Consider the following 1,153,433-nt stretch of genomic DNA (forward strand, 5'->3'; position numbering starts at 1 on the left):
CTCGAACTTTGAAGAATTCAAAACAAGGAAGCCCACTTCGAAGGTCAGCTCCCAGGAGACACTCCCCCAGGCACCCAATAGCCAATTCCACGTAGAGTCCCAAGCACCAACTGCAACACTTTAAGCAGGTGCTGGGTTCCTTGTCCAAAGAAAACTGCAGCCTCCTGCCATCTGCATGAGACAGTATGTCAATCCCTGGGCTAAGTGCATGCACACTGGATACATGCTCAGTCTATAACTAAAGAGAATCACTGATCACCACTAATAAAATAAGTCAGTAGTTTCCATGTCATAGGTGACTCAGCCAAGGCTCAGTTCAGAGGGGCCCATCAGCAGCTTTGCAATGAGAATGACATGTCGGAGAGGCCTTTGGAACAAAAGAGCAGCTGGGAAGAGGTCCCATCAAACTTGGGCTATGCCAGAAATCCTCGCACAGGGGAGGGGGGTTCAAAGATAATCTAAAAATGATTATTTGCATTTGCTGGAAGTGATGGTTTTACAAAAATACTCAGTGTGAAATCAGTATGAAAGTTTTCTACTCTCGATCTCCCACCAGCTGGAAGAACTTCAAGGCCTCACAGCAGAACAAGACAATGAGGGGAAAGCAGCCCAATCTCTGAATTCAGGCGCAAAAGATGGCCCCCACCAGAAGCACCCAAAAAGACTTTCATATTATAAAAATTAGCATGACTAACCATAACTACTGGGCTTCCCAGTGGAGCTAGTGGTAAAGAACCCACCTGCCAATGCATGAGACATAAGACATGTGGGTTCGATTCCTAGATCGGGAGGATCCCCTGGAGGAGGGCATGGCAACACACTCTAGTATTCTTGCCTGGAGAATCCCCATGGACAGAGGAGCCTAGTAGGCTACAGTCCACGGGGTGGCAAAGAGTTGACACGACTAAAGGACTTAGCATGCACACACGCACAGCCTAACTACTAAGTCACGGATTTCACATGGAGAAATTCCCTTCCCTTAATTCTTGTCCAAAGGTACCTTTCTGAAAGTCACAAAAAGGACAGAAAAGAAACAGCAGGGCAGGTCTAGAAGCCTCCTTCTCGAGGTTCCCCTGGGTGAGCTTGCTGGACCGTAAATGGTGACCCTCAGCCTGGCAAAGGAAGACACAAGCGCTTTGGAATGAGAGAGAGCTGGACACTTTCAATTAAATAGCTGGCCACTCTGAAAGCATGCCAAGCAGTAACATGCCTCGCTTGACCTGTCAGTCACTCCCTTTTATTAATAATAGAGTGTTCATGCTTTGACTGCTGTCCTGAGAATCAGATGCAACGCTGACATGATTTGGTAGCATTTCAAGGTCAGCGATGTCTCAACAGCAGGTGATGAGCATTAAAATTTAAAAAAAAAAAAGAATATTCCAGTTGACTGGCAGCGAGATTCTCAGAACAAGAAAGGAAATATTGCTCACATGACATTTTATCTGTCCACCCAAGCACTGCAAGAATATTTCTCAACTCACTTATCAGCAGTGGCACCCAAGATAGAAGTGGATATAAAAGTGATTTTCTTTTCTTTAATAAGTATTGATTTTTGTAGCTACCTTACTGTAAGCCTACTACACTGGTGATGCTAGCTGCTGTAACAAATGAGCTTGAAGCTGCCAGTAGCCTGAATACAACTGAAGTTCACAGCTGGCTTGGGTAACAGCATGTGGAGGAAGCTCCTGTCAGGGACCTGCTTTCATATATATAGGACAGCCTACTTCTGTCTGTGGCCTCGCCATCCCCTAAGTTTTGGGGGTTTCTTCAAGCCCATCTAGAAAAGGAGTAAGAATGTATATAATATACACATAGTCCTTATAATTCTGAGGGCTCAGAAGTGACACCTCACTTCCACTCACACATTGTTGGTGAGATCTAATCACTGGGCCACATCTGGAAAGAAAGGAGGCTGGGATATATGGTTCCTGCTTGAGGAATTCCCTCAAAACAATTCTACGCCATGGAAAAACAGACCTAAACATCAGGAGACAGCTAGCTATCTCCAGGACAAACAGTGGGCCTGGATTTCCTCTTCTGTAACTGTAAAATAAATTTACTTTTAGGCAAAATATAAATTGCTAATCAGTGTGAAGGAAAAGGTTATATAAATAACAGTACAGATGGGATGTGACTGACCACAATTTTGAGTGAAAGAAATTCAGAAAACAATGTGCAAAATTATTACAAACATGAACCAAACCACCTCCTTGTGTTCGCGGCGTATTTTGCCTTCAAGGCTTCTACCATTTTTATAACAACTCTTTTTTAATGAGAACAGCATTTCAGTAAGTTAATGCATGAGCAATCAGCACTAGTCCCTCATAAAACAGATAGAGGTAACACTCCCTCCCAAGCACAGTATTTCCTTGGCTATTCAGGCTGGACAATGGCACAGATAACCTTACAATATGCCAAGCCCAGACCCAGGGACACACATTTAAAAAGTCTCACATAGCTTTCTGCCCGTGGACAGCACCGAGAAAGCATCGTTGAAGACTTCCCCGCCTCCACTGCCGTCATGTCTAGATCAGAGTCTCCCAAAGAGCCCGAACAGCTGCAGAAGCTCTTCATCGGAGGATTGAGCTTTGAAACAACTGATGAGAGCCTGAGCAGCCATTTTGAGCAATGGGGAACGCTCACAGACTGTGTGGTAATGAGGGATCCAAACACCAAGCGCTCCAGAGGCTTCGGGTTTGTCACATACGCCATGGTGGAGGCGGTGGATGCAGCCATGAATACAAGGCCACACAAGGTGGACCGAAGAGTTGTGGAACCAAAGAGGGCCGTGTCAAGAGAAGATTCTCAAAGACCTGGTGCCCACTTAACTGTGAAAAAGATTTTTGTTGGTGGCATTAAAGAAGACACTGAAGAATATCACCTGAGAGATTATTTGGAACAGTATGGGAAAATTGAAGTAACTGAAATCATGACTGACCGAGGCAGTGGCAAAAAGAGAGGCTTTGCTTCTGTAGCCTTTGATGACCATGACTCTGTAGGCAAGACTGCCATTCAGAAATGCCACACTGTGAATGGCCACAACTGTGAAGTGAGAAAAGCCCTGTCTGAGCAAGAGATGGCTAGTGCTTCATCCAGCCAGAGAGGTCGAAGTGGTTCTGGAAACTTTGGTGGCGGATATGGTGGCAGTGGGGATGGATATAATGGATTTGGTAATGACGGAAGCAATTTTGGAGGTGGCGGAAGCTACAATGATTTTGGCAGTTACATCAATCAATCTTCAAATTTTGGACCCATGAAAGGAGGAAACTTCGGAGGCAGAAGTTCTGGCCCCTATGGTGGTGGAGGCCAATACTTTGCCAAACCACGAAACCAAGGTGGCTGTGGTGGTTCCAGCAGCAGTAGTAGCTATGGCAGTGGCAGAAGGTTTTAATTACTGCCAGGAAACAAAGCTTAGCAGGAGAGGAGAGCCAGAGAACTGACAGGGAAGCTACAGGTTACAAGAGATGTGTGAACTCAGCCAAGCACAGTGGTGGCAGGGCCTAGCTGCTACAAAGAAGACATGTTTTAGACAATACTCATGTGTATGGGCAAAAAACTCGAGGACTGTACTTGTGACTAATTGTGTAACAGGTTATTTTAGTTTCTGTTCTGTGGAAAGTGTAAAGCATCCCAACAAAGGGTTTTAATGTAGATTTTTTTTTTTTTTGCACCCATGCTGTTGATTGCTAAATGTAATAGTCTGATCATGATGCTGAATAAATGTCTTTTTTTTTTTTTTTTTAATGTGCTGTGTAAAGTTAGTCTACTCTGAAGCCATTTTGGTAAACTACCCCAACAGTGTGAAGTTAGAATTCCTTCAGGGTGATGCCAGGTTCCATTTGAAATTTATTTACAACCTGCTTGGTGGAGAAGCTGTTGTCTTCAGAACCTTGGTGTAGTTGAACTGACAGTTACTGTGTTGTGACCTGGAGTTCACCATTAAAACGGTCACCCATGCAAAGTCATGGAGGTTTTTTTTTTTTTTTTGGTTATTAATGATTGTTGGCACATCCTATGCAATATATCTAAATTGAATTATGGTACCAGATAAAAGTTATAGATGGGAATGAAGCTTGTGTATCATCCATTATCATGTGTAATCAATAAAAGATTTAATACCCTCTTGAAAAAAATAAAAAATAAAAAAATAAAAAGTCTCACATAAGAGTTCCAATTTTTTAACAAATGCTCGTTTATCCAGTAAGAAATTATTATTGGTTTCCTCTTTATCAAGTACATTCTCTATTATTTTTGTTCACATGCTTCAGTTCTTACTTTCTTCCTTTTTATTCCTGTGAAAATTGGCAGTTTCTTTCAGGGTTCTTTCTTTTACTTCTACTCACAATATCTTGCAGAGAAACTGACTTTTCCAGACAACTGTATGTACTGAGTGTATTTGTCAGGTTTGTTGCAATGTAGCTGGGTAATAAAAAGACCTTAAATGCACCGGCTCTCAAAAATAAGCATTTATTTCTCACTCATGGGTCTGCAGGCAGGCTGTGACTCAGTTGAGCTAGCCTGGGCTTGGCTCCAGGCTGCAGAATGCATTCTAATCAGTTCCACATGTCCCTTTATTCTCCTTGAGCCAGCTCCCTGGAACATGTTTGTCTAATGCAAGACGTCAAACTAAACCACACAAGCACCTGTAACACTCTACTTACGTCACATTCTGTTGACTAAACCAAGTCATATGGCCAAACTCAACAGGGAAGTATTTTTCGCTCTCTAAGGAAGCACCAAAGTAAAATGGCAATGTAGAAAGAGCTCTCATTCTCTTATTGGAAGCCAGTAAAAAGATGGGGAAAAAAATAACCCCATCTATCTCTCAGATAAACTTGTATTATCTAAGCGCCCTGAGAAAACCCTCCATCTGGGCAGCCATCTTAACCCTGGGTGCAATGGAGTGAGAAGAAACAAAGATCTTTAAGAATTTGCTATAAAGCCAACCTGTGACCTCACCTGGAGACAGCCCAGATATGTTTAACGTTTCATCAAATATCTCCATCTGTATTTCATAAAGCTCTTAATATCAGATCTTTAAACTAAAGATGACAGAAATGTTCATTTATCCACATTCACTCACATTTTATTGATGAGATCTAGTCACTTGGCTGTGTTGAGAAGGGAGCTTGGAAAGAGGGGTCCCTGAGGCACTGTAATAAAGAGGATCCTGACATTACATCTGGGTCCATCATTTGAGCTTCCACAATGAATAAATACCTGAGGTTATGAGGAGCAATAGCACCACATGTATGTGTTACTCAATTTAAAAAAAATATCATTATGTAAGTCATAGTATAGGTTGTTCATGACTGTAGTTAAAATCTAAAGGATAACTAAAATTTAGAAAACTCTAAAGCAGAACGCTTCAAATATTGGACCCAATCCTTCCGTTAAAGCATGAGATTTTGTATACATGAAAATATTTAGGGCTTTCCTTGTGGTCCAGTGGTGAAGAGTCTGCCTGCCAGAGCATAGGACACAGATTCAATCCCTGGCCCGGGAAGGTTCAGAATGCCACGGAGCAGTTAGGCCCGTGCACCACGACTGCTGAGCCAGCAGTCCAGAGCCCACAAGCCACAGCTGAGCCTGAGCACTGCACTGAAGTCTGCGCGCCTGGAGCCCGTGCTCTGCGATAAGAGAAGCCACGGCAATGAGAAGCCTGTGCACTGCAGTTAGAGAAAGTCCACAGGCACCAACGAAGACCCAGAAAAGCCGAAAATAAATAAAGAAGTCTTATAAAAGAAAAACAAGACAGAAAGATGCTTAGACCCCAAGCCTAGTTGCTAAATATCAGGAAATTAACCCAACGATAACAACCCCAAGGAGATGCTTTATAGTAAAGATACAAAGTACAGCTAAGGAAGGAGTCCAAAATTCACACTGTATCCGTAGAACTTTAGACTTGAGGTTATCATAGGCAAGTGTTTCACTAATGAGGACATATCTGGAAAATTAAGTCTAACTGGAATGCAACATTTTAAAAGTACACAAGTGATATTGTAAGTACAGAGATATAAACACTAAGAATTCTACTACTCTAATCAATAACCTCTTTTAATTCTAGTTTTTATAATCCTTATCTAGGTTTATATTTAGGGGACATAAGAGATTCAGGCTCGATCCCTGGGTCAGGAAGATCTCCTGGAGGGCATGGCAACCCACTCCAGTATTCTTGCCTGAGAATCCCATGGACAGAGGAGCCTGGTGGGCTATAGTCCATAGGGTCACTAAGAGTCGGACACGACTGAAGTGACTTAGCAGTAGGTTTATATTTAACAGTTACATCAACAGAATCAATCTAATTTTATCTTCGGCTTATTCATTTGGTAAGACTTTCACATATTTTCCCCATGTTGTTACATTTTTCCCACATTATAAATTTTTGCACTTGCTTAATAACCAATCAAGGTATGCTTTGATATGCCATAATAGCACTTCTATGTGTTAAATATTTAAATCAGTCCCATTTCTTGATATTTAAAAATGGTTCAATTCATTGATTAAATTTTTGTTACAAATTAAATTAAGATCTAGGTTTTTTTCCAATCAACCAATCTAATAAAATTATCCAAAATGCAGACTTCCATGCCTAAGATGTGCTATTAATATCTGCCCTTTCCTTAGAGTCCTGATTCACAAAAGATAAACTTTTAGGTTGGAGTGCTTTGGGCACTTGATTTTATCAATGTGGTCAAAGCATTCCTCTTTAGAGAAATAAAAATCAATTGTGAAATGGAATTGACTCTGATATCATATATACACTTGAACCTGTGACACCATCTGGCTTTCCTGGTGGCTCAGTGGTAAAGAAGCCACCTGCCAATGCGGGAGACACGGGTTTGATCCCTGGGATGGGAAGATCCCCTAGAGGAGGACATGGTGACCCGATTCTAGTATTCTTGCCTGGGAAATCCCATGGAGAGAGGAGCCTGGCGGGCTACAGTCCATGGGTCACAAGGAGCAGGACATGACTTCACGACTAAACAACAACATGACGTTATCTTCCACCAGAAAATTAAGGCTGGCTGGTGACCGGAGTAGGATGGCTTGAGTGTCCTGATGACATGGCAGTGAGCTTCCCTTAGAGGGAGTCATCCAACAGAGAACAGGGACATCACACTACCTTTTATGACCTAAACTCCCATGCTGACCTCTCTCCTTGTCCTTCCTTTTCTCTATTCACCAGAAGCACATCACTAAGCCCAACCCACTCTTCCAGCATCCGTATCACCTCAGGGAACATTCTAATTAACCCTTCTTCATCACTGCCATATTCAAAACTTTCCATAACTTCCCTTCACAGTGCCAATCAATGTCTTCTCCATAGACGATCAAGTGAAAGTGAAAGTCACTCAGTCACGTCCGACTCTTTGCGACCCCATGGACTATGTCCATGGAATTCTCCAGGCCAGAATACTGGAGTGGGTAGCCTTTCCCTTTCTCCAGGGGATCTTCCCAACCCAGGGATCAAACCCACATCTCCTGCATTGCAGGTGGATTCTTAACCATTGAGCCACCTGGGAAGCCATTACCTGAAATCATTACCTAAAACCATTACCTGACATTTAATTATATCTCTGTTTATAGGTTTGTTGGATGTCTTCTTTAACTAGAATGTAAATTCTCTAAGCTCAGAGTCCCTATTTTGCTTCCTGTTGTATCCACAACAAAACCCAGCACTTGACACAGAGTATGTGGTCAGTCGATACTATTGCATGAATGAATGAAAATGCTAATCCACAAACCAAATCACTATGACTGGAGAAGGGGGTATTCTGATGAAAAAGAATGACATGTCCTTCCCAGGGGGATCAAGGCTGAGACTACAAGCATGACAGTTGGCAGTGGTTTTCCAAAAGAAAAGCAGGGTACAATTTACCAGAAGCAACCAGAAGGAATGCAGGGCAGGCAGAAACCCTAGCTATCACCAGATTAGATTTATCCCAATCCCACATGAAACCCTGCAAATCAATGTGAAAGGAGAGGTCACAGAAAGATAGAGTAGATGTTAAAGCTCTTACATATATACTGTCCAAGGCACACTGCCAAAAGCCACTGTGAAGTTCATGCCAATTTCATAGACACACACACATAACCCAGAAAAAACCAAGTACAAAATTTATCACAATACCTGATAAAAACTCCAAGAAGCCCAAGCACTCTGAATTAATGATTATCAATGAGGGACCCCGCATTAGAAAAGTGAAAGGCATTTTGTGCAAAAGCAGGCAATGAGAAAGAGGCATTAAATCAAACTGCAGTACCATGAAAAGGCAAAGTCTAGGTGGAAAGGATCATTTCTCATAAAGTAACTTTCTGACTCTGAGAATGGATTGATAGTACTATCCGTTCTTTATAGGAAAGTTCCCAACAATGAATTTCCTTGTCATCATGATCTAATATTGGTTACCAGCTATTACTCTCATTCATCATGTTCTACATCCGCGCCGTAGTATAAACAATATCAGGGATTTCTTCCCTCGTATTTCACAGCATCTCTTGGAAGAAAGGGGGTGGATTTTGTATTCAAGTGCAAACCAAAGTGTTCCAAATCTATCTAGGCTCATAAAAACTATAAATGACTTGGTTTGTGGCACACAGATGCCCAGCGGAACTGTAAAATGTAAGGCTGGTTTGCTCTAAGCCTCCCTTGCTTTTGAAAATTTACTTCTCCTTACAATCAGATTTAAATTAGGCTGCTCCACATAAAATCAGATTGCTTCTACTCGCAGACTAGGCTGTTCATTCATGCTCCAAGACAACTTGGCTCTCATTTCTCTCCGTCTTTGATTTCTATAAATTGTAGCTACCTTTTATGGAGGGCCTGATATTTCCTACGAATCTTCACACAATGTCTCAAACCATCAGGACAACCCCTCCAGACAGACAATATCATCTCCATTTGAGAGACAAATCATGGTTCACTGCTGCTGAGTTGCAGCCAGATATACTACAAATAGTATGTGGCAGAATCAATCTTTCAATGATGATCTGATTCAAAAGCCCACACTCTCAATTTTATCACGTGCCGTCCACTGCCACACAATTCTGCTATTACTTCCTCAAACCATTTCTTGGATGGACTGTTCCAACTGCCCTATTCTAATTCCAACTTTCTTCATTGCTTTATGCTTATGCTGCGCTTAGTCGCTCAGATGTGTTCAACTCTGTTACCCCATGGGCTGTGGCCCACCAGGCTCCATGGGATTCTCCAGGCAAGAATACTGGATGGGCTGCCATGCCCTCCTCCAGGGGATCTTCCCAACCCAGGGATTGGAGCCAAGTCTCCCACAATGCAGGCAGATTCTTTACCTTAATCTGAGGCACCAGGGGAGCCTAAGAATACTGGAGTGAGTAGCCTATCCCTTCTCCAGGAGAACTTCCCAATCCAGGAATCGAACCAGAGTCTCCTGCATTGCATGCATATTCTTTACCAGCTGAGCTACCAGGGAAACCCCACCTTATGTTTAGATCACTATAGTCACATCCTGATTCACCCCCATAATCCCAATTTCTTCCAACTCAAAAACCTCCTGAAATAGTATTAGCCTCCTATCAGGAAACTTGTTACGCCCCCAGTGCGGTCAGATGGAGCGTAGACATTTCTGCTGCAGTCTGCTATTTGAGACTCTGTCCCTCTTCCACTGCTATGCAGGCCAAGGTCTCTGTGACCTGCCTCGGTTCACTCCAAGCCGTCTCTACCACATTGGAGTCCTGTCCCACATCCTCAGAGCCAGAGAAATAGACGTAGTGAGGGAGAGAGAAACGGACACAAAGAGGCAGAGGAACACGGAGATATAAACAGACAAAGAGGGACTTTGAGGCAAAGAGACATGGATGCAAAGAGAGACAGAAAGACTGGACTTGAAGCAAGATGGATTCCAGAATCTGGGCGCTTTCTAAGTAGAACCCCCTTATCCATAGGGAATATGTCCTAAGACCCTCAGTGGATGCCTAGAACCACAGGGAGTACTGAACCTTCTTTCAGTTCAGTCACTCAGTCATTTCTGACTCTTTGAGACCCCAAGAACCGCAGCATGCCAGGCCTCCCTGTCCATCACCAACTCCCGGAGTCCACCCAAACCCACGTCTATAGGGTAGGGTTTTTTCTTTACATACATACCTGTGATAAAGTTTACCTTATAAATTTGGGACAGTAAGAGATTAACAGCTATAATTAATAAAAGATACCATTTATTGACAATATACTATAATAAAAGTTCTGCAAATGTGGTCTCTCTAAAAAAAAAAAAAGACAGATTTTGCAATAACATAAAAACAGATGTGGACAGAGAGATACACAGAGAAACAATGAGATAGATGAGGAGGATAGAGACAGAGAAACATATAGAAACAAAGAGGACACATACAGACTCAGAGAGAAAGAGAGAGAGCTTTAGATCAAGACCCATTCACTCTTCACCCGCCTGCTGTGGATTACTGAGCTCTCACTAATTTCAGAAGTCTTACATGTTCTCAGTGTAACCTTCTCCATCATCTTAAGAGACATGTATTACTATTTTCCCCATCTTATAAACGGGACAGGGGCTTCACTGGGTTAGGAATCCCCACTTCCACCACAGGGGTCAGGGGTTCAATCCCTGGTCAAGGAACTAAGATCCCTCATGCTGCCCAGCAGCACAACAACTAAAATAAAATAAAACACATTTTTTAAAAATGGAACACTAAGGCTTTTACAGGTTGACTTGCCTCACACATGACAGAAAAATACTTTCACCCAGGTGTGCACAACTCTCAAGGACAAGGTGGCGGACATCAGTTCTCAACTGGTGATGATTTTTCTACCCCAGAAACACATGGCAATGTTTGGAGATGTTTTTGATTATCACACGAGGAGGGAAGGATGCTATAGGAAACCAGTGAGTAGAGACCAAGGATGCTGCTAAACATTCTGCAATGCACAGGCCAGGCCCCACATCAAAGACATGGTGGGACCAAAATATTCAAAGTGCAGAAGTTGAGAAACCTCAGTATAAACACATAGCCTGATTCTAATGCTCAATTTCCCCTCATCTAACCTGTACCAGTCCCTCTCCCCTAGACATCTAAATCACCTAATGTGTTTATTCATTAACCCAGCAAACAATGCTGAGAGCCTAATTAATAGGCACTGAGAGGGAAAAAATGATGAGGACTTCATTGCTTAATCTTTCACAAAAAGAGACAAGCAGTATGTGAGCAAAGAGACCCAAGTCAGTGGGTCAAGGGCCACGATAAAAATGTGTGTGAAAGACCATGGGAACACAAACAGGAGGCATTTAACTCAAGAAACATGGGGTCAAAATTCTTAATTCTCAATCCTGAAAACTGAAACGTTTTCTGCCTAGCAGAGCAAACAACCAACAAAATGCAATGACAGTGTATGAAATGGAAGAGAATATTTGCAAACTATAAATCTGATAAGAGTAATACTCAAATAGACAAAGAACTCATAGAGAACCCAATAGCAAACAATAACCTGGGTTTCTAAATGGGCCAAGAACCTGAATAGACATTAAAAAAAAAAAAATATATATATATATATATATACACACACAAATATCCAGCAGATATTTGAAAACATACTCAATGTCAGGATCACAGAGATGCAAACTGAAGCCACAATGAGGTATCACCTCACATGTGCTCAAATGGCTATTATCCAAAAGACAAGAGACAAACAGTGGTGAGGGTATTAAGGGAATCCTTTGTGCACTGTTGATGGGAATATAAATTGGTGCAGCCACTATGAAAAACAGTATGCAGTTTCCTCCAAAAATTTAAAATAGAACTACCATATGATCCAGCAATTCCACCTCTCTGCATTTATCCAACGGAAATGAAGTCAATATCTCAAAGAGACATGTATACTCCCGTGTTCACTGCACTATGAATAACCAAGACATGGAAATAGCCGAAGTGTTAACACAAATTTTTAAACTGTGATGTGATATATAGAAGTCTTTTATTGTATGATATGTGTGATATATATGATAGAATATTATTCAGCCATAAAAAGGAGTTCCTGCCAATTATTATAACATAGATAAATCTGGTGGATGTTATGCTAAGTAAAATAAGCCAGACAGAAAAACCAATACGACATGATGATTTCATATGCGGGATCTAAAAAAGCTGAACTCACTGAACCAGGAAGTAGCAACACTTGCCAAGTGCTGGGGGTTGAGGAAAATGGGGAGATGTTGGTCAAAGGGCACAAACTTTCAGTTATGAGTGAGTTTTGGGGCTCTAACGTACAGTGTGGTAACTAGTTAATAATACCATCTGGTATGCTTAACACCTACTCTTAGCATTTCAAGTGCTCTCATCACAGACATGCACAAAATCAGTAGCTGTGTGAGGTAAAGGATGTGTTGATTTAACTTGATTCTGGTAATTGCACAGTGTGCACTTCATGGTAATACATAATATATATCAAATTGTTACATTGTATACCTCAGTTCAGTTCCGTTCAGTTCAGTCCTCAGTCGTGTCTGACTCTTTGCAACCCCATGAATCGCAGCACATCAGGCCTCCCTGTCCATCACAAACTCCCAGAGTTTACTCAAACTCATGCCCATTGAGCCAGTGATGCCATCCAGCCATCTCATCCTCTGTCGTCCCCTTCTCCTCCCACCTTCAATCTTTCCCAGCATCAGGGTCTTTTCCAATGAGCCAACTCTTCGCATGAGGTGGCCAAAGTATTGGAGTTTCAGCTTCAGCATCAGTCCTTCTGATGAATATTCAGGGTTGATTTCCTTTAGGATGAACTGGTTGGATCTCCTTGCAGTCCAAGGGACTCTCAAGAGTCTGCTCTAACACCATAGTTCAAAAGCATCAATTTTTCAGCACTCAGCTTTCCTCACAGTCCAACTCTCACATCCATACATGATCACTGGAAAAACCACAGCCTTGACTAGATGGACCTTTGCTGGCAAAGTAATGTCTCTGCTTTTACACTTGATCTTAGCCAAAAGGCTGAGAAGCGATGTGTCTCTGCTTTTTAATATGCTATCTAGGTTGGTCATAACTTTCCTTCCAAGGAGTAAGCGTCTTTTAATTTCATGGCTGCAGTCACCATCTACAGTGATTTTGGATCCCAAAAAAATAAAGTCTGACACTGTTTCCACTGTCTCCCCATCTATTTCCCATGAGGTAATAGGACCAAATGCCATGATCTTAGTTTTCTGAATATTAAGCTTTAAGCCAACTTTTTCACTCTCCTCTTTCCCTTTCATCAAGAGGCTTTTTAGTTCTTCTTCACTTTCTTCCATAAGGGTAGTGTCATTGACAAATAAACGTTATATTATACTTGTATACCTCAATATAATTTTTATTTGTCAATTATACCTCAGTGAAGCTAGGTGGTAGTTTCATCGCTAAGTCATGTCTGACTCTTTGCAACCCCATGGGCATAGCCCACACCAGGCTCCTCTGTCCATGGGTTTCTCCAGGCAAGAATACTGGAGTGGGTTGCCATTTCCTTCTCCAGGGGATCTTCCCAACCTAGGAATTGAACCTGGGTCTCCTGCACTACAGATGGATTCTTTACCAATTGACTTATGAGGGAAATACCAGTAAAGCTAGAGAAAGCTAAAATTAAAATCTTTCAAGGCTCAAAGATTTTTTTGACCTTAAGTTTAGCAGCAAAATCATCCATGGCAAAACCTACCTCCACCTAAATTTCAGTTCTGTACCAGGGACCCTGCCAGTCCTAAACACCTTTGCTGTCTGTGCTATTTTGTAACTTTGGGTTTAGCTACATCTTGAAATTCTCAAAAAGAACTAAATATATGCCAGCGAAGGGCAATGGCAAGAACAGGAAATACCATAACCAACACCACACAAAGTAGAGTCATTGCGAAAGTGTGGACCTAGAGATTACCAAACTAAGTGAAGTAAATCAAAGACAGGTATCATCTGTTATCCCTTATGTGTGGAATCTGAAAACTGATACAAATGAACTTATTTACAAGGCTCACAGACATAGTAAAGAAACTTATGACTCTGTGGGAAAGTGCACCCTTCCATACTTCAGTTGGTAGAGAGGAGGACTTAAACATGTGATTACCAAAGGGCAACAGGGGTGAGGAGGGATCAATCAGGAATTTGGAATTAGTAGATACACACTAATATATCTATGTAATTGATAAATGACAAGAACCTACTATATAGCACAAGGAGCCATATTCAACAACTTATCATAACTATAATGGAAAAGAATCTGAAAAAGAATATATATAACTGAATCACTTTTTGTACACTTGAAACTAGCACAACGCTGTGAATCAACTATATCTCAATAAACAAAAGGAAAGAGAGGGAAAAAAGGTTTAATTAAGGTCTATCTGTAACACGTCTACTGAAAATGTGGTGAAGAATCTATATGACTAAAAGAAAAAAAGACTATTTATGTGAATTTAGCAGTGATAATGACAATTAAGCACTAATGACAACTGGGAAAGCATTACAAACCTGAAAAAAAATGAAGATCTGGACAATGTGTTGAATGGCACTTTGTTTATCAAAGAATGGGTTATATGCCATTAACTACTCATTTGGTTTTGCAGCATGCTAGGATATACTGTGAAGAACTGAACACCAACAGTAAGTGTGAATATTCTAAGTTTCAGCTGCAGAAAAATGACATGTGCCATAGCATAAAAGATAGTAATCAGAGGGATACATGTTCTGCTGATGGTGAGAGTTACACTGACAAATTTGCAAAGATGATATCTGATGAAAACCTTAGCCCTGAACAAATTTACAAAACTAGTAGATCAGCTCTGAACCAGCACTGCTTTCTCAGAAAAACATTAACAATGGAGAGCATGAAGAGGTCTTAAGAATGTCAACAAACACCCTGACTTTCCTTACACATGCCAATGCTTCAGACAGCTGTAAGGGGAAAAAATGGCAATAAATGAAAAAAAGTCACCAATCATGACACTATGGCCTGCATATCATCTGAAAACGTTTTGCTAAGTTAAGATTGTTTTATAGTCACTATGTCATGCCCGACTCTTTTGAGACCCATGCACTGAAGCCCACCAGGCTCCTCTGTGGGATTTTCCAGGCAAGACGAGAATTCTGCCACTGAACCACCCAAGGAGCAGGAAGCCATTTCCTCCTCCAGCCAAGTAAAGAAGCCAGTCAGAAAATGACACATATCACATGATGGCATTTATATAACATATCCAGAGTAGGCCAGTCTAGAAAGACAGGAAGCAGAGTTGTGGTTTCCAGGGACTAGAGGAGATGGAATCAGGAGTGACTCCTATTGGGTATATGGTTTCATTCTGGGATAATGAAAATGTTCTGAAATTAAATACCACTAATGGTTACATGACTCCATTAATACACTAAAAACCACTGAACAATTTCAATTAGTTTTGTACGGTATACGGATTATCTCCCATTAAAGTTGTTAAGAGACAAAAACATAGAGTAATCATAAATTCTTTTTCTGACAGATTACATAGTTGTACACCAAAGGCATAAGGTAGACTGGAAAAAAATTTTTGTTTGCAGGTCTCTGTCCCAAACTTCCTGTGAAAAATAAAGTCACTGGTGCTTACTTTCCCACATTGTGACATCTATAATAAATTCCATGACCAAGGAATCTTATGGTTGTTAAAGAATCAGGTACAAATACTCTTTTAAAAGTTCTATGCTTGCTATACTAAACAAGGAATTAAGGAATTCAAGATTTCCTTGAATAGTTCAGTCTTGAAAATACAATTTACATGGTTGTTAATGTCAGGAAAATGTTGATCAAAGCATTATAAATGCTTGACACGGATTTTGAAAATGAGCTTGCATATGAAGATTTGAAGAAGGACTCAATGCACCTAATGAAAACGATAAACAACATTGCTTACCCAAAAAATGAAAACAGAAAAGAGCTTGTCAACTAAGAAATGTTGAGCTTTAACCATAACACACCAGATATACTTTTCTTCGGTGACAGGGAAATGGTGGTGTTAAATATAAGTAACTATAAGAACACAAGAAATGATGAGGATGCTATTGTGAATCTAGGTGAAAAAATCCAAAGAGGTGAATATGATGAACAAGTATCATGATATAATAGTTGGCCTTGAACAATGTGTATTTGTCAGTAAACAAGAGATATAGGCACTTCACTTAATTAACAAGCTGCCTTCTGGACAAAAACTGCTAATGAAACTGATGATCCTGGGAATCAGTATTATAATTGATGCAGGGGAAAATGACTATTTTAAGGCCATCAATTACAGCCACAATTTATCACATAAGAGTCCAGTTTGTGTTATCAGAGGTCCAACCAAGGCAAAATGTATCTCCCTCAAAGGAGTAGATTTAAGAACATTTACTTAACATAGAGGGTTTCCCAGGTGGCTCAGTGGGTAAAGAAATCTACCTGCAATGCAGAAGATATAAGAGACAGGGGTTTGATCCCTGGATCAGGAAGATTCTCTGGAGCAGGGCATGACAATCCACTTCAGTATGCTTTCCTGGAGAATCCCATGGACAGAGAAGCCTGGCGGGCTATAGCCCATAGGGCCGCAAAGAGATGGACACGACTGTAGTGACTTAGCATGCATGCACTCAACATATAAATATGGATAATTTTTTGCTTAGTTTGAACCCATACACATTTGAAGTTTAACTGAAAGGTTCTCTTTAAAACATGGTCCGTATTTATCAAAGTTCTAATTTTTTTCCATTTTTTTACCCCTTTCTAATTGGCAAGCTGTACTGTTTATTTCCATCCCATTAATAGTTTCCTTCCTGAAGGGGAGGGATAGAGATTTAGGTGTAGAGAAGGGACTTGTGGACATGGGGGGAAAAGGAGAGGGTGGGATGAATTGGGAGGTTAGCACTGACATATATACACTACTGTGTGTAGTGTAAAATAGATAGCTAACAGGAAGCTGCTGCATGGCACAGGGAGCTCATCTCGGTGGTCTGTGATGCCCTCGAGGGGTGAGATGGACAGGGGGCAGGGAGGCTAGAGACGGAGGGGATGTATGTATACACATAGCTGATTGACTTAGTTGTACTGCAGAAGCCAACACAACACTGAAAAGCAATTATACTCCAACTAAAAACAGAACAACACACACACAAAATTGTTCCCTTCCCTTCTCTAGCATGAATACATTTCAAAAGCATGGCAGAATTCTAGGAAGAGGAAATATTTAATGTGTTTTCAAGTTAATTTTTAAGTTAGTAAAGGTTGATTATTCCTATAAAAATACAATTCACCTCCACCGTATCCTGAAAACCAGTAGTAAAAATGGTGACAATTCATTTTATATACTCTTGATCTCTCTCAACTGGCTATATTCCAACCTCCAATGTTCCATGATTTAGTGGGAAACTTGAGAAAGTTACTTGAATTGGACGTATCTAAATTTCCCCCAATGTAATGGTTCTGTTAATACCTAATGTACCTTGTGCCAAGGTTATGAGAATTAAATGACACAGTGGCTATAAAAACTTGTTAATAAAGATAAAGCTCTACATATAATGACACCAAAGTTCTACTGAACCCAAGACACATTCCTCAGAACAGTAGTCTCACAAGATAACTTGACGGGAAAAAAATGGTTTCTGAAGATCTGCTTGGAAAATCGTGTCTAAGATACCTTTCCTTTAGAGATTCCAACTCGAATGTGTGGAGTGAGTGTGTGTGTGTGTGTGTGTTAGTTGCTCAGTTATGTCTGACTCTTTGTGACCCCATGAACTGTAGCCCACCAGGCTCCTCTGTCCATGGGATGCTCCATGCAAGAATACCGGAGAAGGTAGCCATTCCCTTCTCCAGGGGATCTTTCCAATCCAGGGATTGAACCCAGGTCTCCTGCATTGAAGGCAGACTCTTTACCATCTGAGCTATCAGGGAAGCCCTTCCAATTATACATAAAAGTATAAAAATCTTGGGGGTTCGAAGGTATAAGAGTCTTGTGATCAGAGTTTGGTACTGGGCTCAAACACATCAGTGCAATTCTGAGCTCTCCCATTTACTGACTGAATTTTGAGAAGGTTATTTAACCTCTCTGAGCCTCAATTTTCACACCTACAAAAGTGGATACATGTATAAGCAAGGCTTAGTCCTTCGATGTGCACCTAAAACTAACACAGGAGATAGTTAATTGGCTATACACTCCAATACAAAATCAAAAGGTTTTAAAAATGGAAATGAAATTCCTCCCTTATAAAATTGTGGAGAAAATTCAAAGAAGTGATATATATGAAGCCCTTAACAGATTGCCTAGCACCTGGCATTGGCTATCTGACTGATGGCAGCCATAATTCACTTTACCTTATTCTTACAAAATTTTGCCTAACAGCTTTTTCCATAGGTTATGGCCACAGACTTTTGTTTTTTCTTGTTCTATAGGAATGTAGATACTTTGGCGCATCTTTGGGAAGGCCGAGTCATAGGAAACTAAGATAACACATTCTCCATTTTTCCTTTCTTCACTTTGTAATTTTTTTTAATTGGAAGATAATTGCTTTACCAGCTTATGTTGGTTTTTGTCATACAACAGTATGAATCAACCATAATTATACGTATATATCCCCTTTATAAATTTTTCCCATCATTGATCATAAGCCAACTGTGAAACCTCTCAGAGATTGCTCCTTTGTCTCAGAGAATGAGAGGGTTCTTCCTGGAATAAACATTTCCTACACCCAAGGCAGTATGTGATTAAGTGCAGACAAGTGTTATTCTCGTAACAGCACTACAAGAGTTTAGAGGTGGGAATGATGCCAGGAAGATAAACATCCCAGGTGTCCTGGGGCATGGGAGACTTGGGAGAGTCTTGAGGTGGAGTAGGGCTTGAGAATTTGAGAAAGATGTGTGGCTAAGACTAGGAAATTAAATTTTAGGACTGTATGTAAGGTGTTTCAATACATATATTTTGCCTCATAACACTAGAAAACTTAAAGTTTAAAATGTTTTCCATATGTAAGTTATTTGACTTGGTTGACTGTCCATAATATTTGTTTCCCTTCCCTTAAATCAGCAGGAGTGAGTTCCCTTGTCATCTCTGTGTGGGTTCCCCTCCCCAGAAAAGCACTGGGAACACCCACCCAATGGACCTATTCCTGCAATAGGCTTCTCTCCTAAGCCCATCTGCTTTGCCATCTTCAGCAACTGGGGAGGGGGAGGAAGGAGGTGGAAGTCTCATAATTTAGAATCCCATGAGTACACAGTCCATGTTCTATTTTTTTTTTTTCCTTTTCCAGAATTGTAGGATAAGAAAGTAAAAAATCATTTCCAGGCAAACGCCAATTCATGATCGATTTTTAGTAGCTACTCAAAGCTTTGTGTTGAGAAGGACACCAAGGCTGCACCTGAGCCCACAGGAAGAATTCTGTTGTCAATTCAGGGCTGAGAATACAGGAGTCGTGATGGTCAAGAATGCCACAAGGCTGTCACTCACACAGGAACAAGCAAGCCCCCATTTTCCTTCCCTCTGAGCAGTACCGTGGATGCCCAGAATCAAGGACCTAGATAGCCTGAGATTCCTCCTGAGCTTAACCTTGAGTCTGGCACAAGATCCAGCTCAATATATGCATATAAATGGATTGAGTGAAACCAACAAAAAGTCAACTCATGATAGTCAAGAGCAGGAACAGAAAACTCCTCCTAGTGGAAAAGTTTTCTGTACTTGATTTTTAAGTAGAGGAATCTTTAGGTTCTCGAATTTATGAGAATCTACCATTTTATTCTTGTTGAGAGATGGAAAGGGGGATGAAAGGTATGTGGGAAAATAAGAAGGTACCCAGAAAAGGGATACAGAACTAAAGAAAAGAAGCATGGTAATTCTTTCCTGCGTCACACTGCCAAGGCATGATGTAGTTCTCATGATGCTGAGAAATATAAAAGATCAAATAACAAAGGCCTAGACTAAAAAGTGGTGTGCATATCTAGAAATGCATGTTATGGCTTAGGAATTGTTAATTTAACCCATAAACCTGCTGTTGTTTTAATCTAAAATCATAAATCCTTAGAGATGTTTTGGCATTGCCATTTGTTTTAAAATTTAGAAGACACAAAGGCTTTTATAAAAATGATATATGCCAATTGTAAAAGACCATGCAGATGGCTTAGGATGGGGTAGTGGAACAACCAAATGGAACAGCAACTTATTTGAAATGGAAATTCACTTACCGGATATTGTCTCTAGTATAAGAAACATCCATGTCTTCCAAAGTTATGAATATTTGGACATCCTATAAACATCCATCTCATGCTTATTGTTTTCAGATTTCTGTGAAATCTGTTTTTGAGAAGTTAGTTTTCTTCCTAGTATAGTTATGACATAACAATCAATTCAATAACATAGCACTGAATTTTAAAATAAAGTTAATGTGTTTGGATATTCAAAGCATCAACCTGATTCTTTTTCTTATCCTGAACACTCGCCTTTCAGATGAGATTTATTCTTCCAGTGCCAAGTATGGATTTTAAAATCAAAGTAATTGAAGCCATTCCATGAAGAAAAATACTTCAGGGACCCTTATAACATTTTTGTAAATGCATTCTGAAATATGAAGCCCAAGCTCGGTATAATCTTGAATGTGAATGCCTCCAATGAACTTGCACGGATTTCTGCAGGATTAGAATGGCCATTGGCCAGTCTCCTTTCACAGAGGGAGTAGTTCAAGAAAAAATGGCTCAAGGAAGTTAAGAAATAGTCAAGTTAAGAAATAGTCAAGAAATAATCAGAGCCAAACTTCCCTCGTAGTCCAGACCTTTGACTCTACAGTGTACTGGTAATAATTTACCAACAAGGAATCCTCTCAATATTTCTAGCCAACTATTAAAAGGAGGTTTATATGAGCTGTTACTAATTGTTTTTGCTAATGATAACCAACTGCAACATAATATAAACTCTATGACAGCAAAAACATGTATCTGCTTGCTCACTGGTATCTCCAGCCACAAAATAGTGCCTGGCATATAGCAGGTACTCAGTAAACTGAGGATGTTTTAGTACTAAGCACTTGCTATGTGTTAGACACTTCACATGTATTTCCTCCTACATTTAATCCTGAAAAAACATTTATGGGCTCAACTGTGCCCTCAAAATTCATATGTTAATATTCTAACCTCAAGCATTACTCTGTGTGGAGATGGGGCCTTTCAGGAGATAATTGTGGTTAAATGAAATTATACGGGTGGGGCCCTAATCTAACAGGACTGGTATCCTTCCAGGGAGACGAGAGGCAATATGGAGGCACACACAGGAAAACGTCATCAGCAAGAAGGAAGTCTACAACCCAAGGAAACAGGTCTCAGGAAAAATAAGTCCTGCCAGTACCTTGATCTTGGATTTCTAGCCTCTAGAATCACTAGAAAATAAATTATTTTGTTTAAACCACCCAGTCTGCCATATTCACTTATGGTGGCCCTGATACATACTCCCTCAGATCAATAAGAGTCATGCCACTTTTTAGATATAAGGAATCTGAGAGATTAAGTAGTTTCACAAATATTATCCTTGTTGGTCTCAGGTTTTCTAGAATGTTGGTAGTTAAGACAATGGGTGTCAAAAGCAAAGAAAGGTAGATAGATTTGTCAATAGATTGCAATGTACAGTAAACTCTTGTAAGTCTTACTGAATAAGTACAAAAAAAGGGGGAAGACTGTTTCTGTTAAGAATAAAATAGTTGTTCTAACATATGATCCAGCAATCCACCCCTGGGCACAAATCCAGAGAAAAACATGTCTCAAAAGGAAACAGCCACCCCATGTTCACTGCAGCACCGTTTACAATAGCAAAGATATGGAAGCAAAGTAAATGTCCATCGACAGATGAATGGATAAAAAGATGTGGTATATCTATACAGTGGAATATTACTCAGCCATTAAGAAGAATGAAATAATATCTTTTGCAGCAACATAAATGGACCTAGAAATTATCATAATAAAGGAAATAAGTCAGACAAAGAAAAATATATGATATCCCTTATATGCAGAATCTAAAAAAAATACAACATGAACTAATTTACAAAACAGAAACAGATTCACTGACTTACAGAATATACTTATGGTTACCGGGGGGAGGGATAGATCGGACATTTGGGATTGACACGTACATAGTGCTGTATTTAAAATAGATAACCAACAAGGACATATTGTATAGCACAGGGAAATCTGGTAGATACTCTGAAATAACCTAAATGGGGGAAAAAATTGGAAAACAAAAAGAAACATGTATGTGTGTGTGTGTGTACATGTATATATATGTATATATACATGCAGTTGCTCAGTCATGTCTGACTCTTTGCAACCCCATGGTCTATATAGCCCACCAGGCTCCTCTGTCCATGGGGATTCTCCAGGCAATAATACAGAAGTGAGTTACCATCCCCTCCTCCAGGGGATTTTCCCAACTCAGGGATCAAACCCAGGTTATTACAGGCAGATTCTTTACTATCTGAGCCACCAGAGAAATCCATACACACACACACACACACACACACACACACACAGATGTGTATATATATGCCTATATATGAATCACTTAGCTGTACACCTGAAATTAATGTTGTTAATCAACTATACTCCAATATAAAATTTTTTAAAGAAGGCAATTTTAAAAAAAGAATAAAGTAGCTCTTGGTTTCCCAATTTTACTATTGTTGCCAAATTTTAGGTTCAACATTACCATGACTTCTTTTCCAAAACGGCAATGCTCGGTTTGGGAATAGCACTCTCTGCGTGGCCTCTGACTGGTGACAAGATTAACTTGGACAACCCAGAAGGGTCCTACATAATCAGCACCACTCAGAGAACAGCAGACTGTTTTCTGGGTCTCCCCTTTGGATCAGCAATCATGAAAGAACACTATTCTCCACCTGAATCTACCAAAACTAAAGCAAACTACTTCAGGTGAAGTAAGGTACTTTGCTCCTTGAAGTTCCCTAGTACAAAACATTGGAAATTCTTTTATACCCTGAAAATTCTTATTTACCCTGAAAAACCTTACATATTCATGTAAGTCAAGTTAACTGGAAACAAAGCATCCATTGCAAGATTTCTGAATAATGGCTTACTAAAAAAAAAAAAAAAAAAAAAAACACTCTAGTTTTAGGCACTGAACAAAACGAAAACTCTTCCACCTTCATTCATTCAGATGAATCAGCATATTCAGAGGAATCTCCCATGTTCGGGAGGGAGATGTACAACGTGGACAAACCCAGAAATAAACCCAGAGGCAAACAACAGCCATGTTACCCGAGCACAATTCACTTCAGTCAACAAACTGATGCTTCCTATTAGTGATGGTCCAGGAAACAAACAAAAATGTAGGCTACAAAGTGACTGTAATCTTTCTTGGAAAAAGAGAAAGGTGATTTCTCAGGAAGTATTTTTGAAGCTCCCCAAGGCTAGGAAGCCAGCATACTGCACCCACAAATTGGCTCCATTGTAACTCTGCTATAAGGCAACACCAAAACCATCATACACCCCAACTGAACAGTCTGAGCAGCTTGGGAATGGGGAAAGCTGAAGGAGGAACCAAAGATTAGAGAAACCAGTCCTGCACTCTCCATGTTCCTCAGGTCCAATATTCTGCACAATAACCGTGTGGTATTTAGGAGAAAGCAGACCTCTCACATTACTATAGGCTTAAGATTTTTACACATGCAAAGCAGAGGGCACAGCTTAATACCACCTTGCAGAACAACTCACAAACAGCCTTTTCAATGGCGCTCCCAGCCTCTCTCTTCAAGAAAAAGCTTCTGTCTCCCCAAGACCTAATATTATGAGTCAATAATACATTTTGGCTAACTACCTGTTTATGGAAATGCAAGAACACTATCCTCATAGCCGAAGAATTATACACCAACTCCCTCTAATAGCAGTGCGATTCTTTATTTTCATCTGAAATCAGGAAATAAATATCTTTCCAGTTTAACATTATCCCAGATCCTGTATCACAAAGCAATGTAATTGGCATTCTGGCTTCAGCAATATAGTACTCAGGGAAAGAAGACATCCATCTTTTCAGTGTACTTTTGTAGCCCATTTGAAAGTGGAGAACTGAGCTGAAGAGGCACTTAAGGAGAAATCTGAGAAGGAATGGAACTTATTGCCATGATTATGCTGTCTTTCCAAGCTGCAGACTTGCCAAATGGAATCTTCAAAGGAGAAGTGAGGCCCCCAACGGACACACACATTGTAATCTATATCTCTCAGGATACTAAGGCATATTGGTACCGTGTAGAGGTATATAGTCCTGAATTCATACTGGCTTATTTTCCCTGATAAAATTTAAGCTAACCTAACAAAGAACTTAAAATATTAGGCTTGTATTAAATTTCATTAACAAATGTATTTTTTAAAAAGAAACCACCAAAATGTTACAGGAGTCCTGTCCATCCCTCCCCTCTTTAAGCTAGCTATTCCGCTAGAAACCATAGCAATTTTTTGTTAATGGTGGGTGGTAGAGTGGATGGCTTAAGAACATGGGCTCTGGGACTTCCCTGGTGGTCCAGTGGTTAAGACTTTGTCTTCTAGTGCAAGGGGTATGGGTTCGATCCCTGGTCAAGGAGTCAAGATCCCACTTGCCTCATGCCAAAAAACCAAAACATGAACAACAGAAGCAATATTGTAACAAATTCAATAAAGACTTTAAACCACTTTAAACTTTGAATTCAAAAATGTTTTAAATAATAAATAAAACAAAGACCATGAGCTCAGGAGTTATAATGTGTAGGTTCAAATCTGCCCAATAAAACTTTATGGAATAACAGAAGTGTACTATATCTGTGTTATCAAAGATGGTGGCCACCAGCCCCATGTTGGTATCAGGCATCTGAAATGTGGTGCAGGCATCTGAAAAGCTGATTTTTAAATATTTAATTCTAACTAAATTAATACAGGTTCAGGTGTCTAGTGGCTACTATACTGAACAGCATTATCCTATACCCTTTACTCACTGGTTTCTGGTTGTGCAACTTTTATGTCTGTTAGTTTCCTCACCCTTAAAAATGATACCTCACAGAACTGTTAAGGGGATAGAACAAGTTAAACCAAGAAAAGGTCTTGGTTCAGTACCAGAGACTTGGGATATTCTACTGCAGTATCTTTTCACTTCTCCATCTCCTATGTTCACACAACTGTCACCTTTGTCAGACTCTTATTGTGATCACAGTTTAAAAAACAAAAAAAACCTCTTAACATCTTACTCCTCCTAGTGAGCTAAATCCCCAAAACTCCCAAGAAAATAAATCAATCTGTCTAAAATACAACTCTTTGCAGATTATTCTTCTGTTATCAAAATTTCATATAGATTCCTATGACCTTCAACAGAATATACAACCTGGCTTTTAAGGATCTTTATGATCTGACCCCAAACTGAGGTTTCACACCGCCTGCCACTGCTCCTTAGACACAACCTACAGAGTTGATCAGATGTCCCGTCTCAGACTGAAACTGAGCAAGATGTTATGGTCCTTCCCTCCCTTCTCCAACCATGTCCTCCACCTGCCTTTTGTCTGTAGACAAACTTTACTTGAAGAATAAATTTTCTCAGAGATGTGAGAAAACACCAAAGCAAAGGAAGACGGTCAAACAGGACAAAACAGTAACACTTTAGCCATCACGCAAACCAAGGACCTTTAGTTCCTCATCCAGGGGCACAGGTAATATCCTGAGCCATATCCTTTAAGCTGTCTTATAATTTCTGAAGCCCCCACCAGGTAGAGAAGTTAACTACATGATAAGCAGACTGTAGCCATGACACAAACTGCCACAACTCCAAGAACTGGCCTCAAAGAAACAGGAACAAACTGACCCCAGAACTGAAGGTTAACTGTACTTCAAATAATCAAGATGACTGATCAGACCACCGATGACCAATGTTAAGATGACTGTCAGAGCTGGCTGTGCTTTTTCTACATATAGCCCCCGTCCTCCACCTATGATAGCTCTTGCTCATTCATTATCAGTTGGGGGAGTTAACCCTGGACAGGAGTCCACCCTCCCTGTCCCCACCCCCTCAAACCCCCACTCCCAGTTGCCAGTCACAGAAATAAAACAAACTTTCCTTTCCATCAACCTTGCCTCTTTATTGGCTTTAGAGCAGAAAACAGCTTAATTGCAGTTTCTAAACACAATCATGGACCTTTTTACCCAACACCCTGTTGACAATATGCCCATATAAAACACTGGTTTTCTTCTCCATTATTTCGTCATAGTCATCCTTTGAGCTCTAGCCCAAAACATATCATTCAAGAAGCCAAAACCTGTGAGTTCCTTATGAGAAAAATGAGACATGAAACTACCACGTGTACTTTATCAGTACTTCATTTCTCATGTTTACTTTTCTCTGTTTTGGTCTCTCCATTTTTCTTAATACTGAACAGTATTCTTTATCAAGTTGTAACACGATTTCAAGAACAGAAGTAAAAAACATTATTGATAAACTTCAGGGTGTGAAAATATCACTTTTAAGGATGGCTAGTGAGGCTGTTTTAAACACAAGTATTTTTTTAAAGCTTAAGCTTCTAGTGTCATCAATTTTGTTTCATGTCAGAATTACACTCAAGGCCATGAAGCTTTTTTATTTTGCAGGGGTGGTTTACTGTAGCCTGAATTCCACCATCCAGGTGCCATGCTTCTTGAACTTGAGTGGGCTTCAGAACCCCCTGGAGAGCAAGTTACACAGCCCACTGGCCCCAACCCAGCCTGTGAGCCAGGGGTCTGGGGTAGGGCCTGGTGTCTGTACCTTTCTTGATAGCTCTCCAATAACACAAGCCCTGCAAAGATAAGGAGTTATGCCTCTGTGTCCCCCTAACAGTGCCAACCATAGTATGTGTATCAGTTATGAGGCTCATCACATACACGATCAAGAAATACGGTTAAGCATAAACACAGATGCTATTCAACTAGAAATCACTGTCATTTAAATCACTAAAGGTATTTGAAATGCCTGCCTCAAAATAACTTCCCATTTTGAACAAACAACTGCAGAAAGAAAATTGGGACAATATTTATCCATGATTAAACCAATGTATGAGGCTTCCCAAGTGGCACAGTGGTGAAGAATCTGCCTGCCAATTCAGGAGACACAAGAGACGCAGGTTCAATCCCTGGGTCAGGAAGATCCCCTGGAGTAGGAAATGGTAATCCACTCTAGTATTCTTGCCTGGAAAATATCAAGGACAGAAAAACCTTGCAGGCTTACAGTTCATGGGGTGCCAAAGTGTCAGACATGACTGAGCACACACACATAAACCAATATATGCTTTTTTTTTTTTTTGTAGGTACAATGATAGGTGTTTATTGTAATTAGCATCATCCCAATGGTACAAACTTTTTTTTTTTTTTTTGGTGTTTTCTTTTTTTTTTTTTTTATTAGTTGGAGGCTAATTACTTTACATCAAGTCCTTGGTAATTCCCTGCTGTCCTTCTGAATCCTCCTAGAGAAACATCCAAAGGATGATTTCAACTTGTCCTTCTGTTGCTTTCAGCATTTTTTTTTTTTTTTTTTTTTTTTTTTTACAGACTAACCTGCCTTTTCATCTGTCCCTGAACTATACCTTCCCTTCCGCTCCTGACTTTCCTAAGCCTAACTTCCCTACCCTGGACTCCCCCACTATCCTCATAGTCATCCCCACCACTAGAGAACTTTCTCAAACTTTTTGAGTCATCTCATGAAGATCCATCTTCAAAGCCTCTGTAAAACCCCATCCCTGTCTATTTTCTCCCTGTTCCATGAGCAAACCCTGTCACACTTCCCTTAGGTAACATATAGTTGAAAAAAGGCACACATGAACATAATCAGAGAGAAAATGTCTTGAAAGCTCTCTAGAGTTAGAGCTTTACTCTTGTTTTCTGGCACAGAAGAAAGATCTTTGATCTCCAGGAAAGTGCTCTACAAAATAACACTCCAGAAAGCTTTCTGCAATTTGTCTTCTCTTTACAGTCAATCCTAAAAGAAATCAACCCTGAATATTCACTGGAAGGACTGATTCTGAAGCTGAAGCACCAGTACTTTGGCCACCTGATACAAAGAGCTGACTCACTGGAAAAGACTCTGATGCTGGGAAAGATTGAAGGCAGAAGGAGAAGCGGGTGACATAGGATGAGATGGTTAGATAGCATCACTGACTCAATGGACAAGAATCTGAGAAAACTCCTAGAGACAGTGAAGAACAGGGAAGCCTGGCGTGCGGCATTTCATGGCATTGTAAAGAGTTGGACACGACTTAGCAACTGAACAATAACACCGCTCTTTTAATGCTCCAGTGTTGTGGTTCTCAAACTCTGGTGTGCATTAGAACCATCAGGAGTACTTGGTGAAAGGCTGATTCCTGGGTTTGCTGCTAAGGGATCAAAGTCCATGTGTCTGAGGCTAACCCAGGAACCTGCATTTTAATAAATACCCAATTCCTTCTCTTACAAGGTCAAGATCACACCGACCCACACTGCAGATGCCTCCACTTTCCTCTATGTCAGTCTTCTGTCCCCTCCCTGTATACCAAGAGAACCAGAAAAACTCGCCACAAAAAAAGATTTATATATCCTGGAAAAAACAAACTCTTCCCAATGAGGGTAATTTGATGGACAATTTGGGGCAGAACAAGATCATCAGGCAAAAAGGATAAAGATTAAAAGGCTTTCAGTAACCAGAGGTCAAACAGCAAATCACAAGTCCCAAGAAATGACCTGGGCAATTCAGTGCAGGCAGAAGGGCAAACATTTTTTAACTGCTGTTACAAAATCTTAGCACATGTAGGGGGCATCCCAGGTGGCTCAGTAATAAAGAAACCACCTGCCAACATGGGTTCGATCCCTGCATCAGAAGATCCCCTGGAGGAGGAAACGGCAACCCACTCCAGTATTCTTGCCTGGGAAATCCCATGGAGACAGGAGCCTGGAGGTCTACAGTCCATGGGGGTTGCAAAGAGTCAGACATGACTGAGCAACTAAACAATGGGGGTATATCAAAGGGGCATAGAAATCAACTGCAAGAGCTTCCAATGGTCAAAGCCCTAACAATCTGAGTAACAAAATAAATACTGGATTATAACCCCAAGTATAAAATAAATACCTAGGAGTCCATAGTGATATCAATGTTTGATTGATTGATTGAATAAATAAATAGGGGAGAAGAGAATACTCATGTGCAGAAGAAGTTCAAATGATTTGTGGAAATATTCCAACCTAAAGGAAGAAGAGCCTAACTTCCCATTCCTTAAGTGCAGGCCACCGATGGAGACTTCCTCCCAAAGGAACTGGGCAAGAGGTGGGGGGATTAACTCGACAGTGAAATTACCTGACAAACACAACCTCAAGCAGGTAGATGTACACACCCTTGGTCTGGTGTGATGAGAACTGGACTTTACCTCTCTGCTATACCTTCCAAGACCCACAAGACCAGTCTAACCATAACAAAAATATCAGGCAAATCTCAGTTGTGGAGTGTCCTACAAAATTCCTGACCAGTACTTCCCAAAACATCGAAGAAAGTCCAGGAAACTGTCACAGCCAAGAGGAGCCTACAGAGATATGACAACTGAGTGTAGGTGGGATCCTGGGACAACAAAAAAACATTAGATGAAAACTGAGGAAATACAAACAAAAAAAAAGAATTTAGTTAAGTAATTTAAATTTAGTAATTTAATTTGCTTGATTGTGACACCATATTAATTTAAGAGGTTAAAACTTGTATGGGGTGGGGGTGGGGGGCTTCCCTGGTGGTCCAGTGGTTAAGACTTTGCCTTCCAATGCAGGGCTTGCAGATTTGATCCCCAGTTGGGGAGTTTTGATCCCAAACAACTCATAAGCAAAAAAATGAAATATAAAAGAGAAGCAATATTGTAACAATTCAATAAAGACTGTAAAAATGGTCCACATCCAAAAAAAAATATTAAAAAAAAAAACCAAAATCTGGTTTAGGGTATATGGGAAGTATTTCTACTTCCTGTATGGTTTATCTGTAAATCTAAAACTATGCTAAAATTAAGTTTATCTTAAAAAAATAATTAAGGACAAAAAGATAGCACCTACTTTTCCAAATTTAAACTCGCAGCAGGATCTAATTTGGGAGAGATTTCCTTTCCCTGCATGTTTTACACACTGCAATTCTGTCTGAAGAGTGCAAAAGACAGATTTTTAAATTAGCCTCACATAAATAATTCAGTTTGTGATTAGTGCCAAAATAGAATAGATTAAAGCTGGTGTAGATTACCAAGTTACTCTGAGAAAAATTCTGAATAAGAAAAACTGCACTTGGGATAAAGGAAACACTGCTTGATCAAATCCTAGAAGATGTAACTCAGGTATCAACACCATAACTGACCATGTTTACTTGGCTTGGCTTTTGTACAAACACAAATAGTGGTAGTACCACCCCTTGTTTGAAAACTGATCCTCCTGCTCAGAGAGGAAAATTCTGCAGGAAAGAAAACATCCAGCTTCAAACCTCCACAGCCTACTGTCTTCTTGGTGCTCACTTGTCTATAGATTTCTCACAGATCTCTGGCCAGGGGTGGATAACACTATACTAAGAAGATCTATGTTGTTGTTGTTTAGTTGCTAAGTCATGTCCAGCTCTTTTGCAACCCCATGGACTGTAGCCCACCAGGCTCCTTTGTCCATGGGATTTCCCAGGCAAGAATACTGGAGAGGGTTGCCATTCCCTCCTCCAGGGGATCTTCCCTACCCACGGATCAAACCTCCATTTCCTGCACTGCAGGTGAGATTTTTTACCACTGAGCCACCAGGAAATCTGTGACCCAGCCTGTCTCCTCCAACCACACTGAATTTCCCTCTGTTGCAGAATTAGGCTAAATTCTCATAACACACTCTTTTGATCTTTGCTATCACTTAATAAAATCATAACAAAATATTTGTGTACTTCCTCATTGAATGTTCACCTGCCATATTAAACTGAGAGCCTTGTGAAGACCACTTCTATTTTGTTCACTGCTATATGCCTAGGATTCTATGTATCCAAGTCCTGGTAAATAGTAAGAACTCAATAAATATTTGTGGAATGAACGAAGGGATGTATCAATCACAGTTTAACAAAGTTTAGCTCAAGTCTGCAGATGACCCCAAATAACTTCAAAGCCATGCACAGTTCATTTATAGATCTGCCTTGAGAAACATCACAATCTTGCCTTTGGCTCATTAGCTTTATTTGTGCTAAGTCAGTGTTATAGGCTCAAACAACTCAGTCACGGAAGATAGGAGTGATTAGCATTATGTTCATGTTCAAAGTGTCAGAGAAAAAATATGGAAAGCAGAAATCTGTCTATGAGCTTCCAACTGTATGATTGATTTCTGTTTAACAACTTTACTTGTTCAGAGGCTAATTTCTCCTGGGTCCAGGCTCACTTTTTTCAGACTATGTTGCTGTAAGTTTAAGCTAATTCACATAGCTGTTTAAACTAGGATTTTACATTTTAAATATCTACCCTCTCAAGTAACACTCCATCAAGACTAGAATATTTGGAATTTGTAGAAAACTTAGATTCAGCACGTTGTCATGGAAAGAGTACACAACCTTATCTCGAAAGGCCTTATTCTACTCTTGATTCATCCCCTAGCCATTCATCACCAAATGTTCACTGTATAACTTTTTTAAAGGAATATATTAATTTGGTTGCACCAGATCTTAGTTGCCAACAGGTGGGATCCAATTCCTTCACCAGGGATAAAATCTGGGCCCCGTGCATTGGGAGCACAGTCTTATCCACTGGACCAGCAGGGACATCCCCACTGAATACCTTTAAGAGACACAGTGCAGTTAGAGCCAAAATCACTGAAGCAATCTCAACCTCACCTCTAAATTTAGATGGAAAGATTAGATCAAGTGTAGAATGAAGACTTGCTTGGCGGTCCCATGGTTAAGGCTTAGTACTTCTATTGCAGGGAACTCAGGCTTGATCCACGGTCGGGGAACTAAGGTATCTCATGTATAGAAACACAGTCAAAAAAAAAAAAAAAATGTAGAGTAAGCTTATGCAACCACCATTCTGCCCACTGGAAATTCCATGAAATAGCCTAAAAGTTTCTAGAAAATGAAATAAACCTGCCTCATTGTTTGTTGTTTGGGTACTATTTGACAGATGAAAAATTCTGCATTTCAAGTGTTGGTGGGCCAGAAACACTAGGACTTCTTAAGTATAGAAAGCATATTGGAACAAATCTAAGGAGATACAAAGCCAGGGGTGGCCGGAGTGGAGAACAGACAACAACATGTTGTGAAGACAACTGACAAGGAAATATATGTGGTTCAGAAGTCTAAATCCAAAGGTAATTAATATACAGGACATGGGTGAGAAACAAATCAGAGGGGTAAACAGATACTGTCATATTTTACTCTGCATACTTAGATAGTTCTTAACTTGATTACACGGAGAATATATTTGAGTTATTTTTGCCTGTAAACAACACTGAAAGGAACATATTAATAGAATTGAAGGATGACTCATTCTCAACTCTTTCTTTTCTACTAAAGGTAGAGTCATGAGAAAAGCAGAAGTGAATTTCCCGGCACTCTTCAATTCATCACCTAGAAAAGAGGCAACAGATGCAGAGACAGGATGCAGGAAGGTTATACATTGCCACATTTTATAATCAGAATGAGAGACTCCATGTCTCAGATTCAACACATATCTCTGTTGTTGCTTCTTTACAGTGAAAGAGCCCCTCTATAATCTGGGAAGACTGTGCAGACTTGTCTCTCTTGTTCTGAGTTTAATTAAGGGAAGACTCTCGAGAGTCCCTTGGACAGCAAGGAGATCAAACTGGTCCATCCTAAAGGAAATCAACCCTGAATATTCATTGGAAGGACTGATGGTGAAGCTGAAGCTCCAACACTTTGGCCACCTGATGCAACAGAGCCAAATCACTGGAAAAGACCCTGATGCTGGGAAAGATTGAAGGCTTCAAGAGAAGGGGCAACAGAGGATGAGATGGTTGGATGGAATCATTGACTCAATGGACATGAGTCTGAGCAAACTCCAGGAGATAGTGAAGGACAGGGAAGCCTGGTGTGCTGCAGTCCCTAGGGTCACACAGAGTTAGACACAACTTAACAACTGAACTGCAACAACAGGGGTCATGGGACTTTTCCCTAGGAGAGAGCTGGTATGAGGCAAAGCAGCAAAACATTTCTTGTCTTCCTCCACTTGAGAACATGGCTTTCCAGAGGCTGGCTACTTGGGCAAGCCTCATTTCAATTAACCTCTCTGATTATAGATCATTCTACTCTGTGACTCCCACATAGCCTAACAGAGGCACACCAGAGCAAGAAAGCTCATATGCATAGGGTTAGAAATATGAAAACCACAGAGAGGTCAGGTGGCAGGGTAACGACCGCACAGTATGGATTTATTCACTGAATAACAAAAGGTCACTTTTCCTAATCGAAGTGCCCCAGAGCGTCCCATCCACTATTGAGCCGTTTCAAATTCATCCCCTGGAATAAACCAGAACAAGGCTGAATGTCAACTGCCACCTGAATGTCTTTAGTCTTTTGTTAAAGGGTAAGAAAATCAAGAGTTAAGGCTGGGGACATTGGAACCTTGTCCCTTTTACTGAATACCTTCCTCATCATGGCTGTGGCTGTATTTCAACAATGTGGTGAGTCTCCTGGGAAATCAAAAGTAAAATACAGGGTTTCAAATATAAAATATGTCTCCATGCTAGAGTGAGCGACCAGGGAGGCAGGCAGGAAATGATGTTGAGACATTTGTGTCTCAAAGGCAGGATGGTGAAAGCTGAAAATCAAGGAAGGTAAAGAAAAGGGCTGGAAAGGGGCAGAGAAAAAGGAGCTTATTGCAACTTCATCAGCTTGCTGTTGGGGAAGGGGAGATGCAAAGTCCCCCCAAAAAGGCCCTCTTTAATGACGTTGCACACTCAGAGCAGCAGAGGCAATTAACAAAAAGATGAGGTCTCTGACTTGTCCCTCCTAAGACAATCCTTTTACCAGTAAGACTTAGAATCTATTTTATCCTACATTAAATTGACCATATTAATGTGCTTCTCCATAGAAACATCTCCTCTGTGCTCACTTTCTCCAAATAAACCCATAATTCTAAGCCCAGGGATCCTGTTTGCCAAAAAGCAACTACCAAAGACCTTGGCTCACAATATGCATATGTATATTGCATACACATAGTTGCATATATATGTCTATACAACAAAATTATGATTATTGGTCCCCTGTTCTTTTCCTCTTAGTACACGCATCCTTCCTGGGCAAAAGTAAGGGGAAAGCACTACAGAGCAATCTTCTGAGATTGCCCTGAACCACACTAACCTCCCCAAAGCACCAGAAGAAACCTTTTCTCATTCTGCATTTCCTTAATAGCAATAACAGTCAATAAGTAGAAGAGGAAGAAACAGACAGTTTCACGACTTATTACCTATGCTGGCTCTAGTAGAGTCAGCAGGTCGAGGAAGAAATTAGTCGTATCAAGCTGTTTAAACACACAATGTTTTTGTTTATAACTCCAACGACTTTCTGCAAGAGGAATTCATGGTTTACATCATGAATGAGCAAGAGGAATTCATGGTTTACATCATGAATGAGCTTACGTCAGCCCTCCATAACAGCAAATGTGGAACCTGCAAATACTAAAAGCCAACCCAAAGATGCCATCGTATAAGGGACATGAGCATCCTCAGAATTTGGTACCCACTGGGGTCTTGGAACCAATTCCTTGTGGATACGAAGGGAAAACTGCACTTATTCCACCCCAGATGATTCCCACAAGGTGGAGGCAATTCAACCATGCTTAGCTCCTCCTGTCATTTTGATTTCTTCTATTGGTCATCATTTTTTTTAATAGAAGGATAATGACAATACTGTGTTGGTTTCTGCCACACATCAAAACATGGATCAGCCCTAGGTACACATGTGCCCCGTCCCTGCTGAGCCTCCCCGCCACCCACTCCACCGCTCTAGGTCATAGCTTTTCTTATTGTAACATCATCGTCATAAGCTGGGGTTCCTGCTTGACAGGGCAGCCAGCAGTGAAACACTGTCCCAGCGCACCCGCGACAAAAACCTCTGACTCTGCTTTGTCGCATTCTTGCTATGCCCTTGTCCCTCTCACACTCCACCCTTGTGGTTGGTTCTGTGGTTCCGAGTATGATCTGTCCTCGCCTCGTCCCCAGTTCTCTGCTCAGCGTGGCTGGTCCACACAGTGCCTCTTGAATTTACTAATTCATGTTCATTTTTATTTCTACCATGTCACTTTGATTCTTTCCCTGCCAGGCACACACAATTCCCTCTCTAAGCAACATTTTCCATTAAGTCATAATAATATGTATTAAAATTACTGTACCTTCAGAATAACTAAAGTTTATTAAGCACTTCCTTTGTGTCTGGTTCAATGCTAAATGGTTTATATTCCTTCCTGATGCTATTTAACCTTAATAGTCAAATAAGAAGAGCCTCATTATTGTCGCCATTTGACGCAAGAAAAAACTGAAGTTCAGAGCAATCAGTTTCCTGCCATTTGTCTGACTCCAAGAGCAGAAATATTAGCCAACACTGCACAGTCCGTAGCAACCATAGGCTGAGAATTTTGTTGTTTTTTTGTTTGTTTGTTTGTTTCAACAAAAGCATTTCATCACTGCATATTTGAGTTCCCCCCAAATTCTTATATTGAAACTCTAATCCTCAGTGACACTGTATTTAGAAATGGACCCTAGAAGGTAACTCAGTCATGAGGGTGGGGCTCTCATGATGGGATTAGTGCCCCTTTAAGAAGAGACCAGAGACTGAATCCTTCCTCTGTCTGCTCCTCCAGTGAAGGCACAGCTAAAGGTGGCCGTCTTCCAACTAGGAAGAAGGTTCTCACCAGGAATCTAATAATCAGCACCTTGACCTTCACGTTCTCAACCTCCAAAACTTGAAAATAAATGTCTGCTGGTTAAGCACCCAGTTTATGGTATTTTGTTAAAGTAGTAAGAACTAAGGCACTAGATGTAGAAGGTGATTAAACTTAAATGTCCTTCTTCATATAAACATACACAAACCTGAAAATAATTTTTAAAAAACGTATTCTGACTTAAAGTTCTAAAATTTTAGTCACCATAGATTAAGATGTGCAGAAAAATTGTGGTATATCGGAGAACCTCAAGAATTATTTATTCGTTTATGTATAACTTCAACCTGCAGTGGCTCATGTTCTATTTCTGAGATTCATACTATATTTTTTCTTACCAACAGGCTTTCTTTATTGGCACATACCACTTACTAGTAGGAGAAGGAAATGGCAACCCACTCCACCACTCTTGCCTGGAAAATTCCTTGGATAGAGGAGCCTGGCAGGCTACAGTCCATGGGGTCACACAGAGTCGGACACGACTGAAGCAACTTAGCACCCCTTACTAGTATTCAGAGAATGGGTACAGGAAGGCTTCCAACCTACAAACACCAAAATCCTCCCCATTTTAACACCTAAAATGTCACCACTGGCAGTTAATTCTTTGAGGCTAAGCTACATCCTTTTTCTAGATAGTCTTTTAAAATATAAATTTATTCACTGGGAAAAGTACCACTAAGACACTGACAGTTCACTGTGAGTAAATGTCCCAAATGCTTCCTGACAAAATGAACTGGAACAAAAGGAACCAGCACAGGTAATTCCTTGGGAGGAGAGCGAGTGCCCTGAAATGGAAGAGGTTTCCCAAGGAGGATGCCTGACCAGTCAAGACAAATTTTTCCCCAATATGCTGAGCTGGATCAGTCCTGCATTCCTGAATCAAAAAGCTCAGTCATGCTATGTAAAAAGAGTTTCATTTACTGAAAGGAAACTGGTCATAATCCTAGCCACTGGGAACTATTTGGCCACACTGCAATAAATCCAAAAACTAAGTTGAAAGATTGTATGGAAAAATGCTGTGTGAGATCACTTTCAGCTGGCCAAGTGAGGGCCACAACTCTAATAAACTCAGTTTAAAAGGAAGAAACATCCAAGTATCACTTGTGTTGAATCAAAGGGATGAGCTGCTTTTTTCTTAATTGAAATTATACATCCTTTTTCATTCATCAAACTTCAGTAATAATTTAAATTGCCCAAGTCTTAAATCATGAAATTATTTGCCTTTCAGAATGGACAAGTAGACAGTTCTATTTAAAATGCCACCTCTTTCAACCATCTGAGTTCTACTCATTTAACACAAATCTTCTACTGCCACATTTTACTAAATTACTTCTGACTGCAATGTTCAAAATATCAGATACCCAAAGGGCTCAATCAAATGTGTTCTTTCCTGTTCTAAAGCTAAAAATTCACCCACATCAATGGCAAATTCAGCTTCTGGAGAAGCCCACTCCCTGGTTCATAATACAGCCATCTTCTCACTGTGTCCTCTCGTGACTGAAGGGGCATGGGAGCCCTCTGGGGTCTTTTTATAAGGACATTAATCCCATTTGTGATGGCTCCGCCTTCATGACACAAAGACCTCCTAAAGGCCCACCTCCTAATACCTCCTAATCATATACTCAAGATAATGTTTGTAGAATCGAGTAGACTAGAAGTGGGATGCAATGCAGAACAAGGCATGGAAGTCATGGAGCAAAGAGGACTATAGTCCCAAAGATACTTCTTGTACCAATATTACTCCCCAGATCTGAATGGCTTTATCTATGAAGTCATACTTGGGCAAATAAGGAGTTGTACCAGAATCAGCAAACAAAAGTTAAGAAGTCTGACTGCATTAGACTTGGAGAAATGATGTGACCAACAATGCAATATGGAAAATAAACAACAACAACATTGCTCTTGCCAGAGATAGTAGGCTGTGGGCATGAGTATGATAGCAAGCAATACAGTAGTTCCTTTGCCTTACTCAAGTAATTAGGCATTTGATCCCTTCATGTTGAAAGCACTTCTCTGGAACTTCCCTGGCAGTTTAGCAGTTAAGACCCTGAGCTTCCAATGCAGGGAGCACGGGTTCAATCCCCAGTTGGGGAACTAAGATCCCACACGTTGCATGGCACAGACAAAAAAAAAAAAAAAAAAAAAACAGAAAGCAAGCATTTGTCATGGACCCTCTTACTGTCTACACACATTTTCCAAGTACACACCACATAGCCCCCTCACGCATTTACCACCTTCCCCAAAGTCTATCAGCCAGTCACACAACCTAGACAGAGAATCACTCATGCATTCTACAATTATTGAGTTTGTAGGATGTTAAAGGTCCCTTGCTATTGTGAGACAACACTACTTAGAACACAGACCTGAGTGACAGAGAAATGGATCTGAATTCTGGATCCAGCCCTAACTAGCTCAGTGTCCCTAATGCAATTTTGAATCTTTTTTTTATCTCAGTTTTCCCATCTATCAAGTGAGACTGAAAACCACCTACCTCACGGACAAGCCGCAGTATGTATTATTGGGCCTACTGCACAGCCGTCTTCATAGAGGGATAGGGAGAACACATGAAACATCAAGTACCTGACTCAAGGTTAGCTATCCCAACTGTTAAATGATGGTATCATTCCAGGTTGAGTCAGCTGTGGACCTGCCCTCCAGGAGCTTACAGTCAAGAATGGGAAATGGTACATCAGTAGACAGAAAGTAAAGCATGTATGACAATTGTCAGTGTAGCTAAGTGGTAACTGAACCTGGGAAGGGGGGAACTCTTCCAACTCAGAAGACCACGTTGCAACTTCTTATTTACCATTGAAACATTTCTGAGGCATGAGGGATTCAGAGTAGCTGCATACCAGTCTGGGGGCTGCCAAAATCCAAGGTGACAAATTTAAGAGGCTGAAATCAATCACTGTGAATCTCTACATTCCGCACAAAGTTCCTCACAATGCAGATGCATGAGCACTCGCCCATGTTCTGATGTCCATCACATGGGGACACATGCAGCAACCTGGTCTGAACACACTTTGGTTAAAACTTAATTTATTCCTAGAGACTCACAGACACAGAAAACAAATTTACGGTTACCAAAAAGGGAAGGGGGATTAGGAGAGGAGTAAAGTAGGAGGTTGGGATTAACATATACACATTACTATATGCAAAATAGACAACCAACAAGGACCTACTCTATGGCACAGAGAATGCTACTGATATTTTTTAATAACCTATAAGGGGAAAGAATCTGAAAAATAGATATAAATACATATGTAAACAAATTGCTGTGCTGTATATGTAAGACTAACATAATATTGTCAATCAACTGTTTCAAGTGAAGAAAGAAAGGTCTAAGGGAAAAAAAATTAAACAAAACTTACTTTATTCTTATTATTAAGGACCTATCACATGCCTGACTTTGTATGTAATACTCTCTGCCCATGAGAGGGACCAGATGAGTCAGGATGGTCAACTTAGAAACGTAGTTGCCTAATCCAGCTTCGGGATGACAATCTCAGCCCTCCTCGAAGAGGAAGGAAGAGTTCTGAGAGATGACAACAGGACACACGGCAAGCTCAGAGACGAAGCATGGTTTTAAACTCTAGGCCATGGAATTAGGCACCTTTGACTCTTAATAGACTGGCTTAAGATTTATTTCAGCTGAATATGGAAGGATATTGCTCTATTTTCATTCTCCTCAATATGGAACTTCTTATGCATTACTAAAATACAAGTAAGAAATCTAATTGCATGACAAAAATATTTCACACAGCAACTGCCCTTAATAATAGTATGCTTACGGTTAGCCATTTCATTACCTGATAATTACCAGACCATTAGAGCAAATAATATATCCTTGTGGGATAAACTTATGGCAATAATTTCACAGAAAACAATTGTAAAAGCTCCCTAAAAGTTACGGGTAGGCCGGGTGTAGAATTAGCTCTCAGAGGAAATGAATATAAATGTACTTTCAAAGAGTAAACATGAGTGCAATGACATGTATAACTAAATCTGGATCATGAGATCAGAAAGAAAATGGCTGGAAGGATCTGGTGCAACCTCCTTATTTTACAAGTAAGGACAATGAGACCCGGATAGTCGAGGGAGACCTACAGCTCAACAGAGAGAATTTAAGTAATGTCAGCACTGCAATGGATTTCTCATTCCTTATCACAAAGCTCTTCCTTTTTACTGTTGAATCTTAATGCAACATAAGAGTTGATTTTCAAAAATTTTATTAACTGAACTATTGAGGAAATGAAGAGAACTGGTTAATTAGATTCTTGAACTAAGCTGGATTTGGAACAAAAACTAATTTTTCTTTTTTTGGGCACACCACCCAGTACGTGGAACTTCTCCAACCAGGGATTGAACCCAAGCTCCCCCAGGGATTGAAGTGCAGAATCATAACCTCTGGACCCCCGGGAAAGTCTCTGAAACTAATGTTTCTGACTAACAATTTTATATCCTGTCTGGTCTCTGTTCACCTGATTTTAAGCCATGCATCAGCCTAGAACACACTGCCACCAGCTCCACGGGGCTCTCATCTTTCTGATGGCAATTTAAGCATCCCTTCCCATGGGACTTCCCTGGGGGTCCAGTGGCAAAGATTCCACACTCCCAATGCAGGTGGCCCAGGTTTGATCCCTGGTCAGGGAACTAGATCCCACATGCCACAGCTAACGATCTTGTAGGCTGCAATGAAGATCAAAGACCCAGTGCAGCCAAATAAACAAATTTTAAAAAATTTATAAACACCCCTTCCTCAAACAGGCCCTTCCTACACTCCAAGTCATGCAAGCTTCCCTAACTTCCTAGAGCTCTGACTCCCAGGTGAAATACCCTGTCTATAATTATTCATTCAGTATTTGTTTTTCCCCATTAGACACCGGTCCTCAAACTCAACCATCCATTAGGATACACTGGAGAGCTTGCTCAAATAACATTGCTGGACTCCACCTCCTCTAGGTTCTGAATCCAATATGGGCTGGGGCCTGAAAAACTGCCTTTCAAACAAGGTCTCACATGATGCTGATGGTCTGAAAACCCCTTTAAAAACCATGAAGCTATAATTCATTATCCCTTTCATGTTAAGCTTGTATACAGTGTTCGTTAGTATTAGCAGCTTTTTTTCAAAGTACTTGTTTTCATAGCTTTAGCCAACTACTTTGTCTCCCATTTTGTATAAAGCCTTTGCTATACATACAGACATACATACATACATACCATTAAGCTAGACTTTCAGACCCCCATGGAGGGGCCAGGGCTGTCTCATTCATTGTTCTATTCCTAGTGCCTGGCGCATAGCAGGTTCACATAAAAGAAGTGATAAGCAAACAATTTTCCTCTTTGGGGCAAAAATGTTATGACTCCGTAAGTCTAGAATATAGTATGAGCGGTAGCTTAGTTGGATCTACAGGAACTTTCATATCACTGCAATTTTTCTGTAAGCCCAAAATTATCCCAAAATAAAACATTATGTTTATACACACATTCACCAAGGATCAACAATGATTCTAGGGTGAATCAGGCAGGACATTAAGACATATGCTGGATATTTCCCTTTTCATTCAGTTTCTGATAGAAATTGATTAGAAACTGATGGCTTTTCCCGGGTTCTCTTCTTGCTGGAGAAAACAGGCTGCAGTCAAGTGCTGAATAATTAAACATTCAGGGTTGGCTGGCTTTGGGTAAATAGCTGTGTCATCCTTTACCTGTAAATGTGGCCAGCTCCTCTGATTTCAACTCCCCAGGACCAAATAAAGAATGAATATGCACTGAGATGAAGCTTTCTGTTCTTTAATGGAAGTATTCTAATCACCAGCAAATGACTTCCCCAGTGCCCTTTGAGAGCGTGCAGGGCCTGGCAAATGCAAAAGCTGAGACAGCAACCACCTGTTAGATGATGTATAGCAGCAGTGCCCAACATCTGGGATTTAATGGTTGATGATCTGAGGTGGAGCTGATGCAGTAATAATAAAAACAAAGTGCCCAATAAATGTAATGTGCTTGAATCATCCTGAAACCATCCCAGTCCATAGTAAAATTGTCTTCCGCAAAACCAGTCCCTGGTGCCAAAAAGTTGCAGACCACTGATTTAAAGGCTCTAGAAAGGCCCCTTGGCTTCCAAATACCCCAACCCTACCCTGCCACAAAGGTGGGATTTCCACCAGGAGAAAAAAGATCCTTGGCTTTTCAACCTTGCCTCTCCCCAAGACCTCTGGGGGAAAGCCATTGGTACAGCATTTCCAAACAAGATCCATCATTCTGGCCCCAGTTAGAATTTATCAGACTTCCTTCTAGTATGACAGCCAGCGTTAGGAGCCATGACAAAGCTGTGTTTGGAAATGGGGACTGCAACTGGCAGCCTCAGGGCAGGGGACACCTGTGGGAAGTGGGTTGCTGGGGAAGAGGCCTGTAGAAGGTCCTGGAAAGGACGAACCAGCTACATGATGCATATCTGATTCTCAGCCAGCCTGGGGACCCACCATGTACTTTCAGTGGGTCTCTTCCACAGAAAAGATAGGAGCCTTGCTCTCTTGGTCTTCGCTGGTAGCTCAGATGGTGAAGAATCTGCCTGCAATGCAGGAGACGCAGGTTCAATCACTGGGTCAGGAAGATCCCCTGGAGAAGGGAATGGCAACCCACTCCAGTATCCTTGCCTGGAGAATCCCATGGACAGAGGAGCCTGGTGGGCTACAGTCCATGGGGTTGCAAAGAGTTGGACATAACTGAGCAACAAACAACTTTTCTTTTCACTTGCTCTCTTAGTCCTTTTCAGACTACTTTAACAAAATACCAGAGATTGGGTCATTCATAAATAACAGAAACTAGTTTCTCACAGTTCTGGAGGTTTGAAGTCTGAGGTCAGGTTGCCAGCATGGTCAGGTTCTCTGTATTTTGAGGGTCTGCTTCCCCATTCACAAATAACCTCTGTGTCTTCCCCTGGAAGAAAATGCTCCCCCAGTTTTATATAAATGCACTAATCCCATTCATGAGGGTTCTACCTACCTGCATGATCTAATTGCCTCCCAAAGGCTCCATCTCCAAATAGTATCACCTTGAGGGTTGGGATTCAATATATGAATTGTGGGTAGACATAGACATTTAGACCATAGCATTAACCTTCAACTCAGACAGAGGCGAAGCACAGAAATATTCTTAATTAAGTCAGAGAGGGCCTGAGGCTGTGCTAGGCATAGTATCAACACATCCATGCCTCTACCACTGTGCACGTGGTCATGAAATCATCTTAACACCCTATGAGGCAGCTGTTAAAAGGGAGTCCAGAAACCAGGGCTTAACGAAGTGATTTGGTCAAGCTCCTCCACGGGGTAGGAAGGGGAACTGGAATCTAACCCTGGGGCAATCACCATGCACTGTGCTTTTTTCTTTGCTATTCTACCCCTGTTGCTGGGAGGGATTGGGGGCAGGAGGAGAAGGGGATGACAGAGGATGAGATGGCTGGATGGCATCACCGCCTCGATGGACATGAGTTTGAGTAAACTCTGGGAGTTGGTGATGGACAGGGAGCCTGGTGTGCTGCGATTCATGGGGTCGCAGAGTCAGACACGACTGAGCGACTGAACTGAACTGAAACTGAACTCTACCCCTAAGGAGGGGAAGCCAGCAAAGGATAATGAGGAGGAATGTCTCAAAACATGTGGCATAGCAGAGGCCGAGAAAAGAATGATTCCAGAGGGGAGATAAACAATGCAGAAAAGTCACCAAACAAGAGAAAAGGGCCACTAGACCTGGCCTGGTGGAGGTTGTTGAAGGCAAGTCCAGATTTATTGGCTGGATTAACACGGAAGCCCAGCTGAAGGTGTTAAAAGGGGGAGGTAAATCCAGTGTGTATGACTCTCAAAACGTTTGCAATCAAGTGAATAAGATGCATAAGGTGGTGGTTGGAGGAGGCCTTGGCATCAGAAGAAGGCTGTTTATTTTTAAAATGAGAGATAGCTAGATACAAGCCAGTAACAGAGGAAAACGATGCAGAAGAGAGAAGAGAGATGCAGGAGGAAATACCCCAACAGTGAAAGGGGCTGGACCCTAAAGCATTCAGGGAGAGGTCAGCCTTTAATAGAAGCAGAGACATTCCTTCCAGGGGAGCACAGTAAGACAAAGTGGGTGGGTAGGGATGCAGGTAGGTTTGAGGGATGAGTAATAAATGGAACCACCAAGCCTTTGATGGCTTTTTAAAAGTCATCTTTGTTCTGGTGTCCCGAGATGTGATGACTATATAAACAGTAGCACCACAAAACACAGAAAGGATTATTTTTCTATCTATGAAAGACATTAAATCTCCAATGGTCCAAAGAGCTCCTTTCACAGAAGAGGTCCAAAGGAGCTGATGTGTTCACAGCACAAAGATTCTTAGTAACAGTGATGACACTAGAAACCAGGGTATCAGGATATTAATCTTTTTGTAAAACAACAAGCTGTTCCACCCCCTGCCTTGGATTTTCATAGCTGAAAAGTTCTCTCAGTACATTTTAAACAGATAACATATCAACCTATAGTCCTCAATTCTTATCCCCACATTCCTGCTATAGATCAAGTCATGGGGAATTAACCTCTGTACCAAACTATGCAGCTGTAATGAGAGAAGGTGGAGACACAAAAGAAGACAACCTGCAGAAGATCTCAATAAATCTCCCAATAAAGGGTAACTAGGTGTTCGTGGAGCTGTCTGGATGAAAATATTACCAACAGGGATTTTTTCGGCACTCTCCCCACAGACTCCTTAATAATAACGATGCTGTGAATATTTGCCTTGAGAAACAATATGGGCTGGAATTACAAGCCAATATAAAAAGAGGCAAAATTGGCCACCAGAGAAATGATCCCTTGATTTTTCTGAAATCTGAAGCTATCTGCCCCCCAGTAACAAAGCCAGCCAGCAACTTCACTAGCTAAAGCTAAAGTGAGAGATTTGACCTATCCATACCCACTGCTTCTGGCAGGGCACCTGGCATATAGAAGTGCTCAGAAAGTATTTGCTATTGTGCTGAGTGAAAAAGAAAAGAAAAAACAGCTTCAAAAGGTTCTACACAGTATGGTTCCATTTATATAACATTCTCAAAATTGTAGAGATGGAGAAGAGATTAGTGGTATCCAGGGCTTAGGGATGGGGGTGGGATGTATTATGAAAGTGCAGCCTGAGGGAGTTACCATGTCAGGAAGGGAGAGCTCTGTACCTTGATTGTGGTGGCTACCCAAATCTCCACAGATGATAAAATTGCATATATAACAAAGCATGCACACCCACACACATCAGTTCAGCTCAGTCTCTCAGTCGTCTCCGACTCTTTGTGACCCCATGAATCGCAGCACACCAGGCTCCCTGTCCATCACAAACTCCCGGAGTTTACTCAAACTCATGTCCATCGAGTCGGTGATGCCATCCAGCCATCTCATCCTCTGTCATCCTCTTTTTCTCTTGCCCCCAATCCCTCCCAGCATCAGGGTCTTTTCCAATGAGTCAACTCTTCGCATGAGGTGGCCAAAGTATTGGAGTTTCAGTTTCAGCATCAGTCCTTCCAATGAACACCCAGGACTGATCTCCTTTAGGATGGACTGGTTGGATCTCCTTGCAGTCCAAGGGACTCTCAAGAGTCTTCTCCAACACCACAGTTCAACTTTCTTCACAGTCCAACTCTCACATCCATACATGACACACACACATAAAGGCATATAAAACCTGATGAAATGTGAATAAATCCTGTAGATTCTACCAATGTCACTTCCTTGGTTTTGATGTTATTTTACAGTTATGTAACATGTTATCATTGGAGTTGAAGGTACATGGGTCCTCACTGTACTATTTTTTTTTTCAATTCCTATTGATTTATAACTAGTGATGAAGAGTTTTAAAGAATAACTGATTTTCATTCTCTACATATGTTGCCTGAATTCTTTTAACTGGAATCCTCATAAAAATTCCTTGACAGGTATTTTAAGCCAGCTCACTCAACACTTAAAGAAACTGAGAAGTATTTCATAGTGGTTAATAGAAGAATCTCTGGAATCTAACGACCTGGACTCTATCTAGCGCCACAACCACTTGTTAGCTATTTAAGTCTGGGCAAGTGACTTACTCCTTCTGAGCCTTGGTCTCCTTGTCTAGAAAACAATGACATTACATATTCAGCTCAAGGTGCAAAGCCAAGGATGTGATAGTTCATCAACAACTGTTAGAGGCTATGATTCACTTTGCTGCACTGCAGAAACACAACATTGTAAATCAACTATACTCCAACAAATTTTTTTTAAAAGTCACCTGCATGGACATAGTAGAGCTGAAAATCAAATGCAGATCTGAATCCTAAGCCTGGATCTTAATCACCATACAATACTGCCTTCTGCTTAAATAGCAGGTGAAGAAATGAACAAATGTGGTGGTTATCCAGGGTTTCAAGCCCTCTTCCCCCACACGCGTGCATCTATTTGCCCTCTGTGAGTCACAAATACCTCTGTATTCATTTCCTAGGGTTGTCACAACAAAGTACGACAGACCTGGTGGCTTCAAACATAAGTTGATTCTCTCCCAACTCTGGAGGCTAGAAGTTTGAAATCAAGTGTTGGCAGGGTCATTCACCCTCCAAGACCCATGGGAGAATCCTTCCTTGACTGCTCTAGCTCTGGTGGTGGCCATCCATCATGGGGCCTCCTTAGCTGTTAGCTGCACCACTCCGGTCTCTGCCTCTCTCACCTTCCATGGCCATCTTCCCTCCATGCCTCTTCTACTTTTCTCAAAAGGACACCAGTCAGACTGGATTAAGGGCCCACCCAACTCCAATACGGCCTTCTCCTAAGCTACGTCTTAGTTACGTCGGTGAAGACCCTACTTCCAGGGACTTCCCTGGTGCTCCAGTGGCTAAGACTCTGCACTCCCAATCCAAGAGGCCCAGGCTTGATCCCTGGCCAGGAAACTAACACACATGTTGTTGCAACTAATAGTTTGCATGCCGCAACTTAAGATCTTATATGCTACAACAAAGATCAAAGATCCCACATGCTACAAGTAAGACCCAGTGCAGCATAATAAATAAATAATTTTTAAACGAGTCTATTCCCAAATAACATCACAGATACCAAGAGTTAGGACTTCGTCATATCTTTCAGGAGGGGAAACCATTCAATCCACAAAAGCCTCCAAGATGGTTTCAAAGCTATTTCAGATTCCATCTGCCCCCTTCTCCATCCAGCATTTGAAACTTCAACACCCCTACTCTGATCAAGACGAGCTTTCTGCAGTCCACTGTTTATTAAAACATGGAGAGTGTTCATGGAAGTTTTCAGCACAGATGGGCACTTCTCTTCACGAGCAGGTTCAGCTTTCTAGCACAAATCCCACAGGCACAGGGCGGGGAGGGAGGCTTGTGCCCCATCGTCATTTCAAACCACTTAAGTGATCATTTATGGCAGGACATAAAAATTATCACTGTTTTGAAACATTAAGCTGGTATTCCAGGTAATGATACCTCCAGGCTAACTCATTCTTTTTCAGGAGTTTTAATTATCAGGATGGGCACACCAGTGTTTATTCAATTCTCTGTATACTAGAGATGGTGTCTGGGAAAGATGAATGCCACCCCCTTTTCAGCCATGCTCAGCTGAATGGATTGTTCTCATTTTCCCTCTTCCCTCATCAGCTGATAAAATCAAAGGCAGGATCCAAAACAGTATGTACCCACACAGGACAATGTATCCTGGAGCCTGTGGGCAGGAACAGGGCCCCCAGTTACAGAACCCAGGTTCCAAGCCAGCCTCCATCCCATTCAGCACATTGCCCCACTACTTCTGGGATTCTGGTGTCCCCTAGAGGTGACAATAGTAACTATCTCCTTGGGGTTTGTCTGCAGGCGATGTAGCATAATGACTGATGTTAAGATCTCAAGTTCAAAGACATTTAAAGAGAAAAAGGAGATGTAGCCTCAGAGAGCTGATTCATTTCTCCCATCCAAGACTTGTAGACAAGCCATCCCCAGTCCACTTCTGTTTAGAAACAAAAGCAAACTCCTCACGTCAAGATGGCAGGATCACTGCTCTAGGGAGGAAAAAAAAATGGTATTTCTATAACCTACTTCAACTTAGCAAACCCTTTCATGTCTTTGGAGGGTCCCAACCACCTGGGAAGCAAGTATTACTGCTCCTCCCTCAGAGACTTAAGAGCTCAGGCTCACGCACACAGGAGGGAAGCAGGATGGTACATGTGTGAAAACCCAGACTCAGGCACTAGATTGTTGAGGTTTCAATCCCAGCCTCATTTCATGATTCTTTCACCTCCTGATGACTAGGCTTCCTCATCTCTAATATGGGAATAATATTAGTACCAACTCCATCTGATAAAATGCACATAACACCAACTCCATGGAGTTAACACCTGGACTAAATGAGTTTATATAGAGAGAGTGACTGGATCATTGCCTGGCTCACAGTAACCACCGTATACATTTATTAAATAAATACATGGTAAGCTCTCAATAAGTATTAGTTATTAGTGTCTGTATATTATTGGCTGTCTCAACGGTTAGCAAATAACCATCTCTAGCCCATAGAACAAGTCTGACCTTCTACATCTTTATAAAGTTTTGTTGGGGACTTCCCTGGTGATCCAGGGGCTAAGAATCCACCTGCCAACTCAGGGGACATGGGTTCAATTCCTGGTCAAGGAAGATTTCACATACCACCAAGCAACTAAGCCCACACACCCTAGAACCCATGCTTCGCAACAAGAAAAGCAATGCAAAGAGAAGCCCACACACCACAACTAGAGAGCAGCCTCCACTTGCCGCAACTAAAGAAAGCCCACACACAGCAATGAAGAGACAACACAAACAAAACTAAAATAAAAAATAAACACATTTCTTAAAAGCTTTATTGGAACATATCCCTTCCTTTTCTTATATCATCTGAGGCTACTTTCAGCTACAGTGGCATAGTTGGGTGGGTCCAACAAATACCCCCATGGCATGTGTGGCCTAAACAATTGACCATTTGGCCCTTTAAGAAAATGTTCACCAACCTCTGGTCTGCCTCCTTGGCCAGATTCTGCGCTCTTTCAAGACCAGGACTGAGCTTGCTTTCACTCATTCATTCTCAGTATCTAGCACCATGCCTAGCATCCAATAGATGCTTTACAAGTGGTAGTTCAGTTGGTAAAGAATGTGCCTGCAGTGGAGACCTGGGCTCAATCAGGAAGATACGCTGGAAGAGGAAATGGCAATCCACTCCAGCAATCTTGCCTGGAGAATCTTATGCACAGAGGAGCCTGACAGGTTACAGCCCATGGGGTTTCAAGAGTCAGACATAACTTGGTGACTAAACCACCACTACCCAAATAATTGTGCAAACAATACATGAAAACTGGAAGCAGGACATAAACTACAATGGCTATCATCTTAAGCACTTGCCACATGTCAGACACCACACCAAGTGCTTTCCTTGCGAAGTCATGTAATCCTCAAGTCGAATCTCAGATCCAGGCACTATTATCCTATTTTAGACAGGAGAAAACTGAAGTTGAAAAGCTAGAAAATTGCACCAAGGGACATAAGTGTTACATAATAAATTGCTCAAGTTCAATCCTAGGCTTGCTTACTCAAATCCTCTATGCATACTTACTCTCTACTCAGGAGTTTAACATTTTCAAAAAGACAGACGTTCCTATGCTTCCCTGTGGTTATGTGCTTCAGGGGGCTTCCCTGGTGGCCCAGATGATAAAAAAAAAAAACCTGCATTTTGCATTCCTTTTACTCTCATGTCCCCTGATAAAAGATCCTAGGCTCAACCATCGCATAAAAATCTGTTCAGTTTACCTTAAAGCTCCAGGCTTACCTGGATCCACACTCTGCCAAACTTGTAATTAGCAAAGTAAAACAAACAAAACAGTCTTGTCACCGTTTGTCTTTTCAAATGACAAGAGGCAAAGTGACAACTGTGTGGTTTGCCTTTTGCTGCAGTGAGTCAGGTGCCAGCAGCAGGACTGAGTAACTACCTGCACTAGTTGGCCTATTCTTGGATAGATTTTTTTATAATAGTTATTGATTTAGGGCAACCTAACAAAGTGGGTATCGGGCATTTTAGAAATCAAATTGGACATTTATTTTGATCATTAATATGCTGCTGCTGCTGCTAAGTTGCGTCAGTCATGTCCGACTCTGTGCGACCCCATAGATGGCAGCCCACCAGGCTCTTCCATCCCTGGGATTCTCCAGGCAAGAACACTGGAGTGGGTTGCCATTGCCTTCTCCAATGCATGGAAGTGAAAAGTAAATGTGAAGTCGCTCAGTCGTGTCCAACTCTTCTCGACCCCATGGACTGCAGCCTACCAGGCTCCTCCATCCATGGGATTTTCCAGGCAAGAGTACTAGAGTGGGTTGCCATTGCCTTCTCTGGTTCATTAACATGAGATCTCTTTTATTTTTTTGCACATAGATTTAATGCAAATCTTTCCTGTAGATAGATGGGTCTATTGTATGTTTCTTCTAGGATTTTCCCATCCCCACCTGTTCCTCCGACCTCAGCCCCTTGCTCAGTGGAACTCTGCCTGCTCCTACCTCCACCTCACTTTGTCCAGTGCCTCCTCTTTCAACATCCCTCAGCTGGAAAAAGGCCAAAGTCTTGAGTCACTCTTACAAGAATGTCACCAAGGAGAACCATGTACCTAGCATTAAACCATAATGCAGTTACCTTGTTTTTGCAGCATAACACACAGTCACTTAAGTCCACGATCACTTCACTTTCCTAAGAGTCAGAGAAAGGCAGTCACTATGATGTCTACTATCCCCTGAAATAAACTGGAATATGCTGTACCACGCTGAGTAATCATCTGAGGTAGCAAAGCCTCGCCCGCAAACAGTTGCACCATCTCCTGGGAATATTAACCTGTCCTGTTTATGGCGACATCACCCCTCAATTAGGCTGAGCTTCCCCAGAAGTCTTCCTTGGTGTCTCAGATGCTAAAGAATCTGCCTGCAACGCAGGAGACCCAGGTTCAATCCCTGGGTTGGAGAAGGGAATGGCAACCCACTCCAGTATTCTTGCCTGGGAAATCCCATGGACAGAGGAGCCTGGCAGGCTACAGTCCATGGGGTGGCAGAGTCAGACACAACTGAGCAACTAACAGAACACTTTCCCCCGAAGCAGGCCTAAGGCAAGGACTCAGTTGAATTCATTCACTTGGGAACCATTGGTGGTGGGAATATTAACGTGGTGGAGTAGAGAAGAGAAGCAGGAATGAGAAGGAAGAAGTCCAAGGTGCTCTTGGGAGCCAGTTACTGCTGTGGAGAGCTGTAACTCAAGTTCATGGACAGCTCTGGGAGTCAGGAAGGAACACGCCTCAGACTTTCCCAACCAACAAACAGGGCAGTGAGGCACATACGCACCTACTTGCAATCCTGCATTGAAGATGGCTTCCAGAATCACCCCTTCAGAACTCCTGGCTCGCCCCCTGCCTCACCACACATACTGACTAAGCAGACACTCTCAACAACATCCCCTCCAGGAAGAGTCATAGGTGTGCACAGGTGATCTGTATGTAGAAGTTGGCACCAAGAGTAAACGTGTGAAGCACATGTCAGTTCCATCCTCGACATGCAAATTATGTCACCGGCAAACACAAACCTAGGCTAACAAGCTAGGAAGGTTCTTTCCAACCAGTGTGGTTTTTTTCCCTCCAAATGGGACATGTTGCCTCCTACTATTTTAAATGACCTCAACAACTCAGATTCCATATCACAAAGACAAAATACTGTGGAAGGGTACCCAGCTCCCATCCCACAGGTATACATTCAGTTAGTAGTGTTCACCTCAGGTCTCAGCCTGTAGCGTTCTTGGTGGACAGGAACGTCCAGTCTCCTGGCTAGTCAAGAAACACTTTATAACGGAATTCTTTGAGAGCACATTTTCTGATATTATGTGGCCTTCAGCAGGGCAGCAGCACCCTGAGGAGAAGCTATTCCTCAGAAGCAGCATGTACATAATCAACAGCACTTCATTTTCTGTTTTGAGGGTTTCTCAACAAGTCTCCATTTCCGTAATGAACTGCCTGATCCCGACCATTTTCCCCACAGAGCAGTGATTAAGTCTGTCACCGTTATTATTGTAGGAGGGGTGTCTGGTTCCCATTAAAATGACCTCATCGCTGCTCCTCACAGACCACTGCAATTACGTGCTGAGTCTTTGTGAGTTGAAAAGCCAAGTGGAGATAACTTCACCTTTCTTTTCTACTTGTGAGTAAATGCAGAAGTTTCTGGCCAAGTTCAAGAGTCACTGGTCTCTCTGGAGGCCAGCACTGCCGTTGGTGAGGGAGGAGGTGAGGGTGTTTGGAATTATCAGCAGCAACTCTAGTTTTAATGAGAAAACTCTTTGCACACCTATAACTTCTCAAGCTCAGCCAACCAGCTACGGAGGGCACAGGAGGGTCATCATATTTTTCTAATGTGAGTATTCAAGGTGACACTGAGATGGCTTCCATAGTTCTAACTAGATATTTAAAACAAAAACATTGATTATTTTGCAAGTGTAGAGACATGCCTGACCAGTGACATCTCAGTAACACTGAGAAGTACCATCAATTCATGGCTGCTGGGCCATCCCATATTGGAGAGCCATATGGATGACATTACAAACACTAGCACTCATACACAGTTTAATTTTTTTATAAAAATTATCCTCTAAAAAAAATTGGGGAGGGGTGTTTCATGATCTTATTATCTGGAAATATGTCAGCTAACTTAACCCTGACATATACCGGATGGAGGGCTCAGAGGGGAAAAAGACCAACAGGAGGAGCACGCCCCTACCAGCCGGGAGAGGCAGCCAAGAACCCACGTCACGTGAGCTCTGCTTCCTTGGCAGCTTTGGATTATTAAGAAAACAATTGCCAAGACAGAAACTAGCAGGCCAGACAATGCGCTGTCTTTCCAATGGATGAGAGTGTCCCATGAAAAGACCTCTTGACAGAGCCACTCTTATCCAGTGCTGATTTACAGAGCACCATCCCCAGGGAAAAAAGCAGTTAAGTTTAATTTATAGTAACCGAGGGCTAACCAAGGAACAGGAGTCAGCAGCTAGCTGGCACCAGAGTGAAAGATGCGCTCAGCTATTCATGTAAATCTCTCTATTTTATTAACCACCAAACATCAAAGACAACCAGCTGCCCAGCCGATTATTACTACTTTGCCATTCTATCAAAATGACATAGACATCCAAATCCCCCCATGATCGAATGTCTCCTGTCCTTGCTGAAAGGGACTCAGAAGTCACCTAGCCCCTTCCTGTGGGTTCACACATAGGAAAAATGATGTTCCAAATGATCATGTCATTATCCAAGATCAACAGGCGAGTTTGCAGTGAAGTACTATTAGAATTTGGGGCCCTACCTTTAGCTTAGGTCTCTTTTCCACCACTTTCAAAGGCCAAGAACTCTGAATTTGGGGAGATTACTACTGACCGCACCAGCCAAAATTGATGCCTTCAAACTGTGGTGCTGGAGTAGACTCTTCAGAGTCCCTTGTACTGTAAGGAGATCAAACCAGTCAATCCTAAAGGAAATCAACCTGAATATTCATTAGAAGGACTGATCTGGAAGCTGAAACTCCAATACTTTGGCCACCTGATGCAAAGAACTGACTCCTTGGAAGAGGCCCTGATGCTGGGAAAGATTGAAGGCAGGAGGAGAAGGGGATGACAGAGGATGAGATGGTTGGATGGCATCACCAACTCGATGGACATGAGCTTGAGTGCACTTGGGGAAATGGTGAAGGACAGGGAAGCCTGGCATGCTGCAGTCCATGGGGTTGCAAAGAGTCGGGCAAGACTGAGCAACTGAACACCACCACCACCAGCCAGGGTCATCAGTAACATATAATGAGCCAGATCTCAAGCCACATCTTGTGGATAAATTAGGAACATCCCGAGGCTTCGTTAATAACACTCAGATCCCCAGGGTACTCCTGGGTACACTGAAGAAAATAACTTAATAAGCAAAGTCACTGTGAAATAAACATCCATTGATCTTTTTCTCATCATCGTGGTAATATACGAGGCTACTCAGGGAGACTCTGGCTGCCCTCCAGGAGAAAATAAGTCTTAGACTTTACCTGTTTGAGAACAAAGAAAGGACCCAAGTGATCTCCAGACATCTCTCCTGGTTCTAAGATTCTGTAAATTGAATTTATATATTTCAAGGCTGAATCAGAGTAGCATTCTTATAATATAACTTCATAAAAATTTTACCTTCTATCTCTTTAACTTTTCACTGGTTACAAAGTATGTTCACTTACATAAAGTCTTTACCTTCTAGTAACTCTTTGAGGGTACAAAAGCAGGAATAAAATATTTTGAACAACCCTAGGAGGGAGAAAAATATACAGGTGAAGAATGCCAACAAAGGTTTACTTTTCAAATGCAAACTAACCAGGTTAGAACCCATACCCCCAACCACCATGAGAACAAGTGGGACTCTCTCACTTCAGGACACTAGCCAACTTCTCTGATCACCCCAGGCTCAGGTACCAGGGGACAGAAGACAGTCCTCATGCCCCAGAGCCCCTGAAAATTCTTTAAATTGGCCACCTCTAAGCCTGCTTACCCTGCCTCACCTGTTCCTTCTCCCAGAAACCACAGTCAAAGTGTCAAAGTTTGCACAATCGTTCCTTCCTTTCCTTCTGCCCCGACTGACCCTGGTGCTTCCCCGTGTTCCCCCCACACACACCACGGCATGACAGGCCCCTCCTCTTAGGGGTAATATCAGTAATAAACTATTTTTCTAGTGGCAATCATCTCTTGGCTGGCTGGCTTCACTCTACCTCCAATTTTTCTATACCTGATTCATAATTTAGGGCACCTCCACCACCTTTTACCCACCCCAGCACCAGCAAAGGTGAGGTCACACGGCAGATGCTCAGCAAGCAGCTATCATAGTATAGACTATGTGTCAACCTGGTTAGACCACAGTGCCCAGATATTTGATCACGTGTTATTCCAGATGCTTCTGTAAAGGTTTTGATTGCTATTTAAAATCAACCAACTTGGAGTCAAAACAGATTTCTCTCCGTAATAGGGGTGGGCCTTGTCCAATCAGTTGAAAGCCTTAGGAAAATAAAGACTGATCTTTACAAAGGAAAAATAAACTCTACCATCAGACCATTTTTTGATTCAAACCCACAACTCTTCCCCTGGTCTCCAGCCTGCTGAACTCCCCTGCAGATTTTGGACTTGCCAGCCTCCACAAGCACAGAAGCCAATTCTTCAAAAGAAGTACACACATACCTTTTTTTTTTTCTTTTCAAATTTCAAGAGAAGCTAACTTTACTGATTATAAGCTTACAATTAGTAATATATAGAAGCACTTTGGGGCTTCCCCGGTGACTCAGATGGTAAAGAATCCACCTGCAATGCAGAGGACCGGGGTTCAATCCTTGGGTTAGGAAGATCCCCTGGATGAGAGCATGGCAACCCACTCCAGTATTCTTGCTTGCAGAATTACCATGGACAGAGGAGCTGGTGGGCTGCAGTCCCTGGGGTCACAAAGTATCAGACACAACTGAGCAACTAAGAACAACACAGCACAAAATTACTTTTATATTGGTATTTTTTTAACTTTTATTTTGTATTAGAGTATAGCCACTTAACAATGCTGTGACAGTTTCAGGTGGACAGCAAAGGGACTCAGCCATACCACACATATCCTTCTGATTCTCTGGACAACTCTGATTAATACAGTAATGCTGAGATTTAAAGTACAAAATGATGTCTGCTGTGAATAAGAGTGCTCGTAGCAGCACTTCTCATAATCAGTAAAGAAGACCCAAATGGTCATTCGTGGTGGTTTAGATAAATTAATACTGCTGCTCTCATCACATGAAACACCAGATAGTGAAGAAAATAAATGAGCCACAGTGACAATCAACATAAACACATCTTTTAAAAAAAAATGGACATCTTGGTACTCCGTGACAACCCAGTGGGGTGGGAGGTGGGAGGGAGGTTTAAGAGGGAGGGATCATATGTGTATCTATGGCAGATCCATGTTAATGTCTGGCAGAAACCAACACAATATTGTAAAAATTATCCTCCAATTAAAAATAATTTTTAAAAAATAAATCACAAGCAAAAAATAATGGGTATCTTGCAAGTACATTACTGACCAAGGCAATACCAATCTACAGTGCTAGAAGTCAGGACCTAATCACTCTAGGAGGCTGTCCAGGAAGAGTTGGGGACCCCTGGGTTCTTTTGGAGTGCTCCCTGCAATATCGTTTCTTGATCTGGGGGTCAGGGGTCAGGGACAATTGAGAACCAACCAGTGAAAAAAATTTTTGAACTGCGTATTGATGATGTGTGCCCTTTCCTGTATATATGTGACCTTCACACAAGGTTGCAAAGAAAGAATAATAAATTAAAATGATTTTTTAACATTATTCCCCTCTGCAATCGAGATCCAAGATATAGTAGGCATTTGTATATTACAAACTCAGCAATGTAGACCATAAATGTTAAGCATGAAAATAACCTTATATAACTGAATATGTTAGATGTTTTGTAAATCAAATTTTGGAAAACATGCTATAGCATCTATCTCATGTCTCTGGAAGTACTGAGAAAGCTCAGACTCTTGAGCCTCTAGAATCATCCCACCAGGTACATGAAGTGCTCTCCCCTCCCACCCACCCACAGGGCACAGAGTCCCACAGAGAACTGGCAGAATCATCCTCTTAGCATCTAGGTTTTCTCAGAAAATGGAATTCCCCACTGTAATTATCTCAAGAGTCTCTGGGTGAGCTGAATAAATTAGACATGCAATCTGTACCACACACTTCAAGAACTGTGAGTTATTCCACAAACTTAAAAAAAAAAATAATAATAATAATGCAAAGAAAAGAAAACTAGAAAATCACTGTGTTGCCCAGACAGTGCAGCAAACCTGCTTGGATTTGGGAATTGGGGGCAGGGTAAGTGCTTTGGGTGTTCTCTTTTTTAGCAGCTGCGTATTGAGAGTGGGTTCACTCAAGGGAGGTGGTGTTAGTGCTGAAGTCACTTAGTGATGTCTGACTCTCTGCAGCCCCATGAACTGCAGCACACCAGGCTTCCCTGTCCTTCACCATCTACCTGCGTTTGCTCAAACTTATGTCCACTGAGCCAGTGATGCTATCCAATCATCTCATCCTTTGTCACCCCTTTCTCCTCCTGGTGGTTGGGTTGAAAACACAGCCTTCAGTTATCCCGTGGGAAAAGGGAGCTGTGAGGCAGATGTGGAACAACAAACCAGTTCAAATAGGAAAAGGAGTACGTCAAGGCTGTATATTGTCACCCTGCTTATTTAACCTATATGCAGAGTACATCATGAGAAACGCTGGGCTGGAAGAAGCACAAGCTGGAAACAAGATTGCTGGGAGAAATATCAATAACCTCAGATATGCAGATGACACCACCCTCATGGGAACTGAAGAGCCTCTTGATGAAAGTGAAAGAGGAGAGTGAAAAAGTTGGCTTAAAGCTCAACATTCAGAAAACTAAGATCATGGCATCTGGTCCCATCATTTCATGGCAAATAGATGGGGAAACAGTGGCTGACTTTATTTTTCTGGGCTCCAAAATCACTGCAGATGGTGACTGCAGCCATGAAATTAAAAGACACTTACTCCTTAGAAGGAAAGTTATGACCAAACTAGACAGTATATTAAAAAACATAGACATTACTTTGCCAACAAAGGTCCATCTAGTCAAGGTTATGGTTTTTCCAGTGGTCATGTATGGATGTGAGAGTTGGACTATAAAGAAAGCTGAGCACAGAAGAACTGATGCTTTTGAACTGTGGTGTTGGAGAAGACTCTGGAGAGTCCCTTGGACTGCAAGGAGATCCAACCAGTCCATCCTAAAGGAGATCAGTCCTGGGTGTTCATTGGAAGGACTGGTGCTGAAGCTGAAACGCCAATATTTTGATGACCTCATGTGAAGAGCTGACTCATTTGAAAAGACCCTGATGCTGAGAAAGATTGAGGGCAGGTGGAGAAGGGGACAACAGAGGATGAGATGGTTGGATGGCATCACCAACTCAATGGACATGGGTTTGGGTATACTCCAGGAGTTGGTGATGGACAGGGAGGCCTGACACGCTGCAGCCCATGGGGTCGCAAAGAGTTGGACATGACTGAGCGACTGAACTGAAACTGAGCCAGATGTGTGAGGACCAGTAGCCCTTGCTTCAGACCCTGGGCTCTGCAGGGTGTGGGGGATGCCTAGCACCTAGACCCAGAAACACTAGCACTTGACTGGCCAAGTCTCAGGATCAAGTCTACCCAGCTTCAGCTGCCCCAACCCAGCCTGGTCCAGCGTCCCCTTCTCCTCCGGGACACATGGTGCGCACCTTGGGGAGCTATAGGGAGGCAATGGGAGTCCTGACCTTCCCACGTTGGGGCACCCTGTCTTCACCTGGAAGACTAGAACATGGCAAACTCCCGCTCAAGACTCAGTTCTCTCAGAGGTGTTTGCAACCCTCCCCCAGCCTCCACCCCCCCCCCCACCACCCCTGCTCTTAGCACCTGGAGGGCTGAGACTTCTGGTTCTGGATCCCCCCACCCCCTTTGTCTACCTCCCTCTCTGGGTGTGTGTCTGTGTGTGTGTGTGTGTGTCTGTATGTGTGTGGGGGGGTGGGTGTGTGTCTGTGCGTGCGTGTGTTTCTGTGCTCACACGCCCCCCCATCGGTGTGTGTCTCCTCCCCTTCCTGGCTCCCTCTCACTTTGCCTCCCCGTCCTCTCCCTCTGCCCTTCTCTCTCTCCCTTTCCCTCTTTCTGTCCCTGTGTCTCTCCCTCCCCCTCTTGCCCCGGCCCATTAGATTCTCTCTCTCCCATCTGTCCCTCTTTGTCTCCCCCTGTGTGTGTCTCCCTCCTGTGCCCCTCTCTCTGTCCCCTGACTCCCTGCCCCCATCCCTCCTCTGACCTCGGATGTGTCAGAGTCGTGGCTGCCCCCTCCTCAATTTCCACATTTATTCATTCTGTTCCCATAACACCCGCGAGCCACGGAATAATTTCCACCTAAGAATGATCTGTTAAGTACTATGAGCTCCTCGGCTGAAACACAATCACTCGAATCGCACCTCCCTCCCATACCTGCATCTCCACCTACTCCCTCCATCTGTCTGTCACCCCACATCTGTCTCCCCAGCCCCTCTCCCTCACCCCCTTCTGTTCTTCTCCCACACCTCCCCCCTCTTCTAGGCCCCTCTTTCCCTGCTCATGTCAACTCCCCCCAGGTGCCCCCACTCTGCACTGCCCCCTCCTTGGCTATGATCACCTCCTTCTGTCCTTCTCCATTTGAGAAGGATCTCTCAGAACTCACTCTTCCTATAGCAAGAAACATAGATCTGTAGTCAGTCTTATATCCTTTACCAGCAAGCAGAGAGTCTCCCTCTCTTGAATTCAGTAAGAAAAAAACCTAGGGGGAAATTAGGATTGCTTCAACCCAGACCAAAGTCCTTTCCTTTAGGCCAGTTATTGTGGCTGGAGCGGGGAGATCCTCCATACCCCCATTTAAATTCTAAAATGTGTTGAGATTAAATACAAATAATCTCAAGATGACTTGGCATTCTTATTAAATTTCAAAGCTACCCTATATAGAACAAGCTCCAGATGGAGTTTATTTACCCTTATCTGTGTGTCTTGCACAGACACGGTTCACAAGCCCATCAATCTATCGGACCGTAGAGCCCGTAAGACGGAGCTGTGCCTGTCGGCTTCTCTGCTGTGTCACCAGCACACAGCCCAGGGGTGCTTATTAGACATCTGAGCAAAGAAATAAACACATGACAAATGATGGGGTAGATAGATGATCAGCGATAATTTCTTAAGACAATTGAGAATGTCTCTTCACTAAAAACAGACTTCCTTCTCTCCTCACAGATACATCCCCATACTTCACCCAACCAAAGAGAATTGGAACGTAACACTTCTCCGTTTTTCTATCAACCACCACTCCCAGACACAGTGCATTCTGGGGACCTCCCATGGCATGCTAAGCCACAGGGAATCTTGCCCTCCCTCCCATACCTGCAGCCCCTTTCTTCTGATTCTTTTTAGGACCAGTTTCCACAAGAAATCCTAAGTGTCAGACCTAGTAAGTTCATGAATGAAGGAACCAACCCTGGTTTCCACCTGCCCACCCTGACCCAACTGAGGAAGGCTGAAGTTCACAACAAATGAAGCATCTCCCATCTGATTGCTTCCTAACTGCCTGTCTGACCCAGGCTCAGGAAGCAGATGAAAGTGAGGACAGGATCATTAGAAATCAAATCTGTACAAATGAGGTTGCTTACAGCAGATTAAAAAAAGCAACTCAGGGTCCTTTTTCTGGGTATTGCATCATTTCTCACAAGGCGCCTTTGCAAACAGCCCCTAATGATACAGCGGGCCCCAGAAGGACCACATGAAACCGAATAAAACATCAGTGCTGGGCCAACAAGGTTGATCATGCATTTTAAAAACCCCAGTGTGCAGAGAACAGAGAATTGGCTCCGATCAGCCAAACACATACAGCCTTTTTTTTTTTTTTAAGCTGGATGAGACCTTCATCTTTCAACTCACCTCGGGGCTTTTGTGTTTAAAAACCAGGCAGGAACACAACGAAAACACAATTTGTGCTCCAACATCAAATCTTTTCAATGCCCCAGCCAGTCCTGACCTTGGATGTCTCAGAGTCGTGACTACCCTTCCCTCAATTTCTACACTTATTCACTGGAACATTCTGTTCCCATAACACCCATGAGCCATGGAACAATTCCCACCTGAGAATGATCTGTTAAGTACTTTGAGCTCCTCGGTTAAAACACAATCACTCAAATCATGCTCTTGAACGAGCCATCAAACATGGCGAAGCCTCAGTCTTCCTGTCTATGAAATGGGAATAATACCTCCTACATCTCATGGTGGCTTGTTTTCATTAAATGAAAACAAATGGGCAAACCACCTCCCCCAGGGCAGTGCATCGTTTATGCCAAGTATTTCAATAATATCAGTTCCCTGTGCATCCTAATCAAAACAGAGAGAACCAGAACCTGCTATTTCATGATTGCCTTTCAACACAAATGCACACACTGCAAGCCCTAGGAGACAGCCCCCCAAGTTGGAGAGCTGGACCTTCAATACAGACCCTGTACGTGGGATTTCACTCTCCACACCAGCTGCATAGTGATTATAACCAGAACACACATGTACCAGGAACTCCATTATTCAAAGTCATGGGACAGATCGATAAGGGGGTCAAAGCAGAGCAAAGAAGTAACAAAAAATGGCAACCAAGACAATGGATGAAAGAGCCAGGTCAGTTTTTTATTAAAAAAAAAAAAAAAATCCAAACAGGCAAACAAAACAGGAGGAAGAAAAAAGACAGAGTACCAGGACATAAAATTCTCCCGATGCTAGTCGAGGTCCTCAGAAAGGCAGCACCAGGATGGGAATAAGCACCAAGATTTCTACTAGGGGACATGACTTGTGTGAGAAAACACGGAGGAGGCCTAGAGAAGATGGGGGAATCGTCAGACCGCATCACAGAGGAGAGAGGGAAGGAAGTTTGGTGTGCCGTGTCTTAGCCTCTCAGGCAGGATCAGGAAAGTCAGAGGTCACTCTACGAGAAGTGGGAGAAACATTCTCACTTCCATCAGTCAGCATTTTTGACCAATAATAGATAACAGCATCTCCCTCCCTTGCCCACCGGCCTATCTCTACAATGCAGGTCACACTCTGAACAAAAGGACAAGATATAGAAATATACCACAAAGGGACTTGGAAAGCTTGTAAGTCAGGTTAGAAACCCACGATGCTAGTTCCAAAAGGAATGGCAAGGGGAGGTTCAGGGATACTAGAGAGGCCTGGAGAAAGAGGCAAAGCGGCCAGGCTGTGCTCCTGTCTTGACCTGGGCCCCTCGGAGCCTGAGACAAGGATTGGTTGGTTGGCAGTTGATTTATTTGGAAGATGAACCAAGCAAGTTGGCAGGAAGGTGGGAGGGGGTGAAGCTAGGAAAACAGGAAAGGAGACACGAATGTACGGAAGGGTGCACTATGGAAGTTGCTAGAGGCAATGGAATCTCAACTCCCCCAGGATCTGGGTACCCCAAAAGTGTCCCCTAAAGAGCCAGAGTCTAAAGCATCTACCCATGGGCTCTCTTCTCACTGCTTGAGGGCTGTCTTGAAGAGTTACTCCTTCAGTCTTCCAGGCTGGGAAAAGCCTAGACAGAAAGCCAACTTTTTTTTTTTTTTTTTTAAGAAAGCCAACTCTTAAGCGAAGACAGTGCCAGGGATTTGCAAGCCTGAGCATGCCTGAGACCACACATGACAACTTCAGAGCAAACCAGAGATAGGCCCAGAGGTGAAACCCAAAGGCTACAGCTCCAAAGGCTGTCCCACCAGTGTCAATCCTACGATGTCACATTTAACCCTTTAGTTATCTGTGCCCTCCCACCCTGATACCCCAAAGCATTTCGACTCTGCCCGATTTCAGGGGCCCATTAACCCAAACCTCAGAGTAGGTTGAAGGAAGTAGAACAAAGCCAGGCCTTTCCATCTCCCAAATCCTCCCCCTCCCAGTAATGCCCTTCAGAGGCAAACTCACCCTGCTCCATGAAGGATGACTCTCAGAGACGTGGACCTTCAAGTGAGACAGGCTCACAAGTCCTGGCTGATACCACAGGGACCTCTCTGCTGCAGGTAGGGTCAGCTGTTGTCGCAACCCAGAAGCTCAGGTCGCTGGCCAAAAAACTGACACCCATCTTCCAGCTTCACGCCGTCTCACCGCCGCAACTCTCAAACTAGTAGAGTCTACCTTCACCTGATGCAAATATCTAGTAATTAAGCCAGCAGTCTTCAGCCCAAGGTGTGTATCAGAATCACCTGGTGGGCCCAGGAAGCATCCAGAAACCTCTGCTTGCTGAAATAGGAAAAAGAGGACCTGAGTCCTGATTGGTCCCCTCAGGAGATTCTGAGGCCCACTGAAGTGTAAGAACCATTGATTTCAGCCTTGACCACAAGATCTCAACAGTTTCTGTACATTTGACTCTCCTGGGGATCCCGTTCAACTGCTTCAGCAGCCTTGCTGTGGGGCCTGGGTCTATGGCTCTGATGGGTGTCCAGGTGAGACCAATACAACCAGTCCACGGGCCAGCTCTGAGGAGTCAGAGCTCCGATGCAGGACTTGCTGATCTCAAGATGGTTTCACAGAGGATCTGCAGGAGCAGCTCTCCTGGGTCCTGTTTTTCCCTGGCTTCATGGTTCTTACAGGAGCCAATCCATGCCAGCATCAGTGACTTTTCGGCTATGGGTGGAGGAAAGAAAAAACCTTGCTGTGCTGCTGCGTGTTTTGGAAATTGAATAAGCTGCAGTCTTTGAGCTAATATATCCCAAATATTATCGTTTTAGCAAGTAATCAATATAAAAACTATTAATGATACATTAAACTCCTTCTTGTTTGGTTTGCATATTCATGCTCAGTCGCTAAGTCATGTCTGACTCTTTGCCACCCTAGGAACCGTAGCCTGCCAGGCTCCTCTGTCCATGGAATTCTCCAGGCAAGAATACTGGAGTGGGTTGCTGTGCTCTCCTCCAGGGGATCTTCCCGACCCAGGGATCAAACCAGGGTCTCCTGCATTGGCAGGCGGATTCTTTACCACTGAGCCACATGGGAAGCCCTTTTTGGTATTGTTACTACATCTTTGAAATCCAGGGTACAGTTTGTAATTACAACCTGTCACATTCCAAGTAACAGCCACCTGTGACTGGTGGCCACAATATTGTATAAGGCAGTACCCTCTTACTCTCAGGCTTACATCACAATCAAGGAATTCTTTTTCTATCAACCTATGTGCTTCTTATCAAGCATCACACAGTCCTGGTCCTTAAGCCAAACCTCAGCTAAAGAGAGAACAAGAGCTCCAGATCTCTGAAGACATGTTCTTTTTTTTTGCATCTGGCTTTTCAGTGGCTTCCAGGAAAGTCCAGGATGATCAACCAGCCCAGTTTGCCTGGGACTGCCCTGATCTTCATGTCAAACAGCGAAATCCCAGAAATACCCTTAGTTCAGATAAACCAGGAGAACTGGTAATCCTTAAAGTCTGTTTCTGCACAGATCACCCTCTAACCTTAGAGGACTTTTTTGCATAGGTAGGATAACTGCCTGGTTCAGCTGTTAAGAGCTTAACATGAGCATATAAGATCTGCAGTCTCTGAGTCCCTGACAACTAGCAGTTTCTTTCCATCTCTCTGATTCTAATATTGACTCCGACCCTCGATGTATCTCACCAAGTTTCAGGGGTATTGTAAGAATGAGAAAGCACCTTGAAAACTGAGAAATTAAGTACATGTGTCTACTACAACGCTTTTTGAGCAAGTATTATATGCCAAGCCCTGAGCTAGAGCTTTACATTCATTACGGGCTTTACAACAACCCCATGGAGGCAGGCAGGTACCATTATTGTCTTCATCACACCTCTGAGCCAGCTAAAGCTCCAAGGGTCTAAGTAACTTGCCTACAGTCACACGGTTCATTAAATCTCAGAGGTGTGCCTTGAACCTAGGGCTCTGAGGCCAAAGTTCACTAAAATAGCAAAACAGAGGAGAAATAACTGAGAGAGGGGAGATCCCTACGTGGCAAGACTGATCTCCATGCTATATGAAAAATGCTCGAAACCATAGGACAAAAAACAGCAACAAAAATTTCCAGGGTTATTCTAGACAAGATCAGACGATATATCTTCAAACACATTTAAAGAAAGGATTTATGGAAACTTGTGAGTCCTAATCACCCCTCTTTGCCCAGCTCTTAGGAGGAGCACTTGCTATTCCCTTGACCTGGGACACCATGGCCCCTGATCTTCAGATGTATGAAACTCTCTGATCACCCAGGTCTCAGCAGCTTCCTTCACGAGAGCTCCACTTACTAACTTATCTAAATTTCCATCTGTCATCTCACTCACGTGTCACCCTAACCCATAACCCACTCACGTGTCACCCTAACCCATAACCCTGCTTTATTTAGATTGTAACATTCACCAGGGATCTGCCTTTAGCAGTACCTTATGTTTGTATGTTTCATCTTTGTGTGTTAATTTCTCCCTTCCCATATAAGCTCCATGGGCCAGGGACCTGATTAACCTTGTTTATCCCCAAGTCAGGGGGGCCTTGAGAGCAGAGTCCACTATATGGCAGGCCCTCAAACTTCTGTGACTGTTAAACAAACACAAGACCTGAAAAGTCATGGAATATATTGCCAATGGGGGAAAATAAACTACGTGATTGTTTTTTAAGCAGTCTGCAATCAACAAGGAAAACAAGACTTAGTCAAAGGACTTATCTTCTTAGGATTGATCCATCGCCATTGGCAAAGTGACCAAACCACAAAAGCTATATTGAAATCTTCGCTTGCTGCAATGAGTTCTCACTCTCTGCTTAAAGACTGGAATCTATTGATTACAATTACCCAAAGTGTCACCACAAGTGACACCCACTCAAATTCCCTGGCTCTGGCGAAGTCAAAACCCAAGTTGGCCAATCCAGAAACACCTTCACCAATCTGGTTGTGTTCTGAATCATTTCTGTAGAAACTGGACGAATTCCCAGCAGAGGGTTCCAAACTTCCAGCAATTATCCTAAGGTCTGATTAGCATTTTAAATGTCACCTGTATAAATTAAAACTGTTTACAGCTCACAATGTCATTATTTTGTGATTCACGATTTCGCCGCAGCTAGCCAAAGTGCACTTTTTTGAAAATCGCATCCTAAATGTTACCTGCTGGATTAGGCCTGGCAAAAAAAAAAAAATCTTTCTGTTGGTTCAAGTACCTAGCTTCTCTTTTTCTTCTTCACTTTGGTAATCTCAGCTTCCTTCCTTGGAACATTTCAAGGATTGAGAGTGTCAAATTTGGCAGAGAGACTATTTGAAAACAGTTCTTTTGGTGATGTAAGTTATTCAACACCACTGGCTGCTGACTTGAAGAATACAAATGAGGATTTCTGAATATATCCCACATCAATCAAGCATCATTCATCATCATCTATCTTCTTGGTGTTCACATTACTTTCCCAGAGATCAGAAGATGGGATAATGATGTCTGGAGGTCATCTCTACTCCTGGCAAATTTTTTTAAACCAAAAGCAATATTTTTTAAAATTCCCTTTTATATACACTTTCTCTATGCCACCAGCATTTCACTGCTTTACTGCATTTTGTTCCAGGATTATAGAGGACAGAGGCATTTTCTTTCCATGATCAAAGGCAGCTGGGCTATGAAGTCAGCTAGATGGGAATTCCAAGCTCCTCCTTCAAGCTTGGGTTCTGAAACAAGTTCCGCAGCCTCTGTTTGCCTGAGTTTTCTTCTGGCCCAGCCCTGCACAGGGAACAGAATAGAGTGCAGGTCTTCAGTCTAGCTGGACACTCGAACCAACACAGAGGACAGCTGGAGGGTCAGCCACAAATACTCCACCTGGGGCCATGGTGATCTTCCTAAGCTTCCACTCCCCTGCTTTCAAACTTCTAAGCAGAGGTCAGCAAACCTTTTCTGTAAAGGGCCATATAACAAATAATTTTGATTTGCCAGGCTATATTGGGTTGGCCAAAAAGTTCTTTGGGGTTTTCCTTGTTTTTTAACATGGAAAACCCAAATGAGCTTTTTGACCAACCCAATGCATTACTCAACGCAGCCCTAGTAGCATCCACGTAGCCATAGACAATATGAAAACACGTGGCCAGAGCTTCATTCTGGAATGATCGCTCACCTCTCCAGCCCCGTTGCTTACCAATATGCCCCTTCCCCATCACACTTCAGCCACACAGGCCCCTTTTTTCAGTTTCTGGAGCATTCCAAGATTATTTCCTTAGGGCCTTTCCACTAGCTATACTTTTTTAGGATCAGTTCTGCTCCTCTTATCAGCACATACCTGGTTACTCCCTGACATATGTCTGTCCACTTACTGTCATCAATTTGGAGAGCTTTCCAAGACCACCACCTCTTCTTATTAATATCTTCTGCTTGTGTTAGGTCCATACCATTTCTATCCTTTATTGTGCCCATCTTTGCATGAAATGTTCCCTTGGTATCTCTAATTTTCTTGAAGAGATCTCTAGTCTTTCCTATTTTATTGTTTTCATCTATTTCTTTGCATTGATCACTGAGGAAGGCTTTCTTATCTCTCCTTGCTATTCTTTAGAACTCTGCATTCAAATAGGTATATCTTTCCTTTTCTCCTTTAGCTTTCCCTTCTCTTCTTTTCTCAACAATTTGGAAGGGCTCCTCGGGCAATCGTTTTGCCTTTTTGCATTTCTTTTTCTTGGGAATGGTCTTGATCACTGCCTACTGTACAATGTCACAAACCTCCATCCATAGTTCTTTGGGCACTCTATCAGAGCTAATTATTAAGAACAGGTGGCGAGAATACACAGAACAACTATACAAAAAAGATCTTCATAACCCACATAACCATGATGGTGTGATTACTCACCTAGAGCCAGATATCCTGGAATGCAAAGTCAGGTGGACCTTAGAAAGCATCACTACTAACAAAGCTAGTGGAGGTGATGGAATTCCAATTGAGCTATTTCAAATCCTAAAAGATGATGCTGTGAAAGTGTCACACTCATATGCCAGCAAATTTGGAAAACTCAGCAGTGGCCACAGGACGGGAAAAGTCAGTTTTCATTCCAATCTCAAAGAAGGGCAATGCCAAAAAACGTTCAAACTACCACACAATTGCACTCATTTCACACGCTAGCAAAGTAATATTCAAAATCCTCCAAGTCAGGCTTCAACAGTACATGAACTGTGAACTTCCAGATGTTCAAGCTGGACTTAGAAAAGGCAGAGGAACCAGAGATCAAATTGCCAACATCCACTGGATCATTGAAAAAGCAAGAGAGTTCCAGAAAAACATCTACTTCTGCTTTATTGACTATGCCAAAGCCTTTCACTCTGTGGATCACAATAAACTGTGGAAAATTCTTCGAGAGATGGGAATACCATACCACCTGACCTGCCTCTTGAGAAATCTGTATGCAGGTCAGGAAGCAACAGTTAGAACTGGACATGGGACAACAGACTGGCTCCAAATAGGAAAAGGGGTACGTCAAGGCTGTATGTTGTCACCCTGCTTATTTAACTTATACGCAGAGTACATCATGAGAAATGCCAGGCTGGATGAAACACAAGCTGGAATCAAGATTGCCAGGAGAAATATCAATAACCTCAGATATGCAGATGACACCACCCTTATGGCAGAAAGCAAAGAACTAAAGAGCCTCTTGATGAAAGCCAAAGAGGGTGAAAAGTTGCCTTAAAACTCAACATTCAGAAAACTAAGGTAATGGCATCTGGTCCCATCATTTCATGGCAAATAGAAGGGGGAACAATGGAAACAGTAAAAGACTTTATATTCTTGGGCTCCAAAATCACTGCAGATGGTGACTGCAACCATGAAATTAAAAGACACTTGCTCCTTGGAAGAAAAGCTATGACCAACCTAGACAGCATATTAAAAAGGAGAGACATTCCTTTGCCAACAAAGGTCTGTCTAGTCAAAGCTATGGTTTTTCCAGTAGTTATGTATGGATGTGAGAGTTGAACTATAAAGACAGTTGAGCACTGAATAACTAATGCTTTTGAAGTGTGGTGTTGGAGAAAACTTTTGAGAGTCCCTTGGACAACAAAGAGATCCAAACAGTCAATCCTAAAGAAAATCAACCTTGAATATTCTTTGGAAGGACTGATGCTGAAGCTGAAACGCCAATACTTTGGCCTCTTGATGCAAAGAACTGACTCACTGGCAAAGAGCCTGATGCTGGGAAAGATTGAGGGCAGGAGGAGAAGGGGACGACAGAGGATGAGATGGTCGGATGGCATCACCAACTTGATGGACATGAGTTTGAATAAGTTCTGGGAGTTGGTGATGGACAGGGAAGACTGTTGTGCTGCAGTCCATGGGGTCACAAAGTATCTGACATGACTGAGCAACTGAAATGAACAAGGGCCACCAGTCAGTCCATCTGTTTTAAGCAGATGTCCTTGCTTTATTTTTGCAAGGCACACAGCACTGATGAGTGATACAAAGACGTCAGTTTCCCCAGCAATGGTTTTGGAAATAGACTACTGATATTTTCTCAGTCTTATATGGAATGTTTTGCAAACTTTTTCTCTTATCCATTTATTTGTTTTTTAAGTAATTATTTTTAACTGTGGTAAAATTCACATAAGGTTTACCATCTTAGCCACTTCTAAACTTTTTTAATTGCAGTATAGTTTACTTACAATGCTGTGTTAATTTCTGCCATACAGCAAAATGATTCAGACTTTATATATATTCAGACTTTATATTATACATATTCTTTCTCATATTCATTTCCATGATGGTTTATCACAGCATATTGAGTACAGTTCTCTGTGCTATACAGTTGTGTTGTTTATCCATGGCTTCTGATCTTAGCCGTTTCTAAGTATACACTTCAGTGGCAGGAAGTATATTTACATTGTCGTACAACCATCACCACCCTCCATCTCCACATTAATCTTGCAAAACTAATCCTCTGGACCCATGAAAAACTCCTGATTCCTCCCTCTCCCCAGGTCCTGGCAACATCTTATCATTTTTTAACATTAAACCTTACCAGGTAAAATCAAATTAAGGAAATGTCAATGCCTTATAAACAATTTTACCATCCAATTTCCACCACTGAGCCCTTAGATGTAGAGATTCTGGAACCATCTTTGAGATCTGATGTTTTCTAATCTACTTTTTGTTTGTTCTTCTCTCCCCTACTACAGTGTAAGTCCCATGAAAACAGGAACCTCATCCTTGTCCTCAGTGAATGGCAAACACCTAACACAGACAGGTGCTCGGCAAAGCTTAGTTAAATAAGGGACCAAAGATGTGAACAATTGCTTCCATGGTTGGGTTAAACCAGTGGTCCCCAACATTTTTGGCACCAGGGATTAGTTTTATGGAAGACAGTTCTTCCATGGACTAGGAGAGGGGGATGGTTTCAGGATGATTTAATCCCATTACATTTACTATGCACTTTATTTCTGTTATTATTACATCAGCACCACCTCAGAGCATCAGGCATTAGATCCTGAAGGCTGGACCTTGAGCTGGAGTCTCCAAAGTCTTTGGATATGTAAAGAAGAGAGGGGATGTCAGCTCAGGGTAACAGAGGAAAAGCTTAGCTCCTGGAGGCCTGGGTAGTATCTAAGTTGTATCACCAGGGCCAGGCAAAGGAGAGAGGACAGGAGGAGGGATGCAGATAGGTATGCAGTGAAAAGGGAGAATGAGAAAGCTCTAGATTTACTGCAGAGAGTATGCATTTAAGAGCCTTGCAAAAAGGAGGCTGAGGAATCAGAGAATTAGACCATTAGAGATCTAGGAAGTGTGGTCCTGTGAGCCTCTGGTCCTTGATCAGGAAATGTCATGATGCCAGCTGGTGTATAAGGAAAATGTCCCTTGCAGGCCAATGAATATCAAGGTGAGGGGTTGTGTCCAACTGTCATGTCCCAGGCAAGAACTTTATTTCCAAAACATCAGCAACATCTGGAGGCAAATGTTAACATTTCCAGGGCAGAAGCCTCACCAAAACTAATCTCAGAAAGGGGAGGGAGGCAAAGGGTAGACCTGTCAGAAATACAGTGACTGATCTTTCCTACTACCCAAGAAGAAGGGAAGGAGAGCTTGTCCATGGGGCCAGCATCTGCTCAATACCATTCTGACCTCTGTTCTGACCTCCAGGCACATGAGTCCTGTGACCCGTGGTCTTGATGAGGTAGTTGAGATGCTGATCAACAGTGCGTGGGCTGGGGGCTGTATTATTTCCCTGCCTGTGAGTGATCATTCACAAAGGATGTGATTCATCAAGCATCTCTGATCGTGATTTCGTGCATCAGCCCTCCGGGAACCCTGACTCATTCACGAGCCAGGAGGAGAGTGTTTCAAAGTGGTTGAAATCACACAACAAATTTATACAAACAGAAGTGGGCTGGGCGTGGGATGTACTGATATAAATTTGACTTACTCATGGATTCAGATAGTGTCTGTCATAATTGCCTCTACATGTAATATCTACCTGGAGGCACTGTTCCTGCTGGGGTTAATGATAAACCTTGGTGGAAAACTTACTATGTGCAGCTGATCCTACAAGGCAGCTGGGTTGGATGACTATAAATCTAAGCTGCAAGTTCTTGAGGAATTCACAAGGTCAGAGAGGAAATTTTAGCTCTATTCAGCTGGGATTTATCAGAATGGTATTGGCAAAGAATGTAGACTTGAATCCCATCTACTTATTTTTGCAAATGAGGAAACTGACTGGCTGAGATCAGTTAAAGGAAACTGGCACACAACTGGATTATCTGACTCATGGGACTGATGTCTTTGAACACTGGTTTTTACCGAACTGTATTCTAGAGAAGGAGGGGTTGGATGAAACAGAGGTCCTGGTCTTCACTGAGGTTAAAGAACTTTCAAAGAGGTTGGACAGACACACAAGATTGTTCCACAAGAAGTGAGTGATGTGGGTGATAAGTGGAGAGTATGGAGAACAGAGTACCAGGGGAGGGTAGGAATATTCAGGGAGGACTTCCTGGAGGAGGTGATGTTTGGTCTGGGTCTTGAAGGAAAGGCAGGATTTGAGAGAAAGGAGTGAAATATGACAGCAGAAAAATGGCAGAGAGCTGCACAGAAGAAGTCTGAAGCCAGAAGGGCAAGAGCTAAGAGCTAACCAAACATACCCACTTCAGAAGAGCATGATCCATTGAGACCACTAGCTTTGAGCAAACCTGGGCACCTTGCTGTGCTGATAAATGCTTAACAACCAGCTCTTGGTGACAGGAGCCCTAAACTGTAGCCTCTGCCAACTGTCATGGTATAAATACTCCCTCCACAGCGAATTTCAAAGATGGCTATGTTTAACAACAGGCTCATGAATTTTCTGAAAGTTTAACTCTCAGTTTCTGTGGGCAACTCCAGCACACCTCTGTTTGGGACTGTCTTTGTTTACAAGGATTCTTCTCTTCTAGTCATTTCACAATGGCTGCCCCCTTACTGAGCACTTACAGGTCAGGGTCTGTACTAACATACTAGCATGCATTATCACTTTAATTCCTTACAAGAATACTATGGGGTAATTTTTAACAATTAATATTGCCATTGCATCAGTGAGGGAAAATGATATTTAGGAATATTTAGTAAGCCTGTCAGTCTAAAACTTATACCTTTTCTTGCTGCACAGTGAGACATGCAAGATATTAGTTTCCTAACCAAGCATTGAACCTGCACCCCCAGCAGTAGAAATGGGAAGTCTTAACCACTGGACCTCCAGGGAAGTCTCTAAAACTTATACTCTTGACTTTTATACCATACTCTTTACCTTCCTCTGGCCACAACTAATATTAACATTCTCTTTATCATCACTCTTGGATTGTTCCTTTAATTCCTCTAATTCAGAATTCTTCTGAACCTATGCTAAGAAAACAAACCAGAAAAATGATTGGTCACTGGAACCATGGGCCACCTTCAGATACAAAAAACAGTGAGGGAAGTTGCCTAACTTTATGAGTACATTTTATTGCCTAGATTTTCAAACTCATATTTTAATAAAAAGGTTAATGAAGTAAAACCATTCCTCATCAAGAAAACATCAACATGTGACTAGATAAAATAGAAAAAAAAACTTTGAGTTTTCTTAAATTTTACATTTCATAAAGTTTTCAGTGAGAAGTTAGTTGACATACTTGACTGCTGAATTTTTTTTCCTCTCAACTCTCAAAGTTATTCTAAGACAGTGTCTTTGGCAAGGTTCCCTGGAAACAAGCCTAAAATGGGGATTCTTGCACAAATGATTTTTTTTTTTTTTTTTTACAGAAAAACCTGTAAGGAAGTGAGGGTGTGGGGAGACAGAGCAGAACAAAGTGGTTTCAGATGCAGTTCAACCCCAGCCTGATCCCACAGTGAGCTCTGGAGTGTGTAAGAGCATCATAGCCCTGTCTTCCCTTAAGGCAGAAACACCAAGCTTTATATCATATCATTGTCTGTGGGACAATAACCTCCCAAGGATTTCCCATTGAAGTGACTCTCATGGACCAAAGGAAATTCTTTAGAGCAATTTACAGCCAACATTCACAACAGGTAATTTTACTGTACCAGCCTGTAAATGGAAGCCAAGTAAGGCATTGATAGTGTCTATTTCATACAGGTAACCACACTACACTTCTTCATCAAAAGAACTTCATTTCTTAAGTCAGACAGAGGAAAGCAAATATCACTTATGATATCACTTATATGTGGAATCAAAGAAAAATGATACAAATGAACTTATTTACAAAACAGACACAGAGTTGCAGACAGAGAAAACAAATTTATGGTTACCAAAGGGGATAGGAGGAAGATAAATTAGGAGGTTGGGATTAACATATACATACTACATAGTGTGTATATTAACATATACACACTATATATATATATATATATATATATATATATATAAAATAGATAAACAACAAGGACATAATATATAGCACAGGGAACCATACTCAGCATCTTATAATAACCTATGAAAGTGAAAGTGTCTGTTGTTCAGTCATGTCCAACTCTTCTGACACTATGGACTGTAGCCCACCAGGCTCCTCTGTCCATGAAATTCTCCAGGCAAGTATACTGGAGTAGGTTGCCATTTCCTCCTCTAGGGGATCTTCCAGACCCAGGGATCAAACCCGCATCTCTCACATCTCCTGCATTGACTGTTTCTTCACCACTAGCACCAACTGGGAAGCGCTATAACTTATAGTGGAAAATAATTTTAAAAAGAATATATGTGTATAATTGAATCACTTTGCTATACACTGGAAACTAATACAACATTGTAAATTACACTTCAATTTTAAAAAATGAAAAAATACTCTAAAAAAAATAAGAACTTTATTTCTGCCTAATCAACCAATCACAGGAATTGTTCAGCATGGGAAACTAAATTGTTTTAGATGCATGGGAAACCTTACAACCCCATTTCCTGCTTCGAGATTTCACATCAGCCAAAACTCAAATGTTTTGAGTGAAACTACTATGAATGCTCATAGAGCCACATAAGTTCTTATGAGGGATTGAATTTCTCTTCATGACTCTACGATCTTCCTGGGAAAAGACTATGTCTTATTCATTTATGGATACTTAGTCTTGGAGTCTAAGACAATATTGGGCAAATAGTAGGTTTTTGATCAATGCATTGATATATTGGACACTTAATACCTCAAATAAGATGAACAATTCATCACAGTCTGCTTAGAACTGTCCAGTTGTATTGTTTGTTTGTTTAATTTTGGCTGAGCTGGGTCTTCATTGCATCACACGGGCTTCTCTAGTTTCAACACTTGGGCTTCGTTGCCCCAAGGCATGTGGGATCTTACTTCTCGGACCAGGGATTGAACTCACACACCCTGCGTTGCAGGGTAGATTTTTAACCACTGGACCACCTGTGAAGTCCCCCAGAACTGTCCAGTTTTAAAACTAAAAGCCACACATCCTGGGCACCTTCTCAGTGCCAGGCTAAATGGGACAACTGGTCACCCTATCCTTACATCTTTCTGCTTCTGCATCATGAGTACATTCAAGTCAATCCAATCTCTCCATTTTTCCTAAGTATCTCCTAAGAGAGAAACTTCTGAAATCCCATGGGTAATACATTCATAGAAGTTTCTTGGAAATATCTAATGTAAATGTTCCTGCTGCAATTTGCATCATTTTCACTTTTCTGGTCTCCAATAGAAACATCACCACAACTACCTACAGAACTTTAACATAGGAAATATTAGCTTACAGTCCTGCCATTCCACTTCCCACCTCAACCACTGGGGTAGCCAATATCCTCGTGTTGAACTCTGGGTACTGCACACTTGAAAAAGGCTGACTACACTTACAGCTCCTGAATCTTTTCTTCTACAACCTTTGTATCAAAACTTACCTGTCCTGTGTCATAGGGCCCTATTTAGACAGTAATGATTTGGTCCTCAAAATCACAAAATCATTATCTTAAGTATAACAGTAGAAGTGTAAGCAGTGAGGCAGCTTTTGTCCCCATCTGACCCTGAAACTATGCTCAACTCACGGGTATTCTTGGTGTGTATAACAATACTTTGTTGTTATTCAGTTGATAAATCATCTCTGACTCTTTGCAACCCCATGGACTGTAGCATACCAGGTCCCTCTGTCCTCTACTCTCTCCTGGAGTTTGCTCAAATTCACATCCATTGAGTCGGTAATTCTATCTAACCACCTCATCCTCTGCTGCCCCCTTCTCTTTTTGCCTTCAATCTTTCCCAGCACCAGGGTTTTTTCTAACGAGTTGACTTTTTGCATTGGGTGGCCAAAGTAACAATAGTAACTCAGTACAAGCAATGTTAAGGAAAAAATGAGTTGAGATGGTGATGAGGTGCGGATTATTGGTACAGATAACCCAAGAAATGGGGCTCTCCTCTGCTTTGCCATCTTTTAGTTCCAAATAAACATTCTTTTGGGAAGTGGGAATACAACACAGGTGGGTAATCATCATTGCTGCCCACAGGCACAAGAATAGAGATTCCTTCATTCCAGAATCCATACATGAAATGTCTCACAAGGACTTGGGGTATGCCCACTCGGTATGTGCTGCCCTGAACCAGTCATTCTGATTGAAGATAGCAAAATCCTCTAATAGGTTAAGTTGGGGGGTCACTTGCCCTCCCAGGTGTGAGAAAGAGAAAAGGAGAGAAAGAGGGAAGGATTGGGTGTGGCACTGATTAAGACTAAAGCTGTGAAAACCACAGCCATCCAATTCCACACTTTACCCACCAACAGGGCTTTGCCTTGTCACCATCCTTATTTCATCATAAAATACTCCAGGCTAAGGCACCGGAGCCCAATTTAGAATCCAATGGGGGATGGGATAAAATGTGCTATTAAAAATCATAGTAACTATCTGTGAAGAATTTTGAAAGTCAAATAAATACAACTGTTCAGGTAATATGCCCCAAACAGGGGCAACATTTAACTGAAAAGTGGGAGGTTTTGCTGAAGCAGCCCAGGGAAGTTTACAGGTGGTTTGGCAAAGCTTCCCCCTGGTTGATGCCAGAAAGACCTGCCTCCACCCAGCTGCGTTCCCCATTTATTCAGAGCCCTTTGTAGCAACTCACTCTCTAATTGCATGTAGTTAGTCATTACGTCTCAGCTGCAAGACTGGGGGATGCCAAGAAGCTAGCTCACCCAGAGGCCTTTTGTGTTTTTAATGTTTGGACCAAAAAAGAAATTTGCTAAGGAAAGTTACCACTTCGACTTATGCTGGCTAAGGGGGTCTGGTTGGAAACATTTCCGGGCAATCCAACTTTGAAATCCCTGAGGTTCAGAGAAGAAACTTAGAGTGGCAGTGTACTCAGAAATGAGAGGTAACAATTGTTTGCACTTATGCTTGTGCATGGCACAGACCACAGAGGAAGTTGTCCAATCAGTTAGGGGGATTCGATCCTATGAACGATAATTGAGCTCTGTTCCAGTTTTCTAACAGTTGAAAGAGCCAATTAAAATTGGCTTTAAATATTAGGAATTAATGACTTCACATAACAAGAAGTTTGAGAGATGCAGGTCCAGAAGTTGGTTAATACAGCAGTTAAACAATGCCAGAAATAAAGGGTTGGATATTTTGAGATTCCCATAGAAATATAGGCATGATTTCAAGATGGCTATCACAGCTTCAAATATAACTTCCTCATATAACAGCATCCAAAGGCAGGAAAGAAGGCGGGACTTCTTCAAGAGCATCTCTTCATCTCTTTCTAGAATAGGAAATGTTTTCCACAATTCCTCGCAACACTTTCTCTTACAAATCTTTGGGGAGAATTGGATGACATGACCATCCCTAATCCAGCAAGCCAGGAAAAGGAATATGATGGCCATTGATGCTTTAGATCAATCATGATTCGTTTCTTACTTTTGAGCCTTCCCTCCTAAACAAAATGAGGGATTTGTTGGTAAGGAAAAAAGGGTGAAACAATGGCTGTTAAGAAGGCAACAAACAGTGTTTGCACCCAAGTATCTACCTCTGGGGCTCTGCACTGCTTGTATAAAGATGAATAAATCTCAGTTCATCTTCTCAAGGAGCCCACAGATATATAAGAATCCATTCAACAAATTTTAGATCACCCTGCTTGATTCTAAAATGGATTTGCAGTGATAACTTGCCATATCAAATGTTTTCTCAAAATTTCCACAATATATCCCATCCCATATGCTTTTCTTACAGTGCAACTTTAACATTGCTCCTTCAAGAGCCGGGATCTATATTGTCTCCATTTGAATTGAGGTAAATTTGTGACTAGAGCCAAAGTGACAGCACTGGACTTCTATGGCTAAATCTTTACTCAATATTGGCGGGGGGGATTTTGCAGAAACTAACACCTGTGGCCACTGATTTTTATCTTGACTGACAAAAAATTAATTGTCATTTCACTAATACTCTGCTGCTTATTACATTCAGTAGTTATACCTGACACACCTCTAAAGTCTGCTAATTTTCATGAAATGTTGTCTTCAATCCACTCTCCTGTGGAAGCAAAGGAGCATTCTCCAGCACTGTGAGTTTCCTTTTTACTTTCCATTTCAGAATCAGTCACCAAGGTATTTTGTCTTTTTGTTGGTCTATTACTCACACTGTCTGAATCAGAACTACACTCTGAAGAACTATCATCTTCTGAGACACTAGTACGTATGTCACTTGGACAATCAGAGAAAGTATCTGCATAATATTCACTGAAAAACTCTTCTTCACTCAAACTATTGTGATGCATCAATTTTTTTAAAAATTAATGTTTATAATGTCCACAATGGAATAAAACCTAATGGAACAAAATGTGAATGATAGTGACAATCATAATTCATATGATGAATTGTTGATCAATTATAAACTCAACTCTGAATGGTGATGTTAATTGTAACAATTGTATTGATAACATCTCTAGTCAGTAACATTCGGGTAATAAAAGATCTATCAATAGGTCTGCAATCAATACTGAGTTAAAAGTCAACATGATTCTCTGGGTGCTCCCTTTTGTAACCCAGCTACTGTGCTGTGAAGAAGCCAAAACTGCCCTGAGGAGAAGCCCAGCTCCCACTTGCCACCAGGTGAGTGACCATTTAGATCCATCTGGACCCCACTGACCCCCTGTAGCTGATACCTCATGGAGGAGACACAGCCTGCCCCACTGACCCCTGGCCACATCACAAACATAGGGGTGTAGGGTAAATGATTACAAATATATATGTGAGTAATATAAATGACCATTGTTTTCATAGGTCACTGGGCTTGGGGGTTGGTTCATTGAGCACAACAGATAACTAGCGCTGCGCTAACTTCAGAACCAGAAATGTATTTTCAAGCTGCCATAAATCACCTGCTGTTGGAACACAGAGGAAGGAAAAATAAGTATTTGCTGGGAAGATGAGAAAGGGCAATTACAGAGGAATCAGATACAGAGGAAAGGTCTTCAGGGCAAGGTTTCAGAGGATGAGTAGATAACAGAAGATGAATGAATGGAGTGTAAGAAAAGTAAACAGATGATGTGATGTTGTAAAACATGGCGTATACGGTGGATGTCTGTTCGGTTTGACTCCTGGGGTAGACTGCACAGGTGCTCACTAGGATTTCTGGTTCTCTTCTCCCTCCAGACACACAAGTTCCTCAACGTAGGTGGGACCAGCTAGCATCATAGGCAGTATCATGGGTCTCTTTTGATGAAGCATTTAAGAGCCAGTACGGCATCCTCCATTCTCTTGACAATAACCAGCCCTGATGTATCACGTTGAAATGGTAGAGTTTCTGGCAGCCTCACTCTCTGACTATAATATCATTTGTTTGCTTGTATGCACGCTGCCTTGACGCAGGCCCTAGCGAAAAGCCAGTCAATTCCCTTCTGGAACAGCCTGTTAGGTCCACACCCCTAATGACCCCCCCTTATTGGGCCCTCACACTCCAAGCCCCCAAGGACCCACACTAATGCCTCTGGGGCCCAGTCCCAGACAGTGAAGGATAGCCCTGTGTTGCAGAACCCACTAACATTTATTCCAATTAGCCAGTCCTCGAACCCCGTGTGTGCCTCCTCCTGTCCTTCACACAGAAACCACAATGAGGGTGTTTGTCCCCTGTCCCTGCCCCTCTCTCTGCCCCAAGACCCACCCCGGTGCTTCTGGACTCTAGCCCTGCATGGAGCTGTGTTCTCCCTCAAGGAGCAGTGAGGATAACAAGACAGAGAAGTCTTTCCGGCTTCTCTCTCTGATCTGTGCCTGGCCTCCACATATCCAATGTCCAGGCAGTAAGGGTAACACACCAAATTGCCATCACAAGCACAGTGTCCCTGGGAACCTGCACTGGATGTGCAGCTGGTATAAAAGGTACAACTTTATGGCGTGAGACTTCTCGGGTTTTGAGGTTGTTTTTTACTATAACAGAATCCAGACTGTCCATCTTGACTGAGAAGTGCCCGATCACTATTCCCTTCCTCTTGGGGGAGTACCTCAAGTTTTCATTAGGAAAACATTTCTCTGAAATCCATGCTGCTGAGATGTGTTGACTCCACTTTCCTGGCTCCAGAAAAAAACACATCTCATAAAGAATTGATACATTTATAATATGTATGGCCTGGTAGCTCAGATGGTAAAGAATCTGCCTGCAATGCAGGAGACCTGGGTTTGATCCCTGGGTTGGGAAGATGCCCTGGAGAAGGGAATGGCAACCCACTCCAGTTTTCTTGCCTGGAAAACCCCATGGATAGAGGAGCCTGGTGGGCTACAGTCTGTGGGGTCACGAAGAGTCGGACACGACAGAGGGACTAACATTTCCACATGTACGGCCTACTCCCTTCGCTGTTCACCTTAAACTATCGCAACATTATTAATGAGCTATACCCAATACAAAATCAAAAATTTTTTTAATGTCTCTCAAGAGTGGTTAATTAGCATAATTCATTTTATCTTCAAGATACCTAAAATCTGGCCACTTCTCTTTCCACCTTCACCATCCTGATCTGCGTCTACATCATTTCATCACTGAGTGAATACGTTTGCCCTTCCTAGTCTCTTCTGTCATCTATTTTCAACAGAGTAATCAGAGGAATAACTTTGAAACTTAATTCACATCACGTCACTCCTTTGCTCAAAACCCTCCCAAAACTACCCATTTTATTGTGTAAAAGCCAAAGTCCTTCCCATGGCCAGTGAAGATCTAACTGACATGCCTTCTCCTAGGCCTTTGTCCTCTCCTCCTACTTCTTTCCCCCAAGCGCACTCTTCTTCAGTCATACTGGCCTCTTTGCTTTTCCACAAAAATGCCAGGGTTGCTCCTGCCTGGAAACTTTGTACTAGTCATTCCCTCTTTCTAGAGCACTTTTCCCCCGTATCTGCATGGCTCACTCCTTCATCTTCAAATCTTTGTTCAGATGTCAATTTCACAGCAAAGCCTTCTGTAATGTTCAATCAAAACTTTCAAGACTTCCCTGGCAGTCCAATGGTTAAGAATCTGCACTCTCACCACAGGGGGTTTGAGTTCAATCCCTGGTCAAGGAACTAAGATGCCCATGTGTCACATGGTATGGTTAAAAAAAAAACTGCAACTCCCCAGTATTCTCTACCCTCCTTCTTATTTTACTGTTTATTGTAGCACCATCTAAAATGTTTCAGGAGTTGGTGATGGACAGGAAAGCCTGGTGTGCTGCAGTCTATGGAGTTGCAAAGAGGCAGACATGACTGAGTGACTGAACTGATCTAAAATGTTCTATATTTAAATTGTTTATCTGGTATCACTATAAAATATATGGACTGTGCTCTGTTTTACCAGAGTTGAGAATCATGTTTGGCACATAATAGCTGTCATAAATATTTATTGAATGAAAGATAGAATGAATGAATGAATTTCATCTCCTAAGATATTGTTATTAATTCAAGAATAAGGATATGACCCAAACCCTTCTAAGACTTAACTTCAGAGAATTTGGAAGTTCCTGAAAAATTAAAAACAGAAGTGCCATATGATCCTGCCATTCCACCTCTGGGTATATATCCAAAGGAAATGAAATCAGAATCTGGAAAAGGTATCTATACTCCCATGTTCATTGCAGTGCTATTCACAACAGCCAAGATGTAAAAACAACCTAAACGTCTTCTGACAGAGGAATGGATAAAGAAAATGTGAGATATATATATGTTATATATATGAATATTATTCAGCCATTAAAAAAAGAAAATTCTGTTTGCAGATGAGTGAAACTGAATGACATCATGCTAAGCTAACTAACTCAGACACAGAAAGACAAGTACTGTATGGTCTGACTTATACGTGGAATCTAAGAAAGTTAAACTCACAGATGTAGAAAGTAGAATGGAATGTTGAGGATCTAATGTACAGTATGACAACTGTAGTTAGTAACACTGTATTTTTTATTTGAAAGTTGCTAAGAGTGGATCTTAAGTGTTCTCACCACAGGGAAAAGCAAAGTAACTGTGAGGTGATAGATACATTAGTTAAGTTCACAAGGTATACAAATGTTAAACCATGAAGTGGTACACTTTAAGAAATCACATTGTATAGCCAAAAAAATAATAATAATACCACCTTTCCATCATGCGGAATTGATGCTAGGAAGCAGTTAGGCAGTGACTACATTTTTCCTCTTTCTTTGTGTCCACAGTTAGTCATGGGTCCAGTTCTTGCTGCAAGGTGAGAAGATGCAGAGTAAACGTTCTTTGAGCATCGATGAGGTTTCTCCTCATTTTCTTTACCCTCTTGCTGACTAAATGAAGACAGCTGTGAGCCCCAGAGGATGGTGAAGAAACCCCTCACTCCATGGAGAAATGCCACTCACCCATTAGGAACACCAGCATCAGACTGTCACGTGAGAGAAAAATAAATTCTTACGTCAAGACAACTAATTGTCGGGGGCTGTTTGTTACAGCAGCTTACATGATGCTAGCTAACCCAAATGCAGCAGCTTTGACTGTGTTTGCTGAGAGGATGGGTTGCAGGCTGGAGGCAGTCGGGGCTACTGCATGGGAGAAGCCTGCCCGAACTAACTACTGATTGAGGAAACTAGATCTGGAGAAGTACTAGATTCACAGAGACATCACTGGAGCCCCTGGGTAAAGTCCATCCTCCCAGTGAACTTTTCCCACCATTGCCACCAACACATTCTCTTTTGTTCAAGCAGGTTTGACTTGGGTTTCCTGTTACTCAGAAAATTCCAGAGCCAGAACATCCTGAGTGATAACAGATGAGTGGAGGAATATGAGAAAGGAGGAATCAAAAGGAGTATGAGGGAGTTCCCTGGTGGTCCAGTGGTTAAGATTTCACCTTCCAATGCATGGGGTGTGTGTTTGATTCCTGGTAAGGGAGCTAAGATCCCACACGCCCCACAGCACCCCCCCCAAAAAAAGAAAGAAATGTAAAACGGAAACAATATTGCAACAAATTCAATGAAGACTTTAAAAATGGTCCACATCAAAAATACAAATCTTAAAAAAAAAAAAAAAAGGAGTTTGAGACAAGATGACAAGATGGTGGCAGCCTCCAGCACCCAGGGACTTTGGTACTTAGAACTACTCACGTTGGTCAAGAGGGCACCTGATAGGATCTGAGACTTTTCAACATTACATCACCAACCAATGTTCTCTTCCAACAGTGTAATCCACACCACAGTTCCCATTTCTTTCTCACCTACTAGAAAGAATGTTTTCTCTCCATGTTCCTTTCTGGACCTAACCTGCAATTCTATGGCAGTACACCTCTACAGATTTCCTCTGTGCCTGGAAATCTCTAAACTTTGAAGGATGAAGAGAATACTGAGGTCTCATTTTCTTCACACAGTAGGGATCCTGTGTATTTTTGACTCTGTCACTCAAGAGAACCTGCTCTCCCATCAGCCCCAAGTCAATTACCTTCCTGACATCTGTGAGTCACTATGGTCTATACCTGTAACTTATGTAATACTGTACATCAACTATACTTCCATTTAAAAAAAGGGGTGGAAAGTTTTTAGTGTTGTTTTTACTTTGACTCAAACATAACAATTAGAGTAGGGATAGGCATAATGTTTTTCAGAGCTTAAGAGCTTCAACAGTCTTAAAGACCCAACACAGCAGAGACAGGGAGAGAAACTACTTTTAGTAAGAGATAGTCCAAATTATTTCACTGTCATAAAAAAATTGTTTGAAAAAAAAAAGAAAAAGAATTGCTTGAAATAACTGGTTACCTAATGGATGTTTGGAAATCTTAGTAAACATGGATTTCTATTCTAGTGGTACATTCATCTGGAAGCTGCCTGCCTTCTTCAGCAGACAAGAAAAAAGCTAAGGGGCACTTCATAGGACCTGTTTGTGTCTTTAAGGCTCTGCATACACAAGAACGTCACTGCCTCAGTAGACATGAGTTTGAGCAAACTCCGGGAGATGGTAAAGGAGAGGGAAGCCTGCTGTGCTGCAGTCAACGGGGTCACAAAGAGTCAGACACAACTGAATGACTGAACAACAGCAACAACAAATACAGGAGTGAGTGTTTATCCTTTGGGAAATTTGATGCACATTACTTAACAGGAAAGATTCTGAAAGTAGGCTAGATGAGGGGACTAAGGAAAGACAAAAACATTGCCCCAAAAATTGCTTCACATTTTATATCATTAGACTGAAGGAAAGCAACACTAATTATATCTTCAGTTTCATAGGGGACAATCCAATTCATCTAATTATAATTAAGGTTTAACTGGAAATTCAATGCATTGTGCAAATGAGGTCCTTTACACACTATCGTATCAAGCAGGTACCAAAGTATAGCTGTTGTTATATGGAGTAGATGATATCCTGGTTCTCTTCCAGAGACACTTCAAAAGTGATACACAAAGCTCGCCAGTCTAAGCACAAGACAATTAATCTCACTATAGCTATCGTCTTGTTACCATGATGGCTTTCTCTTGGGGGTAAAGTGGTGCAGAAGAGGGAATCTCAGCCCTCCTCTATCTAAGAAAATTGAGCAATGAATTACTGGATGCTTCTGAAGAGTGACATGGGACTTCCCCGGTGGTCCACAGGATAAGACTCCATGCTCCCAATGCAGGGGGCCCAGGTTCAATCCCTGGTCAGGGCACTAGACCCCACATGCCACAATTAAGAGTTTGTATGCCAGAACTAAAGATACCACATGCTGCAACTAAGACCCAGTGCAGCCGCATACATAAATAAATAAATATTCTAAATAAAAAAAAAAAGAAGAAAGAGTACTTATACACAATGGAATATTACTAAGTCAGGGAAAAGAGTGACTTAGTAATTCTTTTTACTAAGGGGTGGGAGAGAGGTTTAAGAGGGATGGGATGTATGTATACTCATGGCTAATTCACATTGTTCTAAGGCAGAAACCAACACAACATTGTAAAGTAATTATACTTCTGCTGCTGTTTAGTCGCTGAGTCACGTCTGATTCTTTTGCAACCCCATGGCTGTAACCTGCCAGGCTCCTCTGTCCATGGGATTTCCCGGGCAAGAATATTGGAGTGGGTTGCCATTTCTTTCTCCAGGAGATCTTCCTGATCCAGGGATTGAACCCATGTCTCCTGCTTGGCAGGCAGATTCTTTACTGCTGAGCCACCTGGGAAACCAGTTAAATAAAACACAAAATACACAAACAGCAACATGACTTTTTCTGTCACTTGTCTGGAACAAGTATGTAAGGAGAGCACTTCCCACTCTCACTGCAGGATAAAGAAACAAGAACTTGCCAGAGAGAATTGAGGCCAGGGTACAGCGAAGGACTCTAGAAATGAGACGGACTTTAGAAACGGGCTGTAAAACGGATGATATCCATGTATCCACTCCCTTAACATCCCCCCTCCCTCCACAAACACACTCACACACATCCCAGACTGCAGTGGCTCTGCACACAACAGGCCAGGCTGTTCCCACCACTTGCAATGAGCTCCTGTTTTCTCTCCTTGCAAACTCCCAACTGCTAGGTGTGGGAACCTGGGCAAGTCATTTAGCCTCTAGTAAAAGTGGTATAAGCACTACTTGACTGGCTTAAATATTGTATTTATGTGTCTAGTACATCGGCTAGAGCACAACCATAAACAATAAATGTTTATATTAGTAACAGCAAAAATGATTAAAATTTAGAGAGCTTGGGTCTCCCAATGGCTCAGCAGGTAAAGAACCCGCCTGTGAGTGCAGGAGACACAAGAGATGTGGGTTTGAGCCCTGGGTTGGGAAGATCCCCTGGAGGAGGAAAGGGCAACACGCTCCAGTATTCTTGCCTGAACAATCCCATGGACAGAGGACCCTGGTAGGCTACAGTCCAAAGGGTTGCAAAGAGTCAGACCAAACAACTATGCAGAGAGCTTCCTATATGCCAGGCACTGTTCAAAAGGCTTTACATTACTAAATTAATCATCAGGGAAATATAAATCAAGACGACCTCACACCTGTTGGGATGTCTATTATCAATCAAAAAGAAATAGGGAAACTTTCTAAGCAGACAGAAGTCCTGTGCAAATGGCCTGTGGTAGGACAAGTCAGCTTGTATACAAAGAACTGAAAAGGACTGGCAGGGCTGGAATGCAGAGACAGGGAAGAGTTTGCAGAACATGGATCCTGGAAAGTAAAAGCAGGGACCACACATGTAGAGCTTTGCAAGCCATGCTGCAGTCTCCAGTGGCTGGTCATTTACACTTAGCCCATTCTATTTTTGTTAGAAAATTCTCCTTCACATTGGATTGGAATCACTTTTCCTTGAGCCTCCAGCTCTAGACTCCATTCCCTGGAGCCCTGCAGAGAAAACCTATTGCTTATTCTACTTTTGGTGCTCTATACCAAGGTCACGGCTGCAGAACGCCACACCAAGGTCACCTCCAGAACTGACTGAAGCCCAGAGCAACCATTACCATGAGCGCCCCTGATCTAAACCAACCAGCTCCCTGACTCCATATTAGGTAAAAATGCACACCCTAACCAGTTACCTAATGCTACCCTTCCAGCGGGAAATTTCTTTGCCTTGAGGCTATAAAAATCGGTTACTAACCCAGAAAAGGGCTCAGCTCTCCGTCGTCTGTCAGGAGGTTGGCCCGCTCTACCTTCAGAGCCCTCATTAGCTCTGCTCTTTGTTCCCAGTAAACTCACTCCTTTCTGAAATACTCTGTATTTGGAAATTCTTTTCAAACTCGCACTCAGGCCACAACTCTACTGTCTCTCCTGATCAGTAGTAAGAATCTTCTCTGGGACTTCCCTAGCAGTCCAGTGGTTAGGACTCCTCGCTGCCACTGCAGCGAGCGTCTGTTTGATCCCTTAGTTCTTGGTCTGAACTAAGATCCTGCATGCTGAGGACACACACACACACACACACAATTTCCATCACTGTTGCCTTCTTTGAGATACATATTACTTTGTCAGTCAGTCAGTTCAGTTGCTCAGTCATTAAAAAATGACTTTGCAACCACATGGACTGCAGCACGCTGAGCTTCCCTGTCCATCACCAACTCCCGGAGCTTGCTCAAACTCATGTCCATTGAGTCGGTGATGCCATCCAACCATCTCATCCTCTGTTGTCCCCTTCTCCTCCTGCCTTCAATCTTTCCCAGCATCAGGGTCTTTTCCAAGGACTCAGTTCTTCGCATCAGGTGGCCCAAGTATTGGCGTTTCAGCTTCAGCATCAGTCCTTCCAATGAATATTCAGGGTTGATTTCCTTTAGGATGGACTGGTTGGATCTCCTTGCAGTCCAAGGACTCTCAAGAGTCTTCTCCAACACCACAGTTCAAAAGCATCAATTCTTCAGCACTTAGCTTTCTTTATAGTCCAACTCTCACATCCATACATGACTACTGGAAAAACCATAGCTTTGACTAGATGGACCCTTGTTGGCAAAGTAGTGTCTCTGCTTTTTAATATTTTGTCAGTACCCTTCCTCAAATGCAATGCTCAGAACCAGACACTTGAGGATGGACCAAGTATGACTTTCACCTCCCTTGTTTAGGACCCATAGCTTCTACCAATGTGACTTTAAGATGAAGTCCTTTTTCAAAAGTCACCTCATACTGCTGATTCATAATAAGCTTGCAGTCAACTAAAACCTTTAAATCCATTTCTTATAAGCTGCTATTAAACCAGGTGTTTCTCATACAATATGTATGCAGGCATTTATTTTTAATTTATACCTTGTTTACTTCTAAAAATGACTCAGCCTAGAAACAGAACACAAGTATACATCTTCACAGTTAAAAGAAAGCTCTAAGGGAGAGCAGAAATGTTACATTTTTCACAGTAGCTTTTCTGAGTTTAAGTGCAGGTATCTATATACAGTTGGCCATCCTCACAGTCAAAAATCTGCATATAATCTATAGTCCCCTCTTATCTGAGGTTCAGCATCTGCAAATTCAATCAACCACAATTCTGATCATGTAGGATCAGAATATTTACTATTGAAAAAAAATCCATGGGTAAGTGTATCCAAGAAGTTCAAATTCATGTTGTGCAAGGACCCGATGTATACCCTTATTTAATTTTCTCCTCTTAATTGAGGATTTTGGGTGCTATTTTTTCAAATCTCGTTCTCTTCTAGGCAATGTAAGCCACTCTCAGCAACAGATAATTCACCCATTTGCTGTTGTTCTCCATTCCACTTGGTTCCCTCTTTCATCTCCATTCCATCACTTGCTAGCTGTGTGACCTTGACTTGTTCATTAACCTGTTATCCCACTTTCCTCATTTGCATAATTATGCCTCCTTCACTGAGGTGTGATGAGGATTAAAGAAAGAAACTGATGTGGTTTCTCCACACTTTCTCCACTTGCTGGCTACCTGACAAGCTCTCTGAGTCCCAAGGGTAGCAGGTGTTGAATCACTCTGTGGAGAAAAACCACTCTCCAATCAGAAATACCCACATCAGACTGCCATGTGAGACACAAAGATACTCTTATTACACCAAAACAATTAACTGTAGGTAGGGGTTGCTTCGTCCACTGTCTATTCTCCCCCAACCCTAAATGGCACTCCCTGCTTTCTGAATTCAGAAGAAGGCACCACTAGGGTCCATCCTGAATCTGTCTGCCCCCAGGTCTACCCCACCCCAGCCCTTGCTCTGTTCTACAACACAACAAATTCTACACAGTGGGGGCCACTTTGGCTTGGTTCTTGTGACTTCTCTGGCAAGAGACTGACAGGCAGGAAGAGATAGCAAGCAGCAGGGGTTTCTCCCAAGCATCTCTGGCAATGTATTCGAGCCTCACATTCACTCCAGACAAGCCCACCACGGACCCAGCTTCCTCAGGTGTCCACTCCCTGGGCTCCAGCTAAGCCACCTCCTCCCTTGGTCGCCTGAACCTCGGAGCGCTAGGGGCTTCCTAGACTCTAGTTTCTGGTGGCCTGACTGCCTCTACTTCACATGCTGCCACCACCTACGTATCTAGCTGCATCAATGAAAAACCTTCTGTATTAATTATTCAAGCAATTTCTGTTTCCTGGCTAAATGGATACCTAGGAAAAGGAATCATCACTCTTCACATCCCAATTAAGGAGACATTTGCTAGTAATGAGCTTGATAGCTTATGTTTCATCTCGGATTCAGTACTTGGAATATGTATCTCCAACAGCCAACACCCTAGGTTGCTATGACTTCCAGATGGAGTTGGGGGTGTGTTTTGGGCTTGAATTTAGGCAGACACCAAGAGACAACCTTTTACATATCCTTTGCCTCCCTTGATCCAAGTATTATTTTGTAATATTTATTTTTGTTGATTTATTTGGCTGTACGGTCTTAGTTGCGGCACATCAGATCTTTGTTTCAGTATGCAAATCTTTTAGCTGCAGCATGTGAGATCTAATTTCCTGACCAGGAATCGAACCCCAGCTCCCTGCTGGAGTCTTAACTGCTGGACCACCCGGGAAGTCCCCAAATGTAACTCTGAGCCACTTTTAAGAGCCTCATAACTCATCTCACAGCTCCTACTTTGGGCTCCCTAATGATTTGTTTTTGAAAAGCAGCCAAAATGGTGCCTTTAAAGATGGAAATTTGATCACCTCGCTCCCTTTTTAAGCCTGATAATGGCTGCCTGCTGTGCTCAGAATGAAATCCAAATATCTCAGGACAGACTACTTGGCCCTGTGTCATTTGCTGCTCACCTGTCTCTCCATCCAAACTTGCCACCTCCACCCCACCCTGACCCCTTCTGCTTTAATCACATTGCTTCTTCCTACTCATCACAGTCCCAGCTTCTTTGTGTTCATAGGTTCCTGCTGCTCCTGGGAATTTAGCCTGGCTCTCTCCTATTATTCAAATCCAATCTAAACTACATCCCTATCTGTTCAGTCATTTTCTGTGTTTTCAACTTGTTTTGGTTTTTTTCCCTGGTACGACTAGTTAACAAAAATTAGCTGGTTCATTCATTTGTTTGCTTAAATGAGCACATGACCACACTGTCTTATTCCCTTCAATAAGACATTTAGGCATATCTCAAGCATTTAGAAATTCAAGGCACAGAGACATTTGTTGAATAAATGACCAAATCATCATTTCTCAGATGAGGACTGAAGCCCATTAATGTTAAGTGACATGTGTACAAACGCTCAGTCCACGATCTGACGCCGTATCTTCTCGGCCCTCCTGCCATGCCGGCCCAAATACCCTCACCTTCTCTCCCAGACCTTCCACGTCTGTACGGCCAAGAATTTAGAGATTGGACGAGAGCTTGCCCCACCCTCAGATGCTCCTTGGGCACACTGGTTTAATAACACGACTGCCTCTTGGCGTTGTACAGCTCAGGGAGCTTTGGCCTTTGTGAAAACCAAGGAAACAACCACTACTGATTCCACATCAGTTTTCCTTATGAATATATTCATTGCTGAGATATGTTTTTTCCTGCTTTTAGATCCGCACATAAATGAATGTGTGTTTCTATCTATAAATGTTTAAATAATACCTCCTTCTCCTACTGTCTTCCACTTGTCCTTGGCAACTGGCTCTTGAACTTTTACCTGGCTAAAAGGTTCACCCAGTCCTCTACTCTGTTCAGAGATATTTCCCTAGAGGCTCTGTGGAGGTTCTTGTTATAATTTGACATTAAAAATAAATAGCAAAGCATCCCTCAGCCAGCCCCAGGATCCTACCCACCTCAGCTGGGCTCTAAGCTCACACCAAGAATCTAAAACGTCTGAAAGAGTTCTCAGCCTGTGTCTTCAGGGAGTGGGGGGAAAAACTAAAAGAAGTATATCCTACACATGCCGGCGGCCAGACTAACAGAGAGCAGGGCTGTCACATTTCATCTGCCAAAGGCGGAGAGAAAGACCTGAGCGTGGATTTCAAGATCAAGTGCGACTTGTGGGACTGAACTCTGAAGACATTCCTGGAGGCACCTATGGGGAAAATGTCTAAGGGAATCATACTTTTCCAGGTTGAAAATTAGGACACACAAGCATGTGACAGAATTTTTCTTTTTTCATTGTCACTGTTTTGCTTGTTTTGGTGAGTACATAGATATGTGTGTGTGTGTGTGTGTGTGTGTGTGTGTGTGTGTGTATTGATTCAGTATATATAAGGAAGTCAGTAAAATTTAGAATTAGCCTCCAAATATTGGATTTTCCAGGATCCTGAGATGAACTGGTTTCAGGATGATAACTAGCAAACAACATTTTACAGCAGGAGTATCTTTAAAAATGCTACATATACACTGTTATATCTACCTTGGTTCAGTCAGTTCCTAAAAGAGACAAATTTAAAAGTTCATGTTTCTTCTTACAAAAAATTAAAAAGCTCTCCATTGTTCACCTTGCCTACAAACTACACTGGAAAATCCTTAGGCCAAAACTCAGACTTCTCTTTTCTATATATCTAATTTTATCTCCTTTTATAAACTGTATAGTTTATATAGCCAAGCCAATGCTGAGGTAAGAAATAACCCCCAAATCACAGCTTCTTTACTTGGCAAAGGAATCCTTCTTGCTTAAGCTATATATCCTTCATGATCTCTAGGAGACTCTGCTCCACAAAGTGACTCAGGGTCTCAGGCCAACAAAGGCTCCATGATCTTACAAGAGTATATCTAGAACATAAATCTGACATCTATATCACCACTGAAATGAGGGAAGAGACTGGAGAATCAGAGATTTTCAATGTCTAAGTCTGAAAGTGACATGTGGCCCTTCTCACATTTCTTGGGCCTGGAATAGTTACGTGGCCTCACTTCACTGTACAAAGGGGAATATCCAGGGCAAATGCAGTGTTGGGTGAGCACTTCTGGCTCTGCCACCCAACTCCTCCAGCCCTCAAGAAAAACTGCTTACTTAAAGGCCACTTAGAGGGACTTCCCTGGTAGTCCAGTGGCTAAGAACCCACACTCCCAATGCAGGGGGCCCGGGTGTGATTCCTGATCAGAGAACTGAATAATGCATGTTCCAACTAAGATTCGGTGCAACCAAGTACATAAATAAATACAAAGTATACATAAAAAAAAAACCAGCCACTTAGAATCTCAGACAGAACTAGGTTCAAGTTCTTTGCTTGCATGACTTGTAGGAGATCTGTTTTACTTTTCTGGCTTAACTTTTTAAGCCACAGTTTCTTCTTGCATAAAATGGGAAGAAGAATATATATGTCATCAGGTTTTTGTTGGAATTAAGTGAACAGATTCACATCAACTACTCAGAACAGCGTCTAACACATAAGTTCTCAAACACATTAAGGTATTTATATTGAGGGTGAAGATGATTCTGCATTCTTCAACTGCCTTTAAGAATTCATTGCTCCAGGTCTTTCTCATCTCCATATCCCCAAGGCTAATATAGAATCTGACCTATGCTGGATGGGTCAGAAATTCTAAATAAATGTTGACTTAGGCAGCTGCCATCTCAAAAATTTTTTATTAGCTCTCTGCTGTCTCTTCAACCAGAATGCCCTGCTTACATCCATCTGCCTTTTCAGTACTGTTCATCCTCAGGTCCATCTTTGTCAGGTCCCTCTAGTCCTATATGAATCCATTTCTCTTTATCTCAAAATTTCTATTTTTCTTACTGTAAAAAAAAAATGGAAAACCACCACACTGATTATTTGGGTATTTCACATTTAACACCTTGATTTTCCAACAAGATGGTCCATCTCATGAGTAGGTACTGTGTATTTTGTATTCCCAGCAACACTTCATAGCAGTAGTTATAACAATAATTGTTATAACAATTCATAACAACAACATAACAAAAACAAAAGTGCTTTTATTTTGAGCATCAATAAGCTAATAATTGGCCTCCCTGGTGGCTCAGTGGTAAAGAATCCACCTGCCAATGCAGGAGACTTGGGTTCAACCCCTGGGTTGGGAAGATCTCCTGGAGAAGAAAAAGGTAAATCACTCTAGTATTCTTGCCTGGGAAATCCCATGGACAGAGGAACTTGATGGGCTACAGTCCATGGGGTCTCAAAGAGACGAACTTGACTTGGCAAATCAACAACAAAGCTAATTGTTATACCATAGTACTTCTCAAACTTCAGCATGCCTCAGGGCCGCCTGGTGGGTCTGTTAAAACACAGATCACTGGGTCCCACTCCCAGAGTCTCTGATTCAGTGTTTCTGGAATTGGACCTGAGAATTTGCATTTCTATCAGGTTATCAGGTGATGCAGATGTTGCTGACATAGGGCCCTCACTTTGACAGCTATTGTTACATAAGATGTTTTACATCTGTCCTTATACTCAGTCCTTATAACAACCCTTTAAGGTAGATATTTCTGCTTCATGTCTATATAAATATACCAATGACTCTGAGGCACACGGGGCTGAAATAACTTGCCCAAGTTTACCCTACTGGTAAGTAGCAGAGGCAAGAAAAGTGATTCAGCACCAGTAAACCTTTTCTCTCCACCACATGGATAACTGTGTCTATGGATTACATCCTGATAGACAACAATGCATTACTTATTGAAATAAAAGGCCCACTTTCCATTTCCATTCAACTTGGAATCACACTCTAAAACTCAGAGTACAGGCAAGTAGAGTATTTGTTGCTTAAGGAAGTTGGCTCCAGCTCAATACAAGGATGAGTCTTTGCTAGTAAGTGAAGCCCTAAACCAGAAGCATTACACTACAACAGCAAGGGATACGCAGCCACCACCCAGGGCAGCTGGCGCCACCACCCAGGGCAGCTGACATCAACCCTTCTCTTCTTTGAGGCACTGCTGGGCCTTTCTTCTGGGAGCTCCACCTTTCCTCAGGGCTTGCCTTTATGCTCCAGTTGACATTTTGACTATTTCCTAAGGCACTCAGTGAAGAAAATAAAAATAAACTAAAAGAGTACAGCACGTCCCCAGAGCAGCATCTGGGTAGGCTTCATGCCCAAGAAGTCTTGAGAAATCAGACTTCTCAAGTCTTTCCCTGTGACCACAGTGCCCTCTAGAGGCCACTGGATTCCAGGCAGAGGGACAGCACCATATTTTCCCTACCAGGATAAACACAGTTGAGGTCCAAACACCAGACCACCCCGAGGATCAAGGTGGGATTTTAAAAGATTTGTACCTTGAGGGACTTCCCTGGTGGTCCAGCGGTTAAGACTTCATCTTCCAGTGCAGGGGGTGAGGGTTTGATCCCTGGTCTGGGGGCTAAGATCACTCCTGTCTCTCAGCCAAAGAAATTTTTTAAATGTAAAAACAGAAGCAATATTATAACAAATTCAATAAAGACTTTTAAAATGGCCCACATCAGTAAAATATGTAAAAAAAAAATAAAATATTTGTACATTGAGAATGTGGAGAGACTGGTCATGACCTGTGTGACCCTCCCCACTTTCACACGCCTCCTCCACAAAAAACCTAGGGTCCCGGTGTGTCTATCCTAGCATAGTCTATCAGGCCACATGCAAAACTGTGTGCTCAGGTAAGGATGAGACAAAAGCAAATATAAATGCATGGGACATGTGAAAAAAAAAATGATCTTGATGGTATAAGAGACTCAAAACCATACAACATAGTTTAAGGAATGATATTTAGATGGAAAAAGACTCATGACACTGCAAAGCCTCTTCTCATATGTCAAAGGTTGGCAGAATTTCCAAAACAGTGCCCTGCAAGATGAAAAACGGTATTCCCTGGAACTTCCCTGGTGGTCTAGTGGCTGGGACTCCATGCTCTCACTGCCGAGGGCCTGAGTTCAATCCCTGGTCATGGAACTAAGATTCCACAACCTGCATGGCATGACCAAAAAAAAAAAAAAAAAAAAGGATATTCCCCAAAGAAGGTTCTGAGGGCAAATACACATGAGGAACTTGTAAAACAAAGTTCAACAGATTTCTTTAAGGCAGGACTTCTCAAAACCTTTAACATAGTGTAGGCCTTGTGAAGGGGCTTCCCAGGTGGCATTAGTGGTAAAGATCCCACCTCCCAATGCAGAAGTCATACAAGACATGGGTTCAGTCCCTGGGTCAGGAAGATCCCCTGGAGGAGGGCATGGCAACCCACTCCAGCAGTCTTGCCTGGATAATCCCAAGGACAGTGGAGCCTGGCAGGCTACAGTCCATAGAATCACACAGAGTCGGACAGGACTGAAGCAACTTAGCATGCATACATGCATCTTCCAAATAAGGAAACTGATGCTTAGAAAGGTTAAGTGACCCACCCTGGATCATACAGTAAGATTTGCTTGAATCCAGACCCATGTGTCTAAGCATGTGACCTGTTCAAGGAAGCTCTAAGTATTAAAAGGGGACTGGTGTCATACAATATGACATTGTCTGAGAATCTACAGGTTTTCCTTGCCTGGGCCCCTGACTATTCCCCTCCCTCCTTCTTTCCCCCTCCTCCAGTATTAAAAGCAGGCTCATTCGTTCCAGCAAAAGAACTTTCAGAAACAAGAAAGTCTCTATCTATCCCGAGATAGTTTGCAAAGAGTGTGGTCCCCTATCTAATCCCTCATGTTTGGTGTAAGTGATGGTAAGAAAGTTAAAGTCCCTTTGGGGGACTGAATATAGAATGAAGCACCTGCTTCTTCTAGGAACACGGTGACAGCACAAAAAAAATTTTTTTAACCCTTCCTAGTCACAGGGTTTTTTCAAAGAGACATTCTGTCAACTCCTTCTAATTATAATCTGAAGTGCTCATTAGTTTTATAGTTTTGTTGTTACCTGCACGTCTCTCTTGTTCATCTGCTTTGTAACGAGCCAGCAACCTCAACTTCGATCAGCAGTTCTGCTTTACCTGCCTCACAGATTGCACTTCTGGGTACATTTTCTGAGGTTTCTGCAACTAAAAAGCTGTGAAAACCAACTAATGACTCAAAGGCCGGTTCCACTGTTAATACCCCTGTTTGATGACTCTGTGGCCTGACACCAGGAGGCCCGGCAGGTGGTGTCATTCCCCACAGCCTCTCCAGGTTCAAGGTCAAAGATGGTGCTTCCCACTCGCTGGCTGCACTTTCTCAACGATGGTTGACCTGAGCGTATGTAGGAAGTAAGAAATCGTCACATGGCCCAGGGACTTGGGTGGGGAGGGAATGTCACATGCCTGTCTAAGAAAATGACATTCCATTTGTTCTCTTAGGCTTTTCAAGCAGCCCTAGAATCCCCTCCTCATTAAACCTTCTAAATTTATTTCTCTTCTTCACCATTCAGAGCTGCCTGACACTTGGCGCTGTCACAGCCTGTCTGAATTGAGGAATCCCACATTGCGCTGTATTTTTAGCCTCCCTTGCTTACGTTCTCATTTCAGACTCAGCTGGGAGTTTCTCTCCTTCACAGTCTTAAATTGGCAAGAAGATCTGGACCTTTGAGCATGAGGTTTTAAGCCTGACAGTCTCTCTGAGTGAGACTTCTGCAGGGGAGCATGATAACCCTGCCATGTAACTCAGGAAGCATGTGTTAGGCACCTACTATTTACTTTGTGCAAGTCCCTGTTCTGGAACTCTAGAGGTTTCAAGAACAAATCTGAGAGACTTCCCTGGTGGTCCAGTGGCTAAAAATCTGCTTTGCAGTGCAGGAGGCTCAGGTTTGAATCCCTGGTGGAGAAAACTAAGATCCCACGTGCCGCAGAACAACGAAGTCCGTGTGCCCCAACTACTGAAGCCTGCGCGCCAAAACTAGAGAGTCCAGGCACCTTAACGAAGGTCCCACATGATGCAACTAAGACCTGATGCAGACAAACAAATGATAAATCCATATTTTAAAAGAGTCTGATATGAATCTTAAGTCTTTTCTAAAAACCTAAGGGCAAAGATAGGGGTGGAAGGAGTGATGAGGGAACCCAAGGTCTTCACTACAGTGAAGCTGGAAATTTCCCCCTACAGCCAACAGGAATGTAGTTAGTGAGAGACAACCTTCCTAGAGGATCATCAGTGACATTAAACACAAAACCATGGCATATGGTTCTGACCCCACCCTGCCCAGGAGGCACAGCACAGAAATCATCTCCAGGCATTTTTTGCAGACACCTCACCTCTGCAAAACTCTCGCTCATGCTCAGGGGAGCAGGGAGGGCAGTGATTCCAGTTTCTGATAGAATTATGCCTTATGTCACTTTGCAGAAGACAGTTGAGCACAGTAGGCCAGGGACTGCTAACCTCAGAAAGACCTGCTGGCCAAGGTGGCCCTCAGCTAGCATCTGGGAACACGGATTTCATCCCTACCTGATGGGAGTGGCTCACTGCACCTCGAGAGTTTCTACAGACAATGTGATTTATGCCAAACACTTGCTTCCATTCTGGGAGCCTGGGATTTTGGCACGTTCAGGCCATACCACGTGACCAGCCCCAGTGAAAACCCTGGGCATCGAGTGTCTGAGCATCTCTGGTGGACAACATCCACACGTGGGTCGCAACTGTATGCTGGAGAAATTAAGCCTGTCCTGGGCGGCTTCACAAGGAGAGGACTCTGAGAAGCCTGCGTTTGGTTTCCTCCAGACTCTGTGCCTCGTGCTTTTCACTTTGGCGGATCTTTCTTTGTCTCCTTTCCCGGTACTAAATCTTACTTGTAAATATGACTTTACACTGAGTCCTCAGAAGTCTAAGAGTGAATCAGTGAAACCTGGGGACCCATAACAGTGACTCTATCTAGCATTCCAAAATTTACTGACTGCTCTGAATATCTGTCCTGAAATATTGCCTGGAAATGTACGCCACCCTCCATAACCCCACGCACACATGCACACATTCTCTTTGGTAGCAGACTCAGAACCTGTCTGTATCACACACTTTCCCATGACTGGGGCCTCTTGTCCATCACCAGAAGGCTCAGGCTGCTCCCAGATCTAAAACCCCTTCTCTCTCTGACCGGGGGAATTGTTAGGTCTCTGGTCCAACCAGTCACAAGATTCAGGCTTGAAGCTCTACTTGCCAATAGTCATACTCTGACTTTATATGCCAGTCTGCTCCAAAGACCAAAGCTCTACCCTGTCACTTTGACTTGTCACTGAAACCCTGCTTGATATAATAACATCCCCAGTCCATCTGGGACTCTGCTTTGATGATTCTACTGAACAGCACCATGTCACTCTAACTGTGCCTCTTACAACTCCACACTGTTTGAGCATTCCAACAGATTTGGAAGCCAAAAACCAGAAAAACAACCAAACAAATAGAAATACATGAAAACAAACCAAAGAGTCATGTCCACACTGGCCTTAAATTATTGATTTGCTTCAATTATTACTCATACATGTTAGCTTGATTGGTTGCAATGCTGTCACTGACTTCTATGGAACAGAAGCGCCCTATGGATTTAAAGCACTCTGCCCTGCAATACCACAGTTTCTAAAATGACTACTTAGAGGTTAGCATGCAATAACCTGATCACCTGGAATTATCAGGATGTGAGATGCAGAAAAAACATAGCCCTTAGTCTTCTGTACTTCCTTTATTCTGTATGATATCAGAATTGTTCATTATCCATGAACAAAAAAAAACACCCAGACTTAGCTAGGACCAAACCAAAAATTGCTAAAATTATATTTTCTTTATGCACTGTGATAGATGAGGTAGTGAATCAAGGGTGAAAGGAATGAGCAAAGATAGAAGAAAGGTATAGAAGTTGTGACATTGGCAAGATTGTGACCATCACTAAATACACATGTACTGAAAGATCTCAAGAATGACAATAATAGATTATAAATAGCAAGAGTACAGAGGTCATTTCCTTTGTGGATTATCCCTACCTGCATTTCTATATCCTTACTATGATTATTCAATCCCAGTAATTAAGTTAGATTTTTTTCTTCTAAGTAATCCTATATTTTAAATATTCTGCTAGGCGATCTATTAGAAACAGGCATTAATTCTCAATTCTTATTTAGGATATGGGATTACAGTGATGGTGCTTTGTTAAGTCCACCTATTTTGACAATGAAATTAAATATGTATATATGTATTCATATATATATACATATATTCCCTGATAACTTAGTTGGTAAAGAACCCGCCTTCAATGCAGGAGACCCCGGTTCATTTCCTAGGTCAGGAAGATCCCCTGGATTAAGGAATCTTACCCAGTATCTTACCCATTCCAGTATTCTGGCCTGGAGAATTCCATGGACTGTATAAACCAGGTCACAAAGAGTTGGACACAACTGAGCAACTTTCACTTAACTTCACATATATTATATAAATCAATGTATATTCAAATATATATCCAAAAAGTTTTTCACAAATCAAATCTTGATTAAGCACATATTAAATCACTATTTCAAAAGCAACTCTAAAGTTAGCAGACTCTAAAATAAAAATTAGTAACTTTCTTTCATGCATTTACTCTGACTAAAATATTTCTTTTTAACTTATTCTTATCCACAGCTCAGAGTCATAACTGCAGACCCTACACATCACTTAGGGATTAAAGGTAACTTAGTTTCAAGAACTCCAGAGTGTCTTCTCTTTGCTGTTGGCTAAGTCTCATTTACGGATGAACGCATTACCTTTCTAAACAGTCTGAGTTCATTAAAGGAGCATCCTTGCATTGTGGTTTCAGCACACATTCTATCAGCAGCCTTCAAGTTTTTCCCTTTCCCTCCAGCTCACTCCTAGAACCCGCTACCTAGTTTTTCCCTTTGGAGCAGAAAAATAAACAAAACCTCTCTCTCATTAGGTCCGGCCTTCTTTATCCATATCAGAAGGTGGTACTTCCCCTTCTTATCATTTGCTTAGGACCACACTCTAATTTCAATCCTAGCATCTTCCCCAACTCCTGTCTTTAAAAAATGATTAAATCTGAACATAACTCTGGAGTGCTACATTAGCTCATGACCTCGGGTCTTACTTAAAATCTGCTTCAAATATAAAATATTTCACTTAGGGATGAAGAATTCCTTTTATAAGAATTGGATATTTTTCATGAAAATACTTTTAATGAATCAAATTGTGGTTGAACTTGTGCTTCGGATTCTATAGCATTAGGCTGGACTGTAGATATTCCTCACTAGCTCTGGGACCTTAGCATTGAAATTAAACTCACCTCTCTTAGCTTTTGCCTCAATTATCTACAAAATAGGAAGGATAATATTGACCTTAAAGTGTTCTAAGAAGACATGAAACAAGTATTTCATGCATGACTGAGCACACAGTGAGCACAGAAAATCTGGTAGCTGCAAATAACATAGTTCTACACTGTCTAATGCATCTGAACTTTGGGTAAAAGGAAAAGGCTTTGTTTAAGAACGTTCAGGTTCCAATTTTGCCCCTATACCAAGCACCAAATAGAGGTCTTCAAGTAAAGCTAGGGTGATCATACATCTCCACTTGCTAGGGAGAGCCTGGCTGATACCTGTTGTCTGGGAGTAATTAATTTTTTAAAATATTTATTTATTTGGCTATGCTGGGTCTTAGTTGCTGTATGCAAGATCTTTAGTTGCAGAACATGAGATGTAGTTCCCTGACCGGGGTCGAACCGGGGATATTGGGAGTGCAGAGTCTTAGCCATTGGATCACCAGGGAAGTCCCCAGGAGCAATCATTAATAGTACCATCTTTCACTCTCAAAAGATCCAGTTTTGGAGAATAAACTATATAGGCATACTAGTTAAATACAGTTAAGTTGTTAATTGGGCAATTATTTGTGACTTTGCGCTTCAATTTTCTGTAAAACTGAGGAAATACTTGTCTAATACATCTCACTGATTTATGATCCTACAGATCTTAGAAATATTTTTATCATAAGAGCTACCAAGGAAAATTCATATTTTATGATAAAAAATGAGGATTTGCTCTGTCACATAAAAGGATATAAGATTCTTATTTTCCAATCACTTCTTATAAATTTCTCCTCCTCCTAGCCAGAGCCTTCACACATTTTATGATGAACACAAGTGAAAGCCAAAACCAGCAAAGTCCTCTGGTCCTTCTCTTGAAAACCAGCTATGACAGGTGACAGAATTTCACCTTCTCTTAGCTCATAGCACACTCACCAACACCTCCTGTCTGTGCTTAGGGCAGACATCGTTAATCAATCACAGAGTTTAGTGCACAGCCCAACGCTGAACACAGGCTGTGGGCAATTTAAGAAACTGCTATCAGAGAACTAGTGCTGGTACATAAAACCAATGTTCTCCCTCCTGTTTCACCTCAACACCTTAATTTTATGGTGAAGGACACTAAAACACTGAGAGTAATGACTCGGCTGGGGGTGAATCTAAGAGTTGTACCCAGGCTGGCCACTTGATGTGAAGAACTGACTCACTGGAGAAGACCCTGATGCTGGGAGAGATTGAAGGCGGGAGGAGAAGAGGACGACAAAGGATGAGATGGTTGGATGGCATCACCGACTTGACGGACATGAGTCTGAGTAAGCTCCAGGAGCTGGTGATGGACAGGGAATCCTGGCATGCTGCAGTCCATGGGGTCGCAAAGAGTCGGACACGACTGAGCAACAGAACTAACTGATGCTGACAGATGGCTGGCCTTAAGACAGAGGTTCTTACAGATGAAACTAAAGCAGACAAAAGTACATTTTGAGGCAAACAGCCTACTAAGAGTTTTGGTATCACCCCCAAAATATGCTCATAAAACAAATAAGAGTCTCCTTTTCATATTTATTACTCAATGTTAAAATTAAGGTATTAGAGGGAGGAGATACATGTCTACATATAGCTGATTCACCTTGTACAGGAGAAAGCAATATTCTAAGGCAATTATACTCAAATTAAAAAGTGCATTGGGCATGTTGGGAACATTTAGTGCTTTTATCATAATTATACAGAAATATCTGGGTATCCATTTTATATTTGGGCATATATTCTATTTATCTGCTTATTTTTTTCTCAAGAGAGAAACAGTGTTCAAAATTATTACTATAGCAATTATAAAAATTGTTAAGTTGGCAAAAAAAAAAAGTCAAACAAACAAAAAACTCACTAAGACATTTACAGAGACCTACAAGGCTCTACAGGATCTTCTATGACACGATCTCCTCCTGCCCCTCACTGCAGCCACACTGGCCTACTTAGGGTCTTCCTCACATGTGCCCAGCACACTCTCACCTCAGGGCCTTTGCACTAGCCGTTCCCTCCGTCCGGAACGTTCCTCCCCAGATATCCATGTCTGTGTCCCTGTGTGTGTTCTCTCACTATTACATTCTCAGCATCTAAGTGGTACCAGGCATACTGCTGGCTCTCAACACACACGGAATTTCATATTTACAAGATAAAAGAGGCACCCATAGAGATATGGAAGATACATATGTTTGTGATGGTTTAGTAACACAAACCACCAAACAACTGTCTAGTGTATCTGTCTGAGGAATGTCCAGAATTCTACAGCACTAGCTCTAAAGCAGGTCAGTACCGCATCAACAGAAAGGAAGTCTGAATGTCTTTGCCTAAGAAATGAAGCCTTTTCATGAAGTAATTAGGAATAAGTTGAAAGATACACACATGTCTTTGTGGTCTCACAAAGTCAAGGGTAAAGACTATCCAACCAGTAGAGGCTCTAAGTACCCTATAATCTGTGAATTTAAGACAGACAGAAAACTGACTGGTTGGTTGCTTTGAGAGAATTTATGTCAAGAATGCAGTTGTATCTACACTGGGTTTTCTTAAAGGTGATTATAGCCACTTCAGAAAATACATTGTCATCCTTAACTGTGTCCGATTCCTCCGAATGCCTGAAGAACTATCTTGCATGTATCCATACAACCTAGCACTTGAGTTTAATCTTGGTTTACAGACAGCAGCTTGGGGCTTCCCTTGTGGGTCAGCTGGTAAAAGAATCCACCCACAACGCGGGAGACCTGGGTTCAACCCCTGGGTTGGGAAGATCCCCAGGAGAAGGGAAAGGCTACCCACGCCAGTATTCTGGCCTGGAGAATTCCATGGATTGTGTAGTCCATGGTGTCACAAAGAGTCGCACACGACTGAGCAATTATAGTCACTTTAGAAAATACACTGTCATCCTTAACTGTCATCAATTCCTCTAAATGCCTGAAGAACTAGCTTTCATGTATCCACACAACTTAGCACTCGACTTTAATCTTGTTTTATAGGTAGCAACTCATTTTTATGCGTAGATCACCACTCTCTAACTAAATTCTAAGAAACTTAAGGGTTGGAACTGCATCTGTTCCTTGCTTTGTGTCCTCCTGGTTGGTCTCAGCCACACATTAGATGCCCCCAAATCTTTAACACTCCGTTTGTGGAAGGGCTGTTTCTTCCTTGACCCTGTACCTAAGAATGGCAAATATCTCTGAAGGACATTCTTTCTCAGCCAGCATGGATAAAGGAGTATGGTAAGGAAGCACAAAAGAAAAAGATAAGATCTATCCCAGAGAAGGTCAGGATGAAGCTGGAAAGATGGATGTGAGCAGCAGCATAAAAATATATTATATATATATATATATATATATATATATATTCCAGAGCACGACAGTAGAGAAATAATCTAGAGGAAACTAGACTGGCCTGGGAATTCAGGGAAGGTTTCCAGAAGTCAGAGGAGGAGGTGGTGGCTTACAGATGTTAAGACTAAACTGAGTAACATCCTTCTCTGAATTTTTTTTTTTTTTTTCATTTTTAAAAATTTTATATTTTGGCAAAATAGCACAGCTTCCAGAGTCTTAGTTCCCCGACCAGGGATCGAACCCTTGCCCCTGGCAGTGGAAGCATAGTGTCCTAACCACTGGACCACCAAGGAAGTCCCCAGATTATTTCTCAATTCTCACTTCTAATCCATCATGTGTGTTTAAGTATATAAATGTTAGTCCCTCAGTCATGTCCAACTCTTTGTGACCCATGGACTGTAGCCCACCAGGCTTCTCTGTCCATGGAATTCTACAGGCAGAAATACTGGAATGGGTTGCCATTTCCATCTACAGGGGATCTTCCTGACCCAGGGATCAAACCCAGGTCTCCTGCATTGCAGGCAGTTTCTGTACCATCTGAGCTACCAGGGAAGCACCCAGCATATGCTTGGTCATTTCCAACTGGATCATGGAGAAAATGAACAGATTGAATTTCACCACAATAGGAATCTTGCTGTACTGATTGACAACACCCCTCAGAAAAAATGAGAATTTTCTGGGCCACCAGAGCCTAGGAATTTCACCAGGAATTCTCAGCAATCATAACAGAGAGGAACTTACGGACCCAAATGAAAATAAGAAGACACCAAGTCCTCCTTTTTTCCTCTCCATGTATCATTCTCAGTCATTTACCCATTTATTAAGCTAACAAATAATGAAGCAGCTACTATGTGCCAACAGGAGAAGAGTGGTCCATAGACCAACAGGATCCATGAGTTCACAGAGCTTTCACAGAGCATTCACTCCTACAATGACCAGAAATTAGCCGAGAAATGGTCTTTACAGCCTGTAGAGAGACTTGTATTATTAAGAGATGGGAATAGTATTGCCTGGAAAATTCCATCCTGCTAAGTAGATGGATTTGAAGCTCACCACCCAACTCACCCAGGCCTTCAAATGTCGCAAATGGTAACAGAAAGTTCCATGTCCCCAGGACAGAGGATTTCCCACCTGGCACCTAGTACAAAGTCACCTTGGTAACATCAAAAATCAGCTTCTGTCTTCTCCTCTCAGTTTAAACATGTGTCAGATGCAATAGGCACTGTTTTAGATGACCACCAGACAGGGCACCTAACTATCCATGGCCCTAGAAAGAAACAGGCAGGAAGGAGTTCAGAAATTATCCAAACCATGCCTTCATTTCCCAGATGAGAGCTGACTTGAACGAAGAAACTGGGTAAGAAATAGCCTAGACTGAACCACAGGTCTCCCCACTCCATCCTCACTACCACTTTACCCTCCCTGGGGCTCCAATCCAACTTCAATCCTATTTTTATAGTTGTCTAACAACCTGGAGCTACATTTGATATTCCTACTGAAGTCCGAGACAGAATAATTATTTCTAGCTTTGGAGGATGGTTTGCCATCCTCTCTGCAGCAGAGGTAATTGCATTTTACCGGGCAAACCTTCTGCAGCAGCCCGCCAAAAGGCAAGGGTCAGCAACCTGCGGCCAGCCAGTGCCCACAACTAGTCCCCCTGGCAAAGCCTCAGATGCGCATCACGCCTTTGGAGAGCGCAGATTCAGAATTAAGGTGGCAAACCGAGCCTGCTACCGACATCGACTTAACATCCGCACACTTTATCACCTTGTAATTGCATCTCAGGTGGTTTTTCCTCAGCGCCGTTGGTTTCAAAATAAAATTTTAATTTCAAGGTAGCACTGTAATTTATCACGCCTGTTCCTTTTGTAGAGTAAAAAGCCGTGTAATCTCTCTTCAGGCAAACGAGCTCTTGTTGCTGTGATCAGCGGTGCCCTCCGTCATGGGGACATGCTCTACCTTAATCAGGTTATAATTAGAAGGTGAGGAGAATGGTGGTGTTTACAAATAGGATTTGAAATGAGGCAGCCACTGTGAGATCTGTCTGGAACTTGTAGCATCTGGCTTCATTCATCCTTCAGAAACAGAAAGGCACTATGTCATCCATGCCTGTGGCAGAGAATGAACCCTTCCCTTTAGATCATGACATGGGGAGGTTGGATGCTAGATGCTGCTAGGTGTGCAGTGTAAGGTGTGTAGGGATAATTAATCACAGAGGCTGAAGGAGGTGAAGAGTCCTGCTACTACTATCACCCTTTCAGGGAAGAAAGGTCCCAGAGAGGTAATTGATACAGGTGGGTTAGTTCCATGAATTTTAAAGCTTTGTTCCAGTCCTGCTCCCCATCAGGTGAACTCCTAGATAAGGCAGAAGTTCCTGCTGCACACAACACATGGAAGATTATTTGCTGGGGGACTTCCGTGGTGGCCCAGAGGCTAAGATTCTGAGCTCCCAATGCAGGAGGCCTGGATTCCACCCATGGTCAAGGAACTAGATCCCACACACTGCAACTAAAGATCCTACATGCCACAATGGAGATCAAAGATCCAGTGTGCCTCAACTAAGACCTGGAGCAGTCAAATACATATATATATATACTTTTTAAAAAGAGTATTTATTGGACATCTTCATACATTTGGAACTGTGCTAGGCAGTGTGATCTTATAAGCAAAGACAATGGACAAAACCCCTGCCCTCATTAAGTCAACATTCTGTGAGGCTTCATGAACAAGAAGGCAAGTCAATCAAATGAAAATTACAGCTTGTGGTTAGGGCTCCCTGGGAAAGGATGAAGATGATGCAATAGAGAATAACTGGGCAGGGAGTGAAGGGAAGCCATCCTCAGACACGGACGACTTCTTGGAGGAGATGACCTCTGAACTGAGACCTGAGTGGTGAGGTCAAGCCATGTGAGGAGAGCCACTAGCACCACTGTGTTAAAGCGGGGCACAGTGCTTACTAAGTGCCTAGGACCATGCCCAGCTTCAACTGCTCCACAGGCCACAAAAACTTTCCACCAGAGACTCTCTGATGTGTGTTTTCTTTCTTTTAATTCTGATAACTCCAAGAGGAAGGTGTAAGTCAGCACCCCCACTTTATAGAAGAATAACTGAGGCACCAAGAGTCTAACTGACTTTCCCGTAACCAAACATCTGGTAAATGGGGAAGCTGGGACTTCATGGTTCACTACTGAAATATGCATTCTTATCTGTTATGATGCTACCTCTCAGGGATGGATCTCAATACAATATAAAAGCCACAAGATTCAGAGTTAGACAGATACCTCTTAAAAGTTAGCAATGAAATCTTAGACATGTCAGCGCATCGCATACTTAGATTTCTCAACTGTGAAGTAACCATAGCAGAAAGCAGATCCAGGTGCCTCACGCAGTATCAGAGTATGCAAGCTCCTTGAGAGAAAGGAATTTCTTCAATTGTAAAGTGGTACCACTGTGAAGAGCCAGAGGTAGATAGCCATCCTCGAGAAGAGCCACCGCTTCATTCGCCATCACTACTGGTGGGCCACCGTCCATGGGGCTGCCAACAGTTGGACGTGACCGAGTGCGTGCACGTGCACACACAGACACAGAGTTAACATACTTATTTTGATGCCCGAGATGTATGTAGAAACAGATGGAATACCTTCTGCCTGGGTTTTCTCAATTGGCCTTTCAAAGTTTTGAAGAGAAGGAGACCTCAAAAATCTGCCCATCTTTAAGCTTTTTCCACCCTATGGAAAAGGAATCCCAGGAATCCCAGATTTGCTCACTTCTGACCCCACCCATGTCTTTATGTCCAGGTGGCTCCTTGCAAATTACTGAACTGTAGCCAATTATATGAAAAAATGTGAAAAGATGAGGGGTTTTGGTTTGTTGTTGTTTTTTTTAATCTTTCCATCCTCCTGTCAGTACCCATGTGTTTTCTCCTTTGCTTCCTGTCTGCTTCTGCGTCCTTAACTTCCTGTATACTGTCTGCCCCTGTAACAAAGATTCCATGCATTTGTCCCCTCTCCATCAAAACTCATTTTTGGGGACTTTCCTGGTGGTCCAGTGGCTAAGACTCTGTGTTGTCAATGTAGGGGGCCTGGGTCTGATCCCTGGTCAAGGAAGTAGATCCCACAGGTCACAACTAAGAGTTTGCATGATGCAAGACTGGATGCAGCCAAATAAATTAATTAATTTTAAAAAAAAACTCATTTTTCCTGTGTCCAGTGATTCAAGCAAGCTCTACCTAAGTCAGGGGTCATTAACCTCCAGGATCTAATGCCTGATGATCTGAGGTAGAACTGATGTAATAATAGAAATAAAGTACACAATAAAAGTAATGTGCTTAAATCATCCCAAAACCATCCCCCTCTCTTTGGTTAGTGGAAAGACTGTCTTCCATGAAACCAGTCCCTGGTGCCAAAAAGGTTGGGGGTTGTTGGCCTAAGTGACGGTCAGATTTCTCTAATGAGCAGATAACATCATCTTCCATCCATCCATACAACCCTTTAAAGTCTACACAGTTCTGTACACAAATGATCTAAGACAGCATGGCAGTCTTCTGTGTTAGGTAGTCATCCCATTGCACAGCTGCAGAAATCAAGGTTATATATTTGAAACCATTTGCTCAACATGACTCAGCTAGTTTGAGACAATCTTGAACTTGAACCAGATCTTGGGATTCCAAGAACAGAGTTATTTCCACTCTATTATACTGCCTACCAACCAAGTATCAATAAATGAACTTTCCCACACACAGGAATTTTCAAGATGGCATTCATGAATGTCTGAAATCATAGCAAAATGTTAAGTGTATTATTTTTAAACAGACTTTTGGGGAGAGAAAGTGTCCTTCACTTCAATATTCATCTGATTATGAAAGACATCAAGACTCAAAATTGTTAAAAAGTGCTGTGAATCTAAGTGATGAGGTTTTCGCTCCTATTTGTCCAGCCCAGGAAGGTAATGAGTCTTATTAACATTCCAGGGAGGTCGACTTCCTCTATTCATCCTTAGCTGGGCTCTGTTATACAACTGCATGCTTAGATTAAAATTGAAAGCTAGGAATAAAATTACTTCTACTCCTATTAAAAAAACTAATTTCCACTTTTTAATCATCACTCTTTAATGTACTTTAAGGCTAGGAGAGGGAAGGGGTCAGAGAGCACAGATCTAAGAGGGGTACTAGAGCCTCATATACAAGTCCAGTAAATTGTCCTTCCTTCCTTTCCCCAATGCTCTCTCAAGGACTTAATAGTTTTTAGAGTTAGCTCTAAGGAATATAAGGATGGTACCCACTGTTAGGGTATAGTGGGGTGGGCAGGGTGGGGAAGGAATAAAGGATGCATTAGTCTGGGTTCTCCCAGAGACAGAACCAATAGAACTGACACACAAATACATACACACATACCCCCACACACATATACATACATACACACATATATGGTATATGCACACACAATAGGATATATACATAGAGAGAAAATTTTAAGAAATTTGCTCACACAATAATTGTCAAGGCTGATAAGTCCAAACTCTGCAGGGTGGGCTAGCAGGCAGGAGACTCAGAAGAGCTGATGCTGCAGTTCATATATGAAGGCTATCTGCTACAGAATGCCTCCTTGCTTGAGGGAAGTCAGTCTTTTTGTTCCATTAGGGCCTTCAGCTGATCAGATGGAGCCCACCACATCATGGAGGGCAATCTACTTTACTCGAAGTCCACCTAATTAAAAGTCAATCCCTCCCAGAAATACCCAGAATAATGTCTGACTATCTGGGCACTCTAACTTAGCACATAAAATTAACCATCATAGTCAAATTTTGTCTACCATCTCCCCATCCCCACCTGAGCAAGGGCACCTCAATATTGTTTTCTTTTGAAGCTTAAGATTTTGTTTGAAAGTTGATTTTGCTACACAATAGTAAGAATAATCATTTTTAAAGGTTTGATCTAGTGTTTGAAAGGTTGTTGCTGAACCAAGAAAAGACACCGGGATTCTTGGCCTCCGGAGAAGAAGAATTCAATCCAGGGCCAGGGACGAGGCTTGATCACTCAGAGCTTTTGTGTAATAAAGTTTTATTAAAGTATAAAAGAGATAGAGAAAGCTTCTGACATAGACATCAGAAGGAGGATAGAGAGCGCCCCCCTTGCTAGTGTTAGCAATGGAGTTATATGCCTTTTAATTAGTTATTACAATGAATCAAAAGAATGTCTGGAGGTTGTAAAGATCTTACTAGACCCACTCCCATAATTTACATTCTAAAATAACAGGATTAATGCTGGAGAGGGTGTGGAGAAAAGGGAACCCTCTTACACTGTCGGTGGGAATGAAAACTAGTACAGCCACTATGGAGAACAGTGTGGAGATTCCTTTAAAAAGTGGAAATAGAACTGCCATATGACCCAGCAATCCCACTCCTGGGCATACACACTGAGGAAACCAGAATTGAAAGAGACACATGTACCCCAATGTTCATCACAGCACTGTTTACAATAGCCAGGACATGGAAGCAACCTAGATGCCCATCAGCAAATGAATGGATTACTCAGCCATTAAAAAGAATACATCTGAATCAGTTCTAATGAGACAGATAAAACTGGAGCCCATTATACAGAGTGAAGTAAGCCAGAAAGATAAACACCAATACAGTACACTAACGCATATATATGGAATTTAGAAGATTGTAATGATAACCCTATATGCAAGACAGAAAAAGAGACACAGATGTATAGAACAGACTTTTGCACTCTATGGGAGAAGGCAAGGGTGGGATGATCTGAGAGAACAGCATCGAAACATGAATATTATCAAGTGTGAAACAGATCGCCAGTCCAGGTTAGATGCATGAAGGAAGTGCTCGGGGCTGGTGCACTGGGATGACCCAGAGGGATGGGATGGGGAGGGAGGTGGGAGGGAGGATCAGGATGGGGAACACATGTAAATCCATGGCTGATTCATGTCAACGCACGGCAAAAACCACTACAATATTGTAAAGTAATTAGCCTCCAACTAATAAAAATAAATGAAAAAAAAAAAAAAAGAACTGTCCTATGACCCAGCAATCCCACCCCTGAGCAAGTATCTGAAGAAAAGCATAATTTGAAAAGATACACACACCCAACATTCACTGTAGCATTACTTACAATAGCCAAGACATGGAAACAGCCTAAATGTCCAATATGTATGTATAACGGAATATTAGTCATAAAAAAGAATGAAATAATGCCATTTACAGCAACAGTGATGGGCCTGGAGATTATTATATTAAGTAAGTCAGAGAAAGACAAATATGATATGGCTTATATGTGGAATCTAAAATAATAACGCCAATGAACTTGTTACAAAACAGAAATAGAATTCACAGATGTAGGAAACAAACTATGGTTCCCAACAGGGAAAAGAGGGGTGGGGTAAACTGGGAGGTGGGGATTTAAGAGTATTAACTATATATAAAATAGATAACTAATAAGACCCTACTGTTTAGCACAGGCGACTCTACTCAATACTCCATAATGATCTCTATGGGAAAAGAATCTTAAAGAAAAAAGTGGATGCATCTGTATGTATAACTGATTCACTTTGCTGTACACCCAAAATTCACACAACATTGTAAATCAACTATAGTCCAATAAAAAGTATTAAAAATCCTTAAAAAAAAATAAAATAACAGGATTAGCCAGAAGGTTTTCAGGAAGGAGAAACTGTCCTCAAGAAGGATACATTTTTGTTGTATGATCCTCAGTACAGAGTTTAAACTGAGTTGTGTAATTGACTAAGACTAAGAAATGTAGAGAAAAAAAGTTTGTCCTTTCCTCCTCCTTGAGAATTCCAGACCGTTCTCTCCTTGGGGACTTCCATGTTTTTCTCAGTCTTGCATGGTTTTCTCATTGATCTAAGGGTAGCATTTAAAAGTGTCTCATGTAACATGCCATTGTGAAAAATGCTCACAGCTTTTATGATTAGAGAATGAAGAATTTTAGATGTACACACTATGCTCTAGACTAACTTGCTAAAAGATTCCATTAATTTTTTCTAATTTGGGATTCTCCTAACAATACCCCAAAATAAAAAAAAAAAATAAAAAATAAATAAATAAATAAAAATCATGTCTCTCTCGAAAAAAGCATAAATGACTTCTACCTGTACCCAAAACCTCATATCATGCTTCCTGTCCTGCTACTGTTTTCATTCCAACTACATCGGGCTTCTCTCCGTACCTTGTTTGCCCCTAGCTCCCTGACACCACAGAGCCTTTGAACATGCTATTTCCTCTGCTGTGAGTATCTTTCCCTTCCCTTTGTCAAGTTCTTGACTCCTACTCAAATACCTTAAACACTAACTGCTCAGGAAAGCCCTTCTTGATCTCCCTGGCTAGATCAAATTCCCCTATTAGAAGCTTTTATAGTACCATGTATCTCTTATCTATAGTACTCAGAATACGAGCAAATCCACATTTGTTGCTGTAATACATTTACAATGTCAAACACACTCTGTACTCTATTCCCAGTGACTGCCATAGTATTTATATTCAGCAAATATTTGCTGGATAAATAAAGCCCACTGCTGCATGATCAATATAGTTGTGGGTAATTCTGAAGCACAATACTTCTAAAAAATTTCCCTTCCCAATTTGATCATTCTAAGTTCAAATTGTCTAAAAAGAAAGACCTTGTTAAGGAATTCCTCATCTATTTTTTTCTGCCACTTACAATGCAAGGCTTGGGAAGCAATGCCCCATTGCAAACCACCTTCGGATGCCATTCCTGACTTCCAGAGGCACTTTGCTCTACTAACACGTGGAGCAGATTCCACATTGTCACAGAAGCAAAATAAATCTTTTGTCCTCACTCTGGGAAATGATCTCATTAATGAAATCTGTAGCCCTGCATTATGCACAAGCAATTGATTTCAATGCATACAGTATACTGGCTCTCAGGTTTAAAACATCTCTACTTCAGTAGTAATGTTTTTTGCTCTTTCCAAAAGGGGAAAGCTTTGTCTCTAACACTGAGTCCAAGTACTGACTCAACTGAAGCCTTTCTTTGTGACAGTGCAAGTTATCTTAAAAAGATAACTTAGAGCACCCCCACCAGGCCCCATCTCCTTGTCAAACAAAAGCCAAACCACTGAGCTCAGAATTCAAGGGCCTAGGACTAGGCACCAACTTGCTTTGACATCCTCCCTTCCTTGGTGTTACCCTGCTGGCTCAAGTAGCAAAGAATCTACCTGCAATGTGGGAGATCCGGGTTCGATCCCTGGGTTGGGAAGAGCCCCTGGAGAGGGAAATGGCATAGACAGAGGAGCCTGGTGGGCTACAGTCCATAGGGTTGCAAAGAGTTGGACACAACTGAGCAAGGCAATGCCAAAGAATGCCCGAACTACCACACAATTGCACTCATCTCACACGCTAGTAAGGTAATGCTCAAAATTCTCCAAGCCAGGCTTCAGCAACATGTGAACCATGAACTTCCAGATGTTCAAGCTGGTTTTAGAAAAGGCAAAGGAACCAGTGATCAAATTGCCAACATCTGCTGGATCATAGAAAAAGCAAGAGAGTTCCAGAAAAAACATCTCTTTCTGCTTTATTGACTATGCCAAAGCCATTACTGTATGGATCGCAATAAACTCTGGAAAATTCTTAAAGAGAGGGAATACCAAACCATCTGACCTGTCTCTTGAGAAACCTGTATGCAGGTCAGGAAGCAACAGTTAGAACTGGACATGGAACAACAGACTGGTTCCAAATAGGAAAAGGAGTATGTCAAGGCTGTATATTATCACCCTGCTTATTTAACTTCTATGCAGAGTACATCATGAGAAACGCTGGGCTGGACGAAGCACAAGCTGGAATCAAAATTGCCGGGAGAAATACCAATAACCTCAGATACACAGATGACACCACCCTTAAGGCAGAAAGTGAAGAGGAGATAAAAAGTCTCGATGAAAGTGAAGGAGAGTGAAAAAGTTGGCTTACAGCTCAACATTCAGAAAACTAAGATCATGGCCTCTGGTCCCGTCACTTCATGAAAAATAGATGGGGACACAGTAGAAACAGTGTCATACTTTATTTGGGGGGGCTCCAAAATCACTGCAGATGGTGATTGTAGCCATGAAATTAAAAGACACTTACTCCTTGGAAGGAAAGTTATGACCAACCTGGATAGCATATTTAAAACCAGAGACATTACTTTGCCAACACAGGTCCATCTAGTGAAGGCTATGGTTTTTCCAGTAGTCATATATGGATGTGAGAGTTGGACGGTAAAGAAAGCTGAGCGCCAAAGAATTGATGCTTTTGAACTGTGGTGTTGGAGAAGACTCTTGAGAGTCCCTTGAACTGCAAGGAGATCCAACCAGTCCATCCCAAAGGAGATCAGTCCTGGGTGTTCATTGGAAGGACTGATGCTGAAGCTGAAACTCCAATACTTTGGCCACCTCATGCGAAGAGTTGACTTATTGGAAAAGACCCTGATACTGGGAGGGATTGGGGGCAGCAGGAGAAGGGGACGACAGAGGATGAGATGGCTGGATGGCATCACCGACTCGATGGGCATGGGTTTGGGTAGACTCTGGGAGTTGGTGATGGACAGGGAGGCCTGGCGTGCTGCACTTCATGGGGTTGCAAAGAGTCAGACATGACTGAGCAACTGAACTTGAACTTGAACTTGGACTTGAGGGTGGGGACTGGTTGCCAGGAGATCCAAACTGATGATTATTGCTCTTATGTAGTCACTCACTGTCCTACTCTTGCGACCCCGTGGACTGTATCCCACCAGGTTCCTCTGTCCATGGGATTCTCCAGGCAAGAACACTGGAGTGGACTGCCATTTCCCCCTCCAGGGATCAAATCCATATCTTCTGCATTGGCAGGCAGATTCTTTACCATCTGAGACACCGGGGAAGCCCCAACCAGGTGATGAGAGGACTGGAAATTTCCTTTCCATCCCCCTGACCTCAGAAGAGAAAAGAGAGCCTGGAGGTTGAATCAATCACCAATAGCCAATGGTATAATCAATCATGCCTATGTAATGAAGCCTCCATAAAAAAACAAAATTATGAGTTTTCCAGAGCTTCTGGGTTGCTGGTTGAATAAGTGGAGATTTGGGGAGAGGGCACACTTTGAGAGGACATGGAAGCTCTACATCCTTATTCCATACCTTGCCTTAGGAATCTCTTCCAACCGGCTGTTTATGAGTTACATATTCTTTTAAAATAAACCAATGTTCTAGTAAGTAAAATGTCTCCCTACATTTTGTGAGTGGTTCTAGCAAATGAATCGAGCTGAAGGAGGTTGTCATTGGAACCTCCAATCTATAGCCAGCAGGTCAGAAGCACAGATGACAACCTGGACTTGTGATTGGACTGAGTTAGGGGAGAGGGCCAGCCATGTAGAATTGAGCCCTTAACCTGTGGGATCCAAAGCTGTCTCCAGGTAGACAGTGTCAAATTGAATTGAATTGTAGGACATCCAGCTGATGTCAGAGAACTGCTTGGTGTTGTGGATAACTCCCACAATGTGTTTCTCATTTCAAAGTACTGCAATGATTTTCCAAGTTAACTATTATCTGGGTTTAGTGAGCTGGTTAACCTGTGCAGTCCCCCTGACTCAGCCCAAGCCTAAAAAGAAAATAGATAGTATAGAGTTTCAGGAAGTGAGGACATTATAGTATAGAGTTTCAGGAAGTGAGGACATTAGGACTGACTTTTGGGGTATGTCAACTCATTGGAGGGTTCACATCTTGTGAAAATCTCTCTCTAAATGAGACTCTCCTCACTTTGGCTGATGTCTAAGCTGTGTCCAAGGACTCCTTGAAATTGAGCAATCTTGTATATTCATTTATGTATCTCTCAAAATACCCAACACAAAGCTCTACACACTGCACATTCAATCAATGAGTGTGTATTGAGCAGATGATGCCCTCCATCGAAACTTCTTTTCCCCTCAGTCCATTCATCCAGTATTTCCCTGCTGAAAGCATACATCAAGTCACTGAGATGCCTAATCTTCCTTAAATTCTCAAGCCTCTGTTCAGATATTTGCCTGGGGTTCCTGTTAGCACCGCACGTCTGCTGTTGCTGGTCCCTTTTTCACAACTGAGAAAACCTGCGCTGGTTCTACCAAGTGGACGGGACTTACCTTTCCTGCATGATACCAGTTTAATCATAGCCGGGACCTCTAAGGAGACTGCATGTATGTAACCTCTGGTCAGTGGATAGTAGCTCTCTAAAAACCACAAGGATTCTGCAACTGGCTCAACAGGGAAAAGAGCTGTGATTGATTATTGATGTCTGCCATGGGACATGCAGGGACCACCCTGCATTTGCCACACTTAACCAGTAAAGCATGATTCATGCTGTGGCATGAGTTTCCCTCACAGTGCCCCACAATGTAAGCCTTAAAATAATTTCTATAAATATTCCTTTTGGTGTTTAAAAGTTGTTTTTCATTGTTGTCTTCACTGTTTGTACAAAAATGTGTGTGGTTGTATGTGTATGTGTTTGGCTTTGTTACATAATAAACTATGAATTTTTCTTTACTGTTTCTGACATATTTATTTTTATCATAAAAATTATCCTATTCCAGTATTACAGAAGCTTACATCCATCATTTTAAGTAGTATTTTTAAAGTTATTTTTATATTAAAATTGGAGATCTACCTGGGATTTATTTTGGTGTAAAAAGTGAAATAGGGAAACACTTTATTTTTTTTCCCATGTAAAAAATCATCTTTGCATAAATTATCAAATATTTTCCTCCATTAATTTAGGTGGCCTTTTGGAGCTAATACTGAATTCCATTACATCTCACTGTTTATCCTGCCTGTTTCTATGCTATTAGTATAATAGTTCAATTACTGTGGTTTTATAATATATTTTAATGACTCATAGAACATGTTTTCTCTGTATTTCTCTCATTTTCAGCAATTAAGGGTGATCTTACATGTTTATTCTTTCCAAGAGACTTTGGAACCATTTTTTAAAATTAGGGGGGGTGGGGGAAAGATTTCATGGGAATTTTAATGAATTTTGTCTTTATAGATTACATAAAGGATAATTTAGTTCTTTATAAAATCTTCCCACCCCCACCCAAATAATTATCCTTTAATATTCCAAGGTGTCCTATGTTATCACTCAGCAAAGTTTTATTCTTATTTTTATTAATACCAGAGTATTTCTTCTGAAGTTTATATCTAGATAACTTATGCTTTCAACATGACTGAGGAAAAATAACCTTTTATCCAATACCTTCTCTAGCTGATTTCTATTGATGTTTAAAAGAAAGTTATTTTTTGTACATTCTTTTGGTTATTGTACACATTGCTAAATTTACTGTGTCTGGAGTTATTAGTAGATTTTCATTGTTGTTGTTTTATATTAAAAGATCATATGATCATATAATTTCCCTTTTTATTTTCCAAAACCAATTCCTCTTACTTATTTCTCTTGTATAAACACATGGGCTATCACTGTCAGAAAAATGTTCAAAAGCAGGAGAAAGAGTGAACTTTCCCCTGGTCTCACTTCTGAGATAAAGGAAACTTTCTAGTGTTTAAAAGAAAAACCTAGACTCATTATCTGTTATCTACAAGAAATCTACTATATACATAAATATTTTTAAAGTTTAACAATAAAAGGATGGAGAAAGATATGCCATGCTAATGCTAATCAAAAAAAGCTCAAGTAACTATATTAACTTTAAGTAATGTAGACTTTAGACCAAGAAAAATGATACAGGATAAAAAACAGCATTATACATGATTTAAAAGGTCAATTTCCCAAAAAGACATAAAAACCCTCAATACACCTAACAACAGACCATTAAAATACATGAGAAAAAAGCTTTAGAACTGAAAGAAACAAATCTAATATTATACTTGAAGATTTCAACATCCTTCTTTCAGTAATTAACATATCTAGCAGGCAGTAAAGTCAGTAAAGATATAGTAACATCCAGTAAACACACACAAAAATAGACCACATTCTAGGCCATAATACACATCTTAACATATTTAAGAGAACAGAAATGATACAAAGCCTGTTCCCAGACCACGTGGAATTAAGCTAGAAATCAATAATACATAGCTGGAAAATCTCCAATTACTTGGAGATTAAACAAAATATCTCTCTCTTTCCTCTTCTTTTTTTTTTTTTTTTTGGACCACAAAACACTTATGAGTGACACATGGATCAAAGAATTCAAGAGAAATTAACAATTATTTGAGCTGAATGAAAATGAAACTGCAACTTATCAAAATCTGTGAGATGTAGTGAAAGCAGTACTTAGAAGAAAATTTATAGTATTAAAAGCATATATTACAAAAGAAGAAAACTCTAAAATCAATTATTTAAGCTTTTGCTGTAGGAAACTAGAGAAAATTTAAGCCTAAAGCAAGCAGAATAAACAGTAAAAATTAGAGCAGAAATCAGTGAATTTGAAAACAGAAATATAATAAGAAAATCAACAAAACCAGAAGTTAGTCTTTTTAAAGGATCAGTAACATTTATAAATCCCCAGCCAGGCTAAACAAGAAAAATGAGACAAAAAAATTTTATAAATATCAGAAAAAAAGAGGGGTTATCCTTAATGAGCTTATGGAAGTTTAAAGGGAAAAAAAGGAGTATTACAAAAATCCTATGCCCAAAAGTTGATAATTTAGATGAAATGGACAAATGCCTTGAAAGGCACATGTTACCAAATTTCACACAAAGCGAAATACATAATTGAAATAGGCCTACATCTACCAAAGCAATTGAATAATTAATAGCTTTCTAGAAAATGAAGTACCAGGCCCAGAACATATCACTGGTGAATTCTACCAAATATTTAAGGAAGCAAGAATACCAATTTTCTATAGTCACTTCCAAAAAAAAGAACACAAAATACTTCCAAACTAATTCTATGAGGCCAGCATTACCCTGATACTGAAACTGGATAAAAACATTTTAAGAAAGGAAAACCACAGGTCAATATCTCTCATGAACATAGACACAAAAATCCTCGAAAAAAATTTTTGCAAATTCAACCCAACAATGCATAAAAAAGATTATGTATGCAGGATGGTCCAATATTGGGGAAAAAATGTAAGTCACCTTATCAACAGGTAAAGAAAAAACTATTTGATTCTATCTATTGACATGCAAAAAAAAAAAAAAAAAAGAAAAAATCTAATACCCATTCATGTTTAAAAAAAATAAAATAGAAACTCTCAGTAAACTAGGAGTAAAGAGGAACTTCCCCAGCTTGATGATGAATATCTACAAAAAGCTATACCTAACAGTGTAAGGGGGGTTCCCAGGTGGTACTAGTGGTAAAGAATCCACCTGCCAATGCAGGAAACTCAGGTTTGATCCTGGTCAGGAAGATCCCCTAGAGGAGGGCATAGCAACCCACTATCTTGCCTGGAGAATCCCATGGACAGAGGAGTCTGGAGGGCTTACTGTCCATAGGGTCACAAAGAGTCAGACATGACTGAAGTGATTTCGCATGCATGCATGAATGTTGTAAAACTGGATGCTTCCCCCACCAAAATCAGGAGCAAAGCAAGGCTGTCCTCTTTCACAAATCCTATCAATTATCATACTGTAAGTTCTAGCTAATGTAATAAGACTAGAAAAAAATAAAATGTACACAAATTGAGAAAGAATAAACACTATGTTCATAGATGACATAATAATATATGTAGAAAATCTCAAGGAATCAATAAAATATTCTTGGAACTAATAAGCAAGTACAACAAAGTCACAGAATACAAGGTTAATACAGAAGTCAGTTGCTGTCCTATACATCAAGAATGAACAAGTAGAGTTCAAAAAAAGTGTTAAATATCACTCACAATGGCACTCCAAAAGATGAAATAGTTAGGTCTAAATCTAATTGAATATGTATGGGATCTATAAATTGAAAACTACAAAGTTCTGATGGAAGATGTCAAGAAAGATCTAAGGAAATAGAGAAATATTTGATGTTCCTAGAATGAAAGATTCAATACTGTTAAAATATCAGTTCTTCCCAGCTTGGCCTATATATACAGCACAACAAACTAATTCTAAAGTCATCAACAAACTGATTCTATAGTGTAAGAAAAGGAGAAACATCTAGAATAGCCAAGATAATACTGAACTAAAAGAACAAAATTGGAGGCCTGATACTATGTGATTTCAAGACTTGCTAACACAACTAAGGTAATCAAGACAGCATGTTATTGAGGAAAGAATAGACATACAAATCAGTGTAATAAAACTGAAAGCCCAGAAAACATGTGTAGTCAATTGATCTTTGATAAATGAGCAAATGGAAATAGAGAAAAAATAGCCTTTTCAACAAACAGTGCTGAAACAATTGGATATCCAGAAGCAAAAATGAATGAACCTACACATAGACCATATATCTTCAACAAAAATTAACTTCAAACAGATCATCTGAAACAAAACTATACAACTTCTAGAACATAGGAAACAATCTGGTTAACCACTGGTTTGGCAGTGAGTTTTTAGATAGAATGGACTTCCCTCGTGGCTCAGATGGTAAAGCTTCTGCCTACAATGTGGGAGACCTGGGTTCGTTCCCTGGGTCAGGAAGATCTACTGGAGAAGGAAATGGCAACTCACTCCAGTATTCTTGCCTGGAAAATCCCATGAACAGAGGCACCTGGTAGGCTACAGTCCATGGGGTCGCAGAGACAGACATGACTGAGCGTCTTCACTTCACTTCACTTTTAGATAGAATACAAAAGCATGATACACCAAAGCTTGATACAGCAAAGAAAAAATTGATAAATTGGACTTGATTAAAACTTTAAAACTTCTCTACAAAAGAAACTCTTGAGAGCACCGAAAGATAAGCAACAATCTAGGAAAGCATAATGGCAAAGCAAAAGCATGAAGGTATTGTATTCAAAATGTACAAAGCAATCTTACAACTCTACAGTAAGAAAACACACAACCCAATTAACAAATCACAAAAGATCTGAGCAATTTTCAAAAGAATATATGTGCTACTAACAAATAAGCATGTGAAGGATGTTCAATGTCATTTGTCATTAGCGAGTTGAAAATTAAAATAATCATATGCCACTGCAGGTCTCCCGTTGCTGTCATGTGTAACTCTTTAGTTATAGTTGCTTAGCAACAACTTTAGTTGCTAAGTCATGTATAACTCTTTGGGACCCCATGGACTGTAGCCCACCAGGCTCCTCTGTCCATGGGATTCTCCAGGCAAGGACACTGGGGTGGGTTGCCATTTCCTTCTCCAGGGGATCATCCCAACATAGGGATCGAACCCTTGTCTCCTGCATTGGAGGGTGGATTCTTTACAACTGAGACACCAGGGAAGTCCACATTTATGGCTAAAATCAAGAACACTGACAACACCAAATGCTGATGGGGATGCCAAGTCATAGGAGCTCTCCTTCATTGTTAGTGGAAAAGCAAAAATAGAATATCTATCTTGGAAGAAAATTTGGCAGGTTCTTAACAAAGCTAAACCTAGTCTAATTATACAACCTGAGAATTAACCCCTTAAGTGTTTACTCAACTGACTGAAAACATACATCCACACAAAAGCCTGGACATTAATGCCTAGAGCATCTTTAGTCATAACCACCCCAAACTGGAAGCAACCATCATGTCCTTCAACAGGTGAATGGGTTAACAAACTATGGTACATTCAACCAGTGGGATACTATTAATCTTCAAAAAGGAATGAGCTAACAAGTCAAAGAAAGATATGGACAAGTCTTAAATGCATACTGCTGAGTGAAGAAGTCAGTCTTAAAAGATCACACCTATGTGATTCCAATTATACAATATTATGGGAAAGACTACAGGGATGATAAGGAAAAAAATTAGTGGTAGCAGGGGCTCCAGGAAACTGTAGAAAGCAAAAAAAAAAAAAAAAAAACTGTATAGTGGGGGGATTTTTTTTAGGGTGGTGAAAGTATTCCCTGTGATATGGTAAAGGTGGACACATGATATTATGCATTTGTCAAAACCATGCATTTTGGGTTTTATAGCAAAAAGAGACTTATTGTATGAAAATTCTTTTAAAAAATAATTTAGGAAGTCAGGGGATCCCAGGATGGAATGCAGAATGTCACAAAAGAATCTAACCATATTGCAAATGTATGAAACAATTTCACAAAAGCATTGAGAAGGTAGGCGCTGACCTAAGTAATGTTGGAAAAAAACTTGTCTATAACACTAAAGGTGAAAAGAACTTTATAGAAACACTGTACTCAACTTTCTAATGGGGGTATGGGTTAATAATTCTGATACTGCTATATGCATATACTGGAGATGATCAGTTAAATAAATGAATGGCAAATGGTGAAAAACAAATTTTTCACTCTTAAGAGTAAGAGGTACAGGTAAGCAAGTAACAGAATTCATATTATCTTAAACAAAGAAAGCTTATTAGGATTATGTGCTAGTTTACAGAATCAAAAGAAAAATCTTAAAGGTTCAGAAACGTAGCAATAGGCAAACTATAGGGATCCAGGTAGCAGAAACTAGGGATTCTAGTTAACAGAAACTAGGGGTTAGTCTCTTTAGACCTTGGTCACCCAAACAAGAGAGCACTTTCATTTCTTCCTCTTATATCACTAAATCCTAAATTCAAATTCCCTGAAGAAAGATCACAACTCGTTTGGTTTAGGTCAATGTCTCCTCCAATGCTAGGGTCAGAGAAACAGAATATGGGGGAAAAAATGCATTTCTGGACTAAATTCTGTCTGATTATGGTATATTATTATCTTAATATCCTGCAGAACTCTATTATTAGCTATTATTTTATTTAGAACTGTTTACATACTTTAATATCCTGAGGAACTCTGTTAGCTTTTACTTTATTTGGAACTGTTTATACACACATATAGGGCTTTCCGGGCGGCTCTAGTGGTAAAGAATCCACCTGTCAATGCAGGAGGCAACAGAGATGCTGGTTGGATCCCTGGGTCAGGAAGACCTCCTGGAGAATGGAATGCAACCCACTCCAGTATTCTTGCCTGGAGAATTCCATGGACAGAGGAGCCTGGCAGGCTGCAGTCCTTGGGGTCGCCTACACTTTTCACTTTCAGTTAAATATAGTTCGGAGGCCAGAAGAGGGAGTTTTCATGCCCCATGTTAATAGCAGAGCCCAACAAGAAGAAAGATTCCTTTCCTGGCACGAACTCAGTTAATGAAACCATGTACCCAGTTTGCTGTCACCCTCCCAACTTCCTTTTCTTTGCTGTAAAAGTGTTCTTCCCTTGCCCTAGAAAACCCATACATGGCTCTCCATGATTGCAAACTCTGAATTCTGAATTCAGCAATTCCCTGATGATCCAGAATAAACCCACCTTCGCTGGAGAAATATGTGGCTGTCTGTTTATTTCAGGTCAACAGGAGTAAGAAGTTTCAGACTAGGACTGGGTGAAATGATATCTGGATCCAAACTCCCACTTCTACCACAAGCCAGCTGTCTGATCTTGAGGAAGCCTCTCACGCTAACTGAACTACAGCTTCTTCACCTCTCTTTAAAAAAGCAAGCCTCTTTAAAGCACTTGTCTTAAGTGATCGGACCTGGTGCACTGGGAAAACCCAGAGGGAACGGGTGGAGAAGGAGGTGGGAGGGGGGATTGGGATAGGGAATACAAGTATATCCATGGCTGATTCATGTCAATGTATGACAAGAACCACTACAATATTGTAAAGTAATTAGCCTCCAACTAATAAAAAATAAAAAATTTTTAAAAAAATAAAGCACTTGTCTTCAAAAATCTAGGTCTCTTAGCTAAACCTAGAGTTTTCAAAGGACTTCGGGAAGCAGAATGTCCAACCCTACTGTGCCAAATGACATGTTACAAGTACATGATTCATGGGGTCCTAACTAGCTGTAAAATTTCACAATTGGAACATGGTCCTTGCTTCTTAACTGCCTGAACAACTGAGCTAGATTAAAAGGAATTCACATAGTAGAAAATAGAGGAGGAAGAATTAGATTCAAGTTCTGGCACTATATTAACCAGCTCTATCACCATAGATACTTGTCTATTAAATGTTCAACTACTCTGACCCTCACTCACCTCATCTATAAAATAGTCATAACATCACAGAGCTCACCAAGCTTAGATAAGGTAATAAGTAAAAAGTGCTTTATAAACTGTGAAGTGCTATAAAGCATTAGTTCCTATTATTAAATACTCATGCAGCACTGATGCAGCCAATGTATTGTGTGCTTTATAAGGTGTTAAATTTAATGGAATTGTTAAACTTACTGCCTTTCATTAAATAGGCAGTTACAGGCAGGTCTAAATAGAGAAAGCAAGGGAATAGGTATTTTGCCTGAATTACCTAGGTAATTTCAGCTAAATGACTTCCGATGACTTAAGAAGAGTAAAAATTAAGAGTTTCTGAAGGCTGGGGAAGTACTTAATAACCTGACTACATCTCCTTCCAAACCATTATTTCATAAAATTGAGGCTGAAGGCTACATTACACTTCACACTGAAAAGGAAATAAAACCATGGATTGACACCTGACTAGCACATTAGCACGAGACAGTCATTCCTGATGACGAGTCTGTCCACTGAGTTTTCACATAAGGTGCTAATCATCCATTTTTTAAGGAAGACGGTAATAAAGAAACATTCTGCTGTTTTCTACCAATCCTAAAACTGTATGAGGAGCTATTATGTAATTCCCAGCCCGCTGACATTAGTGGATACAACTAGTCTATAATCCTATTTCCCCAGACGTAGGCTCAAGAAGATGGATCTGAAAGATTTCTTCCTCCAGCAAAGAATGGTCTACTGATTATCTGAGCAAGCCTGTGTGCTTCCTGTCCTCTTTACCTCCTGGGGAAAACATTCATGATCAACAGTGATAGCAGTTATAAACTGACTGTCCTACTGACAACTGAGACGTTCAGAGTCATGCTTCCTGGAGCCTGGCTCTCTAAACAAAATCCAACCAACTTTCCCAGCAAGGCCAACTGGACTGCCATTCAGTCACTCACATGCTAACCCAGGTGAATGGCTGTCATGGTATATTCCAAGGGGAAACTGAATGCCGTGCTTTTTTTTTTATAAACAGAAGTCTTCCTTATACAGTCCATTTTTTTTTTTTTTTTTTACATTTTCCACTAGCCACATTTTTTAAAAATTGGAGGATAAGTGTTTTATAATATTGTATGACTTTGTGCTGTACAAGCAATGTGAATCAGCTATAACTATATATATATGTTTATATATATATCCTCCCTCTTGAGCCTCCTTCCTACCCCCTCAATTCTGTGCCTCTAGGTCACCAGAGACCACCAAGCTGAGCTCCCTGTTTTATGCAGCAGCTTCCCACTAGCTATCTATTTCACACGTGGTAATGTATATATGTCAGTATTACTCTTAAACTGTCCCACATTCTTCTTCCTGTTCACTGCCCACAAGTCCATTCTCTACATCTTTGTCTCTATTCCTGCCCTGAAAATAGGTTCATCAGTCTCATTCTTCTAGATTTTATATACATGTTAATATACAATATTTGTTTTTCTCTGACTTACTTCACTCTGTATGCCAGCTGAAGTTTCATCCACATCACTACAAATGACCCAATTTCATTCTTTTTCGGGGCTGAATAATATTCCATTGTAAATATGTTCCACAACTTTATCCACACATCTGTTGGACATCTAGTTTGCTTCCATGAACTGGTTATTGTAAACAGGGCTGCAATGAACATTGGTGTCCTACAAAGAACCAAAGAGGATGCTAAAGAGCCAATATCATGATTCAATCTGTGTCCAGGCCATTTAGTTTTATCTTGGTCCAAAAGCATGATCTGTTTACCTGTGTACCTGTATCCTTGACTACAAGAACATGTATCTGTAAGATGGGGGTAGTATAATATACTGGCCACCTGCCTGTGGGTTGAATGGAGACATCCCCCCACCAAAGAAATGTCTACATCTTAACCCCTGGAACCTATGAATATGACTTTAATTGAGAATAAAGTCTTTGCAGATGTTATTAAATTAATGATCTCAAGATGAAGTCATCCTAGATTGGCTGAGGAAACCCTAAACCCAATAAAAATGTCCTTATATTAATCACAGTCAGAAGAAGAGAAGACAGACATAGGGAGGAGAAAGCCTTCTAAAGACAAAGCAGAGATTGTAGATACCCAGTGGCAAACCAAGAAAAGCCTAGCTCCTGCAGAAGCTAAAAAGAGGAGGGGTTTTCCCCTGGAAACCTCAGAGCGAGCCTGAGTCTGCCCACAGGATGAGTTTGGACTTCTGGCCTCCTGGACTGTAAGAAAATAAATGTTCTTTGTTTTAAACCACCAAGTTCATTTTGTTTTATTTTGATACTTGCTTTTTTAAAATTTTTTATTTTGTATTAGAGTGTAGCCAATTAACAACGTTCTGATATTTTAAAGTGAACAGCAAAGGGACTCAGCCATACAAACACGTATCCATTTTCCCCCAAACTCCCCTCCCAGCCAGGCTGCCACATAACATTGAGCAGTACCGTAGGTCCTTGTTGGTTGTCTGTTTTAAATACACCAGTGTGTGCATGTCCATCCCAAACTCCCTAACTAGCCCTTTCCCCATCCTTCCTCCTCCCCCAGCACCAGTAAGCGCTAAACTACCAAGCTTGTGGTCATTTGTTATGGTATCCACAGGGAACTAATACACTGCCTTAATAGGTTTGTTGCTAGCTGTGAATAAAGAGTTTGCATCAGTTCTGAACTGAGGTAAACTGCCTGGGGAAATCAATCCAAGTTTGAGTTCCTTGGAAACTATTTAGAGTTGAGATAAATGTGAAATAAATTTATATTGGGCTTCTTTGCTCTGAAAGCCTGGTCTGCAGAGCTGTGGGTTGGCAGGCAGACCACAGGCTTGTGTGGCTAGAAATGCATAAAAGGCTGATGGCAAACAGAGGCAGCAACTGCTCTTGGTCAATGACCCACACAAACAAGGTTCTTGTTGTGCATAAGTTTACACACCCTTGCAGGTGAGGGGCAAAAGATGCTGTGTTCTTGGGTAGTTGCTGGGCCTCCTGATGAGATAAAAATGTGGGGCCTCTACTTCCTAGTCTGTGTCTTTCTGTACAGTTGAATAAAACAGTATTTGATCGAGGTCTACTGCATTTTGTAAACATGACAGTGAATTCTGACCTGCACTCAGCACTGTACTATACTGCTAAAATTAAAAACTGCTTTATGTAAAATAAACAAGAACTGACTGCATAGCCCAGGAAACTACATGTAATATTTTCTAATAACATAGATGGGAAAAGAATCTCAAAAAGAATAAATATATATATTCAATTAATTGCTGTGAAATTGGAATGACTAGCCCTATTTTAGAGATGAAATTTAACACTTAAATAGCCATCCAGTAGTAATTACAAACTGGCTTTTTAATTATAAACCTTAAGCCATGCTTCTCCCTAATGACAAGGTTTAATAAGTTTAGGTTATCTTATTTTTTTTTTTAATCACAAACTGATATCTGTCAGTTTAATGTATGTTTCCCAGATCTGTTCTGTTTGTATTTATAAGCTGCATTAGCTGTCAATTGTCTAAAATTGGAGAATTCCACTTTAAAATCTGAATTTCTACCTGGTAGTGAATAATCACATCTTGTAACCCAGAGCTCACCATCTTAGAATGCGCTGGACCTGAGTAGTAATCATTCCTTTTACACAAAACCTTCAAATACACCACATCATTCTAAAGTATCAATTATCACCCATCATTTTATACCCAGCCCAAGTAAGACTCAGGTACCCATTTTATTTCTTCTTGGCCACTATAGACTATGAACTGATATGATAACCCTGAGATATTAGTTTTTGCATTTCTGCCATAACAGATTACTACAATTTCAGTGGCTTAAAACAATATCCATTAATTATCTCACAGTTAGAAATCTGGATACAGCATTGCTTATCCTGGTTCTCTGCTCCAGGTTTAACAAATACAAAATCAAGGTGTACCAGGTCTGCATGACTTTTGGGAAGCTCTGGAGATGGATCTGCATCTAGCTCATTCAAATTGTTGGCAGAATTTAGTTCCCTACTGGAGGAATCAACCTGCCTGACTTCAGTCTCTACTACAAAGCCACTGTCATCAAAACAGTATGGTACTGGCACAAAGACAGAAATATAGATCAGTGGAACAAAATAGAAAGCCCAGAGATAAATCCACGCACCTATGGACACTTTATCTTTGACAAAGGAGGCAAGAATATACAATAGAGAAAAGACAATCTCTTTAACAAGTGGTGCTGGGAAATCTGGTCAACCACTTGTAAAAGAATGAAACTAGAACACTTTCTAACAGCATACACAAAAATAAACTCAAAATGGATTAAAGATCTAAACATAAGACCAGAAACTATAAAACTCCTAGAGGACAACATTGACAAAACACTCTCTAACATAAATCACAGCAGGATCCTCTATGACCCACCCTCCCAGAATATTGGAAATAAAGCAAAAATAAACAAATGGGACCTAATTAAAAGTTTCTGCACAACAAAGGAAACTATAAGCAAGGTGAAAAGACAGCCCTCAGAATGGGAGAAAATAATAGCAAATGAAGCAACAGACAAAGAATTCATCTCAAAAATATACAAGCAACTTCTGCAGCTTAATTCCAGAAAAATAAATGAACCAATCAAAAAATGGGCCAAAGAACTAAACAGACATTTCTCCAAAGAAGACATACAGATGGCTAACAAACACATGAAAATATGTTCAACATCACTCATTATCATAGAAATGCAAATCAAAACCACAATGAGGTACCATTACACACCAGTCAGAATGGCTGCTATCCAAAAGTTCTACAAGCAATAAATGCTGGAGAGGGTGTGGAGAAAAGGGAACCCTCTTACACTGTTGGTGGGAGTGCAAACTAGTACAGCCACTATGGAGAACAGTGTGGAGATTCCTTTAAAAACTGGAAATAGAACTGCCACATGACCCAGCAATCCCACTCCTAGGCATACACACCAAGGAAACCAGAATTGAAAGAGACACATGTACCCCCAGTGTTCATCACAACACTGTTTATAATAGCCAGGACACGGAAGCAACCTAGATGTCCATCAGCAGACGAATGGATAAGAAAGCTGTGGTACATATACACAATGGAATATTACTCAGCCATTAAAAAGAATGCATTTGAATCAGTTCTAATGAGGTGGATGAAACTGGAGCCTATTATACAGAGTGAAGTAAGCCAGAAAGAAAAACACCAATACAGTATACTAACGCATATATATGGAATTTAGAAAGATGGTAACAATAACCCTGTATGCGAGATAGCAAAAGAGACACAAATGTATAGAACAGTCTTTTGGACTCTGTAGGAGAGGGCAAGGGTGGGATGATATGGGAGAATGGCATTGAAACATATAAATTATCATATGTGAAATGAATTGCCAGTCCAGGTTTGATGCATGATATAGGGTGCTCGGGGCTGGTGCACTGGGATGACCCAGAGGGATGGGATGGGGAGGGAGGTGGGAGGGGGATTCAGGATGGGGAACACATGTACACCCATGGCAGATTCATGTCAATGTATGGCAAAACCAATACAATATTGTAAAGTTAAAAAAATAAATAAATAAAAGTGGAAAAAAAAAAAGAATTCAGTTCCCTGTGGTTTTAGCACTGAGATCCTTATTTCCTTGCTAGCTGTCAGTTACAGGCATTTCTCAGCTTCTAGAGGTACTCACATGGCCTGACTCATGGCTCTCCGCCTGCACCTGCAAAACTAACAATGGCTGGTCTAGTTCTTCTCAAACCTCACATCTCTCTGACCTCCCTTTCTGCCTCATCTCTCTTCTGCCTTCCTCTTTTTATTTTAAGGGCCCCTGTAGAAGTGACTGAAGCGACCTAGCATGCACACATGACTACACTGGGTCCATAGATAATCCAAGAAAATATTTGCATTTTAAACTCAACTGATTAGTAACTTTGATCTACAAAGTCCATTCACAGCAGTATGTGGATTCATATTTGATTTAATAGCCAGGGGATAGGAATCTTGGGGAAATATCTTTAGAGTTCTGCCTACCATACCTGTTCTAGTCTAACTTTTTCATTTTAAATGAGAAACCTAAGACCCAGAGAGGTGAAGCCAGCTGATTCAAGGTTGCATGAGTGAGCACTGAAGAAACTCCAGGGCAGCTCCTGAATTTCTAATCTAGATATGTCATTCAGATAGCTTGCCAGAGTTTGTAAGCAACAACAACAACAAAAAAAAATCCAAACAAACCTCGATAATATTAGTCTACTTTACTTGTATAAATGAAAAATAAATTATGTAGTATTACCAAGTACCAGTACTCTGAGACCAGCTTTAATGAACAGAACAGCTTATACTGGTCCCAATAATTGCTTACATGCAGATAATTCTTAGTAAAACATCTTTAAGAAATCTTAGGCAAAGTTTTTAAATGTTTAAAAATGTGCCTATAATAGTAAAATGGAAATATTATACGCTTCATATGGATATTGGAAGGATTAAGTGAGATAATGCAAAAATTCTTAGCAAAACAACTAGATACTTGTTGTGTTTGCCTACCAAGAACATACTCCCCATTCTCAAGGTAACAGAGACCCTGTTGTACCCCACGAATCTTGTACCCTTCAGCCCCTTCTACACAGTCTTACAAAGACTGTCAGTCAAGATCCTTAGCCCATGGATGAAACTGGAGCCCATTATACAGAGCGAAGTAAGCCAGAAAGATAAAGACCATTACAGTATACTAACACATATATACGGAATTGAGAAAGATGGTAACGATAACCCTATATGCAAAACAGAAAAAGAGACTCAGATGTATAGAACAGACTTGTGGACTCTGGGAGAAGGCGAGGGTGGGATGTTTCAAGAGAACAGCATTGAAACATGTATATTATCTAGGTTGAAACAGATCACCAGCCCAGGTTGGGTGCATGAGACAAGTGCTTGGGCCTGGTGCACTGGGAAGACCCAGAGGGACCGGGTGGAGAGGGAGGTGGGAGGGGGGACCGGGATGGGGAATACATGTAAATCCATGGCTAATTCATTTCAATGTATGACAAAAACTACTGTAATGATGTAAAGTAATTAGCCTCCAACTAATAAAAATAAATGGAAAAAAAAAAAAAAAAAGATCCTTAGCCCATTTGTAAAGAATGAGTGGGCATATTACCAAACCCATGAATCAGAAATCCTCCAGGGAATCTGAATCATGAGTAGAGTAACCCAACGATTACACTGGAGACTAAACATATTGCCAAAACTGACACGTGCAGTAGGACACACATAAAATAAATTTAACAAAATATGTTCAAGACCTCTATAATGAAAATCACAAAAATCTACTGGGAGAAATTAAAGAAGACCCAAATTAATGGAGAAACATACCATACTCATGAATTGGAAAACTCAGTATTTATAGGATTCCGAATCTCTTCAAATCTACGGAAGACTCACTGACATCTTACAAAAATTCCAACAGCCTTTGTATAAATTTACAAGCCAAGTCTCAAACGGATATAAAAGGAACTAGAATATCCAAAGCAATCTTGAAAGAGTGTTGGAGGATCAATTTCAAGGAAAACTTTTGATCTACAAAATTATACTACACTTCAAGATAAATAAACGTATGGTGATGGATGGTCACTAGATTTGTGGTAATCACTCTGCAGTGCATACAGATGTTGAACCATAATGTTATATACCTGAAACTTACACAGTAATTTTAAAAATATAGAAATGGATTAATGGAACATAATGTAGAAGTCATAAATGGAGTTATAGTTAATCAATTGATTTTAGTAAGATTGAATCTTTGAAGTCAGAATAAATCAAGTATATTCTGCAGATGCCATTTATATAAAATTCAAGAACAGGAAAAACTAACCTCTGATGATAAAAATCAGCAGGTGGTTGCATCTGGGTAGGGAGATCCCTTGGAAGGAAGCAAGAGCCAATATTCTGCAGTGTTGAAAATATTTTCAATCTTGATTGGAGCCATGGTTACCTGAGCAAACTAATTTTCAAAATTCCTCAAATTGTATACTTAAGATCTGTACATTTTACTGTATGTAAATCAAGTTATGATAAATAATCATATATTTCTTTTTTAAAGGATGCAGAAGAAGAAACCAATGTCGTTTAAAAGTTATAATAATTTCTATCACAGTATTACTTTATAGCAAACATTTTTAAACTTAAGGCTTAATGACTGTTTTCTTAAACACCATTTTTAGCTTTACATTACTCCCACACTTCATTAATGCCAATTTGATTTTTTTCCTTTTCGTGCTAAACAACTCTCTAGCTCAGCATCGTCTTCTATGACATGCATTATTCAGGCACTGCACCAAATTAGAGAAAGTGGATATTCCTAAACCTGATTATGCGGTGTAAAAATAAAGGCCTTACTATTGACTCTGGGAACTATGTGAACAAATTAAACATGGATTAGTAGTGTAGGGGGAAATGGTAGCCACAGTTAGGGCTTAATAAAGTGATGCATGGAGTTCATTAGCATGGAATGGAATTTATCAGAAGAAGTTCTCAGAACATTATTAATTAAACCCTCATCATATAGATGCATTCGATTAATAGTATCCCATTCTGAGTTTAAACATCAACATTAATTAACCCCATAATTGATACATTTCCCAGCCATGTGAGAACATTAGTCACATTAATCAAAAAAGATCACAATATTAATGAAAATAAATTGAGTAGCAAATGGAAAAGAGACAATGTCATCCTTCAACCCATCTGATTTTAATTCATTTTTATAAATGGCATTGGGAAAAAATGCTGGGTATACTATATTACAGAGGAAATCTTTTTTGAATTGAGAAATACATGGGTTTTTTTTTTTTTCTGTTTTGCCACTAGTATAATGCATTTCAGCAAGGTACTATAGCTCTCTGTACCTGTTTCTACATCTCTAAAATAATCATACTTGAAAGATCATATCTAGTTTCTCTTACATCTCTGAATTATAATAAGCACTACCCAGCTCATGTTTCACTTATATATACATACCTATGCATATGTATTTTTGCATATGTATGCGATACTTTTGTAGATTTATACAGGAGTCAGCCCATTTTTCCTGTAAAGGACCAAATAGTAAATATCTGAGACTTTTTAGGTCATATAATCTCTGTTGCAACTATTCAACAGAGACACCGTAGCATGAAAGCAGCCAAAGATAACATGTAAATGAAGGAGCTTACCTATGTTCAAAGAAAACTTAATCTATGCACACAGAAATCTGAATTTTATATAACTTTCATGTGTTATAAAGTATTCTTTTGTTTTTCAACCATTTAAAAGTGTATATATGTTATATTAATGCATATATATATGGCATCTAGAAAGATGGTATAGATGATCTTATTTGCAAAACAAAAATAGAGAGACGTAGAGAACAAATATATGGACATCAATGGAGGAAAGGAGGGTGGGAGGAACTGGGGGATTTGGTTTGATGTATATATACTATTGATACTATGTGTAAAATAGATAACTAATGAGAAACTGCTGTTTACTGTCATAAAGGTTCACAAATCTAGCCTACCATGTGCGTTTGTAGAAATTGCAAACTAAGAGTGGTTTGTGCACTTTTATTTTTTAATGTTTAACTAAACATCTTCTATTGGCGTATAGTTGCTTTACAATGCTGTTAGTTTCCGCTTTGCAGCTAAGTGAATCAGCTAGACATACACATCTAGCCACTCTCCTAGTATTTCCTTCCCACTTAGGTCACTGCCGAGCAGTGAGCAGGCTCCCCTTCCCGCTGGCTCAGACAGTAAAGAATCTGCTGCCATGCAGGAGACCTGGGGTCGGCCCCTGGGTTGGAAAGTTCCCCTGGAGAAGGAAATGGCAATCCGCTCTGGTGTTCTTGCTTGGGAAATCCCGTGGATTGAGGAGCCTGGCAGGCTGCGGTTCATGGGATCACGAAGAGTCAAATACAGCTGAGCGATTAACACTTTCACTTCACTTTATGCCAATAGTATAAGCAGCACATACACATGAATACACCTATCTGTTCAAGTAGATAATTCTGTCTCAAATAATTCATGCAACCACAACAAGGTCCCTTGCAACGTGTAGATGAGACACAAGACCACTTCCGCAAAAATAATAACTCTCTTTGTGTTTTCACACTGTTGTGAATTGAATGACTGGATCCAATTCTTCACCCCCCACATAGACTCACACTGTGTGTTTCCATCCCTAAAGCTGGGGTGTATATTTTTTACGCTTGGACTTTGGGCTCAGCCTTGTGTCTTGCTTTAGGTGACAAGACATCCGTAAATGTGATGGAAATAGAGACTTGAAATGCACATGTGTAGTTCAGCTTGATCTCTTATGCCAGCACGTTCTCTTCCCATCAGTATGGGAAGAAAATTCCCCAGCTGGCCCAAACATTCCCCAAAGAGGATGACAGACAGGAAAAGATCAAATCCTGCAGCCTTCTATGTGAAGCAAAGCATCCAACACCACCCAACCACAGATCTGTGAAAACACATTACGGACTCTAAAAATGAGCTTCAGTAGAAGGAGGGAGGGAGGGGGAAATGACCAGTGTTACCTCTTTATTGGATAATCAGCATTCTCTCCTCAGGTAGTTAACTTCTGTACTAAGCTGATGAGGTCATCTGACTCTTCAATGTACCTCAAGGAGACAGAGCTCACACACTGTGGGGCCACGTCTCCTTCAACCTCAGGAGTGGAAACGAGGAGCTAGAAAATTGAAAGTGTGTGGAAAATAGGCCTGTGTGGAGGGAGCCGGAGAAGAGAACCCAGAACTCCCAGGTAAGTGACATCTTGTCCCAGAAAGATGTCTCAGCTGGCCTGGACCAGTAAACCCACCATAGTTTCCATCTCCATCAATGCCTGTCAACTCAAACCTCAGATATGCCCACAGTTTGACTTCAAAACCCTCAAAGCTGACATCTGCAGTACCCAACGTGGACAGGTCTTTAATAAATACACAATCTTACCTATGAATTTGCCTATGAATTTGGTCCTGGCTTTTAGACTTTTTAAGAAAGAGAGAAAGAGCAAGAGGAAGGAATGAAGGAGAGAGGGAGAGGGGTAAAAGAGACAGAGGAAGAAAAAGGAAGGGTGGGAGGGAGGGATAAGGAGAAGAATATTCAACAGATCAGATGTATGTTCTGCAAAGCCTGAAATACGTATGATCTGGTGCTTTACACAGTCTTCTGGCCACTGGCCTAGTCAATAAACCTCCCACACCCTTGTAGACCTAAATAATCCCTAGAGGATTTTCTAGACAATGTTTATGAAAGAAAGCCATCTTCCTTTTGGTGGATTTTCGAGTCTTGGATACTTTTCTTGACACTATCTTCCATTGTCCTACCAGAATAGCTGTGTGTCAGTTTAGCTAATAAAGTAGTTAGTAACCTCTAGAAGGCCATGCATGTATAAAGTGGTGTCGCGCCTTCAGTGAAAGGTTGATGGTTTTCAGAAGTAATCCTTCATGGTCTGACAAGGTTGCCCAAGGTTGACTCTCCAAAGATAACTAGAATTTGGAAGCAAGATGTGTTCACCTCCATGGGGAGTTTCAATCCCATTCTCATAAATGAGAAAAACTACACTTCCGTCCTTCAGGACTGGGCTCATAAATCATTAAGAATATTGGACCTTTGACTGAATTTTTACTTCTTTTTTTTAAACTACTCAACTGCTTTCAACACAACAGCAGTGTCCTGCCTCCCCCACAGCCCAATTACGTTGTATCATAACCACCCTGGTATATTAAACTTTTATTCATGTAGACCAAGACTTCCTGAAGCTATTAATATGTTTTCTAAAAAATGAGGGTGATTAATAAAATTAAGCAACTCTTTCTGGTTGCCCGCTCCAAAAGAAAACTCCTACTGATAATATATGAAAATCCATTCCAGCTTTCTGAAATACACCATTTATCTCCATTAGCTCATTTACTGGTATCCATTGACCTCCCACTGGGTATGAAACATCCTGCCACATATTTTCGCAGATGGAAAAGTAAGAAGATTTCATCCATGTCCCTGAGAAGATTAAAATCTATTTAGAGAAATGCAGAGCATATAGCCACAAGGGCAAACCCAAGAAATGCAAAATCCAAAGGCTGGTAGCATCCACGGCATGATGTCCTCTTGTTTCTTTTTTTTTTTTTTTTAATAACTATTTTATTGTACACAGACTATATTCAAACAAACTGCCCACTCAGAAAACAGCAGGTTCTGGCTTTTCCCAGAGCCCCCAGAAGAATATAGATTGGAGCCTCTGGGAGACAGTATCCTCTCCAAAGTGAAATGTGAGAGAGATTGTGTGTGTCTGTGTGTGTGTGTGTCTGTGTGTGTGTGTCTGTGTGCGCGTCTGTGTGCGCGCGCGAACACACACACGCATTGTAACCTTTTGATTCCATGGGGTTTGGCCGGCCTCGTGTGTAGATGCACACCCTCCTTGCTTCTCTGGTCCAGGAGGAAGCCTCATCCTGGGGCAGGCATAAACCAGTCTCTCAACCGCCATTTTATTCTTTTGCAAAGAATTAGTGAAGGCTTGCCACTCTGCTGGGTAAAAACGCTTGTACACGTTGATCTTATTCCGAATCTGTTTTGGGGTATCTTGATAGTAATTCTTCTCGTCCCGGGCCATAGCCTTATAGTTCTCCCCGTGGTTCTCCACCATGTAGCGAACATAGTCAATGAGATCTCGCGACAGTGTATTTCCTTTCTTTTCTGGAAGGCTGGCTTCTGCCTCCAGGTCATTAAGCACATGCGGCTTCCGCACAAGCTCCTTAGGCCTCTCCTCTACATCCACTTCCATGGCCTTAACCTTTCTCCTAAGAAGGGGCACTGCCCTGTTGGGGTCCATAGCCAAACCCATCTCGGCCAGGTTCTGCCGCACCGATCTGGTCTGGTCCCAGGCATGTCGGATGTGTGAGCATTCGATCCGCGGCGCTGCCTTCCGTCTAGCATTCCGGTTCAGACGCTTCCGGTTAACATTATAACCGAACTTCTGCCTCCGAGTTTTTCCCTTGGCTTTGGGCATTGCACTTACCACAGCACCGACTACTAGACTCTGCTTCTCACTCCAACTCCGTCCTCGTGTTTCGACTCAGAATAGTCTAAGTGTAAAATTCCAGGAAGTGGTCAAAGAGAGGTTGCCTGTTTTATAAGAATCTTCACAAACATTTGGTACTATGATGAAAAACCCAAGTATTTCACATAAAAGAGAGATGGCATGGGTTTTCTTGGAAAGGCCTGATGCACTGACAGACCTGGATCCTCATTGTCATGCGGCAACAATCAACGTGATAGCTTCTTCCTTCTCAGAGGGTGAATGAGAAGAACAGAAACATGGGGGCTTGTTAGAAACAGGAAATCTCAGCCCTCTCCCCCCATCCCAAAACTACAGCCCCACAGGCAAACCATACCCCCAAGCACAGGAAAGTGTTAAGAAACACTGAACTACAGCTGTGTTATTTACAACATTCAGGACAAGGAAGCAATGTAAACGCCCCTTAGCAGAGGAATGGATAAAGAAGATGTGGTACATATATACAATGGAATAAATAAATATATACTCAGCTATAAAAAAAAAAAGAACGAAATAAGGCCATCTGCAGCAAGATAGATAGACCTAGAGATTGTCATATTGAGCAAAGCAAGTCAGTAAGAGAAAGACAAATACCATATGATGTTGTTTATTTGTGGACTCAAAAAAAGAGGTTTAAACTTAGCTACAAAATAGAAGCAGAGTCACAAATGTAGAGAACAAGCTTATGGTTACCGGGGGAAAGAGTGGGAGGGATAAATTGGGATATCGGGATTAATATATATCCACTACTATGTATAAAGTAGACAACTAATGAGAACCTGCTGCATAGCACAGGGAACCCTACTCAATACTCTAATAACCTACGTGAGAAAAGAATCTAAAACACAGTGGGTATGTGAATACGTATAACTGACTCACTTTGCTATACAGTGGAAATTACATTGCAAATCAATTCTACTCCAACAATAATTAAAAAAAAAAAAAAAGAGGAAGCACTGAGCTAGACCTGGGCAAGGTCAGTAGATAGATGTGCGTTCTAGCTGCTCTAGTTCTCATCCCTCTATTTTCCCTCACATCTGGTCTTCACTTATTTATATTACCTGCCTAGCCCATATAAATATTCCAGTTTTCAGCCCTAATCCACACCCCCTTGGTCTATCAAGCAAAGTCTTCCAGAACTGCATTTCAAAACCTGCTCTCACTGCTCCCTGGCCCAATACTTTCTATTCCACTCTCACTCTCTAATACATCTGTCTTCCAGTCGCTTTGCCCATCATTTCCTTCACCTTAAACACCCTCCTCTGAGGGCACCAGGCCTGACACAGAGCAGGAATTTGGTAAGTGGTTGTTTTGTTCATCCATTTACTTATTCACATTTGAAGGCATGTTCATAGACACAGTTCTCATTCCTAATTAATGGGATTCTTCTAAGGTCAATTTTGCTCATATCTGTGGGCTTCCTGGTAGCTCAGATGGTAAAGAATCTGCCTGTCATGCAAGAGACTGGGGTTTGATCCTTGGGTTGGGAAGATCCCCTCGAGAAGGGAATGGCAACTCACTCTAGCATTTGTACCCCTAGCCCCCAGAACAGAGCCAGGCATATAGAAGGCATTCAGTGATGAAATTACAAATGTAGAAACAAATACACCAGTAAGTGAAGGAATGTCATATTAAAGCCAGAACTCCAGGCCACAAATATTTATTACCCATCAGGTACTGTGCTAGACCCTGAGGGTGTAAGGTAAATAAGATATTGTCCCTATTCTCGGTGAGTTCTCAGTACATCTGAAGAGCCTAACAAATAAGCCATAATCGCAACACAAGGAACTCTGAGCAATAAGAAAAGAGTAGCTATAATCTATTGCTTTAATAATGCTGCATAACAAACAACCACAAAACCTCAGTGGCACGTTACAATTATTACCTATTGTTCATGAATCCAGGGTGATCAGCTAGGCAGCTTTGTTATTCTTGGCTGGACTTAATTATAGACTGAGTTGACTGGAGGTCAGATGCTCTTGGCTAGAATGACTGGCTCATACAACCATTTTCCCAGGAAAAGAATCTAGTTTTGCACCAAAGAAGACACCTGTCTTGTCCCGTGACATTGTTTCACAATATATGAACTATCACCCCTGCCATGTATGTTCACCTGGCAACACTTCCAGGTGATGCCCTTGGCTTTGGACCCTAGAACAGGCTGCAGACATGGCATGAGATGGTTTGAAAGATGTGGTTCAGTGCTATGCTGGACTTCATGAGACTTGTGCCAACTGGAGCTGATCTTCAAAGGAATCCTAGTAGAAATGTGGCGAATACTTTTCATTTCATTGTGGAATGACTCAAAACCAACAGAAACACTCAATAGCTTTGTCAAGTCTTTCTTTATACCATGTCTGCTAACAGATCACTGGCCAAAGAAAGTCACATGATAAATCCAGAAGCAAAGGATAAGCAAATAGAACACCTTTGTGATGGGAGTGATAGGAGTAAAGTAGGATAATTAAATAGTTTAAAAATCCCACTAGGGGATTAAAGAGAGAAGGGGGATTTTTAAGGGAGTTCGAGAGACTGTTGTAAGCTAAAGATCACTCAAGGAAAGAATCCAGTAACCTAGCAATAACGTACACCAACTTGAAGGAAGACCAGGTTCATTCAAGTGCCAGGCACATTGAACCATAAGCCTTCATAGTTAAAACACAAGACAACAGATAAGAATCTTGTTACATGAGGTTAATGGTCCTTGAAGAGAACCAATTTTTTCATGTAGCCAAGACAGCGATATAGGTGAAAGGGGAAAGGAACTAGGTAAAATGGGACATTATACTGAAACCTGAGATGAATTACCATATTTCAGTGTATGTTACTATCATTTTGCTAATGTACATATGATTCAAATAGTGCCATGACAGTCCCAGTTAGACCATAGAGAGTTAAAGGAGGAACTAATGATGTAAACCTTGACATCTATCCAAACGTAAGGAAGAAGGTGGTTTACTCCCCTCCTCACTGTTTCTTGGATTATAAAAATGTAGCCCTCTTTGTTCTGTGGGCTGTGTTCCCTGGCCTGCCTGCTTGGGTCTCTCACAAGCCTCCTATGCTAACTCACTCTTGCTCTATCACTTTGTCTCACTCTGAGTTATTTCTGCATGAAGAAAAAAGAACCTGAGCGTCAGTAAGTCCCGAGGCCCAAGTGAGTGGGTTGGAGTCTCCTCTTAAGTCAGGGTTTGGGGATTCAAGTCCCTACACCACAGTGCCATCCAAGGAGGATGGTGACTTCAGGAGGAGCTTTGAAGTCACATGGCAAAGGCCGTGGATACCAAGGGGGGGAAGAATTGGTCCATTTTTGTTATTGACTACAGGGAGTGTGAAAAAGTGCTATAGGCAGGAGCTTAAAGTCTAAACACAGGAGAGTGATTTGGGAAGCTTTTCCATTCCACAATCCCAAGATCATTTTTTTTCTAAACACTGCATAACCCAGAAAGAACACTGCCATTCAAAGCCATAAAAAATAGTAAAATCACTGTACCTTTTCAGTGTCTCAGGTTCTGTGCTGGGCACTCCACATGCCCTCACTCAGCTCTCCTTCTAACCACTCTAATCCGAGTATGACTACTCCAGTTATAGAAGATTTCTAAGGGTCAGAGAAGTTTTATAACCTGCTCAACTTTGCACAGCCAAGACTCAAGCCAGGATTCCAGCACTCTAGAGTCTTTGCTCCCACTCAGCTACATCACAGAAGCGATTATGAAAAGAGACTGTGCCATGGTTTTCACCTATAGAACATTTCTGGCCAAACGTAGAGGGTCAAGAATTAAAATTTCAATGAAGGAACCACCAGGGGTAAATTATAGCACAGGCCAGTCATGAAATTGCAGTTGTATATTTCTAGCGCCCTTGTATACTAACAGACAAGGCCTATTGGTTTTCCTTTTCCTGCATTATTGAATTTTGAAATTGCTTCCTTGGTTCAAAAAGTTCTGATGCCTTTTGTGTCATGTCAGTCACAAAACAAATTCAAGTAATCCCGAAGATGCTAATAATCAAACATCAACCAAAGAAAAGGGCTGTGTGTTTTCATCCTGCAAGGAATGCATTTTTAATGAAACTGTTTCACGTCTCAAGTTTGAAATCTATAGCCTGAGTATTCCTTTCTATCACTTACCCTGTTCTGGGTGGTTCATTGCCAGCCTTTGCTCAAGATACAGAAAAGGAAGAAAGCAAGTACATCAACCAGAGCCTTTAGGGTCCCTTGATGCTTACTTGCCATCAGAGAAAACATTCTTCCCCTAAAAGACTGAATTCTCACATGGTACAACCCATTTACTCTCTCTCCTGAAATATGCAATTTTCCATCTGTTCCAGGAATTGGCACCCATCCATGTCTGGCATGGAGTAAAAAGCTCAAACCATCAAACAAAGACTTGCCTCAGCAATTCTTTCAAATTCTCCAGTGGAACTTCTAAAATGGCCCACTTTTCAAAGTGGCACAACAAGCAATGAGCCATTTAGTGATTCAGCTGGAAATACAAAGCCCAGGCTATTTATCCTCAAGAATTTCCAGAAGGTTAAAAACAAAAACAAACAAAAAAATTCCAGTAAGGAGGGAAAAAAAAGATAATTTTTTTCTTATGATCTGCCTCAAGGATGGCAAAAGGCTTCACCTCACGTGACAACTTCAGTCAAATAGGAGTTCTGCTTGAACTGCTGGATTGAGAGGAATGTTAAAATCAGACCTGGACATAATGGGCAATGTGCCATGATCAATTAGTAATGTTTGCACATATAATGATGAGTAGAAGCCTATATGACATCCTGCATTCCTTCTTCCAAAAATTAGAGTTGTTCAAAAGTTCATTCATCTGGAGTTATCTAGTATGTTTTATTGTATATGAACAATTGAAAAGTATCTTAATGCCCAGCATAACTGGGGCTCCTCTGGTGGCTCAGTGGTAAAGAGTTCGCCTACGATGCAGGAGACGTGGGTTTGATTCCTGGGTCAGGAAGATCCCCTGGAGAAGGAAATAGCAACCCACTCCAGTATTCTTGCCTGGGAAATCCCATGGAGAGAGGAGCCTGGTGGGCTACAGTCCACGAGAGTCAGACACGACTTAGAGACTACACCACCACCACAGCTGATGGCATTAAAGAAATTACAGTACGTATCAGCAGTTTTCCACAATGGGCCCTACTCAGAAAAGTGATTGAGGGTTTTCTCTAGACAACTATGTAAGAAACCTATAACATGCTCACATCCTTATTGCTCACATCCAAGCTCCATAAATTGGCCTCACCCAATTGGATTTCTCTTTAAAAATAAATAGCTCTTTCCTATTCTCACTCCACAGTTTGGAAATTGAGTGCCATAAAATGACTGTGTAGCCATGTCTTTCTGCAGCCCTAGAATCCAATCAGTGGCTTTTTGCTAGACACGGTCAGACAATACTGACAGCCTAGTTCAATAAAAACAATACAACACAGCTTATGTCTCTAAGGACAGCATCAGATCATTAGGTAGAAATTAACTGCATTTCTTGTCTGGTACCTCATTAAAGCTCAAAAATAGTAGTTGTTCTGACTAGTTAGCACTGTTGTACATCTTTGAGTATCACCTGGAGTGGCTTGGTAAGAGAAACAACCTTATTGATTGATACCAGCAGACCTGGGAACAAATGATGCTTTGTTCATTAAAGAAAGGTTGGAGTGCGTGGTGACACGCCTGCTGTCAGTGGAACCAGACAGTTCTTGCCTTAATCAACATCTAAGTAAGATATGCTGAGAAGCCTCCAATGTCTCTCTTCTCTCCTTTCTTCCTTTCTTGTGTTCTTTACTTTCCTTTTTACTTTCCTCAACTTTTTTTTCTTTCACCCTTCATCTTTTCCTTCCTTTTCAAAAAAAAAAAAAAAACTTCTTTGCTTTCTTTCCTTCCTCTCATCTTTCTACACCAATTAACCTCTGTCCAGCCACCGAAACCATGAGTTTTGAGTTCAACATGTATCAAGAGTGCCCCTCGGAACTTCCCTGATGATCCAAGGGTTAAAATTCTACACTTCCACTGAAGGGCATGTGGGTTTGATCACTGGTCAAGGAAGTAAGATCCTACGTGCCGCATGGCATGACCGAAAGATAAAAATGTGCTTTCTGACTCAGGGAACTCAAACCGGGACTCTGTAACAACCTGGAGAGGTGGAATGCGGAGGGAGATAGGAGGGAGATCAAGAGGGAGGGGACACACGTATACCTATGGCTGATTCATGTTGGCGTTTGGCAGAAACCAACACAATATAGTAAAGCAATTATCCTTCGATTAAAAATAAATACATTTAATTTAAAAATTTTTATAACAGTGAAGCTGATCAACAAGACAGCTCTCAGATCCTTTTCTGAGAAGTGCTTTGCTATTGGCTGGGGAGAGATACGGAGCAAAAGGAGGCAGAGTGGACCATCCAGGTTCCTGCTAGCTGGTGGTGCCTCCACTGCTGAAGCAGAGTATGAGAAAAGACTGGTTTCCACAGTCTTAAAGCTTCATCCCAAATTAGGTGATAAACTGTGGCTCAAGGAAGATTCAGAAGGAAAGTAACTTTCATCCACATTCTATTTCTTTTAAAAAAAAATTTTAATAGGATTTGGTGGAAATGTCATGCCATCCCTTGGTTGCACTAATGTCAGCTTCTTGCCAGCTTGCGGAGCACCATGCACTGCCCACTCAGTAAACAAACCCAAACAGAGAGGGCTAAGGGGTCTCCTTCAACCTGCAGTTTAGACCAGTGGTTGGGGACTACCCTAAGCGGTCTAGTGGTTAAGACTGTGCTTCCAGTGCAGAGGGTGTGTGTTCAATCCCTGGTCATGGAACTAGAATTTCACACAGCAAGTGGCATGGCCAAAATATTTTTTTAATTAAAATAAAAACACAATAAACCGGCGGTAGGTCATGGCTGAGTCTCACAGCAGAAGATTCACTGGAGTCCACAACGCACATCAGCCCCTCCGTCTGGCAGGGCCCCCATCTCCTTTTCTCCCTGGATTCTAGTCCCTGTAAGCCTTGTTGGGCTTCCCGGAGAAAAAGGCTGAGGCTTGAAACCCGGATCTGAGCTTAAGCTATTCTTAAAAGATCACCGTATCAAGGACTTAGACACACCAACATTATTGCAAAAATGAATCCCTTTTGATTTTTCACAGCAAACTTCTGAGGTGAGAACCCTTGCTGTTGCAATGTAACAGGTGTGGAAACTGTGGCCTCAATGTGTGTGTTTATCCGCCTGAGATCACACAAGCAGAAGTGAGGTCACACAACTTCAAGCAAAGCTTCGAGCTCCAAAGCCCGTGTTCTTGGTCCCTACACTTCACTGACTTCCTTAAAAAGCTTACAAAAGAGTCTGTACAAAGACTAACCGGTACCCATCCTCCCAGGCAAGCTCAAGCTTCCTTTCCTGTGATGTCTTTTCTATCGACCCACCTGCATGACGCCTCACAGTGTATGGATTAGCAGGGATTTCTATCTGTACTGAATTTTCACTTTCTAACCATCTTCTCTGTTTTCCAACTAAACCGTGAACTCCTTGAGGGTCAAAACACTTCCCTGCACTTCATGTATTTGTCCAAAAAGCATAGAGTTTCTCCAGCCTGGCATCTCAGAGTCACCCAGAGGGGCCTCGTCCAAATATAGACAGCTGACCCCTAACCCTGGACTACTGCAATATTCTCTCCAGGAAGGGTCCCGGCATCTTCGTAAGTTCTCCTGAGGCAGAGCCAGGCATGGACACCACTTAACTACGGTGTCTGAAACAGGTTTACAAATTACAGTCTTCTCAGGGTATATACCCAGTAGTGGGATGGCTGGGTCATAAGGTAGCTCTATTTTTCATTTTTTAAGGAATCTCCATATTGTCATACTGTTCTCCATAGTGGCTGTATCAATTTACTTTCTCAACAGAGTGTATGTGGAATGTTAAAAAAAAAAAAAGTACAGATGAACCTATTTGCAGGGCAGACATAGAGACTTGGACGTAAAGTACAGATGAACCTATTTGCAGGGCAGCAGACATAAAGACTTGGACGTAGAGAATGGACATGTGAACACAGGAGGGGAAGGAGAGGATGGGATGAACTGGGAGACCGGGATTGACATATATATACTGCCATATGTCAAACAGATAGCTACTGAGAGCATGTTGTACAGAACTTGGAGCTCAGCCTGATGCTCTGTGACGACCTGGAGGAGAGGGATGGGGGTGGGAGGGAGGTCCAGAAGGGAAGGGATATATGTGTACACATGGCTGATTCACCTCCTTGTATAGAAGAAACAAAAGAGACCCAGGACAGTACTAGCCCTTGAGTTAAGAGGCAGAGCCTGGCCCGATAGAAGGTCACACTCACACACACACATCCCAGGCAAAGCTAAACTGTGCTGAGTGCTGTCACAGAATTGTATGCACGATGGTCTCTAAAGAAGAGGAAATTGGGAAGGCTGCTCCAAGGAGGTTACCCTGGTGGAAGGATGAATACCTGTTATAAAGAGTGGGACTGGGGATGAGTTTGGGAACAGACCCAAGAATATGTATGAAAACAAAAAGAGGCAGTCAAAAATATCTGGGATTTTTAAAAAACCCAAGTAACCCTTAAATGCCATTCATAGGGAACTAGTTATAAACAATAAAATAAGCTACACAGTGGAATACTACACAGATGGAAAAAATGAACACAATAGAATTAGATATGCTAATCTAAGATAATCTCCAAGAAACAGTATTTTTTTTAAAAAAAGCAAAGTACAGAGCCCTGTGAATTGTATAATCCCATTAGTGCTGAAGAAAAAACTCGGGCATGGGAGGTGAGAAGACTGTGCATACACACACATTCACAAAAGCTTTGCCTAAGTAAGAATACTTCTGAAAATAAAAATGAAATACACTAGAAAGAGTGATTGAGGATAGGAGGCAAAAGAAAGAATGTCTTACAATGTGTTCTTTTCATACCGAGATGCTAATGTGTGTATATTAATTCTTTGTTTAAAAAATGGGTTAAGTATTTTTAATTAATTTTTATTGGAGTATAGTTGATTTACAATGTTGTGCTAGTTTCTGTTGTACAACAAAGTAAATCAGAGCTATACACATACACATGCCCACTCTTTTTAGATTCTTTTCCCATATAGCTCAGTACCGAGTAATTGAGTATAGAGTCCCCTGTGCTATACACTATGATCTTATTAATTATCTATTTTACATATAGCAGTGTGTATATATCAATCCCAAGCTCCCAATTTATCCCTCCTGCCTTCTTCCCTTTTGGTAAACATAAATTTGTTTTCTACATCTGTGACTTGATTTTGAAGTATTTTAAATGTATGCTGTTGGAGATCAAATAAAGGGAAAACAAACGCCATGTAACAAATTGTTCCTTCCTCTTAGAAAGTGTCCCATCACTAGCGGGCCCAAATAGAAACTTGTCAGCTGCCAGGCCAGAGGATGCAGGCAAGGGAATGAGATGGATTCAAGGATTGATGTTAGCTGGATGAGATGCCCTTCTGGGTACCAAAGCGCCCGGAGGCTGTCAGACTCCACATGTGAACATCTGCAGGCAGAGCTTGTATCACCGAATTCAATGAAAGGAGCCCATCATTTAGTACTCCATGAAGTCACTGAGTCCAAAACTTATTAAAACGTCTATATTCTGAAAGTCTGCAAATAAACAATGAAGCTGCACTTAACCAAGATTTAAATAAAGTTAAATTTGTGTCAGCAAACACACTATGGGTCGGAATCACTACTTTCAACACGGTCAGGCAGCATCTACTACAAATATTTTTTCTCGCATAGGCTACTCCTTGGTTCTGTTGAAAATGGTTTGCCCATTGCCCCTGACCATCTCCTTCCAGCCCAGGAAGCAGTCATCTTCTCCTTATACTCACCTCCAGGGCAGCACAGCCTTTGTGATATGATCATTTAGCTTTCTCAGGAAATTTCCTTCAAGCTCCTCATTATCGGAAAAGAAATTTTCTCCACTGCCTGCAACCCACTGGTGGGTGTAATTCAAGGCATTATGCCTCACCACCAGGAGGGTGAATGAGGCAGGAACGTTAATCAAATTTGGAAATGATAAAGAAACTGTGGGTTCCGAGTGAATCAGTATGTGATTAGCAGCCCACATGATCAGATTTAAAATATGAACACCAGAGGGCCCTGTGGCTAACCTGCAAGGTTAAAGAACCAATCCCAGCACCCCGTCCCCCGCCCTGGGCTGTGGCAGCAAATACTGTCTCCAGAGGCGTTATGTCAGTGTCATTAATTTACTGGTTGTATTTCCTGTCTATCATGAACTTTGGTTTTTCAGAAAACTATAAATTGATGAATGTGGGATCACTGACTCAATGGACATGAATTTGAGCAAACTCCAGGAGATTGTGAAGGACAGGGAAGCCTGGTGTGCTGCAGTTCATAGAGTCACAAAAAGTCAGACACAACTTAGCAGCTGAACAACAACAATGTGGAAAGTCCCCTAACATGGCACCAAGGGCTTGGGGGTTTCATGAGTACATTTCATGATCAATGAATGTTTCTTGAGCAACTACCATATACAACAGATATTCAGGGACACGTAGCTGACGTTTCATCAAAATAAGTCATTGTTCTATGTGATATTTCTCCAACTATGGGCTTCTCACTTTTTACCCTAGTGGAAATATTCTCCTATCTTTCAAGATTCTACTCCTCCTGCAGCTGAATCCTGCATCTTTCAACAGTATCCCTGATTCCCTGATATCTTTCTCCTTTGAGATCCCACAGTGCTTTGTATGCTCTTGAGAATATATTCCATGAATGTCATGATACAATAGTTCCCTGTATTTATTCCTTATTCTCCTTCCCAGAGGGGAGGATCCTGATTGCTTGATCAGGATCTCTGCCCATGCAGTGCCCAGCAAAGAGCCTTAGAAATAGCAAGCTCTCAAACTTTTTCAAGTAAAGAAGAGAAATTATCAGACTTCCTTGGTGGTCCAGTGGTTAAGGATCCATCCGTCAACATAGGGGACAAAGGTTCGATCCCTGGTCCAGGAAGATCCCACGTGCTGCGGGGCAACTAAGCCCATGTGTTGCAACTACTGAGCCTGCATTCTGGAGCCCGTGCTCTGCAAGAACAGATGCCACTCCTATGAGAAGCCCACACACACAGCAATGAGTAGCCCCCGCTCACTTCCCCACTAGACAAAGCCCTTCCACAGCAACAAAAATAAATAGATAAATTAAAAAAAAAAATTAACTGTCAGAAAACTAAAAAAAAAAGAAAGAAATTACCATGAGATTTTTGTAGAGAACTTAATAGTGGCCCCCAAAATATATGTCTGCCTAGAACCTGGGAACGTGCTTATTTGGGAGAAGGGTCTTTGAGATTAAGTGAAGGATCTCAAGGCAAAATCATCCTGGATTAACCACATGAGCCCTAATCCAATGACACAAATTCTTCTAACAGACAGAAATGAAGGCTGAGATGCAGAAAAGGAGGAGGCCCTGCGAAGGCCCAAGAGAACACACAGGCAGGAGCTGGAGTGATACTGAGACAAACCAAAGAATGCTTGGAATCACCAAAGCTGAATGAGGCCAAGAAGAATCCTTTCCAACAACTATTGGAGAGAACGTGACCCTGCCAACACCTTGATCTCTAACTTTTGTCTTTAAAAAACTGTGAGAGAATACATTTCTGTTGTTTTAAGACTCCAAGTTTCTGGTAATTTGCTACAATAGCAATAGGAAGTGAACACAGAATTTCTGGCTTTAAAGCAAATAGTTGGAGGAGAAACACTGGCAGATTTTGTAGAAGGATATCCAAACATAAAAAGACAACAGTAAAATCCGGGGTTACTAGTGCTATGTGAGTTGCACAGATTTCAGATACAGGTATTCATTCATTCTGTAAAAATCAGTTAATCGCCTCTTAGGCTCCAGGCTATGGGAACACAGTAGTGAACAAGGTGGAACTGCTCCCAGCCTCACAGAGACTGGGAAGAAACTTCAAAGCCCAACAGCCCCGCCAGGCCCAGGCGGGTGATAGAAAGCAATTCAGAGGATTCTGATAAAATGATAGCCAAAAACTCACTCAGTTTCCCACTTATGATAAAACAAGGAAACAGACAAATACTTCTTTACTTAAAAAAAAAAATAGCAGCACGACCATGATGATAAATTACAGCAACACTCAGGTTTCATTTGGTGACATAGTAGGAGGAAGTGGGGACTGCAGCAAACTAGAGGCATACCCCCGCTAAAGGACAACTTCCTCTCCAGTCCCAGCTACTGTCATATGGAAATGGCAGCACAGTGTTAGGCTTCCTATTTTTAAGAGAAATCAGAAATCTAGGTTTTTGACTGCCTTGTCCTTTGAATGAAGGCTCAAACATTTAAAAAATGACAAACTGGAAAATAAACTAGTGCACCAAATCAAGCCATTATGCCTCTATCACCTTTGGCTCAGATATTAAATGAGTTCAAAAGAAGACAAGCTCTCTCTGAATTGTACCGAAGAATGCACAGAACCTGGTAGACCTGACAAGTAGGAATGTTCTTGACAAAGAGAGGGAGAATATTCCAGTCTGGGGGAGTTTCTCATTGAATGTGAAGCTATAATCAAAGATCACCAAGGTATTTCCAACCCCCACCTGGGTCATAAAGATAGGAATGCATGGGAATGGTGCCAGATAAAGAAGACACAGATGTATAAAAGGTTTAAAATTTTTAAAAAGCTGGTAAAGAGAAATAAAGGCGCCTTCCTCTTTAAACTCTGTGCTTATGTAAATCAGGTGGAAGAGAAGAGGTTCCTGAATCTTTTCATGCTCACACATATTCAGAGGGGAAAAAAATTTCTGCTGATCTTTTTATGGGAATTCTAAAATTCAGAGACATCTTGGAGAGAGAAGGAAAAAGAGGAGAGTAGTTGACAAAGCTAAAGATCATGTGTACATTCGTTTATTTATAGTGTGGAGCATCCGCTAAGAGCCAGCAGTTATTTTAGGAGCTGAGGATGGAGCCCTGAATAAAGTAGGCAAACCCCCATCTTAAGGGAGACTCTGAGTCTCCCTTCCAGTGAAGGAAGACAGGTATCAAATAAGCATATAAATACATAATGTGTCAGTTGTGCCAGCCATGGGACTCTCTGGGGAAGAGTTTCAGACAGAGGGAACAGCAAGTACGAAGGTCCTGGGGTGAGACCTACAGCAGCATGTTTGAGGAATCATGTAGGAGGCAGAATTCTCCTCCCTCCCCCGATTACTCCCATGACTGTGCACTGGGTTGGCCAAAAAGTTCATTTGGGTTTTTCCATAACATCTTCCTAAAAAAGCCAAATTAAATTTATGGCCAGCCCAATATGTCGAAGTAATTCTGCCACTCACATTAAGATTACTAATCAAAAAAAATTACTAAACAAATTTGGCCTTCACTGAGGATTATCCAAGTGGACCTAACCTAGTCATACGAATATTCCAGAAGCAGAGAGTTTTCTCTGGCTGGATGCGGGAGGGGGAGTCAGAGAGATTCAAAGCATGACAAGGATCTAAGGCACCCTTGCTGGCTTGGAGATGGAGGAAAGCATGTGGCAAGGAATCTGGGTGGCCTACGGGAGCTAAGAGTGGCTCTCCCTTGACAGCCAGCAAGGAAGCTGGGACCTCAGTCCTCTAATCACAAGGAACTGAATTCTGCCAGTAAGTGGAATGAATTCTGATTCTGGAGTAAACTTTTCCCCAGAACCCCCAGACAGAAGTCCAGCACACAAGCTGATTTTAGCCTAAGCTGAAAATGTGGTTGAGCCCACCTGTAGTTCTGATCTATGAATATGTGAGCTAACAACACATGGCATGGGTGTTGGGGGTTTGAGGTGCTACCATTGTAATAACTGATGATACTTCAACAGAAATCCAACAGAAACAGCAAGGGCAGGAGTGGAGTTACCAAACAGGACTGTTGAGAAGATGAAGTCTGAGAGAGAGCTGGAGGCTAGAAAATCCAAAACTTTGTGGGCCTTGGTCAGTCCACTAAATTTCAGGCAAATAAGATGGGGCACAGCTTGGAGGGTTTAAGCAGAGGAAATATGAACTCAACTTGATCCTGAGAGTTCAGTACTGCTTGATGAACTGATGCCCAGAGAAAGAACTCGACTGATAGAGTTCCCGAGGAGCTCCAGAGGCACTGGTACATACTTGATTATAAAATATTCAGAAGAAGCTAGCAAAACAAATGGAGAACAGGCGGAGAGTTTGGGAGATGGAGCATATCAAAAACAGCATTTAAGATATGCCAGCAACTGAGAAGAATGAATCCATCAAGAGAGATTACATGAGGCAGCCTGAAATGCAGCCATGCTTCCCACTTTCCTCAGTTCCCACGTGCACTGGAGAAAATGCTTTTGGTCCACACATTTCTCTAACAGATATATCTGTGCTGTATAGATTCAGCCTCAGGAATATCTCAAGTTTGCCCCTATGCCACTCTGGTAAATGATTAATGTATGATTAAACCTGATGATTAGCCATGGCCAGGAATTGGATAGCTAATAGTCAGAGACTCGGGGGAGGGCACCTTTTATTAGCAGTCGAGTGCTTGACAGCAACTGCCTCCCAGAGGGAACTGGGGGATTGGAAAGATGACTAAGGAGCCCCATGGTGGGAAAAATTAAACCATAGACCCATGAGATAATAACAGCAATAGAGAAACAGGCAAAGCTTCCCACGCACACATACCAAGTCAGAAATACCTCAGGTATAATTAAACCCTTCTCCAGAATTTAGCACCTTTTTGTTAGAAGAATCTTTACTTGCAGTCCTCAGCATTCTGTTGCCTTGGCGGAAACCCTATCTCTTGACATTTGAGAGGTTTCTGTACCCTTTTTCAAATAACAGCACTGGCGAGCATGCTTTTGAAAATATGGTTCGTAGCCAGGGATGACTTTACCATTGAGTGTGTATACTCCCATCCCACCTGACCCCAGGCACAATCTGTTCATTCCCTCTGTCTGCCTTATCTATTTTCGCACCCCCATTTCACCGCAATCCTGGGACTGACCAGGTCTTCAGGACCTGATTGTACAGGGTGCTGTGAGATCTTCATGTCTCACGGAGCTGGGGGAGGATACCTTTGTGTGTCCACTGTCAGGACTGGCGACCTGTCCTCAACCCTGGCTCCTGGGAAGCGTGGTTTCCTAAAGCAGGCTGAGCTTCCTCAATTTGGGGATGGCGACTTATGCTGTCTTGACTCATGTCTGATCAGCTTTATCCCCACTGCCAATTTACCCTGCATTTCTATTCTTGCCTGTATTTGCTTTCTCCTGGCTACCTGCTCTCCCTGTTCAAGATCCACGTGTCAGCTACAAACTGGCCCTTGCCAAGAGCATTTGCCAGCAACTGAGCAACAAGGGCATTTGCCGTCTGCCTCTGAGGACACCGAACACTGCGCTGCTGCAGCTGCTGACCTTCAACACCCACCGAGGGGAATTCAGGGCAGAGAGTGAGGCAGTCTGCTCCAGGACACTGGTGGAGCAGGTGTATTTCCAGGAACTGATTTCATGATCCCAATCCTTGCACCTCTTCATAACTAGAAAAGCACTAAGCCCTTTTATGGTAACATCAGCTCCCCATGACTAGCAGAAAAACTTTTGTAAAGTAAACGCTTGATTGCGTTGAACTCCACCCTCATCAAATTCTTATTTCTTTTTTAATTGAAGGATAGTTGCTTTATAGTATCTTGTGGTTGTCTGTCATATATCAACAAGAATCAGCCATAGGCACACCCATGTCGCCTCCCTCTTGAACCTCCCTCCCATCTCCCTCCCCATCCCACCCCTCTGGATAGTCACAGAGCCCCTGTTTGAGTTCCCTGAGTCACACAGAAAATTCCCATATACTGACCTTTGCCACTGCCTCTTTGGAGCAGTTTATTGGAGCTATCTGAGGTGCTGTCTCCCGGGCTGTGGTGTCCATTTTGCCCTAAATAATACTGAACTCGCAACTCTCACATTATGCATCTTTTTAGTTGACAGACACTGGGTCAGAGCCTAATGCTATTGGAACCAACTATAACTGGGAATTCTCTAAATTACAAAAACTCAACATCCAATCACAAAGGGGGATGGTGATGATTTGGAAGATAACACCTATAAAGCATCGTGCAGGGAGTTGGCACATGATACTGGCTGAATGAACATGAGCTGTGTTTAGCAGGAAAGCTGGTAAAGAGGGGAAAAACATAAGGATGAAACTCAGAGACAGTGTTCCGGGAGGGCAGGAACCTTAGGCTGTGCAAATAGAATTTCAGAATCCTACTTACATGCATGGGGCTGTCCTGGTGGCTCCGTGGTAAAGAATCTGCCTGCAGTGCAGGAGATGCGGGTTCGATCCCTGGGTTAGGAAGATCCCCTGGAGGAGGACATGGCAACCCACTCCAGTATTCTTGCCTGGAAAATCCCACGGACAGAGGAGTCTGGTGGGCTATATCCATTGGGTCACTAAAGAGTCGGACAAGACTTAATGACAAAACAAGAACTGACATACAGAAGGCCATGTGTAGTAGACCCAGTTTCATGAGCATGGGTTCAGTCCTATAGCCACGGAAACAGAAACTGTGGCACTTGGGAGTTTACTGAAAGCTGTACGAGGGTGGACATTCTCTGTTTGAAAATTCTAGGGATGCAAAACTCACTTGAATCCTGTTTTAGCTTTCTGTGTCACAGTGATGACAGTTACAATGTCTTTATCCAATGGCTATATATTGAGTGTGCCCATGTGGTAGATGCAGAAGACAGTAGGGAAATAAACAGTTACTATGCACTCACCATAAAGAAGTCACTACAGCCAAAAGCGTGGTGTGAGTAACTGGAAGGTGTCTTTCAGATACAGTGATCCGAGAAGGTCTTCTTGAGAAGGCAGCTTGTGAATGGAGATTTGAGACAAATGAGAATTTATCAAGCAACAACAGGACTTCCCTGGTGGTCCAGTGGCTAAGACTCTGTGCTGCCAATGAAGGGGGTTCAGGTTTGATCCCTGGTCAGGAAACTAGACCTCATACGCCACAAGTAAAGGTCCCATATTCTGCCACAAAGACTGAAGGTCCCACATGCCACAATTAAGACCCAGTACAGTCAAATAAATGTTTGTTTAAAAAAAAAAAAAAACAATGGATGGGAGTAAGGGAGAAGGAGGATCTCAGATGGGAAAAATGGTAGTAATCTTTTACTGTGTTCTGAGCTACATGCCAGCCCCAGACACGTCACCACATGTGACCCTGAAACTCAGAGAGAAAGGCACATTTTTCTCCCTAGGAAATAACTGAGGCTCCAAGAGCTGCAGTCCATCACCCAAGGCAAGTGGCAGCACTGACTAATATTGCATCACATCAGCATCTAGCTCTGATGCACAGCCTGGTTTTGGAAACCCTGGTCCAGAGCAAGGCATGGACTAGACTAGTAAGGACAGAAAAGTGAGGCTTCTGGGCCAGGGGGAAGGCCAGAGTCCACCATGATTGATTTCAAATAATTTTCTTAGAGAGAAGTAATGATAGACATCATGTTCCAAGTGATGGTTTCATGCCAGATACCATGCTAAACCTTCCACAAGCACCATTCATGGTCTCCTCCCAACACCCCCTAAGAGGAAGCCTAAGAGGAAGCACTGTAATCCCTGCTATGTGGATGAAGGGAGGTGACACTCACCTCCCTAACTTCTCCCCTTCTTCCTCTGCACCATGTCCCACACAGACCCAAGCAGAAGCCAGGATTTCAACCTGGAAATAGGGACTGCAGAGGTGAGGGACATGGTGGAACTTTCAACCATGTCATATGAGAAACTGAATTAAAACTAGGTTAACATGGAGAAGAAGATGTTTTTCTGGAACTCTCTTGCTTTTTCAATGATCCAACAGATGTTGGCAATTTGATCTCTGGTTCTTCTACCTTTTTTAAATACAGCTTGAACATCTGGAAGTTCACGGTTCACGTATTGCTGAAGCCTGACTTGGAGAATTTTAAGCATTACTTTACTAGCGTGTGAGATGAGTGCAATTGTGTGGTAGTTTAAGCATTCTTTGGCACTACCTTTCTTTGACTTGGAATGAAAACTGACCTCCTCCAGTCCTGTGACCACTGATGAGTTTTCCAAATTTGCTGGCATATTGAGTGCAGCATTTTCACAGCATCATCTTTTAGGATCTGAAATAGCTCAACTGGAATTCCATCACCTCCACTAGCTTTGTTCATAGTGCTGCTTCCTAAGGCCCACTTGACTTCACATTCCAGGATGTCTGGCTCTAGGTGAGTGATCACACCATCATGGTTATCTGGGTCATGAAGATATTTTTTGTATAGTTCTGTGTATTCTTGTCACCTCTTCTTAATGTCTTCTGCCAAAGCCTTTGACTATGTGGACCACAAAAAACTGTGGAAAATTCTTAAAGAGATGGCAATACAGACCACCTGACCTGCCTCCTGAGAAATCTGTATGCCGGTCAAGAAGCAACAGTTAGAACTGGACAGGGAACAACAGACTGGTTCCAAATCGGGAAAGGGGTACGTCAAGGCTGCATAGTGTCACCCTGCTTATTTAACTTATATGCACAGTACATCATGAGAAATCCTGGGCTAGATGAAGCACAAGCTGGAATCAAGATTGCCAGGAGAAATATCAATAACCTCAGATATGCAGATGACACCACCCTTATGGCAGAAAGTGAAGAACTAAAGAGCCACTTGATGAAAGTGAAAGAGGAGAATGAAAAAGTTGGCTTAAAACTCAACATTCAGAAAACTAAGATCATGGCATCTGGTCCCATCACTTCATGGAAAATAGATGGGGAAACAATGGAAACAGTGACAGGCTTTATTTTGGGGTGCTCCAAAATCACTGCAGATGGTGACTGCAGTCATGAAATTAAAAGATGCCTGCTCCTTGGAAGAAAATTATGACCAACCTAGATAGCATTTTAAAAAGCAGAGACATTACTTTGCTGACAAAGGTCTGTCTAGTCAAAGCTATGGTCTTTCCAGTAGTCATGAATGGATGTGAGAGTTGGACTAGAAAGAAAGCTGAGTGCCAAAGAATTGATGCTTTTGAACTGTGGTGTTGGAGAAGACTCTTGAGAGTCCCTTGGACTGCAAGGAGATTCAAACAGTCCATCCTAAAGCAAACCAGTCCTGAATATCCACTGGAAGGACTGATGCTGAAGCTGAAACTCCAATACTTTGGCCACTTGATGCGAACAGCTGACTCATTTGAAAAAACCCTGATGCGGGAAAGACTGAGGGCAGGAGGAGAAGGGGACGACAGAGGGTGAGATGGTTGGATGGCATCACTGACTCAGTGGACATGAGTTTGAGTGAGCTCCAAGAGTTGGTGATGGACAGGGAAGCCTGGAGTGCTGCAGTCCATGGGGTCACAAAGAGTCGGACATGACTGAGTGACTGAACTGAATTGAGCCTGGAGAAAAGAAGAGTACAAGAGACACCCACATCGCATATACAAAAGTCTTTCTTTTATGGAAGCTGAACTATATTTGTTGACGCCAGAATGCAGAACTCAAGACATTGGGTGCACTGAAGCTTCCAGTACACCTTCCCACTGCCCTTACCAGACCCCTCATCTCACGCCCAGGTGGGTGGGACTATTGGCTGCCAGGTTCTCACGGTGGCACCTTTCTGGGGACAACACACACTGCTGATGGTCCCCAAAGCCACTGAGTATATGCTCTGTCCCAGTCACACTATTTGGACCCAGGGTTTTTTTAATTTTTCATTGGAGGATGATTGCTTTACAATTTTGTATTGGTTTCTGCCATACATCAACATCAATCAGCCACAGGTATACATATGTCCCCACCCTCTAGAAGCTCACTCCCACCTCCCACCCCATCTCACCCCTCTAGGTCATCACACAGCACCAGTTTGAGCTACCTGCCTCATTCAGCAAATTCCCACTGGCTGTTTAACATACTGTAGTGAGTATGTTTCCATGCTACTCTCTTCATTCATCCCAGCCTCTCCTCCCCCCACTGTGTCCACAGTGTGTTCTCTAGGTCTACAAATCTTTCTTGTCCAGCTGGACACCAGTTTTCACACACACAATGATCATCGAAAATCCAGCCCTCCCCCATCCCCCGTACAGCTCTAAATCAGAACTTAAAGTGTCAAAGACTGCAACTTAGAGATAAAACAAATGCCCTAATATACTGATTTTCTCCAGCAGATAGACACAAAAACCAGAAAAGGACATACCAAATATAACACCTGGGAAATAACGGATCTGGAGTTTCTCCCTGTTGGTAATTTTTACATCCCTGAGGCTTTCCTTCACTTGGATAATTTACAGGTCAATGGTTTCCTTTCTCTTCACACACCTCATGTTTGCCTCCTCACTTTAATCAGGGAAAGATGGAGGCAAAAGCAAAGATGTCTGAGCAAAAAGCAGTGGTGAAAAGCACTAGACCAAGATCAAATATTTATGCTGCGGCAAACTAGCTAACTGATTGTGATATCAAAGGATAATAAATCATTTTTAAAAAGGGAGAAAAAGCAATCAATGTGAACAGTATAATTTGCCTTTCATCAGGTGCTGATTTCTTTTTTCTGGTATTCATCTAACAATGATCGTTTCTGACTTTCGTCTCGTTTAAAAATACATTTCATGTCCCTCCCCCCAGGCAGTCAGATGTGCAGTGTTTTAAACAAGGTATTGTGAAGGAGACATCGAATTTCATATTTTGTACCCTGTGAAAAGGAACACATGTAGTTCTCTGTAGCCCCTGTCTCTTTTTCAGTGGTTCCTGCTGTTGTAACGTGATTGAGAAATTGATTGAACTTGGAGACCAGAGCACTTCAAAGAACAACCATGTTCAAATTACAGATTTCAGCAAATGAGACTCATGCAAAATTAACAGTAGTCAAATAGCCAGTATTTCTCATCTGTAGCTCCCCCAGCCCCTCTTCCAAGCCCAAGTGGGCAGCAAGTAATAAATGCAGGTAACAAAAGAAATGTAGAGAACAGGTAATGTAGATTACAAAAGAAAAATGATAATGATAATCTGACACCTCTGCCATTAATGTTTTCTAAAAATCTGCTCTTTCAGTATTTTAAACAGTACCACCCATCTCGTTGCATTTTTAAAAAATTTTATCACTTCAATTATTAATTCTTCAACAAGGTCATACTTAGAAAATAAATTGCCTGAAGGGCAATTTCCAGTGAAAATAACCTAACTCTTACAGAAAGCTTATTGCATGTGGAATTTGGTTTTTCTGATTTTTTTAATGTATTTATAAAAGCTATATCAAGATTTAATTCACATACCACACAATTCAGCCATTTTAAGTATATAATTCAATGGTTTTTACTATATTCAGAGTTGATTTTTTTTAATTTTTTTTTTTAGTAACCTGTCTTGAGTAATTCTATTGTTTTTAAATTGGTCTTTTTGGAGAGACTACCCTAAAGAATTTTTAACCTCATGAAATCTCAACTCAAAGAATCAAATACTGTTTTTCTCCTACCTTGTGGCTTCTTTGTAAATTTTTAGTATTACTTTCGGAAGAATTCATTCCACCAGCTGAAGCCCTCTATGCCTAATGTCAGTACAGAAGTAATTTAATTAGATTATGAAGAGAAGAGGACATCTTCACTCTGAAAAGCATAGTTGGACTTTGCTACCAGAAAATAAAATCTTTGTTTCTCTCAGCTTCCCTTACACACATTTCTGAGCTCAGCTCACTGCAGGCTGATCTTTGTGACTTCACATTTGCTCAAGGCAGGTGATTTACCAGCAGTAGCACCAACATAAATTAATAAAGGAAAAATCTGTATAAAATATCAGTGAACCAAGGTTCACTTTACACACTGTGCTATTATGTGTGTGTGTTTGTGTTTTGTATACACACATCACACACACATTCAGTCATTCAAAGCATGGCTCATAAGTCTGATTGTGTTATGGTTTCCTTTTATAAGAGAGAGAATTAAACTTGAACACTTACTGTTCATTCAATTCCTATACATCATTCCTTCTCACTCTAGGCTTCCTGCACCTCTTAGAGAGGTGGGACCCATGAACCTGTATTTTACACAAACTTTCCAGGTAACCTGATGGCCCAACATTGAGAAAGCGAGGCTCCTCTGCCACATGCTGAAGACAAGATATTCAAAGCAAGCAGTGAATGGCTTCATGGCTGATACTTAGGGAGACTGATGCACTGGAGTTGAATCCCAAACTGCTATTGTCTGAATGTTTGTTTCCTACCGAAACTCATATGTTGAAATCCTAACTCTGAAGGCAATGGCATTAGGAGCTGGGGTCTTTGTTGTCAGTTAGGACATGAGGGTGGGGCCCTCGTGAATGGGATTAGTACCCTTATAAGAGAACCCAGAGATGCCCCTCACTGCTTCCACCAAGTGAGAATGCAGTGAAAAGTCACCACCTATGGACCAGGAAAAAAACTCCCACTAGAACCCAACCACACTGGTACCTGATCTCAGATTTCCAGCTGCCAGACCTGTGAGAAATAAGTTTCTGTTGCTTATATGCCATCCAGCTGTGGTAATTTGTGATAGCAACCCCCAAAGACTAAGACACTAACACAACTTCAGGAAATTCAGAGCACCCGCAGGTAACAGGGACACCTGTCCATTTCATACACTGGAAGCTGTCACCCCTCCTTTAGGCTGGCCCTCTGCCACTGGACTTCTAAGAGAGATGAAGAAGTGCATTTGTCAAAGACGGCCTGTGACTCTCCAACCTGGAAACCAGGCAGGCTTGCATGTTCTTCAACCACAGAGCGGAGTTGATGCTGATGGCTTTGGAGGCTGGGTCATCACAGGTGAGGGAGCCTCTGCCCCAGGTCTAATGGCCCCGAGGCTCCAATGCTTTGAGGAAGCCACACCAGTCCCAGGCACCACACATGTGCAGGAATGAGCCTTCAGCAGAGTCCAGGCCCTGCATTTCCATCACCACCAACCTTTGATTCTTCCCAACTGAGATTCCAACATCCTGGAACGCCAATGTGCCACAGAAAGGAGACTACACCTTGTCTGCTTTCCTGACCCACAGAATTCAAGGGTATAAATCACTATGTGTAACAGCAATTTATCACACTTCAGAGGGCCCAGAGCAAGGGAATGGAATACCAAATGACCTACGAACATGATGAGAGCCAACAAATTCTATCAAAGCCTGGAGAAAAGGGTGTTGTCAGCCAGGCCAAGCACACTGTCCTAAAATCACCAGATTCAGGCTGCTTTCTTTCCTCTCTGGTCTAAACAGTACTTCAAGCCCATGGGATCACTCCCAGACAGAAACTGCAGGACAGAAAGAATCAGCAAGCAGCAATAACGGCTTTAATCCCTCGTGTTGGCTGCCAGAAGCCCTGTGAGGGTATATCTGGATATGCCCTGCTCCATGAGGAGAGTATGATTTCCTCAATGGTCTGAACATCAACAGAACCCAGGGCATGCTGAACCCACACAGCAAGGATTGGACAGGAATTCTTGCAGGCACAATTGGGCTCCAAGGAAAAGGGTAACCTGATGCCCTTTACTGTTTTCCCCTAAGAAGAAATTGTGAGGCTGTGGTGCTACCCAGTCATTGCTCTCTGGGGCCTTTTTTGGGGATATAAAACACAAGCTTCTTCCTAATATGTATAGCAACACACTACCAATAGTCCTACCAATGAATATTCAAGGTTGATTCCCTTTAGGATTGACTACCATCATTTAACCTCTGCCAGATGGACTGGGATAAACCATTCCTCCTTAACAGCTCCCAAAATAGCAAGACTGTTCCCCTCTTTCAAAGAAGTAAACAGCTCTGAACAATTTTCTACCACTGTTCTGAGAACTGAGTATTGATCTTCCTCCATCTCAGATAAAATACCTGTCCCTAATCTTCCGTGGTGGCTCAGTGCTGAAGAATCAGCCTGCCGATGCAGGAGACTCAAGTTTGATCCCTGGGTTGGGAAGATCTCCAGAAGGAAATGCAACCCACTCCAGTTATTCTTCCCAGGAAAACCCCATGGACATAGGAGCCTGGCGAGCTGTCGTCCATAGCATTGCAAAGGGGTCGGACACAATTTAGCGGCTAAACAGCAGCAACAATCTAAGGACAGCAACTACGTTTTCTGAGTTTCTGATCTATTCTCTCCCCTACTGGATCTGTTGGAATCATAGGGAAAGAATTCTGGGGTAGATTACTGATGTCTGAAAGGGATGGGGAACAAAAACATAGACCATAGATTTGCTGTCCTGTGTCTAAACTGAAATGAGATAGAAGGCACTATTTTAAAACAGGATTACTACAAAAATTGCTACAAAAGTCAGTCATAAATAAGAAGGGAAAATGTAAACAAATACTGGGGTTTTTAAAAAATATTGTTCTTTTTACATCACCAACACTCAAGGAAAGAAAAAAAATGTGCAAACTGAGCCCATTTTAGTACACTCCCAGATCCTGCTACTGATTCTAGTGGGATTAGAGTTAATAAACCTCTGAGATTGGAAGATTGAGTTGAAGTTGCTGGCAATCCCACTTCATTTCATTACAGATTAATATGTACTCACCAAAAGTAACTTTATTACTCTTCTGACATCTTTTATCTAATTCAGAAATGGGCAGTTCTAGCCATGAGACATGTATGCTGCATGCCAATATATTCTGAAGCTGGGCAACCGCCTCAGTGCTGGTTGTGCATGAAACAGGATCTGTGCTTGGCTCTGCTCTGTTTTAGGGCCACCTGCAGCTCAATAACAGCCTAGAGTTGCTGACCTCAGCCCCTGAGCACTCAAGTCTCCAGAATGAGCAACAAACTGGCCGTGCTTTAGGCAAGGAAGTTTAGGAGACCTGGATGTTGTGTATGCATGCTTCCTCACTCGTGAGTGTGTGCATGCTGTCGCCCAGTCGTGTCCAGCTCTTTGTGACCTATGGACTGTAGCCCACCAGGTTCTTCTGTCCATGGGATTCTCCAAACAAGAATACTGGAGTGGATTGCCATTTCCCTCTCCAAGAGATCCTCCTGACCCAGGGGCCGAACCTGGGTCTCTTGCACTGCAAGCAGATTCTTGATCACCTGAGCTACCAGGAAAGCTCTTGACCTGGATGTTAGATGAATTCTTTCCAGCAACATTTTCTGTGGCAATGATGTTCTATTATCTGCCTATCAAATAAGATACCCCATGTGCTTATGGAGCACTCACTGTGTGGCTAATGCCACTGAAAAATATTAATACATTAAAATTTTATTAATATAAATTTAAGTAGCCACAGGGTGAGTTTGGTCTAGTGACTTAATTTCTCCAGCCCTCAGTTTTACAGACCTCCCAAATCCATCCACTTCTCTTCGTCTCTCTGCCAGCCCTCTCCTCCTCTAATGCAAACTATTCTGGCTGTTCCTACCCAGGATAGACACCATGGCCTTGTTACTGAGTCCAAGCTCGCTCTGCTTGCTGCACAATAGGCCAGTGAATCCCAGAGACGAAGTGTTGAGGCAAGGAAAACGACAAACGACTGTATTCGGAAAGCAAGCTGACCAAGAAGATGGCAGGCTAGTGTCTGAAAATAATCATTGGGATCTGGATGCCAGATTCTTTTACAAATCAGAGATGGGGGAGGGATGGGGGAGTGGAGAGAAAGCAAAGTAAAAAGGCCATCAGTCTTGCAAACATCTCCTAGAATGGCAAGCCTCAGGCAGGAGATGTGTTAATTTCTTCCTTCCTGCCATCCACAGGTGGACAGGGTTCTGAACAAAGGCACTTTAGTTTAACAGTCAGGCAAAGGGGCAGGATTCTGTGAGGCAAACCATTCTGTATGATTATAACAACAAAAGCAATGAAAAGCAAGTCAAAGAAACTGCTCCCACATAAGAGTCAGAATTGGTTTCCTCCCTGCCACAACAGCCTCCTAATTAACCTCCTTGCTGAGTGCGGATCGTGAGCATTAATAAAAATAAAAATTGAACTAAAAAATATCTGTCAATGGCTTCTCAATGCTTTCCAAATGAAGCACAATCATCAAATTGGCCAGTTGATAAAGTCCTGTGTGGTTTTCTCTGTCCTACTTTCCCAGCCAAAATCTCATGTTGAGGCCCTTTTCATCTGGGTTTCAGCCAATCTGTCCTTGTCCCTTAAAACTCTATGCTCCTGCCTGCCCCAGAGCTTTTGTACATTCTTCCTTTCCCATTCCTTGCCCTCCCTCACCTTCCCCCTCGCTCTCTGCCATATTCACCCTTGCACATCCTTTAAAACTCAATTCAAGCAGTACTTCTCCAGGAAAGCCTCCAAGACTTTGGTTTCAGCCATGCCCAGACTTCTGGGATCTTAGTTCCTCTACGAGGGATCGAACCCAGGCTCTTGGCAGTGATGGCGCAGAGTCCTAACCACTAAACCACCATGGAGATCCCCAGGAAGGACTTTTTTAAACTTCTGGAAAGAACCCAAGCAACACATACTCAGCAAAGGTGATAGCAGGAGACACAGCTGCACCCGCCCAGCCCAGCTCTCCCCTCCCTGGGAGGGCCCCCCTTCCCTGCCGCCCTGCCCCTCCCCCCCACCTCACCCCTGAGAGTGTTGACTGCTAGAGGCTCACCGCTGCCCTTTTTCAGATAATTGCCCTCAGGTGGTAGGAATTAGCTAATAGAAGGAGGCCCTCAGAAAAGAGGCTGCTATCTACATAATAAGCTCTAGATATAATGAATACTTCATGGAAATAAAACCACCAACAGGGCAAAATAGTTCTTGGAGGCAAAAAAAAACAAACTTATTTTTATGCATAAAACACAACTATATCTACAATACATAAACAGGTATCTAGTCTATCTGTGGCATTAAAATTTCATTGTCGGGGTTTGGAGAGGATTAGGGGAAAATGTCTAAGAGGCACCTTGTGTGCATGTGGTGCTCAGTCCTGTCTTACTCATTGTGACCCTATGGACTGTAGCCAGGCCAGGCTTCTCTGTCCATGGGATTCTCCCTGGGGCTGGCGCGGGGGGGGGGGGGGGAGGGGAGGGAGGCGGGGGCAATAATGCAAAAAAAAAAAGTTGAAGAATGCTGCCCTTGATGGATGCTAACTACGGTGGTGATGATGTTTACTTGCTAATTCATGTCTGACTCTGCAACCCCATGGACTGCAGACCATCAGGCTCCTGTCCATGGGATTTCCCAGGCAAGAATACTGGAGTGGGTTGTCATTTCCTTCTCCAGGTGATCTTCCTGACCCAGGGATTGAACCTGCATCTTCTACATTGCATGTGGATTCTTTACAACTAAGCTACCTGGGAAGCCAACTATGGTACCTATGTGTTCCAAATGGCCTCTTCTGTGGCTCTGGCAGATTCCAGTCTAAGGACTGGTCAGTCCAGACTGCTCTTCCAACACCCCCACAGTGGAAGGCAATGCTTCCAGCCTCCTCTTGTTAGCAGCTCATTTACACTTGGACAAGCCTGGTGATTCTTCTCCCCCACCTCCCTCACCCATGCTTTGCATATTATTAAAATTAAATCATCTCAATGTCTGGACTGAGAAACTTTTACTTTTTTCCTCATTGAAATCTATTTTGAAACTGATGGATGTGTGAAGAACATATGCAATGTAGATCAGCCTCAGAATGACTGATTTTTCATAATTCTGAGAAAAAGAAATTATTGCCCTTAGAAGGTGTCATCTATCTGCATACAATTTGGGTTAGAAAGAAAACGTCCTTATCAGGACATTATTATATAGCTCTCAACCCAGCACCAGGAAACAGTGTAATTTGAGACAGACAATGAGTATCATCAATGCCATGAATTCCACGTAATTGTATTTCATTGAGAAAAAGAATGTGTCTCCTTGTGCGTCTTCGGGTGGGGGGAGGCAGGGAAGAGAAGGACTGCGCTGTACCATCTGGACTGTCAGAATAGAGATGAAAAATAACACAGCCGCTCACCCGGCCACTGGAAATGCAGTCACATGTTCAGAAATGCAAAATATGAACACAATTAAGCTAAGGTAAAAAGAAATCAGTCTGACAGCTAGTTTTTCTCTTCAATCCAGCCTGCCCGGATTGAGCTCCTACTATGGGCCAAGGGTTGTGGCAGCTGCCCGGCACATTCACTGCCCTCCTTGAATTCCTTCCTCCAGTCTTTGTAACAGAAGTCAAGAATCAACGAGCCTGCAAGTAAGTGACAGAGCCAGGATTTGAACCCTGTCTCCCAAGTTTGATAGTATGACTCAAGGGACTGGAAGAGGTTCTAGCTGAATTAGTAAAGAACTGGCTCATCGAGCTGAAAAGTCTAAGGGTAAATGCTTCGGGCATGGCGGGATCTAACGACAATGATCAGGCTCAAACGACGTGATCAGGATACTCACCGCCTCTCAGCTCCACTTCCTCTGTGTGGGCTTTTTTCCTCAGGATAGTGCATCCTGTGTGGCAGCCTCTGAAATTCCCAAGCCTAAAATCCTCACAGCTCAGTAACTTCAGCCATTATTAAAAGTGGTTTTTACATTTCTTTCTCTCTGTATTGCTGCTGCTAAGTCGCTTCAGTCGTGTCCGACTCTGTGCGACCCCATAGACGGCAGCCCACCAGGCTCCCCCATCCCTGGGATTCTTCAGGCAAGAACACATGAGTGGGTTGCCATTTCCTTCTCCAATGCATGAAAGTGAAAAGTGAAAGTGAAGTCGCTCAGTCGTGTCTGACTCTGTGCGACCCCACGGACTGCAGCCTACCAGGCTCCTCCGTCCATGGGATTTTCCAGGCAAGAGTATTGGAGTGGGTGCCATTGCCTTCTCCTCTCTCTGCACTAGTTTCTAGGAAAAGCCTCAAGACTCAGTCTCCTTAGCACAGCTTGGAACCCGTTGCTGAAGCGTAGGCCGTTGGGGGCCGGAGCAGGCAGATGAATGCTCTGATTGGCCAGACTTTGGTCATGTGCCCACCCAACCCCCAAACTGTGAGTGAAGAAAGTCGAATCTTTTAAAATGTGTAGCAATGAAGATCAAGGTGTCCTTCCCAGAACAAGCATTAAGAGGGCAGCAACGCACAGTCGTCACCTCCCACACCCAAAATTCTATCCTCTTACCCTACCCTTAAAGCTCCTACCATGCGCTAACACTATAGTGTAAATTGGCTTATTTCTGCAAAGGCACATTCTTATCAGCATATCCTGGGTACCCAGAGGAGCACCTGGTACATAGGAGCTGTGGAATATTGCTCAGTAAAAGAATGAATGAATCAGAAACACCAAACCTGCCTCTCAACTAAAAGGGTTTATGTGATGGGGCCTCTTCGAGGGGAGGCTAAATGATCAGGACACCCACTAAGTGCTTAACAAATGTTCAGCACCTGTGCATCCAGGCAAGCAGAGAACAAGCACCCACTCCCATGCCCCCAGCAGGCAGCAGATGGATAAGAACACCTGCCCCAGTGGATTGGGAGGAAGCCCCACTGGTCCCCCCAGGAAGGGGACCTGCCACTCACTACACAATCCCTGAGGCTTCATCATTGACCGGAGACATACTGTTACTTGGACCTTTTTGACTGATGTATCAATATGTTCTTAGAGAGTGATACAATTAAAAGCACTGTGCAAAGTTGTTAGAGCTTAAAACTGATCAAGCGTTCATTATATGAAACTTATGATTGTCATTATCATTCACATTTGCTGTTATGCTTTTGTTACAACCTTGTATATATTATACACATGTTTATTACTATAAAATTTTCAAAAATGACACATCACAAAATTTCTCATTTCTAAAGGAGTCCCTCCACCCCACATGAAGATCCACTTTATTGACTACCAGCTAAAATAAATGAAAATATTCTAGAGGAAATAATACCCATAGCACTTTAAAAAAAAGTGCTGCCTATAAGTGTAGCCTGCTCTTCCACAGACTGGAAAGCACAGTGAAACATGGTATATTTCTAATAGCCTGTTCTGCACACAGGTGCCTGCTATATAGCCTATCACCCTCTAACAAAACCCTGGATGCTTTAGGAAGACATACAATGTTCCAAATAAACGCATTAGGTGCAAAAAAGTTGTTGATATTTATTCAAATACATTGTTTCCATATTCACTGACATAACAAATCACCAGCCACAGGCATGGTAAAAGATAAGCCACAATTTTGGTAAAAAATCCCCTGGTCAGCAACTTGTAAAAGCACAGACTGCAGAACCCACTCCCAGGAGACCCTATTCCATAAATCCTTCGGGAGGCCCAAGAATTAGCACTTCGTGTAAGTTCCCAGGTATTGCTGCTTCTTCAGGAACCAGTTTGAGAACTGAGCTTTTCTGCAGCAAAATTTTAATACTAATATTAATAGTATTTCCAGTGTTTGGTCAGCAGCTACTGAGTGCCCCGGGGGTTCATGGGGCAGTACAGCAGGGAGTTGACTAGAGAAGACAAATTTGCTCATTTGAATCAGTCCCTAAAAGGAAGCCTAAGATGCAGGAGAAACTCCCCCACAGAGATACCCACCACCATCCCCCCAGCAGAGATGCCCACCTCCGCAGCAGACTTCTAGACTCATTCTCAAACTGTGGTCCTCTGACCACTGACCTCATAAACCCCCCTCCCCCGAGGTGACTGTCTCAAAGTAGCTTCTGAATCAGGAATATGTTTAGGAATCATACCAGGAGATACTTTTGAGGTGCACAGAAAGAGATTTACGGTGAGGGATTGTCCTCACCTGGTTATGGAAGCTGAGACATCACAGGACCTGTCGGCCACAAGACGGAGGTGTGGGAGGCCTGCGGGGTAGCTCCAGTCCGAGTTCTAAGGCCCGAGAACCAGGGCAGCCAGGGGTGTGCGTCCCTGAAGATGACTTATAAAACCCTAGAAACAGCAGCGCTTAGGTCCAAGGCAGAGGAAGATGGACGACTTTACCCTGCAGAGAGCAAATTTGCAGTCTCTCTGCCCTTTTATGCTAACCTGGCCCGCTGTGGAGTGGATGACGTCTGCGCATTTTGGTGAGGGTGACCTGGATGCCTCAGCCAGGAACCAGGGCTGCAGATGACAGGAGGACCCATGGTCCAGCCATGCCGTCCCAAGTGACATCCCCACAGCGGCCTGGCCCAGCATCTCCAAATTGAACAGGCTCTTATTTAAATAGGAGACCCACTGCGTCAAGGACTGCTGGGTGGTACTTGAATATAACTAGTCAGTAACAAGAATTTCCCCGAGCTCTCTTAGAATCAGGCCCTACAACCGTAGAAACAGCTGATACACGCAAGAGCGGAAGAAAGGAAAGGGTTTGTTAAGCAGAGGCATCCACAGCATGCCGGGCATGAATTGTGTGGCAACACACACAATTGCTTGACTCCCTGCCAGACCCTATGAGATGTGTATAATTAGCCCCCTTTTACGGATCTGAAGATGCTAAGATTCAGAGACGTTTATAGCTAGCCCAGCTAATAAGAAGCCGGAATCAAACCCACCGTATTGATTCCAAATACTGCCCTCTGTCTGCCATGTGGGATAATGGAAAGGCGGCAGGGCAGTAACAAGCAGGAGGCTCAAGGACTCAGAAGCTTCTAGCATCCAGAGCGAAGACTGTTGGGGAGAGACTGTGAAGAAGGACGGACCGAGGAAGTGGTGGTCTGGGAAACTCCCCGGACACTGAGAGATCCCCCTCCCAAGCTTTCCGCAGAATAACGTACCTGCCCAATTTCATATTAAGCTGAAAGCAACTTCACGAGATGAAAGTCAGACCACCCACCTGAACCCTGAGGAAGGCCTGGTGTGGAAGTTTCCACCGTTCAGCGGTTCTTACTTCCCCTTGCTCTAAAGTGTCATCCCCTGACTCTGACTCATGGTGTTTCCCCAGTTTCACTGCCTGGAAAACAGCAACCCTAAGACACATAGCCCTGTGAGTCTTAACTGAATGATATATATGAAAAAGCTTGATCCTGAGAGGAAGTCCTACAGAGATGCCCAGTGTCCTCATTGTCATTCATACGTCAATGAGCAGCGCATGCCAAGAATTTGATATAAGATTCCCAGGGACCATGAAATTACATTTTTGCACACTGTGTTTAAAACATGCCAAACACTTTCTTTTTTTTTTTTTTTTTTTCTGTACCACTGGTGGCTAAGACTGTATTTTTTTTTTTTAAAGACACCATAAGGAAAAGTGAAGCAAGAGTGGTCTCTTGTGGAAGTAAACAGTATGTACAACAATTTATAGAACATGAATCACACGGGGTAGTGTTTCAGAAGCACATTGGTGGGAAATGGCCAGTTTTCAGAGTGGGTGGTTTTTGAAGGGGCAGGCCTGAAATCTGAGGCTACTTGGGATTCTTTCCTTGGGGCCATGAAAATTTGGTTCCTCCTGTTGGCCGCCAGCCTTCCCCCCTCCGCACCCCTCCATCAGCCAGGTGAGTCTGAAGCAGGTGTTCCGGAGATATGCTCTGAGATTCAGCCTTCCAGTGAGTTTCACTGGCTTTGTGTGGGGCATACAACTGCATTTTCTTCAAACATCACTGTCAAAGTGGGGCCATGCTACTAAAGGCTTTCCTTCCTGGATACCCACTCAAAACCAGGCTGCACAACATGGATGGACCTAGAAATGGTCATACTGAGTGATGCAAGTCAGACAGAGGAAGTGAAATATTATATACCACTTGTATACACAATCTAAAAAAAAAAAAAATGATACAAATAAACTTACAAAACAGAGGCAGGCAGAGACTGAACCTATGGTTACTAGGGAGAAGGGTGGAGCCGGGAGAGAGAGTTTGGGATTGCCATGTACACTCACGTTTTTAACATGAACAGGAGCCTGCTGCACAGCAGAGGGAGCTCGGGTCCCTTTTCTGTGATGACCTGGATGTGTGGGATGCGGGCAGAGAGGGTCAAGAGCGGGGGGGATGTGGGTAAACTGAAAGCTGGTTCACTTCGTTGCACCACAGAAACACAACATTGTAAAGCAATGAGCTCCAATGAAATAAATAAACACATTACATACATACCTCGTATAGTTTTTCTTTAAATGATCATCAACAAGGACCTACTGTATAGCACAGGGAACTCTGTTCAATAGCATGTACAACCTAAATGGGAAAAGAATTTGAAAAACAGTGGTGACATGTATAACTGAATTATTTTGTTGTACACCTGAAATGGACACAACACTGTAAATCAGCTATATTCTAATATAAAATCAAAAGTTTAAAAAAAAAAAAAACAAAAAACCTGGGTTGCAAACCATTGACAGCCCCCTCGTCTTGGTTTGTATCAAGAAAAGACAAGGAAGGACTAAGGCTGGCCCAGGAGGAACAAAACTCAGAGGCTGGGAGGAGCCCCAAAATACTTGGGAGATGTCTCCACAAAGGATGCACGTTGTTTTATGTCCCCCTATTTTGATGAACATTTTGCCATTTTCTTAGGCTGTGCCAGAACTGGATGATGACTTCTGTTTCAAGATTTGGGAAGCCAATTTCACATACAATGAGTTTATCTATTATGAAATCCGACATAAACACTGAGATCATCTAAAATATGTCGACCATACAAAGAATAAAAGGTGGGCATTTGTGCAGCTAAGAACGAGCCCAAACTAAGAACGAACATTGCCAGGACCCCCATGTGCCTCTCCAAGCACACCCATTCCAGGGATGAACCCCAGGCTAACTTTTACGACAATCATCTTACTTTTCTTTGTAGCTCTCACATGTGTTTGTATTTCTAAGCATACATTTATCTTGAGTTGGTCTTGAACCGCATATAAATGGACCTATCGTGACTCGCTTCTCTGCTCTATAATATTCCATTGTACATGTTTCAAGAGAACAGCATCAAAACATGTATATTATCTAGGGTGAAACAGATCACCAGCCCAGGCTGGATGCATGAGACAAGTGCTTGGGCCTAGTGCACTGGGAAGACCCAGAGGAATCGGGTGGAGAGGGAGGTGGGAGAGGGGATCGGGATGGGGAATACATGTAAATCCATGGCTGATTCATATCAATGTATGACAAAAACCACTACAATATTGTAAAGTAATTAGCCTCCAACTAATAAAAATAAATGAAAAAAAATTCAAAAATAAAGAAAAAGAAAAAAAATATTCCATTGTACAAATCGACTCCTTTTGATGAACGTTTGGGTTATTTTCCATGTTAGCATACAAAACTGCTGAGAACAGTCTCACTGTTGTTTAGTCATCAAGTCTTATCTCTTTTGTGACCCCATGGACTATAGCCCACCAGGCTCCTCTGTCCATGGGGTTTCCCAGGAAAGATACTGGAGTGGGTTCCCATTTCTTTCTCTGGGGATCTTCCCGACCCAGGGATGGAACTCGCATCTCCTGTACTGGCAGGCAGGTTCTTCACCATTGAGCCAGCACGGAAGCCCAAGAGTGCCATACATCGCCTGATTCCCATAGGCAAGGGATCCTCCAGACTGGAAGTTGGACACACATTTTCTGTAAATGGGAAGATAGTAAATATTTGGAACTTTACAAGCCAGACAGTCCCTGTCTCTCCCAGCTGTCCAACTCTGCCATTGTATCATAAAAGTACCCATGGCCAGATGTCAACAAATAACATGACTGTGCTGCAAAACTTGAAACAACAGCAGATGGCAGGCTGGATTTGGGCTCTAGTCCCATAGTTTGCTGACTTCTGCTAAAGATGGCCTGCTGAGGAGTGGAAACGTTGGAGCCATCCCATCGCTCAGCTCCATGGCAACCAGAGTGCGCACTGCACATCCTGCTGCAGCCCAGGCTGCTGAGCCAAGGGCGTGGGCACCCACCCGACTCTGCCGCCTGAGGCCAACGCTTCTGCGAAGTGGTTTTGCAAGTCTGCATTCCCACCAGCGGAGAAAGATGCCCCCTTCCCTCACATTCCCACCATGGTTGGTATCAGTCATTTTTGGTGAACTTACAGGTAATACGGTAGTTCGGGTTTGCATTTCACTAGTGAGTGGCTGAGTCCTAATTTCACGCATCTCTGCCAGCCACCTCACTCCTCTGTAAACTGAAGACAAGCCCTTTCTCCTCGGGCACTTGAGTGACGAAGTCCTGTGCTGCTCCATCTCCCTCTCGTCCCTGTGCCCAAACCAGGCCTACACACTGCAGAGGCAACGATGTCCATAATCCAAATGCCATCTTAGAAGTCTGAAGCTTTCCTACCGAGGAGACACAGGTGACCAAGACTGGTGGTTGAGGAACTTCCCTGGTGGTTCAGTGGCTAAGACTCCCGGCTCCCAGTGCAGGGGGCTTGGGTTTGCTCTCTGGTCAGAGAACCAGATCCTGCATGCTGCAGCTAAAACCTGGCACAGCCAAATAAATTAATTTAGAAAAAAATACTGGTGGTTGAGACTGAGGCCATTTGGTGGGGGGAAGGGACCAAAACAGATCATATTAGAACCCTGAACCCTACTACTGAAGAAGGCAGCATAAGCAGCTGTCTAAGTGGTTTCCAGGGGGACCCTGGATCTTATAAAACTGGCCTGGCTGTGGGACGTGGAAAGTTAGGGTGTAGGATATATGTGCAAGTGGAGAGAGTCCCTATTACGACACCTCCTTCACCAGAGCTATGAGTTCTGGGTTGTTTGTCTGTATGTGGGTTCATCTGTTTATAAGTTCAATCACTATATCATATATTATTTTAAAAGAATTTATAAGCTCATGTAAAAGACTATAGACCATTATCCAATATTTGTCAACTTACAGAAAGCCAATCTGAGAAACATCCCCCCAGTGGATACACAGTCATCCCTTGGTATCTGCAGGAGATTGGTTATACAAAACCTGAGGATGCTCAAGTCCCTTCTATAACTATTCATAATGAAGTTGTCCCTCCATATCCCTGGATGCAGAACACCAACTGGTATGATATAGCTAGGGTTTAAGATCTGGGTGCTGAGACCACCCGCTGGCTGGGTGACCTTGGGCTGATGCTCCACCTCTCTGAAACTATTTTCTAATGTGGAAAATGGGAGCAATGACCAGCCTTCTCTCATTGGCTTAGTCTCAGTGTTAAATGAGACAATACATGGGAAAAGCCAGCTACGTTTCAGGGAAAAAGTAAAAGCAGTAAAGGAGGCTGGTGCTGTCTTAGTTTTTAAATGCAATCAGAAATATAGTGGAATATCCCTTAAATAAATCCATGTAAACTCTTCTGCCTCAGGACCACTTGTCTTCTATTGAAGTAGACTTGGCTTGGTTTGATAAGGAGAGGCCAAGAGCCCAGCGACTTGCCCTCTTTGCTCTGGCTGCCAGGAAGTTGAGACTCCGTAACCAGAGGGTAGAGGGGATGTGTTAGGGGATACTCACATGAATGTAAGCCACAAAATGTGGCACATTAAAGTGAAAGTGAAATTCAGTCATGTCCGACTCTTTGAGACCACATGGACTATATAGTCCATGGAATTCTCCAGGACAGGATCCTGGAGTGGGTAGCCATTCCCTTCTCTAGTGGATCTTCCCAACCCAGGAATCAAACTGGGGTCTTCTACATTGCAGGCGGATTCTTTAACAGCTGAGCCACCAAGGAAGCCCCATGCACATTATTAATGTAAGTGTAAATACCAACAGTAGTCAAAGAATATGTAACCAAAATATGTATGAATGAAAGAGATGAATCAGGTGACTTTAATTAAAACAATTTTATGGATTTTGTTATTTATTAGTTTTTAATAGTTGTGATTTGCTGTGATATCTTTTCTCATCCTAAATATATATTCACTTTTAGATTCACTTTTATAATTTTATGATCTTTTTCTTAAAGGGGTGCCTCTAGAACTTGGATCAACCCCTGCAAGACATGGAAAAGTTGACAGTGTCCTTCCTACTAGAAGATTCTCCAAGGGACACAGCTGCAGGGAAAGCTCTCAAGCTGTGGTCCCTACATTGGCAGCATCAGGCTTACCTGGAAACTTACCAGCAATGCAGATTCTCAGGTCCCACCCCAAGCCTACTGAAATCTACACTGAGGTGCAGCCCAGTGACATGTGTTTTCATAGACACTCCAGGTTAACTGGAGGCACTCTGAAGCCTGCAACCCATTCACTCCAAGGGAATCAATTTCCAGATCCTCAAGGTAAAAAAACACACTTGTACTTTTACCTAAAATGGATCAGCTTGAGACCTGACCTATCTACCATCTCTCAACACCCACAGTTCCGTCTTCTACCTTATCAGAGGGCAGGCTCTCACAAATCCAGAATCCACTTCTCTGGATGCACAGCCATGGTGTGTTTTTATTCTGAGGCACCAAAGGGTCCCTTTCTTGGGCTTCCCTGATAGCTCAGTTGGTAAAGAATCTGCCTGCAATGCAGGAGACCCTGGTTCGATTCCTAGGTCAGGAAGATCTGCTGGTGAAGGGATAGGCTACCCACTCCAGTATTCTTGGGCGTTCCTGGTGGCTCAGCTGGTAAAGAATCTCCCTGCCATGCAGGAGACCTGGGTTTGATCCCTGGGTTGGGAAGATCCCCTGGAGAAGGGAAAGGCTACCCAACCCACTCCAGTATTCTGGCCTAGAGAATTCCATAAACTGTATAGTCCATGGGGGTCACAAAGAGTCGGACATGACTGAGTGACTTTCACTTCAAAGGGCCCAGGTGAAATATTTTTCATGTAGCAACCTGCCTTTTCCCCTCCTCCTTGCTGGCAAACAATACCTTGCTCCAGTGATTGTCTCCATGCATTTCATTCCTGCAGCAAACTAGAGCACAATCTCCTGCCAGCATTTCTCCACCTTAGAACCCGGAGGGGAGATGACTATTACTGGACATGCATTACCACATCTATTAGGACTGAAAAATGAAGTCAGACTTTTCCGGTGAGCAAATAAGCCACAGTGCCAATTAGCTTGAAAACAAGGATCGACTTAGCCAATTAGATTAAATGATGCATATATTTTTCTAAATTGGATGTGTTAAGCCTGCAGCTTCAAGGTTCTGATGCAAACATATTTAAGGGAGGTCATAAGATAAAGGCACTTACTCTTAAAAATGTATTATCAGAGGTATGTTGCATTGAATATTATTTCTAAATTTCCCAGCACTCCTGAGTATTTCAGGTTATACTAAGTGCCTTTAAATTGAAAAATAACAGATACAAAGAATAATCATTTGATAAATCTTGGAAGACCTTTCTGAAATACATACCACAAAGTGCAAAAGTAAATGACTCTTAATAACTGAACAAAGCTTTTTGCAAGTCAGTGGTTTCCAATTCTCTGCTTACAACAAAACTGAAAGAGACCCCTATTAATTTGTCCACAATTGGATTCTTAAAGATAAGCCCTCATCATAAAGTAGTAATTTTTTGGCAATATTGCTAAGTTCAAATAATTAATATATCTATATCCACAGATATTTATATGTAATAGCTATAAAAATTCTTTGTATTCCTATCCACTTATTTCTGTGAAGGAGGTTACATCTATGAAAATAAGGAAAACGATGATAATTGATACTGAAATTCATCTCATTCTGTGGTGATGTTCCAGTGGTGTTCATCCAGATACATGCAATTCAACTAGAGAAGGAAAAAAAAAAAAATTGTTATGTAATCAAAAGAAATTTTTTCCACAAAATACTACCTTTTCAATTATCAAAATACATATTTATGCCATTCATATAGTAATTGTAATGTTAGCTCAATCCTGAAAAAAAATTTTTTTTAGTAGTTAAGAGATTTATGATCACAGAAGATGTGTTGAACCTTCTATTTAGCAAACTAGAATATATTTTGTGGCACACCTGTGTGCACAGCAAAACTTATAAAGGATTGAAATATGTTCAATCAGTATAAAATTTTGTGGTGGAAAAGGAATAAAGAAGAACATGTTTGAATGTACTTTTATTTATTTTCAAATATTTTGGCCACACAGCACAGCATGTGGGATCTTAGTTCCCTGACCAGGGATTGAACCAGCATCCCCTGCAGTAGAATGGTAGGTAACAAACTTCAATGGTTTTTAGATTTAAATAAATATATCTAAAAGAATAACTTTCAGTGTTGTTTTAAAACATCCCTAAAAAATCAGTTTACGGTGGCTCAGATAGGCTTTCCAAGGACAGAAGCCAGAGCTGGGCTTCCATCTGGTCTTTTCGCTAAGCAGGTGTCAAGCTTTGCAAACAAGCGGGAAGTTTCCTTCAAGAATTTGACCAGCCTGCCATGGAAGCTGCCCTTAGCCCTGCTCCACTCACAGTGGGGTTTCCTCAGTGTTTCCCGAGACGCAAGAAACCCGAGCCTTGGAAAGGTGGGTACTTGAGAAGACCAAGCTCTTCCAGGAGGGCATTTCTGTCATGTGGAGGCAGTACAGACCCCGAAGTGGCCACACCGCCTCCTCACACATCCTCTGCTCAGGCACAGAGGTTATTCTGAGCTGTGGGGAAAGACTCTCCAGAGGAAAATGAGGAAAACATACTCCTCCCTGGGATCCCTGTTTAAAGGCTGGAGGACTGATCCTTGGTACCAAGCCTGATTTGGTCACGATTATAATGAACATGCACACAGAGGCTGCCGCACCAGCTGGCTCACCTTGCACGTAATAACCCACTGAGTCCACCCTATGCACATGATTCTTCTTCTCATCCCGTGTCACAGATGGGAAAACTGAAACAAGATGGTATAACTTGCGTAACTTGGCACAAACCTCATCAGTGGTAGAGCTAGGACTTACCTCAAATGGTGTGGATCTGAGGTCCAAACCTCACCCTGATGCTCTGCAGGGCCATCCACACAGGATGCTCTAGTCCACTCGCCCCGCGGCGGGCCGAGGACTCGGGCTCCCGGGGCTCAGCCTCCTGGAGAGCGAAGGCGGGGCCGAGGCGGATCGGCTGTCCGCGGGTGTACAGGGCCGGCCTCGGCTTGTCAGGAAGACTAGCCCATGGGACTTCACAAACACCCACCCTGCCTTAAAGGGGCATGCGTTCTGGTACCAGCAGGCACTTCCCACCTGGAGACTACCCTTCACCCTGTAGCAATTCATGATTTTTATAAAGGCCCATCAATATTGCCAGGACACAGAACTGGCACGGCAGGACCTCACAGGGGCCAAATCAGCAGCCTCCTTCTAGACACGGTCATGACTCGGGCAGCAGTAGGCACAGTGGCCACCCCTCCGAAAGCTTCCTGGCTCGCACTGCCTCTGGACCGTGAATCCCATCTTAACCTGTAAGAAGCTGGGAGAAAGAAACTGCTCTGCTTAAGATAACAGAGAGAACTCTTCCAGGCCCTAGAGAGACTTGGATAAATGGCACCAAGAATTGCGAGTGAATCAGTGCCTGGGAGAAAGAGGCCAAGGTGAAGAGGGCAGGGACAGGACAAAGGTCATCAAAAGTGGCTCTGACCCATATGTGAAGGACGGTTAAATCACGGCGTGGCAGACAAACTGCAGTGGTATTACTCAGGGCTGAGCTGTAAAAAAACAACATAAAGTTTTTATTCATCCAGTTTTATGTTTCCCTTAAAGACTGTGCTCTATATAATGTGCATATGTGAGTACATAAAACAGAAACAAAATGACAACTCAAAAAAAAAAAAGAATTCTTTTAATAAAAATTACTCATAAAAATCCTAATAAATTTCCAAGAGCAAGATATTTCTTAGTACATTTATAAAAGAACATTTGGTCCTTTTACAAAAAGCTCCCTTTTAATTTAAATATGTTTCTTATTTACAGGTTACACATAAAATATCATCTATAGTTGCAAAGCATATTGCACATTACAGACAGAAGCATTTGTGTATTTCAATAGGTTTTCCCAGAGTTTCCAACTCTAGATTTTTTTCCTTTTGTAAAAAGAGATTTACCTTTCTTGGGCATAATAAATAAGAAATACAGCTTGTGTTTTGCTATTTAAAACTAAAAATACCTTTCAAAATATTATTTCTCTGCCTCTCAGAAAGAGGGAAGGGGGTAATGAATCGGGAAGGTCCACAGGTACTTGTCATTCTCGCCAGATTCACATGCAGATTCAAGTTGGGAACGCAACCCTGAGCCCTGTAAAACCCGGGGACACAGCCCAGAGACCCCCCTTCTCACTTTCACAGGCGCCCCTGCCCTGCAGGAACAGGCACTAGAGAAGGAGCTGGATGTCTGGGAATGCAAAAGGAGAGAAAGATCAAGACTTTTTTCCCCCTAAAGTTCCTGCTCAGCCACTGTGGGGCTAGGGCAATCATCCAGCCCGACCTGTTAACCAGCATTAAATTTGAAATCAGCAAAAGAGAAAGACCTCCGGGAAAAAGGAATGTCTGATACTGTGTCTGTGAAACCCAAAGCAAAGGATGACAGTTTGTATCACTCAATCAAGTGAGCTACGAAAATGGCTGAGGGGTGTTTTTCTTTGGTGGGGGACACAGCGTGGAGGTGAGAGAGGAATTCAGCTGAGACCCTCAGACTGCGCCACGGCACTTATCCAGCCAGGGAGTTAGAGACTAACTTCCATCTGCACAGACACCATCCTGGAGCATAAATACCTAGAAAATTACTGAAGTGTGTGCTCTTGCCCTATGACCCAGGACAGCCTCAGAACCTGGGGATGCAGAAGCTCTGAAGGACAGACTTGAACATAGAAGCTGATTTTCACCCAGGCCAGGACAATCAGAGAGCTAGCACACACTTCCTTCATCTCCTCCTCCTCCAGGAAACAGAATCCCTCAGTTACACCATCTCAACCCACGAAGCCTGCCCTGGAACGACTGAGAACTCTGTGGGGGTTGATTTCAACTAAACCCACAAAGGTAAGGTAGCTTCCCTCAGAGGTTTGGCAAAACCATTTTCATTGGGTCAGCTGAAGCGGAGTCTTCAGACACTACCTGCACATGGGAAAGCAAGGACGGTTCAGACTGCTCCACAGCACGGAATGCTTGGGATCAGGGTGTTCCCAGCGTAAGTCACAGAGCAAGGAAGCTCCCGACACTCCTGTCCTCAGCCCTCCCCTCCCTGATCTCTTCCAACACAGAACAGAAAGAACAGCAAAATCCCTACAGGATACATCACAGTTGTTGACATTCTGATCTTCAAAAAAAAAAGCAAGTTCTGAACGTGGCTCAGAGAACCTTCTCTTGTAATTAGCAAGAGATGGCATTCTGGCATCCAGTCACTGATGGCAATCTGAAAGCTTGGCAACCAGGGTGAGAATGAGCCCCTCACCCTCGGACTCACAACTGGTACAAGTCCAGGGCCTGGAAGCTGGGAGGGAACACGTCTCCCATCAATCTGTAGCCCTGAGGTGCTTCTGCAACACTCAGGCCCTGGCCCCTGGTCCAGAGTGGGAAGGGCGATGGGATGCCTGAGCCCACAGGAGGGGGTCTGGGGGTGTGATCACACAGCAGTGTGATTACGGAGGGCCCACTTTCTTCCCTGAGGTGCCCCATTCTCCCAAGAGGCTCACTGATAGTCCCACCTTGGTTTACCTGGAAAAAAGGTGCAGGGACACTTGTGTCTGTGTACGTATTTAAAATGGGATATTTTGGTTTCAATGAAGCAATGAAAACATTGAAAAAATACAGGATATCCTCAAAGAAAATTTCCTATTCAGTAGATGAGACAGTGTTGATAAATAGAATGCTTCTAAAATGAAGAAAAAATGTAAAATAAGAAGCATTTGATGTGTTTTTTCCTTTAAAACAATTTGCACAGTAAATGTTAAAAAGACAGGCATTTATTACTGTGACATTTATTACTGAAAATCCCTTTTCTAGAAATCTCAAAGAATTGAATTATATATCCATTTTAAAAAACAGTAACACAAGTTTTCAAGAAGAATAAAACTCCTCTCTCTTGATAGGAAATGCAATGGCTTATGCAGCACTCTCTTCTAGTTTAAAAAAAACTAAAATAAAATCATTTGAAGTGTGCCAGCAGTAATGGGGGCACCACACACGACCGGTGAAGTTGGAGGTTTTGAAGAGACTTCCTACCCTCTCTGCGGAGATTCATTTCAACCTCTGACGCTACAGGGAAGCCAAGCTCAGGGTTCAAGCCCACCTCTGCTTTCTCTGAGCACTGTGCACAAGTTCAAAGAGACACAGTCCATTCTCGCTAAGGAAATAATGACAACAAAGAAAAGAGGCGCTTTGGCAAGACTTCCTTCGTATATATGCTTGCTTAAAATAGCAGGCTGAAAGGCAAGGACGGGCCAAGAAGTTTTCCCAATCTACCCACCTGATACCCCATCCATCCCCCTTTCACTGTGGTCTCAGCATGGAGCAATGCAAAACCAGCCTGCTAAAACCAGAGCAGCAGCTGAGACACCCAGTGGCCCAAACAAAAACATAAGGCACTAATCGAAAGCCTGTATTACACACAGAAACGGCTCAAGGACGCAAGGAAGTCATCTGGTCATTTCTTTCTCCCGGACTTGGCTAATTGGCACTAGACACAGGAAATGAAAACAAAACAATCCCAACCCAAACACGGTCAGAACTGAGAATCCTTGGTGAGTAGATACAAGACTCAGATGATCACAGGTATTTTTCTCTCCCTAAAAGGCACCTGGTTCTGAAAGTGGGGGAGATCCTCAGGTAAGCTCATGAGAAACAGAGACCACCGCCTGGAAGACCTACCTGCTAAGCTCTTATCCGGTGATGTGAGAACCTAAGAGACTGCCTGTTAGAATCTGGCTCCCAGATGAGCAGATAATCTTGTCACTGTGGCAATCACACAGGGGGCACAGATGCATAACGGGATTTTTCCCCACATGACTGACAGTCACGGTGGAGACCTGGGAGGGAGCCCAGTGATCCAGAGAGAGGGTAACAAAATACAATAAACAAGGTGGTCAGGGGAGCCACAGGACCTGTTGCACAGAAATTCATTCACAATCCTCCGGTGGAGAGGTAGTCAGGCCGCCCTCACACGAGCGCAGGCAGAGGAGACTTAACTCAACAGACCCTGAAGTAGGAAGCTCTGAGGATCCAGCCAGACAGCCCGTCCATGGGGCACGTCGTAAGAGGCCAACTTCTACGTACCTTTCCACTTCAAAGTATATCCTTAAGACAAACGGGGGATTTTATTGAACAGAAGAGAAACACTAAAGTGTGCAAGGATCTACCAGATGTGCGCGGGGAGCTGGAAAGAAATTCCTACACCATCGTGGACGGCCAGACTTCCGTCCTCCTCCACTTTGGATCGGGTCTTGGCCTGGCCCGGGACTCAGCTGTTTGGGGTCCGGTTTCAGATGAGACCACACGGGGGAGGGCAGATCAGATCAAGCCAACCATCTGGTCAATCTGTCGCATGTAGATGCTCTTTAGGGGCAGGGCGTATCGCCTCTCATCAGGAACCCGATTGCACTGGAAAGAAAATCAATGAGGTGCCATTTGAATGAGTTAAAACCCTGCGTGCTAATCCCTCAGAAGGGGTGACCAGATGACCTCCCCTGGGGTTTCTCATCCTGGCACTGTGGAGTTTTTAGGCCTATCCTGGGCACCGCAGGATGGCTAACAGCATCCCTGGGCCTCTCCACCTACATGCCCCCCATCCCTAACCCCCAGCTGTGACAACCAAAGTCCCCCAAACACTGCCTGAAGTCCTTTGAGGAGCACAGGTACCTCCAGTTTAGGACCACTGATGTAATTTACAGATGAAGATGTAAAGACCCAGGGAAACTAAAGACATGCACCCAGGGACTTCCCTGGAGGTTAAGACTCCACGCTTCCACTGTAGGGGGCACAGGTCCGATCCCTGCTCGGGAAACTAAGATCCCACATGCCACAAGGTGTCGCCAAAAAAATAAAGACATACACGCAAGCAAGTACAGATGGTTTGGACTAAAAGCTGTATCCCTTGGGTGTTTAATTGACCCAGAATTGCAAAAAGGAAAAAAAACTGGCTATTCGAAAACTGTTGCTTTTCTGAATTTACATGCTTAAGAGTGCTAAGCTTTCTTCTCCTCTCTCTCAGAGGGACCTAAGTTTAAGAACCAAACGTGTTGTGTGGAAGCAGTTTCCACATACATTCATGCCCCTCCTCAGAGAAACACATTCCTGCTGCTCGTACTAGAACTTGCTTGCCCGGGGCCTCATCTCTGCAAGATCCAGACTGGCAGGTCCTTCAGGTGGTGCCCACCCTCCCTCCCAGCTCCTGCTTTTTGTAGGAGCTGTGCCTTCTGCCTGTCCCTCTGGAACCTCCCCATCATCATTCCAGCAGCGACTGAGACGCACGCTCCCGAGTGAAGCCCTCCTTGTCTTGCCAGCAGGCTAATTTCTCCGTCTTCCATGTCCCTACAGCGCTTCACATGGCCTCCTACTGACGAGCACTCAGGGGGAGCAGATCTCCGTCCACACTGGACCCTGAGCCCAAGCGGCACCAGGACCACAGGGACTGGCCCACATCCCCGGCACCTGGCACGATGGGATCTGGTCTGTGAGGTGAGCATCTCCTTCAGTCCAAGTCAGGGCTCCACCATGCCCTCCGCCGTGTGACCCGAACCTTTCAGCACCTCCCTGTTTCCATCTGTGAAACGGACACACCCACTAGCTACCCCTCCCAGGGCTGCTATGAGAATTTCACATACTTAATTTCAGCACTTAGGTTGGTGCTCAGCACATGTGAGCTCTGTAAGTGCTGACTCTGAGGGTTACTTTTCCTTCTGCCCTTCCCTTTCCTTCTCAGTTGTGTTTTATTCATTTAATCTACACTCCATGGCCTAATGGAAATTTCAAGGACTGTGCTCTGCTCTGGCCTGTCGATTTAGTTCAGAGACTGATGGTAAAGACTTTCAATGAGACACGAAAGGAAAAACTACAGTCTGAGATGAGAGGGCATGCCCTAACCCAGGTAGCCTGGGGGGAGGTGGCAGGACTCTTGGCAACTGAGGCTTTTCCTGAGGAGGGAGCTGGCATACAATGCAGTGTGAGATCATGAGGTTTGCTCTATCACAGGATGCAGCACCCACGTCCAGACCTTCCTGCTGGGCTCAAATCAACACAACTACCTTTGGCTGAAAGGAAGGACTCAAGGACTTGTTTCCAAACCCTCCCCACTGCTCCCGGGACAGTCCAGGCATGCCCAGTTGAGCCCCCCTTTAAGCGGGGCCAGATGCATCTCGCACTTTTAAAATTCTTTGGCTGCACCGTATGGCATGTGGGATCTTAGTTCCCTGACAGCTGATCAAGCATGCACCCCCTGCATTGGGAGAGCAGAGTCTTAACCACTGGACCTCCAGGGACGTCCTGCCCCGAGGGATGCTATGCACAGGCTCCCTGGCCCTCGGGCTCCTGGCAGGGCTGGCCCACGAGAAGCTCCAGCAGATCGGAAGCGCTGTGTTCACTTTGCCAGCCCCTCTCCCACACAGTCACAGAAGCCCACCCAGAGCAGCGGCTCCTGCCCAGGGGCCGCCCCCGGCACAGGCTTCTCTGCATCAGGGTTCCCATGACCACCCTGCCCGCTGGCCCCTCAGCCCGTAGCACTGACAGGCTGCTGGCCCCACGGTGTCCTTACACCCTGATGGCATCTATGAAACAGCCCCTTGCTGAAACTCTTCTCAAATCGTCCAAGCTGCGGGTGCCAGGAATATTCTGGCAGGACCCCCGGATGACAACGTGATGAGGAGTGTTTTCTCTACCTCCACAGACAAATCTCCCCCCGGAGACAGCAACTTACATTGGAGCTGGAGTTGATGACTTTCAGCTCCTGAGGTTTAGGCCTATGCCCAGGCTTTTCCACTTGGTCCGGCCCTCCCTCTTCAGAGAAGAACTCCTTCCAGGGTGACTCCCGGAGATGCTCGTCCACAGATATAATGTGTCCCTCCGTTGTAAACATGTACCTGGTTCCAGATTTGTGTACGGGGTTCTCCTCATCAAAGAGCTAGTGGGGGGAAAAAAACAGATACAATTGTAGCATGTTTGGAACTAATTCATAGGGGTGAGTCCAGACTACTTAGAGATAGGAATTTGCTAAGCTCTCAGACCAACCCAGGCTGTGAAGTGTGCATGCCAAGTGGCTTCAGCCAGTCTGACTCTTTGTGACCCTATGACTGGTAGCCTGCCCCGCTCCTCTGTCCGTGGAATTTTCCAGCCAAGAATACTGGGGTAGGTTGCCATGCCCTCCTCCAGGAGATCTTCTTGACTCAGCGATCAAACCCGCGTCTCTTATGTCTCCTGCACTGGCAGGCAGATTCTTTACCACTAGAAGCACCTGGGAAGCCCATGGGGCAGAATCACCAGTTATGTTTAAGTTCAGATGCCTGAACTTCCCTGACCCCACCTAGACCTAGAGGTCAGAAAGCTCAGGGCTAAGACCCCGATGACACTAGCCTGTATAGGCCCCAGATGGTGCTCCTCGCCCCGCTCCCCTGAGGGTTCAGGAACTGGCCCCCATCTCAGCCCTAAACTGTAAAAACTCCAGAGAGAAGGAGGTACATGGCTTATTCTTCACTGGACCCCCAGGGTCTGGCCCTGACACACATTCCTGCATGGGCTCTGTGGGAGCAGGGCACCCAAGGCAGTCCCTTCCTTCAGCAGTGGACATGGGGGTGAAGGCTGCAGCGAGGGCATCTAGAACGAAGACCTACCTAGCAGAGTAGGGACAGGTCAGAGTGGGAGAAGGCAGGTGTGCAAAAAATGACAAACAAGGCAAAATGTAGAAACAGATCTCTTCAAGATGGGAAAAATCCTTACAGGCATCTCAAGTATTTTACCAATGAGAAAAAAAACACTCAGCGGGGCTGGTCTGTGTTTACACAGCTCGAAGGAGAAGAACATGGCCAGTCCAGGTTCTCCCCCTCCCCCCCATGAGCGGATCGAGTTCTTTCCCTTCAAACACCCTGGGGGTCTCCTTCATTCACTCACTCCAGGATTTGCCCCGTGAACATCCCAGATGCCAAGGCTGCGGGACAGGATATCTGGAAGAACCACCTGAGCCACTTGGCAGAATGACAGACTCCTGTGCCTGCTTCTGCAGCTTCCAGCTCAACACGGTCTAATCTTAACAGGGTGACTCCAATCCAGCTGCCCCCGGGCTTGGAAACCACTGAACAGCGAACCTATCACCACTGATGGCTATCTCCGGATTTGGCCTAAACACCCTGCTGTTTCCCACCAGGAAGTCCCGACCTCTGGAGCCTTGAGAGAAGAAAAGCAGCTTCACGCCCTGGTGCCAATGCCTCACATGTCCATGGCTGAGCAGCCGAGTGGAAAGAGCACTGGACAAGGTATCGGGACCAGTGCTCACGCCTCGGCTCTGCCACGTCAACATCCCCGGAACCCAAGGCAAGTGCCCTGACCTCCCTCCAGAGATGGCAGATCCCAAGGGGAAGAATGAACACCGACCAGATGATCCCAAAGGTTTCTTCCAGATCCAAAAGTTCAGTTTCTACCCAAACCGGTGAGCATGTGTGTCTGGACAGGGAGCTGGCCAGGCTGTGGGTCTCACGAGAGCACACGTGTCAGGGAAAATGAGATCTGAGACCCTGCTCTTTTCCTCAGAGAAGCCTTCCGACCCCCAGGCTCGCAAGGGTCCCCTAGGAACTGCTGTCTGCACTCCACACACTGTGTGACGCTGGTCTCTGTATGTGTGTGTCCTCGGCGGTACTTCCTCCATGAGGCCAGGAACCACAGGGGCCACAGCAACGTGCTTTTGTTCTGACAGGGTGGCACCCCGGGCCAGCGAGATGCCCAGCACGGAGCAGTGCCTGCCCGTGTATGACAGATGGAAGCAAAAGGCACTCCTGCTTGCTGCTTAGCACAGGGCCATGATCTGCGATGACCTACAGGCGTGGGATGGGGGTAGGGAGGTGGGAGACTCCAGAGCGAGGGGACATGTGTATACTTACGGCTCATTCATGTTGTCACACAGCAGAAACCAACACAACATTGTAAAGCAATTATCCTCCCACTAAAAAAAAAAGGCACGCTTGCTTTCAGCAGAATGAAACGCTCTGGGTGAATCTCACAGCACACGTACCAGGTACAGGTATTTACAGGTCTCGCTGAGGAAGAAGCTCTCCATCCGGTCCTCCTTGGACTTGTCGATGACATGATGCAGCGTAGCGTAGCCGCACCTAGGAGACAATCGTCCGGTCAGCCCCGCAATGCTCCCTCCCACCTGCTCACTCATTTAAGAGGCAGAAGCAATCTATTAACAGAATAACCAAATGATCAAACACCGCAGGGAAAACAAAATAGGGTGAGTTTAAAGGCTACCTTTTTTTTTAGCCTCAACTGACTCTCTGCTAATTCATTAAAAAGTGGTCTGGCAGCCAAATCACCAGGTGAATGGTTGGGAAAGGGCTATGAGGGTGGTGGAGAATGTTTACCAAAAGCAAGACAAGACACCAAGAAAAATGTCTGGCAGCAAATTCTAAAGGACTGATTTACATCTCATGTCCCAATACTTGTAGACTGACTTCTCATTCAGATGGTCTAAAACAGTATTTTGTAAGAAAATATTTTTATTACTACTAGGTTAAGAAAAGCAGGTCACAAAATTTAGTTTTTATACATATATACACACATTACAGACATATATAAATGTATAAAAAAGAGTGTAAGACTCTACTTAAATGCTAATGGTAGTTATCTCTGCATACGGAGATCACAGTGATAAGATTCTACCTCTGTATTTTCTATACTCCCTAAACTTTTTAGTATATGTATTATTTGTATAACAGGGAATTAAGTTACTTAAAAAGAGCCCATAGAGTCTGCTGGAACTCTACAGGAACAAAGGTGAAAAAAATTTTAATTCACACTGTAATGGGCAGGTTCTACTACACAAAAAGCAAGGAATCTCTCTGCAAAATTAACACTGAGGGTCTGTTCTAAAACGTAAAACACAAAATAGAATATTATTACCCCAGAATGACTCAAAATAAAAGTGGTCAACAGGAAAAGGAAGGAACTTAGGAAACTAACTTGACTTTTGTGTACTTTTCCAGACTCTGCAGAATGTCCATTCCTACATGGAGGTAGAAGGGATTCTTGGTTGCCTAGAGAGAACATGAGAGAATGTGATCCAGCAGGGCCTGGGAGACAAGCCATCCATACACACTGCGCTGCCTGCAGGGCTTTCCCAAGGAGGCGCGCTCACTTTATCCTGCAGGATCTTGAACGTTAGAGGACTAAGGTGTGCTGTGAATTCTGGTCAAAGTGCACCTCCAACCTGCTTAACATGAATGTGGGGGTGGGGACGGCAAGAAGGCCTGCTTCCAGGGCAGATCAACTCCTGCCTTTAGCTCTCCTGATCCCCATCACGACAGGCCTGCATCTAAGGACAAATCCAGTTTCTGTATTGCCTCAGAACTCTTCAGAAACGTCAGCTGCGGGCACAGGGAAACAGGACTTTGCCTCCATTCCATGCACAGTGCTGGGAAGACTTGCCTGGGGACAAGATTTCTGAAGCATCTGCAGGGGCCTCCACACTCTGTTCTCTAATCGCCCTCAGAACGCAGACCTGGGGCTGCTTCCTCTTCTGTCACAGGCTCATACATGGTTTTGTGAGGGGAAGAAAAATTCTCTGGGAGGGCAAGACTTTCCTCCCAAAACTAGTCTAAAAGTTGGGGATCATCTACCATTCCCAGTGCCAACCCCGCAGCAGCAGCAGAAGCAAACAACCACAGAGTCACTGTCTCTGGATTAGAAGAGTGCAGGGAGTGGCTTCAGAGGGCAAGGTGGTAAAGCCGAAGATTTCTTTGGCTTCTAAGAAAATAGTCAATGTGAGGAAGAAGCTGCAGGAGGAAAGACGCAGTGACAGAAGCCAAGAGCCTAAACCCAAGGGCAACAGACCTCAGCTTAAGGGGAGGCCTCAGATGGTGCCCGCATGTACCCTCGGAGTGTGAGTGGCCTGACTCGGCCCTGAGTTCAGGGAGGCAGAATCACAGGTTACCTACAACTCACGAGGTCTCTCTACCTATGAGGTCAATTACCAGCTGCACAGGTTTTCTCCCTCTTTTAGAAGCAAATGGCAAGGATTTGGTGTTTTGTTTTGTTTTTTTAATTATTGAAAAAATCTAAACTACAACACTGGGAATTCTTCAGTGGTCCAGTGGTTAAGAATCTGCCTTTCAAAGCAGGGGACACGGGTCTGATCCTGGGTCAGGGAACTAGGATCCCACGTGCCATGGGGTAACTAAGTCCATGTGCCACAAGCACTGAGCCTACACACTCGAGAGTCCGTGCTCTGCAACGAGAGAAGCCCACGCGCCACAAGGAAGACCCAGTGCAGTCAAAATGAAAAAAATCAAAATAAACTACAGCACTAATCCTGCTAGCAGAGCTCGGAAGATCTCCGTGCAAGGGCCTGCCCACTGCACACGTCATTATACGGCTGCTGAACGCAGAGGGCCAGCTTCTCAGAAAGTGAGCAGCTCTGGTGCTGTATTTGCGAATGGCTGACAGCTCTCGGTGTGTATATATGCATGGCGTGCACAGAGGTATAAATATCTGCCTTAAACTGTGGGGGAAAAGATTCTTCACAGTTAAAGTGACATTTCCTCTGGCATTCAAGTAATTTCACAAAAGAGAAAGACTGTTCTTATTTTAAAGGATTAAACAAAAATAGGTATTCAGATGAACCCCAGGTGATTCCCTTTCCAGCTAAGAAAGAGACTTTGTTCATCTGAATAATTTACACAGCCCAGGGTTCCACAGTACATGAGGACAAAACTGCGTCCCCCCAGGAGAGTTTTTTGGTCCAATATATTTGGAAAACAGTGAGTGCCAAATCTGCCTCTTGACTGTTTTAAGGGTGGGAGAAACAAGTCCTGGAGTGAAGACATGAGCCAGCTGTGCAGAATGTGGGCCACACGTGTACGTGACCGCAGACGCCTCCCCTGTCCTGTGGAACCACAGCGGACGCTCCGTGCTCACCAGGCTCTGGGCTGGCGGTCACCCCAAGAGTCCCTGTGAAGTAACTGGTTCTCCAGCTGACAGCAGGCACTCCCTGGGAACCACCTGCTCCCGGTCCTCCCGGCATACCTGGTAGAGGAGGTACGTGGACTCCACCAGCTCGGGCCTCAGCGGGTAGAAGGGCACGTCGGGGGCCTGCAGCTGCCAGTTGTACCTCTCGGGGAGGGCCCCGTAGCGCTTCCAGATGGCGTAGTAGAAGGCATGCAGGCAGATGGCGTCTTCCACGTCCCCTATCAGAACCTGCGGGAAAAACGCGGGTCCCCAGGCTAGGACGGGGCTCTCACAGTGGCAGAACAGGACACACGGGCCCTGGGCTCCCCCTCCACCCACTGGCTATCTGATCCACAAACACAGCCGGACACAGACCCAACCCAAAAGCTGCCTGTGGGACAGACGCCACCCCCATCTGGCCACCAGCGCCATATCCCTGAGGACTGCAGAGGACAAGAGGCTAACTCCTCATGAGCAGAGCATCAACGGCTGAGAGGTGGACCAGAAATTTCACACCCTTTACTTTTCAGGCATGGCTTTGCGCTGATTCAGTGCGGAGTAATTTTCAAAGAGAATAATGGACACACACTGTGCCATGAACTGCCCAAATCTGAAGGAGCCAGAGAACGTTCTGGAACCATAAAAAGAAAAGAGGGGACGGAACCCTTTCCAATGACTTCTTCACTGAGCGAACAGAACTGTGAAATACCTGCAGTCCAGGGAAGAAGGCCTGCAGAGAGTCGATCCACGTGTTCATGAGCTGCCCGCTGAACATGTTCACGTTGACGTAGAGGGGCGGGTCCCCTTCCCCCTCGTTACAGGCTTCCCGGCTGAGGAGCCAAGCACAACGGTCAGAGAGAAGGGAGAGACACAGCTCTAGCCCTGCTCCTCCGTCAGCCCCCGCAGCTTCACTTCAGTGGAATCAACATCAACCTTTGCTCCCAACACATTCTTTAAACCTTTGGAGACAGACCGCCTCTCCCTGTCAATACAGTACTCTAGCATGTGATGACACCTACTGTAAGACAAAAGTTCTGAACCTGGCCATCGTAACACACTGACTTGTCACTGCACTTTGCAGAAAGCACTTTGACATGCAGGTTTGAGTAACATTTCCATGTAATTTGGTATATTTCCCAGCCAATGCAAAAGCATTTCCGTACAGGGCTTCCCTCATAGCTCAGTTGGTAAAGAATCTGCCTACAATGCAAGAGACCCCTATTCGATTCCTCGGGCGTGAAGATCCGTTGGAGAAGGGATCAGGCTGCCCACTCCAGTATTCTTGGGATTCCCTTACAGCTCAGCTCGTAAAGAATCCGCCTGCAATGCAGGAGACCTGGGTTCAATCCCTGGGTTGGGAAGATCCCCTGGAGTAGGGAAAGGCTACCCACTCCAATATTCTGGCCTGGAGAATTCCATGGATTGTATAGTCCATGGGGACGCAAAGTCGGACACAACTGAGCAACTTTCACTTTCACTTTGGTATAAAGAGTGAGTCAGTTTTGACCTGAGTGGGGAATCCTAGCTCTTTCTGCACAAGAGTCTCATCTCTAATAAAATCCTACACCATGGGGCCTGGGCCTGGAGGAGCACATCAAAGCAAGGAGCTCACGGATTACCACTCGATTTAGTAAATGTAGGGGCTTTAAAAAGCAAAAAGGACTGAACTCTGGCCAAACAGCCTATTACCTAAACACAGCACTCGCATGTTCGTACAACAGCTAGGGTGGAAATATGTCCAAGAAAATCCTACCAAGCAGGCAACGCAGTAGCTGTCACTTGCACTGTCCACTAACAGACGCCAAGTGCACAGGGGAAGAGCCAGGAAGAGAGGAGGCAGAGGGCAGAAGCTGCTGCAGCTTCAAATGGCACTTCTCTGCCATCCTGAATGCACAGCTGACAAGCAGCCAACAGCATTGTTTTTAACAAATACGGCATTTTGCTGTATAATAAAAACTAATGCAACACTGTAAACCAACTATACTCCAATAAAAATAAATTTTAAAAAATAAAATAAAGAATAATTACTAAGAAAACAAACACAGAGGGGAAAAAACTGTGGTAACTATCCTTCCTCTCATCAAGTATAACGACCGAACCTAACTTCTCTGGAATGTGAACCAGAACAACTGTGCTACAAGACAGCTCTGTGTACAATGAAAGCTGGAGAAACGCAGGGGCATGTCACTCCTTGTGGCAGCTGCCCCCGAGGAGCCCCCAGTGGCCGCTCTCGCACCTCTGTGCCGCCCCTCACACTGCAGCCGCCTTGGTGTGCGCGAACAAGAGGCCAGCAGGAGTGCCGGTTGTCACTCCCAGATTAGGGCGTGAAAGCACAAGGCGGTTTCTGGCGGTTCTGTCTCTCTCAGCTCTCTCATTCTGGGGCAGCCGGCTGCCATGAGCTGCCTGTGGAGAGGTCCATGTGGCAAGGAACTGAGGCCTCCGGCCACAGCAGGGAGCATCTGAAGCCTGGGAGGGAGCCCTCAGCCGGGCCCGAGCCATGACAGGGCTGCAGCCCCCACCAAGAGCTTGTGGGCGACCTCGTGAGACTCGGTCAGAGAACACTCGCTGCTTAAGCCACTCGGTTTCAGGGTAATTTGTTACACAGCCGTAAAGAGCCAACATACCTCTTCATCCCCAAAGGACCAGCAAACAACTAGGAGGCAGTAAAATGAGGACAGAGACCAGAGACCGTGAATTACGTGGAAAAGAAAATGAATACTTCATGATACATTCTACCTGCTCAATGAAACAAGAAATAGACGGTGAGAAGACATACCCTCTTCTTAAGTAGTTCTGAATACTCTGATATGCAGCATTAAACATTTCTAGGTCTTCTTTTTCTCCAAAGAGAATGTAAGATTTCAAGAGGTATTCATAGAAGGAGTCCAGTCCGGCACCCAAGCCACTCTGCTTGCCGACCCAGTGGCCCGTCTGAATGTTCACAACATTGCCTGTGAAAATATGTGGAGCTCGTCAGGACCCAGGCTGGGGGGAAAGGGGGCCTCCTACTTCGGCCCCGTGGCCCCTCAGTATCTTCATCCCGCACAGGAAAGAGGAGGCAAGGTGCAAGGCCTCTTGCGTGATTTGACAAATGTAAGCAAGACTGAAAATAGCTATATTAGAATTTAAAACTGCTGTATACAAAAGTTTCATGTGATAAGCTGCAAGGGCTTATGGAAAATTTTAAAGTTGACAGTTTGGGGTGACACTGGGTGACAAATGGGGCAATTATTTTATTTCTCCTGTTGTTAAATACAACAAATTTGTGAGAACCTAAGAAATAATCAAAAAACACTTTTAAATGTCAGTGCTTTTGCAATGACACTCTAGGCTCCAGAACCCCCAATCCAATTCCCTCCCAGTGGCAAGAAGAAAATATTTCTCAAAACAAGATAGTCACAAGAGGCAACAACCTATTTTAAGATAACATCTTGAGGTACCAAAATACTAAGAATTATTGAAGATAACTAATGAAGTACATAGGGGCTTATTACTCATGACCCTTTTTCCTACTTCAGTAGGAAATTGAATTTTTCAGTATGTTTGAAATAATTTCTTAATAACGTCTTGACCAAAATTCTGGAGGAAAAAAAGAAAAATCTAATACTGGTTTAATCTGGCTTTCAACCTACTATTACATGGCAAGATTTCTTTAAAGGAGAAAGTCACTCTACCAGTTAACTCTAAATTCCTATATTTGGAACCTCGTACTGAAGCAACATCATTTGCCTCCGGGGCAGCTCTTTTTATAGCATTCCCATTAACAATTATTTTCAAGCGGAATATGCCAAGGGATTCAAATCAGAAGGGAGCCCGCAGATAGGAGAAGCATGATTCCATGCCATCAAACCTTCCAGCCTCCCTCTAAGAGAAAAGTCACATGCAGGAACACTGAGGGCCCCCCTCTCTGAACTGTCAATTTTCAGGTTCCACGGCACAAGGAAAAAGGAGCGGCGAGGAGGGAGGGCCCCTATAGAGGTAAGGAAAGAGGGTGATGCTCTCGGCGCCAAGACCTGACAGGGTCCCGCACCTAACAACCCCGTGTCGCTGCTCCGCAAGCTCCAAAGGGCTTTCACGGCGCGCCTGGCCACCCACTCAAACGTGGAATCCCCCAGCAGCCGGCTGAGAATCCCAAATTCCACCAGGAGGGAACCCGCGCCGGCCGTGCACGTCTCATTATTGCTGTCTGGAGGAACGCCTGTCTTTAGATTCACCTGGGGAGAGGAAGAGACAAAGGATTTGCGGCAACAGTGAAGGAACTCGCATGGCCAGGAGGCCAAGTCGCAGCGACCACACTCCACGAGGGAACCAGGCTCACTGCAGGTGAGTCAGCCCCTGCCTCTCGCTCTACATCCGAGACAAACACGGGGACGAGTTTAAGACACACACACAAGATGATATGAACACCAAAGCCCTGTGTCATTCATAAGAGCCAGTTGTGGGGGAATCGCAGTAATGATATTCACTAATATGCCTCTTTTCAGCAGATTTCCAGATTCTCTTCATGGTTAGGCAGCTCCAGGCTTTGGTACGGGGACAAAGGCAAGCTGTAGAATCATGCAGAAATTTTAACTGAGCTGTTACGAAGCCAGTCCTGCTCAGCAAACATTAACAAATCTCAGGCTCGGAGAGAAAGGGCAACCAGTGAGAATGTGACAGCCTGTTCCATCATGGAGGCTCCTGAGGTCTGGCAGCTCTCCACTGGTTACCCAGAGGCTGACTCAATTCCCAGAGGAGTTCTGGGCTCAGCAAATCAGATGCCACAAAGATAGAATCTTCTTCCCGATCTTGCATTTAAATCAGCAGCTAACTTACTGGTCTATACAGGCTTTATTTGAAAGATCCACATGAAATGTTCAAAACAACATACACTGAACTCCTATGGTATACATGTGAAGGTGTCTGGGGAAATGGACCCAGGTCAGAAATGAAGACAAATTCCCCTCACTGTTTTGCTGTAGCACAGGATACAAACCCCCGCCCCGTAAAAGGGGTTAAGAAGACTGAGAGGAGAACGTTAACTCACTTAAGAGGAAGGATAAGTCAGATATGTCCTATGCCCAGCACACAATAGGTGTTCACTAAATGCTGAGTGAGTTAAAACCTATGTCTATCATATTTAGGGCTAAATTCTCTCAAGGACACGGATTTCCTCTCCCACATCAGCCCCACTCCTCCCCACAAATAAATTCATCAACAAAGAGTGTTCATTCAGGCAGGAAGTGAGTATGGAAACCGTCCACCTACCCGAGGGTAGGGGATCCCGGTCTTGGTGTTTTCAAAGGCAGGGAGGAGCCTTACGGCCAGGTCGTGAGCCAAGTGCAACAGCTCGTTGTCGTAATCCTTAATCGTCATGTCGCCAAAGGGCTGCTTGGAGTCGGTTATTATTCTGTGGGCAGAGAGAAGGCTCCCCAGGACCCTAAGGACAGGAAGAACAAAAGAATAATAAAAATCATGCTGGCTGTACAATCCGGTTCAGAATGACAGCAGCAAGCTCGAATCCTCTATGGACTTAGCACTGCCTGAATCAGAGGGGAATGCCCCTCTGACATTCCTTCTGGCCCCTGACAGGGAACAATCAATTGCTAGCTAAGCACACTATTCAAAGGGAGAAGGTGATCCATCCATCTGAGTCCACTAAGAATAATCCACTTCTAGTGATAACCGTGTTTGGTCATCGTCATCATCTCATCACAAGGGAGCGGCCTCATCATATCACTTTTTAGTACTAATAAACTACTCTTGGTTTCTCTCACTTGGGGGAGAAAACTTAGCCAAACAAGAAAAGAGAAAAGAGCAAGATAACAAATATCAAGTAACTTTTGTAGCTCTGGCTGCCAAACAACATGAAATTCTCCAACTTCTGGTGCAGAGGCAAGGAGGGGAAGAGGAAGAGAAGAGGAGAGAATGATCCACCGAGAGGCGTGGGCCATCAGCTTACATCCCCAGCCCTCAGGGGCCATGAGTTCACGTCCTCTCCAATGAGTTGAAGTGGACTGTGACATCTTTCAGAACGGTAAATAAATGCTACATCTGGAATGGTATGCAGTGATACAATTTTCAAAGTTTCAGTGGACTAGGAAAGCCGTCACACTCTACCAAACTGAAAAGGCGAGATATAAAGCATGAGCGAATACATTAGAGTGAGAGATGGAGGGAGTCAGGCGGGTAGAGAGGAAAGGAGGGGGAGAGAAGGATACACAGGGAGCAAAGTGACCCACAAGGTCGGCAGTGGTCTTCTGCAGGGGGTAGGTGAGATGAGAAAGTCCGATTTCTTCAGAAATACACAGGGGTTTTCCTGGGACACAGTGAAGGAAATGAGACCAGACCTAAAGTGAAATCATGAAAAACTCTTTTAAAGGAACACCTATCTAAAATCCACATTAAAGTGTCTTTCTATTTAGCCCCAAATGGAATTACCGTGAAATGGCAATTGTTTCCGTTTGATCCATCATCCAAAAGAGATGAAAAAGGGACAGTGAGCCCACGAGGTCTACATGGACTCCCTAGCTGGACCCCATGGCCTGTGAACCCTCAGACTGATATTCCCCTCACTCACACACACAAGAGCGGCTTTCAGTCTGTTTGACGACCCTTTTACCTTATTGTGGCCTCGAAGACTTGGACGGTAGAATCTCTGTCAAAGGAAACTGTGTTGATCACTAACTTGACTGCTTTCTGGAACTCAGATGAATTTCCCATTATCTTTAAAAAGAGGAAGACAAGCCATTATGATGGCATGAAATGACGCTGAGGTTACACGATCGCAGGAGCTGGGCCACATCATCTGAACATCTGCACGTGCTGTGGTTTTGCCACTCATGGGAGCAGAAACAGAAAAGCCCAGTTATCTCTTAGAACACATTCTGGGACAGGCGGCAAGCCCATTTCCACCAAACTCAAGAACCAGACGGCAAAACTTTGACAATAACTCCTCACAAAATCATTAGCAGCCCTCATCACCCCTTCCCATCCTCCCTCAGCTTCACTCTGATCTTATTTAGCAAGGCAGGCATTACAGTTCCTGAAGTTCCTGAAATGAGTAAAAACCAATCCCAAAATTAAAGAAACAAAAAACATGATATTCCCTCTGTTCCACAAATAATTCAACAGCTTGGGCGCTTGGCTCCCAGGAGACTAAAACATCTGGGAAATTGACTCCTTGCTTGTTACCCAGATGTCTGAACACGTTGAGAAATAGTGGTATTATCTTTGGGAGGACAGCAAAAGGCCAATGGCATTCAAAACCAACACAACACGCAAGTAACCAGACCTACGTCCTTTGTAAAAAATATTCTAGAATTATGATTCCTATTTTTGGGTGGGTGGATATGGTATCATTCCAAGCTTCTCTTATGTGAAGTGCAAATTGAGCATAAAATATGATAAATTAACCTGAACTGAAATGTTTTCATGTTGTTCACAATTTTATGACCATCCTGGGACTATAATGACAACATAGGGACACATCCAAAAGAAAAAGAAAGAAAAAACAAATGATGTCATTGAGACACTACTTTTTCAAGTGTGTCTTATCTCCTAGTATTTATTGATCGAGTGCATCTTTTTTCTCTTTCTCCCCCTCACTGTTATTTTGCTGTTCCATGCAGAAAAAGTACAGTTTCTTTTCTGGCTTTTAGTTTTGTTTTTCGTTTTTTAACAAGATTAGGCAATCCTGCTGCAAGTTGCATCAAGTAGTCAAGGGACTGCTATTGTCTGAGTGTTTCCCAAATACACCTGTTACAGTTTGTTTAAAATGTTAGCAAAAGGGAAACCTCAACAGAAGTAACATCTGAAAAAGAAGGCTGCAGCGTACATCAAAGACCGGATATTTCTACCTTGAAAACCACAGAAATGGGTCTGTTTCCCTACAGATGTTCACCAGCAGCCGAATCTGTTAGCAGCTGCAGATGCTGATATGAGCTCAGAGCACGAGCAAGACAGAGGAGGAAGGTTTCAGTGACATATTGTAATTTACCATTTTAGAAGCTACAGAACAGAGTAATGATGCTTTGAAATCGCTCACTTGGGCTTAAGAAAAGCTGGGTTGGACAGAAGCATTACACAGGCTAGACTGGAGAACCTCTCACAGCCTTGAATAGGCTGCTGTGCACTGTGGCTTTCCAAGAGTGGGCAGACTGGGAGGATTTCTCAAGTTCGTTTGGGAACAGAATTCTCCTTTGCGGGAGCACACCCTTGGAATCTGTGTTGGGAAATGTCAAGACTTGTCAAAATTCATTTTCTTAACACCTACTGGTACTTCCACCACGTATCGGACACCATGAGGCGTGGACAGAGCGCAGTGATGAACAGAGGCGAGGTCTCTGTACTTCACAAGCACAGCAGAGAGAGAAAAAGATACAATGGGACCAAAAGAAAGGGCTCAGGGAGAAAAGGTGGCCTTTCATAAGCTATATATATATGCATATGTCTTGGGATTTTTTTTTTTTTAAAGCAATACTTGTAGGCTGAGTCAGCCTCTGGTATCTTCAACGAGTTAAGTCTAATTAGGGTGAACATACTAGTCTGGGCGGCTTCCTGGGTGGGTTCAGCAGTAAAGAATCTGCTTGCCAATGCAGGAGATGCCAGGTTTGACCCCTGGTTTGGGAAGATCCCCTGAAGAAAGAAATGGCAACCCACTCCAGTATTCTTGCCTGGAGAACCCCAAGGACAGAGGAGCCTGGCGGGCTACAGTCCACGGGGTCGCAAAGAGCTGGACACGACAGTGACTAAACGACAACACTAGTCTGGGCCCATTTTGACGAGCGACGGTAGATACTGAGAGGCAGCAACCATCACTTGAGAAGGAGAAATTAAACTGAGAAGGGAAACTAAACTGCTGTGTAACTACAGCCTGGCAGCACGCAACCCTGGACTTCCTGCAGACCATGAGCCTAGAGGAACACACAAAGACCGCTCAAGCTCTCCCCAAGTTCTGGTAATTCTGCTGCTAGCCAAGACCTAGGACACCTGTAATGCAAACTTGGCTAGCGTTACCCAATTCTAACTCCTGACACTTTTAAACCCTTTTAAGGACAGTTAAAATGCAGGATTGGGAATTGGCTAGAGTAAAAATTTTCTAATGGTAAAAGTGTGCTGAAACAATGAAGAAGAGTCAAGAGGTAGTAAAATCAGGTGTATAAGGAAATTTTTTAACATTCTGCTGGAATACAGGCCCTCACCATGAAGCAGAGCGTATGCACAGGGCAGTCTGGTGATAAGAACCGTGCACGGGGCCTGCCTGTTCTCCATGTGCGAATGCGTGCAGAGGTCTCCAGCTGAGGGAAACCGATAAGGGCTCAGAAGAAGGTAAAGGCAGTCTCCAAGTTGGCAGCCCAAGTCTGGAGTTGGCAGTGTCCACACGCAACTCAGAAAGCAAAGAACACAAGAGTGTTCACACAGACAGTCTCCTGCAGAGGCTGGGACAGGGCTTGGACCTGCTCTCAGGGAGTCAGGAGCTGTGGGACCTTTCAGGGGATCTTATCCCCTGGAGATCTTGACTTTCACTTCAGAAATCTTAACTCCAGTAACTGTAAAGTGGTTCCTTTAAGGAATAAAATAGTGGGAAATTGGGACAAAAATAGGTTTCCCCAAAATAATCACACTGCCTTCTCCACATTTTTAGGGGGATCACATTTCCCCTCATTTTACCTTCAGTGTTTTTCTTGCTCTCCATGCTAAGTTCATTAAAATAAACAATGACTATGAATACATTCTGAGTATCACATTTCCTGCAATTCTCATCCCTGGGGGGAAGCAAAGGTATTAACTCCAAAATATCTTAATTAACTTCAAAAAAAAATAATAAGGCTGAACACTTACTGCAAGGGTATCCAACGCATCAACCAGAGTAAGGGAATAATTCCCTAGCACATCATTGATGTTCAAATTTGAACTGAAAAAGAAATGAAATGAAAATTACACAAAGGTACTTTAAAAGAGGGTGGAAAAAAACAATAAAACTAAATACTCATCAGAAACTAAAATTGCTGGAAGCTTTTATTTATTCAGGGACTACTGTGGATGCATCAGTTGGGCAATGGTCCTTCTGCCGCACAAGGGACAACCTCTACAGTGTCACAGGCGAGCAGAGATGCATGCATTTACACTATGGTATAAAGAAAGAGCATGAGACAGGAAGCAAGGAAATGCAAAACAAGTCATTGCTCTCTGTGAGATCCAGTTTTATCGCCACAGATGATCTCTCTGTCTAGCTTCAAAAAGCTCTGATTTTGAAATCGTTAGGAATGAAAAAGGAGAGGCCCTGTCACATGACCTGTAACTAAAACTTGAATCCAGAAATCAGACACTGCGGCAGATTACACACACAAAGCATCAAATAAATACCTCAACTATGGTCCCCATCTCACTCATCTGTCCTTTGGGTGGGGGAATAAATTAACTGCTTTCTACATTGTTTCACTAACATCTCACCCAAAGAATCCCACCCCTCCACCCCAGCTCCATCAATCTTGAGGAGGTCTAACAGGATGGAACTTTAACAGAAACAAAGGCAGGGATTCTCGTAACGAGAGCTGTGTTAATGCTTCTGCCACACACCTCCTGCCCCACAATCAACACCCATTCTGAAATCATCTTCAGATGCCAACTTCAGGACCACAGCGAGGTTAACTGACAAGTTCTTTGTAACACTAAAAAAGCCACCAAGACAACAATAATTTATCTGGGAAAGGTGGGGATGGAAAAAGAGTGAAAGTCATAAAGTCAGTTTGACAAATTCTAGGAAGACCCAGGAAGTACTAATAACTGCAGAAGCTTGAAAACATTTGGAACTGAGGAGAGAAATGAAAAAGATGTAAGTAAGGAGGGAAACAGGATGACTGTTTAAAGGTTATGAGTATGAAAGACCACAGTGAAAAAGCCATAGTTTTGTTTTCAGCAACTGATGCGCCGATATTATGACATCTTCCATCCAATCCCCAGACCACGTTACCTACTCCTTGGGTGTCTCTAAAGGGTCCTGTCCCACGCCCCTGGGGACAGCAAGCATCTCTGTGTTCCTGATGCTTGCTCTGCCTCTCAGAGGCCTCCTATGTGCCTTAGCTGGGGCGAAGCAGGCCCCATGTGGCGCAGGTGCAAACAGCTCCAACACTTCATATCTTCTCTTATCTGAACTTTAGTTTTATGTTGCTCATGCCACTCAGCCTAAGGCAAAGAACGTATAGCAAAACTTCACCTACATTTTGTGCAGCAGGCTATCTGGAAGGGGCTGTCTAGGAACCTGGGCAAACCCGTGTCTCACAGCCATGAAGCCAGCACACCGCACGGCTGAAAAACTGCACCTGCTGCTTCCAGCTGTTGATTCTTTCTAAACACACGTACACAATCGTAAAAGGTCCCCTCAAGACAAGAGCTGTGGGTTCAAATCTGCACTTCCAGGGCAGTGCCAGCCAGAAAGGGTATAGGAAGTATCAAAAGCTGGAGGAGAAGGACAAAGGAGACAGAGAGAGCCTCAATTCAGCCAACTCCAGATCATTCTCCTGGACTTAAATTTACCTCCCTTGCTTTGCTGTTCAGAAACAAAAAGCTGGCTCCAAACACCCATCTCAGCAGAAAATGGGGCCCCTCATCACTTAGCCTCCAGGCTAGATGCTGGGTGAACCGCGTGTGACCACCTTCCCAAGCAATACTCTCTTCTGTGGCATTTGTCGCCCTCCCCACTGGCCCCGGCCCCTGGAAGGAGTGACTGGTCTGGAGCCCTGAACTCCGTCCCATGTTTTACTGTGCTTTTGCTTTTAGGACATAGCTAAAAGGGACTCAGGTTTAAAATACTTCTCAACAGAACACCCTCGCAGTCACTGACAAAGAACCGGTACAAGAGCTGTCACAGGAAAAACTGTATTTGTGATAACTGGTACTTCCTTCTCTCCATTCAGTCAGACAAATCCACTCAAAAGATCTAAGGCGTTCATTAAAACACCTTTAAATTATTTTCTACCAGACCAGGGTTCGCTGGTGGCTCAGCTAGTAAAGAATTCGCCTGCAAAATGCAGAAGACCTAGGTTCGATCCCTGGGTTGGGAAGATCCCCTGAAGAAGGGAAAGGCTACCCACTCCAGTATTCTGGCCTGGAGAATCCCAAGGACTGCATAGTCCATGGGTTCACAAAAGAGTCGGACACGACTGAGCGACTTTCACTTTCTTTTCACCAGATCACTGATAGACACTCTTTTCAAATGTGCCAAGAGAGAAAAATAGAAAAATGGAGAGGGGAAGGAAAGAAAAAATAAACATCACAAAAGCCTCTGGGCCTAACAGCACCGAACTCTCATGATTCCATTCAGGCCAGCCCGCCGTGCAGTTACGACTGCGGACCTGTTCTATAGAGATCTTCTTGATCACCATCCAGCCTGGCCAGGAACTCAAACTTCTGGGACAGGAACGGGTATTCAAGAATCGGTAACAGGCTGGGCTCAAAAGTACTCGTCTTTCCACATAAGTGGCTGCCAAACCACCACGGCACCCCACTTAATTCATCACGTATGGCTACTCATGACCCTCATCCCACTCTGAATTTTTAAGGTTCTTCTCAACCCGTAACAGAGATGATGGAGAGAACGTTGGCCTTTCATAGAAAATTTCTGGTAATGCTCACACAGAGTGTTCAAAATTAAAGGTATGTGTTAAAAAAAAAAAAAAATTCCCACATATACTTAACCTGTTCAGAAAGCTACCTGGTGCTGAGTAGGCACAGAGGTAATAAAACAAACAGTCCCTGTGTTCCAAGGATTTGATATTCTGGGGAGACAAGACAAAGGAACAGGAAGGTGAACTCACAACAGTATTCAACTGTCGTGCGATATTAAAACGTGGAACAGCGGCTTCAAGGAGAGGACCTAAAAGGAGAACTGAGTAGATCAAGGACAGTCATCTTCAAATAGTTCAATGACGTCATGGAAAAAAAGACTTGCACCTGATTCTGAACAGGCCAGGGTTTCAGGAAGGAAGAACAATGTGGAGGAGCCATTCTAAACGAGAGGTGCCTAGGAACCAGTCCATGTGGGAACCAGTATGGGTTTGGTTTAATTTGCTTTCTTGTTTGAACTGCAATAGCGTTGGGCAGAAAGCAAAGAAGGGTCACATATCCGAGGTCTGAAATAACATTGCTGGTTCATGAGACTGCAAATATTTAATATCCAGATTGACTTGAAGGAACCTGAATTTGGATCCTCCAACCCAAACTGGGGATGTGAGAGGAACTGAGTTTGCATAGTGATCTGTAGCTGGACAGAACAGTTCCTATTTTTAAACAGTGTTCCGGTTTTATTTATTTCATGTCAATACTCCTCACCCTATCTCCAGTCAAACAAGACAGGCAAGTTAAGCCTTAAGTAAATGTGGCTACAAAGAAAAGACACATATGTTTAGCACTCGCATTTCATTTCTGTACTTTTTACATATTATTCAAATAGTTATTTTATTTTTAACATGAATCATGAGAATTCACTTGACAACAATTATAAGAATACATCTGCTTAAAATAAATATCTGGAATATATTTATTACTGGCCATTTATTTCAGAGGTATAAATGTGGTCTACTGTTTCCTCAAAGATACTAAAGTCTGAGAGTAGCTATGTTAAAGGAAAAGGAGGAAGAAAAATTAACTTTTCACTTCACAAGTGGCCAGGGTCTATTCAAGGCTGCCATAATCCCAGAGCTCTTTCATCTCCTCAAAGACATCAAGGCTGACTGAGCAAAAGGTTTATTATTAACCTATGGGCACAACTCTTCTCATACAGTATCCCTTCGATATTTCTAACTCCGTCTTTCCAACAGTAACATATCTATCTGTCTCAAAGCGACCTGACCCCAACTTATCCAGACTGTCACTGAACAGTCAAACCAAACCACTCATCAGCATATGTCATCAGGAAGCAAAGAAAGTCACTTAAGCAAAACAACTCAATTTCCCCCAATCTGGAAAAGCCCAGTAATATTTTTAAAATTTTTTAATTAAAAATTTTCTCAAAAAAAAAAAAAAATTGAGATAGAAAATACACTTCTGTGTATAAAGCCTGATACAGTGAAACATGAAAAAATAACTCATCAGTTTCCTACAATTTTAGAAAGGCCCAGTCCTTTTCAGTTAACCCGGGATGTGTCCATGGCTTCATGAAAAATCATTCTCTCCAAACGCAATTTAAGACAAGAGTTTGTAGATAATCAAACCATTTTTAAAACTCTTCAATCCCCTTTAGTGTATGGGGTCTTTTTTAGGACCTAAGGACTGAACTTGGCTGCTTCTCATCAGGTGAAGGAAATCACAAGCCTCCAATGTTCAAAGGGACCAGCAGCCCAACTCCTCCAGTCCCACCCGAGGGGAGCGAGCCACAGAAAGACAGTCACCTATCCAGTCTAACAGGGTTAGTGTCAAGGCACACTGGTTCCCTCCAACTAGGAGGTCCTCAGCTGGGAGCGCTGCCCTCTTGGACTCTGAAGTCAACAGCGGTGACCCTTGAGCTCAGCCTCTGCAAACACGGTTGACAGAAGGGGAGGGCTGGCAGAGCTTTCCTCACAACTCTGCCACCAGAGTGAGGGAGGTTACGGGACAGACCCTACGGGGCAAGGAAGGTTACTCCGAGTATCCGGACCCTAAATCTGGACCACTCAACCTCTCTCTCCCCCTTCCACCTAGCCATCCTCAGCCTAAGCAGCAGCCCCTGTAAATCAAGCACAAAGAGTGTAGCCCTGTTCCGCCTCAAACTCACTGCACGGCTTTAAAAGTCCCTTCTCAGGATCAACTCCTGAATTTTTATATTTTTATACAGTTAAGTTGAAGTTGGCTAGAAGCGGGGAGGTAAGAGCTGGTCTTGAAGCTGCGTTTCAGTTTCATTTGACGTTCACCTGGAGAAAGGGTTGGAGATGGATGTTCAAGCGCCCCCCTCCACCCCCGGCCCCCAGCCCAAGCCACTCCTCGGCAGTGCCACTGTCCCTTCAGCTCTCTGGGCCTCAGTTTCCCCATCTGTAAAAGGGCTCAGCTGTCCAGTAACTCAGAGATTCCAGGAGAATCAAGACAGAAGACAGCCACCGACCCATCCACGTACCCCCCTGGCCCAGGCAGACCTCAAAGCGGGTGAGCCGAGGCGCCGGGCGCTGCCCCCTGAACACTAAACACCCGGGCACCGCCGGGGGAACCCGGAGGACCTAAGGCTGCACCCGCCCGGAGGACGGAAGGAAGCGCGTGCGGCGCGCGGTCCGGGGCGTCGGGCCGGCGCGGGCTACTCACGGGTCCCCGCGGTCGGGTCCTCGGCCGCGGCAGTGGATGGGGTTGAGCTCGTCCTGAGGAAAGGCGTGCGCCATGTAGTTGTCGTAGCCGAACACGAACATGCCCCGCGCCAGGTCGCGCATCTGGGCGCGCAGCTGCGGTGGGAAGGCGCTGCTGTAGCGCTTCTCATACTCGTCCCGGCCGCGGCCCCGGCCGCCCAGCACGTAGCCCCAGTGGGCCGGACCGCACACGCCCTGCCCGGGCCGCCGCGGAGCCCGCCGCCGCCTCCCCTCCGCCGCCCCGGGGGCCGGCGGCTGCAGCCACGACGGCCCCGACAGCCCCCCGGGCCGGTCCGCGGGCCCCGAGGCGGGAGACGCGGGGCCGTCGGGACCCCTCAGGCGCTGGAAGCCGAAGCTGAGCGGGAAGCGCTGGTAGAAGCCCATGCTGGGCCCCAGCCCGAAGACGAGCCACAGCACTCCGTGGAGGCCAAGCCGAAGGAGTACCAGCCCCAGGACGAGCGCTCGCCATTGCATGGTCGCGAGGGCGCCGCGGGCATTATTTTGAAACGCGGGGGGCCTTCCCCGCCGACCACCGCACCCCACGTCCGCCCCGCAGCTCCGCTCACTTCCCCTTTAAGGAACTCCCTCGTGACGCACCAGGAACTGGCCCATTGTCCCCCCGCCCCTAGCACCTCGGGCTCGGCCGGCCAGTCCCCGCATTCGCCCGCCCAGTCGCCCGGATTGGCCCGGCCCCGCCCGGCCTCGCAGGGAGCGGCCCGGGACTCCCTACCGCGCCATAGGCCGCCCGGACGTCCTCAGAGCCGCGAGGCCCCGCCCCTCCCTTCCGCCCCGCCCCCGGGCCGGCGTCCGGCCCCGCCCCCTGGGCAGTCGGAGTCGGACCGGCTGGCGTGGCGAGTAGGGGCCGCTCCGGCTCGGGACAAGGCAACTTCCAGCCAATGGGAGCGCGGCACGGGAGCAGCCAGCTGCCGGACAAGGACGTGGCCACGGGCCCGCCCGGTTCCGTGTAGAGCCTGCTTCCCGCGGACCTGGGACGGAAGAAAACCACTCCAACTCTAGGTTAGGGATAGTGACAGATAAAAGACGTAAGGAACGAGGAGGAAAAGGGACATTTCTGTAGGGCAGGGTTTTTCATTTGTCTGTTAAGTGGTAGGAGTGATGATCCTACCGTTTAGCTAAAGACTGCACAAAACGGTGTCCTGATTTCTTTTTGTTAATACATCCTACTTTGCACCTTTAACACTTTATTAAAACACCCTAACTTGTCAGAATCTCTCACGGAGATTGTAAAACCCATATTCCCAGCTCCTGCCCACCGAGCTGCCAAGGAAGGTCCCGAGAACGTACGTGTAACAAGCGCTCTTGAGCAATTCTTAGCAGCTGGCAATCTCAGGAAATATTGAGGTAGGTTATATTGCCTTTGTCAAGTAAAGAATCTTTCTTAAAGGGATCAGGAGTTGGGGGGAGAAGTCAAGGCTGCTACTGCCAAGACCAAATTATTTTTACCGTATCTATTTGTGGCTCAGCTGGTAAAGAATCCGCCTGAAGTGCGGGAGACCTGGGTTCGATCCCGGGGTGGGGAGGATCCCCTGGAGAAGGGAAAGGCTACTCACTCCTGTATTCTGGCCTGGAGAATTCCATGGACTATACAGTCCATGGGGTCGCAAAGAGTCCGACACGACTGACCGACTTTCACTTTTCACTTTTTCATTTAACCATGTCACTTCTTGCCCCTCCCACTGCGACCATCTCTCCTGTACACTGTAATAGTGACCTAACCTTTGGGGTGTGGGAAAGATTCCAGGTCAAATCTTTACCCTTCTGAATCTGCTTCCCATGGGCTTCTGTGGTGGATCAGCGGTAAGAAGAAAAAAAAAAAAAGACTGCAATGCAGGAGATACAGGTTTGATCCCTGGGTGGGGAAGATACCCTGGAGAATGAAAGGCAACCCTCTGCAGTATTCTTGCATGGAGAATCCCATGGACAGAGAAGCCTGGCGGGCTACAGTCCATGAGATCACAGAGTCGGACATTACTGAGCAACTACACCACCACCCAGAGAAGGCAATGGCACCCCACTCCAGTACTCCTGCCTGGAAAATCCCATGGGTGGAGGAGCCTGATAGGCTGCAGTCCATGGGGTCTCGAAGAGTTGGACATGACTGAGTGACTTCACTTTCATTTTTCACTTTCATGCACTGGAGAAGGACATGGTAACCCACTCCAGTGTTCTTGCCTGGAGAATCCCAGGGATGGGGGAGCCTGGTGGGCTGCCATCTATGGGGTCGCACAGAGTCGGACATGACTGAAGCGACTTAGCAGCAGCAGCAGCGGCACACCACCACCACCAATCTTTCCATAATTAGTAAGGTAGCAAATGTCAGCTTCAAAGGACTGTTGCTTTCATGTGATGACAACAGTTTAAGGGTTTTTTTCTTTTGTTTCCTGCACTGGAAATGTCTGCTAAGTTTGGCCCTCCATAAGTTTAAACCGTGTGGCTATTGTACCGAGGTTGCTGAAAAGTTTGAGAAGCAAGGCCTGATGGTTAGCTCAAATCAGATTGGCCAAGGGACCAGGGGAGTGATTAAGAGGATGACAAAGCCATCACGTGGCATACTCATCACATTCTCAGGGTCAGGGGATTTTTAAGAACACAGAGGAGGTATGATGGGGACTAAGAAGGAACCCAAGAAACATCTGATTACAATACAAGGTAGCTGGCACATAGTAAGGCCTTTGTTGACTGAGTCTTATTCTTGTCCAAAATCCTGCCTTCCCAAGTGTTGAAAAGAATGTAAAAAGAATTGGATCCTGGATCTTTTGCCTATAGATTCTTCTCTGTGAAAGGCACCTAGGGACTCTGCTGAAAGTCCAACTTCAGGTCTTGATCCTCAACTTTCAGGTCTGCCTCCTCCAGAACTTGCAAAGTAAATAGGAATATTAAGGACCATGTCGTATGTTTCCTAACTTATTTTATTGCAAATTTGAACTCATCATGGTCAACTATAGACCACATTGGTAATAACTCCTATCTTCACATTAGATACAAGTTCTAACAAAGACCAGGACCCCCCTGGTGGCACAGACAGTAAAGAATCTGCCTGCAATGCAGGAGACTCGGGTTTGATCTCTGGGCCATTCGCTTCCCTGCAGAAGCAAATGGCTACCTACTCCAGTATTCTTGCCCAGAGAACTCCATTCTCGCCTGGAAATTTTGGATGGGTTCATGGGGTCGCAAAGAGTTGGGCACGACTGAGCAGCTAACAAAAACAAATCTTTTTTCATAACCAGAGAAAAACCATTTGAATTTTGAAAGATGCTTTTCATGGTCAAACTGACAACAGCTGCCAGTTGTATATGTTCAGCGAGTTTCAAAATAATTTCACGTGTTCTCATTTAATCTTTGCAGAAAACCTTGTAAGCTCTGTTCCCATAAGCCATAAAGGGAAGAAGTCAGGTTGAGGGGCGCTCAAGTTCTCCAAGCTAGTTGACTCCAGGCAGAAAGAATTATTGCCCTGGTTTCTTACACTTTAGTCCCAGAAAACTCACTGTAACTGGTTGGCCCTCAAAGAAAAAAAAAAAAAAAAAAAATTGGTCCTTCCCTACACTAGTGTCCTGCACAGCCTAAGATTTAGGAGTCAGACTCAAAAAGTGTTTCGTTCTCCAATTAAACTGAACAGTAACAACAAAAATCTTGTGCTAGCCTTTTAGACTAGACTCCCCTCAAGGTAAATGTAGCTAAGACTGGAACAACACCCAGATTTAACAAGAAAACCCAATCTTAAAAATCAACTCCTTAAGTAACTGTCTTGTGATAGCTTTTCCCATACATACATAATCTCACAAAAGCATCGGGGGACTGATTAAAGGGACACTGAAATGCACTATGGGAAAAATGGGTCACACCAGAGATAACAGCTAAGAACCCAGACTCAGAAGTCCAACTGCCAGGTCTTCAGATCTTAGCACTGCCCTCTGAGTAACTTTGGGAAGTTATTTTCCAGGACCTGTCCTCTCATCTGTAAAATGAGGGTGGTAAGACAGTATTTACCACATAGAGTTTTGAGAATTAGATTTATTGTATATAGTATACCCACAACAGTGTCACATATATGGTAAGCCCTATCATTGCTGTTGTTTAGTTGCCAAGTCATGTCAGAATCTTTCGTGACCCCACGGACTGTAGGCAGGCTCCTCTGTCCATGGAATTTCCCAGGCAAGAATACTGGAGTGGGTAACCATTTCCTTCTCCAGATCTTCCCAACCCAGGGATCAGACCTCTGTGTCCTGAGTGCAGGCGGATTCTTTACCAATGATCCACCTAGGCAGCTTGAGCTTTATTATTATGACACATGAATTCTGTGCTAAGACCTGCATCTAGAAGTACCTGGAACATAAACAGCTGAGGTCTGTTGGATGAATTATATAAATAAGCCCCTATTATCAAAGCATTATTTTAGGAGGAAAAAAATGTGTCTAAGGAAACTGAGTATAAAATAGGACAAGGGCTAAAACTCACCATAGTCTAAGAAACAGTTGAAAAAGCTTTGAATCAAGTCTAATTCCAGCTCTATTTAACTCAACCTGGTCCAGCTTCCACACATCAGGGTCCATTCAATCTCCATCTGACTTTGATAGTTGAAGATGACTGCTTACATCTATTCCAGTTCCTTCAAAGATATCCTCCACTGTAAACAGACGTTACAGTTTTGGGGATCAGTTTTATAAGGCTGCATGGGTGAATCAATGCACTAGCCTCCTAAAACTGCAATGCCAGAAAAAAAAACCTCTGGCCTTTTGATGACCCTAAAGAGTAGTCCCAGAACTTCCTATGTGAAATATCAGGACTAAAATAGTCTATTAAAAGGAAGGATTTTTCTACTCCAAGAAGTTATAAGTGATTACCCAAAACAATGTGAAAAAAAGAAGTGATGATGATGACTTTCAAAATTCTGACCACTGCTTCTTTCTGAAGCAATATATACTTGCTTTATAAAGGTGGGGGTAAGGGAGAATAAACAAACAATAAAGGGGGGGGGGGAATACCTGTAACCCCATGATTGATTTGGTAAAGATCCAACTCCATAATTCAGTAATACTATTTCCTTAGCTAGGTAAGAAAAGCTAAATTTCACATTTGTTTTAAAACTGGACAGTAGAGAACTAGTATTCGTACCTGTTTTAAGGGCATTAGTCCCAAAGTCTGTCAACACACTAGGTTGAAAAGACACAGGGGACAGAGACTAGTGGAAATAAAAACTAGTACATCCCCTGAGGGGGGCAAAGTGGCAACTGGCAGAGTATCTGTGAATTGCTGCACGTGGACATAATGATCCACTGGAGTAATGTTCATAAAAGCAAAAAGTTTATACTTGTTTTTTCAATACGAAAACACAATAAAAGATAAGAAATTTATATTAAGAGTGATGATAGTGGAAGAGTGGTAACTCAGCCATGGGTGAATAATGGAGCTTACATATGAAAAAATCAAATTATTGGGAAAATAAATGGAATTTAGAAAAAATGTGGTGAGCTTCCTTGCCCACATGTTCTAACTGCTAAATCAAACACAGCAAGTTTCCAACAAAAATAATTTTCATCACCACCACTCATGCCACATGCCCCAGCCCTTAAGTTATTGATGCATCCAGAAAAAGTAGGAATGATACAGATTTTTAACTCTTAAGGGTGAGGAGAACTAGCAATTTCATAAATTGGCTACTAGTAAGACAATTTCTTTTTTCTTAGGGGATTATACAAGTAGAAAAAGGAGTCATCTAATTCATGTACTGGGTAATAGTAGAAAAGATGGACTCACTTAAAACATAGAAACAAGATAGTGCATTATGTAATACAGACTGTACAAAACTGAAGGCTGTAGATTATGTAAGAGCTGGTTGGAGACATACTATAATTAGCAATCTGTTGATGTTCTACTCCCCCAGCTCAAAAGGGAGCAAAAGTTTTGTTGGGGGAGTTCCCCCTCCCTTACTATTTTAAAGGAAGTATTTTCTAACTGCCCCAGGTTTCTCCAAGCTCTAGATAAATTCCAGCAGAACCCTAGCAACACAGCAGTTATCAAATATTAAACATTCACTCTAAATGTGTGCCCCCAAATTGGTAGTATATATATATGGCTTACATTTTTCCACATTGTATACCAGAATATATTTTTTTGCAGTCTGGGAGAAATGCTTGAAAATTTTTAATGGCTTTCAAAGCCCATGTGGCTGCAGCATTTCCTTCAAAATATAAGTTATTATGTCATTCTGTAAAATGTCTGTGATCTCTAGCCCTTAACTACGTTAAAATTAAAGTTACGAAAGGTAAACATTTCTGTGGTTTTAGGATTATTTTAAGAGGAACACACAACACTAACATAATCACTGGACACTAGGATTTTCATCTCTTCCCTGCCTTCTGTCTCACCACCATCCAGATCTCTAGGCTGCTAGAACCAGAGCTTGTTAGTGGGAGAAATGATATTAGAAATCCTCTACTCTTCATAAGGAAAAACTGCAGAGCCAAAGGGGATTCAGCAACTCACCAGTCACACAATCATTAACAGCAAATCAAAGAATTCATTCTCTTAAACACCCATCCAGCACATGGAACCAAGCTAAGGAAGCATTTTAAGGTGACAATTTTTTCCCACCACAACCCTTTGATGAATACAAGACCTGCAAGTCCCAGTAAAATGAGGTTAAGGTATCCCCTCCTTCCCAACTCCTTCCAGGAAATCCACATTACCTAAATCACCGGCTACCTTGGGATTTTAAAATAAATTACCTTACAGAGAGAGCTTGTTAATGAAAGGGAATAATGAATGACTTTGGCTGTTGTTCAGATTAAGGAACTTCCCATTGAGTCTGTCTAGTACCTCAATGACTCGTTTTCCTAAGAACATTCAAGAGGCAGCCATTACAAAAGTAACCTAATCAGGACACGTGGGTTCGATCCCTGGTTCGATCCCTGGGTCAGGAAGATTCCGTGGAGGAGAGCATGGCAAACCACTCAAGTATCCTTACCTGGAGAATCCCATGGACAGAGGAGCCTGGCGGGCTACTGCTGATGGGGTTGCAAAGAGTCGGACACAAATGAAGCAACTTAGCACTCATTCTTCCAGGCCAGACGATTGCTGCCAGACAAATCATTCTTACCCCTTCATCTACGATTCAGTGATGCAGTATAAGTCCCCAACTTCTGGAATTTAAATTTCAGCCTAAATTTATTTAGCCCACACTGAGTTGATTGGGAAAACCCTGTGATGACTGAATTTACCTTCAATTAGCAAAATTAGGTTTCCCACAACTAGCAGAATGGGGCTCAAAATGCATGCTAAGATCAGTTATATAAAAACAGAGATTTCTCTACCAGCTGAGAAATATCCTGAAAATGTATACCCCCTTAAAAATCAATGTTATTTCTAAAGAAAAAAAAAAGTAACCTATTTTTATTAACAGCTGAATTTTAAACAGAAATTGTATGGAAGATATTTACTAATCAACAGGAAGCACCTGCCATGGGTTGCGTTATTTGTAGAACCGCAAACTGAAGGGAAATCAGGCAAGCCTAGTGTTTGCTTTAACTGTCTCCCTTTTCAAGTATCTTCACTGATGTACATGTTACTGAAGGTACAACCTTTAAAGTTTGGAACAAAATGAAAATATTTCACATACTGAACATAGTGGTTCCCCCAATGACACATTTCTAGAGAAAAGCATTCAGTCAGTTGGGCTTCCCAGGTGGTGCTGGTGGTAAAGAATCCACCTGCCAATGCAGGTAGACCTAATAGATGTGGGTTTGATCTCTGGATCCAGAAGATCCCCTGGAGGAGGGCAAGACAACCCACTGCAGTATTCTTGTGTGGAGAATCCCAGGGACAGAGGAGCCTGGTGGGCTACAGTCCATAGGATAGCACAGAGTCGGACACGACTGAGGTGACTTAGTACCCATGCACACACACTCAGCCAACTGGACGTTACAGATATGGTTCCAACTACAGTAAAATTAATGCTCCAGTTCTCAATCCTCCAGTCCCTGAAAAGGTTGAATGATTATACCAAAGCAACATTTCAGTGTAACTGGATCCTACAGGAAAAGAATGCACAAGGCAATTAGTTCCTTAGTCAAAAACAATAAACACAAAAGCAGACACAGTCCAATTCATCTAATTTACTTGACAGAATCAAAGGGACTAATTTTAGAAGTCTCAACTTTTGAAAGCAAATACAGACTTAGAACAGAGGGTAAAGTAGGCTAAATTTATATCCTCTCCCCACCCTGCTCCTAGAACCCTCCTCCTTCAAAATACCACTTTAGTAGGAAGCTGCTGAGGACCAGACTGATAGCTTGACTATGGCTCCACCAATTCAATTGAAAACTTAAAGCTGATACCCAGTTACTTCTATCCTAGAAACGTAAAAACACACACGTCACTGACCAACACTGTATGGTTGTACAGAGTGACAGTGTAGATATGGAAGAAAAGCCAAGTTGAACTTCTCTGAAAAAAATACATAAAATCATTTCCCCAATAGCTTTGATGGAATAAATGCTCACGTTCACAGTGTGAAAGATAACATACTAAACAAAACAGATCAAATGTTTTACTTTAGAAGTGTGCCTCTCTGCAAAAACCACCATGTTTGATACTTTAATTAAATCTTTTCATTCTGGAACTGAAGTCAGTAAGGAGACATGTCTTGTAATTTCAGTTTATTAATAGTTTTGTTACGATTTTAAAAACTGGATTACAAAATGTTTAACTAGCTCTTGCCACTTATTTTCAGAAAGTCCTAAATTTGGTGTATTATGACAGTTTACAAGATCTTCTCGACTTAGGAGTCAAACCTAAGTCTCTGCATTGGGAGTGGATTCTTTACCACTGAGCTACCAGGGAAGCCCAGTCCAAGTAATATCATTGCCTCCATCCCACCCCACAAATCGCAGCATCAGTCCTGTGAATACTCAAGTGCTTATTTCAATTTTAACTGGCCCACAGACCCACTTCTTTGAGAGCTGAGCTGATTTCCTTCTAGCACATGGTCTATAGACTGTGTTCATGGTACCTTTCCAACCCCTTTCCAATGTGTCAGCACCTTCCATCATGATGCATATTTTAAGTTCAAACTGTCAATACAACCCTCAAAATGCAAGTTTATTGAATAAAGCTGAGAAGAGCAGTAAACAGACAAAAAAATGCATCCACCTAAATTAAAAAAATTCATGTATTTACAAAGTTCGGTAACTGTTAGGTTTCACATGCAGAAGTTAATGCACAGGAAAATGTTGGTAGTAGTGTCTGGATGTCTTGAAATGCTGGAAGCAATGAAGAGACACACAAACACATTACGGTTCAGCTGTAGGTCAATTAAACGAACCTATGCGGTCCCTGCAAAGTTACACATTCGCGTTCTGGTTCCTCCTTTTAGGCACAAGCAAGTTGCCACATTCTTGGTAATGGTTCACAGTGACCATTAATGGTGTTGAGATACAGTAGCAAGTTTACATATCCCTTTGTTTACAGAACCATCCATCCCATCAGGGAAGTATGCAACATGCATCAAAGAGTAAGAACAGAATTTTAAAAGTTGAGGTTCTACTCATAAAAACGTGAGTGGAGGAAAGCAAGTAGTGTCTGTGCAACACGATGCAGTGTTTTGTACAGAATATTTTTAAGGCCATGGCAGTCTATAAATTAAAACTTGGTATCATTAAAAGAACTGACGCTGACTGCACTTTGAGTGCTCAACACGTTCGGAAATGCACTGTCTACATGAGTGCTGCTTAACAAAAGAAACAAAATCACACACAGTGTGAGGCAACACATAAGCAGGTGTACCACAGACTTTTAGCTACTACAGATGGCTATGTAAGTAACGATTCACAAGTGATCCAGTTTTCATATGTCCCTTTATGTGTATGGAGATCACTAAGCTACAAAACATGTTCACGGAAGTCTGCACACATCTCTGCAGCACAGAAGCAAACAACAGACAGCACTGGTTCCTCCGCTCTCTCTGTGATTATTCAACAACCTGCGGACTGGGCATGATTACATCAGAGAAAGCAGGCAGGTCTAGAGTTGTCACAACAGTCAGGATGTCCAACGGCACCGGAGAGAACAGTGCCAAAGCTTGTATCGGTAAGAGAGAAAAATAAGACTTTTTATTTATCTCTAAGTATCTATTGTGCTGAAAGTCAACTTTATGACTGAATATAAAAAGTCAAGAGTTAGAGTGTCATGCAGCAACACTGGTTTAATAACTGGACAGAGAAAGAACAAACAGGTGTGTGAACAGTCTGACATTCTTAACACGTTTTATTATATTGGCTGGAATGCTCTAAATTCATGAAAGCTTTTGAGAAAATCTTCAATTCCCAACCCCTTAAAAAAGTGTGTTGAACCAGGAGAAAATAAAGGAGAAAAAATACAGAAGTAATGATCTGGACAGATACAAAACAGCATGCCTCAGTTCCTCCCGTACCCCCAACTGCTTTCTGGAGATGAAGAACTCTCACAGAGCAGAATGTGTTTAAAATTCATTGCCTACGATCTTCCCAGTGTAAAGAACCAATAACAACATTGATCTGGTGCCTCTGCTCACTCTTTGCAGACCATTTTTAAAAATTCCTAAGGTGTAATTATATATTTCACATGCATTTGTGAGATATATAAACATTATGTTTCTATCCCACATGAGTCAAGCTAAAGGTTTGCTAAATACTGTGTGTGGCACTAGAAACGTCATGCTGTATCAAGTCAATATCAGTATTAAGCTACTGGACTCTATAATGAAATATCATAGATACACATTTACTGAAAACATATAGAAAAACCTGGCCCAGAAAGACCAGAACAGAAGTATGCAATTTTTCTCGATTTAGGATGGTCAAAAGTGTGTTTGTTTGTTTAAAAAAAAAAAAAAAAAAAAAAAGCTCTACACACTGTTAAAGACAAGTATGTATAGGAAGTCTTTTTGTGTGTGTTGACTTTATCATGACAACTCTAGCTGATTCTTTATGAAGGATCAGGGATATACATCTTCAGCAGTGCACATGAGAAATAAACTCTGAAAAAGGCAATTTCTTGGGTTTAGGAAGGACCGTATTCTGGGAAGTACTTCAGAGGAACGGACAATAATTCTAGGATTAGAGCCAGGAAGGACTGGAAGACTTCAGGAGATGCTTCAGCTTCTTCTAGATTTTGAATGTTGAATAAGCCACTGAAGTGTGATATCTAAAGATGGAGGGAAAAAAAGTGAAGATGTTAAGAGACCCAAGTGAAGAAACTAGGTATCAGAGATAACATTAAAATGCGCTACTTCGCAGCCTATGTCAGGCCCGCCCTCTTCTCTTCTGCCCCGCTGCTGCCACGATACAGAAGTGTCTGTGCCTGCGCTGCTGCTCTTCCTTACCTGACCTCTGAGAGGCTCGTCTGCAAACTCGAGGGACCGAACAGTCTCCAGTTTAAAAGTTAAACTGTGTACAGATCGGCCTGTGCCTTTCTTTATTCATTCAAAAGTTTACTGATTGCCTGTAAGATCAGGTATTGTATGTCAAGTACCAGAAATGCAAAGAGATGGGAGAACCCCTCTCTACTTTCAAAGGGCTTTAGCATATAATAGTTGGAAAATACGCAAATAGAATTTGGATTTGGAGGATGGCCCTCACAGAATTCCAGGCACAAGAAAGCGCAAAAGAATAAACAAAGGCAGGAAACTGTGTAGAGCTCTAGATGGATGACAAGTGGTAAGAGGTAGCTGAAGCGCAGGGATGGGGAAGGGATGCCGCTCACTGCTAAGGCTAGAGCAGGGGTTCTCAAGCTCACCCTGACATGGGGGGTTGGATATTCTTTGCTAGGAAGGTGGAGGGGACAGTCTTTCCTGTGTATAGTAGAATATTTTGCAACATCTATAACCCTGACTACAAGATGCCATTATCACCACCCCCCACCCTCAGCTGGGAAAACAAGTCATGTCTCCAGGGATCCCCAAACAGCCCCCGTGGAGCACAGCTGGCTTCAGTTGAGCACCACAGGCCTAGAGAGAGCCAGATACCCTTATGTGCCATTCTAAGAGGCTCAGAAGTTGGGCTTTTATTCTCAAGTCAGTAGGAAGTCATTGGAGAATTTTAAGCAGGGAAGCTATACTGTTTATTATAAACTGTAAGTTCACTGTAGCAAGTTCAACAATGGCAACGGAGGAGGGCGCCTGGGAGGGCTGCCGGTACAGAGACTGATCATTCACAACGGGAACAGGAAAGGGACGAAGGCCTGGAGCAAATCGGATGTTGTGAGTACAGAGGAATAAAATGGGAAGCATATTTAAAATATAGAACTAGCAGGACTGACCAAATGCAGTGGGTGAGAAAGAATCTTTTCACCTGAATAAGTATGTGTTTATCACGGAGCTGCTAACTAATCCAGTGGCTAAAGGAAGAACAGATTTGGAAAGAAACAGACTAAGAATTCGGCAGTGAGCACATCAGGTCAGAGGAACAGAAGGGTAACACGTGCAGACGTTCAGCAGGTCGTTTCCGCTGTACAGATCTGAGGAAGAAACGGAGACACCATCGTGGAGGCGGCAACTGAAGCTACAGCGCCTGAGAAGAGTCAGGAAAAGCACTTCTGACAGAAGGCAGCTAAATCAAAACACTGAATTACTATCCCTTGAGTTCTTTAATATGTGTTACCCACATAAAGGATACGTGAGCATCTACTAGAAGCAGAGCTCTCTTCTCCAATCTGGAGAATATTCAACCTCCCAATTTTCCAGCTAACATTCATTACAGAAACTGTAAGCCAAACACTGTATACAAAGAAGAGCCTAGAGCTGAGATCTGAACAGACACAACTTGTTCAGAGTTGGGGAAACGATGTTAAGCGGGTAATTTGCACTTTAAGAGGAGGACAGCAGTGTGTAATATGAGCAAAGCCGCAATCACTGCAATTGAAAGGGGGAAAAGGGAAATGTGAAAGTGAAATGACTAGGTTTAAATATTTAAGAAGCACACTGTAAAAACAAACAAACCTATGGACACTGGACTTACGTCACACCCTAAAGACAGATGAATCCTTAAGACCAGACTAAAAGGCAAAAACTAAGATATTCAGATGAAGGAGTAGTTACCTCTATATTAAAAAAAGGCCACAGGTATCAACCATCTTCAAAAAAGACCATCTTCCCTGAAATAATCTATGCTACTCGTAGTTTGAGGACATATTACTAATGAAACTAAGGGACCTCATGTTCCCCATTAGAAACCTGTGAGTATAACATACAACCCAACCCATGTGCAACGAATACTTTGGGGAGCAATTTAGAAAATTGGTAAATTCGGTACTAAAATATATTACAAAAGCTGAAATTAAGGAGAGTACTCTGAGATTTTTTACTCAAGAAGCTTGACTTGGCTGTTGCACTTCTCGCTCCAAATAAACAGGCCTTACAAGCTAATTTTGAATCTAGTTAACAGTGCAGGTCAGTTTCCTTAAGCTTGATAATAATATGAAATGAACTGTGAAGATTAGGCTTAAAGAGCATTAAGAAGGTCTCACCAGTTCTCCTGCATTTCCTTCATAAATGAGCAAAGTATCTGACTAGTTTGTCACAGCAGAAAATAAGGGTTTTTTCCTACCTTCCAACATTTTCCTCTCCCCCATGTCGGAAAACTCCACAGGAAATTTAAGGGAGTCATGAATTTACAGAATAGCACAATGAACTAAAAATCATGGTTAGTATAGAACAGGGTTTCTCAATCTTGCCACTACTGACATTTCAGGCTGAACAATTCTCAGCTCTGGAGGCGACAGAATGTTTAGGACCACCCTGGTCTCCACCAACCTGATGCCAGCATCATTCTCCTCACTAAGACAAGTGAGAGAGTCTCCAGGGGAAAAATGCCAAATGTCTCTGGGGGAAAAATAATACCTCCGTGAAAACCTCTGCTGTTTAAGTAAATGCTCTCGTGGGGGCACAACTTAAAACTTAACAAGAGTTCCCCTCAACATAGGAAAAACATTTTAAATAAACTTGAAGTAACCCTAAGTGCTGGAACAGTCTGTTCTCAAATGAGCTAGATGATCCCAAAATAACAAGTCACTTATTCTATCTAATTAACAGAGGAGAGTTTGTGTCCATCAGCAATGTACTGGGCTCAGACTGCTCTGGGTGGTCTTTAAAGGAAGCCCAGAACCAGTGAGAAAAACCATCAGTACTATAAGCTAATTAGAGCAGGTCTGAGGGGAAAAGGGCAAGAGCTGAGATACAGAATGGAAATGACTGGGGGAAAAAAGTTAAGTGTGGTGAGAAACAATACATATTGAATAAAGGCTAAAGAAAAAAGTGTCAAAAAACTTTTTAAACACACAGTTTTGGCACTACTGATTCATTACATTTTATTCTGATCTACTTTGTTAATTGGTGAAATGACTATGGAAGAATGGTGAGCAAGAGAGAATTTGAAGATGGGGAAGGAGCCATGAGCCAAGAGAACAGGCAGTCTCTAGAAGCGGAAAAGGACCAAGTAATGGATTCTGCCCTCTACAGTCTCCAGAAGGAGCTCGCCTGTCATTTCAGTCCTAGACTTTAGCTCAGTGAGGTCAGTGACAGGCTTCTGACTGACAGCAGCAAAACGAACAGACTCCTGTGATGTCCCCCACAAGTTAAACTCTGCAATTCATTTTTTTACTCACTCCTGTGAGAGAGTTTTGAAGTTGCTGCCACCATCCTCATGTTACAGATGAGTACAACGCAGAAATCAGGCAGCTTCAGTGCTCTGTCCAAGGCCAGTGAGAAAGTAACAGGACCAGGTGCTCCACGCTGAGGCTGCCTTACTCCAAAGCCCACGCTATTTCTAGCCACTACGCAGCCCTGATGGAGAGCCTCTTTTTCTACAATGACCCACTGAGAGAAACTTTTTCACCAGTAACCACCAACTGGGAGAAGTGAAGGAGCCATGAAAATCCCTTGGTTCCTACCCAGCTGCTTCAAGGCACACGTATCAAACTCTCCTTTCAGACTTCAGTGGAGTCTGTCATGCCAGACAAGACAGCTTGAGAAGCTTGTGTCACAAAGTTATCTTTTACTAGGGAGTATTTTTTATTGCACTGTTACTGGTCTTTTCACTTGAGCAGCTGTCTAACACTGAAAAGCCTTTCATCTTGTCAAACATTTCTCTTTCTTTTCTTTTTTTAACCTTCTGATCTCCATGCCAATACACTTTAATTAAACAATCCCTCACCAAATTAACAGACTGCAGTTGAGTCAGACATATTTATTCTTTACGGATACTGTACTGGATTGAATGGTGACCCCTAAAAATTCACATCCACCCAGAACCTCAGAATTTATTTGGAAATTGGGTCTTTGCAGACATAGGATGAGGTAATTCCGGGTTAGGGTTGGCCCTAATCCAGTAACATGTGCCCTTGGTAAGAAGAGAAAACAGACACTCAGACATACACACAGAGGAGAAAGCCACGTTGAAGCCAGAGGAAGAGGGTGGAGCTACCACCCAGGAAGGTCAAAGACTGCCGGCAGCCACACGCCAGGAAACGGCAGGGAAAGATCCCCCCCCAGAGCCATCAGAGAGAACACAGCCCTGCTGACACCGACACCAAACTTCTACCCTCCTAAACCTGAGAGAATAAATTTCTGCTGTTTCTAAGCCACCCCGTTTGTAGTACTTTGCAGTCCTAGGAAATTAATACAGAACATTAAGTAGGTAAAGGGTTATTTTTAGCTTATACTTGCGAGTGCTAACATACTGCAGTAATATACTGGTTTGATAAATGAAAAATCCTTACAGTGCCTGTAAACCAACCTCTGTTAAGTCTTATCTCAAGAACATCTAAAGCACAGTTAAGACACTAGCTCTGCAAAAATACAATAAGCTGATAGCACATAATTAACTTCATGTCTTTATTTCATTTACTTCTTTAAATAGCATAGAGCAGATTCAGGATACTGTATTTGTTGCTAAAAGGTATAGTGCCTACTCTTTTTCCTGAGGCAAAAGCAATTGTACTTTATAGGAGAAATCAAGTAAACAGAAATACAGGTAATAAACAGTAAAAAGAATGAGACATTCCTTCTATTGATATCAACTTCTCCACAAATATCAGTCATTTCTTACCTATATTATCCTTTTCTTTGCAAGAAATTGAATAGCAGCAAATTTCTCTATCCTGAATAGCAGACAGATTCCTGTAAGAAGCAGAATTAGGAAAGTTAAGTCTGGGCTTTTAAAACAATTGTCATCTTATCAATCTATGCTCAATTTTACCTGTTCTTTTAAATAATTTACTGAAGAAATATTATTACTAATAAAATTTTACGGGTTTACTTCTCTAGTATGTCAAGTTTACCTACCCCAAAATAGGGCTATGATCATTACTAAATAATGGAGCAAAGCTAAACAAAACAGTGGGCAAAACAGTGTATCTTATGGGCAAAATAGAACCAATTTTTTTTAAAAAACCCATCATTCATTCTTAAGACATACATTTTTTCAATTAGCTGTTTCTCATCCAAGGCATTAGGAAGATCTCTCTTGTTTCCAAGTACTAGCACCTTTAAAAAGAAAAGTCACTGAGTAAATTTTATGTAAGAAAACATCACAGACGCATATTCACATGTGTACACAGTAAAATCAGGTTACCTCATGCCATAATATTAAAAGCATATTTATATGACCAGTGGCCTATCTCATTTCACTTCATAATTCAAATAAGCATTTACTCTAACTTCTATTAATGCCATGCAGACGTCTAATTCAGTATGTGGCTACCAACTTCTGTTTAATGCAGAAGCGTGGCCAAGAGGAGCTACCCCTCGCCCAAGGTCAGGGGCGGCGACCAAGAGCACCAGGCTGCAACTGCGCAGGAGCATCCGAGAGGAGCTACCCCACGCCTGAGGTCGGGGCAGAGGCCGAGACAAGCTACCCCACGGCTGAGGTCAGGGGCAGAGGCCGAGACAAGCTACCCCACGCCCGAGGTCAGAGGCAGAGGCCGAGACAAGCTACCCCACACCCGAGGTCAGGGGCAGAGGCCGAGACAAGCTACCCCACGCCCGAGGTCAGGGGCAGAGGCCGAGACAAGCTACCCCACGCCCGAGGTCAGGGGCAGAGGCCGAGACAAGCTACCCCATGCTAGAGGTCAGGGGCAGAGGCCGAGACAAGCTACCCCACACCCGAGGTCAGGGGCAGAGGCCAAGACAAGCTACCCCACGCCCGAGGTCAGGGGCAGAGGCCGAGACAAGCTACCCCACGGCTGAGGTCAGGGGCAGAGGCCGAGACAAGCTACCCCACGCCCGAGGTCAGGGGCAGAGGCCGAGACAAGCTACCCCACGCCCGAGGTCGGGGGCAGAGGCCGAGACAAGCTACCCCACGCCTGAGGTCGGGGGCAGAGGCCGAGACAAGCTACCCCATGGCAGAGGTCAGGGGCAGCGGCCGAGAGAAGCAATCCCATGTCCAAGGAGCGGCGGCTGCGCGGGGGCCGAGAGGAGCTACTCCACATTCAAGGTCAGGACAAGCGGCTGTGAGAAGACACCCCTCATCCAAGGTAAGGAGCAGCGGCTGCGCTTTGCTGGAGCAGCAGTAAAGAGATACCCCACGTCCAAGGTAAGAGAAATCCAAGTGAAACCCAAGTAAGATGGTAGGTGTTGCAAGAGGGCATCAGAGAACAGACACATTGAAACCATAATCACAGAAAACTAGCCAATCTGATCACAGGACCACAGTCTTGTCTAACTCAATGAAACTAAGCCATGCCGTGTGGGGCCACCCAAGATGGACGGGTCGTGGTGGAGAGGTCTGACACAACATGGTCCACTGGAGAAGGGACTGGCAAACCACTTCAGCACTCCTGCCTTGAGAACCCCATAACAGTATAAAAAGGCAAAATGATAGGATACTGAAAGAGGAACTCCCTAGTTCGGTAGGTGCCCAATATGCTACTGGAGATCAGTGGAGAAATAACTCCAGAAAGAATGAAGGGATGGAGCCAAAGAAAAAACAATACCCAGCTGCGGATGGGACTGGTGATAGAAGCAAGGTCCGATGCTGTGAATAGCAATATTGCATAGGAACCTGGAATGTTAGGTCCATGAATCAAGGCAAATTGGAAGTGGTCAAACAGGAGATGGCAAGAGTGAACGTCAACATTCTAGGAGGAATCAGCAAACTAAAATGGACTGGAATGGGTGAATTTAATTCAGATGACCATTATATCTACTACTGTGGGCAGGAATCCCTTAGAAGAAATGGAGTAGCCATCATAGTCAACAAAAGAGTCCGAAATGCAGTACTTGGATGCAATCTCAGAAATGACAGAATGATCTCTATTTCCAAGGCAAACCATTCAATATTACGGTAATCCAAGCCTATGCCCCAACAAGTAACGCTGAAGAAGCTGAAGCTGAACGGTTCTATGAAGGCCTACAAGACCTTTTAGAACTAACATCCAATAAAGATGTCCTTTTCATTATAGGGGACTGGAATGCAAAAGTAGGAAGTCAAGAAACACCTGGAGTAACAGGCAAATTTGGCCTAAGAGTACGGAATGAAGCAGGGCAAAGGCTAATAGAGTTTTTCCAAGAGAACACACTAGTCATAGCAAACACCCTCTTCCAACAACACAGGAGAAGACTCTACACCTGGACATCACCAGATGGTCAACACCGAAATCAGATTGATTATATTCTTTGCAGCCAAAGATGGAGAAGCTCTATACAGTCAGCAAAAAACAAGACTGGGAGCTGACTATGGCTCAGATCATGAACTCCTTATTGCCAAATTCAGACTTAAATTGAAGAAAGTGGAGAAAACCACTAGACCATTCAGGTATGACCTAAATCAAATCCCTCATGACTACACAGTGGAAGTGAGAAATAGATTTAAGGGACTAGATCTGATAGAGTGCCTGATGAACCATGGACGGAGGTTCGTGACATTGTACAGGAGACAGGGATCAAGACCATCCCCATGGAAAAGAAATGCAAAAAGGCAAAATGGTTGTCTGAGGAGGGCTTACAAATAACTGTGAAAAGAAGAGCAGCAAAAAGCAAAGGAGAAAAGGAAAGATATTCCCATTTGAATGCTGAGTTCCAAAGAATAGCAAGGAGAGATTAGAAAGCCTTCCTCGGTGATCAATGCAAAGAAATAGAGGAAAACAACAGAATGGAAAAGACGAGAGATCTCTTCAAGAAAATTAGAGATATCAAAGGAACATTTCATTCAAAGATGGTTTCGATAAAGAACAGAAATGGTATGGACCTAACAGAAGCAGAAGATACCAAGAAGAGGTGGCAAGAATACATAGAACTATACAAAAAAGATCTTCACAACCCAGATAATCACGATGGTGTGATCACTCACCTAGAGCCAGACATCCTGGAATGTGAAGTCAAGTGGGCCTTACAAAGAATCACTACGAACAAAGCTAGTGGAGGTGATGGAATTCCAGTTGAGCTATTTCAAATTCTGAAGTGAAAGTGCTACACTCAATATGCCAGCAAATTTGGAAAACTCAGCAGTGGCCAAGGATTGGAAAAGGTCAGTTTTCATTCCAATCCCTAAGAAAGGCAATCCCAAAGAACGCTCAATCTACCGCACAAGTGCACTCATCTCACACGCTAGTAAGTAATGCTCAAAATTCTCCAAGCCAGGCTTCAGCAATACATGAACAGTGAACTTCCAGATGTTCAAGCTGGTTTTAGAAAAGGTAGAGGAACCAGAGATCAAATTGCCAATATCCGCTGGATCATTGAAAATCCAAGAGAGTTCCAGAAAAACATCTATTTCTGCTTTACTGACTATGCCAAAACCTTTGACTGTGTGGATTACAATAAACTGTGGAAGATTCTGAAAGAGATGGGAATATCAGACCACGTGACCTTCCTTTTGAGAAACCTACATGGCAGAGGTCGGCTCGCCTCTCCTCCAAGATGGCGAGCGGCGGCAGTGGGGGGGTTTCGGTGCCTGCGCTTTGGAGTGAAGTGAACCGTTATGGCCAGAAACGGTGACTTCACGCGCGCTCTCAAAACCGTCAACAAGATACTGCAGATCAACAAAGATGACGTTACTGCCCTGCACTGTAAAGTGGTTTGCCTTATCCAGAACGGAAGTTTCAAGGAAGCCTTGAATGTCATCAACACTCACACCAGAGTGTTTGCCAATAACACTCTTTCCTTTGAGAAGGCATACTGTGAGTACAGGCTGAACAGAATTGAGAATGCCTTGAAGACAATAGAAGGCGCCAACCAGCAGACAGACAAACTAAAGGAGCTTTATGGACAAGTGTTATACCGGTTAGAACGCTATGATGAATGCCTGGCTGTATATAGAGATCTTGTCCGAAACTCCCAAGATGATTATGATGAGGAGAGAAAAACAAATCTTTCAGCCGTTGTTGTAGCTCAAAGTAACTGGGAAAAAGTGGTTCCAGAGAACTTGGGTCTGCAAGAAGGCACGCACGAGCTGTGCTACAATACTGCGTGTGCTCTCATAGGACAAGGCCAGCTAAGCCAGGCAATGAGAATTCTGCAAAAAGCTGAAGATCTCTGCCGCCGTTCATTTTCAGAAGACTCTGATGGGATTGAAGAAGACCCCCAGGCAGAACTGGCCATCATTCATGGGCAGATGGCCTATATTCTGCAGCTTCAGGGTCGTACAGAGGAGGCTTTGCAAGTTTACAACCAGATAATAAAATTAAAACCAACAGATGTGGCATTGCTAGCCGTGATTGCAAATAACATCGTTACAATTAACAAGGACCAAAATGTCTTTGACTCCAAGAAGAAGGTGAAGTTAACCAATGCAGAAGGAGTGGAGTTTAAGCTTTCTAAGAAACAACTGCAAGCTATAGAATTTAACAAAGCTTTACTTGCTATGTACACAAATCAGGCAGAACAGTGTCGCAAAATATCTGCCAGCTTACAGTCACAGAGTCCTGAGCGTCTCCTTCCTGTGCTAATCCAAGCTGCCCAGCTCTGCCGTGAGAAGCAGCACACGAAAGCAACAGAGCTGCTGCAGGACTATTCAGATCAGCATCCAGAAAATGCTGCTGAAATTAAGCTGACGATGGCACAGCTGAAAATTTCCCAAGGTAATATTTCCAAAGCATGTTTGATATTGAGAAGCACAGAGGAATTAAAGCATAAACCAGGCATGGTGTCTGCATTAGTGACAATGTACAGCCATGAGGAGGATACTGACGGTGCCATCGAAGTCTTTACACAGGCCATCCAGTGGTATCAAAGCCATCAGCCCAAATCTACTGCTCATTTGTCCTCGATAAGGGGAAGCTGCAAACTTCAAACTCAAATATGGGCGGAAGAAGGAGGCAATTAGTGACCTAGAACAGCTATGGAAACAAAATCCCAAAGATATTCACACCCTGGCACAGCTTATTTCTGCTTACTCACTTGTAGATCCTGAGAAGGCAAAAGCTCTTAGTAAACACTTGCCCTCATCGGATAGTATGTCTCTAAAAGTAGATGTTGAGGCTCTTGAAAATTCTCCTGGTGCTACGTATGTTCGGAAGAAGGGTGGAAAAGTTGCTGGAGACAGTCAACCAAAGGAGCAAGGACAGGGAGATTTGAAAAAAAAAGAAGAAAAAAAAGAAGGGAAAACTGCCTAAGAATTATGACCCAAAAGTGACCCTAGATACAAAAAGATGGTTACCAATGCGTGAACGTTCCTACTACTGAGGAAGGAAGAAGGGTAAAAAGAAGGATCAGATTGGAAAGGGGACCCAGGGAGCAACTGCAGGAGGTTCCTCTGAACTGGATGCCAGTAAAACTGTGAGCAGCCCACCCACCTCGCCAAGACCTGGCAGTGGAGCCACAGCGTCCACATCTACAAGTAACATCATACCCCCACGACACCAGAAACCCGCTGGGGCTCCAGCAACAAAAAAGAAACAGCAACAGAAAAAGAACAAAGGTGGGAAAGGTGGCTGGTGATTAGAACATTCTTGTTGCAGGCCATTTTTAAACTAGCCTCAGTGACACAAGGAAAGTAAATAAAGGTAACACAGCAAGAAGCACAGAGCTGCTCCCTCTCCCACCCCTACATCTTCATGAAACTGTTTTGTTGTGCATCAAACAGAAAAGCATCTTCCTTCAAACTCTGCCTATTCAGACGGCCTACTAGTACCACCTTGCTTCGCACAGATGATGAGGATGCAGAACAGTTGGGCGTTTAACCCACCTTGATATCCATCGCATCCTTTCTCTTTGTGTGCTGATCTGGTATTGTTTTCAGTTTCAGAAGCAAGGCATGTTACCCAACGTTTCCTAGGATATAAACAGAAGCTACTACTGTTTCAACTAGAGTCCAAAGATACTTGTTCCTTCAAGTCCCATTTTATGTCTTAGGAAGCCTTAGGAGACTGAAAGTGGAGTCTTCTGAGCATTCCAAATATCTGCTTAGAGAGAGCATGTAATAAAAGGGACCTTATTAATACACTGGTGTTTTCACTTCGCTACATGAGTGGCCACAAAAAAACTAAATTAAATGTCTTGATTATTCTGACTGTAAATTCTCTGTCATGTGATATTGGAATATGGGCTACTAAATATATGTGGTAATGAAAAGTATGTGTATGTATATACATATATACACACACAGATATAAAGTAGGACTTCTTTATGCCCCCATGTAATTTTTAAATTATAAAATTATGCTAATTTAGCACTATCGAAGATATCAAGAGAAATACATCAATGTTGCAAGAAGTTGACACTTAAAGACGCAGTGTTCTGAGGTCAGATGGATTTGGACCCTCTTGGTCAGAAAGATTTAAATGGCCCCTATCGAGCATGAACATTGACTTCCAACAGAGAGGCAATCAATGCCAGAGTTGAGGAGTAGGCAGTATTAAAGCTTAAAAGAGCTGTTTGGCCCAATTAATAGATCTCAAATGACTCCTCTTTCTAGTTGCGGGGCATGACCATTCACACTCTTCTCAAAGTAATGAAAGTCAGTCCGTGATATCAGTGTCACTTTGTTCTTGCCTTGCTTACAGGTCACTTTCTTACTAAACAGGTGAGAGGCAGACACACCAGCATGCCTACCCAAGTTAGTGTTCATTTTATGCTGCCCAGGATAGCATTCAGTTTAGACTTGCGAGTATTTCCTGTGATCATAGCGCTCTGTCCTTGTTAATGAAGTGCTGCTGTGTTTAAACGTACCTGCTAAAACTTCACAGGGTTTTTGAAAGTTTTTCCTCCTTTTCCAGAGTAAGAAATGTGGTGCTGCCTTTCTGTTTAACATAATCTATCAAGAGACCCTCTTCTATGAATGATTTATTATGGCATTATACTTTCTGAGCTCTCAGAATAGTCTTTTGGTAAGAGTGACAGATATTTATTCCTTCTGAATATAGAGCCCACTACAATAATAATTGTTAGTAAGTTTATGATTTTAGGATTCTGTTAAATTTCTGTAGTGAAGGATAATCAATTCTTAGGTTACAGAATTTTGGTGAAATTTATTCATCAATGAAAATTTTGACCCAAGGCACAACAGAGAAATTTTCAGTTCTCTCTTTAGTCATTGTAATTGCTAGTTGTTGTTATCATCAATGAGTACTAAGCAACTTGAACCTCAGTTCAAATAAATTGTCATTGTCAAATGAAGTGTAAAAAAAAAAAAAGAGAGAGAGAAACCTATATGCAGGTCAGGAAGCAACAGTTAGAATTGGAGACGGAACAACAGACTGGTTCCAAATAGGAAAAGGAGTACGTCAAGGCTGTATATTGTCACCCTGCTTATTTAATCTCTATGCAGAGTACATCATGAAAAACGCTCGGCTGAAAGAAGCACAAGCTGGAATCAAGATTGTCGGGAGAAATATCAATAACCTCAGATATGCAGATGACACCACCCTTATGGCAGAAAGTGAAGAGGAACCAAAAGCCTCTTGATGAAAGTGAAAGAGGAGAGTGAAAAAGTTGGCTTAAAGCTCAACATTCAGAAAACTAAGATCATGGCTTCTGGTCCCATCACTTCATGGGAAATAGATGGGGAAACAGTGTCAGACTTTATTTTTGGGGGCTCCAAAATCACTGAAGATGGTGACTGCAGCCATGAAATTAAAAGACGCTTACTCCTTGGAAGGAAAGTTATGACCAACGTAGATAGCATATTAAAAAGCAGAGACATTACTTTGCCAACAAAGGTCCATCTAGTCAAGGCTATGGTTTTTCTAGTGGTCCTGTATGGATGTGAGAGTTGGACTATAAAGAAAGCTGAGCACGGAAAAATTGATGCTTTTGAACTGTGGGGTTGGAGAAGACTCTTGAGAGTCCCTTGGACAGCAAGGAGATCCAACCAGTCCATCCTAAAGGAGATCAGTCCTGGGTGTTCATTTGGAAGGACTGATACTGAAGCTGAAACACCAATACTTTGGCCACCTCATGTGAAGAGCTGACTCACTGGAAAAGAACCTGATGCTGGGAGGGATTGGGGGCAGGAGGAGAAGGGGACGACAAAGGATGAGATGGCTGGATGGCATCACCGACTCGATGGACATGCTGCTGCTGCTAAGTCACTTCAGTCGTGTCCGACTCTGTGCGACCCCATAGATGTCAGCCCACCAGGCTCCCCTGTTCCTGGGATTCTCCAAGCAAGAACACTGGAGTGGGTTGCCATTTCCTTCTCCAATGCATGAAAGTGAAACGTGAAAGTGAAGTCGCTCAGTTATGTCCGACTCTTAGCAACCCTATGGACTGCAGCCTACCAGGCTCCTCCATCCATGGGATTTTCCAGGCAAGACTACTGGAGTGGGCTGCCATGAGCTCGAGTAAACTCCGGGAGTTGGTGATGGACAGGGAAGCCTGGCGTGCTGAGATTCATGGGGTTGCAAAGAGTCGGACACGACTGAGTGACTGAACTGAACTGAACTGAACTGGAGTCTATGGTATGCATTCTGTTATTTCTTAACATATCTTTACCAAAATGTGAATATGATCTTAACTGCCGAGGGTGGAGGCATGATTTTCAACCATTGTTATCTGTTAGGCATTAACCTAACAGTAATTTTAATTACTTTAAAATTCTGCACCCATCCTATAAAATATCATGTATAAATATTAAGACAATGGGTAAGTTTGGGAATCAGGATAAACACAGTAGCCATCAACTCTGAGAACAAACGTGTCATGTGATTACTCAATGTGCTTTGAAAAAAGAGGAAAGTGGAGAGGGGCATCCCAAAACCATTCTGTCTTTCCCAGGTATCTTCTTTCTGCCTTACAAAAAGCAAATACTATGAGCACACATAATGTATTTGATAACATCCTTACTCTGAGTCAATGTTCTCCAAGAACTTGTATCTTTGACCAAGCCTAAGAAAGTGCACACCATGTCTACCTGGCCGGCTCGTCAAACACGTGTCAAACCTACGTCTTTCACTTAATACAAGTCCCACCCCCACCCTCAACTCCAGACACTGTGACTGATTCTACTCAGAGGCCCTAGACTCATTCTCAGAAAGAGGAAAGAGCCAAGAATAGACCCACAGAATGCAAGGAGCACCACGAGCTCTCCAAAGAATGCTAAAATCGTAGGAGTCAGAGAGTCAAAAGCCAAATCTGTAGCCTGTCTGCCGTTCTCCCATTCTTACCCCTCTCCAAACTCTGGTGGCTCAGAAGGTAAAGAATCCATCTGCAATGCAAGTACCAGGTTTTGATCCCTGTGTTGGGAAGATCTCCTGGAGAAGGGAATCGCAACCCACTCCAGTATTCTGGTCTGGAGAATCCTGTGGACAGAGGAGCCTCGCAGCTACAGTCCATGGGGTCACGAAGAGTCAGACACGACTGAGTGACTTACCCTTCCACCAGGTCTTACTAAGTAACCCCAGGTTCTCAACCTGGATCTATGTGAGTTTAAATAAAAAAAAACATATCCTGGTCATTTGTGATCAGTTCTCAGTTTTGGGATTGCCTGGCATCTTAGTCCTCTTCCTACTTTTAAGTAGTCTTTCAAAGAAAAAAACAAACAAAGAAATCTTCCACGTTATGACTCTGCCTCCCAATAAAGCTACTTGCTTCTGTAGATAATTTCTTTTCCAGCCTTCTTTTCTGCTAGAGAATGGACATACAATCTATGATCAACCAAAACTCTGAATGCAGAGCCAGTTTTACAAGAAAGCAGGAATACTGAACCCATTCTGCTATGGAAGGGGCATCAACTAAATGACCTTCCAACTGGAGCAATTGAGTCTGGTGTTCACAAACTGCATGGGGTCACCAGACTGACTGTATGATGTCAATCTGGATGTGATCCTGGCAGCTGCTAAGCTTTCCCTTGTTCCAGTGTGTTTTCTCAACACAGTTATGGGCAGCCTTCTCAAGACTCTGTAAACTACCCAATATTGTTTCAATGAATTCCTCTCTACTTAAACAGCTATCTATTGTTTGCTACTAAGAACTCTCATGGGGAACAAGATTTTTTTTTTTTTTTTACTTATGGTGTGCAATATTTTAGTCATCTGATGCGAACAGCTGACTCATTGGAAAAGTCCCTGATGCTGGGAAAGACTGAGGGCAGAAGGAAAAGAGGGTGTCAGAGGATGAGATGGCTGGATGGCATCACCAATGCAATGGATATGAATTTGGGCAAACTTCAGGAGATGGTGAGGGACAGAGAGGCCTGGCATGCTGTGGCCCATGGAGTCACAAAGAGTCAGACTTGACTCAGTGACTGAACAACAACACATGCAGAACTAGTTAACACAAAAGAAAGAGGACAGGCCTTAAAGTCAGAAATAAATAGATTCAAAACCTGGTTGTGCAATGCACTAGTCGCCATGTGATCCTGCGCAAATAACAACTGTCACCAGGAGGGATCACACCATCACCCTCAGTACACTGTGATGATTACCTAAGATAACATACTTCAGGGATCTGACACTCACGACCTTGTCATGAGGGTAAAGCCGGGGCCTTTTCCAGCATTCTTTCACTCAACAAATGGCACCATCTTCCATCTAACCATATTAGCCAGGAACTAGGAATTGTCCTGTTTATCTTCCTTTCTAAGTCTGGTGGACGGTCTTCCTAAATAGCCTCCACATCTATTTCCTTCTCACAACCTTGTCTATGACCCCCCAATCCATGGTACTCTATTTGCCAAGAAAAGTTCAAAACTGTCTTGAACTTGAAAACTGTTTCAACAGCTTCCTAAAACTGTTCTCCTTATGCTAAGCTGCTTCAGTCGTGTCTGACTCTTTCCCACTTCATGGACTGTAGCCTGCCAAGCTCCTCTGTCCGTGGGATTCTCCAGGCATGGAGTGGGTAGCCATGCCCTTCTCCAGGGAATCTTCTCAACCCAGGGATCGAACCCGCGTGTCTCCTATGTCTTCTGCACTGGCAGGTGGGTTCTTTACCACTAGCGCCACCTGGGAATAGTCCCCATGCAATCCATTTTTAAACTGAAATAATAATGATTTAGATAGTAAGTCTGAGCATTTAAAACACCCTGTCCCACCCAGCACAGCCTCCTGAAGTACCCCTGCTCACAAAGCTCTACCCGCCCACTCGGCTCAGCGCTCTAGAGACACCAGCCTCCTCCCAAACCCTACTTCCTCCTACCTAAGAGCCTCTGCCTGCAAGTCTCTTTCCCTCCAACTGTCACATCCCTCACAGGCCTACACATCCCTCGCATCTCAGCTCAAGTAGCACTTCTTGGGGAATCTTTCCTTCTTCCCTCAAACTATACCAAATCTGCCCTGTAACTTACAACTCCATAAGCCCCTTGTATCTCTCCTTCATAGCACTTATCAGAGCTGCATTGTTCAAGCGATTTTCATATCATCTACCTAGTTTCCTACTAAACCATAAGCTCCATGATGGCAGGAAGCATCTACTTCTATCCACTTCTCTTCACTACTATTTCCCCAGGACTAAGCACTGCTTCTACTACATACAGTTCACTAACCAGCTTGTTAAGAAATGACTAAATAGCACACTGCCCAGCATGTGATGGATACTCAGTAAATATAAACTGTCCAGACTTTAAAACAAATAAAGACACTCTACTGATTTCAAACATAATTAACAAAAATGCATAATTAAACTTTTAGTAATATAACTACAAATATTATAATCATATAATGTGAAATTAACCATACTTACTGGAATTCCTTGTAACTGCGGTTTATCTAGAAGATTATGTAGTTCATTTCGAGAGGCTTCTATCTTTTCACGATCTGCAGCATCTATCATGTAACTTAAAAAAAAAAAAAAGTGATCTAAAAATGCCTCCACCACATTCTTTGATGATCACAATGAACAAATTTTTAATTTTCTTAATTTACACTACTGAAACTGTTGATCAAAATTAAGTCCTAGATTTTAAAAGGCTGTCACCCCAAAATACTTTTTAATAGACTGTCCTACAAACTACTATATACAGAATTAGATAAGCTTCAAGGATATATAACACAGGAAATCATACCCATTATCTTTCAATAATCCATAATGGAGTATAACCTGCAAAAATACTGAATCTCTATGCAGCACACCTGAAACTCATACTGTTAATCAACTAAACCCCAATAAAATAAGCAGAGAAACAGACTGCTCTTTAGGGGGTAAAACATGTATATCCATTAGCTCTTAGCAACATACAGAAAAAAACAAAACTCCAATTTGATGATTAATTTTTTAAAGTCTGATGTTAATGGGAAATTATACTAAGAAAATACCTAAAAAAGATTTTACTGCCAGAAATAAAAATTAAGCCTTTAGAAGTATGGAAAATGACTTATTTCCTTGAAACCTAAACTGACTATAAGGGGGGTGAGGGCGGAAGGGAGGCAGCTTACACAATAGCGTTGACTCCTCTGCAGTACCGTTCCCACATGCTCCGGAAGCGGGGTTGTCCTCCTATGTCCCAAATCTTCAAACCAAGACAGACATATCTTAATATTTCAAATAACCAGTGAAGAAATAAGTGGCAGATGGAAGGGAAAACAAGCAGCAGATATGCTCAGCTCCACAATGTTAGAGCCAAACTGCTTTGGAAAAATCCGAGCTCAAACAAGCTCTTGTCCTGGAAGTTCTTGGGGCCATCTCTGAACTTGGAAGTTCATATTTAACACATTTACATTAGATCTAATAGGTGCTGCTTGAGCAACGATTTCATTTTGGGGCAATACTTTCTTTGCCTGTTAACCAATAGATTTCCAATATTGAAAACCTATTTTTAAAAAAATAGTAACTCTTAGAATCTGCATGATCACACATCATCCACCTTTGAAGTCCAAGAGAAAAAAAAAACTCTTCATTCAGAATCTATTAAAAGTTTAATTGTCTGATGGGGTATATATATTAGGATGTAACCATTTTAAATTATTCTGTATATAACATAGAAAATATTCCTACCTAGATGCTTTTCTTATATAAAGTTATTTTATCCATATGAAAGCCACCAACTACAGTTACTGCACTATTATGGCTATTCTGTAGGGCTATGTAAAGGTCTTAAGTCATGATGTTTATCTTCAAAAGGCTTCCAATTTAGCTACAGACACTGGACGCATGCATAATGACATACACGAGACATTAGAAGCTTCATTAGAAAAGCTACAGAAAGAATTTAGCAAACAGCTTCTGTGAGCCACAAGAACTGGGTAAAATGGCCATAAGGGTTCACGCTATAGAAGCAAAACTTCCCACATGAACAAAGGAGCTAAAAATAATAAAAATAAATTAAAAACCGGTCCAACAGTCCACAATGCAAACCTATCAAACTTATTCTAGAAACAAAATTATGTTAAACTAGTTAATTTTTACTGTTTTATAGTTTTAATTTTAGGGCTTAGTAGCAAAGAAAGGGAAAACTGGGTTACCGTATTTGCTACCATAAATACAATACTGAATTACCAATATTATAAACAGTTACTCTCTTTCAACATAAATTATTTATGAAATATTTGCAATATTACATTCCAAACACTCTGAAGATGGGATTTTTATTTCCCAGGAACATCTAAATCCCAAATATTACTTCTGTCAACCCATATGCAAAGTTTTTTATGGGACTTCACATTTCAACACTCAAACATTTTTATCTATTAGAGAAAGAAGGAAAAAAATTAATTTACACTCTTTTGGAACATGCCCAATTAAGAACTGCCAATACTCATGTAAAAACCAAAGAAACAAACAGAAAAATTCCTAATTTGTATGTGCTAACAATTTACATCAAGTATGGCAAGCAGCTGACGTACCTTTATTGTGACGTTACCTTTAGTTACTTTTCTCATGTTGAAGCCCACTGTGGGTATCATATCTTCACTGAACTGACCTGACTGAATGAAAGAAAACATTTGAAGTTACAATAATTATTACTTATTAAAACTGCAACACTGTATAACCTTTCACACCAACATTACTTCTGTACCCATATTAGAAAATAACTAATTTTTTAGTGATGGTAACCTTAAGAAAATACTGATAGCCATAGCTTCTGAAGAGACGCGTTTTTTTCATTCACAGACATTCTCCTTTTAAAGATATTTTTGAAACTAATGCAAATTTTATATATTTTTAAGTTTAAGAAAAATACTGCACAACTACTTAAGAAATATGTTATGTAAATTTCCTCCACCTATACATACATTTTTGTATACAGGGTAGAAGTAAATCAGAAGTAAATGGTTAAAGTTTCCTATTTGTAGCACTGAAATTATATTGACAATACTGTTAAAATTCACTGCTGCTCTTCTGAGTCAGCTTTTTAATAATGCTTATGTTTTTTTTTTTTTCCATAAAGATGATCCTCCTTTTATGTAGGATTCTATTCTATTCAATTCCATTCTCTTTTTGGTTTATAACCTTCCTGTCAGAGACCAAAATTAAGTATCTTCTAATACTATTTATATTTTTAAATGTTTATCCATCTGGAATTTGATTACACAGTGTAACAAAGGTCCATTTTACAAATGGATCTATAAATCCACACTTTCCTGACTAGATTGATGTGAAATGGCAAATTTCACATAGCGGCAGTTCTATATCTGAGTCCTCAATTCTTTTCCATTAGGCTGTTTTTTTCCAATTGGAAATAAATTAGGATTACACAAATCACTATAGCTTATCTATATATTATTCTAAATAGCAAATCAAGAATTTGGAATGTTTAGAAATGTGGTTGATCTCTCACACTTGAAATAAACTTTAGAAAGTAATTATTTCTGTCACAATACTAGCTGCCTTTTGTCAACTCTTGACACTGAACGAAGTCTCTCCACCCAAGCACGTATGTCTGTCCACTCAAACGTTCTTTATATCCTCCAGTGAAGTACACCTAATCAGTCACATTAATACTGATTTTATATATTATGTATTTTGCGAAATGTTTCTCAAATGATCTGACTTGGGAATATGAAATATATCAACACGGGGCTCATTAAACAAATGGGACTATTTTAAAGGCCCTAACATCGGCCCATTGTTAGCCACACATTCACTTCAAAATGTCTACAAGTACTGAGAACAATGAATTCCAATTTCACAAGCTAATTTCTTCTACATAACCCCCAAAATGTTCTACTTCTTTTTCTTTTCCCCTACTGATCAGTGGCGTTTGGGCTAATCTCAGAAAAAATGTTAACACAACCATAATCACTATTTACACCTGTCAAACAGTATAATTTTCAGAACTTTCATATATGTGATTTATATGTGAAGATTTAGTTGTGATATTAAAACTACATATATCAAAACTAGCCATGACAAAAGAACAAAAAATATAACCTGATTAAAACATGCACAGAGGTAACATCAAAGGCATGCTCTATAAAGGAAATAATAAGCTAACTTCATTAAACACTTCTGCTCTGCAAAAGACAATGTCAAGAGACTCAAAACAAGCCACAGAGTAGGCGGAAAATATTTGCAAAAGACATCTGATAAAAGACTATTATTGGAAATATACAATGAACTGTTAAAACTCAACAATATGAAAACAATCCAATTAAAATATGAGCCAAAGATCTTACCAAAGGAGATATACAGATGGCAAAGAAGCACACGAAAAGACGCACCACATCATACATCACCATGAAAATGCAATTCAGAACAATGAGATACCACTGCAATCCATTTAGAGTGGCCCAAATCTGGTATTTTTTGATAACACCAAACGCTGATGAAGATGTGGAGTAAGAGGAACTCTCAGTCACTGCTGATAGGTTTGTAGAAAGGTGCAGCCACTTTGGCAGACAGCTGACAGTATTTTACAAAACCAAACACACTCTTACCATACAACCCAGCAATCACACTCCTTGGTATTTACCAAAGGGCTTGAAAACTTAAGTCCACACAAAAATCCACACATTAAATGATTACTGCATCATTATTTATAATTGCTAAAACCTAAAACAACCAAGATGCCCTTCAGTAAGTGAACAGATAAGACCGGTACATCCAGACAATACAGTATTCTTCAGTACTAAAAAGAAAGGATGTATATTATCTAGGGTGAAACAGATCACCAGCCCAGGTTGGATGCATGAGACAATTGCTCGGGCCTGGTGCACTGGGAAGACCCAGAGGGATCGGGTGGAGAGGGAGGTGGGAGGGGGGACTGGGATGGGGAATACATGTAAATCCATGGCTAATTCATTTCAATGTATGACAAAAACCACTGCAATGTTGTAAAATAATTAGCCTCCAACTAATAAAAATAAATGGAAAAAAAAAAGAAATGAGCAACTAAGTCACAAAGGACATGGAGGAATCCTAAACGCGTATTTAATGAAAGACCCAATGTGGCAAGACTACATACTGCATGGTTCCAACAATATGATATTATGAAAAAAAGAAAACAGTAAATAAAAAGAGCAGTGGTTGTCAGGGGTGGGAGAATGAAAACAATATGGCAGTTCCTCAAAACTCTAAAAACAGAATTACCACATGATCCAGCAATTCCAGTTCTGAGTATATACCCAAAATAACTGGAAGTAGGAATTTGAGATATTTATACAACCATGTTCACAGCATTATTCACAACACCCAAAATGTGGAAGCTACCTAGCGTCCATCTGATGATGCACAGATAAACAAAGTGTGGTCTATCCCTACAATGTAATACTATTCAGCCTTAAAACCTTATTCACACTCCATCATGGAGGAACCGTGAGGACATTATGTTAAGTGAAACAAGCCAGGCACAAACAAAGATAAATACTTCATGATTCTATTTATATGAGAAACCTACAGTAGTTAAATTCATAAAGACAGAAAGTAGAATGGTAGTTGCCAAAGGCTAGAGCGGTGGAAACAGGGAGTTAATGCTTAGTGGGTATGGGATTTCAGGTTGGGTAGATAAAAGGTCCTATTGATGGAGAGTGGTGATGGCTACACAGAAATGTGAATGCACTTATTAGTACTGAATTATACACTTAACAGTTAAGAGGGTAAATTTTACATCTTGTGCATTTTACAATTATAGAAAATTGTGTGATGTAAATGAAGGCAATCATCATTATCATTTTATGGAACAGGAAATAAATTCCCAAGGTCACACTGCTCAACAGTGGTTATTTTTCTTAAAGTTCACCACTGTGAATTATAATAGGCTGTAATTAATTAGTATCTGAGGAGAGGTCTGAGATAATGCCTCATTTATTTGGTATCATTAGGAAAAGAAGCTATACATAATGAGGCAGGCAGAAATCGTAGATGAAGTTTTTAGGTACCAAAACTTCTAAAACAGCTTGTACACAAAGCTTTCTAAAGTGCAGTGCATACTTGTCTGACTTTTCACAATCCGTGGAATATGACTGAATATGTTCTTGGTGTTTCAGGGTCATTTTACAAATTGTAAAACAAGAAAACTAAACTCCATAATCCTCAAGGGCCCTTCTGGCAGTAAAATTTTATGATTATGATCATGATGTAGGGGCTGCAGTATACTCAGCTGACCCTGAACTGTCTAAGTTGTTCATCTCTTTCTTCACTGCTACTTCTCACTGCTGGCAGATGTTAACCATAGTTTTCCCTCATTCACCTGCCACTGATAACCTGCAAAGGCTGAAAATTAGGTAATCATATCTTTGGGTTTTTAATTCCAAATGTCCTGAGTACAGCACAATGTTCAAAAAACATTTGTTGGCTTTGATGAATGGATTTTGTGGAATAACAACTTTATAGAATTGGAAGCATTTTCTACTTCTTTCTTAGTGTCAAACCTTAATTGTCACTTTTCAAAGCTTGTGTTGAATGACTAAACCACTCAGTTGGCAATTGTGCTCTAAATAACAGAATTTATTTCTATGCTGTCAAAATGCCACTAAACTGAGACTAGCAATTTAGGAAACAAGTAGATGTTTGGAAAATACTACTTAATTGTGTATCATGCTCTTTCTTTTAACAAATACTTAAATAGCATGAAGCACTGTTCTAAATACTCAGTAAATATTAATCAATATTAACTTACTTAATCCTAATAACAACCCTATGAAGTATGTAGCAATATCATTTTTCAGATGAGAAAACCAAGGCAATGACAGGTTAAGCCATTTTTGCTCAAAGTCACATTATTTTTAAGATCTGTAAAGAGAAATAAAAATATGCTTTCATACCTGTCTTCCTAAATAGCATATCAAACATAAACTGACCTTCACTTAACACAAATTCAAGATCATGAGTGGCACTCACAGTGATTTTGTGACAATGGATGAAACTGCAGCTATTACGCACACCTAGAGTCACAAGGTTGTATCTCTGGAATTTGTTTGGTGGGACGAAATAACTTTGAAGCAAAATAAGACGGTAAAAAGAAAAATACCTTCAAGATCGAGGAATCTTATTACCAGTTATACACACAAGTCATCTTACCTTCAGGATTAAGCTATCTTACTAGAAGAAAAGGAAACTGGAAGACTATCTCCAAAGTCACTTACAGCTCTAGCATTTATGGTTTTATGTTTATTCATCAGTTCAATTCAGTTCAGTTGCTCGGTTTTATCCAACTCTTTGCGACCCCAAGGAATGCAGCACGCCAGACTGCCCTGACCATCACCAACTCCCACAGCTTGCTCAAACTCATGTCCATCAAGTCGGTGATGCCATCCAACCATCTGATCCTCTGTCGTCCCCTTCTTCTGCCTTCAATCTTTCCCAGCATCAGTCTTTTCCAATGAATCAGTTCTTTCCATCAGGTGGCCAAAGTACTGGAGCTTCAGCTTAAGCATCAGTCCCTCAAATGAATATTCAGGGTTGATAACCTTGAGGGTTAACTGGTTTGACCTCCTTGCAGTCCAAGGGACTCTCAAGAGTCTTCTCCAACACCACAGTTCTAAAGTATCAATTTTTTGGCACTCAGCCTTCTTTATAGTCCAACTCTCACATCCATACATGACTACTGGAAAAACCATAGCTTTGACTAGAAGGACCTCTGTCGGCAAAGTAATGTCTTTGCTTTCTATTTTATGCTTATTCACAGGCCTCTCATTTAAAATATACTGCTATATTTAAAGTGGACAGCCAACAAAGACCTATTGCATAGCACACAGCTCTCTCCTCAGTGTTATGTACCAGCCTGGATTGGAGGGGTTTTGAAGGAGAATGGATACATGTACATAGTCCCTTGGCTGTTCAACTGAAGCTACTACAACACTGTCAATCAGTTATAACCCAATACAAAATGTTCTGTGTTAAAAAAAAATTAAAATTGAATAAAATATAGTTAAGTGATGAATGCCATCAAGAGTAGGAAAAATGTGACTCCCCCCTGCCTCCGACAAAATCATTAGTATACCAAAGGCTAAAAGCAGACCTTGTCCCATAAAGTTCTAGTTATGTCAACTCCAGTACACAGAGCTTACCTAAATTTATTACTGCGGACCACAGGAGTAAGGGAAAATGAAAAAGGAAAGGAAAGAGAAGAACCAAGCTAACAGTCAACCCCAAGAAGGCAGAAAACATGAGGGAGAGGACCTGTACTAGTGAAAGGACACTCCACTGACCACACTCAGTAAGAATGGGGAAGATGTTCACTCTTTGTAACCAGATTATGGTAGAAATGCACCATGCAAGCAATGGCTGCTCATATACAATGGTATCTGACACGTGTGAGAACACAGTGAAATACCCATACATTTCAGTGCTTTAAAATAGAGATTCCAAATGCAACAGATTAGATTTTACAATTGCTCTCAAAAATGAACAAACGCAGAAATCAAGCTATGAACAACATGGGAGAAGTTTCTCTTTGCTTGATCTGTTTCACTTTAGTAGCAGGTCTGATCCAATTCAATAAACTTTAAACACAAGTGGAAAAATACCTGCTTTGACAAATCTCTCACAGGTTTTTCTCTAAGAATCTTTTTATTTTTTAAGGCTTTAGTTATCAAGATACTCTGTAGACAGAATGAAATAAGGAGCAAAAACAAAAGACTCAGACTGCCATTTCTCCTCTCAGCAAGAAGAAATGACTTTCCCATGCTAAGCAGAGCCGTCTTCTCTCTTTTTAAACAACATACACTATGACTCAAATCGCTTAAATTGCCAAAATTTACACATTTGACAAGTGAGAAGATAAAGCAAATAAATATACAAGTAATTCACTTTTCTTTCCAAGAACGTTTAATTCAATCAGAAAACTCTTATTACTAATACCCATTTTCCTAGTTTGTATCATTACTGTGGTTCTTATATTTCACTAATAAGTGAAATTACTGCTAATAATATTAATCTTACGTTTCAAATTACAATAGTTAAAAAAAAAGGATGGCAACCTACTTTTGCTGGAATTATTTAAAATGAAAGGTAGATCTAGGAGAAAATTTTGATGAGAATAAGGCCATTCCTTAAATGGTCTTAAAGTACACCTCACAAACCACTCATCAGCTGCAGAGGTAAAAACAAGTAATTATACAATGAAGAAATCAAGACAAAATCTTGACTTCATGTGGAATTCTCAAATGGACCTCATGTGCCCACAGAAGTAGTGCCATGAGAAGACGACCTCCCTCCGTGTATTTCAACTGAGACGGCATAAAATCACGAAGAAACATCAGACTGACCCAAAACAGAGGAACAGTCTATTAAGAGGCAGGTGGAGAGGAGGAGCTTCAAAGACACCAATGTCATCTGAGATCAAAACTCTAAAAGGTTTCAGACTGGACAGAAGATGCTGAAGAGACAAGACATCTAAATGCAGTACCTGACCCTAGACTGGATCCTCTACTGGGGAGCAAAAACCATCAGCATTATTGGACCAACTGACAAAACAGGAATAGACAACATCTATGAGATCAATTTTTTTTAAACATAATAAAGTTGGCAACTAAATTAGTCAGATAAGAGAATATTCCTAAACTCAGAAAACACAAATGTAAACATTTAGAAACAACGGGCATGGCACACAGATCTTACTCATATAGGGTGACATACACACTACACGAATGATACAGCAAATGAGGGAAAATGTCTGACCTCAACAAAGGGTATATAAATGTTTTTTGGAGGGCTTTCATTCCTGCAAATTTTCTGTAAATTTGAAATTGTTTTCAAAGTAAGATTTCTTAAACAAGATAATCAAATACCACCTTCTTGTGTATCATATCTAGGACACATCTAGAATTAAAAAAATAAATTTTCTACTATAGTATTAGTGAAACTCATGAAGAGATCTAATCTTAAGAAATTATGACAACCAGCTCAGCAACAAATCATTGCTAATCTAGTTCTGTCCTTCAATGTTCAAAAAGGATATTGACTTACAAATGTCTTCTAATAGAAAAATCCATATTTTATCATTTCTGTATAAAGGAAAAGACTCTAGGCTTTGAAATTGGCATTTTAAAATCTACTCTGATTTTCTATATTTTAATATTTATATATAAGCTGGGAAATGAATTAAACACAGTGTGCTCTCCCAAGGCTAAGTTCCTCTTAATCTGGGTGAAAACTATCCCACTTAATACATATTCTTCTTTCTTCTTTCTCAGCACTTCATAGAGTAGTTTCCACTGTGAACACATACATCACATCTGAGGCTCTCTTTTTTTAAAGGGCTAGAAAAGGTATAATCATTCACTACAGCAGTATTTCAGGGATCATATCATGTTCATTTTCTATTTTAGAAATCTTTGGACAATTTTCCTTAATTTCCAAAAAAAACTGTAGTTTGTTATCAGTTTTAAGTGCAAACCCAGAATTACTTCCAACTACAGACATAATTCCTCCCCACAGGACATCAGTTTAAAAGACATATTTAAGCTTCGTTTGACAGTTAAATCTTACTAACCAAAAAATAACATCTCTCAAAATCCCAGTGGGTTTCGACTTTAGTTTGTTTTAAGATGGAGGGATTCTCTTCAGTCCTTACCAAACAAAATTAAGTAGCACGCGAAATCTTCAAATTTCAGGCTTCTTAGAGGCATGGTCAATTAAGGCCTCTCATCTTCAAATGGCCCAAATTCTGAAAAAGAGCTATCACTCCAAATAAACTAAACTCCTAAGTTATTTTTCTGAAGCAAATCAAGTAATAAAAACCTTCAGCAAAATCATAAATTTATAAAATTATCCTTCAAAGAAGGACAAAATTTGCAACAATAGTCAAAAAAGCTTCTAACTGTTCAAAAACACTAGCCAAAAAGATAAACGCACCCTCAGGATCTGGCATGGACAGGCCCCCTGTATAGACTCTGCTCTAGATGTCAATATTTTCCATCTGCTCTGCCAACTCCACCTGACTGGCAGCGGCTTCCCCCTGGGCACAGCGGGCGCTGCGCTCTTCCTTCATCCGTCTCACCCACGCAGAGGAGGCAGGTATGAACTCTGGTCTGGATGTTCTGATGCAGGCAGGCCAGTTCTAAAACTCTGCTGCATAGATGAGCCCATCAGCAGCCGCAGACAGATAATGAATCTGGGTTGTACTGATGCACAAACACCTATGACTGTTCACTCCCTTCTTTATGGTCCAATGGGAGTTTCGTTGCTGTGCTTTAGTTTGCTCAGTCATGACCAATTCTTTGTGACCTTATGGACTGTAACCCACCAGGATTTTCTGTCCATGGGATTTCCCAGGCAAGAACACTGGAGTGGCTTGCCATGCCCTCCTGCAGGGGATCTTCCCAACTCCTGGATTAAACCCATCTCTCACGACTCCTGCGTCGGCAGGCGGGTCCTTTCCACCAGCACTGCTAATACCAAGACAGCACCTCTGCAGCAATCTCCTCTACAAAGACAACTCCTGAGGACTAAACGTCCTCAAACCCACAACTTCTATCAGGAGCCTGAAAACCTTCATTCCTGCAAACCTCTATTTCCGAAGAAAATTCACTTCAAAAAGTCTCTAATTACTGTTTCATATATCCATCATAATTTTCATCATAACTTGCCTTAACAGCACATTAGTAATGGTTTTACATATCTACTGGATTGGCCAAAAAGTTCGTTCAGGGTCTTGTCCAATCTTACGGAAAAAGTGAAAAGAACTTTTGTGCCAACACAGTATCTCCAAAGAACTGCTGAATAAATCTCAAATTGTTTGTAGAACAATTTGATAGGGAGCATCCTAGTCAACCACTGGGCAACCACATCACAGTGCAGCATTTTCACTCAGTCAGAAATTCTGATGATATAACAATGTGAAAGAAGGGCTCCCAAAGAAATCAGTGCTGGAGAGTTTTAGCACATACAGTATTTGCTAACTTGTCAAGTCATTAATGTCTGGATTTCCCATGAACACCAAGAGTTCACTATACATCTGTAAAATACACTTGTATCTTTACATTAAAAAAAGATTATCCTACATAATCTTCACATGTGGGATCAAGTAGATTCTAAAGTCAGAAGCGTGAGGGTAGGGGGGAATTAGCATCAGATCAGTTCACTTCAGTCGCATCCAACTCTTTGCGACCCCATGGACTGCACCACACAAAGGTTCCCTGTCCATCACCAATTCTGGAGCTTGCTCAAACTCATGTCCATCGAGTCAGTGATGCCGTCCACCCATCTCATCCTCTGTTGTCCCTTCTCCTCCCGCCTTCCATCCTCCCCAGGAGCAGGGTCTTTGACAACGAGTCAGCTCTGGGCACCAGGTGGCCAAAGGATTGGAGCTTCAGCTTCAGGATCAGTCCTTCCAATCAATATTCAGGACTGATTTCCTTTAGGATTGACTGGTTTGATCTCCTTGCAGTCCAAGGGACTCTCAAGCATCTTCTCCAACACCACAGCTCAAAAGCATCAGTTCTCTGGCGTTCAGCTTTCTTTATGGTCCAACTCTCACATCCATACATGACTACTGAAAAAACTATAGCTTTGACTAGATGAACTTTTGTCGGCAAAGTAATTTCTCTGTTTTTTAATATGCTGTCTAGGTTGGTCATAGCTTTTCTTTCAAGAAGCAAGTGTCTTTTAATTTCATGGCTGCAGCCACCATCTGAGGTGATTTTGGAACCCAAGAAACTAAAGTCTGTCACTTGTTTCCATTGTTTACCCATATCTTTGCCATGAAGTGATGGGACCAGACGCCATGATCTTCGTTTTTTTTGAAGCCAGCTTTTTCACTCTCCTGTTTCATTTTCAAGAGGCTCTTCAGTTCCTCTTTGCTTTCTGCCATAAGGGTGATGTCATCTGCACATCTGAGGTTATTGATATTTCTCCTGGCAATGTTGATTCCAGCCTGTGCTTCATCCAATCCAGCATTTCACATGATGTACTCTGCATATAAGTTACATAAGCAGAGTGACAATATACAGCCTTGATGTACTCCTTTCCCAATTTGGAAGCAGTCTGTTGTTCCATGTTCAGTTCTAACTGTTGCTTCTTGACCTGCATAAGGATTTCTCAGAGACAAGTAAGGTAGTCTGGTACTCCTATCTCTTGAAGAATTTTCCAGTTTGCTGTGATCCACATAGTCAAAGGCTTTGGCGTAGTCAGTGAAGCAGAAGTAGATGTTTTTTTTGGAACTCTCGTGTTTTTTTTATGATCCAACGGATGTTGGCAATTTGATCTCTAGTTCCTCTGCCTTTTCTAAATCCAGCTTGAACATTTGGAAGTTCTCAATTCACGTACTATTGAAACCTAGCTTGGAGAATTCTGAGCATTATTTTGCTAGCGTGTGAGAGGAGTGCAACCGTGCAGCAGTTTGAGCATTCTTTGGGATTGGAATGAAAACTGACCTTTTCCAATCCTGTGGCCACTGCTGAATTTTCCAAATTTGCTGGCATATTGAGTGCAGCAGTTTCACAGCATCATCTTTGAGGATTTGAAATAGCTCAACTGAAATTCCACATTTCAGGCCTTCATACTATCATACTGGTTAAGTCTCTAGACAATTCACCTACTTTTTTCATTTTTACCTTCCTTTTTAACAAATACCTTTTCATTAAGAAAGTGACAAGAAAAAAGAAATAGAAGGAATCCAAATTGGAAAGTAAAACTGTCATTGTTTCATATTAACATGATACTATATATAAAACAATCCTAGACACCACCAAAGAACTCATGAAGAATTCAGTAAAAGTGAAGGATACAAAGTTAATATACAGATATCTATTGTGTTTTTACACACTAACAATGAACTCTCAGAGAGAGAAAGCAAAAAAAAAAAAAAACAAACCCATTTACAACTGCATGAAAAAGAATAAAATATCTAGGAATAACTCTGCCTAAGGAGGTAAAAGACCTTTACTCAGAAAACTATTAGACACTGATTAAAGAAATGGAATATTTGCTGTCCACCTAAAACTATGACAACAGTGTTAACTGTCTACACCCCAATACAAAATAAACAGCTTAATTAAATAAAAAAATTGAAGATGACACAAGATGGAAGATGACACACCGTGGTCGTGGATTGGAAGAGTAAATGTTAGAGTAACTATACTACCCAAGATTATCTACATATTCAATGCAATCTCTATCAAAATACCAATGACATTTTTCACAGAATTAGAACAAGTAATTCTAAAATCTATATGAAAACACAAAAGACCCCAAGGAGCCAAAACAATATTGAAATGAAGAACAAAGCTCGAGATGTCACACTACCTGATTTCAAGCTACTCCACAAAGCTACAGTAACCAAAACACCATGGTGCTGGCACAAAAACAGGCACATATATCAATGGACAGAACAGAGAGCCCAGAAATGAAGCCACACTTGAAACTGAGTCTCCATAAAACCAAGTTCCCTTACCAAGTTTACAATTACTCTCTCTATCCAAAACCTTATTCCCTTTCATGTAACCTCTGACCTCAATCCTATGCTAACTGAACACTAATCAACCAGAGCTGGATGACTAAAACTGCTATTGTTGATAACATCATCAATGTCCTAAAACTACTACTACACATATCATCACTAACATATAAACTCAGGTTGTTCTCCAGGGCAAGATGAGCTAACAGGCCCCCAAGCCAGGGACCATTTAACCAAATAATCATAAACCAGACTCCCAAATCTACAATTAAGAAATGTCAAAGAAATGTCACATGACAATGATTAATCCCAGCCTCTCTGTTCTTCCTCCTTTAGAAATAAAAAAACAAAACCTAACTCAACACTGAGTGGAGTGGATCTGAGGCCTGCCTCCTACTCCCTTGCTTGGCATCCTGTAACACATCCTGACTGTGCTGCGAACTACCACTGTCAAGAGTCTGACTTTCTGCACCATGGGTACATGTGCCCTAAGCAAATAAGTAATCTCCTATATTTAAAAGTCTCTCTCCCTCTTTTGGTGAAGAACTGGGTATTTAGGCGACTAAAACGAGAGGCTTATTTTCCACTGTATGCCCCTCTCTGTGTGCACATAGAGCCTGTTTCAACAAAAGTATAAAAACAAAAATTTTTCCTTCCAATTCTGAAATAGACTTCCATGATTAAACTTAAAAGGAAGATTCCTAGAACCAACCAAAAGCTACAGAATCAATGAGTTAGGTATGTAACAAGAGTCCCTAGTCTTAAGCAAAACACTGGTGGAAATCACAACAAATATGTAATCCACAAATGGTAAAATGAATTTTGAACTCTTTAAAACAAAATAAGAAAGTCAAGTCTTTATTGATCTATTGAAGATCTATTACAGTAAGCCAGTATCAAAAGAATAAAACAAAAAAGAGTATTTTGAATGTAATTAAAGAGGCCCATCACAGAAAAGTAAAGCCAGTAACTGATTAATAATCATTTGAGAAGAGTTTAAATTACCCCAGTGGCTGTAGATTGACTATAATAAGTTTTGCTCGTTTTCTCAGGTAATGGATGTTCATGCTAGTATTCTGGCTATGCCTGTGACTCTGGAGAGAATCATACTGGGTTATTACCCTGGTCGTACCACTTGCCTAGCTGTAGATCCTTCTTGCATGTTCCTTACCTTTCCAATGTCCCTCTTTCTCCAAATGTAAAATGAAGATAACGAGTCTCTATCTCAAGTTAAATAAATTAAAATATATACACCATTTAGAACAATGCCCACTTCAGGCATTGGTTACAGGTACAGTGGAAGCACTGAATATTTGCTACCATCAACAAACATCACACAGGGTCCATGAAATGTGATGTCAGAAAGTAGTTCACAGTGTTCTGGTTAAGTTTAGGTAAACAGGCTCCACCCTGGCTCTTTGACTGAATGTAACTAAAAACCATGGCCTGAACACATGCAGCAGCTAACTGGGAACTCTGAAAGGAAGCGGAACAAATAGATCAGACAAGGAAATCAGAACTCAAAACACAAGCAATCTGACACTATTTCCTAGCTGCTTTTTCCCTCCCTCTCAATCTCCCAGAGCCTGGACCAAAGGCAGCCCAATTGCCAGAAAAGTGTACCAAGCATGAACAGAAAAAGCTCAAGGAGGAGGCTTCTGATTTTGGTATGAGGACCGTGTATGGGTGCTTGTGCGTGCGTCTGTGTGTTCCTGGGGGAGAGGGTGGATAACAGGACAGAGAAAGTGGAAACCCTCTGGGTTTTTTCCTTTCTTCTGCCATAGTCCCCAGACAAGTCAAGTCTGGAAGCCATGAGCACCTAAGAGCAGCTATGCCCAGGGCAAGTACCTTGAGAGAAGGGAATCTTCTCTAACCAAAGGAACTGTGGTCCAAATAGTACTTGGGAGTGGGATGGACAGCGGGGTGGTGGGAGAAATAGAAGGAGAAATCCCTGTTGTGGTTTTTGGGCAGAGTCTTCATTCTCTCTTCTACCACTTAGTCTTTGAGACAGATTCAGCTGAGGGAAGGGCATAACAAAGCAGGCAGACTGAACCCATCTATCCATCCATCCCCCTCCAACTTTCTGGCAGCAGGGGGTGGGGGGGTAGGGGGAAGGGGTTGGGGTGGAGATGAGGGTAGAGTCAGAGAGTATCAGAGATTCATAATGGAAAGGACTAGGTAAATGGACCCCATAAAGTTGTATACAAACTCCTGAGCTCATCTGCAAACTGTGATATGTGAATCTGACCCTGAACAACTTATCAAAGGTCTTGAGAGCTAAACTATGAGGTAAACCACTAGCCAGATTTCCAGCTAACCCCTCAGCAGTGTACAGGCAGGAATGATCCTAAAAGTGCTACTGCAAACTGCACTGACATGAGAACCAAAGCCCACAGAAGAAGGCAAATCGGAGCCTGTGGCCTGAATCTAACTGGGTCAACTGCCTGCTAAAACAAAACAATAAAAAACATTCTCCAAAGAATTTATTAAAAACCCAGAGTCTCATTTCTAAGTATTTAGAATAAGTAAATATGTGAAGAATTAAGAAAAATTTCAACAAGCAAGGGAAAAAGACAATGAACAGATACCAACATCAAGATGACCAACATATTGGAAATAACAATAGCTATCATAACCATACTCCAAGAAGGGAGAACCATACTCTTGAAATGAACTGAATAGAAAGTTTCAACAGGTAAACAAAAGCCATAAGATAGAACCAAATGGACATCTTAGAAATGAAAAATACAATAACCAAAATTTTAAAAAACTACCTCACTGGATGGGCTAATAGACAAATGGAGGTAAAAAGAGAAAAAACTCAAGGAAGCTGAAGATAGAACAAGAGAAATTAGCTGAACTAACAAAAGATTGGGGGAGGGGGGAGTCAACAGAGTCTCAAGGATCTTTAAAATAATATAAAAATCTCTAACACTCATGTCACTGAAATCCCAGGATAAGAGAAAAAGAATGGTACCACACAAGATTTCAAATAGCCAAAGTCATCCTGAGAAAAAAGAACAAAGCTAGAGGCATCATGCTTCCTGATTCCTAACTCTATTACAAACCTGCAGTAATCAAAACAGAATGGTATGCGCATAAAAAGCCACAAAGATCAATGGAACAGAAGAGAGAACTCAGAGATAAACCCATGCATGGTCAACACTAATTTACAACCAAGGAGCTAAGGATATACAATAAGAAAGACAGTCACTCCAATCAATGGCACTGGGAAAACTGGACAACCATAAAACCAGATAGTGGTCCAGTCTCACTGACCAAAGAATGAAAGTGGACCACCATCTTACACCATACTGAAAACATTAATTCAAAGTGGATTAAAGACTTTAATGTAAGACCTAAACCTGTAGCGCTCCTGGAAGACACAGTAAGCTCCCTGACAGGTCTTGCTGACATTTTTTTAAAATTTAACATGAAAAGCAACAAATGCAAAAATAAACAAGTATGAACTGTATCAAACTAAAAAGTTTTGCAAAGCAAAAGAAACCATCAACAAAATGAAAAAGCAATGTAGCAAACAGGAGAAAATATGTACATATCATGTAACTGGTAAGGGGTAATAGCCAAAATATAAGAACTCATACAACTCAACAGCTAGCAAAAAAGCAACTGGTTAAAAAACAGACAGAAAATCTAAAGACATTTTTCCAAAGACATACAGATAGCCAATAGGCAGATGAAGAAGTGTTCAGTATCATTAATCATCAAGGAAATGCAAATCAAAATTACAATAAAAAAATCACCTCACACTTGTTAGAATGGCTATTATCAAAAAGACAACAAATAACAAGTGTTGGCAAGGGTCTGGAGAAAAGGAACCTCTTGCTTTTGGTGGTAATGTAAATTGGCACTATTGGCTACTTTGAAAAATGATATGGAGGTCCCTCAAAAAATTAAAAACAGAACTACCATATGACCCATCAGTTCTACTTCTGGGTACTTACCTGAAGAAAATGAAGACTTTAACTCAAGAAGATACATGCATCCCCATGTTCAGTGCAGCATTATTTACAAAAGCCAAGATATGGAAACAACCTAAGTATCAGTGACAAATGAAAAGTCCTTTAAAATGTGATAGACAGTTACATACATGTGTGCTGCGCGCGCACGCGCGCACACACACACACACACACAAACAATGGAACATTATTCAGTCTTTGAAAGAGATCCTGCCATTTGGAACAACACAGGTGACCCTCAAGAGTAATGCTAAGTGAAAAAAGTCAGACACAAATACTAAATGATCTCACTTATATGTGGAATCTAAAAACAAAACAGCAAAAAATATAAGCTTATAGATACAGAAAACAGACAAGTGGTTGCCAGAAATGGGTGAAAGGGTCAAAAGTTACAACATTCCAATTACAAAATAAGTAAGTCATAGGGATATATTGTACAGCATGGTGACAAAAGTTAATAGTATTGTACTAAATATTTGAAAGTTGCCCAGAGTAAATCTTCAAAGTTATCATCACAAGAAAAAAAGTTTCTTGGCAACTATGAAAGGTGATAGAGGTTAACTACACTTATTGTGGTTATCATTTTGCAAGGCATATGAATATTTAATCATTTTGCTTCAGATCATACAACTAACCATTGTATGCCAACTACACAATAAAGAAAAAGAGAAGAATGGCTGAAAATGTTCAAAATCTGGTGAAAGACAAACTTAGAGATTCAAGAAGTGCAACCAACCCAAAACAGGGTAAGCTCGAAGAAATCCATACCCAGATACATCTTAAGTGAGCTGCTGAAATCAGACCAAAAAATCTTGAAAGTAGCCCCAAAGAGAAATGATGAAAATAGCAATTAGAACATTTATGAGTAACACTTTGAATGATTATGAATTTCTCATCACAAGTAATAAAAGTCTATTCAAAAGTGCTGTAGGAGGGGAGAGAACTGTCAACCTAGAACTCTATATTAAGTGAAAATGCCCTTCAGGAATGAAGATAATAACGACATTCTCAAAGGAAGGAAAACAAAAAGAATTTGCACCTGGCAGACATGCTCTAAAAGAAATACTGAAGGAAATTCTTCAGCAATAAAAGAAACTAACAGAGGAAACCTAGAGTTTAGTAATTAAAAGAAAGCAACAGAAATGGTAATATTTGGATAAATGTAATAAATTATTCACTTTCTCTTTACTATAAAATATTTGATAGCTGAAAGAAAAAATTGTAACATTGGTATGATTCTTAACGTATATAGATATGATATGACACGTATAAAGGGAAGAAGGTAAACACATCTATATGGTCGTTAAGTCTCTACTCTCCACATGAAATGATAATTTTAAGTAAATTAGGTAAAGCATATATATGTTAATCCCAAGGATAACCACTAAAGGGGCTATACAAAGATAACAGTCAAAATCTCAATAAATTAAAATTCTAAAAAAGTCCAAATGAACAGAAAACAGGGAAGAGGAAAAAGAATAAAAAACAGAGACAAATAAACAAACAAAATGGTAGAACTAAATTCAAGCATACCAATAATGACAGTAAAAGCAGTCTAAATACACCAACTAAACAACAGATTGTCAGAATATTTATTTTTCAACCATATGCTATCTTCAAGAAATCCACTTCAAATGACAGAGGAAGGTTAAAAGAAAAAGGACAGAAAGAGTATCACCATGCAACCATTAACCAGAAGAAAGCTGGAGTAAATATGTTAATATCAAACAAAATAGACTTCAGAGCAAGAAAAATTACCAAGGATAAAGAGGAACACTAAGTAATGATAAAAGAATCAACTCACCAAGAGCATATAACATCCCCCCATGTGTATGCACCTAACAAAGCTTCAAAATACATAAATTTAAAACCCTATATGCAAGACAGAAAAAGAGACACAGATGTACAGAACAGACTTTTGGACTCTATGGGAGAAAGCGAGGGTGAGCTGATCTGAGAGAACAGCATCAAAACATGTATATTATCAAGCGTGAAACAGATCGCCAGTCCAGGCTGGATGCATGAGACAAGTGCTCGGGGCTGGTGCACTGGGATGACCCAGAGGGATGAGATGGGGAGGGAGGTGGGAGAGGGGTTCAGGATGGGGAACACATGTAAATCCATGGCTGATTCATGTCAACGCACGGCAAAAATCACTACAATGTTGTAAAGTAATTAGCCTCCAACTAATAAAAATAAATGGAAAAAAAATAAACAAAACTAATGAAACTAATGGAGAAATAAACCCACAATCACAGTGACTTTGGAATTGCTCTCATGCTAACTGAGAGAACAGATAGCAAGAAAACCAGCAAGGACACAGTTCAATAACCGACAACAAACAAGGTATGACTGACATTTACAGAACACTCAAAAAGAGCAGAACACACATTCTTTTTAAGTAAACATAGAACATTCAAGATAAACCAAATACTAGCCATCAAATGACACTGGGGAAATGTTAAAAGGTTCAAGTCATAGAAGCTATGTTCTCTGACTACAGTAGAATTAAACTATCAGGAAATAACCAAATATAGACTATGGGGCAAGGAGGAAGTCTCAAGGAAAATTACAAAATATTTTAAACTAAATAAAAAACATATCCAAATTTGTAGGATGCAGCTAAAGCAATGCTTAGAAGGAAGACTCAAATGTTTATATACTTCTCTAATAAGAAGAGTCTCAAATTAGCAATGTGAGAAATTTAAAAAAAGAACAAATATGTACAACACGATGACTATAGTTAACACTGCTGTACGGTATATTTGAAAGCTGTTGAGAGAGTAAAAGCCTAAGAGTTAATCATCACAAGAAAAAAAAAAAATTTCCCTCTTTTTTTTGTATCTAACTGAGATGATGGGTATTAACTAAACTTGTGATAATCATTTCACAATATATGAAAGTTAAGCCATTATGCTGTATACCTGAAATATACCCAGTGCTTACGTCAATTATGTCTCAATAAAACTAGGAAGGCAGGGTGGGAGAGAAAAAAACACCCAAAACAAGGAGAAGGAAACAGTAAGAGCAATAGTTAATAACACTGATTGGAAAATCCTCTGATGTAAATGAAAGGAACCAAGGGCTGATTCTCTGAAAATAAATAAAACTGATGAACAACTGAGCAATGAAAAAAGAGGAGATAAAAATTACAAACATCAACGGAGATATTACTAAACTCAATAGACAGTAAAAGGATAATAAGGAAATACTATGAACTCTATGCACACAAATTCAACAACTCCAGTGAAATGGACCAATTCCTTAAAAGTCGCAAGCTACCAAAATGTACCCAGGAAGAAAAACTTTTTAACAGTCCTCCAGTTACTAAAGAGGGCTTCCCTGGTGGCTCAGTGGTAAAGAACTCGCCTGCAAATGCAGGAGACGCGGGATTCAATCTCTGGGTAGGGACGATCCCCTGGAGAAGGCAATGGCAACCCACGCCAGTATCCTTGCCTGGAGAATTCTGACAAAAGAGCCTGGCGGGCTACAGTCCACAGGGTCGCAAAACAGTCGGACACGACTTAGTGAGTAAACAACAGCAACAATTTATTAAAGAAATGGAATTATTAATTTTAAATCTTCTTAAAAAGAAATCTCTGGACCCAGACAGTTTCACTGGGGAGCCCTACCAAAACAATACCAACTCTACAAAATCTCTTCCCTAAAAATAAAAGAGGTAGGAATATTTTCCAGCTCATTTTATAAGTCCAGCATTACCATGATACCAAAAAAAAGTTTACAACATACACAAAGGTTGATACTCTGTCCAAAAATAAATATAAAATGTAAGACAGGAACAAGAAGGAAGAGGAATGGCTCACCAGGTATGATGCGCTCAATGGTCTGGACGTCAAAACTGTCAGTTCTCTCGAACCAAATGCTGGTGGAGGGGGGAGAGCGGGAGCATGCCAAGCCCCTTGGCTTCTGGTGGTAACCTCTCTGAAATTAATTCTGATTTTCAAAATACAGCAAATCACAGTTTCACATAGAGAGCTGCTTCTCTCAGAGTGTCTTTTCTACTCTGACTGTACCCATGCTTCAGTTTTAAGCAGTGTTAAAATCTGTTTCAACATTTACTACAGAGAGAATTAAAGACAAGATTAATCTGTGTTGGAAATTATCCATGAGGTTTAGTTCATGAGGCACCATGAGAGCATTATTTTTAAAACTGCCAAAAAAAATAAATAAATAAAACTGCCACACATGGTCCCCAAAGTGAAGAAAACAACTAATCACATCCTGTATAGGAAGATGATGCCATGACCACCGCCACCTCTGAAAGAACATGACTAGGAAGGCCACTGGGGGCCCCACGAGCTGTGTCGCAAACCGCCCTAATTTCTCTTAGACAAAACACCCATGAGAAATTGAACTGACTCATTCAGAACTCCCAGGTCCAATAATATCCATTAACTACTTTTGCTTCCTGTTCATCTCCATTTCTTTAAGGGAAGTTATATGGGTGTTGTTCTGGGCCATGTAACTGTTGACAAGATTTAACACAATTTTCTGAGTCTGCCTCATTCTATTTCCAGGGAAACAAATTTCACTGTTCACTGAAACTGTAATAACCATTAGTGGCTTTTTAGATCTGCAATTAAACAAATGCCAAATACTGAGAAAGTACCAAGAAACTGTCTCCTAGTTTAGAATTTAACCCATGACTCTTACTGCTACTTGGAACCCTTAAACGTTAGAATGAAAAATTCTCTAAATATAACCAAGGATTACAGCATATCATGCCAGATGACAGCACATGCATGACCTCTTATCAGTTTCCTTTTCCATCTGGAAGTATAAATGAAGCTACTGAAATCCTGCTCCACAGGTTTTTATTTCATAAAACAGGCAAGACTCCTTTATCTTTTATTCTTGACAGCAGTAGTGGAGGCAAGAAAATGTTTCTAAACACAATTGTGATGTCAGACTGAGAAAACAAACTGTGAGACCTATCCTTAGGATACATTAAAACATGGATTTAAATTTATTAGCCCTTTTTGCCTACTTATAAAATTTTCCAGCCTCGTGGATTTACAATCTTATCTCACCTACTAATAACATCATGTGGATTGCTTTGTCTTCCCCCACTGTACAATGTTTAGCAGCACTGTTTACCTTTTAAAAAATTAAAGTCAGTAATTCAGCCTCAATGTTTTAAACTAGAGTGTACCAATTCTTTTAGCTATCTGTTTATCTGCGTTATCAGTAGAGACATCTCTGATTCAACATTTATCAGTTTGGCAGTATAGTGGCATGGCTGCACAAAACGCCCTGGTCTGAATACACTCTCTCTCAATGGTTATTTTTCACCCTCTGGCTCTCTGGGTGTCCCTAAAGAAACATTACACACTGCGAAGTTATTCCATTAGCCTAGTCAGTATTATCAGGATTGCTTCATCCTGAAATGCAGCTCTTAAAGACGGCCAGGCATGAAACACTGAGTCACGGCACACTGCTCAGGCCCAACTGCAGCGCCTTCTGAGATGCTGACATCATGCTTCCCTCAGTAGCCGTCCACAACCCCGCTCACTACCATCCGGTGGGGAGTGTGGCAGGGAGCTGCAAGTGCAGAGAGGGACTGAAGTAACGAGAATATTCTCCAGTTATATGTGTTTAGCGCATCAAGAACATATTAGTTATTAGCTAGGATACATGCTGTTGGCTTACCCTATTAATAACAATACAAATAACAATAGTGGCACAACATCTTTCATTTTACAGAAAAGGAAACTGGAAGTCAAGTTCTCAAAATCACATACTCAGCTAAACAGGGGCAAAATTGGTATCTGAACCCAGACCTAAATTTCAAAGCCATAATGTCACTCTCTATCCCAATATAATACTTCGAGTGCCGCAACTACATGCCAGTCAGTAGAAAACAAAGTACTTCGCACATTTGAGCGTTATTTGATAGGCAAGGGTCATTATTTGTACAGAAGCTTGAAACCAATGTCAGGATGTTCAACAACAGCAATAACAAAATACACACTTAATGGTCAACTGAGAGGTTGTAAACATCAATAGATACTATGTTAGTAATCTACTAGCATGTGCAATAAAATAGCGACTTAGAGCAAATAGAAGCTCTTCCACCAAGACAAAATTAGTGACCACAAAGCTACAAACAGGAAGACAAACCAAACAGACTAGCAAATTTTTCAAAGGGTTACTCCAAACATCCTAGCACATCTATAGTGGATTATGGCAAAGGATAGTCTGTTATTTTAATTTCTCTCTCACAATAATGGAAAACTCACATCAACACTCAGAAACTGGTCCCCTGAGGCCACTACACCTCTAGTCTAAAGCTCAGGGGTCACTGAAACAGGATTCCTACTCAGGGCTCACGTAAGGAGTGAGGGGCTTCCATTTCATCTACCATTTAACCCCTGTCCGAATCCCCAAATGTCACATCAACCACAGTGGTAATTACCAACCATGGAGCACTCTATGCCAGGGACTGTGCTGATTATCTTACCTCATACCATGAGTGCACGGGATACCTAGGGTCACTCCCAAATTGCCAATGAGCAAACTGAAGCTTTGAGGGGGTCACAGAACTTGGGCAGATCAAGAATTCAAATTTAGGTAGGTCTGATCCAACATATTTAAACATGACCAAACACTGCTTCACTCTGTTAAATCAATAATTATGGAGTACCTACTGAGTCAGGCCCAGAGCTACACAGAGGGACCAAAATAATAAAATAAAGGAAGCTTACAGTCTGGAAGTGGGCACAGAGGAACAGATAACGGGCACAAAGACAGTTCTGAACAAAGTACTCTGAGAACAGAGGGAGAGACAATTACCTCCCCGGGAGAAGAGCTGGGGCAAGCACTCACAAACGTGGGCCCTAAGCAACACAAAAGACAGTCATCTAAGGGAAAGAAACGCTGGGAGATAAAAACTGTATTGTAGTCCAACAAAGAAAGGTGCACGCCAAAAAAGAAAGGGTGTCTCATTCTCCTTCATTACCAGAGTCTAACATGTACTCCAAAGGCCTGATGCCTCCATCCTTCCCCCATATCCACGTTGCTGATTTTCACTGGCAAATTTAAGACCCCCTCCAACACAACACTAAAATTTAGAAATGTTCTTAGGAACAATAAAATAGGGACTAGTAAAGCAGACTTAAAGCGTACAGCAACAAACAGCCAAAGAAAGCTAAAACTGCAAATGGACTACCACAAGATCCATGTAATTTCCAAACTAGGCTCAGCTGCAGGACTTGGAAGAGCAGTACTTATCAGGTGGCAAAGCAAGCCTAAAGGATTTGTCTGTAAACATGGATTCATCACAGCTCACCGTTTTTATGGAACAGAACATTCAACCTGAGAGTTGAATTCCAGCTCTATCTAAAACCTGTGTTATTACACCTTTCTTTACCCTATATAATTAATACTCACTCAACAAATGAGCCAATAAAAAAGTACAGCACCTTGTGTGTGAAAGCACTTCTTAAAGCTTCCTTAACTAAATAAATGAAAAGATTTTTATTGAATGCACTGTGTAATGGAGATAAAGGAAAAGGATGATAAAGACATAGTAGGATGTTTAGGAACATTCTTCATGTTAACTACCATTGAGAACAACATGGTGGTGTTGGCACAGCCATTTCCTGTCTTGTTTTATGGTAATGTCCACATGTTCCAAAATGAACTGGTGTCTGTGAACACTGCGAGCACCATAAATCCACGACAGACCACACCAAGTGAGTTTCTAAGTAGACATCAAACAGCCTGAGATATGAGGACTGAGGATTACATTCTGTCTTTGCAACTACACAGTAAAATAACAGAAAAAACAATATTCTGAGCCTAATATTATCCACAAGCTTACCTAACACCTAAAAAAAAATCCCAACTTAAATCACAAAAGATCAGATACCCTTTATATGTTTGTTGTTGTTGCTGAGTTGCTCGGTCATGTCCAACTCTTTGCAACCCCATGGACTGCAGCACACCAGGCTTCCCTCTCCTTCACCATCACCCAGAGCTTGCTCAAACTCATGTCCGTTGAATTAGAGATGCCATCGAACCATTGCATCCTCAGTCGTCTCCTTCTCTTTCTGCCTTCAACCTTTCCCAGCATCAGGGTCTTTTCCAATGAGTTGGCTTTTCACAGCAGGTGGCCAAAGTATTGGAGCTTCAGTTTCAGCATCAGTCCTTCTAATATATATTCGGGCTTCCCTGGTGGCTCAGAGGGTAAAGCATCTGCCCGCAATGCGGGAGACCTGGGGTCGATCCCTGGGTCAGGAAGATCCCCTGGAGAAGGACATGGCAACCCACTCCAGTATTCCTGCCTGGAGAATCCCATGGATGGAGGAGCCTGGTGGGTTATATAAACAGTCCACGGGGTCACAGAGAGTTGGATACGATATATTTAGAGTTGATCTCCTTTAGTATGGACTGGTTGGATCTCCTTGCAGTCCAAGGGACTCTCAAGAGTCTTCTCCAACACCACAGTTCAAAAGCACCAATTCTTCAACGTTCAGCCTTCTTTATGGTTCAACTCTCACATCCACTTCTCTGGTGGCTCAGACGGTAAAAGCATCTGCCTACAATGCGGGAGACTTGGGTTCAATCCCTGGGTTGGGAAGATCCCCTGACAAAGGAAAGGGCAACCCACTCCAATACTCTTGTCTGGAAAATTCCATGGATAGAGGAACCTGGTAGGCTACAGTCCATGGGGTCGCAAAGATTCGGACATGACTGAGAGACTTCACTTTCACTTCTCCCTTTCTCACATCCACACATGACTACTGGAAAAACCATAGCTTTGACTAGACAAAGCTTTGTCAGCAAAGTGATGTCTCTGCTTTTTAATATGCTTTTATTATGCTTTATTAATTATGCTTTTTAATATGCTTGGTCATAGCTTTTCTTCCAAGGAGCAAGCATCTTTTAATTTCATAGCTGCAGTCACCATCTGCAGTGATTTTGGAGCCCAAAAAATAAAGTCTGTCACTGTTTCCACTGTTTCCCCATCTATTTGCCATGAAGAGACGGGACCAGATGCCGTGATCTTAGTTTTTTGAATGTTGAGTTTTAAACCAGCTTCATCACTTTCCTCTTTCACCTTCAAGAGTCTCTTTAGTTCCTCTTCACTTTCTGCCATAAGGGTGGTGGTGTCCGCATATCTGAGGTTAGTGATACTTCTCCTGGCAATCTTGATTCCAGCTTGTGCTTCATTCAGCCCGGCATGTTGAAAGCACACAAATAACACATACCGACTTTTCTCTCCAGAACAAAGACACTAAACCAGATATGTTCCAGGGATAGAAATACCCCCTTCAAATTAAGCAGCAAAAGCTTCCAAGACTATAAAAGAGTCTGAGTCACTGAATTCAGCTGTCTAAAGGACCTGTTATGGACAGCCTGCATTCTGGGCACAGATTAACGTCCCTAAGCACCAAAAATAAGTCAAGACAGTCCAACTGCAATTCAAAGTGGAGATACCCTGCTTGGTCCTTGTGTACAAAACACTGACAAGACATGGAATGAAATTTCAATTTTCAGTTTTAGTTCCACTGTACTTAAACATGGCACTAATTCCCAAACTTCATTCCCTTTATATCATTAATTATATAATACATTTTATACTCCACACACCCCCTTCTCTTCACCATACCCTCTCTTCTCTACCCCATATGGGCTACTTGTTCATCACACAATCACATTTCCCACCATTCACTTAAATCCTTAAAAAGGTCTTTGACTACGAATTTCCCCTTGCTCAACCTATCTGATTCAACTGCTTAACTGTACTCACTCCACTGTCACAATAATGCTCACTACTTTCCCTGACTCCCCATCCCCATTTCATTATCTCTCATCTAGATCCTTGTAATAAGCTGATAACTTTTTGATGGTCTCTACAAGTTAATCCCTTGGAAACACAGTTCTTCATTCCCTTGAACAAAAATCGTCAATGCCTCCCCAAACCTACAGATTCAAATTTAGTCAAGGCTTTTTGTGAACTAGTTCAGCCTGTTTTTCCAGTCTTTGTTTCTTTCCTTCATGAAGGCAGACTACAGTCCTATGGGGTCGCAAAGAATCAAACACAACTGAGCATGCGCTCACACAGGTTACAATTAATCTGACAAAAGGTTTTGCCCTCAAATGTGTCTCTGCTTCTCCTCCTGTTCCTTCATGGCACTGGAAGCTCCAGAAGGGAAGCAAACGTGTCTGTTTTGTTCTTCATTATACACATGCTGCCTAGAACAATGCCTCAAATAACTACTGAATGAATGAAAACTACTCTAATCAAAGCTTAGCTTGACAGCCATTCTCAGCATGGTCCCACCAAAAGCCAGCAAACTGCCTTTCTAGAACTCCTCTGATGTCTTCCATGAGGGTAGGGAGATTTCCAGAGCATTATGAGAAAATTTTAAGACAGTCAATATTTCTAAACTATACAGGACTACTACGAGGCACATATTCTACTATAAATAACCCTGTCTGGTACATTTATAAATCATCTCCTACCACAATGCCTTGCACACAGTTTGAGTGTAACAGAACAGACACACTAGTTTACTGTTAAATTCATTCATTCACTCAACATTTAGAAAGCTTATTATGTGCCAGGCACTGTTCTTAGCATTGGGATGCAGCACTGAAAAAAGGAAAAAGCACCTATGGAACTTATATTCAGAAAACAGATGAAGACAAAAAGCAAGATAACTTCTGATGGTGGTATAAGTGTGGTGAAAATTATGATGGAGGTAATATGATCAATCCTGACTGGGGAAGATGTCCATCCTTGGATTGAGAGGGGAAGAGATCAAGAGTTCTGTCTTGAACTGACTGAACTTGAGTCACCTTTCACCATGACAGAAGGTAAATCAAATAGACTAAACTACACGAGACCACTCAGTCTGTATAGCATGATCCCATCACTGTTGTCAAGAAAGCATGTACTGGGCATTACGCTAAGTGAAATAAGTCACACAGAGGAAGACACAGATACGGCGTCTAAAACAAACAGCAAAACAAGCCAAACTTGTAGGTACAGAACAAGGGATTGGGAACAGACGAAAGGAGATCAAAAGATACAAACTTCCAATTACAAAATACACAGTAAGCCATGAGGTGCCATGTACAGAAATGTGACAATAGTTAAGAATACTGTACTGTATATTTGCAGTTGCTGAGAGTTAATCATCACAAGAAAAAAAACTGTAACAATGTAAGGCTAGTGATGTTAGTGGTGTGAACTGGATTTGCTGTGGTAATTATTCCACAATATGTACACAGAATCATTGTTATACACAGAAAATTCATGTTACATGTCAACTATGTCAATTTTTTAAAGCATATATTTGTACATACAAATATATATATATATACACATATATACATACAAAAATATATATATATATACAAATATATCCCCCCCCATTGATGTGGGAAATTGTGATGGATATCCAGCTTAATATTAACAGTAATTAAACCTTAATGGTATTATTATTATTATTTCCTATTTGTATCAGCACTATTTAAACAATATGAATTTGGGGTATTTTTTTAAAAACACATTCTAAGGTTTCTTGGTTTTTCAAATTTTTGATTGGAGATCAACTGTTTTACAATGTTGAATTGGTTTCTGTTGTGCAACAATGTGAATCAGCTGTAAGTACACATAAAGCCCCTCCTTCTGGAATCTCCCTCCCACCCCTCCCCATTGTTTTAAGGTTTTTAATTCAGCCATTGAATAAATAAACAAGATCAAAATAAGGAAACCAACAGCTAGTGGAGTGAAACAGGTAGATTTTGGAAGGGGCAAAAAAGTAAATTTCCTCCACTCAATTTCCTTCTATTCAGAAATGACCAAATCTACACATTTGCTAAACCATTCTCCAGACAAAATGACCTTTCAAGAAAAACATAAAGAAAAAGTAGGCCTAGCGATGAGTGTCTAAACCAGACCTTAAGGCACATTGAGAGAGGAAACTCTGCCAAAAGCCCTTTCTGGCCCAGTCTGCATGCAGTCTACACAGCCCACTTCTCATCTAGGGGAACAGGCCAACACAGATACAGAACTGTCTGTTGGGACTTGCAAATTTACAGCTGTCAATGGTGATTTAAACCCACCTGACCCTTAAATCCTGGCTTAAAAATTGAAACAAACACATGCAAGAAACAATACTATGGTCTTGTCCAAAATTAAAATAGTCTTCCGTGCATACACTTGTACAGGACACCTATATTCTAGAGGGCAGGTACAACTCAAAAGGGCCACTCTCTTCTTCCTATTAGGTTCAATCTACTTTTCTACCTTTTATATCTCAATTTTTCTTTTGGGAAGAGGCTGAGATCTTATAATTATCTTATATTGGAGCCTCATGCTTTCATTTTATTCTTGGGTTTCTGGGTAAAAGGTCCAATTTCAGATATAAGAAAACACCACTACACTCTCAAATAATAAGGTTCTCAGTGCTTATTCACTCTTTACAAGCATCAAAATTGAAGAAGAGAAGTTAAATGAGTTGGCCACAGTCCTGCTATTAGTCAGTGGTAGCACAAACAGAAGAACAACTCATATTTCCAATTTCCAGTTTAAACTGCTGTCACAACAAAAACTGCAATTACACACACACACACACACACACACACACACACACACACACAGAATTATACAAGTCGGTCCATCAAAAATTACTAGCCTATCCAGGAGGCTAAAACATTTTCCTACCAGCCCCCCTTCAGCTATCAAAAAAATTCAACATGATAAAATATAACATGTTCAAGATTTTTCAAACAATTAAACAAAACACAAGCTTACTTTCTAAACAAAAGCTACAGTTAAATATAATCAAGAGAAATCTAAACAGTAATTTAACATAAAGCTGATGATTACACCCAACATTACTCCCGACACACAGCAGTCCCCATCTTTTTTAGCTACATTTATTGAGCGCTCTCTATGCACAAGGCACAGCACTAAGCACAAGGTTAGTGCTTCACAAACACTCATTTAATTCTGAAAGCCACTCCAGGCGGCAGTTCTTTGACTATCTACTTTTTACAGAGGAGGAAAAAATAAAACACAGATGCTAACAAAAGTGATGTAGAGCTAAGTCAGTATTCAAATCCAAATCTGTCAAGACTCCAGAACTCTCATTCCTGACTATGCTACACTTCACACACTGAAATACGAATATGGGTTCATAAAGACATTTGTTCTTAATTTTGTATTTTAAATGCAATATTTGTCCACTGGTAAATACATCTGAGTACCTAGCATGTGCCGGGCACTGTTTAAGGCACTTTTATACTTGAGAGAACAAATAAAGAGAATTTCCAAGGGGATCACATTATATAAACAGTAACTAGCAGCTAAAACATGCCTTATTCTGATCACTGTTCAAAGTGTTTTACAAGTATTAACCCACAGTAACTCTAAGAAATAACTATTATTCCCATCTTACAAATAAAGAAGCAGATACTGAATGGTTGAATAACTTACCAAAAATAACACAAGAGTCAGAATGTGAACCTAGATTGTGTGGCTTTCAACTCCTAACCTCCCTGCCATTTTAACTCAAGTAGCCACTTAATTTAAACATCCTCTAAATAAACTCAACTATACCACATTCATATGCCAACAAATTTAGGCTCAAAATATATTCTTACGGTAATACTATTCTGGCAGATGCTTAACTAATTCCTATCAAGTAAATTGGTACAAAGGACATTTTTAGAATCAGTTTGCCAATCATCATTCAATTTTTCCTTTTTAACAACAATTACTTTTCTAACCCCAGTCTAGGAGAGAAGGCCTCAATTTTCAAGATAGGTATCACTACTTAGACACCTGAAGCCTAAAATTATTTTGCCAGTATTACAATTTTTTAAAATTATGGTGTTCGTGGAGATCATTTCTAAATGAACCCTAAAGCTTTATTACTATTTTAATTTTTTTTAAGTTCCTGGCAGGATATGAAATAAGAATGTTACTCTATTAGATAAAACTGGGCAAACTATGAAATCAGATCCAAAAAGCAGATCCAATGTCTAATTTAAGAAACAGTGTAACCTTAAAAAAAAAAATAGCACAATATATAAGACCTGTGGTTTTGATTTTGAAGAAAGAAATGAACTCAAATTACTCCATTACAGATTTCAATTTTGATTTGTCCCATCTCAGAAAAACTAAAATCCTTAAATTATCATTTGATTTTGACCTATTGAGCAAACAGGTTAATACTTTTTCCTTTGTTTTTTTCATACAAGAGCTCAAAAGACATGAACCAACTTTTACAAGTATAAATGATACTCAAGTTACAAGTTTAAAAATTTCATATACTATAGTTTCACAAAGTGATCTACCTAGCAAACTTGTTTAGACTCTGGTTTAGAAAAAAATATTTCTAACACCCCTCCCTTCCAAAAGCAGCATCCCACTATAACAGGTCAAGATTAGGTAAGGACTCCATGGAAATACATCATAATTCTGCAATACAAACTGCTATTGCAATCCACCAGTAAATTTAAAACTAAAGTGTGATAGCTAAAGGGGATTAGCTGTATTTTTATGGGTTGCCTAAAAGTTCAATTAAAAAAAGAAAATTGAAAAAGGAATTATGTTTTCTACAGCCTTAGCCTTAGCAGTTGCTGAAGCATAAATGGTACTTCTTAAAAAGTTAAAACAGAGCAATTATCTGATAGGATAGTTTAAAAATACTGCTGGTTAACTTTACAATAAAACTAAGTATGCCCTAAAAATACCATAGGACAGAGTGCTTAAATGAAGTCCAAGTTTACATAGTATATAAAATCTGTTCAGAAGACCTTCTAAGTAGGAGTGCATACTTTCTGGAAAACAATTTTGGCCATTTGACATGAAATATGTTCATGCCCTTGATTCAGTGATGCCAACTCTGGAACCCTTCCCAAGGAAATGCAGATCAAATTGATGTACAACAGTAAAATCTTGGAAACCACTCAAATGTCCAATAATGAGGAAATGATCAAACACATTATGGTATGTGCACAAGATATGCTGTAGCAGAACAAATTATAAAGGCATTAAAGATGGTTTTAGAACAGAAGAATGTGTACATGATAATTAAAACAAACCAGTATACAAACATTATAAATAGTATCTCAAAACTTAGAAAAAAAAAAGTGTTTGGATATATACTTTTTTTTAAAGATGATAAGTAAATACTTTGATATGCTGACAGTAGTTAACCGTAGATGGTGGGGATAACAAGTGGTTTCTATGTTATACTATTCTTTCCAAATTTCTACTAATGACTTCGCGATAGTTTGATAATTAGAAAAAAATCTTCTAAAAATAGTAAGCAGCTATTTTTTTATAGTACAATGAATTTTGTATCCATGTTCAGTGACATTCTTTATCTTAAAAGAAACTTAACATTTGAGAAACTTAGTAAGTGCTTTAAGTTGTGAAATATCCTCTAAGGTAGTAATTTTAAATGCCTTAATGCACTCTTAACAGCTTCTTAACAAGAACATTTTGCTCTGGGATTCTAAGCCTGTACTGGAAAAAATAATGAGTGAGAGGAAGAGGATAAACAAGTTTGAAGAAACGGTCCTTAGCAAGTTGCTTCCTGTTCAACAATTCCGAATCTCTATCTGAAGGCAACCCGGAAGGCCAGCTCCTATAGTCATGGTTCAAATTTGCTAAACTTTACAGGTGAATATAAAAACTATTTTTGGCATTTTTACCCCAGAGCAATTCAATAAGAAACACCCTGATCACAGAATTATTTCTCCTTTTCGAAGACATTAAACATAGGTCAGCTTCTCTGGTCGCTGAGTGGTAAAAAATCTGCTTGCGAATGTAGAAGATGCAGATTTGATTTCCGAGTCGGGAAGATCCTCTGGAGAAGGAAATGGCAAACCTCTCCAGCATTCTTGTCTGGAAAATCTCATGGACAGAGGAGCCTGGCAGGCTACAGTTCATGGAGCTGCAAAGGGTCTGACAGGACTTGGCAACTAAACATTAACAACAAACATAGTTCAATAACCCAACGACGCCTGTCTGCCAGTTATTTAAATGTCCAACATAATAATATTCCACTGTTCCTGTGTGCCTACTAGACCCTAATTCATGGGCAGATCTTCTTTCCCCTAATTCATGTCTTCAAATACACACACACACACACAGTCTATGTGTGTGTGCGTGCATGTGTAGTCCTCAGATGGTAGTCAATACGCTTAAGATGCTGGATTTAAAATGCTATTCATATTCATAAGCGGAGTATGCTTATATTCAGAACAGATATTTAAGGAACTAAGATCTCCCAATTCACAGCTCTATGATTCTAATCTCAGGTAGATCTACTGAGGGAGGTAAGGAGAAAATGCACTGGCCCTGGGTTCTAATTTTATCTCTGCTACTAATTAGCCTTAGGAATTTCACTTAACCTTTCTGGATTTCTTGGCTACATCTATAAAATGACGATAAAAGGAGACCACTTAATTTTTTTTAACAAACTTAAAAAAATTATTCTAGGTCCAAATTTCTACAATCTTTCCAAGTATCTCCTTTTCATAATTCTCAGGAGTAATAAACTTTTCCTTTGATTAACCTCTGAGCTATCAACACTTCACAAAAATGTAGAGAAATTTTTATAATACTACTACTTTCAAAACTACACAATGTCTATAAAACTTTTGGTAAATCCTATCAAACATTTCTTCGTAACTATCCTACAACCCATGTAAGAGTCTCAGTTAAGAGTAAAGGTTACTCAACATAAATTACGCATACAAGACACATGATTTATTATGCAATAACTGCCATAATACTTAGCAATGGGCAGTATTTCATTTTCTAGCATTAATCATAAAATTAAAGACTTGGAGGTGTTTTTTTAAAGGTTCAAAACAAAGAGAACACGGTATATATTAATCTCTACATAAAATCACATTACATGAAGTATCACTTGGGGTTTGAAACCATAAGAATATGAATTTGAGGACTAAGACTCTCTGTAAGCAAACTGCCTCATTTCAAAGTAGACCAAATCCTACATGTAAGTAATTCAGCTTCACAAACCTCTACAGTAAGTTAAATAACATCTCTCAGTTTTCTTAACTTTTAAGGCAGTAAATATAGCCACATTTTAATGTGATGTTCACAAAAAGTTGATTTTTACCTAAGAAAACCAGTTTCACCTGAAGCTTTTCATATCTGGAAAATTACTTTGAATTTGAGAAATAAATGGTCATCTTTCTAAAGTGACACATAGTGTTAAATACATCAGAATCTCTGAATCTATAAATCAAACATTTTATATAAAGAATAATGCAGTTGATTTTTTAAAAATAAAGCTAAATTTACTATTTTAGACATAGTGTTTCTATCTAAAACTCTGTAAATTCACTATAGATTACTAACTTTTTCCTAACCCTTGATATATAAGAACCACAGATTAGGTTAAAGCCCGTGGTTTATAAAAAAGGCATAAAATTTACTGAGGTCTCTTTTTTCCAGGCTTCCCTGGTGGCTCAGCAGTAAGGAATCCACTTGCAAACACAAGAGACGTGAGTTTAATCCCTGGGTCAGGAAGATCCCCTGGAGAAGGAGATGGCAATCCACTCCAGTATTCTTGCCTGGGAAACCCCATTGACAGAGGAGCCTGGTGGGCGTCCATGGGGTTTCAAAAAAGTCAGACAGGACTTAGTAACTGACAACTTTTTTCCAGCATCTTAAAGGCCACAGGCAATCACAGTCACGATTTTTTTCTTAAGAGAGTCTAGTCCTACATTATGGTCTCTCCTCAGATGGTAAAGAATCAGTCTGCAATGTGGAGACCAGGGCTCGGTCCCTGGGTTGGGAAGATCCCCTGGAGAAGGGAATGGCTACCACTCCAGTATTCTTGCCTGGAGAATTCCATGGAAAGAGGAACCTGGCAGGCTACAGCCCATGGGATCACAAAGAATCAGACACAACTGAGTGACTAACACTGCATCTGCAACCCACATTACATCATTCAGAAAGAAGAGTCTAGGTGATTCCCGGGCAGTCCAGTGGTTAGGATGCAGAGCTCTCACTGCCAAGGGTCAGGGTTCAATCCCTGGTCAGGGACCAAAGATCCTCCAAGCTGCACAGCTTGCCCAAAACGAAACAAAAATAAGAGTCTTAACCGTTAAAAAAATAGTTCACTTTGAGTTCAACAGCTTTCCAGATGTTAACAGATGGGGGGAGAGGGAGGACATGCTGCAATTACTTGTCATGATCTATGAATCCACTACAGCAGTCCACATTTGAATACCTACACAAATGCAAAGGAATGCCCCCGCTAATTCCCTTCTAAATATTTTTCAGAATACTGTTTCTGCATTAAATGACTGTACCCACTACAAATAATACAGCACTTACCATTTATCTAGCCCCTTCTATGGGCAGGCATGATGCTAATCACTTAACATCTGTCATTTCATGCACTCACAGCAACTCTGTAAGAAACCTATTATTAACTCCTCTTAATAGACAGGAAAGCAAGGACTGAAAGAGGATACAAGGCTGCTAAGTGGCAGAGCCAGATTGCAAATCCAGGGTTGTTTAGACTTCAAAGTTCATGCTTATTATGTCAAGCTAAACCGTCTACTAAAAACACAAGCATGAAAATCGAGTTTATGGTTTCAGAAGTTCCTCGAGATTTATTAAAATCTTTCTAGGTTTCCCAACCATAACTACTTCCTGTAACAAATACAAATACTACAAATTGATTGTAGTAATAAACCTACAAAACACTGTAATTAAGTCTTCTCAAAAAGAGAGGATTTAGGAAGAGACACCAATTCTTATCCCAAAACAGTATCAGAAAATTTACAGTTAAATGAGCTCAGCTTGTCTTTTCCACATCATATAAGACTTCAAATATGTGTATTTAGCCAAAGCCTGAAGTTTTTTCTTACTAATTTTAGTGGTATTAGATATCCATTCCACTCTTATAGTCCTGTTGAAAAGACGCAAGCCTCCGGCCCAATAACATTACAAGAGCCCAACAAGTAGGCAAGTTTTCCTTATGCTTATATGCAATATTCCTCAAAGGAAGTTTGATGTCTGCCCATCTCTACTTCTCCTTCCTGTTGCTCTATCACTGCAAGGACTAAGAGTCACAAGTTACACAAGTTGTGTTCTCCAACAAGACAGGCGTGCTTGAATCATTCCAGTAACCAAACCAGTCGGACAGCTGGTCGCCTATAAAATAAGGATTTCACCCATCATCTAAACGGTGGAGAAACTGCTGCCATCTCTCTTTGGAGTAGCTCAAAAGTTCATCCCTGACAAGCTCAAGTCCCTATCAGCTAAGACTGAGTCACAGCAACTCCTGGGCTCTAAATGAAGACTGACGAGAATCGTTCACTCTTATTCCTTCCCCTGCCAACCAAACGAGCAAAATTTAATTATCCTCCTTCCCTCAATCACCGATGAATAAACACCACATTGTATATAGGTTCCCAGGGCAATTTCTTTCCCTCCCAGATACTCATTCCCTGGGCGTGGAATGAGCTATGTTTCTACCCAGACGCTTCCTTTCTCTTTATGTTAAGAAAAACCATTACAGAAGACCAACACCTCTTTTCCAACTTTATGCTGACTGCAAATCTTATCCCCTAGACGACGACAATTAGCTCTAGAAATAGAGACCCCACCCACTCACCTTCTTCACTTAATAAAAGCTGTGCACTTGTAAGTCAACTATACTTCGAATAAACAAACTAATTAAAAAAATAAAAGTAATGCACTATTATGGGCTGGCTGGAAATGCCTGTCTTTAGCTTTACCGGCGAACGCAACACAATCCACTGGGGCCTTCGGGGGACGGACGGGCGAAAAAGCCAATTAACTGCCCCAAGACAAGCTGCCCCAAGAATTCAGGGATGAACCCACACTGGTCCCCTGCTTTCCTCACAATGGTGCTCTCCGTCCCGAGTGGCTAGTTGAGACAATCTCAATTATTTTAGGCTTTCTCATGGGACACACGAACTCGCCAAATCCCGCCCTTCGGGAAAGTGACAAGCTGGTTAACCCCTCCGCGGCCCGCAAAGATCAAACCCGAAGGAAATCCCAGTCCCCCCAAGGGCCTTAAAAATGTGACAAGTCCAATTACATCCCTTCCAAACCCCGGCCGCGACGAGGACACGGTGCTTGGAAGAAGACGACTAAATGGGAATAACTCTTCAACTGCAGACCTCACCGATACACTTGAGCCACCAACACGCGAGAAAGTCCAGGTCCTGACGCTCGGAGAGGCGACCAGCACAGCTGCCCCCCCGACACGCACACTCCCAAGAGCCCCGCCGCGCTGAGGGGACCTCCCCCACCACCACCGGCCCGGCCTTCGAGCAGACGCCGGGCCGGACTCGCGGGCTGCGGCGCCCAGGGAGGGCAAGCGGGAGGGCGCTCACCGCGATGACATTGACGAAGGTGGTCTTGCCCGAGTACTGCAGCCCCACGAGCGTCAGCTCCATCTCCTCCTTCCAGAAGAGAGAGCGGAACCAGTCCAGCAGGCGGGAGATGAGCGCCAGCATGATGGCGGCCGGGAAGGAGAACAGACGGACGGGCGAGCGGGCGGGCAGCGGCGGCGGCGGCGGCGGCGACCTCCACACGAGCGGGCCTCGGCCCGGACCCCCCCCAACGGCTCCTCGGGGCCCCGGCGCGACACAGGCGGACACTGGCGGGCGGCGGCGGCCGGAGCCAGGAAGCCGAGCGGGTCATATGACTCGCCCTACCCCCCACGCTCGTCCCCGCGCCGCCGCCGGCGCCCACGGCAAGAGCGGCAGGGCCCGTCGGGCCAGGCGCGCCCGCCGCCTGCAGCGCCACCTGGTGGAGCCTCTGCGCAGCACCGTGCACCAGCGTGCCGCCCTTGGGCTTCTTTCCTGCTCTGCTCCTTGGCTCATTCCTGTTGATTCATTCATCATTCATTTTCTCTACAATTGTTTACTGACTGTCGGCTCTGTGCAGAAAGACTTCAAAACTCTGGAGGTTTCATCATGAAAATCCCTGTCCTATGTAACAAAAGATGGAAGCCACACGTGTTTATCAGTAGGGAAGTGATTAAACTCTTATCACATTCCTAAAACCGAATACTGTTTTTTAAAAAATGAGAAAGTTTTCTGTAAACTGATATGGAATGATGTCTAGGAAGTATTTTCAAGGTAAATAAACCAATGCATAATTTATGCATTAAATTATGTTTTTGGTATAATATGGGAAAACAAGAATACATATGTACGTATATACAAACATATTATAGTTGCATAAAGAAATACTGGAAGACTAATAAAAACAGTTTTCTACTGAGGTGAGGTAAACTCGATGGTCAAAGGCAGAAATGGGGATGAGACTTCTCTGAATATCTTTTTATATCATTTTCACTTAAGCCATGTAAATAAGTTGCCTGTTCAAAAGTTTAATTGAATTAAAAGGTACATTAAAATGTCTGCAAGGTTTTCAGATTTTAGAAAACCCTCCCCCTGAGGAGCTTACCTTCCACGAAGGGAGAAACAGGGAGTGGCCCCTGTTCTAGTCAGACTACACCTCTCAGAGGAGGTGGCCCTGCATGTGAAGACCTGGAGGGCAGAGGAGAGCCAGGCACTCATCCAGAGGAAGCACATTCCAGACCGAAGGAACAGCAAAGAAGGGGAAAGGTGTTTGGAATGCTCTAGGAAGTGTCAGTATGGTCAGCTCAGATTAATAAAACAGGGAGTGGGAAGTGATATGGATGGAGGCAGAGGCTGGGATCAGAAGGAGGAAGGCATGGTGGCTCTAGTTCAATCTCAGTGTGATACGGAACGAGGAAGGTGAACCAATTTATATTTTTTAAAGTTTGCTCTGGCAGCTCCCTGCAACAATGATGGTAGGAAGGTGTTATGGATTGAATTGTGTCCCCGCAAAAGATATGTTGGAGTCCTGACCTTTCAGTACTTCAGAATGTGATCTTCTTTGCAAACAGGGACCAAAGCAGATATAATCAGTTAAGATGGTCTTAGCAGACTACACTAGGGCCTTAATCCAAAATGACTGGTGTCCTTATAAGAAGAGGAGAAGATACACGGGCATAGAAGGGTAGAAAACCACAGACAACAGAGGCCGAGACTGAAGTGTTGCAGCTGCGAGCCAGGGACCACGAAGAAATGGCCAACAAACCGCCACTTTTCCATTTAATAGAAGAGTCACTTCTTACTTCCTGATTCTAGTTTCACGTTAAAAGAAAAAAAAAACTTCATGTCGGGACTTCCCTGGTGGTCCCATGGTTAGGACTTGGCATTTCCACTGCTGCGACCCAGGTTCAGTCCCTGGTGGGGAACTGAGATCCCGCAAGCTGTGCAGTGGGAGCAAAAACAAAAGAAAACCAAAAAAAAAAAAAAAAACTAAAACTTTATAAATTATATTTTGTCATAAAAGCACAGTATGATGGTTGTACAACAGTGAACAAATACAGAGGTATAACAAGAAAAAGGTAATCTGTCTCTGGGCATCCTCACTTCCTCGTTTCTGATGTAACCCATTTGAAGAATTTACTTTTTCATTGATCAAATAAACATTTATGGGCTCCCTTGGTGGCTCAGGCAGTAAAGAATCCGCCTGCAATGCTGAAGACCCAGATTCGATCCCTGTGTTGGGAAGATCCCTTGGAGGAGGGCATGGCAACCCACTCCAGTAGTCTGGCCTGGAGGATCCCATGGACAGAGGAGACTGGCAGGCTGCAGTCCATGGGGTCGCAAAGAGTTGGACACGACTGAGTGACTAAGCACCCAGCACCAGCAAACATTTATACACATATATGGGGTAGAGAATTTTCTCTGAAGCACAAAAATGGGAACACAAAAATGTTGTAGGTATTATTCTGAGCTTCCTTTGTTCACCTACAGTTAAATACATTTCATGAAAAATAAAACCATAAATAGTCAAATATTCAAAACATCATTTCCTAATTATTTTAATGCAGTTTACTATTAGCTATAATTCTTGAAGCTATGTACATGTATCCACAGAATGGAAATACCATATAATGGAGAATATTTCTTTTCAAAACTCTGGGTTCATTGATGTCTCATTGGAGATTAACCACTGGGGATATTTGCACCACTGAAATTGGCAAACACTACAAATTAGTCTCCTCCCTCCCCCAGTGAGCCAGTTATTAGACATTTATTGGTATACCACTGATGTAAAAACATAATTTATAGCATTAAAATGAGAATGAAATAAAATAATTGCAGATTAGATTAAGTAAGGTAATGAAAGGCAAGATGATATACTTACCATATATAGCATTTATAGTATAGAAGGAACCTTGTGATACGACCTCATCCACCTATCAGCAGTGTGAACTGTGCAAGTTGCTTAACCTCTCTGTGCCTCTATTCACTGTAAAGTGAGATCATTGTTACCAGCCTCCAAGGGTTATGTGAGGAGCAAATGAATGAGTCCATATGAAGCTCTTAATATAGTGCCTGGCACAACATTCACATTCACTAAATGCTAGTTATTATTCCTGGGACATAGCGACTCTGGACATCTAGTTAACAATATAGGGACTCATTTTCTCATCTGAAAAATAAGGGGCAAAGATACCACCCTTATCTGATATTTTAACCAGTATCATGTACAAAGTCCAATGTGTGTACTCTTAGAATTAAGTTTTTAAAATGGGAATGCCAGATCATGTGCTCAGATACATTCCCAGGTCACATGTAAAGGTCAGGTATCCCAGTGTCCTGAGAATGTGGATGAAGAGAACTAGGCAAGTCAGAATGACCCATGCGCTTGCTATATGACTATTGTATAAGAAAACGAAAATTCTATGGCATCAGAGCTAGAGGCATCCTTGAAGACCACTCTAGTTTTAGCTATCAGAAAAAGAATTTGAAAAAGAAGATACATGTATATGTACAAGTAAATCACTTTGCTGTATCCCTGAAACTAACACAACATCATTAATCCACTCTACTCCGATATATAATAAAAAGTTAAAAATAAAAACAGAATGAATCGTTCTTGCCAGGTGGGTGAGAAATTGATTCTTTGGCCACTGAACAAAGCTTGCACTGTGTCAATCTCAAAAATAAATAACCAAGAAGAAAAGAAAAAGGCAAAAAAGAAAAGAAAAGAAAAATGAGACACAGAGGAGGAAATATCAGAGCTAGGGACATGATTTTAAGTTGCAATCGCCCTAAGAACAAGGAGCATTTTGATCTAAACCAATAAAGTCATTCTGAGAAAATGAGTGGTTAGTGTCTCATCTCTTAGCTGTTTTGTCAGCCTCACATTTGTCTAATAGGATAATGGTTTTGGACAAAGAAGAAGATGGGTGTGACACATTCCATATGTCCCCACTGGCCTGACTATCAGCCTCACAGCATCTTAAAATGACAACACCTGAGCCTTCTCCGCAGGACATGGCTGCATCTTGGCCCAGTCAGTCAAGGAGCCAGAATCTTTTCTTAGCCGTGGATGTCAGCCCAGGTTATGGAGAGAGTCCTTCGAAATTGACAAGGGGAAGAATGTCAGCTTTGTCTTTTAAAAGGAGGGTAGGCCTTAGGAACAGGAAGCAAGAACCAGTTAGGAGTTCTATTTATTTATTTTTATTTATTTGGCTGCATCAGGTCTTAGATGGATCACGCAGGATCTTTCATTGCAACATATGGACTCTCTAGTTGTGGCACATGGGCCAAGCAATTGTGGCCCAAGGGCTTAGTTGCTTCCTAGCATGTGGCATCTTAGTTCCCCCACTGGGGTCTGAATTGGCATGTCCTGCATTGGCAGGCAGATTCTTAACCACTGAACCACCAGGGAAGTCCCAGGGAGTTCTCTTTAGAAGGAACACTCTTCATTATTCTAAAACTGAGCTAGTCAACCCCACTGTAAGAAAAGTCAATCATTAGAGAATTTCCAGGTTACTCAACACAGCCTGGGTGATGAAAAGAGCATTCTGATGAGAGGAAAAAGCCTTAAATAAAATGTTCTTCTTCTGGCTAAAACTAAATGGTGACCTTGGGCAAGTCATGTCCCCTCTCTGGGCTTTAGTTTCCACTGTCTATGAAAGGTACAAAGCGAGGTAAGGAAATGAAATAAAATGCAACAAAGTAGGAAAAATAGAAAAATAAAAGAATATAGGTACAAGATAGAAGCATTCGGTTCAGTTCAGTTCAGTCACTCAGTCGTGTCCGACTCTTTGCGACCCCATGAATCGCAGCACGCCAGGCCTTCCTGTTTCAAATGGATCTCTCCTTCATCCAGGTCATCACTGCTTTTTGGTGGAGTTGATTACTGATCATTGTTATGGTTTCAGGGATAAAAGTCTAACCAGATAAGAAAGGGGAGGGATCCTGGAGAAAGAGAACCAGCAAGGCTTTCTTGATGTTCAGTTCAGTTCAGTCGCTCAGTCATGTCCGACACTTTCAACCCCATGGACTGCAGCATGCCAGGCTTCCCTGTCCATTACCAACTCCTGGTGCTTGCTCAAACTCATGTCCATCATGTCAGTGATGCCATCGCATCCTCTGTCATCCCCTTCTTCTCCTGCCTTCAATCTTTCCCAGCATCAGGGTCTTTGCCAATGAGTCAGTTCTTCGAATCAGGTGGCCAAAGTACTGATTCAGCTTCAGCATCAGTCCTTCCAATGAATATTCAGGACTGAATTCCTATAGGATTGACTGGTTTGATCTCCTTGCTGTCCATGGGACTCTCAAGAGTCTTCTCCAACACCACAGTTCAAAAGCATCAATTCTTCACCACTCAGCTTTCTTTATGGTCCAGCTCTCACATCCATACATGACTACTGGAAAAACCATAACTTTGACTAGACAGACTTTGTGAGCAAAGTAATGTCTCTGCTTTTTAATATGCTGTCTAGGTTGGTCATAACTTTTCTTCCAAGGAGCAAGTGTCTTTTAATTTTATGGCTGCAGTCACCATCTGCAGTGATTTTGCCGCCCCCCAAAATAAAGTCTTTGCAGTTTCCATTGTTTCCCCATCTATTTGTCATGAAGTGATGGGACCCTATACCATGATCTTCATTTTTGAATGCTGAGCTTTAAACTAGCTTTATCACTCTCCTCTTTCACTTTTGTCAAGAGGCTCTTTAGTTCCTCTTCACTTTCTGCCATAAGGGTGGTGTCATCTGCATATCTGAGGTTAGTGATATTTCTCCCGGCAATCTTGATTCAAACTTGTGCTTCATCCAGCCCGGCATTTCACATGATGTACACTTCCTGTAAGTTAAATAAGCAGGGTGGCAATACGCAGCCTTGATGTACTCCTTTCCCAATTTTGAACCAGTCTATTTTCTTTCTTGTGGCAAGAGAAGCCATTCTTTGGCCTAAGTCATTCTGTGATCTAAGCCTGGCCACAATGTTTGTTTCGGAGCAAGTCTCAGTAATTAATGATCTTAAGGAAACAAGGGAAGGCAGGAACAAGGGAAAAGCAGTCAAGAAACAATAGTTCAGGGACAAAACAGAGTCCAGTTCCTCTTCAAGAGCTATGCATGACAATCTGACACAAATCTCTGAGTTCTGCAGGAATTAATATCCCCACAAGCTGAGACCCTAGACTGGTGGGAACCTAAGGAATGATGATGTTGATCTTTTCTGACTCCTGAGAATTTAATCAACCGAAACGTGGACCCTGACAACCTTTGCCCCAATTCTAGGCGGAATTCTCTGCTCAAGCCCTTTAATGAATATGCACACCCTGTCCAAGCCCCTTCATGAATATGCATGTACTCAACTGAAGTTTTGCTGTTCCAGGAGGCACTGCTTTGGGAAAGATCCCGGTGTTCTAACTTGCTGCAAGTAATAAGACCTCTTTTCTCTGGCTCTTTGGCTTAGTTGTGTCTTTGGGCTCAACACTCACCAAGAGGCAAACCCAGTTGTAAGGTAAGAAAAGCACACATTCTGGAGTCAAGAGGAGTGGGTTTGCATCCCAGTTTTCTCCCTTCTGACTTTTGGCAAATTACTGCACCTCTCTGAGCCTAAATGGAAAGAATATCTACCTGTCAGTGTTGTTGGACTTCCTCGGTGGCTCAGCAGAAAAGAATCCTCTGCCAATGCAGGAGACAAAATTTCGATCCCTGGGTTGGGAAGATCCCTTGGAGGGGGAAATGGCAACCCACTCCAGCATACTTGCCTGGTGAATTCCACCGGCAGAGGAGCCCAGCAGGCTACAGTTCATGGGGTCGCAAAAGAGCTGGACACAGCTTAGAGACTAAACAACAACTGAGGGTTGTCACAAGAGTCAAATGAAATAATGCAACATTGCCTCTCAGCACAGAGCTCTGCGCACAGGTGCTCCTTAAATGCCACTCTTGATGCTTCTCACGTCTGAGATCCCAGTGCCTAACATGGAAGTTCCCTGTTGTGTGTTCCTGTGACAGGCATGCTACCCAGCAAGTGACCAACACAGTCCCCTCCTAAGGCTTCCCATTCTACAGTCACATGCCCTGGGGGCCCTGTTTGTCTGCAGGGGCATGTTGGAAGCACTTAGGATACATCCTGTGGTTTCAGTGTTGAAGCCAGAGCTTCTCAATCTCAGCACTATGGGCATCTGGGGGCCACAGAATTCCAGCTGTGGCCACCTGTTCTGTGTGCTATAGAATCTCTAAAAGTATCCCTGGCCTCCATCTCCTAGGCACTGGTAGCACAACTTTACCCCAGATAGGACAATCAGAAATAGCTCCAGACATTCCTTAGGGACAAGACTGCCCCCAGCTGAAAAACCGCTGGATTCAACGTTACTTTTTTGTGTTTGTTTTCTCCTAATTCCCACTGTCCTGCCTTTCAAATCCAACCAGGGGCAATGGTATATTGAGAGCCGCGAGCTGCAGAAGTGGCACCCAGGTAGGAGGACTATTTTATCACCAACCTCGCTCAATACTGCAGCACAGAAATACTAACTTGAAAACAGCTTAATTGCTGTTGGTTTGCTATTGGGTTTTTCTTCTCTCCAGACAACTAGCCCCCTTATGGTGACACCCCGCACCCCCTTGCTACTACGCCATTGCTCTCCGCAGTTAGGGTTAGGCTTCTCTCCCTACATCCATTATTTTTACACCATCAAAATAACCTGCACGCACTTCAGGTTCAGTAACGAATATATGGAGTTTTAAGAAAACTGAAAAAACAAATTATTTTAGGCAAAAATTCCCCTGCTGTCTAGTTTGAGCTGCAGATTGGACCTTTGGGAAGGGGACAGAGGATAAGATTGGCTGCTTCTGTTTCCTGACGTTTTCATCTCCCAAGGCTGCTGTAAAGGATAGCAGACTGGGAGTTTAGACAACAGAGATGCTTTGTTTTCCAGTCTGATGGGTAGAAGTCTCAGATCGAGCTGTCGTAGGATTGTTCCTCTGAGAGCTGTAAGGGAGCATGGTCCAGGCCTCTCCCTGCAGGAGAGGTAGATTGCTGGTAGATTCTGGTAGATTGCTGGCACCCCCTGGCGTCGCCTGGCTTGTACAGGCATCACCCCATCTCTGCCTTCATCCTCATATGGCATCTTCCCTGGGTGCATGCCTGACTCTATGTCCAAATTCCCTCCTTTTATAAGGAAACCAGTCACAGAGGGCCACCTTAATAACCTCACCTTAACTTGATTACCTCATTTCCAAATAAGGTTACAGTCTGAGGCATTGGAGGCTAGATCCGCCTAAGGGGCTACCTCCCATCAGCAGGATGAATAAGAAATCTTTCATCCAAATGGGACCTTTGTGAGAGTGAAAGGGGGTGCTGTTAATAATTATGCCAGAACTTCGAAAGTACATCAGAACCACCCTGGTCAACCTGGGGTCTAAGTCACCCTACCCATGAAGCGCAGACCCAGTGGAGGCAGGGAGCCAGGCGTGGGGCCAGAAAGTGCTGACTTGACTGACACGGCCACGGCGGATTCTGGCTTCTCCGGGCGTGGGGGTGCTTCAGGCTGGTGGTGTCCCTCGTGGTACGCTGGAAGTACCTATTTGCAGTTCACTAGATTCAGGCAAATGCACCTCTGTGTTAGTAGCTGCCTTAAGGATTCCGTCCTTTAGAATCAAAGCACTCAGGAGTCTTATCTTTTTTTGCTGAGATCTCCTCACTCCACCAGGAGGTCTCCATGCACAAGACCTAAGGCAGACCCAGCTCGGTCCTCTCCACTGGAGACCCCCATCCGCTCCCCTGGGAACACTCACTGTACTTTGCTTTCACAAACTTTGGGGGTAAGATCACCCCCAGCGTGGTAACATATTTTCCTCTTCAGTCAGAACAGCTAGCCAACCCAGGGACACCTGTTTTAGATTTCCCAGGTGGCCCCTCTAAATGGTTCCTTTAAAGCCCGTTTCCCTCAGTTTTAAGTTACGAGAACTAGCCTCACATGCCCCCTCCCTGGTTGGGAGGAGACTCAACTCATCAACAGCTCTCTCTGAATACTTTTTCCTTCAATTTCCCTCTCTGGGTCCCTTTCCTACCCTTAGAAGGGGTGAAGGGTTCAGCGCCTCCAAGCCATCCCTTTCTGCAGTCCTGCAGGGCGATCTCACACATATCTCATTGATAAGTGACATGAACTTTGTTTTTGGTGTTTCAGCCAAAAGCGGAACCAAACGGTTTCATCGAAACCATCTTTTACCATATTATCATTAGGACTGAGGCCCTCTGTCTGGGAAGGCGGGTTTGGCCTTACTTGGCATCCCCAGTCCCCGGCTTCAGGTCTGACACCTGATGGGTGGTTTAGCACCAAACTCGTGTCTGACTCTTTGTGACCCCATGGACTGTAGCCTGCCAGGCTCCTCTGTCCATGGGATTTTCCGGGCATGAATACTGGAGTGGTTTGCCATTTCCTTCTCCAGGGGATCTTCCCAACCCAGGGATGGAACCGGGGTCTCCGGCAGTGCAGGCAGATTCTCTGCCGATTGAGCTACCAGGCAAGATCCAAGCTTCCCTGAGACCTAGCAGGGGAAACTGTAAATGTTTACCAGTGAATGAAGTAATGGCCAGTTTCCAGTCCTCTCCACATTGGGGTCTCTCTCCTTGACAACGTTTCAGTTCGGTCGTGTTAAACCCCTAAAACAACCTGTGATAATGGAATAGACAGGCGTAGAAAAGGGAGATGTAAATGAACCTCCGCCCAGCTTTGGAAAGGATGCCCTTGGTGTGCGCGCTGGAAGCCGGGCGGCGGAGCGGAGGCGCCCCCACCGCGAGGCTCCCCGCGGTCTCCGAGCCGCGCCGCTGCCTTCGAGCTCCAGCTGGCGGCTGCCGGGCGCACTGCAGGGCTCCTTCTGGCAGCTAGAGACGAACACGGCTCCTAAGCGCCGCGGGATCGTCTGGGATGCTCCGGGAGGGTTTCATCGGCTGTCAAGCCAAGTTCAAAGGCGGCCTGGAAGCTTTCAGGATAGACGCGTTAGTCCAAAACACCCCCGGCGTTGACCAGACTCAGGCAGGTGGCCTGCCCTGCGGATGTACTGGGGGAAGACTGATTCTAGGCAGCCAAGGAAAACTTTGTTAATGACGTGGGGTTCCACATACTGCTCTGCGCCAAAAATATGCTGTGGAACAGAAATACTTGAATAGACCTTTCAGATTTTTTTTAAGAGTTCATTATTATTGTACTGGATGTTTGTGAGGGAAGATAAAAGCGCTTGGGGAAATAAATTTTGACATGAGCGGTACTTTTTATAAAATAATTTATATTATATATAATGTAAATTATATAGGACTTCCCTGGTAGCTCTGTTGATTAAAAAAAATCCGCCTGCAATGCAGGAGACCCCGGTTTCATTCCTGAGTCCGGAAGGTCCCCTGGAGAAGGAATAGGCTACCCACTCCAGTATTCTGGCCTGGAGAATTCCATGGACAGAGGAGCCAGACGGGCTGCAGTCCATGGGATCACAAAGAGTCGGACACAACTGAGCTACTAACACACACACACACACACACACACACACACACACAAGCATAAGTTAGAAGTGGCCTTTGATTGGTCTGTGAACCACCTTCGCCTCCTTGGACCCTCAGGTTCACGCCCTCTCAGCAGCGGTAATCGCTACTGGCAGTTCGGTGAGTTTCACCGACTCAATGGACATGAGTTTGAGTCAACTCCGGGAGCTGGCGATAGGCAGGGAGGCCAGGAGTGCTGCAGTCCATGGGGTCGGAAAGAGGCGGACACGACTGAGCGACTGAACTGAACTGAGTTCTCTTTAGTAATAGTAGTGATAGTAAAAATAATAATGGCAAAAACGGATCGAGGACTCACTTATGTGTCAGGCACTGTGTTAAATGCTTTATGTAGACTGCTTCATTAATCAGGATGACCTTTCTGTGTGACGGATAATGTTACTACACCTGCTTTACAGATGTGAAAACCAAGGCATAGGGAAGGTGGGTAATTTGCATTCAGTTTGGGCAACTTTCTACTGATTTTTCTCATGTGTTTATGAAGATATATAAGTGCATGTGTATGTGTTTATGTACAATTTCTGTTAATGAAATTAAGTATAATATGCTTTTGTGAAATCTGCCTTTTTTCACTAAACACATTAGAGGCACCTTTAAACCAGAAGTAGCCTTATAATTTGGCTACTTTCACAAAAGCAGATTATACTTAAAACCTATAAGTAACCTTGTAATTTGGCTTCATTTCACTGAACAAGATAATCTCTCTAAACCTCAGTTTCCATGGTTTCACCAACATGACTGTTCACTTATGGATGTGAAATACATGCCTGGTACATAGTAAGTACTCAAGAAATTACAACTGTTAATATCCTGATTAGCATTCCTAGTTAATGGTCAGGTGTACCACTATTAGAGAAGAGTGTGTGTGTGTGTGTTTCTTTGTTTTCATTTAATGCAATCATCCTAATGCGGCTAAAATCTAGTGAATTGAAAGGGTTTGCCAGTTCTCTCTGGGTATTTTGCTTTAAGGGCTTGATTTTGTGGGCTCAGTAAGAGGAGGGAATTAATAGATAGCTGCTAATTAATGTTTGAGCTACTTTCTAATGAGGCTTGGAAAAGCAAACAGAAAATGCAAAACAGGTGAAATGCAAAGAAGAAATCTGACAACAGGAGGTCGAGTCCAAAGCCTTTCACCTCAGGGACTTCCTTCGTGGTTCAGTGGCTAAGATTCCATGCTTACAATGCAGAGGGCCCAGGTTTGATCCCTGGTCAGGGAACTATATTCCACATGCCTTAACTAAAAGATCTCATGTGGTGAAACTCAGATCCAGAGAATCCAAGTAATAAAATTAATAAAGTTAAAGAAAAAAAAAAAAACTGTCACCTCATCCCCAAACAGAAACAGACCCATAGACATAGAAAACGAACATATGGTTACCAAAGAGGGAAGGGGAGAGGGATGAATTAGGAGGTTGGGATTCACACACACACAACTGTATATAAAATAGATAACCAACAAAGACCTGTTGTATAGCTTGGGGAACGATACTCAGTATTTTGTGATAAACTATAAGGGAAAAGAATCTGAAAAAGAATATGTGTGTGTGTGTGTGTGTGTGTGTGTGTTGTGTATAAAACTTTGCTGCATACCTGAAACTAACAACATTGTCAATCAACTATACTTTAGTTTAAAAAATAATTTATAATAAATAAAAACTTAAAAGTCTATAAACCTATAGCTGACTCATGTTGATGTTTGACAGAAAACAACGAATCCTGTAAAGCAATTATCCTTCAACTAAAAAATAAATTAATTAAAAAAATAGTCTTGTATCTCATCCATCAATCTCTCTGGACTCTGGAACTCGGTTCCTAAGTCTAGATCTGCCCAGAGCCTGTCACTGAGTGAGCCTTTACTGAGAGCCTCTCTCACAGAGCTGAAGCACAAATCTGGAATAATGAGGACATCCCTATTTTGTTTTTGTTTTTGTCAAGCCTTTAGGGTACCACAGGATTTCCCAGGTGGCCAGGTGGTAAAGACTCCACCTGCCAATGCAGGAGATGCAAGAGAAACGGGTTTGATCACTGTATTGGGAAGATCCCCTGGAGAAGGAAATGACAACCCACTCCAGTATTCTTGCCTGGGAAATCCCATGGACAGAGAAGCCTGGTGGGCTACAGTCCATGGGGTCACAAAGAGTCAGACACGCCTGAGCAGTTGAGCACGCATAGAGAGTGCTACTCTATATAGTAAATTGCAATTGGCCTCAAAAGCAGAGGTTGCAACTCGAAGCCATGGATGTTTAAGTTCTAATAGAGGATTCCACGGTTACAGTGATAGGGATTCTAAATTCTCATGTTTCCATGTAGAAAACAGATTTCTTATCTCCTGCTTATTTCTTCTTACCTTTGCTAAAACAAAACAACAAGCTGAGTATCCTTTGAAATTGTAGTGTCATTCAAAACACGTTTGATGGGCACCTATTATGTGCCAGGCACTGTCCTAGGCCGAGGCAATGGGATCTCAGTGAACAAAACAGAAAAAGGAAAACCCTCTTGGAATGTTTGCTCTGCTGGTCTGAACTTCCAATGCGCCATGAAAACCACAGGCCCTGGTGATCTGTTTTCAGTAACCTTTCTGTGACATACATGGTAATTTAATAAAAACAATAATTCCTTATGCTTATTTAACCTGTATGAATTGCTTCCTGACCCTGGGGTTTGCAGCGACTCTATGTCTTTATTTTTAAAATAGAATTAGGAGCTGTTCACAGTCCTATATATCAAGTTTAGAAGGGAGTCTGGTATCTGTCTGTTGGGGGTGCTCTCTTGGCCTTGGCATGCAAGATTCTAGAGGGGACGTTAGAATCCAAGAAGGGGGCCTGCTCAACTTCCAGCAGGAAACATCCTCACTCCAGAGTTGACCAGAGCTGCAAACGTTCCAAGCTATCACTTGATATCATTGTCAGAAATTAATCATCCACTACAGCTATGACCCAAAATAATGAACCATCTGGGTAACATGGCACCAACCCATCAGAAGACAAGCAAGCTGCAGTGCCAGGGCAGGTGCTGGGACCCCCATGAATTTAACCTTTGTTTGTTAGATCATCAATACTGGAGGTGAGGGGGTCAGCCAGGGCAGAGTTGTCAGGATCGAGAGGACACTGGAGGGGACAGGGGATTGAAGTGGTGACTACGGGAACCACCATTACAAAAGTATTTCAATATGTCAACCACCCATACAGTCACTGGGCCCACTGATGGCCTGTCTGTCAAGTGGGGCTGGTGACAGCGGGAGTGGATTTTTGCTTGCCCCACTTCATGCCCTAGACAGCACTTCCTTGAAGAAATGTAGATTATGTGTGTTCCTTTCCATGACCCAAGGAGCTGTTCACTGCACTCTACAATATTTGAACGCGGTTCTTACAGACATCCTCCCATGAGATCACCTTTCCTCAAAGGGGCTACCTCTGTGAGAGCTCTGCAATCTGGTGGAAATGATATCACTAGCTTCCTTCTTATTCCCGAAGGGAACTTCTCAGAGAGTCATTTGAACTTTTGGTCAACCCAATAAAATGCTAACTTCACTGTCTTTTCTAGGTAATGATATTGGTCTCACCTTTTCTAAGAATGACCACCACCAAACCCTTGACACACAGGTTGTGCATATATCCCCCCATACACACACACACACACACACACACACACACACCCTTGAAGAAAGCTACCTGTATTTTGTGCTCAGCATGTCTGACTCTTTGCAAATCCATGGACTATAACTCACCAGCCTCCTGTGTCCATGGAATTTTCAGGCAAGAATACTGGAGTGGTTGCCATTTCTTTCCCCAGAGGATCTTTCCAACACAGGGATTGAATCCATGTACAAGTTCTCAAACTTCAGTGGGCAGAAGGAATATCCCAGGAAGCTGAACCTGCAGATTTCCTGGGCTCCATCCTTCTCCTCACTCCTCCCAGAGTCGAGTTAATCAGGCATCCAGTGATACACAGATTTTTGTATTTCAAACACAATACTTCCCATAAAATAGCTCTGAGGCAGACAACCACGTGGAAACAAAACCCACTTTGGTCCTCACAAGGACTTCATCTCCACTTCGTGTTTTGCAAAGCAACATCAGGTGTGTTGCTCTCTCCCAAGCCCTAAGGCTCAACCTGGAAGTAAATGCTAAACTCTAACTTTGGTGGTCACACTCACCCTACTAGTCTACTTCCTGTAACTTGTCCACGGCAAACATGCCCAGAGATTCCTTTGGAGATTGGAGGGTTTGGAGGTTTTGTTTTTGTTTTTTGGCTGTGCATGTAGGGTCTTAGTTCCCTGACTAGAAATGGAATTCATGCCCTGCAAGGGGATGAAAGCACAGAGTCTTAAACACTGGACCACCAGGGAAGTCCCAACATGGGATGTTACTATTGAGCTAGCATGATCCCTTTCTCCAGCCAAGCAATCTATCTCCAATTGCTTCTTTGATCAATGAGGCACAGGAGACAGCCCAAGTCAAGTACCCATCTTTATGTTTGTTCATTTAGAATATATATTTCCCACAGAGATTGGACAGCTCTTCACCGTGCAGAGTGGAACGAAGAATTTCATGCCCCACACAGCCTTAGAGGGTGGAGTTTCTCATGTTCAGAGAGTTTGAGCGCCGTTTCTGATCCAATGAGACATGGCCTGAGATGTGAGTTCATTTTTCAGATTGTATGACAACTCTTGGAAGAAAGCCCCTCATAGGAATATTTTCCTCAGGGGCAAGCAGGTTCTTGAAGTTTTGTGGAAAACTCTTAACTTCTCCATGTGTTCTGGTCCTAGGGGTCTCCGTGGGTTCTGACTGGGGGCATGTGGTATATATACACAGTGGAATATTATTCAGCCTTTAAAAAGAAAAAAATTATGCTCTATGTGACAACACAGTGGGCCTGGAGGATATTATACCAAGTGAAAGAGCCAGTCACAGCAAGACAAGTATTGCATGATTCCACTTCTGTGAGGTTTCTAAAACAGTCAAATTCTTAAAATCCATGACTGAAACAGCAGTTACCAAGGGCCAGGAGGAGGGAGACATGGGGAGGCATAAAGTTTCATTTAGGAAAGAAGGATTAGTTAAGTAAGAAGAGATCTGTGCTACAACATTGTTCCAACAATCAACAACAATGTACTGCACACTTACAATTTGTTAAGAGGATAGATCATGTGCTAGCTATGTTCTTACCAAAATAAAGGAGGTTTTTCACACCATAACTTTGCTTTCCATCATGTTGAACATTCACTTCTCCAGAACTTAAAAATTCTGACTGACCAAAATTTTTTCTTTGTCATATTATTTCCACTCAGAATTTTTGTTCTGTTTTGAAAATGTGTTTGTGTGTGTGTGTGTGTGTGTGTGTGTGTGTGTGTGTGCATTACTTTTTCAAGGCTTCTGGTCAACTGAGGGCAGAATTTAGCCTCCCAAGGCCTGCTGAGAAGATAAAGGAGTTACTTTTTTATATGCTACTGAAACCGTAACTATGAGGAAAAACAAAGTAGAAGAACCAGAGCCAGAGCTAAAATTGGGGGAGGGAGGTATTCTAAAAGATAGAAGCAAAATGGAATTTGGTGAAGGGAGAAAATAGAAGAGAGAAAGCAGACAAATAAAGAGTAATCCTTCTCAAGGACAAGAGAAGCTTGAAGGTGGGAATCCATAGGGTAGAACAGCTGGGAGGCCATCATGGGCTGAAGAGCAGTGTTGAGGTCATCTATCGTTGGGCTGCAAATGGCGAAAAACTTAAAACAATAACGACAATTATTTTGCTTACAGATCTGCAATTGAGGCAGACAGAATTCAGTGGGGACAGCTGTGTCTGCTCCTTCCAGCACTGGAGCAGTTCAAAGGCTGGGCCTGGCCCACAGGGGCTGCTAACTATCTCTGTGTGGTGTCTACAGATGTGGTGGCTTCTAGGCAGCTCAGCTTCTTACGCGGCAGCTCAGGGCTCCAAAGGGACATGTCTTAAGAAAGAGCCAGGCAGATACTGAGCTGACCCTGTGGCTTAGCTCTGGAAGTCCTATGGTATCACATCCACTGCAGACAGACCATCTCCAATTCAAGGGAAAGAATATAGACTTCGCTTATTGATGGAACAGTGTCAGCATCACATTTTAAGAAGTATATCTGAGATGGAATATTTTGACGTACTTATCTTTGGACAACATAAGCTGCCACAAATTGTGTTTAGACTAGGTACACCAGATGATTAAGGAAAACAAAAAACAGTGAAGAGAAGGATTAAGAGGAGCAAACACACCTGACCCAAGAAGGAAGAAGAAAAATTCAGCAAACACAGATTTAATTTTTAAATAAGAACTAATTAAGACCATCGAAATTGTTTGAGAATATTTTACATCCATAAAATAATATAGGCTGATATGAGAAAGACATAAGCAGAATAAAAGAATCTGACCAAAATTAATTATTGAATAGACGGACTGAATAATAGAACAGATAAAGTGAGGCCCAAGACAGCAACCTAGAAGTTAATCTTGAAAAAAATCCCCTACAATGTAGAACAAAACAAAGAGGTAGAAAATCTATTTTTTTTAAAGATTGTATCTAGTCAAAGGAGTTAAAAGCTTATGTCTACACAATAGCTTCCATACAGATCTATATAGGAGCTTTATTCACAGTTGCCAAAACTTAGAAGCAACCAAGATGTCCCTCAGTAAGTGAATGGGTAAATAGACTGTGATAAATCAAGATAATGGATTATTATTCAGCACTAAAAATAAATGAGCTGTCAAGCCATGAAAAGACATGGAGGAAACTTAAATGCATATTCTTAAGTGAAAAAAAGGCAATCTGAAAAGGTCACATACTGTGTGATTTCAACCATATGATATTCTGCAGAGAACAAAACTGTGGAGACAGTAAAAAGGTCAGTGGTCGCCAGGGGTTGAGGGAAGGGAGAGAGGGATGAATAGACAGAGCACAGAGGATTTTTAGAGCAGTGAAAATAACTCTGCATGATGTTGTAATGATGGATACATACCTTTATGCGTTTGTTCAAACCCACAGAATATATAACACCAGGAGTGAACAATAATGTAAACTATGGACTGTGGGTGATTATGATGTGTCCGTGTACGGTCACTCTGGTTTTTGCTTTTAAAGTATCATTCTGGTTAGTGATGTTGATAATGGAGGAGGTTATGTAAAAGATTAAACAGTTAAAGAACATAGAAGATAAGTCCACTAGGTCACAACTGTTGTGTACTAGGACTATCAGAAAGAGATGCAGCCACAACAAAGAGGAGAAAGTGATCTCCCTAAATAGAGGAAAATGTCAAGATAAAAGAAGATGGGACCATCTGAGAATCTAAAAAGTCCCTGAGTGCTAAATGGAATAAATAAAAAGCTCATGAGTAGAAACACACAATTGAAACTTCAGATTTCTAAGATAAAAGGAAAAAATCCTTCAAGAAATACTCATGTTCTTTGCACCAGTACTGTTTATCTACAACGCAGAGACCCATTACTGTCAATGAACTTCTCAGCAAACGTGATTTGAAAAGTCAGTGACATCATGTTTTCTGGTTTTGAATGGATTTTTTTTGATCCTAGATTTCTATACACAGCCAACATGAATCACATGCAGACATATTCATACATGCTAGGATACATATACTCTCAGTTGAAAAATAAAATTCTAAAAGAAATATTTAACTACAATGAGATGCTACTATACATACACCAGAAAGGCTAAAAAAACAAAAACAAAAACAAAAAATCTGTCAATTCTCTACTGTCAGTAGAGAAAATGCACTGAGTTCTTCATAACTCATGGCCTGAAGACAACAGATACTATCTATAGTCAATAAAATAAGACAGGAATATGCAATAGTATTTGAAATAAATATTAACTACCTGTGAAAAAAAGTGAAAGTGTTAGTCACTCAAGTCGGGTCCAACTCTGCGACCCTTTAGACTGTAGCCCACCAGGCCCCTCAGTCCATGGGATTTTCCAGGCAAGCATACTGGAGTGGGTTGCCGTGCCCTCCTCCCAGGGATCTTCCTGACCCAGGGATCAAACCCACATCTCCTGTGTCTCCTGCATTGGTAGGAGGGTTTTTTACCCACTGAGCCATCAGGTAAGTCCCTAACTACCTGTATAACTTAAAAATAATTAAAAATCATCATCTCTGAGAGTGAGTGATGGATTCAAGACAAGAATGGAAGTTTAAAAAATGTTAACTTTTTAGTTCTTTAGATAGCTAAAATTAGGACCACGGTGGAGCAGATATTAAATTTACTTTTCTCTTTGAACCTGTCTGCAGGGCAGCAATGAAGGTGCAGACACAGAGAACAGACTTATGGACGAAGGAGGAAGTGGGTGAGATGAATGGAGAGAGTAGAATGGAAGCATATACACTACCATATGTAAAGTAGATAGCTAATGGAATTTTGCTGGATGACTTAGGGGACATATTTGCTTTTATTTTTTAGTTTGTTTAGGGTGGCTCTGGTGGGAGAGGCAAAAGCCTCCCCAACTTCCTCCCCAAGCTTTCGCTTGGTATCTTCCATGCCTGCCCTCTTCTGCGTTAGCTTTGCAGGAATTTTTGGTCAGAAATCAAGCCACCAAGGTTCCCATATGACAATTCCTGAGATCACATATGGAAACTACCCACTGGAGGGGTGAGAAGCCGCTGAAGCAAATCTGAAGGCTGGCTGCCTCACTGTGCTCCATTGAACATTTCTTGGGGACACCAGGTAAGGCCAGAATGGCTCCAACTTGCTCACTATCATTCTAAGGGATTAGTTAAAAAATTTATAGCTAATAGAAAGTAAATGACAACAAAGGGATTAACATAAACAAGAAACCTGACCCCTCTCACTCACTCCCCTTCACAGTCACACGCAGGCCTCCTGTGTCCATGGAGGAGCTTCTTCTCAAGCAAGGTTCTCAACTCTGAGAGGTAAAGAGGTGCATCTAGAAATGCATGGGCAGTATTTTGACGGTTAAAGAGCTGAGTCACAAGTCAAGGATGCTAAAGATGGTACCATGTGTCAGGCCCTTCATCCAGAAACTGCCCTACCCGACACGGCGCTGGTAACCATTTAGTAACACCCCACTAGGGTGACACTCTGGCCTCTCTGCCCACCTTCTTCCCCGCCCTGGGGGAGCGGTGACTTCTCTTAACTGGTGGCTCTGGGAGAAGGAATGAGGAGGGTAGCTCAGACCATGGTGGGATCAGGCCTGGGCACGCGCCAGCCTGAAAAGGGGCAGTGGGCCTACACTTCACTGGGCAGTGGGCTGCTCAGCAGGCTCTGGTCTCATGGGAAGACCTGGAGTCCTTCTGTATCGCAGCCTGGCTGGGAAAATCTGTTAGTTCCAGTGGAGTGTTAGCAAGCCCTTTGGGTCTTGAAGATCTGAAGCCATGGTCGACAATCACTTCTGTCAATAATAGAGACAACAGCTTTATCTCCATTTGTCTCTATGCTATGTCTTATTTTCCAATTGTTCGGAACAGGGAAAGGAATCAAGGATTGTTAAGGTTAAAAATCAAGGTTAAAAAACATGTTTGAGAGACTTAAAATAGTGCAGGATGTAAATGTTCATGGTCTAGTTTTTTAGTGATCATAAATGTTAAAATACCCATCATTTGGAATGATTTATTTACATCGTATGAATCTCAGGATATTTAAATGGTGTTTTTATTTTTAACATGGCACCTAGCCTGGGCTTCCCTGGCGACTCCGAGGTAAAGAATCCACCTGTCAGTGCAGAAGATTCCGACTCGATCCCTGGTCTGGGAAGATCCCAAATGCCGCGGAGCAACTAAGCTTGTGCACCACAACTATTGAGTCTGCGTTCTACAGCCTAGGACCCACAGCTATTGAGCCCATGGGCCACAACTACTGAAGCCCATGCTCCCTGAAGCCCACGCTCTGCAACAAGAGAAGACATTGCAATAAGCCGGCACAACACAACTACAAAGTAGGCCTGCTTACCGCAACTAGAGAAAGCCCATGCTCAGCAACCAAGACTCAGCACCGTCAAAAATAAATAAATAAATAAACATTTTTAAAAATAAAAGTGCACCTAGTCTAACTCTAAACATACTTGCTGCTGCTGCTGTGTCGCTTCAGTCGTGTCCGACTCTGTGCGACCCCATAGACGGCAGCCCACCAGGCTCCGCCATCCCCGGGATTCTCCAGGCAAGAACACTGGAGTGGGATGCCATTTCCTTCTCCAATACACTTGAGGCTGCTTTAAAAAAAAATACGTACAATTGTGCAAGATTTTCTTTCTTGCTTTAAGATACAGAGTATGGAAAATCAAGGCTCAATAACAAGATAAAGCCTGCTTTATGGTCTTGTCCAATTTTTAAAAGTAGGCAGCAAATTAGGTACTAAACTTTCATGTGGCCAAAGCAGAAAGAAAAACAGTTTCAATACTGATTTTGATCACTGTATATAAGATTTAAATATATTTTGATTGATTTTACACGTACATGCACCCTAGTCAGTGTACCCGTTGTTCTGGAAAAAATCAGAATTTCTAGCATTGATGCCTGAGCACTGATTTCTTCAGAAGTCTCCATAAAGGGCGTAGTGGCTGATGTCATGGCTATTCCTCCAACAGCACCTCTAAAGCAAATATAGCAGTGAATTACTTTCAGCTGTTTCTTATGATTTTCTTCAACACAAGCCATGAGCATGATGCCAAAGCATAATTTAATAAAGTATCTCCTTCAGAGACCAAGACAATCCAAGAAAATCACCCTCTAATAGTCTGGATCAATGCCCAAACTTACAAGGATAGATCGTCTCACCACTTATAAACATATTCAAATAGCAGCTATTATCTTGTACATATGATAAATGTTTAAGTTCTATACTGTCAATACTCTATCATTCACTCTAGGACATAAATCGTTCCAAACTCTGGACATTCTAATTAAAAAGGACTGGGAAATCTAAATGCTTTTTGGCTTTGGATTACACTGCTTGAATATTTTTTCAATAGTAATGAATTTACTTCCTCTAGAATCTTTTTCTTGGTTGTCTATATCCTCTGATCAACATGTGAACTCACTTACAGAGTACAAGATGGGAGAATTTTTGTACACTAAGGTAAGACATTGAATGGTTTGCCTTGGAAACGAACAGAGATCATTCTGTCGTTTTTGAGATTGCATCCAAGTACTGCATTTCAGACTCTTTTGTTGACTATGATGGCTACTCCATTTCTTCTAAGGGATTCCTGCCCACAGTAGTAGATATAATGGTCATCTGAGTTAAATTCACCCATTCCAGTCCATTTTAGTTCGCTGATTCCTAGAATGTCGACATTTACTCTAGCCATCTCCTGTTTGACCACTTCCAATTTGCCTTGACTCATGGACCTAACATTCCAGGTTCCTACGCGATATTGCTCTTTACAGCATTGGACCTTGCTTCTATCACCAGTCCCATCCACAGCTGGGTATTGTTTTTGCTTTGGCTCCATCCCTTCATTCTTTCTGGAGTTATTTCTCCACTGATCTCCAGTAGCATATTGGGCACCTACCAACCTGGGGAGTTGCTCTTTCAGTATCCTATCATTTTGCCTTTTCATATTGTTCATGGGGTTCTCAAGGCACGAATACTGAAGTGGTTTGCCATTCCCTTCTCCAGCGGACCACATTCTGTCAGACCTCTCCACCATGACCCGTCCGTCTTGGGTGGCCCCACACAGCATGGCTTAGTTTCACTGAGTTAGACACGGCTGTGGTCCTGGGATCAGATTGGCTGGTTTCCTGTGATTATGGCTTAAGTGTGCCTGCCCTCTGATGCCCTCTCGCAACACCTGCCGTCTTACTTGGGTTTCTCTTACCTGGGACGTGGGGTATCTCCTCACAGCTGCTCCAGCAAAGCACAGCCGCTGCTCCTTACCTTGGAGGAGGGGTATCTTCTCCAAGAAGATACCATTCAATATCACGGTATTCAATATATATTCAGTGGTTATATTCAATATAACCATTCAATATCACGGTAATCCAAGCCTATGCCCCAAACAGTAACACTGAAGAAGCTGAAGTTGAACAGTTCTATGAAGACCTATGAGACCTTTTAGAACTAATACCCAAAAAAGATGTCCTTTTCATTATAGGGGACTGGAATGCAAAAGTAGGAAGTCAAGAAACACCTGGAGTAACAGGCAAATTTGGCCTTGGAGTACAGAATGAAGCAGGGCAAAGGCTAATAGAGTTTTGAGAAGAGAATTCACTGGTCATAGCAAACACCCTCTTCCAACAATACAAGAGAAGACTCTACACCTGGACATCACCAGATGGGCAACATATTATAATATAATATAATATATTATATATAATATAATATAATAAATATATAATAATAATAATATAATTATAATATAATCAGATTGATTATATTCTTTGCAGCCAAAGATGGAGAAGCTCTATACAGTCAGCAAAAACAAGACCAGGAGTTGACTGTGGCTCAGATCATGAACTCCTTATTGCCAAATTCAGACTTAAACTGAAGAAAGCAGGGAAAACCACTAGACCATCCAGGTATGACCTAAATCAAATCCCTAGACTATACAGTGGAAGTGAGAAATAGATTTAAGGGACTAGATCTGATAGACAGAGTGCCTGATGAACTATGGATGGAGGTTCGTGACATTGTACAGGAGACAGGGATCAAGACCATCCCCGTGGAAAAGAAATGCAAAAAGGCAAAATGGTTGTCTGAGGAGGCCTTACAAATAGCTGTGAAAAGAAGAGAAGTGAAAAGCAAAGGAGAAAAGGAAAGATATTCCCATTTGAATGTAGAGTTCCAAAGAATAGCCAGGAGAAATAAGAAAGCCTTCCTCAGTGATCAATGCAAAGAAATAGAGGAAAACAACAGAATGGGAAAGACTAGAGGTCTCTTCAAGAAAATTAGAGATATCAAGGGAACATTTCAGGCAAAGATGGGTTCGACAAAGGACAGAAATGGTATGGACCTAACAGAAGCAGTAGATATTAAGAAAAGGTGGCAAGAATACACAGAAGAATTGTACAAAAAAGATCTTCACAACCCAGATAATCACAATGGTGTGATCACTCACCTAGAGCCAGACATCCTGGAATGTGAAGTCAAGTGGGCCTTAGAAAGCATCACTACAAACAAAGCTAGTGGATGTGATGGAATTCCAGTTGAGCTATTTCAAACCCTGAAAGATGATGCTGTGAAAGTACTGCACGCAATATACCAGCAAATTTGGAAAACTCAGCAGTGGCCACAGGATGGGAAAAGGTCAGTTTTCATTCCAATCCCTAAGAAAGGCAATCCCAAAGAATGCTCAAACTACCATACAATTGCACTCATCTCACATGCTAGTAAAGTAATGCTCAAAATTCTCCAAGCCAGGCTTCAGCAATACATGAACTGTGAACTTCCAGATGTTCAAGCTGGTTTTAGATAAGGCAGAGGAACCGGAGATCAAATTGCCAATATCTGCTGGATCATCGAAAAAGCAAGAGAGTTCCAGAAAAACATCTATTTCTGCTTTATTGACTACGCCAAAGCCTTCAACTGTGTGGATCACAATAAACTGTGGAAAATTCTGAAAGAGATGGGAATACCAGACCACCTGACCTGCCTCCTGAGAAATCTGTATGCAGGTCAGGAAGCAACAGTTAGAACTGGACATGGAACAACAGACTGGTTCCAAATAAGAAAAGGAGTACGTCAAGGCTGTATATTGTCACCCTGCTTATTTAACTTATATGCAGAGTACATTATGAAAAACGCTGGGCTGGAAGAAGCACAAGCTGGAATCAAGATTGCTGGGAGAAATATCAATAACCTCAGATATGCAGATGACACCACCCTTATGGCAGAGAGTGAAGAGGAACTGAAAAGCCTCTTGATGAAAGTGAAGAGGAGAGTGAAAAAGTTGGCTTAAAGCTCAACATTCAGAAAACTAAGATCATGGCATCTGGTCCCATCACCTCATGGAAAATAGATGAGGAGACAGTGGAAACAGTGTCAGACTTTATTTTGGGGGGCTCCAAAATCACTGCGGATGGTGACTGCAGCCATGAAATTAAAAGATGCTTACTCCTTAGAAGGAAAGTTATGACCAACCTAGACAGCATATTAAAAAGCAGCGACATTAATTTGCCAACAAGGGTCCGTCTGGTCAAGGCTATGGTTTCTCCAGTGGTCATGTATGGATGTGAGAGTTGGACTGTGAAGAAAGCTGAGTGCTGAAAAATTGATGCTTTTGAACTGTGTGTTGGAGGAGACTCTTGGGAGTTCCTTGGACTGCAAGGAGATCCAACCAGTCCATCCTAAAGGAGATCAGTCCTGGGTGTTCATTGGAAGGACTGATGTTGAAGCTGAAACGCCAATACTTTGGCCACCTCATGCAAAGAGTTGACTCATTGGAAAAGACCTTGATGCTGGGAGGGACTGGGGGCAGGAGGAGAAGGGGATGACAGAGGATGAGATGGCTGGATGGCATCACCGACTCGATGGGCATGAGTTTGAGTAAACTCCAGGAGTTGGTGATGGACAGGGAGGCCTGTCGTGCTGCGATTCATGGACAAGAGTCGGACACAACTGAGCAACTGAATCGAACTGAACTGAAGGTAAGACAATAAGTCATTACACCTCCCACTTATATTTAGGTTTAAAAAAAGAAAGAAAAGGAAGGAAGGGAAAAGGGAGGGAAGGGAGAGGAGAGATGGAGGGAGGGAGGAAGGAAGGAAGAAATAAATCTTTTCCTTCACTCAGCATCCAAATGACCATTTGGCAGTGAAGTATCAGAGGCACTCTGAGAGAGTTCCACAATGATTACTGATTATAAATGCACTCTTTTGGGGTTTTTCTGCTGGGTTGGAGACCTCTTCTGTATCACTTCAAAAGCCTCTGACATGGCCAACATTGTGGCTCTCTCTCCCAACTCCTTGGGATCCTCCTCTGCATAATCCAGAAATAAAAAGGGTGTCTGTGCCCAGAAAGCCACTCTTCATCAACGCAGGAGAGGAGCTGATGGCTAAAGTCTTCTGTTTTGTCCCGAGGGCACTCAGCTGTGAAATGAACTCCATGATGCTCCCCACAAGGTTGCAATGAGTTGAAGCACCAACCTGCCTTACTCAGGGCAGTTGGAGAGACAGCCTGGCAAGACATTCTTGCACCGGTTTCCCTAGTGTTTCACTCCCTTTTCCTGCATCACTGTTCTCTGGGACCACATTCCCGAGTAAACTAGCTGCAAATAAGACTTTGTACCAGGCTCTACTTTGGGGAGAACTAGGCTAAGACATCTGTCTCTAGCATATTTTACTGTGTTCCCACTTATATGGATTTACAGATTTTTCTCCCTTAATTTTAATAAAATTAATCTTCACATAAAAAATAAATATTTTTAATAGAATCATGCAGCAAATCTACTGATGGAACACAAACTGAGAATATAAGCACAAGATGATAAGAAACAGAGAAGGTGATTCTTTTCTTACACTCCAGATGAATACATCAGCTACAGAGGAGAAGAAATAGTTTTTTAGTGTTAATACTAAATTAAATAAAATACTTTTATCCTTGTTTCATTCTTTTAAAATTCCATTTTAGGTATATGTTCTATGAGGTATTTGTGTGAGTAGAGTAGCCTATATATAACTTATAAATAAATAAATGTACATACATATATTGGGAGCATGTGCTCAAAGTTTTCTGCTGATAAAGTAGAAGACGAAAGAAAGTTTGGAGAGTGCTGGTCTAAATAAATTAAAATGAGTTGGCCCTTTTATTTCCCTTATTAACCTTGACTAAGGATGAGAAGGTGTAAGCAGGACGGTTGTTTAGAAAAGTTGCCCTCATAATCCACACTGCTAATCAGAACAAACACACTGATAGACAAATAATTTCTTTTCTTAAATTTCTCTTTTTTTAAAATAGAATTTTTACTTTTTAAGAGTAGTTTTAAGTCCACAGAAAACCTAAGAGGAAGGTACAGAGGTTCCCTATATGCTCTTTCCCTATATGCTCTCTGTCCCCACACTTGCATGATCTCCCAATTTATCAGTATCTCCCCCCTCCAGAGTGGTGTGCTTGTTCCAAAAGACACAGACAAAAAATCACCCAAATAGACTTTAGGTTCACTTTTCATGTCACATATTTTTTGGGTTGGGACAAATGTACAATAATAAACGTCTGTCATGATAGCTTCATGAGAGTATTCACTGCTCTAAAAACCTTCTGTGATATGATTTTCTCTTATTTTTCATATCTTGGAAAAGTTTTTTTTTTCCATTTGAACTCAAACACATGCAACATTCCTCTATCCTTTTTTTTTTTTTTAAAAAGCAAAAAGAAGTACTGTCCTTGAAATTTCTTCATTGATTTTATTTGGAATAAGTACTATGCTCCAAATAAAGATCAGTCAGTCAGTTCAGTAGCTCAGACCCTTTGCGACCCCATGAACTGCAGCACACCACGCCTCCCTGTCCATCACCAACTCCCGGAGTTCACCCAAACTCATGTCCATTGAGTTGGTGATTCCATCCAACCATCTCATTCTCTGTCGTCCCCTTCTCCTCCCACCCTCAATCTTTCCCAGCATCAGGGTCTTTTCCAATGAGTCAGGTCTTCACATCAGGTGGCCAAAGTATTGGAGTTTCAGCTTCAACATCAGTCCGTCCAATGAACACTCAGGACTGATCTCCTTTAGGATGGACTGGTTGGATCTCCTTGCAGTCCAAGGGACTCTCAAGAGTCTCCTCCAACACCACAGTTCAAAAGCATCAATTCTTCAGCACTCAGCAAAGAAAGCTAGTCCAACTCTCACATCCATACATGACTACTGGAAAGACCATAGTCTTGACTAGATGGACCTTTGTTGGCAAGGTAATGTCTCTGCTTTTTAATGTGCTGTCTAAGTTGATCATAACTTTCCTTCCAAGGAGCAATCATTTTCTAGTTTCATGGCTGCAGTCACCATCTTCAGTGATTTTGGAGCCCCAAAAAATAAAGTCAGCCACTGTTTCCACTGTTTCCCCATCTATTTGCCATGAAGTGATGGGACCAGATGCCATGATCTTAGTTTTCTGAATGTTGAGTTTTAAGCCAACTTTTTCACTCTCCTCTTTCATTTTCATCAAGAGGCTCTTTAGTTCTTCTTCGCTTTCTGCCATAAGGGTGGTGTCATCTGCATATCTGAGGTTATTGATATTTCTCCTGGCAATCTTGATTCCAGCTTGTGCTTCATCCAGTCTAGCATTTTTCATGATGTACTCTGCATATAAGAATAGACAATAAGAATATGGACACAGTGAGTAGTTTATTCATTGATTCTACATTCACTGAAGAGTAACTATGTGATACATGAAGAACAACTGTGATCATAAGGGCCTCCCCACTGTTAGGAGAGGAGACAACTAGACAGATTCATAAAATACAGTGTAATAATGGGTGCTATTACAAACTACTGTATAGCTTTTCATGTCTGCATACAGACACAAACACCTACGTACACATCAACATGTATATATGTATATAACATATACTGTTAGAAAGATATAATTATAATACTTACACATTGGTAATATATAACACTAGTGCAATGTATAATAAATAATATATATTATTATATTATATAGTATATACCATAATATATTGTAATACTTATACAATAATTAATGGAAATATATAATGATTATATTATTATATTATATTAATTATATATAATATATATTATTAAAATATATATTAATAAACTATAAATATATTAATACATTATATATTTATAAATATTATATATGCATTTATAATATTTATATTTAATATATAAATATTGATATGTTGCTTATTTAAATATTGATTTTAATATTATATTAAATTATATATTTATTCATAATTTATATTTATAAATATATATATTATTTAATATTGCATAACAATATTATAATATATTATATCATATATATTATATATTATATATACATATTATATATATTATATATTTAATATTGTATTATTATGTATATTTATATATTTATAAATAATATTTATATTATAATATATAAATATAATATATTTATATATTATAATATTTTATATTATATAATATATAAATATATTATATTTATATTATAATATTTTATATTATATAATATATAAATATATTATTTTTATATATTTATATATATTAAAATATATATTAATATAATATAGAAATATTATATATATAATATATTTATATATATAAATATATTTGTGTTTATATATTTATATATATAAATATATTTGTGTTTATATATTTATATATATTCATATACATTTATAAATTTATTTATAAATATTTTTATATTTCTTTATATTTATTTATGAAATTTATTTATATTCATTATATATAATATATTATATATTATATATTATATAATATTATAATATAATATATTAATAATTAATAATCAATATATTCAATATAATTCATTTATATTAATTTTTAATTATTAATTTATATTAATGATATTATATTAATTTATTGTTGATTATTAATTAATAATCAACAATAAATTAATATAATATAGTATAATAATATAATATAGTTAATATAATATAATTAACTAATATAATATTAATATGAATATTAATAATATATTATATATAATATATAATATAATAATATAATATTAATAGAATATTAATATAGCTAATATGATAATATTAATAATTCTTTCCTGCTGAAATTCTTTCTAAAATATCTTGATTTAGGCAATTGTTTTTGTTTAGTTGCTCAATGATGTCCTACTGTGCAATACCATGGACTGTAGCCCACCAGGCTCCCCTGTCCATGGGATTCTCCAGGCAAAAATACTGGAGTGGGTTGCCATTTTCTTCTCCAGGGGATATTCCTGACCCCAGGACTGAACCCACATCTCCTGCCTTGGCAGGTGGATGCCTTACCACGGAGCCATCAGGAAGCCCAGTATTCTGGCCTGGAGAATTTCATGGACTGTACGGGGTCACAAAGAGTTGAACACGACCGAGCGACTTTCACGTCACTTTACTTCCACTTGGCAGTAAGGTTCTATTGAACCCTTGTTCTGCCACATGGCAGGAAATAAAATCTCAGCTCCTGGTTTACTCAGTTATTTCGGGTTTAGGCTTAGTCCTGCTTCCCAGATGGGGAGATGGTTTAGGTGGTACGGTGAGGAAGTGACCAGGCTGGCTGCATCCGGGGATCTACCTTGTCTCACCAGAATTCCACCCTGAAGGGCCTGGTGATGTCATCCCGCATACTGGCATTCACCGCTCAACCCCCGGCTCCAGTATCCACCACACATTAGCACCACACGAAAGAGGCAGACGTGTTTTAGCTTGGCAGGAGCTAAATGTGCTTATCATTTAAAATAGACCATAGATTTTTTTTTTTTTTTTTTCTTTTTTTAAAAATTTTAATTGGAGGCTAATTACTTTACAATACTGTGGTGGGTTTTGGCATACAGTCACATGAATCAGCCATGGGTATACATGTGTTCCCCATCCTGACCCTCCCTCCCACCTCCCTCCCCATCCCATTCCTCAGGGTCATCCCAGTGCACCAGCCCTGAGCATCCTGCCTCATGCATCGAACCTGGACTGGCAATCTATAAAATAGACAGTAGATATTTTAAAATAACTTTAGGGAAATGCTAAGTCCTGCAAAACTTCTAATCAAGTGTTCACCAGTGTGGGATACTTGCCAGATCTAAGTCCTCAGTTGCTATTTGACCACCTTTCTTCTGCCACTTATCTTCCTTTGGTTGACCAAAGATTCCCTTCCTCCAAAACTAACTACCAAGAGAGTTGGAACACAATAAAATCAAAAGCTAGATTAGCACATCATAAAGGGCTTCATTTTCCACATAACAATCAAAAGAAGGAGGGGGGCAAGGCAGACGTGGGGAGATACGACAGAGGGTAACAATGACAATAGCAATAAAAGCTGTTTATTATACACTAGCTGCTCTCTGGAGAATCCCCACGGACAGAGAAGCCTGGCAGCCTACAGTCCACAGGATCCCAAAGAGCTGGACATGACGGAAGCGACTTAGCACAGCGCTGTGCCAAGACTATTTTTAATCATGGGAAAGTTTCTTACTTTCGGTACTGTTTCATATAATTGTTTTTCTTTAATGGGAAACAACAGCAAATGGGGAAGGAAATATTCTACTTCTCTTACTAGCAATCAACCCTGTGCTGCTTAGTTCAAAGCAGGACTTCCTCCTTGGTCATGAAGTTCTCATACATTAGCTCCACGAATCCTCATAACAGCTCAGGGAGGCAGCCCCACCATCACCTCCATTTGAAAGACGAGTGCATAGAGTTTTACGTGAGACAGATACGTGGCTCTTGTTGAAGCCACCATTGTTTTGGGTCTCTGCACTGCACGCAAATCTCCTACAGTCTGGGACAGTCATTGGCTGTCTTGTTTTTGCTGCCCAGGACTATGTCCTTCTCTACGGCCATCATTCTTATTACGGCATGGTTAGTGTACACACCAAAAGCCATACAATAGTCATGGAAAGGGTATATACAGCTAGGAATTTAACTAATTGATTTTTTCTTTATAGCACAGAAAAATTGAGGAGAAGATACAAATTTCCATATATCCACTGTCCCCACTCTTACAGCCTCCCCCATGAACAGCATCCTGCCCACCAGCCTGTTATATTTGTTACATTTGATGAAGCTACATTAACTGCCACATCATAATCACCCAAAGGCCATAGTTTATGCTGGGTTCACTGTGTTGTTCATTCTATAGGTTTGAACAAATGTATAGGGACACATAGGCTTCTCTAGGGGCTCAGTGGTAACAAATCTGCCTGCCAATGCAGGAGATGCAGTTTTGATCCCTGGGTAGGGAAGATTCCCTGGAGAAGGAGATGGCAACCCACTCCAGAATTCTTGCCTGGGAAATACCATGGACAGAGGAGACTGGTGGGAGGCAGCCCATAGGGTCACAAAGAGTTGGACGTGACTTAGCAACTAAACAGCAACAACATAGTAACACATATCCATTATTATAATATCATGCACAGTATTGTCACTATCCTAAAAATCCTCTGCGCTCTTGCTTTTTCAATCATCCCCCTGCCCCTAACCCGTGACCATCACTGATCTTTTCACTGTCTCCATACATCTGCTCTTTCCAAAATGTCATATAGCTGGAATAACCAGCTGGTACTTTTAAAGACACTTTGAGCAACTACTTACGGAGGTGGCCAGGGTTCGAGGAAGTAACAGGGATGCCAAGGTACCCAGAGACTAGCAACTTGAGAAGCCATTACCACCTGCAGGCTTCAAGGTGCTACGAGGACTTCCCTGGTGGTCCACTGGTTAAGAATCTGCCTGCCAATGCAGGGGACATGGGTTCAATTCCTGGTCTGGAAGATCCTGTATGCCACAGGGCAACTAAACCTGTTCACCACATCAACTGAATCCCAAGCACACACTAGAGCCCGTGCTCTGCAACAAGAGAAGCCGTTGCAAAGAGAAGACCTCGCACGGTAACTAGGGTAGCACCTACTCACTGCAACTAGAGAAAGCCTGCATGTAGCAACGAAGACCCAACACAGTCAAAAAAAGAAAAATGACGTTACCAGAGCTTGGTTCAGAGTTAGCACCATGCAGAGGGACTGTTTGAGGGAGGTCGAAGTCACAAAGGGATACAGATGCAGCCCTAATCAGGCCAAGTCATGAAAAAGCAGGAGGAATAAATATCCAGACCTTTCTCCCTCTTCCACCTTCAAACTCCCAGCTGGTGCCTCCTACTGGCCAACTAGAAGTCAGGGGGCAAGAGGACTTGGGTAGCAAACATGGTTCATAGGGATCAGCTTTCCGGGGTTCAGAGCGGAGTCTAGAAATGTGGAGAAAAGATCTAGGGGCAAGTGGAGAATTACCCACCCAATGAACATCCTGAATTCACTATCTGTTAAGCCTTAAACAATCTGTTCACCATGAAAATTTTAATTCACTTTGTGAGTACAACTGGCAAAGAGGGAGCGTATTTCTATAAAGAAACCATGTCCATTTTTAGATATTTTCTAACATGTAGATGCTTTAGACTCAATTTTATTTTTGAAGTGGACAATTTTTACATTGAAAGCACAAGCTGGTGAAACTGTTCTCTCCCGCAGTGAATCTAGAGTTAAATGTGCCTAGAGTTAAATGTGCCTTGGTTTGAAGACAAACTGCAGTCCTTCGGACTCTTCAGCCAGTTCTCATATTTTCTTCTAAATGAACCAAATGAAATTAGCAAAAAACAAGGATTGAGGAACTATACAACAAATGCCTTTTTTTTTTTTTTTGCTTGCTTTTTTTTCCTCTTTTTGACCAGAAGTGATAACCAAGGAGTAGAAACGGGGAATTTTCTGTCACAGGACATATCTGTTATGTTGTTGGACCACAGACTCTTAACCATGAAAAAAACCTCAAAAATCATCTAGTCTTGTGTTTTTAAGCCCTTTTACTTGGGAGGCCCCTTGTTCACATGCCTATTTGAAAATCTGTTCTGTGAAAGAATATTAATAATAGTTCATAGGGCCTATTACTGTGCTTTGCACTTTGCCAGAATTATCTCATTTCATCCTGTCTAAAACCTTAAAAGTGAGGTTTGTTTTTTTTCCCTTATCTTCCAGTTGAAAAAGGGAGACAGCGAGGGTCAGAGAGATGGCCGAGGTCATGTTGCCAGCGGCTGTGGCATGTGATATTCAAAGTCAGGGCTCCTGACTCCATGGCCTGTGTCCCTACTGTCAGATAGAAGCAGAGTGCTTTAGTTAAAGCAGAGTGTGGATTTCATTGCCTCATTCCCCTCTTAACCCTGACTTTACCCTTGGCCACCTGGGGCATTGTTTAAAAAACACCCATCCAAGCCTAACACTTGATAACTTAATCTGTTAGACTATCATTGACATCACTCTATGGAAAAACAGTCCTAGGCTTCTCAAATATGACCTCACTCATTTTCTCTCCTCTGCAAAGTATTTAGATGTAATTCCCCTGTCATCAATACGTACATGCAATTTCATCTTTGGCTTCTTTTAACCTAAATCTATTTTCTATAAAACTTCTCACGTATAAATTCAGACATTGGAGCAACCAAGTTTAACAGATGTTTATCATTTTTATGGAATACTTCTTAACACAACTTCCTACTCTGTATTCCATGGAAGCCTGGTTCCTGGTGATATTAATAGGTTTCTGCAATAAAAAGTGTTTTTTTAAACCAGCGTTCATGTTTATATTACATGTAAAATATATGTATATGTTCATGATACATTTGGGAAAACGTACATACGCCCTTCTCACAATGTCCCTCTGCACCTGCCTATCACATACACATTAGAAAATTAAAGGTGATAAAAAGTCATATAAGACAGTGATGGACATGACCAGGCTTAGCCACCTGATTTAACCATAGAATCCTGTTGTATTCTATTGATCCCCTATGTATTATCCCCTATGAAGCAGATCCACTGCTCTATAGACCCAGCAGATAGAACCCTACTCTAAACCAGATGAGCCTGGTCCTTTATCAGTAAGTGTGGGGCCCTTTCTTCCAAGATGAGAAAGCGGACATTCAAATCACCCGGTTGGCTGGCAACACCATTTAGGATCATAGCTCAGGTCCCCTGATAACTTTTACAGAAATTCTTGTAATAAAGTTGGCTGTTATATATGGGGACATATTCTGATATTTCCCAACTGGTGAAGAGCAAGTCAGCACAATTCCCGTCCCTATGGTCACCTAAAGTCACCTGGTAACCTGGTGGCCCCAAGCAACTGAATGAGCTGCAGAGGATGGCGCAGCTTTGCCTCCAAATCCTAAGGTTCTCTGCTGGGAGGCACCTATAGGAGGCACACCAGTGGCTCAGAACAGCATCCCTCTGCCAAGCAGGCATGCAAGCACTGCCCAGTCAGCAGCCTGATTCCACAGTAGTCTTCTGGTGTTCTAGACCCTGAAGAAAATCGATGGCTTTTGGGGTTACACAGTCAGAGGGTTACAAATGAAGGTGACACAGAGCCTCAGTCAATGCTTGCTAAGGGCAAAAGGAATGTGTGGTGGGGGAAGGAATATGGTGGTTCTAAACATCAGCTAAGATCACAGACCAGCCACAGAAACCAGGACTGTAGTTAATAGTTGTGAGAGTTCTTCCTTTTTTGACATGAATATATGGGTTTATATACAAACCAGTTTTCCCCTCTTTCATTGCTCTAGCTGTTAACATAAGATGTATTAACAGTGAAAGTGTTAGTCACTCAGTTGGGTCCAACTCTTTGGGACCCCATGGACTGGAGCCCACCAGGCTCCTCTGTCCGTGGAATTCTTCAGGCAAGGAGAATACTGGACTGGGTGGCCTTTTCTTCTCCAGGGACTCTTCCTGACCCAGGGATAGAACCTGGGTCTCCTGCATTGCAGGCAGATTCTTTACCGTCTCAGCTATAGGAGTTAATCTCATATTTCATTATTTAAATTACAGGATATCCAAAGGACATTGACTCACCTAGAAAAGAAACCACCCAAAAATGGACTGTGGAGGATTTGGCATCTTTCTGGATGTATGAGACAAATTGTATTATGTTTCTCATTGTTTAAGCTGCCGCCTATCAACGAAACACTGGGTATGAGATGGGAAAGAGATGAAAAGGAGTCTAATTCAGTTAGCACTCATATGAACTTAGAAATAATACTGCCTTTGTCCATGCAACATTATTTAGCATCCTTGAAAAGTAAGTGTGCCGATAAGTTTCAAGGAAATTGATGCCTTTGCCCTGGAGGATTAATAACCAAGTGTCACCTGGTAGGGATGGGGGGGTGGGGGACTCACATTCTCTCGGGCTTCTTAGAACTTACAAGCAGCAGAGACTTGTTGTTGATACCAGGAGATGGTGGGGGAGGTTCTGTGCAGAAATGATTTCTGGTGCCAGGTGACTCATTTTTAAGCAACTTCCACATTTTGGCAGATGGTGATAATGCCAGCGCTTAACGATAGAGCTGAGCAAATCAGGACAGCATGTTTCCACACTTCTCAGATGCTTATTTCTAAACAGTATGTTAAAACCACATCTCTGGGTACCTCTCTCTGCAGTGAGTCATGGAGCCTAAGTGAGGCTGCTGCCTCTGGAGTCCATGCTGGCAATGAAATCCTACAGTGGACCACACTGAACAGACTACAGAGAAGATCCAGACTCATTTTTCAGATGCTGAAAACCTCAGGCCATAGAGAACGTTTACTACAGACATTTTCTGTCTTGGCCATTTCTCACATGAATACTGTGCTATTGAAAGGACTTTCACCCTCATCAAATACTCATGTATTTCAGGCAAATAACATCATGTAACCATAGAACTTATGGGATGGAAGGAATTTATGGTCATTGAGATCAGGGCACAAATAATTCTTTGCTGAATATTTTGTGCTCCCTGTCCCATGCTGCAGAGTTGATGCTGAAATATGTCTGCCCAGGGAGCCAACATATTTCCTAAGGCCCCTTCATTTATGCAAAGATATGTAAGTAGTGTTGGCCAATAGAAAGTGAGCAGAAGTAACATGTGTCATTTCTGTCCAAAACAGTTAAGAATAGGCTATGTTATTTCTTCTCCTCTCTCCTTCATCCTGGATACAGAGGTGCTTAAGCCTTTAAGGGATGGCAAAGCCATGAGATAAGTCATGCCTGGGTCACTTAGAGAGTACCATACTGAGTGAAGTAAGTCAGACAGAGAGGTATCACATGACATCCTTATACGTGGAATCTAAAAAGAAATGATACAAATGAACTTACTTATGAAACAGACTCGCAGACATATAAAATGAACTTATGGTTTTTGGGGGGAAGGGATAGTTAGGGAGTTTGGGATGGTCATGTATACACTGCTATATTTAAAATGGAAAACAAAGGAGGACCTGTTGTATAGCATATGGAACTCTGCCCAGTGTTACGTGGCAGTCTGAATGGGAGGAGGGGGCCTGGGGGAAAATGGATACATATACATGTACGGCTGAGTCCTTTCTCTGTTCAGCTGAAACTATCACAACATTGTTAATCGGCTATAGTGAAGTCACTTAGTTGTGTCCGACTCTTTGCGACCCTGTGGACTGTAGCCAACCAGGCTCCTCCGTCCATGGGATTCTCCAGGCAAGAATACTGGAGTGGGTTGCCATTTCCTTCTCCAGGGGATCTTCCCGACCCAGGGCTTGAACCCCGGTCTCCCGCATTCCAGGCAGACGCTTTAACCTCTGAGCCACCAGATCGGCTATACCTCAGTACAAAATAAAAAGTTCAAAAGAAAAAGAAAAAAGAGAGAGACAGGCTTGGGTCCCTGAATCACCACATGGATGAAAGCCACCAGAAACAATCTTCATCAGATTGTTACGTAAGTAGCAAATACATTTTTACTGTGTTAAGCCACTGAAATTGGTGGTTTAATAACTACTGTAGCTAGCATTTCCCTAATTAACACAGAGACCGACTTCCATCTTCCTCTCTCTATTTGATGTTTTAATTCTCTTTAAAACTCCTCTCAGGGATATTAGTAGGAATAACCAGGAGCACTTGGTGTGATGGCTAAGAATATGGACACTGGTGTCAGGCAGACTAGGCCTTGAATTTAATTTTGTTAATATTTGTTGTTCTCAGGTATGCAACAATGTTTATTCATTTTTCTACATACTTCATGATTTCATTTATTTAAAAATCTAGAACAAGCAAAAATATATTATGATCAGAACCAGAAATATATAGCTGCAAACCTATTTTTTTAATTCCATTTTCAATACTAAACTAGCTACGTGTTCTTGGCTGAGCCAATTAATTTTTCTGAGACTTGGTTTCCTCATTTGTATAATGGGCATAATAGTAGTACTTAGGTCATAATGTTGTTGAGAGAAGTCAAGGAGCTCAATCACATAGTTCAGTTCAGTTGCTCAGTTGTGTCTGACTCTTTGCGACCCCATGGACTGTAGCATGCTAGGCCTGCCTGTCCATCACCAACTGCTGGAGTTTACTCAAACTTAAGTCCGCTGAGTCGATGATGCCATCCAGCCATCTCATCCTCTGTCATCCCCTTCTCCTTCAGCCTTCAATCTTTCCCAGTGTCAGCATCTTTTCAAATGGGTCAGTTCTTCGCATCAGGTGGCCAAAGTATTGGAATTTCAGCTTCAGCATCACTCCTTCCAATGAATATTCAGGACTGATGTCCTTTAGGATGGACTGGTTGGATCTCCAGGGGACTCTCAAGAGTCTTCTCTAACACCACAGTTCAAAAGCATCGATTCTTCGGCGCGCAGCTTTCTTTATAGTCCAACCCTCACATCTATTCATGACTACTAGGAAAACCAAAGCTTTGACTAGACAGAACTTTGTTGGCAAAGTAACATCTCTGCTTTTTAATATGCTGTCTAGGTTGGTCATAACTTTTCTTCCAAGGAGCAAGCATCTTTTAATTTCATGGCTGCAGTCACTATCTGCAGTGACTTTGGAGCCCCCAAAAATAAAGTCTCTCACTGTTTCCCCATCTATTTGCTATGAAGTAATGGGACAGGATGCCATGATCTTCATTTTCTGAATGTTGAGTTTTAAGCCAACTTTTTCACTCTCCTCTTTCACTTTCATCAAGAGACTCTTTAGTTCTTCTTCATTCTCTGCTATAAGGGTGGTGTCATCTGCATATCTGAGATTATTGATATTTCTCCTGGCAATCATGATTCCAGCTTGTGCTTCATCCAGTCCAGCATTTCTCATGATGTGCTCTGCATATACGTTAAATAAGCAGGGTGACAGTATACAACCTTGACATACTCCTTTCCTGATTTGGAACCAGTCTGTTGTTCCATGTCTAGTTCTAACTGTTGCTTCTTGACCTGCATACATAAGGTACTAAGTATTCAAGGAATGAAGGATTTTGTTCTTACTGGCATTATACAGGTGATCATATTAAATAGATTGATAGGCAGGTTTTTGTTGTATTTTCACTTTCCAGAGGCATAGAAGCAGCTTCCCTGTTTAGATATCAGGACCTTAGAAAACTGGGTGGGGTGGTGGAATAGCAGCATAGGTCTTAGGAGACTTGGGTACCAGGAACCCAGAAGGAATTAGCATCAGACTCTCTGGGCATGAACACATCTTAACAACACTCAAGGGCCCTCAGCAGAGATGAGATAGGAGCTATTGTTTACACAATGCACAGGTGAGGTCACGTGAGACATGAGAGGATGGAGGGCTCCCGGGGTAGGTCCGTCTCTGACGGAGCCTCAGGAAATGGAGCCCTCCCCCGTGGTCTCTAAGAAAATCTCAGAGATGCTCTCAGGTAACTTGGAGAAGCGGAAGCTCCAGCACCAGGGGAAGGCTTAGGAGGAATGCAGCTGGGAACTCGGGAGGGAGATGGAGAAGAGCAAGGGATGACAGGGCAGTTGAGAAGCCTGTGCTCCCAGGAGAACCGGCAGTTTCTTCCTTTGGTTCCCACAATTGCTCCACTGACTGCACTCGGGGCCAGGGGACCTTCTCCCTTTGTTCTTCTAGAAGTGCAGAGTCCACACAGACTTCCTGCTGACCCCTCTGTCACCTGCTGCCCCAGGGCAGTCCTCCTTTGGCCTCAGGAGTCTGAAGGGAGACTCGCCCCTTCCTTCCTCTGCCCAGATCTTAAGGGCTGGAAAACAAATGCAGATGTTTGACCCCAAACCATGCCAGAGAAAGATGAGAACAGCCTGATCCCTGCTGTCGGATGCCTCCTGCCAAGCTACTAAAGAGCCTTCATGACACTGGATCCACCAGCTACTTCTGACGCCCTCTCTGAGAGAACCAGGGACAGGAAAGGAGAAGCAGAAACCGAGACTCCTCTCTAGCACCCTGGTGTCTTCCCTGGGTGGCACCACTTTTTGCCTGGCTGTCCTTTGGCCATGCGTTTGTATTGCTGCTCCAGTTTTCAAGTATTTTGGATCTGAACAGATGAGGGAAGGGTTTCTACCAGGGGAGGGAGAATCAAGAAAATTTCCAATATAAGGCATTTTCCAGATTCCTCTCTTTATGCCAAAATAAAGTACCAGTATTCACCACAGCAAGCAAGAAAGGAGGGAGGGGGGAGGGAAGGAGTTGGAGGGAGGGAAGGAAAGAGAAGGAGCTCTTCGAGTAAAGAGTGAATCATCTTGTGTTTACCTTGAACTCTGATTTTCAGCATTCCCCAAACACATGACCTGGAAGAAAATGAGGTCATGCATTAGTGCATAATTGACCTGTCCCCCCCAAACACACACCTGAAGGAACCCATTCCAGCTTTGGATGATGAGACTGAACATTTTCTTTTATACTGAGACAAAATCTAGCTGCCTCTGTTTCTCATCTCTGGTTCTCTCTCCTCTCTTGGGTCCATGTGGAACACATCTAATCGTTCACATGTGAAAGTCTGTCCATGAGAGAGCGGAGGGAGAGGGTAAAGTTCTTGAAGATTAATTCTCCATAGGTGGTTTTCTCTTTTGCAGCAATAAAAGACAACGTCTTTCATGGCTGGTGTTTTGTTTTGAGGGATGCTAAAGTATGCAGGTTCGATCCCTGGGTCGGGAAGATCCTCTGGAGAAGGAAATGGCAACCCACTCCAGTACTCTTGCCTGGAAAATCTCATGAATGGAGGAGCCCGGTAGGCTACAGTCCATGGGGTCGCAAAGAGTCGGACACGACTGAGCGACTTCACTTCAAAGGACTCTAAATCCCTAATTTTATTTCCAAACTCTAGTCTCAACCTAATGCTTTTACTGTTACCTCTTCTGCCTCAGGGTCCCCTAATGTGGAGCAGAGGCTACAGGCAACATGACTCAGGATAGGTAAGTCTGGAGATCAGAGCATGAGGTGTGATTCAGTCTGTCTTGGGAAGCAGAAAGAGAGCCCCAAATGCTGGAGATGTTATATCCGGTCCACACAGGCCACAGCCACCCTTTTTCCACCATCATCAAGGCCTCATGGGTGAGACAGGAACAGGAATCCTCCCTCTCCAGCAACACCTCCTTCCACCAATCCTGTCTCAACGCTCAACCCAGCCTTCCCTAATCTTTTCACCTCTACTGAATTCTCCTTAGAGAAAACATATTTTTCTCATTTTCTCAGCCTTCTACCCCAATCTTCCCAAGATGACAGATGTTGCTTGCCCACATGACACCCTTTTACCTTTCTCTTGGTAAAAGCTTCTGAGTTTCCTCTGATGAGCTACCCCCCTTGGTCCACACTGAACACTGACCACATACAACTCATCATCACAGAGACGAATGGAAGATTAAGACCTGACCAAGCAGAGTCATGGGGACTGGCCTGGGGATGAAAATGGAAAGAGGGTCTGCACTGTGGATTTTGTTAGAACTACTGGAACGGATGTGCTGTCGTTGCTAAGCTAATAGGACCTAAACCTGTAGCTGCAGACAGTCATCATCACCTGCTTTTAGAGGAAAGCCTACCCAACATGAAGCCAATACTAGAGGGTGAGGGAACAAGAAGTGAAGATAGACAGGCTTTGGCTTATGGCTGTTTGAGTTGAGTTTGTCTCTTGCATCCAAAATTACTCAGAATTCTTTTTTTTTTTTTTTGACACTGTTGTTTTTTTTCTCTTTCTTTTTATTTTTAAATTATGAAAGCACGATAACACATTTACAGGAGAATTGGAAAAGGCTGAACAAGGTTACATATAGTTTCCGCTTTATATTATAGCTATTTTTTAAGTAGATAAATTAAGATTTTTAGTCGGAGTTGCAAAATCAAACTCTCAAAAATTAATAGAATGAATAAACAGAGAAGTAGAAGGCTGTAGTAGACCTGAAAAGCAGTATGAACCAATTCAAGTGTATCCATAATAATGATGTATACAAGTTTCACACAACAGTAGGATAAAAATTCTATGCAAATTCCTATAGACTATAAACTAGGAGACACTGAAACATATCCAGGGACTTAAAACAAGGTGCAAAAGTTTCATGGTCTAAAGGTATTGAAGTTATACAAAGTCTTGTTCTCTTATCACTATACGTTATGTTAGAAATTATGTTAGAAATCAATATCAAAAGATATTTGAAAATAATCTACATATTTTCAAGTGCTATGTGACGTCTACCAAGAGAGATCTTTGACTTAGCCACTGAAAGCCTCAATAAAGTTAAAAGAGTGAAAAATCACAGGGTGATAGCAGAAAAGAAAGCATTTAAATGAGAAATTAGTATCAAATGAGAAATTAATATTAAAGATACTTTTAAAAATCCCATGTATCTGGAAATTGAATGTCCACTTTTAAATGATGGGTGTATATAAGAAGCCATAAATTAGAAAATTAGAAAATATTTGTAACAGAATAAAAATGGAAAGAGAATTTACCAGAATTTGTTGCATGCAGCTGAATCTGCTCAATGCACTTAAATACAATCTGGAGGCTTGAATAAGATATGAAAATAAATATTGGACACTAGCATAAAACTTTGTGAAATTTGAAAATCTGTACTTTAGTTAATAATATTGTATCACATATTAATTTCCTGGTTTTTTAAAACAACATAGTGTTTCTTTATATTCTCAGAATTGGATTAGACGTTTCAAACCTCCTTCAGTTTTTTAAAATCATTAAGATAATAAATATTCTAGACTTTTAGGAGTAATACTAGATGCCAAAGTACATGGAACTGTATCAAAGTTTTGCAAAATTACTCAGAATTCTGGGTAACACTTGACCCCCATAATTCTCAAACTTTTTGGTCTCAGGACATCTTTGCACTTCAAAGAGCTTTTGTTTGTGTGAATTATTTTTATAGATATTTATCATAATAGAAATTAAAATTAAAACATTTTGCAGTCACTTACCAAACTAACAACAAATTCATTAGGTGTTAATACAAATAACATTTTTATGAAAAATAACTTTATTTTCCCAAAACAATATATTTAATGAGAAGTATTCCCCTGTGTTATGTTTTTTTCAGCTTTCTCACAATGTCTGGTTTAATAGAACATAGCTGAATTCTCATGTATGCTTTTTTATCATGACATTGCCATATGTTGTTTTTGTTCAAGTATATGAAGAAAACCTGGCCTCACAGAGATATGTATTGTTTAAAAAGACAGAGAGATTTTAGTAGACTTTTTAGAGTTGCGGGTATTCTTTTTTGGCATTTTCCCCAAAACTTGACAAGTGGTAGTTTCTTAAAGATTTGTTACAATGTGGAATGTGAAACTATAAAAGGAGCTTTTCACATTCTATGCAATATATATTCATGAGAGAATGAGGGTGATAAAAGGCAAAGTAATATCTTAGATTTAAGAGGAAAATAGTTTTGACCTTGTAGACCTCCTGAAAGGTGGTCTTTATAAAGGGGGCGGGGGGAGGTCCCTGGACCACACTTTGAGAACTATTGATCCACCCCAAACCTCATCAACTCTGACTGTGTGCATTTTTCTTTTCTTTTCTCTTCGTGGAGTATAGCTGCTTTACAATGTTGCGTCAGTTTCTGCTTTTACAGAAAAGTGAATCAGGTATATGTATACATCTATCCCCTCGTTTTTTAAATTTCCTTCCCATTTAGATCACCACAGAGCACTAAGTAGGGTTCCCTGTGCTATATAGATTATCCTGTGCTGCTTAATAGATTCTCATATCTATTTTATATATAATAGTGTATATAAGTCAATCTCAACCTCCCAATCCATCCCACCTTATTTTTCTAATTTAAACTTTTTTTTTAAGGTGGGTTATGCCTAATGGATTGCAGGATCTCAGTTCCCTGTTCAGTTCAGTTCAGTTCAGTTCAGTTGCTCAGTTATGTCTGACTCTTTGCAACCCCATGGACTGCAGTACGCCAGGCTTCCCTGTTCATCACCAGCCCTCAGAGTTTACTCAAACTCATGTCCACTGAATCAGTGATGCCATCCAACCATCTTGTCCTCCTTCAATCTTTCTCCTCCCGCCTTCAATCTTTCCCAGCATCAGGGTCTTTTCAAATGAGTCAGTTCTTCGCATCAGGTGGCCAAATTAATTTCAGCTTCAGCATCAGTCCTTTCAATGAATAGTCAGGACTGATGTCCTTTAGGATGGACTGGTTGGATCTCCTTGCAGTCCAAGGGACTCTCAAGAGTCTTCTCTAACACCACAGTTCAAAAGCATCGATTCTTCAGCACTCAGCTTTCTTTATAGTCCAACTCTCACATCCATACATGACTCCTGGAAAAACCATAGCTTTGACTAGATGGACTTTGTTGGCAAAGTAATGTCTCTGCTTTTTAATATGCTGTCTAGGTTGGTCATAACTTTTCTTCCAAGGAGCAAGAGTCTTTTAATTTCATGACTGCAGTCATCATCTGCAGTGACTTTGGAGCCCAAAAAAATAAAGTCTGTCACTATTTCCACTGTTTCCCCATCTCTTTTCCATGAATTGATGGGACCAGATGCCGTGATCTTAGTTTTCTGAATGTTGAGTTTTAAACCAACTTTTTCACTTTCCTCTTTCACTTTCATCAAGAGACTCTTTAGTTCTTCTTTGCTTTCTGCCATAAGGGTGGTGTCATCTGCATATCTGAAGTTATTGATATTTCTCCCAGAAATCTTGATTCCAGCTTGTGCCTCATCCAGCCCAGCATTTCTCATGATGTACTCTGCATATAAGTTAAATAAGCAGGGTAACAATATACAGCCTAGACATATTCCTTTCCCAGTTTTTAACCAATCTGTTGTTCCATGGCCGTTCTAACTGTTGCTTCTTGACCTGCATACAGATTTCTCAGGAGGCAAATAAGGTGGTCTGGTATTCCCATCTCTTGAAGAATTTTCCAGTTTGTTGTGGTCCCCATAGTCAAAGGCTTTAGCATAGTCAATGAAACAGAAGTAGATGTTTTTCTGGAACTCTTGCTTTTTTGATGATCCAGTGGATGTTGGCTATTTGATCTCTGGTTCCTCTGCCTTTTCTAAATCCAGCTGGAATATCTGGAAGTTCATGGTTCACGTAATGTTGAAGCCTGGCTTGGAGAATTTTGAGCATTACTTTACTAGTGTGTGAGATGAGTACAAGTGTGTGGTAGTATAAGCATTCTTTGGCATTGCCTTTCTTTGGGATTAGAATAAAAACTGACCTTTTCCCATCCTGTGGCCACTGCTGAGTTTTTCAAATTTGCTGGCATATTGAGTGCAGCACTTTCAACAGCATCCTCTTTTAGGATTTTAAATAGCTCAACTGGAATTCCATCACCTCCACTAGCTTTGTTCTTAGTGATGCTTCCTAAGGCCCACTTGACTTCACATTCCAGGATGTCTGGCTCTAGGTGAGTGATCACACCATCATGATTATCTGGGTCATGAAGATCTTTTTTGTATAGTTCTTCTGTGTATTTTTGCCACCTCTTCTTAATATCTTCTGCTTCTGTTAGGTGCATACCATTTCTGTCATTTATTGTGCCCATCTTTGCATGAAATGTTCCCTTGGTATCTCTAATTTTCTTGAAGAGATCTCTAGTCTTTCCCATTCTATTGTTTTCCTCTATTTCTTTACACTGATCACTGAGGAAGACCTTCTTATCTCTCCTTGCTATTCTTTGGAACTCTGCATTCAAATGGGTATATCTTTCCTTTCCTCCTTTGCCTTTCACTTCTCTTCTTTTCACAGCTATTTGTAAGGCTTCCTCAGACAACCATTCGGCCTTTTTGCATTTCTTTTCCTTGGGAATGGCCTCGATCCCTGCCTCCTACACAATGTCAGGAATCTCCGTCCATAGTTCTTCAGGCACTCTGTCTATCAGGTCTAGTCCCTTGAATCTATTTCTCACTTCCACTGTGTAATCTTAAGGGATTTGATTTAGGTCATACCTGAATGGTCTAGTGGTTTTCCCTACTTTCTTCAATTTAAATCTGAATTTGGCAATAAGGAGTTCATGATCTGAGCCACAGTCAGCTCCCGGTCTTGTTTTTACTGACTGTATAGAGCTTCTCCATCGTTGGCTGCAAAGAATGTAATCAATCTGATTTCAATGTTGACCATTTGGTGATGTCCATGGTCAGCTCCTTGACCAGGGATTAAACCCAGGCCTTAACAGTGAGAGCACAAAGTCCTACCCACTGGAGCACCAGGGAAGTACCTAACTTAAATTTATGATCTGAAGAAGAGGGAACTGATTTGGCTCATTCTGTCACCCTTCAAGAAGAAATTTCACATCAGTTATTCAGCTAATAGTGCTGGGTCTCCCTGGGTTCTGGGCACCATGGTGGAGCTGGGAGTACAGTGGTGAGCAGTGGACTCTACCCTCAAGTTTCTGGCCGCCAAGTGTGGCTTACAGACACTAATCCTAACATTAGTTTACAAACTGGGGTCCTTACATGAAGAAAACAATAAAATGTTAGGGAGTGGTAAGGGATTGGTTCCTTAAAGAAGCAACTCTTAGGAGATAAATGGATAAGGAGGCATTCTATGAAGGCATATGGAGGAGGGAATGCCTCATGCTCTAGACAGAGGCCATGGCACGTGAGATATCTTAGCCAAGGAGAACAGGCAGGAAGTCAGCCTCCCCAAAAAGCAAAGGTAGAGACCATGGTGTGGAACAGTCTGGAGAGGTATATGGGAGTCATCTGTTAGACCCCGTGCTTGCAAAGTGCCATCTCATTGGCTGCTGGCCCACCTACAAAAGACTGCCTTTGGGTCTGACACCTAGTCCAAGCAGCTGGATCCAAGGTGCAAAGTCATGAGGTGGCCCACACATAAAGGACCCCTGGGAAGGAACTTGGAGTACTGCAAGTTCTTCTGGAGGAGCCATGATCTCCTCTAAATACAAATTCTGGGGACTTCCCTGGTGGTCCAGTGGTTAAGAATCCTCGCTACCACTGCAGGGGGCATAGCGTCAATCCTTGGTAGAGAAACTAAGATCCCATATGCCATAAGGCCAAAAATATAAATAAATATAATATTCTTCCCCTTTTCTTTGCAGGCAAGCTATGACAAACCTAGACAGTGTGTTAAAAAGTAAAGATATCACTTTGCTGGCAAAAGTCCGTATGTCTTTCCAATAGTCGTGTACAGTTGTGAGAGCTGGACCATAAAGAAAGAAGCCTTGAAGATTTGCATTTGCTGGTCATCTATGCTTGATTTTCATTAGAAACACTGTCACAGATGGGACTCCCAAGAGGGAGATTCTGGGATGAAGACTGGTAGCAGCATGACTATTAGGTCTTGGAGACCAGACTTGTGAAAGGGAAGAGACAGAAGCAGGGTTGGACGGAGGGAAAAGCTGACCCATGAGGTGGGCTTAGAGGTCTCGGTTAATCTCATGGGCAGCTCTAAAGTTGTGCTGGCCCTCCAGAATTGTCTTGATTTGCATCAAGAGGGTCAGCTTTAAACCCTCACATTTCCTAGTCACTGAATGTGCATTGTCTCCCCATGACCTTGGAAAAAGTATGACCAGGCAAGGCAGTTTTCTTCAGTTAATATGATCCCCAAAGCTGGATGACAACAGATGGCTGTCTTTCAGCATCATTCCCATCTCTTGGGGCAGAAGGAGGATATGAGTGGTGCATCCTAGCACAGCCAACCCTCAACAAGAATCACAGTGATGTTTGTGAGGACAGCAGTGGTGGAACTTAGCTGGACTGAGTTCCAGTGCTGGCTTTTTATAAACAAAGCCCACATAAAAACTTGTAGTTGATGAACTGGGTGCATACTTCCTGTCCCCTCAACCTTATCTCATAACTGTTCTCCCTCACCCACCTAACTCCTTAATGCAGGTTTGATTAAGGAATGAAGATATGTTTTGTGAGCATAGAAGCTGTGTTTTTCAGCTTTGTATATTCAGAGCCTAGAACACAGTAGGCCTACAAAATATTTGCTGAAAATAGTGAATGCCTGAGGGCCAGGCAGAGTGCATACACTGGTTTGCCAAGGCTATTGTAACTAACTACCACAAACAGGGTGGCTTAAACTATAGAAATATATTTTCTCACAGTTGTAAAGTCTACAAGTCTGTCAGCAGGGTTGGTTTCTTCTAAAACATCTCTTCTTGGTTTGCTGATGGCTCTCTCCTCCCTCCGTCTTCACGTGATCTTTCCTCGGTGCGTGTGTGTGTCCAAATTTCTTCATCTTAACAGGACACCAGTCTTATTGGATGAGGGCCCACCCTAATGACCTCATTTTACTTTCATCACCTCTTTAAAGACGGTGTCTCCAAATAAAGTCACATTCTGAATTGCTGGGGGTTAGGGATTCAGCATACAAATTTGGGGGGAAATGATGCAACCCATAACAAACATAACAGCCCATAACAATTGTGGAGACACAGAAAGGTTACACTGTGAGTTTTTTCTCAGAAGCATCACTGTATCACCCTAAAGCAGAGGTAACCTAAAACTACCCAGCATGATTTTAGTCTCTACCACACACCAGGCATTGTGCTGATGCTTCACGGGCAACATCTTATTTCTCCTTGTCTGTTGAGGCAGGTAGCATTATGCCCATTTTACTGACAAGAAGACAGAGGCTCTGAGACCTTAATGAGTTACTCCAGGTCACCCAGTGGCCAAGGGGAGAAGCTAGTACTTGAACCCAGATCTCCTGACTCTAAGCCCACACAGTTAACCATTTCTAGAAAGTGTCACTTGTTTATCTTCACAGCTTCCTCACCCCATGATTTAAAATGCGAACATCCCGCCTCGACAAGAGCCATAATTAGTTTAATTACATGGTATTCCGTGAAGTTCTCTCTAAGTCACCTGTAGCCCTCTCCAAGGAGAAGGGAACCATCTGGGAAAATAACAGAAACCCAGATGTTGCTTGCATTCAGGGTAAAGAAGCCTGAATAAACATTTCTTTTTGCTCTCAGCACTGTCAAGTCTAATGCCACAGTCCCCTCCCTGAAACTTAAAACCAAAATCAGAACTTACTTCATTCTCTGTTTCATTAGGTTGGCATAAGTCCAACTTAAGGTTAACCAATTGAAGACTCTGAGAAAACTGCAACCAATTACCCTGAAAAATATGCTAAGCCTGAACAGATTTATTCAACGTTGCTTAGTGGGTGGCTTCACAGGATGGAGGCCAAGATTTATCATCTGCTTGGCTTTGCCTCTGATTATTCATTGACTGGGATGACTCTCTTACCATAAGCTGATATAGTCTCCCATCTCAGAGAGAGGGTGAAAAAAATACAAAACACCACATTGACTGATTCATTCCAAACAGATTTTTTTAAGAGAGACAGACCTGTGGTGCTAATGAATATTCCCTGTTTTTCCTTTTGAATTCACAGCAGGAGATTAATGAAAAATTTAGCAATGGGTGTGCAGGTGGAATGTTCCTCAGATTTCAGTGGGTGTATATCCAAACACACATTATAACTGCCTGTTATAGGCCATCCATCTTGCTAGAAGTTCTTTCATATTATTTCCTTTAACTTGCATAAGATCCCATAGATATGTGTTATCATCCCCCTTGCACAGGTGAAGAAATTAAGCCTTTAAAATTGTGTTATTCAAGGGACTTCTTCGGCAGTCAGCTGGTTAACACTCTGTGTCCAATGCAGGGGACATCAATTTGATTCCTGGTCAGGGAACTAATATCTCACATGCCTTGTGGTACAGCCAAAAAAATCCAAACAAAGAACTCTGTTATTCAATACAGCAGTCACTAACTACAGGTGGATATTTAAACTTATAAGAACTATAGGATGATACTCCTTAAATGTGGAATCTTAAAAAAATGATACAAATGAACTTACTAACAATACAGAAAAGACTCACAGACATAAAATGAACTTACGATTACTGGGGGTAAGGAATAGTTGGGGAGTCTAGGAAGGTCATGTACACACCTGGTGTATTTAAAATGGATAACCAACAAGGTTATGTGCATAGCACATGGAACTCTGCTCAGTGTTATGTGCCAGCTTGTATGGGAAGAGGGTTTGGGGAAGAATGGATACATGTTTATGGATGGCTGAGTCTCTTCGCTGTTCACCTGAAATGACCACAATGTTGTTAATTAGCTATGCCCCAATACAAAATTGGTGAAGAATCTGCCTACGATGTAGAAGACCAGGGTTTGATCCCTGGGTCAGGAGGATCCTCTGGAGAAGGGAATGGCAATCCACTCCAGTATTCTTGCCTGGAGAATCCCATGAGCATAGAAGCCTGGCAGACTACAGTCCATGGGCTCTCAAAGAGTTGGACATGACTGAACAACTAACACACAACACAAAATAAAAAGTTTATAAAGTTCGAAAAAAATAAAGTAATTAGAATTTTAAAAGTCAGATTCCCAGTTCCACCAGCCACATTTCAAGGGCTCTAACTGTCAGGGGCGGCTAGTGGCACCACCCTGAACAGAAGAGACAGAACATTCCCAACGACACAGAAAGTTTTGTTGGATGTGCTACTGTAGACTCTAGGGGCAAGAGCCTTGCCATCTGCTTAAGCAAAGGTGACATCCCAAACCAGCTCTCTCTGCTCCAAACCCACTATGCCACCACACCCGTGGCATCTGTGGTCTCCTGCTTAGCTATGGAGGGCAGCAACCTTGACCTGGATTTCTTTCGTACTCTCATGCCCGCTTACACGAGAAACGAAGCCTTAGCCTGGCCTGAAGGGTGTGTTGGAGAAAGCCCAGAAATGACCAGCAGGTGGTGTGCATGTCCCACGTGTCATAAGAGTGTGCCATCCCCAGAGGCACTTGCGTTAGCCGAACACTTGTTCTGCAGCGAGACATGGGCTATAGATGAAATTGGAGTTGTTCTCTCTCTTCCCCTCGATTTAATTTCTTTTTCTTATTACTCAGAAACTTTGTGATAAAGACGTTTAGAAAGTGGAAAATACAGCCACCTTCCAATGACAGCTCCCTTGGCTTTAAATAATATCTAAATGTTTTACCTCTCCAGACAGACCCACCATCCCTAAATCTCTTAATGTGTTTATCCAACTGCCTACTTGGCATCTCAAGTGGGTGTCAAAAATGCATTTCGAAATGAAATTTGACCAAAAAGGAACTCTCACTTCCTTGACCCCTCTGTGTCCCAAACTTGCTCTTCTCTCATCTTCCCTATTTCTAGAAATAGTACCGCCATGTCCAAAGTTGCTCAGGTCCAAACCCTAGCCAGTGTGCAAAAGAGCACACACACACACACTACATCATTTCATTAGCAAACCCTGATGGTTCCACCTTAGGAGATCTTGAATCCATTTACTTCTCTCTGTGTTCACAACATCTCCCTCCACCAAGCTGTCATCCTCTCTTGTCCAAACAACTACAGCGGCTCCAAACTCGTTCCCATGCTTTGACCATTGTCCTTCTCCAAAGAGATCATTCATTCTCCAAAGAGATCATTTAAAACCACATCGGAGCAGGTCACCCCCTTTAGAATAAAATCCAAGCCCTTATCAGGAAGTTCAAGACCTTTCAAGGTCAGGCTCCTGCCTCCCAGGACTTTTTTGGTTGGTCACTAGTCTCTCACACTTCCTGTGGTTCCTCAAGCACACCAAAGTTCTCTTTGCCCTCAGGCCATTGCATGATCTCTCATCTCCTTTCAGGGGTCACCACCTCCAAGAAGCCTTTCCTGATTACTCTATCTAAAGCGGTCTCCTCTTATAGTGTCTAGACCATCACACTATTTTATCCTTCAGAATGCTGACCCTGATTGCAAATTAGGTGATGGTTTTCTTTATTTGTTCACACTAGAATATAAGTTTTTGTTCTCCACTGTAACTTGGACTCAGAGCTAGTAACTTCAAAGTTTCAATGTGTTTCAAAAGAGGAGGGGAAGATGGCATTCATAAAAACTCATGCACTGGAAGGCATAAAAGAAAGTGTTAGTCACTCAGTCATGTCCAACTCTTTGCGACCCCATGGACTGTAGCCCGCCAGGCTCCTCTGTCCTTGGAGTTCTCCAGGCAAGAGTACTGGAATGGGTTACCATTCCTTTCTCCAGGGGAATCTTCCTGGTCCAGGGATAGAACCGGTGTCTCCTGCATTGCAGGCGGATTCTTTTAACATTTGAGCCAGTAGCTGAAGTCATATTTTTCACTAAAATCGCCCTCTTGTCTTCCTTTCTTCAGAACATCTCTGGCATTCCTTCATTGGAATTTCCTTCAGAGCCAGGCTAGCGACAACTTTTGCCTGCAACAAGGTTCTCAGCTACTGATCAGGCCACCATGGGCCCCTCCCCCAAGCAAGCAACCGTTAGCGAGAGCAACTGCCAACCAGCGACCGTTAGCGGCCCCACTCAGTCATTGGTCAGTGCCACAGCGGGCCCTGCCCTTCCCGCCTCCGTGTATAAAAGGAGCCCCGAATTAGGGCTGAGAGGGGATTTTTGGGGGGACTACTCTGCCGTCTTCTGGGTCTGCTAGCTTTCCGATTACAATCGTTATTCCTTGTTCAAACATCGTCTCCCAATTTACTGGCCTGTCGTGGGGTGAGTGGAACAAGCTTGGGCTCAATAACAGTTCTAAGTGGACTGTGATACAGAAAGTAGAGTGCATTTTAAAACAGTATTGTGATATCATCTCATTTTCAAGCTGAAGAAATACACGAAACTTTCCCTTTCCCTGAGCCTACCTCCCTCACACACACACATCTTCCATGGAAACATGGTTGTCCCTTGGTATCCGTGGGATATTGATTCCAGGGTATTGATTCCAGGACCCAGACACCGAGGTCCATGGATTCTCGTGTCCCTTCTATAAGAGGAGACAGTCGGCTCCATATCTGTGGACTCCTCATACACCATTAGACTTGCTCTCTGGTTGGCTGAACACCCGAATGTGCCTGGAGGATGCGGAGTTGTTGTTGTTGTTGTTGTTGTTTAGTTGCTCACCTGTCTGACTCTTTGAGACCCGATGGACTATAGCCTGCCAGGCTCCTCGGTCCATGGGATTTCCCAGGCAAGAACACTGGAGTGGGTTGTCATTTCCTTCTCCAGGGGATCTTCCCAAGCCAGAAATCAAACTTGCCTCTCCTGCATTGGCAGATGAATTCTTTACCACTGAGGGACTAGGGGAGCCATATGACTGTATTTTGAGTCCAGAAGAAGACTCAGTATCAGTGTTTACTGTAAGGAGATAAGAACTTTCAAAATCTGCCATTACTCCTCTGAAAGTAGGATTCCCAACGGAATGGATAGAATGCAGAAGGACCAATTTTTAACTGACATGCATCAACTCAGGCTGATCCACTGGTCACTGCCCCCAGTGCACTCTTATTGGAGTGGGTGGTGGCATAGCTTCTTTTAAATGTGTTCACTAACATCCAGAGGAGGAAGTTCCATTTTCTGGTCCAGTACACACTGCTATATTATTTAAATACAGTATGATAACGTGGATTGATCTAGTTCATGTCACATGTTTGCCAAATTTGGTTCATCTTAATACTGACCATCTACTATTGTTGTGCACTAAGTGCTGGGGTGAAGAGGAAAAGATAGATCAAACACAATCTCTGCCCCCAAATCTTACAGCCCATGACCAAGAATATCATCCCCTAGCTTGATCACCCAGCTTGGCCATGACAGTTTGGTCTGAAAATCCATTGGCTCTTTTTAAATACCAAAATCTTCCTCGATAAGTAAAACCCTAGAAACTTCTCAAAGTGGGGTGGGGGTGGGGCGTGGGCAGAGTGCAAAATAAAATCCTGCCTTGTTTCTGAAAATACTTCCAAGAGAATAGGAAAGTCTTTGGAGAAAAAATATCCAGTAAAGTAAATCCTTGATTACCAAGGAGGCTTGGATGGGACAATTATTTATTTTCTCTATAAATTCTGGTGCCAAAATTATGAAATAGATCTCATTTTCTTAAAACTATAGTTCAAAAGTCCATCATAACCCCTTTTTCTTAAAACAGTGCTTTTGTAACATTGTCCTTACTGTCCTGAATTGCAATTCACAGCTGGTATAATCTACCTACAAACAATTTCTAAAAATCAATGTGCTGTTTTGTCACATAAGTGAGATACAAAAAATATAGTTTACAGTATAATAAGTATTTTGTAACATGAAAATGCTCAGATGATTCAAGAATAAGTGAGTAGTCAATGTTTGCACCTATTTTTAAGGATTACATCTGGATTTCAGGGGAATTAGACCACATTTGACTGAATGTTGTTGACCCTTTTGCTTTATATTTGCTATTTCCAAATAAGGGCTAGAGTGGCATACACAGACTCTCCATGAATGAAATAGCTATAAATGAAAACTGATGTAACTATGTGGCCCTAGTGATTCAGATTCCAAATGTGATACTGCTGTTCATAATGTCATTTTCAAAATGACGAACAACTCTTGGTAAAGTACTAGAGCCTTCCTTCCATTTATACAGAAGTAGCATTCCTAGGTGGAGAAGGAAATGGCAACCCACTCCAGTGTTCTTGTCTAGAGAATCCTGTGGACAGAGGAGCCTGATGGGCTGCTGTCCATAGGGTCACCACAGAGTCGGACACGACTGAAGTGACTTAGCATGCATGCATGCGCTGGAGAAGGAAATGGCAACCCACTCCAGTGTTCTTGCCTGGAGAATCTCAGGGACAGAGGAGCCTGGTGGGCTGCCGTCTGTGGGGTCGCACAGAGTCGGACACGACTGAAGCGACTTAGCAGCAGCAGCAGCAGCATTCCTAGGAGGCATGGTGCCTATTGAAACCATGCTGGTGTTTGTGTTTATATGAAAAAAAAGAAAGAAAAAGTTAAGATCTGTGCTCAAATAATAATAAAAAAAATAAGTTGTTAATCTATATCATTGTGGGGAGGGGATGTTTCAAATCTTGAGGGGACACAAGACAGCTCTTTGCCCCACAGTTCTGTCTCATACTGGTCTCCAAAGCCAGGAGGATGTAAGACTTCCTCATCTCCATCCCCAGAGCACTGCAGTCCTTGTGAAAACGAAAAGCTCTGTCACCAGGAAACACCCTCTAAGGATGATGCCATCCCCTTTGAGAAACACTTCCTTGAAGTCACAACTGTTAGGAGAACTTCAGGCCTTCGGGTCATTCTTTGGGTTACTACAGTGCCTACTCTGTCCCGTCACCCAGTTGGGAGTCAAAACGTGTCAGCAGCAGGCCAGTGGAGGGAACTGGGCCAGCAGATGGCAGGGACAGAGAGAAGCCCTGCCTGTGAAAACAGGAAGGTAAGTTGCAGCCACAGGAAAGCATGGAGTGTAGAGTACCCACAAGACATCCGTAAGACAGGGCCCCAGCTGTGGAAGAATCACAGTCTAAGGACACTTCCAAAAATTCCGAGCTAAAGAGAAGTGGAAGACGTGGGTTAAGAACCTGGGCCTTGGGATCAGACAGGTTTAAATCCCAGCCTTGCCACCACTGACAAGTGTCACTGTGGGCCAGCTGCTTAGCTCCTCTTTGACTCAGTCTCCTCATCTCTAAAATTGGCAGCAATGGCAGTCCCTACTGCACGGGGTTCTTCTGGGGATGGGATGGGATCAGAGGGAAGAGGGTGAGCATACTGCCTGGTGGCCTGCAAGCTGCTCCAAAGCAGGACCCTGTCTAGGTCTGCTCCCCTTTGTACCCAGAGAACTTGACCCAGAGAAACCACAGTTCAGCCCTGGTCCAGTGAAACAGCTCTGAACCAGCCATGTGAAAGGCAACCATTCTCACTGTTCTGAAGGGACCAGTCCTGGGGGCTGGGCTAGGAAGTGGGGACTTGGTTCTTTACTGGGACATCAGATCACAGGCAGTGCAAGAGGAAGCCAGATCAAATGGGTAACGCTGAACCAGGGCTCCCAAAATCTTTAGTGAGGACTGCTCTGGTCTCAGTGCTCAGGGGGCCACTGAGCTCCCAGGAAAATGGCAGGCAAACCTACCACAGGCGAGGGAAGGCAGCAGGGCCAGACAGCCACAGGGAGGAGGCCTGAGCCAGACCCAGAGGAGTACACTGGCCTGCAGACCTGCAGCCCCGTGACAGCTCCCCTGTGGGAACTGTACATGTCAGAGCTAAAAGGAGCCATGCAAAGTGAGAGGAAAGTAGGCCAGCCTTGTCTCCTCTCTGCCCCACCCTCCCCCCGACCAGCTCCAGGTCACGTCACTCTTCCCTCTGCGTGCTGGACTCCAGCCACGCTGGTCATTTCCTTGTTTCTTGAAAACGCTAAGCTTCCGCACCCACATCCCCACCAGACGCTCTTTGCTTGACTGATTTCTGCTCACCCTCCATTTCTCAGTTCAAACATCACTTCCTGGGAGAGGCTTTCCCTGAACTCCCAGACCAGGTGCAGTGGCCCTCTTCCTTACTCTTATCCTTACCGCCTCCAGCCTTTTCCTTCCTGGGATCTATTGCAATGACAATTTTGGTGGTAAAGGAATCTGCTCAATGTCTATCTCTCCAACTAGATTGGACACTCCTGAGAGCAAACACTCCATCAAGTCCATGACTCCATATCCTGTGGTATGTAGCCTCGCCCTGGTACATGGTTAGTGCTCAAGTAGATATTAGGGGGGAGGAGAGGGAACCTTGAAACTCAGAGCAGGGTCACTGGGTTTGTCCTGAAAAATAATCAGATCCACAGACAAACTCAACTCTTAAGAAAACCGCACCACTGACATTCCCCAATTGAATATTCATTTTGCAGCAATTTCTCACTCTGTTTCAAAGCCTACCCCACAGCAAAAATGAATACCATCCTCTCCCCTCAAACACAAGGGATTTGTGTTTGTGAGAAAATATGTTCAGGACTAAATCCCAGGCAGAAATGAAAGTTGGAGCTATATTCCATATCCTGTGATAAATCATAATGGAAAAGAATATGAAAACAAATGCATTAATATATAATGTGTAACTGAGTCATTTTGTTGCACAACAGTAATTAACATATTACTTCAATAAAAAAGAAAAAAGCGGAAAAAAACGGACTTTTTCCTTGTGCACGCCACCATCCTGCCACCTGCTAAAATCTCACGAGCGAGACACCTGAGCAGCTTTTCTGACCTGTGGTCAAGAAATCGTAGTTTGTTTCTAGAGATCACGTCATTCTTCACTCTTTGTTTTTCTTTCTGTATCATCACTCATGGGAAGCTCAGATCCTTTTAGGGGCTTACAGAGTTCAGGCAGAGAACAGCTGGCCCTAGAAGGCCAGCTCTTTCTGAAGGAAGAAAAATGACAATTTCCCAGCATTTCACTTCTAATAGTTCATTACCCCCTTCCAATCTCTGAATCCTCATTCTGAACCAACAAGCATGTTGGAAATTACTTTACATAAATGATTCTATTTAATCCTCCCAGCCCCTCCGGGGAATGCTAATAATCCTCTTCAATTTACAGACGAGGAAAACTGAGGCCTAGAAATTTGAAGTAACCTCCAGACTCACCCGACCAGCAAGAGGTGACAGTGGCGTCAGACCTCCGTCTCTTTGCCCTCACAACCTGAACTCGTAAGTGCTACACTTTGTTGTAAGAATAATTGCAACTTACAAGCTATTTTGATTGTTCAGTCAATTAATGAAGCAATAACATTAGTGAGAATAACCATAGCTAAGTGTTCAATGCGGGTTCCCTGCTATTGCTGTTACTGTCATTACAATATGACTCATGATTTAGAAATAATGTTTTGAAGGGAGGTATAAGCCATCCCTCTGAAGATTCTTTCCTCTTTGTCCTCTGCTCGGGGTCTGGCCACAGAGGCAGCTGTGTGTGTATGACTTGGGCATTCATCAGCTGAAGTGGCCATTGCCCAATTGCTCAGTTCCCCTTGGGTCAAGGGTGCAGCATCATATGGGCCCCAGACAAGCACCCAAGTGGGATTGGAGATGCACCCGTGAAGGTGACAAACCCCAGCTTCTATTACCAGTTCCTAGAACTAGGCTGTTTCCCCACAAACAGTTCTGTTATGATTCATGCAAAGTGAGAGCTGAGCGGCAGGTTCAAGTCTTTCTTTATTTAAATATGTCAAGCTGAAGGGACCTTAGGAAAATGGACGGAGCATTTTTACCAGCAGAAGACTCCTTTAGAAAACTTGCAGCTATTTTCAAGAGGGGGAAATTTATACACATATATATCTCAAAAGCAACTTATGATGTCAAGCAGAATCCTTTTTCTCATGATTTTGAAAATATGGCAATGCTTTTTTAGAAAGAAGCGGTGGTAGGTCACTCAGAAGTGGGCAAAGCTGGAATCAGCAGCTCATATACCAAGGGAGGTGATTCATGGATGGAAGGACCCCTGGGTGTGGGGCCGTTTGGCCCTGGATTCAAATTCTGGCTCCATCATTCAACTAACTGTGCAACTTGGGGCAAGTTTTGTGTAACTTCTCCAAACCCATATGAGATAGTCATATCCATATCTACCTGGTCAACTTTTCAAGGGGATTTTAAAATAAAATCCAGCTCTTCAATGAGCAGAAGAAGTAGGGTACAGCTGTTCAGAGCATTAAGGCTGCAACCCATACCTGAGACAGAAGTCCAGCTTGGCCACTTCTTTGTGTCTTTGGAACAGCCACTAAGCTTCCTTGAGCTTCTGTTTACTCATCCCTGGGGAAGCCATCCACCTCAGAGGGTTTGGAGTAGGAATTATGTGTGTTGATACAAGCTGTGTGCTTACCTCAGCACCTGGGGCTTAGGAGGATGTCCCTAAAGGGTGGTGGCAGTGGTTTATTCACTCAGTTGTATCTGACTCTTTGTGAGCCCATGGACTGTAGCCTTGTCCATGGGATTTAACAAGCAAGAATACTGGGGTGGGCTGCCATTCCCTTCTCCAGGGGACCTTCCCGACCCAGGGGTCAAACCCGAGTCTCCCACATTGCAGGAAGATTCTTTACTGACTGAGCTACCAGGGAAGCCCCCGTGAAGGGTAGTGCTATCTATCAGCTATGGGCAGGACTAGAGACTGGCTTTATGATCTGGCCGGAAGTGTTAAGTGTCCAGGCTGAAGTTGGGCAGCAAGCAATACAGTGTGGGCTGTGGGGTCCCTGGCCTGGTCTGTCCGTGCTAAGAGCTGCCTGCCCTGCTTCTCCACCTATCCAACTGGATTCTTAAGTTTGGGCCCTTAGAACATTCACCACTTAGCCACAGCTAAGGCTGAGGGCAGAGCTGAATTTTAAATTGATGTCATTTTTTTTTTTTTTAATGGCCAGGAAGCTAATACAAATTTTGCTGAGGAGAGAGACATAAAACATTTTGCCTCAACCCTGGAATAATGGAGAGTTGCTTCAAAGATAACTTGGCCACATTCCTCTTCTAAATTTAGCCCTGGATAAAGTTGCAGATTAACACACCTGCTCGTTTTTCCTTGCCACGAAGTAAGCACTGTCCCTGGTTAAAAAGGGATCTTGGGTTGACGTCTTTAGTAAGAGATTTCACCAGTAGCCAGTTTGATCATGGATATCCTCTTTGTACCAGGGCTCATCTTTGATTAACTGAAAGCAGGGATTCACTTCATCCTCCTCTGCTTTCCTCAAAGGACTTAAAAAAAATTAATTTGACTTTCTGCTCTGTAATCGTACTTGGTGGATAAATGGCCAGGCCAAGGGGAATAAGTAGGACTTTGGAGTCAGATAAACCCATGTGTCTCTAATGCTGCATTTCTTATCCGTGAGATGGGGCAAGAAAATCTGCGATATAAATTTAGTGGGAAGATTCAGTGAGATAGACACAGAAGGGTTTGCCCTCTCACCTATCACTTCCTGGAGCCTGCCACTGTTAAGTTTTCTATCCAGAGGTAATTCCATACCCCTTTTGTCTTACAAACAGGATCCCAGCTGGATCCATTCTTTTTTGAATGGCCATGTCCTTTATTTTGGGGAGTAGGAGTACTTGGCTTCCCCAGGCAGCCCTAGGAAATAAATCTTGTTTCATTTAAGCCAGCCCTGGTGGTCTCGGGACCCCTGCCAAGTGGGTGGTTTAAACAAGAGCACATGATACGACTTTGGCCAAAGGGATAGGGAAAATCTGCCGGGGAGTCTCTGGGGAGCTTTGCACTGTTTTGAAAAAAGGGATATGAGACAGACGTATTCCCGCTCCTGTCTCTCTGTGTTGTCATCTGTGTGCAGTAGCTGAGAGAAGGCAGCCATCTTTGGACCGTGAAGACAGCCAGCCTTTGAGGTTAGGACAGCAGGCTGAGAATGACAGGGCAGAAACCAGAAGGAATTTGGGTGCTGGGTGATGGCACTGGGCAGTGGATGAATCAAGCCAGCGACTCTCTGGCATATGGGCCCTTTGCCATATAAGATAACAAATCTCTCGCTTTGGAATTGTAATCACACAGGACCCTGCGGGGCCTTCCTCACGACAGGGTTTCCTCCGTATCCTCAGCTTTAGCTCCTCTCGGAAGTTCCTAGATAGTATTATTTGATGCAAATTTCCTGAGTTGTTTTGCAGATGTGAACCAGCCGACCCTCTCCCCACCAATGGAAAAACTACTTACTGACCTGAGCGCAGAGCCCCAGGTCTCCTGGAGTTTAGGGACTGATACTATTAACCCCTGTGATACCACCCTGCTGCCTCACCATCAGCCAGCCTGAGAACTGTGTACAACTGATTCTGCACCCTGCGGACCACCCCCACCCTCCGAAACTGCCCGTTAAAAATGCTTTGCCAAAACCCTTCAGGGAGCTCAGGGTTTTTCAGGGCATAAGCCACCTTGTCTCTAGTCGCCTCGCAATAAACCTTTCTCTGCTCCAAAATCCAAATAAATAAATAAATCTCCCCCTGGCTTTAGCCACTTCTGGCAGGTGTCCTGTTACATGCAGTCAAAAGTACGCCCATGTGGACCCCCTGATAACTCAAGGTGATTTTCAAGGCTGTTTGCAATTGTTTGTATTCTCTTTCTCTCTCTGGGCACATGATAAAATCACATTTCTCTGCCTTCTTTAACATAGGGAGTAAATATTTGGCTTGCTTCATCCAATGATATGTGAGGGGAAGTACTGTGTGTTATTTCCAAGTAAAGGTTTGTATGTGCCAGGATGATTCTCCACATCCTCTTTCTCTGCCTGAGCCATCAAGGAAATAGATAGAGCCTCCATCAGCCTGAATTCCCCAGTGACTATGATAAACAGTGTACATGTGACATGAGTAAGAAATAAACTTGGTTGTGTTAAACCGGTGAGGCTGGGTTGGGTGTTGGTTACTGCGGCACAACCTAGCCTTTCCTAACTTAACGCATCCAATTGATGCATTCAAATAATAGAACAGGACCCCTGGCAGGGGGAGGTATAAGGGATTTACTAATGGATGTGATGTGAAAGGGCTTCCCAGGTGGTGCTAGTAGTAAAGAATCCACCTGCCAATGCAGGAGACATGAGACGCGGGTTCCTTCCCTGGGTAGGAAGATCCCCTGGAGGCGGGCATGGCAAACCACTCCAGTATTCTTGCCTGGGGAACCCATGGACAGAGGAGCCTGGCCAGGCATGGCCTACAGGGTCACAGTCAGACATGACTGAAGTGATTCAGCACGCATGTGATGTGAAAAATCTGCTTCCTTTTAAGATAACTCACTCTAAGGCCAGACTACTGTAAAGAATTCTTATCCCCTGCCCACATTGCCTTTTAAGAGTCACGCTCCATTCATCAGTAGAACTAGACAGAGAAGCCACACTAGAGATTCAGTGAAAGAAAAGACCAGACTTTCAGTGGAAGGAAGGGACTAAAGAGAGTGAATGAACCCAGGGAGCCTGTAAGAGGCAGAGGGGTAAAGAGAAGCTTAGGTGACAGGAAGCAGGGAGGTCACATTGCCCTCCTGGAGTGTTGAGACTCATGTCTTGCACCTGCTTAAGTAGCTGGAAGTGGATTGGCTAGAGGAGAGAAGTCACTCCTGGGTTCCTCTGTCCTGATTTAGAACTAGGCCCTCAAATCTGGAGTAAACAAGCCTTCTAGTCATGAGGTATGCAGTCTGGGTAAGAGGAGATCCATGTACTTATGAGTGGTGTGTTAATTTGCTAGGGCTGGTGGCTGAAAAAAAAACCCAGCATTTTCATTTCTCTGAGTCCTGGAGGTTGGAAGTTCAAGATCAACCTGCCCAGCAGGGTTGGTTTCTTCTGAGGCCTCTGTCCTTGGCTTGCAGGCAGCTACTTTCTCTCTGCAGGGCTATGGTCTTCCCTCTGCATGGGCATCTGTGTGCTAATTCCCTCTTCTTCTAAGGACATCAAGTCATTTTGCATTAGGGCCCACCCAAATAACCTCATTTTACCTTACTCACCTCTTTCAAGGTCCCTGTCCAAATGCTGACACATTCGAAGGTACTGGGGTTTGGGACCTCACCTTATGAATTTGGGGAGTGGGGGCAGGGAAGGTGGGACACAATTTAGCCCATAAGAGATGGTAATATCCTTCCTTTTCACAATAGGGGTAACAGTGCCAACAGTACATAGGTAAAGTGCCTGGTGTTCAGTTGTTCCAATGAAAGGTAATTATTAATTCTGTTGGGTTGTTTGACCCTTTGCAGGTTCATAAATTCTCCAGTGTTAAGCACTAGGTTCTTGTGCTTCTTTGTAGCCTGTACAGCCCAAAGTTGCATCTTATACACAGCAGTCCGAGGTTATCATGTGGTGGTTAAGAGCATGGCCTTCAAAGCCAAATACACTCAAGCTCAAATTCTGACTCTGCCATTTAGTGGCTGGGTAACCTTGGGCAAGTCACTGAAATATTCTATGACTGTCCTCCTCAGTTTATTAGGTTTATTGCACCTACTTGTATTCATTTCCCAGGGCTGCTACAACAGATTACCACAAGTGAGTGGTTTAAAACAACACAAGTGGTATTACCTTACAGTGGTAGAGGTCGGAAGTCCAAAATCAGTCTCGCTGGGCTAAAATCTGGGTGTCTGCAGGGCTGTGCTCCCTCTGGGGGTTTGCGGAAAGACTCCATTTCTTGTCTACAGGCCACCTGCATTCCTTGGTTTATGACCCTTTTATTATGTCTTTCAGTCCAGCGATTGTGTCACTCCAATCTCTGCTTCTGTTATCACATCTTCTCCTCTCATTCTGACTCTTCCATCTCACTGTTTGACGTATAAAGGCCTTTGTGATTACTGTGGGATAACTCAAGATAAATTCTCAAGATCAACTGATTAGCAATCTTAATTCCACTTGCAACCTGAATACCTCTTCGCTGTGTAACCTAACATATACACAGGTTCCAGGGAGTAGGAAATGGACAGCATTGGGAGGTCATTATTTTTCCTGCTTCTAAGAACTATTGTGAAAGCTGAATGAAGTAATCTATGGAAGGGGTTTGGCACAGTGGGTAATCAATATACAATATTCAGGACTTCCCTGGAGGTCCAGTGGTTAAGACTCTGTGCTTCCACTGCGGGGTACACGGGTTTGATCGCTGGTCAGGGAACTGAGATCCCACATGGAGTACAGTGCAGTCAAAACAAGCAAACAAAATGGCCCACTTAACATATACTTGTATAACTCAGAAGGAAAAAAAAAAGCCAAAATAGAAAAATAAGATACTTAAAGAGATAAACAATGTTCTTTGTTTCCTAAGAACTCATTCTACAAAACTCTTCATTGAAGATCAGTATTTTGGAAACTATGGGCCTGTGCAAATAAAAGTTACTTTGAAATTCTGGCAGAATTTGTTTAGGTGTAGAGGTGTCCAGAATCATAGCATCTTTGAGCAGAAAGAGATGCTATAAGTCATCAAAGCCAGTTCTCCAATTTTACCAAAAAGTTAACTGGGGCCTGAAAGTTATAAGTGGCAGAGGAAGAAGTCACAGCTAGATTTACTGTATGACACACAAATTTAATGTCTTATCACTGGGTGATATTTCAATAATCATCTACTGTCTCTTTTCTCATCATAATCCAGGAAGACTGAAACCTGGAGGGCAATTTAGACTGTCAGCAAAATTGTAATTTCTTGCATTTATGTAGCATTATTCTCCCAGTGAAGTCAAAGAATTTTATACAGAATCTTCCTCTATGAAGGGTTTCCCTGGTGGATCAGATGGTAAAGAATCTGTCTGCAATGCAGGAGACGAAGGTTCAATCCCTGGGTTGGGAAAATCCCCTGGAGAAGGAAATGGCTACCCACTTCAGTATTCTTTCCTGGAGAATCCCATTGACAGAGGAACCTGGTAGGCTACAGTCCATGGGGTTGCAAAGAGTCAGGCATGACTGAACGACTAATACTTTATGAAGAAGGCACCTGGCTGTTCATGAATAATGACTATTTGGGGTTTTGTTTTGTTTTGTTTTTTGGTCTGTTTGGACATTTTTGCTTTGGGTTCCATTCTTCATCCTATTCCATGATAAACACAGTCAGTTCATTGCCTTCAACCTCCTCCCAAGGGTGGCCCATGACCCAGACCTGACCAATCAGAAGCTTGCTTGGGACTCTTGCCAGAGCCATTGGAAAAGATCTCTCTCTTTCAGATTGCAAGCTTGGGGCCATTGGCAGTCATCTCATTTACCATGTATAAAGAGAGCATGATGAAATCATCTGCGCCCCTCAAAAAACCAAAAGACTCTTATTTATGAGTTAAAACAAATCTTTTTTTTTTCTTACACATTTCATTTGAATATCTGCATCTTGTTTCTAAAGGAGTCCTCACCAATATAACTGGTAATAATGTAAAGCCTTATCTTTTTCTTTGAATCATTAATAGAAATGGCTTATAAATTTGAAAGTTTCAGTTCTTAGTAACTGATTTATGAAACAGTACCAAAAGAATTTAGGGAAAACCATTTTTTTTAAAAACTTGAAGTGTGATAATCCTTGGTAAATCCAAGAACTGTATTTTTTCCTCTAATTTTCATTATGAGAAATTTCAAATATACACAAAAATATAATTGTATCATGAAAACTCATGTTCCCCATGCTCAGTGAACCTCAGCATTTGGCCAATCTTGTTGCATCTATGTCTTACATTTTCCCCCCACCTTGCTGAAGTATTTGAAGAGTAAAGAACTATATTTTGATATGAATAAATTCTCCTAAACTGTATGACCTGGGTATATAAATGTCCACTCAGTTATTCTAAAAATATTTACTATGCACTTACCTTTGCACAGGGTCACCATAAAGGCTCATTTCCTTTCTTGTTTTTATGCAGGTAATTTATGTTCACTGTGGCAATTAGAATATACAGGAAGGCAGAAAGTAAACTAAAATCATTTATAATTCAATCACCTAGAGAGAGTTATTATTACTATTTTGATGTATACAAGCCCAGACTGTTTTCTCTGCACATAAAATAATAATAGCTATTATTTATTGAGAGCCTCATCCATGCTAAGAATTAGGCTCAATACTTTATGTGGGTTATTATTTCTTTTATCCTCACGATAATTCAATTCAATATCCTGATTTTATAGTTTGGGAAACTGAGACACAGCAAACTTGTACAAGTAGGAAACTTGTACAAGATTACCCAGCTGATAAATGGTGGGGCTAGAATTGAATGAAAGTAGTCTTTTTTATTATTTGAAGACAAAAAAATAGGATCATACTTTTTTTGAATCTTGCTTTCTTTGCTCAAAGAAATATCTTGAAGATCTTTCTACGTAATAAACCTATCACTTCATTTTAAAGCACTGCAATGCATTCTGGAGAAGGCAATGGCACCCCACTCCAGTACTCTTGCCTGGAAAATCCTATGGATGGAGGAGCCTGGTAGGCTGCAGTCCATGGGGTGCGAAGAGTTGACTTCACTTTCACTTTTCACTTTCATGCACTGGAGAAGGAAATGGCGGCCCACTCCAGTGTTCTTGCCTGGAGAATCCCAGGGATGGGGGAGTCTGGTGGGCTCCCGTCTATGGGGCCGCACAGAGTCGGACACGACTGAAGCGACTTAGCAGCAGCAGCAGCAGTGCATTCTAAGACATGAGTGAACTCCAAGTCAGTCGACCAAATGCTCACAAAGACATAGGCTGGTTTTCATTTTCCCACAGCCATTGTGCCTGTAGGCCAGGACTGGCTAGGCCCTTTCTGTGAACACCATGCCACTCGCCTGTCTCAACACCATGAGTTGTCACTTCTAGGCACCCTGAATGGCAGGCCCTTTCCTGAAAGACATATCCTTTCCCCATGGCTTTACTTTAAGTCTCTCATTATTCAAATTCCAGAAATTATCAATCCTCAAATGTCACCTGACCCTTTTTCTGATTCCTTGCTGGGTGGCTTGCCACTTAGGGCACCAACAATGTATATAAGAGAGGCCATATCACTGCTATGCCTGGCACATTCATTACCTGTGTTTCTAAGACACAAAGCATTTATTTTCTTTTTTTGGCCTTGGCATGTGACTTATGGGATTTTAGTTTCCAGGCCACAGATCAAACCCAGGCCCTTGGAAGTGAAGCATGGAGTCCTAACCACTGGAATGCCAGGGAATTTCCATTTCTTATTTATCTTGGAAACCCCAGTACCCAGCACTGTGTCTAGTATCTCAGCAATTGTATGCTGAATTAAAGAAAATTGAATTATTAATAACAACAGCAATAGTGATAGCTACTTTCTGTTCAGCATCTACTCTATTCCAGCCACTGTGGCTAACTGCCTTGTGTATATTTCAGTTAAGATGCATCTGTGTTAAGATAGTACTATTACTGTCTCCTTTTCTGGGTGAGGAAACTGGATCTCTGAGAGTTCAATTAACCCTCCTAACATTGGCCAATTGATAAAGAAGAAAGATTTGAGTTTAGTCTGGCTAGAAAACCCAAGCCCTAGTCACTTTGGAGTCTTCTCACAACACTAAGAGCTGTATCCATTCTTTGAACAAATATTTATTGAGTACCTACTTGTGTTAGTCCTGGATATAAAGCAACACACATACAAGCATCAGACTCACCTGGTGGGCATGTTGAAAATGCTGATTTCCTGGCTCTGAAAATTCTGATTCAACCTGTCTGGAGTTGGGCCCAGAATCTGCATTTTCATACAGCCCCAGGCAAGGCTGACATTCCGCCAGTATGCACTGGTATGACCCCACTGGTTGTTAAAACACTGATATATTTCTAAACTAGTTGGTCAACAGACATTGCCCTCAAAGGACCTGAGTGTAGGTGACCAACTGTCCTAGGTTTTTGTGGGAATGTCCTAGTTTCAACAATGAAAATGCCACATCCTGGGAAAAGCAGGAGGGTCATCGACCACATCGATGGAGTAGAGTGTTCCCTGCCACCCCAGTTACCCTGATCTTTCCCAAATCGGCATGAATCAGTGGGTCCAAGATGCCTGGCATAGGATGGGCCTCTTTGGTCATAACTACTCTCAGTTCTGACCTGTAGAGGTCCTCACCTTTTCTGTGGTTAAACATTTTGAACATCACCTCTGGCTCCAATGATTCTGATGCAGGCCATTCTTTGAGAAACACTAGTCCAGTGTTCTGACACCAAATGAAGCATTGGGAAGATTTTCAAAACATAATACTAGAAACATTTATGGGCCAGGAGGATTGTACACAAATGAACTTGTTTAATCCTCAAGACAATACTAATGGGGATACTATCACTACCCCCATTTCACAGATGAGGAAACTGAGGCCCAAAGAGGTTGAGCAACTTGTCCATGACTGCATAGCTAGTGAGGGGGCAGGGGGTGGGATTTGAACTTAGCTTAGCCCCAGAGTCTGTGCACCTGGGAAGCCAAGACGAATGTTTACATCCAGCACACCCCAACTTATTTGTAAAGGCCAAAGCCTCAGGAGACCCCTTTCCTCTCCACAGAACCGACCCCACTGCCTCGCTCTGAGCCCCCAGGGTCCAGAGTTGAACCACTGCTACACTATGCAAAGGCGTCGGGCCTGAAGGTGACACCAAGCCCTTCCTTCCATTAATTGCCCTCCCAGAAGCCATTTTTTAGTTCCCACAGCAGGTCTCCTCACATGGCAGTAAACTCTGAATACCAATCACAATTTAGTAGTGAGGGCTTGAAGCATATGTCAAGGAAGAGAGAGAAACCAAGCGACAGCCTTTCTTCCGGGAAGGAGTGTGAGTTTTTTTTTTTTACAGGCAGGGCTGCTTTCTCAGTGAACTTCTCCGCTTCGTTTCTGAGTCCACCTGTTACCAGGGCAGATGGCCCCAGCTAGCCTTTTCTCTCACAGGCTTCAAATAAACTGCAACACCCTGTGAGATGTAAGCGAATTCCACCCACTGACACGAGCTCCCTCTCTGCCCAGGTGCTCTTGAAGTCTTGGAATTTGACACCTACACAATCTGACATTTACGACTTGGAAGAGGAGGCCTGGAGTGGGTGCTCTGACTTCCGATGAGCCTTTCAATAAATCCTGAGTGGGCTCTCACCGTGTACCGAGCTTCATGCTAGGTTTGCGGATACGAACAAGGCAGTGATGGCAGCCGCCCCTTCATGGGGCTGGCAGCCCAGGGACCAGCCAGAGGAGGATCACTGTCATTGAGAGAGGTGCCCTCAGTGTAAGTGTTCAGGAGTAGGTGTGAGCAAGCAAGCAGAGATGAGCATGCTCAGTGAGGTAAGTCAGAAAGAGCAAGACAAATACCACATGATATCACCTGTGAGAGTGAAAGTCGTCAGTCGTGTCTGACTCCTTGCGACCCCATAGACTATACAGTCCATGGAATTCTCCAGGCCAGAATACTGGAGTGGGTAGCCTTTCCCTTCTCCAGGGGATCTTCCCAACACAGGGATCGAACCCAGGTCTCCCGCATTGCAGGCGGATTCTTTACCAGCTGACCCACAAGGGAAGCCCAAGAATACTGGAGTGGGTAGCCTATTCCTTCTCCAGTGGATCTTCCCAACCCAGGAAGCAAACCAGGGTCTCCTGCATTGCAGGCAGATTCTTTACCAACTTCAAGGGAAGCCCTGATGTCACTTGTATGTGGAATCTAAAATATGACACAGATGAACCTATCTATGAAACAGAAACAGAATCACGGACATAGAGAACAGACTTGTGGTTGCCAAGCAGTGGGGAGGTGAGAGAGGGATAGAGTTGGAGACTGGAGCTGTAGGCTTTTATATGTGGGTTGGGTAAGGAGCAAGGCCTTACTGTATGGCACAGAGAACTATATCCAACATGCTATGATAAAGCATAATGGAAAAGTATTAAAAAAAATATATATATATATATATATATATATATATAACTGAATCACTCTGCTATTTAGCAGTAAATAAGCCCAACATTGTAAAGCGACTATACTTCAATTAAAAATAAATTTTAAGAAATAAAGAGGGATTTACCTAGTGGTCCAGCAGTTAAAACTCTGTGCTTCTAATGCAGGGGACACAGGTTCTATCTTTGGTCTGGGAATGAGGATCCCACATTCCTTCCAGTGTGACCAGAAAGAAAGAGAAGTGGGTATAAGCAGTAAGCTGGGTGTTTGTCAGAGGACTGTGACCTATTGGCAAGCAGGGAGGCCTCCATCCAGGAGGTGATGTGTGAAACCTGCAACTGGAAGGAAAAACTGGTGCTGCTTCAGAATGCAGGCAGGGAAGAGATATTACCAGCACAGGGGATGCGTTTACAACAACAACAAAAAAAACCCGTCAAACCTGTAAGAAACTGTCAGAGTCACGAGGGCGCAGACGTGCAGAGCTGCTCCAGGGGGAGGCAGACATGCCAGAACTTGTCGGCCTTAGTGAGAGATTCGGGTGTTCTCTGGAGAACAGGGAAGCATTTTAAGCAGCAGAATGACACAGTTGGAACTGCATTTTGAAAAGATTCTTCCAGCTCCAGCTAATCAGTAGCAGAGGCAGAGTTGGGCCTCGATTTGAGGTCTCTTGTCTTTTATTTTCTTTTTCTGTTTCTTCTTCATCAGTCTCAGCACGTGAGCCCTGCTCTCAGCATTTGTGTTTAAGGAACCCTGTTCCATATGTGTCCAAACCCAGTTGCCCACTTCCTCATCTTCTGCACCATTTGAGGTGCACAGGATGGCCTGAGCCAGTCCCCAGCTCTTACTTCTAGCTTCTTACTTTCTCTTGGGAAAGTTGATGAACATCTTTGGGCATCAGTTTTTCATCTGCAACATGATAATAAAAGTCTACCTCAAGATGAATGGAGAGAGCAGCATGGAAGCATAAACACTACCATATGTAAAATAGATAACCAATGGAAATTTGCTATATGACTCAGGGACCTCACACTGGGGATCTGTAACAACCTAGAGGGGTGGGAAAGAGTGGGAGGTGGGAGGGAGGTTCAAGAGGAAGGGAACCTATGGCTGATTCATGTTGGTATATGGCAGAAACCAACACAATATTGTAAAGCAATTATCCTCAATTAAAAATACGTAAATGGCAAAAACTAATACATAAAATGTAGAATCCCAGGGACAGAGGAGCCTAGTGGGCTGCCGTCTATGGGGTGGCACAGAGATGGACACAGCTGAGGCGACTTAGCAGCAGCAGCAATACATAAAGTCCATCTCAGATCAAGGTTGTGACAGATTTAAAAGATAATGTATGCAATGCATTATATTGTCTGCAATGCATTGTGTGTGACCTATGACCTAAAATCAATACCCAATAAATAGGAACTCTTTTCATTGGAATTCCCCTCTCCAAGGGGGTGCCAAAGAGTTTTGCTGATGTTTTCCCTACTTTTTTTTTTTGTACACATTTTCTCAAGGTTTTCCAAGATGGAAGGAGCCACTGCTTTCTGTACTTTCAGTCTGGTAAGGCTGGTCCTTGCCCTGGCTATAAAAAGGGCCAGGTGATCCAGGCCTGGCCAATCCTAGCTCTCCATCCCCCATCAAGGGGTGGGCTACTGATTTTAAGGGTCAATTCATAATCCTTGCTTGAGATCAATACAAAGATGCCGTGAGCAAGGCGTTTTCTCTCTCTCCCACAGCTCACGGCTACTGCCAGCCATGCTCACGGAGGAGGCTGGCGCTCAGAGAGCAATGAGACCTGAGAGTCAGATGAACTTGCCAGAATTTGGGCAGCAAAGAGTGGCAGGTCCCAGTCCCTGAAGCCATAGGTTGTCACAATTGCCTTTATTTTTCACAATTCTGAGAACTACCTCCACTGCCCTGCAACAAATTTCTCTAGTCACTCATTTCCCAACTTGCTTTAGCCAAGCTAAGAGGAGCTTTGACACTTGCAACTAAATTCTGACAAATTATACAGTTGTCAGCGTCACAGGCAGTTCTGAATCAACATCTTAGAGCCCCAAAGTTCAAAGCGGCCTCAAAGGTCATCCAGGACAGTGGCTTAAAAAAAGGCAACAATAAGAAACTTTGAAGAAGCCAAATCATTCTTTGCACATCTTCAGAAACCCAATATATTACACAGATAAAAGAGGAAGTGCCCTTGCTGCTGTGAAAATGTGGGGGACCCTCCACCCTGCCCACCCCCTCCTGATTCTATCCACCTCCCCTGCATCCATCTCAAAGTCAATGTCTGGTCCAGCTTCCTACATCAGGAATCACCTTGATCACATCTTTGATACTTGGTCATCGAGCCTCAGACACATTTACAACAGGCAGCTGATGAAGCCACGAGGCTGTCCACTTCCTTTTGCAGACTCTTCTGATACCAACATAGTTCCTCATCAGCCTCGTGGTAACACCCACACCCACCCATGGGTCCGAGTCCCCGGGGGTGAAACAGAGCCAAATAAACACACCTTTCTGATGGGCAGCCCTTCCTGAAGACAGCTTTCCTGTCCCACTTAACTTCCCTTCTAAAGCATCCTCAGTTTCTTCCTCATGGGACTTCATGTCCAGCTGATGAGATGCCTAAAGTAGGCAGACTTCTATACAAGGTGTGATTTAAGCTGGGACAGAAAGACAGAAGGCTTATAGTTAAAGAAGGTGTTTATTTTATTCTTAAAAAAAAGTAAGGAGAAGAAGAAAAGGGAAGAAAAACAAACACGCAGAGGTTTCTGACAGCCCCATTACTTCCCACAGTTACCATTTTCCCCCAGGTCAGGGCACTGTGCTTGGGCCTATACACACCCCTTCTCCTTTCCCCTTCGGCCCTTACAACCCACCCATGAATTTAGGGATGATTTGTACCCCCATTTAAAAGATGAAGACCAGAGGAATTGAAATAACTGGCTCAAAGTCAAGAGCTAATATTTGGTAGGACTGGGATTTGAACTCAGATCTCAACTTGACTCTAAAGCTGGGCCTTTTAGGTGTATTTCTAGAGAATACACAGCCCTCTTTGCTACTGACCAGCGAGTCCTGGAAGATGATATGATGCAGCACTGGAAGGAAGATATCAATGTAGTTAATTTTTTTTTTCTTTTCTTTTTTTCTTTGGCCATGCAACAGGTGGGATCTGTTTCCTGCCCAGGGGTGGAACCTGCACCTCCTGTGTTGAAAGGGTGGAGTTTTAACCCCTGGACCACCAGAAGTCCTGATGTAGATAATTTTTTGCAGACTTTATATCACTGTGGTCAAGACACAGACAGACACTTCTTTGCAGGCAAGCCTTAGAGAAACTTCTTTTTAAATATAACACACTCATTGTGTGTTGGAGATGATTTAATCTGTTATAAGAGCAAGCCACCAAGGAAGATGTGGGTCTCTGGGGCTGGGATGATGAAGCATGACTGTCTGCGTGACCAAATTGATGACAGTTAACCCAGCTTCCCTTTTCTCTTGCCTATCGAGTCCCTTTAAGCTCTTTCCCACTTTTGGGTGACTATGGGCTCAAGGGAGAGGGTCTGGGGAGCAAAGAGGTGCAGGAATCAGCTTGGTCCACCTTGGAGCGTGTGGTGTCACCGCAAAGGGCGCTTGGCCTCTGTTTCCTGCTTTCTAGCTTCAGTGTCGGTGACCCACAGCTGCACCTGATGCTTTCTTAAATTGTGCCAGCTGTGAGCTTAACAGTAATAACATCCCTGACGACTTTCAGAGCGCAATTGCTAGGCACAGGCTCACAGAGCATCTCCTTCAACACCCATGACATGCCTACCAAGCAGCCACTACAGTGATCTCAGTTTTACAGATGTGGTCACCGGGGTCTGAGGGGTAACATACTGAGGTTTATTTGTAAATGGCACGGTTGATATTTGCACTCTGGCAATCTGACCTAGAGCCAGCTGTCCTAATATATTAAGTGATAAAGGCAGATCTGAAAACAGTGTAGGATACTATTCAGCAATGAAAAGGAACCAAGCCAAGTTAGGTGGATGAATCTCATGATAATTATGCTGAGTAAAAGAAATCAGATAAAAGTATATATGCTATATGATTTCATTGATGTGATACCTGGAATTGATGAAATTCTAGAAAATACAAACTGACAGTAACAGAAAGCAATCAGTGGTCGTGAGTGGCAAGAGGGAGGGATTATAAGGGCCTGAGTAACCTGGGAGGATGAAAGAATTCAGCCTCTTGATTCTGGTTTCCTAGGTGCATGTGAATGTCAAAACTCATCAAGCTATATACTTTAAATGTATGTAGTCTATTGTGCATCAATTATATATTAATAAAGCCTAAAAAGCAGGATTGGGCATGATTCTGGTCTGGTTTTTAAGGAAAACATTTTAAACACACACACACACACACACACACACACACATACGTAATCAGATACACGGGGCTTCCCTCGTGGCCCAGACAGTAAAGAATCTGCCTGCAATTCAGGAGCGCTAGGTTCTATCACTTTGTCGGGAAGATCCTCTGGAAAATGGAATGGCTACCCGCTTCAGTATTCTTGCCTTGAGAATCCCACGGACAGAGGAGCCTGGCAGGCTACAGCCTATGGGGTCGCAGAGAGTCGGACATGACTGAGCGACTAACACTTTAACAGATAAATGCATGACAATGTGACTCACAAGGTCCTGTGTGATCTGATCCATGACCTTCTCCCCAGCATCATTTCTCACCACCCACCCTAACCCTCCCTGTCGGGCACAGAGTGTCACTTCTCTCGTTTCCTCCCTGGCCTCGCACCGTCTCTCACCCCTTGGCTTTCTCACTTGCTCTGTGTTTCCTCCACCTGGAGGAAAGCTGTCTCAGCCTCCACCTTCTCTTCTGGTCTGAATCCTCTTGATTCTTTTGGCTAAGATGTCCCCTTCCTTCCTCAAACCACGGGGTTTCCCTTTGGCACTTGGTATTGTAATTGTTTAATATGTTTTCTCTACTCTTACCTTGTAAATTTCATGAAGGCAAAAGGCTCTATGTCTTCTACAGCTGAAGGTATTCCTAATCTGGAGTCCCAAGTCTGGCATGTGGTCGGTATTCACTAGACATGCATTTGAATGAAGGACCAAAATGATATTTTAAGAACTACTGAGCAAGCACTATTTCTATACTAATACTTTATTAAGGAAAAAACTCCACACATAATTAATATTCTCCAATATGCAGGCAACTATAATGTTAAGAGTGATTATTGAAATAGCATGTCACATAAGTGGTTAAGGATATATTTACAGCCATTCAGACCTGGTTCTACCAGTTGCCAGGTTATGTTATCTCTCTATAATGGAGGTGATGGTATTGGGTCATTGTTATGAAGTGTCAATCGGATAAAGCATGAGGTGTGCTCAGTATGGAACCAGCACACAGCAGGTGTGTCACTATTATTATCAGTTTTATTATTATTATTGGACTGGCATTGTCATTCAGATTGGTTGAATATCAACTGTCAGCCAAAAGCTCACATTTATCTGGTTCTCCTCCTCTTGCCAAGCATCACTCATATAGTACCTTAGTTGCCCTTTGCAGGAACCTTGCGGGAAGTGAAACAGATATTATTATTACCCATTTTAAAAGGAAACTGAGGTCCAGAGAAGCTAAATGATCTCACCCAAATTGCAGAGAAGGTGAACAGTGGCACAATGGGTCAAACCTGAAACAGTTCAGCACCCTACAAAGGGTACTTGCTGGGTCTTGTCTGCTCCTTGGACATGAAAGTGACTGAAGGCCCCTGCCAGGTGGAACCCTGCCTCCTCTCCTCAAGTTCCCATCCCTGCCCCCCCCCCAAGTCAAATCTCCTGCACCCAACAGAGGTCCGATCCTCCCCTCTCCTCTCACCTCTGCCTCTGCATGCGCACACACACAACTGCACCCTTTTTCTCTCCCTCACACTATCTGCTCCTCTATTTCCCAAGATGCCCCTCCCTCTGAGCTGATCCTTTTCCACAAAAATACTGAAATATCATTTGATTAAGCAAAGCGCTTGACCCTCTACCCCCTCCACCCTGCTCAATAGGACCTAGAGACCTAGGTCAGAGAAAGACGCCCCTAACCTGTCTCTCGCCTCATTTATCTCAGAACTGGGAAGATTTGCTGTGTTTGCCCAGCACAAAAATTTGTTCGATGGTGTGCTTAATTTTATTTTCTTCCTGAAATTCAAATAAAAAATAAATTTCACTAAAACCCTGGTTTCTGGGTTCTCTCAAAAAAAAAGGGTGGGGTGGGATTGGGCAACAAGGGCTCCTGGGTCAAACACAGCAGCAAGAAGCCCAAGTAGAGACATGGCTGCCCCCGTAGCCAGGCCAGACTGTTGCTCTGTGCCAGAATCCACCAGGCTCCCGAGTTTGCGTGACTTGTCTGGCCTCTGGAAGGATTTGAGGTTGTAATCCCTGCTCTGGCCGTGTAACCCAACTGGCCGAGGTTTTACGTCAGTCTTCTTTCTTCCCTTCTCTAAGTGGAAAGACCCAGTTTTAGAGACTCATTTTCCACTGATGTAAATTATACTACCACCCCAAATTAGATAGCAGAAGCAGTTACATGAAGTTTGGTTTTCAACATATTTTCCACCCCAATGCAAAAATGTTATATGGCATATTTAGAATCTTTCCCCGTCTCACAGTAAAGGTTTTTTTTCATTACAACTGAAATTCCCATTATTCGACTACCTACCATGTGCTTTAAAATTTGGAGGTGATTCTAGCTGATTCCAGAACTGGAACTGAAGAAGCCTAACTTTCAGCAATGTAGCCCCTAATGTCATCTGATTTAATGCTCATTAGTTGAATTGCTCTTTAGTTCACTGTTTGAAGTTCAATGCACATTTTCAAAGGCAGTTGAGTTCCTCTTAAACTCTGACACCATTTTTTCCGCCTCTCCTACTTTGCAAATTAGCTGGCCCTCAATTTCTTCCAAGGGCCCTTAGCACTGAGCAAAGAGGAGGTGGTCCTCACTGTGTAAACTTTCTCTCTCACTGCACCAGTGATCAGCCACCTGATTTGTTTTCACCTAAGGAGTCCCCAGCAAGCACCATCTGAAAGAGCAGAGAAAACCCTAGTGAAGTGCTTCGCAAAGTGTGGTCCTCGTAGCATCAGCTAGCATCACACATTTGGGAGCTTGTTAGAAATGCATACACTGAACCCTAGCCTAGACCTGTGGAATCCTAATTTGCATTTGAATAAAATCTCCAGTTGACTCATTGATAAATATTGGTTGGCCAAAAAGTTTGGATTGTTCCATAAGGTGGAACATTTTGGCCAACCCAATGAAACCAGGTAATTTCTTTAGTGAAAAGGACCCTGAAGTAAATAAAATAGAGAGTGACATGAGAGGGACTGGGAATAGACTACAAAGATCAGCTGCTCTCAAATCTTTTGGCATCAGAATTCACCTATATTTTATTTATTTATTTATTTTTAATTTTTTTGCATTTATTTATTAATTTATTTTTTTTTCATTTATTTTTATTAGTTGGAGGCTAATTACTTTACATCATTGCAGTGGTTTTTGTCATACATTGAAATGAATTAGCCATGGATTTACATGTATTCCCCATCCCGGTCCCCCCTCCCACCTCCCTCTCCACCCGATCCCTCTGGGTCTTCCCAGTGCACCAGGCCCGAGCACTTGTCTCATGCACCCAATCTGGACTGGTGATCAGTTTCACCCTAGATAATATACATGTTTTGATGCTGATCTCTTGAAACATCCCACCCTCGCCTTCTCACCTATACTTTTAAAGAGTGCTGAGTTTTTTTTATGTGGCTCATGTGTGTGTATGCTCAGACACTAAGGCATGTCTGACTCTTTGTGACACCATGGATTATAGCCCGCTAGGCTCCTCTGTCCATGGGGATTTCCCAGGCAAGAATACTGGAGTGGGTTGCCGTTTCCTCCTCCAGGGAATCTTCTTGACCCAGGGATGGAGCCCACATCTCCTGCATTGCAGGTGGAATCTTTACCACTGGGCCACCAGGGAAGTCTTAATGTGGGTTATATCTGTTAGTATTTGCCATATTAGAAACTAAAACTAAAAATATTTTTAAATATTGTAATTCATTTTAAAATAGTAGACATTACCTATTAACATATATTTTATTAAAGTAGCTGGAAGAGTGGCATAGTTTCATATGTTTGCTGGTCTCTTTAAATATTTTACCTTAAGAGAAGATGTCTGGATTTCATATCTGCTTCTGCATTCAGTCTTTTGCAACATCACATGTCATGTGGACTTTGGAAAACTCCACCGCATATGTGGGAAAGAAATCGTGAAAAAAACAAATACCGCCCCCCACGTATTGTAACAAAGATAGTTTTGACTTTGCCTATCCAGCCCCCCGCCCCCCACAACACACACAGAGGGTCCCACCGAGACCACATTTAGAGCTGGAGATGCAAAGTGATCTAGCAGTGGAGAAAGGCCTCCCAGTGGGGTGGCGTTTAAAAGGGTGCTCTCAATGATAAAAGAGTCCTAAGGGGAAGACTTCACACTTCAGACAGCATAGAGATCGTGCAGTGAGGGTGTCAGTGCGCTTCTGGTCCTGACTTGGTCCTAGAGTAGCTGCAAAAGTGATGCCAGTTCCCTTATCCTCTCTGAACCTCAGTTTCCTGGTCTGTTGTATGAGGAGGGTGATCTCTAATGTTCCAGTCCCCACCCCACCCTCCAAGCATCTGGGAGGTCCCAGCGGGAACATTGGAGCAACCCTCCCACTTGCCCAGCAGAGGGCGATGGAGACCACCCCTGGCTGGATCACCTCCACCTCGGAGGCCCTTCGCTGCCTTCACCCCCCAGACAGAAGGTTCCCTCGTGATCGGGGCGGTTTCCTTGGCACCAGCTGGCACCAGGTATCTTGGGCAACCTGGGCTGTCCCCGGGGGATGAATGCGAGCCGCCAGAGCCCTTCACATTGCTCCAAACGTGGCCAGGTTGGGATGCTCGGATTCTCCCTAGAAGTCTGTCTGGGAAGAGCAGAGAGAAAGAACTGGTTTGGGCAAAGACACATTCCACCCACCCACCCCACCCCCACGGGGCTGGTCGCTGCGGAGCCACCCAGGAGCTGTTGACTCCTCGCTGGGAAAATCGGGCGGGGTGGCCGGAAGGGAACAAGACAGAGCACTGCGCCAGCTCTCCCTGGGGGCTGCCTGCCTGCAGGCGCGGGGCCACGCTTGCATCAGCGCTGCCAGGACCCGGGCAGGGGCCGCCCGCGACGTCAGCTGCCTTCCCAGAAGAATTCCACCGCCTGCGGCCACGGGCCGGCCTGTGTGGGGGCGGGGGCTTTTGGTTTCAGAGGATGACACCACTCTCTCGCTGCGTCTCCTCGCTCACACTCTGTTGTCATGGAGACGACAGCATCCTGGCAGCCTTGGCAAGGCCAACCCGTCCTCGAGAAGTGACCCGGAGCTCGGCCCACTCAGGAAACCACTGGCTCTAGGATGCCTGCCCTAGGAGATGGGGCTGCGCGTCCTGGATTCTCCCCTGGGCGCGCCCTGTTGGGCCACCTTCCTAATTCCACAGGATTATCAAGATCTCAAAGCACTCTCGCCAAGGGTCTTAGAAACAACCCTTAAAAAAAAAAAAAAAAAATCGAAGCCCAGAGAAGAGCCCTAAAACAGCATGTACCAGATAGACCTTAGAATGAATCCTCTAAGATTTTGCTTTTTTCCTTGTCTGTCTTTCCAGAGAGCATTTTCTTATGATTCTCTTCAAAAGATTCTCTGGCTACAGCTTCACTTTGAGTGAAGCAATGTTTGTTTTAATTCGCTTTGGCAAGCTTGTGCCACTTAGAATGTGCCAGGCAGAGAGAATAGGGGGTGATTCTACAAATAGTACTAGCCAGCGTGCCTTTAACACTTTCAACCACGCAGAGAGGTACTCACTTAACCTTCCCTACAAGCATAGGAGGTAGGTCTTGTCCAGTTCTAGAAAAGGGAACTCAGATTATCCAATGAATCCGAAACTAGCTTGGAAGCCAAATCAGATCTGAATCCTAAACCAGGGATCTTAACCATTACCAAGCAGCCTCTTAAACCATCAGTTAAAATGGTGGCTATGACCTTTAATCTCTGGAATTAATGCATTTTTACTGCACTGAGACCATGCATTTAATTTTTGTGTGAAAATATATAACAACTGGGAAGGTCAGGACAAAAATAAACCTAAAGAATGAAGAATTCTATAATCATAATATAAATGCAGCAGCAGCTGCTGCTTCAGTCGTGTCCGACTCTGTGTGACCCCATAGACGGCAGCCCACCTGGCTCCTCCATCCCTGGGATTCTCCAGGCAAGAATACTGGAGTGGGTTGCCATTTCCTTCTCCAATAAATGCAGCTAACATTGGCTGAATGCCCATTATGCCAGGAACCCTCTATAATCATTACCACATTTGATAGAACTCTTTAAAGTCAGTTCTGTTACTTGGGTCCCCACTTTGCAGACAAGGAAACTGAGGCACAAAGAAATGAAGTGACTTGTCCTTGTATATCTGGTAGATTAATACTTAGTATTTAACAGAATTGTGTGCTGATCTAACGTAGGCATTCGGTAAAATCACACTCTGCTTGGGAGAGAATGGAGGACAGAAAACACAAACACCTCAAGAAAACCTCATTCATTCAGATCATTTCCATCTAAGATATATTAAATTTGAAAGCAGGCCAGGGTGGGGTTCCTTTTATTCCCCTGAGGGGAAAAAGCATTTCTAAGCAAGTCATATAAACATGCTGAGAATATTTCTGTGGGACATTTTAGAATTTAGAATGCACTTTGTACCCAGGATCTAACTTCATCTTTACGACACTCCTGAGAAGTAGTCAGAACCAGTCACTTTAGTCCCAGGTTACAGGTGAACTGCAAGAGGCTTTGCAGAGAAAACTTCTAACTGTTAAAGAAAACAAGTAATCTTTAAGGTTGCAAAAGTAAACCACCCACAAGAGATAAAAAGTGGAAGCAATCCAAATGTCCATTAACAAATAGATGGATAGATAAAATGTAGTGTATACATACAATGGACTATTATTTAATCTTAAATAGGAATGAATGTCTGACACAGGCTATATCATGGGTGAACCCTAAGGACATTATGCTAAGTGATAATAAACCAATCACAAAGGACAAATTGTGTGTGATTCCACTTAAATGATGTGTGGTAGACAAACTAATAGAGATACAAAGATATAGAGGTTATCAGGGACTGAGTGCAGAAGGAAAAAGCGAGTTACGATTTCATGGGTACAGAGCTTTTGTTTGGAAGAGTGAACAAGTTCTAGAAATGGATGATGATGATAATGTACAACACTGTGAATATACTTACTGCCCTTGATGTGTATGCTTAAAAATGATCAAAATGGTCAACATTGTATGTTTTATCACAATGAAAAAAATTGTTTAAAAAGAGGAAACTGCCTTAGCACTCCCCATTCTTATGTGACCTTTTCTTTTCAGAAGGGAATTCTCACGTGTTTATTAAAGCAGAAGTGGGTTAAACCCAGACCCATGTCTTAGCTTCACAGGGGCTGCTGCCACCACTTGAAAGTAAGAAAACATCACACCTTTAAAAATAGCTCATAATCGTGCGTTTTTGCTAACTACAGGAGCCTGGTATTCCCCTCAGGTATTCCACATGAGCAAGAGCTGGCTGGGAGGGGGCAGAAGCAGGAGTGAGTCACTGGTTTGGCAGGTGAGGTCATCGTGGGGTGACCGTCTGCGTCAAGCGGGCTCCTCACCTCCCACTTCTCCCATCTTCTCCCCTCAGGGGCAGCCAGGTCACCAGCCAGCTTAGCTGGAAGTCGAGCTGCTCCAGTGTGATGTGCGCTAGGAGACATTCCTCTCTATGACTCAGTGATTCAACACCCCAGCAGATGGGCTCATAAAGCCTCCGGTAACCAAAGCCAGCTCCGAGGTCAAGACCCCAGACTGCCAAGTCACAGTCTATAAGTAAAAGAGGGAAGACGTACATCCTTGGGAAGGGAGAGGAAAGAGCTTGTTTTTTGTTTGGTGGAATGCTAACTATCTAAGAAATGGTGGAATGGTTCTATTTATCTTGATTATCCTGATTAAGACAACTTAGGAAAGTGGCTCACAGAAAGGGACAGTAAATATTTGCTGAATGATTCTTACTTTGGAGGATTCAACTGCAAAGACAACCCCAAACTACAAGTAGAAAAATAGATATTCTTATAATACTTACTTTCCACCAACCTTGATTTTCTCACAGGGGGCCCCAGAATGGGGGCTTGATATATTTTCCTGGCATTCACACAGGTTTCATGCAGACAATTATAGTATTAACACCAAAAAAAACATAATATTTAGGCAGGTAACTAGGTTATTAAGAAGTGGTAATACGAAGGGACTTTCTTGGACACATTTGTACACTCATCTAGCAACCATTAGCAGAGGTGCCATGTATGTATTTAAGGTGAAAGAGAGTGAGAAAGAGAAAGTTTTTGATTTATTTATTTTTCCTTTTTTCTCTTTCATCTGTATGCTATTGAGTCAATACAGTATGGTTGAAGGCACTTGGGTGTTAGCATCAGACAAGCCCTGTATTAGTCAGTCAGAGACTCTTGGTTGAACTAGGTTCAAATCAGCTGGAAGGGGAGAAATTCAGGGGGTGACTTCAGGCACAGCTGTATCCAGGAGCCCAAGTGATACTGTTAGGGATCTGTTATTCTATATCTCTCAACTCTGCCTTCATGGGCCTGTGAGGTGCCCAAGAATCTTCCCAGGAGCTCTGGGCTTACATTTGCCTGGTATATCTTCTCTCCCATCATAAGTATCTCACAGGCTGAGAACCTTCCAGTCTGAGAAAGAGGTGGAAGCTGTTTCCATAATCAAAGGGAATGGTTGCTGGGCAGGTAAAAACAATGGGTGTCCACTCCCCGTGTGTAAATGTCTGCCTGTGGGAGAGAGGGGTTACAGTGCAGGTGCTGCTCTCCTGGGCTTGTCCATGAGTCAGCCCGCGGTGGCGAAATGTGTGCGCTCTGGACTCAGCGGACCGGAGTCGAAACTGGCTCTTCACTAGCTGTGTGGTCTCCAGCAGCTCACTTTGCAGTAATCATGCTAATAACTACCATGTTTTGAAGGTGAGACATGTGCTAGGCATTCGGTCTGTTAGCTCAGCGACTCAGCAGAGGAGTTAACATTGCCCCATCTTACAGATGAGGAAGCTGAGGGCCGGAGACAAGAAGTGGTCTACCTGTGGTCACTAAGCTGGTAGTGGGCATTACAGCCAAGGGCACTCTGACTCCACGTGGTCTCTCTGGGCCTGAGATGGAGGAAGAGAAGGAGGTGGAAGAAGAGGAATAGGAATAATAAAATGCCAACAACATATTACATATGCAGTAAATCTAGTTCACTGCAGCTGTCCCCCACCCCCTCTATTTTTTCCTTACTTCCTTTCTCTTTTTGTTTTTTTTTTGATCCCGTATTAGGGTCCTAGATTTCCCCCTCCACACACACATTTTTCCTTCCTTCTTTGACCCTCTCCCTTCCTTCTGTCCATTTTTCTTTTTAATTTTAAAGTCCTCACCTGGTCCAAGGTGACATTTCTGCATCACCAAGGGGGCAGGATAGACACTGGGACTTCCTTCATTTTTGCAACACTCACCACCCTGTGTCCCCACCCCCAGTGGAACCCACAGCCGTGAACGCCAGTGCAGCACCTGGGCCTGGCCAAGATCAGGCTCTAATTTCACTCAGGAAGCAGAAATCAAGGCAAATGGGATTCTTTCCATCCCCCACCTCAAGCCCGCGTGCTCACGTGCTCACTGATCTCTGCTTGAAAGCCCTACTGATTTGTTTAATCTGAATCCCCCCTCTGGCCAAGGTGGCACAGGTGCAGGGCATTTTCTCTCCCCGGAACCCTTGCCTGACCTCCCCCGACACCCCCTCCTGCTTGCCTGGGGAGCCCGCTCAGAGGCCTGATGAAAGAGAAAGGAAGTAAGCACCAGGCAAGACCGCCTTAGGGTTCTGTGATAAGCTCCTTTAATTTGGACTTGTCGTAACTAGAAATCAGGAGGAGTTGACACTCAGAACGGGGAGCTGGGCTCTACTCTGATCCTAGGCTAGGGCGAGGGCGGGGCTGCCCCTTGCACCCCACCCTTCTGGGCAGACTCAGGGGTGAGATCTGGAAGGTTGCTTTCTTGAGGAAGGGGGCGCGGGGGGAGGGGGGCAGCGTGGGACTTGGAAAGCATTGAACCTTTAGCTCCTTAGCAACCAGGTCCTGAAATGTTCTGGCCTCAGGGGCAGGAAGTCTGCATAGGTGACCGAGCTGGGAGGGTTCTGTCCCTCTCTGCAATCCCCGCACTCCCTCCTGAAGGCTCACCGAATGTGTGAGAGTGTGTGCAGCATGTTGCATGCACCCATGTGCCGTTTGAGGGCCTCACCCCCTGCCCAAGCCCCTCTGGCCACTCCCGATGGGTTCCGCCCCGAGGCGGGCCCTGCACTAGGATTGAGGGCCTCTGTTTGGGGGCAGCATGCTGGCAGCACTAGTTCACCTAGAAGGGAGGCTCTTGCGAGGAGAGGGGCGACGTGTGCAGAAAGGGGGGCAAGCGTGGCAAAGCTCGTGCTCATTAAGTACCAGCCTGACCCCAGAGACAGAGCACTCATCAACCCCCGTTTTGTAGATGGGGAAACTGGGAGTCCAGGAAGGAACCCGCTACCTGAGTGGTTTCATTTCACGGGCTTCAGTCACCCCGACAGGACCAGGCACCTGGGCACCTGAGTTCCTCACTCTGGGCTTCTCACACCTGAATGTGCTTACGCATCCCCTGGGGGAGCTTGTTAAGATGCAGATTCTGATCCAGCATCTGAGAGCCTGATTTCTAACCTGCTCGCAGGTTTAGGGCCACGTGAAGAGTGAGGCCTCAGTTTCAGGCAGGCTTTCCGCAGAGCTCCAAGCAGAGTGAGCTTCAGCTCACAGCTCCAGAGGCATGGAGCGGAGGCCTAGCGCTGGGCTCTCCAGCTTGAGATGTGCTGTGAGTATAAAATATCCACCCGGTTTTGCAGGCGTAGAATAAAATGATGTACAACATCTCTTGAATAACTGTTTCTCTTCATTACATGTCAAAATAATATGATGCTAGCTATCCTGGGTAAAAGGAAAGCTATTTTACAATTTATTTCACCTGCACCTCTTTAGTTTTTTAGTATGAGTACTAGAAAATTTTACATTATGCCGGGGATTGTGTTATATTTTCACCAAAGAGCTTCTCTCTAGATTTCTGAACCAGGCAGAGGTGATTTTGCCTGCCTTTTCAGCCCCCCACCCCAGGGAATATTTGGCAATATCTGGAGATAGGCTTAGTTGTCATACCTGGAGGGTGGGGGGGTGGGATGGGGAGGCAGGGGTGGCTGCTGGCATCCTATGAGCAGAGGCCAGGGATGTTGCTGAATATCCCACAGTGCACAGTCCAGCCTCTTACAACCAAGATTTGTCCAGCCCCAAATGCCCATAGTGCCAAGATTGGGAAATCTGGTTTCGAGTCATCCCTGGTGTCTCCGAAATGATTTATTTTCACTTATACATCGCTTTCTTCCCCTCTACCAGTATATGAGTCTAATGAAATCAGGGACGTCGCCTGCCGGAGTCTTCGGGACCAGCGCCTGGCATGAGGTAGGAACGGCGTCCTATAATCTGCGTTCATATTAATACAGTGTATTAATAACACAACATCTCTCTAAGCAGCTGAGCCAAACAAGTGGTTTGAATTCATCCATGGAAGTGAAAACAGGCCCACCAGCCAGGGATGGGCCTCAGAAGGCAGTGAGACCACTCTGCCCTCAGATCACACTAGGACGCGCATACTCTAAACGTCTCAGCTGGTTGGCACTGTTATTTGGCTGAGTGCATAGTCATCAATCGATCGGTGGCAGGTACTAACCCTGGGAGCAGAGGTAGGAATTGTCTGTGCAAGGCTGCTGCCCCACCCTGGCAGGCCTTTCACAGCACAGGCTGCTTTGGTTTCCAGTGACTCTATTTACTACCCAGTGGTTTCAAAGGCCTGACTCAGGCCATCTGATTGGGTGCTTTTTCTTAGTTGCCGAGCTTGTGGAAGCCCAGACCCAGGATTTTTGAGGAAGAGTCATCTCCCAGCTGTCTCCCTTTGCAAGAGCCTGGTGGGTGGGGAGGGCGAGGCAAAAAAAAAAAAAACTCGGGTCCACCCAGGGCGTGCAAGGGAACAGAATCAGGACAGATTAATTTCTCTTGTTCAGATAACTCTTTAATCTTCGATGTAAAGTCTTGCAAGCTGGTTCTGGGCCTTCTCCCTTTCTCACTTGTCACTCCCTGGGGTGGGGCCCAGTCCTGGTGGAAGCTGGGAGTCCAGGCTTGGCCCCAGAGGTGGGCTGTGTGATCCTGGGGAAGCGAGGCCAGCATTCTAGGCCTCTGTTTTCTCCCTTCTAAGAGGGCAGAGAGGGGAGAGGAGTGTGAGTTGTATGGTCTTTAGACCTTTCAATGCTTCCCTGTAGTCTGCAAGAAAAAGCCCCAGCCTCTTAGCACAGCCTGGCTTTACTGTCATCTTCCTGCCTCTTGACCTGCAATCCAATTTCTTGCCTCATGTGGTGGGAAATACATCCCAGGCTTTGGCCTAGGTGACCTGCCTTTGGCTTTGTCAGTGCGCCTTGCTGTCTCTTATTTTCTGGTCTTGGCACGTGTCGTTCTGCCCTTCCGTGGAGTGTTCTAGTGTAGAGCTTCAAAGCATGCTTGGTGGATCCCATGGCTCAGGCTGTCTGCCCTTGGAGAAGTTTCTTACCCTCTCTGTGCCTCTGTCTCCTCTTTTGGCCAATGAAGATAACACTGGCACCTGATTTCTAAGGTCACTGTGCCCGTTAAATGAGCTAATGCTTGTTAACAACACTGCCCCAGACCTAGAAAGCAACAAAGAAAACAGTCCCTGCTGCCGTTTGTATTCAGTCTAGAACCTGTTCTCACTCATGTCTCTGGAATCAGCTCATTTGTCACCCTCTTCAGGGAGCCTTCCTTGACTGCCCACCCGTCAGCTGAGGTGGCTGCCCCTTCTGGGTGTTCTGACTCACTCTGGCCTCAGCAGTGTCTCCACCTTATCACCTGGGTGGTAACTCCTTTTTGTTTGGCTTGCTCGCCTCCAAACACTGTCACTTCCTCTCGTTGAGGTTGGAAACAGATCACCTGCTGGCCTAAAACACAGGTGTGCATGAGCTGGTGTAGAGGGGAATCTGGAAACATTGTCAGACGATGCTGACCTTTGAAATGAGGATGATTCTCTAAAAAATTACATCTAGGAGAAGCATCTAAGAAAGCTCCTTTAAAAAATGAGAAGATTTTCACACAAAAACCTGGATTGCCTTTGGACGATCAGAAACGCTGCTGAGACAGTCACTGACATTGCCTACACCTGCAGGAATGTCATTTTTCGGGCAGGCACCTGCAGGCCTGACCCACCCTGATCAGCTCACACACTCTGCCCCAGAAATAAGGTGGTGATACAAGCCTATCATCTAAATTAGGAAACTTTGGGGAGTAAACGGGGGTGCTATTTTTAACCACAAATGAGGTAGACAGCCCAGGGGCAATCAGTGGTCCACACCCCTGCACTGTAGGGGAGGGGTCCTGGCACCTTTGCCTCTCACAGCACACATTTCCTGCCATGGAAATGCCCAGTAAGTCACAGTAAACACGACTAGCATTTCACATGTTCACTCATGCAGGCCTCCTAAGAACCACTTGAGGTGGGGACGATGAGGCAGGATGTGTTAGTAACCTGTCTCACCCACACAGGTGGAAAGGGGGAACCCAGGCTGTCTGAGTCTAGAAGCCTGTGTGTTGGCTAAATCAACAATCTTCTGTTAAGAGTCGTCCCAGCTCTGAAAATCTGTGGTTCTTGGTTGGTGTTTTTTTTTGTTTTTTTTTTAATCTTTATGGATTTATTTGGCTGTGTCAGATCTTAGTTGCAGATCTTTGATCTTGGTTGTGGTATGCGGCATCTTTAGTGGCGTCATGTGGGATCTGGTTTCCCGACCAGGGATCAAACCTGGGCCCCCTGTATTGGGAATGTTTATAAAAAAAAATCTGTGGTTCTTTTCCTTTCCTTTCCTTTCCCTTTGTCTTCTCCCTCCTCTCCTAAGTCTCTCCCTCATCTTCTCTTGTTCTTCTTTCTCTGACTTGTGTTTCCTTCTCTCCCCCTTCTGACTCCCACCCACCCCTCACTGTCTGTCACACTACCTCTTGCTGGTTCTCCGTCTCTCCATCTTTGTGTATCTCCATGGCTTGCTTTTGAACTGTCTGTCTTTCTCTTAGTCTTGCTAGACTCTCTCATTGTGGACAGAGGTACAAAGGCCCCCACTGTGAGATCAGAATCCAGCGGCTGGGCCCCTTCACACCCCAGCTCTGGCCTCTGCTGTGGTGCCGACAACCGGCTGGACGATTTGATGGTTTTCAGTGGACATGCCTGCGATAGAGAAGCGGGGCTGGGCTCAGCCTTCCGTTACAGGAGATGGACAATAGGGAAGGTTAATGGGACGTCTTTGTGCTTGGCCAGAGGACAGTAACTGAAGCACAGTGGTCACAATAAGCCATGCCTCTAATTGGATGATGATCACCCCACATGAAATAAGTGTCTTTTGAAAGGAGAGGTGGTCTGGGAAAATTGTTTTGAAGGCAAGGAAGAGGGCAACTGTTTCTTAAAAGAGGACAGGAGAGAGTGATGCTCCTTCCAAGCAAAGTGGGTGAAGAACTGTGGGGAAAGCACAGCGGAAGGGGAGAGAGAGGAGAAGGGAAACTGAACAGGGGCCTTGGCAGCCCCAGGAGGAGGTGCTGAGAAAGGGGCCCAGAAGGGAAGGGGTGACCGATTTTTCAACATTCCCAGTGAGACTTCAGCAGCTTCAGGCTTAGGCAGCCACTTGGTTGGCTGTGCTCAAAGGATATTGCCTTTATTGAGGAGAGCAGGAGGGGGCGACCTGGAGAAAATCGCAGATGCCAGGCTTAATTCCCAGCCTGGGCCCCACCCTTTTTTCACCTTGGTTTCCAAGTGGGTGTTCCGGCCACTGGAGGGGAAGTGTTCAGGCAGAGTTGGCTGGTGGCGGTGAGTCAGGGCCCCACCCAGGGCCCTGGCAGCCCCAGGGGGCCTCTCGCCTACAGGCCTGGCAGCAGCTGCTGGGTGTTATCAGGAGGGGCCTGACAGGCCATTCAGATTCCCTCCAGATGACCTGTGGCCGCGGAGTCCAGCTCCAGAGCCCTGTGGTTCTGCTGGCTCCATTTGATCTGGCCATCTGCTGAGGGTTTGCAATTTCAAGGTCAACAGTGCAAGGGGAGAAAGCCTTGTGGGGCGATAGGCCTAGCTGGAAAGGACTGTCACCTAACAGTTTATTACCCACCTCCCTTCAGTCAGAAGCCCTGAGAGGGCGGGAGTCCTTTTGTGGGCCCCACTGCATCCCTATGTGCTTGACACGAAGGCTCGGATCCAGTAGGTGCTCCGTGATGGAATGAATTAGCTGTGCCTTCAAATCTCCCTGCTGCCCCTGACCAACTGTGTGACCCTGCCCAAGTCCCTTAACCTGTCTGAGCTGCCACTTCCGTCATTAGTACAGTGGGGTAAAGCCAGGAAAAGTGTAAACTCGGGGCATCATCGCCCTCCTGCCATGAAATAAGGTAGCTCTCTGGGGGTGGAGGGGGGGCATCCAGTCTGTAGCTGTTGCTCAGATATGGGGGGAAATGCGCTCGGAGGAGATGCTTTCATGTTTGGAAAGTGCAGCTTCTGCGGCGGGTAGTTCCAGGTGCGTCTTACAGATGCTACTTTTTAGGAAGGCGGTGTGGTTATGTGGTTAAGGGTGCTTGTTCTGGAGGTGCCATACCTGGCTTCAAATCCTGCCTCCACCCCTGACTTCCTCTGTGGTCCTGGGCACGTCACTTGGCCTCTCTGAGCTTATTTTTCTGTGTGTAAAATAGAGTGGTCCTGAGGTTTCGGGGAGCTCCATCCCAGGCTGACCCTGGCACAGAGGAAACCCTCAATGTATGTAAACTGTGATCACTAGTTTCCATCCCTCAACCCCTTGAAGCAGACAGGACTCTCCCCAGGGTGCAAAAGAGGAAACCAGAGCCGGCCAGGTGGGGAGGCGCGCCTGTCGGCAGAACCCTAACTAGATACCCCCCTGCTCCCGAGGCCCACCACAGTTGCCAGAAATAAGGTGACGTATGGCCACCCCTGCCTCCACCCGCTGCCCCCGGGGAGAAGTGAAACACGAACCGAGCGGGGTAAGAAAGAGGAGAAGGAACCAGCTGAGGTGCGGACTGGCCAGCGGCCCCGGGTCCTGCCAGAAGGACAGTCTGGGGCAAGGTCAAGTCCAGGTCGGTGAGAGGGTGGAGGCAGTGGGAGGATTGTGTGACAAGAGGGGTCTGGTGGCTGAGCTGGCGAGGGGTGAAGCACTGGTCCCAAGAATGCGGAAGGAAGCCCTTTTATCAGCATTCACAAGAACAGAGAGGGAAGTTGTTTGCATCTGGCCAGATACCTCAGCTGTGACCTCCTGTCTCTAAGGAGAGGGTCCCTGCAAGCGCTGCTTTCAAAACTCTCTCGGGAGAAAACTCATGGCCCCGATTCTTAGAAATTGCCCTCATCCCAACGCAATAAACAACTTAGCGGCTTTCTGACTTTCTGACCAGCAGCCAGGGCTTGACCTTCCTCTTGGTAGACCTTCAGCCTCTGAGTTGGCATGCCTATGCTTTCACCCTACCCATTTTACAGATGAGAAAACTAAGGTTTAAACCTGGCCTCGGGTCCTAGCACTGCCATTACTAGCTCTTGGGTCCCAGTGGCTCGCCAGCCGGGCCTGGTTTCCCTTTCGTTTAGGACTTATCTTCCTTTCTGTCCTTCCGCCCTTCCTGAGCAAAGGGTGTGGAATTCTAAGACAAAAAGTCACCTGATCAAGTGGTGTGGATTAGCCAACACCCCAGCCCTGAGGTCAGCCTCTGGAAGCAATTTAAGATGGCCCAGGGATCTGAGACTCCACACTCCCACAAGCAAGCAGAAGTATTCCCTCCCACACGAGGCTGCCTCCCTTCCTGAGCAGTTCTGCTCTGATTTCGTGGGTGAAGCAGCTGTGCTTTCTGCAGTGCTCCAATGCCAAGCTCGTCGTAAGTCTTAGACCCGGCAGGATCCTCCGTCAGGGATCACTGTCCCAGCCTGTAATGAGCACCTTCCATGGGCCAGGCTGCACTCAACAGTAACCACCTCTCCCCTCATGCAACAACCCTCAATGAGGCAAACTGTTCTTATTCCCATATTGCACCCCTGGAAAGCTGGGGCTCAGAGAGGCACCTTGTCCAGGGTCATGCAAAAGCAGAGATCCCAATCCACTCTAAATGACTCCTCTAGATAGAGCTGCTCCATTTAAATCAACACCCGAGTGGATTAACTGTCATTTTCCTTCTTTTTTAATTAAAAACATTTTCCCCCTGTAATGAATATGCATTGCTTGGCGTTTTGAAAGGGAGTAGCCCATGGAAGCATTTACAGATAATTTGCTGTGTCATCTGGAATTTGATTTAAACTAATCCAGTTTGGGGAGGGCTATAAATAAAACAAGATTGTCCATGAACTGATTGTTCTAGAAGCTGAGTTGAGGTTCTCTAGACTGTCCTCTCCCATTGTGAACGTGTTTGAAAATGTCCATGGTCAGATAAAAATCTAGTCTAAATTTAATGCTTGCAAAGTAGTGAATTCGGGATAAATGAACTGGCCTGGGACAGGCTGTGTGCTCAGAGGCAGAGGGGCATGTTGCCTGCCCTACAGCTGAAAGCATTTTAAGGTCACTTGGAGAAGGCATTCATTACAGCCTCCTGGGTCTGCTCTCCTTAGACCACAAGGTCCCTCTTTGCATCCAAGAGAACAGTCTGCCCCAAATGGGCAGCCGAGTGAAGATGGCATGTCGGGGTTCCCGCAGCCACACTGTGGTTTTATGATGAAATTTGGCACCGAATGTGGTTCACGTTCAGCCAGTCAGGAGATTTGAGGAATCTTTTATAAATGTTACCAGCAAAGGCACAGTGGCTGCCTGTGTCCAGGGCCACCCAGAAAATTGGAGAAGATGAGACCTCTGACGTTCACTTGATGGCCACATGTCTGGAAGTAGCCCCTCTCTGCATATCCCCGGGGGCTCAGTGCTTCTACCTTTGTCCACTGTTGCCCTGGGAGCTCCACTTTCCTGCGAGATTCCCTCTGAAACAAGGAGATCTTCTCTGTTGACAGCCTTTCCTGTCTGTATCTGTTCCTTTCTCAGACAAGTGGCATCAGCTCTCCATTGGCCTTCATTATATTGAGCAAGTGTCATTTATTTATTCAATAATGATTTCTTGAACACCAACTATATGTACTGCGGTTACAGCATTGAGCAAATAGATAGCATGACGGGCATGTGCTGCACATAACATGCATGGTACCCACGCTCCAAGAGCTTCTAATTTCGCCGGGGAGAAAGGCAGTCATCTGCTGTTAATACTACTAATCATTTCATTACAGTTCTGACAACTGTTTTGGAGAGGCTTTGGGGCTTTGAGGGCAGATGAGAAAGAACATGATCTGATGAAGTGGGAACATTCAGGATTCAAAGAAGGCTGTTTAGAGAGAATCATGTCTAAACTGAGATCTGGAGATTGGAGGTATTTGATGTCCAAACAGAGAAAGAGAATTATTCCGGACAGAGGGGAACAGTGTATTCAAAGGCCAGGCAAGCATGACTTATTGAAGGAAATGGAGGGATAGTGTATGGTCTGTGGAGTATTTGAGTACAAGGGGAAAGGAGATGGTGGTAGATTATGAAGGGTAGGTCAAGGACGATAGAGAACTCATGAGAATGTGCCTTTGAGCAGGGGAGGTGATGTTGTCCTTTTGAACCTAAAATGATCACTCTGGTTACTGTGGGGCGCTGAGTTGATCAGAGTAGGGAAAATGCAAAAGCTGCAGGCCTGGGCCAGCTCATGTGTCACATTTGTGAGAATTAGGAGAAAGTATCCACCCCCGCCCCCCACCCCCAGGAAAGACACAGGTCTATAGACACGTGCTTACAGAATGGAACCTGGTCTTAATTTTGGTGCCCACTAGCTCTACGTCAGAACCCTTGTGCAGTGAACGACCTGTGCAAATGTATGCAAATGGCCATGGATGGACTCTGAGAACAGAGAAATCAGAAGACGGTAGAACATTTGCTGACACATCTGCCTCGTCCTCTTCAAGCACCTTGAATTCTGAGTTCTGGAGCTCAAAATTTGTGTTTGTAACCCCAGTGCACATAGAAGATGCTACAAATGTTTGCTGACTGAATTCTTCTTTGGCCTATTTTTTTTTTTTTTTCCTTAAGACTTTCTGTCATCTTGTTCTCTTCTTCTAAATTCATAGTGGCTTCCTGTTCACACACACCTGCTGGGTGTTAGGAGGCACTGTTAGGCACTTGACCTTTTTAGTCCTCTAAACATCTTCTCTGTCCATTCGACAGAGACCAGGCCAGGGTCACATGGCTCGGGAAGGTGAACAGGGATCGTTCTAAATCCTTGACAGGCTTGTCATGCTGTGTGTGACTCTATCAAGTCTTGTGGGCGGGTGGGAGCAGAAGGTGGTGGCATGCCTTCTGGTAAGGAGTCTTATGGTTGAATCTCTATACTTTGAATCTTAGAATGTCAGAGTTGAAAGGGACCCCTTTGGGGCCTCGTGTTAGAGATGGGCCCCCGAAGCCCCAGAGAAGGGCTGGAAATTGTTCAAATGTCATTGAGTTAAGTCAGAGGCAGAGCAGAACTAGGAACCAGGTCCCTTAACAGGTTTGGAAGAAAAAGATAGACATCAGAAGTGGAGATTAGAAGAGAGAGACCAAGGTAGGGATCACTCTCTAGGGATCGTATCTGACTGTGATGGGTATCAGTGAGGCAGCCTGGGTTAGCTCAGGACAACAGAGTCCTAGGTGACTGTGTGAAAGAGAAGAACAGGCGGAGGAAACAGAACTTCCTCAAGGACTGAAGCAGGCCTCTAAACTGGAATTCATTTGGATCCAGCCTGGCCATAGACTTTCTTTTTAAAGTTTTTTTCTTTGAATTTTTTCCAAATTGGAGGATAATTGTTTTACACTGTTGCGTTAATTTCTGCTGCACGGCAACGTGAATCAGCCATAAGTATACACATATCTCCTCCCCCCCAACCCCACACCCCACCCCTCTAGGTTATCACAGAGGACCGAGCTGAAATGTTTTATTGTCGTATATCGTTGCTTTATGATGTTGTGTTTAGTTTCTGCGGCACAGCAAAGTGAATCATTTATGGCGGCGGCGGGGGTGGGGGAGTGGTAGGAACTGGGTGATTGGGATTGACATATATACACTACTAAACACAAAACAGGTAACTAATGAGAACCTACGGGCCAAGACACAAAGTTGACTTTCGTGTTCCGGGCTGATGGCCAGGACAGTGTTCACTGTCACCAAGCCGCTGTGAACGGCCACCAGGAGAGGTCAGAGAGAAGGCCTGGTTCCTCTCCCTGGGGCCTGCGGCCCAGGTGCCCTCTGAGGGCCCCACTCCAGTTCCCAGTTGGTGCGGGCTTGGGGTTTTCCTGCCTCTGGGTCTGTATCACAGCCCCTCTTATGTCACATTGCTTCAGGTCCCACTAAGCATTGCTCTGAGCTGGAAAATCCCTCGGAGCCCGCCTAGCAGCCCATGATCGTAGCAGCAGGAAACTGTGACAGCGAGGCTCCCAGGGTATGAGGTTTGTTCTTGGTGTGTGGTTGGGAGGGTGGGGCGGTGTGGGGGTGGAGTGGCATGGGATGTCAGGAGAGAACAGAGAAATCCCCAAAGAAGGAACCCCTCAGGCAGTTTCCGGCCAGTTTTCTTTTCTAAAGCGGCCTTTGCTTCCAGCCCCAGGTCTGTCTCTCTGCATTGGGTCTTCATGGAGCCTCTTGGGGAACATCTCAGGTTTCCGAGTCTAGCATCTCAATTCAGGGACCGCAACTTCTGTGGTTTAGTAGTAGTAGCAATGGTAAAAATGTAAGTAATAGTTGTCATTAATCAAGTCTTTCATAGATGGCAAATTCGGTATGCAGTAGGGTACCCAGCACACAGTAAGCCCTTTATTGATCGCAACTTTTATTTTTTGTTTTTTACAATTTTTATTTCATTTTGGAGTATAGCTGGCAACCCACTCCAGTATTCTTGACTGGAGAATCCACATGGACAAAGGAGCCTGGCAGGTTATAGCCTATGGAGTTGCAAAGAGTCAGAAATGACTGAGCGACTAAGCATACACACACATAGCTGATTAACTACATTGGAATATAGTTGATTAACAATGTGTTAGTTTCAGGCGTATAGCAAAGTGATTCAGCTATACATATACCTGTATCTGTTCTTTTTCAAATTCTTTTTCCACTTCTTAGGTTATTACAGAATATTGAGCAGAGTTCCCTGTGTGTATATGTCCGTCCCAAACTATCCCTTCCCACGAATGGCAGCTTTATTCTAACACATCCACCGAAGAAGCAGGTATGAGTCTCATTTTACAGATGGGAAAACTGAGGCTCGAGACCACGAGTCACTTTCTCAGAGTCCTTGAGTTACTTGTTCATCCACTGACCCAACCGTTACTTACTGGGTCCCCGCTGTGTAGCGGCCACTGTCCTGGATGCGGCAGAGGGAGCTCGGAGCACGGTCCCCGCCTCCCACTTACAGGTAGACCTTCTTGAGGAGTCCGCTGTGAGCAGGTAAGTGCATCAGCAAGGACAGTGCCTGCAGGTTGGGGTCAGGAGCACACGGCAAGGAGATGCAGAGTCAGTGGGGGTGTAGTGGTGGTTTTTGGCTGTGCCCCATGGCTTGCAGTATATTAGTTCCCTCATGAGGGATGGAACACAGGGCCCCACAGTGAAAGCGCTGAGTCCTAACTACTAGAAAGCCAAGGAAAGGGGTGTTTTAGAAAAGATGCTGAGGGCAGGCTTTCCTTCATGATGATGTTTGAGCTGGGGTTGAATGGGCGAGGGGCCCGGGGAAAGTTTCTCTGAGCAGGAGAGCAAAGGCCCTGGGGTGGGAAAGGCCTGGTGAGTTGACCAGAGCTCCAAGGAGGGGCAGAGGTGAGCAGTGAGGCGTGTGGGAGGAGGGGCGCCGGGAAAGCAGGCGGGCCTGGGTCACAGCGGCTTTCCAGACCCAAAGGAAAGAAATGGAGGCATGAGGAGTCTCAGTGGAAAAGGCTGGATTTTAATCCGTAAATTCAGCCTGGGCTCTGCCCTCTTCACCCCAGCCTTGATTCTGAGCTAGACTTGGGGTTGAGGGAGGCTGGCCGGGACCCCCTGTGCTCCCCAAGTGTCACAGGACAGGCAGAGCCCATTTTCCAGCTCCACAGCCTGTGGCTTCCCCAGTGAACAACAGGAACAGACCCTGGGGGATCAGACAATCAGCCCTGAGGAACGAGGCCCATTGTAGCCCAGGACTCTGCCTTGCCAGCTGCCCCCAGACTTCTGGGTCCCCTCCTTTCCTCCACTCACAGTTCCCTTATCATCGAGTCCTCACCAGCCTCACTTGAGCTCAGACCCCACTGTTAGAACCAGTGGGATGGAGAACAAGTCATTTAGTTGCCCTCTGAGCCCCTCTTCCCTCACCTATGAAATGGGCCAAAACCTGTCTGCTCTCCTCGGGCTGTGAGTGAACATTAAACTTGATGGGAGTGCTGTTAATGAACTCAGAGCCTGCTCTGGGCCAAGGGTGCACGCATTGCTTTATGTGCAGGAGTTGACTTGTGAACAACATGGAGCAGTGATGGTTATCGGGCCAGCTTTGAGAGCACGTGGCCCATGAAGTCATGCAGAGCCACTACGTGCTTCCAAGGACCCCACACTTGGTTTTATACTCAGTCATTGCTGTCTGGAAATTCTTGATACTTTTTCAGCTTAGGGCCCTGCGATTTCATTTTGCATGGGGCTCTGCAAATGATGCAGCTGGTCTTGATTATTATATATTCATTCATACATTCAAGGTAGATTTATGGAGCCAGGCGTGGCATATGGCCCTGGAGAGAGGGGAGTGAACAAAGCAGAATTCCTCACCTCCATGGAGTTTACTTTGCATTACTTGGTTCAGAGAGGGTAAGTTATTTGCGCAATGTCACACAGTGAATAAGGGGGTGCCCAACATCCAAATCAGAGCTCTCAACCACAGTACCATCTCCCTTTCAGCCTAAAGCTAGAAAGTATTTAACAGGACACCAACCCCAGAAATAACCATACGGTTCTAAGTGCTTTAGGTGTGTTAATGCATTACAGAAGCTTGTTTTAGGGTCAAGAAAATGGAGATCAGAGAGGTTAGGTAACTGGCCTAGTCACACCACTGGTAAGGAGCAGAGCCAGGACAAGGAGCCCAAGCAGACTGGCTGAGAGCCGTCTTCTGAGCCACTCCAGCATACTGCTTTCTGAAGTCATCACTCAGGAAACGGTGGCTTGTTATAATTATTTTAATCACCACCGTTTTCGTTTTCATCTCCAGAGACCCCATGCAAGTGTGAGGCTTGACCCACATCACTTTGTGCGAAATGAGAGGATTAACAAATGAATGAGCAGATTGCTTTTTACCCATGGGGTAACCTCAATTGCTGCCCGCCTCCATTCACCCAGCTTCCACACGACTTCTCACCGAGACCCTGACATGTGGCCTTCATGACCTCGCCTTCAGCCAGTGATGAAAGCTCTCCATGTCCAGGATGTTGAAAAATAGGGTCGCGCCTTCCAGTAAACAGGCTGGGCTGAAGGGAGAGGATGCTGTGGGGAGCAGTGGTTCACAGCGATCGTGCTGTGGGGAGCAGTGGTTCACAGCGATCGTTATCGTTGAGTACAAGCTTTCCTTTTCCTTCCTACATGAAAATAGGGCTTGTCCTAGGGGTCCCCTCCCCTCAAGCCTGTCACTGTTTAGAGGGTCTCATCCCCCACCAAGATTTGAGGAATTGATCCATCTGGCGGGCCTTGAGCATGGGGTGGTTTCTGAGACTCTATGCAGACTTGCCACTCTACCTCACTGACATGTGACAGGCACAGTCATTCATTCATTACTCAACAAGTACTTACTGAGTACCTACTATGTGTCAGGTACTCTTGTAAGAACTGGGGATATAGCAGAGAATAAAGCAGGCAAAAACCCCTGCCCTCAGGGAGCTTACATTCTAGTCCAAGATATTTCTAGCTGGGACTTCTTTGGATTGTATGGAAGACATCATGAATTTTTCCTTCTTGGTCACTAGAATTTTTTCAGCCTTATGAATATCATCAAGTTTTACCTAGGACACAGTTAGGGTGCTTTTTATTTCAGGTGGAAGAGTAAATCTGGCGCCTCCTACTCCATTTTGGCCAGAATCAGTTTTTCTTTACAAGAAAACCAGTAGGCCTGGGAGGAGCAAGACTTAAAATTTTCATTTGTTGTTTATACCTTCATGTGAATGAGTCTATGGGCTCCTGTCTGAAGCATTATGGTTATGGGAAGTGAAGAACTGAACGACTGAAGTAGAATATAGGGCTTAGAAGATAAATCCAGAAGTGCTCATAGAGTCATTATTTCATTTGAATTCACCACATCTTACAAATCTGCCAGCAAGTCAGGAGCTTCTCTTTTCACTTGACAATGAGGAAGGTGGAGCTGGGAAAGCTGAAATGACTAGCTCAGTCACACAGCTAGTTAAGACTCAGAGCTACTGACTTCTGCCCTCAAGCTCCTAACACCCTGTGGGTCAGGGGTCACCGTGTGTTGTGGGGGAGAAGGCAGAGGACATCTATGATCCCTTATGCTTGTGCTGATTTGGTTGTTTCTCACAACTTCAGCCTCAGCTTCCCTGGAACTCAAGTCAGCACAGCTCTTTTTCCCTGAGCAGTAGCTACAGCTTAGAAAGAACAGTGGGACAGAATATCAACTCCATGAGGGCAGGGGCCACATCTGTTTAGGTTACCCCTGAGGTCCCTGGGCCTAGAGCAGCACCTGACCCCTACTACATTTTCAATGACTATTTGTCCAATAACAGAACATGGAGGAATGGATCTGTGGAGTAAACAGACAGTAATATCTCAATTGCATTACCAGTAAAACTGAAGACAGTAATTTCTGCCTTTTGATGCTGTTTTGATTTTGTTGATGCATTGTATGCTTCCTGAGGGCAGGGTTTTTTTTCCTATTTCACTTGTGCACTATGATGTCCTCAGCATCTATTAAAACAGTGCCAGTCTCAGAGTAGTGAACAGATGAAAGTCAAACATCTAGTTTTCTGTGAATGTGTAGCATCAGGGTGAAAAGTAAGGGATTTGAAGCCAGAGCTGAGTTGGACTTCTGGCTCTGCCACGTCTGTGACCTGGAGGATGTCACTGAGCCTCAGTTTCCCTAGTACTTATGCTAAGGGGTGTCACTGTTTCTGCATCCAGATGTCCTGAGGATTAAGTGAGGTTGTGCAAACAAAGTTCTTGGAATAGCTCCAGGAACAAAGAAAAGGCTCCAAAGTTTTAAAAGTTCTTGTGTGTCTGAGTGTGAAGTGAAGTGTTACTTGCTCAGTCATGTCTGATTCTTTGTGACTCCATGAACTGTAGCCTGCCAGGCTCCTCTGTCCATGGGGATTCTCCAGGCAGGAATACTGGAGTGTTGCCATTCCCTTCTCCAGGAGATCTTTCCGACCCAGGGATCTAACCCGGGTCACCGGCACTGCAGGCAGATTCTTTAGTCTGATTCTTTACTGTCTGAGCCACCAGGGAAACCTGAGTGAGGGTTCATTTTTAAAAAAATACTTGAAAATTCTTTAAAATCGAAATATAGTTAACATATAACTGTTTGTTAGTTTCATGTGTTTTTTTATAAAGATTTGACATTCTCATGCTTTCTGAAATGATCATGATGAGTCTAGTAACTATCTGTCCTCATGCAAAGTTATTACAACATCACTGACCATATTTCTTATGTTGCATATTAAATCTCTATGATTTATTTTAAACTTTATTTTATATTGGAATATAATCAATTAATAATGTTGTAACCATTTCAGGTGGACAGCAAAGGGACTTAGCCATATATATACAAGTGTCCATTCTCCCCCTAAACTCCCCTCCCACCCAGACTGCTTCGAAACATTCAGCAGAGTTCCCTGTGCTATACAGTAGGTCCTTGTTGGTTATCCATTTTAAATATAGTAGTGTGTACATGTCCATCCCAAACTCCCAACTATCCCTTCCTTCCATCCTTCCCCTCTGGCAATCGTAAGTTCATTCTCTAACTCTGTGAGTCTGTTTATGTTTTGTAGACAAGTTCATTTGTACCATTCCTGTTTAGATTGCACCTGTAAGGACGGCACATGACTGACTGTATAACTGGAGGTCTGTAGCTCTGTAATCCCCTTCACCTATTTCCCCTACCCCACCCCTCCCTTCAGGCCATCACTTGTTTGTTCTTGGTATCTATGAGTCTATTTTTGAGGGTGCAGTTTTTTAAGGGCCATTTTTCTCCAAAGGACTTTTATCCCTGGTGGTTTAGTCGCTAAGTCGTGTCCAACTCTTGTGACCCCATGGACTGTACCCTGACAGGCTCCTCTGTCCATGGGATTTTCCTGGCAAGAATACTGGAGTGGGTTGCCATTTCCTTCTCTAGGTGATCTTCCCAAACCAGGAATCGAACCTGGGTCTCCTGTGTTGCAGGCAGATTCTTTACCAAGTGAACTACAAGGGAAGCCCTAGCCCTGAAAATCCCCCCAAAGAGCCTAGAGGTTGTTCTCCTGAAAGGTGAGGCTGCGTGGAAAATAAATTCCTGTCAAATCTCCATGGACAATGCCAGGACTTCTGAAGCCTTCAGGGCAACTCCCTGCTGCCGGCTATCTTGCGCCGTCTGGATCCTGATGCAGCTGGATTCACCGCGGGGTCACTGAGCTCTGCTGGGCCGCCCTAGTCATCTGCAGCCCTTTGAAGTTAGGCTGCGTCTTTTCTTGTCTCATGGTTGATGGGGCCTCAGCGCACAGCAGGCCGTTCCGCACCAGGGTGCAGTGGGTGCTTGCAAGATCTCCAGCAGAGATAGGGAGTGAAATCTAGTTCTCCAGCAAAGGCAGCTGCAGATAAAGTGCACCCCGGGCTCTGCCATCGTCACTGAGGCCCTTTCACCCTCATCAGTGGATCTAGTCTACATCTGGGTCTTGACCTACACAGAATCTTTCTGGACTTAACTCTTCGGGCCTGTAGATGCCATCTGTTCAGTTCAGTCACTCAGTTGTGTCTGACTCTTTGCAACCCCATGAATCACAGCACACCAGGCCTCCCTGTCCATCACCAACTCCCAGAGTTTACTCAAACTCATGTCCATCGAGTCAGTGATGCCATCTAGCCATCTCATCCTCTGTTGTCCCCTTCTCCTCCTGCCCCCAATCCCTCTCAGCATCAGGGTCTTTTCCAATGAGTCAACTCTTCACATGAGATGGCCAAAGTATTGGCATTTCAGCTTCAGCATCAGTCCGTCCAATGAACACCCAGGACTGATCTCCTTTAGGATGGACTGGTTGGATCTCCTTGTAGTCCAAGGGACTCTCAAGAGTCTCCTCCAACACCACAGGTCAAAAGCATCAATTTTTCAGCACTCAGCTTTCTCCACAGTCCAACTCTCACATCCATAAATGACCACTGGAAAAACCAGAGCCTTGACCAGACGGACCTTTGTTGGCAAAGTGATGTCTCTGTTTTTTAATATGCTATCCAGGTTGGTCATAACTTTCCTTCCAAGGAGCAAGAATTTTCTAATTTCATGGCTGCAGTCACCATCTTCAGTGATTTTGGAGCCCCCAAAAATAAAGTCAGCCACCGTTTCCACTGTTTCCCCATCTATTTCCCATGAGGTGATGGGACCAGATACCATGATCTTAGTTTTCTGAATGTTAAGCTTTAAGCCAACTTTTTCACTCTCCTCTTTCATTTTCATCAAGAGGCTTTTTAGTTCTTCTTCACTTTCTGCCATAAGGGTGGTGTCATCTGCATATCTGAGGTTATTGATATTTCTCCCAGCAATCTTGATTCCGGCTTTTGCTTCTTCCAGCCCATAAGTGTAGGTCAATTGTTGCCTTAGCAACAATTGGTCATTATCAACTTTGGTTTTGAAAAGAATGACCAATAAGACTGATCTTTCTCTGAACTGCAAGGGTGAGGGAGCAGTACAGAAGGTTGATGAGGGAGGCTTCTGACATGGAGAGGGTGGGAAGATACAGAAGATGAAGTAGGTAGGGTGCAGAGCACAGAGAAAGCTCTCAACTCATTAAGGCAATTATTACATGGATTGGAAAATAAGGAGATTCCAGACCTAAGTGGCCATATCTTCATTTTGACACTCCAGTCCTACCCATGTTTTTATTTTTTAATTTTTTTTTTTAAATTTTATTTATTTTATATATATATATAATTTTTTTAATTGGAGAGTAATTACTTTACAATATTGTGGTGGGTTTTGCCATACATTCACATGAATCAGCCATGGGTGTACATGTGTTCCCCATCCTGAACCCCCCTCCCACCTCCCTCCCCATCCCATTCCTCAGGGTCATTCCAGTGCACCAGCCCTGAGCACCCTGCCTCATGCATCGAACCTGGACTGGTGATCTATTTAACATATGATAATATACATGTTTCAATGCTGTTGTCTCAAATCATCCCACCCTCGCCTTCTCCCCCAGAGTCCAACAGTCTGTTCTTTACATCTGCGTCTCTTTTGCTGTCTCACATACAGGGTCATCATTACCATCTTTCTAAATTCCATATATATGTGTTAGTATACTGTACTGGTGTTTTTCTTTCTGACTTACTTCACTCTGTATAATAGGCTCCAATTTCGTCCACCTCATTAGAACTGATTCAAATGCATTATTTTTAATAGCTGAGTAATATTCCATTGTGTATATTTACCACAACTTTCTTATCCATTCATCTGCCAGTGGACATCTAGGTTATTTCCATGTCCTGGCTATTGTAAACAGTGCTGCAATGAACATTGGGGTACACGTGTCTCTTTCAATTCTGGTTTCCTTGGTGTGTATGTCCAGCAGTGGGATTGCTGGGTCGTATGGCAGTTCCTTAACCCTAACCCTACCCATGTTTAAGGTTCATTCACAGTCCACTTATTTGGAGAATTTTCTGGAGCTTAAGTTTCTCCCAGCTTCAGTACTGCGTGGCTCTCCTCCCTATCTGCTCTGTTCCACTCCACACTCTCCTTAAACACATGTGTATGTGTGTGTCTGAAAGTTGCTTGTGTGCTTCCATTCATTCATTCATTCAGAAATAGGCAGGATAGCCCAGTGGTTAAGAGTCCACATGGCAGCCAGATAGCTGGAGGTCGCTCTGACAATTACCACCTGTGCGACTTCAGTAAATGACCCACTTTTTCTCTCTACCTCAGCCTTCTCATCTATAAAATGGGCACAATAATGCCAACCTCATTGGGCTTGGTGATGGTTAGCTCAGTGACTACCCATAAGCATTCAGAACAGTGCCTAGCACATAGTGCATGCTCAATAAATAATATACCATTCTTTTCTCAGCAAACATATATTAAACATCTCACAATGCTATGTGTAAAACTATTACTAGGCTCATGGAGATAAAAGATAACACACTTGCTTTCCTGAACTCACACTTTATACCCCACACCAAGCTTTGGTCATTTCCCTTCTTTATCTGCAGGAAAATGTTTACTGATAAATTCATCAAAGAAGGACAATTATTCCTTCCCTGATGAGAGCTTGAACTGCCCAGGGTTACTTTTTTCTCGTGTGCATTGTGTTAAGGACCAGAGGGCTTACAAAGGGCTCTCCCACTTACATACAAAGTTATTTCTCTTCCCTTGTGCCTCAGTTTCCTCAACAGTAAAAGGGAAGGCGGGTGGCCACTTCTGCCTTTTAGGGTTTGCAGAGCAAAACAAATGAGGCGGGGCTCATGGAGGCATTGTGGAACCCCTAATGCCTTGCATAGGATAAAGGTGAGGGTGGCCCCTCTCTATCCCACTGAGAGCTTCCTTGGAAGGCAGGGCAAGCTGCTTGGTCTGTGACAGGATAGCACACACTGGGGCAAAGTGCAGGGTCTCTGTTGCTTCCTTAACAAACGCTCCACACAGTATCCAGTGAGAGTCAGAACTTCCAAACTGCAGAAACTCCTCTCCAACAGCCTACGCCGAACTAGCAATGTGGGGCGATGGCTCTGGGGGTAACGCTGTACACACAGGAAGAGCCTAAGTGTGGCCACGGCCTCAGGACAGCTGAGGGGCTCACTCATACACTCTCTTGCTCTCTTTGTCTCTACCGTCTTGTCTTCTTCTCTGCCTGTCAGCCCCGTTCCCTCAAACCAGCTCCCTCTCGGTGGCAGGAAACATGGCCTCCAACAGCATCCTGTTTCCTTAGAGAGGAAACTGAATTTTCTTCCCCAGATTAAAAAGAAAAAAAAAAAATCTCAGGGAAAGATTCTGATTGGCTTAGCTTGGGTCCTATGTTAATTCCAGGATCAGTTAGCTCTGCGGGGGTGGGCAGCAGGGGGATCAGAGCACAGGCGCAGCCACTAGGGGGCCTACCGGCCGTCTCGACCCCGGAGGGGAGTGTCCACTTCAGCCTCCGAGGATGTCTGAGGCTGCCCTCTTAGCACACTTGATACTTTCCCTGTGCCCTGGCCCTCTTGTCATTTGTCCATGTAGATGATAAGCTCCAAGGAACAAAAAAGTGACATTGGATACGCCTTTCCTTTTCTCCTCTCCTTCACCCTGCCCGTCACACACAGGATGGCAAACCTAAGCACACTGCTAGTTTCGTGGTCATGGAATGCCCCAGATAAGAGAGCACGGAGCTGAGGCACAGAGACAGAAAGCAGTTTGCCCAAGGTCACACAGCTCACACTAGATACCAGGTCACCTGCCCTGCAATTTCTCTTAGGGTTAAAGGCTACAATCCTCATTCTTACAAGGAAGCCTCTGTGTAGCCCAGTCACTTCCTGCCTCCCCAGGCTTATCTTATGCACTCTATACGTCTTCCAGGTGGTTATTATTTTTATTGCTATTCCTATTGTCGCTGGAGGCACCCGCACTGACCCACTTCCCTCTCATTAGAGATAAAGGACTTTTTGACTCTGCATTCCGACCAGGGTGCACTTCTTTCTCAAATCTGCTCCCTACCCCTACCTTCAAGGCTTCTGCACTTGGAATTTCTTCTGCCTGGAACACAGTATTACTTTCCTAGGGCTGTTGTAGCAAAGGAGCAGAAACTGGGTGACTGAAACAGCAGAAATGTATGGTCTCAATTTCTGGAGACTGGAAGTCTGAGATCAAGGTGTCTCAGGGTTGATTCCGTCTGTCCCAGGCCTCTCCCCCAGCTTCAGGTGGTTTGCCAGGGATCTCTGATTGCTTGGCGTGTGGCTGCATCCCTCCAATCTCTGCCTTTACCCTCACGTGGCATCCTCCCTCTGCCATGTCTGTCTCGTTGTTCAAATGTCCCCTTTTTATAAGGACACCAGTCACAGGCACAAGGGCCCACCCTCATGACCTCATGTTGACTTGATTACCTCTGTGAAGACCCCCTGATTGCAAATAAGGTCACAAGATCTCTTTGTGGAGGACACAATTCAACCCATGTGCTCCGTCGCTCAGTCATGTGTTTGACTTGCGACCCCATAGACTGTAGCCCGCCAGGCTCCTCTGTCCATGGGATTTTCCAGGCAAGAATACTGGAGTGGGTTGCCATTTCTTTCTCCAAATTCCACCCATAACAAACACCATTTCTCACCCCCTGCTGCACCCTAAGAGACATCCTCCTTATCCATCCCAGCTCAGGTGCGCCTTCTCTGAACATCCCAGACCTCACCCAGCTGCTGTCTACCCTCGCATGCTCTACGCTCATATCTGTTGTGGATAGCTGGTATCTGCTGTTTCAGGATCTGGTCAGTGCGTGTGTCCCCTTCAGAGACTCCCCTTCATAAGGGCAGAAGTGTGACTGTTCTGTCTCCAACCCCAAAGCCCAGAACCTGGACTGTTGACAAAGAGTATCAGTAAATAACAAGATCAGTAAATCAGTAAATGAAGTGAATGAGTGAAGGGTTGAGAGATTAATCTTCATGTGCTAGAAATGTTATATGCTTAGTCATGTCTGACTCTTTGTAACCCCATGGACTGTAGCCCACCAGGCTCCTCTGTCCATGGGATTTCCCAGGCAAGAATACTGGAGTGGGTTGCCATTTCCTTCTCCAGGGGATCTTCAAGACCCAGGGATCAAACCCACATTTCCAGCATTGGCTGGTGGGTTCTTTTACCACTGAGCCACCTGGGAAGGCCAGATTAATCTTCATTAATCATAAAAGTGAAAGGACAATTCTAAGCAAGGGCCTGGGAGGCAGAAAGATTAGTATTCCTTCTGGAGAGAAAGGATGTGCTTCAGAATCCACCAAGGGCCCAACCCCTGCCCTCACACACCCCTGACTCCTTGACTAATAGTCATGGCTTTCCCTTACACCCTGTCACACAGGGAGAATCCACTCAGCATAGCTTTGCAGGGAAGGCCTCAGGAACCTTGGTGAAGCTGGAGGTGAGTCAGAAAGGCTGGTAAATTGAACAGCTCTGAAACCCAACCCTTGGCATTGAGCTGAGGGGTGGCGGGTTTGCAGAAGGTAACAGTGCTTGCTTTAAAATTCAGGGGGCCCAAGGGAGCATCATCTTGCAGAAAACCACTCTAGTCGGTGAGGAACCAAGCGTGGTCCAGGCTGCAGGTACCTGGGGTTTGCTGTTCCACCTCGGCCTGTGAAGCTGACAGCAAGGACGTTGTCAGGTCTACCCTTCCCCCATAGCCGTCCTGCACTCGCCTGTGTAGGAAATGCAGCTTTAACCTTTGTAGCCTCTCTCTCCTGTGTGGGGGTGGGCAGACCAGGTAGCTACATCGAGAGACCTTCATCTGTCTCAGTTGAACCCACTCGACCTACTCACCCACAAAGCAGTTCCAGCCCCCGGGGTTCCCGGGACCCCTGGGGAACACCTCATAGCCAGTAGAATCCCAAAGGGAAAAAGGAAGGCCTCCCCAGACCCAGCCCAGGACAAGGGCCAAGTTGGAAAAAGTGACTTGCAGGCCAGTCACCATGTTTTTCCCAAGTGAAAGGCTGACTCATTGCAACAGGCCTGGGCTGGCTGGGACTCGAGTCAGTGGCTTGGAACATGCCTGGACAGTCAGTGCCTTGTCTGAAAGGCTGGTCTGTGAGAAGCCACGGGTCAGGAGAGCTGAGGCCACAGCCCTGGGGAGCACTCAATTATAACCCCGGGAGCCAGCGGGAAGTAGAGGGTGGGGGTCCCTATCTTTCCTCCCTCTTTGGGGGCTTGGCCTAGCATGAGTTCGTAGGTCTGCAGGGGCCCTACCACCCAGGGGGAGTTAAGTCCTAATGTCCTGAGACATTCGTATTATGGTTCTTCCTCCTCACAGAACATGCAAACAAAAAAACAACACTGAATGTATATATACAGAAAACCAATCAGGCCTTATTTTCTTCATGAGGTTATCTCAATGCTTTCCTTTGAAATATCAAAGTGAAATTGTTTTACAGTCTGGGGCAAGAGGGAGGGGAATTGGGACCACTTCCCTAGTGTCCCGAGAACGTGTTTGTCTGCTGATGGAGTAATTCCACACCATGCAGAGTGCAAAGTCTGACTGTGAAGGATCCCCACTCCCCCTCCCCAGACTGTCTTCCCTCCTCATGCCTTTGTCCATGTTGACATTCAGGGCTCTTTGGCAAGGACTTTTGAATCATATTTGGCTTAAATCCTGGCTGTGCTGTCTGCTTGCTGTGTGACCTTAGGTAAGTCACTTGATCTCAAGTGACTAAATTTCTGTACATGTCACATGGAAAGTACACAAGATAAATGCGTGCACACCGCCTAGAATAGCACTCAGCACCTAGTCTGGCTGACATACCAGATCTCTTCTGGCTTCTCCCTTTATTGCCCTACAAAGCTGCTTTTTAGGAAAAAATACTGTCAGTCATTTACACTTTAGTGTGAATAAGCTCCTGTACCTACTCTGTACAGATTTTTTTTTCTAACCTCACAACAGTTTCTGCAAGATCATTAATATCTTCATTTGGTGATGGAGGAAACTGAGACTCAGGGAGGTGAAAGAACGCTCCCAGGGTCACATAGCAGAACCTCGTTCATTCAGGAAACATTGATTGAACTTCTACCCTGCCTCAGGATGGGGACTGGGAGCACAGCAATCACTGAGTCAGACTTCTCATCTTAAGACCCTCATGGGTAACTGGCTGTATTTGAATGTTTCTGTCGTCATTCTAATTGTTCAGGTCCCTGTAAACCTTGTGCATATAGGCAGGGAGAGCCTTCACCTTCCCCCCAGTTGCCTGTTCCAAGGAGTCATTTTCTTCCTAGTGTGCAAGACCGGCCCTGCCCAAGGCTGAGCTACCAGATCAAAAAAAGCGTCCTGCCTTTTCTTTCCACATCATCTCCTGGGGCTCTACTGAGTACAGATTTCCAAGTCTATGTCAGAATTCCATTGTTGTCCCTTCTTTTGCACTTCATGATATATATTACAGAAACACATGTCTCATTGTAAAAGAGACAGAGACAGACAGAAGAGAAGAGAGAAGAGCAAAATTTTCGGAGTAACAGTAACTCCAGGTCTTGCTAAGATGGTTACAATTTGGTTGTATGGTCTGCCAGAACTTTCTCTTATGCAATTAGAATATAATTGTGATAATAATAATAATAATAATAATAATGCTACCACTTATTTTAACTACCCGTGACTTGGAGCTTCCCCTGTACCAGATACTATTCTAAGCACGTTAGATAATTTAACTCATTTATTCCTCACGGCAGCTCAGTGAACCGATTATTATTGCCCTCATTTTACAGGTGTGGAAATTGAGGCAAAGAGAGAGAGAATATTTAAAAGTATACACATTACACTTTAAAAATGGGATCATTCTGTTTTGTGACCTACTTTTTCCTTCTTAACAATAACAATTCTCAATGTACTTTTTCATGGCTCTTTGGCATTCCAAACTTTATACATAGCATAAATTACTCAACCAGTATCCTGTAGCCCATTTTTCTGACTTTTAAGTGTTTTTTTTTTTTTAACTATGAATGACATGAAGATGTCCATCCTTGTAGCTTAATCTTTGAAAATCTGACAAGTCACTCCCTTATGATAATTCTTTGAAGTGGACTCAAGATGTACATGTACCAAAGCTTTTGGCATCACTTGCAAATTGCCTCCGAGAGGGACAACCCTCATGGGATGCTAAAGGAATGTGAACAATCACAGTCGCACGGAAGACAATATGGTAATATCCATCAGAATGATGGAGACTCAGGGTATGATCCAGCTTCTGGGAGGCTATCACATAAATAATGTTATACACATACAAAATGATATACATATAGAATTAGTCATTGCAGCCCTTTTGGTAATAGTGAAAGGTCAGCAATAACCCCAGTGTCCATAATAAGGAACTGACCAAATAAACAACAGTATATCTGGACAGTGAAATAATATGCAGTTGTAAAAAGAATTAAAAGCTTTTCTGTGTATTCATGGGACTAGCTTCCCAAGATATAGCAAGTTAAAACTTCGTGAAGTTGAAACTATCACAACATTGTTAATTGGCTACACTTCAGTATAAAATTAAAAATAAAGGCTTCTCTGTCTTTACTACAAAAAAAAAATTAGTGCAGAAAATAAGTTCAGAGGGACAGATTACAGGTACAGGATTATCAGATGCAAACTACCATGTATAAAATAGATAAGCAACAAGGATATATTGAATAGCATAGGGAATTATAGCTATTACCTTGTAATAACTTAATATGGGGTATAATCTGCAAAAATACTGAATCACTATGCTGTACACATGAAACTAATAGAATGTTATAGATCAACTATACTTCAATAAAAAATATGTGCAGAATTATGTAAGTAGCATGCTATTTTTATATGAAAAAGGGAGGCAAATGATAACCCTCATTTCTAGTTATACATATAAACACAGATAAGCTCTGAGAAAAGTTCTAATAGTACCTACCTGACTGCTTACAGGAGATTTTGCCTGGGTCAAAGGGATCAGGATTAAAGAGTATGAATTAAGACAAAGTAATTTTTTTCACTGGTCACTTTTTGTGCTTTAAGATTCTGAAACAATGCTGTGCTTCTATTCAAAAAATTAACCTTTAAACACTGCCTTCCAGTGTTCAATTTTTTTTAGGTGTGATAATGCTATTAATTTAGTATTTGGAGGCTAATTACTTTACAATATTGTAGTGGGTTTTGTCATACATTAACATGAATCAGCCATGGAGTTACATGTATTCCCCATCCCGATCCCCCCTCCCTGCTATTAATTTTTTATAGAATACTTACTTTTGAGAGAGAGTGAAATATTTACAAATGAAATTGTATAATGTCCAGATTTGCTTCAGAATAATGTATAAACAGCAGAAGCAGAATGGTATATAAATTACAGATGAAAGTGATTAGATATGAATTGATGACTGTGAGAGCTGGAAACCTGATACTTAGAGGATTCATGATGCCCTTCTGTCTACTTAAATCATTTACAGAGGTGAAATTCACATAAAATCAAGCACTTTAAAGTGAACAATTCAGTGGCTTTTAGTACATTTACAGTGTTGTACCACTACCACCTCTGTCTAATTCCAAAACATTTCCATCACTTCAAACTAAAACCTTGTACATATTAAGCAATTTTCCTCCATTTCCTCCTCCTTCCAGCCCCTGGCAACCATCCATCTGTGTTCTGTCACTATGGATTTATCTATTCTTTATACTTCATATCAGTAGAATCATACTATTTGTGACTTCCTGTGTCTGGCTTCTTTTACTAAGCATAATGTTTTGGAGGCTCATCCATGTTATTGCATGTATTATTCTACGTACACATGTTGTAGCATAGAGTGTGTACTGCATTTTTCTTTTTAGTCCATGGTGTTTATATACCACATTATGTTTATCCATTCATCTGTTGACATACATTTGGTCTGTTAACACTTTTGGCTTTTGTAAATAGTGCTGTTAGGAGCGTGCTTGTATGTGTCCTTGTCAGAATACCTGTTCTCAGTATTTTGGAGGTATATACCTAGGAGCGCAATGGCAGAGTTAGATGGTAGTTCTATGTTTAACTTTTTGAGACATCACTAAACTGTCTTCACAGCAGCTGAACCGTTTTACATTCCCACTAGCAATGTAGAAAGGTTCCAATTTCTCCACATCCTCGACAACACTTGTTATTTTCTGTTTTTTTCTTTATTGCAGCCTTCCTAGTGGGTGTGAAGTAGCATCTCATTGTGGTTTTGATTTGTATTTCCCTGATGACTAATGATGTTGAGTATCTTTTCATGTGCTTCTTGGCCATCTGTACCTCTTCTTGAAGAAATGGCTGTTCAAGTCCTCTGCCCATTTTAAAAACTGGGTCATTTTTCTTTTTGTTGTTTCTGTCTACTTTCATAGATGTTTTAAATTCTCCTTAGTAAAAGCAAAGGGTACCCAAATATTAGATATTTTATTAACAACTTTGAGAAACATACATCCCCTCCCCCCACCCCCGGAAGGGGAGTAGTTTTCTCTCCTTTTTCTCCTACGTGAATTCCTCAAAGATCTCTGCATAATCTCTACCGCCATCTACCATCCATAATGCGGTTTCCAAGAAAACCATATTAGCTCTTCAAACAAACAAATAAACACGAGTTTCTTCCTTTTCACTGTCTTACAGGTGGGTGTGGGGTGGGACAGCAAGGCTCGTAGGTTTAACCAAGGCTGTCCCTAACACTCCGGCCACAGCCTGAGGCCATCCCCCGGTGTCCCCCCACCTATCTAGCAGCCTGGTGACTCACTCCCTGCTACCCTACCTCAGTGTCTCTGCTAAGATTCCTCCGGGAAGGGAGGGCCCCGTCTATAGCGGAAGAAACCTTCCGGGCCCCAGTCCAGGCACATCACAAGACTGGATGGCCCAGTGTGTCGGCGGCTGCCACGGCCAATGGGAGGGACTTCACCCAGCTCATGTTCTGCTGTGGTAGTCGGGCCAAACAGATGGCCCGGGATAAACAGGGGGTGTCGGCCGGTTTGGGGTGGGGGGAAGGGTGGGCTTTGAGTGGCCCCAGCCTCCGTCTGGATCCTGGAGAAGGACGTGGGTGAAGTGAAGGCCATGCCCAAAGCAGCAGCTGTAGTTGGGTACCTTCCAAACAGTTTGTGATATATTTTTTTCAGCAGTGGAATTCTCGTTCGAACAAACCTTTACGGTATTTAGGACAGGGAAAAAGGAAGCTGCTCCAGCTAAAGACGGGGTGAGAAGGCCAGAGGTTTCCCTCCCTCCTTGCCACGTGGCTCTTGGGGAGTTCTGGGTCTCTGGGGAACACACCGATCCCATTAACACAGTCTTTACATGAAACCACTTGGGAGCTCTGCGCAGTCTGTCTCCTGGCGCCTCCAAGGGTCTCCGAGGCCTGAGGAGGAATCTGGCAGCACGCGGAGCTGAGATGCTGGCCCCTTTCTAGAGACAGGTGGCACCTTGCTTACCCCTTCCTAGCCAGCCACACACTGGGGAGCTGACCACGGGCTGCAGAGATCAGCCAGGGTGTGGGGGCACAGCTGTCCTCTCAGCAAGAGAGCTGGGGACATGGCCTCCCTCCCTCCTTTCAGGACCGCCCCAAGTGGTCTGCAGGTAGCTACTGCCCCGTGCCCTTCTATCTGGCTCTCTCCTATCCTTAAGAGAGATGTGAGAAAAGGAACGGCCCCTCCTCCCACTTCAGAAAACTTGACATAGAATTTCCTCAAACCCAAATTCTAGTTCTCAGCACAGTTAACTGCTAAGTGCCCCCACCCATCCACCCTACCCGCCCCACCACGCCCCAGTTTGCCTGTGGGGTAATTAATTTTTTTTAACATTTATTTATTTGGCTGTATGTGATCTTAGTTGCGGCGTGCAGGATCTTTGGTTGCAGCATGTGGGATCTAATTCCCTGACTAGGGATCCCAGCCAGGCCCCCTGCCTTGGGAGCATAGCGTCTTAGCCACTGGAACACCAGGGACGTATCAGAGATGGTACGTGGGTACATTTGTAAGGATGCAAATAAAAAGTCAGGTGAATAACTCCACCCTGAGCCTGTTATCTCCTCCACACACTAGGGATCCTAGCACCTATTCCATGGGACTATTCTGAGGATTAAATGGGATATTGCATGTCCAAGGCTATGTCACAGAGCTCAGTTTAGAAGTAGGTCTATACCAGAGAAAGGGCATGGCTCTGTCCTTCACACAATGTGTCATCTCTGAGGAGGCTCAAATTTCTCCTCTCTTAGCTCCAGTTTTTTCAACTCTTATTAATACCTACCCCTCACAGTTGTTATAGGAAGTAGAGATAATTCACATAAAGTGCTTAATATATTGCTTGGCACAGGGACAGTACTCAAAATCTGGTTGTAATGTGACAATTATCACTACTTCTACTACTGTTATTATGGTTGGCATTGCTGTTATTTAAAGGGAAGAGCAATGGGGTTGAGTAGTTAAGTGCATAGACTCTGGAGACAAATTGCCTAGCTTTAAATTTCAGTTCACCTCTGGAGCTGTGTGACTTTATGCAAGTTACTTAGCCTCTCTGTGCCGACATTTTCTCTACCATATAAGGAGAATAATAATTAAACCTACCTCATGGAGTTGCCCTGAAAAGCAAGTTTTTGTGTAGGGAGTGATTTGGAGAGTGGGAAATAATAAGTGCTACAAAGTGTTTGCTGTTATTAATAGCAGTATTGGTATTATTACTAGTGTTCACAACCAGACTCTGAAAGCCTTTCCTTTGGCTCTGATCAAGAAGAGCCACAAACCAACACAGTCACCATTCCAATAATGGTTTAGTGGCTCGGAAGCTGTGTGACTGTCGGCAAGTTAACTCCCCTCTCTGAGCCCATTTTTATTTCTCTCTAAAATGTAAAGTATAATAGCACCCATAATGGTACTTCTCGGTTGTTAGGCTTCATTAATGAGCGATGACCCGTGGGAAGCTTCGAGCTTCTAGATAATCAGGCTCCTGTTCCAACGCCCTGCCTGAATCCAGCTCCGTACCCCACCCAGGCCTCCCTCCCCCCGGCGGGAGAGCGCTCGGATTCCCTCCCGCGGGGCTTGAGGGGGTTGCTGCCCAGCGCCCGCTGCCAGGCCCTATTCTGGGGGCCGAGCGAGCCCGCGGCCGTGCCAAGCTTCCCCGGGGATCAGGTTTCTGCTGACGCGGTGCCAGGCACGTCTGCTTCCAGGAACCGGCAGCCGCATTTAGCCGCGGGCCGCACATGAAAGGGCTGCAGTCGGAAACGTGACGTTGTGTCAACAGGCGAGGCAGGTCAGCGCTGGGTGAGACCATCCCGGCAGCCGGGAGGAGGCTCACGCCCTGTCTGAAGGCGGCCAGATCCCCAGTGTCCGCTCCCCGGCCCCAGAGCCCGGGCTGCACCCCCTCACCGGCACGGACACCCCTGTTTCACAGAGGTCCTCTTTGTCCTGAAGGGGCCAAAGACTTGGAGTGCGAACCCCTCCTTCCGCATCTCTCTCCGAACCACTTGGAACCTGCTGGCACCGGCCTGGAAAGAAGGTCAAGGGCAAGCTAGACGCAGAGAAGAAGGCAGAGGGAGGGCTGCCCCTCTGAGGGGTGTCTGATAGACTCCAGTCGGGGATTCTGGGTTGACGTGGAACTCTCAAACCCTTTTTAGTTCAGGGTGCCGCAACCACTTCCCTCTGCCCCCACAGCTATTCCCTTGAGTCACCGACTGGGGAGGAGAGGGGGACAGGCAAAAAGAGTCTGGCCTTGATTTCAATCCCCTGCTCCATCCCCAAGATAAACTTGATTTGTTTAGGTTTTTACCCAAAACGTCTAGCCAGAAAAGCTTAGCAACTCACGGGGGAATTCAGAGCTTAATAAGCAGGAGACCTGGAGGGCCAGTCCCCAAGTTGCTGGGAGAAAGAGGCCTGTGTACAGAGTTTGCTGTTTGCTTGCTATAGGATGTGTCAGACGGAGATCAGAGTCCTTTTTCAGTGAATCAAAGACAGGAGTGAGGGGGGAGATGCCAGACTGCCAGTTCATTGTTCAGACCACCAGCTCATCTCCTGACTCCTCCCAAGACACATGCTGCCTGGGGACATCTCACTCAAGCCAGGCAATGCTCACTCCCGCCTGCTGGCTCATCAGCAGACAGGGAAGGTGACATTTGAAGCAAACAGACACCAAGGCAGGTGGCATCTCTGCCTGGCTGAGAACTCCCTGGGGGCAGGTTCCCTGCATGGGCTCGATAGCCAGAGGGTTCTGGAAGATGCTTGGGGATCTGAAGTGTGGTGAGCTGGGCACTGGCCATCAGGAAACATCAGGACACCTCTGAGAGGGAGAAAGGGGCAGGCAGAGACACTCATCGACCTGGTCATTTCCCACTTCTTTTCCCATGGAATTTTTTCTTTTTTTCTTTTTCATAAGAGCACTTGACTAAGGAACACCAATATTCATTCACACACAAACACACCCAGTGAGAGGAAGTCCAGGAAGGATGTAGAAAATAATCATGGAATGTTGCCTTCAGCAGCAATACGACAGGATATGGCAAATCCATTAGACCTTGCTAAACTTGAAAAAGTTAGACCGCCTTGGCAGAGGTGCTATCCCCAGCAGTAATTATGATTGCATAATAATCCATTAAATCTTCTTTCAATGTGCCTACCCCTCCAGCAAGCTCCCCAGACGTTGAGGCCCATGATTTCAGACGCTGATTTTCTGTCAAGTGCTAAGGACCTTGACAAAAGCAGACTGGGGGAAACATAGACTTTTTGCTAAACTTTGGAAAGAGGCATAGGGCGATAGTGAACATCTGGCAGGGGTTAGTTTAAGAAAACAATGAAACAAATATTTACCTACTAAATTGACGAAGCTTATTCTGTCTGAATACCAGTCACAGGAAAAGCTGAATGAAATTACACCAAGGTTAACTAGTTGTTGCCTTCAGTCAAGAGGGGAGAGCAAGAGACAGCCATATCATACCCTTAAGAGTTATTTTAAAAATGCAGGAGACCATCTTTCTCTTCCACAGGAAAAGGATTATTTTATTAAGTATTTTAAAACAACTACTTAACATTGACTCATAGATAAAAATATTTACAATTTCACACCTTCAGGAAGGCTCCAAAATATAAACACTGTACCTCTCCCTAGAGAAAAAAAAAAAATTATTCTTCTCTTCAAAAACAGGAATACATTCATTTTTTCTCACTTTTGTAGATCAAGTAATTATACAAATAAACATCTGAAACATTTTCCTTTTTAATATATTTATATAATATATATTTATAACAGTTTTACAAATAAAGGCAATGACTTTATACCAAAATAAAAACAGGAAAAGAAAAGTTAAAACACAATCAGCGATCAAGCATAGTGCATTTCGAAAAGCTGGTGCAGGGCTAGCTGGACAAGTCAGAAAAGTACTCTGGACCAAAAATAAAACATCTTTTCAGGGAGACAGAATCCTTTTATCAGGAAGGACACTCCATGTGCTATTGGGCGAGGGGAATTAGCCTGCAGAAAGGGTCTTGCTGTGCCAAGGGCTGGTTAGGCTTTTAAGAAGCTAAGCTTGGTTAAAAGGAGTTTTAGGTTAGAGCTGATAACCGAGTCTGGCTTTGCTTGCTGAAATTTCAAATCATTGCTCAGCTTTTGTGCACTTGAGGGTGCTTGGCAAGCAGGTGCCTGCATCTCTCAGACCCTGGTTTGGTTCCCTGGACAGCGAGGCTTATTTCCAGGTGGGACCAGAAGCAGGTGCCAGGGCCCCAGGGGGGGTCCGTCCCTCCTCCCCTGGCAGCTAGGCGTGTATCAGGGGCCCTTTTCGGTTCCTTAGGAAGCGAATCACTAGGAAAGCCTGAGTAGGGAACTACATTCTCTTTATTCATCTGAGGCAGGGGTGGGGAGCAGACCTGCGGAAACCTCCCCAAACCACTACCGTGCTACGCCAGTGTCTGCTACCTCACCACTTTGGAGAAAGCTCAGTCTGGCTGCCCTCTGCCCATACAGTGAGTCACGACGACAGCAGAAGGGAGAAAGGGTGGGGTCATCAGAGCTGGCTGGGAACTGCACTCTGGAAAGCCCTCTTTTGAAAGTACCTTTTTCTCAAAGCCACAGACCCGGCTCCCAAAGTGGAGACTGACTCACAGACCAAGACTTTGCAGCTTTTGGAAATTCAGCTGCTTTTATCAGAGGGGGCTACTCTCTGGGAGGGGAAAGGCCCAGAGGTCTGAGACAATCCCCCCTAAGTCTCCTGATGTCAGGCAATCCTTCACGAGTTCCCTACGCCCAAAGGAGCTTTAACGTCCCATACCAACACACAATGCATAGTCACACGTGTGCGCGTGCGCGCGCGCACACACACCCACACACACACACACACACACACCTGAATCTTCTCTCCCTGCCTCAGATGATCTTGGCATACACACTGGAACAATCTCGCTGCACTCACAAACACATTTTTTGTTTTTTTTGGAAGTAGGGAGGAAGGAAAGCGAAGCAGCAGGATCCCCTAAATAGTTTAGTCTTTGGTTTCTAAGTTTAAAGGGGGGATCTGCTTCAGAGCTTGGAGCAGGGCAGAAGAGTCGATGGCAGGATGGGCCGGCAGTGGGGACGGGAGTCTCTGGGGCATGAGCAAGGGGGCCGAGATCTTGTCTGGGTTCATGAGGCTGCTGAGGGCTGCGGCAGAGGCGTTGAGGCCCGGGTATAACACCGGGACGGATGTGGGGTACCAGCACTTCTCCAGCATGGGCAAGTAGGCAGTTGCTGACGGTGGGATCAGATAGAAGGGCAGGCAGAAGGGAGGCTGGTGCGGGTGTGGGCCCAGGAATGGGGAGCTGATCAGGTCAGTGCTACTGAAAGGGCCTTCATCATCGGAGAGCTGCATTCTGCTCTTTTTCATGGGGGGTTCTTCGGATTCTTGCTTAATAGCACTGATCCTTTCTCCCATGGTGAATCTGCGTCCATGATCGCTTTTGAAGTACGGCTGCTCGACACGCAGCTCACTCTTCTCCGATTCTCCCCCGTAGCCGCTGTCTGTGTCCGTGTCACTGCCACTCTGCTCGCCGCTCGAGTGGGCGAAAGTTCGCTGGATGACTGGCACACAGTTTTTGCCTGGGCCTTCGGAGCCTTTGGCCAGGGAGCTGGGTTTCTCCTTGAAGTCCATTGCTTTGGGGGATGGGTCTGATGGCTTCCTGGAAGTACCACCCTGTAGAAGCTCGGAGACCACACGGTGGAGGTGGGTGACAAGCTGTGAAGATTTCAGGTCCCGAGTGTTCTCATGCTTGGCCAGGTACTGAAGCACCTCCCGGGCACATGTCTGGAAACCTGAGCAGAACATCTCTTGACCTGCTTCCATATTTCTCCCCGACAGATCACCTGGATCAACATACATCCAAAGGAAGACATTTCAGAAGGCCCTGTGGTTCACATGGATACCTATGTTCCAAAGACCCCAGGGCTTTCCTTTTTGCTAATAGCATTTGCTGATTGTGTTCCTAACTCCAAAAGTAATATGACCAGGGAAAATTTGAATTACCCAGAAAAGTATAAAGAATAAACTAAAAATCATCCATAATTCTACCTCTCAGAGGTAAAATATGGTTTGTAATGGCTGTATAATGTCATAGGCATAGACCACATTTAATGGAGATAGACGGTTCCCCCCTTGTTGCATTTATAAGGAGTTTTGGGTTTTCATTAGAAGTGACACAGCCATAATCATCAGTGTGCTCATAAACAGAGTCAATTTACAGAACATCATCTTACCATAGCGAGATGGACAGTGACCAGACAGTAAAAAAATGAGGATGAAGGAACCATGTCACCTAAAGTACGCTTATTTTCAGTGACTTATACAAGTTGCAGTCATGCTGCCATATTTAAAGGCTATTTCTAGGTCTTTCTCATATAGTCTATCTAGGATCCCCAGGAGGTTAGGTATGATCATCTTTCTGTTTTCAACGAGGCAACTGGCAGAACAACTTGCTAGGTTTTTGTGATTCTCATTGTACTAGTTTGGGAAGGAGGGCAGAGAAGAATGAGGGAGTGGGTAGAGGAATTTCTCCCTCGTTTGTTCAGTATTATTGGAAAGGGTGAGACCAGACGGTTAGATGACTGTGATTCTCTGGAAGTCCGTAGAAATGGGTGATGAAACTTCAGTGGTTTCGTTAGATTGTGTAATTCACCGAGATATACCTAGTGGCTATTCAGGGAACCACATGAAATGCAGGAAAAACTACTGCTGTCATCCTGCCAGGTTCATACCACACACCAAGGGATAAGGAAGTGGAGAAGCACTAAAACAGTGGGGCATATCCATGATTTATTCTCCAATGAAACAGGGCTAAGGAGAACAACTGTAAAACACCCACGATGCAAATTATAGATGCCTTGGCATTTTCAAAGTGGGGGGGGGAACTCCCAGAACCCCAGAAATTCTTAAGCCAAAATGCCACAGAAATATTTCACCATTTGACTAATACGTATTCATGCCAGGTGGCACACAGCAGCATTCCAAACGAAAAGTCTGACCTTTTAGGAAAGATAAAACAGCATCTCCCCCAACTAACGTGCATAAGCAATTTGTTGCAGGAATGTTTCTTAGACCAGATGTTGAGCTCATAGGCTCTCTATTTGTGCTAGAACTCTAAGGAGATGATAGCCAGACACGGTACTCACCAGCTTGCAGACCGCTCTGCAGGGCAATGATTTTCTGCTGCTGTTGATCAATTAGGTTTGTTAATGCTTTCACATGCTTCAAGGTAAGTTCAAGAACCACTGCTTTTTCCAAGTGACCCAGAGTCTGGAATAAAAAGAGCCTCCGTCAGCAGTGAGCTCAGAGAAGTCCCACCTCTGGGATACTAATTAGCCATGAGATTTGTCGGCCGCCTGGGCTACACTCCATGGGGTCGCAAGAGTCAGACACCACTAGGCGACTAAACCACCACCAATGAATGTCTCTAAAGGGGGGTAAAAAAAACTGTTCCTGGTTGGCTAAACTAAGTTTTAAGTTTATAGATGATGTTTAAAAATATGTATATATGCATATATTTTTGATTAGAGGACAGCAAACAAGTGTCCCCCATCTTTGGAAGCATTTTGGAAGCAGCAGCTAGCTCAGGAGAAAGCTTTGACAGATAAATTTTTCCAGCAGCCGTTGCTGACCTTAACTCAGGGGAATCCGGAGATAACATTTCTCTGCAGTGGTGTCAACCCTAGTAGAGACTTCTACTGTGTCTGGCAGCCAAGAGGCTTTCCCGAGTTTTTTCCCTGACACCCTGTCATAACTTCTAGCTCATCTACGCTTTGTTCTTCCTTCCTAAATACTATTTTTTCTCCTAAATACTATTTTTTTCTTCTTTCCCCAACCAAAGGCTGCCAAGCTAGTAAGCTATTGACGATCGCCAAGAAAGGACAGGACATAAAAGAAAAAAATGACACATCAAAACAAGTCCTCTTATTTTAAAAAGGGGTGCGGGGAAGGGGGTAAAAAAAAAAAAAAATAGTGCGTTGCTGGATTTGCTCAACGTGGGAAAAGGAGAACCCTGAGAATCACCAGAAGCGAAAGCCTCAAACTCCAGCAAAGAAAGGCCGGCTGGTGTTGGTGCCAAGCTGGACAAGTACAAATGATTCTTATCTCATTTGCAGGAGGTTGCCAGAAAATTCTTAGACTGGAGAAGGGTACCCCCAAAACAGAGCCAGCCACTAGCTAGGATCCAGCCATCTGGTCTGCAGTTCCTGGCGGAGCCTGCAGGCGGCGGGTGACCCTCGCCCGCCCTCTGGGCAGAGGAGCTGGTTTGGAGAGGGGCCAGCTTCTCACTTACTGTAAGTTTGAGATGTTCGGGGAGGAGATCCTTCAGCTGGGCAATGCACTCGTTAATCCGGTCACGTCTCTTTTTCTCGATGAGCCGGTGCGGCAGTTTGTAGGTCTCCTGCAAAGCGCACGGAGAGACGGTGGGCGCGGGAGGAAGGATGTGAGAAGCGCTTCTCCTTCTCCACCCCGCGGCTGAGGAGTCTGGGCAGCGGAGCAGAGTCACACCCAGAACCCTCACTGTCCCTTCTTCTCCAAGCCACTCAGTAGAGGCACAGGGCCCATACCTTGCATAGCCCCCTCCCACCTTAAAGTGAGAAAACTTTTATTGGAAACTCAGCGCGTGCGAAGGGGCTGGGGTCCACTCTTACCTTGCTCTCCTCGCTCCGCTTTATTCCCCGCCTCGACTTGTACACTTGGTACATATGGGCAAAATCCATCCTGCAGGGAGAGAGACGAGGAAGGGTCATGACTTGCGCATCGGCTGCAGGAGCCCTGACTGGTAAGAACCCCCGGCTGCACCCAGAACTACTTGGAGTTGAAAGCCGCGCAGAAGGCAGGACTGGAGTTGAGGCTTGAAGGGGCCAGGGGTGCCAACTTACCCTGGTAGGTCTCCGGGCTCCAGTCCTGGCGCTTTGGGCAGGCAAGTGGGGGGCGGTTGCGCGCTGGGGATCCGCTCCATTGCGCTGCGAGCCGGGGCCACTCTGCGCTCCTGTCTGCAGTGGTGGAGCGTCGGGTGAGGACTGTCGTGGAGGAGGTTTCGGGGGTCTCTCGGCAAGGCTTCCTCTGAGTCAGAGCTCTCTGAAATCCGCTGGGCTGCGAGGAGTTGCGGCTTTGAGGTGCTGCTTCAGTTGGGGGTGTGCATGGTGTATCGCGGCCTCTGGCTCCGGCTCTGCGCGCAGACTGGCGGTGTGTGCGCCCAGTGCCGTCTGCGCGGTGCGAGCCAAGTGAATGAGAAGTGGGGCGGGCGGGGAGGCGGGAGGGAGGGGGGGGGCGGTTAGGGCGGAGGGGGGTGGGGGGGAGAGCCGAGGAGTAATGGAGAGGCTGCGGGCTGGGTTAAATGGGAGCGAGTGGGTGGGTTGGAGCTACGTGTTCTACCCTGTGACTCCAGGCACGTCTGGCCGCTGCCGGGGAGGGAAGGAGCGACCTGCCCGCCCTCCCCCGGCTTCATCACATGAGTCTCACGTGTTGGACAACGCTCCCGCGGCTGCGAGGGAGCCCCCACCCCCAGCCCCGGGCCCCAGGTGTCTGCGGCTGCCTTTCCCCGAAGAGGGGGGTGGCAGGGCAGTCTGGGTCCTGCCTCGCCGGGCGGGGGGCGCGGAAGCTGGAAGGGGCCAGGGAGCCGGGGAGGTGGGGGGTGGGGGAGGTTGGTAACGTGGGCGAACCTGCCCCAGGGAAATGAAGTAAGTTCCCGTCTCCTGGGAGGGAACTGGGGGAGGACGGATCCGCCCGCGTCTGACTCAAGCCGGGAGAGGAATATCCCCTCGCTCGCTCCAGCCCAGCCCTCTTCCTCCTCCTCCCCCCGTGCGGCCCGCTCGGAGGAACCAGCGCGCAGCGGAGGGAGTCGCCCGCCCCCCCCCCGCTGCCTTCCCCAGAGGCTGGGGTTTCTTTCCGCGCCGGCTTCCCTGCCCCCACCTCTCGGCCCCGAGTCCAGGAATCGCCCGCCGTGGGGAGGGGCCGCGGAGGGGCGGGGCGGATGTCACCCCATGGGAAGCGGGCAGGCAGCCAAGCGCAGGGGCAGCCGAGGCCGCCGCGGAGCACGCTGCGCGCACCTGACCCGCTAGGCTGTGCGCCGCGGGTCCCTGGCTCCCTTGGAGCTGCGCTCCCGGGGCGCAGTCTGCGTGCCGGCGGACACCCACTTGTGCACCCCCCCCAGGGCGCCCCAGTGCCCCCACCCCCTGTCCCGGCCCACACTTGGGCTGATCAAGCGCAGAAAGAGGCCGGGCGCGGTGCCCTGCGTTTCCTCCCTCCTCTGCCCCCACTGGAGCAGAGGCGCCCCGTCCCCTCCCCTTGGGCTGCAGCGTTACACAACCGCGGCAGCGGCGCTTGCCCTGCGGCAGCGCGGGGCGTGACACTTCACCTGGCCCGGGCTTGGGCCGCAGCGCTCCTGACTGCGAGCCCTTCTGCCCCGGCCGGGGACAGAGACCCCCGAGCGCACCGCGGGTCCCCGGGGGTCGGGGTTGGCCATCTCCTCCTGCCGGGGACTTCGGGCGGCGCAGTGTGTGGTCTGCACCCCGGCAGGAGGGAAAAGAGAGACTTAGAAAAACTGCCCTTCATGCTGACGTCTTAGCGTTCATTCACTCGACAAGCGTGGCTTGAGCCCCCTACTCTGTGCCCGGCTTTTGGGCTTAGATACGCTGTTAGATACTAGATACCCTGTAGGTGAATCGAGCACAGATGCTGCTCTTGAATTCACGGGAACCTCTGAGAAGGGCTTACCCTGGGAAATGAGGGGAAGGCATTACTGGAAAAATTATATGGGTGCTGCTGGCGGAGAGAGGGGAAAAGAAAAGATAGAAAGTGTGGGCTTAAAAAAATTTTTTTATTATTAAAAAAAAAATCTTTTAAAAAATCTAATGTGAACCACAATGTCTGGGCAGAGGAGGAGAGGGGAGACGTTAACCCATCGCCCGGAGCCTGGGGCAGAAGGGCCTCCTCCAAGCGGCCCCAGATCTCTGCAATCTTACTGAGGCCGCCCGAGGCCCCCACCTACTCCCCGGAAAAGTCCGGCCTCTGTGACCTTCTAACTCTGCCTGGAGCAGGGAAAACAGCTGAAACTCCAAGCCCGCTCGCTCTGTGAGCAGCGCTGATGCTGTCAGAGGAGGGAGCCAGTGGAAATTCATGACTAAAATAAGGCCTGGCTGGGGATTTCACTGACCTCTGTGCTGCCCTGCCCTGTAAGTTCGGGGAGTTGAGAGATGACTGTGAGCCTTTCCCACCGCGCCTCGGGTCAGTCACCCCGCCGCCGAATGACCTGGCTGTGGGAAGGATTGAAAAAAACCAACAACAACAAAAAAACGGGGTCAGTGCTGGGACCTGGTGAAGATCAGCCTCGGGTGCAGTGGAGGGGGCGGGTGGGGTGGGCCCAGTCTTCATAGGCAGTGTCCTTGACAACCTAGACATCTGGGATTCACACGTTGACCAAGCTGGGAGTGGATTTCCTTCTGGTCGCTTTGGAGAGCTCCCACTTCCTGTTTGTGTTTCACAAGCGTCAAACTCATTAGCAAGTGTGAGAAGCGCCTCCTTTTCTAAGTGCTGACTGGCGTGACCTCGCCTGGGGGCTCAGCATCCCTCTGTCCGGGAACGTACTTTTGCTGGCTTGTGTTATCAGCCAGCTCTCTGGAGGTGATGCGGCTTCCTGCGAGGAAGGGGGCAAGCAGGACCACAGGCCGGAGGGGACAGGAGTCGGTGCTGGGTTGGAGCTTTCAGTCGGGGGTGACCTGCTCCCTTGTGAGAATTTAATAGGGGTGGGTGAAGAGTTGTCACGATTGCGTCTGAGCCACAGTTGCACCAGGAAATAAGTACCGGGGAAGGATGGAACACATGTCCCCCCAGCGGTCACTCTCCCCCAGCGCCCCCCAACCAGGAGTGAACCCAAACGGTTCCGATTCCATGGCTCAGAGCTCAGTATCGTTCCTAGAATGCTTTGAAGTTATCTATACTTTTTGCCCTTACCTGACCTACAGTGGGAAATAACAAAATGGATCATTTCCTACGTTTTGTTTGTTCCAAATGTACTCTCAAGCATCAAGGATTATCCCCACCTTACCAAAGTGCTACGGTACCCAGGTTATATTACTTTTAATGTTTCTCTTCTCTCAAAGCTTATGATTATTTTTTATTGAATTATAAGAATTCCTTCTCATGCATCTTTTCATCGTGAAGAATCTTAATATTTCAGGATGTCATCTTTTGTAGATGGTTGGTTTAGTGCTTACTAGTTTTTAGACTGAATGTAAAAACATTGTACATGTTCATTTACTTCTCACCACCACCTCATTGGGCAGTCATTAGCTCATTTCTATGTTTATTTAACACATTTATTGAGAACCACAATGTGCTGGGCACTGAACTAAGTCCAGGAATATATAATGTGTCCTCTTGAGGAAATTGAGGCTCAGGGAGGTTATATTACCTGCCTCAGGTTATATAGCCTGAGATTAGATCTGGAGTTGAACCCCTGGTTTGTTGGACTCCAAAGCTTGAGCTCTTAATCGCTATACTCGAGGCTGCCTGGTAGGGTTCTTTGGGCTGTGCACTGCTCAACTCCAGGGGGAGCCATTCACATTTCTGTCTGTGTGAAAGCATCCCCTGGAGTGTCGCAGGGCAGCACTGGGCAGCTGCACTGGGCGATCCTGAGAGTTTGTAGCCCCCGCCTCTCTTTTCTTTCTTCTCGGTGTACAGAGAGCATACTTTTGGACAAGTCAGGACAAGATTTTTCTTTACTAGTGAGGCTCAGCATTTTGGTGATCTGATGCTGTGTGTTGGAAATAGTTAGGCAGGTCCTTCCTAGCAGGAAATTAGAGCCCACAGACCCCTGCATATATCCACACATACATACATCATCACTTTTTGCAAGTTGATGAAGTCTCACAATTTTTTTTCTACCACAGTTCACAGTCAGAAATACATTTTACATCATGACTCAACATGTACAAACATTCACACACACTCCCAGAAGTATACTGAAACACCGGGCAGCCAAGGCTTGGTTGGGATCACTACCAATATTTGCGACCACTATTCTCTTTCCCATACTCTGAGCAGCCATTGCTCACTGAAAGAAAAATTTAAACCATTTGGGGAAAAGCCAGCCTAATGGATTTCAGACAAAAAAGTTACAAAATAATTTCCCTTTGATATATTCATTCTAACATTTTCTAGTCTTGTCTAGTAAATTTTAAAGAGTACTTTGGTCTTTAGTTACTAAATTGAGTTTTCGATTCACCAGTACATCCTGATCAACAGTTTGGAAACAAACTCTGCAGAAGAGAGAGTGCTGACAGTTTGGCTTGTCCCGACCAGAAAGACATCAGTGGCATCTCCACACTTGCGGATCTTCCAGATCACTTATAGAAATGTTAAATAAAGCTGCTGATGCTGGATGAGTTCAATGGTGTATTCAAATGAATGAGTTCAAATAGTGTATCCTTTCAGGACATCCTTGTTTCATGTTCAATTGTAGGAGTAAAATATTCAAAGTTGTGTTGACATGCATCATGTTGTGTTGGTGAGCTGTAGTTCCTTCATCCAGTTGAGGAAGTTTTCTGCTATTGTTAGTTTGCTCAGAGAGTTTATCATAATAGGATGTTGAATTTGTCAGACACTTTTTCTGCATCCAACAAAACAGTCATGTGGCTTTTCTCTTTCATTCTGTTAATATCATGAATTACAATTTTAGTGTTCAGTCAACCTTGAATTTCTGAGGTAAGCCTATCTTGATCAATGTGTTATCCTTATTTTTATTGTTAGATTTAATTAGCTAATAATAGATATTAAGGATTTTCATGTCTATGATTGTGAAGGGTAACTACCTGTAGTTTTTCTTTTTTTTGGTGATCTTTGTCAGGTTTTAGCATCAAAGTAATGCTAGTCTCATAAAACAATTTGGGAAATATTCTGTCTCTTTTCTGAAAGATGTTAAGTGGGGTTGGTACTACTTCTTTCTTAAATAGTAGGAGAAGCTCATTGGGCCTAGAGGTTTTTTGTGGGCACAATGCTTTAACCATGAATACATTTTAATAGATTTCAGACTATTTAAAATTTTTATTTCTTCTTTTATCAGCTTTGGTAATTTTTTTTCATGAAATTTGTCTATTTCCTTTAAAGTTGTCAGTATATTGGATAGTGTTATCCTTTTAATGTTTATGTAATCTATAGTGACGAATCTTTTTTACTTCCTTTAAAGTATTTGTTGTTTCTCTCTTTTTTTCTTGATCATCTTACCAAGAGACTTATCAATTATATTAATTTTTGCAATTATCCAGAATTTTGAATTTATTGATTTACTCTGCTGTCTGTTCATCTTCTATTTTATCAATTTCCTCTTGTTTTTCTTATTCCTTTTCTTTTGGTTATTTTATATTTAACTTGTTCTACTTTTTCTAGTTTCTTTTAGATGTAAAATATTATCATTGATCTTAAACCTCTCTTCTTATTATAAATATCCAAAGCTAGAAAATTTCCTCTAAGCCCTGCTTTCCCAGCATTCCATAGTGTTTAGTATTTGTATTTTCCTTATCATTCAGGTCAAAATATGTTGTATTAGTCTTTGTGACTTTTATTTGATTCACAGGTTATTTAGAAGGGTATTGTTTAATTCCCAAATATTTGTAAATTTTCCAGATAACTTTTTCTTTTAAAATAACTAGAGAGCCACAGGAAGTTATGAAAATAATATAGAGAAGTTGCATGTATCCTTCACCCAATTTCCCTCAATGTTAACATCTTACATGACTATAACACAATATTGAAACAAGGAAATTAACATATATACAAACTACAGAGAGTTTTCAGTTTTTACCAGTTTTCCATGCACTTACTTGTGTGTGTGTGTGTGTGTGTGTGTGTGTGTGTGTGTAATAGAGTTCTATGCAATTTTATCACATGCGTCGGTTAGTATAACAGCCACCTCATCAAGATGCAAAACTGTCGTATCACTACAAAGTCCCCAGCTGCTGCCACTTTATTATCAGGCCTGTTCCCTTCTCTTCTTCCATTCCTAATGTCTGGCAAACACTAGAAAGTTCTCTATCTGTAATATCATGTTAAGAATGTTATAAAAATGGAGTCCTGTGGTATATAACTGAGATTGAATTTTTTTCTGCTCAGCCTAAGTCTCTTGAGATCCATCCAAGAGGTCATGTGTATCAATATTAAGTCTCTTTAAAAAAAATTATTTTTTTGTCATTTACTTATTTGGCTGTGCCGAGTCTTAGCTGTGGCATGTGGGATGTTTTCGTTACTGCACATGGACTCTAGTTCCCTGACCAGGAATGGAACCCGGGCCCCCTCCTTGAGAGCACAGAGTCTTAGGCATTGAACCACCAAGGAACTCCCACTAGTAAGTTTTCTTGTTATTGATGAGTAATATTCCATGCTGTAGATGTGCCACAATTTATTTAATTATTCATCCACTCAAGGACATTTGAGTTCCATTTTTTCTGCTATTAGAAGTAAACCTACCGTGAACCTTTTTCTACATGTTTTTGGGTAGACAAAAAAAAGCTTTCTTCTCTGGGATAAATGCCCAGGAGTATAATTCCTCATATAGTAATGTACATTTGGTTTTTAAGAAAATGACAAACTACTAGCCAGAGTAGCTGTACCATTTTACTTTCCCAGTTGCAATGTTTGAGAGATCTAGTTTCTCTGTGTCCCAGCCAGTATTTGGTCTTGTCACAATTGTTTTTTTTTAACTTGTTGTTCAGTCATTCAGTCATGTCCAACTTTTTGTGACCCCATTAACTGCAGCACACCAAGTTTCCGGGTCCTTCACTATCTCCTGGAGTTTGCTCAAACTCGATGTCCATTGAGTCAATGATGCCATCCAACCATCTCATCCTCTGTTGCCCCCTTCTCTTCCTGCCCTCAGCCTTTCCCACCATCAGAGTCTTTTCCTGTGAGTTGGCTCTTCATATCAGCTTCAAAATCAGTCCTTCCAACGGTAAAGAATCTGCCTGCAATGCAGGAGACCAGGGTTCCATCCCTGGGTTGGGAAGATCCTCTGGAGAAGGGAATGGCATCCCACTCCATCCTTGCCTGGAGAATCCCATGAACAGTATAGCCTGGTAGGCTACAGTCCACGAGGCTGCAGAGAGTCAGACACGACTGAGCAACTCACATTTTAAATTTTAGCCTTTCCAACTAGGTGTGTAATACCAGGTATCCTTTTATATTGGTTTCTAATTTATTAGTTTTGGGTCAGAAGGTATACTCAATTTGATTTTAATTCTTTGACATTTATTAAGCTATCTCTTATTGCTGAGCATATAGTCTAGCTTGATGAATGTTTCCTGTGGGTTTGAAAATATTATGTATACTGTAGTTGTTGGGTGCAATATTTTATCAAGGCCTTTGGGTCAAGTTGGTTGATAGTGTTTTCAAATTAAGGGCTTCCCTGGTGGCTCAGATGGTGAAGAGTCTGCTTGTGATGCAGGAGACCTGGATTTGATCCCTGGGGTGGGAAGATCCCCTGGAAAAGGAAATGGCAACCCACTCCAGTACTCTTGCCTGGAAAATCCCATGGACTGAGGAGCCTGGCAGGCTACAGTCCATGGAGTTGCAAAGATATCTCTATGCTGATTTTTTGGTCCAAAATAGAAGTGTTAAAATCTCTCCAACTATAATTGTAGATTTGTCCATTTCTGTCAACTTCTGCTTTATACGTCTTGGAACTTTCTTCATAGTTGCCTGCACATTTTAGATTGATATGTCTTCTTGATAATTTTATTGTCTCATTAAAAATTCCCCTTTCTCTACAGTAATACTCTTTTTTAAATATTTATTTATTCATGGCTACGTTGGGTCTTAGCTGCAGCATGTGAGCTTTTTTATTGTGGTACATGGCCTTCTCTCTAGTTGTGGTGCTTAGGTTCAGGAGTCGCAGCTCTCAAGCTTGGTTGCTCTATGGCATGTGGGATCTTAGTTCTCAATCAAGGATGAAACTCACATCCGCGGCTTTCCCAGGTGGATTCTTAACTGTTGGACCACCAGGAAAGTCGCTTCAGTAATATTCTTGCCCTGAAGTATGTTTTTCTGGTATTAATATAGGTTTACTTTTTTTTATATTTAGTGTTTGCATGATGTATGTTCTTTCTCCCCTTACGCTTTCAACAAGACTATTTATTTTTGGCTGCTTTGGGTCTTTGCTGCTTCATGCTGGCTTTCTCTCTTTGCAGTGAAAGGGGCTACTCTTTGTTGCTGTCACAGGCTTCTCGCTGTGGTGGCGTCTCATGTTGTGGGGCACAGGTTCCAGGCGCGTGGGCTTCAGTAGTTGCATCACGGGAGCTCAGTAGTTTTGGCACATGGGCTTTAGTTCCCCACAGCATGTGGGATCTTCCCGGACCAGGGTTCGAACCCGTGTCCCCTGCATTGGGGCAGGCAGATTCTTCTCCACTGCACCACCAGGGAAGTTCAACCTGTGTCTTTATAATTGAACTGTATGTTTGTAAACAGCCTATTGTTGGATTTTGCTTTTATATTAATTTAACAATCTGCCTTTTGATTGGAGCATTTGATATATTTATATTTGAGATAATTATTAATATGGTTGGGTTTAAATCCCCCATCTTGGTATTTATTTTCTGCTTGTTTCATTTATGCTTTGTTTCTATTCTGATTTTCCTGCCTCCTTTGGATGTGTTGACTTTTTTTAATCATTCTGTCTTATTTCCTGTGTTTAAGTACACTTCTTTATGGTATATTCTAGTGGCTATTGTTGAGCAATAGTTCTTAAATTTTACCTGTATTAGAAACAGCTGGAGGTCTTATTAAAACACAGATTTCTGGGCCATACCCACAGTTTCTTATTCAGTAGGTCTGTGATAGAGCTCAAAAGTTTGCATGTCTGATAAGTTCTCAGATGCTGAAGATGGAAATTTCAGCTCTAAAGGTTATGCTCTGTATCTTTAAGTTATCACAGCCTACCTTCAAATAATATACTACAGAGTACTTCTATACAACTTGATGGCTGTGTAAAAACCTTACAACAATTCACTTCTTTTTATACTTCCTCTTGGCCTTTATGCTATTGTTATTTTACATTTTACCTTTAATATGCTATAAATTTAAAATGTTGGTGTTTGTTTAATTTTTGGCCATGATTGTGGTACGTGGTCTCTTAGCTCTCCGGCCAGGGATCGAACCCTGTGCCCCCAACAATGGAGGTACAGTCTTCACCACTGAATTGCCAGGGAAGTCCCTGTTGTTACTTGCTTTAAACAGTCAGTTGTGTCCAACTGTTTGTGACCTCATGGACTGTAGCCTACCAGGCTCCTCTGTCCATGGAATTCTTCAGGCAAGAATGCTGGAGTGGGTAGCCGTTCCCTTCTCCAAAGGATCTTCCTGACCCAGGGATCGAACCTGGGTCTCCCTCACTGCAGGCAGATTCTTTACCATCTGAGCCACCAGGGGAGCCCCAAACAGTCAGCAGTCCTCTAAAATATTCTCCATACACAGACAGACAGACAAAGATGAAAGCATGTTACTTTGAAAAGGTCTTTGACATTTACCCATGTACTTATCCTTTTTGATACTCTTCACTTCTTCCTGCAGATACGAATTTCCTTCTGGTTTCCTTTCTGTTCATTCTGAAAAGCAAATGTTAGCTTTTCTCGTAGTGTTGGTCTGCTGGAGATGAATTCTCCCAAATTTTCTGTCTGAAAATGACTTATTTCATTTTTGAAGTATATTTGAAATATATTTTCACTGGATATGGAATTTGACAGTGTTATTCTTTTAGCATTTTAAAGAGGTTCTATTTTCTTCTGGCCTCCATTGATTCTACTCAAGAGTCACCTGTTATTTATATCTTTAGCCTAAAATTTATGTCTTCTGTTCCCCTCTGGCTGCTTTTCAGATTTCACTTGCTGTTGCTTTTCAACAGTCTGGCTAGATTTATTTAGGTGTGGTTTTCTCTATATTTATTCTACTTGGGGTGTGCTGAGTTTCTTGGTTCTGTGACTTGATATTTTTCACCAGTTTGGGTAAGTGTTAGCCAATAAAGTTTCAATGATTTCTGCCACGTTGTCCCTCTTCTCTTATTTCTTTTCACTACTTACATATATGTTGAATTGTTGGAAAATTGCCGAAACATTATCAGATGCTCAGTTTCCTCTGCTGTTGAGTCAGCAACTAAGCTTACATAATGAATTTATTTGTGATATTATGTCTTTCATTTCTAGCATTTCTGTGTGGTTCTTTTTTTCTGATTTCCATTACTCTGATGAAATTCTCCTTCTCTTCCTGGATGTTGCCTTCCTTTCCATGAGATCTTCTGATAGTTGTATATCATAGGAATTTTGTGCTGTAATACTAGTTTGATCATTTCAACCTCTGAGCTGTCCCTGGATCTCTTTCTATTGTTTCTCTTCTATGTTAACCTTGAGATGCATTTTCTTATTTTCCCATAGATCTTGAGTTTCTTATAGCATGTTGAATATTTATAGGAAAAAAAAAGTACAAAGTAAGTAAAGTGAGTATGTGTGCACATGTGTGCTGAGTCATGTTCAACTCTGTGACCCCATGCATTGTCATCCACCAGGCTTCTCTGTCCATGTAATTCTCCAGGCAAGAATACTGGGGCAAGTTGCCAATTCCTTCTCCAGGGGATCTTCCCAACCAAGGGATTGAACCTGCATCTTTGGAGTCTCTTTCATTGTCAGGCAGATTCTGTGCCACCTGGGAAACCTCAAAGTAAGTAGTATTAACCTCCCAAAACAATTCTTTTCTATTATGAGAGGCTGAGTCAGTGTGACCTGTACTTGATCGGGATCTGGGCTTAATTGTAGCTTTACTTTGATTCACTTCACTACCACTTTCAAGTGTTTTGAGGGTGAGATAGGACTTTCCCTTCATCAGGGCCTGAGATCTGAGTACTGACAAGACTCTTGAGACCTGCCTATTCTTCAAAACCAAGCTAGGAGATTTCAGACTTGTGGGAAGTCACTCTTTGCTTTATTGCCCAACTGCTAGCTTCTTGATTTCTCTTTGACTTTTGCCTCCTGCTTTCTGCACCCCTAAAGTCTTCCAGAGTTTTTGCTCCCTGTAGGTCTTAGCAGCTCCCTAGTTTCTATGAAAGCCCCAATGCCTGAGGGGTTCCTCCTCAGCCTTGCTTCCCTGGCACCAGCTCCGGTGAACCACTTCTATCCCCGTGTGGTGTCTCCTGGGCCGGGTGATAAGCAGGTGTACATTAGTTTTGTGGCTACAGCTGCTCAGTCCACGCGCAGCCATGGCCAGTTTCATGACGCTTCAGCTGAATTCTCCTTATCTCCACCGGTCACAAACTCTTTTTCCTTCTGCCATTTCACCGGAGGCCAAAATGGCCCTGAGCCGCTTCTCTCCTGCGCAGAGCTTGTCCTTTTGAGTTTAGTTCATTTAGGTTAATTGGTGGCCTCAATTCTCTGATGGGTTTTAAAAATTGATGATTATTTTGGGCTTTCCTGGTTTGTTTTGATTGTTAGGGTGAGAATGACAGTCTCTTGTAAGCCTACACATCTGGTCTATAAGCACAAATCCCCCAGATAACTGCCTCTTTTTTTCCCCCAAAGTGTGAGGATTTTTTGTTTTATTTGTGTAGTTATTTCACTTCATGGGGTCGCAGCTGTGACACGCAGGATCTCCACTGAGTCCTGCAGAATCTTTTCCTGCTGCACACAGACTCTGTGTGTGGCCTGCGAGCTCAGTAGTTGTGGTGCTTGTGCTTAGTTGCTCTGTGCGTGTGGGATCTCAGTTCCCCAGTCAGGGATTGAATCCATCCCCTGCATAGCAAAGCTGATTCTTAGCCACTGGACTACCAAGTAAGTCCTGAGAACTGCCTCTTACTAGAGATGAAAAGGTGTGTAGGGATCAGAAGGCAGAAACCAATTGGTAGTTACCAAAGATTTGAAAGACAAAGCCATTACAGGCAGTTGACAAAATAAAGGATAGTAAAGGTTTGTCTTGTAGTCTGTCAAGCAGGCGCTAGTGTGCTAATCACACACAGAGAGAGAAAGAGAGTTGAAGAGGTGCTTTGGGCACCCAGCAAGTGACATTTATTTTGGAGAAAGGACTTGCACCAAAGTGTGCCGTTTTCTTCTTTTAGAGAATATCCCTCTCCCTCGTATGTCTCTTAGGGCAGTGATTTTCACATTTTACTCAGCATACAAATCTCCTGGACATCTTGTTACAATTCAGATTCTCTCCTACTGGGTCAGGGGTTAGGCTTGAGTTTCTGCATTTCTAATGAAGCTCCTGGATCATACTCATGATATGTGAGTAGCAAGGTCTTCCTGGTGGCTCAGGAGTAAAGATCTGCCTGCTAATTCAGGAGATGTGGGTTTGCTCCCTGGGTTGGGAAGATCCTCTGGAAAAGGGAATGACAACCCACATCAGCATTCTTGCCTGGGAAATCCCATGGACAGAGAAGCCTGGAGAGCCACAGTCCATAGGGTTGCAAAAGAGTCGGACACGACTTCGTGACTAAACAAGAGAATGTACACCTTCGTTTTTGGTTTGGTGTTAAAAATGGATCTTAGAGTCATGCAAGGTATAGAGAAAAGTGTTATTTTAGTATTCAGGAAATGTGTGAGAGGCAGCTTGTAATTCATCAAAGTGGCTTCTTTGGTGGAGGTTTAAGTTTTCCTTGAAGTGGGCAGCTGCCATGCTGGAAGCTAGGGTCAGAGGCAGTTCATTGCCGTGAGGAACCACACTTTTTACAGCTCTGCTCTCAGACCTGTGTAAGTCCCTGGAGCACCCCCTCCACAGCGAGGGAAGGATGGGGAGAGGATGTGGGGAGAGGGTTTGGGTAGCATTAGGGAGTCCAGCCAAGTTTGGCTATCTGAGTAGTTCCAGCAATGACAATAGCAGACCCTGGTTATAAATTAGCATCTGAATCCCACCACCCTTTCCAATGACCAGGGTTTTTTGTTTGTACCAGAAGAGACTTACCAATTGAAACTTTATGGCTCTGATTTTAGCTATCAATCCTACATTATATAGAGAATGCATTCATGCATCAACAGGAGAGAGACATTTTCCTCTCATTTTCTGTGTTTAGTTCAGTGCAGCACTGATATCAAAGATGATTAGGGTCCGGACCATCTTGTTAGTAAGAAAACGTGGAGAAATCTAGAAAATAATTGCAAACCAGCTGAAGAAAAAGATACAATTAATAAAATTTTACCACTCATAGACGTGCAGAGGGAGGTAGTTTGAGGTTTGAATGTGTGTGTGTGTGTGTGTGTGTGTGTGTGTGTTACTTGCTCAGTCATGTGTGACTCTTTGTGACCCCATGAACTTTTCTGTCCATGGGATTTCCCAGGCAAGAATACTGGAGTGGGTAGACATTCCCTTCTCCAGGGGATCTTCCTGACCCAGGGATCAAACCCAGGTCTCGTGCATGGCAGGCAGATGCTTTACCACCTAAGATACTAGGGAAGCCACTAATTAAAGAAAATTTAAGGGACTGCAGTATTTATTTAACAAAAACATTTGCAGTCAGCTCTGTATCTGTGGGTTTCACATCTGCAGATTCAACACATCCCTCAAAATTCCAGAAAGTTCCAAAAAGCAAAACTTGAATTTGCCTCTAACTGGCAACTATTTACATAGCATTTACATTGTGTTCGGTGTCATAAGTAATCTGCAGATGATTTAAAATTGACAAGAGGAGGTGCTTAGGTTATATACAAATTGTGGCTCAGCTGGTAAAGAATCTGCCTGCAACGCAGGAGACCTGGGTTCTATCCCTGGGTTGGGAAGATCCCATGGAGAAGGGAAAGGCTACCCACTCCAGTATTCTGGCCTGGAGAATTCCTTGGGATTGCAAGGAGTTGGACGCGACTGAGCGACTTTCACTTTCACTCACACTATTTTATATAAGGGACTTGAGGTTCCTCAGATTTTGTTATTCGTCTGGGTGGGAGGTGTCCTAGAGCAAGTCCCTGGTAGATTCTGAGGGAAGATTGTACTGAGAGTTTTCCACGTACCAGACACATGCTTTGTGAACAAAACTGTCATGATTAGATTCAAGAAGCTTACAGTTCTCCTTTGAAGGATATGAGAAACTTGAACTAGGTCAGGTGAATATTGCATGCATTTCCTTTGGACAACTGTTCAATGGGTAGACAGAATTACTCAAAATGATCATGCTTTTTTTCCCCTACAAACAAGTCCATCTGAAGTGGAAAATAATTTATTGTCTTAAGTACTTAAATCAAGTTTCTTCAGACCTCACTCATACTGTTTGTTTTCTTGAGTAGTACCCTTTCTCTTTTACCACGACAGGGACAGGTTTGTGACTGACCAGTGGTCTCCAAGAGTAAGGCTTTCTTTAAACAGGGATTGATAAATAAAGTTATGAGGCCCAAGAAAACTGGGTAGTATTGTTAGAGGTTAGCCAGTCCTTTGGTGCAGTGAGACTGACACGGATGTGATAGACTTGTGTGACTTACTTACTTAAAGTTTCAGTTTGCTCATCTGTAAAGTGGGGTAGTGATAATAGCTACCTCAGAGTCATTCTGAGGATCAAACTAGATAATGTGTTTAAAATACTGATGACAGTGCCTGGCGCATAGTAATGACTCTATTAATATTTGTTGGTACTATTTATTTTTCTTAGTAGAGTGCCAGTAGGTTGTTCAGTGGCAAAGAATCTGCCTGCCAGTTCGGGAGACACAGGAGATGTGGATTTGATTCCTGGGTTGGTAAGGTCTCTGGAGGAGCAACTATCATCCCATTCCAGTATTCCTGCCTGGAGAATTCCATGGACAGAGGAGCCTGGTGGGCTGCAGTCCATGGGGTTGCAAAGAGTTGGACACGACTGAGCACACTTGCACAATGGCATAGCATATCTAGGCATTTTGTCACATAGATATAATTCAGACACTAGTAGTACAGTCATTTTCTCTGAAAAATGTCCTGAAGGTGACCTCAGATTCTAAGACTGGGTGTATGTTCTATACAAACTGTTGGTTGCTCTTTGGACCGGCAAGCCAGGAAGCAATTTTAGAGCCCTTAGCTTTTCACCCAGAAAATGGTAACGTTGACTTATGTCACCCTTCCCCAGTATGGTGATGTTTTCTAGAATAACCCAACAGGTGTTTTTTGCTTTTTTAAATAAGTAGATAAAATCTTAAGTTTCAGCTTTTAAAATATATTAAAAGATAAGTAGATTCTGAGGAATATGAATTCATGTTTATAAGAATTGTGATGACTAGAAAAAAAATGAGACTCATTTGAAATTACCTTCCTTTAGAATCTAAGAAAAGTTATAGTATAGAAATTTTTAGAATTAACCTGCATAAATTCATCCCACAAAGACTCATGCAGTTCTATGGAGGTGTTCAGAGTTTGTGGTTTTGTCTACATGGTGCTGAAAATTTTGAACAATTCAAACAATTATCCAGTATTTTTTTAGATAAAATAAAAGTTGTTTGACAGATAAGCCTGGTTAGTTTAGACATCTGATCTGGTGGCCAGCTGTGCAAATGGACTTTGCCTGAATATATCTTTCAATAAAATTTAGCAGTAATAGGAACTTGTGATAAGAGTAACAAAGAAAAGTAGACAAGCATGTTTAATAAAGTTCCACATCACAATGGCTTAAAAAATAGAGTATGAAACTCTAGCCAACTGACACTTTAAAAATCATCCCATAACCATTCAGATTATAAAGTGTACTTAACTCTTGATTACATACAGGAGATCATGTATTCATTCATTCAACAAAGATTTATTGAATACTGTATTGGTCTCCTTGGGCTGCCATGATATAGTACTATAGATTGGGTGACTTATACAAGAGAAATTTATTTTGGAGGTTGGAAGTCCAAGATCAGGGACCCTGCATGAATTCCCTTCCTGGCTTTCAGATAGGTGCCTTCTTAATGTGTCTTCACATGGCAGAGAGATAAAGAGAAAGAGTGTGTCAGTTCTCTGATATCTCTTCTTAGAAGGGCACTAATCCCATCATGAAGGCCCCACCCTCATGACATCATCTGAACACTACCTTCCAAAGTCCCACCTCTAAATACTATCACCATGAGGGTGCAGCATCAACATATGAATTTGGGAGGGACACAGTTTAGCTCATAGCAAGTACTTTCCTGTGTTTGGTACTGGAAATGTAAATATAATCTCTGTCCTTCTGGAGGGAGGATATAGACTATAAATGAGTAAACAAAGTCAATTAATTTCTGAATGTGGTGACTGCCATGAAGGAAGTGGACAAGGTACCTAGAAAAATAATGAGGCAAGAGATGAGGAGGCCACTGGCTTTTCTCAAGATGGAATGTTCAGGCTGACACTTGAGGAATGAGAGGGAGCCACCATCAGAGACTAGCCAGGAGAAGGCCATTCGACAGAAGGGACTGCAAGGACCTGAGATGAGAAGGGACTTGCTATATTCTAGGACCAGTTACACAACCACTGTGCTTTGATGGTCATGATAGAAGGATGAGCTACATAAGAGGTTGAATTGGCAGCCAAGGGCTGGATTATCTGTAGTTTATTTCATATTAATACCTAGCTGTTTTTGGTACCTTGGCACTTGTTATGAGTTAAACTCAATAATATACATTTTGTAGAATATTTGTTGATAAATCAGCTCCCTTCATTCACTTTACCTAGAAGGATACCCTTTAAAATCAAACCAAACACTATGGTTCCTGAAAAACATGCAAAGATAAAATGCAAAAACAGCATACAAGGTTGATAGCTTCTGATCTCTATTGTTTGCAGTTTGGAGGGTTAGATGTAGTGGGGTTGCCTTTTTCGTCAACAATTCAACCAGGTGATTATATAAGTATTGAATGTGTTACTAGCATCTTAAGTGCTAGTTGAAAAGTTTAGTCACCAAGGGAAAATGTATATTATTCATTGAAAGAATCTCGTCTCATGAAAGGCAAATACTGAAAAGAGAAGGAATATTTGAAAATGTATGAGGGGCATGATAAAGTGATCATTTCATGAAGCAGCACAGGAATAGCACCCATTAACACCAATGAGTCAGATTAAGTCATTAGAAACACAGTGGTTCTTTCCATTTTCTAGACCTGGAGTGTGAAACTCCTAATGGGACTTTCAGCAAACTCAAGTTCTTGCCCAGGGATACAGAGATATTTAGTGAGTACGCTAACTATTTTAACTCTGCAAATACGCCCTTTCTGATTTTTCATTTCTTTGTGAACTGGACTATAATGTACAACTATTCAGTATCAGTTGCTTGTATAAGAGTCTAATTAGATTGATAACTAAGCAAAGCTTTGTTTATTATCTGATACTTCAGAATGCCATCTTAAAAGTCATATATTTTACTACATTTATTTGGATTGGGTTTACCCCAGAGTTTTGTTTTGTTTTTTCTCCCCCGCCCCCCCACCTTAAATCAAGAAAAGGAGTAAGGGTTAAAGTAACATTGAACTCATGAGTATATTAAGTGTATCTGAGTGTCCGTCACTATGAACCTTTAAAGATGACTGTTTTCATGGATTTAAAGGAAAAGGAAGAGGGATTTCCCTGGCAGTCCAGTGGTTAAGACTGTGCATTTCCACTGCAGGGGACACAGATTCGATCTCTGGTTGGGGAACTAAGATCCCACATGCTGGGTGGTGTGTCAAAAAAAAAAAAAAAAAAAGGCTGGAAGAAAATGGGAAAGAAGTTTGTAGAATGTACACACTTTCTTGAACAGACAATTTGTTCTCAGGCTCTCTGCCCCACCCAGATTTAGTCATTAGCTCTAAGATCAAACAGTGCTCTACATTGGGAAGGAAATTGAAGAGAGTGTACAAATGGAAAACAGCAAAAGATCTAAGCAGAACATCTGGCTCAGAAGAGAGACTAAAAAGAAGGCAGGGACCTTTGTCTGACTCATATGTTCATTCATTCACTTGTTCATTCATTCATTCCATTTATGAGTGCCAGACATTGTCCTAGTCATTAGATAATCTTTTATTGACTTTCACTTCATCTCTGCTGTTTTCAAGAATGAAAGAAACAGAGCAACCAGTGACTTCTGGTGTGTGGAACAGACCAGTTCCACTTGGACTTCCAGCTCAAAGGGGCAGCCTGGCTCTTCTCAGAACACCAGCTGGGTTCTGGTGCCCTTGGCCTGACCTCCATAGAAGTATCTGCCTCCAGGGAAGGGCTGGGAAAAGAGTCCACAACCCCTAAGCTGAGCCAGAATTGCTATAAAATGGGTTAAAGAAGGTATAGAACTGTTTATGTCATTTTCAAAATGATGATGATGATCCCTGACTAGATACTGCAGATGAGGGATAGACAGAGAACATTTCTCTAATTGTGTTTATGGAGGAGTTCTTTCAGTGGTCGTATCAGGCATTCTTTCTGATTAGGGCTTGGGTGATGCAGTAAGGCACGTAGGATGTGAAACTGAAGGAGGAGCTCACTCTCAAGTTGTGGAAGTGCTTTTGTGTAGGTGGGGGCTTGCTTTCTTTTTTAAAATTTATTTTTTTTAATTGGAGAATAATTGCTTTACAATATTGTGTTGGTTTCTGTCATATATCCACATGAGTCAGCCATTCAGTATACATACGTCTCTTCCCTCTTGAACCTCCCTCCTCCTTTTTTTCTTTTATGGTTTATCCCAGGATATTGGATTTAGTTCCCTGTGCTATACAGTAGGATCATGTTGTTTATCCATTCTAGAGATAATAGTTTTCATCTACCAACACCCAATTCCCAGTCCAGCCCTTTCCCTCCTCCTCGCTCTTGGCACCTACACATCTGTTCTTGATATCTGTGAGTCTGTATCTGTTTTCTAGATAGGTTCTTTTGTGCCATATTTTAGATTTTACATGTAAGTGACATATGATACTTGTATTTATTTTTCTGACCTACTTGACTTAGTATGATAATCTCTGATTGCATCTATATTGCTGCAAATGTCATTATTTCATTCTTTTTTGTGGCTGAGTAATATTCCATTGTATATATGTATCACATCTTCTTTATTCATTCATCTGTTGATGAACATTTGGGTTGTCTCCATGTCTTGGCATTGTGAATAGCGCTGCTATGAACATAAGGGAACATATGAACATAGTAATTCTTTTTGAATTACTGTTTTGTCCAGGTATATACCCAGGAGTGGGATTACTAAATCATATAGTAGTTCTAGTTTTAGTTTTCTAAGGAACTTCCATATTGTTTCCCATTGGGGATGCACCAACTTACATTCCATGTGAGGGCTTTTTTAAATGTCGTGCCCTAGGTATCTGACTCACTTACCCTAGTTCCAGCCCTGCAGTTAATTCTTCTTTTTTTTTAATCTCTCCTCACTCTGCTGTCAATGAAATTTGGAAAATATTGCTGATCATATACCATATATTATTCAATATCCCATCTACATCTTTTGGTTTATCCACAATGCACAGTAGTCTGTTACAGGCCCTGATTATTCCTGTAGAAAAGCAATCCTATAATCCTATTTAGCCCTGCTTTTCCCAAAAGTATTTGACTGTGGGATTATTTCTTCTTTTTAAAGAAAAACTTATTAGCATCTCATGGGACATTTAGGCAAGTTGGTTAAAAACCACCTCAGAATGGTTGCATATGGAATATGCTCATTATTTTGAAAACTTCTTTTTTGCTGAATAATAGCTGTGTTCTATTCTGAGTTTGGGTTAATTTGCAAGTTGCATGAAAGCCTTGAGCCTCTGAATAAGGAAAGGATTAGAATGTTTATTCATGCCTTCCAACCCCCAGATTAACAGTTTATTGATTCAGCCAACACGATTAGGTACCTACTATGTGCTCGGAATACCAAAGTGAGTGAAGTGGTGTTCCTTATGCCTGGAGGCTAAGGAGAAGTAACTGCCACAATTACAGTCCATCTCTGTAAAAGTGCAACACAAATAAGGAAAACAGCTCATATTTTTTATCCTTTTATGATTTCACCTCCAGACCAAATGGACTGCTTGTCAAGGAAAAGAGCTATTTATGATATTTTTCAATCTTTCTTAACAATATCTAGCAGGGACTATGTACATAAAGGGTATTCAATATGTATGTCTAATAAATAATAGCTGAGGAAAAGTCTTGCAACTTAATTGGGTATGTTGTTTGTTGTTAGATTATAATATCTTTTAAGGATCACTTTCCCTGGAGAAAGGCATGACAACCCATTCCAGTATTCTTGCCTGAAGAATACCATGGATAAAGGAGCCTGGTGGGCTACAGTCCATAGGGTCGCAAAGAGTTGCAGACAACTGAAACAACTTAATACACACAAGGATCACTTACAAACATACTTCTTTATAACCTTGAAAGGTTGTACTAACCCTCCTAAGCTTCATTTCTTCATCTATCAAATAAGGGTAATAGTACTAATTTCAGGGGGTTCTTGAGAGGATTAAATGAGAATTACAAAAAAACAGCTCTTATGTTCCCTGGCATGTAATGATTGGTCAACGAACTGCAGTTATTATGACTACAATATGCTGTGATTTTTATCCAAAAAGTTACCATAAATGGCACACTCTGATTTGGCAAAAAGTTCACTTAGAGTTTTATACAGCCTCATCACTATTGTCCCCTTACTGAGGACACGTGTTTGAAAGGTTGTTGTGAACACATGTAGGTCAAGAGCCCCAAGTAAGGCTGTACACACACACACAACAACACCACACCCACCACACACGCACTCCTCCTGTCCCTCCACAAAAGGTGCCAGCAGCAGCTCCCTAAATGGCCTGATTTATCCGGTCTCCAGTGTGAGCTTGTTGTGAGATAGTCAGGCTGAGTCCTTCCTTCAAAGACATTGCTTTGAGACACACAACAGGCAAGATAACTAGAAGAGAAACGCCCTGAGCACCTATCAGCAAGACCCTGTGGCACCTTTCTTCCATTTAGCTTCAGATTCCCCAGCTGACTCCACAGTGTTCATTTTGGACACCTCACTGATCACTGCTGCAACAGGAAATTAGCTGAATTGCCTTTGTTTCCACGTATCTAGTTGCTCTCCGAGAAAAAGCTCTGAGCCATTTTCACCTGGATGTCCCTGTCTCCCCTGCCTGCACTCCCCCCCCAACCCCCGCAGTGTTTTCTACATGGGAATAGGGATTCTAATTACTTGGATGACTTATTAAGTACACAGAGTCTCTTCAAAATCTCTAGGCATGGGACCCGCCGAGGTATGCTGATAAGCCTTTTTGGGGGATTTTAGGCAATCAGGGTGGTGTTTGGAACGCACCATCCCATGGCGCTGTGCTCCATGTTTGCTCATGGTTGGTCTTCCATGTTTATTGAATGAACTAATGACCTATAAGAGGGTAAAGTAGTGAGAGTGTTAGGTTCTCAGTCATGTCTGACTCTTTGTGACCCCATGGACTATAGCCCGCCAGGCTCCTCTGTCCATGGAATTGTCGAGACAAGAATACTGGAGTGGGTTGTCATATCCTTCTCCAGGGGATTTTCCCAACCCAGGGATCAAACTTGAATCTCCCGTGTCTTCTGCATTGACAGGCAGATTCTTTACCATTTGAGCCCCCAAGAAAGCCCTATGAGAGGGTAGGGACTCAGCAAATAAGGCATGTTTCAGAAAAGTGTGTGTGCATATGCACCCACATGCTTATGCCATGTGATCTACACAGTGGTCCCCAATCTCTTTGGCACAGGGACCAGTTTCATGGAAGACATGAATTTTTTTTTTCCATGGACTGGGGTGGAGGCAAGATGGTTTCAGGATGATTCAAGTGCACTGCATTTATTACGCATTTTGTTTCTCTTATTATTATATCAGCCCCACCTCAGATAACAAAACATGAGATCCTGGAGTTTGGGGACACCTTATCTACAAAGTAGAACTCAATCTGTGGCATGTGATGCTGCCTGTATAGTAATCTCCCCTTTTCCTTAGGGGATATATCCCATGACTCCCAATGGACACCTGAACTGCACATATATTGGTAGCAAATCCTATATAAATGTTTTTTCCCTACACATGCATACCTATGATACGGTTTAATTTATAAATTGGGCACAGTAAGTGCTTGATAACAATAACTAAAAACAAAACAGAAAATTATAACAATATGCTGTAATAAACATGATGTGAAGGTGGTTTCTTTCTCTCAAAATATCTTATTAGAAAAATTTAAAACCTTTTCCATCTTAGCTAAACAGCAGACACTGTGCCTGTAACTTTAACAGTTTGAGGTTTGACAGCCACACTAAGCACGAATTCCTTTTCCTTCTACACAGTTTCACCCATGAAAGTCATTCTAAGCGTAGATCTTGGCAGCATCAGCAGATGATTTCTGTTTTTTTCTTATTAAGTGGGGAACTTCCACCTTTTCACTTAAAGGAAGAACTTTGTGGCTTCTCTCTAGCTTTATCTGAATTGCCAACATCATTAGTCCTGTGCTTTGGGGCCATTATTAAGTAAGATAAGGGTCAATTGAACATGAGTACTATCAGCAGTCGATTTGATAACCAACATGCCTACTCAGTGGCAGAGATAGCCTGGACAAAGAGATGGTTCACATTCTGGGAGAGACATCACGAGATGGTACAAGATGGCGTGAGATTTCATCATGCTACCAAGAACAGCATGTGATTGAAAACTTACAAATTTTTTTTTTCTGGAATTTTCCACATAGTATTTTCAAGTCACAGTTGACTGTGGGTAACTAAGGTGGTGGAAGGCTAGATGACTATAATTCAAGACCACGTGACCCAGGAGCCACAAGGTCTGTGAGGCTACAGACTTGAGCTACAGTGTAATCACAGAGCTACAGTGACTTAAAGGACCCCAAAGCAAAGCTGACTATTTCCAGTTTGCCAGCAGCTTATCCTATAGATGGTTAAGAATCTGCCAGTAATACAGAAGACCCTGGTTTGATTCATGGGTCAGGAAGATCGTCTGGAGAAGAAAATGGCAACCCACTCCAGTATTCTTGCCTGGGAAATCCCATGAATGGAGAAGCCTAGTGGGCTACAGTCCGTGGAGTCACAAAGAGTCAGACACAACTGAGCAACTACCACACTGTCCTAATAGCACAGCTATTAAGTGTCATAGTCTGAATTTCTTTCTTTTTTTAATTCTTTTTGTTACTGGCTACAGACAACTGCAGATTTATAATATGTCCAAAAGAACCCAGAGTAAGATGAACATCCATTAATAAAACAGCATAAGAGCTATGGACCCAGCTTAGATCACATAAACTTCCTTGGGCTAGGCTGGGTCCACCATGCTGTTACCCTGATGTTGGGGTCTGGATTGGCCAGTCCTGGATTATTTATTCATCCTTTGCTCAGAGAATGAGGACCTGTGATTGGCATCTGCAACAGAAGCATGTAGTTTGGGAATTGGCAGTTCCTCAAAGGGATGGTAGCTACTGCCAGGAGAACTGGAAAGGAGGCCATAGAGATGAAACCCAGGTCCACTCCCAGCCATGACCTTGACCTTGACCAGTTCTAATGAACTGAGGCATCCAAACAGCCCCAAAGGGATGCATCCTATCCCCTTGACCAAGCTCCTTAAAGCCCTGTCCCCCCAGTTGAAGGACCTTTCACCTTGAAGTGACTTTGAAGATAGTTTTTTTTTCCCTGAGTGTCTAGAGTCATAGCTCAAAGCAAGCATGGTCAGCCTAAACATCCTTTGGAAGTCTCCTGTTTAAAATGAAAAGATTTCCATGAATTGTATCTAATCCATTTAAAAATAGTGTGTAAAAATAATGTTTTTTCCCCCCAATTTTTGTTTTGAACCTACAAGAAAGTTGGAAAAAAAAGTACAATCAACACCCATTTTCTTTCAGATTTATTGTTAACAATTTGTCATATCCATTTTACTTTTCTTTCTTCACAGATATGTATGGAAAGATATACATTAAAAAAAAAAAAATAAACCCTAGGTATTTCCTTCACCCCCACCCCACACACAAACCAGTTAAGAGTTGGTTGCAAGTATGATGACAGTTCATCCCCCAAGTACTTAAGGTTATACCTCCAAAGAACAAAAAATTTCTCCTACATAACTGCAATTTAATTATTATAGTCAAGAAATTTGACATTAATGCAATGATATTACCTAACATATAGCCCATATTCAGATTTCCCCAAGTATCTCAATACTACTGTTCTTTAAAGTGTTCGTTTTTTTCCTCCCCTGCTCTGGGATCCAATGAACGATGACACATTGCATTTGGTTGTCTTATTTCTTTAGTCTCCTCTTTTTGTCTTTCATGCCACTGATATTTTTGGAGCCCAAACTCCAGTTGCCAAACGTCCCTTAATTTGGAACTCTCTAATTCTTTCCTTATGATGAGATTCAACATTTTTGGATGGAATTCTATGTACTTCTCAGCGCATCGCCTCAGAGACACATGATATCAGTGTGCGCAATTACGGGCAGTGTTTCCTTTCATCACTTGGTTAATATGGTGCCTGCTGAGTCCACTATTACGACTGTCCGTTTCCCTTGTGTAATTAATAAGGAATTCACATGACTTCATGTGAATGTCCTGGCTTCCAGCAGTCTTCTACACCATGGTGACTTTTGCCAAAATCAGTTATTCCCCAAGTGATTGTAAAATGGTGATTTTTCTATTTCCATCATTTGTTCTTATATATATTTATTTGGTTGTGCTGGGTCTTGGTTGTAGCATGCAGGGTCTTCTAGGTGCAGCATACAAACCCATTAGTTTCAGCCTGTGGGATCTAGTTCCCTGACCAGGGATCTAACACAGGCCCCCTGCATTGGGAGTGTGGAGTCTTAGCCACCAGACCACCAGGGAAGTCCCTCTTCTTACACTTTTGAGTTGGTATTATTCTCTCTTTTAAAAAACCTTTCCCTCTACCCAACATTAGTTTTTTTTTTTTTTAATTTTTAGTAACAATAGGGACTTGTGGATTTTTTAAAATGTGTTATAATCCTTTCTTGTATTTATGCATTTTGATGCTTATATTATCTAAAATTGGCCAGTGAAAGTTCCTTCACACCACCTCCTCTGTCCTTTTGAGACAGTAACATTGGTTTTTGAGAGTATTCTTACTGTCTGGCAGAATATGTTCCAGACTAACATTGTACTTCTCTGCCTCAGCCCTGGCATCAGCCACTTCTCCTAAAGAGTGCTGATTCTTTTTCAAAAAGAATGATATTTAGAAACCAAGGTATAGATGGTGGGTGTACTCATTACTTTTGGAAAGACACTGTTCCCATGCTGTCAAAGCCAAGGAATGCATGTATATCTGTACATACACACGTGTACCTACATATTTGTTGTTGGTGTTCAGCCGCTAAGTCACATCTGACTCTTTGTGACTCTGTGGACTGCAGCCCACCAGGCTCCTCTATCCTTCACTATCTCCTGAGGTTTTTCAAACTCATGTCCATTAAGTCAGTGATGCTATCTAACCATCTCATACTCTGCTGCCCACTTTTCCTTTTGCCTTCAGTCTTTCCCAGCATCAGGGTCTTTTCCAGTGAGTTGGCTTTTCACCTCAAGTGGCCAAAGTTTTGGAGCTTCAGCTTCAGCATCAGTCCTTCCAATGAATATTCAGGGTTGATTTTCTTTTGGATTGACTGGTTTGATCTCCTTGCACTCCAAAGTACTCTCAAGAGTCCTATCCAGCACCAAAGCATCAGTTCACATTAAATATGACCACTGGGAAAACCATAACTTTAACTATACAGACCTTTGTCAATGAAGTGATATCCTTGCTTTTTAATACACTGTCTAGGTTTATCCTAGCTTTCCTTCCAAGGAGCAAGCGTCTTTTAATTCCATGGCTACAGTCACAGTGATTTTGGAGCCCAAGAAAATAAAATGTCACTGCTCCACTTTTTCCCTTTCTATTTGCCATAAAGTGATGGGACCAGATGCCATGATCTTTTTAAATGTTGAGTTTTAAGCCAGGTTTTTTCACTCTCCTATTTCATCCTCATCAAGAGGCTCTTTAGTTCCTCTTCACTTTTTGTCATTAGAGTGGTATCATTTGCAGATCTGAGGCTGTTGATATTTCTCCTGGCAGTCTTGATTCCAGCTTATGATTCATCCAGCTCAGCATTTTGCTTTATGTACTCTTCACAAAAGTTAAATAAACAGGGTGACAATATACAGACTTGTACTCCTTTCCAAGTTTTGAACCAGTCCATTGTTTCATGTAAGGTTCTAACTGTTGCTTCTTGACCCACATACAGGTTTCTCAGGAGACAGGTAAAATAGTCTAGTACTCCCATCTCTTTAAGAATTTTCCACAGTTTGCTGTGATCTACAGAGTCAAAGGCTTTAGCATAATCAGAAAAGCAGAAGTAGGTGTTTTTCAGGAATTCCCTTGCTTTCTTCATGATCCAACAAATGTTTGCAATTTGATCTCTGGTTCCTCTGCCTTTCCTTATAAACCCAGCTTGAATATCTGGAAGTTCTCCATTCACATACTGCTGAAGCCTATCTTGAGTGATTTTGAGCATAACCCTGCTAGCATATGAAATGAGGGCAATTGTATGGTAGTTTGACCACTCTTTGGCATTGCCCTTCTTTGGGATTAGAATGAAAACTGACCTTTTCCAGTCCTGTGGCCATTTGCTGAGTTTTCCAGATTTGCTGGCATATTGAGTGCAGCACTTTAACAGCATCATCTTTTAGGATTTGGAATAGCTCACCTGGAATTCCATCACATCCACTAGCTTTGTTTGCAGTAATGCTTCCTAAGACCCAGTTGACTTCATACTCCAGGATATCTGGTTCTAGGTGAGTGACCATACCATTGTGGTTACTTGGGTCATTAAGACCTCTTTTGGTATAGTTCTTCTGTGTATTCTTGCCACTTCTTTTTAGTCTCTTCTGCTTCTGTTAGGTCCTTACCATTTCTGTCCTTTATTGAGCCCATCCTTGCATGAAATGTTCCCTTGATATCTTCAATTTTCTTGAATAAATCTCTAGCTTTTCTTATTCTATTGTTTTCCTCTATATCTTTGCATTGTTCATTTAAGAAGGGCTTATCTCTCCTTACTCTTCTCTGGAACTCTGTATTCAGTTGGGTATATCTTTGCCTTTCTCCCTTGCCTTTCACTTCTCTTCTTTCCTTCGTTGTTTGTAAGGCCTCCTCAGATAACCACTTTGCTTTCTTTCATTTCTTTTTCTTTTGGATGGTTTTGGTCACTGCCTCCTGTACAATGTTACAAACTTCTGTCCATAGTTCTTCAGGTACTCTATCAGATCTGATACCTTGGATCTGTTCATTACCTCTACTGTATAATCATAAGGAGTTTTGTTTAGATCATACCTGAATGACCTAGTAGTTTTTCCTACTTTCTTCAATTTCAGCCTGAATCTTGCAATAAGGAGCTAATAATCTGAGCCACAGTCAGTTCCCGGTCTTGTTTTTGCTGACTGTTTAGAGCTTCTCCATCTTTGGTTGCAAAAAACACAATCAGTCTGATTTCTGGTGATGTCCATGTGTAGAGTTGTCTCCTGGGTTGTTGGAAGAGGGTGTTTGCTATGACCAGTGTGTTCTCCTGGCAAACTCTGTTAGTCTTTGCCCTGCTTCATTTTATGCTCCAAAGCCAAACTTGCCCATTACTCCAGGTATCTCTAGACTTCCCATTTTTGCATTCCAACAATCTATGATGAAAAGGACATCTCTTTTTGGTGCGAGTTCTAGTAGATGTTATATGTTTTCATAGAGCCTATCAACTTCAGCTTCAGCATCAGTGGTTGGGGCATAGACTTGGATTATTGTGATGCTGAATCATTTGCCTTGGAAAAGAACCAAGATTATTCTGTCCTTTTTGAGGTTGCACCCAAGTACTGCATTTCGGACTGCTGTTGACTATGAGGGCTACTCCATTTCTTCCAAGGGATTCTTTCCCACAGTAGCAGATATAATGCTCATCTGAATTAAATCCATCCATTTTACTTAATTGATTCCTAAGATGTCAGTGTTGAATCTCACCATCTCCCGCTTGACCATGTCCAATATAGCTTGAATAATGGAGCTAACATCCCAGGTTCCTATGTAATATTGTTCTTCACAGCATCAAAGTTTACTTTCACTACCAGACACATCCACAGCTGAGCATCCTTTCTGCTTTGGCCCAGCCACTTCATTCTTTCTGGAGCTTTTAGTAATTGCCTTCTCCTCTTCCCCAGGAGCATATTAGACATCTTCTGACCTGGGGTGGGGTGGGGCGGTGCTCCTCTTACAGTGTAATATCTTTTTGCATGAATATGAATACTGGAGTGGGTTGCCATTTCCTCCTACAGTGGACCACTTTTTGTCAGAACTCTTCCCTGTGACCTGTCTATCTTGGGTGGCCCTGCATGGCACGGCTCATAGCTTTATTGAGTTATGCAGGCCCCTTCATCACAAAAAGGCCATGATCCATGAAGGGGACACCTACACATACCTGAAGTCATTTCTACATCTAGCTGTACGTATTAAGAGCTGTAAGTTCACACCAGTAGCTCCAATTCCAATCAAATGTGGCAGGATTCATGCTGATCTTCCCCCTTTCCATATTTGCAACTCTATTCTTCAACAGTGAGAAATCATATGGAAGACAAAATTTAATTTTTCAAATGTTGTGTTATATCCATAGAATGGAATCCTACTCAATAATAACTGGAAATGAACTAATGAAATGAACTAATGCTCAACATGGATCAATGGATGAATCAAAAAATGAAAAATGAAGTTGAGCAAAATACTTAAGAGACATACACATAGTAGATATACATATTGTATGTTCCATTTATACAAAGACAAAGAACAAGCAAAACTAGTCTATGGTGAGAGAAAGCAGAAAGTGGTTGCTTCTGGAGGGAGTAGGAGGACTGACTGGAAAGAAACTTGAGGGGACTTTCTGGGGTGATGGAAAGTTCTAGATCTTGTTCTGAGTGATGGCTACAGAGGTACATTCAATTGTCAAAATTCATTGAATTGAACACTTTAGATCTGTACATTTTGTTTGTAAATTACACCTTCATAAAAAGGATGATATAAAAATATACAAAACACTCTTGAATAAATGAAAAGATACTAAATTTCACTCATAATAAGAGAAAGCGAATTAAAACTGCACTGGGATGCCACTTTCATTTCATGTAAATGGTAAAAATTCAAAAGTTTGACAAGACACACTGCTGGTAAACCTGTGAGAGAAAAGGCAATAATAATCTAAAAATAGTTATGTTTCCCCTTTGCCTCATCAGTCTCACTTCTGGGTATTTATTCCTGAATATATAGTCTAATGCTAAATTTCCATATATACTTGGGTCTATTTCTGGACTTCCTATTTTTTCTGCTAGTCTGTCTATTTTATGCTCCAGTACTGCACAGTTTTAATTATAGAGATTCCATAGTATGTTTTAATATTTATTGGAGTTAGTCTTCCCTCATGCCTTTTTGAGTTTTTCTACCTAGTCTTGTGAACTCTATTTTTAAAAATACATATGAAGTTTAGAATCAACTTGTCTAGCTCCAGGAACAATAACTTATTGGTATTTCTATTACAATTGCATTACTTTATAATTTAGGAATAGGTGACATCTTTATAATGGGTTATGCTTTCCAAGAATAAGGACTATCTTTTCATGAAGTATACATATTTCAGGAGTGCTTATATGAGATTTCCTCATATGACTTACACATTTCTTGTTAATTAATACCTAAATCTGGTCCCATCACTTCATGGCAAATAGATGGGGTAACAGTGGAAACAGTGGCTGTGACTTTATTTTGGGGGGCTCCACTGCAGATGATGACTGTAGCCATAAAATTAAAAGATGCTTACTCCTTGGAAGGAAAGTTATGACCAGCCTATACAGCATACTAAAAAGCAGAGACTTACTTTGCCAACAAAGGTCCATCTAATCAAGGCTATGGTTTTTCCAGTAGTCATGTATGGATGTGAGAGTTGGACCATAAAGAAAGCTGAGCACCAAAGAATTGATGCTTTTGAACTGTGGGGTTGGAGAAGACTCTTGAGAGTCCCTTGGACTGCAAGGAGATTCAACCAGTCCGTCCTAAAGGAGATCAGTCCTGGGTGTTCATTGGAAGGACTGATGTTGAAGCTGAAACTCCAGTACTTTGTCCACCTGATGCAAAGAGCTGACTCATTGGAAAAGACCCTGATGCTGGGAAAGATTGAGGGCAGGAGGAGAAGGGGATGACAGAGGATGAGATGGTTGAATGGCATCACCTATTCAATGGACATGAGTTTGGGTGGACTCCGGGAGTTGGTGATGGACAGGGAGGCCTGGCATGCTGTGGCCCATGGGGTAACAAAGAGTCAGACATGACTGAGCAACTGAACTGAACTGAATACCTAAATATTTATCTTTGTTGTTGTGACCATTGTAAATGGCTTTTTGTTTTTATTGTGCCTTTTAACTGGTCATTGTTTGTGTATATGAGCCTACTGATTTCTGTAAGTTAACTTTATATCCTGCTGTATTATTGAATTATTTTATTGTTTAAATTAGTTTTATTGTTGAATCAGTTGGCTTTTGCCACTATATCATTATACCATCTGCAAGTATAGTTTTACTTCTTGTTTTCCAGTTCTTACGACTCTAATTGCTTCCTCCTATCTGATTGCATTGGCTGATACCTCCAACAAGGTGTTCAATATGTAGTAGTAGAGACAGTAGGCATACTTGCCATATACTTCACTTTAGTGGGAATGTCTTTAATGTTTCCCAATTAAATAAAAAGCCGGCTTTGGAACTTAAGTATTTTTTACTGTGTTAAGTTTAGTGGATTATGGTACCTCATAGCTTAAGTACAGTATGTTGGAAATTGCATTTTCAAGGGTGGGTGTCAGAAGACCTAGAGAGTCTCAGGCTAATGGGAAGAAAGTAATTTTTCAAACTATCTTTTTAAAATTTATTTTTAGCTGCAATATATCTCCACTGCTCCACACAGGCTTTCTGTGATTGTGTGGATTGGGAGCTACTTTCCATTGAAGTGCTTGGGCTCCTCGTTGAGGTGGCTTTTCTTGTTGTGGAGCACAGGGTCTAGGTACATGAGCTTCAGTAGTTGTAGCATGTAGGCTCAATAGTTGTAGCTTGTGGGCTTTAGATCACTGACTCAGTAGTTGTGGTGCATGGGCTTAGTCGCTCTGTGCCATGTGGGATCTTCCCAGATCAGAGATCAAACCCATGTCTCTTGCATTAGTAGGCAAATGCTTAACCACTAGACTCCCAGAGAAGCCCCTGTGAAGCTGATTTAAAATAATAAGTCATACATACTTTCAACTGATATATAAAAGAAAGACTCTTGAAAGAATTGTTGCTGGAAAACATGGCTTCATAAGTCACTTTCTTTTCCTTTGATGGGGGTCTCTGGACAGAATATGGAAGGGAGCACAGTTTTAATAAAGTAAACTCTGAGAGTTGTGTGGGTGTCTGTTACATATGGTAGCCTCCAGTAAACCATGCCCCTAGAGTTAAACCTTAGAAGTGTTGTCAACATCTGCTTTTTCTTTTTAATTTATTTTGCTATGCTGGGTCTTAATAGCAGCATGTGAGATCGTCTATCTCTGTGCAGAATCTTTAGTCGTGACATGTGAGATCTTTTTAGTTGCATCACGCCAGCTCTTAGTTGCAGCATGTGGGATCTAGTTCCCTGACCAGGGATTGAACCTGGGCCTCCAGCATTGGGAGTGCAGAGTCTTAGCCACTGGACTCCCAGGGAAGTCCCTTTTCTCTGAATTTGTAGTAAACTCTTTTGAAATTCTTCTGATGTGTCTTAGCCACATGTGACTGAAACTTCTCTCTCCAAGGTCCATACATTCTTTGTTACTAATTCCACTAGATGTCTTTCAGTCTTCATCTCATTTGGCCCTTGGGCAGCATTAGACACTCTTGACCACTTCATTTTTGAAAGTTTTTCTCCTTCTTATTAATTTAAATCATAATCTCCAATTTTTCTTTTGTGTTTTAGAAAGCTTTTTATCAATTTCTTTAGGAGTAATCTGATCTTCTGCCTATCATTTAATGTTCAAATTCCTTAGGATTCTCTCTAGATTTCATTTGACATTTAATTAATATATATTGAGCTTACTATATTCCCATCACTGTTCTAAGTACTTGGGATACATTAGCAAACAAAGCAGATAAAACTTCCTTCTCTTAGAGAAAATTTTAAGTGTCCACATAATAAAACAAATCATTATAAAACTAGATGTTAATAAGTGCTTTAGAAAAGAAAATAAACTGAGCAGAAGGGTAGGGAGTATGGGAAAGGGGTGGTGGGAATTTAAAGGAAGAATAGATCAGTGTAGGCCTTTCTGAGATATTTGAGCAAAGCCTTAAAAAAAAATGTAGAGAAGCTGACATGTGGGTACCTAGCAAAGAATGTCTGACAAAGACCCAAAGGCAAGGAGCCAGCCTGGGGTGTTTGAGGACAGGAGAATGCCCCCCATGGTGGTTTGCAGTGAACCCTGGGATTTGAGGTCAGAAAAACAATGGGCCCCAGATCCTGTGGTCCTCGTAAGCCATTGCCATGACTTGGTCTTTTCTCAGGGAGATGGGGGTAGTCTCTGGGGAGTTCTGAGGAAAAGAATCGGTCATCAAAAGGGCCACTCCAGCTACTGAATTGAGAAAGAATGGAGATGGCAGGAATGGCAGCAGGCTCTGAGAGAGAGGCCGACCAAAGGGAGCTGATAGAAACCAAGAAGAGCAACTCTCTCTTCCTACTCGAGACGCTTTTCTTGAACGATGTGAGGTACTCCTACTGCCGTGGTTCTAATGATCATTCATGGGCTGATGCTCTCAAGTCTAATTTTTCCAGCCCAAATCTATCTCTTGAGTCTCAGTCTCACATATCCAAAGATCTACTGGTCATCTCCTCTTTCATTGTGCTTAGGGTGCCTCAGGCTGCCCTTTATCATCTAAAATGTTTGTCTCCTCCTGCACTCCACGTATTTTGCTACTGAAATAATGAGGCCACACCTCTTATTAAAGGCTCTGCCTTTAAGAGGCCATTGCTAACTTGTGTTAGTGGACAATCTGTGCTGGCCCTTAAAATGCTTTGGGTTCCATAAACACATCATTATTATGGTTTTGTTGATCAGATTCTCTGCCTATAATGCTGGCTTGAAGAATTGAGCATAGCACAGGTGGGTTTTAACTGGGACAGGATGATGGGGTGATTCTTTAGAAGACAGTTCAGGACAGGGTGCTATAGAGGTCAGCTGTTGAATACTCAGAGGACGGAGGATCAGAATGAGAGTGGATTCTTTATATTTTGCAGTTGGGACCAATAGGGGCTTTGACATTGGACAGATAATTCTGACTTTGTCACTTTTGTTACAAATAGTAAACTTACCATGTAGCTAGTACACAAGAGTTAAGGCTCCATAGATATTACAGAACTATAAGTTGTGAATTCAATTTTCTTCCATCTCTCTCAGGAATTTTTTTTGTCCGCTCGCTATTATAATTTTAGAATTTAGCATTCATTCTTTTGACTTTAAGCAAAGGAGTTAATTTTGCTCTGGAAAATATTTAGTTAGAAGGGTGTAAGATTCCCTTGTCTGATCTTTTTCAAAAATATATAATTTGTGTGTAAAGGAGCTTAAGAAATATCTCCATCTTTTTTTTTTTTTTTTGTCTCTTATAAATGGTTTTTAAAAAGTGATCACTGAGGGACTCCCCTCATGGTCCAGTGACTAAGACTCCATACTCCCAGTGCAGGGGGCCCAGGTTCGATCCCTGGTCAGGGAACTAGATCCCACATGCTGCAACTAAGCAACCAAATGAATAAAATAAGAAACATTTTAAAAAACAAAAACAACCAAAAAAGTTATCATTGATGTGAGGGAAACAAGTCTTCCCAGATTATTTTTTCTTTATCACACTTCCATGTGGGAAAGAGTCTTGTAAAAATCATTAGTATGAAACTAGGCCAATGAAGGCTATTATTTTTTATTAGAAAACCAACTGCAAAATGAATGTTTAAATGCAAGCTTAATGTAGTTAAATTGCAATTAAGTCTCACTTCTTGACACTTGAGAGAGCTCTACTTATTTATCATATTCAATAAATATTTTTCAGAGGCTTGCTCTGTACCAGGCAGCATACCTGTGTTTAGCATAGAGGGTAAACAAAACAGAGAAGGAGCTGGCCACCTTGGAGTTCACTCCTCCTGGGGGAGGCAGGCAGTAAAACAGTAAAAGATAATTACTGCTGTAACAAGTCCTGGGAAGGAAATAAACAGAGGATGGAGGAAGGAGAGACAGACAGACTTGGGGAGGCTACTTAAGGAGGGTCTCTCTGAAAAGAAGGGTTTCCCTGGTGTCTCATCAGTAAGGAATCTGCCTGCCAAGCAGGGGACATGGGTTCAATCCCTGGGTCGGGAAGATCCCCTGGAGAAGGGAATGGCTGCCCACTTCAGTATTCTTGCCCAGGAAACCCCATGGGCAGAGGAGCCTGGCAGGCTATAGTTCATGGGGTCGCAAAGAGTCAGACATGGCTGAGCAACTAAACAGCAACAACTCGGAAGATAAATTTGAGTGGAGACTTGGAGGATGAGATTGGGTCCAGCAGGAGAACTGGGAAAGGCCTCTTAGCTCAAGGTTTAAGAAAGAGAAAGGAGGCCAAAGTGACAAAGAGTGGCAGAGGCACAAGACAGGTGGAAGAGGGGTGAGAGCTAGATAAGCCTTGGGAAGAAATTTGAATTTTATTCTGAGTGATGGGAGGACAATGAGTAGTTTATGCATAGGAATGATGTGACCCAATGCTTTTCTTAGCTTTTTAAAAAAATGTGGTACAATATATGTAACGTAAAAGTTAACTTGTAGCTGTTAAAAAAATAATAATTTTACTTATTTATTTATTTTTGGCTGTGCTGAGTCTTCATTGCTACCTGGGCTTTTTTCAAGTTGCAGTGAGCAGCGCCTGCTCTCTAGTGTGACGCATGGGCTTCTCATTACGTTGGCTTCTCTTGCTGTGAACCACGGGGTGTAGGGCGTGCAGGCTTCAGTAGCTGCAGCACATGGGCTCAATAGCTGTGGCTCCTGGGCTCTAGAGCACAGGCTCAATAGTTGCGGTGCACGGGCTTAGTTGCTCTAAGGCATGTGGGATCTTCCTGGATCAGGGATCGGACCGAGTCTCCTGTGTTGGCAGGTGAATTCTTTATCACTGAGCCACCAAGGGAGCCCCATTGTATCCATTGTTAAGTGCACAATTCAGCGGCATTAAGTATTTAAGTATATTTGTGATGTTGTGCATCCATCACCATTATCCATTTCCAGAGCTTTTGCATCATCCCGGACAAAAGCTCTGTATCCAGTAAATAGTTACTGCAGGCTGTTTTATATGGAAATCATTTTCTGTTCCTTTAGATTTTGCATACCCATTTTGACTTTTCTTAGAAAGTCTCCCTAGAGAGGTCTTTCCACCCAGAGAAAGCTACCATAGTGATTCTAGCAGTTCTGTCCCTAAACCTTGTCCTCGCGTGTGTAAGTTAGAGAAGAGCTCACTGAACAGCCTTGTGAATTTGGTTGGGGCCGAGTAGTGATAGCAGCTGGGTTTTAGACTAGTTCCCAGCAAATGATCTTTCTCATCTCACAACTCAGTCATACCTCTTTGGAAAATAGAAATTTTTTCAAAAAAGTCAAACATAAAACTACTCTGTGACGAGCAATTCTATTCCTAGGTGTCTACCCAAGAGGAATGGAAGCATGTGTCCACACATAGAATCCCACCCTAGTGTTCAGAGAACCTGTACTCATAACAGTCCCAAACTAGAAACGACCTAATTGTCCATCAACTGATGAATGGATAGACACAATGTGGCAGGTACATGCAATGGAATACTTCACAGCTCCAACAAGGAACAAACTACTGATCCGTGTTATGTCAGAACCTCAGAAACATGATGCTGAGTGAAAGAAGTCACACACAAGCAGGCATACATGTATGTACGTGAAACAGTCAGAAAAGGCAAATTTACAGACAGAAGCTAGATTAGTTGTCTGAAGTTAGGACTAAGAACAGAGATCACTTGCAAGAGATCTCCTTGAGGGAGATAAAACTAGATTTAAACTGATTTATGGTGATAATTGTACCACTTGATAAGGTTACTAAAGTGAAAGTGAAGTGAAAGTTGCTCAGTTGTGTCCGACTCTTTGCGACCCCATGGATTATACAGTCCATGGAATTCTCCAGGCCAGAATACTGGAGTGGGTAGTCTTTCCCTTCTCCAGGGGATCTTCCCAACACAGGAATTAAACCAGTGTCTCCAGCATTGAAGGCAGATTCTTTACCAACTGAGCTATCAGGGAAGCCCAAGTTGTTGAATTATACACTTGATACAAATGAATTTTATACTATGTGAGACATGTGATCTGCAGCTTGGATAGAGGCTGATACTTAATGCTCACTGGAAGATAGAAGTTTCAGGTGGATCAATATTAAAACTTTTTAATGGAGCAGAATGAAAAGGAAAATCTGTTCTAATATTGCTGATATGTCTTGCTTAGTATGTGACAATTACATTTTGAAAGGCTCTCAGTCCCTCTATTTTAAAGGGAATTAAAGTCTCTAAAGTTGTTTTTTAAAAAACCATAATTACCTAAGTTTTTCCTAGTAACTGTGCAATTCATATTTCCTTTAGCTTTTCCTCCTAGGACTTAAGATGTGAAATAATTTCTCTTCCCTTAAGTGTTATGCCTGTCCCCACATAAACTGGTTTTCTCAGAGTACTGCTGAATATTTCACTTTTGGTGGCATAAAGTGTTTGACGAACTCGGTTTTTAAACTCTTAGAGAAGCTTAAAAATTTCTGATTCATATGATGAGAACAAAATCTCCTTAAGACAACTTGGCTGCCGTTTGCTAAAATCCTGTGGTTGGTCATTTTTGAAAAAGTATCTTCAAATTAAGTTTAGTTTATAGGGTATGGTTAGCAAAATAATAACTATGTTACAAAAGTCCTTTTGAAAAGTAACATGTTAGGAAAACCTAAGAATTAAGACCCTGAGTAATTCTAACTACTCTATTTTCCCTCTTATCTATACCCTGGGACAGTATTTACCTTAAAAACAGCAACATATCATATAAAAGCTCCTAGTGAAAAAAAAATAATAATAAAAATAAATAAATAAATAAAAGCTCCTAGTGACAGCCTCCTAGGAAGCTCTCCATAGATGTTTTCTTTATTCTCCTGGAAAATGCCTATTGGTAGCGGTTTGGAAGTGTTGATTTCTCTTTCTCTTTCTTTTTTTCTTTCTCTCTCTTTTTTTAAATTTCTCTCGTTCTTTTTTGTTTTTCGGTAAGGATTTTATGTTTTACCTTGACGAATGTTCAGATGATATATTTTTTGTTATCATTGCTAAGTGGCTCAGTCATGCCTGACTCTTCTGTGACTCCTTGGACTGCAGCCTGCCAGGCTCCTCTGTCCAAGGATTCTCCAGACAGGAACACTGGAGTGGGTTGCCATTTGCTCCTCCAGGCGATCTTCTTCGCAATCCAGGGATCAAACTTGAGTTTCCTGCATTGGCAGGCGGGGTCTTTACCACTGAGCCACCAGGGAAGCCCCTGATATATTCTTCCTGTTGAACAAATACGTTTTGGTTGCCCTAGGTCTTCACTGACGCGCAAGGGCTTTTTCCAGTTGTGGAGTGTGGGGCCTACTTTCGAGTCGCAATGTGCGGGCTCCTCACGGCAGTGGCTTCTCTTGTGCAGAGCCCAGGTTCATGAGCACAGACTTTAGTATTTGCAGCACTGGAGCTCAGTAGTTGGGGCACACAGGCTTAGCTGCTCATCGGCATGTGGAATCCTCCCCGACCAGGGTTTGAACCCATGTCCCCTGCATTGGCAGATGGATTCTTAACCACTTAACCACGAGGGAGTCCAACAAATACCTTTCTTGATCACATGGTATGCAGGCTCTTAGTTCTCCAACCAGGGATTAAACCCGTGCCTGCTGTAGTAACAGCTGGGAATCTTAAGCTCTGGACCACCAGGGAAGTCCAGGGAGTGTTGATTTCTTTGGATATTTTTTCTCTTTCCATAGTCATTTCTTTTTATTTTATTTTATTTTTTTTATTTCTTTTTAAGAAGCAAAATAAAAACCCTTTTATATATCTCAGTGTTTGAAATAACAAAGCCATGGCCACCATCCATGTTATCATCATCAACAACACACACCTCTAAATGCAGAGGGGGTGGTGTCATGGTTAAAAGAGTGGAAGCTGGTTCAGCCTACCTGGCTGTGAATGCTGGCTTTGCCTTTACTGGCTCAAGTGACCTTAAACAACTCTCTTAGCTTCCCTCACCCTTGTTTTTATTGATAAATTGAGACCCATCATGGTACCTTTGTCATAGGGCAGAGGTTAAAAGATAGAATATGTGAAAAGCAAAACACTGTAAAAAATGGAGCCAAAATGATGACTATTAGGAAGTGCAGATGCTTAGACTCTATATGAGAGACCATCACCATTCTTAACCAGTTAGCAATCTCTCTTGGCACTTGAATTCTAAATGGTATGTGACTTAATCAGTTAGGAGTCGATAGAAGTTCAAATTTCCTTACTAGTAAATGGAAACTGCTATTTTACATTTAATGAAAGGCAGAGAAATGTGTTGTCTGTCTCTTCCCTCCTATGCATTTAAGGTTTGTCCAGTTGGCGAGTCCAAGGAAAAGGATTGAAGTGTTCACCTTCATGTCTTTGAGCCTCTTCTTAGTAATCTTTTCTCACTTACCCTCTTCATCTTTGAAGTCTCTTCTCTGGATGTCTAGGGTCTTCATGCTGCCTTCTGTTGTAGATCGAAAAGCATGGCAGAGATATTTGACAGATATCCATCAAAAGTTCTGGCTTCACTGATGGCTCAGACGGTAAAGAATCTGCCTGCAATGAGGGAGACCCAGGTTGGATTCCTGGTGGGAAGATTCCCTGGAGAAGGGAATGGCAACCCACTCCAGTATTCTTGCCTGGAGAATCCCATGGACAGAGGAGCCTGGCAAGTTATAGTCCATGGAGTTGCAAAGAGTCGGACACAACTGTGCAACTAACACACACACACATCAAAAGGTAGAGACCATTTGCCCATCCCTGGAGTCTGGGCTCGTCTAGGCACTTTTACTGACCAACACAAGGTACCAGAAGTGATTGTATGTAAGTTCAGGAGCCTCACGTGGCTTTTCAGCTTCTGGTTTTGTCTCTTGGAACAATGCTCTACGACCACCAGACTAGGAAGAATCCCAGAGTGAAAGGATTAGTGACACCAGTATGACCCACAGACTTGAGAGAAGTACTAAACCATTGTTCTAAGCCACCACTTTAGGGTGGTTTATTACACACAGAGTGTATAAGTAAAATTCCTTCAAACTCTCCAACATGACACCTCTATCCCACCCCCCACATCACATGCACACTCTCAGGCATCTCTCTGGCTTTTTGGGCTGAATCAGTCAGTGATGCTGTGACTTCCCTAGCAGTCCTGTGTTTAAGACTCTGCCTTCCAATGCAGGGGGTGCAGGTTTGACCCCTGGTCAGGCAACTAAGGTCCCACATGCCACAGGGTGCAGCCAAATATTAGAAAAACATAAACAGAAAACAGTACCGCTCTGCTGATCCCATCACTGTCTTAACCTCACATTAAAACTTACCTATACTGTGGCCTGGCCTTTATGAGCCTTACAGTCAGTTAATGGAGTTGGAAAGCAAACTCATACTTTAATTCACAGAGACCTTTGTTGTTGTTGTTCAGTCGTTCAGTCATATCTGACTCTTTGTGGCCCATGAACTGCAGCACACCAGGCTTCCCTGTCCTTCACCATCTCCCAGAGCTTACTCAAACTCATGTCTATTGAGTAGGTGATGCCATCCAACCATCTCATCCTCTGTCGTCCCCTTTTCCTCTTGCCTTCCGTCTTTCCCAGCATCAGAGTCTTTTCTAATCAGTCAGCTCTTCGCATCAGGTGGCCAAAGTATTGGAGCTTCAACTTCAGCATCAATCCTTCCAGTGAATCTTCAGGACTGATCTCCTTTAGGATGGACTGGTTGGATCTCCTTGCTGTCCAAGAGACTCTGAAGAGTCTTCTCCAACACCACAGTTCCAAAGATCAATCACTTGGCACTCAGCTTTCTTTATGGTCCAACTCTCAAATCCATACATGACTACTGGAAAAACCATAACTTTGACTATATGTACCTTTGTTGGCAAAGTAATGTCTCTACTTTTTTATATGCTCTCTAGGTTTGTCGTAGCTTTTCTTCCAAGGAGCAGGCATATTTTAATTTCATGGCTGCAGTCCCCACCTGCAGTGATTTTGGAGCCCAAGAAAATAAAGTCTATCACTGTTTTCCAGTTTACTGTGATCCACACAAAGACTAGTGTCATCAATGAAGCAGAGACGTTTTTCTGCATTTCTCTTGCTTTTTCTATTATCCAGCGGATGTTGACAATTTGATGTCTGGCTCCTCTGCCTTTTCTAGGTCCAGCTTGTACATCTGGAATTTCTTGGTTCACGTTCTGTTGAAGCCTAACTTGGAGAATTTTAAGCATCACTTTGCTACAGCGTGAAGTGAAGTGAAGTCAAAGTCGCTCAGTCATGTCCGACTCTTTGCGACCCCATAGATTATACGGTCCATGGAATTCTCCAGGCCAGAATACTGGAGAGGATAGCCTTTCCCTTCTCCAGGGGATCTTTCCAACCCAGGGATTGAACGCAGGTTTCCTGCATTGCAGGCAGATTCTTTACCAGCTAAGCCACAAGGGAAGTCCTACTAGTGTGTGAAATGAGTGCAATTGTGCAGTAGTTTGAACATTCTTTGGCATTGCCCTTCTTTGGGATTGGAATGAAAACTGACTTTTTCCAGTCCAAACCTTTTCCTGGGATTAGAAAACTCCACTTCTGAGTTTTCAAAATTTGCTGACATATTCCGTGAAGCACATTCACAGCATAATCTTTTAGGGTTTGAAATAGCTCAGCTGGAATTTCATCACCTCCACTAGCTTTGTTAACAGTGATGCTTCCTATGGCTCATTTAACTTTGCACTCCAGGATGTCTGGCTCTAGGTAAGTGATCACACCATCATGGTTATCTGGGTCATGAAGATCTTTTTTGTAGTTCTTCTGTGTATTCTTGCCACCTCCTCTCAATATCTTCTGCTTCTGTTAGGTCCATACCATTTCTGTCCTTTACCGTGCTATCTTTGCATGAAATGTTCCCTTGGTATCTCTAACTTTCTTGAAGAGATCTCTAGACTTTCCCATTCTATTGTTTACCTCTATTTCTTTGCACTGATCACTTAGGAACACTTTCTTATCTCTCCTTGCTATTCTTTGGACCTCTGCATTCAGATGGGTATATCTTTCCTTTTCTCCTTTGCCTTTTGCTTCTCTTCTTTAAGACCTCCTCAGACAACCATTTTGCCTTTTTGCATTGTTTTTTCCCTTGGGGATGGTTTTGATCACCACTTCCTGTACAATGTTACGAACCTCCATCCATAGTTCTTCAGGCATTCTGTCTATCAATTCTAATCCCTGGAATCTATTTGTCATTTCCACCGTATTATCATAAGGGCTTTGATTTAGGTCATACCTGAATGGCCTAGTGGTTTTCCCCACTTTCTTCAATTTAAGTCTGAACTTGGCAATAAAGAGTTCATAATCTGATCGACAGTCAGCTCCTGGTCTGAGACCTTAGTAACTGATATTTTCCTAATGGTTTACTTTGCTTTAACCCAAAGGAGTAGCACCCTTCAATGAAGAAATTTAAGCCCTGAGGCAGATATAGTTCTGGGAAAGACCCCCCTGGTAAATGGCTGACTCCTTGTCCTAGAGGAAGAAACCTCAGGTCTGTGGATACTAAGTAAGGCACCTCCCAACTCTGAACCCCTTTCACCTGCTTATAATATTGCAATTCTTTTGACTACAGCAGTGGTTTAAAATACCCATTCTTGGGTCCTGCCCTCATAGATCCTGAGATTTTGATTCAGTGGGTTTAGGTGTGGTCTAGGGGTCCATATTCTCATCAAATGTCTTAGTGACTTTGAAAATCTCTCTCTTTCTCTCACACACACACCCATACCCACCCACCCCATACACACAATCCAATCCAGTTAAGCTGAGGTATGAATGGATGCTGGTGGAAGCAGCCTGGTATTCACATCACATAGCAACCTGGCACAGATAAATGGGTTTAACTTTATAATGTATAACTATCTTTTGTTATTGATTGAGGAAGGGAATTATACTACCAATCTCATCACTCAGAAGTATTGATTTTCTAGAATCTAGAATGGAAAGGAGGCTTTGATGATCTGACCCATAGGCAAAGACAATTAGGTCTGCCTAAACATAGGAGAAGCTAGCCTATTTCTTCCTTTTTTTAAAATTTATTTTTATTTATTTGACTGTTCTGGGTCTTAGTTGTGGCATGTGGAATCTTGAGTTGCAGCATGTGAACTGTTAGTTGCAGCATGTGGTATCTAGTTCCCTGACCAGGGATTGAACCTGGGCCTCCTGCATTAGGAACATGCGGTTGTAGCCACTAAACCACAGGGAAGTTTCTATCCTATTTCTAAAGGCTCTAAAACTTGGCAATTTTAAAATCTGGTTTAACCATCCATTCATCTCCAAATTTGGAATTTAGTACCTTTGTGAGTAAAAATTGAAGCCCAACAATTTATGTTCTTGATTTTCACATTTTTTGTGTGTTTCACAAATTCACATCATATAAAATTCAAAAGGGGCAGAAGGTACAAAGTGAATATTTCCCTCCTTTTCCTCCCTTCATTTCGTTCACTTCCCTGGGGCCCAATATTTTTTAAAAAATTTTTTAATTAAAGTAAAGCATATTTACATAAAACATAACATTGTTTTAACCATTTTAAAGTGTATAATTCAGCGATTTTTAGTATATTCAGTGTTTTGTAAACATCAATCCTATCTAATTTCAGAATGCCCCATCATGTCAAAATGAAACTTTATACACCTCCCAATTCCCACTCCCCTAACTCCCTGGCAACCATTACAGTGGACATTTAATATGAGTAGGATTATATAATATGCTCTCATTTAGCATAACGCTTCTAAAATTCATCCATGTTTTAGAGCATATCAGACCTTCATTCCTTTTTATGACTCAATAGTATTCCATTGCATAGATACACCACATTTTGTTTATCCATTCATCAATTGCTGAATATTTCTGTTTGCTTTTTTCCACTATTATAAATAATGCTGCTGTGAATACTCATGTGCGAGTTTGTGTGTGGATGAATAGAATTGCTGGGTCAAAAAAAAAGAATTGCTGGGTCAATGATATGTCTATGTTTAACTTTTTGAGGAACTGCTGATGTATTCCACAGTGACTGTATCATTTCCTGTTCCCCCCAGCAGTGTTTGAAGGTTCTACTTTCTCTGTATCCTCACCAACACTCATTATTTAATGTTTTTGTTTTTTGATTGCTTTCCTACTGGCTGTTCATTGCTAGTATATGGAAGAACAACTGATTTTTATATTAATATATTAATCTTGTATCCTGTAACTTTGCTGAATTTTTTTATATCTCATAGTTTTTTGGTGGATTTTTCTTAGTGGTTTCAATATATAAAATCACGTTTTCTGTGAATGGATATAGTTTTACTTCTTGTTTTCCAGTCTGAATGTCTTTTATTTCTTTCCTGTACATAATTGCACTAGTTAGAATTTCCAGCACAGTGTTGAATAGAAATTGTGACCCTTTTCTTTTTCCTGATCATAGGGGGAAATCTTTCACTGAATCTGGTGTTAACTGTGGGTTTCATAGATACAGCAGCAACGTTTGTGTGTATTCTTTTAGGGATAGTATATTCACATATGAGAAAATATGTTAACATAACTATTAACCTGTATACACTGGTCTGTAATTTGCATTATTTAGCTAACAATATACCTCAGAGATCTTTCTAAATTAGTACTTAAAGATTTTCTTAATTAAAAAAAAAACAATGGTTGCTTGACCATTTGCAATAGCCAAACATGGAAGTAACCTAAATATCCATTGACAGAGGAGTGGATAAAGAAGATATGGTACATATTTACAGTGGAATATTATGCAGCCATTATAAAGAATGATATAATGCCATTTGCAGCAACATGAATGGACCTAGAGATTGTCTGCAACATGAATGGGGCTCAGGGATGAGAGTGCCTGTGTGTACACATGTGTGTGCCCAAGAGTGCAAGGGGTGACAGAAGTAAGTCAGACAGAGAAGGAGAGCTATCACATGACATCCTTTATAAGTGGAATGTGAAAAGGAATGATGCGATGAGCTTACTTACAAAACAGAAAGAGACTCACAAACTTAGAGAATGAACTTATGGTTGCTAGGGGGCAAGATAGGGAAAAGGGATAGTTAGGGAGTTTGGGATGGACATGTTCACATTGCTATATTTAAAATGGATAACCAACAAGGACCTACTGTATAGCACAGAGAAGTCTGCTGAATGTTATGTGGCAGCTTGGATGGGAGAGGGGTTTGGGGTAGAATCAATACATGTATATGTATGGCTGAGTCCCTTCGCTGTTCACTAGCAACTATCATAACATTGTTAATTGGCTATGCTCCAATACAAAATAAAGGGTTTAATCTTGTTTTATTTAGTTTTTTCATTGTAAGGATATATCATTATTTATTTAATCAGCCCTCTGAAGGATAATCCAACGCTCAGCAGTACTGGTCATACAAAATTCAAAATCAGCAATCCTTTATTTAATAACCCCTTCTATTGTGTGAAAGAGACGTGAAAGTGAAAGTTATTCAGTTGTGTCTGACTCTTTGCGACCCTGTGGACTCTACAGTCTGTGGAATTCTCCAGGCCAGAATACTGGAGTAGGTAGCCTTTCCTTTCTCCAGGGGATTTTCCCAACCCAGGGGTCGAACCCAGGTCTCCCACCTTGTGGGCAGATTCTTACTAGCTGAGCCACAAGGGAAGCCCAAGAATACTGGGATGAGTAGCCTTTCCCTTCTCCGGATCTTCCTGGCCCAGGATTCTAACGGGGGTCTCCTGCAGTGCAGGCGGATTCTCTACCAGCTGAGCTATCAGGGAAGTCCTAGTTGCTCAGTTGTGTCCGACTCTTTGCAACCCCATACAGACTGTGGAATTCTCCAGGCAGAATGCTGGAGTGGGTAGCTGTTCCCTCCTGCAGGGGATCTTCCCAACCCAGGGATCGAACCCAGGTCTCCCGCATTGCAGGCGGATTCTTTACCAGCTGAGCCACATTGTGTAGGGCATGACAAAAATTACTGAAGAAAATAGAATCTTTCATTCACCTCATTTTCCTACTTTTGTTGCATAAATACTTGAGCAAAAGAAAAAAAGTATACAAAAAACTCCTGACTGTATTTCTTCCAACTTTTAAAATTTCAAACACATGCAAGAATTGTACAAGGTAACTCAAATAATAATTGCCTAGGTTAACCAGTTGTTAACATTTTGCCATCTTTATCTATGATAATATGTTTGTTTGCTCTGTTTGCTGAATCATGTGAAAGCAAGTTGTGGATTTCTAGACTTTTCAGCCCTAAAAATAAGAATGTTCTTCTACTTAACCATAATATTATATCACATAGAAACTTAACTGTTTATTCCTAAATATCATCAAACAGTTGATCCATATTCAGTTTTTAAAATCTGTCCCCAGAATGTCTTTTCACAGTTCTTCATTTTTCTCTTAGCTAAGATTCAATCAGAATCTACATATTGCATTTTGGTTGTTGTCTCTCTTAAGTCCCTTTTATCTAGAACAGTTCCTGCATCTTTTTTTTTTTTAATAGTGACTTTTTGAAGAGACTACGATAGTTGACGAATGTCCCACATTCTGACTTTGTCTGATTTTTTTGTCATGGTGTTATTTACTCTTTTTGTTCCCAATATTTACTATAAATTTAGAGGCTAATCCTGAAGATACAAGTTATCTTTGGGACAGCGTTTAGTGAGTGAATCTATATACTGTGGCATCCTATCAGGAGTCATATGACATCATTATTCTGCTATTAATGATGCTTAGTCTTATCACTTTTTAAAAGTAATATGCTTTAGAATTCTCCATTGAAAAGGTACAATTTCCCCCTTTAAACTCTGGAAGTTACTCCTTTAATCATTAGAAAATGTCAAAGACATGGGTTTGGAAGAGAGGGGGTGGAAATCTATTTGCTTCTTTTCTCTTTTATGTATCTCAGTTCCAAACAGTGGTTTAGACAGCTTTTAGTTACAGATAGAAATCTAATGGCAAGCATGCAATAGATCAGGTAACATTCTATAACCTGGACTAGTAGGGCATGATTAGCCCATTACTCTGGGATCAGTAGAAAGTTCATTGCATTTGAAATCAAAACTAGGGGTCACAGTTTGAGTCTCTAATCGGCCACGAACTCGCCACATGACCTTAAATCCTTTACATTCTCTGGGCTCCAGTTCATTCATCCCTGACTCCAGATGGTTTTTAGAGTTCCCTGTGGCTCTGATGTTTCTATGGTTTTACTCCATTTCACTTGGTGAAAAATAGTAGATCACATTTACTGGATGAGGGAACTTTTATTTCTCCCCAAAATTGAAAAACTTAGGAATTTCAATTGATCCCATGATAAGGGAATACCTATTCCATATAGCTGATCAGTAAATGTTCTTGTGAATCAGGATAGTAGTTTTGATGAGTGGAGTTTTGTATTTATTATATTTTATTTTTATTGTTTGCATTTCTTCCCCATGACCCAAGAAAATTGTTGAGCAGCTAGATTACTTTTTCTTTGTCCTATCGGTTGAATTGTGACCTTCCAGTCCCTCAGAATGTGAACTTATTTGAAAATAGGGTTGTTGTATATGTTATTAGTCAAGTTAAAATGAAGATATTAGAGTGGGCTTTAATCCAGTATGACTGGTGTTCTCTTCAAAAGGGAAAATGTGGACAACACACATATACACAGAAAGAATGCCACGTGAAACTGAAGGCAGAGGTTGAGGTGATAAATCTATAAGCCAAGCAATACCAAAGATTGTCAGGAAAGCCCCAGAAGCCAAGAGAGACCTGGAACAAATTCTCCTTTACAGTTCTCAGAGGGACCAGTCCCTGCTGACACCTTAGTCTTGGGTTTGTAGCCTCCAAACTGTAAGAGTAAATGTCTGTGCTTTAAGCAAATGGATATATGTGGTATCCCTGATCTGGCAATCAATTCCTTGAGGAATTATAATAGCCTATAGGAAAAGTAAGTAAATCACAGATTTTTCTCTTTTTTAAAAAAATTAAAGCAAATTGAAGTATAGGGCTTCCATGGTGGCTCAGTGGTGGCAGTCCACCTGCCAATGCTGGAGACCAGGTTCAATCCCTGGTCTGGGGGACTCCTGCATGCTGCAAAGTGACCAAGCTCATGCACCACAACTAGTGGGTCCTTGTGCCATAACTACTGAAGTCTGCGCACCCTGGCACCCGTACTCCACATCAAGAGAAGCCTCCACAAGGAGAAACCCATGCACTGCAACTAAAGAGTAGCCTCTGCTTACCACAACTAGGGAAAAATCTGTACAGCAACAAAGACCCAGAACAGCCAAAAGTAAATAAATAAAATTAGAAATCTCTTTAAAAAGTTGAAGTATAGTTAATTTACAACGTGTTAGTTTCAACTGTACAGCAAAGTGATTCATACATATATGAATGTTCTTTTTCAGATTATTTTGCATTATAGGTTATAATAAGATATGGACTATAGTTCCCTGTGCTATACAATAGGTCATCGTTATTTAACTATTTTATTGATAGTAGTATGGATATGTTAATCCCAAACTCCTAAGTTATCTCTCCCCTTCTCCCACTTCCCACAGGCTTTTCTCTTGTGCAAATGTCAGAACTCTTAACCAGGCTGGAAAGATATGTATGTATTCATGCAAATTCTGTCTCAGACCAGATACATTATCTGAACCATTCATGGAGTACTTTACTGCTAATGCGTCTCTAATAGGTTTTGGGCATCTGTACATATGCACGTGTGTGTACTCTCAGGCATGTGTATATAAATGTCAGCTTTATTCTTTCAATAGATTCTGACTCTTGATACCAAGGAGACAGACTGGAACTCATTATTCTCTGACTGAATTTAAATATCCTAGTTGTTTCAGCATACATATGGTCACGTCCCAATAAAAAAATTATATTCAGACTTTTGAGTAAAAATCTTAATAATTGCTCACACTTCCTGTATATAGCAAGATACCAGTCATGAAAAGATACAGTATAAAGGAACCTGGTTAGGTAGAAAATTTGTCTGCAAAATATAGATGATCTCCTAAAATTTTCCATTCATTTTCAAGTTTTGCCATAATCTTAGAATATGCAGCTCTTGACACATTTTATACTTCAATAGAAAGTTTTAAAAGCACACAAAAGTAGAAAATGCTTTTGTTTGGTCCAGATGAGTGGCTTCAGAAAACTTTACAGATCTAGTGGTTTTATGAGCATTTCTTCATTTATTCCAACAATATGATTTGTTTGTTCTCCTTTGGAGGAATTTCCTTACCTATGCCCTGATATCACTCTGGTTCTTCTGTTCATAAAATGCTATCAATCTAACCTGAACAATAGCAGAAGTACTTAGTGCTAGCATGAATTTTTCAAACATGACCTTTTAAAGTTGACAGTCTGACATAAGCCTTCACCAGTGATTGTTATTTAATAACAAAATCATCTTGCAAATAGAACAAACAGGTCTGACTTTTGTTGTAAGAAAATTTAACTGTCCATGTCTTAAATTATATACTAAAATAATCTAAGTATATAAGAACAGAAGACTTAACCAGAGAGTTGATGGATATGAATAAAAAAGGGACAAGAATGGGATTTTTAATTTCACTGATGTGTAGAAGTTCAAGTATATCTGCATGTCTGTAATTAATGCCCTTGCAAATGTAAGCAGAATGCACTTATCTACCTGAAAAGAAGCCCATCGTGCAAAAATAAAGGTTTAGGAATAGTTCTGTTTTATAAAAAGATAAAGTGACTAGTGATAAAGGAGAAACGCGTGTTCATCCTAAAGACCATTGTGGTCAGACGAGTCCAGCAGCCACAGAGTCACTACCAAACTCTTACACTCATGGTTAGAATGGTTTACTTAGGCACACAGTCAGAACTGAAAAATCATTAACCAGATATTATACACATGTCTCAACTTCTGTGGTGGTGTAGAAAGAACAGAGATTTCAGAATCTCACCCTGAGATTCATTCACAGTGTTAGAAAGACAAACAGATGGATACCAAAATGAAATTCTGTGAGCCCAAAGAACATAACATTGACACGATCAACCTAAAATACTGCCTTCACCCAGTCTCATGGAAGTTCTAATAAACATTGGAGGAAGCATTCATCCAAGGGTAAAATGAATTCTATAAAAACGGTCCTTTCTTTAGGGATGCTTCTGGTGTCATCAGCTCTTATCTCACAAATGGTTCCAAAAATGACTCCATAGTCCAGTATTTGTCTTTTCAAGTATGCATCCTAAGACCCCAACTATGAAGCTCCATGTTCAAACCCCACAGAGATATAAACAGGACTGTGAATGTTACCAACCTGATAATAACCAGTAATCAAATTTAATCTATTTCTAGATTTCCTAGTAATGATACAATATTACAATGTTTTGCTTCAAAAATGACATAAATAACACATTTTAAAAATGCCAGTGTTTTTATGATCTCTTTTCGTATATGTCAGTTCAGATTATTCAAGACATGTATCAGTGTATATCAGACATTGTTCCACTTACTTGATTTTGCTTAGAGCCAAGTGCTCCTATGAAAACCTATGCTGAATTGGGTTCTTGAATTATGATAATAGGTTTCTCAAGTTCATATGCCTGGGAAACAGAACTATTTTGGTATTTATTAATCCATTTATTTTTTAAAAAATATTTGTTGGAGTATAGTTGTTTTGCAATCTTGTGCTGCAAATCTTGTACAGCAAATTGAATCAGTTATACACATTTTCTCCTCTTTTGGATTTCCTTCCCATTTAGGTCACCGCAGGGCACTGGGCAGAGATCCCTGTGTTGTATAGCAGGTTCTTGTTAGTCATCTATTTTATACACCATAGTGTATATGTCACTTCCAATATCACTGTTCATCCCACCCCCTTTCTCCCCTTGGTATCCATACATTTGTTCTCTACATCTGTCTGTCTATTTCTGCTTTGTAAATAAGATTGTATATACCGTTTTTTTGTTCAGATTCCACATATATAAGTTAATGTACAATATTTGTTTATCTCTTTCTGACTTACTCTGTATAACAGTCTCTAATCCATTTCTTTCATTATTTTAAGGCTAGTGTGGCCTGCCAAGTACAAACTCGGTGAAACTTTATAAAGATGGGGAAAGATTAACTATTTAATGTAGTGAATTATTCCTGCTTTGTTCACAGTGACAATCTGTATGAAGACACCCTAAGACGTACCCTGGGTTTAGACTTTTTTCCCTCTAAACTCTCCAGTGTTAGCAGATGTGCAGAGACTCAAGAAGACAATGTTGGTGAAGTATCAGCTAGTTCCCCAAAGACCCCAGACTTGTATACATTCCAGCAACCCAGAACCACATCCTTCTTCTGACCCAGCAATAGGAGAGGCCAAAGATGGGAGGGTTCCTTTTCCATCTACTTACTGGAAGACGTGTGTTCCCGTATCTCTTTAAGGGTTAGGTGGATGTTTACAGTACGTGTGAGCATGCACCCTGCTGAAACTGGTGTGAGCGAATTGTCCAGATAATCTCCCATTCCTTCCTTCAAACTTCAGCTTGAATATCCCTTCTTCTGGACAGCCTTTTCTATCAGCCTAAGATGGGACGTGGGTCCAGGCTGCCATATTGCATAACTGCATTCTTTTCCCTTTCAAGTTTTTACAAAATCTTGAGTATAGTTCCCTGTGCTATACAGCAGATCCTTGTTTATCTATTTTATAGATAGTAGTGTGTGTGTGTATTACTCACCAATTCCTAATTTATTTCTACCCTCGCCTTTCCCTTTTGGTAACCATAAGTTTGTTTTTCACATCCCAGTCTCCTTCTGTGTTGTAAATAAGTTCATTTGTGTCATTTTTGTTCAGATTCCATATATAAGTGATACATATGATATTTGTCTTTCTCTGACTTATTTCACTTGCTATGATAATCTTTAGGTCGATCTATGTTTGTATAAATGGCATCGTTTCATTTCTTTGTATGGCTGAGTAATATTCCATTGTGTTGTGTGTGTAAGTGTGTAAAGACCACATCTTCTTGACCCTTTCCGCTGTTGATGGACATTCAGGTTGCTTCCATGTCTTGGCTATTGTAAATAGTGCTGCAGAGAACATGGAGGCGAATATATCTTTTCAAATTATGGTTTTCTTTGGATATATGACCAGGAGTTGGATTGCAGGATGCACATGCCCTTCTTATGTGTTAGAGCTTTCACTGATTCTGCCTGCTGAACTGTGACTGTTTTCTTGTCCACCTTCCCGCCTCAAAAACAGGGACTTGTGAGGTTGAACCTGATAGAGTATGTGCTCAGTAAAGGATAAACAGAGGTGAGCTCCATACCTCTAGATGCAGTATCCCTCGATTTACAGACCCGAGCAAGCAGTTGTCATAGTCTTATTTTGGGAGAGGGATGCTACCTGCATTAGGGGTCTCCCTACTCCTTGTCATTTTGAGTGTTACCTCCTGCCAGACCCCTGTACCCTGGGAGTCTTTTGAGAGAATTGGGCTGCCAGAGGGGCTGGAATGGGAGAGAGGGGCTGAATAAACTCCAGTTCTCCAGCCTTGGTTGGATGCCTGGATTTTTATAAAGGCATGTCCAGTCCCTTCCACACCCTTTCTCACACTGAAGAGTCAGTCCTCAAGTTCAGTTTTTAATGGCAGAGGATTATGTAATCAGTAAAGTCTGGTTTGTTATTTATTTGTTTAATATTTTCTGAATACATACACACACACACACACACACATATGTATCAATATCAGTGAAATAAAAAAAAGCTGGTTCTGCTTTGTGGAAAACAAATCTTTCTGATGTAGTACATTTTTCTATTAAAAAGAAAGAAAAAGAAAAACTGATTTTCAGAGTCCTGCCAACAACACTCTAAATCTAAGTGCTAGATTTGCAAATAGGCTTATATTCGTATTTAGAAAATATGCATATTCAGAGACATATTATTCAGGAAATATTTGGTTATCTTCAGACTTAGTAAAACTTATGGCTAAAAATAAGAGGGGTAATATATAAATAGTGGGGAAAGTTAGGGAAGATGAAACAGTCATTACAAGAATAGAAAAGGGAGGAAGAGGTAAGGGGAACTGTGTGTTATTTTCTGTTTTGGTTCATGTCTTCACCAATACTTGAAATTAAATTCAGTGCAACAGATATTAACTGGGTGCCCAGCACCCCAGGGTCAAAAGATACAATGTCAGCCTCCACATTTTTGGAGTTGAATAGACAGGCTATAATGACAGATAGCCCAGCATTCTTTCCTCCAGGATATTAGGCCATGATGTAGTCTAGGGTTTGGACTCAGTTCTAGGGGTGGCCCCTGATTGGTCTAAATCTGTCAAGGTAGCTCCGCCTCCTCCCCAAGGAACGGTTCAGACCCCCTAGGCTTACGTCTGAAATTCCTCAGGCCACAGTGGCTGGTTCAGGAATGATTTTGTGACCCAGTTTAGTCCAAGAGACACAGAAACCAGTGTTCTGAAGGCCCTGGGGAGCATTTCCTGATTCCTAAAACAGAGAATAGACAGTAGGGTGTTCTTCCTAGGGCCCCAGCTGAGTACGGGTGGGAGACCCACAAGCCCTGCAGCTGCTTGCTATTTTTCTGAGAATGGAAGTGGTGAGCAAAGATCAGCAGAGGCAGTAAAAATCTCTGAGAAACGGATAGAGAGCTCTGATCAGGCCTTGCCTCAATTTACACTCATACTTAATTTTAATTTTATGAATCAACAGATCTTTTTTTTTTTATTGTCTAGGGTAGCTTGAGTTGACTTCTTTTTTTCATTCTAACAGATGCAGTTGATAAGGACTCTGATACTTACAACACTTATCAGAATATGATAAATAACATTAAGTTTATGCTGAAGAACAAAACAGAATCCGTCAGGGAGGGGATCCTGTTACTTACAATCATGGAGTGCAATTTTAGGGATATTATGAATTTGAGATTAAACTAGGCTTATAAGAAGGAATTAATACCCGATGGAACAAATAGCAAAAATTAAATAAGAAAAACCTAAGTTAAAAATGATTCATAGAATTCGAGAGTTAGAAGAGATCTCAAAGCTTAGATAGGAAACCCCCTAGATTTCCTGAGCCCAAATAGGTCCAGAGAGGTTGAGTGACTTGCCTCAGGTCACAGAACTGAGTTGAGCAAGTTGGGAACCCAGTTTTCTTGAATTCCGAATGGGGTTCTTTCTGATGCATTACACATAATTTCCTCTCTAAAGATAGGAAAAGAAATAGGAAAATGGTATTTTAAAATGTCAGCCTAGGAAGAAGAGTGCGGAAAAGGCTGCATTTTCATTGAACAGGGCTTTAGAAAGCTCATAATAGACATTTTGGATGTTTTGTTTTTAAATAAGACCGTGGCCTTTACTAAAAGGTTGAGCATATGCTGCAGTGTAGAACCACCTGGATGTAGCATCGTTGCTAAGTGCTTCACCTAAAGTAAGGCAGTGCTGGTTCAATGCTTTCTCACCCCAAACCTGTGAAGTCCCCGCCACCCCCAGCTGTCAGTCATCTGGGTCTCACTTGAGTTAGAGTATACATTCTTCGACAAGATCAAAAACGAGTCCAAAGAGGTCAGAGCTATAGTGAGTTTAGCCTGGTGTCTTTGCACTGAGTTACTTTTTTCTCTCTTCTTCCCATGTATTAAGGTAGGTAGGAGATTGTAATAGAACTGGAAATGCTGAAACTACAATACAGTGAATCTCTGGAGTTAGAACTGTGTTCTGGTCTCAGGTGTTCTATTTTAATTGCTCGAAGATCTTAAACACTTTGTTTAATCTCTGAGTTTCTATTTCCTTGTCTGTTAAACTAACAACTGCCTTGCCTACCTTTTGGGGTTGTTATGAAGATCAAAAGAGCTAATGATTGTGAAATGCAGAGGGTGATTTCTACAGTCTTTCGTGCTCCTCAATTTAAAGATTAGGGAGCCGGGAGAAGCTGAGTGTCTTCCCAGGTAGACCAGCCCCTGTCTGAGAATGGTGAGGTTTGACCTCCAGGATAGACACTCCATTACATTCAAAACAGCCACCAGATTTGCTCGATTTATTCAACAACTACCTAATGAAGCATAATGAATATTGGATTCTAGCATCCCTCTTAAACATTATATAAAATGCCAAGAGAGATCAGTATGAACAATCTAAAAGAATGAAGCCCATTTTAAAATCGGTTTCCCAGCACTGTTTGGCTTTTTAGTTAAAAGAAAGAGAAACACTCAAAGAATGGCTAGGAAGTTCAGTGAAGGAAATAAAAATGATTTCTTGTGGACTTGCATTAATAGTACAGAACCTCAACACATTATCCTCTTCTTCAGACCTGTCCCCAGTTCTCCTTTTCCGAGTTTGTGAACCTTGCAACTTGAACACTTGAGGTTTTTACTCACACTTAGCTGGTCTCCTGGGTTAATGATTTAAATGATCTGTTTCCTCAGCCAGAAGGACTATGATATCTTGTGATCTACCATATTGACATTCTATCTATGTGTTTGTCTGTTTGCCACTTTCACAGAAGGATTTGAAGCAATTTATACAAATATATGCTCTGTCCAAGAATAAAACAAAGTGGAGTGAGTTAGGGGAAAGGAAAAAAATATGGATAAGGAAATGTGATAAACTGCCAGATAGATATATATACACCCAATAGCCCAACTCAGTTGCCAGCAGTGAGAGAAAAAAGAAAAGGAAAAAAAATAAATAAAGACTCTAAGCTTTCTAGAAGCCAGAGCAAAGACAAGTCTTCACTACCTGGTGATTGCCATTTGGTTTATACTCAGCAGCCTGTGCCGGGCCGAAGCGAAGAGGCAGAAGGCAAGCTTGGCTTCCAGCCAATGGAGCATACTCTTAGGGAGCTGTACTAGTGAAAGCATTAAATTGCACCCTGAACTCTAAATATTCACTTTTAAAAACATCCATCTGTCCACCACCCACAAGCCCAGTGGAATGGTTGCTTAATTTCTCCAGTGAATACCCGATCCACACTCTCTCCTACCCCAAGCAAAGTGGGTTACATCCAAATTCAAAGGCTGCCTTTGCTCCCACGGAAGCCACTTGAACGTCTGCTGCCCTTGGTAATTCACTACCCTAGGCAAACTGCTTGTTCCATCTTTGTTCTTTTCCCAGCCAGAGGCATTGTTCCAACTTATTTCTGTGAGTTAAAGCTTCTCAGATACACAGGAGCCTTTTCCCAGAGTTCACTCATCAGTCAAGTCTGTGTTTTCACTAATCAATGACATTCTTTTGTAAACTAGCTAAAGAAATGTGAACTTAGCTAATTTGAAAAAACAAGTCTTGAAATCATAGTAATTTTATGTTTTCATAGAAAGTGCATCTTTAGAGTTGAGGGTTGGGGTGCATATATGTGAATGATGCGTATAGTGATGGAATTTTAGTAATGTGTGTTTATCCTTGTATCCATCTCCCTAGGTTTTCTTTTCTCTTCCAGTATACCATTTTAAAATTTTTTAAATTAATTTTTATTGGAATTTAGTTACTTTACAATATTATGTTAGTTTCTGCCATATAGCAAAGTGAATCAGCCATATGTACACATAAATCCCCTCTTTTATAGATTTACCTTCCAATTTAGGTCACCACTGAGCACTGGGTAAACTTTCCTGTACTATATAGTAGGTTCTCCTTAGTTACCTATTTTATAGATAGTACCCCAATCTCAACCCCAATGTCAACCCCAATCTCCCAGTTCATGCCCCCACCTGGTGTCCATATGTTTGTTCTCTATGTCTTGTCTCTATCTTATGCAAATAAAATTATCTATATCATTTTTCTAGATTCCACATATATGCATTAATATACAGTGTTTCTTTGAAAAATGTTTTTATATTGGAGTATAGCTGATTGATCAGCAAAACAATGTGGTTTTAGTTTTGGGTGTACTGCAAAGGGATTCAGTTTTACATACACATGCGTCTAGTATTTTTCAAATTCTTTTCCCGTTTAGGATATTACAAAATATTGAGCCGAGTTCCTAATAAAGCAGGTCCTTATTGGTTACCTGGTTTAAATACAGCAGTGTATACATGCCAAACCCAAACTCCCAATATATCCCTCCCTCCCACTCTTTCCCCCTGAGAGCCTTAAATTTCTAGTATACCTGTTTGTCAGCTATGCTATATAAACAACCTTGTCCCTAGCTGAAAGATCTGTGAAATGACAGGGCCATGGGTGGGCATGGGAGGTAAGACTGAGACAAGGGAAGTAGGCCAAGAATGGGTGACACCATTTGGGCAGCTAGACTTAGCTGTGTCTGTAATCATTACTTTGTGATCATTTTTATCACCATCTGCCTCACTAATAGTGTTTTTAAAGCTCGTGTCTTAACTCAGCCCCTACAGAGTGTTTGTTTTAAACTATTTGGTCTATCTAACACGGGTGAGAAATTATCAGAACCTTGCAGAGAAGATTCTGTAATTCATTTACATAGACTTGAATGTTTCCTTTGCATGAACATATCATCACTTTTATTTTAGTCACAGTTTTCTTCTCTTGTTTTGATCTGCTGTTTGACTTTTTGCCTTGCCAACCCAGATTCGACTGTCTTCAGGGATATCTTTAGCAATCATTTTAAAAAATCAGCTCTCTTTTCTTTGGATAATTCTGCAACCTGGAGAATTAAAACAGCATTGTCTTGTTGGGCTGTTGACTCTTGCGCAGTCTTCAGAAAGGTAAATCATTTTCCCATGGCTGATAAGGGTTTGTAGCAAGGTTTCCATGAACATATCCTCTTTGAAAAGTAGCAGTAATTCCATCTCTTTTTCTTTCCTAGTCTTTGTAATCCAGAATGTGGAGGATGTATACAGGCTTTAAATGACTGAAATGCTCTATACCTTTAAAAATGCATTTCTGATTCAAAAGACTTTTTGTTATTTTTGACAAACAGCACAGTTTAGGAAAAGAGACTACTTTTTAATCTATAAAGCAGATATATTTTATAGATTTTGTTTTTTCTGGAGTCAGTTTTTTTTCTTGTCCATCTGTTGTCACAAACTTACAAATGAAAAATAACAATTATTATTAAAGCAGAATAACCAGAATAATAATCTCTAGTTTTGGAATAGGTTATGCTACTTTGTATTTGTCTTCATCTGAGTATGTCAGATATCAGTGGAAATCTTAATGCTTCTCTGAGGTTTTATGTTGTTTTATAGATTTTATGTTATTTTATTGATAAGGTTAATGATGTCCTAAGCAATTGATTAAGTCCTGGTGTCACACTGCTATGCCACAAAGGAAGATTTTAAAGCTCAAATTTAAGAATCAGAAGCATGATTTGTTACCAAACCACATCGGAAAAGGTTCCCTGATTTCGACACTAAGGCTGTGTTTATTTGACATAAGGATAAGCAGGTTGACTGGTTAGCTTTTTCTCCACCTCTCAGGTCCTTGCTCCACATAATCAAATACTATGTAGGCTGGAAAACAAGAGCTGTGATGTTCTCCTCCAAGTTTTATCTTTAAAAAACATGGATTATAATACTAATACTTACCTTATCAAGTTGTTTTGAGGAGGACATGAGAAAATGTACAGGCTTTATGATAGACACTGGCGCATAGGAGATATTCAATAAATGTTAGTGACTGCTATCATTATGATCAGCTCATTGAGGAAAGAAAAGGAGGACTTCAGAATCCCTGACTTGGAGCAGGTTAAAAGAATGCTTGTAATTCTTTGAAAAAGAGGAAGTTCCTATTGTTTCTTCCAGGTGACTGGAAGAGCCAAAACACTCTTCTACAGATACACAATGCTTGGAACCAGAAATTCTGTCATATGTTATTTTCTACCTATTATCAATTCTTGTCATATATCTATCATCTGTATATCTTCTTTCTATCCTTATCTGTTTTCTGTTGGTTACCTTTTATCTGTTATCATCTTTCATACTGTCTATTATATAAGACTAAATTTTTATTCTGTAATTCTCCCTTTTGACAAGGATTAAAAATTCTCCCAATTTTCAAGGGTCAAAGACAGTATCACAGGGATAACAAAAGAGAAATATTGGGTTGGCCAGAAAGTTTGTTTGGGTTTTTCTGTAACATCTTACAGAACTTATGAACTTTTCGGCCAGCCCAATAGCAAACTGGTAGCCAGCAACTACTTATGAAATTACCAATATTTGATGATTTTTTTTTACTTAAGTGGCAATTTCATATGATTCAAACTCATAGACTATTAATCCAGACACATCCAGGCCAGGAATGAAAACCAAAGAGACTATATTTTCTATTGCTTCTTCCGACCTACTTCCAAAACATATGAAACATATAGCAAAAAATTAGAGTAGAATAGAAATAGTGATTTACCAGGCTTGTTCAAAGTTTAGAGAGTACAATGAATCGAGCACAGTTTTGGTTTGTTGCATTTTCCATCTTCAAAAGCTGTTGTAGATACAGGAAAAGGCATTTTCTAAATATAAAACACAAGGACACATTTTTAAAAATTATGGCTTTTTCTAGCATGAAAGCCCACTGTCTTTTTAATGAGACACGGATAACTTAAGTTTACCAAAGGTCAGCTTCACTTTTACAGGACAAGGTTATTTTTAACATTTTCTATTACCTTAGACTATATATTCTTATTATGTGTTAAGTAGCTCTAATATCGAAGAGTATTTTTACAAGATAATTTTATACCTTCCTTTTTGCTACTTCCTGCTTCCTTAATTGATAACCTAGCTAACGGAACTCTTTCTCTGAAGCATTACGGCTTCCCTGTCAAAAGGGAGAGGTCAACAAGCTATAATTAATGCTGTCTTCAAGGCCAGGATTATTATGCTTCTGTCCATCTTTCTTTCCTATAAGCAGAGCAACCCTGTATTATAGGGCATACATGCCCTCCCAGGACAGACTGACCTTCAGCATGCTAATGAAATCAAGACATGCCCTTCAACACACAATTAAATTTCAGTGAAGTTCAGAGGTTTTCAGAAGTGACATCTCGAAGACAATTTCATCTGCAGAAGTTTCACAAATCACACACTGGCAAATTATCAGCCATACTGAGTCAACACTGTTCTCAGCTGGATCTTCTCAGGAAAACAGGCTGAAGTATTAACAGGAGGCTTTCCAAAAGGCTCCCTATGGCACCTTTGTTGAAAAGATATTAAACCAAACAGCTGCTGATATGGAAACCGGCTGTTTGAACTCTAACTCAGTTAGATATGTTAATAGGGGAACTGATGATGTCTGACAAACGTGATGCAGGAAATGACTAAATATTTAATGCTTATTATTCTGCAGTGTTCCTGGGGCCAGGGAGGTGGCGGGGATGGTGTTGTGTGGGCGCTAAACTGGGACCCAGGTCAGTGAGACTGGAAAGGGACCATTCCTTTGTCCTCTTTTCTAGAGTTTAAGGCTTTATAAATATTAACTTGTCCAAGATCCTGCTTCAGAGCAATCATTGACAGGACAAATGAAACATTTTGCAACACCATAAAAAAAAAAAATCCTTTCAGTGCTGCAGAGCTAGTTTTATTATCCCACTTCCTAAAAAAGCCAAGAGGCCCCAATAGCTCTGGCAGAATCTTTGTGAAGGTGATGGAATTTGGCCCTTTAATGTCACAAAAAGATGCACACATGGATTTTACAGGTTTATACTTCCAAATAGATAAATGCAGATCTTCACCCATATTTGAACTGTTTGACTTTTAAAATAAATACAGATACTACCGTATGGAATTTCTTTTAAAAGTACAAAAAGTTAAGAGTATAAAAGTGTATTTGGGTTATGTGGTACAGTTGATCTCTCACGATATTAGAAAAATGAAAGAAAACATTCTCATTACAAATACTATCATTTTAAGCCAGTACAAAAGCCATCAGTTGTGTTAAAATTTCCATAAATACAAAATAAGTGCATTCCAACATAATTCAGGACCATGGATGACTATCCAAGAAATACTGCTGTTACTAAGCCAGGGGTCAGCCAGACCATGGCCAGAGTGTCAAATCCAGACCCCTAACTGATCTGGGAGCTAAGGATGATTTTTATATTTTTAAAGAGTTAAAGGAAATAAATAATATAAAATTCTTAAACAAAGAATTGTAACAAAGAAAGCAGAAGAAAATCAGTAACGACTCTTCATGGCTGGCAAAGCATAACATATTTAACCAAGCTTCAGCAGAAATACTTTGCCCACCCCTGGAGTAAGCATTTCTCTGTGCCGTGAGCAGACCATACTCTGTGCTGTTTGCCAGCAGACCACACAAAGATGAGTAAAAATCTCCCTGCCCCTCAGTACTTTATAATCTACTCTCAAGGGGCACAAGGCCAGTAAGCTTGATTCTAAAGAAGATGGCATCAGATAAGGGCTTCGAAGGAAGAGACACCAGGTTTGGTGGGAGTGGCTTCTTGGGAGGTGATTCAGATGAATCTTGATAAGAGATTTTAGGTGGGTGAAGTGAAGAGGGGGTCAGAGACACCAAAATAGGGGTGTTCTGGAGCTAGTGGGTGACTTACTTTAACAGGCACCCAGGTGGCTGGAGGGTGGCCTCTCAGATGGGAAACTGAGGCAAGGGTAAAGCATAGGCCAGGGTAAGGAGTTGGTAGAAATCTAGAGATTCATTCTCTTAGAAGCCTGAAGGACAACAATTCTTGCTTTTCCATGGGTGTCTGATGTAACTGCATTCTCCTATCCTTCCAGGGAAGTATTGGATTGTAATCAGTGACAAACAGGGGAACTAGCTCTCTTAGGCTGAGGATCCAGTAAATGAATGGCTTTTGGCTGTAAGTCAATGAATAACGTTAATATATGCAGTTACCAAGTCACCATTAACAAAGCACTGCAGAGTTTCAATCTTCTCATCAGAATTCCTGAAAGTCTTATTTTTAAGGCAGTTCAAACAGAGGCGAGGCAGCCTAGGCTGCCAGGAACACAGAGTCCTGCCTCTGAGCGCGCCCCTGACTCGGTGCGTGACCTTCGGCAAAGCGCTGCTCTCTATCTCAGCTGCCTTGGTAATAAAATGGGGATAACAGACCTTCGCCACCTCACAGGAGTGGGACGGAGAGCAATAAACGTCCGCCAAAAGCTTTCAAGATAAGTGCTCCTGGAAAATGAGTTGGGAAGAGTTCTCTTTCAAGAGTTCAAGAGGGGGGAAGAAAGATTTTAAAAGTCACAATAGGTCACTGTTTACGGCTTCTAAGAGTCAAAAGCTTTTCAACACAGAAAGGATCATTGATGGATGAAACAGAGCTACAGATGGCTAAGGGTGCCCCTAAACCAGCAGGAAGGTTCTGTGACAGCGTTCTCTCGGTTAATATGAGGGCAGAAATTGTTGGGGTTTAGGGTGGGACAGGATACTGTCAGACAGCACCGCCCCGCAGAAGAGGGCTGCACGTGACCGCAGTATCTCCTTTCAGAGCTCGGAATAGTCAGCCCAGTTCTCCTGTGCCTTATTCCCTCGTGAAGGTACATTTTCTTTTCAGACTTTCATCATCTGTCCTAGAGAGAGACTGAGGTCGGGTCTAGGGGCATAAGGGCTGCCTCAGAGCTGGCATCCTATCACCTTGCACATGGAGGGAGATGCTATCAAGTTGAAAATACTAAAGTTTCTAAAGAAAGTGGAAGGGCCCACCCGAAGGTATGCCCATGCCACACCTGGAGCAGATCGCTGGGGATAGAAGACCAGAGCTGCCCTTTTCTGGAAAGTTCGTGGCAAAATATTTCTAGGAGTCTGCAGAGAATGCTCACGCTTTTTGTCCTCTCATCCTGTTCCTCCTCTCCCTCATCCTTCTCCTTCCCCTCACTGTCTGCCCCCCGCCCCTCATTTCCTTTGTTGCTTGAAGAAATCGGTACCTTAGAGTTGGCCAAATAGGAGAAAGAGGCCAAGAGAGTTCAACTTGCACTTTGCTGTCTTGTTGGGAGGACATCAGCTCAAAACCACAAAGCCCTGAGTTTGACCCTAGTACTTCGTGGCTACAGATGACTCATCTAGATAATTATCAGACTGAATCTTCTCTATTGGTTTGATATCACCTGATGAGTGGAAAGAACTTCAGTCAAGTGAGTACCCCTAATAATCACTCTCCTTATTGCCTTTTTAGACTCTTTCTTGGTTCTCTTGATTTTCATGATATATATATAAGACAGTAAGCTGTCCATCACTTCATGGCAAATAGATGGGTAAACAGTGAAAACAGTAGCTGACTTTATTTTGGAGGGCTCCAAAATCACTCCAGATGGTGATTGCACTCATGAAATTAAAAGATGCATACTCCTTGGAAGGAAAGTTATGACCAACCTAGACAGCATATTAAAAAGCAGAGACATTACTTTGCCAACAAAGGTCCGTCTAGTAAAGGCTATGGTTTTTCCAGTAGTCATGTATGGATGTGAGAGTTGGACTATAAAGAAAGCTGAGCACTGAAAAATTGATGCTTTTGAATTGTGGTGTTGGAGAAGACTCTTGAGATTCCCTTGGACTACAAGGAGATCCAACCAATCCATCCTAAAGGAAATCAGTCCTGGGTATTCACTGGAAGGACTGATGTTGAAGCTGAAACTCCAATAATTTGGCCACCTGATGCGAAGAGCTGACTCATTGGTAAAGACCCTGATGCTCGGAAAGATTGAGGGCAGGAGGAGAAGGGGACGACAGAGGATGAGATGGTTGGATGGCATCACTGACTCAATGGACGTGAGTTTGGGTAAACTCCAGGAGTTGGTGATGGACAGGGAGGCCTGGCATGCTGTGGTTCATGGTGTCGCAAAGAGTCGGACACCACCGAGCAACTGAACTGAACTGAACTGGAGCTATCCATGCAATCCTTGGGTGCTGCTTAAAGGAAAAAAAAAGACACTGTTTTCAAACCCCTGGAGAATGTTGCCTGAGTGACGAAGGGAACAGCAAGGCAGAAGTACCAGTCAAGGGTGGCTGGAATAGGAGGAAGTGGCCTTTAAGGAAATCTTGATTTTCTGTGGCTTTTTCATAAGTAGGAAAATCGCTGGAAATTATAGCAATTTTGCCCCCCACCCCCGCCTTTTTTTTTGGAGCTCTCAATCTACTGAGGCTCCCTGCCACCTCATCCATCTATAACTTTTCATCACTTTTTCCTCAAAGTAAGGAATATGTCCCAGAAAATGCACCTCTGTGACTTAGCAAAGTGCCAACGTCATCTGAGCCTTCCCAGTGTTCCAAAGGAAGCAATGATTTGAACTCAGCTGCTCAAACAATTAACCTCTAAGCAGGCAGCTTGAAACATACTTAAAGTAACAGAACAGTGTAGGTTCTGGAGGGGAAATCAGCTTGTTGCTAATTGTTATAGTTTTTCAATTAATTGATTATACATCTGGTTGTATATGGTCTTTTGAACCTGATACTCTACTAAATTAACCTTGATGTTATAGTAAAATTGAAAGTTAGTTAAGTCATTCAGACGTGTCTGACTCTTTGCGACCCCGTGGATTGTAGCCCACCAGGCTCCTCCGTCCATGGGATTCTCTAGGCAAGAATACTGGAGTGGCACAATCAGAGAAATGCAAATCAAAACCACAATGAGCTACCATTACACGCCAGTCAGAATGGCTGCTATCCAAAAGTCTACAAGCAATAAATGCTGGAGAGGGTGTGGAGAAAAGGGAACCCTCTTACACTATTGGTGGGAATGCAAACTAGTACAGCCACTATGGAGAACACTGTGGAGATTCCTTAAAAAACTGGAAATAGAACTACTGTATGACCCAGCAATCCCACTCCTGGGTATACACACCGAGGAAACCAAAACTGAAAGAGACACGTGCACCCCAGTGTTCATCGCAGCACTGTTTATAATTGCCAGGACATGGAAGCAACCTAGATGCCCATCAGCAGACAAATGGATAAGGAAGCTGTGGTACATATACACCATGGAATATTACTCAGCCATTAAAAAGAATTCATTGAATCAGTTCTAATGAGATGGATGGAACTGGAGCCCATTATACAGAGTGAAGTAAGCCAGAAAGATAAACACCAATACAGTATACTAACGCATATATATGGAATTTAGAAAGATGGTAATGATAACCCTATATGCAAGACAGAAAAAGAGACACAGATGTATAGAACAGACTTTTGGACTCTATGGGAGAAGGCGAGGGTGGGATGATCTGAGAGAACAGCATCGAAACATGTGTATTATCAAGTGTGAAACAGATCGCCAGTCCAGGTTGGATTCATGAGACAAGTGCTTGGGGCTGGTGCACTGGGAAGACCCAGAGGGATGGGATGGGGAGGGAGGTGGGAGGGGGGTTCAGGATGGGGAACACATGTAAATCCATGGCGGATTCATGTCAATGTATGGCAAAAACCACTACAATATTGTAATTAGCCTCCAACTAATAAAAATAAATGAAAAAAAAAATACTGGAGTGGGTTGCCATTTCCTTCTCCAGGATAGTAAAATTGAAGCAGAATCAATTTCTGTTCAATGAAACTATGTGTTTTCTGACATTGGATCATACTTGCAGATATATAGTAATAATCATGTTTGTATGACCCACAGTTTTACTCTAACAGTATATATGTTATACACACATATGTGACATATACATATATAACTTATAGATATAACATATACATGTATGTAACATATTTAGATGTGTATATATGCACCCCAAAATTACAATATTCACAATAGCACTATTCATTATTGTTAAAAGTTGGAAACAAATGTCCATCAACTGTAGAATGAATAAATAAATTGTGCCATACCATGGAGTATTATGTAACAATGAGAACGGCTGAACTACTTTACAGAAACATAGATAAATTTCACAAACAAAACACTGAGCAAAAGAAGTCATACACAAAAGGACACGTACTATAAATCCATTTATATGCAGCTTATAAACAGTCAAAGCTAGTCTCTGGAAATCTATTCTGATAGAAATCTGAACAGGAGGTGTTTTTGGGTGGAGACAAGAAAGATTCTGGGGTTTGGTAATGGTTGAAAGTCACTCAGTTGTGTCTGACTCTTTGCAACCCCATGGACCATACAGTCCATGGAATTTTCCAGGCCAGGATACTGCAGTGGGTAACTGTTCCCTTCTCCAGTGGGTCTTCCCAACCCAGGAATTGAACCCAGGTCTCCTGCATTGCAGGTGGATTCTTTACTAGCTGAGCTACCAGGGTAGCCCTTGGTAATGGTTACGTAAATATTTTTGCTTTGTGAAACTCATTAAGTGGTACAGTAATGATTTGTAAACTTGTATATATGCATGTTCTATGTCCATAGAAATTTACTTAAAAACCTGCATAGTCATTACTATCCATTATAGCTCAGTGTTATTTCACTTTTCATCAGAATGAAAGAGACCAAAATTGTGTGAATGCTTTCAGGCTGCAAATAATAGGCGCCTCAACTCTAAATGGTTTAAACAGGGATTGGCAAACTTTTTCTGTATAATAAAGGGACAAATAGTAAGGTTTTTACTATTTTACTAAGTAAGTAAAGGTTGCAGGTTTTTCAGGCTATGTGGCTTTTTGCCAAGACTACTCAACTCTATGGCTAGCCACAGACAGTATGTGACCACATAAGCATGACTTTGGTCTAATAAAACTTATGTGAATGTGGGGCCATCTCAGCGTTCTGTCTGCCAACAGCTCTAACATGAAAAATTAAATCAGGTAATAGAAATAGAATCAGGTAGTAGAAAGTTACACATTCAGAAAAAATGGGCTTTCTTTGGCACTCTTCTCACTTGAAGAACTATTTAAAACCTAACTCCATAAAAACAAAGATAACATAAAAGTCCTAAAAGATCTTTAGCCATTTACTGTAGCAGGATTGTCAAAATACCAAATGAAACACTGAACTGTTGACATAAAAGCAATCAAAATGGCAAAGGTTTTCATTTTAAATTTTGTCTATTTATTTCTGGACTAAGTTTTATGTTCACAGGGTTTCTGTTTCCGAAGATAAAGGGATGTGTGGTGAAAATCTTTCCTACTTGTGTCTTTTCTAGGGATAGTTGATGACTGCGGGTCCTTGTTTACTTTTTATATGTGTATTTACTTATTTGGCTGTGCCAGGTCTTAACTGGGGCATGCAAACTTTTAGTTGTGGCATGTGGGATCTAACTGACCAGAGATTGAACCTGGATCCCCTGTGTTGGGAGTTTGGAGTGTTAGTCTTAGTTGCTGGACCACTAGGGAAGATACCCTCATTTACTTTTTACTTTGTAATAGATCTTGGAAATAATTTTACATCAGAACATAAAATACCTCTCCATCCCTTTTAGCAGCTGTATAATATTCCGTTATATAGATGTAGCAACGATTTATTTAACAATTTCTTACTGGTATGCATTTAGATTGTTCCTCATTTTTTATAAATACAGAGAAATATGTTTTGGACAACTTAGTATCCAGATTATTTCACACATGCTTGAGCAATGGCAAGATAAATTTTTGCAAGTGAAATTGCTAGATCAAAGTATATGTCCATTTATGGTTTATATATATACTGCCAAATCACCCACGATAGTGCTGCAGCAATTTAAACTTTGAGCAGTAAAACTGAAGTACCTGTTTAACCATGCTATATCCAAAAGCAAATCACACTCAATCTTTCCTAATCTGATATGTGAAAAAGATACATTATTATAAGTGAACTGGAGATTTCCCCCATTTATTTCTTTTTTTGCAAACTGTCTTTTTTGCTGGAAACATTGATTTTTTTCTTATTAATTTGTAGGAATCCTTTATCTGTTATAAGAAATGCAGTTTTTTTAAGTTTGTTGTCTTTGAACTATGCCAGTGTTTCTTGTTGTTTTGCCATAGAGAAGTGTTTGACTGTAGTGTATAAATCAATTTTTTATGGATGTTGGCTTTTATTCTGTATTTCAAAGGGCCTATGGTATTCCAAGATTATGTAGAAAAGTATATAACAATTTATTCTGGTATGCTCAGGATTTTACTTCTAAAAATGTTAATCTGTCTGGAATATTATGGTATAAGGTTTGGATCCAACTTTAATACCCCCACTCCCCTCTCCAAGGACTACTTAGTTCATTATTGACCATTCATTATAGACCATCTTTCTCCACTGATAAGAGATGCCATTTTATCTCATACTGAATGTCTTTTTGTATCTGAGTCCATTTCTGTTCCATTGAGCTGTCTGTCTGTTCAGGTACCATGCCTTTTTAATTACTATAGCTTCACATTTTAGTATCTAACACAACTAGACAACCCTTGCTTTCCTTTTTCAGAATTTTCATTCATACACTTGCTTGTTTATTTTTCCATATTAATATTTTAGTCAATTTGTAATACTTAAAAAAATTTTTTAATTAAGTTTTTTATATACATAGGTAATTTAGGGAGAATCACATTTTTATAAAGCCTTTTTATCTAATATCATAGATATCCTTCCATTTGTTCAAGTCTGTTTTTTTTTTTTAACCTCAGTGGCTTTAAAAGTGTTTTTCATATAACTCTTCACTTCTTACATGAAGAACAAACTTCCTAGGAATTTAATCTTTTAGTTGCTAAGACAAATGGGGTCCTTTCTTCCATTATATTGTCTAACTGTTGTTTCAAGGGCTTTTAAAAGCCACAGAGAAACTTATTCTTATCTCAGTAAGTAGAATTTTCTAAACCATAATAAGTACCCATAGCATTTATAATTCAATCCTGTTCAAAATAGTTCAAAAGAGAAAAAAATATTCCCAAATTCATACAAGTCAAAGGATATTAGGAACAGACTAAAATATTTGTTTACAACTGTTTATTGCTTCAGATATAAAATGAATAAATAGAATCCATATAATTTTCTTGTTCTCACAAATCACTCACTGTTCATCTTTTGCCTAGGAGGATACACAGACTGTTTTTCTCAGTGATGCTCAGGGAGCTCTGCTAATTACTTACCTCTCCCCAGGGGTGGGCTGGCAGCGCAGCTATTCTGGTTCTTTCTCACCTTGATCTTAAGAGACAAAGACTGCTGGAGAGGAGTGCTCAAAACTCAAGCAGTGGAGATGGATGATGACTCCCTGCTTTCCCCACCTGCCAGTTCTCCTCAGCATGCCCTGGGGAACAATATGTATCCAGGAAATCATAGCTTTACAAAAATCTGAGAATATTTTCAAGGTCAGCTGGAAAGAAGACAGAGGGGAGTCCTTTTAGAGGACCTCCAGATTGGTACCCTGGAAGGTGCAGGATAGGGGAGCGAGTTGTTCTGGGAGGGGAGCCTGGAGCTTAAGTGTTTCTAGGTTGTGTGGCCTTTGTTCAGTTACTAAGTCCTGTCTGAGTCTTTGCAATTCCATGGACTGTAGCACGCCAGGCTTCCCAGTCCTTCACCATCCCCCAGAGTTTGCTCAAACTCATGTCCATTGAATCAGTGATGCCATCCAACCATCTTATCCCATGTCACCCACTTCTCCTCCTGCCTTTCCCAGCATCAGGGTCTTTTCCAGTGAGTTAGCTCTTCAGGCGGTCAGAGTATTGGAGCTTCAGCTTCAGCATGAGTCCTTCCAATGAACATTCAGGACTGATTTCCTTTAGGATGGACTAGTTTGATTTCTTTGCAGTCCATGGGACTCTCAAGAGTCTTCAGCAGCACTGCAGTTCAAAAACATCAATTCTTTGGTGTTCGGCCTTCTTTATGATCCAGCTCTCACATACATACATAACTACTGGAAGAACCATAGCTTTGACTAGATAGACCTTTATTGGCCTTAGGATGGAGTTTTTCTTTAGTGAGTGACTGCATTTGAATCTTGAGTGTCATTCTTAGAACTGAGTTGGTTGGCTGTCTGACTTTGGAATAATCACTGATTGGGCCATGAGAGAAAAGAGGAGGGTGACTTCTCATCTCTCCTTCCAGGTAGGAGAGGAAGTGGAAGCCACAATCTCCTCTTCCTGACACCTGAACAGCATCCTGTTAGGCAGAAATCCTACTGATACTATTGCTTGGGTTAACTCTCTGTCTCTATATTTATTGAAAGGTGATCAAGAGCCTTTTGCATAATAACACGAACAAGGAGCAGAAAAGTTTTGGAGTGCTTACCCTTGTCTCTGTCCTTTACATGGATTCCTACATTTTATTTTATTGGTTTTTTAAATTTAATTTTTATTGGAATATAATTGATTTAAGTGTTGTGTTTGTTTCTGCTCTACAATAAAATGAACTAGTTATACATATATCCCCTCTTTTTTAGATTCTTTTCCTGGAGTATTGAGTAGAGATCCTTATTAGTTTTCTGTCAATCCCAATCATCTAATTTATCACTCCCCTCAGATTCCCCTATTGTAATCCTCACAACAGCCCTATAAGGTAAATATTGCTGTTATTTTCAACTCATAGATGAGGAAAGTCAGGTCTAGGGGGATTAATTCAGATGGCAGAAGACAGAGTCTGGATTTGAAATCAAGTGTCTGCCTTTGATGGTCATACACCCAGCTCTTATGAAAATTAAGGGCACAACTCATTATTTTGAAACCAGGATGAGCAAAGAGGTTAAAGTTGTTTCTGTATATCGAATACTTCCTCCTGTCATTTTACATATTAATATGTTTAAAATGTGAAGTTTACTTTCATTGACAGGGCTTACATCAGTGAGGGTCATTGTAAACTCCACTCACAGACATACAATAGTTTTTCCTCTAAGTGACAGATATACTCACCAAGACATTTAAGCATAAGTAATTGATCACCTGGACTTCCCTGGTGTCTCAGATTGTAAAGAATCCACCTACATTGTGGGAGACCTGGGTTCGAACTCTGGGTTGGGAAAATCCCCTGGAGGAGAGCATGCCAACCCACTCCAGTATTCTTGCCTGGAGAATCCCCATGGACAGAGGAGCCTGGTGGGCTAGAGTCCATGGGGCAAAGAGTCAGACTGAGTGACGAAGCACACAGTCACCCAGCATGTTTATCCTATAGAGCTCTGAAGACTGTTCTACTTGTGACTGTAGTTCTGTACTTATAGTTCATAACATTCTTCAGAGACATCAGATACATGTGTATGTATGAGTATGTCTGTTTATGAATAATATGATTCCTTGTGGGTGTGAATCTCACCCTCTCTGATTCCTATGCCCTCACCATATTGCTAGGCAACCCCAAGCAGCACACAGCCCACATTCTCCTAATTCCTTTTGATGTTCTGCAAATGGACTTTTGCTTTTCTGTGCAAGCAGAGTCACACCAGTGAGTTTCACAATTTTAGATTTTTAAGTTATGAGGTGTCCCCTCAGATCTAGGTCAAGTGACCATAACCATCAGAAACTGGCACGAGAGAGGAAGAACTGGCATAAGGGAAATGCACATCTTTAGGTCTTTGGCTGAAATGCATTAGGGAAATGACATGTGATTCCTGTAGGTGACATCGAGGAAAGAGAGGACACTGGCTTCCTTTCCAAGTGCTCCTGGGTCTTGGCAGGTCATTGTGTATGGAATACACTTTCTGATACTGGTGATGTCACACATACACAGTTCACCAGATGAAAATCAGGTTGCCCAGCTCTTGCTCAACACAGAGATCAATATTTTCAGGTCTGGCTTTAGGGTTTAGCAGAGCACGGTGGACAGATCCTGCGTCACAAGCTACAGTCACGTATAACCCTCCTGCCTTCTGTTCCTAGGGAAGATTAGAGAGAGGTTTCATTAGGCTGGAAAATGCCAGCACTGGGCCTACAGTGGACAAATGCATAGCTCTTCATTAGCACAAAAACGGATCCCCAACATTCTGATTAATTCACGAATGAGACCCAGATTGGGGAACTGGATTAGATGATCTCCAAGGTCAAGTGCAACCTTAAGCCTGGTCCCCAAACTTTCCTCAACATTTACTTGGTGTTTCCTGGGAAGTTTGTTAAAAATACAGATTTCCAGGCTCCTCTTCTATCTTTATGAAATAGATCCCTCTCTAGCGAGGGACCTAAAAAACCTGTATTTCTGCTTAACTTTTAAAATTTTTGACCAGGTCACACACTGAACATGATTAGAAATTCCAAAAGATGTAAAAGAATGTCATTGAAAAATCTCTTTTCCAACCTTGTCCTCCCAACATCCCAATTCACCTTCCTGGAGGAGGTGATCAATGTTACTGGTTTTTTTGTGTGTGTTTTTTTAGTATGTGTATATTCTTCCAGGAATATGTGAATATATAAACCATATAAGATAAATACATTTACTTTGTGTATGTGTGTTTTAAAGAAAAATCCAAAGGGTATACAGTGGAAAGCCAGTTCATTCGTGGTCCTGATCTCCACTTCTCTTCTTCAGATTCAGTCAGATTCCAGCACTTTTACTGGAAAGTGCGTCTCTTTTGTGCGTCTCTTTCAGAGATAGGTCTCTGTCATTTTAACAAGTGACTCAGGTCATTCTTATAATCTGGTGTATTTGGGACACCCTGGTCTTTCGTGGTTGAAACAGCTAGAGAACTTACTTGGTTACACTTGAGTTGTATGAAATGCGTTTAGTTGGATTCTATCCTGTATGTTATACTTGAAAAGTATTAATTGCCTAATCATGTCCTACTCTCTGTGACCCCATAGACTGTAGCCTGCCAGACTCCTCTATCCATGGGATTCTCCAGGCAAGAATACTGGAGCGGGTTGCCACTCCCTTCTGCAGGGGATCTTCCCAACCCAGGAATCGAACACAGGTCTCCTGCATTGCAGGCAGATTCTTTACGGTCTAGTGTGTTCATTTAACCATTATTTTAAACGGCCTACTATGTGTGGAGCCTAGACGGTGGTGAACAATGAAGGTATTCACAGGTGCTCACAATCTGATGGAGGAAACAGCCTGCGTGCAGTGAGGAAGGTGTGCATAGGGGTCACAGCAGCTTGCTGGCTTTGGAAGTGAGGGTGAGGGGGGCTTCCTGAAGGAAGGGCTTTGCATCCTGAGGCAGAGGCCATGATGAGGTGGTGCTGACCAGGCAAATAGAGAAGAAAAGTATTCCTGGCAGAGAGAAAAGGAAAAATGCAAAGGTTTTAAGTTTTGATCCAGCATGCTGCTCTCGGTAACCGAAAAGTACAGCATTTTAGTGTTTTATGCAGGGGAAGCTCAAGATAAAATGAGGGAGGTAAACTAGGCTTAAAATAAGATGGAAAAGTATGGTGGTGCTGAAAGTCACATATTCAGCTTGGGAATGATAAAACCAGTGTTTTGTTTTGTTTTGTTTTTTAATGAGTCCAGCTTGGTGCTCTGTGATGACCTAGATGTGTGGAATGAGGGAGTCCAAGAAGAAGGGGATATATGTATATGTACAGCTGATTCATGTTGGTATACAGCAAAACTAACACAACATTGTAAAGCAATTATACTGCAATAAAAAGAAAACAACATATATTTAAACAATCCATCGAAAGAGGATGCTAGTAGAGGCAGGGAGACCGTTTTGGAGGCTGATGTCAGAAGAAGCAGGAATGGCCTGACTTAGATGCCATGGCAGGGAGGGAAGAAAGAAACAGGAGATGTTTGGAAGTTACTCAGTGGTTAAACGTCCCTGGTTTGGGCTTCTCAGAAGGTAGAATCTGCCTGCGGTGTGGGAGACCTGGGTTTGATCCCTGGGTGGCAAAGATCCCCTGGAGGAGGGCATGACACCCCACTCCAGTATTCTTGCCTGAGAAATTCTATGGATGGAGGAACCTGATGGGCTACAGTCTGTGGGATCACAAAGAGTCGGACACAAGTGAGCGACTGCGCACACACAGAGCTCATAGAGTGAGTAAGCAACAAAACACGGGATGATTGATTGAAGGGGTGGCATCTGGGACACCCCCAGATTTCTAGAATGGGTAATCAGTTGTTTTCACTTCCATCAGGGACACAGGTGGGAAAGCGCTCTGAGAAAAGGGATTTGGGAAAAGGAGGAGAGAGTTTGACATTTTGAGTTTGAGGAAGTCAAAGAAGAGCTAAATTAAAGTCTAGAGTCCAGTGGAGAAACGACTCGTTTGGCGGTGGTCAGTGGCCGGCCAGGCATTTCCTAATTTCTCTGTAAACCTTACTTAGTTTGCATCTCGGCCTTTACCCCTGCTTTTTCCCTTCCTGCCACAGTCCCTTCACCCGTCCTAAAGCACACTAATCATCAATATTCTCCTCCTTTCTGCATCCTTCAGACTAGAGGGGTTGGAAGGATGGTCCTGTTTTATAAGCTGCTATGTTTTCAAAATTCATGAGCTGGCAGGTTAGGTTCTGTAAAAAGAAAATCCTCTTAAGGTGGTTATAAACCATTCCCTAATGGCCCCATGTTTACCAGAAGAGTGTACAAAACCGATTTGACTCTCTCTGGTTTTTCATTTACTCTGGGTACTGATGATACCTCTATCAGTATTGCACGGACATCTGGTTGCATTGTGGATCTGTCTGTAATAAGGCAACCCTGCAGCCATAGTGTCTTTTGCCATTAGCAGTTTTTAATTCCTTTTGCTGGACTTAACAGAGCTGAAGCAAGTTAGATATTTGAAAACATGCACCTTTGTTTTGTGCTGTGAACCACCAGCCACAGGCATTTTAAATTGTGAGGGTGACTAGGAAAATAAGATCTTTGCTATGGTGCCAGGAAATCTGAAGAATTTTATGCATCCTTCGGTTGTTGCTAAACGGTTCATTGTCTCCTATCTGTATGGTACGGCTCTCGGACAGATTTCTCTCTGAACTTCACAGCATGGGTGGGAGAGAGTAATTTGGCCTTTAGTTTTTCCTGGCAGTCGGTGCCAGTCCATTTATATGGTATGTTCACAGGAGAGCTGACAAGTGTTGAAAGGTTTTATTCGATATGCACTTTTTTTTTTTAAAGTAGAGAAAATCCGTAAAAATAGGTACTTTTTAGTTAGTTCTCCTAGTTATTCTTAAGATCATAACTAGTTCTGTTTCATTAAGGATTTCCACTTCAAATAGACTAACTGGCTATGTTAACCAGTCTGGGCTGTGTTTAATATTCACGATAAATCATATACTCATATGGACAGTTTTTTAATGATACAAATGCAAAAATCACATTATTTTTCTGTGTAACTTGTAAAAGCCATTCCTTCTAAAATGGGGCTGCTTATGCTAATTTGTTATAGTTAGTGAGTTGCAGGCAGCTCTGTGAATTTACTTTTCTTGGCAGTTCTAGAATATCCTGCCATAACACATACTGAAAAACTGTTTGATGGGTTATGAAAATCTGGATGTACTAAAGGTACATCTTGTGCAAACCATAAAATAAATACATGATTACATTTAAAAAATCTGTTATCAGGTTAAGGAAATTGTCATTATAACAACCCAGGGAAAATTAAACCATTTTCAATGGAAGATACACTTTCCATTTGTACCCAATGTAAATTTATTTTTACCATTTATTTTTATTTATTTGGTTATACTGGGTCTTAGTTACAGTATGCAGGATCTAGTTCCCTGACCAGGGATTGAACCCTGTGCCCCTTTCATTGGGAATGCAGAGTCTTAGCCACTGGACCAACAGGGACATTCCATTCTGTAAATATTTTTAATGTCAAGTACTGGCTCGGTGTTACTGGTCTTTCTTGGTGGGGGGGGAGGGGGGGCGAAGAACCTGCCTGCTGGAGGTAAACTGGATTCCATCTAGAACCTACCTTTGGAGATAAGTCATACCTCATGGCTTGAGTTAATACTCTAAGCAAAGTGTAAGCAATACAGTTGTCAGGATTATTGGTGCAAAATATATTTTGAAAGTTTTAGCATTATTTCTAAGCAAGTCAGCCAAATTCTATTATTTCAAGGATGTTGAGTTTGAGTCTGTCAGTTTTAATGTTGCCACTGACACACAGTTGCTTCATTAGTAATAAATGAATAAGGTGTGTAATTTGGTTTGGTGCTGTACTCACCAACTCCTCTGAGACAGTCTTCAACCTCTAGGAGCTTAATTTCTAACAGATGAAAAGATTTGGGGAATAAACAAAGGCCATTTCACTTGTTCACTTATTCAACAAATATATATTAAGAATCTCCTGTGTACAAGGCCCCTGGTTACACTGTCTTTGGGGAATATACTGTGGCAAATAGCAGAGATATGGTTTATATCCTTGTATTCTATCAGGGAGATAAAACATGAAACAATAAATAATGCAATTAATTATTTAACAAAATTGTGTTTCAGAAGATACCTGTAGGGTGGGTTGAGGGCAGATATCTGGAGTTGGATGGAGGAACAAGTTTCATTTTAAGTGAGTTCTTGAAGTTTAAATTGTGTTTGCAATGAACTAGGATAAAATCTTAATTGTGTCAAGTTGGGGAAAAAAAAGAATTCTTATATTTAAAGATGAAGAGTCAAAAGATCTCTTAGAGAAAGATGGTGTAATTTGGTGATAATCTTTTTTCAAAAATGTGTTTGTTTATTTTTGATTGTGCTGGGTCTTCATTGCAGTGCACAGGCTTCTCATTGAGGCTGCTGAGAGCATGGCTGTCGGCTTGCAGGGCTTCAGCAGTTGTGGCACGTGGGCTCAGTAGTAGTGGCTTGCAGGCTTAGTTGCTCCAGGGCATGTGAGATCTTCTGGGACCAGGGATCCTGCATTGGCAGGCAGATTCCTATCCACTATACTATCAGGGAAGTCCTGGTGATAGTCTTACATAGGCTGGAAAATATCCTTACACGTGCTGAAGACAATTTCTTACCACATGAAGGAATGATTTTTAATCTTAGGGTAAAAGTAAGCTATTATATTCCACTTACGAAGGAGGAAAAATGAATAAGAAATACAGATGGCCAATTAACTTCTTCAGTCAAACCTCATGCACATGATTAAAAATATGTAAAATTTAACATTAAAAAACACTTTAACTTGCTTGTATGTTTATAAAAACTTCAAATTGATTAAAACTCTTCAGTGACAAGGTCATACTCCTTGATCTGTGGCTGTTCTCACATATTTCTAAGCAAAATGCAATGATTATATTTGAAGCTGAGACATAAGGACAGAGTTGTACAAAGAAAGCCTAAATTGACTAAGAAAAGTCAAATATATAATTAAAATGATTTTTGCAATTTACTCTTTCAGTAATAAATTTCAACCAAACCTAATTAATTTTCAGTTTCTAACACAATATGCAGTTTTAGAAAATGTGTCAATAAACAGATATAAAACCAGAAGTCAAGTAAATGAAATCATCTACTAGATTAGATTGGGTACAAAGATTAAGTTATATTTACTATTTGAATAGTTAGTATGTACCTTATTGGGAAAAAAATGAAGAAACTCCAAAATTAAATATCTCTCTTCCCATACTGGTCTCCATCCACCTGGTTCTCAGTCATTGTAGACTATTCACAGGCAGCACACCCTGGAAGTAATTATTACTTGTGTGTGTATACACAAGTTCTTTGCACCTATCAGCAAATCTCCATATGGTCTGTTTCTTTTCACACAAAAGGTAAAGTTCTGAGCACACAGTTGAGCCTTCACTTTTTTCTCACTTATTTCTTGGAGATCTTTTTTGTTTCAGTATGTAAATCCTTTCACTTCTGTTTTTCTTCCCTGAAACAGCTGTATCATATTACACTATTTGGATTTACCATAATTTATTTGACATTGGGTTGTTTTTAATAAACAGTTCTGCAGTGAACAGCCTTGTGAGTGATTACTTCACAAGTATACCCAGAAAGGTAGAATTGTTAGTCAAAGATACAGTAGCCATTTTGGTAGCTATTGGGAAAAGGCCCTACATTTGCACTAATTTAAAGATTGTACTAATTTATGCATCTATCAGCATATATGAGAATGTATCATTTGGTGTTATCGAAATTTTAGGGTTTTTTTTTTTTTGGTGAATGACTGGGAAAAAATGGTATCTCATTTTTTCATTGTTTATCTCTCTTTTAAGATTTTTTATTGGACTGTTAGTCCTTTTTCTCTCCCTCATTGGCAAAAGTTCTTTTATATTAGGAAGGTAAGATCTTCATTAGATATATGGGTTGCAAATATTTTTTATCTCACCTTCCCATCTTTTTTTTTTTAATTGCTGGGGATGATTTTTGCCCAAAAGTTTAGTTTTTATGTAATTGAGTTTATCGATATATTCTTTTATGGCATTTGGATTCGACTCATTGCTGAAAAGGGTAACTACACTCCAAGATGATTAAGAGTACATCCTGTTTTTCTTCTTGGGTTTGAATACTTTTCATTGTTTGTCTTCAAATTTTTTTTATCCATTTGAAATTTTTCCTGGCGTAGGATATGAATTTTCTCCAAAATGCTACCCAGTTATCTCATATCCTATCCACACTGTTTATGATGTCATTTTAATCTCATATTTATTTGCATCAATTTTTGAACTTTTAAAACTATACATATTTTTACACATTTCAACCCCTAAAAATGTTTCCATGCTGTGTCTGTGTTGAAGCTCATTTTAGGTAACTTCAATGTTTACTCTTTTTTATTTTAAATATGCTTTTTCCTCTTAACAAAGCTTGTATTAGTTGCTTCCTTGAGCAATATCTTTAGAAAGTTACAGAGAATGAAAAATGTGTTTGCAATTAAGTGAAAATATTATTTGCATCAGAACAAATTCTGCTAAACCTGAAATTCCATGAAAAAGAAAAATATATTTCAAGTGAACTTTTCTCTGTCCCAGGGAACCTCCATAAATTCAGATCAGAAATTTATTATGTATAAATCTTTACTATGTATACATTTATTATGTATAAATATTTATTATACATATAAAGATCTTTATTATGTATGTTTTAAAGATGAATCTACTGGGCAAAGAGTTAGAAGAAAGTATTTTAGACCTATCTCAGAATCCCTCAGTGAGGTTACTTAGAGACTTATCCTTAAATCACATTTATTGCAGGCTGGTTTTGTCACTTTTTAAAAATATTTTTAAATTGGAAACAACAGTGGGCTGGTTATATAATACTTGTAATGGCAGGATTTGGGGGAAAATATCAGGCCTGCAGGCTTTAGATAATCACATGCAAAGTCATGTGTGAGTGGAAAGGGGGGAAGAGTTGAGCTATGTCTGATTGTTTACCCTCTGGGGGTACATACAGATTATTACTGCTTTAATCTGGAAGATTATACAGCTGAGAATAGAGATCCCATAGATACTCCACAAACACCGGAGTCTCACCAATTGGTTTTAAACCCGAGGCACAGAGGTTCCATTAGACACTGGACCACCCGCACATGTCCTATTCCTGACTCGACTGAATCAAATAAGGTCTGTTTGAAAAGCTTGAAATTAGTATTCATATAAACAGGGAAATGCTGAAACCAGCTGGCATTCCGTAAATGAAATCACTAGAACAGGAACTTGGCATACTTTTCCTTCTTGATTATTTTGCTAAGTCGTCACCATAAATGGTCCTAACTTGGGTCAACCCTCTGACTCTTCCTGGGGAAGACATCCACCTAAGCATTTCACAGTGTTTTTTAAAAATTTTAAAAGATAACTTGGGTTTAATATAGACATGGCTATTTATAAAAATAAAATGTCTATTTGGCAATCAGGAAAGAATGACATGGTATGCTAGAAAAAAAGAGGAAGCAGTTTCATTCCTATCTGATGTGGAGAACTTAGTCTCAGCTTGATCTCTTTTAAGACATGGAAATAAAAAAAAGAAATCCTGACTCTGCTGTGCCTCTGACACTAACACAACACTGTAAATTAACTGTACTTCCATATAAAAAAAAAGTTAAATAAATAAAAGCAAAAAGAAAAAGAAATCCAAGTTACTTTGTAAATTTGTGTCAGAATATATCTTTTCTTCTTCAGAATATTCATCCTGAAATTTAAATCAACACATCAAAAACACAAATCCAGTCTCCTCACTGGAAACTTAATAAAATCACTTGGGAAACATGTCTTATTAACTGTACACTGAATAGTGTACAGACATGAACATAGTGTACATAATGAACAGACATGCAAACATAAATATAGGAAGTTATTGCCCATAACAAACAGATATGTAAATGTAAATATAGGAAGTCGTTGCCCATAACTAACAACATATGTAAATATAAATATAGGAAGTCAGAATTAATTTTAAACGTAGTAAATGGACAGCACTCTATTTTTCATAAAGGGAGAAAATATTCAAATTTCTTCTAAAGAAAGTTTATTGAATATGAGCGCTGAATCCCTTTCTTGTGTGAAATGATAGACCAATGTGTGAATTTTTTTTCTGAGAGTATATAGGCATATCAAAATTGGGATTATCAGACCAGATAATTTAAATGCTCTGTGTAACTAAATGAACTTCTCTGCTTAACAATAGCATTTTGTTGGACTTACTGAACTTACTGAGTTTTGCCAAGAGAACACACTGGTCATAGCAAACACCCTCTTCCAACAACACACTAGAAGACTCTACACATGGACATTACCAGATGGTCAACACCGAAATCAGATTGATTATATTCTTTGCAGCCAAAGATGGAGAAGTTCTATATAGTCAGCAAAACAAAACCAGGAGCTGACTGTGGCTCAGATCATGAACTCCTTATTGCCAAATTCAGACTTAAATTGAACAAAGTAGGGAAAACCACTAGACCATTCAGGTATGACCTAAATCAAATCCCTTATGAATATACAGTGGAAGTGACAAATAGATTCAAGGGGTTAGATCGGACAGACAGTGCCTGAAGAACTATGGATGGAGGTTCGTGACATTGGACAGGAGACAGGGATCAAGACCATCCCCAAGGAAAAGAGATGCAAAAAGGCCAAATGGTTGTCTGAGGCGGCCTTACAAATAGCTGTGAATAGAAGAGAAGTGAAAGGCAAAGGAGAAAATGAAAGATATACCCATTTGAATGCAGAGTTCCAAAGAATAGCAAGGAGAGATAAGAAAGACTTCCTCAGTGATCAGTGCAAAGAAATAGAGGAAAACAATAGAATGGGAAAGAGTAGAGATCTCTTCAAGAAAATTGGAGATACCAAGGGAACATTTCATGCAAAGATGGGCACAATAAAGGACAGAAAATCATATGGACCTAACAGAAGCAGAAGATATTAAGAAGAGATGGCAAGAATACACAGAAGAACCTATACAAAAAAGATCTTCACAACCCAGATAATCACCGTGGTATGACTACTAACCTAGAGCCAGACATCCTGGAATGCAAAGTCAGGTGGGCCTTAGGAAGCATCACTGTGAACAAAGCTAGTGGAGGTGATGGAATTCCAGTTGAGCTATTGCAAATCCTAAAAGATGCTGTTAAAGAGCTGCACTCAATATGCCAGCAAATTTGAAAAACTCAGCAGTGGCCACAGGACTGGAAAAGGTCAGTTTTCATTCCAATCCCAAAGAAAGGCAATGCCAAAGAATGTTCAAACTATCATACAATTGCACTCATCTCACACGCTAGTAAAGTAATGCTCAAAATTCTCCAAGCCAGGCTTCAGCAATACGTGAACCATGAACTTCCAGATGTTCAAGCTGGTTTTAGAAAAGGCAGAGGAACCAGAGACCAAATTGCCAACATCCACTGGATCATCAAAAAATCAAGAGAATTCCAGAAAGATATCTACTTCTGCTTTATTAACCACGCCAAAGCCTTTGACTGTGTGGACCACAGCAAACTCTGGAAAATTCTTCGAGAGATGGGAATACCAGACCACCTGACCTGCCTCTTGAGAAATCTGTATGCAGGTCAGGAAGCAACAGTTAGAACTGGACATGGAACAATGGACTGGTTGCAAATAGGGAAAGGAGTACATCAAAGCTGTATATTATCACCCTGTTTATTTAACTTAAATGCAGAGTATATCATGAGAAACGCTGGGCCTGATTAAGCACAAGCTGGAATCAACATTGCCGGGAGAAATATCAATAACCTCAGATATACCAATGATACCACCCTTATGGCAGAAAGCAAAGAAGAACTAAAGAGCCTCTTGATGAAAGTGAAAGAGGAGACTGAAAAAGTTGGCTTAAAACTCAACATTCAGAAAACTAAGATCATGGCTTGTAGGCCCATCGCTTCATGGCAAATAGATGGGGAAACAGTGGGAACAGTGACAGACTTATTTGTTTGGGCTCCAAAGTCCCTGCAGATGGTAACTGTAGCCGTGAAATTAAAAGACACTTGCTCCTTGGAAGAAAAGCTATGACCAACCTGGACAGCATATTAAAAAGCAGAGACATTGCTTTGCCGACAAAGGTCAATCTTATCAAAGCTATGGTTTTTCCAGTAGTCATGTATGGATGTGAGAGTTGGACTATAAAGAAAGTTGAGCGCCGAAGAATCAATGCTTTTGAACTGTGGTGTTGGAGAAGACTCCTGAGAGTCCTTGGGCAGCAAGGAGATCCAACCAGTCCATCCTAAAGGAAATCAGTCCTGAATATTCATTGGAAGGACTGATGCTGAAGCTGAAATTCCAATATTTTGGCCACCTATGTGAAGAAGTGTCTCATTGGAAAAGACCCTGATGGTGGGAAAGATTGAAGGCAGGAGGAAAAGAAGACGACAGAGGATGAGATGGTTGGATGACATCACTGGATTCAATGGACATGAGTTTGAGTAAAGTCTGGGAGTTGGCGATGGACAGAGAGGCCTGGCGTGCTGCAGTCCATGGGATAGCAAAGAGTCGGACACAACTGAGCGACTGAACTGAACTGGACTTACTGATACAACCGTGAAACAACCTATAGGAAAGGTTACTTATGATAATGCTATGGTCACTATGCAGTTGATAAGAAGCAAATAGGTGGTCACCATTGATAAATAAACATATTATTGGAATAAGAGGGAAGCAGAGAGCACCTGTCAAGTGGCCAGCATGAGGCAAAGAATGAATGACGCTGTGGAGAACAGTGATTATTTGGTGGGAAAGTGCTGAAGGCAAGGATTACAGCTTTTATTTCTCTTTAGAACCTTGAGTGCCTGGTATGGATTTTATTGTTTGCTTGGGTAGCATGAATCTTCCTGTTTGATTCCTTTTTAGTGGTTCTTTATTCAAATTGACTATGAGATATGGAAATTGCAAAGGCTTTTTTTTTTTTTAAGGAAAGGAAGACTGGTGTAAGGTCAAATTACTGTTTGGTTGAGGTATAGTAGAAAACAATTACATTAGTTGAAAATTTCTTTCCTGATATTCCAGACATGCCAGGGTTTATTTATTTATTTATTTTTAATTAATGGATATATTAAGCATATTCTTTGCTTAAGGAGGTAAGACTTGGTGCCTCTTTCTTGAGCGAGTTATTTCATTTGGGTGACAGTTTATGCTTGCTTGTACATAATGTCAATAGTTAAGTGTATTATTGTTGCTGTTCAGTTGCTAAGTCATATCCAACTCTTCGATCCCGCGGACTGCAGCATGCTAGGCTCTTCTGTCCTCTACTATCTCCTGGAGTTTGCTCATATTTGTGTCTATTGAATTGTTGTTCAGTCACTAAGTCTTGTCTGACTCCTTGCAACCCCATGGGCTGCAGCGCTCCAGGCTTCCCAGTCCTTCACTGTCTCCTGGAGTTTGTTCAGACTCATATCTATTGAGTCTGTGATGCTATCCAACCATCTCATCCTCTGCCACCTCCTTCTCCTGCCCTCAATCTTTCCTAGCATCAGGGTCTTTTCCAATGGGTCAGCTTTTCCAATCAGGTGGCCAAACTTTGGAGCTTCAGCTTTAGCATTAGTCCTTCCAATGAGTATTCAGGGTTGATTTCCTTTAGGACTGACTGGTTTGATCTCCTTGCTGTCCAAGGGACTCTCAGGAGTCTTCTGCAGAACCACAATTGGGAAGCATCAATTTTTCAGGGCTCAACCTTCTTTATGGTCCAACTCTCATATCCATCCATGACTACTGGAAAAACCATAGCTTTGACTAGATGAACCTTTGCTGGCAAAGTAATATCCTTGCTTTTTAATACACTGTCTAGGTTGGTCATAGCTTTTCTTCCAAGGAGCAAGTGTCTTTTAATTTCATGGCTGCAGTCACCATCTGCAGGGACTTTGGAGCCCAAAAAAATAAAGTCTGTCACTGTTTCCATTTTTTCCCCATCTATTTGCCATGAAGTGATGGGACTGGATGGCATGACCTTTGATTTTTTTTTTTTTCCATTTATTTTTATTAGTTGGAAGCTAATTACTTTACATCATTGCAGTGGTTTTTGTCATACATTGAAATTGATTTTTGAATGTTGAGTCTCAAGCCAGCTTTTTCACCTTTATCAAGAGACTCTTTAGTTCCTCTTCAGTTTCTGCCATTAGAGTGGTATCATCTGCATATCTGAGGTTATTGATATTTTTCCCGGCAGTCTTGATTCCAGCTTGTGAGTCACCCAGCCCAGCATCTCACATGATGTACTCTGCATATAGGTTAAATAAGCAGTGTGACAGTAAACAGCCTTGCCTTATTCATTTCCCAATGTTGAACCAGTCCATTGTTCCATGTCCGGCTCTAACTGTTGCTTCTTGTCCTGAATGCAAGTTTCTCAGGAGGCAGGTAAGGTGGTCTGGTATTCCCAGCACTTTAACAATTTCCACAGTTTATTGTGATCCAAACAGTCAAAGGCTTTAGTTCAGTCAATGAGGCAGAAGCAGATGTTTTTCTGGAATTCCCTTGCTTTTTCTGTGATCCATTGGATGTTGGCAATTTGATTTCTGCTTTCTCTGTCTTTTCTAAATCCAGCTTGTATATCTGGAAGTTCTCGGTTCAGGTACTGCTGAGGCCTGGCTGGAAGGATTTTGAACATTACCTTGCTAGTGACATGAGTGCAGTTGTACAGTAGTTTGAACATTCTTTGGCATTACCATTAAAAGTGACCTTTTCCAGGCCTGTGGCAACTGCTGAGTTTTTAAAATTTGCTGGCATATTGAGTGCAGCACTTTAACAGCATCATCTTTTAGGATTTGAAATAACTCAGCTAGAATTCCATCTCCTCCACTAGTTTTGTTCATAATAATGCTTTCTAAGGCCCACTTGACTTCACATTCCAGGATGTCTGACTCTAGGTGAGTGGTCACACTGTCGTGATTATCTGGGTCATTAAGGCATTTTTTGTATTGTTCTTCTGTGCCACCTCTTCTTAATCTCCTCTGCTTCTGTTAGGCTCCTGCCATCTCTGGCCTTTATTGAGCCCATCTTTGCATGAAATGTTCCTTTGGTATCTTTAATTTTCTCTGGGAGATCTCTAGTCTTTTCCATTCTATTGTTTTCCTCTATTTTTTTGTATTGTGCAGTTAAGTCTTTCTTATCTCTCCTTGCAATTCTCTGAAACTCTGCATTCAGATGGGTATATCTTTCCTTTTCTCCTTTGCCTTTTGCTTCTCTTCTTTTCTCAGCTATTTGTAAGTCCTCCTCAGACAACCAGTTTGCCTATTGTGTAGGTGATGCTATCTAACCATCTCATCTTCTGCCACCCCCATCTCTTTTTTGCCTTCAGTCTTTTCCAGCATCAGGGTTTTTTCCAAAGAGTCTGTTCTTTCCATCAGATGGCCAGACTTTGGAGCTTCAGCATCAGTCCTCCCAATGAATATTCTGGGTTGAATTTCCTTTAGAATTGACTAGTTTGATCTCCTTACAGTCCAAGGGACTCTCAAGAGTCTTCTCCAGCATCAGAATTTGGAAGCATCAGTTCTTTGGTGCTCAGCCTGCCTTCTTTATCATCCACCTCACATCCTTGCTTGATTATTAGAAAAACCATAGCTTTGACTGTTTGGACCTTTGTTGGCAAAATAATGTTAAGTTAAATCTATACTGTCTTTTTTTTCTTTTTTGGGGAGTATAATTGGTTTACAATATTGTGTTAGTTTTTTCTGTACAATAAAGTGAATCAGCCATATGTATACCCATATCCCCCCACACCCCCACCCCCAACATTGCACTCCTCTGGGTTACCAGTGAGTAGGGAGGTGAGCTCCCTGTGGTATATAGCAGGTTCCCACTACCTAGCTGTTTTATACATGGTAGTGTAGATATACTACAAATATATATGTACATGGTACATATACATGGTAGTGTATACTCTCATAATTCATCACACCCTCCCCTTCTCTCCCTGCCCTATGTCCATATGTCCCTTCTTTTCATCTGTGTTTCTATTCCTGCCCTGCAAATAGGTTCATCAGTACCATTTTTCTAGATTCCATGTATATGCGTTAATATATGTCTTTCTGTTTCTGACTTAGTTTACTCCGTATGACAGACTCTAGGTCTATCCACATCCCTACAGATGACCTAATTCTATTTCTTTTTTTGACTGAATAATATTCCATTGTATGAATGCACCGCATCTCCTTTATCCATTCATCTGTCGCTGAACATTTTCTAAGATGATCGGGTCACAGAATTTCAGAAAGAATACTCCATGAACTATTAATATCAGTGCAGGAAACTTTTCCTGAAAGAGATTAAGATCAGGTCTTTCTCTCCTTCCACATGTGGCCTATAATTGGCCAGGAATCAGAGAATTGGATTGCTCATGCTTACAGAAGAACAAAGAGCTAATAGGATGTAGGAACTTTGTGCAGACTCTTCCGGAAAGCGTTTCATGTGTCACTGGGGGAGCTTTGAGGGTGTAAGGTGTTTGTGTGTGTTCCCCACCATGATCATTTTTTTCCCTGGAACTTTCTGTTTACTGAGTTAGTAGCTAGAATTAGGTTTGAATGAAAAAGCGGTGGTTTTGGAGGGTTCCTTGCAGCCCGTGAACCTGGGGAAAGGCCTCGTAGATGACAACCTGGCCGGGGACACCGTATGAAAATGTCATCCCTCTCGGTGTGCGTGAGGTTGACATTAGAGGGGAATTCAAGATAGCTCAGGGAAAGACAAAACGCCTCCGGTTTTGATAGGAATGGAGATAGGGGAATGGAATGACCTCTCACATTTGTCATGATGGTGAGATTCTTCTGCCTCTGAACACAGGCTCCCCTGAAGCCTTTCCAGCCCTGTGGATCTTCCAGTTTCTGCCTTAGATCTCTTCTTTCCCACAATTACCTAAAAGTACAGTCATACATTCCTGACTGTTCATTTCCAGTATTAACCTCCTCCTTTGCAAGAGCCCCTCATGGTCAGAGTCCAGTCTTCTGCTTCCAACACACATGCTTGCCTCAAATGTCCCTCTAACGTCCAAGGTACAGCTCTAAATTCTAGGAATTCCCTGACCCTTTGCTCTGGTCCCAGAGAGAACATTGTGTTTTTCAATGTCCAGGTCATTCTTTCAAATAAGTACATTCTCTATCACCCCGCGCAGACTGCTATGCTGCCAAAACCATTCTTCTAGACTGGGAGTTTCTAGAAATGAATGTTTCTCTCAGGGATCTCAGCAAATCTACAGTCTCCAGGTGTCTGCTAAATCCTACCTCTGTTGAATCACTTTGCTTAGTGAGCAATTCTTTTGATTTGTCTGATCTAAGTATAGCTGAAAACCCATGACAACTTGCTACGGACAGCATGTCTTCCTGTCTCTCACTTAGTAAATATCCGAGCTTTAACTTCGTGCTGGTGCTGAAATTCTCTCTTCTTCCGTTGAGAAAAGCGCTCTAATGGCCTTACTTCTTTTTTGGGAAATGAGACTTGTTCCTCTTCTAATACACTTCTGTATGTGACTTGCTATCACATTTGTACTTCTTAAGACTTTTCTTCATTTTCCAGTATTGCTACACTGATCATAGATTGCTGCCCTCTGAAAAGTCATCTGAATAGAAACAACATTCCACCTCCAAACTGACAAAGATAGAAACTTTAAAAAATAACATAGGGAGATGTACACACACACATATACTTAACTTTTAAAGAAATGTTCACAACTGGGAGTTTTGATAATAGTAATCTTTGACATTGACCTATTGTTTTATCATTTAATAGTTGTTTTCACAAATTTTGTATTGCACGTGGACTAGCTTAGTAGTTAGAAGTCAGTTCACACCTTGACATGGTGTGGTCTGGGTGTCAAACGTCTCTAAGCCTCAGTCTCGTCTCTGGACCTATCTCATAGTGTTATTATGAGGATTTGGTGGGACAATGCTTAGAACACACGAAAAAGGTCTAGATCATGGGAAGTGTTCAGTTCATGTTACTTATTATCTTATTACCACTCCCATCCCTCCAAACTCTTGTGAAAAAAAAAAAAAATAGGGTATGGGGCTTCCCTGGTGGCTTAGTGGTAGAGAATCTGCCTTGCCAATGCAGGAGACACAGGTTCGATCCCTGATTGGGAAGATCCCACATGCCACGGAGCGACTAAGCGACTAAGCCACAACTACTGAAACTTGGGTGCCCTAGAGCCCATGCTCTGCAACAAGAGAAGCCACCACAATAAGAAGCCTGCTCATCACAACTAGAGAAAAGCCCACGCAGCAACAAAGACCCAGCAAAGCCAAAAAATTAGTTAATTAATTTAGTTAAATAAATAAAATAGAAGCCACCCCAAAAAATGAGTTATAAAAAAAATAGGGCATGGAAGATTATCTTCATTTTACTAAAGAGGAAAATGGTGCTCAGATTAGCTAAAATGACAAGCAGTTCTTCAGTTTTTAAACTGAGTTTCAATTACAGTCTTAATGCCAGGACTGGAGACGGGCCATCAAGTGAGTTCACTGGAACCTTTCTCTAGGGTGGAGCCAACACACAGGGAACCTGAAATACCCGTTGAACCACTCTGGTGGGGTTAAGAGAACCCCTACAGATCTGACCCTGTCGGAGGTCTGTAGAGTCACAGAGCTAATGACCCAAGTTCAATTTGAGCCAAACATTAAGAAGGCAGATTCAAATCATTCTTCACTCTTTTGGGGGCAGCAGGGGTGAGGATTGAGGGGAGATGGTAGGAATAAGTTATATGAGTTTCAGTAACCTTCTCATTTCTAAATGAAACTTACTTGCCTGAGAATTTCTGTGAGTGTGTAGCTACTTTCAAAACTCAGCTGCCTTGGTTAATGTGGCTTTGCAAAAGGCACACACAGAGGTTTGGAACCAGCCGTGGGTGCTGACTGGCCCCGGCCTTATTTGGGCAGCTGTGTTCATCCAGCACTTTATGTGAGACAGGGCTCCTCTCTTAAATCTACTTGAAAAGTAATGAATGTCCTGAGCTTGTGACAAAGATGCACTCTGTGATTTCGCCTTAGCAGTTTCCTTTCTTTTACAAGATTAAAGTTACCTCCTCACAGCACTCTTTTACCATTCTTGGGCAAGTAACCCAATTTTCTTTTTCCTAAAATATAGTTTTAAAAACAAATTCATTTCTTTTAAAATCAACTGAAATGTTAAGATATTTTGGCTAGGAACAGTCTCACCCCTCATTCTATTGTGCTTTTTGAAAAAATACTCTTGGTCTACTCAGCTTTAAGAGAGAGAAACTATGTCAGTGAAGAATTCCCAAGAAGTAATTCAAGGGTAATAATTCATATTGTTAAAGATATTTTGTTCCCTGTTAGCGGTAACTTTAATTTATAGGAGTGACATGTTACCAGTCAGTGAACCAGCAAAATCTCTGAAATTACCTTGTCAAAAAGACAATTTAAAGGGCAAACATTTGATATGTACCAAAATTTTGGTAATGCAGATATTCAGTAAACCTCAAAGTGGAATCAGCAGAGATAGACTGAAAAGCTAACATTAGAAGCTTCATTAAATCATATCTTTGAATTATAATGAAAACATAGTTTAGAATAAGGAGCTGGAAAAACTAGATTTAGAGGTCAGACCATACATAGAAAAGTATTTAATATCGGCATACTAATCTGCAAATAATATATAGATAATTTCTACTGAATATTTATTTTTCCTTCTAACAGTTTCCAAAGAACTATAAAATGCCATAGAAATATAACAGCTCTTCTCTGATTGATATATGTCCTCAGGCATGTTTTTACAATAATAGAAATGTTAGTTTTGCTGTTCGCACAAAACCTCAATTTCGCTAATTAAATCTTAGGCACAATATGATTCCTACCAGAATTACAGTGAGAAACTGCACACACTGCTTCCTGTCCTGAGCATTTGAGTGTTGCTAGGCAACAGTTTAAAAGGTACCACATTCCTTTGGTGTGGCATTCCCAGGTTTTTTGTTTTTTTTTTTTAAGATCCCAGGTAAGCTGAGCTGAGAAGCTAGAAATCCATTAGGAATAAAAGATACTGAATGACTGTGGTTTGTGTGCCTGTGTGCAGGGGATGTGGATGGAGAAATTTAAGTTATTAGTCTTCATCCACAGCTTGCTACAGAGCATAGAACACGAATTTTCTTTAAAAGATGTGGTTGCCAGAACCAGATTAAATTCATAATGTCTCAGCCTTGCCATGAATATCCTACTTGTTTCAACTGTAAGCAATAAATCGATTTTTATTAAGAGGTGAGAGGTTTACAAAACAGCCATAATAGTAGATTATTCATGCTGTCCCCTCTCCCCAGTTTTACTCCAAAAAACCTGGGAAAGAAGGAAAATAAACTAGAGCCTCCAAACCAAGACATTTGGAGGAAAAGTGAATTAACTTTCATTGGTGTTGGAAATAGAACTAACTTTTAAAAGTCAAAGCTCCTGGAGTTAGTTTTCTATTAAGCTTTATCCTCAGGGTGAAATTGAGATGCAGAGTTAGGCGCTGAGTGAGGCGGAGTTGTGTTTTCCAAACACATGCCCATCCAACAGTGTGACGATGGCATTCCTACGTCAACAGGTGGGGCCTCTCTGTCCCATTTCCTGGAATATGGATGGGTCAATGGCAGGGCAGAAGGGGTGTCACCTGACTTTGAAAGCCAAGTCTTACAAAATGACAAAGCTCCTGTTGGGATTCCTTTCTCGGAACTTTCTCTTGAGATCCCCAAGACACACCTATGGCAGTACCAGTGAGCCTGAAGCCACCTTGCTGGAGAGACCATCCCTAGCTGATGCTGAGTGAAGCTGAGGCAGCTGGAGCTACTGAGCCCAGCCCAAATTGCAAAGTACTGAGCAAAGCAGTGTTACTTTAAATAAAAAAAATTTTTTTTTATCCATTTGGCTGTACTGAGTCTTAGTTGCCAGCTCTTAAGTTGTGGCATGTGAACTCTTAGTTGTGGCATGTAGGACCTAGTTCCCCCACCAGGGATTGAACCCGGGCCCCACAGCATTGGGAGCACAGAGTCTGAACCACTGGACCACCAGGAAAGTTCCCCAAAGTAGTGTTACCTTATGATACTGTTTTCTGGTGGTCTGTGATGCATCATTAGAGACCAGAACATTAGGACTTGGAGAAGACTTTCTTAAACGCTAAGTAAAAGTTAATATACCTATAGCAGGGTTGATTGACCAGCAAATTAATAAACTGTAATTTACAGTGTTAGTATCTGGTTTGAAGCAGAAAACCACTTGGTTTGATAAAAGAGCTGTTGACAAACATATAAGTGTTTGGTTGACCAGTTTCCCTGAAATTCTTAACCCCAACCATAAGTCTAATGTCCTGATTTCTTAAGTATGATAATTAAGTGACTAGAGTAAGGCAAAGGATGGAGGGGTCTTTTAGCTGTCTGCTTCTCATGATTTTCTGGGTAAGGTAAGGGATAGAGTTCAGCCTGGTAGGTCTTCTGCTCTGTGGGATTTGGTGGGGGTCATTCAGTTGCCTTCAGCTTGTGGCTGGACTGGGGTGGAATGTCCGAGAAGGCCTCCCGCACGTGTCTCCTGCTCTTCCACATGGCCTGGCCACTATGTGCTGTGTCTTGTCACTCAGTCATGTAACCCCAGCTTCTTGAATGCATGGAGGCTGCCTTCCCAGAGCGGGAAGCAGAAGCTGCCAGACCACTTAGAGCCTGAGCTTGGAAGTCCAAGCAGGTCATATCCACTGTGTCTTACTGGGTAAATGAAGTCAGCAACCAAGTCAGGGGGAAAAAGACTCTGCCTGTGGACAAATGGTGTGTGGGCACATACAGGGTGGGAAAATAATGTTGGCCGTTTTGGGGACAAACAGGAAGAGTCATGGGCTCCAAAGAGGGAGAGAGTGGTTCTGATCCTAGCTCTGCCAACTAGTTGGCTGTGCGTGGTTTTGGCCACGTCACCTGTTAATGCTCAACCTGTTGGCTCACATGCCAGATAAGGAGAATGAGCTCCAAGATCCTGTCTAGTTCCAGAAATTGGCCTCTAATCAGGATAGAACCTACAGTAGCCTAGAAAGTGAGGGTGGGAGGGTATGTAAACAGAAACACAATTAGTGAATTATCCGATTGTTCTCTTCTGGGCTGTTGTTAGCCTGTGCTTAACCTTGAGCTCTGCACAGGCTAACTAGACTATGACATCCCCCTAATCAATCATCCTAGAATCTCAGCTTTCGAGACTTATTCTTCTACCTTCCCTGTTACAACCTACCTTTCCCTTCCACTTATTCCTCCTTTTCAGCCTCACAGGGTAGAAAATGAAAATGCTCTTCAGTGTTACAGTGAATTTTTTATGTTTCACAGGAAGTAGGAAGCATTAGGGCTCTGAAGGGAATTGGAATAGGAATCTTGGAACTAGGTTTTGACAAAATAATGTATCCAGTGGAATACTTCTCTCAGAATACCTCTCTGTGTTGAACAGTCTGCATCTATTGCAAGAGACTCTCCACCCCACCCCAGAGTGAACTAAAACAAGTTTTTTTGTGTGTTTTTGAAAACCTTCAACCATGGGCTTTATACTTCAGAAATATACAGTTCCTTCAGCAAGTAGTCTGAAAAACTTGAGATTTTAGGAGAGCTACAGGTTGCCACAAGGACTCCCCCCAAACTAGATCTTTGATCCTTATTTGGGAGGTTCAGGATGGTTCAGGATGGTGGGTACACAGGGTCTTTACCTTGAGGATCTCATCATTCAGGAAGTTACCGAGTGCCCTCCAATTTGCAGGCCTAATTAGACACAGCAGCTGAGTCCTTCCTGGCTGTGGAAGTCCTTCCTTCCTGCTCCAGGAATTTCCAGAACAGCATCCAGATACAGGCAGAGTCCTGCTTACCTTACGCAGTTACTCCTTCCCCATAGTCTTCGATTTTTCAAGTTGGGGGTAGGGTGCAGACACTAAACCAATGTGCACTTAGGTCTGCTGGATCCCAGATGATCTTTGTGGCTCTCAACTCTCACCCCTCCCTACATCTTTTCTACTTTATTGCCAGAACTCTCAGGACTCCTCAGATGAGAAAATAGTAACGTTTTCTTGGTCACCTCAAGCAATGTAAGATCCTCATGCTCAAGAATGCAGCTTATCATTCCTCTCAGAATCATCTGTGAGATCTGCCACCCAGTGATTTTCTTTTTTCTTTTTTTGGTCTTCATTCTTTCTCTAAGCTCTTCCTGTTATCTCCACTAACCAGGATGTTCTTATTCTTGTTTCCTTAATATACCACTCTGTCTCCCCCCACAACCCATTCCAGTGCTTCCATTCTGCCAAAACTTTAGTTTCAGCCATATAAATCCAAATGTAGGAAAGACATTCTTTCAACTGTTATGAAGAAAGATATGCTTAAAAATCAATCCATGAAGTGTCATTGAGTTCTAAAAGCTTTGAGGGGGAGATTGTGGCAAAGAGGAACCAGAATGTTAAGACCTCAAAGCAGTAACGCTTTTTGTTATTTGTTCAATTCTCAGTGTTCCTTAATCCTTTTGCCATTCTAGATTAACAAGAAAATGAAACTTGGGGATACAGCCATTTCCCCATAGTATTTGCACTCAGGTATCAACTGTCTACCAGATCACATAATCAAGCACAACTCTCTGCTGCTAAATATGGGGGACATATGTTTCCCTAAGTCTTGTATCAGGAATGCTCCATCTTACCAAAGTCCACATTAATAAACACAAAAAGCTAGTTCTCAGCAGACATGTGCTTAACTGAGGGACCCATGGCATTGTTGTGGTTGTTCTGTTGCTCAGTCGTGTCTGATATAAGAGTATAAAAAACTGATATAAGGCACATATTTCAGGTTTTGAGTATAACACCGCGGTCTTCTTGTAACCTTATGCTGCTGCTGCTGCTAAGTCACTTCAGTCGTGTCCGACTCTGTGCAACCCCATAGACGGCAGCCCAGGAGGCTCCCCCGAGCCTGGGATTCTCCAGGCAAGAACACTGGAGTGGGTTGCCATTTCCTTCTCCAGCGCATGAAAGTGAAAAGTGAAAGTGAAGTCGCTCAGTCGTCTCCGACTCTTAGTGACCTCATGGACTGCAGCCGACCAGGCTCCTCCGTCCATGGGATTTTCCAGGCAAGAGTACTGGAGTGGGGTGCCATTGTCTCCTCCGTGTAACTTTATACTTCCCCTCATAAAACCGTACACAAGAAAACTGCACAAGATTACCTGTGCTATTACATTAATAGAAGAAGTTAAAGTGTCACTCAAGTTATAAGCGTGCCCTGGACTAGCCTCTAAGGCAGAAGGGTGGCCAGGTGGGTGCCCTCGGACAGACGAGAGCATCTCAAAGAGCCTGCCACTCCCACCGGAAGACAGCTGGCCCCCAGAGTGGGTGTGCTGCTCTGAAGGAATTGTTGAGGTTCGTGGTGATATGAAGGAGTTATTGAAGGTTCCAGAGATTAGCATGTAGACATTAAAAGGGCAAATTCGGAGCATTTCTTTCTGACTTCATTCTAACAATCCCCAAGTGTGCAGACCGTGACACACACTTCCCTCCTTTTCCGAGGAAACGCCCCCTCCTCCATCCAGGCCTGCTTGGACACTCCTCACCTCCACCCCTGCCCCCACCCCCACATAGCTCGTAGCAAAGCAGTAAGGACGGGCAGGGGCGGGAGGTGCGCGCAGACCCTGGATCCACTGCTCCCTCAGGAGGCGTGGCACAGAGGGGCGTGGCGAGGCGAGGCCCCGCCTTGCCATTGGCTGCCGCCTGCCCAGGTGGAGGTCCACGTGAGCAGCCGGCCCACGGGCCCAAGGGCGGGGCGTGCAGGCTCACTGCCGAGGTGGGGTGAGGGCGGAGGTGGCAGAGGGGTGACCGCGGAGGAGGGAGTGCCTGGGAACAGGCAACATGTGCCTGGCGCGATGCCCTGCAGCTGGCGGAGGGTGGGGCCGCCGCTTTCCTCTATCGACCGAGGCTGCTGACGGGAAAACCGTCCGAGAGGGAGCGCCCCCGCCCAGATTCCCTCCACCCTGAAAGTCTGCGGGATTTTAGGGCCGAGTAAACCAAGCAGAAGCTCAGGGCCGTGTTATAGACTCAGGTTGAGATTTTCAGATTGGCCTTCGAGGCTCCTGCCTGCCAACTACCGGCTCTGTGACCACAGGCGTCCTTAGCCTGGCCTGTTTCCCCACTCTTCGAGAGGCTTGCGGCCTGCGAGTAGCCACGAAGAAGAGTTCACGTCCCAATCACTACCTGCCTAGTGAGTATTCAGAACACCCGAGTCACGCCCTTGCCCTCAGGGAGCAAGTGCCCGCGCTGAGCAAGATGAAAGTTACATGGCTGGTTAGTGCCAGGGCCCCTGTGTGAGCTTGGATCTTCGTTTCCTCGTAAGCGCACAGAATATGCTTCGAAGGTAACAAGAAGGAAGTGTGGACCCACGTTCATGACGGGAGTCCCAGGTGTGGGCGTTTATGTAAAGTTCATTTCTGAGTAGCCAGGATGGGGCGGGGGTGGAGCGGGGGAGGGGGTGGTGGGGTGCAAACAGACCAGACGAGCCAGGTTGCCTACCAGCAGATAGAGGCCAATTAGCACTCTATCCCCTAGCCCGGGAGAAGGGATACAGTTACTAATTTATTGCACACGCTCCTGTTAGCCCCGCCTTGAAAGTCTTCCTGGATGTGATTTTCCCGATCTCTCTAGTTGGTAGTGTTTTGGAAACCACTGGTTCTGCATTGATGCTTACTTACCCTTAGTCTTGTTGCAATGATGATGGTGATGAAGCAAATGTGATTGATCTGTATTTGAAGCGGTTATGAGTGTACTGGATTAATTCGGAGTGAAATTGTCAGTACTCAGCAGGAGAACTGGCAAAACCAGATGTTCAACAGTTACTGGGGCTTCGTGTTGAAAGCTTGAAAAATATTCATGTTCTGTGCTGTATTTCCTTCTTGGTCTTAGTAATGCCCCTGCCTCCATCGTCTCTAGGGTGGTCTTTAAAAGCTTTTCTGAAATTTTTTTGGACATTTTGACCTTAATCTCACCTTTTCCTACCAGTAACTACTTTGAGATCCTGTTGCTGCAAGAGTTCAGGGAAAATCCGTTTGTAATATTATTTAGAGGAGGATGACCACACCCTGACTTCTGCTGAGTGTTGAGTAAATCAAACTACTGTTCTTTCTGGAAAAAACCTGCAGCTCAAACTGGGATTAGGGATGAAGAAACCCAGCTGGATTTTGCCCCTGAGTGCCTGTGGTAGCTTCTGTTTGTGCTGTGTTTATCATAAAACCTGCCTTGTGAGAATGTGACTAGCTTTTTGTAAGCTTTTTGTAAGCCTATCTGGTAGGCTAAGATATATACAAATATATGCCTTGCTAAAATATATACAACTAACTGATGGATCCTAACCCCCTTCAGGTGAAAGAAAGTGAAAGTTAAGTCGCTCCGTCGTGTCTGACTCTTTGCAAGCCCACCAGGCTCCTCCATCCATGGGATTCTCCAGGCAAGAATACTGGAGTGGGTTGCCATTTCCTCCTCCAGGGGATCTTCCCAACCTGGGATCGAACCCAGGTCTCCCACATTGCAGGCAGACGCTTTGACCTCTGAAGCACCAGGAAAGCCCCTTAAATGACTGACAAATGTTTGCGAAAGTCAGTGGTCTGCCTACACAGTGGCTTCTTGTTGGAAAAAGTGACCATTTGGTTGATATTATCTATGATTTGATAATTTAAAAATATATTATTGAAAGCATATGATAGAGTCCAGAGTTTGACTTTTTCATTTATTTTCTTCTTTTTGTTTCAATATTTTAAGCAGTTGTTGTAGAATTTACTTGCTGATGCTACAGTTTCTTGAATTTGGCTTCAACAAGCTAGTTGTCCTTGGTCTCATTTTTTCAGTTCAACATATATTATTTAACTGAGAGTACAGTATGCTGAATAAGTGCAACAATCATAAGAAATAGTCACTGAAAAGGTACCATTTCCATTTAATATTTATGTTTTTCATTTATATCCATTTTATTTCACCATTTTGGATACTGGGGAGTAATACAGTGTTTATGTTCTTTCATCTCAGGAGATTTATAACTTGTTTCCTCTATTTTTCTCAAGATAAAAGAGTCTTTCTGAAAAGTGAAGCCTTTTAATTGCGGTAGAAATCCAGACTATTTATAATGTTGCATTGAGAAACAGTAGTCTCCTTTAACATTTTTGTTGTTTTTTTCTTTGTTTCAAATTATCAGCTCTTGCAATGTTAGTGTGGCCCTTAGCCAAAGCCAGTTATTTCTTACTTTAATAAGGGGGTCAGGAATTTTAATTTAATAAATAGCAAGTACTTCAGAATCTGCTCATAAAATTGATATTAGATGACAAGGATTGTAGACTTCAGAAAAGGAAAGGTAAATTTGTGTCTATCCCGTGCTTTATTAAAATAAAAATTAAAAATATAGGGAATTAGTAGTAGTAGGAAGCACTGATGGATAAAAATAAGCCCTTAGACTTTGAGCAACATGGGTTAATTAATGATACATATATGTATATGATGATATTTATATGTGTATGTACTGTTTGATTTACAAAATTCTTTCACTTTATCTCTTCTCATCACTTCTTCTATATCATTTTGATATAGGTCTTAATGTCATTTTTATATAGATCTTGCTTAATATTTTGATATAAGTCTTGCTTAAGCCATTGAAGATAAGAAAAAATTTCAAATAAAGAAAAAAAAATCAGAGAAGGCAAAAGAAAATTGCCCTGGGTCTTCTGCGTCCAAGTCCTATAATACACAGTATAAAAAGACATGGTGGGCAATGAATATTTTTGATTGAGACCACTGTCAGTACTGGAGAAGGGAATGGCAAACCACTTCAGTATTCTTGCCTTGAGAACCCCATGAACAGCATGAAAAGGCAAAAAGATAGGACACTGAAAGATGAACTCCCCAGGTTGGCAGATGCCCAATATGCTACTGGAGATCAGTGGAGAAATAACTCCAGAAAGAATGAAGGGATGGAGCCAAAGCAAAAACAACACCCAGTTGTGAATGGGACTGGTGACGCAAGCAGGGTTCGATGCTGTAAAGAGCAATATTGCATAGGAACCTGGAATGTTAGGTCTATGAATCAAGGCAAATTGGAAGTGGTCAAACAGGAGATGACAAGAGTGAACATCGACATTCTAGGAATCAGTGAACTAAGATGGACACTGGAATGGGTGAATTTAACTCAGATGACCATTATATCTACTACTGTGGGCAGGAATCCCTTAGAAGAAATGGAGTAGCCATCATGGTCAACAAGAGAGTCGGAAATGCAGTACTTGGATGCAATCTCAAAAATGACAGAATGATCTCTGTTCGTTTCCAAGGCAAACCGTTCAATATCACGGTAATCCAAGTCTATGCCCCAACCAGTAATGCTAAAGAAACTGAAGTTGAACAGTTCTATGAAGACCTACAAGACCTTCTAGAACTAACATCAAAAAAGATGTCCTTTTCATTATAGGGGACTGGAATGCAAAAGTAGGAAGTCAAGAAACACCTGGAGTAACAGGCAAATTTGGCTTTTGAGTACAGAATGAAGCAGGGCAAAGGCTATTAGAGTCCTGCCAAGAGAATGCGCTGGTCATAGCAAATACCCTCTTCCAACAACACAAGAGAAGACTCTACACATGGACATCACCAGATGGTCAACACCGAAATCAGATATTCTTTGCAGCCAAAGATGGAGATGCTCTATACAGTCAGCAAAAACAAGACTGGGAGCTGACTGTGGCTCAGATTATGAACTCCTTATTGCCAAATTCAGACTTAAATTGAAGAAAGTGGAGAAAACCACTAGACCATTCAGGCATGACCTAAATCAAATCCCTTATGACTATACAGTGGAAGTGAGAAATAGATTGAAGGGACTAGATCTGGACAGAGGTTTGTGACATTGTACAGGAGACAGGAATCAAGACCATCCCCAAGAAAAAGAAATGCAAAAAAGCAAAATGGCTGAGGAGGCCTTACAAATAGCTGTGAAAAGAAGGGAAATGAAAAGCAAAGGAGAAAAGGAAAGATATACCCATTTGAATGCAGAGTTCCAAAGAACAGCAGGACAGATAAGAAAGCCTTCCTCAGCGATCAATGCAAAGAAATAGAGGAAAACAATAGAATGGGAAAGACTAGAGATCTCTTCAAGAAGATCAGAAATACCAAGGGAACATTTCATGCAAAAATGGGCTTAATAAAGGACAGAAATGGTAGGGACCTAACAGAAGCAGAAGATATTAAGAAGAGGTGGCATTAATACACAGAACTATACAAAAAAGATGTTCATGACCCAGATAATCGCGATGGTGTGATCACTTACCTAGAGCCAGATATTCTGGAATGTGAAGTCAAGTGGGCCTTAGGAAGCATCACTGTGAACAAAACTAGTGGAGGTGATGGAATTCCCAGTGAGCTATTTCAAATCCTGAAAGATGATTCTGTGAAAGTGCTGCACTCAGTATGCCAGCAAATTTGGAAAACTCAGCAGTGGCCACAGGACTGGAAAAGGTCAGTTTTCATTCCAATCCCAAAGAAAGGCAATGCCAAATAATGCTCAAATTACTGTACAACTGCACTCATCTCACACGCTAGTAAAGTAATGCTTTAAATTCTCCAAGCCAGGCTTCAGCAATACGTGAACCATGAACTTCCAGATGTACAAGCTGGATTTAGAAAAGGCAGAGGAACCAGAGATCAAATTACCAACATCCACTGGATCATCGAAAAAGCAAGAGAGTTCCAGAAAAACATCTATTTCTGTTTTATTGACTATGCCAAAGCCTTTGACTGTGTGAATCACAATAAACTGTGGAAATTTCTTCAAGAGATGGGAATACCAGACCACCTGACCTGCCTTTTGAGAAACCTGTATGCAGGTCAGGAAGCAACAGTTAGAACTGGACATGAAACAACAGACTGGCTCCAAATAGGAAAAGGAGTACATCAAGGCTGTATGTTGTCACCCTGCTTATTTAACTTATATGCAGAGTACATCATGAGAAACGCTGGGCTGGAGGAAGCACAAGCTGGAATCAAGATTGTCAGGAGAAATATCAATAACCTTAGATATGCAGATGACACCACCCTTATGGCAGAAAGTGAGGAAGAACTAAAGAGCCTCTTGATGAAAGTGAGAGGAGAGTGAAAAAGTTGGCTTAAAGCTCAACATTCAGAAAACTAAGATACTGGCATCCGGTCCCATCACTTCATGGCAAATAGATGGGGAAACAGTGGAAACAGTGGCTGACTTTATTTTTCTGGGCTCCAAAATCACTGCAGATGTTGATTGCAGCCATGAAATTAAAGATGCTTGCTCCTTGGAAGGAAAGTTATGACCAACCTAGACAGCACGTTAAAAAGCAGAGACATTACTTTGCCAACAAAGGTCTGTCTAGTCAAGGGTATGGTTTTTCCAGTGGTCATGTATGGATGTGAGAGTTGGACTGTAAAGAAGGCTGAGTGCTGAAGAGTTGATGCTTTTGAACTGTGGTGTTGGAGAAGGCTCTTGAGAGTCCCTTGGGCAGCAAGGAGATCCAACCAGTCCATCCTAAAGGACATCAGTCCTGAATGTTCATTGAAGGGACTGATGTTGAAGGTGAAACTCCAGTATTTTGGCCAACTGGTGAGAAGAGCTGACTCATTTGAAAGACCCTGATGCTGGGAAAGATTGAGGGCAGGAGGAGAAGGGGAAGACAGAGGATGAGATGGTTGGATGGCATCACCAGCTCGATGGACATGAGTTTGGGTGGACTCCAGGAGTTGGTGATGGACAGGGAGGCCTGGTGTGCTGCGGTTGACAGGGTCGCAAAGAGTCGGACACGACTGAGCAACTGAACTGAATTGTCAGTACAGTCAGTATAGCTGAACTGCACTTCTTTCTCTGTGTTGACTCCTCCGTTCTGATTTGTACCTGTTTCTATTATTAAAATAAGGATTTCTGAATTTAACAGTAACAGGAATAGAGTGGTGAAAAAGATGTAAAGCAGCCCCAGCTCTCATGGGAGTTACAATTTAGGTGGAGTAGCAGAGAGTAAAATAACTTCAGTGTGGTAAGGGATAAAGAGCACACAGCCTAGCTTAGACTGTCATGGAAAGATTCTCAGGAAAAGGATATCTTAGTTGAGGTCTGAAGGATAAGTAAAAGGCGAGTGAAGGCAGGAGGAAGTGGACATTCTCAGTAAAGGAGCAGCATGTGAGAAGAGGACGCAGGGTGCATTCATTGTTTTAGTACCTGGAGAATACAGTGTTTATCATTATAGATGTATGGGTGTGTTGGGGGCAGCGGCTTTGTTGAAGGGAAAAAGTGTGAAAGATGAGGATAGATAAGGAAGAAGGAGTCAAAGGAGTTTGAATCTGTGAGTCAAGATTTTGGAAAGTAGGATAGGAGAAACCTGGGCACTTCAAGAGTGTAAATAGGAGGAACAACCATTAAGAGACCATTGCTGAAGTCCAGGTAAGACATGGTGGTTTTCAGTACCTGCAAAGGATACTGACATTGCAGATAAACAGGATGGAAAAGGGGGAAATAATTGAAGAAATATGAGTAGAATGTTTTTCTTTAAAAAACAGTTTATTATTCTAGAACATAATTGGTAAAAACTTAAGTTGCATGTTGCAGACCTTGAATCTTGACGGAGAGATTTTTTTTATTGCATTTTTTTAAAATTTATTTTTTAATTGAAGGATAATTGCTGTACAGAATTTTGTTGTTTTCTATCAAAACTCAGCATGAATCAGCCATAAGTATACATATACCCCCTCCCTTTTGAACCTCCCTCCCTTCTCCCTCCCCATCCCACCCCTCTAGATTGATACAGAGCCCCTGTTTGAGTTTCCTGAGCCATACAGCAAATTCCCTTTGGCTATCTATTTTACCTATAGTAATGTAAGTTTCCATGTTATTCTTTCCATACATCTCACCCTCTCCTCCCCTCTCCCCATGTCCATAAGTCTATTCTCCATGTCTGTTTCTCAATTGCTGCCCTGTAAATAAGTTCTCCAGTAACATTCTTCTAGATTCCGTATATATGTGTTAGGATACAGTATTTATCTTTCTCTTTCTGACTGACTTCACTCTGTGTAATAGGCTCTGGGTTCATCCACCTCATTAGAACTGACTGAAATGCATTCCTTTTTTATGGTTGAATAATGGAGACGGGGATGACAGAGGATGAGATGGTTGGGTGGCATCACTGACTCGATGGACATGAGTTTGGGTGAACCGCAGTTCATGGGGTCGCAGAGTCGGACATGACTGAGTGACTGAACTGAATGTTCTGTTGTGTACGTTGTGTACCACAACTTCTTCATTCATCTGTCGATGGACATCTAGGTTGCTTCCGTGTTCTAGCTATTGTAAATAGTGCTGCAATGAACAATGGAATACGTGTCTTTTTCAATTTTGGTTTCCTCAGGGTATATGCCTAGGAGTGGGATTGCTGGGTCAGATGGTGGCTTTATTCCTAGGTTTTAAAGAAATCTTCATACCATCTTCCATAGTGGCTGTATCAGTTTACATTTCCACCAACAGCAGACCTTGAATCTTTAACATGAAAGTTTGTTGATTTACAATATTATATTGCTTTCTGTTACACAGCATAGTGACTCAATATTTTTTAAGATTATACTCCATTTAAAGTTGTTATAAAATATTGACTGTATTCCCCGTGCTGTACAATATATCCTTCTAGCTATTTTATTTTTTATTGGAGTGTAATTGCTTTACAATGCAATGTTAGTTTCTAGTGAATGAGCTGTGTGTGTGTATATGCCTTCCCTCTTGGACTGCCTTCCCACACCCCCTCCCTCCTATACCCATCTCATCCCACCCGGCTAGGTCAGCGTAGAGCCCTGGGCTGACCTCCCTGGGCTACGCTGCAGCTTCCCACTAGCTATCCGTTTTACCCTTGATAGTGTACGAATGTCAGTCTTAACCTCCCAGTTCATCCCACCCTCCTCGCCCCATGCCGTGTCCGCATGTCCATTCTCTACCTCCGTGTCTCTATTCCTGCCCTGGAACTAGGTTTGTCTGTACCATTTTCCTAGATTCCACTTACATGTGTTAATATGTGACATTAGTTGTGTTTTTCTCCTTCTGACTTACTTCACTCTGTATGACAGTCTCTAGATCTACCCACATCTCTACAAATCACCCAGTTTTGTTCCTTTTTATGGCTGAGTAATATTTCATTGTGTATACGTACCACATACTCATCTGCTGATGGACACTTAGGTTGCTTCCGTGTCCTAGCTGTTGTCAGTAGTGCTGCAGCGAACATTGGGGCATATGTGTCTTTTTGAATTAGTTTTCTCAGGCTATATAGCTCAGTTGGTAAAGAATCTGCTTGCAATGCATGAGACCCTGGTTCGCTTCCTGAGTTGGGAGGATCCGCTGGAGAAGGGATAGGCTACTCACTCTAGTATTCTCGGGCTTCCCTTGTGGGTAGCTGGTAAAGAATTTGTCTGCAATGCGGGAGACCTGGGTTGGGAAGATCCGTTGGAGAAGGGAAAGGCTACCCACTCCAGTATTCTGGCCTGGAGAATTCCATGGACTGTATAGTCCACGGGGTCGCAAAGAGTCGAACACAACTGAGTGACATTCACTTTCACTTCTGGGTGATGGCTGGGTCATTAGTAGTTTCATATGCCCAGTAGTGGGATGGCTGGGTCTTTAGTAGTTCTATATTTTTAATTTTTTAAGGAACCTCCATATTGTTCTCCATAGTGGCTGTATCAATTTACATTCTGACCTACGGTGCAAGTGGGTTCCCTTTTCTCCACACTCTCTCCAGCATTTATTGTTTGTAGATTTTTTGATTATGGCCATTCTGCGTAGTGTGAGATGATACCTTATTGTATTTTTATTTTTTCTCACTGTAGTTTTAAGTTGCATTTCTCTAATACTTAACCCCAGGTGGGTGAGTTTGGTTCCGGGGCTTGTGCAGACTTCATGGTGGGGGGCACTGGTGCCTGCCCACTGGTGAGTGGAGCTGGATTTTGTCACTCTGGTGGGCAGGGCTGTGTCAGGGGGCATGTCTCAAGGTGGCTGTGGGCTCAGGATGACTTGAGGCAGCCTCTCTGTTGATGAGTGGGGCTGTGTTTCCACCCTGTTGGTTGTTTGGCCTGAGATGTCCCAGCACTGGAGCCTGCAGGCTGTTGAGTGGGGCCAGGTCTTGGTGCCAAGACAGGACTTCCCGGAAAGCTCCCTCCAGGAGTATTCCCTAGGGTCCTCTACCACCAGTGTCCTTGCCCCTGCAGCAGGCCACAGCGGACCCCTGCCTTGCCAGGAGGCTCTCCAGGTCCTGCAGGTGCGTCTGGCCCAGACCCCTGGGGCATGCACGCTCAGCTGCACAGTCGCGTCTGACTCTTGGCAACCCCACAGGCTGTAACTCGCCAGGCTCCTCTGTCCATGGAATTTTCTGGGTAAGAAAACTGAAGTGGGTTGTCATTTCCTCCTCCAGGGGGTCTTCCCTACCCAGGGATTGAACCCATGTCTCCTGCATTGCAGTCAGATTCTTTACCACTGAGCCATCAGGAAAGCCCTGAGGAGTCGCTGCTTGGCCCTGGTTCCCACTGCATGTGAAACCTTGTGTGCATCGTTCAAGAGTGGAGTCTATTTCCCCCAATTCCATGGAGCTCCTACACTCAAGCCTGCTGGCCTTCAAAGCCAAATGGGGGCTCTGCCTCCTGATACCAGACCCCCAGACTGGGGAGTCTGATGTGGAGCTCAGAACTTTCACTCCTGCAGGAGACCCTTTGTGATATAATTATTGTCCAGTTTGTGGATCACCCACACAGTAGGTGAGCTTCCCAGGTGGTGCTAGTGGTAAAGAACCTGCCTGCCAGTGCAGGTAGACGTAAGAGACGCAGGTGTGATCCCTGGGTCAGAAAGATCCCCTGGAGGAGGGCATATCAACCCACTGCAGTATTCTTGCCTGGAGAATCCCACGGACAGAGGAGCCTGACAGGCTGCAGTCCATCGGGTTCAATCCGTAGAGTTGAACACGACTGAAGAGACTTAGCACTCACACATAGGTCGGTAGGGGTTGGCTAATATTGTGAAGGTGCCCCTCCTACAGTCTGCTTGTGGCTTCTTCTTTGTCTTTGGATGTAGAATATCCTTTATTGGTAGGTTGCAGTCTTTTTTTGTTGATTGTTGTTCAGCAGTTAATTGTGGTTTTCATGAGAGGAGGTAAGTTCAAGTCCTTCTGCTCCTCCATCTTGTCTGCAGTCCCACTGTTATCTCAGTCTCTAATTGCTTTTATTAAATAGGCTCCTTCCAGTGTTTTCCAAACCCTGTGGTGGCTCCTGATGAGGTTTTCTGGGGCCTCTTTAAAGATGAACGTCCACTGTGGTCACTCAGAGTAACCTTGAGGTTCTTGTATACTAGAAAGCCAGAGATCTGGGGTGTGCTAAGCATCAGAAATGGCCCAGAGTGAAGATTCCAGTAGGCTCTTGTGGATTTCTTAATATTTTTAGTGGACTCCATAATTTGGCTTCTGTATCCATCACCCTAACCCAGGAGAAACTGCCCAGAATTCACTGCACAAGCAATGCAGAACAGTGCAGGTTCTCTGCTCTTGGGTGAGCTGAGGCCAGAACTGCCACCAAAATCAAACCTTCTGGGCTGTTGACTTTTTCTTTTTTGTCGTTTAACTTAAAAAATATATATTTATTTCTCTATTTTTAACACCAAAAACATTTTGTATTGGGATATAGCAGATTACCAATGTTGTGGGAGTTTCGGGTGAACAGCGAAGGGACTCAGTCATGCATACACATGTAACTTTGTATTGTGTGAGTGCTTAGTCGCTCAGTCATGTCCAACTCTTTGCAGCCCTATGGAGTTGAACCTGCCAGGCTCCTCTGTCCATGGAATTTTTCTGGCAAGAGTTTTCTCTCTCCAGGGGATCTTCCTGACCTACAGATCGAACCCGCTAGCGTCTCCTGCATTGGCAAGTGGATTCTTCACCACTGCACCACCTGGGAAGCCCACATTTTGTATTGGGGTATAGCCAAGTAACAATGTTGTTATAGTTTCAGGTCAATAGCGAAGGGGCACGACGGTACATATATATATCTCCATTCTCCCCTAAACTTCCCTCCCATCCATTCTGCCACATAACATTGAGTGAAACTGTTCTATACAGGAGTTCCTTGTTGGTTATCCATTTTAAATATAGCAGTGTGTACACGTCTATACCAAACTTCCTAACTATCCCTTCCCCCATCCTGTGTTTTTTTTAAGTATAGTAAGAACATAAAACACAGAAGATGAGACCTATTCTCATAATAGATTAGCGTACAGTGTTAACTACAAGCACAATGTTATGTAGCCGATCTCTAGAACTTGTTGATCTTGCACGACTGGAAATGTATATCCATTGAATAATGACTCCCCGTTTCCTCTTTTCCTTCAGACTCTGGCTGCCACCATACTCCGTCTGCTTAGTTAACTTTAGATAACTCATATAAGTGGAAAATACAGTATTTGTTCTGGCTGGCTTTTTCACTTTGTATGATGCCCTCCTGTTTCATCCATTTTGTAGCCTACAAAAGGATATCCTTCTCTTTATGGCTGAAAAATATTTCACTGTCTGTGTGTGCCGTATTTTCTTTATCCATTCATCTGTTGACTAATAGTTATTTCCACCTTTTAGCACTTGTGACCAGTGCTTCAGTGAACACGGGAGTACATATAGCTCTTAGAGATCTTGATCTCATTTCTCTTGGATAAATACCAAGAGATTGGTATTGCTGGATCATATGGTAGTTCTATTTTTGGTTTTTGAGTAACCTCTATACCATTTTGCATAGTGGCTGTGCCATCCATCATTCTTACCATCAGGGCACTAGGGTTCCAGTTTCTCTATAGCCTCACCAACACGTGTTATTTTGTTTTCTTGATAATGGTCATCCTGAGAGGTGTAAGGTGATATCTCATTGTGGTTTTGATTTGCGCTTTCCTGATGATGAGCATCTTGTCATATACCTGTTGGCTATTTGCAGGTCTTCTTTGGAGAAATGTCTTCCCATATCTTTTGTCCATTTTGACCAGGTTATTCATTCTTTTTTGCTGTTGAATTCTGCTAGTTCCTTATATGTTTTGAATATTAATCTCCTATCAGTTTGCAGATACTTTCTTCCTTTTCATAGATTGCCTTTTGAATCTTGATTGTTTACTTTGCGGTGCAGAAGGTTTTTAGTTTGATGTAGCCTTACTCATCTATTTTGCTTTTCTTGCCTGTCCTTTTTGGCATTCAAATCAGCGCCAAGACCAATGTCATCAATCTTTTCCTCTCTGTTTTCTTTTTGGAGTTTTACAGTTTCAGGTCTTATATATAAATTTTTAATACCTTTTAAGTTCATGTTTGTGTATAGTCCAGTTTCATTCTTTTGCCTGTGGATATCCACTTTTCCCAGCCTCTTTTGTTGGAGACTGTCCTTTCTCACATACACAGGACTGGGAAATAGACCCTCGGAGGGCACAAACAGAACCTTGTATACACCAGGACCCAGGAGAAAGGAGCAGTGACCCCGCAAGAGACTGACCCACTCTTGCCTGGGCGTGTCCAGGAGTCTCTAGTGGAGACGTGGGTCAGTGGTGGCCTGCTGCAGGGTTGGGGGCACTGAGTGTAGCCATACATGCATGGGACCTTTTGAAGGAGGTCGCATTATCTTCATTACCTCCACCATAGTTTGGCCTCAGGTAAATAACAGGGAGGGAACACAGCTCCACCCATCAGCAGAAAATTGGATTAAAGATTTACTGAACATGGCCCTGCCCATCAGAACGAGACCCAGTTTCCCCCCAGTCAGTCTCTCCCATCAGAAAGCTTCCAAAAGCCTCTTATCCTTCTCCATCAGAGGGCAGACAGACTGAAAATCACAATCACAGAAAACTAACCCATCTGATCACATGGACCACAGCCTTGTCTAACTCAATGAAACTATGAGCCATGCCATGGAGGGCCACCCAAGACGGATGGGTCATGGTGGAGAGTTGTGAGAAAATGTGGTCCACTGGAGAAGGGAATGGCAAACCACTTCAGTATTCTTGCTTTGAGAACCCCATGAACAGTATGAAACGGCAAAAAGATAGGACACTGAAAGATGAACTCCCCAGGTTGGTAGATGCCCAATATGCTACTGGAGATCAGTGAAGAAATAACTCCAGAAAGAAAGAAGGGATGGAGCCAAACAAAAACAACACCAGTTATGGATGTGCCTGGTGATAGTAGCAGAATCCGATGCTGTAAAGAGCAATACTGCAGAGGAACCTGGAATGTTAGGTCCATGAATCAAGGCAAATTGGAAGTGGTCAAACAGGAGATGACAAGAGTGAACATCGACATTCTAGGAATCAGTGAACTAAAATGGACTGGAATGGGTGAATTTAACTCAGATGACCATTATGTCTACTACTGTGGGCAATAATACCTTAGAAGAAATGGAGTAGCCATCATAGTCAACAAAACAGTCCAAAATGCAGTACTTGGATGCAGTCGCAAAAACAACAGAAGGATCTCTGTTTGTTTCCAAGGCGAACAATTCAGTATCATGGTAATCCAAGTCTATACCCTGACCAGTAATGCTGAAGAAGCTGAAGTTGAATGGTCCTATGAAAACCTGCAAGACCTTCTAGAACTAACATCCAAAAAAGATGATATTTTCATTATACGGGACTGGAATGCACAAGTAGAAAGTCAAGAAACACCTGGAATAACAGGCACATTTGGCCTTGGAGTACGGAATGAAGGAGGGCAACGCTAACAGAGTTTTTCCAAGAGAATGCCACTGGTCATAGCAAACACCCTCTTCCAGTAACACACAAGAAGATTCTATACATGGACATCACCAGATGGTCAATACAAAAATCAGATTGATTATATTCTTTGAAGCCAAAAATGTAGGAGCTCTGTACAGTCAGCAAAAACAAGACTGGGAGATGACTGTGGCTCAGATCATGAACTCCTTATTGCCAAATTCAGACTTAAATTGAAGAAAGAAGGGAAAACCACTAGGCTATTCAGATATGACCTAAATCAAATCCCTTACGATTATACACTGGAAGTGAGAAATAGATTCAAGGGATTAGATCTGATAGACATAGTGCCTGAAGAACTATGGACGGAGGTTGGTGACTTTGTACAGAAGACAGGGATCAAGACCATCACCAAGAAAAAGAAATGCAAAAAAGCAAAATGGTTGTTTGAGGTGACCTTACAAATAGCTGTGAAAAGAAAAGTGAAAACCAAAGCTGAAAAGGAAAGATATACCCATTTGAATGCAGAGTTCCAAAGATTACCAAAGAGAGATAAGAAAGCTTTCCTTAGTGATCAGTGCAAAACAATAGAGGAAAACAATAGAATGGGAAAGTCTCGAGATCTCTTCAAGAAAATTGGAGATACCAAGGGAATGTTTCATGCAAAGATGGGCAAAATAAGGGACAGAAATGGTGTGGACCTAACAGAAGCAGAAGATATTAAGGAGAGATGGCAAGGATACACAGAAGAACTGTATGAAAAAAATCTTCATGACCCAGATAATCACGATGGTGTCATCACTCACCTAGAGCCAGACATCCTGGAATGTGAAGGCAAGTGGACCTTAGGAAGCATCACTGTGAACAAAACTAGTGGAGGTGATGGAATTCCCGTTGAGCTATTTCAAATCCTAAAAGATACTGTGAAAGTGCTGCACTCAATATGCCAGGAAATTTGGAAAACTCAGCAGTGGCCACAGGACTGGAAAAGGTCAGTTTTCATTCTAATCCCAAAGAAAAGCAATGCCAAAGAATGCTCAAACTACCACACAATTGCACTCATCTCACATGCTAGTAAACTAATGCTCAAAATTCTCCAAGTGAGGCTTCAACATCATGTGAACCATGAACTTCCAGATATTCAAGCTGGATTTAGAAAAGGCAGAGGAACCAGAGGTCAAATGGCCCACATCTGCTGGATCATCAAAAAAGCAAGAGAGTTGGCTTAGAATTCAACATTCAGAAAACTAAGATCATGGCATCTGGTTCCATCACTTCATGGCAGATAGATGGGGAAACAGCAGAAATAGTGACAGACTATTTTTTTGGGCTCCAAAGTCCCTGCAGATGGTGACTGCAGCCATGAAATTAAAAGACACTTACTCCTAAGAAGAAAAGTTATGACCAACCTAGACAGCATATTAAAAAGCACACATTGCCAACAAAGGTCTGTCTAGTCAAAGCTCTGGTTTTCCCAGTGGTCATGTATGGATGTGAGAGTTGGACTATAAAGAAAGCTGAGCCCTGAAGAATTGATGCTTTTGAACTGTGGTGTTGGAGAAGACTCTTGCGAGTCCCTTGGACTGCAAGGAGATCCAACCAGTCCATCCTAAAGGAAATCAGTCCTGAATATTTATTGCAAGGACTGATTCTGAAGCTGAAACTCCAATACTTTGGCCACCTGATGCAAAGAACTGACTCTTTTGAAAAGACCCTGATGCTGGGGAAGATTGAAGGCAGGAGGAAAAGGGGTTGACAGAGGATGAGATGGTTGGATGGCATCACCGACTCAATGGACATGAGTTTGAGTAAGTTCTGGGAGTTGGCGATGGACAGGGAGCCTGGCATGCTGCTGTCCATGGGCTTGCAAAGAGTCGGACATGACTGAACAACTTAACTGAACTCATCCTTTCTCTAGTATGTATTTTTGTTATGTTTGTTGAAGATCAATTGACCAAATATGAAGACGATGTGATACTGGTGATAGGAAAGACACATAGGCTAGTGGAATGGAGTAAGAAGTCCATAAATAGATTACACAAACGTCGTCAATTGACTTTGGACAAAGATGTGAAGATACCTCATTGGGGGTAAAGATAGTCTTTTTAAAAACTTGGTGCTAGAATAATTTACATCTATATTTTAAGGAAAGAACCTTGACTCATACCTTGTACATATACAAGAATTAACTAAAAATGTATCTTAGACCAAAATGTAAAATTTAAAACTATAAGCTCTTCTAGAGCTTCCTGTCCTATATGTTAGCCACATGTGGTTATTTTAAATTTAAAGAATTAAAACTAAATACGTTTTAACAATTGAGCTTCTTAGTTGTTCCAGCCACGTGTCAAGTCCTCATTGGCCATGTGTGGCTAACTAAAGCTGTTGTATTGATTAGCTCAGATTTCAGCATATTTCTCTCACCGCAGAATACACTCTTATACACTGCTGTTGTAGAAGAGAACATAGGAGAAAATCTTTGGGATTGTAGTTAGGCAAAGATTTCTTAGGTTACAAAAATTGTGACCATAAAAGAAAAAAATGCACTCCAGTATTCTTGCCTGGAGAATCCCATGGACAGAGGAGCCTGGCAGACTAATGTCCATGGGGTCTCAAAGAGTCAGATATAACTTAGCGACTAAACCACCACAGGTCCAAAAAATAAATAAATAAATAAAAGAAAAAAATGGATAAATTAGTTTTTATCAAAATTAAAAATTTATGATTGTTGAGAAGCTCTGCTAAGAAAATGAAAAGCCACAGACTAGGAAAGAAATATTTTCAAAACATATTTGCTAAAGAATTGACAACCAGAATATTGTCTGAGGAGGCCTTACAAATAGCTGTGAATAGAAGAGAAGCAAAAACCAAAGCAGAAAAGGAAAGATATACCCATTTGAATGCAGAGTTCCAAAGAATACCAAAGAGAGATAAGAAAGCCTTCCTCAGTGATCAGTGCAAAAAATAGAAGAAAACAATAGAATGGGAAAGTCTTGAGATCTCTTCAAGAAAATTGGAGATACCAAGGGAATGTTTCATGCAAAGATGGGCACAATAAGGGACAGAAATGGTATGGATCTAACAGAAGCAGAAGATATTAAGGAGAGATGGCAAGGATACACAGAAGAACTATACAAAAAAAGATCTTCATGACCCAGATAATCACGATGGTGTCATCACTCACCTAGAGCCAGACATCCTGGAATGTGAAGGCAAGTGGACCTTAGGAAGCATCACTGTGAACAAAACTAGTGGAGGTGATGGAATTCCCGTTGAGCTATTTCAAATCCTAAAAGATGATGCTGTGAAAGTGCTGCACTCAATATGCCAGGAAATTTGGAAAGCTCAGCAGTGGCCACAGGACTGGAAAAGGTCAGTTTTCATTCCAATCCCAAAGAAAAGCAATGCCAAAGAATGCTCAAACTACCACACAATTGTATTCATCTCACACACTAGTAATGCTCAAAATTCTCCAAGTGAGGCTTCAACAGTATATGAACTGTGAACTTCCAGATATTCAAGCTGGATTTAGAAAAGGCAGAAGAACCAGAGATCAAATTGCCAACATCCGCTGGGTCATCAAAAAAGCAAGAAAGTTCCAGAAAAATACCTACTTCTGCTTTATTGAATATTCCAAAGCCTTTGACTGTGTGAATCACAACAAACTGTGGAAAATTCTTCAAGAGATAGGATTACCAGACCACCTGACCTGCCTCTTGAGAAATCTGTATACAGGTCAGGAAGCAACAGTTAGAATTGGACATGGACCAACAGACTGTTTCCATGTCAAGGCTGTATATTATCACCGTGATCATTTAACTCATATGCAGAGTACATCATGAGAAATGCTGGGCTGGATGAAGCACAAACTGGAATCAAGATTGCTGGGAGAAATATCAATAACCTCAGATATGGAGATGACACCACCCTTATGGGAGAAAGTGAGGAAGAATTAAAGAGCCTCTGGATGAAAGTGAAAGAGGAGGCTGAAAAAGTTGGCTTAAAACTCAATGTTCAGAAAACTAAGATCATGGCATCTGGTCCCATCACTTCATGGCAAATAGATGGGGAAACAGTGGGAACAGTGACAGAGTTTATTTTTGGGGGCTCCAAAATCACTGCAGATGATGACGTCAGCCGTGAAATTAAAAGACACTTGCTCCTTGGAAGGAAAGCTATAACCAACCTAGACAGCGTATTAAAAAGCAGAGACATTACCGCCAACAAAGGTCTGTCTAGTCAAAGCTCTGGTTTTTCCAGTGGTCATGTATGGATGTGAGAGTTGGACTGTGAAGAAAGCTGAGCCCCGAAGAACTGATGCTTTTGAACTGTGGTGCTGAAGAAGACTCTTGAGTGTCCCTTGGACTGCAAGGAGATCCAACCAGTCCATCTTAAAGGAAATCAGCCCTGAATATTCTTTGGAATGACTGATGGTGAAGCTGAAACCCCATTACTTTGGCCACCTCATGTGAAGAACTGACTCTTTTGAAAAGACCCTGATGCTGGGGAAGATTGAAGGTGGGAGGAAAAGGGGTTAATAGAGGGTGAGATGGTTGGATGGCATCACTGACTCAATGGACATGAGTTTGAGTAAACTCCAGTAATTGGCGATGGACAGGGAGGCCTGGCATGCTGCAGTCCATGGGGTCGCAAAGAGTAGGACACAACTAAGTGACTGAACTGAACTGACAACCAGAATCTTTAAATTTTTTTTCAAAGTTAAGTAATATCAAAGAAATTTAAAAGTGAGCAATAAGTTTGGAAAAATGGTTCACTGTAGAAGATATGAATGGCATATTATTTAAATGTTCTAATCTTATACATCTTTTGTTGTTTGCTTGTTTAATCAACAAGGGTTATCTGGGTGGGAAGTTTTTGGCACACTCTTGTTCTCTTTGTACCTTGATGAATTTTAACTTGTTTTTGAAATGTTAATTCTTACAGGTAAAACCCTAGTCAGTAAAAACTCTAATAAGGTGTGTGTGTGTGTGTGTGTGTGTAAGTAAAAGTAAACACATTTTTAATAGTTTTTTCTGGTTCTCCAAGAGTAGCAGTAGTGAAAGTAAAAGGAAGCCACAGACTCTCTTGGCAATCCTTGTAGTAGCTTCGTCATTCTGTACGGTCATGCTGATTAACTGACTTGTTCAGCCTGTTTGGACCAGAAGAAAATAGGACTTTCCCAGTTGTATTCAAATCCATCAGGCATGAAAACAGATGGGTGATTTGTTCTTCTTGTCTTGTCTTAAACATGAGCAACTGCCTGGCTTCTGCTTAGGCAAACGTGGTAGGTGGAATAATGGGTCCCTCAAGGATGTTCATGTCCTAATGCCTAGGCCTTGTGAATATGTTACCTTCCATGGCAAAAGGGATTTGGCAGATGTGGTTATGTTGAGGATGTTGAGATAGGGAGACTTCCTGGGTTAGTCACATGGGACCAGTGTCATCATAAGAGTCCTAGTAAGTAAAAGAGGAAGGCATAGCATCACCGTCAGTGTGGTACAGGCTGTGAGGGATTTGATCAGCCATTTCTAGCTTTGCAGGTGGGAGCAGGCAAGGAGCCAAGGAATGCAGGCAGCTTTAGAAGTTGAAAAAGGGAAGGAAATGAATCTACCCTAGGGCCTCCAGAAGACTTTAACCCTGTCAACTCATTTAAGACTTTGATAACCAGAAGCTTAAGGTAATTTTAAAGTTTTGGAAAATTTGTTAATAGTAGCAAGAGAAAACAAATGCAGTGTATTTATAGGACTGTTGTTTGTAAGTTCTAAAAGACAGGCATTTCTTTAAAAGTAGAAAAAAATCCTTTTTTTTTTTTTTTGAGTCTCACTGCCAGCCCTGCTAGACTCCCCAGTGGGCAAATTTCTGACCCAGATCCTCCTAATCACTGTGAAATAATACTCAGCTCAAAAAGTAAGTACAGTGCATTTGCTAAGGACAAAGGCGTTGTGACACAACCCAGACGTTAGCAGTTCTCAGAATATGGGCCATGGACAGCCTGCATCAGAGTTCCTGGGGAGCAGGTTCCTTCAGGCCTGGACCTTTACCCCTTTCCACTGGTTTTTTCATGTCAAGTTTAGTGAGGTATAATTTGTATATAGCAAAATATACCCTTCTTAGGTTACAGTACTATGAATTTTGAAAGGTTTGTATAATCAAGTAACCGCCAATACACTGAGGTTATTTCCATCACCCAGCATGTTTCACTTGTGTCCTTTTGTAATAAATTTCCTCTCCGTACCGCCTGTCTCTAGCAACCACTGACCTGATTTCCGTTCCTGCAGGTTTTTTCGAGAATGTCACATCCATGGAATGACAGACCATGTGGCCTTTTGCGTCTGACTTAGTTTGTTTAACATAATCCTTTTGAGATTCATCCACATTGGGTGTATGTTCATATGTAAAGAAACCATGCTTCTGTGTTACCCAAAATGGCCATAATTTTTTTTTAAGGTAATTATTTGGCTGTGCTGATTTTTAGCTGTGGGGTGCAGGATCTTTAGTTGTGGCATGTGGGATCTAATTCTCTGACCAAGGATCAAACCCAAGTCCCCTGTATTAGGAGCCTGGAGTCTTAGCCACTGAACCACCAGGGAAGTCCTGGCCATAATTTCTTGATGTGTTTTGTCTCTCTTGGTGTGATCTGAGAGGTGTCATAACTGTCCCCGGATGGTTGAGGGGTTGTCTTTTAGCCTGGTTGGCTGAGGGAGTCAGGTGGAGAGAAGGGTGTGGAGGGGCAGGTTTGTCCAGAGGACAGGTGCATGCAGAGAACACAGTTGTAGGTTTATCTTTTCCAAGAATTGAAAGAGGGGGGAAGATCACGGTTGCCTAATCATGGCTCAGACAGTAAAGACTCTGCCTACAGTGCAGGAGGACCCAGATTCGATCCCTGGGTCTGGAAGATCCCCTGAAGAAGGGAATGGCAACCCACTCCAGTCCTCTTGTGTGAAGAACTCCATGGACAGAGGAGCCTGGTGGGCTACAGTCCATGGGGTCACAAAGAGTCAGACACAACTGAGCGACTAACACACATAGAAAGAGGGAACAGTAGGGGATGTTTTGAGTTGTGGAGCAGGACTCATTGAGTATTGGTTAATTATAAGATTCAGTGGTCTGCAGCAAAAAAAGTAGTGACTGCTTGATCTTTTATTGTCTGTGCAACTTCTTTTGGGCCACTGCTAAACTATTGTCGTTCAGTCGGTCAGGCGTGTCTGACTCTTTGTGACCCCATGGACTGCAGCATGCCAGGCTTCCCTGTCTTTCACCATCTCCCAGAGCTTGCTCAAACTCATGTCCAGAGTCAGTGATGTCATCCAACCACTTGTCCTATGTCATCCCCTTCTCCTCCTGCCTTCGATTTTTTTCCAGCATTGGGGTCTTTTCTGAGTTGGCTTTTTGCATCAGGTGGCCAAAGTATTGGAGCTTCAATTTCAGCATCAGTCCTTCTAGTGAATATTCAGTATTGATTTCTTTTAGGAAATTGACTGGTTTTACCTCCTTGCCATCCAAGAGACTCTCAAGAGTCTTCTCCAGCACCACAGTTCAAGAGAATCAGTTCTTTGGCACTCAGCCTTCTTTATGGTCCAGCTCTCACATCCATACATGACTACTGGAAAAGCCATAGCATTGACTAGGCAGACCTCTGTCAGCAAAGTAATGTCTCTGCTTTCTAATATGTTGTCTAGGTTGGTCATAACTTTTCTTCCAAGGAGCAAGTGTCTTTTAATTTCATGGCTGCAGTCACCATCTGCAGTGATTTTGGAGCCCAAGAAAATAAAGTCCATCACTGTTTCTATTGTTTCCCCGTCTATTTGCCCTGAAGTGATCAGACCGGATGCAATGATCTTCATTTTTTGAATGTTGAGTTTTAAGCCAGCTTTTTCACTTTCATCAAGAGGCTCTTTAGTTCTTCGCTTTCTGCCATAAGGGTGGTGTCATCTGCATATCTGAGGTTATTGATATTTCTCCTGGCAGTCTTGATTCCAGCTTGTGCCTCATCCAGCCAGGCATTTCTCCTGATGTACTCTGCAAATAAGTTAAATAATCAGGGTGACAATATACAGCCTAGATGTTTTCCTTTCCCAGTTTTTAACCAATCTGTTATTCCATGGCCATTCTAACTGTTGCTTCTTGACCTGCATACAGATTTCCCAGGAGGCAAATAAGGTGGTCTGGTATTCCTATCTCTTAGAATTTTCCACAGTTTGTTGTGGTCCACATAGTCAAAGGCTTTAGTATAGTCAATGAAGCAGAAGTAGATGTTTTTCTGGAACTCTCTTGCTTTTTCTGTGATCCAGTGGATGTTGGCAATTTGATCTCTGGTTCCTCTGCCTTTTCTAAAACCAGCTTGAACATCTGGAAGTTCATGGTTCATGTACTGTTGAAGCCTAACTTGGAGAATTTTGAGCATTACTTTGCTAGCATGTGAAATGAGTGCAATTGTGCAGTAGTTTGAACATTTCTTTTGCATTGCTCTTCTTTGGGTTTGGAATGAAAACTGACCTTTTCCAGTCCTGTGGCCACTGCTGAGTTTTCCAAATTTGCTGGCATATTGAGTGCAGCACTTTTAACAACATCATCTTTTAGGATTTGAAATAGCTCAGCTGGAATTCCATCACCTCCACCAGCTTTGTTCGTAGTGATGCTTCCTAAGGCCCACTTGACTTTGCACTCCAGGATATCTGGTTCTAAGTGAGTGATCACACCAAAGGGGTTATCTACATCATTAAGATCTTTTTTGTAGAGATCTGCTAAGGACTGCTAAATAGTCCTTCCTGAATGAAAGACTCTTACCTGGCCCTGGCTCCAAAACCCCCAAGGACATAAGTGAAGGCTCACAATCTTTTCCCCCCTCAAATGTCTTGAGCCCCTTTATTGGCAGGAATTGTGCTATGTACTGAATGAAATGGACTAGTTACAGTCTTTACCCTAAGAACTCTTACTTAGCCTCTCTGAGAACTCTGGCCTGGTATTTACCAGATCTTCCCCCAACAGGTGGACAGCTGGAGGCCAGCACCTTATCGGCAGGATCACCGCGGTATGGTGAAGCACGGGCCTAGCGAGGAGCATGTGCACTGCAGTCAGTCCTCCAGTCCTTGGATATGGAGCCTCTGGATTCGCAGCCCATGGCAACAGAGGGCTGATTCTACTCCTCACCTAAGGGGTTTGAGTGTCCTCGAATTCTACTACCCAGGGGTTCCTCCTGGATCCCACAGGGTGAGTGTATATGATCCCATGATCTGCCTTTAAATCCCAGGTCTGATGTTCTAGTTTAGTCAAATTGCTTCACCTTTCCAAACTGATGTCTTCTTCTCTAAGATAAGGAGGTATCTGGAAGTGGGGGAAAAAAGCTATTTAAAAGCTAGTTTCTCTTTGAGTTGAAAGCTAAACAGATAAATTATGGTCTTTTTTTGTTTGGTCAAGGTAAAAGACTAATCTCAATGGGAGGGTTGGGTCCAGGGGGCTAAAATTGTTCTGCATAAAAAAGAAGTAAATTTTTTTTTTTAATATTTATTTTTATTTAATTATTTGGCTTGTCAGGTTGCGGCATGGGGGATCTAGTTAGCTGGCCAAAGATGGAACCCAGGCCCCCTGCACTGAGAGTGCAGAGCCTTAGACAGTGGGCCACCAGAGAAGTCCCAAATTTTAGCTTTTAGTTGAAGCTGGAAGAAACTTTTTTTTTAAATTTTGTTTTTATTTTGCCTTTATTTGTGCAGGGGTGATGAAAGAAAGTGGGTCCTAGTATTACACTCTAAAGAGGCCTGCTCTTCACAACACCCGGATGTTCATGTGTTTTAGACCAGAGGGTAGAGCCAGCTGTGTCTACACTAGGGTGGGGTGGAATAGAGAGAGGGGAGGTGATGAGAATTAGGTTGCAGTCAAGACTTAGGATCAAAAAGTGACCAAGTTGTGAGCACTCAACTTAGAATCCTTGCAATTGTTAAGGAAAGTCATGGGCTTCACACAGTTATATGAGATACTATCTAAAACTTGCATCTGAATGTGAAAGATGGTACAACATAGGACCATGGACATGTCAGGGATAATATCTACCTAACAGGGTTGGGAGATTTAAATGTAGATAAAAGTACTTCATAAACTAAAGAGATACATCATCACCCCTAGATAAAATAAATGTCTTTCTCTGAAGGTTTTGTAAAAAGGAAGTCAGACTTAAATTCAACACTGATCACAAATATGAGAATAATTATCCAGGAGTTGTGAGCTCTATGATAGTTTTATTTATGAATTCAGTTCAAATGGATAGTAAACACAGTTTGGATGTTAAAGATAACAGTTTTAAAAAATGACTCCATATGACCCAAACATGTCATGTCAAGACTTGGGAATTTAGCCCACATTAGCAGTCATTCCCCATTTCTTTCTGACACCCCACCCCCGTTAGCCCAGAGCAACCAATCATTTATTTTTTGTCTCTTATAGACTTGACTTGCCTCTTCTGAACATTTCATATACATGAAATCATACTATATGTGGTCTTTTATGACTGGCTTCTTTCATGGCATAAAATTCTCAAGGGTCATAAATGTTGCATGCGTCAGTATTTTATCCAACCATTTTTTGTTTTCTTGAAAAAAATGTTTAGTTAACTTTTTTCTTTTTAAGAACGCTTTTAGATTCACAGCAAAATTGAATAGATAGTACAGAGAACGCCCATGTTCCTTTCCCACTCCTTCATTGCCAGCATCCCTCAGCACTGTTATGGTTGAGGGAACCTACATTGACAGCATGATCACCCATGGCTTACATTAGGGCTCACTCTTTTTACGTCCTTTGGGCTTTGGAAATGTATAACATCTTTCCACCTTTACGGTCTCATCGCCCTAAATCCCGTGTTCTCTGTCGCTCATGCCCCATTCCTACCCCTGACAACCACTGCTCTTTTTATTGTCTCCATAGTGTTTTTTCCCAGAATGTCATTTACCTGGATTTATTTAGTATGTGGCCTTTTCAGATTGTTTTTCTTCTACAGAGCTTTCTGACAAGTTTTCATGAGATGCTATAGGTGACAAGGTATATAAAAAAGATTAAATCACTAGCTTAATTCAGTTCTGAAATGGACAGGTTAAATTCCTGGATTGTCTACAGTTTCACTTACATAGGAGCACTTGTCTTTTGTGAGGTCATTACAGAAATGCTGGCGAACTCTTTCCATTAGCAGTTCTTGCATACAGTATGCACTTCTTGTGTTGTGGGACTCTTTTTTTTGTTGTTGTTCAGAATTCACCTTAGGGGTTTTCTCAGACTCGGCATTCTTAATCGATCGTGGTTTTTAGCTTTCTTTTTTCTTTCCAGGCTGGGTGGATGATGCAGTTTCACTTCTAGGTGTTAGGATTCTCTTTCACACTGGTTTGTCATGACCTTAAAATATTTAAAGTCTCTCCTTGGGTTCTTTATTTTTTTTTTTTTCTTTCTTTTTTAATGTAGTACCCCAGTGGGCTAGAGATTTATTTTACCAAATGAGTTTAAACCACCAGCAACTGGGGAGTTCACAGCCCATGAGCATTGTCAAACTTAACCCAGTGTAAAAACCTGCCAGTGGTCTTTTTATTTTCTTCCACTGGGTAGGTTTTGAGGTCCGGACGTGAAGGCTAGTTATGCTTCTGAATCAGCCTTGAGGTTGCGAGTTGCCTAAGGTGGCATAGGATACCAAAGACAGAGAGACGTTTGCTACGACGATCAGAATCGTCTTAGTTTGTAATAGCCAGCCTCGTTGTCGCCTGGAGATTACTAACGGGGCCCAAGAGTCGCTCTGAGCTGTAACCACCCACAAAAACCACACGCATGGCATTTTACTCAAAACTCTACTTTAACCACTACTTTGTGATGCAAAACTGGCGGAATTTTGGGTACTTTCTGTAAAATCGAAATCTTTATGGGGGTTTTCCAACATTCTAGTTGATTGTGAACAAGTGATCAGTATAACGAAAGGAAAGCAGGGTTGGCCAATCAACACCGACTTCTGTGGTACAAAGGATGCCAGCCTGTGTGGGATATTTCATGTGGAGAAAGCCACCTTGTCTGAGAAAACGTTCTCCTGTTGAAAAATGCAGTTAAATAAGAGGTATTGACATGAGATGGGTAGTTGTAAAAGATAGAGATTTTAGAATCTCCTTATCTTTGCCACAAAGTTTTCACTCTTGACAAAGTAATCACCTTCAGTACGTTCTAGCGTGTAGATCCTCTTAGGTTTGAAAAGGAAATCCATATGTATTGGACAAAATATAGTTCTGCATAAGGACTTCCTGTAAAGGAAGAACCATTATGGGAAACTGCTACTAATAAGATATGATGGCCCTTTTATGGAGGGAAAATGGTAGGTGTGAGAGCTCTCGCCTGTTTGGCCGAGTCAGGGGGCCTTCGTTTATTCTGGACTTAGGTCCTTGGCCAAGTTCCTTTACCACTCTAAGAGCTCAATTTCTTACCTTTACAATGAAAATCTTCTTTTCATGGTTAATATTCTGTTGTATATATGTACCACAGCTTCTTTATCCATTCATCTGTCAATGGACATCTAGATTGCTTTCATGTCCTGGATATTGAAAACAGTGCTGCTATGAACATTGGGGTACATGTGTCTTTTTGAACTATCGTTTTCTTTGGGTATATGCCCAGTAGTGGGATTGTTGGGTCATATGGTAGCTTTATTCCTAGATTTTTAAGGAACCTCCATACTGTTTTTCCATACTGGCTGTATCAGTTTACACTTCCAATATTACTCTGCCATAAAAAAGGAATGCATTTGAGTCAGTTGTAGTGAGGTGGAAGAACCTAGAGCCTGTGAGAGTGAGATAAGTCAGAAAGAGGAAAACACACACGTGTATATACGGAACCTAAAAAAACAGCACTGATGAACTTACTTGCAGGGCAGGAAGAGAGACACAGGCATAGAGAACAGACTTGTGGACAATAAGGGGATGAGCGGGTGGGACGAATCGAGAGAGTAGCACTGACTTCTGCACACTACCGCGTGTGAAATAGGAGCTGGGGGGAGCTGCCGTTTGCACTGGGAGCTCAGCCCCGTGCTCTGTGATGACGGGGCGTGGGACGGGGGTGGGAGGGAGGCTCAAGAGGAAGGGAATATATGTATTATAGCTGGTTTACATTGTCATACAGCAGAAGTCAATACAACATTGTAAAGCAATTATTCTCCAATTAAAAATGCAAAGTTTCACTCCTGCTCTATGGCAGATAGGAACACATCGTCTCAAGAACCTTCAGTAAGAGTCCTTTGTTATGACATCCTGTCTTGTGTAAACTTGAGTTTTATTGTCATATAAATTAAGCCTGCTATCAAGCACACTTTGTTTTTTCAAATCTGTGAAAACATTATTTTAGCAAAACCCAACTCTACTTGTATAAGTACATACCTATTCTCCTTTCATAATTAATAGTCTTAAAAGACTAAATTTCCATCTGTGTAACCCAGAAAGCTCTCATGATTAGCCTTAAAACAACTAGCAGAAACTTTCAGGCTGTCTCTCATTAGCACATTATCCAAACCAACCATGGGAGGAAGATACAGAAATCAGTAACTGAGATTTTAATGTGATAATTCCTTAGTTTACCGTGAAGAGCTTGGTAATTTCCCATTAGCACGTAAGTAACACTGTGCTTAGGTTGCTACTGCAAAGACAGTGTTGCTGGTTAGCTCCCACAAATAAAGTTTGCTTGCTTTATAATTGACGTTAGGAAATGTTTAAACAGGGTGAAAGAGCAGTTTTTACAAGCGCAAAATCAAGCAATTCATTTTCAGAAAGTAGAACCAAATGAAACCAACCGAAGAAAAACAGGTAAGTTGAATCATATTTTTTAAAAACAAAATAAAGAGTTGTATTTTGTATGTGTGTGTGAATAGAGTTACACAGTTCTAAGAACAGTTGTACAGGGTGGAATATCAAATAAAGCTTTAGGACTCAGAAGAATGGAAGCTTTATTTGTAGGAGGAAACAGGGTTTATCACTACAGAATTTTAGGGACATAGTAGAAATGGGAAAGATAATATAAACATTAGAACAGTGGAATGGAGTTTCCCAGACCCTTTGACATAACACATGGTTTAGTTAAGGAAATTGGCAAATTCTTGAAATCTCAGTTGGTCCTACAGCAAACTTTTAAAATTAAATCATCAGAGCTGAAAAAACTGTCCTGCTTGTGAGCACTATGCTGTACATTTGTTAGTCCAATAGCACTGATTCTTCACCTGAGTAACTTATTTTTTAATTGAAGGATAATTGCTTTACAGAATTTTGTTTTCTGTCAAACCTCAGCATGAATCAGCCACAGGTATACATATATCCTCTCCCTTTTGAAACTTCCTCCCATCTCCCTCCCCATCCCACCCCTCTAGATGTCACAGGGCCCCTGTTTAATTTCCCTGAGTCATCAGCAAATTCCCATTGGCTATTTTACATATGGCAATGTAAGTTTCCATGCTACTGAGTAACTTTAAAGGCGACTTGGACCTTGAAATACAAGTGTTGAAAAAGCCGTGTCTGGAGAAAGGTGAAATCACAATTATACATCAAAGGCCACGGGAGCTATAATTTCAGATATTGTTTCAGTTGTACCAGCTTTGTGTTCACACCCAAACTCCGCTGGTAGAATCTACTGCATGTGGGGTGGAGAAGAATTCCATTTATTTTCTGCTGAAGCTGGCGAACTGAATGAAGATCTGTATCTCAAGTGACAGGAATCAAATGAAACATGACAAGCCTGTAAAAGCTGCCACCTGAACATGTCAAAGCAGAACTTGGCGCTGAATGAGGTGGACAGGGGCTGGGAGACAAACCACACAGACTGCCTCGCCGGGCTGGGCAGCTCGGGAGGTCAGAGGGAGAGCCAACGGGAGCAGGTCTTCGTTGGGCTGGGGCTCACGTGGCAGGGTTTGGCATGGCGTGCTGGTGGTTTGTTCATAGATACAAGTACATATCTATCTTGGATTGGTTTTATTATGGAAAAATTCTATGGAGATATGCTGTATTGACTGGAAAATGATTCACTTGTTTTTTAAGTTACCAAATTTATAACGTAGAAGCATTGGTTTTGAAGTTAATCATTAAGTGGAGTTTAATCCCAACCTAGTTTCTGACATTGGATGGTAATTACTCTTATTTAGCAAAGCACAGAGAAAATCAGCGTTATAAGAGCAACCAGGGCAGGCAGTGCTCTAAGGAGGGGACGCCTTTCTCTGCCTTTGGGTGAGTTAGATTTGTCAAACATTTCCAGCTGTCGCGCAGGCCTCTGCCCATTGAAGGAAAGCTGACTTTGCTGCTCAGATGACAAGTTCCAGGTCCCCCAGGGAAAGTGCAGGACCGGGAGCCTGAACCAGCTTCTGGACTCGACCACGTGTGCCCACGTTAGCCGTGACAGTCTGCTTGGCAGTCACCCATCGAGAAGAACCAGTGGCCACTGGACTGAACCCTCCCCTGTATTTGTTCAGGAGCTCTCAGAGTTCTCATTCCTCAGGGAAGCACTTTCAGAATCAACCTGGTAAGTAAGCCATTTATACTTTTAAGTTGGTCCTAAAGAAAATATATAATTGGAATAGCTGTGATGATGTACAGAAACGTCTAAATGAAAGCCATCACTCAGTCACAGTATTTTATTCTGCATCATTTATTAAATATTTTTATATATGCATTTACAAACTTTACTCATTTCAGAACTCAGCTTTCAATACATTTTTAAACGTTTTTTGGTAGAGAGAGTCTCTTGTAAAATGAGATCCATGTACAAAACTAGGCAACAGATATAAAAGTTTCCTCTCATACTTTTCATCCATCAAGCAAAGAAATCATGTGATAAAGAAAAAAAACTCAAACGTGGCTCGTTCACAAGAATAACATGTCAGTGTTCAAACTATGAGTTCTAATGGGATAGATCATATTTCATCTCTATCAGGATGGCTATAGTTTAATACTTCTTAGCTACTGTAGCATGTTGGTTCTGATGAAGGAAAAAAATCAACTGTTTGGACTAGATCATCTAGAGACCATCAATTATTCATTTCTTTATGAAGTGACACCAAAATTCACCTTGGAGATGACATTGATGGGCTAGCAGTATGCATTTACCTCAAACGTGGCTTAGAAATTTCCCTTTAAAAAATTCATTAACTTGGCAAACTAAAGTCTGAGCCTCTACTTTAGCGCTCTTACTTAAAAGACATAGTTTAAATGATCAATTCAGAAGCCTAAAAGTATCTTTGAAACTAAAGTTGCTTTTCTTAAAATGAATGCTGACCTGACAGTCGAGGCTCGGAGCACGGTCACTAGGAGACAGAGGCACTGGTGCCGCTAGCAACGAGAAGCACTGTCACCGCCAGGGTCACTGTATGGCACAAAACGCCTGGGGGCCCGAAACTCACTAGTAATATGGTTTTGGCAGCAGCATCATTTAACCATTTGTTACATACTCTTCACACACCAGCTTCAAAGATGTGCACTCCCCTTAGGATACACAGGAGTTACAAATTTATGGTGATTGCATAATTGGTATTGCACAGTTTTATTAAAAAACATAAATACTGGTTATTCTAGATTTAAATACAAAATACATGTCATATACTTTTAAATCTATAATGTGGTTCAAGTGCAAGTCAGGTGCTTTCTTTAGTCCTTCCCCAAAAGGCATTTTAAATACTTTTTTGGCACAAATGAAATTTCACCCTGCCAACAATTCTAATTACAATACATATATCCAAACCTGGAGAGTAGCAATCATATACATACAGTATAAAACTGAGTATTTACAAATATACTAAGCATAAATGTAACCTCTGTGGGTGCATCAGAACTAATTTAGCAAGACCCACACTAAAAATAATTTAAAAAGGTAAATACGATGCCTTTAGTTCATTTGCTTATGCTGGTTGCTGTGGGTTGACATTCATGTGAGGAGGATGTCCTAGAAGACCAATTCTTTGTTTCTGCTTCCTTTGTTCTGTCATCTGGAAAGTTAAAAAGTTTCATCATTAGACCCAGACACTTCCTGTACGTCAACTTGTATACTCAACCATAGACTTACCTCTGTGGTTATGGTTTATACTGAAACCCACTTTCTACAAATAGCATGCCGTTAGTATATCAAACACACAGCTTCAAAAAGGACATCTACCTGGGCAGAATGGGGAATTCTGTGCCCTAGTCATGCAATGTGACATTCAGAAATTCTGCTTGCTACTTGTTTCATAAAGGAACAAAAAGCAGTTAAAGCACAAGATTCTTGTTTCCCAAATCTACGTCCAAATAATGGCTTTGTATAAGAGTTGCAACATGCTAAACACTCAAGAAACTGTCTAATGTGTTTAGAACTCTAAGTTTGAGAGAGATTAAGTCCATTGTCTTCAGGGTGTCTCGGTTTTTCTCCAATGGTTCTTGGGTAGTTTTGAGAGAAAAAAAAAAATCACATAGCGTTTCTAGGGAGATGAGAATGTCCTTAACACCTCAGGTCCAAGGCGACTGAATAACATAAATCATGGCCTGGCACTCAGCGGTGACCAGTCCTCACCCCCTACACACACCAAGGTCAGGAAAGACCATTTCTTAAGGCTGCTCAAATGAAACCGTCTTTTCAAAACTGCAAACAAGAAGTTGGGACCTTTTATTTGGCGGCTGAACTAAACCAGTTCTCATATTGACAGGTATCTAGCTCAGTTCTGCCTATTTCAGGGCATAATTAACTCCCTGTATTTAGATTTTTCTTAACCCAGTTATCCCAACTCTGGATTTGATGCTGGGCATTTAGATCAATTAAGGTAAAAAAGCTATATGAAATATCGGATAAAATTGTTATCTCTAAGTGGTTTTAGATCCTGCTTCTAGATTTTTGGCTTCCTAAAGTCAGAGAGGAATTAGGGTTTAGCAGTATTAATATAAAGAATGTGGGCACTGGAATCAGACAGACCTATTTCCATAAGGTTTTTTATTGTTGTAACTTTTCAAAGTCTGTTTCTTTATTCATATAAAATGAGGGTAATAATTCTGACCTCATAGAGAGGATGTATGTAAATTTTCTAATGGTGTGTATCACATTGTAGATGCTTATATCTCAGTTTTACCTGGACTAATTTTTGGTACAAAATACCCTGAGAGAAAGTAAAAACGAGAATATGTTACCTTGAGAATATGTTACCTCAATTCAATTTTAAAGTAGTTATTTTGCCTTATTTGAAACAGCAGTTTTCCTTTCATATCAAAATACTTTGTTGAGACTCCTATGAAATGCCTTCAGTTGTATTTTAGGAGAGAAGATTTACAAGAAGTGAGTATTTCCAAAAGGTAACTTTTTACAAAGCGTCTTATGAAGAGTTGAATTAGGGGTATTCTGCTAGCCTCGAAAGTTTCCTTAGATGAGAGACAAATCTTTAAAGGAGGTTTCACAATTCTCTACTATACTTCACAGATTCAGCTGCAGGAGAGCCTCCTGTGACTCATGGAATAAATTGACAACTAGATGGTGATGCAGTCAGTTATCTCACTGCCTGATACTTCACATACTCAGCCCAGACTTTCACCCCCAAACTAGTCCCCTGGCAGGTAGCCTTGAGAAGGACTCCAACATAACTCACTAAATTTAATAATCTCCACATTCTCAATGATTTAGGAATCTTGGTGGGCTCAACTCCTACTGATGGGTACTCAAAGCTTCCATTTAAAGATGCTGAGATTTTTCCACTGTTGAAGTTGGCCACTGAAGTTTTTCCTGAAATTTTTCTATAAATTTCTACTTACATTTGAGATGATCTTCTCTGTATGTTGTGTAGCCTCATGCCTGTGTGTCCAATCGACTTCCTGTGACTTTGCAATCTATTGGCTATAGGCATCACCTGACACCTCAGTGGCGGTCCGACTCTAATCCTCCAGGCTTGTCTTCCTAAAATAACGATCGCATCACCGCCCCTCAGTCCCTGACCTTGAAGCTCCCTACTGAGGTGAGTGGCCAAAACCCTTGTTCAAGCAGAGGTTGTACCTGGTAATTTCAAGAACCTAGCACACACTTCCCTGGGGCTTCTTCCTTGGTGGTTCAGACAGTAAAGAATTCATCTGCAATGCAGGAGACAGAGGTTCCATCCCTGGGTGGGAAAGATCCCCTGCAGAAGGAAATGGCAACCCACTCCAGAACTCTTGCCTGGAGAATTCCATGGGCAGAGGAGGCTGACGGGCCACAGTCTGGGGGGGGCAGAGCGACTGACACTTTCACTTTCAGCACATACTTAATTTTGCTTCCTATTTCCCTAGAATAATAATTCTTAAACTTTGGCATGTGCCAGAAGCACCCCGAAGACTTGTTACAACACAGATCAAAGGGCCCACAGAGTTTCCATAGAGGAGGCTCAGGGTAAGGTCGGTGAATCTGCATTGCTAACAGGTTCCAAGGTATTGTTAACGCTGTGGATCTAGGACCACACTGCTGCGTTTCTTCTAGAAATGCTCTAGAAGAGCATTTCTCTGTCTCAGAAATAGGCCAAGATCCTTAGAAAAGTTACATTTTCATATACTTGAATACTTAAAAAGTACTTTGGGTATATTTTCTCAAAATGAGATCTCAGGGATGATTCTCTGCAGTTGAGCACATGGTCGGCACACAAATCTGACTGCCCGAATTCTGTTTTGATCAACCATGGCCTTGTAGACAGAATGGCATCATCTAAGTGAGTAATCAATGTTAAAGTACCAGGGGCAGCTGCTTAAGTATTTGGCCCTTTGGACACGATTCTCATCCAGTGATAATTATATGGGAACAGTAACGAAAGAAAACCAAGTAGTTCATATACTTGAATATTTTTTTTTCAAAGTATTCAAGTATATGAAAATGTAACTGTCCTGTTGATCTTGACCTATTTCTGAGATAGTCAGTGAAACAGACCCCACCCTGGGACTGAATTTGGCCTATAGGAAACCAAGTCCAACACTGCTGACCAGGTAAGTTTTCCCTGGTCCCTTGGTATATATTCTCCCATAATTCCTGGCCTTATTAGCTCAATTAAACCTACTTACCTGTCTGTCTACATAGATTCACATACACTATATATATCTTATTTAAGGCATCATTATTATCTGTTACTATTACCCATATCAAAACAAAGTCTATCCTTAGCACATTCTCTCTGGACATTTTTGAAACAAACCTGACTAGATAAAAATATCATCAGATTGAGATCTAAGGTAACAACTCAACATTTTAATACTGAAAAATCTATTTTGATTAGTGCAAAATGTCCCATTTGTAGTAGATACATTGAAAAACCCTCAAAATCCACATTTTGCTAAGGATGAACATTTGAAGCAATGTTCTTCTTCATAAACTATATAGAGACTAGCTTGAATTTCTGTATGCCTTCTTTTTGACTCAGTCTAAACAGAAAGCAAATGATATGGTAGCTTTACAGGTCAGAAGCAACTAAATGTCTAAAAGATTTTTCGTGAAAATAGTGTCAACTGCAAATGGGCAAAATCTGCTGTACCAGTGTAAAGGATTAAGGGCTCGCACTGCAGAGAAAGTTCAGCCACAGCACACAAAAGCTGCAGCCTGCCTTCCTGTCACAGTAAGGCCATGGCTACTCAGATTCTAAGTAGCCTGGAAACTCCAGTCACCACAACTGATCTTTCAGTTCAGTTCAGTTGCTCAGTCATGTCCAACTCTTTGCAACCCCATAGACTGCAGCACGCCAGGCCTCCCTGTCCATCTCCAATTCCCGGATTCCATCCAAACTCATGTCCATCGAGTCAGTGATGCCATCCAACCATCTCATCCTCTGTCGTCCCCTTCTTCTCCTGCCCCTAATCTTTCCCAGCATCAGGGTCTTTTCAAATAAGTAAGCTCTTAGCATCAGGTGGCCAAAGTATTGGAGTTTCAACATTACTCAACATCAGTCCTTCCAATGAACACTTAGGACTAATCTCCTTTAGGATGGACTGGGTGGATCTCCTTGCAGTCCAAGGGAATCTCAAGAGTCTTTTCCAACACCACAGTTCAAAAGCATCAACTCTTTGGCGCTCAGCTTTCTTTCTAGTCCAACTCTCACATCCATACATGACTACTGGAAAAACCATAGCCTTGACTAGATGGACCTTTGTTGACCAAGTAATGTCTCTGCTTTTTAATATGCCATCTAGGTTGGTCATAACTTTCCTTTCAAGGAGCAAGTGTCTTTTAATTTCATGGCTGCAGTCACTATCTGCAGTGATTTTGGAGCCCCCCCCAAAAATAAAGTCTGACACTGTTTCCCCATCTAATTGCCATGAAGTGATGGGACCAGTTGCCATGATCTTAGTTTTCTGAATGTTGAGTTTTAAGCTAACTTTTTCACTCTCTCCTTTCATCAAGAGGCTCTTTAGTTCTTCCTCACTTTCTGCCATAGGGTGGTGTCATCTGTATATCTGAGGTTATTGATATTTCTCCCAGCAATCTTGATTCCAGCTTGTGCTTCTTCCAGCCTAGCGTTTCTCATGATGTACTCTGCATATAAGTTAAATAAGCAGGGTGACAATATACAGCCTTGACATACTCCTTTCCCGATTTGGAACCAGTCTGTTGTTCCATGTCCAGTTCTAACTGTTGCTTCTTGACTTGCATACAGATTTCTCAGGAGGCATGTAAAGTGGTCTGGTATTCCCATCTCTAAGAATTTTCCACAGTTTGTCCTGGTCCACACAGTCAAAGGCTTTGGTGTAGTCAATAAAGCAGAAGTAGATGTTTTTCTGGAACTTTTGCTTTTTTGATGATCCAGCGGATGTTGGCAGTTTGATCTCTGGTTCCTCTGCCTTTTCTAAAAGCAGCTTGAACATCTGGAAGTTCACAGTTCATGAAGCCTCACTTGGAGAATTTTGAGCATTACTTTACTAGTGTGTGAGATGAGTGCAGTTGTGTGGTAGTTTGAACATTCTGTGGCATTGCCTTTCTTTGGGATTGGAATGAAATGGACCTTTTCCAGTCCTGTGGCCATGCTGAGTTTTCCAAATTTGCTGGCATATTGAGTGTGGCACTTTCACAGCATCCTCTTTTAGGATTTGAAATAGCTCAACTGGAATTCCACTGACTTTGATCTAACTGATCTTCACAGTCCTATAATATCAGTCATGTTCCTAAGAACGAGACTAAAATACTGAAAAGAACAGCTGAAGCCTCTCAAAGGCAGGTATACTGACTCACTATAAACATACAGCTAGTCACATTCTTGGTCCCCAGTGTAGTGGTCCTCTCGAGTTCCCGCTGACAGACTCTCTCACGCTCCTGCACGCCCACCTCTGAAAGGTTTCCGTGGCAGTGATTCAGATCGTCTCCCTCAGGTCAGGCAGAATGAAGTGCTGCCTCCTTCTTTACTCCCAGAGCAAACTTTCAAATCTCTGTCACATACTTACCATGTTGAATTCTAATTTGTTTACGTATTTGTCTCCCACTCCAGACTCAGTTCCTTGAAGGAGGAGAAGAGGCTTAGCTCACCTTTGTAACCCCAGTCCCTGGGGCTGCATACCTGGCCGACAGGTGCTTAGTACACAGTGGCCGGAAGAACAAGTGAAAGGGCCCCAGCGCAGCGCCTTTGCTGGGGCACGCCAGGCACTTTCATGCCGTTGCCCATGCCGACTCCCCTCCCAGGCTGCCCCCTGCTGCGTCTCCTCATTAGCTCAGAAGTCACCTCCTTGTCAAACTGCCGGAGCTCAGGGCCTGTGCGCGGGACTGCCTGCCTGCCTCTCCGTGTCTGGCGGATGGGCCCCAGTACTTTTCCTGCTGTGTCCTGTTGTTAGAGGTCTGCTGCTTTCTGCATAGATCACAGTATCCTAGAGGGCCTCTTCTGTGATTCCAACACAGGCTAAGGAACACAGACCTTCAGGTAAGGTTTAATATCCCATTTTCCAGCTGTGAGGAATGATTCCAATCATGTTATCCCTTCCTTCTTTATGTAGTTAACAAGTTAATAACCCTCTTGCGTGAAAAACGCCAAACAATGTACCATGTTAATATGATAAGAATTTCAAGCACTACTAACAACTACTGGATTGGCCGGAAAGTTCTTCTGGGTTTTTCATAACATTTTAGAATCACATTTGTATTCAGAATCTCTTGGGAGGGGAAACTTGAGGATGAGCAGCACCATGAACTAACACTTAGAATAGCAATTTTAGTTAACTGTTCTTGACAGTAATAGAAAAGCCACTAACCAGACTTTTACTAGTATCCTTGATAAGAACTTTTTCTTCTCAAACTGGTGTTTGAAGAAAACCAGCGCCAGAGAGGTCAGTAACAACAAAGATTAAAGCCAAAGACATTCAACTATCTTTGCTCAATTATGCTGTTTTTTTGGACTAGAAGATCTGAAAAAAAATATCTAAGTGATGAAGCAATTTTTATATTTTCCAGCATTGTTACTACTGAATGGTATTCTTTCAGAGCTGGTTTAAAAAATATAACAGAGTTTCTCGTTCATTAATCATTTGTGGGCTTTTTATTTTTTAATTCAACATTTTTTTTTCCCTTTGGAGAGCAAGAATTCTCACAATTACCATTTAAGAACCAGCAGTTCTTTGCCTATCTGCATGACTTTTTATGCAGAAAAGGTTAAGAAATATTGAGGATTGTTACACACCACATTAACAAAATGTGAATCTTTTCAACAAGTTGATTCTCCAAAAAATGCTGTAAAGCTTTGCTACAAAGTCAAAGAAACTGTTGACTAATTCCTTCTGAAAGAACCAAGTTTCCCCCAGTAAAAGCAGCAATGCTGAGTTTTTCCTGTAATTCTGGACACCTTAAAACCTAAGCAGATCAATCCTGGTAAAGGTACTTTAGAATAAGTTACTGGTTTCCTCCTATTTCTTTTCAGCCTATAACATCTTCTAGGAAAACGTGGTTCAATTTCAAAGTCATTCATAAGGGTAAGGTTTTCTGAAGGGTGGTTCCAACGGCTGACTTTAAAACAAAAATGTAAAAAGAGCTGAAACCAAGCAGTTTAAACCACACTGGTTTTGATGTCACTTAATGAACCTTAGTTCATATGTAATCATAGTTTTACATAGGTTGTTCAAGCCAAAATTCTGGCTTCATAGAAACAATCCTGATGCCAAGTCTATTATATCAGTTATGTAACATGGCAATGAATGTATCCTTCATAATGTTTAAGTATTGATACATGATGTGACTTCTGAAACTCTTAACTTTTAAAAAAATGAGTAAGAATTGAAACAGTCAACCATGAAAGGCAAACAGGGTACAGGGAGGAAACAAGCCTAGCTGGCAAGACCAGGAGCTCCTGCCTGCCGTGTATCTTAGTATCCTCAACAAACAAAAGGATGGAACTGGGTCTGATGCCACCTGGGGTGTTGGGTACCTCGTACACCTATGATTCTGGGTGAATTCCTCGGCTCCACTCACTCCTTAGGCCAAGTTCACTGCTTTGCGAAGTGTGCATCACAGAAGCAGCTTGAGAACCACCCTCAGGGAGCAATTCAACACCCCGGATTCTTAGTGTTGAGAGGACAGGCTGGGCCTACTTGCATGGCATTTACCACCACAGACTACCCAATAATAGCTTCAGGCGTGCTTACAGACGGCACTGTATAGAGAGCTAATTGCTTCCTTTACTTAGGTCTGTATTAGATCAACTTCTCTTATGAGTTTTTGGCATCTAATTTAAAGTACCTGATTTAATGGCGATTCTTATAGCCACAGCTCTAAGGGAGAGGAAGGGAGCTCATCCATGCGTTAGAGGGCTCGCCTCACTCGGGTGGGGGTAACCCAAGCAGCCTCAGGAGGCGGACTCGTGCGTCAGTGTAGTCCTGGGGACCACTGTGGTTTCACAGCAGCGTTAAAGACTCAATAAAACAATAAGCAAAGGAAACTAGTTATATCTAAGTTTTACTTATGCAGGTTATTAGTCATTTTAGGGGGCTACCCAGCTCAGCACCAGAGATAGCCTTCATAAATAAGGCTTTCTCCTCTCATTAGTCTTTTTATTTGCACCTTAATACAACTGAAAGAAACTAATTTGAGGCCAGATACTATCTTGAGGTTCAGTTTGGAATAATTTAGTTGGCAAAGAAACATAATGCAAAGTAGGACTGCTTAAAGTGCCATGGAAACCACCTCCACGAAGAGTTGACTCTAGGCGGAGTCTTCACTAGTTATTATGTTCCCCAGAGTAATCAAGGAGCTGCGGGTCTACCTTACCACTTACCTCCGGGCCAGCTTGGCCTGGTAACTACTGCTCTGTAAAATGTATAATCTCGTATATGGAACTGATTAAAAAGCTTTCAGCACGGTGCGCAGGGGGATCCCAATCAATGTGGCTGAGCGCAGGTTGGCCCAGCACGGAGGTCATCACCTGGTGACTGTGAGTGCTTGTTTTAAGGGGGCTAGGAGGGGGTAAAAAGGATGCCGCCTTCCCCTGGCTTAATTACAGGGGCAAGGCGTTTATCTTAGGGACGGAGCAGGACGCAGCAGCATTTGTGTGGACTGCTAAGCTCGGTGACGGCATGGGTGTGTTCGGAGTGCTCACTGTCCCACCCCCAGCACCTGCCTTATTGCCTGGACGATGGCAGCCAGTCAGTGAGGAGGGGGCTCTTCCTGGACTAGGGTTTATCCCCTGGATGCTGAATGTAAGTACCTGGGGAGAGGAGTTGATAGTTCTGAGGGCTGGAAAGAAAAGCCAGAAACAGCTTGTCATCATCTGTCAGTGAAGAAGACAGGGCAGTTTTACACAGTGTGTTTTTCTGGACAGCGCTTCACTGAAGTAGTTTGCATTTTCTCATTTTCTGGTTTTGTTTTTCACATTAAAACCTTGTCCTGAGCAGCACTGAAAGTGGTGTCCTAGGCTTATCCTGTCAAAGGGGCAGTGAGGGGGGAACGGAGAGGAAACTGATGGACTGAATGGGCTTATCACCCATTTCCTTTTTTGTCCAGATGATAAACTTCAGCATTGTAACATGAGCACTACTGTTTTCCTTTTTTTAAATTTTCCTCCCTCACCAAATTTGGTGTGTGTATGTGTGTAGGCAGGTAAGGTTCTTTTCTTTACCTGATCCTTTAATTCTGACAGCTGTCCAGAGAGGTTGGTGACAAGCTTCATGGTGGACTCCAGTTTCTCCTGCAGGTTCCTCAGCTCATTCTGTTCTCCTTCTGAATCGCTGCTGACCAGGGACATGGCTCTCATCCTCGGGAACCAGTCTAGGTTTCTTTCCTAGAACCCAGATGGAAAAAAGAGGGCATCACTTCTACCAGCAGAGACCACAGAGGCACTGCTACCATGCCATCCAGACTTGGCAACATCGTTCATCAGGCTGTCTCTGCCTGCTACAGAACTAACGTACTGCACTGTGTATTTGAAAAAACAAAAACAAAACCATTCAGTAAATATCTTTGTAATTGAGTGTAAGGAAACTCTCTTAATTCCTAGAAGAAATCACTGTAAAATTACACATGGGTCAAAGTGGGTTTCCAAACAAAGTTTCTCAACTCTGAATACTAACACTGCCGTTCCATCTGTGATCTCTGCAAATTACAGAGCTAATGAGATCTGAGTCTTAAAACTGTGGTCCCGTACACACAATACAACTCAGCCATTTTCATCACTTCGAGGTGTACAGTTCCGTGGCATTAAGAGCGTTCACTCTGCTGTGCGACCGTCACTACCAGCCACCCTCAGGGGTCCTTTCCATCTTCCCCGACTTAAACTCCAAAATCACTGGCAAACACACACTCTAGGAGTGAGCGGATTTTAGGATCCCGAGTGTTGTGGGATTTACCAGCTACGTGTATGGGTGTGTTCCGGGCAGACAACTGTCAGGAGGCTGCAAATGGAGAGTGGGTTCAGCTGCCCTCCTTGTGAGCTTACGAACACCACCCTTCACTCTTGCTTCCTGCTCCTCCACTCCTGAAATGGCTGGCCTGTGCTGTTGGTTGGTGTAAGAAAGACCCATTCAGTCTCCTCCCCTCACCACCTCCACCCTTTCTTTTTTTTTCATTTCCCACATTTTATTTCTATCCATGCTCTTGAGGTTATTCATCTCTATCATGGCTGTATGATGGAAACACTGTAATAGGGTCCTATCGCATAACTCTTTACAACTCTGCTTTCAGTAACATCACACTGGTCACTTGAAACGGCCATGGTGTTAGTATTCAAAGTGGCAAACATGACAAATCAGTTCCCCCTCTTTTCCCAAACATTTACCAGCACAAAATTGGTCCCTTAGTCTAAGTGATATTTTCATCCCTTCGTCAATATTACCCGAAGGGTAGGCCAGGCAGATTCAACAGTTAGTGACTGCAATCAAATTGCAAACTTGAAAGAGAAACAGATATCCCTTTTAATGCTTCTGTATCTGAAGAGAACTGGACTTTTAGGACTAAAACACATATATACTCTGAAGAAAGCAAAAGGATACTCTTAGGGGTTACATGAAATTTCTGATGATGAACATGTGTTCAACTCAACTATATGAGCAGCTTAGAATTCATAATAAGTACTTCAAGAATATCAGTTCTGCATTTACACATCAAGGAAAAGATTTATATTGGTTATTTTAATGTGACAAAGACATTATTGCAAATAAGTCAGAGGTCCACCCTTTCTTTTAATACCTGTTGTTCATACCTGTAATGGAGAAACAAATGGCAACCCACTCCAGTGTTCTTGCCTAGAGACTTCCAGGGACGGGGGAGCCTGGTGGGCTACCATCTATGGGGTCACACAGAGTTGGACACGACTGAAGCGACTTAGAAGCAGCGCACGTATAAACACCATTTCTCACTGCTGGTTAACAGAATGGACAAGACTCTTCCTCCCACCTCACTTCTTTCTGCCCACATCTGCTTTTCTCCCATTTCTCCTAAAAAGTACACTTTATAGATGAGTGCTGTATGGAAAGGTAGGAGTGAACCACAGAGACGCTTCATCAGCCAAGGCAAGGGGAGGAAAACCTGCTCCTCCCACATGCATGCACGATCACGTCTCATCTGGGCCATTCCCATATCAGGATAAATTCTAATAAACGTTCTAACACACAGCATGACCACCCCACCCCCACCCGCCCAACACACATGCAGAATTTGCTATTGGTGCTTTGCGTACACCAGAGGTCAGCATAATCTTTCTGGGTAGTATTTTCTGATAGGATCTTTGGCTTTCTGGACCATACGGACTCTGTCGCTATGAATCCGCCATGTAGCCCCCAAACAGCCACAGACAGTGCACAAATGAATGGGGTAGCTGTTTCCCAATAAAACTTCATAAATGCTGGCGGAAGGCCCACTTTGTCCCACAGGCCGGAGTTTGCCAACCTGTCATACACAAGACAAGGCATCAACACACTCAAAATCAAGAACAAGATCCCACAAGACGTGTCTAAATATTAAAAAGCAAGACAACTGCGTCTTGACCTAACGTGATCTAGCAATACAGAAACCAAACAAGAACTAGTCGGCAGCATCACAAAGAAGGCACCACACTGGCACAGGCTGTCCCACCTACTTTAAAGCGTTTGTATAAGACATGTGGGGAGTCTCCAGCCTGCCCGCATCCTGAGCCCAGGAACCACCTCAGTACTGGGACTAAAACACAGCAGACCCTTGATAAACACTTGTGGACACAAGGAATGGTAAACCCACTGTTTGCTGGGTGGCCTGGTAACTAATGCTTACACGGGGAACCTCAGGTGTTTCGAATGCCTGTGGGGGGAGGAATATGACACTGTCTCCCTGCCCGCGCCGCACGCCGTGATCAACACTCCCTTCACATGTGCCCTGACAGGAGCCTCCACTCCATCTCGTCAGCTTCCCTCCACAGACAGAGCCGTAGGCAAAAGAGCATTTGACAAATACATTCCGTCTTGAGGATGACCAGCCTAGAATTCTGGACTGTTGCCATGGCTGCAATTGGTTCTCTGCTGTGTGTCTACAGCGAAGAAGAGGAGAGCAGACATCTGGAAATGTTTAAGCACAGTAGCGATGCTGAAACGCATATGGTCAGCCATCACTGACGACACTCACCATCCCGAGTCGTCATCACGCCTTCCCCCTCTGTCCCTCTCAGGGGGGAAATGGCCTGGCTGATCAGGAGAGGGCACATGGAGGGGACAGGTGTCTGGGGGTTACTGATGCTCACAGGCAGCTCAAGCCCGGGGACAGCAGGAGAGATCGGGGGGCCAGGCTGGCAACCATGAGCACAACTGCAGGAGACCAACCACGCACCTGAGGCGGGACATCCACGGGGATGGCTACACACGTCTGCACACTGACTCCCGAGGAAGCAAGAGAAAGAGGAAAGCCCCAAAGTCCCACTGAAGCCGTCAGACTCTGAAGAGCACGCAGACACACCATCCATGGGGATACCACAGACACCCTGTCGGGAGGGTGTTCCAAGGTGGCAGCGCAGAACCCAGCCCCAGGAGAGAGGGTGACTGGTAGAGGGCGGGGAAGAAGGAAATCCCTGTATTTCATAGGAGACCCTGAGAATGACCTGGTGTTTATAAACTGTGAGCTGCTATTGCTGAGTATATCCGGAAGGAATATTTGCTAGTTCTTTGGATTCAACTCAAAAGCATAAGCACTCTCGGAAGAAAACATTTTAAGAAATACAACTGCTTCAGAAGTCTTTACATACTTGGTGTTGGCAACCCAGAAGTGAGGCCTCTGCATTTGGTCCCTGCCTGCTGGACCTCATTACGGGGGTCATGGCTTTGAAACCTAAGTATGAACCAGGGTTCCACCCATCAGAGTGCCTACAGTTTAGTTAAGGAAAGTGGATGTTTCTGTTAAAAAGCAGAAGTGAAGAAAGCAGCTAGGCTGTGTCAAGGGAGTGAGAGTCAGGTCAACGTCGGACGTGACTGCGGGGGCTGTGAGTGGCTGGTGTCCTCTTCCTGGAAGGCCTGGGTCTCGGGGAAGGTTTGCACTTGGCCACGCGAGGGGTCAGCGTGAGGGCTACTGAGCAGGCGGAAACCAGAGTGGCCCGAGCCGGAGAAGACAGCAGACAGACTGCGGTGGGCCCGCGCGCGATGCCGGCTGGACAGCTGGACTGATGAGGCAGGGAGGGAGCAGGGACTGCAGGGGTGAGGAAGGGCAGGAAGCGACCTGGAGCCCCCGCCTGGTGAGGCGCTGGGGCGAAGCTGAGCACAGTCACCACTGCCTGACGCACAGAGGAACCTGCAACTGTTGAAAACGGCCAGAGGATTCACCTCAAACCTGGCTCTCAGGTCTTTCATATGTGCACTGGCTTAGTGAATCCTCCACAAAAGCAGAAAACAGCTTTCCAAACAAAATCCACATTGAACAGGGCCTTCAAAAGAATACAGAAAATCGATGCAAAGTCTGCACGTACCTTAAAGAACAGTTTCTTATTCTAAAGAGCAAGTGGCCAAACAACTATAGATGGGAAAGAGACTTTGTTCAGTGGATTCCGACCTTCTTCTGTGGGGTGTGTGATGTGATCCCGTGACTCCTAAGCAACGGTTTCAGAAAGGCCTCTGACAAATGCAAAATACACAGACCCCATCTAACAACCGATTACTGAAAAGACCACTGATAATTTCTGTGCCTGGCACAGGGCTGAGTGCTGAGGGTCTAGAGATAAGATGGCAAGGCCCTCTATTCCCAAGGGGCAGTGGTGTTGGGAATGTGGCCGCAGGGCATGGCTCTGCACTTCTGTGGAGCCCACTGCAGTCTCGGCTCCAAGCGCTCGGTGCCCAGCGAGCATCTGCTGGAACGGTGAACGGGCTCCACTGGCCCTCAGGTCGCTGCTACTGGCATCTGTGCTCCTCCCCGCAAGGTCGGGAGATGCACTCTGATACTGTTTGCTTTCGCTTTCTCTGTGCTTCTGTACGTGGGCTCCCTGTACTCCCGGGGATGAAGACCCTGTCTGAGGGCTACACAAAGCAACAGACAGAAAGAACGCATCTGATTAGAATCTCCATCTTAGTCAATGGTAAATGATTGCAAATACATTAGCCTCAAAATATGCCCTGGAGCAGAACATGAAATTGAATCAGATTTAAAGGTAAAACCCCATGATTTTACAGAAGCGGCATCCTTTCTACAGGTCACTTTGGACCCTGTGCCTGGATCCTAGTGATGAGTCTTCATTCTCCATCTCATGAGAGTCTTCAGTGCAAATGGAGGGACAGGAATTCCTGTTTTAGACACTTCGTGGTGACCACCTTCAAGCTTCTCCCTTATAGCACTCTTCTAACATTTACATCTAACAGTAAGAAGCAGAGTGGGTGTCATTAGCTATTCTGCCCTGACATGGGTATGTACCAAAAATCTGAGATCCTCGGTGTAGCCAGTATTTTACTTAAATAATCATACTGACTGTTAAGTCAAATCTCAAATTACCAACGAGTATCTAGTAGTTTAAATTAGCTATTCTGGCCAAACTATGCTCTCCATTTCCACTGGGTTTTACATCCTGTGCGGTAGGGTAAATTCCAATGCAATGTGAAGGCTCCTCACCAGCACGACCTGGCCACACAGAGATCTGAATCTCTACAGGAAAAATCCTAAGACTATCCCAGCCTTAGCAGAGGAGCAGAGAGAGAAGTGACTTTCAATCTAGCTCAGACTTTCACAGCAAATGCTGAGCTGGTTAAAGCGCTCAGAGACTCCTATGAAGTGCGCACCCCTGCCTCCCCAGCCAGCCAGACTCTGAAGGTCTCTGAACGTTTGCAAAAATCCCACCTTCATGTCAATTCCAGGTCAAAAACATGTCTCAGTGTCCCAGGTTCCACTGAATTTTTGAGAAAGTCATCTCCAGCGAAGACATGTTGTTTATGCATGAACTCATCTTGGCGGGTGTGTGTTGGGGGGAGGGGGGTGTGGTCAGGAGGGGCTGGCTGAGGGCTGGTGTCTCCACCGCCTGTTGGCCGGCCACATCTGTCACCCTGGTTCTGGGAGCCCCTCTGTGCTTCCCTCGCCCTCCTTGCTGCTGGCACCTCACATACCAATGTCCTTAGGCACTGTCTGCCCCGGTCCTCCTACAATCCAGCCAGCGCGGTTCCCGTCACAGCAAGCACTTCCTCTGTCAGAGCAGACAAACCGACTCAAGCCACAGCCGGAAGCACGCTGACCACAAGTGCTAAGGTTCTGGTTAGTTCTTTTCTAGGTAAAGTTGGAAAAGTCCCTGCAAAGCAAACACTGAAGTTTTAGACATGGGGGCGGCACTGACCTCTTGAAACGTTCTTGACTGGAAAGAGGGAGGGTGTGTGTGAGAGAGAGAGAGAGAGAAACACAGAGAGAGAGAGAAAGAGAGAGAGAGAGAGAGGAGGAGAGGAAGTTGGATTGTATGATGCAAATGCTAATCATTCTGAGAAGTGTGTTTTTTTTTTCTCCCTCTTCCCAGGTTCAACTGAAGAGGCAGTTCTAAGAAAGACAGCTGAGATCATCAGTTACCTCCTCAGAGAAAGTCCACTGGTGGTAGAGTTTTGTTTACCATGTAAACAACGCAGCATTATGGCTAAACCCCTTATTCTTTCACAGCCAGACTAAAGAATTGCGATTTTTTTTTTTTTTTTTTTGGTGGGGTCATGAGGATAAAAGACAGGGTCACGGGCCAGAAGATGGGTCCCGGGAAGATAGACCTGTAAGCCAGAGAGTCTCCTCCACCCTTCAGAATCCCCTTGGGAAGATTCAGGAGGGCAGAGATGGTCCTTTCAAAGCAAATGTCATAGGCACTGCACCTTCTCTTACCAAGCAAGACAGACTGGATTTCCCAGAGTGCCTGGGGATGACTGGAGTGACCCAGAGAGGGCGCGGGGCAGCCTGGAAACAGACTCTTGGCTTCATGTATCCAAACCCCCCAGAAAATGCCTGGAAGAGGGTGGAGGAGGAAGACCGAAGATAATCCTTAACTGTTCTACAGCAGGAATATATTACACTCAATAAACTTTAAATGTTTGCCTCTCTTGTGAGCTGAAGGTGATTGTGTGTGTGTGCGCTCAGCTATATCCTATTCTTTGCGACCCCCGTGGACTGTAGTCCACAAAGCTCCTCTGTCCTTGGGATTCTCCAGGCAAGAATACTGGAGTGAGTTGCCATTCCTTTCTCCCAGGGATCTTCCTGACCAAGGGATAGAACCTGAGTCTCCTGCCTTAGCAGGTGAATTCTTTACCACTGCTCTACCTAGGAAGCCCAAGTTAAGGTGACTATTTGCGTTAAAGAGGAAGAAAATAATCTTCAGAGCTCTCTTTCCTAAGATCAGAGAAAACAAATACACAATTTCTTACTTTGGGTGAAAAACAATGAAAATGATCGCTATGCTCAATGACTCCAAAATTGCCACTTATAGTATCTATTATACATTTAAAAAGACACACACACAAAAACTGAAACAATGAATCCCAAAGGTAAAAAAAAGCGCGGTTGGGGGCGGTAGGGATGAATAGACAGAGCACAACAGAAGCACAAACCCTGGTGTAAACTACTGTCTTTAGCTAATAATTACTGTATATTAGTTTATCAATTGTAGTGACTACACCACAGTAAACAAAAGTTACTAAGGGGAACTAGCAGGCAAGGTAAGGAGAAGGGGCACATGAGAACTCGGGACTTTTTGTTCAGCAGTTCTGTAAACCTAAAACTGTTATAAAAAAGTAAAATCTCTTAAAAAAAAAAAAAAGGGACCCCACACCTGGAATTTGTTGGTGGTGGTTTAGTCGCTAAGTGGTGTCCAACCGTTGGGACCCCATGGACTGCAGCCCACCAGGCTCCTCTATCCCTGGGATTCTCCAGGCAAGAATACTGGAGTGGGTTGCTATTTCCTCCTCCAGGGCATCTTCCCAACTCAGGAACTGAACCCAGGTCTCCTGCATTGCAGGCAGGTTCTTTACCAACTGAGCTATGAGGGAAGCCAGACCCTAATTCAGGGATCCAGGTCCCTGTATGTCAGAGTGTCAACAGGAAGAGACGTGTCCTGGAGTCAGGAACTGAAGCTCAGAGGCCCAGAGCGTTCACAGTGAGCTGGGTGAGTCAGCCAACCAACCCGAGTCTCTGCTTCCCTTTTTTTTTGAAAGCTACTTCACAGGGTTAATGTGAGAATCAAACGGCTGCAGGAATGTGTCTGTCAGCTGGAGAGTACGATGCAGAAGTACTGTAGGTCAGTGTCAGCAGCCCAAGGCCTCACAGCTGGTCTGTCGTCCGAGATGCTGGCTCCAGGTGGAACGCTCCATCCCACCTGAGTGAGTTCTTCCTTTCCCAGAGTTCAGATGCATGGATTTCTCTCTTCCTGCAGGAGCCACATGAAGGGCACCCAGGCCGGCCTCGAGTACAGGCATGAGCCTGGTCTGCGCTCGTCTCAGCCGACATCACCCAGACAGGCCCCGTTATATAATCTTCAGCTGGGCTGGAATGACCACTCACCCTTCCCAGACGTGGTTAATAGTTGTTCTTGGATGATACAGTGTAACAGGGCCGGGCCCTCGCCAGCGAGGACCGCACCCATTTCTGATGAAATCCCCAGGCAAGGCCAGCTGCAGAGCCACCGTTTTATGTCATTGTCGACCCTCAGGTGAAGGGATGCTGGGCCTGCACTGGGGCCTCGAGACAGCAGCGCCCAGCAGTCAGAGAGGCACCGCTGGGCCCTGGGTATCCGGGCTGCCGGGTGGAGGGAGCCCGGGATTACAGAGGAAGGGAGAAAGGTCAGGGCGGGGGTGGGGTGGGGGGGGGGGCGGCGCTGGGCAGGGCAGGGCAGGCCAGCTGGAGATTCCCCGGGAAGAACCTCCAGGCGAGCCCGCCCTCCTCCCGGGCTGGCTCAGGACATTCTGCTCAGGCAGCCTCCCCGGCCTGTCCAGTTAGCTATGCAATCCACCAGAAGGTTCCTTGTGGTCACGCACAGGGTTTTGGCAATTTTTCTTGGTTTTTCTTCTACTCCCTTTTGGATCCCATGAGTTTAAACTTTTGTCTCTTATTACCTTTATACAACAATGGTGTTGTTGTTGTTATTGTTGTTGGTTTGTTTTTAGCTTACTTAAGAGGCTTTCCAAAGTTCTTTGCTATTGTTTCAGGGCAAAATACTTGGTGTCTGTCTTTGAACACATGCCCTATGCACACCCACGTGCCTCCCTGCCCGCTGTTTCACCTGTAGCTGTGTCGCTGTCGGGCAGCATGTGCCAGGCGGCTCCTCTGGACCGAAGGCCAGCCGTGAGGATCAGGTGATGGGAAGATGACCGCGTGGCTTCAGAGAGAGCTCAGGGCAGGCCGCCAGCATCATCCTGACCTGAGAGGGGTTTTGAAGCAAGGTGCCCACAGCCTGAACACTTCTGGGAGGGAGAGAGGATCTGCCAAGCATAGAGTCTCCAAATTCCTCACTCCTTTCCAGCCGTCCCATGTTACCAACTTGCCCCCTTGCACTCTTACCCCAAAGCTCACTGCCGAGTCCATGCGGGTCTCCCGTCTCCCTCCTGACACCCACGTCCACTCCTGACACCGACCCTTGGGAGTTGTTTGAGAGTGGAATTATGGAGCTAAAGATGGCCCAAGAGACCCTCTGATTCAGCCTCCTCATTTTCTAGCTGGTAACACTGGGGCCCTGCAGAAAAGCAAGTTTGTGAAAGGAGACGCCACAAGCTTGGTTCACGTACATAATCTTTAACTATGAACGGCCGTACCTAACTGCTAGGATCTTTTCCTCATTCTCATTTTCCCAGATGCGTGCTACTAGACTTCCTTCAGAAGACATACATGTTAAAGAACCCTGAATACTGGTATGTGATAAAAATAAACTCAGAACATCTTCGTAAAGGCCAGGGGGTCACGGGCCTCTTGGCTGTGTCCAGCTCTGTCAGACACTATCTGTGTTCAGAGCAGAGGAGAGAAGGCGGGGAGTCAGCGGGTGGACACGGATGGGGCTGAGGGGTCAGGAGGGTGGCCCAGTGGGGGCTGCGTGGGCAGAGGCGCAGGAGGTGAGTCCAAGGAACAGAAGGGAGAAAAATGTGTTCTTGGGAGTTTAGAACATCTGCTGAATTGGGGGAAATGAGGGTGTAAACAAACATCTTACACACACATACAAACCTGTACAAACATGTAAATCGCTGCATTCGCCCCTGGACTAATGAACCAAGGGGAAGACTCAGTCACAGGTGCTGGACCCACCACCGGGTCCCGAGGACCCGCCTGAGCAGCTGAGCTTCTTTGGAGTGGATAACAGCTTAGCTCCCCTAACGGTGACACGCAGTGCTGAGCACTCCTCGGCAGAGGTGAGAACACGGGCAACTCCGAGCAGATGGCTGGGAGGTCCCTGTAGACCCGTCTCCCAGTGCCCGAGTGCCTCCGAAGGGAAGGAAGCTGCCTGTGAAGCGCGCTCAGGCAAGGGTGGCTTCATACCCTCCAGATCATCGGAGGGCAGGACGGGGCGTGAGCCCGGGTGTGGAAACTTAAGCTGAGCAACTGCTCCGTGCAGCTGCCGCGGACACGAACCGAAGCTCCGGTGCCGAGGGTGGGGGTGAGAGCATGCCTGGCTGGCCTGGAGGCGCATCCATGATGCTGACACACTCTTTCCAGCCACCCGCAGGCGAGTGCCAAATCCCTGCGCGCTTCTCCCTCACTCTGACACGCTTGAACTCGGCCGCGGTGTCAGCTAACTTCAGAGAGCTTTCTGAGCTGGCTCAGAGGCCAGCACCGGCTGTATCCTCATCCACCCGCCGCTGAGGGCTTATGGAGCCCAGGCAGCATCTTAACCAAGGCCGCGGCCTCCCAGAGTGAGGAGGAGGTGGTGCGGTGCTGTTTCTCATAAGAAGGCAGAGTGCATTCCCAGAAAATACCCTGGGAAAGAAGAGCTGACAGCATGACTGACACTGAAATATCTCCATCTCGGGGACTTATCACCCCACTCCACCCTCAACCCATGCTTACCCTTTCTCCCAGCATCCTCTCTGGAATTCTAGATCAAAGTCCAAGCCCGTTACTTCACGTCTGCGTGGAAGCAGAGGGTTTCCACGCCATTTCTGCAGTAGCCACGGCCTGCCTGCCAGACCCATCTACATGATGCAGAGAGGGGGCAGAAGCGGAGGTTGGGGAGCATCATTAGGTACGCACCCCTCCGTTTGCACCCTAAGTCCTATCTGTGAGGGACTTCCTTGAACTAAGACCCCTCGTGATGACCATGTGAATTTCTATGTTCACTTGTCTGCTCATGGCGCCGCTGTCACCACCCTGCCCCTGCAGCTCCTTTTTATTGTTGTTTAGTTGCTGTGCTGGTATGTGCTCAAGTCGCTCAGTCGCATCTGACTCTGTGTGACCCCATGGACTATACCCTGCCAGGCTCCTCTGTCCATGGAATTATCCAGGCAAGAATACTGGAGTGGGTTGCCATTCCCTTCTCCAGCAGATCTTCCTGACCCAGGGATCAAACCCGTGTCTCCTGCATTGCAGGCAGCTTCTTTACCGACTGAGCCATCAGGAAAGTCCTCCGTAGATGTGCAGGGCCTGACTTTGATCTGACTGTGATCCACACGCAACTCTCAGCCTCCACTTCCGTCCTGAGTTACACCCACACCCCCCCAACCCACTCCCCGATTCCATGGGCCACCTGGGGGGCAGGAAGCTGCAGTGCTCGTTTGGGGAGCGCCTATGGGTGGGTTCTAAAGCACCAGGCTGTGTCTTGGGTCAGGAAAGGAGCAAGACTCCAGTCGATGTCCCTTTTAAGCAGAAGGCAGTGACAGGTACTCAGTTCCCGTCTTGATCTTTAGCCCCTGCTAACACACTGCTTTCTGTCTGCGCTTGCTTCCTGTCTCTTCTTATCAAATACAGATAAGCACGCACGCTAAAGCCAGACCTCCTCCTGCGTGTGACTGTCTTAGTGTGTTTCCTCATAGTAGATGTTTAGTGGTGCTTACTTTGCTAATAGAACTTATCTGCTTGGAAAGTTGACCCAGGAGCTTATTTTCAGACCAAAAAAAAGGTTTCCCTTATGTGACTTTTTTGCATGCAAATTTCTAAGGGCTTTCACCAGAGCATTTTCTGGGAATGCACTCTCCCCTCTTATGCATAAACCACACACTCCACCATCTTCTAAGGGTACCCCTCTGCCACCATCATACTACTTTTAACTTGGAAAATTGCTTGTTTTTATGTCCCCGTATTGTGAGTCTCTGAGGAGGTCAAGTGAACTAATAAAAGACAGAACAAGCTGGAAAATGTCCAGTGGATTAATGTGTGTGTTGGTGGGGGTGGAGGCGGGTGGGTGGGCAGCAGGAGAAGGCTGTCTACTCTGAGAAAAAGTCAGCACCAGGCTTAAGGGATGATGGATCAGACGCTCCAATGTTTAATTATCAGGGAGTTATAACCATTCGGATGAGTCACCTGGGTGTGGGAGCCCAAGTCTGACTGCGGCTCTGGTGAACCGGCCTTCCCCTTTAACTTACCACTCTCTCTCCCCAAATATGGTCACCAAAGGAAATTTCATCCCCCATTCCTAGCTGAGGGCAATGAAGTTTATCAGATTATCACACATCTAAATCAACATCTACTGCGGATACTCCCTTTGTAAGAGCTGTTCTCTGCTGTTCCCTCGAGATCGGTGGATCCAGCGGCAGCTCAGGGAATGAACCCCGCCGTGTCACTGGTGCTATTCTCTCGGGGATCCTCCTTCCTGCTCCTCCTCCTATTCCTTTCTCTGGGCTTTGCCTCCTCTGAAGGCAGTTAATTCAGGGGAGGAGGGAGATGAGCCAGTCCTCCTCAGGAAACCCCCCCGCAGCCGAACCGGACAGCAGCCAGCTTCTAGACACACGGACACGTGTGTGCAAACAAAGAAGGAGCCACTGCAAGTGTCAAGACACCTGCAGGGTGGCCGCTTGGCGGCGGACCTGGATGTGAACCCTGGCCCAGGCACTGCCCAGCCCTGGGACCCTGGAGAAGCGGCTCAGCCTTCTGGGGCTTTATTTAGGCTCCTGGCTGGGAGATGGTGACGGTGCCACCTGCAATGCTGCTATGGAGACCAAACAAGATCCTGCAGGCGAAGCACTGATTTCCATACCTGCTCAGTAAAACAAGACCTGTGACGAGGGTATGACCCAGTGTGCCTGGGTCAGGGCAGAGTACAACACAGCCTGCTCCCTCTGCAGTGGGATCAGGCTGGCATGGAAGGAGGTTTTCCATTCCGTCCCCCTGTCAGTTCACACACTGCCCCAGCGGAGAGGAGGGGCCAGAGCAGCCCCTGGGAATGGGGGTGCGCAGCACTCCACCTGGTCACTCTGGCTTTAACTGCAATTAACTCAAAATACACCTCTGCAGACACACCTTAGGTTGACAAGGCAGAATTCCAAGCTTCATAAGGGAAATCTCTATTTCATTAGCAAAATACATACATGCCTTCTATTTCACTTAGCATTTGGTCTTCGTTACCAACCTTCCCTCTTAAGGCTTTTTGAGTTTCTAACTTGAAAAGAGTTAACTTAAGTCAGCTTACCAAGGACTGAGCTCTTTTCCTGAGCTTCACTGTCATGGAAAATTGGGCTCCTGGGTCCTTGAGGGGAATCACATATTTGATCTTTGACCTACAATGCACCCACTGTGCAGTACTGAAATTCCTTCAGGCAAAGACACTCACAACTAACTTCCTACTTACTCGGGTTAAATACATCCAACTGCGTGCCCAATCAAACCATCATATACAGACATACACACATTTTCATATCAGCTGGCACCAGAGAAAAGGTAACATCTCTCAAACAAGGGCATGTGGTATATAAAGTCTCATGAAAACTGAAGTGTAGGGCAGGGTTAAAAAACCAGTCTGCTTATTATAAGGGCTATCACCAAAACTCTACGTGGTAGCACCAAACTTCAAGTTCATAAAGGGAGAAGGGAACTCAGGGGTTTTTTTCCTCCTGCTTTGAACTGCCAGGGCTAAGTGAGGTCACCCTGTAGTCACATTTCTTTGAAAGTTCAGCCCTGTCTGGGGCCTTAGTCAACGAATCTGAGACCAAAGCTGCATCACACTGGGTGGCGCTGGGAGTCACAGCCGAGGCTGAGTGCCCCGCGGCCACCAGCTCCCAGCACCGCCGCCCATCGTGTGTGCAGAGCCGACACACAAGCCCACCGCGAACCCAGTGTACATGCTGGTGACAGGACCTCACACACAGGCTGCAGGGCCCACTCCCCACGCTGCTGGGGCCCCTGGTCCTGGGCAGAGAGCCTGAGTGGAGGACAGCCCTAAATACACAGAGAGAAACCACAAGTACCCGTGACCCACTCCACGGACAGACAGTGACAATGCCAATCTTGTCCTGCCTCAAGGTTTAAGGGCTTCCCTAGTGACTCAGATGGGCACAGAATCTGCCTGCAATGCAAAAGACCCAGGTTCGATCCCTGGGTCGGGAAGACCCCCTGGAGAAGGGAATGGCAACCTACTCCAGTATTCTTGCCTGGAGAATCTCATGGACAGAGGAGCCTGGTGGGCTACAGTCCATGGGGTCACAAAGAGTCAGACATGTCTGAAGGACTAACACTTTCTTCTCACTTTCAACAGCTTTAAATTTAAGAGAGAGAAGCCACAGGAATTTTCCATGGGAGGAGGTTCTCAGAGTCAAGATGCCCATTCTGACTTTCCTTATCAACTGTGTGCCAACAGCCATAGGACCTTATGCTTCCGGGCACCCAGGAGACGCACTCGAGGCAGCTGTCAGCATGGCATGCCCTCTGCTTACCACCCGGTCATGGCTCCTCTGGCCCTTCCATCTTTCACTGCCTCCGTCCCCCAGCACTTACCACTCCACCCCAGGGCCCACATATTCCCCTCCTTTTCACCACCCCAAGGACACATGAAGGGGTATTAACCCCGATCCACAGCCAGCAACTCCGGCCAAGGACGTTCCGTGACTTGCCTGGGGTTACCTGGCTCGGATGGGCCAGAGCCAAAACTCACACCTTCGCTTCTCTGCCTGCGGATTCCACTCTTGGGTATGACAGCTTCATGGGGGGCAGCAGCCTGACCCTGGCTTTGCAAGGAATGTTTCATCTCCAGTAAAAGGAAAGGGGACAATTAGGAGGAGAGGGAGATGGTATCCTGTTATGTTTAGATGAGAATTAATTTGTGGGTGAACATCTGGCTGCCTAGTTCCCAACTGTGAGGCAGAGCATCCAGTATGCCTTCTTTCCCTCCGGACGCATCTGTTTCTAGAAAGAAGACGTCCTGGCTCCCTGACTGCCGGCTGGTTCTCGCGGGAACCGCAGCCTCAGGAATCACCCTTTCAGAGTTAGCTTGTCTCCTTAGGACCCTTCTCCCATCAGAGTCCCTGGTGGGTTCCACAAAGCACTTGCTGAGTTTTGAGGTGAAAACCTGTTTGCCATCCCTGACACTCTATCTGCAAAGTGGCTGTTTTCGGGTGTCTGGGAAGCTCCCCCACCTTCCAAGTGACCCCGGGGGACCGTTCCCATTTGGTTCTGCCAGGTGGTCCTTTGGCAGCTGTGATGACCCCGTTCTTTAGAAGTCTCTGGCATCTTAATCAATGGGCTAAGGAGAACTGAGGAAGGCAACACCCCCAGCCTCCAGCCACGAAGCAAGAGGTGGTTTTCCTGAGGAGCCCTGGGACCCGATGGGAGCCACAGGGCCCCCCGGACGACCTCTCCTTCCATCTCTGACACTGCTCATCCACTGCCTTTCTCCCTGCTCAATGCTGGAGTCCTCTCGGCCTCCCAGCACTGGTCTCCTCGAGAGGTCTCCTGACTGCTCCTCCCAGACGGACACCCCCCTCCTGAGAAAGGATGCTGAGGGGACCGCCCCCACTGGCTGCGGTGCCTCTTCAGCCTCTCAGCAGGTTCACAATGGGGGCTGGTTGCCTGCCCCACCGCGGCTCGAGCTCCCCCGGGCTGGTGGCCTCCCACAGAGTGACTCGGCTGGGCACCCCCAGTTTCCAGCCTGCGGGGGCTGGCGCTCTCCAGGGAGCCCCCAGCAGGGATTCACGTGGCTTTAGAGCCAGACTCTGCCAGGAATGGTGTTGGCAAAAACGCACAGCCTTGTAGCTGGTGGATCTAACACTTCCTGGGCCCTCTGCTAGCGCATGAGACAGACATCTGGTTTCTCAGCAACTTGGACACTGAGGTCAGAATTCCTTGATGCAAAGATTTGTAGAAGGTGTGACAAGAAGTTCTCCCACCAAGAATGGCATGGCTGGGAAAGCTCAGTGAATGCAGGGGCACTGGGCAGGCAGGGGAGCTGGCTGGGGGTGACTTCTGGCCCTTAATCCTCGTCAGGTGACTGCTCACAAGGCTCCTGCTAAGTCTTTATGATCAAGACAGAAACCCAAAAGCACTGTGGAGTTTTCTGTGACGGTAAAGTGAGGTGATTAACAGGAAACTTCAAAACTGGCCCCCAAAAGATTTAAAGATGGGGCACATTCGAATAGTTTATAGAGAGAAGCAGACACAGTGGGGTGGGAGAGAAAAGGAAGATGTGAACAGGGTGAAAACTACAAGCCACCTCTTCTAAACATGAAGGAATTGAATGCGAATGCAGGCTGCTATACACAATACAGATAGGTTTGTGTTAGCATGAATGTTCCAAGATGGTTTAATTCAGTACTATCAACACCAGGAGGAAAAGAAAGGACCTGAAGACTTTGAGTTCATGTGTCCCGAGCCTGGAAACCTGACCTGTGAACATCTGCGCCAGCAACCACCACAACGTCCAGTCTCCATAAGAACAGACCCTGCTTCCGCCTGGCCCAGAGCTGCCAGCAGCCTTGCCGTGTTCACCCAATGTGGAGGTTACGGAGCTACAGTCCATTAAACCTGGGCCTGCATCCCAGCTCAGCTGCTGAGCGCTACCTGGGCAACTGACTTAACCCTAAGCCCAAGTTTCATCTGGAGGAGAGGACACCCACCCCCCTTGTGTCTTTTTATCCTCCTCCTTCTGCGCTAACTCTTTCTCCTTCCCTTCTCCTACTCCAATCACTTGTCTCTTTACCCTTCTCTCTCTCTTTCTTTCATTTGGTTGTGACAGGTGACTTGTGGGATCTTAGTTCCCCGACCAGGGATCGAAGCACTCAAAGCAGCGGAAGCACAGAGTCCTAATCACTGGACCACCAGGGAAGTCCCACACCCTTCTCTCTTTCAAAACCTTTAAGACAGTCATCTCTGGGGTGAAACCCCATCTTTTTCTCCTCATCCCCAGAGTTGACCCTTCCTGGCTCCCCACTTTGGTAGTTTTCTTTATTAAACGTGTAAAAGATACGGGAGAGGTTCACAGACCACAGATGGCTCAACCCATAGAAGGAGGACTACTTCTCCTCAGCACTCGCAGAACCAGCTTGGAGGATGATTTCTTACAGTAGTGTCTATTTTGTCTCTTCTGTTGAACTCTTATTATTCAGAGTGTGGTTCACGGACCAGCAGCTCTGGCATCCCCTGGACGCTGGTTGGAAATGCAGAATCTCAAGTTCTGCTAGTGCCTGCTGAATCAAAAGCTGAATTCTAACCAGCTCTCGGTATGACTCATGTGAACACTGAACTATGAGAAGCACACAGTTAAGACTTCAGGGCCTCCTGGGGATGGCATCCCCAGGAAGCCCCCCAGAACCTGGGTGCTGAAGAACTAGGGCCATGTGAGTGCTGGCCTGCCCACGCCCACTGCCAGTGAGCAATCCTCAGCTGGGGTTTCTTTATATACAGAGCATTATGACTGCATCTGCATAAGAAACACACAAAGGCTCAAAAGAATTCACCTGCCAATGCAGGAGATATGGGTTCATCTCTGGGTAGGGACGGAAGATCCCCTGGAAGAGGTCATGGCAACCCACTCCAGTATTCTTGCCTGGAGAACCCCATGGACAGAGGAGCCTGGTGGGCTACAGTTCATGGGGCCGTTAAGAGCCGGACACAACTGACCACAGCACAATGCTATACACATAATGGGGCAGAGGGCTGCAGTCCTCGGCAGCATGAAGGGCATCAGTGAACTGTGTGGTCTTCATTCACAGCTGATGACTCTCCTCTGCAGAGCGAGTGGTGTAAATCACAGAGCCCCTAAACTTAACACTGCATACCTCCTTTGCTTGACCATACACCCCCGAATGTTTTAATGAAGTTCAGAATCACGGGTATGAAAGGACAGCTGGCCTGGGAGCCCCAGAGCACGTGTTTGGCACCTCCACAGTGTTCGGCCTGGGAAAAGCACTCTGCATACCTGCTGGGCTTCCCCCTTCCTGGGACCCGGGACCCATCAGCAAGAAGATTAATTTGGGATTAATCTGGGACTCAAATTCCTCCATCACATGATCCCTCCCTGATGATGAGCAGAGCGTCTCCCAGAAAGGTGAGGCTGAGGCCAAATGGACCAACCAGGCTGAATGCCATAGAGTGATCATTTTAAAAACATACCACTTAGAGACCAGGTCTTATATAAGGAGAAAAAACAGACAAGGCTCCATTATCAAGAGAAGAGGCCAAGTGGGCGTCCCTGCTGGTCCAGAGGTTAAGAATCCACCTGCCAATGCAGGGGACACGGATTCAATGCCTGGTCGAGGGAAGATCCAACACGCAGAGGGGCAACGAAGCCTGGGTGCCAACTACCGAGCCACACGCCCAGAGCCTGCGCGCCTGCAACAGGAGAAGCCTGAGCACTGCACCTGCTTGCCACAACTAGAGAAAAGCCCAAGCAGCAGTGAAGACTCAGTACAGTGAAAAATAAACAAATATCAAAAATAAAGGGGGGAAAAAAAAGGCCGAGTACATAGACATGGAAGGCAGGCTACTGCATGAGATAAAAGGGAAAACCCTGGTCCTATTAGATAGCCACGTGCTCATCTCTCTGAGCCTCAGTACTTCCTCCTTTAAAATGGAGATGACACCCCATGTGGGGCTTCTTAAATGTGAAGACACATGGAGTTCTAGAGCCTGATGCCTGGCCCATGATAAAGGATGAGCAGACATCGCTGCCATCGTCCCTGCTGGCTGCCAGCACTGTGCTCCAAGCTGGGAAGCCTGGCCTGAAGGCTCCAGGGTGAGCGGTCTCCAGGAGCCCTGCCCGCTCACCTTGATCATCTCCGCCACGTAACTCTCAGGCCCCGTGTACTCCGTGGAGTCCTTCACTTTCACCAGGACGATGAAGCACAGGTAATGCCACATGTTGTGTTCCTCCTTGATGTGCTCTTCAAATGTGACGGTCTTGTTGTCAAACTTGTCTCTTTCCAATCCTAAAAAGAGACAGACAGCCCCGAGTGAGCAGCCACGCTGCAGAAAAACCCATGAAGGAACTGCCCCAACAGAGGAGGTTGTGGTTCACTCCTGCCTTTATCAAGAGGTGGGTTCTGTGGGCCTTACACACGCATTCACTTTTGTATCTTAGCAGGAAAACACAGGCTGTGAGTCAGATGGACTTGGGCTGGATGTCCACCTCTGTTACTCACTAGTCATTGTTTGGTCTCCAGTGTGCCTTAGCTACCTTTGCAGGGGATGGGAAGACACCGCCTAGGTTCCAGGAGCATGCGGGGGTTAATCGAGCATGAGTGTGACAGGCTCACACAGAGCAGGCAACCAGTGAATGGGAGTCCCCTCTCCCAGGTAAATGCCAAAATGTAGACATGTCACAAGGTTTTTGAGGAGGCAGAGTAAGGACAAAAGGAACTTCACGTGCATTTTGAACTCTAGCTGCTAGGTTTATATTTTGCAGAGGTCTGGGTGAGTAATTCTGAAACTAGTTTCTGTGTATTCTTAGGTTGAGCAAACAAATATATGGTGACACTGGGAGCCAGATATCTAACTGTTAGAGAAGTATGGAGCACAAATATGGAAACGGAGAAAGAATAAGCCCTGTGATGGTGAACTGGAATTAGAGGTCTGAGGATGACCTCATCCTTTTTCACATGTTTGTAAAAATAGATACAAAACTGTGTGGATACATGTATCCTTGAGATCTCTGCCCTAATTAGCCCTGGTAGCAGTGGCACACCAACAGGGATGAGCACACCCAGCGACCAGATCTTGGACTCTAAACATCATTCTCCATTGAACAGAACGAGGGCTCTTCGGAGAAATCGCTGATACCAGGGCTGGGTGCGAGAAGGTACAAGGTGAGCTGGAGCCCGTAATGCCTCACGGTGCTAAAAACACTACGGAAGTCTGTAACAAATAATGGTGATGTGGCAAAGTACAGACAGCAGCTTTGAAGGAGCCCTCAAATCTGGGGCAATCTGAGCATCAAAAGAAATTATGACAGTAAAGGATTATCATCCACTGAATGAAATAAAAACACAAGAAGCCATGTTGTTACAAAGTACAAATATACATGAAGAAAAGAGAAAGCTATTTCTTAAAAAGCCAATAAACAAATGTAGAAATAATAATAAAGTAAATAAAAATCATCATTTGGCAACCATCACAGTCACAGACTCAGGCAAAAACTGGATGCAGAAACTGATGAGTTAACATTTGGGAATTAATGTAATATTTATGTCATCTCAAAGGATCGCCCTATAAAATGGTTCTCAATGGTATAAAAAAAAGAAAAGTAATTCCCGTGGAGAAACAGGGCCATTACTATCTTAACCAAGTGATCAACGTTAGTATGATCAGTTAGAAGAGGAACTGGCATCATGTACCTCCTGATATTCTGGAGAAGGAAATGGCAACCCACTCCAGTGTTCCTGCCTGGAGAATCCCATGGACAGAGGAGCCTGGCGGGCTACAGTCCATGGGGTTGCAAAAAGTCAGACACGACTGAGTGACTAATACCTCCTGATATTATGCACTGAGGAGAATACACTATTTCTTTGATGTTCCTAATAAGAAATCCATAACCTTAATCTCACCATGGGAAAACAGCAGACAGTCACAAACCAAGGGACATTGGATAAGATAACTGACTTAAATTCTTCAAAAATGTCAATGAACTCAACACACGACCTGGGACTTACCTTTGCAATAAAGGACATTATTAGGGTAAAGTGTGAACTTTGAATAGAATATGTAGATTAAGAGTATGACATCCTTGCTAATTTCCCACTTTTCATAATTATATTGCATGTGTAAGAGAAGGTGCCTAGCTTTAGGACATATATAGTACTGAAATAGAGATAAAGGGGCATCGTGTCCATCACTTTCAAACTGCTCAGAGAAACAGTGTGTGTGTGAATAAATAAAATGATAATAAACATATTAAAGTGTTACTTCAATATGTGGGGAATTGGGATGAAGAGTCCACAAAAATTCTTTGTACTATTCTTGTGACTTTTCTGAAACTCTGGAACTGTCGAAATGAAAAGGTTTAAATGGTTTTAAGGGGGCAAAAAGCTATCATCTTAATTTTTAAAATGGAAACGTGATCACTATGAGTATACATACTGGTGAGAAATTTATGTATTTAGTAACCATTGATATATTAGGAACAATCCTGAAATGATTACTTAGCTCCCAAATTCCTCCATGATTACTTTGCATTTCACAGGTATTTCCTTGGAGTTAGACTGACAATGATTTCTGTGGTACACCATGCACCTCTCTTACATAGCAGTTTACTACTTATTAGTAGGTGTCTACGCTGTGCAGGCTCTATGCTAGGACTGTTTCATAAACTACCTCAACTAAGTCCCAGGATAATGCAGAGAAGTCCATTACTGTACCCATTTTACAGATGAGCAATAAAGATTCAGAGAAGTGAAGTGACTGTACCATGGTTACATGGCTCTTAAGTGTCAGAGGCTTAATCAGAACACAAGTCTGACTCCCAAGGTCTGAGCATTTCCGCCATGTGCTCTAAGAGGGCTGTATTTCCACTGGAAACCTGACACCACCTGCAATGAAGACATCCACAGGCTGGAGTGGAATGAAAGAGCTCCATTCTAATTACTTAGAATGGGAACAAGAGAGTCTGGCAGCGCAACCACCAAAAGGCCCAAAGACACAGACATTTCAAATAATGCACAATGATGTTTCTGCTACCCCAAACTTCATTTCTTGAAACGAGCCAGCAACTGCTGCACTAACTCGCAGCACTCCAGATATTTCCCAAGCGAACAGAGCAGGAGGCCCACAGAGAGGCAAGGACAGGGACACGGGAGAAGGCGCCCCTCCCACCCCATCCCAAGCCCCCAGCAAAAGCCGCGTGCACCACTCACCGCAGATAAAGCACGTGGTCTTTAAGATCTCCTCTTTCTTCTGTTTTTCACTCCTCAGGTCGGCAAAGGTGTCAATGATGACCCCAAAAATCAGATTAAGGACAATAATGATGACCATGAAGAAGAACAAGAGGTCGTAGATCACTCGAGCAGCAAAGAGGGGCTCCTGAAAAAGAGGTGCGGGGGTGTGAGGGGTGGGGATGGTGGAGATGGTAGGTGGTGTAACCTGTCAGCAGGTACCTCCCTACCCAACCCCTGGGTCTGCAGACCTCCGGGCAGAGGAGGGGGACTGAATGCACCCCAATCAGATGTCCCAAGCCCGCTGGCTCACCTCATCCCCATCAGCACACTGGGCATCAAGCTGTAAAAGCCACAACCTCATCTCTTTTCATACCCCCTGGGTATATTGTGAGTTCTCCAAGTGTCATGTGGCACCTGCCCACTTCCTGGGATCTAAAGGGTTTGCAAATGTGTTCAGGAAGGCCAGACAGGTCTGAAGGAAAGAATCATTTTAGCAGACGAAGGGGAGGGCGGAAGCTGCCCCTTTCCACGGCGGGGGGCTTCCGCCCAACATCACAGTCTGATGAGAACCAGAGCGAAAAGGAGCCCTGAGCAGCTGGCTCTGTGCGTCTACCCGTCACCGCTCTCGGCGCTGCCCCCGCGTCTGCAGTTTACACTGGAGCCCACTGCGCTGTGCTCTCCCCGCCACCCCGCCCCCCGCCCTTCCTTCCCCTGGGGCGCAGCTACCTCTTTGGATGGCTTCCTGAGCACATCGCCCACTCCGCCCCCGCTCCGCAGCCCGTGACTCAGCACCGTGACGATGCACATCAGCAGCGTCTCGCACGTGTGCTCTTTATCTTGTTCTGTCTCTTCTGCAGGGACCAGCTCTGCGAACACAGCAAGTCAGGAGAAATTTATAACGTGAGCGGCAAGACAGGCCAGGATTTCCAGATCATGCTTCCTGAATGCCATCTCACCAGCGGACAGACAGACAGGAGCCGGAGAATGAAATACAGGAATCAAGCGTCAAAGGCTTTCTTTGTCACCACTGTGTTCATCACTAAGCCCTGCTCATTTCTCAAGCCCAGAACTGCCCTTACCTCTATTAAATCTAAAATATTGTGCCCTTTTCAGATTTTCAACTCCAGTCCCAGCACTGAACAGACATTTCAACTTAGATAGCTGCTTATGAGTTTCAGTAGTGATTCAGTGGTAAATAATCTGCCTGCCAATGCAGGAGACATGGGTTCTCTCCTTGGGTTGGTAAGATCTGCTGGAGGAGGAAATGGGAAACCACTCCAGTATTCTTGCCTGGGAAGTCCATGGACAGAGGAGCCTGGTGGGCTACAGTCCACTGGGTCGCAAAGAGTCTCACAAAAGAATCTTAGCAACTACGTAACAATTACAACAGCAACCTTTTACAATTGGTCCTCTGGACAAATCCTTTTACACCTTAAATTGGAGACTGGTCTTCAGGGGGGAACATTTTTTGACTGGCTTGTTCTTTTCTCCAGCTGCAGACAGAAGGGTCTTGCTAAAATACCAGTCTCATCCTATCACTCCCCTCTCAACTTGGATCAACCTTTGAGTAACTCCTTCACCTGATCTGCAGACCCTTCATAATCTGGTCCTTTGTTGACGTCTCTGGCTTCATTTCTTCCTACTCTTCTTCCTCATGATCATTTTCCTAGTCATGCTGTATTCTAGCTCCAAGGCAGAGTCAGACACGACTTAGAGACTAAACAACAATAGAATACAGCACAGTCCCAGGCAAATAGTGGGCACTCTGTAAATACTGGCTGAATCAATTAAGCAGCTATTTTATTCCCATATAGACTTTCCCCCCACTTCATTCCCCTCCTCTCCCTGCCTTTCATCTGCTTCCAATGTCACGTGCGTCCTAAGCCTTGTGGGGAGGCTGGCACTAACATGGGGCTTCAGGCTGCGAGGTCCTACCTTCTTTGGGTGCCGGAGAGGAGCAGTTCTCCCCAGTCTCCACCCTACACACGTCAGAATACAGGAACTCGCCTGCCAAACTCTCGCTGGCTTCTGGGAGAGAGAAGGCAATTTTATGATGAACAATCTGGCAGCATATGGTTAAAATGTTTGAAGTCCCAAATTCACGGCTGATTAAACAATTCTTTACATAAATAACACCCTCCAAATCTTGCCTATAAATCCGAAGCAGAGATGCAATTTACACTTTCGTTGGGTGATCTGGATGGGAAAAAAGCCAGAAATGTCAATTCCTGTAAGCTTACTAGAAATATCACACTTAAATAGCACCTCTCCAACTTTAAAGACAAACAGCTGAAACTCCCTGACAGATACTACTGAACACACAGACTCCAGAAAGATTTAGACCAAGTCTGCGTGAGAAGCAGGAATGGCATCAGATCAGTTTAGTTCAGAACCCTAAGATGGTTGGCAGTGAATGTCAACTTGGAGGCTGGGGTTACATGCCAAGAATGCAGCCTTTGGGAGGGAAAGAAAGGCTTGTCTGCCTTAGTCACAATTCTAATTTGCTCCTTGGACTCAGGGCGCCTGGCTACCTGAATAGAAAAACCAGTAATATTTCATTTACTAGTGTCAAGTATTTTAATTGAGGGAAACGAGCACTTGGGGATCACTCAAGTGTATGATCACTGTCTCTCTCTCTCTCTTGTAATAGGAAATCTCTTCTGGTTTTGCTATAAATTCAAATCATATGAGCTCAGTGTAAAACTTGCATATTGTAAAAAGGTCCAACAGACAGCCACTACTTGCAGTTTGGAGGCGTATTCTTCCATAGTTTAAAAGATACATATGAGCTTTTTGGGGGGCTTCCTAGGCGGCATAGTGGTAAAATATCTGCCTGCCAACGCAGCAGATGCAAGAGACATGGGTTCAATCCCTGGGTCGGGAAGATCCCCTGGAGAAAGAAACGGCAATCCAGTCCAGTATTCTTGCCTGGCAAATCGCATGGACAGAGGAGCCTGGTGGGCTATAGTCCATGGGGTCACAGAAGAGTCGAACATGACAGCAGCTGAGCACAGGTGTGACATTTTTCATTAAAAAAAAAAAATCTATGCAGATCCTATTGTAGTTACTTTTCTGCAGTTTCCCACCATATCTTGGGTACTTTTCCATGAAGGTTTATAAAGACGTACCATATCCACAGGGTTCACTACCCCATGGATGAACCATACTCTAATGAAACACTCCCTTACATTGAGATTGCTTCCAATTTCACACTGCAATGAACATCTGCTTCTACAGTTCTATTTTTAAAGGATAAATTGCTAGAAATAGACTTACCAAGCCAAGGGATGCCTACTCCCATACTCTCAATATATACTGGTCAAACTTTTAAGAAAATGTAGCACAAGTTTAAAATAGAAATTCAGTAAATAAATGTAGCATCTGGACACTCACACTTAGCATTTGACGTATCACATCACCCTTTGAACGCAGTGAGAACGAAGTCCTGTATTCAATTCACACTTTTGAGTGTTAGGGAAATACCTACACTGCCAAAGTCATCATTTTTAGTTCGGTTGTAGTCAGGAAACATTCTTTTAACATTAAAAAAAGATCAGAAGATCCAAACCCACCTGGAAGAGAGGTTTCATTGGGCAGCCTATCTACTTCCAAGATGAAGTCATCTTTGAAGAAAAGGTAGCCCACTATTGAGAACAGGTAAACCAGGATCAAAGCCAGAACCGCCGTCAAGATGATGGACCGGCCGTTGCGAGTGACACTTTTAATGACATTGAGCAGAGTCTCTTCTCTGTACACTAAATCAAAAAGCTTTAAAAACAAAAAAAAAGGATGACAAGGGGACAATGTTAAGAAGCATCTCTATTAGACGGACATCGATGTCCCCTAAGCACAACTTCAGAATTTATCCTTTGGCTGACTCAAAAGCATTCTACTCTAGGGAAGTTCAAGAGGGAGGGGACATACGTATACCTAAGGCTGATTCATGTTGATGGATGGCAGAAACCAACACAGGATTGTAAAGCAATTATCTTTCCATTAAAAATAAATAGATTTTAAAAAAGCATTATACTCTTTTCTTAATATGTTACACTTGCCCGTCTTAATAGTGAAAACCGAGATGGTAAAAACAAGGAGAAACAAATACAGAAGAGGAGGGTGGGAAACAATAGTGATTTCAAGTTGTCTACACACAGGCTCGAGGTCCTGGGACTAGACAAAACACAGGCCTGTACCGGGCAGCCGCAGAGGACAGGGAGAGGAAGGGGGTGAGGTCCTGCTGTGTGCTCATTTCGGGTCACTTGACGGAGCTTCTGTTAAGGGTCCGCCACTCCGGATACAGGACTGGCCAAGTCCTGGTTCCTGACCGCAGGTCCATGAGCTGCTACGGGCCAGGCTGGCGGGGGGGGGCAGGGTCTTGGACAGAGATTCAAACCTCAGTTCAACCACTTGCTGTCACCAGGACCAGCTACTAACCTCTTCTCTGGGAGCCTCAGTCTTGCCATTTGCAGAGTGGAAGAGACAGAGTTACCATAAAGAATAAAGAGACACTGTATATACAGTGCTTAGCACACACTCATACTTATGTGCTAAGTACACAACCAATGGTAATTATTAATTTCCTGATGAAGAGCCTGGGCCAAGGCCACCCTGACAGACCGTGGCGGGGACGCTGGTGGCGGTAACACACCAGGAAGCCTCACCGCCGCTCATCCCACTGGGAGGGGCTGAGACAACCTGCTGTTCACAACGTGCTCATAATCTCGGCTTGACCTCTGCCAAGGGGCCTGGGCTCGGCAAGAAGTTGGCTTCATGAGAAATGGAGGCCTCCCTAGGTACTCAGAGGTACAGGAGACCAGTGGCTGGTTTTCTAAGAAGTACAATCTCAGATATTTGGCTGGAGAAATGGTGGGGAGCCAGGAAAGAAGGGATGAATGGGGTTATTTTGGAGCGGGGAGCTAGTTTTAATATGGTCCTGCTGATGACATCCAATCTCTTCCTGAGAGTCCTGCCTCTACCACAGCTCCAGGGAATGAGTGCAGAGACAAGGGAGTCTGGGGACAGGCATGTGAGCTCTGTCTCTGCTTTTAATTTGTTGCAAGATGTTGATCGGGCTGTGAAACCTCCCTGGACCTCAGTTTCCACATCTGTGAAATCAGTGGACTGAACTAGCTGATCTCAGAGTCCCTTCCCATGCAGAATTTGACATCGGAGTTCATTTTCTGCTCGATTAGCCCTCTGCCTCCAGAAGGCCAGTCCGTGACCTGAGGCCAGTTAAGGGCATTAGGTAAAGGAGGACACTTAAAAGGAAGCAGAGAAGAGGCCTTAATTCAGATCTAAGAGTACAAAAGGCTAATGCTGCCGTTAATGCTGGTTAAATATTTTCTAGCAAGCCACTATGAAACAGCAAGAAAGAGCAACTTCAGACAACAAATGACACTTGTTTTTTGTGGGTAAGAACTGTAGAGGTTACACAGCCCCCAAATCACTGAAATAACAAGTGATTTTTTTTTCTTTTCACTTATCTGTAATTTCTGATTTTAAAATAATAGCCATGCATTACTTTGTAATAAGGAAAAGCTTTCTTTTAACTAGAAAATTAGACAAGTTCAATGGAGGAAACTTTTGAAAACACAAAAAAAAGCACAAAGGAAAAATTAAAAAAATGCTAATTATTCCAATATCTATAGCCATTTATTCAATAAGTTCTTTCCTTCTGGCCTTATTAGAATTGAAAAAAAAATGTAACTTATGCATATATACTTTTATAAAAGTATTATACCATAACCTGGCATATAGTCGGCTTGCTTCCTAAGAGAATCATGAGCATTTTCAGGTTAAAAAAAAGGTCACATATTTAAAGTACCTGCCCAGGTGACAGCCTGATTGAGAGACTCAGTATCTCTGGGAGAGTGTGATCCAAATAGGAAGCCCAAGAATACTGGAGTGGGTAGCCTATCCCTTCTCCAGCGGATCTTCCCAATCCAGGAATTGAACCAGGGTCTCCTGCATTGCAGGCGGATTCTTTACAGCTGAGCTACAAGGGAAGTGCCTAAAATAGTATCATTTTTTCAAATCTAAATGAATAAGTATCAACACAATTTTGGTTAACAATGAGCAGTGTTCTAATTTTCTGGAAATACCTTTTCTCTCTTCCTTCCGCATTCATTCATTTTATATTAGACATTATTTCAATATCATCCTGAGGTATTTATACTCTCTTTTTAAAAAATTTTAATTTATTTTTTCTCCCAATTATTATTAGTTGGAGGCTAATTACTTTACAATATTGTAGTGGTTTTTGCCATACATTGACATGAATCAGCCATGGATTTACATGTGTTCCCCATCCTGAACCCCTCTCCCACCTCCCTCCCCATCCCATCCCTCTGGGTCATCCCAGCGCACCAGCCCCGAGCACTTGTCTCATGCATATACTCTCTTGAATTTGGGCAACAGAGTTGCTATCTATGTCTATATTTAATAAAAAGAACAATTAGATCTATTTGGATTTTGGAGAGCTTTTTCATTTTATGCACATGGATCTTTACTAAGGCAAGTTTTACTTCATGATGTTTTTGTGAACAAAGCTTTATAAGCTTTCCTTCTGTTATAATTATTCTGATTTCGACCTAGGAAGAAAATCATAAAGTTCATGATGGTTTCAAACACAAAAATGTCCACCTAGTATTCCAGTGTATTGAAAAATCACTGTCTACTCAACCCTCATCTTTTTCTTTTTCAAACAGTGAAGATAGTTTCAATTCTATATCATTAAGAGTAATGCTGTGATGAACACCTCTGTATATACGTGCCTCTATACTCCCCTATCCAGTTATTTCTTTCCGTCGACTTTCTAAACATGGAATTGTTCGGTCAAATGTTATAACACACACACGTTTTGCTGAAGGCTATGTCAATTTATCCCATCATGGGTACAGGGTGGGATCACACTGATGTTTTCATCAGCATGTCACTGTTTGACATTAGAACACCTGCATACTGACTATCTGCATTTCTCTTCCTGTTACCTGCCTGCGAATGGACTCTGCACACTCATCTCGGGATGTTAACAGTTCTCCAAGGACACGGCTTGAATGCGGCTGGGACCGGGTTCAGCCAGTTTTGGGGTGAACTTCCATGAGACCACAGTCACCGGCTCTGCCTTTCTGCCCTGATGGCATGGAGCATTCACAAGCCAGTGACATGCGGCTTTTTCCTGCTCCCGGTCTCCCTCCAGTTCCTTTCTCTCACAGGCTTTCCTCATTTGTGGAATAAAGTGTAGTTTCAGTCTTTTGCCTGCGGTTCTCAACAGACACGACAAATGCTGCTTTTGACACCAAAAGGAACACCTCACTTGATGTCCCAGAAAGTCGAGGCCCAGATGGTTTAGAAACTCCCCGGCAGCACTGAGGAGCGGCATCCAGCCACTGTCTCGCTTGATCCTGCAGGCCCCTCTCAACGTGCGCCGGGCCCAGGCATCATCGCGGCGAGCTCTGAGCGCCTCTGATCTTCCTGTGACAGCTGAGAGCCGGGAGCGCGGGCCTGCAGATGGCGCCGTGAAGTACCGCCTTCACCGAGGCAGCGACTTCTTCACAGGCTCGAATGAAAGGCAGCTCAGGGCCGGGCTCCAACCCTCAGACCCCGGAGTCAGCGGGGCCGCAGAGCTGTCGTCTCTCCGCCCCTGACTCGCGTGGGGCTCCGGGCAGGTGACCAGACTCACCAGGCCCAGCCTCGCCGGGGATCACATGCAGAGATTGCCTACCTCCGAGGCAGACCCGCCCGTGAGAGGGGACGGAAGGAGCCCATGGGGCACGTCAGTAACTGACAGTAACGGCTCTTTTCTACACTGGGAGGCCCGGGAGGGCTGGGACGACACTGCCCAGGCTCACTGCGACACCCCCTGGCTTCTGATATGAGGTGGTACTGCCAGTGAACAAAAGAGGAGGACTCTTCCATGAACAAAGAGGAAACAGACCCTAACCCTAATAATAATTTTCCATCAACCAATACATTTTAATGTTAGTTATTAATTTCACCCTCAAACAGTAGACAGTAGCAAGAATCACCCTCTCCCTGGGCGAGATGGCATTTCTGAAGGGGACTCTCCAATCTCACGGGTGAGACCCCCTCAGCAGGGATGGCAGAGCGCCCCGACTCAACCCTGTCTCTTTTGCTCAGAGAGGCCAGGCATTTGTTGGGTCCTGAACCTGGGTCTCCTACATTCACAAGCTAGAACCCCCTCCACGGATTACTGTGCGAGACAAAAAGGCTTAGAAATACACACAGAACTCTCAAGGTCTCTGATAGACAGTGACCAAAATAGGGCACCTAATGGGATCACAAGTGGATCCAGAGACCTCTTTACCTAAAACCTCAAAGTCTGGTCAGACCTATTTTTAAAATGAAGGGAAAGAATCCATATCTGTCTGCTAGCACGCACCGCTAATGGAAGGGGCAAGTCCTGGCGTTCTTCACGGTGTTTGGATGGGAGAAGGGATGACAGAGACATAATAATAATGATGATAATAATTATTATCATTATAATAGTAATCGCCCTCGCTCAGCATTTCTGTTGTGGGGCTAGTCTCAGACTGACATGCGCAGTAGTGGAGAATCCCCATGGCAGCCCTGTGGGGAAATGGACTGTTCTCCCCATTTCGTAGACGGAAGCAGCACAGAGCAGTTAAACCACCAGCCTGGAGACCATGTGGAATGCACCTCCTCAAAGAACTTTCCTCGTTCTGCCTTCTTTTGTAAATAAATCCCTCGTCTTTTTTTTTTTTTTTTTAATCTCACCACAGCTTGCAAGATCTTAGCTCCCCGACCAGGGATCAAAATTGCACCCTTGGAAGTGAAAGCACAGGGTTCTAACCACTGGACTGCCAGGGAATTCCCAAGTTCCTCATCTTTATTCAACACCTAGACTTTGAATATTTTTTATCCTCAGCAACGTTTTAATATACTTCTTCTATTTCCTTTATGGATGGTTTTGCTGGCAGAAAGGTCAATTTTACCCTTCCTATCATTTGACGTAGGTACAAGGAAATGGTTTTTTATCTACAACTCCACAGTTCAAGATTCCCTGTAATGACAGGAGAATAAGCAGACAGTGGTCTGTCACTTAAAAACCTGCTCAGGAGGAAGATAATAGGGTCAAGACATTTAACCACTCGGCTCAGACTGGAGCATGACAACTTCCGCTGAAAAGGTCTCCTGGATCCATAAATCTATCAAGTTCATTGTCACGGGGTCTCGGGTCTTTGAAAACAGCTCCTGCTCTTGTTACTACATGTTTTCACTGGAAGATGGATCCCATGAGAACTATCAGAAGGTGACAGTCACACAAACATTCTCTTGGTAAGTGCTGGCTGAGCCCAAGAAATAAAGAAAAACAAAGGGGTGGGGCCAGTGTGTGGAGGCAACATCTCCTGATCCAGGCTGCGGGCATCGTCTATCACTGTAAAGTAACAGGCTGGGCGTGCACGCAGGCAGTGTGATCACACACCCCCTGGGCTTCTAGCTAGACCTCCTCTTGGGAGTAGCTTTCCTTTCCTCATGCCCGGAACACTGCATCCAGGGGCCTACTGCCTCTTTAGACCAGGCACACAGGTCACTGTGAAAAGCAGCGATCTATGATGAGAAGGAAGAAAAGAGCATGCTCTCTTAGTTTCCTGCATGTAAAATCTTTCAACACCAGTAACTCACCAGCAAACTGTAGAAGAACTCATGGACGAAGAGCCCCATGGCGCAGATGAGCAGGTATAGCAGATGATAAAGGAACTCGACATCCAGAACCATGGCCCGGTAGCCTCTGGTGAATGTTCCACAGTTGCCCACAAAGCTCATCAGAAAAATGATTTTATTGCAGACCTGAGAACAATGACAGCCATGGTGAGAGGGGCACGGACCAAGTCAAACCTGCGACTCTTGGTGAGAACTGACGGCGACCCGCCCTCAGCCGTCTTTCGGCGCCTCTGCCCCGACCAGAAGCTTCCTTTTGCACCAAGTGCCCACCAGACGCACCAAGAACTGTTCCGCGGATCTCAGTCATTTCATTACTTTGCTTCTCAGGCATATTGCAAGTTAATGTGACAGTCAGATAACTCCATGTGCAACGCTAATCAAGTGGCATTTGTATATGACAAAAACAAAATTTGTACATACTGAAATTATGATTTTCAAGATGAGATATGAATCATTTCTAACATTCTAACGTGAGTTAGTCAAACACAGAAGTCACCTCAATCCACGAACCCTGTGATTATCATAATTAAAAGTGTTTTCTGAATTTCTGTTACATTTCAGGCATTAGAGTGTTGCAATCTAATGAGAAGCATCCAGCTCTTGTTATCCACTGCTCCTAACTCTACATGGAAAAACAGCTTTCTTGGGGTGGTAGGGGAAATAGGGGACTTCAGGACAAGTTCTAGTTCCCTGCCCCCCTTTCCGGAAATAACTTCTATTTTACCTCTGGGGATCCACTCCTTCCTTTGTATTGGTCCTTGAGGTCTGGGTGGGGCTCCATCCTGGCCAATCAGAATACTGTATTGCCCTGGCAACAATGATTGGCTCAGAGATGGGCATGTGACCAAAAGGAGTCAATGACACCCTCTGAGATCTCTGCTGGGACTGTAGCTAAGACAATTTTGCTCTTTATCCCTGATCTTGAACCTGAGAGAAAGTGAGCTCGGAGGCTGCTGGCATCCATCCTGCATTATCACAGAGCCCGAGGGGACCAGCAGTGCAGAAGCAAACAAGAGGAACTGAGCCCTTGTGCTATCGTCTGGGCTCCTGGATTCAGCTACATCTGAAGCCAGACTCTTGATTCTCAGTCACATTTTCTTCTCTGCTTATTAGCATGGAGTCGGTTTTCTGACCCTTGCAACTGAAGGCTGACCTAGTGTCAGATAGTCCCACCTCTGATAGAAATCCCAAGCTTGCAAGTCTGCCTTTAGCGACACGTTGCTAGAAAAACCTAAGTCAGGAGAAAGCCAGAGAGAATGCGCTTTGGCTGCACTTTGTAAAACCATGTCCTGCCACCCGAGCTAGCTTGGCCGCAGGTGCTGGGGAGATGCTGCCAGTTAATCTGGTGGGTCAGTGCAAGTGAGCTTCTCAGCAATCAGATAAGGGAGGAAGCCAACACCCATGGAGAAGGCTTTCTCAGACAGGCTCGACTTTCAATCCACCAGGTCTTTCTTTCCTTAATATTCTAACTTTTGCCAGTGTCAGATCTTTGTTAGGGTAAGAAAACATCATTGATTCTGAATGAACTGTGCTGAGGTTTCCAAGAGAGGAAAAAAAGGCCATGCTCTGGTTGGCATTCCAGGACCTCCAGCATGTCATGCCCTATAATCTTAACAACGGAGCCATTTGCTTTACCTCAATCTGCTCTGCTCTTTAACTTCTGCCCAGTTTTCTCACAGCTACTTTTCCTTCTCCCATTGCTCCATGTAAGTATTCTTTTTTTAAAATCCCCTCTAAATAACTGTTTATTGTTTTAGTTCTCCCCCCCCCCCCCCCCGCCCTGGGGCTAATGTTATTATGAATGGTCATCAATTATCCACATAGAGTCTTTCTCCCAACTGATTTATGTTACAGAAGAGAAAACTCTGGAATGACTAAAGGCCAGAGAAACCAAAGAATTAACTCATAGAAGACAACCTCTGAAATAAAGTTTTTTCCTTCTATTTGTGTCTTCTGTATTTATTTCTTAAGAAACTTCCGCTCACTGCAGGTGAAGCCTGCATTCCCTCCTTCAGCACTTATGTGTCTCTTTCACCCTGGTCATGCATTTCTAAATGCCAGGCCTAACACGAATGGCTTGTCTTGTCACCTCAAGTCAAGTCACGCAACAACTCAGGTCTATCTGCACCCTGAAAATCAGGTCTTGCATGACTTCAGTGTAGCTGGCTGCATTATTCTTCTCCCAGTCTTCCGTGACTGAAAATTTGCAGTTATTCTTGCCTGCTTCACCACCCAGTGAAGACAGGAATACCTTTGCTGCCTAGAGAAAAGGACCCAGATGAAGCCGCGCACCGTTTTCAGGCGTAAGGCTCAGACCCTATGCCCACCATGTGTCACCATTTCCTCCAAAGCTCTGACATCTGTATCTTCATTCTCCACTATGACCAAGAGGCAGGCTTGTCTCATGTAAGGGGGACATGGCCTCCTAAGGGGTCCCCCTGCCTCCAGTCCCCCCACCTCAAATCCATATATATATATTCACGCCAAGGGAATTTTCTCCATGATACTTTGCTTATACCACCTCTCTGCTCAAAAACCCTGAGTCAGGGACCTTCCTGGTGGTCTGCTGGTTAGGACTTCATCTTCTAATGCAGCGGGTGCGGGTGTGATCCCTGGCCAGGGAGCTAAGATCCTACATGTCTCTCGGCCAAAAGACCAAAATATAAAACAGAAACTGTGTTGTGGTAAATTCAATAAAGACTTTGCAGATGGTCCACATTGGAAAAAAATCTTTAAAACAAAACCAAAAAGCCCTGAGTCACTTACCAGTATTGTGAATAGAATTTCCCAACCTATACTCCATATGACACTAATTTCAAGTTACACTTTACAAAACACGTGGGCAAATAAGTTTGGGAAATATGAAGACCTGGTGTTCCCGTCTTAGAGATTCATCATGCGTTAAAGTGAAAGTTGCTCAGTCGTGTCCGACTCTTTGCAACTCCATGGACTATATGCAACAGTCCATGGAATTCTCCAGGCCAGAATACTGGAGTAGGTAGCCTTTCCCTTCTCCAGGGGATCTTCCTGACCCAGGAATTGAACCGGGGTCTCCTGCATTGCAGGCAGATTCTTTACCAGCTGAGCTATGAGGGAAGCCCTCATGCGTTATCAGTAGGTTAAAGTCTCAGAAATCTTTCAGTAAAAAACCTTGCATTTTCCTTGACCCAGCATTTCCCATATTAATTTGACTAAGGAAGTCCCTTTTCACCCAAGATTTATCAAATTAGAACAGCCCCACCTGGAGGATGAAGCCCCAGTGGGTTTTCCTAAAGTTCGGGTTCAGGCTCCTTGTCCAGAATCAGGCCCTATATTTCAGTACATGAACCACTGAGGCGGCGAAACTCAACTGCTGGCTGTCCCTTGAGAAGGTCTGGGCTTGCCTGGCTGCTTCCACCAGTGGGGAGAATGCTCCTCCCAGTCCCTGCCTCCTGGCCTGATGGTTTCCATTCTTTGAGACAAAACTTCAATCCCGCCTCCTCCCCTTAAGCGTGTCAGCTTGAAGTCACTTCTTGTCCTCTCACACCCTTACTGCCTCTGCCATCTGTCCCCATCTGGGGACATTTATCATTGCCCTAAATTACGGCGTTAACCTATTTTGCAATATCACTTCCATTTTTATGCAGTGACTTCAGCTTCCTTATATGCTCAGGGCAGAAACCTCTGGAAAGTGGTTTTAGAGGGCCACAGGTCCCAACTTGTTCCTTCTTTTTGGCAGGAAACCACCCCAATTTATGGCTTGGTATCAGTCATGTCCATTTCCTAAGAATTCCACAGAGGGAGTCGGCGTCCACCCTCGCACGCTGGAAGCACACTGGAAGCTTTGGAAGCACTGAAACGGCACTTCCAAACGCCACTACTGACTGCGGTAACCCTCCTTCTGACCTCTGGCTTCTCTTCTGACCACTCCACCTGCTCCCTCTCTCTGAACAGTCCCTCTTGCCTCTCTGCTCTGTTCTCTGCGGTCCTCACCGGAGATGAGGGCTGTGTTCACATGCAGTCATTTGACTTCCTGACTAGACCCTCTCGTCCTAGCACACCTATGACCCGATGGGCACGATGAACCCAAATCTCAGCATCTCTCTCCCTTTGCTTAGTTCCGAGAGAAATGTTCCCTGACAATGAGACTGCCAGCGTCCGCAGAGCACATGAAGGGGTCCGCCGTCCCGTGAGAAGGTGAAGAGGGAGATGGCCACCTGCAGCTCTCCTCTGCTATTTTAACTGCTGACCCAAAGGATATATTTTTCTGCACTGCAGGCACAGGCCAAGATTCCAGGGAGAATGGAAGGCACTCCTACTCAGATGGAAACAAACAAAAAAATGGCAATGAAGGGATTCACACTTACGTTGAAAGCTCCCAGAAGAAACAACGTGGGTTGTAGCCCGACAGAAAATATCAGCCGGAGAATCGTGGAAGCGATTAAGGCCCGGATGCCGTGGGGCTTGGGGAGGGCGATGACGATGGCCAGAGAGATGAGCATGGCCGTCCACAGCAGCCCCGACCAGTGCGGCTCCAGGGTCCCTGCAACCAGGAGGCAGAGTTCTCAGAGGTCAGGGCTTTCCCCTCACAGAGCAGACACACCGGAGTGGGTTCAGTGGCAATTTCTTCAGCCACCTCTCTGGACTGCTTTGTCTCAACCCTGACCTCCAGTTTTCTGTCCCAGACATAACCAGTCACGTACATGTTGTCTTACCCCTAAGCCTTGGACATGTTCCTTCTCCCTGGGAAATTCTCTCCCTTTCCTATTCACCTGAGGTCTTAGCTTAGATGTCACCTCTTCCAGGGGGCTTCCCAGGTGGCATTAGTTGGTAAAGAACCCACCTGCCAATGCAGGGAACATAAACAGATGTGGGTTCGATCCCTGTGTTGGGAAGATCCCCTGGAGGAGGGCATCGCAACCCCCTCCAGTATTCTTGCCTGGAGAATCTCCATGGACAGAGGAGCCTGGCAGGCTACAGACCATGGGGTCACAAAGAGTTGGACATGACTGAAGTGACTCAGCATGCACGTACGCACGCACCTCTCACAGGAAGCCTCCCCCATCCCCTTTCTCCTCACAAAATAGGCCAGGTGCTCCTTCTGTCTCTGACCCTTGGTATCTCTGCTCAGCCCTGTGGGATACTGTTTTCTAGCAGTCGTTGCCCCCTCTTCCAAGCCCCATCCCCACTGGACTCCAACCTCCCCAAAGGAAGCACTGAGTACCCAGCAGGCACCCATCAAATGAGCTTGTTCCATAAGCAAAACTCATCCATGTGTCACACTTCACTCGTCAGGGAGGCGAACTGGGAGAACAGACTTCTAATTTCTATTAAAAGTATGCAAAGGAAAATTGCAGGTCCCCTGCCCGCATCAGATTTCTTCAAGGGAAGGAGGAAAGCAACTTCCGTATCATTAGCATCATCCTACAATTAGATTATCCTTGTAGTCAAAGAGCTTATACCAGTTTCTGTCATCTCTTGCTATTGCAAGTTCTATTTAGAGTGTCCCACGAGACGGCTCAGTTATATAACATGAGCCAACAGGGCTAAAAATAAGGTTCTGTAAAACACTCATTAAAAAAAAAACACCCCTATTTCAAATGCTGTCACATTTTGAGTTTCCTTCAGATGTAAACAAGCAGCACTACATGATTAAGGCTGCTTATATAAAGGAGTTTCACTTCTCCAGAGCTGCCTGGATGGCAGCACCGCCTGGGAAAGCGACGTCCTTGCGGGTCCCAGGCTCTTCCACCAGCCTGTGGGTTGCCCTAGTTCATTCTGTCCACACCTGCCAAGACTCACCTTCTCTCTGAGAGCTGTCCCCCGACCCCAGCCACCTGCCTCTTGCATTTTGATATCTTTCCAAAGGAGAATCTGATCAGGGATGGGCACTGAAAGGCAGAAGCTTTTCAGAAATGCAGGAAGAAGTGGGTACGGGGGTCAGGTGTGTCCCTTCCTGTGCATTTAACAATTGTAGGATATGGTATCAAGCCCTTCATGTGGATGATCATTTATTTTCTCCTCTCGGGCACTCTATGAGGGTACTATGATCACATCCAATTTACCCCAGAGGAAATGGAGTCTTGGGTTACGTACCTCAGCTAAGGTGACACAGAATCTACCACGAATATACATGCCACCAGAGTTGATGGTCCTTAGTGAAAGTGAAGTGAATTCGCTCAGTCATGTCCGACTCTTTGCGGCCCCGTGGACTGTAGCCCACCAGGCTCCTCCGTCCATGGGATTCTCCAGGCACGAACACTGGAGTAAGTTGCCATTTCCTTCTCCAGGGGATTTTCCTGACCCAGGGATTGAACCCAGGTCTCCCGCATTGCAGGCAGATGCTTTAACCTCTGAGCCACTAGGGAAGCCCCAGTGATGGCCCTTAACCATCATTTAAAAAAAAAAAAAAATCCATCCATTTTAAGTGCATGACTGCGGGCAGTTTACACAGTCATCTAACCACATGTAACTGCTAACACAATTGAGACATAAACATCATATCACACCAAGAGGTTTCCTAGCGCCCTTGGCAGCTGACGCCTTGCCCTGTCTCCACTCCCAGGCAACACCTGATCTGCTTTCTACCACTGTAGCTTTGCATTTCCAGAATTTCGTAAAAACTGGAAAAATAGTATTAGTAGGCAGTTTTTAAAAATTCTTTCACTTAGCAAAATTTTTAAGATTCATTCATGTTATTGTGCATATTAATAGCTTGTTTTTTCTACTGCTGAGTAGTGGTCCATAACACGGACCATAACATGTCATTTATTTATCCGCTCAACAATTAATGGATAGTGGGGGTGTTTCCAGATTGAAGTTATGACGAAAGATGCTACTGGGAAACTTCAAGTGCAAGTTCTGGGGTGGGGATATGCTTTCATTTCTCTTGGACAAAAACATGGAAATAGATATGAGAACCCTAAGGATATATTTAACTTTAGAAGACCTAACCATACTATTTTCCAAACTGATGCTACACTTTCCCTTTTCATCACTAACATATGGGAGTTGCACTGTTCCAGATCGTCACCAATATTTGGTACTGTCAGTCATTCTAATTTTAGCCATTCGAGTAGGTTTCTCGTAACATATCTTGGCGGTTTTCATTTGCATTTTTCTAATAACTACTGATGTTGAATATCTTTTTTTAAAATATATTTTTATGTTCTTATTGACCATTCATATATCCTTTTTTGTGTGAAATATCTGATCAAATCTTTTGCCCATTTTTTTAATTGGGTAGTCTTTTTATTATTGGGTTATAAGAGTTCTTCCTATAGGTTATATATAAGCCTGACATGTTTTTTTAAGTATTTTTGCCCAGCTTGTGGCTTACCTTTCATTTTCTTAAGCACTTAATCATCATCTTAAACTGCCTCTTAACATCTCAGTATAATAAATGTGACCAGTACAACACATGTACCCAAATCCTGAAAGAGATAATATAAAAAATCTGCTGTCTTCCCACTAAAAAAGCAGAGTTAAAAATCACTGCTAGATATGTAAAATAAATAGCTAGTGGGAAGCTGCTGTGTAACACAGGGAGCTAAACTTAGTGCTCTGTGATGACCTAGGCATGGGTAATGGAATTGGGGAGGGTAGGAGGGAGACCCAACAGGAAGGGGATTTATGTACACATATGGCTGATTCATGAGGTTGTACAGCAGAAATTAATACAACATTGTAAAGCAGTTATACTCCAATTAAAAAAATTATTAGAAAAATATTAATGTTAGATTCCAAAGAAACAATTATAGAAAGATTTCTTTGAGACAACTGGAGAAACACAAATGGTGACAGGCTATTTATTGTTTTATGATATATTGTTAGGTTTTTTAGATGTGAGAATGCTATGGTGATTATACACATTTAAAAATATTCTCTGAAGTTAAGAGATGCACAGTGAAACAAGATGTCTAGACTTCTTGAAAATCTTGCAGAAAATACAGTAGGAGTATAAATAAAACAAAACAGGCAAAATGTTGTTAAAGCTGGGCCGGTGGGTACATGGCAGTTTATTATATTCTTCTTTCCACTTGTGTACAGATTTGAAAATTCCAACAGTAAGAAAGTTTAAAAAGTAGTACTTTATGGGCTTTAATCACCATGGCATGCTTACAAATTCTTTAAGAATACTGAAGCTGCCAAATTTTCATGCTTTTTAAAGACTGTGTGACTCTCACTTCTCAACTAAAGGGGAAAAAATACTTTTGAAAAGGAGCTTTTAAGGCCACAGTGTCCATGACAGCCACAAGCCTTCTAAGTCAGAGACCACACTGGTATACGTAGCAAGGTCAACAAACTCCTGCTGGAGGGACATTTTGGAAACCCTAGTTTCAGGATTCAACAAGAACAAATACTTCTCTTAAAAAAATACTTTCAGGTAACCAATCAGATTTTGTTTCTAGACAGGGTTGAAACAACCTTCTTCCTGAAGATGGTCAACAGTGAGTACAGATGTCCCCAGAATACGTTTAAAAGAAAAAAAATAAATCCTTCTGAGTGAGTTGATGTGTTTGAGGGGAATTTCTGTCACCGTATAACGGAAAGGACTTCCTTAGGTCAGATCAACCTCCTTCTCTCCAAGGACATCTAATTATATTTTCTGTTGAGTCCATCGACACAAAGTTCTGAAGCCCACACTGCCAAAACAGGAAGGCTAGATTTCTATAGATCCAGGGTCAATGCCACCTTGAGTGCTACATTGTAAAGCCGGGAGGACCATTAACAATCATCCAGTAGGTCTTGAACTTGCATGGGCAAGAAACAGGATGCTCCAGAGATCCTGACTGGGTCAAAATTATTTTCTCCTGACCACTATGGGAATTTCCAAATCCACACCTAGGTGTCACAACTACTGACTCAACCTAAGCACTGCTTAATAGGGAGGACAAGGAGCATGAACTGAAGTGGTGTGCCGAGACACGTGGCAGGTGAATGTTAGGGCCAGGCCTGGACACCAGGTCCAGACTCTGTCTAGCTGTTCCACTGGATGAGGCTGATCACTGAAGAGGAGGGAGCTATCAATGAACTGTCCCCAGACAGTGGCCTCAAAACTGCCGTAAGTGACCAGTGAAGAAAATGGCCGAGGTACAGAGTAACAATCAGTTTTCAATATTCTTTAAAGAAGTGGAGGGGGAAAACAAACATACCCCCAAAGTAACAGCTGAAGAATCTACTGTGATGTGATAGCCCCCTGGAGGTGAGAAGAGGGCTCCATCCCCTCCACCTGACCCCGTGGCTGACCACTTTACACTTCCACCTCTGTTGACTGGCAGCCCAGCACAGGCAGACACCCCCCAGGGGAACACGGTGCAGTGCTGCGGACCTGCCCAACTCTTCAGACAGGGACACCAGGAATCCTGACATTGCATTTTAAAGGAACATACCCCTTGGGCTTGTGTTTAAGCACTGCCTTGGGGGGAAAACATCACTCCAATGAAGCCTTCCACAAGGCTCCAGGCGCAACTGAAAAGGTAATGCCTCAAGTGAGTAAGTTAGATATACCATAGAACACACAGTCACTTTTAAATTGGACCTTAAATTTACTTCAGTCGTGTACACATCTGCATTATTAAACTCCAGAGCAGAGTTTGCTCTGGATTTACCTCTGGTTTTTTTTTTTTTTTATTGTTACTTTTTGGGGCTCTTCATCCCATTGTTTCACACAAGGGAGCTATTGCCAGGTTGCAACAAACACAAGGGAAGTGATCTGCCAAAAAGCTCTGATGAGAAATTGACCTGAAAAGTCAGCCTCCCAGGGGGCTGTTGGAGGTGTCAGAAAAGCGGGCCATGGAAGTTTAATAGAAGAGGAGCCCCCAGAACTCCACAATTGGGGCTGTTAAACAGAGGAGCCCCAAACAGAAAACTGCTCTTCCTGAGTGGTTTGCCTTTTCTCCAGAAAACGTGTAGAATATGCACCCAGATGACCAGGAGATGGGGGGAAGGGAATCTGTGAAGACCATGGACAGCATGTCTCATGTGAACAATAGCACGCAGCTCTTAATTGACCAAGGGTGTCTGGTCTAAAGTCATTCACACTCTGTCTCCTGTTACCTCTTGCCAAATAAATAAATAAATAAATTCCAGAGATTATTTTTTACAAATTCTTTAGTTTCCTATGCCACAAGTATGGCATAGGAAAAAAATCTACTGGACTGAGCATCAAAGTTATCTATATTCATTCTAGGATTCGCTCAGCTGCTAAGGGGCTGAGTGTCTTTGGCTAAATCTCTCAGCTTCTCTGATACATAGTTTCCTGACATACAAAACGAGGTTAAGATGATATCTTACTGTTTTAATACAATATATTGCTTCTCCTCTTTCTTTCCTGAGAAATAAAGATGGATAAACAGTTTATATGATTTCAAATTAGATTTAAAAATAAATCCATGGTGTATCACCTCACACCAGTCAGAATAGCCATCACCAAAAAATCTACAAACAGTAAGTACTGTGGAGGATGTGGAGGAAAGGGAACCCTCCTACATTGTTGGTGGCAATGCAAACTGACACACCCCTTACGGAGAACAGCATGGAGATTTCTTAAAAAGAATAAAAATACATCTACCATATGACCCAGCAGCCCCACTACTGGGCCTATGCCCCGAGAAAGCCATAATTTAAAGAGACACATGCACCCCAATGTTCACAGCAGCACTATTTACAACAGGCAGAACATGGAAGCAACCTAGATGTTCACCGACAGATGAATGGATAAAGACGTTGTGGTACATATACAAAATGGAATATTACTGAGCCATACAAAAGAATGAATCTGAGTCCGTTCTAGTGAGGTGGATGACCCTAGAGCCTGTTATACAAAGTGAAGTAAGTCAGAGAGAAACAAATACAGTGTACTAACGCATATGTAAGTGAATCTAGAAAAACAGCATTATTGATGAACCTCCTTGCAGGGAAGGAATGGAGTTGCAGATGCAGAGAAGGGGCTTGTGGACACAGTGGCGGAAGGAGACAGTGGGATGAACGGAGAAAGCAGCATCAACCTGTACACACTCTCGGGCGTCAGACGGACAGCTGCTGAGCGGCTGCTCTGGAGCTCACAGGGCCCAGTCTGGATCCCTGTGGCGACTTGGAGGGACGGCAATGCGGAGGGAAGGAAGGTGCTAGAGGGAGAGGATGGACGTCTAACTATGGCTGACTCACGCTGCTTATGGCAGAAACCAGCACAGCATTGCAAAAGTTAAAACACAAAAAACAAGCAAAAAATAAACCCGTGGCAGAAGTTACACTCTCATCGTGTCTGAAAACCCGGCACTAGGATCCCATCAATTGCACCAGTACTACCAGGGATCCCATTTAAGACGCAAGTCATAGCCATCCTGCTGTCTCTAGACGTTTCCTTGAAATTAAAGATTCAGGCAGTACCTCCTCGTACTCCTTTAAATGGGTAGAAAAACGCCACAAGCAGGTTCATCAGGACGGCCAGGTTGAATGAAATGCTACTCCAGAAAGACATGTTGCGGGCACACCAGTAGAGGACGGGCTGGGCTGTGAAAACAAAGAGGGAGCCCCATGAGGTTCTCCATTCCACAGGCCCCTCCTCCCACCCTGCCCCTACAAGCCCACTTTTGTTCCCAGTTTTCACCAAACATTAAAAATGGTCACTTGTTTTCAAGCTGACTCATAAGCTCAGAACGACATCAGATGGGTTTGTTTCTGTTGGGAGTCCTTACTGGAACAGAAGAGGAATTGGGGGACAAGGAAGAGAAGAAAGGGGAAAAGCTGGAGCATCTAAAAACCCCGCATGCCCCCATCAGCACCATCAGTTATGGAATCCGGGGGGTTATCCAGGGTTCACGTGCCAAGTCCTCAGTTCCCCCTCGGGCCCTGGGACTGGAGGAGATGCCCAAGGAGACTGGAGAATTCAATGAGCCTTTGAGAAGTGGTGGGTACTGGTGAGGGAGGGGACACACAGCATTCAGAGTCAGCCCAGTTGGGCCCCAGGCTAGGAATGTTACCACTTCCACACTCCCTCCCTGCTTGAAATTCTTCACCGACTCACTGATGCCTGAAAGCAAGACAATAGCCCCTTTCCCACTGCGAAGTCATCCACCATCTTCCTGAAGAGGAACCAGAAATAGGAGCTCTGCTTGGATGGTCAGCAGCCAAGCTCTATTTCCAAAGGCTACAGTAGAGAAAGGATGGGGCCCCAAAGCCCTCCCAAAGGGCAGGAGACCCTTGAGGCAGTTATTGTTCAGTTGCTCAGTCGTGTCAGACTCCTTGTGACCCCTTGGATGGCAGCATGCCAGGCCTCCATGTCCCTCACTATTTTCCGAAGTTTGCCCAAACCCATGTCCATTGAGATGGTGATGCCATCCAACCATCTCATCCTCTGTTGTCCCCTTCTCCTCTTGCCCTCAGTCTTTCCCAGTATCGGGCTCTTTTCCAGTAAGTCGGCTCTTTGCATCAGGTGGCCAAGGTATTGGAGCTTCAGTATCAGTCCTTCCAATGAATATTCAGGGTTAACTTCCTTTAGGATGGACTGGTTAGATCTCCCTGCTGTCCAAGGGACTCTCAAGAGTCTTCTCCAGCACCGCAGTTTGAAAGCCTCAGGTCTCAGGCAGTGCTGCCGTCCTATCCCATTGTTACTGACACGTGACACCACACTGGCTGCATCTCAGCCGAGGACAAGCCGGTGGCCACACTGTGTGCATGGGTGCATCCTTTTCCTCTGAATTCTTCGGTGGCACCTTACACTTAGGATGATGCTTAAGAATAGCTATGGAGGGAATAATTTCCGTCTCCACGCCAGAGGCAAAGTTTCCAGAAGATAGGCTCATTCCACATAATTCTCCTCTAAAGCGAAGTGTGGAGAAGGTGAAAATGGGTGTCTAGCGTGTTATTTCTCTTTCCCAATGAAGTCACCGTTTCACTCTAGGACAGCAGCCAGTGACAAATCCGATGACTCTATAAGGATGCCTATAGCAGTAACCAAGCCTTCACAAGCTTCTAGCCAAAAGAAAGTTATGGCACAATTACACAGAGCCCTGGATAATTTAATAACTGCTCATTTTCATGCTCGCACTTGGTAAGAGGCCATGTTTCCAAACCGCTGAGTTTTGGAGCTATAAGCAGCATCTGGTTTAACATCTCTCATTTGATAAATGAGGGAAACTGAGGCCCAGCCGAGGACAGACGCTTTGGCAATCTCATCCCTCAGCTCAGAGACCCCTGGGCTCAATGACGAGGACACAGTTAAGGGGCTCATGTCGCCATTTAGCAGAGGAGCCGACCAGTGATCAGTCAACCTGATTTCCCGGAGTTTGTTTTATTTTATAAGCTATTAATAATTGCTGAAGCCAATTGAAGATGAGAAACCACTTGCTCTGGAGACAATAACTGTTGGTGTTTTTTCTGGGATTGAAGCCCATTCCTGATCTGAATATGAAAACTCTGAACAGCATAGAAGAAACAATGGCAAGGATGGCCAAGGGCTGACTGATGGGAACATGGGAATTTACAACATCCTCCCCCCACCAGTGTGTGCGTAACAGACTAACAAGAAGTGAAAAGCTAAAAAGGCAGGAAATGGCAGAGATCAGTGAAGGGTAAGCCAGGATTCTCTTCAGGGGGAGCTCTCAACCCGAACCAAGTGTAAGAATAGCCGTTGCTTGATGCTTTAACATGACTCTAATAAATGCTCCTCAACTCTGGCATATAGTTCCCAAACCTGACTTTTATAAGGCTAACACTGTACTTAAATTGTGGTGTCACTCTGAATATGAACAAATATTCAACCCTTTAAGTCAACTGGGTATCCACACAGGTGCAAGAAGACAGGGTACCATGACCCCAGAAGGGCAGGCGATTTAAGTAACTGCACCCAGGGCATCTCCTGCTAACCCTCTTATCCTAGTTTATTTTCTTTTTAAGGAACTGGAGCTTGCTGAAGACATAGACTCCATGTGCATATAGAGCAATGGAACTTCCCACTCTATTCCAATGAATGTAAAAACCATGAGGGTGAAGGACAGGGAAGCCTGGTATGTTTTAGTCCACGGGGTCACAAAGAGTTAGACAGGACTGACTGCCTGAACAACAAAACACCACATAAGTGACAAATTGTCGGCCTTCGCAGCTCTGCCTCAGTTTCCTTTCACTGCCTTCTAGTTTTCTTAGCCCAGAGTTTTCTCATCCCTGGGGCCAGGAGAATGTATCAGAGAGGCACAGTGGATGGAGGATGTGAATGCACACAAGAGTGTGTGTGTGTGTGTGAGTGTGTCTATTGAGTAAAGCAGGGAAGACGGTTTCAAGAGAGTATAGGAACTAAGTATCTTATACTTGCAGAAGAAAAGATGAAGCAACATGTGTCTCAGACACACCTCCGTGTGTATCTGAGCCCCAGCTACAGATTCTCCAAGGCATAGATGATTCCCGGTGACACTTTCAGGAAAAGGTAAAGCACCTTCATAAACAAGCCAGAGAACTCTTTTCTGCAGATGCATCAGAAGAGAAATAAGCTACTTAGAGAGGAAAATGTATTTCATTTTAATTGCACTTCTAATGAGTACATTTCTCCTCTTCCTAAATATGCAAATCATGTTTAATTCAGTTATTACTTTCAATTTTTCTCTTACCAGCAGAACTATGAAGCCAATTAAAATCTCTCAGTTGACAACCGTAGCTGTGTTTAAGCTTCACTGAAACAAAAACTGCTTTTGAAACAAAGACAGACCAAGTAAGAGAAGGTATTAGCTACAAAGCAATAGAAAACTTGGAATGATGAGTTGGCCATTCCTCGATCAACCAATCCATCGTGCAGTCCTAATTCCCCACTTTTTAAGTGAGGGCCTAGAAGAGGTTTAGTCACCTGCCCAGGTCACAAAGCCAGTGGGTGATGGAAGGAGAACCAATTCAGAGATCCCCACCTCTTGCAGCTGAGGTCTTCCTACTCTGCCAGGCTGAAGACAACATCTCAGAAAGAGGGATGACAAGGTCTCTCACCTCATCATAAAAGGTGAAAATCTTTCTTTTAATTCATAAGCCCCCTGGAGAGCCTACTACCTATTGGATAGCACAATTCAGAGAGAATGAATAAATCTGACCAGTCTTAGCATCAGTACTTAGTAGACCTATATATTAGAAAGGGTAAACTTTTTTTTAAATTCACGTGTTTAAGGTTGCTCTGGGTCTTCGCTGCTGCACATGGGCTTTCTCTAGTTGTGGCAAGTGGGCGCTGCTCTTTGTGCTGGCTTCTCTTGTTGCAGACCACAGGCTCTAGGCACTCAAGTTTTAGTACTTGTGGCACGTGGGCTCAGAAGTTGTGGCCTGCAGGCTCTAGAGTGCAGACTCAGTAGCTGTGGCACATAGGCGTAGTTGCTCCCCACATGTGGAATCTTCCCAGACCAGGGATCAAACCCATGTCCCCTGCATTGGCAGATAGATTCCTATCCACCACACCACCAGGGAAGTCCAAAACCACCGTTTTAATAACCATCATGGAGGTCTGGATGAAGCAAACCATGACTTCAGGATCATCTCCTAAAGTAGGCATCATGGACTATTTCAAAGAAGAGCAAAATCAACAAAGAGGAAGTTCCCTTCTACTCAATGCCATAGCTGAGAAGACAAGAATACACATAGGGTCTCTGTCTACCTTTTTGGGTATCTTTCTTATCTGACTGCATGAGCACGGTGCTGCGAGGATGTTCAACACGACTCATGATGCTTGAGCTACAGGAGCTTGGATGGAGCCCACAGTGGCTTCAAGGACCAATGATAGTGGGGCTACCTGTCCATAAAGCATTCTGAGGTCCACACTATGGAGGACATGCATGCTATTCTCTTAAAAGTGAGTTAGACAGCTCACATGGGGCTGGGTGACAACTAGGTTGGTTCAGCAAAACATATGACAATGCTTAAAGTGCTGGATGATGAGGCGTTCCTTAGAAATGAGAGAGAAAGGAGTAGGGGTGGGGCGAGACTAGCGCCTGGCAGGCAGCCTGCTTGCACAACGCCTTCTGCCACTAACTGATTCCAGGGAGGCAGGGAGCGGAGCGGAGCAGGGGCAGCAGGAAACGAGGCAGGTCTGCGCCGGCTCAGGCCAGTGAGGGAGGAAGAGGACCAGAGCACCCAGAACCTGACCTCCAGCCCAGTTTCCCCTCCTGCAGCCCCGCCCCTCAGCAGGAGCTGGAGTGATCACAAGGGCAGCTGGAATCCAGGGTTTCAAATACAAACCCGAGCTCCTGACTAATGACAGGAATGCAGCAGCATCCTTTCTAAACTGGTCACAACAGCTGGTGCCCAGCGTACTGTCGGCAGTGAAGGATCACATTAAAATCCTAATGAAAACTGGACGCAGAGAAGCCCGCCAGGGCAGCCCTGTGAAGGGTTTTAGACAGGGAAATGTAGCCAGCCTGGCTGGGCCCCGCAATGGGATTCGCTGGTGAGCAATGACGCATCTTCTGTGGCCAGTGATTCCACTGCCTATAAAATGACCCTAGGGTCTACAGTCCAAACTGCCCTATAAAAGGGGGAAGACCAGTGTCTTCCAAGCAGGTGGGCTGGTCAATGAGCTCTCAACCTCCTGCTCAAATGTGCCATCCTGTGAGCAGCAGGTCTGTCTGTTCTCCATCCCTTTAATTTTCTCCATCAAAATAGGAGCATTTTAAGTCCTTCTGGAAGCTCTCCAGTCGAATCAGGTCAAAGGTAGCCAGAAGGAAGACTTTTTAGGGCCTCCCGGGGGCTGGCGCCCACTCACCAGCTCCCAAGGTACCTCGGTCATCCTGGTGCTCAGAGGGGGACAGAATCCTGAACCCCACCAGCTCTGCTCCTACGGGGAGGTCCACACACTCTCCATCAAATCCCAGCATGCAAGACCCTCAGAACCACACAATTCCACAGCACCTGGAGGCGCTGACCCACCTCTGAGCTTCTTCTGCCAATTCATCTCATTGAAGAGGTCCTCAGACCGCAGGAAGAAGTCGTTGATCTTGCTGCCCTGCTCGTCCCTCTCTGTGGTATAGTATATCCGTAGTTTTGATTCTTTGGTCAGGAATTCACATATACTGGGCACAGGGAAGACAATCTGCTCCATGGTTCGGTCTAATCTGACAATCTAGGGTGAAAAAATGGAGAAGGTCAAAAATCCTTTACTAAGGACTTGGCACAGGCCACAGGCTCAGTATTCAGCCTAGATTTTTTCTTTTTTATCCATACCACATGGCATGTGGGATCTTAGTTCCCTGACCAGGGATTGAAACCACACCCCCTGCACTGGAAGACTGGATGCTTAACCACTGGACCACCAGGGAAGTCCCGTCTCAGAATTAAAGATCAAGCATAACACAGACCTGACCCGGAGTCTTCTTGGATTTTGTAACTCCCAGACTGGGCTGTATCTCTTAGATTTATGCATAAAACCGTTTCGGTAAGTCAAAATATTTTTCTAACCTCAGACCCATGAATTATACTGTGATGAAGTTTTATCTGGAACAATTCAAAACGTGTTTTGTGTACAGATTCATATGAGGCTTGGGGCTGCAGATATCCGATAGAACTTTCTGGAATGATGAAAACGGGAATGATGAAATGATGCCGCAACTGTGTGTCTGCCCCTTTGAAACCAGAGTCCCTACTCACATACGGGCACTAAGGACTAGCACATGTGGCTGGCACAACTGAGGACTGGAGCTTAGTATTTAATTTTATTTAATTTTAATGTAAACAGCCAAACACAGCCAGTGGTGATCTACTGTACCATGCAGTGTTAGGCCACGGTACAAATCTCACCTAAGAGCCTTTCTCAGATTGCAAAGGTGGGTTCTTTTCCCTAGATAGGAACTCAAAAAGGAGATCTTCAGTTTTCACAGATGCAGTGACCTCCGACCTCTGACCTGTCAGAGCATCTAACATGTGTCATGCATAAAACAATAGGCTCTTTTAATACTGGTATCACGCTCATTGTTCTTTTAACTAGCTTTGCTGATTCCTGGGGTGGACACTTCACAGATATTCCCCGTGCCCTTCCTAGACAGGTTCAGTCCCCAGAGAGTTGTCTGGTGGGAGACTGTTCAAATTTTTCAACAATGCGTTGAGTCACAGTCCTGGGGCGGGGGTGCAGAGATTTCAGAGGGGTTCGGGCGCAGTACCAGAGGGGCAAGGCCTCCCTGTGTCCGTCCTCCCCTGGGGCTGGACAAGCCAGGTGAGGCCCAGCCACGCCCTCCCTGAGAAGTTCTGGTTCCCAGTCTCCCAGTGCTTTTTTTTCCCAGCACAGCAGGAGAAATGACTCAGGTCAAGAGGCAGTGGGAAACTCTGAAACGAGGCAGGTTCCCACAGCCCGGCTTCCCTGAATCCTCAGAGATGTTGTCTGGAGACAGGGGTTTCCAAATCAAACTGGAGATCATGTTACTGAGTCTGGTGCATAAGCCAACCTCGTTAACTGGGATTGGGGGGGGGGCGGGGTGGATGTTGGTAACGCGGGTGCATACACCGTCCACAGTCCCCCAAGGCCATCCTGCTTTACAGCATCAGGGGGGGCTCTGAGTCAGCCCCCCTTACACGGAAGGAACACGAGCTGAGAAGATCTGTGCTCAGGAGATAATGGAGAAATAGGAGGTCTCCTGGCAAGAACAGGTACTCAGATCTCAGGGCGACCTGCACGTGTGACCAGAGCGATGGGATGCGGGTCTGTGGGAGCCTGGGAGTGACAGCTCTCTCTGTCCTGCGAGAGTGGAAGGAATGAGCAGTTGCCCAGGAACAGGATTTCAAGAGCTCAGGGGGCCCTGCCTGGCCATATCTCTCCATTACTCAAGATCGATTCATGCCTCTCTTTCAGTCAATGTACAGTTGGGAATCAAAATCCATCCCAGCCCTTCTCTACCTCTAACAGAGTGGGTGACCTTGTTAACACCTCTGCACCTGATCGAACGTCAGTTGGCTCCCTGGTGAACTAAGGAGCTCAACCAGACCATTTCCAAGGTTCCTTCCCCTCTGACATTCCACACCGCAAATACCTGAAGCGTGTCTCCTAAGGGCTCCAGAGAACAAACTTCTGGTCATGAACAATCAATTGAGATACGTGCTCATGCACACTGTCATGGTCAACCAATCGGTGAAATGACACATTTTATGAGGACAGCCCAGAGACCCCAGACAGCGGGTAAGATTATCCTCTAACACATCTCAATCCTGCGAGTCTCATATGGCCCAAAGGAGTCTGCTAGTCTTTCAAAATCCTTGCTCTGACACTGATACTGTATTTGCGCATCTCCTCATTAGCTGATCAGGACACACCATCCCTTACAGCCTGAAGCCTGCAGGCGCAGGTCTGGGCTCTCTTGGGCCCCAGGAGACAATGCAAGGAACATTAAAAACACCCATGAGCTCTGGGGTCAGCCGGACATGGATGAAAATGTCAGCCCTGACACTGAGAACTGGACCTCTCTCTGAGTGATGCAACCTCTGAGTCCTTTCTCAGTGCTGTCCCATCTGCAAAACGGAGATGATTTCTTTTATTGTGTGTGTGTGTGGGTGTGTGTTTTCAAGTGCAGAGCTGGTTGTTATTACTACTCCTCGGTGGAGTTCTGAGGGTAAAGTCCAGACTCCTCCCAGCAATGCTTGATGCAGTCCTGCAGGACCTGGGGCTGTCTGTCTTTCCTCTTATCCACTGTTTTCTCACTCCTGCTCACTAAGGCCCACCTCCTCACCTTCACCTCCCACCTCGGGGCCTGTCAAGCACTAGCTTCCGGGCTGTGCCCCTTCATTCCATCCTTCGGAAGGTCTGCGCTCAGGTAACTGTTCAGAACAGGCCACCCTGACCACCACAATCCACAGCAGGTCCCTCTGCGGTACCGTCTCATGATACCTTCTGGTCGTTCTCATGCCCTTGTCCGAATTCACAGCGAGTCTCCTTGTGTGGCCTGGTTCGGCGTCTGCCTCCCCACTACCTTGACTGTCACTGGCTTTGAGCATTGAGTGTAGGCCCTGGGGCACTGTAGCTGCCCACCACCTGTTTACCACTCAGACCAATGACCGCATGCCAGCCCCAGCCCAGGGTGCCCACTGCGGAGGCCCTCGATGCAAGCCTGGGTCCCAAGTGTACCCGGCCTTTACCTCTATCTGGGCCGTGTGTTTGGCATAAAACTCCAGAGCTTCATCTCCATCCACCTGGCCGCCGGGTTTCAGCATGGTCTGAAGCTCTTTGTTATGTCGAGCCAACTAGAAGACAAGTGCAGACAACAGGGGAGTCAGTTCTGTTTGCAACAGCAACACACAGCTGCTTTCTAGCTCTGGGTAGAAAAGATGCATGGGAATAAGCAGCAAGCTGGAGGGCGAAGGGGGGGCCCCCTGCACCCCATTGAGGCTCACTCTGCACAGCAGCTATTTTGGGAGCCTGGCAGAGTGGCATGGAGAGCGCATGTCCACTTAAGGGCCCACTTTGCCCTGGTTTCCTTGGCCAGGCAGGAGGGAGGTGGGGTTTTCTACCCAACCCTACAGAGCCTCCTTTTGGAATTCCCTGAAACTTCACAGGGGCTACATTATCATTTTTTTTGAAGCTTAAATCATCTAATTATCAGTATGTACTTGCTCACTAAGACTGAGTAAGCTGATTTGGGCATGTAATTTTTTTTTTTAAACTTTAAACTTTTTATTTTGTATTGGGGTATAGCTGGTTAACAATATTGTGATAATTTCAGGTGAACGGCGAAGGGACTCAGCTACATATATACATGTATCCATTCTCCCCTAAATCCCCCACCCATCCAGGCTGCCACATAACACCGAGCAGGGTTCCAAGGGACATAGAGTAGGTACTTGTTCGTTATCCATTTTAAACATAGCAGTGTGCACGTGACCCTCCCAAACTCCCAGGGGCTAAATTAAATGCCAGGAATGGAGGAGACAAGGAACACAGACTTATCAACCTCCAGCCCAATCGCATCATTGTTTTCTATCAAACGCCTCCACCTAAGAGAGGTGGAAGGGACCAGAGCTCCCAGCTGCCCACACACCTCAGCCTGCTCCAAGCACGTCAACCTCCAGAAAGAGGAAGTGTCTTCAGAAGCCCAGCCACTTGGGAAGCGAGTTACGAAACAGGGCATTCTGGTGCCAGGGTAGGAAGTATTACTCCATCCCCCGAAAGGCAAACAAAGACAAGGCAGAGTGACAAGTTCCCAAAGATTTCCAAGTGTGATAGGCCAGGCAGCTGAGGTTTCTTTCTTGAGACGGTTAAGACAGACTCATCAATATTTATGAAAAGACTAGGATTCCTTTCAAGTGTCTGGAGACACAGTCATAAACTATCCAAGTGTCATGGCTCAGTGGGAATGCTTTTAAGAAATGTGGGGGTTTCCGAGGACATGACCCTGCGGGAACGGAACACTGGAGGCAGCCTGGACCTCACACTCGGGGTCAGGTGGCTGGCAGTAGCCGTGAGCCAGGCTACCATGCGCCCAAACAACCTCAGGCTGAGTCCTTGCAGGAAAAGCAAGTGTGAGGGCGCACGCGTGGAATGCTGGCCCTGACTGTCGGGCGTGGGGGCTGGGAGGGGGCGCACCTGATGAGCTAGGATGTAGATGTTGTGCCCCACGTTCCTGGGGGAGGCGGCCCCATCCTCGCCATTCTCACCATCCTCGAACTCCACTTCACCTTGCATGTAGGCTTTCTTGATCACTTCCACCTGCAAGAAGGGCCACGGCACAGAGCCCGTCTCAGGAAGACCCACACAGGATGGGCAGGGACGGTGCACATGGGGTCTCCCCTCCTGGGACGGACACTGCCCACCAGGCTCAGTACCCTTTTCCTCCAGGTGTGGACACGCCTGAGAATCCTTCTTAACACAATCACAGGCAGCCACTGCCCATCAGCCTCCACTGATGGCAAAGGAAACCCATTCATCCTCCCTAAACCAGCAGACATCCTGTGGCTGATCTATGACTGCCTACCTTTTTTTTTTTTAACTTTTAATTTTGTATCGGGGCATAGCCAATAAATGGGCTTCTCTGATAGCTCAGTTGGTACAGAGTCCTTCTGCAGTAAGGCAGAGAACCCAGTTTGATCCCTGAGTCAGGAAGATCCGCTGGAGAAGGATAGGCTTCCCACTCCAGTATCCTTGGGCTTCCCTTGCGGCTCAGCTGGTAAAGAATCCGCCTGCAATGTGGGAGACCTGGATTCGATCCCTGGGTTAGGAAGATCCTCTGGAGAAGGGAAAGGCTACCCACTCCAGTATTCTGGCCTAGAGAATTCCATGGACTGTGTAGTCCATAGGGTCACAAAGAGTCGGATACGACTGAGCGACTTTCACTTTTTTTCATAGTGAATAAACAATGTTGCGATAGGTTCAGGTGACCAGAGAAGGGATTCAGTCATGTATATACATGTATCCATTCTTCCCCAAACTCCCTTCCCTCCCAGGCTGCCCCATAACATTCAACAGAGTTCCCTGTTATGACCTTCTACTTTAGAAAGGTACGGTGGCTAAAAAAAAAATGCAACCAAACAATAACATGATACAAATGAACGTTAGAAGCCAGTCTTGTCCTATCTCTTCATCTCCTCCTGTCATCTCTCCCCATCCCGTACCATTGCCATTTTAGGAAAAACAGAAAAGAAAACCATTCGCCTTTAGGAATAGCTGATGAAACTATTTTCTGGCTTCAAATATTTCCCTGTCCCTCGCAGCCTACACCAAATGAAGAAAAGATCTTTAACAGATGACATCTACCAGCACTTTCTATGCGCCGAGCACTATGCTTAGTATCTTCATTCTTTCAGAAACGTGAAGGCTCATCAACGTTTTATGAGGTGTCAAAGATTCCCCTTGATTATGGATGAGGAAGCAGACTCAGAGAGGCAAAGGGGTGTGCCAAAATTCACATGAGAGCTGAGCTTTGACCTTGATCTTCTCACGCCCAGAGCATGCTTCCCAGGGCATCTGGGGGCCAGCCTTCCTGCTCCCACCTGCTGGCTTCAGCTCCCTGTGAGGGGGTAGGGTTGGTTCTGCCCCTTTCTCAGTTCCTCCCAGGAACCCAGTACAACGCCCTGGACAAAACAGGGCCCAGTCAACGTTTATCAGGTGAACCTATCAAGAATCAATCATTCAGAGAATAAGAACACAATGCCTTCAACCCTTAATTTGCACTAAAAATTGATCCCTTTCTTTCATGACTCAGAAGACATTTCCGCCTCCTGCATCGCCACAAGGACAACACTGTGAATTACTTCTCACTGTCCGAGACCCAGCACACAGAGGGCCACACATGTCTGCACTGACACCAGGTCAGGCCCTGGAAATAACTGTGGAGACAACACCCTCACTCTCTGAGCTTGTCTTCCTGTCGGTTAAAAACAAACAGAACAGCCAACGTGTCACACAGGACATGAGAGCCTGAACGCACAACATGTAAGCGTGCACACACATATGTGCACACGTGCTCCCGACATTAGGGTATCTCTGCTGCACACCTTCTCAGAATCGCGTTTGTTCCAGGAAGCCTTTGACTCTGCCCTGCGATTTGGGAATGAAGCTGTTCAGCCACAAGGGGGCGACCTGGAAGCTGGTGGTACCCAGAGGGGCTGCCACGTCCCCCATCCAGGATGCGGTGTGTTCTTGACTGATGGGAACTGGAGTGGGGTCCCTGCCCAGTCATCCATTCCCACTCAGGAGTGACAGATCCCAGTCTCCCCAACCCCCAGCTCGTTATATAAGCCCTTACGTAAACTGGGAGAGGACTTCCGTCTCAGGCTGAGAACTCACTCCTGGCCTCAGAGATCAAAGTGCTGGGCTCGCTGTGAACTTTATTTAAAGGGACACATAAAGGGACTTCAGCCGGCCCCAGGCACACACTGGGTCACCGGGCGGCAGGGAAGTTTTCGTGCCCTCATTTAGGTCTGCCAGTTACAGTTTATTTGCGTGGGAAAAAGTCCAAATAGAGAATTCCGTCCTCAGTTCAGTTCAGCATCTCTGCCAGTTGCTGTCTCGCAGTCTACAACCCTGACTGCCGGCCTGGAAGTCACAGCCAGCTGTTAACATCACCCCCCAAAATAAACAAGTGTGTTTTCTTTTCTAAAAGACCCAAAACACCAGCACCGCCCTCCCGCCCCACCCCCACCCCGCAAAAAAACAGAAAAACAACACTATTCTGTTGCCCAGTTTCTCGATACCAAGAAGAGATATGAATTCTTGATCCCTGGACAAAGCCACAGCAGAGAGCAGCCGTGAATAAGAGCGATCCGGCAGAGCTGACCGCGGGCGGGCCCCGCGCACAGGGCCCTGCGGGAACCATCTGCTTAGACTCCCTAGTAACCCTCTGGACCAGCTAACACCATCCTCTTCCTTTCAGGGAAGTGGCGCTCAGAGAGTCACCACGGTGACCCAGAGAAGGGCAGAGCTGTGGATGAACTCCAGGCTCCCACGCCCCCCCGCCCCTGGTGCCGCCTTCCCCGATGACAACAGCCTTTGGAGGCTCTCCCCTGGGGGCTGTGCTGAAGGCAGAGGCCCCCTACTCCATACAGGGGTCACCTCCCTGCCCCGGCCAGTGGCCCGAATCGAATGTTCTCTTTGTGCTTCTGATTGCTGGCATCATGAAGAAAGCTCCAGGAATTGATACTCTGCTCCGGCACCCACGAAGCTCTGCTGCTGCTCCGTGCCACGGCCAGGGGCTCAGTCGTCCGACTCACCAGTTCCTTGGGCCTCATGTTATAGAGGATCCTCTCGGCATTCTCACTGTCATGCCTGCTCTCCATGATGGCCAGGAGCAACTTGGATGCGTTGTTCTAATCGGAGACACAAACAGAGGAAGAAATGAGGAGTTGCCAGGGGGTGGCTGGCCTGAACCACGGGTGATCGGGAGCTGCATCCTGACAAAAGTTCTACTTCCTGGGAGGGTGTGGGTCCCACGCTGGGTTGGCCCAAAAGTTCGTCTGGGGTTTTCCATAAGAGTGTACAAACCCGAACAAACTTTTTGGCCAACCCGATACATCAAAAACCATCTGCACCAGACTGAGAAGGTGCCACTTCCAACCCCCAAAACACGTCCATAGGAACAGATGATGGTCCAAGAGGCGCCTGTGCTTGGGTACAGTTTACACTTACTGTCACCTGTCCAACTCCCAGTGGACACGGGACAGTGAAACAAGGGAGCCTGGTGGATACACTGGGGCCCTGATGATGACAGTGGTCAGGAACCACTGGGGCCCTGATGATGACAGTGGTCAGGAAGCCCTGAGACACAGATCCAGATGCCTTCAGGGGCAGGGGTTGGTTATCAACACTGCAATTCAGACCTGCAGGTCAGAGAAGGCTGACAATTAAGGTAATTCCTCCCTGATCAAAGGGAGAAGGAAACGGCAACTCACTCCAGTATTCTTGCCTGGAGAATTCCATGGACAGAGGCGCCTGGCGGGCTATGGTCCTTGGGATCACAAATAATCGAACACGACTAAGTGTAAGTGACTAATACTTATACTTCCCTGACCTAAAATAGTACTGTCAGCTCTCATAGCCCCTAATATTATCATGAGAGTACAGCCAATGCCAGCCAACACAAGGGACCCAAGGGATCACCGTACGCATATCAAACCATCATTTCCCACCATGTTCAGAGTTTTCATATAGCCACTCCCTGCATGTCTCAGCTTTTAGTTTCTAGGACTATGATAATCCACATGCTTCTTTGTGTATTGGACTCAAAGGCTGTTGTTTTCGTGAGAGGGGGCAGTATTTTTTTTTTTCTTCTCCTCAAGCACAGATCACAGCAGTTCCATTGGGTCATGATGCCATCAAAAGATGGCTTTTCACAGAGCAGAAATGTCTCCAATAACCTTCAGGTTACTGGACTAGCTGAAAACACCACTGAAATGCTGATGAGGAGCACCTGAAAGTCTCAGTTTATTTCAGGCACTCCTCTTAGATATCCTGATAAATGGTAGCCAGGGATATGAGCCTGAATGAGGCGATCCTTTGACAATAGGATTTGTCAAAGGAGTTAAAAATAGCCCAAAGAAACAAATCCACTTAAATGATAGACCCAAACTATCTATTAGTGTGGACTCTCGCTTTGAAACAGTAAAATAAAATAAAAATTACTGGGTGATTCCTGTGGGCTTCCGTGTTACCACCTTCCCTAACAACCTTTCCTCTGGCACCACTGATGCCATAAATACAGATTGGCTTTTCAGCTAAACCCTGTAGGTCCCAGGCTCTCCCATGACAGTGACAAAGCGCCCGGTGCTCCATGCGGGGTGAGACGGAGGGCAGATCTCAACCTGTCCCAACACGGGAACAGTTAAAAAGGAAATGTGCTCAGGGAGGCTAACGTTTCAAAACACACTTTAGACACCAGGCTGGGTTGCAAGTCCAATTCTCAAAAGTGAAACTTTGCACTCAGAGAATCTTCGGAACCCCTAAGACAGGAGTGAGGGTTTTTTTGTTCTTTTGTTTTTACTTTATTTTTAATTAATTTTCTCATACATTCAAGAAATCAACATCAGGAGGAGTTCATCAGCTTCTCAAATATTCAACAAGCTAGCTTGTAAACCCAGTGGCTTAAGCATCTTGAAGCAACTGCTTTCACTCCGTAAAACTACTTGGGTTTCAGAGGGAGTGAGCATGCCAGAGGTGCTTCTACATCAGTCATCTGCTTGTATAGGATGCAAAGAAACTCATCGGAGGCCAGGAGGCACAGTACTGGCCAGTTTAACTTTCCTTACGTTAACCCAGCAATGATGAACCTCCCTTCTGCCGTATCAACGATGAAACAGAAAAAGATGTTCCCTAATACTATCAACATACAGCATTTTTTTTTTGGTCCTCAATAGTTTTAGTGGTACTATTCTTCAACTGGCCCTTTTCCTCAATGGGGGAGGGGGAATAAGAGAGCACAGAGGGAATGGAGTTTCCACTGTTTCTCTGTCTGAACCTTTCAGAATCAGGTTGTTAGTTCTCGGAGTCTGAATTTGCCTCTTAGCTCTGGGTGATGAGTTCCCATTCCATGTGACCTGTGAGTTGAAAAACCGATATCCTTTCCCAAGACCTTATTTGGAAGGGAAAAGCCGAAGTTCTGCCTTTTACTCAGAATTTGCAATGTGGATCATTCATTCAGTGTAAAACAACTGTCTTCAGGATTGAGTTTCACAGCAGTGACCACGTCACGTGCACGGGCAACACACAACAAAGTTTCCAAATGCTACCGGTTTTTTTTGCTTTCAATTCCTACTTGCCTTCAGTTCTAACACAAGGTCCATCCTCTTCTTTCCCAGAGGGTTGATGTCATTGAGGATCAGGGCTGTGATGATGTCAATGCCGTTGGATTCATGGGTGGCTATGCAGTTCTGAGAAAAGAGGCACAGACATTGCCACAAACGCTGGTCACAGATCAGACGTCAAAGGCCAACAGGCTGAACTGCTATTTCAACACAAGGTTTGCCACTCCCAGTCATGTCTCTAGGGGAGGGCAGCAAATTTTCCGTGAGAAAGTGGTAAAAATAAAAGACAGATGAAAATCTCTAGTTTCAGAATTAACAGTAAACAGTAGGAAAGTCCCCATGCACTGTAACTGATAAATTGGCCGCATCTAATCCAAACAGCGCAGTGGGCTTTTGTTCTTAAGGGAAAATATGGTGTGTGACTGATTCTGGGTTCTGAGCACCGGTTTCCCCTTGAAAGGTGTGTTCCATTCTCTCTACATCACTCGGTTTTCGTATCGCACACTTTTGCTTCAGGCTCGAGCTTAGAAAGCAAGTTTTAATTCATATAATATCAGAATTAATCACCTTCCCCCAGGTAAGATCCCCATTTGCAGCAGAATTCATACCAGTGTGCTCCTTTGCACAGACCTCAGTTTGGCAGAAAAGCCAACTTGAGGTTATAAGGAAATTCACTTAGATGTCAGATAAAACCTCTCTCCCCAAGCCTGTTATAATTTTTTTGTTTATTTGTTTCTTTTCACTTTAACTCAGAATATACCATCTGTCTCATCAGGAAACCTGGAGAGGAAAGTGAATCTAACAAAATGCTAGCCTCATAGTCATGGACAACTATGATCAGATTCTCAATATACAGTGGGTGGTCCCTCTCGTAAGCCAGGCTTCTCTTCTGAGCCAAGGTTCTGGCTTTGGATCCCAAGTAACATGGCATGTCATACCTGCCCTGGCCACTGGGTTTAACATGGGCTATTTTAAGCACTGGCTTACCCCCTCCAACTAGGACACAGCTGGAATTTGAGTTAAAAACCGTACGCATTCTAGCATTAGTGCAAAACCTCACAAAATCTATAAGATGTCATGGGTAAGCAATGACTCTACTCAAGAAACTACTGGGTTCCACTCCAAAAATATACTTCTTGAGAGGCACCAATGGATCTTGGGCTTCCCTGGTGGCTCAGTGGTAAAGAATCCGCCTGCCAATGCAGGAGACATGGGTTCCATCCCTGATCCAGGAAGATCCCACATGCTGCGGGGCAACTGGGCCCATGTGCCACGACTGCTGAGCCTGCGCTCTAGAGCCTACGCTCCACAACAAGAGAAGCCACTGCAATGAGCAGCCTGTGTGCTGCAACTAGAGAGGAGCCCCGACTCACAGCACCCAGAGAAAAGCCCTTGCAGCAACGAAGACCCAGCACAACCAAAGACAAATAAATAAATTAACAAATTATTTTTTAAAAAGACTAACGGGTCTTTCTCTTCTCTGAATGTCAACCATATGTTTTTTTCATATTATTTTCAAATGGTCTCATGTCCAGGAAGGCTCTTCTCTCTGGTTAAGTTGAAATCTCCTTCCGTGAGGTGGTCCCTTTTTGCGTCTTCCCTAGTATTTGAAATAGAGACCAATCTTTTGGTCTTATTCATTTACCTCCAACTTTACCATGTATTCCCAGCAAAGTGAAGAGCTGGGCCATTCAAACCAAATCAAGCTGGGCATAGACCAGGATGCTCACTAATGCCTGTGATCAGGTCAAGTCCTGAAAAATAATAAAGCCCATTGGCTCCTTCCTCACTGCTGGACAGAGGCCTCTGGTTCTCCTGACTCCCACGGTCTACAGCCAGATGCTGTATGACTTCTGAACTGGTACATGTCAACAAGGCTTCAAAATGATACACTTTTTTTTCTTTTTCCCCACTCCCTCAAAGAAAAATGGAATTACCTGGTTCTCATGGCAAGGTCCTTGACAGTATTCGGTCAGGCTTTCCAGGGTTTGGTTGATGAGGGCCACATTCTTTTCGTTGATATAGAGTCCCAGAAGACCAAGACCCCCGGTGGTGCTTCCACAAATACAGTCCAGAAACTGCAGCGTCTCGCACACCAAATTGTAGTTGGTCTTGTTGTTCTGGCAACGGAGGAAGTTCTGCAATTGGGGAGTCCCCGGGTTTGGGGAATAGAGGCAAAGAGAGAGGGAAATGGTCATTCAGCCTGCCATTTTGATCACGTGTAGTCAGCTGGGGCACAGGATTGCGTTGGTTAGAAGAGTCAGCCCCCACGATGGTCAGCCATGGACACGGCCTTGGCAACAGCTATGAACACTTGGCTTTTGTAAGGGATGCAGTGGAGAAGAGCTCCTCTTTGACAACCCACTTCAGACTCCGAGACCCTTGTGTCTCATTTCTCTCCTTCTCGCTCCAGCCCACCTCCCCGCCCACCACATGTTAAGTTCAGAGTCTTCTGACATTTCCAAGGACAGTGGTTTTATTGAAAAGATGATGGTGTGGTCTGGTTGCTGAATGCTCAGAGCGTAGTACTGAGGGTAAATCATCACGGCACAAAGTGTCACAGGAGGGCTTACGCCCACGGCCATGGTGGGGATCTGGATTACCTTGTTGGGTCACGTCCATTATTAAAGGAAGGAACAAAAGTGAATAAATGTGTGTATGCTTGTATGCACGTGCCAGAGTATGTATTCTCAAGGTAAACTTACAATGTTAACAAAAGTTTTAAGAGCAGATACTCTCTCAAGGAAGTAAACCAAGGCACATTCAACCACCTCATAATACAGTGTCTATTTTCATGCAGAGATTTTTTTTTTTTGGTCATAGACTCCGGTAATCTCTTCTTAAAAAGAAGCAAAGATTAACTACAAATACTTTTGAGCATAGTTATAAAAGTTACATATGTTTGCTGGAGAAAATCAGAAAATTATCTTATTGGATTATCTTTCTAAAAAGATAATTAAAAGATACAATGAAAAAAAAAGATACAATGACTGTAACTTTTGATCCGGTAATTCCACTTCTATTACTATTCAGGAAGTACATACTGGATGTTCGCTACAGCACTGTTTGGGACAGAGAAGAACTGCAAACAACCGGAAGGCTCATCAGTTGGGACACAAACAAATGATAGCTCATCAACATTCTGTACTGTTAGAAGTTGGAGACACTGAGGCAGGTCTGTATGTATCAATGTGGAAAGATCTCTAGGATATACTGTTGAGTTAAGAAAACAAAAAGGGCAAATAGCAGATTAACAGGGATCCAGTGCTCCCATATAAATATACAGGAAAAGGACAGGAAGGATTCAGTTCAAAGCAATGCAGGAATGGGAAGAGGGACCTTTTTTAAAAAAAAACAAAACAACAACAACAAAAAAAACTGAACACTTACTTTCAATCAAACCTTCATAGAAAGAATATATTCATATATTCTTTGTATAATTAAAACATTTACAAAAGCACAGATTAAAAGCTGGTAATCAAGTTTAATGCTTGACCTGTCAACAAGCTAACCAGCCCTCACTGTCACCCCAACCCCAAGTTAAGCTCAGTGCCTTATGCTTAAGCCTTTCTGACAAGTCTAAAAATTGAGCCATCATTCCGGTCCGGGTGGGAGGTGGGGGAAGGACAGATGTTTGAGGACCACGTGCGCTTGCATGGGACTACTTTTCTAAGGACCACAGGAAGCCAGAGGAGGGTTCCACAGCCATTTCTTGCTCCAGTCCCTCAAATAAGATTCTACCTGTCAACAGCCCGGCTGAACCCCATGCCATGCAATGGTGGGGTGGAGGAATATTCAGGAAGAGGATAGGGGAGGACCAGACTGTCCTAGGCTCAAATGCACAGCATGGCTCTTGAGGTCCAATTTCCTCCCCAACTCCTGTGTCATCATTCCTGCCATGCCCCTACCTCTGCTCAGGGACATCATCTCTCCCGTCATGCCCTTCTCTGTCTGGGAACAATGAACTTCTTTCTGCTCTTTGAGCACCCTTCATTCTCTCACCTCTGGGGCTTCAGCCGCACTATTTCCTCTGTCTGTCACTCTTTCCCTGTCTCCACTCTGATTAACTTCTCTTCCTTCAGGATGGGGTCTCAAGTTACTTCTTCCAGGAAACCCTCCATCCTGACTCCAATCAGATCGGAGCACCAGCGCTGGCAACAGACCACTAGCAGAGGGACTGGCTCGGGCCAGGGTATTCACAAACACTGGCTGAGTATCTGAATTAAGTTGAATGAATGGAAGAAAGAGGACTTGGGGAATCATCAAGGCTGACATGCTTCAAACTCCCCAGGAAGGACAGTGAGCGGCCCTTTCTTGAAAGCCTTTCCTATTTCTCATGATCTTTATAGCGTGTCCACCCAGAATTTCTCCCTCCTAATTCACATCCACTTTCTCGTATTCCCTACAAAAACAGGTTTTTTTTTTGCTGTGCTACTTGCTAAAGGCCCATGGGAACTCCTTCTATGCTTAAGGAATACAGGTTACCCTTAGCACATACCACTCACCCCACTGCCTAGGCTAGAAAAATCCTGTTATTTTTGTGGTCTTCCTTGGAGTGCCAGGGACCAAGTCAGGATGGGAAGATGAAGGAAATCAAAGACTTTAAGTCTGGGCTTAAACAGACCTCAGTGGACAGAAATCAGGATCTGCATTCCTTAACCCAGATCAAAGGCAAAGCCAGCCTCTCAGGGGAAGGTTCAAAAGCAATGGAAAAATGATTCAAAAACAGTCCTTCCTATCAAGGTTCTTGCTACTATGAACAAAGCTTGCTTAAGGCAGCAACTGCCCATTAGGCAAAGTCAAGTTCGGTGGCTTTATCTCTACTGAAATATTTATAAACAGGAGAGTTAAGGTTATAAACATGACAAGAAACTCCGGGCAACTTCAAAAGGCCAGAATCCCTCCCTCTTTGGGCTTATCTGCACTTCCTTCTACCAGGGAGCTGGTCCCTCTGTCCTCGTGAAAATGTCTTCTCCCTCAGATCCAAGAGGAAACCCTGACCCAGAGATTCACTGGTTCTCATTGAATCTAGAAAACTGCCAAGAGGATGGCATTCAGAGCTGCTGAATCCCACTTAAAGCTGTCATTTTGAGAGCCAGATTCCTACAAGCATCTTCTTGTCAGAGCAATTTTATTAACTAGCTCAGGGTGTCTGACTTAGTGGGAGTCTGTAAAGATGAGTGCAACCTTCATCCTTCTAAACCCTTGGTCCAGACTGCTGGTTTGCCAGCCGGGCCCTGCAAAACCCTGGGGGACCCCGGGAATGCCCCATGTCTCAGGGCTCTTATAGATGAGAAAGGAAAGTTCTAGCACTCTGCAGTTTCTATTATGAACAAAGCAGCCTTGCTTTCATCTGCTTTACCTTGTACCTTCTGAGCTGTTCAAACAAAAAATTCTGCAGCCTTAAACAGTTTAAAACTACTGGTGCTATGGTATCCTCAAAGGTTAAATTGCTAAGTTTTTGTTTTTTTTTTTAATATATTATACTGTACACTCCTTCTCCCCACAATACTGCTGTTTCTGGCAGACCAGTATATTGGAGAACGGAGTTTTAGAAGGACTCATGAAAAGGTGCTCCTGCCCAAGGGGGTCTTAGAGAATTAATGCAGAGTTTTGCTAATAGCTAAAGGCAGCTGAGCATTGAAGAATTGATACTTCTGAACTGTGGTGCTGGAGAAGACTCTTCAGAGTCCCATGGACAGCAAGGAGATCAAACCAGTCAATGCTAAAGGAAATCAACCCTGAATATACATTGGAAGGACTGATGCTGAAGCTCCAACTTCAATACTTTGGCTGCCTGATGCAAAGAACCGACTCGTTGGAAAAGAACCCTGATGCTGGGAATGATTAAGGGAAGAAGGAAAAGGGGGTGATGGAAGATGAGATGGTTGGATGGCATCACTGACTCAATGGATATGAGTTTGAGCAAACTCTGAGAGATGGTGGAGGACAGGGAAGCCTGGCATGCTGCAGGCTCAGTCATGGCAGCCACGACAGAACAATAAGGTACAAAACAACAACTGTGAGGCCTTCCCCACAAGAAAGGGTGAACTCATACAATGAGGGCCTCCCTCTGCTTCCCCAGTGAAGATGGGAGTTCCAGGGGTCGGAGGGGAGGAAGAACAGATCCATGGAACCAGAGCTACACTCAGGAAACAAGCACCTTGGGACCGCCCCTCTTGACGTTCATGGATGGGACTCTACTCAAGGTTGGTTTTGGGGTTTGGTTAGTTCAGAATTCAGCAGCCATCAGCTTCTCTGAAAAGTTTTCTTGGACCTGGCTCACTGTGTTGGTTCTCCTGCTCTGAATCCACAAAACCCCTAAGATGGCACAACAACAGCCCTCAGCATGCTGCGTGGCCATCTCCCTCTTATCAGGGGCTCCTGCTTTGTGGGGAGAGGGGTGGGGTCTCCATCGCCCTGGCTCAGGGCACAGAGCAGGTCCTCGCCGAGATGAGGAAATCAATACACACATGCAAAGTCTTAATCTCCTTTTCCTTCGGGACCTGAGGTTGGTGGAGACCAGTGACTCTGGTACAGGTGAACAGTACAGGGCAATAGCCACCAAGTTCAGTCTAGAAATCACCCCAGCAGCAGGGCGGGGCCCCTATCCACAAACACGCCACAGTCGAGCTGAAGGCTTTGTTTTCCTACTGGTGGGACAGCCGGGTTTCCCACGGTGTCGCTCACACTCCCTTGGCCTGTCTCCTCCATGATGGATGGTGCAGGTCTGGAAGGTGGAGCGGATACAGTCTGCCTTCAAGCAGAGAAATGCCAGCCAAGGAGACAGGCACCAGACCCTGACCTCTGGGTCATGAGAGCTCTGTCCGCCCACTGAGCTCAGCATGCAGTCGTCAGGCCAGTGCGCCGAGGGCTGACGTGGTCTATGTCCAAAGTAGGAATGTCTGAGCAACAAGCAGGAAAAAGAAGACTCATAGCCAAGATCTCACACTCAGCCACGGACAGGAAAGAAGCTGGGGATGTCAGTGGAGGAGATGAGCAGGCATCAAAAGCCGAGAAGTCACTGCCTGGCTGACAGAAACTCTTTCGTTTTGAAGTACAGGCCAGACTTGGCTGGCTGATGACCTTGGATCTGAATGCTTTTTCAAAGCCCAGACTCTTCAGACCCATTGGATTGAAAAATCAGTACAGATGGTATTAATACTGAGGACTTAATCCAGCACCATCTCACTCTTCTTACTGTTTAACAATTAAATTCATTACTCAGAGTACCTAGGTAGAGAGAGTCTGCAGCAGGTTTTAAGGGAGAGCCATTTCTAGCTGTGGCACCAAATGGTCTGGCCACAGCTAACATGTGAAAAGTCATCAAACCACGTGGAGGGTCAAGTCAACAATGCAACATTTCAAGGCTGCACCTTCCCCTTGCAATGGACTTCCCCTTCCCCTTTGGACTACAATTATTACTTTTTTTTTGTTTGATGTGGGCCAGTTTTAAAGTTTTTACTGAATTTGTTACAATACTGCTTCTGTTTTATGTTTTGGTTTTCTGGCCATGAGGCATGTGGGATCTTAACTTCCTGACCGGGGATCAAACATTCACCCCCTGCAATGAAGTGAAGTCTTAACCACTGGACCACCACTGAAGTTCCCAGAACTATTTTCTTTTCAAACCATCATGATTCAAATAAAACTACCACTGCTAATCTATTTACTTTAGGAGGAAACATTCTATCTTAGAGGAGTGCAGGGACACTCTTTTGGTTCAGCTTCATCCCTTTTAGGCAGAGAGGAGTATTTTCCCCAACAATAAGCAGCAGAACCAGGTAATGGCCAAGGAGCCAGGCTCCAGCACGCTTCTGGGGAGTGACGGCTTCTACAGATCTGCATCCACTCAGAAAAAAAGAGCGAATCTCTGGAACCCATCTGTGGCCATCCTTGGCCCTTCCTTTGCTGTTGGAGAAACTCTACAAGGAAAACAGCCTCTATCTTAATGTGGTGGTGGACAGCACAAACTCTACCCACCAGGCTGCCTGGGCTCAAATGTGAGCTCTGCATATCCTAAATGAGTCCTATGCACCTCAGTTTCTTCATCTATAAAGCAAGTGTTAACAATACAGGAGACACTTAGCATCCAGAATCATCTAAGTGCCCAATAAGCCTTGGCTCCAACAACAAAAAGTGAACAAAGGATTTCTGGAATCATCAGTTCAACATTTATGGGAGTTGAACATTTATGGGAGTCCCTTGGACAGCAAGGAGATCAAACCAGTCAATTCTAAAGGAAATCAACCCTGAATAGTCACTGGAAGGACTGATGCTGAAGCTGAAACTCCAACACTTGGCCACCCAAGGCAAACGGTTGACTCATTGGAAAATACCCTGATGCTGGGAAAGATTGAGAGCAAGAGGAGAAGGAGGTGACAGAGGAGATGGCTGGATGGCATCACCAACTCAATGGACATGAGTTTGAGCAAGTTCCAGGAGGTAGTGAAGGACAGGGATGCCTGGCATGATGCAGTCCATGGGGTTGCAAAGAGTCGGAGATGACTCGGCAACTGAACAACAAATGTAAAATTCCAGAAGACCACTTCTATCATTCAACCAACACATATTGATTAGAACTTTCCATGTACCAGATTCTGTAAGTCCAGTATATTTAATCACCCACCCCACCACCAAGTCAAGATTTACCTGTGCACCTAAACATCCAAAAGTGGCAGGCTACCAGACAGACACAGGCGCGCGCACACACACACACACACATCACAAATACATATATGGAGTAGTGGCAACAACACAGGTGAGCGTGAGATTTTGTCCCTGAGGAGACGGTGGGGAAGATGAGATAGAGAAACGCTTCAGAGTTCAACAGGCTAGGCCCTCAGTTGGAGCCGCTCCACAAGTCACAGACGAGCTGGGCGGAGATGTGAAGAGTTTGGACTCCCCGCCCCCACCCGACGTCCGCCCCGCCCCCACTGACGCCCCGCCCCCATCTGACGTCCGCCCCGCCCTCACCTGGAGGTCCCGGTTGTGGTTTTCGCACAGCAGCTGCAGGAAGCGAAGGATCGGCTGCATGATGGTGATGACCGCGCTCATCTCCAGGTCGTCCTTGGTCTTGTCTGCCGCGGCCTGGGCGCCCTCCCCGGACGGGTAGTGGTCGTCGGGGTCAGCCTCCCTCCTGAAGGTGGTGAAGGCTTTGCGGGTGGCGGCGGAGGCCTCCAGGAGCTGGTCCCGCACCTCTTCCGTAATCTGCGTCGCAGGCTCTTTGGCTGGAACGCAGATGTGAGATGGTCAGTGCTGCCGAGTTCTCGGGAACGCTATTCACCGTGCCAGAGACGACGTTCAGAGAGACCTGAGTTCTGGGGTCACCAGAGAGCCCCTCAAGGTTGGCAAAACGCTCCAAGATGCCACCACCTTCTCTCAGCCCTTAGAATTAAAACTGAGTCGGGCTCTGCCGGCTCACTCGTGGCTCTAAGGCGTCACCTCAGCTTGCTCTCCTTTAGAGGAAAAGTAGCAGAGGTCCTGCCAACTTCACACACTTATGACTATGGGCCTCAGCTTCCTCATCCGTAAAATGGGGAGAACATCACTGAAGTCTCTCTGAGAGGGTTCCCAAGAGGGTCAACATAAGCTAAGCAAATGGTAATTACTGTTTCTGTATACCAATTGATGGGACCCTTTACGGAGCCCCAGGGCACCGTGATCTAGCACTCGATGTGTGTTAATTATCTCGTTGAATTCTCACACTAACCCTGTAAGGTAACCAGGCACTAGAGTTAGGGGCATTAGACTCTGTTGCCAGACTACCTGGGTTCAGATCCTGACTCTGGTATACTTACTAGTTCCATGTTCTTAACAAGTTAATTATCATTCTGTAAAATGGATGTAAAATAATTTATTTTACAGTATTGACTTGAGTTCTAAATGAAGTAACACATGTAAAGGATTTTGGACAGTGCCTGGTTCATAGAAGTACTCAGTAAATGTAAGCCTTCCTTCTTTTTCTTCTGTTTATCCCCATTCTACACCAGTGGTTACCAACGAGGGGTGATTTTGACCCCATTTCCACCCAGGGGATGACAGGAAATATCTGGAGAGATTTCAAGTTGGAGATGGGCTACTGGTACCTACAGGCTTCCCAGGTGGTGCCAGTGGTAAAGAACCCACCTGCCAAAGCAGGAGACATAAGAGATGCAGGTTTAATCTCTGGGTCAGGAAGATCCCCTGGAGGAGGGCATGGCAACCCACTCTGGTATTCTTGCCTGGAGATCTCAAGGAGAGAGGAGCCTAGCAAGCTACAGTCCACGGAGTCACAAAGGGTCGGACATGACTGAAGCAACTTAGCATACACGCAGTGGCATCTACTGGGTCGAGGCCATATATGCTGGTACACAGCCTGCAACGCACAGGACAGCCCTGACAGCAATGAATTGTCCAGATGTCCCATGTGCTGTGGCTGAGAAACCCAGCTCTAAACTTAAAAAAATAAGGCTCAGACCTGCTCAAGGCCATCTGACTCTAGCACTTTTGAGTCTACCCACTCCCCAGTATTACTTCTGTTCAAGGAAGATAATGGATAAAAAAGCTTCATGAACTTTTGAATATTTTAGAAAATAAGGGAGGATTAGACCATGCCTTTTGTTTTAAAGTGTGTATCTTCCTCAACTGTTTGGGACATTAATTAAATGAACACTACAGGAAAAGATTATCAGTGGATTTCCTGCCAATAAAACCCTGAGTTTGACCAAGAAAGTATTAGTTTATTAAACATTAGGAGTTTCCCAAGCAGCAGGAATTCAGTTCAGGTTACATGTTGTTGCTGTTGTTTAGTCACTAAGTCGTGTCCGACTCTTTGCAACCTCATGGTCTGTAGCCCGCCAGGCTCTTCTGTCTGTGGGATTTCCCAGGCAAGAATACTGGAGTGAGTTGCCATGCCCTCCTCCAGGGGATCTTCCCAACCCAGGGATCAAAACTTGAGTCTCCTGCACTGCAGGCAGATTCTTTTACCACTGAGCCACTCTTCCAAGTTACATAGGAAGAGTTTTGTCAGAACCCGACTGGTATTATTCTTCTGAAAGCCCCAGTCAGAATCCATCTGGGAGTCTAGAAGTCATGTAAAAATTAAAGGAAAACCAGGGCTCCTCCCATGTTCACAATCCAGCTCACCCCAGAGCTGTAAGCAGGGGAGTGCTTACCTTTTTTCCGTGACGGGGCATCCCGGTCCACCTCGTCATCCTTCTTTTTATTTCCCAAGTCACTGGTGTTCACGGTCACCGTTGCCTTGATTTCCTGTTGGGCCACCTTCATTCGGTCATAGAAAACCTTGAAGAATTTCTCCGACTTCTTGTCTTCTGTCAATCGGCAGAAAAAGGAGTGCTGCCAAGGAAAACCCACGGTTTTTTTCAACACCGTGACACACCAGTTACTGAATCCCACTCAGGACACCAAAACCTCACAAAGATCAGAGCCAGACACAAAACCTGAAAACCTCTCTCAGCTGGGTCCAAGGTTCAGCACTGTTTCTTATACTGTCATTCACTCAATTGGTCTACAAGGAGCTTTGAGAGAAAACTGTCATGTCTTGGCTGAAGAAGTCATACCAGCCTGGGAAGCCTGCTAAGGGGTGGTGAGCAGATTTTAGCTAACTAAGCACAACTCCCAACACACAAAGATATCAACTCCAGTAACAATGAAAGCAGAATGTATTTTTGGTGACTGTTGCATGGCCATTCATGTTTAAGGACATCTATGAACCCTCCTCTTTGCAAACCCCTATGAATATATGCAGATAAGTAAGACATGCGACCTGCCCCTCTCGGGCTCCACACCAAGTTATGATGACATGCCTGTAAGGAACACTGAAACGTGTAAAAAGTGCTCCAGAAGCTACAAAGACAATTATATTATAGATGTTCAGAGCTGGCAAGGATAACATAGGTCTGGAGTGATCCCAAGATCTTCATGGAAAAGGTGGTTTTCAAAGGAGGTCTTAAAGGGCAGGGAGAGATGAACAAGCTTACAATTAACAGGTAGTTCGCCTCTTGGAAACGCACTTGTTTTTTTTGGACCCACTGCAAGCAATAGTATACATTGTTGATGTGAAAACACAATATGGTGTCTCAACTTCGTTTATGAGCATTCTCTTTTCACCCCTTTGCAAATACCACGCTGTTGTGGATTATTTACATAAAAATACAATACGGTCAATTTCCAGAGGAATAAAACAAAGCTCCAAACAATGTATTTGCTTCTCCGGGTTGGAGCTTTCTGCCAATTTCACTTCCTCCCCATTTGGAGAGATGGCACTTCCCTACAGAAGGTAACCCTAAGCTTGCAATCCCAGAAAAAACCGAACTCTTACCATCCTCACAAAGCCCCTTGACTCCACCACCTCTCACCCCCACACACCCTGAGCCTGATTGAGCAGCCCGCCGCCCCCCGCCCCGAAAGCCACTGTGTTTCCATCTGCCGATATGCAACTTCAGTCACTGTGACCCCTCTTCCAGCCACTCATCCACATGCTACACTGACAAATGTCCATGTCACCTGCCCACAGAGCTCTTCTCAATCCTGCCCTTTCTTCTCCCTCTCCCTGTTCTTTACCTCTGGCTGTTTCTTACGGACAACACAGGATACAGCCCTCCTAACTGTGCCCCTGGCCTTAACATTTTATCTCCAGCTCAGTTCAGTCGCTCAGTCGCGTCTGACTGTTTGCGACCCCATGAGTTTTCTCTTCACCACTCCCAGACGCCAGTTTACAACTCAGGGCCTGCATCCTGCTGGGCCTTTTCATCCTGCGTGTCACCCTCTATCACTCCCACTCTCTGAAACAAGCCCCAGGCTTTCATGTGCTCCACCGCTGCATATGTGTGTGTGTGTGTGTGTGTGTGTGTGTGTGTATGCACGCATGTGTGCTTAATCGCTTAGTCATGTCTGACTCTTTGAGACACCATGGACTGTAGCCCACCAGGTTCCTATGTCCAGGGGGATTCTCCAGGCCAGAATACTGGAGTGGGTCGCCATGCCCTCCTCCAGGGGATCTTCCCAACCCAGGGATCGAACTCACGTCTCCCACATTGCAGGCAGATTCTTTACCAACTGAGCCGCCAGGAAAGCCCATGAATACAGGAGTGGATAGTCTATCCCTTCTCCAGGGGATTACTCCCACCCAGGAATTGAACTGGGGTCTCTTGCATTGCAGATGGACTCTTTACCAGCTGAGTTACCAGGGAAGCCCTCCACTTGCCTTTACTTTCTTTTAGGTTTCTCTTTTGCCCATCCATCCAACCAGCATTCCATCCATCCATCCATCCGCCCACCCACTATTTACTGCACACATATCATGAGTTGGGCATTATGCCTGTTGGAGGAGAAACAACAATGAACAAAAAGGAGTCTGTGCCCCATGAAACTGGTAGCTTGGTAAGGAAAACATACGTTCACTCTGGAAAATTGCTCACATGTGAAAAAGCAAGTTCTACTTGTTCACTTCTTTGAGAGAAAATGTGTCTGCAGACAAACAAAAGGCATGTGCGGGGGACTAAGACCTCAACCGACAGCCAACCAAACACAGTAATGACATTTTCCTCCCAGAGATGTCACACAACATCTCAGCTACAGGGGTCATGGGGAGACTCTGCGGGAAGGTGGCAGCTCAGGGCAATGAAATTCAGTTGCTGCCCCATTTGTCTTTGATGGTATGGAGGCAACTTAAAAAACATCCGTGGGCAACCTGGTCATTCAAGAAATCAAGTGCACTTTAAGTAAGTGAATAGCCGAAGCCCACCATCTGTCATCTATAAGAGTGTAACGGTGCACACCCAAGGCCTGCTACAAACACAGTGCTTCACATCCAGCCAGATGTCACTGGATAGGGTCAGGGCAAGGAGGCCTCTCGTGAAATAAGAGGAGGGCACGGCAGGGAAGATTACACGCTTCTATATATGTTTCTGCAGTGACCAGTGTATTTATTCTGCATTATTTATAACAGTCCTCAGTCCCTCAAGGATTTGATACTGCTTTGTAAACAAAATGTGGTCAGTGAAATGGTAAAGTGGACGGTGGGGTACAGTGGCACAAATAAGCACAGAAAACTGATATCAAACAAGGATGGTGCTAGAAGATGCGAAAGGAGACTCAGCTGGTTCTTGGGCACTGGACATCAAAAAACTGAAAAGACAGGCAAACCCCATCATGCCTTGTAGCAGGAACTGAGAGGAGTGAGATCACACCAGTGCCTCAGAGGAAGGAAACATATCTCAATGGAGGGTTAGTAGGGCAGGCTTTCCAGTTGGACCCCCTGGGTTTGAGGCTGGAGTCCCTTACCCACCAACTCTGCGACCCTGAGCAAGTAACTCTTGCTCTCAGAATCCAGGCGGAAAGGCTGCTGAGGTGTACACCAAGCGCTTAGCACAGTGCCCACAGAATGAGTTGGTTCTGCACCACCATTAACTGACTATCTTGTGAAGAAGCCACAGCAAAGGCATCACCTGAGGGGCTCAGTGGTGAGAACTACCTCCAGAGTCAGAGAGACCAGGCCTCGGCTCCACCACTCATGAGCCAGGGTCACCTTAGAAAGTGACGACATCTCTGAAACGCAAATCTTCTCATCTACAAAATGGGCATCGTAACAGGGTGCACCCTTCATGATTGGTTACAAAGACCCAGCGAGCTCATCACAGTGACACTCCCGATGGCTGACCTGACGAGGTGCTGGGAGCATGGGTGACCCTGCGTGCCTGTCACCTAACACCCGCCACCGCCCTGCTCCGATGAAGAAGTTGTTAACTATCACTCCTTTCGGAAAGCAGGAGACGCTTTTGGGTCTTTGCGATGACGTGCCTCCTGTGGGGAGCACCCCTGAGATGCCGGCGCTGTGACAAACAGCATCTTCCCAGGACGCCGGGGCCCCGGAGGAGGCAGAGCAGCGAGAGGACGACAGCGGAGAACTTCCAGGTCTCTTGAGTGGGAAGCTCAGCAGACATGCTGGAAAGAGAGGACCTTGTACAGGAGAAGTGAGAACCACGGCATGCAGAGGAGCTAAGACCGCCTCCCTTGCCTCCCTGGGGTGGGCTGTGCCTGCCGTCACCCAGAGGCGGGGAGCCCAGGTCCCGCACACAGTTCACAGACCTGCTCCTTCCACCTCCTCCTGTCACAAGGGCCTCACAGGGCCTGGGAGGGGAAGGGGGCGCCCTCCTCTGGACCATTTTTCCAGAAGCAGGTGGGACCTCGGACCAGAGCAGGCAGGGACTGGCTCCCAACCCCCTCAGGCTCTTCATGACTACCTGTCCGCAGCCCTCCTCCAATGTGTTTCAGTGAATTGCTCTCCCCTCCCCCACTGTTCCCCAAACCTAGAACCAAGAGTCACAGAGAGACTGTTTCACTTCCCCAAACTTCACTGAACTCCACCCAGCAGGTTTGAGGTAACCCTGCCAAATAAAACTAGTGTAGTGCATGAGTCGTCAGTAACAGAAAGCAAAACTGGCTGCCTCTGAGCAGCGGGGTGGGTGGTGAGTGAGAACTGACCAAAAGGGAAACAAGAGAACTTTCTGGAGTGAAGACAATGTCTTGATTGGGATGGAGGATGCACAGGTGTGACAGATAGAAGAATGCCGCCCAGCCCTGACAAGATGTCCAGACTCTCATCTGTGGGACCTATAAATATGCCAGTTTACATGGCAAAGGGGAAGGAAGTTGCAGATGGAATTAAGGTTCCTAATCAGCTGATCTTAAAATTGGGAGATGATGCTGGATTATGCAGAAGGGCTCGTGTCATCACAAGGGTGCTGAAAAGTAGAAGAGGAGGGGTACAACTCCGTTGGTGGTCCAGTGTTTAAAGATTCTGCACTTCCAATGCAGGGGGCATGGCTTTGATCCCTGGTTGGAGAATTAAGATCCCACAAGCCACGTGGTGTAGCCAAAAAAGAAAAAAAAAAAAAAAATGTAGAGGAGCAGGGTGGAGTGATGCAGTACGAGAAGGACTCTACTCAGCGTGGCTGGTTTTGAAATTTGAAGATGAGGAAGGGGCCACAGGCTGCGGGGTAGCCTCTAGAAACTTCGAAAGGCAGGAAAACAAATTCCTCCCCGCCGTGCTCCCTCCCCTGCTGACATCTTGATTTAGTCTGGTTAAGACTCAGGTGGAACTTGTAAGATAAAATATCTGACTGTCTAAAGCCACTAAGATTTTAGCAATTTATTATTCTTAGTAATTTATTGCTAAAAGTAATTTTAGTAATTTAGTAAGATTTTAGTAATTTGTAACAGCAGCAACACAAAACAAACATGACCCAATCTGATGGTATTTGTCAAATCTGATCAAACTCTACACTTAAAATCTATACATATGATTGTATGTAAGTCATATCACAATGAAAAGAGAGAAGGAAAAAAACTGCTTTGCTTCCAGAAGGCTAGAGAACTTGGTCAAGGTGATCCAGACCAGAGCCACCCTCAGAGGCTACCTTCTCCAGCAGAGGGATCTGAGTCTGACACCCTCACAGCCCATCTCTCTTCACCACCACCCTCCCCTCCCAATCACATTAGATCTCCAATCACATTAGATTCCAGAGCCCTATTCACATAAGCTGTCTTATCAGCATTTTAGGAGATCGCCAAGATAGATAGCATCATTCATAAATCCGTCACTTTAGAGGCGGGAGAGCTGGGGTCAGGAGAGGTCAGCTGACAGGTGGCAGAGCCTCGCTGGCTCCCTACCCCTGCGCTCAGGGCCATCTCCACTACCTACCTTCTTAATGATCACACAGGACACCAGCCCCAGGGGTCAGCAGGCAACTCCAAAAAAGCAAAGGCTGGATTGGGGGCAGACCCAGCACCAATGCCAACATCACAGACAATGGTACATGTTTGGAGTGGCTTGAGGGAAGGTAGTCGGGATTGGACCAGGTGAGAAAGTGACTGCCTACATGGGAATTCTGGAGGTCAGAGGAGGGGAGGGGATCTAGGTGTGGCCATTGTAAGCCAGGTTTAAAAACAACTACCACAAAGAAGAAACCACAGATCAGAGAATGTTAAAGGTGGAAGCACCCTATGTCAGCCACTTCCAGATGCTTTTCCCACCAAGGAAACTCGTTCCTCCTCCCTCCCCTAACACTGAAGTAAGGACCAGGTATTAGAGAGATACAGGCACAAACTGCTCAGCCTGAGATAGAGCAGGGAGGACCCCCTCTCACCACTGGAATCCTCCTTGCAACTCCAGGGTTCCACAGAACACTGTTTGGCAACTACCCATTTAGTCCAGCCCTCCATCTTTTACAGAGGAGGAAACTGAGGCCCAGAGTGGAAAATGAACATGGAGAACCACGTCTCCTGAGTTCAAGTCAGTCCCCTTGACCAGGCTTGGGGGTGGGTGGGTGACACCTGGCCTGAGTTTCATGCCCACTCTGGGATAAATGTCAAGTGGACACAGTTTGCCCTCCTCAGGCTGCCCGAGCTGTATGGGACTCAGGAATGAGCTCTTAAGCTGAAAATAATACGGAAACTGCCCTTTCAGATCACTCTTGAAAATAATAAGACATCTCCTAATGAGTCTGGCAGCCACTTACTATGCCCGGCCAAATTCTTGCAAAGAAACAGGGTGTGATTTATGACAAGCCCTCCCAGTTTCTGAAGCCAGAGGCCACCCAAAGTTAGGGACCAGCAGTGGCAGTCAGAGGACTGACTCCACTAGACAACAGACCACCAGAGGGTGGGGCACTCCTTTCTTAGATGCAAGAGGTCATGGCCCCGGCCGCATTGTGCAGGATGGGGTCTGGGAAGAAGAAGGGGAGACACGGGCCTTCCCCAGGTGCTGGACACACACCAGGGAAGGTGAGCGACTGAGCACCTTATTGAAAAGTCACCTTCCCCAGAGACTTGGGGTGGGCGGGGGTAGGTGGGGGAGACAGTCTTCGGACCCTGGAACCCAGAGCCAGCCAGCCTGCACTTGCGGGGACACGTGTGTGTGCTCAGTTGCTCAGCTGTGTCCGACTCTTGGTGACACCATGGACTGTAGCCTGCCAGACTCCTCCAGGGAACAGTACTGGAGTGGGTTGCCATTTCTTCCTCCAGAGGATCTTCCCGACCCAAGGACTGAACCCACGTCTCCTGTATTGGCAGGCGGATTCTTTACCACTGGGCCACCTGGGAATTTCGCAGGGACGTGGGAGGAGCCCTTTATGAGCATCTCAGATAAAGGAAGGGAAAGCGGCAGGAAACAGAGGTGCGTGTGATTTAGGCCTGGCCTGGGGGAGGGGGGGAGGGTCTGGGGGAAGTCGTCTCCTGTGCTCCTGGGACAGCTTCAAGACTCAGATCCTTCCCCAAAGGAAAGCATTTCACCCTGCAGTCATCCATCTTCCAGAAACCCTCCCACCGAGCCTTCAGAGATTCCAAAGAACAAGCTTTTCTATATGACTGCCTGGGCCACGTCCCTGTGTGACACGGCCCATGACTTTCACTCTGGGTGCTCACTTATCTGCTGCAGAATGAATTAAGTTCTCAGGCTAAGGGCAAAAATTTGAAAAATGTGACTGCTGAACAATGCTGAATCCTTGCACTTCCCAGGGCTGCTGGAAATTCCTCCCTGGAGTCAGATTTCTCTCTGTTCCACGTGCTTCTGGCACATGCGCACCTCAGCCTCGGCCCAGGGGTCTCCAAACAGAGCAGCCCACTCATGTCCAGCTCAAACAGACGTCCTGCGGGTGACAGAGTGACATCAGTGGCTACCCAGGTGTGGGGTTTACCTTGTGGGGCTCTCCTCCAAGCCCCGTGGTCATCTGAGAGTTCATCACTTCCTGGGGACCCCGATCTGTAAATTACAGTGAGCGGTAACTTAAGGCTTACGGTTTGCCTGGCACTGCCTAAGTGCTTTGTACACAGTATCTCATCTAACCCTTACAAGTACCCCAGGAGGTATGAGTTACCACTCTCCCCACTTTACAGATGAGGAAACTGAGGCTCAAAGAGGCTAAGTAACTTGCTGAGTCCTACAGCTGGGAAGTGGTGATGGTGCCCAGGACTCAAGCCCCATTGGTCTGACGCCTCAGCCCACGCTTTCAGCTCCCCTGCCTCGTTCAGCATCTCTCCCCTGAGCAGGAGTGTGTCAAACTCCAAACACCTTTTGGCTTTTTATAATCTATTTCCCCACCTACCACCCCAAGTCTCTCAGCTGCACAGACACGGACTCCTCTCACAGTAAAGAATAGCCGTGGCAGGAACACGTGTGAATGCCTGTGTTTCCTGCGAGGCTGGATGCACTTGTGAAGGTGGGCTCCGAAACAAGCCCCTTCTGCTAGATGAAGCTTTGCCAGGGCTGGGCGTTACAGACTGTTCACCTAACTATTGTCATCACTCTAGGTCTTGAATCCTTTTCTTAGAAACCCTTGACAACAATCAAAACCCACAGATCATGCACCAGGAACTAGGAGATAAAGCACATATGCTGCAGGCAGAGGAGCCCAGAGAACTGCAAGTCTGGAAACCTAAATTTTAGCCACTGCTCCCTGATAACCAGCCAGGTGAACTTGGGCAAGTTGTTTACCTGCATTTGTGCCCTGGGTTTCTTATCTGAAAAGCACGACTCTTACCACCTGTCATGTGTGCCTCACGTGGCTGAGGTCCATCAAGGTTGCAGTTATGAAACACAATGTAAACCATAGTGTGATTACCATGGGAAACTACTCCAGTATGAGGCACGGAATCTATCAATACCACTTTCCTAGGAGAGAAGTTAGCAGGTAAGACAGGTGGATTGACTCATGTGCTGGGTGTTATGTGATGACCAAAGTCTAGTGTCCCCAAAACATCTAAAGATAAACAATCTCAGCTGGGACTGGTAGGTCAAGACAGCCTGCAGAATAACAGCAAAACCACACTGAAGAGCATTTCCCAATGACCATCACAATGAAGGAAGTGGAAAAAAAAAAAATCTAGCTGGAATTTCATTTGTTCTAGAAGCCACTCAGCTTCTGTTAGGCACAGAGATAAATGTTTTAGTTTCCACTTCCCCAAGTCTAGTACGCCCAAATGCAGAATACAAACTTGGTGTCAAAGACCGCCCCCCACACCCCAGAAAGGCCTAAGTCTTTCAACATGAATGATATTTCTAGTATTTTCAACTATGCTTGACACTTCAGGAAAAGTATGATGTTGGAAAAGAATCTAATAATGAGTGAAGTGGACATTAAGAATCAAACATACCCCTGGTATAAATGACTACTCACTCTAAGGTGGATGTTTTTTAGCAAGGCTTGATGGGTTTAAACTGGTAAATATCTACAAGTCTCAGCTCACCACCATAGGCTGGAAAGACATCCACACTTCATTTTTCTGAAAAATGTTGCTCCCTTGTCCAAACTGTAGAGCCGTCTCTTGATAACTCAGAGACAAACAGCATGTTTCAACTCCTCTGACCTGCCAAGGCTGGACAGAGGCCATCTTCTGCTCATGGCTGATGTTCAAGGTCTAAGAGAGGGGTTGGAAGACAGGGATGGCCTCACTCAAATGAATCTAGTCACTGGGCTTAGGGAAGGGCCTGGGCTCCAAGGTCAAGACCAAAGCACTGGATCTTCATCATGCTTTTCAAGGTCAATTAATTCGGTTTTAGCAAGCAACAAAGTCCAATCTTTTCCCTTTAAAAACCACTTTTCTTTTGAGACCTGTGAGCTTAACATCTCTCCTTTCCTGTCCTGCAGGGCCCATGGAAAACAGCACTGGCCAGAAAGTCTGCCCAATCTGCTAAGTGGTCTGGTCCCTCATCCTCACCCCATGGTGACTGCATCTCACATATTCCTCCATGTCACCTCAACCAACAAACTGCACTTCCTAAACAAAATTTTGAAGATATTATCTTACCAAGCCCCTGCAGGTGTAGGTAAACTGTCAGCAGTAATATCTCTAGCAATAATGAAGAGTTAAACCACAGAGATGCCAAGGAGGCAGGTCAGCCTTCATCCTAGAAGACCCAGGGACAAGCAGTAAGATTTTCTCTGGGTTCCATTCTCAAAACTGCTGACAGAAGCCAGAGGCTGGCTTCTTTTGTGGAGTGCACTGGCACCACTGTCTGTATCTTCCAGCAAAAGACAGGGGGGCGAAAGAGCCTCCAGAGAAAAACCACAATGACAACAAACAACAGTGGGATAGGAGACAGATGCAACCCAAGCTGCCTGAAGTGACAGGAGACTGTGGCAGGGACATCCTTGGGAATCTTCCAGCACAAGGCAGTGTTTGGGTTACTCTTCAAGTCAATGTGTGGCTTATACAAAAGGAAGGCATTGAAGCAAACGAGACTGGTGAGACCCCAGGAAGGACTCTTGTGAAAGCACTCAGAGACGTTCTGGAATCTCGTTCCACGGACCTCTACTCAACTAGAGATGGAGAAAACCCATCTCCAGTGTGTGTCTGGGGCCAGGGTGCCCTCCAGGGGTGACTCTATGATTCAACCAAAGGGCCCTATGGGGGCTCAGGTGACACCCTCGGGTCCTGTGTCAGCTCGCCGACAGCCTCACCGCGGGGCCTGTGACTGGGGGACGGAGGCCTTCTCGGCGAGCCTCCAATGTGTATTGTGAGACCCGAAAAGAATGATGCAAGAGGTGCTAGAGAGACTCTGTCACCAAGAAATGCGCCCTGGGCATCAGCCAAGGAGGGCTCAGATGGGTCCCCCGCCCAGAGCCTGGTGGCCACTCAGCTACTGTGCCTTCCCACTTCACTTGGGCGTTCATCTGTGTTAGCAAGAAAGAACTTACTGGTGAGCTACTGCCTAGCATGGGGAGCTCAGCTTGGTGCTCTGTGATGACCTAGAAGGAGGTGAAGGGCTGGGAGGGAGGTCTAAGACAGAGGGGATATACATATATATATATGACTGATTTGCTTCACTGTACATCAGAAATGAACACAACATTGCAAAGCAATTATACTCCAATTAAGAAAAGAAAGAACTGACATACAGGTCACAGAGTAGGACCTTCGCTCTCTGGTCTGATCTCCATCCTGGGTATCTGCGGGCCAATGAATCAACACTGACTGACTTTTCCTGCCCTAAAAGCACCAAGGTTCCCCAGGGCATCCAACTTGAGCCTTCTGTTGATGTCAAGAAGCATCTTTTGCACACTCATTCTCTGTGTTTGTACGGAGAGCAGCAGAGACTCAGACAAAGGACTTCGTGTCCTGTACACTCAGGTCCAAACAGTTGGATGAAGCTGGTGGAGAAACTGGGTGGGCATGGACATGGCATTTATTAACCTGCAGCCTCGGTTTCCTCATCTGTAACCAAGGAAAGAGTAGGGGAAGTGCCACCGAGAGGCCAGGAGGATGGAGTTAGCAGGTACCGTGGTGGAAGCCCAGCACAGGGGCTGCACCTGCTAAGTATTCCAACCAGACACGTTCCCTTCCCTGCTCTCAAGAAACGCAACTGTGACATACCCACTGGACCATAAAATCCAAAAAGAAGTAAATACACCTGGCCCACTGGAGACAAAGATGACGGCTGGCAAATAGCAAAACATCCAGCCACGCAAGTGCATTCCTGATGGACAGCCAATTGTCACCTGCTGTCCTCTGCTCTATCCAATGACCTCTCCGGTCACAACCCCAAAGTACATGCTCCAGGGCTTCCCTTCCTCCCAAACCTGCAGGCCCATTTCACTAGGGACTGGCCCATCAGGGAGCTTCCATATGGCAGCGGAGAACATCCTGGGGATCCACAAGTGAAACGTACAGAGGGCCAGATGGATGGGGACGGCGGGACGAGAGTACCCAGCGCTCATCTGTGCTAAGCGCTGTTTCACAGATCATGGCTCTGGCATCAGTGACGTGTATCCAAGTAGGTCACAGCCAAGCCAACTTGAACCCTTTAGAAGCACAGACAAGGCTTGGCGGGGGCCGCTGAGACCACCCGATCGAGCCATTCACCCGATGACAAGTGTGGTACCTGGGTCAAGCAGCGGTCTCCTGCCTGTGTGCACCCCAAATCCCTTCCTAGCACTATGCTCCAAAAACACTGGCCTCCTTCAGTTCCTGCAATGTGCCAAGCCCACGCCAACCCGTCTGTCTGAACATTCCTGCCCTCTGCTCCTCACAACTCTCAGTCTCTTCTTGACCGCTAGGTCTGGGCGTCAATGCAACTCCCTACAGAACCCTCCCCTGACCATTCTAAGTGGCTTTCCTGTGCTGATCTGCACCCTGGCTGCTTCCTTCTTTGCACGTCTCTCAATTCACATATTTCATTGTTAACGGGCTTACAATCCATCTCCCCTGCTAGACTGGAGCCTCCTTGAGGGCAAGCCCATGTGACCTCGGTCTGGACTGTTTCACGGCCACTTCGTCCTCCATCAAGGCCTGCTATCTTAGTGAACACCCAAGAGTTCCGAGGGAGGGGCAGTGCTCAAAGACTGAAATCAAGGTGAGCTGCGCAGCCACGGCAGCTGAAGTTTAACTCAATAACCAGAAGGTCCCTGTCCGTGAAAGCTCAAAGTCCTGCCAAGCAGGGAAAACGCCGAATGCCAAAGACCAGCGGAAGGAAGCTGATGTGGCGTTCTAGTCTCTCAGAGGCTTATCAGGTTTGTGCCCAGGCCTCTGTGATGGGCTCGGGAAGCTGCTGACCCTAATCCATCTAGTTAACTGTTAACTGCTCTGCCCCGCTGACACCTGCATTATTAACTGTGGGGTCGGAAGGACAATCCTTCGTGGACCTGCCATCTCACAACCTGGCTCCCGCCCCTGACTTCACAGCTACGAGCCCAGGGCTGAGCAGTCTGCGGGCTTGTGTTGCAAGGTGGACTAATGAAAACACATTTCTCAAACACCGTATGGTGAGGGCAACTGAAGCACCAGCCTCCTCCAATAGCAATTAAAAAACAACAGCAAAAAAAATTAGTTAAGTCCTGGAATCAAAGGGAGACAACTGGCTTGAAGACGTCAGATGGTTTACAGGACTCTCCCCACTTCGATGTCTGGGGCATCTTGATGACAAGTGTAAAACCCAGACAAAGGAAACTGGGAGAGCTGTCAGGGAGGCTCTGACACTTTCATAAAGGAACTCAGAGGATGGAGGAAGTGCACGTGGGCACAGATCACTCAGGGAGCAGGAGGGTCGTGCCCAAGGGTCGCAGCCAGCTACGGAAGTCATGGAGGTTCTCAGAGGCTCTGGGTCCGGGCTTGCGTGTGATGTGTCTGTAATACCCCAGGTCAGGACTCTATCCCCTGGCTGTTTCTAATGAGAAAGTATTCTCAACCATGAAGTTAACTCTGCTGGAAGCCTTCCAAAGGGAAAGTCCCTCCAGTTACTCAGAGGGGAAAAAAAAAAGTTACCTTCTTGGTCTGGAATCCGGGGATATTTTATGCAGATGTCTCTAACAGAAGTTACTAAGGGGAAGTCAGCTCGCCTTTGATTATTCAAACAGGCTACTGCTATTAAGGATTGCACAACTCTTGGGCAAGGCAGGGGTGGGTTTTGGCTTTTCTGTTTTTTTTTTTTTTTTTTTTTAAAGCCTGTCCTCATGGGAACTATTTTCTCTTTTCTAAGAACATTTCATTATAACCTCCCGAATGCACATTTTTTAAGTGCCTAGGTTCTGGTGAGAATGTGACCCACATCCAAAGCCATCAGAGCAGCTGGGTGCAGGTGGGCACCCCTGGCGCTTCTCAGAAGGCCAGTTCTGCTTCCCTGCTGAGAACTGGATGGAGCAGCCACTTCTTTCTTAAAGGCAGGCTGAGTAATCGCAACCCCCAGGTAACAGATGTTGCCCGAGCTCCAAGAATTATCAACCGTGGGACACACACATTCTCTTGTTTTCATGCGGCTCCATTTAATAATGTGCTAGATGAGACAGGAGACTTCACCCAACCCAGGCCAAGAGCACAAAGAGGGATGATGGAAATACCGACCGCCCTCCTTCTCTGGGGCAACTGGCAATGGAATCCACCCAGTTCATGGGCAACCCGATAGCTACAAGAAAGCTCCTTACTGTTTGAGCCTGAAGACTCCTAGGATAGGTGCCTACAATGAAGGGGCTGGTAATAAAAAAATATCCTAGGAAGAGATATAGGTGAGGGTGGGGGAAAAGACACCTTAGGCAAAACCTTTCTGATGTCTTAGAGCCACACAATGGGGAATTCTTAGGGGGAAAGGAAAATATTCTTTCTGGGGACAGCTCCAAGAATCCTGAATTAGGTGTGAGAAACAAGCAAGCTTATAGACTGGGGCAGGGGGAGGGAAGAAAGAAAGAGGAGAAAAGGAGGGAGAGGGAGGAGTCAGGGAAGGGGGGGGTGAGATGGCTGAGAGACAGGGGAATTAAAGAACACCATGGAAACAAGTCTGTCCACCTACCCCGGCCGCCCACCCACAGGCAGATTCTTTGCTGACGCACTTGAGAACAAGCTGGTTCCTACCAGCTCAGGAAGGTGAGCAAACCCAGAGAGCTCATTAAATCCCTTCTCAGCGACTCTTGTCTGCCTGCAGATAGTGAGCAAGGAGGATATAAATAGAAGTTATATAACATCTCTATGTTGATTCCTGTGCTTACCAAAAAAATGCAGCATGACCTTGTTTTTTTTTTTTTCCCTGCAACGTTTTCCTCCGCTGTGGGTTGAGGACTTTAAGCCAGTTAGGGATCATCTTAAAGTTTAAACAGTAGGATATAGATTTCCACGTTAAGGACACTCAGGATGATTGTCCAAGTTCAGAACCCTCAGGGATCAAGTCCTCCTCAGGTATTAAAAAAAAAAAAATCCACCTGCTATAGAATAAAACCGTAAGGAATCTTGTGGCTTCCTCTCAGGCCATTTCCTGATGATACCAGGAATGACATTAACACCCAAGAGCAGAGAACCATGTGAAACCAAATAAACAGCCTGAGTTTTCTAAAGAAGGTTGGAGCACTCAAAATACATATACTGAGAGCTAACTGAAGGGGAGTTCCTGGGTGGTTCAACGATTAAGACTCTGCACTTACAATGCAGGGGGCGTAGGTTCGACCCCTAACAGGGGAACTAAGATTCATGTGCCGCAGGGCACAGCCAAAAGAAATAATAAAGCTAACTGATGGTTTCTAAATACCTCCAGGAGGACTCAGCTGTCTTCTTCTCTCTCAACAGGCAAGACATTAAGAGTCCAGTGGACTGCAAAGGCCTCCTCATTAAGGAGGCCAACAGAGGGAAGAACTGCAGAGGCAAACACCAGTGGGAAGCCCTGGGATCCACTCAACGTAGTGAGTGCTGTGGGCCTTGCAGACAGACTCTGGCTCTGGCATCACCAGGAGGGGGACTTAAAGGAGCATGTGAAGATGGGCTATGCTGCCAGGTCCCACCACTCTGCTATCTTGTCTAACCTACGGAGGCCACAAGACTCTTTCAAAAAACTGTTACCATGGGAATTTTTCTCTTTGAAGCATTTCCCAAGCAATGTTATAGGTGCTGGAGAATTCACGGTCCTTGGTCTCAGCAAACTTTTCCTGGGTCTTGGAACGTGTGGCTTCAACCCAGAGGACTTTCAAACCGAGGCTGCAAGGGTTTTGAATACAAGTATCTTCTGCGATGCAGGTTAATGACACAGGGCATAGGTGGGGAGCGGGATGCTATCATGGCCTGAGGCCCCACTTGGCATGCAAATTCCATGCCACAGTGCTTTCCATGCAGTTGATCCGCTCAACAGAAGACCCTGAAGATCCCCAAAAGGGGATATCGTGGCTCTCATCCCTCTCTTGGGAATTGCCTTTCTCATCAAAACTGGGAAGTGATCAAGGACACAATAAGTCATCCCTCCAAGCAGGACAAGAGCCATCCTCCCACTGGAGCCCTGCTCTTGGGTCAGCCACCGAAACATCTCAGCCCCGTGAGCTCAAGCCTTTCAACTGAGCCCCGTGAGCCTGAGCTTTCTCCTCTTCTATATTCCCGTGAGGAAGACACCACCTACCTTCTGCAATACAAACAGCGTGGATCTGGTAGGAAGCCATACATCTTCCTGCCCCGAAGTGGCAAGGTTGCCAGGTAACAAATGTAGAAATACACTCGGAAAACTGTATGTGACAATATACAACCTCCGCTCTGCAGCTGATAACCGAGGGAGTGTTAGAACACCGTGTTCTCTTAACACTTGGGCTCTCGGTGTGAAAATAAAATTAAATGGGATATTTCCTCTTGTAAATAGAAGACAGGCATACAACTCACACATGCATCCGCTAATTGGAAATAGTAGAGGGGTTCGCAACAGCCACATGCAGTGCACCCAGGCTTTCACTCTCCTGCCCCTCCACTCCCCCAACATGAATTCCAGAAAACTCACGGAAACCTAACTGAGCCAGAACCTCTACTATGTGAGAGGCAAGTTCACCTCTGACCAGAGAAAGAACACAGGTAGAAACTACAGAAGGGTTCAGACATTGTTATAAGGCCGAATGTACTTTCATTGTGTGGCTCCTAGGTCGACTTTGAGAAATCACTGCATAACCAAGCAGTGACCACTTGCTTCTCTGACCAAATAACCAGCGCTGCCTACCCTGCCCCCATCAATAACAAGGCAGAGGCTACTCTGGAAGATGGAAAACACCACCATGATAAATAAATAAATAAGAAAAACACCACCGTGGATGTGGGGTCCTCATCAGCTCCCTGGTGCTGGACCCATGCAACTGCAAGGCAATCCAGTGTGGTAGAAAGTCAAGAGGTTTTTGAGAGACACAGACCTGGGTGCCATGTCTCAGCTCTGCTAACTAGGTGACTGTGGGGAGGACCCCCTGGATCTTTCGGGACTCAAGTTTTCCCATCTGTAATTAGGGTTAACGCCCCCCCCAGCCCAGATCAAGTACACAGAGGCTCCATGCACTGTGCCTGCCCTAGAAGGCACTTAAATCGAGGCAACCAATCACTTCCTTTTCCCTCTGCAAAAACACAAATATCCTTCAACCTACCCAGGACTCAAACAGGGGGAGGATCCAGGGCATACAAAATGGGCAAGAATTCTAATAAGCCTCACATTACACCAAACTGCATATGCTCTTTGAGAGGCAGGCAAAACCCGACAACTGTAGTAATATGATGTAACTCTTCTTAGGAGCCCCATTAAATGAGCTGCCCTCTGTCTCCACAGAGGGGAAGTCATGCAAGACACTTCCCTTCCCATTAACCTGCAGAGACCTGAGGCCCTGGCAGCCACAGAAGGGAAGCAGCATACATGATGTGTGTAATTTTTATTTGGCAAATGAGACGCCCAGCCTGAAAAAGAAGTCCTTCATGGTTCTCTCCTCTGTCATTCACAGGTCAGTGATACAACCAAACCAAAGACACACAAGCCATCTTGGGGCTTCTCTGGAAGGCAGACTGCCCTCCAAAATGAGTACATTAACAAAAAGAAGAGAAGCCACAATTCTAATGCGCCCAAAAAACAGAAGCAGGGTCCGCCAGGGGAGCCCTTGGCCCATCTCTCTGGTCTCCAGGGAGTGGCCATGCTAGGGAGGCTGCTAGAGGCTTCTCATATAGGAGGCAGCCCTGCAGAGGGGCTGGGAGCTCAGGTTCTGGCAGGAAACAAAGTCTGACCCAGATACCAGTGAGCACTGTGACCCTAAGCAAGTACTCTGACCTCTTGGATCCTCTTATCTCCCACCGAGCAAAAACGGATCCAGGTAGGACCTGCCCACCCAAGACCATCACACAGAGTAAATGAGACCATGCATAGAGGGCATCACGCCTCGCTTCTGGCACGTGGGCACTCAGACTTTGGTATCCATTATGATCACCACCGGGCTTCCCAGGTGGCTCAGGGATAAAGAATCTTTCTGCAAAAGCAGGTAGACGTAAGAAATGTGAGTTTGATCCCTGGGTTGGGAAGATTCCCCTAGAGGAAGGCATGGCAACCCACTCCAGTATTCTTGCCTGGAGAATCCCCATGGACAGAGGAGCCCGGTGAGCTAAAGGACATGGGGTGGCAGAGTCTGACACAACTGAATGTGTGCGTGCGTGCACGTGCGCACGCGCACACACACACACAATTACCAGCATCTATAGTTATTACAAGGAAGAAAAAACCCAGCAAGTATCTCTGTTATCAGAAGAAGAGTTCTCTACACTGACATTATGTTTTCCTTGGGTTCAAATAAACTTCACTCCCTCCCATGCTTAAAGAAGGTGCCCCTTTAAAATGGTGATAACTGTCAGCAACACATCTTCACATTTCACATCCTCACACTGATATTCAGGAAAGAACAAGTAGACGAATGTTAACATGGTGATCACATAGAGCCCAGGCTTTTGATTCATTGAGGGAACATTCACTGAGCTCTGACCATGGTCCAAGTGCTGCGGAGGAAGTAAGACCAAAGTTTGATCTTGGGAGAAATTATCACTCTTGAGGGGAGAGGAGGAGAGGGAAGACAGATAACCAAAAAAGTAACCATAAGCAAGGAGTACCTATTAGGCAGCATTCTGAGCTGAGGGCTTTCCGTATATTTTCTCTTTTTTTTCCCCCATATATTTTTTCATATAACCCTCAGAATGAGCCTAGAGAGCAAGGTTTTTTGCATTTATTCATTTCGGACAGCTAAGTTCCCTTCAGTCGACACATGCAGAGACTTCCCTGGGGAACTTGCGAGTGAAGGCTGACTTGATTGCTGCCTCCCCCTGTCTAACAACGAGCCTCCACGTCAAGTGTGCTGACTGCTAAGTAAATGAACTGCCCACACACAGAGACCACTGCCTCTGCCTCAGGGGATTAAGACGCTTCCAGACCAGGAGGCAGTTCAAACAGGGCCCGGGGAGCATGCCAAGCAGAGGGAAACTGGGCACGTCCCACACGGCGCACAGGCATCTCAGCACGGGCCCAGGGCTGGCAAACCAGCAGGTGTGGCCGCAGGACAATGAGCTCGGGGGTGGGCGTGAGCAGCAGAGGGGGCCGGGCACTCAGGCTCCGGCGCATCACCCCAGCGCCCCGTGGATTCCATCTTCCGTGGCAGGGGACCAGGTGGTCCAGGCATGGCTGACTGCAGCGTGGCAGACAGAAATGTCCCGAAGCAGGGAGGCTGCAAAGAGCCCATCTCAGGCTCAGAACTCAGATGGCCCTGAGCCGGCAGGGGGTGCAGGACGTTGGTCAGAGACAGGAATTCTGAAGCTAGAGCGTTTTGCTCCCGACCCAGCTCCCCCAGCCCCAGCTGGGCCACTTGAGGCGTGTCCCGTGTACCTTCCGGGTGTCGACTGTCTGGCTCGTGACAAGTCCTAACGAAGTCCTGACTATGAGAACACTGCGAGGCAGAGTGGGCGCGGAATGAGTTCCTGATGGAAATCAGGAGGGAGGAGATGGATTATGTCACTGTTTCCAGCTCGGGTGAGTGACTGCAGGGTGGTGGTGGGGAGTCCACTGAGCTCGATACAGGACACAGGAGGGCAGCAGGGTGGAGGACCAGAGGGGACGTGCGGGCCTGGGGTCATGTGAACTGACAGCTGGCAGAGGTGGAGATGCCCAGCAGGGGTGTGTGCAGAAATCGAGAGATGGGCAGGGAGGTGGGGCCCAGAGCGGTTGGCACAGACTGTAGCTGGGAGCCACGGAGATGGAGATCATCACCCAGGGAACTTGACGGAAAAAGATGACAAAGAGGCTCTAGACGGGGCGCCAGCATCTCATTTTAGGGTTAACCGTATGTGTCTCAAGGAGTCCCTGTGCTCACCACAAGGAAAACCTCTGCAGGAGACACAGAAATTACACAGCGTCAGGCCACCAGGGCGCGACTGACATGAAACCTGGGGCCCTGGGGTGGATGGTCAGAGAGGGCGTTCAGATGAACACTCAGGACTCCTGAGCCACGCACACATCACCGGGAAGGAGCTGCCCAAGCCTGCCCTGCAAATCTGCGTCGAAAGGTGGTAAGCAGGATGATGGAATATATTCTTGTAGAGAATATATGCCTCTAGAGGAAAGGAAGGGAATGGGGGATTCCCCACTGATTAAAACAGGAAAGAAAAAGGACAGGCCTCTCTTTCCCTGAATTTCCATTTACCAGTTGAGTAAATGGCCAAATTCTCTGGGTCCTTAGGATATCAATCACCTGGCCAATATTTACTGCAAACCACTGCTCTACCAGGGAGTGAGGAACATAGAACAAAGCAGTTAAGACATGGTTCTTGGGTTTCCCTGTTGCTCCAGTGGCAAAGAATCTGCCTGCCAATGCAGGAGACACAGGTTTGATTCCTAGTCTGGGAAGATCCCACATGCCGCAGAGCAACTAAGCCCATGCAACCCAAGAACTGAAGTCCGCTCACCCTAAAGCCTGTGATCTGCAACCAGGGGAAGCCACCATAAAGGGAAGCCTGCACACCGCAACGAGAGAGTAGCCCCTGTTCCCTGCAACTAGAAAAAGCCTGGGCACAGCAACAAAGACCCAGTAAAGCCAAAAAAAAGAGGACATGGTTCTTTTTCTTAGGCAGCTTCCTATCTAGTCAGCAAAGATTAAAAAACCCCAGAGGTTGGCAGAGGCTTTCTGTAAAAGGCCAAATGGTAAATATTCTAGGATTTGCTGCCATTCCGTCTCTGGCGCAACCCCTCAGCTCTGCCCCAGCAGCATGCGAGTGGCCAGAGACGACACTAAAGGTTACCAGAGGGCTGGTTGAGTTCCGGTAAAACTATTTACAAAAGCAGGCACCTGGCTGGATTTGACCCGCCGACCATAGTTTGCCAAGCCTTGGACTAAGGTATCATAAGCCAACAGAGAAGAAACTGGTTGTGGGCTTAGAAGTTTCTAAGAGGAACTCCATCCTTGGAAGGCACTAGGGAAAGTTAGGAAGGACCTCTTGCTAGAGCTGAAGGAAGAGAAAGAAAGAAGGGCAATTGAGACTTGCTGTGGATTTAAGAGGATACAATGAAGGGACAACCATTTTCAAATTTTCTGACATTTTTTTCTTCTTAGTCAAATTTTGGAGACCATGGAAAATCCAAAGGGTCTTCTGAAGACATCTCCTCTTGGAAACTAATACTGGTTGTGGATTTTGTAGGAAAGAAGATTAACACTTTGCATCCAAAATGTGTGCGTGTGTGCTGAGTCACTTTAGTTATGTTTGACTCTGTGCAATCCCATGGACTGTAGCCCGTCAGGCTCCTCTGTCCGTGGGATTCTCCAAGCAAGAATACTGGAGTGGATTGCCACACCCTTCTCCAGGGGATCTTCCCGACCCAGGGATCGAACCCTAGTCTCATGTCTCCTGCATTGGCAGGTGGGTTCTTTACCACTAGTGCCACCTAGGAAGCCCATCCAAAGATCTCTCCCAAAACTCCTTGTCAACTGCAGCCCCCTCCCTTAGGGAAGGCCAGGAGAACAGCTGTGTGGAACTGTCCACTTTTGCCTACAATGCTGGCTTTGCTACTCAGGAAAGAAAAAAAAATAACACCGGGTCTCTAGTTCTTCCACCAGCACAAGCCAGCATGCATATCCTACCCCCGAACGGAGCTTTTCCAATCCAAGTGAGAAGGTGTATGCTGACGCTCTGTGCAGTAATGTCTTGTCCTGAACTACAGGAGGTCCCTACAGTATCCAGGCCCCTTCACTTGGACAGTTGGGTGGGGGGGGGCGTTCATTCAAGTCTTATATTCCCAACAATGGAAACTATTTGTGGATCCTGAGTCTTCACCTCAATAATCCTGAAAGACTCTTGTTCCATGACATGTCAGTTTCCTGGGAATGGAGAGGAAGGGCCCATGTCCAAGGATGATTAGGACCACAAAGTAGTAACGATAATAATAATAAAACAGAGAAGAAAAAAAAAGTCCTGAGTCAGGGAGCAGGTAACTGGACTGCCCATTGCTTTCTATTTCACCCAGAATGTCTGGCAGAGTAAGTATCTAGAACGCAAGGCAAGGAAGCCTCCCACCCTCCTGGATCTCTAAAATCATCTCAAGTACAGACACAGTGAGAGGGACTTAAGTGAACTGTACGTGAGAAGAACATAAAACAGCACACCCTCCCGAGGCCCACTGGATCGTCAAGCACTAGACAGAAGTTGGATTTCTAATGGAAAACAAACTGAATAAAACAAAGTTCATTTTAAATAATAAAGACTGCATTCATATAAATAATCACCACCTCCTCTTGAGGTCCTTCTATGATCTGGGCCCTGATGAGGCACTTTGAGTGAATCACCCTCTGCAACCGCCGCAGAAGCCCTGTGAGGTGGGGATGGATACCGTCCCCCTTCCTGTGAAGGAGCTGGGTGGGGGGGAGGTCCAGGACTTTGCCCTGAGCCCTGCGGTGGGAGGTGATGAGACGGGGTAGACTAGCCTTCCTTCCTCCACCAAACCAGCGCCAGGCAGTCCTATTCCTGCAGCTCAACTGGGACGTGCACTCTCAGCCCTACGTGACCATGAAATCCTCTCAACAACTGCGTAAGGAAGGGACTCAGTTCTTCTAACTCCCAGATGAGAGAACCAAGTTTCTGAGCATCCTGACAAAGTCCAAGGTCACTCCATTGACGAGGGTAAGGCTGGGACTCTGGCCCAGGTATTTCCACCGTGGAGGCCAAGCTCCCTTCTCTGCCCGCCCTTCTGGGCGATGTCCCTCCAATTCCCTGACCCCACACCACCCACTCTCCAAGCATGGCTGACTGGCAGTGCCTGCAGCTTCTCCCTGAACCAGGCTGGGAAGCCTCACCATCCAGACCCTGCGTGGCTTCAGCCGAAGGGCAGAGGGGACTGAGCCACCTGCCTTCCTCTTATTGTCATGGCAACGGCTCCCACACCCGCGCCCCCTTCCCCCCCCAGGCCCGGGAGACAGCAGTCTCCCGACTCCACTGCTGGCCAAGCTCTCCTCCCACGTTGATAAAACCCTGAGGTCAGAAAACACCGCTCACCAGTGACTCATTTCTCACTCCTCTGCCAAACACAACACCCTTTTACGTAACGCACACCAATCTCCTCCTCCTCCTCCTGGGGTGGCGGCTCTGTCAAACCAAGGCTGATCGTCCTCACCAGCTGGCCCTCCATCTCCAGCAAAGGCTAAGGAAACCGCCCTCCTCACCCTCCTCTCCACTCGCTGGGGTCAGGGCGGGCCTCCAGACCACGTGCTCCCCCACCCCCAGCCCCACGGCCTTCTTGCAGTGACTTCTTCTGGAGGGAATGGGAGATTTCCTATCTTAAACTGGCTCCTGGGATGATGTCTTAAGCCAACTTCAAAAAATAAAAAGATAAAAAATAAATCAGTGTGTGGTGACGGAAAGGCCACTAGACGAGGGAGCTCTCTCAGCTGAACCCACAGCCAGTTTCCCAACAGCGCTTCTCACATTTTCCAGCTCACGCTGTGTACGTGCGGAAAAGAAAATCCTTTTTGGGTGTGTCTGTAGGCTAGACTTGGCATAGGAAGAGCCGTGGGCAGCCATTTGATACATACAATTCGCTGTGCTTCTGCAACCGGAAGCAATTAAGCAAAAAAAATTTTTTTTAATCTGTCCATGTTATTTGCTGTGGGGTTTTCTATGGTCATGTTAGCACAAAGATTCCCAAACATCTGCATGTGCTTTAAAAGAAAAAAAAAAAAAAACGCAAACACTGGGTGTGCTCAAAGATTCCTCCTCCTGCTCCCAGGTGAGGCCAGGCTCCGTCCTCCCTCAGGGAAGAGGAAGTGGGGGGGCACCCTCAGGGAGCTGGTGGGAACATCTCAGGAGGAAGGAACACAGAAACTGGCAAGGACTCGAAGGACGGATGTGCGGGTGCCATGAGACTTGCTGAGTCCCGCGTGTGCCAAAAATTAATTCATAAGCAAATGCTTATTTCATAGTTTCCCACTCGCTTACAAAACATCAAGCAGGAAAGATCTCTTCTGGGGGCTGGCAGGAAGCAAGGTGGCACGAGAGAGGGCAGGAAGACAGAAGGAGCTTCTCTTGAAGAGAAGCTTAATCCCAGGGCTCCCCGGTATCACCCGTCCCTGGAGAACCCCCAGGGCAGAGGCGCTACTGCCTGTGAGCAGAGGGTTTGCTGTGAAGCCTGAGCCACTCGGATGGCACCCAGGTAGAAGTTTTGGAGACGTTATCTTCAGACATTATTACCATCAGAGAAGCCAGGGCAGGGACAGAAGATATTGGAAGACTCCGAGCCCATTATGCCAGGCCAGGAACTACCCTCCATTCAGCTTTGGGGCATTTCAGGACTTAAATGATGATTACAAGGTTTCAGAACGAGAGAGCAAATTCTCCCTGGCAGGGTTCCTAGCAGGCAGCTAGGTCCTTAGTTTTGAATTCCTATAAACTGAATCCACTGAGGTCTGGACAATGAAGTTTAGAGCTTCTGAAGAACTCTGATCCCCCGTGACGCATCCTTAGTAAAAGGGTGAATTTCATACAGAATCAAAAGAGGAAGGTCAGGAGTTGACACTTCTGCAGAAATGGGGCTGAACTTCCAGGGAGAACTCAGCTCCTCCAACTGCAGAGACAATGGTGCCTCCCTTTTCTGCAGCCATAGCACCCAACTCAGGGGCTAAACTGACCCATGATAGGTGGTCAGCTAATGATTGCAGGGGTGCTGGGGGGCCAGTAGCCCAAGGTGGCCCTCCACAACCCCCTCTCTCCTTAGTGCATGTGGTCAACTCACAGCAAGAGGTGCAACCCTTTTTCTCTCCCTGTGGGGCTGGGCTAGTCTCAAGGCTGGTTTGCACCAGCAGAATGTGGCAATACCAAGCATCCCAAGTCCAGGCCCTAAAAACGACTTGATGCCAGTCTTGGCTCTGCTACTTCCTGCTTGTCTGATGAGGGGCAAGTTCTTCACCCTTCAGGTCTTTAGTTTTCTCATCTAAAAAAAGAGATAATCAGGCACCTACCTCCCAGGGAGACTGTGAGGATTAAATGGGATGGTAGATGAGAAAACACTTAAGCATAGTTCATGGTCCACAGGAAACCCTTAATAAATGCTGGTCATTGTCATCATTATGGCTTTTACTTCAATTTCTTTTTACTGATCATGCTGACTTTTTTGGTGTGCAGTTCTACACATTTTCAAACATGTATAGATCTGTGTGTCCAAAGCAGGACACACAACAGTGGCATCACCAAAAAGTTCCTTTGCGCTGTTCCCTTAAAGTCAGAGTCTCCCCTCAGCCCTATGCTGCCAAGCACCGCTCTGTTCTCCCTCGCCACAGCCTTGTCCTTTGAGAATGTCACGTACATAGAACCATCCAGGGCATCACTTCTTTCACTGAGCATAAGGCCTTTAAGGTATACCCACGTAATCCCATTTATCAACAGTTCATTCTCTTTTATTGCTGAGTAGGAATGTGTTGCAAGGACATACCACAGTTGGTCCAAATCACCATACTTTAAATCATTATTTTCACAAGTCAGGGAAGAAAAGAGTTCAGAAATGGAGCCAGCCAGTCATCACTGCTGGATTTTAAGAGAATATCTAAATTGCTTAAAAAAAAAAAATCCTGATCCAAAGCAGTAAGGAAGCCAGGAGTCCACCTGCCATGTGTGTCTCATGCTTGGACAGAGGACACAAGCCCAGGGATGACTGTTGGAAAGCGGGTCTCCCTCCACTTCTTCTCCATGTGACGCTTGCTTCACATCCTGGGAGGAGACGCTGGTCAAGGTAAGAGCTTTCTGCAGCCGTCTTCTTGGACAGCCCTGCACACTGCCCTGTGACGGCCCTGTCCACCGCCTGTCACTGAGAAGCAGGCATCCAGGGGAGCCCACCCGACCACAGCCCGACTCCCCCTCCTGGGATGGGGACAGGAAGAGCGGGGGGCAGCGAGCTCCAGCTGGAAGCCGCCTGCCGGTCACGGCCGACAGCCCTCAGCAATCATTAACAGCCACCACTGCAGCCCGCGCCCCCCTCACACACACGTCCCAGCTGCTCCCTGACTACCCCGAACCAGCTTCTCCAAAGCAAGATGAACTGAAATCGCTCCCCCACGGGCTTCAGGGCGTCTGTCCTCAGCTGGCCCCGGACAACCTGAATTCCAGATTACTCTCTCCAGAGAAAGGGAAGCTTGGGGCCAAGGTGGGGGTCTCACAAGTCAGTTCCAGGCTAGAATCAGTTTTCCCGGAGCCACAGGTTTCCAATGAGGCGGTGAGTGAGATTTTCCCAGCAACCCCTGAGATCGCAGAAGGAGAGGGAGATGGGATCAGGGGAGAACCAGCGTATGCCGAGCACCGTGCCCTCCCCTCCCCTCCTGGCGGGGGGCTCGCAGGCCACCCCATCCAGGCCCACCCACCTAGGAGCCCACTGGCGGCTCCTCCGAGACACAGCGGCCCGACTCCCTCCGAGGCTGGTCCTGGAACTCCACCGTGGCATTTCATCTGGAGCCTGAGCATATGAGTAATGAATGTGTGAAAACATGGAACTAATATTCATAATTACGTTACAAGATAAAGAACTTGACGGAGAAACAGCTTCTGTGTGCCTCGCCGTCACCATCAGGGGTACACTGTGAAAAACATGGCCGCGCGCCAGTAACTCAGCACTTTGCCACGCCAGCCGGTCCCAGCCCCTCGCGCCCTCCCCAGGCCTCCTTAGTCCTTACTTAATGGCGTCTTGTCATCTAGACTCAGTAAAAACCTCCAGGGCCAACGGGGGCAGGGAGCCTCTGACCTCCTCACTAGCATCCCCTCAGTGACACGTCAGCCAGCAGGCGTTAGCGGCACGCGAGCCCAGGGTGCCAGCTGTGAGGCGGGAGGGTGCAGAGCCTCCAGGCGTGACACTCTGTCCTCAGCACGCTGAGGGAACTTTTTCTCCCCATTTTTTCCTTTCTACTGAGGTAGAACTTTGGAATAGCAAAGCTCACCAGTTCTGTTAGAATAGATTTATACCCACATAACCACCACAGCTCAACCACACCGGAGAACATCTCCAACACCCGGAAACATCCCCTCACGCACCTCCTAAAACATATCCTCTCTCGCGATATGACCAAGTCTACCACACATTCATTTTGAATTCAGGCTTTCATTAGCTCTCTCCAAATAACTTCTGATTAACTTTTAAATTACTGGACTGTGCTTCTTTTAAATTATTGGATTCCTTCTAGACTCTGCTTCGCTCAATTTATCTGTCAGATTTGTCGTCATTCGTTACAGCTCTGAGGCCCCTTGGGGGACTGCCTGCCCCCAATATATCCCCAGTCCTGTCTCCTCCACCAACTCGGCTGCTCCGAAGGACCCAGCCTTGTCCCCCGAGTGCGCCGACCACCCTTGCACCACTGGGCCTCCTTGCCACGCATGTGACCCAGCCCCCCACACCCCAGCTCCTGGCGCAATTTGCAACTTTCAGACCCACACCCATCCAACAGAGCCCAGGTCATCAAAAAGCCTTTCACCGACCCCTTACATAGCTGTAGTTACTTCTTTCTGGGAGGGTCTGTATCCTTCCCACCTCCTGGATGCCACCGCACGCCATTCTTCCTATGTGCAAGGATACGAAGCCTTATACCCTTGCGAGATTTCAACTGCTTGAAAACTGAGCTTCCGGGATCAGCAAATTAGCACAGCTTTTTTTTTTTTTTTTTTTGCTTTTTGCTTTTTAGGAGGGGATGGAATAACCTAGGGTTTCCAACTTCTGATGTGGCCAGTAGAAAAAAACCACCACTATCAACACCACTTCATTTGAGAAAAGACATCAGAGCTTAAAATAAAGTGGACAGGATATAACCTCAGAAAAACTGGTCAGATGGTCCTTCAAACTCATATATTTGATTTATGAAACTGACCACGTTGCCCTCGTTTCCACACTTGCCTGTGCCTGGAGAAAATTCTCAGAGACTGACTGGCCCCAGAGTCTGGGAACCCCGGCCTGGGAGTCGCTAGTGGAGCACCGTGTATAACAAGTGCTCAGTAGATGTCTAGCTTGGCTGCTCCCATCCCTGGAAATGACAGGGTTCAGAGACCAGGAGTGTTCCAGCCCCGCTCCCACGCCAGCACAAGCATGCAGACAGCAGGACCACGGCAGTGGGCGTGCAAGTCCTCATGACCAGGGGGCCCAGAGGACCCACCCATGGGTGCACAGCCAGACTCACGTGGGAGAGAATCAAAGGGCCGCCCGCAGGTTACAGGCCACAGGCGCCCAGGGGGCAGCTCCGCAGTGCAGCGGACCCTCCCACGGTGCAAATCTCAACTCAGGGCAGCAGACGTAGTGAACGTCCCAAGTGTGTGCTGGGGAAGGTGCGGTGGGAGGGTGAGGAGGGGGGCGGCTGCAGCCACCGCGCGGGCACAGGGCGCCAGGCTGAGCGAGGAGCCGGGCTGAAACCCAGGCACCCTGTCTCAGGCCCACAGGAAGAAAAGCCCTTCATAAATTTGCACAAAGGACCAAAGCATCATTAATCCAGACGCCGATTTTAAATTCAAGACCAAAAATATAAGGCCAAGTCAGATATATACATAAGGGGTAATTCTGTGGTATATACATTATATCTCAATCAAAAGCTATTAACAAAGTATGTGTGTGTGTATATTTATGTACAAACACACACACACAGCTAAGTAAACCCTTATTCAGAGCCAACAAAGAATGAAGAATGTATGAAGGTAGTATTACAAATATTTTAAAATATTTAAAAGAATCATTTTCACTGCCATGTCTATATGAAAATTATGTATATATTATTAAAATTGCTTCTTTAAGGACTTTGCCTAAGAATTCTACTCATTATTATTTTAAAACGTGTATCATCAGCCAACAAAAAGCCATCCATTTATGTCTGACTAACCTAGCCTGGCTTTCCCCTCTTTGCACGTATTAGTTCAAATTAGTTCAGTTTTACTGAGCTTTTCATTTACAAGATAAATACACAGTTAGCAAGAGCTGTAAGATTCATGGATATAATAAGTACACATAGTTCAGACTCCTTCTGGTCATCTGGGGATGGGATCCTCTGTGATCTTGGATTACAAAATAAATATAGTGCATTCAATCATTCATTGAACACACATTTATGGATTACCTATGATGCGCCAAATTCCCAGCCCGTTTTCTTTTACACATCCTCAGCGTTTTAGCCATTTCAGAATGTAACCCATGTATGAGAACCAAGTCTGAATAATGACTGAATGACCACAGCAAGGAAGCAACAGAATTCGGTTTGCAGAACAACAGAAATTTGTGCCCTAAGAAGGAGTTCTTTGGTACACCAGTCTCAGCGCCACCCATCGCTGGCTCCTCCCCGGCAGCCACGCCGCCTCCTACCTGTATGGTGGTGTTGCCTCCTTCCAGCAGGGCAATGGCCAGAAGGATGCTCTCATGGAACACTCGGTCACTGGTTGCGTTCATTATGAGGTCGATGACCAGATTGGAGGCGCCCTCCTTGTCAAGGTGGCACTGAACCTCGGCCAGGCTCATCTCACCCCTGCTCATGGGGCTGGATCCGGAGCCTCCCCCTGGAAAGATGGAACATTGCTCTTATCAACCTCACTCAGAGCAGCTAACATTTATTGCATACTTACTGCATACCAACATTTTATGCACTCAACAGTTGAATGATACTACCTCTCTGAACCTTTTTAACAAGCCCACAAGGCAGGTACTCATTATTAGCACCAAGATGAAGTCACTTGTCCAGCAACACCCAGCGCAGCTGGTAAGTAATAGAGATGGAACTTGAATGCAGGCAGAGTGGATGAAGGAAGAGTAATACATTTTGAGCAAAAGACCTAAAGCCATCCAGCCAAGTCTCTCCCTTACATCAAAATACAATGACCTGGGCCAGAATTAAGAACTGATCCAATTTTAAGAGACAAACTGAACTTAAGCACTCTTAAGAACCATAGCCTATATTGATCACTTTAGCCCTCTTTTTAAGAAACCCACTGTGGCCCCAAATTCATCCTTTCACATAATTTGCATCTGCTCATTCATTCATTCACTATTGACTCAGAGCTTGGCATGGCGTCAAGAGCTGGGGGTAGGGGAATGAACCAAAGAAAGTTCACCTCACTGAGCTTCAGATGAATATACTTAGGAAGAGAGGGCCTGTGGCACTTAGTGGAACAGATTCCAACTGGATTTAGAAAGCTTGAGAACTTCGCATGATTGAAGAACTTCACATTATTATTTGCAAAAACTGAAATATTAATGGACATGGGGAAATGGGGCAGTCAATTTCTGAAAAACAGAAAACCATCAGTCCTTCCCTGCAGGGGTCAACTCAAACACCACCTCCTTTACGTTGCTTGTCCTCGACCGCCTAGAATCTATTGCACCTGTCATCCAAGGTGGACATGGGGTATCAGGTCTTTTCTCTGACAGCTTCTTAAAGACAAATAGTTTTGACACATTGTGGGGGAAACAGCTGCTCGACAATCACTGGGAACTTCTGGATGAGAAGCTAAGATCTGTGTTCTGGGGTTCTCTGGGAGCAGATCTGCTCCACATTTTTATTTGGTGAGAAGCCCAAGATTCCTCCCCAGAGGTTGCCGGGATTAATTTATTAAGCATCGAGTGTTTCTGTGCTGTGAGCAGAACCCAGCAAGGACCAGACGTTCTCAAGAGTCATCACCACAGACTAAGAATCATGCAATTCACATTTGTGCTTCGAGCATGGAGCTACCAGCCCCCTTAAAGCCAACACCATCGCCCACGGTTGAATTCAATGTTTTTGCAGCTTTCACCTGTTACTGTGCTTACAATGTTTTGGGACACCTTTCAGGATGTGTTCTAAAACAATTCTATACAGGGATGCACCTGATGCGGAGAGCCGACTCACTGGAAAAGACCCTGATGCTGGGAAAGATTGAGGGCAGGAGGAGAAGGGAGCAACAGAGGATGAGATGGTTGGATGGCATCACCGACTTGACAGACGTAAGTATGAGAAAACTCTGGGAGATAGTGAGGGACAGGGAAACCTGGTGTGCGGCATGCAGTTCATGGGGTTGCAAAGAGTCGGACATGACTTTGCAACTGAACAAAAATAATACAGGGTGTGTGTCTGTGTGTGTGTAAAGTACCCTAAGACGTGGGGAGGCACATAGCATGGACATTAGGATTAGATATACCTGCTTTAAATTACCATCCAGTCACCAGCAAGCTCCCCTTCCTCTGTTCAATACCAGATAGTGGGTAATGTATGGGAGAAAAGGAGATGAAGGAGGTAAAATGCTTGGGAAAGCCCTTGCCATGGTACATGTATTATAAAAGATAGCTTTCACCCTCCTCACTGCCAACAGCATCCTCATTTTATGGGGAAACATGAGTCTGAATGACCACGAGAAAATGTGAGATCAAGTTCAGTTCACTGAGTCCTTCAAGTATCCCCAAGAGGTTCGCTGCATGGGAAAGAGGGGGAAAGCCTTAGCCAATATCACATTGCAGGGGGACATTTTTAGACACCAATTTGATGGTAGACCAAAGACAAAACAAGTTGCTAAAATAACACACTAGCAACCCAAACGCATCTGTTAGAGTCTCAACCTGCTAAGCAGAAACACGCAGCTCTGGAGGGGCACACTCACTTCACACGTGCAGCTCATTAGCACACCACGGGGCCTACCTCCTCCCCCAGGCTTGCTGGGTCCTCCTGGCGACAGCGGGCCATTGCCAAAGCTCGTGAGGCTCTCTCTTCTTCCCGAAGGTCTGATGTTTCCATAGTAACGGTTGACCAAAATCTGCCTGAGGGCCTCACCCTTAATTCAAACAGGATAATGAAATCAGGTTCTGAATTTAATGCACAACTGAGCGACTCACATTAAAAAAAAAAAAAGGCGACACAGGGGTACCCAGTTATAATTGGCTCAGTCTCACTCCGTGAAAAAGTAAATTATTAATAAGAGCACTTGGAAACTTCTAAAGTTAACTTCTTCAATGTTTTCTCAGGAAATCAGATCACAAAAAAGCATCAATCTAAAATATTAAATATCTGAAAGTACTCTCTCACACTGATAAAGATAGAACATGAATTTGGAAGGATAACTAGGATTAACAAAACAGAACAAATAAAAAAGTCCCTTTGAGGTAAGTCAGCAAGATTCAGGCAAATTAAAAAATTTACAGGTCAACTTGCACACAGCAATAAGAAAATGTTACTCTAACCACAGGATTTATTTCCAACTGTTCTAAGATCTTATGATATCAGAGTAATAAATAAAATCATGAGCTGAAAGTAAGCCTTTCTTACAGAAATAATCAATGAGCCAAATGGTAAAGAAAATAAATGCAACAAAATAAATTATTGGCAGATATCAGACATGTCAATCAACAAACAAGCAACATGGATGAAAATGACATTTGAGATTTTCTTTTAAAGAATATGGGAGGAAGGGCCTCATTGGGTATAAATGTGGCATGAGCTGAGAGTCATGGAATCTGAGTTATGAATGAGGGTTCTCCAAACTCTTCAAAACATGTATTTGGGGGATATTTTTTAACATTTCCAAGACAAAAAACTTTAAAAATATATAAATATTAAAAGAATCCTGGGCAGGGGATAAAACAACTCTTTTCACAATTCCAACCAAAACAGAGCAAAGAAACCACTCTGATCTGTTCCCAAATACTTCGCACACTGGCAAAGGAGCAGGATTCACTCTCAGCAGTCTTGCTGAGGGACTAGCCCCCTAATCCCCACCCCCCACTCCGCCAATCTGGAACTTTTTACCAGTTAAAGGTTGTACAGATTTTCCTGGACTGTTTCTGAGGGACAAAGTAGTAAGTCCTGGAGTTCCTCTGGCACATCCCAGAAAGAGCTAAGTGAGAAGTTAGCAGAGCAAAGATGCATTGCAATACAGTTGGTCTCTGAAATAGGGACTCCAGAGTTCTGTTGAAGAGACCTGTGTCTGTACTGAGAGTCAGAAGAACTTAAAAGTGATCTGTTAATAAGCTTCAAGAATAGGTGTGGAGATTTTGAGGAAGGTGTTTGCAAGACAAGATGGGAGGGAGCAGAACATCCTGAGGATGGTGGAGACCAGGGTACCCTGAGGAGGCAGGACCAGGGAAGAAGGACAAAGCAGAAAACTCAGTTCCACTGTCAAAATGATATGAGGTCCCAAGGTGACCCAGCTGGCTTTTCTCCTTGGTTAAATTCATGCCTCTGGTCAAAGACTCCATGGCTAAGTGGGGAGATGGGGTAAATAGGAAAAGTGAGAGAAGCAGGGAGGCAAGCCTGATTTTTCAATGAAAAAGTTCAGAAATGAAAAAAATCTTGTCTTTCTTCTCTCTATTACATCCACAAATACACATCTCACTGTAGTTAAACAAAGAATTATTCTCATTAGGATAAGAAAATCACTTCGTACCTTGACCATCAGTAAATTCAAAATTCCAAGAAAACTTTCAATCGGGAAGCTATTTGTGATCCTTAAAAAATACTTTCAAAATAGACTATTTTCAGTATAATATCCTTTAATGGCTTAGAAAACCACATTTTGGTATAAGGACATAGCTTTGCACCAGTACAAGTACAAACATATCAACACTCTCCAAAAGAGTCATTGAGAGGGGTGATTTAAAAAGGCTGACTTCACAGAAGAAACACAGATGTCAAAGGAATGGTCAAGAAAAGGAGGAATGACAAGGTCACCTCCACAGAGAATATAACAGTGTATTAAATACCATGTCCCTTTGTCAACTCAATGATGCATCTACTGGAGTTTCTTTCAGGAGATACAGACTTTGAGTTCTCCCAAGAGGGATGGTTGGTAGGAAACCATCCCAGCTTTCTATGGGATCCTCTGGGGCACCACGAGAACACTGCCTAAGAGGTAAATGACTGGGCTGAGACCAGTGAGCTGCAGCCACAGAGAACAGTCCAGCTCTCCATCGTGGCAGGAATCTGGAAGATCACAGGGCTGAATGGTCAACAGCTGAGTGCCCGTCAGCAGCCGACAGACGTACTTGTCAAGGAAGACTCAACCAGAGCCCTCCCCCTAGGATTCTACCTAGGACTGGACTCGCCCAGATTTTTTGCTTCTCCAGGTTTTGAGAGTCTCATCATTGAGACCCTGGTGAATCTGCAATCAAGGAAGCAGGAGGTAGGGAAGGAAGTAGGTGCCTTCCAGGAACATGTGGACTTCAGGAACAGGAACTTCACATTTGTGTAGCCTGGATGCCGAACTGAAGTTACCAAGGGATCCCACATTACCATTTTGCCTCTCTTTGCACAGACAAACCCCAGCGGTTACCATAGCAACTGATGCATCAAATGGTACATTTTCCCCTATAAAAGAATATCACAACATGTGCTCATTATGGAAACACACACACATACATGCTCCACCCCACAAACTTTTAATTCTTCCCTCTTAATTATAAGGTTTTTGGCACACTAGTACCTCACCTTCTCTCCAAAAGTAAATAAATTTTAAGGCAAGAGGGGAAAAGAGAACATGTGGGGTTTGCTTTTTTTTTTTTTTTTAATAAAGAACAAGATGAGAATTGTTTCTTTTCTGAAAGAATAAAGACTGAAAATTGTAGGTTAAAAAAAAGGGGGACGGACAGAAAATGGATAAGCATCATTAAAAGTGATGTGAATTCTAGTGTGAAAACTTAGGTTCAAGGCAAATTCTATTTTCCTGAGCTCGCGGTTTAATTTGGGAAAAATTAAAATCTACAGACAAAAGCATTCCTAATCATCTTAATATAAATTACTCAACAGCACTAAGCTATTCACAGAGTACCAGGGTTGAGAGAGCTGATTGTAGTGAAGCAAAAACTGTCACTTCCGAAACAACATCATATCTCCAGCTCTCACATTTGGCCACGCAGCACCCCCCACCCTGCCTTTTTTTTTTTTTTTTTCAAAAGAAGACTAGTTTTCCTCCCCAGCAGTTTACACCTACAGTATGCAAACAAATATCAGATGTTTGTGTCGTGATAAGAAATCCCACACGCATGATTACCCAAGACTGAGAAAAGAAAGGCAAAGTTTTATTTGCAGTTAAGTTTCAAGGAAAAACGGTGAAAATGGCAGGTCAGTGATGTGGAGGCAAGAAACCAAGTTCCTGCCTTGCAAGTCACGAGTTTCATTCTGTCCATTAAACTAGTGACTAATAAACTGTGTGGAGATATACAGCCCAGCACTGAACAGGGCACCAAAGTTAAGATCGCAAAGGGGAGAAGTGACCTTTGGGCTCCAAGGTTCCAACCACTTAAAAGTCAGCTGCTTCAGGGAAGATCAGTCTCTCACATGAGCAGTGAGCCTCTCACACCTTGGTCAGCACTAGGGCAGTGCCCCAACTTAAAAATACCCTCCTCTTTCTACTCCTGTTTTCTGTCAAATCATGGCCATATCTCAGTCTGCAAGATGACCACTGGGGTCACTGAAATCCCTTCTCCCAGTCCAGCCACCCTGCTAAGTGCCTCAAGTGCATGGTTCTGGAGAAGAGTCCAGAGAGCAGTAAAGGGCAGAGACTCTTGTCCCCATTTTACAGCAGGAGGAACTGAGTTAAAAGTGCCCCAAATCACACAGTGAGCACCTGGCAAAAGCAGGCTTGACCCAGCTTCTAATTCCAAAGCTCATGCCCTGGGGCAACATCCAACTTACTGCACAAGGGACAGCTATGTGCCTTTACTGGCTACTTCTAGGACCCAGGACAACTCTTGAGGGACAGGCAGGGGTGGAAAAAGCAGGAAGGCAAGGTGCCCCTGATCAGTGAAAGGCAGGAGGCACTGGGAGCTGGAGTGGGGGAGGGCCGACTATCAATTTCCTAGAAGCACATCTTTGGTTACCATTTGAGAAAGAACCATCGCAAGGAAAAGGAAAGGATCCAAGGAGCGATGGGACTCTGCAGGTACTGAAAGCTTGTGAGCTTAACAAAGGTGGCCCAGGCAAACATTCTCCAGGACGCTGATGACCATAATTTCACAGCAGTTCTTGTCATGACTGCTCACTTCCTAACCCCATGACTTGGCTAAGGTATGCAAGCTCGCTGGGTTTCAGTTTCCTCATCTGCAAAATGGGGCTACAGGCTGTGTCACTGGGTCACCATCAGCCTTTATAAACATTTACACTGTGAACACATGTCAAAGTCTTAGCATAGTGATTGGCACATGATAAGACACCCAGAGAACCAGAATATCTGGTATTTTCCAAAGATGGGTAAAACACGTCATCAGTAGTCAGCATGTGGATGGTACACGTAGCCTTCTGGGAAATGGTTTAGCGCTATAAGAAAGTATCGACCCTTCGGCCTAGAAATTCCCCTTTTATGCATCTATCCACATGTGTACACACCGGTTCATTCCCTTGAAGCAAAATATTACAAAAGACTTGTTAATCACCGGAACTTTAGGCAGCTGTAACTTTCAAGGACTGTTAATGAAAATACTCATATATCATATGACAAAAGGAATAAACGTTGTACACTTGAAAGAACCCCAGTGACAATGAAAGTATGTGTGTGTGTTGGCACATATTCTCACGTGTGCAAAAAAGAGAGCAGAAGGAAACAGTAAATCTTTAGCAGCTTTATAGCCAGGTAGTGTAATTATGGACAGTTTTACATTATACTTTTTTGTTTACTATACATTACCCATAATGACCACCAGTTACTTACAAAAAAAATTTTTTTTTTTTAAGGCTACACGTAAGGAAAAATCTAACCCAGCAAAAGAAGAGAAGATGTGACAAGAGACTTGGTTGTTATTTGGGGACTGGCTGGAAGCAGTGTGTGAAGAGGTAGATTATATGTAGAACTATCAGTTAGTTTCATTTATACAAAAGGCTGTGACTGGTTCTGAGCCAATTAACGCTGCAACAGTGACAACGACGACAAAAACTGCCCATGTGTCCATCAGAGCATGTGGCTGAGGACACACAGCTCCGCTGTGGTCATTGCTCCCAGCTCCCAGGACTACGTACCCTTTTATGATCCTCCAGCTGCCTCAGCGGTGGACTCGGTTCGAGCTCCTGCTAAGCAGGCAGAAATTCCATTTAAGTACGACACTAGGACACCCTCAACTTCAGGATCGGTCACAAATGAAACACACAGAGAGCGCACACAGTGAGGACTGAGACAGAAGGAGCGCAGGCCGGAGGGTGGCTTTCCCTAGACAGACACCAGGGCTCATGATGACAGCTACTGCTCAACTATTGGCCCATCCCCAACCCCAGAGCACCGTGTGAAACGAGCAGGCACATGACCAATAACGTCTGGCTAATATTTTTTTCCGCAAACATTATGAAAATGAAGTTCAATGTTATGTACATTTACATGAACCCAAAAGGGGCTGTAATGCAAGATGCAACCGGGCAGGTCCTTGTATGACTCATCCATGGATTACTGCTCAGCACATGCATGAGGATGTCAGTGCACACACTCCCAACACATACGTGAGACCTACGCTTCGCCCCGGCCCACAGCATTCTAATCAAGGCTACCGATGCTGAAGAGCTCTGATTAGAATATTATAGGACTGATCATTACAAAGAATGCCCACTGGAACTCAGCTCGTTGATCATCAGTTTCATTTCTAACATCTCCTTTCAGATTGAGCACACGTTTTAGCTCTGACTCCTGTGATTCTAGAACAGTTTTCGGAGAGTAAATTTTGATCCTTGGAAGGATGCCTCCCCCAAAAAGCTTCTCAGTAACTTTAGATGCCTTAATGAATTCTAGTCCCGCATTTAGCAAGCTGAGCTAGCGACAGGAAGAACAGAAACAGCGTGCCGTGAAACTACACCTTCATCAACAGCGTCACCCAAAAGATAACACAGATAACCTGAACTTGAAATCTGCTTCATCTCCACGCAGGACCCAAGGTTCTGTTTTGTATAACAGCAGAAAGGTCTGGACCGTCCAGGGTTTCTCAGCCAAACGTTCCAAGGCAGAGATGAAGGGTTTTGTGTGAAAACCTTCAGAGAGTCACGAGCCTTCACCAAAGGGCACTGTGGCTTAAGCTCCTCAGAACTTTCTACACCAAGGGCCACCCAATTATAGCAATGATCAGGTCCGAGCCAGGCTAGACACGTCTCTCCTGCACCTTCCCAAGAGACAGACACTTCACCATGACAGTTCACACCCAACCGGCAACATTGACAAGCGCCTGTATTCGCTGGCATCGCAGATACAGGGGAGCGACACACACCTCGGTGGAGTTCTCAGAATCCGGAGCTTGGGGAAGCTAGTTGGGAATAAAAGGAAGCAGGTTAGTTATAGCACATGCATCTGGTGACCACAAAGAAGTCCCGAGACCAACACTTGGGGACAGAATTGACGATGAGATGACTGGGTTGTCACACCCACTGAAGGGGTCTCAGCTGCGGAGGGCAGAAGACACCCTCACTTCTAAAATGAACTTAACGTGGTTGCGCTGGGAGAGACGACTGGTCTGAGATGGGGAAACACATCTAAATGAAAGAAAGAAAAAGCCTAGCACTGATCAAGAAGGAACTATGTCTTAAATAATAAAAGATGTCAAAGGCAGAGGTACTGCACATCTATGTTCTGGTTGCCCACAGAGGAAAAGTGATCCAGCACACGTCCCCGGGGGCTCAGGGAAGGGAGGGCGGGCGGATAACGACCACAGGGGCCTCCAGAGCAGCCCCCTTCCTGGGGGCTTGAAGGCCCCGCAAGGTCTGCACCACCGCCTGCCCGTGATGAGCTTCTCCAGTGGGCACGTGCGTCCTCCCAGCCTCTCCTCTCCCCACATCCTGGCCCTGCATCAGAGGGCGACACCCCAGGCTCTGGCTTAGGGACTGAAAAAGTCTCTCCCCTCCGGCAGCTCTGGGAAGAGAAAGGAAGGCTCCTGGCTGCAGCTTTCTTGGCTGGTTTCTCCTCCCTCCACGCACTTCTCTCGGGGCTCCAGGGATACCAGGCTCCCCGGTCACCCCTGCCATACCAAGTGGACACCCCACACCTCTGATGACTCCTGAACTTCATTATGTCCAACCCATCAACGAGAGACAAGATGACGGCCCCGAGGAAAAGGACCAGCCAAGGAGAGGATGCATGCAGCGGCTGAAAACGTCCACAGCGCCATGTGATGGCAGCTCCATGAATCTGGCCACCGAAGGGCACATGCTCGGGGCAGAGACGGATGTCGGATGGAACTGCCGGACCCCGCCCTGGGCCTCGGTCATGCACCAGGCATGGCTGGTGGGTTCAAGGTGCAGTCTGGGGCCGTGGAGGGAAGCCAAGGCTCACACTGCCACCAGGTGACCTTGGCCTCCCTCGGCGGGGCTCCAGCAACACAGCAGACCTCTCCCGAGGCCAGAGTGCGGCTGCCGGTGGTGAGCTGGAGCAGGTGCTAAAAGTGTGGGGTGGGGGTGGGAGCTGGGAAACCTTGTGGGGTCACAACCCAGCTTAACACTCAATACCCCTTTCATGGTGTGATCCCCAAGATGGAAAAAATGCTCTTAATATAAGACTGTTATCTTGTAACCTAATAATTTCTTTTTTTCCCCTCTATTTGCCAACAGGTAAAATGAAGTAAAGGTATAAGGGATCTCTTCAACCACAAAGATTAAATTATTTTATGAAGGGCGAAGAGGCAGATGTGGAGAGTTGCTCACTCAGTTCTGGACAGAAGAGCCCTCAGACGTGAGTGCAACTCCACTTGCTTCAAGGAGCAACTCTCTCTCCAACGTGTTTAGCCTCCTGTTGGGATCGGGAGGCACAGGGTGTTAAGAGAGGACTTGAGTGTGGTGAGGGAAGCAAACCCAGGGTTCAGGGAAATGTGTTCTCCAGATAATACAAATGATATCATGATCCAAGACTGCGTTTTAACCCCACCCCTGCGTTCTGCAGGCTTTGGGCTGAGGAAGTAAAGTTGTGCACACACGTGCCATCTGCCCCTCAGTGCAGAAAGGACACACGAGGAAAAGAAGAATGAAGGCAAGTTCCCATGTGCTTTGGAGCAGTCGGAGACACAGATGGAGAAAAGCACTATCATTTACAGTCAGCTTTGGCCACATTCCACCAACATATCCTTCATACCGATTCTATACGATTAGAACAAAAGGATTACAGACATGGATTTACTACAGGAAGCCACACAGCTACCCTCTTACTGCCTTGCCAATCAAAATAATGGTTAAAGAACGAGATGGAGTGGAACTCGTGTGTCTTTTTAAAATTCTCTTGTTTGATATCCCTTATGTCTAAAGAAGCATCTTGAATTCTTTCAGAATGTTCACAGAGTTGTTTTTTAAGCACTCAAGAGACCAGTGGTTTCTGGTATGTTTTATGATTGTACTGGTACTCAACTGCCTCCCTAAACTGCTGGCATATTGGTGCTTAATTTTTGAAATGAAAATTAAGATTAACGACCTTTTCTCCTAGAACGTTACAGGAAGACATCTGAGAAAATAGAAAATTTTTGCTTCTTCAAGAACCATTATTTACACAGAAGGACAATTTTTTAATGTCACCCATTCATAAAAAAAGAATGGAAAAATCAAGAACAATGGATGGGTATTGCTTGATGGTGGCTTATGGAGGGACTGGTGCTGTGTGACTCTCAGCCAGTCACTGAACCTTTCTGGGCTTCCACCTTCTGACCTGTAGTTCAAGGAGACTGGAGCAGTTATTATAAGGATTCCTTCCAACTAAAACATTAAGTTACGTTTGGTATATTTTCAGTAAACTTTATTCCGTAATATCAAAACAGCTTACTTCCCTAAATAACACAACCCAATAGAACACAGAATGATTTCAGGCATGGAAAAGGCCAAACCAAGCCGGGCATATAATTTGGCAAAATAACCAACGGCTTCTATTAGCACTTCCTCCTAAGAGGATTTCAGTTGTATTTCTGGGAGGATTGGCTCTTTATGGCAGTCAACCACAATTTGGAAAAGATAAGCATATTAATAAGCCATATATGTTCAAATCATAACTATATAAGCTGCATACATACATATACATACTACCCAAAGCAAAGCATAGTTCTAGTAAATGAATGAACTGATTTTCTCGGCACATTTTTATTATCAAAGTCACTTTTTTTTTTTTAACATGAAAGATCACGCTCAGTGACCACATGGTAATGGAGACTGTTCTGAGAAAAGGAGTATGCCTATGTTTCCCACGTCTTGTCTTTTACCACCTCACCCCAGGATCAGTCAGTATATTGAGATGCGGACACCTCCAGTCAAGGTGAAGTCTCTCCAAACCAATAGTTGACTGGCAGTGATCTGATTCTATCTGGTTTTGAACTTAGAAACTGACTATTGCCCTCCGTTGCCTCTTCACATTTTTTTTTCTTGGATTTTAAGTCTTCCCAGAGCTTTTAGACAAGGTTAGCAAGATCAAATTTCACAGAAGAAAAGATTTCAAATGACTGGCTTTGGAGCAGAAATTAAAAAATGAATCTCAAGTCAGAGAATCCCAACTGGTTATCCTAACTACAGCACTAGAGTAGCAAGTAGATTCATGCCAGAGATGCTGAAACGGTCACTTTCTGTACATAATGTACCTTCCATTTTACTCAGGGATAAATTTCTACCACAAATGAAGGGAAGTTATACCTTGTCATTCGTAAATAAAAAGAAGCCCGCAGGCTTCCCAGGGTTCCTATCTGTGGCGTGAGGCCAGGCGCACACACTCACATTCCCACTACCGCATATACATACATGCAGACATCAGTGTGTGCCCGATACAGGCCAGCACACAACACAGCCACTTAGACACTGTTTCCTGCTGTCATCAACAAGGATCCTACCCCGAGGCTTCTAGAATCTTCCTTTGAAATAAGATGTCTTCCTTTCATGGACTACCCCTAGCAGACACTGAATACAGTTTAAGAAATGAGACTGAACATCCAATCAACAACCCAACCTTATATCTAAAGCAACAAGAAAAAACAACAACAATAATGAAATGAGACTGTATTATAGACCGAATTCTCAGCGCAGCAAAGAGGATTTATCATCTCCAATGCCATGAATCAGTCTTCAGCTCCTTTTCACCCACTCCATCTCAGAGGAGGGAAAAAATAAACAAACAGACGATGGGTTTGCAAATATGTCTGCTGCCTTTCACAAGTCTTTGCAAATCACATTAAGAGAACAGGACACCTGAAAGAAAACTGAGCAGAGAGAGGTTACCTAGCATTTTAGCAGGACAACTTTGAATCTTCACATCAGCTAGCATAATACCCTTTACTGATGGCACTGGCTTTCGGAAACAAGAAATAGACATTATTTGGCTCTGATGATGCAGTTTTACCTATATTTTAAACAAGTTCATCAGAACTGAACCCAAAAGTGAAAATCATTTTTTTAAAAACGCATTCTGACTTGACTGAATTATCCAACTTCGATCATTATGGAATCATCTCAGCATTAAAAAAAAGAAAAGAAAAAGAAAAGAGAAAACAAAAAACTTCCGGAGATTCTGCAATAGCCTCTGTATGCTCTGAGTTGAGCTCGCTTGCTCCAGCATTGCCAGTGTCTAACAGTAAACAGCCCGCTGCATTTATTGGCAATTACTGTTGAAGGTCACACATCAGCAGCGAGCCTAAATTCCAGGAAAAAAAGAAGCTCTTATGTAACTGCCGCCTGAATGTTGGCAGGTGCCCAACCCAGCAGTTCACAGCGATGTAAAAAAGTAGGACACCTCCACTCTGGCTTGGACGTCATGAGAACGCCCCCTGAAGGTGAAATTGAATAATTCTTGTGTTTCGGTGTTCTCTCCCCCCACTCGCCCCCCTGCTGAATTTTATTATTGACAGGGCCCTCCCTTGCTTGCAGAGGCAACTCTTGGTGGCAAGGTGGCAGAAGCCAAGGACTCGATACTGGTAGATACAGGCAGGCTGCAGCCACCTTAAGGAGTGGGAGCGCCAATCTCGCTTCTCCATTGCAGTGAGTCACTAACAGGCTCACCTGACAGTGGTCCTCGCCCGGTGTGAACTGACCTCCTTGCTCAGGTACAAGTCCCTAAATTACATATTCTTGTGACCCATGTTCTCATGACCCAAATCCTAAAGGAAATCGACCCTGAATACTCATTGGAAGGACTGATGCTGAAGCTCCAAAACTTTGGCCACGTCAGGTGAAGAGCCAACTCATTAGAAAAGACCCTGATGCTAGGAAAGATTGAAGGCAGGAGGAAAAGGCGGTGACAGAGGATGACATGGTTAGAGATAGCATCACTGACTCAATGGACATGAATCTTAGCAACTTCAGGAGATAGTAAAGGCCAGGGAAGCCTGGCATGCTGCAGTCCATGGGGTCACAGAGTCAGACTTGACCTAGTGACTGAACAACAACAACATGCTTCCCTGTACTTTACCTTCCTACATGTCCCAGTTAATACTGGCTCGTAATACTGTCTGTTGCCCTGGGAAAACCATAAACTCCAGGAGGGCAGACACTGCCTATTTGGGGGACCGCTGGATCCAAAAGCCCTAGCAAAGCACCTGGAATGGAACAGGCAATCAAATGTTAGATAAACTAATGTCTTGAGCAGTCATCGGTGTCTGTTTAAAGCCAAGAATGGGTCATGGGGTGTTTTCTTTCTGGGGGTGACAGAAACATTCTATACCTCTCCCCTCATCTGTCCTCTTCCTGCACCCCAAGAAAAAGGGAAAATCAGGTGGTAATGATGGAGACCTTCCCTCTTGATGTGCAACAACAACAACAAAAGTAATGATCGTCATAATAGAACAAACAAAAAAGGAAACCCTCCTCTCTCTGGTTTCAAATGAAATTTCACTCCAGGAGATAGCCGAGAAGCCCTCCTCCGTGCACTCTTCAGAGAGGGACTCTGTCCTCACTTCACCCTTTCTCAGAGTACACACAGAGACTCAGAAGATGCTGTGCTATTTTCCCAAGCAGTTCACGCGCCTCTTCTCTGACAAAGCCCAAGAGGCCTGTATCACTGAAGAGGAGTGTCCCTCCCCATCCCGGGGATCGTGGCTCTTCCAGACATGTCATACCCTGGCTCAGGGGCTATTCTTCGGCAGGGTTCAAGTCTGCAGTGCTGGTTTACAATTTTTAGGTGGGAGGCCTTGCCCGTAACGTGGGCCAGCGTGAACTCTCATTGAGTTTCTTAATGGAGTTGCTGCAGAACTCCAGCTGTGGGCTGCTGATTTCCACCCGCACACATGGACAGAAGGCTTGGCAGGGGAGGCCTCGGGAGCTGCCTCATTTCCAGAACAGCCAGGGATGATAAAAGGCGATCAGGCATCTCTGCTTAGAAGGCCAGATCCAACAGCCTGAGGGCCTGGGGACAGTGTTGATGTCCCAGGGCACTGATGGTTGCCAGGGGTAACAACAGAGAGGGGATCCACAGTTGCTTCCTCAGGGAATTTTCAAAGAATCCAAGGGGCTGCCAGAACATTCTTCTTTTATAAACAGACAGTATTCTATTTCCTAGCGTATAATTATAAACACACCTGCTCCAACTGTGGAATCTTTCCATAAGCGAGCAATAAACTCCCAGCCAGGAGACCCAAGTTCTATCTTGAGCAAGCAAACACATCAAATGATTACTATGGTGCAAAACAGTGTATTAATAACCCTGCAGACTCCGATAAGGGAAGGCTTTCCTTTCCTGACTTCATCTGTATTTAAATAAATAGGACCTCAACCTCAATATTCTAGAGGAAAAATTCACATCAGGGAAGCCTTTAAAACTCTAGGTAGAAAGAAGAGTCGAAGGCTGCCAACATGAAGCTTCAGCATTAGATGTTTTGCTGGCAAACAAATAACACGGAAGAATGAGGACTAAACAGGAAGTCACAAAAATCACTGTAGTTAAAGGAGTTAAACCCCTGGACAACCTGCTGTTTTTCTCACATTCTATTCACCCCAGAGAAGCATGGCCTCCTCACCTGTTCATGCTGATCGATTTAAGGAAAAGCCTGAGCTTACAGAATCTCCTGTGGTTGAACAGTAAGAGCTCCAGGCCAGCAGCTGAGCCCACAGTGCTAGCTCTGCCTTGCCAGCTATCTAGCTGTGTGAACTAAGACCACGCATTTAACCTCTCTGAGCTCCTCCATTCCTGACGGACCTGACCAAATTCATAACCACTCATGTCGCTTTCATTTTTAAAGTCTGTGATGCAAATTCTCCTTAGGGGTATCTGAACCCTCTCTTAGTATTTCTGAAATTCTGGTGGTAGCTAATAGAGCAGGGCTTATATTCTATTTTTGTATTCTATTCCATCAAAAGAAGGTATCCATTGGTTTACCAAAAGAACAAGCAGATATCTAAAGAAGTAGACCAGAAAATTAATTTTTAAGTCAGACAAAATTTTTTTCCAATGTGCCTCCCTTTCCCAAGCAATTAGACTCCCTCAATTACATATATTAATTCCCCCAATTAATCCTTTCCATTATCAATTACCAAACATGTATCACATACTATAGATGTGGCAAGAAATCTTGAAAAATATTTACAAGAGAGAAAATATTTAGGAGGCCCTCAAATCCCAAACAAGATGGCCACTCATGAGTCTCCAGGGTAATTTCTTTTTTTTTTTTTTTTCCAGGGTAATTTCTGAGTAAATGAAATTAATTTGATACCTAAGTATAGAAACCATCAGATAACATTTCAGTTTCTTGGTCTCTAGGTGGTTTTCCTAGAATTGAGAAGCCAAGGATATAGTATATTCTGAATTCCACTGTAAGCCAGCAGCTGAGAAGTCTCGAGATCGCTGTAGAATTCCCTCTGCACTTGGACAAAATTTTCTATGATCCCCTCACACTTAACACTTTCCAACATGCAGACCAAGAGAGCAGTGGTTTGTTTTTTTCTTTCACTACTTGCAAACTATACCCATACAGTTACTTCTTTTTGCATGAGTGCTTCACATAGAGACAGAGAAGCATCAACACTGAGCTTCAGAGATCTGTTAATTGCCAGCGCCAACCACAAATTCAGCTGAGCTTCTAGACAGTGAATGATCGAAATTTTATCACAGTTTAGAAAATTTATCTAGACTCAGATGGGCTCCAAGGACAAACGGCAAACAAACTCATGGGAAACGCTAACACAGACACGAAGGACTTGACTCACTCCCAGAGGCATGCTACATAGTCAGATACTAGATGCCGCATAGACTAGGGGACAGGTCACAGAGTTCGCTGGGAGAGGGTCATGGACACATCACCATGGGACACTTAAAAAAAAATGAAATTAGGACCTCAGCATTATCCAATTCATCAATGGAGATGAGCTGGAAAAGAAAAAAGGGGGGAGAAAAAGAAGGCAATGTTAGAACAGGAAATACAAGCGAGCTAAGTGTTAGAAGCTTTGTCACTGTATTTCTCATCGCTGACTCGGGTTGGAGCATCGTTACAATGCAACCATCTTGAGAGGTGTGGGCATTCCGGACACCACTGCATCCTGACATCTCAAGCAGGATGCTGCCACACTTTGTTTACATGCCAGGTATCAAACCTCGCAGGTCGGGACTTCCCTGGTGGTCCAGTGGTTAAGACTCCATGTTCCTAATACAAGGGGTGTGGGTTCGAACCCTGGTTGGGCATCTAGGATCCCTCATGCCACACAGTGTGACCAAGGAAAAAACCCAACAAAAAACCTCATAGGTCACTGAACCAAGAGACCTGAAAGGCACCTTTGTACTCCCTTGTAGAGAAAACTCTTGAACTGAGCTGTGAACAAGGGCAAGATCCCCGATCAAGAACCATATCCTTTCAGAAAAGGATGGAACAGAGTCGGGTTAAAAGCTAAACTCCTATCAACTCAGCTTAGGAGAAAATTCTCTCTTTGGACTCATTATACCACTGAATGGGGGCTGGGGGGGTGTCTTGCGTCCAAACTACCACTGGGATAAATCAGACCCAGCTTCAATTTAAGCAAGCAGTGAGACTAACATGTTCCCCAGCCCAGATATTCCAAATCCTGATACTATTCATTAAAGAGACTAGATTCCTCCAAGGTGATTAGTGCCTACCTGAGTGATATTAGGAACAATGAAATGATTTATTAGCATCAAGTTCAAGGGAAAGAAAAAACAAGAGGATTAATGACAATTATGCATGTTTAATGATAGATGGAGGATCCTTGATTTTTTTTATTATGTTCCACTAATATTTAGTTCATTTTGTGAATTTAAACTCCTACTAGAAACAGTGGTAGCTGAAAATGTTAATAGGCTATTTGCCTAGAGAAAAGAAGCACTAGTAATTAACAGGGGATTGACAATTCATAAGAAATGAAAATCCTGACATTACTTGAGGTCAAAACCTCTCTAGTAGTGTAACAGGTACCATTATTCAGAAGAAAAATGGATTTTAAATAAATTGAGATATTCTTTCATATTAACTGTTGGCCTCTGAATTTCTTTCCAAAACTCTGTGACTTTTAAATCAAAAATATCTTAATAAAAATTGTACAGTAGGTAATAGAGCAGCCAATATATAAAATAATTATGCTTTCTCTTCAAGCAGGGTCTAGGGCCATGAATATATTCTATGAATTATAGAGATAGTCAGGTTAAATCTTAGAGATGTTTAGCGATGGGAGGTAACTATTTTTTTTAAACATGGTTAAATCTGTAGATTTAAAGCAGAGTTGGCTAGGCCTTGCACACACAGAATGGTTGCAAAGCCCTGCTTTTATAGTTTATTAACTTTGAATACATTGGTGAGAAAGACACAAGAATCACATGAAAATGTATTCCATCATTATTCTGGTGATCCTTTTTAATATTCCACTATATTATACTGTCTAATATTATATATTAATACCGTTCTCTGGTAAATATTGCTGGCCCATTTGGAGACACAACAGTAAAAGATAATTTATTTAATTTCTAAATGATCACGATTTAAATTTTGTCACCATCCTCTTTGCCTAGCCCCCACATTTCCAGCACATGTCACAGTCCTTGGACGGGCACGTCTTAGGACTGGGACAAGTGGGCTGACCACTGGCTTCTCACAGATACGACTCTTAAGGCCTGATCCAAACCACAGGTGATGGGAGGGCCCCAGAGACCAGAACAGATGACTGTGAAGACTCAGGAGAGGGCGGGGAAACAGAACAACTCTGGACATCTCAGAAGGGTGTTAGTCATGGGACAAGCTCCCCTTAAAAGGCAACAAATAGGAAAAGTAGGCCAAGGTGACAGAAAGGGCATTCACACTTGCCTTTGTGTCCTGAGCACCCAGTTCACAGGACACTTCATTTACTTCATCGACTAACACCCACTGTGAGGGACAGGGAAGCCTGGCATGCTGCAGTCCATGGGGTCGCAGGATCAGACATGACTTGGCGACTGAGCAACACCCCCCACTGGTTTGCCTAAGAAAGGTTAGTTCTTTGGATCTGGGTTCTTCCCACCCGTGAAAGCTCATCCCGTATGTTGTACCTCTTTACTCAAACAGTGGCAGCCAGTGACCCATCAAAGGCATTTTCCAAAAGCCTTTGTAAAACGGGACAGAGTGTAAACTAACAACGAAACTGGAAGAAACACCAATCATTTAACGCCCCCCTGCCCCCTTTTAAAGTGAAGGGTTAAGCAGCCTCTCCCCGCAGTCCGAGCCTGGGGCCAGAAGCATGGCGTGTCTGTGCAGTCGCTGCGGGGCTGCTGACTAGCACAGGTTTCTAGAATGTCTTCCTTGGTGGCAGAGCATTTCTCGTACTTGCTTCTAGTATTTTCACTTTGACCAGGGGATGACAGCTCCAGCCCAACGGGAAGGAACTGTCATCCTGCCTCCAAGCCTCTCTCTGCTAGGAGGTGACTAATTTCTTCACCAGATGAGGAGGGATTTGAGCTGCAACCTCAGAAGCTCTTCTCAACCCTCGTAACTCTTTCACAACGACCTGCATTCGAAGCCCTGGCTCTCCACAAGCTTTCTCACAGGCAGGGGGACAGCATCTTGGAGCGTGTCCCCAGGGGCCATGACGGTGTTCTCACTGCTGGCCCTCCATGGGGACGGAAAGGCAGCAGGATGCACACGTTCCACACAGCCCTGAAGACCGCTGTGGACTTTTCTGCCTAGCAACAGACTCTCAACCAACTCCTTGTACTTATACTTTACATGTTCTAAAAAGAAAACTCACTTGAAAGTATAAGCACAGCTTACAGAGTTCACTGGAGGATGGACACAAAGCTTACCTGAAGGATCTTGGCTAGAGAAAGAAACAGACATTCTCAAGAGGAGAAAACAGTGGTCTCCACATTTTCAAATCGTGTTTTCTGCCCCCAAGGTACAAATAAATTCACAGCTGGCTAAGGTCCCTTTGGTAGAGCTTATCTTATTAGGGAAAGTGAATGTCTTTAACTAGAGTCAGTTTTTAAAAAACACTTCTTAAAGTTCACTCGAAGAAAAACAAACATCCTGTGGAATAAATGGTTATTATTTACTTATCTGATAAGTGTATTCTCTCTTACTGTCCTCCTCACCTTATAAAGGGCAGGACCTACCTGGGTGTCTACACAGTGCAGACTGGTTGTCTCATTACTTCCTATTTGTACCAGCGTTCCTTGCTTTTGTATTTATAAACTCTACTCTGGCATATTTCCACCACGAAATTCCTCCTGAGTTATAAACACTTATTTTCTAAGTAACATTTATTCAAGTTTGAATTTGTACATTTTACAAGTTTAGATTGATGTTTAAAAGCATTGTGGTTTGGGGCCAGTGGAGGAATGTAAACTGCAAAAAGGACTGTGTGCCTTTCTGTTTTATTTGCTCTTATCCAAAGATCCTCACATGTTGAACTGCTCTAATATTAAGGACAGACACTGCTTAGGCTAGAAAGCAAGATTCTGACAGTGTTTTAGACGTGCAAGAATCTAGTCACCATCTCTTTTGACAAGTGAGGCTGTGATTTAATTATCAAGCCTTCTTCACAGAGATGAATAAAAGTTATTTAACTATGTATTTGATAAGTCAATGCTATCAGTACATTTACCTACTCAGAAAAAGCTGATAAAAGTGGCTTCAGATAGTAAATGAAAATTATTGCCTTCAAAGAAGACTGGTGAGACTTAAATTCAGGCCCTGTTTTTCACTGGGGGCAGAAAGCAAGAGCAATGGGGCTCTTTTTATCCCATTTGGACCAAAACCAGGGGTGTGACGGCTGTTTTCTGTACGTCATGGCTCACTGCATGTGCTAAGTCTCAGCTCCCAGGGATGGTCCGTTTCCCAATCTCAGTCAGAAAAGGTGACATGTCTGTCCGTCTTCATTCCAGTTAGACCTGGAGGCAGTTTCTTCATACACTGGGAGGATTGTGTAACATCTCACCAGAAAGAAGCAAGTAAACCCACAGGTATGCTCAGCTGGAACCCAAAACTCAGGAACACACACACCTTGGTACACAAGAGGCATCTGCATTCTCACTGGGAATTTAAACAGATGGAAAATCTTATTGTTCTTATTTTCCTGAATATAGATGGTACGGCAAGCAGCCTAAAAGAGAAACCCAAGTGTATATGACTCTAAAGAGAGTCATATGATTTAATTACCTTCAGGGAAAGATGAATAGATTTTTTTTTTAAGTTACCCCTCCTGTCAATACGCCTGAACTAAGGTGGATTTCTAAGTGCCCCCAGTCTGCTTCTATCTCATAGCAACACCTGGTTTTCAGATGAAAATAAAAGGCAGTACCTTTTCTCCATAGCCTCTGTCTTTGGTCATCATTTCTCTGAGGGTCTGAAGGACCTTAATGCAGAGTTTCTCCTCATTCTCCTCCAGCAGCTGTTTAGTGTGCTTGATTAACCTGCATGGAGGGGAGAACCACGGATGACATCCCTGAAACAACCTTTACATTAAAAACAAACAAACAAACTTATTGTAACTAGTCTGTTGATGGACTAATATTTACCAAAGGCTCCCAGACTTAAAACAGACTTCCGGGCAGTGCCTTCACTAACAGCCGGTCGGTGTCTCAATAGCGACACCTGCTGGTCAGCAGCAGCAAACAGGCCCACTCAAAACTGCTGTTTATGGAATGCAGTTATTTACCCACTGAGGATTGTCAGTGATGTGGCCAAAATACGTCAGCAGTGTAAAAAAAATATGCCAGCAGTGTAAACAAAAAAAAAAAAAAAAAAAGAACTTCAAGAGTATGATGGTTGGGGCAAACGCATCGTTCTGTTTATCCCGTCTTACCCTTTGACGGGCCCGGAAAAATAAAAAAGCAGCGGAGTTCACGCTCAAGCTAACCAACCATCCAACCTTAGGGTGAAAATCAACGATCTCTGGTCACGGGACCAGTTGCTTCTTCAGATTATGCCCCACGGCATAAAACAAGAAGCTACAAAGCTGCTGGGAGAAGACTGTGAGGCCCTGGTAGGTCTGAGCTTTCTGAGGATTTGGGGGCCGTGACTGTTGGAGTCTGTATGCCAGTCCACAGCGGGCATCCTGCCCGCATGTGGTGAGTGGAAGATGAGCGACCAGGCGTGCAGCTCTCAAAGGAGAAGCTGTCAGCAAACACCAGGGTCGTAAGTAGGACTGCACCTACACACTTCCTTTGGAACGTCAGAACGGACCCCGCACTAGACCGTATTGTTTTCCTCCAATAGCAGGCCAGCCCCGCCTTCCCCGGGAACCAGTGCTGCGTCTGGTCATCGGGTTCTGCCCCAGCGAGCACGGTGGCGGGAGGGGCTGCTTACTTGCAGATGAAGCCCCCGCTTTCACACTTCCTCCTGGCGTCTGTGTTCTCCGGGAAGAGCAGCTCGGGCCGGTGGAGGACATCCACCAGCACAGATAACTCGGCCTGCACCAGGGGCCGGAGACGGTCCTCCAGGGCCGAGACGATGTCCTGGAACGGAAGCACAGCCCCGGTGAGCAGCCGGGGCCGGAGGCGACCGCGGGAGGGTAGGAACATTCATTTCTGACCTGAGGCATGACCACAGACTACGCTGGGTTACAGTAACCTCAGCGCCGTCTGGTATGTGCCTCAAGTTATTAGACATTGCCCAACGGTTACCTGAAGCATTAGACCCTGACGCGGAAAACAGAGAAATAACAAAGACATAACATCCTTCCCACCCGCTCTGTGAGATGATCCTTATGCTACCCAAGGAATCATTCCATATGTTTTAAAATAGGATGCAAAAAGTACATTCGACAACATGGAAAGGTGTCTACATTACAAGTGTAAAAAAAATGGCTAAACAATAGTATGGACTCTATGATCCACTTTTTATCAGCAACATTAATGTCTAAAGGATACACAGCAAACATTAAAACATCATTAGTGGTTTTCTCTGAGAGGCGGGATTACAGGTGATTCCAGTTTTCTATTTAGCGGTACTTGTGAGTATTGACAAATTATTTCCAATGAGCATGAATTTATTCATATAATAAAATATCATATAAAAATGAGAACACAAATGAATGAACATGCTGTATCAACATGCTAAATACATGTACCCTGATAGCATGATGGTCTTCAAATGCAAAACACACAGCTGTAGGAAAGGAAAACAGAGAGAAGTTGAAAGAGCAGCAAAACCAACACAACAAACACCATATAAAGGCAAATGGCAGGAAACAGATGAGAAATTATCTCCAAAAGATGCTCAAGTCTGCCGTCTGGCTTGCTAACTGAGAACCAAGCTACCGACAAGCTGGCTAAGAAGGGCAGGACACAACACGCTGGGGAAGATCAGATAATTAACCAAGAAGCTCATGGAGAAAGCCCACTTTTATTGCATTCATCTCAATTAGGGACCCAAATTTCATAGGCCCCAAATTCATGAAGAATTGAGTGATTTTTATCTAGAAACTAAAACTTATGAATATAATTCTACTTCATCTTACATTTAACAGAATTTGTCATCACTCAATCATATTTAGGATGCATTAAAGAATGCATGAATGAATCAAACTACTTTGGGTGGGGGGCAATATTCCCAACAAGATTATGAGAGTACACTGCAACATCCCTTAGTTTGGATTGACTTTCACACCACAGTCAGAAAGAGGGTCGCTTTGGCAAAATTCTTTGAGAATTTTGTCAGTTTCCCTAACAGTTCCCTCTGGGAAAGCACCCAATTTCCTCTTCATCAACAGTGACTGGTCCTAACTCTGGCAATTCGTTATCTGTCTCCAGCTTTTGTACAAGATTGAAACACTTCTTCAGCATCGTGTTCACGCAATCTTGCATCTTTTGCCAGGTTGGAACTTCACATTGCAATTGATTTGCATTGTATTGTCAAATGTAGAACATTCGGCAATCAGGGAGAGACCAACAGACAAGGATGGCGAAGCGATGGGCAGGGGGAGATGCCAGTGTTAAGTGAGGGGGATGTCTGAATGGGGGTTAATTATATAAGCACTCCATTTGCAAGTTCATGTTCTCACATTATGACAACTTTCGCCGTTCTGAGCAATCTCGTAACTGCAGGGACTCAGACAATAACTCATTAGATAAATGAGGATCACTTTGGCTACTGACCAAGTCTTTAAAACAAGCACTGCCTAAACTTATGTATTTTATTCTGTTACCCAGGAATATGCATAATGATCTAAGAAGATCACTGGTGTGTTTCTAAGCCACAGATCATTTAGTTTGAGCAGGAGAAAATGCTGTGTGTTCATCCAGTTACGAGTCTACAATACCTTCCTCTTTCTAAACCATAGTGGGGATCAGGAAACACTCCATAGGGAACCATGCTACCTTTGTTTAAGAAGTGGCTCTGTCATGACAAGGCTGAAATTCCTTCCCTGACCTGCAAAAGCCCTGCCCATTTCATCCAGCTCTGCGGGCTCCAGCCAAGCTAACCTTCCCTAGGTCCCTGCGCCGTACTCTCCCCGGTACAACAGTCTCCTCACAAGCTCTTCCCTTCCCTTCCCTTCTTCAAGTCAGTGCCCCTGTCCCTGGCCCTGGTTCCAATGTTCCTTCCCCAGCAACACCTTGTTAACCACCACCCCCAGCTCCAGGCAAGATGAGCTTCCTCATCAGTATTTTTCACAGCACTGCTCACTCCCCTGCAGTGTTTGTCTCTCTTACCATTTGACTTTTATCCGTGTGATTTGCTCACTGTGTCTCTCCCTTCCAACACTGGAGACTCTGTGAAGGTCAAGAGTATTTCTGGCTTTGGTTGCTGTATCCCCTGTGCCTAGGGTGGGGCTGATGAATGCATCAATGAACTGATTTGTCTTTAGGTAACTTGTGTAACCCTCAGAGATTCATTTACTTCACCTATTAATGATAATATTATGGTCATAAGGATAATGACCATAATAATATTAATAAGAAAAGCAGGTCACAGATAAGTGACCTGGCTCACTACATGCCAGGTTCTGCTTTTGTGCTTTAAGTGTATTGAATTTTCCATTGCTGTACAAACACTGCAGTATAAACGATTTTGCAAGCTCTTCATCAAACGGTGGTCTATGTCCTATCCCCTTGAACCTAAGTGGACATACATCACTATCTTGACCCAAAGAATATGACAGAAAGGATGCCGTATGATTTCTGAAGCCAGGTCATTAAGGCAATATAGCTTTCACTTATCTCTCTCCCCAGACTTATCTTGGGACCCAGCCGCCATGTTGTGAGGAAGCCCATACTCTATGAGGAGGCTCTGTGTAGATATTTTAGGTGAGAGCTGAGGTCCCAGCTAACAATCAGTATCAACTGCCAAAGACGTGAATGAGTGAGATTTCAAGATGAGTCCAAACACAACCACCATCTGACTGCAACTGCATGAATGAACCTGAGCAAGAAATACCTTGCTGAGCCCAGTAACGGCCAATCAAGAGTCAAAGAAGAAAATAATTGCTATTGTCATTTTTCAGGCAGGCACAAGTTACTGGAACGTCTTAAGTCTCTTAATCTTCATATCAACCCCGTGACGTAGGTGTGACTCTCAGATGATTTTACAAGTTAGGAAATTGGAGAAATTAAGTAACTACCCTAAGGTTATGCATTTCTAAGTGGCGGAGCCACGATCAGGCACTGGCTTGAGATCACACTCTGCACCATAGCACCAGGCTCATCTGAAGGATCTGTGATTCTCTAACCATGGTCCACGTGTCATCTGTGAGGAAGTCACCTGAGGCGCTTGTTCAAAGGAGAAGCTAATATTACGACGTGGTTTAAATGTTTCACATCATCTAATCCTCACTACTCTCCCTCTTAACAAAAGAAGAGCACGTCTCTTTGCAGGCACTAAGGAGAGCAGGATCTAGCTAGAATTTAGAACATTTTTATTTTCATTTGGGTCATTTGATACAAAACTCCTCTCTCAGTTACGATTACATTTGTTTACCTACTGATTCAAGAGACCAAAATCCCAAGATGAGGGGGGGGAAAAACGGGAGCTGTTACACTCTTATTCTAAGCATCCTCTTCTAACACTGATTTATTCTTTCCTAATAAGTGACAAATCTCTTGAAAAAGAGATTTGTAAATCCATGCACAACCTCTGAGGACCATGACTTTGTCGGGAGTTTTTTGGGGTCCCAAGGAGCTTTGCTCTCCTGGCCCAACGCACGTATCCGCATGTGACTACCCACTCATCACACTGATATCCCCCTGGGGCCAACCCTGGATTTTCTCTGGCTCGAGGAAGCCCTTCAGTGTGGGGAGCCGCCTCGGGCTGGGTTACGGGTCGCTTCCATCAGCGCTGGGCATTACCTGCAGTCTCTCGATGATGTTCCGGTAGTCCCTGGAAGCGGCCAGGACAGAGTCTCTGCGCGCTGCATTGCGGGCCGTCAGCCGCCAGTTCATGGCGGTTTTCTGCACGAGGTTGTGGGACTTGAGGAAGAGGTTGTTGACCTGACTGTCCAAGTCCACGGGAATGGCAATGGCCCGGCTCTTGGCTGCAGGGGAGAGACAGGGCTTGTGAGCCCACAGCTCTGATGAGAGACCCCCAGAGACGCAAACTCCCCCCAACAACCCACAGGCAGCCGTGTCCATGCCTACAACGTTAGCATGGATACGCAGTTCAGCTGCACCTCACTATCTGTTAGGTCGGGTTTTCCAATGTGAATTCTGAGGCCAGCAGCTGTGAGGGAAGTTACATGCTCTGAGGTCATACGATTTAGGCAAGTCCAATGGGTTTCTCCAATGAATGGTTTCTTAGGGGCTCAGATATATCTATACATTTTAAGAATTATCGAGACAGGTAACTCAACTGACCAGTAAACTGCTTTTCGAAAAATTCTCCAGTTTCGTACTCTTTCAACCACCTACAAAATGCTGTTTTAAGCCAAACATAGTACAGAAGACAACATCTACTATGACATAAGCTATTCTATCCACACAGGCTGCTGTTTTGCTTTTAACCACCTTAAAAAAGGTGACTGGCAACTCCAGTCTCATCATGAGAAAACCAGTCAAATCGACAAAGGGGGAACATTCTACAGATACTTGACTAGGACACCTGAGGATGGTCAAGGTCACAGGAAATAAGGAATGTCTGGACCCACTCCAGAATTCTTGCCTGGAGAACCCTATGGGACAGGGGAGCCTGGCGGGCTACAGTCCATGGGGTCGCAGAGTTGGACATGAATGAGCACGCACACATGAGCAACTGTCACGGACCAGAGACGACTAAACGCAATGTGGTGGCCTACACGGCACTGTGAACAGAAAAAGGACATTAGTGGGAAGGGGGCTGAAAACCAAGTCTGGAAGTTTAGCTCATAGCAACAGGCCAACCTCAGTTTCTTAGTTTTGACAGACATGGCTGGTAAGGTAAGATGCAGACAGCAGGGGTAAACTGGGTGAAGGGTACCTGGGAGCTCTGTGTTATCCTGGCAATGTTCTTATAAGTCTAAATCTATTGCCAAATGAAAAGTTAATTTAAAAATTAAGTTAGATAACCAGACGAGCAATCCTTCTTTCTATCTGGGAGATCCAACAACATTTAAAAAAAAAAAAAAAAAAGGCAAGACAACTGTTGCCTGTCTTCAAAGCTCCATGCCAGCAGAAGCACAAAAGTGCTGGGGTTCATGGTCTGTGCAGTCTTCATGGTCTACTGTCTCACAAACACCAACGCTCCATGCCTTTTCTCATCACTGCCAAGACTATTAAAACATTTCCTCTCTCTGATGATCACTGAGCTAGCGAACTCAGCAACTTGCCCCACTTTTAACCAACAACCTCAAGAGGCACCATCATACATGGGCAGAATTTGGGGTTATCTGGGGATCCCATCTCAGGGTCCCATTTTATCACATCAGGAACCTATAATAATGTACACCCTTTCAAAACCTCAATCTCTTATTGTGAAATAGTGCCATGTAAATAATAAAAAGACACGAGTGCCTGCCACACGCATATAAAGGGAATTAGGCAGGGAAGACTGCGATCGGGCATCAGGTCCAACGGAACACAACTGCTCAACAGCGCTAAGAGTCCTACTCGTCTCCTCTGGTGTCTCACAGGGATCTAAAAAGCTACTAGAGGCAGATAACCCTTCTCAATTTAAGAAGGAAGGCTTTCCTTTTTCATAGTGTTTATGGGGAAGGGGTGGAACAGGGCAGCGGAACAGATACCGACAAAATCAGGGTGAAGGAGTGGTCATAACTTCCTTTCAAAGCTGCCGACAAGGGGCGGCGGGGAGCAGGAGGGGAGGGGGCAGAGGATGGAGAAGCTTTACCACGGAGAGGCAGGAGGGAGCAGACCACCATCTCTGACAAAGGGTGTTCCCCGGCAGTGGACATATGCTTTGCATGAAAAAAAAAGTTCCCATATGGTCAACTATGTTTACCGGATTCAACAAATGACTTTCTTGAACAAGGGGCTTCCCAGGCCCTTGAACGCACTTGAGCACACTGGGACTCGCCAAGAGCTGCCTAACATTTAACCATGCAATCTGGCTTTTCAGAGCCTATCTTTCTTTAGGACTTGCTGGCTCTGAACTTTGGGAGGTGCTGGCTTGGAGAGATGAAAGGGAGGTTTAAGAATCAAGATCACGGTTCCAGCCCTGGGTCTGCAGCCTCCGGTGTGAGGGAGCTCCGCCGAGCTATGGAGCTGGCGCGCTCTCCAGGGTGGCCTTGCTCCCGGCTGGGTGGCCCGTCTCCACGTGTGAAATCCAAACAGAGGCGGAGTCTTACCTACATCGGAGAGCACCCGGATGCAGCTCTCCACCGCGGCCTTCTGGCTCGGCGTGAGCCAGTTGCAGTGGTAAACCCGGAACACACCCTGAAGCAGCTGCACGAAGACGGGCTGGCGAGTCTGCAAGAACGAGGACAAGGAGGAGGCCGCGTGAAGACATTCATCTGTGAGCGACCCAGACACTGGTCAGCAGCAGACACTGCCCTGAGCCACAGGTTCACAGACCCTTAGGCCAGAGTGGGAGGGGGTGGCCTGGTGATGAACGGGATTCCAGAAGTGGCCAAGGCCAGCGGAGACCAAGTCAGAAGTATTCTAAGGCAATGCACAAACTTGATGTTAAGTCCGACCACTGGACGGAGCAGCAGAATCACAGCCTCAACACTGGGATTCCTGTCTCGTTACCAACTGGCTGTGTGATTGTAGGCAAGTCACTTTACTTCTCTGACCTTTAACTTCAGGCAATATATAAAATACAAAGACTGAGACTGATGAACTCCCGGAGTTCTTTTTAGATGTTATATGAGTAGAACCCATATTTTTTAATCAGCCTTGATAAATTGGTAAGTGGATCTCACCTACAATACTCCTTGTTTATTTCAGGCAGTGTCTCCAAAGATAAAAGGAGAATACGGTTCTCATGGTGACTATGCACAAGTGTTCATTTGCCACAGGTGAGTACTTGCAAGTTAACTACAGAGGAGGATTTATCCCTTTCCATGATAGTATAAATTTGTACTTATTTTAAAATAAAAGAACTCAAACAACGACTTTAGCAATCTGATACTGACTTCCTGAAGGCATCTGCAAACTGCAATTCTGGTCTCCATTTGAAGCTATCCACATCAGGGTAGCTTTAGACCTGCATGACAAAGGTCACTGTGGATGGCACACTACTCCACTGGCCTGCAATTTTAGGAGGATGTGCTTGCATATCCCCTCTGAAACACAGGAGGACTTAATACAGCAAAGAAAAAAAGTACTGAAAATATACTACAGAAGTTTCTTAGATGAAAGGAAAACAAGTGTAAAGTTCTGGGGCAAAGGAAGATCACTCTAAGAAATTAAAATGGGTTATGAGATCCTTTATATGTGGAATCTAAAAAAAATGATACAACTGAATTTATTTACAGAACATAAGTAGACTCAGACAAAGAAAACACACTTGCAGTTACCAAAGGGGAGAGTGATAAAGTAGGAGCTGGAATTAAAATATGCATGCTACTATATATAAAATAGATAACCAGCAAGGACTTAGTGTATAGCCCAGGAAAATATATATATAAAATAGATAACCAGCAAGGACTTAGTGTATAGCCCAGGAAAATATACTCAATATCTTATAGTAACCTACAATGGAAAAGAACCTGAAAAAAGAATAGACAGTGTATATGGATAACTGAATCACTTTGCTGTACACCTGAAACAAATGATCGACTATACTCCAATATAAAATAAAAGTGAAATTCAAAAAACAAAAAACAAAAAACCAGAAGCAGCAAACAAATGCCCACTGTACTGAGGGGACAGCACAGTATTCCTGAGGGGATGTCAAGTCCTGGTGACCCAGGCTGGTGTCACATCCTTGGAGACTGGGCAGCCTTGGGTCTCTAGGCTGGACCGTCCTGGGGCTGAAGAAGCTGGGGAGGAAGTGACGGCAGGTGAACCCACCCCTCAGGACCAGTAGTGGTGCCCGGTTTCCCCATCTCCAGATCCAGGTAGGCCCACCTATTGATAAACGAAGCTTAGAGTACCCAAAGGAAGTCAGATCCCTTGGCCTGGAAGAGTTCGGAACAGGCCCCCAGTCTCCAGGTGGGGTCGCCACCTCCAGACTCCATCCTTAGAGTCACCCTACCCACGGAAGACAGAACCCTCAGCAGAGCAGTGTTACAAGGGTTGGGTTTTGTCTGGGAGGCGAAAAATACGGGAAAGAAGTAAGGAGACACAAGCGCCCGTGTCTCATTTACAAGCCACAAGCCTGACTCTTACTAAGGCTCTGCTTGCCCAAGGAAGCCCCGTTGGGCATGAAGAAATGCCGCCACTTTGTGGCCGTTTCTCGTAACAACAACTTTTAAACGTGTGCTGATGGGCACAAATAGACAGAAGGCCTATTGGGCACGAAGAAATGCTGCCGCCTTGTGGCCATTTCTCGTAACAACTTTAAAAGGCGTGCGGATGAGCACTGACTATTCAAGCCCTGCAGGGCTATAAATGACATCTGACCTCAAGAAATGCCTTGGTGTAGGTCATCGAAAAATAATTCAAAAAACGGCAGATTTTCCAGAATCCTATTTCAAGAGGTAAATCCTACACTGCTTAAAGAAAAAAAAACACATGAAAAGATGCTCAACATCACTCATTATCAGAGAAATGCAAATCAAATCACATTGAGGTATCACCCCACACCACTCAGGATGGTCATCCTCAAAAAGTCTTCAAAGAATAGATGCTAGACAAGGCATGGAGAAAATGGTGCCCTCTTATGCTGTTCGACAGAACGGAAATTGGTATAGCCACTACGAAGAACAGCAGGGAGAATCCTAAAAAAACAGAGCTACCAAATGATCCAGCAATCCCACTATTAGGCATGTATCCAAAGAAAACCTTAACTCAAAAAGACACGCACTCCAACTTTCACTACGATCCTATTTACAATAGTTAGGACAAGGAAGCAACCAAAATAGCCAGCGACAGGTGAATGAGACGTAGGAGGTGTGGTCCATACAGACAATGGAATATGACTCAGGCATTAAAAAAAACACACACACACAATGAAATAATGCCATCTGCAGCAACATGGATGAATCTAGAGATGGTAATACTAACTAAACAAAGAGAAAGAATAATATCATAAAATATCACTTAGAGATGGAATCTAAAAATTGACTCATATGAACCACTTTACAAAACAGATTCGAAGACTTTGAAAAAATCTGACAGTTACCAGAGGTAAAGGTAGGGGGTGAGGGATAAATCAGAAGGTTGGCATGTTAATATGGCATAATATGGCATGCCATATACACAGTAATATAAACATATTTTAATGAAATAGGAATAAACAAGGACCTACTATATATCACAGAGAATTCCACTCCACTTAGCACTCTGAAATAACATAAATAAGTGAAGAGTCTAAAAAGCAGATATGTGGATATATATAAGGGAATCAAATTCAACAAACACAAACACAGCAATGTATATAAACTATCCTCTAGGGGATCTTCCCAACCCAGGGACTGAACCTCATATCTTATGTCTCCAGTATGGGCAGGTGGGTTCTTTACCACTAGTGCCACCTGGGAAGCCCATAAAAACTATACAGCAAAGGAAAAATAAAAATTAAAAAGAAAGAAACGCCTATCACATCCCTGGAAAGAAAGAAATGGTGGAACATCCCTGGAGTCTGAGCGGGCTAGGGTCACAGGCTGGACTGTGCTGGGGCTGAGGGAGCTGGGGAGGATGTACCAGCCAAGAGATTGCCTTGGACCTGTAGTGCCTGGGCCCCCCAGGATGGAACCACCATCCCCAGATCCAGGCTGGCCCTCTTAGACCTAAGTCAAACCCAGTGCCTGCAAAGGATGGTGGACCTGCTGGGCAGGAAGACCTCTGCAAACTCACCTGGTCTCCAGGATCTTGCTGGTGGGGTTCCCACTTCCAGTCTCCTTCCTTTGGGCCACCCCACCGACCTGCCATCTACCTATGGCACCCTCAGCACAGCACTTCTGCAGGGCTTGCAATCTATTCGGGGGTGGTGAGCAAGGGTAAGTTGGGAGAGGTAACGAGATACAAGCCTTTGGGTGTCTGTTTGGGCAATTTCCACTCTAATTTACAACCCAAAGACAAGGCTTTCTCAAAGGCTCTGGTTGCGCAAGTTACATCAGTGGGAATGAAGATGTGCTGCCCCCTTGTGGACGCTTCCCGCAGCTACAACGTGAAAACCCTTGAATCTGGGCCTTTAAGAACCCTGCCCTCAAGAAAAGCTCTGTGGGAAGTCATTGAAGATGGATTTAAAACAGGGCCGACTCTCAAGAAGCCAATTTCGAGCGCTAAATTATCCTCAAATTCTTTAAAAAGAAAACTCCCATGAAAACACGCTCAGCATCCCTAAAGATTAGGGAAATGCAAATCAAAACGAGGAGGAGGTTATTCCCAAGCAACAGTTGTTAAAAAGTCTACACAGAATAAATGCTAGAGAGGGCCTGAAGAAAAGGGAACTTACTACGCTGTTGATGGAAATGTACACTGGTAACAATCACTACGGGGAACAGTATAGAAATCCTCTCAAAAAAAAAAAAATAGGGTTCCCAAGAGACTCCAAGATTTCACTCCTGGGTGGGCATGTCTTCAGAGAAAACCATCCTTCCAAAAGACACAGGCACCCCAACAATGTCTGTGGCACCATTTACAATAGCCAAGGCCTGGGAACACTGAAATGTGCATCCACAGATGAATGGATGAAGATATGCTACATATACCCAATGGGTTAAGACTCAGCCAGAAAACAGGAGAAAATCATGCCATTTGCAGCAACAAGAATGGACTGTGAGATGATCACACCAGGTCCAATAAGTCAGACAGAGCAAGACAAACATTAGATATCACTTACACATCACATTTAAAAACAGATCACAGTGAAGTGATGTTCAAATCAAAATGAGACTCACAGACAGGAAACTTAAGAGTTAATGGGGGAAGCTGGGCAAGGGGTAAGGAGAAATGAGGAGGTTGGGATTAACATAAACACAGTGATAGTCATAAAACTGATGATCAAGGTGGACCTACTGGAAGCACAGGGAACTCTACTCAACACATTAATAACCTACGTGGGAGAAGAATCCGAAAAAGAAGAGCTAAGAGTGTAAGTGAATCAAGTTGCTGCTGGACTCAAACACACGCAACATAGCGTATCAACTGTACTACAAGAGAAAAAATAAAAATTAATGAAAATAAGTCCTACTCTGAACCCATCAAACCTCAGTGACCCGGGCTGGTGTCACATCCCTGGAGCCTGAGCAGGCTTGGGTCCCAAGGCTGGACTGTGCTTGGGTTAAGGGAGCTGGGGAGGATGTACCAGCCGATGAAGTCACCTTGGACTTGTAGTTCTTGGTCCCCTCTGATGGAACTTGAGATGGGGACTCAATGGCCTAACTTAAAAGGAAAAAGAATCCTTCAACTAAATGAATTCTATTGAGCCAATATCTATTGAGCATCTGCTCTGTTCCCATCTGGCACTTGAATCAACAAAAGATGAGTCAAGCAGCCAGAGCAACCGATTCCTAATTTCCTATTCTAATGGCCAATCTGGGGGCACCAGCTCACGCAACCTCTTGGGCTAATGAACATGCCTGCCCAGTACCTTCTGCCTGAGATTCTCCCCCGCTTAGTTCCCAAGGCTCTGTTTTGCTCATGGATTCCATCCTGAGGGCAAGATAACCCCTTAATCTCCCTCTGGCCTGCTGCATAATCTGTTCTTAATTATCTGTACTCTGCCCAGGTCCTGTCTAGCCTACCGCTTCTTTTTCCTGCCAAGACGTGCACTAGCAAGCGTTTATACTTGGACTTCACAGTGTCCTTCTGAGTCTACACAATTCACTTGCTCACTCAACAAATGAGCACCTCCCAGGGGCCAGGCATGGTGCTTAGGATAAAACATATCTGAGACACGTCTCTGCCCCCCGCTCACCCCACTCCATTGTAGCTTGCAGTCTAGCAGGACCCAGTACAAGCTGCCAATTGTTAAGCAACTACTGTGTACCAGGCATTGTGCTAGATCTTCATGAACATTCATTCTCCCAGTCATCCTGCAGGTCATACTGGGTCATCATCCCAGTCATACTATAATCTTGTTTAACATGTAAGAAAAGGGTTCTGAAGCTCTGAGATCTCCCCAAGTTCACAGAACTGGGAAGGACTAGAACCCAACTCTGTCCTGCTTTAAAAGCCTCCAAAGATTTTTTTTTAAAATAACTTACTTATGGCTGTGCTGGTTTTTTGTCACTGCCCGAGCTCTCTCGAGTTGCAGCAGCTGGGGTTACTCCCTAGCTGTGGTGTACGGGCCTCTCCCTGTGGGGGCTTCTCTCGGTGGAGCACAGGCTCTAGGGGGCATGGGCTTCAGCAGCTGCAGCTCGCAGGCTCACGAGCTGCGCGTGGCTCAGCTGCTCCGCGGCGTGCGGGATCTTCCCAGAGCAGGGATGGCACTCACGTCTACTGCACCGGCAGGTAGATTCCTGACCACACTGCCACCAGGGAAGCTCCAAAAGGCTTCAGAGTTCTGTCCTTCCTCCCAGAACCCACACTTCCAGCCGCCCCTCAGACATCCCACTGGGGCCTTAAATGCAACAAAGCTGCAAGTCCACCACTGTCCTCCCCAAGAAACACAGGCTAAAGAAAGGAAGCAAACATATAAAACATGGAGGAAGGAAGGACGAAGGTACAAATCTAGCTGAGGAAACAAGACGTAGGCTTTTAAACAGATAAATAAGACAGGTTAGGAAAAACAGGTTAGGACAGCTTCGAAAACAGTATTCCTTCAAAATAATTATTCTAGAAATCCAGTTTAGACTATGTACTTTAATTATACTTGGATAACCGGGGCCTCGCTCTGGACATAAAAGGTTGGAGTTGATTTCTCTGGTCACTCCTGCCTAATAATTGGGTTAACCATGGTTTCAGAGCAAGGGTAATGGAAGGAGGGTGCAGGGACCAAGACCGAAAACCCGAAAGAAAAAATTCCTGTTTAATGGTTTCCAATTACTTTGACTGGCTGACGTTGACATTTGGTTTTGCAACACTGTTTCACAGTCTCTAGGAGAATGGGAACTGCCTCATAGCAATGGTCACTTTTAATTATGAGAGAAGCAAGTTCATCCTGATTAACCAAAGCACTGGGCTCTGAGTAGAATAGCTCTCAGTAAGGCACACATTTTGGCCTCCAGCAACTCACGTGCTTGGGGTCTGACAAGTTCTTATTCCCCAGTGACTCAAAAACCATGTACAGACACGCTAAAGGTGCTATTCTAACTTTAAGATACTTTACATATAACCAAAGGCTAGCAGTTAAGCTAAATTAGATAGAAGGTTACCAACAGTTTCTAAGAAAACATATCTCACTAAAAATTCCAGAATTCAAGTTTTAGAGTCAGACAAATCTGGGTTGAAATCATGGTTTTGCCAGTTAGCAGTGGGGACCCATGGTTGAGGATGGTAATTTAATCCCCTGAGCCTCAATTTGTTCACCTGCAAAATGGGGATAACACTATGAGTACTAAGTTAATACGAACTCCTCTGCATGAGCAACAGAATAGCAGTATCTAAAGAACGTACCAGTGATATACTGACCGTGAATCACTCTTCTCTTGGAGAATTTACCTTAATTAAGGTTATTTGTCTACAATTCAACCAGCCTGGGCCATGCATCAACCTCAGGACACCCTCCATCTATATGCTTGACAAGGATGGTTACTCCTGCTCTTCTGGCCATGGGAGACCAAGTCCTATTTTCACTCTGCAGGCTGTGTACACGGACCTGCAGTAAGACTTCCACAGCCGATGACCCAGACCTTAGTTACAGAAAGAAGAGTGACTTATCCAAGAGTAGTGAAAACATCTCCCAGGTCCAGGGATTCACACATTTGAAACTCTTAAGTACATTGGCAATCAGCCTGCAGGGCCGCTGCACAACTCCAGGAGGCGCCAGTGGTCAGCATGTGCTGGGCTGGTGGGACGTGGTAGCCACAGTATCAAGGCTCAAGGATGTCTCATTCCTGCTGGCCATGTAACCCCTTCTGATGAACTGTAGGCACACATTTGGGGTTATAATGGAGATTCCCAGACATGTTTTATTAAGTGTTGGACTTGCCTAGTGGTCCAGTGGTGAAGAACCTGCCTGCCAATGCAGGGGATAGGGGTTCCATCCCAGGTCTGGAAAGATCCCACATGCCACAGAGTTACTAAGCCTGTGCACCCCAAGTACTGAGCCTGTGCTCTAGAGCCCGGAAGGCGAGACCACTGTGCTCACACGCTGCAAGTACTGAAGCCCCCCAACATTGAGAAGCCCGAGCGCGGCCACTAGAGAAAGCCCACGTGTAACAACAAAGACCCAGTGTGGCCAAAAATAAAAATATATGTAATTTTAAAAAAAGTGTTAACATGCTACCACTCATTTGAAAGCTGCATGTCTTTCTAAGGTTGGAGGTAAGGAAACACCAAGATTAAAGAGGGGGAAAAAAAGAAGGCATTTGCAGGAAAAAAAAAAAATCAACAGCCATAGAACCATCTGTTACAGAAAAACACTCGCAGGTACTTCATTATCCACGCAATTCCTGTAAAAACCATTCTCCGCGAAGAGAAAAGCATCTGCTATTAATACTTCTCGGAGGGCTGGCTCGTCCACAGGTGCTCACTCCAGAATCAGCACCGAGTCCATCAGCCGAGGAGCTCCTGGGAATTACCTGCATTCTGTCCGCATTTCTTACCTGCAAAGTCGTACTCTGGTCTGAGAAGGGAGAACTGAAGAACGTGGTGACGATGCTCATGACAATCTCGGTGACATATTTCTCCAGAACGGAGTCTGCGTGCTTCCTGTCACTTGTGTTGTTACAGGCCTGCAGGACAAGCCAATGCTTTAGACATTGTACCAAAACCTGCAGGTTCCTTGTAAAGTTAAGAAATCTGTGACAATTTCTGCTAATCACCCTTAACAAAGCAAAGGCAAACGACTGCAAGTCAGTGCTTCTCAACAATTAGGGACTTCCCTGGTTGCCCAGCGGTTAAGACTCCATGCTTCCAATGCAGGGGGTATGGGTTTGATCCCTGGTCGAGGAACTACGATTCTGCATGCCATGTGTGGTGCAACCAAAAAAATAAAAATAAATGAAACAATAAAAGAGAGCAATGATTTAAAAGAAAAGAATCATGGAAAAAGAGAAACAGATCAGCTTGGATATCACAGTGAAGAATTATAAAACATTAAAGTTGGCATGGAACCTACAAGGCCATCACTTCCTAATTCCTACCAACTTGTGGCCAATCTAAAGCCCCCAAAGGCACTAATAGGCTTAATACCTACAGTTGCCTCTAGGTGTCCTTAAAGTAAACTGTGTAAGTCATTCATCTTCTCTAGATCATAGGTAACTAATGCATATAATCAAGATACTTAATCAAGTATTACCACTGAGGTCCATTGGGCATGATATTCTTCAAACCTAAACACTCCTCCATTCATTGAAAACTCTACTGAGCCACAGTACTGCTGAAAAGAGTGGGCTGTGACTCAGAATAACTATCTGTGTAAGTTTAGGGGTGAAGGGAGACTTCAGGATTCACCTGGACTTTAGATAACTTTGCTGCTTAGAATGTGATTACACATTTAGAAGAACAGGTTTAAGAAATTCATTTTTTTTTTTTTTTTAGAAATTCTTTTTTTTTTTGACCACAACACGTAGCTTGCAGGATCTCAGTTCCCCAACCGAGGACTGAACCTGGGCCCTTGGCAGTGACAGCGAGAGCTCTAACCACTGGACTACCAAGGAATTCTCCCCAAATATTTAACATCCATTTTATTACCAAACTCATTAGCCCTCTAATTTGAGATACAAAATCACATATATAATTTTAAAAATTATGAAGTAAAGGGTAAAACCATCAAATTTTATTAACTGTCATGTTCTCAGTCCAGTGATGAGCAGTTGGTAGAGACACATCCAAAAGTGAAGTTAGCAATGAATTTTAAAGCATTTTTGAACAGCTTAAGGCAGGGATGAGCCAAGTTAAGGGCTGGTGGCTGTTTTTATAAATAAAGTTTTACTGGAACCCAGCCATGCCCATCTGTTTACATACCAATGTGGTCACTCTCACGCCACCAGAGCAGAGTTGAGAAGCTGTGACAGAGACACATGGCCCATAAAGCCAAACATGTTTACTATCTGGGTCTTCACAGAAAACTCTGTCAAGTCCTGATTTAAAGAAGCAAAGCAGGATTTCCATTTCAAGCCAAACCCTCAGATTTATGGGATTAAAAGACTAGGAAGAATTTGAGATTAAAATATACACATATTTAAATTATATATATATATCAACCCTGAAAACTCATTGGAAGGACTGATGCTGAAGCTGAAGCTCCAGTATTTTGGTCACTTGATGTGATGTGCCAACTCACTGGAAAAGTCCCTGATGCTTGGAAAGATCGAGGGCAGAAGGAGAAGAGGGTGTCAGAGGATGAGATGCCTGGATGGTATCACTGATGCAATGGACATGAACTTGGGCAAACTTCAGGAGATGGTGAGGGACAGGGAGGTCTGGTGTGCTGCAAACCATGGGGTCGCAAACAGCTGGACATGACTGGGCGACTGAACAATATATATTGGTGATGCCAACACTGGAGTATTACTAAACATAGCCCTTGATTAGAAGGAAATTAAGTTCTGGTAGGTTCCTTGTTTTATACTGGTAACTGTACAGTCAGGAGAAAATGCCACATTCTATAATTCTACAATGCACTTTTTTTTTCCTTTTTAGCATCACAATGTTTCTGAAATTGGGGTTCATTTCACAATTATTCTGTGAAGGACTGAGTTACTTTCCCCCAACCTGACTACCACACAACTCCTATTAAATCCATGATGTGCCTTGTGAGGGTGTAGTCCCATGACTTTCAAACAAATGTTAAGTTCACTGCAAAACCAAATCAAGACTGAAGCCACGCCACAGGCTGGGTCAGAAAAGCAATAGGCGGGAAAGTGATGTGATATGAGGATCCTTGACACCAGACCTTAGGAGATAAATGCTAACACTCAGGAAGGTGTCCTTTGAGGAGAGCCTCCTTGTGAAAGCAGACAAAACTCTATACGTCTGATTTTAATATGTCCCACATTATCATTCCCAAATCAATCCATAAAGGATGAAATGAAGACCAGAAATAATCTACCTTCCCGGAAGCTTGACGAATAAAATCTATTTTCAAGCTAGAAGTAAAAGATCAAAAGAAATGAGACACAGTGAAAGAGCCAGGTACCTCCTTGTGCCACCAGCTAGCAAGCTGTAACGACGTGACCATCATCCGTGTCTGCACAGGGAGACCATGCCCCCCACGCCCTCCCCTGCCTCCTTAGTTCCAGAAAGCCTTACCCTGCAGATGTCGACAAGGAAATTCTCAAACAACTTCCACATGTGATTACTGGTATAAATCTCCTTCATTTCCACTTCCGTATCCACATAGCAGTGATTCAGGAAGTTAATGTAGGCAATTTTAACCTGAAAAAGAGAAACAGGTGTTTCTGTAAAAATCAACTTGTTCATAGTACATGTGGGACTGACTAGCTCCCTCAAATTAGCAATGACAAGGACAGACCAAAATGGCCATCCCATTTTCTCTTGACCACTGAATTTCTATGGCTTTTTGATGGTCAAAATTCACCATGATGAAATCTGAAAACAAAGGTTTTGGAAGAGAAAATGTTCATGACCTCCAGGTAAAGAATGGAACAAAACACTGTGACCACAGAAGATGGACAGGTTTGACTACATTAAAGTTAGGAGTTTCTACTCATGAAATGGCTCTGTTACAAGAGTTAAGTGACACAACTGGAGAGAAGCTGTTTGCAATGCATATCTCCACAAGGAATTCCTACAGATCTGTGCATATAAGATGGACATGCCAAGGAAAAAAGGGGCAAAAAATGTGATCTGATATTTACTTAAAGGAACAGTAAATATCAAAAACAATATATGGAAAGGTGCTGAATCTCATTTAGTAATCAAGAAGACAGAAATTAAAACCACTATGAGATATTACTATACACCCAATAGACTGAAAAATAATCAATAATAAAGGGCAAGGTAACAGTTAGAGCTGGCAGAATTTGGAGGAAGGAGTGATAAGAGCTCTGTGGTGAGGGACAGCTGAGGAAAAACTGCTGGGAGGCACTTCACACCGTCAAGTCGAAAGAAAGAAAGGCACCGTGCATGACACAGCACTTCTGAGTGTTCACCCTGCAAAAACGTATAACTTTTCCAAGGAGTAGTCTAAACACAGTAGGTATTTAATATATACTACTAATCCATGCTGTGCTGTGCTTAGTCACTCAGTCGTGTCCAGATTATTGCCACCAGGCTCCTCTGTCCATGGGGTTCTCCAGGCAAGAATACTGGAGTGGGTTGCCATGCCCTTCTCCAGGGCATCTTCCCAACCCCAGAGATCAGACCCAGGCTCCTGCATTGCAGGTGGATTTTTTACTGTCTGAGCTACCAGGGAGGCCCAAGGACACTGGAGTGGGGAGCCTCTCCCTTTCTCCAGGGCATCTTCCCAACCCAGGAATCGAACCAGGGTCTCCTGCATCGCAGGCGGGTTCTTTACCAGTTGAGCTACCAAGGAAGCACACATATGTGTGCGTTCTCTCTCTCTCTATACACACACAAACACACACACACATATATATAAATGCATACATATATATACTAATAATATAAACTGATACTATATATTTTAAAACATGAAAAAAAATACATATTGCATGGTCCATTTTTTTGTTGTTGTTACTAGTTAATGTATATGAATAAGGAAAACAAAAGCTGAAAGGATTTACTTCTAAAAACCTTACAGGTATTTATTATGGGCAGTAAAATTGTAGATTACTTCCCATTTCCTACTGGTTACCGGCAGTTCCTGAATATTTTAAATCTGTCATTCATGATTTTTGCATTGCAAGTTTTTGTTTAAAGAATAAACCTATTAAGTTTTACACTGGTGTGAACTGTCTCTCTAGCCACCCTTCATCTCATTTCTGAGAAGTCCGTTCAGCTCAATGCTCCGGTTTCAACAGGTGAAATGACTGGTTCCAGAGCTGAAACCCCGCAGCAGTTTCCTGTTCTTCCTCAAGGAGACAAAAAGACAGACTTACTTCCCCAGTCATTCCTCTCACACAAAATCAAGGCTCAAGGGGATGCTGTTTTGGCCACTGGAAGTCTGACAGCTAAGTGAGCCATGGTGTCAAAGCCGTGAGGTTCCACCTGGGTCAGCTCCCATCCAGTCACGACCCCCCCACCATATGGAGAGACACGAGCAGAGCCCACCCACCCCGGGGACACGGCCGCTCACCTCGGGGATGCAGTCCTCGTGGGTCACCACGCGGACAATGTCATCCAGCGGGAGCAGGGAGTTGCATTTGATCTCCGTGTAGACGTTCTTGCCCTCCGTGCACACGGCCAAGAGCTCCACCAGATGGATGTGGTACATGAGGGGGCTGTTCTCATCCATCCGGTCCCGCTCGGACCTCATCATCTGAATCAGGGTCTGGAAAGAGGCTCTGTCGTTGTAGAACACGAGGACATCCTCTCCTGAATTAACCAGCTGTGATCAGTGAGAGAACGAGACTTGTTTATAGCATAAGCTTGCCGGGATGGGGGAAGCATTAAAAAAAAAAATCTATTCACACAGAAAGAGATGTTCTGTCAGCATTTACCTTCCAAATCCAGTTGCATTTATATTACTGAACTCATCCACACTTCATTCATTTTTATTACTAAACAACTAAAAAATTCAGCAGCAGCATTTTCATTCAGATATAAAAATATCACAGCAGTCCTAAAGCACTGTTAGGGGAAGAGAAAGTCTACACACCAGCATTCATGTATCAAGCAAAAATGTAGATTTCAAGCCTGCCCTTGTATTTCCCCTAATAATTGGGCTATGATTTTTTTCTTTTCAAAAATGTTCCCATCTCCTTTTTATGCTTTGTAAGTATTTTTCTTACAGCTCTTTCATACATTGCCTTATTTCTTCACAATCACAAATAATCCAATTCTACGTAAGATACACCCTTCCTTTCAGCATTCAAAGAGTCAAGGTATTCCAACTCATAACTTGTCTGCTGGGGACTGGGGGTTCTCATTAATTAAGAATTAAGTGTTGAAATTGTTCAGCACTGCATGAAACATGAAAGATCCATAAAGGGCTGACACAGAAGTCAAAATAAATATGGTCAATATTATTCACTTAATAACAGCTAACCTTTATGAACTCTGAGAATGTTCCCACAGTAGCTTACAACACCAACTAGAACAGCAATTCCAATAAATGGTAGCTCTCATTGTCATCTTTATCTCATTTAACTAGCCTATAAGTTTCTCAATCCTGAATCACACAGCCTGGGACATGGAACAGAAGACATTCGTATCCCAGGTCAAGCCAATGCTTTTAATGACACTATACCATCTTTCATGGAAATCATATATGTAGATAAGACCATAACTCCAAGTGTTAGCTGGACTTACTTGAGATTCCACTTATTTTTTAAAGGTGGAAAGATGACAGCAAGCACCTATAGAAGCTGAAGTACTGAGGGTGACAGAGGACCCCCCGGGAAAGACGGCATCCATGGGCACCGACGTCTCACAGAGACCCCAGGGGGACTTGCCCCAATTCTACTGACCAGCTTCTCATGAAGCATCAACAACAATACTCCCAGCTAGTTAATGAGGTGGATGATTTTTTTTTTTTTAATCATAGAATTCACAAGAAGAACTTCTTTGACTCAAAGGATTCTATCCATATTTAACCTGGATTCACTGTATTTTGGTTCAATTTTCTGGGGGTGTTTTACTCTCTCAGAAGAATCCTAGCTAATGATCCTTATAACAGATTTACTGCTATGAAAAAGTTGATTGGACTTTGGCTGTTTCTACAGCTTAAGCTCACACACACAAGATCACACACACTTGCACACACACACACACACATTACTTTCTTTTTTTTAATGGCCCCTGGACAGGGTGCCAGGTCATACAGATAAAATTAAATAATTTATAAGTTCCTGCAGAACATCAGATAAAGGTATTTAGAAATACATAGCTGTCACCTCGGCCATGACCATGTCTTGGCACTTTTTGATGAATTTCCCTTCAGCCTTGACTATCGTCTGCAGGAACTTGATGTACTGGACATTTCGACCGTGAGTCTCGATGCAGTGGACAAAGTGCTGGACAACCCGTTCGTTGATCTCGCTGCACAGCTGGAAGTTGTTCATGAAGATGTGCTGCATCGTGACGGCTTCCAGGATCTGACGCGAGAGCAAGGGCACACAGACATGGTCAAAGGAAGGGCAAGGCGAGAAGTCACCCCAACACAGGCAGAGGGCATTCAACCCCGCGAAAGCCTCATTCCCCATTCTCCCTTCGTATGGTGTTCCTGTTAACTCAACTTTTTCAGTCACGCGTAATAAAGCCACAGGACAGTAAACAAATCATTTTCTGCTGAATGAATTTCAGAGGGAAGCTCAGCACCCAGATCAAGAAAACAAAATAGACCCCCCTATGGCCCACCCTCTCCAAGTCTAACCATTATTTTGACTTCCACAACCATAGATTAGTTTTGCCCAGTCTTGAACCTCAAGCATCCTCTTCTACCTGCCTTCTCTTGTTCAAACTACAATACTGTCCTCCGTGTTGCTGTATGTGTTAATAGCTTGTTTACTATCACTGCTACATACATCCCATTGCATGAATATACCCCATGTATTTATCTGTTCTACTGCTGATGGGCATTTGGGGGAGTGACTTAGCAACTAAATCACCAGTACTAGCACCAGTCTTAAAGGTAAGTAGTGACACAATTCTTATGACATATGTGATGAACAGCGTCACTCTGAACATTCTTCTAAATGTCTTCTGATAAAGGAAATGTATGCATTTCTGTTGGCTTTCTACCCAGGAGTAGAATCATTGGGTTGCACAGTTCAAATACATTTGGCTTTAGAAGATACTTCCAAACAGCTCTGAAAAAGACTAGATTAACATTCTACATTACAGCTCCTCCATAGTCTTTCCAATACTGAGTAGTAGTGTCCATTTGTTAATTTCATATTTTGTTCTAGGTATCTTCCTTGATTTGCATTTCTCTGATGACGAACCATGTTGAGGGCTTGGTGATGTCTGCTGGCCACTTGGATAATCTCGATGGCAGAGCAACCCATTTTAAAGTTTTTAGCTCATTTGAAAAAGTGGGCTGTGATTTTCCTCACAGACCTTCTGGAGTTTGTTACTTCTACTGGGTGTGAAGTTGCTCCTGGACGTGACTACCGTGAATGCTTTCTCTCTCTCTGTGGCTTGTCTTCGCTTGCTCTTTACAGTCTCATTTGATGATCAATTCTTTTTTTTTTTTTTTAAGATTTTTTATCTTGGGCCATTTTTAAAGTCTGTATTGAATTTGTTACAATATTGCTTCTGTTGTTCATATATTGGTTTTTTGGCCAAGAGGTATGTGGATGGGATCATAGCTTCCTTACCAGGGGCCAAACCCACACCCCCCTGCACTGGAAGGCAAAGGCTTAACCACTGGACCACCAAGGAAGTTCCACGTTCTTAATTTTTTTTTTAAGTCTGATTTATTGATATTTTCCTGCATGACTAGCGCTCTTTGCATTCAGTGTGAGAAAAGTTCCCTTCCATAAGGTCATGAGGATATTTTCATGTTTTCCTTCAGAAGCTTCATTTTGTACTTTTTATCCAAACTTACTGAGTTATTAGGTTTAATGACTGGTGTGAGGTAAGGGGCTTTAACGTTTTCATCTTTTGCCTTTTCTTTTTGTTAACAAGACAAAGATGGAATATGACTCTCCAATGCAGCAGTTCTTTTTCTGGAAAGCTCCAGAAGTATGGATGAGTATTTATGTGTGTTTGTGTGTGTGCATGTGAGCATACGTTAATGTACAAGGCTGTCCTTTGCAGTACTGCTCATGAGCCAAAACTCAGACACTGCCAAACTGTCCCTTAATAAGGAAATGGTTTCAAAAAAGTTACAGCCATTCTGTGCGTGTGTGCTCAGATGCTTGTCATTTCCAACTCTTTTTGACCCTAAGGACTGTAGCCCACCAGGCTCCTCTGTCCATGGGATTCTCCAGGCAAGAATACCGGAGTGGGTTACCATTTCCTCCTTTAGAGGATCTTTCCAACACAGGGATCAAACCTGTGTCTCCTGCATTGCAAGCATATTCTTTTACCACAGAGCCACCAGGGAAGTGTTTAGCCATGAAAATCAATGAGAAAAATTTATATATTTCTGACTTACAAAGATAGCCAAGATGTGTAAGTGAAAAAGACAAAATACAAAAACAAGGTGTACAGTGTACCACCATTTTCCTATAAAAAAAGCATAACACATATGTAACATATTAAAAACATGTAATTAAAATGTAACATAATTGTGTTTTACACAGATGCATTATGTTTTGTGTGAACACAGAAAACTTTATGCACGACCTCAGGAGGATGGGGCTGGACGGTGAGAATCGGTACTTGGCTACAGCTGGAGTTTGACGTAACGAGGAATGCTACTAAGAGAAAATACATTTATCTTGCATCTACCACCTCTTCCTCCTTCCTCCTACCTTTTTTTCTCATAAAGTATTTACGTCCTCCTGAGAGCTGATCAAAATGTTCCCCGTCGGAATGAAGGTTGAATCATAACAAGTCCCAGTGGCCACAACAGCAAAGGAACAAGCTGTTCTCTCTTCCTGCTTCCACCCCCCGCCGTCCTCCTCCCTGCAGAGTCCCAGGCAGGCCCCTAGTCTTACCCCTGGGTTTAGAAACAGGTTTATGTGTTTGTGGAGCAGAGCCTGATTCTGCTGGTTGCCGGCACAGAAATTCTGAAGAAACTCATGAGCCAGCCTCATTATCTCCTGCATCTTGGTGTCTTCAGCCTGTGAGGGAGAAGACAGATGAAAAACAAGTTGAAGACCCGGCTATGTCTTTGGCAAGAGAAGCTCAAATGGAGAAAGCAGCGATCTCTAGGCTAGGAGGCCAGGATCCATGATGCCCCCATCCCCTCGACTAATGTGGGGCTCTGGGGGTGTTTCAAGGGGCTGGCTGCATAAAAACATTGGGGGGTGCTGTACCGCTGACTCTTGCAGAGAAGTCAGAAACTGTCTATGCTTCATGGAGGAAAATGAATTCTCTCCCATAGCCTTGGGCAGTCAAATGAAATGATTTTATCATGGAAAAAGGACATCGAGAATGAAAGCTAAGAGGAAGTCTCTGAGATCCCACTGTCCAGCAATTGCTGAAATTTCTAAACCCCCTACTTCTGAAAATACGGATGGACAGTAGAGCAGGGCCCGGCTGCATCACTGGCTGTAAGCACATCTCCCAGCTCTCAGGCGCATTTTCACGTTGCCCTAACCTCCGGACACCCTACATTCTGCCAGCAGTTACCACAGCAAAGTGGAACTCTAGATTTTAAGTTGGGGCAAATGTACCTGTCTTGACTCCTTTCCCCGTCACCTGCCACATGATTTAACCTAAGACTCAGCTTTCCTACTTACACAATCAGCATAATGTGTGTCTCAGGCATTTCATATGGCTGATTACGAGATTCTCAGGTCATGTATCAAAAACACATACTCTGTAAGCAACTAGGATACATTGTACAGCACAGGCAAGTATAGCTATTATCTTGCAATAACTTTTAATGGAATATAATCTGTAAAGATACCAAATCCTTTTGCTGCGCTGCCGAAACTAATATTGTAAATCAACTACACTTCAAAAAAACACACTTGATATTTGCAAAGAGTAAGATGCCTATGTTAATCCTAAAGGAAATGAACCCTGAATACTCATTGGAAGGACTGATACTAAAGCTCCAATACTTTGGCCACTTGATGCGAAGAACTGACTCACTGGGAAAGATCCTGATGCTGGAAAAGACTGAAGGCAAGAGGAGACAGAGGACCAGATGATTGGATGGCATCACCGACTCAACAGACATGAATTTAAGCAAACTCTGGAAATGGTGATGGACAGGAAGGTTAGCGTGCAGAAGTTCATGGAGTCTCAAAGAGTCAGACGTGACTGAGCAACTCAACAACAGCAACAACAGAGGCCTATGACAAGACAATGACATAAAACCTCTTGGGACTTCTCTGGTGGTCCAATAGCTAAAACTCCAAGCTCCCCATGCTGGGGGCCCAGGTTCGATCCCTGGTCAGGGAACTAGATCCCACATGCTGCAACGGAAGAACCCACATGCTGCCATGAAGACTGAAGATCCCACGTGCTGTATTTAAGACCCAGTGCAACCAAATAAATAGACATTTAAAAACAAAGAAACCTCTTGCTACTTTCAGTTTGGTTCAATTCACTCAGTCGTATCCGACTCCTTGCAATCCCATGGACTGCAGCATGCCAGGCCTCCCTGTCCATCACCAACTCCCAGAATCTACCCTAACTCATGTCCACTGAGTCAGTGATGCCATCCAACCATCTCATCTTCTATTGTCCCCTTCTCCTCCTGCTCTCAATCTTTCCCAGCAACGGGGTCTTTTCCAATGAGTCAGCTCTTTGCATCAGGTGGCCAAAGTATTGGAGTTTCAGTTTCAACACCAGTCCTTCCAATGAACACCCAGGACAGAGCTCCTTTAGGATGGACTGGCTGGATCTCCTGGCAGTCCAAGGGACTCTCAAGAGTCTTCTCCAACACCACAGTTCCAAAGCATCAATTTTTCAGCGCTCAGCTTTCTTCACAGTCCAACTCTCACATCCATACATGACCACTGGAAAAACCATAGCTTTGACTAGACGGACCTTTGTTGACAAAGTAATTTCTCTGCTTTTTAATATGCTGTCTAGGTTGGTCATAACTTTCCTTCCAAGGAGTAAGCGTACTACTTGCTACTTTACCCAGTTCTAAACAAACCGACTCGATGGACATGAGTTTGAGTAAACGCCGGGAGTTGGTGATGGACAGGGAGGCCTGGGGTGCTGTGATTCATGGGGTCGCAAAGAGTCGGACACGACTGAGTGACTGAACCGAACTGAAACAAGCCACCACTTAAGAGAGTAAAAACAAAACAAGAAGCCTCCCCAAATGGAAATCACCCCTCATATTCGTAAAGCCCACTTCATCTTCCTCAGTCACCTCACATATATCACCTCATTTCAGAGGCAGAGAGCGCAGCAGTTGGGAATGCAGGCCCTGATACCAGGCTGCATGGCCCTTAGGCCAGACGAACAACTTCTGAGCTGTGTGACCTTGGGCAAGGGACTTAATCTTTCGGTTTCCTCATCTGTAACAAGGAGCTGATAAAGCACTCGCTTCCTATTGTGATTATCAAGATTAAATGAGAAAATTCATGTCAAGTGCTTAGACCATAACGACTCATTAAATGTTAGCAAACTTTTTTCTTAGAGGTCCAGATATATACTTCAGGGCTTTATGGGTCAAAAGGCAAAACAGAGGACATTATACACAAACCTATATAACCCCTAAAAATTTAACTATTCAAAAACACACATATGTGTACCTATGGATGATTCATGTTGATGTTTGGCAGAAAACAATGCAATACTGTAAAGCAATTATCCTTCAATTAAAAATAAATGAAAACATGAAAACTGAAAACAAAACAAAACATAGCAACCATTCTTGTCTCCAGCGCTATATAAAAACAGGCGGTAGGCTGGAGGTGATCCATGTCTGCAGTTTGCCCACTCTGATCTAGACCACAGCCTTGTGAGAAAATAGAACACTTCTGGTAGGAACACTGATGGAAGGGACCCAAACTCCCAGGGTGACAACTGAACAAAGCAGGAGATTTAAAGAGGACGCTGATACGAAGTCTCAGAACAACGGAGCAGGTACTGCATTTGTCTCTCATTTGCAGAGATAGGGGCAGAGTTTCTAAGCTTTAAGAAATCAGAGGGTCTGTGACAGAGAGAAACCACAGCAACCTTGAGCCACTGTGCATTCTTCCCTTTCTTCACCTACTAAAGGGATCTGCTGGCAGACAAGCTAACTAAAAGCTTCTGCCCTTCAAAGCAGATTTTTACAGGGCAAGGAGCTCATAAAGACATAACACAAACGTACCTGTTAGTAAGAGCCCCTCCGCTGTTCTTACACAATTCGATGGCTCTATCCATCCAAAACCCAGACAAAGTACACACACACACAATGTTCTGCCTTTGAGTCACCAATTCCAGCTGCATCTGGTTCCTACAGATCCCTCCAACACTGCTCTGAGAATGAATGTCTCTCATTAAGGAAACAGGTCACTATGAGGCAAAGCCAAGGCCCGCATCCTTTCTCCTGACATGCTTCACACAGAGGGAGACAAATTCACTTGCTGGTTCAAGTCCAAACATCGGCCAAGTTTGGAGGACACCCACATCCATCTATATTAATTCCAAGTTACTGAAGTATCTGATCTACTGAAGGGATTAAACTTGTACTTTTACTCGTGGCTGGTGAAAAGCCTGACCCATCGGATTCACACAGGCCCCGTGACTAAGGAGACGGCCTCGGGAGGGAACTTCCTAAGGTGCAGGGTAGCGGGCAAAGGTGAGGAGCAGGAGGGGGAAGGCGAGCCGTGCAAGGGCCAGGCTCCCGCAGATGAGGTGAGCAGGCTCTGTTGTGTGCAGCTGGACCTTCCAGACAAGCTACTAAACCTCCGGCTCCAGTCCTCTCACCTAAAATGGGGCACCTATCTCTTCTGGGTGTCCTGAGGATTAAAGGAGAGAATAACGTAAAGGCCTCAGCACAGGGCCTGGCACCCAGCAAGCAGTGGGCAGGGAACCTCCTTCAGCTGACTCTTCACTAGGGAGCCTCTGGGAGTCACTGGGCAATTCAACAGCCCAGCACCTAAGTCTCAACTCCAAACCTCCCCAGCCTCAGTCCCCTCATCCAAGTGGCAACACCATGAGCGCCACACTGGGTTTCAGAAGCCTGAGTGAATGCTTTCATTTTGTTCTGCTGGACATCGTTATTCTTTGTATTTATTTATTATTATTTTTTAGCCATACTACACTGCATGTAGGATCTTAATTTCCCAGCTAGAGACTGAACTCATGCTCCCTAGAGTGAAAGAACAGAATCCTCCTAACCACTGGGCCACCAAGGAAATCCCGAATGAACACTTTTCGAAGTGCCCTGTCAGATCTACGCTATCCTGCTTCTCTCCATCCCATCACTAGCAATGCCAAATGCTAACACGAAAAATGAGAGATGCAGCTTAATTTCTATCAGCAGAAAAGAAGACTTAGACTGAGAAGAATCCAACAGATCGAACCTAACCAGCTATCAGCACACAGTGAGGACTTCGAGTGGGCAAGTCCTATGTCCACATGCATTTCATAGTCTGTAGTGCTTCCACGGCTGAGTTAACAAGGCGGACAAAACTGCACAGCACGTATTTTTTAAGCTTTGGTGATCCAGTATCTCTGATGTGGGAGGACAGCTGTCTCTGGCCCTCTTGAACTCACCAGTTCATCCCCCTGCTCTGAAAGTAGAAAACTGTGGTCCTGTGATTGTGGGGGGTTCATAATTTATCATTTACGTTAATTTGATTTCATAATCATACATGTGCTCTGGGGGAGTTATTGATGGCTATGTCATAAGCTCTTCTAAAACATACTGGATTCAAAACAATAAACAGCTTTTACAACTCGTTAAAAAAAAAAGGAAAACAAGTGTACAAGTCCACGTGCAAACAGCTCTGTCCACTGGACCTTCGTACTCAGGCCAAGCTGCCCCCATCTGGCGTGACAGGGGAGTGCGGAAAGAACAAGCAGACTCCTCCTCCTTTATAGAGTTTTAAAAGTGGAGGGAGGTTATGGGGGGGGTTCACTGTATTTCTACGATGCTCTGTTTGTTTCATGTCAATTACCTAAGATTGCTTCACAGTGACAGTGATCACACATCAGCTTCATTTCTTCACCAACCGTTCCCAAGTGTGAAGGGTTTGGGGAAACCCAGGAACCCGCCCCCTCAGAGCAGCAGCCATGGGGCCGAGCTGCAGGGAGGGGGTGATGCCCACCTTCTCGTAAGGGATCTGCAGCAGCTCCAGCACCACGGCGTGGGCGCCCATGTTCCGGAGCAAGCGCTGTTGCTGCTTCCTGCTCTTCCTCACGGATGCACTCTCTTGAACACAGAGTTTGCTGAGTCGGATTAAAATCTGGTAGGAAGAAAGGATCAAAGTTTCTTGTCGACCCACATCTCTGTTCTGAGGATCTAACCTACAGTCTGGCCCCTACAGTTCCTGATACCTCATTGTGTACATGGAATTTGCTAAGAGAACAGATCTTAAGCATTCTTACCTCCCCCTACCATCCTCCAAAAGTTACTTCTGTGAAAGATGGATGTGTTAATTAACTTGATTGGGGTAATGATTTCACTATGTATATATCAAATTATCACATTGTCAAGTATATTATAATTTTGTCAATTATACCTCAAAGTTTGAAAAAATAAAACAGTTGTAAGAAGCAAAAATCAATCTCAGAAAAGTAGGAAGCATAGTTGGAAAAAAAGACTGCAAGGGGATGGTGTGGGCAGGAAGGTAAAAGGGATCACAATCCATGAAGAACATAATAAGAGGGAAAGTTCTCTAACTTGTAGGGTCCTTACTGATTGTATTGAACCAAATCCACATATGGCTAAGATTAATGACTGGATTATGGCTCCATCAGAAAGTGAGATGGTTTCAGGTATCCTAAAATGGTATGGGGGCTTCCCTGTTGGCTCAGTGGTAAAGAATCTGCCTGCCAATGCAGGAGACGCAGGTTCAATCCCTGGTCCAGGAAGACCCCCTGGAGAAGGAAACGGCAACCCAAGCCAGTGTTCTTGCCTGGAAAATCCCATGGACAGAGGAGCCTGGTGGGCTACAGTCCATGGGACTGCAAAAGAGCTGGACGTGACTTAGCCACTAAACAACATCAACAACAAAAAAATGTATGACTCAGCCTCACTGCCAAAAACTTGGGAAGAATTTGTTCTGGGGTAAACAACAAACAAACAAACACCAATCTTCCAACCTCTCAACTTTGAATCATCCTATGTAAAGATTTCTAAAGAACTACGGTTCTCACGGGTGATACTACATGTCAGCAATCAAGATAAATCATTGATAATTTTACCACTGAACTCTTCTTTCAATTGTAAACCTTCAAAGTATAGGTGCTGGCGGCCCCCATACAAGGTGAGGCAGTGAGGACGCACACGTGATGTACTGAGACCTGTGCACTTGACCTCAGAGGTCCTCTCTCTCTCTGTTAAGCTTCCCACGGTGGGAAAGGCTCAGGGGAGGGCACGTACCTCTTTGACCACCCTGTAGTTGTAGCTGCTGGCGCTCTCATGCTGCTGTGACTTGTTATTCCCCTCCTAGGAACCAAAACGAACATAACTGGGGTTTGCACAACTCTTGGGTTCCTGTCCATTTGTTAGGGTGAGACCACAATCTCGGAAGGAATAGTAATTTTGCGGTGCTTTCCAGCCATCCTGGGGCTTCCCAGGTGGCGCTAGTGGTAAAGAATCCTCCTACCAATTCAGGAGACACATGAAATGTGGGTTTGATCCTTGGGTGGTGAAGATCTCCTGGAGGAGGGCATGGCAACCCACTCTAGTACTCTTGTCTGGAGAATCCCCTGGACAGAGGAGCCTGGTGGGCAGCAGTCCAAAGGGTCGCAGAGAGTCAGACACGACTGAGTGAGCACCAGCCCCAGCCAGCTGTCACGCTAGGTTTATGCCCGAGTCAATCACTGGCTCACACTCAGCTCCCCGTGATGGATGCTGCTTCATTGACTGGGAGAGGATGCTGGGCCAGGCATAGCTGGAGAACAGGTTCTTTCCCAGGTGAGCCTGCAAGGGGCACCTGGTGCTGATTCACTCTAGGCCTGTTCTACACAGGCCAATGCAGCCAGAGAGACAACCCTGAACTGGTGTTTGTAGCTCACTTCCTGGGAGAATGGCTATATCACCCAGGTAACAGGCAGACCTCTTGAGGTCCCAGCCCATCCTAGCATCTGCATTTTTACCTGAAACCAGAGGAGGACGTTCACTTGTTCCCAGGAGCCCACACATCTCCTCCAGCAACCTAACTTGCGTGTCACCCACCTCTGTCTTCTTATGTTCGTTTTCCCCGGATGCGCCGTCCATGGTCTCGTCGGGGCCCTGCCCTTTGTACACCCAGAGCTCTGACTTCTCCACGATGGATCTCAACTGGTCCAGGTCTTGTTTGATCTGCTTGTAGTTATCGACATCTTGGCTGGTAACGAGCAGCTGAACCTGAACGAATGCAATCGACCGGTGGCACTCAACACCCTCTCAGACAGATGACGACACCACCACCGATAACACACATACGCACACAGGTGCGCGCGCGCACAGCTACCCACGCTACCTGTTTGAAGGCCTGGAGGACCTCCTGTCTCTGACTGAAGTGCCGAAAGAGGAGCTGCAGGGCCCCCGACACCAGGGGTGGGTAGTCGTGCATCGTCAAGTGGAGCAGGACTCGGAGGAAAGTTCTGCCGCCGTGGTCATCCAAGTCCAGCGGGGTGTTCTCCTCACTGAGGGGAGAGGTCACGTGAGCCACAGACGTCCCCACCCACACCCGTGGGCCCAGACACACCTCACTTAGTGGGACTCCCCAACTCTACGGCCAACCTCAGCAGACCTGGCTCTTAAATACCTCCTTTAACAATACCATCTTGTTTCATCTTCAACCATATTCTGAGGGGATGGGACAGTTAAGGTGTCACAGCTGCCTAATGTTTAACCAAAGTCCCCACCTTCCCACAGTGACAGGCCTGGCATTGCAACCACTCTCCCACCAGGTGTCCTGCTGCTGGGCTACCCCCACGGTTTCAGAGCTGCACGCAGTTGTGTTTCTCCCGAGTTACTAGTTCGTTTTTATTTGAGATGCTAGTGCCGAGAAACCACCTGTGGTGGAGGGCCAGGTTTGTGAGGTCTAGCCTGCACCATATTCCTGACTGTGCACGTGGATGGGGTCACAGGGTCCAGCAAACATGTGTGTGCTCAGTTGTGTCCAACTCTTTGCGACCCGATGGACTATAGCCCACCAGGCTCCTCTGTCCATGTAATTCTCCAGGCAAGAATACTGGAGTGGGTTGCCATTTCCTTCTCCAGGGGGTCTTCACAACCCCCAGGGATCGAACCCGGGTCTCCTGCATTGCAGGCAGATTCTTTACCAACCGAACTATGAGGGAAGCCCATCTGCACCACCTGGGAAGCCCCCAGTTGCCCAAAGCTTCACTTATCTTGTCCCCAACTGGCAGCAAGTGGTTTGGTCCCACAGGCCCCACTTTGAGATGTGTTGCTGTGAATCATCCCCACTCAATGCTCTTCTCGATTCCTAGCTGGGGTTAATCAGTATATTGTCAAGGCTTCTCCCAATATCTCCACTACGTTGATTGTGTGTTATTTACATAAGCAAAAATTTAATAAGCAAGTCCTGGAGCTAATGGCAGGCCACTGCGAACTTGAGCACTGTCACTCCATTTCTGTGTCTGTATTGTGTTTACAGTCAAATGAAGGTCAAATGCTGAGACCTTCATGGCTGCAGACCAGCAAGGAAGGCATCGATAGGACTTAGTACATAAATCCTCTGTTTGTGCTATGTGCTCCAGAAAGGTGTGAAGAAGCTTCCACAGCCCTTCAACACCAGGAAAGCATAGAGAGCCAAGACATCACCCAGCAGACTGAAGTAGCACCATGCTAAACTCAAAACTCCCTGAGTTTCAGAACAGCAATCTCGTCTATACAGTAAATAATGTGTTTCACAGGTTTTACATTAAGTGCTAAGACAATGAACATCAGTTCACCCTCTCTGGTCTAAACACCCTTATGTAGGTTCCTCCCACACTGACACTAGGCTCAGTCAAGTGATCTGCTTGGACTAATATGACATTAGCAACATGGTGCAAGCGAAGGCTTGCTTAGTGCTTGTACAGTGTTGGTCTAGCCTCTTGGGGCCTTTGCTCATACAGCCAGTTACCAAGCTATGCAGAAGCCCAAAATATTCATGTGCAGAGAAAGAGAGGGAAGTCCCAGCCTTAACGGCATTGCCTCCAAGGAGCCAGAAATCCAAAGAAAGCAACATGGATGTGCCAAACCCAATCACTAGCTACTATGGCTGCATGACAGACCCAACAGTGATCAGCAGAAGAACCATCTTATCTAGCTGAGCCCCAGTCATCCACAAAGTTGTGACAGGCAATAAAATGACTGTTTTAATCCATTTTTATTTAGCTGCCCTGGGTCTTTTTTATTGCATGCAGGCTTTCTCTAGTTGTGGTGACCAGGGGCTACTCTCTAGATGTGGTGCATGGGCTTCTCATTGTGGCGGCCTCTTTTGTTGTGGAGCATGAGCTCTAGGGTGCATGGGTTCAGTAGTTGTGACTCTCAGACTCCAGAGAGTAGACTTCAGTAGCTGAAGCACATGGGCTTAGATGCCCAGTGACCTGTGGAAACTTCCCCGACCAGGTATCGAACCTGCATCCCCTGCACTGACAGATGGATTCTTAACCACTGAACTGCCAGGGAAGTCCTTAATCCATTAAGTTTTTGTCAAAAGCAATACATAACCAAAGCAAATGTGTATATACCAAGAGTTATACATACAGGGTGTTTATACCAAGTTTGCAGGTGTTTGAACGTTATAGGTATTTGAGTCTCTTAATGTTGTTTTCAGTCAACAATGAGCAATCTCATCTTTTAGGAAGGGGTTCATACAGTAATTTCAGGTTACATACAATGAAAGAACTGTATGCCTGTTTTTATTCTTGTTGCTGCTTGGCTTCTAAAGAGCTTGGGGGTGACTGCAGCCCAGTAGCACCAATGAACAGGCTATCTGCACTCTGTTTTGAACCCCCTCTTTCTTTCAACCCTATTTCCTCACCATTTAAAAAAATCTTGTAATGTGCATACTTTGGGAAACCTCCTTCAATTCTTTCTACTGTAGGCAGGAAACACACATATATGAAGCCAACTAAGATCACTCTGACCTGAGTTCTAGAAGTTATAAAGTGAGCAGGCAAACAACTTAAACCCAAGGACTAAAACTTTCCTAGTCCAAGGAGAAGTCTTTGAGAGCTAATAGAGAGGAGCCTCCTCCATCTCAGAACCACCTACAAAACAGAAACTGAAAATATACTTTCCTTCCTCCGAAGATGCCCTCAGCTTGTTCTTCAATGTGTTCGAAGTCAAGAGCACCTGAAGAGTTAGAGAGAACTGAACTTCAGATGCAGGAAGGTATGAAAACGTGCTTCCTGTGAACTGCCCCTCCCCCCCGCCAAACAGCCTTGCCTCTGCTCATGGATTAACCTCCAGTTTTCCAGCATCCTTTACTGCAAAGCTTTGAAGCCAGGTCAACCTGGATCACACTGTCCACTGGCTCCAGGTTTCTACTCGGTGCATGACCCCTTGTGAGAGGCACTACCTCCTTCCAAGGAGGCTCAGACTTTGCTAGGTGGGTTTATTTCTGCTACCACCTTTCTCTTATCCATCACCACTATATCCTGGGCAGGGAAAAACTTGCCGGTGGACAGTCAGTTTTCTTGGAGAATTTTGTTTTGGGGTGTTTTTCCCCCAGTATTTCACACAACCATAACATTAGAATGCTCAGCTGTCTTATGACTAAGACACTCAAAGATGGAAGAAATAAGATCTACTCCAGAAGGAATCTGGGCTCTTGCAATTATTTTATTGCCCCAAATGGGTAACTCAGAGGATGTCATTCTAAAATATAGTCACCTTCAAATATATTCACATTTTATCCTTGTTCTAGAACATACTCTCCGGACTTTCAGCTTTCAGTAGACCCGGGTCCCATTTTACAGCAGAAATTCCATCCTGGCATCGCTCACCTGGCACGTTACTTGGTCCTTCTTGGCTGCTGTTTCCGGAGGATGTTTCCGAAGTCTGGGAATTGCTTTCATCAAATTCCCGCTTAAATATACACAGGAGGCAGGAGATCCTATAATCCAACCTCACATTCAAAATAAACTAGAGATTCAAGTGGAAATGGAAACAGATTGGTTACATTAGCATACCACCTGGAATACCCAGCCAAACCACTGCACTCTGGCCGGGCCTGGTATCTGCTGCATCAATTACCTTAAACACTAAGTGAGCCAAATATTTGGCTTCAGATTTCAACACTCTTCAAAAACTTGCAAGGGATATATCAATTCTGCCTGCAGCACCTAAGCTTCTAGTAAAAGCTTCAGCGTCCCGGCAATTAATTTAATAATCAGAACAATAAATCACTCACTCCCCACTCCATCCTCTATAAAACATTACTTTATTTCAGCAAGTATCAAATGCCGACTCTGAGCCTGAAGAAGGGTGAAGTTGGCTGCTTTTAAGTGAACTGACAGAGAAAAATGCGTTTTCAGTACTGAGAATTAGCTTGGCTCTTTCTTTTCTATGAATGACTGTTTTCTTTGATGTAGATGCAAACTCTTGGGCTCCCTCTTCTTTTGCTCCCTGTGTTCCCTCCCCATCCGCTCCAACACAAGCATACTTTTTCCATGATTGTGGCTTGAGCCAGAGGAGAAAGATCAGTCAACTACTCGGAACTGTAAAAGGACCTTACCGACAGCCTCTTCTCTATCTATCTCTGCCCCACCCTCCTGGTGAGTTTACCCAATCCTGGGACTGTGGTCACCTCTCTGAGATTGCAATAAATTCTTGGTTTATCTTCCAAGTTTTTTTTCCCCCGCTGCATCATGAAGTTTGTGGGATTCTAGTTCCCTGACCAAGGATCGAACCCAGGCCCTCAACAGTGAGAGCACAGGGTCTTAACCATTGGACCACGAGGGAAGTCCCTATCTTTCAAACTCTTGGTCTACACTTCCTAACTGACTAACGGGCATCCCCTTCAGTGTCCTCCCAGAGTCTCAAACTCAGGACTGTACCAAATTAACAGTGTCCATTCTGCCTGGCTTCTCCCCGCCTCAGCCAATCTCAGGATCTTCCTTGACACACACATACCTCTCATCAATGACTAAGCCTCTGCCACGCCTCATGGATCTCTCCCCTGCGGTCGTTTACCCCGTCCACAGCCTCTCTGTCTCACCTCAGCCATTACATTACCAGATTTACCAGGTCTACCTTCCAAAGGTATTTATTCTTAGGTTAGCTCCCCGCTTGAAAACAGTCAAAGGCTCCCCCAGTATCAAGTCTTAACACTTCAGGTACCCCAAGTTTCCCAGAGCACGGCACAGTCTGCCTTTCCAACCTCATTTCTGATAACATGTCACACCCCTGCCCAAGGAGGGCTTACTGACCTTGAGCCATGATGCTGGCTCAACCCACTCCACCCATCTAAAAACGGTCCCTTGTTTCTACACAATACCTGTCCATGGTTAAAGGCTCAGGTAAAATCTTACCTCCTCTTTAAAATCTCCTCTGGTCCTTACTAAATGGGATCACCAGAACCCACCTGTATCTCAGGAGAACATTTTTCTCATGGCTTTATTTCCATGTGCACACAGCTTCATCACACCTCCTTTTCCTATTAGACTTTAAACACCCTGTAGACAGAGCCCCTGTCCAAACTGTCTGTGCATTCCTCCTACAGCCCCTCATCTAGCCAGGCAAAGTGCCTTGCATATGGTAGATCAATAAGTATTTGCAGAAAGAATGCATCAATTAAATGGTCTCAGATTATTACAGTAATCACTACAATGAGTAGACTTCAAGATGTAACCAATTTTCACACCACATCAATTCTGATAAACACACATGATATCCACATACTTGGGACCTGTAAGTCATGGCCTGAAATCCTTGAAATCTTTCTCTACTTTTGCTCAGACATAAATTCAATCAGTTTCCTTTACTTAAATCATTCTTTATTGGCTTCAGTTAATTATTTTGAGGAGTCCCACTGATGCTTTCAAACCATCAGTTAACTGTGATTTTAGAATTTTTAAAAAATCCTGCCCTCTGTAAACATGCATATTTCTCTCCTCCATCTCAACTCTTCATCTCCTCCATCCTCAACTCCTTCTGGGGTTGAGATCAGGCAGTGTGGGATAAAAGAGAAAGGTGACTACAGCACTCTTTTCATTAAGGAGCAGCTAAGTTCGTTAATGAATAAAAAACTCCCAGGGAGCAGGAGGAGGAAAATGTGACCTATGGAAGCCTGGAAGGTTCTCATAGGAAGACCACGCCCCCTCCAGCAGCCGGGCTCCCATCCCCTCTTCCCTGGGCCAGAACTTTGCTTCTGCAATTCTCTCTCCTCTCTCCTCTTTGTCAGTAAGTACCCCCTTTCCACACGATCACTTCCATTCAGCATACAATCTTGCTGATGTCCCCCAACTTAAATCTGACCAACAATCACCTTGCAGCACCCCCCCTTTTCTCTGTGCATCTTTACAGCAAATCCACTCAAAACAGTTCTATGCCCTGACTCCCCACTTCATCTTCTCCCATTCCTTCTTGACCTTGACCTGTTCCCAAACTTGCCAACTATGCTTCCACCTTGGGTCTCTGCATTTATTGTTCCCTCTCAGAGTTTCAGAGACTCTTTCCCTAAATATGAGCTCCCTCACTGCTCTCTGAATGGGAAGACCTTCTCTGACAATCTCATCAAAGCATCTACCCCCAAGGGCCTCCAAACAGTCTTGACTCTCTTTTATATTTTAACATCCTTGGTATATACATTTTTATATGCCTAAGTGTCTGGGTGTGCTAAGTTGCCTCAGTCATGTCTGAATCTTTGTGACCCTTTGGACTATAACCCGCCAGGTGTCTCTGTCCGTGAGATTCTCCAGACAAGAATACTGGAGTGAGTTGTCATGCCCTCCTCCAGGGGATCTTCCTGACCCAGGGATCGAACCCGCATCTCTTTTGTTTCCTGCTTTGGCAGGCAAGAATTCTTTACCACTAGTGCCACCTGGGAAGCCCTTATACGCCTATGCCCCCTATCAAAATGTAAGCAGGAATCATTTTGTTCACTGCTGGATTTTCAGTGCTTAAAAGTACTTGGAATGGAATCAATATCGTGTTGAATATATGAATGGATGAGGGAGGGAGAAAGGGAAGGATTGAGGGAGGAGTTACTAGCTTTATGGAACTCTGAACTGAGTTATGAACAAAAAGCAGGGATCTCAGTTATGGACAGAGTGTGAGTGAATTCTGAGCAAATGAAAAGTACGGCTGACAACAGAGACCAGTGCGGAGGGAAAGCGAGGGAAACTGCTGAAAGTCTGGCGTGGCTGGCAGGACAGGGCATGTTGGGGATGGACAGGAGACGGCAGCAGAAGCAGTAAGAGGGTCGGTTCAGAGATGGCACCCGGGGCTAAGAATCTGCCTCCACTCTCTTCCCGAAAGCCGGGGGCTCCATCAAAGCAGGGATACTGCACACAGATGCTCCCCTGTGAAGTACACTCCTGCCCCCACTTCGGGCCCATGGTTACCTGGAGTATTTCAATGATCTTCAGCTTGGTGTCCATGACCATGATGTCCTCTTTCTCCGGCTCAGCCTGCTTCACATTGCCCTCAGGGGCAGTGGCCGTGGGTGTCATGGGCAGGAAGCCTCCTCCCCGGAGCACCACCTGGGTCATTAGCTCTCCGACCCCATGGATGGACCGCATCACGTTACTGCCTAGGAAGGGCCAGGACAGACCCCGGTCACGAAAGACCCCTGGAGCACACCTGGCCAGGGGCAGGGGCTCTTCAGGACAAGTCATCACACATGTCTCTGTTCCAGTACATTCTATGACCCTGGGAACCTGATAGGTTAATCCCTATCAAAAATGCAGGGCTTACTATGGAAGACAGTATGGAGATTTCTTAAAAAACTAGGAATAAATCCATATGACGATATGACCCAGCAATCTCACTCCTAGGCATATACCGAGGAAACCAAAATTGAAAAAGATACATGTACCCCAAAGTTCACCGTAGCACTATTTACAATAGCTAGAACATGGAAGCAGCCTAGATGTCCATTGACAGATGAATGGATAAAGAAGCTCTGGTACATATACACAATGGAATATTACTCAGCCATAAAAACAAATGCATCTGAGTCAGTTTTAAAGAGGTGGACGAACCTAGAGCCTATTATACAGAGTGAAGTAAGTCAAAAGGAGAAATAAAAATATATACTGACAGATATATATGGAATCTAGAACGATGGTCCTGATGAATTTATTTGCAGGGCAGCAATGGAGACACAGACATAGAGAACAGACTTATGGACATGGGGAGAGGGGAGGAGAGGGTGAGATGTATGGAAAGAATAACATGGAAACTTACATTGGCATATGTAAAATAGATAGCCAATAGGAATTTGCTGTGTGACTCAGGAAACTCAAACTGGGGCTCTGTGACAATCTAGAAGGGTAGGATGGAAAGGGAGATGGAAGGGAGGGGACATGGGTGTACCTGTGGCTGATTCTTGTTGATGTTTGACATAAAGCTACAAAATTCTGTAAAGCAATTATCCTTCAATAAAAAGAAAAGTGGCAAAAAAAAAAATGCAGGGTTTAAGGAAGTAGGTTAAAGAGCATGGGTTTTGAAATTGCCCAAAGAAGCCACTTTATGTGTTAATTCACCTGCCCAATTGTATGGCCACCCACGGCATGCCTGCTGCTGTGCACAGAACTAGAAATGCAGGAGTTAACAAGACACATCCGGTGCTGCACCAACAGCCACCTGATCTTGAGGGCACTGTGCCACCCTGAGGGTCACTTTATTCAACTTTCATAAAATGAGAAAAACACAGCTCAACTGACAGGATCAAGTGGCAAAATGACTGAGCACAGGCCCTAACAGACAGTAGGATGCAAGCAAACGTACTTTTTCTATTCCAGCTGAAGAGACCAGTTGAACAATAATCCACACATGAGTACCTAGTGTGTGTCTATCACAACACTAAAACAGAGGAGAAAAACACATCAAGGCAGATTTTCCTACTCACAAACTGGAAACAGGATACCCAGACACAGTCTGGATTTCATTTACTCCTATACTAACATAACACTGAGAACATCATGGCACATCAAGAACAGTGAAAGCACATAAGCATTCCAGCTGTGAGGCAACTTTCAAACGGTGCAGTGAAATATGCAACTTCATATATAAATGTAAAAATTATAGTAAAGTGTTAATAATCGTTGACTCTGAGTCATGGGTCCAAAGGTGTCCACTCTACTATTCTTTCCACTTTTCTTTATATCTGAAAATGTTCATCATGAAAACTCAAGAAGAAAAGGACGGAGAAAGGATGTGACATCACGTGGTAAAGCGACATCATGCGGTAATACGACATCTCGCGGTAATGCGACATTAGGTGGTAATAAGACATCTCGCGGTAAGCATGACAGAGGCAGGAGGGGGGACAAGCGCGTCCCACGTGTGGGCACCAGCAGGGCCCCCTCCTCAGCTTCTCCACACTGTTCTCACCTTTATTCTCCTCTCCCTTCGCCATCTTGCTGATGGGGAAGATTGTGGTCACGTGCACACAGTCCAATATGGCCAGGAGAATTTTGGTTAATCGGAGAAGGTCAGAGAAGTTGTAGAAACCAAAGTATATGAGATTCCTAGCTAGGTTGACAACCTATTGTATTTAAAAGAGAGAGGGGGAAGATGGATTAATTAAACAGTATCCTCTCAGTTCCATTTCAGGTGGACTATTTTATAAATGACTGATTCTGACCTTCTTTACTGTAAGAGAAGGCATGTAATTTACTTGCAGTTTCTGATCAAATTTCATTTTGTTTCATAAGGAGAAAAAAATAAGAAATGAAAACCTGCAAAGCTGCTGATCTGTTCTGATGACTGGTGAATAAAAACCAACTTCATCACTGGGTCTGTATAGCTTCCCAAAGATACAGAGGGCAAGCCAAGGTACACCCAACAAGGACACAGATAACATTGCAGTGCTTGGAAATCTAACCCCTAAAAAGGCAAAGTGGTTGCAAAGAGAAATATTCAACTGAAAGGTGATAAGCATTTCTGTCCCTCAAACGATTAATCTACGACAGATTCTAAGCACAGTCTGGTTTCTTTCCTGTCACTTTTAATACAATGTATAGCGCATACATAATGTTCTATCACTTTACATGATTTCATTCACCATATGTATGTTTCTTACAAGACATACAGATCACTTTGCCATGAATTACCTCAAACGTAAGCTTATTTTTCTCCTTATCAGAGAAAGGGAACCTCTGACACACCACATCTCTTAAATATTCCTCCACAAATTCCATGGTCTGAGCGAACCTCTCCTTAATTTCATCTTTGGAGGTTCCACTGCTATCGTAGCTAAAAGGAAAGGAGAAAGAAAAGGCAGTCAAAGGTCAAGTTCTTCCCAGTGAGGCCTTCCCTGTTTGCTTAACCCCTAAAGCCAGAACCACTCACCCCAACACTTTCCATCCTCCTGTCCCTATTTACTTTTCCTGCTCAGCAACCATCACTAATGTATATATTTCAGTCCTTTATCTTAGTTATCGTCTGTCTTTCCCCACAGTGTAAACATAGTTTTCTCTTTTTTTTTTTTCCTCTTTGGCCACGTCACACAGCATGTGGGATCCTAGTTGCCCAACCAGGGATTAAACTTGCGCCCCCAGCGTTGGAAGCTGAGAGTCTTAACCACTGAACCATGAGGGAAGTCCAACATAGTTTTCTTGTTTATTCCCAGATAGATTCTTTAAGCCTGGCAGGCAGGAGACACTTAAGTATTTGCTGAATAAAATAGACAAACAAGGTATAAAAGGGCAATCATACCATCTTTTACCTTCTTGAGGGAATAAATAACGTCTGCTACCCTTAATTACATTTTCATTAAAAAAAAAAAAAGACTTAAAAGTCTTTCTTCTCTGATTGAACTAGACTTAACCTGACCATAAGTCTTTCGTCTTCTGCTACACAGAACACTGCAACTAAGACATTTTAAAGCAACACGAGGTCTTAACAGGGCGAAGGAGCCGGGCTCACTCATCAATGGCGATCTCAGAGGGGATCTCAGACCAAAGGCGGGCGTATTTCACGGGGGTGACCTGCTCCTGGGGGTCTCGGTCCACATGCATGTGGAGCATGAGACGGCAGAAGGATGCCCGCAGGTCGTAGGGCAGGTTCTCGTCGGACATGCAGCGGAGAATGAGATCCACGTCCAGCTGGCCCGAGATCTCGTTGATGGCAAGGTACTGGCGGTCCAGGCACATCCTTGCAAAGAGGTTCAGCTGGTACCTGAGAAAAGGAAAGTTGCACAGAGCTCACACTTCCAGAAACACACAGCAGGAGAGTTAGAGGAGGGGCCCAGATCTCATAAGAGTGATATATGGCCACGTGAACTTCTACATCAACACTCTTCACCTGCTTGTGTACACGTAAGTCTGACTTCCGTACCGGCAGAAAAATAAACAGTTCAAGCCATGCCAATAGTCACACATGTCCACCCTGTGTGGGAGTACCTACATGGCTAGTTGATTCCATTTTGCCCTTATTTTGTGAAATGGGGGAGAAAAAATGAAAAATCATTTTCATTAGAGTGAAAATGATTATCTATTTCCTTAGTTATGCCTTTTAAAAACCATTTCTTTGGCTGTGCCTGGTCTTAGTTGGGGCACAAAGGATTCTTAGTCTTCATTGTGGTATGCAAACTCTTAGTTGCGGCTTGTGGGATCTACTTTCCCTGACCAGGGAACGAACCTGGGCCCCACACATTGGGAGCTCAGAGTCTTAGCCACTAGACCAGCAGGGCAGCCCTACTTTAGTTTGGCTTTTATATAGCACATTAAAGACCACAAAGGAAATGGTAAAGGTTTCAGACCTTCAGAGTCTACTTAGAAATTTTATGACACTTTTGGGGTCTTATCTCATACAGCTCTGCTCTTTGACTTCATGCACATGTGAAAAACATAGTGGAAAAAGTAGTGGACTCCTCAAAATGTCTTAAGGTTTCCTCCTCACCCAACTGCATGTGATCTCTGTTAAGTTCCAAACTTGGTCTATTACATGCTCATAACATCAACAAAAATTAAACAGTATCACAATATTCAGAGAGCACAAAGACAAAGAGAAACGAAAGTTCTCATTTACAACCGGTGAGAGTGTACACCAAAATATCCAATCTAGGATTGCTTGCTTAATGAGTTTAAAATATGCATATGCCCCGATCTCATACTTTCTTGGTGTGGAATGGAAATTCCTACATATACACACCAATTTGAACAATGATGTTTCCTGATACGAAAAACTAAATTGTGGCACACAGTGAATTCAAAGAGAGAAGAAAATGTTGGCATAGTAATAAATGCAGTAACATTCAGCAGTCAAAATTAAAGAAATGGACCCACCACCGTTAGCATGAATCTATTTCAGACATAATATTGAATAAAAAGGGCAGGTTTCAGAGCAAAACTCAGAGTATGGAACCATTTATATAAAATTTTAAGGCTCAGTAAAATACTATGTGTTATTTATGAATGTACAGAAATGTAAAATATAAACATACATAGAGTGTGGAAGGTCACCCACCACCTGCATGAATGGAGAGAACAAACTACAGGAGGGTCACAAAGGGCATTGGAACTGCAAAGTTTAGTTTTTATTAAAAAATGCTGCTAGCACTTCTCCGTCCATCTCCTGTTTTCTTTTTAAAGTGTTTACTGGTTCCTTTCCCTTGAGGCGGCAGTCAACAGGTCTTACAGCTGGGACCAAGGAAACACCTGGATGGAGGTGGAAACCAATCAACACAGCAGGGATAGTACCACCAGCCTCTCACTGTCCAAGGAAGGAGTTGTTGATACAGAGGGTGAAGGTGAGAAAAACCCTATGGTGTTGGACTGGAGCTGAAAGTAGTGATGTGAACTCATGCTTTTTATTACATTCACATACATTAATACAGAAACAAATGTGTGTGTGTATGCACACATCTACAGATGTGTGTATACACATACAGATTTCCTAGCTCTGCCTGTTAAAGTTCCATGAGGTTGGCATTACTGTCTCTGTTTTGCAGATAAAGGAACTGGGACATAGAGGTGGATAACTGGACCAAAGTCAAAAAGTTAGTACATATCATTGCTATATTTCAGACGAGATCGGGCGCGTTCAGGGTGGTATGGCCGTAGACATCATTGCTATATTTCAAATGGATAACCAACAACGACCTACAGTATAGCACATGGAACTCTGCTCCATGCTATGTGGCAGCCTGGATGGGAGGGGCGTTTGGGGGAGAATGCGTACATATACATGCATGGCTGAGTCCCTGACAGTGATGCAACTATATTATTAATCAGCTATACTCTAACATAAAATGAAAAGTTTTTTAAAAAGTAAGTATGTAGAGAGGTGCCCCCACAGCCTGACTCGTAACTACTACAAACTACATCCACGTGCTACACTGTGTAGGGACCAACAACGGTGAGAGGGGGCTGATGCAACGACTCAGCTTGTGACCAAGCCACGTCGCGGTATCACTGCCCTACTACGGAAGTATCGATGACAGCTTACACTCTACAGACTCCTGAAATACACATGTGTCTTTCTGATGGGCTGTCTCCTGAGAGGGCATCACAGGACACCCCGGCCCGCACACCTGTAGTAGCCCAGGACGTCTCGGTCTTCCTTCTGGCCCTCCTTGGCATCCTGCGCCAGCTCCCTGACGCTCTTACTGCGCACCTCCTTGTTGCTATCCCTCCAGAAGAGCCACACTTCTTCCTCATCCTCTCCTGCCTCCAGAGCGTTCTCTCCGGTAGAAACGCCTTCAAATTCGAAACGGGAGAGCACCAACCTGAAAACGTAGGAAGAGGCAGGAAAACTCATTATGTCTGAAATCCTCACTTGTTGCTAATCAACTATATCTGTATGTTGGCCCCAAACTGCTTGGCCCCAAATGTCAAAGGCCAAGGTTGAGAAAGTCAGCATTCAGCCCAAGCTCAAAATTAAGTTATGCATGAGACCTTCCCCCCCCAACCCCCAAATCACAAGTTTAGGGCATAATTTAGTGTTTTTAAAAAACATTTCTTTTTTTAACATTTATATGTTACTGGCAGTATATGCTCCCCTGTTACAAATGAATCAACTACTTACTTTCCAAACTTCTGTGGACCAATGAACACTTTTTGAATAGTGGTAATTTCACAAGGTCTTCCCTACAATGTCTTAATATTGACAATGAATTACCTCCTTTAAAATTTAAACCTGATGATCCTAACTGGAGAACTTTCAACTCTTAAAATGAAATCAAGGGTGTGTAAGATGCTCCCCAGTAGCCCACATCACTTTCCAATCAGTAAGCAAAGTGACATCACCATACAGAGGAGGTCACCATAGCAAAAGCAAATCCAGTAACTCCTCTAATCAAGATGTTAGCATGAAGACAATCAAAGGCCGGCCAACCTGACTTCAGAAACGAAGGGGCTGGGTTTAATTCCCCACGGCACAGACAACCACTGAGGCACACGCTCTCCATCCAAATCCCGTTCTCACCTTTATATTCACTCCCCGAGCCCCACTCACTTGGTCTCAATGAGGATGTCGGCATTGGTTGGATTCAGCACGGCTTTACATATCAGTTCCTGAGTCACTGGAATGGATTTGTTCATGGACACGCAGAGGTCAGAGAGGTAATCTAAGAATCTGAGGAGAAACAGAAACCAAACCAAATGCTTTTTGCAGGCAGATCAAGGGTTAGCTCTTGGGGACGTGGCTCTCCCTCCAGAGGAGAGACCTAGGCTACCTTCACCACAAGTCAGAGAGGCTTTGGGCTTTAGTGTCTGTGTTCACGGTATCACCAGTTACCCAGACCCGGGAGGGAGGGAAGAGAAAGAGAACGGAGGGAGAGAGGGAGAGAGGGAAGGAAGGAGGGGAGAAGAAAGAAAGAAAAGCACAAGGAGGAGGATGGGAGTGACTGCTGTGAGGAAGAGGTGATGAGGCAAAAAAGAACAGAAGAACCAACCAAGTAAGATCACACAAGGAAGACATGGTGATGACGCTGGGTACCCAGAGTGGGAACAGGTCTGTGTTTGAGGCCTAAATCAGAATCCTGGTTCCGGTTCATATCCCACTACATTCTGAGATGTACTGTTATTTGGGGGAAATTATTTAACCTAACCATGTTTTGGTTTTCTCACTGATAAAAATGGGTAACCTTTAACCCCAGAGGGCTCTTCTGAGGATTAAATGAACTACGTCATGTAAAGTGCTTACTCAGTTCAGTCCCTGGCATATGAGAAGGGTCCATAAGATGTTAGTTGTTTTTATAGGTGGGAGGAGTCAGTTTCATAATAACACCTTCAGCTCTCTAGCATCACTGTTTCTAATATCCACACTGTAAACTGTTTCCCACTTCCCCTGACATGGGGTGGATCTTAATTAAAAGGAGAAGATAAGAAAGAGAAAAGTGTACAGGAGAGTGGGATCTGTAAGAATGTAATATCTGACAGAATTCACTACTGTAAATACCCACACTCAGGTAACAACTACGTGTGCAAAAGACTTATGGTATTTGGGGAAGTTCTGACTGGTCATCACAGGGTGCTACAGAGTGAATGAGGGGTCGATAGCTGTCACTTACATACAAATGCCAGGCACTTGACATGTATTTATCTTCATATAATTTTCATAACAACTCATCTAGCAGATGAGGTTAAAGCTCAAGGTCACCAGCTGGTAAACTCTGGAGCCAGGATTCTACCCTGGTCTCACTTCCACACCACGCTCTTTCCATGACTCAAAGTGCCTCTCAAGACCCGCTCAATCAAGACCTGGGGCCGAGCAGGCCCAAACAAAAGACATCTATTTAAAAAAAAAACCCACACCGTGACTAGCTCAGTGCCTGCATCCTAAACACAGGGACACCTTCTGCCCATCAACCCCACCTCCGACTCACCTGGGCTCCCTGTTCTTCCGCACCAGGCTGACGAAGGTGTCAATCTCCGCTGCGGTGATGTGTTTTTCCAGGAGTTTGCGATTATTGTGCAGCAGGGCGGTGATAGTGTCTTCGGCCAGCACGTCGTAGCCAATCTGCTTCTGCATGAAGCCGAACTGCTTGGCTATGTACTCCTTCGAAGGGAGGAGAGAGAGGTGAGCAAGGAGGGCTGGAGGCAGTGTGGTGAGGCGCAGAGTAACGGAAGGGGCAGCAGCCCCCGGCGGGGAGAGCTACACCCCTTGAGGAAAATCACAGGGGAGCGTCCTTCCCCACCTCCCCAACCCAGGGCGATAGCCGCAAACTCACTTACATCCTTTAGTTTACTAAACCTGCCACACACGTATCACTAAGTAACATATCCTGTATTTACAGATGGGCATTTTATTAAGTCCACAGTATAAATTTTAATGTGGTGACTTATTTTTCTAAAGGTCAAGAGTTGTTTTCCAGCTCTGATTTTATTACTCATTCAAGAGGATTAAACTGTGCCTCACTGCCCTGTGTTGCTGAATAAACATGGTTAAGTCTACCTGGATATTTTGAACAATGTTATTACTCCATTGTGTTTTCCTTATCTGGGATGAAAATTAAAGTCAGATTGGTAGTTAGAAATATGTGAAGAAGTGAAGTGAAAGTCATTCAGTTGAGTCGAACTCTTTGTGACTCCTTGGACTATACAGTCCATGGAATTTTCCAAGCCAGAATACTAGAGTGGGTAGCTGTTCCCTTCTCCTGGGGATCTTCCCAATTCTGGGATTGAACCCAGGTCTCCAGCACTGCAGGAACATTTACCACCAGCTGAACCACCAGGGAAGCCCAGGAATATGTAAAACAGTCAATTACATTCACAGAACATATGAAAACATCTCTGACTTCTCTTTTGGGATCAGACATGATGTCCCATTGAAATATTTCAGAATGCCAGGAAGCCTCTTATAAATACTTCGTTGTTATTCAAAGATATTTTCCCTGTCCAAGATAGACTGCTTGCTCAAAGCTCAAAAGGCCCTGGAAACTTGGTTTCATTTTAATTCATTAATTTCAAAATCTTAAAAGTGACTAAGGACTAACAGAGTAGACTTGGGCCACTTTTCAGCCCTCACTCAGTAAGGATGCATGCCTGAGAATTCATCAGTCCCCAGGGATATGTCAGTACTACTGCCAAAAGGCACAGGGTCCATAAAAAACCAAGCCAATACACTCATCACAACAGCAACAAGAAGGACTGGTCCAGTCCTCTGATGTACAAGCAAAAGGTCCTGTCACACATTATAGATTTTGACGCATTGTCACGGGAAGAGAATAAAATCTCCTTAGCACTAGTATAGTGTACGTATGGTACTCACACGAGAGGTGGGTTTAAACCAACCATAGTGCCCAATGGCAATCTATGCTAACGAATAAACACAGCATCACCAGTGCGTGATGCTTTATATCTAAACAGCAGCAAAGGCAAAGTGAATGATTTAGAAATACTGGGTTGACCAAAAGTTTGTTCGGGTTTTTCATAACGTTTTATGGAGAACTCAAACAAGCTTTTTGGCCCGCCCAATACTTGCTAAGGAAGTTGTATCTAATACCACAGAGCACTGCTTAGGACCAACACTGTTTTTATGATGACATACAAAAAACTTTCACTACAGAGAACAGTTTAAATTTAAAGGCCAGATATAGTGGCGGTCAAAACTTAAAAACAAAACCTTTTGTAACACACAGCAGGGACTGGAGTCCGTATTATAAGAAGTATCACTGTGCACTTACAGTAGTTTATGGAACGCAGGGTTTCTCAACCTTAGCAGTACCTACTGACTTCTTGGACCAGATAATTCTTTGTCTGGGTTGGGGGACTGGGCTGGGCTTGCCCAGATGTTAAATAGTATCTGTGGCCTCTATCCATTTCACACCAGTAGCATTCCCAAGCTGTGACACTCAATAGCGTCTCCAGACATTTCCACACGTCCTCCCGGCCCGGGGGGGGGGGGGGGGGGGGGGTGGGGTGGGGAAATTGCTCCCAACCACTGACATAGTGATTCCTCAGCATCTCCAGTTGTTTGGAACCCTCACAGAGGTTTAATTCATAGAGAGACTATATTGTTTGTGTTTGGGTGTTTAGTGTGATGACAATAGATGACGACTTAGAATGTCCAAAACACGAGCCAGAACCAGAGCAAAGAGGACGTTACCAGCAGAGATGCAGGGAATGGATGGGGCAGGAAAAAAACGTTCCACTCAATTTCCGATAAAAGCACACGGAACCATTCATTGCACCCTTACACCTTTCAGGAATGTGCCGTAAGTAATACTGTACATGCTAAATGCTATGTGGCAGCCTGGATGGGAGGGGAGTTTGGGCGAGAATGGATACATGTCATGCACGGCTGAGTCCCTTTGCTGCCCACCTGCAGCTATCCCAACATTGTTAATCAGCTATAATCCAATATAAAATAAAAGTTAAAAAAAATACTGTACTTGTAATATCAACGTCAAAAAAATCTCATTCCAAGGATGCTGGAGAAGGAGAATTTTGATGTATCCTTCTTAACTCACTCGCACATCTTCCTAGGCTTGCAAAAACATCTGTTTCCTTTTGAAGAACAAACTGAACAATGAACTAGTCTCTAGCCGCTAAATAAATATATACGCGTGACTCTTCAACCTCACTGAGGACAGCGCGTGGCCTCGAGCGGGGACGCCGTCCGGCGCCTGCCGGGCCCCCGGCGCCCACCTGGTTCTTCCTGTAGTCCTGCTGGGAGTGTCTCAGGACCCGGTAGCAGAGGCGGCAGATGTGCCTGAAGGGCGCGTGCCGCTGGTCCCCCAGCTCCTCCAGGCGCAGCATCGGGCCGTCGCCGCAGTCTGTGAATGGGGCCTGTAACAGCTTGAAGATCTGTTCGTGAGAAGAAGGAAAACTGCCATCACCCACTGTTTTAATGGCTAAGCCTCCCTGTGGAGAGAACAGAACCTCAAGGGTGAGTGGACTACACAGGAAAGTCTCTCTGTCTAAATGCTCATGAACCTGACATCTGTGTTCATTCCATCAACTGGGGCAGGCTCCTCGGTGAAGTCAGTCTTCCTGAACGTAACTGGTCCTCAAATACTTGAAAATGTGGAGTTTCCAGCAGTGCTTGAGAACACAGACTCTGGAATCAGTAGATTCTAGGTCAAAATTACACTTCTTTATTACTGTTCTACAGGTATACATCATGGTCAAGGTAACCTTCAGTTTTCCCAGCAGTAATATGGAGAGAATAATACCTAGCTCACAAGGGTGTTATAATGATGAAAGTAGGTAGTAACTGTCAGGTCATGAGTCTAGTGCTCACCACAAGTGCTGAATAAAGGCTCCTCCACTGAATCACAGTTTCAGACCCTACAGGTATCACTATTGTGTAAAACCACATGAGCATTAAGCCAGAGATCTAACTTGGAAGTCATCACATCAAACAGCAGGGCATAATTCATTTCAAGACTTGAAACTCTTGTTGAAACAGGATGAAGTATTAATAAATTTGGTCCAACCATAGTTTAAAAGGAGAAAGAAATCTCAAATCCAAGTTCCTATGGATAATTATAGGACTTATAACTAACATGTTTTTCTTTCGGCTCTAGTGGCCAGCAATTTCCAGGCGAAGCTTGCAGCCCCATCTCCAACAGTTTTAGAGAACTATATGGTATACATTTCTGCCTGTTTCATCCACCTTGGATCTGTTACTTTCCTCCCTCTAATTCCCTTATACTCTAGTTTATTTAATTTATACCAAATTACATCATACACGTATTTTCTGTGAACTAACTTCGTTTTCTACTCATTCTTTTTTTTTTCATTTATTTTTATTAGTTGGAGGCTAATTACTTTACAATATTGTAGTGGTTTTTGTCATACATTGACATGAATTAGCCATGGATTTACATGTATTCCCCATCCCGATCCCCCCTCCTCCCACTCGACCCGATCCCTTTGGCAGATTTTTTGGTGATTTATAGTGGTCCTTATAAGAGCCTCTAAAGGCCTTCTGAGTTTATCATACACTCCAAATCTCCCAGATATATTAAATAATCTTAAGGATGCACTGCCCTTGATATTATTTGTGAGGAAAATAAACCTGTCAACTGAAATTCTTGTTGGCGTTCCCAAAAGGTAAATTTTCACACGGCTGATAGTCAATATGTGTGTTAACAATCAAGTCAACTATCAAACTGTGACCAGATGAAGGAAATTTACTAAGTGCAAAAAAGTCAATCTGAAAAAGGTACATAGGGTATGATTTATTATGATTCTAACTGTTAAAATATGACGTTCTGGAAGAGGCAAAACTGTGGAGAGAATAAAAAGATCAATGGCTAGTTGCCAGGGGCTGGGGGGAAGGGAGGGACAAATAGACAAAGCAGAGAGGATTTTCAGGGTGATGAAACTAGATGATATGATAGTGATGGATGGTACCGTAATACATTGGTTCAAACTCACAGCATGTACCACATCAAGAGTGAACCCTAATGGAGACTATATACTCTGGGCAATTGTGGTATGTCAGTGTAGTGTCACCATTTGTAACAAATGTACCCCGCTGGTGGGGATGCTACTAAGTGCGGAAGTTTTATGTGTGTATGAGGTATGGGAATTCTTTATACTTTCTACTCATTTTTGCTGTGAACTTAAAACTGCTCTAAAAAATTGTCTGTTTTTTTTTTTTAAGTCAATAGATCAAAGGCTCCCCAGTAGAAATCATCTACATTCCTTTATAAGGCCAGGGATAATATGGATTCTTCCTAGAGCCAAGCTGGTATGTCACCTCTCACTGACCTGCTTGAGAATATTCTGTTCTCTCATGAGCTTTTGCCGTTCTCTGTTGGGCTTGGAGAAGACCACTTCAAGAACATCTTGACCGGAATTGGTTCCGCCAGTGACGAAGTAAACCAAGTCTTCCAGCAGCTTGGTTACAGATCTTAGGAGGAAAGAAGCAATTAGACATGGTAAGTGTTTGATGTTTAACAGATCAAAACCACCATGGAAGATTTCAGGCTTAAGCAACCAGTCACAGAGAAGGAAACCCATTCTTCCCAGTTTCCTTGAAATTGTCAATTAAGGCCAGTTACCAGGAAGCGTGAAACAGAGACAATATTTCACTGTCCACAAAAAGATGATTGCCTTCACAAAATATTAGACATTACGTTTTATCTCAGATAAACCAAGAGACCCCGGTTCAATCTCTGGGTAGAAAAGATCACCTGCAGAAGCAAATGGCAACCCACTCCAGTATTCATGCCTGGAGAATCCCATGGACAGAGGAGTCTGGCGGCCTACAGTCCATGGGGTTGCAAAGAGTCGGTGACTGAGCAACCAACACACACAACCTCCACTACTGACAGTAAGGTAGTTCCAAAGACCAAGCCGGAGGCAGGAAAACAGAGAAGGAAGGAGATCTGTACTGTTTAGAGACCTTCAGAATAGTTAGAGCAACTACTGAAAACCACAAGTTGAAGCCACCCCTAAGTGCTAAGGCCTGGCGCTCTTCCACAGAGCTCTTCAGAGCACTCCTTTCTCTGCCAGGGATTTTAAAATCCACGGTGGGTGAGAACGAGCATGTGCGGTTCTTGCAGGGAGCCCTCACCTTCTTTCATTCTGGGTGATGGTGCCCTTCTCCAGCTTGCCCGCTATGGAGCCCAGCACCTTGCTGGCGTCATTGGCAAAGTCCAGGTCCCGAACCTCAGCAGGAGAGACTGGCACTATGGCAAAGGCTTCCTTGTCCTCCTTCACGGGAGAGGTGCCAATCTGAAATGAAAGACAGGCTTTGTGGGAGAGTCTACTGCCTGCAATGCAGGAGACTCGTGTTCAACCCCTGGGTCAGGAAGAGCTCCTGAAGAAGGGCATGGCAACCCAACTCCAGTATTTTTCCCTGGAGAATCCCATGGACAGAGGAGCCGGGCGGGCTACCATTCACGGAGTCGCAAGGAGTAGGACATGATTGAGTGACTAACACTTTCACTTTCTACTGGATTGAGAGGGGAAGATAATACTCAAATGCTAGATTTATGGAACTCCGGGCAATTAAACTTGGAGCTCTCTTACTGTTAAATAAACTGGACACAGAAAAACACCTGAAAAGATGAACCTCAAAATGTCAACAGCTGTTAGCTCTAGAGATTTGCAATAGGAAGAAAAGTAAGGCAGGAAATGGGGTAGTACTGTGATTTTATGCTTCATTTGTTACAGAGCACATCTCAGATGTTTGTAATTTAAAAACATACTTATGTATTCATAGGGAAAAAGCAAATATACAAAATGGTAATTATTGATCCTGAGAGTATTCTAAGGGTAGATGCTGCACTGTTCCTTCAACTTTTCTGTATACATCATGATGTTCATGGAAATGGAAGAAAAAAATTCCAATAATCTTCCCCATCACCAAAAAGTATTATGTGAGAGTATTATTTCATTTTTTAAACAGAAAAACCCTATGTCTGTGAATATATGCTCTACGATCCTAGAGAAGGTCAGAAAGGAGGGGTAGGCTTCAGGGGGAGAGAAATTAGGTTGGAAGAGCTTTTGAGAAATAAAAGTGCATATTTAAATACATGAAAAAAAAATAAATACATGAAGAAATAAATAATAAAGACTGGAGGAAACCAACTAGGTATGTGATGTACCTCAAGGTACAAGCAAACATTCCCTCAGCCAAAATCAGGCTCCAGACAGACAAGAAATCCAGACAATTGCTCAACCTTTAGGGCAGAAGCCATGAAATAAAATAAAAGGTTCTAGTTATTTCAAAGCCCTGGCCCTGCTTTACCCAGGTCCCTTGGAAAGAATTCTTTCATCACATACAAGTTTGTCCACAACCACACTCTTGCCAAAGCAACAACTATTTCAGGGATCCATACGCCCCCGTCTGCCCTCAAAGGAGCCCTTTCATCAGGAACCATGAGACCAAGAGAGACAGCCAAGCTTGTGGACTTACTTTCAGCATCACGGGTTTTTCTTCTTCCTTGTCAATAGGGATGTTTGTGCTGTGAACCCAGGTATTAGTACACAGGTGTCGGAGTCGGACATAGGAGTTTCTAAAGGGAAGAAAAAAGGACTTCAGGGACAGGACTACTGAGGTTCTCTATAGCCAGTGGCCTAGAATACATCCTATAAGAATAAAGAACGGATACCAAAACGGTTTTCTCCTATATATAGTGGACAACATAAACTTAAGAGCAAATGGTCCACTATACATTCTGATGTATCTACAACTGCACATCATTCATAACGACTCTCATGTGACTGTGTTGTGCTGTATTTCTAAATGCAGGCATGCTTCATTTTACTGCATTTTGTTTTCTTGCCCTTCACAGATACTCTGTGTGTGTGTGTGTGTGTGTGTGTTTTCCTTCCAAATTCACAGTCTGTTCATCATGCAAGTCTGTCGGTTCCATTTTGGCAATAAAGTATTTTTCAATTAAGATATGTACACTGTCTTTTTAAACACAATGCTGTTGCATACCTCATATACGACTGCACTGGGAAACCCGAGAATTTGTGTGACTCACTTTACTGTGATATTCACTTTATTGCGGTGGTCTGGACTGAATCTACAACATCTGAGGTAAGATGTGTATAAAATTACATCCCATGAATGACATCTCAGAACAAACTGAGCATAAGACAAGAGTAACAGGAAGTATTTACTGAGTATCTATTAGTGCTTATCGTGAGAGATAAAGCAGTAATGGAGCTACTCATATGCATCAATAAAGGAAAAAATGGTGACATAAAATGTGTGAAAGGAAATATAAATGAAAATTTAATAATATTGTGTGACAGAAAGTCTTCTGAAGCACATAACAAGATTTATAAACCTCAAAATAAAAGATGGATATGTCTTATTACATAGATTTTACATCTTCCATACAGCAAAAATTTCTTGAAGTTTAAATTTCTCAAACCCATCATGAAAAAAATTGAAAGAAAAATGACCTGGGAAAATAAAAGATGAGTGTACAGAATAAAAGAGTACTCATCCAGATATATAAAGAGATTTTGAAAAACAGTAAGAAAAACAATCATGAATACTGGGAATGAAAATGGAAACTGTACACAAACCAGTAATAAAGAAACTTAAGTGACCAATAAACATCCGAGTACATATTCAACTTTCTCAATTAATACAAATTAAAACAATATATCACTTTATTATATTATATTCCAAAGATCTTGGAGTTTGGATCTCCCCCAGTGCTTAGAAAGATGAGTTCTACACACTCATGGGAAGCGTGTCAACACCTTAAACTCTGGAAGAGAGTCTGGCACTTTGTATAACATGTTTGAAATGCATCTATCTTTTCACCTAGCAATCTCATTTTTATATTTCTTCTTTAAGAGATTATAGCACAGGTACTAAATGAAGCATAAAGATATTCAACAAAGCATTATTTATAATAGTAAAATCTTTGCATCTCCTGCATTTGGCAGGTGGCTTCTTTACCAGTAGCGCCACCTGGGAAGTCCAAAAACTTACGAACTACCCAATGTTTCAGTAACGAAATAGTTAATTCTAGTATATAAGACAGAATAGTACACTCTTTAAAATGGTTACAATTGATATTCATTTACTTGGAAATATGAACAGGACATATTGTTCAAAGGGAAAAAAATGCTAAAAATAGCTTATGATTCATTTGTTGATAAATAATATATACAGGTTATCTGTGTGTCCAGAGACCTGTCTAAAACTACAGAGAAACAAAATATTTCTCGTAGTTATCTCTGAATGGTTAAATTTTATGTGAGTTTTTTTTTTACTTCCCAGTTGGTTCTCCATGAGATTTTAAAGTAATTTTAAAAATATTTAAAAATATTTTGTTATTTCTTATACAGTATTTTTAAAATTAATTTTTATTGGTGCATAGGTGCTTTACAATGTTGTACTAGTTTCTGCTATATAGAGAAGTGAATCAGCCACACATATACACACACACACGTATCTCCCCTTTTTTAGATTTCCTTCCCATCTAGGTCACGACAGAGAACTGAGTAGGGTTCCCTGTATTATATATTAAGTTCTCATTACTTACCTATTTTATATAGAGTAGTGTGTTGTTTCTTTTTACAGTGAGCATGAATCATTTCACAATGTTTTTGAAATTTGCTTCTCTTTTAAAGAAGTAATCATGCACTTAAGGAATCCACAGTAGCATTAATGAGATGAGATGAAAGCACAACAAACAAATGTAAGTAACAGAAGATGTACATTAAAAAGCATTAAAATGGGAAACAGTCAAGGCAAGTACTGAAGGACTTTTACAGAAAGACATTAAGGAGGCTTTAGAGTCATGGGAATACACAGTTCTTTTAAGAGGAAACTTAAGTTGGAACTTAAAATACTGGAGGGACCAGGGCAGGCAAGGGAGCATGGAAGTGATTTGCATTAAAAAAAATTCTAAACAATAGCATCCCAAGTTCCTGGGAAAGAGGTAAGAACGGCATGTTGAAGCAGTCACATCTCTTTAGTGGACTCTGCCTTTCTTCACTTTAACTGTCTTAAACATTACAAGTGATACTGACTTTGAATAGCATGAATATAAATTAAACAACATGCACAAGAAACTTGACAGAGATTTGCATTTTTTCTTCTGAGGAACTCAGATTCATTTTCTTATTCTCAAAGTTTAAGCAAAGCTTGGGTTTTAGCTTTTAATTGGATGACTGATTACATTCTAGAGTTGTACGTCAAAGTTCACGTAAAATACCAAGGACATTCTATCTATTCATTTAAAGTCTCATCCCTAATCTTTAGTTCAAAAGTCAAGACTATTTCAAAAGAGCCACAAAGCTGGATGCTCTCCTAATGTTTATTTAATACATTTCATTTGCGTATATTGCAATTTTATTATCTTGTTTATTACATCCAGGATTTGCCACTATCCCTTTTATTTTGGCTGGAAGGATTTTTTTAACCAATGACTGTCATAAAAAGTTCTTTACTGGTAATATTTCAGGTACTTTCATGTATCTACTCCCAGACTTTCTGATCTTCAAAAAAAACAAAATTTAGCACTGCTTTAAGATGAAGGGAAATGAGTGTGTTTATGACTGCCCTGAATCAGCGAATAAGAGGCCCTGTACACTTCTGGCTCTGAGGTTGGTGGCCAAGGGTAAGAACAGATAAAAGTTTGGAAAGCTAAGACCAACTGCAAGATCAGACTGCTAATGAACACACTCGTAGACCATGCCAGACACTTTTTTGCAGGGAGAACACAAAGCTTCCCTTGCTTAAGAGTTTACAATCAGTCTGTCTATGGACAACTGCCCACAAAGAATGTTTTCCAACAGAGAAACAGTAATGAATCAAGGGGATAGAGAAGCAGGGGTCTAGAGCCAACCAAAGCTGTTTGGCAAGCTGACCTGTTGACCAAGTTCAAATTTCCCCTTCCCATGGGATCATGGGGATTTCCAACCCATTGGGGAATGTGGCCAACTGGCACCTGATTCCTATTCACCAAGGGGATGTCATGAAATATTTGATGGCTATTTTATATCACATGGTTCTGTTCTTTGCTATTCCTTACAAAATAAAACACATAGCAAATAAAATAAAAGTCATTCCCTTGTCTTTCAGGTGCCTAAAAAAATCCACTCAAGAACTTCCGGAATAGAGAATACAACATACAGAAAAGTACTTACCAGAAATGCAACGGGATTCTACAGTCCCTATCTCTATCTAGGCAGTCAGTGAGAAAGGACACTTCACAAAAGTTATCTATCCTACTCCAAACCATATTTTTTTAATGACCTCAAAATCAATCAAAGACCTAAGTGAAAAGAGCACAAGCTATAAAACTCTCAGAAGAAAACACTAGCATCAATCTTTGTGACCTTGTATTAGGCAACAGTTTCTTAAGAAACCAAAATCATTAGCAAGCAAAGGAAGAAGTGTATAAACTAGACTTTGACTAAAAATTAAAAGCTTGTGGGGTTCACAAGACACAATCAAGAAAGTGAAGAAATCTACAGAATGGGAGAAAATACCTGCAAATCTATCTGGTAAGGGGTTTGGAATAAGGAACACTAAGACAATAATGAAAAGAGACATAACCCATTTTTAAGTGCAAAAAATAATGGGCAAAGGATCTTAATAGATATGTCTCCAAAAATGATATATCAATACAAATGGCCAATAAACACATGAAAAAATGAAAAGACTATCAACATCATTAGCCATCAGGGAGACTCAAGTCAAAACCACAATGAGCTACCACCGCACACTGACTAGGATGGCTCAAATATTTTTTAAAAAGACATAAACAAGCATCGGAGAGAAAGAGAGAGAAACTGGAACCCTCAGACATGGCTGGTGAGAACACAACACCCTGAATGTAAAGCTGGAAGGTCCTCAAAAGGTTAGACATACAGTTACCACATGACCCAGTAATTCCACTCCTAGGTTACAGGCGTGTGAGAAAAGAAAATGTATTCACACAACAGCCAGAAAAAGGCAAATAACCCAAATGGCCATCAATTAATAAGTCAATCAATAAAATGTGCCATAACCATACAATGGAATATTATCCAAGAATAAAATGAAATGAATACATGCTACAAAATGGATGAATCTTAAAAAAGAAAAAAAAAGCAAAATGCTAAGTGAAAAAAGTCAGTCACAAAAAGCCACATGTGATTCCATTATATGAAATGTCAGGTAGGTCAATAGAGACAGAATGTAGCTTAGTCTAAGACTGGGGAATGGAGGATGGAGAAACGAGCGTGACGGCTAATGGGTACAGGGCTCCTTGCAGTGAAGAAATTTTTCTTAAAATCTATTCTGATGATGGCTGCCCAATTCTGCTAATCTAATAAAAATCAATGAATCGAGCACTTTAAGCAGGTGAGTTGTATGATACATGAATTGTATCTTAATATATCTGTTACATTTCTTTAGAAGCAGTCTACATCGGGACAAACTTGGGAGTAAGTGAAGCTGTGCACATACTTGGGATCTAATAGAAGGACATCTTCAGTTTTCCCCAGATTCTCAAGGCGTTCACGACCCAGCAGAGGGCAGGAACCAGTGATCACTGTACCGAATGGTAATCAATGGCCTCCCTGGGAGGGTCTCTTCTGTGTGGACACTGTTTCAGCGTATCACCCCGAGAGGGACAGGAAGAGGACCCAGGACAAGAGAAGCCTCTCCTCCAGTTCTGACAGCACTCAGGCTGCAGTTAACACTTTCACAGCCCAACTCTGGGTAAGCAATTAAATGGCAATGACACACAGGAATAATGAAACACACGGGAACCCTCAGGGAGACAGGCCTTGTGTACAACCTACCACTGGCAGTGAGACCTCCACTACCCAAGAATGTGTTGAAGAGTCAGAACTGCCAGAACAGCCTTGTCTGTCTTAACTCTTTAAGATTCTGGGCTCTGCAATGGGGCTCGCTTACTTGTGTTAAGTTGTTTCAATTCTCTGAGCCTCTGTCTTCACCTCTAAGAAGGGGCAAATAATATTACTTATCTCACAGGGGTTTTGATGAAGATGAAATTATATATATAAGATGAGAATTTAGCATTACAAATGGCATGAAGTCAGCACTCAAGTGTTCGCCACTATTAATACTTCTGTTGATTTTGTTAAGAGGATGTTTTTTGTTCCATTTATGGTCCAGTTATTTCCCCCTAGAAATGCATTTTTATGCAACAAAACTAAAAGTTAATTAAAATAACTGAAGAAGACTGACCTGACCTCTCAATATCTCTAATAAAATTTACTATGGACTGAGTGAATTTCAAATGTTCCATTCTCTGGAATTTCTTTTCAAGGGTTTATTCAATTCACCAGGAGATCTCTCAGGTTTGGGAAAAGGAGCAAGAGAGTAAAGAAATCTAGAAATATTGAGCTACCTGAGCTTAAGGGTTTGGCTTGTTCACCTAAACATAGCACATCTCAGGCAACTACTGAGAACTTACAACCAATGAGCCGCTTAAAAAAAAAAATCAGGTATCATTATCATTTCAATGGGCAACCAGAACAAATCCTATACCAAATCCTGTACGAAAGCTCCAAGAAAAAAGATGAGGCTCTGGATTCCAAGAAACCCAGTCAGGCAACACAAACTCACTTGTGATAAGCCTCTTTGGACTCCTACCTCGGGACGAGGCTGTCGCCTCCACGGAGCGTCGTGGGGTCCAGCTCAAAAATGGAGGAGATATCATTGCCTTCGGGCACAGACACCAGCGAGTACACCATCTTCTCCTGGGCGTTTCGCAACCTGCTTCGGGAGGCATCCTGATCAGGGTCCACCTGGGGAGGAAAAGTCATCAGGTCAAGGATTCTGCACGCCACACCCCTGCCTCACTACAGTCACTGCACTGTCCACAGGAACGGGGAAGAAGCAATCGTGAACATCAGCAGTTGTCAGGAGAAGCACCACAGCTTCAGAGCGGTCACCAGAGACGAGAGCTGGCCACCCATGCCAAGAATGTTTACACCCTGCCTCACTGTATTGCAATAAAAACACTCAAGCAACATGGTGCTGCAATGCTATATAACTGTCCATGGGCAGAGTGCTGTACCTGGTACATCCTCGGGCAGTGGGTGGGAGAGAGGAGAAACACTTTGAGAAAACTTAGCCTGTGGGTGTGGTTTATGGGTGGTGGTGTTAACCTCCAGTGAAACATCTAGCAAGAAGATGACACAGTTATTTCCCAGGAAAAAAGATACAATGAAATAAACCTGAACCCAAGTGTTCCTAAGCAGTTATCCCCGAGTGGCCAAAAAAAATATTTGGGATGTCAGACTAGCCCTGAAAAAGTGTTCCCAATTAATCGATTGCCAAGGACCATTCAGGGAGAAAAGGGGCCTCGCCTGCTACGTGCGGGAGATGGCAGAGACTGAAGACAATCTCTGACAACGAAGGCTGATGAACAACGATGAAAGCTTTCCCACAAAACTGTAAAGATGCAACCAGTCTCTGAAGCCCATCTGCCGAAGAAGATTGCAATAGTGTGCTGAGCCTGGTGTCTGCTCTGACAGGTTTCCCAAGGTCGCACTATGCCCTGTGACTCTGCACCAGATTACTTTTGAAGTTTAACATCCTTGCAAGATGACGGTATCCACCTGCATCTACTAGGAAAACCACATTTCCCTTGTCTCCATCTTGCTTTGCTTGGGCCGAGGCCCTGCTTCCTCTCCAAATGGAATGGAGAAAAGAAAAGCAAATCTAACAGGCAAAGAAGAGAGCGTGAGGGAATTTCATTCCATAGGACCTGAGTTCTAGGATTCTGGGCAAGTCTGCTTTTTTAGTCCATCAGAGGCACCAACCTTTGCCTGTTTAAAAAAGGAAGGAAAGAAAGAAGGGAGGCAGGGATACAGGAATGAATTAAAGAAGAAAGGAAAGAAAGAAAAGAAAACGCAAACAGCTCTTCTAATATCCCACATCTGTCTCCCCCGCTCACACTCCGTCCTCTCACACCCTGCTGTTGCTGTTATTGTCGAGTCGCTCAGTCATGTCTGATTCTTTGTGACCCCATGGACTGTAGCCCACCAGGCTCCTCTGGCCATAGAATTCTCCAGGCAAGAGTACTGGAGTGGGTTGTCATTTCCTTCTCGAGGGGATCTTCCAGACCGAGGAATTGAACTCGAGTCTCCAGCACTGGCAGGCGGATTCCTTACCTCTGAGACACCTGGGAAGCACTCACGCCCTGTACCTCTATCTGAACAAACCCCCTAGCGGTTCTTCTATCTAGACTCACACAAACATCGGCTGGAGGACACCAGAGCATCCCCGAGCCCCACTCACGAGACGTCACTTTGAATGGAATCTGTCCTCTTCTAACCAGTGCTGCACACACCTCTCTCAAAAAAACCCTGAGCTGGTTCCGGTGTGAGCCATGGAGCTCAGCTACAGGCTGGCAGTTAATCTGCAGACCGGCCACACATCCAGAGAAAAAGGACAGCTGCAATGAGTCAGTCCCCTGCCCGTGGCCTGCGGCTCAGCCAGGCGGCCCCGTGCTTGCTGTGTGCGGTCGGCGTCTGCCACCTAGTGGGGGCAGAGGCGCATGTGCACAAGGCCGGCAGACCACAGCCATCCTCGGGGAGTTCTTTCTGTCCCTGCGGCATCAAGCCCGTGGCTCGAAGGCCACTGGATTCAGAAAGAGGAGAACGACAAGGCTGAGTGCAGTCCCAGGTGAGACCACAGGTTTGGGGTGCCAGGCTCAGGAAATACACACTCAATAAGCAGAATGAGAAGCTTTGTCTCCCCAACTGCCAAGTGCCCCAGCCAAGAAGAGGGTGAAGGACCCTCCCGACGTGGACACCTTCCCCTCCAGAGGCAGGAGCTCGTAGGTGCACCGTGAGCTCCCCAGCACCCCGCCTCCACATGAGGACCCCCACTCATGCAACAACCTGAGCAGCCGGAGCAATGCAGTCCAGATCTGCAGCCAGGCGCGCTGCCCTGGCATAGAGGAACATGAAAGAGGAGACAGCTGATTGCACTCCCAGAGACCCCAAGGCATGTGGCCAGTGAGGACCACTTCCTGCTTCCTCATGCCTCAAATGAAGATGGAAGGACCTGCTCTAACTCCTCCTTGGATCTGCTGGGCGGCCCAGACAAACTGGTGGGGGAAACGCACTGAAAACGGTTATTATCCTCTGCAACTCACAAATATGCCAAGAGTTTACTGGGGCCAGACACTTCATCTGCACAGCATCTCACTTCATCCTTACAACGAGCGTACTGTGCGCATGTACAGATAAGGGAAGTTGATCTCAAAGAGGGAACGTAACTTGTCCAGAACCATACAGCTCACAAGCAGTGTGTCCTGGAGTGGGAAATGGCAACCCACTCCAGTATTCTTGTCTGGAAAATTACAAGGACAGAGGCACTTGCTGGGCTACAGTCCAAGAGGTTGCAAAGAGTTGGACATGACTGAGCAACTGAGCATGCACACTGCTATTTAAACCCAAGTCTGGGACTTCCCTGACGGTCCAATGGTTAAGAATCTGCCTGCCAATGCAGGGGACATGGGTTCCATCCCAGGTCTGGGAAGATCCCACATGCCGCGGAGCAACTAAACCTGTGCACAACTGCTGAGCCTGTGCTCTAGAGCCCGGGAACTGAAACTACTGAAGTCTACACGCCTTAGAGCCCATGTTGCATGAGAGGAGGCATCGCAAGGAGAAATCTGCACACCGCAACGGAGAAAACCCACGCGCAGCAACAGAGACCCGGGAAAGCCAAACAAAGAAAATAAACAAGATAAAAATGAATAAACCCAAGTCTGTCTCTCTCTTCCGCCCTACTTTCGATCACTCTACACTACACACATGCCTGTCTTTCCTTCACACACGAACAGGCTGGGAGAGCAGTCCTGTTCCCCACAGAACTCAAGGTTCACTCGGACATCGGCTCACACTTAAAGAAGCCACAGGGCCCGCTCAAAGTCACCTCCAAGGGGAGTCTTACTCTGTGCAGCCTCAGATGGCAGCACCAAGACCCACGGAGGCGAGTGACCCAAAGACCATCTTGACTCTCAAAATAAGAAAGGTGCCAGGATGAATTATCTTCTGAAAATGGAGGCCCCTTCCAGTCCAAGTGCTGGAACAATGATCGGTGAGGACAATGCGGGGATGATGTGCAGAGACTGCCCTGCACGGGGTGGAGAGCGTGACTGGGTCAGTGTCTCTGTCCAGCTCACAGCAGCTGTGGAAGGTCAGCTTTCCAAATGGGCTCCAGTAGCGAGGGTGAAGGGCATGAACGGAAGGAACAGGGCCCTCTGGTGCTCCCACAAGGAGAGGAAAGAGAAGATGAGCTCCGCCAGTGAGTCCAGGAACTAAGGGCAGGAATTCTCACCAAGAACTCTGCGTTTCTCAAAAAGCTAACCTCTGCTCAAATCTAACTAGAAAGTTGATGGCATACTGCAGAATTCACAACCCTTTTGAAGACAACTACACTGTGTGTTATCTCTACCTCAACTCCCTTCATTAATGTACAATGCTGATGTCCAATTTTTTCAAAATTGTACTGAAAGATAATACCCTTAATACCACCTACCGTATTCATCATCAAGATGATCACATGGACACGCAACGTCAAACAGAGCCGCAGCTATTTGGTTTTGGCTCTGTTTTATTCATCTTAGGCCAGAATGAAGCGCTCCACAAGAGAACTCCATGACTAACACCCATCATTTCCCTCTAACAACCACTGCCCTCTTCGCACTGTGGACACCAAAACCCCAAGTCTCTCCGTATCAGGATTAATTGGCAATATGGCGTCCAAAGAAAGATCCAGCTTAAAGATCCAGCACTAAAATTCTAAATCACATAACAAGATCTCTTTCTGACTTTGCGGAGAGGACAAGAGAGTTAGACCACTGAGTGCCCAACCAGAGGTAAAGCCTCATGTGTTACCTCCAGGGTCTGAACGACAGTGTCCACCCTACATGCTCATGCCTTGAAGAAATCTGAGTGAGTCATAGCTTCAGGTCGAGAGTAACACAACATTCATGTAAAAAAGGCTGGCTCTACAGAGACTATCACTGTGTCCAACCTAGCAGTATTCTAAGAGATAGCTTGAACTTCTGCAACTGAGAGATGGAAACCCCTTGCTAAGCACACAGAAAGAGTATCATGACCAACAGTCTCTTGGACCAATCAGGACACAAGGGTACACGACTGCCCTCAAGGGAAGCACAGAACAAGACCCTCTGTTAGGGCAGTGTAGGTCTCCCCTTCCCCAGCACTTAGTGACCACAGGGGGCAGTTTCTGACATGGGGTTCCAGATCATATGGCCTCACCCTACCAGACGAAGACAAGAAGGCTCTTGCCCATACTTACTGAGGGCTGAAACTCCAGGCATTCTTCCTCAAAGTCAGGGTCTACCTGATGAAAAAGAATCATTAGGAAATTAAAACATCCATTGCTTTCTCAAGGATTCGGCCCAGCTTGCAGGAGACATCAAGGCCTGCGAACATCTTTGGACAGCTAAGAACTTGTCCCTTCCCTCTGTTCCCGAAACTAGCATGCCACAACAACAACACACGGCACATGAGTACAACACATATGGAACAACAGTCTACCAGTAACCAACAGATGGCTCTCAAGTGTAGACAGAGGAACACAAAGAATCCACTAGCAAAGCAACAGTTAAAAGCCTGAAATAAATAAAAGATCGGTATCCAGTCATTGATAATCCTGCTTATTTAGAGTTAGAAATAAAAAAAAGGTCTGGCTTTCAGCAAGAGTTACATTCACCCCAGAACATAACAGATAATGCAACAACCATTGATCTTTGGCAAACCATGTCATCAACATTTCTCAGAGTTGGTGAGCTGGGTCCATTTCCTATGACTCCATTATAAATTTCAACTTAGTCTTGATCTTTGGCTCTTCAGTATTTCAAAATCATCAGTTCACACAAGTGTCAGGCATCCCAGAGGGTTTGGCACATTTAGATTGAGGTCAGTTGCCACAGTCTGACGCCCACACATCACCTTGCAAATCTCTTGAGCAGTCTCACCAGTGGTACCAGGCAACAGCAGGTGTCTTTTGATGTACGGCTAGAATCTGGTATGAATATGCATCGTACATCTTCCAGCAGATCAGAGTAAAGTGCAACAGCTGTCACACAGTAAGATGGCTCCTTAATTTAATACAAAAATTAAAAGGAAATTTCCTCCCATGTTTCAGCGTTGAGTCTTGCCTTTCCTCAAATATCCTTCATGGGCATTTAAAACACACTTCCTTGATGTTTTACATTCCTGTAACTAAAGGATCCTGTAAAATCCACTGATCCTGTGAGTAAGCAAGCTCTATAAAATCACCCAATTCTTCATGTATTTTAAAGCTTCTAGCTTTACATACCATGTTTCACTACGGCCAAGTCTTGGTCATTTACCTTAGGATTGGGGTTGGTAAACAATAAGATGTGGGGAGAGTAGTATGCAAGAGCAAAATGGTAAGATAATCCTAAAGCCCAGATTAGTGTGATTTTTTTTTTTTAAAAATCTGTTCTCTTAGCCACCTTCAAATACATCTCAGCCTTGAATAAGGCTGAAGTTAATGGGTACATAATTTATAGTTGGCCCTCCAAATTTGGTAGGTCAGACAGTAAAGAATCTGCCTGCAATGAAGGAGACCCGGCTTCAATCCCTGGGTCGGGCAGATGCCCTGGAGGTGAGAATGGCATCCCACTCCAGTATTCTTGTCTGGAGATTTCCATCAACAGACCACGGTGTTGCAAACAGCTGGGCGCAACTGAATGACTAACATTTTCACTTTCTCCAAATCTGCGGTTTCTCCACAGCTGCAGTTCTTCTGCATTCTCAAATTCCACCAGCCACAGGCTGTTTAGTTACCCGGCATTTACTACTGAAAAATGTGCTCAGTCGCTCAGTCATGTCCGACTCTTTGTGACTCCATGGATCATAGCCCGCCAGGCTCCTCTGTCCATGGAATTTTCCAGGCAAGAATACTGGAATGGGCTGCCACAACCACAGGTAACTGGACCCGTGCGGTTCAAATCCACATCATTCAAGAGCCAAATATATACAATACAGTATTATTAACTCTAGTCACCATGCTGGACATGACATTCTCATGACAGCATTGTTTTCTAACTGACCTTCTCCCCACATCTTGATCAGAATCCCCGTCAAATGTTAAAATGTGTTCATTATTTTTGCTTCTTGTCCATAAGCAAGGAAACGAGGTGGAAGGAAACAGAGAAACTGAAGGAAAAGCTAGGTAACAGAGCAGCACCCTAAGCCTCTAACGACCCAATGGCAAAAGGTAAGTGGGGAAAGAAAAGTGCATTACCATGGAAAGAGAAAAACCACACGCTGCCACTTACCTCTGCTGCTAAGTAATGCCCTGTAGCAAGATGCTTGAAACGGAAGAGGCTGTTCCAGTACCCTGCTCCTCCCCGACACGGGTCATGCTGGACCACCTGCAAGAGAAGAAATGGTCAACAGGAGTGGAAAAAATGTCAACCCATGTAAGGATGACACTGAATCTGAGATATTACACAGAAGTCATAGTTCAGGAGTGATGTTTACTAGCTGACAAACAATTATTATCTTCCAATAAAACTGCTCCAAGTGTCTCATGTAATTTTAAGTAATGTTTCTCCAAAGTAGAAGTAGAGTCCCCTAATTAACATGAAATGGTTGTAAAACAAAGTTCAACTGGTTTTCAAATCATTTGCCTTAATTATAGGGAAGAAGTTAAGATTCTGGACTTCACCCAGAAAAGGTAAAACAAACAAAAATAAATCTCATGAAAAAGAGTAACAGCAACCTATCTATGCACTCGTGCACTGTGACACATCCCCAGGTCTGTGCTCTGAAGCCAGACACTCACAGTGCCTGGAACAATTTACTATAACAATAAATGTAACTAGCGTCTGCTCAGGATGGAATACTGGCAATGGGAGTTGGTGCCATACATAATTAGACACTACACACAGTACAAAGGCTTGCCACAGACAATGAGAAAACTGCATAAAATACACAAAACAACTGGGTACTGATGCTGGATGACAACTGGGTACTGATGCTGGATGACAGCTGGGTACTGATGCTGTGCTCTCTGAGGAAAGGGAAAGAAGTGATCTTCATGACCGCTCCAGTTTCTGGCTGGGAGGTCTTCTTCGGATGGAAGCATCAGGAAGGAGAACTCACACAGAACACCCCAGTCTCAGTGAGTTGAGTAGATACATCGGAATTCAAGGAGACTGAGGGGAGAATACAGAGCTCCCCAAGAAAGAAAGGTCTAGAAATCTGCACGGGGCCTCCTATAGACTTTGGTTGAACATCAAGCTGCATATGTGTACAGAGAGAATCTCCCCGTCCCTGCCCAAGGCTGAATATAAAATGAGAGGGAAGTTGTAAGCTCAACAATCTGGGAGATCACATAGGGCTAGAAGGTTTCTGACCTACCCAGCAAGGGGACTGATTAGTTGAACACCTGGGACATTCCGTATAGACATTGAAAGGGTCATATCTTAGGAGCTGGGCTAGTACAGCCCCCAAAACAAATGCTGCATTACACACGACCTAATGAAGCTTTGAAACAAACCTCCAAAGGATCAAAGCAATCCAGAACTTTCTTTGTCTGACAAAACAAAACTCAATACTCTTTAAAGGAAGGCACAGAATCCAGATACTCAACACAGTGACATCACAATGTGTGGCATATTATCATAAAGCAGTGGACAGGCAAGAATCAGGAAAATGTGACCTGTCAGACAATATCAAAGGATCCAGTTTGTCCATGGGGGTTGAGGGGGCTGGAAAAATACGTGAGAAATAGTAACCTTCAAATTTCCCATTTTGATACATATGCACAGATCTCAAAAAACTCAGTGACTTCAAAGTAGCACAAATACACATATACACACTCACACAATCATCAAGACACATAATAATAAGGTAAATGCAAACCAGAAATAAAATTTTTTTAAGTACCTAGGGGAAAAAAGCTAGGGCTTTTTTTTTTTTTTTTAAGTAGCTAAGGGGCAAAAAGCTAGGGCTTCCCTGATAGCTCAGTGGATAAAGAATCCTCCTGCAATGCAGGAGACCCTGGTTCAATTCCTGGGTTGGGAAGATCTGCTGGAGAAGATATAAGCTACCCACTCCAGTATTCTTGGGCTTCCCTTGTGGCTCAGCTGGTAATGAATCTGCCTGCAATGCAGGAGACCTGGGTTTGATCCCTGGGTTGGGAAGATGCCCTGGAGAAGGGAAAGGCTACCCACTCCAGTATTCTGGCCTGGAGAATTCCATGGACTGTACAGTCCCTGGGGTCACAAAGAGTCAGACACGACTAAGTGACTTTCACTTTCGGGGGAAAAAAAAGACACAAAAGGGAACAAAGAAGAAAAGAAAATCCGTGAATTTACATCAGGAAATAATGCATGCAAGACAACAATGGATTAGCATCTTCAAGTATGAAGAGAAAAAACTGTTTACATAAAATTTCACGGTCAACAAAAACACCCTTTGTGAATGAAGGCAGTATGAAGAAATCAGAATTTAATACACTGCAGTTTGGAACATACAATAGTGTCAACAAGACAGTGCACCCTTTCCTCAAAAGGTTAAACGAAGTTACCATACACCCCACAATTCCACCCCAGACAGAACTGAAACTCCCCAAAGAAACATGTACATGAATGTTCACAGCAGCAGTATTCACAACAGCCCAAAAGAAGAAACAATCCAAATGCCAATGAAAAATAAAATATGGTAAATACAGCATATCTATATAATGGAAGATTATTTGATAATAAAAGGAAATGAAATATGGATATACACAGTAATATGGATGAACTCTGAAAACTATATGCTAGGTAAGAGAAGTCAGATACAAAGAACCATATATTGTAGGATACCATGTATATGAAATGTTCAACACGGGCAAATCTATAGAGATAGAAAGTGAAGCAGGGGTTACCAGAAGTGGGGAGGGGGCAAGTCTGAAGAGAAATGAGGTGTGATCGCTAGGAGTCCAGGGCTGCTTTTGGATCTAGTAAAAAACCATGGAGAACTATACATTTTAAATTTGTGAATTGTGTGATGTATGAATTGTATCTCCATGCAGCCTTTATTTCAAAAAAGGAAAAATAATTTTTTTTTAATTAAGGTGAAATAAAGGTATCTCCACAGACAAACATAAAGCTCTTATCTTGTTTTCAAATGAGAGCTGAGAGAATTGGCCAGTGGTGGACCTGCCCTAAAAGAAATGATAAAGAAGTTCTTTAGGCTGAAGGAAAATGATTTCAGATGAAAACTCAATTTACACCAAGGAATGAAGTGCTAGATATGATAACTATGTGGATGAAAGTCCCTCAGTCGTGTCTGACTCTTTGTGACCCCAGGAACTGTACAGTCCATGGAATTCTCTAGGCCAGAATACCAGAGTGGGTAGCCTTTCCCTTCTCCAGGGCATCTTCCCAACCCAGGGATTGAACCCAGGTCTCCCTTACTACAGGCGGATTCATTACCAGCTGTGCCACAAGGGAAGTCCAACTATGTAGATAAAAGACTCCTAATCTCTCATTTTCCCATGTTTTTGGTATACAAATGACTCCTTAAACAAGGCAAAGTAAGTAAAAATGCACTATTGAGTTTATAGCATATATATATATAGTGGTAAAACACAAGAGAATAATACCGAAAGGACAGGAAGGGGGAAAGAGAAGTAGAGTTGACCCTTTAACAATATTGGTTTGAATTGCATGGGTCCGCTTACACATGGATTTTTCAATATTAAATATTACAGTTCTACATGGTTGGATGAATTCATGATGCAGAGGAACCATGAACACAGAGGGCCGACTATCAGTTATACAAAAATTTTCAATCATGCAGAGGGCAAGTGTCCCTAACCCCCACACTGTTCAAGATTCAACTGTATACTATTGTAAAGTTCTTACATCACATGGGAAAAGATTAACACTATGTAAAACTGACAGGGAATATGGTGAAGATGTATAATGAAAACCCTAAATCATGATGAGGAATATAAAATACATGGTGTTGTCTTCCTTCTTTTATTTTGAAGGGGCACTTATGTTTCTAAAATCTTCAAGAAGAAAATAAAAAAAGGAATAAATTCAGTGTTTCCCTAGGCTATTCAGAGGGAATATTGGCAGAACAAGGTTTTGGGGGGGAGTAAAAATTAAGATGGCTGTTTCTTCTCAGAAGAAAAAATACAGATGTTCTGAAGTAGACTTGTAAGTACCCAAAGTTTTTGAAGTCCATACTGCAGAAACTCTCCTCAAAAGGTTGCATGTTTCATTCAACTAATTTGCAAGTGAAGAAGATGCAGTACTTTAAGTTTCTAAAGTCAGTCACAGTGACTTCTGCAGGGTTCTAACATTCTTAATAGTTTTTTGATTTATGAATCAAGTCCCAATTTCCTACAGCCTGGGTATATTGCCTTTCAGGATCTGGTCTTCTGAAACGGTTTCTATTTTGTTTTGCAGGACGATCCTCTGCTCCTCATCAAATGAGGTTACTGAGTTCTAAACCAAGGTTGCCTCCCATTTCCAAGTACACATTAGTATCTTACAAGAAGTGACCTACCCCATTCATCTCTTCCTTCTGAAATGCATGTCATCCTGTTAGTAGCAGCTCAGATGCTAGGGCCCTCAGGAAGTCTTTCTAAAACCCTTGCCCAACCTCAAACTCCTTCATCACCTCCAGAGCACAAGGAATGTGCCTCCCATCACCTTCACCATCCAGTTATCAGATGTGCATCTTTTCATCCTGTCACCAATATGCTATCATGCTGGTTAGGCACTTGATCACTTGTAGCTGTGATACGTAACTGAGCAAGGGAAAGAAAAATACAGATGCAAGAGAGGATCGGATGACCCAGAGAAAGAAAATTAGAAATTTTCAGTTGGGAGTTGGCTTACCCTGCATCCTTCTGATATGGCATGATGTGTGTGTTTCTCTAAGTCATCCCAAGTCATTCCCTGTCCTTGGAACAGGTGGGTTGAACTACCTGGATCTGACTCTTCCTATAAATCCACGAGTCCTTTCTCCCTGCCCCACCCCTTACCTCCACCTCCCACAGGGCTTTGGAACTGGTGGCGGACGTGGCAGACTGCCGGCCGGTGGTTCTCAGAAAGACATGCTGCTTCTTCCTATGCTCGTCACAGGTGAGAAACTTCTCCTGCTCAGCATGGAACAGCCTCACCACGTCACCCTGAAAGATGACCCACAGAGGAGGTGAGGAAAGCACATTTGAAGAGAGAAGTGAAGGCGAGCCAAGTGCTGCCCAGCCAGTCACGAATCCAACTTACCCCCTTTAATATGTCATCTTTATTGTCACTCCATTTCATGAAAAGGACTATTTTCCAGCTTGTATTGCAGTTGACGGAATTGACCTAGAAAGAAAATTAGAGTTATTTTTTTCACATATCCCTCAACAACTGTATCTTCCTGCCCCAAAGGGCCTCATCTCTGTCCAGGAAACAAGATTGTCCTTCAGCCCTCCAAGCCTAAAGACTGGCATCATTAAGACCATAGAACTTGCACATTCAATTGACCTGTTAGAAGTCTCTGGTAATAAATGGATAATTTCTACCAATCACTATGTATATTCCAGCTGTGGCTAAGGGAACTAAGTTTCTCACGCTTCCGGAATGACATCTTCTTTGTTTGCGGCCACTGTTTGTACACTAAAGACACTCTATGCACTGGGCCAACATCCACTAATATATTCAGTCCTTAGCAACAGCCTAAAAGGGCTTCCCTGGTGGCTCAGTGGTAAAGAATCTGCCTTCTAGCGCAGGCGATGCAGGGTGGATCCCTGGGTCAGGAAGATCTCCTGGAGGAGGGCATGGCAATTCACTCCAGTACTCTTGCCGGGGAAATCCCACAGACAGAAGATCCAGCGGACTATAGTCCAGGCGGTCACAAAAGAGTCGGACGTGACTTAGTGGCTAAACAATCACTACCACCACCCTGAAAAATAGCAATGACCCTCACGTCCATTTCAGAGGTAGGAAAACTGATGCCCAGGGATGCTGAGTAATGAATCTACAGTCACAGAGGTAGAGGAGGACAGATCCAGGATCTGAATCCAAAATATCTGACTCCAGACCTTGCATCCTCCACCATTAAAAAAATATTCATGTCACAATCAAGCTACAGACCTTGTGTCCTGTAATTGCCAATTACCTTACGTAGATGTACTGCCAAAAGCAAGATGTCTCTCTTGCAGCGGTGTTCGTAGCTGCCAGTGCAGGGGAATTAGGGAAAGGCTCTCTCTTTAGGGGACCAATTAGAAAAGGGTGCTCTTCTGGCCAAAATGAATAGGTACAAGGGAGCCTCCTCTGGTTTAAGAAATTAGAAAAATGGTGTCCCAGGGATACAAAGCTTAGCAACCTGAGCCCTGAAGTGCCTATCAGCTCCCACCGACTGAGCAGGCTTGCACAGCCTCTTGTGACAGGTCTGGCTTTCAGTCTTGGGTTTCCTCGCCTGCAAAATGGGTACACTGTCCTGAGTCAGGGCTCAAGTCACTGTCAGCACACCCATGCTCTGGTCCCAGGAAGGCTGGGGACTCCCGGAGCACACGCTGCTCACAAGTAGTAACTGAATTTCTCTTACCTCGTTGCAGCCTGGGTTATCCACCAGCTGATGGCTGCTGGCGTGTAAGGGCTGGCCGGCATTCACGGGGTTCAGGACAACCTTGTCACCTATGACCACCTGAAATGGAAAGGACCCACCGAGCGTTTCACAAAAAGCACGTCAGGGCTGCGGAGTCAGCAGGGGCTAGTTCTGGGAGAAGCCATAAGTGTCTACATAGGAGAAGGCCCAGCTTCTAGCAGGTACAATGATTCGGCACAAAGGCACAGTTTTAAAAGCCTGAGCCTGACCAGGAGTGGGTGATGTTTACAAGACTAAAGGTAAATTTTTGCCCACAATTGTCATTGATTACTTACAGATGCTTTCAAAGTTAGTCTAAGCAGGAAGAAAAAAAGTCCTACCTCTGTTAGATTCAGTTAAGGCACTTGCATAAATAAGCTCTAAGTTTTAGGGGTAGAAGCAGAATATTTGCTGAAGTAAGGCTTTATCTTTGAGAGAATAAAGCTATACATTTATAAAGCAATGACTTTTAGACTTTTTTGAGAAGTCATATTAAGAAATATGTTTTCTATTATGACCTGGTCATACATACTTATGTAGATATATATGTATATGTATGTGTGTATATACATATATGCATGTATGCACAGATATACATATCTATTTATCTAAGACAAAAGTTACCCACACCAAACAATCTTATCCCCATTATGTTCAACATGGCTTGATACTATCTATTCTATTCCACTTTCTAAAATAATAGTCACAAATTACTAAATTGATCTCTTAGCCTATGTACAGATGGTTACCCTATCCTTTGAAAAACACTGTTCTACAAGGGTAAGTATTCAAAAAAACACTATTTTACAAAGGTAAGTATTCAAAATCATCTAGTTTTCTCAACCAAGGCACAGATAAAATGATAACCTTAAAGGACAGGAAAGCAAAGGACATGCTAGAAAGGAAGTTCAGAACAAAGCACCCTTCCTTATCTTTTATTATGGAAGCAGAAGGAAAAAGAATGGGAAGGATGGTTTCCTAAGATGTAAAACCCATCTCTTCTCAGTTTGATACCTTTGGGGAAGACATACGACCAAATTTTCTCTACCTCCAGATGAATATAATTATGTTAAATACATTAAAAAAAATCCAAACCTTTAGCGAAAATGTAAGCTTTTCTGGACTAGTTCTTTTATACTCAGTTGATGATCACTACTGTATACCAACTGCTGCCCGGGGTGGGGGTGGGTGGCGTGTCCTGGCACTACATGCTTCAGGTATATTGTATATACTTTAATACACAAACGTATAGAGTAAAACATTTTGAAACTACTCAGACTTTGTATACTTAAGTTTTAAAAAATGGCAAAAACCCAGTTTCAGGTGGAGGCTAGTTGAGCATTTTGGTAAGATTTCACACAGTTTAAACACTTCTTTCTTTTGGTAGAACAACTATTTCAGAATCTTAACAAGGTTGGAAATACTGCTAATAGTATTTATACATAGTGATAGGTAAGTATACAACCACATAAGCACAGAATAAGGTAGACAATAAGTATCAGAACGGTTCTAAGTGGCCCCGGAAAGGACTTCTGGGGCTTTATAACTTAATGACCTCCCTTACCCAGAAGAGGGGCAGCTCAAAACCAACCACAGTCACTGAAATGAAATGAAGAACCCGCAGAGTTACTGACAAAGAGCAACTGAGGCTAATCCTAAAATCCACTCCCCTTCTCTGACCAATCTACTTCTTTTCCATCCTCTCAAAACTTCTGACTTTACTTCCTAAATAGCAAAGCATTTCTATTCCACCACTGATCTAGAAGGAGGGGGATAGTCCCCAGGACGGTAATATATGACACCAGCTTTTGTGGTCAAGTTATCGAGGTAATGGGCTGCTCGTATGAATTTTTTCAGAAGCCCAGTAGGAAAAATAGAGCTACTGTATGTAGGTCACACTTCACTCCAAATTTCCCTGTTTCCCAAACACTGGTTTCCATAGTGAGTCCCTTCTCCTCCTACAGGATAAGCCTCTGGCTCCAACTTTAAATTTCTCCCAGTTGACTCAAGCATGCAGTTATGGTCGGAGGCCTGGCACAGAGCAGTCCCGGGGCTGGGAACACGCACTTACACTGTCTCCGATGGATCGCAGCTTGTAGAATGGCTGAATGTAGAACCAGGACCCTTCATTTCCGGCCTCATCCAATGTCACTCTCATGGCATTCTTCTCCAGCAGGGCCGGAAGCCTCTTATTCACAGTTAGGTATTTATTACTTTTCAGATGCAGTAGCTGAAAACCACCAGGAGAATAAGGTGCCTGTCAGCATGTCTCTGAATCTTTACCATTTCTCTCTCAGCCATATAAAATATGTATCAAACACTCCTCCCACCACTGAGCTGCCTGTGAAGTTAGAGAACCACAGAAGTGCCGAGGGCAAGGGGATGACTAGAAAAGGAGGAAGAGCGAAGGGAGTAGAAGGAAGAGGAGAAGAAAATTATTTTCCCCCCAAAACAGCCTTGGACGAGATGGATGTCACTCAGGTAAAGACACTTTCCTATAGAATAGCACTCTTGCCACTGGTTAGCAGGAAGGGGTCTAACCCCACGTAAAGGGTCTAAAGAACTGCAGTCTGAATATGCCTAACACAAAGGTGGAGCTAAGGAAGGGCACTTCGGAACAAGAGACACCGTTCAGTTTAATAGAGGACCCCATTAGGGGGATCATCAATTCATTTGAAAAAACATGACTGTTATGGATTTCTACCTTGAACTTCTAAGCACTCTGTTCTTAATTACTTGGCAAGTGGGTACATGAAAGGGATGGAAAGACTGAAGATCTAGATGGGAAATGTCCCATAGTAAGCCTAGACCAGGAAGCGTTGACCAAAGCTTCCCAACTCAACAGGCTGTAAGAGAAGATGGAAGGGAATATGAAAGCTTGTCCAGTCTCTGGAGACATGGTAAGACTAGCAGGAGATACCACTGCAAAGTGCCAATATCCCTCTTTCCAGGTTCACAGATAGTTTCTAGAACACTCCCAGGAGGTTTACAAACACTGCCAGGGTTACTGGAAGCAGAGGAGTAACTTGTCTGATCCATGAGCCTCTGACATCCACTAGCCGTGATACACAAGGGGAAATTGATGCATTCCCAAGCCTTCGTTCTTACTCTGATGAGTAGCCCTGATCCTCCATGCACCTGTTGAGGTGTTGGATTTGGTTGGTTTGTAACCTGATATTACCTATTGGTGGATGTCAAGACCTAGGCTTGGGGAAATAAGAAACATTAGGTAATATGTGCTGAGGATACTCTGTGACAGGCAGTAGACACCATTATTATTACCATTTGCTAGTAAGATACCTGAGTCATGGCAAGAATTCTTGCCCTAAATCTCAGAGGAGAAAAAGTGGGAAGGAATTCCTCTGTCAGTTGTAAATTTAATATTGGCATTAGTAAAGAGAGGGAAAGTAGGAGTTTGGGGTTAACACAGACACACTACAATATATAAAACAGATAAACAACAAAGACCTATGGTACAGTACAGGAAACTATATTCAATATCTTGTAATTACCTATAATGGGAAAGAGTCTGAAAAAGAATGGATATATATATATACATGTATGTGTATAACTGAACCACTTTGCTATATACCTGAAACACAACATCACAAATTAACTATAATTTTTTTAATGGTTTTTTTAACAGCCATATTTGGCACTGGACTTTCTCATAGACTGTTTTCTGCAAGGACAGACCCAGGTGGACTTTTTTTTTTTCTCCAGTAAAACCTGTGGTAGCTATTTCTTAAATTGTGTCTATTCCTTTTAAATTTAAAGGTACCAGAGATAAACAAGTAAATCTCATGACCCATTAGGTAAGACTTGAGACTCATCAAAGATTCTACCTGAAGATACAGAATTGCTCTTATTACTTCTGGTGACCAGTCCTTGAATCAGTTTTTTCCAAATATGAGGAACTTTCAAGGAATGCAAGTTAGGCAAGACCTCAACAGTCAGGCTCCTCTTTAGATAGGAGCTTCCCATCTAAAATATGTGGACAGCCTCAATTAACAGCTTCCAAGGAGCGAAGTGGACTCTCACATTGAAACAGAACCAACTAAAAACCCAAGAGCCCAGCCCAATCAGAAGAAGTGCCAGACCTTGTCCAATAAACTGGCTGTCTCCATGGAGTTCTTCGGCTCCCAATAGGGTTTAGTGCGCTTGCTTTTCATTTCCTCTTTTAAGGCTTCAGCTCCATGACAGAAGAGTAGTTTTGACCTACCTGGATCACATTGCCATACTGGATCACAGTGCCCAGCAATTTCCTGTTTTCGGTCTCATTTTGCTTCTTTTCCAAGTCTGCAGCATGCTGTTTATGGAGGAGGAAGAGTAGTCACAAAGAGGCAACAATGGGTTTCATTTCTCTGCTGTGATGCAGAACCAACATAGCCAGTTCATACAGGAACCACAGAAATAAGTAAATATTAATACCTAAGTACACCCAGAGGCTAAGTGCAATGAACAAGGGGTTTAACAATCCAACCCATTATGCCTTTGCTTGTTGGCCTTTTTGACTTTTCAAAAATGTGTTCTTTCTTTTAAGGACTTCACAGATACTTGCTTAGGGTAAGACTAAGTCAAAAGTTTATATATTTTTAAAGAAAACAGGGTAAGGTTAGAAGGGAAATTGCACAGCCCTTTTATGATATGTAAAGGTTGTCTTTATAGCTCTGGAGTAAAATAAAACAGGGTTTAAATACTGGTTTTCTGACCTGGATGTGTTATTTAATATCTGTGAGCCTCAGTTACCTCTTCTATAAAATGAAAATAAAAACAGCACTCTCATCTCATAGGAATCACTTAGCACAATATCTCATCACAGAAGGATTCATGGAGTGTTAATTTTTATTGTTATATACCAATTATAATTTATGTAATTTTCATGGTAGTTCCCTGAGGAGATGATTATTCTAATTTAATAAGGAGGAAACAGACTCAGAGAGATGAAAAAGTTTGGTTGACAATGCACAGTTAGTTGAATGATGGCTACAAAAGGAGTTTATATTGTTTTCTCTACTACTATGTATATTTGAAATTTTGCTTAAAACTGTCATTTAAAAAAAAATTACACAGCTATTAAGTAAGAGACAATCTCACACCCACATTTGGGTAAACTCCAGATTGATACAGTCACAAATGATGCTGAAGATATTACTAGCCCAACCTTGGCAGCCTAGGGAACATGATGAGAATAGAGGGTTTCCAAAACAGTCGGCCAAGGCCACCAACCCGCACAGTCATTCTTTCTTCATTTCCCTGTAGAACTCAGTAAGGACTGTTAACATATTATAACCATGCTCAAGGGGAGCTAGTTTCATCCTAGGCAATTAAACTGCTATTCCAACCCCTGACTTCCAAGCCCAGAATAAGTAAAACCAAAGTAAAATAACAGGGATTTCTTCTAATCTGATGGGTGCTAAATGCATGATGATGACCAGCAGTATCCTTCAGAACTGTTTCCAATGTTCTCCTCCTAGAGTCTCCCCCTGGCCTTGAGACAATATGCTAGCAGATGCCACGGGGTAATGGGCTTCCTTCCCAGGTCCCCATTTCCACAGGACCCTTCAGGCCTGGTCTTGGTTCCACCACAGACCAGCTTGACCATCTTGGCCAAGTTATTTAATCTCACCGAGCCTCACTCAGCATTCTCATCCACAAAATGAGGACAAAATAAGCCTTTTTTCCCCCCTCTCTCTCATCATGGAGATGAAAGAAAACACATACTAGACACCAAACAGGCATTCAATACATTTAAAGCATGATTGTTATGCACAAGTTTCTGTAACTAAGTAATGTCCTAATGATGAGAATTTTGAAAAGTGGGAAGTTGGCTAGATGAAGAATCTTCCCATTTCCATTAAGCTCAGCATCTACTCCGCCTCTACCAGGAAGACAGGTATTTTTAGGAAGGCATATCTTTTGAGAAAAATAAGCTGCAGGCAGCAATCTTTAACCAGAAAGAAACTACATTACAAGAAGGTAAGGGTCATATAGATGACTACAACTTTACCCTATGTATCTCAACCCTTTAAAACAGTGGTCTATTCAGAGGCTCCCCTCTTGCTCTTTTGGAATTAGTTACCAGTGTGCTGTTCTCAGGTACAAAAAGATAATATTCACCGGTTTCAAGACACATCCAGAAACAATAGCAGTACAGACACCATAGCCATCCTTGGCATGCAACTGCCCCGGGCACGGTCCTCCCCCATTCTCTCTTCCTCTCCACAAACACCTTCCCTTCACTTCCTCCCACCTCCCTTCTCCCTGTTTTCATGCCTGAGCTGTACCCTCTCCAGAGAGCTCTACAGTAACCGCAGGTAGTTTCCAAAGAAAAAAACACCACTGGACTGAATCTACTTAGAAGGCAGGTTTATACTTTGGAGAAAGCCATTTATTCTTTCTGCCAAGCAGTTCTCAGCTAATAAGAACAGGAAATTGGAGAAAGAAAAAAAAAAAAATCAAAGGGTAGAAAAATCAATGAATTAAGAAAAATAAAACAACATTTTCCCAACAGGCTTTTTGTTTTTTCTTTCTGCTCAACATGTCACACTGAAAGGATTCACCTTTAGAGAATCTTAAAGTAGTGTTTCTTGGACTTAAATAATATAAGGGCTCCTGGTTAAGAGGGAAAATTCTCATGAATATTCCTCTGACTCTCAAGGATTTCCAGTGGCTTCAATCTAAGAAATATTAATCTAAAATATTAAGTTCCTGCCTATGCTCAGACTAAGAATTAAAGTGGTAATCCAATGGTTACCGGCATATCTAAAAGAAAATGTCAGATTAGTCACCAAGAAGGCCCAGATTTCATACTTAAGACTAATTAAACACCAGTAGCTCTAAAGATTAAAGGGTATTTCCTTAAAAACATATAAAAGGTAAAATCAGAAGTGAAAATATACATCTGGAAAATAAACATCTAAGAATATCAAAATACCATATCTGAAACTCCATTAAAAGACTTAATGATCATTGACCACCAAGCCCACACATAGCTACTAAGTAAACATCCATGAATTAAGTTTATGAACCTTCTAAGAATTCAGTTTTGCTATAAGGGCTCTTTGTTTAAGGAGAAAACTCTCCCATTCATGTCCTCTTTTACTAAGTGCATAAACACTGTATATGTGTTCATTTGAGTTCACAAGGCAGTCTTTAAGTACCCCCCTCCACGAAATAAATTAGTTCCCTTCCCTCAGTTTTACGGATATAACTGACATATAATTTGCCTTTCAGAAAAAAAACATCCATCACAATTTTTAGTTCAACAGGTAAAGCAAAAGGTTGATAAAAAGGAAGTAAGGTGCAACCTATACCCAGGCCCACTGATCAAGGCTGCTTTAACCTTGGAAAAAACATATTAAATCTCTCAAGTGTATTCTAAAGATGAGTCCACACTTTAAGACAGTGGATTTGTACCACCCTTCTGAAGAATAATCTGGCAATAGCCACCAAAAAGGTGGTCAATGGGCATAACTTTGACTTAGTCATCCTATTTCCAGGAATTTCTCCTAAGAAGTAAGAGGCCACATGAGGCCATAACCACTTTCCCCACCCCCAGAATGGAAAAAAATTGTCAGGATCCTAAGTATTTCTGAAATCCATAGGGATTAGCTCTCTAAAATTACAGTCCTACTATACCATGGAGTTATCAAGTAGCCATGAAAAATACAGAGCTATTTATTTATTCATGGCATAGTAAGTGGGGAAATAAGCAAGCGAAAGAAAGAGAAGTGAGACGGCATGCCCCCATTAATACTTTAAGATACAGAGATACAGGAGTAATAGGGGGTTGAAGCCTGGGACACACACCAAATATAAAACCAAGATTATCTTTGAGGGGTAAGATTTAGAGAGTGTACCATTTTTTTTTCCCTTCTCTTACTCATGTGTTTTTGGAATTCACTTCTTACAATACTCACATGTCATTTTTTCAGAAGCATCTTCATCCTATCTCCATGGCAAGAAGCCTGGGTTTTTAGAAAGCTTTACGTGCAAAACAGAAATAGAGACACAGATGCAGAGAACAAACGAATGGGCACCGAGGGTGGGGAGGCGGAGCGGGATGAATTGGGAGGAGAGTGGGACTGACATATATGCGCTAGGAAGTATAAAACACATAACTAATGAGAAGCTGTGTACAGCGGGGATCTCCACTCAGTGCGCTGTGGTGATCTAAATGGGGACGACACCCAAAAAAGAGGGGATGTATGAAAATATATAGCTGATTCACTTTGCTCTACAGGAGAAACCATCATAACATCGCAAAGCAACTATACTCCAATAAAAATTAATTTAAAAATAAAAGTAAATAAAAAGCCACCTTAAACGTGTTACCCTTTCAATATTTAAGAACCCCAATAAAACAAGTACCTGTTGCTCTTTTCCCTTGCACAATGACTTGAGGACAGTTCCGAATTTCTAAGGAAGAAATGGCACTCTACGCTATGCTCTCTGCCACCATTATTCACCACGGACATTACTGTGTTTCCCTAAGCAACATCAAGGTCAACCCCATCACAGTCACCTGTTATTTTATTTCAGAAATAGAGAAACCATGATTACATTACCACAGAGAGGTCACTGGAGCAGTGGTGAAAGGGTATGTAAGGTCAAAAAACTCTGAATTACATAACATGATATTGAATTAAGCCTTCTGAAAATAAGCAATGCAGGACCCAGGCTTCAGATGACAATAAAGACTCATCACTCCTCTGGTTCTTCCCAGCTTAAAGTAACAGATCATTTCTCAGAACCAAAACAATGTAGGTGCTATTTCAAGGTAACAGACAAAAACGCTGTCAGGAAATGTAGTCAAGGCCTGAAGAACAAATGAGATGATTTGAGAAGGGTGGGGGAACCTCATTGTGCCAAGAGTCTTGGGAAATCATGACCAGGGGGGTTAGCATCCAGTCCTCTCTGAAAGAACAGACACACACAGCAACCAGCCACTAGATGTCACTGACCTTCAGAAAGCCGGTGGCGTGGCGTGCTGCAAAGCCTAGGCAAGAGGAAGCCAGAGTGGTCTAGACAACTAATTCCTTAAATGGCATTAATTTAAAATAATCTGACCTTTGATTGGGGTGCTCCACAGTAGTTGACAAAAATAAAAATGAAAACCCCCTGGAGACCAGCCATCCACCCCCAAAGGCAAGTGGCTTCCCAAAATACAGCATTTTAATGACGACACTAGAACATGTGAATGACTTTCAGACACGAGGGGGCAAAAAATGTCCAACTAAGCAAGGAAAGTAGGAACTGCACAGAGTGAGTGAGTCCCAAAAGTCACGTCAGTAATCCTACATCAGGGGACAGCGCTGGTTTCCTTTTAAAATCTATTTAAAGCAAGAACGGCATGAAAGAGAACATTTGTTGTTTGTTTTAGTAAGGAGTTCAAAGTTCTCGGTCACCTTTAGGATTGCAGTTTTCAACTGTGTGGTTTTTTTCAGGGTTCATTTGTGGGAAGGAGCATGAAAAGGAATTGCTGATGAAACAACACGTGTATCACAGGCTGCGAATGGGTGGCCAAGAACGTCACCCTGCCTGAGCCATTCTGGTGTCGGTGTTGAACGTGTGTTTTACAACATTTTTTAAAAATTGAGAGATAACACATCAAAGCATGGGTCCTTAGTTTCTCTTGATATGTGTCAGCAGCTCTAGGCCCGCCTTCCCATGCAGCAGCAGCTGGGAGGTGGAGATGTCCCAGACCTGCACACAGGCCCGAGCCACTGAGCACGCTGGCCACCAAGAGCCCTTTGTTCCAACTGGTTTCCTGCTTGGCCCCGAGGAACCTCAACTTACAACCCTTGCTGTAAACAGTGCAGGAGAAGAAACAGTTTGAGATGGACTAAGGAGATCTCAGGTTTCCCTGATGGCTCAGTGGTGAAGAATCTGCCTGCCGACGCAGGTTCTATCCCCCGGTTGGGAAGATCCCCTGCAGAAGGAAATGGCTATCCAATTCCACGGAGAGAGGAGCCTGACATGCTGCAGTCCATGGGGTCACAAAGAGTCGGATGTAACTTAGCAACTAAACAACAGCAGCAAGAACTCACTGAACATAATCATTGTTATTAAAGAAAAGGGGAGCCAGGACAGTTAACGACATGCACTGCCGCCACCACGAAAATCCCACAGGCGTGCGTGCTAAATAGCCCTCCTGAGAGATGTACAGAATTGGGCAACCCTTCCTACCCATTCAACGTGACTCCCACGCTCCCAGCACAAAGTGCGGGGGCACCCTGGATCATCACAAAGATTGGAGGAGGAGGGGACCGCTACCAGTTCTCTGGACAAGAGCCAGGGATGCCGCGTGCCAGAAATGCATAGCACAGGCCCGTTCAAGGAAGCAGCATCATTCCTCCCACGCAATTTGGTATTCCAGTGGATAGTCACAGAGGTTAAAAAGCTGGTTTTTTGCAATGTCTTTTTATTTATTTACTTATTTTTTAAAGTTTTTGGCTGCCCAATATGGCATCTTAGCTTCTGACCAGGGATCAAACGTGCGCCCCACCACATTGGAAGGCAGAGTCTTAACCACTGGGCAACCAGGGAAGTCCCGGCTATCTGCCATTTCTGAGCCAAATTCCTAACTCCACTTCACACATTCACACAAAGCAGGTTTTGTATGGTTTAATTAAAGTTATTATTAACAATTTTCCAAAAATGGGAGTGTTCTTTAGTAAAGAGAAGAGTGTGCTATGCATTCTTTGTAACATTATGAAGAACTGCTAACCAGTTTGAAAAATCACATTATGGAAAACATGCTTTTTGGGCCACCGGTACTAGAGGCCTACATCAGCCACAGTCTTTGGCTGCCTTATTCACAGGGTTTATACAAACAGGTACAAGCATTTATTTTCTTATGTCCTCTAGGATGACTGTGCCTGAGCAGGAACTTAATGAAATACCTTTCCATTTTACCTTCACAATTCATTTTCAAACTTCGGTACCTTGGGAGGCTATATTACTTATAAATTTTATTTCCTGTTCATACTGTTACATATTAATAATATCTGCTATTCAGAGGGAGAAATGGGTCTGCTGAGGCTGAGAATATCTGCCCTAAAACTGTTAAAGTTGCAGTACTGGAAGCCTCCCAAGTGATCTCTTTCTGCTTTTTTTCCTTCTCCTACTCTCTCACTGCCAAAGATGCCTCATTGTGAGGCTTACTTGTCACCTCCTCTTCCTCTAGGAAGTCCTCCCTGACTACCATGTCACTCACCCTTATTCACATGAGAGGATCTGGGAGCTCCTTCTGCGTGCTAAATCGCTTCAGTCATTTCTGACTCTTTGCAACCCTATGGACTGTGGAGCTTCCAGACTCCTCTATTCACGGGATTCTCTAGGCAAGTATACTGGAGTGGGTTGCCACACCCTCCTCCAGGGGATCTTCCCAAACCAGGGATGGAACCTGTGTCTCCAGCATCACAGGTGGGTTCTTCACCACTGAGCCACCAGTGAAGCTCTTTCTAGGTGCCCACAAAGCTTTGGTGGTTTACCCTATGATAGTATTTGCCACAGCTGTGTTACTACCTCTATTTCTTAGTCAGCTATTAAGCTCCCAGAAGGGGAGACACTGCAGAGCTTTACCACCGTCACTGAGCACAGTGTTATTTTCATCCATTCATGAAATATTTCATGAGCACTTACTATGTGCCAAACGCTATTACAAGGCACTGGGGATACAGTGGGAAACTAGACAGACACTGCTCCTCATCTTGTGGCGCTGACATTCTACTGAGTGACAGATGATAATTAAGGGGACTATTAAATATAATTGCAGACTGTGATCAGTGCCAAGAAAGATATAAACACGGTGCATGAAGCAGGGAAGTAAGCAAGACAATGGTTAGATAAGGAGGTGAAGAGAGAGACTGCTGAGATAACTTGCTCTGAGAGACGAAGGAGGCAGAGATCTTAACTGAGACAAAGTCAGGAGAAGGATGTTCCCAACAGGATAAGCTGTAAGTGCTAATGTCCTGAGACTGTTAAGAGTCTGTGGTGCTTCAAAACAAATGCAATGAAAGGAAAGAGAGTGAGTCTGGCCAGAGTATAGTGAGAACAGTTCAGATGCCTCAGAGGGCATAGCAGCCGCAAGGTCTGCGCTTCATTTTAAAGCCAGTGTGATCACTTCTCGGCCTTTTGGCTAAGATCAAGTGTAGTATCTGTTCTTATCAGTTTAATATCTGATACGTCCTCTATCCGAGGACAATATATTAAATGGATTTTTGGAGCAGGGAGTTGGAATAGGAGCTTGCTCCGTCCACTCCACGCATTGACCTGGTATTGCAGTACTTCCAGGAACGGTGCACCAAAAAAAAGAAAAAAAAAAAATAAAGCCAGTGTGTGCGTGCGTGTCCTCACACGAGAGGCTCAGCTCAGGGATATCAGGGACCTGGTCTTCTCATCACGCCTGAAGCCCTCAGCCCCATCTAACACAGCATGTGCTGAGTAAAGGAGTCCCTTCTGTGAGTCCCACCTTACCCAGTGCAGGTGGCCGTGACTTTGCCACTTATTGGTCGCAAACCGGGCAGGCATGAGCCCCACGTGCTCACAGATACTGTACGTCCTTGATTATCATCGCCTGAGAAAGATCTTTAAAAATCGAGTTAGTAAATATTTGAGTGCCCCACATGTTGCAGACAAGAGGGAGAGGGATACAGTGAACCGGACACAAATTTCTGTCCTTGTGTAGTTCACATCCTAGTTGGTGTAGACAGCTAATAAGTAAATTGGAAAGATCATGGGAAGTGACAAGCAGAAAAATAAAGCAGAATAGGGGGATGTGGAATGGACTGAAATTTCAATAATACCACATTGGATATATGTCATATCTTTCTTTTCTACACTGCAAAGAAGTTCCACACAGATAAGCCTCACAGAAGAATTAGGTTATCTAGACACTAGAAGAATCATGTCATCATTTGACAGATGGAAAAACAGGCTCAGAGAGGCTCAAAAATTTGCTTATGGTCACACAGCACGGCGGCTGTGGAATGAGCATCTCTTTGATATCCCAACCAATAGCCAAGATAAATACAATGATAGTAGCTAAAAATCTACTGAGCACTTATGTGGCAGGCACTGTTGACAAGAACCTTTCATGGTTCATTTCATGTAATCCTCACAACAACCTCTTGATGTGGATGTTGTTATCATTCCCATTTTACAGATGAGCTAACAGAGGCACAAAACAGCCAAGTAACTCAGTCAAGATGAGCAGTTGGTGAGGGGTGGAGCGAGCATTCAAATCTAGGCAGTTTGCTTGCTGAGCTTGTGCTCATAACCAACACTCTACTTAAAGCCATTCTGAAAAGGAAATGGCTGAGAAAAAAAAAAAAGAAATGATCAAGAAAAGTAACTCTCAAGACATCTCAGGATGACCAAGACCCACCTTTCCTTAGGATCACAGAGGATCCCTTTGATCCCTTTATCAAAGAACATATGGAGTCAGCACCCAGAGCTGAAGGGCTGCAGGACTCATTTTCCCAGCCCATTCCACCCAGGCACAGCCACATGGCGGCTCGGGAGGCCTCGCCACGGAGTCCCGCCCCGGCACGTACATGCAATTTGTTGAGCAGCACTGCGTCGGTTGTACTGTTGGCTCCTGGCTTAGCAGCCTTCCAGAACTGCTTCTGGGCAGAGTAGCGATTCATGGGACATAGTTTAAAGAGGCAATCTAGAAGTGAAACAAACAAGCAAAAAAATTGTCACTGAGGATGTACATATATACACTCAACCTATGGAAAAAACTTTCTCCTTCTATTTCATTAAAGCATTATAAATTATATGTAAATATAAGTGACAAGTTACAAAGCCCTTTTACAAACCTCTCCTTTGATGGTTAATTCTCATCACCATCATGTGAGAATACAGATGAGGAAAATGAAACTTTTAGAAAGTCAACTGTTTGTTGTCACACAGCCAGTAAGTAGCACAGTTGGGACTCAGAGTCCAAATCCAGGACTCCTGATGCTGCCCTAGAGTTATCTCCTTTCCCTTATAATGAACAAATTTAAGGGAAATATTCTCACTACATGCAACAACAGCTGCTGTTGTTCAGTCACTAAGTTGTGTCCGACTCTTTGCAACCCCATAAACTGCAGCACCCCAGGCTTCTCTGTCCTTCACTATCTCCCAGAGCTGCTCAAACTCATGTCCACTGAGTTGGTGATGCCATCCAACCATCTCATCCTCTGTCACCCACTTCTTCTCATGCCCTCAATCTTTCCCAGCATCAGGGTCTTTTCCAGTAAGTCAGCTCTTTGCATCATATGCAATAACAGTATATACAAGCATTTCTGGATATAAATCCAACTCTCATCAATGTAACAAAATTTTTAGAAAAACAGAAGTTTATTAGGAGGCACCTCCCTGGGCAATGGTTTCTTGAGTGTTGTTTTAATTCTCTGGGGACTAGGAAGGAAATAAACAAACCTGCACGCAGACATTCTGTACCTTGTCCCTCTTTCTCAGTACATGGTGATATGCTTCCGTTTAGGGATGCCTGGGCTTATGACTTTTTACACTGTTTTATGTAGTAGAAGATGGAGCTAGAGGTAAAGAACCCAACTGCCAATGCAGGAGACATAAGAGTTACAGGTTCAATTCCTGAGTCAGGAAGACCCCTGGAGAAGGAAATGGCAACCCACTCCAGTATTTTTGCCTGGACAATCCTATGGACAGAGGAGCCTGGTAGGGTACAGACCATGGAGTCTCAGAGAGTCAGACACAACTGAAGCAACTTAGCACATACAGTAGAACTAACTCACAAAATGGACTAGTGGTTTCAAAAGATACCTGTAATGAAATAAAAACATCAAAGACACTAGCAGTGCAAACCCCAGTGCAACCAGAAAAAGGAAAAATAATGATGACCTAAGGAGGTCTAAAAAAAAAAGACACCCAGATATTAAAAGTTGTTTTAAAATACTTAACATGTTGCCTCTAATGATAAACTTTACTCAAAGCATTCACGTGCTTTAAGATATACCTGATAACACGCTAATCATGATTAAGAGGACACCACATTATTTTGTTTAATCGTAATCTTTTTCATTGTCTATTTTCCTGCTTGTTTTTAGAAAGTATACATTAGTACACTAACACATGTATATAACTTTTAAACATACATACATACACAAAGTTTAGGGATATTTTTGTGTAACATTTTTCACAGGGATATGCCATCAAAAAAGTTTAAAAATAACTTCTAAAAAACTAATATTAAAATTTATACTCACTCCCTAAAAATTCTTTCATTTCATATAAAGGATTTTCAAATGGTATTTATAGAGTAAATAAATTTGGAATTAACACCCAGATCTGGAAGAACTGTACTCAGAAAGTAGATCAGACCAAGCCTTTAAAGAAATTCAGTCTCCTAACTGTACACTTATTCTTATCTGTCCACAGAAACATTTTCTGACAGGATAAGTAAGTACCTAGTCACTGTGTTAGCCAAACAACGATCTCAAAGTGAGAAATACTCATTTGCTCTCAAATACATAGACACTAAGTATCTGTGCTCAGTCATGTCCAGCTCTTTGTGACCCCATGGACTGGAGCCAGCAGGCTCCTCTGTTCATGTGGAATTTCCCAGAGAAGAACACTGGAGTGGGTTCCTTTTCCACTGGATCTTCCTGGACCGAGGAACGAACCCACGTCTCTTGTGTCTCCTTCATTGGCAAGTGGATTCTTTACCACTGCGCCACCTGGGAAGCCCATAGACACTAAGACTTTCCTCTAATTCAGACCACCCTTTCTTCTAGTTGGAATCAATGAACTTTTATTAAGCACAGTACAAATAGGTGACATCATTCAGAAAAAAACTGAAATCATGTAACTGTAGAAATAGAAGGTACTTTCCTATTTCTACAAGTCTCCTTCTTCACTACATATTTCTATGTAGTCACAAGCAGCTATAAGGTAAATATAAAAGCCATCTTTATCAAGAATACAATTCATCTACATGTGAAAGACATTATCCAGGTCTTTACAGAACAAAGGGCAGGGCAGGAAACTGGTTTAAAAGATAGGACTGCTCTCTCCATCTCCAATGAAAGTCACAGGTCGTTGTTATTTACTCTATGACTGGCAACTTCACAACATCACTGAACGACACAGTTTTTCTACCAGTTTGAACCATGTGAACTCTCCATTTGCCCTGAGAACAATCACACACAACCATGAGACCACTGGCCAGCATTAAACGTCTTATCTTTGACACAGGATAGAGGGTGGCATATGTGTACTGGGCCACGGTGACTTCCTTGATAAGCGTATGACATCACACAAAAACATTCAAAACATTTAAGTCACCAGTATTCATATTTGATATATGATTTATTTTATGGGTCAATTGAGGTTAATAATTCCAATTTTCATCAGTAAGAAGATACTGAGAAAATTGTCTGTTTTTTTTCCTCTCAAACAATTCATATGAGGATAGTAAACGGTATGCATTACCACCGCCTCAATAATTTAATTAAGTTGATTTGAGGATCAACCAGATCTATAATATCAAGGAATTAACATGCAATGGATAGCATCCTTTTACAACTGTTTACAGTACAGCCAAGTCAAGCACCCTACTTAACAAACCAATGGACTACCAACAGGCTCAAAATTTCAGATAATTCCCATTCACCTAAGATGGGAATGTGAACGGAAGCACTATCAATCCAATCAGTCTTTCTCTAACTTCCAGAACAACTATTTTTCTTGGATAAAACAGAGCACTGTACTGGGTTAAGCATTTTTACAACTAACCATCTATGTAAATACAAGCGATGCTAACACACTAGTAACAGAACCAAATTAGCCTTGCTGATTTGGTCCTGCCTTCCCAGTTGCTTAGCAACTGATTCAAAGTGAAAATTAAATTAAGCAATTCAAATGGGATGTTAAAGTAACCTTCTGAAATTCTGCACTTCAGTGGCTCTGTACTGCCCTTTGCTATTTGGACAGCACAACAGGACGAAATGAAAGTTCTGCTGGATCGTAATACTGTGCTAAGTATAGAAATGCATAAATATAGGAAATCCAGTGCAAGAGTTGTACCTATTTGGGGGAAGCAGGTATGCATGTGTGTCTATATATCTGCATGTACACACACACACACACACACATACACACACTGCGATTTGATTTCGCCCCAAAGAAATGTCACAAAGATCTCTTATGTGACAAGTGTTTTTTTTCAGGTCTTTGAAGAATAAACTAAACTCAGCTTTCAAAAGATTACTTTGGAATATTCTTAAGTTTTAGCAGATGCCACATTGGGCCGGCAAAGGAGGAGTCAGCTGAATGGAAGGGCTGGGGTAAGAGTTAGAGGGCGCGTGGCCTGGAGAGGGGCCAGAGGTGGTCCTCCATGGCTCAGGGAGCATTCCAGAACTCAGCAGGAGGGAGAATAATCAACTGCTCAGCAGATGTGTTAACCATGACCTGAGGACTGTGGTGCTCGGCTGGGGAAGACAGGAGTAAGGGGAGCCCCAGGGTGCTCGGAGCCCACCTTAATGTAAGCGGTCCCGGGGTGGGGTGAGAAGGCCAAGCAGCCAACCTCGGAGGGGACACACATCAGACTCAGTGAGAAAAGAAAGTCTGCTGGAAGAACAGCTGAAACCCAGGTCCTCACTGTCCTCCACAACCTTGAACTCTAGAATGGAAGGTCCCTGACAGCAGACACTTGTAACTGTTCTGTAGGTGGGCTGCGGGGAGGCAATGCCTGTCCTACAAAAGCAGTGGGAAAGTAGCAAAGGACTTTAAGCAAAGAAGAACCTGATTTATGTTTCTATGGGAGCTTTCTTCTTGGTCATGGTGCCTACTAAGAAAGGAAGGGGTGGATTTAGAGGAGAAGTCAAGAATCTTCTTTTGGCTATGCTTGGTTTGACATGTGTATGAGACAACCAAGATGAAATGTTCAGAGGGCTGTCTGTCAACTGAAAATACAGGACAGCCAGTAATTTAAGGTGATGGGGGCAGAAGAGAAGGAAGGATGGGGTGCCGTAGAGAGGAGAGGAGAGCTGAGGAAAAATCAGTAGGACAAATACAATGCAGTGACCCACTCTGGCTCGGGAGATGTAACTAAACCTAGAGAATATGTTAACTGAGGCTTACAAAGGCTTGAACTTGATACAAAGTTAGTTTTCAGAGGACAGAATAAACACATCCCCTCTCCTTTTCCCCTTCCCCCAACAAATCCCCAATACAATGAAAATTAAAAACAAAAAAATGCAAGTTCATCTCCTAAGAATCTTAAATACATCTTCCCAAGTTGGAATAAATGAACATAGAAAGAAGATGGATGGGTGGAATCAATCGATGGAGGGATCCTCTTTCCATCTTTGTTTATATATTCAATACCTTTTAATAATCTATAATGGAGAAGAATCTAAAAAAGAACGTGTGTGTCTGCGTATCTCTGAGTCACTCTGTCATATACTTGAAACTAACAAAACATTGTATATCAACCATACTTCAATAACTTTTTAAAAAAATCTAGTATGTCTTTAGCTCAATAGTGAGCAACACTCACAGTCATAAAAAGCTAACACTAGATATAAATTTAGCCAGAAGATGTGATATAATTTTACCTGGAGGATGGAGGGTGCACAAGGAGGTGTCAGAAGCCACCCTCATCTATAATAACAGGGCGTGAACAGGTGATATTTAAAAGAGATTAATCTACAGACATGAAGAGACACACATCATCCAGAAATACAGTGGTAAATACCAAAAGAAAATGTCAACATGTTTTAAGTTGTTGCCTCTACAAAGTGGGAAGGCGTGAGGTGCCAGACATAGGAGTGTTATTTTTATTCTGCACTTTATCAATATTTGACTTTTTTGGCTCAATTCACATAAAATTAACTGGTTTCAAGTGAACAATTCTGCGGCATTCCATGCATTCCCAATGTTGTACAATCACCACTTCTAAGTTCTGAGACATTTTAATCACTCCCAAGAGGAAAACCTGTATCTATGAAGCAATTCCTCCTCCAACCCACGTACCCATGAAAGTCTTTAACTTTTATAAATGACCTTTTAATACTAAAGCACAGTTCAATATCATACTGAGATATCATTTTACACTACAGGGTGATAAAAGGCAACATATAATCTACAATATAATCCAGCAACTCTCTGCCAGATATAACATTTCTGAGAAATCTTTCCTAGGTCACCAGATCTCACACTTTGGTATGTGGAAGGATTCTCTACGAAAAAGATCCATGAGAAGGCACATCTTCTCTTGAGCTCATTGGCCTGAAAGAAATATACTCGTGCTCACAGGTCATCAGTGATAACCAATCACACGACCCTTCTACCCCTCCATGATCCAGGAACTAAGAAATGCACTTCAGTTGAATGCTCAGGAAGAAGAAATGAGTTTGCTAAAGATGGAACCAACCCCTGCTGCAGTCTGTCCTCGTTTGCCAAGCACCCGTTTCACTCTCTTACCCCACCCCCTGGCTGACGTGGTGGCAGTTAACTAGGCAAACACAGTCCCTTATTGCAAAGAATCTGAGCTCTTGTAACCCACCTCACTGATCAAAGAGACCAATAGTCAACAAGTTATTTAAAAAAAAAAAAACTTAATTCAGCCAGCATACATAAATGCAATTTTATATAGGGAGAAATCAAGGGTAAATTTACATGAACTCAAATAAGAAAAATTTTAAGTGTTGATCATACATATCTTCTTTTGAAAAAGGTTAAGAGGCAACAGAATAAACATTTCAGAAGGCACTGAGGATGTGATCAACAAAGAGAAAGGGGAATGTTAATTTCCCACCAAGGGACTGAACAGTCCAAAGAAGCAATGAAAGGGGAAAACAAAAATTGTTGGGTGTTAAGGACTTTCACAACTCGACTTACAAGACCAACAGTTTCAGGACAGTAGACCTTATCATCTTAGTAGACTTCTGTATCATCTTAGTAGACTTTTGTATCATCCTGTCTCAAGTGTACTCAGTAAATTCAGGATCAATAAATGAATGAGTGGACACTCAAGGTGGAAGAACAGTCTTCAATGGAAGTTCACAAAAGGAAAACCTCTTACTTCCAGCAAAAGCCTTTCACAAACAAGTAATTAAGCCCACTTCACTTAAAGAGGAAGCCAGCACAGCACATTGTTGTGCCTGTTGCACGCGAACCACATTTCCCAAGCCAGGACAGCAGCAGCTCTTTGAAGTCTGGTGACATTTTCCAAATGGAACTGCCAAATCAACCTTCCATTACTTGTCTGCAGAAAACAGACACTGTTCCTGAGGAACAAAGGACAACAAGGTAATTTTTTCCCATGTTAAGTGACCAGATGCTTTTTTAGACTGAGGACCCCCACGGTTGCTATCCTGTAAGCTTTATCATCTTTCCTGGTTGCAGAACCATCATTCATAAACACATTAAAAAACCAGAAATGTAGGGAGAAACTTCCCTTTTTGACCTCCTTGGCCTGGCCAATTAAAATTTTTTTTTTTTTATTGGAGTATAACTGCCTTACAATGCTGTGTTTGTTTCTGCTGAACCACAAAGTTAATCAGTCTTATTATACATATATCACCTCCTTACCATACCACCCATCTAGGTCATCACTGAGCTTGGCCAATTCAATTTTGATTTACCTTTTTGCAAGGATTACTGAATATAGATCAACTTTAACCCAGAGAAGAAAAGTAAAAAATTAATGGGGAAGGCAAGGCCACTTCCCATTGTGGTTGAAAAAAGGGACCAGCAATCCCTTCCAGGGAACACAGGAAGCTGTCTCCACTTAGACAGCGAGAGCCTCTGTCCTGGCCTCTGCACCTGGACAGATGGATACGACGTCCCAGCGCAAGTTAAAGACTGCTTGTGGGAGCAGGGCCGGATGTCCAGGGAACTGTCAAGAGCCTGCTTCTCTCAGCACCTCAGTCTGGTTCCCTGTCGCCCTACTGACTCTGCGAGTGATCAATATTCTCCCAATGACTTCCTCTTTGGCTTAGGTTAGTCAGTTTCTGTTGTTTGCAATCAAAAGTGTGAGCTGACCCATCGAGTGATAAAACATATTGCACTCTGCTGGTGAAGGAAATAAACAAATGCCAACAAAAATAAGAGACAGGGAATCTGGAAGCCAGGATTCCAGCCCTGGCTCCACCACTCACTAGCTGAGCAGCCATGGCCAGGTTACTAAAGCTCTCTGTGTCCACGGGTCTTCCTCTAGAAAACAGGTCATCCCCACGGACCACAGAGTCCGAAGGCCTGCTTTAGTCTGTGGAAGCTTACAGATCACGTCAGACAAGTCACAGAAAGCCCAATACGGAAGCACTGAGCTGGGCATTGGTCTGGAAACTGGACGACTTGGTTTAAACAGCTCTATTGTATGTTAGTTGTATGACTCTGGGGGAAATTAGCTCATCTCTTGCCTATACAAGGGCAACAGTCACAATGGGTAACACAAACTAACTTAAAAGATTAACTACTTCACTTAAAGCACTTAGTACAGATTATGGCACACAGTGAACAAATATTAGCCACTAAGACAGAATGGATAAACACATCACGTCTTCACACAAAACTGCGATGCTGGATGGTTATGCTGCAGTAGAAACAAGCTATTGTTACACGGAACAACGTGGATGTACTTCACAAACATTATTTGGAGTGAAAAAAAAACAAGGCAAAAAGAATCCATTTATACTGAATGAATCCATTCACATGATGTTCAAAAAGAGGCAAAATTTACCAATAGCTAAACAGTCAGAATAGCAGTTACCTTTGGAGGGGAGGTATTTCTGCCGTGCCCTTTGGAGAAGGGGCACTTTCTGGGGTGCTGGAGATGTTCTATCTCGATCTGGATGAGGGTCATGGGGTACACTTGGATTTAAAAATTGAGCAGCACTCAGATTTAAGATTTGTGCATCTGTGTGTGTGTGTGTGTGTGTGTGTATAACACCTTAAGGGGGAAAAAATGAAGTAGCAGTTGTTCTCACAATAAGGAGGATGGTCTTGCTGATAATAGAAAACCAAACTTTCCCTTCATGTAAAAGGTTAACAATAGAGTCTGACTTCCGTGGCTATGAAAACATGCTTTGTTTTGCCAGCGTTGGGGCTGGGTGTTTGCTGGTACATAATGGAGAGGAGGAAGGGCGGAAGAGAGATGACATCACTGGTTCCCCAAAGGGCCTCCGTTATTTGTTCACTGCAGGACACTGGACACTGAGGGCAGTGAGCATTGCCTGGCCCCGAGCCTGATGCCCAGAGGGACTCTGGCCGAGGAGGGCTTTTCCCCACTGATGCCCTGCTCTATTCATATGGCTTTAAACCATTAATAGGAAGCAGCTGAAAAATGTTATCCGTAATGAAGGGCCACGATGGCTGACATTTGCTTCAAAATAATTGGGGAGAGCGAGCTGGGAGGAGAGAGATGACACGAGATGAACCATGAATTGTTAACAGCAGAGGGTACACGGAGGTTCATCAAACTATTATTCTCTCAATTTGTATATGTGCTTTACATGTTTTATAATAAAAGATATATTGTATATTCAAAATCATCTATGAAATTTATGTTCAAGTGTGAACCTTCTACAAAACTCCATCAAATATTCACCAAGTTCAAAATAAGGCTACTTTTAAGAAGAGAGAAGAAATGAAGGAAAAAAAGAAGGGAAAGAGGGAGGGACAGAGAGAAAGAGAAAAAAAAAAAAAAGGAAGGTGGAAGGAGAAAAGCCTGTTATATACGGAATCTGGTATAATATGTCAACCTATCTGAAAACCAGTATATTTTGGAAATGAGTAAGCAGCTGGATGGGATTGTCATAAAGTTAAGAAATGCGCAGAGAGGATGCCCAGCTCTATGTCAGATGCATGAATAAACAAAATTGGGGACTTTGGCTTAAAAACCTTGCTGCGTAGAACTCTACATGCTCAGTCTCTCTTGAGGAAAATGCAATCTCACAGTGCACAGCCCTGGCTATTTCAAAAATTACAGCATGTGTGAACCTCTGAGGATATGTCACATCTACAAGAGCGTGTTCAAAAGGTCTTGAACATCTGGCCCGAAAAGATTTACATAAGCTATTGGGTTGGTCATTCCAAGATCCTCCTGGAAAAATACTTTTGCCATCAGCAATTCCCGTAACATGAAGAAAGTGTACATGTTTCTCTTGAGTTTGATTTCTATTTCACTCAACAAACACATCTTAAGCCTCTAGGTGCTGGAAAACCTGGTCCCTGAGGGCCCTCAGGAAGACAGAAAAGACAACAGGTAACTGCAGGGTGTCTGAAGCATCTACTGCTCGGGCCAGTGGGCAGGGCAGGAAAAGGGATGGATGATGTAGGAAGAGTGAGAAGCTGGAGAAATCTGTAATGTATAGTCACATCACCCCCAGAATTAACCTGCTTTCTGTGAAGTGGGTCAGACTTCCTGATCAGGTCCATGGTCTAGAAGAGAAAGGCTAATACTGCCAACCTGCCAGCCCTCCTCCTTACCCCTACCCGGGGAAGAAGCCATCACCCTCTGACCTCACGTGTGCCCTTCCCGCCCATGTTCTCCATGTGGTGTTCGAGGCACCCTTAGTCAACTGAGCAAAGCTGTCACTGCTGGGTTGTATTCATTTCTCCACAGAGAGGCAAGAAGGCAAGTGGACACCAACAACCAACAGAAGACATAGCCCCATTTGCCTTACTCTGTTCCTTTATTTTCCTGGTCTCCACTGCAGACCTAGTGACCCAGCTCTGGGTCCCTCTGTGCTTCCAACACAGGGTTCCCTAACCAGCCCCTTCCCTGCAACACATGGACCGCTCCCTAGATACATATATTTAAAAAAAATTTTTTTTACATACTAAAGCATACCCACAGTGAAGAGATTGCTTCCAAAGAGATCCTTTCACTCACCCTAATTCAGTGAAAAGGAACTAAATAAACAAATCAAGAGTCACTCAAAGATGTCATATATTTAACCTAGATACAGAAAAAAACCTACTGTCTTCATTTATATCATGACTTATGTTTTCTTGACTTACGTTTTTAATCCTAGCAAACATAGCCTACCATCAAACAGCCTTTTCAAGTCAAAATATCTCAAGAAAAATGACTGTTGAGCTTTTTCTCTCCTCCAGAACACCTGCCTGAAAGACATAACACATTTCCATGCAAAACAGTGACTTATTAGAGGAGCGATTCTCCAGGAAGTCACCTCAAGATGACCCCTCCCCTCAAAACGATCACACCAGGGTTTCTCAGCACCAGTCCTGACACTCTGGGCATCATCTCTAGTTCTCTGCTGGGGGAACCCTGGCAGCATCTGTGGTCTCTATATTCCAGGTATTGTAGCACATCATCTTCCAGGTCTTACAGTCAAGAATTCTCCGCCCCCCCCCACACCCCTAGAACCACAGGATTAAACCTTCCTCTCCCTTCTTCTTAAGAATCAATGTGCTCAAGTGACACACATTGACAAAATGAACTAGGTAGGTGGTGGGAAGGGAAGCATTCCAGACTCTTTTCATGTCATGAAACCACCTTCTTTGCTTGCTGTATATGAAACTCTACCTGATGGCTAGAGCTCTCTTTCTAAAACTGACTTGGAAGGGGAGGCATTAGAATTGACATATGTACACTACTGATCCTTGGAAGGAAAGTTATGACCAGCCTAGATAGCATATTAAAAAGCAGAAACATTACATTGTCAACAATGGCCCATCTAGTCAAGATTATGGTTTTTCCAGTAGTCATGTATGGATGTGAGAGTTGGACTGTAAAGAAACCCGAGCACTGAAGAATTGATGCTTTTGAACTGTGGTGTTGGAGAAGACTCTTGAGAGTCCCTTGGACTGCAAGGAGATCCAACCAGTCCATCTTAAAGGAGAACAGTCCTGGGTGTTCATTGGAAGGATTGATGCTAAAGCTGAAAGTCCAATACTTCGGCCACCTGATGCAAAGAGCTGACTCATTTGAAAAGACCCTGATGCTGGGAAAGATTGAGGGCAGGAGAAGAAGGGGATGACAGAGGATGAGATGGTTGGATGGCATCACCGACTCAGTGGACATGAGTTTGGGTAGACTCCGGGAGTTGGTGATGGACAGGGAGGTCTGGCGTGCTGCGATTCATGGGGTCACAAAGAGTCGGACACAATTGAGCAACTGAACTGAACACTACTGATGGTGGTGGTTTAGTTGTCAAGTTGTGTCCGACTACCGCGATCTTGTGGACTGTCTTTCGTCCATGGGATTTCTCCAGGCAAAAATACTAGAGTAGGTTGCCATTTCCTTCTCCAGGGATTCTTCCCAACCCAGGGACCGAACCCAGGTCTCCTGCATTGCAGGTGGATTTTTTACTGACTGAGTCACCAGGGAATTCTCTGTACACTACTGATACTATGTATAAAATAGATAACTAATGAGAATCTACTCATTATAGCTCAGGAAGTCTATTCAGTGCTGTGAGGTGACCTAAATGGGAAGGAAATCCAAAAATGGAGGGATATATGTATACATATGGCCGATTCACTTTGCCGTACAGTAGAAATTAATACAACATTGTAGGTTTGGAGCCGAGGAATTCCTATTTTTAATGATGTGATTCTTCTTTGTGATTCTTCTCCAAATGATTCTTCTGTTTTTTTATTGAAGTATAGTTTATTTACAATGTTGTGTTAATTTCAAGTGTATAGCATAGTGATTCAGTTATACATATATATATATATATGTCACACATGTGTATCTTTTCCAGATCCCCTTCCTTTATAGGTTATTACAAGATGTTCCCTGTGCTATACAGTAGGTCCGTACTTTTTATTTTATATATAGCAATATGTATCTGCTAATTCCAAGGTCCTTATTTATCCCTCCCACTCCTTTCCCCTTTGGTAATCATAAATTTGTGTTCCATGTCTGTGAGTGTATTTCTGTTTTGTAAATAAGTTCAATTACATCATTTTTTAGGCTTCACATATAAATGATACCATATAATATTTGCCTTTGCCTGACTCACTTCCATAATAAAGAATGAAATAATGCCATTTGCAACAATATGGATGGACCAAGAGATTAGCCCACTATGTGAAATCAGTCAGGTGATTCTAATGTGATTTGTCCCCAGCTATACCCTGGGGAACACCAACGCACAGAATAAATTAATTCTCAAAGCAGCATTTTTCAAACATTGATATGGAGACCAATGATCTGAACATCTTATTGACATGCAGGCACTGATTGAATGGATGTGGGGAGGGGTCTGAGAAGCTCCCGGCCTGGGGGCCGCTCTGAGTGGCAACATTCTAAGAGGCTGAAGTCACTGCCTCCCACTTGGAATCCCCAGTCCTGCCAGTACATCCTTCAGGGTGTTTGGCAACAAAGCGTTCAGATGCCTCAGATGTCAGTGTGGTAGAAAGGACATCAGCTGAGGATGGGGGGTCCTTCGCTTGGCCCATCCAACTCTTCAGTTTCATTTCTTTAAAATGCTCCTCCACCAACACCCAGCTCTCACCATTCCAAAATGCAGTTCTCACAAACATGCACCATATGTCACTCTTCTGTATTTTTACCAAGTTGTTCTCTCCGCCTGAAATTGTATTCCCAGGTCACCAACTGCGTCAGCACCATGGCCATTTTCTGACTAGCCTACTCTTCATCCTCATGCTTTCAGCTCACCTCAGAGCGGCCAAGTCCCTAGAGAAGGCTTCCCTGTTCCCTATCCTACCCCCACACCATGATGCTATCATTGCTCCTTCCTCCAGGATCCCAAACAATGTTTTCTCCCTTCAGTTCAGTTGCTCAGTCGTGTCCAACTCTTTGTGACCCCACTGACTACAGCATGCTAGGCTTCCCTGTCCATCACCAATTCCCGGAGCCTATTCAAAATCATGTCTATCACGTTGGTGATGCCATCCAACCATCTCATTCTCTCTCGTCCCCTTCTCCTCCCCTTATGACCTGTGTAGCAGGTGCGTGGAACATTAAAGACTCATCTATTCAGTGAGAAAAATTATTTCCTCTGTCCCTAGATATTAAAAAAAAAAACACACAGGACTTCCCTGGTTGTCCAGTGGTTAAGAATATGCCTGCTGGACACGGTTCAATCCCTGGTCCAGAAAGATTCCACATGCTGCGGGGCAACTAAGCCCATGTGCCACAACTACCGATCCAGCATGCACTAGAGCCCATGATCTGCAACAAGAAAAACCACCACACTGAGAAGCCTGTGTATTACAACTAGAGAGTAGCCCCCACTGACCGCAACTAGAGAAAGCCCATGCACAGCAATGAAGACCCAGTGCAGCCAAAAACGATAAACTAATTACATTTTAAAAAACAGCAAGACATCGACAATTACCAGTTGCCAACAGTACCAATTCAGAAATTCACAGTGCCTAACCACTTACAATGGTCAAAGCTGCCAGTATTATTTCAAGCCAGGCTTTTCACTTACACCCCCATCCTTCCCACTGTATCCCCATCGTGCCCATCTCACTTTCTGGTCCCCCCCATGGTGGATGCAAGGGATCTGGAGAGAGACGAAGGACAAGGAGGGCAGGTTAGTCCCTCCTTGGCTGGAAGAATCAAGCTGGCTTCACATTCCAGTCCTGCATGTTCGACAGATAGGTAGAGCTGCTTCTTCCACGAGCACTTCCTGTTAGATTTTTATTTGTAAATAATTGCAAGCTTACATAAAAGCTGCAAGAGTAATAAAACATAGACTACTCTTTACCCAAAGTCACCTACTGCTAACATTTTGTCCATGTGCTTTATCACTCATGTTCTCTCTGTATGTACACATATAATATTTCATACATATGGCATATATTGTACCTGTGACATACTTTCCTGCACTACTTGGGAGTGAGTTACATATATTATTGCCCTTTTTAAATTTATTTCAGTGTCCATTCCCTAAGACTAAGGATATTTTCTAACATGATTACAGCTCAATTATCAACTGCAGTAAATTTAACATTGATCCTGTACTTTCATCTCATCTATGGTCCACACTCCCATTTTGTCATTTGGCCCAATAATGTCCTGTTCAGCACTTCCTGACCCAGACCAGAGTCCAGTTTAGGACCAGGGATTGCGTTTAGTTCTGATGTGACTACAGTTGTTCTTCACTTTCTATGATCATGACATTTTTCAAAAACACAACACCCCACTTTAAAAAAGAGAGTATTCCTCAATAGGTGTTTGTCCGATGTTTCCTCAAGATTCAACTCTAGCTGGAGTTCCACATAAGGGATGCTGTGGGCTTCTTAAGGTGACATCTGGCGACACATGGCATCCATCTGCTCTGGTTGGCACTTTAATAGGAACCTTGAAGATCAGCCTGCCATCGCTTGACATCCCTCCTCTGTATTCCCTCTTCAGAGGGAAAAGCATCTCCTCGGGCAGTCACAACCCCTTTCCAGCCACTGAAGATCCAATCCATCAACCCACGTTTCTCCTCCATGGAGCCCCCTTTCTGGCTCAGACAACCCCCACATCAGCTCCCCCTAACACACTCATACGTGGCCCTCATGTGCCCAATGGAAATATCACACCTTCTTTGCCCAGGGAAATGATGCCGGTATAGCAGAAATGCTCTTTTACTGTACTGTCAACAGAGCTAGACAGCCTCTTTCCTCCCCATATATTCCCTGGCTGGAATCAGCCACCCCCACTCCTCCAAGCAGAGGAGACACACACCCAACTCTCCAAGTAATCCAGTTGTAACTTTTTTCAGCTAATGCTTTTACAAAGACTCTGACCCCTCAACAGGAATGCATCCTCCTTTGTGTCCCAATGCCTCGGCAGACTTCTGACTTCATCTGTCTCCCTGACCTGCCTCCCACCTCCCACCTCCATAACTCTGCAAATGCCTGCAATCAAAGGTCCAGGGGCTTATTCATCACTGTGTTCCAAATGGCCCAGCAGACACATGTGCCTTCCACAACCATTGTTGAGTTATAATGTATCTCCCACCTAGAACCCATCTTCAGACACGTTTGAAAACTGTCATCTGAAAAGTGGGTTTTGCCTTATTTCCATCTCCTTTACTTCTTTTTTATCATTTGTTTAGTCAAAACTTGATACTTTATTACTCCATTTAGTATTTCTATTTTCTTTTCATAAGTTTTATTACTAGAAAGCTTGAATGTTTTATACCAATATGTACCCATTTTAAAAAATAGAGATATCATTCATAGCCAAGAAAATTTACACCTTTAAAGTTCACGTGTGCTATGCTAAGTCACTTCAGTCACGTCTGACTCTGTGCGGCCCCCATAGACTGTAGCCAAGCTCCTCTGTCCAAGGGATTCTCTAGGCAAGAATACTAGAGTGGGTTGCCATGCCCTCCCCTCCAGGGGATCTTCCCAACCCAGGGATCAAACCCACATCTCTTTACATCTCCTGCACTGGCAGGCCCACCTGGGAAGCCCCCTTAAAGTATATAGTTTATATATTCATTTATTTTTTTACTAATTCAGAGTTGGTATAACCATCACCACTGTATAATTTCAGAAACCTATTAGTAGTCACTGTCCACTCTCCTCTCCCCTCAGGACCTAGCAGCTACTGGTGTACTTTCTGTCTCTATGAATTTTGGACATTTCACATAAATGGAATCATAAAATACATGACTTTTTGTGACTAGCTTCTTTCACTTAGCATGATGTTTAGAAGGCTCATCCACATTGTGGCATGTATCAGTATTTCATTCCTTTTTGAGTTCAGTTCAGTTGCTCAGTCATGTCTGACTCCTTGCAACCCCATGGACTGCAGCACTCCAGGCTTCCTTGTCCATCACCATCTCCCAGAGCCTACTCAAACTCATGTCCATTGCATCAGTGATGCCATCCAGCCATCTCATCCTCTGTCTTCCCCAGCATTAGGGTCTTTTCAAATGAGTCCATTCTTCGCATGAGGTGACCAAAGTATTGGAGTTTCAGCTTCAGCATCAGTTCTTCCAATGAACGCCCAGGACTGATTTCCTTAGGATGGACTGGTTGGATCTCCTTGCAGTCCAAGGGAATCTCAAGAGTCTTCTCCAGGACCACAATTCAAAAGCATCAATTCTTTGGCACTCAGCTTTCTTTATAGTCCAACTCTCACATCCGTACATGACTACTGGAAAAACCATAACTTTGACTAGATGGACCTTTGCTGGTTGAATAATAGCCCACTGTGTGGCTATGTCACATTTTGTTTATCCATGCAGTTGATGGACATTTGAGCAGTTCCTACTTTTTAGCTATCATGAATAATGTTGCTAGAAACATTCAGTAATACGTTTTTATGCAAGTATTTTTTTTTAACTTCTCTTGGGCATGTTTTTAGGAGTGGAACTGCTGGCTATTATGGTAACTATATTCAACCTTTTGAGGAACTGCCCATTTCACAAAATGGTTGTGTGATTTTCAGTCTCAGCTGGTATGAGGGTCCCAGTTTCTCCTCATCCTCCCCAACACTTATTACTGTCCACCTTTTTCACTTTAGTCATACTAGTGGTTTCTATTTGCACTTCTCTAATGACTGATGATATGAGCACCTTTCCATGTGCTAATTGGCCATTTGTATATTTTCTTTAGAGAAATTTCTACTCAAATCCTTTGTCCATTTTCAAACTGGATTTGTTGCTATGTAGTTCTAAGAGTTTTTTAAATTGTGGAATTTTAAGAGTTCCCAGATACTAGTCCTTAACAGAAAAATGATTTGCGAACATTCTCTCCCTTTCTGTGAGATGTCTCCTCACTTTCTTCATAATGTCCTTTGAAAGTTTTAAGTTTGATGACATCCAGTTTACCTATTCTTCATTTTGTTGCTTATACTTTTGGTATCGCATCAAGTAACTTCTGCCTAATCCAAGTTTGGGAAGACTACACCTATGTTTTCTTCTAGGAGGTTCATAGTTTCAGCTCTTATATTTAGATCTTTCATTCATTTTGTGTTAACTTTTGTGTATGGTGTGAGGTAAGGGTCCAATTTCATTCCCGTGTATCTGGGAATCCAGCTGTTTCATTACTACTTGCTGAAAAGATCATTTACCCCTTTGGTCTTGGTAACTATATTGAAAATTAACTGACTTACACCAGTCATGGGTTTCCTTCTCCTTTATTTCTAACAGGCAATTAATGCCCACCTAACACTTCCCACACTCAACTACCACCAATAAAAGGGAAGAAAAATATATTTATTAAAAAACAAAAAATTTCTAGAAACACCAAGAAAGTCTAAAAATACAATTAAAGATATTTGAAAATCTAAAATTAGCATCATCTCTCTGAAAGTTAAACACACACACACACACACACACACATATATATAGGCTTCAAGAGATGCAGGTTCAATCCCTGGGTCAGGAAGATCCCCTAGAGTAGGAAATGGCAACCCACTGCAGCCTGGAAAAATGCATGGACAGAGGAGCCTGGCAGGCTATAGTCCACTGGGTCACAAAGAGTTGGACATGACTGAGTACACACACACACACTCACACATATATACACACCAGCTATGCTGCACTTTAGTATATAAGAATGTGAGCTGAACTGTTTATAATAGCCAGGACATGGAAGCAACCCAGATGCCCATCAGCAGACGAATGGATGAGGAAGCTGTGGTACATATACACCATGGATTATTACTCAGCCATTAAAAATAACTCATTTGAATCAGTTCTAATGAGATGGATGAAACTGGAGCCCATTATACAGAGCAAAGTAAGCCAGAAAGATAAAGACCATTACAGTATACTAACACATATATATGGACTTTAGAAAGATGGTAATGATAACCCTATATGCAAAACAGAAAAAGAGACTCAGATGTATAGAACAGACTTGTGGACTCTGGGAGAAGGCGAGGGTGGGATGTTTCAAGAGAACAGCATTGAAACATGTATATTATCTAGGGTGAAACAGATCACCAGCCCAGGTTGGGTGCATGAGACAAGTGCTCGGGCCTGGTGCACTGGGAAGACCCAGAGGGATCCGGTGGAGAGGGAGGTGGGAGGGGGGACTGGGATGGGGAATACATGTAAATCCATGGCTAATTCATTTCAATGTATAACAAAAACTACTGTAATGATGTAAAGTAATTAGCCTCCAACTAATAAAAATAAATGGAAAAAAAAAAAGAATGTGAGCTGAAATACTGGGTCTGAAAACCCAACTTTTCAAATACAGGGAGAAGAAGGAAGGCCTTCAGAATGGGTCTCGCTGACATATAAGGCAGTATGAGATTAGATTCCCAGGCTACTTTTCTTTACTGTCAATAACTTTTTTAACAATGGATATGACAACATACTTGGCGAAGTTAGCTTTGATAAAGTTCTCTTCCAGGAATAAACGCAACTTGTAACACTGAATGAATTTCTCCAAGGCCACAAAATTATGATGTGGTTTCATGAGCTGTACTACCCAACCAAGAAATTAAGTGGGACTCGCATTTTTATTTCTCCATTCCTTTGTTGTGATGGCTACTGAGGTTCTGTTGAACTCATCCTTGGGGAGCAAAGCAGTCTTAGGGTCACAGACAGAAGCTAGCTCTTTTGATATTATCTTGACCTTTTTCCAAGGAATGTGTCTACCACCATTAACTTTATATACCCAGAATACCAACCTTCACACCATAATCTCCACACTACAATTTTCAAACAGCCACAGACTATCATTTTACACAGGCAACATATAGTTGACAAATGCCAGGAAAGAGTTCTCAATTTAGAAGCCAAAAATTGAAGCTATTTCAACCCTTCTCAAAAAAACACAAAACAGGAAGGTCGGTAGAGAAGGCGTTCTTTCTGAGCTCCAGCCTGTCGACCTTCAAAGAGCCCATCTGCACATTCCCCCAACAAGGCCACCCGTAAGGCTGGCTTCTCCTTAGAATCACAGAATTATGTAAGACCTCAGAAATCCTGGATGCCAATCCCAATCTATGAGGGAGCATGATGAGTGGCCAGAAACTGGGGTCATGATGTCCAAAAATCTGCTTTAAATGGATAACGTGAGACATGCAATGGGACTGTGCTTAGCAGTGGGGGCGGGAAGACCAGACTTTTGATAGAACCACAACATGAATGAATCTTAACATAGGTGTGGTGTATGAAAAGAAGTTGGACAAGAGTACATGATGTATGATGTCATTTAAACACAAAATTCTTGGAAATGCACACTAATCTACAGTGATGAAGCAGAGTTCCCATGGGTAGCAGTCAGGGTGGGGTAAAGAAGGAGGAAATAGGGATTAAAAAGGGGCAGGATGAGACTTTTAGGGGTGGTTAATATCTTAGTTTAGTGATGATTTCATGGGTATACACATGTGTCCAAACTTATCAAATTATACATTTTTAAAATGTGGAGTTTATTTTCTGCCAATTATACCTCAAAAAAGCGATTTAAAACAACAGTAACACAAAACTATATCCACCAGCTCACAATAGTGCATGCTGACATGCCAATCTGACACTGTCAAGCCCAAGATCAATTCAAGGCAGAGGATATCTGACTCATGCCAGTGCCAGGGAAGTAACGCCATGGCCCCGAGGGCTTGCAACTGTAAAGAAAAAAGTTGCATTGTAAAATACTCTTTTGTACGGCCACCACTGTCTGGGTGGGTGAGGGCTTCAGTCAATTATTTTCATTCAGTAATTTTCATTTCCATTTCATTTTCAACTTGCAATTGAAAATTTTCATTACTTTTCTTGACCCCGGAAGTATGGCATCACAACCCCAACAGCTTGCAGGAACCACTTAAGATAGTTTAAGAAGGTGAGGACCACAGGAAAAGAAGGCATGTTAGTAAACTGTGGAGTGCTTTCCCCCCTCACAAAAAAACTGCCAGTTTCTGACCATTTTGCCACCTGAGAATACTCATTAAAACTGGATGGATCTTCTCAATTTTCCCCCAAAACCAGAATTTGTGTTTTTACGTAAAGCATGCAATTTTTTTTCAGGGTGAACCAACTAATTCATTTTTTTTCCCTTTCCTAAAATTTATTTAAGTATAGTTGATTTACAATGCTGTGTTAATTTCTATTGTACAACAAAGTGATTCAGGTATATATATGCGTATATATATATAATTGTATATAATAATACACATCTTATTGTTCATATTCTTTTCCATTATGGTTTAATGGAAATATGGTTCAATATCCATCATAGGATATTGAATATTGTCCCTGTGCTACACAGTAGGATCTTGTTGCTTTTCCACTCTATATATAATAGTTTGCATCTACAAACCCCAAACTCAGTTTTTAAAACATCATGCAGGTTAATCAAAAACTAGTGAGAGCAGGAGTCTGCCCATAGGTTGCTGCTTTGCAAATGTGGACAGAGACGGTGTGAACACAGACTTTGGGTTCAGCACCAGCTCTAAATCCTCCTTCCTCTGGGACTTCAGGTGACTTACTCGACCTAAAAGCCCATATCCCCACCTGTAAAATGGGTGTAAAATAATCATCAAGGATCCACATCTGAGGGGTGCAGTCACGATGAAATGTTTACACCTAGAAAATTCCCTGTACATATCACCAGTATTATTCTCCAAATGAGAGCTCGCCTCACTTCAACAGACTTCTCCAAAAATAGATTTTTCCTTCATACTGAAGCTGTAGATGACATGAGGCTTGGAGTGATCTTAAGAACACTGGTGAAAGCAAACAGGCTTCAACAGGCCAGAGGAAGAGACAAAACAAACCTCATCACACCGTAACACAGATTCAGGTGTAAAGCTGTGTGTGTTGGGGAACAAACCCTAATTCACTAAGTAAGATACCAGCAATAGAGGGATATGAGCTGAATGCATCAGCATTACATAACACCAAACATGGTGGCTGGGGGGAGAAACTTGGTACTAATGATCCTGTGCACTAATTAGACGACACCTGAATACTACCTTTAGATTTAGAAGCCGCTCTGTAGGAGACACAGTGAAAGAGATACAGCCAGAGAGGGCACCAGGACACTCGGTTACTTAATGTTTCCGGAGGAAAGTGAGGTTCAGGGAAGTTAAGGACCGTACGTGAGATCACTCCTGAACTGAGACACTCCAAATCCACAGCTGGACTCAGACATTCTTTTGGAAAACTTCATTTGGACAAAGTTAAAACTATTTCTTTATTAAGACATGACAGAGCCTTCTCTCTACTCCCATGTTTTGTGAACATCTTGAAAGGTAGACCACAACTGTGTTTCCTAAAACTTTTCCACCTTGATTTTTTTTAATCCTTTGGTCCAACTGAGTTTTCCTGAAACAGACCCACAGAACCAAGTAGGGAAAAAAACCTCTCTGCTGCCCTCAAGAATCACACGACCTTTTTAAGAGGATTTAACATCCATAGGAAGTGTGCAGAATAAGGGCCATGACAGGTGGTAGTCAAAAGAGTTTGCTTCCCTGCAACCAGGGGTAGAAGAAAGGGACACCTCTGAACCGGGAGGAGAATTAAAGCTTGGCACTCCTTGCTATCCAGGGCTGTACACAATCATGTAGACCTAGGACATGAAAGGTCGTGCTATTTGCCTCACTAATAAAAAGATTTCCAATGTTCACTAGCTAAGACATGGAGGCAACCTAAATGTACATCAAGAGAGGAATGGATGAAGAAAATGTGGTACATATATACAATGCAATACTACTCAGCCACTAGAAAGAATGAAACAATGCCATTTGCAGCAACATAGGTGGACACAGAGAGTGTCATGTTGAGTGAAGTCAGTCACAGAAGGAGAAACAGCATATGACATCACTTATATGCAGAATCTAGAAAGAAATGATACAAGTGAAGTTACGTACAGAACAAAACAGACTCAGACTTAGACAACAAACTTACATTTGCAGGGAGGAAGGATGAGGGGAAGGGTTAGAGAGTTTTGGATAGACAGGTACATGGTGCTGTATCTAAAATGCATAACTGACAAGGTCCTACTTGTGCATAGCACAGGGAACTCTGCTCAATGTTACGTGAGACAGCCTGGTTGGGAAGGGAGTTTGGGTGAGAATGGATACATGTATGTATGTATCCATGCATATATATATATATATATATATACATGGCTGAGTTGTTTTGTTGTTCACTTGAAACTATTACAACATTGCTAATCAGTTATACTCCAATATAAACTACAAAGTTTAAAAATACATACAAGTGATTTTTCATATAAATAAAAGTAAAAGAAGATTCAGCAGGAATCAGTCACAGAAACACATGACCAGTGAGCTCCAAGATGGTTTATGGAGACTGTGCTTTCAATCTGAAAGTCAACTAACACCATCAGCCTCCCAATGCGTGGGTCTCTGCAGATGTTTGCAAAACCAAACACAGGGATTAACACAAGGGAGATGACCACTGTGACTCTGTGTACTTTGGAGTCTAACCACACAGCAAGGAATGGCCCGCTGAGCGAGGAGGAGCAGCCTGCAATGAGCACGGTTAAGCAGGATCCCATATCAGAACACATCAGAACCCCCAGGTAAAAATTAATCATGAATTGACCTCTAGCCAAACTCAGTTATGGACCCGAATACAGCTTGGTCTCACGACCGCCCCGTTCCTTGTGCTCCTCAGTACCTAGAACAGCTCCTTGGTCCATCCCGACAGAACTCAAAGGCCCCTTTTCCTTGGTGATGCCAGCCAGAAGTCATCTCGCCAACCTGGAAATCCCGTGAAACACCTGCCCACTCTCTCTCACAATGCTTCTCAGGTACAACCCGGGATTATTGCCTCACTGATCTACTGCACTGTGAGCTCCACAGGGGTCAAGTGACATCTTATCACCTACATACATATCCCCCACTCCCCACCCCAGAAGATCCTGCTCACTGCTCTGACTTAAGAACACATCTGCTGAACCAAGAGTAGCTTCACTTAAGAGCATTACCCTAAGCCAAAGTCGCCAGCTGGTGGACTTCAGGCCAAATCCGGCTCACGGACCATGTTCTCTCTGGCTGGCTCAGTGTTTCAAACACTCCTGTTAATTGCCACAATTTTAAAAGGAGGCAATTTCACATAAAAATCCTCCTCACCAGCTTTTCATTAAAAGACAAACAAAATCAAGAATTGGCAACGCAGGCTCCTACTTCTGCATGGCAACAAGTGGCTGGAGGTGAGTGAGAAGACCCCTTCAGACAGGACGTACTCCTACTTCTCATCTGCCCTCATCGTCTCTGAGCTCATTACTCACATAGTGCTCCACGGGCATCCCTCAGGCTTACTAAATATAATAAACGAAGTGCAAGCCCCTGATGACACATCCGCACACTAAGAATACCAGCCTCTAAAAGTGACATGCTTCTCCCTGACCCAGAGAAACACTGTGAAGTCAAGTTGCTTTAGTGTCAATTTCAACCACTTTCCCATTTCCCCACTGAGTGACTTCTGTCTTGTCCTGTGTAATAAGCATGGAGTTGTTTCTGGGTTTAAACCCAGACAAGGTACGCAAATGAAAGGTGACTGTGGAAAGACCCAGCAGCTAATGAGGAGTTCTGATCATAAGAAGCTAAAACTGTAAGGAGGAGAGAGATTTCCATCTTTCAAAATTAAAAGGATTCTAGCAAAGAGGCAGTCATTTAACCCACAGAACCCAAAACCGGAAAGGCGACACTTCACACCTTCATCAGGCTAACAGCTTGCTTTGGAGAACTGAAAACCCATCTGTGACCAGTGACTAAACTCCCCTGAACATAAACAAACCCCATGTTCCACCTCTGCCACCTATAAAAACGAGATCAGCAGAGTCCAAACACCACTTAACACAAATAAGAGAATATCATTTCTCTTGACTACTAAGTCTGAGATTTGTAATCAAAGATGATGACATAGGGCAGTTATAAACATTATTAAAAGCAATACCTCAAAAGCAGGAATGAAAACTCACACAAAGATTTTATCTATTTGTTTATGAACTTGGTTTTCAACCACAAAGGTAGACTCTTCACAAGAAACCCTAAAGAATACTGTTCTCATCTCTTGGCTCATAAAAGAGTTTTACTGTAGAGACTTACCTACAAGCAAGATACAGATACCAGTGCCAATTTAAGTGATTAAACTGGCATGCTAGCGAGGCTCTCATAAGCAGGGGATCTGGATTTAATTTCTGGTTTCAACATAATCACTGGGGTGGGGGAAGGCAGGGCAGGGTGTGCTTAAGCAAATTCCAAAGAAAAACACACACTGACCATTGACGAAATGAGGGTCATACCTGCCCTTCTATTTCAAAAGGACATTTTGCCCCAGCCACATTTCTAAAATTCTCCCAAAGATCATCAGTGACCTAGAGGCTAAAGTCAACTGACTTTTCAGATCTCGTCCTCCCCAGTCTAGGCCTCATCTGACACCTTCCCTCATCCTCCCCTGGAAGTGTTTGCTCACTTGCCATTTCCAAGCCCCCTCTCTCTGTCTCATTGCTCCTCTTTAGGCCTCTTCACTACCACCCCCTTCTTCCCTCTTAAAAACATTTCTAAGTTGAGGTCCCTGCTTCCCACATGTGCTGGCCCCAAATAACTAATACATACCAGGTACTATGTGAAACATTTCATATATAGTATCTACTTTAAGAACAACTCACAACCCTCTTTTTAGCTACACTGCCTTATTATCACCATCCTCATTTTTTCAGAAGAGGAAACTGAGGCTTAGCAACTGGCTCAAGTTATATATCATGTAACCATGAGCGCAGGGGAAGGGTCTATCAGCCAGGTCTAAATCCAGGGCCCAAACACCTAACCTCTCTGTACATTAAGCCTCCTCACCTAGGCAGTACCGTCTATAAGCTCAGTTTTTAATTTAATTTCTGCAGCAGAGACTGTTTGCTGCTTACTCAATAACCACTCTCCCTTCTTCTCACTAACAGAATGCTTTATCATCAGGATGGCAATAGACCCAGATTCAAACAAACACACAAAACCACACCCAGACATTTCCCAGCCTCCCAGTGAGATGGTCTTAGGGAGGGCTGTTTGAGGGTTTTAAACAAGGCTCAGTTAGTGGGTAGGTGCATCCTTTTGCTCTTTCCTATCTCCCATTTCCTGGAATGTCAATGTGATGGCTGGAGCAAGAGTAGCCATCTTATGATAAAGTGATAATCTGAGGACAGGCACATACTAGGGATGGGAGAGTAAAAAGACACAGTGGCCTGGTTCTCATTAACCACATGACTAACACATCAGACCTGGAACATCTTTATCTGGACTTCATTTACCTGAAATAAAGATGAACCCCTACTGAGTTTGGGGGAGAATGGATACATGTATATGTATTGCTGAGTCCCTTTGCTGTTCACCTAAAACTATTACAACATCGCTAATCGGCTATACCCCAACACACACACACAAGTTTTTTTTTTAAAAAGATAAGCCCCTACCTTGGACTGGGTCCCTGAGAAGGAGATACTGGGACAAGGATTCATATACAAATGATTTATTAAGGAAATGCTCCCAAAATAAACCCATAATGAAGTGGGGGATGCAAGACGGGAAAGAGAGAAAAGCATCCGAGAGCACTCTTAAGCCCAGTTCTACAGAGGATGGCTTCACCCAGATCCTGTGAGGAACCCTGGGGTATGAACAATACCTCCTGCTTTCCTGTCCTGAGGCTGGGTTGCTAGATCTTCATTCTTCTGGATCAGTCAGTCCCTGATGAGGGTGGGAAACCGCAAAGACGCTCAGATACTCCGAGCTCTCCATGTCCTACGGCAAAGTGGCTTCTGCAGCCTTAAGACAGTGCTCCCCTGATTAACTGGGGGCTTGAGCTGTAGGAAGCAAATGCCCACAAAACGAAGAGGAGCACGTGGGGACCGCAGGTGGCGCAGGCCACCACAGCATCCATCTGTGACTTGTGTTTCTGCTCGGTAATCCCAGACCTAATCCTGAGCGGTGCAGAGTCTTGGCTGAAGACATTCACATGTCCATCTCCAGCTCAAACAGCTCTCCTGAACTTCAGACCAGAATGCATGTGCCTGGTATTTTTCTCCACTTTGCTCCCACCTCATCTGGCTCCTTCAGGGATGTGGGCAGCTGACATCAGCCTCATGGCCACAGTGACATAAACCAGTATGAGAGACCACTCCCTGCCCCTCTCACCACCCGAAATCTGTTTCTTCTCCTCACCGTCTGCCTTCATTCACAGCTCTACCACCTTCTCCTGGTCAATCAGGAAAGAATATTTAAATGATTTCAACATCTCTCTCTCTCTCCTTCACATCTCCCAAAGCCAGGAAGGAGGTCCCAGCACATGTATCTTCCACCTTCGGACACCCCACCTTCAGGGCTTTCTCTGCCTTGGTTTTCAGTCCCATCTTCTGCACAGGGACTCTGCTGGTAGCCAAGACAGCTCCAGTCTCCACCGCACCCTGCAGCATGGCCTTCTGAAACACTTGCTGACCATAGCTCTCTCTACCAGCAATTTTCAGAGACCAAGAGCAAATATCTGAATGCCTGAAACCAGCACCCACAGTGACGGGGCCTCAAGCCACATTTCCAGTTTCACCTCCCACCTCATCCTGTGCATCGTTAATAACACATCTCATATGTGCTGTTGTTCTGGGCTCCCCTGGTGTAATTTTTAAATTCATTTAGAGCTGATTTACAATGCTGTGTTAGTTTCTGTGTACAGCAAAGTGAATCAAGTTATACATACATCCACTCTTTTTTAGATTCTATTCCCATACAGGTCACGATGAATATTAAGTAGTTCCCTGTGCTATACGGCAGGTCATTATTAGTTATCTATTTTATATACAGTAGTGTGTATATGTCAACCCCAAGCTCCCAATTTATCCCTCCCCGTACTTCTGAAATATTACACAAGCCTGTTCATATAAACACCAAGGTGTATTTATTTTCTCACGCCTTATAACAGAACTACGATACAAGAGTCACCCTCTCTCCTACAGTATTCTCTATGCCTGAACGGAAGGAAGCATGGCCATCATACTCACTTTTATGCTCTCCCAAGGAAGTAGCATCAGAACTTTAAATGGAATTATTCGATTTATGATGCTGAATCCAATTCAAGGCTATTAGGCAAAAAAATCTGTCATCATTCGCCTCACTGCTGTGTTCACTTCTTTCTAATCTCAGCTCTTAGATCACGTATTAAATCTGGCTCGGGTCACTCACCTAGACTCTCACATTCCTTCTCTGAAAATGGAGCGAGGAGCCTAAATGACGTAAAGCTTGAGAGTGAAGAGTGACCTTATTTCAGCCTCTCATTTATAAATAAGAGTAACACTTACTCAGAGAAGGGAAATGATATGTCTCAGTTCACAAACATGCAAACAAAATCCACCTGCGGAGGCTACGGCTAAAGCATCAATGACATATACTGTCAGACAGGTGCCAAGTACCAGAGCAAGGGTCACAAGAGTCGAGGTCTCCTGGCTTTGAGCAAGCTCTCACCCCAGCACACTCAGCATGTCCTACGCTATCAGACCATGGGTCACTTTCCAACGATGACACCAGAGAAGTCAGTGGTTCACAGCAGGCACAGCTAAGCCCGTTCCCCGACTCTTCTGACGACGTGATTCATTTCCAAGGGGAACCAGCCCCCAGACACACCAGAATTCAGTGCTTGGGTGGCGCTCACTCAACCTCTCTGACCTGAAGATGGGCCTCTAGTCAAAGAGGGGATGGTCTACCCTGGTCACAGGGCCAGGAGTCCGGGCCTCTGAGTGGGCGGGATTTAACCAGTTGGAGAAAATGGGGAGAGATATCTTCCTTCCCCAGGCCCAGCTGAGAGAAGCCTGCAAATCCAGAGCTGCACGTCACCGTTCGGATACCACAAAGGAAAAGGCTGCCTGGGCCTGGGGCCAAGCCACCAGGAAGCAGAGACAAACTATGGGGAAAGCAGTGAGTACAGTCCCTGAAGACACAGCATCATTTCAGCCACTGGGCTCCAGCTGGTTTACATCAGCCAACAAATCCCTACACAAGTGGGACTTCCGGTTGTCCTGATCCTAAAGGATTATGATTCACATAAAGGCCACGAAAGGAAAGCAAGAGTCACCACTTCTCTTAAATCGCCAGAAACGCATCTCACTGTAGACAGAAGGCTTTATGTTTTATAAGTAGTGAGCAAAATTTGATGCAAACACTTAAGGTACAATGAATCACCAATGTGTTGAGACGAAAATACAAAATGCATAAAAGAGACCAATAATGATTAAATATGTAACATAAAGACAGGACGGTCAACCTAAGTACACAGACTGACTCCTACACCTGACCATCATTTCCAGGTATGACAGGGAGGCACCAGCCATGTTTAACATAAGAATCATACAGTCCCCTGACCTCAACTCAAATTTCATCATTATTACACAAAGACATGATCCTCACTGTGTTCTGGTTTTAGCTGAAAACTCTTTAGAGCCCCAGCTCTGAATTAACCTACTGAAGGAGGGATCAAGGGTAAGAGATCAAAAGCAGGAAGACCAATCCTTCAAAGTATGTAACATAAAAGAAGTTCTAAACCCTAACTGCAATGCCTTTTCAATTTGCATCTTTTAAAAGTCTGATTATGTAACAGAGTTATGTCAGATCTATTAAACTGACACTGTTCCAAATGAGGATTTTAAAAACTCAAGTCAAAAGAACCATCATTTAAATAAATATCTCACCACCAAACCCAAGCCAGAGTAAGTGCTGTAGGTTTCTGTTATTCCATCATAAGTTTTTCTTAAAAAAAATTAAATGCTCAGGTTGAATAAAAAGCTCTTCCAAACACTCCCCTCAAAAGCAAAACCAATTCAAGGCAAAGATCTGCTGATTTGAACACAGTCAAGTCACTTGAGGGAAATAATTAGGTTATCCTGCCATTCATTCATTTTCTTTGTTACACTTCTTAGAAAGAATCAAAGAAACAGCATCCTGAATCAAAATACATGGAGAGTCAACTGATGGATATGGTGATGTTGGGGGGAAAAAACAACACATGGAGAGGACCAAAGTCACAAAAAAGAGGCACTCCTCTTGCTTCACAGTCTTAAATCAGCAAGGGCAGATTCAGTGGTGAAAAGCCAGAAAAACCATGACACCATCATCCACTTTCTCTCTTCTCATTCATTCACAAACGTTGATTCAGCATCTCCTTTGGACCAGACACTGTTCTAGGTACTAGAGACACAGTGATGACCATGACAGATAAGGTCTCTCTCCTCACATAGCTTAAATTTTAGAGAGGGAAAAGAGTGAACAAGTCAGAAAACAATGGAAAACACAGTATGAGGAATAACAACTGCTATGAAGAAGAATAAAGCATGCAGAGAGGTGAGGCAGCTAAAGGGATCAAGGTCATCAGACAGGAAGGTCAGGGAGGTCTCTCTGGGGTAGTGACATCAATGCATGAGGACACATGACGGAAGGGAATGTGAGTCCTGCAGGACAGAGGAGAGAGATACAAATTCCAGGACAAAGGCTGTGGGGCAGAGACGAGCTCACTGTGTGCACGGAAATGTCAAACAGCCAGTATGGTCAGAGCCGAATGAGCCGGGGAGCCGCACGTAGGCAGGAACTGGATCCCATCAAATAGCAGTTCTCGGTCCTGGTTACACGTGCAGATATTCTGACCCAGCTCTTCTGTGATGCTTCCCAGGCATTAAGGGGTTTTTTGTTGTCCTTTTTTTATTTCTCCAGGCTATCTTAATGTGCAGCCAGACAAGGTTGAGAACCTGGCTTGATGGAGCATCCTGTAGAATTCTATTTTAAGTGAGCTGAGAAGCCTGGTAAGCAGGGGCAATACTTGACCCCAAAGAGTTTTCTACGGACCACTCCAACCCCATGCACAGTGGAGAGGATGGCAGGGGGCAAGGCTTGGAAGAAAGAGAGCTACTGGAAGACCAGAGCAGTCATTCTAGACTGTACCATTCAAACTTCAAGGACTGGTGAGTCACCTGGGACCCCCTTCAATGCAGAGTATGACCCAGCGGGCCTGCAGAGGGGCTGAAATGGTTATCACTGAAGGGCTCCTGGTAAATGCCAAGGTCGCTGGCTCTGCACATCACCTCCAACTGCGAGGATCCAGACCAGTGTTTTTCCAACTGTGGGTCATAACTGAAACTCGGTCATGAAATCAAATCAGTGGGTCTCAATTACCTTATTTTTCATGAAAGAAAAGAAAAGGAATTGTCAGAGTACACTGCAAACAGTAAATTTAAGTGCTATGGTGTGAACTTTTTGCTTCAGTCAGACAGACAGACATACAGGAATATGTTTCCTAGGTTACAAGAGAAAATGTATTTCTTGCTATTAACATTCGTGGAAAAGTCTGAGAAACACCAGTGCAAGTAACAGATGACGGAAGCGGTAGGCTAGGTGGTGGGAAGCAGGCAGGAGTGGAATATGAGAGACAGCAGAGCAAGATCTCTGCTGCTAAGATGTGATGTGGGAGGACACAGAGCAATCAGGCAGTGTGAGGATGTGGTCTGAGCAAGAAGCATCAGCAACACAGGGAGCTGGGGAAGACCAGGGCTGGGGCAGGAAGAACCTGCTGTCTGAGACAGGTTCAAAGTTTAAGATGCGTCTGAGACCCAATCAAACAGAAGAGTCGCTAAGAAAGTTGGAGGTATACACTCAGCCCTGGGGAGGTACATGGGGGATGGAGAAACATTTTGCTACTGGTCAGCCTGTTTAACCTCGCAGGGCTGTGCGAGATCACTGAGAGAATGAACACAGGGAGAGAAGAGACGAGGGCCAAGAACAGAGGCCTGGACCAGACTAAGATGATAAGAAAAAGGGAGATGTAGGGAGACCCGGAAGGCACAGCCAGGCAAACAATTCCCACCGATTCTTGTTTTTTTTTTTCCGTAAGAGGTTGGATGAGGCATCAAGCTATTCTTTCCCACTCAGATCTCTTGAATAGCAGCCATCAAGTGAATAATAGCTGGCAAACAGGGTATGTGCAAAGCCAGGTGAAAAAAGGACTTCACTATTGCTCTAAACAGAGATTTAAAAACCCACTGTAGGGACTTCCCTGGTGGTTCAGTGGTGAAAGCTCCATGGTTCCAATGCAGGGGGCGCGGGTTCAATCCCTGGGCAGGGAACTAAGATCTGACATGCCACGCAAGATGGCCAAAACAGAAAGAAAAACCTAGTGTAATATTAAAATACACACTCAATAACAGACTTAAGAAAGATACACACATATGTGAGAAAACACAGAGAAAATCTGTACCATCCGGTAAGAGCTAGGGTCAGGAAGGGAATAAAGAGAAGGAGACAAGCCTTTGCATCAATATCTTAGGTGTTTATGGAGCAACGTAGTTATCTATTCCATACAGGATGGAAAGCTCTTAAATGATTCTGCTGGCAGTCAGGGCTAGGGATCACTGGATGGGGATGCTCAACAGGAGTCAACATTAGATATCAGACTGAACCGAATGTCTTGGAGGGCTTTTGAGACATGACTGATTTCATATCAAGGGAAAAAAGCCAATACAGAGCGTGCCTGGCAGCTGAGGTATGCTTAGGGAGCGTCTCCCTACACAGCTTCTATTTTGGATCCCAGCAGGCTATTTAACAGAGTTAGATAAGAGGTGTTAAAAACCTCTGCAGCTAGAAACTGTCTTCAAGAAGACTCCAGGCAGCTTGATGTGCAGGCTTCAGTGACAAAGATTAGATACTAAGCTTCTAATTAAGAATACCTGCCCTTTCATCGAGTCCCTTCCCAACTAAGGCAGTTTCTCTTTCAGTACCCTTCCCTTTGGCTCCCTTTTTTCTCAGCTTTATCCCAGGAGCAATTACCTCCAGTAGGCTGTTGGATGCCACACATTTTGGCCACAATGAGATACAACTCAATTAATCTGAAAAGGAAAGGAAGCAGAGTCAAGATGCACTGGTTTCCGCATTGCTTACTCAAAACAAAGACTGCGAACCAGTAGCTTCAGCATCACCTGGGCTCTTGTTGGAAATGCAGGATCGGAGGTTCCCTGGTGGCTCAATGGTAAAGAATAAGCCTGCCAGTGCAGGAGATGTGGGCTCCATCACTGGTCCAGAGAGATCCCACATGCCATAGAGCAACTAAGCCCATGTGCCCCAACTACTGACTCTGCTCCAGAGCACACATGCCGCAACAACTGAAGCCCATATGCCCTAGAGCCCATGCTCTGCAAAAAGAGAAGCCGCCGCAAGGAGCCAACCCACTGGAAAAGCCCATGATGCTGGCAAAGATTGAGGGCAGGAGGAGAAGGGGGCGACAGAGATTGTTAGATGGCATCACTGACTCAATGGACCTGAGTTTGAGGAAACTCCAGGAGACAGTGTAGGACAGGGAAGTCTGGCGTGCTGCTGTCCATGGGGTTGCAGAGTCAGACACGACTAAACAACAGAACCACCACCACAATGAAAAACCCATGCACCGAAATTAGAGCTAGTCGACAAGTATCAAGGAAGACCCAGCACAGTCAAAAATTAATAAATAACAAAACAAGTGTCCGGTCAAAGAAAAGCCCAGAATTCATCTGTGTGGAGGGTAAGGGATACCTGTGTGCCTCTAACTTACTTGGGTAGTAGGTGAGCAATACTCTGACAGAGGTCAGGTCAGTTTTAACTCTGGTGATTAACATTCAGAGGCTGCCCTTAATGTTCCCTCCTTCTGGCTTTCTGTCCCAGTAAAGGTCTAGATGGCACATATGTGCTTCTCCACTAGCCTTCTGGGATGCCCTGGGCTGTGAGTATCCCTTACTTTCCCACATGCCCCCCAAATTAACTGCAGGCTGAGGAGGAAGAGAAGCCTGCCTTTCTGCAGCAAAGATGAAAAAATGCTGCACCAACAGGTTCTTGAAAATGAAAGTGAGCTCAGTTCGGGAGTTTTGCTGCTTCTCCCACTAAGGGGCAGCCTCCGCATTCTAGGAGGTTTAAAAAAAAAATTTCCTTTGCCCCCTCCCTCCAAAGTCTTAATGAATTCGGCTTCCTTCTACTTAAAAAAACAAAAAACCCTCAGTAACAAAAATCAAGGGTTCTTTTGGCAAAGAGCAAAGGATTAAGCTTACAGCAACCTTACTTCCTCTCCTCCCCACCTCCATCCTCATCTTTTATCAGAAACACTGTAACTATCATTCAGAGGACTAGGGGTCCGCAAACTTCCTTTTTAGGCTAAAACACAAAACAAACTTAAGCTCCAAGAACCAAGCCACACTGTCTCATCTCTCTAAAAGTTAGGTTAATTACTTTTAAAAACAACGCTACTTAGAAACAAGAGAAAGATGTGTTGTCAGAAGGAAGGTGTTGAGGTAGGGGGTGCTAAGAAGGTGACTTCATACACCACCAACATGATAAGAGTAAGTTTCCCTTTAAAATAACATGAAAAGAGGTACTTAGATAATATTAAGCCATGAGCTCTATTAAAACCTGGGATGTGGCACTCTCGGGTGAGCAAAATCATCTACCCTTAAAAGGGATAGGCAAAAGCCCCAAAAGCGCTGGAAGAAAGCAGAACCGGAAATAACAATTGGGGGGAAGGTCATCTAGATGACAAGATACAGGGGCAAACTAGAAGGGCATGCCCATCCCAGGCTCTGGACAAAGCTAAAAAGCCAGCACCTTTCCGGAGTTCCACTTTCAAAGGGAAGTTTACGCTGCACTATATACATTACGTACAAACATCTCACTAGTGAGGGATCTATCACCACCAGCCCTGTATACACTGAGGATTCTTAAGGACACGCCAACCTTGCATTTGCCCCAGCTCTGAACAGACACCCCAGAGCGGCAGGCAAGCTCTGTTTCCCAGCTCTGAACTAGATGCAAGTGGGAAATGGTCCTGGAAACTGGTGAAACAGCCCTTTCCAGGACCAACGAAGCCCACAGCTTTACCAAATAAGGCAAGTGAAAGCGAAAAGCCAAGGAAGTGCAGGCTAAAGCTGTATCTTTCCTCAAACTAGCCAGTTGGATGACAGAAATGTGAGGATCCAATCCTACAGCACGGATTGCAAATGCAGAGAAACCACAGAGGGAAGAATCCTTTGCCAAGGAGAGGCCCGTAAATGCGCTGATCCCAGCCCCTGCCACTTTCAGAAGTTTCAAACTTGCTGAGCGGCTGAACGTCCTCTTGTGAAACAAGTAACTCAAACCGAACAAGCCTTTGGTGTAATTCAAATCCTAACTTTTTGTTCTATGTCATATGTGAACAGCTTTATTGCAAAATTTGACATAATTAGACATTATTGTAGATAAGGTTATCTGGTGAATTTCTTTTTTCTTCCCCAGTGAAAGTACTTATGAGACTACCTGTGTCTAAAGATTTATTTAACTGCATTTTCTTTGCTTCCAAAGAAGTTCCAAATCCAATTTCCTGTCTTAGCACATCTCCTTTATAGGAGAAATGGCGTGATTTTTATAAAATCTTTTCTTTCCCCCCTTATACCATGAGTCTTTTACATGCCAAAGATGAATTTTAAATAAATACTGGAGACAGCGTTTGCTCAAATAAGGGCTGGGGGTAAAAACCATTCTCCTTAGGGTTGTGATTCACACTTTTGCCACTGTCTTCTGCAGCTTTTCAGGTGACCAGCCCGAAGTTCACGGACAGACTTCTTAACAGTGGAGGAGGCAGCCACTCCAAAGCATGCACAGCACGGGCAGAAGGAGGACCCATTCCATAAATTTTTCCAGAATGTCTAGTATTGCTTTCACTTTCCTCGAGTCCTTTACGTTTCTGAAAGCTCACCATCTCACATGAAAATCCAACAGATGGTAAGGAACTTTCACAGTCATGAAAAGGTTAAGAGACTCAGAGAAAATGCCATGTCCAATCTAGTCCCTTGAAATCCAGAATGTGAGTCCTCTGTGGTCACTTCCTTCTAATGCAACCGGACCAATCATTCATCAACTGGGATCTTTTTCTTTTCCTTGAAGTTTGGAGATAACACAAATCACCATGCTACCGGGTGGCGGGGGGAGAAACGGATTGGGACTCACATATACACACTACTATATATAAAATAGGTGTCTAATAAGGATGTACTGTATAGCACAGGGAATTCTACTCAATACTCTATAATGGCCTATATGGGAAAAGAACCTAAAAAAAAAAAAAGAGTGGATATATGTATATGTATTACTGATTTACTTTGCTATCTACCTGAAACTAATACAACACTGTAACTCAACTATATTTCAATTAAAAACAAAAAATAATGCTACAGAGAGGCGCCCAAGTCTCCATCCATCTCTAAAGGCACCTCTGCTGGCAGGGGGGGACATGGAGTTGGCAAGTAGCCATTCTCCACAGCACCCAGAGAAGTGGATCATCTTGGCTCCCCCTGCAAATACGCAGACTGTGGCAGTTGGGCGAGCGGGGATAGAGAATTGTGCTCTAGATGGGGCAGGAACAGCCTTGAGGCATTAAAATAACCAGCTGTTCCCTTTGGCTCGCTCCAACTTTCTGGATCTGAAAGCTTGCATATTTGCTAGGGGGAGAGGGAATTTGCCTTCTTGATAAAAAATCAGAAGCGTATATCCTCTGTGTGCAAAGCTTGATTTCTGATGCTGGTTTGAGAACACTGGCAAACACACTCCTTGGAGATACGACTCAGCCCAGTAAGAGCACAGTGGAGCCTGCAAGCCTCGCACGTGGCAGAGCTTAAGAAACGGCATCATCTACATCTGAAACTCCGCTGAAACTAACACAACACTGTAAATCAGCTGTAGTCCAATAAAAATTAAAAAAAGAAACAGTGTCAGCATTAGGAAATGTGGTGAAGATCAGAAAAGGCATTAACAACCCTGTCCTTGATTACACTAACCTGTGGTCTGTTTATTTCCATTTCTCTTTAAGTCCTTGAAAAAACTCAAAAAATCTTCAAGACTCAAATACTAAATTATTTCTTTTTGGCAATCAAAAAAAAAAAAAAAATCCTGCCTGTCTAAATTATTTTCAGCTTCTCTAACAGTTTATGTGGGCAAGATGACATTTGAGGTCCACAGGGAAAACTGCAGGTCCCTCCAACACCAGGAAAAAACCTCCGAATGACCTAGCAAAACTGGTTGTAGGGCACAATTTCTGACCTATACTCGTCAGTCATAACCAGGGCAGCGAACAACACGGTTCCCCCTACAGTCATCTTTGCATCACAACTGGTTTCTGGGCATTTGGTTATTTTCAGCCCTTCATACAGTGGAGTCTGCACAAAGCAAAAATAGATGTTTGCTTCATAAAAAGTCTTGTAATGGGGTGGGTGTTGCCTGTTGTCCTAGACTCATTTAATACTGAGGAGGGACGGTTCCCAATATAGACTACCACAACCAAGCTAAATTTTCCTAAAAGTGGTTTATATAGAATATGGCAAGCAATCTAAAATTATGTAAAAATGACCGACATAATACAACACCAGTCTGGGAACAACAAAGAAGGCTTTCCTCGGAGTTCTGAGCCTTCCAATCAGACTAACCTTGGACATGAGCAGAGTGTGTCACTGTCGATGAGTTTCATACAGGTGGCCCCTTGGACAGGAATCTCATGACCTCTCCGGAGCTCAGGAAGGACTGTCAGTTGACATTCCTCCTCCCACCTCGCTGATGCTGCCTCAACAAAAACACTCTGCAAGATGACTGGGCTATCAGAACAGATCTGGGTCGCTTCTACACGTTTCATAGGGGAATTACTTTGAAGTTTTACCAGTACCTGAAACAGGGGGTATTTGAAGTTTCTGAAATGTTTCAGTTTGGTCTGTGGGGGACAGGGGACTGGTTTATAATCCAGGATCAACACATTTAAATCTTAAGGGTTACAGAGTCCAGAGGTACAGAGTTTAATGAACTGCTCTGGCATCTAACATACTGCTTAGTATTTAGAGAAACAACAAATATTTGCTGGACAAGGTGGAACCTTCATTCCTCTTGCCTGATGTTTCCCTCTGTAGGGGAATCTTCCCAAGGGTGACACTCGCAGCCTCTCTCGGTCCCCCCTGATCTCTCTCCTTGGCGGAGGAAGTCCCACTCGGGGATGAGAGGACTGAGAGAAGCTGAGCATGCTCAGTTCAGTCCCTGTGGCTTGTCCACAGAGAGACTCGGTTCTCATCAGTTCAGTCAGCGAAACTCTGTCCCTGCAAGGGGCTGGGGATAAAGACAGTCGTGGGGGACTATTAACAAGTCAGTGGGATAGAAAGGTGAAAGCCACCTCCTTCACTCACCACATCCATGAGCTGCAGAACCCCAGAGGAGTGAGCTCTCTCCTCTCATCTATAACCTCCCTGTGGCACTTCAGTCTTGCAGCCACGAACATCAGATTAATTAGGCATGGGAGTTTTTATAACGAAAAATGTGGGGAACTTGTGGGGTTCTCTTGTTCTGACTTCCCTTTGAAAGGATGACATGGGTCCTAAGGAACAACTGAATGAGTAAATTTGAAAACCACTTCTCTGAACCATTTACCAACCTATTTCTATTTAACTGACTTGAACCTTAACCCTTCCTCTTCACTTAACGCTTATTATCATTAAGATTCTCCATCAGGAGGTCTTGCAACATATCATATGGCTTAAAAAAAAAAAAAAAGGGCTTCATTCAACTTTCCAAATGCTGTTATACCTAATTATTCAATCCAGACAAAATATTCTTGTACACTGGCAGAAGGCAGGAAGTACTTTAAAGACAGAGCAATGAAGGCAAATAATTCCGCTTTAAGGTCTGTGTCAAACCTCACTTCATATAACACTGGAAAGAACCCACCATACCTTCTGAGAACGCCACTTTTCAATTCTCTATCATCAAAATAAAAACTCAAGTTCAGTGACACTGTCTAAAGTGAACTTTCCTACAGAAAGGAACTCAGATCAGTAACAGACTTTCTGTTAAAGGGAAAACACCAAAGAAGGATGTACTCAGTGACTGACCAATATTTCCTCTCTGGAAGCACTTCCAAGCCAACACCCAACCAACCCCACAACATTCATCCTGAAAGGAGGAAAGTTTTCCATGAAGACTGCTCTGGTCAAGTTACAGGATATATATGATCTAATAGATGCTAACCTATTATTCTAAACATTAAAGCTATATAATATGTAACATTTATATAATATATAAAAAAAGTATTTAGAAATTATTGATATTAACAAGGTACTATACGAAAAAGAATATTAATAGAGTTCAACAAATGCTCAGTAGCACTACTATTATTAAGTGCTTTACAATGTTATATGTACTATGTAAGGACTTCACAACATCATCTCATTTCATCCTCAGAGGGACACATCTTTTAGAAAAAACCAAGGCTGGGAGAGGTTAAGTAACCTTCTCAATATTACACAGCTGATGCTGTTGGGCTAGAAATCAAACCCAGGCAATGTGAACCCTGGCAGGCACATCACGGGCTTCCCTGGTGGCTCAGATGGTAACAATAATCTGGCAGCCATGTGGGAGACCTGGGTTTGATCCCTTGGTTGTGAAAATCCTCGGGAGGAGGGTATGACACCCACTCCAGTATTCCTGCCTGGAGAATCCCATGAACAGAAGAGCCTGGCAGGCTATAATTCTTGGGGTCGAAAAGAGTCGGACATGACTGAGCGACTAACCACTGGACAGTCATTTCCCAGTCACTGCACAAATGGAGCGTCTTGGCATCAAAATGTTCAGGTCTAACACCCATGGAATAATATAAAATTGGGTAGAACCAAATGAAATACCTCCATAGGTCAAAACTGTCAGTGTCACATGAGTCAAATTTTTGTTACAGTCAGAAGCACAGACTGTAGTTTGAAGCCTCAAAACTACAAGCAAAACAAAAGATACCTTGACCCCTTGAGTCCTGTCCTCTCAATGACAATGTCAAGTTCACTGTCATCTGCCTCATTTGGTCTGTCTCTATGCAGATCAGTAATAAGGACTCCATGCTCACACGAGAAAAATGTAAAAGGCACTCCTCCCAAAGAAGTCTACAACAAGAAAAACCTTTTGAGATGTGGTCATTTTCTAATTCTTCTGCCGTTCTGTGGAAATACTACGTATTTCATTACAGTCTTTAGGAGCGGCCATATGGTCAAATCTCACAGATGTTGACTGGAAGGTTACTGAACACATACATCCTCAAAGAAGCGGGATTCAAACGTCAGTCACTCCACAGCTGAGCCCACAACAGAACCACTGGGTCATGTTAAGTACCAAGGTCCTTTCTCATTATAAAGATATTGCCAAGTTCTGCAATTCTAAGTCTCAAAGGAATCTGGAATAGCAACAGCATTAATACCCCTGTAATCAGCCACAGAAATTTCTAATTTGAACATGGAGGTCAACACACAATGGAAGGAAATTAATCAAGAAGGTTGAAAAGAAAATCTCCATATGATTTTTTGTACTCTTCAATACTGTCGCTCAAAAGATGAGAAAATCACTCTTAAAAAGATTCCAGAGAGAATCTGTTTTCTATAGAATCTTTTGGGCAATTAAGTTTTTACCCATCAAACAACTTAAAAAAAGAAACACGCCTACACAAAAGCTCAATTTATTCACTTACAACCTTTAAAAAGCCCGATAGTGTCAAGCATGATAGCAGTCTGAGAGTAATAATTTTTCTCCTTCTGCTTGTTATAAACAAACTATGAGTCGGAAGTGAAAGGGCTAATATTCCAAAATGTGTACAGAATGTGTGGTTTCACTGGCTTTGGCTATTGGAAGAGGTTCAGGTAATAATGCTATTCTGCTTCAAGACTTTCTGCACCAGGATGTGCTAACTTATGTACTAATATAGGATTGAGATGGGGAGCAGAAAAAGAAACCAGTGTGGCTTCTATCCAAACGTACACATATAGAGCACCCCAATATAGATATCCCCAGGGTTCTTCCAATTTACTTTATAACATTTGTCACACTTGTAATTACAGTCTGTGCTGCTATAATGTGATAGTTGGTGAATTCAAGAAATCTGGTTTTCTCCAAAATGAGGCTATAATTTTTTTCAATGAAAATGCGTTAGAAAGGACTTGCAATCATAAAGTTGTTTTTCTGGATGAATTTCAACAGCAAAGGTATTTTTGTAGTTACAATGGACCTATTTATAATTACAAGCTGGAAAAAAAAAAAAAAACCCAGTTGATCCAAACTAACAAAAACCCAACTACTTACATTGGAGGAGCTCTTCAGTGACTCAGAAGAGCCTCTAAATATCTCCAAGTTTCTAGATTCTTGCTGTTCAGCATGGTCCACCTCCTGCCAGCATCAGCACCCTTGGGGAGTCTGCTGAAAACGCAGGACCTTAGCCCTCACTCTCAACACACAGAACCTGCATTTTTAACAAGACACCTAGGTGATAGTCTTGCACAGTACATTTCAAGTAGCAGAGCCATACAATACCCCACTACATCACAGAAGCTTGCATTAAGTCAAAAATCTCAGGGCCAAGCAGCAACCTGCCATTCAAAGAGTGCAGCTGTTGAGAGGGCTGCATGGCTCATCCTGTACCCAGGTCCTCATTTCAATAATACTGTAATAAAAAAAAAAAATACTGTAATCAGCAGGGGGCTGCATAATGCAAAATTATTTCCTAATAAAAAAACCTTGTTCTACTTAAATGTCATCATGGGAGACAGAACCACAGTAGAAGAAATTCCTGTTTGTTCTACAAGTGACTCATTTGCTAGACTACAAACTCTTTGAGGGCAAAGATTATCATGTTTTCTTTTACAGCCCAACCTCAGGGCCCTGCCCAGGAGATTGAGCATGTAGTTAGTGCTCATTAAGTGTCTGATTAGTGTAACAAGTAAGTGGAATGGTTCCTCATCAAGCTATTTCTGAATTTCAGTCGAAGTTCTGCTGACCTCTCCACCAACTTACTCCCCTGGCTCTGGGGCTCCCAGTCTTTTCCTCCTTCCAATGACAGGTTAGAACAAGAAGCTACTCTGAGATTAGTTTCAGGTCTGATGTCTTAAGGCACACATTCCTCTAGAGTGACACTTCCATTTAAATATTAACCTCATTCTTAAGCCACCTTCCAATAAAGTCAACAATTACAGATCATAGCATCCTATGGTTGACAGGTTCCACTGCTATTATCTGTTCCAGCATCAGTCCCTGCAATGTCAGAGACTATACACCACATTTACTTCTCAGAAACAGTCTCTGTTTCTATCTTGGGAATCAGCCTGCCTCCTCACTGAACGCTGTTTTTTTTCTTCCTTCTTCCAAGCACTTGCCTTCCACCAATCCTCCTCTCACCCCCTACCTTCACTTCCTGTCATCACTTCTCACCGAGTCCTCTGTGAACCGCCCACACATTCTCAATGCCGGGCTTCCTTTCGGAGACCCACAGAACCCGGGGGCAGAACCTGGGAATCTACTTTAAACATTAACAAGGCATTTCTTCTGCACCCACATGTCTGGAGCCCACTGTTCAAAGGCCAATTTGGATGCTCTCTGCTCTAAGGATCCCGATTGTCCAACAGCTCCAATCTCCAACAGTCCAACCCGGGGCCTGTCAGTTCCTACTATGAGTTCAAAGCACTTACACGTGAGAAATCGCTTTATATCACCTTGGAAGGCTGGCTAATTACTGCCTATTACAATTCTGTTCAATCATAATGATGAAAAGAAACAGTAAAAACATTCTGTCTTATCAGACTCCTTCACAGTCAACAGTACTCAAAAACAGTAGTAAAGAATCTGCCTGCCAATGCAGGAGATGTGGGTTCGATCCCTGGATTGGGAAGATTTCTTGGAGAAGGAAATGGCAACTCACTCCAGTATTCTTTCCTGAAAAAATTCTTATGGACAGAGGAATCTGACAGGCTACAGTCCATGGGGTTGCAAACAGCTGGATATATAAATGACTAAACAACAAAAACATTTTTAAAATGTCAGTTACTCCTCCACTACCCCTAACACACACAACACTAACAAACACCACTCCCCTCCAACACAGGGTCACTGCTAGTCATTAATACCAACTATTTCACAGTAACAAAACACACCAATGGACAACCAACCCTCAGTCAAGTGTTTCAACACTCACTCATCCATGCCAAAAATGAAGCAGAACTGGGGAGACAATTATCAACAAGTTCCCTGAAGGAAATGATATTTTTAGCACAATTTTTGCTTTTTTAAGCAACATTTTATCTTCTAAGCATGCTACCACAGCACTAGAATCTAACCGACTTATTCTTGTTTTCTCTATATGAATCTTATCATGTACGGAGGAAACCAAGAAAAGGTAATAGACAAATTCCATTAAAATCTTCTCTCTGATTTTCCTCCATCCCATTAAAAGATGAGATTGAACCCTTGTATTTGTGCTTCTATAATAGGCTTTCTTTAATCCCAGCACTAATCTGAGTATGTGATGATCTATTTGAATACCTCCACCAAGAGGAGATATTCTTGCAGATAGGAAATATGGTTGGTTTGTTTTCTTAAGAGAGTCTTTACATTGAAATATAAAACACAGAGAAGTATACAACTTGTAAGCAGATGAGCTGAATTTTCACAAAGTGAACATGCTGTGTAAGCAACACCCAAACTGAGAAACTAACAACAGTGTTTGCAGTCATCTTTCAGTCTTTCGCAACTGACAGACCCCGGGTTACCTATCCAAAGATCCCAGGAGCCTACAGACCCTGTTTAAATATCAGTGTCTCTAACAGACTAGTAAGACTGAAAGAGACTTCTCAAAGCCATGAGGAGGCGTGAATAGGCAAAGATCATGTTCCAGCCCTATGACATGGTCACTGCAACGATGCGCTGGAAGCTCGCTTCCACAGCATGGAAGACCATTTAAGGTAGAAGCGCTCAGCTCAGCGAGCATGTGCACATCCTTTAGAATCAACTGAGCACTTCCATCAGAATAACTTCATCACAAACCCAGCTGGGGGAAAACAAAGCTACCACACATAATTCTAATTCCAGAGCCCCTCTAGGACAGGATAGCAGCTAGAAGTGCCAGGAATATCCCAAACAACCTGGGAAGAAAAGCTCATTGTTTTTGACAGTTTGATATATTTTATAAAGAGAGTACGAGGAGATTCCATTATGTAATTCAAAGATTTGTCAAACTACCATCTCCCATGCAGAGGAATTTCTGGCTTTGCTTTCTGTTTTAAAACCCATTTTCGGCATTCACTGTGCAAATGAGGCATTGCCCCCACATTACAGCAGGGAATGTGATTGCAGGTAATAAAGAGCAGCTAAAACTCAACTTAGGAAAGGTGATTTGGGGCCAAGAGGACAGCAGCAAACAATTCCCACCAATTCTTGGATTTTTTTTCCGTAAGGGGTTGGATGAAGCATTTATCTATACTTTCATGAGCAACAGTCATCAAGGGGATAACAGCTGGTGAAAACAACTGGTGAAATCAGCTGGAGGAGGAAGAAAAATGACAGGCATTCTCCTTAGAAGCCCCCAACTAGGACACCAGGTGTACACTAGGTATCTCTGTCACCGTGACCGAAGCTGTTTAGATACAAGGGTACAGAGTGTTCTCTTACTCATTCATTCAACAAATATTTATTGAGCATCTCTGAAGTGCCAGATACTCTTGCAGATGCCCAGAGAGAAGTGCTCAAATTCTCCTGGAGGAGAAAACTAATAATACTATCACAAATAAGTACAGTATGATGTCAGAGGGGCTTCCCAGGTGGTAAACATGCAGGAGATGCAGATTCAATCACTGGGTTGGGGAGGTCATCTGGAGTAGGAAATGGCAACCCACTCCAGTATTCTTGCCTGGAAAATTCCATGGGCAGAAGAGTCTGGCGGGCTGCAGTCCATGGTGCTAGAGACAGTCAGACACAACTGCGTACACGGCACACATGTCAGGGTGGAAGTGCTCGGTGAAGGTTAACAATGAGCGCCTTTTCTGATCAGGGAGTTGTGGAAAGTCTCTTTGAAGAGGTCACAATTGAGCAGACAACTGAATTAAGGAAGAAGTGAATCAAGTAATTGTCTATAAGTAAAGCCACCAGGATGAGGGCACAACAGAGGCAAAAGCCCTGAGGCAGAAACAGTCTTGGTGTGTTGTTCGGCATGGTAAGAGGTCAGTGTATCTGAAGCCATGTAAGTAAGGGGATGAGCATTTTTATCACATTATACACTAAGGAAGAGACTTTGGATTTTATCCAAAGTCTGATAGGAGCCATGCAAATGTTACGAGAAAACGGGTGATAAAACCTGGCTTATATTTTAAAATTACCATTCTGGGGACTTTCTTGGGGGCCCAGTGTCTAAGACTCCGAGCTCCCAATGCAGGTGGTCTGGGTTCCATCCTTGGCCGGGGAACTAGAAGACTACCACAGTGGTCCACACAGGAGCCAATGGTGATTAGAGAAAAAGTGGCAGTGATGGACAAGATGAGAAGGAGCTGGACAGGGGATATATTTTGAACATAAACCAGGAGGATTAGCTGATAGATTTCCTTACCCATCTAACATAGATTAAGATGGGAACAGTTACAAAGACTCCAATTATTGGATATAAGAGAAACTGGAACCCTAGTGTACTGTTGGTAGAACTGTAAAATGGGGCGACTGTTGTGGAAAATGGTACAGAGGTGCTTCAAAAAATTAAAAATAGAATTACCATATGATCCAACAATCACACTTCTGGGTATATATGCCCAAAAGAATTGAAATAGATATTTGCACACTCATGTTCATAGCACTATTCACAATATGCAAGAGGTGGAAGCAACTGTACACTCATGGAGAGGTGAACAAAGTGTGATCTATTCTACAGTGGAATATCAAGTAGCCTTAAAAAGGAAGGAATTGCTGCCACATGCTCCAACATGAATGAACTCTGAAGACAGTATGTCAAGAAGTCAGTCACAAGAAAAATATGTTTCCACTTCTATGAGGCATGTAAAGTAGTCAAATTCGTAGACACAGAAAGTAGAGTGCTTCTTACCAGAGGCTGAAGGAGCTAAAAAGGGGGAGTCTTTGTTTAATGGATACAGAGTTTCAGAATTATTACCCATAAAAATGGTTAAGAGGGTAAAGTTTACATTAAGTGTAAACTACCACAAAATGAAAAATGAAACTCATGTTTAAGGCACACATAAGCATCTATTGTGTTTAACATAGCCATAAATGAAATTACAAAGCATCCTAAAGAACAAGACCTCAGATTTCATCTATATCATATTAAGTCTGCAAATTTGCTTCCTTTTATAATATAGATACTATATACATATTAGAACTGTAGTATATGCATATAATAATAAATACATGACCAAACATAAAAAAAAATCCAAGAAAAAGAGTCTTAAACAAATGGGAAACTGCAATTACCATTTACTGATAAAGTCTGAGAAGTGTAAGTTTATAAGGAGAAAATCAAGTGGACTAAGTCTGAGATGCCTGTAAGATACATCCAAGTGGAACTGTGGAAAAAGAGACAGTCTACGTGAGTCTGGAGTTCAAGGGAGAAGTCTAGGCTGGCAACAGAAATGTATGCGTCATCAGCACTGTGACAGTGTGTAAAGTCATGGGACTAAACCAACTCAGTAGGTGAAGGAGTAAAGACAGAGATAAAAATCTGAGAACTCAGCCCTGGGAGACAGAAAGAGTAGACCCAAGAATGACCAATCCATGAGTAGGAGGCCGGAAGAGGAATCTGAGACTGGCAGATTCAGACAGAGATATGATGGGTGCTTGAACCGAAAGGCCACGCAGAGTTGGCACCGAGGAGTCCATGATGGGTCATGAGCAAGAGAGAAGCCGAGAAGCAGAGAGAAGAGAAGCTATTCAGACCCTCACAGACAAAATGGCCTCAAGTTCTTTGGCAGTCACAGTACCCGAGAGAACTGCTTGTTCTTGGTTTTCTACTTTTCTGCGTCTGTGAGCTTGCCTGTTCTGTTTGCAGTAACTTTCAAGGCAACTTCAGTAAGTTTCTGTTCTTTACCACCAAGTAATCCCTGCTGTAATCCTAAAGGCAGGGGATTCACTGGCGGTCTGGTGGTTAAGAATTCGCCTTGCAATGAATGGGATGTGGATTCAGTCTCTGGTTGGGGGATTAAGAGCCCTGCTGTGGAGCAACAGAGCCTGCCTGCCCCAAGAAAAGATTGCAACAAAGACCCAACACAGCCAAATAAATATGTCTTTAAAAAATGTTAAAGCAAGCAGACAATATATGTGACGGATAAGAAGTAAAACCAATTGGTCTCAATCAAAAATTCTGTATTTTACATGACGGACTGCAACATCTGGCCCCAGTCCTTCACTTCTCGCTGGAGCCATGCCCTCTGCCTTATAACCTTGCAGGGCACATCTTCCATGGGTGGGCTGGCCCCTGGGCTGCCTCTTGACTTTGGGCTCAGCCCAGAGTGATGTGCTTTGGCCAGCACACATGATGTAAGCAGAGGCTTTACGGAGCTATACGCTGGAGCTGGTTCTCTAGATCCACTGTTACTGCCAAGACTGACGGAGAAGCAGAGATGGGTGTGGCAGAGCCAAGTCACCTCACTCCATCCTACAGCCAGCCAAACCTAGGCACACAGGCAACTCACCTGATTAGCAGGACCTCTGGGACACCGGACACATGAGCAGTCAACACTTACTGTTGTGTGCTCCTTGTTATTGTGGTTTAGTTGTGGAGTTGTGTCTGACTCTTGGTGACCCCATGGACTGGAGCCCGTCAGGATCCCCTATCCATAGGATTCTCCAGGCAAGGATACTGGAGTGGGTGGCCATTTCCTTCTCCAGGAGATCTTCCCAACCCAGGAATTGAAGCTGCATCAGCTGCCGTGGCAGGCCGATTCTTTACCACCTTGCCACCTGGGAAGCCCTGTGTACCCCTAAGGTTTCTTAATTGCTATGGAGCAAGTCACTATGTAGTAAAGATAACTGATACATCATAGACAATAGCGCTTCCCTGATGGCGCAGACAGCAAAGAATCTGCCTGCAATGTGGGAGATCCAGGTTCAATCCCTGGGTTGGGAAGATCCCCTGGAAGAGGAAATGGCAACCCACTCCAGTATTCTTGCCTGGAGAATCCCAAAGACAGAGGAGGCTACATGGCCTCAGTCCCATGGGCTCCCATGGGCTAGTGAGATTGCAAAGAATAGGACACCACTGAGCAACTAACACTTCCACTTTCAGACAATAATGCTAATTGGACTTGATTGACTTATTTTCTATTCACAATTATCACCCCTGATAAATGAGGACAAACTTGGCCCCCAGTATGGCCAAATATGGACAAAAAGTAATTTACAGAACAAAAAAGGACCTGAAAATATCTAGGTGGTTCACGATCTGACTGATCTACCCCCAACTACTGTAGAACTACCTACGATTTTACAGTTCATGGCAAAGGAAATGACATAAAGAGAGAAACAAATAAAATAATATAAAAGACTGTGAGGTATTCACTAGCTGTCCATCAAGAGGTAAATGGATAAATAAGATATGATGGAATATTACTCAGCCATAAAAAAGAATGAATTTGAGTCAGTTGTAGTGAGGTAGATGAACCTAGAGCCTGCTATCTAGAATGAAATAAGTCAGAAATAGAAAAATGTTGTATATTAATGCATATATATGGAATCTAGAAAAATAGTATTAATGAATCAATTTGCATGGAAGGACTGGAGACCCAGATGTAGAGAATGGACTTGTGGCCACAGCAGGGGAAGAAGGGTAGAAGAAAGCAGGATTGACATATATACGCTACTAACTGCAAAACAGATAGATAATGGGAAATTGCTGTATTACACAGGGAGCCCGCCTGGCACTCTCTGATGACCTAGAGGGGTGGGACAGGAGAAAGGAGGGGCACTCACAGGGGAGGGGAGATATATATATAATTATATATATAAAATTATGACTGATTTGTGTTGTTGTACAGCAGAAACCAGCAAAACTTTGAACAGCAATTGGCCTCCAATGAAAAATTTTCTTAAAAAATGAAGAAAAAAGAAACAGAAAAGCTCTATTAAAGAAACATAATAGAAAAAAAGACTATGAGGTATTCAAACTCTTCAACTCATGATTTGCTATACACATGACTGAAAACACAAGAAACAGTTTTATTCTTTCAGCATAAAAACATCATTTATCTTCAGTGAGTGGTTACACGGTCTATTTGTACTGTTACGTCAAAATGTACATCGATTCCAAAAACATTAGAAAATGATTTTCGGGAACAAGTCAGTACAGCTCTCACAAATAATATTCACAGACTGTAAGAAATTATGTACATAGAGTTGTGAACATAAAATACATAAACCTATTTTTTATAAGAAGTACAAAAATTCTCAATAAATTGAAATTAATATTTCAACAGTTCATACTTTTATTCTGATAACATCATGAGGCTCAGGAACTTATGAAGATTGAAAGAAGGTCAACTAACAACTTCTTATTTGCCTCAGATCAAGTTTGAAATTTTGTCATTTTCCCTCAGTAACTATTTGTATTGTACATTGAAATAGTAAGCCTCAAAGCTGAAGTGTGAAAACATGCAATGTTCCAAATTGAAGGGTAGCTCAACTGTAGAGCTGGGAGAAGAGAAAAAATAAATAGCAACAAAATCCTTAGATATTATCCTTGGGACTCCTGGAGTCAAGAATACCAATAAATACCAGTCCATGGTCAGCCCACAGTTTAAAAATATTAAATTCCCACCGGAAGTCCTTTCCTTGAACCTGAGTCTGATTGTCTTAAGGTCTTTAATAGCCATTCAGAAAACTTAAATATGCCTGAATGCATTCAGCAGCTGGTCTTCAAAAACCACAGTATTCTAGAGTTCAATGTGAGCAAAGTTTAAGGTTAAAAACTGGTTTCCAAAACTATTCGACTCCCATGACAAGCTCAAAGACCTGTTCCTTAAATACCCAAACATTCATGCAACCTTTGAAAGGCATCCATAATACAGCTTTGTTACCTATCCTGGCAAACACATGGAATCATAGGTTTCCAGTTTAGGGATCATGAGTTCTGTAATTTCTCATAATACACAGAGAGGAAGGTAAACATTTTTAAAAGACATCAGAGATCTGAGATTAGGCTCTTTTAGCTTATGGTTCTCACAAAGTTTTGTCCTTTGACATTCATATTCATTTTTCTATAGAAAAAGAGTGGTCACAAAAATGGTTTTGCTTATAGAAACCTAAAATATCATCTGTTTAAATATGTATAAAAATATTGCTATAATGTTATAATGTGACACTGTAAGAAATACATTTTATAGACATGTACACATATACGTGTGTGTGTGAGTTGCTCAGTCGTGTCTGACTCTTTGCGACCCCATGGACTGTAGCCCACCAGGCTCCTCTGTCCATGGGATTATCCCAGCAAGAATACTGGAGTGGGTTGCCATTTCCTTCTCCAACACATATACATATAAACTATCATAATGCTTGAAACAAAACATTTTTTAAATCAAATTTTAAATTTTATATGAAAGACTGGGTGTAAGAAAACACCTCTTCCACATTATCACCAGAATTAACTTTCTTTAAGCCAAACTGTAATCATTTTTAAGACTTTTTCTGACTAAACAATTTCACGTTTTTAAGGATTCTTCCAAAGTCCATGTCTTGAAAAGAGCATAAAAGAACCTGCCCCATACAGCCCTCATCAGCATCTCTGGCCTCATCTGGAACAACTCCTGACATCGAGAGCCAAGCACCCTCCACTCCAATGCACACAACTCTGCATTCTTCACTCAAGCTCTGGCCTCTTGCATCTTCTTGATGTTGCAGGCTCGACTGGCTTTGCTGAAGTGCTCTGATTACCATCTACCCATGTAGCAAGACCTACCCCAACTGAAGCCATCACCACCCTTCTTAGCCCAAGACACACTCCATTGCCATTAATGCATATCACTATCTTCACCCTCAGAGAAGACCTCCAGAGAAGGGCTATTGTCTCCACTCAGTTTGGCAGCCCCCAGTACTTGGCATATAATCAGTATTCAACAAAGCTCTGGAATGGGAGGGAGAAGAAGGAAAAGACAAGAAATAAACATAAAAGGAGGTGCAGGTCCTAAAGAACAGTATGGACCTCAGGAGTAGAGGATGGCTAGTTTTCACTGTATCTCCGTTCACAAAGCTTATGATGGTTTTTTGTCTTCTGTGTTTCTCTAAAACGTCACTTGTACCCAAAAGTTTTCATATAAAACTCTAGAGTAAGGACCCACACGTTCATGGCCCAATTTTGTAAAAAGAATGGACTTTTTCACATCCTGCTCTTCCCACTCCATGCCCTGCTATGGTTTTGCCACAGACTCCCAGTGACCACGCATCTGCTAGATCCAATGGGAAGCTCTCACTTCAACGTATTTGGTGGGCGGGGGTGATGATGGTGTTGAACCTTCATTACTGAACCTCTGGTCCCTCCTGGCACCCAGGATCTCATCCTCTGCCAGATGCTCTGCATTTCCCCTACTGCATCTGCCCCTGGGTTGTTTTTGTCCCCTCCTTTCTCTTTACTTCCCCCAGATGTTGCTATTTCTTGAATTTCCAGATTTTATTCTTCTGCCCTTCTTTTATCAATGCCACCTCATCTATCCCCCAAACTTTTGAGTATCATCTGCTACTGACTTCTGAATGTGTGCCTGAATTCAGCCCCATCTCACACCCAAGCCCCCTTTTTCCTGCCTATTGGTTACAGAACACAACCTAAACTGCACATACCCTAAACACAACCTCATCCTCTCCTCCCATGCTCCCTTGGGTGTGAACTGCATACCACTCCATCAAGCTTCCAGGGCAGAAACTCAGGAAATGTTTCCAGAGGCTCCCTCTCCATGAGCACTCACACCCAACAGATACTGAGTCCTGAGTCAAAGTATTTCTTTGATTTCTCTCCTCTCCACCAGAGAGGACCAGCCCAGGTCCCTCACCATCTCTCATCCATACTATACAGCAAGATTACAGTTATTGCCTTTCTAAATCATTCCTCCCCCACACAGCTTATGCATAATGCTAGTATGGCTGTCCACCTAAAATGCAAATATAAATGCAGACTCACTCCTCTGCCAAAGCCCTTTAACTGCAACCCTGACTAAAGGTAAAGGCCAAGCTGCTTCCCTGTCCACAACACTCTCCATGATTTGGGTGTCTGATGGCCCAGCCTCACCTTCCCTGGAGCATGACCCCACAACCTTCCCTCCAGCCACATATATCACTGTGGCTCGTATAAAGTCTTGTCAATGCTCTTTGTATCTCCACTGTCTTACTTATGAAGCTCCTTCTTCCTGGAATTCTTCCTCTGTTGTAAGACTAGAAAATGCCTCTTCCTCCCTTAAGAACTAGCTCAAGGGCTTCCCTGGTGACTCAGTGGTGAGGAGTCTGCCTCCCAATTCGGGGGACATGGGCTTGATCTCTGATCTGGGAAGATTCCGCATGCCTCGGAGCAAATAAGCCCAAGCACCACAACTCTTGAGCCTGGGAGCTGCAACTACTGAACCCACATGCCACAGCCACTGAAGCCTGCACGCCCTAGAGCCCAAGCTTCATATGAGAAGCCACTGCAATGAAAAGCCCATGCGCTGCAAACAGAGAAAAACGCATGCAGCAAAGAAGACCCAGTGAGGCCAGACATAAATATTTTTAAACTAGCTCAAGTGTCACATCCTCAGTGAAGCCCTCCATGATCAACCCTTGCTCCCAAATCTACTCCATATAGTTCAACACTGTCTTCCTCTGTTCTGCCTCTAATCTTGGTTTGTTCTTGGGGTCCAGCACTTTCTACACTTCGTGTATCTTTTCCTGATACACTAAGCTACCAGAAAAGAGAATTTATCTCATTGTGCTTTATCTTTTCACTTTCAACCTGGAGTATTACAAGTTTCAACAAGGCACTGATCTATCACCAATTAGGACTTTTCTCCTTATCACCAGTGGTACAGAACAAATGAAAAAGGAAGAACTAAAGCTCAGTTGGTAAAGAATCCGCCTGCAATGCAGGAGACCCAGGTTCGATCCCTGGATGCGGAAGATCCCCTGGAGAAGGAAATGGAAACCCACTCCAGTATTCTTGCCTGGAGAATTTCATAGACAGAGCGGCCTGGCGGGCTACCATTCGTGGGGTTGCAAAGAATCGCACATGACTTAATGACTAAACCACGACAAAGCAAAATAGTGACTGTCCAATGTTACCCAGGTAAGAACTGAAGGAAATAAATAGGACAATATACCTTCTCTTAACACTAACTGAATACATTACAGGCCACACCCTAAGAGTTGAACATATTATCTCACCTAATCCTGTAATAAATAGGTATTATTAATATCCCCATTTTACAGATGAGGAAACTGAGACAGAGAGGCTAAATAGCTTCCCCAATGTCTACATACATGTTCCAGGTGGCAGAGCCAGGATTCAAACTCAGGTAATCTGCACCTATCCCGAATTACCTCTCAAAATACACATCTAGGAGAAAGAGAGCTGAACTGGGAACAGAGGGAAGATTGGATAAGCAAGCAATCTAATGAGCATGCAAGTCTCCTGAGGAGAAATTAAGCGAAGAAAAATGTCTCAACCTGCTGTGGGTGCCAGGAGGGTATCTGTTATTGCTGTTGTCCAGTTGCTCAGTCACGTCAAACACTTTGTGACCCCAAGGACTGCAGCATTCCAGGTCTCCCTATCCTCCACTAGTTCCCAGGGTCTGCACAAATTCATGGCCATTGAGTCAGTGATGCTATCTAACCATCTCATCTTTTGACACTCCCTTTTCCTCTTGCCCTCCTGACTGCCCTCAATCTTTCCCAGCACCAAGGTCTTTTCCAATGACTCAGCATCAAACAGCCAAAGTATTGGAACTTCAGCTTCAGCAACCGTCCTTCCAATGAATATTCAGGACTGATTTCCTTTAGGATGGACTGGCTTGATCTCCTTGCTGTCCAAGGGACTCTCAAGAGTCTTCTCCAACACAATTCAAAGGCATCACTGAGCCACCAGGGAAACCCATGGAGAATATCTAGCAGTGGCCCAAACCAGGGCAGGTTGGTAACTGTCCAGAGTCACACAGGTTAGACAGGTGGAAAAATGCAGGGGGAAGTGAACAGGAGCCATTCTTATTGGGTTCAGGAGGTGAAGAACCTGGGAAATAGCTCTACCTGTGCAGTCAGTATGTGTATGTGTATCTGTCTGTCTGTCTCTTGACCCAAATACCACTGGCTGTTTCTCTCCACTCCCAACTCTGACCTTATCCAGTCTCATTCTTGGTGGAACTGAGTCACTGATTCCTCACCTTACCTATTTATTCACTCAAAGCTGACGTTCTAGGAGCTAAATTCAACAGAGGCTTGCTCATAGAGAATACTGGAATAAAGGTCAATATATTCTGGGAAAACAGATCCTTTGCAAAAATAAATAAATAAATAAAAAGATTGTTGATAAACAGTCAGGGCTCACTCAATACACTGTCCTTTGTAAAAGCAATTGTTAAATACCTAAGTTGAGGGCAGTGCTCAGAAGATCTATCCAACAGGAGAAGGAAAGAATAGTCATTAGAAATCCAAGATTCAGTTTCCAGTTTGGCTCCTAATGTGGCTTATAAATTCTTACAAGTCATGCCTTTTTATAGTTGTTTGTTCTGTGAATTTATCTTCTCCTCCATCGCCAAACACTCTTTGCCAAAGTTCATTTGAGGATATGTTACAGCTTGTTGTATAGGATTTTGGCTACCAGGAAGGACAACGGGCAAGGCAGGGCCAACACTGAGCCACTCAAATCATTAAGAGTGAGACTTCGGAACTTTCTGGCACACACCTTGGGCCAAAGTTGTAACAAATGGAAAGGAGAAAGAAACAATGGCAACCTCATGTTCTGAACTGTGTCACTTCCAGCCTTAATATACTTAATCACTCTTCACACTACTTGGACATTCATCTCTGAATTTCTGGGGTTGCACTCAACTTAACTCCCTTAAACTGTTAAAACTTAAAACCTGTTTCAATATCGATCACCTTTTTTATTTTCCCGAGAGGCAACAGTTCAATAGCCTGCAGAATCCAATCTGGGTTCAAAGGGAATCAGGGTACCATTCAGACCTTCTCCTCCGGGTGGCGAGTGGCAATCAATACAGGCTGTTCAGTGTTTGGACAGGCTCTCCTGCATCTAAAGGTGACCTCTTGACCCCAAGCAGGCAAGAAAAAGCTGTTTATTTCTTGGCACCAGGAGACCAAATTTAATTCTACTTAGCACTCATGAGCTTTTCATCTCCAAAGTGCTTCACAAATATTAACTAATTAATCTTCACAGCCCTGATGCACAATGACAGAAGATCTTTCAAGTATAAAGACGAAGGGAGGCATGGAACAGCTGCAGAATAGAATGAGGAAGACAAGAAACTCCTTTTACCTAGAATAGAATGAGGAAGACAAGAAACTGCTTTTACCTAGAAGTGTTCTTAGCATTCTTGGTGGCTCCCAGTACTCCACCAAGGCTAGCAGTTTAAGGTTGTATATGAAAGGACTTCCCAAGTACCGCAACTAGAGAGTAGCTCCCGCTCACTATGACTAGAGAAAGCCCATGTGCAGCAACGAAGACCCAGCGCAGCCAGGAAGATCCCATGCAGCCAAAAATAAATAAAATATATATTTTTAAAAGATGAGTGTGAAAAATGGTGGTGAAACAAGAGCTGCTGTGGCGACAGAGCCCAAGATTCCTTACACAACTAAGCCTCAGGTCCCTCCAGGGAAAGTGAGGTTGATTGTAGAATCTTCTCCAGACTGTGTACAAGGGTTCAACAAGGCAACACGCATCAAGATCTTAGCACAAAGGACCCTGGTGAGTGCCCAATAAACACTAAGCTGCTACTAATCAAAGAGGAGCCATGTCTTCCCAGTGCCTGAACTGAAAAATGGGTTAAACAGCTTCAGGAAATCTGCAGACATCGTCCATTTTTCCATTTGTGAGAAACAATGAATTCAGGCAAACTATACACAACCCTGTTGAGGACTGAACTGTGTCCCCTGCCCCAGATTCCTACGCTGAAGGTATAGCCCCCAGCACCTCTGAATGTGACCTTTTTGGGAAACTGGATTACTGCAGAGATGAGGTCAGACCGGAGCAGGGTAGGCCCTAATTCAGTATGATTGGCGTTTCATAAAAAAGGGATATTTGGGGACGCAAACACACACACAGAGGAAGAATGCCATGTGATGAAGGAACAGATCAGGGTGATACAACAGAAGCCAAGGAATACCAAAGAGCAAACCACCAGAAGCCAGGAGAAAAAGACAATGGGAATAGATTTCTTCCTCCCCAGCTTTCAGAAAGCTGCCAACACCTTAATTTAAGCGAGACAATAGATTTCTATTGTCTAAGCAATATGTTTCTTGGTGCTTTGTTACAACAGTGCTAGCAAACTAACATACGCTCTTTAAAAGCTCTAATTTGTTAAAAACAAACAACCAACCAACCAACCATGAACCCACCAAATCATGATAGCAAGTATGTTGGTCTGCCGGTTCACACTTACCCAAAACACAATGAATGAACAAATCTGGTGCTGTTTCCTCCCTCGCCAAAGAAACAGTGAGCCAAACAGGAAATGGGGTGCTGGAAATCCACATGACTTGGGGGTTGGGGGAAAAAGCTCCTACAATTAGGTAGGAAATCAAACTTGAGTCACCTGAATTTTTATAAGGCTTAGCAAAACTCCATGTACATAATATTGGGCTGGCCAAAAAGTTCATTCAGGTTTTTCCATACCATCTTACGAAAAACCCAAATTAACTTTTTGGCCAACCCAATACTTCTCAGCATCTGGGTAAGGATCAAATTACTTCTTGCAGGGTCTTGTACAGGATCCCCTGGTGGTTCAGTGGTAAAGAATCTGCCTGCCAATGCAGGAGAATGGGTTTGATCCTTGGCTTGGGAAGATTCCCTGGAGAAGAAAATGGCAACCCACTCTAGAAGTCTTGCCTGGGAAATCCCATGGACAGAGGAGCCTGGTGGGCTGCAGTCCATGGGGTCTCAAAAGAGTTGGACATGATTGAGCGACTAAACACAGCAACAAGAAGGGTCCTGCCCATTCCCATTAGTGGAAATCGGTTAGGTTGTGGTGATGGGCTCCTGACAACTAGCTTTCTAACTATTTCTCCAATGTTCTTAGCACCTAAATCATGGCTTTCACCCTCAGTGTTCCTGGTATCGGCACACCATCTCTCATCAGCTCACGTGGCTGGTCCCTCTTAGACTTTTGATATCAACCCAAACATTGCCTTCTCTAGAAGATTCCCTCTCCATTCTATTCAGGGCTGGCCACACCACTCCATCCCGGCCACAGCGTATTCTATCACCTTATTTTATACTCCTCATGGCATTTAGCAGTCTCCTGTGTACCTGGTTTATTATTTATTGTTTGCTTGCTGGTGTTAATCTCACCCCCACTAGAATCTAAGTTCTATGAGGGCAGAGACTTGTCTCATTCAATATTACATTCCCAGTGATAAAGACAGCACACAGTCCTTTGCAGGCACTTAATGTTTTTTGAAAGAATAATAGTACTGCCTTCAAAGGTGAGTTATTTTCAGTGAGGTGCAAAGTCCTGCAGTTTATTCAAGGGAGAACCACTAGCTGGTACAATGACAAGATTCTGGAAAGTCTCAACATCTATAGAGTTGGCAAACGTAAAAGCTAAGATATTGGAAATGTATATTTAAATGATCCTCCTATAAACAATTTGCTCAGGGTAATATAAACACATCACATATCCTAAGTAATCTCAGCTTAAATAATTAGTCTAACTGATTTACCCACTATTTTTTTTCACTCATCATCAAGTTAAAAAAAATATATATATATATATATGTATATTTAAATATATGATTACCACAGGGCTTCCCCAACAGCTCAGTAGGTAAAGAATTTGCCTGCAATGCAGGACACCCCGGTTCGATCCCTGGGTTGGGAAGATCTGCTGGAGAAGGGATAGGTTACCCACTCCAGTATTCTTGGGCTTCCTTTGTGGCTCATCTGGCAAAGAATCCGCCTGCAATGTGGGAGACCTGGGTTCGATCACTGGGTTGGGAAGATCCCCTGGAGAAGGGAAAGGCTACCCACTCCAATATTCTGGCCTAGAGAATTCCACGGATTGTATAGTCTATGGTGCTGCAAAGAGTCGGACACAACTGAGCCACTTTCACTTCACCTCATGATTACCACAAAACAAGCTTTTAATAAAATTAGGGATTATTATAACTCAAAGGGCAAAGCTACTTGTTGAAACCATATTTCAGCCTAATAGTTTTTCTTCTAAAAACACCAATTAAAGAAATATAGATCATGACATCTTGAAAAGATGCACCTAAATTCCAATATTTTATACAATCAGAAAGTAAATAAGGATTAAAATCAAAGTTGAATAAATGTCAGTGACCTAGGAGCCATCCATTTCAACTTGCTAAATAATGGTCCTAAGAAAAATAGCCATTCTCAGAGTCACAAGCTCTGAATCCTGAATGTGACCTTTATAGAAAAACAATTATCTGTTTTATTTTAAAATAGTTATTGGCAAGTCTATTACTCATGTCTTTTAAAGCTACAGTCAAAAAAATTAATAAACCTTTAAGTCATTTAGGCTAAATCATGAATATTACAAACCAGTGCCGTGAATAAAACAAAGAAACCCTTAGGCAAGTGCGTGCGCTCAGTCATTCAGTCATGTCCAACTCTTTGCGACCCCATGGACTGTAGGCTGCCAGGCTCCTCTGTCCATGGAATTTTCCAGGCAAGAATACTGGAGTGGGTTGCCATTTCCATCTCCCAGGGATCTTTCCAACCCAGGGATTGAATCCACATCCTGCCATCTCCTGCTTGGCAGGTGGATTCTTTACCACTGGCCACCTGGCAGATATAACACTGTCCCAAATTCACACCAGATCCAAAAATCAGAGATAAAGTTAATATACATTCTTTTTTTTTTTTTCCTGTTTTGGTCAGTTTATCACACTAGCCTCAAAAATATTAGTAAGCATGAAGTAATATGTACCTTGATAAGTACACAAATGCTAAACAATTATGTACTAGCAAGGTTCAAGAGTTTAGAAAAAAAAAAAGTCAAGTTAAGACAAGATTTCCGGAGCCATCATTAACCACTCAGTCACAGGACCATTACGGCCACAGGAACTGGTCATACGCCATTTGGAGAATAAAGGTGGACAATGGGAAATTCCACATTGTCCTTCCCAATGAGGTCACTTTCTGCCGCTGTTAAGATAGAATTTCACTCACATCATTACCAATTTCAGGAACAATCAGCTACTAGACCGAAAAGATCACCTCCCTCCATCTGACACTATGTATCCAAAAGATACTTGGTGTTCACTAACACCTACTGGAGAAGGAAATGGCAACCCACTCCAGTATTCTTCCCTGGAGAATTCTGTGGACAGAGGAGCCTGGTGGGCTGCGGTCTATGGGGTTGCGCAGAGTCAGACACGACTGAAGCGACTCAGCAGCAGCAGCAACACCTATTACACAACAGTCATCAGCACATCACAAGCAACCAGGTCAGCTGCTGAAAACGGATCAGGAGGCATTCAACGCAAGACTCTCCGTCTCATTCTGTGTACGTCTCCAACAGAATCCACACATGACCTAAAGTCCTCTCAGCCTACACCTGCAACACAGAAAGTGCCATCTTAGAAACAAATCACCCCTGTCCACATTGCTCTAGTCTTCCAGATTATAAACAACTACGTTTTAGCCAAGGTCAACAGGTTAAAAAGATCAGTCAAACCAAGTAAGGAGTTCTGGAGCCATCCTTAACTGCTTAGTCACATTGTAATCCACTACTTCCCTTCATGAGACTTTGGGGATAGATTATGCGACAGAGAATAAACACCCGCATCGGCTCTCCAGACACTATAGCTTATCTGTGCCTCCAGAACGTTTGAGATTTCAACTCTGTAACGTGACGAAGATTTTTTTCTTTCTTTTTGACAAGAAAATCTAAACCCCATTCTCTCTCCTTCCACCAAAAGCTTAACATAATAGTTGCCTTTTATGCTTCCTGATGATTCAAATGATTTGAAAAAAGAAGACAAAAACAAAATGAAAAGGAATGGTTAGAAAAACTGACACGAACATTAAGCATCAAGAAATCTACCAACAAAATATTATGAATCTAACAGAGAAGCTCATTACATTAAGAGATTCCTTCCCCGATGAGATAACTGTAAGAAGACACTGTCCACTACTTGCTTCTCCGTTTTCTGATTTGTCCTCCACCAGCCACCTCTCCACTCACAGGCTAAGTCAAGCACAGTGTTTCCAGCTGCAGTTATTTGATTTTTTGCTTATGTATGTGACACATGCTGTTCCTGGTTTTTACAAATAAGAAGTTATTAAATCTCATAATGGCCTATGGAGCAGGATTATTATCCCCATTTCACAGATGGAGAAACTGAGACCCAGATTATGTAACTCACTCAAGGTCACAAAGCTATTAAGTACCAGAGCCAAGATGGAAACCAAGCAGTCTAGCTCCAAAACCCAGACTGTGAACCAATATATGATGCTGTCTGTTAGAATAGATGACTAGGACATCAAAATTAAGAGGCCCTGTATGGTGTAGTGATTAAGAGCTCAGGGTGCAGCATCAGAAAGACTTTGTTCATATGTAGTTTTAATCACAAACTAACCTAGGTGACCCCATACAAAGCTACTCAATCCCCTTGGGTCTCAAGTCCATTGTCTGTACACTGGGGGTTCTCCCAAAGAGTATGGTAAAGATTAAATAATATATTTAAAGCACTTAGTAGCTGGCACCTAGTAAAGAGTCCATTAGCTATTAGCTTAAAAAAATAATTACAATTCCATATGGCAAAATGCCTCAGCAGGGATGTCCACAAACTGCCCTCGATGACTAATCTGAAAATCCTTGAGGAAAAAAATTATTTTTATTCACTTTTGTAAGCAAAGAATCCTGCCAAAATAGTTGCTAAATAAACGCTCCTGCATTAGAGATGTTTAAGCATTGCAAAGGAATTTTTACTAAAAATAGACTCAAAGTTAAGGAGAACATATTAAGGCTTTTAAATATATAAAGCTTTAAGGTTGTCAATCAAATTAATGTAAGCACATATTTTTAATGTCAAATATTGTTCATTGACTCAATTTCATGTTGCTGCTATTCTGTTGCCAAGGTATGTCCTACTCTTTGCAGACTCCATGGGCTGCAGAACACCAGGCTTCCCTGTTTCTCTGAGTTTGCTCAATTTCATGTCCATTGAGTCAGTGAAGCTATCTAACCATATCCTCTGCTGTCCTGTTCTCCTTTGCCCTCTATCTTTCCCATCATCAGGGTCTTTTCCAATGAGTTGGCTGTTCACATCAGGTAGCCAAAGTACTAAAAGTGCTTCAGGCACATGTATTTAATATTGAATATTGTTCATTAAGTCAACTGCATAGTAAAAAAACAAAAACGAACTAGTCTTAAGAGACTAGAAAGAGACTGAAAAGATATATGCCCATGTACAAGAGGGGGCCTTGTCAGAACCTCATTTGAACATTGTAACTATTAAAATATTTTTTTTTTTTAGAAAATCAGAAAATTAAATGAGGTAATAGAAATTGTTAGTTGTATCAGGTGTGGTAATAATATTGTGCTAAGATATCATTTTTATTTTGAGATACAACTGTTTTACAGGTGAAACAGCCTGACTTTTTCTTTAAGTATCCTAGCCAAAAAGGAAAAAAAAACCCAAAAAGATAAATGAAATAAAAATGGCAAAACATGGAGTGTTCAATCTGGCAGACAGGTTCAGAGGATTTACTGTATCTATTTTGGAGGGATTTGGAAGTTTCCACCAGAAAAAAAGTTTTAAAAATCCTAAGGAAAAGCAAAAATTCCTTATCCTGCATCAGAAGCCACCCTCCCTAAACGTTTCTCAGACAGGAAGCATTCTTTAACTCTTTCGCTTATTATTTGTTAGTAGTTTTTCTCTCTTAAAAAGACTATTTCAGTATTTCCCTGCCTGTGGATGTTTAACTTATTTTTCAAATGCAGCCCCTTTTAATTGCTGCTTCACCACCTTCAGTAGCTCTTAACTGTCTGCTGCTGTATTTCTGTGCTCCTCCTTCACTTCTTCATGTCTTTCCATCTCTTATCATCTACCTTAAATAATGCTTACCTCACCAAGATTAATTAGTGATAATGTTTTTAAACCATGAGCTTTCTACTTTGCCTATAGACTGACTCTGTGTTTTTATTACTATGATCATATAAATATTGTTCAAAGCGTATCAGATAAAGTAGTATGAATATATTTCATTTTCAGTTCAGTTTTACTTTTTCCTGGGAGTTTCTAATCGCTTTTCTTTTTTTCTCACACGATTTGCCTTTAGCATATCCTTCACTTTCTTCAAACCCTTCATCATATCAAGCATTCAACAGGATGGCTTTAATTCCAATTAAGATGTTTTTCCTCCTATGTTTTATATATACTAAATCTGTCACACGAAAGAAGAAATTCTCACTCAAAAAATAGGTTCCAAAGCCTATTTTCCCCATTTTTAAACTGAACTGAGAAGTTCACTTGCTGGAGGACTGTCCAAACATATCTATAAACTTATTCAGAGCGGGCAGAAAATGTTCTTATAGGTGAGGAGGTGGGGAGCGACGGGAGAAGCTTATGCAGTTCTAGCAAAGCTTATGTTAAAACTCAGTGGATTCACACCATGCATTTATGAACATCAGTGAATTTACAATGAATGCTGAAACCACTGCATTTTTAGAGATGTGAAGTATACATTCACATGAATTTCCTGATTCATGTTTACATTTAGAATAACAGAACAACCCTACCCTCATCCAAACTTATGAGTCGTATCCATGCACTGTAACTTTGAAAGAGGGGGAAAATACTGAATCTGCAAAAATAATCTGTAGGAAATAGAAATCTCAAACAATTACTTCACTTCACAAGGGAGGGTGTGCATGTTCAGTCATGTCCGACTCTTTGCAACCCCATGGACTGTATCCCTCCAGGCTTTTGTGTCCATTTAATTTTCCAGGCAAGAGTACTGGAGTGGGTTGCCATTTCCTACTTCATAAGCTTAATTTCAAATGCTAAAGAAAAAAAATTAAGCTAAGGCACATATGACTATTTAAAAGTCAAATCAAAGCTTTAGCCAAAATATTTCATCATATGGAGGTGCAAATGACCACAGTCAAAAGGAAATTAAACAGTATTAAGAACGAGGCTCTGTAGTTGGCGAAATCTGGGTTCAAGCCACCATCTGTCACTCACTAAATGGGTGATCTCAGTTGGTGAGAATATAAACTGAGGCAGCCATTACAGAAAATAATATGAGGATTCTTCAAAAAATTTAAAATTATTACATAATCCAGCAGTCTACTTCTGGGTAGATATGCAAAGGAATCAAAATCACTATGTTTAAGAGTTATCTTGATTCCCATGTTCACTGCAGCATTACTCACAATAGCTAACATACAGAAACAATCTAGGTGTCCATCAACCTATGAATGGATAAAAATGATGTGTGTGTGTGTATGTTTCTGTGTGTACACACACACACACAATGGATTACTATTCAGCCATGGAAAAGTAGGGCATACTGTCATCTGGGACAAGATGGAGGAATCTTGAGTGCATTACGTTAAGTGAAGTAAATGAGAAGAAGAAAGACAAATACTGTATGATATCACTTATGTGTAGAATCTAAAAAGGCTGAATTCATAGAAATAGACACCAGAATAGTGGTTACTAGGACTAAAGGATGGAGGAAAAGGGGAGATGTTGGTCAAAGAGTACAAACTTTCAGTTGTAAGATGAATAAGTTCTGGGGATGTAATGTGCAGCAGGGTGATGACAGTTAACAATACTATATTATATAATGGACAGTTGCTAGGCAGTAAGATCTTAAATGTTCTCACTACAAAAAAACAAATAGTAATCGTGCAATATGATGCAGGTGTTAGCTAAGGCTATGGTGGTAACATTTTGTAAAATATAAACCTATCAAGCCAACAGGTTGTACACCTTAAACTTACACACCTTAAACTTACACAATGTTTTATGTTAAATATACGTCAACAAAGTTGAAAAAATAAAAGAGCGACTGAGTGATCTGACGCCATAAAAATCTTACCAGATTGTAGTTTTCTTAAAGTAAGAGATTCTATCTGACTAGGTGCTGTGGGGACTAAGAGTAGTGAGCCATAAAAAGCATGTAGGTCCAGTGGTTAAGAATCCATTGCATGCAGCACAGGTTCAATCCCTGATCGGGGAACTAAGATCCCATATCCCGGATGATGCAGCCAAAAAATTTAAAAACTAATACGTTTTAAAAAATAGCACAGGGTGGGAGAGAGGCTCTAAAGGGAGGGGATGCATGTGTAGGCTTAGCTGATTCACTTCTTTGTACAGCAGGAACACAACATTGTAAAGCAATTATACTCCAATAATTAAAAAACTCAGAAGCCATCTTGTGTCTGAATGTTTGGTCATTTCTTCATAAAAAAAGTTGCTTTGATAATTCTACTTCTATGCTACTCATGCACAGAAATAGTTGTGTATGTGAACACAGAGTGATGTAAAACGCAGCACAGTGCAGTGGTTAAGAACACCGGCTGTGTAGCTGGATTGCCTGCACTCAAATCCTGGCTTCAAGCCATGAGTGCTAAGCAAATTATTTAATTTCTTATCTATTTTAGTTTCCTCATCTGTAAAACAGATAAGTCTCATGAGGCACTTAAAAGATTAAATTAGTTAATTTTAGTAGAGCATCTGACACAAAGTAGAGGGTGGGCTGTATAAATTTTTGATACATAAATTGCAGTACTATTCATATAGATAGATATATCATGCAGCAAATGCTTAGTCATGCTCTGACATATCCATACTGTGGAATAATCCTCAACAGTTGAAAATAAATAGGCACTGACTTTTTTAAAATATGGATTAAAGAAATACTTCCAGGTGAGAAAATCAAGTTGCAGAAGAATAATTACAACTTGAAGACAACTCATAAAAATGTACAAGTTTATATACTTGTATATGCTTTTCAAAAGGACAGGAAACATTCTGGAAGGATAGACACTAAACTGCTGAATAGTGATCCATTAGGTTCTGAGGACCTAGGTTCTGATCGAGGTGCTGTAATAATTAGCTGTACAACCTTGGATATACCACCTGACTTAGTAAACAAACAAGAATAGCTTCCTTAACTTAAAAGACAGGGAGAATTAGGGATGACTGGATTCAGCAATCTCTGCAATCAATTCCAAGCCCTCAAATACCCTGATTTTTACTTTCTGGGATTCTGGGGCTTTCTATAAATAACAACACTGAATTCTCTAATACTCCACTCTACTCAGTATTTATAAAAAAAAAAAAAACCCTATGGAACAGGGAACATTGTTTCAAAAGCACAGCCCCTGCCAGATGGAAACACACTCTGTGTGGGTTCAGTTCCATCCCTAGATCATGCTCTTGGTGATAAAATCTTTCTTCACTCCCAGCCCCCACACAGGCACCATGTGTTCTTACAGAGAGAGAGTTGCTCTATCGACTGATACACAAGCAACAGCTCTTTTATTGCCATCTTTGCTTTTTCTGTGGATTGTAATCAGAAATACATTTACAGACACATGTGACCCAATTAATCTACCCACAAACAAGAGGACACGACTCTGCCACTGCAAATCAGGGACACGTTTCCATCACCCTCCCAATGACCAATGAAAGAAACGCTCTGTCACTGACACTAGTCATGATTCACGTCACTACTGAGTGAACCCGAACCTCAGTCCTCAGTCCCCTTTACTCTGCATGTATCTCGCCGATGAGACCTGCAATCTCACCCATCTTGCTTTCTTACCTTCCTACAGCCCTCTGTCTCCCCAGCCCAAATGAGCTCCTCACTCTATATCCCCAGCTCCTACCATGATGCCTAACACAGCAGGCATCAAAAATATTAACTGATTCATGCTATTACACACACACACATCTATTAACTCAGTCAATACCTCGTATTACCAGATTAATGTTCCTAAAGGAAACTATTGATTATATAACTGGGCAAAAATTTATTCTCTCAAACCCTGGAAAATGTGTAACATGTCAAACATTGTACTCTCTTCTGATTACAGGAAGAATGTTGTATTGCTCCCATCCTTATTGAGAAATGCCAGATTCATGGACAACAGTGAGTCTCTGTTCTTACCAAAGAGAATGGAATTTATCACCAACTCTGCTGTTCACAGACTACCGTGGTCTCAAAGTTTGTATCACCTGAAAACTGTATGTTGAAACCTAATACCCAATGTTGAGAGACTTGCAGAGGGACTCGGTCATGAGGCAGAGCCCTTGTGAATGGGATTAGTGCTCTTATGAGAGAGAGTTGATGCTTCTCCCCTCGATGTACCGCAGCCCCTGTCATTCCATTCATCTCTGACTCCCATCCATCCTTCATCATCTAGCTTAGTATGTCTTCTCTCAAAGTCTCCCTACTTTTGTCAATAACCCTTTCCCCAACACTTCATCTATGCTTCCATGGCACTTGATACGTCAATTAATAGCACCTCCTCTATGTTCTTTACAGATTTCAATAAGATTTGGTTGAGAACCTGTTCCGTACTTCATTTTGAGTTGGGAATCTTCAGGTCAACAAGAAAGATCAACCTCTGGCCATGGTGTAGCCATGGAGGGCACACATAGAATAAATCATTACTCAAATTATTTTTTCATTAAAAGTGTGATAAGTACCCTTTAAAAACAGATAAAAAGTACAAATAGGATTTCTGCTGCTATACTGAAATCCAGATTTACAGTCAATCTGTTACAACACGGTACCTCCAGAATGTACTTTGTAAACATTTACGGGAGTCTGCCAAATTCTTTTCTATTAAAAGTTAAGTTGATTGAGAGTAGGGAACGTGTCTCAGACAGAAGAGAAAAAAAAATAGGATAATAGCAGCTGTAACTCTGACTTACCAGTGATATAACCTCAACCTGACCCTTGGACTGCAAGGAGATCCAACCAGTCCATCCTAGAGGAGATCAGTCCTAGGTGTTCATTGGAAGGACTGATGCTGAAGCTGAAACTCCAATACTTTGGCCACCTCATGTGAAGAGTTGACTCATTGGAAAAGACTGTGATGCTGGGAGGGATTGGGGGCAGGAGGAGAAGGGGACAACAGAGGATGAGATGGCTGGATGGCATCACCGACTCGATGGGCATGAGTTTGAGGAAACTCCGGGAGTTGGTGATGGACAGGGAGGCCTGGCGTGCTGCGATTCATGAGGTCGCAAAGAGTCGGACACAACTGAGCGACTGAACTGAAACTGAACTGAACTGACCCCTTTGATTTTCCAACTCCTCATTCACATAAGAGAATAAGTATTTAGAAACTATTAAAAGCACTGCACATGGAGTATTATCTTTTTATCTACCCCACTTCAATTAACATATATTATTAATGTATCAAGAACTGGAGAAGTATTTATCGCACTGGTGCTAAATCACTGGCCAAGGCTGGGGCTAGCTCTCGTACGACCTTTTATCAAGGGCAAGGACCAATGTCAATTGTGCAACATCTACTCAATCCTTTCTAATTAAGATGTGGAATAAACTCTCCAGATAAGAAGCATAAGCATTTCTTGGCAATGCTTGGGGGATTAGAAAGCTCTGTCCTCACAAAACGCCCTGTACACTGAAGCGATGAGGAGACAGTGTTTTTCTAAGGAGACGTTTGTGAATCGTCCCATGATTTCACGCCTCTCAATCTCAGCAACAGGCAGGGGCAAGTAAGAGATTCATCCCTGAAAAACGACGATGCTGGCTGACTCTAACACGTTCTCCCCAGTCCCACTACTCCCTTCTAGACTCGGGCAGCTGGTCTCTATCTTTTTTCTTTTCTTTCTGTGTGCAGACCAAGGCCAGAACAAAACCAAAAAAACACACCCAGTGGTGGAGGGAGTTCCCTGGAGCCCCGTCCTTGGCCTCCAAACCTCTGCTCTGAGACGTCACAGCTGGCGTCTCCTCTGCCAGTCGCCACCCCCGTACATACATACACACGCACGCTTCAGCGCTGTCTGCTCCACACAGTGGGGAAAGCGCTCCGTGTAAGATGTAAACACAAGCCAGACAGCCCTGTTCTGGTCTCGGTCGTCCTCTTTTTCTCCAGCCATTTTGGCTCCCAAGGGAGTCATCTCAAACATCCACAAATCAATGTTTCAAATATACTTCAAGCCCATGTTGGCGAAGCATGTCACTTGTCTTCATGTCATGGATAAAATCTAACTGAAAGATAATTGGTCTGCTAATGTGCTCAGGTTTTCTATTTTGCTTTTGAACAGTTTAGGAACATTATGCACCAGACACAAGAAACCCAATAGTTTCAATTATTTATTATGTACCAGGCACTAAATGATTTATCTGCAATGGCCAATAAAATCATCATTGCAACCCTGTGAGGTAGCAGCCAGCGTGTCAGTGGGTTAGATGGTTACTCTGCACTCAGGTGGCAGATACATCAGTGTCTTTACGCTTCACTTGGGCTTGGGGCATCTATACTTAGTGGGCTCCAACTGTACAGAAGGAGCGGTCTGTGGCCCTTTGGAGCAGGGTCTAAATATTAATAACAGGGGTACCAGAAAACCCCAAGGTGGCCCTATTCAGAGAATGATGATGTTTTGGGGAATTTTTAATAGCCAGAAATCAACCCACTCCCCAAGAACAATTTTCTATCTGATATGTGCCAAGCTGTTAGCTGATTCAATGACAGGTGAATGTTATAACTATAAAGAGAGAGATGGAAAGCACAGGAAATGCTGCAGACACTGATTTCATCAGCAAGAAAAAACGGCCTCGCAAAGAAAACACGGGCATTGAAGGGATGTCTCAAGAAGAAAATCTTGTTTTTTTTTTTCCCTTGGGGGCAGGGAAAAAACCACCATCGTTGGCTTTTCAGTTAGTAGAAAATAGCCACCTCCTTTTCCTTCTTCCATTTCCTTCCTCTGAATGCCCACATGGTGCAGAGCATTGACTAGACCAGATTCAACTCCACAAGAGAAAATGCAGAGAAATGGTCCAGAGAAAGAAACCAATAGTTAACACTGACAATTTGCTACATCTCAGCAATCCAAGTTAGAGTTTGGAGGAAAAAAAAAAGTCATAATGTTTCAGGTTAAAAAAAAAGATCTCTCCAACTTCAAGAGAGATGTTTGTGAGAAATGAAGACAGCACTTGAATCCTTCCTTTGCTATGGAACTGTCAGGATTTTAGAAACCTGTAAGTTTTTTTTTTTCTTTTTTGCAAGAGAAAAATTATTTCGAGCACCTCTGCTTTAAACAGCTCTGGTGAGTCTTTAAGTTATGTGTAACTTCAATTTTAAAAACTACTGGGATAAAACAGAAAGATTAGTATATAGCCATGTCAGTGTATTTGTCAATTATGAAAAAGCAAACCACCATATTTAAACATTTACTACAGAGAAAGTTAGTGTTTGAAAACTGTTTTAAAAAAATATTTTCATGTTAGAATTCTCTTTTAAACCAATGATTTCTAAAAATCAGAAAATCCAGAGAAACTAAGAATTTTTTTCTGCTAACTGGACAACCAAGGGTGTTCTGTGTTACTTGCCCTCTGTGACCAAAAAGGAAAACAAGCCCTGTGCTCCTGAAAAGTGATTCCTTAGAAACACGAGAACCACCCATCAGCTTTCCATTTCAAGAAGACGTTTTTTTTCTTTTTTTGCTGAGAAAAGCGAGTTAACAACCTAGATTTTCTTAATAGGGTTTACAGATTAGGTGAGAACTAGAGCAGTTTTACCCCAAGTGTAAAAAAACAAACACTTCCTTGAAACTTCTCCCTCTGACTTAGGGAATGTGGGGTCCTGGGAAGTTTTTTTCTTTTTTAACTTATTTTTAATTGAAGGATGATTGCTTTACAATGTTGTGTTGGTTTCTGTCATAGAACAATGAGCCCTAAGTATACATATGCCTCCTTCCTCGTGAACCTCCCTGCCACTTCCCACCCCATCCCAACCCCTCAAGGTTGTGACACTGAGTTGTGCTCCCTGGGAAGTTCTTTAAGATGAAAAGATATATTAATCATTAGCCCCCAAATGAAATTTATGACTTGAGCAAGACACTCTTCCTCCCCTAATAACGTCTTTTGTGTCACCTTGAAAGATGGAAGTAACCAGTATAAAGGTGAGTAGCACAACTCCAATTAACAGGACAAAGGCTTCCTTCATCGCTACCTGTACATTTCCAGAGAAGAAATACGGGCTTCAGGAAAAGGTGCTGAGATTTATTTTCTGCATGAGGGAAATCAAACAGCCGCAAACCTTCATGAATTATATTAAACTGATGTGCCATCCGAGAAATGAGGTAAAGTACTGACTGTTTACTAGAAAGATGAGAATACCCTAGTTTCACTCACAGGCATACCCCTCTTTTACTTCAAATTCTTGACTCATGTGCTTAGAACATGTCATGGAAAAGGAATTTCAAACTTGGCTTTTGAAAAGCAGCACAATCAAGAGGCAGAAAACCGATGATGAACACTGACTGAGACATAATTCTCAATTAATTAAGCAAATTCAATTCCACTGGTTTTAATTCAACTGCAATTGAATCTTGGCAGTGTCTGCCATTTACAGTCAGATGAAGGTCTTATTAACTTTATCTACTACTGAAGACAAACCTGGGCAGGACAGGGGACAGATCTCATTTAAAGGAATAAAAACATGATGTTTTCTAACAATCCCTGGACCAGTACTCACTCAATCACCCTGCATGACCCTGACCAGTGCCTGAAGTTAAGAAAGGGTCTGGTTATGGATTCAACATGGGAAATAAGAAGTAGAATGACTTTGTCACAGGCAGGTCCTCAGACCGAGCCAGGCTTGTATGTGCATCAGAAGTGGGTACAGAAGAAAATGTGACTTTAATAGAGTTAAGTAAAATTATCTAAATGATATCTCAGGCTCTCACGCCAAGAAATGGTTTGGTAACCTGTTTCATATGCCACCCACCACACTACAACTCTAAATCTTCGCAGGGTAGGAAGGAGGAAGATGACACTGGTACATTTGAAGCTCAACTACATGGATTTGGAAGAGTGACTTATATCCCAATGTGACTGGGTAGGAAGGGGGGTTGGAAGGAGATCAAATCAGTCAGTCCTAAAGGAAATTAGTCCTGAATATTCATTGAAAGGACTGATGCTGAAGCTGAAGCTCCAATACTTTGGCCACCTGATTCGAAGAGCTGAATCATCAGAAGAGACTCTCATGCTGGGAAAGATTGAGGGCAGGATGAGAAGGTGGGCAACAGAGGATGAGATGGTTGGATGGCATCACTGATTTAATGAACATGAATTTGAGTAAACTCTGGCAGAGAGAGGAGGACAAGGAAGCCTGGCATACTGCAGTTCATGGGGGTCACAGAGAGTCAGACTTGACTGAGCAACTGAACTGAAAAGTGACTAACACTTGATCTTAGTTTTCTAAAAGGTAAAACAGGAATAAATCTCATGGGCTAATTGTGAGGACTAAATTGTATGGGAAAGTACTTACCACAGGGCTTGGCATATAATATGTGCTCAATAAATTAGGGTTTTCTTGAGGGTTTTTATGAGTTATATTTTATAGCTTAAGTAACTGAGTCCTGAGATACCAGCCCATAGTAAATGGCAAAACTAATATCTGAACCCAGGTTCCACTGTAAAATCTCTGTTATGACCACCATGCCACCATTTACCAACATGGCCAAGTCCTCTGAAGCCATACTGGACCAGGGCACAAGACAGGCAAATCTATGTCAACAATGCGAACACAGAGGTAGGGAACCCAGAAACATAATATAAGGAAATCAGTCTTTTCACTGCTTCTATTAACGCTTTCCATTCTGGGTAAATTAAGACACTGCTAAAACTTCTTAGCCAAGTGTTTATTTTTAACTGCATATATGGGGTTTATCCACATTAAGAAATCATAGGTGATAAACTGGAGGGATTGGTATGTGCTTCTTACAACCGAGATACAAGAACAAAATGTTACGCCTAATCTTTCATCAACTAGAGATTAAAAGCAATCAGAGACATAGAGGGGGCTGAGTGATTTAAGAAGTTGCAAATACAATTGTAATACAAACTGTGCCTAGCTCAGGCCTTGCATGGGATTGCCACTCAATAAAATTTTGTCACATTTTGTTCTCCTGGCCAGCATTCTCACATCACAGATGAAGAAACAAAGGCCCAGACTGGTCAAGAGCATTGTCTGAGGCCACGCTGATAGTCAAGGGACAAAGCAAAGGCCAGGACTCAGGTCCTTTGACTCGTAATTCCAGGGTGCTCTCTGGACACTCCCAGCCAGCCCCCTCACTCCCTGGTTATGTCTTATGCGCCATCGTTTCCTCACATGACATGAACTCCAGGAGGGTCAGTACTGCAGGCTGTAGCACACTGTCATTCCAAAGAGAAAAGTCAAAGTTGTCCTAATGCTTAGTTTAGTTCACTGACTACTAAGCATCACTCTACCTCTCTGCCACTGAATTATTTGTTCTGTCTTCGGACATGCAATCCTTTTGTGGAGATTAAGGCTAAGAGGAAACAACCAAAAGCATAATACGTGTGCAGACTCGTGGGCTGAAGACCAAACACATATTTGCTACTGAATGGACAGAAGAACTCAGTTCAAGTGAGACCCTGAGTCAAGGCAGAGCCTTGAGGCAAGAACTGAGCGGAGGAAAGGTTCAGGAGCTCCCTCTTAGCAGCAAGACTTGCTGTATGTATCATTTGCTAAAATTCTGAGTTTGGGCAAGTTTCATAACCTATACGGGCATTTTCCCTCAACTAGAAAATGATTATAATGTACCATCGTAACCGAGTTGAGATGATGGTCAGAATATACAAAGGTGAATGAAAGGCTTGAGTATATGCACACTCAGACATGAGAAATTCCAATGTGTTCTTATGGTGCCTTCAGAAGGTATCTTCTGCTCCCCAAATCTATTTTCCACAAAAAATGGAGAATTCCTTTCCCAACTCAGAAGCAGAACTCAAAAATAAGGGGGAAAAATCCTCCTCATCATCATGATAATAATGCTGAGTGCTAGGTATCCACTTACAGTGCCCTTGGCTTTGCTCTCACGGTGCTTCTTATACCCTTGAGTCTCCTAAACCCTCTGAAGTTATCATTTTACTCATGAACAAACCAAGACAGAAAAATTAAATACTTTGCCCAAGATCACATACTCATCAGGGTTTGAACCCAATAATGATGCTTCCAGAGCCAAGTTCTTTTCTATACCATATGCAGCCTCCATACATAAGTACTAGAAATGAGAAAGGAAAGATTTCCCTACCACTTTCCAAGAAAAAACTTCCTCCTCAAGTTGAAAAAAGAAAAAAAAAACACTGAACTTGAAATAGATCATCTAATTTATTTTAGGTTTTTCTCTCTAGCTTAATCTTTTTGAGGATCTGAGACCAAATTGTTTTGGATACTGTAAGTAAGCTTTTGGTCCCTATGAACCTGTTCCAACGAAAGCAAACCAAAAGACAAGCTCACAGAATGACCCTCCAACATCGCCATCACATAAGAGGGATGACAGATGACGATAAGATCTGTGACTATCCATTTCCCTTTGCAAACTGGTAGTGTCATTCCAAAATAACTGAGATAGATGGCCCCCAGACTTGACCAGTGGAAACCCAGTCGTGTATATGAAAAGCTTGTCTTCACCTAGTCCCACTCATCTAGCCAAACCAAGGAATTACTAACAAAAAGAAAAAAAATTATTCACTTGGGGCATACCTCTCATATGGCAGCCAAAAAAAAAAAAAACAAGAAAATCAAATGGCTATCACTCATTAAGTTATCTGTTCTCATTAATAATCAAAGCATTAATGGTGGATACTGGCATCTGGTGAACGCACTTGGTTGCCTGCTTCCGTTTAAGATGCTTTTACAAGGTTAACTTCAACTGGGAAAAAAACTTTGTTCTTATACATAGATACATTGAAATATTTACTCTTGATAAAAGTCAGTATTCTTTAACCACCCAAAACACTAAAAATCAGATGGAAAGAAAACCATGCGGAGCCCTCTGTTGCAATCAGCATATCACATTATACAAGTCCCGTTGTCTACCCTAGCTATTTCCCAGGCTGCTTCCCCCAAATTCCTTGCAGCTGGAAATAGTATAGAATCCAGTACTGACCAATAAGATGAAAATAGGATACTGGGGAAGAAACAGAAGCAATAGTCAAAATCACAAAACATACAGGGAAATAAGATATCAGTTTTACAACCAGCCTCTATGGAAAATAGATTAAGACTTGTAGAGAATTCACCTCTTACAATTTTTAGAGATAGAATACTTTAAAACTATGATTTGGGCTTCCTTGCTGGCTCAGTGGTAGAAAATCTGCCTGCCAATGCAAGACACATGGGCTGGATCCCTGATCTGGAAGGATTCCATAAGCCACAGAGCAATTAAGCCCATGTGCCACAACCCCTGAGCCTGTGCTCCAGAGCCCAGGAGATAGGGTTACTGAGCCCACACACTGCAACTGCTGAAGTCCACCCACCCTGGAGAACCACGTTCTGCAACAAACCACCCCAAAGAGAAGGCTGCACATTGCTGCTATGGACCCTGCTCTCTGCAACTAGAGAAAAAAAAAAAAAAAAAGCCTGTACAGCAACAAACACCCAGCACAGCCAAAAAGAAACAAATAAACTAAATAAAATTATTTTAAAAATTCAGTATTGTCTTTACAAAACAACCTATGCTGTTTTTTATGCAACAGAAGTAAAATAGAAGCTGGAAAATATGGCAGAGTATGAAGGAATGATTAAACATTTTTAGAAGATACAAAGAGCTTTCCGAAGTGAAAAATATTGACAGAACTGAAATCAAACTCTCAAAGAACAAGAAAAAAAAACAGATTAGAATAAAACAGAATTAGCAAAGACAGAGCAGAAAAAAACCAGAGTACAAGCTAGAAAGCAAAGATGGAAAGATGAAGAGGTTAAGAAACATAATCCAACTGAAGTTCCAAAAGACAACAAGTATTCCAATAGAAAATGGCTCAGAATTTTCAACAATTATTATAAAAATATAACCCCAATCTAGGAATCTAACAAGTATTATGCAGGATAAAAAAAATCAACACCTGGAATTAAACCAATAAAAAACTTCCAAAAAGCAAAGACAGAGCAGATCCTAAAGTCAATCAGGGAGAAAAATACTAAGTTTCTGCCAATTGCTTTTAACAGTAAAAATGGAACCCCCTTCAAAAACAAAAAGCAATGCTAAGACAAAGTACTCACCCACTTACAATTTTATACCAAGCAAAACTATCACTTGACAATAAAAGCCAAGTTTTCAGACAAACAAAATGAATATACTCAAAGAAAATAAGAGATTTTACCATTAAAAAACACTCTAAATTCTATAGAATGTTTCTGAAGTAGAGAGACAATAGTTTGATAAATTCTAAAATATAAGTCCATGTGAAAAAGACTTATAAGTCAATATAAAAAAAAATATCTAATATGCAAGCTTACATAAAATATAAGGTACTAGAAAGAGCATACTCAGGGTGACGGAAATCAAAATGTTCTAAAATCCAAGGTCCTTGTCTTGTAGCAGAAAATAGCAATAGTTATTAACATTAGGCTTAATTAGATACACACATTAAACTATCTTGAGTAACTGCAACAATAAACAAAGTATAACCCTCAACTTGGCAGAGGGGAAAAAAATGGAATGGATAACATAAAAAGCCTTCCATGAAATTTAGAGAAGGCAAAAAAAGGGAAAGAAAATGAGGTAAGAAAGAAAAACAATAACTAAGTTTGTAAATCCAAAACCATCAGTAATTACAACGAATGTGTATGGACTAAACATTCTAATTGACAAAGATGATCAGAATAGTTTTAAAAATCTCATTATGTGCAGCTTATGACAGACATCTCCAAAGCATAATGATATAATTTAAAATGTTATACCAAATAAATACTAACTAAAACAACTCTGGTGTGGGTTTATTAGTAACAGACAACAACAGACCTCAAGACATAAAACAGATAAAAATGTTCCCTGCATAATGATAAAACACTTAGCTCACCAGGAAGTTATAACAATTTTACAAGTGTTAGCCTTTACTGACATAATGTCACTAAACTAAAAACTAAAAAATCTAATCAAAAGAACTTAAAAATTACAACACAATGCAAAATTACAAAGCCACGGTAATAGCGGGAAATTTTTAAACCTTTTAAAATTTTTACATGCAGTAAAATTCAGTTTTTTTGGCATATAGTTCTACAAGTTTCAATATATGCACATTATTATATAATCACCAACACAAATAGGATGCAGAGTAGTTCTATAATTCCAGAAAATTAACAGTGGGAAATTTTAACAACTGTCTTAAAACATGAAACAGACAAAAAACAACAATCGAAAAAAAACCCAAAAAACTAATGAACTCATATAATAGATATTACACTCTAGGCTGGAAAAAGCATATTCTTTCCAGCATACTGGAATAAGCATAAAAATAGGTCACAAGCTAAGCCATAAAGCAAGGCTCTCCAGTTTTAAAGAACGGATAGCATACAGATCATATTGTCTGACCAACATACAACTAAGTCATAAAACATTTTTTTAAACAGACAGAACCAGAAATCCCCCATATAACTGAAAATGTGAAATACTTCTAAACAACTCATAGATGTAAGAAATGATAGTAGATACAAAAAAGTATTTAAAATTCAATAAAAGTAAAAAATACATGTCAAAACATGTAGGATACAGCTAAAGTAATCTTAAAGGAAATTTACAGCTTTAGATCTTGAATTACAATGTGAGAAGGGCTGGAGACTTGGAGCTACTTACCCAACCTAAGAGAGTAGTAAAGGGAAGCAAGGTACCCCAAGTGGACGCTCTGGGACAACCCAGACGGACAGGGTGGGGAGGGAGGTGGGAAGCGGGGGATGCATGTATACCTGTGGCCGATTCATGTTGATGTATGGCAAAAAAATCACAATATTGTAATTATTCAATTAAAATAAATTTTTAAAAAGAGAGTAGTAAGGGAAGGGCAGAATAAATCCAAAGACAGTAGAAAGACGACAATAGTAAGGGGCAGAAATGAATGAACTTCAAGGCCAACCCATTAGAGAATCAGTAAGGCCAAACTCTGTTTTTCTGACGACTAAGAAAGTGCAAGTTGTTAGTCACTCAGTCGTGTCCAACTCTTTGGACCCCATGGATTGGAGCCTGCCAGGTTCCTCTGTCCATGGGATTTCCCAGGCAAGAATACTGGAGTGGGTTGCCATTCCCTTCTCCCGGGGATCTTCCCAACCCAGGGATCAAACCCAGGTCTCCTGCATTGCAGGCAGATTCTTCACCATCTGAGCCACCAGGGAAGCCCCTTTGATGACTGATGCAACAGTAAAACATGGCAATGGTGGTGGTGGTTTAGTGGCTAAGTCATGTCCGACTCTTGAGACGCCATGGACTATAGCCTGCCAGGCTCCTCTGACCATGGGGTTCTCCAGGCAAGAATACTGGGGTGGACTGCCATTTCCTTCTCCAGGGGATCTTCCTGACCCAGGGATCGAACTCAGGTCTCCTGCATTGCAAGCAGATTCTTTGCCAACTGAGCTATGAGGGAAGCCCAAACATGCCAATACTTACCCAGAAAAGAGAGCAAACAAATAAATAATATTGGAATATTATTGTAGTAATCCTGTTGATACTGTTAAAAAAAACTACCAAAATTTAGTTGCTTAGTTGCATAGAGCTTACGTCTATGCTCTCAATATCATGAAATTTAAAAGTAAACAGACATAGAGAACAGACTTACGGAAATGGGGAGAGGGGAGAAGTGGGTGAGATTTATGGAGACAGTAACATGGAAATTTACATTACCATATGTAAAATAGACAGCAAATGGGAATTTTCGGTATGACTCAGGAAATTCAAACCGGGGCTCTGTATCAGCCTAAAAGGGTGCAATGGGGAGGGAGATGGGAGGGAGCTCCAAGAGGGAGGAGACATATGTATGCCTATGACTGATTCATGTTGAGATTTGACAGAAAGCAACAAAATTCAGCAAAGCAATTACCCTTCAATTAAAAAATAAATAAATTATAAAAATAAAAGTAAACCGTCAGCAGGGCTGCATCTCTTCCAGAGACTTGAAGGGAGAATCCATTTCCTTGCCTTTTCCAGCTTCCTGCACTCCCCGGCTCATAGTCAGTCAGGCTCCTGTTGACTCCATCCTCACATCATCCACTACTCACCCCAACCCCCTGCTTCCCTCCTCTAAGGACCCTTGCGACTACATCAGGATAATCTTCCCATCTCAAGATCCTTAATGCAACCATGTCTGTGAAGTTCCGTTTACCAAATAAGGTAATACGTCCACAGGTTCCAGGGATGACAAAGTGGACATTACGAGAGAGGGAGACGGTTAAACCTACCACAGGGACCAAACCAGACACTTCTGGGATGAACAAGATAATAAAAGGATATTAGAGGTTTGAAAATTGAGAGGGCATGGCTGCATTCTTAGAGAAAGACAACTTGTTAAACTGACCCAAGGAGAAACAGCCCTTTAGGGACATAAAGAAATGGTCTACTGGTAAGTTGTTTATCTTGCCATAAAGAAAACATAAAGGATTTTATAGTTTCCAGGAAGAGGTAATTCCAATGCTACACAATCTCTCCCAAAGAGCTGAGAAACAGGGAACAGGGCACAATGTGTTATAGTGGCACAGCATAACCTTGACACCAAAACTAGATGAGGACAAGGAAGAACAAAGTAACTGATGTGCAGAGAGGGGAAGAGGCAAGGAGCTGGCTGCTGAAGGTACTCAGTGCCTGAATGGGGCTATTTCTGAGCCCCCGCTGCACCCCTGGCCCTTCATGCAATGAAGGAGCTATTTAAGCCAGTAAAAAGTCCCTTTGTATTGTTATTTAGCGGATAAGTTGTGTCTGACTCTGCAACCCCATGGACTGTAGCCCACCAGGCTCCACTGTCAGTGGGTTTCCCAGGCAAGAATACTGGAATGGGCTGCCATTTCCTTCTCCAAGGGATCTTCCCTACCCAGAACTCTGATGTCTCCTGCATTGGCAGGCAGGTTACTAATGCCACCTGGGAAGCCTCTTTATGTTGAGCTAATCCAAGCTGGCTCTATTATTTACAACCAAGAGTCCTGCCTAGTTCACCATTCCGCCAGCCAAACAGGCACTCAACTTCTTCAATGGTATTTGCTACTGCTGCTGCTGCTAAATCACTTCAGTCGTGTCCGACTCTGTGCGACCCCATAGACGGCAGCCCACCAGGTTCCCCCGTCCCTGGGAGTCTCCAGGCAAGAACACTGGAGTGGGTTGCCATTTCCTTCTCCAATGCATGAAAGTGAAAAGGGAAAGTGAAGTCGCTCAGTCGTGTCCAACTCTTAGTGACCCCATGGACTGCAACCTACCAGACTCCTCTGTCCATGGGATTTCCCAGGCAAGAGTACTGGAGTGGGGTGTATTTGCTAACTATCAATTCAGCTATCCACATTAACGCCAAGGCTTGAGAACACATGGGTAGTGAAAGCCAGGTCAGTTGGAAGTACTTTAAAATCTATGCTGTCACTTTTCAGAAAGCTCTCTAACTGCATTTTTTCTTAAGCTATTATTAAGATGAAATCAAATGATGTGGGCATACTGATCTGATGGAAACAATGAACATCACGGGAATAAAAACCGTACCTACGATTCAACATTCTCCAAGAATAATCCTTAAAGTAGTCCTCACTCATCTCTCCTCATAAGATTGCAAATTCCTTAAGGGCAGGGACCATTTCTATTTGTTCAGGTAGATGACCTCGTAAATAGTCAAGAAACTTGCACAATCCAATGACCTTTGAGACTACGTTTCTAAGAGTCTTGCCAAGGACATATTTTCCATTGTAATAGTTATGATACCAATACAGAAACATGCAAAATGGTGAAAAAAAAAATCAAATGGAAAAATTTTATATTTAATAGCCCCTTAAATATGGCCTAGGCTTCAAATTCTATGACAGGAATTTTTTTCAGGTAGAAAAGGCTGAAATCATAAAAATGAAACTGATCGAGAATAATCATCACAATGTTATTGATAAGAAGATGCAACAATGGAAGTTCGAGAAAACCCTGAACCATGTTTCCAACCAGTAGCAAACCTGGCAAAGAGATGAACTCAATTGCACCTCTGTAGCATCCACAGCAGGCAGTGGAAAAATTAGACAAGAGTGTCAACTAGGGATCTAAATGTTATTGCTGTTATTTAGTCACTAAGTCATGTCCGACTCTTTTTCAACTCCTTGGACTGTAGCCCTCCAGGCTTCTCAGTCCATGGGATTTTCCAGGCAAGAAAACTGGTGTGGCTAGCCATTTCCTTCTCCAGGGAATCTTCCTGACCCAGGGATCAAACCTGCATCTCCTGCACTGGCCAGCGGATTCTTCACCACTGAGTGGATTCTTTACCACTTTACAGGGATGCCCCAGGGATCCGAATAAATGTCCTGAAACCACAGAGCCTGAAACCTACTTCACTCCAGAAATGTTAACACAGTTTTCTGGATTGACACAATATCAGCAACATTTTCAGCCATCACCAAAAGACCAGCTAAGGCAGGGGTCTTAATAGGTAGGTGACAAGAAATGCCAAATCTTGCATAATCTACATACAGATCATTTTGGGGGTGCTCAATCAGCACTCAAAGCCTAATTGTGAGGTAGACAGAACAAAGGGTGTTGGTCCCCTAATCACAAACTCAGCACTCAAAGGAACTAAAGTCTAGAACCTAGTGGCTAAGAATTCAGACAGTAAGTAAGCTTCCACATGCCTCTCCTTTCCAAGCTGACTATAAGATCACCAGCAAGTGTCCTTGAGAGAATCATGGCCCAACATCCTTTTCAGCTCTTCCTTGCGAGTCTGTACCCCGCAAGGGACAACTGGAAATAATGCTGAATGTTCTGCTTCATTCTCTCAGCTTTATATATTCATTCCTGACAGATCTGAAAATAGTCAATGCTAACATTAAAAAAAAAAAAAGAAAGAAAGAACGAAAGAAAAAAAAGTTCTTCTAGCTTGCAAGAGACCAGTAAAGGTCGATTATGGGTTTCCTTCCTCTCTCTGCCCCGATCAAGTGACTGCAATTCCCCTGGGCTTTTATATCCTTGTGTAATATTTAATTAAATACTCTGTTCTTACTGGTTTATGTACTAGAGAACACTAATTTTAGAAAACCGATTAGCTAGTTCTTTCTAACTGTATGTTATTGTAGCTAAGGTCAAATTTTTCACTGAAACTATGGCAACAAAACCCCAGTATTCTTGGTCGACAAGAAGGAAGCAAAGTTCTCAAGAGCAGGCCTCTTACTTGATGGCTAAACTAGGCTGGATTATTTTGTTTTCTACCTTTACCTGAAAATGCCATGTTTCTGAGAATGGCTATGGGGAGGGGGTGACCTCAGTCTCCGAAACTTGCTAGCAGAAGTCCAAGTGAGCTTATACATAAGTGTCATCGCTGATAACATTTTTAGACACATGTAATTTTAGCAGCACAAAATATCCAGACATTTCAGAAGCACCCAAATTGGAATTCAAATGTACCCGGAAAAATACCAGACCAAAAAAAAAAAAAGAAACTTCTAAATGTCAATAAGAGAAATAATTGCCCAACTTATTCTCTCAATTATTGCAACTGCTCTTATTGAAGTTTTTCTGCACTGACCTCCAGCTGTGGCTTTGTCAGGGGGATAAAGATGGGACTCTCTAAAGGGACATATTCTTCTCCCCACACCTGTGGCCACTCTCCACTTTGCTCCCCAAATCAGAGGTCACAAGCCCAATTTCTGCCTTCTCCGGGAGCCACGCTGGCCCCTGCCTCAGCCCATAGTACCGAGGAAGTAGCAGCCACTGGCATCCTTTCTCCAGGGAGCTCAACTGTGCTCACAGCCAGGTAGAAAATGTCCCCCTGCAGGCCAAGTGGCAGGCAGCCCTCTGAACTCAGAAAGAACACACAGCGGGGTGGGGAGTTTCAGGAAAAGAGCAGATTGGCAATATCTGCCTCCTGTCTGTCAAGAGTGGCCGGAATGCCTGCTGCTTGAGTGAAGATAAACACAACTTCCTCTCGGCTGGGCCTGTAATTTTATACATAAGATGGGCCTGCCATCTCCAGCAAAGGCCCCATCAGTAACTGAGGCTGCGATCGAGGCTTGTGCAAGCAGAGACGGGTCTGATGGCTCCTCTTCAAAAGGCTACAGCTCTCGAGCGCCTCTTGATCATAAGCTCACTCAATAAAGTATAAAAAATTCAAAAAGGTTAAAGTGTATCTGGCAGTGGATACCTCTGAACACTCCACATCCTGAAGCTTTAAAACAGATATATCAACGTCTGAAGGGCAGTGTCTGATCTTCCTAAGAGATGTCCTGAAAGTTGGCAATTGCAAATTTAGCCACACCAGCTACTCAGCTACTAGGTGCTTAGGTTGTACAAGGCAGGCAGCCAACTGTGTTCCCTACATGCCTCACTTCACCCTAAAATAATGCCATCAGTTCCGTACTGTTATGAACCATACTTACCAGTCAGGGAAACTAAGGTATAGTGAGGTTAAGAGATTTGCCCAGTCACACAGCTCACGACAGGCGGGGCAGAGGGCCCTGAACCCAAGTCTGACCCCAGAGCCAGAACTTCTTAACCACAAGGCCAACAGTCAACCACCGCACCCCCCCCCTCCCAATACATCTTACCTGTTCATTTAAATCAGATTAGGGGTGATTTTGATTCAGACAGGTAAGTTCCTTTATATTTGCTCACCTTTTCAAATATTCAATAATCCCATCTTTCCACTATGACCAATGGTCTTCAACAAAATGAAATGAACACAGTTGGTTCTCTGAGCGCTTCTCACTTGGACAGCATGTCTGTACTCTCCCCAGCTGTTTGCTGACCCAATGTCCCCAAACACAGTGCTTCCACGGGAAGCAGAAAGAGAAGAAACAGCTGGATCCTTCGGTGGGAAAACAGAGACAGATGGGATCATCTACCTAACCTCTGTCCCACAGTAGAAACTGTCTCCAACATCCCTGACAAATGCTTAGTCTCCTGTGAATGAGGGGAAACCAGTCCTTTGAAGTGGGCCTCTTCGTGGAGCAATCGCTCAGCACTGATGACAATCAGAAGCATGTTCTAAAATCTGAAACTCTGCCTCTGGTCACTGGTCTCTACTGGCCCAGATTCTCTGTTGTTTTGGGCTCTGAACATCCCGTGTCCACGTGACAGTCTTAGAGTGAGAGAATACAACTGGCCGTTGTCCCTTAGGGCCTTGCATCAGCATGGCAGCTTGTCAGAATTGCAGAAATCTCAGGCTTCATCCAGACCTACTGAATTAGGACCTGAGTTTTAGCAAGATCCCTGGATGCACATTCTTTTCCTCATTCATTCTACAAATATGGAAGAGCCTAGTGCAGGCCAGGGCCTGTGCAAAGCCTTAGAGGAGACAGGCATGGTTTCTGAGCTCACAATGAATGGGGTGGGTAAGAGTGCAGGCAAAACCCAGCCATGACAGCCAACTGTTTAGAGCATTTGATATGGGCCAGGTACTCCTTAAGTGTTTCACGTGGACTGGCTCTTTTGATTCTCATCAAAACACCGTGAGACACAAACAAGAATCTTACCATTTTCCAGATGAGAAAATGGAGAGACTGAGAGGTTGACGGTGACATAACCAGCAAAAACCAGAGCTGAGGGTCAAACCCAAGCGGTCCAGCTCCAGGGACTGAGGAAGATGGGGGGTCCCAGGAGGCACGATGGAGATGGGGAGATCATTTCAGAGAGAAGATAAAGGACATGAAACGCCCAGGGTGCAGAGCACGTTCCCTGACTGCCAGGATGAAATGACTCAGTGTGGCTGGAGCAGAGAACATGGAGTGGGGACTGTAGGTGAAGCTGGGAGGTAAGCGGGCTGACTCGTGCAGGACCCTGTGAACCCCAAAAGCATGTCCTTTATCCTGAGCACAAGTGGGGAACCACTGAGGGTGGCAAGCAACCAGATAACATCATGAGACCTGTACTGATTCCTATGGCCATGGGGAACAGACGGGGCGGGCCTCACACTCAGACACAAAGGATCAAGAGGCAAGTGCAGAAACCAGCAAGGAGGCCACGGCAGCAACTTAGGTGAGAAATATTGTCACCCAACTAGTCTAAAAGACCTCACGGTCTCTCCCATTTCTCACAGTTCAGCGCAAACGTCATCACTTCGAGACGAATCCTATCCTCCTGGTTATCCCTCCTTTAGATTTATCCCCACGGAGCAATATGACTTAAATGTGGAACCCCAGGAGGTGCTAAGCGGCCCCAGACATGTCTGGAGAAGCACAACTCTATTAATTCACTCAAGTGCTTGAGTAGAGACACCATCAAGAACCCTCCAGACATGGGTTCAAATCCCAGCTTAGTTCAGATTAGTTACTAACCCTCTCTGGGCTCAGGGTACCCAGTATAAAATGGGGATGATACACCACCACACCACAGGGATGCTCCAACTGTCAAGAGCAAAGGCATGCCATGACTCTGCCAGAAGGCCAGGCACAAAGAAGGAAGGGAATTATTGTTTTTCATGATCATGTATTGAATGAAGTCAGGTAATCTCAAAACTAGAAGCAGAAGAGAGAAAAAAGATCCAACACTGGGCGGGGGCAGGGTGGGGGGGGCGTCAAGGAGAAGATACCCTCAGAGGATGAAGTCAGTCCACATTCCAGGGAGAAGACAAGTCAACTGTAAGAAATCTGAAAGCTTTCCAGACTCAGGTACTTTGGGGAGGGATTACAGGATGGCATCAGGCATCTTTGTTAAAAAAAAAAAAAAAAAAAAAAAAAAAAAAAACAGCCTTCAGCTAACCTAAAATGTCCTCAGCAAAAACACTGCAAGAGCTGGGAACAGTGAAAACCATTTTAGAACAAGCATTCTTTTCAAGAATTCTTTTCAACCAGCTTTTAACTAAAGACTGGCATTATGCTGGGCACTGGGCCAGGAGTGCAGGGCAAAAGATTTGGTCCCTCCAGGTACTCCAAAATCTAGCTGCAGAAGACAAAAACAGGAGACAGCTGTGATAAACACCATACTCAAGACTGCTAAGTAGGCAGTTAGCATGTACCTCTCACACGCAGACATTTGCTCCTGTGTAGCACATCTCAGACAGAGAAGGAAATGGCAACCTGTTCCAGTGTTCTTGCCTGGAGAATCCCAGGGATGGGGGAGCCTGGTGGGCTGCCGTCTATGGGGTCGCACAGAGTCAGACTCGACTGAAGTGACTTAGCAGCAGCAGCAGCAGATCTCAGAACCTCATGTTTCAGGGTAGGAGAGGAAGAAGAAGTAGAGTTGGTAGTAGCTGCCTCATTGGAAAAGGCCCTGATGCCAGGAAATATTGAAGTCAAGAAGGAGAAGAGGATGGCAGAGGATGAGAAGGTGAGACGGCATCAGCGACTCAATGGACATGAATTTGAGGAAGCTCCAGAAGATAGTGAAGGACAGAAAGGCCTGGCATACTGCAGTCCATGGGGTCGTAAAGAGTTGGACATGACTGAGTGACTGAACAACAAGAAAGAGGAAGAAACCGATTAAGAAGGAATTCAGTAATTTTGCAAAGGAATACTCGAAGGCCCATCTCTTTCTAAAGATAGTTTGGAGTAGGTATTAAAAAGAAGGTTTCTGATGTCACATTGTCTGGGTTCAAATCCTGGCTCTGCCACTTTGAGCTATGTAAGTTGGACCACCACTCAACCTAGTGTATATCAGTTCAGCTATAAGAGGGGAAGACTTCATGGCTCTGTAGCTGCCTTATGGGGTTGTAATGAGGGCTAAATAATGTACGTAAAGGAAACTATCAAAATTAAATAGATAAAATTTCATTAACGTATGTAATCACTATATCAATACATGGTATTCACTATTATTTACACTTATGGAAACTAATTATCATTATTTACACTAGATGATAGAACACAAAATTTTTTTTTAATCCACTGTTCAAACATAACAGCCTAAAAGATAGTGTGGGAAGAGATCCAAGGTGTGTCCCAAGCCCAATTTTGACAATGGAATTGCTTTTTTGACCCCAGGAGACTTCCTAAATCTCCTTCATTTCCTCAAATGTCAAAAAAGAAAAAGGAAGGGAAAATGCTACCAGAAACTCAAGTGATTCACCGCACATCTTCATCAACACTCTGAAGACAGGTTATAGAAGCCTTTGCCAAAAGAAAGTCCTTCATCAACCACTAGGCTGTGCTTTCAGAAGTGTAGAACAGTATGAAAACATGACCCAATTACACGTGCTCCCTGTCTACTTTAATTTTGCCCTCAGTGGAGGACCCACCACAGCAGACCCGAGATTCAATTAGATGACAAAGAAAACAGATCCCTTACTCTGGAAGCACTCTATGCATGCTGAGCTGAAATGTGCTCTCCATTAGCAAACAGATTTGTGAGTCAACGAATATATAACAGGGGTCTAAGGTCTACTTTCCAGAGGTGACTCAGCTATTCAAAAACAAAGCCATCCAAGGCAACGGAGCAAAAAGCTTTCCTCTGCCCATGCGCAGGACACCCAGCACCTTCAGACAAGCATCTCAAAGCTTTGAGCAAGTAGGCAGGAATCCAACAAGGGCCACGTGCAGTGTGTGGGACTCCAGTATAATCAAGCGGCAGGCATCACACCAGTGACTGTGTGACATGCTGGGAGCCTTCTATGTCTCCCGGGGAATTGATTTAAATTACAGTGTTGTTCCCTTTAGATGGAGTCTGTTGGTGCAAGATTGGGATAAGCGGGTAAATCTGAAATGAAGATTATAAAAAACCTACTAATCTTTTTATTAAATTTGAATTGATTTTATGAACATGAAACCAGTTGCCAGAGACTTTTCCCACAAAGCAGCTGCGTGCACACACAAAAGCTTGAATGTGCCTCAAGGCATATACTTGACAAGCACCTTAAATAGACTGATTTCTCGGTCTTATTTAACACGACAGGCAGAAACAGAGTCCCACTGCAAAAGGCCCATCATGGATTACAATCAAAAGAACAAACAAAATTTAAGGGCGGCCCTCCCCTTGGCATGTGGGTATTTAAACACTAAATAAGACACCGGTTCATGCCTTCAAGGCCTTGCTAAAAGAAAAGGAAAAAAAAAAGCAGAAATAATGTTGCTTAGCAACAATTAGACAACGGGCAGCAAAGGACAGCGCATGTGAAAGAAAGTTGAGTGCCGAGTTTGTTACCGTCACCCTAGCCCAGGTGACCCTGTGACCCAAGATCCTGGCCGTGTCCTCACCTGGCCTCAGAATAAGACCTGACTGCTTCCATCCACTTGTCTTATCTTGACAAAGAAGACCTATAATTCCAAAGAAACACAAACCTATTTCTGGACAGCAAGAGGCTCCTGGACACCAGCGCTGCCTTGTGAAATGGTAACCAGCCTGCTTCTGGTGCTGATCACGGCTTCAAGCTAAAGCCCATTGAACAGATGGGAAAACCGAAGCCTGGAGAAAGGCGGTGATTTCCCCCACGGCGTCACAGCGGTTGGTGGCAGAGCCAGGGTCAGATGCTAGCTCTCAGGTTAGGTGGGCTCTTTACTTCAGTGCCACTGGTTTTCCTACATCTTTCCTACAGGAGCCACTCCCCACCTTGGCCTAAATCTCGGGTCAGATTATCATCACAGAAGTAGGTTCAGTTCAGTCGCTCAGTCGTATCCGACTCTTTGCGACCCCATGAATCGCAGCACGCCAGGCCTCCCTGTCCATCACCAACTCCTGGAGTTTACTCAAATTCATGCCCATCGAGTTGGTGATGCCATCCAGCCATCTCATCCCCTGTCGTCCCCTTCTCCTCCTGCCCCCAATCCCTCCCAGCATCAGGGTCTTTTCCAATGAGTCAGCTCTTCCCATCAGGTAGCCAAAGTACTGGAGTTTCAGCTTCAGCATCAGTCCTTCCAATGAACACCCAGGACTGATCTCCTCTAGGATGAACTGGTTGGATCTCCTTGCAGTCCAAGGGACTCTCAAGAGTCTTCTCCAACACCACAGTTGAAAAGCATCAATTCTTCGGCACTCAGCTTTCTTCACAGTCCAACTCTCACATCCATACATGACCACTGGAAAAACCATAGCCTTGACCAGACGGACCTTTGTTGGCAAAGTAATGTCTCTGCTTTTTAACATGCTATCTCAGTTGGTCATAACATTCATTCCAAGGAGTAAGAGTCTTTTAATTTCATGGCTGCAGTCACCATCTGCAGTGATTTTTGAGCCCCCAAAAACAAAGTCTGACACTGTTTCCACTGTCTCCCCATCCATTTCCCATGAAGTGATGGGACCAGATGCCAGGATCTTAGTTTTCTGAATGTTGAGCTTTAAGCCAACTTTTTCACTCTCCTCTTTCACTTTCATCAAGAGGCTCTTTAGTTCTTCTTCACTTTCTGCCATAAGGGTGGTGTCATCTGCATATCTGAGGTTATTGATATTTCTCCCAGCAATCTTGATTCCAGCTTGTGCTTCATTGAGCCCAGTGTTTCTCATGATGTACTCTGCATATAAGTTAAATAAGCAGGGTGACAATATACAGCCTTGACGTACTCCTTTTCCTATTTGGAACCAGTCTGTTGTTCCACGTCCAGTTCTAACTGTTGCTTCCTGACCTGCATATAGGTTTCTTAAGAGGCAGGTCACGTGGTCTGGTATTCCCATCTCTTTCAGAATTTTCCACAGTTTATTGTGATCCACACAGTCAAAGGCTTTGGCATAATCAATAAAGCAGAAATAGATGTTTTTCTGGAACTCTCTTTTTTGATGATCCAGCGGATGTTGGCAATTTGATCTCTGGTTCCTCTGCCTTTTCTAAAACCAGCTTAAACATCTGGAAGTTCACGGTTCACATATTGCTAAAGCCTGGCTTGGAGAATTTTGAGCATTACTAGCGTATGAGATGAGTGCAATTATGAGGTAGTTTGTAAGTAAGATAAGTAGGTTGCTGGTATGCAAATACACTCATCACTTGATCATGAAAAATGTCATTCTTATTTGAGGCCCCTCTTCAAAGCTTCTAGGAGAGGCTTCCTTGGTGGATCAGTGACAAAGACTATGCCTGCCAATGCAGGAGACATGGATTCAATTCCTGGTCTGGGAAGATTCCACATATCCTGAGCAACTAAGCCTGGGCTCTAAAGCCCATGAGCCACAATTACCGAAGCCCATGTGCCCTACAGCCGATGCTCTGCAACGAGAGAGGCCACTGAAATGAGAAGTCCACGCATCGCAACTAGAGAGGCAGTCCCTGTTCACTGTAACTGGAGAAAAGCGTAGGCAGCAATGAAGACCCAGCACAGACAAAAATAGCAAATAAACCCACAAGCCCTCCAAGAGATAGGCTGACTGTGCAAGCGTTCTGGGACTACAGAAGAGTCCAATGGAAATGAAAAGACCTGAAGTCTGATTCTCAAGTTCACAGCCATGCCTTTAGATCCAGAGTGATTTATCATAGCCAACCAACACACCCTTCTTCATCCTAGTATCATCTGAGACCATGATTCCTACGCTGTCATTGTTTTAAAGTGAACACATACTGAGCTATCAGGAGTCTTCAGCCAACATTTCACTCAGGAGACAGACCCTCATTTGCACTACAAATAGAATTCAAAGAACGCTGCAGGTCACAGATTGCATACCCCACAGCTTGCCCCAGTGACAGGCAAAAAGTTAAAAAATGCATTAAGTCAAAGCATCCAAGGCTTCCATCTTCCTCATTCATACGGTCCTAAATTAAAGTTAAAAAGAGCCTGGACAGACAGCAGAGAAGTAATACCCTCATCTGTTCTCATTTAGAGATGGCAGGTAACAGGACCATGGCATGAAGGAACCCTGGTGCTTTGGGAAGGGTCTGCCGGGGAGAGGGAGAACCAAGCCCTGGGTTCAGGCCTTTGCAAGCGAGTTCTGGTCTGACTCTGACACTCACAAGCCATGTGATGCTGCGCCAGCTCCTCCACCTCGTCAGCCCAAAAGGCATCAGGCGTAAAACAGACCCCCTGGGCTGAGGAGGTGCTGCAAAGCTCAGGAGAGAACACTCATCAAGTGGCATCATCTACTTTGCCCCAAAGAACTACTAGATGACAAGGGTGACTTTCGTACCTTACAGAAGGGTATTTCACCAGCTGGGCCCCCACTCCCTTATAAATAGCTGTCACGTGGACAACCAATCACTCTCAACACGTTCCTTGAAGATTTTAATTGTGAACTGGCACTGACTTCCTTGAGAATGGATCTTTCTTCCCTGGAGTATAAATGGCTGGTGCATAGGAGGCATTCAATAAATGTCTGTGGAATGAATAACAATCACTCTAAGAAGGGATAGTCAACTGACCATGTTTCTCAGGGCTTCCGTTTCCTCATCTATATAATGGGAACACCCATTATATTGTACCTCAGAGGAAGGTTACAAAGATTAAAAGAGAATCCACAGGGAGTGCCTTGCACAATGTAAATGCTCTATTAATGCTGATGTGACATGTGCTCAGTCATGTCCGACTCTCGGTGACCCCAGGGACTGCAGCCCACCAGGCTCCTCTGTCCATGGGATTTTCCAAGCAAGAATACTGGAGTGGGTTCTCATCTCCTTCTCTAGGGGATCCTCCCAACCCAAGGAATCAAAGCCATGTCTCTTGCATCTCCTGCATTGGCAGGTGGATTCCTTATCAATGCATCACCTGGGAAGCCCCTAGTGTTCTTTATAATGTGGTACTGTTATTTATAATGTGGGACTATTTCTCTGTGACACTTGTAAAGACTCCTGAAAGCCAGGGAGACTGTGTTCAAGTCATCTCACCTCTCTTTATCATCAAGGCCAGCAGCTGGAACACAGAAGGACCTCAATGCTTGACTCATTTTCACAACACATTAACACAGTGGATTACTGCACTTGAAACCAAGTTTGATTAGGAGAGAAAGAGAAAACACAGAGGACAAGGGAGATGCTGATCTAGAATATGCACACTTTCAGCCTGATCTCTGAGCTCTTCCCCAGTTCCTATGAACCACCAAACCATATCGGAATGCTTCCTTTCTCCTCACCTTTCCCTGCCCAAGCTCCTCCCCACATCTTTAATTCCGAATTACCATTCAAAACAGCTTCTCTTCTAAAACTAACAGTTTAACTACAAGATTAAAAATCTCTCACACCTTGGGAACATTGATAGCATAGCCTCTGTACAAGATCAAGAACATGAGGTCAAAGTTAGCCTCTTGACCTAAATGGAGAAGATCAAGTTTTGAGGGCAAGAACTGGACAATTTCCCTGATCTAAAAAAAGGGATTACACAATAAATGTCATCATCATCACCAAAGCTGATCTTGTTTCCCAGAAGCCCCAGTTATTTCTACTCCAACAACACTGGAGGTTCAACTTAAAACAGCAGACCTTCTAGGATGGAAATGGACAGTGGTTGTTAGCTTCCATCTTCTCTTTGTAGAAGATGCCAGTGTATTTAGGACAGGGAAGGGATGGGTGGGAATGAAAAGGAAAAGACAATCCAGAGAAAGGAAATCACTAACCACAAAGTTTCTATTCCCAGTTTCAATCTGATGTTTGCCTTCTCTATTTTCAGACTGTGGGCAAAATGACCCCCATGAGGAAGAAAAGAGATTCTGCCTTACCTTCCACTGACACAGGCGCTTTAAAATGGTACCACATTAACAAAAGGACTAAAGTAATTGAATGATTCTACACATCAGTTCTCATCACTGAGAGGACAAGGACATAGTCCAAAATTCATTCAGATAATGAAAATGCCTTGGCTTCCATGGAACAGAGCTGCAGCCAATCTTTCTTCCTACCAACAACAACGTCAGGGGCAGGAGATACATTCAAAGGAATCTCAAAGAAAGCAATTCACTTGGAAGTGCACTTTTACTCATCCGAAAGAAGCAAGTGTGTTCAACAGTTTAACTCATCAGCATCTACCGTGAAAAATAACAGCTTCCAGTCACCTGAGCAAGCCTCGTGTACCCAAGTACTCTGTTTGGCTCCTTGGCCATTTTACTTTCCTTCCTATATCTTTATGAGGAAGGAATTCTTTTCCCTCCATTTCATAAGCAAAGAAATAAGTTCAGAAATTTAAGTAATCCCTCAAGGTCACTCAGCTTGTACATGGAACACTGGGCCTCAAATCCAGGCCCATGTGGTCCATGTACACACTGCTACCCACAGAGCATTTAAAGACAAAAAGACGAACCATATACAATTATTCTCTTATCATTATTCACATACAGCTTCTGTCCCTTCTGCCACCACCTGTGAGGATCAGGCTCTGTACTGAGAACTGGGAATGAAAAGACAGGAGTAACTAAGGCTTCCCAAGCCCTTAACTAAGGACCATCAGTACTAAATCTGGAACATGCATTTAATCATCACAATAACCTTTGAGCAAGGGACTAATACCATCTCGCGTTTCACAGACGGGAAAAGCAAGGTTCACAGAGGTTACGCCATTTGTCCAGGGTCACAGAGCTAAGAAATAGCAGAATTTGGATTTGAACCCTGGAAGCCCAATCCTGCAGCCTATGTTATTAACCGCTAGGTTGACAGATTTCAAGAGAAGCTCCCAGAATTAAAACCCCCAAGTCAGAAGCCACAGGGAGTATTACATCAATAGGCCTTTGGTTTCCATTTACTTAACAAGTTATGATGGCTCTCAATATAGGAAGTAACTTGGCAAGGAAGCAACAGCAAACTCAAATGACTAAGTGTAGCTTGGCTGATCGCTCAGGTAAAGACTCCATCATTTTAACCAGCCACTTGCCAGCATCTCACTTTTCCATATGTGTCTGGTAAATTTCAGGGTGCATGGAAATTGGTACAGCAAATTTTGTACAGTAAATTGGTACAGTAAATTTGGTACAGTAAATTTCAGGGTGCTGTGCATTGGTACAGCAAAGAAATGGACAAGAATGCCACCCAATTGCCCAACGCACCATTTCTAAACATCAAAATGACTTCAACCTTCAAAACAGATCTGTATTTGGAAAGGCAGTAATACCTTTCAAAAGAAACATCTTTCTCTCTGTTTTAGAGAAAAATGTTTCAAACACTACACCACAATTGAAGGGCTGCTTTTTGGAAAACATCACCCAGGTTCCAGGGTGCAAGAGACCTTCCAGTGGCTGCAACGGGAGATGGGTCAGGGCCCCACACCTGTGCGCAGACGGCCTCCCACTCACCACGAGGAATTTAGGCAGCCGTGACCTACATTCACAAAGCCTGCCGCAAAGCATGTTTTGAACCAGATTTCCCACAAGTACAAAAAACCTCACAACCTAGAACACCTTATTTTTAATTTATGGGGAAAGACAGTCAACAAATCAAGTCACTGTCACATGACCACTGGTGGAACCAAGCCAGGCCATAAACAGAGTTTGAGTGAGTGAAAGTCACCCAGTCATGTCTGACTCTGCGAACCCAAGCCCACGAGGCTCCTCTGTCCATGGAATTCTCCAGGCAAGAATACTGGTGTGGGTTGCCAGTTTGGTTCTTTCCAAATAGCCTCTACAGGACTGTCACTTTTATTTAAAAAAAAAAAAAAAATCTTTCAATTGGCCACCAGATATACATCTAAGCACCAGGCACTTTTATTCTAGAGCCAGGAAAACACACATCTCTTCTGACTTCCCCTGGCTATGATCTTGTTTATTGTAATGTTCTAAACTTATATTCAGATAGCCACTGGTTAACTTTAAACAGTATGCTAACATCTTTCTCAGCTTCCTTTCCCAGCTCCCGGAGGCCGGTTGCAGAATAGGACAGGAGCTCACATTGGACCCAAGCAATAGGCTCCACATCACTTCCACTTGGTCCCAACTGTAAAAGCACTGTGTGGACCAGCTTCCTGCTACATAATAAAGTCACGGGTTTATAGCTCAGGCCCTAAGAGCAGTGGTTCATAACCTAGGCTGCAAGGGAGACTCAACCAGGGAGTTTTCAAAATATCTCAGATGCCTATTAAAAGAGAATCTCTGGAGGTTGAACTGAAAAGTGGGTGTTTTTGAACGTCCCCCGGGTGATTTCTCAGCCCAAGATGAGAATCCCAGCTCCTACTCCATCCATCACCAACTCTATGATTCCAGACAAGCTACTAAACCTCCACCTTCAAGGGCTTCAATCCCCTCCCAGGGGGAGCAGACCCCCTAGAAATGCTGGCAGAGCCCTCGGCTCAGTATGACTGTGGCCACACTCAATGCTGGCATGGAGTCCCTCATGCTCGGCTCTTTTAAAAGGTAAAACTGCAGCACATTATATAATTCAGAAGGAAGGGCTTAATTCTACAAGTGAGTGATGGGATTATGATCACTGGATCAAATCTTTCTGCTGCATTCAGGATTCTGATTTGGAAGGTAACATGGAGCAGGAACTGAGAAGAGAAAGGCAACAGAAGTGTATAGTTATGTCAATGATTTTTTTTTCTTAAACGGACTCCCACCAGCCCCCTCCCCCCAGGTGAAAACATGCTCCCAGCAGCCTCTCGCCAACTGGATGCAGCGCAACGCTGAACACCTTCCAAATGGCTTCTCTCCATCTGAACAAACGCCTCCTATTTTATTCTAATTTCTGGAGATTTTATTCAAAAACCTCAAACAGTTTCTAAATCACGTAAGAACAAAAAGAAGGCATGACTCCAAAGATACAATCTGCAAACAGCAAGGTTTAAACTCTCTGGGACAGAGGCCATCAGTCAAATAGTTAACCCACTGGGTTCTCAGCCCTGGCTGTAAATAAAAATCACTGCCCTAAAAATGCCAGTGCCTAGCCCCCAACCTTGAGAGATTCTTTAACTTGTTTGGAGAGGGGCCCTGGGCAGCCATATAATTTAATATCTCTCCCAGATAATTCTACTATGTAGCCAGAGCTGAGACACGCTAACCACAACAGCAGCAAAAAATAACAACAAAATGTTTTTCATTTTAAGATACCAACTATATTTTAGACACCTCCTGCAATACACTAGGAGAAAGCAATGGCACCCCACTCCAGTACTCTTGCCTGGAAAATCCCATGGACGGAGGAGCCTGGTGGGCTGCAGTCCATGGGGTCACAGAGTTGGACACGATTGAGCGACTTCGCTTTTACTTTTCACTTTCATGCATTGGAGAAGGAAACAGCAACCCACTCCAGTGTTCTTGCCTGGAGAATCCCAAGGACGAGGGAGCCTGGTGGGCTGCCGTCTCTGGGGTCACACAGAGTCGGACATGACTGAAGAGACTTAGCAGCAGCAGCAGCAATACACTAATCTACCTTCCGTGGAAGACACAGAACACGAGAGGTCCCTAAAGAAAGCCAACAGTGCAAGGCCACCAGGAGGAAGACTGTCCCACCTATGCCTTTTAACTCAAAAGCTAAGTGTAGTAATAACCTCCGAGGTGAGGTATGTAAGGACAGCAAAGGTCCCAATGGAACACTAAGTTCCGCTGAAATACCACATGTTCCTTGTGACTCAATCCATAAATCCTACTTGTTCAAACGCAAGTATAAGGCTTTAAACTGAATTCGTGCTTACCAGCATGTATTCAAGTGAAAAAAAAATGAAGGTCCTAATACAAGCCTTCCTGATCTTGACAATGAATTTATTTATGCCTTTTAAGAGCTCAGAAAGCCTGAAACTGGCCTCATACATCTTAAAAATATGTAGGCAAATAAACCTATGACTGACTTAAAAAAACCCCAACAACTATATCTACACACAGCAACAGACTTCATGAATTTTCAAATGAGGCAAGGGACCCACTCTGGAATGGTCCCCAACTTACCTCTGAATTTCTTGGGTGGATTGTTAAGGTCCCCGGTTTCTGGCTGCACAACACAACGGTCATCAACCAGGCTGCAAAGAGAAGAAAGATAAATGATGCACCAAACCAAGTCTAAGAAAATAAAACCCTAAGCATTAGGCAAAACTCAAATACTCAGGGCTATTCCTATGTAAAACTTAGGTTGCCCTAGTCTCCAGCCAGAGAGTGAAACCTCCTTCAAGAGCCCAAGACTCTGCTTCTGCAATGGACACATTAAGCTACTGTTTTCTGTGGCTCTTTTCCCTTAACCGCATCCAGAAGAGACCTGAGCATGTGTATGCTCAATCGCGTCCAGCTCTTTACAACCCCACGGTCTGTAGCCGACCAGGCTCCTCTGTCCCTGGGATTCTCTAGGCAAGAACACTGGAGTGGGTTGTCATGCCCTCCTCCAGGGGATCTTCCCCGCCCAGGGATCGAACCTGCATCTCCAGCATTGGCAGGCGAGTTCTTTATCACTCAGGCACCTGGAAAGCCCCGATGTAAGCTCAGCACGTACTAAAGCTCAGGTCGGAGGCACAGCAAAAGGTCCTTGCACCCAGGCAATGGTAGCCAAGGGGCCCACTCCACGCCAGGCACGAACTAGGCCCTGGGATGTGCACATGGGTGGGAGGCAGGTCCCTGCCCTTCGGGAGCTCAAGGCTGGCTCAGGCAGGAGCCAGAAAGACAAACCGACAAGGCGCATATAACCTACAGGCTGTGAGACAAGAGGACAAATACAGCCAGAAACTCACTGTGCCTGAGGCTATCTGAGAAGCTGCCTGTGGAAGAGGTCTAACTGGGAACTACTGGAGACAGAAACAGAGGCGGAGGATGAAGAAGAAGGGAGCATTTTCAAGGGGAGGGAACCCTACATACACAATCACGGGAGTGAGAGAGGACTTTAGAGCTTCAGAAGGACTAGTGGGGAAAGTGCACAAAATTACAGACAAATAGCCTGCCTCAAATTATATATAAAGACCCCATGTTTAAAATCCCAACTGATGATTCTGACTGGTACAACGCCTTTAGAAGAACTGATTTGTAAAAAAAAAAAAGAAAAGAAAGAAAGAAATTATTTGAACAGATGAGGAAAATTGAAGCTCCAAGGAGTTTACATGACTTTTCCAAGTTCCTAGAACTGGTATTGGTAGGATTAGCTCATTTTTCAAGTGGTCACAAAACCTGCTACCAGCTAATATGGTTTTCCAAGGGTTCTTCTATTAATCTATGTCTTATCCTAAAGGCAAGTTGCCATTAAACAACCAGCCTTAACTCTCACTGCTTCTTTACCAAAATCTGCCAACACATCCTAAAATTCTTTCACATATCTTTCAAGATCCTAAATCAGAATCCCTATCTTCTCATGAAGTCCCCAGGTCCTTCCTGCCTCAGCTCTCTTTGCCTGGCCTCTGTCCCTCCCCGCCACTCCCCATCTCACCAGGCTGAAACACAAATGATACACTAGGTTACAAGATCCTTGAGGGCAGAAAGCTTGTCTGCTTTGTGACCCAGAAGGTTCCACCCTTCACCCAGGGCCAGCACACTTCCTAACCAGGCTGGGGACTCAGTATCTATTTAGTGGATGAATCGAAGTGTCTAGAACAGTCCACCAGCAACTTGCCTCCTTCGGCTCTAAGACATAGGCTCTCTTCATTAACAAGAGGGACCGTGTGGTCACAACCTCAACGTTCACGCACAAATCAAGAGCAGAGTGTATACATAAACCCCTACAAACCGTGAGCCCCTCCAAGTATAAATAAGGAAACGCCACCAGATCTAATATGTGTAGGCACGAGCTGGGGATAGGGATGGGGAGTGGGGTGGCGTGCTTTGGAAGTCAACGTAGGGCTTGGTAAGTTAATCAAGTTCTCAGACAAGGAGGTATGGGTAGGAGAAAGGATCCAAGTCTAGGTTAGAAGAAAATGAACTGTGGATGGCCTTCAGCTACCTGCCAGCAGCATGCCACTGACTGTACCACTTCACTCCCACTGGTCTCAGGGTCCTCATCTGTAAAATCGAAGAGTTGGTCTCAAGGATTCCCAAGTAGGGAGATGTTCATGAGACTTTTTGTTTCTTAAATACAGTGATACCAAGTGCCCATCCTCCCCTGGCCTACTAAAGCCATGTTCCAGGACGGGATCCAAGAATCTTTATTTTCACAAGTTTCGCGTGTGATTGAGAAGTACTTCTCTTGACACTACATGTCACACACTTGGGTTTTCCAAGGCCCTAGGTGAGTTTAAAGTTCAGTGAATCAATAAAGCCATTTGGAGGTAACTTCCATCTATATAAATGGGACTGAGTTACATAAATAGCGCTGGATGCTGATTCCACAAAAATTGGCAGTCACTCATCATCATCCACAAGTAGCGCTCCATAAATGTAAAAAATATGAGAAGGAAAAAGAGGTCAAACTTTATTTTCCAAATCCATTTCTACACCAGTTATCCTCAAGTATATGCAGAGAACCGAGGGAATAAAATATTCATCTAAAGGAAAGACTAGGGCCCAAAGCTTAATATAAAAAAAAAGAGGGGTCATTCTCATGTTAAAGGGGAAGACCTTATTATCAATTTGTTCACAATACTTATGGAAAACTCTTCCAAAGCTCTGTACCTGATAGGAAATCTAAGAGATACTGTGGAAGAAAAAGAGATACTAAGATCTTAGGGGCTGGCACAGAGGATTCAGCAAGTGACAGGAAGTGAGCCTAGGTGACTGGAAAGGCAGCGGCACCATTAAAAGAAATTAGGGCCACAGACCAGAGATGGAGCATAAGGTGGGCCTGAGGCTTAACAAGGTGTTCAGATAAGAGTTGTGGGCAGACCGTGAGGATGGGGGTGAGCAAATTTAGCCAGAGAGGCGCAGTCAGCCAAGCTGGGAAGGGGAAGTTGGCCCCTCCAAGGGCAACTGTTAGAAGCGCTGGTCCTAAAGTTCTCAGCCTTTGCAGCTGTGAAACCCTGGGTGGGGGACTTCGCCTCTCTGATGCTCAGAGATTTTTACCCCCATAAATAGCAGTAATGATAATGCTAACTGTAAAAAGCTGTCTGGGGATTAAAGGGACGGTAGATGTACAGTACATAGCACAGAGCTATAAACACTGACAGGATTCATATAGGCAGTTACCGCTGCTACTTATTATTGCAGAAAAATAAGACGATGCAAGATTCAACTAGAGATGGAAAAAGCAAGGAATCAGCCAAGAAGAAAAGAAGGACAAAACAGAGGCAGAGACAGCAGGACTCTGCCAAAAGCTACAGAAGATGTCTTGGGCAAACTCCGGGAGATGGTGAGGGACAGAGAAGCCTGGCCTGCTGCAGTCCATGGGGTCTCCAAGAGTCAGACACGACTTGGTGACTGAACAACAGAAGGTATGTCGTGAAGGGTGGGTCTTTAGTATAAAGAGGTTTTAAAAAGGCTTCAGATCACTCGTTTTTATTGGATGACTTTTGAAAATAAAATCTTTATTCAGAGAGATCCAGCTGAGCTATACAATTCTTTACCTGAAATAACTTGTTCCTTGAGGCTGGAGTGACTGAATGAGCGCCTGGGAATACACTTTACAAAATACCAGAGAATCAGCATACTTTAAATAGGAAGTCTGATTAAAAGGATGGCTCTGGCTGCTGTGACAATGAGGTTCTTAGAGAAATTGTTGCCTTCCTCCCCCGCCCCCACGTTTGAGACCAGCTCCTGCCAAACACCAGAATGCCACCCACCCCTCCTTTTCATGCAAAGACATTACAGACCATGCACAACCCTTACAGAGATAACCACCTTCACTCCCCATTCTGCCTGTGTCTGCCCTTCGGGACTAATTCACCTCTCATTTCCTCTTCCAGACAATAGGAGGAGGAGGAGAAGGCAAAAGATAATCAAATGAATACATTAGGGACTGTATTTATACAGACTTGGGGGGGAAAAAACAACTGAAGAAAGAACAGAACACCAGAAATCTGATTTAAAGAACTTGGTGCCATTTGTAACTTTCAGATGTACACAGCGATGTGAAGCAAAAAAAAGTTCTGCCTCAAAGAAGAGAGAGAAACACCTGAGAAGTTCTGGTCTCTACTTGTACAACAAACAAGTCACCATTTAAAAATAAGAGCTTTTACAAAGCGAAAGCACTTCCCTGGGGTCTGTAAATACTAATATGAACATTCATCCCATACACTTAGCACTTTCCCTCTGACATATAAAAGAAGAGGTGATTATAATAATTCTGAATTAAGTCCTAACTGATGAGATTTCACTCTTGCAGAACTGATGGGCAAATGGCATTTTCGTATAAGAGGTTAAACCTGGCTATTATGAGATCTGATATTTGTGATTCTAACCATCGCTGGAAAAATCAAATAAAATGGGAACATGCATGTCCTAGAAAAATCAGTGTTGAAGGTGATGTTCTGATGTCTTAAACAAACCCTGCCACACAAGAAACCAGGTGCTCTTACCCCAAGGTGCTAATAAATCCATTTGTCGATCCTTCGGCGTACAGAGAACAAATGTCTCCGATGTGTAGGAAACTAGACATCTTGTCAGACATGTCTTTCTTGAGAATCCTAGACAAAGTAAAATATGCAACGTTATTAGAAGGAAAGAAATGCTCGGGGCGGGACGGGGGGTGGGATAGTCACTGAGAATTGGCTTAGCTCAATTTTCCAAAGCATTCTACTTAAAAGTCAAATTTAAATCAGTATGTGACAGGCAAGCAATTCGCTGAGCCAAGCAGGACATATGCAGCCACATTTTCCCCCATCCATCCTTTCATTTCAGGGTATTCCAACCACAGTAAGGCTTGTTTCTAACAAAACCATGACTGAATCCAATTCTCCAAGTTGAAGACCCTCAATAATAAATAGTGAATATAAAGACTGCAGGGAAGTCTGCCAAGAGTTCTGCAATGATTAGGAGCTGGAAAGTCTGACTTAGGAAACATTAACATGCTCAATCTGCCTCAGGGAATGTTCTGGCAGAAGGAAACACCTGGTATAAAACTTGGGTCCGGCCGGGCCTGGGGCTGAGGTACCAAAGAAACAGAATTAATATGAGGAAACCTAGTAATAAATACCACAAAGCTCTAGAGGCCTTTAAAGAATTCAACCACCTATACACTTCACGCAAATGCTATTCCATTGTCTTTCCTTCTCTTCCTTCACCACAAAACCCATGCAGAGGGAGAAAGACTCTCAGCACCTGGTCCAAACCATTCCGACGCAACTAGGAAGAATGAGGCTGTGGTCCCTTAAGAACCTTGGTCAGGAACACACACAGTGCTAGAACATGTTCATAAATTCAGTAAATCTCTGCACAGCCCAGTAATCACTACACACACAAACACCGCACACAAATTAGCAGCAAAAATACTGACATGACTCATAGAAAGAGCTTTCATCAGGGCCCTAAATATTGAGGAGTGGGAGTCAATTATAAAAAAATCTAAGCTGACATTTACAACACAGGCTCAAGGGGTTCCCTAGAGGTCCAGTGGTTAAGATTCTGGGCTTCCACTGCAGGGAGCAAGGGTTCGATCCCTGGTTGGCGAAGTTCAGAGCCCACGTGCCACATGGTGTAGTCACAAAGTAAAAATAAAAAACGAGTTCAGTTCTGTGCCAAGAGTGTGTGCTGGCGTGGACTGCAGTAGCTCCTCATCATTTCCTCAGGCACCTGGAGTATAGACGTTTAGGGTCATCTCGGTCTTTCCCAGACCTCTCCTCCGAACCCAGGCCCCCTTAAACATCCTTGCCCATCTCTTTACTCCAGTTTCCCTGCCAGAAAGCATTCACCCCACCATGCCACAAGACTTGGAATGGCGTGGAAAAGTATTCTCTCCTGAAATTGCTTTCCGGGTGCCAAGTTTTCTTTTCAGAAGAATTACGCCTCAGTGATCAGTGGGAAACCTCAAGAAGCATTTCTCCTCCCTTAGCAGGAGTGGCAGGTATTGAAAACAAACCATGAAAGAACCTCAGTTTGCTGCTTGTGAGAAACAGCGAGGAAAAACTCATTTATCCTTCCAGCAGCCAAGATGCTGCAAGAGATAAAGAGCACTGCGTTGAACATGAACTTATGCAGAGAGATTGCAAGCAACTGAGAAATACAAACTCTCAAAATGAAACAGCCAGCATATCTAGACCTTGGGGAAAGATACACAGACAACATGCAGAGACACAGCTCGCCACATCCCACTCTCTGAAATCGAACCTGTCATCCTGTCATTTCTTCCTAACTGTGTAATTCACACCTATAGGCAAACCGATGTTTTAAAACAGTGGTCCTCAACCTTTTTGGCACCAGGGATTGGTTTTGGGGAAGGCAATTTTTCCATGGACCAGGGAGGGGACAGGAGGGAATGGTTTGGAGATGATTCAAGCACATAACATTTATTGGGCACTTTATTTCTATTGTTACTACATTTGTCATCAGGCATTAGATCCCGGAGGTTGGGAACCCCTGTTTTAAACAACATCCCAAAAAGGCACCCCAAACAAAACCACTCACGGACATTAGTATTTCGCTTCTGCGCTTATATTTAAAAGTCTTATAAAGGGTAAGGAAGTCAGTGTACTTCTGGGACTGATTCCTGGGAAACCAGTTCTGTTTGAATTTTGAGTCAGACCGAATCTGTGTCTTCACACTAGAAACTTCCAGAAGAATCCAGGGACAGTGATGAATGCAGGTGAGCAGATACATGCTCGGGAGGAGGGCAAGGGTTTTGTCTACTGTGACTGAGTCTCTCCTGGTCCTCTGAATCAGTATTTGGCCCCAGTGGAGACCAGGCCGGGAAACAGCAGCATGCCTACTAGTCTCTGAACTTTGATCACAACCTGGTCATCTTAATAGAAGTTTCAGGTCCTGAATGGGAAGCAGTGGACACAATTCAGTGTCCTGGAATGACAAAGCATGACATACTCAGTATTGCTTGCATTGATAATCACAACAGAAGTCTGGGTGCCAGGCCCATGCAGCAAGGTTCTGCATTGCCACCATTTCTAATAATAATGGCTAGCATTTGGCAAGCATAATCATGCCCACCACCAGGCTGAGACCTTTACAAACCTTCTCAAATCCTCAGGACCACAGCATGAGGCAGGAACTACCACTATTACCATTATGCTGTTGGGAAACTGAGCTGTCAAAAGGCTAAGATGCCCAAGACATATACAATGAACAAGTAGGAAGGCCAGAGTTATAACTCTGGGCCACATGACTGGTAAACAGAGCTATTCATCAATGGCAATGCCTAGAGCATGGATTAATGTTAACCATTCTTATTCTTGGTGACAATATTAAGGAGAACCGATTTTCTTTTATGTGCACAATTCTATTTGCTAATTTTTCTTTGGTATTTCCTAATTTTTCTGTCGCTGCCACATAATACCTTGATAAGTTGGGGGGGGGGGGAATTAAGTTTCTTCTTCCTAATCAACATTCTTATTAAGTAGATAGTTGAACAAATAAACTTCAGGCATACATTTCCTCCTGAAAACGTGGGCTAATGCATCCATCACAGTTAATGGTCCTCAACTGAGCAAGCTGCCAGGCATCCCAGTTAAAAAAAGAGGAGGGTGGAGCAGGGATAGATTCTTCCCCAGGGTCCCAAACAATGGGTAACCTCACAAAGGACCAGGCAGACCCTCTCTGGTCTGGCGGGAAACCTTTGGAAGCTTCCCCTCACCTACCATCAGCCAAGTGGAGGAGGAGGAGAAGGATGAGGAGGTGGTATAGGGGAGGAAGGAGGGGCACAGTCATCAGGGATGCCCTGGAACTCAACACCAGGAGAGTCAACAGAACAGGCCTCTGGGGTCTGGAGGGGAGGAGGCAGACAGTCATCCTGGGAGCCATGCTCTGGATGACTTCCTGTTGTTCAGAAGCAGGATGGGACAGCCTGGACCCGTGGTGCCTTTGAGCTCCTCATCACAGTACCTCGGGCGCCTGTGTCACTCACCCAGAGGCTGGGGATCACCTAACGCAAGAAGAGCCGGCGCCACCCTGCCCCTGAGATGCAGGACCCTGGTGCATCCCACACCCAGGGCTCGCCGCTAAGAAACTCGGTCAGCAGACATCTATGACAAGCCCAGGTGGTCAGCTCCAGAGCTCCAACCATTTCTCTGTCCACTAGCTGTTATTTCTGCCCGATTTTAGGGCTTCAAATTGCTTTCAAAATTGTGAATCACTATGTGGTAGAACTGAAACTTACATAATACTGCAAATTAACTATATTTCAATTCTTAAAAATAAAAAAACTCTTTATATTAAACTTCTCCTGTTTGGTTTAAGAAAATAACTTTTGGGTATGCAACGTACAACGTGACAAGTGTAGGCCATAGTACTGTATTGTATATTTGAAAGTTATCAAGAGTAGATCTTAAAGGTTCCCTTCACAAGGAAAAAAAATGTATAACTGTGGTGCAGATGTTAACTAAATTTACTGTGGCGATCATTTTGTAATAGATACACATATCACATCATTATGGTGTACACCTTAAACTTATACAATGTTGCACGTCAAATATCTCAACAAAACTGGAAAAAATTAATAAATTTTTAAAAATCAAATTCAATAAAGGAAAGGATCTCCTGCATAAGAAATCAGCAGAGTATCACACAAATGGACTCTCTTGTGTCCTATGACGACGTATTTTTACTTTAAGGAAGGTAATTATCCTGCCTAATTCACCCCTTGAGAAAAAGCTGAACAATGTAGAATTATACTGAAATTCCCAACCACAGAGCATTCTGAACTTTCCAAATATACAAAATCATAGAATAAAGGTCGGAAGCAACCCTGTAAACCCTGTAATTCCATGTCTCGCCCAATAACAGAACTACCCCCACCATGTCGCTTAAGGCATGGTCGTGTCTTCCGCGTGGACACCAGCAATGAGGCCTATCCTAGGTTCAAACAGCGTAGTTGGCAAACACTCCTGTCCCCACTCCTCCCACACAATGACAAGCGCCTCCCAGAATTTCTGCTACTGATCTGTCTTCTGACGCTCCAAGACCTCTAAACACGTGAACACTCTGATCTCTCCTTGAGGCACGGCTTCTTGTCAGCATCCTCCCGCATTCCTGACACCTCCTAGCTTCAGGAGCCAGGGTTCCAACCTGGCTCTGTCACCTCTCCTCTGTAGGGCTTTGGGCCAGATCCACACCTTCCTTAAGCCTTACTTTTCCCATGTGTAAAAGGGGGACAAATAGAGTGCTTCCCTCAGCAGGTGGTCATACGGCTCCGTGAGATCACCTTTATAAAGCACCTGCTGATGTACCTGAGTTGGCCAAAAAGTTCATGCGGCTTTTCCCCTAAGTGCTTATGGAAAAACCTGAGTGAATCTTTTGGTCAACCTGATATCTGGCAGGAAGTTAAATCATGCCATCTATGAAAATTATCAGTATTTCTAGACCACCGCCACCTCCCACCACTGCTCTGACCAGTTAATGAACCTCCTAAAATAGGCTTCTCCCAGAGAGGCTTGACTGGGGTGGAGAAAGGTGGATCACTCCAACCTCTGTGTTATTCGCAGGCAGATGGAGCTGTGGCAGGTTTGCTGAGCCTCACATCGCCCGCTGGCCCAGCTTCAATTCACTGTCCCCTGAAATTGCTCCCTGAGCAGAGCGGAAAGAAACGGGATGCTGGATTCTATGTGTTAAGAAAGGTAGGAATAAAAATGCATCGATTCAGAGATCCCCTTGCAGAAGAGAAACCGGGGTGGTGGCCCTCCGATTCCAAGGTCACACAGCCTGTGTTGCCCTCGGCCTTTCCTACACCTCCCTGGTCTTCTTGTCTACTCCGCTGCCCCCAGTGGCTTCTGTACCCCGAAGAGCCACAAGTCTGTATCTCCTGGCCAAGAGCTAGTGGGGTTCAGCTCCAAAATGCCCACAGCATCTCAATGGACCAAAAAGAACTCACCCGTCTGCCCAATCTGCTTCTCCTCCTGCACACTCACATCATTGGCCTCCACAAAGTCTGGGGGCACCTTCCATCCTCTCTCACCTTATCCCTGTCACAGGACTTCTGCCCGTGCTTGTCCCTCAGATCCAGAATACACTCATGCCTGTTCCATCTCTTGCCCTAATAAAAGTCCAGATTGGTCTGGGATCTGTCTGGCATACCGCTGCATTACTATCACCAGTACTGACCATGCAGTAGGTGCTTAGTAAATATGTCAAATATACGAATGATGACATTTAAATGAACATCAAATCTTACTGATTTTAAGCTTGGATATATTTCTTAAAGCCTCTACTTTTAAAAAATTCCTCTGCCCACCCCCCAAATCTCAGGCAAAATCATTTCTCAGTTGAGCTTCATTCTGATCTTTCATTGTTTCATTTTTAAAAAATTTTTATTACCGTATAGTTGCTTTACATCATTGTGTTAGTTTCTACTACATACTAAAATGAATCAGTTATACATATACATACACCCCCTCCCATCGGGACTTTTTTCCCATTATCACCACAGTACCTTAAGTAGACTTTCCAGTGCTACACATTGGGAATACGTTCTCACTAGTTATCTACTTTATATATAGTATCAAAAACATATATACATCAATCCCAATCCCTCAATTCCTCCCATCTCACCTTCTCCCCCTTGGTGGCCATATATTTCTTCCCCATGTCTGTGCCTCTACTTCTGCTTTGCAAATAAGATCATCTATCCTATTCCTCTCTCTCACCTCCATTATTCTACAGGTATAGCCAGCATGACCTTTTAGAAGCATAACGCAGACCATGTATTCCTCTGCTTAAAACCTTCCCAAGTTTCTTCAGGGCGCTCCCTAATCCGGTCCCTGTCTATCTCTTCCTCATCTCTCTGGACTCTCCCCACTGCTTTTACCCTCAAGCACTGAATCATTTTTCCAGATTCCCCAAACATACTGTGTACACATTCTGTTCCCCAGGTGTTGGCATCTGCTGCTCCAGCTGCCCGACACTCCCTGTGACCCCCACCTGTGGCTAACTCCCAGTCACTTTACGATCCCAGTTTGATGTGACTGCCTCCTGAAGCCCTCTCTGACACCCCAAACCTGAGTTCTACGTCGGCAACACATTTCTCTAAATAGCGTCTCAATTACACTATCTGGGCCCACTCCCACTGTGCAAAAATCACATATTCACTTGTTTGCTAGTTTTCCTGTGTTCACCACTAGACCATGAGTCCAGGAGGGCAGGGTTTCTCTGGTGGCTGTCAGTAAAGAATCTGCCTGCAATGCAGGAGAACTGGGTTCAATCCCTCTGTTGGGAAGATCCCCTGGAGGAGGGCATGGCAACCCACTCCAGTATTCTTGCCTGGAGAAGGCCCATGGACAGAGCCTGGCGGGCTGCAGTCCATGGGGTCACAGAGAGTCAGATGCAACTGAGTGAGTAAGCATAGCACAGCACAGCCGTGAGGGCCAGGACAGCAGAATTACTCGTTCCCACTGCTTCCCAGCCTCTAGCACATTGCTCGTTCCCACTGCTTCCCAGCCTCTAGCACATTGCCTGGACCATGTAAGCAGTCAAATTTGGGTTCAATGTACTAGAGCGTCAACTTATCTGCTGCCTAAAAGAAATTACGCTGTTTCTTAGGGGATTGTTTTTCTAAAACTAATTAAAGCCAAGTTCATGTTGTTGGATCAAAAACAGAGAAGAAAGGCCTCTTGGCCCTTTCTTTCCACTAGATTTCTGAGACGCTGGGAGCCAGAGACAAAACGTCTAATACCTATCCCTGGAAAGAAGTACCTGTCTCCCACTGACCATCCCTTGGTATGTTCAAAAAGGCTAGAAACATCAACCTAGAATACCTGCATTCCAACTCCATCTTCATCAGTTACCTGCTGTGTGTGCTTAAGCAACTTATATAACTTCTGAATTTCAACTCCCTTGTGCATGTTTAAAAAAATAAAGTGTGTGTGTGTGTGGGGGGGTAGCATTCCTATCTCTCATCAGGACCCTGCCTATCATCAGGGTCATCACGAGGGACAAACCAAAAACCCCACACAAAGTGCTCAGCCCAATACCCAGCCTTTACTAAGGGCTCACTTTTTTATTTTCAAGTGAGACTGAAATGACAACATTCACTTTTCATCCTTCGAAGTCTTCCCTCCCTACTGCCTGTAACTTGTGATTCTCCTACTTGATAGACCCTTCTCACTCTGTCAGCACTGCTGGAAACATACCCGAATAAACACAAGTCCCAGAAATGTTTCAGTTCTCTGGAGGCCCATCAGGTGGCTGACACCCAGACAGGTCATCCAAGGTCCTGCTTCTCGGCCCCCAGATTTTCAAAATACCTGAGACAGCCACACCTCAACTCTGCTTCCCCTTCCTCTAACATCAAACCAGGCTCCTGCTGGAACAGGAGTGGGGGTGGAAATCTCTTCAAAGGAATGATAATTCAATATTTAGAACCTTCTTCCACTTTGGTGTTGAGACAGGCTAAAGCACAGCCTCATCCAAAAAGAAGTATGTTCATTTCCTTTTAAGCAGTTCAAGATAGATTTGGATTTTTCTTTTTTTTGCTAAAAGCTTTGTGGTAGAAACTCACTTATTGTCATTTCTTCCATCTATGTCTACTGTGCACACTTAACTAATGCCTTATATTCATTTCTCTAAAAAAAAAATAATAATAATCTCAACTTTCGCCTACTCACAACTCAAGACTTGAAAACTTAGCAACTTCTGAAATGAGACCAAACTAGAACACTTTCGTTAACCAAGAAGTGAACTAAGGCTATCACTTAAACCTCAAGGGTGGATGGACAAAAGAGGAAATCAGAATCCTGACCTCACAGCAGTGAACAGACCCCCAAACCACAAACTCCCCCATTTTTATTGACTGCAGAAGCAAGCCTTTCGTATTTCACTAAGATGAAGCCACCTGATCTTTGGGACTAAACAGCCTTTCGGTCATCAGGGGACAAAAAGAAACCCACTGACACTGCCCTTGAGTTCAGCCTTTCCAAAACAGGAGGGATAAGTTAGGAGTTTGGGATTAACATATGTACACGACTATATATAAAACAGATAATTAACAAGGAGCTACTATATAGCACAAGGAATTCTACTCAATACTCTGTGATAGCCTACATGGGAAAAGAGTCTTCAAAAAAAACATGGATATATATGTATAAGTGATTCACTTTGCTATACACCTGAACTAACACAACACTGTAAATCAACTATACTCAATTATAATTTTAAAATAAATTAAAGTCTGGCCCTTCCAAGCTCTGGTGTCAGGTAGAAAGCCCCTCATTGCCTGCCCTCTTCCTTCCATCACTCACTTGCTGATGACCTGTCCCATGTGCTGTACTGCCCACTCGCCTTAACTCTGACAATCTCATACACATCACCCAAGACACACGCCACCTACTCCCCAGAGGTCTGCGTTTGCACTCATGTAGGGCTTCCCTTGTGGCTCAGCTGGTAATGAATCCGCCTGCAATGCGGGAGACCTGGGTTCAATCCCTGCATTGGGAAGATCCCCTGGAGAAGGGAAAGGCAACCAAGTCCACTATTCTGGCCTGGAGAATGCCATGGACAGTATAGTCCATGCGGTTGCAAAGAGTCGAACACAACTGAGTGACTTTCCCTTCACTGCCCTTCTTAAACACTGAAATTGGCTAGCACGGAGTATCTCATGTACTTCTAACACCATTTGTGAGAGAACCCGTGGGCAATGAAACTTAAAGACAATCTAACTTCTATCCTACAAAACAACTTTATCTGAATCCAGAAGCTTCAACCGCCACCAAGTAAGGGGTTGCAGAGTAACAGCCATTAAGGAAGTTGCCTGTGTTCAGACAGGAGAGGAACCCACGCTTTCTCATTGTTTAATGACCCCTCCCGCTACAGAACTCCTGGACTGGTTGGTGTAATCTTGCTCATCTAAAAATAATGAGCACAAGCACCACTGTCTTCCAAGGTCTCAATGTTCCTTTGCAATGCAGGAGGAGCTCTAGCTTGGAAGCAACTTCGTTTTTGCAAGAACAGCTTAAATGCATTCCCATGCATTTATGTCTGAATAGAAAGCTCTGATGCAATACCCAGACTTAGGGACATTCAATTGCATCCTGCCACTTAAGTTTTCAGCTTCCCCTCTCAAAAGTTCCATGCCACCACCCAACCTTCTAAAAAACCTACCTATTCTGTAAGTGGTTACCTATCCTACCAGTGGCTTTTACTGGTGCCCCAGGGACTCCTAAGAGCTCCCAAGACCCTTTCAGAGGATCTTCAAAGTCAAAACTATTTTCCTAAGAACACGAAGGTGTCACTGCCTTTTCTCATGCACAGTGGAAATCTCCAGAAGCTGCAAGACACGTGATGTCACAACAATTGGAGGCAGAGGCAGGTCTGAGTTCAGTTACCTTCTGTTAAGCTAGATCTAAAAGCAATTTGGGCTACCCTGGTAGCTCAGTGGTAAAGAATCTGCCTGCCAATGCAGGAAACGCGGGTTTGATCCCTGGGTCCGGAAGATCCCCTGGATGAACGTATGGCAACCCACTCCAGTTTTCTTGCCTGAGAAATCCCATGGACAGAGGAGCCTGGCGGGCTATACAGTCCATAGGGTCACAAAACAGTTGGACACGGCTTAGCAACTGAACAACAACAACAAAAGCATTTAAAAAAAATGTAAAATAATGACACTCTTCTCGCTGAATTTTTGTTTTGGAAAATATAATTACTACCCATAAAAAAAATATGTTACGTACTAATGTGCAATAAGTTTACTTTTCATATTATCTGTGTGAATTTTCTAAGTGTTCATTCTGAATATTATAAATACAGATTGGTATAACTTATGTCAATAGAAGTTCTTTGCGGTCCTCATCTATTTTTTTCTTAAATTAAGAAAGTATGAAAACACATTTACAAGAAACCTGGAAAATACAGAACAAGGTTACATATAGTTTCACTATATACTATAACTATTTTTAAGTAGATAAGATCTTTAGCTGGAGTTTCAGTATCAAACTCTCAAAAATTAACAGAATGAATATACAGAGAGGTAGGATACAGGAGACCTGAAAACCAATTCAACATATCCTCAGTTAATTTTTAAGCATCCAAACCCAAAAGTTTGAAAAAAAATGCCTGTACCAATTTTAAGATTTACTCTGGCACTGGCTGGCTGTGCAATGAGGAGTCAAACAGCATAAATATGAAAAACTGGATAGAACAGGATTAAAATGCAAAATATACAACTTAATAGCCAGGGCTTTAGACAGGATCCCTTGATTTGAAACCTAAATCCTTTTTATTCAACACATGGAGTACCTACTACATATTAGCCCTACTCTAGGTGCTAAAAACGGAGAAGGCAATGGCACCCCACTCCAGTACTCTAGCCTGGAAAATCCCATGGACGGAGGAGCCTGGTAGGCTTCGGTCCATAGGGTCTCGAAGAGTCAGACATGACTGAGCAATTTCACTTTCACTTTTCACTTTCATGCACTGGAGAAGGAAATGGCAACCCACTCTAGTGTTCTTGCCTGGAGAATCCCGGGGACGGGGGAGCCTGGTGGGCTGCCATCTATGGGGTCGCACAGAGTCAGCCATGACTGAAGTGACTTAGCAGCAGCAATAGCTGATGCTAAAGATGTAGATCAAATAAGACAATCAAGGTCCCTGGCTCTCATGACATGCATATTTTAGTGAAGACAGTAAACAAAAAATAAAACAACCAAGTCAAACAGTGATAAGTATTATGCAGAGAATTAAAACTGTCATCCAGTTATGACTGGTCAGAGAACAAGTTGAGACATGCAAGTAGGACCTGAAAGTCAAGACAAAGGCAGTCATGCAAAAAAGAAAAAAAAAAAAAAACAGGCAGAAGAGCATTCCAGGCAGAGAAAATAGCTCTGTACGGTACAAAGGCCCTATAGCAGAGCAGTGTTTGGTAAGTTCATGAAACAGACAACCAGCCACAAAGTTGAGAGCATTAATGGGGAAACGAAGGAAACTACAGGGTAAGTCTAGAGGAAAAAAAGAAGCCAGTTCCAGTGGGACTTAACCAGGGTAAAACGTTCGACTTTATTACAACTGTGATGGGATATTTGTAACCTTGACCTAATCATTATACTTACTCTTTCTGGGCCTCGAGTTCCTCATCTACAGAATGGGGATCATAAAATTGTGTTGAGGATTAAACGAGAAAAAGGAAATAAATGGACTAAGTGCGCAGGAAGCAAAACAAAGGAAACATTTATATTTGCTGTTATGCTACCTAACATTTTCTGATCTGTTCTCTTTTCTACTCTCATAAACCACTTATATTAAACTTTTTAGGGGTCATAATCAGTTGACAATCAGCCTATCAACCAGCAAGTCCAAATGAACGTAGACAAGAGGACACATTGAGACATGGCATTTATCTGAATATGCCAATGCCGATTCCAGCAAAAGGTTCTCCAGCTATTTCAAGTAAGACCGGAACCACCCAAGCACCACCAGATGAAGAGTGGACGACTACACGACACCCACACAGTCCTCCATCCACCCCGGCATCACCAAGTTTTGTCACTTGTCCCAAAAGCACCATACTCTTGGAAAGTCATTCTTCTGCTGAAAAAAATGCAGCCAATGGAAATCCACCAGCCCTTCCTGCCCTTTCTTGGCATATCCACATCACCTCCACCCCCTAAAAACAAAGGGCTCTTGCTAAGTCTTTCAGGACTGGTTTCATTGCTGCTTGCTTTAAAAATGATCGCTTAAAAAGAATAAAGTCATAAAGCTTCCTTTAAAGTAGATCCTTCACTGTCTGAGCCACAAGGGAAGTTAGGCTTTAAAGTTAGGCTGTGAAGAAGAGGGCTCATGTACAAAGACTAAGTGCCCGGAGATCCAAGAGGTCACAGGCAGCTGGCCCCATGGAAACGTGAGGGACCACAGTCACCACCAACACAAAAAGGGATCGCTACACTTGTAGGTCAAGCAGTCCCCCACCGTGGGCAAAGCTGGGCAAAACCATGAGCGATTTCAGAAGAAAAGCAAGAGTGTGCCCAGAAAAATGAAGAGTGGCCAGCATTTGATCAACCTTCTGGCTAGTAGCCAAGGACGCTCCCAGAGAGGCACAAGTCATGGTGAGACGCCCTCGCCCAGGCACATATATGGTGATACGGCTGTAAATCTGGGGAGGGGGTGGGGGAGAGAAAACCTATCTTGTTCACTACGGACTCTTGCAAAAGAAGAAGAGGTTCTCTTTATAATCACCTCTGCATCTGTTAGTGGGGAATCTCACAGTTAATTTTGGAACTTCCTTTGAGCAAAGCTATTTTGCCGATATCATCTTTATTGTGAAATATGGATGAGCAGCACCCCGTTTTTTAGTTGGACAGATGCCCCGCCATCAACCACATTTCCATGCAGCCCCCTCCTTGCCTTCTTGTCCCTTTAGCGGCTAATCAGACTGTCCCTCAGACACGCAGCGTGTCCCCATCAAGAGATAATTTATTCTATTGCACAAAGCACTTCTCCCCGGAGCACAGAAAATCGCCTTGTGCTTTCATTTTCAGCCAGTCCCAAAGCAAGTCACCGACTCAGAGATTTCGACTTTCAGCAGGGCCTTCTGTGACAATCTCAGAAGTAACAGTCGTAAATCTGAAGTTCGGAGCCATTCTCTAGTTTAAATATTGCTCTTTCAGATGTCTCACACACACACAGAGATAAACCTACCTGCTTTTTCACAGACATGTCCGCTAAATAAACTCTTCCCGAAAACGGTACCTGATCTACAGAGTTATTTTTCAGAAAAGATGTCAGTGCTGACATGCGCCTCCATACCTATTCCTAAAGGCCAACGTAACAGAAGCCCATTGAGAGCTCAAAGTTGACAGTCAGAGCACTTTACATTTGGTGCGGAGAGGTCACTTGGCCAAAATTAATCATTTTATAGGTGGAAACAAACACCTTCTGAGTGATTTCATGGAGGTCACACATCCGATTAGTAGCCAAAGCCTGAAGACCACAGGGCTCTGGGAACCAAGGCCAGTGCTTGCGGGGGGAGGGATGAGGAGAGTGTTTATTTGGCTAAAAAGTTAAAGTCAGTCCTGGCCTGAGAAGACCCCACTCTGCCCACAGCCTGAACCACACACACACACAAAAAGAAAGAAAGAAAAAAGCAAGTCAGGTTAATATCCTTAGAGTGAGATAAAAGTCTCACTAAGTCTGGGAAAAATCACTCCAGGACAAGCTTTCTCAGTCTCAAGGCTATTGTCATGGGCCGGGTGGTGGGGGGTGGGTGTAGAAAATTTCTTTGTTGTGGGGGACCCGTCCTGTGCACTATAGGATGTAGGAAGTGTAGGGACATCCTTGCCCTCAACTCACTAGATGCCATTAGCAACCTCTCCCCCTCAGCCGTGACAACAAAAAGTCCCTAGACATTGCCTAATGTCCCCTGGGGGCCGAACCACTCTGCTGGAAAGGTTTGGTTTTGTTCTGATCTCTGAGATCATGTGCAACCATCTATTATTCTATAACTTGGCAGCAATGCCCCAAAGCAGGTATTTTTACACCTATGCTACAGAAGAGGAAACAGATGCACAGATGTCACATGTTTTGCTTCTACTGAACAGGCAGGTGACACCCAGTCCCTGGGAGTCCCCATCCCTCAGCTGAGCAAGGCAGCGCTGTTTCACCCTGAGACCAGCTCATTCACTGCCTCGTTCCTACTTCCACTCCCCTCAGTAACCACCACCAACCTCCCAAGCCGAACACCCTCCCGGGAGCTGCGCTGAGCAAGTCTTCAAAGCAACCACAAGGCACTGCTGAAGACCTTTCTGCCCTGTCCTTACTTTACTCTTCTTGGCAGACGGGGTTTTTCAAAGCAACAGGCCAACTCAGGAAACAGGTCATCAAGTGTGTGCTTAGTCGCTCAGTCGTGTCTGACTCTTTGCAACCCCATGGACTGTAGCCCACCAGGCATCCCTGTCCATGGGGATTCTCCAGGCAAGAATATTGGAGAGGGTTGCCATGCCCATCTCCAGGGGATCTGCCCAACCCAGGGAGGAAACCCAGGTCTCCCACATTGCAGGCAGATTCTTTAACCTGTGAACCACCAGGGAAGCCCATGAATACTGGAGTGGGTAGCCCATCCCTTCTCCAGAGGATCTTCCTGACCCAGGAATTGAACCAGGTCTTGTGCATTGCAGGTGGATTCTTTACCAGCTGAGCCACCTGGGAAACCCTTACATCATCAAGAGAGGGATACAAAAAATTAGATTAAGAAGTAGCCTACAGGGCTTCCCTGGTGGCTGAGTGGTAAAGAATTCGCCTGCCAGTGCAGGAGACACAAGTTTGATCCCTGTTCCAGAAAGATCCCACATGCTGCAGAGCAAGTAAGTCCAAGTGCCCAGCTACTGAGCCTGTGCTCTAAGAGCCCAGGAACGGCAACTATGGAGCCCACGGGTCACAACTACTGAAGCCTGAGTGCCCGAGAGCCTGCGCTCTGCGGCAAGAGAAGCCACGCCAATGAGAAGCCTGCGCACCGTAACTAGAGAGTGGCCCCTGCTCGCCACAACTAGAAAAAAAGCCCCTGCAGCAACAAACACCCAGCCCAGCCCAAAATAAAAAAAACACAATTTTTAAAAAAATACTTATTTTTATTTATTTGGCTGCCTTCAGGTCTTAGTTGCAGCACATGGGATTTTTAGTTGCTGCATGTGGGATCTAGTTCCCTGACCAGGGATCAAACCCAGGCCCCCTGCATTGGGAGCTCTGAGTCTTAACCACTGGACCACAAGGGAAGCCCCAACATAACTTTTCTAATTAAAAAAAAAAAAAAGTAGTAGCCTATAAGCTTCAAAGGGAGATAAAATGTAGATAAATAACCTCATTCACAAGTAACTATGAGTGCTTACTAAGTGTCAAGTACTCCAGTGGGGAAATCAAAATCAAAAAGGCCCACAGACAGAAAGTGCCAAGGCCTCACAAATGACAAAGACTGTTTTGCTTTTTATTCTTTGCTGCACCACCTGGCCTGTAGGATCCTAGTTCCCCAACCAGGGATCAAACCTTAGCCCCTTGCATTGGAAGCGCCGAGTCTTAACCACTGGACTGCCAGGGAAGTCCCACAAATGACAAAGACTTTTAAGTTTCAAGGAAGGTTTCCCAGAAGAGGAAGAGCTGACTGAGAAGAGAAGCATCTGGCAAGGTGGATAGAGGTGCTGGGGACAGGGTCAGCTGCAGAAAGCCCATGGGGAATGGCAGAGACAGGATGTGATTGTACATGTAGCAGGCAAATAGGTGAATGTCCTCAAGTCTGGGTGTTCAATTAGCTTTTTCTGTTCAGAAATACGTGCAAGTCAAGGGGTTATGGGGAGTTTTTCAAGCTGTTTTTGCAAAACAAAATCACTTCCCAGATAAAACTGCTCCTGAAATGCAAATGAACACTGAAGAACTTGGAGGCTAGTAATATTTTTTTCATCTGTTCATCTTTTTCTGATGAGCAACACTATACCAGTCTAGAAGATCTGCTGACTCTAAGGGTCAGAGAACACTATAAACTGAAAGTTCTTCAAAGTTTGCAACGACCGGTTACAATACAACTTTCTTTATATCTGCGGCTTCACAATCCTAAGTAGTTTTATGTGCAGCTTTTGGTCTCTACCTCGGTCTGAACAGCCAATTGAAAAACTGTCTCAATGTAAGCACCGAAAGCTCCCATTTTTATTGTTGAGAATCCTGCCAGACTTCCATACACTCACCTAAGTTGGTCATTTTACCTACTTTTCCTCTTAACTGCACTTGAGAAGGCTATGAGGGAAAAGGACAAAGATCAGTTTCAACAGGTAAAAGCTAGCCATGCAAAAATAAAGTAATTACAAAAATAAATTCTGAAAAAGCACAGGGCTGCCAAGCACCATCCGGCACAGATCTTTTCATATTTTCACATGCGTTAAGAATCCCCTGGGGATCTTGCTGAAGTGCAGTTTCAGATTCAGTGGACCTGGGGTGGGGCCTCGGAGTCTGCATTTCTAACAAGTTCTCAGTTTGAAGCCAGTGATGCAGGTCTGGTGGCCACAAACGGAGCCATAATGACGTAGGACACTGGATAGTGTTTCTCAGACTTTTGGCAGCGACTTACAACAAGAAATACATTGAACTTAACAACCCAATGTTTATTCCGTATGTGTACGGTGTGTGCGTACAGAAAGTGAGAAATCTGTTGCAACACGCACACGCACACACAGAGTTCTTTTAAGTACCCATACTTTGATGTTTTCTATTCTGGTTTACTTTATCAAAGAAACTGCCTATTAAGGTCCACCAGAGAGATGTCACAACTTCTTAATGGGGCCACAGTCTGAAAAACATGGATGGAGAGAAAGAGTAACATTCCTGCTTGTCCCGGGAGAAATGAATCTCAGCCTCAGCATACTAAAACTGAGACCAATTTGCAAAGAGTGTGTTTAGAATTCTTTTTCCCAAAGCTAAGGATGTATCGATTACATTTTGGAACACTTTCTTTAAAAATGTTCAGGTTTTAGAGGGGTGGGATAGGGAAGGAGGCGGGACGGAGGGGACATATGTATACCTAAGGCTGATGCATGTTGACGTTTGGCAGAAACCAACACAATACTGTAAAGCAATTATCTTTCAATTAAAAATAAATAAATTCTAAAAAATAAAAATGCTCAGGTTTTACAGTGCTCTATGACAACCTAGAGGGGTAGGATGGGACGGGGGATGGCAGGGAGGTTCAAGAGTGAGGGCCGTAGGTATACCTGTGGCTTGGCAGAAACCAGCATGATACTGTAAAGCAATTATCCTCCAATAAAACATTAACAAATGATGATCAGATCTAAAAAGCACAAGTTCAGCTTTTAAGTTTCCTTCATTTTATTTTCTGACGCATATGATGAGAATGGGAAGAGTACTCAAAAGAACTAGGACTTCTTGGATAAATGACTCATGACAGGTCTGCATCAAGGAATACAGAGAATGAGCTTGGAACATCTCGTCATACAAGAAGCAGGAAGTCTAAGACCACTGGGGTGGTTGTCTTTTGAATTGACTTGAGTAGCCTCTCTCTTACTGAGCAGAGATGGATAATCTGAATATCAGTAAGGATAACTACACAAAATGAAGCATAGGAAACATGTTTAAATCCACAAGTTCACTATGATACTAAAAAAACCATACAAATCAGTCATCCTGGTATAAACTTTCTCAACAGGGGCACTGCTGATACTTTGGAATGGATCCTTTGGTTCCTCAGGGCTGAGAGATGGAATGAAGGCAACCGAGTAGCATGCCTGGCCGCTAAGCACTGGATTCCAGGAGCACCCTCTCCCCAGGTACAACAACCAAAAATGTCCCAAAATATGGCCTCACGTCCCCCATGAAGAACCACTGCCATGGATCATGCTAGGGAACCAACTCACTACCTTCGAAAACTGGTAAAACACACAGGGAGGCGGAAGTACTGATCTTGTCTTTTGTTTATATATTTTAACTCTACCCTAGGGAGGGCTTCCCTGGTGGCTCAGTGGTGAAGAATCCACTTGCCAGTGCAGGAAACTCAGGTTCGATCCTTGGGTCAGGAAGATTCCCTACAAAAGGAAATGGCAACCCACTCCAGGATTCTTGCCTGGAGAATTCCCATGGTGTGCTACAGGCCATGGGGTCACAGAGTCGGATACGACTAAGGGACTTAAACAACAACATGCCCTAGGGGAGAAAATATTAGGTTGGCCATAAAGTTTGTTTGGGTTTCTCCATAACATCATACAGAAAAATCCGAGTGAACTTTTTGGCCAATGTACTAAGTAGAGAAAGTTTCATTTCACAAAATATTCCAGCTAATAAATAAAGAACAATAGAAGCTTTACAGTTCAACTGAACTAATAGACTGAAGCAGTAAGCATCACTTGATGTTAATCACAAGAAAGTATATCCAAACATATCACACACCCCCGAGTGAGCTCACAAAACAGACTTGGTGGGGGCAAGTGACTGTGATCAAGCCCCTACTTCTTTTTTTTTCATTGATTTTTATTAGTTGAAGGCTAATTACTTTACAATATTGTAGTGGTTTTTGCCATACATTGACATGAATCGGCCATGGATTTACACGTGTTCCCCATCCCGATCCCCCCTCCCGCCTCCCTCCCCATCCCATCCCTCTGGGTCTTCCCAGTGCACCAGCCCTGAGCAGTTGTCTCAAGCCCCTACTTCTATAAAATTAAACATAACAAATATAGAGGAGAGAGGAACATATTCAACTACATCACGCTGATACAGTCAGCAAAATCCAGACTGTAGGAAAAGGTATCACCCAGTTTCTTTAATAACCACCAAAAAATGCATGGGGGGAAAAAGAGGTAATAAGGAAATATACAAATTAAAAGAGACATCAGTCATTTGTAATATATTGACCTTATTGGGTTCCTTATTCAAACAAACTGTTAAATATGCATATCTGTTATGGTTATATGTATGTTGAAATAAGTTTATTTAAATCGAAGAGGTGAGAACACAGACTAGTTTTTAAAATTTGCTTTTTCCCCCCTTGAGATGGATAATGGTATTGTGATTATGCTTTCTTAAAGACTCCCAATGCCAGCAATATATACTACGATACAGATGAACTAGTATATGTGAGATGTCATCCCAGCAGAGATGGGAGGATGTTTGAGAATGCAGTAAAAGAAGGTGGGTGATGAACTGATAATCTATGGAGGGTGGGTGAAGAGTCAAGAGGGGTTCATAATACTGGGACTGCTACTACCACCTGTGTCTCCAATTTTCTACAGTACAGTTTTCCTTTTATGTGCCCACACACACAAGAGTGCCTGGAGGACGTCCCTGGTGGTCCAGTGGTTAAGAATCTGCCTTGCAATGCAGAGGGCGCAGGTTCCATTCCTGGTCAGGAAACTGAGATCCCACATGTTGTGCAGCAACTAAGCCCACAAGCCGTAACTACCGAGCTTGAGTGCCCTGGAGCCACCAGGAAACAGTCCCAGTGTTAACAAAAGGTCCCATATGATGCGCAAAGGTCACCTGTGCTGAAACGCAGACCCAATGCAGACAAATAAATAAATTTTTCTTTTTAAAAAAGCGCCTGGCCCTAACCCCTCCCAGGGTGTGGTGACTTTGAACACCAAATGGGAACAAATGAGAAATTCCTTATTTAAATGAATGATTACTAGCCTTTATCTCCATAATATGATAACTGACATTTGAATAGTACCCTACCTCCCATTTAGTTTTCTTTTTAAATTCTTTTTGCCCTATTTTTTTTTAATTTGCATTGGAGTATAGTTGATTTATCGGAGAAGGCAATGGCAACCCACTCTAGCACTCTTGCCTGGAAACTCCCATGGAGGGAGAAGCCTGGTAGGCTGCAGTCCATGGGGTCACTAAGAGTCGGACACGACTGAGCAACTTCACTTTCACTTTTCCTTTCATGCATTGGAGAAGGAAATGGCGACCCACTCCAGTGTTCTTGCCTGGAGAATCCCAGGGACGGGGGAGCCTGGTGGGCTGCCGTCTGTGGGGTTGCACAGAGTCGGACACGACTGAAGCGACTTAGCAGCAGCAGCAGCATAGTTGATTTATAACGTTGTGTTTCAGGCGTACAGCAAAGTGAATCAGTTATAAAAACAGTACAAAATGAATGAGAAAACCTGGACTCTATCACTGGGATGGAACCTGAATGATATACTTTTTCTACCCTAATGATTCCATACATGTCCTCATTCCAATGAAATCCCATCAAAGTACCTTTAGAAAAATGACTCAGACATCTATTCCTTAACAAGACAAGACATTCACAATAGACAGTGCAAAAGGCAAGGTACCAAACAGGAGGCATGACACCCTTTTCATGAAATTTTTTAAACACACATGTAATTTTTATGTCTGTACTTAGAAACTCTGAAATTCTCATCTGAGCTGGTGGGACTAGGAGTAACTGGGTTTTTTTATATTTGTTTTTGTTTATATACCCTAATGTTTTACAACTGAATACGTACATCTTATGCAATAAGTAACGACATATATCCTTGTTACAAGTTTGTACACATGGAGGGGTCGAATTCACTCATCAAGGAGAATCACTTACATGGAACTTCATATTCCCCAAGGATGATATTAGATAGCAGAGCATGAATCCTCTTTGTGTATTTCCTTAAAATGAAACTAGACTGACTGTAGGGTGGCCACGGGGCAAAAAAAGATTCATAATGCAGATAAATCCTCAGGAATAACATTAGGTTCTTAGAACATTTTTGTTATCTAAGCCAACTGTAACTTCACCTATTTTATCAAAGATGCCTTTCCTCCTGAAGTGAATTACAGTCCCACACATATCAGGTGATTAACTAGACAGTCTAAAAATCTGGGTTTTACCCACCTCCCCCCAACATCAAGTTCCAATATGATCTTGACAGCCTCCCAAAGTCTCTCTGGAGAGGACAAGGTGGTTCAGTGATGCGGAGAACCACGGAGAATTCTGCGCGAGTTTAGAAATCCTCAGGGAACAAATCACGGCTAACTAGCAAAAACCTGGTCCCTGCACATTCTGTCCTGGATTCCCTTGGCGGGAACGCGAGCACTCTCCCTCAGCTGCAGGCACTCTGGCCTCCTCGCCTTTCCTCTAACACGCCCCACCTGCTCCCACCCCAGGGACCTGCCACTTGCGGCTCTGGCCCTTTGGAACACCCATGCCCCACCAGACACCTACCTGGCTCACCCACTCGCTTCCTTCAGATCTCCAGGAATGAGCTCCTTCCCGATTCCCAACCCCCACCACAGTGCTCCCTGACCCCCTTTACCCTGCTCTGTTGCTATTACCCTTCCTTTTTATTGTGGTAAAATATACATGCATAACATAAAATTTACCATTTTAGCCATTTTTAAGTGTATGATTCAGAGGCATTAAGTACAGTCTCTTTGTTCTGCAACCATCACCACAATCCATTTCCAGTACCTTTTCATCTTCCCAAAAAGGAAACTCTGTGCCCATTAAACTCCTCATTCCCCAGCACCCCCACCCAGGGCAGCCACTATTCTGCCTTCTGCCTCTGTGAACATGATTGCTCTAGGGACCTCTTCAAGGTGGAACCATCTACTATTTGCTCTTTTGCATCTGGCTTCCCTGGTGGTTCAGACAGTAAAGAATGTGCCTGCAAAGCAGGAGACTTGGGTTCGATCCCTGGGTTGGGAAGATCCCCTGGAGAAGGAAAGGACCGCCTGCTCCAGTATTCTTACCTGGAGAATTCTACAGACAGGGGAGCCTGGTGGGCTACAGTCCATGGGGTCACAAAGAGTCGGACATGACTGAGTGATGATTAACACGTTTTACTTTCTATTTCACTTAGAATGTTTTCAAGGTTCATCTCTGTTGCAGCAGGTATCAGAATTTCATTGCTTTTTAAGGCATAATAATATTCCACTGTGCAGATATACCACATCTTATTTATCCACTCATCTTTCTGTGAACATTTGGGTTATTTCCATCTTTTGGCTATTATGAATAATGCTGCTGTGAGTATGGCTGTACCAATACGTTTGAGTTCCTGCTTTCAATTCCTTGGGGTATATACTCAAAAGCGGAACTGCTGTTATCTGGTCATTTCTATGCTTAATTTTTTGAGGGATAGCCATACTGTCTTCCACAGCAGCTGCAACCTTGCACATTCCCACCAACAGTGCACAAGGGTCCCAATTTATCCACTTCTTCACCAACACTGTTGTTTTCTCTTACTCCTTACTCTGCTTTATTTTTCCTCGAATCATTTACTACCTGTCATACTATAATACTTGCTTTTTACACTGGCTGACTCCCCTGAAGTAGGATTTAAGACCTCTTAGGAATAGGACTCGCAAAAACTTTCCTAGTGGTCTAGTGATTAAGAATTTGCCTCTCCTTCCAGAGGATATGAGGGTCCGATCCCTTGGCAGGGAACTGAGATTCCACCTACAACTTAGCCTATATGCTGCAACTAGAGAAAGCTCGTTTATCACAACAAGACCCAATGCAGCCAAAATTTAAAAAATAAAATTAAAAGGTATAGGACTTGTATTGCTGTAACCTCAGCATCTAGAACACACCCTGGCACATAGCAGGTACTCAAAAAATTTGAATGAAGGAATAAAATAGTTTAACCATAATTTTAATAAGCATTAGAATTGCTAGAAAAGATTTATCACACCAAGTGCCTTAAACTATGTCCAGTTTAGGGAAGAATCAGACATAGTTCAATACAAGGAATAGCTCAATGGATGGTGGTTTCAGCTCATCCTTATTAGCAATAGCCTCAGAACCACAAACACTATGACAACTGGTAGGAATCATGGAAATTATGTCATTCATGTCACTAACTTCAAGCCTTAGTTGATTTCATCAAGAGTCAGGCAAAAACTTAAAACAGCCTAAGTGAACTGGGAAAAAAAAAAAAAAAAAAGACTATGTAGTAATACTTACAGTTAATAAACAGCCTGTGAAAACAATGTGTTTTATTTTAAAAGATCAAACCAACAGCAAAGAAGACTGATATTGGCCTTAGATAGGCTTGTTAATCAGACGTATACAAGGACAGCTTGACCTGAAAACCTAACTACAGGCCTAATTTTAATATTCTGAGTTTTTTCTACTGTTCAAATTTGGTGACTGTTGTTTCACTTTGGTTTGTTTAAGAGTTGCTCATAAACCAGATTTTCCATTTGATCATTACAAATGAACTAAAAAGCCATGTGATTTTTTGCTGTGCAAGTCAGCTGATTGCACACCATGGTAATTAGAAGTTTCTCTCTTTAAGACATGGTCTTCCTCAGTTGAAAACACTTTGAGATATAAAGCAACGGATCTGATTTCAGTACACCTGTCTCTTCTCTAAGCAAATTTTCCACCTCTCCTTCCTAAAGAGGCTAATTCTCTCCAGAAGGCAACCACTTTGTTTAAATAGGTAACACCATTGTCAACCCCAAAGAACTTCCATGAGTCTCAATACTACTGGAGACCAGGAGTATTTCATTTAGAGCATGAAGAACTTTGCCTGCCTGATAAGGAGATCTTGATAGGATATTGTTTCAATTTGAATTATTCAAAAAGCAGATTATACTTTCAACACATACACACACGCAAGTGAAAGTAAGAAACGAAAAATAAAAGTGTTCTTGCGCAATTGGCCACAAAGCAAACTGAAGAGTACATGAGAAGACAGTCAACATTTCCCAGTTCAGATTCACTGCGATTCAAACTTACAAATTATTCCAACAGAGCAACACCTGATTCTTGTAACCTACTCAGATGCCTTGATGTAACTGATCAAGATGGATTTCAGGTGTGAAATAAACCCAATGTTGAATCTAGACAATGTTACCTGTAGTTTGGATTCTTTTACTCTCCTCATGTAGGCTTTCAGCACACAGCTTTCTAAAATGAACTCAGTACAATACCTAAGACCTCCTCAAAAACCCAGAGTCTTTCATTTTACACCTATGGCTACAGTGTTTTCTTCCTACATCAAGGTCACTTTGTTCCTTTATCATTGGTAGGACACAATCAAGAGTTATTTCTTCAACAGCAATACATTTACCATTTTTCCTAGTTACCCTCATATTCCCCCTCAACTGAGATGTATTTGTGGGAAACAGCAAAGTCCCAAAGCCTGGGATTACAGCTTGCATCCACTGGACAAGTGATCTCACTCTCTGCACCCCAGCTTCTTCACCTGTACCTGACTCACAGGGTTCCTATGATGTATAGCTGTGGACCGGACTTACAAGTACTTCATGTGTATTATTCTCATTTTTAGCAACCAGAGAGAAGATTCTGTGGACCACTTTCTCCTTGCCTGCAGCTTCCTCTGAAGAGGGGAACTGAACCCAATCCTTGGCCTTATGAATGCCCACGAAGCCATGCAAGTCAAGAGAACTCCAAAAAGGAAGTGGACCTCACACATCCAAATACTTCCCACTCCACTAGCACTCCGAAGGATCTTATCAACAGGAAACAAAAGCACAATACTACTATAATGAAGTGTCTGACTTCTTTTCTAATTAGAAAAGCCCAAAGATTGTAGCCCAGGGAACAGCTAAATATTTAGAATGTTAAATAAGTTATGAAGACCCAGGCCCCACCCACCTTTATTACCCTGTTGTTTATCCTGCCCCTGACCATTTCAGAAGAAAAAGCTTGTGATGTTCAAATCTGCAGCAATGGGCATTTGTGCACCTGGTAAAACCTCCCTCTCTTGAAGTGCAGTCTGAACATTTGCAGGAGAAAACGTAAGAGATGCTTGTGTTTACAGATGAATGGCGTTCTCGGCTCATATCCCATGACAGGCACCTAAACCAGAGGAATCCACCAGATTCCTTGATGCTCAGGTGGCATCAAGGATTGGATGTTACTATCTGATGCTTCAAGAACTTCCCTTTTTCAAGTTCAATTTGCCAGCAACCACTTTAATTTCTTGCCACACAACCTACTCTGATTAAACACATATTCACAGTATAAAGGGGAAGAAAAGGAAAGTGACTATTTTTGAAAGAGAGAAGCAGATAAATTTTGCTTATGTATCTTGGCAGATGAAATGCACTGCATCTTTCAGAATTTAAATAATCAGCACACCTCCTGGCAAGTTCAATTCTGAGGTCATCAGTGGGCATCCCTTTTACCATTCCATCTAATCTAATTCTTTTTTTCACCCTGCTCCCATAAAGCTTCAGGCTGCTTCACTTCTGAGTCAGGGCCAAAAGTACCAGGCAGGACTGCCCCCTGGATCTCATACATTCCCTAAAGCCCTTACCACAGGCAGCGACAAATTTCAGAGACTTCACCATGGAGTTTCCTGTCTCTTCCTATTCCCCATCTCCATGACTTCTTAGTGAAAACTTAAAATAGGCTTAGAACCAAAACTCATTATTAACTACAGCTTTCAGGCTTCCGCACTCACCTGACCCAGGTCAGGCACTCAGTTGCCAAAACACGCCCAGCCAGGGGTGTGAGTTCTGCTCCCCGGTGGTCAGCTCCTAAGTAATTGAGAAAGAAAGAAAGCTGAACGCGAGATTGGACAGAAGTGGGTCCCTAATAGAAATTTTCAAATTCTACACTTCCACTTTCAGTTAGCCTCCTTCCTGGAGAGACAACCCTCCTCCCCCCAAAACACACACATACACACGCAGGACCGCCGCCGCCACCACCACCACAAATTTGACAGGTAGGTTGGTGGGTTCACTTAGGTGAAGATTACAGGTCATTCATCTGTTTCCAATATACAACTGACAAGTGAGACTAAGTACGCACAAACTTCGAACGCGCCGGGGGGCTGAAACTGAGAGAAGTGTTTGGCAGATCCCAAAGCACTTGTTTCCAGGAGCGGAGGCCAAGTATCCGAAGCCCGCATCCCCATCGGGCGTGAGCTTCGTCCACACTTCATCCCTCACTGCTCCCCGTGTTTTCTTTCTAAAACCTCCCCATTTGGGGCCCCCACATATACATTCCTCTCCCTAGCAGCACAACGAAAGGCTACATTTTAAGAAAGATTGTTTCCTTTAGCCTACTCACATAGGACATCTCCACGCCGTCCCTCTCCACCGCCCCCCCTCCCCCCGCCAAAAAACAACACTATTTCCTGCAGCTGCTGCTAGTTTCCAACTTGGGGGAATGCCTTTACAACCCAGAATGAGTAGCCTCAAAGCCAGTCGATGGAATCGAGAATTTTTTTTAACCTCAAATGAACACCCCCAAAATGCCCTCAGTAAAAGAACCCCCAAAATGCATGCAAGTGCATGCAAATCCACCAAGAACTCCCAAAGAGCGAGGCAAAAACTTCTGCTCCCGGGGACAGTACCAACTCCCCGCGCCCTCTGCCCGGCCCCAGCCGCTACCTTAGTGCCCGGGGAGCCACGCCACTTTGGCGGAGCAGGGCGAGGAGAGGGGGTTAGCAGCCGCTGGGTAATCCCATGTCCGCGAAGAGGGAGCTCGTTCCGTTAGGATGGAAGCGGAACACCCACACCTCCTCTCGGCGTGCGATTTCTCTCTCTCCACCCTCTGCCTCCTCCTCCTCCACCACCACCTCCTCCTTCTCTCCTCCCACCCCAGCGAGCTAGAGGAAACGCTTCAGCAGCACATCCACATGGTTACTGCACTTCGAAGCAGCTCCTGGCAGCTTATATAGGCCGGGAAGCTCCCTGGGCAATGTAGTCCGAGTCCGGGGTCGTGGCAGCGCCTGGGGCTGCGAAGGTGAACTACAAGTCCCAGAATCCCATGGGCTCCCAGGCTGGGCTCTAAATAGACGCGCACGGGGACAGGGAGGGGCGTCCTGCAGGGAGTCCGGGCTTCAAACCCGGCTCGGCGCCGAGAACCGGCTGGCTAAGGAACCCGCGACTCAAAACCACCCGTGGGGGGCGCCCCCAGCCCTTGGGGACGCTCCTCCTTAGGCTGCCCCATTTCTCTAGAATCCAGGTGTCATTGGGAGCAGGGGGCGGGGAGGAGCTCGGATTTCTGCTTTGGGAAGTTTTTACAAGCTGTTACCCACCCTTCCCCCGCTTTGAGTCCCCAGCCAAGAATTTCAGAAATCCAGGGCACAAAAACTCCAGTGTTTGCGGTCAAGGATTAAAGGCGTGAGGTTGTCTTTATTTAAGCTGTTCCGCTCTCTTCGGGTTTGCACAGAAATCTAAGTCTGGGAGCAACGCAAGTGGGAACCCAGGCAAGAGGCTTGAGAGCGCTTTCCTGAACCCAAACTGCGCCTGTCTTTCCTTGCCCCGCAGGAGGTAAAGAAACGCAGGCGTCTCCGTGCACAAATAAAGGAGCCAGGTTGTGACTTGCCAGCGCTGAGATTAAGGGGCAGAAAATAAAACGAATCGCGACCTCGGTCCTGACCCTGCTACAAGCAGCCCCTCTGCTCCCGGGAGCTGTAAATGTTTAAGTAAATAAACCGCAAACCAGAAAAATAAGGGCTTTGGAGCGAGCCGCTCACAAGAAGATGCGCGTCCAAGCGGGGCGCCTTCCAGCAGGTCCTACTGGGGCTTGCGGGCACAAAGTGGATTCAGCTCACTGCTAAGTGATGCCTGGACATCTCGGGCTACCTGCTCAGGCTCCCGCTTTGGGAAGGTGGGCAAGTCGAGCCTCAGATGTGCGTTCATTCTCCAAACATTTCCTGAGAGTGTACTGGGTACCAGGCACTGGGGCATGGTGTTGTGTTCCACGGTGTTCCGGATAGGCACTGCCTACCACCGCAAAGGATCCGCTACAACAGCAACAATAATAATTGAGAATTTTGACTTTTTTGAGCCCAGCCCACATGCACTTCTCATGAGTTTTAACAACCCCTGGCTTATTTATTGTCCCTATTTGACAGGAACAGCTGAGGGCTCAAAAGAAATCAGATAAATTCCCAAGATGACACCATCAGTTAAGTAGTGCAGCCTGGATTCCAATTCCAGCCTATAAGTGTACTAAGTCCTTGTCTTTGGGGAAATCCATCAGCACTACTTTAAATGGCCTCTCTCCCTATTTTGGGAGCAGCCTCTGAGCCCTTGGGCAAGTCATTTTTTATCTCTTTGCCCTAGTTTTGCCATCGGAGAGGCAGAAAAATCATTAGAATTTGCCAATCTTCTGTCAGGACTGTTTGATACAGAGTCCATAAGCTTGTGGACTTCAGGAACAAATTAGGGGAGCACTATAGCTAATAATTATAACTGACATAATGATGCCCAAACTAATAATAATTATTGGATAATAATAATTTAGATAATAATTATTGGATTCATGCCATGTGCCAGGCATTATTCTAAGCTCTTCATGTACATTCTCTCATCAAATCCTACTAATGAACATTTTTTTTTTTTTTAACTTACAAGAAAGTTGAGGCATAGAGAGGTTAAGTAACTTTCCCAAAGTAACACAGGGGGGTAGCCTGTCTTGACTCCCAACCCTCGGTTCTTTTTTTTTTTTTTTGCTGCCTTAGGTCTTAGTTGTGGCATGTGGGATCTTAGTTTCCCTATCAGGGATCAAACCTATGTCCCTTGCATTTGCAAGGGATTCTTAACCACTGGACCTTCAAGGAAGTCTCCCAATCCTTGGTTCTTAACTACTGCCATCCACAGCTTCCCCAATGTGAACATACATATTGTATTTGTCTGCTCATGTAAGCATTTAATCAGGCAGGAATGGTTATCACTTTCTCTCTTGTCTCCTCCTCTTTTTCAACATCATCCTCTGGTTGTTGGACACCACAGCCTTGTGCCTCAAGCCTCACGCTACCAGTCCCATCAGCAAGAAGCTCCCCCAACCTGTCACAAAAAATGAATCCAAACCTTACATATCTGTCCCCTTTCTTCTTTTCCTTCATGAAAACAATCTGTTCCATTTCTAAATGGTTTGTGGCTCTATGTTTTAAATTCAACAAATCATTCTATGCTAACATAATTGGTAAATATTAAAGGGTGATTATTTCCTGTGCTTCTAACTCAGAAAAACAGTGGGATTTTAAAGTGGGTTTTCTTAATAAAACCTGGTCATGTCTGAGGACTGGTGTTGGGTAATATTCATCCTCACCATATTGTGGACACCTGACCTTTAACTGTTATCTCCACTGTCTTCCCATCGAGAAGACAAGTTTCATTAAAGGCAGGGACCATCTTTTATTCATGGTTGTATTCCCTACCATCCCTAACTCAGAAAGCCTTAGTCCTTTGTGTATTTTTTACATATGCCAAAAAAAAAAAATGTTCATTCTAAAAAGGTGTTTTGACAGAAGGTGTGGCAGGCATGTGGCAAGCTAGATGAACATATTTTCTGGGCACAGACCTTGTAGCCCATTTGCGTCATAGACTGTTTCCTCTACCTGTATGTATGAATAGTCCTTTTCAACATTATGCAACTAACCTCAAGTCCTGAAAGCTACTGGGTCACCAGAAGGTAGTTGTAATAAATTTGCAATGATGCTCATAAGTTCTCTGTGATGGTGTATGACTGGTGATTGATATCACAATAAAAGGGCCGCTGCCCAACTCACCCTCCACTATCCAGAGAGGTAAGGGGGCTTACTAGTCTTAGTTGTATTTTTTCCTAGAAAAATTTTCTAGATCTGTGCTTTCTAATACAGTAGCTACTAGACATTTGGGCACTTAAGATGTAGCTATTAGTAACTGAGATGTGAAGAAGGTGTAAAATACACACTAAACTTCAAATACATAAGACAAAAAAATTAAAATATCTCATCAGTATTTTTATATTGATCACATGGTAAAATGATATTTGGATGTGTGTTAAACAAAGTAACTATTAAAACTAATGTCACCTCACATTGTATACCTTAATGTTACACAATATATAAATTATATTTCAATTTCTTAAAATTATGTTAGATATTTAATTCTATTTAAACTATTTACTAAAGCATTATTTGAAATAAAAAAATGAATGTCATCTGTTTCCTTTTAAACTTTTTTACTATATTACTACAATATTCAAAATTATGCATAAGGCTTATATCATACACAACTGGACAGTGCTGGTCTAGAGCACCAAGAATCTGATTCTCAAGATCCAATTTGAGATGACGACCAGCCCTGAAAGCTGTCATTTATGACTCTGCCCTTGAAAGTGCCCTATGCGGGGATGTAGGAGGGCTTTGCAGTCAGGATACTTTGATAGACTGAGCAGACATCTGAAGAACATCCAAAACTAGCACACCAGCTACCCCAGGGAAACCCTACAAATAGAAACAGGTTTTCATCAGTGGCATTTAGCTAAAAACTGCAACTGAATTAATCTTCGTAGAAGCCCACCCTCAAATGCTACCCTGATTAAGAGAGCAAGATATGCTGGAGAAATTAAAGATCAGGGAAAAAAAAAGGGGGGGGTGTGGCCCCCAGCTGCATGTAACTGTGGCTGGTCACAGTTATTTTGATAGAGTGAAGCCAATGTTCCTTGTTCTGCCACCTTCACCAGATCACACAGATCATTGGACATGAGTGGCTTTGCAAGCTCATCCCTAGCTGTACCAAGACAACACTGTCAACAAGCATGGAGAAAATGTTGATTGTGATGAAAGAGGACTCACCTCCAAACCAAACCTCAGATTATTAGGGCAATATTAGTCCCCATTTTCTCCCAGGTAAAAGATTGTATTGTGTTGGCCAAAAAGTTCATTTGGGTTTTATCAAAGCATCTTACTTTATTTTTGTGACGGAAGGATGTACTCCCAGCCCTTTTTGAGAATCTCAAATCCCACGGACATTTGCCCCAGCACAACACAAATGCTCACAATTTTAGCACCAGTTCTTGGAATTCCTCATAGCAACACCGCCTCCACCACCCCCAGCACTCATTCATAGATACTCCTGCAAGACTAGATTGGCTTTTAGCTCCATCTTTCTGTGACATTGTCTCTCCAACCAGATAAACTCTTTGAAGATAGAGACCAGATCCCTATATTTGGATAGCATCTACCTCAGCTTTGCATGCAGAGTAGGTGCTCAGCATTTACTGGCTAATTCACTATTGAAACCATAAGGATGGCCAGAAGAAATGACCCAGAAACACACACAGCAGCCCTATCTGAGATGGAAAAAGTACAGTTGGCATTTGGACAAGAGCAAGAGAGAGAACAATTTGGTACAGAGCTAGGAAAAAAGTGTTGGTAGCTCAGTTGTGTCCATTCTTTGCAACCCTGTAGACTGCAGCCCACCAGGCTCCTCTGTCCATGGGATTCTCCAGGCAAGACTACTGGAGTGGGTAGCCCTTCCCTTCCGCAGGGGATCTTCCCGACCCATGGATCGAACCCGGGTCTCCTGCATTGCAGGCAGATTCTTTTACCATCTGAGCCACCACGAAAGCGTGGAGCTATAGGAAAAACAAAATGTTTTTCCTGGGCTGAGGCTCTGGGCATCCTCTGAGGCTAAGAGAAGGGACGAACCGGAAGAGGCCTTATAGTTGCTGTCCTATCTCTGGAGTTTAAAAGAGGCTGTTGGGGACTTCCCTGCTGATGCAGAGGTTGAGAGTCCATGTTGCAGGGTAAGGAACATGGGTTTGATCCCTGGTCAGGGAACTAAGATCTAAGATTCCACATACCATGGAGCAACTAGGCCTGTGTACCACAACTTGAGTCTGTGTGCTGCAACAAAAGATGCTACATGATGCAAGCAAGATCGTGTGTGCACCACTAAGATCCAAGGCAAACAAATAAATACACACATAAATTTACTGTTTGTCAGTAACCTTGCATATGGAGGGAATATGGGCAAACTGTCAATGATATAAAATCCAGGAGGCAACATTATAGCTATAGAACACAAAAATGAAGTACTTACTACCACTTTAAACTATATGAAAGTGAAAGCTATACCATCTCTGATTATTGCTGCCAATATTATCAAGAACCCTGTGAGCAAATCAAAAGCACCATTGCTTTCTTACCCATTATCTTCCTGTGACACATGCAGAACAAAGGCTTTATTATCAATTCAGATATTTCCCTCCGTCTCTCGCCTTCCATCTGTAAGACTATTATCCTAAACTACTCTGGTAGCCAAGTTAGATCTCAGGACTTGAAGAAACCTTAGGAAAGGCCTTATTATCTTATCCTAGTGGTTGAACTGAAAGGAAATCTGTTTGCCAAAAGAAAAACAGAAAGCTCTTCCTTATAGAAGTACCCAGCTAATACATGTAGAAGGAATAATAAAATTAGAAAATCACCATTTTGCAGCTTCTGCAGTAAACATTCATTTAGGCAGTATCAATAAATACCAAACGTCCTGGGTAAAATGTTGATGGGGAAAAATAAATTCATATAGTCCGTAGAACTCAGCCTCCGCACTATCCAGTAATTACAAAAGGGTAAGTGCACCTTTGGGGCTTCCCAGGAGACGCTAGTGGTAAAGAACTCCCCTGCCAATGCAGGAGGCATAAGGGACACAGGTTCAATCCCTGGGTGGGGAAGATCCCCTGGAGGAGGGCATAGCAACCCACTCCAGTGGGTTGGATGAATTCTCCAGTGCCTGGAGAATCCCATGGACAGAGGAGCTGGCAGGCTACAGTCCATAGGGTTGCAAAGAGTCAAACATGACTGAAGCTACTGAGCACACATGCATGCAAGTGAACCTTTATAGTGAAGAAATATGGCAATCTCCCAACATTAACCAAGTAATAAAATTTACTATCAAAAATACGGGACAAGCAAATACTATTTACATCCTGATATGGTTCTATAAGAAGCCCATGATATCACACGTGAAACATTCTTGCCCAAAATATTTCACCATACAGTCAAACTAACCCAGGATATGGGCATTTCACAAGGCCATTGGTCTAACCTCTTCAAATAAATCCATGTCATGGGGGAAAAAAAATAGCAGGATGACTATCTGGATTTTAAAAGACTAAAACAAATATTACAACTAAATACTACAACTAAATACAACATGTCACCAGTGACTGGATCCTGAATTGGAAGAAACAAAAAAAATCTATGGAAGATATTTTTTAGCAACTGGAAAAATTTGAATCTAGGTTGTATATTAAAGAATATTGTGAAATTATTGAGGAGGGCCTAACAGCCCACTTCAGTATTCTCGTCTGGAGAATCCCATGGACAGAGGAGCCTGGAGTCACAGAGTCAGACATAACTGAAGTGACTGAGCACGTGGAATTACTAATTTTCTTGGGTGTGATAATGGTATGGTGTGGTTAGAGAGGAGAATGCCCTTGTCCTTAGGAGATGTACCCTAGAGTATTTAAAAGTGGCATCTTATGGTCTCTGAAACTTACTCTCAAAATATACATATGTATGCAATCTTAAAAAAATTATGTTTATATATTTGTGCTTGTCTACTTACTCAAAAAATGATCTAAAATCTTGCCAAATTTTAGCTATGACCATTTTACTATCATTTCACAGTTACACTGGAAAACTATTTCATACCTTTGAAGGTGATAGTTAAGTGCAACAAATTATTTTTAAATTTCCATTTAGCTTTTTAAGTAAAATGTAAAACAAGTTAGTTACTATAACTAGGCAAATTGGTGTCAAAGGTGTCCAAATTATGAGTAACTCATCGCAATATATCCTTCCTAGGGTTTTTTCAAGTCAACCAGGAAAGCAAAGCAAATGATGCATAAGAAAAGAGAAGTGGAAAACTTAAGAATTTTTACGGGCTTCATTTTTCCCTTGTCCTGGGAAAGTTATTTAATGATCAATAGACCTGGTCACTAAAGCAAGTACTGAAATCTACTTAATTCAGTTACCAGTCAAGCAGAACCTGCAGCTTTTGCACTTCCTGTGTTGCATCAGCATATCCAGACTCAAGAGAGTAAACTGCTTCCTTTTGTTCCCACTTAATTTTGTTCCCAGATTTAAAGTAGTATTTTCCTCTAATTGTAGTTTTAGGATATGGGTAATCTGCATCATGAGTTCAACTCAGATGGAGAGTTTGAGGCTAATCCTTTATGAAACAGATCAGTGAGGTGGGGGGTCAGTCAAGAGAAGTGGGATTGGAGGCGTGGGGGGTCAAATAGAGGAATTTATACAGGAACATTTTATTGACTGCTTAAGTAGCTGGCGGTCAGAACTGAACTGATGTTTAATGGGTACCTATGTACTCCAGGACCGGCCTCCCTCGTGGCTCAGTGGTAAAGAACAGGCTTGCCAATTCAGGAGACATGGGTTCGATCCTTGGGTTGGGAAGATCCCCTGGAGGAGGAAATGACAATCCCCTGGAGAATCCATGGACAAAGAAGCCTGGTGGGCTGCAATCCATGGGGTTGCAAAAGAGTGGGACATGACTCAGCGACTGAGCACACACATAATCTGTCTACTGAGTTCTATACTGGGCATTGAGAAGGGAGGAAAAAAAACTGAGTAGAATACAAAGTGTTTTGCTATCTGCTTTTCTTCTTTTTTAATATTTATTTACTTATTTATTTATTTGGGGGCTTCCCTGATAGCTCAGTTGGTAAAGAATCCGCCTGCAATGCGGCTCAATTCCTGGGTTGGCAAGATCCCCTGGGGAAAGGCTAGGCTACCCACTCCAGTATTCTAGGACTTCCCTTGTAGCTCAGCTGGTAAAAAATCCGCCTGCAATGTGAGAGACCTGGGTTCCATCCCTGGGTTGGGAAGATCCCCAGGAGAAGGGAAAGGCTACCCACTCCAGTATGCTGGCCTGGAGAATCCCATGGACTACTGTCCATGAGATCGCTGAGTCGGACACGACTGAGCGACTTTCACTTTCACTTCCAGGTAGTACTAGTAGTAAAGAACCTGCCTGCCGATGCAGGAGACATAAGAGATGCGGGTTCAATCCCTCGGTCAGGAAGATCTCCTGAAGGAGAGCATGGCAACCCACTCTTGCCTGGAGAACCCCATGGACAGAGGAGTCTGGTGGGCTACAGTCCCATGGGGTCTCAAAGAATCAGACACGACTGAAGTCACCTAGCAGCATTTCTTTCTTTATTTAGCTTTTCCAGGTCTTAGCTGCAGCATGTGGGATCTAGTGCCCAGACCAGGGATCAACCTGGGGCCCCTAGATTGGGAGTGTGGGGTCTAAGCTTCTGGACCACCAGGGAAGTCCATGTTTTTTTCTTTATCATTACCTTCCTTCCAAAGGAATTTCAGACTTTCAAAGGCAGAATTTGAGGGTAACAAATAGGAAGTTTGGCTGCTTTTTAACCATAAGTTGTAGCCCTCAGATGGTCTTTCATCCCATTTCTTTCATTGTTCTTCTCTCCAGTAATATTTTGCAGACCCAGCAGTTGTGACCGAGATTGGCTTGATGCTGTCCATGTCCTCCGGCCTTCTTTAATTACTTTACTACCATTGAGGGTGGTGAACTGATTAAAGAAGAGAATATTTCTCCCTTGATAAATATGCTCATTATCAAGATGATCCTTTGCCCTGGAAACACTTATATTGAATATAATATAACAAGTGAAGGAGAGGAATAGCTTCTTGTGAGTAGTTTCTCTATTCAACTCTCCCTCAAACAAACCCTTTAAATTACATTTATAACTGCTACTTAGGGGTATGAGGAGGAAGCAGTACATTTATTTTAGAGGCAGTCAAAATCTCACAAATACCTTAGGTACAGTGAGAAGTTTTAATAGATGAAACTGACAATCTTTGATGCCAATGAGCAATTCTATACAGATAAGTGTTCTCTAGAACAAAAAATTCAACAAGCATATAGTACTCCCATCATCAAAAATAAAGATTTGTAAAAGAGAAAGATTATTGTTTCCAAAAGAATATCATTCATAGGAAAGGCAAGGCCATTCTGAGTTTCCAGATATACTGTTTTCTATCTGAATGAAAAAGAACAACATATATTATGGCTCCATGAAAATGATTCCATATAGAACAAGTAATAGATTTGATCTTTCCAAAAAATGATTCCAGTAAGGATTTACTAATGTTTTTTTCTTTTTAAAAAAGTATTTCATTAGGCTGTACCGGGCCTCTTAGTTGCAGCCTGTGAACTCTTAGTTGTGGCATTGTGGGATCTATTTTCCCAACCAGAGATCGAACCCGGTCCCCAGCATTGGGAGTGCAGAATCTCAGCCACTGGACCACCAGAGAAGTCCCTACTAATTATTTTTAACTTGTACAAAACTGAACGATCATTTGACCTTCTGAAAGACCAAAATGTCTGAGTTCACCCGGTTCTGAAAAAGTTCACTTTGCTTAAGAAGTAGGGTGAAAAGTTGCTATGATAAAGATATTATGTCTGTTGCCCTTGATTTTTTTTTTAAAAGAAGTGTACATTCTGACCTCAAATCAGTATTAGAAATTAGGTTCTTACATTAAATTAGCCTTTATTTCTTTTCCACTTAACTTATTTTCAGAACATGATCACAAGGGAAGAGGCACCAATATTAAAAAGGAAAAGAGAAAAAAAGACTTCTTATAATGCTAACCTATTTTAGAACCATGTTTTGAAGCCATAGAGTGGCACTTGGTGACATGTCAATCCACATTCAAAATAGGAGGGGAAATACTGTCATGTGTTTGATGAAATAACTCTTAATCAGCAAGTAATTAAATTTTGATTAATTTAAATAAATTATGTCAAATTATAATTTAATTATAATCTTACTTATATCATTAAATTATAATATTAAAATATATAATTAAATTATAATTTAAATTATAATCTTATTTTTTGTTACTATCTCATTTAAAATGTAGTGAAAGCAGAAAAATCTTGGGGAAATGAGGGAACAGTAGAGTTTGCCTTAAAAGTCTTTGGGCAGGGTGCAGGGGGAGGGGAATGAGGTCATAGGTTCCCTTCATTCTCCCATAGAGAAGAAGCCTGTTTGGGAAGTTTGGGAAACTTTTCACTCATAGGATGCAACACCCTTCTAGAAACATGTGCTTCTTTCTCAAAATTGTTTTGGCTATTCAGGGTCTTCTGTGGTTCCATACAAATTTAAGAGTATTTGTTCTAGTTTTCTGAAAAAATGTCATTGGCATTTTGATAGAAGTACATTGACTCTGTAGGTTGCCTTGGAGAGTATGGCCATTTTAACACTGTTAATTCTTCCAATTCATGACCATGACAGATCTTTTCTCTGTTTGGATTGTCTTCAATTTCTTTCATCACTGTCTTACAGTTTTCTAAGAACAGGTCTTTACTTCCTTAGATGGATCTATTCCTAGGTGTTTTATTCTTTTTGATACTATTAAATATGTGCTTGTTTTATTAATTTCTTTTTCTGACAGTTGTTAGTATATGGAAACAGCAGAAATTTCTGAATACTAATTTTGTATCCTGTATCTTTACCAAAACTGATGTTCTTTAGATTTAAATAAAGAAACAGAGAGATATTGGTAAATGATGGTGAGGCCTAAATTTTCAATGTCACAGGGGTTGGAGAAGCACTGAGTAAATCAAAGTGATGAGGTTTGCAAAAATAACTAAGAGAGAACAGAGGGGAATGCAGAGGAGATGCTCAACAGAAAGCAGGATCCTGGGAGTGAAGTTGAGGGTGCCCCATATCTAGAACTGTCTAAAGTCCTGATCATTTCCTTGTCTAATCCCAAGCCATTCGTAGCCATGTAATGTGCCACCACCACTGTGTGAGGCAGTGTCACCGAGTAACAAATAGCAGAGGTGCTACCATCACACTGCAGAAATCCAAGTCTCACTTTCCAATCCCAGTAGTCCATTTACAAGCCCCATGACTCTGGGCAAGACCTGTATTGGCCCCTTTCCAGATAAGTAATTTACCCAAACTCTCAAGACTCAATTGCCCCATCGGTCCAATTTGTATCATCATAGAACTTCCCCCATTGCCTTCAAAGTGAAAGTAAAAGTCGCTCAGTTGTGTCCAACTCTATACAGTCCATGGAATTCTCCAGACCAGAATACTGGAGTGGGTAGCCATTTCCTTCTCCAGGGGATCTTCCCAACCCAGGGATCGGACCCAGATCTCCTGCATTGTAGGCGGATTCTTTACCAGCTGAGCCACATGGGAAGCCCAAGAATATTGGAGTAGGTAGCCTATCCCTTCTCCAGCAGATCTTCCTGACCCAGGAATCAAACTGGGGTCTCCTGCATTGCAGGCGGATTCTTTACCAACTGAGCTATCAAGGAAGCCCTATCTAAGTGCTCAGCAACATAGTAAATACTCAAGAGATTATTAGTTAATGCTCCAGTCTACTATTCTCATTATTAATGCAACTTTACTGCTTGCACACAAAGGCATTTAATCAAATAAGCTGGTATGCAAAGCTATGTACACAGTGAAGTTCTTTAGTTGAAAAGTAGTTTCTATAAAAGGATACTTGATAGTGGAATTTTTTTTTTTTCTTTTTGGCCGCTAGGCTTGTGGGATCTCAGTTCCCCAACCAGGGATTGGATCCAGGCCCTCAGCATTGAGAGCACGGAGTCTTAACCCCTAGACTATCAGGGAATTCCCAGTAGTGGAAATTTTACAAAGGACTGGTCTACTCACTCTTTTCTCTTGCTGATAAGGGAACAGACATCTAAAGATTCAGTGACCCTTCCAGTTCACAGAGATACACAGAGGCCATGTGAGGTTGAGAAGCCATGCTTCGTGACCCTACGCGGGACCTCAGTCCACTAACGCAGATATCTAAGACTGAAACTACTAAATTAATATAGCAAAATTGCTATCTATTCTCTTAACCAGCTCTTTATTGTCAGCTTTAAAACAGAAGCCAAGATTACAGTTCTAATGCTATTTACTTCTAATTGTGTCAATTTTATTATATACATTATATTAGATCCACTATTTATTTTATTTAGGTTTTATTCCATTGAGCTCTTGGCTTGTCCATTAATAGGGCCAAGTTCCAACAGGAAAGAGACACTTTTCCATGCTGAAATCACAAGAATGTCCTGAATTTCCAACTGTTTTTTCTGTTGCTGTGACCCAGAGAAAAAATTCCTCAAAGAACAACAGTGGAGTCATTCCACAAGTGACTGTGTTTTGTTTTTTGGTTGTTTTCCACATGACAGTAATATAAATTATCCTAGAAATGGGAGGATAAAAAGCTCAAAATCCTTACTTTTTTGGTCAGATTTCCCAGAGGAGCAAGTATGACACAGTTCCTTTTTCTTTTCTGCAATTATTTTCTAATTAATCTGCTCCTGGTCCAGTTTAATTTTATTCATTTCTATGGCTATTGCATCATACCCAAATGAGCTTCCTCTTTCTATTGTTAGACAAACTTTCTCAAAATATTTTAAAATTTGCTGCTTCCTCTATGTTCTGTGGGTGAAGCCTTTTACTCAGACACTTCCCTCTGAGTCCTCTTGAGATATGAAGTTTAATGATAATCCGTGGGTAGGAGACTTGGAGAAAGTTTTGACAGTTGTAGGAGGACAGTCTGTGAGATGACATTTATTGTGTGCTTACTGGCTTATCTACGGATGTGCCTCTGGTGTCTGCTATGCTAGACTTAGTAAGCTGTCATTAATAATAATGATGATGATGATAAACCCATTGTAATATAGACCATTTACAGAGGTCTTTTTAAAAACTTTATTTATTTTTGGCTGGGCTGCCTCTTCTCTAGTTGCAGCAAGTAGGGGCTACTCTAGAGTTGGGGTGCATGGGCTTCTCATTTTGGTGGCTCCTCTTGTTGCTGAGCACAGGCTCTAGGGCTTGGGCTTCAGTCGTTGCGGTTCTCAGGCTCTAGGGCACAGGCTCAGTAGCTGGGGTGCAAAGGATTAGTTGCTCTCAGCATGTGGGATCTTCCTGGACCAGGGATCGAATCTGTTATCTCTTGCATCAGTAGGCAGACTCTTTACCACTGAGCCACTAATGGAAGCTCCTACTATGTGTTAAGTGCTTTACCTAGAGCATTCTAGTTAATCCTCATCGCAGTCCTAAAGTGTGGATTTTCTAACTCTATTTCATAGATGCATCCCAAAACTTAGATAAGTTGCCCAAGATCCTTCAACTTGTAAGCAGCAAGGGCTGTCTGAGCCCTAAGCTCTTACTCATTACATCCATATTTCTCAAACTGTAGTTCTCAGGAGAGCAGTAAGAGCAGTACCGGGGCAACTGTTAGAAGAGATCCGGCGCATTCAGGGCGGTCCGCCAGCCACAGGCTGGGGAAATTGTTACAAATGCAAATTCTCCTGCCGCATCCCAGATCTGCTGCATCAGAAATGCAGGGAGTGGGGCCCAGCAGTCTGTGTTTTAAGCAGTTCTCTGAGTGACCCTGATGGATGCTGAAGGTAGAGCATCAGCTGCAGCATTCTGTGCTTCATAGCAGCGGTCCCCAATCTTTTTGGCACCAGGGAGCAGTTTTGGGGAGCACGATTTTTCCCCACACCATGGCAGAGGGGTTTGTTTTGGGAGGATCACATCACATTCACTGTGCACTTTATTTGTACTATTGTTACATCAGCTGCACCTCAGATCATCATGTGTTAGAGAGTCTAACACTAGGCATCACACCTATAAGGAGGGATTTGGGAGTTTTTCTGGGAAGTGACTCCAGGGACTCTGGGTTGGTTGCATGGTCAGAGGTTGGCTGGGATCCGTGGGTTCCTGTCTCTCACAGGGATGTCTCAGACTGTTCCTGATTATAGAGGCCCCCAGATCTCCAGGGGCTGGGTGGTTGGCCTTTCTCTGAATTCCCCTCAGAAGCCAGCATCTGAGCTCAAACTGCCTGTGCCTGAACCCTAAATGGTTATCATCACGCTCCAGTTCCTGCCCTGATCCCATGCAAAACCACTCTCACAGTTTTCTAGTGACAAGGGAGAGGACTGAGTGTGAACGCTGAGGGGCAGACTCCTGCTGGTGCTCACACTCACCATGGTCCAGCCGTGTCTCCAGCCAAAGCACATGGCCTGACTCTTCAGAGGATGCCCCATGCACCTGCCGACCTTCTGCTGTAATCACAGATTGCTTCCAGTGATAATGCTGGAACTGAAATATGTGTTAATGTTAGTTTCCTATTGCTGCCATAAAAAAATGATTACAAACTTAGTGACTGACTTAACACAGATTTACTATCTCAGGGTTTCACAGGTCAGAAGATCAAAAAGGGTCTCAATGAGCCAAAATCAATGTCCTTTTCTTCCTTTCTGGGGGCTCTACAGGGAAATCTGTTCCCTTCTGTTCTCTGCAGGAAAATCTGTTCCCTTCCAGTGGCTGCCCACTGGAAGATGGTCCGTTTCTTACCTTGGACATCAATAATGTTGCATCTCTCTGGACCTTTCTTCCCTAGTCACATCTTCCTCTGACCACAGACAAGAAGAGCTCACCTATGTGATCAGACTGAGCAGGGCTATCTCCCCATCTCGAGGACCTTAATTTCATCACATGTGCAAGATCCCCTTTGCCACACAAGGTAACAGGTTTATAGAGTCTGAGATTAGGATGTGGACATCTCTGGGGCCATTATTCTGCCTACCAGAGTTTCCTCTTGTAGCACAGGGCACAATATTCTTTTTTAGAGACTAGTTGCAAATTGCACGAGATAGGAATATGGGGAGAAAATGAATTCATATATCATTTAGAGGACTAAACAAGCCACGTTTCCTTGATCCAAGACCATTTACTGAAATATATATCCCTGCTTTGAAAATATTTTTTTGAGGGAAAAGGAAGCTCAACCATATTATAGGTATCCCTAGCTCACAAGATATATCCAGAATTCAGAAACAATACAGTGGGATGGAAATGTGTCACAAAATCAAAGGATACCATAATAATATCAATTAGTGTCTACTTCTCTTTTTATACCTGAATATTCGGTCTCAATAAGATATGATTATGAAGTAGGCAAGGTAGGAGATTAAGGCACATACACGCTTAATGACTAAATTTAAGTTTCCTAAACAGATGCTGGGACCCAAAGCCAATCTTTGGGTCTGATGCTTGGACAATCTCTATTTTGTGAGGCATGTCTTTACAGAGAGATATTATTTCCTCAGTGATCAACGAGCTTTGGGTCACAGACCCCTGGGGAACCAGTGACTAAAAGTATTGTGAGTTCATTCAGATGTTAAGCATTGCCTGAAGCTTGAAAAGGTAATGTATTTCTGAACCTTTCAAATACATACAGGAACTGGTATGACTGAACATGCCGTTTCCTTTGCTAATGTACTGCCTTGAGAGAAGCATCCTGATGTTTCATTTTCCAAATTAAGTGGGGTACTAAAAGTAAAATTTCCACTGTATGAGGATCTGAAATAGAAATACATGTTTACCTTTTTCTTGAAAAAGTTGCAAATCATTTTTCTCCATCACTTCTTTTAACTTTCCATCTTTACAGCTAGGAAGGTCAACCAGATGGATATAACAGTACCTCCATTCAATACTTATATGACAATCCATTTTAATTCATCCAACAAGAATTTCTTGTATATCCACTAGGTGTTAAGCAAAATTCCAGGCATGGAGGCTACAGCAGAAAAGAAAACACGAAAATTCTTGCCCTTGTGGAATTGACATTAAAATCCTTAAAACATGTGAAATACTTAGACCATTGCTTGGTTCTAAGGAATAGCTGGAGAATTATTAGTTCTCATGATTATTGTAATTATCAAGTTATGTAATATCTAAAAATGAGCATTCTAAAGTTTTTTTTTTTTAAATAGAACACATTCCTCTGTATATTTAGATAGGAGAAATGAGAAGTCCAAAGAGGCAGAAACATTTAGCCGTGGGGTTCTTTCATTAAGCATTCTTTAGCATCATCATGTGGTGAAACCACTGACTTGGAAAGCCTGTTAACTGCGGCTTATTTATTTCTTTGTGACTGTGGTGCACAGATTGCAGGTTGTTAGTTCCCCAACCAGGGAATGAACCCCAGGCCTCTGCAGTGGAAGCACCGAGTCCGAATCACTGGACCACCAGGCAATTCCCTAACTGAGGCTTAAAAAGTTTTGCTAGTTTGTGCTGCGGCCAGTGAAAAAATTTATACAGAGAGAAGTTTATGTGGTTTTTTTTTCTTTTTTTTCTTGTTCAAGTTGTTTCATCTCGCTTCTCTCCCTCCTCCAGAGCTAACTGATGATGCGCACTAGTGATAAGGACTGGACACCAGCCTGCTCAGGATTCTTGGTGTCCCCATCACTGAGACTCGGCCTCATCCAGCTCTGACTGCAGCTAACACTCAGGGTGTCTGTATTTCCCCTTCAGCCATCACAAAGAGGAAGCCTGGTTTGCCCAGCTGCTCTTTCTCCGCCCACATCCCCACTGCATGCCCACGGGAGTATATGGTTTATCTGTACGTAAGCCACGTTGCCATCCTAAGTCACATCAGCGGTAAACCGGAAGTTCAGGCAAAAGCGTTGTGGACGCCAGTACCACTTACAGCAACGATTGGTGGGCCACCCTCCAACTCAGGAGGTCTTGAGGTTGGGCCCAGGAATTTGCATTGCTAATAAGTTCCCTCCAAAAGCTATTGACTCTACTGGTGAATCGTGTGTGTTTGGGTGTAGCAGATATATATATTCTTCTTTATCCATTGCCGATGTTTACTATGGTTGCTTCCATATCTCGGCCATTGTAAATAATGCTGCTATGAACTTTTTTCAGTAGTATTGTTGACTTTTTCAGCTGTATACCTAGGAGCTGACCTATTTCAAATCCTGAAAGATGATGCTGTGAAATTGCTGCCTCAATACATCAGCAAATTTGGAAAACTCAGCAGTGGCCACAGGACTGGAAAAGGTCAGTTTTCATTCCAATCCCAAAGAAAGGCAATGCCAAAGAATGCTCAAACTACCACACAATTGCACTCATCTCACACACTACTAAAGTAATGCTCAAAATTCTCCAAGCCAGGCTTCAGCAATACGTAAATGGTGAATTTCCAGATGTTCAAGCTGGATTTAGAAAAGGCAGAGGAACCAGAGATCAAATTGCTAACATCTGCTGCATCATCGAAAAAGCAAGAGAGTTCCAGAAAACACATCTATTTCTGCTTTATTGACTATGCCAAAGCATTTGACCGTGTGGATCACAATAAACTGTGGAAAATTCTGAAAGAGATGGGAATACCAGACTACCTGACCTGCCTCTTGAGAAACCTGTATGCAGGTCAAGAAGCAACAGTTAGAACTGGACATGGAACAACAGACTGGTTCCAAATAGGAAAAGGAGTATGTTAAGGCTGTATATTGTCACCCTGCTTATTTAAATTATATGCAGAGCTCATCATGAGAAACACTGGGCTGGAAGAAGCATAAGCTGGAATCAATATTGCTGGGAGAAATATCAATAACCTCAGATATGCAGATGACACCACCCTTATGGCAGAAAGTGAAGAGGAACAAAAGGGCCTCTTGATGAGACTGAAAGAGGAGAGTGAAAAAGTTGGCTTAAAGCTCAACATTCAGAAAACTAAGATCATGGCATCTGGTCCCATCACTTCATGGGAAATAGATGGGGAGACAGTGGAAACAGTGTCAGACTTTATTTTTTGAGGCTCCAAAATCACAGCAGATGGTGATTGCAGTCATGAAATTAAAAGACGCTTACCCCTTGGAACGAAAGTAATGACCAACCTAGATAGCATATTAAAAAGCAGAGACATTACATTGTCAACAAAGATCCATCTAGTCAAGGCTATGGTTTTTCCAGTAGTCATGTATGAATGTGAGAGTTGGACTATAAACAAAGCTGAGTGCTGAAGAATTGATGCTTTTGAACTGTGGTGTTGGAGAAGACTCTTGAGAGTCCCTTGGACTGCAAGGAGATCCAACCAATCCATCTTAAAGGAGATCAGTCCTGGGTGTTCATTGGAAGGACTGATGTTGAAGCTGAAACTCCAGTATCTTGGCCACCTGATGCAAAGAGCTGACTCATTTGAAAAGACCCTGATGCTGGGAAAGATTGAGGGCAGGAGGAGAAGGGGACAACAAAGGATGAGATGGCTGGATGGCATCACCGACTCGATGGACATGGGTTTGGGTGGACTCCGGGAGTTGGTGATGGACAGGGAGGCCTGGCGTGCTGAGGTTCAGGGGGTCACAAAGAGTCGGACATGACGGAGCGACTGAACTGAACTGAGCTGAACTGAACCCAGGAGTAGAATTTCTGGACCATATAATAATTCAACTTTTAGAATTTGAGAACCTTCCAAACTACTTTCCACAGTGGCTGCAGCAATTGACATTTCCACCAACAGTGTTTAAAGGTGAACTTTTCTCCATATCCTTGCCAACATTCCTATCTGTGTTCTTTGATGATACCCATTCTGATCAGACCAGTTAATCTTGAAGGAAATCAATCCTGAACGTTCACTGAAAGGACTGATGCTGAACTCCAATACTTCTAGGAGTTTTATGGCTTCCAGTCTTAGTTTTAGGTCTTCAATGCATTTTGAGTTCATTTTTGTATATGGTGTTAGAGAAGGTTTTAATTTCATTCAGACTGGAAAAACCAAGGGCCAAAATCATGGGGCAGGGATATCTAGGTGGAAGCCCTTGAGAAATGTGGCTTTGCAGACCTCGCTGAGCTTCAGAGCCTGCTGAGAGCTAGTATTGAGTACGGAGAAGCAGCAGTTCACACCGACGTAGGAAGAGCCTGAAGGACTCTTTGCCCCAGGCACTGCCCCACCCTCTTGCCTGCCAGGCATTATGCTTGTGAAGTCTCACTATGGCCAACGTGAAGAAAAGCTGGGCCTCATGAAGAAGAAAAGAGATTTAACTCTAAAGGAGATGCAAGAATTAACTGGCAGAGTGGAGAAGTCAGAATCCCTCAGGCATTGTCAGTGGGAATGTAAACGGGTATAGACACTTAGGAAAACAATTTGGCAGCTTCCTCAAAAGGTCAGACACAGAATTACCATATAACCAAACAATCCCACTCCTAGTATATATCTAAGAGAAATGAAACATATGTCCACACAAAACTTGTATACAAATGTTCATAGGCTATTCAAAGCAGCATTATTCATAATAGCTAAAAAGTGGAAACAATCCAAATGTCCATCATCTGATGAATGGATAAATTAAATTTGGCCATAAAAAGGAAAGAAGTGCTGATTTGTGTTACAACATGGAGGAAACTTAGAAATATTATTCCAAGTGAAAGGAAGCAGGCACAAAAAGCCGCATATTTTATGATTTCATTCACAAGAAAACTCCAGAATAGGCAAGTCGATGGAGACAAAAAGTCGACTGTGTGTTACCCAGGGCTGGGTTGGGGGATGAGGAAATAAAATGACAATTATTGAGGTTTGCAGTTTCTTTGGGGAGGGTGATAAAAATGTTCCAAACTTCAATTGTGGTGATGGTCATATAATACCCTGAATATATGAAAAATCACGAATTACATACTTTATAAAAGGGTAAACTGCATGATGTATGAAGTATAATTCAATAAAGCTATTTTAAAATGAATTGACTAGCACATACGAACCATAGCCAGGGGAGGCAAACCTGGGCTGGAACCATGTGGGCATTTGATTAATGCTCGAAAAAAAAAAGAATGGATAGGCAAGAATATGCTGACTTGGAAGAACTCACCTTAGACTTGGGATTTCATACCTCGGCAAGGACCCCAGGGACAGGGACAGACACACTGCTGGAGTGGATCTAGAAGCTGTGAGAAATCTGTGGCTAATGTAAATGAAAGGTGAAATGCATGGGTTGCTGAGTCACATGGAAGAAAAGACTTCATAATTCAGGGAAGTAGAGATGCTATTTGGATTTATTCTGAGAGGCTAGAAGACCCACTGGGCACCATATTCCATGGGAAGGTCCTGAGGACATGCTATCTGCCAAGGCAGGCACCTGACAGGGGGCGCCAGCATCACTCAGCAGTTCAAAAGGAGAGGCTCACGTTGCCCTGGTCCCAAAGGGAGTATACTCTTTCGGTGTCCAGGAAAGTTTCCAATGGACTACAAGCCACGACTTCTATCAGGCCACTTTGGACTGTTTGTGTTCAGGGGTCACCAGGCAAGACAGGGAGTCTCTAAGTTGGCAGAGAAAATGACCCTGATTAACAGGAAAAGTATGAGAACAAAGTTATGAACAAAGCTAGTGGAGGTGATGGAATTGCAGTTGAGCTATTTCAGATCCTAAAAGATGATGCTGTGAAAGAGCTGCACTCAAAAAAAAAAAAAAAAAAAAGGAAAGTGCTGCATTCAATATGCTAGCAAATTTGGAAAACTCAGCAGTGGCCACAGGACTGGAAAAGGTCAATTTTCATCCCAATACAAAAAAAGACAATGCCAAAGAATGTTCAAACTACCACATAATTGCACTCATCTCACACACTACCAAAGTAATGCTCAAAATTCTCCAAGCCAGGCTTCAACAGTACATGAACCGTGAACTTCCAGATGTTCAAGCTGGATTTAGAAAAGGCAGAGGAACCAGAGATCAAATTGCCAACATCCAATAGATCATTGAAAAAGCAAGAGAGCTCCAGAAAACACATTTACTTTTGCTTTATTGAATACGCCAAAGCCTGTGACTGTATGGATCATGGCAAACTGTGGAAAATTCTGAGAGATGGGAATGCCAGACCACCTGACCTGCCTCTTGAGAAGTCTGTGTGCAGGTCAAGAAGCAACAGTTGGAACTGGACATGGAACAACAGACTGGTTCCAAATAGGAAAAGGAGTACGTCAAGGCTGTATATTGTCACCCTGCTTATTTAACTTATATGCAGAGTACATCATGAGAAATGCTGGGCTGGAAAAAGCACAAGCTGGAATCAAGATTGCTGGGAGAAATATCAATAACCTCAGATATACAGATGACAGCACCCTCATGGCAGAAAGCAAGGAAGAACTAAAGAGGCTCTTATGAAAATGAAAGAGGAGAGTGAAAAAGTTGGCTTAAAGTTCAACATTCAGAAAACTAAGATCATGGCATCCGGTCCCATCACTTCATGGCAAATAGACGGGGGAACAGTGAAAACAGTGACAGACTTTTTTGTGGGGGCGGGGGGCTCCAAAATCACTGCAGATGGTGATTGCAGCCTTGAAATTAAAAGATGCTTGCTCCTTGGAAGAAAAGTTATGACCAACCTAGACAGCATATTAAAAAGCAGAGACATTACTTTGCCAACAAAGGTCCACCTAGTCAAAGCTATGATTTTGCCAGTGGTCATGTATGGATGTGAGAGTTGGACTATAAAGAAAGCTGAGTGCTGAAGAAGTGATGCTTTTGAACTGTGGTGCTGGAGAAGACTCTTGAGAGTCCCTTGGACAGCAAGGAGATCCAAGCAGTCCATCTTAAAGGAAATCAGTCCTGAATATTCATTGGAAGGACTGATGCTGAAGCTGAAACTCCAATCCTTTGGCCATCTGATGCGAAGAGGTGACTCATTCGAAAAGACCCTGATGTTGGGAAAGACTGAAGGCGGGAGGAGAAGGGGATGACAGAGGATGAGATGGTTGGATGGCATCACTGACTCGATGGACGTGAGTTTGAGTAGGCTCCGGCAGTTGGTGATGGACAGGGAGGCCTGGCATGCTGTAGTCCATGGGGTTGCAAAGATTTGGACACTACTGACTGACTGAACTGAAGTGAATCAATGAGTAAGTCAAAAAAATTGACGAGAAATCCCTAAGTGAGAAGGTTGAGCTAGGAATTAAGAGTTAAAAGAACAGTTCAGCGATCAAGTCTGCACACTTTTTTTTTTTGTTGCAGCACATGGGCTCTTCGATCTTCACAGTGGCCTTCGGGATCTCCTAGTTGTGGCAGGTGAACTCTTAGTAGCACATGGATTTGTTTCCCTGACCAGGGATCAAATCCAGGACCCCTGCATTGGGAGTGTGGAGTCTGAGGCACTCGAACCCCAAGGAAGTCCTCATTATACGGTTTTGAGATGGTATCTCACACTTCTCCTGTTCACTTTAGTTCAGTCGCTCAGTCCTGTCCAACTCTTTGTGACTCCATGGACTGCAGCATGCCAGGCCTCCCTGTCCATCCCCAACTGCCGGAGCCTACTCAAACTCATGTCCATCGAGTCAGTGATGCCATCCAACCATCAGCATCAGTCCTTCCAATGAATATTCAGGACTGACTGATTTCCTTTAAGATGGACTGGTTGGATCTCCTTGCTGTCCAAGGGTCTCTCAAGACCCAAAGCAATCTATAGATTCAATGCAATCCCTATCAAGCTACCAACAATATTTTTCACAGAACTAGAACAAATAATTTCACAATTTGTATGGAAATACAAAAAACCTCAAATAGCCAAAGTAATCTTGAGAAACAAGAATGGACCTGGAGGAATCAACCTGCCTGACTTCAGACTATACTACAAAGCCACAGTCATCAAGACAGTATGAAACTGGCACAGGGACAGAAATATAGATCAATGGAACAGAATAGAAAGCCCAGAGATAAATCCATGAACCTATGGACACCTTATCTTCAACAAAGGAGGCACGAATGTACAATGGAAAAAAGACAACCTCTTTAACAAGTGGTGCTGGGAAAACTGGTCAACCACTTGTAAAAGAATGAAACTAGAACACTTTCTAACACCATACACAAAAATAAACTCAAAATGGATTAAAGATCTAAATGTAAGACCAGAAACTATACAACTCCCAGAGGAGAACATAGGCAAAACACTCTCTGACATAAATCACAGCAGGATCCTCTATGACCCACCTCCAGAATATTGGAAATAAAAGCAAAAATAAACAAATGGGACCTAATGAAACTTAAAAGCTTTTGCACAACAAAGGAAACTATAAGCAAGGTGAAAAGACAGCCCTCAAATTGGGAGAAAATAATAGCAAATGAAGCAACAGACAAAGGATTAATCTCAAAAATATATAAGCAACTCCTGAAGCTCAATTCCAGAAAAATAAATGACCAAATCAAAAAATGGGCCAAAGAACTAAACAGACATTTCTCCAAAGAAGACATACAGTTGGCTAACAAACACATGAAAAGATGCTCAACATCACTCATTATCAGAGAAATGCAAATCAAAACCACAATGAGGTACCATTACACGCCAGTCAGGATGGCTGCTATCCAAAAGTCTACAAGCAATAAATGCTGGAGAGGGTGTGGAGAAAAGGGAACCCTCTTGTACTGTTGGTGGGAATGCAAACTAGTACAGCTCCTATGGAGAACAGTGTGGAGATTTCTTAAAAAAACTAGAAACAGAACTACCACATGACCTAGCAATCCCACTTCTGGGCATACACACCGAGGAAACCAGATCTGAAAGAGACACGTGCACCCCAATGTTCATCGCAGCACTGTTTATAATAGCCAGGACATGGAAGCAACCTAGATGTCCATCAGCAGACAAATGGATAAGGAAGCTGTGGTACATATACATCATGGAATATTACTCAGCCATTAAAAAGAATTCATTTGAATCAGTTCTAATGAGATGGATGAAACTGGAGCCCATCATACAGAGTGAAGTAAGCCAGAAGATAAACACCAATACAGTATACTAACACATATATATGGAATTTAGAAAGATGGTAATGATAACCCTATATGCAAAACAGAAAAAGAGACACAGATGTACAGAACAGACTTTTGGACTCTATGGGAGAAGGCGAGGGTGGGATGATCTGAGAGGACAGCATTGAAACATGTATGTTATCAAGGGTGAAACAGATCACCAGCCCAGGTTGGATGCATGAGACAAGTGCTCGGGGCTGGTGCACTGGGAAGACCCGAGGGATCGGATGGAGAGGGAGGTGGAAGGGGGGGTCAGGATGGGGAATACATGTAAATCCATGGCTGATTCATGTCAATGTATGGCAAAAACCACTACAATATTGTAAAGTAATTAGCCTCCAACTAATAAAGATAAACAGGAAAAAAAAAAAAAAGAGTCTTCTCCAACACCACAGTTCAAAGGCTTCACTTCTTCGGCACTCAGCTTTCTTTATAGTCCAACTCTCATATCCATACATGACCACTGGCAAAATCATAGCTTTGACTAGGTGGACCTTTGTTGGCAAAGTAATGTCTCTGCTTTTTAATATGTTGTCTAGGTTGGTCATAACTTTTCTTCCAAGGAGCATCTTTTAATTTCAAGGCTGCAATCACCATCTGCAGTGATTTTGGAGCCCCCCGCCCCCGCAAAAAAGTCTGTCACTGTTTTCACTGTTTCCCCGTTTATTGGCCATGAAGTGATGGGACCGGATGCCATGATCTTAGTTTTCTGAATGTTGAGCTTTAAGCCAACTTTTTCACTCTCCTCTTTCAGTCTCATCAAGAGGCTCTTTAGTTCTTCTTCACTTTCTGCCATAAGGGTGGTGTCATCTGCACATCTGAGGTTATTGATATTTCTCCCAGCAATCTTGATTCCAGCTTCTGCTTCCTCCAGTCCAGCGTTCCTCATGATGTACTCTGCATATAAGTTAAATAAGCAGGGTGACAGTATACAGCCTTGACATACTCCTTTCCTGATTTGGAACCAGTCTGTTGTTCCATGTCCAGTTCCAACTGTTGCTTCTTGACCTGCATACAGACTTCTCAAGAGGCAGGTCAGGTGGTCTGGCTTTCCCATCTCTTTCAGAATTTTCACAGTTTGCCGTGACCCACACAGTCACAGGCTTTGGCGTATTCAATAAAGCAAAAGTAGATGTGTTTTCTGGAGATCTCTTGCTTTTTCAATGATCTATTGGATGTTGGCAATTTGATCTCTGGTTCCTCTGCCTTTTCTAAAACCAGCTTGAACATCTGGAAGTTCATGGTTCATGTACTGTTGAAGCCTGGCTTGGAGAATTTTGAGCATTACTTTGGTAGTGTGTGAGATGAGTGCAGTTGTGTGGTAGTTTGAACATTCTTTGGCATTGTCTTTCTTTTGTATTGGGATGAAAATTGACCTTTTCCAGTCCTGTGGCCATTGCTGAGTTTTCCAAATTTGCTGGTGTATTGAGTGCAGCACTTTCACAGCAAAATCTTTTAGGATCTGAAATAGCTCAACTGGAATTCCATCATCTCCACTAGCTTTGTTTGTTGTGATGCTTCCTAAGGCCCACTTGACTTTGCACTCCAGGATATCTGCCTCTAGGTGAGCGATCACACCATCATGATTATCTGGGTCATGAAGATCTTTTTTGTATAGTTCTTCGGAGTATTCTTGCCACCTCTTCTTAATGTCTTTCCTTCTCTTAGGTCCATACCGTTTCTGCCCTTTATTGTGCTCATCTTTGCATGAAAATTTCCGTTGGTATCTCTAATTTTCTTGAAGAGCTCTCTAGTCTTTCCCATTCTATTGTTTTCCTCTGTTTCTTTGCTCTCTGGGGAAGGTTTTCTTATCTCTCCTTGCTCTTCTTTGGAACTCTGCTTTCAAATGGGTATATCTTTCCTTTTTCTCAGCTATTTGTAAGGCCTCCTCGAATTGAGAGAGAAGGTTGATACTTCTGGAGAATCAACAAAGTTGCCATCTTTGATAATGACAACTAATAATAGCAAACACTTAAAGGATATTTATTTTTATTTATTTATTTATTTGGTTGCACTGGGGTCTTAGTTGTTATGTGCGATCCAGTTCCCTGATGTGGGATCGAACCCAGACCCCCTGCAGTCGGAGCTTGGGAGTCTTAGCCACTGGACCACCAGGGAAGTTCCGATGGGAAACATTTTTTGAGGTATTGTGGAATGCTAAGCCTTGTACGTCTTTATCTTATTTAATCTTCATAAAATACATAATAAGATGTTGTTATTCCCATTTCTCAGGTGAAGTAATAGTGGCTTAAAAGGTGAATACCTCTTATATGTTGGTAGCTTTAAACACAACTCTTTCTGAGTCTAAACATTTGCTTCTCTTTATGAGAAAGTGGTCATGAAAAGTGCCATTCATTTTTCCTTAATTAAATAAATATTCACTAAGTGTTTAAGTGCCAGGTCTTGGCACTTTTGCTGATATAACGATGAACAAATAAGCAGGATACTTGCCTTTCTGAAGCTTATTGCCTAATAGTGGGGCAGGACCATGAATCAAAGGAATTCAGGGCTCAATAGGGCAGCAAGCTTGTGTTGAGACTGATGAAGATAACCTCTGACCTGGAATCTATATTTGTGCACAGTTAATATGTAAAACCTTGGATAAAGTATTGACCTTATAGTCTCATTAACTGTAAAATGGGTATAGTAATAGTAGGTTTCTTGACAAGTGGTTGTGATTTCAAATGAGGAAATGTGTGAAAGCTCTCGGCAAACTGCAAAATAGTCAGCAAGTATGAAAGGACTTGAAATATTTTTTTTTCACTTTTTTCCCAAATGAGATACAACTAACATACGACATTAGTTTCAGGTACAACAGAATGATTCTGTATTTGTATGTATTGCAAAATGGTCACCAAAGAACTTTCCTTCATATTAATAAAAATTCACACATAAACAAGAAATAGAACAATAAAAACTCAAAAACCCCATAAACCAGCTTTAACAATGACCAAGTCATGGCTGACTGCTTCATCTCTAGCCATCCCCCTATTTACCAGATTTTGAGAAGTAACTCCTTGGCAACAGCATGTCTTTTTATCTATGTATTATCTATTTCAATACATATATCTCAAAGGAAGAGATTCTTTAAAAAAAAAAAAAAAACATACCTACAGGGCCTTCCCTGGTAGTTCAGTGGTTAAGAATCTGCTTGCCAATGTAGGGGACAGGGGCTCCATTCCTAATTCAGGAAGATCACACATGTCATGGGGTAAGCAAGCCCATGAGCCACAACTATTGAGCCTGTGCTCTTGAGCTGGTGCTCTTCAACACCAGAGAAGTCACCGTAATGAGAAGCCCATGCACTGCAACTACAGAAAACGTTCGTTCAGCAATGAAGACCCAGTGTGGCCAAAAATAAACAAACAGATAAACAATTTAAAAATAAACATACCCACAAGGGCTTCCCTGGTGGTCCAGTGGTTAAGAATCCACCTTGCAATGTCGGGGATACTGAGTTCCATCCTTGATCCAGGAAGATCCCAAATGCCACGAGGCAACTGAACTGGGGCTTGATAACTACGCAGCCCATGTGACTAGAGTCTGTGCTCCTCAACAAGACAAGGCACCACAATGAGAAGCCTGCACACTGCGACTGGAGAGTAACCCTAACTCTCCACAACTAGAGAAAGCCAACGTGTAGCAACGAAAATACAGCACAACCAAAATAATTATATTAATGTAAAAAACCCACAAATACCACTATCACTCTTAAAGAACTAAAAATAAAATTGACAGTAATTCTTAATTTTACAAAATATAATTTGACTTAATGGCTATATTTCCCTGGTTGCCCTAAAAAATTTGAGATCAATAGGTCTGAATCCATTTTTAGACAAGATTCATATATATTGCAATTGGCTGAGATTTCATTCTTAACCTATAGGTCCCCCCTTTTAGGTTTTTGTTTTGCCTTTTTTTTTTCCCCCTGAAGAAATTGGGTCCTATAAAACAGTGGTTCTTAAACTTTAGTGTGCACCAGCGTGCTTTAAAATCATCTGGAGAACTTGTTAAAAGCACAGATTGCTGTGTCTGGTCTCCAGACATCCTGATTGAGTACTGAATCTCTAATAAGTTCCCAGGTGATGCTGATGTGGCTGGTCTGGGACAACACATTGAGAGCCACAGCCTGGATTTCTCTAACTGTATCCCCGGGAGAAGGAAATGGCAACCCACGCCAGTATTCTTGCTTGGGAAGTCCCATGGACAGAAGAGCCTGGCGGGGGCTACAATCAGTCCTTGGGGTGGGAAAAGTGTCAGACCGCACGCAGTGACTAAACAAGGACAACAATAGAACAATCCCTTGGAGAGGGTTCCTTCAACACGTTCATCTTCCATTTTCCTGTTAAGTGAAGCTTATTGAGATGCCTACATAATAGCATAATGGTTTAAAAATGAGGGTTTGGGACTTCCCTGGTGGTCCAGGGGTTAAGAATCACCTTCCCATGCAGGTAACTCTGGTTCCATCCCTGGTCTGGTAACTAAGATACTCCATGGCACAGAGCAGCAAAGTCCAGCGCCACAGCTACTGAGATGTGGGCTTTAGAGCCCGTCCCTCCGAGAGAAGTCAGCGCTTGGATGAAAAGCCCTTGGCCGCAAGTGAAGCCGCTGCCTGAGGTAACTAGAGAAACCCATGTGCCCAAGAGCCACAACAAGGCGCCAGCACAGCCAAAATTACGTAAACAAACAAAAACCCCTCAAGATTTTAAGGTATATGTTACAGACCTAGTGTGGATGGGTTTAAATCTCTTCAAACATTTATTTGCCTTGTAACCTTGGGCAGCTCGCTTAATTGTTCCGTGAACTCAATATTCAGGGTCCTCCTGAGGAGTGAATGAAATTTCGAAAAGTAAAATGTTCACCTAGCCTACTGCCTGGCACATAGTAGTGACAGTCACTCAGTCGTGTCGAACTCTTTGCGGCCCCATGGACTGTAGCCTGCCAGGTTCCTCTGTCCATGGGATTCTCCAGGCAAGAACACTGGAATGGGCTGCCATTTCCATCTCCAGGGGGTCTTCCCGACCCAGCAATTGAACCCATGTCTCCTGCATCGCAGGCAGATTCTTTACCGACTGAGGTAGGAGGGAAGCCTGGCACATAACAAATGCTCAATAAACGATTATAATTTTTTTTCAACCAAAAAATAACAATGGGGCGCACAGGTTGCGGAAGCTCATGACTTCTGGGCTTTTGTTGTGTTTACGTAGGCAGAGCTAAGGAGGAAGGCTCTAAAGGAGACCTACCTGGAGAGAAGTGGAGAGAGGACAAACTCTCAAGGCCACTTCTTAAGTCAGCCTGGGGCTTGGCCCCTTTAAGGAGGGCGGGGACACGTGACCTACAGGGTCACATGGCTCGCGGGACAACATGGCTGCGCCCGCGCTAGGGCCAGCTCGAGGATGCGGCGCCGGGCTCACTCTTGTCCTCTTGTTGTCGCTGTTCTTGCTGCTAGGCTGGGAGGCGCGGGGCGAAGAGGCTGGGCCTGAGGCAGGCGCGCCGTCCCTCGCGGGCTCCTGCGGTTGTGGCAATCCCCAGCGGCCCGGGGCCCAGGGAAGCTCGGCAGCCGCGCACCGATACTCGCGGGAGGCAAACGCCCCGGGCTCGGTCCCCGGAGGGCGTCCATCCCCGCCCACCAAGGTGCTCTCTCGATTCCCTGATGATGGGTGGGGGTCGCCAGGTTCCTCGACAGGGTTGGGATGGGTAAACCAAGTGGTTGGAGGAGGGCAAGTAAAGATTAAATCACATCGCCAAGACGCGCACTGGTCGATCTAGTTTGATGAGAAGTTCCTCCGCCCTCCAAAACAACTGGGTCTTGGGGTTCTGCGTAATTCTGAGCATTAGGTAGTGGCTTGAGGACAGTTGTCTCTCCTTTTCTTGTCTCTTATTTCCTACTTCCTCTTCCTTCAACCCTGTGTTCTTGAGGAGGTTCTCAGAATTTTAATTTAGACAGACGTAGGTGTAGACTTCCCAGGTGGTGCCAGGGTAAAGAATCCATCTGCCAATGCAGGAGATTGGGGTTTGATCCCTGGGTTGGGAAGATCCAGTGAAGTAGGACATGGCAACCCATTCCAGTATTCTTGCCTGGAAAATTCCATGGACAGAGAAGTCCTAGGCTCCTCTCATTAATTGAGAAGGAATCAGGACACTGGGTGTCAGTATCTGTAACACTGTTGTATATTTACCGGTAGTCTCTTACTGTAGATCCTGTTTCTTGAGTACTTGTCCTATTTATTCTGCTGTCCCTAGCACTTTAGCAGATGTGAAGAACTAAGTAAAACAGTAGTAGTAGTTGTTGTTGTTGAGTTGTTAAGTCGTGTCCAACTCTTGTAACGCTGTGAACTGTAGCTTGCCAGACTTCTCTGTCTGTGGGATTTCCCAGGCAAGAATACTAGAGTGGGTTTCCAGTTCCTTCTCCAGGGGATCTTCCCAACTCAGGGATGGGACCGGGCTCTCCTTCACTGGCAGGCAGATTCTTTACCACTGAGCCGCCTGAGAAAGCCTCCTGCAGACCTTACCTAATCTCTTTCCTTTCTGCCCCTTCACTATTTCCATATGCTGACACAGTAGTATCTGTTTACTCTGGTATAACCAATACTAAGGATACTTGACTGCTGGTGTCTCACCCCAACTAGCTTGTGAGAGTGATGGGGGTCAGGGCCATAATCTTGTGACTCTGTATAGAGTGTTAGGAGGTTGGTAACTGGACTTCTCTTTGTTTCTCCATCCTGTGTTGTAATTATTGACATTTAAATTTTTGTTGTTCCTCAAAGGATGACCTGAATTATTAGCATTTATCTTTTGTGTGGTAAGGAGCTTTGGTTACAATTACAGTGTGTGTTGGCCATATTCCTCTAACTTGAATGGTGATTGATAGTCTGTCCCTCCTTCTGTGAGAAAGCCATCTGTTACTCTGCTTTGTAACAGGGTTGCTGTCTTATTTGCATGTACACTGGTCTGTGTCAAACTTTTACCAAGGACCTTCTGGCCAGTACTGGACATTCCTCATTTTAAAAGCTCCAATGTTTGATTGATCCCAAAATAGGATGTAGGTATATTTTGAATTACATTTTTAAGATATGCTGTTTTTTCAGCCCTTTAGAGTGGTTTCATGTCCAGATTGAATATTGTATGGGTCATCTTTGGCCATATTTTGCATTCACTTTAAACATTAATTAAATTAATTATATTTTATTTACATGCATTTATTTTATGTTCATTTTCACTTCCAATCAGTTTCTATAATGTTTAACAATTGTTGAGAACACAGCTCACAAGCCTTGAAGGACTCCTAAACTTAATTCTTGAACATGAAATGGACTTCTTATCAAGACAAAGGACTTCTTAGGAGGTTATTCTTTGTCTCTCTATTTTCCTTGGTTTCCAATGTTTTAGTTTATATGGAAATGACTTTAGTCTCATTCTGACACTTACCGATTTATTCTGAATTTTGGAAGTCCAGTATTATGGGAGAGATACATGGTCCTAGTGATAACTCTTTTTCCTCTTAATTTTCTTTTTTCTTTTAGAAAAAGGATTTTTATTTTTGAGCAGTTTTAGGTTCAGAGCAAAATTGAGAGGAAGGTAAAGAGATTTCCCATGTATTTCCTGCCTCAAAACATGCATAGCCTCTCCCATTATCAACATCCTCCACTAGAGTGATACGTTTGTTACAACTGATAAACCTACACTGATATATCATAATCACCCAAAGTCTATACACTTGACCTTTAAAAACATATAGGTTAGGGACACTGGCTCCTTGTGCAATCAGAAATCCTTGTATAACTTTATAGTTGGACCTCCATATCTGTGGTTCTGCATTCCAGGATTCCACAAACTTCAGATCATGTATGACAGTACTGAAGTATGTATCTTTTGGGGGAAAAAAACACATATAACTGTACCCTCGCAGTTCATACCTGTATTATTCAGCAATCAACTGTAATTTATTTTAGGGTTCTCTCTTTGTGTTGAACGTTTTATAGGTTTAGACGAATGTACAGTGACATATATTCATCACTATAGTATCATGCAGAATATTTTTATTGCCCTTAAAATCATCTGTGCTCTGCCTATTCATCCGTCTTCCTCCCCACTGGCAACCACTATCTTTTTACTGTCTCCTTAAGTTTTGCCTTTTCTGTAATATCTTATATTTGGAATCATATGATATATAGCATTTTCAGATGGACTTCTTTCACTTAGGGATATGCATTTAAGTTTCCTGCATGCCTTTTCATAGATTGATAGCTCATTTATTTTTAGTGCTGAATAATGATGCATTGTCTGGATGTACCACAGTTTATGCATCCACTTAACTGAGGGGCATCTTGCTTCCTTCTGAGTTTTGACAATTATGAATAAAGCTGCTATAAACATCTGGGTGAAGATGTTTATATGACGACATATAGCAAGAGTATGTTTAGTTTTGTAAGAAACTGCCAAACTGCCTTCTAAAGTGTCTGTACCATTGTGCATTCTGCAGTGTATGGGAGTTCCTGTTGCTCCACACCCTTGTCAGCATTTGGCGTTGTCAGTGTTTCTGATTTTGGCTGTTCTAAGATGTGTTCTAATGGTATCTTGTTTTAATTTGCATTTTTTGGTTGACATGCTGAGCATCTTTGCTACCTGTACATCTTCTTTGGTGAGGTTTCTGTTAAGGTCCCGGCATTTTTTTATCGGGTTGTTTTCTTATTGTTGAGTTTTAAAGGTGGTTTATTTTGGATAACAGTCCTTTGTTAGATGTGTCATCAGCAAATATTTTCTGCCAGTCTGTTGCTTGTCTTCACAATTCCTTGACAGTTGTCTTTTGATGAGTGGTCTGTGTTTAGATTTTTTGTTTGTTTGTTTCCATGTGAATGTCCAGTTGTACCAACATTTGTTGAAAAGACTGCTGTCGGTCTGTTGTATTGCTTTTGCTCCTTTGTCAAAGATAATTTGCTTGTGTTTATGGAGGTCTATTTCTGATCTCTCGCTGCAATTTCATTAATCTAGTTGTATGTTCTTTAACCAGTGCATGTCTTGGTTACTGTAGTTTTATAGTATGTCTTGAAGTTGCATAATATCTTTCCTCTAACTTTGTTTTTCTCATCAATATTGTGTTGGTTCTTCTAGGTCTTTTGCCTCTACCTATAAACTTGAGTATTGTATTATTGATACCGATCAAATAACCTGCCGGGATTTTGATTGAGGTCGTATTGAATCTGGTTTTTTGTTATTTAGTTTAATTCAACAAAGTTTTATTTGACACACATGTAAGACTGTGTCCTGTGTAATGGGCATAAAGAAAAGAAAGACTTATGCCCTACCTGAAGGCATTTACTTGTTGATAGGTCTTTCTTTCTTCTCTCTCTCTCTCTCTCTCACACACACAGATTCACGAGTACATGCAAGCATCATTTTTCTATCGTGACTGTGCTCTAGGAGGAGTATGTACAAAGCAGTTGGAGAGGAAGAAAGGATTCTTTCTTCCTGGACAAGTCAGGAGGTGCTCAAAGAAAAAGCTGCATTAAACTAGGCTTTGGAAGAAACATTTTCAGCAGTTGGGGATGGTGGGGCAGCTTGAAGGACCTTGCAAGGAGGAGAATAGCATGGGTACAGACAAATCATTGTACAAATGCATTGGTGTATTCTAGGAAATGTAAGTAATTTAAGGTTTCTGGGGGTGACATTTTCACCCTATTTTATGTAACACCTCTTTTAGGTGTGAGGTTTTTTTTTTTAAACTTTAATTTAATGAGCACTTGGCAAGATGAGGTACACAAGTAAATAGCACTGGGCTTTACTCTCAAGGAATTTAGTTTCACTAGAAAGGTGAAGCAGCAAGAATTGTCTGGGAAACACTAGAGATTCTTTCAAATTTTACTTAAGTTCCTTCTGGTTAACAAAATATACAGTGCTCTTTGAGAAAGCTTGTCTAACAGTGTTTTTACACTGCTGAGTATTTTATAAAAAGGTATCAAAATATTTTAATTTCCATGTATCTTTTACAACAGTTTGATGTGGCATTGAGGATAATGAGATGATAAAATTGGATGTGCCATCTCTGTTTGTATAGGTGAAGTCAGTTGATTTGCTGTCTGAGAATGGTTTGATAGGGTAATGCTGACCCAGGTTCAAGGCGTGATTGAATGCCATCTCTCTGACCCCTTGCCTCCAGGAAGAAGTAGAGTTTTTATCCTCTGTGTTCTCAAGTACTTTGTAGTTGTTTGAGGGAAACATCTATATTTTCTTTAAAGTAGTGTTATTTGTGTAATTGTTTGATGTCTCATTCCACATGGGAAGCAATTTTTTAATCCTACTTTAATCTCTGTATTCTCCAAGTGCTTTACACATTTAAGCATGGTATAACAATTTCTGGAATGATCTTACGTTTTGGTTGTTACTGGCTACAATATTGAGAAACTGCCAAGGGAATAAAGGGCATCAGATACTTTTTAAAGAAACCTTTGGCAAGCAGTCATTTTGCTGTATCTCATCCTCCCAAAGATCCTGTGAGGTATTATTCCCCAGTTTACAGACCTAACAGCTGAGGCCGAATAGAATCATAAACTCACAGGGCTTGAAGGGACTTTGGTATTCCATCTGCAATTAGTGGCAGGAGAGTGAGAGGGTGATGGAGGTAGATAATCCTACATAGATAGTTAAGGAAGCACTTTGTGGGAAGAACCAGGCAGCTTCCTCCAAGAGCTTTTAGCTTTTTGCTTAGGTTTGAGAAGAGGAAAAAGGGAAAAAGGAGAGTGCTACACAGAAGAGTTGCATACAAGTTAATTTCGTATTTGTGTATAAAACAAAAACCCATACTTTGTACTGCGATTATGGGAACGTTGGTTTCCAGGATACTTTAACTGAAATTTGCTGCTGACATACTGAGTTTGTTCTCTAACAACTAATTTCAATTATTTGACTTACCTCGTTTCAGAAGACCAGACCTAACTAGTGAATGTATTGATGAAAATGCATCTATTTCAGAGCTGACTTTAAAAGTTTAAGTTTTTTACTTTATAAGCTGTGAATATGAGTATGCCAGCAGCATACAAGGTAACTGTTATAATATTTAAATATAGCTCACTTTCTCTGTTTAAAAAAAAAACAAACAACCCACAGAGGCAAGTGAAAGAAAAGATTCTTAAAACTAGCTTCTTGTTATTGTTCAGTCGCTAAGTTGTGCCAGGTTTCCCTATCCTTCACCATTTGCTGAAACTCATGTCAGGCTTCCCTGTCATGCCAGGTTTCCCTGTCCTTCACCATCTCCTGGAGTTTGCTCAAAGTCATGTCCATTGAATCGGTGATGCCATCCAACCATCACATCCTCTGCCACTCCCTTCTGCCGTCCGTCTTTCCCAGCATCAATGTCTTTTCCAGTGAGTTTGCTCTTTGCTTCAGGTGACCAAAATACTGGAGCTTCATCTTCAGCATCAGTCCTTCCAATGAATATTCAAGGTTGATTTCCATTAGACTTGACTGTTTTGATCTCCTTGCTGTCCAGGGGACTCTCAAGAGTGATAAAAAACTGGGGGAGGGGCTCTCACGACTGGGAAGTTCAAGTGCAGCTGTGGCCCGAGACACAGCTGGATCCAGGACCGCAGGCAGCATCTCCAGGTCTCTCCTTCTGGCTCTCTCTTGACAGCTCTTTCTTCTGTGTTGGCTTCACTTTTGGGTAGTATCCCTTCTCAGTTCAGTTCAGTTTAGTTCAGTCACTCAGTCGTGTTCAGCCCTTTGCAACCCCATGGACTACAGCATGCCAGGCCTCCCTGTCCATCACCAACTCCTGGAATTTACTCAAACTCATATCCATTGAGTCAGTGATGCCATCCAACCATCTCATCCTCTGTCGTCCCCTTCTCCTCCCGCCTTCAATCTTTCCCACCATTAGGGTCTTTTCAGATGAGTCAGTTCTTTGTATCTGGTGGCCAAAGTATTGGAGTTTCAGCTTCAGCATCCTTTCTACTGATTAAAACAAACAAACAAACCTGGGAGAGAGAGGTTTCTTTCCCTCATAGCACCAGCAAAAGTTCTGAGATTAACTGTGATTGGGTCGTGTGTCTGTCTCTAGTTGTATCCCTGCGGTCAAAAGAATGTGGTGATGAAAATCATCAGACCTGAGTCACGGGACGTGGAGCAGTCATCCAGCTCCCCCGCCCACCCCGCGTCATACTCTCAGCTGAAGAAGTGGTTTTCAGAGAGATGTCACTTGCTCTTAGAAGAACAGGAAGGAACAGGTGCCAAGTGAGCAAAAATAATAGATGTTCACTGCACCTGGCCAGAGTGTGTAGCCGAATACAGTCCTGTTGGTAAAAGGGTCACTTTGACTTCACGTGTGCTTTTGGCTTGGCAGTAGCAGAAACTGCGGCGGCAGCGGGGTTTGAGCTTACTGCCGAGGAGGAGTGGACTGTTTGAACCTGGACCTTTATGAAAACGTGGTGAAAGTGGTTCTTTGTATTTGGCTTACGACTGTGAGACCTAATGCTCCGGGTTTCAATGGAACAGCACCTTACATTTGCAGGACTGAGATTTCACTTCACTAGTGTAATTTGGGAATTACAATACAGTGAAAGCTTTATGGGCTATTTTTGTCTATCGCCTCCAGAGTGGAAACTTGGCTTCTTCGGTGTGGGTTATCTCTGACAGTCAATGAAAAAGGGGGTTGGGGGAACCAGTCCAGGAGTCCACAGTGGAAGTCGTGATTGTGTTCACGTTGTTGGTACTCACCTGGAGGGAGAGTGGGATGAGAAACTGAGATAATCATAAAACTTCATTCGCTACAACAAAGCCCACAGCTTCCTGTGGACCTTGTGTTTGTAGGAAGGTATGAACAACTGTTCTTAGAAAAGGACCTCCTTGTCTGCTGCTGGAAAGCTTTTATTTTTTTCCTGTAAGTTCTTTATCAGACATGAAACCTTCTATTAGATCATTTTAATAATCATTTTAAGCTTTCATCTACAGGCTTCTATTTTTCTACTTCTTTGCAGAGCTGCTTAACATTCTGACTTCTCATCTCAGGACTAAGGGATCTGTGTCCCAGACGCTTGACAAATGATGAGAATAATGTGTGAACCTAGCTCAGTCTCTGAGCAGAGTCTATTCAGCAGGTTTCACTGTGATGCAGACACGCTATCCATGTCTGGGATGGTGTTATAGAAGAAGGAGAATTTTTATAATTAGGAATAATTCAAATGATACATTTTTCATTGTATTTGTGAAATCATCTGTTCAGTCAATGAAGTTTCTTTCTCCCCCTCTTCCTTCCTCCCTTCCATCCTTCCTTGAATTATACACCATACTAGGAGCTGGGGATAGAGAAATCAAAAATTTATTTCTGTTCCCCAAGGAGCCTGGGATCAAGGGCAGGTGTTGGGATAGAATGGTATTTAACAAAGGACCCCTAAAGAGGAGTGTATGCCGAGCCAGCAGACGGAAATGCAGGCAGGAAAGGCTTTCTGTAGGAGATGATCCTTGAACATGGATGTCATTTACAGAGAGATGAAGTGCAAATAGAGTCCAGGGTGAGAGAGATGGGCTCTGATGCTTCGATATTTTATTTAACTCTGAAAGGTGATGGAGAACCCTAAAGAATTTAAGTAGGAAAATGGCATAATCAAATTGACACTATACGTTTTTTTTTTGAATAGAGAGTACATTGCATGATTTTAAAACTGAAAAATAATTGTCTAGAAGGGTGTATGGTGAAAATTTTCCACTTACATAATAACCTTGCCCTCCGACAAGCACTGCATGAGTTTCTTGAATCATCTTCTCAGAGCAGTATTCTGCAAATGTAAGCAAATACAAAAAGAAAGTGTGAATCTATATTCTCCCCTCACCTCCTTTTCACACAAATGATAATATACCATGCTTTCTTTTTTTAAAAAAAAAAATTATTTATTTTAATTGGAGGATAATTACTTTGCAATATTGTGATGGTTTTTGACATACATCAACATGAATTGGCCATTGTCCTCTCCATTCCTTATCCCTTTATCCTGGTGAGATCTCTCCATATCTATATATTAAAACTGTCTTCTTTCTCCCTCAATTTTCCTTCTTTTTCTTTTCTTGTGGCTGCTTAATTTTCCATTTTATGGGTGGCCCACAACTTAGTTAATCATTCCAATACTGAAGAATATTTAGATTGTTTCCAACCTTTTTCTGTTCCAAGTAGAGCTTCAATAAATTGTGTTGGATCCAGAAGACAGATATTTTGGAAGGTTCAATAGGGGCTTGGATATTTGTTGTATGAATGGTTTGAGTGGAGGGTTGATGGCTTAGAGAGGAGCTAGGAGAAATGTGAAAGTATGAAGCTGGAGGCAAAGGAGCCAATTGTGAGGCTACTGCATTTATTGAGAAACAGAAAAGGGGAGAGATGAAAGGGATATATATTTAGGAGACCCAGTAAAACTGACTGATTGCTTTACTGTTGGGATTAGTGGATGGGCGAGGTCAGGGATGACTTCTTAATAATAATACATTGGACATTTAAACATTTATTACTTATGTCATAGATGAAAGCAGCTCCATTTTCATTGGGAAATACATGCACAAAATTGAAAGCAACCACCAGTAAAGAGAGTGGAAATAGAGAGTAGGAAACCATGATTAAATCATTACTTTCTGTTACTTCTGATCTTGTTTTTCGAACTCTTCGGCTCTTATTGCTAAGCCACATTTTCTGTTTTTATTCCTACTAGCTATTACTCTTTAGTTTCTTTTTTTCTTTTCCTCAAGTTGAATTTTTGTTTTCTAGATCAGAGATCTGACAAGCCCTAATCTGCTGAGAAGTGAGTGAATTGCTTTTTCACTCAAATGATTAGCATGTAAGACACTGTGTCTGCAGAGTGTACTTCTGATATGTATGATTGTGTTGCTGTTTAGAAATTGAGATACAAATGACATGTCATAAAACTCTCCCTTTGAAAGTTTACAATTCAGTGTTTGTTTTAGTGTAGACACAAAGTTTCAAAAAGTATCATCACTAATTCTAGGACATTTCATCACCCTGAAAAGAAACCCCATACTCATTAGCACTTATTCCCTCTGCCCACCTCCCTGCAGCCTCTGGCAATCACTAATCTACTTCCTGTCTCTTTGGCTTCAGCTCTGGGCGTTTTGTGTAAATGGAATCTACTATATACAGCCTTTTGTGAGTGGATTCTTTCATTTAGCATCATGTTCTCAAGGTTCACCTGTGTGGTACTTCGTTTCTTTTTATGGCTGATTTCTATTTTGTGGATGTGTGACATGTTATCTGTTCATCAGTGGACAAATGAATATTTGGGTTGTTTCCGCTTTTGGGGTATTATGAATAATGCTGCTTTGCACATTATTGTACCGGTTTTTTCATGGGTATATGTATTCTTTTATCTTGGGTATAATCCTAGAAGTGGAATTTCATGATCATGTGTTAACTTTTTATGTAGCTTTTTGAAGAACTGACATTGTTTTCTAAAGCAGCAGTGTTACTTTACATTTCTGCCAGCAACTGGAGGATTGCAGTTTTCCTGCATCCTTGTCAACACTTGTTCTTATCCATGTTTCTGGTTACAGCTGTGCTGGTGGGTATGAAGTGGAATCTCATTGTAGATTTGGTCTACATTTCCCCAATGATGCTGACCTGTGTTTATGAACTGACAATTTTAGGTGTGATCCTCAGATCTTAAGTTTAGTGCTAGGGCAGCATGTGAACAGGTAGCCTCAGTTGCTGCCCTCTCGGTGTTTAGAATTTATGTAAAAGAGTTGTTCAGTCACTAAGTCACGTCTGACTCTTTGAGACCCCGTGGACTACAGCACGCCAGGCTTCTCTGTCCTTCACTATCTCCCGGAGTTTGCTCAAACTCATGTCCATTGAGTCAGTGATGCCATCCAACTATGTCATCCTCTGTTCCCCCCTTCTCCTCCTGCCTTCAGTCTTTCCCAGCATCAGGTTCTTTTCCAGTGAGCCAGCTCTTTGCATCAGGTGGCCAAAGTATTGGAGCTTCAGCTTCAGCATCAATTCTTCCAATGAATATTCAGGACTGATATCCTTTAGGATTGACTGGTTTGATCTCCTTGCAGTCCAAGGGACTCTCAAGAGTATTCTCCAGCACCCCAATTCAAAAGCGTCATTTCTTCAGTGCTCAGCCTTCTTTACGGTCCAACTCTCACATCTATACATGACTACTGGAAAAACCATAGCTTTAACTATGTGGATCTTTGTCAGCAAAGTAATGTCTCTGCTTTTTAATATGCTGTCTTATAGATAGAAACAAAGTACTGAACTTAGAGTTTTGATAAGCTATTAAAAAAGGACAAGACATGGTCCTTTAGTAAATGTTTTAGATTTTCCATTTGAGTGATTTAGGTCTTTTCCATTATCATTGGCAACCTCGACTGACTGAGTTGGTTTTAAAAGATATTATATGTGGCATTTTTATATTTGCTTTTTAAAATAGTTTAAAAGGAATAAGAATATAGTAAAGGAGGAAAATGCAGAGATGTATGAAGTGAAGTGAAGTGAAGTCACTCAGATGTGTTTGACTCTTTGCAACCCCATGGATTGTAGCCTACCAGTCTTCTCCATCCTTGGGATTTTCCAGGCAAGAGTACTGGAGTGGGCTGCCATTTCCTTTGGATGTATAAAGAAGGGGAATATTCTCTGTGCCTCTGACCTCCAGTCATTAGGAGCTTGGTGACTTTTGGTCTTAAACCTGCTTCCATGGTGTGTACAGATATATTTTCCTTTTTTTAAAAAAAACTTTTTATTTATTTGGCTGCGCCACTTCCTAGTTGCAGTATGTGGGATCTAGTTCCCTGACCAGGTATTGAACCCTGCCCCTCCCTGCATTGGGAGCACAGAATCTTAGCCACTGGACCACCAGGGAAGCCCTTTTTATGTTTCATTTATTTATTTGTGTGTGTGTGTGCAGATATATATTGTGAAGAGTTTTTCCTAAATAAATTACTGTCTTAAAGAATCTTCACTTCTTTCTGTGACTAGCCGTCCGCTGGGGTATGGAGTCATCTTATTCATTTCTCAGTGGCCCTGTGGCGGGGGTTCGCTCACTGGGTGCGGGCACTTTACACGTGACCCAGGTTCCCTCTGGCTTCAGTGGCCTGACTTCCCATGTTTCCCCTTTCGCTGCAGATGGTCCCCATCCCTGCCGGAGTGTTTACAATGGGCACAGATGATCCTCAGATAAAGCAGGATGGGGAAGCACCTGCGAGGAGAGTTGCTATTGATGCCTTTTACATGGATGCCTATGAAGTCAGTAATGCTGAATTTGAGAAGTTTGTGAACTCAACTGGCTATTTGACAGAGGTAACGGGATTGGAATGGGGAGGAAGGACTTCACCAGTTGACCACTTTCTACTGTGTTCCCAGTGCTGAGCACTTTATATATGTTTCATCTAATTTTTGTTTTCATAGAAACCCAGCAAGGCAGGTTACTTTTCAGATGGTAAACGGGATTATCAAAGCAGCTTGCCCTGAGTCCCATAGCTGGTTAGTGGTGAGGCTGGGGTTCATGCCTTGCCGGTGGGACCCCAGCACCTGTCTTTTTAACCTTGACGCTCGAGTGCGTCAGTGCTGTAACATGCCAAAGAGTGCCACTGTCCACTCGGGCTTTTTGAGATAACATCATGTGAAGTAAGGCCACCCTTCCCTCTCAAAAAATTATAGTTCATCTGTTTCGGAAGCATGGCATAATTCATAAGTGATAGATGAAGAAGTGCAACTTTTCATTTTTATGGTTTTATTCCAGTGCCTGATGACACACAAGGTTTCCTTTGGCAATTCCAGCATTTGCTGTGGTTGCTGAATCACAGAGCGATGTTCTGAAAGTGGATGTTTGTCCTCAGTGGTCCTAGGAAGAAGGAGGCTTTCTAGATGATGGAAGCTTCTGAGTGTCTCAGATATCCTTGTCATACATATGTAGGTTTCCCATTTTTCTTACCAAAAGATTCTCCCCTTGCCTTCAGTGTCTGGAGTCCCTGCCTTGTTTTTGCTTTTGTTTCAGGGTAGAACATCTTTTTTATTACAAAAAAAAAAAAAAAAAAAAATTCAGAGTGAATACTGAAAGCAAGACAACTTCCAAATTTGGTTTTGCATTTCTTTGGCATTTCCTAAAATATACAGAGTGATTGCCTCTTTGTCCCCATTCCTAGTGAGAAGTTTCTGTTCTTTTTGTTTCATGAGAATACTCTCAGATCAAGTTCCTCAATAGTCTGCTGAAGTTAGAAGATGGCTTCTACAGCAGGAAGTTTCCCGTAGACTAGGGTTCTCCATCGAGATTAGACAGAATGAGTAGAATTTAGGGCATCGAGGAGCATGGATGACGGAATACTACATCTGGATTTCTTTAACTGAAATTGAGCATGTCCTTTAGTTAGGAAGTAGACAATGTGGTATAGAAATGGCACCAATGCCTGTGACTTTGTCCTCAGCAGAAATCACAGACACTTTGTGTCACATTATTCTTATCATAGAGATCTTAATCTTAAAGATCTTACTTGTATTCATTTCTACCTTAGAAATGATAATTATGAGACCTGCCACTAGATCTTATTTAATATATTAAAAAATTAAAAAAGACAGATATGTACCTATAGACACACACCTGTATATATTACTATAGCTCACATTTCTTTTGTGACTATTTTGATATAACTCACTTTCTTTGTAATTGTGTTGATTTTGTTTTATACACTTAAACATTTTATTCTGAGAAGGAGGTTCTTAAGCTTCGCCCGACTGCCAAAAGGGCCTAGGGAACGAAAAGGGTTAAAGCCCCGCTTTGGATAAAATACTCCATATTTTCATGGCACTTTACAGTTGTTTGTTTTTGTTTTTGTTTTTTTCCATTTCTCCAGCTTCATTTTGTATCACATTTCCATTGCTCATCACATTCTGATCCTGCTGTTCTTGTTTCTGTTCCTTGCAAACTGGACACTTTCCCATCTTTGGGGCACAGCCCATGCTTTCCCCTGCATGGAATTTCCTGCCTTTCCCCCTTTTTTATGGCTGTCTCCTTCTCCTTCTCGAGTCATCTCATTTTCCTCAGGGAGGCTTCCTCTGCCCACTGTCAAAAGGAGACTTTTCTCAAGACTCTCCAATTTACAATGTCAAATAAAGTTGTACTTATTTTCTTCCTTTCTTTTTTCAACTTGACTTTTGTTAAAAGTGCTCCATATATAAGTGCTCTAAGATCAGAGTCCATGCCCATGTAATATTGACCTTGTATCTCTGTCATGTAGCCCAAAGGCAGGCATCTGGTAGGTCTTTGATCAGTGTTGTTGAATGAGGGTATGGTCTGGGTTTTTAGACATGGTGATGCCACAAGGAAATACAGGAAGAAGAACTGGGATGCATAAAAGTTGATGAGCTCGAATCAGGAAGAAGAATTTGAGGCGCTTATAAGGCCTGAAATCCAGGAATGTAGTAGGCAGTTACTCTCATCTAGTGAGGAGAGGATATGTACGCAGGTAGAGATCTGAGCATCATTTGAAGTGCTGGCAGTGGTTAAAATGATGAAATCGCCAGAGTTTGTCCAGCAGCAGGTCCGTGCCTCTCAAGTGGGATCTCTTAGACCACCTATATTAGAATCACCAGCGTAGCTGTTCTTACGTGCAGGTTCCTTTGCCTCACCCCAGACCTCCAGAATCAGAAGCTCTGGGCTTGGGGAGCAGTAATGTGTAGAGGCAACAAGTTTGCCGGCTGATCTCAACTGCACAGGGCCCAAGAGCCACTGGAATAGAGGAAGAAGATCAGAGAAGCAGGGTAGAACACCAGGGAGCAACAGTGTTTTAGGGGCTGGAAGGAGAGCCAGGTATTTCAGGAGATGAGTAGGAAGAATCCGTAGGAGGAAGAAAACCGGAAAAGTAGAATCATGGAAACCAAGAGGCTACTTTGCATATTTGCTGATTGGGGCCACATGCAGCAAAGAAAACCAAGTACATACAGACTTGAGACAGTAGCATTAAATAAAAATGATTAAAATACAGATTTCTGCCCAGTGTTCAAGTTGACCACTTGAGATTTATCAGCACAGCAGACGCCTTAGTGGTGCTAGAATGGAGCTAGAATTCTTAGTAGAGCTAGACTGTGTCAGAATATCAGCAAACAGTGCCATTTGCTTCTTTTAGCTAGATTCCAGGAGTAGAACAAAGGAAAAAGTTGATATGTGATCTGATACGTAAAGAATCCTGTTATTTTCCAAAGTCATTTATAATACTTGGGGAGATGTGTTTCCATCAACAGAAACAATCACAGGCTCAAAAGCTAATCTGTTCCAGTCTGCATCCTTATCAGCTACATGAGCCTAAAATGAAAATGGGCTCTGTAAGTGACACTAACCTGTTTTAATAGGAAGCCAGATGCTTTAATGTCATTTCTGAATCCTTTGGGAGATCACATGATAAAATTAAGTTCATTTGGACAAGAAGAACCACTCAAGTAGTGTACGCAGAAAATGGCGCTTGTGAAATGTGTTACTGCAAACTTTTCTGGATTTTTATTTCCCTTCTTTCCTTCAGGCTGAGAAGTTTGGTGACTCCTTTGTATTTGAAGGCATGTTGAGTGAGCAGGTGAAGTCTGACATCCAGCAGGCAGTAAGTAATGTTTTAACAGGCTCTCATATTTCTCTACTGCTCATTAGAAACGGCTTGGGTGAAAAATCCAAACTACAAGCCCTTCCCCTTCCCCCAGATACCTCACCATTTTCCTGCCATAGATTTTCCCCTAGGACAGCCCTCTGGACCAGGACACCATGTCTTGAAGAGAATAACACAAACCTGGGATAATGTCTAAAGTGTTGAATCTGACTTGAGCTACTATCTTGTGAACCTGAGTATAAGTGAAGCTTACCTGGGCTTTAAACGCTTCTGGGTTTCTTTTACTTATAACCCTCCATTCTAGAATGGAGGGTTAAATGTGTTTTTTTTTTTTTTTTCCTTCAATTTATTTCTATTCTTAAAGTCTTGGTCTCATCAGGTGTTGGTATGGAGAGAGAGCGTCCTTTAAAGGATTTGTGAATTCATGTGATCAGAGTAACATTTATGAAAGGGACCCTTTGCTCTGGATGATCACAGGAAATTGAGGCCAGAACCTGGTCCTTACCATCCAGGCTGAACCCTCTTTTAGAGGGGATTCTGGGGAGTCGTGGAAGCAGTGGATGAGGCCTCTGGAAGCACCTGTGTGTTGAGGGGAGCTCAGGGTTTCTGTTGCGGACATTTTAGTAGGTTTGTGTATATTTGAAGTGAAAGTGAAAAGTGAAAGTGTTAGTCACTCAGTCGTGTCTGACTCTTTGCGACCCCATGCACTGGAGCCCATCGGGCTCCTCCGTCCATGGGATTCTCCAGGCAAGAATATTCGAGGAGGTTACCATGCCCTCCTTCAGGGGATCTTCTCAAGCCAGGGGGTGAACCCAGGTCTCCTGCTTTGCAGGCAGATTCTTTACCATCTGTGTATATTTGAGTATATATTTACTTATCTGTCTCATGAGAAGGCAAAAAATATACAAGGGAAGAAGGGTAGGTAAGCTGGAAAGCTGAGGGTTTACAAAACAGGGCTGAGGATGCAGAAGAAGGAGGTGGTGAGAGAGGAAAGGAAACAGGGTCAGATGACCCCATAGAGACTGGATAAGACCTCGACCTGGAAGACAGGAATCCAGCACTAATCTTCCTTTCTTATAGAGGTTCCCTTTCTACTCCTGCCTGAATCTCGTCTTTATGTGTTGGCATCACCATTCTCTTGTGAGCTAACCATCCTGGCTTGGTTGGCTTTCTGTACACTCATGTGGAAAACCTGGGGGAGGGAGGGGGAAAGATGAGGTAAAACCAGACTTGCACTCAAGCCGTTTTATAGGAGAATCAGGCCTCCTTTATGTATATATTTCATATTACTTTATTTTTTATTTTATTTTTTGTCCTGCTGCCTTGCAGCATTTGGGATCTTAGTTCCCTAACCAGGGATGCCGAGTCTTAAGCAGTGGACTACCAGGGAAGTCCCAGTGTTTTAGAAAACATGACTGAGTTCCATCTGAATCTCAAAGTTTTCTTTACAAGTTTACATTACAAGTCTCTTATGTTATCTGATATACCCTGCCCCCCTTTTTTAAAGGGGTTTGGGGTCACACAAGCTTAGTGTTGATGAGCGAACGGCTCAGGCTGTCAGGTCTTGTTTTGCGATAGAGAGTGCAGATGGGGGAGGGCACGCACTTTTGTGTTTTGCGCTTTCAGACACAAGGCCTCTTGTCATTTGAGAAGCTCTGAGCACTTTAGGCATAAAGACTGGTTATTACTAGGTTCTGCCGGCGCCCTGTTAAATCCACAGTGAAGTGTGTACACTGGTAACTAGGACGAGGATAAGCAGCTGTTACCTGGTCATAGTGTTGGTCACTCACTTACGTGCTCATAATGGAAAAGCAAACCTTTTTAATCATGGTTAGAAAGGGCTGGAATGAGTGAAATGAACCTGTTGCTGATTTGAGGAAGCTAATTTTTTGTTTTTTCAGCCTCCTCTTAGGTCTTGGCATACCCTCATGCACTAGACCTATTTTTAAGCTGGTTTTTCCACGAGTGTAGGAGAGGAGATGGGCCACAAGGTGACTTTACGTGAAGCAGGTGAATCAAGGTTGTACGTGGCCAAACATAAGATCACACAGTCTCAGGCTCAGGGCTCTTGTAAGACCTGATTAAGTTGAGAAGAAAGTCTCATCTGAGTGTTTGCTTGTCACTAAAACTCAGTGAAAGTGAAAGTTGCTCAGTCGTGTCTGACTCTTTGCAACTCCATGGACTATACAGTCCATGGAATTCTCCAGGCCAGAATCCTGGAGTGGATTTTTAGTTCCCTTCTCCAGGGAATCTTTCCAACCCAGGAATCGAACTCAGGTCTCCCACATTTCAGGCAGATTCTTTACCAGTTGAGCTACCAAGGAAGCCCCTAAAGCTCAGTAGTACTTGCTAATCCCCTTTTTAATATAAAAAATAGGCCTCAAAACCTTCCCCAGGTTTCACTGGCTGGCCGGGATTTATTAATGTGATTTACTCTTATGTATATTTTAAATGTAATTATTTTATAAGATTATTAACTTTCATGCAGTTGTTTTAGATATTTACAGTCATGTGATTATGTTTCATGTAATTCTTTAAAATAAATGTAATTAAATGAATTATTTCAAATGTCATAAATGTTCTCTCATGACAGGAAACACTAGGGGTATAACTTTTCAGAAAAAGCCTTTCCATTGTAAAAGAAAAGTCGAATACAGATCACACAAATCAACTGTGTCATTTTACTGTGTTACTCTAAAGCAAACATCATTGTAACCTTAAGTCAGGAATTAGAATTTTGCCACCTGCCCTAGCGACCCCAACCATGTGCCACATCCTGATCACCACCCGCTCTGTCCCTGAAGTAGCCACTATCTTGCTTTTTTTTAAATAGGTTTTTTTGTTGTTTGTTTGTTGTTGTTTGGCCGCACCATGCAGCAGGTGGGATCTTAGTTCCATGACCAGGGATCAAACCTGTGCCCCCTGCATTGGAAGCATGGAGTATCGACCACTGCCCAGGGAAGTCCCTTTTTTGCTTTTTAAAGTAGATTCTTCTCTGCATCTCTTTATAGTATTTTCAGCAGGCGTGTATCCCCAAGACTGCCAATGTTTAGTCCTGCCCATTTAAAGCAAATTTGTGTCTTTTAAGATTTTTTTTGACTAAGTTAAGACTGTTATAATCTGTGGATTTCCCTTCCATCGTCCTGCTCCTCCCCAGCCCCTGGCCCTTGTCTGCCGCACCCCCTGCCCCCGCACCCCCCAACAATTTACCTGTGAAAGAATCCAGGGTTTTTTCTGGATTGCCCTCTCATGTTGCACTCAGCTCTTCTTTCTGTCCTGTGCATTTCCTGCCAGTGGTGTCTGGATCCATAGACCTGGTCAGATTCATGTTTCGATCCCATTGCAAGACCTCAGATAGTGACACATTCTTACACCACCAGGCACATAATATCTTTCTCTCTTTTTGTAATGTTACCTGCTGTTGTTGCTCAGTGTCAAGATCCACGAGTTCATTGGGAGTTGGAAGACGTTGAGAATATAATAGTTTTTTTTTAATTAATTGAGATTTTATAAAGAGGTGGTTCCCTCATCTGCTATTTTCTTAACTGTTGATACTGTTCATACAAGAAAGATAGAGTAAACACTTGATTCTTTACTAAGTTTTAAAATAAAGAAGCGATCCCCTATTACTCTCTAGAAATAACCAATTAGATTTCTTTTTTTTTAATTAAACACTTAAAGAATATTGTAAATTTACATGCGGTTGTAAGAAATAATACAGATATCCCATGCACCCTTCCCCTGGATTCCTCCAGTGCTAGCATCTGAATAACCATAGAACAATTTCACAAACAGGAAGTTGACAATTGACACAACCCACTTACCTTCATCTGGTTTTACCAGTTTTATATATACTCATTGGTATGTGTGTATTTAGTTCTGTATCATTTTAGCAGAAATGTAGATTTTTATAATCACCAGATTTTTTTTAAAAAAAGTTATGAACCTATGGATTTAAACATTCTTAAACATTCTTTGTTTTCTTCCTTAGGAACTCTTAATATATCTTTTTGTAAGATTCAATTTCAGTGTTTATCACTTCTTTTGAATCATTTCTATCTTTTTTTTAAAATTAAGATCTTTTCTTCCTTTACATCTTCTTTGTCTGTTAGATATTCTTCTATTCATTTCTGAAATGGCCTTTTCTTTTGATTTAGTTATTTCTTGATTTATCTACCTCATCTGAGTTTGCTGATCCTGTTTTATTTTATTCTCTCGAGTCATTTTCTTAATGCCCTTGACCTCATTTTGACATGGTGTTTTGAGCATCACTTACCCTTTAGAAGAAGGCGTGATTCAGGGTAGCTTCTGTCGCTTGAAGAACTCTTTATCTTCAGTTGTGCTCACATGGGCCTCAAAAACATGATCTCCTGTTTGCTCAGGATTTCCTGCATCTCTTCCCTTCCACTCCTTCCACTCCTCCTCCTCCTTTTCTCTCTTGTCCCTTGTTTTCTAGTGTTTGATTTTATTCTCGCAGCTTTATCCTTGGTGAGGGACTCTGTTCTGGAAGGGACCCTAGCAGGTCAGTGTCAGGAATTCACGGGCCAAGACTGTTCAGTGGCCTTTGTACTTTCTCATCACGGGTCCCTAACGCGCACTTACGCCACAGTGGGCAGACTCCATTCCCGTTTTCACCGCTTCCTCACACTGTAATTCTCTGCTTTCTGGTGATACCCGCTGGCTGCTTTGGGATTTTCCTCATCACGGCTCTGATGACTTGTTGCTTTCTTCTGTTTTCTCCTGTCCAGCCATGACGACCATGCAGGTCCTGTGGCTGTTGGCAGTTTTCCTTTGCATCTTTGTGTTCTGGTTTAGTAAAGGTACCTTGTCACATAGATTGGCTGTGCATGTTGTGCTTAGGATTTGGGTGTTTTATCTAGTGGTTATCTAATTGCTGTGTCTGGTTCTACACATCGACTTGGAGAGATTCAAAAACTGCTGATGCTGCTGTCCTCTTGGGTTTGTTTGTTTTTTAATGTATAACAAATAGAGTCAAAGCATCAGTCTAGCTCTCAGGGTTTTCTTGTAGAGATAAATGGTGAATTTAATGGTGAGAAACAGAGTAGATGTGTGTGCAGAAATTTACCTATTTGTGATTATTACTTGGATGTTTCATTTAAAACAGTGTCTTAAAAACTATAGATATCAAATCCTAGAAGGGATTAAGGCTAGCTTTTGTTGTTGTTTTTTGGGGGGTTTGTTTTTTTTCTCTAGATAACTTAAAATACCTTAAAAGGATGGTATTTAAAATATATAATTTCTAAAGAGTATGTTTCATTTTTACACTTGTGTCATTAATGTATCTCCTAAATCTTTGACAGAGGAATAGCAGTGAGATGGGGAAAAACAATTCCTCTTGGTGGGAACCTGAGAAATAATGATCATCTATTTGTGCTTTAATACTTTCAAAATTGTTAACAGTTTAAGGAAACAAATTGCTGAGTAAGTGTCCTTGAAACAGGAGGATGAGAAGCTATTTTGAGACGATCTTTTCAACCGAAAGCCAATTTCATTAAGGATTCAGAATTACCAAGACTGCTTCTCCTTGTTCTTTTTTTCAAATTAAAAAAAAAAAGTCTCTTTTGCCTAAAGGACACCTTTTGGTAAATGTTTTTTTTTATTAATTTTGTTCAAATATATCTTGCTTCATTACTGAAAGATGGAAATGGCAACCCACTCCAGTATTCTTGCCTGGAAAATCTCATGGACAGAGGAGCCTGGTGGGCTGCAGTCCATGGGGTTGCAAAGAGTCAGGCACGACTGAGCAACTAACACTTACACTGAAAGATAATTGAACTAAGTAAGAATTTACAGTTGGCAGTTATTTCCTGCCAGTACACTGTAGGGTTTAATTCGCTGTCTTCTTGTTTTTGTCATTGCTGTTAAGATGTCACCCATCGGGAACTTCTATGTTGTTCTTCTGTAGGTCATCAAGTTCGGCCCACTGTTAAAACGATCTCCTGTCTTTGTTATTCTACAGTTTCACTGTGATTTGCCTAGATGTTGGTTTCTTTCCATTTTTCTGCTTCAGTTTCATTGAGTTTCCTGAATCTGAGGACAAGTGTTTTTAAATCATATCTGGATTATTCTTAACCATGATCTTTTTGAGTATTGCCTTTTTCTCCATTCTTTCCTCTGGGGCTCCAGTTAGATGTTGGTTAGTCATCCAGTCTTCCATGTCTCTCAGCTTCACATTTGAGTGAATATATGTATGTGTGTATATTTATACTATATATACTTAATATAGTTATTTTTTAAATATATGTATATATTTTATACTGTATACATTAGTATGTATATTTCATTTTAATTTCTGTTAGCTCTTGGCTATATCTTTGGTGTTTTTTTTAGTCTTCAAATATATTTTGCTTCATTACTGAAAGATAATTTAAGTATCTTTAAGTATAAAATAAAATTAAAGTTTAATTTTTAAGTATAAAATTAAAGTTGCTCTAAGAATTAGAATATACACACCTAACTCCTCACAATCTGCTACAGAGTTAACATTTTAAGACTTCCTATAAAAAAAATAATAAGACTTAGTACAGAAGCCTTATTACCACGTAGGTTCCTTTACCCAACTCCCTATATTATAGTTGTTATATATAGTAAGTACATCTTCATAAATGGGAAAGAAACCCCAACATTTTGCTTGTAACACTCATACATATTTTTTATAATTTAAAGGAGAAGATAATCTATTCCATTTACCCAAACTATTTTTGTTGTTCTTCCTTTATTCCTAAAGTTCCATATTTCCCTTCAGCTGAAAAAACTTGCTTTAGCATTTCTTTTAGAGCAAGTCTTATGGTGATGAATTCTCTTACTTTTTGTTTATCTGCAATGTGTTTATTTTACCTTTATTCTTGAAGGATGTTTTCACTGGATATAAAGTCCTGGGTTGACACTTCTTTGCTTTCGTGACTTTAAAATATTGTCTCACTCTTTTCTGTTCATGTGGTTTCTAATAATAGACATTTGAACCACTAATCTCTCATATGTATTGTGTCATTTGTTTTACTGACTTCTTTCAAGATATTTCAAAAATCTTTTATCTTTAGCAGTTTGATTATAATGCTTTTGGACATTGTTTTCTTAGAGATTATCCTGTTTGGGGTTTGTTGAGGTTCTTGTGTCTGTAAATTTATGTCTTTAACCATATTTTGTGGAGTGTCCAGCCATTATTCCAAATATTTTTTCAACACCAATTTCTCCTCTCATTTTGGGATACAACATGCTAGTGTTAGACTTTTTATTATTGAAGAGGTTCCTTAGACTTTGTTCATTTAAAAAAATTTTTTTTCTCTCTTTTTAGATTATATACTAGTGATACAATCTAGTATTCTAGTGATATGTCTTCAAGCTTCCTGTTTTCTCTGTCATTTTCATTCTGCTCTTAAGCCTACCCAGTGAATTTCAGATACTGTATTTTGCAATTCTGAAGTTTCCTTTTTAAAAAATAGCTCCTGTTTCTCTGCTGAGAATGAATGCCTAGCTTTTTATTCATTTCAAGAGCATTCACCTTTATGTCATAGCTGATAGTTATAATAGCTGTTTTGGTCTTTGTCCAGTAATTCCAACATCTGGGTCATCTTGGGGTTTGCACCTGTTCCTTTTCTTTTTCCTTTCACTTTTGGGTCTCTGGATCCTATTATAATACTCTGGAGAATGTTGACTTTTTTTTTTTTTGAGGCAGTTAACCTGGTAACCTGGTTAAGTACAAATCAGAAGTTTTGCCTTGTCTACTGCTAGTAGTGATTTTGTAGCTCTGTTTGTTCTCCTTTTCATGCTAGCGCAGCACCTTTCTTCATTCTAACTAGAATTTTACTTTTTAAAAAATTATAGTTATTTACAATCTTGTGTTAATTTCTGCTGTAAAATGATTCAGATATGTGTATACAATATTTAAAAAAATATCCTTTTTTAGTATGGTTTATCTCATTTTACTTGTTTAATCAATTTCTTATAGGGATATTAATGCCTACCTAGTTGTAGTCATCAGTCGCTAAGTCATGTCTGACTCTTTTTGACCCCATGAACTGCAGCATGCCAGGCTTCCCTGTGCTTCATTAAACTCATGTCCATTGAGCCTACCTAGTAGAGTATTGTAAAGATCAAATGAAGTAATGTTCATAGAACCACCTAGTAGTACAATGTCTGGCACATAAAGAGCCTTTTAGTAAATGTTGCTCTGGTTTCTTCAGATGGAGTGTCTCTTTGCTTGGCCTAATTGAAAATTTAGTTAAATTTCCTTTGCTTTACTTTTGCCCATTCTTAAGAATTGGCATTGCCACATATAGCATTGTACTAAATTACAGTGATATTTTCTAAGGATTTGCTGTCATGGGATAAATCTTCTTAGATTATCTCAGAGTCCTTGGCTAGAGGAATATACAAGCGATACATCTTTTTTGGTAGGAAAGTGAGATAAAATATATGTAACATAAAATTTACCATTTTAACTATTTTTAAATGGATAATTTATTAAAGTTATGTAGCTTCCCAATGTTGTACAACCCTCATCACCACTATGCACTTAAAGAACTTGTTCACCATCCCAAACAGAAACTCTGTACCATTAAACAATAATTTCCTATTTTCCCCTCCCCTAGCCCCTGGTAAACCTTGATTCTACTTTGTGTCTGTATCAATTAGTCTGTTCTAAGTGCCTCATAGAAGGAATCTTACAATATTTGTCTTTTTATGACTGGCTTATTTCACTTAGGATAATGTGTTTAAGATTCATTCATGTTGTACCATGTATCAGAATTTCAATCCTGGATAAACAACAAAAGGCTACTGTATAGCACAGGCAACTATATTCAGTATTCTGGGATTAACCATAATGGAAAAGAGTGTTTTTAAAAAGTGTATTTATATGTACAACTGAATCACTTTGTTGTACAGCAGAAATTAATACAACATTGTAAATCAACTATATGTCAATAAAAAAGAATTCCATTCCCTTTTTAAAACAATAATATTCCACTGTTTCTGTATACCACATTTTGTTTATTTTATCTGTCAGTCGACATTTGGTTGTTTTCAGCTTTTGGCTATTATGAATAATGCTGCCATGAACATCGGTGTACAAGTGTCTGACTGTGCTTTTAGTTCTTTTGGGTGTATATAGTGACATTTATTTGAATTCATGCCTCCTTGATTGTCTGCCATCCATCAGTGGGGTCTGTTTTTTGACCTGTAGAAGAAATGATCTGAGCTTCCTCTGTCTGAAGATTTCCTTTCTGGATTTAAACGTAGCCTGTTTGTTTAGCAAGCCATCAGAAATGTCCTTTTGTCACCTAGGTACTGTACTCTTCTTGGGAATACTAGGATGAAAGCTATCTTCCCTGTCTTTTAACTGCTCAAAGTCTAAGGAATGCAGTAGCATTGAATTCAAACCAATATTAGGTGTTTTTTTTTTTCTGAATTATGACTTTTTAATATGAAATATATTAGAGAAACAAGAATGAAAACACATATATCATCTGTTTAAAATTTATCAAAAAGAGTAAGAGTATATGAAGTCCATCCCATCCTGAAGTGGAAGTACCTCAGCAGTGCCAATGAAGAGAAGTGGTGAGGAGTAGGCAGAGATGCGTGCAAAGCTGAATTTGTTAGGGTGATCGGGGAATGCCTGTGTGAGGAAAAGGCATTTTAGGGAAGCCTTTCAAGTGAGGAAGAACAAATCTGGGGATCAACTAGGACAAAGCTCTGGTGGAGTGCCTTCCATGTCCTGATGCTTTGACTATCCATATTCAGCTTTGCATGGTTAGGTTTCAGCTAAACTTACTCTGGGTAGTCCATTTGAAATGCCTGTCTGTTGTCCAACATTCCAGATTGAGATGCTTCCATTTATTTGTTCTTACAGCTTCTTATGCCTTCCTTTCACATTATTTATCTCACTCATCATTATTTGTGTAGGTGTTTGTTGAATGCCCTTTTCTTTACCTGAATCGTCCTGTGACAGTGGGTGAAGCTGTTCCCATATCATTCACCATCTCCCAAGCATAATACCTGTCACTTAATAAAGACTTAATAAATATTTGCCAAAAAATGGACGAATGCCATTTGAGTATCCTCTATGGGAGCATTCATTTTTGAGAGCTGCGGGGCTCAGACCTTGTATGACCTGTCTCATGTTGGAAAGGCAGCTTTTTCTTGGCATGAGAATGCTGATTTGATCAACAGGGTGAAGGTGAGTTCACAGAAACTGAGTTTTTCAGGAAGTCTGATCCAAGGTTGGCTGATTGGATAAGAAGAGAACATGGTCAGACAACTGTGTTCTATGTCTGGTTTTGAAAAGGCTGGTTGTCTGCCTGTCCTGGGAGTCAGTATGTGGTGTAGACTCAGGAAGCAATTGATAACCCTGCAAGGTGAGAATCCAATAAAGTAGGATAACAGGGCACAGTATTTGATTCCAACCAGCTCTAAAACAAGGCCCCTGATCAGAATGAGTGTTAGTGAGGCACAGTGGGCTCCCAAAGGCTCAGATTTCAAATATCTCTTTAAGACGTTCTTAAGTGTCTTTTCAAGTTGTGGGTCTTTTGAGGTCTGACTTGGATTAGAAAATAAAGATGATTCTCTCATCTCCTACCTCCCAGGTGTTGGCATTTGTGCTGTAAACCTCCACAGTAAGACAAAGACTGTCAGGTAGGGAGTTCTGCCCAGGGGATATGCAGCTTTAGGAAAAACTTATGCAAAAAAAGAGGATTTGGAATGGATGAAACTTTCAGAATCATCTGTGAAGAACTTTCCTCTTATAGATGAGGCAACCATGGCCCAGCAGGGGAAATAGCTTGTCTCAGTTCTCAGAAATGTTTAAGGGTAGTGTGTGTGTGTGTGTGTGTGTGTGTGTGTGTGCGCGCGCGCGCGCGCTCAGTTGTGTCTGATTCTTTGTGACTCCCCAGACTTAGCGCACCAGGCTCCTCTGTCCATGAAATTTTGCAGGCAAGAATACTGGAATGGGTTGCCATTTCCTGTTCCAGGGGATCTTTCTGACCCAGGGATTGAACCCACATCTCCTGTATCTCCTGCATTGGCAGGTGGGTCCTTTACCACCAGCGCCACCCGAGGATCAGCCTAGTACCTTTCCGTCAGAGACCCTTTTGCAAAACCCAGAGGACAAGGGCTGATTCCCCCTCTAAAAAAGCGTGTCCTGTTGAAACACTAAAGTTATAGTTGGTGTATATCCAGCAGAGGGTCACCCATGGTGGGGAGGGGTTTGGAAACCATGGAAGCCTCAGGAACAGGTGAGCTTATTTGTCAAATAAATGTTTATCCCATTTATACTATGCACCAGGCAGTGTTCCAAGTACTGCGGATGTAAGTCCTCACTCTCCTGGGAGTTATAGCTCTAGGGAGAAACACACTCTACACAAGTGAACTTCTAACTGACTATGCTAATGGCCTGTGAATAAAATAAAACAGAGTAATGGGGGAGAGAGTGTTGCGTATTGTGGGATTGGGCTCTTTTATGTGGGGGGTCGTGGGGTGGCCTCTCTAAGGAAGTGACACCTGAACTGAAACCCAGTTGGTGAGTAGGACCCAGCATGACCAGTAATGAGGGAGTGATAAACAGGGGGAAGTGGGGTGGGAGCTAGGCTTAGGTTGGAGAAGTAGCAGCAGGTGGATGACCTAGACTTTGGGAGCCTCAGAGAAGCTTGGGTTTGTTCTTTAGTGCAGCTGGAAGCCGCTGGATCTAGTTAACTTTTTTTTTTTTTTTTTTTTTTTGGCCGTGCTGGCTGTTTATTGCAGCACATGGGCTTTCTGCAGTTGCCCCCAGCATGTGGGATCTTCGTTCCCCGATCAGGGATCAGACCCATGTTCCCTGCAGTGGAAGTGGATTATTAACCCTCAGATCACCAGGGAAGACCTCTCTAGTTAACATTTTAAAGAGAGCACTCTGACCTCTTCGTGTGTTTTGTCGGAGGCCAGGTGTGACATGATGCGGCTGTGGAGCAGGCTGTCAGGGGGAGAGATGCTGAGAAGGGTCTGGTGTTGGGCATCTGAGAGCAGAGGGGGCAAAGGAGAGTGAGGACTCAAGTATGACTCCTGGGTACTGGCCTGAGCATCTGGGGAGGCTGTGATTCCCTTCACTTGAGATGGTAGAGCCTGGGGAAGGGTGAATACGTGATTGAACCCAAAGAAGACTAAGAGGTGAAAGAATTGTGATTATTCTACACATGTCTGCAAGGTGATCTGAAGGGAATTTGACTTGTTCCACGTGACGCTTGGAGCCTGATCAGTGCCAGCAGATAAAGGGCTTTGGAGGCATTTCTCTTGCACTGTTGATGAAGCCCTCTGTTGGTTAGAATGGTCTGAGCTTGAGTGTGTACCTGCAGGGAGGTGATGTCTCTCTGCTAAATTGTTGAAGCTAAGATGGGTATCATCTACGAGTAGAGTGACTATTGTAATTTATGGTCCACACTGGGATATTTTTCAGAATAAAATGGGTTGCTCTTAAGTATGCCAGAATAACAAGTATACGTCTGGACTGCCTTGGTTAAATGAGGACTGTGGTTCATCCTGTCTTGCATATTCACCCTAGGGATACTGTAGAGAGGATGTCTTTGGTTGGGTGTGGGCTGAAAGCAGGTGTCCTCTGGGCGTCTTTCGAAGTCTAAGGTCTGAATATCTTTGGTGTATTTTATTTCACAGAAAAAGTTGATGTTCAGCTTTTCTGGATTAAGTGAAGTACTCTTACAGTACAGGGAGATCAGTGAAGTAGGCGTGTAATAAAGGCAGCCTCTCCTGTGGAGCATCCTTCTCACACCCGTCCTGCCTCATGTGCTCCTCCTCCCCTCCTGTGGGACACATTTGCAGAGTGACACCCCCTGACTTTAGTTGGGTGCCTGTCCTTGGGCATGTAGTACAGCTTTGAATTCATCTGCTTATTTGTCTGTCTTCACCCCTAGATCATGTGCTGGGCTTCTCCACCCCCCAGGCCTCTCAAAGGGCCGCATAGGGCAGGCACTCATCACGTTTACTGAATGTATAAATGAATGAACGAATAGCATTGTAAATGAGTTCTTCAGCTCTCTTGTACCAGTGGTTATACATCCTTGTTTTCTGAATGCTTATGCTAAATCCACACTGTAGTAAGCCTATTGATAAGTTCTCTTACCAGGCTGACTGCTGATTGAGAAAACCAAACTGAGAGGTTTAGTAACTTGCTCACTGTCACATAGCTAGTAAGTAGTCAATAGTCAGGATTGGAACCTACCAAACACTTGGCTCAAAGACCATTTCCCATTGCTCAAAACTTAACCATGACTGTTACGTAAGCAGTTCAAAGATTTTGAGAAGTTCTGCAGTAAAAAAAACTAGTTTAACTTGATCACCCGAGTGCTTTCCTGGCTAGATGGACTGCTTTGATTGTGGAACTTCCTTCCACCTGCCCCCTGCTGGCCCCCTCCTTCCCCCCGCCCCCATAGCTGTTAGCTGTTAACATCTTGTGGAAGAGTCTGGAAACAGCTTTTGGAAAAGCCTGGGTAGTAGAACAGACTAATAAATTGAATATCCGCGGCTGTGGGTTCTTTCCCTGGCTCTGCCACTACCTGCCACATTTCAGGGCTTATTTTTCCATCCTTAAAATGAGGGAATTTAAACAGTTGGCCTCCCTATCCTCTCACCTTTAAAACCCAGTGGCATCATAAGCTCGCCTGTGTTAAGCGGGCAGCCAGGCTGGGAGAGCTTCTTAGGTGCCTTTTCTGTATTCTGTCTTCTGTTTGACCTTTTTTTCTCAGAAGCCTCAGAACTTGTAAGCCACGAAAACAAAGTACAGAACCAATCAAATATCATTCAGATTTTCTGTAATTTCCCTGTTTTAGACATTGAGAAAGGTTCGTAGGTAAGCCAGTAGCAATTCAAGGAGCTTAAATGAAGCCTTTTTGTAAAGAGTTGTAATAAAAGCTTCTTTGCCTAAAGAAATAAAGACTTACTTAAAAAAATAAAAAAGTTTTCTCTTATTTTTAGAATTTTTTTTTAAAGCCTCAGATCCCAGACCTAGAGAGCAGTATGCTAAGTTAAATAAGTCAGAGAAAGACAAATACTGTATGTTATCACTTACATGTAGAATCTAAAAAATAAAACAAACCGATATATATAACAAAACAGAAACAAACTCACCGATGTAGACAACAATCTCGTGATTACCAGTGGGGAGAGAAAAGGGAGGAGAGGCGAGATGGGGTAGGGAATTAGAAGATACAAACTACTGGAACCTAAATGGATAAGGATCAAGGATATGTTGTACAGCACAGTGAAAAATAGCCACTGTTCTGTAATAATCTTAAGTGGCATATATATTATATACTTGAAATGAATACAATATTGTAAATCAACTATCCTTCAATAAACAATTTTTAATAAAAAGCCCCAGATCTACTTTTGCCATATTTCTGCAGGTCTCAATGGAGAATGAGTCAACTACCTCACTTTCAAAGGGTTCTTGGATGCTAACGATCTTTTATGTGTTTTTTATACATTGTCTATAACAAGTGACACCCTAGGATTTCTGCTCTTAAGGACATGTAATAAATGTTTAGAGCATACAAAATGGTATTTCAGGAATGCGGTGAATTCTATAATGAGGAATTTCACTAAGAACTGGAGCAAGACTGTTGAACATTTTCAGATCTGCCTTAAGTTTCATAAATATTTGTACTCTATGAAAAAGTGTGCATTTTTCTGCCTCACACATTCTATTAAGTAGTCAAGGTACCTGATTTAGGATTTAATTTGAAATAAGCTGTCAGACCTGACTACCTATCTATTTTCATGATGAATTTGTTTTTACTCTTTATTCAAGCTTACTTCTCAGTTTTCTACATTTGTATTGTAGAAAATACAAATTGTATGGGGTGCTGAAGAAAGAGATTTTACTCATGTGTGCTTCCTATTCCACTCGATTCCTTCAGTTGCATTTGATTCTCATCCAGTTTTATTTATACTTCATGAATTTGAACAGATCTGTGATTTCTTATTGTTCACTGGTGCCAGTTGAAAAATTCTCCCAGGCTGTTTTTATAGGGGTAACTGTCATGTTTATACTGTGTTTCAAAAAACATCCATCTTTTTAATTTGCTTGTCTAAATGCATTTGATTTTTAAGAGAACAGTTGTAAAGTTGTGAACTTGACATTTTTACACTTGAATGTGCATATTAACACAGTGCTTTGTCTTTTTCCTGCGCCGACTTTATTCCAGGCTGTGTGTGTATAAGAAGCATAATTTACCCCTTCTGGCAAAAATAAGGCACCGTCGCTGTCTTCTCCCTTTTCTTTTCTTTTCTTTAAGCTGTTACTACAAGTCTGTCTATGTCCCTAGGGAGAGGTGGGAAAAGATGTCTTTGCCCTCTGAAGTCCATGTCTCAAGGGGACGTCAGTACTCACACGGATCCTATTTACATTGTAATTGGTTGCTGGCTGTCTGGTACAGCTGTTTCAACTTAAACCCAAGACAGTTGCTATGGAGATGGTTTGACTAGAAATAGGTCAAGTAAAGTCCTTTTCTCCCTGGATGTAAGGGAGTGCTGTAACTCAACTAGAAGTGTCTCAGTTGAACAGAAAATATGTAGATTTTCCATCCCCCACAGTTTCTCTTTGTAGGATGAGGCTTATCACAGATGCCAGACCACTCATGTTGTTGCTGTGACTCTGGAAAGAACACATCGGAAGACTCTTCCTGTTAAAAAGAATCATAGATGTTACAATTTGCAGTGTAACCTTGTTTAACTGGCTTATGTATGACGCTCAAAAGTTGCTTGGAGAAGGCAGTGGCACCCCTCTCCAGTACTCTTGCCTGGAAAATCCTATGGACGGAGGAGCCTGGTGGGCTGCCGTCTATGGGGTTGCACAGAGTCGGACACAACTGAGCAACTTCACTTTCACTTTTCACTTTCATGCATTGGAGAAGGAAATGGCAACCCACTCCAGTGTTCTTGCCTGGAGAATCCCAGGGACAGGGGAGCCTGGTGAGCTGCCATCTATGGGGTCGCACAGAGTTGGACACGACTGAAGCGACTTAGCAGCAGCAGCAGAAAAAGTTGCTTATTTCATAAGTTACTAAACATAGTAGAATAGCATTTATTTTCAAGACATGACTAGGAGTTCAAGAACAGGTCTTTTAAAATATGGTTAACAATGATATTTGGAAGAAGTTATCTGGTGACATCGGATGGGATTTGTTGTATGTTTGTCTAGAAAGGATGTCTTTCCCAGTCCAGCTTGGCTAAGGTGAGTGATGAACTACCTGTAAGCTAAGTCCTCTGTTGTGGGTGACTCTGATGCTCATCTTTTCTTCTTCATGTGTCTGGTGCAGAAGTGGTTCCTGACTCTGCCTCTGACCATTGTGATGTAGAGTTACAGTCTTTCTCATAGGCGGGGGTGTCATATGTTCCTCTCATAGGTCCCCAAGCTTTGTCTAGTTTGGGGCTTCTTGAATGTGGAGACAGTTTTTTTATTTGTTTTATCTCTTTTTAAAATTTATTTGTTTTTTAGTTGGAGGATAATTGCTTTACAATGTTGTGTTGGTTTCTGTCATACATCAACATGAGTCAGCCATACATACACATGGCTCCTCCCTCTGGAGACTCCCTCCCACCTCCCACCCCACCCCACCCAGCTAGGTTGTCACAGAGCACCGGGTTTGAGCTCCCTGGGTCACATGGCAAATTCCCACTGGCTGTCTGTTTTATATACGGTAATGTGTATGTTTCAAGGCCACTCTCTCTACCCCTCCCACTCTCTCCTTCCCCCCACTGTGTCCACAGTCTGTTCTCTATGTCTGCGTCTCTATTGCTGCCCTGTAAATAGGTTGATAAGTACCATCCTTTTAGATTCCATATATATGTGTTAATACATGATGTTTCTTTTTCCCTTTCTGACTTACTTCACTCTGTATAATAGGCTCTAGGTTCATCCACCTTATTAGAAGTGACTCAAAATATGTTTTCTGGCTGAGTTGTAATTTGGTTCTCACAGTTGGGTGGGGAGTTGGATGCTATTGGCATCTAGCGGGGAGAGGTCTGGGATGCTGCAGGCCATCCTACAGTGTATGGAACAGCCCCCTCCATCAAAGAATTATGTGGCCCAGTAAGTCAGTAGTGCTGAGATGGTTTGTATTGGATGTGTTATTAAGAAATGTAAAAGATTACAGGAAAGAATGACAGTAAGAGAACTGGAAAGCAGATATGGAAAATGAGAAAAGTGTGTGTATATGATGGGAAGAAAATTGAGTAGGAACTATAGCACTGATGTGTGTACCTGGACCCACCAATTTGAGTTTTACAGATATTTTTGGAAGAAGATAAAGTGAGTAGTTAACCATGTAAGATAAGTATTAATATGTACAATAAATAATTGAGAAACTCTCAATATACCAACTGTCTTAAGTTATACTCTCAGGATTCTGGGAGTTGAAGATTTCCTTTAGGAATGAGGTTCCTAAAAAGGGAACCTGGCAGACAGTAGGCGCTCAATAAATATATGCGACCAGAGTGAGTTGAGGGGAAGCAGAGAGAAAAAGGGAATGGACTCAGAGGCCACAGGGGCAGCTGCCTGCCCCAGGTCTGCCCCACACAAGCCAACTCCGTGGAGTTTCCCCATTGAAGAAGGTCGGGACCTTGGAGGACTTCTGCCACTAAGGCTTGTGTTTGGCTGTCTTTACTAACGCTGTGCATGTGTGTACCCTGGGATCCAGCCATTCCACTCCACAGCGTGCTCTCAGCAAGAATGCTTCTGCATATTTCCTGAGTCATGAGCTACCAAGAATGTTCACAGAAGCAGCACCATTCACAGTAGCTCAAACTGGAAACTGCCAAATACCCATCAGCAGTAGAAGAGATAAGTAAATCCATTAAAAAAGTTGCTAATGATGGAATATTTCAAAACACAATAGGGTATAAGAAAAATAGGCATTCTAGTTTCCACCACCCAGATTTAAAAAGTTTAACATTTTGCCGTATTTGCCTTTTAAAAATTCTTTTTTTTTTTTTAATTTGAGAAATAGAACCTTCTGGTGACCTTAGTGTTGGGAATGGGGTAGAATTGGGTGAGTAATGTCTGAAGATCTGGAAATGTTGAGTGAGATGTCCTGAGCTTTCTCTGCACGTCTTCCCTTGACGTGGAATGAATTACCTGTCACTGGCACTTAAATGGGCTTCCCTGGTGGCAAATATCAAGCAGTGTAGTCAGCAAGAAAACCACCCCCCCACCCCCCGCCCTGATTAAAGATTCCACAGGGCTGCAGAAGAAAGAGGAGGAAGCCCTGCCTTTCACCTCTCCTGCTCTCTGAAAGAGAAAACACTCTGCAGTAATGTCCTCAGAGGACATAATGCCTCTTTCACTGAGATATAAAAGAATTTGGCTTTTCCCATCAAATTGTGATTGGAATACCGTGAATGTTTTGATTGTGCTGATGTGAGAAAAAGAACAAGAACAGGGTTTGGTGTTCTCGGTGATTGCTGTAATTGTTAGCTGGGAACACATCCCCCGTCTCTTCCACTCAACCCGGCTCGTCAGGACGCAGAGGACTGAGAGCAGCATTGTCTTGGGGATACCTTGAGTCCGTTCCGGTTTACAGCAGAAGAATCATTTGCAAACTTCTGTTCTTTACTTAGTATTAGCATCATTGATGATGGTAATTTTTTTTGGTAACTCTCTCTTTGATTGTCATGAGGTCCATGGTTGACTGCTTCCCTTTACTGAGTGCTTGCTAAGTGCTTGGCATAGTCCTAAGCCCTGGATGTATGTTTGGTTTCCTCGTAATAATCTCTGAGATAGGCATTGTTACTGTTTTCATCTTAGAATTGAGAAAACAGATGTAGGGAGGTTCAGTAGGGAGGTTGCCAAGGGTTATTACCCTCTGCATGGCAGAGTCATAATTCAAATCTCATTTTTGCTGACTCCAAAATCAAGTTTTTAACCAATCTCTAAACAATCCCAGGTAGTGCAATGGTAAAGAATCTGCCTGCCCATGCAGAAGATGCAAGAAATGTGGGTTTGATCCCTGGGTTGGGAGGAGGGAATAGCAACCTACTCTAGTATTTTTGCCTGGAAAATTCCATGGACAGAGGAGCCTGGTGGGCTACAGTCCAGACATTGCAAAGAGTCAGACACAACAGAGAAAGCACAAATGAATGAAAATGAACAAAACAAGGCCCGCTTGATGTTGGTATATGGGTTGACAGAGCTGTAAAGCGGGAGTTAAGGTCCTGGGAGCAGGACATGAGCCGAGCACTTCCTAGTCCTTTTAGAGTCACCCTGCTCTGAGTCTGCGGTGGGAGTCTGGGAGGCTCTCTTATTTCACAGATGAGGACTTTGGGGCCAGACAAGCAGTGGACTTGCCCAGAGCCACACAGCTCATGTTGGGCTGGATATTCACCAGATCTTTTGTGGACACACTCCAGCTCTGTATTTGGTCTCCTACCATCTTGGTTGACCTTCAGCCTGGCACCAAGTTGTAAGATTAATGCTGTTTCCTCATCTTTTACATCAGAGTGCTACCAGCTGTCCCAGTTGTTAGAGATTATAGAGGATTAGCTAGCAGTGTGTCTTTTTAAGATCCTTGGAAAGATATACCATTTAGATACATATTTATTTAATCACTGTGGTGCTTTATGATGCGAGGTAATACCTTTTCTAAAAAAACTTTTTATGTTGTATTGGGGTACAGCCGATGAACAATGTTGTAGTAGTTTAAAGTGAACAGTGAAGGGACTCAACCTTACATGTATGCATTCTCCCCCAAAGCCCCTCCCATCTAACCTGCCACATAACACTGCCTTTTTGTTTGTTTGTTTTGGGTGCACGTGTGGCTTGCTGGATCTTAGTTCCCCAACTCGGGATTGAACCTGGAGCATAGTCCTCACTACTGGACCACCAGGGAATTCCCGAGATAATGCTTTTTTTTTGGTTAGATTTCATTACATATACATATTTTTTATATTCTGGAAGAATGATTTGGTAATTTCATGGAAGTTGAAGACCTTAAGTGAGATTGTTTTTTTTTAATTCTGCATGGACTAAGTCTGTTTTTTTAGAGCTAACCTCAGCTTATCCTGTGTTGCTCTGAGGTTGCAGCTGCTCCGTGGTGGTTACCTGTGAAAGGTGCTAACTGGAGACATCCAGAAGGGCCCGACTCTACTGTCCTACACAGGTGAGACTGGTGGGTCTGAGCCTAGATGATACTTTCATTTCAAAATCAGTTCCTATGATGTTGAAGAGAAACTCAATGTCCATTGTCTTTTAAAAGAGTATGACGAACTCTAATCCGTTGGAAGGGAAATGGGATGACTAGAAAGAATCAATGTACAGACCCAAACATTGTGCCTACGTCATGGAACACTCTGTTAAAATTATTATTATTTTTTTTTGATGTGGACCATTTTTTAAGTCTTTATTGCATTTGTTACAATATTGCTTCTGTTTTATGTTGTGATCTTTCCGCTGCCAGGCATGTGGATCTTGGCTCCCTGACCAGGGATTGAACCCACACCTCCTGTGTTGGAAGGAGAAGTCTTAACCACTGGACCACCAGGGAAGTCTCTGGAAGGCTCATAATAAGTGGCCTCTTGTCATCCTCATTTGGCCTTTTAGAGAGTCCCCTCCTGTCATTCTTTCCCCTTTTGACAGTCCTATTACAAATCTCATGACATGTAACCTTTACAGATTGTTCTTCCTCATGAGTAGGCCATCATGAGGATGGAGATTGCCTCACAGAGAAGTTGGTATCTTGCCAAGTGGCCACTGTAACAGCTAGGCCTTGGGTATAGAACTCATGTTCTCCACGGTCCTGGACTGACATACTTTGAAGCCACCATCTGACTGAAAAACCACAGAGCTGCAAGTCGGTCAGCAAGTCTCCAGGGTGGTAAAGAAATAATTATCTCAAGCAAAAATAGAGTAGCACTTTAAGCCCTGGAGGCAGAGAAAGGTTTGGGTCAGGATTCAGTGTCTCAACAGCCCAAGAAAACTGTTCTCCTAACCCAGTTTTTCAGATGGGATTCTCAGGTCTCCATTTTCGACATCATTTCTGCTTACTGCCCTCAGTGTGAGGGAGCCGGAAGTTCATGCAGTTCAGCTCTAGGGATACAACTCCTTGATAAATGTCATTCTTTCAAACTCTTGAGTTGGTAGGCCCTGGGGTAGAAATAGACTCTGAGGTAGAAAGTTGTGGGATTCTCAGATACCTCAGGTAGATGACTTCTTGCTGCTGCTGCTGCTGCTAAGTCACTTCAGTTGTGTCCGACTCTGTGTGACCCCATGGACTGCAGCCCACCAGGCTCCTCCGTCCCTGGGATTCTCCAGGCAAGAGCACTGGAGTGGGTTGCCATTTCCTTCTCCAGAGCATGAAAGTGAAGTCGCTCAATCGTGTCCGACTCTTAGCGACCCCATGGACCGCAGCCCACCAGGCTCCTCCGTCCATGGGATTTTCCAGGCAAGAGCACTGGAGTGGGGTGCCATTGCCTTCTCCCTGATGACCTCTTAGCTCCCAATATATAGCTTCTTTCTGAAATATCATAGTAGAAGAAAAAGCTGAGGACAGAAGGAAGACCCAGAGTGAAATGTATATTATCCACTGAGTCCTTTTGAGAAAAGTGCATGTCTTAAAACATCAATGCTGAAAACAGTGACTGGCATGTAAAGGTACTCAATAGGCGCTTTGGAAAGAATAAGTGAAAGTCACGGTGTAATTACTATAGGGAATGCAAAGATGCTTAAGAGGGACTTCCCTGGTGGTCCAGTAGTTAAGAATCTGCCTGCCAATACAGGGGATGTGGATTTGATCCCTGATCCCAGAAGTAGGATCCCACATGCCACAGGGCAGCTAGGGTCTCATGCCACAACTACTGAAGCCCGTGCACCCTTGAGACTGTGTTTCACGATTCACGACAAGAGAAGCCACCACAATGAGAAGCCCATGCACCACCACAACTAGAGAAAGCAACAAAGAGTCCTTGCATGGCAACAAAGACCCAGTGCAGCTAAAAAAAAAAAAAAAGTTTAAGAAATGGGCCAGGAATGTAGAGTCCACTGGAGGAAGAGTGAGCAGGAACTAAAGTTATTGGTGCTGAATAAATATGTTTATCCCCTTATTCTCAAACTTCCCCCTAATCTTCCCTGCCCCACTATACTGTTAGAAAAAATAGAGGCTTACTTGGAATATGCTGGAGTGAGGCAAATAGAGCAGACTCATTTACAGCAGAATGACACAAGAGTTTAAAGCCAAGTATCACAGATTGGATTCTTCGGAAACAGATGCTGAGATAGAGCTTGGTGTGCAGACTATTTATTAGGGATCCACACCTGTGGGAGGGACGGGGAGGAAGCAGGATTGGGCAGAGGGAGAAGCCCAGACTGCAGGGCAGGTCCAGGAAGTCCCAGCCAGTCCCTCGGAGGGTGGGATGGGGCTGGGGCTCTGGGGTATAAATGACCCATAGGATTGAGCCCTGGGTGAACCCACATGGTGCCTTTATGCTCCTGCTGTGGTTGGTCGTTGGTGACTGTGAGGTGGCTCTTTGCAACTCTCCTGAAGGAGCTGAGCGCTGGAAGCTTCTGCTCATACCATGTCCAGCAGCTGCGAAATCGTTCTTTCCTCACAGAAGAAAGCATTGGTTGGTACACCTGGCTGGTGCATCTCCACACCCGCTGCACCAAGCTGAGATTCTCTGGGGGGCTCAGGCCTGCCAGCAAACTGGAGTGATGGTTCGAGTCTGGTGCCGGGAGGGATCGTAACCTATTTGGGAGCCTGGGATGTCAGAAACCTCGGGTGGAGGCGGACAGAAGTGCGGTGGGGCAGGGTGGGGGGCGTTGACCTGGGGACCAGGCCCACCTCCGCGTCGCGGATTGAGGTGAAGGCGGAGCTGGGCGGTTGGCGGGAGCCGGTCCCTGTTTCCCGTTCCCGCTCCGCCCTCCTCACCCTGTGCTCTGTTCCCCAGGCCGGACCACCCGGTTCTCCACGTCTCCTGGAATGACGCCGTCGCCTACTGCACATGGGCGGGAAAGCGTCTGCCCACGGAGGCCGAGTGGGAGTACAGCTGCCGGGGAGGCCTGCAAAATAGGTACCTGGGGGTCTCCCCTTGCTTAATAGTATGTGGGTCTTTTTTCTAAATCCACGGGGACTTACTCCGGACAGTTGATTTAAAACCACAACCACCAGAGCAGCTCTTTCCTACTGGGCTTTCCCCACCTCAGTGAAGTTCCGTAGGAAACACCCATGCGGAGGTGGGCGCCGGCCACGCAGCCACATCCCCGGGCCACGCGGTCCTCCTTCGAGCCCCTCTGGCAGGCTGCCTTCGCTTTTAGGCGGCTCCTGAAACATCAGTATTTCTCTGCTTTCAGAGCCATTATACAGAAAACTCACGATTGGGTCTCAGCTTCTAGGAAAGGCTCCTTAAAATAGTGAAGGCTTTATAAAAAAGTGCGGTGTGATGATGCCCGTTATGCTTCCCTATATGACCAGAATGATGGCTGCTCTCCCAGCCTCCTGTAAGCCCCTCTTTTAGTGAGCTGATTTATATCAGATCTCCTGAGGCCTCGGGAGAGACTGAGGTTGTTGTGAGCTTGACATGATCTGGTTGTGTAGAAGTTAAAAAAAAAATTCCTGATTAAAAGCTTTTTGTATTAAAAAAATAAAATAACTCACTTGGAACAAGCGAGCAGAGTGCTCTCTCCCTTTCACTGCTTTCCTCTTCTTGACTTGTGTCCAGAAACCTGTGTATGTTTGACAGGCTGATGTTTGTGTCTCTTCTGATAGACTTTTCCCCTGGGGCAACAAACTGCAGCCCAAAGGCCAACATTATGCCAACATCTGGCAGGGCGAGTTTCCTGTGACCAACACCGCGGAGGACGGCTTCCGAGGGACCGCGCCTGTGAGTAGCGAGGTTCAGAGGGCTGCAGCCCCAGCGCACGGAGAAACCGCTAGAAACCGCTAGAATTGAGGGAGCTTGTTGCTCACTCTCTGCTCTACGTCTGGTACCCTTCCTGCCTTCATCCACTAGCGCACGTGGCAGATACTAATACTGAGACGATCTTTTTCGTGACACGTTTTTCTTTCTGATTCTATAATGCTATAGAAACTTTGAAAAAAACCAGAAGAGTTGCAAAGGAGAAAATTGAAAGAACGTGGCATCTTACCACCCAAGATAGATAATCCCTATTAGCATTTTGGTGGAATTCCTCCCATTCATTTTCGGTATTAATGATACTAATAATTGCTAGGAGTTCATACTTGTAGTGTGCCAGGCATGATACTGAGGTATTTGCATGAATTATCTCAGTTAATGTTCCACTCTGTAAGGTAGGTACTGTTATCCCCATTTTTTCAGGTGAGCATTCTGAGGCACAGAGAGGTTAACTAACTTGCCCAGGGTTACACAGCTGGAAAGCCACATATCTGGGATTTGGACCAGGTTGGTTTGTTTCTAAAGCCCATGCTCTTGACTACCATAGGTGCCAGTGTAAATGTTTCTCGTGTTTGTGTACCTATGTATTTTTTACATATTGCTTTGGGATCATACCATTATATTTAAAATCCTACTCTTTTTTTCCCTGTGTAATATCAGGAACATTTTGTCTGGTGTTAGCAGTTCTTCACAAATACATGTCTTTTAGCAGCTGGATAGCTTGTCATTTGAATTAACCCTAATTTATTTGCCTCTTATTTTTGCAAAGTTACGTCTGTTTTTTTGCTAAATAACAACATCTTGTGCATAAATTGGAGAAGGCAATGGCGACTCACTCCAGTACTCTTGCCTGGAAAATCCCATGGACAGAGGAGCCTGGTAGGCTACAGTCCATGGGGTCGCTAGGAATTGGAAACAACTGAGCGACTTCACTTTCACTTTTCACTTTCATGCATTGGAGAAGGAAATAGCAACCCACTCCAGTGTTCTTGCCTTGAGAATCCCAGGGACAGGGGAGCCTGGTGGACTGCCGTCCATGTGGTCACAGCACAGAGTTGGACACGACTGAAGCGACTTAGCAGCAGCAGCAGTGCATAAATATAAAATTTTCTCTCTGATGATTTAAAAAAATTTTTTATTGAGGCATAGTTGATTTATAATGTTGTGTTAGTTTCTGCTATACAGTCAAGTGAATCAGCTGCACATATGCATTTATCTGCTCTCTTTTCCCATACAGATCAATTCTGTGTATTGAGTAGAGTTCTCTGAGCAATACAGTAGATCCTTAATAGTGTGGTGATTTTTTAAAAGGTAGATTCCTAGCAGTGAAATTAGTGAGTCAAAGACCAGAAATACTTGGTAAGAGTTTCAGATACATAATGAAACTGTTTTCTGGAACGCATGTAGAATGTTTCCCTCCATGAGTATTCCTTTCTCTCTGCTTTTTTGGTCAGCAGAACCATACACTAATGAAGCAATGATAAAAGCATTTTGTTTTTTCTTGACACATTGAGCAAAGATGTCTTGTGGTAGGGAAATAGCACCTTACTGAATTTGTTGTTACAGAGGATAATATTCTTTCAACAATCTTTCAAACAGTTGTCTTTTTAAAACATATTTGTGTTTTTAATATTTGTTCACACAAAAATAATTCTTCCAAAGTTTGTTTATAAATGTAACACATATGTTATTTGGAGCATGACCAAATGATTCCAGAATTTCAACTGAAATAATAAACAAGTGAGAAAGACAGACAATTTTTGGAAGAGATGAGGGATGAGAAGACACTTGACTTTTCAGAACCTGAAACATACTTTGAGCCATATAGTTAAAGCATTACAGTTGTTTTTGCAGGGGTGTGGAAGCAATGTAAAAAAAATTGCATGAGAATATGTTGCCTTTAAATAGGCATAGGAACTCACATGTGTGTGCTTTTAAAATTTCGTATGTATAAGTTAGGTATATGATAAAAGCACCAACACAAACCAGTGGGAATTGGATATATTTTTCAACAGAGGCAAAATTTATTTGCTACTATACAGCAAAGTGAAGTTGGTTCTTTTCAGGTTTCCTTCTGGATAGCTTGTGCTCTCAGGGGCACATAGTTTTATTCAATAAAATGAGTGATTAGAGACCTTGGGGTCTAAGAGATCTCAACCTTTTTCTCAAACTGTACATGGGCAAGAAGGCCAGCTCTTATCTCATGGGCCACTGTTGGTCAGCAGAATCTGTGCTGCAGGATGAACACAATAAGGAGCCTGATGAAGATGCTTAGGAGACCCCAGAAAAGGTGACACGTGATGCAGAAGCAGGACACTTAGCCTTGAAGCACATATAGCATAGGCTTCTGATAGACCCAGGCAAATGACATAAGCACCTGTCAGTTGTAACAGACCATGAGAATCTGTATTGAACAGTTATGAATGTTTTATAGCACTTAATGGCCACAGAATTTCACATCACTCTTTAGACAGATGAACCTCCAAGGAAGAAATCATTTAGTCTCATGTCAGTGCATCTTCTCAGAAAATAACAATTTCCATATGAAATAAGGATACTTTACAGATATTTAGAGTTGGAACATTTAACTGGGGATGTTCAGCAGATGTCTGCGTTGGAGGATATTCAACAGAACTTACCTGAAGAAGTTGCCATGGAAGTTCCTAAGATAAAATTAGAACATTTGCCAGGAGCCGACATGAGAAATACTACCTGAAGAGAAGAAAAACCAACACACTGTAGAGAGGTCACGTCCACCTTTGTTTGGAATGAGACTTGACAAAAGATTTCTACCTTAAAGCGGGACTATTTTTCTCTGGTCCTCCTTAGCTTCCTTGTGGCCACAGGCCTTGGTCCCTGGAAAGCAGGAATCGAACTTCCAATGATGGGATGGACTACAGTGAAATAGCTCCCTCACCTGCTGTTTTATTTTATTAGTTTCACTCATTAGTTTTAAATTGAGTGAACTATTCTGACCGCAGTGAACCTAAAGAATTGGTTTTCTGTTTGATTGGGCTTCTGTTGTAAGTTATCAGTATGTTTTGGCTTTCATACATATCTGCTCATTCACCTGACAATAAACATGTTGGAAGTATTTCTTCTGAGCTTTCTGGAAGGAAGTTTTGGTTGGTGTGACTAACTGAACAAAGAGCAGTTAAAATTTTTATATTCTCGTGGTAATTTTGGGAGTGGTGACCTCCAGATTTTATCTCACTTAAACATCCATTTGTTTACAGAAGGAAAACCCCTCAAACCTTTCAGTAGATGCTGTTATTAATGTTTTCTCATCTTAGGGTTTAACAGCACCACATAGGCTAACTTGCTTGCCCAGCGTTTGTTGTGTGTTGTCGTGTAAAGAGGACCTTAGACTGGCTGACCTTCATTAGTCTGCTCTCTAAGTCTGAGAAATGGTTCCTCCCTCCACTTCTCCACTTCGTTCATTCCATCTTTCAGTTGCTCTCATGCCCCTTGCTCCTTTCCATCTTTTCGCTGAAACAAATTATTTTCTTCTTTTCCTTCCAGCTATTTTTCTGTCTTATTCTTCTTCATTATCTCCAAATTCTTGAAAGAACAGTTTATGCCTCTGACCCCTTCTCCTTCACTGTCTCTCCGACCTTTAACCTCTGACCTTGATTCTCATAAGATGCTTCTACCTTTGTGGAGGAGGGTTCATCTTCAGCTCGAAAGCTCTCCCTCTAGGGAGTTTCTGCATATTTTCTTTCATTCTCTTACCCTACTAATCCCACCCTGCCTTTCTAGATTGGATGTTTTTAATTTTGGCATCATCATTCTTTTCTCCCTCATTAAAACTCTTTCACGTCTATGTCATCAAACCCTTTCTGCCTTCAGTCGACATGCATGGAATTACTGAATGAAGCAGTGAATAGGTACTGCTGTTTCCATAATGAATGCTGAGTTTGGAAGCAGAGTGGTAAAAATTTTCAGCTTTCCCCATCATCTGGATTAAGTTTTTTTCAGAGTAGCATCATAACTTTATTGAAGTGCCCTGGATTGTCCACATATCAGATGGTTCCATATTTATGTGTAGATCTAAAACCTTTTGAAGTCAAGTAGGAAATTAATTTTATTCGTTTTAGTTCTACTTCATTAATTGAGAAAAAACATGAACTTACAAAAAGATTTTTTTTTTCAAAAAGGTTTTTTGGTTTTTTAAAAAGAACCTCAACTATATCTTAATTTTTTTTCACTTAAAAAATAAAAGTTTCCTTCATGTATAGCATTTCTCATAAAATATGTTAGGAAAAAGTTTTGAGTCCCTAAAATAGCAAAACTTGTTCTGTATGCATTTGCAATTCACTCAAAGGTTTTTCTCTGGTCCTCCTCCCCACCTTCCTTTGTACACAAGCTCTACACTTTGGTACCGTGTCTGTGACATAATTATGTGGCAGACTGTCTGATCTACCTTTGAAATGTGATGTAATTGCTGGCTGAAGAGCCTGTGCAGCTTGCCTCATGCTTCCAGGTCCCAGGGATTGCAAACTTTCTTTGTTTTATAGATAGAACTTGATAATGAATTCACAGTTTCTCTATAAGAAGTCCCATCAGTGTTTTGACAAAAATGACTCAGGCTTAAAGATAAACTGGTGATTTGGAGGGGGCTGGTGGAGAGGACAGAATTGGCTTGAGGCCTGTCTGTGCCTAAAGATGTTGTGGCCGGCAGAGCCCAGCTGTGATGACAAGACTGATAGTGGGTATAACGCCATTTCTCTTACGCTTCTGAAAGTCCCCAGATAATTTACCTGCCAGTTCTCAATGAGATACAGATTTGACTTATGATCAATACTAGTCTCTCTATTAAGAATTATTTCATTGACTTTCTTACCTAACTCTTCTTAGGTTTCTGAACTCTCTTCGAGAACTCAAAGCTGAAAAGTATCTTCCTCTGTTTTTATATTGGTCAGATTGTATTTTCACTGTTGGAATGAAAATTCACATTCATACTTTGAAGTAAGAGGTCTTTGTGCATTTTTATACTAAAGAGGCTTTCTAGACAAGGTGAGCGGATTGACAACATTTCCCCCTTTTTTTAATTTTTAGGTTGACGCCTTTCCTCCCAATGGTTATGGCTTATACAATATAGTAGGGAACGCCTGGGAGTGGACTTCAGACTGGTGGACTGTTCACCATTCTGTTGAAGAAACGATTAACCCAGTGAGTATTAGTCTCAGAATATGTATTATGAAAAGGTTACACCCATCCTTTGGGCAGAGTATGGTAGGAATTTCGTGTGTTTTGGCTATTTATGTACTATTGAAATTAATCTTGGAATTTCCCCAAGGAATATTAAGCACATCTTTTTTCTTTTTTCAACCTTAAGGCATTGTGAAGAAATGTTTGTGGACATTTTATATGCTGCTGGATCGTTACAGTGATAATGATTTGAGGAAATCTGCCTTTAACTGTAGAAATTATATTCAGCCTCATAAATGTGATCAAAGTGATGAGATGTATAAATAACTAGCAAAATTCATTAATGTTCATTAATAACTATTGAGATCTGGTAGGTGGTATTTATCGTGTTGGTAATTGCCTGAGTTTTCATTGGCTGAAATTTTGATTAAAGAACATTGTTTGGAGAAAATGAGAAGGATGTTTTCTGGGTGAATGTTGAATCAGGAAGTTGAGTCATTTGATGATTATTTCCTGAACTCCACAGTATGTCAGTTCATAAACCTTGGGAATGTAGCAAAACTAAGTTAAATTTTACCTTCTCTGGCATGGGAGTACTATTAACTGCAGCTAGTGGGCTACTCTGCCTCTAAAGCCAAGCTCTCTCAGCATATATAATAATTTAGACACTATAAGAATTAGGTGTGCAGGTGGGAAGTACTTCCTTTAAAAAGAACATGTCTGAGTATTTCTTGTGTGAACAGATTGGGGGGGATGCCATTTAAAAATCCTATCTCTAGCAAACTAGACAGTCATAAGTCAGATCCAGGAATATATATTTGTACCCAAACTGGCTAGACTAGGAACTTAATACGCTTAATTTTAAACCTTAACCTCTTGAAAACTTACAAAAGGTAATGATAAAGACAATTCTTTGATCTCTTCTCAGTGAAAGGTTTAACAGCTCAGAGTAGTTGAAGAAATTGTCAGACCCTGTGCCTCGGGCCTTTTTTTTTTTTTTTTCCTTCAGAATTTGGGCATAAATTTGTGTGATATGCTTGATTTTTCTTCACAGAATAACACATGAGTTGCTCATGAATAATCTATAGACAGAAATCTCCTTTCCTGGGGACAGATGAAAAAGCTGATTTCTTCAGAAATGGTCACTTCCTCCTTGTTTTCCTTGGCAGAGCTTGTGGAATTTGTGGTCAGAGGCAACCCATCTCTCCAACATGAGAATAAGGTTGTGAAATTTTCGGTAGGTTTGAGGTTGGGAGATGCCATTCTCTACTGGCACAATGTGACTTGGCGTTTGCTGTCAGAAGCAGAAATAGAATTTTTTTCTCCCCTTAGATGAAAGCATCTGCATGTTTGGAAAGGGTGCACCAGGCTTCAAAATTCTGGCAAGTTGTGAATGTATTTCTGTGACCATCTGTTGTCGAGCTGAGTGCTTATTAGCTTTCAGTTTTATAATTGCTTGTGTTGCTTCTAAGGATTTACAGAAAAATCCATATATTCTTGTTTTCAGAGTCCCAGGCTCTGATCTTGGATGTTGTCTTTGGTCTGTAAATCGTTAGCCTTGTAGGTTTCTGTCACAAAGGCCTCATTTGCTTCCTGGTTTGACTGGGATTTGGTTCACCAGTTTGGAGGACTGAACCCCAATTCCCTTGCAAACGCAGACTCTATCCTTCAGATCTTTACAACCAGCACTGCTGTTGTCTCTCGTCTGTGTTACTGCTTCAGTCTCCCAGTTGGGCTCCCTCGCTTCATTCTTTCTGCCCTGTTGCAGCTGGAATGATCTTTATAGAGAATACGTTTAACGCTTTCACTCCTCTGTTTAAAGAATAAACAAAGTACAGACTCTTGAACGTGACTTCTGGAGGCTAAAACAATTTAGCTGTTGCTGATCGTTCAATGACCATAGCTTTCTCTTCCTTTCAATGTTTCATTTTGAAACATTACAAAAGTTCAGAAGATAGCATAACAGAGACCTATGTATCTGCCATTACGATACATATTTAACATATATTGACAGCTTATTGTATTTACTGTCTTTCATTTAACCAAAGATAAAGAACGAAAACTATTCTGTCACCACTTGATAATGGTCTGTATTTTTAATTTAAGCTGTTCTGGTCTCTGTATAGTGCTATCTCACTGTGGTTTCTTAGTCATTACATATATATACATATATTTTTATTTCATTGAAGTAGAATTGATTTACAGTATATTAATTTCTGCTGTACTGCCTAGTGATTCAGTTTATGTATATATATACACACACATACATTCTTTTTCATATGCATGTATATATGCATACTTTATATATATTCATATACACGCATTCTTTTTCATATGCTTTTCCATTATGGTTATCACGGGACAGTGAATACAGTTCCCTGTGCTATACTGTTGTGTATCCATTCTTTATATATGAGTTTATATTTAGTCATCATATATTAAAGTCTGTATCTGGTAACTCTCATAGCATGCCACCCTGTTGACCTGCTTCCGTTGTGTGTCATTCTTGAGTTTTGGTTACATCTTATTTTCTCACATGCTCCAATATTTTTGATTGAGTACCAGACATTGTGTGAGATAAGCTGTAGAGATTATCTGAGATCTGGAGAGTGGACTCTTTCTCTGGAGCAGGCTTATCTTTGCTTCTGGAAACTTACATATCATCTTAGCTATTCTAGCCAGTATTTGAGGTGATTTGAAGCTCAGCTTCAGTCCCTGTAAGGGCTAGATGTGTACAGCTCTTCAGGGTGCCAGCCAGCAGGCTAGGGGGTTTCCACAGCTCTTCTTCCTTGGAGGGCCCCGTGCAAGTTGCTCAGTTGTGTCCAATTCTTTGCGACCCCGTGTACTGTATAGTCCATGGAATTCTCCAAGCCAGAATACTGGAGTGGGTAGCCTTTCCCTTCTCCAGGGCATCTTCCCAATCTAGGGATCAAACCCAGGTCTCCTGCATTGCAGTCAGATTCTTTACCAGCTGAGCCACCATGGACGCCCTAAGCTCCAATTGTTTCCTTGGTCCATGAGTCTATACAAAGTTCTGTTCAGCTTCTCAATATTATACTTGCTGGAATCAGCTGACCACTGGGGAAACAAGCTCACCTCTCTGGGCTTGTTTTCAGTCTGGGATTTGAGCTCAGCAGTTCCTCACAGCTCTTGATAGTTCTTATCTGAGCGGGTTTAAACTCCTATTTCTCTTTGAGGTCTTAATTTTTCTGCCTTTCTTCCCTAAGGGCTGTGTGTCTCCAGTGCCTAGCAAAGAACCTGGTCCTGTAATAAAGCCAGTTCCAGATATCTAGAATCAAAGAGAGTTTGGTCACTGTTCATACTGGAGGTGTTTCAGAAGCAAAAGCTAGGTAAAACATGTTTTCAGGGTAAGTTTTGAGCCAAAGTAAACATTGCAACCCAGGAACGGACCCCTTCAGTGTCATGTGTATATTTTAGCTCCAAGACTAACTCATAATGGCAAATACTTTTCAAGCTTCTTTGGAGAACTTGGGAACAGCCAGTGCTCTGTAGGCAGAGGCTTTTCAGGGAATACCTCTTTCTTGTTCAGTGACTTCCAGGGAGCAAAAGTTAATCATTAGTGTTTATTTTATTGGCTAGTAACACCTTGTATGCTTTGTATATAAAATCCTAGGAGAGGCGGAGGTATTTGGCCATATGGAGTGAGGGTCAGTTTGGTCTTGCCTGGTCAAAGGTTCTGGGGAGTGTGCATGCATGGTTGTGTGTAATTTTCGAAACTGCCTAGGATGACATCCTGTCTTTCTACACAGGTGCAATCCAGAGTGTGGCCGCTGATGCTACTGTTTTTTTTAACCCAATTAAGAAGTAATGTGTGTGTGTGTGTGTGTGTGTGTGTGTGTGTGTGTGTTTTCCTTTGCAGTTACCTTACCTAGAAACCCATATTCATCTCTGGAAGTGTGTGGTGGGGCTTGTATCCTTAGTCGCTCAGTTGTGTCTGACTCTTTGTGACCCCATGGACTGCAGCCCTCCAGACTCCTCTGTCCATGGGATTTCCCAGGCAAGAATAGTGGAATGGGTTGCCATTTTCTCCTCCAGGGGATCTTCCTGACCCCGAGGTTGAACTCACACATCTCGCATTGGCAAGCAGATTCTTTCCCACTGAGCCACATGGGGATCCCCCAGAAATGTGTGGTACTTTCAAAGACTGTATAGAACTTATCTAGCATCCTAACTTCCCACACCTACGTCCTTACTTCACTACCCTAGTACCATACCCAGGGCACCATGGTACCCTGGTTCACGGGTGATATAAAAGGGTGGAGTGATATGTAATATCTTTGTCACTCTCACTTAAGGTACACAGTTTCATTGGGGCAGCTTTTTTTTTTTGTCCTAAGGGAAAGAAATACAGCCTTAGAATTAGTCAAAGTAACGTGGATTTTAGCTCTGCCACTTGATATTAAAGGAATCTCTCTCTCAAAAAAAAAAAAAGGAATCTCTCTAAGTTTAGGACATACCTTAAGTTTCCTTATATATAAATTGGGAATAATTATACCTATCTCCGGAGAAGGCAATGGCACCCCACTCCAGTACTCTTGCCTGGAAAATCCCATGGACGGAGGAGCCTGGTAGGCTGCAGTCCATGGGGTCGCTAAGAGTCGGACATGACTGAGCGACTTCACTTTCACTTTTCCCTTTCATGCATTGGAGAAGGAAATGGCAACCCACTCTAGAGTTCTTGCCTGGAGAATCCCAGGGACCGGGGAGCCTGGTAGACTGCCGTCTATGGGGTCGTACAGAGTTGGACATGACTGAAACGACTTAGCAGCAGCAGCAGCATACCTATCTCATGAAATTGTTGGCAAGTTAGATCTGATAATGTTGCATGTGAAAATATAACGTTAGGCCCCAGAAATACTATTGTGCTAGTGATTTACTTCTTTTTTTCCTTAATTATTTTTTGCTACGTAATTGGGAGATTATATGCTTCTTTTTGGGCTTCCTAGGTAGCTCAGTGGTAAAGAATCCAGCTGCCAGTGCAGAAAACATGGGTTCAATCTCTGCGTCGGGCACATCCCCTGGAGAAGGAAATGGCAACCCACTCCAGTATTCTTGTCTGGAAGGTCCCATCAACAGAGGAGCCTGGTGGGCTAAAGTCCATGGGGTTGCAAAAGAGTTGAACACTGCCGAACAATTGCGCACACACAAATACATGCTTCTATTCAGCAGAACTAATAAGAAATGTTGGCCTTTGGAAGCCGAGGAGGAGAAAATGATGTTTATAAATAATGAATGCCTAATATTCTTCATATCCTTACCTTTTGTTAACTTATCACGTAGTCATCCTTACAATGAAAATCTCGCTTTGTGGCTCATTAGAGTCCAATGGGAATAAAGTTTCCCAAAAAGTATTCCTCCTCTGAATGAATCCCTGATGCTAGTCAGATGCTATTAGCCAGAGATTCTGTTTGTTCTGTTTTTGTCAATATGGAGTTTGACTCTTCAGTTCGATCATATAGCACTAGATATCTTGGGAAATGTGTTCTGTTTTGCAAGGCTGCGAGGTTGTGGTGTGGAATTGACCAGGGAAAACATAAGCCCTCCTTTTGTGCTGGCTGTGGTTTGGAGTTTGCACTCTGCTTGTTTGGAAGAACACACCTCTGACCCTTGCCTGTCGCACAGGGCACGTGCCAACCTCTGACCTGAGGTCAAAGTGGACCACATATTGGCAGGTGCCTCATGGTCAGTCCTGTTTTTGCCATTGGGTGGTTGGACTTGGGACTGGGACTGCATTTGTCCATCCTCTAAATTCTGCCTTTATTTGTTCCCCGTCCCAGTAACGCCTCTGGCCACACACCACTATATGAATCCATGAATTTTGTGCATCAGAAATGTTAGACTCCTGCTTAGCCTGTTTCCCAGACCTTCTCTGCCTATGGCATGAGACTGGCCTTGTCCCAGACTGACAAGAGACTGTAAATATCACATCTTCCTGAGTTGAGACTGTCTCACCCACTGACTGCCCCCTTGGCAGCCCAGTCAACGCAGCTCACATTCCTGGAATACCACTATTAGGTAGTAGTGCCCGGAGAAGTTGATTAAGGATTTTTATCTCACATAAGACCCTTTATTCATGTATTTTCAATGAGGACAGTTTAGAATAAATCAGTTTTATGGAAAAGTAACCTGGTGTCCAAAATGAAAAAGACATGTAAATATTACAGAAATTGACTTAAACTTGATAATAAATTACTATGGTTGTAAATTATACTTTATAAGTCCCAAAGGGAAAGCAGGGTGGTCAAAAAAATCAGTCCCTTGAGACCATGTTTATGAAAAGAATTTCATCTTCTCCCTAGTGGAAGATGGAAGTTGTTCCAGAGGAACAGCTGATGTTGATCTATAGCCACTTTTCTTTGTGGTTGTGGAGCGAGGTTGGTCATTCAACAACCACAAAAAACTGTTAACAAATAGAGGAAATAAGCTCGAGTATATATGGCTCAGATATTTAGATCCTGTAAATGCATTTTCAAACTCAGTATCCAGTTACATGCTTCTTGCTTGAAAAGAGTGCATGCTAATTTCAGTTGCTATTTGGAAGGTGGTAAAAATGCTGTTTGTTCATAATATTACCTTCAGAGTCTTATGTTACAGCTCTTGACTCTTCCTAAGCAGATAGTACAGGACACCCAGATGTATCGTGGACCCCTCTCTTAGTTTGGAGGACCAGAGGATCTTGGTGGGAAATGAAAAGCTCCAGCCTCTACCACTGTCGGACCCCTGTTTTGATCCCGAGGACACCTGTGGTCCTGCAGCCTTGAGCTTCAAACTTCCTGGGCCAGAGAACTCTCTAATACCTGGGGCATCTAGTTGTGTCATCAGATGTGCCCACTGTTTGATGTTCTCCCACGGCCAACCGCATATTTTCACCACCAGAGCTTCACCTCACTGGTCCTCATTGTACAGTTGGTGAGAACACAGAACATGGCTTCTGTCTTGTGCATGCAAGTTTTTCAGACCCCCGAAAACAGTCACAACCTGTGCCCCCTCATCTTTCTCTTTCTAGATGAGCATCCCCATTCTTTCAGTTTGCACCTGGAATAACTTGGATTCTAATCCAGGGCAACTGGGGTTACAGTCCTTTGTATAATATAAGTGGGAAAAAAGTCCCCTTTTCTAAATGAGCATCTGGAAATGTACACAGCATTCCATCTGTATGTTCCCTGATAGATGCAAATAATAGTGCCGCAGTCGTTTTCCCTCCTTCTCTGTCATCGGGTCTCAGACTGCGGTAGCCGTTAAAGGCTGCGCCAGCGGAATCCAATCAAGGGCTTTTGAATTTCATTGCTGTCACTGTGGTTAGCATTGTGTGACCCTGGGCAAGTCACTTAACTACTCCCGGACTCAGGTTTGCTTCTTTCATCAGTGGGGATGTAGATTCCCGCTTCACAGGGTTGTTCTGAGGAATTGAGAGAGTGTTGGTAGCAACTTAGACCAACATTTGGCAAAGAGCAAGCATATGGTACATGGCAGCTTCGGTTTTCAACATTGCTGGTTCTATCCCCCTTCTGCTACGTGGCCTCTTACTATTATGTACAGTTGCGGCAGGGACAGGAAGAGCAGCATCTCCCTGTTGGCCCCTCATAAGCTTCTAGTAGCCAAAGAGTACTTCCTCTTTTTCTCCTGGCTCCCCTGGTAGCTCAGACAGTAAAGAATCCGCCTGCAATGTGGGAGACCCTGATTCGATTCCTGGGTTGGGAAGACCCCATGGAGAAGGGATAGGCTACCCACCCCAGTATTCTTGGGCTTTCCTGGTAGCTCAGGTGGTAAAGAATCTTCCTGCAATGGGGGAGACCTGGGTTCAATTCCTGGGGTGGGAAGATGCCCTGGAGGAGGTCATGGCAACCCACTCTAGTATGCTTGCCTGGAGAGTTCATGGGACAGAGGAGCCTAGAGGGCCGCAGTCCATAGCGTCACAAAAGTCAGACACGACTGGGTGACTAAGCACACACACTTTGTCCCCCATGTTTATCGACTTTAGGCTGAGTCTCTTTAATTATTGTTATTATGCAGCTGTGTTTTATGCATTTATTTATAGGTAGTTTTTAAACTGTTTTGAATCTTATCTTAACAGCCCTATCTTGAAATGTAATGAAGAGCCTCTCTCTTCTCTCCATCAAATTCCTTTTTTTTTTAATCGGTTTCAGCCTTGAGAGACAGCTTACAGACTTCATTGCGACTATCAGCCCCCCTGTCATTTATGGTAGTGGTTTTCCCTTCCAACTTATTAGAATCAACCAGTTCAGCTGTTTTTTTTTTTTTTTTCCTGTCATCTGAGAACTTACTGTGTTGTGGGGCAGTGTTGTCTCTCAGGGATGCAAAGATGCACAAGATAGCCTGGCTGTTAGGGAACGTCTAGTCTAGGGAGACGTGGCGATCAGGTAAATCAAGATGCACTGTGGTCAGCGTTGTGCTGGGACTTCCCTAGTGCTCCAGTGGTTAAGAATCTGTCTTGCAGTGTATGAGACCCCAGTTTGATCTCAGGTCAAGGAAGCTCCCACATACCGCAGAGCTACTGACCCTGTGTGCCACAGTCATAGCGCCTGTGTGTTGCGACTACTGAAGCCCAGGTGCCCTAGAGCCTGTGGTCCGCAGCCAGAGAGGCCGCTGCAATGAGAAGTCCATGTATCGCAACTAGAGAGTACCCCCCCCCAACTTGCTGCAACTAGAGAAAAACCCTCACAGCAACAAAGACCCAGCACAGTCAAAGATAAATAAATAAACAAATCTTCAGAAAAAGGGTTGCTGCTGATGTGGTTGTGATGGGGCCTTGCTGAGCTCTGTTCTCTGCTGGTTGGAGCCGGGAAGGCTTTTCTGAAGAGGTGGCCTTGGGAAAGGTGGCAGCAGCTGTGACCTTCCAAACACAGGAAGGCCAGGGTGTGGCCTCGTGAGGAATTCATGGTCAGCAGAGAAAGGATTTTTACCCTTTACCCTGCTGCTTTCAGATCCTTTGGTGAAGGGAATGGCAACCCACTCCAGTATTCTTGTCTGGGAAATCTCATGGACAGAGAAGCCTGGCAGGCTACAGTCCATGGGGTCACAAAGAGCCAGACACGACTTAGCAACTAAACAACACCAGCTTCAGTTTCTTGAAGTAAAGCCCCAAAGCCATAGCTGCCCTCTGCTTGCCCTTCAGTCCCGAAGCGTCTTGCCTCTTCATGCTCACAGTAAAAGCAGTGAGAGGGGTGTGTTTCTTTCTTCTGATTTTCCTGCAGTGTATTTTTCCCATCCTTATGGGCACGACTGAACTGTTTAAAGAATTTCCGTTAGCTGACCAACTAGGGGCTTAGGAGAGTGACTGGTGAATCGTCTTCCTTCGTTTGGCATGCTCAGTGAAAGGGCTTTATGAACTCTGTTTCACAATATAGAGCACTTCTGGGAGGGGAGAGACATCTGCTCTAAGATGGGTTAACAGAAGGTCAGCATCGCCGGTTGGGGTTATAACAGAAACATTACAGGCAGAGAGTTTGCTAATGTGCTTATTTGCCGTCCTCTGTCAAGCTCTTCCGGCTGCGCTGAATGACAGAACCATGGCTTGGTGATGAAAGCAGAGGTCAGTAGCCTGGAATTTCACCTGAGATTTAGCTTGAAAATGTCCAGGGGCCTTGGGTAAGTCATCCTGCCCTTGTCTGGCTTCCTGCTTCATCTGTAAATGTCGCTAGGGATGTAGCAAGTCATTCCTAGGACACAGTCAGTCTGGACAATAGCCCTGAGGTCTGGTGCTGGCTTGGGAAGTAGGGTGAAGTAGGATGAAGAAGCTGTTGGAACGTGCTTAAGAGGACAGGTTTTAAAATGATTCACATTCTGTTGTTCCACATTCTAGTTCTGCCCCTGGATATCATGGTGGCCTTAGGAGAAAGGGAGGACATCTTTTGATTTTGTTTCTTTGTCTATAAAGTGGGAGTAACAGGAAAATTTAAGGACGTAGGGTTGTTCTGAGGATTCACAAGAGATTCAAGCACATGACCCTGTATCCACCACACAGTAAAAGAGAGCTAATTATTTTCCAAGTACCTCTCAGTCAGAACATCCTTTTTGAAAATTCTTTCCCTTCAGCACATCCTCTTACTTGTTAGACCAAATTGTGTTCTTTTCTTCCATTTTATTTGTTAATAAGCATTTACTGAGCACTTACTCTGTGCTAGGGGCAGGTACAAACATCACACCATCCTTGTCTACAAAGAGTTTGATTTTCAGAATCCCTAATTATGTTTCCTTCCATGGTGTGTGCATGCTCAGTCACTTCAGTTGTGTCGACTCTTTGTAGCAGCCCCATGGACTGTAGCCTGCCAGGCTCCTGTTTCCATGGGATTCTCCAGGCAAGAACACTGAAGTGGGTTGCCATGCCCTTCTCCAGGGGATCTTCCCAACCCAGGGGATCAAACCCACGTCTCCTGCGTTGCCGGCAGGCTCTTTACTGCTGAGCCACCAGGGAAGCCCCCCTTCCATGGTACTAGGAAGCTTTTGCCCCACTGATGCTGAGGAAGTCAGAACCAAAACCCAGGTTTTTTTGGCTTCCCTTCAGATTTGTTTATTCCTTCCTTGCACCTCTGTTTAACTGGAAGGGAACCGAGGGAAGGGAGGGCGGAGAGCTGACAGTGTCTCTGTCACTTGGTTCCCTGATTTATTTGCGTCTACAGCTGACAGGCCAGGTCTGAGCAGCATTTCTGGTCAGAGGGGTTAATCACCAGATTTTAGGTGTTAGGAGGCCTTCATTACGGGTCAGTTGCCTAAAGTTTTTCTTCTCTGTTCCTGGTAGTCTGAAGTGTGAATCGACAGCCGGAAGCTTAGGTGCCGTATCCAGAGCCAGATCCTCTCCATTGGGCTTGGCATCCCGTCTTCCGCCTCTGTGACCCTCCCTTCCCATCTTCTTCCTACTCTAGCCTCCGTGGACAGATTGTTTTTTTCGTGTGAATCCCCCAGCACTCCCCCAGTATCACAGCCCCTAATTTATGCTTAACATTTTCAGCTAAGGCCTCTGTCTCATCATGCTTGACAGTCAGCAAAGGTTAATGTATGTGTATTCACCGGTACACAGAATAATTCTCTTCTTTACAGTTTCTCATATACAGTAGCCTATAGCCATAAACACTTGGACCACAGCACTCCTAAACCAGAGGTGGAATCGTTACACACTGGGAAGAAAATGTGTGTTCCCTGTCAATCTGGATCCAGTCCCCCAAGCCCTTCCCTGTACTGGCTTTCTAGACAATGAAACGTGTTTGGGTTACAGAACAGGTGTGCCTCAGACCCTTGTCCACAGCCTGACTTGTTCCCAAGGCCACCAAGTGCTTGTGTGAGGAGCCACATCAAAGTCCTTATTCTGTACATTTATATTTGCTTTTTTGTTCTCCTCAAAGAGCTCAGAGTGCTCTGTCTCCCTCCCTCTTTCTCAGAGACTCTTCTGTATTTCTCATACCCGCAGAATATTCCTGATTGTGCCAAAGGAGGCTGGTGGTCTTAGTGTCATTTCTTACGATAACTCATAAAGTGGAGAGAGGTTCTGACTTTGCCCCAGATTTTGAATTTGATTTGCAGAGTCCAGATGAAATCCCAGGTCTTCTGATCTTGAAGCTCGTACAGTCTTGGCCGGTGTCCAGATGTTATTTGAGCTGCAGAACTTGAAAGGCTGCTTACTTCCTTGTAGTATTTTACCACAGACTGCACATGTTAAGTCAGGAATTTCAGGAAGTGTGGTAACTCTGAAAGATAATTTAAAGAGATATGAATTGTTGAGTCATGCAGAGGCTTCTTCCAAAAACAAGTGAGAGGCAGTATGGTTTTTTTATATATGCCTGTGGTTTTTTTATATCTTGAGATTTTAAATCAGTTTCCTGCCCTTTTTACGTTCTTAATCTCTTATTTCCTTCCACTAAATTGTTCTTAAAAATTATTGATTTGGCAAGTCAGTTTTTTCACTGAACATTTAGCCTGTTAATGAATTGTGAAATAATTTGATGTCATTTTCCCTTTCTATAGCTTCACCTTTCGTGTCTTTCCCTGTGCCGTAGTGTGACTCATTTGTTCTTTCCCTAAGGATCTGGAAATTAAACCATGTTATTGAGAAGAGAAGAAATAGAACAGTGTGATTATCTTTTACATCAGGTTATTCTGGGGAGATATTCATGTGGATATGTGAACATATTTATAATATAGGTATATTCCTGTCCATATGTATGATTTTTATATAAATATATGCTTTTATTCATTCAGCAAAGTTTATTGGGAAAAGGAAATGGCAACCCACTCTAGTGTTCTTGCCTGGAGAATCCCATGGATAGAGGAGCCTGGTGGGCTACAGTCCACAGGGTTGCAAAGAGTTGGACATGACTGAGCGACTACAGCTATTTACTGAATGCTAGACTTATGAGCTGGGTTCTGGGAATCCCACAGACATGATCCCTTTGCCCTCTTGGAGCCTGCAGATGTGAAGGAGTCAAGCAAATGCACATAATTACATATATGTGGTCATGTCTTTAACTATATGTGAGGAGGAAGTTTAACATGAAGGTTAAACTCAGACAGTTTGGGAGTTGGACCTGGTTTCCTATCTTAGCCACCTACCCGCTGATTAAGCTGGAGCAAGTCACTTAAATCCTTATGCAGCTTCCCCATCTGTAAGTGAGAAATAACAGTACCCCTTGTGGACAGACTGAGAGATTTCAATGAGGTACCACAAAGAAATTGTTTAGTGTAGTGAATGGTATGTAGTAAACACTTGATAAATCTTAATCATCACTAGTTTTTAATATGCAATGAAAATTTCAGTAAGCTGTGAAATGACAGCTCACTCTGAAATCTAATTCATGAAAGATAGTTATTCTGGACCTTTTTAGGAATGTGGAAACAAGATAGGACATCTGGTAGCACGCAACTATACACTTCTTTCTGTGGACAGTCTCTGCTTTATACACACTAAAAAAGTAAACACTGTTCTAATGAAGTGACAGAATTGGACACTTAGCACTTGTCTACTTTCACAGTATACAAAGTGAAATCATGGAAGTAATCAAGTATTCTTTGCAGAAAATGTTTAACTAAAAATATGATTTGGTATAAACTAATTGCTTATACTCTCTCATAACTTGCTAATGAGTTGTCACTGAAGAACACAGAACATTGTGAGTATAAGAGAATGTGATATATGAAATCTTTACAAAGACTGTAAACTGGTTTTCTCATTTCTCAAGTGCTTTAGAGCCATATCTGTCTGCAGGCAGGACTGAACAGTTTCACATCATTTGGAGAGAAGCAAGTGACCGAATGTGGAGTAGACCTTTCAGCAGATGTAGTCTGTACCCTGTGATCTTGGGTACACTTTCACTATCCCAGAAGTCACCTTTCTTTAGGATGATGCTGCTGTGTACCATAAGGGCTTCCCAAGTAACTCAGTGGTAAAGAATCTACCTGCTAGTGTAGGAGACGTGGCTTAAATCCCTGAGTCAAGCAGATCCCCTGGAGGAGGAAATGGCAACCTGCCCCAGTATTCATGCCTGGGACATCCCATGGACAGAGAAGCCTGGCGGGCTACGGTCTGTAAGATCACAAAGGGTCGGACACAACTTAGCGACTAACAGCAACAGCTAATGTACTGTGCCTTGTTTAGGATGAAACAAACTGATTTCTCTGTTCTTCAGAACCAGCCCCTCCAGGATTGGATAGACTGTGAATGCTCTTTTGTGTAGTATGTTAGCATATTAAGCTTTCTGGAAGTAAAGAACTACTTGCATTATTGGATGACAAATTCTGTTAGCAATGTATACTATCAGCAGATGATGAGAAAGTTAGTTCTTGGTTGTGGAAATCCAGTGTGTTACTTGTTTTCTCTTAATAGTTGCTTCCTCTGTGTTTAGGTTGACAGGTTTATAGTTATTTTATGGCCTTGTGTTGAAAAACTACCATGGATTTTCACAATTATTATGATCCATATCTCAAATAAAACATATGTATCTACCATTGTAGAAGTCATAGCATTAACCATTTTCTTGGGACTTTGCTGCTTTTTCTCTTCTCTTTCCTTCCTCCAGAGAAGTTGGATAGAGTGACTGTAGAAGCTGAGGTCCTTGGCCACCCCTTACCCACAAGGATGACGACTATTAAAAAAAATGGTGCAACTTCTTAGAAAAACAACATGGTGGTTCTTCAGAATGTTAAAAATAGAACTCTGTGATCCTACAATGCTACTTCTGGGTATATGCCGCACAGAATTTTTTAACTATTATTTCATTTTAGTTTTTAAAATTGAAATATAGTTGATTTACAATATTGTGTTAGTTTCATGTGTACAGCAAACTGGTTCAGTTACATCTATATATATATTCTTTTTCAAATTCTTTTCCCTTACATAATAGGTTATTATGAAATATTGAGTATAGTTCTCTGTGCAATGCAGTAGGTCCCTGTTGATTTTGTGTTTTACATATAGTAGTGTGTCTATGTTAATTGCAAACTCCTCATTTATTCCTCCTCCTGCTTTCCACTTTGGTAACCATAAATTTGTTTTCTATGTCTGTGAGTCTGTTTTATGTATAAGTGCATTTGTATCTTTTTTTTTTTTTAAGATTCCACACAGAAGTGATATCATTTGTCTTTCTCTGTTTGACTTACTTCACTTAGTATGATAATGTCTAGGTCTATTCATTTTGCTGCAAATGGCATTATTTAACTCTTTCTTATGGCTGAGTAATATGTGTGTATGTATCACATCTTCTTTATCCATTCATCTGTTGATGGACTTTTAGGTTCATTCCATATCTTGACTGTTGGAAATAGTGCTGTTTTTGTAATTTTTTTGTAATTTTTTTTTTCTTTTTAAAAAGGTCTTCTGTAAATCCTGAAATCTTTAACTTGGCTTTATTTATTTATTTGCCATGCAGTTTGTGGGATCTTAGTTCCCCACCAGGAATAGAATCCAGGCCCACAACAGTGAAAGCACAGAGTCCTAACCACTAGACCGCCAGCGAATTCCCCGAGTGTATTTTTTCAAATTCTAGTTTTCTCCAGATACATACCAGCGAGTATGTGTTGGATCATTGGGATTGGTGGATCATATGATGGCTCTATTTTTAGTTTTTTAAGGAACCTCCACACTGTTCTCTGTAGTGGCTGCACCAATTTACATTTCCACCAACAATGTAGGAGGGTACATTTTTCTCCACACCCTCTCCAGCATTTATTATTTGCAAACTTTTTGATGATGGCCATTCTGGATTGGTGTGAGGCCATTCTACTGCATCATAGCTTTGGTTTGCATTTCTCTAATAATTAACGATGTTGAACATCTTTTCATGTGTCTTTGACCATATATGTATATCTCCTTTGGAAAAGTATCTATTTAGATCTTCTACCCACTTTTTGGTTGGGTTCTTTTTTCCTTTAAATATATTGAGCTGTATGAACTATTTGTATATTTTGGCAGTTAATCCCTTGGCAGTCACATCATTTGCATTCTTTTACATGTAGCTGTCTACCACTTACTGAAGAGATGGTCTTTTGTTCAGTGTATTCTTGCCTTTGTTATAGATCAATTGCCTATGTAAGTATGGTTGTATTTCTGGGTTCTCGGTCTTGTTCCATTGAACTGTGTCTGTTTTTGTGCCAGCACCATACTGTTCTGAGTACTGTAGCCTTGAAGTATAATCTCAAGCCAGGGAGCATGATTCCTCCAGCTCCCTTCTTTCTTTTCTAGATTGTTTTGGCTGTTCAGGGTCTTTTGTGTTTCTGTACGAATTAAAAAAAAAATTTTATTTTAGTTCTGTGAAAAATGCCACAACACTTCTGACACCAGATGTGTAATGTTTTCCATGCCAACTCCCTGGACACCATCTGGATATCTTTTGTTCAGTTCAGTCTGATGTTGACCATCTGGAGTCAGCACAGACTCCAAGGTTTAAGGACTCAATCCCGAAAGTCTGCCCCACTTCAAGTGCCAGTCCAAGTACTGGGTTCTCTGGGTGCCTGCACTTCTGTCTGAGGTGGCTCCTAGGTCAGGAGTTCCCACAGTGCCCCCCTTTCAGATTTGATAATGTGCTAGAACAGTCCACAGATCCCTTTACTTACTCTCATGGGTTTATAATAAAGGATACCAATGAACAGCCAGATGCAGAGATACCCAGGAGAGTATCTGTGGGGTCCAGGAGAGTCCTACACACAGGAACTTCTGTCCCTGTGACTGTGGGGTGTTCCACCTTCCGAGCACATAAATGTGTTCACCAATTCAGGCTCCTCAGATCCCATTGTTTGGTTGTTTTATGGAGGTCTCTTTACATAGGTATAATAGATTCAACCCTTGGCCATTGGTGGTTAGGTTCAATCACCAGAACCCCTCCCCTCCCCAGAGATCTGTGACAGAAAGTGAAAGTTGCTCAGTTGTGTCTGACTCTTCATGACCCCATGGACTAAACAGTCCTTGGAATTCTCCAGGCCAGAATATGGGAGTGGGTAGCCTTTCCCTTCTCCAGGGGATCTTCCTGACTCAGGGATGAACCCAGGTCTTCCATATTACAGGCAGATTCTTTACCAGCTGAGCCACAAGGGAGCCCCCAGAGATCAAGAGGTGGAGCTAAATGTTCTAACTTGCTAATTGCGCCTGGATCTCTCTGCCTGACCAGGGCCCATCCAGAATTTACCTAGGCACCCCCGCCCCCTCAGCCACCAGTCATCTTATTAGCACACAGAAGATACAAGTCACTCTGGAGAATCAGTACAAAGACCAAATATGTAATTTCCCATTGTACCACAGGGTTCTCTACTATCTTACTCTTCATTCAAACCTTTCCCCCTCTTTTTGTTGAATCTCTACTTTTTGACCAAGAGCAATTATATAGAAACTTAAGCGCAAGGCATACATCCACTGGTTCAAATAATATTGACATCTATAGTCTCAGCCACTGTTTAAGGCTCAAATGATAAAGCAGGGAATAGAGCAAAGTCTGTGGTGTCAAGGTGCCTGCCCTATTAGGAGAAGGAAAGCAATTTGTAATTTGTCACCAGTAGTAAGTGTTAGTGTATTTCATTTTTTCTTGCAGTGTTCTGACACCACATGTGTGTGTTTTTATCTGATATCATATATTTAATTTTTCTCTAACATGAGCTGGGTGTCCAGAGGTTCAGTCCAGTTCTGATGCTTACTCCTGGAGTTATCACAGACACAACAGATTATGAGATTATAAGTCTTCCAATACTTCATATGTCAGCTGAAAATTGGGTACCTAGGCTTCCCACCCTTCTGCCTGGCAGAATGTGAATTTGGGGGTTCAGATGAGCCCTTCGCTCAGGCTTGGTAATATACTAGAACAATTCATAGAACTCAGGAGAACACTTTACTTATGATTGCTGGGTTTAATTTAAAGTATACAACTCAGAAGAGGCAACAAAGAAAGATTCTCATCTTTCTTTTCCAAGGATCTCAGGAGCTCTGAGCCAGGAACTGGGGACAAAGCCAAATATTGGCGTTTTGATACCACAGTAAGGAAGAAGGGGCACATGTACGGTAGGAGGAGAGAGAGTGGAGTGTTGGAAGGTGGAGGAGGGGGTGTGATCTTTCAGGCTGTCTGGGGGCTTGTCATTTGACAGAGACAGTAAATGGTGTGTGAAGGCTGAGGGAAGAGTCAGAAAGAACTGTAAGTGCAGCGGACAGTGATGTCATGAGGGACTCAAGAAAAGGGATAATGGGAAACAGACCAACATCATGTTGCCTTAGGAAGCAAGACCAGGGGACTTGCCTGCTGGTCCAGTGGCTCACACTGCAATCCCAATGCAGGGGACCTGAGTTTGATCCCTGGTCAGGGAACTAGATCCCACTTGCCACAGTTAAGTGTCCGCATGTCACAACAAAAAGATCCTACATGCTCCAACTACCAAGAGTCTGCATGCTGCAACTAAGGTCCAGTGCAGCCAAATAGATAAATGACAAAATATTAGAAAAAAAAGAAGCAAATCGACACGCTATTGTGTGTGTACATAAAGACACTTTCTATGCACCTGACATTGTGATTTACTGAGATTTCATGGCACCTGTCATTTATTCTGTAATGAAAGGAAGATGTTGGATTTCCTTGTTATCACTTTATTTTTGAGGCATGCTTTTCCCTTGGAGGTATTTGAAAACCTTTCCAGTAATACACAAGGGAAGATGAGAGCTTACAAAGTAGGTCTATGAAATGGAACAGGTTTTTCCATGGTTTGAGGCTGAGATTGAGATCCCCAAACCCCAGGAGATTTGAGCCAGAGAAACTACTGAAGGTATCCTCCGTATGTGGATGTCTGTTTAGATGGTAAGTGTTGCTACTTTAAATATGTATTTATTCTTAAGTGAAAAAAGCAGATGCCTTATGCCAAGAGAAGTGCATTTGGAGATACACATCTAACAGGGGGCATTATTTCAGCTCTATCCTGAAGCTGATGAATGTCTTTATTTTTAAAAAATATGAACTCTCAACTCAGTTTCCCTTGGGCCTAGCCGTTTTCTTGCAGTGAACTTGTGAAATATGGAAGGGCTTGGGCTGTTAAAACTGGAACAAAAGGATGATTTCTTTAAAAATATGATACCACATCAGCTCTTAAGGGGCACATGGCTGGGTGGCTGAGTGGGAGCCTGGAACCAGATGGCCTGGGCTTGAACCCTGGCTCCTCCCATTACTAGCTGTGTTACACAGGACAGGCAGTTTAACCTTTCTATCCTTTGAGTCTTCATCTGTAAGATGGCCCTGATAATGGGGTGTCCAAACATCCCTAGCCTGTGCTCATGCCTGGCACAGTTGTTAATAGCTGCCCTATTCACTCCCCAAGGTATCCTTATTTGGACAATTAATTATATAGTTGCCCTCCCAATAATAGAACCTACATCAGAATATCATTTAAAAAATTCAAAAGAGTAAAACAGTACCTGCTTCTAATATGTGCTCAGTAAATATTAGCTGCTACAGTTGGAATCAGTGTTTTAAATAACCAGTTTTATGTATTATCCCCCAAAGGAAGAACTGTTACTGTAATCCTTGGGCTATGAAAGGGACATATTTTTTTGGAAGGTGGAGGACCATGGACACTGTGAGCGAGTTAATACCATGTTAGAATTCTCTTCCTTTTTAGCCGGGCGTGGGCGAAACAAGTAGCATGGAGGAAATGACTGTTTTCGTTCATTTCTCTAACAGGGTAATCACCATACAGCGCATGCTGGTTTTACAGAGAAAATACTGCGGGGGTTGTTAATTTGGACTGTGTGTTTAATGTGCTATTCTTTCCAATCTGATCTCTAGTTTCCTTTCTTTGACCTTTCTCCGGGTGTCACCCTCCTTTTCCTCTCCTCATGCAACATCTAAAGCTAATTGCAGAACCTTAATGTTGGTCCTTGTGCTGGGGGTTGAATAAAATTACACATAACTGAAACAGCTTTATTTGAAGTACTGGTTTCAGCCACCCACTCTTAAAATCCCTTGTCACGTTTGACATCAGGTAACTGAAGTGAATTTTGTTGTTTTTTTTTTTTAAACTTTGTTTTTCACAAATGTGCCTTGGTCAGACGTGCAGCTAGTCTGGAAGAGTCAAGCTGGATAAGCACAGGGGTGGGATGGATCTCGGCTTCTGTTCTTGTCACTTGCTAGCTGTGTGATCCGGATCTGTCCATTTATTCCCTCTCTGTGAGCTTCACTACTCTTCAGCCCTGGAATGGGGATCGTGATACTTTCTGCTTCCCAAGACTTTTCTGAGGATCAAATGAGGGAAGAGATATTATGGTAGTATGTTCTAAGCAAAGGTAGGCAGATTTCCTTTTTAAAAAGTATCTGTGTCTTTGACTGCATCCGGTCTTAGCTGAAGCCTGTGGGCTCCTCATGCATCCTGCAGGCTCTCTAGTGGCTGCACGTGGGCTTAGTTGTCCTGCAGCTTGTGAGATCTTAGTTCCCCAACCAGGGATGGAACCCACGTCCCCTGCATTGCAAGGCTAGTCTTACCTGCTGGACCACTAGGGAAGTCCCAGAGTTCCTTTCTTGAAAAACAGTTGAGGTGATTGGAAAGAAATTCCTTTTAGGAGACACATAAGCAGACACTAGAAGAAAAAGGTTAAAAAGGCTGCTCCTGTTTGTGTGTTTCTGAGCTGCCTATTGCTATAGTACTGGGCGATTTAACAAGGGTGTTGCTTTACCATGCATGAAGTGCTTCAATTCAGCAGTAAGATCATTTTTCTTTAATCCTGAACTTGAGAATGCCAAAATTAAACCTATGGAAACCTGGATGATAAGATAGCTTAAAGGCTTGATAAGAAGTCAGGTGTGCAGAGAGTCCAGCTTTTAGCCAGTCAGGACAAGGATGGCTTAGCTCTCAAGGGAAGATGCACGCTTCTCAGGATCAGAAGGTGGAGAAAGAAACCTGTCCTTTTAAACTCCAAACCCACTATAAATAAACTTCTGAGGAAACTTTTGGCTACTAACATTTGGGGGCTCTGAAAGTTTTTTCTTCTTTTAGCTTATTCTGATGTATGCTTTCTCTCATTTAACTTAAAAATTGTTCTTATTATAGAAAATTTCAAACATGCAGAAGTTGAGAGAGTGGTGTATTAAATCCCCATGTCCTTCATACCTAGACTTAATAATTATCAGCTCATGGCTAATTTAGTTTCATCTGTATTTTTGTGCACTCACCCCTGCTCTCCTCTCCCCTGGATTATTTGAAGTCAATTCCATATCTCTTAGTTTATTTAAAATACCATCATTTAAAAATTTGTTTATTCTCATTAAAATAGCTTTAATGTGGTATAATTTGCATAAATGTGGTATAATTTGCATAGTGTACAATTTGACCGGTTTATATATATAAATAAGTATATGTGTGTGTGCCGTGCACAGTCATGTCCGACTCTTTGTAGTCCCATGAACTACAGCCTGCCAGACTCCTCTGTCCATGGAATTTTCCAGGCATGAATACTGGAGTGGGTTTCCATATCCTTCTCCAGGGGATCTTCTTGACCCAAGGATCAAACCTTTGTCTCTTATAGCTCCTGCATTGGCAGGTGGATTCTTTACTGCTGTGCCACCTGAGTATAACTGTATATACTGATCAAAAAATAAATATATATACACACGTATTCATGAAACCACTGTAGTATAGATAGTGAACATAACCATCACCCCAGAATTTCCTTATGCCCTTGGAAATGGCTCTACTTTGCCCTTTCTGCCTCTAATACTCCAGCAGTTGCTGATCTGCTTTCTGTCATAGTAGATTAATTTGTATTTTGTATGTTTTAGAGTTCTAGATAAATGGAATGTACAGTATGTACCTATTTTTTTTTTTTTTTTTTGGTCTAGCTTCTTTCACAGTGCCATAGTTTTTATTTATTTAATAAATACCATTGTGCTCCTGTTGGGTACCATTTTGGAAGTTGCAAGACCTCTTAGGAGACAGTTGTAATAGTCCAGGTAGAACATGGAGCAGGTGGTTTGGAGCAGGGTGGTTACTATGGAGATGATAGCTGCCATCCATTAGAGATCTGCTTTGGAGGTAGAGCTCATGAGACCAGCTGGATGTGGGGGTGAGGGAGAGGGAGGAATCAAGAATTACTCCTCAGTATTCTTGCTTGAGCAGATGGGTAGGATGTAGTGAAATGGAGGGAGACTCTGAGAAATAGGCCTGACTCTGTCCTAATTTCGTCCTTTACTGGGTGTCCATTGTTTTTACAGTTATTATTATCATTGGTTGATCTGAGGCAGTATCAAATCTGCAGATGAAAACAGTATTTAGTGTTTAAGATGTTCACCAAATTGCTAGGTCTTCTCACAAATGTTATTAAATACAGGCCAGCTGCCATTGTCAAATTGAAGATAGTGAATTTCAGTTTTCTCCTCGGGTGTTTGTGATGTCATTTGTACCAGGAAAGGGGAACAGAGAGTAGTGCAAAGTCAAATAATACTTTCACTATATATGTGTATGTGTATATAAGTAACTGAAATGTTTAGTTTTCACCTAAAAAGCAATAAATGTGCAAACAGGAAACTGATCAATACCAGGGAAAAAGGTTAAGTAGAAACTGAGTAAGCACAGATACTGGATTTAACAAAGACTTAAAAGCAGCCATTATATTTAAAGGACTAAGGGAAAATATATTCAAGAATTGGTAGAAAATACTACGTGAATCAACAAATAGAGACTAACAACAGACAAATAAAAACGATAAAAGAAGAACCATGTGAAATTTCTAGAACTGAAAATATAATAACTGAAATGAAGAGTTAACATGATAGCAGATTAGAAATGGTAGGATGCCTGAATCAGTGGACTTGAAGGTAAGTCAAAAGAAAACTTCTAAACCAAAGAACCGAGAGGGGGGAAAAAAAAACTTGAGACTGATCAACAGAGGCCTGTGTGACAGTATCAAACATTTGAATGTTATTTTAACACATGTATAATAGGAGTCCCAGGTGGAGAAGGGAGCAAGAACGGGACAAAACATTTTTGCAAGATTATCTAAATACCAAACTTGATGAAAATTATCTACAGATCCAAGAACTTCAGTGAACTTCAACCAGGATAAACACAAATGAGAAATATACCTAGACATGTCTTAGTCACAGTGCTGAAAGACAAAATATTGAAAACAGCAAGATAAAAGTACCTTATCACGTACAGGCCAACAATAGTGTGATTAGTGACTGTTTTCTCATCAGAAACCATGGAAATCAGAAAATGGTAGCGTGATATAGTCAAGAGGCTGGGAAAAAAAGAAACAAACTAAGACTTCTATATCTAGCAAAACTATCCTTTAAAAATGAACATGAAGGAAGTCTGACTTTGGTTCTAGGAAAATGGAGTAGACATAGATTTCCTGTTCTTCCTACTAAATTTGATGAAAACTCTGGACCCTATCTAGAAAAGGAGCATAAAAAGTCCCTGAAAGGTGTAAAGACAGCAGAGTAACTGCAGACCTTGGGCCCTAGGAACGACATGGTGGTGAATTCCATAGGTTTTTCTTTTGGCCCCATGTATCCCAGACTTGGAGCTGAAGAAACCACCAACCTCCAGATGCCAAGGGGTATAAACAGAGTCTCAAGAAAAGCCTACTCTCTCTAGCCAAAGGAGCAAGTAGGAAACAGTCTAAAAACACAGTGGACTTCTAGTCAGTCTAAGACTTACTAAACCACCCTACTCCATGTAGGCACCATAGAAAAACAACTGTTCTCCTGTGCCTGCACAGGCCAAGAGGGACCTCATGCACCCTCATCAGGCTGGTTGAGGCGCCATAATCTACCTGCCAGTATGGTGTCAGAGCAGGCCAGTAGGCCTTTCATCATTGGCTGGCAGTAATGAAGCCGACCCTTCCCATGGTGCAAGTGGATGTTGTATGGGGAGCCAGAACTCTCACCTCCTCCAGCGGTAAGTGAAGAGTGTCCCTCCTGAGGTGACAGTGGAGACCAGGTGGGGAACCCGGACTTCTGCTTCCACCTGGCGGTAATGAGATGGCTGTCTCCTTTCCGCTGTCAGCGTGGTGCCAAAGAAAGCCAACTGAAACAATGTTTAAGTAAGAGCCAGAGGGACTTCCCTGGTGGCTCAGTGGAGAAGAATCCTCCTGCCAGTGCAGGGGACGTGTGTCTGATCTCTGGTCTGGGAGAATCCCACATGCCACAAAGCAACTAAACCTGTGTGCCACAAGCACTGAGCCCACACTCTAGAGCATGCAAGCCACGATTGCTGAAACCTGTGCGCCTGGAGCCCAGTGCTCCACAACGGGAGAAGCCACCACAATGAGTGGAAGCCCATACAAAGCAATGAAGACCCAGCACAGCCAAAAACAAATAAATATATAATTTAAAACATTAAAATGAAACTCAGTAGTACAGTTATTTTGAAAAAAAGAGCCAGAGTCATGTAACATATAAACATTATCCGGGTTTCAGCTGAATAATAAATTGTCATACCAAGAAGAGGGGAGACACCAAATTAGATGAAAGAAAGACAGTCAATAGATACTAACATGTTTGAAACAAATGGAAAAAGAGAATAGAAACTTCAGAAAGGAAATAGAAAATATAAATGGGAACTAAAGGCAAATTTTAGAACTGAAAAACAGAATAACCAAAATAAAAGCTTTGTGAATGGGTTCAGCAGCAAAATGAAAGGGACAGAAGGGGAAAAAAATCAGTGAACTGGAAAAAAAAAACAAATTATTCAATCTAAATATTGGAGAGAAAACACAAAATGAATAAATGATGTCTCAGGGAACTTTGTAATTGTTAAAAAAAAATCATCTAAAATTTTGTCTTGGGAGTCCCAGAGGATAGGGGGAAAGAGCATGGGTTGAAAGGTTACCCAAAGAAATAATGGCTGAAAACTTCACCAATTTGGGAGTAGAATATTAAATAGAATCATCCCAAAGAAATCCATACCAAGACATACCATAATTAAACTTCTAAAAACCAGAGACAGAAAATCTTAAAAACAGCCAAAGAAAATCAACACTTAGCCTGTAGGGGATGAACCAGTGTGAATGACACTGTGTGGGTTTCTCTTCAGAGATCCTAATAAAGGGGAGAAGAGGTGACACGATACTTTCCACCTGTATTCCTTACGGTACATGTTGAGTTGCTTCATCGTGTCTGACTCTGCGATGCTAGGGACTGCAGCCCACCAGTCTTCTCTGTCCGTGGGATTCTCCAGGCAAGAATGCTGGAGTGGGTTGCCATGCCCTGCTCCAGGGGATCTTTCTAACCCAAGAATCGAACTCGGGTCTCCTGCATTGCAGGCGGATTCTTCACCCCAGAGCCACCAGGAAAGCCCCCATATTCCTTGTAGACATGATTATTTTTTATGTGTCGAAAACTGCCAACCCAGAATCCTTTATCTAGTGAAATGTCTTTTAGGAATAAGAGGAAATCAAGACATTTTCAAATGAAGGAAAACTACAGAATCTGTCATCAGCAGACCTATCGTAAATGAATGTCTAAAGGAAGTTCCCTAAACAGGAAGGAAATGATTCAAGAAAGAATCTTTGAACATCAGGATGGGAGAAAGAACATAGTAGGAAAAATATGGGTACATATAGTAGGCTGTCCTCTCAAGATTTCCAAGTTTTGTTTGATGGTTGAAGCAGAAATTATGATGTTGATGTGTTTCTAAATATGTTTGGAAGAAGTATTTAATGCAGTTATAAACAGGGGAAGCTAAAGAGATATAAAGGGAGGTAAATTTTCTGTACTTCACTGGAATTGGTAAAATAATACCAGTATATTTTATATCTTATCACAGTTTTGTATATGTATAAATAAAGTATTATATATATTTAATACTTGTATAGTAATGTATAGTATATAATATATATTTAAGTTATATGTTTAATGAATATACATATACTAAATATATATGTGAAACTGTGATTAAGCATTGTAAGTGAATAAAAATGAATTTCTTTAGAGAAATCTTTCTGCCACAGGAAGGCAGAAAAAAGAAAACAAAAAGTAGAAAACAGACAAAAGCAACAACAAAATGCCAGTCTCAAGTCCTAAAATATCAATAATTTCATTGAAAGCACAATGGTCTAAATATACAGACAAAAGCAACAACAAAATGCCAGTCTCAAGTCCTAAAATATCAGTAATTTCATTGAAAGCATAATGGTCTAAATATTAAAAGGCACATTGGCAATGTGGATTAAAATACATAACCTAACTACAGTTCTACAAAAAACTCACTTAAAACATAATGATATAATAGATTGAAAACAAAATGATGGGAAAAGATGTTTTATGTAAACAGTAATCAGAAAACAGCAGGAATGGCTATTTTAATGTATAAAATAGACTTCAAAGCAAAGAAAATCAGAGTCAGGGAAGGACATTGTTTGATGATAAAATGATCAATCCACCAAAAGGATGTAATAATACTAAATATGCATGCCCCAGTGAAAAGAGCTGAAACATATGAAGCAAGAACTGATAAAAATGAAAGGAAAAATAGACGAACCTGCAGTTTTAAGTGGAGGTGATAATGCTCCTTTCTCAGCGATTGGTAGTGTAACTGGATAGAAAGAAGATCAGCAAGGATATGGAAGAACTCAGCACCATCATCAGCTTTCGCGTGGGTTATCTGTTGCTGAGCACACTCCCTGTGTTCACTGTGTATTTTCACTTAGACTCTTGCGTACTGGTGGTGGAGGTCATGAAGGCATGGCAGCCTGTCTTCTCACCAGGCATGTAGGCAGAAAGGTGCAGTATTCAGACACTGGGTCTGTAGCTCCTTTAAGTAGTTTTAACCTGCTTCCCTGGTGACTCAGTGGTAAGAGATCCACCTTCAGTGCAGGAGACCCGGGTTTGATCCCTGGTCTGGGACAATCCCCTGGAGAAGAAAGTGACAGCCCACTCCAGTATTTTCTCCTGGAGAATTTCATGGACTGAGGAGCCTGGTGGGCTACAGTCCAAGGGTTGAGAAAGACTCAGACACTACTTAGCGACTAAGCAACAACAGCCTTGACCATGAGAGATGATGTTAGTTTTGATTTATTGATCCTTTCTTCAGCAAAGAGAAATGGAGGCATTTCCCCCTTACAATAGTTTCCTAGAGCTGCTTTAACAACTTACCACAAACTTGGTGGCTTGAAAAAACAAAAGTTTATTCTCTCACGGTTTTGGCGGCTAAAAGTCTGAGACTAAGGTCCTGGCAGGGCCATAATTCCCTTCAGGGTCTCTAGAATCCTCCCTTGTCTCTTCCTAGCTTCTGGCGGTTCCCCGGAACCCTTGGCGTTCTTTGGCTTGTAGCTGCATCACCCTAGTCTCTGCCCTCGTCTTCACATGACCTTCTCTGTGTCCTTTCCTCCTGCTACAAGGACACCAGTCACTGGATTTAGAGCTCGCCACAATCCAATATGACCTCATCTTAACTAACACAACATTTACAAATGTGCACATTCCCTATTTCCAAATTTGGTCATATGCTGAGGCTTTGGGTGACCATGAACTTGAGGGAGAGGGCACTATTCAACTCATTACACACTGCTGGTAATTTTTCTGTTTTTTTGTTTGTTTTGCCAAGCGGTAAGCATTTCAAACAGATGTAGCTAATTCTCTAATCCTGCATCGTGTTTTCTGGCAAAAATAGTTTTATTTCTAAGGATCGGCTGAGCAGTTACCTAGAGGACTGTATTAACTGCTGTGGTCTTACCAGCCTGGGGTGACTCTCATTAGGACTTGGGTGTCACTTTGTTGAATGTCGTTTTTATTGATTGAGGATTTGGTTCATATGAGATGGTGATGAAAGGGAACTATTTTGTTCTCACTCTTTCCTGTTAGCAAATCAACTCCTTCTTGTTCTTGGATCTAACTTGACAAAAGAATTGAATCTTGTGCGCCAGCATATGCTGTGAGCGACTTTAATCAGAATTTAGACTGTCATTTGGTACATTATAACCCAGCATGTGGAGAACCACCCAAAGCAGTGCAATGCAAGAATCCCCAAGCGAGAAATTTAACATAGGAGAGAGTGGCCATTCTGTGGGATAACAGCACAGTTATAAATGCTTTCATCTCTGCTTTGGTGAATCCTGGGTGATTATGCTACTTCTATGCAATAATAAACTCACCAGGCAGAGTCTGTGGTAATGGCTGTCAGATTCCAGATATTCCTGGAAAGGATACTGTGGTGTGAAGTCATTATTTTCAGATGTAGTTCTTCTCATTATAGCTTGCCCGTTTGTAATCAATAAAAGGTTAACAGTGTAACATAAAGCAGTTAAGGGCATGGAAATAACATTGGCCTTGCCATGGAATGAAGGCTAGCCAGTGAATTGGTCTTTGACAATTTTTAAGTACCTGAAAATGCTTTGAAGGAGACACGAAGTTCTGCTCACAAGTTCTGCTCACAGTATGTTACTGTTTTCCAATCAGCGTGCTAACTATGCTTGGAGAAAACATGGTTCTTTTAGGTTTTGCCACTTAGATCTGGGCCTTTGACAAGGAAAAGGAAAACTCAGATTCCATGTTGGCTCACAGAGTAAAGAATCCGCCTGCAATGCAGGAGACCTGGTTTTGATCCCTGGGTTGGGAAGATCCCCTGGAGAAGGGAATGGCAAGCCCACTCCTGTATTCTTGCGTGGAGAATCCCAGGGGCAGCGGAGCCTGGCGGGCCACAGTCCATGAGGATGAAAAGACTTGAACATGACTGAGCAACTCACACTGGGAAAGAAAAGAGAAAACTGGGATGAGAAGCACTGTTCAGCCTTCTCTTATTTTCAGTAAACAAAGAGCAGGCAGCTGTATCATTGGTTGACTTCTTGCGTAACAAAGGAAAAGCAAAAAACTCTTATCCCTCTCAGATTTGCCAGATGTGGTTCTGGTTTGTAGGAGTTTACTGCTAGCTCTCGGATACTCTGCATGGCTAACCTCATCATGAGACTTTTGACCCTGGCAACTAAAACTTTACAGCATTCATTTCTATTGCAGTTTTTCCAAAGCCCTCCTTAGAAGACATAGTCTTATATCTTGGCTTGCTCTTTCTGGCTTCAGTTCTCATTATAGTGGTAGCCAGTCTCCTATACTCTTGGTCTCTAAGCTCTGGAACCAGGCTGTCTCAGGGTGAATCCTCATTCTGACACTTGTTTAATCTCAGAAGTTGTTACGGAAACACATGAGTTAATACTTGCAAAATACTGAGAGCCCTACTTGGTTCATAATAAGCACTATATAAGTGTTTTTGAGAAAGATAAACTACATTCTTTGTCTTGATTGTGATGGTGGTTATATGAGTATACATTTGTCAAAACTCATTAGAAGTGTGCATTTAAACGTTGTAAAAGTATAAGTTTATGTGAATTATACCTCAGTAAACCTGACCTAAAAATTTTTTAGTGAGAAAAATTATATCTATTTACTCAGCTAGGAAAGGGTTTATAAGGTGTTGCACAGTAGGATTTTAAAAACATAATTCAAAGAGGCTTGCCAGTCTAGGTCTGCAGGCCAGTTATAATGCAGGATAAATTTGCCTGTCGGCATGAGAAGCTGATGTAAGAGATGTTGCCAGGCAGCTCGTAGCCATCTAGGAAGGAAACACCGTAGGGTCTGGGTTGCTTAAGGTAGTCACAGAGTTCAGCAAAGAGTGGGAACTTGAGTTGGACCCCAGAGGATATAGGATTTGGAAGGCATTCGAGAAGGTGCATGGGTGCAGATGCAAGATCCAGGGACAGAAAAGCATGTGCCCCATTTAGGCAACTATGAGAGAGCTGGTTGGATTAAAATAAATGCTCTGAGTGCGGATAGAGAAGGGAATGGCACCCCACTCCAGTGTTCTTGCCTGGAGAATTCCCATGGACAGAGGACCCTGGTGGGCTACAGTCCGTGGTGCTGCAAAAAGTCATACACAACTGAGTGATTAACACACACTCCCTCTCTCTTTCTGACCTTGGCGGGGCAGCTGTACTATCTGAACTAATGAGTTCTCTTCATTTCATCCACAGAAAGGCCCCCCTTCTGGGAAAGACCGGGTGAAGAAAGGTGGATCCTACATGTGCCATAAAGTAAGTCAAATCACTAACCTCTATTTTGGTGTTCTAACAGCAGGTTTATGGGTCCATTGTAATCATTAACCCCCAAATGTCCCATCCATGTCTATTAATACATCTCCATCAAAGCAAGAAAAAAAAGAAATTTGGGCACAGGCATGGCAATAAGTGATGCAAGAAGCAGAGGCTATAAATGGTCTGTTGTCAACCATATTCCATCTGTTGTATTGTGACCCTTTGAGAGACCTTTGTTGTCCCACGAATCTGGGTGGACTATATACCTTTTCCAGCATGGAAGTCTGGAACCACACCCTTAATTTATTTGAGGCTCCAGTAATTTTTTTGGCTTCTCTATTGCTATTAAAGTAAGAATTCCAGGTGGAGGGTAGATTGTGGTATATTGAAATGGAAACATCCCAAGTGTTCTTGGTATATAGAATGTGCTTTGTAGAATAAACATTAATCTCAGAGAATGCTTTTTCTCTTTGGGCTGTAATGTCAGTGTCAGAGACAGTTGTTCTTGGCTAGTAGAAGTGACTCAGTGTTTCATGAGTAGCCTTTTTTAAGGAGTTCAGAAATTGAATAGCACGCCTCTCCCTTTTTTTCTTTAAATCATGTATTTTTAGTGTCTCCAGCACTTCAACTTCTGTCTTTCTATCCCTATGCAAAGATGGCATTTCGCAGATTGTTCCTCCAAGGAGCATCCTATGATAATTCAGTCAGTCTAGGCAGTTAGAGACTTAAAATACCCTGTAATGGCTCCAAATTAAGTTATTAATTTGATAATGGAGGCATTGTCAAACTTTGCCTTAAAATAATGGTTCTCAAACTTTATTGCATATTAGAATCATCTGGGATCTATAAAAAGTACTGACGCCTGTTTCCTCACTCACCTCATCCTGATTTGATTTTTCTGTATTATGACCTGGGCATCAGGATTTTAAACCTCTCAAGGTGATCATAACATACATCAAAGTTTGGGAACCACTGGCCTAAAAAGACTCTTAAATTATGTGTATGAGAGAGTTCATAGGTGTGTGTGTCTTCTTCATTTCTTAGAGTTTTTAATATAATCATTTAGATGGAATTTCATAGAGTTGATTCAAACTATGCTTTACACCTACCTTTATAACATGATGTAGACAAATTTATCTTTAAAATTCTAATTTTAATTTTAAATTAAAAGCATCGCCCTAGGTCATTTGAGTAGTTTAAAATGTTCACATACCCATCTGTCTGTAGTCCCAGATTTTTTTTCTCTGATACAATCTGTTACTGCAGGTGTAATCTGAATCCTCTTGCTGGGGAACCAGACTTCCATGAAAAACAGGTGAATCTCTTTTTGCACAGCAGTAGTTCAAAACTCTAGTTGCCACCAGTTATGTCTTTGACATATGGCACTTTTCTTAATTGATAATCCATTTAATCTATAAGAATTGAGGACCAAAAGATTTTTTCTTCACAGTTAAGTGGAGAAAATGAAACTTGTAAAAAACATTTCAAGTATGAACACCAAAATATTCCAGTGCCATACATATAAATGTGTCTACCATTTCATTTTGCTTGCTTATTTTAAATGTTTTAAATTTTTATGAGCTTCTTAGTTTATGCTTTTAAAATATCTTTTAACCTAATACATGTTTTTAATAAATACAGTTACATGGCAGAGTTGATTTTTGTATATTTGTGTTGTGTAACCTTGTTAAACTCATCTGTATTAGTAACGTTTTTGTAGATTCTATTGTATTTTCTACATAAGTGGTTATACTAACTGGAGTATAGACAGTTTTACTTCTTCCTTTTTAATTTGGATATTTTTTATTACTTTCTCTTGCTGTATTTCTCTTTGGCTAGAACCTCTAGTATATTGTTGAATAGGAGTGATAAGTACAGTCTTATCTAAAATTTTAGATCTTAGAGGAAAGACATTCAGCTTTTCAGAATTAGCTGTGATAAAAGCTGTAGTGTTTTCAAAGCTGCCCTTTGCCAGCTTGAGAAACTTTCCTTCTAGTCTTAGATTTTTGAGAGTTTTTATCAGAAATGGATGTAGATTTTGCCAGATGTTTCTTTGAGACTATTGAGATGTTTTTGTGGTTTTTCTTTTTTAGTCTGTTAATATAGTGAATTTATTTGTTTGTTGTTGATTAATCTCTGGGAGTTTGTGTCTTTCAAGAAATTTATCCATTTCATCTGAGTTAATGAATTTATTCACATAATCTTTGCATTTTCACTTGCTGTTTAGACCATTTACATTTAACATGATTATTGTTATGGTTGGGTTTAAATTTGCCATCTTGAGATTTGTTTTTCTCTTTGTCTCATCTGTTCTTTTCCATTTGCTCTCTCTCTTGTTTTTTAAACTTTTTTTGGAGTAAGTTTTTTAATCACTTCATTGTCTCTTCTTTGGCTTATTAGCTTTAACTCTTTGTTTTAAAATTTTTGTGGTTGATTTAGAGTTTATATTACACATCTGTAACTTTTCTTAGTCACCCTGAAGGATAAGTTTTAATTTAGTCAGGATCAGAGGGGTGGAGAGAGTGTTCCAGAAGAGAGAATAGCAGAGTAGGCAAAACTGAGTGGGAACCACAAGATTTTCCAGAGAGAAATGGCAGCTCTAGGAGCTCAGTCAAATTAATTGTAAATGATGTAGGTATTTAACCTCAGTCTGGTTATTTTGGTGAGGTCAAGGAAATAGCACAGTGTTGATTGCAAATTACTTTCTGAGTGCTTATTCTTTCCACTAGATTAAGAGTGACAGCTTTAACTGCCACTAGGTATAGTAAGTGCATTAAACTGTCGATTCTAGAATTAGATCTGGGTTGGAATTCTGTAACTTCTCTTTGCTAATCTTTGCCTGTAACCTTAGACAAATTACTTAACCTTTTTAAACCTCAGTTTTCACATATGTAAAATGTGCATCATAATTGCAGCTACTGTAAGTAAGGTTCTTACGAGGAACAAATGTACCAAACAAATGTATACGCACACATACCTAGCTCATGGTAAAGACTTAGTTAGTTGCTGCTAATACCATCATTCTTTGTTTTTTTTTTTTTGTTTGTTTTTTTAAACAACAGAAATTTATGTTCTCACAGTCCTGGAGGCTAGAAGTCCAAGATTCAGGTGTTACCAGTCTGTTTTCTTGAGGTCTCATTCCTTGGTGCAAGGATGGCAGCCTTCTGTCTGTGTTCTTGCAAGGTCTCTCCTCCATGCATGCAGGGCTCTTCATGTCTTAATCTCCTCTTCTTACAAGAATGCCACTCAGATTGAATGAAGGCCCGTCCTAACAGCTTACTTTTAATGTAATTATCACCTTAAAGTCCCGCTTCCAAACACAGTAACATTCTGAGGTACCAGGGGTTAGGGCTTCATGCATAAAAACTTGGAGGACATAATTCTTTCCAAAACAGTGCCATCATTCTTAATCATCATCTTTATTAAGATCGTCTCCCCTCCATCTTCTCTTCTGAATAAAGAACCAGCAAATGAACTGCTAACTAGATAGGCAGAATTCTAGAAATAATTCTTATGACAAAGGTGAAAATCAGTAAAAGAAAGAAAATCAATAAAAAGAAAAAAGAATAGTTAATTCATTTTGAAAAAAAAATCACCTTAATTAGAAGGTGACTTATTTTTGATCATTATCAGGGCCAGTCTGCATGACTAACGTAAGCTCTGATGATTATTTTTGACTTTCTGAGAGTCTGTCCTAAGTATGGCTTCAGTAAGGATAGGAGAGCACAGAGGAGCAACTGTGAGTCAACGTGGTGTTAACAGCAGATTCTAGAACGGGACTGAAGAAACTCGAATCCTAGATTCGTGGTTATAAGCCATGTGATCTTAGAGACTCCATTACCATGCCTGTGCCTCATTTTTCCTTTGTGTATATGATGCACAGATGATACCTACCTCAGGATTATTAGAAGGATTAAGTCACTTAACACATGTGAAGATTTTAGAACAGTTCACATAGTAAGTACTCAAGAAATATTAGTTGTTTTTGAAGCTGTTAGATTAATTCCCGTGACATCTTTAGCCCAACCCACAACATGGAGGAAATTCTTATTTGCTGCCCCCACAACCCCCCCATTTTACACCAAGATTACTAGCAAAAGGAGTTGATCAAGTGTATTGACAAGGGCAGTGGATGGGAAATTGAGAGACGTGGGTTCTACTGTGTCATTTTTCTGTAATCATTTTGTTCCTAATGAGCTACAGATACCTCAGAATTATTCTTTATACCTAAAACTCTCCTCTCCTGAAAGCCATGTTGCCATCCCACTTGACTCCAGTGCCCCGAGGCTAGTAAGCCGTTATCTTTAATGGATTGTTCTTGAATCCAGGCTCAGGTGCTTAGTGCAGCTCTGGAGATCAGCTTCACACAGTAATTAGCTATTTTGATGAAATGGGGCTAAAACAAGTCTTCACCACTACCTCTGTTCTTAATTAATAAAATGACCTATATTTTAGCCACTCAAAGTCCTAACATCATTAATAGCCATTTTTGGTGCTAAAAGTAGAGTTGGGAAAAAAAACAAAGAGCAATGAGGACATATTAAATCAGGCCATTTTCCTCTTTAGTTATGTATTTCATTAGTTGCCCATTACTAGAATTTAAAATGAAGTACTTATATCAAAAAGTGTTTGCTGAGTGAATGAGTACATTTAAAATGCAATGATAATGTGAATTGACTGTTTTCTCATGTGATCGTCCTGATCTTTTCAACAGTAACTTGTAGTGAGACTTGCTTTTTAGGGTTTAGTTCTTTTTCATTTAGGTATATGGAAGAGTTTAGGTATTGCTGTGATCCAGTGGAAGAGTAGCTCTTTTTATCACTTATTTGAAGCTTTTTTTGTTATGTAAGCAAAACATTTTCATTGCATAAAAATTAGAAAATAAATAATAAACATAAAAATGAAAAAAATAATTTACCTTGCTTTCTAAAGAATATATTGATAGTATTCTACTCAACTTTTTGGTGCAGTTTTTTTTTTTTTTTTGGTGCAGTTTTAATTTTTCTTCCCCAAATGGAATTATGCTGTATGCACCAGGGTCTTCAAGTATGGCTATAAGCAAAATCTCTTACACATCATGAGTGTCTTTTCTGATCACAGTGTTCCAGGCAGGCACAATTTGTTACAGTTGCTACAGCCTGTATTTTGTGGCATATGAACACCTAATTTTAAAATAGTTTGTTATATAATCTGAGAGATAAGTTGCATATAGAACTGTGCCATTCATCGAAGACCTAACCCTAACCATAACCCTAACCCTTTTCACCAGAGATAGTCCCTCACCTTTCCCATTTATATAGCAAATAATTTTCCTATTTATGTAGCAATTGCATGCATTCTAAGTTTCTGCAGTCATGTCCAACTTTTTGCAACCCTATGGACTGTAGCCCACCACGTTTCTTGGTCCAAGGGATTCCCCAGGCAAGAATACTGGAATGGATTGCCATGCCCTTCTCCAGGGCATCTTCCCAACCCAGGGATTAACCCGTGTCTCCTGCACCTCCTGCATTATAGGCAGATTCTTTACCGCTGAGTCACCGGAGGAGCCCAAAAAGTAAAGTAGAAGTTGCTCAATCCGACTCCTTGTGACCCCATGGACTGTAGCCTGCCAGGTCCCTCTGTCCATGGAATTTTCCAAGCAAAAATACTGGAGTGCGTTGCCATTCCCTTCTCCAGGGGATCTTCCCAACCCAGGAGTTGACCCAGGAGTTGAATCCGGGTCTCCTGCATTGTAGGCAGATTCTTTGCCATTTGAGCCACCAGGGAAGCCTAGCAAATGCATAACTGTATTCAGATGCTGGCAAGAGTAGTATCATCTTTACAACACAAGATCTCTTAAGTCCTGCAGGAAAGCTGATGAGTGCTTTTGTTTTAGTTAGGAAGTGGCGTAACCCAAAGAAGTCAGATAAGACAGGCAAAATGAGTTCTTTAAATTAAGAGAGTTGGGTTCATTATAAAGTAACAGTTAAAATAATCTCCACGTCTACCACTTAACTTTTTCATATAAAGATAAGATGAAGCATTTTGACATTATCCCATTAGTAGACCATTTTATCAATGGAGCAGATTGAGAAAAGATTTGCCTAAGGTTAAACAGCAAAATGGCTGTCTGAGGAGGCCTTACAAATAGCTGTAAAAAGAAGAGAAGTGAAAAGCAAAGGAGAAAAGGAAAGATATTCCCATTTGAATACAGAGTTCCAAAGAATAGCCAGGAGAGATAAGAAAGCCTTCCTCAGTGATCAGTGCAAAGAAGTAGAGGAAAACAACAGAATGGGAAAGACTAGAGATCTCTTCAAGAAAATTAGAGATACCAAGGGAACATTACATGCAAAAATGGGTTCGATAAAGGACAGAAATGGCATGGACCTAACAGAAGCAGAAGATATTAAGAAGAGGTGACAAGAATACACAGAAGAACTGTACAAAAAAGATAATCATGATGATGTGATCACTCACCTAGAGCCAGCCATCCTGGAATGTGAAGTCAACTGGGCCTTAGAAAGCATCACTATGAACAAAACTAGGGGAGGTGATGGAATTCCAGTTGAGCTATTTCAAATCCTAAAAGATAATGCTGTGAAAATGCTGCACTCAATATGCCAGCAAATTTGGAAAACTTAGCATGGCCACAGGACTGGAAAAGGTCCGTTTTCATTCCAACCTCAAAGAAAGGCAATCCCAAAGAATGCTCAAACTACCACACAATTGTACTCATCTCACATGCTAGTAAAGTAATGCTCAAAATTCTCCAAGCCAGGCTTCAGCAATATGTGAACCGTGAACTTCCAGATGTTCAAGCTGGTTTTAGAAAAGACAGAGGAACCAGAGATCAAATTGCCAACATCCACTGGATCATCGAAAAAGCAAGAGAGTTCCAGAAAAACATCTATTTCTGCTTTATTGACTATGCCAAAGCCTTTGACTGTGTGGATCACCACAAACCATGGAAAATTCTGAAAGAGATGGGAATACCAGACCACCTGATCTGTCTCTTGAGAAATCTGTATGCAAGTTAAGAAGCAACAGTTAGAACTGGACATGGAACAACAGACTGGTTCCAAATAGGAAAAGGAGTACATCAAGGCTGTATATTGTCACCTTGCTTATTTAACTTATATGCAGAGTACATCATGAGAAACACTGGGCTCAATGAAGCATAAGCTGGAATCAGGATTGCTGGGAGAAATATCAATAACCTCAGATATGCAGATGACACCACCCTTATGGCAGAAAGTGAAGAGGAACTAAAGAGGCTCTTGAAGAAAGTGAAAGAGGAGAGTGAAAAAGTTGGCTTCAAGCTCAGCATTCAGAAAACTAAGATCATGGCATCTGGTCCCATCACCTCATGGGAAATAGATGGAGAAATAGTGGAGACAGTGTCAGACTTTATTTTTGGGGGCTCCAAAATCACTGCAGATGATGACTGCAGCCATGAAATAAAAAGACGCTTACTCCTTGGAAGAAAAGTTATGACCAACCTAGATAGCATATTTAAAAAGCAAAGACATTACTTTGCCAACAAGGGTCCATCTAGTCAAGGCTATGGTTTTTCCAGTGGTCATGTATGGATGTGAGAGTTGAACTATAAAGAAAGTTGAGTGCTGAAGAATTGATGCTTTTGAACTGTGGTGTTGGAGAAGACTTTTGAGAGTCCCTTGGACTGCAAGGAGATCCAAGTAGTCTGTCCTAAAGGAAATCAGTCCTGAGTGTTCATTGGAAGGACTGATGTTGAAGCTGAAACTCCAATACTTTGGTTACCTGATGTGAAGAGTTGACTCATTGGAAAAGACCCTGATGCTGGGAGGGATTGAGGGCAGGAGGAGAAGGGGACGACAGAGGATGAGGTGGTTGGATGGCATCACCAACTCGATGGGCATGAGTTTGAATAAACTCCAGGAGTTGGTGATGGACAGGGAGGCCTGGCGTGCTGCGATTCATGGGGTCGCAAAGAGTTGGACATGACTGAGCGACTGAACTGAATTGAACTGTCTTGTTCTGCATTGTATCCATTGTGCCTGGAATAGCATGTTACGTGTGGTAAACTGTCAAATATTTAATGAATAAATAAACTGTGCTCTGATGCCATCAGCCTTATGGCTTTGCTGTTCTCTTCACTTGGATTTTTCCATTTTCATGCCTCTGACATCATTGTTTTGTCCACTTAACATACCTTCTTTCCTCCTTTCTAAGTCCTGTAAATCAGTGCTACTTAATCTGTAGCCCATGGGCTGATAGCATGAGCAGCACCTACCGGCTGGTTAGAAATACAGAATCTTGGACCCCAGACCACTCTTACTGAATCGGAATCTCTGTGTTTTGTGACTTGGAAACAGATATTTACATGAGTTCTCCAGGTATTCTTCTATATCCTCAAGTCAGAAGTTATTATTTAGTCACTAAGTCGTGTCCAAGTCTTTTGCGACCCGTGGACTATGGCCTGCCAGGCTCTTCTGTCCATGGGATTTACAAGGCAAGAATACTGGAGTGAATTGCCATTTCCTTCTCCAAGGGATCTTCCTGACTCAGGGATCAAACCCACCTCTCCTGCACTGGTAGGCAGGTCCTTTATTACTGAGCCGCTTGGGAAGCCCTAGTCAGAAGACCTCAGCCATAATCAGCTAAGTCCCACTCTGGCCAACCTCTGCCTTCCTAAAATCATTCCTAAAAACGTAGACATCCACAAGCGACCATTTCTTCCCGTGAATTAGTAGTAGCCCCAGATTCTTTTAACCCCAGCCTGTTTTGCCTTTTTGACGTGTAATCATTGTTTCCTCATCCAGCCTGTGCGCTCCAGCCGGACAGTGCATGCTGAAGGCAGTCAGGAAACACTTGACTGTTTTTTTTTTTTTGGTCATGTGTGGTGCAGTTTTGGAACATGACTGTCCCTATTTGACTGCCTGCTTCCCCCTGAACTGCATTCTTGCTTCAGTGTGGAATCCACCACTCACAGTGACAGCATGGGACCCTGCCTTATCCACAGGATCTTGACTGTAGAAATCCCAAAGCACTTTGCCTCACAGCAGCCCAGAGTAAGCCCTGCATATGCCAGAGCTTCTGCTGGGTCTTCCACCGTGGTCACCTCTAGCCAGTTTGGAGCCCCCATTGCATCCCAGTCCCAGGTTGTAGCAGATGCCATCAATTTTTTCATTATTTCAAGCATACTTTTTATTCATTGTCCCTCTGCCTGCCTGAATGTTGGTAATAGTGTTATATTCCTCACTGATGGTGGGGAAAATGAGAAAATTGGTTGCTATTGTTTCACTATCTGTAAAAGAAAAGCACGTCTTTTTTTTTTTTATTCTTCTATGGTAGAAGTGCTCCAGAGAAGTGCTCCAATTTCTTTGTCAGCTTTTAGAGATAATTTTTATGAAGATTAGAAGCATTCAACTTTTGTGAGAGAAAGGAGAATAATAAGAATTAAGGGGGGAAAAAAACCCACCTCTCTCATGCTGACCTATTTTCCCCTCCACAAATTATCTCTCCTTCATGAGTTCCAGAGTTTACACTAAATGATTCTTTGCTGTTTCTTTAACCAGCAGCAGGGACTTTAATTTCACAGGGTTCACTCAGAGTTGATGCTTTTCAGACTTTGGGTAACTAGTTTATTTTCATTCTCCGTTATTTTGGATTAAAGTGTAATCTTAGGACCTAAGAGTTCCTTGCATGGTTATTTTTGGAATATGGAAGCTTTTGAAGTGTTTAAATCAACTCATCTTGTGGTTATTCGCTGAATATCTAGTAGGTGGCCAGGAATATGTTAGACTCTCTTATTTGTGCAAGTATCTGTGTACATGCAGGAGAATTTATCAGGGGCAGGAAAGAAGCATGAGATGTGATACCTTTCCATCTTGCTAGGGAAGCAAGCATACCACAGTTAGACCTGGGTTTGAATTCTACTTCTTTGAATAAATGCGTCATCTAGGATAACTCATTTAGTTCCTCTGTGCTATTATAAGCAAATGTGAATAAAAATATGTGATGAAGGTGCCTTGCACTGTGCTTGGAGAACTTGATGTCTGTATGTGTTTGTGTGTGTGTATATATATATATATATATATATATATCATAGTCTGCACTTATAAAACAATACAAAACAAATCCCCTGCACAAAAATATACAGCTTTATAAGTTATTGTGATTTAAACACCAAAAGCAATGTATTAAGAAAAAAGTGTTTTTCACAGCATTTCCTACTCTTGATGTTCCTGGGTTTGCAATTTGATTTTTGCCAACTTGCTGTATATTAAGTAGTATCTTGATGTTGTTCTTAATTAGTATTGTCTCAATTGCCATTTAGTTTTATTACTTGGTTTCATGGCAAATATTATCCTACATGTAAAGATAACTTTTCAGATTATAAACGTAATACTTATTATCAGAAATTTGAAACTCTACTGCCTGAGGGTTTCCTTATAGCTCAGTCAGTAAAGAACCTTGCCTGCAAGGCAGGAGACCTGGGTTTGATTCCTGGGTTGAGAAGAACCCCTGAAGAAGGAAATGACAACCCACTCCAGTATTCTTGCCTAGAGAATCCCATGGACAGAGAAGCCTGGCAGACTACAGTCCATGGAGTTTCCAAGTGTTGGACAGAACTGAGTGACTCACACACACACCATTCAGATTCTGGTGCATTTTGAATCTTTCAATCTGTTTTTCTTTGGCATACATGATGATCTAGATTGAGATCACACTACATATACAATTTCGTACCCTAACTTTTTTATTTAACATTGTATCCTGAGACATTCCTGTGTCGTTAAATGTTCCATGAAAACATGCCTTTGAGTGGCTACTTACTAGTCCAACTTCTGGATGTGCCACAACTTAGGTGACTATTGCTTGTTTCATGGTTTTTGACTCTTCTAAGTAATGTTGACAGCAACATCTTTGTATTATATCTGTGTCAAGTTTATAATGTAAAGGACATTGGTGAGCTCTAAATGTGGTACCTTTTTGGAAACCTACATATTCCATGTGCATGGGGTGGGTGCCTATAGGGGAGGCACTGTTTACAAGTTGGCATAACTCTCCATAGCTGGTACTTGGTTACCACATGATTCTGACAGTTGAGACCCTTCAACCGAGAGTCCAAGAGCACTCACCTGTCTGGTTCTCTCCGCCAAGTCCTACTGCTACAGGTATCGCTGTGCTGCTCGAAGCCAGAACACACCCGACAGCTCCGCTTCGAATCTGGGATTCCGTTGTGCAGCTGACCACTTGCCCACCATGGGCTAAGAGCCAAAAAGAGCCTTCCCGAATCCAAGAAGTCGTGTCTGCTCTGCACGCGGCTTCCCTCAGAAGGCTGAACAACCTCGTGTGAAGACTTCCCACCCCGAGGTGGGTTACATACCTGCCCAGTGGCCAAAGGAACCGTATGGCGAGACCAAATCGCTGACCTGCATCAGCATGTGCGCTTTATTGTGTGATGTGTTTCACCTTTTACTTTTGAGAGTGTTTTAAAGAGGAAGGAGGTGGAGGGCACCCTGAGCTCGGCTTCAGGAGGCCTGTGTGCTCCCCTGGGTCTGCCCGTGGGTTCGACCCCAGGGTCCCACTCTTGACCTTTCTGGGCCTGGGTGAGCTCATCTGTCCAGTGAGGGGATGCACAGTGTGATGTCTGAGGCTCACTCCCCACTCGCAGATCCTCTGGATATATCAGATTCTATTGTGATTTCATAGTGAGAATTTATGACAGATGATTTTTTAGCTATTTTTTCCCCATGTATGAACCTCGGGTGATACTAATCATGTGAAATAGTTGTTCTCTTATGTATTATTTTCAGAACAGAATGGGGTGGGGTGGTGGGGATGAGTCTTTATAATACCGCACTTTGCTTTTTCAAGGAAATCAGTGTCTTTACATTGTTATGATGAATCCCACTTGGGCCAGCGATGGCATGCTCAAGTTCAGCCATCGGAACATGCAGGAATGTCTGTGGGGTGACTCTACTGTGCTTTATCTTTCAACATTAAGTGCCTTTGGTTTGGGGGGCAGCTGTAAGCCCTATTTTCCCCCTCTCCCCAAAGCCTTCGGTGAATGTGAACTGTGTGCTACACAGAGAAACTGTTTAATTCTAGATGTAGGAGAAAAGGAGCAGGAACCTTGAATCAACTATATTCAAGGTCTCCAGTATTTTGTAATAGGGAAGTAGGAAATCCTGTTGTCTGTGGAGTATCCCATGCTTTGGATCGTGCACTATGTCGAATAAACTGGTATCTGCTAAATCAGGCTTCCGTCTCATTGGTTCCTTTTCTCTTTCACTCTATTAATGTCTTCTTTTTAAAAAATGACTTTGTGCTATGTGAGATGTATGTGTTTTTTTATGTAGACAGTTTTTTAGATATGCATGTGTGTTGTTTGCTAGAAAACTTTTACATCAATTAGCTGCTTGATAACTTTGATATGGGAGTAATTTGTGGGAGTGTTTATTCCAAAACACAAGGCTATTCTGCCAGGAAGCTCATTATGACCTTGCTTCTTCATCCTCAGTAGATGAGACAAAGTCAAGGGCAGTGCCTCCATCCCATAAAAACTGACAGGTGCTTCACATGCAGGCAAAGCACCTTGTTTCACAGCGATGGCTTCCAACCAGAGATCTTTGTCATCAGGATCCCAGCCTGATTCCCCGTTCTTTGAAGACCTCAAATTCATTCCTAGCCTATCGTTTGAAAGGAAAGACTCATCTTGAGGTTGGTTATTCAAAAACTAAGTCAAATAATATTCTGAAGGGTTCAGCCAACCCTTAACTGCAACTTTTGTGCCTAGCCTCTTAATGTTAAAATGTTTATCTGAAAAATAGTCATGTTTCTGGGGTGTTTGTCCACATTTGTTAATCTGTCGATTTGTGGATATAAAATGTTTCTTTACAGACTTTCATCAAGTGATGATTAATTCAGGCAAAACAAACAAAAAGCATTTGCTTCATCAAAAAAGCTAATAGAGGAAATAAGGTATTTTATTCTTGAAGTCACCACTAGTCAAGCACAGTTTTTGTTTTTACTTACTACCTCCCACCTGCTTGGATTTTTCACATGGTTATACTTTTACTGTGTATATTTTGGATTCTTCTCTTGGTAATTAATGTTATATGGCATAAATATTTTGAGGTGTGTTTTGGCTTAGTCTTTAGAATTGCATTTTTAGCAGCAGCAGAATGTTAGAAAGCATTAAAACAAAATCCTAACAAATCCTTCATTTAAGAGCCACACTTCCAAGTTACTAGGGCTTCCCTGATAGCTCAGTTGGTAAAGAATTCGCCTGCAATGCAGGAGACCCCGGTTCGATTCCCGGGTTGGGAAGATCCCCTTGAGAAGGGATAGGCTATCCACTCCCATATTCTGACTTTCACTCACTCACTCTAAGTTACCAGCTACAGAGTTTACCAGACTATAGATAGTCATGGCCACTACACTTTATAACATTGCATGTTGATTTATGAACAGGCCCAAGATCATAGTATAATAACTTTAATGCCGTATACGCGTTCCTGAAATGCCTCACCTTCTGCAAAATCGCATGTGAAAAATAGGGAGTGAAAGGGAAAAAGAGAGGTGGGGTAGAGCTCTCTAATCTTAAGGAACCTTGTAACCAGAGTACTAACAACAATAGTAACGATCCTGGTAAAATCAGTAGCTCAGTCAAACCTGCACTCACATCTGTAGGCAGCATCACAACCCGTCAGTCCTTTGCTGCCTTAAGCCGTGGGGCTCCTTCATCTTTCTTCTCCAAGATGTAAGTTGTTAATCACATTTACTTTTTGAAATTATTCTCATTTACTTATTTATTTATTTTTCCTGCGCTGGGTCTTCATTGCTACACTCGGTCTTTCTCAGTAGTTGTGATGAACTGGAGCAGTTGCCCCTTGGCACATGGACTCCTGCATTGGCAGGTGGATTCTCAACCACCGGACCGCCAGGGACATCTGGCATTTGCTCTTTAACAGGCCACTTATGTTAGAAGTAAAGATCTGATTGTGGTTTAGACTTCTCCATCAGTCTTTTTAAGATTGGTGGGGGTGGGGGAAGCAGCATTTTTGTAGTATCTTCATTTGAACTCTCATTATATTCAGAGTTTAATTAACATAGGGCAAGTTTTAGCAATTTTGAAGCCACTAAATAAACCACTACTTGGGCTTCCATAGGATTAAAAAAAATTTTTTTTTGAGATCTTCATATACTGCTTTAGTTTTCTATTAAATTGCAAGAAAGATTACCCTGATTGTTTCAAAACACATTTCAAATAACACACACCCCAACGTGACTTTTACAGTCTACCATCTTCCAATTTCTGTTCACTAATCATTTATGAGCTATTTCTTCTTCTAAGAAATATTCTTTGTTGCAGAGCAGACTGCTTGGCTAATGTGTCAATACCAGTATTGAAAATTCTGCTTTTGTTGTTGTTTTTGTTTGTTTTTTTCCTTCAGGAGTTCATATATTGGGTCTATGTTTCTAGTTCAGTTTTTTGCTCCTCTGAAGCATAGGGGAATTTTAAGATTTGTTCTCAAATTTGCTTTGGTCCTGAATTCTGGACAACCTTAATTTGTTTTAGGAGCAAGTCTTGTCTTCTTTTTAAAGCTTTATAAACATGGTTAGAAGGTGGTAAGTGAAGGGGAGCTATGGTTGTGGTGATCAAGAGTGGCATTTCTTTCTTGATAAACATCAAATTACATAGAGGCCTCAAACTCTGTGTGGTTCAGCCTACAACTTGAAGTGAAATACAGACCTGCATTAATGTAGACATTGTGTTTTCTTCATTTACCCCTCCCTCCCCACCTTTGTGTTTTTGTTTTTGTTTTTTTTTTGATAAAGTATCCCTGTTGTTCTCATGACCCTTTAGGAAAAGAAGAAATCAAAGATTCAGAGATGCTATATGCTTTAGTAAGTGTTGATTTGGGCTGGGATGGTGTGAGATAGTAGTTCCAAACTAATGTGTTGGTTAATTCTGTTTTCCACTGGATTCTAGGCCCATTGCTGATCAGCTTTTCAAAACAGATCATGTTGTCAAGCTACAGATAAGAATTGTTGTTACGTGGTAAAATCTGTAGTTCGACTTAAGGAAAGGAGTATTTTTGGGGAGAAAAAAACATGGAAATAGGATGTTTTCTGTTCTGAGACTTCAGGAATTTCATACAAGAGACTAGTGTGGGATTTATTTTTTCTTTATAAAATGATATTTTGCTTGCATTTCTTCCTCCTCCTCTCTAACAAATACCTACCTTACTGTTGGCAATATTTCTCATCAGGGAGTTAACTTGCAGGCTGGCCATTAGGCAGTCATAGGAGGTGCAGAGCCTGGCTCTTGTGGGAACAGGGGACAGGTGAGAAGCAGGCTGAGTAGTGCCCATTCTTAATGTGCTGTCTCTGCCCTGCCCTCCTGTGACTGCCATACAGAAACGTGAGCCCAGACTTGCTGCATCATCCAGTTTCTGAGGGTACCTGACTATGTGCATTTTCATGTGAAGTCTGAGTTTTTAACATTGGCAACTAATTCAGATTTTTTAAAAAAACAAATACTGTAGGACCTAATAAATTACTTCTGTGCCCAGATTCAGCCTGTGGGGTGCCACTTGTCAACTGAAATTATGAAAAGTTGATTCATTTCATGCAGCACAGAAATCTCATGTATTTCTTTCTGCAAAAAGACTGATCAAGCAAGTAAGTAACATACCAGTTAGAAATGTCCAAGAGTGAGAAAGGGCAGTGGTTTGCCCAAGGTCATTATCTTATCTACCTTTTTGGCAACAGAAACCAGTTTTGAGGAAGACAGTTTTTCCACAGATGGAGGTGAGGGGGCAGAGATGGTTTTGGAATGATTTAAATACATTACATTTGTTATGCTGCCGCTGATCTGACAGGAGGTGGAGCTCAGGCGGTGATGCAAAAGCGACAGGGAACAGCTGTAAATAGAGATGAAGCTTCGCTCACTCAGCCGCTGATCACCTCCTGCTGTGTGGCCCTGTTTCTAACAGATCTGTGGCCCCGAGGTTGGGGACCCCGGCCTTAGGAAACCCCTCTCCTCCATCCCCATCCTACCCCACCTAAAATCATCTAACAGCCACAGACAGTCTCAGCAGTGCTATCAATTCATTTTCATTAACTCTGGCACTTATTAATAAGTGTGCAGACTAGTATCAGAGAATAGAAGAAATGTCAGTTTCTTATCTGTTGGTTTCACTTGTTAAAATTTAATTGTCTGTAATACAAACTATGCCAGAGTAGGCCTTGTTTTTATAGGTTTTGCCAGAATCAGTCATACTATTAGTGAAGAACTGGCCCTGGTTGTTTCATGTGCTTAAAACACCATGGAAATTATTAACTCCAGGAGCCTCAGATGGAGCACTGGCCACAGGCCAGAACTCCTTCCTTCCTTTGACTCTTGTGTTTAGACCATTAAAGCCGGAGTTTAATTAATTTTTTGATTAAGCAGAATCATTACAGATAATATTCAGGTAGACTGTAAAATGAGAAAGGCTCTTTTCTGAAGCTTGCCCTATTTAGGATTGGAAAGTTGGAGGGATTAGCACCAAGGGGGTGGAATTTTTCAGCTTCAGATCAGATTCTAATCTGCCCCCAAATGGTAATTGACCCTGCAGTCACCATTATGAGAAAGCTGGTTGGACCTTTGGAATTAGTCACCATTGTCAGAAAAAAAGGCGATTCCATTTCAGGGTCATTGAAGGTCAGGTAGGGTTCTGTCCCACGCCTGGGTCTGGGCCATGCTTGACAAACTCCTTGTTTTCTTTACTGAGGAAATGGAAGGCTGATCAGAGTAACCCTTTTCCAGCATGTCAATTTGGCACCTCTCCGGGGTAACATTAGTAGCTCTGAATCAACAGTTAGGAGGAAAATGAAACCAGCTGACCGTCAATCGGGACCAGAGATAAGCCTTCGTTGTCAGGTGGTGCTGATCAAAGTTTCACCTGCCTTTAGTCTGGTGCCTGTGAAGAGGGAGGGGTCTTTTGTGATTGCTTCTCTGAAGGCCACAGTTTTTCTCTGCTCCAGACAGAGAACTTGTCAAATGAAATTTAATTTCTTTACTTTTATTTTTTTATTTATTTTTATTAGTTGGAGGCTAATTACTTTATAATATTGTAGTGGTTTTTGTCATACATTGACATGAATTAGCCATGGATTTACATGTATAAATGACATGGAAGGATGCCCTTTTCCTCTCCTCCATTATCGTCTTTAAAAGGCAATTTAGGGACTTCCCTGGCAGTCCAGTGGTTGAGACTTCGCCTTCAAATACAGGGGCTGCAGGTTCGATCCCTGGCTGGAAAGCTGAGATCCCACATGCCTCGTGGCCAAACAAAAAACCCGAAACAATATTGTAACAAATTCAATAAATACTTTAAAATGGTCCACATCAAAATAAGTCTTTAAAAAAAAATAAATAAAAGGTCCTTAGCATTGTATGAAGAGAGCACCAAAATCAGATTATCTGGAATCATTTCCTTGCCCCTCCACCTACTCACCTTGTGACCTTCAGGCAGGTAATATCTTCTCAAGTAAAATGGGGATGGTAATAGCACTTAGCTCTAGGGGTTGTGAGGAGAGATGAAATAATGCAAAAATAAAGTGTTTAGCAGAAATTACTTGAGTAAGTGTTTGCTAGGTACTTGTTTCTTTTTTTCACACTTTAAACTTTTAATTTTGCATTGGAGTATAGCCCAATAACAGTGCTTTGGTAGTTTCAGGTGAACAGTGAAGGGACTCAGCCGTACATATACACATATCCATTCTCCCTCAAACGCCCCTCCCAGCCTGGCTGACACATAACTCTGAGTCGAGTTCCCTGTGCTATACGGTAGGTCGTTGTTGGGTATCCATTTGGAATATAGCCGTGTGTACATGTCCATCCCAAACTCCCTAACTCTTGGTACTTGTTTCTAGTGAGTGTGATAGGATCAGAGGAGCAGGAAGGTGCTACCAGACAGTCCTGGTCAGTCATGGGTTTCTGCTTAGAACAGAGAGCAACGTTCAGAGAGCAAAACAGAGGGCCAAGAAAGGAGAAAACAAAGAGGCTGAATTTAAAAGCAGAACTTGACGTCTATCTCAAATATTAAAACACAGGGAAAAAACTGACATGAATGACCCCCAGACTTCTGTTAATTCTAGGTTGGCCAAAAAAGTTTGTTCAGGTTTTTCCGTATTGATATTATGGAAACACTGGAATGAATTTTTTGGCCAACCCAGTACTTGAATTTGAAAATATTCTGATAGTGTGTGGTCCATCTGTTCCCCAAAGTTCTCTTTAAAGGAAAAAATATTAGATCTGCTTATTGCTACATAGTTTGTATAATTCTGAAGCTTTTCCTCTTCAAGCTACCTCACAAAGAACCTCTGGCAGGTTTAATACCAATGAAAATGTCATTTGTTAGCATGGCAATAACTAGAAAACAGAAAAGGGAGGGCAGTCTGTTGGCTCATAATATTCTGGTCAGCCTGTTAATGTTTTCTGTGGTGTCTTTAATGTTAATTTACATGCCAGTTTTAGAGAATAGTTGTTTAGGTAATTCTACTAAGGCATTTAAACTATTTCTTCTTGCTTAATTCTTCTCTGAAATTATTGGTCCAGATGTAGATTCTAACTTTATAAATTACCACATTTAAAGCTCAAAACCATGCTCAAAGAACAGTTTAGGGATTGGCAGTGTTTATAGGGATCGGTGTTACAGGTTTTGAGAACAGCAACTCTCAAAACACGGCCTCTGGACCCCTTTCAGGGAGTTGAATCAAATTGATCTTCATAGTAATACTAAGATGTGATTTGCCTTTTTTATACTCATGGTCTCATAAGTGTACGGGGGCATTTTCCGGAGACTTCAGGATGTACAGCCTAATGGCTCATAGAATATGAGCTTGTGTAGTTTTATGTTTAAAAATGTTTCCAGTCTTAATTTCTAATATACTAAATGTTAGCTCTGACCCAAATAGCAAAAATTCTTTGCGGTCTTCAGTCATAGGCATGGGAGGAATCCTGGGGCTTCCCGGGTAGTGCTAGTGGTAAAGAACCCACCTGCCAATGCAGGAAACGTAAGAGATGCAAGTTCCATCCTTGGGTCAGGAAGATCCCCTGGAGGAGGGCATGGCAACCCACTCCAGTATTCTTGCCTGGAGAATCCCCAGGGACAGAGGAGCCTGGTGAGCTATGTTCCATAGGGTCACAAAGAGTAGGATATGACTCAAGTGACTTTGTACATGAAGGGGTCCTGAGAGCAAAATATTTAAAGGCTGCTGATCCAGGGGAAAAGTGAGGTCTGATGGGGACCGAGTCTGTCTTGGGAATAATGAGCAGCCCTGCTCCATCTCTTCAGAGGACAACCCATTAGAACTGAGTTTAAATGGCTGCAGGAGAAAGTAAAACGATCTGTTAAGAAGCACTTCCTTCCTCTTCATTTCGGGATACCTATTAAATGCAGAGGAGAATTTCCTGCCCTGGCTCTATGAAGACCCAATGGTGATTTAGTTGAAGCAGTCACCCAGAAGGGTCAGAAAGAGGAAACTTTGCGGAGGAGCACAGGCAGGCAGCCCCACCACGGGTCGTCACATCTTCACAGAGATGCTGATGATGGAGTTGGCTCCTGAAAGGCAGTTCTGTGTGGATGGCCTTGTACCATCCTGTAGTCAGAATCACTCTGATGTATCAATAGGACTCCCCAGAAGGGCCTTGGAATATCAGGTACACACAGTGTAAGCCCCCTCCACTGTTGCAGCCTCTGCTCAAGGTGATGTGGTCTTGGGACCCTGCTTGTCAACTGCCTGCTGCCTCCGATGGTGGTTGTTTCATAAGAAATTGAGGAAGGTCTCAGTGTTCCTTTCGTGAAATAGCTGACTTTCTCCCGGTGGAATTCGTCTTTGTTGTGCTGTAAGTTGTGGTGGTTCTTTCTTGCCTGGTTTGTTTTCCAGTCAATAGTTTTAGGCACTCCTTAGCCAGATACTGTGCCAGTTGTTTTATGTACCTGATCTAATTTGATCTGCAGGTGGTCTTGGGAAGAAGCAGTTATTTTGGTTATTTTTGGTTAGCATGCCCACTGTGCACTTAGGTAGCTAGGACTTGGTGTTTGCGGGGCATCCAGGTGACACAGCTGAATGAAGCAGGACCAGGACTCACACCGCTCTTGTGACTTCACTTCTCTCTACCACATCACTAGATCCACGGTTTTAAATTAAGTTTGGGGTGGGGAGGGGTGGGTTTGAGGAGGGGAGATTACTGAGGCAAAAGGTAGCCTCAGGAGAAAAAAGGCAAAGATCGAGGAAGTGGAATGGCTTAGTAGTCACTAACTTCAGTAGTTAAGAATGACCCTGGAACCAGACTGTCTCGGTTTAAATTGTTCTCCTCCTGGTTGCTTGATGTGTGACTTTAGGCGAGTTCCTTAACTAGTTTGTTTTTCAGATTTTGAAAATTAAATGGAAATACTTTTAGAAAAGGTAGAATTAGGCAGGAGTGTTAAAACCAGCAGTATAGGGTGCTCTGCTGTGCTTAGTTACGTCGGACTCTGCAACCCCACAGACGGTAGCCTGCCAGGCTCCTCTCTCCATGGGAATTCTCCAGGCAAGAGTATTGAAGTGGGTTGCCATTCCCTCTTCCAGGGGATCTTTCCAACCTAGGGATCGAACCCAAGTCTCCCACATTGCAGGTGGGTTTTTTACCAGCAAACTACCAGGGAAGCCCCAGTATAGGGTGATCTGCTTGCAAATCTTTACTGGCTTTACATCATTTTCATTACAGCAGTGAGATTTCCAAGGTTAGGACTACATGTTTTTCTTCACATCCTTTTCTTTTCCAAAGTGTGCTGCTTGTTTTTACAAAGTGATTATCTTTCCATAAAGAAGCAAATTTTTAGGGGGAGAGAAACCTGTATGCAGGTCAGGAAGCAACAGTTAGAACTGGACATGGAACAACAGACTGGTTCCAAATAGGAAAAGGAGTATGTCACAGCTGTATATTGTCACCCTGCTTATTTAACTTATATGCAGAGTACATCATGAGAAACACTGGGCTCAATGAAGCACAAGCTGGAATCAAGATTGCTGGGAGAAATATCAATAACCTCAGATATGCAGATGACACCACCCTTATGGCAGAAAGTGAAGAGGAACTAAAGAGCCTCTTGATGAAAGTGAAAGAGGAGAGTGAAAAAGTTGGCTTAAAGCTCAGCATTCAAAAAACTAAGATCATGGCATCTGGTCCCATCACCTCATGGGAAATAGATGGGGAAACAGTAGAAACAGTGTCAGACTTTATTTTTTTGGGCTCCAAAATCACTGCAGATGGTGACTGCAGCCATGAAATTAAAAGACGCTTAATCTTTGGAGGAAAGTTATGACCAACCTAGATAGCATATTAAAAAGCAGAGACATTACTTTGCCAACAATGGTCCGTCTGGTCAAGGCTATGATTTTTCCAGTGGTCATGTATGGATATGAGAGTTGGACTAGAAAGAAAGCTGAGCGCTGAAGAATTGATGCTTTTGAACTGTGGTGTTGGAGAAGACTCTCGAGAGTCCCTTGGACTGCAGGGAGATCCAACCAGTCCATCCTGAAGGAGATAGGTCCTGGGTGTTCATTGGAGGGACTGATGCTGAAGCTGAAACTCCAGTACTCTGGCCACCTCATGCGAAGACTTGACTCATTGGAAAAGACCCTGATGCTGGGAGGGATTGGGGGTAGGAGGAGAAGGGGATGACAGAAGTTGAGATGGTTGGATGGCATCACCGACTCGATGGGCATGAGTTTGAGTGAACTCCGGGAGTTTGTGATGGACAGGGAGCCGTGGTGTGCCGCAATTCATGGGGTCGCAAAGAGTCGGACACGACCGAGCGACTGAACTAACTAACTAACTAAAGGAGAAAGCTGGGTGTGGGAAACATTCATCTGCTGGAAATAATGAAGATCAAAGGGTGCATTATCAGCTCATTCATACCAAGCTCAAATTTATGAAAAAATTACAGCTGATAAGATGACTGAGATCATGTGTGAAGAGCGAAAGGAAGAGGGTCCTGCACCATGCTTGTTAAATAGCGCTCTGAAAAAGCATATGGGAGGACTTCCTTGATAAGAGTCAGTTCCCTGGTCTTTGTGACAGTTTCTGACTCGCTAACCCTAACTCTGCCAAGGGACTGAAAACTGGGTATTGTTTCTTAAGACGTGGTTTCAGGACAGCTTCCAACTTAGCATTTTCTTCTATTCCAGAACATTTGTAAATATTCAGTTTGGTGGGGACGGGAGAAAAAAAAACCTCATTAATGTGGAAACCACATTCACATTTGTAGTTTTGTATTTATTAACAAACTCTTGCTCCAGGGTATATTAGGCAAGCCAAGGGGTGAATCATGTTGATTACCGCTTCTGGGCTGTTAGCGTTGGTCTCTTTTGGAGCCAGCCGTGGTACCTCCATCCATGGCAACTTGAAGTGGTTTTATATGTAATGTTCCCCCTCTAGTGGCCAGATTGGTTTTGGTTTTTGCTATTTTTGTACAAATGATCCCTAAAGTTGGAGAACCTTTCACTGAGGGATACTGTGGATTTGGGGAGGCAAGTGGGAAAAGATAAAGAAGAGTGTGCAAATCTTTATTCCATAGGAAAAATTGATCTGAAGTATTTGTCCCATCCAGTCTCGTGCTTTTTAAAGAGCCAGTGGAGATGAGACCCTTTGGAAGGGAGGAGGGGTTTTAGAATGATCTCTCATCTTATTACTCTGATTAATTTCCAAATTTCTACTGCCTTTATTAGTAAGTATCTTATTAATAAGTCCATCAAGTTCCATTAGAAAAACTTTTATTTTTTTTAATTATAAGAGCAATAAAATGCATCGGGTAAAACCAGAGACTGAAAAATATGCAAAGTGTCCTTTATTCTGTGAATTCTGGTCTTCTCCCAAATCTGTGCTGGGGGTAACTATTGTGAACAGTAAGTGTATCTTTCCACACTTTTTGTATACATTTACAAACACATATTATGCATATGTCTGTTGATAGCCATTGAGTACAGATGATCATCAATATGTATTAGGTTGGCCAAAAAGTTCAGTCAGGTTTTTTCCATAAAAGGAAAATACCCAACCAAACTTTTTGGCCAACCCAATACATAGATGCACACAGAAGTCATACACAGTGTATTCAACTTATTTTTGGTTTTTGTGAAACAAAATGGAGTCAAATTATCAATGCTATTCATTTTACATGTTTTGCATGCCCCATGAAAGTACTGTATAGGTCTAGCTCTTTTTAAATAGCTGACTTATTTCATTTATTTAAGCATTCCCTTATTGATGAATATTTTGATTATTTTCAGTTTATGTTGTTAAAAAAATGTTCTAATAAAACCATTTGTGCCTACTTATATCTCTGCCAGTTTGTGCAGATATATTCTGTAGGATGAATTCCTAGGAGTAACTCCTGTATCAGAGCTTACGGTTATTTTAAATTCTGATAGATATCGACAGCCCTCCGAAAAGTCTGTCCCAGTTTACTTTCTCACACACAGTGAAGCTGCAGCTTTTCAGTACTATTTTTTTTTTTTAATCCTACAATGAATCTGAGAACAACTAAGGTAGCTCAGTGTAGGAAAATTCTCCTGTAGGAGTCAGACCTAGTTGTCAGAGGGTGATGAATGAAATCAAACTGAGGTCTTCATCTGGCCTTACCACTGCATCATTCCTCACTCTCTGTGGCTGAAATATAACCCTGGGTTATGTGATCGGTCCAATTTTGATTGCAGATGAGTTCAGTCTGCAAAAGTGATTCACTGTTAATGAAATCAGTATTAAGGAGTAAATTGTTTCCACTCCTACCCCTGCCCACAATCCACAGTGACCTCTTTACTGCCTGTAATTACTATGTTATTTTCCTCCTTGTGGTTTGGTGATCTGGACCCCATCTCTGAGTTATTAATTCTGACCTTTCCTATATATGGCTTGGTTGGGATGCTTCAGACCTTAGGGGCCCCTGAAAGTTTAAAAACTCATAGTCTGAAGGTCAGAAGCCTTGCCTCTTATTGAGTCTCAGCAGCTTTGTATTCCCCATCTCTCTACTCCATCTGATGTCCTCAGAGCTGGTCCCTGTGCCACGCCTGGCTTGTTGTGTTCGAAGTACTCCTGGGAGTTGTCACAAATGCATTTTCCTGAGCCCGTGTCCCAGAAGACTAAGTGAATAGGGCTCCAGTGAGGCCCGGGATCACTTACTTTTTCAAATCCCCATTCTCACCTCTGGGGCCGCTTACCCCCAGAGGTAAGCTTTAGTTGCATTATCTATAAGATGAAGGATTGAAGTATATCAGATTCCCCTGTAGGGAAAAGGAGTAGCGAAGGTTGTCAGGAAATTCTGCCTGAGCTTGTAGATGAGGAGCATTGTAAAGGAGTCACTCGTGTGTCCATCTTGGTGGAAACATTGCAGCTGATAACTGCTTCTGCTCTAGGCTCTGTTTTTTGGCTTCCTTCTGAATGATGCAGACCAGTTGGGAGGAAACGTGTGCACCTACCTTGGCACAGACCTATGGCAGACCCCTCATTTCATAGTGAGGGACCCTTCCCCCTGGAATTCTGTGATTGGGGTCCCTGGTGAAGTAAACACAAAGGTGAAGCCAGGGTAGCAAAACTAAGCAGTAGCTTTTGCTTTAAAAAACGATAACAACAGAAGGCTTTCCATAGTACTGAAGCACCAAAATGATAGCTGGTATGTAGAAAGTGTTTTTATAAATGTTTATAAATGTAGAAAGAGCCAAATGACCTCAGTCATTGAAATTTGCATTGAGGACCTAAAGTTCGCCTGCTAGCAGCTCCTTGTTGGTTTGTGGCTTTTTGGTTAGCCTTGGCATGTACTTTCTCTGTTGGGACCTGTGGGTTTTGCAATATAAATGTGGAGGTTTGGAGTTTTTATGTCCCATAATGTCTGTAAGATTCTGATAGTCAAATTGGCTTTGTGATAAGGGATAAATGATTACTTACTGCTTTGTTTGTCCTCAGAGTGGCACTGTTGATAAATAAGCTGAAACTGCAATTAGAGAATTCTAACTGAATTTCCTCTTAATTAAAAAAAAAGTGTGAATTAACATTTGTTATCACCGTAGATGCTTTATGGCAGTGATGGAGTAGGTGGACAAGATGTTTAACCAGCTGTGAAAGTATAGGTGTATCAGTAAAAAAAAAAAAAAAAAAAAATTTTTTTTTAAAGGGAAAAAAATATGACTTCACTGGATTGCTGTCCAGTAATAAATGCTTAATGAATGCTTATTATACTTTAAACCATTTCAAATGATAGGTGCCAAAAAGTCTCCTTGCCTTTAGCCTTATAAGTTTCCTAAATTTTAGAAAACCTTTTTCTGTCTGGTATCATAATGAGAAATTGATACAAATGTCAAATTTGCACACATATACATCAGACTAAAGTGTTTTGAAGACCTAGGAAGTATAGACATAATATGTAGACCTTTCAGCTGAGACCCTCTCACTCTTATTTCTCATATTGAGCTGTACATGCTTTGAGAATGAAGATTGCTTTTGGTCTCTATTTCTCCAAAATGTAGCATAGCAGGTGCTTGGAAACTTTTGCGGAGTTAAATATGAGTTCAGGGACTCAACTTCACTCCACCCAGCACATACTAGATAACTTGATTTCTGAGGAATGAATGAATGAATAACAGAATTGTTTAGGTGACTGGGGGGATCAACCAGAACTACTTCCCAAGTGCTCCTCTTGGGGAAGAAAAGTAAGGGCCAAGTGTCAGGTTGTTTATAAAGCTACACTGATTTCATTTTAAGAACTGCTGAGATATTTTAAGAAATTATATGCGCCCCTCCCCACCTTCCCTGCACCTTGTGTTTCAGAGAAGGTGGTGGCAGTAAATATAAGTTGATTGTAAAATCCTCTTACCAAACCAAAAAAAAAAATCAACAATTTAGTAGCCAAACTGGTTGTAACTGCTACTGCTAAGTCACTTCAGTCGTGTCCGACTCTGTGTGACCCCATCCCTGGGATTCTCCAGGCAAGAACACTGGAGCGGGCTGCCATTTCCTTCTCCAATGCATAAAAGTGAAAATGAAGTCGCTCAATCATGTCTGACTCTTCACGACCCCATGGACTGCAGCCTACCAGGCTCCTCCATCCATGGGGTTTTCCAGGCAAGAGTACTGGAGTGGGGTGCCATTGCCTTCTCTGAAATGGTTGTAAACTAGTCAAAAATTTGGGAGCAATTGCTGCAGAGAAAGGTAGGGTACTGGGAGGGTCAGGGGTTTGCCAAAGATCAAAGATTAGCCTCTGAACCATCCTTAATTTCTACACTTGATGGAGTTGAGAATGCATTCCAGTGAGTGTACAGTTGGGGGAGTGGGGAAGAGGTAGACTGGTTACTGGAAAGGAAAGGAGAGAGAAGTTATTTTTAAGAGTTGGGGAAGACTGGAGAAACAGGACCCACTTTGCCTTGAGGGTAAATAGAAGTTCTAATGGAGGGGATTAAATTATGTTTAATACCGGTTAGGCAAATACATTTCAGGTTTGTTTGGAAGCACTTTTCTGTATCTACCTACTCTGCACAAATGCCTAGAGGTAGTGGTCGGTTAGAAAAAGACAGAGTGGTCTGGGGTGGAGGGAGGGTGGAGGGTGGTCTGGTCAGAGGGGCACATGGTGAGCAGAGGCCTTGGGACATGATTCAGCTCTTGTTAATTGGCTGCCCTTGTAGACAGGGAGCATTGAATATATCTAAACCAGAAGACTAATCGAAGTACATAGCAGGGATAGTATTGAGGTACATCAAGTAATTTATATTTTCCCAGTTCAACCATGGAGACTTGGCAGTGAGGACAAGGCTGGGCAGGTGGCTGGAGGAAGATGAACGACAAGGAGACAGCAGGCTGATGGAAGTGATGGCTAGCCAGCTAGCAGCAGACCGAAACAGGAGTAGGAGGGAAGGAAGGAAGAAGAGACAGGGAATTAGAATTGTTGGCTCTCTTGTTACTTTAGCTGCCTGGAAGCCATGTAAACAGGTAGCCTGGGAGATGGAATGTAAGAATACCAACAGTATCCAGAAAGACAATCCAGAGTATTCTGCAAAAACAGGCAAGGGTAAGAACAATTTAAAGTAAAATCACACACACACACACACCCTTCTAATGCCCTCTGAAGGTAAGAACAATTTAAAGTAAAATCACACACACACACACACACACACCCCTAGTGCCCTCTGAAGGTAACGTTAAGCAACCTGCTTCTTTAAGTTTCTTCCAGAAGGGAAGGGGAGGATAAGAGAGAGCATGGCTTTTCAAGGTGGACCTCAGAGAGAGATGAGTGAGAGATGAGGTGGAGAGGGAGGCAGGGGCCATCTGGTCACGCTGAGCACTTTGGGCTCCATCCTGAGTGTGATAAGTCATTGAAGGGTTTGAAGGCAGAGGATGCCCTGTTGGGGATGGTGAGGCTGGAGGCAGAGAGGCTGTGGCTGAGAAGAAATGATGGGGCAACAATAATGGGGCAACAATAATGGGGCAAAACAACAGATTTGAGAGATGCGTAGGGCAGGGAATGTATAGCACTTGGTGACTGATTATTTATGGGGAAGAGGAGGAAGAATCACAGATGATTTGTAGCTTTGGGCAGTGAGGCAACAAGTAATGCCATTAACTGAGTAACAATGTGTACAAAAATAGCTTTTTATCATCCCAGGGAAATCCCAAATAATTATAAAGTAAAAGGGATGATGAACTAGAGAGGTGGAATGGAGTGGGGATGGAGTTTCAAGAGGAAGGAGATATATATATATATATATATATATATATATATATAATTATGACAGATTCACATTGAGGTATGGCAGAGACCACCTCAACATTGTAAAGCTATTATCCTCAAAGTAAAAGTAAACTCCAAGGATATTCTTCACATACTCTTCATAATTTGACTGTAATTAAATGATCAAAGACAAGTATTCTTTTAATTAATTGATTAACAGATCTCCTTTGAGAACTTATTCTAATTCTTCCACAACATTTACCACCAAGAGAGACTTAACACTATATGGAATCTAAATGAATCTTGACTATGATAATATAACATGCGTGTGTTTGGTTCTGTGTAGCACAGTGTAAACCCAGAAATATGCCTGTAATGATAACCAAATTTATATAGTTCTTTACAGCCTACATAAATCCACTATTTCCTGTGAGTCCCATAACAACCTAGCCAGGGGAGCCAACTCCTTCCTTCCTTTATAAGCATCAAGGCCAGGACAGCTTGTGGAAGAACCATAGGCAATATGTCGAAATATTTAAAATTTTAAGTCCAGTTTGACAAAAATGTCTTCATAACCATAAGAATAGACATCATGTATAAAGTTCCAGGTTTTTATATGACTGAAGTTGGCAAAGTATCATATATGATGAAATTTAATTATCCTTGGGCTTCCCTTGGGGCTCAGCTGGTAACGAATCTGTCTTCAATGTGGGAGACCTGGGTTCCATCCCTGGGTTGGGAAGATCCCCTGGAGAAGGGAAAGGTTATCTACTGCAGTATTCTGGCCTGGAGAATTCCATGGACTCTATAGTCTATGGGGTTGCAAAGAGTCGGACACAACTGAGCAACTTTCACTTTTAATTATCCGCATTCAATCCTGGCATCGAGTTGGCAATGCTTGGATGGATAATAAAATAATGACTTGTGTGATTCATATTTTTTTACATAATTATTCTAAAGGATCAATTTTTCTTATCTTCCTTTCAGTAAAATCATAAATTGTGCTATTATAAACAGGATTTCCACATGGGTGATGTCCTGTTAAGTGATGCCAAATGAGACACATCTTTTTGAGTCAGTGTAGCTCTTCAATAGTTTTTTTAAATTAAGTTTGAGAAAGCTTCACTGTGCTGAAACAGAGTTGAAAATAAATTATGCAATTTACTTATCATGTCCAAACATTTAATGATATTATATCTGATGAATTATTATTGTAGAAAAAGATGTTAACTTTGTCACATAAACTACTATCACTTATGTTGTCATTTTAAGTATCTCTTTAATGAGAAAAATGATAAGAACCATGTAATGTGAAGAACCAGTATCAAATTTCTAGACACACACATCTGCAAATTTTAAAGTAGTATGAATTACAAAATATTTGCTTCCATGTGCAACTGTAATGCATACTGTGCTAATCTGTAAGAAACCACACAAACCACTGGAATGACAAACTCAAACAGAAAGAGAAAGAAGATTGATATGCAGTACTACAAGGAAACTATACTTTGTTATTTAAGAATTGCATTCATGTTGAGAGGAAGGATGTGACCAATTAATCTATCCATGTTCTTACCAAACTAAGTACTCCTACTGTTTAAAATCTTGCTGCCTTGTGAGCAGAGTCCATCTCTGATAGTGGTGATGGCCACAAAAAAATCACATTAGATGTAGTCTAACGTAATCACATTAGATGTTTTGTTTTGAGGACATGCATAAAGCAAGTGAAGTATTTCCCTGGGTTCTGACAGTGCTTATTCCTGAGAGTTCAGAGTTACAGGTTACCAGTTTCCATGTGAGAGGCACCCATATCTTCTTTCTTTTTCTTATGACAGCTTTGAAAGTGAAAGTGTTAGTCGCTCAGTCGTGTCCGACTCTGCAACCCCATGGACTGTAGCCCGCCAGGTTGCTCTGTCCATGGAATTTCCCAGGCAAGAATACTGGAGGCGGCTGCCATGCCCTTCTCCAGGGGATCTTCCCGACCCAGGGATCAAACCTGTGTCTCCTGCAATGCAGGCAGATTCTTTACCATCTGAGCCACTAGGAGATACAATTCACATAACATGATACTCATCCCTTGAAAGTGGTTTTTAGTATATTCACCCTAAAAATAAACTCTGAACTCATTACCAGTCACCTCCTGTTCCTCTCTTTGCACCAGCCCCTGGCAAAAATTAATCGACTTAATGTTTCTATGGAATTATTCTAGACATCTCATATAAATAGGATCATACAATTTGTGGCTGTTTGTGTCTGGCTTCTTTGATTTAATGTATTTTCAGCATTTAACCATGTTGTGGCATTGTCGGCACTTCATCCCTTTTTATAGCCGAATAATCTGTGATATGGATATCACATTTTGTTTATTCATTTATGAGTCAGTGGACATTTGGGTTGTGTCTACTATTTGATTATTACAAATAATGCTACTGTGAAGGCTTGCATACAAGTTTTTGTGGGACATGTTTTCATTTCTCTTGGGTCCACACCTAGGAATGGAGTTACTAGGACATGTGGTTACTCTATGCACAGCATTTTAAGAAACTAATCAAATGACTTTACGAAGTAGTTGTGCAATTTTACAACTCTACCAGCAAAATATGAAAGTTCTAATTTCTCCACATGCTTGTCAACACGTGTAGTTGCCTTTTTCATTGTAGCTACATTAGTGCTGCATTATTGCTTAAGCCCTTTACAAATGTTAACTTATTTGATCCTCTCAATAATGCTATATCCAGAAAAGGGAATTCAGAGAAGTTCAGTAACTTGCTGAACACTCACGCACTGGAGAATGGTAGAGCTGTAATAAGGAATATGTTACACAAAACTCTGAACACTCAAGGGAATGATAACAATTTGGGTAGACTTTGACCTCTCTTAAATGAGATCTTCCTGAATTTAAGATAAAACCATCTATTCTATGTAAGACAGGCTCCTGTTGATGTATACTTAATCCACTTCTGACTTATGTTTCAGAATTAGGCTGTATTGGGGCTCAGTATTGAAAACAAGAGGGAGTAAAATCATCTCTGAATATTCATTTCAGTTAAGGCAAAATTTTCCATTTAGTCAAGAATAAAATATACAAGCCACTGATATTAACATTTTGTGATTATTAACTTGAAACTTTAAAAAATAATTTTAAAAAGACTTCAAAAGTTGTGTTCTCCAAGTATGTTCTTTATTATTCTTGGGTGAAAACAATTTCTGAAGTACATATTTCCACATTCTTAATGAATTCAGTGGAAATTGACATAAGAGCCATTTTTATGTTTTAATTCCATGAATAAACACAACACCTTTAAAAATTCTAATTTTATAGTAATTTATAATTGTAAAAAGCAAAGAGTCAGACATGATTAAGTGACTTTCACTTTACATATTTTTATATTATAATAATCAAACAGAAGTATATCTTTTAATATTTTCTCTCAAAAGTGTGTCAGCTTTTTTAGGAACATAGCAATTAAGTAAATGCAATTAATTCAGTGCCTATAAAAGATGTGAAAGTCTTCAACTCTTACTTTGGGAATCTGATTTCCAGGTGCACATGTGCTCAGTCATGTCCGACTCCTTGTGACTCCATGGTCTGTAGCCCACCAGTCTCTTCTGTCCATGGGATTCTCCAGGCAAGAATGCCAGAGTGGGTTGCCATGCCCTCCTCCAGATCTTCCCGATCCAGGGATGTGAACCCCCAACTCTTAATGTCTACCTGAATTGGCAGGTGGATTCTTTCCCACTAGCGCCACCTGATTTCCAGGACTATGTGCTGTTTAAGAATACACTTGTGTATGAGTACAAAAAACTCCAAGGCTGAGTTCTGTCTTTGGAAGAGACATCACGATGGAAGATACTGCTCATGTCCTAACTGCTTATGCACAGACAGTGATATTCAATAGATAAGGAGCAGAGGGAAGAAGGAAAAGGGTATTTGTAGAATCAGTGACCCACTCATATTCCTTCTGATCATTTCCTTATCCTTCTTTTTATGTTGTTGTTAAATTTTATCTTTACTTTTTATTTTTTGACCACGGCACATACCATGCAGGATCTTAAGTTCCCTGACCAGAGATCGAACCCACATTCCCTGCAGTGGAAGCATGGAATCTTAACCTGGACAACCAGGGAAGTCTCTCCTTATTGCTTCTTAAGTAAAGCACTTGAAAGACCATTTTAAAATTGTTACAAGCTGCCTTACAAAAAGCAGGACTGCTTCAGAGAAAACAGTTACAGAGGAAGGTTGGTAGGAAGAAATGATTAAGTTTAGAGGAAAAAATCTGTTCTCTTTTAGAACAGATTTGTATGTTTGTAATTTGGGGCATTTTTTGTGTATATAGTGTCATTTGTTCACAGGGAATCATTCCTGATAATGTTATATGGATATACACACTGTAACATAGTTATTACCTTAACAGTTTCATTGAGATATAATTCACATACCATACATTTCATTCACTTAAATGTACAATCCTTTTTATGATATACAGGAGTACAGTGTTATATATAATATGGGCCTCTATGATATACCTTTTAAAGCTTACAGTCTCTTGGTGGTAGAGTTTAAATGTACAAGAAAAATTATAGGGCCCAAGTAATTATTTTAGCTTTCAAAAAATCTAATAAACCTCCACAGTAGCTTTGTTTTTGCATTAAGGAAGGAAGTTAGAGATGTCTGCCTCTCCAGAAGTTTAAATGCAATTATAAAATTTCCACCACCTTCAGTGGTGTTGACAGTGTTATTTTCATGTTGTTACAACATGGAGTGAAGCTGTTTGAAGTTTTGAAGCATAACTTCACAAGTTTTCCAGTATAGCCATGATATATAGCAAAAATTTTACAGTTTGTTTCCTTTTATGACTTTTGGTTATACACATGGAAGTCATTCTCATGGTTATAGTTTTCACTATGGGTGGTGATCATTAGGGTTTTAGTAGGTGATAATCAACCATGTCCTTTTCCTTGATTTGTTCAGCAACAAATGAGAAATAAAATGTAGGAGTCAGACAGAAATGAAAATATCAGATTTATTACTGATAAAATGGATTGTAAAGTAAGGCTTAGGTATATAGCCATAAGGGCTTCCTTGGATCATTTATTAGGTTTGGTGCTAGTACTGGAAAATTCAAAATAACAGTGGCATCAATGATGGAAAGACTATTTTGCACCTAAAAGTGCAGAGGTGTCAGATCAAGACTGGTACAGAGCATTGCACAATATACCATCCCCAGACTCCTTTCAGTGTCGCTGCTTTGCTGTGTGTGGTTTCCTTTTCATTTCGGGGACCAGGATGCATGCTCCAGCTCGTTATCATGTATACCTTACAGCCAAGAAAAAAAAAGAGGTGGGTACGGGAAGGATGTCTCAATTTAAGGACCCATTTTCCCTCATACTCCACTAACTGCAACATAGTCCCTTAGACACATCTAACTAGGAAAAATGAGTACAGTAACATATGAATGAGTTCTGTTCCAAGAGCATGTTAATAAGTCCAATTTGTTCATTAAGTCCAACAAAGTTAGCCTAGGTACCCAACAAACACGGGCTTCCTTGGTGGTGTTAGTGATAAAGAATCCATCTGCCAATCCAAGAGACACAGGAGACTCAGGTTCCATCCCTAGGTCAGGAAGATCCCCTGCAGGAGGAAATGGCAACCCACTCCAAAATTCTTGCCTGGAAAATTCCATGGACAGAGGAGCCTGGTGGGCTATAGTCCATGGGGTCACAAAGGGTTGGACGTAACTGAGCACACACCCAACTGAAACAGCTGACTATATAGTACTGTCCTGTGGTAGGTTTGTAATACTTTTCACACAAATACATGGAAAACAAACATACACACAAAATGAAACATTTTTAATCTTACAGTACAGTACCCTGAAAAGCACATTAGTACAGTACAGTACAATGGCTGGCACACAGGGGCTGGCACTGGGTGAACAGGCAAGGAGACTTACTGACTAAAGTAGGTGAGTGATGGTAAGGCTGAAGGATTGTCAACAATAGGAGATGGAGGGCGAGCTGCAATTTCACTCTCACCTGACGTTGATGGTATGCATGTTTGCATCTTTGACAGTTTGCAACTTGAAGGTTTGTATGTAGAGGACTTACTATGTTCTCGATAGTCACAGACCCAGCTAAAAACTAAGAATTCTGATAGGAAGGGAGAGAGTGTTGCTGGACAATCTGTCGTCTATGCCACATTCCCAAGTTAAACTTATGCAGCCAGGCAACCACTGGGCTCCCCTAGAGTAAGGCGTGAGTGAGCTGCTTTCTGGAGAGCAGAGACCAACCTCGAGGGCAAGCTGCTTATAAGAAGGGAACCCAGGAAGGGCTGAGCCAACATGCTTGGTTCTGGCTCGTTCTCTTCCACTGTGAGGCCAGACACATTTCTCCTACGCTCTTCCTTCCTCACTCGTGTTTGGCTTTTCTGAGGGGCAGTACAGGGAGCTGTCATAGGGCAGGAACGCAGCACACGATCTGGCACCGCAATAACAAGGTTTCCTTAATTCCCCATTATCTAACCTTGCTTTGTCTTCACCATTCGTTAGATTAAGAAATCTTCCTGAATAGTCATAAGAGAGTTCTTCTTCTGGCAGGATGTCTCTGGCTGCAAAAAGTGCCAACTTGGGTACCATCGAGTCGATTCGGACAGGAATCATCAACAGGTTTGGCTCACAAGAATGGTTAAGGAATCTTCCGATATTTCCTATCAAGGCAGGATCCACAAATGTTTCCATTACCTGCCCATTACAGACATGCTCCCTGACGGCTATAATGTAATTCGAATCATGTATTGTTTGTAACTGAATTCTTCTCTGCACTTCAGAGATCCCCAACACCTCACCGGCATATTCACAGACAAACCGTCCTTTTGGTATGAAGTCCAGGGTACGAAGTCCCCAGCCTTTGTGATCCGTCTTGAACACCTGGAGGTGGAACTGCAGACCCCACTGGACCACTCTGTTCCCGCAGTGGTCGCTGCACTGACACAGGACATTGCATTCGAAAACTGGCTCAGCGCACTTTGCTTCTGATCCTATATCTCTGAGGCATAAATGGTCATCATAGTTATTCTCACGACGGAGGCAGGAGCAAGTACCAGGGAGGCAGGGAGTTTTGAGACAAGCACATCCAGGAAAGGTTATTTGAGCGGGATCTGTATCTGCTCCAGGCCCAGCTACATGATCAGGAGTATACTGCAAAACACAGAAACACTGTAAGTCAGCATGGTACGTCATAGATCTCATCTGTATTTCAAGCAGCTTTTGCAAAGACACTTCCCAATTCCAACAAACAGAACAGAACAAAAATGACAAGATATATTAAAATACTGTGTGAAAACATCTCCAATTTAAAAAAATCATAAGGTTATTTCTTAGACTTAAAATTCAGTGGTTTCCTTTTAGGTATTGGAATAACACTAGGAAAAAATTATGTATTTTTCTCTTACCAGATATTGAAAATTCTGTAATCCGTTTTGTTTCCCTCTTGGCTTTAAGTGTCAGGAAAATCGATGCTGAATTTAGTTTCTGAGTACAGCTAAGTATTTTCTGTTTGGTTTTTGACCTCTTTTACATTTACCTGATAATATACATGTATATATGTCTTTTTATGGTGAGTTACCTGAGATCTTTTTTTAGGATAAGAAAGTCATAAATGATACATCAATGACCTTTGGGAGAGTCTTCCATTGATTTTTTAAAAGAATTTTTAAAATTTGAAGATTACCTAAACTCATATATTCTTTCATCTTTTTAAAAATGCTGTTATCTTATAGTTCTACTTGAGTATTCACAAGGTTCAAAGTAGAAACTTGGCAAAAAACTTGCAGACAGAATTCAAAAACTGGTTATGTAATTTTAATAGATACTGAAATTTATTGTAGATATATACATGTAAAGAATTCTTGTTCTTATTAAATGTGAAAGGGATAAAACAAAAAGGTTTCTTGGTCTTTGAAATGTATCTATATTTTCAAAATGTTACATTTATAAAATGTTATGAAAAATAAGTCCTAAGTCTAAAATCTCTGTGTGAAGCCTCACCTCCAGTTATTTCCTCACTGGCAGAATGAAGTATGTTCTCAAGCCCTGAAGATCAGAGTATCTCTGGTGAGCCCAGTGTATTTCTTTATATATAGAGTAATTCATTGACTTATACTTGTTTTGTTCCAAAAAGGAACTTTTTAATGAGACTTACAAAGAAGAAAGACAAACAAACAACAGGTAAGGAAATAAGGTGAAGTGAAAAATAAGTCAAGCGAGCTTAGACACCTAAGTGTGCAGAAGAAGTAGACTGCACATCCGACTGTGTGCCAGGACAGTCAGAGGGAAATATCGTCAGATGTATGGCTTGTACTGTCCGTAAGAAACAGTCTTACTGTTCAGAAGCATTGACTTTTTTCAGTATGGAGACGGGAGAGAAATGTCACCAATGAGTCTGTCAAACTGTTCTTTTACAGGAAGCAGTTTCATGTACTGCTTTTCATCTCCTCCATTTTGACCCTCAGGAAAGGCTGTTGGCATGCTGCCACAGCCTGTCAGGAAGAGACCAGCCGAATAGCCTGTAGTAATTCAGGGATTGATTTTAGTGCATCCAGAGGAACATTTGAACAACCTAGCTTGCAGTCAGGTTTCTATTAATATCGTGTCAATACTTTCAGAAAAAATATTGAACAGCATGTAGTTACACTCTCTGTGGAGGCCTCGGTGGAGCTATGCAGTTAGGTGCAGAATCCTATATTTTAAAAAACGCTGAGCTGGGGTGAAGGATTGACATCCTCCTGTGAAAGAATGGTGAGTGGGTGTACCTGCGGGGGAAGGCCAACACTGCTTAAAAAGTGATTTGGGGGTGGAAAGCGGAAATAGCTTCTCTTGTTTGTGTGGGTTCTTACAGCTTTAGCTTGGCAGAGGTGTCCTAAAAGGATAAAGGATGGCTTAGAAAAAGATACCCTATCAGTCAGATTCAGTGACTGCTGTCTTATACAGAATCTACTTCCAGATTTTAAGAGTCAACTTTGAAATGGTTACTGAGGCATTTTAAGAAGTGCTTGTAAAATGAAGACTTTACTATCACGTTGTTAAACTTTTCATGAAGAATTCTTTTCAAATGATGAGTTTTTAAAGGTACATATGGGCTTCCCTGGTGTCTGAGACAGTAAAGAATCTGCCTGTAATGCAGGAGACCAGGGTTCCATCCCTGGGTCAGGAAAATCCCCTGGAGAAGGGAATGGCAACCCACTCCAGTATTCTTACCTGGAGAATCCCACGGACAGAGGAGCCATGGGGTCACAAGGAGTTGGACACGACTGAGCAACTAACACTTTCACTTTTCATTAAAGGTGTGTATAATTTTAATGTGTTATAGAAATCACTAAACTCTAAGGTGATTTTCTTTTTTGACACAGATGTATGTGTTGTATGTGTTTAGTCACTCAGTCATGTCTGATTCTTTGCGACCCCATGGACTGTAGCCCGCCAGGCTCCTCTGTTGATGGGATCCCCCAGGCAAGAATACTGGAGTGGGTTGCCAGTCCTCTTCCATGGGATCTTCATAACCCAGGGATCGAACCCATATCTCCTGTGGCTGCTGCATTGCAAGCAGACTCTTTACCACTGAGTCACAGGGGAAACCCTCTTCTTTCACAGGGGTTGCTAAAATGTAGAGGATCTACCAGGCATTCCTAAGATCTAGCACAGACATATGACCTACTGAGTGTGCGCCCCACCACAGGACGTGAGAGCAGGGGTGTGAAGTGGGGAGGTGGTAGAAATATCTGATGACAGCTTGAGCGTTCTGGATCCAGAGATGCCTACAGTTACTGCTCTTGGACTTTGCTTTTATGTGGGGCAACTGCTTCCCTTTTTTGCCTGAGTCAATCTGTATTGTATTTATGTTTCTTACAAACAAATGAGTCTTGACTAATACACCCAGGGTGGAAGCTGAGCATGGTTCCAGGAAATGGCTGGAAAATTTAGTCAAAGATATAAATGGCTAATAAGCAATGAGGTCTCCAGCTGGGAAGTGAGATGAGAGCAAAGCGGGCGGGAGGCCAGCCAGGAACTCTGTGACTGCTGCCTGGAACACTGGGCAAGCAATAGAGAACTTCTTAATGCAGAACATGGAATATCCCAGAGGAGATACACACAGGTCCAGGCTCGTGTCAGCACCGTGACTTATACCAAGTGACTTGCTAGACTTCAGGTTAGCAACTGTAAATCAGGGATGATAGCTATATTCAAGGGGGGAAGGTTCTCAAGAAATTAAATTAACATAATGTTGTACTCTGTGTCAGCCACTTCATACTTTTAAAATAGTCACTTTCTTAAATTCTTCTAGATATTATTTCTAGATTTTTATATCTAAAATACCATATATTTCTGGCATATTACTTAAGCTCTCTAAACATTCCCTTCCTATCTTCTCTCTCTTACAGGTTGCTGTGAAGGAAATAAATGTGAGAAACCACGTAAAAAGCTTACTCCAGTGGCTGGCTCATAAGTGTTCAATATGAATTATACAGTAGCCATTTAGTAGTGGTGGAAAAAAACAAACAGGTTCTGGAGTTAAACTTCTCAGGTTTAAACATACTCAAACCAAAATATGTGTGGGAAACCATATGATTATCTTCCTACCTCCCATTACTTAACCATCTGGAGCAGGGAATACCAAGAGCTGACCCAGTACAGACTGTCTTCATTCATCAGTAAATACTGCCTTATTGTCTACTGTCTGCACATGCTCCATGGGGTCACAAAAGAGTGGGACACCACTTAGCAACTTATCAACAAACAACATGCACATGCTGGGGTTTAGAAAGACTCACTCAGGAAAACAGAAAAGAGGACATGGGATTTTTATCATTTTTTCAGTTGTCACAACATATGCTTTACTTTTTCCATGTATGTATGAAAGCACAAAATTTATCAGGTAAGAGCTGGAAATAAATACAAAATGATCAGTTCAAAATGCACCAGAAACCAGATCCTTGAAGAACTGGGTGGAGAATTCATGTTTTTTGACAGAAAACTTAAGAGAAAAACTTTTATAAACAGAGTCACCCAAGAAGCCAAAATGCAAAGAGAAGACAGTATATTAAAGAGTAAATATACCTCCTTGGCTATCCTCATATACAATTAATTTCTCCCTTCTCTGAACTATGTGTGCACTTATTAATAGCATGAACTTTAGAATCTTAAGTGGCATAGACGGTCAGGCTCTCTGGTTGTACTAAGTGTGTAGGTCTGACCTTTCTAACAAGTATGTATCTTAAGGAGAGGCATGGTCATTGAGGTTTGAGGTATAGAATGGTGATAGGTGTTGGGTTCCTATCCATGGTACTAGGCACAGAGCAGTGATTAGGGAATGTTATTTGACTTCTTAATTTCAGCTCTTAATCATTTCTGATTGGAAGACTGACGTTTTTGAGTCACATTCTGTACCACAGCCCCAGAAACTAAAACATGTCATTGCACAATATTCCAGGCTTAAACCCTAGGCCTCAATTCTGGATTTTAAGGAAGTGCTGTGAAAATCTTCATTCCTTTTTTGGTTGTTTTGAAACACCAGCTACAAGAATCTTTGTACTTGGCCTCTAGCCCCGTGAGTTTGTCTTTGCTCCAAGCAGCTATTAGGAGACTGTGAGCCAGATCATTCTTGTCAAGGCCAAGTTGAGATCTTAAAAAGGATATCTGAGGCTGGTTTTAGAAACCAGAAAACATGGCTAGATCCAGCTCTTAGTTCAAGAAAATCAGTTTATTTTCTACTTGTGTTTCAACACCGATAGCATTATGATGTATTTGTTTCCAATCTTGAGTATCTGAATGTTCTTTTTGCTTTTTCATATAGGACCTAAAAGCAAACTAGACCAAGTTATTTTTACCTTGAATTCTCTGTGTACATATGCCTGTGAAGGTAGGGTTTGGGGCAAGCAAACTTTTGATCTTTTGTAAGACTGCTATTGTGCTTCATGAATATATGGAAGCAAGCTAGTTGAAGGCACTTTTAGACATGTTTCAGGAACGCTTTAACTTCTTGGTAAGGCTATAAGCTCCTTAAGGAAGGGAGCTTGTCTTCTATTTGTAATTCTTAGTGTACTCAGAGCTGTGCACACAGGCAGGAAGCTAGAACACCATGGAATTGAGTCTTAGTTTCCTGGTTTTCATTTCTGCCCACCAACTGTAGGTGTAAGGATCAATCACAGGGCCTCCTCCTCCACCCCATCCCACCCCCATATAGTGCTTTCTATATGCTCTTGTAAGCTCAAGGGCAGGAACTGCATTGTTACCATTTTATCTTCTATGCCTAGCTTAACATGCTGGGCACATTATAGGCACTCTGTTATTTTTTTTAAGAAAGAAAACATATATCAGTGTTTTTGACCAGGCATTTAACAGTGTTTGGTCTTCAATAAGCTTTTCGGGATCAGTGTTTAATATGGTGCTAGTCAACTGTATTATTAACCATAAACTGCCTAACGTAGTTTGAGGAAAAACAAGCATTTCCAACATGAATATCCTGCTCTACTCTTTGAAAACTGCTATGAATCTTTACCGCCTTACTTGATTCTCAAAATAACCCTAGGAAGAGGACAGGCAGGGTTTGATATCGATTATGGGTGTGACAAGGGGAATAAAACTTTTATTTTCATTTTGGAGATTAAGAAACTCAGGCTCTGAGACATGGCTAAGATGCTAAATCCCGAACCTAGTCTCCTACAGTTCCATGTCCAGGGCTCTTTCCACTCCAACATGCTTGTTTTTTGTGGGTTTTTTTTTTTTTTTTTTTTTTGGTTATTCCTTGTTTCTTAAGCAACATGCAGGAAAAGCTCAGAGAGAGTGAAAAGTTGGAGCAGAAAAGGCTTTGAGGTAATAAGAGTAGTGAACATTTATTGAGTTCTTTCAGCAAACCAGGAACTGTGTTTTACCTGTAATTCTCAAAGCAATCTGGAAAGAGGTACTATTATTTTAATAGTACACGAGACGGCTCTGAAGGTCTAGCCGAAGCTATATTTGCCAAAGCTCTCACAGCTTGGGGGAAGCCTCAACTAAGTCTAACTCTAAAGGCTAAGTTTTTAATCATGACACTGGGATCTTAAAAGACACCTGAGACCAGACAGGCAAGTGATTTGCTCCCTATCTTTCAGTGAGTTCTGGGGCAGATCCAGGACAGAAAGCCAGGTTCTCAAGGCTTTTTCCAAGGGACTTCAAGAAACTTCCGGTTTTCTCTTAAGTGAACTGCCATTCTTAGGGTAGAAAACTGAAGGGTTAACTGAAAAAAAAAAAACCGGAAACCTGTCAGTTTAAGACCTATTTCCAGGTGCAGATAGCTGTGAGATTGGGTTAAGGAAAAAAAAAAAAGGGGTAGAAAAACTTGGACAACCCGAAGCAAGCATGGGCGTCAACCATCGAAAGACGACCACTTACGGTAACTGCGAACCGAGCGCGACGACCACCTACTCTACCAGAACGCTTCCTGGAAAGGCGCCAGCGCCAACCCCGACGCTGCGCACGTGGCGCGCGAGACCGCCTAGCCCCGCCCCACAGAAAACGATGCCGGCCACGCCCTCGGGGGCCGCGCGCGGCTCTCGGGCCAGCCGAGCTCCGCCCATACCTGAAAGGGCTCAGGCTCCGCCCCTGGGGGCCAGGCTCTTACGGGCAGATTTTCAAGGCCACGCGCAACGTCCAGCTGGTCCTTCAAGGCCTCAGGCGCCTCTTCACACGCTGCCATTGTGCCAGGGCCAGTTCTCCAGGGCCTTAGCCACCGTTTTGCCCCGACATGGTGCTCTTTCCACCTAGACCTCTTGAGCCTCGCAGAGGACGCTGGGAGTCTAACCGCGGGGCCCCACAGCCTCATGGGAGCGGTAGTTTTTATACCGCAGCTCACGAGTGGCTCCTCCCTCCACGCTCAACTTTCCTTCACCTTATGGTCTGGTTCACTTTTTGCTTTGAGTCAGAAGCACAACAAGTAATACAAAACCTTGTAAGGTACGGACAGAGCTTTGGGGACACAGTGAAGTCCTTGACGTTTTCCTGTGCACCCAGGGAGGGCTTTCTAGGCGAGGTCGATTGTCCGTGTCTGAGGGTTTGGAGGTTTTACCTGGCGCAGCGTGGGGAGGGGCGTGCCCTACGCTGAGGTGGGGAAGGCAACCCCCTGGGTCTCTGAAAACCTGAAATTTGTGGAGCGACTCCGGGGCGTGTGACGGAGATTGTGCTCGGAGGCCAGGTAGCCTGACCTGGCATCGGAAGTCTGTGTAGGGTCCGCGCGCTCCCTGACTGGAATCTCTGTTCCCTGTTGACGTCCCCTGCTCTGAGAAAACCAAGCCTGGTCCCGCAAAGGATGCTGATAACGTCGAAATTGCTGAATTCAGTGGAATATTTTGAACTTTCCCAAAGCGCTCTGACCCGACTGTTCTGCTGCTTCTATGTGAAACCCTCTCTCACAGAGTGTGGGGGCCCCGTCCTGGGTGCGCTTGCCTTGCGCAGACCGTCCTTACTATCCTGACCTCGGGCGTGACTGATATTGGGGCGGTTTGTCACAGGTTTCTCTCGGGGCCCCTTTCTCACCTTCTCTGGGATTCCTCAGTGATAGCATCTACTTCTTGGCTTTAGATACTCTTATACAAGTATTAGGGTTTCAGCTCAGCTGGAGGTGGATTCCGGTTGTGGATCAGTTCAGTTCACTCCCTCAGATGTGTCCTACTCTGCTGCCGGCTGCAGTCCATGGGGTCGGAAAGTCGGGCAGGACTGAGCAACTGAACTGGACTCCAGCACGCCAGACTTCCCTGTCCATCACCAATCTGGGAGTCTATTCAAACTCGTGTCCATCACATTGGTGATGCCATCTAACCATCTCATTCTCTGTCGTCCCCTTCTCCCGCCCTCAGTCTTTCCCAGCATCAGCATCTGATCTCCCAGATCAGGTGTGCTGCAGTCCATGAGGTCGCAAAGAGTCGGACACAACTGAGTGGCTGAACTGAACTGAACTGATGCTGGGAAAGATTGAGGGCAGGAGGAGGAGGGGATGACAGAGGATGAGATGGTTTGACAGCTTCACTGACACAATGGACATGAGTTTGAGTAAACTCCAGGAATTGGTGATGGACAGAGAAGCCTGGTGTGCTGCAGTCCATGGTGTTGCAAAGAGCTGGACATGACTGAGCAACTGAACTGAACTGAAATATTCAGACTGACAGGACTGTTGTAAAGCCACACGTGTCAGGTTCACTCCGAAGGTCACAACCTGCCACCCCAGAGGCTTCAGATGTTCTTTGGGAATAGCACATGCAGTTATCACACAGTAGGTTATAAATGCCTCAGTGTTCTTGTTTGTCTTCCCAGAGGATGGTTCAAATGCAAGAGGAGATCCTTATTAATAGGAAATGGAATGATCCTGAATGAAGAGTCTTAAACACCATTGGAAGTATAGGTTTGAAGGTAGTTACCTAGTAAATGTTTTATAAGATTTGGCTATGCACTTGCTCTTACCTAGGAGACAGTTATTTATGCAATCCAGTTGGTTAGAGTATAATTAAGGATGTAAGGAAGTTTTAGGTAAATTGAACAACAAAAGAAAGAGCACTTGTAGGTGGGAAATTTAGAGAAAGCTTCATGGAGAAGGGGTTATTTGCTGTAGGCCTTGAAGAATGAATAGGATTTATGAGATTAGGAAAGGGCATTGCAGGCAGAAGAAACAGTAGGAGTAGAATAAAGAGAAAAATGTGTAGAGAAAAGGGAAATTTCATATCAGATGATGGCAATCAGGTTCATTTCATTTCTCAGGAATTGTAAGTAATGAAGGAATTTGCAAATACCCAAAGAACTTGCTGTTCTTTGATTTCAAGAAACATTGAAACACTGATTACATGCACAATGTTACCTACCAATTTGGGGCGTGTACCCATGAAGAAGAAATGGTGCCCAAGTAAAGCTTCCACTCCAGCACAGAACTATATAACACCCAGAAATTTGTAAGAACTTGAAGAATGTTTTGAAAAAGGAATTATAGAACAGTGAGAAGAACCACACTTGTGTTTTTAGATTATTATGCTGTTTTCCTTTTTGACTTTTTTGGCAATATTGTCTGCCTTTTGGAAAAAATTGTTTTGAAAGATCCATTGTATTGTTTTTTTTCTAAGTTGTCAGTGATGGTGCTTCCAGTAAGATATTTAGTTCATGTCATCCCTTCATTTGTTTTTGTCTTTCTGGCAGATTCCCACGTATTTTATGTAGTGAGGTTAAAATAATGAGAGGGTGTTGATAGGCTGATATAGCCAACCTTCAGAGTGCCAAGCAGTCATTCATCTTTTCCAGGTCTAAAAACCTATTTTATTTTCTCTGGACACTTGACTAGGAGCTTGAATCTTCAAAATTTGTTCTGAAAACCATTATGGCTATTTGGTGGAAAAAAAAAATACATCTTATTAGTAAGCCTTAGACCTGAAAATTATCTTGATTATTCAAATTTCTATTGGCTTTTTCACTGGCAGAAGAGAAAATAATCTGTTAAGTAACAGAGAAAACATTAAAGGAAAAGAAAATAAAGCAATGTAGTGTAAACTGCAGCATTTCCTATGTTCAGTTATTTTTAGCTCAATTATGAAGTTTGACCATAATGGCCTTTAATTGATGTGTTTTCCTTAGGCATTTTCCTTTTGCCACTGTTTAAATGAAGTTTTGCATGATTTTGTATTTAGAAGCTATTCTTTCATCAAAACCTAACTAGCATTATCTGAGCTTAATCTGAGACATATTTTATAGCCAGTGATGGAAGGTCTAAAGTTAGCAAAAATTATATATTTATTGGTGTTAATGACTGCTTTAATAAAACAATTTGGAACATCTTAGCTTTCTAATAACTATCGCTACTAGATATTAAGTCAGTTCAGTTGAGTTCAGTCACTCAGTTGTGCCCGACTCTTTGCGCCCCCGTGGACTGCAGCATATCAGGCTTCCTGTCTGTTACCAACTCCCAGAGCTTGCTCAAACTCGTGTCCAATGAGTCAGTGATGTCATTCAACTATCTCATCCTCTGTCCCCTTCTCTTCCTGCCTTCAATCTTTCCCAGCATCAGGATCTTTTCCAATGAGTCAGTTCTTTGCATTAGGTGGCCAAATTATTGGAGTTTCAGCTTCAGCATCAGTCCTTCCAATGAATATTCAGAACTGATTTCCTTTAGGATGGACCGGTTGGATCTCTTTGCTGTCTCAAGAGTCTTCTCTAGCACCACTGTTCGAAAAAATCCATTCTTCAGCATTCAGCATTCTTTATAGTCCAGTTTTGTCATGAGATTGCAGCAATTCAGTCACACTTTCAGGCTCCACTTCTAATTCTAGTTTTCTTGCTATTTCCACTACATGTGTAGCTTCTTTCTCCACTGAAGTCTTGAACTCCTCAAAGTCATCAGGGGAGTTGGAATCAACTTCTTCCAAACTTCTGTTAGTGTTGATATTTTGCACTTTTCCTATGAATAAGGAACATTCTTACTGACATCTGGAATGGTGAATCCTTTATAGAAAATTTTCAGTTTATTTTGTCCATATCCATCAGAGGAATCGTTATCTATGACAGCTGTGTTTTACACTATGTATTTCTCAGTAAGACTTGAACATCAAAGTTACTCCTTGATCTGTAGACTGCAGAATGGATATTGTGTTAGCAGGCATGAAAACAACATTAATCTTATTGTTCATCTCCTTTAGAACTCTTGGGTGAGTAGATAATAGTAGGTGCATTGTCAATGAATAGTAATATTTTAAAAAGAATTTTTTTTTTCCTCTGAGCAGTAAGTCTCAACCATGGACTTAAAATATTCTGTAAATCTTGGTGTAAACAGATGTGCTGTCATCCAGACTTTGTTATTCCATTTGTAGAACACAGACAGAGTAGTTTTAGCATATTTCTAAAGAGCCTTATGATTTTCAGAATGGTAAATAAATATTGTCTTCAACTTCAAGTCGCCAGCTGCATGAGCCCCTGATAAGAGAGTCAGCCTATCTTTTGAAGGTTTGAAGCCTGGCATTGATTTCTCCTCCCTAGCTATTGAAGTCTTAGATGACACCTTCTAAAGTAAGATTATTTTGTCTGCATTGAAAATCTGTTGTTTATTGTAGCCACTTTCAATAATTATCTTAGCTGGATCTTCTGGATAACTTGCGCAACTTCTTCATCAGCACTTCCTTCACCTTGCATTTTTATGTTATAGAAATGGCATCTTTCCTTAAACCTTACCAAACTTTTCTTCTGTAGTTTCCTTACCTCTCTCACCCTTCATAAAATTGAAGAGATTAGGCTTTAACTTAATGGAAATGGCTGGCTTGATCTTCTATCCAGACCACTCAAACTTTTTCCAAATCAGCAATAAGACTGTTTCACTTTCTTATCATTTGTGTATTCACTAGAATAGCACTTTTAATTTCTTTCTAGAATTTTTTCTTTGCATTAACAACTTAGAAAATTGTTTGGTGCAAGAGGCCTAGCTTATGTCTTCTTTTTACATGCCTTCCTGACTAAGTTTAATCATTTCTAGCTTTTTTGTGTGTGTGTATATGATAGGAAATAATTTTATTATATTTTATAGCTTTTTAAAAAATTTAAACTTTTCATTTTATATTGAGGTATAGCTGATTAACAATGTTGTGATAGTTTCAGGTACTCAGCAATGTGACCCAGACATACATATATATCAGATACCCCTAAGTATCATCTGAGATCAGAATTCTTCTTACAGATCATACTAAATTTCAGTTTCTTGTAATTCTTCATTCCTCAACTTTCTAGACATGTAGCAGCATTTTCTCTCTGGTAGCTTCCCAGCTGCAATTCTGATATTTGGAAGGAGAGAGGAAGTGAAATCAAAGAATACCAAGACTAATGCAAAGAATTCTACTTAAGTACCCAAGACTAACCGGTTAAATTATCTCTGGAGAAGTGTTGATTATTCATACTTATTTTTAGATATTCCAATGAGAGAAAATTTGGTGTGAAAAGAATCCTACAGAGGAAAAAACCCTTTCCTTTCCATTATCTCTGTATGTGTTACTGTGTCAAAGTCAGTAGGAGGAGATGATCTTTGGATATAAATCGAGGTTACTGTGGAGATTCTTTTCCTGTCCCTGCCCCCCACAGTCCAGAAAGACCTTCCCCAATGTCTGCTGTAATGCCTGAAATCTCTGTTGTTAGAATTTCTCTTGTTTGTGATAAGCACTGTTTTCTCCCTGCAGTGATCTTTTAGAATGCCATTATTCCTAGGAGAGAGAGAAAAAAAAAGATAAACATGAATATATCTTATCATCTTGCTCTCCTTCATGATAAGGAGATAACTTGGTAAGCCTGAGAATTTAAAGGAATTGAAGAGGAAGAGGGAAAAGATGCCCCACTGAGCAAATGAACATTTATTGAGCACTTATAGATTCTCTAGTAGTGTCCAAAAATTTCTATGATGATAAAAATGTTCTGTACCAGCCATAGGTGATTGTTGGTTATTGGGATATGCTTAGTGTGACTGTAGAACTAAATTTAAATTTTATTTAATTTTAATCTATCTAAATTTGATTTAAATAGCCACATGTAGTTAGTGCTTACTATATTGGGCAGCATATTTCTAGGCTTTATACTTCATACTATATACATTTCTTGTCTATATACATTTCTACATACTATATACATTTTATATACACATTTCTTGTCCATGAAGTAGGCAAAAGTATCTCTATTAAAAAAATTTTGGGAATTGAAGTTCAGATAAATTAAGTAAATTACCTGGCGTGCTGTAGTACATGGGGTTACAAAGAATCGGACAGGACTGTGTGACTTTCACTTCACTTCCATATGTGTGAGAGGTAGAGTGGGATTTGAGCCCAGGTCTGAAACTGCCTGTAAAGACATTTTCTCACCATTTGTGTTGACATATCTTAGCCATATTCAGAGACTGCCTTTCTTCCAGCTTGTTCAGTCGCTCAGTCATGTATGACTCTTTGCAACCCCATGGACTGTAGCACACCAGGCTTCCCTGTCCTTCACCATCTCCTGGAGTTTGCTCAGACTCATGTCCATCGAGTTGGTGATGCCATCCAACCATCTCTTCTTTGTCATCTCCTCCTTCTGTCTTCAGTCTTTCCCAGCATCAGGGAAATGAGTCGGCTCTTTGCATCAGGTGACCAAAATATTGGAGCTTCAGCTTAAGCATCAGTCCTTCAAATGAATATTTAGGGTTGATTTCCTTTAGGATTGACTGATTTGATCTCTTTGCTGCCCAAGGGACTCTCAAGGATCCTCTCCAACACCACAGTTCGAGGGTGTCAATTCTTTGGTGCTCAGCCTTTTTTATTGTCCAGCTCTCTCATCCATATGTGACTACTAGAAAAACCATAGCTTTGACTAGATGGACCTTTGTAGGCAAAGTAATGACTCTTCTTTTTATTTCGCTGTCTGATTTGTCATATCTTTTCTTCCAAGGAGCAAGTGTCTTTTAATTTCATGGCTGCAGTCACCATCCACAGTGATTTTGGAGCCCAAGAAAATAAAGCCTGTCACTGTTTCCATTGTTTCCCCATTTGCCATGAAGTGATGAGACCAGATGCCATGATCTTAGTTTTTTGAATGTTGAATTTTAAGCCAGCTTTTTCACTCTCCTCTTTCACCTTCATCAAGAGGCTCTTCAATTCCTCTTCACTTTCTGCCATAGGGTTGGTGTCATCTCCATATATGAGGTTGTTGATATTTCTCCTGGCAATCTTGATTCCAGCTTATGCCTCATCCAGCCATGCATTTCACATGATTTACTCTGCATATAAGTTAAAAAAGCAGGGTGACAATATACAGCCTTGATGTACCCCATCCCCAATTTTGAATCAGTCCATTGTTTCATGTCTGGTTCTAACTATTGCTTCTTCCAGCTACTGTGGAGGAAATAAAGGTTTATAAATGATGAAACTTAAAAAAATATATACTATGTATACTGTATATATACAATATTTTATCTTATTTGAAAGTATAGTAATTGTAAATGAGGAACTTCCCTGGTGGCTCAGATGGTAAGGAGTCAGCCTGCAATGCAGGAGACCCAGGTTCTATCCCTGAGTCAGGAAGATCCCCTGGAGAAGGGAATGGCCACCAACTCCAGTATTCTTGCTTGGAAAATTCCAAAGACAGAGGAGACTGGTGGGCTATAGTCCATGGGGTCACAAAGAATCAGTCAGGACTCAGTGACTAACACTTTCACTTTCTTTCTTGTAGATAGTGGCATAATTTAACTTGAGAGTTTTTTTTTTTCCCCCTAAGTTCTGTGTCCTTGGGCTTTGAAAAAACAGCCAGGTTAATTAATTGTTTTGCCTCAAAAAAAAAATCTTTATCTCACTACTGGATATTCTAGTCCTGAAATCTGACTACTAAGAATAGCCTTTTAGGCTACTGAGGTCTCTGCCTTGTGACAGTCAACTGTTATTACTATGATTTTACTGATTTGAGTTAGCTGAGAGAAGGGACTGAATAATATAAATCTATTTACGGTTGGGATTCTATCTCTTGGTACTAATCAGAGTGTAGGGAAAATCACCAATTTATGAAGGGCCACAGGAGCAATTTTTAGTTCTACCGTCTTTATCTTTTAGGCATTTTAAGTAAATGGAGGCAACCAAATTCTCTATTCCTGTGCCACTGAGGGGAGGCAAAATAAGTGGCCTTTTGAATGCCAGAACCTTTCACCTTCAGAAAAGAAGGTGAGAAGTTTATTTTTATGGGAAATAAAACTTTCTTTGTAATAGTAGTAGGGTTTTTTCAGTGTCTTTCTTGTTCTAACTCTTCTACTTCCAGTTATATATGATAAAAACACTACGTGGTTAATAAATGACTGATTATATCTTGCAGGTCTGAATTTCCTTTCCTGGGTGATTCTAGCTTTAATCCCCTTGGTTGAAAAGTTTCACCTTTCATTTAGCTTTTCCCTTGTGATATTAATTTGCAATTTTTAAAAAAGTGAAATATTTTTTGAACCTATTTGCTTTAGTAAAGTTTTAGCTCTGGAATGTGAAATTTTATGTCATGGAATTCACCCATGAGCTCAGCTTATAGGAACATTGAGTATAATAATTTGCTTTTTTACAGAGACTGGAAATTACAGAGTTGATGACAGGAGAAACCGATTCTCTCTGAAGATGAAATATGTGAGTCTTATCCTCACCTCTTAGCAAATTTATTAAGTTTTCCCCCAAAGTGAGATTTTTGTTTTTATTTGGCAAATTATACAGGAAGTTCAGATTGTGTTTTCTAGACCCTAGATTTTGTAGGTGTCTGTTGCTGGGACTTTTGTCTTTAATGAACTCTGGCAGTACCTCTTTAGGTAAGGCAGCTCATTTTACCTTTGCCCTGGCACTGAGTCCAGCCATCTGCTCTCAGTCTGGATTCAAACACAAAGGGAAAATACAAGTTATAGCCGACTTGGTGGTGACAGCTGTTGGGAAAAAGAATCATTGTGTTTGATAGTGTCCTTTGGAAACAGACCAGGAGGTGAATCAAATACAATGTATTGTTTCATCTTATAGGTACCTGCAAGTTAGTTGAAATTTTAATTTCTAACTCACCCACCTATTTCTACTTCTAGAGGAAGCCCCTTCTGTCACACACTGTGTCATTGAAATGTTCTTGGGTAAGGGTAGACCAGGATTGAAGTGAATATTTCACTTAACATATCACTTGCATCAGCCAGTGCATTGTGGGTGTGCTATTTGTTTCAGTCTCTGTGTATTTTTAAAATAGAAATGATCATGGACAGAATTGTATATTCTCTAGAGCAAATGATCATCTGAGTGATATTACTGAGCCAATATTTTATTTTTCCCCCATTAAAAAATCTCTGTGCTAATTAATAATAGCTAAGTAAGGGGAACACAATTTTATATGAATAAATTTACATTTGAGCAACTGGAATTTTATTCCAAGCCATCTGGAGTAAATTATACTCCAGTCTGTTTTTGCAACCAAGTAGTTACAACTAATTAGTTGTTTCCATTTTTTTTGTTTTATTAGTAGCAAATGAAGCTACAGCAGATCCTTAAATATAGTTATTGGAAACAACCTTATATCTAAAGAAACACCTATTAGGATTGTGATGAGGTGGGTAAAGAGATTTAAGGGTGATGTTAACCTTGAAGGACAAGGAGATTTCTCATGTTCCTTCTTGGAAAGTGTCTGAAATTATTGATAATTTGGTTTTCAGCTTTGTACTTGGAAACTTAATTTTTGTCTTTCCCCAAAGGTCAGTCAAGAAACCATTTTCTGCCATTGGCTAATCAAACAGGAGTATGGGAAAGAGACTTAGTAAAAAGCTACTTCATTTTCTTCTTTTGGAGAAACTTAAAAAGCTTATTCGCTAACCATGAAGCCACATTATCTATTATTTACAACAAACCTTTTCTGAAGCAAAATGAGGCATAAATTATATATTTTGCATTGTGAAATAAACTAAGAAGAACAGGAGAAAGGAAGGCACTTTAGACTGAATCAGAAGGGCCGAAAAATGCAGAAGGAAACAAAGATTTGTATATCTCTCTAGATCTATATTTATGTAGGTATATATATCTAGAATTTTAATCTAAATGAATATAACTGGAAATTTTTGAGATAAAAATCTGTCAATTTATTTAGAGCAGGAAGAGGCTGGGTTATTTTTCAGCAAAGAGCTTATATCCCTTGTAATGATCTGTTCTGTTTTTAACCTGGGACTACTATCAGTGTTAACATGTCTTAAAATATTCCATTGAAATTCTTTATTTTATTTATCATTTAACAATTGAGTATTGATTGAGGGATATACTACTTGCAAGGCACTGTGATGGGGTAAGGAGAATGATTATAGTATTTGGTGAGCATACCTAATATGCCAGACAGTAGACACAGCCTTTTATGTGGGTTATTTTGTTCAATCCTTCAAGAGTCTTGTGTGATAGGAACTCCTCTGTCTCTCCTCACTACATAATGCAAGTAGAGAAAATGAGATGTGGAGAAGTTAAACTTGATTAAAATTTTTTAAAGTATCTTGATTTGTTTTCTGATTTCTGTTGTGTAAATGTTCCTACCATGACCAGTTTCAGCCTACCAACAGTTTAACAAATGGCTTGAAAATTTCTGAGTAGTAAGCTATTGGTGAGACCAGGCATGAGCCGGTTTCAGTACTTGAAGTCTACATATCCTCAAAATACTTCCAGTGAATGTAAGACTTTGTAATACCAGCTGGAAAATAAGAGGAACCATATAAGGTGTAATGGAGGTTTAGAGCAAAGATACATTTTCATTTAGTCATTATCTTGTAATTTTAATTTACAATTAGAGATGATTCTATGATGTGGACATTTGAAAAGAATGACATTAGTTTTATTCATTAGAATTATTAAAGTCAACCCAAAATGCATATGAATATAACATTATAAAAATCTGCCATCTTGTTAAATGATTGAAAATTCCTCAGTCTATCATATTTTCAGTAATTACTTGTTTGTGAATTATTCTATTTTCTAGCAAAAATCTAAAATGTCATAAAATATTATTTTAAACATTTTACTATTAATTGCAGCTTTATGTTTAAGCCAAATGAAAATAATTTCTTGTATTGCATATAGAATAATTGCTTTCTGAATTTTCTCTTATATGTCCCTGTGGAGTCTCATACCATTCACATCCGTATTTATTCTTTTAACAAATATTTATCACATGAATGTTTATTACTTGCATTTTATGAGGATGCTGCTGTGCTAGTCCATAAGCTTGTATATTCTCTGCCTCCAAATAAGAGTGAGAGATAGATGACCAAAAAATTTAAGTTAGAAATTGGTCAAAAATATAATAGATGTAAAAAATATACATATATAATAGATGTAATAAGTTCAGCTTAGTTGCTTAGTTGTTTCTGACTCTTTACGACCCCATGGACTGCACCACTCCAGGCTTCCCTGTCCATCACCAACTCCCAGAGCTTGCTCAAGCTTGTGTCCATTGAGTGGGTGATGTCATCCAACCATCTCATCCTCTGTCATTGCCTTCCCCTCCTGCCTTCAGTCTTTTCCAGCATCAGGGTATTTTCCAATGAGTCAGTTCTTCACATGAGGTGGCCAAAGACTGGAGTTTCAGCTTCAGCATCAGTCCTTCCATTGAATATTCAGGACTGATTTCCTTTAGGACGGACTGGTTGGATCTTCTTGCAGTCCAAGGGACTCTCAAGAGTCTTCTCCAACACCACAGTTCAAAAGCAACAATTCTTCAGTGCTCAGCTTTCTTTATAGTCCAACTCTCACATCCATACATGACTACTAGAAAACCATAGCTTTGACTAGACGGGCCATTGTTGGCAAAGTAATGTCTCTGCTATTTAATATGCTGTCTAGGTTGGTCATAACTTTTCTTCTAAGGAGCAAACGTCTTTTAATTTCATGGCTGCAGTCACCATCTGCAGTGATTTTGGAGCCCAAGAAAAAAAGTCTGTCACTGTTTCCCCATCTATTGTCATGAGGTGATGTGACTGGATGCCATAATCTTTGTATTTTGAATGTTGAGTTTTAAGCCAACTTTTTTACTCTCCTCTTTTGCTTTCATCAAGAGGCTCTTTAATGCGTATTCACTTTTTGCCATAAGGGTGGTGTCATCTGTGTATCTGAGGTTATTGATATTTCTCCTGGCAATCTTAACTACAGCTTGTGTTTCATCCAGCCTGGTATTTCGCATGGTGCATTCTGCATATAAATTAAATAAGCAGGGTGACAATATACAGCCTTGATGTACTCCCTTCCCAATTTAGAACCAGTCTGTTGTTCCATATCTGGTTCTAACTGTTGCTTCTTGACCAGCATACAGATTTCTCAGGAGACAGGTAAGATAGTCTGGTATTCCCATCTGTTGATAGGCATAATACCCAGAGTAAAATTACTTATAGATGGTCTATAATTTGGTGATAAAATAACTCATGAATAATGGTGAGGGCATTTAAACTATATTTTGAGTAATGGGTAAGATGTAAAAATGTGGAATTAGAGGCAGAATAACTGGAGGTGATGGGAAAGCATGAGCAACTACTGTTCTCTGTTTTCTGTCCTCCCATTCTTAAAATGTGCTTTTGGCTCTGAAGCCGCTATACCCTAACAGTCCACTAGGTGGTAGGATAACTCTATCATTTTCTTCAAGTTTTACTGTTGAAAATAAGTTTTCGGTGTGTATGCCCAGGAGTGGGATTGCTGGGTCATATGGCAGTTCTATTTCCAGTTTTTTAAGGAATCTCCACACTGTTCTCCATAGCGGCTGTACTAGTTTGCATTCCCACCAACAGTGTAAGAGGCTTCCCTTTTCTCCACACCCTCTCCAGCGTTTATTGCTTGTAGACTTTTGGATAGCAGCCATCCCGACTGGCGTGTAATGGTTGGTACCTTGTTGTAGTTTTGATTTGCATTCCTCTGATAATGAGTGATGCTGAGCATCTTTTCATGTGTTTGTTAGCCGTCTGTATGTCTTCTTTGGAGAAATGTCTGTTTAGTTCTTTGGCCCATTTTTTGATTGGGTCATTTTTTTTTTTCTGGAATTGAGCTGCAGGAGTTGCTTGTATATTTTTGAGATTAATCCTTTGTCTGTTGCTTCATTTGCTATTATTTTCTCCTGGGCATACACACCGAGGAAACCAGATCTGAAAGAGACATGTGCACCCCAATGTTCATCGCAGCACTGTTCATAATTGCCAGGACATGGAAGCAACTTAGATGCCCATCAGCAGATGGATGGTAAGAAAGCTGTGGTACATAAACACTGTGGAATATTACTCAGCCATTAAAAAGAATACATTTGAATTAGTTCTAATGAGATGGATGAAACTGGAGCCCATTATACAGAGTGAAGTAAACCAGAAAGATAAAGACCAATACAGTATACTAACACATATATATGGAATTTGAAAAGATGATAATGATAACCCTATATGCAAAACAGAAAAAGAGACACAGATGTACAGAACAGACTTTGGGATTCTGTGGGAGAAGGCGAGGGTGGGATGATCTGAGAGAACAGCATCAAAACAAGTATACTATCGAGGGTGAAACAGATCACCAGCCCAGATTGGATGAATGAGACAGGTGCTCAGGGCTGGTGCACTGGGAAGACCCAGAGGGATGGGATGGGGAGGGAGGTGGGAGGGGGGATCGGGAAGTGGAACACATGTAAATCCATGGCTGATTCATGTCGATGTATGGCAAAAACCACTACAATATTGTAAAGTAATTAGCCTCCAACTAATAAAAATAAATGAAAAAAAAACAAAAAAAAGAAAATAAGTTTTCAAATGCTTGTAGGAATTGTGATGAGGAATTTCAGAGAAATGCTTTTCTATGCCTTGATATGTTTCAATTCACATTTATAGGCAATCTAAGAAATTCACACTTGATGTATAACTTGACTAAGTACAGAATACTAAAGTGACTGAGTGCATAGCTTTGTCAAAGAAATAAAATACTATTCAGAGGTACTAAACTTGGGAACATGTTTTATTTGTCTGGGTGCTAAGAACTAGATATTTCTAAGTTTCAATGTGATTAAAAAAACAAAGCCAACATAATTTATAATTTAAATTTATTCACCATGATGGAATGGTAAGTATGCCAGTAAGTATGACATGTGTGATTCATGTAGTTTGCTTGTATCTGGGTCTCAACATATCTAGATCTGCCAGTAGTTACAAAAATGCAACTTGATAAGTTACAGAACAAGAGCAAGTTACAGAACATGTTTTAAAACAGGTTTTTATCAATACAGTTTACTTGATGTTAGAATCATTTCTAGTTAGAAATGATTTGTAGCATTTTGTGTAGCATCATCTCTTGCCTTTTTTTTCACTTAGCTACCTAACATATGCTTATTGGGCACCTGTTGTATGTTGGCTATTGTGCAAGGTGCTATTAAATTAAAGTAACTTTCATGTTTGCTTTATTTTTTAAATTAACTTTAGTGTTTCGAACAGGTATAGTTTTACCAAAAAATATGCAAATAGTACAGTTTTCATAAACCCATATCCAGCTTCCCCTCTTAATGAACACTTTACATTTGTAGATATGTTTGTTACAATGGACCAATATTAAGTAATAATAAATTCAATATTGTATTCATATTTTATATTAGAGAATGACATTAAAAATGAATATCTGGGCACTAGGTATGCTTCTTGATTCTGGAGTGTTGTTGATCTTAGGCTTGTTGTTGATATATATGTGTATATATATTTATGTGTATATATACATATCTATACATATATATGTATATAGATATATAGCACACACATATATGTATATACAACATGTATATATATATACACAACAGAAGTAGAAGATATTAAGAAAATGTGGCAAGAATACACAGAAGAACTATACAAAAAAGATCTTCATGACCCAGACAACCATGATGGTGTGATCACTCACCTAGAACCAGACATCCTGAAATATGAAGTCAAGTGGGCCTTAGGAAGGATCACTATGAACAAAGCTAGTGGAGGTGATGGAATTCCAGTTGAGCTATTTCAAATCCTAAAAGATGATTCTGTGAAAGTGCTGCACTCAATATGCCAACAAATCTGGAAAACTCAGCAGTGGCCACAGGACTGGAAAAAGTCAGTTTTCATTCCAGTCACAAGGAATGTTCAAACTACTGCATAATTGCACTCATCTCACACGCTCGCAAAGTAATATTCAAAATTCTCCAAGCCAGGCTTCAACAGTACAGGAACCATGAACTTCCAGATGTTCAAGCTGGTTTTAGAAAAGGCAGAGGAACCACAGATCAAATTGCAAACATCCGTTGGATCATCGAAAAAAACAAGAGAGTTCCAGGAAAACATCTACTTCTGCTTTATTGACTATGCCAAAGCCTTTGACTGTGTGGATCACAATAAACTGTGAAAGAGATGGGAATACCAGATCACCTGACCTGCCTTCTGAGAAAGCTGTATGCAGGTCAAGAAGCAACAGTTAAAACTGGACATGGAACAACAGACTGGTTCCAAATGGGAAAGGAGTATGTCAAGGCTGTATATTGTCACCCTGCTTATTTAACTTATATGCAGAGTATATCATGAGAAATGCTGGGCTGGATGAGGCACAAGCTGGAATCAAGATTGCCAGGAGAAATATCAATAACCTCAGATATACAGATGACACCACCCTTATGGCAGAAAGTGAAGACGCATTAAAGAGCCTTTTGATGAAAGTGAAAGAGGAGAGTGAAAAAGTTGGTTTAAAACTCAGCATTCAGAAACCTAAGATCATGGCAACTGGCCCCATCACTTCATGGCAAATAGATGGGGAAACAGTGAGAGACTTTATTTTTTTGTGCTCCAAAATCACTGCAGATGGTGACAGCAGCCATGAATTTAAAAGACACTTGCTCCTTAGAAGAAAAGTTATGACCCACCTAGACAGTATATTAAATAGCAGAGACATTACTTTGTCATCAAAGGTCTGTCTAGTCAAAGCAATGGTTTTTCCAGTAGTCATGTATGGATGTGAGAGTTGGAGTATAAAGAAAGCTGAGCACCAAGGAATTGATGCTTTTGAGCTGTGGTGTTGGATAAGACTTTGAGAGTCCTTTGGACTGCAAGGAGATCCAACCAGTCCATCCTAAAGGAAATCAGTCCTGAATATTCAATGGAAGGACTGATGCTGAAGCTGAAACTCCAGTAATTTGGCCACCTGATGCAAAGAATTGACTCACTGGAAATACCCTGATGGTGGGAAAGATTGAAGGTGGGAGAAGTGGGGACAACAGAGGATGAGATGACTGGATGGCGTCACCGACTCAATGGACGTGTATTTGAGGAACTTCCAGGAGTTGGTAATGGACAGAGAGGCCTGGTGAGCTGCAATCCATGGGGTTGCAAAGAGACTGAACTGAACTGACACACACACACACACACACACACACACACACACACACAGCTACATCTTTGTGTTGATGTATTTGTATATATATATAAACACACACATGAATTAGTATACACCATACTGGTGTTTCCATTTCTAATCTGTTACCACATGAACTCATTCATTTATGTGTCTCCTTCCCTGCTTATCTTTACTTTTATTTGGTTTTAATTGAAGTATAATTGGCTTACAATGTTATATTAATTTCAGGTGTTCAGCATAGTAGTTTGATATTTTTATACATTAAAAAATGACCCCCACAATATGTCCACTTACTGTCCATCACCACAAAAAGTTATTCCCATATTATTGGCTGTGTTTCCTATGCTATATGTTATTTCCTCATGACTTACTAATTTTATAACTGGAAGTCTGTATCTCTTAATCTCCCTCATCTATTTTTCTTATTGACCCACCTTTCCTCCATCTTCCCATATGCTACCAGTTTGTTTTCTACGTTTGAGGGTTTGTTTCTGTTTTGTTATATTTGTTTATTTATTTTGTTGTTTAGATTCTATATATAAGAGAAATCATACATCTGACATATTTCAGTTGAATATAATCCCTCTGAACTCATCCATGTCACAAATGGCGTGGTTTCATCCTCTTTCGTAGGGTGTGTAATATTCCTGTGTGTGTGTACACACTGCATCTTTTTTTATCTATTTTTCTGTTGATGGACAGTGAGGCTGCTTCCATATCTTGGCAGTGAACACAGTGCATATATCTTTTTGAATTAGTTTTTTTTGTTTTCCTTGAAAAAGTAACCAGAAGTGGAATTGCTGGTTTTGTGGGGAATTCTATTTTTGATTATTGAGAAACTTCTGTGCTGTTTCCATAGTAGCTGTACCAGTTTCCATTCCTATCAACAAAGCAAGAGAGTTCCCCTTTCTTCACACCCTTGCTAACATCTGTTATTTGTCATTGTTGTTGTTGTTTTGCAATAGCCATTTTGAGAGGTGTGAAGTGACATATCATTGTGATTTTAATTTGAATTTCCCTGTTGGTTAGTGATGTTGACCATTTTCTCAGGTTTTTGTTGGTCATCTGTATGTCTTCTTTGGAAAAATGTCTATTCAGGACCTTTGCCTTTTTTAAAAAAAATCAAGGTTTTTTTTTTTTTTTGATGTTAAGTTGTATGAGTTCTTTGTATATTCTGGATATTGACACCTTATGAGTTATATTGATTGCAAGTAACTTCTCCCATTCAGTTAGCTAGCTTTTCATTTTATTGATTATTTCCTTTTCTATGCAAAAGATTTTTAGTTTGATGTGTTCCCACTGTTTATTTTTGCTTTTCTTTTCTTTGTCTAGGAGATAGATCAAAAAAGAAAATATTGTTAAGACTGATGTCAAAGAGCATACTGCCTATGTATATTTTCAAAAGTTCTATGGTTTCGGGTCTTACATTTAGGTCTTTAATCCATTTTGAATTTATTTTTATATATGGTATGAGAGAGGAGCCCAGTTTGATTCTTTCACATGCAGTTTTCCAGTTTTCGCAACACCATTTATTGAATAGAGGCTGCCTTTTCTCCATTGTATTTCTTGCTGCCTTTGTTCTAGGTTAATTGCCGTTAAAGTGTGGGTTCATTTCTGGGCTTTCTGCTTTGTTCCGTTAATCTGTGTGTCTGTTGTTGTGTCAGTACCATAGTCTTCAGTAAACTGTAGCTTTGTAGAATAGTTTGAAATCAGGGAACATGGTATCTCTAGCTTTGTTATTCTTTCTCAAGATTGTTTTGGGCTACCCATGGCCTTTTTGTGGTTCCATAAAATATTTTAGAATTATTTTTTCTGGTTCTGTGAGAAATGTCATTGGTATTTTGATAGGGAATGCACTGAATGCATAGATTGCCCTGGGTTGTATGGTCATTCTAATAATATTAATTCTTTTAATCCATGAACACAGTATATCTTTTCCCCCTGCTAGTGTAGCCTTCCATTTTTTTCATCAGTATCATATAGTTTTCTGCATACAGTTGTTGTATCTTCTTGTTGGATTTATCTCTTGACCATTCCTTCCTTGACTCTCATTCTCGTCTTCGTTTTAAAGCGTTTTGCCTTTTGTAAGTGTTGCTACCCCCGCTTTGTTTTTGTTTCCATCCCCATTCCCTCACTTTCAGCCCGTGTGTGTCTTTAGGGCTGAACTGAGTCTCTTGTAGGCAGCATGTAGATGGGTCTTGTTGTTGTTTTTGGTCTATTCCACCACTCCATGCTTTTTGCTTGGAGCATTTGGCCCATTTATGTTTAAAGTAATTATTGATAGGTATGTACTTATTGCCATTTTTATTGTTTGCAGGTTTTTAAAATAGTTTTTTCTTTGTTCTGTTCTTTTTCCCTGTCCCCTTTACATTTGATAACTGGATTATGTTATATTGGAATTCTTTTATTTTTTCTGTGTGTGTGCATTTATTATAGATATTTGTTTGTGGTCACCGTGAGGTTCATATACAATAGCATTTGTAAGTATATATTATTATTTTAAGTTGTTAATTTCCTAAGTTCAAACACATTCTCACAACTTTGAATTTTTACTTCCCTACTGTGCTTAACGCTTTTGACATAATTTGCATCTTTTTCTTTTGCATATTCCTTATGCAAGGGATTATGGGATACACAATTAACTACTTATTGTGGATATAGATGATTTATAAATGATTATATTACTTTTGTTCTTTATCCCTCCTATTAGCTTTAAAAGTGGTTGATTTACTATCTTTACTATATATTTATCAGTGGGATTTTTCCTTTTATAATTTTCAAATTTGTAATTGTGGTCATTTTTCCCTTATGGAACATTTTTCCCCCTTATGGAACATTCCCCCCTTTAACATTTTTTCTAAAGTTGATTAGTGGTAATGAGCTTTTGTTTGTCTATAAAACTCTTCATCCTCCCTTCAAATCTGAGTGATAGTCTTGCCAGTTAGGTTGGTCAGATTGATTATGCATCCCATTCTTATAGTGGCCTTATGTAAATTCCTGTGGAGCTTAGTACCACACTCCCCTCTGGTCACCAGAGTTATATGCTCTAGGAGTGCCCCTTCTTGCCGGCTGCTTAGGCCTTTCTGTTGTGGGGCTGATAACTGTGTGTACACTGATAGGCAGCTGACTGCCAGATGCTGCCTCATATGGTGGCTGTTGCCCAGAAGGTGGGTAAGACTGGGTTACAGGTCAGCTGACAGTGGGGCCTAGGGATCCAGGGCTAGTTCTGGCCCACAGTTGGGCAAGGCTGGATCCTAGAGTAGCTGGCTGCAGGCCTTGTGGGTAGCTGCGCTAGGTGCTATTTTAAGTGGTTCTTTGTTGTCATTGTGCTCTGGCTAGAAACTTTATAACCGGACATTTACCTTGTATGGATGATAGTGTCACAGAAAATGAGTTTAAGTTAAGAGAGATAGTGGTTCCAGTCTATAATAGTGTAGGAAGTACTGGAATGAGTGATGGAATGTGGGTGTATGTGGGAGGGTGGTGCTTCCCAGGAAGACTTCCAGGAAGTCTTCAGGAACAGAGGATGTATAATTAAGACCTATATGTGCTTGAAGGCTAGAGTTTAAACCATGTCTCTTAGGTTCCTTTCAATTTTATTTCAAGTTTCTAGATGTTAAATCCGTAATGTGAGAACATTCTCTCACACATCATCTGTGAGTGACCAGTGTACATCGAAGTGGCTCCTTGTTCTCAGATCAGTTCCACAGTTTCATAGGGTGGGCCTGAGCATTCAATTAGGCTGGAAATGTGTGATGTATTTTGGCAACTGGAAACTGCTTTTTAGATTCTAAGAAGAGAAAGAGCTGCAGATTCCTGATCCCCATCCTCTGGTGATAGTGTCCTCACCTCCAACTGCTCTTTTACCTCCAGTCTGAGTTTTACAGGCTTCCTTTATGTCATTATCAATACTACATGATCCAGTCTGCAGTTGTTTGACTCCATGGATGTGGAACTGTGAATACAGAAGACACACTCTACAGTTATATGTGGATTTTCAACTGCATGGGAATGAGGGTTAGTGTCCCTAGAAAGCTCATTGTTCAAAGGTCAGCTGTAGTTCTTTCAAAATCTTTCCTAAAAGTTCTAGAGTATTTATTTTTTAAGTGGAAGGACATACAGAACAGTAATTTCTGCTTCTTAATTTTTTGCCTGAAGCTGATGATATTTTTGTGCTATGCCAAGAGTAATATTCTGTCTACATGTAGTTTCTCCACTTGTCAGTACTATATGAATACTGCTCAGATTTATTTGCTGAGATTAGGAAACTGGCATTTATGCACCAATGATGAAACAATTAAGAACTTGGTTATATTATTGTATATAGTCTCAACTTCCCTAGGTGCTTTCTGGTGAGGTAGTTCTAAATGATCACGAACCTCTACTGAAAATGGCAGGTGCCTGAACTCTCATGGGTCATTATTTCGCTTTTATGTGGAATCATCTTTAAATTTTTCAAGGAACCAGAGTTGGGAAAGGGAACTCATAAGATGGGGAGAGAAAAACCATGTATGTCAGAGCAGCAGTATGAACTGTCCAAATCTATGAATTATCAGAAAGACTTCAAAAATCACCCTATTTTGCTCTACTGGATGATTTGCTAATTTATTTTAAGCTCTTAGTTGATAATAATAGAATTTTCTAACCACAAACGGCTGTCTAATGCAGAACTAACCAAGGTAACAATGAAAAGCACTCTGTGATTTAAATATATTGTTTTCTAAAGGTACTGAGACACCCTGGGGCAAGTGAGGAGCACTCATAGGGGCACTGCAGATTATTTTAAATGTTCAAGGGGAACACAGTGATACTTAACATCTGTGTGAATTATTATTTCTAGGATAGTTCATTCAACCTCAAATTCTGCTATATTCCTTTTGATTAGGTCATATCTTTGCAAAGTTGGGTTTTGGTGATTACTGTGATTGATATAAAACAAGTACCAGTGGTAACCAGTAGGAAGTGAGAGTGAGTTTTCAACTTCTGAGGAGTTGGGTAGTGACCTGTAGGCACACACATCTCATTAGTAAGTATCTGTCTTTAAGAATAAAATAAAAAAAATTGAATTTATGTGAATTGTCTTTCCAAATGGCTATTAAGTGGTTGAGACATAAATAGTTGTTTTGATGTAACAGAACTCTTATACTTTCTCCTGGCTTAAGAATGTCATGAAAAAATTAGTCAGGCCCTAAGGTTGGTGGCTCAGTGGGTAAAGACTCTGCCCGTAATGCAGGAGACCTAGGCTTGATCCCTTTGTCAGGAAGATCCCCTGGAGAAGGGAGTGACAACCCACTCCAGTATTCTTGCCTGGAGAATTCCATCGACAAAGGAGCCTGGTGGGCTACAGTCCATGGGATCACAAAGAGATGGACATGACTGAGTGACTAACACATACAAGGTTACCATGAGTCAAAAAAGTTTGACAACCTGTAGGTGAAATGACTTTTGAAAATTGGTTTGGGCTCTGGCTTTTTTTCTTCTGATAAGCTTTTGTATTTTTTCCCATCATTTTACCTAAATATAATCGTAACTATTTTTTAGGCTATTTTTTTGTTTCTGCTAGCTTTCCTCTACCTCTTCCTTATACCTCTGCGCTTCCTCACCAGGTAGGATCCTGATATATGTTGTTAGCAACCTAGTATATATCCTTTTATATTTGTCAAGGATATGCTTCTATAAGACATATATACATATTTATTTAAATATATAAGGCTGGGAGGTATTACTGTTTTATGAAAATGAGACAGTGATAGTTACAAATGGTAAATGATATCTGGGCATTATTATGGAAATAATTTTAACCTTGTAGACCCTCTGTAATCATCTCAGAGATCCCAGAAGTTCCTTGACTACAGTTTGAAAATATTTGCAATAGATATATTTTTTTTAATAGCAAATGAAAACCTAAATCTGGATTGTAGTGATACACCCATAATAATTTTTTTAAGTTCTATGTAAGTATTTCATGTCTAAAAATGCTTAATAATTTTTAGTATCTACAGTATATAGTGTTATAAATGTAATGTGGTATGTTATGATAGTGTTATGATAGATTTTTCTTAATATTTTTCATTTGCTTTATTGACACTGATAAAATGTCTTTTGAACTTACAGTTATTTTAAATGCTCTAGGATGTTAAAATTATTTGTAATATTCTTTAGATTTTTTTTGGATGTGCTGTGTGTCTTGCAGAATCTCAGTTCTCTGATCAGGAATTGAACTCGGGCTGTGGAAGTGAAAGCCCAGAATCCTAACCATTAGGCAACCAGGGAACTGCCATATTTATAATATTCTTTTGTATTTTCTTTTTAATTGGCATTGGCCTGGTGGCTGACAGTGATGAGAACCATGTCATGTGCTTATTGACTCTTTGTGTATCTTCTGTGAATTTTGTTCATGGCTTTTGTTTGTTGAAAAAATCGAGTTGCTAGATTTTATAATTGTTCTTTATATATTTTGGATGCTCTCCTTTTAATATATGTGCTATATTTTTTTCCAGTCTGTGTGTGTAAGATGGTTTTGAGATTCTGATGAGGAATTATACATTAGGAACAGTACTTGGCACATAGTAGTTATTCAAAATAGATAGAACAGAGGCTACCAGTCTATAAACTCCTCTTTCATATTTTCCTTATTGATTTGATTTGGGGACTATGGGCTTAACATCATTGCTATTCTGATAAAAATAAACAATAACACATTTGATCATCATTTTATTTAACACTTTGTTAAGAAAATGAGTCAATCACATTTTTTTGTTCAAATAAGTCATTTTTTCATTTCAGAATTAAAATTTATTTCTCTTTGCAGTGTCTGTGCTCAGCGTCAAAAGACATTCTACATTCTAGGCTGTTATCACTTTGTATAGTATTAGGTGTTCCCAGTCTTTTTTCTTCATTAACATGGTTTCTGCTTTGTTTTCCTCCGGATTCATAAAATTCAAATTTATAATATTCAAAAGAACATTAAGAAACCATCATTACTTTGTAGTTTTTTATTCTGAGTACTTATTTTTATTATTTTATTTTAGTCTTATAAATGCCAAAAAACTGCATTTATTCCTTACATAAGAACTGTAATGCACTGACAAAAAAAAAAACCCTAAAAATTTTGGAAATAGAAGTGACTATGTAATTTAGGAATATTGTGAACTGGTGATACTTTTAAGGTGTCTCGTAAAGAACATGCAGTATACTCTTGTAGCATACTGCGATGTGGGTCAAGCAGATGGGTGTTGCAAATATTTATTATCTGTCACTAGTATGGGAGGCTCATTTAGGATCTATTTTTATGACATACCCTAACAATAGGCTTGAATTAATGAAGTGAACTTATAATTTATAAATTCTGTTAACTTTTTTTTTGCTTATTATATTACCATTCTAGGATTACCCATCAGTATGGAAGTATTTGAACATTTTAACAGTTCTGGTGTATATCAGATGACTACATGAACTCTAATCTTTGCATTCTTGGAAGTATCATTCATTCCTCAAATAGCTACTAATTACTTTACAAATATGAGGGACTATGAACCACTGTGGGAGAATATAATTATGTAATAAGATCCAGAATGTGTACTCAGAGAGCATGTAAACTATGATACATCTATACAAGCAAATAGAACACAGAAGAAAATGCTTAAGACTAGGAAAGAAGTATTAATAACATATAATTTGCATTCACAGAGATGTAATAGTTTTGTTTGAGAAATTTCATTGTCAAAGACTGAAATCAACCATATATATAGTATTTTTTCCTTATTATAATCATATACTCTCACTGTGAAAAAAATCAGAAACTTTACACAGTCACAAAGAAGAAAAATTGCTTATAATTTCATGTAACAGTTTCCATTATTAGTATTTTGGTGTTTGGCTCTATAGAATATAGGCCCTTTTGAAAAGTAAAGATATATTCTGGGTAGAGTTCTAGGAGTAATGGAGATAATATACAAAGCTCTTGCTGTTGGTATTTGTGGAAGAGGAAGGCTATTAGTTATCTTATGCACAGATTGCTTAATGGACAATAATGATTTGACCAGAGATTATGTGTGTAACTTCACCATTGTGTCCAAGAGATCTGAAATAAATAGTGCAGCTTCCTTACTTAGTGGCTTAGGGACAGAAGAATCTCGGTCTTAGAATTCTGAGAATGTGATAGGCTCTACTCAGAAATAGAAACAAGCCTCATTTTACTTCAGAGAAGGACTATCAGCTGATTATTAGAGACAGCATTATACTTATATGAGAAGTAGAAGCTTAGCAAATCCACTATCACAATTATGACCACATAAATGTTATCAGTTAAATCTTTGTATTTAAATTAAGATTGGTTTAAAATTCATTTAAATTTTTTAAGTAATTGTTTAAACTAGTGTGAATTCCTTAGGGGACTAGCTAAAAGATATTTGGGTGCAAGAAATTAATCACAGTGAAGCAAAAGACATGTCAAAGATATTTAAAGTGTATCATTCACATGTAGATAATGGAAAGTTAATAGTAGGGCCACTTGTATGCAAATAAATAGAAAAGTATGGCAAGCCCACTTTTTTGTACTTTTCCATTTTCTCTTTTAACTTTTCTCATTCTTAACTCTCCTTGCTATTTTTCTAGTGTCCTCTTCTGGTGGGTAATACCTACACTTGTCCTCATTATATGGTGTCTGATCCTTAGGCTTATTCTGTGCTTTCTCCCTTTGTCAGAAATGTTGTTACTATCAGCTGTTTTCTCTGTTACATGTTGAAAAGTAAACTAATGTGCTGATCCTCCCCCAAATATTAATTTTTAAAGGGTATTTTAATTTATTAATCTTTCAGTCCTATTTTCATTTTGACAATTTTTAGAGAGGCAAAATTTTAACCAAGAAAGAACAGATATTTCATGTCGCACTTTCAGATGGGTTGACAAAAGTATTTAGACACTGGGTTAACATAGACCCCTCAGTTCATCCTATAGACAACCAAACAATTCCAGTTGAATATATACTTTTACTGTGTCAAGAATAGAAGAGAAAGGTGCTATTTGTGTCATATGGGAATTCCTTTTCCATGAAGTTTTACAGACTTCATTGTTGCCTCCAGAAGTTGCATTTGGGAGCAGTTTTCCAGAAGAGATTTAAAATAAAAGGCGCACACTTACAGAAGATTTGCACGCCTTCTCTCCTTAGTGATTTCTCTATCCCTGAGAGCCTAAAGATCGTCGGGGAAAGGCACCCCATGCGGAACGTCAGTTCCTTTCAGACCCACAGTCTGAGCTCCTAGAATGGCATAATACGCAATCTGAAATAGAGAGGCAGTCATCTAATTCGTTTTGTTCTCAGAGTGGAGAAGTGTAGCGCATGATTACAGATTGAGCCTTTAGGAGAGCAATAAAATTAGCTCTGACAGTCGTCTCCGATAAAATAACTTTTTTCATTGAGCAGAGTATCTAATCAATAAAGACATTTTTGGTGTTCTTATTTGTATAATACAATGTTTGAAGATATTATGTCTCTAAAAGTAGTCATAGGAAAAAAGAATACATGATTGAGACACCTTATCTTAAGAGAAATGGTCTATGACATTTAGGTTTTAAACTAAGGTTTCCTTTTAAGACCTTTTTCTAAATAGGAATTGACTGAGCAACAGTTCTTTCACCTTATACTCTTTTGCAGGTATCATTATTTTCCCTGAAAGTGCCATTTAGCATAAAAGGGTTGAAATTGAAATAACTGTGGCTAAGAGCCATTCGTATTACCATAAAGATTTTTTTCCCCACTCTTGGGGCCAAGTAATTCTGTTTGTTTGCTTTGATAAGGCAAGAATTGGGGAGTAGAGAAATTGTGGAAAGTTTGTATAAAAAGATTTTTTATTCTAATTAGTGATTGTATAAATTAAATAGAAATAGTAGTCTGTTAACTCTACATCCTTCCTCTCTATTGCATCTTTTTGAAAAACAGGTTTAGAATTCTTAGCATTGTGTCTTATTAATGGCCAGGTATTGCTTCTGGTAAAACTGCAAAAAAGCCTACCCCACCTTCCCATTCATTTGAAAGTGATTTCTTTCCATGGCTAGATAAGTACATTGATTTTATGTTTCATGGAGATTAGTGGTTTAACAAAATGTTAATAGGGATTATCGATTCTACTTTTTGTACATTACTTTGGACTTAGTAGTCTTTTTAACCCATGCACAGTCTTTAAAGATGTTTTCTTTATGCTCTCAATAATATTAAATAAAATGTATAACAATTATACAAATCAGGCATATTCAGTTCAGTCGCTCAGTCATGTACGATTCTTTGTGACCCCATGGATCACAGCAAACCAGGCCTCCCTGTCTATCACCAGCTCCGGGAGTTTACCCAAACTCATGTCCATTGAGTCAGTGATGCCATCCAACCATCTCATCCTCTGTCGTCCCCTTCTTCTCCTGCCTTCAATCTTTCCCAGCATCAGGGTCTTTTCAAATGAGTCAGCTCTTCGCATCAGGTGGCCAGAGTATTGGAGTTTCAGCTTCAGCATCAGTCCTTCCAATGAACACTCAGGATTGATCTCCTTTAGGATGGACTGGTTGGATCTCCTTGCAGTCCAAGGGACTCTCAAAAGTCTTCTCCAACACCACAGTTCAAAAGCATCAATTCTTCAGTGCTCAGCTTTCTTTATAGTCCAGCTCTCACATTCATACATGACCACTGGAAAAACCATAGCCTTGACTAGATGGGCCTTTGTTGGCAAGTAATGTCTCTGCTGTTTAATATGTTTTTTAATATATGTCATAACTTTCCTTCCAAGAAGTAAGCGTCTTTTAAATTCATGGCTGCAGTCACCATCTGCAGTGATTTTGGAGCCCCCAAAAATAAAGTCTGACACTGTTTCCACTGTTTCCCCATCTATTTCCCATGAAGTGATGGGACCAGATGCCATGATCTTAGTTTTCTGAATGTTGAGCTTTAAGCCAACTTTTTCACTCTCCTCTTTCACTTTCATCAAGAGGCTCTTTAGTTCTTCTTCACTTTCTGCCATAAGGGTGGTGTCATCTGTATATCTGAGGTTATTGATATTTCTCCTGGCAATCTTGATTCCAGCTTGTGCTTCTTCCGGCCCAGTGTTTCTCATGATGTACTCTGCATATAAGTTAAATAAGCAGGGTGACAATATACAGCCTTGATGTACTCCTTTCCCGATTTGGAACCAGCCTGTTGTTCCATGTCCAGTTCTAACTGTTGCTTCTTGACCTGCATGCAGATTTCTCAGGAGGCAGGTCAGGTGGTCTGGTATTCCCATCTCTTTCAGAATTTTCCATAGTTTATTGTGATCCACACAGTCAAAGGCTTTGGCATAGTCAATAAAGCAGAAATAGATGTTTTTCTGGAACTCTCTTGCTTTTTCAATGATCCAGTGGATGATGGCAGTTTGATCTCTGGTTCCTCTGCCTTTTCTAAAACCAGCTTGAACATCTGGAATCATGGTTCACGTATTGCTGAAGCCTGGCTTGGAGAATTTTGATCATTACTTTACTTGTGTGTGAGATGAGTGCAATTGTGTGGTAGTTTGAGCATTCTTTGGCATTGCCTTTCTTTTGTATTGGAATGAAAACTGACCTTTTCCAGTCCTGTGGCCACTGCTGGCATATTAAATAAACAGGAATATTAAGTAAGCAAAATTAAGATTGTGGGCTTTTACCAAAAAGTCAAAGCCAATTTCCAAGTCCTTATATAATCTTCTGCATTCTGGATTGTTTTTTTACTATTCTGTTGAATTGTTCTTTCTTTATAAAGTGTTTTATGCTACTTTTTGAAAAGGAAATATGTTCAAATAGATTGAAAAATCAAAGCAATGTAAAAAGTTTATGGTAAGGATTCTCATTCCTACTCCTGTTTTTACCTTTCTTCTTTCTCTGTTCCTACAGTTTATTCTACAGGTAACAATTTTTATTATCTTCTTTAAATCCTTCCAGTTTTTCTTTATCTAAGTACATATTCTCCCCCTCTCCCCGCCCCCCGCGCCCCACCACAGTTCACTTCATACATAGACAATTCTAAATCTTTCTGTGTTATTTCTTCTAATTATTTTCTCTCACCCTGAACTGTAAACATGTTCCCCAGACTTTTTGGCTTTTTGGTCAGACAAACCTGTATTATAGTGCTGACCCTACTACTTACTAAGTGTGTGACCTTGAGTTAAACTTGAGGGTCTCAGTTACTTTACTTTTAAAATGGAAGTTTCTTTACCTATGAGATAGGGTTGCTGTGAGTATTAAATGAGGTGATCTATGACTGATAGCCTGTGGTGGGCAGTGTGTATCAGACTTTTTTCCCTTGGCTTTTTCTCTCTCCCATAGTATAACCACCCTTTTCCATCATCCCTTCCTTGAGGCAAAGGTACTATAACCTCACAAATCACATAATTAGCCCCTGCCCATCTATTCTTCACACTGCAAGTAGAGGGGCCTTTCTGTGGCTTGTGTCACCTGCACAAAGGATGAACTTCGAAGATCATCATGTGATGCTCATCATGATCTAGGCTCTTCTTACCTGTCCAGCCTTATTTTATGCAATTCCTCTTTTGTGCTCTATACTTTATCTACCTGTCCAGAGGATATTCTTCATTTTACAGTTCATAGATCTTTTCTTTAGAGTCAATTATTAGAGCTTTCTTAGTTTCCTTTGGTGGTATCATATTTACCTGGTTTTTCATGATCCTTGGTTTGTTATGCTGGTCTCTGTGCACTTGAGTAAAAGGGCTCCTCTTCCAGACTTTGTCGGTTTGCTTTGCAGAGACAGTTCTCCAGCAGTTGGCTTAGTTTGGGTTTCTGGGTGTGTCTGCTGGTGATGTCTTTGGGCAGATGGTCTATTTTTGAGTGAGGTGACTATTTGAGCTCTGAGGATGGGGATGAGGGGTGTGCCACTGGCTGAGAACATCTGGATAAGACTGCTGGCCTGGTTCCCTACCCATGTGAGGTTTTAGGACAATTTCTGTGCTTGCTTGAGTTCTCTGGTCAGGCTTACTACATGGTCAGGACTGGGTACTATAGTCAGTAGCTGATGGGACTATAACTTATTAATAGCTTCCCTTCACTGGCAACAGGCCACGGCTCAGGGCCTGTAGAGATGTACAGTTTGTGGGCCTGATTCTAGCCTGGTCAGATGTTCTCACCAATTTTGCTCTGCAGACAAGGGAAGTCATGGGCTGTGCTCTGTGTTCAAGTGCCACTATATGTAGGGCTGTTGAATGGGCTATTCAGCTCTGGGTGTGCTCTGGTTAGATTCTCTGGTCAGACAGCTGAAGGCTGTATCTAGTAATGAACAAGGCTACAAGTTAAATTCCCTGTCTGGGTGCAGTGAAAGAAGCAGCTTTAAAACTGGTAAAGCTTTTTGTTGTCTTAACTCAAGCCATTGCACATCCCATGTTCCCTGGCTAAGGATGTCCTCTGACTTCGCTCTACAAGCTATTGGTTCCGTCTGCCCTCCTCTCAGCTTAAGCCCCACAGGTACACACAACCTCTAGGACTTGTCACTTGCCCTTCTGGTCAGAAGACTCTCTCCACAATAGGTGGAGGTGTGACTCAGCACCTCGCCTGAGTTTGGGAAGCTGGGATCTAGGATAGAGAAAATTTCTCCTTAGAGGACTCAAATCAGCAGATTGGCATCCTGTCAAGCTCCCTGGCCAGAGTCCACCGCCAGCTTGTTGCTGCGGGTAAGCAAAGCCACCAGTTGGGTTTGCTATTAATACTTGGGCACTGCACATGTGAACTTGGTCTGACAGAATCCTTGTTGTTGCAAGCCCTTCCCCACTTCTCTGTCACAATCAGATTCACAGTATTTGAGGCCCATAGATTCCTCTATGATCTCTGTGGTAAAATCAGAGTAGAGTTCTACTGTGAGAAATTAGAGCAGAGTTTCCCCAAAGTGACCCACAGTGCTTTGGAAAGCTAGTGTCCCCCCGCCTCCAGCCCCTGGTTCTCTTTTCCCACCGGAGGAACTGGAAACTGATGGGAGACCTCTCTGCATGGTACTGCCTTGGCCTGGAGAAGGGGCAATGTGGTCAACATGTAGACACTTCCCTCACCCTTCTTATGCAGTCTGCCTTGATGGCTGAGGTGCAAGGGGTACTTCAGACTCACCACTGTGTTCTGGGATTCTCTTACTGGTGTTTTGATCTTGAATAGATGTGAGTGTTCTTGTCAGGGAGAAGAAATGACCTGTATTTTGCCATTTAGTCCATATGCAGTTTTTTTTTTTTATTATAAGCTTTTTTATCATTGCATAAAAAAGAAACTAGTGTGAGATTTAAGTGAATTGGCTTTAATGGCGACTCATAATTTTCCTCTATCACTAAGTACACTGTTTAACCTGCTAACTTTTCCCTGCATAATAGCTAGACTTTTCCAGTGAAGAAAGTAGTGCAGTAACTTATATTTTGACTCAGATTCCTTGTTGTTGTTCAGTCACTAAGCCATGTCCAACTCTTTGTGACCCCATGGACTGCAGCACACCAGGATTCCCTGTCCTTCACTATCTCCCAGTTTGCTCAGACTCATGTGCATTGAGTTGGTAAGGCCATCCTACCACCTAATCCTCTGTCAAGCATTTCCTATTATTAGAGCTATTCCATTTGACCACAGTCATATACAAAATTTAAATTCCAGACCACATGTGTTGACAATGTTGAGAATTTAGAAGTTTATACAGTTCAGAACTAGTTGTGTTTATCAGCAGTGTAGCTGGAAAGTAATCACAAGTATACTAAAAATTGCCATGTTAACAGTGAAATTTACTTTACTAGCTCTATTTGTTCTATGAATTGAGCTTCTATACCATTAGCCAGTGCCTGGCTATGCTGGGCTATTGTGTTATTGAAAAGTAGTTTTTGAACTACTTTCTTTGCCCTAGATTCACCTACATTTCCAATAAAACATTTTTGTTTTTTTTTAGTCTTAGCAATCGGCTTAAAAGCACTCGTGTTTATATGTGAGATATTGAACATCTGCTTCTATTAACTTTTTAATTCAAAACCCTTTCTTTCAAAAAATTCTTTGGCTCTGAGCTTATTTCTTTTTTATTTACATGTAAGATCCGCTTGAGTTTTGACCAGTCAGCTTGTCTCTACAAATAATGTATTGTGATTTTAGTACTTTACCCTCAATTATGACTACACACCTGAAGTCAATATACAAGGTATCATATTTCTAATAGAGTTGGTACAAATTTGTTTGGTCCTCATTTACTTGGAGTAAACTTCACCATTATCACTTGATTTACTGCTGCTGCTGCATGCAGAAAAATGAGTGCCTCTTCTGGAAAATATATTTCAGTGAGGTTTATCTAGGCATATGTAAGTTAGAGTTAAAAATAAAATTATTTTATGTTTTAATTTAGCTTATTAAAGTATAATTTAAAAAATAAGCTTAATCTAAAATCTAAACAATTATAAAAATATTATAACAAGTTTTAAAAATAGAGACCTGCATTTTATCAGATTTTTATTCCCTTGTGGGTTACAGGTGATAAATTCATTAGAAATATCACATATTTCAAGGTCTTATTGTGTGCTTAGCTAGCATGCAGTTCAGGCCTCGTGCTGCTCACCACTGAGTTTGACAGCATCCACACTTGTTTATACCTTGTCTATCAGAACGACTCCACTGATCCCATACTTGCATGTTGTGGCAATGCCAAAGTGTTTAGTAAGTTTCTAAACTCTTACTATCATATTCTGTAGTTATCTTGTCAAGGACTGATAACAAACTACTGGTTCACAGACCACATTTTGAGTAATGCTGGCCAGGCAGATATTAACGGGCTGTAATACCACCAACTAATGTATGTTAAATTTGTATGCCAGGCTGTTTGGCAAGAAGTTTACATGTTAGTCTCATTTAATCCTCACTATAATCCATTAAGACATAGATAGTGTTATCATTTCCACTTTACAGATAACAAAAATAAGGCTCAGAGTAGTTTAGTAAATTTTCAAGGTCATAAAGTCTCCCCAGTTGGACCTGGGATTTAAGACCCGGCCTGTGGACTCCAGAACCTGAGCTCTCAATCTCTAACTCAAATGCCATAAAGCAGGGGTCCCCAACCTCCAGGATCTAATGCCTGATGATCTGAGACGGAGTTAATGTAATAATAGTAGAAATAAAGTACGCAATAAATGAGATATGTCTGAGTCATCCCCAAACCATCCCCTTCCCCACCCCACCACTCCCCCGCCCACCTCGCACCCCTCCTCCCTCTCCGCCCTCGCGGCCATGGAAAAATTATCTTCCACAAAACCAGTCCCTGGTGCCAAAAAGGTGGGGGACTGCTGCTATAAAGCATTGTCTTAGACCTTGCAGGGTGAGTTACAGTGGAAAACATGAGAAACTAGGTTCTGTTCTTAGTTTTGGTGCAACCTAGTTGTATGGCCTTTGTCAAGTCATATTATCTCTGGGCTTTGGTTTTTCTATCTGAATGTGACATGGGGAGGGTAGAGACATCGATTATATGTTCTGTAAGTGGTGGTGTGCTGAAGGCAATTATATCATCTCGGAAGAGCCAGTTGTTAAATTCATATGTATTTTTTTAAGCTGGGTTGATGTCATCTTGATAGCTTGAAACTGACCATCATGATAGTACTTAAACCATGGAAATCAGCAAACTCTGTAAGTTAGGGCTTTCCCTTGGTTATTAAACATTTGCTAGCATAAGAACACTGCTTTTAGGTCTCTTCAGGTTAATTCCATATATTTTCAATCTTTCTGACAATCAGGAAGCAACTCCTTTGTTTCTTTATCTCGGATGGTTAGCATAGTAGATATGTATCTAGTACATATTAGATGATGATGATGATGATGAAATCACCACATCTATACCTTAAAACTTTGGATGAGCCCTGCTGGAAGGTATTTCCCTGGGAATAGTGGCCCCTTATCGGAAGTTCTTATGGCTCCAGTGACCTGTGTATAGGCCTAATTTTTAGTGGAGATACTCTAACACTGTTTATAGCTTTCTTTTGCAATCCAACTGGCCTTTATCACATTATTATGCTGAATGGGAAAGTATAACACAGACGGTACATATGAAGTCATTATCCTTTATGCTAGTTTTACTGAGTTCTGGATTTAAAGAACATCAGTGGTTTTCATTTTTAGTTCACTACAAGACCCTACTGTGTTGGTCTAGCCTCCTTTACTAACTTGGGTAGCATCCCTGCTGTTCTATCTCCAAATTTTTTTCCCTCCAGTTTCCCCTGTCTTTCTGATTAGCTCTTGGTCTCTCTATTCGTTTAACTCATACCCTGTAGCTGTTTTCCTATAGCTAATCCTCATTTTCATGCTCTCTCTTAAACAGTCTTTCTCCTTAGATCCAAAGAGTTACAACTGGTTCTTAATGTAATGTTTGGCATACTACTTTAGTGTATTGGGTTGGCCAAAAAGTTTGTTCTTTTTTTTTTTTTTAAATTAAGATGAAGAAACCTGAAGGAACTTTTTGGCCAACCCAGTAATGATGATGTAACTGATGAGGTAATGGAAAGAATCTCAGGCTTTCGGTAAAGGAGACCTAGATATTTTGCTTTTGCTTTTTTTCTTTAAGCATTTGAACTTTTTTTCATTTATCAGATGATGCAATTAGATTATATCGTGATTCCCAAACCTGCCTGTGCCTCAGTATCACCCAAGGAATTTGATTAAAATATAGATGGCCTGTCTCACCTTACTCCAGAACTAATGTGTCTCTTTTGGGGTTGAGGGACAAAGAATGAAGTGGAGAGTTTATTTTTTTCTATATAATGGGTGGTAGAACTAGAGTTTCAGACAGTTTCCACATTCATTTCTTTCTTTTCTTCTTGTAATGGAAACAAATAGGACTACAACCAAGTATCGGTGGAATATTCTACTGATATTATACTCAAAAATTCTCATTTATCATTGTAAAATAAGTAGTTACTTTTTTAATGTAATAGCAGCATTTATAGAAATCAGTTAAACATTTCTTTTTTGTTGAGTCACCTAATGTCTTTTCTGGTTATTGAAGGTGGATTCCTGGTCAGTGAAATCCCCCAGGGGTCTTGAGATCTGAGAGAAATTCCTGTCATATGCTTGTACCCATGAACTACTTGGATGTCATGAGAATCAGGGTTCAAATTTGTGTGTGTGTGTGTGTGTGTGTGTGTGTGTGTGTGTGTGTGTGTGTGTAAGATAACTAGAGACACAGTGAAATGAAACTGATTTGGGAAATTAGCTTCCTGGGAGTTCTTAAAGGATACAGATTCTCTTCAGATACTAGGATATGAGCAGAAATAAGCCAATGTGATTTTTTCTGTTCTTGTTCCCAAACTCCAGCTTCTGCTGCCTCTGAACTTTGTACCACAGTTGCTGACACGGTGACACTTGCTGAATTCAGCAATTAGAGCATTTTTACAGGGTCCAATGTTGATTGTACACCTGACCAACATTTTGTCTTGACTTTTTCCTGAGAGAATTCTGACTTTGTCTGAATATCCAGGCAAAGCTTCCCAGAGCTTTGTGCTTTAGAGGATGTTGGTCTCAGCAGTAGTTACAGTAGGCAGATTCTGTTTAGACTGAGCCAGTCATGGTGATTCCAGTGGACCACATACTAGTGATTGGTTTAGAGGTGATAAATGATTTGTTTTGGCCAATAAGATGTGAGGGAAGGTCTGCTGGTGTGGAAGTAGGGGGTTTGGGGAAAGGTTTTCTTGTTTTTATGAAGGATATACCAGAAGAGACCATTCATTTTCTGACTCTTGACATTATTTTGTTTGTATATTTTATCTGGAACTACTTCCGCTTTTACCAGCAGTCTAAGGATGAAGTTAACGCAGAGGAGAGAGCAAGCAAGATAATCACAGGGAAGTGGAGCTGGAGCCCCAGTCATATAATGTCTGAAATTGCTCTAACTCTGAATTTCCCCACATAAGAAGCAATACATATTATCTCAAAAAGTTGAGTCTGTCTGTGCTTGCAGATGAAGTCATTCTAACACTTACATCTCTCCTGTCTGTTATCCTGCCATGGTCATAGGCTCTTTTTCTAATCACTCATAGCACAAACTGAGGCCAGAATATAATGAAAAGGATGTGCAACGTGGAGAATAATTTTCAACTACTCATAATGCAGATCAAGCCTGGGGTCTCTCCCTAGGTGCAGTGGACACAGAGATGTGACATCCAAGAATCCTGATGGGCAGTGCTTTCTCCAGAGAGTCCCACCAGGTTGGTCAACGCTTTGTCAGGCCTGCATCACAGTGGAACTTTTGTTTTGTCCTAAATCGCCTCCTAGTGCTTCCTTTCACTGAAGTTCTTTCCTAATAAACACCTTGCCCCCTCCCCATAACCATCTCAGTATCTGCTTCTGGAGAACCCAGACAGTGATTCCAGGCCAGCTTCCTGTTCCTCCTGTTTTGTCTCTATGTGGCCAGGAGCACTTCGTCTCCCACAGTTATTCCCGATTGCTTTGAACCTTGGTGTCCAGGTAAATGGGTCAGAAAGTTTTTAAAAGAAATGCCCAGCTTCAGGAAAAACTTCTCCCCAGGATGTTTTATAGTGGGGTAGTCAGTTTTTTTCAGGGAAACTCCATTCCTATACATAGGGGACAGAGTCTTGCTGCATAGCTCCAAAAAGACAAAACAAAGTAGTGTGATATTCATAAATATATTGTCTGGTTTATACAGTCTTATCCATCGTTGTTTTTTTAACCATACTAGATGACTTCAGGTGAACTGTTTAATCTTCTGAACCTCAGCTTTCTCATTCATTGAATAAAAATAACCGTCCACCTCACAGAAATTGTAGTTAAATAATAATTATATATGAAGAGTACCTAGGACAATATTGACTATAGTATGCTCTCAATCGGAGAAGATGATGGCAACCCACTCCAGTACTCTTGCCTGGAAAATCCCATGGATGGAGGGGCCTGGTAGTCTGCAGTCCATGGGGTTGCTAAGAGTCAGAAACGACTGAGTGACTTCACTTTTACTTTTCACTTCCATGCATTGGAGAAGGAAATGGCAACCCACTCCAGTGTTCTCGCCTGGAGAATCCCAGGGACGGGGGAGCCTGGTGGACTGCCGTCTATGGGGTTGCACAGAGTCGGACACGACTGAAGCGACGCAGCAGCAGCAGCATGCTCTCAATAGTGGTTAGATTTTTTTTTTCCATTTTAACTCCTGCCTTTTTCCCCGATGTATTTTGTGTCTTGGTGAAATTAAGTTGAACATCTAGGGCAATCTTGAAGGAAAAAAATAAATGTGATCTCATTAAATGTGTGTATAATTGCTCCTTGGTATTACATGTAGGAACTCTGGTAACACGCAGTCCCTTCTGGCTTCTTTTGTTTAGCATAATGTTTTGTTTGTTGAGTTATTTTTGGCTGTGCTGGGTTCTCACTGTTTTCGGTAGGCTTTCCCTAGTTGCAGTGAGTGGGGGGCAACTCTTCATTGGGGTGCATGGGTTTCTCATTGTGGTGGCTTCTCTTCTTGCTGAGCACAGATTCTAGGTGTGCAGTAGTTCCAGTACATGGGTTCATTAGTTGCAGCATGTGGGCCCCAGGGCTCTTGGGCTTCAATAGTTGCAGCTTGTGGGCTCAAGAGCGTGGGATCAGTAGTCGTGGTGCACAGGCTTAGTTGCCCCAAGGCAGTGGGATCTTCCTGGACCAGGGATCAAACCCTCGTCTCCTGCATTGGCAGGCAAATTCTTATCCACTCTGCCACGAGGGAAGTCCTAGTATAATGTTTCCAAAGTTTATCCATGTTGTAGTATGTATGTATCAGTACTAAATTCCTTTTTATTGCAGAATATTATTCCATTCTATGAATATAACACATATCATCATGTCCATTTACCAGCTGATAGACATTGAATTGTTTCGATTTTTGAGTCTGTTTTGAATAATGCTGTTATGAACGTTCTTCGTGCATAAGTCTTTGTGTAGATGTATATTTTCATTTGTCTTTCACTCATGAGTGGAACTACCGGTTCACATGGTAAATTTATATTTACCGTTCAGAGAAACCACCAAACTGCTTCTCAAAGTGGTTGCACTATTTCCTATATTTATTACCTTTGATTTTTGGAATTATTTTAAGATTAATTGTCTGTTGTCTATTAAGAAACAGAAAGTTGTGAACCACAGTACAGAGTAGTTATGTAGCAGACACTCTGATGTGACACCCAGATTTTCCGTTAGGACTGAAAGATCTGTCCGTCTGCGTTCTGGAAGTGCTGCCAGCTGACAGTCCGCAGTGTTGTCAGCCCTTTCCAGAACTGCCCTTGGCTAATTGGCCACCTTGTTCAGGGTAATGGCTGCTTCCTAGAGGCAGAATGTATCCAATGACTAGTTGATATGAGCCATGTCACTGTCTTTTTGCCCCAATTGAGGGGGCCATCCAGTTTCAGGGTTCTCTGGGGAGCTGATAGAGGCCCTTGTTGAGACTGCATTACAGCCCCAACTCCTGTCTTCTTTCTTCCCTTCCTCCAGAAGGACGATTGCTACTCAGACTACTATCTAGTAAGCATTCTGCTCATTAGTCTGTATTTGTCCATCTGAATTGGTTCTTGAAGGAAACCAGTCTTGAAAACAACGAATTTCTACCTTTTAAATAATATAGAATACATTTATGCTTGTTTTATTAGGTAGATCCCTCTGTTGACAAGAATCAGAGTATCTTGTTGAAGCGTAAAGCCACGTTCTAATCCCTGCATAGAAATCAGCTTCTGTTACCTCAGTATCTACCAAGAGAGGGCAGTGAGATGCTAGTTAAACTAGCAGAACTGTGCTGAAAATAAAGCAGAGTTTGATTATCACAAAAATTCCCAGTACTTTGTTCTCCAAAATAAAAGATATATATATTTTTTGCTGACTCTTCCTATATATTGAGAGATCTGTAGGATATGTAGGGATTACTTCTTTTAAAATGTTTTAAATAAAGCAGAATTCCAATGAGTTCCCTTTTTTAAAGGACACTTCTAAGCACAGACTGGGGTTTTAATTTTTAATTAGTGCTTCATTTGAAGCATTTGAACAAAGTGGATTCTTCTTAAAATATAGTTATGGATGACTTATAAAATCATACAACATTAGACTCCAGGGTTTCTTTAGTTCAGTCTCCCTATTTTGTAGGTAGACACCTACACCATGTATGGTGTGAAAGACTTGAGTTCAAGAGTACCAAGGAGAACCATGACTAAACGTTGGTCAGCTGTTTTTTCACTGTACCTTACTCGTCTTCCTCTCTTGTAGTACTTTGGTTATTTGTAGTTTTTCAGGGAGTTAAAAACCCTCATTCATAAAGAAAAACACTACAGAGATCCCCCCGAATAGGATTAGTGATGGGTATTAACATCAGAGAATTAGCCTGACTATGATATTTTCAGTGACTGAGTTTGGCATGTTCCAGGATTTATTTTCTCTCTCTGCATTTCCAGTCATTTAAAATATTACTCTTACCAATAGTTGATAATTAGCATAATTAATTCAGTCTGATCTAATTGACCAGTTACTGTTTTGCATGATTTGGTTTTACTTTGTAGTACCTAAAACTCTTCCCGTGGTGAAATTATATTGTTTAAGAATATAGAACTCTCTAGGAAAGTTCCTAATAAAGTAAGAATCAAATAACCATCTTTGTTAATACCAATATTAAGTTTTCTAACCTCTTTGCTTGGCAAAACCAGGAAATATCCTGCACCAGACCTGACTCAATTTTTAACACTAGTGATATTTAGGGAGCTTCCCACATACTGGTGTCCTTTGTTAAAATCAGAGGCAAAATTCAGTGCCATTTATTTTTTGATGATCTTCTTTCCATGAATTAAAATTCTCCTTACACTTAATTCTGTTTGTCTCTGTAAACAGTTACCCTTGTTGTGACAGAATCCTAAAGAATTACAATGTGTAATTAGAAATGCATTGCTTATTCAGTGGTTTAAGTTTTCCATCTCTTCATCAGTGTGCTTTGAATTTTAGTGGTGTGTGTGTTTGATAACAGAGAAAGATGAGAGAGAGACAGACAGATGGACAGACAAGAAAGGAAGGGACCATTTCTTTGCTGGTCTCTTTGCTTGTTTTCTTTTCTTCCGTATTGAGACCTGTGGTCCCTTTATCACCTGCAGAGTTGGTTATGCTTCAGTTATTGTTTCAACACTGAGGTTTCTTTTTAAGGAGCCTAAAGCCATCTTCTCATCTTCAGTTTAGCACCAGTTTAGCTTTTCCAGTGGTCCAGCTCTGACCTCTGATTTGTCATTTGTTTTCCCTGAACTTTGAGTAAATGGTCTAACTATTCTGAGCCTCGGTTTCTTATACATGACATGTGTTAAGAATACCCAACTCATAGTTTCAGCGTGCAGTGGTAACTATGAAATATTTAACATACAGCATTCAGTCAATATGTGGTATCACTGCTTCATTGTAAGAGCTTCACCTTCAAAAAGTTCCTTTTTTTAACTGTTAGTTGCATGGAGCGTAGATAAACTAGAGCAGCTTATGTTATTATATGAGCTCTTTGTTTCCCACTCCATCCCCAAATGGGTGGAATTCTAATAGTGTCAAATAGTCAAACAGCAGGGATGCATGTCTGGTAGAATTTCAGGCATCAACCAATCAAATGGAAGAGTCTGATGGAGCGTCTTTGTTAAGTTTCTCATGACTTCCAAAATTATTCCATATGAGGAGTTTTCCTCTTTTGCCTTTGGGCATGACTGTTGAATTTTGGGAAACTTGAATTTTTTACTGTCAGGATGACCACTTTATTCATTCTTTCATTCCCGTGCTTCCCAGGCCTTTACTCTTTTCTCCCCTATTAATGGTGCCCTATCTTTTGCATATATCAATTAATTTGAAGCATGGCACTTTTTAAAGATTACTTTGTATTTTCAAGTATCTACTAGATATCCTTTAACTATGATGCATGACTAAAATTTTATTTCTATATTTAAAGCTTGAAAATTTCAATGCTATAGTTCCAATACTTTGATAAGTGTGTGTTGCTAAAAAATAGATTAGTTAAGCCTCAGATTTCTAAAGTGCTATCTTGTAATTCTTTCATTTTTTAAAAATTAAAAATATTATTTTATTGCTTAAAAATAAATTGGGAAGATTTAAAATATATTTTCTTTTTATGAAATGCTATAATCTGGGAGTAGTTAGGTAAGCTTGGAGCTGTTAACAGAGATATTACTGTGAGAATTTAGATAACATTTGTGAAAAAATGTCTTATAAGCTATAAAGTGTTATTTATTTGTGGAATCCTTATTGCCAAAGAAACTGACAACCAGACTTGAAGTCACTGTTATAAATAACAATAGGAATTTTAGAGGAATAAAAATATGGCTTGCAAGTTAATCTCTTGGTTCAAGGTTTGGCTGTGTGCATGCTAAGTTGTTTCAGTTGTGTCTAACTCTTTGTGACCCTAGGGACCGTAGCCCACCAGGCTCCTCTGTCCAGGGGATTTCCCAGGCAAGAATACCAGAATGAGTAGCCATTTCCTCCTCCAGGGGATCTTCCTGACCCAAGAATTGAACTCATGTCTCCTGCGACTGCTGCATTGTAGGTGGATTCTTTACCATTAGTGCCACCTGGGAAGCCCCCTGTGTTTGGCTACATTGTCTTTAAGATAATCAGTCTTGGAGTCTCTGAAAACACAAGCAGAAATTCAAAAGTAAAACAAAAAAATTAACACAGAGCTTTCCATGTTCCCACCAGATGCAGAGGACACTTTTTTTGTCCTACTTATTAAGTGATGAGAGTTGGGGTCAGATGTGTTAAAAATTACTACTGTAATGATGTCTGATATTGGTTAAGTATCTCTTTTGTAGTCTGAGAGTCAGGGTGCTTCTTCTCTGACATACCCCTTGCATTTACAATGAGCCTATTTTCTGATGATATCCTTTTAAACAGTATCCATTTTATCACCCAATTAATCAAGCTTGATGGAAAACCTAAATGGAATGTTATTTTTCTCAAAAGAAAAGCACTTTAAAAGTAGTGAAAGGGCAGCTGAGTTAGATGTTTGCAAGTCGTATCTATGGAAAAATAAAATAATGTGCCTTTCCATGGTGTCTTCCTTTTATTAAAGTGTTCTGATGCTGCAAATTACAAAAACACTTATGGCTTATGAAATTATCATTATCGCAAACCCCTTTTCCCTTAATTGTTAGTGTGATAATGTGTGATGGCAAGAAACGGACTCTGGCCTTTTGAAGAGGCATAGTACTAATGCTATGGCTTGTGGTGGCTCTTTTATTAAAAGTCTCACTGTTCCTTTCCAGTGACTCCCTAATTAGCTCAGGCTCTGGCCCAGAGGACTGTGCGTGGCTGTATTTAACTGCCTGGAAAGTGGCTCTGCAAAGATGCTGGCTCAGCGTAAGTAACTGGGTTGTATCCTGGCTGCCTTTTGGGTGAGAGCTTTATTTTTAACTCTGCTCCGTGTTTCAGATGATTGCTAAAGTTAGACTGTAGTGACAAGAACTTGGTTTCAGTCCTCGACCTTTGCTTCCTACTTGGTAGTGTTCATAGCCATTTTCTTCTTCTCTTCTGCCACTAAGAGGTGGAAGTAAAATGATAGGCTTCTCTGGGAAATTTTCCAGAAAATTTTCTGAAAACATTTTCCAGAGTTATATGCACAGTACTTAAGATTTGCTGTGTGTTTCTCTGTCTATAGCTCTTGCAGGAACAACTCTGTCTTCTTTTATTCAGGTCTTCTATCACTGAATGATATAATAAATAACTAAAGTAATACAAAACAAAATAAGCAATTCAGTTGCAATTTCAGGGTGGGAAAGAGGCTATAAATATATGGAAAATAGCACATCCTTGCCCACTAAGAGTGTGTATCTAAGTATAAGGTAAGGTAGACTGAAATAAGGGTCAGAGGGGAGTGTTAATGTTAATAATATACTTTAACTCAGAGAGCTTAATAAGGGGATCAGGGAATGTTTCCTGGAAAACGTGTTGTGTGTGAGGTTTTTAAAGATGGGTTTTCTAGGCGAAGAATAGACTGGGGGTATCTCCTAGTCATGAACTGAGAAGAGCCATGGCAAGGCTTGGTGACCAGCATTGATGAATGTGGCATAATGATCGGATATACTAGCAGCGAAAGCTAGAGAGTCAAGGAGGGTCTTGAATCTGCTAGGCTAAGGAATTTTAATATTTTATAGTACTGGATTTTTATAGTACTGGATCTCTCCCAATCGTGTTTGAAACTGTTGAAATATTTCTGTCTTTGTTTTTTGAAAAAACATTATATACCTATTACTTGAATTACTTTGGAGTCATGCTCTTGGTTTCAGAGCAGTACATTTTAGTGAAGCAGAAATCATTTGGAAGACATATCCATGATGTCATTTGTCTTATGTAGTCATCTCCAGAAGGAGTGACTTAAACTGGTCAAATGAGGTAATATACATGGACACTTTAAAAGGAATAATGTCAAATGGTAGATTCTATTATTCTGAAGAAAACCCTTGTATAAAGAAAACCTTTATACTATCGTATCTACAATTATTTACAACTTAGCATTGTTTTTCTTTTTCTTTATTCCACACCCTTCACCTTCATTAAAAAATAAAGACAATATAATAACATTAAAGAAAATTTGGAAACAGAAAGGAAAATATACACACAAGTCCCCTCCTCTCATTGAGCTACTTCCATCACTGTAGTCCTGGGTTAGGGCAAAGTTGGATTTTGGCTGTTTTTGCTAGGCTGGATGGCATTTGTTCTCTTTTTATCTTGAGTATCATTCTGACTTTCCCTGAAGAAACAAGCTACTCTTGGACCACATGGTTGGTGTGAGACTGACCTTTTACTTTGTCTGAAGGGATCACGGCATGGCCACATGGCAGTTGTATCATTCTAGTTATGATGATTGGTTTAGGGATGGACATGTGGTCAAGCTAGGGCTTCCCTGATAGCTCAGTTGGTGAAAAATCTGCCTGCAATGCAGGAGACCCTGATTTGATTCCTGGGTTAGGAAGATCCGCTGGAGAAGGGATAGGCTACCCACTCCAGTATTCTTGGGCTTCCCTTGTGGCTCAGCTGGTAAAGAATCCACCTGCAATGCAGGAGACCTGGGTTTGATCCCTGGGTTGGGAAGATTCCCCTGGAGGAGGGAAAGGCTACCCACTCCAGTATTCTGGCCTGGAGAATTCTGTGGGCTGTATAAACCATGGGGTTGCAAAGAGTCGGACACCACTGAATGATTTTCACTTACATGTGATCAAGCTACGCTATTCAGAACTACAGACTCAATTCTGTGACTTTTGTTAGAACTTCTGGAAAAGAAGCGTGCTTTTCCCCTGGAGTTGCTGAGATAATAGAATATAAGCCTAAAGCTACTCAAAGTCATCTTGCTACCACTTGAGTAAGAATGGGGCCAACTTGGAGGAAAACAGAACCAAGAGCCAGAGAAAAAGAGAAAGTGTTTTCTGATGGCACTGCTTGAGAGGCAGCCATGCCAGGAATTGCATTACAGTCATGGATATTTTTTAGTTATGTCTGCCAATAATTTTCTTTTTTGCTTTGGCCACTTTGAACTGTATTTTTGTCATAGATGAATACACAGAGAAATACCAGAGGTGTTAGAGTTTGAACTCAGAGGAAGAAGATTATCAGTGGGAGCTGCAGTGGTCTGGGAAATCAAAATGTTGGCAATGACATTTATAAGGCTTTGAAGGATGGCTCAGATTGCATTGTTTTATTAGACACAGCCTCTCCATCATGCTGTGGGGTTTGTGCTGAGTAGTGTGCGTCCTCCTGCCTGGCCCAGGGATGACCCACTTCCATGTACCCTCAAGGTCAGTTTTTAGGAGAGGAGGGACAGCCACCCCACCTTTATTCTGTCTGCTTGGCATGAGACATGGCTTAGACCTACTTCAGCTTACAGTAGCTCTGTGTGCACAAAGAAGATTAGAGATGCTATCAGTTTTGGCCATTTTGATAAGAAGAGAGACAGACTATGTTATATACTTGGTTTCTCCCTTTGTTCTCATCCCAGAATATTTTCCCTGGTGAATCTAGCTGATGTGAACATCAAGGACAGCCTGAAAGGACAACTTGTAGGCTGTAGACAGAGATGGATTGGGATGCTTGCTCTGAACCTTTAGAACCAAACAGTAGAAATGTCTCCTGTCATCCCCCCTCTCTATGCATCAGTGCTCAGGTGCCTTCAGCAGAGGCACTAATTGTGGCACCTTTGGAAGAAGTCTTTGTGTATCACCAAGGCTGTTCTTCTACTGCACCCTGTAAGGGGAAGCAGGAGTGAAAGTGGACAGATTTTCGAGCAGGCTTAAGCTCTGATGTCCTTCACGCTGCTGACTTTGGCATCTCTCTTGCCGTCGAGCTGTGATTGCAATCATCATCTCGGCAGGCATATCACAGCTCCAGTTAGACTGCAGATGGTTTACACCCAAGCCAACAGAAAATGTGCATAATCCATGGGCTAACAGATCCTCACAAATCCTCCAGAGACAGCAGGACATGCAACCCTATGCCCAAGCTGCTTTCATTTCTGCAAATTCCAAACTGGTTAGACAGTGAAGCATCAAAAGCAGGCATTTATGTAACAGTAAAAAGGTAGGCTGATTATGTAGTGGAGTGGCTTTGCATTTTAAATTGAATTTATCTCTTTCTCTCTTTCACTTACTTGTCCTTTTAACTAGCTCTGAATCCCAAACCAAATGTTACTACTCCAGTAAGTTCTAGTTAAACAGAATGTTTCTCTTTTTTTCCTTTTTCTTTTTCTTTCCTGTCCTCACCTCTCCTCTTTCCCCACCCTCTCTTTCTTTTCTGTGCATGTTATTGATTCCACTCTTATGAGAAAATTGCATAAAAACAAACAAACACTAAAGCAGTCAAGGCAGGTTGGTACAGAGGGAAGATCACCAAATGTCTTTTTCTCCTAGCTTCATCTTTATGCTCTGTGGACCTTAGTTTCCAAATCTATAAAATGTAAGGCTAGGAACACTATATTGTTTTGTTACCATTGTTCTAACAAATAATCATAAACTTAGTAACTTAATACAAATTTATTATCTTACAGTTCTGTAGGTAAGAAGTCTAATACAAGGCTCATGGGCTAAAGTCAAAGTGATAGCAAGGTTTCATTCTTTCCTGGAGGTTCTAGGGGAGAATCTGTTACCTTACCTTTTCCATCTTCTAGGAGCCACTACCTTCTTCAGTTTGTTGCCCTTTTCTTTCATCCTCGTAGCCAGAAACAGCAGGTCAGATCCTCATGTCCTATCTCTCTGACCTGCCCTTTGGCCTTCCTCTTCTATTTTTAAGGACTCATGTGATTACGTTGAGTCCACCAGGATGATCCTAGATAATCCGCCTGTTTCAAGCTCCTTAATCTTAATCACATCTGCAGAGTCCCTTCTGCCCTGTAAGGTAACAGAGTCACAGATTTTAAATGATCTATCTGCAATGCAGGAGGCCTGGGTTAGAATTCTGGGTTGGTAAGATCCCCTGAAGAAGGGAACGGCTACCCACTCCAGTATTCTTGCCTGCAGAATTCCATGGACAGAGGAGCCTGGCAGGCTACAGTCCCTGGGGAGACAAAGAGTCGGACACGACTGAGTGACTTTCACTTTCATGTCTTTGCGGAGGGTTCAGTATTATTCTGCTTACATGTTAGTGAATCCCTAAGTTTTTATACATATTGAATTCTCTTTGTGGAAGCTTCCTGTCTTCCCATCTTGTCCTATAGATCAAGACTATGATCTAAGTCTAACTCAAGTTCAACTCAATCTCTGATAACCAAACTGGTAATTAATAGGGCAATTTAGGTTCATTGGTATGCAAGTTAGCTTACATGTTTTAAAAATGTCTGTTTAATTGAAAAATTTTTAATTGGAAATTTCACATAAAAACACAAATTTCCAGCTTCTCTCAAAGGAGCAACACCACCACCACCACCAGCAAAACAGGAGAATTTGATAACACTAGGCTATTTTTTTTTTTTTTTTTACCCTTCGCATGACAACCCTTAACCAGAATTGAGTAGTGCCTATTGGTTATGGTTTCTCCAGTGGTCATGTATGGATGTGAGAGTTGGACTGTGAAGAAAGCTGAGCACCGAAAAATTGATGCTTTTGAACTGTGGTGTTGGAGAAGACTCTTGAGAGTCCCTTAGACTGCAAGGAGATCCAGCCAGTCCATCCTAAAAGGAAATCATTCCTGGGTGTTCATTGGAAGGACTGATGCTGAAACTGAAACTCCACTACTTTGGCCACCTGATGCGAAGAGTTGATTCATTGGAAAAGACCCTGATGCTGGGAGGGCTTGGGGGCAGGAGGAGAAGGGGTGGCAGAGGATGAGATGGCTGGATGGCATCACCAACTCGATGGTCATGAGTTTGAGTAAACTCCGGGAGCTGGTGATGGACAGGGAAGCCTGGCGTGCTGCGATTCATGGGGTCACAAAGAGTCAGACACGATTGAGCGACTGAACTGACTGAACTGATTGGTTATCAAGAGACAGGCATTTTGTACTTTTTTGGTCTCTGTGAGCATTTGAATTTTCTAGCTCTGCTCTAGCCCTTCTCTTTCTTCAACCCTACTATATAACTGCTCTTCACCCTGATGACCAAAATGTACTGCACATGCCTGGAGTTATAAATTATACTTTATCCACTAATTATTGAACTAGGCAAACAAATTACTGTATTTTATCTCTTTCATTTTTTTTTCTGGTTCAAAAACAATACATCTATTATGGCATTTGAGAATACTTTCTAAATCACCACAACTATACCTCCTCCCTTGAGGGTTTCAGTTAATTGAGGTTTTCAATATTATTGGCTTCCTTCTGTTTATAAAAGAAAAATGAAAAAGGGTAACTGTCTTTTGTAGGTAGTAATTTATGGGTTGTTTTAATAGCCTTCATTTTGAAAGTGTATTTTCCAGCTTTCCAAAGTGCAGGTGATACTTTTATAATATAAAAATATTTAGTGGAAGTTACTCATTTCATAAACATCCTTTTGCCACTACGTTTTGTGCTGCTACTGCTGAGCTCTAGGCAACGAGAACTGAATGGAAAATTATTCATTGCTTGGTATTTTGAGACTTGCAATTCCCTTCCTAGATTATTCAAGGCCAGTTATAACCCAAAAGGCAAGGTGCTATAATTTATTGATAGAAAAAAACAAACAAACAAACCACAGTTCCCAAAAGTCACATATCCCACATCTCATCCAAATATTACTTTGATGAAAAAGCATGAACATGTAAATAACTCACATCTGAGATTTTAATTCTGTATTGAATGATCATATCATCTTAAACAATTATTTATTCAACAAAAGCTATCTTTTTGCCTTCTGAAATATGTAGGTTAAATGGGGTGCTCTTCATTTAAATTCAAATTGTGATAGTTGTGAAAGTTCAGGAGCAATGGAAAGAAACTTTGCTAGAGATAAGCAATGTTCATTCTCAGTTTTTTGAAGGAAACATAAGAGGTGGAATGTAAACCAAGAATTAGTTACATAAATTGAGCTTATGTCTTAAAAAGCTTTCTAACAGTGCCTTTTTTTCTTACACTACAACTTATTGGACATGTAAAATTTAGCTGGATCTTAAAAAATTTGAACCTTTATGGAAAAGCATATAATTAAGTCAAATTGGTGATGAATTAGGTTGAAAGTTAGGTGATGTAACTCAAATGTTCCCTAATTCTGGTTTCAGAAGAGCAAGCATCCAGTGGAGAGGTTGGCATTTTACAAAAGAATATACCATGAACACTTTTGTAGAGGGTATCTTTTTGTGTTTAAATATCAAGAAACAGAGGTGCAATTTCAAATTATCTGTTCACCACCTGAATATTCACCAAGTCAGACAATTTGCAGTTTTTTTCATCTTAGAGGTAGAGTTCCTTCCTGTGCCATGATTTTCCACTGTACCTGGTGAAAGAACAGATTTTCCCTTTTATTGAAGAGGTTGGCTGGGTGCATATAGTAAATTGGGAAGAAAGTGGTTTGATAGAAACTGCTTGAGGTTGTAACTTTCAATTTTCCTAGTTTTCGTTCTCTCCCTTAGACCTTTGAGTTGATTGTACCCGTGAAAAAGGAGAAAAGGCAGGCTGGTAATGAGCTTGGCTGCCTTCGTTCTCCATTCCTGCCACTCAGGGTTTTATTTTTCAATATTTGAAAGTTCAGCAGTTTCAGAAGGGTAAATCTATTTAGGGATTACTTTGTTTTTGTATTTTGGGAGAATAAATTATGTGGGAGGTTGTACAAATGTTTTTTAAACAGCTCAGGGTGTGTGTGTGTGTGTGTGTGCCTGTGTGCATGTTTGAAGGGGAATCCAAAACCTCCCGCAGAACTATTATCTGCTACTTTGTTGTTACTTTTCAGGGGATTTGGTTGTCCCAGAAATGACACTTATGTAGCCCAAAGAAAATAAAAGGCCGTACTTGAAACATTTAATTATATTTCTATTTTGTAGATACTGTGTATTTTGTAGGAGATTAGGATCTTTTTCAGAAATATATTATTTTTTTCACATAAAACATGCAAAATTGCACATTTATCCAGTTAATTATGTCAGTGGTATAAGGACAATGAGGAAATGAGGATGAAAACTACCACTGTTTATATTTGGAGGCTCAGTAGAATACCTAGTTTATAGTTAACTAAAATTACCTTGATATTTGGTTCGCTACTTGTCAAAGACAAATGGCATCCAACTCTGTGAGAGAACACAGAGCTTATTTATCTCCCTACTAATTTTCCAAGCCAATCCTTTAGAAAGACATCTGAATTGGGAACAGGAATCCCCGTCTGGCGTGTGGCTCAAGGCACGTGAGCAGATGTCAGTCAGTGAAAAAGGAATAATGGAATGAAAGCTCTTACGCAGGAGCCAGCATGGCCTCTGTGTCTCCCTCTTTGAACGTGTATCACGCTTTAAATCCACTGATCCTCTCAAGCAAGTCTGCAGGCCCAGTGGGGGCAGCTTGGGCATGTCTGGTTTTTTCTGTACCATGTGTAGTTTCTAGGAATATGTTACTTTCATAGACCTTTTCTCTGAATCTTGTCTCCCTCTGTCTGTAACCCCCTCTTTCTCTACTACAGCTTCCCCATGTTGGTTGAGTATATGCTGAAAGTTTTAATCCTCCTCAGATTCCAGGTGGAAGTAGGAAAAAAGCTCCTTCTACTCTTGAATCTTCAATGTATAGCTGAGGGAGGGCTGTTCCTAGTACCCATTCTCTGAATCTAGGAATGAAACCTGGGTCTATGGGGGTGGTGGGAGGTGGTGAAAGGAGCCCTCACTTACATCTAACTCTTCCCCTTTTCCCTCCAGCTGCTTAATCCAGCTCAAGAATGGTTTTGAGGGCTTTCCTTTGTAGTGGAAAATTGCACTTGCATCATATCCTCTGTCTTTTTTTTTATTCTACCTCTCACAGGAAAAGAAAAATAGATACCTTAAAGTAGCCCCTGGTTTTTACTATAAAGAAAGGCTTCTGGAATTTAGGTAACCTTTTTTCCTCCTAAGTGTGTGGTTCTTGATGTTGAGGCCTATTACTTTCGTGAGTGTTACCCTTTTTATGACTTAAATTGAGGTTTGAGCCATGACTCCTTTGTTTCCTGCCCTCTAGTAGTGGCTGCTTCAGCCTCACAATGGCTAGAGGATCACAGGGGCTATAACACTTAGGCAGGATGAAAATATATCAAACAATATGCAAAATATTATTCCATGAAATCAATACTACTAATAGCGAAAGCCGTACAAATACCACCACTACCACTTCTACATTTGTGTGTCATTTTGTGTCTTACAAACCATTTTCTAATGAAATGTTTAATTCCTCCCACAACTTTGCAAAGTAGCTTTCTAAAGTTCCTTTTTTGTATGAGGAGATTAAGACATAGAGATCAAGGGGCAAGCCCGAGATTATCTATGTCGAGAGTTTTCAAATCTAGATCGGAACTGAGGTATTCTGATTCCAGGTATACTCTTTGCATTTTATTAGACTTGATTTCTGCATTAATAGGTCTTGTGGCAACTTGTCTGGGTCATTACATTCTTCTGCTTCATGCTTTTCTAGGCCTTCAGTTCTTGACTGACTCCTGTCTGTTTTGAAACTTGCTCCTCTTATTTTAGTTTGGATGTCAGCTGCTTGCTCCAGCTTCTGTCTTGCTTAGATTTACTGTCATTCCAGATCTCCAGCTGGGCTTCTCACCCCATCTAATCCTCCTCTGCTTGTGTACTACAGTAGATTATAGTCAGATTTCCTGAAAGATTAATGTAGTGAATAGTGAACAATTCGAGTTTCTAAAATCCTGAATTCTAGTTTTAGAACCTAGTATTAATAGCCTTACATAGAAATCTTTATTGGTATTTTGTATCCTGTTGATTTCATTCTAGGATAAAGTTAAGAGTTGAATTGATTTCTGCTGTTCATGGGATAATCGAGGACATACTAGCTCCAAGTGTGTGCGTGTGTGTTAAGTCGCTTCAGTTGTGTCTGACTCTGTGTAGGCCCCACGGACTGCAGTCCTCCAGGCTCCTCTGTCCATGGGATTCTTCAAGCAAGAATATTGGAGTGGGTTGACATGCCCTCCTCCAGGGGATCTTCCTGACCCAGGGATTGAACCTGTGTCTCTCACGTCTACCTGCATTGGCAGGCAAGTTCTTTAGAGTGGGCCACATGTGGAAATGGTAGAACATATTCCTCAGAACTGAATCTTTTGTGCAGTGGAGTTTGCATAGTAAATTAAACAGCTGGCCTTGACTCTGGTCCCACCGCTGTTGCTGCCTCAGTGTTTCACCAGGTAATCAGTGGGGCAGTGCAGACTATCTGTCTCCTGTGCCATGTATGTCATATTATTTTACTATTTGCACAGACTCCATTTAAGTAGCAAGATAGAAGATAATACTTAAAATACAAAGTCCACTCATAGATATGCCTTGAAATCAATTGCCCATGCTTAAAGCTCCATAGGTAATAAGGACTCATTAACCCTGAAACAAATGGGTTGAACTTAACTAAAAATGAATTGTGTGTTAAGAAAATATGTAATACAAAAACTGTAGATCCGTGACCTACAGAATTTGTGCTGTGCTTCTTCAGGTTACCTTTATATTTGCCCTTATTCTTCTGTCATAGGAAAATATGAAGATGTCAGAAGTTAGGGGGCATTTGTCTAAAGCTGGCAGCTTAACCACTTCTCTTGATGGCTTGTACAATAGCTTCAGTTAAAAGATATCAGGAAATAGAAAAGCAAAAGTCTCAGCTGACGATGACAGCTATAAAGGCGTGGGAGTTTCTAATGAATCTCTGTATCAAAAGTCATATACCAAGGCCAGCTTTTATACAAATTGTGGCAAAACTGTGAGAATGTAATTACATCAGAGTAGCAAAAGGTTGTGGAGTCAGGGGGCAGCATTTTAACAGGGTTCTCTATCACAAAACAAAGGCAGATGTATTTAGCAGAAGTAATATGAGTCAGCAACTGGTTCTTCTTCTGTGCCAGAAGAGAAGAGGTCCTGATAATTACTGAAAATTTGAATAGACCTCTGAAAGATAGACTCCACTCTGCTAAGGGAACAGCATCATGATCTAAGTGAACTAATGATCAGAATTATTTAACTCCTGTAGGGACCAGGGACTTGAAGTAGATGGTAAATGAAAGAAACACACTGTCACTTAGGGTAATTAAAATATTTTAAAGTATTTTGGTTCTTTGGAGTGCTGTGTTTTTCATTTTTTCTCTTTAGACTCTTATTATGTTTTGCTGTTATGTTTCATCTTGTAATTTGAGGGACAAAATTATAATTTGTTAATACCACAATGGTATATGTGTAGTAGGCACTTATTTGTTGAATTGAATGAGTGATTGACTCAATAATTATAGTGAAAATAGAGCAGTTACATTATTTTAGTGGCTCACAGCTTTATATTTGCTGTGATTGCTTATTGATGGCCAGGCTTAAGGCAAAAATTGAGGTTATGGATCTTTCAGAGCTGATTTTAGCATTTGATGTTTCAGAATGACAGATTTTGGAGAAAAGGATGTATCTACTATTAAAAAGTATAGATGGGTAGCTCCCTCCCCCCCAACCAAAACACACTTACAATTAACCTTTTTAAACAATCCTATATCTCTTATATGTCTTTCTGAAACGTTTTGCCCCCAACAGGGCTAGTTTAGACAGTGCTATCATTTACTTGACACTTTAAGTGAGTTGGACTTCCCTTGTGGCTCAGCTGGTAAAGAATCAACCTGTGATGAGGGAGACCTGGGTTCTATCCCTGGATTGGGAAGATCCCCTGGAGAAGGGAAAGGCTACCCACTCCAGTATTCTGGCCAGGAGAATTCCATAGACAGTATAGTCCATGGGGTTGCAAAGAGTCGGAGACAACTGAGAGACTTTCACTGGCTTCACTTCAGTGAGTTACCCTTATCTGTGTTTAAAACCATTTATACAAAAATGGGAGCAGTTTAATTAAGTTATTTTAGAAGCAGTAGGGATTTGGAGTTGGAATAGTCTGGCTATTTCTCTTGTCTGTCCTTTGAATAAGAGATGTGGTTTTGGTAGACTGGCCTCCTAGAGCCACTTTGAGCATTGGCGCCACCGTGACACGGAGGAGAGCTGCAGACCAATGAATCTTTTCAGTTACTCCACAGATAACACATTGTTCAGTGAGTGACCAGATTATTTCAAGCACTCTTTCTAAGATTAAGATAATTATTAAATGATAATAACATGTGTTTAAAGGAAAGAAGTATCTCATAAAATCAAGGGAAGAAATAACAAACGTAGAAAAGGCTCTTTTGGTTTTTTAATATGTACATGCAACACAAATAAGCAGAACTTTAGCAGGAGCTGGAAGGGACAGGCAGAGATTGAATAACTTGGCAGGAGGAACCTGTTGGTAAATGCTAATAGGTGTTGGTAGTCGTGAAGCAGAAGGTACAGTAATGGATATTTGTTTTGCCAGTTCTGTGTTCTTTCACATGTATTCCGTAGTTGAATCTACTTAGGTGCTTTGAGAAGTGGGTCTTATTTATCTTATTAGAGAAGGAAACTGAAGCACCCAGAGATTGAATAACTGACTTCATTCTGAGCTGTTGGCAAATAGAGCCAGGATTTGAATTCAGAGATGATTCCTTATCCCCACATTTGAAGCATCTCACACAGTGAATGTTTCCCAGTTGATGCTCTGGTCTTTGTAGTTTTCCCTGACTTTTCTTGAGTCTCTAGGTCAGATTTCCTTAGAAGGTTGAACTGTGTTGTCACAGGAAGTGTATACACCTTGTCCCCCTGCTCTGAGCCAGGGGTGCACGACTGAGACTGAGGTCAGGTTCATCACCATGCTGTTCCTCCTGTCAGTTGGTTTAACCTCTGCCTGCCCCTTCCCGCTCCCCCAAGTCCTGTCTCTGTACTCTCAAGGTTTGGTCTCCAGCTCCTTTTATTAGTTTCTTTGAGCCTGGATGCTTATTACCATCAGTGTCTGGGTCACGGCTTCGTGTTCTAACTGAAGTTCTTGCTCCTTTTTCTTGCTCCCTGTACCCTCACTATGTGTTTATACTTTGCACAGTGTGCTAAAATCCAGAACCCTGTGATACCTCTTGATGCCTACCTGCTCCTTCTCACCTCTGCCAACCTCCTGCCTCTCTGATCTGGGCCACTAGTTTCACTTTCCTTTGCCAAGACCCCAGTTTTGCCCTGCCATGATGCTTAAGGATGGGTATTATTCCCTGCATATCATCCTTCCACAAGTACATGCAGATGTGGATAAAAATCCAGAGCAAATAAGCAAATAGTACCACCAACTTGTATTCATTTGGTGTGATTTTCTTTAAGATATTTTGTTGGATATAAGTAATACCATTTACCTATTTTATAATCTTGAATTATCATTTATGTAAGAAAATCAGTTAACATGACTAATCTGATTTGTATCTTCACTTTAGAAGAGTAGTTATACTCTGCTAGGTCATGAAGCAAGTCTATGCCATCAAGAAATAAACATAAGTTTTTTTGTTTTATTGCTTTATTTTATTGTGGTGATTATAAGACTTATAATTTTAAGATTTTAAATAAATTATCTGTATGAATAGCATTACAATAAAGTTCACTTCTACTGTCACATAGTTTTGACCTAGATAGTGTCATTTTAATGCTAATAATAATAATTTAAAATTATTTATTAAAATAAAGAAATTTTGAAATAGTTTCAGTTACCAGTTGTACATAGTTCTTCCTTGGTATCCATGGAGGATTAGTTCCAGGATACCCCATGGATATCAAAATTAGTAGATGCTCAAGTTCTTTGTATAAAATGGTGTATTGTTTGTATGTAACCTACAAACGTCCTCCCACGTTCTTTAAATTATCTGTAGATTGCTTATAATACCTGATACCATGTAAATGCTATGTCAGTACTTGCCATTGTCTGGCAAATTTAAGTTTTGCTTTTCGGAAATTGCTGGAATTTTTTTTCAAGTATCTTTGATCTGTGGTTGGTTGAATCTTTGGATGTGGAACCTATGGATATGGAGGTGTGACTATTAGTGATGGGAGGACAATGAAGGTTTTAGCACCAATGAAATAGTGTGTAGGTTGTGTGAGCTTAATGTCCCAGTGCTATAGCAGCTCCTTTCTCTTTCATTCAAGAAAGCATTTCAGGATGGATATGAGTGAGAATGGAGTTATTATAGGGAAATCCACAAAGTGGTTGATCATGTACTAACTTTCTACTGGTACTTTAAATTTTATTCGAATCCAGTTGCTTTTGACATCTCACTGTTGATCAACACACTAGCTTATCTTAATACTAAGGATAAGACCTCCATTCTAGCTGTTGATGTCTAAACTTATAGTGTTTGCTAGAATTTTCTAGTTTTTCCAGACTTTGGCCCTTGCCTCTTTTAATCTTCTTATTTTCATTAATCAAAATATGTTGGTATATTGTGTTGGAAAAGCATAAGAAAAATGAGACCCAAAACTCATTGCATTTTATTGATTTCTCCCACACATTATTAGGTTAAGGTTTAGGTTAAGTTTTATCAGAAATCTCTTGTTTTTGGCCATCAATATTGCCTTGTAGTAATAGGGCCAAGGAAATACAATGGTCTTTTGAAGTTAGAATGTTAATAGAAAGTTTTCAGGTGTGGGAGTACCTCTGTGTATACAAAAAAATCTATATGTAAAAGATACAGTGACCTGGCATCTTGATACATTGTGGGCAGAACTATCTTTCCAAATACAAAATGGATCTTGTCACTTCACTCCTCATTTAGCTTTCAGTGGCTGTCATTGCTCACAGAACAAAGACAGAAACACTTAACATAGTCTGCTTTTTTACTCTTATCTTACCCTTCCTTCATTTCTTTATGTCTGTGCTCTGGACAAATTGCCCATTTTTCAGGTCTTGAATGTCAGTGTCCTGTACCACAGGACCTTTCCTAATGCTGATCCCTCTACTTGATCCTTTTACTTTCCTCTCCCTTGTTACTCATCTCTCAGTTATCAGCTCAGGAAAGGCTTCACCAAGCTAACAGGTCCAGATCATCCCCTTCAACTAAATATCCTTACTTTTCATTATCATCCCAAATTCCCCTTTGTATTTATGTGATCCTGTGATTGATGTGTGTGTTCCCCTCTTGGTGGGAACTCCAGTTGCTTTGTCTGCTTTTTGTTCCTTGCTGTTGTTTCCCGTGCCTGGCACATAATCTGCTCTGAATGAATAGACGAGTGAGTAGATAAAACAACACGACACAGAAATGGCTGGTGATGCATTTGAGAGCTTGTCTAGTTCCAGCTGGGAAGCACAGGTGCAGGTGAACTTCAGCCAACAAGTGGCCCTTGTCTGCCTGAGAAGGTCATCTGCATTTCGGATTGAGCCTCAAGAGTACTACATGTGGAGCTGTCAGGGAGGAAGAGGTTGCTTGCCTTGGCATCCAGATGTCTGTGACTTGCCCTTTCAACCAAGAATGCAATTTTTGATCTTCTGAATTGTTACTGGAGGCCAAACAATCTATTGTTGATAGGTTGAGAATCATTGTATTATAAAATACATCCATTTGGTTAATATGTTTTAGCTCTCATTTATATGAACCTCATTTATTCCTCATGACCATGCTGTGATAGAGACACAGCTGGTATCATTAACATATGAAATAACTGTTCCATATTGGTTGTATGACTTTACCCAAATCATGCATTAGATAAGTAGTTGAGCTGAACCTTAAACTTGGACCTTCAGACTTAGTCCAGAACCTGTCATACCAAGCTGCTCCCTCTTTAATTGGACATTTTATTTTGGAACAGGAGGTCAGTGAAATTTCATTTGATAGCCTTTTGCCCCACAGTGAAGCTAAATGACAGACATCAGGATAGGCTGGGTGTGGCTTATATCACAGGGTTTCAGAAGTTGAAAACCCTTTGCTCTCTTTTGAGATACCATATTACACAGAGATATTTGAAGAGTCTTCTCTGGTTCCTGACAATAATCTTATCATTTATCCTTCCTAACCCCAAAATCTCTCTTCTAATTATCTCAGCTCTCTTCCTAATAAACCAAACTCTCCTAATTACTTTCCACTGATTTCTGCTCTGAAGTTTTATGTGTGTTTTGGGTGCTTAAATCTGTTTTGTGATAACAGTGGGAAAAGGCATCTTATCTTTATTTTGGTCCCAATGTCATTTGTCACTGTAAATCTTATTTTGAGGGCTTTTATGAAATTTTAAATCCTTTCTGATTGTAAAACTAGTATATATCATATAAAAATAAAAATAAACATAAATAACCTACATTCCATTTTTGAATTGATAACATATTTGTATATCCTACCAGGAAATTAACAATTGTTTTAAAATGTTATTTTTAATAGCTTTATAGAATTTCATCATCTGGGTATAATATACTTTATCTAGCCATCTTTGTGATTTTTTGATACTTAGGTTGTTTCCAATTTCTCATAATCATAAGTAAATGTTCAGAGTGTTGAATAAATATCTGTGTCCAAACCTATGGTTATTTTCTTAGGATAATTGCTTAGAAGTTGAATCACCAGGTTCACCATCCTTCTAAAACATGCAGTTGGAAACAAAAATAAAATAGTAACAGTGGTTTCAAAATAAAAATTAAAAGCTTTCTTTTTAAACTTGATAAAAATTAACTCAAAATTAGTTGTGGACCTACATGTAAAATGTAAAACTATAAAACTTCTGGAAGATAACATAGAAGAAAATCTAGATTACCATAGGTTTGGCAGTGACTCTTTAAATACAAGACCAGAGGCACAGTTCATTAGAGAAATAATAATCTGAATACATTAAACTTATAAACCTTTGCTCTGTAAAAGACATTGTCAAGAGAATGAACTAAGCCACAGACTGGGAAAAAATATTTGCAAAGAGGATCTCTGACAAAGGCCTGTTATATAAAATATACAAAGAACCCTTGAAACTCAATAGTAAGAAAGTGAACAGTCTGAAAAATGAACAAAAGATCTGTACAGACAACCTCACCAAAGAAAGTACATAGTTGACAAGTAAACATGTGAAAAGATGCTTGACATCATAAGTCATTAGGGAATTGTAAATTAAAAGTGAACTACCACTACATGCCTATTAGGATGGCAAAAATCTAAAACATTGACAACATTGAATGCTGCTGAGGATTTGAGGCAACAGCCACTTTTGAAGACACTTTGGCATTTTCTTACAAAACTAGCGTACTCTTACAAGACTCAACAATTGTATTTCTTGGTATTTACACAAAGGAGTTGAAAATATATATCCACACAAAAATCTACATATTGCTGTTTATAGTAGTTTTATTCATAACTTCCAAAACTTGAAAATCCGCAGGCAAGAATATTGGAGTGGGTTGTCATTTCCTTCTCCAGGGAATTTTCCTGACCCAGGCATTGAACCTGTGTCTCCTGTATTGAAAGGCAGACTCTTTAACACTGAGCCATCTGGGAAGCCTGCAGTTCAGTTCAGTCGCTCAGTCTTTGCGACCCCATGAACCGCAGCACGCCAGGCCTCCCTGTCCATCACCAACTCCCGGAGTTTACTCAGACTCATATCCATCGAGTCGGTGGTGCCATCCAACCACCTCATCCTCTGTCGTCCCCTTCTCCTCCTGCCCCCCATCCCTCCCAGTGTCAGGGTCTTTTCCAATGAGTCAACTCTTCGCATGAGGTGGCCAAAGTATTGGAGTTTCAGCTTCAGCATCAGTCCTTCCAATGAACACCCAGGACTGATCTCCTTTAGGATGGACTGGTTGGATTTCCTTGCAGTCCAAGGGACTCTCAAAAGTCTTCTCCAACACCACAGTTCAAAAGCATCAATTTTTCGGTGCTCAGCTTTCTTCACAGTCCAACTCTCACATCCATACATGACCGCTGGAATTACCATAGCCTTGACTAGACGGACCTTTGTTGGCAAAGATATGTCTCTGCTTTTTAATATGCTATCTAGGTTGGTCATAACTTTCCTTCAAAGGAGTAAGCATCTTTTAATTTCATGGCAATCACCATCTGCAGTGATTTTGGAGCCCCCAAAAATAAAGTCTGACACTGTTTCCACTGTCTCCCCATCTATTTCCCATGAGGTGATGGGACCAGATGCCATTATCTTCGTTTTCTGAATGTTGAGCTTTAAGCCAGCTTTTTCACTCTCCTCTTTCACTTTCATCAAGAGGCTCTTTAGTTCTTCTTCACTTTCTGCCATAAGGGTAGTGTCATCTGCCTATCTGAGGTTATTGATATTTCTCCCGGCAATTTTGATTCCAGCTAGTGCTTCTTCCAGCCCAGCGTTTCTCATGATGTACTCTGCATATAAGTTAAATAAGCAGGGTGACACTATACAGCCTTGACATACTCCTTTTCCTATTTGTTGTGATCCACACAGTCAAAGGCTTTGGCATAGTCAATAAAGCAGAAATAGATGTTTTTCTGGAACTCTCTTGCTTTTTCAATGATCCAGCGGATGTTGGCAATGTGATCTCTGGTTCCTCTGCCTTTTCTAAAACCAGCTTGAACATCTGGAAGTTCACAGTTCACTTACTGCTGAAGCCTGGCTTGGCGAATTTTGAGCATTACTTTACTAGCATGTGAGATGAGTGCAATTGTGTGCTAGTTTGAGCATTCTTTGGGATTGCCTTTCTTTGGGATTGGAATGAAAACTGACTTTTTCCAGTCCTGTGGCCACTGCTGAGTTTTCCAAATTTGCTGGCATATTGAGTGCAGCATTTTCACAGCATCATCTTTTAGGATTTGAAATAGCTCAACTGGAATTCCATCACCTCCACTAGTTTTGTTTGTAGTGATGCTTTCTAAGGCCCACTTGACTTCACATTCCAGGATGCAATGGAATATTATTCAGCACTGAAAGTAAATTGACTGTTAAGCTATGAAGAAACATGGAGAAGTCTTAAATGCTTTTTACTGAGTGAAAGAAGCCAATCTGAAAAGGCTACATACTATAAAGTTCCAAATATATGGTATCTTGGAAGGGGTAATACTATGGAGAGAGTAAAAAGATCAGTGTTTGCCAGGGCTTGGGAGTAGGAGGAGGGATTAATAGGTGGAGCACAGAGGATTTTTAGGGCAGTGAAACTATTCTGTATGAAATTGTAGTGACGGATACATGTCATTATCCATTTGTCCAAACTCATAGGATGTAGAATGCCAAGAGTCAACCTTAATGTAACCCATGTACTGTGGATGGTTAAGGATGTGTGAATGTTGGTTCATCCATTGTTACAAATGTACCACTCTGGTGCAGGAATGCTGTATGTGTGTGAGGTGGAGGCAAGGGGTTATGGGAACTCTGAATTTGCCACTCAGTTTTGCTGTGTACCTAAAACTGCTCTAAACATAGATTCTATCTGAGAAAAAGCCCCTTCCCCTTTTCCCCTTCTTACAGGCTCACTTCATGGGAAAAAATCCACCTTTGACCATTTCTCATCTGTTAGTTGCAAGATGCTTATACTTTTAGTCTTCAGTCTCTCAGGGTGGGAAATTTCTGTTGATGCGTATTGACGCTGTAGTAAGAAAGATGAGGAATTCAGTTCATGTATTATCCTCTGCCAATTTTTGTGCGTTTATGGTTTATCTGTTAGTTTCTTTTGTAGCTTTTAAATTAAATTGTGGTACCTTAATTTTAATATATTGTACCTCTTAGAATAGTGGTGTATTTGTCTTTCCTCCTCAGTACTTCCCCATTGTCGTGAAAACCTCCCCAGAGATGGCTTGGCATGGTGGTGTGGGAGGGATGCAATAATTCAGGGCAGCGCTGCGTGGAAAGAAGGAAGGGTGATGGCGCTCTTATCCTCTGGTAATGTCCGTTCAAATATCAGGAGGTATAAGCAGTACTTGCCTTGCCCCTTATCCCAGCCTTCCACTGCCATGAGAAGCATGAGGCTCTGTAAGAATTCCCCAAAGAAGGGCCTGGGATGCCTCCATGTAAGTATTGATATGTAGTGGTAATATTAGTACTTTAAATTTTGTGATGTACCTTTTAAATACAGAATATCATAAAACATATTTCCTAAATATAATTTTTATTACTGCTTAGTTTCTATAGAATTATGTAATAGTTTATTTAGTCATTTGCTGACTGATTATCTCTAAGAGCTTTCTTCTTGATCCTATTTTCTTCTTTCTTAGTGTTTTCTCCCTAATTGGTCTTACCTTCGGTATGCGGTTGACTCCCAAATCTTATCTCTAGTCTAGTTTATTATCACAGGTGCCTCAAATTTATGAAATTCAAAACTGTACTTATCCTTTCTTTCTGGAACTTTTAAATCTTCCACATTATTGTGAATGGCACCACCATCAACTAATTGCTTAGACAAGAAAAGTAAGTGCCAACCTTGACTCTTCCATCTCCCTGAATCCCCCCACATCTAATTGGTCATCAAATCCTAGAGCTGCTCCTTGGTACTTTTTGTTTTTATTGTTTCATTCACTTTTCTCTAGCTCTATTATTGTTATCCTTCCTTGCCCAGGTCACCGTTGTTTCTCAACTGGATTGTTGCAGCTGCTTTCTGTTTGGTTTCTCTGCCTTCAGTGTTACTCTTAAAATTTATTCACTGTGCTGTAACCAAAGTGACCTTTTTAAAGTATCAGTTCAATTGATGTTATTCTCCTTAAACCATATATGTGTATCTGTGTGTGTATATATCTGTCTATCATATATGTGTGTGCTCAGTTGCTTAGCCATGTCTGACTTTTTGCAACCCCATGAACTGTAGCCCATCCGGCTCCTCTGTCCATGAGAGTTTCCAGGCAAGAATACTGGAGTGGGTGGTCATTTCCTTCTCCAGGGGATATTCTTGACCCAGGAATTGAACCTGCATCTCCTTCATTGCAAGTGAATTCTTTATCACTGAGCCACCAGGGAAGCCTTATATGAATATATACCAGCATTCATGTCCATGTTGTTGAGTGAATACTTGAATGAGCATAAGAAATGGGAAGATTCCATTCAACATCTATGTAGGGCTTTGGTGTTACAAAGAAGTCTGTAGGAGGAAAAGAAATGCAAACAGGATCATAGAAGAAAACATTTAATAATTGAAAGTAAAGTTTTCAATTACTGCTTCTATTTGAAGTGAAATGGTATGCAATAATAATATTCACCTTGAACATTGATAAACTGATTAATTTCCCTGAATCTTATTTCATAAAATAGAAATATTTAATTATGAAAATAGTTCAAATAGTCTAACCCCTAATTTTGAAAGTAAGAAAACAGGGTCAGAGAGGTAAAGTGATTTGTTTTAGGAACAGAATCAGAACCCGATTCCAACTCTCTTGGCCCTCAGGTGCTATGTATGATTTTAAACATCCATAAAATGGTTAGCGCTGTGCTTCCTGTAAAGAATTATTCAAGTTTCCAATTTGGGTACTATAGGAAAATGAGCATACTTTTATCAGGCTAGGAGGCGTTAGTGCCTATAAGATACTGATGAAGAACAAAATGTTAATGACTAGTTAGGCAGGCATGACATAGTTAGTTCCTGGGAGAATCTGGTGAATGTTGCGACGCCTCTGCATATAATGAAATATTTATTAGTACATCATTGGAAGCACAGTTGCTTTTGTTTGGGGGAAGGAAACAGCAGTACACAGATTTCCTTCTGTATCCTTCTTTCTGAGGCTCATTTAATACTAACTTCAGTTTTATAGCTCATGTCCTCACCTAACTCCTACAGGTTCAGGGACTGCCTCTAGAAACTTCTGTAACAGCATTTCATGTCTGCTCGTATGTGCCCTTGTAATTTCTCCTGACTCAAACTTTTTGAAAGTACAGTGTGATATTTTAAGGCCTTACTGAATTGCATACTTCATATTAAACAATTCAAATTGGTTGTGTGTTCTGTTAGAACAGGGTAGCCTCTTTGGATATTCAAAAACACACCAAATTAAGTTGGTACTTTTTTATAGCTTAGTAATTGCTGACTGAAAACACATAGGCTGACTACTTCCTCAGGGACCAGGAAGAACAGCTTGTGATCATTTTATATTAAAAAATGAAAATTGGTTATAAAAAACAAGAAAATTGCCCATTATAGGTAATAACTCCTTACAAGTTTTATTATTATAACTTAACTTCTCATTGTTCTGTGAAGTGGGAGGATTTGAAGCAGAGGATTTTTGAAGTGCACCAGCTCACACTGCTGTGATAGGTCATAATGGCATCCCTCATGGTACCATCTGCAGATCTCAGAGTAAACGCTGGCTGAGTTCCCACAGAAGGTGTAGTGTTTGCTCAATGATCTACAAAGGGCAGGCTGCTGCCAAATAGCCATTTGTGCCTGGATCTAAGGATGCGTATTCCTAAATCAGGTCATTTGTTTCAAATTCACAGTTGAAAACCTGGCTCACAATAGTGTACAGATATTGGCCTTACTTTAATCCATAGGCTTTTGTTAACTGCAGCCACACATACAAAGTAACCACATTTGAGTGTTAGGGACTCCTGGTGAGACCTGCATTTTTTTATCCTCCTCTAGATGAGGAGGGAGTAAGGGCAACACCCCACTGAACCTGGGGGTTTGGTCCAGAAACCAGGTGCTTGGACATTCTTGTTTTGAGTACAGGTATAACAACCACGTTGGAATCACTTTCTTACTGCACAACAGCTTGGGTATCTGAGCTAGTGAGAGTGGACCCGAGATTGTACTTTCTGGCTGCTGAGATCTTTCATGACCTGAGATTGTCTTCTCTATAATATCATATAACCTTGAAGTCTTAAATGATAGATAAACACACATACATGTTGATAGCTTTCTTTCTGCTTCTTTTTTCTTTTGGCCACAAGCAAGCATACATCTTTCCTTCAGAGTAGTACCCTGATTTCTGTTGAGAGAACTGTCCTCTATCATTTCATGTGGTGTTATTGGGATGGTAAATTTTCAGGTGCCTGTCTGCCTCCATGAAATCTGAAAAAGAGAGCCTTCTGCCCCCTCCTCCTCCTGGGGGCTGACAAGCAACCTGGCCCTGGCAGTCAGATTCTTTCTCTCTCTGGAGTGAGTGATTTAAGGACACAAAGTACAGCTGGGCATCATTCATCATGGGGAGCAGCTGCAGTGGCATCCTGCTCCGGCTGCAACAATGAGCTTATTGTGTTTTCTGCTTCTTGGCTCCTGGGATTCCCTTGCTTACTGCACGGAGCTAAACCTGCTCGTCTAGACTCCCCTTGGTTCTGTGACACTGTACGCCCACAATATGCTGGCTTTTGATTAAATGAGTCAATGTCCATTCTGTTGCTTACAGTTCAGAACACTGATGCATGTGTCTGAGTCTGGTGGTGTAACATGAACTCTACTTCCATTTATCGACGAGGTACTAGGAGGAATTTACACTGGATGCTTGCTAATTTTAGTTACTATCCTAATCATTTCTAATAAATTAATTCTCTCCAACGGCACCTATACTCTTTGGAACTCAACAGATTAAGAAATTTTTTCTTCCCTAAGCTTAATAAAACATGGAATGAAGTCCTCTATGATGAGATCACTCTGAATGTCAATAATGTCTTTATGACTGTGGCATAAAGAAAGGTAAGGTGGTTTTATACCCTAGATCCCCGTGAGCACACATATATTTACCTCCTACTGCCAGGATTCTCCTTTGCCCAGAGTAGAATGTGTTGTTGACCTTCTCCTCCAATAAATGCAATGATTTTCTAATGTGAAGGAGCATTTGTTATCAAGATATAAAAACCTATGGCTGATTCATGTTGATGTTTGATAGAACCTGACACAATACTGTAAAGTGATTATCCTTCAGTTAGAAATAAATAAATTAAAAAACAGATAAACAAAAAAAAGAAGTGTATGCTATCATACAGTATTTTCTTAAGGAAAGGCTTTTACACCTGCCCTTGCCTGCTCAAGAGGATATCTCTTTCCCAGAACTTATTAATCCCTTAAACTGGAGAGAGAGAGAGAGAGAGAGAGAAAAAAAAAGGAGATGCATCCTTCTTTGCATGTAAAGTAAAGGGCGTATCAATGGAGTTCTCACGATGGCAAATACCTCTGTGACCTGCTCCTCAAAATCATCAGTTCAGGTTTCATTTCTTGTGGACCAAGTTGTTTACTGGTTTGGATAAAAGTTAGCGACCTGGTGAGAGGTTGACATAAAATAGCAGGCTTTCCATCAAGTTCTCCATATTATTTTCCATGGGCAATGGTAACCTTTCTAGGGTTATTGTGTTTGAAAGCGACAGTGGGCCTGAAAAACCATCCATGTACAACTATCTCATTTCATCAGCTAGAAAAGTGAAGGTTATGTGATCTCGCTCATGCTGTAGAGTTGGTTACATCACCCTCCTCCTCTTCAGTGTCTTGTAATAAACTCATTCTCACAACTCAAAACTGGATGGTGTCCAGCTTTTAACAGGCCAACTCTCTAGTTGCTTCCAGGGTAGATTTTGTGTTCTGTCATCCTCTTGAATGCTGAATTGTTTAGGAATATCAATTAGCTGACTTGGCACCTAGATATTGAAATGAGTGAGTCTTTTTTTGATGATATTCTTTCCCTTCTAGAAATTATTTGTGGATGTAGGTCTATTAAACACTGTAATTCAAATTTACTTCCTCTTACCCTACAGACTCTTTCTGAAGTTTTGCTAAGTTAGCTTTTGGATACCCAAGTGTGATACAATAAGGAATAGATATTTGGTCTTTGTTCCAGGTTCCTGGCACATAGCTCCTAAAACCCTTGTTATCTGAGGAGTGATCAGAGTGTCTTTTATAACCCTACAAAGTGACTGATGGCTGGGGACTCCCAGCAACTTCAGAATGGGGATTGGTCACCAGAAAGACCAAGGTATAATTAGAACTTTGACACTTTCATTCCAAACCCTGACCTTCATTGAAGGGAGAGGGGTTGGAGATTGAGTCAATCACTAATGGTCACCAATGGCCAGTGATTTAATCAATCATGCTTACGAAATGAAACTTATAGAAGTCCCTAAACAACAGGGTTTGAGAGCTTCTGGGGTGGTGAACACATTGAGGTGCTGGGAGGGTGGTGCCTGGGCGCTGTGGCTGTACCTGCCCCTATGCATCTCTTCATCTGACTGTGTCAGCATTGTATCCTTTACTGTAAACTAGTAAATGTAAGTTGCTGGGGAAAATATCAACAACCTCAGATGTGTAGATGATACCACCCAAATGGCAGAAAGTGAAGAGAAATAAAGAGCCTCTTGATGAAGGTGAAAGAGGAAAATGAAAAGGCTGGCTTAAATCTCACCATTCAAAAAACTAAGATCATGGCATCCAGTCCCATCACTTCATAGCAAATAGATGAGGAAACAATGGAAACAGTGGCAGGTTTTATTTTTTGGGCTCCAAAATCACTGCAGATGGTGACTGCAGCCATGAAATTAAAAGACACTTGCTCCTTGGAAGAAAAGCTATGACAAACCTAGACAGCATATTAAAAAGCAGAGACATCACTGTGCTGACAAAGGTCTGTCTAGTCAAGGTTCTGGGTTTTCCTGTAGTCATGTATGGATGTGAGAGTTGGACCATAAACAAGGCTGAGTGCTGAAGAATTGATGCTTTCAAAATGGTGCTGGAGAAGACTCTTGAGAGTCCCTTGGACAGCAAGGAGATCAAACCAGTCCATCCTAAAGGAAATCAGCCCTGAATGTTCATTGGAAGGACTAATGGTGAAGCTCCAATACTTTGGCCACCTGATACGAAGAGCTGACTCATTGGAAAAGACCCTGAAGCTGGGAAAGATTGAGGTCAGGAGGAGAAGGGGACAACAGAGGATGAGATGGTTGGATGGCATCATTGACTCAATGGACATGAGTTTGACTAAACTCCGGGAGATAGTGAAGGACAGGGAAGCCTGGTGTGCTGTAGTCCATGGGGTTGCAAAGACTCAGACACGACTTAGTAACTTAACAACAACAAATGTAAGTGGGGTGTTTTCCTGAGTTCTATGAGCTGCTCTAACAAATTATCGAACCTGAAAGGGGGATTTGTAGGAACCCTCAACTTTGTAGCCCAAGGAACAGCAGTGTGGGTACCCAGAGCAGCTAGTCCTTGCAACTGCATCTGAAGTGGGGGTAGACTTGTGGGACTGCACCCTTAGACCTGTGCAGTCTGTGCTGATTTCAGGTATTAGCATCAGAATTGAATTGAATTGCAGGACACCCAGTTGATGTCTGGAGAGTCAAAGAATTGGTTAATGTGAAGGAAAAAACCCATACATTTGATGTCAGAAGTGCTGTGAGTAGAAACAGCATCAGGTCCCATTTATAACACTCTATAGAAATTTTCTGTCTAAAAATTTTCTATCTATGGGAAATACATGTAAAAGGAAGATTCTTTTAATATTGTTAATAATCTTTAATTTATCTATTTGAAAACTGGGATTTTTATACTTATATTTTCTTGGAGCAGATCATATGTAATAATATGACAAGTAATAGCTGGAATTTATTAAGTGTTTGCTATGTGCCAGGCACATTGCCAAATGCTCTGTATGAGTTTTTTCATGTAATCCTCACAGCAACTCCATATGAAAGGTATTAATAATTTTACAGATGAAAGAAGTAAGGCTCAGAGAAGTTAATACTTTGCCTTATATTAATTACTCAGTCAAAAAAGAGTGGAGCTGAAACTCTTAAGGAGAAATAGCATGTTTAAAATAAGCTGTCCTATTTTCTCATTTTTACTTTTGGGGCTGTAGACATTTAAAAGATGTGGATTATCAAAAGCCCACCAGAGGATTTTAGAGGAATAAAATGTACGCAGCAGCCAGATGCTAGATTATTAGAGAGGAAGATTGGTGGGGTGGGCAGTATATCCGTGTGACCACTAGGGAAGAATTCAGGAAGGAACAGGGCTTCCTAAGTTTAGAACAGCCAGGAAGAAATTTACCACACAGAGTATATTTATTTGTTCAACATTTTACTTATTGCTTTGTATGTCCTTGTTTTATTTCATTTGTAGCTTGTGTTCCTAGAGGCTAATTGTTGTCTTGATCTAAATTGCTTTGTACACCAACCAGCACAGTTTCTTGATGATGAAGGTCACACAACACAATGGGTATGGGCATACTTTTTGAATCTGGGCTTGATTCTTATTGCCTACTTTTACCACCTGGGCATCCTTTGTCATAAAAATTTACCGTTTAGAGCCTCAATTTTCCTCTTTATAATTTGGGGAAAGTTGTTGCATCTACTTCATAAGTTTATGAGACAGAGGATGTAGGGGCTCCTCCAGGTACCTGACATGTAATAATGTCTATAAAAAGCATTTAATGCTATGGCTGCCCCTACTGATACTTCTGTAATTAACTAAAGTGGTCCATTTAAAATAATTGATATGTCAGGGTTTAAGAATTTACAGTGTTTCTTAGGATTTGTGACCTTGGAAAGCTGGAGGAGAGAATATTGAATTTCCTTTACTTAGAGGGAGCAGGTGTTTGAACACAGTAACCACATTGTCTGCTATTCTTAAATTTCCCTTACATCTGATCTAGAGAAGCATTGAAGCAGAGCTGCATAAAGGTGAGGGCAGATTAGAGAATGTGGCCATCACTAGTACTTAGAGTTGGATATTGGCTCTAATTGGCCCCACAGGGGCCATTGTCCATAAACATGGTTCTAGCAGAAGATGAGAAGAATCTGGACCCAGAATCTGCTAAATGCAGTTGAAAAGTGTATATTGAAAAATTCAAGAAGATAAGATAGAGTGGCTTGGTATGGGGTAGCTATATTTCAAGCTAGAGAAGTTTTTTTAGGAAAATTCAAAGTAGTGAAAGTGTTAGTCACTCAACCATACCCAACTCTTTGCGACATCATGGACTGTAGCCTGACAGGCTCCTCTGGAATTCTCCAGGCAAGGAACTGGAGTGGGTAGCCGTTCTCTTCTCCAGGGATCTTCTTGACCCAGGCATTGAACCCAAGTCTCCTGCATTGGAGGCAGATTCTTTACTGTATGAACCACCAGCAAAGTCCAAGGAAAATTAACATGGGCTAAAGTAACCTGAGTTTAAATCATGCCATCAAATGTAGATTTATGGTGATGCGTAATATGCAAAAAATGAGTTACCAAGTGTGCCGCATACCCTGCATAATCTGACCCCATCCTCATCCCCCACAACACTGATCCCACACAAACCCTGCTTTTAGTTTATTCAAAAAACTCTTTCCCACCTCAGGTTCTTTGCATATATTGTTCTCTGTGCCTTGAACCTTGACCTCCAACTCTCCCCTTGACTACGCCTCTTGCTCATTCTTTAGGGCTCAACTCAAACATTAGTTCAAAGAAGTGTGTGTGTGTGTGTGTTTAGTCATGTCCAACTCTTTATGACCCCATGGACTGTAGCCCACCGGGCTTCTCTGTCCATGGAATTTCCCAGGCAAGAATACTGGAATCAGTTGCCGTTTCCTTCTCCAGGGGATCTTCCCGATCCAGGGATCAAACCCATGTCTCCTGTGTCTCCTGCATTGGCAGGCAGATTCTTATCACTGAGCCACTGGGAAGCCCAAAGACGTTGACCTCAAACATAATTTAGGTTTCTGTTCTTGTAGTGGTTATTTCTGATAAAATAATAAAAATTAGGCTGAAAAAGGAGTTCATTGGTCTCTGAACCAGGAAGCGCAGGGGTGGATCTGGAGTTTCAAGCTTGACTGTGTCTAGAGAGTTAAAAACAGAGCCTCTTAGATTCTGGCAAATACTTGTCTAACGTTAACTCTCACCAATGACTAAATGGGCTGTGGGTTGGGCTTTCTTCACATCAAAGCCAATCCCCAGATGCAGGGTCTTTCCCTCCTTTTACCTTCTAATGGTTCCTTGTCTTTCTACCATAATTAATTGGGTATATGGCCACTTCTAAGGTTTGCCACAATGAGCAGAGGAATTTTCCTCAGAGCCTTCAATTGTATGTGACAAACCCAATTTGAACAAGCTTAAGGGAAAATAAAGGGTTGATTGACTCTGGTACCTGGGAAGGATGAAGGTACAGATCACAGAATTAAAGAAAGAACTGCAGGATCCAGGAATTTGAGAATCAGGGCATAACTTCACTCAGATTTTCTCTTTGTTCATCTCTTATTCCTGCCTGTCTTTGTTTTCATTCTGCTTTCATATCTCAGGCTTCATGTCTTAGCTATCCTAATGTAAAAAAACTTTGCTTCTTTTTCCTAAAAGACCTTATTTGTCATTCCAAGAAAAGGATTCAGTTGGCCCTATTTGGTCATGGGTCCACTACTGGCTTTCTCATACTGTTCATGTTCATGGGGTTCTCGAGGCACAGATACTGGAGTAATTTGCCATTCCCTTCTCTGGTGGACCACATTTTATCGGAACTCTCCACTATGACTCATCCATTTTGATGGCCCTGCACGGCATGGCTTATAGATTCTTTAAGTTTCACAAGGATCTTCACCACAACAAGGCTGTGATCGATGAAGGACAGAGGATGAGATAGTTAGATAGCATTACCAACTCGGTGGACATGAATTTGAGCAAACTTTGGGAAATAGTGAAGGAGAGGAAAATCTGGCATGCCTCAGCCTATGGGGTAACAAGGAATCAGACATGACTTAGCAGTTGAACAACAACAACTGCTGTTGGGCTCATCATATGGGAGTGGGCAATGCTGACACTAGTGGTACTTGTTAACCATGGTACTGGTTAACTGTGGTAGTTTATGCTGACTGGTGGTGCCCTTGCTATGCTGATTGTGCTGTGCTGATTGTGAAATATTTTGAGGAGCATCCTTAGAAACAAGGTATTCTGTCTGCTGGGTTATCAGTCTGTCTCTGTGAGCCCAGGTTGAGGGTGGTGGTACACATGGCATGATTTGTTATAAAAATAAGGGATAGGAGAAATAGGCTAGGGAGCCCAAAGCTATTGTCACTGTAATATGACTCAAACATTAGGTCGCTGAATTCAACATCAAACAGCCAATAGTTAGGCAGCTTATATCTAAGTACCCCATTTAGGTCATCTGTTGATACTTGTAAGGCTAAGTTCTTGCTTTTCCTCCCCTTCCAGGTCTTTCCTGATGCCAGGCTCTGCTTTGCTTCCTGATAGAAACTGTTTTCTTGTCAGTCTTGTGGCATGAGCCCTCTGTCTCTGTCTCTAGGAGTCATGACTGTCTTTTCTCCTAATTATGAACATGTGGTCCCCACACTATTCCCCCTCAACTGAATTCTTGTCCGTTTTTATCAGCCCTCACCACTGCTCACTCCCCACCCCTTTTTTTTTTTGATCTACCCTTGATTATTTCTACCCCACCCCCACCCCCGCTCGTCTTTGCTTGCTTTTTACCTTTAATGCTCTTCTGTATTAGTCTGTTCCTGACAGAAGGAATGGCTGAAGGGATTATGACGTGTGCCTAGTAGATGGAAGAAATGAAGGCGCAGAGAATTTAAGGTGATTTATTTGTTCCAGGTCACACAACTGGTAGTTGGCAGATTAGCAATTTTTGTTCAGAGCCTTCTGACACCACAGCTTAGGATCTTTCCTCTTCCTCAAGTTCTCTCACAGTGCTTGGTCATTTTATTTAACTATATAGTCACCCTCCCAATGAATTATCATAATTTGGAAAGGGAGATTATCACTATTGAGGGATAATTTTGGAGTGCTGAATCTTGAGGTGAGTCTGGAATAAAATTCAGGGTTTTGATAGCATAACAGGAAGGAAGGCCATTCCAGGGAACAACAGCCACCTGAGTAAAGCAGCTGAAAAAGAAGTGCCTTCTGTCCTGTGTCAGAAAAACAGCCTGGGAGTAGTGATAGTAAGAACAGTAGCCCAAGGAATGTGATGATGAAAAACCGGTGGGCAAAGTGAGCAGTTGCCCTGCCCGAGGCATTTTTCTGGCACTTTCATGCATTATCTTGTTTAAAGCTTAAGGTAGCTCCTTGAGCTGTCTCAATTTTCTTGCTGAGGAAATGGAGGGACAAAGAAGGTAATTAACTCGCCTGAATCACTTAGCTAGTAAGAAGCAAAGTTTGTACATAGACTTGAACCTGTTTGATCCTGATGTCTATTCTCTTAACAAGTCTTTGCTGCTAGAGGGTGTGGCAGGAATTTGATAAGAAGTCAAAACAAGTAGTCCTGGAAATCTGTCCAGAGATTTGACAGAGAGCTGATGCCATGAGTAAAAATCGTTCTGTTTGTCGGTGTTTTTATCTTAAAAAGGTGTATTTTTATTAGATTTGAGCTTGAATAATGAATTCAGAAATATTATGCAATCTACCTGTCAAAGATTCAGACAATATAGTGTGGGCTTCCCTGGTGGCTCAGAAGGTAAAGCTGCCTGTAATGCAGAAGACCTGGGTTCGATCTCTGGGTTGGGAAGATCCCCTGGAGGAAGGCTTGGCAACCCACTCCAGTATTCAGATTTGAGCTTTAATAATGAATTCAGAAATCTTGTGCAGTCTACTTGTCAAAGATTCAGACAATATAGAATCAGAAGCAAATGTGGAGCTTTTCTTTTACCATTAGTGACCCTTCATTCTGTGCAGAGTATTTTGTATTTTATCTCTCTGTGCTGCAGTGTGGGGAGGAACTCTGTCACTAACTTGCCCAGGAACCTAGGCACGTCGTTTTTTTTTTTTTTAAACCTCTGTAGCCCATTTCTCCATCTGTAGCTTGATCTTTTTGCTTACTGTGCTTCCAGACTCAAGTTTCTCTGAATCTCTCTTTTCCTGCCCAGCAGCAGTGACTCAGGAATCCTGTGGGTAAAATGTATCCTGTTCTATATAATGAGCCCTTCCTTCTGTTCTGTCTGCTAGTTCTCCTTTTCACAGTGAACCTTGATGGGCTGAGGCAGAAGAGCTGAGTTTAGAGATGAGCTCCTACCCCTCGGAGGTGCCCTGTGTGTGAGCAGATGAACGTGACAGGCAGTCTGGAGAGAGCTAGGAGCGAGGTGGCAGGCCGCCGGAGAGGGGGCAGTGCTACTGCCTGCATGACTCACAACCCAGCCCTGGACACTGGTGGCCACGTGTCCTGCCAGGGTTTGAGATAATCACTGAAGCTCCCGGTGTTCACTGACAGTGATCAGATGCCAGTGTGGGTGAAAAAGCTTAAGTACCTGGTACCTCCCTCACAAGAAAAAACTGTGAACAGTACCTTGGTGTTAAAATGGCAACAGACTCAACAAAATGTATAGTCATTTAGCAGAGTGACCACGTGTGGCCTGAGGGTGGAGATGGTCAGAGAAGACTTCCCAGAGGCAATGAGATTCCAAGGATAAAGGAAGTAAAAATTTACTACATGTTTATTGTAGAGCTTAGATAATTTTAAAAAACCATTAAAGACAAAATGATCTATTATACCACCAAAGATAATTGCTATTAATATTTTGGTATGTGTCTTTCTGGTTTACTATTATTGCATTCTATAATCAAAATGAAATCTTATTACACATGCTGTTTTGCAACTTTAATTTTTAGCAATATATGACATTTTTCTATGTCAATAAATCTTTAAGCACGTGAAATTTTTACAATGGAGAGGCTTTTTTCTTATTATAAAAGTGTAATGCAAAAAAAAAAAAAATCAACTATATGACATTACAAGGAAGAAGAAAAAAAAGCACATAATCTTACCCATGGCAATTGCTGCAATTAACATTTGAGTGTAAAACTTCCTGACTTTTATCCAAAAAAGTGTGTGTATGTATATAAAATTCATAGATATAATATATACTAAATCTTATTCCTATCCATATTTGATTAATCTCTTTCATCCACCTTCCAGCCAGATTTTAAGCCTCATAAACCAAACATTGTCTTTCTCATTCACCAGTTTATTCCTAGCTCCTTGCATAGTGCCCAGCACGTAATAGGCAATTAGTAAATATTTATTAAATGAATGAATGAGTTAATGGTAACTCCATATTGTGGTGAATCTTGAATGAGGAGATAATGTGTGCTGTCTAATCACTGAGAAATGAGCAGAGCATTCAGAACTATGGACATCAGGACATCAGGACATTTCCTTGTATATGTTCAACATCCTTGCATTTTTTTTTAAAGCCAGAGTAAAAAAATAAACATAAACCAAGCCAAACCCAAACTTGCTGCCTTTAGCTTGATGAAAATTTGACTTTTAGTAATAAGATTCATGGCAAGTTAAATCACTTCCTTCTCTCACTGTCTACATGTCTCTGGCTAGCTTTAGGAAGGCAAGGAACATGTCTTGTTCATCTTTGTACTGCTCACGCAGTGCAACAGTGTTGCCCTTGGCATCAGCACACCTTTCTTGGTGAGTGTGATGGTTCAAGGAGGAAGGCAAAGAAAGATTATCCACAGAGACACCTGTGGTGAATAAAAAGCATACAACACTCTTCTGATGTGACCAGATGCTAAGACGACTGCTTATTTCATCAGCATTCCTTTCCCTTATCTAGTTTTGCTACACCTGATTAAAGAAGTTGCAGTGAGAAATATGTGTGGGCAGACAGTTAAGAAGCTAAACCAACTTTATTATAGCTCCACTGCTGTTAGCATAAGACTCTAGTGCACATTCTGAGAGACATTTTAAATGCTCTGAACTTAAATGAACCAGAGTAATTTGGATCCAGAGATTTTAAATGTTCATGTTGCTGGGATCCAGAGAGGTCAACTTGTAGAATTGTAGAGTATTTGTTTGAAGGGACCTTGGATAACCATTGGCGCAGTCTTCTCATTTTACAGATGAAGAAGCTGAACTCCAAAGGGAGAGTTGAATTACTCAAGGTCCTGCAACAAGGCAGTGGAAAAGCTGGAACTAGAACTCAGGTATTCTGAGTTCCAGGCTCATGTGATTTCTGACTATTTGCTGTGAGAAAGATAAAAACTCAAAACATCCAAGAACAACTCGTGACCACAATTTGAGTGTGTTTTATATATAGGTAGAGAGAAAGGAGGCAAGAAAGAAAAGGAGGTAAGTGAGGACAAGGGATAAAGGAAACAAATGAAAAATTGAGAGCTTTTCTAGGTAATGCATTCTGTGGTTTCAGCTCCTAGGGAACAAAGTCTGAGTCATACAAAAGGATTTGTAAAGTGATGCTCTCATGAACTTCTCCAGTGTGTACAGAAAGCAGAGGGTTGTAGTTTTAAAAATGAATTTGAAGTGCTTTGGATATCAGTAACAGAAGCTCACTACCTTTTCTTTGAATCTAAATGAATTTAGCAAAGGAACTCAGTTTTAGTCGCAGGAGACTAATGAAGCCATCTTGCATGCAGAGTATCACACAAGGGGGAGATGAGCTGAACGGTGGCACAGTGCAAGATGCTCAAAGAATCCACTTGGCCTCAGTAGTGGGCAGTGGAACCATGGTGAAATGGAAGATTTTGTAAAAGATGAAGAGAGGAAATTTTAGTGATTTCTGTAATGCTCCTTACAATTTTTCTTTCTATTCCTATGCTTACACTTCCCTCCCATCCTACCCCTCAGACTGTACTGCTGCAGTAATCTCAGTCTCTTTCCTCTCCAGAATAGTCTAAACACTGCTTCCAAGGTTTATGTTTTTATAATAACCCTTTGGTGATCTAGTTTCTGGCTCAAAACACCTCAAGGTTTTCCTTGCTGAAAGCAGTGGCTCTCAACTTGTTACCAACAACACATGAGGGCACTTGTTAGAAATGCACATTTCTAAACACACTCCCCAGAAAATCTGATCCCATGGATCTAGCATGATGCTGGACAATTTCTATTTTTCCAAGTGTATTTCTGAGGCAGGTACCTTAGTTACAATACTGAGAGAAATTTACTTACATGGTCAAGTCCAGCGCTTTAGCCAGAGGACTGACTTTTAATGGTGGAAATTCAGTTCTAGGGCAGGCAAAAGAGGAGGAAGAGTGGTTTGGGGACACTGGTCTCCAAAATATCCATAGGGATGAGATACATTGGCAACCATGATTATGGGAGAATTTGCATCATATGGATGGAAAGGAATTTGTTAAATCATGCCATCTGTTTTTTGACTTAAGCTTGCCAGATATCTGGCATAGTGAAAAGTCTAGAATGAGGGCAGAAGACATAGGTGTACCACTTAACTTCCCTGGGCCTCAGCTTTCTCATCCATAAAATGGGAATGTAAAAATGCCTTCCCCTCTCATTGTTATAAGTATCAAATGTGTGAAAATGCTTTGAAACTTGGAAAGTGTTGAATAACATGAGGTGATTTTTTATATTAATAATCTGTTCTCTTTATCCTCTGTTCTCTTCACCTTTGCCAAATGACAAAAAAGAGCTTGCTCAGGAGAGTAATTGTGGTTAAATACTCTAGGCTAAGCCTGTGGAGGGAGTGCGTGTTATTGACATAAATCCTGCTACAGTTATTTTCAGGAGAAAAGGTATAAGTCCTATAGCAGCCAGAAGAATGTTTTTGATTACCCCATGGATTTGGGTAGCTTGGAGATCTGCTGTAGAGCTGGAATCTGACTTTCTCTGTGAGCATGAATTTGGCTGAGTTTAGCAGTGAGAAAAGCTTAAGAAAACCCACACATGCTGAAACCCAAAAGGCTAATGAGGAGAATAAACAGCTTGTGTAATTAGACCTTGTGCATTTCCCTAAAAAGGAATCATGAAATATGAACAAAATGTTGTCTCTGAAGGCTTCATGGTTACTTGGTCTAGTTTTCAATTTGGAAACTATGCTCATTGCCTGCAGGAATTTAAGAGCAATAGGCTTCTGGCTGCTTAGTGCATTGATGCCCTCGCATGGATTCTGACATTTGATGTCCTGGCCTTGGCCCCACTCACAGCGGCAGGGCACTCATGCAGGCCGAGTTTTGCTCTGTTCTGAGCACTCACAGCTTAGCAACCTTAGGTGGCTTTATGTTGTGACTTCTTGATGAGCTAAAGCCTTTGGTGATTTTGATTTCAAACATGTTTATTCTTCTCTGTGTGTCTTGTCCACAGAAAGCTATGAAATGCTTTGTTTTAAATAAATTCTACTGTTTTTCTCAGAGTCCTGGTGTTTTTAGTAAAAAGGACACAATTCCCTTTCCCACCCAGGTTTGTCAGATCTCTGGATTTTGCCACTTTTGCTCTGTGTCTTTTGTTATATAATATATATCTTTGTTTTTAAAACAAATAAAATGGAGATGCAGTTCAAGCTCCTGTGAAATCCCCCCCAGCCCATTCTTGTTTCTCTTCCTCTCTTCCCAGAAGTGACCACTGTGCTGAATGAAGCAAGCAACATGAGGCTCAACTGAATGTTTTGACCAAGTAATAACATTTCAAAATAAAGTTCCTATCCCTTGTGGAAATGTGAGAAATCATTTTCTCAGCTGGTATAAACCTTTAAAACTTTCCCTGCTGAATTTCATTAGTAGTACCTCTCTTTAAAAGATAAATAAGACATTACATGGTTCAAACTTCAAAATTGTTTCCAAACAATATATATTGAGGCTTCTTTCATCTACTTTGGTCCCCTCATTCCCAACCTTGTGGTTAATAATTTTTATTAGTTTCTTGTTTGTATTTCTAGTGTTTTTATTTTATACACAAAAGAGTGTGAATATACATTCTTACTTTCCTGCTTTCTTTTCTCTGAACATTATATTCTATATTCATTGTTTTACATCATTTTTTCCACTTAGTAATATATCCTGGAGGTGTGTACTGCAGCATCCCCCTTCTCTCTCTCTTTTTATACCATGTTGTATTTTAAAGTTGTATAACATTGCATCCATCACATATTAATACATAGGACTTTGTTTATTTTACAATTACATGGTATTTAATTGCATGGATAGAAAATATTTATCCTAAATGACAACTGGACTTTCTTTTTCTATTGCTTTGTGAGTTTCTTCTTCCTTTTCCTTTTTTAAAAATCTTTTTATTGAAGGATAGTTGCTTTACAGAATTTTGTTGTTTTCTGTCAAACCTCAACATGAATCAGCCTTAGGTATACATATATCCTTTGAACCTCCCTCCATCTCCCTCCCCTCCCGCCCCTCTAGGTTGATACAGAGCCCCTGTTTGAGTTTCCTGAGCCATACAGCACATTCCTGTTGGCTGTCTATTTTACATATGGTGATGTAAGTTTCCATGTTACTCTTTCCAAGCATCTCACCCTCTCCTCCCCTCTCCCCATGTCCATAAGTCTATTCTTGATGTTTATTTCTTCATTGCTGCCCTGTAAATAAATTCTTCACAACCATTTTTCTAGGTTCCATATATATGCATTAGAATATTATATTTATCTTTTTCTTGCTGACTTACTTCACTTTGTATAATAGGTTCTAGGTTCATCCACCTAATTAGAACTGACTCAAATGTGTTCCTTTTTATGGCTGAGTAATATTCCATTATGTATATGTACCACAGCTTCTTTATCCATTCATCTGTACTCAGGGAGTTGGTGGCTAGGGTGGCAGGAGATAGAGTGCTCTAGAAGGATATGGCAACCAGTATTGACCAATACACTCCAGTAGTCTTCCCTGGAGAACCCCCCTCCCTGACAGAGAAGCCTGGCAGGCCCGAGTCTACAGGGTTGCAAAGAGTTGGACTCTACTGAAGCGACCCTGTGCATGTAGATACAAGATTTTTTTTGCCTGTTGCAGCTCTGCCCCAGTGAGAGGTGAGCATGAAGATAGTGCAGCTGCTTGGCTTGCGGGGACCCTGGCAGTGCCAAGTGTGCAGGAACACGGACTGCCTCTGCTGCAGGAGTTCTGGCCCTATCAGAGTCTCTTTCTGAGCCTCTTGTAGCTGGGGATCAGAACACCTCTTTGGCCGATCTTTCTCCTTAGCTCCACCCATTCAGGCACTTAGAGGGCTCCTTGCCTGCGGTCCTTCTCAGTCGTTCCGCATGTCAGGCACATAGAGGGGCCTCCCTGGCTGGGGTCTTACTCTGCAGATTGGTGGGTCAGGCACTTAAAGGGGCACCCTGGGTGGGGTCCTGCTCTGTAGTACATCAGGTGTTTGATGGGCCAGCCTGTCTATTGTTTAGCTGCCCATGCTGGCATGTGGGGAGAGAGAAGCTATGGTGATGGCTCCACCCCCTATGCGTGACTCAGCAGTAACGCCTTCCTTCCATGACTGCCCTGCTTTCCTCCACAAGCATTTCCCACCACAATCTCCTCCCTCACATCCCCTCTATCTGTCTCTCCACAGTCAACAGCAGCCCTTGCCCTGGGATTGCTCCACAATCCCTAAACTCCAGCTCCCAGCCGCTGCGTCTTCCAGGGGACCTGCGACCCTGTCCAGGGTATGTATGGCTGCGACAAGGACTGTCTGATTCTCATTCCGTTTAGGCTGCCACAGATCAGCTGTTTCACTCTCAGCCTTAAATGTTCCTCCTCTGACTCAAGACAATTGCTCTGATCTGGGAATGAACTCCTGCTTCAGTTTCCCCACCCTCCAAGAGCAAGTCCAGTCCTACTAATACTCCTGTTTTCCCCCCTGGTTCCTTTGTCCTACCAAGTTTTGCGTGGTTCTATATATTCTTTTCCTTTGGTCAAGGACTCCTGTCCGCTCTTAGCTGGTGTTCTGCATGCACTTCTGTTTCTGAAGGTGTCTTCCTGATGTATCCATGGAGAGAGACGTACCCCACATCCACCTACTCCTCCGCCATCTTGTTCTCTTTCCTCTCCTTAATTTTTAGGATTTCCTTATAAATTAGGAATAACATTTTGTCTGTGCTGTGAGTTATAAAATTTTTTTCTCAGATTGTCATGTGTGGCAAAGTTCACTTTTACTCTTTTATCATGGACCAAATTATTTTAAAACTGAAAGGATCTTAGAAATCTTCTACTCTTTCATTTTGCAATGAGGAAACTGGCTTATGATGCCTGAGTACTGAGGCCCAGCTACCAGGTAAAAACAAAAGCTGAACTTGAATACCAGTCAACGCTTTGTCCACCATGGTCCCTTGTATAATAAAGTAGTGCTTTTTATTATGGAGTGATTGACTTGTTAAACTCCATGAAAGTAAAAATTTATGTTTTCTCAAAGACAGCTATAGAGCTACCCATATCCTAGTTCCCCAATGATTTAGTTGAATCATCAAAAGAATAATATCCCATGAAGACGTGTCCAGGTGTAGATGGTTTAACTAGGGAACTCTATAAGATATTTAAAGAAAATACAATACTCATTTCACACAATGTTTTTCAGAAAATAGATGTGAGACCTTCTTAATTAATATAATTGAAGATGGTATTACCATGATACTAAAGTCAGATAAAGCCATCAGAAGGAAAGAAAACCATAGACCAGTATCTCTCATGAACATAGAAGAAATCAACCTTAACAAAATAATGGCAACCTGAGTCTAGCAATGTGTGAAAAGGATTATCATCATCTGCTGCTGCTGCTGCTAAGTCACTTCAGTCGTGTCTGACTCTGTGTGACCCCATAGACGTCAGTCCACCAGGCTCTCTGGTCCCTGGGATTTTCCAGGCAAGAACACTGGAGTGGGCTGCCATTTCCTTCTCCAATGCGCAAAAGTGAAAAGTGAAAGTGAAGTCGCTCAGTCGTGTCCAACTCTTAGCGACCCCACGGACCGCAGCCTACCAAACTCCTCCATCCATGGGATTTTCCAGGCAAGAGTACTGGAGTGGGCTGCCATTATCATCATCTAAATGGTACTTTTTCTAGGAATGTAGGGTTAGTTTATCGCTTTTTTCTCCCTCAGTTATTCCCGTTATGTGTCACACCTTTTATAGTTGTCCCACAGTTTTTGGATATTATTTTCTGTTCTTTTTTGAGTCTTTTTTCCCTCTTTGCTTTTCAGTTTTGGAAGTTTCTATTATGATATCCTCAAGTTGAGAGATTCTTTCTTCATAAAATTAATAGCTGTGCCCACTATAACTAATAAATGCATGTAAGGCATTCTTTATTTCTATTACAGTGCTTTTGATCTTTAGCATTTCTTATATATTCTTTCTTAGATTTCCCATCTCTTGGCTCTCATTATCCATCTGGTCTTGCATAATGTCTACTTTTTCCATTAAAACCCTTAGCGCATTAATCATAGGTTTTAAAAAAATATTTTAATTCCAGCATTCCTGCTGCATCTTAATCTCTTTCTGATGTGTTTTCACTATCTTCAAACTGTGTTTTTTACCATTCAATATAGCTTTTGTTTTTTGTGTGTAAGTGATTATGATATACTGGGTAAAAGGCAACTGTGGTAAGTAGGGCATTAATAATATAGTGATACTATGTGGAGAGAAGGGGAAATATTCTAGCCTGTGATTTGGGTTCAGCCTTTTGGGGAGCCCATGCCCCTGGATTGTGACTTCTGCAGTGCCGCCTAGTGCCTGCTACCTCACGTCTCCCTCCCCCACCACTTAGGTGGAATAGGATGGCCAGAGGGAGCTGGAGTTTGTGCTTCTCTTCTACCATGTAAGTTAGTCTGTGGTAAAATTGCTTATCCTGAAAGCAGGCCTTGTTAAGAAAAACAGAATGGGTTGATGTATTTCAAAATGATACCTTTTCCCCTCCTCTGCCTGCTGGAAGCACAAGAGAATTTTTCTCTCATAGTCACATTGAAAACAGGATGAAGTTCTCACAGATAAAACTTAGAAAAGTGTGGCTCCTACCCCATGACTGGGTCCCCCTGGAGTTTGTGGTCTCTTAGACTTCTGGGCTGGAGAAGGCAGTGGCACCCCACTCTAGTGCTCTTGCCTGGAAAATCCCATGGACGGAGGAGCCTGGTGGGCTGTAGTCCATGAGGTCGTGAAGAGTTGGACACGACTGAGTGACTTCACTTTCACTTTTCACTTGCATGCATTGGAGAAGGAAATGGCAGCCCACTCCAGTGTTCTTGCCTAGAGAATCCCAGGGAGCGGGGAACCTGGTGGGCTGCCGTCTATGGGGTCACACAGAGTCGGACACAACTGAAGCGACTTAGCAGCAGCAGGGGCAGCAGCAGACTTGTACGCACTGAACCACCATCAGTTATCAACTACAGTTCAAGTCGTCCTACCCTGGTGCTGCTTTCCATGGATGTTTCTGCACGTGGGTTTCTGCTCCAGTAAGTTGTAAGCTGTATCTCTGTATCTGCTTGCCTTTCTCTCCAATTTTTAGACCAGCAGTTTGTCCTGTAGCTGATCTAAGGAGAGCTGATGTTTTAACTCTTTCATCCTTTTACTTGTTGTTAGGATGAAGTGCTGACTTCTAAGTTTCTTACAATGCAAGGTGGTCCCAAAATTGATTTGTGTAATGTACCATGTTAACAGAAAAAAAGGACAAAAACTACATGATTATCTCAGTAAACATGAAAAAAATTTTTTTTAATATCCATCATGCATTCATGATAAAAGTTCTCAACAAATTAGGAAGAGATGAAAATTTTCTCATCCTGATAAAGAGCTACAGCTAACAACATGCTTAATATTAAAAGCTTGAATACTTTCTCACCTTAATATTTGAACAAATATATGCTCTTGCCTCTTTTATTCAGCACTTCACTGAAGATTCTACTTGGTACAGTAATGCAAGAATAAGAGATCACAAGTTACAAATCAGTATTTAAAAATCAATTAGTATTTTCTATATATATTAGTGGTTCAGATTCCAAAAATAAAGTTAAGAAAATAATATTATTTATTATGTAATCAAAAAGAACAAAATATTTAGGTATAAATTTAACAAAAGGAGCAGAAGTCGTATGCTGAAAACCCTAAGACTTTGCTAACAGAAAGTAATGAAGACCTAAGTAAGTGAGGGATAGACTATGTTCATGGACTGGAAGACTCCCTTTAGTTAAAATGGCAATTCTTTTCTCGAACTGATCTATAGATTCAACAGAATCCCTATTAAATTCCCAGCAGGTTTTTTATTTTTTATTTTTATTTTTTTGCTGTTTAAGGAATTTTTATTAGATTTAAATAATTTTTTCATCCAAATTACTTTTCCTTGCTTCATCATCAATTCTTTATTTTTTCCATTTATTTTTATTAGTTGGAGGCTAATTACTTTACAATATTGTAGTGGGTTTTGTCATACATTGACATGAATCAGCCATGGATTTACATGTATTCCCCATCCCAATCCCCTCTCCCATCTCCCTCTCCACCCAATTCCTCTGGGTCTTCCCAGTGCTTTTACAGTAATATCCTTGGTGATACTGTGACTTCTTCAATTCCAAACTTTCTTTTCTAGATCTATGTGATATATGCCCATATTGCCTTCTTGCCTATCTGGAAATAAAACAAATGATCAAACTCCTGCTTAGCAAGGCTTTATAGCATGATGGATAGTAGGGCAGACTCTGAAGAAGATATACCTCATGCATCCAACCTGGGCTGGTGATCTGTTTCACCCTAGATAATGTACATATTTCGATGCTGTTCTCTCGAAACATCCCACCCTCGCCTTCTCCCACAGAGTCCAAAAGTCTGTTCTGTACATCTGTGTCTCTTTTTCTGTTTTGCATATAGGGTTATCGTTGCCATCTTTCTAAATTCCATATATATGCATTAGTATACTGTATTGGTCTTTATCTTTCTGGCTTACTTCACTCTGTATAATGGGCTCCAGTTTCATCCATCTCATTAGAACTGATTCAAATGAATTCTTTTTAATGGCTGAGTAATATTCCATGGTGTATATGTACCACAGCTTCCTTATCCATTCATCTGCTGATGGACATCTAGGTTGCTTCCATGTCCTGGCTATTATAAACAGTGCCCAGCAGGTTTTTTAATATAAATTGACAAGTTGATCCTAAAATTTAAATGAAAATTGAAAGTACCTAGAATAAACAATGCAATTTTGAAAGGACAGTGTCAAAGGACTTGTGCTACCTAATTTTCAAAGCTTAGTATGAAGTCACAATAATCAAGACAATGTGGTGTTAGCATTAGACTATGAATCACTGGAACAAAACAGAGCCCACAAATAAACCCATACATGGCCCCTTGATTTTTTACAGACTTGTAGGTAATTCAGTGGGGTAAGAGAGTCTATTCAACAAATGGTGCTGGAACAATTGGATGTCTCTATGCAAAGCAAAAGTAAAGCCAAAAACCCCTTGGACCCTTACTTCACATCATATACAAAGTTCTATTCAAAATGGATCATAGATCTAAATGTAAGAGATTAACATATCATATATCTAGAATTAAACAGGAGAGAAAACATTTATAACTTTGAATTTCTTAGGACACAGAAAACATGAACAACAAAAGATAAAATGTTTACTTTTCAAAAGACACCATTGAGAAAACAGAAGGACAAAGACAAGTAAAAAGAATGGAAAAAATATTTTAAATTAGCTGATAAAGAATTTGTATTCAGAGTATGAAGAAATCTTGTACAGTAAATAATCTGAAGGCACACAACACAATTAAAAATGGATAAAAATTTGAATAGACCCTTCAAAAAAAAGATCTGTGAATAGCAAATAAGCACATGAAAAGATGTTCAACATTGTTAGTCCTTAGGGAAATGCAGACTGAAATCCCACTGAGAATCCACTACACATCTCTAAAATACATGCTACCAGAAAAGACTGAGAATACTGTGTTACTGAGGATACACAAAAACCAGAACTCTCATATGTTGCTGATGGATGTGGAAAATGATACAATCCCCTTTGAAAATTTGCCTAGCAGTTTCCTAAAAAGTTGAACTTACATTTATCAAATGACCAAAAAATTTTCCTTCCTAGGTAGGAATATGCCCAAGAGAAATGAAAAGACTTGTATGTAAATATTTGTTACACACAATATCTCTTTTTGGAATATTTGGAAGCAATCCAAATGTCCATCAACTGGGGAATAGATAGACAACAGTTACATCTAAACAATGATAGATTGCCATTCAGCAGTAAAAAGGAGTGAATTATGCATGTAACAACATGGATAAACTCCAAAAACATTGTAAGTGTAAAAAAAACATGAGACTATATACTGTGTAATTGCATTTATAGGAAATTGCTAAAAAAGGCAAAACTATAGAGACAAGAAGCAGGTTGCTTGGAGCTGAGATTGGGAGTAGGGATTGACTGCAAATGTACACTAGGGGACTTTGGGGGAATGATGAAAGTGTTCTAAAGCTTGAGTGTAATGATATTTACAAATGTGTAAATTTACTAAAAGTTATTTGATCTGTATACACCAAATGGGTAAATGTTACACTATTGTAAACTATACTTTAGAAAGCTGTTAAAGAAGGAGAAATCTCTAAAGATGAAGTTGTATCACATGGTAATAGCTTGGAAGTTATCTTTCTTAAATGATTCTTTCTTGTTTCTTCCTTTAAAGTGAGTAGGGTTTTAATTGTTTTTGCTTTTTGAACAGGCTACTTCCTGGTGGCTTTCTGGAGGGATCATTCCCTAGAGCAGATGTACATTATAGCTCACACTGAGCCTCTTCGTCAGTAGAGACAGTTGCCAGCCAAGAGTGAGACTCAGCTGGAGAGGCTGAGTGAGGCTTCTGGGGTAGGCGCCCCTCAGGTTTTCCTCTAATTACTCCAGCTGAGCATACAAGAAGAAAGGCAAAGCCATGGGGAGGCATATTAATTAAAATGTCTCCTTTTTCAGTGGGCCATTGTGATTCTCCTAACTTTTAGGAGGCTACAGTTGTAGGTTTACAGTTTGTTATTTCCTCCCATTGCCAACATAATTGCAAGATGAAATAATCCCACATTTTAATATTCAGAAATAATCACTTCGATAGATTAATAAGCAGGATATCTAATTACCAATTGGGATCAGGTAAGAAAAAGAATCTAGTTTTTAAATGAAACTGTTTAGAACTGTCCTGAACGGGGACTTTCTCTATAGATTTCCTTCTGGTGTCATTTACTTGGACATAGCAGGAAAGATCTTAGTCCTTGAGCTTTTGGTGTCCAACTGCCTGTTATGTGAAAAAGCTCCACTCACTGGTTTTGTTACCACTGTTTGCTTAGACCTTTACTGCCAATTAATAAGGAACGGGAGAAACATGTCTCTTAGGGAATATAGAGAAAATTTTACTTTGTTCTTATCTGCTGCCATTATTGAAACATTTTCCCTTTGACCAGTGCCCCCTTTCTCTTCTCATACAAAAAGCCTAAAACAAACAAAAAGATAAGAGCAATTTACTTAAACTAGTTGTTATTCAGAAGTGTTTTTGATTTGATTTTTTAATTTTAAGATTGCTCTGTACATTGTAAGACTAGAGGCTTATATTTTCAGGGCCATATGCTGCTTTGGTCTCATGAATGGACACCCTGTGGATCTCAGCGGGAGTTAAAGCCGAGCTAGTTGCAGGATGGTGCTTTCTTCCTTTGGTTGCACAAGGAATTTTTCACTTGATTTTTTCAAAGAGTGTAATCTGCATGTATTAAGGGCACTTGTTTGGCATGTATGTTTACTGACATGTTTGGCTTAAATGTTTACTGACATGCTAGACTAGACAATAGCAATTGTTTTATAGGCATTTCTTAGTTTACTTGCCAGGACTAGACCTGTTAAAGATTCTTCCATAAGAGTGGCTTTCCCATCCCCTTGCTGGGCAATTATGTTCAGTTTCTTGAATCTAAATATTGTCTGTCCTATTCTCAGAAGAGTGGGATGTTCCTTTCTCTATACTAGGAGCTCATTTCTTCTGTAACAACCTTTCCTTAGTCTGTGTGTCCATCTATCATGCCCTCTGATCTCCAAACCTTATCTATTCAGAACACAGTTCAAAGTTTAATCTCCTTTATGAAATCATCCGCTGGATCATCTGGATCTGCTGGATCATTGAAAAAGCAAGAGAGTTCCAGAAAAACATCTATTTCTGCTTTATTGACTATGCCAAAGCCTTTGACTGTGTGGATCACAATAAACTGTGGAAAATTCTTCAAGAGATGGGAATACCAGACCATCTGTGCTGCCTCTTGAGAAATCTATATGCAAGTCAGGAAGCAACAGTTAGAACTGGACATGGAACAACAGACTGGTTCCAAATAGGGAAAAGAGTACGTCAAGGCTGTATATTGTCACCCTGCTTATTTAACTTATACGCAGAGTACATCATGAGAAATGCTGGGCTGGATGAAGCACAAGCAGGAATCAAGATTACTGGGAGAAATATCAATAACCTCAGATATGCAGATGACATCACGCTTATGGCAGAAAGTAAAGAGGAATTAAAGAGCCTTTTGATGAAAGTGAAAGAGGAGAGTGAAAAAGTTGGCTTAAAGCTCAACATTCAGAAAACTAAAATCATGGCATCTGGTCTCATCACTTCATGGCAAATAGATGGGGAAACAGTGGAAACAGTGGCTGACTTTATTTTTTGGGACTCCAAAATCATTTCAGATGGTGACTGCTGCCATGAAATAAAAGGATGCTTATTCCTTGGAAGAAAATTTATGACCAACCTAGATAGTATATTAAAAAGCAGAGACATTACTTTGCCAACAAAGGTCCATCTAGTCAAGGCTATGGTTTTTCCAGTAGTCATGTGTGGATGTGAGAGCTGGACTATAAAGAAAGCTGAGCACTGAAGAATTGATGCTTTTGAACTGTGGTGTTGGAGAAGACTCTTGAGAGTCCCTTGGACTGCACAGTGTTCCAACCAGTCCATCCTAAAAGAAATCAGTCCTGAGTGTTCATTGGAAGGACTGATGTTGAAGCTGAAACTCCAATATTTTGGCCACCTGATGCAAAGAGCTGACTCATTTGAAAAGACCCTGATGCTGGGAAAGATTGAAGGCAGGAGGAAAAGGGGATGATGGAGAATGAGATGGTTGGATGGCATCACCAACTCAATGGACATGAGTTTGGGTAAACTCCGGGAGTTGGTGATGGACAGGGCTGCAGTCCATGGGGTCACAAAGAGCTAGACATGACTGAGTGACTGAATTGAACTGACTGGTGAAATCATATCCCTTTGGCTCAGAGCACACTTCTCTCTCTTTTCCGAACTCCTGAGCCTTTATTTTCCCCATTGAACTCATTTCCAAATTATGGCAAGCGCTGATGTTTGGTTCACCAACTGTTCTCTCTGTAGACGACACTCAGAATGCCCACGTGTACCTCAGTTAAGGCCGAGATGGTGGCAGTCTGCTGTAGGGTCTCTGGGAAGATTTGTTTTTCTTATGTAGGGGATAGGCTGCCAAGTGTTGAGGTGGTCAATTAGGACAATGAGCCATTCTGAAAGTGTCAGTCAAGTCTTTATTTATCGTGACAGTGCAAGCAAGCGGCAAAAAGTGGCTCTGGCTCCCAGGTGCTCCATGTTTCCCTACGTAGCAGTGCCTAACAAGGGTCAGAGACGTGTGGTGCAGAGGAGGGGAAGTGTTTCATTGCTAAGGAGCAGAGGGCGGTTGTCTTTTCATGGATCTGGGGGATATGGTAGAGGGAGGGGGGAAAGGGTAAGGAGTAGGAAAGTACTACTCATCATGGAGAAAATACCTTAATCCAGTCCCAGTAATGAGGTTGGTGGAGGTGTCTGAAGTGCCTCAGGCAAGGCCTCTGATAAGGGGACCTCTGAAGAGAAATGCCTGGGCTAGATGTGTGTATACTGATATGTGTATGAGCATGGCTGGCTCAGATGGGTGGAATAGAGGTGGGTTTCCTTGATGGTAACTCTCTCCAGAAAATTGTAGTGCATTAGTGATAAACAGGTCTGGTGTGGGGAGGGCAGCTTTCCACTGTGAGGCCTGTCAGGCAAAGCCTTGCAATTGCCTGTGGTGGGCCTGGATGATTACACACAGACTTTTTGATCTAGAGATGGACTCTTCAGTAGGTTCCACATGTTCTCCTTTTTATTTTTTTAAGCTGGAATGTGACCTAGTGGTTGAAATTGTAGCAGCCAACCTGTGTCCACGAGGGAAATATGAAGGGAATTCAAAGACTCTGGAGTCAACTAAACCAGAAACAAGAATAACATGCATTTGGACTTCCTCTTATGTGGGGAAAAATAAGCTTCTAATATTTAAGCCACCATAGTCATGTTTTCAGCCCTGTGTAGCCTAAAATATTCCTAACTGGTACATCATTTAATCATGCAGTGTTTTTTACTATTCCATAACTGATATTGATCTAAATTATTATATATCACTTGAGAAACCTCAAAGGAACAGTCTCAGCTCTCCTCTGCTACTGTAGTACAATTTTTTTATTCTTAGTGCAGTTCAGAGTTGATGGTAGGTACACATTTAAGTTGTCAATGTTTCTTTTTTTGTAGCTAAGTCACCAGAGATGAAAGCCATATAATTCTTAATTTATTTGTTGCCACTCATAGAGGAGTGATGCTGACAAAACTCCTAGCATCAACTGCCTTGAAATTGAAGACCTGAGTCTGGGTCCCAGTAGTAGTTTCTGATTAAAGAAAGCCCCAGGTAAAGGTCACTTGCGTTTGGAATATTCAGCCCTGTTGTCCATGATAGGTTTAGATCCTTGTCTACTTGTAGGGCTTCCCTTGTGGCTCAGCTGGTAAAGAATCTGCCTGCAATGTGGAGACCTTGGTTTGATCGCTGGGTTGGGAAGATCCCCTGGAGAAGCGAAAGGCCAACCACTCCATTATTCTGGCCTGGAGAATTCTGTGGACTGTATAGTCTGGGGTCACAAAGAGTCGGACATGACTGAGTGACTTTCACTTCACTTCACTTCACTTCACTACTTGTTACTCCTATTGCCTAGAAGTAAACAAAAGCCTGGGATCATATATAGGATGATTTTAGTAAAAAATACTTTGTGATCTCTCTAAATGATTCCATATACAAGATGATTTTAGTAAAAAATACTTTGTGATCTCTCTAAATGATTCCATATACAAGATGATTTTAGTAAAAAATACTTTGTGATCTCTCTAAATGATTCCATATACAAGATGATTTTAGTAAAAAATACTTTGTGATCTCTCTAAATGATTCCATATACAAGATGATTTTAGTAAAAAATACTTTGTGATCTCTCTAAATGATTCCATATACAAGATGATTTTAGTAAAAAATACTTTGTGATCTCTCTAAATGATTCCATATACAAGATGATTTTAGTAAAAAATACTTTGTGATCTCTCTAAATGATTCCATATACAAGATGATTTTAGTAAAAAATACTTTGTGATTTCTCTAAATGATTCCATATAGATGTAGACCAATTTCATTTTTTATAAGCTGCTACTCTAGGTTTCTCAGGACAGTGTTTTTCAGGAGTATGTGGGTCATAGACACAGCGCTTGTCTTACTGGGCAACTTTACATAAGTTACATCAGTTAGTGAATAAGTTTTTTAGGAACCTTGAATAAACCGTGATTTCATTGACCCTGTATCAGGCCTAGGCTTATGTGCAGCAGTAGGTTATGCTCTCGATACAGAATCCTAGACATTAACACTCAGGTGAGACTTATCACACCGCTGCCCAGATTGCAGGTTGTTGGCACGAGCAAGTTTCTTGGTGGATTAGACAGTATCCTCAAGGAGGCAAACGCAATGTGTTCGTTCTGCCCCTGAAGGCTTAGCTTAACGACTTGGTGTTATTCCTGGATGGGCCAAACTCATGCATCCCTGCTATAGGGGTCAGGCAGATAAACCTTGCCTAGATGCTGATGATATAGTTCATTTTCTCAAATTTGGAGTAGCCTCCACAAACAGTGGCTCTTTGATCTAATGACTTTAAATCAGTTACTTCAAAACCCAAGTCACCAGTTTTGTTTTTTTTTTGATTTTTATTAGTTGGAGGCTAATTACTTTACATCATTAACAGTAGTTTTTGTTATACATTGATATGAATTAGCCATGGATTTACATGTATTCCCCATCCCAGTCCCCCCTCCCACCTCCCTCTCCACCCGATCCCTCTGGGTCTTCCCAGTGCACCAGGCCCGAGCACTTGTCTCATGTACCCAACCTGAGCTGGTTATCCGTTTCACCCTAGATAATACACATGTTTCAATGCTGTTCTCCTGAAACATCCCACCCTTGCCTTCTCCCAGAGTCCACAAGTCTGTTCCATACATCTGAGTCTCTTTTTCTGTTTTGCATATAGGGTTATCGTTACCATCTTTCTAAAGTCCATATATGTGTGTTAGTATACTGTAATGGTCTTTATCTTTCTGGCTTACTTCGCTCTGTATAATGGGCTCCAGTTTCATCCATCTCATTAGAAGTGATTCAAATGAATTCTTTTTAATGGCTGAGTAATATTCCATGGTGTATATGTACCACAGCTTCCTCATCCATTCGTCTGCTGATGGGCATCTGGGTTGCTTCCATGTCCTGGCTATTATAAACAGTGCTGCGATGAACATTGGGGTGCATGTGGCTCTTTCAGATCTGGTTTCCTTGGTGTGTATGCCCAGAAGTGGGATTGCTGGGTCATATGGCAGTTCTATTTCCAGCTTTTTAAGAAATCTCCACACTGTTTTCCATAGTGGCTGTACTAATTTGCATTCCCACCAACAGTGTAAGAGGGTTCCCTTTTCTCCACACCCTCTCCAGCATTTATTGCTTGTAGACCAAGTCACCAGTTTTGACAGAGTTCTGCAAGCATTTAATTGGTCACAACTAAGAACCCTATATAGAAAATCGACTTGTTTACTTACCACTAGGTTTTCTTAAGAGTTAAGCAGTAAATAATACTGTTTTCAATTCAATATTGTTGCTACATGAGCACTGCATTGAGATAATTAACATGTCCAATTGTAGTTGTCACAGGCATATTATATAGCACAGAATAATTCTGATAATGATGATAAAAGAGGTACAATTGATTGAATGTTTGTTGTGGAGGGCGTTGTGCTAAACAGTTATATGCAGTTTCTCTTTTAATTCTCACTACAACCTGATAAAGTTGGTAAAACTTTGGGGTTTCTTATAAATTGTAGTAAATTCTGGGCTGTTTTCTGAGGAAAGCCTTGTCCGCAAATATTACCTTGGCCCAACTCCATGTCAAAGTCAGTGGGCTTTTCTCCAGGCCAAAGCCTGATTAGTAGACTTCTTGGCTTACATAACAAAATATTAAAACCTGTTTTTTCTTGAATACCCATGGAACACATGGCTCTGCCTTTAACCAGTAACTTGGACTTGAACTCTCATCTGCAGTCCTTGCTGGAAGCTTGACTGTTATAAACATTGTTCATGAAAGAGCACTCAAAGGGCATGTGGGCACTCATATTCCCTAGTTGTCTTCACTGTCCAATGTGTGGTAGCCATTAGTCTCATGTGCCTATTTGAATTCAAATCAAATAAAAATTAAACAGAATAAATATTCAGGTCCTTCATCAAAACAACCGTATTTCAAATGCTCAATGGCTATATGTGGCTGGAAGGTTTTGTAATGGACAGGATAAATATGGAACATTTTGTTCATTCAGAAAGTTTTATTGGGCAGTGTTATGAGATACTGTTAGGCTTTCACATCTGGACTGCATCTTCTTTAAAAAATATTTTTCATTAAATTGTGCTTTGATGTGTTGACAGTGGCCTGCCATTGTGGTCCATTCTAATAATGAGTATTGAATTCTTATATGTCAGAAATGGTTTTAAACACTTTTTATGAATTAAGTCAGTTCTTTTAATAGTTTTTTAAGAGCATTATTATTATCTTCATTTTACAGAGCTTGGAGAGTGAAGCGACTTGCCTGTAGTCACCCAGATGGTACAGGGCAGTGGTGGAATTTGAGTCCTGAAGTCTGGCTAAAACCTTTGTTCTTCACCACCACACTGTGCTACCTCTGAAATCCTTATAAAGCTTTCTTGGATTTCATTCTTAGGATATAAGTAGTGACCTCATTATTTTTATCTCTTTATTTTTGTATCCCTATTCCTCTTGGCTGTAGCTCTTTATTTATTTAGTTTCTGTTATTATTATGCTAAAGTGCAATTCTGATGCCAAGCACCTAGTGTTAGCATGGACTCTACAAATTAAGGGCATGATTCCCTAAAAGATTACCTTCACTTCTAATACCAGCCACAATTTCAGAAGTCCTCAGACCAGTTGCACTTCTGACCAACTGGCTATAAATATGGGGGTTGCTTTAACTCTTTTATTCTGATAATTTGCTAGAATTACTTACAGAATTCTGGAAAGCACTGTATTTACAGCTTTATTATAAAAGTTGTCAATTAGAACCAGCCCAATAGACAATTAGGATGATACCTGGAAGGGAAGTAGAATACATCACCCTTCCCCAACACTTGATGTGTTCAGCAAGGAGGAAGCATAGCTGAGGCAGCTCTCATCCAGGCCGCTCGCTCGAGGCTGTGGAGTGCTGAGCCGCACGTCATGCCCTGCGCTGCTCAGACTGGTGAACAATACAGTCAAGATGGCTAAAGGTGATCCCAAGAAACCAAAGGGCAAGATGTCTGCTTATGCCTTCTTTGTGCAGACATGCAGAGAGGAACATAAGAAAAACCCTGAGGTCCCTGTCAGTTTTGCTGAATTTTCCCAGTAATGCTCTGAGAGGTGGAAGACCATGTCTGGGAAAGAGAAGTCTAAATTTGATGAAATGGCAAAGGCGGATAAAGTGCGCTATGATCAGGAAATGAAGGATTACGGACCAGCTAAGGGAGGCAAGAAGAAGGACCCTAATGCCCCCAAGAGACCACCATCTGCTCTGAATTCCGCCCCAAGATCAAGTCTACAAACCCTGGCATCTCTATTGGAGATGTGGCAAAGAAGCTGGGCGAGATGTGGAATAACTTAAGTGACAGCAAGAAGTAGCCATATGTCAACAAGGCAGTGAAGCTGAAGAAGAGGATGTCACAGACTAGAAGTCTAAAGGGAAGTCTGATGGTGTCAAGTGTCCAGCTAAAGTTGCCGGAAAAGGTGAAAGAGGAAGATGAAGATGAAGAGGAGGAGGAGGAATTAAAAAAAAAAAAAGAAAAAAAACCTGTTGATCTGTCTTATTGTGAATACTTTAGAGTAGGGAGCGCTGTGACTCACACACCTCTCGCCCAGGTGTGTCTGTCGCCCTCATTAGGTTTAATTACCCAGCTGGATCGTGATCACATCGTGGTCTGTCAAAGTGCTCTGGCAATTGTCAGTGGTTTACATGAAGTGGCCATGGGTGTCTGGAGCACCCGGAAACTGTATCAAAGCTGGACATATTTCCAAACAGTTTTAAAGCGAAAAAGCTCTCATGTTCTCCTCACTTCATGCAATTTGCTGTTGGTGTGACAAGGCATTTAAAGATGTTTCTGGCATTTTTAAAAAAAATTTTAAGGTAGTGTGTTAACTGTATGGTCATTGGCTAGAAATCTTGAGTTCTCAACTGTAATATCTATAGTTTGTAAAAAGAACAAAGCAACTGAGACACACTCTTGACCATCCTTGCTTGGTGTGGAGGTTGTGGGGGCATTGCCTTCCGGAGGGGCCATAGGTCAGGGCATGCACTGTGGGGCTGGACTTGTGGACACTGCAGCGGGCATCCGTCTAGCTTCAGGTTGTCTTGATTTTGTATATAGCACCACATAGCATCCTGCTGCCATTCTTAACTGTGGAGAAGGGGAGGTCAGCTGGCATGGTAAGTGTTTTGGATCCTTTTTAGTTGAAGTGCTGTAGTTTTAAACTCTTTGTTTTTTTAAACAAACCACAGAACTCTTCATTATCAGCAAAGCCAAGAGCCACTGCACCAGTGAAATTTCAAGAACCTTCTGTACTAAACACAGCCTGCAATGTTCTCTTATTTTTTTATTTTTTGTATGTTTAGAATGCTGAAATGTTTCTTAAGTTAAGTAAACAGTACTACATTTAAAAAGAAAAGCATATCTGAGAGTAGATGTCCATAGTTTTTATTGGGGTTTTATTACAGTGGCATGATTAATTGAATCATTGGCCATGTGATTGAACTCAGTCTTTAGCACCCCCTCTCCTTCCTGGCTTCACGACCCAGATAATCATGATGGTATGATCACTCACCTAGAGCCAGATATCCTAGAATGCGAAGTGAAGTGGGCCTTAGGAAGCATCACTATGAACAAAGCTAGTGGAGGTGATGGAATTCCAGTTGAGCTATTTCAAATCCTGAAAGATGATGCTGTGAAGGTGCTGCACCGCAATATGCCAGCAAATTTGGAAAACTCAGCAGTGGCCACAGGACTGGAAAAGGTCAGTTTTCATTCCAATACAAAAGAAAGGCAATGCCAAAGACCACACAATTGCACTCATCTCACACACTAGTAAAGTAATGCTCAAAATTCTCCAAGCCAGGCTTCAGCAATACGTGAATCATGAACTTCCAGATGTTCAAGCTGGATTTAGAAAAGGCAGAGGAACCAGAGATCAAATTGCCAACATCCGCTGGATCATTGAAAAAGCAAAACAGTTCCAGAAAAACATCTATTTCTGCTTTATTGACTATGCCAAAGCCTTTGACTGTGTGGATCACAATAAACTATGGAAAATTTGTGTGGATCACAATAAACTATGGAAAATTCTTCAAGAGATGGGAATACCAGACCAGCTGACCTGCCTCTTGAGAAATCTGTATGCAAGTCAGGAAGCAACAGTTAGAAGTGGACATGGAACAACAGACTGGTTCCAAATAGGAAAAGGAGTACGTCAAGACTGTATATTGTCACCCTGCTTATTTAACTTCTATTCAGAGTACATCATGAGAAACCCTGGGCTGGAAGAAGCACAAGCTGGAATCAAGATTGCCAGGAGAAATATCAATAACCTCAGATATGCAGATGACACCACCCTTATGGCAGAAAGTGAAGAAGAACTAAAAAGCCTCTTGATGAAAGTGAAAGAGGAGAGTGAAAAAGTTGGCTTAAAGCTTAACATTCAGAAAACTAGATCATGGCATGTGGTCCCACCACTTCATGATAAATAGATGGGGAAACAGTGGAAACAGTGTCAGACTTTATTTTTGGGGGCTCCAAAATCACTGCAGATGGTGATTGCAGCCATGAAGTTAAAAGACGCTTACTCCTTGGAAGGAAAGTTATGATGATCACCCTAGATAGCATATTAAAAAGCAGAGACATTACATTGCCAACAAAAGTCCATCTAGTCAAGGCTATGGTTTTTCCAGTGATCATGTATTGATTGTGAGGGTTGGACTATGAAGAAAGCTGAGCGCTGAAGAATTGATGCTTTTGAACTGTGGTGTTGGAGACGACTCTTGAGAGTCCCTTGGACTGCAAGGAGATCCAAGCAGTCCATCCTAAAGGAGATCAGTCCTGGGTGTTCATTGGAAGGACTGATGCTGAAGCTGAAACTCCAATACTCTGGCCACCTGATGCAAACAGCTGACTCATTGGAAAAGACCCTGGTGCTGGGAGGGATTGGGGGCACGAGGAGAAGGGGACAACAGAGGTGGCTGGATGGCATCACCGACTCGATGGGCATGAGTTTGAGTAAACTCCGGGAGTTGGTGATGGACAGGGAGGCCTGGCGTGCTGCAATTCATGGGGTCCCAAAGAGTCAGACAGGACTGAGCGACTGAACTGAACTGACTCCTCCCTGGAGGCTGGGCTGGTTCAAAGCCTGAACACTCTAATCCTGTGGATTGGTCTTTCCTATGACTAACTCCTATCCTGAGTCATCTCATTTGTATAAATCAGGCATGATGCAAGGGACTGATGAATAACAAAGCCACTTCTATCACTCAGGAAGTTCTAAAGATTTAGAGGTTATCTCCTGGGGACCAGGGACCAAGACAAGATAAATTCTTTATTATACAACAGTAGGTATTTTTCTTCTTTATTGAAGAATAGTTGACTTTCAATATTATATTACTTTCAGGTTTACAACATAGTAATTCAATATTTTTATACATTATGAAATGATTCCCACTGTGAGTCTAGTTACCATCTGTCACCATAGAAAGTTATTACAGTCTTATTGACTATATTCCCTTTGCTGTACATTATATCCCTGTGACTTACCTATTTTATAACTGGAAGTTTGTACCTCTTAATCTCACGCACCTCTCTCACCCACCCCCTTCCCTTCTCCCAATCTGGAAACCACTAGTTTATTCTCTGTATCTATGAATCTATTTCTGTTTTGTTATGTTTGTTCAGGAAATCTCTAAAACTATGATTAGTAGTCTTCTTGCACCTGTATAAAAATATGTATTTATATATATCTACATAAATGTTCTGTTACTTCTATGTATCAGTTCAGTTCAGTTCATTTCAGTTGCTCAGTCATGTCCGACTCTTTGACCCCATGGACTGCAGCACGCCAGGCCTCCCTGTCCATCACCAACTCCTGGAGTTTACCCAAACTCATGTCCATTGAGTTGGTGATGCCATCCAACCATCTCATCCTTTTTCGTCCCCTTCTTCTCCTGCCCTCAATCTTTCCCAGCATCAGGGTCCTTTCAAATGAGTCAGCTCTTTGCATCAGGTGGCCAAAGTATTGGAGTTTCAGCTTCAGCATCAGTCCTTCCAATGAACACTCAGGGTTGATCTCCTTTAGGATGGACTGGTAGGATCTCCTTGCAGTCCAAGGGACTCTCAAGAGTCTTCTCCAACACCATAGTTCAAAAGCATCAATTCTTTAGCACTCAGCTTTCTTTATAGTCCAAATCTCACATCCATACATGACTACGGGAAAAACCATAGCCTTGACTAGATGGACCTTTGTTGGCAAAGTAATGTCTCTGCTCTTTAATATGCTGTCCAGGTTTGTCATATATTACTTTAGGCTGACTCAAATCCTTTTTGAAGTAAGGTGGCAGATTTATGTGTGTGTGTGTGTGTGTGTGTGTGTGTGTGTATGAGTATAAATAGAAACAAGCATTTTATGTATACATGTATAAATATATATTTTTAATACAGGTGCACGAGGACTAACCACAATTTTATTGATTCCCAGATCTATAGGTTACTTTCAAAATAACTTAGTTTTATGCTTTTATTTTTCTGATGAAGAAATAAACCCAGAGATGTGAAGTATCTTGCCCAGCTGGTTAGTGGCAGAGTTGGGACTGGAATTCAGGGTTTTTAATCTTGCATTTAATACTCTTCTTGTCTTCATAATTTTAAGCTTCTCCTTTACATTAGTCATATACTTATCACCTCATATTTTTCTCACCACCTTGCTAGGTCCAGAAACCTCATGCTGCCCTCCAGAAACAGCTTTGGTGCAATAGGGTGAAGCTCAGCACAAACTATTTTTGTACTTTCTGCCTTTACACATGTGCTGTTCTTTCTGTCTCAAGTGTCCTTCTCACTCACTGGTCATTTCTTGATTGTTTTAAATGTACAAGCTAAACCTCATTTCCCCATGAAGGCTTGCCTGACCTTCTCTCACAGAGTTAGTCTTTCTCTTCCTTTTCACATTATTTAGCATATGCCTTTATCTCAGTGGCATTTATCACACTGCATTTTAAATTCTTTTCCCACATATCAAACCTTAACAGAATTATTGATTTCACCCCCTTGTTACCACTAAACCTATTACTCTCTCTGTCTCTCCAATTCTGATATAGCATCATCAGTGACTCAGCTGCTCCATCCAAAAAATCTAGGTCACCTTGATTTCCCTTTTGTCCTCATCTTGCACATTTAATTAACAGCAAGTCATTTGGTTATACAGCCTAAATATTTCCCAACGCTTTCACCTCTCACCTTCAAACTGGTTTGTTTCCACTCTTACTTTTTTTTTTCAATCCATTCTCCAATCTGTGACCAGAGTTCTTTCAAAATAAAAAGCATCTTATGCCACTTCTAGGTTTAAATTCTCCATTAGCTTTTACTTTTAGTAAAATAAAATCCAAACTTCTTAATTTCAGGTGAACAGGAAAGTGAATCAGTTATACATGTGCATGTATCCACTCTTTTTCAGATTCTTTTTGCATATAGGCCAGTACAGAGTGTTGCACAGTGTTCCCTACACTATGCAGTAGGTCCTTGTTTTATACACAGTAATGTGTATATGTCAGTTCCAATGTCCCAGTCTATCCTTCCCTCCTCCTTACCCACTAACTGTAAGTTTGTTTTCTACATCTGTGTCTCTATTTATTTCTGTTTTGTAAATAAGTTCATGTGTACCCTTTTTTTAGATTCCACATATAAGAGATAGCATACATTTGTCTTCCTCTAGAAACATGTTTTTTTTTTTTTTAAATGAATTTATTTATTTTTTTGAAAACATCCAAACTTCTTTCTGTACTTGGAAGTACCTACATGATGGTGCCCATCCCTTCTTCATTTTTACCAGGCTCTTTCACTGGCCAGGTACTGGCCTCTCTTGATTTCTTTTGGTTTCTCAGACACACCAGGTTTGTGAATGAATACCCCTATTGTTTGCAGCAGGCTATGTACCCCATGGGGGCAGGTGGTGTGACTTGTTTTCTGGTATCCCTAGTGCTCAGCACGAAGAGTTGCACAGGGTGAGAAATCAAGGAAAGTTCATTGAGTAATACTGAATAAAATTTGGTCTACCATTTATTACTTACATGATCTTGGCTAGTCCTTTAACCTCTTTAACTTCATTTATAATGCCCATATCTTAGGACTGTTGTCAAGATTAAAGGAGGTCAGTGGGTACAGTATTCTACAAATGTAGGGGATTGTTACTGCTATCATTGGTCACTTTTCTGCTCAACATGCCTTTGGGGTTTATATTAACAGTGCATTCCTCAGTAATGCCAAAGCTACTCCTTACTGGCTTTCTTAGGCCTGAATGCATCATATGGTAAATTCTAGAGAGGCTGGAAGGATGTTATAACTCTTTTGCTTCTGTTCTGTTTGTAGCAATGCAAGCCTACTTGGTAACTTGGAGCTGCCTATAGATGTATTGCTATTGCCAGCACGTAGTTCTTATTCTGTGCTTCCCTAGTGTTTCCATTAACATTAGCCAGGTAATATAGTTTTTCCAGCTAAATGATTAGTATCCAGCAGTTACTATGTAAATGCTTGTGTCCATTTCATTAAAAAGAAACAACAAAAAAAACACCACCTCCCAATAAGGATTCTTAGTTAATTAAATAACTGTTTAAAGCACAGAGAATATTTATTTTTTTGTTAAAAAAAAAAGTAATCATTCAACTCAGGGACATTTTTTAGTGTGGGATTAAGAATCTCTACAGATATCAATGACTATTTCAAAAAGTTAAATTGGAGGGCAGTTCACTGATGTTAAGTACAACAGCTACTGGAGCTATATTTAAAAATATGTTCCAAAGTGAAGGGTGAAGAAAACTGATTTTGCGGATGCTCAGTTGAAAGCAGTCACTTCATATTAGGCAGAAAAAGGCAGTTTGAGATAATCTCAGTATGAGAGAAATGTGATTTTTAGGCCAGCCAAAGAATAGGAGCACACTGGGACAGCTGGAGGTGTGGAAAGTGTTATCACTGATCCAAAGGGATAGAGGATTAGGGATCGGATGGGAAGATAGTGTCAGCTCAGATAAGGGTAGATAATTTATTTTTAGTTTTCTCCTGACTTTAGTTCTTAGACAACCTGAGTCTTTAATCTTGGCCTCCCATTCTCTTTCTCCTACCTTGAAAAATTTAACCTTTTCTATCATTTGTCTCATCACAACATATGCATCTTCTCACCTGTCCATCAGCCATCTGTTGGCTAAACTCAGACCCTATTTAGTGGGTACTAAATGAGCATAGCATCAGCTTGTTCAGTAATATTTGTCAGAAATGCCCCGGGAATATCACTTCTGACCCCAAGATAATGATGAATGCTTTTTTAGAAATGTAATGCATTTTGTTTTACGATGCTTATCTTTTCAAAATTTTCCTGGAATCACTTCCCATAGATATTATCGTTTATTCCCAAATGGACAAAGATAGACTTGAGTGGGCCAGTGGGCAGTCAGTTGTGTGTGATAATCAGAGAGGTATAGAAACATGCTCATGTGGTGTATTCAAGTTCCTCCTTCTCCCAATTTCAGTCCTCCTAAATTAACTTCCTCTGTCTTAAGACCAGACCAGGAACACAAATACAATATAATACCAACTTATTATATTCAGAGACTATTACCAATGGATTAATATTTTGAATTTGATTGTACAGACAGCTGTACAAATCCCATTTTCTGATTTAACAGAACTAACTTGACCAAATCACCTGTGTCTTAAGCCCATAGAATATCAGATAAAACCCATTGAAACTGTTGTTTTTGTATGTCAAAGTGGTGAATTATTGCTAATTTCAGTCAAAACTAATAATAGTAATCACTAACAATAGCTAACCTTAATTGCATGTAACATGTATTAACTGTGGTATTTATTCAAATTAATACAAACAAAGCACTCTGGACAGCTCTTGGCAGAATAGGGTCACACCATGTGCTTTGTTTTACAATGATGACCCCATTTAATCCTCACAGACACTTTCTGTGGTCATGATACTTATTAATCCTGTTTTATACATGAAGAAAATAAGGCTCAAAGAGTGACCTCTTTGAAAAGGTACTGAGAGACGATCCAGGATCCAATCCTGAGCAGTGTGTCTTCTCCCAGCCTGCTCTCTTTTTATTTTTTTATTTTTTTATTTTTTCCATTTATTTTTATTAGTTGGAGGCTAATTACTTTACATCATTGCAGTGGTTTTTGTCATACATTGAAATGAATTAGCCATGGATTTACATGTATTCGCCATCCCGGTCCCCCCTCCCACCTCCCTCTCTACCCGATCCCTCTGGGTCTTCCCAGTGCACCAGGCCCGAGCACTTGTCTCATGCACCCAACCTGGGCTGGTGATCTGTTTCACCCTAGATAATATACATGTTTCGATACTGTTCTCTTGAAACATCCCACCCTCGCCTTCTCCCAGAGTCCACAAGTCTGTTCTATACATCTGAGTCTCTTTTTCTGTTTTGCATATAGGGTTATCATTACCATCTTTCTAAATTCCATATATATGTGTTAGTATACTGTAATGGTCTTTATCTTTCTGGCTTACTTCGCTCTGTATAATGGGCTCCAGTTTCATCCATCTCATTAGAACTGATTCAAATGAATTCTTTTTAATGGCTGAGTAATATTCCATGGTGTATATGTACCACAGCTTCCTCATCCATTCGTCTGCTGATGGGCATCTAGGTTGCTTCCATGTCCTGGCTATTATAAACAGTGCTGCGATGAACATTGGGGTGCACGTGTCTCTTTCAGATCTGGTTTCCTCGGTGTGTATGCCCAGAAGTGGGATTGCTGGGTCATATGGCAGTTCTATTTCCAGCTTTTTAAGAAATCTCCACACTGTTTTCCATAGTGGCTGTACTAATTTGCATTCCCACCAACAGTGTAAGAGGGTTCCCTTTTTTCCACACCCTCTCCAGCATTTATTGCTTGTAGACTTTTGGATAGCAGCCATCCTGACTGTCATGTAATGGTACCTCATTGTGGTTTTGATTTGCATTTCTCTGATAATGAGTGATGTTGAGCATCTTTTCATGTGTTTGTTAGCCATCTGTATGTCTTCCTTGGAGAAATGTCTGTTTAGTTCTTTGGCCCATTTTTTGATTGGGTCATTTGTTTTTCTGGAGTTGAGCTGGAGGAGTTGCTTGTATATTTTTGAGATTAATCCTTTGTCTGTTGCTTCGTTTGCTATTATTTTCTCCCAATCTGAGGTCTGTCTTTTCACCTTGCTTATAGTTTCCTTTTTTGTGCAAAAGCTTTTAAGTTTCATTAGGTCCCATTTGTTTATTTTTGCTTTTGTTTCGAAAATTCTGGGATGTGGGTCATAGAGGATCCTGCTGTGATTTATGTCGGAGAGTGTTTTGCCTATGTTCTCCTCTAGGAGTTTTATAGTTTCTGGTCTTACATTTAGATCTTTAATCCATTTTGAGTTTATTTTTGTGTATGGTGTTAGAAAGTGTTCTAGTTTCATTCTTTTACAGGTGGTTGACCAGTTTTCCCAGCACCACTTGTTAAAGAGGTTGTCTTCTTTCCATTGTATATCCTTGCCTCCTTTGTCGAAGATAAGGTGACCATAGGTTCGTGGATTTATCTCTGGGCTTTCTATTCTGTTCCATTGATCTATATTTCTGTCTTTGTACCAGTACCATACTGTCTTGATGACTGTGGCTTTGTAGTATAGTCTGAAGTCAGGCAGGTTGATTCCTCCAGTTCCATTCTTCTTTCTCAAGGTTACTTTGGCTATTCGAGTTTTTTTGTACTTCCATACAAATTGTGAAATTATTTGTTCGAGTTCTGTGAAAAATACCGTTGGTAGTTTGATAGGGATTGCATTGAATCTATAGATTGCTTTGGTTAGTATAGCCATTTTGACAATATTGATTCTTCCAATCCATGAACACGGTATATTTCTCCATCTGTTTGTGTCCTCTTTGATTTCTTTCATCAGTGTTTTATAGTTTTCTATGTATAGGTCTTTTGTTTCTTTAGGTAGATATAGTCCTAAGTATTTTATTCTTTTTGTTGCAATGGTGAATGGTATCGTTTCCTTAATTTCTCTTTCTGTTTTCTCATTGTTAGTGTATAGGAATGCAAGAGATTTCTGTGTGTTAATTTTATATCCTGCAACTTTACTGTATTCGTTGATTAGCTCTAGTAATTTTCTGGTAGAGTCTTTAGGGTTTTCTATGTAGAGGATCATGTCATCTGCAAACAGAGTTTCACTTCTTCTTTTCCTATCTGGATTCCTTTTACTTCTTTTTCTGCCCTGATTGCTGTACAGCCTGCTCTCTTAACCGCTACAGACAGCATCTCAGATGCCTATGTATGCCTGTTGTACTCTCAACAAACAAACGTTTTGTTTAAAACCTACTGCCTAGAATTCTGCCCGGGGTAAGGTTTTATAGAAAATACCTCACTTGTGCATAAAAAGCTTTTATTATCAAGGGTCAGTAAAAGAGAGTAACTTTGGGGTGTCTCAAGGAAGTACATGTTAAGGTCCAGGTGCATGGTCAGCAAATACTGTTAATTCTGTTAAGTTCAAGCATTATTTGGCAATGTGAGGTCCAGAGGAAGTTTAAGATAAACTACTAGTAGACATTACATCGGAGAAGGCAATGGCACCCCACTCCAGTACTCCTGCCTGGAAAATCTCATGGATGGAGGAGCCTGGTAGGCTGCAGTCCATAGGGTCGCTAAGAGTCGGACACGACTGAGCGACTTCACTTTCACTTTTCACTTTCACACATTGGAGAAGGAAATGGCAACCCACTCCAGTGTTCTTGCCTGGAGAATCCCAGAGACAGGGGAGCCTGGTGGGCTGCCATCTATGGGATCACATAGAGTCGGACACGACTGAAGTGACTTAGCAGCAGCAGCAGACATTACATTCAAAATTAAAAGAAATTATTGATTTCTTCTATGTTATTAATAAGTTAATATTTCCACTATCATTGACATGCATACTCAGATACTATCATCCCCATGTGCATTGCTATGTTTGGTGAGTATAGATGCATAACTACTCACAGTTGCTGCATTGAAAATAACTCTGATTTTCATTTATTCAGAACCTCTTTAAAACTGTGTCCTCTTCAGTTTAAAATCCACCATTCTATTTGTTCATTCTTTAAAGACTTACTGAGTATCTGCAGTATACTAGGCACTGTAAATTATATATCAGCAAATAAGACATAGTCCCTGGGCCTAAGAAACTCATCCTATTCTGAATGAAAAAAAAAAAGCACACGTTTGGACAAGAACTCAAATGTCTGAAGAAGAAAATCAATGTTTCAGCGTAGCACAAATCTTAAAATTAACAAAGATTTACTCAGCTGATTCCTGACTATAAAGTCTGTGTTTCTTCTTAATTGTTTCACCATTTCAGAAGATCTACAGTGTACTTTCCACTGTATAGTACAACAGTTCAGGTCCTACTGGAAGATGCTAATAACTTACTGGTTTGTATCTGTTGCCTTCAGGGTCATTTTCAGTAGATGTCAGATTCTGGAGTAGATCTAAACTTTTACTGGAATTGGGTAAAATTCAACCAACATAGCATAGAGAAGAAAGAGAAGAGTTTGACTCAGTACACTCTTAGAAACTTTGCTAACTTCATGAATTCCTAGAATCATGGGAACAAATAACTTCTCACATTTTCTTCATGGAGAAAATTTTAGTTAAGTTTAAATAGTTAATTTGCATCTTTACAGAGAAGTTATTTTCTGTAGTGTGTGTAAGACAAAATTTGGGTATAATAAATATTACCTCTAAATATTCAATAAAATTAGTCTTAATCATATGGACATTCTTATTTTTTGGCACAAAGTAACTGAAATTGGTTAAGAAATGGTGGATCAATGCATTTCACTTCCCACTCACTGTTGGCCATATACTTATTGAATGAAATGGTAGACAGAATTGCCTACATTATTTAAATTATTATTATTATTACTTTTACTGAGCAACATATATTTGAATTTGTCTAAGTGTAAAGAGCACATGATGATAATCCACTGTATTGATTATGCCCCTGCTCCTTATAATTCTCTTCCAGTTCAGCTATACGCCCATTATTGTAACAACTCACATGAGTAGTCTTACTAAAAAAATAGAAGGATTGAAGTTCCAAACACAAACTTGACCCCAAGTTTGGCAGTGTTGGTCTTCAGGTTTTCATCATTGTCTTGTAGGTTCTTGGTATTTTATGATATAAAACAGCTGCCCATAAGCATAAGGTTCCAAATTGATCCAGACTGTCCTAATTTAGTCCCACCTACTGGCTCAGACAGTAAAGTGTCTGCCCGCAGTGCGGGAGACCTGGGTTTGATCCCTGGGTTGGGAAGATCTCCTGGAGAAGGAATTGGCAATCCACTCCAGTACTCTTGCCTGGAAAATTCCACGGACTGAGGAGTCTGGTAGGCTACAGGCCATGGGATCGCAAAGAATCGGACACGACTGAGCGACTTCACTTTCTTTCACCATAAACTACTTTTTCCATGGAAAAACCATTCCTGAATATATAAGAACAAGAAAATCCTGTTTAAGCCTGCATAATTCACAACCCTGATAATTAGCACATGTTTATGATTATATGTAAATATATTAATTTATAATCACTTATTATTATATTTACAATCACTAATTATTAACTGTGGCATCCCTTGTATTGTTGTTTTTAGATCCAAATATTAAATTTCAACTGCTCAGTTCTTGTCATTACTGACTTTGAAGTTACCTTCAGCGTGTGTGTTTCTGTCCGCTAGGCCTGAGGCTTAGAACATTGGAGACTCTCAGTAGATTTTCTGTGGAACACAGAAAACATGGGAGCTTTCATGGTGGTTACTGGACTGGAGTAGGATACTGTATCTTGTGTTAAGTACTTCACCAGCATCTTTAGTTGTCATGAGATCCAAACAATGAAAAATAAAATAAGCCCATCATCATCTTCTGCAGCTAAAAATCATTATTCACCCAGTATTGGTTATTGAGTGTACATGTAAGCATTTAGAGCGTACACAGTTCCATCTTTATAGCAATATGTGGTACATATAGTATACATATAGTATTCACATGATCTCTTTGAAGCTTTAACTGTGGATTATTCAGTAAGGATACCTTCTGAATTCTGCATACAATATAATTTCTCTAGGGAAATGTATATACATAAAAAAAGCATGATATGTTAAACTCCTAACTTCTTATTTTATAAGACAGCCTCGTAGGTCTGACTGTCTTACAGCCAAATTTTACCAATAAAATCTAGTATGTGACATAAGATGATCATACCTTATTTTAAATCAGAGAAGTTTACAGCATGGTTTTATTAATAATATATTTTTAAAGGCACATGGGAAAATGTCTAGCATATTTTAAAGCAGGAAAAATACTTTTTCTGTAAATACCTAGAGAGGTGAAATTGGATTTAATTAATTATGATCTGAAATCTGAGATCACAAAACATTGAAAGTTTAAGTGACTTTCAAAACTGTCTTGAGACCAAGTCTCTCTTACCTGTTTTGTTTAGTACCTTTTTTTTTGGGGTATTTACTTTTTATAAGGTAACCCATTTCCTTGTGGACCAGCTCCCAATTATTTGCTTTAATTAATGAGAATTCTGTTTCCTTTTAACTTCCTTCCATTGGTCTTGGATATCCTGAATCATATACGCAGGGTTCAGGAAAATAAGAAAATCATATTGATTCTGATTTTCACTGTGAACACTGATTTTTCCTTGAATCTTTTTTGTCATTAACACCATAGATTCTTTAGGTGCAGATCCTGCCAAAGAAGTGAGCCTGTGACACTTTTTCCTCTAATTAGTTAACTCTGAAACTGAATTAGGTCTGAATTAGCAATCTGTAGTAAGTATGTTAAGATTATTATCTGATGAGTGCTATCAATTTCACTTCTGTTTCTGAATTATTAGCGTCTTATTTGTTTACATTACAAATTCAGTAGGAGTAATTATATAATAAGAAAATGATGCTGTCACTTTAAATAAACTGCTTAGTAACTAAAACATCAGGACTATAATTAAAGGCATCACTCACAGCTTCCATTTTAATACATAAAGGAGAAGGACATGATTAGATTTTAATGAACTTGCTTTTGTTTTAGCTTTATTATTGTTTTATTTTAACCTGGATGTGGTTATTTCAAAACACCACTAAATGTTACTAAGCATTCTTAATTTTGTACATTGGTGTTAGCGTAAATTTAACTCTGACAGCAAGCTTTCAGTTTTTAATCAGTTCTTTAAATGTAAGCACAATTCCTTCTCGTACCTGGAATGGAAATATTCTCCAACTTCCAGGCTAGTAAACTGTCTAGTTCCAGCTAACGAGTGGTAAAAATGTGTCAGATCACATAATAAACCCTCAAGCAAATGCTATTGTCTACTGAAGTCCTTAGTTTAAAATAAGCCTAGAGAGTCTGCCTGAGGAATAATGGAAGGAGTGATGAGTAAGAGTAATGGAAGGAATACTTGGAGACTCATGACTAAGGCTGAGTGTATGAGTTGCTGAGTTACCCCCTCTTTTAGCCTCAGATTCATATGTAAAATGAAGATAATATAATCTACCTATGGAGTTATTGTGAGGAATGTCATAAATTATGGATTTGAGCCTGTTTTGTTAACTCTGAAGCTTGATACTAGTTTTGACTATGATTTCTATCTGCTAGTATTAACTGAAGTGTTCTGAAACTACACCTGAGGTTCCCCTCCCCCCCAAATTTTCCCACTGTGCCTGAAATTTATACTACAAACATAATTTCTTTGAAATAAATAATCATTTCTCAATGTATCATCTGTAGATCTCCTCAGGTACTTTTTAGAAGTTCAGACTCTTGTACCTCACTGTTGGCCTACCGAATTAGAATCTGGGCTGGGACTCAGTAATCTGAATTTTAACAAGTGTTTTTGATGACTTATAGGCATACTAAAGTTGAGAACTCCCCAGTAAGGCATTGAAACCTCTGTTAAAATATCAATACTTTGGGTCAGGACTATTACTCATTAACATTTTTTGTGAATTAATATGTTGAAATATATAAGTTTACAGGAAATCAGGGATAGGCCAGGAAAAATCAAAACAAAAAACTAGGGGCAGAGCAATAGGCAAAAATCTAGTTTTAACTAAAACGTACAGAACTCTGAAGACCCGGACTCTTGCATATGAATCTCTAGGGCAGCCTTTCATATTTTTAGGCACCAGTGCAAGAATACCAAAGATAGCTCACTACTGTGTATCTAAATATTTAAAAGTTGTAAATCACACTGGCCAACTATCAAATATATTCTCTCCTCCTACATTAACAAATTAATATTTCAGTGACTCAGAAGGCTAGGTTCTGTACCCCTCTGAGTGTCGGGTCAGTACATGGTAGCGGAGGCAACCACTCCGTAGCCTGTGCCCTCTCCGACCTGTCCCAGGTTCATCTGTGCGTGTGGATGCTGAAGTCTGCATGGTCATCCTCTGCGGACAGCAGCCTCTCTGGAAGCTGGCTCAAGGCCCTTTGAGCAGAGAATTCTAGTCTCCTGGATGGAAATGAATTCAAGGTTCAGCTCATCCCTTTGGTCCTAGGGACTCTCTAAAGGATGAGGCCCAGGACAAGGGCCCTTCTTGCCCAGGTATAAGGACGATTCTGGGAATCTTGCAAAATACGTATATAAAACTGAACAGGAATTTAGAAATCACCTGATTCAAGGCCTTCATTTTGCAGACAGAGTAACTGGGATGCAGGGTTGATATACTTGCCCAAGGTCACATTGTAGCTAATGGCAGAACTAAGACTAGAACTCAGATCTTCTTTCACCCTTTCCTTTCTGTGCAACCTTTTTATTTATGATGATATCCCCAGGTAGGGTATTTTCTACTGCTTCTTCAGTTTGAGAATGTTGTTCAGGCATTTAAAAAAATTTTTCTTTTTAAATTTTAATTGGTGGAAAATTGCTCTACAGAAGCATTCTTCTACATAACCATGTTCCCCAGGGTAAGTTGTGATGTATGCCAGGAGCCTTGATGGTAGTGGCATTGCACTACAAGCAGGTTGAGGTAGGGAGATGGGCACTCCCTTGAACAAAAGATCTAATGGAAAAGAGGGCAAAGAAAGCATCAGTTAAGGATTCATCGTCTATCAAACATAAGACGGGGCCACCCTCACATGGGAGCACAATAGGAGATGCACTTAGTTGCATGCCAGTGTTTTCCTGTTATTCTCAGTGTAAAAATTCCTATGACTCCTTCTGGTGTAGATAGTCATTTCATAAACTATGTTTTTACTCTTTTTACTTAATTTTCTAACCTCCAAAATGAACACTATTTATTATTGTTACTATTATTACTTTGGTTAGGAAATGAATCATAAGCTTATTTTCCTTGAATATTCAAAGAGATATGTTTTAGCAGTAGAATTTTTAAGAACCAATATGGAAATCAAGTTTAATTTCCAGATTGAGTAACCATAATCTAACTCTAGCTAATAATAGCTAGTTATACGACTTTGGGTAAATAGCAATTTCTTGTTTGTAGAATGAAGGTTTGGCTAGATATCTTAGTGTTTAAGAAAGTGTGCTATGAAACCCACTCCTAGCTGTGACCTTAGGCAGGTCACTCAATGTCTTTGAGCCTCTATTTCCTCATCTGCCAAACAGCTAATAATAGCACCTATCTTACAGAGTTGTTATGAGGGTTAAATGAATTGTATATAGAAAATGCTTGTAAGAATGTCTGCAATTTAGTAAAGTGTGCTATTCATTATTCTTGGCTGGGTTTTAGGCCTTATTTTTTAACATATACCTAGAAAATACACATGTAAGTATGATAGCCTTTACAAACTCCCTACATCCAAAATCAAGCCTCTCATCTTTCAAAATTCTCTTCTCCCCTTCGGGTATTTAATCTTGGTACTGACGTCACCATTCACTGGGTGATGAGTGAGAAAACTGGCCAGTTTTCTCAAGCCAGAAATCTGAGAATCAGATGGCTCTTCTTTACCCTTTTCCTGAAGTCTAATCAATTACTAAACATTGTGGATTGAGTTTTTCAAACACTTCAAATCAAGATTTAGATTTAAGTACATTCTGTTCTTGCATTTGTTGTTCATTGACTTAGTCATGTCTGACTCTTTGCGACCCCGTGGACTGCAGCATGCCAGTCTTCCCTGTCCTTCACCGTCTCCTGGGGTTTGCTAGAATTCATGTCTATTGAGTCAATGATGCCATCCACCCATCTTATTTTCTGCTTCCCCCTTCTTCTCCTTCCTTCAATCTTTCTCAGCATCAGGGTCTTTTCCAATGAGTCAGCTCTTTGCATCAGGCGGCCAAAGTATTGGAGCTTCAACTTCAGCATCAATCCTTCCAATGAATATTCAGAGTTGATTGATTGTTTTGATCTCCCTGCTGTCCAGGGGACTCTCAAGAGTCTTCTCCAGCACCATTATTTGAAAACATCAATTCTTTGGTGCTTAGTCTTTATGGTCCAACTCTCACATCCATACATGACTGCTGGAAAAACCATAGCTTTGACTACATGGACCTTTGTCAGCGAAGTGATGGCTCTGTTTTTTAATATGCTGTCTTGGTTTGTCATAACTTTTCCTCCAAAGAGCAAGCTTCTTTTAATTTCATGCTGCATTCACTGTGGTGATTTTGGAACCCAAGAAAACGAAATCTGTCACTGTTTCCATTTTTTCCCCATCTATTTGCCATGAAGTGATGGGACCTGATGCCATGATCTTAGTTTTTTGAATATTGAGTTCTAAGTCAGCTTTTTTCACTCTCCTCTTTCACCTTCATCAAGAGGCTGTTTAGTTCCTCTTTTCTTTCTGCCTTTAGGGTAGTGTCATCTGCATATCTGAGGTTCTTGCATTGCCACTATCCTATTTGAAGTCTTTGTCTAATAGAAACTTTCTAACTAATCTCCCTGCCTCCATCCTTGCTGCATCATATTGCTTTTGACAGGATCTTTCTAAAATACACATTAAAAAAATAAAATAAAATACACATTTAATAACATCACTCCTCCAGTTGAAGGTGCCTATAAGAATGAAGTGTGCTTTCATCAGCCTGGCACAAAAGGACATCATGGTCTCATTTCTTACCACATCCTCTGGTGCCTCATGTTTCAGATGTACAGAAGAACTAGCTTATTCCTGAAAGCACTTATTGTGCTTTCTCTCACCTCCGAACATGCTCTTCCCTTTGTTTAGCATATACTCCCCAGCCCACAGCTCCATCTCCTTGCCATCTCAGAAGCCCATCTACCTGCAATGCCAGTCATTCTACAGACTCAGTTCAAGTGTAAAGCCTTCTTTGGCAAGGAAACAATCTACTAATTTATTTTTGCAATTGTCTGGTCTCATTTAGATAAGATCAGGCAGCCTGAATTGTTCATATGATTCTTGGATTTGTTTGGTACGTTTAGATACATTTATGAAATTCCCATTTAACTATCCCCTAACCAACACCTCAAAGTCAATTTACCCTTTACTTTAAACTTTATTGCCTGTTCTGGAACCGACTTCTTATATAGGCTTTCAAGTGCTGATCAACATTTTGTTAAATAAATGACGAGGGGATTTCTCTATGTATGAGAGAATCCTAGACTAGATTATAGAGCATCTGCAAATATTTTTTGCTGCTGCTTATGTCAAAATCTTTAGGAGCTGGCAGAATTCTGTGTGGTAGGAGTGGTAGTGGGGACTACCTTATGTGGAGCAAGGTATTCATTCAGCAATACTTGAAAATAGGGTGTATTTCTTCCTTCAGGATGTTTGACTAATGCTCTTACTCAAGTGTGAATTTGAGGGTAAGATTCTGCTTTTTCGTCTTTAGGACTAAGTAATCTTCATATTTAGAACCTCACAAGTATTCTCATGAGGCTAATCAGTTTGGGAGAATGGCATAAAAGACATACATTATTACATTCTTCAAACTTCTTTTATGTTTTCTTTCTTATAAAAACATTGAAGTACAGTCCATGCATCAGTGTCTGACCTATTGTGTTTCTGGGTTTACCCTTTGTACAAACCATGAATAGAAAGCTGCTATTCTCTTTGTGTATGAGTGTGGATAATGGATTAAAGTTCACCTTTTTGCTAATGGGTATTCAACAGTTCCAGCACCATTTGTTAGAAAGAAATTCTTTCTTCATTGCAAAACACTTTCACCTTTGTGAAAAATCAGTTATCTATATATATGATGACTTAATTCTAGGTTCTCTATTCTGTCCATAGGCCTGTAGTCTCTCATTTTGACAATACCACACTGCCTTGATTACTTGTTTTATAGTAAGTTTGAGATTTGGTTGCCTAAGTCCTCCAACTGTCTTATTTTACAAAATAAAACATTTTTTGATCAACTATCTTTACCTCTCCCCTCTGCCTTAAATTACTTTTACTGGTGCTTCTACTTAGTGTAAACTTGAAGCATTTTTCTGAGTGTGGTCATTGAAACTTGTTAGAAATGCAAATATTAGACCCCATCCCACATGTTTTTGAGTCAAAAATTCTGGTGAACTCAGCAATCTGAGTTTTAACATGACCACCAGGCTGATTCTGATACTTGCTAATATTTGAGAACCACTGATACAGAACATTCTACTTCAGAATTCAGCAGACCTTTTCTCTAAAGAGCCAGATGGTAAATATTTTATACTTTGCAGACAATATGGTCTCTGTTGCAGTGACTCAACTCTGCTGTTGAAGCATGAAAGGAACCATAGATGATATGTAAATAAGTGATCATAACTGTGTTCCAATAAAACTTTATTTACAAAAACAGGTGGTGGGCAGATTTAATTTGCAGGCCACAGTTTGCCCACCTCTGCTGAATTCCATTCCTACCTATACCCCATCTAAAATCTTAGAGTTTGTCCCATTTCTCTTGCTCATGCATATTCTCTATCATTTTGGGCCCTCTTTGTTTTAAAGCTCCTTAAGGAAGACTCTCTCAGTGAATCTATAATAAGTAGTTCTTGTAACAGGGCTTTTTCAGTGCTGAGGTCAGATATTTCCCGTATTCCAGTTAACCTTTAAGGCCTGCTACCATATAGCTACTTTTTATTGTAAAAGCAGGCAATTTGCAGTTTAGCTTTGCTCTTGAGCATGCTACTTGCACGAGCCCTGTACACTGGCCATATGTTACAGGACCTTCCAATTTTCTTCAGATCAGCAACCCCAAAGATGGTACTGGTAATAGTGATTTTACTAGCTTGCCAGGTTGAAGTACCCCAAACTGGATGGCTTTAAATAACAAGAAATTTGTGTCACAGTTCTAACGGCCAGAAGTCTGAAATCATGCTGCCTGCAGGGTCATGCTTTCTCTGACAGCTCTAGAGGAGAGTGTTTCTTGCCTCTTCTAGCTTCTAGTGTTTGTCAGCAATCCTTGGTGTTCCTTGTTTTATAGATGCATCACTTCAGTCACATGGCTCCTTCTTGCCATGTGTCTTTTTGTTTTCTCTGAACATGTCTATCTCTGTGTCCAAACCTTCCCTTTTCCGAAGGACACCAGTAGTGTTGGATTAAGATATACTCTCATGACCTCATCTTAAGCTTTTGATCATCTGCAGATTTTTTCCAAATAAAGTCCATTTCATAAGTACTGGGGCTTAGGACTTCAATATCTTTTGTGGAGTTAAAATTCAACCCCTAACAGTGGTAAAGATGAGACCTAAGGTTTAATAGTAGCTGTTCTAGATAGAATGTTTGCTCATGAATTTGCAAGCCATATCTGTTTAAACCTCTACAACATAATATTTACCTCTGGGAAAGGTACAGATAAATCTCTTTGCTTTCTGTCAGTGAAAGAGAAAATAGTCACAATTTGCTAATTGAATTTTTGCTTGAAAGAGAGAGATCATTATTACCTGTATAGCAAATGTTAGGGGCGCATCAAATTATCAAGAGGAATTTAATCAACAAGTTCTTTAAGCAGTGTCTAATATGGTTGCTGGCGTACAGTATGTTCTCAGTAAGTGGAGGAATGTGTGGAGTTGAGACGGAGATTAACATTCATTCATCTATATTAACTGCAGCTACCATTTGTTAATCTCTTCCTGTGTGTTCGGCACTATGCTAGGTGCTTCACATGTACCTCACTGAACCTTTACCACAACGCTTTACCATGACATCTCCTTCTAACAGATAAAGCTTAGAGAGATGAAGTGTGAAGTGACATGTTCAATGTCATGACCAGAAGATGGCAAGGCACAGATTTTAATCCAGTCAAAATAACTTGACAGCTCCCTAAAAAATCTTTTTAATATTTTGAAGTGCAATATGTGCACATAGCCAACTCATTGGAAAAGACCCTGATAATAGGAAAGACTGAGGGCTGGAGAAGCGGGCAACAGAGGATGAGATGGTTGGATGCTATCACCAACTCAGTAGACATGAGTCTGAGCAAACCACAGGAGACAGTAAAAGACAGGGAAGCCTGGCATGCTGCAGTCCTTGGGGTCACAGTCAGACACGAGTTAGTGGCTAAACAACAACATGTACACTGAAAAGTGTACATGTTTTAAGTGGAAATAAAGCCCATTTTTTAACCACTGAGCCACTTTTATCTTTCTGTAATTCTTTTGCATAAAACTTTTATTGACTACCTACTGCAAAATAGTTTAATGATTATTACTGTGGAGACCATGCTGCTGAAGAGGGCTGGGATTTAGAAGGGCAGATAGCCTCATCTGTCTTCAGATCACAAAAAACTCTGAACTCCAGACTAAAGAGTTTATACTCATCCGTAAGCAAATCTGGGTCATTATTGATTTTTAGGTAGGATAGAGACCTGATTAAACTGAAATTTGGTGTATGTGCTTTGGGCGGGGTTGGGACATCATGAGAAACGCTGGGCTGGAAGAAGCACAAGCTAGCTGGAATCAAGATTGCTGGGAGAAATATCAGTAACCTCAGATGTGCAGATGACACTACTCTTATGGCAGAAAGCGAAGAACTAAAGAGCCTCTTGATGAAAGTTAAAGAGGAGAGTGAAAAAGTTGGCTTAACGCTCAACATTCAGAAAACTAAGATCATGGCATTTGGTCCCATCACTTCATGGCAAATAGATGGGGAAACAGTGGTAGACTTTACTTTTTTGGGCTCCAAAATCACTGTAGATGGTGACTGCAGCCATGAAATTAAAAGATGCTTACTCCTTGGAAGGAAACTTATGACCAACCTGGACAGCATATTAAAAAGCAGAGACATTACTTTGCCAACAAAGGTCCGTCTAGTCAAGGCTATGGTTTTTCCAGTAGTCATGTATGGATGTGAGAAGTGGACTATAAAGAAAGCTGAGCACCGAAGAATTGATGCTTTTGTATTGTGGTGTTGGAGAAGACTCTTGAGAGTCCTTTGGAACTGCAAGGAGATCCAAACAGTCCCTCCTGAAGGAAATCAATCCTGAATATTCATTGGAATGACTGATGTTGAAGTTGAAACTCTGATACTTTGGCCACCTGATGCCAAGAACTGACTCATTGGAAAAGACCCTGATCCTGGGAAAGATTGAGGGCAGCAGGAGAAGGGGACGACAGAGGATGAGATGTTTGGATGGTATCACCAACTCAATGGACGTGAGTAAACTTCAGGAGTTGGTAATGGACAGGGAGGCCTGGTGTGCTGCAGTCCATGGGGTCACACAGAGTTGGACATGACTGAGTGACTAAACTGAACTGAACTGGGACAGTAATGCTGCTGCTGCTGCTGCTAAATCGCTTCAGTCATGTCCAACTCTGTGTGACCCCATAGACGGCAGCACACCAGGCTCCCCCATCCCTGGGATTCTCCAGGAAATGGAATGGGTTGCCATTTCCTTCTCCAGTGCATGAAAGTGAAAAGTGAAAGTGAAGTTGCTCAGTCGTGTCCGACTCTTAGTAACCCCATGGACTGCAGCCCACCAGGCTCCTCTGTCTGTGGGAGTTTCCAGGCAAGAGTACTGGAGTGGGGTGCCATTGCCTTCTCCGGGGACAGTAATAATAGAGATTTTGTCCAATATCTGTCATATGGTGGTTGTGATCATATTTGGAAATGGAAACCTTTAAATAAAAACAAAATTAATTCAGCTTCTTAGTTCTTATCTTATTGAAGGCATATAGTCTGCTACATGGTAATCTCCTTAAAGTAGAGGCTCTGTGTGTTAGATAGTAGACACTGCTAAGTGTCCGAGGTAATACTAAACCTTTGTGAGCATATTAAATTCTCCTGTGAAAGATTGTGGTCCTCCATAGTTGAAATACTGTACTTCATGCTGGGATTTCAGAGAAGCAAGTAATGATCAGATGCCCACTTTGCCTTTTCCCAAACCTAAAAAATAAGTAACAAGAGACTGTCTCATCATTCTCAGAAAAATGCAAGCCAAATCCCACAACTTGCTTCTTTGACCTTTTTGCTGTGGTCCCTACATGAAGAAATGAGCAGAGTTGTTTTCTTTGACTTGCCACTGCTACCATCAAGCTATATCTGTCACCCAAGTAGTAGTTCTGACAGTTTTCTGACTTTTTATTTGGCTTCCCACAAGTGATTCACAGTACTGGCTTCTGTGTGTTCCATGGCAGAATTGTCTCGGAAATCGATAAAACATGCCATTCACCTCTTTACAAGGCAATTCTTAGAAAAATATATAATGATGGCTATCTATTAAAAGACTGATATTAGAAATTAAGAAAAAATATTAAACCCAAACATGCATATTGATTTCCGTTGATGTGGTGTGGAAGAGTTGAAGGAGTATGGACTGGGAGTCAGGAAACCAAGGCTCTTGTTTCAACTCTGCTTCAGTTTAGATCTCAAGCAGGGCACATATCTTCCTTAGGCCTCAATTTCCTTCCATACAAAGGAACTGAAAGATGTGTCTGAGAAAGTGGTTCCAGGAAAAGTATCCCAGGATGCTGATGCAGGAAAACCAAAATGTCACCAAACAAATTGAAGGATGATCCTAGAATAGGTCTTCAAGAGGTTCATAGGTCACAAGATAGATTTTTTTAAAGTCTTTATAAACTTCTGTCTTTTCTTTCCCCTCCCTCCCTGCCCACCCTGTCTCTCTCTCTCTGTCCTTCCTCTCTCCATCCCTCCCTTCTTTCTTCCTTTTTCCTTCCTTTCTTCAGTGAGAATCCACATGAAAAAGAATACTAAAAAGGACAGGAAGAAGACTGACATTGCTTTTGGTATGATGAAAACAAGGAGAGAGAATTGATTATTTGAGTGTTTTTGTTACTTTTCTGTTCAGTGGGCTCATGTGCAGTGACCTGGAAATCCTGGCAATCTACTGGAAGGAAAGTGGCATACATGTCCTTGGTTCAGAGGTACACAGAGAATTTTACAGACTGCTGCATAGTTCAATACCCAGTGACTTTGCATCAGACTTTTATAAGTTTTTGATCCATCCTGGGTATTCTTTCCCCTTCAACTTGCCCACTTGGGCTAAATAATAACTTTACTCTTTTAGAGTGACAGCAAGGGGTCCTAAGGTGATGAGTTTGCAGTTTTGTAAAACATTCCACATTTTTCAGTTTTTCTTCACTACTATTCCAAAGCTTTATTTATATATTGTAACTTACCACATTCTTCCTTGGATATATGTGATTATTCATGTCAACATCTAAGACCATAATAAGATCCTTGAAGGTAGAGACTGTGTTTTTTGGCTTCTTAGTAATTGTGAAGGATACCTAGTGCAATACCTGGCACAGAGCAGGTGCTGTCTGAATTGAACTTAATTGGATTGGATTCTCCTGGGTTGTCTAGCAATTAGGGTACTAGCTTAAATAAAAATCAATGCTTTCCTGTAATATGTTCAACTTCCCTGCTCCAGGTATTGAGCAGGGCTATCAGACCCAGAAGGTGTAAATGCAGAATGCAGTATTAGATGCATGACCTAAGTATAGAAATATCATTCAAATGGGCTTGGTGCCCAGAAGCTAAATAGCTTTTGGCTTGATGACAAGGTGCAGAGCCTTAGTGTGTTTTTATAGAAGTAATTGCTAATAGATGCCTTTCTGTCTCACTTATGTAGCAAGAACTTAAAATCTGGATTGCCTCATGTTGCAGAAGGGAATATATATAGAAGTATATAGAGATAAGCAGAACAATAAGGCAAACAATATAAATCCTCTTGATGATTAGAGGGTAGAGCTCTGGGACGAGAAGATACATAGGCCAATTAGAGCAGGACATTCACCAGTCAATGCTTGCTCTCCAATTCATATAGTGATGCAAATGATTCTGAGAAAGTGACCCTGAGGTAAAATATTATGATATAAGACTATGAAGAGAATCTACTGATTAAAAAATATTTTGGATAAAGAAAATCACTTCTTCCTGAATGAAATGAAAGATGACAAGTTGAAGAAATGAATGGATGGATTATTGGCTAGATTGTCAAGTCAGATCGGATTCCTTGGGTGAGTGTCTTAACCTAAGCTCCAATTTCCTCGGTAGTGAGATGAGGATGGAATTTTACCTCTCTGTCTCCCACCATAGTTGTGAGGATCAACTGTGATTGTGGAAGTAACCTTTCAGGAAGAGCCCTGAAAGCTTGTTTGGTGTATTCAGAAGACCAGAGTTTGGTGAAGGACTAGGTTTTTGCTTAGTTTATGCCATACAACTAGCTTTCATTGTGTTGGTGGAGATTATAAACAGACAGTGTTTTATGTATATCTAAGGAAAACATAAGCTGCAGAAACTAGAGCAGTTGTCAGGGAGAGATAATTCTAGAAATATTTCTTCTGTATACTCATGAATCCATGAGCAGCAGTGACATTACTCAACACTGCTTCTGGAACTGAGTTTCTGAGATTTTGAGTGAGGGAATGGGGACCAGCAGAATCACCACTGATACTGGATTTAGGATGACTATGGGCCACATGAACCACTGGCCCAGTGAGGTGTAGGCAGTTTGGATTACAGATGTAAAAGTGGTCTGTGTTGAAACCCATCTCTGCAGTGGGTTATGGAGTGGATCCATATACTGTCCCTTCTGCTTTAGAAACTGGACTACCTTTCCAGAACATCCGACAAATGACCAAATGCCTTCTGGGATCAAGCCCTTTCTTCTTTTTCCATCTCCCACTGATTTGTCCCAGACAAGTTTGTAAATAAGTTTGTTTATTTTAAATATCCAGATTCTTCTAGTCTTTGTTCCTTGCAGTGCCTAATTTAGTGCTTCTGTATGATCCTAATCTTTATTCACTTTTATGGCCCATAGCCTGGTATCAGGAATCATATGAGCTATTTATATATTTATGTGACATTTATATCATAAATGATTCCTTTTTAATCATGCTAATTCTTGAACTAGGGAACAAAAGGCATTGTTTCCCATAAGCAGGGTTTTGGAAACTACCTAGCAAGTAGAGGAGAATTTTGAGGGTGACATGATAGAAACTAGCATGCTTATATTAGAAGGTAAATTATGCCTAGAGTTGTCCTATTCTAGTCCCAGTGCATCTTTTCACTGGGCATAGAGGACTGGTCTCACCATTGCTTCCTTTTCTTATTGAAAATAAAGTTGAGAGAGTAATTCCTAATCTACATATTTTTGTTCGACAGTGAAATGCACAGAAGTGGTTTTTTAAAAGTACAAATCAGTATACCAAATCTCTAGAGGCTAACTTTTAATGTCTAAGACATCCAGTTGAAATCTACTGTTATAAACATGAGCCTACTGAAGTGATGTTTCTCATAGGCAGAGCAAATAGACAAATGGTTCAGATGGATCATCAGCTGAAGCCAGCAAAACGCTACTGGACTCCATCCATCACTACTTTGCTTTGCCTCTTGGCACCAAGTAGGACAGCAAACCTGCAGGCAAGGAAGCAACCCCACGTGTGAGAACCACCCAGTCTTCCTGACCAAAATCGCAAAGTTAATACAATTTCAAAATGGTTGTGTATGACCATAGATTTCAATGGTGTCAAGTGGGGACAGTTGCTTCCTGTTTGGCAATTGTCCATAGTAGCTACAAAGCTTATGGGAGATAGATAGTTTAACTTAATCTGAGGAAGAAATTCCTAATGGAGTGGTTCAGGAAGGAATGTGTCATCTCCAGAAGTCATTAGTTTCCTATTGTGGTAGATATTTCATCATATCTACCAGACTCATCATATCTAACAGGCTCAGTGAGCTGTGTGGGGATGGGGTCGAGGGGTTACAAGAATTGAATAGGGCTGGGGTAGGTATACTGCCATCTTATTTTATGCTGAGGTAGATTTTTTGAGGGCTTCCCAGATGTCTCAGTGGTAAATAATCCGCCTGCCAATGCAGGAGACGTAGGAGACATGGATTTGATCCCTGGGTCAGAATGATCCCCTAGAGGAGGAAATGGCAACCTATGCCAGTATTCTTGCCTGGGCAATCCCGTGAACAGAGGAGCCTGGTGGGTTACAGTCTATTGGGTTGCAGAGTCAGGCATGATTTGGCGACTGAGCAGAGCACAGCAGCACAGGTAGATTTTAAGACTGCTCATTATAGTAACTGTTGGAAATCCATTATGAAGACACCATTATAGAGAGCCTCAAACTCTCTCAGCAGATTCATTGCTTCTCTTTCCCCTCCATTCTTGGAGATGACTGCTGTTTTGTTTTTTGTTTTTAGTTGAGCTCCAGATTAGGTAATTTGTGAGTGGCCTAGTAAGAAAGTAAAAGAGTATCTTTAAATGATATAGCTAAGACATTGCTCTGCAGGGCAATGTGCTCATGTGATGAAAGCTCTGGACAGTTTCAGAATTCCTCAGGAACTTCAGAGGGGTCAGAATCAGGAAAGGTGAGAGATTAAGGAAGCATGACATTTCTCTCCTCTTCCCTTAGATCTTTCTTCCTCACCAGTCATAGGTTAAACTAAATGCAATGATAGGTTAGTTGTCTACAGTGTATAAATTGTTAATTGTTTTTCTCTTTCTGTCTCTTTGTTTGAACTTAGAACATATGAAGTTGAATTTGAGTAAGTAAATGCACAGTTGATATGATTCCTGTGTTAAAGTCCTTCTAAACATGAGATTTTGCAATTTCGACTCAGTAGGTCTCTAGAGATCTGGTTTAAGAAGTTGCTAACCTTTCAGCCCAGGATTGATGACCCAGTCTGCAGACCAAATTTGGCCCATTGCCTGTGTTTATAAATAAAGATTTATTAGAACACAGGCATGTGCATTTTTTTTTATACCTTGTGGCTGCTTTCAAGTTACAGTGGCAGAGTTAAGAAGTTGCAGTGACAAGTGTATGGACCTCACAAGCTAAACTATTTACTGTTTGGTCCTTTACAGGAAATAATTGGCTCACCTCTGCTCTAGTTTTATTATTTTTTTAAAAAGAAAGCATGCATGTACTTATCCCTTGCACATAAGATGGCTTCCTGTAAGGTAGAGTTTTCTAATGATTCTGGGAAATAGTTCACCTGCCTAAGCACTCTGACCCAGAAAACTATTAGTACTTGTATTTCCAGTAACTAAATTGAAACAGAGAACTTTTGTAAAAACAGCCTGTGAAACACTGCTTATCACTACATCAAAACTGTCAATAGAAATCAACCCCCATCTTTTGGGTGAGAAATTCCGCTAATGATTATGACTGTAGAGAAAGATATTTATTTCATCCCTTGTCTCAACAGCCGGCTTTCTCCGCCTGATTAGCTAGGGTGGAATTTAATTTGGCATTTGTAGATTTCAGATTAGATTAAAAGAAATGTTTGTTCAGAGGTGTGGGTAGGAGCTATACCTGCATGTGGAAATGCTGGTATTAAACCTTGTGATTAAACTTAGTTAAAAAAAATTTTTTTTAATGTTCCAAAGGAGGTTTATATTTCATCTGACCTCAATTTCCCTGAATAGAGCTGAGTGAAATTTCCTAGCATAGTGCAGAGCTGCTTATCTTGAGGTGGAAAAAAAGAAAAGTATGATTAACTGATTCCTGCTGAGGCATCATACTTAGAAGGCCTAACAGTTAGCTGGCTAACTTAAGATCAGGGAAGGGGAAATTATTGCTTTTTATAGGACTATTTCCACCTCTGATTTGGGTCCTCATTTGATGTGATAATTCTGCAGACTTAGGAATACAGGAAAAACGGATGGTGGTGCTGGTTCTTTTTATCTATGTGCTCTATCACAACTGTTAGAGGGGAGCAACTAGTTCCACAGAGCAATAAGTTAGTCACAATATGTGGCCATAGTTTATTTTCTAAAGGAATTTTTGTGTAGGTTTGGCCTATAGCTTTTGCCATTTTCAAATCAGCTAGGAAAAGACTGTAAATTCTGACAACAAATAGTGTTTCTGCTGAGGCATTTATTATTTCAACTCTGGTACCAATCAGGGGCCAGCTGAATAGAGAAACTTCCATTCTCTAAGTCCTTACCTATAAAATGAAAGGTTAGATAGATGATTCATGTGGATCTTGATTTCTGATCTTCCAATAATCAGTGCTGTTTAGGACTATGAATTTTCCTAATCCACTTATTCATTCTCTGACAGTGTTGATTACATGCAGAAGGTTGGAAAATGGTACAGATTTCTCTGTTCACCATCCCCTCCATCCTTGGGGATGACTGTTTTTGTTATTTTTTTTTTTTTTAAGTTGGGCTCCAGATTAAGTAATATGTGAGTGCCACAGTAAGAAAGTAAAATAGCCATAAACTATATGCCTCCCCTGTCTCTACAGGAGGTGTCATCACTCTCCATCCTTTCCTCAGACTTACCTCCTTTCCCTTCACCTCTTCATTGCTCTCTTAAACCTCCCACTTTCACTCCCCCCTCCATTCCCATCGTATCTATTTATTTCTGCTCTTTTCACCATTTTCCCCCCTCCCCTGCCTTTTTTCTTTCCCCTTTTCATCCTCCTCCACTTTTTCACAGATTTGTTTTGAAATCCCCCGAGCACACTTGTGATTCTCTTTTCTCTCACAGTCCTCAGGTCCTTAGGTGAAATGCCTTTGCTGGAGTTGTTAGGCAAATGCTAAGTGTTTTATGGACCTACAAAGGTCAAGTACCTGTCTGCTGGAATAAATGAAGACTCAGAAAACTAAGATCATGGCATCTGGTCCCATCACTTCATGGCAAATAGATGGGGAGACAGTGGAAACAGTGGCTAACTTTATTTTTGGGGGCTCCAAAATCACTGAAGATGGTGACTGCAGCCATGAAATTAAAAGATGCTTGCTCCTTGGAAGAAAAGTTTTGACCAACCCTCTGCATGTTAAAAAGCAGAGACATTATTTTGTCAACAAAGGTCCATCTAGTCAAGGCTATGGTTTTTCCAGTGGTCATGTATGGATGTGAGAGTTGGACTGTGAAGAAAACTGAGTGCTGAAGAATTGATGCTTTTGAACTGTGGTGTTGGAGAAGACTCTTGAGAGTTCCTTGGACTGCAAGGAGATCTGACCAGTCCATTCTAAAGGAAATCAGTCCTGAATATTCATTGGAAAGACTGATGCTGAAGCTGAAACTCCATTACTTTGGCCACCTGATTCGAAGAACCGACTCATTGGAAAAGACCCTGATGCTGGGAAAGATTGAAAGCGGGAGGAGAAGGGGATGACAAAGGATGAGATGGTTGGATGACATCACCAATGGGTTGGACAGGAGTTTGACTTGGCTCTGGGAGTTGATGATGGACAGGGAAGCCTGGTGTGCTGCAGTCCATGGGTTCACAAAGAGTCAGAGACAACTGAGTGACTGAACAGAGCTGAACTGAACTAGGGTGAGACCAAGGTGACACCATGGGGAGAGGCAGTGGATTTTTCTTTTTTGTTAGTCCATGGTGAAGTCAATCATAATATGCCTCCCTGAAAACTGAACTCAGAGAACTGGAATCAGTGAGGTTCTTTGTAACTGTACCTGAAGGAGTAGGAGGAGAAAGGAGAGGTGAATGGGCTAGGCAGCCTTTTGTAATAAAATCTTAAAATATTTTTCCATTGATGATTCATCCTTGTCCTCTACCCCCATTGTCTTATATACAGAACAAATAGAACCTATTCATCATGAAACCCAACCTCCCCCAAACTCCTTGATTGTGAGTTGAATATGAATTCTATCTATTTGTTGATGCAGTTATAAAGGAGGCATAGAGGACTTGTGGCTAAAGTTGATTGTGAACTTCATATATATCATGAGTCAAATGCATTATGTACATAAATGAAAATAACCCCAAAGTAATATATGTGTAGATTGGAAGAGCACTGTACTTGCTTAGAACTGAGGGATAGTCATGTAGAAGAAGAAACAGATTTGCTCTTTACAGAATCAAAGTGATTGGATGTGAATTGCAGGAAAGTAGAATTTGGTGGAGTGTCAGGAAAGACTTGGAGAAGGCAATGGCACCCCACTCCAGTACTCTTGCCTGGAAAATTCCATGGATGGAGGAGCCTGGTAGGCTGCAGTCCATGGGGTCGCACAGAGCCAGACACGACTGAAGTGACTTAGCAGCAGCAGCACCAGGAAAGACTATCTAATAAACATACCTTCCTACTAAGTAACTTATCTCTGAGTTTCCAGTTCAGGAGAAGTTGGAAGGAAGACCACTCGCCAGGAATTTACTCATTCATTCTGCAAATGTTTACTGAGTACTTATTCGATACAAAGCATTCTTCTCAGTTCTGGGACTCAGGAATGAGCAGAGAGATACCTGGAGCTTTCAGACTTTACTTACTCATGTGACTTTAAGATCCCTCATACGTTGAGGATAGGTATGGGAGTAATTCAGCTTTTAGGATTTTAACAAGCTAAAAATAAATGAAGCCATCACATATTAACTATCTGTTTTTCAAGAATAGAATGAAGTAAAACTTGCTCAGAACTGAAATTACACTGAATACAAAAGTCAGATAAGTTCCTCTCTGGATTTTAGGTGCTATAGGGTCATCATTACAAATATCAGTTACAAGTCCCAGAAAAAAGCTGATTGATTGTGTTTTGCAGTGACTTGGATTATAAATAAGTAGGTATAGGTATTCACCTCTCTTATTAGTTTTTTCTTAAAGGCTAGTATTAAAATGCATTTATATTCTATACAGACCTATTGTTAGAGGAAACTAAAAAGAAAAGGACATTTACTTTTAGTCCCGTCCTTCAATTTTTCTTTCCTCTTCCAGCTTCAGAATTTTCTTCTTATTTGCTTCAGAGATAGTGGTACTCTTAGGGTCCAAGTCTCCCATAATTCACTTTGTCTCCTATCTTTCAGCATCCTTCTGAAAGCATCTAGAGCTTTCCAAATGATACCTTTCTACCACTTCTCCTCTCATCTCTCAAATGAATATTCTTTTCCTCAGTCCTCCTTCTCAAACTGTCTTCAGAACAATAAGAACTTGACTGCATTAGGGAGACCACATTGTTTGGTACAGCGCTTCTCAAACATACACATCATTTAATGTATGCACATCACCGTGGCTCTGTTTAGGATGTGGAAGAAGTTTCAACAGATCTGGCTTGGAGCCTGAAATTATGCATTTCTAACAAGCAAGCAGATGCCACTGCTGCAACTGCACTGCAAATCACAGTGTGAGTAACAAGAGCTTGATGAATTAGGCTTTGAAACTTTCTCACTTAATTTTATAACCTTGAAAACGTTACCTACCTCCTTGGGCCTAACTTATCTTATATAAGAATGGAGATACACCAGTCCTGCCTTATCTCTACATGTTCTCAAATCTAAGTTCAACTAGCTTTTATACAAAGAAAACTACCTTCTTTCATAAAGTGGGGTTGTGTATGCCATTAGGTCACATTTTATGTCAAAATAATACAGACTGTAAGCTACTAAATGATTATCATAATTGGGATGCATTGGAATGTCAAAATTGAACTCCCTGTTCAGACATAATGGCTATTGTTCTTGATCAGATTCTTACCATCTGACCTTCTCATTATGTTCCCTTGGAAAAAACAAAACTTTCTTCATGTGAGATATACTTGACATTGCTATAGTCAGGATCACCTTGGAAAAACTATTGCCATGGAACCCAACTTATCCCTGAATTTCAACCAACTTTTATGCATTGGTCTGTTCTGGAATCTGGCACTTAGCAGCTGTCTAAATTTAGTGGGCATTTTCTGCTTTAATGAATATCTAACTGTGTAAATATAGATGCTGTTTGGTCAGCACTTTCCCCAGCAGTATTTTCCAGTGGTAATTTGCCTGCAATAAACTCCTGAGGCAAACATGCTTTTCCTCTACCAGCCTTGTACCAACAGCTGATCTAGGCCTGGGGACATAAATAACCTTTATTTGCAGAATGACACTTACCTCCAGAGAGTCCCAAACTTTGTCAGGGAAGGTTTTGTCTTTTCACATTTCTATGGTTGAGTCTTTGAGTTCCTGTTGGGACTTGATATTGGCAAGTGTGGCCATCCTCTGGGATTGTGGGTCTTTTTAGAGCTAGAAATTCTTTGAGACGACCTAACTTAGTCATTCTTTTTCTTTAGTTCAAGGATACTTGATTTACAGTGTTATATTAGTTTCAGGCATATAACATAGTGGTTCTTTTTTTTTCAGATTGTATTTCACTGTAGGTTATTACAGGTTATTGAATATAATTCCCTGTGCCACACAGCAAATTCTTGTTGCTTATCTGTTTTATGTATAGTAGTTTTATCTGTTAATCCTGTATACCTAATTTTCCCTCCCTTCCTCCCTCTAACCTTTGGTAATTATAAATTTGTCTTCTGTGTCTGTGAGTCTCCTTCTATTTTGTATATGAAATTTCATATATAAGTGATATCATATAGAATTTGTTTTTCTCTTTCTGATTTACTTCACTAATATAATATTTTATAGGTCCATCCATGTTGCTGGAAATGGCAAAATTTTGTTCTTCTTTTTATGGCATATGTATTTATACATGTCATATCTTCTTCAGCAAATCATCCATTGATGGACAATTTGTTTTTGTTTTTTTCATTTATTCTCATTAGTTGGAGGCTAATTACTTTACAATATTGTAGTGGTTTTTGCCATACATTGACATGAATCAGCCATGGATTTACATGTGTTCCCTATCTCGGTACCCCCTCCCACCTCCCTCCCCACTGCATCCCTCTGGGTCTTCCCAATGCACCAGCCCTGAGCACTTGTCTCATGCATCCAACCTGGACTGGCGATCTGTTTCTCACTTGATAATATACATGTTTCGATGCTGTTCTCTCAGATCATCCCACCCTCGCCTTCTCCCACAGAGTCCAAAAGTCTGTTCTATACATCTGTGTCTCTTTTTCTGTCTTGCATATAGGGTTATCATTACCATCTTTCTAAATTCCATATATATGCGTTAGTATACTGTATGGTGTTTATCTTTCTGGCTTACTTCACTCTGTATAATGGGCTCCAGTTTCATCCATCCATTAGAACTGACTCAAATGTATTCTTTTTAATGGCTGAGTAATATTGCATTGTGTATATGTACCACAGCTTCCTTATCCATTCATCTGCTGATGGGCATCTAGATTGCTTCCATGTCCTGGCTGTTATAAACAGTGCTGTGATGAACGTTGGGGTGCACGTGTCTCTTTCAGATCTGGTTTCCTTGGTGTGATGGGTGCTTTGGCACCTGGATTCTTTCCATGTCTTGGCTGCTGTAATAGTAGTGCTGCTATAAACACTAAGGTGGATGTGTCATTTCAACTTATAGTTTTTGTTTTTCCTGGATATGTTCCCAGGATTGGAACTGCTAGATCATCTGGTAGCTCTATTTTTATTTTTTTAGGGAATCTCCGTGCTGTTTTCCATGGTGGCTGTACCAATTTACATTCCCACCAACAGTATAGGAAGATTCCCCTTTCTCCATACCCTCTCCAGCATATATTTTTTGTAGACTTTTTGATGATAGCCATTCTGATCAGTGTGAGGTAATGCATCATTGTTTTTCTGATTTGCATTTATCTAATAATTTGTGATGTTGAGCATCTTTTCAAGTGCCTGTTGTCCATCTGTATGTCTTTGGAGAAATTTCTATTTAGATTCTCTGACCATTTTTGATTGGGTTGCCTATTTCTTTGTTATTGAGTTGTATGAGTTGCTTTTATTTTTTGAAATTTAGCCCCTTATTGGTCTCATCATTTGCAAATATTTCTTCCCATTTTGTAGGCTGTCTTTACATTTTATTAATGATTTCCTTTGCTGCCTAAAAGCTTTTAATTAGGTCCCATTTGTTTATTTTCACTTTTATTTATTTTGCCTTGGGAAATTGACTTAAGAAAATATTGCCATGTTTTGTGTTTAAGAGTGTTTTGCATACATTCTCTTCTAAGAGTCTTATGGTGTCATGTCTTATACTTAGGTCTTTAAATTGTTTTGAGTTTATTTTTGTATCTAATGTGAGGGAGTGCTCTTATTTCTTCGATTTACATGCAGCTTTCCTAATGCTGAAGAGACTGTCTTTTTTTCATGGTATATTCTCACCTCCTTTGTTGTAGATTACTTGACCATAGGTGTGTGGGTGTGTTTCTGGGCTCTCAATCCTGTTCCATTGACCTATATGCCTGTTTTTGTGCTAGTATCATACTGTTTTGATTACTGTAGCTTTGCAGTATAGTGTAAAGCCTGGAAGAATTATGCCTCTAGCTTTGTTCTTTCTCCTCAGGATTGCTTTGGCAATTCTGTGTCTCTTCTGGTTTCATATAAATTGTAGGTTTATTCATTCTAGTTCTATGAAAGATATCATGAGTATTTTGATAGAGATTGCATGAAATCTGTAGATTACTTTGGATTCTATGGCCATTTTAACAATATTAACTCTTCTAAACCAAGAGCATGGATATCTTTCCATTTCTTTGAATCATCTTCAACTTTCTTTGTCAATGTTTTATAGTCTTTAGTATATAGGTATTTTGCCTCCTTGGTGAAGTTTATTCCTATGTATTTTGTTTTTGTTTTGGATTCAGTTTTGAATGGAATTGTTTTTTAAGTTTCTCTTTGTGATAGTTCATTGTTAGTGTAAAGAAATGCATCAGATTTTTGTGTATTGTTTTCTGTGCTGAATTCATTTACTAGTTGTAATAGTTTTTGTGTGGATACTTTAGGGTTCTCTGCGTAGTGTACCATGTCATCTGCAAATGGTGACAGTTTTGCCTTTTTCCTTCCAATTTGAATACCTTTCATTTCTTTGTCTTATCTTATTGCTGTACTATGTTGAATAAAAATGGTGAGACTGGCCACTCTTATCTTATTCTTGAATTTAGTGGGTCGGCTCTCAGTTTTTCACTGTTGAGTATTATGTGGGTTTGTCATAAATGGCTTTTATTATCTTGAAATATGTCCCTCTATACCCATTTTGGTGAGAATTTTTTTTTTTTTGATCATGAGTGGATGTTGAATTTTGTCAGATGCTTTTTCTTCACCTGTTGAAATGACCATGTATTTTTTGTCTTTCCTTTTGTTACTGTGATGTATTAAATTGGCTGATTTGCATATGTTGAACCATGCTTGTGGTCCTGGAATGAATCCAATTTGATTGTGGCATATGAGCCTTATTATGTATTGTTGAATTTGGTTTGTTAATTTTTTTTGAGGATTTTTACATCTATGTTCATCAAAGATATTGGCCTATAATTTTATTTCCTGGTAGTGTCTTTGTCTATTTTTTGTGTCAGGGTGACAGTGACCTCATAGAAGGAATTTGGGAGTGTTTCCTCCTCTTCAGTCTTTTGGAATATCTGGAGAAGGATAGGTATAATTTCTTCTTTGTATGTTTGGTAGAATTTCCTAGTGAAGCTGGTAAGTCTGGTCTGGCACTTTTGTTTTAGGGAGTTTTTAAAAAAAATTGTAGATTCTATTTCACTTCTTTGTCTAGTAACCCATAAGCTCATGATGGCTTATGCGGGGCTTAGATTGAAGATCCTTTTAAAATGTTTGTACACTTTGGAGGATATGGGGGCTGTGAGAAAGGTGCAAAGCAATTTATCAGATTCTTAGGGAGTCTATAATTAAAAAATTTTGAGGACTTCTGATCTGATCAAGGGTATCTCTTTCTCAAAAGCATTTCAAATACATAAAATAATAATTAGTCTTTATCTATGTCTTATAGTTCTTAAATAAGCAACAAATTGGTTATATTAGGTACTCTGGAGTGTGCAAGGAAGTGCAATGGACAGTCACTAATTTACTATGTCTTAAAATATATTATTTGTTTACTTATCAAACAGTTAAGGATTGAAAATCACATGGCATGTCCTATTTGGTCTGGGGATACAGAGACAAAAGACACGCCCCATGATCTTAGTAAAACAGAGATGAAGACCTCTGACCACACAGCCATATGTGCTAAACATCAGTGTATCATATGTCCCCAAGTTTCCCAGAGGAACTGTAGCACATATGCTAGAACTGCCAAAAGTACTGATTCCATAATCAGCTCTGTGAATTGGGAGACCTAAGTGACGATTCTGTGTATTCTGCAGCAGTACAAAAAACAAACAAACAAGCCAACCACTTGTTTCTCATTACAAGAGAAAATAAAAATAAACCAACTATTCCCTGTGAAAGTTCGGGTAGAAATTAACAGGTATCCCATGTTTAGGGGATACCTAACACCCTAAGCAACCACATTCACTGAGTAGTTTTCAAGTTTGGCTTTACATTAGAAAAATTTGGAGGAATTTTTGTTCTTTAATACATATTATAGCCACATGTTCTGGAAAACAAACTCACTCAGAAGGACGATGCAGATAGTGGAGTGCAGTTTATTACACCAGCGGGCCCAAGGCAAAGTCTCCTCTTAGCCAAGGACCCTGACCAGTTTTTGTGAAAACCTTATATACCCTAAGTGTACGTGCCCAAACCCACCTCCCCAAATTTCCTGAAATTAGTCTGAACAAAGGAAAACAAAGATACATCAAAGTTAACCTGTGATTCATATGCCTTAAGCCTAGGTAGTTAACAGTGGATAATTATCAATAGGCCTGTGGTCATACCCCAATAAGCATAATAGAATGTATGATTCTATTCGGTTACACAGATAATTAGGGTTTTCTTTTAGGCGAGGGAGAGTCTAGGTACGAGCCCTGGGGCTCTTCCATCCGGGGGGTCTGGTTTTCCAGCTGGTAAGTCGTTTCCCTAGATGCTGGGCATAGAGCTCAAAGTCCACAGTCCGGCCCAAGATGGAGTCCTGCTTTCAAGATGGACCCTGTCCTGTCTGTTTCCTCCTTCAATATTAAAGTAATTAATGCATACAGTTATAAATATCAAAAACATATAGGCTACCCAGATCTAAAGATCTCCTAATCATTTGGATGAGTGGTAAAGGTCCCAAACTTTTATGTTGTACTCAGCAGCAGTTTCTAAAGTTCCCTATAGACTTGTCCCGGTTGACTGATTAGAATCACTTGACTTGGTACCTTTCTCCCCACCCAAACATTTTAGGCCTTTGATGCCTGTGGTTAAAGTGCCATAAAAGTGCACATATAGATGTGTTCTTAAGGAAAGATCATATCTACAGTCATAGTCATTGTCAGCTTACTGAGTGACAGGGCATTGAAATGACTCTTGATGAACAGGCCAGATTTTGAGGCATACCATGCTCTTCTTATCCTGGGAAGCTAGTTTTCATTGCTGTTCAAGTTATCTTATGAGTGGTGGCATGAATATAGTGTAGCATTTCTAGCAAGGTCTTTTTAAAGACTCTTTGAAAGAGTTTCTGAAAATTCTATAAATTGAGGTGAATTTCAATTTTTCCTCTTTCTTGACTATCCCAACAGAACTTTTGCTTTCCCATAATGTCTAATTGCAATATGCTCCCTGTTTATTGATGATTACCTCCAGATGAGGGAGAAAATGAGATAAAAGATCAAGGCAGTACCCTCACTGTTACATTTTCTTAAAGCCAGTACACATTGCCTTGTAAAATGCTGTGGCAGAAAATACAGTGGACCAGAATGAAAATATGCTTATGACTAACTTGACCTATTCTCATAACAATCTCTAAATACTAATCTTATTATGTGCTTCTAATGTCATACATGAGGATGGATGCTTCTAAAGGTCAATAAGTGAATGTATTAAAATAGTCTCTTACTTGCTTGTCAGGTGAAAATCCAAGCCATGCAAGCCTTTTCATTTTCTAGAAACTTTTTTCCCCCCCTCCTCCTTGTTTCTATCACATTTCTTTGATTTTCATCTCTGCAGGTTGCTAGTAATCTCAGTTGAAAGCTCTATGATCTTCAACAAAACAAAAACTTTTTTGTTTTCCATTTACAGTTGGAATTTTTCCCTTTCTAAAGGTATCCCTCTACTTTGAGGACAACCTGAACTATTCTCTGCTTAAAGGATAAGAAAACTAGATATTTTTTAATAATGAAATAATTTGAAATCCTTAGGAGAAAAGTACTATATAAAGTAGTGTCATGTTGTTTAAAAGGAGAGGTAATGACAAGAGTTGGGTTTAGTCAAGAAATGGTATAAAGGATTAAATAGGAATAGAGGAATAGAAAAAAAAAGTTTTATCAACTACAGGAGAAAGAAATGTATTTCATCTTTATTTAAGTAGGAAGTAAAGCAAAGAATAGATGATTCCAAGGTATAGTATTTTTTCATACTTTTCAAAAAGCTAAACTCTGCTTTGAAAACTGAAATAGACAAATGATGGCATTCTAGTTTGAAATAGAGAATTACACAAGAACAGAGTAAGAGGCAGTTTTCTGAATCCTTTTAAAAATTACGTTCAAATAATATTGTTTGGTGGAAAGGAAAGAGAAACCCTAGACCTTGGGAATGCTTACAAATGCATCAGAGAAGTTTAGTTAAGTCAAGTAGGGTTTAGGCTTTAAGAAAAGCTGATAGGTATGAATTCTAGAAAGGGAAAACCAGAAAGGCAAGTTCATGCCCAGGTATCCTTTGGAGAATTAAGTCAACTGCAGTGGAAATTAGAATATATTCTAGTCCAAGAGTTAGGATTATTGTTGTTTAAGTCACAAAATTCTGTCCGACTCTGTGACCCCATGGACTGTAGCCTGCCAGGCTCCTCTGTCCATGGGATTTCCCATTCAAGAATACTGGAGTGGATTGCCCTTTCCTTCTCCAAGGCATAGGCAGGAGGATTCTTTACCACTGAACTACCTGGGAAGCCCCTTTGGAAAAATACTGAGAAGTAAAATTGCTGGATTTTATGGTAGTTCTATTTTTAACTTTTTGAGGCTCATACATACCTTTTTCCACAATGACTTACCAATTTACTTTCCCACCAACAGTACACAAGTGTTCACTTTTCTTTACATTCTAACCAATACTTGTTATTTGTCATATTTTTTATAATAGCCAGTCTGATAGGTATGAGGTGTGATATCTCACTGTGGCTTCTCATTGTGGTTTTGACTTCATTTCCCAGATGATTTTGAGTGTCTTTTTATATGTCTTTTGGCCATCTGTATGTCTTCTCTGGAAAAATACCTATTCAGGTTCTCTGTCCATTGTTTGTTCTTTTGATGTGGAACTGTATGAGTTCTTGGTATATTTTGGATATTAACTCCTTATCAGATATATCATTTGAAGATATCTTCTTCCATTCAGTAGTTGGCCTTTTCATTTTTGTTGATAGTTTCCTTCATTGTGTGAAAGCTTTTTAGTTTGATGTAGTCCTATTTGTTGATTTTTGCTTTAGGAGAAGAAAGAAGAGACAGACCAAAAAAAAAAAAAAAAAAAAACTTACTTCTAAGACTGATGTCAAAGCATACTGCCTGTGTTTTCTTTTGAAAGTTTTGTGGTTTCAGGACTTACATTTAAGCTTTAATCCATTTCAAGTTTATTTCTATATATAAATTTACAAAATGTGTGAGAGAGTAAATCCTGTTTGGTTATTTTGCATAAACGGTCTAGTTTTGCAAATACCATATATTGAAGAGGCTATCTTTTCCTTTGTTGTTCCTTAATTGTCCATTTAATTGTGGATTAATTTCTGGGCTCTCTATTCAGTTCCATTGACCATTGTGTCTGTTTTTATGCCAGTACCATACTGTTTTGATTACTGTCGCTTTTTTAGAATAGTTTGAAATAAGTAAGCAAGATTCCTCTAACTTTGTTCTGCTTTCTCAAGTTTGTTTTGGCTATTCTGGGTCTTTTGTGGTTCTATTTAAATTTTATAATTATTTTTTCCAGTTCTGTGGAAAATGCTGCTGGTATTTTCATAGGGATTGTGTTGAATCTATAGATTGCCTCAGATAGTATCTCCATTTCATTTAGTTCTTCTTTGGGGGGGGTGGTTATCTTGTTTCTTTGGAAAATATTCTTTTGTTGCCTCATTTTTCCTAATTCTCTCTGTTATTTGTATGTATGAAGTAGGTTGGTTATGTTTTCCCATCTTGGAGAAGTGGTGTTATGTGGGGGATGTCATAGGGGACCTGGCAGCACACTCCCTTCTGGTCACCAGAACCATGTGATTTAGGAGTGCTTCCTACGTGGGCTGAACGGACCCTTCTGTTGTGATGGGGCCCACTACTGTGACAGGGATGGTAAGAGGCTCGTCTTCTGTTTGTTGCTGGCTCTTCCCTTGTGTGGAAGTTGCCAGTCGTGAGTGGGCAGGGCTGGTTGTGGTGTAGCGTCCTACCTCGCCTGGGTAGTCCTAGGGCTGCTGCCAGCCCACTAATAAGCGGGATTAGATCCCAGGATGACTGACTCCTGAGCTTTGTGGTTTGGGACTGGTGATGGACCACTGATGAGTAGGCATGGGAGGTTCAGCAGCAACTGGCTGCAGTGCCCTGATTCTGGCCTGATGGTGACTGGTAGAGAAAGTGTTGAGTTAGGTCAGGATAGTGACTGAGCAAGAACTAAGAGAAATGAGTTAAGAGATTTCAGAAATGCCCTAAGATATTTATGACTCACTCATCTTGGGTTTCTGCAAAGGTTGAGTGGTCCTTTGGAGTGTCTGAGTAGCTGAAAGAAATATAACAGTCAAAGCACATATGCCAAGTGCACATGTTTAAACAGCCCACATAAACCTGTGGTATGTCTGTAAAGAGTAGGCTGCAGTCATTGCAGAATTGGTCCATATCATTTTTTATGAAATAATGGTGACCCTTCTACCCTTCTAGTTGTCGGCCTTATTTCTATGTCTAGAATTTATCAAAACCAATCATGTAATTAGGTTTATTGTACAATTGTTTGTCAAATGACTACGACTGTTGCCTCGAGGATAATAACACTAAAGTTGGTAGTGTGCTGGTAAGTGAATCAATCACCTAGAGCCAGACAGGAGTGCAAAGTCAAGTGGGCCTTAGGAAGTATCACTGTTAACAAAGCTAGTGGAGGTGATGGAATTCCAGTTGAGCTATTTCAAATCCTAAAAGATGATGCTGTGAAAGTGCTAAACTCAATATGCCAGCAAACTTGGAAAACTAAGCATGGCCACAGGACTGGAAAAGGTCAGTTTTCATTCCAATCCCAAAGAAGAGCAATGCCGAAGAATGTTCAAACTACTGCACAATTGCAGTCATCTCACAGGCTAGCAAAGTAATGCTCAAAATTCTCCAAGCCAGGCTTCAGCAGTACATGAACCGTGAACTTCCAGATATCCAAGCTGGATTTAGAAAAGGCAGAGGAACCAGAGATCAAATTGCCAACATCCGTTGGATCATAAAAAAAGCAAGAGAATACCAGAAAAACATCTATTTCTGCTTTACTGATAATGCCAAAGCCTTTGATTGTGTAGATCACAACAAACTGTGGAAAATTCTTAAAGACATGGGAATACCAGACCACCTGACCTGCCTCCTGAGGAATCTGTATGCAGGTCAAGAAACAACAGTTAGAATTGGACATGGAACAACAGACTGGTTCCAAATTGGGAAAGGCTGTATATTGTCTCCCTGCTTAATTGACTTATATGCAGCATACATCATGTGAAATGCTGGGCTGGATGAAGCACAAGCTGTCATCAGTTTGCCAGGAGAATATCAATAACCTCAGATATGCAGGTGACACCACCATTATGGCAAAAAGTGAAGAAGAACTAAAGAACCTCTTAAAAACTGACTTAAAACTCAACATTTAAAAAAATTAAGATCATGGCATCTGGCCCCATCACTTCATGGCAAATAGATGGGGAAACAATGGAAACAGTGACAGACTTTATTTTCTTGGGCTCCAAAATCACTACAGATGGTGGCTGCAGTCATGAAATTAAAAGACGCTTGCTCCTTGGAAGAAAAGTTATGACCAACCTAGACAACATGTCAAAAATCAGAGATATTACCTTGCCAACAAAGGTCTGTCTAGTCAAAGCTAAGGTTTTTCCAGTAGTCATGTATGGATGTGAGATTTGGACTATAAAGAAAGCTGAGCACTGAAGAATTGATGCTTTTGAACTGTGGTGTTGGAGAAAACTCTTGAGAGTCCCTTGGACTGCAAGGAGTTCCAACCAGTCCATCCTAAAGGAAATCAGCCCTGAGTATTCATTGGAAGGACTGATGTTGAAGCTGAAACTCCATTACTTTGGCTACCTGATGCAAAGAACTGACTCATTGGAAAAGTCTCTGATGCTGGGAAAGATCGAAGGCGGGAAGATATGAGGTCAACAGAGGATGAGATGGTTGGATGGCATCATATACTCAATGGACATGAGTTTGACAAACTCTGGAAGTTGGTAATGGACAGGGAAGCCTGATGGGCTGCAGTCCATGGGATTGCAAAGAGTCGGACATGACTGAGCGACTGAACTGAACTGAAGTGAATTAACAAATGGATCTCAAAAAAAAGAGTGTGCATATACATATCTACTCAAGGTTATTATATGTTTTACTGACATAAGAGAAGTCTACCACACAATTTACAAATAATAATAAACTATCCAGTACTTTTTATTTTAAATTCCATATAGCCAACTGATTCCTGCAGAATGTTCTTATTGATTTCCCCCCCCAAATTCTTGTATCAATAGTCAAGTTATGGTTGCAGTTGATAAATGAGTATGGTTCTGACATGAAATTTGGTTGATACTTTAATTTACAATTATGAGTGATAGGGAGGTGAAACAATGAGGACATATGCTGGAACTTTACTTTTTTGTTCAATGATGTCAGCAATTTCTTTACTGAATTTTATAATAATTTTCAAATACTGGAAGAATATTTTTTCAACTCTGTGATAATCACAATTAAATGACAATAAATTCAATAAACTGTTATGTTTAATCTGTATTATTAATAGTTTCACTATAAGCAAAACAATTGATTAAGCCCTGATTTGTAGCTTTTGCTGTTTTCTATTATATAAATACTCTCACAATCAGTTGAGAATTGACCATGGTGAAATTTCAAGGTACCAACTTGAAGTCATTGCACGTGGAGTTGGGAAGAGATCTTCATTACCAAACAGTGATGGAATAAATCCAGTGTACATATAAAATACACATAAATACCTTCCAGAGCATCAGATTGGCTGTCTATAAGCTTGAGGAGTCCTACAACCGTCTTCAGATTTTATAATTCAATAGAACAACTCACAGAATTCAGGAAAGCACTATACTTATGATTATAGTTACAGCAATGGATACAAGTTAGAACAAGCTAAAAGAAAATTTGCATAAGATGAAGGCTTGGGGGTATCCATACATGAAGCTTCTTGTTGTCTTTTTCTTGTGAAATCTTGGGTGGCATTACCTCCTCCCAGCCTTCATGTGTAACTGTATTCAAAACCTTCAAAATTCCCAACTTGGAAAGCTTACCTGAGCTTTTGGTGTATAGAGTTTTTATTGGGGCTTTATCATATGTTGCTCACATGACTGATTTTTAATCTCCACCCCCTGATGGAAATTCAGCCTATACTTTAAGTATTATTTCCTCCAGGAGTTAAAACTGATAAGGAATATCCCAAAGTTCTCATTGTAAATTACAGAGTTAGATTATTCAGTGATTAAAGCCTCAGGCAACACTCCAAATCAAGCAGGGTATTGCAAGGACCTAGAGATCACCTTCTAGTACCTGATGGCAGAGACAAGACCACTTTTTCATTTCAGTTCAGTCTCTCAGTCATGTCCAACTCTTTGTGACCCCATGGACTGCAGTATGCCAGGCTTCCCTGTCCATCACCAACTCCCAGAGCTTGCTCAAACTCATGTCCATCAAATTGGTGATGCTATCCAACCATCTCATCCTCTGTTGTCCCCTTCTCCTCCCGCCTTCAATCTTTCCCAGGATCAGGGTCTTTTCCAGTGAGTCAATTCTTTGCATAAGATGGCCAAAGTAATGGAGTTTCAGCTTCAACATCAGTCCTTCCAGTGAATATTCAGGACTGATTTCCTTTAAGACTGACTGGTTTGATCTCCTTGCAGTCCAAGGCACTCTCAAGAGTTCTCCAGTGCCACAGTTCAAAAGCATCAATTCTTCAGTGCTCAGCTTTCTTTATGGTCCAACTCCCACAACCATACATGACTACCGGAAAAACAATAGTGACCACTTTTTAGGTAAAGTTAATTTTTCACTGTATAGATTTTGATAGAGGTTATGTTGAGACTATAGGTAAGTTTGGGTAGTATTTTCATTTAAAAAATATTATGTCTTCCAAACCATGAGCACAGACTATCTTCATGTTCACTTAGGTCTTTAATTTCTTTCTACCATGTTTTGTAGCTTTCATTGAACAAGTCTTACACTTCTTTTGTTAAATTTTTTCCTAAGTTATTCCTTTTGATGCTATCATAAATGCAAAATTTATTTTAGGATTGTTCACTGCTTAGTGTATAAAAATACAATTATTTTTGTGCATAATTTCTATCCTTCAACCTTGCATAACTTGTTTATCAGCTCTCCTTGTGTATCTGTGTGTGTATAAGTGTGTTCCTTAAGATTTTTTATATACATTATTGTGTCATCTGCAGATGGAGATAGTTTTACTTATTTTTCCAAGTCGAACCTTTTTATTTATTTTTCTTGCCAAATTGCCCTGGTTAAATCTCCAGTACAATATTGAATAGAAGTGATGAGGGCAAATAACCTTGTCTTGCTCTTGATCTTAGAGGGAAAGATTCAGTCTGTCATCATTAAGTATGATGTGAATTATAGAATATTCATAGATGCCCTTTATCAAGTTAAGGAAGTTTCCTTCTTTTCCTGCTTTGTTGAGTATTTATGTACTTTAAGTTTTAATAGTGGTTGTGTTTAACAACCAGATTATAAAGTTCACATGTAACAGTTGGCACTTGAGTCAGTACAAGCCAGCTCTAGCATACTGCTGTAAAGTTGACAATTTTACTCACTTTAACATGCTATTTTCAACTTTGGCAAATGAGGCCTCCCACATTGCTGATTGAATGAATGCTAATGTGCTTATAATGCTAAGTGCCTTCAGGAAAAGATTAAATAAAAATGTTAACTTCTATAATAGATATCAGTTACCACATACTTTTTTAAAAGCTCACAATATATTATCTTTAAGTAGCTTGCATTGAGAGTAAAAATTGTCAAGTACCTAGTATATTCATTTATGTAATTTAGTAAGATGATTATGTATAAAGTGAGCATATTCTAATATATTATCCAGTAGCCTGGCTATCCTAATTCAAGTTTAGTTTGCAAAAGATATTATCAACGAGCATCTTGTTTTTTTGATTAGGGAGGTTTCTGTCGTTGTGAAAATATTAACTCTAAAGCAATACTCAGTAATAACAACAAAAACATTAGTACTATAGCTGTGGAAAATGCCTCATTAAAAACCACATTTCAAGGTACACTATTTTGATTTTGCCTCATTACATGTGAAATTAAGGAAAAAACAATGAGAAAAAAAGTTTTCTCCTCTACCTCAGTTACCTTTAGGAAGTTTAATTAATCCAAGAAATTTGCAGAAGAAGTAAATTTGAATATGAAACTTTGTCATGTAGTTTGAAAGCTTGTTACTGGAACACCATAATAGTTTATACCTGCTATTATTTCCATTAAAATAGGAGAAAAAGGCATCATTGAAGTCAGAATCTATCATTTATGACTTTTACTTATACTTAATAAATGTTTTCTATTCCTAGATTTTTATTAAACCATAAATTTAATGAGGCGAATTGGTTACATAAAGACATGTGAGGCTTATATCTCTATGATCTAGTCTTTGAATGTTCGAATAATTGAGATACTGTTGTATTTTGTATTCTTATTGAAACTAAGTCCCCCTTCTTAGCACTTACCAGGGCCCTTGGGGGAAATTTATTGATTTTTCTTAGAGCAGTAGAGAAGTTTGGTCAGAGTCAGAAAAGAACCTCAAAAGTCAAGAATCCACATGTAAAAATCCTCATTGAAAGCATTTTGAGCTAAAGGATGACTCAAGAGGGTTGACAATTCTCAAGAAAGTTTCTAGTTATAATAGTGGGAACAAGAAAAGGTATTAAGATTTAAAGAAAAGACATCGATTCAAAGAGTGCTCTCTTACCAACTTAGACTTATTGGGGTAAAGTAGATGTATTTGGGCATGTCTTTCTATCTTACAACAATGTCCTTAACCTTTTCTCGAGTCCATGGACATTACTTCCTGGCAGCCATCTTCATACAATGTGATTGTACCTCCTGGGAACAGCAAGTTACAAGTTGGAAGGAAGTTTGATCCAACCTTTAATAGACATTGATTTGTGAGAGAATGAGTCTGTGTGTCTGGAACTATAGCATAGGAACATGGGAATTCTGGGCAGCTGTCTTTTCTCTGCCTTGCTTATTGAGGTGGATAGAAAGTCAGTTAGAAGGGATGAAACAGATGTATATGCAAAGAGAAGACAAGACAAGAGAGAAAAATTTGTGATGTTTAAAATGTCTAAGGGTTTCCGAGCATGAGGAGCAATACTCCTTATTCTTTGAATTTTGTTTGTGCTGTGCTTAGTTGCTCAGTGGTGTCCTACTCTTTGCGACCCATGGAATGTAGCCCACCAGGCTCCTTTGTTCATGAGATTCTCCAGATGAGAATACTGGAGTGGATTGCCATGCCCTCCTCCAGGGGATTTTCCCAACCCAGGGATTGAACCCAGGTCTCCCACATTACAGGCAGATTCTTTACCATCTGAGCCACCAGGGAAGCCCCCTGTATTTTGCTTATTGCTCAGCTATTCATCTTGTATTCATCTAGGAAGCTATTTTTGTTGAATGCACACTTAGATATTGATTACAAATTTTGATTTAAGTCCTCCAGACAATGTAAACTGAAGTAAAATTCTACTTATAGCTTGTTTACAGAAAGAAGAGTAAAGAAGGGTGTTTTAATGGTATAACAATAGCAGAAAAAATTAGGAAAGGCTAAGCTAACAGAAGAAAGAGAAAGATTCTGTCAGATTTTTTTCTACTTGACTAAGTAGAATATTAATGGAGAAGAAAGTTGAAATCCACAGGGAACATCTCATTTTAACTGAGTTTAAAATTATCTAGGATGTAAAAATTATGTACATGGGTGCAAAGAAATGACTGGACTATTGTCAGAGATCTTTGTGGACTCCTGAATGAAAGGAGATTGATCCGAAGGGCACTGGTTGTATGTGACACTCTCTGTGTGTGTGTGTGTGTGTGTGTGTGTGTGTGTGTGTGTGCGTGCGCATTTAGTTGCTCTGTCCTGAGTTGTAGTTGCTCCGACTCTTTGTGACCTCATGGACTGTAGTCCACCAGGCTCCTCTGTCCATGGGATTTCTCAGGCGAGAATACTGGAGTGGGTAGCCATTCCCTTCTCCAGGGAATCAAACCTGGATCTATGGCATTGCAGGTGGGTTTTTTTACCATCTGAGCCACAGTACAGTACTGTGAGGTGCGAACATGTAATTCTAGTAATGGTTTGTTCATACTTGGAAAAGGTGGCAGGAGAGACTGGCATGGGTTTAATGATCAGTGACCATGACAGAAGAGCCTTCTATCCTCTGTTTATTTCCTTCAGCAGAGTTACAGATGTCCATTACAATAGACACTGGGTACTTGAATTTCAGCAAGACATTTGATAATATCTCCCATGACATTATTATGAGTAGTAAGAAGATAGTTGGTTAATGGCAAAAAAGCAGGCAAGTTTATAACTGGTTAAAAAGTATACTCACCGTTGTTTATGTACAGATTGGTATCTATTGGAATAATCAGTTAAAAGAATGAAAAAAAAATTCTCTCTTAGGGCTGCATAAAGGTGATACAACTCAATCCTTTTTTTTCTGTCCCTTTGTACCAGCACTGTTCAATAGAATGTTCTATAATGATGCAAATGTTCTGTAACTATGCTGCTCAGTACAGCAGCCACTGACTACATGCAGTTTTCTAAGCATTTGAAATGTGACTAGTTCAACTAAGGCACTGAATTTATAATATTTTATATTTAATCACTTTTAATTAGCATAGCCCCATATGGCTAAGGATACTCTATTGTATGGCACAGTTTTACACTATTTCCAGATTTTTAATGAAACACACACAAAGTATATATATTTTTATTACGATTAATTTAAAGGTTCATTTTATAGGATTTTGATGTGGTTTTACTAAGAGAATCTTCAACTATATTACAGCTGTTTACAGATGATAAAAATGAGACCTAAAGGAATTAAATGATTTATTCAGAATCACACACTTATCAACTGAACAGGGACTCAAACTAAGATTCTCTGAATCTCAGTGAATACATTTTCATATGTACCATAGTGTAGAAAATAGCCCTTTATATGTATGTAAGCGGGTATCAGACATTGACTTCCAGTGACCAAGCAGTAAAAAATTTTGCCTCTCAATTGTTTTAGTATTAGGTAAAGATATATAGTATTCTGAAGTCATACAGTGACTCTTTGTAGATAGGGATTCCTAAAAATGAAATGTTGAGGTTTTCTTTTCTCAGTTGTGAAGGCCAAAGCTAATTAACGTTAGCTTCCAGTGAGTAAATGTGTATCCTCTTGGGAAGACTATTTTTAGGTTCCCTGAACTTCAGAGTTGACTTCCTCTGTTTTTTCTCCACTCAATTAAAAAATATATTATTAGGACTATGGCACTGTGCTAATGTATTTCTGAGAAAAGGAAAGAGATGACCTGCTGCTGTGTAAAATAGTAGAAAGAAATCAGCAGGGAAGGGATTAGAACAATTAAAATCTTAGTTCGCAAAGGGAGGAAATGAAGTTTGATTAATAAGATTTATAGTCTGTATTTATAGGAAAGAACAAAACTGTATTTCAAATATTACTTGTACCAAACTAAACTCGTATCTTCTTCCACTTTCCAAGATTATAAGACAGTTCCTCTTCCTAATATCAAATTGGATGGGCGTATGCATGTTTGTATAATTTTCTTAAAAGGAGAAATGGACTGTCTTAATGCCATTTTATAGAAAAATCTCTTTGTTCTCTCTCCTTAAGTGCAGGGAGGTTATGTGTAAAGTGGAACTTTTGTTTTTCAGAGAGGAAAAATATCCTCGGGGGAGGAGCCAAGATGGCAGAGGAATAGGACGGGGAGACCACTTTCTCCCCTACAAATTCATCGAAAGAACATTTGAACGCTGAGCAAATTTCACAAGACAACTTCTGATCGCTAGCAGAGGACATCAGGCGCCCAGAAAAGCAGCCCATTGTCTTCAAAGGGAGGTAGGACAAAATATAAAAGATAAAAAGGGAGACAAAAGAGCTACGGACGGAGACCCGTCCCGGGAAGGGAGTCTTAATAGAGGAAGTTTCCAATCACCAGGAAACCCTCGCACTGGCGGGACTGGGGGAAGTTTTTGGCAATCTAACTGGGAGGAAAAATTAAATAAGGCCCACAGATTACGTGCCTAAAAGCAACTCCCAGCAGAAAAGTACCCCAGACGCCCGCACCCACCAGCAACAAGCGGGGGCGGAATGGAGAGGAGCGGGCGGCATTGCTTAGGGTAAGGACTGGCCTGAAGACCCTGAGAGCAATCGGAGGGAGCTTTTTTAAACTGTGGGATAGCAAGGGACAAAATTAACCAGCCGGAACACACTGCCGCTGGTTCGCAAAACAAAGGGACTGAGAAACTCCAGAGAAGAGCTGGCCCATCCCCACTAGAGGTAGGAGGCAGGGGGGAGGGGAAAAGGGCAAACTCAGCCCCTGAGAAGCCACCCCCTCCCACACTGCAAACAGGCCTCCAGGTTCTATCTAAAGACTTCCTGAGACCCGACTGGCGACGCGCGCTGGGGCCGCGGAGGGAAAAAGCACACCGTACCCGGGGAGAGTGCGCCCAAGCCTCTGGCTGCCTGGGCCGCTCGACACGGAGGGAAAAGGCGCGCTGCACCCAGGGAGAGTACGCCCAAGCCCCTGGCTGCCTGAACCGCTCAGGCCGGGAAAGGCCCAAAACGCAGGCGCAACCGAATCCGCGCTTTTGTAGAGTACCTGAATACTGGAACCGCACTCAACGCAGGGCCCGCTCCATATAGAGCAGCCGGGAGCCTGAGCAGTGTAGATGGGGAAAGCACAGACACCCGTGAGCGGGGCAAACCCAGTGTGGCCAGAACACGGTGAGTGTTATCCACACAGAGCGGTATCTGTCTGCAGTGCCCCGCCCTCCCCATAGCAGGACTGAACTGAACTAGCGAACCTAAATAAGAGATCACCTCCGCCTGCCTGTGTCAGGGTGGAAATTAGACACCAAAGAGACGGCAAACAGAAGCCAAATAAACAAAGGGAACCGCTTCAGAAAGGACCGGTGCAACAGATTAAAATCCCTGAAGGTAACACCGACTACACCGGAAGGGGCCTATCGAGAAGTGTAAGCTGGAAAGAGGCGCTATCTGAAATTGAACTGAACCTACACTGACCGCAACAACTCCAGAGAAATTCCTAGATATATATGTATATATTTTTTTTAATTAAAAAAAAAATATTTTTTCTTTCCTTTTTTTAATTTTTTATTTTTTCTCTTTTATTTTCTTTTAAAATTCCCTATTACTCCCCCATTACTCCTCAACTTTCATTTTCATATATTTTTATGATTTTTTTAATTAGGGGAAAAAATTTTTTTTCTTTTCTTGTTTTTCTCTCCTATTTCCTTTTAAAGTCCTCTAATACTCCTCTATTCTTCCTTAATTTTCATTTTCATTTCACTATAACCTTGCCAAAAATAAAAAAGAGAGAGAGAGAGAAACCCTATTTTTAAACTGAACTTCATATACATTTCTAAATTTTTTTGTGTGTTTTTTTTTTGTTTTTAAATATTGTATTTCAAAGAGTCTAACCTCTACACTAGATTTTTAATCTTTGTTTTTCAGTATGTGATATAAATTTTGGACATTTGAGAATCCAATATTCAGTTCCCATTTCTATTCAGGAGTGTGGTGATTACTCTCCCACTTTTGACTCTCTGTTTTCTACCTCAGAACATCTCTATTTCCTCCTTTCCCCTTCTCTTCCCAATCCAATTCTGTGAATCTTTCTGGGTGTCTGAGCTACGGAGAACACTTTGGGAACAGATAACTGCATAGATCTGTCTCTCTCCTCTTGAGTCCCCTTTTTCTCCTCCTGCTCACCTCTATCTCCTTCCTCCCTCTCCTATTCTTCATGTAACTCTGTGAACCTCTCTGATTGTCTCTCATGGTGGAGAATCTTTTCACCATTAACCTAGAAGTTTTATTATCAATGCTGTATAGTTGGAGAAGTCTTGAGACTATTGGAAGAATAAAACTGAAATCCAGAGGCAGGAGACTTATGCCCAAAACCTGAGAAAACCAGAAAACTCCTGACTACACGGAACATTAAGGAATAAGAGACCATCCAAAAGCCTCCATACCTACACCAAAACCAACCACCACCCGAGAGCCAATAAGCTCCAGTACAAGACATACCATGCAAATTCTTTAGCAACGCAGGAACATAGACCTGAGTGTCAACATACAGGCTGTCCAAAGTCACACCTAACACATAGACCCATCGCAAAACTCATTACTGGACACTCCATTGCACTCCAGAGAGAAGAAATCCAATTCCACGCACCAGAACGCTGACACAAGCTTCCCTAACCAGGAAACCTTGACAAACCAATCGTCCAACCCCACCCACTGGGTGAAACCTCCACAATAAAAAGGAACCACAGACCACAAGAATACAGAAAGCCCACTCCAGACACAGCAATCTAAACATGATGAAAAGGCAGAGAAATACCCAACAGGTAAAGGAACATGAAAAAAGCCCACCAAGTCAAACAAAAGAGGAGGAAATAGGGAATCTACCTGAAAAAGAATTTAGAATAATAATAATAAAATTGATCCAAAATCTTGAAAACAAAATGGAGTTACAAATAAATAGCCTGGACACAAAGATTGAGAAGATACAAAAAATGTTTAACAAGGACCTAGAAGAAATAAAAAAAAGTCAATTAAAAATTAATAATGAAATAAATGAGATCAAAAACACTCTGGAGGGAACCATGAGTAGAATAACAGAGACAGAAGATAGGATAAGTGAGTTAGAAGATAAAATGGTGGAAATAAATGAAGCAGAGAGGAAAAAAAGAAGAATCAAAAGAAATGAGGAAAACCTCAGGGACCTCTGGGACAATGTGAAACGCCCCAACATTCGAATCATAGGAGTCCCAGAAGAAGAAGACAAAAAGAAAGGCCATGAGAAGTTACTCGAGGAGATAATAGCTGAAAACTTCCCTAAAATGGGGAAGGAAATAGCCACCCAAGTCCAAGAAACCCAGAGAGTCCCAAACAGGATAAACCCAAGGTGAAACACCCCAAGACACATATTAATCAAATTAACAAAGATCAAACACAAAGAACAAATATTAAAAGCAGCAAGGGAGAAACAACAAATAACACACAAAGGGATTCCCATAAGGATAACAGCTGATCTATCAACAGAAACCCTTCAGGCCAGAAGGGAATGGCAGGACATACTTAGAGTAATGAAAGAGAATAACCTACAACCTAGATTACTCTACCCAGCAAGGATCTCACTCAGATATGAAGGAGAACTCAAAATCTTTACAGACAAGCAAAAGCTGAGAGAATTCAGCACCACCAAACCAGCTCTTCAACAAATACTAAAGGATCTTCTCTAGACAGGAAACACAGAAAGGTGGTATAAACGTGAACCCCAAACAACAAAATAAATGGCAACGGGACCATACCTATCAATAATTACCTTAAATGTAAATGGGTTGAATGCCCCAACCAAAAGACAAAGGCTGGCTGAATGGATACAAAAGCAAGACCCCTATATATGCTGTCTACAAGAGATCCACCTCAAAGCAAGGGACACATACAGACTAAAAGTGAAGAGCTGGAAAAAAATATTCCACGCAAACGGAGACCAAAAGAAAGCAAGAGTCGCAATACTCATATCAGATAAAATAGATTTTCAAATAAAGGTTGTGAAAAGAGACAAAGATGGACACTACATAATGATCAAAGGATCAATCCAAGAAGAAGATATAACAATTATAAATATATATGCACCCAACATAGGAGCACCACAATATGTAAGGCAAATGCTAACGAGTATGAAAGAGGAAGTTAATAGTAACACAATAATAGTAGGAGACTTTAATACCCCACTTACAACAATGGATAGATCAACTAAACAGAAAATGAACAAGGAAACACAAACTTTAAAGGACACAATGGACCAGCTAGACCTAATTGACATCTATAGGACGTTTCACCCCAAAACAATCAACTTCACCTTTTTCTCAAGTGCACACGGAACCCTCTCCAGAATAGATCACATCCGGGGCCATAAATCTAGTCTTGGTAAATTCAAAAAAATTGAAATCATTCCAGTCATCTTTTCTGACCACAGTGCAGTAAGATTAGATCTCAATTACAGGAAAAAAATTATTAAAAATTCAAACATATGGAGGCTAAACAACACGCTTCTGAATAACCAACAAATCGTAGAAGAAATCAAAAAAGAAATCAAAATAGGCATAGAAATGAATGAAAATGAAAACACAACAACCCAAAACCTATGGGACACTGTAAAAGCAGTGCTAAGGGGAAGATTCATAGCATTACAGGCCTACCTCAAGAAACAAGAAAAAAGTCAAATAAATAACCTAACTCTGCACCTAAAGCAACTAGAGAAGGAAGAAATGAAGAACCCCAGGGTTAGTAGAAGGAAAGAAATCTTAAAAATTAGGGCAGAAATAAATGCAAAAGAAACTAAAGAGACCATAGCAAAAATCAACAAAGCTAAAAGCTGGTTTTTTGAAAAAATAAACAAAATTGACAAACCATTAGCAAGACTCATTAAGAAACAAAGGGAGAAGAACCAAATTAACAAAATTAGAAACGAAAATGGAGAGATCACAACAGACAACACTGAAATACAAAGGATCATAAGAGACTACTACCAGCAGCTCTATGCCAATAAAACCGACAACTTGGAAGAAATGGACAAGTTCTTAGAGAAGTATAAGTTTCCAAAACTGAACCAGGAAGAAATAGAAGATCTTAACAAACCCATCACAAGCAAGGAAATCGAAACTGTAATCAGAAATCTTCCAGCAAACAAAAGCCCAGGACCAGATGGCTTCACAGCTGAATTCTACCAAAAATTTAGAGAAGAGCTAACACCTATCTTACTCAAACTATTCCAGAAAATTGCAGAAGGTAAACTTCCAAACTCATTCTATGAGGCCATCATCACCCTAATTCCAAAACCAGACAAAGATGCCACAAAAAAAGAAAACTACAGGCCAATATCACTGATGAACATAGATGCAAAAATCCTTAACAAAATTCTAGCAAACAGAATCCAACAACATATTAAAAAAATCATACACCATGACCAAGTGGGCTTTATCCCAGGAATGCAAGGATTCTTTAATATCCGCAAATCAATCAATGTAATACACCACATTAACAAATTGAAAGATAAAAACCATATGATTATCTCAATAGATGCAGAAAAAGCCTTTGACAAAATTCAACATCCATTTATGATTAAAACTCTCCAGAAAGCAGGAATAGAAGGAACATACCTCAACATAATAAAAGCTATATATGACAAACCCACAGCAAGCATCACCCTCCATGGTGAAAAATTGAAAGCATTTCCCCTGAAATCAGGAACAAGACAAGGGTGCCCACTCTCACCACTCCTATTCAACATAGTTTTGGAAGTGTTGGCCACAGCAATCAGGGCAGAAAAAGAAGTAAAAGGAATCCAGATAGGAAAAGAAGAAGTGAAACTCTCTGTTTGCAGATGACATGATCCTCTACATAGAAAACCCTAAAGACTCTACCAGAAAATTACTAGAGCTAATCAACGAATACAGTCAAGTTGCAGGATATAAAATTAACACACAGAAATCTCTTGCAGTCCTATACACTAACTGAGAAAACAGAAAGAGAAATTAAGGAAACGATACCATTCACCATTGCAACAAAAAGAATAAAATACTTAGGAGTACATCTACCTAAAGAAACAAAAGACCTATACATATAAAACTATAAAACACTGATGAAAGAAATCAAAGGGGAAACAAACAGATGGAGATATATATCGTGTTCATGATTGGAAGAATCAATATTGTCAAAATGGCTATACTACCCAAAGCAATCTATAGATTCAATGCAATCTATAGATTCAATGCAATCTATCAAACTACCAAAGGTATTTTCCACAGAACTAGAACAAATAATTTCACAATTTGTATGGAAATACAAAAAACCTCGAATAGCCAAAGTAACTTTGAGAAAGAAGAATGGAACTGGAGGAATCAACCTGCCTGACTTCAGACTATACTACAAAGCCACAGTCATCAAGACAGTATGGCACTGGCACAAAGACAGAAATATAGATCAATGGAACAGAATAGAAAGCCCAGAGATAAATCCACGAACCTATGGTCACCTTATCTTCGACAAAGGAGGCAAGGATATACAATGGAAAAAAGACAGCCTCTTTAGCAAGTGGTGCTGGGAAAACTGGTCAACCACCTGTAAAAGAATGAAACTAGAACACTTTCTAACACCATACACAAAAATAAACTCAAAGTGGATTAAAGATCTAAATGTAAGACCAGAAACTATAAAACTCCTAGAGGAGAACATAGGCAAAACACTCTCCGACATAAATCACAGCAGGATCCTCTATGACCCACATCCCAGAATTTTAGAAACAAAAGCAAAAATAAACAAATGGGACCTAATGAAACTTAAAAGCTTTTGCACAACAAAGGAAACTATAAGCAAGGTGAAAAGACAGCCCTCAGATTGGGAGAAAATAATAGCAAATGAAGCAACAGACAAAGGATTAATCTCAAAAATATACAAGCAACTCCTGCAGCTCAACTCCAGAAAAATAAATGACCCAATCAAAAAATGGGCCAAAGAACTAAACAGACATTTCTCCAAAGAAGACATACAGATGGCAAAAAAACACATGGAAAGATGCTCAACATCACTCATTATCAGAGAAATGCAAATCAAAACCACAATGAGGTACCATTACATGACAGTCAGGATGTCTGCTCTCCAAAAGTCTACAAGCAATAAATGCTGGAGAGGGTGTGGAGGAAAGGGAACCCTCTTACACTGTTGGTGGGAATGCAAATTAGTACAGCCACTATGGAAAACAGTGTGGAGATTTCTTAAAAAGCTGGAAATAGAACTGCCATATGACCCAGCAATCCCACTTCTGGGCATACACACCGAGGAAACCAGATCTGAAAGAGACACGTGCACCCCAATGTTCATCGCAGCACTGTTTATAATAGCCAGGACGTGGAAGCCAGCTAGATGCCCATCAGCAGACGAATGGATGAGGAAGCTGTGGTACATATACACCATGGAATATTACTCAGCCATTAAAAAGAATTCATTTGAATCAGTTCTAATGAGATGGATGAAACTGGAGCCCATTATACAGAGCGAAGTAAGCCAGAAAGATAAAGACCATTACAGTATACTAACACATATATATGGAATTTAGAAAGATGGTAACGATAACCCTATATGCAAAACAGAAAAAGAGACTCAGATATATAGAACAGACTTGTGGACTCTGTGGGAGAAGGCGAGGGTGGGATGTTTCAAGAGAACAGCATCAAAACATGTATATCATCTAGGGTGAAACAGATCACCAGCCCAGGTTGGATGCATGAGACAAGTGCTCGGACCTGGTGCACGGGGAAGACCCAGAGGGATCGGGTAGAGAGGGAGGTGGGAGGGGGGATCGGGAGGGGGAATACATGTAAATCCATGGCAAATTTCATTTAAATTATGAAAAAAACCAAAAAAAAAAAAAATAAAAAAAAAAAAAAAACCAAAAACCTATGACTTAAAAAAAATAAAATAAAACTAAAAAAAAAAAGAAACAAAGCAGAAAAAATTATATTGGTTTGATAAAGGACTGGAAGCAGGTATTAAAGTTGAGTGCCTTCATTTATAATTTTGTTGCAGGAAGGGCAATTTCCCATGCTGAGATAGAGACCTCATGGGTGTCCATTTGGAAACAATAATTTCTTGCAGGAGTGGTATGATATCCAAGCTTATTTTACAGATGAAAAGAGGAAGGTTTAGAGGAGCTAAGTGGCCTGCCCACCCTCAGTTCCTAAACAGCCAAGTGCTGCCTGAGGCATTTGGGTGCCATCCCCAGGACTGGTGTTCGGGTTTCCGCCTCCCCCCCAAAGCACGCACACACAGGGGGACCCCAGGAAAACCACACTCGGGGAAGATCACAGGGCCCACACAGGGTCGTTAAACACTGATTAGGACAACGGCTGCACAGGGGAAAAAACCCGGCCCCCACCCAGCGGGGCTCTGATGGAAGGGGGGGCGCGGGAGGGGGCAGCAACCACAAGCTGCCGATTCCCGAACACACTCTGTGCTCCGGGGCGATTTTCTGACCTCAGAGTAAGCGGAGAACCTGGCACCGTCCCCC

At 42.4% G+C, this 1,153,433-nt stretch overlaps 7 protein-coding genes, 6 long non-coding RNA genes, 1 other non-coding gene and 3 pseudogenes across 38 annotated transcripts; 10 read left to right on the forward strand and 7 right to left on the reverse strand.

The window, feature by feature from the left end:
* The first annotated feature begins 2,485 nt into the window (after positions 1 to 2,485).
* LOC139031296 (heterogeneous nuclear ribonucleoprotein A1-like) lies at positions 2,486 to 4,154 on the forward strand. Its single transcript, XM_070456142.1, has one exon. It carries the CDS (start codon positions 2,522 to 2,524, stop codon positions 3,389 to 3,391), a length of 870 nt encoding a protein of 289 aa, XP_070312243.1. The 5' UTR covers positions 2,486 to 2,521; the 3' UTR covers positions 3,392 to 4,154.
* A 127,231-nt stretch (positions 4,155 to 131,385) lies between these two features.
* Positions 131,386 to 168,920, reverse strand: LOC110151454 (nucleolar protein 16 pseudogene; annotated as a pseudogene).
* Positions 168,921 to 179,696: 10,776 nt separating this feature from the next.
* Positions 179,697 to 203,446, reverse strand: EDEM1 (ER degradation enhancing alpha-mannosidase like protein 1). Of its 2 annotated transcripts, XM_020914844.2 has the most exons (12): positions 202,796 to 203,440; positions 197,369 to 197,441; positions 194,148 to 194,251; positions 192,794 to 192,965; positions 191,577 to 191,760; positions 190,323 to 190,497; positions 188,256 to 188,376; positions 187,625 to 187,795; positions 185,564 to 185,637; positions 184,614 to 184,710; positions 182,313 to 182,516; positions 179,697 to 180,001 (listed from the first exon to the last, which is right to left on the reverse strand). In XM_020914844.2, the coding sequence occupies exons 1-12, from the start codon at positions 203,305 to 203,307 to the stop codon at positions 179,912 to 179,914; spliced, it is 1,977 nt and encodes a 658-aa protein (XP_020770503.2). In that variant the 5' UTR covers positions 203,308 to 203,440; the 3' UTR covers positions 179,697 to 179,911. The 2 variants fall into 2 exon arrangements, with proteins under 2 accessions (XP_020770503.2, XP_070311722.1); XM_070455621.1 differs by lacking the exons at positions 179,697 to 180,001; positions 185,564 to 185,637 and having other exon boundaries at positions 182,428 to 182,516; positions 202,796 to 203,446.
* A 9,650-nt stretch (positions 203,447 to 213,096) lies between these two features.
* On the reverse strand, positions 213,097 to 269,651 carry ARL8B (ARF like GTPase 8B). The gene is made up of 7 exons (XM_020914843.2): positions 269,348 to 269,651; positions 233,035 to 233,115; positions 231,628 to 231,701; positions 230,936 to 231,029; positions 219,300 to 219,367; positions 218,931 to 219,001; positions 213,097 to 214,032 (listed from the first exon to the last, which is right to left on the reverse strand). Exons 1-7 carry the CDS (start codon positions 269,468 to 269,470, stop codon positions 213,983 to 213,985), a joined length of 561 nt encoding a protein of 186 aa, XP_020770502.1. The 5' UTR covers positions 269,471 to 269,651; the 3' UTR covers positions 213,097 to 213,982.
* Positions 222,740 to 225,449, forward strand: LOC110151451 (signal recognition particle subunit SRP72 pseudogene; annotated as a pseudogene).
* A 51,429-nt stretch (positions 269,652 to 321,080) lies between the features above and the next one.
* Positions 321,081 to 326,161, forward strand: LOC110151447 (uncharacterized). The gene is made up of 3 exons (XR_002318072.2): positions 321,081 to 321,218; positions 325,130 to 325,184; positions 326,058 to 326,161. It is a non-coding gene; the product is annotated as an uncharacterized lncRNA (long non-coding RNA).
* A 3-nt stretch (positions 326,162 to 326,164) lies between these two features.
* LOC110151448 (uncharacterized) lies at positions 326,165 to 329,830 on the forward strand. The gene is made up of 2 exons (XR_002318073.2): positions 326,165 to 328,029; positions 329,108 to 329,830. It is a non-coding gene; the product is annotated as an uncharacterized lncRNA (long non-coding RNA).
* A 23,480-nt stretch (positions 329,831 to 353,310) lies between these two features.
* On the forward strand, positions 353,311 to 530,168 carry LOC110151446 (uncharacterized). Of its 12 annotated transcripts, none has more exons than XR_011483673.1 (7): positions 483,322 to 483,724; positions 506,252 to 506,473; positions 512,507 to 512,770; positions 516,101 to 516,212; positions 519,687 to 528,518; positions 529,222 to 529,370; positions 529,608 to 530,168. It is a non-coding gene; the product is annotated as an uncharacterized lncRNA (long non-coding RNA). The 12 variants fall into 12 exon arrangements; XR_011483670.1 differs by having other exon boundaries at positions 519,687 to 528,473; XR_011483667.1 differs by having other exon boundaries at positions 483,325 to 483,724; positions 519,687 to 520,112; positions 528,309 to 529,370.
* On the reverse strand, positions 383,868 to 389,657 carry BHLHE40 (basic helix-loop-helix family member e40). The gene is made up of 5 exons (XM_020914840.2): positions 389,263 to 389,657; positions 389,032 to 389,101; positions 388,674 to 388,781; positions 387,529 to 387,652; positions 383,868 to 386,226 (listed from the first exon to the last, which is right to left on the reverse strand). The coding sequence occupies exons 1-5, from the start codon at positions 389,340 to 389,342 to the stop codon at positions 385,370 to 385,372; spliced, it is 1,239 nt and encodes a 412-aa protein (XP_020770499.1). The 5' UTR covers positions 389,343 to 389,657; the 3' UTR covers positions 383,868 to 385,369.
* ITPR1 (inositol 1,4,5-trisphosphate receptor type 1) lies at positions 512,881 to 857,539 on the reverse strand. 9 transcript variants are annotated; one of them, XM_070455624.1, is made up of 62 exons: positions 857,300 to 857,539; positions 856,366 to 856,441; positions 830,938 to 831,045; positions 826,466 to 826,536; positions 731,322 to 731,437; positions 721,982 to 722,068; positions 719,831 to 719,989; positions 717,721 to 717,819; positions 716,412 to 716,495; positions 716,168 to 716,314; positions 711,453 to 711,548; positions 709,439 to 709,483; positions 704,747 to 704,901; positions 698,579 to 698,678; positions 697,232 to 697,392; positions 696,424 to 696,565; positions 694,351 to 694,509; positions 691,587 to 691,759; positions 690,215 to 690,334; positions 689,292 to 689,486; positions 686,684 to 686,935; positions 685,870 to 686,011; positions 685,148 to 685,301; positions 683,155 to 683,342; positions 679,594 to 679,732; positions 678,886 to 678,940; positions 676,110 to 676,275; positions 675,824 to 675,994; positions 675,026 to 675,091; positions 673,749 to 673,886; positions 668,514 to 668,639; positions 665,802 to 666,002; positions 664,043 to 664,294; positions 662,074 to 662,199; positions 659,424 to 659,552; positions 650,952 to 651,072; positions 648,526 to 648,710; positions 644,549 to 644,697; positions 643,542 to 643,653; positions 639,103 to 639,135; positions 631,100 to 631,135; positions 629,874 to 629,921; positions 624,570 to 624,702; positions 622,271 to 622,461; positions 593,343 to 593,523; positions 591,163 to 591,416; positions 584,124 to 584,324; positions 582,202 to 582,312; positions 579,661 to 579,756; positions 576,539 to 576,661; positions 575,095 to 575,199; positions 571,906 to 572,098; positions 566,407 to 566,529; positions 559,383 to 559,558; positions 554,998 to 555,162; positions 548,904 to 549,099; positions 547,267 to 547,359; positions 546,058 to 546,197; positions 545,311 to 545,476; positions 542,231 to 542,391; positions 523,293 to 523,454; positions 512,881 to 514,229 (listed from the first exon to the last, which is right to left on the reverse strand). In XM_070455624.1, exons 3-62 carry the CDS (start codon positions 831,027 to 831,029, stop codon positions 514,143 to 514,145), a joined length of 8,247 nt encoding a protein of 2,748 aa, XP_070311725.1. In that variant the 5' UTR covers positions 831,030 to 831,045; positions 856,366 to 856,441; positions 857,300 to 857,539; the 3' UTR covers positions 512,881 to 514,142. The 9 variants fall into 9 exon arrangements, with proteins under 9 accessions (XP_070311725.1, XP_070311723.1, XP_070311731.1 ...); XM_070455622.1 differs by having other exon boundaries at positions 629,874 to 629,924; XM_070455630.1 differs by lacking the exon at positions 709,439 to 709,483.
* LOC139031326 (U2 spliceosomal RNA) lies at positions 729,885 to 730,075 on the forward strand. Its single transcript, XR_011483808.1, has one exon. It is a non-coding gene; the product is annotated as a U2 spliceosomal RNA (small nuclear RNA).
* A 12,637-nt stretch (positions 857,540 to 870,176) lies between the features above and the next one.
* On the reverse strand, positions 870,177 to 886,832 carry LOC110133272 (uncharacterized). Its single transcript, XR_002312739.2, has 4 exons — positions 886,540 to 886,832; positions 873,104 to 873,297; positions 871,703 to 871,817; positions 870,177 to 870,592 (listed from the first exon to the last, which is right to left on the reverse strand). It is a non-coding gene; the product is annotated as an uncharacterized lncRNA (long non-coding RNA).
* On the forward strand, positions 886,633 to 972,670 carry SUMF1 (sulfatase modifying factor 1). 5 transcript variants are annotated; one of them, XM_020887056.2, is made up of 9 exons: positions 886,633 to 886,930; positions 898,413 to 898,586; positions 901,799 to 901,873; positions 921,953 to 922,035; positions 924,818 to 924,940; positions 925,636 to 925,750; positions 930,842 to 930,955; positions 960,384 to 960,443; positions 971,568 to 972,670. In XM_020887056.2, the coding sequence occupies exons 1-9, from the start codon at positions 886,661 to 886,663 to the stop codon at positions 971,676 to 971,678; spliced, it is 1,125 nt and encodes a 374-aa protein (XP_020742715.2). In that variant the 5' UTR covers positions 886,633 to 886,660; the 3' UTR covers positions 971,679 to 972,670. The 5 variants fall into 5 exon arrangements, with proteins under 5 accessions (XP_020742715.2, XP_070311734.1, XP_020742717.2 ...); XM_070455633.1 differs by lacking the exon at positions 971,568 to 972,670 and adding an exon at positions 961,710 to 966,714; XM_020887058.2 differs by lacking the exon at positions 971,568 to 972,670 and adding an exon at positions 940,457 to 940,508 and having other exon boundaries at positions 960,384 to 960,421.
* A 9,452-nt stretch (positions 972,671 to 982,122) lies between these two features.
* LOC139031229 (uncharacterized) lies at positions 982,123 to 996,173 on the forward strand. The gene is made up of 2 exons (XR_011483676.1): positions 982,123 to 987,502; positions 994,989 to 996,173. It is a non-coding gene; the product is annotated as an uncharacterized lncRNA (long non-coding RNA).
* Positions 994,406 to 1,002,031, reverse strand: LOC110133269 (histone-lysine N-methyltransferase SETMAR). The gene is made up of 2 exons (XM_020887053.2): positions 1,001,774 to 1,002,031; positions 994,406 to 995,358 (listed from the first exon to the last, which is right to left on the reverse strand). The coding sequence occupies exons 1-2, from the start codon at positions 1,002,014 to 1,002,016 to the stop codon at positions 994,555 to 994,557; spliced, it is 1,047 nt and encodes a 348-aa protein (XP_020742712.2). The 5' UTR covers positions 1,002,017 to 1,002,031; the 3' UTR covers positions 994,406 to 994,554.
* Positions 1,002,032 to 1,010,260: 8,229 nt separating this feature from the next.
* LOC110133270 (uncharacterized) lies at positions 1,010,261 to 1,145,747 on the forward strand. Its single transcript, XR_011483781.1, has 3 exons — positions 1,010,261 to 1,010,321; positions 1,043,330 to 1,043,423; positions 1,144,990 to 1,145,747. It is a non-coding gene; the product is annotated as an uncharacterized lncRNA (long non-coding RNA).
* Positions 1,094,694 to 1,095,547, forward strand: LOC110133274 (high mobility group protein B3 pseudogene; annotated as a pseudogene).
* Positions 1,145,748 to 1,153,433: the final 7,686 nt, after the last annotated feature.

Source organism: Odocoileus virginianus, chromosome 26 (assembly GCF_023699985.2).
Source record: "Odocoileus virginianus isolate 20LAN1187 ecotype Illinois chromosome 26, Ovbor_1.2, whole genome shotgun sequence".
Lineage (NCBI taxonomy): Eukaryota > Metazoa > Chordata > Mammalia > Artiodactyla > Cervidae > Odocoileus > Odocoileus virginianus.

Bases quoted from the DNA above. Each gene is read 5' to 3' on its own strand.
- LOC139031296 (XM_070456142.1), top strand. From the start codon at position 2,522: ATGTCTAGATCAGAGTCTCCCAAAGAGCCCGAACAGCTGCAGAAGCTC.
- EDEM1 (XM_020914844.2), bottom strand. From the start codon at position 203,307: ATGCAATGGCGAGCGCTCGTCCTGGGGCTGGTACTCCTTCGGCTTGGC. The intron at 197,442-202,795 runs GTGAGTAGCCCG...TTTCTTTTTCAG, and splicing joins GGACCCGACCGCGGGGACCC to TTCAAATTTGAACATCAATG. The intron at 192,966-194,147 runs GTAAAAGGGTCG...TCCTGTCCTTAG, and splicing joins GTCTTCGAGGCCACAATAAG to GGTCCTGGGGAGCCTTCTCT.
- ARL8B (XM_020914843.2), bottom strand. From the start codon at position 269,470: ATGCTGGCGCTCATCTCCCGCCTGCTGGACTGGTTCCGCTCTCTCTTC. The intron at 231,702-233,034 runs GTACGTCAGCTG...CTTGGTTTGAAG, and splicing joins AAGGTAACGTCACAATAAAG to ATTTGGGACATAGGAGGACA. The intron at 219,002-219,299 runs GTATGTCTTAAG...TGCTTCTTACAG, and splicing joins AAACAGCTAATTGAAAAAAT to GAATCTGTCTGCTATTCAGG.
- BHLHE40 (XM_020914840.2), bottom strand. From the start codon at position 389,342: ATGGAGCGGATCCCCAGCGCGCAACCGCCCCCCACTTGCCTGCCCAAA. The intron at 387,653-388,673 runs GTAAGTGAGAAG...TTTTTATTCCAG, and splicing joins CCGAACATCTCAAACTTACA to ACTCTGGGTCACTTGGAAAA. The intron at 386,227-387,528 runs GTGAGTACCGTG...ATGTTGATCCAG, and splicing joins GCAGAGCGGTCTGCAAGCTG to GTGATCTGTCGGGGAGAAAT.
- ITPR1 (XM_070455622.1), bottom strand. From the start codon at position 831,029: ATGTCTGACAAGATGTCTAGTTTCCTACACATCGGAGACATTTGTTCT. The intron at 576,662-579,660 runs GTGAGTCGGACG...CCCTTCTTGCAG, and splicing joins ACATGAGGCCCAAGGAACTG to GTGGAAGTGATCAAGAAAGC. The intron at 566,530-571,905 runs GTGGGTCAGCGC...TTGTTTTCACAG, and splicing joins TTGGCAGAAGAAGCTCAGAG to CCCAGCCCGTCCTCTACTGG.
- SUMF1 (XM_020887056.2), top strand. From the start codon at position 886,661: ATGGCTGCGCCCGCGCTAGGGCCAGCTCGAGGATGCGGCGCCGGGCTC. The intron at 922,036-924,817 runs GTGAGACTGGTG...TCTGTTCCCCAG, and splicing joins GACTCTACTGTCCTACACAG to GCCGGACCACCCGGTTCTCC. The intron at 924,941-925,635 runs GTACCTGGGGGT...CTCTTCTGATAG, and splicing joins CGGGGAGGCCTGCAAAATAG to ACTTTTCCCCTGGGGCAACA.
- LOC110133269 (XM_020887053.2), bottom strand. From the start codon at position 1,002,016: ATGAGGCTGTGGGGCCCCGCGGTTAGACTCCCAGCGTCCTCTGCGAGG. The intron at 995,359-1,001,773 runs GTATGGGCGGAG...TGTGTTTTGCAG, and splicing joins CGGAGCCTGAGCCCTTTCAG to TATACTCCTGATCATGTAGC.